Source organism: Triturus cristatus, chromosome 3_1 (assembly GCF_964204655.1).
Source record: "Triturus cristatus chromosome 3_1, aTriCri1.1, whole genome shotgun sequence".
Taxonomy (NCBI): Eukaryota; Metazoa; Chordata; class Amphibia; order Caudata; family Salamandridae; genus Triturus; species Triturus cristatus.
The window spans coordinates 487,915,025-489,068,457 of NC_140583.1; the positions used below are offsets into that span (position 1 = coordinate 487,915,025).

General features: G+C 45.0%; 3 protein-coding genes and 1 pseudogene across 5 annotated transcripts; 1 reads left to right on the forward strand and 3 right to left on the reverse strand.

Moving 5' to 3' along the window:
• The first annotated feature begins 196,572 nt into the window (after positions 1-196,572).
• Positions 196,573-950,918, forward strand: MAP1A (microtubule associated protein 1A). Of its 2 annotated transcripts, XM_085644324.1 has the most exons (7): positions 196,573-196,789; positions 376,254-376,355; positions 746,378-746,460; positions 787,183-787,323; positions 806,740-815,926; positions 912,449-912,681; positions 945,911-950,918. In XM_085644324.1, exons 1-7 carry the CDS (start codon positions 196,573-196,575, stop codon positions 946,064-946,066), a joined length of 10,119 nt encoding a protein of 3,372 aa, XP_085500450.1. In that variant the 3' UTR covers positions 946,067-950,918. The 2 variants fall into 2 exon arrangements, with proteins under 2 accessions (XP_085500450.1, XP_085500451.1); XM_085644325.1 differs by lacking the exons at positions 196,573-196,789; positions 376,254-376,355 and adding an exon at positions 633,477-633,653.
• Positions 302,104-304,036, reverse strand: LOC146860449 (uncharacterized; annotated as a pseudogene).
• Positions 708,698-714,270, reverse strand: LOC146860450 (uncharacterized). The gene is made up of 3 exons (XM_085646468.1): positions 713,466-714,270; positions 710,648-710,785; positions 708,698-710,381 (listed from the first exon to the last, which is right to left on the reverse strand). Exons 1-3 carry the CDS (start codon positions 714,268-714,270, stop codon positions 708,910-708,912), a joined length of 2,415 nt encoding a protein of 804 aa, XP_085502594.1. The 3' UTR covers positions 708,698-708,909.
• On the reverse strand, positions 716,729-718,788 carry LOC146860451 (uncharacterized). Of its 2 annotated transcripts, none has more exons than XM_085644323.1 (2): positions 718,138-718,788; positions 716,729-717,310 (listed from the first exon to the last, which is right to left on the reverse strand). In XM_085644323.1, the coding sequence occupies exons 1-2, from the start codon at positions 718,786-718,788 to the stop codon at positions 716,846-716,848; spliced, it is 1,116 nt and encodes a 371-aa protein (XP_085500449.1). In that variant the 3' UTR covers positions 716,729-716,845. The 2 variants fall into 2 exon arrangements, with proteins under 2 accessions (XP_085500449.1, XP_085500448.1); XM_085644322.1 differs by having other exon boundaries at positions 716,729-718,021.
• Positions 950,919-1,153,433: the final 202,515 nt, after the last annotated feature.

The following is a 1,153,433-nucleotide window of genomic DNA, read 5'->3' on the forward strand; positions in this document are numbered from 1 at the left end:
ATTTCACCTCACCCTTAGCCACTGTCAATAAAATTGCTTACTCCCAATATCTGTGTGACAACCTACCCAACTTCTTCCACAGCAAACTCACAAACATCTACATCAGATTTGCACACCAACCCAACCCCAGAGAACTCATTGCTAACCTACCCACTACCAACTAAGATGGCCACCTAACCAAATGGACAACCCTCACCAGAAATAACAGAGTGACAATCATGCGGAACATCCCCACAGGGGTCCCAACTGACCCATTCCCCCACAACATCTACAACCTGGAAACATCACCAATCAGCAGCACCCTGACCCACATCATCAACACCCCCATCACGTCTGTCACTTTTCCGGATAAATGGAAACTTGCAGAAATGAACACCATCATCAAGAAGCCCACAGCTGAACCGAATCAACTAAGCAACTTCCCAACAAGCAACTCACAACCCACCTCTAACATCACCATCTTCTAGACAACACTTAATCAGGATTCAGAAAGAACCACAGCACCAAAACAGCACTCAACGCGGCCACTGATGACATTTGAATCAATTGAACTGAGGAGAAACAGTGACACGCATCCTGCTTGACCTCTCCACGGCCTTTGACACTGTCCCCCTATAACACCCTTATCCGAAGACTCCATGAGATTGGCACATGGGAAGATCCCAAAGGGTCAGGCTGCCGCCCTTCACATCAGAGACTAAGAGATTGATATGCAGAGTCCCAAAGATCGCCCCTCAGCCCTACCATTTTCATCACATAAATGGCACCGCTCGCCAACATAATCTAATCACAAGTCATCACCATCATCTCCCACGTCAATGACACCCAACTCATCCTCTCCCTGACAGACAAGACAACCACCACCAGGACAAACTTCACCAACTGCATGACCATGATAGCAGTCTGGATGCGAACCAACTGCCTACAGCTGAACTCCAACAAGACAGAAGTACTGGTCTTTGCCAACAAGACCTTTCTATGGGACTCTAACTGGTGGCCGTCAGAGGTAGGAACCACACCCACAGACCATGCAAGAAATTTAGGGAACATCCTAGATGACAAGCTCAACATGACAGATCAAGTCAACACAGTGTGCACATCCTGCTTCCGTATCCTTCGCATGCTATGAAACATCTTCAATGGTTGCCTCAGAACACCAGACAGACCATCACTCAAGCGCTCAGCACCAGCAGGCTGGACTACAGCAATACTCTCTATGCCAGAATCTCCAAACAACTCCTACACAGACTCCAGACCATCCAGAACACCGCTGCAAGCCTCATACTCGACCTACTATGCCACACCCACATCACACCTCACCTCAACAAGCTTCACTGCCTGCTTATTCACAGACGCAGCCAATTCAAACTTCTCACACAGAATTACAAAGCCCTAAACAACAAAGGACCAGAATACTTGAACAGTGGCATCAACTTTCATCAACCCACCAGACACCTACTAACACACTTTCCCCGCATTCGTAAGAGAAAAACTGGAGGTCGCTCATTATCCTATATCACACCAAAGACATGGAATGAGCTTCCTCAACACATCAGAACCTCCTCCTCCTTTCTTGAGTTCTGTAAGATGCTGCAGACCTGGCTCTTCATATAAGCACCTTGGTGGCCACACACCTCCACACCTGCCCAAGCGCCTTGACAACCTCTCGGGTGATTAGTGTGCTATACAAATCAATATAACATACTGCGCTCTGTTGACGCGTCCCTGGGTGATAGGTTAGCCTTGCTTCCCACCGCTGAATACAGACAGGGCTGGGGCACCGCTTTAACCCCGTCCAGGCGGCGAGCACTCCCTCCCCACTCCCCCATGTTTGTTGCCATCGCTGCGCGCTTTCCCTTAATTAGCACTTGACCACTTTTTGGTGCCTGAAAAGGTCGCAGTTTTATTTTCACAACAAACATTTTGTTAACAGGAAATCTTCATGTTTCAAATTTCAACACTCATGGTCTTATTATAGTCCTTCAATGACCATGTTTCATTTTATCCATTGTTCATCATTTTCTATTCGCATTCTGGACCCAGCCGCCTCAATTGCCTGGGAGAGGAGAGAGGGGCCCCAATCCCTGTGTTTCGATTCACGGGTCTAGGCTTCAACTTGCTACCGATTGGAGGGTGTCCCTTTCTGGGCATGCCCGGGCTGCAAGTGCCGTCCCGCTCGTCCTGTATCCTTTCAGGGGCCCTCCCTTCTCCCAGCGGTCTCTGCCGTTTGGCATCCCAAGGACCTTACTTGAGCATCTACTCTATTTTCCTGCGGCGGGGTCCTCGTCATCTTCTCCGTCTGTACCCCTGCCGTAAGGCATCCCCGGGGTACTGCGGGAGTGTCATCTTTGTTCTTTGTCTGGCGGCACGCCGCCCAATGGCTCCCCCAGTGCCCCTGCCGTGAGTCATGACAAGGACACCCTGCGAGCCTTTCATCTATCTCCTAGTAATTTTGTTCTCTACTAGGTTCCTCGTGTCAGCTCCGCTACCCTTCCTCCCTACGGCTGCGACGCCCGTATCCTTCGGTGTGGGTGGGTGGGCTTCTCTTCTTCTTTTGCGGGGGGGGAAATTCGAAATGTGGTTTCCCGGGCCGTTGGCCCTTCTTAACCCCCCCCTTGCCTATCCTTCTCGCCCCCTGATTGGGGGGGGGAGCTTCCGTTGTTTTCGGGCCTATCCCTGCCCTCCCCGGCCTAGCCGGGTCTTTTAATTGCGGGGGGCGTGGCGTGGGGGGGTCCCGCCGCCGGCCGGCGTTTTACCCGGGCCTCGATCGGGTCCGGCTTTGCCTTCCCCGGCCCGGGTCCTAACCCCGTCCAGGCGGCGAGCACTCCCTCCCCACTCCCCCATGTTTGTTGCCATCGCTGCGCGCTTTCCCTTAATTAGCACTTCACCACTTTTTGGTGCCTGAAAAGGTCGCAGTTTTATTTTCACAACAAACATTTTGTTAACAGGAAATCTTCATGTTTCAAATTTCAACACTCATGGTCTTATTATAGTCCTTCAATGACCATGTTTCATTTTTATCCATTGTTCATCATTTTCTATTCGCATTCTGGACCCAGCCGCCTCAATTGCCTGGGAGAGGAGAGAGGGGCCCCAATCCCTGTGTTTCGATTCACGGGTCTAGGCTTCAACTTGCTACCGATTGGAGGGTGTCCCTTTCTGGGCATGCCCGGGCTGCAAGTGCCGTCCCGCTCGTCCTGTATCCTTTCAGGGGCCCTCCCTTCTCCCAGCGGTCTCTGCCGTTTGGCATCCCAAGGACCTTACTTGAGCATCTACTCTATTTTCCTGCGGCGGGGTCCTCGTCATCTTCTCCGTCTGTACCCCTGCCGTAAGGCATCCCCGGGGTACTGCGGGAGTGTCATCTTTGTTCTTTGTCTGGCGGCACGCCGCCCAATGGCTCCCCCAGTGCCCCTGCCGTGAGTCATGACAAGGACACCCTGCGAGCCTTTCATCTATCTCCTAGTAATTTTGTTCTCTACTAGGTTCCTCGTGTCAGCTCCGCCACGCTCCCTACGGTTTTTCGATCGGAGGGAGCTCCCCCCTTAGCTCGACCTAGCCTCACGACCTCCTTGCCCCCTCCTAGTTCGAATATGCCCGCGATGTTCCGCGTGAACTTGTCTAATCCTATCCCCGAGTGGTGTACCCCCTCCTCCAGGTGTTACCGCAACTACCAGTTTTCAGCCGATGCTGCCTGACGTCCACCCCGGGGCCTTGCATGCTTTGGCCCTGGTGTTGTGTAGCTCTCTTCTGGATTTTTCTATGCCTTCTAGCTTCACCTTCTCCACTATGCTCGGTGTGTGGAGCAGGTATACTGGACTAGCTTTTCGTAATTGACACTAGGGGAATTGGATTACCCATTTTTTTGCCACCAGGCTGGTTGATTGGTGGTGTGCGCCTCAGCGCAAATTGAAGGAACATGTCGTTGTGCCGTTGACCGCAAGCAGATGATCATGCCTCTCGCGGGCAGGGCTTCCCTGCCTCAATTCGCAGAAATCCCTCACTATGCAGACTATTTGTATCCTTGCTCGCTGGGGCCGCACCTGTATTCTGTCTCCAAGCACGTCTCTACTACCCTTCCGCCACTAGGAAGGACGTATCCCCCACTTCCCGTCCGTTTACGCGGTATTTGGAGCTGTATGGTCAACTTTTGCTCCCTTTACCACCTCCGCCCTGCTTTTCTCCCTAGTTCAGTCGGGCGTTCCTGAGGTTGGCCATTTTGCTCCTGGGTGCCCTCTGGTTTGTTCTAGCTACGGAAGGTCTCTCAAGAGCCAAACCCCCCCCCGGGTACCCCATGTAAGTGTGTTTATCGCTGATGGTTTGGTAACTTAAACCGGCGGTACAGGTTGTTTCTTTTCTGAATGGTATTTTGTCAGGTACTGGGACTTGTGAGGTAGTTGGGTCATTTGTCCTGCTGTGTCAAACCAGCATCGAATTTGTTGTCAAGCTTCACAACCAGGTGCTTTAACGCTGACCTTGTTAAGCGAGCCAACCGTTGAACCCCGCTATTTATCTGCTGGCGGTGGATGGATTGGATTGGCCTTGCCCCTCCGGTGGGGCCCAACAGGGTGGGCACCTTGCGGCATAATGCCGCCATAAAGACTCTTGATTCTGGGCGCTAGCCTGTCACAGCAAGACCCAGTCTTTAGTTTTCAATCCCCATGCACGGAGCCACTAGACTTGCCTCTGCTTGGGAATGTTTGTCCCCAATGTACCCAAATTAGTTTCACAGGCGTGTCCCCGACTGAGGCTCGGCTGAAGCAGATTATTCACCGCCCCGGCTCTGGTTGCCTCCTCATAAACATTGTGGAAGCGGTTTCTATGATTATCCAAGTTACGGGCCCTCCGCTCCTGACTGCGTCACCCTCTGTTTGTGACACATGCTTGCCTCCCCGTGCGCCCGTGCGTGGTGCCCAACCCTCCTCGCTTTAGCTTGCTGGGCTAACTGCACAGCGGGTTAATATGCCTGCTGCAACGCGCGTTTACCCAGTACATTACAGACTGTGTATGATGTAAACGGATCCGCAGATTACTGCTTTCGAAAGATACATCCTTTCGTTACTTGCGATTTAACCTTAAAGTCCCCATGTGGCATAGCGAGCTATTACTTTTCCTCCCAGAACTGCATGACCCCCGCCATATTCACCTTATTATAGCAAACCCTTAATGTTGCAACAGGGTTTATTTTGGCTATAGCTCGATTCTTATCTTTAAAGAAAAGCTCCCGCCTATGCTGTTTCTTTTCCGCCTCTGCGTGCGTGCTTCTCCACCCTGAGCCCTCTTAAACTATACTGCCTACCGGTCTGAATGACCTGTGACTTCTACCCTTTCCGTCCCTTGGACTATGTGTCCTTTCCTATACGCGGATTTACTCCTATGCTTGATAGCCTTTGACAAAGCATTCCTGACCGCTATTCGTAACTGCTATACCACCGCTATACCACCGGGTGCTGGCACCCTAAAGGCAGTTACCCGGCCTCACATAATTGACAAGAGAAATCGTGTGATTAATTCTCTTCTTGGCGAGAGAACAGTGCTTTGTAAAGCCGGGATTTGACTTAGGTGAAGGTAGTGCAGAGGGCTAATATGCCTGCTGCAAAGCACGTGTACCAAGTAGATTGCAGACTGCATATGATGTAAACCGATCAGCGGACTGCTGTGTTCAAACGAGACATCTTTTGTTACTTGGACTTTATAACTTAAAGTCCCAATATAGAATAGTGAGCTATTAACTCTCATCCCGGAACTGCATACATACCGCAACCTATAGATTATTAGGGTTACATTGGCTAGAACCCTAACTTGTGTAAATAGGAGTGCGGGTGCCCAAGGCTCGGCTCAGAAGCCTGGAGTTGGTGCAATTGAAGGCCGGAGCACCAAATCAGAGTCTGTGCAGTCTTGAATCCGCCTCTTGCCTCTTTAATCCATCACCAGCCATGCCCTGCTCCTTTATCTCACTGTTGCAGTTTCCTGCTTCCTTCCTTTTTACGTTTTTCAGTCTTTCTCTTTCCGTTTTGTGTGTTTTTCCCTCTCTAGGTTTTGTAAATGCCCAAAAACGAGTGCAGGTGGCCGAAACTGGCAACCGCCGGCTCAAATTAAGCACTGGTTTGATGGATGTTGCAAGATCAGCTAGACCCAGTGGGTGTCCAACATAGTTCCAGAAGGGCTGGATCTCTTCAACATTTTGTTGCTGTCCACATAAAAGAAATTTGCATACAGCAAATGTAATCGGAAATCATTTACATAGCCAGTGGATTTGCTGAAAATCTGCAGTAGGCCAGGCACTTCTGAACATACAGGCCAGGGTGCCTTCAGGGGACAGAATAACTCTTACTCAACGGGCCCTATATTCATGTTCGTGGGAATCGGCTAAAGAGGGAGCTTTCTTTACTGCATTCTATATTTTACAAGCCTGACTGGGAGTAGTCGGAGTTAGTCATACAAGTTCACTTCTTTTCAACGCCAAAATCGTGAATGTGTGGAACTCAAGGAAAGGCCACCAAAGGAATGAAAAAGGATACCCCGAAACCGGAATCTTTTCAATGTGGATGTCAATGATTCAAGCCTGTGTAAACACGAGGCTCCCATGGTATGTGTGCTGGGTTTTCAAGGCAGGCGTATTTATCATGTCTTGAGTTACACAAATTGTCTCTGGATGCTCAGCAATGAACAAGCATATCAAAGGCAAGAGCCCTCCGACAGCAAGCCCTGCAGCGAATCTCCACAGGGGGAGGGACAGATGCCCTGATACTTGTGTGCGCTTGACCCTCAAGGGACAAACATGGGGTTCGTGCATGGTGTATTATAACAAAGGGAAAGCCGCGCTCCTTTGTCATAGCCGCCCTAACTCTGGCGCTTGTAATATTATTTAACCAAGTATAATACTGTAACTTCAAATCTCAGAATTCGAAATAAAAATGGGACTGGATCTGGGGGACGTGGCAGTTACTATTTCCAGAAAGCCAGCTGTCACATACTCCGATATATGCCGGTTCCGGTTCCAGAGTTAGAGTAAGAATCGTGAGCTATCGACTTTCGTGAATTTTAGGGACTCACTGAGTAGATTCCAGTATAGACCTCGACTTACGCCAGACCCTCTTCATGTTAAATACAGGCCATCTGGATCTTTGGACTGTGTTTGCTTCCTGATAGAAATGAACGTGTAAGTAGTGCCCTTGGCGGCGTTCAATATCAGAATCGTTATGAGTTTTTTTTTTCTTGATAGATAAACTGAACTCCGCACTTAAACTCTCGGCACTCAAAAGGTCACGAATAACAAGAAGCTGCCTGCTGAAGAATACTGATCTCGCCCCGTCTTTTTCTATCGGTATGTGGGGGAGTAGCGCACCAGTAAATAGCGGGGCGCCTTCCCCTCCCGGAAACAAATTCTTGCAGGGCTTCTCCGGTTTTCAAGAACCAGGAAGAAATGCTGCGTTCAATTAAAATTCATCTGGGGCCGCGATGCAGGACGGGAAGATCATTAACGCTGGCTCGCGATGAGGACAGGCCCGCGGAACGGCACCGCGCGCTTGTTGGCCACCTCTGATCACACCAGTAATTTAACCCTTTCTTCCCAAATTGAATCGGCCGTACCCCTGCCTCGCGCAGCCCCGCTCCTTACCTTTTCTTTTTAATCTTGCTTCCGGGCTCGCTAAGGGGGCACTGCCGCCCGCACCCCTCTTTCTCCGTTCGGGGGCACCGCCGCCCGCACCGACCCCCGCGTGGTTCGTGTACGCCAGTTGCCTGCTCACAATCTGCTCCTGTTGCTCCGGGCACCGCCGTATTAGCTCCAAGTGCCCTTGAGCCTGAGTCTGTGGTGGACCCTGCCCGTACCCTCGCCGACAGATGGGGCAGGGGTGAATGGCCGCATATTTTCCTTCCGACCAAACGGCGCGAAATGCCGTGTAGCGTCCTTGCATCCCCTTCTCCGGTCCGGTCCGTCAGCTTCCCCGGCTTTCCTTTCTGCCTCTTCAGCTTGGATCATCCCGTCGCCTGGAGCCTGTCGCCTGCAGGGGCCTTTGTCCGACCGGTCTTTGGCGCGAAAGGTTCTCTGCTTCTCTTCTTCTTTTGCGGGGGGGGAAATTCGAAATGTGGTTTCCCGGGCCGTTGGCCCTTCTTAACCCCCCCCTTGCCTATCCTTCTCGCCCCCTGATTGGGGGGGGGAGCTTCCGTTGTTTTCGGGCCTATCCCTGCCCTCCCCGGCCTAGCCGGGTCTTTTAATTGCGGGGGGCGTGGCGTGGGGGGGTCCCGCCGCCGGCCGGCGTTTTACCCGGGCCTCGATCGGGTCCGGCTTTGCCTTCCCCGGCCCGGGTCCTAACACCGGCGCCTGCGCGGCTCTTCTCCAGAAGAGGTGATTCACCTTTTATGTTCATGTTCTCAAACGAAAGCAACTTTTATTGTGCTCTCTCTTTCATCCTACGTGTATTAGACGAAATCAAGACGTGATTGTTCATTGCTAATCAGGTTCTAATTCCCAGAAGAAAGTGTCAGCTGCTGGAGCCGCGTCGGTGCCAGCGCTGTGACTAATCACATTTAACTTCAGTTTTATCAAGGGCACGCGCGTGGGACACTGAGTACCTCGGCAAGGTGATGATTGCTTTATTCCATGTTGGTTTTATTTATATCTAATGGTTGTGTAATTGGTTTGAAGTAACACACACTGATATTGTCTTTCGGCACCGGAGCAATCTTTTGATAGAGCTGACGTCAGAGCGTGTGCTGAGACTCCCGAAGAGCCTCTCGCGCTGCTGCATTGCAGGCTGGAGACCCGCCGCACGAGCTGGACCGACTGAGGGACCAACTTGTGCAGCGAGGCGACGTGCCGGTGCCAAAGGAGGGGAGGAGGATGCACACAATGCAAGGGACAATGTTGATGAAGCTGATGGGGCACGACAGAACTGAGGTTGGTGGCATCAGAGGCATCATTGTTAGCTACTTATCTCACGTGACCTGCAGCACTGTGGTGAACTCTACGTGGCACATTGCACAGAATACGTATGTTCAAACTACCTATTCATAAAAGTCCTGCTCTGTTTTCCGGCAGCTCTCTCCTAGCCCACCCTTAACCCCCTCTTACATTATCCTATCATCCACCCTGGCCCCGGCGCTTCGACTGAGCCACCGGCCATCTTCAGCATCCCATACACTAGCTGCGATATAGTAAACAGCCCTAACCCCATCACCTCCTGCGTCCTGTGAACCCTAACAATACCTTCTTCTTGGGAGGAGGCTCCCATGAGGTCCTGTGTGGCCTGGATGGAAGGACCCTGGAGGCCAGGAAGAGGAGGAGGTGGATGGGACGAGTGACAGGCGAGTGACAGAGTGGTGCTGCTTTCATGGTCAGTGAACTAACTAAATTGTGGCTGGGGTAGGTCCTGGCATCCGAGCCTGGCCAGGCTCTACTGGTGCGCCACATTGCCATCTGTGCTTGGCCGATGCGATGGCCCAATGAGTTAGCTTTCTGTTGCAACACATAAACCTGCACCCTAATGGTATTCTTGAGTCCCTTATTTCTGTCAGCGTGACAAGTGATGTTCCAGAGCGACGGCATATCTGGGATGCCCATTCTGCCTTCATAGTAGACATCATAAGCCCTCGGCCCTACAGCACTGAGGCTACGCTGCCGGGCGGCCGAAATGGGTGCAGGACCAGAGCAGCTTTGTCCCAATCAGGGACGGACTGGTCGTAGCGAGCATCGGGCATTTCCCCTGGAGGCTGGGGCCGGTTTTGCAGTGGTGGGGGCCAGTTTTGTTACTGGGTGGCAGGTTTGCGTGGGGGGGTGTTGTGCTATATCAACCCCATTAACAAATGCAGTAGTGCTTCACACTTGTTCTGGTCTGTGGCTGGTGTGATAAAATTGCCGGGGCTATTTTGCGTTCCCAGTCCGGCCCTGGTCCCCATGGTCCAGGAGAGAGTTGGGGGCTCTGCACTTCCACATCTTCTGGGACAGGCCATGATTATCAACATTATGACCACCATGGTGATAGGGATAACATTGTATATCCTGAAGCTTACTGATGGTGTGGTTGCATGGGGGCAGCTATGGTTGTGTGGGGCAGCTGTGCTTGCATGGGTTGCAGCAGCAGTGTTGGCAGGAAGGTCAGCTGTGGTTCCATGGGGCAGCTGTGGATGCATAGGGCAGCTGTGGTTGCATGGTTTGCAGAAGCGGTGTTGGCAGGAAGATCAGCTGTGGTTGTATGGGGCAGCTGTGGTTGCATGGGGCAGCTGTGGTTGCATGGGTTGCAGCAGTGGTGTTGGTAGGAAGGTCTGCTGTGGTTGCATGGGGGCAGCTGTGGTTGCATGGTGGCAGATGTGCTTGCATGGGTTGCAGCAGCAGTGTTGGCAGGAAGGTCAGCTGTGGTTCCATGGGGCAGCTGTGGATGCATAGGGCAGCTGTGGTTGCATGGTTTGCAGCAGCGGTGTTGGCAGGAAGATCAGCTGTGGTTGTATGGGGCAGCTGTGGTTGCATGGGGCAGCTGTGGTATCATGGGTTGCAGCAGTGGTGTTGGTAGGAAGGTCCGCTGTGGTTGCATGGGGGCAGCTGTGGTTGCATGGTGGTAGCTGTGATTGCATGGGGGAAGCTGTGATTGCATGGGGGCAGCTGTGGTTGCATGGGCTGCAGCAGTGGTGTTGGCAGGAAGGTCAGCTGTGGTAGAGTTTGGCAGTGTTGTTGCAGGTCTCCTTCTAGGTGCTCTGGTGGGTGCAGAGCTTCGACTGATGGATGAAGCTTATCCGCACTGAAGTCTTCACGTGCTGATTCAGCTGCAAGGGGGGTACTCATTACTCAGTGTTAAGTGTACATACATCCAGAGTAACCCTTTAAATTGAGGAGTCTCAAGTTGTGTTGTATTTGAACTTTCTGTATATTAAATTTTCATAAAAGGTTAATATTTTCTTTCTGTCTTGCTGTATAACTCAGCCCAAAATGATCTCAGTTTAACTGACCTGCCTCTACATACAGTTCCAATCTGTCCCTAATCCTGTAATATTCTTGAAACTTGAATGCCCAGCTGACAAATGCCACACTGCCTACACATGCACCATTTCCATCCAACAACACTACTACTGTCCCTGCAGCATTCGAACAACTCCTGCTTCCCCATCGAAATTCCATACGCCTCATCCTGGACATAGTTGGACCCCAAAGCCACCATCGGCCTTCCCTAAAAATTCCTCACATGGACCCACCCCCTGCAGGCATACTGAGTACATCTTAACGTCTGCTCTGCTTTGTTCATGAGTCAGTTTATGCTGTCTGGCTCGCATACTTGAAATTAATTGTGAGTTTCCAAATTAAATGCAATATTAAGGCAGCTTTGTTTACAAATTACACGTTGAAAGTTGTGCTCATATTTGGCATTCTCAGCATTTTCCCAGGTGCACATATGGACCAGTGATATCGTGCACCATGTGTATGAGGGAAGAGTTTACTACTACGTAAAACATGGGTGACACAATTGCACCACATTTTGTGGGTAACACCGTTGCACCACAGTGGGTGGGGGTTGCCTCGGGTGAGGTGCTAATAAAAGGTATTTCCGTCCCCGCCGTTGTTGCCCCATTGGCAATGCGCTTAATGTAATGTGGCATCCACCTGGCGGGCAATGTGGTACATGTGTGCACGTATCCGGTTGTGTGCTGCCTCCAGCCCCCCCTCGCCCGGTGGCACCCTTTGTGCCGGGCATTCTTCTCTCATGGTTTCAGGAGGGCAGCTGGATTTCGTGGAGAGGGGGCAAAATCAGTGACACCTAGCTCTCTTGGCAGTCATGGGACAGCGTCCAATACCGCCAGTTTACGGGTTTTCCATACATTTTTTTTTAAGTCAAAGATGTTTAGCCGGTTGTTTGTGACTATATCGTGGTTGAAATATCGACCTGAAAAAAAACATTATCTCCACTGTGTCAAATCAGTATCGGAGAGGCTTAAAGGGCACTGTGGCAGTGCCTGAAGGGCGTGTGGGCCATTCTTTGGCCTGTCTCCCGCTTTGGAAAACACCCATGCAGCAGGTCTTTGCAAGTTCAAAGCTTCCCGATGTGTTATTTTGGTTGCCATGACTATTTTCTGTCTCAGTCCCACACTGTATCAGCTACCACTATACCAACCCTAGGCCCAATTTTGCAGCACACTAAGGAGGAATTAAATTGATCAATACAAGTTTCACTTTGAGGGAACCATGAGAAAACCACACAAACCGGCAAGATCTATGACATGATGGTACGAAGGGAAGAAGGGTTTTAATTCAAAGCCGATTGATCTCTATCTAGAGTGACTGCCTGAGTTTCTCGCACATAGGGGCATATTATCAACGGCCAGCGAAAATTATCGCTGGCCGTACATAGCGACAGAAATATTATCGCCTGCTATCGCTGAATATTATCGCCATGATAACGCTATATTTACAACGCATAGCGCTATGGCGATAATATTTCAGCGATAGCGGTGTTTTCAAGGGAACATCGCTGGTTTTCCAGCGATGTTCCATTGAAAACAGCGATAACATTGCTGATAGGACCCTGTGGTACTATCAGCATAATCCTTCTCCCATTACAAGTATGCCTTAGTCAGGAATTTAACAGACGTTAAATTCCTGAGTTAAGGATGAGGTAGCGCAATTTTTTTTATCGCTGCACCTCCTTGTTAATATCGCGAAGCTGCCTTCACGATATTAACATGTGTTGTTTTCACAGCCACGCCTTTTTTGCATCTCATTAGAGATGCGAGGCGAGGCTGTGAAAAAACGGGCTCTACATCAAGGAAACACGCGCTAGCATGTCCTTGATGATATTGCGATATATTTATCGCTGCTTTTCGCCCAAAAACGGACGCTAAAGCGGCGATAGTTATATCGCCAGTCCTTGCTGATATGCCCCATAGATGGGTGTGCCCTAAAACACTCCTTCTCAGGGACGGACTATGAACTGGCGGTGGGGGGGGGCGTGTATTCCAAAGCGTTTGACACCAAACACTACATGTTTTGATGCAGCCATTCCAAAGTTAGCATTTACCGCGAGGTTATAATGCACTTAAGAGTATATGGTATGGCTGTATCACAGAACAACTGTGGGGAAAGTGCAGTTACACTCCTTTCCAAGTGCACAGCATATTGTGAAATTTTCACATGAATACGTTGTCCATATTTCAATTTTAAAGTCATTCAAACTGCTCCAAGGTGTTGTATACACTTATTTATTATTCTTAAACATGACACACGTAGGATGCAAATGTTTTCATTACTGTTTCTCATGCATCAGATATGCCCATCCGGGCCTTTTTCTGGGCACGCTTGAATCCATCAAACATCTTCAGCCTTAAAAGATTTTATACCCAATGCATTTCAAGCCATTTGTGGCCCTTCGTCACGGGTTTACTACAAATAAAAGAACGGTGCCATTAGAATATGTGAATTAAAACATCTCCACATCTTGTCAAAATTGTAATTCATTCAAGAAACCATTCACGGTTACACAGATGTCCCTGCCCAGCGTTTTCCCTCTAAAAGATGTAATTATGCACTCCTAACAATGTAAGCTGAAAAAGCCTCTAACCCCCTCCCTCTCCCTCAACTAACTTTCCCCATAACCAATGCAACAGACACGCTGTTCCCTTTCATACACCTGTTACCGTTTAATTGTAAATGCGCACTGCTCTGTTGAAAAACAACTGAAACTAACTTCCGTACCTTCATGGCTGTTTCCTATTTCCTCAATTTCCCATCTTGTTTTACTCAGCAGGAAACGCGATTCGCGTGTTACTAATTTTCCACCTCTTTTAATTAGTACACCGAGACACCACCCCTTTTACTCGACCAATACTTGCGAAGGAGCCTCAAGCGGTCACACTTGAAACTGGCCCACGGGTCACTCGTGGAGTGGAGGCCAGCAATCTTCAGTGCAGGAGGTGCTCAAGATTGGGGTTACTCGGAGCCCAAAGCACAACTTCAAGTAGGACCAGGAAGATAGTGTTGCTGCAAAAGTTCACGGTGTCCAGGGGTCACGGGTCCACGACGCCCATGATAGCCACGGGCCTCAGCTTTGCTGTGGACTCAGGGTAGCCTCAGGGAAGTCTGGAAATCTACCTATGGTGATGCAAAGACTTTGGCGTCTGGCGGGTGCTTCAGCGATGCAGACCGGTCAGTTGCTTCTTTGGTGCCTGCCAAGCAGGGGAGTCACTCCTTGACCCCAAGGGAGATTTCTTAATTCTTCTAGTCAGGATAGAATGTCGAAGGTCCAGGATATATGTTGCAGAGTTTCGTCCAGGGTAATCTAAAGTCGCAAGGACTGGGTTTCCATACTTATACTATGTTTAGGGGTTGGACTAACTCTAAGGTCCCACCTATGGGAGGACCTGGGGTGGGAGTGGTTACACCCCTTCCCCTTTGTCCAGTTTCACGCCAGAGCAGGGGCTGAGTGCCCCTGCAACCGGTTTGAACTGGGCTATGCACAAGGACACCTTGTGTACCCCAGGCAGTGTCTCAAAAGCATTCTCGGAATGCACCCACCCTGCCCCAATACACATCTGCCTGTCTGGGTAGGTGGTTACACCTCCCTGTGACAGGAAACCTATTGTCCAGGCCTCCCCTGCCGGAGTTTCCCTCAGCAGCAGGAGGCCAGACCCATGTCTGTGGCAGTGGCATCCATTTTGTGATGCCAGGGCTTTGGAAAGTTTTAACCGGGCAGACCAGTGTGAACATGTCTCTCCCTCTAGAAGGGTGGAATGCTACCCCCACCGCCAGAACTGGCGGGGGTAGTATTCCAAAGTGTTTAACACCAAACACTACATGTTTTGATGCAGCCATTCCAAAGTTAGCATTTACCGCGAGGTTATATTGCACTTAAGAGTATATGGTATGGCTGTATCACAGAACAGCCATAAGGAAGTATTTCCGAAAGCTGCAGAGGGGCTCAGTTCATGCTTGGGCACCCTCTCACGCAAATACAAGCACTTTGCCTTCAGGATTGTCAAGGCCTGCCATAGGAGTGGTTTATAGGTTTATATGTGTCTGTATATATATGTGGATATAGGTAGCCTATACCACTGTAAGGGGTGCAAGCGCACCCTTACCCAGGCTGCAGTAGCAGACCTGTGGTGCCATTTTGGAGTTCTTCCCAGGGGTGGCATAATACATGCTTCAGCCCCTAGTAGGCCTCTGAGGTACCTATGCCCTAGGTACATTGTATACCATATACTAGTGGCTTATAAGGCACTCCAGAATCCAATTAGATATGTACCTAATGTACATGGAAACCATTTTACAGAGAAAGCAGATAGACTGGGGCCCTGAATAGCAGGATCCCAGTCCAACTAAGTCATAAACCAGCAAAACACCAGGCAAAAAGTGGGGGCAACCATATAGTCAGATTCCACCTTCCTACAGTCCCTGTAACCTTTTTTTTTTGTGTGAATTTCAAAGTTTTTTTTAGTTCTATTTGCTAACTTTAACGTCCTTGTAACCTTTGTTTTTTTAGTGAATTTCTAAGGGTTTTTTAACTAGCAGTCGCGTTTGCAGAGTGGTGAAGGAAAGAGGGCTGGGCCTACAACCAGCTCTCAAGAATTCCGCTGCGTAGGATTTTCAAGATGTACCAGGGGAGCATCTTGGACCCCAAGGTCCCTCAGGAGTAAAGTGGACTTCATCCTCCAACCAGTGGTGCACCAGGAGCCACGTTTGCAGAGTGGTGGAGAAAGGGGGCATGGCCTCCGAAGACCTCTTAGTAATCCCACTGTGTGGGACTTACTGGAGGTAACAGGAGGGGTAGTTGGCCCCCAAGGACGTCCTTGTGGGCCAATTACCCCTCCTATTACCTCCAGTAAGTCCCACAAAGCGGGATTGCTTAGTTCTGATAGCAGGCTATGCCCCCTTTCTCCACCACTCTGCAAATGCAACTCCTGGTGCGCAATTGGTTGGGGAAGGAAGTCCCCTTCACTGCTGGGGGTCCTTAGGGGCCAACGAGCCTACCTGTTATCTTCAGGAAGCTCCACACACTGGGATTGCTGAGAGGTGGGCACAGGTTACGCCCCCTTTCTCCACCACTCTGCAAACACGCCTCATGGTGCACTCTTGGTTGGGGGATAAAGTCCCCTTGCCGGTTCAACCGAGTCACAGGATGTCTGCCAACACTTCCTGGTTTGAAGTGTTGGCATCCAATCAAATTGCAGACCCCAGATCGGGAGGATTCACTGATCCTCCGCCCCCACACTTGAATATCTGAGAAATGTTTACATTTCTCAGGAAGTAGTGAACGGATTACACCATTTAACAAACAAAAGTGCTTTCTGAAACAAGAGCTACCTTTTTGCCAAATTTGGTGTAATTCCGTTCAGCAGTTCTGGCTTTAGCCATGTCTAAAGTTTGCTATGGAAATTAATATGGAGAAAATGCGTTTTGGGCCCACCCTTTTTCTCGGCCCCCGCTTGACAGATAACCCCTAAACGTTCAACACAGCAGCTGACCTGACCGCCCAATTAGTTTTGAAAATTTCACGAAGATTCGTTAAACGACGCCAAAGATATTCGTAAAAGAAAAAAACGCTTTTCCTATAGAAACAAGGTCCTAACGATAACTAGCTGCTGGCGACTATATATATATATATATATATATATCTATATATATATATATTACCTACTGGCGGTCGCCAGTAGGTAGTTATAGTTAGGACCACGTTTCCATAGGAAAACCTCAACATTCTATTTTGAATAACTTTGGCGCCGGTCGACGAATCCTCGCGAATTTCTCAAAATAGGTGGGGCGCTACGCTCCGCTCCTACCCTGAAAGTCTCGGGGGGATCCGTCAAGCGGGGGCTGAGATAAAAGGGGGGTCCCAAAACGCGTTTTTCCCATGCATTTTTCCATAGGACCTTTAGAACGAGCTACAGCCCGAACGGCTGAACAGAATTACTCAAAATTTGGCAGAGAGGTAGTCCCTAGGTCAAGGAAGTGCCTTTTGTAGGTTTGGTGTAAATCTGTTCAGTAGATTCTGAGAAAATAGCCTTTAAATCAATATATATATCTGAGCCCGCTTACGGTACGCTTACCGTACGCTTACCGTAAGCGTACGGTGGCGTGCGCGAGCGCGATTCTGATTGGCTCTTAGATCTTAGTAAACATTCGAATCGGCCGAAACCAGGAAGCGGCGGCCGCCATTTTCTGTGTTTCACTCTGAAAAAAAAAGAGTGAAAACAAGAAAAGGGGGCAAGGAGGAGAGTTACAGACCCCCTAACATTTGTAAGGGGGTCAAAGAAGGACAGAAAAGTACAAAAAAAACATTTATTGATTTTTTAAAAAATCACGGGGTACGCGTACGGTAAGCTTACGGTAAGCGTACGGTTAAAAAAAATAAAAATGAATAAATGAAATGACGAATTAAGAGTTTAGAAATTAGGGAGCTCTAAAAAGAGCTGTTGTGTTTATGAAGTCATTTTTTTAGTGGTACCTACAAGTAAGTACCGATGCAGAGTCTAAGGTTCAAGAGGAAGACTCTGTTCCCTTCATCATTGAAGTGCACACCATCTCCTCTATAAATGTCTTGCATGTCATAACGCAAGTTGTTGTGGTAAATGGCACCCATACCATAGTCACGGAGGAAAGCAGAAACAGATTTGTTGACGTGCTTTCTTGCTTTGTCAATCTGCGGACAGAAATGATTGGACCAGTTCCATTTTTGCCTTTGGCATATGTTGGAAAACACAAAGGCAGTTTTAGGGAAAAGTGTAAACAGTTGTGCAAAGGTGTCCTTCATAAGCATTTCCAGACCTACCCCAGTCAAAGTGCCTAGGTCATTGCCACCACAGTGCACTATTATGAGGTCAGGGTGTTGGATTTGAATGAAGGATTTCACCAATGGCATCAATTGGTGCCACTTTAACCCTCTCTGACCAATCCATTTAATGTCTACATTTGGCAAAGCAAGGTCTCTCACCATACCTGTTTTCTCTGCAAACTTTTCACTCCAGAAGACATAGCTGTGCCCTACAATCCACACTGTGAACATCTTCAAAGGAGAACTGGATGCACTCAGGAGGTGTCTTTCAGTAGAATGGCAATATGAAAAGAAAGACAGTTTGGAAATGGAGGCATACATATTTTTAACAAAACAAAAAGAACTGATTGGCTGTTTCATACCATTCTAGAAAAAAAACTAGGCTGTATGTGTAAATTAATAGAAGCATGTTTTGTATTGGTACAAAAAAATGTGTAACCAAAGAACAGTACTATGGATTTGCTGTAAGGTTTGAAAAGTCAAGCACTCTTGCTCTGTGGAATTGAAACATTGTGTGGCGAACTTCTGACCTAACTCCACACAGCAGTGTTCCATGAGCTGTTGCTATGGTAGCAGGCAGAAGTCAAGTTGGGGGAAGGGTACTAGGCAGAAGTCAAGTTGGGGGAAGGGTACTTTTGGAAAAGGGTTGGTTTTCAACCAATAGAAATGTGTGATTACATTTGAAAAAAAGGGGGAAGCACTGAGATTTGAAACTTACAAGTATATGTGTGGAAAAAAAGAGGGAAAGTTTGCCATTATCTGGTTCTGCTGAGAGGAGAGAGGTGAACACAACAGAGATCCTGGCTCTGATAATCTGCTGTTTGAGTGTCACATTTCTTTCACAACTAACTAATTTTAAAGGTGAGTTTACAGTTTGAGAGGGGATGTATGTGGTAACTTAAGAAATGAATAATAGAAATGGGAATTGTTTTTGTTGTAGTTACACATGGTGGTTTCATAATGTGTCAGTCTGTAAAAGTGATTTACACTTGCCCCGAAAAAAAAAGAGCAGTAAGTGTGCTTTCAAATTGGCAAAGAAATTTCGTTTTGGGACTAATGTGAAAACATGACTCTGTGTGCATAGAGGAATTATAGGCAGAGATTTATTGCGTCTTGCTCTGGTGATTTCACAGTTGCATTAGATGGAAAGGGGGAGCGAATTTTTGGGGGAAGAAGCAGAGTCTTAGCACACACCCATGTGCTTGCCATGTATAGTCATGCACAGTATTTACAAGCGAGTGGGGTTTTCAGGTTTCAGTCTGTAATGCAAATACATTCAGCATCACTAAGGCTGGTTGCCCTTGCTGGAGTGTAGGCAGTCACCGAGAATACACATGGTGGTGGTCTGAAAAAACAGCTTGGACATGTGCATTGAAATAAATCAAAAAAAAAGGTTTCATAATGTGTCAGTCTGTAAAAGTGATTTCCAATAGTAAAAAGTGATTTTCACTTGGCCCGGAAAAAAAAAGAGCAGTAAGTGTGCTTTCAAATTGGCAAAGAAATTTCGTTTTGGGACTAATGTGAAAACATGACTCTGTGTGCAGAGAGGAATTATAGGCAGAGATTTATTGCGTCTTGCTCTGGTGATTTCACAGTTGCATTAGATGGAAAGGGGGAGCGAATTTTTGGGGGAAGAAGCAGAGTCTTACCACACACCCATGTGCTTGCCATGTATAGTCATGCACAGTATTTACAAGCGAGTGGGGTTTTCAGGTTTCAGTCTGTAATGCAAATACATTCAGCATCACTAAGGCTGGTTGCCCTTGCTGGAGTGTAGGCAGTCACCGAGAATACACATGGTGGTGGTCTGAAAAAACAGCTTGGACATGTGCATTTCAATAAATCAAAAAAAGTGGTTTCATAATGTGTCAGTCTGTAAAAGTGATTTCCAATTGTAAAAAGTGATTTTCACTTGCGCCGAAAAAAAAAAGAGCAGTAAGTGTGCTTTCAAATTGGCAAAGAAATTTCGTTTTGGGACTAATGTGAAAACATGACTCTGTGTGCAGAGAGGAATTATAGGCAGAGATTTATTGCGTCTTGCTCTGGTGATTTCACAGTTGCATTAGATGGAAAGGGGGAGCGAATTTTTGGGGGAAGAAGCAGAGTCTTAGCACACACCCATGTGCTTGCCATGTATAGTCATGCACAGTATTTACAAGCGAGTGGGGTTTTCAAGTTTCAGTCTGTAATGCAAATACATTCAGCATCACTAAGGCTGGTTGCCCTTGCTGGAGTGTAGGCAGTCACCGAGAATACACATGGTGGTGGTCTGAAAAAACAGCTTGGACATGTGCATTTAAATAAATCAAAAAAAGTGGTTTCATAATGTGTCAGTCTGTAAAAGTGATTTCCAATTGTAAAAAGTGATTTTCACTTGCGACGAAAAAAAAAAGAGCAGTAAGTGTGCTTTCAAATTGGCAAAGAAATTTCGTTTTGGGACTAATGTGAAAACATGACTCTGTGTGCATAGAGGAATTATAGGCAGAGATTTATTGCGTCTTGCTCTGGTGATTTCACAGTTGCATTAGATGGAAAGGGGGAGCGAATTTTTGGGGGAAGAAGCAGAGTCTTAGCACACACCCATGTGCTTGCCATGTATAGTCATGCACAGTATTTGCAAGCGAGTGGGGTTTTCAGGTTTCAGTCTGTAATGCAAATACATTCAGCATCACTAAGGCTGGTTGCCCTTGCTGGAGTGTAGGCAGTCACCGAGAATACACATGGTGGTGGTCTGAAAAAACAGCTTGGACATGTGCATTTCAATAAATCAAAAAAAGTGGTTTCATAATGTGTCAGTCTGTAAAAGTGATTTCCAATTGTAAAAAGTGATTTTCACTTGCGCCGAAAAAAAAAAGAGCAGTAAGTGTGCTTTCAAATTGGCAAAGAAATTTCGTTTTGGGACTAATGTGAAAACATGACTCTGTGTGCATAGAGGAATTATAGGCAGAGATTTATTGCGTCTTGCTCTGGTGATTTCACAGTTGCATTAGATGGAAAGGGGGAGCGAATTTTTGGGGGAAGAAGCAGAGTCTTAGCACACACCCATGTGCTTGCCATGTATAGTCATGCACAGTATTTACAAGCGAGTGGGGTTTTCAGGTTTAAGTCTGTAATGCAAATACATTCAGCATCACTAAGGCTGGTTGCCCTTGCTGGAGTGTAGGCAGTCACCGAGAATACACATGGTGGTGGTTTGAAAAAACAGCTTGGACATGTGCATTTCAATAAATCAAAAAAAGTGGTTTCATAATGTGTCAGTCTGTAAAAGTGATTTCCAATTGTAAAAAGTGATTTTCACTTGCGCCGAAAAAAAAAAGAGCAGTAAGTGTGCTTTCAAATTGGCAAAGAAATTTCGTTTTGGGACTAATGTGAAAACATGACTCTGTGTGCAGAGAGGAATTATAGGCAGAGATTTATTGCGTCTTGCTCTGGTGATTTCACAGTTGCATTAGATGGAAAGGGGGAGCGAATTTTTGGGGGAAGAAGCAGAGTCTTACCACACACCCATGTGCTTGCCATGTATAGCCATGCACAGTATTTACAAGCGAGTGGGGTTTTCAGGTTTCAGTCTGTAATGCAAATACATTCAGCTTCACTAAGGCTGGTTGCCCTTGCTGGAGTGTAGCACTCTGGACATGGGCTTTTTAAAAAATCTGAAAAGTGGTTTCATAATGTGACAGTTTGTAAAAGTGATTTTCACTTGCCCAAAAAAAAGAGCAGTTTGTGTGCATTCAAATTGGCAAAGAAATTTCGTTTTGTGACTATTGTGAAAAGAAATGTAGTAATATATTTAAATACAATAAAGGATTTTTTTTTAGTTTTTTTCAGGTATTGCTGAAGAACAGTGAACAAAATTTAAGATGCCTACAAAATCTAGAGTTCAAAAAACGCTAAAAAAAAAACTATATTTGAAGACAACTGGAGGACCAAAGTTAGTAGAAGATGCTCATGTTGGGAAAAAGAAAAAATCTTCTGGTAAGCAGAAAAAACAATTTCTTAAAAAAATATTCAAAACAAAGAAAAATGTACAAAATGTCTGTCCTGGAAAGAATGTAACAAAACGAAGAGAACAGCAAAAAATTGAGAATTTAGTTAATGCAAATATACCTTCTGCAACTGAAAAGTTTTACATAAACAGAAAAACAGCGTTTAAAGAGATACGTAGAAAAATGTTTCAGAGAAGAGTTATGTCCAATTTGATAAAGGATGTGAAGAAATATAAGCAAAAGGCAAAATATTACAAGAGAAAAAAAGAAATTGAAGCCATTGCAGCAAAAGCATTAGAATTAAAAAGGAAACTATTCATATTAATTTTGAATAGGATGCGTACATTAGATAAAATGGTTAATGTACTGAAATCACAAAGCAAAAGCAAAAGAGTAGTGAACAGAACAAACTTTTGTAAAGTGTTTTTAGGAAAGTGGATGCATAGTTCAAGTAGTGAACCTTTTTTTAATGAAGAGAGCTATTTTCAAAGTAATAGTTTGCTGCATGCAGTTGACACCAGAGGTCGTTCATACGAAGTAAAAAATGGTTGCATAATGGAGAAGGAGATAATGGTTCCAAGAGATGAGGTACAAGTGATGGCAGATGAGGCAATGGGGAGACGTCCTAAAGCCCCAGTGTACACTTGGAATTGTAGTAGTATTTGCACTGTGCGTCAGGAATCTATTGACAGATTTCGAGAGTTTCTAAGAGAATATAGTAAAAAAAGTGTAAAACAGAAGATTAAGGTGCTTCAAAGTCTGGATCCATGCAGAGTGAGAGAGAATACTGGTTTGCAGGGTCATTCTCTGGCTTGTCTATCTAGAAAAGTGTGCAATAGTGTTTTCCATCATTTTAGGATGCTGGCTGTTCATCATACTGAAATGAGAAAGTTTGTGAGACGGTTGTATTTTGCCAAAAGTCCAGCAATAAAGTTAAATGAATTGAATAGGGCTCTGTTCCGAGGAACGGTATCAGATGTAGAGAAGGTTGTTGATGAAATTCAGTTTTGTTACTTTGGTCCTGAACAAAACAGTGCAGAGAAGGACACAGTAAATGAGGAAGAAGTGGAAGAGAATGTAGAACCTTCTGTAAGTAAGACATTTAATGATCACATAACAAAATTTGCAATAGTCTCTAATGAAAGACCAAATGTTACTTGTATTTGTTGCCGCAGAACTCATTATAGAAAACAAACTAGGAATGTTGATCTCTACAGAAAGAGTGAAAATGAAGATAATTATAAGTGGAAGGATTTTGCCACATATATATTTCTTTAAAATTGTTTTGAATTGGGTGAAGATCAGCGTATTTGTAAATACTGTTACAACAAGTTAGAGGAAAATAGAATGCCGACCAGAGCTGTACATAATAATTTAGAATTGGATGTTATTCCTGCCGAACTTTCTGATTTAAATACATATGAGTCTATACTCATTCAATGTGTTCATCCGTTCCAGACCATAGTACGTATGGAGCCCAAAACTGGTAAATTACCTCCTTCAGATTTACTGAGAGGTTTAAAAGGTAGAGTGGTGTATTTGCCCTTGGATTTAAAAAAAAATATGGAAACTATTGATGCGGATACTTTGGAAACTGAACCATTAATTATTCTGGTTAATGGTGTACCTACAAAGAATAAGAAGATTTGGCAGGAGCTGGTAGATGTGCGGAAAGTACAAAGAGCAAATTTGTATTTGAAAAAAAATAACAAATGGTATGAATCAATTTATATAGAAGAAGAAGAAGAAGACGAAGATTTTCAAGAAGACACAGAAACACCAACTGGACAAATTGAAAAAGTGGACAAGACAAAGGAAGAAGAAATTTATGAACATTTTAGCATACATCCTCTTCATTCGAAAGAAGTTATGGGAGACAATATTGATCTCTTTCAGATGAAGAAAGCAAAAGGAACTCCCGTGAGTGTATGGGAGGAGAGCTTGGAAGCTCGATGTTTTCCCCAGCTGTTTCCTACGGGAAAAGGAGGACGATACGATGAACGTCCAGAACAGATTCCAGCTTCAGAGTATCGGACTACAAGACTATATGCTGAAGATCCCAGATTTCGACAAAGTATTCCTTATTTGTTCCATCTTTTATTTGAAAGCGACTTGTCTGCACTGTCTTATGCAGTAAATCACATTTTAAAAAGTGGAGTACATTTACAAAATGTGTCTGCTAAGGATTTTATGGAGAAAGTGCAGCACCGAGATGATCATTTGGAAACACAACTGATCAATCTGATGGCTTGTCAGCGTGGGACAAATGAATATTGGTACCGACGCCATGGTGAACTAAAATGCATGTTACGCAATTTAGGAACACCAACATGGTTCCTTACCCTAAGCTGTGCCGAGTACGCTTGGGATGATTTACTGGATTTTCTACGAGAGGCCAATTCAAACATTAAAAACATCGAATACAAGACAGCAGGAGAACTGTGCTCATTGGATCCGGTTAATGTTTGCAGATATTTCAATCATAGATTTGAGGCTATGATGTCCTTCATCTGCAATAAAAAAAATCCACCCCTTGGAGAAGTAGTGGATTTCTTTTGGAGAAAAGAGTACCAGGCAAGAGGTGCTCCTCATATTCATATGCTGTTGTGGATCAAGGATGCCCCAAAGTTTGGAACAGATACTGATGAAGCAGTGTTATCTTACATTGAAGAATATGCAACATGTGGTATACCAAAAAGCACAGAAGAGAACAAGTTAAAGGAGCAAGTTTTACGTTTCCAAAGTCATCGGTGTGGAAAATACTGTCGACGGAAATACAAGAGCAAAGAAAAATACTACACTAAATGTCGATTTGGATTTCCTAGACCTGTTCTTTCAAATGGAAGAGTAAACAGTTTTATGTCAGCTGTGAGACATACTATCACAAGAAAATCACCTAAGAATACCTACAACCTTAAAAGAAAAGAAGAATCAAAAAATATAAATGACTACAACCCAGTAATTTTATCCATGTGGAACGCTAACATGGATATACAGTATGTAGCTGACAATTCCATTGCTGTTGCACGATATGTAACGTCTTACATTACGAAATCAGAAAAAACAGAATTGAAGGAAATGTGGGAAGAGATTTCTCACGAGAAGACTGTCAGTAAGAAGCTGTACAGTTTCAGTTTGAAGATGTTATCGCATCGAGAAATTGGATCCTACGAATGTTCAGATAGGTTATCTTCTGCAAGTCTCTACTCGAAGTCAAGAAGAATAATTTGGGCAAGTTTAGGCCTTGCAGCAATGAGAAATCGGGTACTGAAATCTGTTGGAGAAATTGAATATTTGGCCGAGAATGACCCAGAAAGTACAGATATATTGAAAACAAACATGTTGGACACATATTATCCCAAGAGAAGTCATCATCTGGAGAACATGTGTCTCTATGAAGTGTTGCAGAACTACATTTATTCACGGAAAGCTGCAGAAGACATTAATAATGGAAAATATAAAGTTGTTGGTGAAGAAGGATGTTTGGTGAAGCAAACCAAAGGAAGTTTGATAAATCACCGGAAGCTGAGTTGCGACACTACCGACAAGAAAGAATTTTACTACTTGGCTCTTTTACAGTTGTTTAAACCATGGCGTACAGAGGATGAACTACTGGGAGAATTTCAAAGCTATGAGGATTCATTTAATGCTTGCAAAGACAGCATACAATGCAATACATTCACAACTTATCTGCAAATGTTAAATGAAGAAATTGAACAGGAAACTACAATTGCAGCAGAAATAGCTAGAGACAGTTCTCAGGACAGCCAAAGTTCAGGAACACACAGTCAAGATCCCCTAGGACAACCAATCGTTGAAAATGAAGCATCAATAGCCATGAATGAAGTGGAAACGGCTATGAATCAAGCTCAAGAAGAATTTATAGACTTAGAAAATTTGGAAAGACAACTGAATCAAGAGCAGCAACAAATTTATGAAGAGATCAAAAATAAAATTGATCACGGATTTCTACATGTAAAAAAAGAGTGCTCATGCACATCATTTCATCCAATCAGGATGTATGTAAGCGGACAAGCTGGCACTGGAAAAAGTTTCCTAATTAAAGTCATCAGAAGCTACCTAAAGCAAAAAACGGATTCTACTTTGTCTTGTGTGGTTACTGCTCCAACTGGGTTAGCAGCATATAACATAAAAGGAATCACCTTAAATCGTTTGCTAATGTTACCAGTGGAGCATGAGAACAAAATACAATTCAACAAGCTAACTGGAGAAGCATCCTTGGAAGTTTCACGAGTATTGAAGAAGATGCAAGTTCTCATTATTGATGAGGTGAGCATGGTATCAAACTTAATGCTTGCCTTTGTGCATTTAAGAATGCAGCACATTTTGAAGACAGACTATGACGTGTTATTTGGTGGAAAACACGTCATAGTTTTTGGAGATCTTTTGCAACTTACTCCAGTTAAAGGACAACCAGTGTTCAATACTGTGACACATGAAGACACGAAGAAGTCATTAGGAAGCATTGGTAATGCGAATATTTGGTCGTTCTTTGAGTACAAGGAACTTACAACTAATAAGAGGCAAGCAAACGATGAAGAATATGGAAGTATTCTGAAAGATATCAGGATTGGACTACTCACAGAAGCTGGCAAAAAAGCATTACAGAGTCGGCTGCTACATAATTTATTTCCAAAGGAAGAAATAGTTGCAGAGAAGATATACAAGAACATTGCAGAAAACAAAAGTGTCATCTGCTTAATGCCAACTCTTCGTGAATGCTCAATATTCAATTAGGAGCTTTTGAAATTGGAAAAGGAAGATATCAGGAAATTGGAAGCAGTGGACAAAATTCAAGATGGAAGAATTACTATCACATTAACAGGCAAACTGAAAAATAAATTGGATTCACTAGAGAAGAACATTTCCAAAACTGCTGGATTAGAAAAAAATCTATATGTTTGCATGAACTGTAGAGTATTTTTAAGGAGAAATTTGGATGTTGAAAAAGGTTTAGTTAATGGAGCTATGGGAAGAGTTGTGGGTTTTATTAATGATCAGAAAAAAGATGGAATTGAATGTTTAAAAATAAAATTTGATCAGATAGAAGAAGTTATAGACATTTGTCGTTGTTCAGTTCGTTTCATGCTTGTGAAAGATTTAAATGTACGTAGGAAGCAGTTTCCGTTTTCTCTAGCATATGCTGTAACTATTCACAAGTCTCAAGGATTGACTGTAGATTGTGCATTTGTGAACATTGGTTCAACTGTGTTCAAAGAAGGTATGGCTTATGTAGCTTTGTCACGAGTGAAAACATTATCTGGTTTATTCATGATAGACTTTGATGACTCAAAAGTTAGTGCTGATACAAATTGTGTAAAGGAGTATAATAGATTAAGAAGAAGCTATGCTCCTCATTTAGGTCAGTATCCTGTGATTGAAAAACATGTTGTTTCTCAGAAAAGGAGATTTGAAAATATCTGTAATGTGGATGAACAGAACAAAAAAAAGGACAGTGATGTGATAGCAAGGAAAAAGAAAAAGGACAGTGTTGAAGACGCTGTCAGGATGCAGGAAAGGATAGCGGAATCGCCCGGTCAGGCGGGAGCCTCACACGAGTGCGGCTATCTTGGTTCGGCGCCCTCTAGCGCCCCCCAGATTAGGTAAATATGATCTTCTGCAATTTACTCAAAATTTGATGTAAACTTTCTAAACTTTGACGAGACAAATGCGAATTCAAATCATTATGAAATATTAGATAAAATTATTGATTAACGAGAATTCATGAGTCATGAGTTTCATTTAAGAAATAGATTCTGAAGTCTTAAAAGGTGTTTTAGCTGGTTCTAAATCACCATCAACCAATCCAACTAATTTGGTCCATTGACCGAAGTGGGAGGAGTGCTTGATATTTTTTGATTAAGGATCTGTAGGCGAAAGGGCGCTAATGTATATTTTGTAAATGACTTTTCCTTCCCTATACGTTATGAGGTGTTCCCCTCACATGTCCGGCGCTTGAATCACTCATCCCTCCTGTGTGTGCAGACCGGTGTGGAAGTAGCGTGCGAGTGTTGGTGTTATGGGCCCCACCAATGACTGCATGTGTGAATGAGTTAGTGTGACGTCGGGTCTGTGACACAGGGAGGATACCGGTACGGGTTGTTTCCCCGTTGCTACGGTTTTTGCGCTGGATAATGACTATTAACATTGGCTTCGCCCACGTCAACACATCCAAATCCCCCTCTAAAAGCTTTCACTACTAAATGAACAGCTTTGTTGGTACGTTTATTAAACAACTCTATTTTGAAGTGCAGGTACTGTGTTTACATTGCAGCTATACACTCAATTCAAAGCCATAAGGTAGTGCAGAGGTTTGGGCCTTGTACAGGGGTATGTGCGCAGTTTGCAAGATACCGCTTCAAATGCACGGCTTGCAAATTCATCCTTCAAAGGTCGACAGAATGAACCCGACTAAGTAGTAAATCAATACAAAGACATTGCTCTATGTACCATGCCATAAAGTCCAGAAAGTTTGGGTATACAAGAAATAAAGTGATCATATTTAAAAGTTAATGCTATGTACATTTCATTCCGAAGAAACCGCACTGGCACATGAAGCTCACAGACAAAGAGCATAAAACATATCTGGCCTGTATCTAGTTGTAACAGTTTTAAAAGTTAAACCAGTCTCTGGCAGAGAAAAGTGCCAACTGACCCCTCGTCTTTTTCTGTCCCGGTGACATTCCTTTCAGGCATGGCTGTGGGAAGTGACAGAGGGTGTTGAAAATCCCCCCACATCTGTCCTCGCGGCCTAAGACATCCTGAACGACGAATTCCAGTGCATGGGGGAGGGGGATTATTGGAGATGGCTTTGCAGGTATCAGCACTATTTGGGTGTGTTAGAGCTCTGGGAAAACACACACCGAGCTATGAACTGGCTGTCTCTAAATGCGTCTAGTATGTTCCTTTACAATTCCCCACAATCGGTAGCATTTCACAGATAAGCGAGAAAGAAGATTAGGCCGTAGCTGCAGAGTCCCAGGGCCTTGAAAACAAGGCATAGAAGCTAGCCCAGGCGTCAAAGAAGTGAATTTCTAAGATTTTTTTTAATTCTCTTTTCTAACTATTATGTCCCTGTAACCTTTGTTTTTTCATTGTATATGTATATATATATATATATATATATATATATTACCTACTGGCGGTCGCCAGTAGGTAGTTATAGTTAGGACCACGTTTCCATAGGAAATCCGCAACATTCTATTTTGAATAACTTTGGCGCCGGTCGACGAATCCTCGCGAATTTTTCAAAATAGGTGGGGCGCTACGCTCTGCTCCTACCCTGAAAGTCTCGGGGGGATTCGTCAAGCGGGGGCTGAGATAAAAGGGGGGTCCCAAAACGCGTTTTTCCCATGCATTTTTCCATAGGACCTTTAGACAGGGCTACAGCCCGAACGGCTGAACAGAATTACTAGAAATTTGGCAGAGAGGTAGTCCTCAGGTCAAGGAAGTGCCTTTTGTAGGTTTGGTGTAAATCTGTTCAGTAGATTCTGAGAAAATAGCCTTTAAATCAATATATATATCTGAGCCAGCTTACGGTGCGCTTACGGTACGCTTACCGTACGCGTACGGTGGCGTGCGCGAGCGCGATTCTGATTGGCTCTTAGATCTTAGTAAACATTCGAATTGGCCGAAACCAGGAAGCGGCGGCCGCCATTTTCTCTCTCGCACTGAGAGTGATTTTTAAAATATAAAGCCCAAAAACATGTAAAGGGGCTGTTTAGACAGCTCCCACACACATAGCCATGTTGAGGGAGTCCCCAAAGATCCCCCAAGGCCAAAAACGGAATTTTTATTTTTTCGGTAATTTCGCCGATTACGCTTACCGTACGCGTATGGTAAAAAATTAAAAAAAAAAAAAAATTATCCACACTCTCTCCACCCCGTGTGCAATTGGTGCCCGAAGGCCACCAATTGTGCATGGCTTATTACACCTGAGATAAACTAAAATATTTTAAAAAAAAATAATAAAAAAAAAAATTATCCACACTCTCTCCACCCCGTGTGCAAATGGTGCCCGAAGGGCACCATTTGTGCATGGCTTATAAAATATACGAAAAATTAATATATTACCTTTCAAAACAAAGTGCATCATATGTCCTCCATGTGCGCACGGTGCGCGAAGCGCATCGTGCGTACATGGCCCATCTAGCGTAACGTGGGCACGCGGTGCGCGTAGCGCACCGCGTGCCCACCGTGCGTGCACGGCACTAACTGCGTAAAGTGGGCGCGCACGGAACGAACTGCGTTAAGTGGGCGCGCACGCCACGAATGGCGTAAAGTAACTTAGCATTTAAAAAAACGTACAAATTCACTGAAAAAACCATAGGTTTCACACACGTTATAGTTAGGAATTAGCATTTAAAAAACCTTGCAAATTCACTTAAAAAACCATAGGTTTCACACATATTATAGTTAGCGGAAATTTTACTGATAAAAAACCAATGAAATTCCCCCGTTATAGTTAGTGCAGGCAACTATAACTCACGCGACCGCAATCTTCTGCTGATGACATATGTGTCTTTTGTAATATATGTATAGCTAAAAATGTATGGAAGAAGACATGGGCAAATAAGTGTCTAAATACAGTATTAGCATCAGCAGAGGATTGCGGTCGCGTGAGTTATAGTTGCCTGCACTAACTATAACGGGGGAATTTCATTGGTTTTTTATCAGTAAAATTTCCGCTAACTATAACATGTGTGAAACCTATGGTTTTTTAAGTGAATATAGATATATATATATATATATAGATATATATATATATATATATTCACTGAAAAAAACAAAGGTTACAGGGACGTTATAGTTAGGCTGACATTTTACTCATAAAAAACAGAGAAATTTAGAAGTTATAGTTAGCTGAGCTAACTATAACTCGAGCCCATGCAACGCACTGCTCATCACCTCACATATTACATCACTCATGACATGATCAGTGACATCTTTAATGACATCACTGGTGACATCTCAAATGACATCACTGATGACATCATCCAGTGACTGTGAGTGTTCTTAAAAAGTGTATTAGTGATAAATATATATACCAAGGTGTATTGGTGAATCAGTGGGTGTATGAGTGCCTGTATGGATGATTTGGTGGGTATGTTACTTACTGTATGAGTGAGTGATTAGGTGTCTCAATGAAAGTATGGGTGAATGAATAGGTTATGCGAATGTCTGTATCAGTCTGACCGTTAGTGTCTAAGTGGCTGTATGGGTTAGTGAGTGTGTGTGTGAGGAGCTGTATGGGTGACTGAGTGTGTGTATGGCTGTGTCGATGAGTGAATGGCTGTGTCAGTGGTATATGTGTGAGTAACTGCATATGTGAAAGGCAGTATAGGTGAGTGTTGTGAGTACAAAAGTGACTGTATGTGTGACTGAGTGATTGTTAGAGTGGCGTATGGGTGAGTGTGTGCATGTGTCAGTGACTGTATAGGTGAGTGAGTATGCATTAGTATCTGTATGAATAAGTGAGTGGGTGTGTGAATAACTGTATAGGTGAATAAGTGGCTGTGTAATTGACTCTATGGGTGAGTGACTAGGTGTGTGAGTAGCTTTATGGGTGACTGACAGTATGTGGGTGGCTGTATGGGTGTATGAGTGTATATATTAGTGGCTGTATTGCCCAGTGAGTTGGTTATGAGTGGCTGTATAGGTGAGTGTGTGCTAGTGTCAGTGACCGTAAAGGCACATGTTAGTATCTGTATGAATAAGAGAGTGGGTGTATGTATACCTGTATAGGTGAGTAAGTGGCTGTGTGATTGACTTTATGGGTGAGTGAGTAGGTGTGTGAGTGGCTCTATGGGTGACTGACTGTGTGTGAGTGGCTCTATGGGTCTCTGAGTGGATATATCAGTGGCTGTATTAGTGAGTGAGTTGGTGTATGTGTGACTGTATGGGTGACTGAGTGGATGTGTGTGCAGTCCTATGAATCAGATAGTGGGTGTTTAAGTAAGGGTATGGGTATGTCAATGGTTTTGAGAATTCTAGTGTGGAAGTTGGAGTGGGTGTAGGAAAGGTTATTTTGAGGTGTGAGTGGGTGCATCAGAGATTCTGTGGCAGATGTCATCGGTGATGCCATCGGTGATGTCATTTGAGATGTCAGCTGTGATGTCACTGTCCATGTCATGACTGATGTCATGACTGATGTAATATGTGAGGCCATAAGCAGTGCATTGCGGGGAACGAGTTATAGTTAGCTCAGCTAACTATAACTGATCCATTTCTCTGTTTTAGAATGAGGAAATGCCAGCCTAACTACAATGTCCCTGTAACCTTCGTTTTTTTTCTTGAATTTCTAAAATTTTAAAAAAATTATATTTTCCTAATATAACATCCCTGTAACCTTTGTTTTTTTGTCAATTTCTTAGCTTTTTAAATGTTAATTCCTAACTAAAACGTCCCTGTAACCTTTTGTTTTTTTCAGTCAATTTCTAAGGTTTTTTTTAAATTCTATTTCCTAAGTGTAACCTCCATTTTCTATAAGTGAACCTCTTTTTTTCGTATTTTCTTCCTATATTTGGATATTGTACACTATATTTATATTATATACAACTAATTTTTTTGATTTGGAATGTGTTTATCAGAAAGTACTTTAATACCTGGTTTCATTTTTGACAATTTTGTAAGTCGGCACAATATTGTCGCATATACTGTGGCGAATCTGTGATCAGTAAATGTATTTCACATTGAAAAATATACTTAAAAACATTTTTTAAATAAAGTTGAAGTCTAAATATTTAGAAAGATATTGTTTTAATTTTTCTTTCTGGGATCACTTTAAGAGAAAACCACCTTAACAAATAAAAAGTATATTCGCGAATACTGACGTCATCGTGGTGAAGTAGGTAGTCGCGAAGAGCGTGTGGTTTGTACAAAATGTAAAACATATATATAGACATATTCTACAATATATTTAACAGCAGATCTTTATTAATGTACTTGTCAAACTCATATTTTTGTAGTGAGTTTCCAGAAATATCGTCTTCAAGCGATATTTTCAGCGGAAGTCGCGATGTTGTTGGTAATCGCGATCCCCGCGGACATGTCGTGAAAAAAAGGGAAAACAAAAGCAGGCATTCAATGACTACCAACACATCCAAAAATAATTTGGAAAAAAATCAATTTTGAACATTGCACTACACATATTACTCAATATAGCTGGTCACTAGCCTAAAACTATTTATGCTGATTATTCTGCAATAAAAGCACTTTGAAGCAAACAAGCACGGTGTGGTCCGTACCTGAATGTTGTGCGATCCAGGATTGTGAAGATCTCATATTACTATATATATATACTTCTTTCAAAGCATGTTTAAACTCATATTTTTGTACTAAGTTTCTTTAACAACCAGCTTTCAGACCTATTTTCTGTTTTTTTTGTGGTTATTCAGGACATCATGATGACATCGTTAACCTCTACGAACACGCCTTTTTCATAAAGTCTAAAACTCATATATCCACACACACTACAGTATGTTACACACTAGAAGTTTCTTTAAGTATTCTCTAAAGTTATGTTTTTCTAGAGAGTCTCTATAAAAGCCATCTCTAAAACCTATTTTCTGTTTTCGCGGTTACTCTGGAGATCGTGATGACGTTGGTAATCAAGATTCCCACGGACACGTCTGGAAAACAGAAAACAAAAGCAGACATATAACGGCCACCAGCACGTCCAAAAATATTAACTAAAAAAATCCATTCTAAACATTGCGGACATTACTATATACTATATACATGCTTCTTTAAAACCATGTTTAAACTCATGTTTTTGTACTAAGTTTCTTTAAGATCCATCTTTAAGACCTATTTTCTGTTTTCGCTGTTATTTAGGGCGTTATGATGCGGCCGTTAACCGCTACGATCGGTCCTTTTCCATAATGAGAAAAACACATATATGCACACATAGTACAGTATTTTGCACACTAGGAGTTTAATACTGAACAATTCAAACTCATGTTTGTCTAGTAAACTTCTAGAACAACAATCTCTAAAACCTATTTTCTGTTTTTGCCGTGAGGCTGGAGATCGCGATGATGTCGGTAATCTTAATCCACGCAGATATGGCACAAAAGCGCAAAGCAAAAGCAGGAATTCAATAGCTGCCACCACATTCAACATTTATAACTATATAAATACTTCTAACCATCACAGTAGATAACCTCTACTTTGACCCCTTTGGTCAGCTTTTTCAGAACTTTTCAGCTCCAGGAACTGCTCCTGATCAATAAAATGGCTGCAGCAACTTTCTGTTCAGGTTCTCTCCAGCCAATCAGAGCATTCCCGTTGGTGGGTGCATTCGCGATTAATCGCAAAATATACGCGGCGAGAGATACCACTATAATTTTTGACTTACATTTCTCGAAAACTACTGAGCATATTTACACCAAATAGGCAAAAGACACTTCCTTGAACCAACATCTACCTCCCTGCCAAATTTTGCGTAAGTCCATTCAGCAGTTTGGGCTGTAGGTGTGACTAAAGGTTCCTATGGAATTAACATTACAAGTGCACCCTTATTTTATGCCCCAGATTCTAAGTCCCCATTGTACGGATCACCCCCAAACTTTCCATGACAACCAGGACCTACCTCGACATGTTTTTGGGAAAATTTCATGAAGATTGGTCAAATGATGCCAAAGATATAGGCAAATCAAAAGATGCTTTTCCTATGGAAACTAGGCCCTAACTATAACTATCTACTGGCGACCGCCAGTATGTTTTATATATATAGCATTTGTTTCTGCATACCGCCCCTCCTCCAAATTACCATTTGATCTGAAATGTGCGACACAGAAAGACGGAAGGCATGAGGATTTCAAAACTGCAAGTTTTTATTCGATTTAAATTTTTTGGTTTTTTTCTAGCAAAGTGCAGAGTGCATGTGCGCCAGCAACACAGACCAACGCGTTCCGACCGCAGCCTTCAACTTGGTCAATATATATATGTATCTAGGACTCCTCTCTATGTTTTGAATAACTACTTCAAGCCTCATCTCTATACTCTCTCATGGAAGATTAATTATAATTTCAAATTTACTTTTGTAGAGCTGCATAATAACCAACACTCTTAACATCCTGTGGTTCGCACCTCTTAGCAGTTAGTATTTGCATAAGAGAATTCCAGTACTTGCACATGGCATACATATATATTCTCTGAAAAAACCAAAGGTTAAAGTAACGTTATAATTAGATGAATATGTCAGTGACAACATTAATGTTTCGAACTAAAGAAAACACAGAAACTCTCCAGTTATAGTTAGTAGAGCTAATTATAGCTTGCGCCTGCCATGCACTGCTTATGACCTCACATATAACATCACTCATGATATGTTCTATGAAATCATTTATAAGATCACTGATGACATCTCAAATGACATCATTAATGACATCATCCAAGCTTCGTTTTTGCACATATTGCTCTATAAATTAGTATGGCATCAGAGGCCTGAGAGTAAATACAAAATAGCTCAGAAGAATATGAGGCATTATTAATACCATCACAGATACAACTTCCTTACATGTAGAAAGAATGGGTTATGTGCACTATTGACCCTATTACCGCAGTTCACTTTAATAGTCAACCACAGATATGCAGAAAATCCTCATTACAGACGGTGTTCAACCTAAAAATACTGAGCGTCTGTTCCATAACAAATGCCCTACTATGGACAGGTTTTATCAAACCGCTGACAGTCACTGAACCTACATTGAGAAATTAAAATGATATGAGTAGAGAAGTGGGTACTGCAAACAGTGTTCAAGCTATGGAGAAAATTTACTCTGTTCCACACTGTTTGCAGACAGTGAAACTCTCGGGAGAAATTTGCTGCAGAGTTCTAAAAAGTATCTACTAAGAACAGTGTAATCTCTATGCAACACTTGGCAAAAAAGACACTATTCGCTTAAAATAAACAACCTCTGTAGCTGCTAAAAATTATACTACTTGCAGTCTTCATACTGTGGTGAAAAAAAACAACTACCGATCTTCTGAAACAAAACAAGCACATGTACATAGCATAATACCTGGTGCACACAGTCTTCTATCTTACGTAGAATTTTTCATGTTGAGATGATTCTGTCCAATAACTAAAGTCTGCTTACAATACTAAGGGCCTTATTTATCAAACCTTCAAGCAGCACAGCAAAGCCACTTTGCTGCGCTGTGCTGCTTGAAAGCGTTACAACAAACAAGTGATGGACGGAATGCTGACAATGCAGACATTCTCCCCCAGTCAAGAGATCTGGGTTAAATCCATCGTTCTTTTGCCCACTACGCCACCCCAGTTTAGACATGGCCATATGCAAATCAGTCTTGACCCTGTGCCTCATGGGTACAGTCCAGCCCGAACTGCCAAGCCATGTCTTCCCTGGACCGGAATCAAGCATCCTAGGACCGGTTTCTGGCTATCAGCCGTCATCAGCCAGGATAGCTTGACTCCAGTGGCGTAGTGAGCACGGGTCCCACGTCTGGGAATACCCATCCCACTTAGGGCGAAAAGCGTTACAACAAACAAATGATGGACGGAATGCTGACAATGCAGACATTCTCCCCCAGTCAAGAGATCTGGGTTAAATCCATTGTTCTTTTGCCCACTACGCCACCCCAGTTTAGACATGGCCATATGCAAATCAGTCTTGACCCTGTGCCTCATGGGAACAGTCCAGCCCGAACTGCCAAGCCATGTCTTCCCTGGACCGGAATCAAGCATCCTAGGACCGGTTATTGGCAATCAGCCGTCATCAGCCAGGATAGCTTGACTCCAGTGGCGTAGTGAGCACGGGTCCCACGTCTGGGAATACCCATCCCACTTAGGGCGAAAAGCGTTACAACAAACAAATGATGGACGGAATGCTGACAATGCAGACATTCTCCCCCAGTCAAGAGATCTGGGTTAAATCCATCGTTCTTTTGCCCACTACGCCACCCCAGTTTAGACATGGCCATATGCAAATCAGTCTTGACCCTGTGCCTCATGGGAACAGTCCAGCCCGAACTGCCAAGCCATGTCTTCCCTGGACCGGAATCAAGCATCCTAGGACCGGTTTCTGGCTATCAGCCGTCATCAGCCAGGATAGCTTGACTCCAGTGGCGTAGTGAGCACGGGTCCCACGTCTGGGAATACCCATCCCACTTAGGGCGAAAAGCGTTACAAAAAACAAATGATGGACGGAATGCTGACAATGCAGACAGTCTCCCCCAGTCAAGAGATCTGGGTTAAATCCATCTTTCTTTTGCCCACTATGCCACCCCAGTTTAGACATGGCCATATGCAAATCAGTCTTGACCCTGTGCCTCATGGGAACAGTCCAGCCCGAACTGCCAAGCCATGTCTTCCCTGGACCGGAATCAAGCATCCTAGGACCGGTTTCTGGCTATCAGCCGTCATCAGCCAGGATAGCTTGACTCCAGTGGCGTAGTGAGCACGGGTCCCACGTCTGGGAATACCCATCCCACTTGAAAGTGCAGGATTTCACTGTATTTAATAATATACAGCGCTTTTCACTGGCACACAAACTTCTGCCTAGCGCCAACACAGGCAGCCTTGGTCTGTGGTGCACGGGTGCCTGTGTTGCAGACAGTATAGGTTTTGGGCAGAAAGGGGCACCTTCCTTCACAAAAACAATCCTCAGAGGCATTTTTCTCTTTCTATGTGTGCTGCAGAATGTAGCACACATGGAAAGAGGAAAAAGCAAGGAACAATAAAGATATTTCTTCTTGTTACTCCTCACTGGGGGAGGAATAGTGGAGGAATAGCATTTTGATGCATTTCCAGGTCTACCAGTAATTTTAAATCTGGGAATGCACCAAAATCCATGGATGGTGCATGACAGCAACCACACTCCACCCATGGCACTGCTCTCGGAGGCAGAGTAATGAAATGCAGTAATTTGCACTGCGTTGCGTTACTATAGATTTATCAAGCCATGCAAGGCCACACAAGGTGGCCTCGCATTGGCTATTTTTTGGGAGTTTTATATAGCATGAACTAGACCCGAAGGTATCAGAACACTTCACATGAGCACTAGTTACGTTACAGATGGACACATTCATTTTTGTTAGGCACAGGGAGATTTAGGGCCTCATGTAGGAAGCCAAATACCGGTCTGTAACGGCCGAAATTCGGTAAAAATCCCATTACCGACCGGTATTTAGGCATTTGCGATGTAGGGGGCTGATTTCTGGATTCGGTATTTACCGAATCGGAAATTAAGAAATCGGTAAAATACCGATTCGGTAAATACCGAATCCTGAAATCAGATGTAGGGAGCACTCTAAAGAGTGAAAATTAGTATTAGCAATTCGTTATTTACCACCAAATACAGGTTGGTGATAAATAACGAATACCTTGCAAAAAGTAATTTTTTGCAAATTTAAGAGTGCCATGTGGCAGACATACATGCCCTTAGGGCATGTATGTGCGCCACATGTGCACACATGCAAGATTCAGGGGTGCAACAGGGTGTCAATGTGACACCCTGCCACCCTTGAATATGCTCCCACCATTACCGAAACGGTATTTACCGATTCGGTAATGAGGCATACCTTCCCATTGATTCCTATGGGCCTCCAGTAAATACCGATTCATAATTACCGAATTTTTCCGATTCGGTAAAATTTACCGAATGATTACCTACATCACATTTACCGATTCATAAATACCGAATCGGTAAAATTCGGTATTTATGAATCGGTAAATGTGATGCTCCCTACATATGGCCCATGGTGATTTGCCCAGTATCACATGATGTTGAGCGTCCCTACCGAGACTCGAGCCTGGTTACCCAGCTCTGATGTCAACTAGGGCGACGCAACCCTTTGATTAATTTGACCCCTAGTATGATGCATGTAGAATTTTTGCCTTGTTGCACTTTTTCTACAGAGCATAAAAACGTGTTTTGAGCATGCTGAACACAAGTTGTTAAATGGCACATGCACACAAGGTTACTCTCCAATGAAAACATTTATAACATGTTCAATACCTGTACACAGCTATGATGTATTAGGAGCACATGCCTTTTGAAAACACTTACACCCATCAGCTGGACACAGGCTGTACAAAATTAGATAAAGAAGTCCTATGGTAGTTACACACACTCATTGGATGTTGTCATCAGTGATGTCATCAGTTTTGTCATCAATGATGTAATTTTAGATGTCATTAGTGATGTAATAAATGATGTTATAGAACTTTTCATGAGTGATATATCATATGATGTCATAAGCAGTGCATGGAGGGGGCGCAAGTTATAGTTGGCTCTGCTAACTATAGCTGAATTTCTGTGTTTACGTTCAAAGCGTTAATGGTGTCACTGACATATCCAGCTACCTATAACATTACTTTAACCTTTGTTTTTTTCAGTGAAAATAATATATATATCAAAATAAAGGAGACCCATTTTTGAAGAATCCCTTGGTGTGCTGCATGATTATTTACAAAGGATAATCGGATAACTGATATATAAATATATATATATATATATATATTACCTACTGGCGGTCGCCAGTAGGTAGTTATAGTTAGGACCCTGTTTCCATAGGAAATCCGCAACATTCTATTTGGAATAACTTTGGCGCCGGTCGACGAATCCTCGCGAAATTTTCAAAATAGGTGGGGCGCTACGCTCCGCTCCTACCCTGAAAGTCTCGGGGGGATTCGTCAAGCAGGGGCCGAGAAAAAAGGGGGGTCCCAAAACGCGTTTTCCCCATGCATTTTTCCATAGGACCTTTAGACACAGCTACAGCCCGAACGGCTGAACAGAATTACTTGAAATTTGGCAGAGAGGTAGCCATAAGGTCAAGGAAGTGCCTTTTGCAGGTCTGGTGTAAATCTGTTCAGTATTTCCTGAGAAAATAGCATTTAAAAGCATATATATATGTGGGCGGAGCCTAACCACACATCTCATCCTGAGATCTGATTGGCTGTCAGCACTTCATCCAAGAAGTGTTGGCAGCCATCTTGGGACCAATATACATGATAGCACCTCATTAAAAAGCATTGCAGTTAATAGAAGGTTTTAAGACTTTAGTTACATTATAAATCATTTGTTGATGGTACCATACTCATTTTAGGCATTGTGGTATGTTCTAAGGTGATTTCACCATGTGAAAAAGCATTCTGCTGGGATATCATGATTGAGAGAAAAATATTTTCTCATGCTTTTACCACAGAGGTTTGGAAGGTGATCTATAGGCTAAACTGAGAGCTTATTTTCTGTAAATTCACATTATCTTTCTCAGTCATGTGAGAATGAAGTCTGACATTCTCAGTAAAACATGTACATCCAACAAGGGCAGAGACTGTCAGTTGATTCCTTTGTGTTCTACTGCAGCTTCCCAGAGTGTTCCAAAGAACTACTAGAGCGCTAACAGTCCTACTTATGATAAACGTATGGCACACCTGAAGCCATCTTGCTTGGATTAAAGTGGTAACTCTTAAAACATTTAATTTAAAAAGGAACAAAATGAGGGGGTTCATTTTTCCATAAAAAGTATGATTAGTGCTGCAGAAAGAAAAATTAGGGCACATTTTGAGTGACTTCTCAAATCCTCTTCTATTTCATTAAAAAATTCTGACATGCAGACTGAAACATGCACTTTCAATACCAGCAGCAGTTTTCCCTGGTGAGCAGTAGCTTTACTACAGTGATCTAATGAGCAAAAAGAGTGCTAACATTCTGAATTTATGGCAAATGTGTGACACATCTGAATGCCTTCTTGATGGAATCAAAGTAAAAAACTGAAAGTATTTCCTACTGAGGAGACTGCAGTAAATGAGGAAATTAGGAAACTTCATAACAAATAAGTCTCCCAAGATGGCCACCAGAGACAAAAGAGCCCAAATGTAGCCCAAATATCACCCAGATGTAGCCCAAGTATAGCCCAATGACAGAATGTCCCAGAATGTTCTTAAAAACAACTAGAGCGCTTACTGTCTTCATTATGACAAAAGTATGGCACACCTGAAGCCATTTTGATTGGAATAAACTGGTAACACTTAAAACATTTAATTTAAAAAGGAACACAATGAGGAGGTTCATTTTGCCATAGAAATTATGATTAATGCTGAAGAAAGAAAATGAGGGCACATTTTGAGTGACTTCTCAAATCCTCTTCTATTTCATTAAAAAATTCTGACATGCAGACTGAAACATGCACTTTTAATACCAGGAGCAGACTTCCATGGTGCAGTAGTTTTACTACAGTGATCTAATGAGCAACTAGAGTGCTAACATTCAGAATTTATGGCAAATGTGTGACATATCTGAATACCTTCATGATGGAATCAAAGTAAAAAACTGAAAGCATTTCCTACTGAGGAGACTGCAGTACATGAGGAAATTAGGAAACTTCATAACAAATAAATCTCCCAAGATGGCCACCGGAGACAAAAGAGCCCAAATGTAGCCCAAAATCACCCAGATGTAGCCCAAATATAGCCCAATGACAGAAGTGTGCAAAACACTTATTATTTTGTGTTTTTGCAGTGTTATATAGTGCAGACTTGTCAGGTATTGGAGTGCTTTACATGAGCATTGGTTACATCACACAAGAACAAATTCATTTTGGTTGTAGACATGGGGAGACTAAGTGATTTGACCAGAATCACAGAATGTCGAGCTGAAGCAGAAACTGCAACCTGGTTCCCCAGTTGCAAAGTCCGCAGTTCTGGAAGTAACACCACATCCTCTCCCCTAAGTGCAACATTTAATCAAGTGGTCAACTGGATAAAAAAACATAAAGATAACAAATAATTTAAAAGTGCTTTGTCGCTATTTGAAAACTCAGAAAATATGTCCTTATTTTAGTCTTTTAGAGCACTAACCATAATTTTGATGCCAATAAGACCCTCTCATATATGTAATTTCTAAAGGAAATGCTCTAGGTATTACAGTTTTGATTACATCAAGATGATGTCAGGCGTTCCACACTTTTGTAATAAATATAGAATGTTAGCAATCTAGTTGTTCATTAGGATACTGTTGAGAGGCAGAGGCCAGGGGCACGGACTCTGAAAATTGAAGGCAGGTAGGAGGGTGCAAAGGCAACAATTTAACCACACTGAGCAGGCAGGAAGGGCCGTGGAAGCACAACAGACTATGGAGGGCAGTGGAAAGGGGGGCAGGGGCAACAAACCAACAATACAGGACTTGCAAGAGAGGCTGTTGGAGGGAAGATCTATTACGGGTCAAGGAAGCTAGGGGCGGTCCCCAGATCCCCGGGAGCCACCACAGAACTGAGCAGGAGAGTGAGTCAGGGACAAAAGGGGCACCTTAATTTGAGCCGGGGTGCCTAGGAACGCTTGCTCCAAAAATTAAGAAAACAGACATATGAGACATGGAATTGGAGGCAGAATACAATGGCAGTTTGGCAGTTTAATGAGAAGATGCAACTTCAAAGAAACCGCAGAATAGAGACATAAAGTACAAAATACAGAATCCAGATAATCATACAGCTGTCATAATATTCTCTGTATCTCAATTAATGTACTGACAGAGAGAGAGAGAAAACACATCTATAAATGCATCATGAGAAACAAGTTACACCAAGGAAAATGTTACCTAGGAACACTCACGTTTACTCTTAGAGCAAGCATTCCTGCAATTACAATACAAAATCTTTTAAATGCAAAAGTAAAGAGAACAATGGTTAAACATAACATGACATTTCATATAGGTAAAATAGAATAAGATACTTCAAGCAAAGCAGAGCAAGACATTTTAAGCAAAGGAAGACAAGAGCTCCCAGCTCTTGGGGAAAACCTGCACAGCCTGTTAACCTACATACAGACGGCGAGGTAGTCCGTCGATATCTGTGGGTGCTCCCTTTTTATATCATTTTGTGGGCTCCTTTGCACGCTACATCTACCTACGTATGCTACCCAAAAGCTTCGTCTGCAGATTTTACCAGACATTTCGTCATTTACCCACTTAATGCTGACAATGGACTGGGTGAAAAGGTCAGTCTCTCAGGCCAATCGCTTATCGTAAGTTCCATAGAGCAAGCAGAAAATAATGGGTATTGTACGGGAATTCAATATATTCATGTATAAAATCTCCTCAGTTCTCCTAACTTGACGCTCTGCGGTTGCCACTTCCTTAAAAGCGGGAAACCTGCCCAGGAAGCAAGTACCAGTCCAGGATGCAGCCTACTGTATGTCGACAGCTTCAGGGGGATGTTGAACTTTGATACCGAGCACGGAGCACTCGGGTAGGGTGGGGGCTACTAGTTTGGATCAGAAGGCCTCGCAGACTTGCCTTCAGACTGCTATACACTAAAATTGCAGAGCTATGGTCAATTTAACAAAGAGGCCTACATATTGAACAGAAGGGCCTACACAGGGGTTTTATGCTGGCTGAGTGGTAAGGATGTCTCAGGATAATTATATAGCAACACAGGACCCGCTGGTCAATTTAATACGGCCTACAAATGCAGCTGGCAGGGCAAGGACAAGGGTCTCATACTTCAGGTGTGGACAGAACGGGCCAGGGGCCCCCTGTGATACAAAATCTACCCTCCTTCAAGGCTGTGGCAATGTAATAGACCATTGTGGGCAGAAGGAAGAGGCAATGGTAGTACAACCATACATGCCAACAGACCCGATTCAGCCAGGAAACGTCCAATGTTTTTAAGCTCAAATGGGCTTTATTTGATCTGTCTCCTGTCTACAATATCCTCTTTTTCAATGTAACTCAAAGGGGAAAATCAATACCCCAGTTTTTTTTCAAAATCTCCCTCTTACCAAGTTCAAAATGTTCGCAAGTATGGTACATTGGATCATGGAAGGAAATGGGATAGGACATGGACTTGGATAACAGAGGACAGGAGGGACATGGAGAGGTGCACCAAACTGACCCTGCAGGGCAGGCATCAGGGTTTGCAGCAGCACAATACACTACACAGGGCATGCAGGACAGGAGTGCAGCACAACAATCCATAGAAAGCAAGAGGGAGGGGACAGGACCATGCACATGGACAACAGAGAACAGAGGGGCAAGAGGCAATGGTAGCTAGCTGACCATAATGGACTGACAGGAGAGAAAGCTGCAGCATAACAGACCATAAAGGGCAGGAGGGACGGATCAGGGGCATTACAATGGAACAGACAAGCCAGGAGGGAGGGAGTAGGGCTGGGGGCAAGGGGGCAGGGCAGGAGCAGCAAGATAGCCATGGAGGTCAGGCAGGATGGGCACTAGAAGTAAGACACACCATGAAGAGCAACAGTGAGACTGTGATGGCATACACACAGACCATGGAGGGAAGGTGGGAGGGGGTCAGGGGCAGCTAACTGACCACACAGGGAAGGTGGGAGGGGCCATGGCAGCACAGAAGACCATGCATGGCAAGTGGGAGGGTTAGTGGCAGCACAATGGCTATGATGGGCAAGAAGGAGGGTGGAGGGGCATGCACAAAGGACGATGGAGGATAGAAGGGAGGGTCAGGACCTGTGCACAGACAAGAAAGTTCAGGGGAAGGGACCTCACAACAGACCACACGGGGCAGGCAGGAGGAGCAGTTGCAGCACAACAGACCAGGGAGGGCAGAAGGGTGTGGCAGTACAATGGACCATGTAGGACAGGAGGAAGAGGATAGGGGCATGGCATGTGGACAGGCAGGGTGGAGGTGGCAGGGACAGGTTACAGTCATCTGACAATGCTAGGCAGGAGGCAGGGGAGTGGCAGCTCAACAGAACACTCAGAGTAGATAGGAGTGGCAGGTCCATGGGACATGGTGGGCAAAAAGGGTGGAGCAGGGGCATGCACAAAGACATCGGAGGGCAGGGGGAAGGAGAATAGGGGCAGCAAGCTAAGCACAGAGTTTAAGCAGGAGGTCAATGATTGGGCATAGAATTGGGCAATGGAGGGCAGGAGGAGTGGACTGGTACATCATACTAAATTGAGGGCAGTGGCAGCACATCAGACCATGCATGGCAGGAGGGAGGAGGCTAGTCCATGGATTCACACAACAGAGGATAGGGAGGAAGGGGATGGGGCAGCAAGCTAACTGTTCAGAGAAGGCGGGTATTAGGAACTTTATTGTTTTTAAAACATTGTGTCTGTGCGAACTACTTAAAATATGAACAAGTATGCAGCATAATCTCACTTTTATTCAGGAAGAAGAGGACGTTTGTGACTGTGACTCCAGGCTCACTTGGCAGAAACACCCCCTGACCCTCCACCCCCTATCGCAAAATGTAATGCCCGTGAAAAGGGTAGGTGAACACAGTGTTATATAGAACATAGTCCTGAGAGCACGATTGAAAATGAAAACTAGATATAGTGTATGGTATAAACTATGCACCAAAAAGTGTGATATAAGATGAACCGGGCGTGAAATATAATATGCAATACATTGTGCGCAATGACAGATTCATTGGAGAGCGCGAGATAGCACAGGCACTAGCGCATGCTATGCGATATGCGCCTTGGAGTGTAATATGCACAGGGCAGTGTTGTGTAACCTAACTAGTCTCTAAAGTTGTAATATAAAATATGTGCTGGGGAGTGTAACGTTGCATATGAACTGTGACAAAGATATGGATCCCAGATTGTAATATGTATGGCATAGCACTGTGCGTTATAACATAGGCATCGAGAAAGGCACGTTAGATGGGGCAATATAACCCGTGCGAAGACAAGTGTGGCATGACATATTCACGGGGTGGTGTTACAGTGCACATGGGCTAGAGAGTGTCATAGCATATGCACTAGCAAGTGGAATACAACACAGAGGTGTGTGGCACTCGGCAGGCAATGGTGGGTGTAACACAGCATTGGGCTCTGTCAGGAGCACGCTGTGACTCTCAAGTGATGTTCGTCCCCTTTCCAGAGAGTAAAATAAAAAGTATTACACATCCGGCAGTGGATGTGTGTTTTATTAACCGTGAGGGGGGTTTCTTGCATAGTTTTGGTCGAATTTTTGTCGAATCCCCTTTGAATGGCTTGGTGTGCATGTGTATTAAATGTGCCCGTCAATAGCTACCCATGTTTGTATAAATAAACGACAAGGGTGTCTACCGGGATTAGACACGGTAGGGCATCAGACATGTCAGAGCTTCACTAGTGGTGTAAATACATTCCACGTGGATTCATTGCATGCATAGTCGCCTTTTAATGAATATCACGCAAATCGTCATGGTGATAGGTACGTACGGTTTGTCCAGCATGTCCTAGGTGTGTCTATGAATATATATTTTTTAAAAATAATAAAAAACAGTGGCCGGCCCTGGGGATTGGGGTCAAAAAAATATAATTAGGAGACTGGCCCTGGGGGATGGGGTCATCAGGGCCAATAAATTAGAATAAGAAGGGGAACCAAACAGCCCCCCTTCTTAAAAAACTAAAATAAATAAAAGACTGGCATCGTGCCGGAGGCCATGCCCCCTCCTTGCAGCACTCTGCAAACGCGCCCCCAACAGGCATCTCCAGTATGCGCCAGGGAGCTGCGCTGCAGCCAGGTGTTCTGAGGCCAAGCCCCTTTTTACACCTCTCTGCAACGCAGCTCTGTGGCGCTTACTGGAGGTACCTAGTGGTCTAGTTTGACCCTAGGGACCCTTAGGATTCAAGGGGACTTAATCTCTCAATTTAGAACAGCCACAGGGAGCGTTTACACAGTGGTGAAGGGAGGGGACGGGGCCTGAGGTGACGTGTGCAAACACGCACTATGGCACGTTTTAAATTGGGGATATAATTTCCCTTCAATACTGAGGGCCCCTGGGGGCTAACTAGCCCACCAAGTGCTTCCAGTAAGCGCCACTGAGCTGCATTGCAGAGAGGTGGTCTAGTTCGTGCCACTTTTTACACCTCTCTGCAACGCAGCTCTGTGGCACTTACTGGAGGTACCTAGTGGGCTAGTTGGACCCTAGGAACCCTCAGGATTCAAATGAACTTAATCTCCCAACTAAAAATGGACACAGGGCGTGTTTACACAGTGGTGAATGGAGGGGACGGGGCCTGAGTTAACGTGTGCAAAAACGCCCTGTGGCCTGTTTTAAGAGGTAGTTTTAATCCCCATGCCCTATTATATACTAGGGGCTTACAGAGGAGGTCATGCTAATCACAGGGGGACCCCAACGCATAATGTTCCCTAGTGTATGTAGGTGTTTTCACTGTATTCTAAGTGTCTTTTAACATAGCACTGGCTCTAGGACTGGTTAGTCAGACTCAGTTACCACCAGTATCCGTCTGAAAAAGTTGAGGGTACAGGATGATTTTGCAACAAGGCTTCTTTCTGCTCTTCTTTTTGTTCTTTCTGCACGTTATCCTTCTTCCTGCACTTATCTTCGTATTTGAGGACTTCTGTTGCTTCTTTCTTCACTTCTTTTGTTTCTTTCTGTGCATTTTTTCTTCTTTCTTCACATGTCCTATCTCTGTAGGCATAGTTAGAAATTAGCATTTAAAAAACCTTTGAAATTCACAGAAAAAACCATAGGTTTCAGGCACGTTATAGTTAGGAATTAGCATTTAAAAAACCTCAGAAATTCACTGAAAAAACCATAGGTTTCAGGGGTGTTATAGTTAGCTGGACTTTTTACTTGTACAAAACCATTGAAATTCCCCCGTTATAGTTAGTTCAGCTAACTATAACTCGCGCGCCCGCAATGCACTGCTGATGACGTCACATATTACATCACTCATGACATGGTCAGTGACATCACTCATGACATCACTGATGACATCTCAAATGACATCACTGATGACATCACTGATGACATCATCCTTGTGATAGAGTGGCAGACCTCCTCTCACCCTAATATAACCTTTGATACACACATTCAAAAATAGAGACTAAAATTTTCAAAACAATGGACATACCAATACCAGTTACAACAACCTCTTCAGTAATTCTAAGATCCACATACACATCCACTCATTCACCAACAGTCCTATACAGTCACTCATACATGTACTCACTCATCATATGTACTCATACACCTATACATCCTGTTACACAATGCCACTCATCCATAGAGTTACTCACACACATAGTCACTCATGCTAATAAAGAATCAAACATACATTTACTTGCATATACAGTTATACACACACCACCATACTTACTTCTACGGAAACTTACACATACTTAGTCTTTTAAACAATCACTTATAGAAACACATACTTATTCATACAGGAACTCTTTCAATCTCTCACTCTCACATATACTCACATATATACACCAATAGTCACATATACTAGTTTAAAACATATGTAGTTACTCATAAAGACACTATTGAGACAGTCATTCACTCACTAACACACCCATACACACACTCATCCACCCATACAGTCCTGCACACATGCTGTGTTCAACCCATACAAACAGTGAGTCACTCATTCATGCACCTATGCACTACGTAATACCCCCCACCGAACCATGCAGACACTCAGACTGATACTCAAAAAAACAACTAATAACCTATATAGACACCCATGTAGCTACTCACCAACCCATGCAGCCACTTATACACAAAGTGAGAGACTGATACAGATATTTACATATTTAAACATTACTCACTAAGCCATGTATTCACTATGATACACTTAATCAGTCAGTTACACAATCAATTTTTCAAAAACAAATCATCCATTTAGACACTTATATACCCATTTATTCTTCCATCGACCTTGAGATATACATATATAAAACATATTTAATTTTCAGAAAAACACACATTCACTGGATGATGTCATCAGTGATGTCATCAGTGATGTCATTTGAGATGTCATCAGTGATGTCATGAGTGATGTCACTGACCATGTCATGAGTGATGTAATATGTGACGTCATCAGCAGTGCATTGCGGGCGCGCGAGTTATAGTTAGCTGAACTAACTATAACGGGGGAATTTCAATGGTTTTGTACAAGTAAAAAGTCCAGCTAACTATAACACCCCTGAAACCTATGGTTTTTTCAGTGAATATATATATATATATAGATATATATAGATATATATACAAATGAATTAACCAATAAAGGCATAAAGAAATAGCCACAGATCAAGCATTTCTCACTACTAAAACATAAGCATGATTAAGACATTTTAAAAACATTCATGCCAAACAGTAAAAGCATCTTTTTGGTAGAAACAGGTGGACAACGGGGAGGCGGGTGGGACAGTGGGGAATCCACAGGCAGATACTCTATCCACCAGAAAAGCGTTACTGAAGGTAAGTAACTTGCTCTTCTTTTTTTTTTTTTTTTTTTTTTTTTTTTTTAAAAACCTTTATTCGTGCATCTTAAAAGAACAAATACGGGCCTACAACCGTCAGGCCGGCCACGATACAGTAAAGCACTGATACCCACATTACAGCCCCCGTGCATCAACGGTCAGGATTAACAACAGGTTATGAGTCACATACTGGAGATATCTTTGAAACCCGGGGAAGGAGAAGTGAAGGTTAATTTTAAGTTTTTTGATAATTTTATCAGAGAAAAAAGTCAATGAAGGATAAGAGCAAAGTAGATTCGAGTCCGCAAGATAGCTTCACCACACGGGCGAGCAGCAACATCAGTAAGAACAACAATGGGAGTAAAATCTCAATCAGTGAGGCGGTGCAGAGATATATCAGGATAGTCACATGAGCAAGTACGCGCCCCTCCAGAGCCGCCCCCACTCGATCCACCCCACACCCGGACCCCGAATCGAAGAAAGTAGAGCACAGAGACATAAAAGAAGAAAGGCCCATAGAACTAATTGAGAACAGAGTATTACCCCCCCACCCTACACCAATGCGGAGGCTACGGCCTACCCCCCCCCCAGCATAGTGCCTGTCGCCCAAGGAACCCGAAATATAGAGAAGAGAGAAAGTAGGAACAGAGTAAAGAAGGGAAGAAAACAGAAAAGAAGGTGGGGAGGAGCCCACTAGACACCAGAGCGCCCCGAACCATCAGCCAGTTATGGCCCCCACACACTGAGAGCCCTCTACGCCAAAAACGGCATGCAAAGATACCATGGCACCACAGTTTAAGCAAGGGATACAAGTCGCGACAAGTGCGCGCAAAACATACATACAGTCCCAGTCCCAGGCCAGCCCGTCCATAAACCATAGCGATAGAAGTCAGACTAGCCCTGGCCCGATCGCGGGCTTGGGATTAAACCAGCTCCTGCGTGAAGGCCCCGTGTCCCGAGCAGACAAAGACAAGATGGCCGCTTGTGAGAGGATGGGGAAGTAGGATCACGAAATGGCCGCCGACCATCGATTGAGGTCCCTTGTTGCACCACATAAAATCCAAACCTGGCAAGTAAGGTACAGGAGTTCCACAAAAAGGCAGCAGTGGGCCACCGCGGACGGTCCCTCGAAGCCGTTAGGTATCGCTCAGCAGGATAGCCTCGCGGACGCGATGAGGCAGGGAACAATGAAGCAGGCAGCCATGACCAGGGGGAAAAAGTATCCGCAGTTGAGGTGGAGAGCGGTGGACCCTGGGCGCCGGGAGCGCTAGATGAAGGCACCAGTGTAGCACAATCAGACACCGCCGCTGCGTCCCCGCAAGAGGACAAGAGCACCGGAGGACCCACGCCCTGTGGATGACAAACAGTGCGCCCACGGCCCGCAGCCGACAGTATGGGGTCAAACCTCTCACTCAGCGCCTGCAGGCCAGCGCACATCTGTAGTTGAAAGTCCCGCAGGACAGCCAGAACGGAGCCGCATGTCAGCGGAAGCTGGGCCCCAACATCGGCAGCAATCCGGGACGGCACTGTGGAGCTGGTGTCCGGAAGAGGGAGGGCGAAGTGGGCAGCGGGCGAGACCGGAGTATCACCCCCCAGCCGCGAGCAGGCACTCAACGCCATGTTTTGCCGCTATACGGTGCAATGGCCAGGGGGGGGGGGTCGTGGCAAGTGGTCAATTCCCCTCAGGTCTACGCCGCAACAGGAAAGGCCGACAGTCGCTTATCTTCTCGCCGGTCCCCCTCGCCGCTGGCTAGGCAATAGGCAAAGGGGGCAGCAGCCCCCCACAGCTCGGTCCTCAGAGCGGGGCAGGAGACTCACCGCACCGGGGCCCACCCCACCGCTCCAGCCCGTCAGGCACAGGGTGCAGAAGGTGTCCGGCCGTCTCTCCCCGGGCTCATCCGGCAACGATCCATGGTGCGAGGCGAGATCGGGACCGCGGGGCTCAGGTTAGCGCTAGCTGGTCCGGTAACTGCGGAGCTTCCAGGAGGCCGGCAAAGGCCGTAAGGGCGCAGGGCTTCAGTGCCGAGGACAAAAGCACCCAGAACTCGGGCATCCGGGCGGGTTGAGACTCCGGGAAAGCAGCAGCGCGGTCAGCGCGTCTTCGCACACGGTGCACCTCGAGAATCGGCGAGGATGGGCATCAGGATAGTAGTCCGAGGCCACGGACCGACGGAGCCGGGCGCTCAAGCGTCTGCTCCGGTCGCCATCTTGGCTCCGTAACTTGCTCTTCTGATGGATACTTCTGCCTGTTGATTCCTCACCTTTTGAATAGAATCCTCAAACCGAGGAGGGTGTCCACCTGACTAGACCAAAAAATCTTGCAAAACAGATCGAGCAAAATGGCCATCCCTCCTAACCTCCGAATCCAATAATAATCGAATAATTTTTAGTCGAAATTATATTGAAAATAATACTTTAAAAATACTTTTATTAATAAATTTAGACAAACACTTAAAGGAAAACTTTTATTTATAATTAATTTAAAGATATTTCATACTTTACAAATTATGCCAAAGTCGCGACCCCAGCGCGACTTTTCAATATGGCTACCGGAATGCGCGCAGACATCGTGTAGGGTGTGCGACTTCTGTATAATATTTTTAAAAAAAAGAATGAATATAGTTTTCCTAACTAAAAATTATTCACAAATTTTAATATATATATGTATATATAGATATATATGTCCCAAAGTTGCCCCTGAGCTTGAAGACGCCACTCCACAGAGGAACAGGTAAAACCTTTTATTTGACGAAACCGGCTCACTTTCCCAACTGGTTCACCGTCCCTAACGCGTTTCAATGCTCCTGCATCTTAATCATAGGGAAGGGGAGAGGCAAAGACACGGGGCAGACTGCAATGTCATTTTCCCTTCTTAAATGCAACCACACTCCAGTGCGTGGTATGCTGGGTATTGTAGTCCAAAATTGCACCCTCCGGTGGGGTCCGTGTGATTGTCATCATTTAAAACTCCCCAATTGTATTATTCAATGTTTATAGCCCTCCGGTGGGCTTCAGGAAAATGCTCCGGTTTCCATTAATGATTCCTCCGCGCTGAAAGCTGGCTGCCGCATTTCAAGCAACCACACAGACCTGTTTGTCAGTTGGCCAGGCGGTGCAATCTCCCACGGCCGAGGCCGCCGTGTAACAACATGTCCCAAAGTTGCCCCTGAGCTTGAAGACGCCACTCCACAGAGGAACAGGTAAAACCTTTTATTTGACGAAACCGGCTTACTTTCCATTGAATAATACAATTGGGGAGTTTTAAATGATGACAATCACACGGACCCCACCGGAGGGTGCAATTTTGGACTACAATACCCAGCATACCACGCACTGGAGTGTGGTTGCATTTAAGAAGGGAAAATGACATTGCAGTCTGCCCCGTGTCTTTGCCTCTCCCCTTCCCTATGATTAAGATGCAGGAGCATTGAAACGCGTTAGGGACGGTGAACCAGTTGGGAAAGTGAGCCGGTTTCGTCAAATAAAACGTTTTACCTGTTCCTCTGTGGAGTGGCGTCTTCAAGCTCAGGGGCAACTTTGGGACACACATATATATATATATATATATATATATATATATATATATATATATATATATATATATATATATATATATATATTACCTACTGGCGGTCGCCAGTAGGTAGTTATAGTTAGGACCACGTTTCCATAGGAAATCCGCAACATTCTATTTTGAATAACTTTGGCGCCGGTTGACGAATCCTCGCGAATTTTTCAAAATAGGTGGGGCGCTACGCTCCGCTCCTACCCTGAAAGTCTCGGGGGGATTCGTCAAGCGGGGGCTGAGATAAAAGGGGGCCCCAAAACGCGTTTTTCCCATGCATTTTTCCATAGGACCTTTAGACACAGCTACAGCCCGAACGGCTGAACAGAATTACTTGAAATTTGGCAGAGAGGTAGTCCTCAGGTCAAGGAAGTGCCTTTTGTAGGTTTGGTGTAAATCTGTTGAGTAGATTCTGAGAAAATAGCCTTTAAATCAATATATATATATCTGTGCCAGCTTACGGTGCGCTTACGGTACGCTTACCGTACGCGTACGGTGGCGTGCGCGAGCGCGATTCTGATTGGCCCTTAGATCTTAGTAAACATTGGAATCGGTCGAAACTAGGAAGCGGAGGCCGCCATTTTCTCTCTCGCACTCTGAGGGGGGAGCTGATAAACAAATGCCAAAAACATATAAAGGGGCTGTTTAGACAGCGCCCATGCACATAACCATGTTAGTTGAGTCTTCAAAGATCCCCCAAGGCAAAAAACGGTAATTTTTTATTTTTCGAAAATTTAGCCGATTACGCTTACCGTACGCTTACCGTACGCGTACGGTAAAAAATTATTAAAAAAACAAAAACCCACTCTCTCCACCCCGTGTGCAAATGGTGGCCGAAGGCCACCATTTGTGCATGGCATCTAAGAGCACAGCATTTCCCCAAAAAATTTCAACAGATTACCTATCACAAGGAAGCGCATAATATGTCCTCCATGTGCGCACGGTGCGCGAAGCGCATCGTGCGTACATGGCCCATCTAGCGTAACGTGGGCACACGGTGCGCGTAGCGCACCGCGTGCCCACCGTGCGTGCACGGCACTAACTGTGTAAAGTGGGCGCGCGGTGCGCGAAGCGCACCGCGTGCTCACTGTGCGCGCACGGTGCGCGAAGAGCACCGTGCGCGCACGGAACGAACTGCGTTAAGTGGGCGCGCACGCCACGAATGGCGTAAAGTAACTTAGCATTTAAAAAACCGTACAAATTCACTGAAAAAACCATAGGTTTCACACACGTTATAGTTAGGAATTAGCATTTAAAAAACCTTGCAAATTCACTGAAAAAACCATAGGTTTCACACATGTTATAGTTAGCGGAAATTTTACTGATAAAAAACCAATGAAATTCCCCCGTTATAGTTAGTGCAGGAAACTATAACTCACGCGACCGCAATCTTCTGCTGATGACATATGTGTCTTTATGAAAAAAAAATATTTGTAATATATGTATAGCTAAAAATTTATGGAAGAAGACATGGGCAAATAAGTGTCTAAATACAGTATTAGCATCAGCAGAGGATTGCGGTCGCGTGAGTTATAGTTTCCTGCACTAACTATAACGGGGGAATTTCATTGGTTTTTTATCAGTAAAATTTCCGCTAACTATAACATGTGTGAAACCTATGGTTTTTTCAGTGAATATATATATATATATATATATATTGTTTGCCAATGTGATCCATTCACTCGGCGCGCTCAACAGCTGGTGCTCCACGTAGGGGTCGGACCCAGACCCGATTTGAAATATACACAACAAAAGACGTGGCACTCAGGAACTTGTTTCACAGCAAAAGTTTTTTAATCCTTATCGCAACCCAGAGAGCTACATGCCATAATATTCGCCGAACGCACATCGCCATTGCCACAATCCGGGGTTTGGGCGAACAAGCCGCACTCCTGCTTGCAGATATGGATAGGGCATTTGACTCTCTTAGTTGGACCTATTAATTTGACCTTCTAGATTGCTTAAATGTGGGTCCACGCTTCATGTTCTACTTAAAATTGTTATATACGGACCTTACAGCATTGGTGCGTATTGCGGGGTCCACTTCTTACACATTTTCTATTGGGCGGGGCACCCGGCACGGTTGGCCATTGTCACCATTTCTTTTCACCTTGGCAATGGAGCCTTTGGCGGCGTGGGTGCGGATAGATGCACAGGTGGCAGGCTTTGAGTGGGCACAAGGGTTTTCGGACCGCATTGCATTATATGCTGATGATGTCTTATTCTTTTTAAAAGATATTAACTGGACAGGGCCAAGGCTGCTTCGCATCATGCAAGTATTTGGGGAGTCGTCGGGTCTGTTCATGAATCCCTGCAAATTTAACCTGTGGATATTGGGGGAACAAACGTACTTGGGGCCTTGGGCATCGGCGGTGCAGGTTACTACAGTGGGAGTGCAGTACCTGAGAGTCTTCCTATCAGATTAATCAAGTGTGTCCTGGGACAGAATTATCGTTTCGGTATGGGCGCGGGTGTGTGAGGAGTTGAGAGACTGGTCGCAGATGCCCCTTTCTATTCCTGGCAGGTCGACCATCTTCAAGATGATATTGTTGCTCTTTCAATTGCAGAATCACCCATACCCGTCCCCTCTTTGTGGTTTTGTCAGATCAATTCAGCCTTGCGTCAATTTCTGTGGGCGGGAAGGTCGCCCAGAGTAGCGTTGCGGACGTGATTTCAATCGACATACTGTGGGGGGTTGGCCACTTCGGATGTCCAATCATATTATATGGCCTCGCACCTATTTATACTGAATGAATGGTGGTATGGGGACAGGACGGGCCCCACGTATGTGGTGGAATGAAGATGCATGGGGGACACCACTCTACATACAATCCTGTATTCGCCATCCCTGCGTAATTCTTTGCCGTCAGCCACAAGGGTGGTATTCCAGGTTTGGAAGCAGGCTCTTCGTAAGATGAGGTGGTCGGGCAAATTGATGAAGGAGACTCCACTGTGGTTTAATGGGAGATTGCCAGAATTGGATATCCTATAGGGCTTTCGAGGTTAGGACAACATAGGTGTTTCTACCTTAGGGGATTTGATACGGGATATGGTTCTGAAGTCCTTTCAAGACCTCCAGCTGGAATATGCGATGCCGAAGACCCAATTTTATAAATACCTCCAATTTAAGCATGCCATCAATTCCGGCATTACGGGACTGAAGTCCCTTCCTGACTTTAGCCCCATTGAAGCTAAGGTGTTTATGGGAAACATCCAAGATCATAACATTTCCAAAATGTATTAGTCCCTGATGACAAATAGTCCCACCACACTAGATAAACTTAGGGAGGCATGGGACGGAGCCCTTGGCCCTTTGGATGGGAATGATTGGATGGAGGCATTGGCCTCCCCTTCGGGAGGCTGCGATCACGATGTGGCTCCGTCTAATTCAATTTAATTATTTACACCGGGTGTATTATACCAGGGTCAGGCTGTGGATGGCTGGTCTAGTGTCATCCACAATATGCCTACGATGTGGTCGGGAGGAGGGCACCTTACTTCATACGGTTTGGCAGTGCATAGCACTCACAAAATTCCAGAGAGGGGTTTTGGCTTGTCTTGCAGAGGTGTTGGGGTAGAAACTCCCCTTCTCGCCTAAGTTGGTGATTCTACATATACTGGAGGGTATCGGGGGAAATATTTATAAACGTCATCTAATGTTGCTGGGGTTCACGCTGGCCAAGAGAGATATTACTCGGAAGTGGAAAGCAATGGCCCGCCTTCTTTGTCAGCATGGAAGAACGGTCTTGATTTTTACATGGGATTAGAGATTCCAATATTTAACGCACGGGGCTGTCCGCAAAAACATCCAAAGATCTGGAAGCGATGGGCCGACTATTGAGGTCTCTACCTGGAGGCCATTTCCTCGGTGGATGTCACGATCTCGGGATGACCATTCAGGACTGGGGAGTGAGGGACCAGCGATTCAGTGGACACTTTCATTTGGTACAGTGGGTGTGGGAGTGACGCTTGGGATGCAGTATCGAAATAGTGCAGTGGGGGGAGTTATATTGTTCATGCTTTATTGTTTCTTTCTGAAAATGTATACTCTAAATGTCAATGCCATTATTTTGCATCTTATACATTAGCAGAAGGCTTCTGGGTTACAGAGCTCTGCATTGTATTTGACACTTGACACAATAAAATCTGTTTATAAAAAAAAAGAGAACTGCCAAAGACATAATAACCTTCGGTTCTTAGGGATACCAGAAAGAAGGGACGGGTCTGATGTGCAGTTGTACATGGTAGAACTGCTGCGTAAGGCCTACCCGGACTTAGAAGGATGGAATTGGCTTCACGACGTCCACAGAGCACACCCAGTCCCCTTCTCTCTTCAACAACCAGTAAAACTTGATGCAAAACCTCGAGCCGTGCTGGTGTATTTTGGAAATGTTTCTCTGCAACAGAATATCTTTGAGAAAGCTAGGCCGGAAGCACGATGATCTGTTAAGGACTTTTTATTCTTCAGCAGGCCGGATTTTTGTCAGATAACGGCCGAACGGTGTTGGTGCCTATGCCAAATGGTCAAGCCATTTCAGGAGAAGGGTGCACAGGCCTTTTTAATGAACCCGGCTCACTAGAAAGTGATCTGGGGGGATTGGACCAGGTTTTGTCCCTCGGAAATTAAAGCTAAGGACTTTCTTGTGGAGGGTGGGGTATAATCGTAGGTCGTATGGTTGTGCTATCCACTTGTTTTGTTTCTAAGCCCTTATGAGTGGCTTATATGGCAAACTCCAAACCATCCAGAGCACCGTAGCCAGTCTCATTCTAGGGACACCACGCCACAAACATATGACCCAACACCTTCGTAGCCTCCACTGGCTCCCCGTCGAGAAGAGGATCACCTTGAAACTCCTCACTCACACCTACAAATCCCTCAACAACATCGGGCCCAAATACCTCAAGGACCGAGTTTGTTTCCACATACCCAAGAGGAACCTTCGCTCTGCTGACCTCGCCCTGGCAGAGGTCCCCTGCATCCGCAGAAACAGAACCAGCGGGAGAGCTTTCTCCTAAATAGCAGCCAAATCCTGGAACGAGCTCCCAGTCAACATCAGACGCTCCCCAACCCTCCACACGTTCAGGAAAGACCTCAAGACCTGGCTCTTCGACTGACCCGGAGCTGCTCCCCCCCAGCGCCTTGAGACCCTCACTGGTGAGTAGCGCGCTTTATAAATCACTGATTGATTGATTGATTGAAGGTTAGGCTAGTAGTTCCACTAGATGGTTATAGGGATGTGGGTTACTAGGTTATGATTGATTAGTAACTACAGCCACCAGTTAGGGGAGGTGCTTTCCATCCTCTACAGACCGACGCAGGTCTGTATTTCCTCAGCATAGGGGTATTTAAGGCTGGGTGGGATAGGGTGGGAGTGGAGGGTTGGCCAGGGAGGTTGGGGTAGGGATATGGGGGAAGATGATGGAGGGTGGTGGTGGGTTGGGTCAGCAGTGGGAGAAAAACCCAGAGAGGCAGCTGGATGTTATTACCTTTGTGTAGCTATTTTCAGATTGTTAATCAGTTTGTCTACCTGGTACAACTATGGATAGGATGTCTATCTGTTAAATAAACATCAGTGGTCTTAATAACAAGGTTAAATGCGGTAGGGTTGGCGAGGCATTAAGATCTTTGGGATTGGACATAATATATCAAAAAGAGACCCACATTCCATGGGATAGGAGAGGATATATTTTAATTTCAGGATATACACTGGTGGCCTGCTCTACTCAGACCTCTACAATTAGAGGGGTCACAATCCATGTCTCAAATAATATGGCTCCAGGGAGGCAAGTCTTGGAAGATAAATGGGGACGATGGGCAATTGTTAAACAATCTATAGGATTGATGATTTGTACAATATATGCTCAAATCAAGATGATCCTAGTGTATTTGAAGAACTTGTGATGAAATTAGCCTCTTGGTCAGATCCTCTTATTATATGTGGGGACTTTAACATTCATTTGGAGGTTCCTGGAACTGCTAATAATAAATATCCGGGGAGAATGCCACAGGTGTATAAGGCATTAGTTTCATTAATAACTAGTCATGGGTTAATTAATGTCGGGGCCATAAGGAAACCGCTGAATCCTGGCTATACAGACTTCTCTTTCCCCCACAAGAAATATGTGAGGCTAGACTACTACTTTGTGTCCACCACTCTACTTGATGTCGGAAACATTAGGAAGTTACCCAAAATACTCTCGGACCATAATCCCTTGGTTCTTGATATCATGGTACAAGGGGACTTGAGACATCAATTCAAATGGAAACATTTGGTTAATGATCTGTTTATAGAGTATATCAGGGGATGGACTCAACATTTGTTTGATGCAAATAGATATAGTGCCTCGAGGGAAGTAGTCTTGGACACTTTTAAGGCAGGATTGAGGGGTGAGGTTGCAAGCTTTGTGGTACATCATAGAAAAAGGAAGCAAGATGAGATGCCTCGGCTGATCGAACTGTTCACCTCACTTGAGGAGAAACATACCACTGCAATTGCCTGTAGACAAGAAGAGATACAAGCTCAGCTACAGATTGAAGTTATATGGATGAATGCTGAGATCAATAACTACTACAATACAAAAGTGGCGAAGCTTATCGAGCTTATAGCAGAGATTATTATGAGTATGGAGAGACTGCTAGTAAACATTTAGCCTTGCATATGAGACAGAAGTCAACTAGAAATAATATTGCCAAGATTAGAAGGAAGGATGGGACATATGCGACAGACTCTAAGGAGATTCTCAGTCTGTTTACAGAGTTTTATGGGGAACTTTACCAGACAGAAACACAGGCTATCGACTCAGAGATAGGAGGGCTACGTATGGATGGGGGAGGGTAGGGACTGCTCCCTCAGTATTGCAAGGACTGGAGTGATATTACACTTGAGGAAGATATAGAGGCAATCCAGATGATGTCCTCAGGGAAAGCCGCTGGCCCGGATAGAATCCCCATGTTAGTCTATAAGGTGCTTCAGGCAAAGCTCGCCCCCTTGTTATTAAATCTATTTCTGGCTGTTCAGCATAGGGGGCAGCCCCCGCAGTCCTCGTTAGGCACTGATGTAGTAGTTTTTTTTAAAGAAAGGGGATCCAGCTTCGTATCGCCCCATTTCCCTCATTAATTCTGACGCAAAACTGTACTCTAAAGTTTTTGCGGCTCCATTAACCAAGATGATTTCTAGACTGATAAGTCCATGGCAACATGGCTTTATACCAGGGAGCGGGACTACGGATCATATCCAGTGAGTCATTACTCTATTTGACATAGCTGATATCTTAGGAGAACAGATGGCCCTAATTCTCCTCGATGCTCAAAAGGCTTTTGTTCGAGTTGCATGGGATTATCTTTGGGATATTTTAAGGCGGAATGGCTTTGGACCACAAATTATTACTGCCATTAGAGCGATGTACTCGCATCCGCACGCCAGAATACAAATGATAGGCAGGGAATCTGAAAGGATCGAAGTTGCTAGAGGGAAAAGGCAGGGGTGTCCTTGTTCACCGATTCTTTTTGCCAATACACTGATCCATTTATTAGAGTAATTTTGTTAGACCAGAAGATTTAGCCAGTATCGGTTAGGGGGTATGGCACCAAAGCATTAGCATATGCCGATGACATAGCTATTGTAACCCCTGATCCACAGAGTGCAATTACACAGGTAGAAATCTTGGCCAAGGAATTTGGTAGATAGGCTGGCTATCTCCTAAACACCGGGAAGACCAAGATTGTTTGCACTAAGAACATCACCCTTCAGGATCCACGTAGGAATGAAGTGTCCACATATCTCAGGATTGATGTAACCACAATAGGAATTTAAGAAGAATTGATAAGATGCACCTCTCAATAATTGGTAGATGTAACACCCTTAAACTGACAATGTTCCCAAAGGTACTCTACCTATTCCACTGCATTCCGTTTTTATGTATTTATTAAATTTGCAATCAAATAGGACAGAATAAATAATATCCATTGTGATTAAGAAAATAAAACAATAAAAAACAAACACAGTATGTATACATGCTTGTTTCAAAGACATTCTCATGCGTAGTGCACAATATGGCAGGACTTTACAGTAAGTGGTGATGATCAATACAGGGAGACAATTACAATCATCGTTAATAAGCAGTAATGACTTTGTAGAGGTACAATATGTGGCAACAGGCCCCAAGTAGGTTCCAAGAAAACTGACCATTGGTGCAATACACTGAGCAGCAACTCAAAAACGATGCCCAATAGAGAGATTATCAATATCCCACCACTGCCCCCTGCCAGGCCCCAACGTGGAGAAAGAGAGGGAATCCACAGGAAACTGGTTACGTCTTATTAGCCAGATAGTCTTGGTATAGGCTCCAGAAATTCTTGGAATGGCTCCGGGGGGGGGAGCAGTTCGCTATATAACTCAGTTTGTGTATTGCAATATAGCATATCTCGAACCATTGCCCTATAGTGGGGGTGCGACCTCTGGCCCAATGCATTGTCACCACCCACTTGGCTAACAGCAGTCCCATGTCGACCAAACACCTGATACCTTTGCAAATATGTTTGGAGAAGCCAAGTAGAGCCAGCAGTGGGTCAGGATCCAAAGTCTCTCCAGTAATATCACTAAGTTTCTGGAAGATGGCCATCCAGTAATTGGCCACCTCCGGGCACACCCAAGGCATGTGGATGAACCCTGCGGGGTCAAGACCACACCTCGCACATCTCGCTGAGTCACGGGGACCATATTTGTGAAGCCGTAACGGTGTTTAATATACTATATGTTGATAAATTTAAAATGTATAAGGCGGTGCCGCCCATTCAGGGAGACATGTTGTGTGGCCTCGCAACAGTAGCACCATGTATCGTTGTCTAGCACCCTGTCTAGATCAGTCTGCCAGTTGAGCGTGGCTTTAGTGAAGTGATGTCTCCGATAATCCTGGGTAAGAGAATAAATGTTTGAAACCACTTTACAGGGGGATTCTACCCTCAGCAACAGGGAAAAAGGGGCAACTTCCGGCGGCTCAGACAGTTCGTCACCCAACATACCACGAAGTGCTTGCCTAACCCTATAATAGTGGAATGTCGTCAGAGGGGTGACTTCCCACCCATCTGAGACAATGTCTTCCCATACCAGCCCAGCTCCGTCCATAAAGAAGTCACCAATACTAGTAATATCGAGTGCTGCTAGCACACGCTGCACCTCCAGTTCAATGAGAACCAGCAGCCAAGAGCACAATTCTACTGGGGCTAAGGGAGAATATAAAGTAGTAGCTGCCTGCTTCTTCAGCATGTTATACTATGCATGGGTAGTAGCGTTAATTGTATCAAGTGTGCCCGAGCGTCTATAAGGGGCACGGAACAGGAATGCAGCCAGTGACCCTCTCTATATGCAAATGAGGCAGAGGAACTTGCTGATGTAGCCAATAAAAAGCAGGCAAACATTGTGCCGCGTAATAGTAAAGTTCCAAGTCTGGGACACCCAGATATCCCATGGAATAAGGTAGCTTTAGAACGTCCCATCGGACCCGCGGTAGTTTACCAGCCCAGGCAAGTTGAATCAACAGCAACTTAATGCGCTTAAAAAACAGGAGCAGGGAGTATCATCAGTATGTTGCAAAACAGGAATAAAAACCGAGGAAGGACTACCATTTTCATTAAAGAGACTCGTCCCATGGGGGATTAAGGCAAGCGTACCCATCTGAAGACATCGTCTTCAAGTCCAGCTACCGCCCTGCCATAGTTCTCCTTTAACGCCACTTCTGAGTTAGTGTGAACCTGTATACCCCGATAACGCACTGGGTCGGTAGTCCACTGCAGCGGAAAATCTAGCTCAATGGGATCCAAAGCCAGCGTAAGTGGGAAAATGGCAGATTTAGTCCAGTTAATATGTAGGCCAGAGACCTCACCATAACGCACCACCTCCCTCAAAACTGCGGAGAGGTTAGACTCAGGGTCTCTGATGTATAGAAGGGTGTCATCCGTGTAAGTAGAGATAATTAGGTTATACTCAGGGAAACTAATCCCTCAGTGACTATGATACTCCCGTAGAGCGCACGTCAAGGGCTCGGCCACAATCGCATGAAGAAGCGACGACAGTGGACACCCCTGACGAGTGCCCCTGGATATCCTAAAGGGGGCGTGACTATATTACCCACCCTGACCCTGGCCGTATGGGAGTTGTAGAGGACCGATACTAGGTTGGAAAAGAGGTTGCCCACACCCATTCGCCTTAGGACTAACATCATAAAGTCCCACTCGACCGAGTCGAAAGCCTTTTCGGCATCCAAGAATATTGCAGCTGCTTTGACCCCGGGACTGGTATATTGGACAACCCCAAAAACTGGGCGCCGATTATGGGTGAGCGTGCGACCCGGTACAAAGCCAGCTTGTTTGGGACTGACCAGAGTCGGTACTAGTGGAGCCAAATGATTAGCGAGTACTTTAGCGAACAGTTTAGTGTCCACATTCAGTAAGGAAAGCGGTCTACACGATGAGCACTCGTCCGGAGGTTTATCTGGTTTTGGGAGGGTGACCACCAGAGCCTCCCGCATCGATGGCGGCATCACCCCGCTCTCTCCCATCTCTTCAAATAAGGATATCAAGCGGGGGATCAGGAGTTGTCTAAACTCCTTGTAAAAGGCTACAGGTAAGCCATCTTGCCCGGGAGCACTCCCTGCGCACATAGATTTAAGCGCCTCCTGAATTTTCCAGGCCTCAAGTGGCCTCATCAAGTATTCCCTGTGCCTGTCAACCAGCCAGGGGAGCTTGATATGTTCCAGGTAGTCCACAGCTCTGTCACTCCCTTCCGATGGCCTGGACTGATAAAGCACAGAGTAATAATCCCTAAACCTGTTAGCGATGGCAGCAGGGTCGTGTAGGATTTCACCAGTGCCTGCATGAAGCTCTGTAACTCCAGTCGTCTCCCTTCTACCCCTTAGGATTGCCGCGAGTGTGGCACCCGGGCACTCACCCTCACCATACAATTTGGCAATGGCATATTTGCCAAGAAATTTAACCTCTCTGTCCGCAGTTTCGTGGTACTCTACCAGTGTGTCCTTTAATTCTGCTGCTGCCCGTTCGGCACCCCCCTCCAGAGCCTCTTGTCAAGGCCAGCAAGTTTCTTTTTTAAGTTTATCAGATTATCCCTGATAGAACGGAGTTCTCCTGAGTGTTTGGACATAGCAATCCCCCTTATGTTTTACTTTAAAAGCTTCCCATGTCGTGGAAGATAGGGGAACCGAGCCAATATTTTTGTCGAAGAAGACATCGATGGCTTCTGCCATTTCTGTCCTGAACTCGTTATCTAGCAAGGCATAAGGCAGGAACCGCTAAGTAAAGGGGGCTGGCTGTTTCAACTGTGTGTTAAACCATAATTGAACTGGGGAATGGTCTGAGTATGAGCGTGGGTGAACTTCGCAACTGTGGATAGCAGTGGCTAGGAGATAGGAAACAAACTAGTAATCTATCCTGGTATACAGGTTATAAGGGGCAGAATAGTGCGTAAATCCCCCCGGGCCACCATTTCTGGAGCGCCAAGCATCAATCATATTAAGCTCTGCCATAGCGTTTTTGACAGCTCTAGCCGTATTTGACTGTCTACGCGCCGGACCCCCAGAGCAGTCCAGTGCAGGATTGAGGACACAATTAAGATCCCCACCCCAAACCAATGGAAGGGATGCCCAGCGCCGCAGATGTATCAGCAAGTCCCTAAAGAATTGCGGGTTTTCAAAATTCGGGCCATATACATTGATAATAAGAAACTCCATCCCCCTCCCTTTGATCTTAGAAATTAAAAACCATCCCTCCTTATCAATCTCCGGGGCCTCCAGGGATATGCCACCTTTAGTGTTGACCCATGTCAGCACCCCGTGGGCGTGAGTGGAAAAACCAGCAGCATGAAAGGCGGCATGAACACGCCTATGGGTAAGCATTTGGAGTCAGTGGACAAATGGGTCTCTTGCAAGAGCGCAACATCTATGTTATGTCTGTTGAGGTAGGCAACCACTTTCCTGGTTGTCCGAAAATCATTGAGGCCCCTAATATTCCAAGTTAACAGTTTCAGTCTGTCACCTTGGAAACCACGTATAAAATTGTGAAAGCATGAGCCTCCCTTCCAGGTCTAGATCGAAAAAACCACAGAATCACACTTTTTCATATAGACACTGCATTGCTAAAGTACCATGTACATACTGTGTCAGAAAAAATACCCATCAAAACACAAACAATTCTTGACAATGCCATGCAAACCCCAAATTAGCATTGACGGCACCCTCCAGCCCCCTTCCCTCCCCAACAGAACCCATACTCTGCAAAACTAAGACGCACAAAAAACAAAAGAAGAACTGCAAAGTAAAAATCTTAATACTGCCATCAAATGCTCATCAGTAGCTTCAATACTTATCAATAGCAAAACAGTCCAGTCGGCTGCATGAGCTGGGCACCCCGCCCAGTATGCAAGGTGTAGAACCAACCATTAGTGCAAAGAGTCAATAAAGGCAGACCAATCACAGTCACGCCTAATAACGTGAAAAGCTAAACAATACTTGCGGTACGCTGGATCCATGAATAATATAGTTCAGGAACAGTGACCCAGACACAGGATTCCGGGCCGATGAGATCAAAAGAGGAGGGGAGAAAGAAAGGGCAGGGCAAGACAAAACATCACAATGAGTCTCACCCCAGCAGGACACGGCTGGCGCTGCTTCTCTCCTCGCCACCGGCAGCTCCACCGGCTTCCTCATCCAGTCCCACAGATTCCTGACTGCTCCAGGTTGTCTTAGGCAGTTCTTTCAGCGCTTTCTGAAGGGATTTCGGGTCGAGAAAAATTCTGGACTGTCCATTAAGGTTGACTCTCAGTCTAGCAGGATATCGCATAGCGTAGTCAATATTTTGGTCTCATAGACGCTGTTTCAAAAAAGCGAATGGACGTCTGCCCTGCTGCACGTTCATCGTGAAGTCCGGGAACAGGGAGATCGTGGAACCCTCATACTGGAGTGTACCTTTTGCTCTTGCTTGTTTCAGGGCAGCGTCCCTATCCCTGTAATTGAAGAGCTTGGTGATTACTGGTTGTGGCGGGCCCCCAGGCAGGCCTGGTGCCCGGAAACAGTGTGCTCACTCCACCACGAACATATCTGAGAATATCTCTTGGCCCAGGAGTGTGCTCAGCAGCTTTTCGATAAACAACTCCATATTGCCGGCGGAGGTCGTTTCTGGCAGCCCCGTGATGTGTAAATTGCTCCTCCTAGACCTCACCTCCAAGTTCTCTGCTTTCTCCTGCAGGGCAGCTAATGTCTTAGAAAACTGTTTCTGTGTATCGCTGACCTCCGTCTGCGCCTCCTCCACCTCAGTGACTCTCCTTTCAGTCATGTCAATGCGTATGCCATGTTTATCGAGGAGTTTAGACATTCTATCCATACGATGCACAAGAGTGTCGATCTTGCCGTCAATTGTAGCGAGACTTTTCTGTAGGCTTTTCTGGATTGCCGCAAGGATCTGTTTTAGAGCTCCCGCAGCTTCTTCTGACATGTCATCCCGATCGTCCATGGAGGGGGCGTCCTCTGTGTCCCTAGATCGTGACTTGCGCTGCTCAAATTGCAGCTTCGACTGGGTTTTGTCTACCTTGCCCAAAGTATAACGTTGAAGTAGCGGGGATCTCACTCTACACCAACCAGCTGTGCTTCTCCTCGAGTCCCAAGGACAGGATGTAGCATTTTCTCCTCCTCCACTCCGATTAACGGTTACTATCTCGGTGGGGTTTCCAGAGTTCCGGCTGTCTCGCTGCTCACGAGAATGGGCTGCACCGGTCAGAGTCACCTTAGTGAGTCTGAGGCCCAAAATCCACCAGGGCACCACTCCGCAGAACCCCTGATAATATAGTCCAGGCGCTCAAAAACCCTAAGGGGCTGACAGCAGGTAGAGATAGCGTCTCATGAGCAGCAACGACCGGATGCGCCACAGTTTGAGGGAAACAGCCCCCCGTTAGCAGCAAGGACAGGGTGTACCCGAGTCAATGAGCGGGGAGCCCGCGCGCCACAACAGGCAGAATCAGTTACCCTCAGGCTGCCATATCAATGTAAGCACAAAGCCACAGGTTTGGATTCCATGCACCTTCATGGAGGCTTCGAGCGCGGGCCGCTTCACCTCCGCAGTCGGTCTAGAAGGACCCACATCCAATCGCTATTGTGCACTGTCCAACAGGCACTGCCCCCGCACTCCGCTATGTTCCAGTATCGAGGGTGCAGCATGTGCAGTAGGCCGGCCGCAGGGCAGTCAGGGGCAGCGGCAGCAGAGCCAAGGGTGAAGCAATCTCACCGCATGCCTCCCGGTGCAGCCACTGCGCCCTACCTCTGTGTTCCAGGTGAGGCTAGGTGAGTCCCCTCGGTCCGCGGCCAGCTGCACGACCCGCACCATGCACCATGGAGCAAAACAGTCCAGTGCTCCTTGGCGATGTTCTGCCACCAAACGAATGTCCTCCGCTGGTGAGGCATGGCCGCCGCCCAACTTCGCAGTGATACTTATTCCAAACAAAGGTTCAGAGTGTTCATAAAATTATCATAATACAAACACAAAAACAATTAATGAAACACAATTTGTATGTATAACAATGCACACATTGAGATACAGGAAAGAAGAAGAAGGCCCTAACAGAAAAAACATATAAAATGTATTCAATGAAATATATCAACGAGGCTCAGTATCATAAGCTGGTACATATAACATATACAAAACATATACATAACCAGACAGGTGGCAGGCAAGGAGAAATTACATAAAAGCAGGAGTTTCAGAACATTGCGAAAACTCCAACAAACAGAAAATGTGTCCTCCATTAATTGCGGCCACAATTGCGTCAACGGCGTTTCGACCTTTGGCATTAGTACATGGTCATCTTCAGGACATGAAATTTTAACTGAGCATCCCAAATTGAACAATTTATTCGACACTTGGGATCAATAATATTATAAGTCCAGTTCAATGGGTGGCCTTCATAACTAATTTAGTTAGTAACATTTTCCGGCCAGAGAAGGATGAATCCTTGGTAAATGCGCCCGTCATAAATTCGAGCGAAATTCGAGTATCGCACAGCAAATCAACTGCTAAGTACCAGCGGCTGTTGGAGTTTTTCGCAATGTTCTGAAACTCCTGCTTTATTGTAATTTCTCCTTGTCTGCCACCTGTCTGGTTATGTATATGTTTTGTATATGTTATATGTACCAGCTTATGATACTGAGCCTCATTGATATATTTCATTGAATACATTTTATATGTTTTTTCTATTAGGGCCTTCTTCTTTTTTCCTATATCTCAATGTGTGCATTGTTATACATACAAATTGTGTTTCATTAATAGTTTTTGTATTTGTATTATGATAGTTTTATGAACACTCTGAATCTTTGTTTGGAATAAGTATTGAACGCCCCTGGTTCAGGTGCTATGGGCTGCCCTTGTGGTGGTTAATGACAACTTCGCAGTGATGTCAGCACCAAACCTCACACTCAAGCGAAACCGCCGCTGTCTATGCCCACGGTCTGTCACAGGCTTCTCTGGGCTGTGAGGGTTGCTCAGCGGGACACCGTTATTCCAGGTACTCCAGCGCCATCCGGGAGGCTGCGCAGCCTCCAATCAGCAGCTCCCGGGCTGGTGAAGGCAGGGGAGACAATAGGTCCGGTCGGCTCTGCGGGCGCGTACTTAGGCCCCAGCCCATCACGGTGTCTCAGGCACTCTAAGCTCAGTGGAACTCGCCTCAATCGATGCTGCTACCACCAGTCATCTCTCGCCATGGATCGGGGGTTAATATTGGGGCAGGGAAGCCAGAGAAATGTAGGATAGGAGCAATGGCTGCACAGAGCTCGCTCAATGCGCGGCCATCTTAGGCTTCGGCAAGGTCCGCCCCCCCGAGCCTGAATTTGTTTTTATCAAAAAACGTAATGTACTGTTTTCAAACTTTATAAGGCATTTTCTGAAAATTAGACGGTCACTTAAGCTCCTATCCCTTCCCCAGGAGCGAGGGCGTTGGGCGGTTCCAAATTTGCTTTATTATTTTTGTGACTCAATACTACAACAGATGGGTATTTTGATTTACGCCTGACAAGGGAGACACGTGTCACATAGAAGTATAGGAAGCTGAAGTCCCACCATCTATCTATGAATTGGCTATTGGGAGAACAGCACAGGGGTGTTGCTACGACAACTGGAGGCTAGCTATTACAAGAAGACATGCTTCAAGTCACTTAGAGCAGCCTGGAATATATGGCATAAAGTTGGTAGACTGCTAAGTATACCAAGGCTTCATAAATACACACCCCTTTGGAGCTCACCAGTTTGTCTGCCCCCTCTTTATGATGGGATGGGGAAACAATGGGAGAAAGCTGGTATAAATAAAAGAGGGGAAGTTCTTCACACGGATGGTATGGTCTCTTTTGCCGAGCTACAGGAACGCTATGGTATTGATACATGGTCCTATTTTAAGTATATTCAAATTAATGAAATTATTAAACAGTTCAAGCCAGAAGTGCTGTTCACAGATAAGATTCCTCTTTTAGAAGCTATTCTTTATAAAGACTGACGGATTAAGCATATATATAACATTTTTATAGAAGCTACTCCTGATGATCTAGTAAAATTAGAATCTAACTGGGCCAGGAAGTTAGGCGATAATGATACAGACCTATGTATGTCAATTGCTCTTTCCAAAAAGATCTTTCTTTTGGCCAATCTGAAGGCTCAAAATTATAAATTAGTTTATTTTTGTATTTTACTCTGGCTAAGTTATTCAGTTGGGGTAAAAGGGAAAATGATCACTGTACTAGGTGAGGGCAAGGCCCTGCAGATTTTGCCAATATGTTTTATAATTGTGGGAAATTGGACCCTTTAAAAAGGGGGATCGAGGCGGCGCCGTTCAAGATGGCCACCTATCCCTGGAGCTCCGTACCACAGCGGGGAATGCCACGTTAATTATCGCGGTTCCAGCTGCCTTTTCTCAGTGAAACGGAGAATTATCCAAATCGGAAGTGCTCCTGCAGGTTTCTCTTTCCTATTTGCGCGCCTCTAAAGCTTCTTTCTACTGTAATGGCATAATCTCCTGCAAAATCGGTTCCGGACGCCATTTTTTTTTTTTCCTATGATGGAAACTTCATGCTCCTCAGCTATTTGGCGCGCACAATGACTTTTATCATCACACATCCTGCTATTTTGGATTAAATACTCCTTTGTGCGTTCAGGACTATTCACTCATCCTGCCAGTGCTGCGTTCTGCATCTGTTTTCTGTTTTTTTTTCTTCAAGTATTAATTTACCTCACCTATACTGCTTTTCCTCATGGTCTTGAATTTTACCCCTTGGCCTTAATGTTTGCTATTTTTACGAGGTACCTAATCTTCTGAGCGCCATTGTATTTCTTTTTATTTCAACAGTACTTTATTAGTTTTGATACTCAGTTCTGCGCAGTCTTTTGGATGCTGAGGTTGTTGCTGGTGGTTTCTTCTGTCTATTTTTGAAGTGTGCTGCTCCTCCAGTTTATGGGTAGGAGTAGGAGACCACTTATTACCAGCAGGAGATTTCCAATCCGCGCCCCTGTTTTGGAACCTCCTTATTTGGATCCTACGCTCAGTGGAGCTTTTAAAATGGCGCATTCTGGTTCTTCAAAATCTTCAAACTCATCTGTACCTTCCACCAAAATGCTGTCTCCTGTTTCTACTGTCAAACGCCTCAAGCAGGATCCTCCCTCTCCACCGAAACCGGCTTCTCCTGTTTCTTTGGATATGGTTCTTGAGGAAATCCGCGCTTTACGCCCCTTTGTTGAAGAGACTAACTCACGTCTCCAACTGTTGGACACCAAATGGGCGTCTATGGAATCCCGTATCACTAATGTGGAGCATCAAGTCGGTGACTTTCAGAACCTTTCGACTAAAATATCAATCTTAGAGAGGGAGGTCTCTTTACTCAAGAAATCTTCAGAGGACCTTGAAAACAGAAACAGACGCAATAATCTACGCATGTACAGCCTTCCTGAAGGTTTGGAGGGGTCTGACCCGGTCCAGTTCTTCAACACCTTTCCTATAAAACTTCTGGACCTTCCTCCCTCTACAACACTCAGCATACAACGCGCTCACAGGTTGGGTCCTCGTCTATCTTCAACTGCTGCATCCTCGAAGTCAAGGGGTGTGATCTTTTTATTTTTGAAATTTACAGATCTGTTACTAGTCTTAAACGCAGTCAAGCACAAAAAGCAGCTAGTTTGGCTCAGAGCTAAACTTTACATTTCGCAGGATGTCTCTCAGGCAACAGCAAAACGACGGAAAGAGTTCCTTGATCTTCGTCCAGCCTTACGTTCTCTTGGAGCACGTTATGGTCTTTTTCACCCCTGCACGTTCAAGGTTACTTTTCAAAACAACACTTCCTTTTTTGATGATCCAGCTGATCTGAAGAAATGTATCAACTCACATTCTTCCTCTTCTATGGAAACTTCCACTCCTCATTCCTCATCAATATCTCCCATAACGTGACTTTCTCACTTAATATTATGCATGGTTATTTGATGTTCTTATGTTTCTTCTTACAGGTTGTCGATGGTGACTTCTTAATAATGAGTTGTTTCTAACTCTCCATGTAACTTATTCTCTTTGTTCTTTTGCATATGTTTCCCTTGATATTTCTCTCTCTCTTCGTTTCCCAATCATTTCATTTGGTCCCCGTTGTGGTGCTTCCTCCCCGAATACGTATTACAGTCATCAATCTTTCTTTGTTTCTCTTTTTGTTCATCACTCCAATTTGTATTCATTGTTGACATGTACTGTATTTTCTTGTTCATTCTTTCTCCCTCCTCTCTTTCCTTCCTTTCTCTTTCCATGATTTGTTTTTGTTCTTTCTCTCAGTTTTTCGTTACTGCATTTTTTGCTATGTACACAATTTTAATGGTTTTACATTCAGAGTCATATCCTGGAATGTGAAGGGTTTTATTAATCCAATTAAAAGGCAGAGAATCCATTCCCATCTTGCCTCCTATAATCCTTGGTTCTCTTGCAGGAGACCCATCTTACAGAAATTGAAGCGTTAAAATTAAAAAGAGGCTGGGTGGGTTCAGTTTTATTCTCCCCGTCTGCCAATAAGAAAAATGGTGTTATAATTTTGTGCCACAAAAAATTGAACTGTAAAGTTGTTTCACAGGAAATTGACACAGATGGTAGATGGTTATTAGAGAAGATGTAAATTAATAATGTTTCTTTAACTGTTTTTAATGTTTATGTTCCTACAAATCCTGATGGTTCCTTTTGGCCATTGATTACGCAGAAATGTATCCAATTTAGAGAGGATTTCTTTATTCTAAGAGGCGATTGCAACCAAATCGTAGATCCATTCCTTGACCGCCAGTCACAAGTTCGTTTTGTCCCTCATAAGACTCACAAACAATTTCTTAACACTCTATCTCAAACGCACCTAGTTGATTCCTGGAGACTCTCCCACCCAGACACTCTTGACTTCTCTTTTTTCTCTCCTCTTAACTCCTCCCTTTCCCGCCTTGATTATATCTTTCTCTCCCAATCTTTGTCTCGAAATCTTTTATCTTCCTCTATTGAACCTATAGTTATTTCAGGTCCTCCCGTTGGCGTTTTAATAACTCTCTTCCTCTAGACCCTCTTTTCTCCTCTTCTTTTCACTCTTTTGTAAATGAGTTTTTTGACCTTAATAATGACCCTGAATCCTCCCTCCATATTGTATGGGACTCTTTTAAAGCTACTGCAAGAGGATTCATTATAGATTTTGTTTCAAAGAAAAAGAAATGCTTCCTTCAAAAACGGAAGACTGCCTTGGCGAATATTAAATCCTTAGAACATAAATTTTATACTTCTTCAATGGATTCAATTCCTCCAGAACTGATTCGCACTAAATTAGATTTTAATAAAACTACTACTGATAACGCATCCTCCATACTTCTCTGCAGCAGCGCTCGCTATTACGGTGGCCGTAATAAAGCGGGCAAACTTTTGGCAAATTATCTAAAAACACGCAAAGACCGTAGTCTAATTGATTCTATCTACTCCCCAAATGGTTCTCTCAAGATATCCTTAATGAATTTAAACTCTTTTATAATGATCTTTATACCCCTGAATCCCCTCCTTCTTCTACTCTTATCCAAGACTATTTAAATAAGCTTCCAACTCCATCCAATTCTCATCTTAATTTTTCTGACCTCAAAACAGATTTATCCCTTCCTGAATTATCCAATGCCCTAAATACTTTGACCAAAGGAAAGAATCCCGGCCCAGATGGTTTTTCGGTTGAATTCTATTTACACTTCTCTAAATTACTGCTCCCTAAACTCTTAAATCTTTTCCAATCATTTTTTCTAGCTTGTAAGACAGAAGATACCTTTCAGGAAGCTACAATTTGCCTCATACATAAAGAAGGCCGTGACCCCATGTTTTGTAAGAATTATCGTCCGATTTCCCTGGTCAATGTTGATTATAAACTATTTGCCAAATCACTTGCTTTACGCCTGGACCCACTTATGCCCCATTTAATTGGCAAAGAACAGTGTGGTTTCGTTAAGGGCAGGCTTACTTCTGACAACTCCCGCCTCTTCCTCAATGTTTTAAATAAAATTCCTTCCCTTTCCACATCCTTGGCGGACATTTCTGTTGATGCAGAGAAAGCTTTTGATAGAGTAGATTGGTCCTTCTTATTTGCTTCATTAAAATGGCATGGTTTTGGTCCTAAGCTGATTTCTCTTATCTCCTTATTGTATTCTGCCCCTAGAGCCTCAGTCTTAGTTAATGGGTGTGTTTCATCTTATTTCCCTCTCCAACGTGGTGTTCGCCAAGGTTTCCCTCTTTCCCCTATTCTTTTTATTTTAGCTCTTGACCCCTTTTTATCTTCTATTCGTAATAAAGACTCCATTTCTGGGTTCTCTTACGGTGACCATCAATTAAAACTCTCTGCTTACGCAGATGATATCGTACTCTTTATTTCTGCACCAGAAACTTCTATTCCTCCTTTATTACACAAATTTGCTTCTTTCTCCCTTGTTTCCGGTTATAAAATTAACTCAGACAAAACTGAAATTCTCCCCCTCACATCATTGTGTCTTCCTCATGATTTTTCTACCAATGGGTTTGCCTGGAACAATTAAAAAATTAAATATTTAGGTATGTGGTTCTCCAATTCCATTGCTTGCTCTATTAAGTTAAATATGTCTGCAGTTTTATCCAGAATTGATAAATTACTTTCTTCTTGGAATCCCCTCTTTCTCTCCTGATGGGGTCGGCTAGACACAATTAAAATGATTATCACCCCAATTCTGATTTATACTCTATCTATGCTTTCTGTTCATATTCCTGCTTTTTATTTTAGGCAAATTGACTCGTACCTTTCAAAATTTCTTTGGAAAGATAAAAGAGCTAGGATTTCCTTATCTTCCCTACGTAGACCAAAATCCAATGGTGGTGTGAATTTTTCTGACTTTCGTCTCTACCATAAGTCATTCTCTCCTCGTCAAGCATCAAAATGGCTCCTTCCCGATCCTTCCCCCTTTACTCCTCTTTGGCTGTATATTGAACAAATCTTATTACTACCCTAATCTTTAAAGGAAGTTATCGCCTTCTCAGCTAAAAACCCCCATACCACTCTCCCTTTGTTTAGACACACTTCTTCCATCTTGAGACCTCTAGTTCATCCAGATTCCATCTCTAGAGAATCCTTTTTGGATTCTCCTATTTGGCACAACTCTCTTATTCTCCTTAATAATAGACCCATTTTCTGGAAATCTTGGAGATCAAGGGGTATAATTTGGGTCAAACATCTTTTCAATGGACTATCCCCATGCTCATTTCCCCATTTTCAATCTTTATTCCGCTGCCCCCGATCTTTCTTACAGAAGTTCACTAATTTAATGACAGTTCTTCTTGATGTTTATTACTCTCTTCCCTCTTCGTCTCCTCCTACTGTTCAAAATTCTCTTCTTCAAATACTCCTCTCTCTCCCTGAAGCTTCCCTTATTTATAAGTACTTCTTAGCCCCTAATCCAGTTCGTGTAAAATCCAAGTTGGAACTCTCTTGGGAATCTGACCTGGGATGTGAATGGAATATTATCTTTTGGGACAAGCTTTGGTCCCGCTCCTTAAAAATAACACGTTCTGCCTCACTTACACAATCTCTATTTTTCCTTTATCACAGACTGTATCTCACACCTTTATCTATTGTGCGTTTTTCACCTTCATCTGATTCTAATTGTTGGACCTGTGGTTATCCTAACGCTGGTTTCATGCTCTTTCTTTTTCTTTGCCCTGCAGTTTCTATCTTTTGGGGGAAAGTCTGGTCCTACATCTCTCGTCTATTTCATATTTCCATCCCCTATACTATTCCTCTTCTTTTCTCTGGAAGCCTTTCTGACTCCATAGATCTACCTCCTTCTTCTCATGGCCTTTACGACCTTATGCTTGCTTTAGCGTTCCGACATATCTCAAAACACTCACAAAATTATATATATTTCATTGGTGGAATAGCTTTTGCCAATTTCATCGTCTTGACACTGCTTTCGCCTCTGCTTGTAAGCCAAGAATTGATAGAGATCTTTTTTGGTTACCCCTTACTAATTACTTAGATCAACTAGTCCTAACGAATAAGTCTCGTTTACATTCTGAGAATTTTAAACCTCCTTGAATGTATGTTTTCTCTGTTTTTTCTATTTCTTATCCCTTGATATTTTATTGTATGGAATTACTTACTTAGTTACTCTTTCACATTCCTTTGTAATATGCTCTATCCTAGTATAGCAATGTATATAATGTTCTCCTCTCACTTCCCCTTCTCTCTTCCCCTACCTCCCTTCTTCCCTTCATTCCCTATAAAAAAATTTAAAAAGCTTTGTTTCTTAATGATGCTAACCAATACTTTCGTTATTTTTCCATTGATTGTGTTTATCCTGTATTGTTGGCCTTTTATATATCTTGTTCATTTTCAATAAAGCTTTTAAAACTCAAATAAGGGGGATCAAAATTTTCCTTAAAAAAGCATTGGGACATGGAGTGGCATCCCTCCACCTATGATGTCATTAGGCTACGATGAGAAAGCCCACTTAGAACAAACTTGCATATATTTTACTTTCATCTTGGTGGCAGTAGCTTGTTTGCTGGTTGCTATAAAGTGGAAAGATCCAGACCCTCCTTCCTATTCTGTTTGGTTTTCCCGGATGCTCCATATTTGCAATCAGGAAAGGGCTTTATACAACTGTAAGGGGTGGCGGTCCAAGTAGCGAGGTAGATAGATCTGGGTCCCTATGCTTAACTGGGCTATTAATGAGTAGCTGGGATTGGCTTGCTCTAGCTTTGTTCTACAGCTAGTGGTACAAAAGTAGTTAAGGTCCATACAAGTAGTAAAAATGTTTATATATCGCAGTATTTTTGGCCTTCTCGTGGTTTGGCATTATGACTTCGGTACAACTTGTACTCCTGATGCCTCCTCTCTAATTTTGGCATACATTTGAACTAAATTAGTTTGATTTGCTTTTTTTAGACTGATTTTGTGTACTATACTATGACATTTTTTTTGTCTTTCGAGTATATTTTATGTTACTATGTTTCAGAACCACTGTGTTTATTTACCACTTTGAAATTGCTATTTATATCTTTTTTACGGTTTTCTATCATTTTATGATCTTCGCTACGCTGTGCTTGATTAATTGTATTGTACACTGCTGTATTAGCTGGGATAAATAATAATTGTTTTTTTTTTTTTAAAGGAAAAGCTGACCTTACTATACCCAGGGACAACCCCCACTGGGTGACACACATGCACACACACACACACACACACACACATATATATATATATATATATATATATATATATATATATATATATATATATATATATATATATTATCTACTGGCGGTCGCCAGTAGATAGTTATAGTTAGGACCCTGTTTCCATAGGAAATCCGCAACATTCTATTTGGAATAACTTTGGCGCCGGTCGAGGAATCCTCGCGAAATTTTCAAAATAGGTGGGGCGCTACGCTCCGCTCCTACCCTGAAAGTCTCGGGGGGATTCGTCAAGCGGGGGCTGAGAAAAAAGGGGGGTCCCAAAACGCGTTTTTCCCATGCATTTTTCCATAGGAGCTTTAGACACAGCTACAGCCCGAACGGCTGAACAGAGTTACTTGAAATTTGGCAGAGAGGTAGTCCTCAGGTCAAGGAAGTGCCTTTTGTAGGTCTGGTGTAAATCTGTTCAGTAGTTCCTGAGAAAATAGCATTTAAATCAATATATATATGTGGGCGGAGCCTAACCACACATCTCATCCTGAGATCTGATTGGCTGTCAGCACTTCATCCAAGAAGTGTTGGCAGCCATCTTGGGACCAATATACATGATAGCACCTCATTAAAAAGCATTGCAGTTAATAGAAGATTTTAAGACTTTAGTTACATTATAAATCATTTGTTGATGGTACCATACTCATTTTAGGAATTGTGGTATGTTCTAAGGTGATTTCACCATGTGAAAAAGCCTTCTGCTGGGATATCATGATTGAGAGAAAAATATTTTCTCATGCTTTTACCACAGAGGTTTGGAAGGTGATCTATAAGCTAAACTGAGAGCTTATTTTCTGTAAATTCACATTATCTTTCTCAGTCATGTGAGAATGAAGTCTGACATTCTCAGTAAAACATGTACATCCAACAAGGGCAGAGACTGTCAGTTGATTCCTTTGTGTTCTACTGCAGCTTTCCAGAGTGTTCCAAAGAACTACTAGAGCGCTAACCGTCCTACTTATGATAAATGTATGGCACACCTGAAGCCATCTTGCTTGGATTAAAGTGGTAACTCTTAAAACATTTAATTTAAAAAGGAACAAAATGAGGTGGTTCATTTTTCCATAAAAAGTATGATTAGTGCTGCATAAAGAAAAATTAGGGCACATTTTGAGTGACTTCTCAAATCCTGGCATGCAGACTGAAACATGCACTTTCAATACCAGCAGCAGTTTTCCCTGGTGAGCAGTAGCTTTACTACAGTGATCTAATGAGCAAAAAGAGTGCTAACATTCTGATTTTATGGCAAATGTGTGACACATTTGAATGCCTTCTTGATGGAATCAAAGTAAAAAACTGAAAGTATTTCCTACTGAGGAGACTGCAGTAAATGAGGAAATTAGGAAACTTCATAACAAATAAGTCTCCCAAGATGGCCACCAGAGACAAAAGAGCCCAAATGTAGCCCAAATATCACCCAGATGTAGCCCAAGTATAGCCCAATGACAGAATGTCCATAAAAACAACTAGAGCACTTACTGTGTTCATTATGACAAAAGTATGGCACACCTGAAGCCATCTTGATTGGAATAAACTGGTAACACTTAAAACATTTAATTTAAAAAGGAACACAATGAGGGGGTTCATTTTGCCATAGAAATTATGATTAATGCTGAAGAAAGAAAATGAGGGCACATTTTGAGTGACTTCTCAAATCCTCTTCTATTTCATTAAAAAATTCTGACATGCAGACTGAAACATGCACTTTTAATACCAGGAGCAGACTTCCATGGTGAGCAGTAGTTTTACTACAGTGATCTAATGAGCAACTAGAGTGCTAACATTCAGAATTCATGGCAAATGTGTGACATATCTGAATACCTTCATGATGGAATCAAAGTAAAAAACTGAAAGCATTTCCGACTGAGGAGACTGCAGTACATGAGGAAATTAGGAAACTTCATAACAAATAAATCTCCCAAGATGGCCACCGGAGACAAAAGAGCCCAAATGTAGCCCAAAATCACCCAGATATAGCCCAAATATAGCCCAATGACAGAAGTGTGCAAAACACTTATTATTTTGTGTTTTTGCAGTGTTATATAGTGCAGACTTGTCAGGTATTGGAGTGCTTTACATGAGCATTGGTTACATCACACAAGAACAAATTCATTTTGGTTGTAGACATGGGGAGACTAAGTGATTTGACCAGAATCACAGAATGTCGAGCTGAAGCAGAAACTTCAACCTGGTTCCCCAGTTGCAAAGTCTGCAGTTCTGGAAGTAACACCACATCCTCTCCCCTAAGTGCAACATTTAATCAAGTTGTCAACTAGATAAAAAAACATAAAGATAACAAATAATTTAAAAGTGCTTTGTCGCTATTTGAAAACTCAGAAAATATGTCCTTATTTTAGTCTTTTAGAGCACTAACCATAATTTTGATGCCAATAAGACCCTCTCATATATGTAATTTCTAAAGGAATGCTCTAGGTATTACAGTTTTGATTACATCAAGATGATGTCAGGCGCTCCACACTTTTGTAATAAATATAGAATGTTAGCAATCTAGTTGTTCATTAGGATACTGTTGAGAGGCAGAGGCCAGGGGCACGGACTCTGAAAATTGAAGGCAGGTAGGAGGGTGCAAAGGCAACAATTTAACCACACTGAGCAGGCAGGAAGGGCTGTGGAAGCGCAACAGACTATGGAGGGCAGTGGAAAGGGGGGCAGGGGCAACAAACCAACAATACAGGACTTGCAAGAGAGGCTGTTGGAGGGAAGATCTATTACGGGTCAAGGAAGCTAGGGGCGGTCCCCAGAGCCCCGGGAGCCACCACAGAACTGAGCAGGAGAGTGAGTCAGGGACAAAAGGGGCACCTTAATTTGAGCCGGGGTGCCTAGGAACGCTTGCTCCAAAAATGAAGAAAACAGACATATGAGACATGGAATTGGAGGCAGAATACAATGGCAGTTTAATGAGAAGATGCAACTTCAAAGAAACCGCAGAATAGAGACCTAAAGTACAAAATACAGAATCCAGATAATCATACAGCTGTCATGATATTCTCTGTATCTCAATTAATGGACTGACAGAGAGAGAGAGAAAACACATCTATAAATGCATCATGAGAAACAAGTTACACCAAGGAAAATGTTACCTAGGGACACTCACATTTACTCTTAGAGCAAGCATTCCTGCAATTACAATACAACATCTTTTAAATGCAAAAGTAAAGAGAACAATGGTTAAACATAACATGACATTTCATATAGGTAAAATAGAATAAGATACTTCAAGCAAAGCCGAGCAAGACATTTTAAGCAAAGGAAGACAAGAGCTCCCAGTTCTTGGGGAAAACCTGCACAGCCTGTTAACCTACATACAGACGGCGAGGTTGTCCGTCGATATCTGTGGGTGCTCCCTTTTTATATCATTTTGTGGGCTCCTTTGCACGCTACATCTACCTACGTATGCTACCCAAAAGCTTCGTCTGCAGATTTTACCAGACATTTCGTCATTTACCCACTTAATGCTGACAATGGACTGGGTGAAAAGGTCAGTCTCTCAGGCCAATCGCTTATCGTAAGTTCCATAGAGCAAGCAGAAAATAATGGGTATTGTACAGGAATTCAATATATTCATGTATAAAATCTCCTCAGTTCTCCTAACTTGACGCTCTGCGGTTGCCACTTCCTTAAAAGCGGGAAACCTGCCCAGGAAGCAAGTACCAGTCCAGGATGCAGCCTACTGTATGTCGACAGCTTCAGGGGGATGTTGAACTTTGATACCGAGCACGGAGCACTCGGGTAGGGTGGGGGCTACTAGTTTGGAGCAGAAGGCCTCGCAGACCTGCCTTCAGACTGCTATACACTAAAATTGCAGAGCTATGGTCAATTTAACAAAGAGGCCTACATATTGAACAGAAGGGCCTACACAGGGGTTTTATGCTGGCTGAGTGGTAAGGATGTCTCAGGATAATTATATAGCAACACAGGACCCGCTGGTCAATTTAATACGGCCTACAAATGCGGCTGGCAGGGCAAGGACAAGGGTCTCATACTTCAGGTGTGGACAGAACGGGCCAGGGGCCCCCTGTGATACAAAATCTACCCTCCTTCAAGGCTGTGGCAATGTAATAGACCATTGTGGGCAGAAGGAAGAGGCAATGGTAGTACAACCATCCATGCCAACAGACCCGATTCAGCCAGGAAACGTCCAATGTTTTTAAGCTCAAATGGGCTTTATTTGATCTGTCTCCTGTCTACAATATCCTCTTTTTCAATGTAACTCAAAGGGGAAAATCAATACCCCAGTTTTTTTTCAAAATCTCCCTCTTACCAAGTTCAAAATGTTCGCAAGTATGGTACATTGGATCATGGAAGGAAATGGGATAGGGACATGGACTTGGATAACAGAGGACAGGAGAGACATGGAGAGGTGCACCAAACTGACCCTGCAGGGCAGGCATCAGGGTTTGCAGCAGCACAATACACCACACAGGGCATGCAGGACGGGAGTGCAGCACAACAATCCATAGAAAGCAAGAGGGAGGGGACAGGACCATGCACATGGACAACAGAGAACAGAGGGGCAAGAGGCAATGGTAGCTAGCTGACCATAATGGACAGACAGGAGAGAAGGCTGCAGCATAACAGACCATAAAGGGCAGGAGGGACGGATCAGGGGCATTACAATGGAACAGACAAGCCAGGAGGGAGGGAGTAGGGGTCTGCACATGTAAACAGAGGGCTGGGGGCAAGGGGGCAGGGCAGGAGCAGCAAGATGGCCATGGAGGTCAGGCAGGATGGGCACTAGAAGCAAGACACAACATGAAGAGCAACAGTGAGACTGTGATGGCATACACACAGACCATGGAGGGAAGGTGGGAGGGGGTCAGGGGCAGCTAACTGACCACACAGGGAAGGTGGGAGGGGCCATGGCAGCACAGAAGACCATGCATGGCAAGTGGGAGGGTTAGTGGCAGCACAATGGCTATGATGGGCAAGAAGGAGGGTGCAGGGGCATGCACAAAGGACGATGGAGGATAGAAGGGAGGGTCAGGACCTGTGCACAGACAAGAAAGTTCAGGGGAAGGGGCCTCACAACAGACCACACGGGGCAGGCAGGAGGAGCAGTTGCAGCACAACAGACCAGGGAGGGCAGAAGGGTGTGGCAGTACAATGGACCATGTAGGACAGGAGGAAGAGGATAGAGGCATGGCATGTGGACAGGCAGGGTGGAGGTGGCAGGGACAGGTTACAGTCATCTGACAATGCTAGGCAGGTGGGAGGGGAGTGGCAGCTCAACAGAACACTCAGAGTAGATAGGAGTGGCAGGTCCATGGGACATGGTGGGCAAAAAGGATGGAGCAGGGGCATGCACAAAGACATCGGAGGGCAGGGGGAAGGAGAATAGGGGCAGCAAGCTAAGCACAGAGTTTAAGCAGGAGGTCAATGATGGGGCATAGAATTGGGCAATGGAGGGCAGGAGGAGTGGACTGGTACATCATACTAAATTGAGGGCAGTGGCAGCACATCAGACCATGCATGGCAGGAGGGAGGAGGCTAGTCCATGGATTCACACAACAGAGGATAGGGAGGAGGGGGATGGGGCAGCAAGCTAACTGTTCAGAGAAGGCGGGTATTAGAAACGTTATTGTTTTTAAAACATTTTGTCTGTGCAAACTACTTAAAATATGAACAAGTATGCAGCATAATCTCACTTTTATTCAGGAAGAAGAAGACGTTAGTGACTGTGACTCCGGGCTCACTTGGCAAAAACACCCCCTGACCCTCCACCCCCTATCGCAAAATGTAATGCCCGTGAAAAGGGTAGGTGAACACAGTGTTATATAGAACATAGTCCTGAGAGCACGATTGAAAATGAAAACTAGATATAGTGTATGGTATAAACTATGCACCAAAAAGTGTGATATAAGATGAACCAGGCGTGAAATATAATATGCAATACATTGTGCGCAATGACAGATTCATTGGAGAGCGCGAGATAGCACAGGCACTAGCGTGTGCTATGCGATATGCGCCTTGGAGTGTAATATGCACAGGGCAGTGTTGTGTAACCTAACTAGTCTCTAAAGTTGTAATATAAAATATGTGCTGGGGAGTGTAACGTTGCATATGCACTGTGACAAAGATATGGATCCCAAATTGTAATATGTATGGCATAGCACTGTGCGTTATAACATAGGCATCGAGGAAGGCACGTTAGATGGGGCAATATAACCCGTGCGAAGACAAGTGTGGCATGACATTTTCACGGGGTGGTGTTACAGTGCACATGGGCTAGAGAGTGTCATAGCATATGCACTAGCTAGTGGAATACAATACAGAGGTGTGTGGCACTCGGCAGGCAATGGTGGGTGTAACACAGCATTGGGCTCTGTCAGGAGCGCGCTGTGACTCGCAAGTGATGTTCGTCCCCTTTCCAGAGAGTAAAATAAAAAGTATTACACATCCGGCAGTGGATGTGTGTTTTATTAACTGTGAGGGGGGTTTCTTGCATAGTTTTGGTCGAATTTTTGTCGAATCCCCTTTGAATGGCTTGGTGTGCATGTGTATTAAATGTGCCCATCAATAGCTACCCATGTTTGTATAAATAAACGACAAGGGTGTCTACCGGGATTAGGCACGGTAGAGCATCTGACATGTCAGAGCTTCACTAGTGGTGTAAATACATTCCACGTGGATTAATTGCATGCATAGTCGCCTTTTAATGAATATCACGCAAATCGTCATGGTGATAGGTACGTACGGTTTGTCCAGCATGTCCTAGGTGTGTCTATAAATATATATTTTTTAAAAATAATAAAAAACAGTGGCCGGCCCTGGGGATTGGGGTCAAAAAAATATAATTAGGAGACAGGCCCTGGGGGATGGGGTCATCAGGGCCAATAAATTAGAATAAGAAGGGGAACCACACAGCCCCCTTCTTAAAAAAATAAAATAAATAAAAGACTGGCATCGTGCCGGAGGCCATGCCCCCTCCATGCAGCACTCTGCAAACGCGCCCCCAACAGGCATCTCCAGTATGCGCCAGGGAGCTGCGCTGCAGACAGGTGTTCTGAGGCCAAGCCCCTTTTTACACCTCTCTGCAACGCAGCTCTGTGGCGCTTACTGGAGGTACCTAGTGGTCTAGTGTGACCCTAGGGACCCTTAGGATTCAAGGGGACTTAATCTCTCAACTTAGAACAGCCACAGGGCGCGTTTACACAGTGGTGAAGGGAGGGGACGGGGCCTGAGGTGACGTGTGCAAACACGCACCATGGCACGTTTTAAATTGGGGATATAATTTCCCTTCAATACTGAGGGCCCCTGGGGGCTAACTAGCCCACCAAGTGCTTCCAGTAAGCGCCACTGAGCTGCATTGCAGAGAGGTGGTCCAGGCCGTGGCACTTTTTACACCTCTCTGCAACGCAGCTCTGTGGCACTTACTGGAGGTACCTAGTGGGCTAGTTGGACCCTAGGGACCCTCAGGACTCAAATGAACTTAATCTCCCAACTAAAAACGGACACAGGGCGTGTTTACACAATGGTGAAAGGAGGGGACGGGGCCTGAGTTAACGTGTGCAAAAATGCCCTGTGGCCTGTTTTAAGAGGTAGTTTTAATCCCCATGCCCTATTATATACTAGGGGCTTATAGAGGAGGTAAGGCTAATCACAGGGGGACCCCAACGCATAATGTTCCCTAGTGTATGTAGGTGTTTTCACTGTATTCTAAGTGTCTTTTAACATAGCACTGGCTCTAGGACTGATTAGTCAGACTCAGTTACCACCAGTATCCGTCTGAAAAAGTTGAGGGTACAGGATGATTTTGCAACAAGGCTTCTTTCTGCTCTTCTTTTTGTTCTTTCTGCACGTTATCCTTCTTCCTGCACTTATCTTCGTATTTGAGGACTTCTGTTGCTTCTTTCTGCACTTCTTTTGTTTCTTTCTGTGCATTTTTTCTTCTTTCTTCACATGTCCTATCTCTGTAGGCATAGTTAGAAATTAGCATTTAAAAAACCTTTGAAATTAACAGAAAAAACCATAGGTTTCAGGCACGTTATAGTTAGGAATTAGCATTTAAAAAAACCTCAGAAATTCACTGAAAAAACCATAGGTTTCAGGGGTGTTATAGTTAGCTGGACTTTTCACTTGTACAAAACCATTGAAATTCCCCCGTTATAGTTAGTTCAGCTAACTATAACTCGCGCGCCCGCAATGCACTGCTGATGACGTCACATATTACATCACTCATGACATGGTCAGTGACATCACTCATGACATCACTGATGACATCTCAAATGACATCACTGATGACATCATCCTTGTGATAGAGTGGCAGACCTCCTCTCACCCTAATATAACCTTTGATACACACATTCAAAAATAGAGACTAAAATTTTCAAAACAATGGACATACCAATACCAGTTACAACAACCTCTTCAGTAATTCTAAGATCCACATACACATCCACTCATTCACCAACAGTCCAATACAGTCACTCATACATGTACTCACTCATCATATGTACTCATACACCTATACATCCTGTTACACAATGCCACTCATCCATAGTTACTCACACACATAGTCACTCATGCTAATAAAGAATCAAACATACATTTACTTGCATATACAGTTATGCACACACCACCACACTTACTTCTACGGAAACTTACACATACTTAGTCTTTTAAACAATTACTTATAGAAACACATACTTATTCATACAGGAACTCTTTCAATCTCTCACTCTCACATATACTCACATATATACACCAATAGTCACATATACTAGTTTAAAATATATGTAGTTACTCATAAAGACACTATTGAGACAGTCATTCACTCACTAACACACCCATACACACACTCATCCACCCATACAGTCCTGCACACATACTGTGTTCAACACATACAAACAGTGAGTCACTCATTCATGCACCTATGCACTACGTAATACCCCCACCGAACCATGCAGACACTCAGACTGATACTCAAAAAACCAACTAATAACCTATATAGACACCCATGTAGCTACTCACCAACCCATGCAGCCACTTATACACAAAGTGAGAGACTGATACAAATATTTACATATTTAAACATTACTCACTAAGCCATGTATTCACTATGATACACTTAATCAGTCAGTTACACAATCAATTTTTCAAAAACAAATCATCCATTTAGACACTTATATACCCATTTATTCTTCCATCGACCTTGAGATATACATATATAAAACATATTTAATTTTCAGAATAACACACATTCACTGGATGATGTCATCAGTGATGTCATCAGTGATGTCATTTGAGATGTCATCAGTGATGTCATGAGTGATGTCACTGACCATGTCATGAGTGATGTAATATGTGACGTCATCAGCAGTGCATTGCGGGCGCGCGAGTTATAGTTAGCTGAACTAACTATAACGGGGGAATTTCAATGGTTTTGTACAAGTGAAAAGTCCAGCTAACTATAACACCCCTGAAACCTATGGTTTTTTCAGTGAATATATATATATATATATACACACATACATACATATATGTTAACACTTCGATATTTCTCTCATCCAAAGAAAAATAAAAGCACTCACAGGTTTGCGTGTTGACGGGTCTTTATTGCCAGAACAAACGTGTTTCGGCGGTCTGCCTTCTTCGGTGTTACCGGCACACCGTACGCAGCCGTCATTTAAACACCTCTATGTGTGATGGAAATAAACAAAGGACAGCTCCTGTATTACAAAAGCGGTGGCGCCATCTTGTAATGTGTTAATATTATTGCACACACGTTGTCAAATGAAGATTCTACAAATACCAACAATGCAAATGCATATTGTTCCAATTCATAGATTCATCAATTCACCTGTTATGTAAACATACTATCACGGTAGCATTTTTAAATGATAGTCACCGATTTACTTTTGATTAATATCATGTATTCAGTACTGTTTTTACTTGCTATCATTATGGCAACATGTCCACCATACAATCATGCCGTGTATCGGCAGGTGTCCATAATACATTGCTTAAATTCCAAAAAAGCGGGGGGGGAAAAAAGGGATTTGAAAAAACCTTATGTTAATACAGCAATCATTGTATATACAAGACATGGTTATTTACAAATGAATTCATCATTGCCAGCATATGTTTCAAAATCTAAGTGCCCAAATGTACTTATAGCTCCACATTGCTATTCAAACCTTTAGGAAACTTAGTTTGTAAGTCAATTATGTAACGTGATTCCAGCCTTCGTAATTTCTTAAGGCGGTCACCTCCTCTGATATTTTCTGGAACATGATCAAGACCAAAAAATTGTAGCACATTTTTATTACTAGAATGTTTTTCATCATAATACCTTGCTACAGGATATGATGCATCGCTTTTCGCAATTGCCCTCCTATTTTCTAATATCCTAATTTTCAGAGGGTGGATGGTGCTGCCTATATAAAAAAGGCCACACGGACATACAAGGCAATAAACCGCATAGGAAGTGCTGCAGGTCAAAACCTTTTTGATTGGTCTTTTTAAGTTGATATTAGGTACTGTGTATGTTAAGACTCTCGCTATTTGAACAAGCCTTGCACTTACCACATGGGAAAAAACCCTGCATGTCTTTCAAAGTTCCCAGCAATGGAGGTTCCTTAGTTAGATGGCTATTCACTAGCCTGTCTTTTAAGGATCTCGCCTTTTTAAAAGTTACCAATGGATAGGTGGGAATGTCCCCACCAATAACATTGTCCGTTTTTAAAATATGCCAATTTTTCTTCAGCATATGTTTTAGAAAATTGGCTTCTGCAGAATATGTTGTGATCATTCTGAACTTTCCTGCTTTAGAGTCATCCGACTCCCGCCTAACTTTATTCTTGTCTTCCAACAGATGTTGTCTAGGGATCCCCCTGACTTTGTGCAATGTTTTCTCCAAATGGGCCGGTCCATATCCCCTTACTTGAAATCTAGATATGCAGTCTTTGGCGGCTGCTTCAAAATCACATGATCTGGAGCTGTTCCTTTTCAATCTTAAAAGCTCACCGTACGGAATACTTTGTATCAGTTTGGGAGGATGATTGCTAGTTGCAAAGAGAATGGAGTTTCCCGCTGTACTTTTACGATAAAGGGCTGTTTCTAACTTGCCTTCTGATACAAACACTTTCAGGTCCAGATATTCCACTGCCACTGGACTCACTGTCCCCGAAAAGTGCAGATTCAGATTGTTATTGTTAAGATTCTCGATATACTCTCTAGCGGACTCAGACGTTCCCTCCCATACAATGAAGAGGTCATCAATATATCGGTACCAAGCTGTCACTCTTCCTTTGATGTCGCCCCTTTCATAGGTTCTAGGCACCTGCTCCTCCCACCAGCCAACAAATAAATTTGCATAGCTGGGAGCGAAGCAGGTGCCCATCGCCGTACATGAGATCTGTTTGAAGTACTTATCTTCAAAAACAAAGATGTTGTTAGTGAGGCAAAAGCTTGTAAATTCCATCAGCATAGAGTTATGTTCAGCAAAACGCAGTTGCCTTTTGTTGAGATAGAATTGGACAGCTTTCATACCATCTTCATGGTTAATACAAGTGTACAGACTAGTGATATCTAATACCACTAGTCTGTACCTAGGATCGATCCCAGGTTAGACTGTTAATCTTGCATAAGAAATCTTTAGTGTCTTTTACTTATGATTCAAGTTTAACCACAAATGGAAACAGATAATGATCAATAAACATAGACATGTGCTCTGTCAGGCTGCCCTGTGAAGATACTATAGGTCTACCTGGCGGTCTCACACTGTCCTTGAGGAGTTTTGGAATATGGTAAAAGGTTGCCATTACTGGGGTGGTATTCCTTAAAAACAAATGTTCTTCAGCTCCCAACATAGATCTATTATACCATTTCCTGATTAGAGTCTCATAACTGTGTACACTTGCTTGATACATTTCTCGTGTAGTCTTCAAGTAATATTTGCTATCTGACAACTGCCTTAGAGCTTCTCCACAGTATTGTTCCCTCGTTTGTAGCACTACGTTTCCGCCTTTATCAGACGGCTTGATTATAATAGAAGTGTCACGTAATAGATCATCGAGAGCTTGCTTCTCCTCCTTGGTCAGATTATTGCAGTTGTAGTTCCTCTGATTATTACTTCTAAAATTCAGTAGATCACTAACCATTGAATCGGAAAAAACATCTATAGCATCAAAAGGCATTCTTCAACAGGCCTTTCCCTATATATAGTAAACATATTAAAACTTTACAGAAACACATACTCACTGGATGACGTCATCAGTGATGTCATTTGAGATGTCATCAGTGATGTCATGAGTGATGTCACTGACCATGTCATGAGTGATGTAATATGTGACGTCATCAGCAGTGCATTGCAGGGGCGCGAGTTATAGTTAGCTGAACTAACTATAACAGGGGAATTTCTAGGATTTTGTACGAGGGAAATGTCCAGCTAACTATAACGCCCCTGAAACCTATGGTTTTTTCAGTGAATTTCTATGGTTTTTTAAATGCTAATTCCTAACTATAACGTGCCTGGAACCTATGGTTTTTTCTGTGAATTTCAAAGGTTTTTTAAATGCCAATTCCTAACTATAACGTGCATGAAACCTATGGTTTTTTCAGTGAATTTCAAAGGTTTTTTAAATGCTAATTCCTATCTATAACTTATATCTAAAGATATCATGAAAAGCATTCTTTTTTAAAAGTAGGGTGCACATTAGTTTTGTGGAAAAGCATCTTTGTGATTGGTTAAGAAAAAGCAGTTTCAACGTGGAGTACATATCATAGGATAAAATTTGCTCAGCTCAACCACACCTGCTACTTGCATTTGGAAGGCACTGTTCGAACTTAAAACAATCGTCAACTTTTAACCTGCATATGTCGTTAAATGTTCAAGAAAATGTTACAAAAAAATATTGTTAAGTTTTAAAAAATATATGAACTTTTAACCTGCACGTGTTGTAGAATGTTCTAGAAAGTGTGTTGATAGAATACGTTGCACTTCTGACTTGTGTTGTTGAATATTAAAAAAACGGTTCATATGGAAAATTAAAAAGAAACCAATAGAGAAGTTTTGAAACCTAAAAGAATCAAGGAACTCTTCTAATTTATTGTTTGCATGTATTTATGTGTGCAGCTACAAAATTATAGGCACAACAGCACTAGGAAGAGGAAGAAGCAGGGAGTGGGGGGAGGGGGAGGAGATGGGCAGAATGGCACACATGCACAATTAAGTACAACACACATATAGACTAACAATGGCCAAAATGAAACACACCAACAAGGAGCACAAGTAACACAACCCGCCAACATCACACCACTGAACGAGCATAGAAGTGAAAACCACGCTGCATTCATACAGGATGTGTACAAAGGCCAGTCGTTGGTGTTGTGGGATGTCTGCGACCATGGTCATCATGGATGAGATGCCCAGCATGTGGCACATGGTCGAGTTCACTGTGTGTTATGTTGCCAAACGGCTGCTCCTCCCTCCCACGAGCCCCCACTCTTTTGTACGGTGCGCTGTTGTATCTCGTGCACTCATACGGCACACCATTGTAATGCCTATTTGCGCATGTCCTGCTACATTCCAACTACAACATCACAGTGCCGTTTGGAGGTGGTGCATGCCACTTTACAACATTGACTGCTGCGGCTCTTGTAGCAGGCCACACCAGAACACAGAGACACACTTACCGCACTTCCTGTACACGGACATGTCTGAGACACCCCGTTCCCCTTGCCGGATAGGCACACCCCTGCACTGACCTGTGAACCCCGGACCAGCACACGCCAGTTGTGCATGCAGGAGGATGCGTGCATAGCTACACATCCAGGCTCACTGCCTACGCTGAGGTGACAGCACACTGTGATGTTGCAAGGCTCGTGCCGATCATGCTAAGACAATGACCACAGGGACACACTTACTAAGATGTGGGTTTGGGGGGTATTGGCGGTCCTGGAGTTGTTGAGATGAGTCTTCTGGCCCTCATGGGTATCCCTGTATCATGCTCATTGACTCTATGGCACCTGTGGGTGTTCTGGTGTGGCTCTTGGCTGTGTTCACTTTCATGGTGCAGGTAGTTGTCCTGCTTAACACCAGCAGAAAGCAAGTGTAAAATCCCTGGTGCTAACGTGTCTTATCGCCGGAATTTGTTTCGCATTGCAATTGGTGTGAAAGTTGTGATGTGATTTTTTTCGTGTGCAGAACAATATACGAACTGAGCAGTATATCTCGTCAAGATCCAGCACCTGACGCACTATTCCCAATCAATATAAATACAATGAGATTTCTTAATAGATTTTGTGTGTACACTGTAAGTGCAGCCAATACCTCAGTGCAATTCAATACAGGATTTTAGTATTTAGAATAAATCGGAAAGGTGCACCTCGTGTCTTTTTGCACGGGAACGGCTACTCTCCATTTCATTATCAGCACTTTAACGGAAGTAAAGTTGAGATAAATCTAACACACTATTCAGAAGTTGATGCAAACTGCAGATATCACCAGTATTCCAGCGATAAGTGCCCCAAAATTTAACACCATAGTGGACTCCATCAAATAACAGTAATAAGAACAAGAATGAGTCACACAGCAGTTAAGAGAACAACCAAAAACGTTATTATTATTTTTTTCAAACTTTATTTTTTATAATAATAAATATATAAACGATAAACTATTTTCAAACTTTATTTTTTTATTAACATATAGATGAACAATAAACTAATGTAACAACAATAATACAAAACAACAAGGCGGAACACTCCTGTGGGGACCATGGATGTCGACGACAGACCTGGAAAATCAGAAAGATTGTTAAAAAAAAAAAATAACATGGTATTCTCAACAAAATACCACAAGAAACAAATCAGATATATAAAATGTATACAGCTAACAACATTTTGTAAGTTTAACTTACAAAAACTGTAAATGTTGCCGCTTTAAAATATTTACCGAATCTGAGGACATTTTTTTGCAGAAAGCGCCACGCCCACAACGTTTTTCTTCAGTGGTGAGGAAATTATTTACTTTTCCCAAGGGGTAAACAAAGACCAATGCTACCTTCGTCACTTGCAAGATTTGCCAAAGAGTTCTGTTACGAGGGGATCCTAACAAAAAATATTCGTGCCGCACAGCAAGTATGATGAAACACCTAAGGACCCTTTATCCAAACAATCTTGCACGAGAAGAGTGCAAACAGATGAGAAAAACTCCTGTTCTGTATCTGTAAAAAAGAATCACAAATAAATGTATATTAATAACTTTCAAATTTATACTATTCCATTACTGTACAAACACATTTTATATAAAAACTGACTAAGAAACTATAGCCCTGAACCACAAGTGTGACGATCGTTAAAACACTACATGCATAGTGCACACTACTTTGAAGCAGTTCATGCCCTAAAGCCTACCTCACTAAAAGACTACATGCTAACTGACTAAATGATTACAGTACTATAAGGAGACACACTGGGTGAGTGACAGGGTGTTTGCTAGAAGAGTATGAATACTAACTAGGGAATAGAAGGTGTGAAACACAATTGTGTAGGTGATTAGAGGACTGCATCCATACTGCATAGGCATTTAAAGCAGTCCATGTGCTAAGGCCTGACTCACTGCTTGACTACTTGGGTACTGACTGAATGATTAGAGTACAGCAAGGAGAGTGCCTAGGTGAATTTATAAGTGCTAGGTTTTTCGGACAGGGAATGGATTAGTGCTTGGTACTTAATGGGTCACTAGAGGAGTGCAAAGGCAGTGACAAGTGCTGGACTGTATGGATACTGACTAGGAATTTGAAAGTGTGAAAGACAAGTGTGAAAGACAAGTGTCTAGGTGGTTAGAAGACTGCATGCATAGTGCATAGGGGTTTGAAGCAGTCCATGTGCTAAGGCCTAGCTCAGTGTATGAATACTTAGGCACTGACTGAATGATTAACCCCTTGGGTGCCAGGCCTTTTCCCCCTCCTGTGCCGGGCGTTTCCTTAGTGGGTGGGTGTCATGACGAGATAGCCTCATCATGGGCACAGCGCGACTGTGCTCCATGACGAGACCATCTCGTCATGGGCACAGAAGAGGTTAGAGTACTGCAAAGATAGTATCTTGGTGAATTTATAAGTGTTTGGGTTTTAGCACAGTGAATGGATTAGTACATGGTGCTGAATGGGTCACTAGAGGACTGCAAAGGGAGTGACAGGGTATTTCCTGGAAGTGTATGGATACTGACTAGGGAATTGAAGGTGTGAAAGACAATTGTGTAGGTGGTTAGAGGACTGCATGCATAGTTAATAAGGGTTTGAGCAGTCCATAAACTAAGGCCTGGGTCACTGGATGAGTACTTGGGTACTGACTGAATGATTAGAGTACTGCAAGGAGAGTGCCTGGGTGAATTTATTAGGGTTTGGCGCAGTGAATGGATTAGTACATGATGCTGAATGGGTCACTAGAGGAGTGCAACGGCAGTGACAGGGTGTTTGCTGGAAGTGAACAGATACTGACTGGGGAATTGAAGGTCTGAAAGACAAGTGTGTAGGTGATTAGAGGACTGCATGCATAGTGGATAGGGGTTTGAAGAAGTCCATGTGCTAAGACCTGGCTCAGTGCATGAATACTTAGGCAGTGACTGAATCATTAGAGTACTGGAAAGAGAGTGTCTTGGTGAATTTATAAGTGTTTGGGTTTTGGCACAGTGAATGGATTAGTACATGCTGTTAAATGGGTCTCTAGAGGACTGCAAAGGAAGTGACAGGATGTTTCCTGGAAGTGTATGGATACTGACTAGAGAATTGAAGGTGTAGTATGTTAGAACACTACATGCATACTGCATAGACATTTGAAGCAATCTATTTAGTACTTAGAAACTGACTAAATAATCAGACTACTTCTAGGACAGTGCTTAGGTAAAACTTTTAAATTTTCAGTTCTGCCACAGTGAACAGAATAGTACATGGTACTGCACCTTAGTGTCAAACCCTGACTCATTTTATCAACACATAAACAAAGACTAGCTTCTAATGCTACAAACACTTGACAACATGAGGGGTTTTAAATTAGTTATCTGTCAGCAAATACACGATGTTACCAAATGCTTCTCTCATAGTGGTTCCCAAATGCACACAGACTCACAGTGTGATTCTAGACAACAACCACTATACCTAGGAGTTTACCAAAAATCATTCACTACTGTGGAAGTGGTAAGGGAACTGCACACAATCTTCATATTTCAGGACTGCACTTTTGTGTCAAAGCCTGACTCATTTAATCAAAGCATAAGCAAAGTCTGGCTTCTAATGCTACTAAAACTTGACAACATGACCGGTTTTAAAACAGTTATCTGTCAGCAAATACACGATGTTACCAAATGCTTCTCTCACAATCCTTACCCAAATGCACACAGACTCACAGTGTGATTTTAGACAAGCAACACTATCCTAGGAGTTTACCAAAACTCATTCACTAGTCTGGAAGAGTTAATGGTACTGCACACAATCTACATATTTAAGTACACCACATCAGTGTCAAAGCATGACTCATTTAATCAACGCATAAGCAAAGACTGGATTCTAATGCTACTAAAACTTCACAACAGGGCAGGTTTTAAAACAGTTATCTGTCAGCAAATACATGATGTTACCAAATGCTTCTCTCACAGTGATCCCAAATACACACTAACTCACAGTGTGATTCTAGACAAGCACCACTATCCCTATGAGTTTACCAAAACTCATTCACTACAGTGCAAGTGGTAAGGGAACTGCACACAATCTACATATTTCACAACTGCAATTTACCGTCAATGCCTGACTCATATAATGAAAGCATAAGCCATAACTGTCTTATAATGCTACTAAAACTTGACAACATGACATGTTTTAAAACAGTTATCTGTCAGCAAATACACGATGTTACCAAACACTTCTCTCACTGTGGTTCCCAAATGCACACAGACTCACAGTGTGATTCTAGACAAACAACACTATCCCTAGCAGATTACCAAAACTCATTCACTACAGTGGAAGTGGTAAGGGAACTGCACACAATCTACATATTTCACGACTGCACTTTAGTGTCAATGCCTGACTCATTTAATCAACGCATAAGCAAATGACTAGCTTCTAATGCTACTAAAACTTGACAACATGACAGGTTTTAAAATAGTTATCTGTCAGCAAAAACACGATGTTACCAAATGCTTCACTCACAGTGGTTCCCAAATGCACACACTCACAGTGTGATTCTAGACAACAACCACTATACCCAGGAGTTTACCGAAAATCATTCACTACTGTGGAAGTGGTAAGGGAACTGCACACAATCTTCATATTTCAGGTCTGCCCTTTTGTGTCAAAGCCTGACTCATTTAATCAAGGCATAAGCAAAGACTGGCTTCTAATGCTACTAAAACTTGACAACATGACCGGTTTTAAAACAGTTATCTGTCAGCAAATACACGATGTTACCAAATGCTTCTCTCACACTGGTTCCCAAATGGACACAGACTCACAGTGTGATTCTAGACAAGCACCATTATCCCTAGGAGTTTACCAAAACTCATTCACTACAGTGGAAGAGGTAACGGAACTGCACACAATCTACATATTTCACGACTGCACTTTAGTGTCAATGCCTGACTCATTTAATCAACACATAAGCAAAGACTGGCTTCTAATGCTACTAAAAGTTGACAACATGACAGGTTTTAAAATAGTTATCTGTCAGCAAATACACGATGTTACCAAATGCTTCTCTCACAGTGGTTCCCAAATGCACACAGACTCACAGTGTGATTCTAGACAACAACCACTATACCTAGGAGTTTACCAAAAATCATTCACTACTGTGGAAGTGGTAAGGGAACTGCACACAATCTTCATATTTCAGGACTGCACTTTTGTGTCAAAGCCTGACTCATTTAATCAAAGCATAAGCAAAGACTGGCTTCTAATGCTACTAAAACTTGACAACATGACCGGCTTTAAAAGAGTTATCTGTCAGCAAATACAAGATATTACTAAATGCTTCTCTCACAGTGGTTCCCAAATGCACACAGGCTCTCTGTGTGATTCTAGACAAACAACACTATCCCGTGCACTATACCAAACACATTTCTTCATCTACAAGGAGTACTACATTTTACTGCAGAAACATAACTCATTTCACAAATTCATAAACAATGACTGGTTTCTAATTCTACCAAAATATAAAAACAGCACAGTTATCTATCTACAAACACATGAAAAACACAAATGCTTATCACAGAATGGTTTCTACATGCACACACATTGTAGAGAAAAAAAGTACTCCCTACACTTTAGCAGGAGAAATACATTAGTCTGATTAAAATCAAAATAGTCTACATACATCCCCTCGCAATTAAATAGCTCATCTTTCAAGTTCTTTTGTAGATTAAGAAGTATATCAATCACTCACCATATTTTCTTTTACAGAATCTCTGCACTGTGCACCTCTCAGCAAAAACAAAGAATGGAAAAGTTTCCCTTTCATTTTCCACACATACACATGTAAACATCAAATCACAATCCTTCACACATAAACTCAAAAGCAAACACACATTTCTATTGTTTAAACATTTCAACCCTTTCCAACTGAAATACATTTCAACCCTTCCCCCAATCTGCCTTCTGCCTGTTACCATAGAAACAGGTCATGGAACACTGCACTGATCTCACTGGTCACAAGTTCAGCACACAATGTTACTAAACAAGACAGGAAGTGTGCTTGACTTTTCAACATATCAGCTTATCGTATATAATGTTCCTTACAATCTATTTTTGTTAACCAATAAGAATCATACCTTTAAAAAACAGAAATATACACCCTACTTTCAGTGTAGAAAGTAGTCATACAACCAATGATTTCTTGTCTTTTTTAACAAAACATTGCCGTGGATCCGCGCACCCAACGCGTGAGAATCCGTGCACCCAATGCGATAGGATGCACGCACCGTGCGCGTATGTCGCAGTTTTTTTTTTAAAAAGGGGGCCTCAGGGGGTCCTTCTGGGACCCCCTAAGCACCTCTAGAGGGTCAGAGTATTTCCACTCTGCCCCCTTTATATGTTTTACACACTTATTCCCCTTGCTTCTTCAGCCTTGCTTCTACCGAGGCAGAAAATGGCCGCCAACAGTTCCTGGTTTCGAATGTAGAGAGACACTCGACAGCCAATTAGCATTCAGCGCGCGATCGGGAGGGTGCGCGCTCGGTTCGGGGAGAGTGCGCTTACGGTGCGGGTAGGGTCCGCGGATCCTCCCCGGCCATAGATATCACTAACTTTTTTACCCTAATTTTCTCAGGAATTACTGAACAGATTCACACCATTTATGCAAAAGGCACGAGTCTGAACTGAGGACTACCTCTTTGCCAAATTTGGTGTCATTCCGTTCAGCGGTTCGGGCTGTAGCTGCGACAACAGATCCTATGGGAAATTGCATGGGAGAAACGCGTTTTGGGACCCCCCTTTTTTCTCGGCCCCGCTTGACAAATCACCACAAAACTTTCAGGGTAGGAGCGGAGCGGAGCGGAGCTGGCCAAAAGTAACTCGTGAATTAGTAAATGAGTCTGTCTTATTTCCTGTGAGTGCTGACTATGTTTCTTTACAATTTGATTTATCCGTCATTCCACCCTCACGTAGCCAGGCACCCGCTCGTGAGTGCTGAGGATCGTTGTGGCAGCAGGAACAAATATATAAGGTACGGCGGCCATTATCGACTGGTGGGAGGTTTTTACCCAAGTGTAGAAGGATCATTTGGTCCATGTTACACGAAGCATAAAACAAGTGCCAAATATGTCTGCCGACGTGCTTAGAGGGAGAGAGGAGATCGCGGAGGGCATCTTTGTGGAAAGCACACCCACACAAGCCTCAAAAGTAACCACCAATGAAGGAGCTAGTAAAGGCAAGAATAATCTAAAAGAACTGTACAAAACATTAGAAAAGAAAATGAAGGCTGAACAAGCCAAATGGTGGGAGCACAAATCCCTCACCAGCTATCTCGAAGTCAACAGAGTCCCTCGTGGGCTCCGGATTTTTTTGGCTCCCAGTTATGAAAAACCAAATCCTGCGATGCTTAAGGAGTGGGCCGAATGCAATTTAACGGCATCAAGTGAGCTAATGAAAGTGCTAATCAAATATGCCCACATTGACAGACTGGAACTGGTGACTGAAATAGAAAAATTAAATGCACAAATTGCGGCACTCGAGACTGGAGAAGTGAAAAACAAATGGCGAGATGAAATGATGGTCAGACTCAAGAAAGAAGAAGATATCATCATCCAAAGAAAAAGTTTCAAATTCCAACGAGACAAACAAGATTACGAATGTGGCCAAATATTCACGTTTGCACGCAAGTACGATGCCATCAAAGCTTCGTCGCGAAAGAACAAGCCCGCTGTTCCAACAACTACAGCAGGACCAAGCCACACACAAGTGGATGTGTCGTCAATCTCCGATCTCAGCTCAGCCATCGATAGCGAATCGGACATTGAATCCAGTAAAGGAGCAACGGGAGAAACATCTATCCCCAAGAAAAAACATACGTTAGTCGACGAATTTCATTTTTTATGGGACGAGCGGCGCCAAACATTGCGCCCAAGAAACCAACAAGCGACAGGAACAAAGAAAGAAATTTCAAAAGAAATGAAAGAAGGAAACGACGACGTTCAAAACAAAGGGCGTTACAATCGAACACAGAGACGAAATTGGAGACGTTAAATAAATATCCATGTATCAAGGCATCCAATACCATCATCAACCTAGCCAATATCAATTTAGACGAAGCGGAACAACACCTTCTTGCACTAGGATTATCTTTTTGTCCTGAAACCAATTTTAATTATGCACAAACCAGAGCAGACGTTTATCAATTCATACTGAAGCTCAAACTACGCAAGTTTCATTCTCAGAGATCCAACAAAGAATCTGATCACCCTATTAGAACAATCTCACCAGGGGCAACTAACAAGCTGGCGATCTCTGATGTTAACATGCTAGGAACACTGCAAGAATTAGAACAAAATATATCCCCAAGTGCTGCTTCCCTACCTTCCCAGTCCATTTTGGAGCTACAGCAACTCAAGACAAACCAGAAACCAGAAACTAACTTTAAACCCAAGTCCAAGTTCGTGCCAATCCTACCTAGAGACAACATTGACATCTTCAGTGAGACAATTGTGGCAGAAATCAAAAAACTCAATTACAAAACAGCGGGCACAAGAAGGAAATATTCCTATCAAGAACAAAAATATCATCAACTGATGAAGAAACTCAAAGAGCAAGACAAGGTGGTCATCCGTAACTCAGACAAAGGGGGAAACGTGGTACTCTGGCCCCTGCAACAATATACTCAAGAAGCTTTGTCACAACTAAATGATAGGTCATGTTATAAGTTAAGTAACAGGCAAGCAACAACTTTGGCACAAAACAAACTATTTTCTAAACTACTGGCTTGGAAGAGCATCGGCCTCCTTAATCAAGATGAATACAAATTCTTAAAGAAAGACCATCCCATAATGCCAGTAATATATTTCATACCCAAAATCCACAAGGACATTCAACATCCCCCAGGACGGCCAATAATATCTGCCAAACAAAGCCTTCTGGAAAATGTCTCAATTTATATAGATTTCTTCTTACAAGACTTGGTTAAAGGACTACCATCATACGTCCAAGATACATCTGATTTCCTAAAACAAATTCACAATTACCAGTGGAAAGAGGATTATCTATTAATAACCTTGGACGTTTCCAACCTGTATACCTCTATCAATCACAAAGACGGGTTGAGAGCAATAGACTACTTTCTGTCAAGTAGACTGATCGAATTTCATCAGCATAACAAAATGCTTATCAGTCTTATACAGTTCTGTTTAAACAATAACTATTTTTTGTTTAATCACCAAGTCTACCAACAATTGAGAGGAGTAGCCATGGGGGTGAGCTTTTCCCCAAGCTACGCTTGCCTCCATATGGGCTTTTGGGAAGAGACTATATTAAAAACTAAGCATGCAACACCCATGTCAGATCATGTGATGAAATGGATGAGATATATAGATGATCTTTTTATAATTTGGCGGGGTAGTGAAAGAGAGGCTCTGAACTTCATAGAGGCCATTAATGATAATGATTTAAACTTGCATTTTACCAGTACCATTGATAAAACAAAGGTGTGCTTTCTAGATGTGCAGATATATGTTACCAACAATCAGTTACACACAAAACTGTACCGTAAACCTACAGCAGGAAATACAACTCTGCATTCCTCCAGTTTTCATCCTAAACATACCATTCACAGTATTCCTTACGGGGAGATGTTACGGATTCGTCGAATCTGTAGCAACAATGAGGATTTAACAATCTCCCAACAGGAAAGTAAAAACAGATTTCTGGAAAGAGGCTACAACAGTAAAAGCATTGATGAGGCCATACAAAAGACTAGATCTATGCACCGTGAGGAATTACTATTTAAGCCATCCAAAACCAGAAAAAAAGTTCAATCTAATCTACAAAATGAAAACACTAACAAGACAGAGGAAATAAGATTAATTTTAACATTTAACAGACAGAAAGACACCCTCATTAAAATCATAAAGGCCAATTGGCACCTTTTACATCTGGACTCACAACTTAGTGAAATTTTTCCTCCTAATCCAACTATCACTTTTAGAAGGGCTCCTTCCACCAGTGATTTTCTTGTAAACAGCAGTCCAGAAATAAAATCAGGTACTAACTGGCTATCCAAATGCAAAGGCTTCTTGAAGTGCTCCACCTGTAAAGCTTGTAAGCACGCAATCAACAAATCCTCTTATAAAACACCATTTGAGGACAAAGCACACACGATCATGAAAAACATCAATTGCAAAACAGAATTTGCTATTTACGTGTTGGAATGCCCTTGTGGGCTGCAATATGTGGGTTCCACTAAATTGCCAGTCCACAAGAGAATTCTCCAACACCTACGTGCAATCTCGAATGTTGACACATCCTACCCGGTAGCTCGACATTTTAGGGATTGTCACAAAAGCAATACGAAATTTCTTACATATTTCGCAATTGACTGTATCCCGCCCCTTAGAAGAGGCGGGGATCGTGAGGCATTATTGAGAAAATTGGAGACACAGTATATACTTGAATTGGACAGTAAAAACCCGAATGGGTTAAACGCCACTGAAGATTTATAGACGTGGCTCTAGGAAGTCTATTTACACAATAATTTAGCATTGCAACAATAGTCAAATTAGCTATAGCAAAAATAGACTTCCCTGTCCCAGTTTTTCTCCAATATCAATTTTTTAAAATGATGAGATATTTTTTTCAGTAGTGTACAGTGATTATTTTTGCTACGATGCTCTTCCCCTTCCCCTTTCTCCCCTTTTTCTTTCCCTCCCCTTTGCTTTTTTATTCCCTTGATTCATTCACTTTCCATCTGCACAAACAAAAAGTTTCAGATGGTTAAAACAAGGTTTTTACTGAATTATTATTCAGATCTTGCACAAATGATAAATTGCACAAGTTTGCACAAATTTGCACTCATTTGCCGTATTTGCACAGTTGGATTTAACCATGCTGCTAGAGATCTCTTTAAAATTTTTCTATAAAATGGTTTTTAACATGATTTTATACATTTACCTGATTTTAAATGTGCAAGTTATTTATTTATGTATTTATACAAAAGCATTTGCACTTGACAATATGTGAGCCATCAGCTCGATTTATATAGAATCAGTAGCTATGTAGCCAATTATCATGTTATGTATTTTACAGCTATAACAAACCATTTTATTGATACTAGACGAATTTGCGCACAAAAAAAGCGCTTGAAACCATGGTTATATGTTTTCTATGTCTATGGCAATTAACAATGCACTGTCACTTTAAAAATGGGAGAAAAGTAAGAGGCACGTCATGTGATCAAGGGCTGCTGAGCCCGAAACGCGTCATGGCGGCATAGCACACAAACAAAAATAAAACGAATTGGGAACAATCAAGTGGAGTCCGTCCCCTTCTTGATCGATGGCAAAGACGATCGCTTGTAAGAATGGTTTGCTGCGATATATACGCTGTTTGTTGGACCTGGCCGGCGCTGCTTGTGTGTAAGGGCTGCTTAAACCCACGACTTGCGGAACCCGCTTCGCGGGTCCCGCTGCGGAATCTCCTCACCTTCACCGCCTGCTTGTGGTCTCCTGCCTGGCTGCTCTGTGGGGGCGTGTGAGGCTTCAGGGCTGCGAGCGCGAACCGGGACTCACCTTCCCAGGAGTCCCGGTCCCGGAGGCTGAGTCACCTGGCCCCGCTCTCCCTGAACGCCCCGCCCCCAACTTCTTACAACTTAAAAGGCACCTGGACCCTTTCCTCGTGGGACGCTGTTTGTTGGACCTGGCCGGCGCTGCTTGTGTGTAAGGGCTGCTTAAACCCACGACTTGCGGAACCCGCTTCGCGGGTCCCGCTGCGGAATCTCCTCACCTTCACCGCCTGCTTGTGGTCTCCTGCCTGACTCACAACTTAGTGACATTTTTCCTCCTAATCCAACTATCACTTTTAGAAGGGCTCCTTCCACCAGTGATTTTCTTGTAAACAGCAGTCCAGAAATAAAATCAGGTACTAACTGGCTATCCAAATGCAAAGGCTTCTTGAAGTGCTCCACCTGTAAAGCTTGTAAGCACGCAATCAACAAATCCTCTTATAAAACACCATTTGAGGACAAAGCACACACGATCATGAAAAACATCAATTGCAAAACAGAATTTGCTATTTACGTGTTGGAATGCCCTTGTGGGCTGCAATATGTGGGTTCCACTAAATTGCCAGTCCACAAGAGAATTCTCCAACACCTACGTGCAATCTCGAATGTTGACACATCCTACCCGGTAGCTCGACATTTTAGGGATTGTCACAAAAGCAATACGAAATTTCTTACATATTTCGCAATTGACTGTATCCCGCCCCTTAGAAGAGGCGGGGATCGTGAGGCATTATTGAGAAAATTGGAGACACAGTATATACTAGAATTGGACAGTAAAAACCCGAATGGGTTAAACGCCACTGAAGATTTATAGACGTGGGTCGTTGTGAGTTGCCATCGATCAAGAAGGGGACGGACTCCACTTGATTGTTCCCAATTCGTTTTATTTTTGTTTGTGTGAGGCTTCAGGGCTGCGAGCGCGAACCGGGACTCACCTTCCCAGGAGTCCCGGTCCCGGAGGCTGAGTCACCTGGCCCCGCTCTCCCTGAACGCCCCGCCCCCAACTTCTTACAACACACCCCATTGGTCTTTGGCCCATAAATATCGGAGAGTGACGCTGCACGGGAGCGCGCGGGAGCGTCCGGGGCTAAGACCGGGCAAAGAGCGGGCCGTTTGAGGCCGTTCGAGGACTGAGAGGACTGGACTGGCCCACCCCTTTTGGCTTGATATTTTTGGAAGCTAAATCAATAACTGAGGGGAAATAGACCTACCTTTGTCACAGTGCTTTAGCGCTATGGATCCAAGGGTAACCCGTAGCAAGTCTTCTAAACGTGGGTCACAAATCAGTGGCCCCATGGATGACTTTATAACCCGCACCAACATAGCCATAGACGAAGAGATATCCAAGCTCCAATCCCGGGTCTCGCTAGAACTAGATGCCGCCAGAAGAGTGTCCCAAGTAATTGCACTTTCCAAGAAATCCTCCCTAGGCCACATAGCCACTTCTGTCACCCCTGAGCGCCCAGCCCGCCCACATTGTATAGTCACTCAGGTAGATGTTCACCATTCACCGACCCCGGCTATTCCCCAACTTGCCTCAGGAAGTAAGGATGAGGAAACCCCATCGACACCTCTTAGTGTGCACATCCCTGTCCCCATTGTATCTCTCCCGAACCTGTCTAATAATATCCCCAGTGGCAAACAACCGAAGAGGAAACGCAATTCTCGCTCAGCTTATTTCCGCAAGAAAGCGAAAATTGCTGTTCCAAAAGATCTGCCAATGACCAACATCACAGCATCCAATGCTGGAGTAGAGAATACCCCTAATACCCAGTCATGTAGTGAGGGGCAGGGAAAAAATCCATCTATTCCCCTCCTTAATACCCCAGCAGGTGTGGACCCCGAAGTAGTCGGGTTAACCAATAATAATAAAGAATTTATAGAGGTGGTTTGGGACACACTTAAAAAACTTTTGTCACCTCTAGACCTAAGACTATCAAGGATAGAAAATAACTTGTTAGAAATGGAGAAGAGCATTATTGCTCTGGCCACTCTTGGGTTGAAAAGTCTGGAAAACCAGGGCATTATTGCAGCTGACTCAACGCCACAACCTACCGCACCCCAAACCAATCTAGCTTCCTCTTCAGTACCACCAACAATAAAACCTGTACCCAAACCAAGGACAGTTACGGTGGAGCAAGCTCGCGTTAAACCAAAGGCTCCCCCACGAGGCCCCACACGTAACCTGCAATATCCCAAACACGAAACACTAAATAGACCGATTCCCAGTGAAACCCAGGTTTCCCCAGTCAAAGATAATTTTAGAGGTGGCTATATTGACCTTCCCCCAGAGGCAAACGACTATGTGGTTGTTTTGACGGGTGTTCCCATGATAGGTAATGGCCAATTTGAAAATCACTGGTCGCTGAAAAATAAAATAATGCACTGGTTAAATGTCAACAGACCAATCCCCAATGGTAGAAGAAGCCGCGTACTGATGGTTCACAGAACCCCTTGGGTAGGGCCAACGCTGAAATCCAGTCCGGGGGACTGCATAGTAGTGACCTTCGAAGACCCACACACGGCGCACCACATCTGTAGTTGGCCCAGTAATGATGACTCCTTAGTCAAACCCAAACCACTATCCTTTTTTTATCCTCCCCGACCTAACTGTAACCAGGGGGATAATTGGTCATTGGTCCAACACCACCAACGGCCGAATAGGTCCCGGTGCCACCGGGAGACCCTCCTACATTGGAATGGTCTCTCTACTTATAATAGATTTGGTGGCTTAGAGGAGGTGGATTGACTCCCTGTGCAATCACCCAAACAACCCCGAAGGGAATTCTTAACTTCGCAAAGGCATCATTCCATTGATTGTCCTGCCCCTGAGCCTGTAATAAGCCGAGTAGGACGATCCAACAATGCAAGGGTTGATGGGGTGACATTGTCATTGGACATAACAGTAAATTGTAGCAGGGAAGATTGGTCAAACTTGCTCTGCATGACCCCCCCTGCATCTACTTCTCTTGAACAGTCGGATTCTACCTGCCTTGCCCCCTATGCGACCTCCAATCTCCAGCAAATCGAGCCACTTGTGAGGTCTCCAAAACTTGTGGGTGCGACTGTTTCTCCTATGCCTATGCCTATTGACCCCATCAAGGTCTCTCCAAAAGCTGACTCTGTCTTAAAAATTCTATCTTGGAATGTGGCTGGTCTTGGTCGTAACTTTGACATCCCCGAATGGAACGACTTTCTGGAACCCTTTCACATTTGCCTCTTTCAGGAAACCTGGTGTTTGGAGCCAAGACACCGAGTGGGATTCTCCACCTTTTTTATCCCCGCAGTCCAGGAACAAGGATCCAAAGGTCGCCCGTCAGGCGGCCTTATTATATGGATTAGTATTGCTCTGGGCTTCAGGGTAAAAGAAAGAAACACCCAATCATCGGATCTCCAGTGGCTAACGATAACACACAAAGGGGGAAGAAGTATGGAAGTCTTCAACATCTACCTGAGGGGTGCCAAAGGCGGTGTATCCCATCTACCTCCCACAGGCCTAAACCGCAACCTGGCTGCCTGCAATGCGGACTCCCATATAATGCTTGCAGGCGATCTCAACTGCTGTTTTGAGCCCTTGGCCAGCGAAGATATCTTGGACACTTTTGAGGAGGACACCAGGAGAGGTATTCCTATTTTGAATCTTTACCCGATTCCCAAATGGTCGCAAAACGCAATAGAGATCAATGCCCTCTGTATGGAGCATAATTTGCGACCGACAAATGGCCGATCCAAATCTGACCATATGGGTGCTCACACTTATAACAGGCAAGACCATACGTCTAGGATTGATTATATCATGCTTAATTACAACCTCTGGCAACATCACCTAGATATGGAGGTTATAGTGTCGGGTGATAGCGACCACAACCCCTTATCGCTATCTATTTCATCTCCTTGGCAGGCTGGAAGTCAAGGCCCACCCGGTCATAAGTGGAAATCCTCCCACGAATTAGTCCCCGCAAACTGCAGCAGGCGCTTAAAGTGGGCAAAAGTCTTGGCCGATGACACAAGGATGGCCCAAGCCGGGACTATTTTGGAAGAGGTGGAGCCCCGGATGAACACTTTAAGTTTAACCGATAACAAGATCTTACCTCTATTCACTGAGACTGTATTGGCACTGAGTGACTTATTTATTGTTCCCCAAACCACTCGTAGGGGTCCCTCGAAAACCTTGCCTAAACAGTCAGACAAGTGGTATACTGCAAAATGTCGTGAAGCTAAGAAGGAACTTGTTGTGACATTAAAGTCCAAAGACGCAGTTGCTATTAGGGCTGCTAGAAAATTTTACAAAAAAACCATATTTGAAGCTAAACAGGTTTATGATTTCAACTTTTGGGGAGATTTAGTAGAGGCTAGCACTAGGAAGGACGCCAAGAGGTTCTGGGACCTATTAAGATCTAGGGAAAAGCCCATTGACCAGCAGCTAACTTGTAACATTACAGGGGGCGTATGGTTCGACCACTTTTCACAACTGTACTCCGCTCCTCCAGGCCCCCCCCAGCTAGCTTGCCCACCCACGGGTTTATTGCCTAATTCTACAATCAACCTCCCGTGCTATGATGGCCTATTCACCAGCTTAGAAGTAGAGAGAGCAATCCAATGTATTGTCTCGAACAAAGCAGCGGGTCCTGACGGAATCCCAGGAGACATAATCAAGAATTACCCATCCTTTTGGAGTAGATTAATTGCCTCGCTTTTGAATGAAGTTATGTTGGGTGGAGTCTTTCCTGACTCATGGAGGGGTGCTGAGGTCGTACCTATTTTTAAAAAAGGTTCTAGGGACGACCCAGCGAACTACCGTCCAATTAGTTTATTGGACTCTTCTCAAAAGGTAGCAGGGAAGGTGGTATTGGGCAGGATCATCGAGTGGGCAGATGGAAACCACATCCTGTCAGATCTTCAAGCGGGCTTCAGTACAGGAACAGGCACAATCGAGCAGACGTTCCGCCTTCTAATGATCTATTGGAAAGTGGTGGTGCTGGGAGGGGGCAGTCTGTATTTAGTCTTCATTGACTTGCGGACTGCCTTCGACCTGGTACCACGCGCGCTTTTATGGAACGTCCTCGATGGGTTAGGCCTCCCTCCCTATTTGCTGTCGCTGCTCGTAAAATTTCACGATAGGAATTTCGCCCAAATTAGATGGGGTGCACAGGGAGAGAAAACATCTCGTATCCCCGTGGACAGAGGCGTTCGCCAGGGGTGTGTGCTTGCCCCCACTCTGTTTTCTCTTTATATTAACGGAGTGGTGGAGCAACTTCTACAACAACCATCAGATGCACCCACCCTGGCTGGAAGGAAAATCCCAACGCTCTTGTTCGCGGACGATACCCTCCTAATTTCAAAATCACCAATGGGCATCCAATCGTTGCTTTCCAGCTTTCAAACCTTCTGTGAAGGAAGGGGTTTGGCCATAAACATAGGCAAAACTAAGTTTTTAGTCCTTAACCCGCCCAAAAAATCTGTCTATCCCCCGGTCCTAGATTCTGTCCCACTTGATCGCGTCAAAGAATTTGACTACCTGGGTATACGCATCAGTGACACCATGAGCTGGAAGGCACACCACCAAAAAATCTTCCTTACTCACAAAAGGGTGGCAGGTGCGTTGCTCAAGGAACAGCGAGCCTCATCATCAAAACCTATTGGGGCTCCCCTAGATATCTATAGGGCTAGGGTTGTAAGCGCGGCACTTTACGGTGCTGAGCTGTGGGGCACTCATAGAGTTGACACTCTGGCCCACCTTGAGAACAACTTCCATAAAGACCTAATGGGTTTGCCCCACAGCACGCCAACAATCCCATTGCTGCTAGATGCAGGTACCCGGGCAATCTGCGACCAAGCGAAACTACGCCCACTTTTGTTATGGTCCAGAATCTGGAATGTGCAGGAATTAAGAAGCTACGCAGAAGCTTTGAATGACATTTTGTCATTACCGGGTTCACATAAGATCATCTGGCTTAGGGAGGTAAAAAAGCTGCTCTACAAATTAGGCCTAGGAGAGGCTTGGGCCAATAAATCTGCACCCCCGAAACAACAGCTAAAGAAGGTTTATTGGGCATGGGTAGACAATGAGAGGGCCCGAAGTACAAATCATTGTAAATCTGTAGTTCTGTTTCTGTCGGTCAAAGAGTCACCGTTAAGGGAACCTTATCTAGACACCATTCAGAGCTCATGGGACAGAGCACTGTACATTAAGTTTAGGGTGGGGGTGCTTCCATTATGTGAGTTCATGTCCACTTGGAAACCGCCCGCTCAAACTGTACCCTATTGCCCCTTTTGTGATCTAAGGGTAGAGTCTGTGTCCCACATGTTGTTCGAATGTAGTGTCTATGTAGCCCCGAGACGTAGGTGGTTGAAGCCCCTTTGCAGGTGTCTGGGAACTCGTTCTCACTTGGAAGCCCTGCGTATTTTACGTACAGATGCTAGACCCTTCTTTTCCACTTGTATGGCAAAATTTTTGGGTTGGGCTTGGCGTCTAAGAACTGCAAGAAAACTGTTAATCCAGTGAACGACCCCCCCTACCCAACATGCTGTTCCGGATATGAAATGTTTTTGTGTTGATGATTGTTGTTAAAAATGTTTCTTTTTAAAAATGTGAAAAATGCTTTTATGATATGTTTTTATCGAATAAAGCTATTTACTACTACTACTAATATATATATATATATATATATATATATATCTATACATAAATTTTCCTTTGCATTGTCACCAGCTGCCGCACTACACGACACGGGTGCTGCTTCGTGTGTAGGTGAGAACACATAGGAACTCCATATCCATTGTCCCGTCATGACCACAAAAGACTGACGTGCACAGCACAACAGGAGTTTTAAATTATTCCTTATTTATTGCCAACACGTAAAGATATGTTTTGGCACGATCTGCTTTTTCAATGTTAGTGTGGCATAATTTATTCAACAATTCAAAACAAACAAAACAAAAGAGGGGGCAATTTATTACTCTGATCAGGCAGTGAAATCAACAAAGGGCAAAGCAGCAGAAAAACGTGCACTTTCATGATCAACACATTTGTGAAAGAGAAGCATTGTTCATTATAAATTCCCCACTATACATCATTCATTCAGATATGTATACAATAATTTTAGGGATTTAAATATGCCTCATGTATAATTCAAATATCTTCAATGTTCCTGTTTTACTGATAATGAATTTGAATTTTAAGAAATCTGCTACAATTCATATAGTCTTTTGTAGTCTTTTGTGGTCATGACGGGACCATGGATATATATATATATATATATATATATATATATATATATATATATATTCACTTAAAAAACCATAGGTTTCACACATGTTATAGTTAGGTGGACATTTCACTCGTAAAAAACCAATGAAATTCCCCCGTTATAGTTAGTTCAGATAACTATAACTCGCGCGCCCGCAATCCACTGCTCATAACATCACGTATTACATCACTCATGACATGGTCAGTGGCATCACTCATGACATCACTGATGACATCATCCTTTTGATAGAGTGGCGGTCCCGCGAGTTATCGTTATCTGAACTAACTATAACGGGGGAATTTCATTGTTTTTTTACGAGTGAAATGTCCACCTAACTATAACATGTGTGAAACCTATGGTTTTTTAAGTGAATTTGCAAGGTTTTTTAAATGCTAATTCCTAACTATAACGTGTGTGAAACCTATGTTTTTTTCAGTGAATTTGTACGGTTTTTTAAATGCTAAGTTATGTATTTGTTATTATATTTTTTATATATTTATTTTACAATAAACTACGTATTAAAAAAAATGTTTTTTTTAATGGTTTTTCACCGTGCGCGCACGGTGCGCGCACCGTGAGCGCACCCCGCGATTTAAAAAAAAAAAAAAATTAAAATGTTTTTTTCTGCCTTCATGGTCCTTCAGGGACCCCCTGACAAAGGCTAGGGGGTCAGAAACTCTCTACCCTGCCCCCTTTTCACGTTCGCCACCTTCCTTTTTCACTCTTGCACTCAAAACAAACAAAATGGCGGCCGACACTTCCTGATTTCGACCGATTCGAACGTTGACTGACATGTAACCACCAATCAGAATTACGCTCGCGCACGTTAGGGTGCGCGCACGGTGCGCGCACGGTGTGCACACGGTGCGCGGCTATAGATATTTATGTACTTTAACTGCAATTTTCTCAGGAACTATTGAGCAGATTGACTCCATATATGCAAAAGGCACATCCCTGACCTGAGGACTAACTCTTTGCCAAATTTCAAGTAATTCTGTTCAGCCGTTCGGGCTGTACCTTCGACTAAAGGTCCTATGGGAAAATGCATGGGGAAAACGTGTTTTGGGACCCCCCTTTTTTCTCGGCCCCCGCTTGACGAATCCCCCCGAGACTTTCAGGGTAGGAGTTGAGTGGAGCGCCCCATTCGTTTTGAAAATTTCGCGAGGATTCGTCAACCGGCGCCAAAGTTATTCAAAATAGAATAGAATTTTGAGATTTCCTATGGAAACACGGTCCTAACTATAACTATCTACTGGCGACCGCCAGTAGATAATACACATATATATATATATCAATTCCACAGTCCAAAACCCATGCGGAACACGCATAAATCAGGAACAGACCACTCCGTGATGAAAGAATAAAGTGCTTTAATCCTTAAGTGACAGTAACATGACGCGTTTCGACCGGGAAAGCCGGTCTTGATCACATGACATGAGCAAAGACCATAGAGTTTAAATACAATGAAGTTAACCGCCAATGCACCACCCACTAAGTAGTAGAAATGGAAAAAATACTGACACAGAAAACTTGAGCCTGCAATAGGATTCCTACTATCACAGAAAGTCAAACTACATAGTCAAGACCATTCTAATACAGAATTTAAAATTATTAAAATGTAAGTACATTGAAATAAAAAAGTATAAATATATAAATATAAATATAAATATATATTATCTCAATAATTCTGTAAAAATTCATAGAGGGTGCTAGACTAGTAAAGGGCAAGTGCCCATAGATTGCAAATGATAAATAAAGTCAAGATACTTTAATATTTGCCAGTAAATATCATAAATAGGGGTCAAAGTGCAAGGAGCAAAACAGTACACTGTAAAAAATATTTGTGCAAAAGTGCGTCTTCACCGAATTAAAACCAGTAAAACCAAGAGTAAAACCAGCTAAAAATACGATAAAAAACAAGGCATAAAAGAATCCAGATAAAAATTCACTATAGCAGAAATAAGATTTAAGATCCAATCAATATAAAAAATAGCAGTAACAACCAACAACAGTTTATTTATTAACAAGTGTGTGTAATGTAAAAGGGCTGTAAAAGGGTAATGGGACAAACCTGCCCCATTAAAGGAACAGATGATGTAAAAAAAAATTTATAAATAAAAATATTCTTAAAAAGATCCTACCAGAACCCCCCAAAAAACTATAAATACAGTAGACCCTATAAGAAATTATAAAGGTCTTCCCCAGTATTGAGACCATTAGGAATCTTAGTGTCCAGAAGTAAATATAATGGCTTTCCAACTGTCTAAGTTTTCTCTCTCTATCTCCTCCTCTTTTAGAGGATGGAACTGCGTCAATAACAAAATAACTTAAATCTTTAAGATTATTTTGATGGACCAATTTGAAATGACGTGCCACAGGGTAGCTAGAGTCGGAGTTAACAATAGCTCTCAGATGCTGTAAGATTCGATTAAAGACTTGGAGCTTGGTGCTCCCGATGTAACGAAGATGGCAAGAACATTGGAGCACATAAACAGCATAATCTGTTTTACATGTAAATAGACACTTAATCTTGCATGCATCTTGAGTAAAAGCATCACAATATTCCGAAGTGTTCACTCCGCATTTGCAAGCCCTGCAAGAACTACATTTAAAAAAAGCTGATCGATTGGAGAGCCAATTAGAAAGTTTAGTTATTTCTGGACTGGTCTTAACCAAGGAATCCCTCATAGAGGGTACCCTTCTAAAGGTTATAGCAGGTATATCACTGAGTAAGGGTGCAAGGGTAATCTCAGTTTTTAAGATATGCCAATTCGACTTCAAGATGTTCCTAACTTTCTTCTCATGACAACTATAAGTAGTAATCAGTCTAATAGCCGTATCTTCTTTGTGGGAAAATCTGTCTCCAACTGGAATAGCAAACTTAGTGTTAAGGACCTGCGAAAACTCATTAGTGGTTATACTCAATTTATTCATAGTGTTTTGTAAATCAGCGCTTTTATAACCACGAGCTAGAAATCTTTGAAAAGATTCATTTAGACAATTATTAAGATTTGTTTCGCTACTGCAGATTCTATAAATACTTAAAAACTCCCCATAGGGGATGCTTTTAATGAGGTGTCGGGGATGGGAACTAGAAGCATGCAGAATCAAGTTGCCTGCTGTGGACTTTCTGTGTAATCTAGTCTGAATTTTGATCTCAACGACATAGATTTCAACATCCAGGAATTCTACTCTTTCATTGCTAATTGTAGCAGTTAATCCCAAATTGAGCTTATTTATATTGATGTCAGCAACAAATTTTTCGGCAGTTTCCCTAGATCCATGCCATATTAAAAACACATCATCTATGAAACGCCACATATGAACAATGCCATTTCCTCGGTAATCAGTTTCAGCAAGAACGCGGCCGAGGACATGCTCCTCCCACCAGCCCACATGTAAACACGCGTAGCTGGGGGAGAAGCAAGCCCCCATAGCCGCGCCTCGCAATTGTTGAAAAACCTCATTGTTGAAGAGGAAATAGTTATTACATAGGTACATCTCAGTCATTTTAACCAACATCTTACTATGCTCATTATTTCTAATGTCTCTATCGGATAAGTAATGTTGAATAGCATGTAATCCATCTTGATGGTTAATGGAGGTGTAAAGAGAGCAGATGTCCATCACAATAAAATAGTAATCAGAGTTCCAGAAGACGTCATTCAATTTAGTAAGGAAATGACCAGTATCTTTAATGTACGTAGGGAGGGCCTCCATATAATTATGAAGAAAAAAATCTACATACTTAGATATACGTTCAAGTAACCCATTCTGAGCAGAGATGATAGGATGCCCAGGTATAGGAGACACACGCTTATGTGCTTTAGGTAGAAGGTAAAGGGTAGGGATAATAGGGTGGTCATTTTTTTTAAAAAAGTACTCTTTTTTGCTAATTAAACCCTGCCCTTTCCAATCAGATAACTGTCTGTGAACCTGTTCTTTAACTCTATTAAGTTCATTGAAGGAGGCCTTTCTGTAACACTGAGAGTCATTGAGCTGTCTTTCAGCTTCTATGATGTAAACATCACGGGCCATAAGACCACATTACCCTCCTTATCTGCCTTATTAACAATGATGTTGCCATGGTCATTGATTTTGCGAATGAGATTAGAGTACTGGATCTCTGTGTAACTACGCCACTTACGATTCTGGGAAATAGAGCGATTCAATCCCTTCAAATCATCAATCATGCGGACGCTAAAGACATCGATAGCGTCTCTAGGCATCATGGGAACAAAGGTCGAACGAGGGCAGAACGGACTCAAAACTGCACTACTGCTATGAATACCCATTAGGCGTAATTCCTCCTGAGTATTGGAAGGAATATTCACCCTTATGCATCAAGCCAAAATCCAGTCGGTAAAATACCGATTCCTTATTAGCTCCCGGTATTAAGTAAAAAATTCCCAATCCCAATGCATCAACCCAAAAGCAGAAATCGGTATTTAAGGAATCCTTAAATAGCGATTCTTTAAATAGGGATTCCTTAAATACCGATTCCTTAAATAGCGATTGCATTTAAGGAATCCCAAAGTGAAATTCCTTAAATGCAATGCATCAAAGTTAAAAAATTAGCGATTTCGCTAATAAGGGGAGCAAATTACCATGAAGATGAACTGCATGGTAATTTGCAAAAACTTTGAAAAATGCACTTTTGTGCATTTTTCAAAGTGTCATGTTGCGCACACACATGCCCTTAGAGCATGTGTGTGTGCAACATATGTGCACATTTCATTTTCAGGGGTGCAACAGGGTGTCCTTTTGACACCCTGGCACCCTTGAAAGTGCTCCAGCTATTAGCGATTCGGTAATACCGACTCGCTAATACAGAATGGCTTTACATTCATTCCTATGGGCCTCCAAGCCCATAGGAATGAATGGGTAGGTATTCCTTATTACCGATTCGGTATTACCGATTCTGTAATAAGGAATGTTAAGGAATCGCTATTTGAATAGCGATTCCTACATGCATAGCCTTTTGCTATTCCTTATTAGCGATTCCTTATTTTTCGCTAATAAGGAATCGCAAATGCTAATGTTGATGCATATGCCCCATTGTCACTAGGCTCAGATAGAAAATGCAAAGTTTTAAGGGTAGAGACATCAGAAATACAAATATTTTTACTCGGTTGGGAGTTGGAGATAATATTAGTAGCAACACAGTTAGCTTTATTTAATTTGAAAAATTTCATTAGTTATATATATATGTTTTTTGTTTTTTTGTTTTGTGACACGATTGAAATTCATTCTTTTTTTTCTAATACAGATTTACATATTTGTGCATAATTATAGTTCTCTGACCTTTTCACTAGTCTGGACCGTGTATTGATTTAATATCGAAGAAAAGTAGAGTGTATTTTCCCGATATATGACGATATTGAAGTAGGACCCTTCAGTTTCACTACGTTGTCCATAAAAGTGTTGTGGTCTTTATGAATTTGTTTTTTATGCACTGTAAATAAAATATATATGTACTATAATTATGCAAAAATATGTAAATCTGTATTAGAAAAAAACGAATGTATTTCAATTGTGTCACAAAACAAAAACACAAAAAACTAAAAAAGTGATTTTTAAGTAAATTCACATTGGTGAAATGTCTAAATAGAATATTGAGTATTATTTGATTCATTGTTGTTTTGCTTGTTGACCCACAAATGTGAGTAGATATAAGAAATGTGGTTCATATATTGAACAGAAATGTAGGTAAAGAACTTCCACCTATGCTTTAAATAGATACACTGAATTTATGGTCATAGAGGCAATACATAATTGCACTGTTTCCCCAAAGAGAAACATGAACCAATGCCGGGAGGAACACTGTGGTCAGATGATGGATACCAGGGTGTCATGTTACTCTAACACTCTATAGGAAGAGCCATGAAGCTGAGGAAGTAACAGAGATTTTGGCCTCCGCATGTACTGGGGGTGGCTAGGGGTATAGAGGGCTTGAGGGTTTTGAGTGCATAACAGATGATATAGTGATGTCGGGATTTCCTTATATTTGCTCCATGATCATCCCTCGTACCTTCCCCTTAAGCAACCTTCTCCCCACATCTTGATTTAACCCACAAACCAGAGCCCAGTGGCAGCTTTCTCACTGACTCAAGTCATGACTGGATGCCATGTCATGCAATGCCGCTTTAGGTTCAGTGACCCTGCTTTGGCACGTTCTGGGTAGCCTCAGGGGGGCAGTTAATATGGCAATCAATAGTTATGTCATCTTTGGCCTGGAATCACTTTTTAATACCCTGGTTCTTTGCTTAGCCAATAAGGGCAAGCCAAGTCCATACTTTGCATGGCACAGCAATTGGCACCGAAATAAACTACTGGAATTCTGTATGAAAGAATACAACTATTTACCAAAGCACATCCTGACAACGCATAGCACATCAAGGCTATACTGATGCCAAATGTTTGCTATACAAATGCTGATGACAGTACATCGGTTTCACACATAGAGATGTCCATCTTTGCTTGGACAAAGTCGGCTCTCAGCACTCATGATGTCAAAGTCAAGTTTATTTGCATAGTAAATTAAAACCATTGCATACCATTTCTATAAAAAAAAAAAACAATACCAAATTTAATACATATATTTAAAAAATATATACCCTTCTTAAAAACCTTATTTTAACCTCTGCTTAGGTTCACTGCTATTCTGCTGTAAATCTTATTATTGTACAATTCGGACCTACAATTAATTAATACTATCAATCAATCAATGAATCAATCATTATTTGTAGAGTGTGGCTTGTGACCGGCGAGGGTATCCTGGTGCTTGATGTAGCTCTCATTCAAAGAACCAGGTATTGTTCCCCTTCCTGAAGTTGTGCAGCGAGGGTGAGGTTCGGAGGTGGAGGGGGAGGGTGTTCCAGTCTTTATCGGCAAGAAGGGAGAAGGAGCGTACTCTGGCGTGTCATCGGCATATGTGAGGATTATGCATGAGGTGTGCAGAGCTGAGGTTCCTGGGGGGACATTGGAAGTGCAGATGGTGGTTCAAGTAGACGGGTCCTTGGTCATGGAGGGTTTGTAGGTGTGAGTCAGGTGCTTGAAATTACACCTCTTCCAGACCGGGAGCCAGTGGAGGTCTTTCAGGTGCTGGGTGATGTGAGTTCTGTTGGGCAGGTTGAATTTCAGTCTAGTGGCTGCGTTCTGGATCATCTGGAGTCTTTGCATGAGTTCGGTGGTGGTGTCCGCATAGAGTGTGTTTCCGTAGTCCAGTCGGCTGGTGATGAGGACATGCGTTACTGTCTTTCTAGTGATGATGGGAGCCACTTGAAGATTTTGCAGAGCATGTGGAAGCATGCTGAGGCGACAGTGTTGACATTTTATGGAGAGTTTGCTGTCTAGGATGATGTCGAGGTTGGGGGTGCGGTCTTTCGGCATGGGAATGGGTCAGAGTTCTAATGGCCACCAGGAGTTGTTCCAGAGAGTGGTGTGTTTGGCGAAGATGGCAGTTGTCCTTCACCCACGCTGAGACATTCTTCATGCAGTTGTGGAAATTAGTCTTCTTTGAGGAGGGGTTGGCAGAGAGCGTTGGATGAGCTGTGTGTCGTCGGCGTAGGAGATGATGTTGATATCGTGCGATCTGATGATGTCTGCAAGTGGTGTAATGTATATATTGAAGAGTATTGGGCTAAGGGATGAGCCTTTGGAAACACCATAGATGTTGTGCTTGGCCTGTGATGTGAAGGGCGGGAGTCAAACTTTCTGGGTGGGTCCTGTGCGGAAAGATGCCATTCCATCTAAGCACGTTCTCTGTTCTACCAATCTAGCACAGGTGATTGATGAATGTGTGGTGGAGACCGTGTCGAAGGTGGACTATAAAAAGAAAGTGCAAGTAGATAGACCACAGTCTTTTGGTGGGCAAATATTACACCTGTCCTTGCTCAGTTCACAGATAAAGTGCAAGTACCTTGTACAAATCAATCTTCCAGCAAGTTGCCCGTCCCTAATGCTATATTGTCCTCCTGACCTCAGATTGTTGAATCATACAAGCAAACAGCGTTGCTAAATGTACAAATGCCTTGTGCCTAACCATATTCTTTTGAGAAGACCACCTTTGCAGCTTCATTTGTCCCAATCAGCTAATTATAAAGCAGTCGCATAGCACATGCAGTTAGTTATCCTGTGACAATAGCCGGGCCTTGGTTCGTTCCCAGGAATAATTTGTGCAAGGCTGAATTCTTATAAGTAGCCCAACTTTGCTGCCTTGTTGGCTTTCCTAAAACAATAATTAGGTGCCAATTACTTAAGTTGTTGGGTGCTCCCAAGACTTGCTTGCTCATGGATGATTAGTATTTTATGCACACTAATGCGTAATTATAAAGAGATTATTTAAAGCATGCATGTATCTAGAAAAGGTTACTTGTTTGTATCCAGTGGAGGTTGATTTTGTGTATCTGACGGAATATCATTATTGTGAGAAGGCTTTGTGTGTTTAAAGAAAAATGAGTTTTGAGCACACTATGATTTATGTGAATGGCCTCCTGTCTCAAGTGATGGCAGAGAATATGAAGATGAGGAGACGCATTTTGTATAATGTAACCCTGGGCGTAGCAGGCGTTTAAAAAACACTCCGTGGAAATACGCTCCCTCCCCCCTCCCAAAGTCTTTAAAAATGTAAAAGAAGCCACTTACCTGTTGTCTGCCGCCTCCCCTGCCTGGCCGCTCTCCGTGCTGCTACTCGCGTCCTGCTCCTCGCGTCCTTCTGTAATTAAAAAAACACACTATGTTATACGTCTGACACGCCACAGAGGCGGAGTTTTTGCCTAATCCGCGTCCACGACGGAGGGCGGAGTAAGCAAATCTCCGCAAACTCCGCTGGCGGAGCGGAGTTACACGCCCAGGGTTAGTATAATGCCCTCTTGGTGAAGAGACCCCCATAAGGCTGTACTGAAATATTATATGGCAAGATCATGGAAGGAAGAGACATAGAAGAAGGTTTAGGTGATTTCAGAACGGTTCATGGCCTTAAATCTTTCAGATTGAAGAATGGAAGGTGTTCCAAAACGTGTCACTCTAGAACCGGTCACATGACTGAATATCAATATTCTAACAAGAGGGAGCAGGGGTGAGCCATGAGAGCAGAGGACCTATGAATGTGTCAACATCTGAGCAAAATATCTGGAGGTACAAACGTTTTAACAAATCATGCTTTGGGTGCAAAAGCTCTCTGTATCTCTGCCCTGAGATGGGAGCATCCAGTGCGCAGGTTTCAGTTTGGTCTACAAAATATGGCTATTTCAGGCTTCATTAGTCAAGCAGGGGGGAGGGGAGAGCATGTAGCCTTACGGCTAGAGCGGTTGACCTCAAAGCTGGGGAACCGGGTTTCAGTCTTGGCAACGACGCTCAACATCTTGTGAGTCTGGGCAAATCACTTAATCTCCCAGTAGCTGAAAAAATGAATGTGTCCTCATGTAACGAAACTGGTGCTCATGTAAAGCGCTCTGATACCCGATGACTCGGGTCTAGTTTGTGCTATATAAAACTCTAAAAAAGAAAAGCATAATACAAGGTGATTTTCATTACTCTCATGTTTGGATAAAACTGTAAAAATTGGTTAAAGCATCTGGGGTTGTAGAAACAAATATTTGAATTGGATTGCAATGGGGATCTGCACCACTTCTTGTAATCCCACTACAGTTTGGCATTACAAAAGGAGCCATAGCTAGAGGCAAGACCCAATTCTGCAATACTAAATGCACTTAAGCAACAATTGCTTATGCGTATTCAGACCATGGGCGTCAATTCGCCAAAATGCCAGGTGTTGCAGAAGTACCGTCACATACCCTTTGATCTTGATGACATCACAGGATGTGTTGTCATATGACCCGTTAACCGGATTTTTCCAGGAAATCATGTCACATGACCTTAACTATGACAATATCACAATAATTGATATCACTGAAGTTCCATAGTTACAAAACTTAGACAGACATCCATTTTAGATACCACCTTTATTTTTGTGCTGACTTGATTTTTGAAAGTTCTCGTATGTGATACTTGCCCAGTACTGTAGTGAGCGAGCAAAGTGAAAAAGACAGGCCTCTGCTAGGGATTTCTTCCTGCAAGAATTTGTTTTTTACATGGAGTCCTTGAAAATGGCTATCGACTAACTTAGAATGGTAAGTTATTAATAAAATAAAATAAAAATGTCGCAGTATCCCATGTACATGCATGGACGGCACCCATTTTAGAGTTGCTTTTGTGATAAAGAAGAACAGCAACCATTGGAAGTTAGCGCTGTGGATGCGAGCGCAAGTTTGCTTACACACAGGGGTCCATCTTTCAATGGATTTTGTTAGATTTGTCTGGCTAATGGAGGTGAGAGGGAATCCTTTTCAGATTTTTGTCCATTCATTCTACTTACACATTCCATTTTTTCACACTTGTGCTCCCTGGAAGATGTTTTTTAATTTGTTTATTGGTATTCTGAAGTGGCCACGCTACCAGACTGTTCCTTGAGTACGCACATAAGGAGTGAAGTCAATCAATCAATCAGCATTTGTGAAGCGCAACACTGTGATTCCTTGGGGTATCTGGGTACTGTATCTCCATCGAAAAGCCAGGTCTTGAGTCGCTTTCTGAAGTTTGCCAGCGACTGGGCTGTACAGAGCTGGAGAGGAAGGTCATTCTAGGTCTTGACAGCGATGTAGGAGAAGGAGAAGCCACCGCTGCAGTTGTGACTGGTGTGGAGTGTGTGTGCAAGGATGAGTGAAGAGGAGCGCAGGTGTCTTGAGCAGGCGTCTCGAAACTTCTCTGTACTGAGAGCTACTTACTTTCAATGAAACACATTGAGAGCTACTAATATTATTAGTGTTGTATAATTTCAATTTTGTTATATGTATACAAATTCAACCAAGCAAAAGATTAATAATTTAACGAGCTGGGCTGCACGCCGGTGAGCTACTCAGAGATAGCTGGAGAGCTATAGCAGCTCACAAGCTACTTGTTGGAGACCCCTGGTCTAGGGGATTGGTGGAAGTTTAGTTGATGGTTGTTGAAGGCAGGTCCTAGGTTGTGGAGGGCTTTGTAGGCATGTGTGAGGATCTTGAACTGGATTTTCTTCTGGATGGGGAGCCAGAGGTGGTCTCTTAGGTTGGGGGGCGATGAAGGTTCATTTTGGGGAGGCTTAGGATGAGTCTGCGGAGTTCTGTATTGTTTGTAGTCTTCTGACGAGCTCGATGGAGATTCTGGAATAGAGGGCATTGCTGTAGTCAAGGCAGCTATTGACAAGGCACTGAGAGACGGTCTTTCTGGTGTTGGTTGGGATCCATTTGAAGATTCTGACTTTTTGCTTCATGGTCAGTTGGCTGTCGAAGATGATGTTGAGGTTGCCTGCATTGTCGGTTGGTGTGGTTGTAGGTCTGAGTTCTGCAAGCCACCAGGTGTTCTTCCTAAAGATCAGTACTTCCGTTTTTTGGGAGTTGAGTTGGAGGCAGTTGTCACTCATCCATTTGGCTACATTGGTCATGGCGTTGCAGAAGTTGGTTTTGGCACTGAAGGAGTCCTCAGTGAGCGAGAGTATCAGCTGTGTGTCGTCTGCGTCGGAGATTCTGTTGAGTCCATGGGATCTGACGATGTCTGCGAAGGGGGCCTTGTAGATGTTGAACAGGGTGGGGCTGAGGGATGATCCTTGTGGTATGCCGCACATGTTGTTTTGGGGTGAAGAGGTGAAGGGAGGCAGTCGGATGCTCTGTGAATGTCCTACAGGAAGGAGGTGATGCCCTTGAGGGCATCTAGCTGTATGCCTATGCTGTACAGCCTATTGATGAGGGTGTTGTGGGAGAAGGTGTCGAACATTGCGGAGAGGTTGGGAAGGATCAGGGCCACAGTTTCTCAGTGGTCGAGGAGTGTTCTGATGTTGTCTTTGGCAGCAATCAGTGCAGTTTCAGTGTTGTGGTTGGCACGGAATCCTGATTGTGAGGCATCTAGTAGGTGGTTTTTTCCCAGGAATTCGGTGAGCTGCTAGTTGATGGCTTTCATTAAGTGCTTCGGCTAGATAGGGGAGCAGAGAGATCGGATAGTAATTATTGAGATCACTGTGGTCGACTGAGGCTTTCTTTAGGAGGGGTCTGACGTCTGCGTGTTTCCATCTGTCTGGGAAGGTTGCGGTGGAGAAGAAGTTGTTTAGGATGCTGGTGAGTTGCGTGCAAACCCATTGTTGCAAGGGTATAGAGGTGATGGGCTGGCAGGGGTCAGCGGGCACCGTGGAGGGGCTGGAAGACATGATGTCTGAGGTGGTCAGGGGAATATATGACAATACTTAGCATGCCATCACTATGAATGCGTTTAGTGCGATGTTTTTACATCGCAAATGCCTTCACTTCGCATATTTTTAATGCGCATTCTATTACTTTGCAAATGCATTAATACTATATTAATTTAATTTTACAGCGCATATCCTTACTACGCATACCATTATTTTGCGCGCATTGTCTTTTTTAAAATATTTTAAATTTTAATTAACCTACCCCCTGGGACGGGATTTCTTAGAAATAGGGATTTTGGGTGGGGGAGTAATATTAAAAAATAAATTCTCGTATGAAATGAAATATACCGCTTTTTTTAACATCACATTTTTTCTTTCTTTAAACACCCCAACACTTAGAAACGTAATAAAATATTTTTTGAACATTAAGGTGCCGATTCCGATCCTGTAAAACCCGGGTACGAATGGTCGTACGGAGCGTATTCTCCGTACGACTCGTACCCGGGAAATGCACCTTACAAACCAGCAAGTACGATTCGTACAGAAATACCATTTCCGTACGAATCGTAAAAAACTACGTGCGACGAAAAAATACCCACAATTCCGATCCGGGACATAGCGTACGTGACGTCCGGATGGAGTCAGGCAGCATTCTACGGACCAGCAAGTATGATTCGTGCCTACGTCACTCCGCACGGATCATTTTTTATCACGGCAGCCAAAAACTCCCGGGAAATTTTGGACGAAGCAAAGAAGGAGCAGCGGTACGCGACGGACATCCAAGGACCCCCTCCTACGTGTCATCCCGGCCCTCCTAGCCTACGACCTGGTGCACCGAAACCGCCGCGCACGTCGCAGAAGGTCAGCACAACACCCAGGGGCAAAGGGGGGGCAAGGGGCCGGAAACAGAACCGCTACCTAATTTTAAAAATTCCATATACGGCCCATACATTACCTCCAGGGTCTGGTCACTTCGGGGGGCGTGTCCACCAATCCCTGCGTACGCATACCCGTCACCACTACAATGGTGGTACGGCCCGTAACCACGTCCTCCGAGCGTGGGTACGGCCCGTACCACCATTGTAGTGGTGATGTAGGTGGACTCGCCGTACCCATGCCCTCAGAGCGTGGGTTCGGCCCGTACCACGCGTACCCCTACATCACCACTCCAATGGTGGTATGGCCCGTAACCACGCCCTCCGAGCGTGGGTACGGACCGTACCACCATTGGAGTGGTGATGTAGGGGTACGCACCGTACCCACGCCCTCAGAGCGTGTGTACGGCCCGTACCACGCGTACCCCTACATCACCACTCCAATGGTGGTTCGGGCCGTACCCATGCTCGAAGGACGTGGGTACGGCCCGTACCACCATTGGAGTGGTGATGTAGGGGTACGTGCTGTACCCACGCCCTCAGAGCGTGGGTACGGCCCGTACCATACGTACCCCTACATCACCACTCCAATGGTGGTACGGCCCGTAACCACGCCCTCCGAGCGTGGGTACGGGCCGTACCACCATTGGAGTGGTGATGTAGGGGTACGCCCCATACCCACGCCCTCAAAGCGTGGGTACGGCCCGTACCACGTGTACTCCTACATCACCACTCCAATGGTGGTACGGCCCGTAACCACGCCCTCAGAGCGTGGGTACGGCCCGTACCACCATTGGAGTGGTGATGTAGGGGTACGCGCCGTACCCACGCCCTCAGAGCGTGGGTACGGCCCGTACCATACGTACCCCTACATCACCACTCCAATGGTGGTACGGCGTACACATGCCACGAATGTTGGCTTAGGGCCTGGTGCAGCATATAACCAGTATATTGGGGTGTGTTCATGGCCAGGACAGAAGTGTACAGCACCAAGGGTGCGGGTGGGTGGGTGGGTCTCTGCCAAGGAGTTCCAGCAGTGGACAGAGACATGTGAGGGGTGGGTGCCTATCACTCCCAGCAGTGGACAGAGACATGTGAGGGGTGGGTGCAGAGGAATACCAGCAGTGGACAGAGACATGTGAGGGGTGGGTGACTAACACTCCCAGCAGTGGACAGAGACATGTGAGGGGTGGGTGCAGAGGAATACCAGCAGTGGACAGAGACATGTGTGGGGTGGGTGCAGAGGAATACCAGCAGTGGACAGAGACATGTGAGGTGTGGGTGCCTATCACTCCCAGCAGTGGACAGAGACATGTGAGGGGTGGGTGCCTAACACTCCCAGCAGTGGACAGAGACATGTGAGGGGTGGGTGCAGAGGAATACCAGCAGTGGACAGAGACATGTGAGAGGTGGGTGCAGAGGAATACCAGCAGTGGACAGAGACATGTGTGGGGTGGGTGCAGAGGAATACCAGCAGTGGACAGAGACATGTGAGGTGTGGGTGCCTATCACTCCCAGCAGTGGACAGAGACATGTGAGGGGTGGGTGCCTAACACTCCCAGCAGTGGACAGAGACATATGAGGGGTGGGTACAGAGGAATACCAGCAGTGGACAGAGACATGTGAGGGGTGGGTGCAGAGGAACACCAGCAGTGGACAGAGACATGTGAGGGGTGGGTGCAGAGGAATACCAGCAGTGGACAGAGACATGTGAGGGGTGGGTGCAGAGGAACACCAGCAGTGGACAGAGATATGTGAGGGGTGGGTGCCTAACACTCCCAGCAGTGGACAGAGACATGTGAGGGGTGGGTGCAGAGGAATACCAGCAGTGGACAGAGACATGTGAGGGGTGGGTGCAGAGGAATACCAGCAGTGGACAGAGACATGTGAGGGGTGGGTGCAGAGGAACACCAGCAGTAGACAGAGACATGTGAGGGGTGGGTGCAGAGGAATACCAGCAGTGGACAGAGACATGTGAGGGGTGGGTGCAGAGGAATACCAGCAGTGGACAGAGACATGTGAGGGGTGGGTGCAGAGGAATGCCAGCAGTGGACAGAGACATGTGAGGGGTGGGTGCCTATCACTCCCAGCAGTGGACAGAGACATGTGAGGGGTGGGTGCCTAACACTCCCAGCAGTGGACAGAGACATGTGAGGGGTGGGTGCAGAGGAATACCAGCAGTGGACAGAGACATGTGAGGGGTGGGTGCCTATCACTCCCAGCAGTGGACAGAGACATGTGAGGGGTAGGTACAGAGGAATACCAGCAGTGGACAGAGTCATGGGGGTGTGCACATCATGATCAGATGAGCAGAACTCCATGGGTGTATGTACGCATCCCTAATGTTCGACTATGTTGATAATGCCATAACAACACATCACTAACAGCAGTTTCCCACTCCCATGAGGATGGATGTCCTTCCCCCACTGCATGACACAACACATGTGGGTGTGAGGACAAAAGACACATGCATACCCACCCCTGGTGGATGCAGCACAATACACACACAGAGATCATGCCACAAGACTGTATACTCATGTCAATGGCCACTACACTAAGAGAGCCAAAGGGAACACACACTGTCACGCACATCCCAGGACTGATAGGAATGTACAGGTGCTGGGACAGGCACCAAGATGTTGCCTCTCATGGAAGGAATAGGGTGGACTTCCCACAGATACAATGCCCACAATTGTCAGTCAGGTGCTCAAATACCCTGCAGAACAAGTACCAAATGTGTGCTAGGATGGGATAACACACATGCATAGTGCGGAAAATGCTGAATGTCGCCATTAAGGCATGACAACATACTCAATACACAAGTACAGTGACTAGCAAGGATGGCACAGACGATGCAGCCGGAGACATTGCTGAGCAGGCATGGCCATATTTGAAGGGATCCGTCACCAACAAAGGAAATGTAGACACAGGTCAGCATAACAAAAGTGCAACTCCCTGCAGGGTAGATGTCAGGTGCCACAGAGGAAGGAACACTCCTTGGGACAATGTCTCCAAACACAAATAGCACACACGACCAAAGATACTTTGCAGAGACATTGTGATGGCACGCAGATACCATGGTCCACCCCATTAGCATCAGACTACAACTTTTTCCTGAAACATAACACATTACCACCACCCCAACTCCGGGACCATCAGCACCCACATCAATACCTGAAATGCAAATGTGTTCAAACTGAAAAGAAAATGCTTTATTCAGCATTAAATGAAAATGTATTTAAGGACACTATTTACAAAGGCACATGGCCAGTCCAGATCAGAAGTCCTTGGGGTGGACACAAGGCCACGCGTCTCCCCTAGCTTGCCTGCACATTAGAACCCTCAGGTTCGTCGACTGGGGGGGCATCATGTGGGGAAGGACCAGGCACCGCAGGGACAGGAGGTGTAAGGGTAGGTGTGGTGGGTGCAGGGACGGACGCCTCCACCACAGGGGGTGGGGCAGCGCCAAAGGTGGAGGTCAGCTCGGCGCTGCACACTGCTGCCAGGTCGTCCAGCGTCTCCCCTTCACCCGAAGAAAACACAGCCTCAAAGGAGGGGGGGGGGGGTCGGAGTGATGGGGTGCAGTGCTACTCGGGGAGGCGGGGGGGCAGGGGGGTGACTCAACTCCCTTACCCATGGAGTGCCGTTCCCGTTTACGGGCTGGAGAGCCAGAGGGGCTGAGGCCCAGCACAGCCAAGTAGGCCTCTTTTTCAGGATGTGTGGTAGGGGAGCCGAGGGTAGTGCCTTTGGAGGGACTGGGTAGTGCGCCATGCGGCCTCGGTCTGTGGCTGCGTGTATGCCTGTGTGCCCCAGACCCAGTGGGTGTGCCCTCATCCCCCTGAGTGTGTGTGCCAGGAGGAGTGCGCTTGCCCTTACATGGTGGTGTGCTGCCTGTGTCTGGTGGGGTGCGTGCTTGGAAATGTCTGTGTGTGCTTGGGACAGGTATGGGAGTGGGAAGTGTGGATAGTGCAGGGGTAGGGGGGGGACGAAGCGCTGCAGGAGACTCACTGCTGCCGTCAGTGAAGAGTCCATGGACCTCAGCAACATCCGTTGGTCAGACATCGCTGATGACATGCCCTCCATGTACGACACCATCTGTGTCATCATTCAGGTGTGGCCATGGAGGACATTCAGCATCGATGTCTGGCCAACCTGCAACTGCCGCAGAATGTCCACAGACTCTGCAGTGAGGGCAGCAGGGGGTACAGGGGCAGGGGGTGCGTTGCCTGGCGAGAAGGAGACACCGTGTTGCTTAGCAGGGACAGAAGGGACCGGAGCAACTGGGAGGGTGGTGATGGGAATGGAGGGGGCGGTGACAGATGTAGTGCTGCTGCCAGGTGTCGTAGCAGCCTCCGCCCCCTCGAGGAGTTCAGCCTCGGACCCGTCAGCGTCGTAGTCAGTGTTGTCACTAGACAGGTCCTCCGCCTGACTCCCCTCGCCCTCCGTGCCACTTGCTCCCGCAGACTCGGCAGCAGTGGTGGCAGCGGTGCTGGATCCCTCCTCCAAGTCCGTGCAGGTGTCTCCCTCGGTGTCCTCCGATGATGCTGTGGGCAAGGTGAAGATACAGAAAATAATCAGTCACCTGTATACAACAGACACATGAGTACAAACAAAAATGTCACAGTGCATATCAGTTGGTTGACCCACCATGACACTTGGAAACAATGGAGATCATGATAAAACAGCAAATAACTTGATATCGAATTATACTGAGAAGCTAGTGTCTGGGGACAGTTGAGCACAGCAAGACTATGAAGCCATGCCACCTCTTGTTCACTGTGAACGAAACAGTATTGGTGCACCCAAGGCCAAATAACACACCTCAATGCTGAAGGGGTCCCCACACTCTGAGACCTGTGAGTACTTTGGAAACCATAGCCAAAAACATTGCAATCCCTTGGGACTCACAACACTTTACACAATGTACATGTTTAGAATGTGTGAATGTGCCACTTTGTGAACAGAAGACACATCTGCCTGTATGACAGAAGTCACACAATGATGTGCACACAAAAATACATTTACACAGTCATTGTATCGGCTGGCAGCCGAATTCTAATAAGCCACTGTAAAGAAGAAATGGGGTATCAGTAAGTACATATACATGGCACCACGGTGGTCTGGATGACTTGACACTCATAAGTTGGTATCAGCAACAACCAAGGACTTACACACATGCAAACACACTGTGTGAACATGGATATGTATAATCAGAAAACAAGTGGTAATCAAACTGTGCCTTTCAGTAAAATGTGCCAGCGTGTCCACGGAAAGTGTAAAAGTATTTTATTTTGCAGTTCCCTGGGAGACATCTGTCATGCAGGCACATTATTGTCCTTCACAACCAACTAGCAAAATGAAGCATATGAAAAATTGAGACATGTTGACAAGTGTAGTGAGTGCCAAGGTACAATACTTATTGACTAAGAACTTGAATCATGCCACCGGTCACATGGACATCTGTACCATGATGACACAGTTGACAACACATCTGACACACTGCCTGTCATGTGGAGTGGCACACATGTCCAAACACAGGACAATGCATTAGCTAATAGGCCTGCAATGTGTCGGGCTAAGGAGCACCTGCACTGAGGAGACACCCTCATGGCAAGCAAGAATGTCCACACAGATGTCAGCACACACAGACCAAACTACGTAGCATCTCGACCACACACTGGTGGCAAAAATGGATGAGCATGAGCCATGTATTTGCATTTTTGATACATGCTGCAAAGCACAAACATTAAACCCAGCACAACATGACTGGGTCACTGCATGTTGAGTGTCTGTCCAGACAATTATCACACACAGGTCAGACCCGGCAAGGAGACATAAGGTTTGGACATGTAGGCCTTGCCTGCACAAACCCCCCATACCTGAGACAATGTTATTGAGACAGATCCAGAAGTTTCACCTCTTAATCTGGGTTTACTCAAATGTGCATCAAGAATTCCTAAATGTACTCCACATCACCTCATGAGGCTGCCAACACATATTTGTGACCAACAACCATCAACAGTTAGTTGTACATAGACACACAGGCACTGCCCAATGTGAGGATGCACAAGCAAAATGGGGCCAGCCTGTACAATGGGCACATGTAGCACACTTTAGATAAATACAAATGAGGGCAGGGAACTATGCCACAGAGGCCAAACTATGCTGAACACACAGAGAATGGGCACAGTGTTGGATGACACACATGATTCCGATGCAAGGGTGTCTTAGGGGACTGTAGTGGGAACACTGCTCCATTGTCCTGGAATTATCTGACTGTAACATGAGCTATGGTCCCGGCACTATGCATATCTCCCACTCATGCACATCATGTCTGAGGCCACAACATCGATCATGCATGCTGCAAGTCTGTTCATTTGAAAACTCACACTCCTATGTTGAGACTCAGCATCATTGCCAACTAATATGGACCCCCAAATGACTGAACAGGACAGGGCACAGGCAAGGTAACAACACATGTCTCAGACCCCCCCCCCCAAATGATACAGAAAGCAATGTGCACTTGGATTAACTGCCAGCCTAGATGACCATGTGCAATAGTGATTACACACAGACCAGGGAACACATCTCATGGAGGGGAAGGGAGGAAGAACAGCACCGTTTGACTTTGGGGAACAGGATATGCACTGCGCACATTAACCCTCGCTGTGTATCCAGGCGACTGAGCACTTCCAAAAGCTGGTGACACACAACAAACACACATGTACCTACCCCCTTTCTGCTGCTGCAACTCCTGTAACCGCCTATCCAAGTCAGGGAAGACCACCGCCAGGACACGCTTCATCTGGTGGGTCAGTCGTCGGCCCCCGCCGTGCTTGCGTGGAGGTGAGTCCTTCAGCTGCCACCGGGCGATCCTCCGGGTCCAGCACCGGATGTCCTGCCAGCGTTTCCTCACCTGGGCGAGGCGCCAACTGCGACCCTCCACCGATCTCACGGCCCTGACGGCCCGCTTCCATATCTCCCCCTTGGCGTAGGCAGTTACCTGTGAGGATGACAAAGTGAGACAACATCACTACACCTGCTCCATGTCACAGAGACACACATTTGAACATCTTTGATATGTTGAACAGGGCATAGTATGCTGGCAACAAATAGCAGCTTTGTCATAGGGACATTAGCCTATGTGGAAGCCCCAATGCACTACATGGAATTGAAAGTACACAGGTGGCATGAGGCATGCAACACACTCCCTGATCATGGCACACGCTGTGCATCACATGCAACACCAGGCTGATGGACAGCACCTCCAAGCAGTCACATGCCCCTGGCCACTGACGCAACCTCAGCAGAGTACACAGACACACACAGGCACAGATCAATCACCTGCCATTGGCAACAGCGGATACAAACCTCACTCTGCACATGTGCCACTTGCCTGTGGGGTGTCACAGGTGTGGTGCTAGCTCAGCAAGTCAGACACTCTGCATGGCTTACTTCTCACATCAGATGGGTGGAGCTGTTGCCTCCTCCATGCAGCTGGGGTGCAACACTCCACATAGACACTCACCCACATGACAAGGAGCATTCACACACATCAATGTCCAGGGGCCGTACACATCATTTGGACACTCTCACCACAGCTCCACTCAACTCACACACATCTGTGGGTACAGTCACCTGTCACGCCGGGGGGCCAGGGAATCACCTCTGGACAATAGGACAAAAATTGCCCTAAGGATTGGGCAGGCTGAATGTGCCATGCACTATGCAGTGAATGTCTCAGTAAGCACAATGCAAGTGAGGAGTGCACACAGGAACTACATCATGCTCTGCATGGGAGACATAAGCCATTCCCCCCCCCCGGGACCCACTCTAAACAACATTGCATGTCTGTCACACCTGGACACAATGCCAGAAGTGACACTCACAAAAAAGGTGCACAGTCAAAGCTAGTGGAGTCAGCACTCACCTGCTCCCCTGATCTCCCATACAGGCTGGGGTACTGTGGGAGGATGACATCAAGCAATGCCTCATTCTCCTCATGGGTGAAAGGCTGGGCCCTCTCCACAGACCTTGACATGGTGCCAGAGAAAGCACAAGCAGCAGCAGTGGTGTTGAGTGAAAGGTAGTGCAGGCAAGTGCCCTCTCATGGGTTCTGGCTGACTTATATCTGCCTTGCTGGGCTGTTTCATTTACAGGAGTACAGAGTGATTGGTCAGTCTCATTTGCATCCTACGTTTCCTCCAATCCCTTTAAACATACCCCAGTGAGGGCCTTTGCATGGTTCAAAATTTGAGCATAATGTGAAGTCAACAACCACTTTGCAACATTGTATTTAGTTGCCAACTGCCTTTTCCAGGCCACATGATTGAAAATTTGAACTTGAAAATCGGTATCCATGACAACCAGCATGTATTTAGACCCTAATACTTGTCCCTCATGTGTCCCTATGTAATTTAGCTACCCACACACAGGTACGGTGCGTTTCACACGTACCCCTACCGCACCAGTTGCACAGTGCATTTGACACGTACGTGTACGACCAGTGTGTACACGTACGTGGACTACGGTCGTACCCGTATGTGTACGACCGTAGTCCACGTACGTGTACACACTGGTAGTACACATATGTGTATACACTGGTAGTACACGTAGGTGTGCACACTGGTCGTACACATACGTGTACACACTGCTCGTACACGTACGTGTACGACCAGTGTGTACACGTATGTGTACGACCAGTGTGTACACATACGTGGACTACCAGTGTGTACACGTACGTGGACTACGGTCGTACCCATACGTGTACGACCGTAGTCCACATACGTGTACACACTGGTAGGACACGTATGTGTACACACTGGTAGTACACGTAGGTGTACATACTGGTCGTACACATACGTGTACACACTGCTCGTACACGTACGTGTACGACCAGTGTGTAAACGTACGTGTATGACCAGTGTGTACACGTACGTGGACTACGTTCGTAGCCGTACGTGTACGACCGTAGTCCATGTATGTGTACACACTGGAAGTACACGTACGTGTACACACTGGTAGTCCACGTACGTGTACACACTGGTAGTAAACGTACGTGTACACACTGGTCGTACATGTACGTGTACGAGCAGTGTGTACACGTACGTGTACGAGCAGTGTGTACACGTACGTGTATGACCAGTGTGTACACGTACGTGTACGACCAGTGTGTACACGTATGTGTACGACCAGTGTGTACACGTACATGTACTACCAGTGTGTACACGTACGTGGACTACGGTCGTACACGTACGGGTACGACCAGTGTGTACACCTACGTGTACTACGGCAGTGTACAAACTGGTCGTAGACGTACATGTACACACTGGTAGTACACGTACGTGTGTACGGTCCGTACACACACCCGTACTCCGGCGGGAACACCAATGTGATGATACGGACCGTTCACACGCCCTCAGGGCGTGTGTACAGTGCATTTCACAGCTTACACAGGTGATAGGAGGTGCACACGAATGGAATGGAGAAGTCAGACTCGTGCACGGCTGTACATCAAGTCTTATTCATTGCAGTCCTTCATGTGCAGGGCCTAGGAGTGTCAGGCAGTGATATGGCACATGTCTCCTCATGTTCTAGCACAATAGATGTGTGATGACCTGTGTACACATGTCATGTGTGATGGGGCAGTATGTGGCACACTTCCCCTTCCCACTTTGCACATGTGTGCATGTAGTACAAACGTGTCAAGCACTGCATCACTGGTATGGCACAGTCACCAACACCCACAAATGTCCCCCGATGCCAGGGACAGGGACACTAACCCCTGACATCTAAGTACCAGCATGCCCCGATGTGACTATGTCCTGTGTGTGTTATGTGTTCCCATGAGCTTGCTGTTGGTGTTCCGTCAACTGCATCTGCTGTTGCTGCATCCAACATGTGTCTGTGTGTAGATGGGCATGGCACACTTATACGCACACCATGCCACATGTGGATTCACACGTTACGTGTGTCTGGATACTTCAAAGATGATTTTATGACATGAGGACATATCTGCACCGTATCCATGTCTGTGTTTTCGTTTTTCATGTGTACCCCTTCATCGCTATGTGTATGATCTGTACATTTCCAATGACATGTGACCTGTGCGTCTAGCTTGCCGCCAGCAGTCTGTATGAGATGACATCCTTCAAATGCAGATATGTGGATGTATGTCACTTCTGTGATGTCTCTGGCTGTTCACTTACACTGGCCCACAGCTAGTTTCGGGCCATGTCATGTAGAACTTGACTATCAACGGGTGTAGCTGGCTTGTCGTAGGAGTATCACCTGGCTGGCATACGTGTCCTGGATGTATTGCACAGACCTGACTCTGTATTTAGCAGATGTGTAGTAGCAGTTGAGCATGTGCTCTGTTCATTGACATTGATGTTGTTATGTACTAACTATTCGTTATTCCTTCCAATTTTCTGCAGGGCACCGCCTCTCCCCCGACCAATGCGAGACTTGGGTGCCATGAGGGAACGTGACTGCATAAGACGTTACCGCTTCTTGCAACAGTTGATTGAGAACTTGACCGCAAAGCTTGAACAACACCTCCAACCGCGACACAGGTATCCTACTGCGCTGACTCCCAAGATGAAGGTGATGGCAGCCCTACATTTTTTTGCCACCGGTACATTTCAATTCACCATAGCTGATGTGGGTGGCATGTCACAGACCATGTTCAGCCGTGTCCTGCATGATGTTTTAGAAGCCATGTTGGAGCACCTGGATGAATTCATCCATTTTCCAACTTGTGAGCAGTTGACAGGTGTCAAGGGTGAGTTCTATGCCCTGGGAGGGCTGCCCCATGTAATTGGGTCTATTGATGGGACACATGTGGCTTTGGTACCACCACAGGCACAGGAGGTTGCCTATCACAACCGTAAACATTACCACTCTATAAATGCCCTTGTGGTGTGTCTTGCTAACATGCTGATTTCCCATGTCTGTGCACACATCATGAGGCGTAGCAGGGTGCCAGAAATGATGCTGGGGCTGCACAACGAATGAGCATGTCTTGTTGGTGGGTATACTCTGTTTGTCCTTTGTTTAGCGCTATTTTTGTATCTTACGGCATCTCCTGACCCACTTCTTTACATGATGTTTCCATGTAGGGGTCTCTGGCTATCCCAACATGCCATGGCTGATGACGCCCCTCCGCAACCCCAGAACAGCTGCAGATCACCGTTACAACAACGCACATGGGCAGACCAAGCGAGTGATTGAGAGGACGTTTGGCCTCCTGAAGAGCAGATTCCGGTGCCTTCACAAGACAGGCGGGTCCCTCCCATATGCACTGGTGAAGGCCTGCAAGATCTTCCTCGTGTGCTGCATGCTGCACAACATGGCAGTGGAGAAGGCTGTGCCACTCATCCTGGATCCGGATGAGCAGGAACATCCACCCATGGAGGATGAAGGGCTTGGTCATGAGGCAAGTGAGGATGAGGAGGAGGAGGACGACGACATCCGGAGTCAGCTCATACGCAACTTCTTCTCATAATGGTGAGTCCATGGGTCTGAGGGTGCATGCCTGGAGCCTTGTGTGGCATGTGTTGCAATGTGTGTGTCCAGCTGACTGTATGCTAAGTGACTTAGGGGTATATCAACAAGGGCTTTATCTCTGCTTTTCTGGCTTTAAAAGCCAAAAAAGGAGAGATAAAACTAGCGCCCTATCAACAACAGGGTGCTAACATGCAAATTTGCATGTTAGCACCCTTTTACTCTACGCTTCCCCTTGCATCTCTAATGAGATGCAAAGGGGGCGTTCCAGAGTAAAATAATAGGAGAAATGTCGCTAAGCGACATTTTTCCTATTATCAAAAATGTCGCTAACCCTGTTAGAGACAAAAAAAGCTGCGCTAACCGCAGTTAACGCTGCTTTTTTACATCTGGTATTTTTCTGACTTAGCCATGATATCCTATGGAAGGAGGATATCATGGCTAGCTAAGTTTGCCTGTCCCTATCAACAAGGTAACGTGAGATTATCGCTGGGTTTCCAGTGATAATCTCATGTTAGCCTGTTAGCGTGAGGATTTTTATCGCTATTGAGATAAGCGTTGCTAATAGCACGCTATCTCAGCGATAAAAATTCACGCTAGCCGGCGATAATTATCCTAGCGCTAAGTGCGCTTAGAGATAATTATCGCCGGTTGTTGTTGATATGCCCCCTAGATGTGTGTTCAGATGTTTCACTCGAGTGATGATGTCCTTCCACAAATTTTAGCTTAGACACTCAATTTTAATATAGCATGGTGACACACTTATTCCTGTAGAGTAAATGACCATGCATGCGGATGACAATCTCTTCCCTGACTTCTTGTGTGTCTGTCATCCCCAAGTAGTTTTGCATGCTGTCTGCTCGTGTCATCGTGGGCCTCCTGCTATTCCTCATGAGTATTGCAACGTGTGCTGAATCAGCGTCCCATGCACGGACATGGGGAAAAGTCTATTTGGTTAAGGATTGCTGCACGGCATTTTGGTGTTGGTCGTTGTTTGTAATGTGTGGGCACTGCTCCTGTGCATGTTGTGTTACTATACATACATATTGACTCACCATCGGGCACATGACATGTTGCATGACTCCCATGTATTGATAGTCACCCTTCGTAGCAGTCATCTGTGATGGGACTGTGGATTCTGATGAAGGCATCTATGTGTGTACAACTTCCCTCTGAAACATACGGGATGCTACGGGTGGACATAGTGTGGGACATCCCCATTAGAGGATAAATGGGGAATTGCTGCCCCTCCGTGTGCAGCAGGGGATGTTTGGCTCACACCCTTCACTTGTGTGCCAGTTCAATGGATTTACAGCATCTGTGTTGTGAAGGGGGTGTCCAGTGTAGGTCCCACGTGTTCTGCCAAATGACCTGTGAGCTGTTCATATTGATGCATTTCCCTAGGTGCGAACCTGAGTAATAAAGGTGTTCCTCACCCTCCAAGGTGCCTCATCTCTGTCAATGCAGGTCTCTTGCCACTTTGCATGCGATATCTCTGGCATAGTTGTCAAAGATTGTGCATTTGAGTCTATGTGTAGTTTAGCAACATGCATGCAGTTCTTCAGGGATTTGAATATCCATTGTGCATGATGTCCATGGTTGTGTATGTATTTGGGCATGTTGGTGACCACAACAGACCGTCAACACCTGCTGAGGGTGTGTATCCTGTGCGCAGCTCGTCCTTCAGTTTAATGATCCGGTGTCAGTCATCTTTGGTGATTGTGTATCCATTGTCTCTGGGTGTGCCATGGGAAACCAGACACTCCTTCCTTTACATACGCCTGTTGCAGTAGTCCTTTCTGACATCCTTGTCTTTGTGTGCAACTAGTGGCATAGTTTCCAGGTCATGCCGCCTGCTGCTGCGGCCCCTGCAGCAAGGGCACAGAGAGTTTACAGATTCGGCAACACACACACCTCAAAGATGCTCCTCCCTTCCTCCCTCCACCCATTCATTTGGCTGGCATCAGCTTGTCTGTGCCACTGTTGCGCCCAAGCGGTGCCAAAGGCTGGACCGTCAGTGCATGCAACGTGCACATTGCACGAACCTCATGTCCTTAAATGACCCACATCACACTAGTCAGATGTTGCAGCCACCCTCCAAGCATTGTCCATCCAAGGAGCTACCGCCTGCTCTCAGGCATACCCTAGGCGCACACACGACACCTTTGCATGATGATTGTGCAACTCCAACTGCCTACACAGCGCTGCCCCGCCTTCCAGGCCCTGTCACACCAACCAGGTAATGTCCCTCCTACTCCCCACCGGCTCCGTACACCAGCAAGGCCATGGGAGTGGGACTCAAGCCTTCAGCATGTATTATAGTGGCATAATCTGGTGCATGGCCCAGGTATCATCTCTCAGCGTGTCAATCTTCAATGTGTCCAGGTCCCCCTCACCGGCATCACATGCACACAGCACCTCTTCATCAGCTCATATGCCATTGACAGCCAGGTGCTCCTCACCCTCACCAAAGACGCAGCCATTGAAGGCATGAGATCCATTGATGAATGGCTGAACATCAGCCACCTGAGGCTGGACTTGTACAGGACTGAGGTAATCATCTGAGGATTGTCACCTTACAGGTGGGTCAACTGCTTGTGTCCCACCCGCAAGAGCCCTGCACATGTACCCAGTGGCCACGCACGCAAGATGTTGTGCATCATGGATTTGTCACTCACATTTGCCATGCTAATCACCAGCATCTGTACCTCAGGGTGCAACACCCTCTGCATGATGCACATGATCCACAGATAGATCCACTCCAGGGAAAGACAGACCATGCCCCAGGCCCACGACACCAGCCGTGTCAACTACTGCCTCGCCCTCTACGCAGCAAGTACATCCTAACTCCCGGGAAACCAGTCCACATCCAGGCTGCATGTGCACACCTCAGCTTCAACATCCTGCGCCCCAGCCACATCACGTCCACCAGAGATAGCTGCAATGTATCACTGTGTGATGCAGGATGACCTTCAGACTCCTCACCCACACTCAGGAGGCAGGCCACGAACCCAGACCCCACACCAACCTTGGCCGTCTGTCATCCGAGACCCCATTGTGCCAACTCCGTGCATCCAACCTTGCCCTGGCCACCATTCTTCACATCCACCATACTCCAGCATGCAGGACATAGTTCGCCCACCTGGCAAGACATACCTGCTACTCCCTCCCCGGCAACATCCACATGAGTCATGACCTCTACGCCTACAGGATACTCTTCCCAATTGGTCTGTCCGCACAGTAATGCATGCCCCCCCTCAGCAGCTTGAGGCCATCACGGGTGAGTATTGTGCTCCATGTCTGTATAGTATGATACATTGTGAGCCATGTGTGTCCTGTCCCAGACTCAGATTCCAGGGTATGGATGGCTGGAGTTAGTTCAACACTCATGCATAGTTTGAAATTTCCCCACACATAGGTTGTGTACTCATGCAAAATGAATGCAACATGTAATTGTAGAAAAAGAGATTTATTATCGGTGGGGGGCCTGTTTAGTGTGGACAAATAGGTGCTATACAGTGTGCATTGAATCCAAAGTTCACAGGGGGAGATGGCATCCTTGTCAGTTGGAGTCATCAGAATCCAGACCACAGTGTTGGTCATCATTGGTCAGACTGTGACCAGCAAGTCCATGTGGCAGAGAATGTCATTGGATGAGGTGCTGCTGTTGTGCCAGAGGGCCAGGTGCCAGGCCAGGCAACCTGGGAGATGTGGATGGTCCGCTGCCTCTCACTGTCTTTTCCGTGGACGACCCACCTTCCTTGCGGGACCCTCAGATGCAGGCCTTGACGATGCTTGGGAGGCTCCGTCGGACGAATCCTCCTCCTCCTCCCTCCCTGTGGCTGGTGCTTGTCTTCGCCTGGTGGCACAGGGAGGGTTGCCCATGTTGTCGGCGATCCGACGGAGTGAACGGCTTATGTCCGCTTGCACCGCCAGGAGCTCAGCCATTCTTGCCTCCATCCGTCCTTGGTTTTGTTGTTGACTGGCGTGTTGCTCGGCCTGCTGGTTCTTAATCTCTTTGAGGGTCCCCACTACCTGGCTGATGCCCCTGGTGTCATGCCGGTATGTCTCCAAGATGTGGCGTATGTGTGACATACCGGTTCCCTCAGCTGGCTGGTCAGGTTCGCACCTCCGCCTGCCTCCACTCCCACCACCCCCTGCCCACACGAGCCTGGCCTGCCGTTGTGGGCACATCGGGTCTACCGGACCCCTGAGGGATGGCATTTGCAGGGTTGTCTGCCTCCTCCTGGGTGGCCGGAGAACCTTGTCCCTCCAGGTCAGACTGGCTCAGTTGTTCTGTGCGGGCAGGGCTCCTGGGTGTCTCCTGGGATGTGGCAAGAATGGGGGTGGTGGTTGGCACAGATGTACCTGACGCAGGTGCTGCTGGGGCTTGGGCACCAGAGGGTCCAGGTTGGTTGGGGTCATCCACAGAGGGCTGAGAGTCGTCTCTGCCGGTGGGATCATCTTCCTGCCGAGCCTGGGCCTGTGATTGTTACCCCCCAGTGTTGGGGGAAGATCCATGACGATGCCCTGTGCGTGAGAGAGAGACAATGTTAATGCTGTTTCATGCGACATCCATGTTTCATACATGTTCTGGTTGCCACAGTTCCTCCAGGTAGTTGTATGTGCCTAGCATTCACATCAATGTTCACTTGTGAATGGGTATGTCGCAGGGGACTGATTGAAATGTTATCCAGGGTCTTTGACATGTCGCATTTGGCCTTGGATGCTTTTTTGGCTGTGGCTTGATCTTGTTGTGTCACATGTCCATTGTGAGAGTGTGTGACTCCCTTGGCTGCCCCGGGGGTGTGTGCTTGTGTGAGGGGTGAGTGATCATCACTCAGCCCGACACTGTTCAACATCCACATGGCCCCCCTCACACAAGTGGCCTGCCACCACAACCTCTAAGACATCTCCTATGCCGACGACACCCAGCTCATCCTCTCCCTCACCAAGGACCCTCACACCGCCAAGACAAACATCCACAAGGGTCTGAGGGCCATCGACGACTGGATGCGGAGTGGCCATCTGAAACTGAACTCAGACAAGATGAAGGCCCTCATCCTGGGATCCACACCCTCACCCTGGGACGACTCCTTGTGGCCAATCGCTCTTGGGACATCACCGACACCCACCAAACACGCACGCAATCTAGGATTGATCCTCGCATCCTCCCTCTCCATGTCCAAGCAGGTCAACGGCGTCTCCTCCTCCTGCTACGACACCCTATGCACGCTCTGCCGGATCTACTGGTGGATCCCGACTTAAACAAGTAGAAGAGTGACACAGGCCCTCGTCAGCAGCTGACTGGACTACGCCACTGCACTCTATGCAGGACTCCCATCCACACACCAATGGCGGCTACTACGCTTCTGAAACACCTCGGAACAAGTGATCGTCAACGGCCTCCGCCACAGCCACATCACCCCCCTCCTGAGAGACCTGCACTGGGTCCACATCGACAAGAGGATCACCTGTAGGCTCCTCAGCCACGCACACAAGGCACTCCACACCGCCGGACAAGCCTACCTGCACATCACACTCAGCTTCTACACCCCCACCCGCCAGCTCTGCTCTGGCATCCTCACCCTCGCAGCTGTCCCCCGCATCCAACGTACGCCCGCATGCAGCAGATCCTTCTTCTACCTCGCCGCCAAGACCTGGAACACCCTCCCAACCCACCTACGACTGACCCAAGACCTACTTGCCTTCAGATGACTCCTCAAGACCTGGCTCTTCGAGCAGTATTGGAACCCCCCCCTCAGCGCCTTGAGACCCTCACAGGTAAGTAGCACGCCTTACAAGTACCCTGATCGATTGTTGATTGATTGACGTAGCCTGCTGGTGGGTGTAGTGTGATTTGGCAGTTTGTCTCCCAGGTGATGTATCTGTCCCCCCATGGAGCATGCTGCCATGTCAGTGAGTGTGAGTTCCTGTCCTAGATATCTGAGCTGGTTGTGTTTGTGTTAGATTTTGCAGTTGTCACAGGAGGGCCTTGTGCTGCCTACAGCAGGGCCAAGTGTCAGCTACCTTGTCAGTACATTGCCAGTCCCTGTGCATTGCGCATGGTGCATGGGTATGTACCTGGGCCATATGGGCTGAGGGCAATGGTGTCTGTTTCTGAGTTGTACAATATGTTTAGTGATCCCCACCCTCCCAGCATCCCGGACATCCTGTCTTGGGTTTGTGGTTTGTGTAGGCTGGGACATGGCATGGCCTTGCTTTGTAAATGGGGCATACTCATGTTAGTGGCCTGAGCGTTGTTTAGAGTGTGGTTGTGTCAGGTGAGGGCTTGGGGGTAGGTGAGTGCATTTGTTGTAGTTGGGGTGTGGATGCCATTCCCCCCATGTTATGTGAGTTGTTTGTGTACTCACCAGGCTCTCGAACTCCTTCGACTCCGTGTACTCCCACAGGCGGAAGCAGGGCCATCACCTTCTCCTCCCAAGGATGGTAATGTACCGGTCTGCGGGGCAGCCCACCTCCTGTGATGTTACTCTGGGCGTATTCTTTGTTCATTTTGCGCTTGACTGCCCTGCGCAGATCGTACCACCTGGCTTGACATTCATTCCTGGTCCTTCTGATGGGCGCAACAGCCTTTACCCGATCGACGATCCTCTGCCACAGGCTAGTTTTTTGGGATATGCTGGTCTGTCTGACCAATGTTCCAAAGAGCTGATGTCCAGCTCCTCCCTTGTGAACTTTGGATTTTTGTATGTGGGCATGGTGTGGGGTGTGGGTGTGGATGGGTGTGGGTGTGTGGGTGTGAATGTGTAGGTGTGTTTGTATGTGTAGAGGGGGTCTGTGTGAAGGAGGTTGTGTGAAGGTGTGTAAGTTGAGGTGTATGGGTGCAGTTGTTTGTGTGTGATGTCTGTCAGCAGTGGGTCTGTTGCAAAGGCTCATGGTTTGTGATTGTGGGCCCTTTTTATTGGTCCATTTGTGGGTGTGGCTGGGTTTGGGCCTCTGTTTGACTGTTTGGATGTGCCAGGTCAGTCTTTTAGTTGTTTTTTGTCCTGTAGACGTGTTTTGTGGTGTTGTGAGAGTCGAATTAACGGTCCTTGTGCTGTTTTACAGTGTCCTGGTTCAGTACGAGTCTTTTTCGCGTAGGTAAGGTGCGTCCATGGCAATGTTGTTGTACAGTAATCACATGTGCAATGGTGTTGTACGACTCGTACATACGCGATGCTGGGGTACGGTGTTGGGTACGGTGCGTCCAAGTACGGGTCTGGGGTGGGGGGTATGGGGCGTACATACGCGGGAGCTGTGGTGGGGTTACGGCGCTTACATACGCGTGTGCTGGGGTACAGCGTGTACATGCGTGGGTGCTGTGGTGGGGGGTACGGCGCGGACATACGCATGTGCTGGGGTATGGCGCGTACATACGCGGGTGCTGGGGTGGGGGGGTACGGCCCGTACATACGCGGGTGCTGGGGTACGGCACAAACAGGCGCGGGTGCTGAGGTGGGGGCATCCGGCGCATACATATGCGGGTGCTGGGGTACGGCGCATACATGCGCGGGTGGGGTGGGGGGTCCGTACGACTCGTACCCCGGGCCCAGGTGTACCCGGGGTAGTGGTCGTACAAAGTTCGCTCCGTACGGGACGTTTTCCATACGCTCGTGTATTCGGGATGCCGGTACGGATCGGACTTGTGCGCTCGGACTTCAGTTTTACGACTCGTACGTAAATCTGTCCGGGGACGTCTCGTAGACTATTCCCGAGGCAATTTGTATGTAATTTTATGGTACGAATCGTACTTTGCCGTTTGTACGGGACTTGTACGACTCGTACGTAAAAAAATACGGATACGAGTCGTACAGGAATTTTTTTTACCCGATCGGAATCGCCACCTAAATAAATAAATAAACACCCCAACACTATGCAAAATACTAAATGCAAATTCACTACATACACAACACAAACTTCACAACACTACTCTAATCCCTTCAACACAAACCCCTGCACGACCCTACCCTGTGCCCCAGTCCATCCCCTACACTGAACCACTACCCTGCACACCCCCCAACACTACCCTACACCCTAAAACACTACCCTATGTTACACAAACACTACAACACTACCCTAAACCCTAAAACACTACCCCCAGCATGACCCTACCCCTATCCCCAGTCCGTCACCTACACTGAACCACTAAACTAAACCCTAAAAACACTATCCTACACTACACAAACACTACAACACTACCCTAAACCCTAAAACACTACCCCCTGCACTACCCAACACCTACCCCCAGTCTGTCCCCTACACTGAACCACAACCCTGCACAACCCACCGACACTACCCTAAACCCTAAAACACTACCCTACACTACACAAACACTACAACACTACCCTAAACCCTAAAACACTACCCCCACCACGACCCTGCCCCTACCCCAAGTCCATCTCCTACACTGAAACACTACCCTACACGAGCCCCCGACACTACCCTAAACCCTAAAACACTACCCTACACTACACAAACACTACAATACAACCCTAAACCCTAAAACACTACCCAAAGCACAACCCTGCCCCTACCCCCAGTCCGCTTGGTCCATTAACTGAATATTTATTCACTGAATTGGTAAAGACTGTAAAGTGTAGCCCGCATGTAGCGGAAATTTAAGCCATATTCGATGTGGTCTCGCTCCACAAAAATAAAATTGCAGATCAAGGTAAGCAAACAATTTGTTTTACTTGCAGTCTAACGGGCGGGACATAACCTCCATCATTTAAGATACTGGGCGATGTGCATCGCCTGGTATCTTAAATGATGGAGGTTATGTTTACCAATTCAGTGAATCAATATTCAGTTAATGGACCAATCCGACTAGCAGCCCAGTACCCCTATGCTGCTACCATATTTTCTTTACTTTGGAATAATTACAGATCCGCAGGAGCGCTACCTTTGAAGTATACCACAGTGAGTGATTTCCTTAATATTAGGTTATCTTACCTATGGAAACCATACCGATTGGATCTTTAAACCGTGGACCTGTATCTTGTTCATTTTCTGATAAAATTGTTTTTAAAGTCCCTAATTATTGCCATATAGAGCCCTTGTCTGCACCACATATAAAAAAAAATATTTGGATGAGTCTGGAATAATATCGACCTCCCCATGACTGACTGATGTTTTCTGCGCCTTGACGAAGGAATTGTGGGTCTCTAATTCCACTCCGAAACACGCGTCGGCTCTTTGTTCCTTCTTTTGTTTTTATTGTATATATTTATGAAATTAATCATAACATGCTTTGATATGTTAAACTATGTTGTGTAGTATGATTGTTGATGAGGTATGACTGATTGGTTGTTTGTTTGTCCTTGTTAGAGTGCACATACGAGACATTCTGTCCATTTTGTTTTTCTTCTTTGGGGATCATTTAATATATTGTCCAGACTTTGTACCATATTTTGTAAATTCATAAGTATGTAAATAAAAAGAAAACAAAAAAGCTTTGTGATAAATAAATAGATGAACTATTAATACAATCATGTGGAACAATGTTGTTTTTTTGACTACGGAGGTATCACCCAAATTATAATTCAATGTTAAGAAGAGGTTCTCTGTTGTTGTTCTAGTATTCCCTGCTTCCCTCTTCTTATACGATTCATTCAGGGACCCTCTCCTGTTTTTCTTTGTCTTAAAATTTAGGTTTTATACCAAATGAGCAACGTACCCTGGTAGCATAAACTATCCAAGCGGTGAAGAATGGTTTCCTTTCTTTTCATAAACTGCTGTCTTTCATCTCAATTTTTCCTAAATCATCTGGTGCTGTCATTTGGGTCTTTGGTTCGAAACCATTTCGACTACTGCGGTGCTCTTGAAGGTGGACTGCTGAGTATTCTCCTCATAAAACTGAAAAGAATACAAAAAGTCTTCCAGGGCACCATGCATCGGAGGCCATGGAGGAGCTTTATTAGGTAGAGGTTTCGTGTCCGGATCATCTTTGAGTGTCCGCGCCCACTGCTAGTGTTTACCTCCAAAGCCCTTTCAGTGGTACCTCTTCCCATAACCTTTGATCAGCAAAGGGAAACCTCTTGAAACTTTCGAGAACTAGGCATATCAGGGACAGATGGACCATTGGTGGTCAAGAGGCGCTATCGAAAGGTACCCACACTCGTGTGGCTGGATGGAGGGATGCAAGCACCAGAGGCAAGGAAGAAGCAAGAGCGAAAAGTAGGAAGCGGGAGATGGAGGCAGGTGGGCCTTTTGGTTAGGTGATAGGATGAAGGTCAGAGGGATCAGAACCTGATATATAGTTAGGGGTCTTGGAACACTGGTACTAACATACACCCCATAATCTGATCCAGGTTATCTGACCCCTGTAATAACTGAAGTGACTACAAATTATCACTCTAACAGTACTGTTTGTATTGGTTGCGAAGGCGAGCCTTTCATCTACAGGTTTTGCACATCTTTCTGCCGTGGGCACGTTCAGCCCATGAGCACACCAACAAGATGAAACGTGCATGTTCCTCTACATATACTTTTTTTTTTTAAAGTGCACAATTCGTTTGGAAAACAATGTTTGTGGTCCGGGCAGAGCAGTGTCGTACCTAAAATGGTACATTTAAATATCTCATTAAAGGCTTTTAATGTAATTATTTTGAGAAAGGAACATCTAGAAATAGAAAAGGAGCAAATCATATGTATGCATACAAAAACCAAAGTACCCCCTACACTTCATAGCAGAATCCTAAGTGTAAAGCAGTCAGACATGTTTGGGTGGGCCCCTTGACGAGCAGTAGGTTTGCAACACGTGCTCCTCCGCTTGTGTCTCTTTCCCTCACCTTGTTTGATTTTGGCCTCTATTTCTGTCTTGCCGTTTCTTTCCTTGTTAGTCTTGGAGTGTGGCCAGCTGGAGCAGCTCTGCAGTGCAGTGGAAGGAGCCGTGGCCATAAAAGAGAATATTGCATTACACTTATCCGTGAAGAATAAGCAGCTAAGAGAAAAGAGTCAAAGGGTGATGGAGCTGTGATTCCTCCACTCAGGTCCTTTCCAGTGCACTGCCACCCCAGCAGAATGTGAAGAGGGGCCCTTTAGTTTCAAATATCTCACAGATGTCAGTTTGCCTTGGCCTGAATGGAGCCCCCCAGAAGGGTAGATGGGCCCATGAAGGGTTGGGGGCCATATGCACCGCAGGGGCTGCAGGGGCCTATGTTACGTCCCTGTTATTTCATGTCCAAAATGATGCTGTTAGCAGTCTGTTTATGCCCCACAATCTCATCATGACGCACTTGATATGCCTGTGCATTAAGGTGCTTGTTTTACCATATGGATTCTTCTTCAGTGCTTTAGACGCCTGTCACTCGCACTCACATCCTTCCACAGTGGCCAGTGGCTAACCGTGCAGAGGGTGGCACCCGAGTCCTGGTTCGAATCCCTGCCCTCAGAGCTTGGCTCAACATCAGTGTGATTCTGGACAAATGACTTAATCTTCCTGTGCCTGATGTGTGGCATGTATTTGTGAAATCCCCACTCGATGTACATGATCTTGTAGATCAACCCACACCCTCATCCCCGGCACCCATGGGATGTACAGTTGTACAGTGCTCCAGTTGCTTCCTAGCTACGTTTGTGCCATTTAAATGCCTACACACACATAATTGGCAATGGGTATACCTAACCAAGGCTGAGTGTAAATGTCACCAGAACCTAGAGACTGCAGTATTAAACCTTACTGTATATTGCACAAGTTAGTATTTTTTTATATTATGTTTTATTTGGTGCAAGTGGCACAAAAACAAGGTTTTTTTCAAACATTTATTGAAATCAATAAGTTAATACTTACTGTTTGGTTGTCAGTGGTAAAGTAGGATAAACATATTTAGTTGTGTTTTTAACTAAGAACTTTATACCAAGTAAAGTACCGGGCCTCCCACCAGTATATATATCTGGCCCTAAATGTGCATCCAGTTAATAGAAATGGACACATTGTAGTCAAGACCAGCTAATAGTGTAGTGCGTGGTTTGTGAGGGCAATTCACTGTAACTACACTTGCACTGACATATGGTACTCAACATTCCAGACATCTCTGAAGTCAGGCAAGGATTACACACCTATGAAAATTGAGTATGATCCAGGGAAGGTGCCCAGCTCCTCAAAGTAACACCGAAACAGGGTCACTGACATTATGTGGCAAGGAAGGACCATATTATGCAGTACGGTTGATTAAGTTAGGCAGCAATAAAAGGGAAATTATGGGGCATAATAAAACACATTTTGAAGTGATATTACTATTTTTTCAGTTTCACATATATTAACACTGCATGGAAGAAAGATTGACCTCATTAATATTAGTTTACCATCTAAATACAAGAATCAGCAACTGAGAGGTGATTTGCCTCTGATTGATGAAAGGACTGCTACTGCACTTCAACACTTGTGGTAGGGTTTTTTGTAACTTTTGATCTGTTTGAGCCAGAAACAAATAGCGCGTTTTACTCTTTTGCAAGTGCGCAGTTTAAAATTTGTGGCATAACCTTCACAACCCTACCACTTTCTTACTCTATTAGGTGCCATAGATAAACCAGGCTGCTGGTACTCCAGAGTAATTAAAAGTTACAACAGTTTGAGAAAGGATATATATTATTTCCATATTGTTATATATTAAAAAACAGCTATCGTAGTGGCCTACATTTATGGCACCATTACAGGCTTTAGAATGTCCCTTTTCAAATATAGAATGTCCCTTTTCAAATATCCTGACAGGATATTTACTGGGTTTTTTAGGTTTAATATTTCTGGTAGCGAATCACTCTGTCAGTTATTCTGAAGAGTGCTTCACATTTTCTTTATTTCAACATTGCACACTCTTTCTGTTCACTGAAGCTACAGATGTTTTTTGTGTTAAGTGAATTTTTAACTGTCTTTTACACAGCTTTTCCTTCTCTTCCGTGTGATGGCTGTGATTTAAAATATCACAAATAGGGACAAATACAAATAAAGTGTTAGGCTTCAGGGGCTGCTTGGTCACTATGTGGCGACTGATGGATATAACTCATATCTTTCTTCTCCCATCCAAGATGCCATCCTGCACATGAACCCTGTATTAATGAAGCTGGACACGTCGAGGTATTTCAGGTTGGCTTATTGAAGATAAGAAGTTGAGTCCAGAAGTAATAATGTACAAACCCCACCAGGAGCAGCCAGCTCAGCCCATCTCAACTGTGGCTTTCTTGAGAGACACCCAACATTCCACGGAGCATCATCACACTGTAACATTCTAGAGGCATTGCATGTGATGAAAGAGGAGAAGGACAAGTATGGACAGAGATGTAAGGTACTATATATCTCCCTTTCTTCCCTAACCCAACAACGGATAGAACAGTAGAGAAGTAAAAACACTGCGACAACAGGAACTGGCAAAAAGAGAAAAACTGCATGGAGGGAACAGGAGGGTAGAAAGAGTGGGAGGAAACCACCGAAGGGTACAAACACATAAATAAGTACTCATCCTCCCTTCTCCATAAAACAACGAGAAAGAAAATGGAAAGAGAAACCCAAGAACTACGCCAGACACACCCACTGGCAGGAAAAGATGAAAGGAAACAGGCATTGAAAAAAATGGAAATTGCAAACAGAGAAGCAGAGGAAAGAACAACAAAAGATCCTTCATACTACCCCATAGAAACAGCAATAAAATATAATGTAGACAACTTTGGAATAGCATTACAAAGTAACAGGTCACATATTGAGCAAAAGAAAGGGTTAAAACCCATATCGAGACGACCTCGTAAAGGGTCACACATTGAAAAACTGAGGAGAAATAACCCCCACAACCTAGTGAAGGTTGTATTGAAGAAACATTGAGGAATTGGAGGGATGAACCCCCATATCGACAACCTCAAAAGGTCAAACATGGGAGAAAAAAAAAATGTTGAGAGGCAGCAACAAAAATTGTCAACTTCATAAAGGTCACACATTGAAAAACATTGAAAAATCGAGTAATTGAACTGTTTGAGAGTGACCATTTGAAATCGTGAGTACAGTGGTAAGTACAACACAATGTAATCCCAACAAGGGAATGCTACTGGAATGTATGCAAATTAATACTTATATAGAAATACACATTCCCTACTAAGGAATACTGCACGCATGCATGTACATTGAGATAATAGAGAAATTGAACTCTCAAGAGAGAGTAGCTAAGGTCATATATATACCCCGTTGAGGCATATAGAAACATCACAGTATACAACCCAGCGAAGGATATGATCTGAGGCAACTGCAACATTATGTAATGTACAACAAGCCCAAATATGCACACATATAATAGAACAGGGTGAACTACCTTTTGCAATTGAAAATTGATTTGACGATGCATACGATCATGTGAGAGGCAATATAAACAAGAAAATACGAATCACCAATGACCTAGGCACACCTCACATGACATTAGAAAGAAATCATCATGCGTTGTAAAAGTATGTTCTTGATTAAGGGCTAGAAACGTGAGAAACAGCAAGCCAAGTATGAATGTCATTGACATAACGCTAGAAACAGTCTTAACTGGAAAACACATGAAATACAATTCTTGAGAGAGCATAAACATATGCATGTAACCAGAGATACGCAACCCCAACTAGGGAGGACTAGACACATAGTAAAACAGGTAAATGTGAAATCAACAGTGACATTGACAAACTCTACTAGAGATTGAAAGAGAATACCATGACGCTAGAAATACAGGAGATAAACTTGAACAGTCATTTTAGACTCATAAGAGACCTTGGAAGAGGTGTGGCGCCGCGGCCAGGGCGACTGACCTCCGGAATCTGGGGATCACGGTTCAAACCCCGGCGCCAGATTCGCCCAGCACCATGTGACTCTGGGCAATATTTTGCTTAATCTTCCCGACGGCCCCCAGCGCCTAGAGACCCTTACGTGTGATTGTTCGCGTTTTTTGCAAATGTGGATTATTATTATAAGTAAAGTCAATAACGTGTCTGTAACTGTAAAACAATGGTGTGAGATACATTAATAGTACAGTAGTGCTAGTCAAGGTATATGTCAAGTAATTTAAACTTGATGACACTGACCCACTCGTAGACCTCAGATATACTCACGACCATGCACTGTTCTGAGTCACTGAAACATCATGCTCTTAGCAATAGAGTTGATGACCGGAATATGTGAAGTTGCCTGGAACAAGCCGCACCAGGAGCAGCCAGCATGCTGCTCAGCCCCATCATAACTGTGGCTTTTCTTAATCAGCACCCAACATTCCGTAGTGGATCATAGTACAGTGACATTCTACTAGAAGGGCATGAAGTGGATAGAGGCATACATAGCAATATACAATAAGCAGGATATAACATACCTCCTTTTCTTCCAAAACAAAAAAATTTACATAGAAACTTAAAGAGAGGAAAATGTACTGATCTTAACATGCCAACACACCCACTGGCCAGACAGGTGCAACAGGAGGCAGCACAGCATGAGGGATAGAGATTAAAGAGAAGAGAATGAATTAATAAAGATCTGACCCATTCCTTCCCTGTAAACTACACAGCAATAAAGAAATGTATAATGTAAAACAACTTGACTTGAAGAGTAAAAACTCATACAATAAACTTGAAAATAGATTTGAAACATAGAAAAATACTATAGAAATAATGTCCTTAGGGCACAATTGCAATCCCTACTAGGCAAGGATACAGAAATCGAGAATTGAATTGAACTTTGTAATCCCTACAAGGGAATGTTGCACAAATTGAGAACTAGAGAAAATCGAGTAATTGAACTTTTGAGAACGTGCAACCTGGACAACCTCGTGTAGATGTCACTTGACGTCCACAGTAATGGAACTACACTGCAAACTTCACACACTGTGAGGAGCAGAGATAAAACAGAAAATAGAACAATTGAAATGCGCAATCCGTACTAGGGTATACAACACGCATGTATGTAATTCGAAGAGGTAGAGTATCGGGGTTAATAGAGTAATAGAGCTCTTGAAAGTGTGTAACTAAGGTGCAAAAATGCACACGATAGAGCTAGATCGAAATTACACACATGGAATCCTGCAAAGGACAACAATTGAGAAAACTGTAACATAAGCATTTGCATTCGCTTACATATCAATTGGATTGAAATTTGACTTGAAGAGAGAATGAGAATAGTCCCCATCCCCAAGATTGTACAATACGTCCAAGTAGACTCTGGAGAGATTTAAAACCATAAACTAACTGGCTCTGTCGTTGGAAATGTTGCAAAGCGCACCCCTTAAATAAAGTAATCTGAACACTGGAAAAAGGAAAACGTATGTGGAGCACAAATTACATATAGCAAAAGTGACTGACAGAATGCCCGTTTAAAACATGTCTATGCATTAATGCTCAGAACATGAGGGAGTTATCTTCCAAAAACACTTGAGGTGATTTTGAGTATACAGTGAGGCAAAAGTACCTCCAGAGTGTCGAAGTCGAGTCAAGGCGTCCCTTTACTGGAGAGCATCCAAACAAGTGCCAGGAACTACGACCAGGGGCAGGCACATGAACTTGAAATAGAGTCCATAGCCTACCATACGTTGAGACATCAGAACAGTTGGAATCTTCGATGAGGCTAGAGAAAATGACCTAAAGGCAGGACATCTAGAGAGACACCGTGACGTTCGTGGTCCCCTTGAAAAAAAGAAGCTTAATTGACAAATAGAGCTTAACTGCTAGACACGGAGAGTGATTGGCAATAAAGTCTCTTGGGCCCATATGAACTGTGTAGGGTACCTGGAGCTTCCGGTTCAAGCCACAAGATGGCAGCACGCACTGGAGATGCACGCAGAGTGGCTACCGGCACACTTGTGCATGCAGATTTGTAGAAAATTGTCCTCTCAGACATTGGTACGAGACATGGATCTGAGAGAGTTTGTAGTATCTTACATCTCTGTCCATACTTGTCCTTCTCCTCTATCATCACACTGTAACATTCTAGAGGCATTGCATGTGATGAAAGATACTACATACTCTCTCAGATCCATGTCTTGTACCAATGTCTGAGAGGACAATTTTCTTTAAATCTGCTAAACCTTTCGCTATTTACCATTTTTCGGGAGCCCTTATCAGTGATAGATAAACTCTGATACATAGTCAAGAATTGTATTTCACATTGTTATACCCGTTCAAGAAAGGTCAACATTTTTTGGGGTCATTTCGATGTTTTTTCCCATCTCCACCCCCCCTGAAACCGGTCTATTTTACAGCTTGTGGTGCAATTTGCTTCCCTTAGGACCCCTGACTGACAGCTGCTGTTATCCCCCTAAGGTGGCTTTCCTTGATTATGGCGAGGACATACTATAGTCCTAGAATATATATAGAGCTATAAAAAGATTGCAGCCTAAATATCGAGGACGAACATAATGTGAACATACATATATATAGGTAAATATAGATATACTATTCTTAACGTCACTACTTTCCACCTTAAATACAGAAATATTGACTAGGTACATATATGCAGAGTTGCGTATAGTAAACCTATACTTACCTATATATAATTTCCTTTATGATATTCTGATATTGTCTGTACGATATTATATATGTTGGCCATGATATCCCAGCATTAAGCCTCTTGCTTTACCTTGCCTTATGGACGCACTGGGCCTGTGCCCATCCCCTGACTCCTATAACTAATTATGGCGATCTTTCAACACCCTCCCTCCTGGCTTCAAAGTTATAACAATTTTTCTGTAATCATTTTTAATTGTGCATATATTTAAAATTTTGCGAGAAGAAAACATTCTTGTATTCTTGACAACAAAAGATCATTTAAGAAAAACGTCTCGGAGAAAAGCAGAAACAGAATAATTCACATGTTTCCTAGCTTTCTCGATCTGTGGACAAAAATGATCGGACCAGTTCCATTTCTGTCTTTGGCATATGTTAGAATACACAAAGGCAGTTTTGGGGAAAAGTGAAATCATTTCTGCAAAGGTATCCTTCATAAGCATTTCCAGACCTACCCCAGTCAAAGTGCCTAGGTCATTGCCACCACAGTGCACTTCTATGAGGTCAGGGTGTTGGATTTGCATGAAGGATTTCACCAATGGCATCAATTGGTGCCACTTTAACCCTCTCTGTCCAATCCATTTAACGTCTACATTTGGCAAACCTAGGTCTTTGTGAATGCCTTTGTTTTCTGCATACCTTTGGCTCCAGAAAATATAGCTGTGTCCCACAATCCACACTCTAAGCATCTTGAAAGGAGGTCTGGATGTACTCAGATGGTCTCTGTAAATGAAATGGCAGTTTGGAAAGTAAGATGTTTCTAAAATGGTGGCTAAGATGCAATTTTGAAAAAAGACAAGAAATCATTGGTTGTTTGACAACCTTCTACACTGAAAGGTAGGGTGTATATTTCTGTTTTTTAAACGCATGATTCTTATTGGTTAACAAAAACTGATTGTAAGGAACATTATATATGATAAGCTGATATGTTGAAAAGTCAAGCACACTTGCTGTCTTGATTAGCAACATTGTGTGCTGAACTTGTGACCTGTGTGCTCGGTACAGTGTTCCATGACCTGTTTCTATGGTAACTGGCAGAATGCAGATTGGGGGAAGGGTTCAAAGTTATGTCATTTGGAAAGGGTTGAAATATTTAACCAATAGAAATGTGTGTTTGCTTTTGAATTTATGTGGGAAGGAATGTGATTTGATGTTTACATGTATATGTGTGGAAAATGAGAGGGAAACTTTGCCATTCTTTGGTTCTGCTGACAGGTGCACAGTGCAGAGATTCTGTATAAGAAAATCTGGTGTATGACTGATATCTGGTGTGTGACTGATATACTTCTTAATCTACTTAACAACTTGAAAGGTGAGTTATTTATTGTGAGGGGATGTATGTAGACTATTTTGATTTTAATCAGACTAATGTATTTCTGTAGGGAGTACTTTTTTTCTCTACAATCTTATTGACAGTGTGTGTGCATGTAGAAACCAGTCTGTGATAATCATTTGTGTTTTTCATGTGTTTGTAGACAGATAACTGTGCTGTTTTTATATTTTGGTAGAATTAGAAACCAGTCATTGTTTATGAATTTGTGAAATGAGTTATGTTTCTACACTAAAATGTAGTACTCCTTCTAGATGAAGAAATGTGTTTTGGTATAGTGCAAGGGATAGTGTTGCTTGTCTAGAATCACACAGTGAGTCTGTGTGCATTTGGGAACCACTGTGAGAGAAGCATTTGGTAACATTGTGTATTTGCTGACAGATAACTGTTTTAAAACCTGTCTTGTTGTCAAGTTTTAGCAGCATTGATAAAATGAGTCATGCTTTGACACTAATGTGTTGTACTTTAATATGTAGATTGTGTGTAGTCTCCTTATCCCTTGCACAGGAGTGAATGAGTTTTGGTAAGCTGCTAGGGATAGTGTTGTTTGTCTAGAATCACACTGTGAGTCTGTGTGCATTTGGGAACCATTGTGAGAGAAGCATTTGGTAACATTGTGTATTTGCTGACAGATAACTGTTTTAAAACCTGTCTTATTGTCACGTTTTAGTAGCATTAGAAGGCAGTTTTTGCTTATGCTTTGATTAAATGAGTCAGGCTTTGACACAAAATTGCAGTCCTGAAATGTGGAGATTATGTGCAGTTCCCTTACCACTTCCACTGTAGTGAATGAGTTTTGGTAAACTCCTAGGGATAGTGGTGCTTGTCTAGAATCACACTGTGAGTGTGTGTGCATTTGGGAACCACTGTGAGAGAAGCATTTGGTAGCATCATGTATTTTCTGACAGATAACTCTTTTAAAACCTGTCATGTTGTCAAGTTTTAGTAGCATTAGAAGCCAGTCTTTGCTTATGCGTTGATTAAATGAGTTAGGCTTTGACACAAAAGTGCAGTCCTGAAATATGTAGATTGTGTGCAGTTCCCTTACCACTTCCACAGTAGTGAATGAGTTTTGGTAAACTCCTTGGGATAGTGGTTGTTGTCTAGAATCACACTGTGAGTCTGTGTGCATTTGGGAACCACTGTGAGAGAAGCATTTGGTAACATTGTGTATTTCCTGACAGATAACTGTTTTAAAACCTGTCATGTTGTCAAGTTTTAGTAGCATTAGAAGCCAGTTTTTGCTTATGCATTGATAAAATGAGTCATGCTTTGACACTAATGTGCTGTACTTTAATGTGTAGATTGTGTGTAGTCTCCTTACCCCTTGCACAGTAGAGAATGCGTTTTGGTAAGCTGCTAAGGATAGTGTTGCTTGTCTAGAATCATACTGTGAGTCTGTGTGCATTTGGGAACCATTGTGAGAGAAGCATTTGGTAATATTGTGTATTTGCTGACAGATAACTGTTTTAAAACCTGTCTTGTTATCAAGTTTTAGTAGCATTAGAAGGCAGTTTTTGCTTATGCTTTGATTAAATGAGTCAGGCTTTGACTCAAAAGTGCAGTCCTGAAATATGTAGATTGTGTGCAGTTCCCTTACCACTTCCACTGTAGTGAATGAGTTTTAGTAAACTCCTAGGGATAGTGGTTGTTGTCTAGAATCACACTGCGAGTCTGTGTGCATTTGGGAACCACTGTGAGAGAAGCATTTGGTAACATCATATATTTGCTGACAGATAACTGTTTTAAAACCTGTCATGTTGTCAAGTTTTAGTAGCATTAAAAGCCAGTCTTTGCTTATGCATTGATAAAAGGAGTCATGCTTTGACACTAATGTGTTGTACTTTAATATGTAGATTGTGTGTAGTCTCCTTACCCCTTGCACAGTAGTGATGAGTTTTGGTAAGCTGTTAGGGATAGTGTTGTTTGTCTAGAATCACACTGTGAGTCTGTGTGCATTTGGGAACCACTGTGAGAGAAGCATTTGGTAACATTGTGTATTTGCTGACAGATAACTGTTTTAAAACCTGTCTTGTTGTCAAGTTTTAGTAGCATTAGAAGGCAGTGTTTGCTTATGCTTTGGTTAAATGAGTCAGGCTTTGACTCAAAAGTGCAGTCCTGAAATATGTAGATTGTGTGCAGTTCCGGTACCAATCCCACTGTAGTGAATGCGTTTTGGTAAACTCCTAGGGATAGTGGTGCTTGTCTAGAATCACACTGTGAGTCTGTGTGCATTTGGGAACCACTGTGAGAGAAGCATTTGGTAACATCGTGTATTTGCTGACAGATAACTGTTTTAAAACCTGTCATGTTGTCAAGTTTTAGTAGCATTATAAGCGAGTCTTTGCTTATGCATTGATAAAATGAGTCATGCTTTGACACTAATGTGCTGTACTTGAATATGTAGATTGTGTGTAGTCTCCTTATCCCTTGCACAGGAGTGAATGAGTTTTGGTAAGCTGCTAGGGATAGTGTTGTTTGTCTAGAATCACACTGTGAGTCTGTGTGCATTTGGGAACCATTGTGAGAGAAGCATTTGGTAACATTGTGTATTTGCTGACAGATAACTGTTTTAAAACCTGTCTTATTGTCACGTTTTAGTAGCATTAGAAGGCAGTTTTTGCTTATGCTTTGATTAAATGAGTCAGGCTTTGACACAAAATTGCAGTCCTGAAATGTGGAGATTATGTGCAGTTCCCTTACCACTTCCACTGTAGTGAATGAGTTTTGGTAAACTCCTAGGGATAGTGGTGCTTGTCTAGAATCACACTGTGAGTGTGTGTGCATTTGGGAACCACTGTGAGAGAAGCATTTGGTAGCATCATGTATTTTCTGACAGATAACTCTTTTAAAACCTGTCATGTTGTCAAGTTTTAGTAGCATTAGAAGCCAGTCTTTGCTTATGCGTTGATTAAATGAGTTAGGCTTTGACACAAAAGTGCAGTCCTGAAATATGTAGATTGTGTGCAGTTCCGTTACCACTTCCACAGTAGTGAATGAGTTTTGGTAAACTCCTTGGGATAGTGGTTGTTGTCTAGAATCACACTGTGAGTCTGTGTGCATTTGGGAACCACTGTGAGAGAAGCATTTGGTAACATTGTGTATTTCCTGACAGATAACTGTTTTAAAACCTGTCATGTTGTCAAGTTTTAGTAGCATTAGAAGCCAGTTTTTGCTTATGCATTGATAAAATGAGTCATGCTTTGACACTAATGTGCTGTACTTTAATGTGTAGATTGTGTGTAGTCTCCTTACCCCTTGCACAGTAGAGAATGAGTTTTGGTAAGCTGCTAAGGATAGTGTTGCTTGTCTAGAATCATACTGTGAGTCTGTGTGCATTTGGGAACCATTGTGAGAGAAGCATTTGGTAATATCGTGTATTTGCTGACAGATAACTGTTTTAAAACCTGTCTTGTTATCAAGTTTTAGTAGCATTAGAAGGCAGTTTTTGCTTATGCTTTGATTAAATGAGTCAGGCTTTGACTCAAAAGTGCAGTCCTGAAATATGTAGATTGTGTGCAGTTCCCTTACCACTTCCACTGTAGTGAATGAGTTTTAGTAAACTCCTAGGGATAGTGGTTGTTGTCTAGAATCACACTGCGAGTCTGTGTGCATTTGGGAACCACTGTGAGAGAAGAATTTGGTAACATCATATATTTGCTGACAGATAACTGTTTTAAAACCTGTCATGTTGTCAAGTTTTAGTAGCATTAAAAGCCAGTCTTTGCTTATGCATTGATAAAAGGAGTCATGCTTTGACACTAATGTGCTGTACTTTAATATGTAGATTGTGTGTAGTCTCCTTACCCCTTGCACAGTAGTGATGAGTTTTGGTAAGCTGTTAGGGATAGTGTTGTTTGTCTAGAATCACACTGTGAGTCTGTGTGCATTTGGGAACCACTGTGAGAGAAGCATTTGGTAACATTGTGTATTTGCTGACAGATAACTGTTTTAAAACCTGTCTTGTTGTCAAGTTTTAGTAGCATTAGAAGGCAGTGTTTGCTTATGCTTTGGTTAAATGAGTCAGGCTTTGACTCAAAAGTGCAGTCCTGAAATATGTAGATTGTGTGCAGTTCCGTTACCAATCCCACTGTAGTGAATGCGTTTTGGTAAACTCCTAGGGATAGTGGTGCTTGTCTAGAATCACACTGTGAGTCTGTGTGCATTTGGGAACCACTGTGAGAGAAGCATTTGGTAACATCGTGTATTTGCTGACAGATAACTGTTTTAAAACCTGTCATGTTGTCAAGTTTTAGTAGCATTATAAGCGAGTCTTTGCTTATGCATTGATAAAATGAGTCATGCTTTGACACTAATGTGCTGTACTTGAATATGTAGATTGTGTGTAGTCTCCTTACCCCTTGCACAGTAGTGAATGAGTTTTGGTAAGCTGCTAGGGATAGTGTTGCTTATCTAGAATCACACTGTGCGTCTGTGTGCATTTGGGAACCACTGTGAGAGAAGCATTTGGTAACATTGTGTATTTGCTGACAGATAACTGTTTTAAAACCTGTCTTGTTGTCAAGTTTTAGTAGCATTAGAAGGCAGTGTGTGCTTATGCTTTGGTTAAATGAGTCAGGCTTTGACTCAAAAGTGCAGTCCTGAAATATGTAGATTGTGTGCAGTTCCGTTACCAATCCCACTGTAGTGAATGCGTTTTGGTAAACTCCTAGGGATAGTGGTGCTTGTCTAGAATCACACTGTGAGTCTGTGTGCATTTGGGAACCACTGTGAGAGAAGCATTTGGTAACATCGTGTATTTGCTGACAGATAACTGTTTTAAAACCTGTCATGTTGTCAAGTTTTAGTAGCATTATAAGCGAGTCTTTGCTTATGCATTGATAAAATGAGTCATGCTTTGACACTAATGTGCTGTACTTGAATATGTAGATTGTGTGTAGTCTCCTTACCCCTTGCACAGTAGTGAATGAGTTTTGGTAAGCTGCTAGGGATAGTGTTGCTTATCTAGAATCACACTGTGCGTCTGTGTGCATTTGGGAACCACTGTGAGAGAAGCATTTGGTAACATTGTGTATTTGCTGACAGATAACTGTTTTAAAACCTGTCTTGTCAAGTTTTAGTAGCATTAGAAGGCAGTTTTTGCTTATGCTTTGATTAAATGAGTCAGGCTTTGACTCAAAAGTGCAGTCCTGAAATATGTAGATTGTGTGCAGTTCCCTTACCACTTCCACTGTAGTGAATGAGTTTTGGTAAACTCCTAGGGATAGTGGTGCTTGTCTAGAATCACACTGTGAGTGTGTGTGCATTTGGGAACCACTGTAAGAGAAGCATTTGGTAACATCGTGTCATTTCTGACAGATAACCCTTTTAAAACCTGTCATGTTGTCAAGTTTTAGCAGCATTAGAAGCCAGTCTTTGCTTATGCGTTGGTTAAATTAGTTAGGTTTTGGCACAAAAGTGCAGTCCTGAAATATGTAGATTGTGTGCAGTTCCCTTACCACTTCCACAGTAGTGAATGAGTTTTGGTTAACTCCTAGGGATAGTGGTTGTTGTTTAGAATCACACTGTGAGTCTGTGTGCATTTAGGAACCACTGTGAGAAAAGCATTTGGTAACATCATGTATTTTCTGACAGATAACTCTTTTAAAACCTGTCATGTTGTCACGTTTTAGTAGCATTAGAAGCCAGTCTTTGCTTATGCATTCATAAAATGAGTCATGCTTTGACACTAATGTGTTGTACTTTAATATGTAGATTGTGTGTAGTCTCCTTATCCCTTGTACAGTAGAAAAATGAGATTTGGTAAGCAGCTAGGGATAGTGTTGTTTGTCTAGAATCACACTGTGAGTCTGTGTGCATTTGGGAACCACTGTGAGAGAAGCATTTGGCAACATCGTGTATTTGCTGACAGATAACTGTTTTAAAACCTGTCTTGTTGTCACGTTTTAGTAGCATTAGAAGGCAGTTTTTGCTTATGCTTTGATTAAATGAGTCAGGCTTTGACACAAAATTGCAGTCCTGAAATGTGGAGATTGTGTGCAGTTCCCTTACCACTTCCACTGTAGTGAATGAGTTTTGGTCCTCAGCAAGAGAGTGAAGAAACTGACACATTAGTAGAACAAAATGTTGAAGACAATGTACAACCCGTAATTACAGAAATTTTGAGGATGAAATCACAAAGTTTAAGGTAATTTCAGGTGAAAGACCAAATGTTTTTTGTATTTGTTGTCGGCGAAGTCACTATAAAAATCAGACTAGGGGTGTCAATCTGTATTTAAAAAGTGAAATAGAAGATAATGATAAGTGGATGGAATTTGCAACTTATTTGCTGGTAGATGATTGTTGTGATTTGGGATGTGAGCAGCGTATTTGCAAATATTGTTATAACAAATTAGATGAGAATAAAACGCCTGCTAGAGCTGTTCATAATAATCTAGAGTTGGTTGCTATTCCCGGTAGAGCTGATAGATTTAAATACGTATGAGTCTATTCTCATACAATGTGTTCACCCGTTTCAGGCTATTGTTCGTATGGAGCCCAAAACAGGTAAATTACCTACATCAGAGTTGCAAAGAGGATTGAAAGGAAGAGTTGTGTATTTACCGTTAGATTTAAGGAAAAATATTGAAACTATTGGTGTAGACCATGCAGAAAATGAGCCACTAGTCATTCTAGTTAATGGTGTTCCTACTAAGAATAAGAACATTTGGCAAGAGTTAGTGGATGTTAGAAAAGTGCAAAAGGCATCATTCAATCTGTTAAATAATAATGAGTACTATAGAAATGTGTTTGTAGGAGAAGAAGAAATAGATTTAGCAGAAGATACTGAAACATTAAGTGGACAAATAGAAAAAGTGGACATGTCCAGATGTGAAGAAATCTATGAACATTACAGTGTACATCCACTTCATTCCAAATAGGTGATGGGGAATACGATTGAGCTGTTCCAAATGAAAAAAGCAACAGGAAGTCCCATGAGTGCATGGGAAGAGAGCTTGGAAGGTCATTGTTTCCCGCAGTTGTTTCCAACAGGAAAAGGTGGACGATCTGATGAACGTCCTGTGCAGATTCCTGCATCTGAATATCAGACAACAAGATTATATGCAGAAGATCCAAGATTTCAACAATGTATCCCTTATATGTTTCATCTTCTGTTTGAAAGTGACTTGTCTGGACTTTTATATGCAGTAAATCACATTTTAAAAACTGGAATGCATCTTCAAAATGTAACTAAAGGATTTTATGGATAAAGTGCATCAGAGAGATGATCATTTAGAATCTCAGTTGATTAATCTGATGGCATGTCAGCGTGGGACTAATGAATATTGATACCGTCGACATGGAGAACTGAAATGTATGCTACGGAACTTGGGAACTCCTACATGGTTTGTTACACTAAGCTGTGCTGAGTATGCTTGGGATGATTTACTTGAATTTCTTCGAGAGGCAAATTCCAATATAAAAAATATTGAATACAAGACACCTGGAGAATTGTGCTCTTTGGATCCTGTCAATGTATGCAGATATTTCAATCATAGATTTGAAGCTATGATATCTTTCATCTGCAAAAAAAGAATCCTCCTCTTGGAGAAGTTGTGGATTTCTTTTGGAGAAAAGAGTATCAAGCAAGAGGTGCTCCTCACATACATATTGTTGTTATGGATCAAGGACGCCCCCAAATTTGGAACAGATTCAGATGAAACTGTTTTGTCTTTCATTGAAGATTATGCTACATGTGCTCTTCCCAATAGCAGAGAAAATAAAAACTTAAAACAAGTCTTACGATTTCAAAGCCACAGGTGTGGAAAATACTGTCGACGAAAGTACAAGTCAAAGGATAAGTTCTATACCAAATGTCGTTTTGGATTTCCACGTCCTGTATTATCCAAAGGAAGAGTGAACAGTTTTATGTCAGCTATGCGACATACCATCACAAGAAAGTCTCCGAAAAACACCTACAACTTAAGAAGAAGCGAAGAATCAAAATACATAAATGACTACAATCCAGTTATTTTATCCATGTGGAACACTAACATGGATATTCAGTATGTTGCGGACAATTCCATTGCTGTTGCTCGATATGTAACGTCTTACATTACTAAATCAGAAAAGACTGAATTGAAAGAAATGTGGGAAGAGATTTCTCACGAGAAGACTCTAAGTAAGAAATTATACAGTTTCAGTTTGAAGATGTTATTGCATCGTGAAATTGGAGCATATGAATGTTCAGATCGGTTATCATCTGCAAGTCTATATTCCAAAAGTAGAAGAATCATTTGGGTGAGTCTTGGTCTTGCAGGAATGCGAAATCGGGTACTGAAATCTGTTCAAGAAATTGAATATTTAGCAGAAAATGAACCAGAAAGTACAGATATTTTGAAAACGAATATGTTGGACACATACTATCCAAATAGAAGACATCATCTTGAGAACATGTGTCTCTATGAAGTGCTGCAAAACTACACTTTTAAACGGAATACTACAGAGAACATCAACAATGGAAAATATGGAGTGATTGGTTCCGAAAGATGTCTGGTGATACAAAGGAAAGGAAATTTAATTAATCACAGGAAACTGAGTTGCGACACTGCTGACCAAAGGGAATTTTACTATTTAGCCCTTTTGCAAATGTTCAAACTATGGCATTCAGAACTGGAATTACTTGGAGATTTTCCCAGCTATGAAGATTCATTTAATGCTTCTAAAGATAGCATACAATGCAGTGCTTTCGCAAATTATGTCAAAATGTTGAATGATGAAATTGATCAAGAAGCTACAATTGCAGCTGAGATTGCTAGAGACAGTTCTCAAGACAGTCAAAGTTCTGCTGCACTGAGTCAAGATCCACTAGGACAACCACTTGTTGAAAATGAAGCAGCGATTGCAATGAATGAGGTGGAAACAGCAATGTATCAAGCTCAAGAAGATGCAATACAGTTAGGAAACTTGGAAGAACAACTAAATGTTGAACAGAAACAAATATATCAGCAAGTGAAAGAGCAGATTGACCATGGATTACTTCATGAAAAGAGAGGGTGCTCATGTACATCATTTCAACCTATCCGAATGTATGTGAGTGGTCAAGCTGGAACAGGAAAAAGTTTTTTAATTAAAGTAATTACAAGTTATCTGCAGAAAACAACTAATTCGCATTTGTCTTGTGTTGTCACTGCTCCAACTGGGTTGGCTGCACATAACATTAAAGGAATTACTTTACATCGTTTACTAATGCAGCCAGTAGAGCATGAGAACAAATTGGAATACCACAAGCTATCTGGAGAAGCTTGTTGTGAAGTTTCAAGAGTCCTGAAGAAAATGAAACTTCTCATTATTGATGAGGTGAGCCTGGTCTCAAACTTGATGCTTGCCTTTGTGCATTTAAGAATGCAGCAAATTCTTAAAACAGAGTATGACGTGTTATTTGGAGGAAAACATGTCATAGTTTTTGGAGATCTACTGCAACTGACTCCGATAAAAGGACAACCAGTATTTAAAACACTTGCCCATGAAGATACCAGAAAGTCTCTTGGCAGTGTTGGTAATGTGAACATTTGGAGTAATTTTGAATACAAAGAACTGACAACAAATATGCGACAGGCAAATGATGCTGAATATGGAAGTATTCTTCAAGATATAAGAATTGGAATTCTTTCAAAACAAGGCAAAGAAGCTTTGGAGAGTCGATTACTTTGCAATGTCTTTCCAAATGAAAATGCAGTTCCTGCAAAAGTGTACGTGGAAAATGCTAAAAATAAGTCAGTGATTTGCTTAATGCCAACACTGCGCGAGTGTTCCATATTCAACGAAGAATTACTGAAACTGTAAAATGAAGAAATTGTAAAAATGGAAGCCATCGATAAAATACTGCATGAAGGAATCAATATTATTTTGACGGGAAAGTTGAGATCAAAACTGGATTGTTTAGAAAAAAAAATATCTAAAACTGCTGGTTTAGAAAAGACACTATATGCGTGTGTAAACTGTCGGGTAATTTTAAGGCGTAATTTGTATGTAGATAAAGGTTTAGTTAATGGTGCAATGGGCAAAGTGGTGGATTTTGTGAATTATCAGAAAAAAGAAGGAATTGAATTTAAAAAAATTAAATTTGATCAGATTGATGAAGTTAAAGAAATTGGTGGTTGTTCAGTTCGTTAAAGATTTATATGTCCGTAGGAAACAATTTCCATTTTCTCTGGCATATGCAGTGACTATTCATAAATCTCAAGGATTAAGTGTAGACAGTGCATTGGTGAACATTGGATCTACTGTATTTAAAGAGGGTATGGCATATGTTGCTTTGTCGCGAGTCAGAACATCATCTGGTTTGTTTTTGATTGATTTTGATGAGACATAGGTTACTGCAGATGCAAACTGTGTAAAAGAGTATAATAGGTTAAGAAGGGTGTATGCTCCAAATTTAGGTCAATATCTTGTATTTGAAAAGCGTGTGGTTGGTCGAAAAAGAAGGTTAGAGAATATCTGTTCTGAAGGTGTCAAGAAGGGAAAAGAACAAGATAATGTTGTGATTGCAGGTAAAAAGAAATTGGACAGTGTTGAAGAGATTGTTGGTTATCAGTTTAAAAATAGTTCTGGTGTCAACTGCTATGCTAATGTAGTGGTCAATGTTGTTTTTATCTGGAAGGTTTGCAAGAACAAATTATTCAGAATCGGGAAAAAAGATTTTGTTCTCTGTTGCATTCTGTTTATGAAAAATTGACAACAGATAGAAGTAAAATACAATCTGTTTCAGATGTTCGTAGTCTTTTGGATGTGTGTTCTGGTTCTACACAATTTACACAAAATATCCAACAAGATGCTCAGGAATTTTTAATGTATATGCTTACCATTTTGGAAAATGAAGGTGTAGAAATAGAAAATATTTTTGGCCTTTCTTACATATGGGAACATTATCGTGAAAATTGCATGTATACATGTAGCACCAATGTAGACACTGAGAGATTTCTGTATTTATCATTACCAGACTGTAAATCAGTGTCTTTCAATAAATTAGTTAAAGGTGCAATTCAAAACATGGAGTGTAACCAATGTAAATCAGAAATGTTATCCACATTATTCTTAACAAAATATGGAAAATACATAATTTTAATGATGCAGCGTTGTACAGCTGACGGAAGAAAATTGGATACTTTAATAAAGCAATTTGTAGCAGCACAACTATCAATACCAGGAAGGACTTTTGTAGCAATTGCAATAATTTCCCATGATGGTCCTTCCACAACATCTGGACATTACACTGCCTATCTAAAATGTGACAAAGGCTGGACACTTTGTAATGATGCCCAGTTGGTTTTCAAACAACGTTTGCCTAGTGAATTACCAAATTCCTACCTAATATTTTTAAAGCCAAAGTTTTAGGAAGATAATTCACTCTCTGAGGAATTTATTATTATAATTTAATAGGACTACCATTGGACAATTTACATAAAGAAGGAGTGCAAAAATACCATTTGGCCTCAAGGAAAGGTATATTTTTGAATTATGGACTTTTTGGTGGTCATTGATTCGGTGATTATTTTAATGCGGCAATATTTACAGTTTTTATAAGTTAAAGTTATACAATTTTGTAAGCTGTAAGCATTTCATATATGTGTCATTTGTATTTTCTGGTATTTTACTGAGAATAGTATTATTTTTTTAACAATCTTTCTGATTGTTTTTTTTTTGCCCGCTGTTAAGTGATGAGTACGATTGAAATCACTATTTCTAGTGAAATTCAATATATTCTGAGAACAGCAAAAAAGGCAAACAAATTACTTTGTGGAAATTATGCTGTGTTGTACAAAATGTATTATTACATGTTATAATTCTTTTCTTCTTTTCTTTCACAGATCCAAATTTTAAAATAAGCAATTTATATGAATTTAGATTGTAATGAAAATCTGAAAAAAATGTATACCGTTTTTTATTCCTATTATTGTGAAGGTCAGTTTAACTAAGTCTCAATATGCAGAATGAGGAGGTCTGCAAGAAGCTACAAAATTGAAACACGTTTCTAAAAACACTCTGTTTATTCCTATGTAGTTTTGAAATCTGACCATAATCAGATATCATGTGACCTGCAAAAAAAGAGATTTGAGGGGTTCATAATATTTCCCGTTGTACCTATTGAAGGACCACAATCATTTCAATCATTCTTCTTTGAACATCTTTGCAGACAAAACTCTGTGCTTACCTTCTATCATTCGCAAGGAATTTTAAAACCGGAAATATGTCACTTTTTGTAACATAGTTATTGCGCAAGACACTCTTTTATATTTACAAAGAGAGGAAAAGGCACTCCGTGTACTTTTTCTACTCCATGTAAATACAACCTCATCATACACACCACTTTGCGTTGAAAGGGTGTTCTATAAGTGTTGCTGTGCATGGTTGCACTGAATACTCATAGAACCCAAAGAGTCCGTCTACCGCCCTTCCACGCAGCAGCCACCAAGATCATCTGCGTCGTACCCCAAGGCTCCTCGCTCAGCCCCACCCTCTTCAATGTCTACATGAGCCCCCTCGCAGCCATCGCACGCGAGCACAACCTCAACATCATCTCCTACGCCGACGATACCCAACTGATCCTCTCCCTCACCAACGACCCCGCCACCGCCAAGGCCAGCTTCCAGGAAGGTATGAAAGACGTCGCAGAATGGATGAAGCTCAGCCGGCTGAAACTGAACTCAGACAAAATGGAAGTCCTCATCCTCGGCCCATCCATATCTGCCTGGGACGACTCCTGGTGGCCCCCGGCTCTGGGCACCCCCCCCCCAAGCCCACGGATCATGCACGCAACCTGGGTTTCATCCTCGACTCCTCCCCCACGATGACCAGGCAAGTCAACGCCGTCACCTCTTCCTGCTTCAACACCCTCCGCATGCTCCGAAAGATCTTCCGTTGGATCCCCACTGGAACCAGGAAGACGGTCACCCAGGCCATCGTCACCAGCCGACTGGACTACGGGAACGCTCTCTATGCAGGGACCACTGCCAAACTTCAGAAAAGACTCCAGCGCATACAGAACGCATCTGCACGACTCGTCCTGGACATCCCCTGACACAGCCACATCTCCGCCCACCTGAGAGACCTGCACTGGCTCCCCGTCAGCAAGAGGATCACGTTCAGACTCCTCACCCACGCACACAAAGCTCTCCACAACATGGGTCCCGAATACCTCAACAACCGCCTCACGTTCTACACACCTACCCGCCAGCTCCGCTCCACCAGCCTCGCCCTCGCCGCCGTTCCACGTATCCGCAGAACCACCACCGGGGGAAGATCCTTCACCTACCTAGCGGCCAAGACGTGATACACCCTCCCCATCCACCTGCGACTGACCCAGGACCATCTCTCCTTCAGGAAGCACCTCAAAACCTGGCTCTTCGAGCAGTAGCGCCCCCCTCCCCCGCCCAGTGCCTTGAGACCCTCGCGGGTGAGTAGTGCGCTCTATAAATTTCATGATTGATTGATTGATTGAACAAGATACATCTCTAGATTTATCAGAAATCATAAATCTCGATATGTGTGTGAATGCTGCACCATTCTAGAATTGGTGTAGGAAAGCACAATAAGGAGAATAATTTTTATTTCTCCACATTTTTATATCTTAAATGCATGCTAAAATGTTCAGCATACATTGAAGGAGAAAAATGCATTTTCTCATTGTTTTTGTGCAGGAAAGTGTGTCTTCCTGCAGAAAAACAAACAGCACATGACACAGATATCCTTGCACTATGGTGCAAGGGTGCCTGTGTCACCACATGGCTGCAGTTTAAGCAGCCGTGCAGAGAGAAGCATAGATTTGCAACATATTTATGTACATATGTTGCATCCCTGTGCTTCGGAAGTACTACAACACACTGCAGTTAAAGAGGTTACTGTGTGATGCTGCAGCACTTCCTCATAGTTCTGCACTTATACATTCACCATACGCTACTAATGCATTCATTCAGTCAATTACGTACTACACATACATTCATCTAAACTTTCACACACTTAGAAAGAAATTTAGCTCTTTTTTTAAACCAGGAAAGTTAGTTCTTAGAAGAACTTTTTTTTTTCTTCTTTCTTCTTTTATATATTTTTTTTTGGTTTTTCTAACAATTCTGTGATTTTTTGGGTTTTTCTGGAAAAAAAACCAAAAAACAAAACAGGAGGAACCAAACAATGAACTTCAGGGAACAAAAAAAACACCCCCAAAAAAAGAAACTAGCAAATGTGACTCTCTTGCCGGCGGCAGATCAGATCGGTCGACTGCTCACCGTAGCACAAAGTCGCATTGCACTTAGTGCAGAGCACTTTTAAATATTGAAATTGAGGACAGATGTCCAAGTTTTGGGCTGATGGATGCACTCTTGAAGTGCTCGGCTGCGATGAGGTGGAGGGCGCAGGAGCAGGAGTGTTTCTCATCCGTCGGCACTCTTCTCGTGCAAGATTGTTCGGATGAAGGGTCCTCAGGTGCTTCATCATACTTGCCGTGCCGCACAAGTATTTCTTGTTAGGATCCCCTCGCAACAGCACTCTTTTGCCAATCTTGCACGTGACCAAGGTGGCATTGGTCTTATTCTGCCCCTCGGGAAAAGTAAACAATTTCCACACCACTGAAGAAAAACGTTCTTTGCGTGGTGCCTCCTCCAAAAATTCATCCTCTGATGTATGAGGAGATGCAGGTGAAGCCTGCTGCCCTGAAGTCATTTTTAGTTGAAAAAAGTTAGAGCTAAGTGTAAACTTAGTCTAAAAAATCTTCTTCTCTGCAAAGAGAGGCTCCTCCAAAGAAGGTCAAAGAAGAATGATTGAATTGGGTGGGGTCTTTCAATAGTTAGAGCAGGAAGTGTAATGAACCAATCAAATCTCTTTTTTTGCAGGTCACATGGGATCCGCGCACCCTGCGCTTACGCAGCACGCACCCAGCGCGCATCCGCGAAATTGAATTAAAAAAAATTATAGGATTAGATGTAAAAATATATTAGTTTTAAGACTAGCTTAGAGTTTGTCTTTAATTAATATTCACATGAAATACATATATATATGTTTTTTTAAATGTTAAATATTTCGCGGGATCCGCGCACCTAACACGTCATAGACGCAGATGACGCTTTGTGGAAGCGCGTAAATGTCGTGTTACGTACATCGAATGTGTCGCGTATAGGCTGGGAGTCGCGTACTAGTCGCATTGCGATTGCGCACTAAACAATTACCCAACTCTTACCATGCGCGGATGCTAACGCGTAGGGATCGAGAACTGTGCTCATAGGGTGCGCGGATCCAAAAACATTGTAAAAAATATATATCAAATAAAGTTTTGAACATATAGAGAAAAAACATATTTAAAAAAATATAAAAAAATATGTTTGAAAAACCCAATAAAAACAAATCATATTTTTAAATTTTTAAAAGAATTAATTAAAAAAAGTTTTTTTTCACAATGGTGATAAAAAAGTATTTTAAAAAAACATAATTAATGAAATTGACACACTGAATTTGAAAAATATAGAAATCCAATCAAAATCATTAAACATGATATCTTTAGAGATAAGTTATAGATAGAAATTAGCATTCAAAAAACCTTTGAAATTCACTGAAAAAACCATAGGTTTCATGCACGTTATAGTTAGGAATTGGCATTTAAAAAATCTTTGAAATTCACTGTAAAAACCAAAGGTTTCAGGGGCGTTATAGTTGGGAATTGGCATTTAAAAAACCTTAGAAATTCACTGAAAAAACCATAGGTTTTTGGGGCGTTATAGTTAGCTGGACATTTCCCTTGTACAAAACCCTAGAAATTCCCCTGTTATAGTTAGTTCAGCTAACTATAACTCGCGCCCCCGCAATGCACTGCTGATGACGTCACATATTACATCACTCATGACATGGTCAGTGACATCACTGATGACATCACTGATGACATCTCAAATTACATCACTGACCTACTCACCTGGCTGACAAGTACTTTCTTACTACAAGTGGCACCACTAAACAGGTGCTTACGCTTTCAACTGTGAATAGACTTGGATTTCCATAAAGAATATTCAAATAAAAAAAGTGGTGCACCTTGGAACTTGTATTTTCTACTCTGGTCACGTGAGGTAAAATGATGTGAAAAGCACACAGGTGCGCAATGAGCAGTTGATAATCTTTCTTCCGCCTGTGAGCAAGGCCGGATGAGGCCGAAACGTTAGGTGCTGGGGAGGAATCTGTGTGCGAGGACGTCACAATAAATACTTTTTTCGCCAGCAATGGGCCTCTGATGGTTCTTCTTTGTGTGAAAATGGATGGGCTGCTCCGTGCCCATTGACAGAGGCCGCCCTGAAGGGTTGGTGGCCCCGGTAACGAGAGACTTTGTGTGTGATATATATATATATATATATACAGCATAACAGAATACAATATCAAAACCTGATGAAGAAGTTAAGTGAGGATGTGGAAATTGTTATTAAAAAATCAGATAAGGGTGGCAACATTGTTTTATGGCCTAAACAAGACTATGTTCTGGAAGCAATGCGACAATTGAATAACGAGCGATGCTATGAGAAATCGACTATGAAGGAATACAACAAAGCGAAGGATTCCTTAAAAAAGGAGTTACAATTTTGGAAGCAGGAAGGATTGATTACCACAGAAGAGTTTTTATACTTGTTCAATGATTACCCTGTTCTTCCTTTTTTGTATCTTTTACCAAAAGTCCATAAGAATGTAACACCAATTCCGGGTTGCCCCATAATTTCTGCCATTAACAGCATGACGGAACATGTGGGTGAATATGTGGACTTTTTTCTGCAAGAGTTGGTAAAAGCATTACCCTCATATGTAAAGGATACTGGTGATTTTTTGAAAAAACTAAGTGACATTGTCTGGACAGACAATTTGGTGTTAATAACATTAGACATCGAATCACTGTATACCAGTATAGAACATACTGCTGGTTTTTACTGCCGTTAATCATTTTTTGGAGTCCAGACCTTGTGAATATTACCAACATAATAAGATGCTAATGTCCCTTATCACATGGTGCTTGAGTAACAATTATTTTATGTTTGGTAAAGAAATTTACAAGCAGATACAGGGTGTTGCCATGGGGGCCTGCTTCTCTCCGAGCTACGCATGCTTGCATGTGTGCTTTTGGGAGGAGCAGGTCCTCATGAAGCAGCACCTTGAGATCTTCACAAACAATATTGATTACTGGTTGCGTTACATCGACGATGTGTTTATAGTGTGGAATGACAATATGGAAAGTGCTAAAAAGTTTGTGGAAACGATTAATACAAGCTGTATGAATTTACACTTCACATCGCACATCAGCTATTCTAAAGTAGAATTTTTAGATGTAAGTGTGTTCATTAATGAAGGAAAACTAGTTACTACTGCCTATAGAAAACCAACTGCAGGGAACACAATATTACACGCAACCAGCTCGCATCCCAAGCACCTTATTAGTAGTATCCCTTATGGGGAACTCTTGAGACTAAAACGTACTTGCAGTACATCAGCTGATTATGAAAATTGTAAAGAAGAAACTTTAACTCGTTTAAGAAAAAGAGGATACAACAAAATATTGTTAGAAGCTGTAAACAAAGCTGAAAATCGAACAAGAGTATCACTGCTTCCACAAAATAAAGAGAATGACATTACTCCTGCAAATACAATTAATGACACACCTAGACTTATAACAACATATAGTCGACAAGAGAGAAAAATTAGATCAATAATTAATAAAAACTGGCCCATAGTCCTCACTGACGGCATTTTAAGTTCGAGACTTCCAAATAAACCAGTGATAACTTTCAGAAAGACACAATCCATGGGATCTAAATTATCCCAAAATAGTCCAGAATTGAATATTAATAAATCCTGGTTAAAACCTAGACAGGGCTTTTTTAAATGCACATCGTGCAGAGCCTGTAAATTTGGAATCAATACAACACAATACAAAACGCCTTTTAGAGAAAATGAAGTAATCATAAAGGGCAGCTACAATTGCCGTACTGATCACGCAATATATGTTCTCACGTGCACTTGTGGGCTTAAGTACGTGGGAAGTACGAAGCTTCAAGTGCACGTGAGAATACTGCAACATTTGCGAGCAATCCTTAATAGTGATCCGGCCTATCCAGTTGCCCGCCATTTTAAGGAAACACATGACAATGATGTTAAATGTTTATCCTACTATGTGATTGACTCCATTCCGGCCTTACGTAGGGGAGGAAATCGGGAAAAACTATTAAGACAGCGTGAAACTAAAACCATCTTAGAACTTGACAGTAAATTCCCGAATGGATTGAACAATGTGGAGGACTTACATACTTTTTATAATCGGGCTTATGTACCTCCTATGTGTTTCCTTATAAATAGGTTTCTATAAAAATGATGATATCTTCAGTAAATGTACTTTGGAAAAAAACTTTAAAAGTACATTTTAATAATGGGCGTTAACTAACATAAAAAATTGAAGTTGTATTACATTACCCATGGTAACTTTCGATGGTAGAAACAGTAATGATGAAGTCTCCGAAGAAAATCTACTAGCATCCACTCTATTTAGATATTAAATGTATAAATATCATCTATGAATACTTCTCGTTCTTTTAAAGAAACACTAAAAAAAATTTTTTACTGAATTCTTTATGCTTAATTATTACACTTTTCCCTTGTGTTACTTATTTTTGTATTAAAATGATATGCAATAAGCACTTTGAATTTTTTTTTTTTTAAATAACACATACGAATTATTTGCACAGAATGGAACGAGGCACTTTCTTTCTTTGTATAAATATGTGCTCTAAACATTAGTATTATGCTGAAACTAAAGAAATTAAATTGGAAGAATAAAACGCATTTAAGCAGTCACATGTTTTTCCAAAGGCAGACGTTTGCACACGATTTCGCTATTTTAATATTTATTGAAGTGTAATAATGTGTATATTTTAAATTATTTATACATGTTTTATTTATTTCTGAAAATGTATTATTTTTCAAAATATTTAATATATCTTAAAATATTTATTCAAAATACGCACTACAATAAATGCGAATGTTAATACTTATTAGGTGTGTGACAAAATAAGTTGAGGTCTGTCTTCAGCTATCGATGTATTTTGCAATGATTTGCAGCATGTAACAAAAGGAAGTGTTTCTTCACTGTTTATCACTATGGAGGTGTGTTCTTTCTCACAAAGCATATATAAAAAAGATGGCGTACTGCAAGCTCCTTATGTGATCAAGGGCACTTGATGCCCGAAACGTGTCATAAGATGAGGAACAAAGAACAATAAAAGAACATTGCCATTGACCTGTCCTGGTGGTCCGTTTCTGTCAGTTCGCCGGAAGGAAGTACTGAGAGTTGTTTGAGTATGTGTATATATGTATATATACTCACTTAAAAAACCATAGGTTTCACACATGTTATAGTTAGCTGAACATTTCCCTCGTAAAAAAACAATGAAATTCCCCCGTTATAGTTAGTGCAGGCAACTATAACTCACGCGACCCCAATCCTCTGCTGATGACGTCAGATATTACATCACTGTATTTAGACACCTATTTACCCATGTCTTCTTCCATTAATCTTTAGCTATACATATATTACAAATATTTATTTTTCAGAAAGACACATATGTAATCAGTGATGTAATATCTGACGTCATCAGCAGAGGATTGCGGTCGCGTGAGTTATAGTTGCCTGCACTAACTATAACGGGGGAATTTCATTGGTTTTTTACGAGGGAAATGTCCAGCTAACTATAACATGTGTGAAACCTATGGTTTTTTAAGTGAATTTGCAAGGTTTTTTAAATGCTAATTCCTAACTATAACGTGTGTGAAACCTATGGTTTTTTAAGTGAATTTATACGGTTTTTTAAATGCTAAGTTATGTATTTATTAATATTTATTTTTTTTCAGGTTTTTCACCGAGCGCCCACGATGCTTTGTGCGTGCGTGCACGGTGCGCGCACCCCGCGCTTTTAAAAAAAAATATATATGTTTTTTTCACCCTTGGGGTCCTTCAGTGACCCCCTGACAAAGGCTAGGGGGTCAGGAACTGTCCACCCTGCCCCCTTTTCACGTTCTCCACCTTTGTTTTTCACTGCCTCAGACTGCGAGAGACAAAATGGCGGCCGACACTTCCTGATTCCGACCGATTCGAATGTTTACTGACATCTAACAATCAATCAGAATTGCGCTCGCGCACGTCACCGTGCGCGCACCGTGCGCGCACGGTGCGCGCCTATAGATATATATGTACTTTTAACTGCACTTTTCTCAGGAACTAATGAACAGATTGACTCCAGATATGCAAAAGGCACATCCCTGACCTGAGGACTACCTCTTTGCCAAATTTAAAGTTATTCTGTTCAGCCGTTTGGGCTGTACGTTGGACTAAAGGTCCCTATGGAAAATTGCATGTGAAAAACGCGTTTTGGGACCCCCCTTTTTTCTCAGCCCCCGCTTGACGAATCCCCCCGAGACTTTCAGGGTAGGAGCGGAGCGGAGCGCCCCACCTATTTTGAAAATTGCGCGAGGATTCATCAATCGGTGCCAAAGTTATTCCAAATAGAATGCTGCGGATTTCCTATGGAAACACGGTCCTAGCTATAACTATCTACTCGCGACCGCCAGTAGATAATATATCTATATATATATATATATTAAAAAAAAAAATATATATATATATATATATATATATATACATATTTATTAATTACCTACTGGCAGTCGCCAGTAGGTAGTTATAGTTAGGACCTATTTTCCATAGGAAATCCGCAACATTCTATTTGGAATAACGTTAGCGCCGATTGACGAATCTTCGCGAAATTTTCCAAACTTTTGGACAGCTCTGGTCCGCTCCTATCCTGAAAATTTCACGGTGATTCGTCAAGCGGGGGCCGAGAAAAAAGGGGGGTCCAAAAACACGTTTTCCCCATGCATTTTCCCATAGGACCTGTTGACGCAGCTACAGCCCGAACTGCTGAATGGAATTACACCAAATTTTTCAAAAAGGTAGTCCTCAGTTCAGACTCGTGCCTTTTGCTTTAATGGTATAAATCCGTTCAGTAGTTCCTGAGAAAATTAGAGTTAAAAAGATAGATATATCTGGGCGGAGCCTAACCACACATCTCATCGTGAGATCTGATTGGCTGTCAGTACTTCATCCAAGAAGTGTCGGTAGCCATCTTGGGACCAATATACATGAAAGCACCTCATTAAAAAGCATTGCAGTTAATAGAAGGTTTTAAGACTTTAGTCACATTATAAATCATTTGTTGATGGTGCCATACTCATTTTAGGAATTGTGGTGTGTTCTAAGGTGATTTTACCATGTGAAAAAGCCTTCTGCTGTGATATCATGAATCATGTTTGAGAGAAAACTATTTTCTCATGCTTTTCCCACAGAGGTTTGGAAGGTGATCTATAAGCTAATCTGAGAGAATATTTTCTGTAAATTCACATTATCTTTCTCAGTCATGTGAGAATGAAGTCTGACATTCTCAGTAAAACATGTACATCCAACAAGGGCAGAGACTGTCAGTTGATTCCTTTGTGTTCTACTGCAGCTTCCCAGAGTGTTCTAAAGAACAACTAGAGCGCTAACAGTCCTACTTATGACTAACGTATTGCACACCTGAAGCCATCTTGATTGGAATAAAATGGTAACTCTTAAAACATTTAATTTAAAAAGGAACAAAATGAGGGGGTTCATTTTGCCATAGAAATTATGATTAGTGTTGCAGAAAGAAAAATTAGGGCACATTTTGACTTCTCAAATCCTTTTCTATTTCATAAAAAAATTCTGACATGCAGACTGAAACATGCACTTTGAATACCAGCAGCAGACTTCCCTGGTGAGCAGTAGCTTTACTACAGTGATCTAATGAGCAACTAGACTGCGAACATTCAGAATTCATGGCAAATGTGTGACACATCTGAATGCCTTCTTGATGGAACCAAAATAAAAAACTGAAAGTATTTCCTACTGAGGAGACTGCAGTAAATGAGGAAATTAGGAAACTTCATAACAAATAAATCTCCCAAGATGGCCACCAGAGACAAAAGAGCCCAAATGTAGCCCAAATATCACCCAGATGTAACCCACATGTAGCCCAATGACAGAAGTGTGCAAAACACTTATTTTTTGAGTATTTGCCTTTTTATATAGTGCAGACTTGTCAGGTATTGGAGTGCTTTACATGAGCATTGGTTACATCACACAAGATCAAATTCATTTTGGTTGTAGACATGGGGAGTTTAAGTGATTTGACCAGAATCACAGAATGTTGAGCTGAAGCAGAAACTCCAACCTGGTTTAAAGTTCTTTGTCGCTATTTGAAAACTCAGAAAATATGTCCTCATTTTAGTTTTTTAGACCACTAACCATAATTTTGATGCAAATAAGACCCTCTCATATATGTAATTTCTAAAGGAAATGCTCTAGGTATTACAGTTTTGATTACATCAAGATGACGTCAGGCGTTCCACACTTTTGTAATAAGTATAGAATGTTAGCAATCTAGTTGTTCATTGGGATACTGTTGAGAGGCAGAGGCCAGGGGCACGGACTCTGAAAATTGAAGGCAGGTAGGAAAGTGAAGAGGCAACAATTTGACCACACTGGACAGGCAGGAAGGGCAGTGGCAGCACAACAGACTATGGAGGGCAGTGGAAAGGGGTGAAGGGGTGAAGGGGCAACAAACCAACAATACAGGACTGGCAAGAGAGGCTGTGGTTATATAATAGACCATTGTGGGCAGAAGGAAGAGGCAGTGGTAGTACAACCATACATGCCAACAGACCCGTTTCAGCCAGGAAACGTCCAATGTTTTTAAGCTCAAATGGGCTTTATTTGATCTGTCTCCTGTCTACAATCTCCTCTTTTTCAATGTAACTCAAAGGGGAAAATCAATACCCCAGTTTTTTTTCAAAATCTCCCTCTTACCAAGTTCAAAATGTTCGCAAGTATGGTACATTGGATCATTGGAGACAGGAGGTATTGGGGTAGGGACATTGACTCGGATAACAGAGGACAGGAGGGACATTGAGAGGTGCACCAAAGTGACCCTACAGGGCAGGCATCAGGGTTTGCAGTAGCACAATACACCACACAGGGCATGCGGGACAGGAGTGCAGCACAACAATCCATAGAAAGCAATAGGGAGGGGACAGGACCATGCACATGGACAACAGAGTACAGAGGGGAAAGAGGCAATGGTAGCTAGCTTGCCATAATGGACAGACAGGAGAGAAAGCTGCAGCATAACAGACCATAAAGGGTAGGAGGGGCGGATATGGGGCATTATAATGGAACAGACAAGCCAGGAGGGAGGGAATAGCGGTCTGCACATGGAAACAGAGGGCAGGGGGCAAGGAGGAAGGGCATGAACAGCTAGATGACCATGGAGGTCAGGCAGGGTGGCCACTAGAAACAAGACACACCATGGAGAGCAACAATGAGACTATGATGGCATACACACAGACCATGGAGGGAAGGTGGGAGGGGGTCAGGGGCAGCTAGCTGACCACACAGGGAAGGTGGGAGGGGCCATGGCAGCACAGAAGACCATGCATGGCAAGCGGGAGGGTTAGTGGCAGCACAATGGCTATGATGCTAGGGACCCTCAGGATTCAAGGGGACTTAATCTCCCACCTTAAAAAACGGCCACAGGGCGTGTGTTCACAGTGGGGAAGGGAGGGGACGGGGCCTGAGGTGACGTGTGCAAACACGCCTTATGGTGCGTTTTAAGTTGGGGAAATAATTCCCCTTCAATCCTGAGGGCCCCTGGAGGCCAACTAGCCCACCAGGTGCTTCCAGTAAGCGCCACTGAGCTGCGTTGCAGAGGGGTGGTCCAGGCCGTGCCACTTTTTACACCTCTCTGCAACGCAGCTCTGTGGCGCTTACTGGAGGTATCTAGTGCTATAGTTGGACCCTAGGGACCCTCAGGATTCAAGGGGACTTAATCTGCCAACTTAAACCGGCCACAGGGCGCATTTACACAGTGGGGAAGGGAGGGGACGGGGCCTGAGCTGACGTGTACAAACACGCCCTGTGGTGCGTTTTAAGAGGTAGTTTTAATCCCCTGCCCTATTATATACTAGGGGCTTACAGAGGAGGTCATGCTAATCACAGGGGGACCCCAACGCATAGTGTTCCCTAGTGTATGTAGGTGTTTCCACTGTATTCTGAGTGTCTTTTAACATAGCACTGGCTTTAGGACTGGTTAGCCAGACTCAGTTACCACCAGTATCTGTCTGAAAAAGTTGAGAGTACAGGATGATTTTGCAACAAGGCTTCTTTCTGCTCTTCTGTTTGTTCTTTCTGCACGTTATCCTTCTTCCTGCACTTTTCTTCGTCTTTGAGGACTTCTGTTGCTTCTTTCTGCATTTCTTTTTTTTCTTTCTGTGTGTTTTTATTCTTTCTTCACATGTCCTATCTCTGTAGGCATAGTTAGAAATTAGCATTTAAAAAACCTTTGAAATTCACTGAAAAAACATAGGTTTCAGGGGCGTTATAGTTAGCTGGACTTTTCACTCGTACAAAACCATTGAAATTCCCCCGTTATAGTTAGTTCAGCTAACTATAACTCACGTGCCCGCAATGCACTGCTGATGACGTCACATATTACATCACTCATGACATGATCAGTGACATCACTCACCAAGTCCAGCTAACTATAACGCCCCTGAAACCTATGGTTTTTTCAGTGAATTTATAAGGTTTTTTAAATGCTAATTCCTAACTATAACGTGCCTGAAACCTATGGTTTTTTCAGTGAATATATATATATATATCTCATGTATATAAACCCCGTAGCCACTTTGAACTCGACCTAACCCAAAGTGTAGAGTGGGGAGAAATAATGTCTCCATTGCTGCCCCACCTGTTGCCAGGTAGTGATACTGAAGATTTTGCTGCTGAGGCTTCCAAATGTCTGAACCTATTTGAAGCCTCAGCCCTCATCTTTTGCTGTAGGCAGTGTTTGGCTCACGTGTGACACTTAAGAGGCTCTCTCCCTCCTCGAGTTATCGGGGGCCAGCTTTGCTAACCTCTCTAGGGGCCCGATTCACAGAACTAACTTAAGACAAAATCCTAAACTTACTACCATTTTGGTATTCACAGAAGGCACTTACTCATTTTGGTATTCACAGAAGGCACTTACTCATTTCGGTATTCACAGAAGTTAGTAGTCCTAACTTTAGGATTCCTAAATGCCTTCTGTGAATACAGAAAGTCTTAAAGTTAGGATTTTTCTCAGTTTAGGAGTAGTAAAGTTAGGACTCCTAACTTTAGGACTCCTAAATGCCTTCTGTGAATACCGAAAGTCTTAAAGTTAGGATTTTTCTCAGTTTAGGAGTAGTAAAGTAGGAACTTTACTACTCCTAAACTGAGAAAAATCCTAACTTTAAGACTTTTGGTATTCAGAGAAGGCATTTAGGAGTCCTACTGAGAAAAATCCTAACTTTAAGACTTTCGGTATTCACAGAAGGCATTTAGGAGTCCTAAAGTTAGGAGTCCTAACTTTACTACTCCTAAACTGAGAAAAATCCTAACTTTAAGACTTTCAGTATTCACAGAAGGCATTTAGGAGTCCTAAAGATAGGACTACTAACTTCTGTGAATACCGAAATGAGTAAGTGCCTTCTGTGAATACCAAAATGAGTAAGTGCCTTCTGCGAATACCAAAATGGTAGTAAGTTTAGGATTTTGTCTTAAGTTAGTTCTGTGAATCGGGCCCTAGGACAGTAGTGACCTATTCCTGGAAAGTAATTGAAAACGTTCAATGCTTCTGTCTTGCATTCAATTAAACGGTGTATTGTCGCGTGTCTTCTCCCAAGGATAACTGTATTTTACAACTGGGTCGACGATATATTTTGCCCTAAACCTGTGGGGTTGAACGTCCCAGAGTGTGACTGACCTCCATCCATGAATGCTAGGGCGGCCGCTGCTGCTGTGACTGCTCACATTCCCATGAATCATACACAAACAGGTACAAAGTGTCCTAACTATTCTCACCAGATGACAGAACACACAAAAACTGCTGCAAATTGTCTGCTTGGCCACACAGTGTCTGTATGAAAGCTACTTATTTATTTTAATGCAACATAACCCTAAAAAACACAGTACAGCGTCTGGAAAACATCTTTTTTTATAACAGCTACAATGTAACTGCCTCCACCAGTAAATGTTGGACGTTCCCGCTGTACATTACAAGGTTGCCTCCAAAGCAGGTCTGCAGGGACTCCAGGCCTTCATTTGAAAATTCACCCTTAGTCCTGAAAAGACTGTGGCTTGAGACCACGATAGTGTCAAACACGTGCTTTGTGAATACAGAGTAACAAACATACCCTTGTAGAACCTCCTTGTAATGTAAACATAAGCAAGTCCCTTAACGACTAGTGCAATGGCCAGCATAGATTGCAAGGCTCACAGGGATTGCAGCAAGGATTGCAAGGTTCACAGGGATTGCAGCAAGGATTGCAAGGCTTGCAGGGACTGCAGCAAGGATTGCAAGGCTCGCAGACTGCAGCAAGGATTGCAAGGCTTGCAGACTGCAGCATGGATTGCACGGCTCTCAGGGACTGCAGCATGGGTTGCAGGGTTCGCAGGGACTGCAGCATGGATTGCAAGGTTCACGGGGATTGCAGCAAGGATTGCAAGGCTCACAGGGACTGCAGCATGGATTGCAAGGTTCACAGGGATTGCAGCAAGGATTGCAAGGCTCACAGGGACTGCAGCAAGGATTGCAAGCTCCACAGGGATTGTAGCAAGGATTTCAAGGCTCACATGGACTGCAGCATGGATTCCAAGGCTCACAGGGACTGCAGCATGGATTGCAAGGCTCGCAGACTGCAGCATGGATTGCACAGCTCACAGGGACTGCAGCATGGGTTGCAGGGCTCGCAGGGACTGCAGCATGGATTGCACTGCTCGCAGGGACTGCAGCATGGGTTGCAAGGCTCGCAGGGACGGCAGCAATGGTTGCAAGTCTCGCAGGGACTACAGCATGGATTGCAAGGCTCGCAGGGACTGCAGCAAGGATTGCAAGGCTCACAGACTGCAGCAAGGATTGCAAGGCTTGCAGACTGCAGCATGGATTGCACGGCTCTCAGGGACTGCAGCATGGGTTGCAGGGTTCGCAGGGACTGCAGCATGGATTGCAAGGTTCACGGGGATTGCAGCAAGGATTGCAAGGCTCACAGGGACTGCAGCATGGATTGCAAGGTTCACAGGGATTGCAGCAAGGATTGCAAGGCTCACAGGGACTGCAGCAAGGATTGCAAGCTCCACAGGGATTGTAGCAAGGATTTCAAGGCTCACATGGACTGCAGCATGGATTCCAAGGCTCACAGGGACTGCAGCATGGATTGCAAGGCTCGCAGACTGCAGCATGGATTGCACAGCTCACAGGGACTGCAGCATGGGTTGCAGGGCTCGCAGGGACTGCAGCATGGATTGCACTGCTCGCAGGGACTGCAGCATGGGTTGCAAGGCTCGCAGGGACGGCAGCAATGGTTGCAAGTCTCGCAGGGACTACAGCATGGATTGCAAGGCTCGCAGGGATTGCAGCATGGATCGCAAGGCTAGCAGGGATTGCAATATAGATTGCAAGGCTCAAAAGGATTGCAGGATGGATTGCAAGGCTCGCAGGGGCTGTAGAATAGATTCCATGGCTCACATGGCTGCATCATAGATTGCAAGGCTTGCAGGGATTGCATCATGGATTGTAAGGCTCGCAGTGACTGCAGCAAGGATTGCAAGGCTTGCAGGGACTGCAGCAAGGATTGCAAGGCTCGCAGACTGCAGCAAGGATTGCAAGGCTTGCAGACTGCAGCATGGATTGCACGGCTCTCAGGGACTGCAGCATGGGTTGCAGGGTTCGCAGGGACTGCAGCATGGATTGCAAGGTTCACGGGGATTGCAGCAAGGATTGCAAGGCTCACAGGGACTGCAGCAAGGATTGCAAGGTTCACAGGGACTGCAGCATGGATTGCAAGGCTTGCAGACTGCAGCATGGATTGCAAGGCTCACAGGGACTGCAGCATGGATTGCAAGGTTCACAGGGATTGCAGCAAGGATTGCAAGGCTCACAGGGACTGCAGCAAGGATTGCAAGGTTCACAGGGATTGTAGCAAGGATTTCAAGGCTCACATGGACTGCAGCATGGATTCCAAGGCTCACAGGGACTGCAGCATGGATTGCAAGGCTCGCAGACTGCAGCCTGGATTGCACAGCTCACAGGGACTGCAGCATGGGTTGCAGGGCTCGCAGGGACTGCAGCATGGATTGCACTGCTCGCAGGGACTGCAGCATGGGTTGCAAGGCTCGCAGGGACAGCAGCAATGGTTGCAAGTCTCGCAGGGACTACAGCATGGATTGCAAGGCTCGCAGGGATTGCAATATAGATTGCAAGGCTCAAAAGGATTGCAGGATGGATTGCAAGGCTCGCAGGGGCTGTAGAATAGATTCCATGGCTCACATGGCTGCATCATAGATTACAAGGCTTGCAGGGATTGCATCATGGATTGTAAGGCTCGCAGGGACTGCAGCAAGGATTGCAAGGCTTGCAGGGACTGCAGCAAGGATTGCAAGGCTCGCAGACTGCAGCAAGGATTGCAAGGCTTGCAGACTGCAGCATGGATTGCACGGCTCTCAGGGACTGCAGCATGGGTTGCAGGGTTCGCAGGGACTGCAGCATGGATTGCAAGGTTCACGGGGATTGCAGCAAGGATTGCAAGGCTCACAGGGACTGCAGCAAGGATTGCAAGGTTCACAGGGACTGCAGCATGGATTGCAAGGCTCACAGGGACTGCAGCATGGATTGCAAGGTTCACAGGGATTGCAGCAAGGATTGCAAGGCTCACAGGGACTGCAGCAAGGATTGCAAGGTTCACAGGGATTGTAGCAAGGATTTCAAGGCTCACATGGACTGCAGCATGGATTCCAAGGCTCACAGGGACTGCAGCATGGATTGCAAGGCTCGCAGACTGCAGCCTGGATTGCACAGCTCACAGGGACTGCAGCATGGGTTGCAGGGCTCGCAGGGACTGCAGCATGGATTGCACTGCTCGCAGGGACTGCAGCATGGGTTGCAAGGCTCGCAGGGACAGCAGCAATGGTTGCAAGTCTCGCAGGGACTACAGCATGGATTGCAAGGCTCGCAGGGATTGCAATATAGATTGCAAGGCTCAAAAGGATTGCAGGATGGATTGCAAGGCTCGCAGGGGCTGTAGAATAGATTCCATGGCTCACATGGCTGCATCATAGATTACAAGGCTTGCAGGGATTGCATCATGGATTGTAAGGCTCGCAGGGACTGCAGCATGGATTGCAAGGCTTGCAGGGACTACAGCATGGATTGCAAGGCTCGCAGACTGCAGCATGGATTGCAAGGCTCGCAGGGACTGCAGCAGGGTTGCAGGGCTCGCAGGGACTGCAGCATGGATTGCAAGGCTCGCAGGGATTGCAGCATGGATCGCAAGGCTTGCAGGGATTGCAGCATAGATTGCAAGGCTCGCAGGGATTGCAGGATGGATTGCGAGGCACGCAGGGACTGCAGCATAGATTTCATGACTCGCATGGCTGCATCATAGATTGCAAGGCTCGCAGGGATTGCAGCATGGATTGCAAAACTAGCAGGGAATGCAGCATGGATTGCAAGGTTCGCAGGGACTGCAGCATGGATTTGCAAGGCTCGCAGGGACTGCAGCATGGATTGCAAGGCTCGCAGGGACTGCAGCATGGATTGCAAGGCTCGTAGGGATTGCAGAATGGATTGGAAGGCTCGCAGGGACTGCAGCATGGATTGCAAGGCTCGCAGGGACTGCAGCATGAATTGCAAGGCTCGCAGGGACTGCAGCATGGATTGCAAGGCTCACAGCGATTGCAGCATGGAGTGCAAGGCTCGCAGGGATTGCAGCATGGATTGCAAGGCTCGAAGGGACTGCAGCATGGATTGGAAGGCTTGCAGGGATAGCAGCATGGATTGCAAGGCTCGCAGGGACTGCAGCATGGGTTGCAAGGCTCGCAGGGACTGCAGCATGGATTGCAAGGCTCGCAGGGATTGCAGCATGGATTGCAAAGCTCGCAGGGATTGCATCATAGATAGCAAGACTCTCAGGGATTGCAGGATGGATTGCAAGGCTCGCAGGGACTGCAGCATAGATTCCATGACTCACATGGCTGCATCATAGATTGAAAGGCTCGCAGGGATTGCAGCATGGATTGCAAGGCTCGCAGGGACTACAGTATGGATTGCAAGGCTCGCAGGGACTGCAGCATGAATTGCAAGGCTCGTAGGGACTGCAGCATGGATTGCAAGGCTCGCAGGGACTGCAGCATGGTTTGCAAGGCTCGTAGGGACTGCAGCATGGATTGCAAAGCTCGCAGGGACTGCAGCATGGATTGCAAGGGTCGCAGGGACTGCAGCATGGATTGCAAGGCTCGCAGGGACTGCAGCATGGGTTGCAGGGCTTGCAGGGACTGCAGCATGGTTTGCAAGGCTCGCAGGAATTGCAGCATGGATTGTAAGGTTGGTAGGGATTGCAGCATAGATTGCAAGGCTCACAGGGATTGCAGCATGGGTTGCAAGGCTCGCAGGGACTACAGCATGGATTGCAAGGCTTGCAGGGATTGCAGCATGGTTTGCAAGGCTCGCAGGGATTGCAACATGGATTGTAAGGTTAGGGATTGCAGCATAGATTGCAAGGCTTGCAGGGATTGCAGCATGGATTGCAAGGCTCGCAGGGGTTGCAGCATGGGTTGCAAGGCTTGCAGGGACTGCAGCATGGATTGCAAGGCTTGCAGGGATTGCAGGATGGATTGTAAGGCTCGCAGGGACTGCAGCATGGATTGCTAGGCTCGCACGGATTGCAGCATGGGTTGCAAGGCTTGCAGGGACTGCAGCATGGATTGCAAGGCTTGCAGGGATTGCAGCATGGGTTGCAGGGCTCGCAGGGAGTACAGCATGGTTTGCAAGGCTCGCAGGGATTTCAGCATGGATTGTAAGGTTAGTAGGGATTGCAGCATAGATTGCAAGGCTTGCAGGGATTGCAGCATGGATTGCAAGGCTTGCAGGGGTTGCAGCATGGGTTGTAAGGCTCGCAGGGACTGCAGCATGTATTGCAAGGCTTGCAGGGATTGCAGGATGGATTGTAAGGCTTGCAGGGATTGCAGCATCAATGGCAAGGCTCGCAGGGATTGCAGCATGGATCCAATGGCTCCCATGATTTGCAGCATGGATTCCATGACATGCAGAGATTGCAGCACAAATTGCATGGCTTGCAGGGATTGCAGCACAGATTCCATGGCTTGCAGCATAATGTGCATGCCTTGCAGGGAATGCAATCTGAAATGCAGTGCTCTTGAACATGGATTACAACACTACAAGACACAGATGCCATCTTCTTGGTGCATTGAGGTTTGAGCCCCAGAAATATTTCAGATGAGGACCTCATGAAAGTGCCCAAAACATTGGTCTCTGAAAATGAGCATAATGGCCAGCAGTGAGGCTTTTATCTTCTCTACTTAGGCGTTCAGTTCCTGCTGCTGCTGCGACTGTGCAGCATGGCCACAGGAGAGGTGAGCGCTGCAAGTGATGCTGTGACATACCATCAGCACCCTTGGGGACAGTTATGTTTTTTAGCAAGGTCCATTGTCTTAGAAAGGAGTGAGGGTTTGCCCATTAGCAGTGGGATTCTAACACTTGCTCGTGAACCGCAGGCTCTGCCCTGTCCACACTACAGGTATTAACCTTTTGTTGCTTCCAAGAAAAAATGCTTGGAATCACACACTGAAACTTGATGTGTTTCCAAGAGGGCCCATTGTTTAGTGAGACGCCTTCAGCCAGTCCTGGCCTTTTAGGTGACATCAAGCTGAAATATGGGATTTGGAGCATATTTTTAATATTGTAAGTAGGGGTTGAAAACCCCAACATGTAAAGTGCTGCTAGCTAAAAGGCCAGGCCTCACTGAAGAAGTATGAGATAAGGTAACTTGAATGCTCTGATTTAAAGTTTTACGAAATGGCCTTGCCCACTCTTAATACTGTTACTGCTTGAGCTATATTGAAAACCAAATATAAACCCTGTTCACCTATTTTTGGAAGTGCACACACGTTGTAGTTGAAAAAAACCATTGACAATGTCCATTTGTTTTGACTTTTGAATAGTGTATACAGAACATGTTTTTACTATTCTTCACTAACAGGCAAAACAGGTATAGCAGGAAAGGAGCAGTGCAAACTTTCCTAACTCAGCAAAAGTGGACTGATAAAATTGGAGTGTGAGTGACAGAGTATGTGTGGGGCAGAGAACATATTCAAGTGTGCGTGTGAGAGTGTGCTGTGTGTGTTTTGCTGGCCCTTTCTTTCTGGAGGTAATTCTTGACTTATGGATGAGGGCACCCCTGGCATGAGGGTCTGGGTGTTTGCCAGTGTCAAATTGGGACTAGAAATTAGCCTGGGCATGCAACAAAAGTGGCCCACATTTGCAGATCACAACATTTTGTGAAACCTTGCATGCTTAGTATCAAGGGGTTAATTTGGGGAGAAATGTGTGGTAAATTAAGCTTTTAAAGGTTCTAGAACCAGGACTGTTATCTAAGACTGGAAACACCATATTCTCTCGAAGCCCACCAACAGGTCTTCTGATGCAGACCTTAAGATCAATTAATCTTCTCATCCCCTTTTCCCTGAATCTATTGCTCACTCTTAGATCCTCGAGCCCAAGCTCATCCTCGGATCTTTGAATTACCTGCCAGGTATTAAAACTCCTGGTCATCCTTAGGGATCCTCACTTGCCACTGACCAACATGACCCCAGAGGTTCACAGTCATGCTCAGGTTTGAAGGCTTCTGTTCACCCTCAATGACCAATAGGTACTCCTCGTCCTAAGGCCTTGAGCCCCTCACTCACAATCAATTGCTCTATAAACTAGCCACTTATAATAGGGCCCTCTCTCTCTACCTCTCCCCCGTTTCTTTACTCCCTCATTTCACCTTCACCCTCACATTCTCACCCAATGCTTCTTTTGATTGTCTCAGTTTCAATATGTCTGTCCATCTATCATACCAACTTTTCATTCTCTCTCTGCCTCCCTCCATCAGCCATGTTCTCATTCATCTTTATCTGCTTTAATCTCCCCCTTTACCATTCTCCATTCCACTCTTTTCCCCCGCTCTCTTGTTTTCAATCGTTTTCTGTCTTTCTCTGCCTTAGTTTATTTCATTTTCCCCATTTCTCTCACCATGTCTTCTCTTTCCCTCTCTGCCTTTCTTACTCTGTGTCTATAAATACATCCTCTATCGCTCCTGCCTCAAATGCAAGCTTTCTTTATTCTTTTACTGCTTCCCATTTCCTTAATCTCCACTCTCTCTCTCATTTTTGGCCTCTCCTCTGAGTTTTACTTCAGTTCTCATTTCTGTTTTGAAAATGTTCCTTTTCTTCAGTTGTGTTTTGTGTTACACTCATTTCCATCCACCCCTTGAAATTCTTTGTGTCCTGTACTACACATATTGTTATATTCCGCTGTGTTTTATTTATTACCTGGCTGTAGTCAGTAACTACCTGCTTTAGCAAACCGTGACATCTCAAGAAGACTACCATTCCCCCTAGATATTCAATGGATTGCTGTCCTTGTGAATGCTTTGAGTTCCACATTCTTTCAAAGATGCAGGAAGGGGGAGGGCTCTTGTTCTACTTCTGGTAGTAGACAGATCATTGGCCTGATTTAGGATTGGGTGGTAGTGAAAAGTTCACTTATTTCTGAGGAAGTGTTAAAACCAGAGGAGAATGCACTGGTGGTATTTACGTTAAAGTACTATCCCTTTCTTGAAGGAAATGCCACTGTTGGGTTTTACAACAGGGTTGGCACTGCCTCTAAGTATGCCACCAACCTCTAAATCAAGCCGTAGATGGCTGGATTGTCAAAGAATGAAGGAGTGCGTGTGAGGCCCTAATCCATACTTTCCTTATTCTTTCTGACCACAAAACTTCTGACATCTTCATCATACACTGTTTACTCTTTTCCTCCCTTTGTAATCACCTTCCTCTCCCCTTTTCATTCCAACCCTTCATTCTATTTCTATACCAATCTCTTCATCTGACCTTCTCTCGACTAAGTCTTTCCTTACTTCATCTTCTCCTAGTCTCTTTCTCTCACCTTTCTTCCACTCACCTCCCACCTTCTTATTTTTGAATTGTTTTCTTCCCTCCTTTCTTTCCTGATCTTCTCTTCTCTTTCTCGCACTTTCTTTTGTCTCTCTGTCATTTCCTTGCTCTATCTCTCCTCTGCCTCTCCCCGTTTATCCCAAGAAGGAGTGTGAATGAAGTTTTTTTACAGCAACATTGTGAATAAAATGTGTTTTCTTTTTACCCATTTCTATTTATGTTTTCTTCAAATGTATTTAAAACATCTGGGGTTCTGAGTGTTTTTTTTCTGTTCCATTGCATTTGAGCCTTCCACAGCACAGTCCTGGAATTAAACTCCCTATCTAAATCTGAGACCACTAGCAACAGGCAACTGCAGCTTTTCTCACTGAACATTGTGGCCTGCTGCAAGGGTAAAAAAACCTCTGATCCACACCCATGATGTGTCGGGCTCAAAAGAATTGCCTAGCAGGATGGGAGGAGGTTTGCCGTATGCTGTGCCTGCTCGGGATGCCCATTGTCATGCTGCAAAGGACAATGAATGGGCCTGACTTTGTTGCTTGCTCAGACCAACTCTCACCTAAGGATACAGCAGTCTTTCGAGTTCTGCGCCAGTTGCAAAATCATCCAATGCGGGGCTGGACTGGCCATTGCGGGCACCAGGCTTTTTCCCGGTCGGCCGCCAGGTTGTGGGCCGGTTTTAGACCCCAGGGGGGCATTTTGATTACTGGGGGCCGGTTTTGCAGATTAGCTGCAATATTGCCCCCTGCAACAAAAGCAGCAAACAGCTTTACACTTGCTCCACCCCACCCCCCACAGGCCGGCCAAGCTCTTTGCCAGGGCCAGATTTGGTTCCCAGTCCGGCCCTGATCCGAGGCATGTGGAGCTGCTTCATTTACTGCAAAAAAACGTCCCACCAGCTGGCCTCTGCCTGTGATCCCTCGGGTAAAGGTTGATTGCCCATACTGCCTGTGCAGTGCGTGAGCAGGCGTGCAGCAGCAGGCGGCGGCGGCTGCAGCCGCAGGAGCTTCCTGGTTTCCCGGTCGAAAAGCCACAACAGCACCTCAATAGTGCCGCAAACTGTCAGCGGAGGCGGTGCATCTCGGCGGCCGGTGCATCCCGGGGGCCGGCGCTTCCCGGTTCTTCCAAACTCCCGTGCTTGAACACAGGCAGGCGTGCAGCAGCAGCAAGCAGCAGGCAGCGGCGGCCACAGGAGTTTCCCAATCAGGGTGAGCCACAACTTCGCAACGATAGTGCCGCAACTGACAGTAGCGGCCGGTGCATCTTGGTTCTCCCGGTCCGGCCGGACTCCCGATCTCCAGCACAGTACAGCAGCTGCGGCAGCAGCAGCGGCGGCCGCCGAAGGACCTCTGGTGAGGCGGGTGAGGTGAGCCACAGCCCTGCAACCGAAAGAGGTCTGGAAGACGCCTTGAAGGCAGCTGTTGTGGAGCTGGAGTCCGCAGAACACAACAGCGGGCCATAAGACAGCACAAGACTCCTTCACTTCAACTGCAGCTCAAAATTAGAATTAAGCAGCAAGTGGGCTGCGAACATGGTCCACATACAGCGGCAATCAATTTCCTGCTAACTCCTGGACCCTGGGGAGTAGTGGGGAGTAGTGGGAGAGGCAGGAACAACCTTCTTAGGCAACGGGAGAGTGCACCCACTTGACCTGCAGTTCTGCCCGCCGTACATCACTTCATCATTTCACCATCGTCAGTCTGCCAGCGGCAGGGAGGTGAGTGAGTTCACGCACCCTGGTAGCCCCGGGCCCCCAGCTATCGGTAAGGTGCAAGCCTTCTGGGGGAGGACGCGGGAGACGCGAGCGCAGCTGCCGATAGAGGCAGCCGCGAAGTAAGAGCCCGGGGGGGTTGTCTGACAGGCAGTCCGGCCAGGTCCGACTGACCTACGGCCCCCGCCGTGTGCTCCGCTCGCATCAGGCTCCTTGCGCGTGCAATACCTTCAACCACCACCCGCACACTGGCATTAAGACACCGACAGCTGCAGAGGCTCTGGAGCAGGGGGGGGGGGGTCCCTAAACCTGCTCTATCACCCTTACCTCCTCTGGCATCCCTCACCCTACTTCACCTCCCCTCACCCTCTCTGGCATCGGGCTCTCTGGCATCGGGCTCACGGATCTGTTCAAGGGCCCGAAAGCTTAGCCCAGACGCAGCTTGCCTGCTCCTGTGAGTCAGCCTACTCCCCCTGGAGCGAGAGAGCAAGGCGACGCCCGCCCCAGGTCTCCAAAACCAGCCAGCGAACTAGGGAACCAAATAGCTGGAGAGCCGGGGGGGGAGAAAAAGCTCTACGTCTACCAGCACTATGAGGTCGGGGAAGGCCAGGGGGCCTCCTGAATTTAAGCCCAAGCCCAAACCAAGTGTAAAACCAAGTGTAAAACCAAAGCCAAGGACAAGGAAAGGAATGGATCATAATAAAAAGAAAACAAGCCCAAACTCATCCACCTGCACAGAGTCGAATCTCTCTTTAACAGAGCAGGCGGAGCAGACACCGGGGGGGAACAACACTATAACAGAGCAGGAATTACGAACGACCTTGCTCCCAGATGCCTTTACAAATGAGCCACAAACTGCAAAAAAGCTTTACCAACCTAAAATATACACGAAGTTCGAATTTCTAAAAGACGCCGGCTCCACTATCTTCTCCAGCAACAGACACCTGCACGGCTTGCAACCCCCACTGCTCACCTCTGTACTAAAACCAACGTGTTCGTCACCACCAAAGCTTGAGGCGGCAAGCCTCTTTTTTACAGGAAATTTAACGACAGACCCGCACCAGTGCAGTAACTCAAAGCACACGAACCACTGCACTCCTCTGGAGACCTCAAATGCAAGAGGAAAGTCACACGACTCAACCCCCAAGCAGGAACTCCCACCCGTTCACCTAGAGGACCTAGATGACAAGGTTAAACGCAGCCAGGGAGGTGAAACGCTACCCCCCGTAGATGAGCACAAAGCCAATGTGAAACCTACCTCAGCACTAAAACCAGCTGACGGTTCAGACAGGTGCCCAACACGAGGGATTCAGAGGCTGCCATACAGACATCGTCATCGGCTGTAACCGAGGAAAGAGTTCCCAGCTTGGCGTTGGGCACACAAATTATGAGCTATAGTCAAAGCACACCTATCAAGTCGCACCCAAGGGCCAGATGTGCTCCTCCACACACAGATCGGGAAACCTACGGTCTTGCAACAAGCTCCTGTGGTATGGAGGCAGCAAGCCCCCATAACTCTAGTCAGGATGTGGAAGGCAAGGCAACAGGGCCTTATTTTAACACACAAGAATGGGAAGAGATACTAGCAACCTACATACCAGACCATAAAGAGCCCCAATCTCTCGATCCATCTCCGGCAGTCAAAAACACCAATAATCTCGGGAACACTCCTAAGGAGACAGAGCGGGTAAAAGAACAGAACAATGGATCTTGGGGCTCATTGCTAAATACAATCCAGCTAGCTGTAGATGCCCTGCAATACCAATCAGAGAAAATGGAGCTACAACTCACCCTTCTCAATACACTGGCAGTCTTTCCAGCCGGCATCGATGACAAGCTGGGCAATTTGAACAACTTGATCAGGAGAGCACAAACTAGTACCTACCTGAGCTGCAATTGCAGCCAAGCTGTCGATTACCTAGCCACATTACCCTCAATGCTAACCGATCTAATAGGAGATCTGAGGAATCTACACAGAGGGAACGCAATACAGGAAACGGGCCCAACTAAATCTGAAGAGGGAGCCTTCAGGTCCAAAGTATCTGGATTAGAGCCAACTGAACATCCCGCTCCCGCAAACGAGGAGATATCTCAGATGGGACCGGCCCAACCCCCAAAACTTAACGCAAAACAAAGGCAGCAACAAAAAAGAAAAGGGCGTGAGCAAACTTCCGATTCATCCACGACAAATTACTTTCCTATCTTGTTTGCCACAGAGGAAAAATCTTCGGCTAGCTTAGACAATGCCCTCACCACAGAAGGGGTAGTCCACGCGCCCACTGACCCTACTCGACAGCAGAAAAAAGCAAACGATAGCCGGCCTAAGCAACAGGGGCAAAGGCCCCAAGGTCCAATGACTAGTGACCAAACTGAACAAACAAATGTACAAGGTCCATCGGCAAGAGATCAAACGGAACAAACAGATACACATAGAGATGTGGCAGTAATGACCAAACAGCGCACACAGCCAAGCGGCGCCAAGAACAACGAAACAAGGCCCTCCGACGACCAAGTGGGAGAATTAACATCGCCAAACATGGAACCTTCTCTCCAGAGGGAAATACCCGTGGCGACAACTAATCAACATACATCAATAATAAAGGCAAGCAAGCATCCACTCAAGTTAAACTCTGAAGAGGGGGCCAGAGAAAGACCAACTGGCTCAATGCTAAGCTCAAACCACGAAGTCCAAAGGAGAGCCACACCAATCATGACCACCCACTCTGCTCCAATTCAACTAGAGCACTTACAAGCAAATTGGCCATCTGAAACAGGAATAATACCAAAGCAAACAATTTCAACCAAAGTAATAACATTCATGGCTAATATGCCAGGCAAAGGCTCTAACCTGGCACTTCACGAAGTACACCCAGGCCAAGGTTCACCAGCTCGCCAGGAGGAAGGAAACTAAAAACAATCAACAGAGATCTTGGTTTTCTATCCAGAATATACGTCACAAGGGCAGCATGACACGCTAAATCGTGGCAACATTCTTAAACTTATGGAATGCATCCCCAACCTGGGGGGGATAAGCACTAAGGACTTGATCTCGGTCGAATTCCTACCCGCAACAAACTCAAACTCCCCAGAGGCGACCAAGACTACCTGGTGCTCTAGCAAAGTCGCCGACTTAATCGCAGCAGAAGCAGTGCAATTTAAGATATGGGGCATCAAGCTGGTTCCTTTACAAAGACCAGCCTACCCCTCACCACTTCAGAGGAGGACAAGACCGGAACCAGAGTCACAACAGGTAAATACCCTTAGCGTCCTTAGAGGCGCCTTGGGAAGCTCGCCCAAAACAAGAGAGATCAGCCCCTGGCAGCGACCAATCGACAGGCCGAAGGAGACAGCCGGATTCGAGCCGGCACCCACAACGAGTCGGCGGGGCATAGCATCAAAGGACTATCAGTCTCGGACTCTCATCGTCACTAAGTCCCCGTGAGGAAGTCCGCCAAACAAACACACACAGCCCCCGGGGACGTACAGTAGCTTGTGCAAGGGGAGTATCATATCAAAATCGAGCACTAACAAGAGAAACACTATCTCGCACAATCTTCACATGTCCCGAAGAGGCCTGACGCTACCAACAAATTAGTGACGAGCAAAAGGGAAGGTTACCAACCATAAGCATTTGTTCTTGGAACATAAATGGCCTAAACTCAAAAATGGACGATCCGGATTTCCAAAAATACATCTCTTTATTCGACATAATAATGCTGCAAGAAACCTGGCTCACAACCACACAACATATCATGGGCTTCACATGCTATTCTACAGCAGCGGTCAGAACTAACAGATTCGGTCACCAATCTGGAGGCTTGGCTACATACATATCCACCACAACAATACCTTCGGCAGTCCTCATGGACTCATCCACATCCACAACATTAACAGTGAAGAGAAAAATACAGCTAGGCAATAAAGAAGAAGAGATATGCCTTGTCAACGCATACGTTCACCCCAAACACAGAGCCAAAGACTCTAACACAATCAGCAACCAATTGACGGAGTATGTCACTCAGATGGAAAAGCCTCTTTTCCTCTTGACAGGGGACTTCAACCAAAACTTACTTGGTTCATCATCAGAAGAAGAGGCTTTAGCCCTCAATAAAATCTACAGCATTCCATCACAAAGCTCCTTGCTACATAGGAGGAACAATCAAAATAACGCCTTACTTAAAGATCTAGAAAATCAAAATCTTCGGGCCTTAAATGGAAGATTTCCGACTGACTCTCCTCCAGTAGAAACCTTCTACTCACAAACTGCTAGCTCTATTCTGGATTACACTTTCGCCAGTCTGGCATTATTTCCACATATCCGGAGGTTCAGAATGGGGGACAAGGGCGAAAGTGACCACCGTCCCCAGGAATGCCATCTGACATCGAGGACGTATACTGCAATTAAGCCAGACAATATGCTAGGGGAGATCTATTCGATCAACCTGAAAAGGATCAAATGCACGCCAACTAACTCAACCACCTTGGCTGAAACTGCCCTCCTCATATACAACATACACAAACCAGATGCAGCTGGGCACATCTCCCACTGGGAGCAATACACAGGATTTTTGCTAAAGGAACTGGCAACTAAGAACGCCCCAAAAAGTAACCTCCATAAAGAAATGAGCAAAAGCAACTTAAAAAAGGTCCGAGAGCTCAAGTAAGGTCACATAAAAGAACAGTCATCTTGACCTTACGGAAGCTAAGATCAGTCCCTAACAATGTACATCTTCGAGCAGAGCTGAGAAAACAAAGGGCTGAGCTCAATTGTATAAAATGGACCATAAAAAAAGATGCTGAAAACGAGGCATGGGCAAAAATACTATATGACACTAAAAGCAGCAATAGCGCCCGCTTCTGGCAATCAATGAACAGGATCTTGCGTCCACAACATAAAGACCTAGGATCGCACATCATGGAAGAGTCATGGATCAACTACCTCTACAGCCACTTTAATGACCATCTGGAATATACAGGAGCACAAAGAGGTAACAACATAGAGGCAGACCCCACCACGCCAACGCCGGGACCTCTGATCAAGAGAGAGCAAGGCCAAACTAAAAACTATTTGGAGCTACCAGCCGCTCAGCAAATAGCTGTAATAAAAAAGCAGATTTGTAAGGGCAGGAAAGAAGGCGCGCCAGGAACCAATGGCATCCCGCCAGTCCTATTCAAGGAAAAAAACACAGAATGGGCAACTATTCTGCAACCGATATTTTGGGAAGTTAGACTCCTAAATAGAATTCCAGAATCTTGGAGAGGGTCGACGATCATCCCTATATACAAAAAAGGCAACAAAATGGACTCCAACAACTATCGCCTAGTAGCCCTCCTTGACAATGAGGCAAAATACTTTGCGGGAACTATCCTAGAAGAGATTGTGCAATGTGCGGAAGCAAATCAGATTATTCCATTGAACCAGACCGGTTTCCGGAAAAACACAGGAACATCAACCAACATTCTGGCTATCTCCCTAATCATAGATGCAGCAAAAACTAAAAAACTTCTGCTGCACCTGTGCTACATCGACTTCAGTGCAGCATTTGACAACATCGAGAGAGGCAGACTTTGGGGAAAATTGGCACAATGGGGCATACCACAGCCGACGCTCAATATGCTGAAGCTCCTCCACTCTGACACTTGGGTGCAAGTGAAGCTAGGAGGCGGCACACACCTGTCATCTAAGGTTTGCACCAGCAAAGGCCTCAAGCAAAGGTGTGTGCTTGCCCCAATATTGTTTAATCTGTACATGGCTGACCTACCAAGTCTACTCAAAACATGCAACTCCCATTCCCCGAGGCTGGGAGGTAAATCTCTGAGTAATCTTCTGTACGCGGATGACGTCGTACTACTCAGCCACACCTATATCGGCCTCCAGCAGCTTCTGATCCAAATGCATAGCTACGCAACGGTAAACAATCTAAAAATAAACTTGAGTAAGACCCGAACCATGTCAATCAACACCAAGAACAAACATCAGAAGCCATGGGCCCTAGGTGGCCAAAAAATAGAGCCAGCGTCTGAGTACAAATACCTTGGAGTTATCTTTGACAGAGATGGCACATTTGCACAGCATAAACAAGAAACAAAAAGGAGAGGGATTTGCATTGCCGTCTCATTGAAAAACTTAGCCAACCATCTGACGGGGCCAATTTTGACTCCTTACTTGAAGGTTATTCAGGCTAGACTACTCCCTTCCATCTGCTATGGCAGTGAGGCACTACGAGGAAGAGACTCTAAGAACCTGGACACAATCCAAACAAAAGCCTACAGAATAATGTTTTCGCTCCCGCACTACACTTCGCCTGCCCAAATAAGGCTAGAGTTTGGTTTGCTAAAACAAGACCTTGCCAGACAGGGAGCCTACATCATCTGCTGCCACAAACTCCGCTCGGCCACGGCTAACACCCTAAATTCGCTGCTATGGCAAGACATTCAAAGCAGGGACGAATCTCAAGCAAGATCTTACTTGAAGGTAGCCCTGGGGGTCACCAACCAACTTGCGACTTGGGATATGCAACTTGGGCATAACACTTTTAAAAAACTGGTTTGGAAAAATGTAAAATCTCTTTCCTTATTAGAGGACAAGGCCGCATTTACAAAAAGAAACCACTCATGGATGACCTTAAACTCATACAAAACCCTGACACCACAATCATACTTCAGTCAGGGCTATCCCAAGGCCATAAAACTGCGGTTCTTGAAACTCAGATTAGGGGTCTTGCCGAGCAGAGAGCATCTTCCACCATGGCTCAGGAGCAATGGCCAAGAAGCCTGTCCGCTCTATAATGAAGAAAAGGGCGATATTCTCCACTTGACTTGCCTCTGAGCTTCGGCTAGCCTGCCAACACCTCCTAAAGGACCAGTTCAAGCAGTTAGGGACTAGCACTAGAAGGCAAGCAGTGCTTGCCTGTATGAACCCTGCAAACACGAAACTGAACTGCAGATATGTTAAGTTCCTTGCGATGACCGAGCACAGACTGTTAAACTCACTAAAACCGGCGATCAACTACACAGACAACAAGTAGGAGGTCATTAGGTCGCCAAGGAACATGCTGCCCTGCATCAGGGAAAAAACGCTGCTGGACAATTACTCTGGGTTTTTTACTGCACGTTTTTAATTTGGGACTATAATGAACAAAACTTTTATGCTATTTTAAATTTTTGTAAAATGTTTGCACTGGTTTTAATTAACTATGCACAATAAACTTACTTACTTACATACTGCCTGTGCCGCCTTGATGTACGCCATGACAAAATGCAGGCTTTATTATACATGAGGCAGTTCTTGGCATATAGGACACCCATGGCACAGTGCTGTTACACTTGAACACATGTGGCATAATACAGGCCGTTGCATGCTGGAGGTCCTTTTCAACATTTGGGGTGCCTCCATGCAAAATTCCGGCACTGTTATATTCTATGTATTTTCTTGGAATATTGTTGACATATGGAGGCACTCCTGACAAAATGATGGACATGGCATACTTGGTTTCATTAATGACATATGGGGACACCCACGGCAAAATATATGTGCTGGCCTACTGGAGGTTACTGCTGACACATGTGGGGGTGAACCCGTGGCAACTACTTAAAAAATATGGGGTCAGTTCCTGGGGAGGGTCAGGTCTTGGGTCTTGGAGATGGTCAAGCTTCATTGGCACATCATGAAAGTACGTGAATATTTAATTAGTCCCCTGTGGCTTTTCGGGAAATGTATGTGAATATTGTCGGGTTTTTTTTCAGGGGAAAAATGCCCCAAATGCTTATAGAAGACGTTTAACTCTCTGACCTCACTCACTTTCTAGAATTCGGGGCAAGTATTACACCAACTACTTTCAAAGAGGTGAACAGAGATTGCCGGGTATGAGCAGTGGGGGGTCACTGTGTGTGTGTGTGTGTGTGTGCGCACAGAGGGTGAAAGTACAGAGATTTGCCCATCAAAGTAACAGCGCCATTTCCCAATCTTGAATAAAATCGCTTAGTCTCACGATAAAATACGCTCTCTGCACTCGCCTGCTACCTGCAATGCTTCCCAGTTTATATCTGTCTTATGTGACCTGGGTCACAGCAATACTTGTGTAACTCTGGGTCACATCTATGCAAGTAGACATACCTACAAAGCGTATTGCTCCTTGGAAAGAATTTCAACATTACCACATGTAATTGAAAAGTCCCGGGAATACAGGAAGTAACTGGGAGAACTGCATGAATACTATTGCCACGAGATATTCCTCACTGTAGCTCAAATACAGGGATTTCACATATTCACAGTCGTGACATCAGATTCTCCTGTCCCAACGGCGTTAAGGTTGATTTGGTCAAAGTGTGTTACACGCTCTGCGTCACCCCTGCTCTTTTAACTCACACTTAAATAGCCTAAAACCCCACAATCCCTGTTCTTGGCTTCGCGTCAATCAACTCTAAACCAATTTGCCAGGCCGCGCCCCCTCACTGCCTCTTCCATAGACCTGCAGTGACGTCCACTCCGGCCAATCAGAGCGCGTCTCGAGCTACTTTAAGAGCAGCGCGTGCTCCCCGTTTCCCCTTCCATCCCCGTGAAACGTTTCCATGGAGATTGGGGCAGAGCGCGCGTCGGCTCACGGCGTCGCTATGGAGACCGGGCCTGGCAGTAACGCGCTAGAGCTTCAGCACCACGGAGAGCGGCGCGCAGCAGGGGCTTCGGGAGCCGCCCGGTGGGAGCAAAGCAAACATTACCTGCTCATAGTCATCGGGGACATCGGTAGCGAGAGCCAGCTGCGGGCAGTGCGGGGGCACCTGGAACACGGTGAGAGCGGGGCTGGGATCAGGAACAAGCTGCTATGCAGCATGAATGGACTGGGATGCAGCCCCGAGAAATTACCAGTGGCTGAGATTAATGCAAGCATTCCATACATCACGTTTTTGTATACTGTAGTGCAGCAGGAACGGAAGCAGGGCGTGCAATAGTACAAGGGAATGCCGCACACAGAGATGTGCGTGAATGGAGAAACAGTGAGCCAAAGTGCAGAGAGGTATGCAGCTCATAGATAAACGTGCGATGGGCATGCAGTGTTGCTGAAGGTGTAATGTGGGGAGACATGCCCTGGGAAAGCGTACCAAGCATGGCCAGGACTTACGTTGTAGCAGGACACACCTTGTGGCATGCAGTGGGAGATGCAGTGGGGCGTGCAGCAGGACATGCATTGCACTCGGAGATTGAGGGTAGCGGGGCGGGTATTGCACCAAGATATGCAGTATGTCAAGTAAGATGGACTATACAGTAAGGCGGAGTATGAAGTGCAGTGAGACGTGCAGTGCATATGCAGGCAGTTCAGCATGATAGGCAGTCACATTCACCACGAAGCATGGCTGGACGTGTACTGTGCTGGGACATGCATTGTGGGTGAGGCATAAAGTGCGGTTGAGGAAGAGGAAACCAAGAACCTTCACTTGGGAAGTGCTGCGGCTCGCACTGGATTCCAGAGTCCAAACACACACGATGTCGCAACATTGGCGCGCACAGCGAGTTACAAAAACAAACATCATCAGATCAAGAGGTACACATATGTCCAAGTTACTGTATTGTAGCAGGGTGCGGAGTACAGATCTGCAGTGTTGTTTTACATGTAGAGTAAGGGGACATAGAGCTAAGCAAAACATTGGTTGGACATGCAGTGCAGTATTGCACAGTGCAGTAACTCATGCAGCGTAGTGAGGTACAGAGTACTGAGAGATGCAGCGTTGGAGGACAGGAGATGTGTTGTACTGTGCAGTGCAACAAAGGGCTACAAACAGGTCTTTGTTTTCATCAGTGCATTGACATAGGGCATGCAGTGAGGTGGGGGTATAACGTGCCCTGAGACATATAGTGCAGCAGGACTTGCATTGCATTGGTCCATACGCTGGAATAGGGCGCGCAGTGTGGTGAGGCACGCGGTACAGTGTGAGAGACAGGGCAAAAGGACATGTCGTTTCAAAGTACACGTGCATTGGCACATGCAGTACACTGGTACATTTAGCTTTAGGAGGCAGGCAGTGCAACTCTAAATTGCAGCATTACATGCACTGCTGTGGCACTTGCAGCACGAACTGCAGAAGTTTATATAAGCATGTATAAAATGCAACGTAGAGAATCATATGCAGAATTATGAGAGAAGTGGGCAGCCGGTCCTGCATTGAGGGGGTCATATGTAGAAAGCCATGCAGTGCAGGTACTGAAAGAATACTATGAGAATTACAGTGCGGCCCTGTTAGAAGCGCATCTGTTCATTCAGAGAGCTGGCTTAAGGAGTCTGACGATCAATGAAAGGCAACAGCTGCAGTGTGATAGAGGAACGGGAAGTAGTGGTGTGTCTACTAAAGGCCGTAGGGCATCCAGGGTGCTGAAGTGATTTCCGCCTCAACTTGCTTCATGCCCCGCAGTTGCTAAAGATCTGTCCGCACATTTAATCTGCCTCAGAGCACACGTGAAACAGCTTCTGCGTGGGAACTTCTGGGGCCCGGCATGGCCACTGGTGCACGGCTGCATGATGTTATTCCTCGCAGGTGTGTGCCCTACTATAACGTTCTGATCCACGAAGGGCACACCACCGTAGCTGGTACTGCCCGTTGCCTCTCGGGCTGCTTCAGCTGGGAGCGATGCACCCTCCATTCTCCCGGGGCATTGTGTTTCTGCTTGCCCCTAGTGGGGCGTATGCGTCATTATCACAGGCTCACTCCGGGCCACTACAGCTGGGCGACGCTACAACTGGGGGGTTGCAGTCTAAGCATGGATCAACTGCCGTGTTGCATGTGCCGCCACCTGCTGCTGATTTCACCGCAACCTCAAATGGACCAAAAGTTAGTGAAGAGCCGTGCCACACACGGTGCAACTGAGAGACGGCCGCCTTCCAGCTGGTGATTGCTGTACTTAGGCCGTGAACTAGTATGAGATGAAACCTTTGTTGGGGCCGTATTACTCTACCCAGCTGATGGACTGGTCTGCAGCATGAAAAGCTACCCTAGGTATTACAATGAAATCCTAAAACGGTGGCAATAATTATGGCTTCTGTGGCACACATCAGTTGTCAGTTACACTACAAAACACTGGCCTCAAAGCAGCAGTCGTGTCCTGAGGGCAGACAACGGGAAATCCCAAACATCATATTCCAGTTTTCAAGGCGTGATGCCTTGATTCCTACAAGACTCTTCCACTATACACACGCACAGAATGCTCTGCAGGGCGGGTTCTTTATGGAAGGAGATTCTCCTAGTGGTAGCGACCCACAGTCTGCAAAATCAAACCCGAAAAGCATTTCTGAAACATGCCTGGCCTTGGCACACCTTTTATGAGAAGATATGAGCTTTGAATGCGTAAGATTGTTGTGTCCTGTGTGCCATGCACGCAGGCCTGCCTGCTCACTGGAGCCGCCGCGTGACGCTGTTCTTTCTATAACGAGGTATAATACAGCTCCTCCTTCCAGTGGCGTAACGAAAGTTGAAGAGGCCCCCCTGCAACTGCAAGGTGCACAGAGGGGCCCCTGCTCCGGATTTTACTCGGAGCTATCAGTCCCGAGAGTTGTGCTGAGGGGGGCCCCTGCAGCCCGAGGACCCCCCGCACCGCTGGGGCTGCGGGGGCCTGTGTTACGCCCCTGCCTCCATCTGCAGTTCTCTAGAGAAACCTCTATGTAGGTTGACAATCCGATAGCGCCAAGATGCCTGCTGCGTGAACGCTGCGCTCTACAAATGCTTAAATAAATAAATACAAATGATCACCTCATCACGGGGGCACCGCTAGAGTCGCCCTCCCACGATGAACAGGTTTCCAGCTCTGGTGTGCAGGCCCCACAGCGCGGGGCTTCATTATAAAACTCACAGGACATGGCAAGTGGCTCCAGACGCGCAATCCTTGCTGTGGGCCAGGGAAAGGGTGTGTGTGGGGGGGAAGAGGGGGGGGGGAGTTGGGGGATGTTTAGACGGGGCAGGACGTCCAAAGCCCCTCGCCTCGCCATGCCACCCTGTCACGGACACGCCCCCTTTTCTGACCTATCACAGGTAAAACAATATCCCAAGGCTGGCCTGTGTATGGTTTGCACTGACTACTTTAATCTTTTATTTGGAAGTAATGATGTTACATTTCTGTGCATGCGCGAATAAATAATTATGTGTTGGTGAGTAACATTTTCATTGATGTTTTTTCTTTCTCAAGATACTCTTGTAGTTTGCATAGTGCAGAGATCCGTTTTGAGTGTAAAGGCTGGCAAAATAGCGAGCTCATATTGCGCTAGAATGTGCTGCATAATTTGCCTATAGTTGTCACATAATCTGATCGCCCCGTCCTCTGCAGAGTCAGTTACCCATGCAGCGTTTCCCCCTTTCGAACGTGTGATCCAGAGAGCCTGCTGCACCATATACCAGACTCGAAGGAACACTGCCTAGGACTACCGATGCATACTTTTAACTGACGCCATGTGTGACCTTGTTGCACTGGTGATCAGCTCTAGTGAATAAGATCTTGGTGAATCGCTGCCGCAGCTATTGGTGCATTCCCTGGCGCACCGCAGCAGCAGAAGGCAGCAGGATTCAAACCATTGATCCGCAGTGTACTCACGGGACGGACACATTAATCCATTGAGATATATGTTTAAGATGAAAAGACGGGCTTTCACTCACAAGCGACAGGTCATTAGTGCCCCACGTAGTGATCCATGATCCTTGGAACCCAGGAGTAATGCGGCAAGGGAGGATGGAAGTGTGCCGCAGGCAGAGGCGCAACTAGAGCCACATTTCGGAGGGGGGGGGGGGGGGGGGAGAGCTAAGAAAAAATTTCGGGGGGGGGGGGGGCTGAATCTTTAAGCAATAGGCAGAGTGGAGCTGCAGGGGCTCTTAGAAGGGATGAAACAACAGCGAGGCCTCATTAACATGCAAATGGTCTTTAAAAGACCTGTGAAGTGCTCGGGTGCGGCTGTGTGTGCCCAGGAAGCTGTCTCATCCGGGGCTGCCACACAGGAGGGGGGGGGGGGGGCTGAACCCCTGTGAGTCCAATGGGTGTTGCGCGCCTGGTCAGAGGCGCAACTAGAGCCAAATTTCGGGGGTGGGGCGACTAAAAATTTGGGGGGAGGGGCTGATCCTTCCAGCAATATGCAGAGTGGAGATGCAGGGGCTCTAAGAAGGGGTGGAAACACAACAAAGCCTCGTTAGCAAGTAAATTGACTTTTAAAGACCTGTGAAGTATTCGGGTTTGGCTGTGTGGGTGCCCGGGAAGCTGTCTCAGCCGGGCTGACACAAGACAGGTGGGGTGGGGGGAGGAGGGGAGGTACTGAAGTCCTTTGAGCCCAATGGGCGTTGCGCGCCTGGCAGGGGTGCGCGAGTCACATGCCTTACTGCTACTGATGTAGTAAATGAACGGGCCGCACCCCTCGTGCAGAGGTTTGTTGTGCAGTTGTGTTGTGGGATGCAGTGAATTAAATGGGTGCATTAAAGCTACAGTGCACTCTCACACCCTCCTTCAGGCATTACATTTTTATTGCATATCTTTAATTTAATTTAACGTTTTTTTTTATTACCACCACATCCCAGGAGCGTAGCTTCCATTGGTGCACGAGGTGCAGTGGCACCGGAGCTCAGAGGCGCACTTGACCAGCTGAACTCTGATTATTGCCGTATTTCACAGATGAAACAACGGCCTTGGGAAGCATTCCCTTCCTTGCACCAGGGCCCAGGACCCACTGGCTGCATCGTCATCAAGGAAGGCCTGCTTGTGATCTGCCTGCAGCACACAAGATACTGCCTGTGTGAGGGATGCTTGGAGGGCGCACGGAAGTGACCCTCGGTTCTGGTTTGCATCATGATAACATCTCATCTGAATTCTCTGGTGTGATTGGCCTTAACTCTTTCACTTACCAGTGTACACACAACACCAGACAGGCAGCGCACACATTTCCCTAACCAAGTGTGCAGATTTCACGCCCTGTTTGAATACTCCTTAAACCCCACACCGGGGGCAGATTAAACTCAGCCAAAGTGCACTGAATGAAAAACATCGTTTTTGCCCTTGCTCGGATCAGATACAAATGTTGACATCAGAGCAAAATATGGAGCAAACCGAATTTGCTCTGTTTTCACTCATCATAGACACTACGTAGTGGATCAAATATATTGATTTATACTTCTGAAATGCTAACAACAGGAATGTAACTTTGAGGCGAAATCCGTTTCCTTCATTTACGCCATGATTTAAAAAAATAAACTTATTAAAGAATGACGCATCCAGTTTTATCTTTGTGAAATCAGAATTACACACGGAAAATGGTCCGCAAGTGACAGATGTTTCCTACAGCTGCGCGGTTCTTTTCACGGCTGCTCACCTTCATTTTTCGCTCTGCCACATACATATTTAAGGGCAGAAGCAGCAGAAACGACCGAAGGACATGTCCCCCTGCTGCTTTCAGTAGTGCCACTTTACGCAGTTTGGCCCTTGGAGTGGTAACAACCCCTGCCGCGTGCAGGCCAGGGCGCTGTCCATCTGTCCATCGTGCTGAAGACGCAGAGAGCTCTTTATGTGTACGCAGCTTGTTTTAGAATAGAACGTGCACATATTGTATTCAGGAGACATTCATCGGAGTTATGCGATTCACCCACCCCTTTTCCAGCTGTGGCAGTGCTCGGCTGCGTTATTTGCCAGCTCCTCTACTTGAAATGCTATTTTATTTGTATTTGTATAGCGCTTTGCTACCATGAGTGTGGTCCTGAAGCGCTGTTCGAATCTGGGCACCATTGTGGTTTTGGTGAACCTGTTGATCTTAGTCAAAGTGGCGTATTTTTAAAAATATGTTTTTATTGATATTTCGTAAAATGATACAGGAAATGATACAGGATATATTATTCAGAATATCCATAAACCGATATCTGAGTTCAGTTGTCCATTCAATGATACCATTGCTGAAATATAATGCTGGAAGGATAGTGCAGAGCAGCAGAATGTATATACTTACATGACTATATGTTCAGCGCTGCATAGGGTGTGGTGTAGGGAGTGCATTTTTGCGAGATAAGCAGTATTCACCATATTTAACACTTAACTACATGTAGGTATCCCTGGAGGATGAGCAGGAACAGTGCCTTGAAGGGTAAGGAAACGGAGTATCAGCACTTCCATGCTTCAACGTTGGCGGGTGATTCATCTCTAAGGCTATCTAGTAAAGCTTATAGAAGGTGGTTGGGGTAGGCAATTCTGAGCCGGAATGTGGTGGGGTATCAAGCAATGTCATAATCGCTGCCAGGGCCTGGAACGACCTTCCCCATCTAGCTCCGCACAACCCCCTCACTGGCAGACCTCAGAAAGATACTCAAGATCTGGCCCTTCCATGGAGACACAGCGCCCAGATACCCCTAGGTGTGATAGTGAGGCACTTTACAAAGGCTGCTTGATAATGAGAGGAGCTCAGGGGTGTTGTCCATATACAGTCCCGCCTGGAGGGACTGGTAAAATGGCGTCTGTGGGGGAAGGAGTCGATGAGGGATAGTCCATCTTGATTTCAGGGAGGGGGAATTGTCTCATTGTTTCTAGTCTCAGCGAGGGCTGCACCGTATTGGTCCCATTTTCTGACAATTGGGAATTTGCAGAGGCCCCTGGGTCCTCCCTGTGCAAGACTAGACTTTGACAGCTCGTGAATCTCCTGACAGATTCTTGCCATTGTTTTATGCGTGGGCTTGTAGAGGATTTCCATTGCATAGTGATGGCACGCTTCCCCGGAATCAATAAATCAGAACATCTAGTTCCAGCTTCACCTCGCTGAGGATGGGGGGGGTGGGAGGGGGCACACCCATAAGCCAGGCCTCTGGGTAGTGTAGTTCTCCCTTCTTGTTATTGTCTCCAAAGCATCTTGGATCTCGTGCCAGAACTGAGTTGCCAGAGGACAATCCCACTTGATATGATAGAAACCCGCTTTCTCACCACAACAGAGGGGGTAGCACGTTGCCCCATTAGATTGTAGCTAGCCAATCATGTGAGGGGACACATAAGATGTTTGTGATTGGTAATACTGTATTTCTTGAAGCCTACCATTACAAGAGACTTTTCTAGGGTATTCAAGGAACTTATCCAAGTCTTTGCCACTGAGAAGGTGATCTTCTCCCAGTGAAGTTTCAGATTCATTGGAGGGGCGTAAATAAAATCAGGGGTGATATGTGTAACCATGTGATAAGCTTGCAGCCCGTGCCCATGTTGAAAAGAGTCTGTGTGTAGCTGTGTGACTGGGGTTCTGTGTTAACGATGTGCTCAAGAGTGTGCATCAGCGCTAGAGCTATCATGTAGGCCAGGAACATGCCAGGCGGGAGTTGTGATCCAGCGAATAATGCTTCAAAAGCGATGAAAGTTCCATTCTTAAAAAGGACTCAGATTGTGGTAAGTCCTGCTTGTTCCCATCGAGCTTCAACTATATTTTCCTTCGTTTGTAATTGAGCAAATGGCAGTGAAAGTGGTATACTAGCCATATCAGGAGACTAAGAACGAATGTCCGTTGCGCGTTATTGGATCCTCCAATGGCAATATTGGTCCACTCTTATGAGGCGGGTGAAGTGTTCCGTGGTCTCGATTGAGCGAACTGTGTGCTTTTTATTAAATGGGGGTCATGCCCTACAGCTCACTCAGGTTTTGGTAAACCAACCATCGAGAGAGCCAGTGTGTTTGTACCACCAAGTAGTATTGCTTTGAATCAGTACCCCGCTGCCTCCTCTTCAGTCTGTCATTTTAAAGTGGCTAGCGCCTACGTATGGCGGCCTCTATTCCAAATCAGATGTAATTATAACTCATCCAATTTTTAAAAATGTTTTATAAGCAGAACACATGGTAAATTTGGGTAAAAGTAAAGAAGGCGAGGTAGCATTATCATTTATGCAAATGCTATTCGACCTCCTGTTGTGAGTGCGAGGCAATGCCAACTGGAGACTTGGGACAATCGTACTCTTAGTGCCTAGAAGATGATACTGAGCGCCCAAAATAACATAAATTAGAATTGTCCAAATCTAAGTAGTGTTGTTTCCAGTTTTTTTATTGGATCCACAAGTACTTCCTTGCGTCCATACTTTGTTGCACCAATTCAATCAAAGAAGACACGTTTTCATAACAGCCAACATGTGTTTCGTCGTAGGGGCACATTAGCCGGCGAATTCATCAGGGCTGTGAACCCTGGTAATGACTCTAGAATCTGCAGCTGGTCGACAGGGTAGGAGGGGAAGGCCCCACAGCCAGTGAGCTTTGATTCACCCTCTGGCAGCCATGTTTAGATCGCAGCAGGGGTGCGCTGCAAGTAATATTCGCACCTGGAAGGTAAGGCGTTTATAAAAACCAGGATACTCCTGTGTCTGAGTACCTGGATACTTTATGAAGGCTTGTGCACCACAGTTCAGTGGCAACCGGGGCTTGTAAAGTGGAATAGGGTCGATGGAGTCTGGGCGGGCTCAGTGGCTTCTCAGAGGGAATCCGCCATGTTCTGTGGCCAGGCCACACCCAGAGTCAAAGTGGCATGCTGACAGGATATTTAGTTGTACTTCGTATTTTTAGTAGTTGAGTTGTATTGGACAGTGACCGAAGTGTTTGCATTTGAATAGAGAATTGTTTAGAGATGGGCAATATTCTTTTATGGCCAGCTAAATACTGTTACAGCTCTGCGTGAGGCATGATCTGCACGGTGCGTGTGTCCAGTTGTGCAGTCACCCAAGAACGATAACAACATGCATTGCCAAAACCAATGTGTGGTGATGGTTGCCAGCCTTTGGATTAGTCAGTGCTTTGTTTGTTTTTGTTAGTCATGTTATTTATAAAACTTGATTGTTGGGGGATGTGCCGGACACTTCCCAATATTGAAAAAATTGCGTTGGCAGTGGTTCAAAGAAAATAAATGTTTTAGTCTAAAAACGCACATATTGCCATAGTAGTCCCCGCCACTGAAGGGAACTGGTTTGTGTCTGATTGCACTCTTGAGAAAGGGCAGAATACAACTTTCCTCATGCTCTTCCGTGCAGAAGAAAAATGTGAGTGACACACCAACAGACCAATAGATGGAGTGTAGTGACTGAAAACCCCTATAAATAAGTATATTATATACCGACATTTTTGTAAAATCAAAAAGTCTTAGCTAATGCCAGACCTAAAAATACATTTATGGACATGTTTAAAACAAGGCAGTAATGTAGTTTTCCAATCAGAGCAGGGCACTTAGAAAATAACTCTGCCTCCTCCACAGGAGCGATTGGTCTGGCCAGCTGGCACAGTGCAAAGGTATAATGACCACATCCCGTACTACTTGTCAACAGCGCCCTTTCTTTGACTTCTTGCCAGTTTCGCAATGAATTGCTATCTAAAATCCAAAGGGGCCCATAAATACCCTACAAAAGAGCAGATATTCGGGCAGCCCACCAAGTTAAAGAGGGCCAGTGCGGTGAAAACATGATTGGGTGTAAGGTGTGTTATGCACTGCTGTGCACTAGTACTGGGCGTCTGCACATGGGCAGGTGAGCATGAAAGGTTGGCATTAAGTGCTGTGCAGAGGGACATTGGCTCACATGACAGTGCGAAAAGGGTCTTTTCATGGCGTCCCTCCAAGTTGCAGGACCAATCCCTCCTGAGCACAAACTCCAGGTCTTTAGTGGAGAGCCATGGCGGAGAAGTAAGAGGGACTCTATATTTATATTCACACACAATGGCAGACGATGTGAGAAAAGAGACACAGTTGCGCCTGATCACAGCATCTGTCGTCTGAGGCAAGAATATGTACTCCTTACACAGGGTAAAAGGCGGACGTCTTCTGCCAGAACCCTGTGCCAAGGCCAAGCGGAGCAACAAGTGAAAACATCCAAGGGGAAGGTGAGGACAGGACTCTGGCTCCCGAGGCTTCCACAGATTTTCAGGTTGCGGATAAAAATTGTTGAACATCCCAGGAACGTCATGTCTGGCCTAAAAGTTGAGGTCTCTTCCAGTGTCACACTGAGATTCAGGTTGTGTGTATTAGTAAGGGGCATATATCGAGACCGTGAGGGAGGCGGGGGCTCACTCAGAGTTTGTGTTTCATTGTGAGTTTTAGAAAGTGTGTCATTGGTAGGGGTAGCTATGCACCTACCACTAGTAATAAGTCCGCTAACACGGTATAGGGTCCAGTGAAGGTCTCAGTAAATTAGCCCCTTGCTTTACCTTGGTAGCTGACAATGAGTAGTCAGGCCTAACTTAGGAGACAGGAGTGTAAAGCATTTAAAAACAACAATACATCAAATAAGTAAGACACAACCCACAATAAAAATCCTACACCAATTTATAAAAATAGTAAATATTTTTACGGACAGACACCAAAATGACAAAAATCCAATGTAGGGAACCTAAGATATGAATTTTTAAAGATGAATCACTTTACAGTGCTGAAAAACCTATTGCGCCACTCTGGGACATCTGGTCGTGCTTGACAGGGACAAAGTCAAAGTTTCAGGCTGACCACGATGGAAAGGTTTACCTTCACACCTAGAAACTTTTCTGGTACTTTTACTTCCAATGGCTCTTTTCCCTCCACAGCAGGCTGGATTCGTTCAAATCCTGGAAGCCCGGAGCTCCGGAGCGTTCAGAGGGACGAACCTGAAATCCTGGCCGGGTCGCAGTTGAAGATGGCTGGCTTGATTCTCGAGGTCAGGTCGGTCACCTTATGGAGCTTTTTCTCAAAGTACTCCAAAGTTCTCCAAACCTCAGGAGGTGGTTCTTAAAGGTCCCATTGTGGGTTCAAAGTGTCCAAAACACAAATCCAAAGGTCTGGACCACATTTCCCACAATGCACCTGGCCACATCCTTGAAAGTCCCCTGGACGTACTGGACTTGGTGGAAATGATGCAGGTGGGCTCTGTTAACCTGTAGCTGCAGTGAGTCCATTCCTTAATCTTTCTTGAAGCAAGGCACAGTCCCCGGGGCTGTAGCACAAATTGTGCAGTAGGCACAATCATTCAGAGAGCAGGCCTTTGGGTGCAAATTCAGATTCCAGCAGGGCAGTCCTCATTTTCCTTGTAGTTTATGGCAGCAGATATGAGAAGCTATGCACATCTCACATATGTATTCTTCGCTTCTGGGCATCAAGAGGCTGGCACCCCTGACCAATGGGAAGCAGGGTGCCGCCCAGGCTCATGACTACTTCGTCCAAAGTGTAGCATCTTCTTATCCCAGAAAGCACTATTACTCCAAAATCCATCATGGATGAAATCTCAGCAGAGCAGTAAGAGCAAGCTAAACCAGCTCACAGTGTGGATCATATCCATAAGCTCTTCTTCCCCTGCCCTCTGCAAATTTCTGTTCTAAACCTGTCATCTGGCTGGGCACAGGGTGTGAGGGAAGGTGGGCCTGGCATTCCTTACTGATCTGCACGCTATGAGATCAGTTTGATATACCCAGCATCATCTGTAGGACCCATCCTCCCCAACTGCAGAGTTCTCTCCATCAGATAACCACTGCTCCTGCCAGGCCACTTATCATCCAATCAAAGCAGCCTGGCTAAGCCTGTTAAGGCTGACCAACAAGCAGAGACCACAAGAATGCTGGATTTTGGCTTACAGAAGAGAAAGTTCCATAACTTCTCTTCTGTACAAGTTATGATAAATTCCTCGGTGGCAAGTTATTGCATTTATCAAAAACAATCTTTTAAGTCCTTCAATGATATTTACTCCTCTCTTAGCAATATTGATCTCTACATAAAATATTGTAATGTTAGCATATGGAACTAAGTATCTGCAATGGGGAAAATGAAATGGACAGTTTTTACCTCACCAGGGTATATAAAACATATTTTATAAGGTCCCTGCTTATAGTTTCATGACCCCTCACTCTTGGGACACCTACGGAAGACCCTGGGGGTACCTAATATGTACAAAATAAGGTAGGTTATCACTTTTTAAATGTCCACAGCACCAAAGTCGAGGATGAACACAATTTACATTTAAATGCAGTCTGCAAAGCCATGCTGCCTTTAAAATGACAGCAGGCACTCAGCATTGCATACATGCAAGTGCAAGAAACTTGCTGGGCCTCTACACTTCCATGCCCTATTACATATTAGGGACTTATATAACCTATCAATACCAATTGTGAGTATTTCCTTTTAAAGAAAGGCTGTAAGGCAGAACTGCCTTTAAAAGAACTGCAGGCACACAGCAGCACAAATATGCAAGTGCAGGAAATCTGCTGGGCCTCCAAACTCCCATGCCCTATTATATACTAGGAACTTATAGGTAGTTTGCCCTCCCCGCCCCGGGCCCTATTATCTACTAGGGACATTATAGCGTCTGTCATTGCCTATTGTAAGTATACCCTATTACATGTACCTTTTTACACATAGCACTGGTCCTGGTTAGCAGAGCCCAGGGTACAGTCAGAGTCGGTTAACATCAGTATCATTCAGCAAAAAATGGGGGTGAACAGGGCAAAAGGATGACTTTCTAACAGTGAGGATCTTCACTTCCATCCTTCTCACCCTCCAGTACTTACTAGGAAAATGGGTGACTTCCCCGTCAGTACAGCACCAGTACGACGTAATAACATGGATTTCAGTTTCTTTCTGAGTGTGAAAACCCGCAAGGGAAGCAGTGGCACTTCTCTAATATACTCCCTAAAAGTGGGAAACCAAACAGGCAGTGTTTATGCCTGCTGTTTAGGGCATGAAATGTACTTGCCATTAACACATACCTGCTTCCTGGCTCCAAACATCCAGGCGGACTGGCACTGGTCGCAATGTGGGCAAAGACGGACACAGGCAGCTTTGCCTTTGGCATAGCTGGCACATCAGCTGCATGCCTGCTTTGTGCATCTGACGCACAGACACACAGCAGTCTGCGTTATGTGGCCACTCAAATGTCTGCACATGCTCTGAAGGCAAAACAACTAGACTGTCGAGAGATCAACTCGTGCAGGGAGCTGGTGCTGCATTGAAGGTAGGGGTGGGCGCGGGTAAACACTGCCAAACTCTGCGCGGATTTGCAAAACTGCCGGCAGAGCGGAGTTTACAGCCCACCCCTAATTTCTAGCCATTTCCCTGTTTTTTTGGTTGGGGACCGGAAGGGGGGTATTGTATATGCTGAGGAGATTTGAGATGATTGTTTCCATTGTAGGGTTATCTAAGGTCAGTGTTGGGGACCTATCTGTACATTCAGAGAGTGCCATAGAGGTGCCCCTGTGGCAGTCCAATAGAAATGATCACCTTAGCAGTGCAAAGAATGCCCCATAATACAGCAAATGGTGATTCTGATTACACTTTATACCCACATAAATTTAAATGTGGGTTTTGAGAGTGCAGCTGTCAATAATACCAGCTGCTTACAACATAGAGTGGACTTTGATGCCACCCCTTTCGACAATTGTTTTTTTTTAGGTCAGCCTCTTCCTCACACTGGCTTGTGAACTTACCAATCACATCTTTGCTCAGCCCAAGTGGAGTATTTCTCTCCCACCTCATGCTATTGGCTAATGTGTGTATCCCTCCACCACCTTCATGCTTCCGTTAAAAAGCATGAGGGATTATTTTGTAAGGGAGCTTTCAATATAGACACTTTAATATTTTTTACACTATCTGGCTCTAATGGAGTAATGTTGTGTTTTCATGTATTGGTACATTAAACCTAGTGGCTTTGCCAATGCTTTCTAATGAAATGGGCTCTGGAAGAACACTGTTCCCAGACCACTTCCCAGTAAAACATAAAACAATAATGGGAATTTGTTTGAAAGAAAATTAGAAACACCTTCTTAAATTATGCCCTATTCTAGTCACAGGAGGTTTTGAATGTTACCGTTTTTAAAACCTCATTTAATATGCATTTTCAAAGAAAGAAAATATTACAGTGCATGTTTGTTAGGACTTCAGCCCCTGTTAACATGGAGTATGATGAGCGAACAATTGTTTTTTTTGACAATCCAATAAATTAGGAAGATTGCACATAAATGTTAGAATTACTGGCCTTATTTGGAATGTTGTGGACGGGCAGCTCCACCACAAACATGGCAGAAGTGCATTATAGCCTATAGTACCTGCGATATGGTAGATGGGATGTCCGTCACATTTTGACTGAGTATCCCATCCACCAAACTTCACCAAGCCCCTTAGTCAGGTCACAAGCTATACCAAGGTGTACCACCCTTCAGGGCAGCTGACACACTGATGGGTCATTCAAGGCATTTTTCACAACCTTATGCCTAAACTGGGCATATTCTATGAATAATAGGATTTTTGTTTAAAGGCTTGTTTATTTTTGTTGTTGTTGGAATGTGGCATATTCAGGCTTCAATCATCTGGCATTGTTCTCATTGCCACCATAAATCTCTGGCTTTTGTAGCCTACTTTTTCTCAAAGTGCTACGGTGGTGAGGGGACATCATCAGAGGTCAGCTTCTTTTGGCCTCAAGTTTTTTTTGTAGAAATCTTTTACAATTGTGAATTGTTTATTTGTCAAAAGTGTATACTGTTTTTGTCTGCACCCATATTATGGCAATCTCTCCAGAGAGTCCTTGTTTTGATGTGCTTCTTCTGCTCTTCAAATTTGCAAGGTAATTTAAAAGAAAATTACATTAAAGAAATGTAATCAAAAACAAGAAAAAAGTTTCTACAAAGTATGTTATGTATGACATGGGACCTGATCTGCGGTGGTGGATTGTATACTGTTGAGGAATGGTTGACGTCTTAGAAACTTGGGTAAACAGATTACAGCAGACTTTTCTGATTGCCTAAAATGAATGGATCCCAGAGCCAAATATACTAAGATAAGGAATTATAATTTTCAAATTGCAATTTCCGCTGAACCACAATTAGGAAATTGCTATTCCTATGTAGTGTTATGTTAAGTGGATTTGTATAGCGTCCTTATCACCTGAGAGGTATGTAGGCATGAGGCCTCCACAATGTAAGTCGAAGAGCCAGGTCGTCAGCCTTTTGTACAATTCAAGAAGCAGGGAGGAGGTTCTGATGTGTTGTGGGAGGTCGTTCCAGGTTTTGGGTGCAATTTAAGATAATGAGCAACTTTACATTTTGCTTTTGTGAATGTGGGGGGTGTGAGAGTGATGCTGAGTGTAAGTGTCTGACACACTGGTGAAAGTGTATTCAGGTTGTGGAGTGCTTGGTATGTGTGTGTAAGGAGTCTGAATTGGCTGCTTTTGTGAATGGGAAGCCAATGGAGATCTCTGAGGTGTGGTGAGATGTGGTTGTGACGTGAGAGGTTGAGGATGAGTCTCGTGGCGGCTTTCTAGGTGGTCCATGTAGGAGCTGTTTGGACATTCTGTCATAGAATGCATTGCCCTAGTTTGCTTGTGATGAGTGCTTGTGTGACGGTACATCTGGTGTTCTGGTGTTGACATTGATAAAAAACCGATGCCAATGCTTAAAATGGTAAGCTCGCATACATGAACGAAATTGCATCCCTATTATCAAATTCGCCCATAATGAACTCTCGATCAAGCCTGACTCAGACAAAAAACGTGATCAGGCAGGCTAAGTATTAATAGGTTGGTTCAGAAAAAAAACCTAGTGTGTCGCAATTTGACGTACCATATGCATATTGTCAGGAAATCGCTATTCCTAATGTATGAAACTTCTATTTTTTAATTACTGATTCCTAATGGGCCTACCTCGTGAATATTGATGAGGAAGGTTGCACATTGCGATCCACTAGGAATTGCAGGCTCAGCAGACCATCATGTCTGTGATTGATTTTTAATAAAGCAATCTCTATTTTAAATGCAGCCAGGTTTCCTTAAAGAAAACAGGACTGCGCTTAAAAAGAAAAACTTTTTTTTGTTTGTTTAAGAGGACGTAGTAGTCCTGTGGACCACTGTCTTCTCTTAAACACATTTTTCTTTACATTCACATTAAATTTGTGAATGCATTACCACTACACTTCTGAAGTCGATTAATGTATTAATGTTTTACAGCTGTATTGCGATCGCAAAACATGAATACATACCTTTCATATTCAGTATTTGGAAAAGATGCCTAAATCATGCCCCTGCCAAATACTGAATCAGAATTGGGGCACAAACCAAACTGAGATTCTGTAACTTGCTAACGAATCGCAATTTGGTGTTTGTACATGAGAAAAGGTATTTTTGCAATTGCAGACGGGCTGATTCTGTGAATCAGGCCATTTAAGAATGCAAAAATTCTTTGTACATCTGTCCCGCCTTAAACACGCCTTATCCAAATACCGAATCGCAAACCCAAATTGAGATTCCGCAGAATCGCAGCTTGGTGTTTATACATAAAAATCATTTTTGCTGTCACAAGTGGCCCATTTTACTACCTCAGAAATGCTTTGTACATCTGACCCATAGTCCCTTGCCTGCACCTAAGAAAATGTTTCCCTCCTCTCTTTGTCCCAATCCTACAGACGCGGTTGTGACCTTGTTCAATGCAGGCAGTGAGCATACCAATGCCCTATCTCTGTTTACTGATCTAAACAGGGGGGGCAGATTTACAAGCCCCTTGCGTCACTTTTGCGTCACTTTTAACAAGGAACTAGTGGCGCAAGGGGCTTGTAAATCTGCCCCCGGGGCTGTCAACGTAGGAGGAACGAAAAACGCTAGAACTGCAAATATTCTGCATTAAACCAAACAGGGACCTATTTCTCGCTTTCTTTGAACTAACGACAGAACACTGTGAAAAAGAAATGTACGGCGACCACACCAAGAGCCTCCTGCTCAAACCTTCTTTCAGATCTGTTCTGTGAATATTCTATTTCTATCCCGGAGATGGAAGTTCTCAATGACCTTGGATGTGCAAGGGGGCACGTGTTTGAGGCAAGTGGGGGAGATGTTTTGTACAATGAATGTACACCCATACATGACTGGAATCTTTCCAGGAAGTCCCTCGCACCCACGCACGGCGCACGCGGCCCCCCGGGAGCAAGCTGTCTTTTCTTGTATTTATTGACCGGCGTTTTCTGAGCAGCACTGCAGAAAATGAAGCTCCTCTGCACGAGCGCGGAAGCAGCGACACCCAAACTGCACTGTAATCATTTTCAAACACTCTGACGTGTTCAGTGAGAGCATGAGTGGGCACTTTACAATTTAAGTGGGTCAGAATGAACGGACTCACGAGGGCAGAGGGGTGGTGGGGGTGCCAGGAGGGTTTATGCTTCTTGGTCACTTGCGCTGGCGCAATTTTCAGAGTGATTGTGCTTGCCTGTGGTGATACCGCACGCCAGGGCCACTCGAATTATGTGGCAGGAGATGACCAAATTATGCGATAAGGTTGACACATGGCAACACTGTCGGGGCAAAGATTTTTCCTCAATACTCGTACAACTGAAAGCTGACAAGTCAAACTTCACGAGGGGCTTCCACTGCGCAGGTACAAGTGTTGCCATGTTTTTTTAGTAACTTTTGATCCGATGGAGCTAGAAACAACTTTTTACGTTAAAATCTGCAGATTATGCAGCAGATGGTGAATTAAGTAGCAAATTCATGATTATGTGGGGAAAAAACACACAGCCACAGAATCGCATAAATCTTGTGCTCCTGCAAATACCCTAGTGGTTAGCAATGCCTTTTTCACTGAGCAAGAGAGCTTAGTGAGGTACCTAAGACTTTCCAGGGGGATTTACATGGGCTGTCTACCAAGAATTGTTTTGAAAAATGGGGTCAAAGAGTTCCTGTCATAAAAAAACATATTTCCAAACGCTTTGGTTCAAAAGACTCAGGTTATAAGAATCGGTCCGAGGTGGGAGGCTTCTCTGGACTCTGGCCAGTCAGGTTTATTAGGTTATTCCCTGTGTGTTCTTGGGCACAATACTATTACACTCCGGTTGAGTGAACCAGTACTCCCTTTTAGTACTTGACGCGCTCATGGTAGCGGCATCAAGCAGTCACCGCTTAGTTGAGAAGGTTGAGGGATTTAGAAACTCTCAGGCAGGGAGCCACAATGTGTAAGAGTTTAGAAATTGAATGTCCAGTTATTATTTTATTTTAAGGAACATAACACTATAAGTAGGCAAGTAAAAACTGGTGGGCGTAAAAATATGACATACAAAAAAAACAGAAGATTCTAGCACCTTCAGGGCCCAATCTACCACCCCACAAGTGTTTATAGCACCTTCACGTTAGTACTTGATTTCTGGTTAACACTGAGCCCTATTGCCAGTATTAAATACTGGGGGATGCTTCGGGTAGACTTGGGTGAGTTTGGAAGTGCCTGGGTTTTGAGGCACTGTCAATGGAATAGATGTGCCACACAACAATATAGAGTATAGCAACTACTGCTGTGTACTTCCATCCAGCAAGTCTGTTGAGGTGTGGGAATGGTGCACTCTCTCCCTTCTCGAACTGTGAAGATGATGGATTTGGGGCTTTCTTTCCATGGATCAGGCAGTGTTCCTGGTAGGTGTAGTCTGCCATCACAAGCAGGCAGATAGGTTTTCTCAACTTTCAGAGGTAAAGTTTGAAAGTGACTGCACACACTTTTCCAGATTTAGGCCTAGTTCGGATGAAGAAGTGCACCCAAGCAAAGGTCCTAATCCTGGCTCTTTGTTTGCCTTCCTTGTACTGCTGTATACGGCTCCTCAGTGTCCAATCAGCAGTTGTGCATCCAGTATTGGCTGAGCAGGCAGTAGTTGATCTCTGCCAGTGGCCAAGCCTATCTAATCAATGCGGCTACATTGTTTAAATATCCCAAGCCCCTCCAATTTCAGGTGAGAATTTATTCAGCTGTTGTGAGCTAAAGTCACAAACATCTTGTCCTACTGACCACACTAGTACCAATTTTGACTGATTAAGATAGGGCTGTGCATCAACCCGTCAGCACAATAATTTCCATGGGAGATGACCATAACAAGGAAGTGGAGGAGAAATGAGGTTTATTCTACCAGAGGAAAACTGGGCTAGAACAAAGGCAATGGGCCAGTTACCTCCTTATCCACTAGGTACACCTTGTTTCAAGTTTATGAAGAATGAACAAAACTTTTGCTGGTGGGAGTCAGAATGTGATGTGTTGCTGTTAGAAAGGTCTGCACCCTTGATTCCGAACATGCTGCCAACACTCTTTATCAACACGTAGCCTACAATAAAGCAAACTCCGGACAACCATGCAGCCCTCAAGAACGCCAGCCGCAGACACCACCAACTCATTCGAACTGTAAAAAGGACCTCCTTCAAGGAACGCATCGACAACATCGCACACAATAGCAAAGAGCTCTTCAACATCGTAAAGGAACTCGCCAACCCCAGCTCCAGCTCCAACTCCAATGACATCCCGCCGTCACAAGACCTCTGCGACTCTCTATCCACCATCTTCCACCGCAAGATCGCAGATATCCATGACAGCTTCAACACCCAGAGCCCTCCAACAGCCGCCGATACCACAGACTCACCGCCGCTTGATTTCCTGGAACCACGTGAACGATGAGGACACCATCAAGACCTGGAACACCATCCACTCCGGCTCACCATCAGACCCCTGCCCCCACCACATCTTCAATAAAGCAAGCTCCATCATCGCACCCCAACTCCGTAAGATCTGCAACAGCTCATTCGAGACCGCCACCTTCCCGGAAAGCTGGAAACACGCAGATATCAACGCGCTGCTCAAGAAACCCAAGGCTGACCCAAAAGACCTCAAGAACTTCCGGCCCATCTCCCTGCTCTCGTTCCCGGCCAAAGTCATTGAGAAGATCGTCAACAGACAACTGACCCACTTCCTCGAAGAGAACAACACCCTGGACTCGTCCCAATCCGGATTCCGCAGCAACAACAGCACCAAAACCGGCCTCTTCGCCGCCACCGACGACATCAGGGCCCTGCTGGACAATGGCGAAACCGTGGTCCTCATCCTACTGGACCTCTCGGCCGCCTTCGACACCATCTGCCAACGCACACTGCGCACACGCCTCCACAACGCGGGGATCCACGACAAAGCCCTGGACTGGATGACCTCCTTCCTCACTGACAGAACCCAGAGAGTCTGCCTCCCTCCATTCCGATCCGAAGCCACTAAGATCACCTACAACGTACCCCAAGGATCAACCCTCAGCCCGACCCTCTTCAACGTCTACATGACACCGCTCGCCAACATCGTCCGTTCGCACGACCTCAACATAGTCTCCTACGTTGACGACACCCAGCTGATCCTCTCCCTCACCAAAGACCCCGCCACCACCAAAAACAACTTCCACGCAGGGATGAAGGCTGTCACTGAGTGGATGAAGAGCAGTTGCCTGAAACTGAACTCAGACAAGACGGAGGTCCTCATCCTCGGCTCCAACTCTTCCGCCTGGGATGACTCCTGGTGGCCAGTCTCGCTGGGAACAGCGCCGACACCCACCGACCACGCACGCAACCTGGGATTCATCCTGGACTCTTCTCTGTCAATGACCCAACAAGTCAACGCCGTCTCCTCCTCCTGCTTCAACACCCTCCGTATGCTTCGCAAGATCTACAGATGGATCCCCACCAAAACCAGAAGGATGGTCACCCAGGCCCTCGTCACCAGCAGGCTGGACTACGGCAACGCCCTCTACGCGGGAACCAAGGCCAAACTCCAGAAGAGACTCCAACGCATACAAAATGCCTCAGCACGCCTCATCCTCGACATCCCCCACCACAGCCACATCACACCACCTGTAGAACCTGCACTGGCTCCCCGTCTACAAAAGGATCACCTTCAAGCTCCTCACCCACGCTCACAAAGCACTCCACAAAGCCGGACCAGCATACCTTAACAAGCGTCCACCGAACTACCACCGGAGGCAGATCCTTCTCTCAGCTTGCCGCCAAGACATGGAACACCCTCCCCATCCACCTACGACAGACCCAGGACCCGCTGACCTTCAGTAGACTCCTCAAGACCTGGCTGTTCGATCAGTAGCTGCTCCCTCCCTCCCCAGCGCCTTGAGACCCTCACAGGTGAGTAGCGCGCTCTACAAATGTTTGATTGATTGATTGAATAAAGGGCAGCATTCATTCTCACAAAAGAGGACAAATTTTGGGTGTCCCCCCTTACATCAGATTTCAGCTCTGATGTCTGAAAACATGTAAATTGGCTAGTAGAATTGTCTACAACTTTATATAGAAAAACACAGAGTACCCGGGAAGAGCTACATAGCTTAACATGCCACGTAGAAGGCTTTCCTATTAACTGTTACAATCCTTTGTAAAGTGGGGGTGTTCATGTATGAATTGTGGATGAACATTTTTGATGTGTGAGGGGTGAGACCAGAGGGCTGTTCCAATTTCCTTGCACATCTTAATTGAATAGTTAGAATGCCCATGGCCAGCAGACGTACATATGTGTGAAAATGGTAGTTATTGGTGCCAGGTGCTTTTAGATGCCATGGCTGCCACATTCCTCTATAGAATATTTTTCATTTCCTTTGAGACTACCGTCTTCTCTCACAGCCTCTATTTTCTTTTTTCCCTCAGGCTGCTCCATTGATTCTCCTCCTGCCGCGCTGTGAGGTGCCCCAAACTCTTTCCCTATGATAACCGGGCTATGAACAGAATCAGTCAAGGTGGGCTCACAAGGATAGCTTGTGAAAAGCTCCCACACCGCAGTCTGTATTTTTTATTTTATTTTTAAATGTGGTCTTTAAATTATGCTTTTCGAATGATCACCCACCCCTATTAAAAAATATTTATTTTCATGAGTGTCATTTAGCCAGCCACATTCCCATTTCATACGACTAGGATTCAAGATATAGGTGGTAAAGTGTCACATATGGCATGATGCCAACTGGCATTTATATACTTTATTCTTTATGATAACAGTTTGTAGTTAAGTGTCTGAGTTGCTTTACCCAATATGCTTTAATTATATGCGTGATTTTTGGAAGCGTTTTAATTTATTTTCTATGTATTTCCATGGAAGCCTGGCTGCGCCATATGGCTTCATCAACAACTATAATCGCAGTTCACATGTGCAGAAACAAGCAGCTATTGGTTGGCAGAGAATGAGAGGGCGGAGCCCAGTGTTCAATCAGAGCAGCTGCCGCTGGTTGGGGCTCCGCCGGGTCAGGATTTTACTGACAAGGCCAGAGAATGAAGGCTGAAAAGCTCCATCACACAGGGGTTTGTGAAGCCCAGCACTGCCCCCCCCCCACCCCCCCTAGGGGTATCTCTGTGGAAGAGCCAGGTGTTGAGTCTCTATCTGAAGTACACCAGCGAGGGGGCTGTGCAGAGAGGGACAGGATACAGCTAGGATACATATTCAAACACTGAACTATGACGCATTCTCTTTTTCAGAATACTACCATTTAGCGGATGGCAGATTCAAATTCCTTAGTATGCTGCTTTTTGCAGCTCATTAGTAGAGGCAGTCAATTTCATGGAGAAAATATGTAAACAGCTGGAGAAGCGTTTTTTCAAATTACTGTTTGGAATGCAATTAAACCTTCAGATAAAACTTGGGAATCTGTGGAAGTGACAGATACATTGTTCATTATTTTTATATCTTAAGTAATGAAACCAACAGAATTAAACTACGTTTATTTACTTTTCAGCGTTCACCCAAGTTTGGAAAGCAAGGTATTTGAAACGGATAGGGTCTCCATTTCTTCCAAGCACACATCTCCGGTGACAGTCTGTGTCCTGAATCTCTGCGCCTTTGCCTTCTCACCAACTATTTTTAGCATTCCTTTGCTTGTTCATGGCCCACCTCTCACACACATGCTATCCAAGCTATGACTGGACTTTATAGGAAGAAGCCTCATCCACAGTGTTTGGTATCGTGAATAGGATATTGTCCCTATTAATTATATATTGGACCAATCCCACAAGGGATATCCTATCTCCTTGTCATATAAGTGGCAGATAGAGATTGAGGCAGTGTGGGACAGGGTTTGCATTGTCAAAATCATTGGTGCAAATGGAAGTACAAGCTGTACTTGAGTTGATGGACCTTTGTCTCGAACTGACGCTTAACGGCAACTCATTGTGCACCCACGACTGTGAAGCACATATTGCTCAACAATTTTGAGTAGATTTGCAAACCATGAAGGTTTAATAGCAGATTAGCAAAGTTACAAACTCACATTGTTCACAATTGCGATATTACAATAATCACCTTACAAAGGCGTTGTTCGCTATATTGCAAAGTGAGTCTAAATAGCAAGTTCCAAGGCAAGTTATGTAAAGGTAGTCATATGCAAATTGAGTAAGATTCACTTTCACCTGAAGGGAACTCTTGAGGATTCAAATGAGGTTGGGGGAAGTTAAGCAGCAGGTGCCAGCAAGTAAAGCCTCTAATAGCAGAACCAAATGAAGGTTTAATAGGGCAGAAAGGATTTGCTCAAAGCAAGTGAGCAGGTGCAAGTAACACGTCTCAAGAGCATGGAAAGGGGCATCTGCTTTCAAGCAAGTGGGAAAGTATATCTTGAACTAACTAACTCTGCAAGGCACAATTAAATGATACAATTTCCCATAGTACGAGCACTCCTGACGGTTCTCAAGAAGTCAGGACCAATCAGAAACCGGTATTTCCCAATAATGTGGCTTGGCCCTTCTTCTCAGACATCACATAAATGGGCCTTACAGCTGTACAGCCTTCAGGAGGCATCTCACAAAGGATGATACATTGCGGTCAGCTTGTCCCACGCACAGGTGTAGAAATCTCTTTATTCAGCTTTCAGTGAAATTCACAACGGTAAACAATTTTCACAGGCTTAATACAACTGTAACAATTTAATACATTCAAGCTACTGCAACTCAGCTCCTGGAAGGAGAGAAAAGGTGAGAGAGCACAGCATCCAAAAACATATTTTCAATATTAACATGAATCATTTAACTGAGACCTACATTGACTATGGCTAATTTAACATGAACGCGCTTGAACTATGGCTAACTGCAACGTGGGAATTCCACCTTGAATTGTGGCATATTTAATGTGCAGATTAGAATATGTTAAGCAAAATGAAAAATAGTGACAGAGAATTACCATAATCTTTCCTCCAAGTGGTTCGACTTTTTGGTAAATGTAAATATTTAATAGATTGAAAACACTGACAATTCAGTTTGATTTTTGCACAATTACATTATACTTAGTAGATAGATATATGATAGTCTATTATATGCAGTGTTCCTTAAGAATTAATGAACCACCCGGCCCCACAGGCCACGGTTACCTCTAATCAGCTCCTTTTAGAGGAGGTTCAGGCTATTGTACCACTATTTGAGGTGTAAAATATAAACACATTTGGTTTGTGAGTCTTTTTCAGACTCGTCCAATACTTTTGTAAGAAACTCGACTGTACCTATTGTCTTTTTTGTTGGTCATCATAACCTGGTCTGGGCATTTTCCTCTTTGTAACAATCATGGACATTATTTAGAGTTTGGGGAAGTGTTACTACATCATAAATGAAAGTGACAGATATCCTGTCCTCCTTATTACAAGTACCATATGATATAATGACCGGTTACTTACTGGTAATGTTCATTACTCCGAGTTGTGGACCTTCCCATCACAGTCCTGGTTCCCATACCTCCCTCCCTGTTCAGCTTTTTGTGCTTGGTAGTACAGGATGTGCTGCAGTGGGTCAAGGGTTATGTGCCACAGGATGTGGGTGTGGCCTGGAGGGTAATGTACTTGTTACAATGAAGACAGGATGTCTGTCACATTTGTGACGGAGAAACCAGTCCTTCAAATTCTAAATCAGGCCCTGTGTCTCATATAAAAATATTGGCTTGCACTCTATCATTATATGCAAATACTTTAATTTGTAATGTTAGGTTGTTTGGACAGTTATGTTTGGAATATCAGGGGCAGTTGAGAGAAGCTGGCTGAGCTGTTCACTGTTCATTGCTTTGAGGTATGTAGTCTCAATAAACTTTTAACCTTTTTTTGATAGTCATCCTTCAATTCACTAGTGTGGACGAGTATGCCAGGAGAGCACACACCAGAAGAAAATCACACACTTAGCTGTTGAGGGTAGGAATCCATTCAGTGGTAGAGCAAGAGTGGTGTCTACTAAGAGATTCATCGGAGAACTGTTGCAGTGGGCTTCCATGATAGTGGAAGTGAAGAAAGGAAAGAAACAAGTCCTTGTATATGATCTTGGAGCACACTTGCCTGCCCCTGTAATGTTGCTGCCACATCATGATCAGGCAGAGATGCGGATACCAGGGAAAATGACGACACTAAGCAGCCATTTTAAACTGCGCATTGTTCTGCATCAGATTACATTCTGCTACGTGTACTTCAGAGGCAGTTTTGTATTCATCTGTGATCATAGCCAGTTTATATGTGTTCCAAGCTTGGAGTGCTGAGAGTGGTGAATTTTCCTTTGAGGAGAAACTACTTGTTTTTCCTTTGTTGTGAATGGTGAAAAATGAACACATTACAAGGATATAGAGGATTTAGGGGCAGATGTATGACCATTGGAAATTGCGACTCGCAAATTGCGCCAAGTTGTAATTTGCGAGTCACAATTTCCTGTTTGCAAATCCCAATGGGGTCGCAAATTGCATACCTCATGAATATTAATGAGGCTGCCCCAATTTGCGACTCCTTTGGGAATGGCAGGCTCTCCCAGGGATAGCGGCCTGCTGGGGTAAGCAGACCTCTATGTCTGGGACTGCTTTTAAATAAAGCAGTTTCTGTTTTTTTAATGAAGCCCGTTTTCCTTAAAGGAAAACGGGATGCATTAAAAAAAATGTAACTTTTCATTTTATGTTTTTTAAGGGCAGGCAGTGATCCCTGAGACCACTGCCTGTCCGTAAAAATTGTTTGCGCATGCATTCCCAAAGGGGAAAGGGGTTCCCTGGGGAACCCTTCCCATTTGCTTGTGCTTTACCACCCTTCCGAGAAGGGTGGTAAACTGCTAGTGTTTTGAGACCGCAATTGCAGTAGCAAAACATTCTTACATAGCTGTTGGGGTCGCCATTAGGAAGAGAACGCCCCTTCCTAATAGCGAGTCGTTAAACACTATTTTGTGAGTCGCAAATTATTTGCAACTCGCAAAATAGGGTTATTACATGGCCCAAAGGATTTTTGCATGCACAAACAGGTCTAAAACCCACTTGTGCATACAAAAATCCGTCGTACATGTCGCCCATAATTATGCATACCACGGTGAGCCTTAGTTTGAATCTTTACAAATTTGGCAAAGAGGATGGGATGAGAGAAAGAGGGGCTGGTACCCTACTTTACCCACAGTACCTGTAGATGTAATAAGGTGTAGGATCGTGAATAAGCACCTCAAGTACAAGAAGATGTTTGGCCTCAAGAGAGGGGCAAAGGTGTGTGACATCAAAGAAGGGTGTTGGGTCAAAGTAGAAAATCTCTGGAAAGTAAAAAAAGGGGAAAGTCAATTTTTAAAACCATTTAAATTGGTTAAAGTTTTGCACAATACACTTCAATTGAGTGGCGGCAAAGTTTGGACTCTAAAACGCGTTGCTGTTTTGAGAGGTGACAGTCATTAATTTGAGAGGAGGGCATCACTGGGCGATCATTTTGTAAACAAGGATTCAGAAACGTTTGACGTTGAGAGTGGAGAAAATGAAGTAGTTTGTAGGGATCAAGAAGGCTATAATAGTAGGAGTGTTAATTGTGAAGATGTGAATGGGAACAGTGTTGAGGGTCTTGAGAGAGGAGAAGAAGAAACAAATGCCATTGCTAATGACTCTGAACACACCAGTATGAATGAAAGTGTTGTTAAAGAAGGTAGAAATAGACGGGTGCGCCCAAGACCAAAATGGTTGTCAGGTTGTGTATGTGAAGATTCTATGGAATGATTCTGTAAAATACATTTTAATGTTATGTTATTTTCTTTACTTTTTGTTTTCTTTGAAAAGGGGGAAGATGTGTTTGTAATGTATTTATTATTCTTGAGTGCATGAGTATTGTATGCATTTAATTATTTAATATGCACTTGAATTCTCGCGCCCTTACTTGTCTTGTTTGTATTCAAGGTACATTCCTGTTCTCCTGCACGCTCCTCGACTGCCGTTAGGGAGATTCTATCATGGCTGGCGATGGGAGTGCGTTGGAGAAGGGGTGCTCCTGCATTGGTGTTTCAACTTTATTAAATTGATTTCAGCTTTACCACAACTTTGAATCTTTACAAAATATTAATTTATACTCTGGAGGGATATGCGTGGATTCTTTTTTGGGGAGTTTTATACAGTGCAAACGAGACCCCAAGTTAACGGAGAGCTTTACATGAGCATCAGTTGTCTTACAGACGGACACATTCATCTTTTGTTGGGCACGGGGAAATTAAGTAATTTGCCTAGAATCACCTGTTCCCCAGCTCTAAGGTCAACCACCCTAGCCGTTAAGCCACATCTTCTCCCTTTTTTTCATGTCCTCTATGACATTTGTTTTGAGTTGCCTGCATTGGTCTTTTATGAAGAAAATAACATGCAAGGTGTGAACCCACCACTGCCATTTTAGCTTGAGCAGTCTGGTTTTATCTGGGAACTATTGACAGGTTAAAAATGTAAGCTGATAGAAAAATATGACTTTTGAGAGTAAAGCGTTTTGGACAAAATTTATGTTTCCAAGGTGGGTCCAGAAATACTTGAATTTCAACACCATGGGTGTTTAGAGATTGCTTTTGCAAACTTGTGGTTGTTGAGAGTGCTAGTTTGATATTGTGAGCTGGGCAACATATACGCTGTGATCCCTCCACTTTCATTTTCTGTAGGTTTCAGGAAAATTACCTACAAGATTAAAGAATTGGTTTAGAGTCTATTGACAGGTTCAAATGTAAACCTGAAAGAATCTTATGTCTATTAGAACATTCATTCGTTGTGGAGGGACAAGTAGTATTTGGGCACTTGACTTTGGTTGAACAGCTAGATGAATACTAGGACGTGTAACAGCTAGATGAATATCAAGACGTTGTCAAAAGTCCTGCGAATCATTTTTGAAAGCTTCCAGATCTGGTACTAAAACGTCATATATTTGTTTGAGAGAACAACAAAGTGGAAAACTACGTATGTGGCTCCTCTCCATCATGTCACTGGTGGGCAGACTGTGCAAGAGAGAACATTCAGAAAATTGAAAGGAGGAGTGAAGAGCTGTTTATAAACTTTATAAATTTTCTGATTTTGAATTTAGTGTTAAGGTCAACCAATATGTAGTACCTGTAAAACCAAGTTTAGGTCACGCCCCATAAATATATGAGAGGAACTGAGTTATGTGTTAAAATGTTTATGTGAACTAGGTGTTTAAACAAGGTGCTATGGGATGGTATCTATTATCTCATAAGGATGAGATGATCAAAACTCTGAGTAAATTGTAAGGTTTCTAATGTTGATCTACATTCATCTTATGATCCATTTCTAATAGCAAAGAATGTTAGGCCTTTAATGGCATCTGTGACCTCTGATAAGCTATTCCAGCAGTGTTGCATGACTTTTGGACTTGCTTTAGCTGTTCGATGATAGATGATTGGCATGCTGAAGGCAGTTGATGGGCAGTCTGTTGAGTAGAATGATAAGTAGTGGATTCTGTTTGATGTGAGAGAAATGCGTTTTGGGTTTTGAGAAGTAGAATATTTTGGGAATATAATCTCATTTTAATATATTGCATCAAGAAAGAGTTTGGCAATGTCAAATGAGAAAGCTTTTGCTTCAAGAAGTAAGGAGTTACTTCTAACCATTCATGGGAATGGTAATATTTCATACAAAATGTGATAATACCTTTACAACAGTAGCTAAACCTTAATTGAGATTGTTACAGAAAAACATATTTTGGGTCTGGAACAAGAAGAAGCTTTTGTAAATGTCAAAATGTTCTTTCAAAGGCTGCCTCCTTACATCCATTTATACTTGGACAACTAGTTACGATTGCATTGGTTGCAAGTGGTTGTATTTTAGGAGCAACACTTACACACAGTAGAATTCCCCTCTAGAGTATTGAGGCCTTAAGAAGGTATGTTCTCTGTGATATGTCATCTGTGATAAGTACTCTGTGTACTAAAATTGGATGTACTCTGAGCCTGTGTATACATTTGAGGCATATGTGTGGGGTACGCTGTTCATTATTCTCACCAATCATAAGTCTTTGTTTCCAATTTTAAATGGAACTAAAATACATTCGAACAAGGCCACAGCAAAAGTAACAAGACTGAGCTCAAAGTTACTGGAATATCGTTTTGGAGAAGAGCATGCTGCTGAATTGAGAAATAAGAAATTAAACTGCGTATGTGCTTGATGCTGAAGATTGTGGATGTCTAGTGACCATTGGAGGTTCCATTACTGAGCTAGAATAGAGGTAAGCATTGGCAGTTAACTGTGAAACTAAGTAATATACAGGTTTGGTCACAAAAGGCTGGCCAAAGGAAATACATTTTTCAATTGCATTGCAACTATTCCGTAAAATTGAAACGGAACCTTTTATTGAAAAAGGATATTTATTTAGAGGTTAAAAAACATGATGTCCCCTTGAAGTATGAAAAGTAGGCTGCTAGAGTTAGCACATGAAGGTCATTTAGGCATGATGCTTAACAATAAGAGGATGCAACAGAAGTATTGGTAGCAGAGCATGAACTGGGATGTTGAGGAGATGTTGAGGTGCTGTGTTTTACATTCAAAACAACAATGGAGGATGGTGGTTTTCTGAAGAAAGTATGCGAGAAACCAGGAACTCATTTATTATATTGTATGTACTTCTTGTGAGTCAAATCTATGCAGTTGCTTTGGTGGATCATAAATTCAAGTTGTTGGAATTAAGATTTGTCAGAGACCCTGACAAGAAGACAGTGATAGAATGTTTTACTCATGCAGTCTCTGGAGAAGAAAATTCAAGGGGGCTCCCTTCTGATGATGGAGTGTCATGTACATCATTAGACATGCAAGAGGTTTTGGAATGGATAGGAAGGAAACATAGAAGGTGTAGTCTTTATCAACTTCAAGGCAAGGAATTGGCCGAAGAGCTAGCAGAATAGTCAGTTGTTGTGTGAGGTGGGCAGTCGCTAATGGAGTTGCTTTATAATAAATGCAATCAGAACCATGTTATTCTCTTATCATAATGCGCCAAGCAGTACTACTGGAGTGTCTCCATTTAAAGCTTTAAGAAAACAATAGGCACAGTTGATGAAGACAGTTTGAGTTTTTTTTTTTTTTTTTTTCTTTTTTTTTTAAACAAACTTTATTGGCGTCCACAAAATTACAACTTCCGTCATCATCAATACACTGCATAACAGGGTAATATCAACAGATGCTCCAAAGAGGCCTCAATCTAGTAAACCGCAAGACAGGTCCCAGCCACAATGTGTGGGTGCAACCCCGTGGGGCTACCAGTATCTTCAGTATGTGCAATCGATGCCTCAGTGAATTCGCTATCCCCAAACCAGTTTGAAAAACAGTTCCCCCCTCCCACCTCCCAACCGAGTCCCCTAACCCAACCGCCCCCCCCTCCCCCTCCCGATCCCCCCCCCCCTCTGCCGGGTCACTGCAACGCAAGGTTCGCTTTCCTACGCATTCACTCGGGGTCTGCGACGATCTCCCTCTCTCGACCTGGGGTCTCTCCCACCCCGATGGGCATGTCAGCCGTACTGGATATAGTGATCTGGGAGGCTTGTCCCGCTATTTCCTGCATCATCACCCCCCATGCTAGTAGCACCTCAGGCAGCTTAGGGTCTCTCCTGGTGCTCCGCATGTGCCCCTCCTCGGCTAGGGCCCATTCCCGTAAATCTGATCTCCACTTCGCCAATATAGGTCCCTGCTGTGTCAACCAGTGGATAGCTATACGCCTTTTGGCTATCACTAGCCCCAGGACCAGAAACCGCCTGCTTATCTTGCGTTTCGGGTCTCGCGGAATCAGGCCCAGCAGACACACATGAGGATCCGATGCAATCTCCCAACCGGTTATCCGGGTCAGCTCGGCAATAACCGCCCCCCAGTACGTCTGGATCGTTGGGCACGTCCATACCATATGTAGAAAATCTGCTGGGGCACCCCGACATCTTGGACAGTGGGGGTCTCTGGAGCCATCAATGGCATGCAACCGTCTGGGGGATAAATATGTCATGTGTATTATGTTGTACTGGATTTGCTTAAAGCGATTGCTCACTGCCACCTTCCGCACCCCTTCATGGATTCGCACCCAGTCCCGTGGTGTAAGATCCCGCGGGCACACCTGCTGCCATTTGTCTTCTATTTTGAGGGGGCCGGTTTTTCTGTCGTCCCGCAACGCCTTATAGAGGTGAGTAACAAAGTGTCCCCCTCCCGCCATGGCTATCATGGTGACCAAAGTCCGGGTGTGCCCGAAGACAGTTTGAGTTGTAAAATATGAATGAGTCACTTGAAAAGTAAAATCAGGTCTGATGTGGTTGGCTAAGCCTACTAAATCTTTAGGGTAAAGGTGGAGATATTGCTTGGATCTAGTGGCATGTCAACGTAAAAAAGGCCAGGTGAAGTGTTGGGAAGAGATGGTGTCTGAGGAAGTGACAAAAAATGCAGGGAAAGTCAACTAATAGTGGCAGAAGGATTATTACAAAGCATTGAACTGTGGATTCTTTAATCTAGGAACATTAAACATCACTCATAGAACAATTTTGGCAGACCTCTGTGCCTAATTCAATATTTTGTGATATTGGTATGTGTAAAAAACAAAGCCGCTGGATTTAGGCAGCAGACAAGGACCACATAATGTGATAGGATTGACTAAATTATGTGTCTTGAAAAATTTAAATATGTGACATAAGGGGAAATGTCACCCAATCTCTATTGGAGAAAAAGGAACCGTTTACCTAATCTCTATTGGATCTCATGGAATCATGCATAAACTGCCCACATTTTATGATTTGGGGGGGATTACATTTTTATTTAGAATGATCTGAGGACAAAGACACAGAATATTTAATCGTAGCATGCAAAGCTTTGATCTTATACAATTGGTGAAATTACCAACCTACCAGGCAATTCACATGCTTGATGGCATTTTCACTAATAACCCAGACCTACTGGTCAACAAGGTTGCGCCTCTGGCCTGAATAAACCACAGGGCCATCATTTTTAAACTAAACATCCCAACAAAAAACCCTCCAACCTCTAAGGCACACAAAAGGCTAAAATATCATCCCTGGAAAAAAAATGATAATATCGAACTAAACAATCTGCTGAGGGAGTCCCATCCTATAATAAAAAGTGACATCAAACAAGTGTCACACAATTTTGCCGACTGGATTGATGCAGTAGTCATCCGGCTAGCTCGCCTAAAAACTAGGACAAATCATAGATCCTTGCTCTCCACTCCATAGTACTCACAGGAACTCAGAAAGTTCAAACAGGAGTGCAAGCACCAGGAGCAACTCTGGAGACTAAACTATAGCCCTGATTAAAAAATTAAATATGAAGTCGTGATTAAGGAATATAAAATACAAATAAGTGCAGGCAAGGCTAAGTTTTTTACAGAAAAATTAACACTGCCATAAACTCCACTAAGGAAATTTTTTTTTACAGTTAAATCATTGTCCAACAAAATAGCAGATTATTTCCTATCTAAAGTTAATAACATATTCTTGGAGTTCCCCACTCTGTCAGTAAACTCTGAGACTTCCTCCAGGAAGGAGACGTTAGAGGAAGCCATCACCTCCAATCCAGAGCCTCCAATCCAGAGCAAGAGCCACTAACACTCACTACCTTCTCCCCTCTTACAGAAGAGAAGGTGACAAAATGAATTGAAAGTTCCAAATCAGGTGCCCTATCAGATCCCTGCAGGTCCTCCATCCTGTATCAAAGACGATCTCAGTCCATCTCACTGCACTCCTGAATAAAATACTAATCTCCAGACACATCCCATCATCTTGGAAGAAAGCATTCATACTGCCACTCCTAAAAAAAACTATCATTAGTTCCCCATGAGGTAAAGAACTACAGGCTGATTTCATGCCTTCTGAGTAAGATTCTATAAAAAACTTTGAACCAAGTAATTATGGCCTTTCTTGAAACTACCAACCTCCTTCATCCATCACATCACGGCTTTAGACCCAACCACTGCACAGAGTCAGCCCTTGTGGAAGCCATTGAAAGAAATTAGCGCCATTGTAAATAATGGCGGTAAGGCAGCCTTCATACTACTTGATCTTTCAGCCGCGTTCAATACAGTCAATCACTCTCTGGAACTAGAATTGCTTAGCTCCTTTTTGTCCAAAGGAGAGCAGATTGTTGCACTGGAGACTTTACCTCAGACCCCTTCACACTTCCTTGCGGGGTTCCCCTAGGATCCTTGCTAAGGCAAACCTGAAATCTAGGCAGGGTCGCGGTGTGAGGTAGTTGGCTTGAATCTCAAAGTCGGGTCGGTCACCTTATTGTGTTTTTACCAAACTTTGCTCCAAATGTCTGAAGTCCCTCTTGAGGGTCAAAAGTGTCCACAACACAAATCCAAGGCTCTAGAGTCTCTGAGCTGCTCCATGGAAGTTGGGAATACAGTTCCCACAATTCACCTGGCCAAATCTTTAAATGTCCACTGGAAGCACTCCAGGCTGGGGACTTCTTGGGGGAGATGGTGCAAGTGATCTCTGTTAACCTGTTGCTTTCATGGAGTCCACTCTTTAATCCTTTTTGAAGCCAGGTAAAGTTCTCAGGGCTGTAGATCCAAGTGTGCAGCAGGTGCAGTCCTCTAGAGTGCAATCCTTTGGGGTGCAGGCCTGGGTTGCAGCAGGGAAGTCCTTCTTCTTCTGGTAGTTTCAGGAAGCAGATCTGAGTTGCTATGTAGCCCTCACATATTTATTCAGTGCTCTAGGTGACAGGTAAGGGGGCACCCATGACCAATGGGGTACAGGATGCCACCAAAAGCATGACAGGTTCCTCCAATGTGTGACATTTTCTTGTCTCACGAAGTACTGCACTTTAAAATTCAAGATGGAGAGTTCCTCTCATGGGGAATAAGTGCTAGCTAACCAACCCACTGGTGTGGCTCATTTCCCTTAACACTCCCTTTCCAGACCTCCTGCAATCCATCTGGCTGGGGTGTACAGGAAGAAGGAGTAGGCCTGGCTGGCATTCCTTACTGTCCAGCTCTCTCTAAACTCCCAGTTTTATTTTCCCAGCCCCTGTCCTGGCCTGTCCTCTGCAGCTGCAGAGCTCCCCCATCAGATAACCTCTGTCTCTGTGCAGGTCACATTTCACCTCATACAAGCAGTTTGGCTAAGCCTGTTAAGGGCTGGCCACTCAGGAGAGGCTGCGAGAAGGCTGAATTTTGGCTCACAAGAATGAAAGTTCTATAACTTCTTTGTGTTAGTTATGATCAATTCAACAGTGAAAAGTTGTTGGATTTATCATTCCCAAGCTACCAAGTCCTTGAAATATTCTTTTATCTCACGCCTATTAAAAGTTGCACTGTATTACAGCATTCCAATGTTAACCTATGGAGCTAAAGTGCTACAATGAAGGAAAAATGTAATTGGTAGTTTTTCCCTCACCGGGAAATATAAAATATCTTTTAAAATGTCCTTGCTTATTTTTACATGGCACCCTACCCCAGGGGCACCTAGGGTAGACCTTAAGGTTGACTTATATATAGCTGGGTCTGGTGGCTGAGTGGACTAGTGTGCCCACTGTAGGGGTCTGTGATTGACCTTGTGTTCACAGGTTCAAATTCCGGTGGGACCACTCAGCCTTTCATCCTTCTGCGGTCAATAACATGAGTACTTTTGGGTACCAATAAACATCTGTTTTTCAGCACCAAGACACCCATGGGTGAATGTGTGCTTTACAAATACATATGTTATACTATATATGTAAAAATAAGGTAGTTTAACACTTTGGAAGTACCTTTAAATCTAAAGTCGAATTTGCATGTCATTTCAAATTAAAAGCAGCTTGCACAACACGGCTGACGTTGAAAATGACAGCAGGCAACACAGCAGTGCACACTTAAGTGCCTCCAAGCTGCTGGGCCTCTAAACCCACCTGTACTACTACATACTAGGGACCTACAGGTAGGTTGTCTGTGTCAATTGTTATTACACCTAATTACCATATACATTTTTAATCAGAGCACTGGCCCTGGCTAGGGAAAGCACAGGGCGCAGTCAGAGTCAGTTAAACCAGTATCAGTCAAAAAATGGGGTGATCAGGGGAAAAAGGATCACTTTCTCACATCGGCCCCCTCTTTTTCCAACAGTATTTACCGCGACAAGTAAAGTAGTTATCCCCAGAATAAAAAAGGTTCACTGGGGAAGAAGACATTTTCCCCATACCACATGCAAATGGTGGATTGCACTGCCTGACCATCTCAGGACCCAGGCAAATCTCTTAGCAATCAGAAAACAACTAGGAGAGGATGTAGCCTAACGGCTAGAGCAGTCAACCTTGCAGCAGGGGAACTGGGTTTGTGTCTCAGCAAGGACGCTCAACATCCTGTGATTCTGGGCAACTCACTTAATCGCTCTGAGCCTAACACAAAAAAAAAGGAAATGTGTCCGTCTGTAAAGCAACTGGTGCTAATGTAAAGCACTATGATACCTTCGGGTCTAGGTTGCGCTACATATAAAACTTTTTTTTAAACTTGGCTTTTACCCCCCACTGCTAATTAGGCCTTTGATCTGCCTTTTGTCTCTAGGACCCTCTTTGGACAACAGCGCCAAGGCCCCAATCATGGACATCATTTGGAGGTAGTCAGGGGTCGCAGCTGTGACCGCTATCTTGCTCCCTGCTATTCCTGGCACTTCCTTTGCGACCCCTGGCCTCAAACGTTTTGCCCCCTCAGAGGCCAGGGGTCACGAAGGAAGTGCCAGGAGTAACAGGGAGCAAGCTAGAGGTCACAGCTGTGACCCCTGACTACCTCCAAATGACATCCATGAAGCCAGTTGGCATTTATAAATTAATAACATAGCATAACGTAATATAATGCGGCACATTTTGTGACAGTATTACTTCATATTTTGTCAGTTTTACTCATGGCAACACCATGTGAGCAATGATTTCACCTGATTAGTACCTGTTAAACAACAAAGTGCAGGAGTAAGCACCTGAATGATGAGTAGTCAACATTTTGAGAAGGGCTTTACAAGGCACGGGACCACGTCACCACGGTTTTAGTAACTTTTGATCCACTTGAGCTAGAAATGTGGCAAAAGCATAATTATGTGAAAAACGCTGTTGCTGCAGAATCAAATAACTCCAGTGGCCCGCGTAATAAACTATTATTATTGTTATTATCAGTTCCTGAGCAGTTAGTAATTAATATTTCGGATCACAATTTTATTCAAATTTGGAAACCCTTGGATAGTGGGATATCTTCATTACCTAGCCCCCAAATTTACGTGCCTTAATTAGAACTCATTTTTTCTGCTTTGAAGTTTACAACTGGATATGATATTTAAGTCTGCCATGTTGCTTGTACTTTATTCTCTCCAGCTCTGCCATTCTGACCTGTGTTTCTTGAGTCAAAACTAGTACACACAGGGGCGTAGCTTGGTCAGTAGGATTGGGGGGGGGGGGGGGAGGAGAGGTGTGGCAAGCTTCAGATTTCCCAACAATCACGCCAGCATATCTTGTTATAATATAGTATGGAAAGGAGGACACAAGGGGGGCTTAAGAGGCAGTGGAAATAGAGCGCAGTGCAGATTGTTGTGGGTACTTAAAACAATCGTTTTTCAAACTAACCATGTTTTAAAGCAGAGAAGACAGAGTGTGTGTTTGTGTGAGTTTTTGTCAGTGTAGAAATGTAAAGATCCAGGGTGAAATCTAACAGATACCTCACCATACCCGACTGTAAACACCTGTACCCAACTATGTTCTACAGCCGGTGCCACCGCACGGGTGCTGGCTTCCTGGGGGCGCCGTGTTTGAAAGTTTATTTTGCTTTTGAAGCACCGGCTGCAGCGTTTCGTTCCCCGGCAATTACCAGGCCTCACATAAATGTCAAGATAACTCGTGTGATTAATTACCTTCCTGGAGAGAGATCAGCATTTTGTATAGTTGAGGTTTTGATTTAAGTGAAGTTAGTGCAGAGGGTTAATATGCCTGCTGCAGCAAAGAACGTGTACCCAGAAGATTACAGAGTGCGTATGATGTAAACAGATAAGCAGGTTACTGCTTTCAAAAGAGACATCCTTTTGTCACTTGCAATTTTTAACTAAAAGTCCTAATATTCAACAGTGAGCTATTAACTTTCATCATAGAACTGCATACACACTGCAAAGTATACATTAAAACATTGATTAATGTTGCATAAAGGGTTAATTTGGCTATAAATTGATTCTTATTATTAAAGAAAACTCCCAACTATGCTGTTTCTTTTTCCACTCCGAGTTTGTGCTTCTCCACACCAAGCACTGTTAAACTATACTGCCTACCAGTATGGATGACATGTGACTCCTACACTTTTAGTCCTTTGGCTTATGTAACCTTTCCTATACACTGATTTACACACGTATGATTGATTGTCTCTGTGTAATGTGTGTGTGATGCAAAGTGCTCGGACACCCTACACTGAGTGGTGCTATATAACTAATTCAATGCACCTGAGAGAGTGTGGTTATGGAGACTTGGTCACTGTTAAACGGTGGTAGTGAGGGATTCCGTGGCGGAGGTGGTCATTGGGGAAGGCGCCAAAAAACATTGTTGCACAGGGTGCCACCAGCGCTAAAGCCGGCCCTGGCTGCAGCGACTCGAGCAATGCTCTTCCTGGAAAGGCTTCACGGATGGGCCGAACCTGCAGATCAGCTGAGCACCATTACAATAAAGTAGTGTCACGCCTGTGCCTTCTGTGGGCTGCAGCTGCTGCCTCTCCTAATTTGTAAGAGTCCTTCATTTCCAATGCATCTCCCCAGTTTCAAATTCTGAGCAATGTCCAAAATCTACAGGCCGTTTTCAAAATGTGTAGGCAGTTCACTACGCCTGTGTTCCTTATAAAATGTATGTTTCGCACACAGCGATCTACACTACAGGTCTGGACTATTTCTATTCATTAGTTCACGTGCTACGGTAGATCAGAGGCACTTGATAGGATCGGAACTGAGGAAAAGTGTTCTAATTGTAGACTGAGGCGCCATCTTGAAATGGAGCATCTTACTCGAGAGCGCAGTAGGTCTCCGCAGCAGGTGTTCCTTTGTTTAAAGTTAAGTTGGGGCAAGACGCGCCCTGCTCCTTGAAAAATTGATATGGCAAAATAATCTGAAGAAAATTGCTAAAGATTTGTACCATCTATCACCTTTTCCTGGAGCCCTTTATTGATAAACTTTTTCTTTTTGTGATCAGAGTTGAGTTGACACATGGAGACTACACCAGAGAAGGCGAGTAGGTACAGATGCGTGGCCTTGCTCTCAATCAAGGGATGAGCCTCTTCACTGAAGCCAGACAAACATAAGATATTTATCTTCATTAATCCAGCAAACCTTCTTATGTTCTTTATCACTGAGCGGCATTAAAAGCGAGTGGCTCATCCTCCGCTCAGAGACTGGATTTTGTATCCAGTCCTAGGTTTGGGCTTCAGGAGCTAGAAACTCTGCAGAGACAGCATTGAGAGTTAGGCCGAAGATGCAGCCCGATCAGCAAACATTCCTGCTGGACTGGGCCAAGCATGGCTTTCTGTGCAATTGCCTCTATAACTGTGCGTATTTGCTGTGGCTACAGGGAGGTGCAGATGCATTCCAAGGAGTTTGCCCCAATGATCATACACAGGAGCCTGCAAATCCTCTGTAAAATTCCATCTGCAATTTCCTTATTACAGTCGATTTGTGACACATCTAATTGCCTGTGATAAAGTACGATACAGCTGCTCAACTGTAATACATTATTACAGTTTAGTTCTGTCCTTATAATGCCTGCTGCTGGAGCCAGGGCAAAAGGGAAAGGCAAGACATAAAGAATAATTAAAGCTGCAATTTAAACAACGAACATGAAACCCAGCTTTTCCTGCTTCTGCTCTCATTGAATGATCATCAGAAAGGAGATATTACTGGAAATGTTTATTTTTTACACGCTTTAATTATAGGAAAGCTAGATTCTCTATTGCGTGTTTTCTGCTACATGTTCTGAGCTGAAGCATTTTTAAAAATCTGAACTGATTCTAATACATTTTGCAGCTAATATCTAGGTGCTTTTAGCGTGTTTAATTTTCCATTACAGATTCTTGTATTCTTCATGGTGACAAACATCCAATACTTTTTCATAATATAGAGCAACACACTAAGGGGCTGATTACGACTCTGGTAGTCATTAGACTGCCAGACTCGTGGTGAGACGGTGGTGGCGGTCTTGCGACCACCACATTACGACCCTAATGGTTGATCCGCCCTTAGGACTTCCATCACCGTCAGGAAACCGCCGTTCCCCGGTGGTGATACGGCGGTCCAAAGGCAGCTATATGGTTGGTGGGACTGCCGTGGTCCCACCAAGCATGTAAGGAGTTTCCTCTATGCCAGGGTTTTCATAGCGGTCCCTCCTCCATGAAAACCCTGGCGGAGAGGAAACAAAAGGGGCCCCTTGTGCCTCATGCCCTGTGGATGCAACATGTGCCCCACTGTGTGTATGCACAGAAGTTCCAGCAAGGCATGAACTTTTCAGTACATGCTGTGCTAAAACAGTTTTTAACGTTCCCATTGCGGTGCCTATTTCATAGGCACCTTCGTGGGAATGCCAAAGGAATTGCCTGCCAATTACAAAAAAATTATTTATATGGCAGGCGATTCTCACGTGAGTTTGGCGGTGTAGCAGCAAGGCAGTCCCGTCACTTCACCGTCAAGCTCGTAATCGGCCACTAAGAATTTAAGCAGTTTGTGGGAAGAGTAATGCTGTGGCCATGCATTATAAGGAATAAAGTACCCCTGCCATATATTATAAGAATATTGCAAGTTACCTCAAAGTTCCTTGACTTTATAAAGGAACTCAGCCTTCTGGCTCATTCCCCTATATCGTCCCAGAACTCCCCTACGAATTGCAATATCCTTATAATGTATGGCAGGGGGTACTTTATCCCATATAGTATGTCTTTCCAAACTCCTTTAATTGTGGTAAGAATGGAGCCTCCTGCACATTGAGTCATCTTTAAATGAAGTAATTGGAAATGATTCCCATAGAGGAGACCTTTCATCTCCTACAAAGAAGAAACGGAAAGATATTTGTTGAATGTGTCACAGAGTCCTCACAGCTCTTGGTAATCTTGATCCATCTATAATGTGCCCAGAACCGAACACAAATCAAGTTTCATTGCCAGATTATTTGCTTTCTTGTATGGTGGATATAGCTGTTGCTGTATAAACACAGCCACACACATCGTACCTTTGAGCGAGTGACCGCTGTATGTAACGTACAGGGCCAGTATGAACGGAAAACCAACTAGCTTTTTCCATTGAAGAATGCCTTGGTAGTAAAGAGACAAACTTGTGTTTAGGAATGTGTGGTACTGTGTACTTTCTTTCAAGAAGAGAAGTTGAAGTTGGGAAAGATGATAATGACTGAAGAAATTAATAGAGTTTCGAAGTAGAGGTTGTCCGAACAGGGATGGTGAATTGACAGAATAGAAATGTGTATATTTGGAGGTACATATTGAGTTATCGGTGGCTAGTGAGCATTTTGTTGATGGGAAGTAGGATGGTTTCACCAAGTAAGTCGCTCAAAAGTTTTTTGTAGTGGCATAAAGGAGCATAAGGGACATATAGAAAAGAGTGGTAAGAAAAAGAGTAAAACAATGGAAGTTGATGACTTGCTGTGGACCTCCAGACAGAGTGGATGGTGTTAGATAGATTATAGGTCAACACTTGAAGAGGACACTCGTTGCCTTTTGATTGTCCCAGTTAGCCTTGCAAGAGAGTGCCAACCGGTCATACAGGTCCTGTTCAGGTGAATGCATTTGTGATTGTAATGCTGAATGATATCCCTAAGAGTCCAGAAGTAGACCTTTATGGATGGTGTTACCAGCTAGGTGGTAGTAAAATTCATGAGTGAGATATTTCATGGGGCAGCGGTGTCAGCATTCATGGTGCCTGATGATGGAGCGCTTTTTAAATCTGAGGCAATGCACGGGTTCTTAAGTAGTTTTGTAGTAAAGCAGTGTGTGTCCTCACTGCTTCATCCAGGTGTGAATGGCATGGCAGAATAATCAAGGGTGTGTTAGTTAAGGATGCCAGGGACAGGAAGAGTCTATGGAAGAATGGTTTTAAAGATGTTGTGAACATACAGGACAACCACTAATAGATCTACAGTTAAAGCTTCAATTGCTTACCGGTAATTGCATTACTCGGAGTACGTTTCCACTATACTTAATTAACTCCTCCCTCCCACAATGTTTTGACCATACAAAATGTGTTAGGTGGGGCTTGTGTAAAGGTGGGAGGGGCTTTATCTATATTTTGAATTGGGTGTGTCTGGGCGGTGCCGCTGCCTCATTAAGTAATGAAGTATGGGGTAAAACACACAAGGAGATCATTTGTTTTCATAAAAGTAGACTTCATTCATAAGTGAATCCACGTTGGAGGAGTATTTATAAGATAACTGATTGAAAGACTGTTGTAGTGAAGGACAGACTGAAAAAACACAACAGAAGTATGTGGAATATTATTATGAAAACAAAAGTGTGGCAGAATCGTTTGTAATTGCAAATGGATGAAATGGAATAAGGGGTGTTTGATTGGCAAAGGGCGAATCAAGGTTCAGTGATTCGGCCGCTCGTGGTGGAAACTGACCTTTTGCCTTGGTACACCGCATTGAGGACTGCGAGGCCCAGCAGCCCTCCGCTTCCTGCTGCTGCTGCCTGCCTCTTCCTCTGGACCCGCCCCTGGACACCTGGACACCGGTTAAAAGCTCGCGGCCCCCGCTTTGCGGGTGCCGCTCGTGGTGGAAACTGACCTTTTGCCTTGGTACACCGCATTGAGGACTGCGAGGCCCAGCAGCCCTCCGCTTCCTGCTGCTGCTGCCTGCCTCTTCCTCTGGACCCGCCCCTGGACACCTGGACACCGGTTAAAAGCTCGCGGCCCCCGCTTTGCGGGTGCCGCTCGTGGTGGAAACTGACCTTTTGCCTTGGTACACCGCATTGAGGACTGCGAGGCCCAGCAGCCCTCCGCTTCCTGCTGCTGCTGCCTGCCTCTTCCTCTGGACCCGCCCCTGGACACCTGGACACCGGTTAAAAGCTCGCGGCCCCCGCTTTGCGGGAGCCGCTCGTGGTGGAAACTGACCTTTTGCCTTGGTACACCGCATTGAGGACTGCGAGGCCCAGCAGCCCTCCGCTTCCTGCTGCTGCTGCCTGCCTCTTCCTCTGGACCCGCCCCTGGACACCTGGACACCGGTTAAAAGCTCGCGGCCCCCGCTTTGCGGGTGCCGCTCGTGGTGGAAACTGACCTTTTGCCTTGGTACACCGCATTGAGGACTGCGAGGCCCAGCAGCCCTCCGCTTCCTGCTGCTGCTGCCTGCCTCTTCCTCTGGACCCGCCCCTTGACGTCACAATATTTACTTGCACACACTAATCCGCAGCGCGGATCGCAGCGCGGGCGAAGCCCGGGACAAGGGCGGGCCCGTCTGAGCCCGTCAGAGACCGACTGAGGCCGGGACGGGGCACCCCTCTTGGTTCTGCTGTGAAACAGGTGAGCCGTGCGCCAGTGAATGTCGTAATACTGCACTGTATAGCTGCCCAAGACCATAAGACTCAATCCCCCCGTTTCGGGTGCCATTGGAACATTTCCTTCCTAGCGGCGAGCTGTTTTGTTGATATCTCCTTACGCTAACATCTGAGTATGGCCACTGCCGGCGCCGGAAAGGGCCGGAAGTCTGTGATTGGGACTGGAGTAATTGGAACTATGGACAGTTTTATAACCAGAGCTGCATCTGTCCTACAGAGGGAAATTGAACTGACAGAGAAAAGATTGTCTCTCGAACTAGTCCTTGACAAGCGCTTCTCTCTGGGTAATATTGCTTCTGCTAAATCACCGGCAGCATCCACACACACACCTGTATTAGTCCACCGCACAGATGTCCCACCTTTGAGTGGGAATGAGTGCGTGGATGTTCCAGCAAATAACAGTGTTTGTGTTGTGATTGACCCCGGCGATTCTCGTCGCCCAGTCTCCTCAGTTGATGCGATATCGGAAGGCACCACCAGATCTGGCCATTCCATCCGCCCCGATGCCACCTCTACTAAAATGCCTGAAAAGGCGGTGAAACGCAAAAGGGGTGGCCCACCAGCGTCGACTAATAAAAGATCCAAAGTGCAAAAGCGGTGTAACAAGGGGGCATCTGAACCTGCACCTACTATAGACTTGATGGCTGACTGCCTAGAGGCACCACCAAGCCCCGCACAGAACTATGATTTTTGGCAAAAGATGGAACAGCTTTTTACTGCAATCTGTCGCCCCATCTGTAACAGACTCGATTCCCTAGAAAATGGTCTTACTAATCTTGAACTTATGATTGCTTCAGCTATTAATTCTAAGGGCATAGAGGGAAGAGGGGGAATAACAGCTAGCCCTGCTGGGACTGGTGTCCCCGGCAACTCTGTCCAAATCTCACCAACTGCCCAGACAACCATTGTAGACCAACCAATTGCCCAAGGCAAGGGCCAGAGTCAGGGACTGTTCATTGTCCCCCAAGTAGCCGCCCATGCTTCAGCTAGCATAGGGAGCACCAGAAATAGAGTGAGCACTGTAACTTCCAACATACCTAACACCTCACCATCTAAATCTACCGGGCTCCCCCAATCCCCTAGCAAGCAGTTACAGCCCTCCTGTGACCGGAAATTACCCTGTCTGGATCTTCCTCCCGAATCGGCTCCATATGTGGTGATCCTTGCTGGTGTCCCCACTCTGAACCAAGGATCAAGGGAGTCATTTATTGATTTAAAAAACAAATGTATACATTGGTTAAATTGTAACAAACCACTCCCGAAACCGTGCTCAAGCGAGATTTTATTCGCCAGGCGAATAAATTGGGTTGGACATCGAGCCAAAGATGTACAGGGAGATTGTATAGTCATCAATTTCAGGAACACAAACACGGTCAGACACATCTGCACATTCCAGCCAGGCCCTAACTCTAACAATCACTCAGCAATTAGAGCTCTCCCCCTCACCTATTTTTACCCAGGTCTCCATCATCCCAGTATTATCAATCCAAATAGGGTAAGGGTGGACTTTGCGCGAACTGATAGGGCTGGTTTATTACCCCTCGACTATAATACATTTCAAGGTCCAGACCGACCCTGTTCACCTTCGTTTGAAGCTTTCTACCACCCTAACAGATACAGCACTCTTGAGCAAGTGGATTGACGTTTGAACCCTAATACTGCGAAAATGGCCCTAACCCCAGGGAACAAGCCAGAAATGGAAGGGCTGGCAAATAGGCCCTTGTGGGAAATTACAGAGAGGGCCTTGAGTTCTTCATCCGCTATTACCCCTGATGCTGACCCGATCCCATCCCCTAGTAAACCAAAGTCGAGCCCTTGTTTTCTATCTTGGAACGTGGCAGGTCTCAAGAGCAAACTGGACTGCGAGGACTGGGGTGTCTTTATAGACGATTTTGATATTTGCCTGATGCAAGAGACCTGGGCATTGGAAAATTCGCACAGGGTTGGTTTTGCATCTTTTGACATATTGGCTGTATCTAGTGGTAGGGGCAGACCCTCAGGGGGTCTTACCACCTGGGTAGCGCTTCATCTGGGCGCCGTGGCAAGGCAGATATACACCAACTCGGAAGACATTCAATGTATTCTTCTAGTGCTGCCTAATAATATTCATTTGGCTCTTCTGAATGTCTATTCGAGACCTTCCCAGGGTGGCCGAGAATCAGAGGTTATGGAATCGCTCAATAAATTTATCTTGACCCTGGACTCAGAATATTCCGTGGTCGTAGGTGGCGACTTCAATTGCTAATACGAACCACTCTGTGTGTCGGCCTTGGACGATCTAAACACAGAGAATGAATACAGAAATATCCCTGATTCTATGATTCCAAAGGTCAAAGCGTGGTCCCCTCTGGCCCTTCAAATCTCCGCTCTCACACTTTCCTTGTCACTGAGGGCTTGTAATGGGAGATTTGATTCTGACAGACCAGGTCGAGCTACCTTCAATAGGGTAGGTCATACTTCCATTCTCGACTATATCCTTATTGAAACTAGATCTTGGGATAAGGTGCTTGACTTTAGGGTGTGAGATCGCAATGATAGCGACCACAATGCCCTGGTTATAACCTTTAAACCAGGCTGTTGGGGCATGAGCACCTATGATGTACCACCACCCACCACTGCACAACACCCCATATTATCCAACAACAAACGAAGGGTGAGATGGCCGCACATTGCCGCAAGCCCTAATAAAATCTCCGAAATCTATAGCCTTGCTCTTCCTTATCTTGTGGAAATGTCTGAGGTGGAATCATCACGTCTACCACCTGTACATGCAGCCGGACCCACAGGCATTCACCTACAGTTAGTAGATAAACTCTCGAAGGCGTTTTGCCTGACAGGGCCCGTGAGGCCCCATCTGCCTAAAAGGCAACCGTGGTACTCTGCTGAGTGCAGGAAATCGAAGAGCGAGCTACTTATCGCCATCAAAACCCTCGATAGAGATAGGATTAAAGTAGCTAGGGCCAAACACAAACAAACTTTAGAAAGGGCCAAAAAATGCTGGGAGTCTGATATTTGGGAAGAATTAAGATCTACTCTAATAGCGAAGGATTTCAGGGGCTTTTGGACAACCGTGAGCAAGGGGAGGAAAGAAGCAGGAACGAGCCCATTCCCAAACATAGCTACAGCTGTATGGGAAGCACATTATGGAGGTCTCTACTCAAGCACATATACCAATACTCCTCCTTTGCCTATCTTCTCTCCCGGATCTATCACCCAATGCGCGGCCTCAACGATGATAACCATAAAGGAGGTGGAAAGGGCTATTCATCTCTTAATACCAAACAAAGCTCCAGGATTGGACAAAATCCCGGGCGACCTCTATCGCTCTGAACCTATGATTTGGGTGCCATACCTTTGTGTCCTATTCAATTCCATCCTGTCGGGAAATGATCCACCAGAGTCATGGTTAGGCGCGGAGATTGTGCCCATATTTAAGAAAGGCTGTCCCCTAAAACCCTCAAATTATAGGCCCATCAGCTTAATCGACATCACTCAGAAACTGTTTGGGCGTATAATACTGGACAGACTCCAGGCCTGGGAGACTGAAAACAACATCTTAAGTCCACTGCAAGCAGGATTCAGAAAGGGCGCCTCCACTGTGGACCAGATCTTCCGACTTCAGGTCATACATTGGAAGACCGTGAGTTTAGAGGGTGGCAGCCTCTATCTCATTTTTGTTGACCTGAGGTCGGCCTTCGACCTGGTTCCGCGTGAAAAACTGTGGAAGGTGCTCCTGGCTCTTAATGTCCCCTTGTATCTTCTGGACATTATCTGCAGACTGCACACAAAAAATTTTGCACAGGTTAGATGTGGCAAATACGGTGAACTTTCGTCCCGTTTTCCCGTAAACCGTGGAGTCCGACAGGGATGCGTGTTGGCACCCACATTATTTTGTCTTTATATCAATGGGCTTATTAAGTACCTGGCAGATATTAGGGACATTGATGCGCCCAGACTTGCCACAGGCCTGGTGCCAGCGTTGATGTTCGCCGATGACACTCTTTTGTTATCGCGCACATCAACCGGCATCCAACGCATCCTGGATGGCTTTGTGGATTTTTGTGCAGAAAGAGGCTTAGAGATCAACTTGGCCAAAACCAAATATATGATTCTAAATCCCCCCAAACACACACGGCCAAACCCAGTTCTGAATGGTGTATACCTTGAGCGGGTAACCACATTCAGCTATCTGGGGATTTTACTACAGGAAAACATTGGCTGGGGCGGCCAAGTTGCAAACTCTGTGCTAAAACTTGCACAAACCACCGGGGGAATCTCTCAAGTATTCAGGGGTTCGGTCTCCAAACCAGTGTCCCCTGCATTGGAAATATATCGGACACAAGTAAGAGCAGCCTCCATATATGGAGCGGAACTGTGGGGCCACACCAGAATACACAGCTTGACTGGGTCAGAAAATTCATTCGTGAGGAGCATGTTGGGCCTTCCATCTAGCTCCCCACTGACCCCTATCAGGCTGGATTGTGGGTTATTACCCATTGAACAAGTGGTAATGCTGCGTCCATTGTTATACTGGAAGAGATTATGGTCAAATGAGGAGTTGGGATTTTATCGTGAGGAATTTAAGGGAGTCTGGTCCCAACTCAAGAGCAAGAATATTCCATGGCTGAGATTTGTCAGGGATTCTTGCACTAAGATTGGCCTTCCGGAATTATGGACTACTCCGGAGGCCTCATGTCTGGCCCTACCCAAAGCTAAATTGGTCGAACAGTTTAAAAACCATCACCTTGCGTGTCTGTATGAAAACCCTAAGATCGGCAGGCTGATGGCCGTGTTCCTCCAAATTAAAGATACTTACAGGAAAGAGGAATTCTTAGACCTGGTCAGTCCACCGGCCGCAAGGAAACTTTACTGCCAATTGAGAATGGGTTGTCTTCCGCTTAGGTCATTTACATCTGGATGGGACGCCAATAAAACCACTGCTTGTCCGGCCTGTAGCTACATACTTGAGGATGAAAAACATGTCTTTTTCTTCTGCCCAATATATCTACACCAAAGGAAACGCTGGATCAAGCCCCTTTGCAATAATCTTGGTTTTAGAGAATGCGAAAAAGCAATGAGAATTTTAAAATATGACACAAAACCTCTGATAGTTTTCGCTGTTTCCCGGTTCCTCAACTCTGTCTGGTTATCACGTAGGAAATTTTTATAATCGATTATCCTGCCAAACATTTTTCTGCTCATCTTGAATGTAATGTGTTATCTTGAAAATGATTGGATTGGCCCTATTTTTTAAGATTTTTATTTGTATTATCTATTGTGATAATGATTGCCGCTTTTATGGTCATTGAACCGAAATAAAGCTTTTAATGATGATGATTCTTTATAAGTGAATAATTTTTTGTGAAATACAGGAAACTGAGTGATGGGAAGGTGTGGCATCCTAGTAGGATTGCAGTCTGATGGAAAGAATGATTATTGTTGTGAATGTATGAGTGCGTTGTAGAGATAGCTAAGCTTTGGGACCTTATAAATGGCAGGACAAATAATGTTGTTGGGCATGGAGTTATCAAGCAGTCTTTGCAGAATTGTGGTGTTGTGGGACGAGGAAGATGTATCTACACATTTATCCCAAAAAGGAAGAGTTACCTAATTGTCTTCAGATCGAATGTCAATGCAAGTGTGTGCTTTTTGTTTGTTCTTTTTGGGTGTTCCATCTTATAACGAGGGAAAGGGGTATCTATGGGTTGTTGTTTGATTGATGGTTAATGTCTTTTTTATTTCTAGATATGTCAGAATGTTTTCATTAGAATGTATTGTGCATTCCTTGAAGGCAGTTTACTGACGTCTTGCTATCACCTAGCAAGCTGTCTATAAGCAATTATGTTAATGAACAGGAACATTAAATGTTAGCTATTGCTACAGCCGTTTCATGTAGACGAAGGCCAATGCTATCATCTGCTTTACATTTCCAGGGTGTTACTCAAGCTAGGGTGCTAAGAAGAAGCCTTATAAAGACTTAGGAAATGAGCACAGATGCCAAAACAGAGGGCAGAAAAACAAGCAGAAAAGGCAAAACAGAGGGCAGAAAAACAAGCAGAAAAGACAAAACAGAGCAGAAAAGGCAAAATAGAGGACAGAAAAAAGCAGAAGAGGCAAAACAGAAGGCAGAAGAAGTAGCAGAAAACGCAAAACAGAGAAGAAAATGAGCCGAAAAGGCAAAACGGAGTGCAGAAAAACAAGCAGAAAAAGGCAAAACAGCAGGCAGAACAACGAGCAGAAAAGGCAAAACGGGGCAGAAAAAGGCATAACAAAGGGCAGAAAAAGGAGCGGAAAGGCAAAACAGAGTAGAAGAGGGCAAAAGGGAGGGCGGAAAAAGAGTAAAAATGGTCAAATAGAGGTCAGAAAAACTAACTGAATAGGCAAAACAGAGAGCGGAAGAATGTGCAGAAAAGGCGAAACAGATCAAGAAACTAGTAGAGGAGGCACAAACAGACGGCAGCAGGTAGACAGGCAGCAGAGGGTAGCTGACTGTGGGCAAGCTGGATAGGAGAACTGTCGCAGAGGGAGCTGGCACGAGAACGAGATAAAAATTTATAACCTAATAACCCTGCACATCAAAATACTGGTGAGCCTTAGGTGAATGGTGGTGTGGGCACATAACACTCAGCAGAGTCATTCTATTAATCATAATGAAATTAAAAAGAAATCTGTAGGAAAACCAGAAACAAAGAAAATAGAGGGAAGTGAGACAAGCTGTAGGTGTAGCAATTAAAAGTAGACACCATGTGAGAAGGTAGAAGTGTTTTCATGTATAGCTGCCAAATCGTAGCGTCTGGAGGGTTATAGCACAACATGGTACATTGAGGTGCCACAATAAAATACTGATGCAAAATAACGATGGGCTGGAATGCGGCCCGAGTAATTACCAGTGGCTAAGATTAATTCCAGCATTCTATCCATCACTTTTTCGTACACTTCAGTGTTACACCCAACATACGACAGTTATGCTCAGACATGGGTCCCCTCCTCACTGTGCAACTGGAACCCAGCTATACCTTACTGACGGGCCCAATCAGGGCGAGACTGGTCTTGAGTTGCTTGTGTTCCAATACAGGAAGGACCTGGTTTGGCAGTTTGGGCTGGGATATTCCTTTTGGAGTAGGTTCAAGACTTATTGAAAATTACTGGGTCCAAACCGAGATGTAATGGTGTGCAAAATAACAATATACGGGGTTGTGGCCCTGCGTAATTACCAGTGGCTGAGATTAATTCAAGCATTCCATCTATCACTTTTTCATCTACTAAAGTGCGATGCCCTAAGTGTGATGTGTATGCCCAGATGTGGATTCTAGGCTCACTGTGCCACTGGAACGAAGCTACATCTGATTGACAAGCCCCACTCAGGGCGAATGGTCTTGGGATGCTTGTGTTCCGGCTCAAGGAAGACTTGGAGTTGCAGTTTGGACCAGACTGTTCCTATTCGGGCAGGGGTCCCGGGTGACTTGCATATGGCTGAGTCTAAACTGACAGTGGACTGGGATGCGGTCCTGAGTGATTGCCAGTGGTTGAAATTAATTGCAGCTTTCTATCCATCACTTGTTTGTGTCATTTCCCAGGCCATCAAAATTAACAGACCACTCTTAATTGAGGCCGTAGGTTGTTAATTTTACCTTTCCATTTAAATACTGGAATTAATCTTTGAATTCATAAATGCTGTTTTAGACTCAGGTGCTTATGCTGTATAATCAGTACACTTGAATTGAAGCTATTTCTTGTCCATCTAAAGTTAGGAGGACTGGGAGGTATTGTCCTGTCTCTGCGCCAGGTATCCACTTGACATTCTCAAGTCGCCAATCTGCTTACTGTTTTGGTAGATGGGTGGAGCTGACAAATAAAGGTAGTACAGTTTATTAAAAATCTGAATAAAACTATGGAAAGCCAGATGCTTCTACATTCAAAATTAATTTAAAATCGAATAACCTACCAGGAAGTGTAAAGGGTACCTGCTCTGAGGCCAGGTATACTTGATGGATTGATACAATGCAAGGATAAATGGAGGACGCAGGAAGCAATCAAACACATTCTAAGCGGTAAACATCCCCCCGGATGGCCTCAATGGTGAAAACTGACAAACCTACAGTGCTGGTCCTGATGTAAGGACATTCCGCACCATACACCCTGCAGTATCTTTCAGCTTGAAGAATGCCTCGGAAGTCTGGTTAGAGAGACTGTGCTGTAAGAACTCCCGATCCAGAGCCCTGCAATAAATATCTTTGTCCTCTAAAATAAAGAGTGAAATACCTGCTGTGTTCGTGGCCTGCATTTGAATGACACTGTAGTCTGGGTGGTGGTGGGCACTGAGGAGGCATAGGCCTGGAGGTTTGCTAGCAGGGCCAGCTTTAGGGGGGGTGAGACCGGTGCACTGGGTGCTGACCTGGAAGGAGGGCACAGACGTCGGGTTTGGGTGGCACGGTGCTGTGTTTAGCAATAACTTTTTATTTAAAAGCACCTGATAGAGTTCCTTGTGCATCCAGCTTTCAGGCAGTGTTAGAAATGGGGTCACTGGTTGGCTAGGGTATGCACCTAAGCCAGGCAGAAACCACCACTCTAGTCAGGGTGAAAGAGTTACACATCCAAGGCAACCCTTCTCATCCCTTTGGTAGCTTGTTTGAGCAGTCAGGCTTATACCGGAGGCAATGTGTAAAGCGTTTGCGCAACGCACACACACACACCAGTGACACACTAGGCACGCCACAAAAAGAGACTCCACTCAAGGTTATACAAAAAATAGCCTTTGTATTATTCATAAAAACACATTAGACCACAATTACATAAATCATTGGGCCATTATGCACTTGTACTAAGAATGCATATAAAACACATAGGCCATCCATCACTTCGCCAACCAGGCAATTGTCATAATATCATAGGTAAGGCAATAATGTAAGAGCATATGTCATGCCTAACATCACAGTTAGGGCACTAGGTAAATACTTATAATATGCCCATGTCATTAAAACATCGGACCATGAAACCAAATGGCAGTAGTTAGGTTCACATAACCCCCTCTATATCATTGCACATGAATCTGCTGTGTAGATCTCCTCAGAATATCAGAAAGTCAGGAGTATTTAAATCCCATTGAGCTCTTAGCTACACTAAGGCCGCAGGGATGACTGCAGCCTATTATTTGGAAAGTGGAAAATCCCCACAGGGAACCGGGGGGCCTCCGTCGAGGTTCCCCGTCCTGAGAACCACGCCACAGGGCTCCAGGTATTTGCAGATGAGGGGGGGAAGGCATACACCGCCTACCCCTGGGGGCAGACCTCACTGGGTCCCACCCACAAGTGAATTCACCCTATGCAGGTGCCCACAGATACGCGGTGTAGCTGCTGGTCCAATGCTGTAACTCCGCCCCAGCCTCCTGCTGCTCTCCGCACATCGATTCAGTGCAGGTGTGAAGCAGTGGCTCTCCTCTCTCTTGAGAGTGTCTTCACTCTCCTCAGTAGTCGGCGGAAAGGGGGCTGAGCAAGATCCCCATGTTAGGGAACACCGGTCCACTCCTCCTTGGCTGTTTGTAGGACAGCCCCAGGCGATGCCATGCTCCGGCAATCCTAGGGTGGGGCTAGCTACCCTGGCGGCTCCCTCGTTGCTATGGCAATGGGCTGGGGGCCGCATTCAGGTTCCTGACACTGCTACGGCTACCGGATATGGCGCCCACCGCATTGGAAATGGAAGCCCATGTCTAGGGCTCGGACTACAATAATTCAAAAGTGCTCACCATGCACCTTTACTGTGGAGAACACTGCACATCTCCGTGGGTGCACACAAGCATTGGCTGCCAGGTGGGAGGAGGAGAGCACTTCCTCAACAAGCTCTCCCCTCCTGCTTCTCCACACACAAAGGGCACCTCCACAGCGCTCTCCATGCACTGGCCTGGTAAACACAGCTCTTCCCACACTCTTCCACCTTTGTTTAAACAGAAAGGCATAATGACAGTCCAGTCCTTTTCCTGCTTCACCAGGGGGCAGCAACTGCAGGCAGTCCAACCCCACACATAACAGGGTCAGTGCTACCCAAACAACTCTCCTGCTTGCCTTCCAGGTTTCCTTTGAGATCCCACAAGGATCTTCCCTGAAGCCTTGTGTATCCCTGAGACCTCTAACAGGAAGCCAGAACACACAAACCCTTTGAGAATCCTACACAAGCAGGATACCACAGCAGGGCAAAAAGTGTCAGTCCCTTTCCTCCACAATAGACAGAAGTAGCAACTGCAGGCCAACCCACCCCTCATTCAGAAAAGGCAGCGCTCCTCACACAGTCCTTCTACTCTTCTTCTTGGCATGGTCCTCTTGTCCCTTGAAGTAATCTGAAGTTCTGGGGTTTAAGGTCTACCACTTATATCCTATTTAGTCTTTGTTCTCTTTGTGCAAGAGTCTCTGAGCCCAGTCCAAACCTGTCCTGTCCTCCCTAGTGGTGCAGCATCACCACAGGGGGCAGAGACAGCATTGAGCAAAAGGAGACACAACCTATTAAGGTTCAAGCATAACTCCTCCCACCACTCTAAATGCAGACCAGATCTATTCAGCCCTGCGAGAAGTCACCCAGACAAGGCAGGGCACACCTCAACTCCTCCAGTGACTGTCTAGAGTGAATGCATATCTCAGCTTCTGTCACTCACACACCAGACGCTGAATACACAAACAGCCGGAGGCGCACAGAATGGTAAAGTAAGAAAATGGCCACTTTCTAAAAGTGGCATTTTCAAAGACAGGATTTAAAAAACACCCTTACCAAAAGGTGTGTTAATAAATTCTGAGTTCAGAGAGTCTAAACACCATCTATCTTGTCCCTATGGAAAGTTACACATGTACAAATGTTACAGTGCAACCCAATGATAAGCCTATCAATAGTGAAAAACGAAATATACAGTATTCCGCTACCTGGACATGTCCCACACACCAGTACATGTCCTACCTCTCACATACACTGCACCCTGCCTATAGGGGTACCTTGAGCCTACCTTATGGGTGCCTTGCATGTAAGGAAAGGGAAGGTTTGGGCCTGGCAAGTGGGTGCACTTGCCAGGGCAACATGGCAGTTTACAACTGTGTGCGCAGACACTACTGTAGTAGGTCTGAGACACATTTACAGGGCTACTCATGTGGGTGGCACAACCAGTGCTGCAAGCCCACTAGTAGCATTTCATTTACAGGCCCTGGCACGCACTGTTCATTCTACTAGGGACTTACCACTAAATCAAATATGCAAATCATGGATAACCAATCATTGCAAAAATGTATACAGAGAGCATATGCACTTTAGCACTGATCAGCAGTGGTGAGGTGGCCAGAATCCTATAGCAAAAAGAGTGTCAGAAAAATAGGAGGCATAAGGCAAAAGGTTTGGGGATAAACCTGTCAAAAGGGCCAGGTCTAACAAGCAGCAATAACATGTCAAGATAACTCTTATGGTTATGCTAGATAGAGATCAGAGCTTTGTCTAGTGGCAGTTTTGACTGGACATTAATTAGCACAGAGGGTTAATATGCCTGCTGCAAAGAACAGATCTGTATTTTATGTAGATAGTTCAGTGAATTAGTATAGACAGCCTTTACCAGCTCTTTCAAACAAATGAAATATATGTCAGAGAGGGGCTATGGAGAGATGAGGGACACTTTTGCCTGGTGGTAGTGAGTGAATCCAAGAAAGAGGTCATGGGGGTGTGGGGTGCCATAAAGATTGTCACATCATGCGCCACCAGTGCTAAAGCCATCCCTGGTTCCAGCATGCCTAGTCAACGCTTGTGCTTCCTGCTCTGACAGGTTCCCTCACTCTCGGGCCTGGTGATGCCCCCTGAGAGCAAAGACACAGCAGCAGCTGTGCACACTAGGGAGCCAGCCCAGCATTCCTGCTCTCCTCCGGCAGATCACCTGGAAATGGGCGTTTTGGGGAGACTTTTTGTTACGAAACTAAACGAGTTGAATCTTTTACTAGGTTGTGCGATATGCCTGACCTCTGCGCAGGTGGTCACAGAGTCCAAGTCTCACAGATGGAAGGATAATTGAATGAACCCATCTGCCAGCTCCCCGTGGGCATAGTAGCCACAAAGCTAGCTCAGTCACTGATCTTGCTGCAAAGGCTACATTGCCACCTGCAGATCCCAGATCCTACTAAACTCATTGACGAGTATCAAACCCTTCACGAGCACCTGTCTTCACAGACGTGCCATTGCAATGGGGTGAAGTTTACTGCACGCAGCGGTCCCTGGGCGACATCAAGTGCACGCCATCAGGTGGTTTCCTAGATACATATCTGATCTGCAGGTCAAACCGTTTTCTATCCTTGGGTAAGTGCCCGCTAAATGGCAGGGCATGCATATGTTGATGGGGACAGAACTAACATCTGCATGCGTGTCTGTCTCCATTTCAAGGGGCAGCCAGTAATAAGTGGTATGTATCGCACATCTTACATTCTGACCGCCAGGGAAGAGGATTTCAACACCTGATACATGTGGCGTGCCCACCCAGCGCACTCGTGGTCGCGGTATAAGCCTCTAATTCTTCAAATTCATAGAGTTCGGAAATAATGCCCATGTCTGTGTTATTCTTGTTTGATTCCGAGCTATTATTTTGCCTTTTTGGGCATCACTAGTGCATCAGTGTACCCTTAAATATGTATTTATAATATAAGTTACGAAGGGCCCCTAGCCCCTGAGTTCTGGTTCTGAAACTGAGGCCAGTAATGCCTTGTATCATTCTTTAGTGCAGGACTGGCTATGATCCAAGACACCTCTGCAAATTTGTCAGCATTTTTGCATCTAGAGACCAGTGAGCTGGTTGTATTTTGTGCCATCTTTCAAATATTGTCAAGATCTCTTGTATTTCATTCACCTCTTATTTGCAGCCCCTCAGCTGCTGTAGTTGATGTAAGCAGCCCAAACTGCATTACTGATTCTGGGTCAAAGATCAGGTGATGTGTAAACATGTGCATTTGAAACACTCTTGCTTGGAGTTTCCCTCAGAAGAATTTCCCACTACTGCCTACTCTTGAACACGATGCCTACATCAAGAAAAGATCCCACCTCCTGCAGCCCACTGGAGAGAATCCTCCAATCCTACTTCCTTGAAGAGAATGAATGCCCCACCTCTGTCTGTCTTCATAGAATCCAAAACCCCCATGAAGAAAGAGGGAATATTCCATGCCAAGATCAGCATCACATGATGATCCATCTTCATGCCCAGAGACTATCTCTGCCAGAGCCACACTCTCCAGCAGGAGCGGTCACAGGCTGCAGCAGACCAGGGTACTTCGGAACTTCGCTGCAAGGTCCTAGACATATCGGTCCTCTGCTTGTAGACTCGGTAACTATGGGCCTATTCGTGGGAATTACTGGGCCCACCTTTCGGTGATACATGAATGAGCACAACCAAAGGATGGAAAATCCAAGACTTCATTTATCTTTTGTTCTGTCAAGATGACACCCTCAAATGTGCCAGTGGATGGTGTGAGGGGGTCAGTACCGTCCCTGCAAAGGGGACATAAAAACGGTATAGTTGTCAAAGTCAGGCGTGCAGCCCACCACAGCCTCTGCTGCTTTGAGAAGACAGGCCTGGTAAAAGTGTCTGTTTGTTAGCCGTGGGGTGTGGGGCAGCACCCCCTGCTCCACATCACAATACTTTTGAATCATAGCCCCACTCTGGAATTTTAAGTGAAAGTTTATTAATTTCTCGGTCTCACTGCCAGTACTGTGTCACAAAAGATGCTGGGTTTTGTTTTGAAGCAAGTGGTGGAGACCAAACCAGTGAGAGGTGGGGCCCCAGGAAAAAACAGATACAAGTCTTGGTCTCAAAGAAAATTCTGGCCTTGTCCACCACCTTTGCTCTTAGTAGGCACGAGCCAACTAACTGGTCTTTTAGGTCACTCATTTTCTTGACTTTAAAGGTACGTACCGCAGTAATGAAAATAAGTGGCAGTGTGTCAGCTCTACGCTGAAGCTGAAGCAAGGCCGGCAGCGACACGTTCCGCAGGGCAGGAGGTCCAGGGTGAGCTAAGAACTACACAGACATCTCTGGCTGGCTCCTCGCGGCTCCTATGCTGCTCTTGCAGCGAGGCAGGAACATAGGTTAGGCCACAGAGATTTATGGGACCATGGTCACTGCCATTAAGGTACCCCTGGTAGATAGGCAAGAGAAACCGGGGAGTTGGACACACAGGTGAAAGTCCTGTGTGCGGCCACACCCAGTCAACTGCGGGCCTGGCTTGTTTCCTAGTGTAGGCTAGGATTGCAGTGATTGGCGCTTCCACTGCTTGCCTCCTGCTGAGAGCCTCACTCACAGGATCTACACAAAGGAGAGGGGCCTGGGGAACAAAGCATGCATGCCAATATATCTGGTTCAGACGGGAGACTCTCCCGATGTGTGGGGCCAATCTGGATTTTAGCTGTCTCCCACCTGAAATTGACTCTGCTTCAGTAGAAGTCAATGAGGAAAATATATTCCCTCAGTTCTTTTTCAAAATCTCCCATTTTCCTGTTCTAAAATGTTGGCATGTATGACAAAGTCCCGCCCCTCTCCCACCTTTCTGGTGGTAGTGCCGGAAACGATCAAATACATTCACGAAACACAAGAAACAGGCAGGCAGTACTATTAGTCCTTCACACTGCTCTAGCAGCGTCCCTACTTCTGTGATCCCGCGAAACAGCTGGCCTGGCGCAGAGCTCCTGTTTTCGAAGGATGATGCATTTTTAACCCGTGCCAAACACCCGAGTCTGTGGGTACCCTCTGCACGCACGTTCCCCACAATTGCCACCAGAGGCAGCCTTTTACATACGGCTATGTCACTGATATGCCGTATTAATTCTAACATGCATATTAATAGAAGCACTTATCTTCAATGCCCTGACAGCTGCAGCAGCCGCCCGAGTCTGTCACACAGGCTGGAAAGGCTCTCATATCTGAGTTTACCAGAATGCCAGGGAAGCGGCAGGTAGTCTGTGGCAGAGAATAAACACCCTTCGATCTGACTGCAGGTTATTTTTACCTCCGCTGAAAGGGTGATGCCATTTCATAAGTGATTTTATAGGAAGCTCTGATCTACAATTACACGTTCAAAACCTCGCTTTACCACAAGAATGTATTATATTTAGTTTACTTCAACTGTGGAAATAGTTCCCAGAAACAATTAGGGACAATTTACTGCTGCAAAGAATATCATAAAATCACATTAGCAGCAATGAAAAGAAATGGGGTGCAGGGCAGTGAAGAAGCTGCGTTCTGGCAGGACATGGCTTGAGCTGGTGGACGGAGCGCGGCTGTATTCCGGCACTACTTTATGCGCGGATACCCCCGTAAGATGTGGAAAAGATGCATTTTTACGATACATATCAGGACTACTTTTCAATATTTATTTCCCTGGTTTCACACATTCAGTAGAAAGCATTGGCAAAGCCAACACGTTTTGACTATCAGAGCTATTGGATTTGCCAATGTTTTTTCGCCATGTTATACAGTAGCCTGGCTGGTGTGCAGCAGAGTTGAAAGTAAAAATAATGCCATGATGTGTCCAGCGCTGGCCGCATCACAGTGCTGTTGTTTTATTGTTGGCAGGAGGGCGGGGTGGGAGCTCATGTGGGGGGATTATGAGGGTGGGAGGCAACACGGACCATGCAGGGTGTGGGGAAAGTGCACTATGACGCAGCAGCAGTGTCCACGTGGGAGCTGCCTGGGGGCAGCATGGGCAATGGAGGAAGTGCTGGTAGGGGAAAACTGAACAACTGAGGGAGGACAGGTGGGAGCGCAACACAAGCCAAGAGGACAGTCAGGGGGGTCTGGGGCAAGCAGACCGAAGACAAAGGGTTGGAGGATAATGCTGGAAGCAAACACACAGACAACCGAAGGGGAGATCATGGAGCTGGGACAAAGAGATGGACAACAGAGGCTGGGAGGGAGGTGCTGAGGCATGCAGACAGACAGCACAGTGTCAGTGGGCGGGTGCAATATGTAAGGAGAAGGATTACACAAGGGAGACAGCTGAAATACAGGCACTCTCATAGAGTGCTTAAACATGAAGAAAAAAGTATTGCCTAAAAAATGAGCAGTGGAAGGACAAAAGTAATCTGTCCATGCTCCAGGGGAGGGACACAAACACGAAGAAAGTTTATGGAGCTGACCAATAAGAAGCAAAGAAATGAAAGTGACAATAAAGCCAACCAGTGGTAAGCAATGGGCAGCCTCTAAACCCACTGTTAGAAAACAAAACGTCGTGCAAGAGACAATAACTGCACGGTTTTAATTGAGAGCTTTGAAGCAAAGCAAATCAAAAATTATCACTTTGTGTATTTAATACATCTATGAGATGAGGAATTTAATGTGTCATTGGTGTACTTTTGGGATGAAAAATAGTTTCTGATGCATTGCAAAGCAAGCACTCCAGGAGAGGCAGAATAATACAATGAACAGCCAATAAAAAGAGGTGACAGAAATATACTTCTCTGAGTGGAGCCAAACCCCACTCTATATATTTGAAAGAATTGGTAACAATAGGTTTTGCAAACAGCTGTGCTGTTAAACCATACCAAAAATTGGGATGCAAAGGCGATGTGCTTGACATAGAGTTGGAGGAATAATGTTGATGTAGATGGTTTGTGGAAATAATACAGGAGTCTCTTTGTGATGAACAGGATGTTTATTCTCAGAGCATGGATAAAGCGTACACCACACCAGCTGACCGGACACCAACTGCCTCAGCTAGAATCCCCTCTGCAGTTACACGCTAGCACTTAGAACACCACAAGTGTTCCAAGGACAGAACAGGGAAAGGACACAAAGGAAGGGCTTATACATAACACGAAGTAAGGTAAGTACAATAAAGGATGATAAATGTTTACAACACATCTTCTTCCCTAAAAACTAAAACAATTACACTAACCTAAAGAGAGATCAAGTCAATCACATTAACACAAATAGTCATTCAGATAAGCCAGAGGTCTGCGAGATCTCACAACTCTAGTCTCATCAGATTGATGAGAGCCATTATTAAGATGAACTTGACTCTGCGCATCATTAGAATGAAAAGCATCACCACCTCCTTCCTCCCTACAACGAATTACATTAGGAAACGGAGTAGAACACTCAGAAGTAGATAACAAATATCCACTACTGGTTTGAGCAGATTTTGCTGACCTTGTGATATCCTCAGCTAAAACAGACTTGCCATACAGTGCTACCCTTCGAAGATTCCATTTCTCACCATTGTCCAGTACAACATACTGTTGACAAATTTTCTTAACTACATGTGGACCTCTAAATTTAGAAAGACCTTTGGTCACCCACCCTGGTTTGACTTTAACCAAATCACCTACAGAAATTGTTTTGGCAGTATAGACACTTGACTCCGAATGAGTGCTTTCAACGAGAGAGTTTTTAATCCAGGAGGGTGCAAGCTTGGTGCCGGGACGTCTCCCCCGCATGAGTTCAAAAGGAGATTTACGATCTTCTTTATGAACAGTGGTCCTATAAGCCCACACCATATCTTTGACCATTTCATCAGCAAACCCACCTGAAGCACAAGTCATTTGAATGATCCCTTTAACCACTCTGTTAGCCCTCTCACACACACCATTTGCTTGTGGATTATATAGAGAAGTGCGATGATGAGCCACACCACACCCAGTTAGGAACGCATTTTCTGAGAAGTTAGTTGAGTACCGTTATCCGTGATCAATACTGAAGGATAACCCTCATTGGGAAATATGCCTTTAAGAAACTGTATGGTGCAGTCAGTGGTTATGTCTTTAACAAATTCCACCGCAAGCCACTTAGAATAAACATCAACAATAACAATGGCGGGGGAGGAGCCAAGATGGCGACCGGGACGGCAGCGTAGACTCCCGGCTCCGTGAACCTCCGCATCCCGCACGAATATCCTGCCTGAGATCCTCAACCTGTGCTACGTGGTCGTGTTTCTGAAGGAGAGGGGCTCCCGACTGTGTGACTCCGAGGTTTCTAGCAGTGCTATCGCCGGAGAAAACTGCATCTGAACCTTGCGGCCTGTGCGACCCTGGAGCCGGGACATCGAGTGGACGCCGTGGCCGGGTGGCAGTGCGACAACAGCGGCTGGTGGTGACTGGGTGGAGTCGGCTCACCGGAGCGGTGCCAAACTCGGCCTACATTTCGGCGTGGTCACTTCTACTGCCCAGTGTAGCTGACCGAGTACATGACCGGGGGCGCAAATCTTAGATCCTCCGGTGGCTGCCTCTGCCTTGCTGGTGAGCTGCCCGGCCGCCGTCCGTATCCTGCCCCGATCATTGCGGGCCGCCCCCGGATTTCTACGGGAGCTGGTCCGTGGTGGGGACGACTGTTGCCCGTGACCACGGATAGTTTTTTGCCTGCCCCCGGAACCCGGTCACCCGCGACGTGGACATTGCGACGCTTGTCCCGGGGTCCCGGCCCCGGTGAGGGTCGGGCATACTTGGCGGCCATCTTGGGTCGATGAAGTCTACCATCCTGTCCGCTGGGCCGCAGCGGGCCTGTGAGCGTACGATTTTTGGGAGTGTGGCGGCGAGATCACAAAGAGCTGAGCTGGGGTACGGCGACCTCCTCGAGGCTATTGGTACTCTTCACTCCTCCTTGGTTCATGGTTTCGTGATCTTGGGGAGTAAGCTCGATGGTGTGGCGTCGGAGTTGGGGCAGTGGCGGCCCGCCTGTCCGCACGAACACAGAGTCTACCCACACTGCGCGCAGGAGGACGCTGTGGCGGCCACCCCTGAGGTTAGTGTACGACTGGACGCCCCGGCCAGTATGCTACAGTGTGTTCGACCTTCTGAGGGCCTGATCTGTCCCGGAGGCGTCGGACCTGAGTGGGATGTGGTGGCCTCATCCCGTGCATGCCCTCCTGCGACCCAGAGACAACTCCAGCAACTAATGTCTGCTTTGGCTGCTTCTGCCTTCCTGAACCTTGCGTGCAGAGCAGATCCTAGGGCAGCACTGGGAAGCCTGTTTCCTCAAGCGGCGGACTGTGTTGATGCTCAGAGACTTCCACCCCACCTGTGTGCGTCGCTTCTCTGTTGTTGTTGGACATTCCTCTGCCTAGGAACATTGGGTATGGTGCTGGGTCGAGGGGTTGGCATGGGCAGAATTCCAAAGAGTGGTCAGGGATGAGGCTGGCCCCTCGGGGGTGGTCGCCTAGTGGACGGGCGGGCTTGGGGTGGTGTGCTCTCCTGACATGGCTACTGGCACAATAGGTGCATAATGCTCCCCATCGAGGTTTGAGAAGATTGTTTTTGTGCTGTTCCTTGTTCACTTTAGGGGAACCTTACCGTGCGGGAGGGAGAAGCCGGGGGTCTGTTATGAAGGCCCTCCTCCAGTTTATAAATACTTTCTCTACCCCCCCGTCTGGTGGGGGTCCTTTCCTACTTCTTTTTCCCTATTCTCCTACATTTCGGGTCTGGTTCCAGGGCGACAGGCACACTGCTGGGGGGGGGGGGGCCGTACTCATCTGCAGAGGTGCAGGGTGGGGGGTTGGGGGAGGGGATTCTGTATTCTTTCATCTTTTTTTCCATGGCCTCCTTTTTCTTCTCTGATTCTTTTTGTTTTCTTTTCTGGGATCAGCGTGATACACCTCCTTTTGCTATGCCTCGTTGCCGTTCCATGTGTTCACAACTTCCGGGGTGTTCTTGGGGAGTTTTGGCGGGTGACTGCGGGCGCAACTGTATACTATGTGTTTCCCCATCCTGATGTTCTTGTGTTTGCGCCATTGACCGAATAGATTGCTGTAAATCGCTAACGTTCATTACTCCGCATATCCGTGATCGTTGTTTTTAAAATTGCTTGTCACCTGATCCTTCTGCCTTGTTTCATCATAAAATGAAAACCTCTTTCTCCTGGTGCCCTACTTACGCTGTTCACAGTATTAGCAGTACGATTTTGCTCCCCGAAGTGCTGCCTGTGTTTATACCTGTTGTTATTGCTCTGATTGCTTAGCGGCCGGCCCTGGGGGGTTGTAGGCCCATACTTGTTCTTATTGAACTGTCAATAAAGGTTTTCAAAAAAAAAAAAAAAAAAAAAAAAAACAATAACAATGGCAAAACGTTGACTAGACGGTAACTCATCCATCGGACCAATGAAATCCAGACATACACTATGCCATGGTAAACCTGGAGTAGTAATGTGGCTCAACGTTGAACTAGACCCAATTTTGAGTCTCTTTTCACTATCTCTACAAACAGAGCAATTTTCCACCCAAGATGCCACTTGTGTATCCATGGCCGGCCACCAGAAATCCACCTTTATTCTACGCTGTGTGAGTGTTTGCTCTAAATGACCCTCATGAGCCAGTTTTACAAGTTTTTGTCTTAAACCGCATGGTGGAATGTACCTGTCACCTCTCATTAGAATGCCATCGCCACAAGTTGATAACTCATCTAACACCTTAAGAAAGGGTTGCACAGGTGGCTGAACAGAACTTTCCCGTCTGGATCCTAATTTTACCATGTCAATCACCCAAGAACTATGTCTTTCTCCATAGCAGCAAACCATTCCTCCTTGGTAAAACTACCTTCACTCAAAGCTACTACATCATGAATAACGGCAACAGCCCCATCATTATGTACATCAGAAAACTCATACATCATATTGTCCCCCTTAATAGGAAGTCTTGATAAGCAATCAGCCTGTATATTGTGCCAACCTTGAAAATAGAAAATGTCATACTGATATTCTTGAAGCTTAGAAGCCAATCTTGCCAATCTTGGTGAACCTTTTCCAGCTCCACCTGGCGACAAAACCTTTAACAAGGGTTTATGATCAGTTTTGAGTTGGAATTTTGTACCCCACAAATATGTCCTAAAATAATGTACTCCCCAAGCAGCAGCTAATGCCTCTTTCTCTATTACTGAATAGTTCTGTTCCGAAGGCGAAAGGGTGCGAGACGCCAAGGCAATGGTCTTCTCCCCTTCCTGACATTTTTGCAACAGAATTGCTCCCACCCCTGTGGCACTAGCATCCACCATCAATACAGAAGTACGTCTGATATCAAAGGGAGTCAAAACCTTAGCCTGACACAACTCTTTTTTTATCGAATTAAAACATTCTTCATGGTTATCATTCCAACAAAATCTTACCCCTTTTTTTAGTAACAATCTTAACGTCAATGTTTTGTCTGAGAAGTTCTTCACAAATTTGGAATAAAACTCTATGAGTCCCATAAAAGATCGAAGTTGTTCTTTATCTGTGGGACAGGGAGCCAGATTTATGGCCTCTAGGAGATTTTTCTTTGGCTTGACTCATTGAGCTGAAATCTCATAGCCTAAATACTCTATGTTTTGAGCTAGGAAACAGCATTTCTCCTTGCGTAGAGTCAAACCAGCATCATCTATTCTTTGCAACACATTTTTTAGCACAGCAATGTGTTCCGAGATAGTATCACCAAACACAAGTATGTCATCTTGAAAGAACACAGCCTTTTTTATTCCTTTAAAAATCTCAGTGACCATGCGTTGAAAAACACTAGCAGCAGAGCTTAAACCAAAAGGGAGTCTCGTGAACTGAAACGTGCCCTCGGTGGTTATGAATGCTGTCAAGTGTTTTGACTCATCATGGAGACGGATTTGATGATATGTACTCTTCAAATCTAATTTCGTGAAGAACTTAGCCCCTTGCAGAGTAGAGACTAACTCACCTATGTTGGGAAGAGGAAAAGTGTCCGCCACAACGTATTTATTCAACGATCTTAAGTCCACACAGAACCTAATTTTGCCATCCGCCTTCTGCGTGATGACGACCGGAGATACCCATGAAGAACCCTCAACAGGTTCAATGACACCACCCTGTAACATTTCATTGATTGCTTTTTTAACCTCATCTTTAACTGACAGTGGGATTCTTCTTACTTTATGTTGTACTGGGACAGTGCCATTCTTTATAACTATCTTGTGGACATACCCCTTTAAATCTCCCAATTCGTCCCTAAACACATTTCCCGCTTCATTGAGTATGTCACTGAGAGTATGGTCATCCACTACCATTACTTGGTTGGGTGCTCTCGTGTTCACTATTATATGCAAGTCGTATTGATGGATCCAACCAAGAATTGGTGGACCATCGACTGCAACATATACCTTTCCTTTAATTGACCTGCCTTCAAAATTAATGTTTGCATCAAAGTACCCCAACAAATCTATACTCTCACCTTGGTAACCCGTTGGAGAGATATCACTCTCCTTCAAGACCGTATCACCCAACTCACCCCTAAATTAAGGCTCAGGAATGATTGTGTGTCTTGAACCAGTATCAACCATCAGGGTTACCTTGCGATCATTGATCACAAACTCTGTTTTGGGTCTTATTTCCCTCTTCTCATTGTAACTGTTAATACCATCATCCTCCACACTCAAAATTTTGTCTTTTTCACGTTTCAATTCTTTCGGTTCATCTTCAACGACCGCCACATTAGTATTTCCTTTACTCCTACACATCCTTGAAAAATGCCCCAACCTCCCACACTTGAGACACTCTTTGTTGTTCGCAAAACAAAATTTTGCATCTGAACTGTGGCTATTACTACCGCATCTAGAACAAAATCTGGTACTGGGATATTTTACAAAATTACTTTTCTTTAAAGGATTTTTCCCTTTAGATTTAATCATCCCTACCGCCTCTTCATATCCTGACTCACACTCATTCTTGGATTTCTCCGTCACTACTGAAACTGAACCTTGTTGTGCACTAAATCTTTCTAATTATTTCATACATTTTTCGGATTCCTCCACTACTTTCGCCAAGTCTATAGCTAATTTCAAAGACGGATTCTTGGCTGCCCACAACCTCTCCTGAATCTTCCTATTGTTACACTGCACTATGAGCTGATCACGCATCAACTCATCACTCATTGCCCCAAAATTACATTTAACAGATAATTCTCTGAGGCGTGCAACAAAATCGTCAATCGATTCTTCAGAGCGCTGTTTATGGGTGTAAAACTCATATCTGTTCATAACAAGGTTCTCTTCCTTGCCAAATTTCACTTCCAGTCTTGTTATAGCCTCCTTGTACTCATTAGGAATAGGTTGCCCACTTGCTTGCAACGCTTGAGGAGGGTACTGAATTTCACGTTGACCCTCTTTGCCTAAGGCGCTCAGTAATAATGCTTTTTTCCGTTTAGCAGGAAATTCCTGACCATCCAAAGCGTCTAAGTAGTTATCAAACATGCGTATCCAGTCTTCCCATGAGATTGATGGTGCGCCTGGTTCACTGAGAAATTGAGGAGGTAAAGACACATTGACTTGTTGATTAGATTGTTGTGACATGGTGTCGTCTGGCAACCAATTAAGACGTTCTGGAAAACGTGGAAAGAAGGATTGTATGACAATACAAGTGTTATGAAGTCCCTTGCCGATAATATGTCCCAAAGCAAAGACTTCCTTTCCTATGTTATGTTTGATTGTACAATTTATATGTTCTTTTTTTTATATATATATATATATATATGAGTGTATCACCTTGACCACATCACACTCATAGAAGTATTCTTGCAAAACGACTTGTAAATAGTCTGTAAATAGTTGGCTAGTTTTTTTAAATTTTTTTTATTTTATTTGTTTCCCGAGGTGAAACACAACGTATTAATTGCCCATGAACATGGCATTCAGACATGCCAATGAGAAGTGTTAACACCCAAGCTGTTTATTAGAACTATGTGGTGAAGCTGCTGTGGAACATTGTGGAATCAAATGACAGAATGTAGCACTGTTGGTAGTATATGTTTCAGTCACCATGCCATATGTTTTCTGTGATGTATGTGGAAGATATTTGTAAATTTCTCTTTATCTTCTATGTGATTCTCTTTTAGTTTTCACATGGAAGTGTTATAAACAGTGTTTCGACATATACAGTTTCCATGCATCACTGGAGTTCTGGAACATCATTGTGAGAAAGCAACACAAAGAGAGTGTTATGGTTCTCTTTTCTCTGCCAGCTCAATGGAAAGAATTATTGTTTGTAAACAAGCCACACAGTGGGGTGGACCGTGGTTACTGTCTCTCCTGTAGTTGCAGTATTTCTCCTGTGATTATCACACATCGTAACATCAGGCTTCTCCAAACGTTCCTTCGTGGTCTAAATATCTTGAGCCTTTTCAAATGTACCCCTCGGACACTTGAGGTTCCCCAAAGACGTCTACTCAGCGTAGAGTTGCCAGCACCTATTTTGTGGTGGTGCATTGACCTAATGATGGGTAATCTTCCAAGATCTTAGAACAACTTCAATCAAATCCAATAGCACACACTCTGAGGTGTGTCCAAGAACAGAGACGTCTTCAGCCTGAAGTTTTCTACACCAAGGTGCCCTTAAGGCCAAACGATACCAGAGTCTGTCCTCAGGAACAACTTGAAATGACCACTTAGGTAGTCGCTGAAGTGTGTCAGAAATATAACAATGCTGGCACTAAGCAATGGCATTAAGAACCATTAATTTTACAGTCTAAATACAGCATCGTCATTACACATTGAAGTAGACAGTCCCAAACACATGTGAACTACATCCCCACAGTTACATATTTCAGAAGAGTTACACAAACAGATGCAAGTTATTCAGAGTTTACATTTTTTAAAGACTCTGATATATAGTGTTGCTATTGGTTTATAAGACTTAAAAATGGAAATGACCAGGTGTAGACTATAAATTAGTGATCAGATCAAGTACATTCAACATGCACAAAACACTGAAACTGGCAAAATTGAAATCTTGTACATCACCCTGGGACTAGGGAGGAGAGCTGACCAATTTTACTAAGTTAAGGATAATTTGGCACAAATTCACCAGACCCGGGCCAAAAAATATGTGGTACAATTAATAAACGTCAAAACTGGAAAAGCTTCAATTTAATAGCGTGTGGGAAACGTCAACCTTCTCAATGGAGTTCAAAAGATTAATGAACAAAGCAGTAAAACATTAGCATGTTTAAAAGATAGGGATGAATTTGCAAAACATCCCATGCTTGTTTGGTTGAGGATGAACTCATGCGTTCTCTGAAGAAAACAATTATAATGGAGTACTCTCTCTTCCGAACACCTAAAACTGAGGCTTTTGTCATAATGAACGGGTGGTTTTCCAATGAATGAACTATGGGACTTGGGCGCCCCGAAACTACAGACTGTGGGGATGAAGACCAAACCATCCCACACATTCTGTGTTTATGTCCTGCTCTACTTGAACTCAGTAAACATCTATTACGATCCAACTTTTACACCTTGAAAGGCGGAGCTTGAAGTCATGCCTTGATCCAGAGCTTGAATGGCCAGATGAACTGTAGATTTGTAACATGCATGGCACATGCCGCTCCTATGCTTGCAGGAAGGGGCTGCCTGTTTTTTTAGATATCATAATCAGCACTGCACTTTATACACTAAAGAAAATGTTCTCCACATAAATTAAAGATAAACAAACTTTTCTGTTGTATCAATGTAATTCTATTTTCAATAAGATTTTAACTTACGTATTTATCTTGACCTAGATTTTTTAATGATTTTAATTCATCAAGCAACAAGGAATACTACTTCTGGAGTCTGTGCTAAGGAGCGCATTGAAACTACACCCGGGTAGTGCCTGAGGCGCACTGAACACTGGCATTGGGGACCAGTAATTTTACTGTCTTAATGCATCAGCGTCATTGCACGTTGAAGTAGCCAGTCTCAAAAGTCACGTGGTCTACATCCCAACAGTTAAGTAATACATTAGAGTTACACAAACATTTTTAGAAGCAAGTAATTCAGGGTTTACATTTTTAAAAGACTCGGAAATAGTGTCGCTCTTGGGTTAAGAGACTTAAAAATGCAAACGGACAGGTGAGGACTATAAATTAGTGATCATATTAAATCAAGCACAATCAACATATACCAAAACAGTGAAATTGGCAAAACTGAAATCTAGAAAATCACTGTGGAAGTAGGGAGGAAAATGTATCAATTTGACTTAATATAGGTTAATAATGTGATTGTGTGAAGCAATAGTGAGTTTTCCAGAGAAGCATTACCCAGAGCATGCTATGATTGCCCAACAAATGTACGGTGGGTGTTTTGCACCTTGATGATAGAGTCAGTTACTCCTGGTATCTTAAAGGAGACCCTTTATTAAATGGAAGGGAACATGTGATTACAGCAAGAATATTACATCATATCCTGCACTCCCTTTATTGTCTAATTTATAAAGTGCATGAATCAGGTAGGGAACACTTTCTCTTTAGGCTTTGTATGAAGATCCCAATCCTCTTCTCTGTCTAGTTCCCAATAACCTTGTGAGACATAGAAGGTCGGTGAGATACTCTCCAGGCAGATACTGCGTCTTCTCTCCTCCCATCTCACTTCAGCAACTGAGTCCACCCTACCCCAGGTAGCCCTCGCCTGTCACAGAGATATTGTGTGTTCAGATGCCTCCTCATCTTCTCCCTGACTGTCATGGAAATCCACTTTATATAGGGACTGCCCTATAATGTATGCACCCCTTCCCACCTTCCGCTTGTACTGATAGGGAAAAAGAACTATGACTTCTCCCTTTGAAAACTATGTATTCCCTATTGACTGATTGATTTTGTAGAGCTGCCCAGCCCTGTCCCCTTTAAATAAAGTGTTCAGACAACAGTGATTGCTGGAGCCTCCAACCATCCCTCATCCCTTTGTCTATTTCCCCTTCTTGGGCTTGACACGTACTTGCCCATGTGTGTCCTCGTCATACCCAGGTAAGTGCTGGTATTATTGGTGGCCAAAGTCTGTCTCCCTGCACAAACTACTACTGTCACGCCCAAGGAAGCTGATGTTGTCGGGCAGAAGTTTCAGAGAAACCACAAAGTCAAACCTGATATTTCACCCTGATGGTGTCGGAATGATGAGGCCTCTAATTGCCTATTGTTGTACTGGTCTGTGAAGCCTACTGACCCCCTGCTTGCTGTGTTATACGAGCTGTGGACTGAATCCTGCAACTGGGCTTTTAGGAAGACTGTTTATTAGACATTTCAGCCTTAGTGTGGTCTTCCCCTAAACGTTTTGCCTGATTCCTTCAGTTTTTCTGGATTTTTTTTTATCGGCTAGAGTGCACTTTACCTCTGCTAACCAGTGCTAAAGTGCTTGTGCTCTCTCCTTTAAACAGAGTGAAATTGGCATACACCCAATTGGCACATTTAATTCACTTGCACGTCCCCTAGTAAAGTGGTCCTACATGCACCCAGGGTATGTAAATGAAATGCTACTAGTGGGCCTACAGCACTCATTGTGCCACCGGCTTAAGTAGCTCTTTCAACATATCTCAGGCCTGCCATTGCAGCCTGTGAATGCAGTTTTAAACTGACATTTCGACCTAGCAAAACAAACCTTTTACCAAGCTTACACCTTCCTCTTTAATACATATAAGTCACCCTTAGGGTAGGGACTAAACAGCCCAGAGGGCAAGGGTGCAGTGTATTGTTAAAAAGTTGGACATGTACTTTTAACTTTTACATGTCCTGGTGTTTTCCACTACTGCAAGGCCTACCCTTCCTATAGGATTACATTGGGTTAACTTATTACATGTAATAAGCGATAACTTTCAAGTGGAAATGTCAAGTTTGGTCTCTAAGAGATTGTAATTTATAACCCTCTTTAAGGGTAAAGTTAGATTTTAAGTTACAGTTCTGAATGTGCCACTTGTAGAAAGTTGGCATTTTCTTGTCCCTCCCATTTGGCTCTTGCAGCCTGTATCCTGGGTCAAATGACTAGATGCAGTTGGTCTTTGTGTATTACTCCCAGACAGTGAGTCAAAGGGGGAATGGGTGTTAGCAGGACGGGCCATCTCTGACTTAAGAGAGCCGTCATCTGTCACACTTGCACATCACAAAGACTATGCATCAGCATACTCACAAAGGATTTCACACTAGTCTTTTGTGCTCCCAGACAAACTGGGGACAGGGCGAGGAGGCAGGAAATTCCAGACACCTCGGTAGGCAGAAGTCTCTAAAAGCTTCTTCTACTATGGACACCAGGTATAAATATTGGACCCTCAGACCTACCTCTTCAGTGCTCTTCTGGACCTTTGGAAGACTCAGAAGAATGACTGCTGTGCTGCTCTGCTGCAAGAAGGACTGCTCTGCTGCCCTGCTACTCTGCTGCCCTGCTGCCTGAGGGAGAACGGCTGGACCTGCATCTGGAATCCATGACTACCAGAGTGACTCCAAGGTCTAGTTGGCTGGCCTCCTGATCAGAGCCTCAAATAGAGAAAAAGCCTCAACCATCGTGACACCTGTGCCTGCTGTGAAACCTAAACCACCCAAGTGGTGTCCTTCCAGTCCTGGACCCTTTCAAGTGGGGCTAAACGTGCCCTGCCAGCCCAGCTGTGGTCTCATCAGAACCAAGGTAATGCAATGCAAACCCCATGCAGCTCTTCGCAGTGACTCTTTGGAACCACCACAGCATCAACGCAAGCCCGCATCACAGCCTGCACAGTTCAACGGAACCCTGGCTGCACGACGTATCCACAATGCGGACCTTGCAGACTCTCATCATAACCAACGCATCATGATGCACCCTCAATGCAAGTCCACATTGTAGCCCTTTCAGCTCATCAAAATCACCACTGTGCAACGTATCCTCCACGCAGACCTCACATTGCTTCTCAGGACCGCCGGTGCGCAGCCCAACTCTCCATAAAAAGGATTCAAGGTATATTTTTCAGCTGGACTAACTTGGTCCTTGTATCCAGCCAGTGCTCCATCATGGTCGGCCTGAACTTGTGACGTTGTCCTGTTCCAGAGCGACCAGATAACCACAATTGGCGCTTTGTGCTGTTATGCACTATTTTTACCTAAATCTTTAAAATTGCATATCTCCAGTTTTACGAATTGGAGTTTTGTCATTTTGGTGTCAAAAAATGTATTAAATTGTGCTCTGTTTTTTTGTAAATTGATGTGGGATTTTTCTTGTGTTGTGTTTTCACTATATTACTGTTTTTGTGCTGCATAAATACTTTACACATTGCTTCTAAGTTAAGCCTGGCTGCTGCTTTTATGCTAAGCCACCAGAGGGTTGAGCACAGGTTAATTCACCGATTTTTTGTGTTTCACCCTGAGAGAGATTGTGGTTGTTTCTTGAGAAGGGCTCACACCCCCTCAACCAGTAACCCAATTGTCTACACTGCTGTAATGTAGAAAATCAGTGTGCCAATGAGAAATGTTAGTAGACTTTGTCAACAACTTGTGCAGGAAAAATAAATTAATATCTTGCAGCTTAAACATGAATATTCCCTTCAAGCCTCTCACCTCACTACACGATTGCCGCCTGTCATTCCCTCACTACTGCAGCCAGAGTCACAATAACAGACTCCCATTTGACCTGCGCTCCTTCCCCAGCCAGCTACACTCATAGCAAATCATTAATAGGTGCTAGGTTTTTCTGTACCTTGTTTGATTAGGGATCTTACAAAGCTGGCAGATTTTATTCCTACCTCCCTCCCAGTTGCAGCATTTAGATCTAGTCTAGATACTGGCACAGGCACTCATACATCGAAAGAGGGTTTAGATGAGATCTTCTTGCTGAGATCAGGGGCTTGCATGCCTTGATTGATTATGTCTTGGTGTGACTGAGCCTTTCCCTGCCAGGCAGGTGACGGTGCCTATTGTTGTTTGCCCTTAGTGCCAGTAGTCCTTTGGTGATCACACTCTACAAGTGTGTGCTGATGTAGGATCTGACATTTATGGCAAAGGGCTCACTCAAAATGTGGATGCAAAGTGTAGGGCAACTACAGCACATTTGTATTTTCTTATGCCCCCGGTGAAGCTTCTAGTTGGACTCTGGAAGAGGTCCTAGGAAACTCCTCCTCTCACCTGAAGCAAGATAATACATAAGCTAATTTGGTGGTGACTAATCACAAATATAGGTAGAGAGGGGAGAGTCCTCTCCCACAGACTGATTTTCTGCAAAACTGTCTCACACTAGGCACTGCACCTTATTTTTGTGTTTAAATCTGTTTTATTGATTTTCAATGAAGAAACAAGTTTACATTAAGACGGTTACAGCTCAAGGATTAGTAACATCATCAGTGGTTCATTAATGTTATTACATGAGGTACACAGAAATAAAAAAAGTTGCTTGAATTGTCAAATAGTCAAATAGTCAACGTTCACTACAAATAAGAGAAATACATATGTTAATGTATTAGTGTGAAACTGCAGTTGGGCTTCTAGCGAGAGTACTTCCGCTGCCCGTGGGACTGGGATTATGTGGTGAGAACGTGGGAGATGGCCCATCACTGGATCGTTGACACTGTTGTACATCACATTGTTAAAGGAAGGAAAGGAAATAACATTGTGGAACAGACATACGAACCAGCCCAACTTAGGTTTCCCACACTCCCCTCTGCTTTCCAACCATCACCCACCATGAAAATAATATCAATGCACATACGGTCCATTAATGCCCCTTGCCTAACACAACACTGTTACCGCGGTTGTGCAGTGGGGAGTAGTAAACAACGTCTCCGTATCTATCCCACCCCCCTCCGTCTCCACGTCAGCGTGCTCCGTGTCTGAGTGGTGATCCAGTCATAAGTCATATAACATATTGTCCCGGTTAGCAGCTATAGGTATTTTAGCCAGTGATGGATGTAGTTCAGGTGGTTTCCTTTGCCTGGTGATTTAGCGTTTTGCCACTATCAGACCCAGATCACGAAATCGAGATGCCACCCTTTGTTTCTTGGTTTCTGTGAATGAGTCCTATGATGCATACCTCCCATATGTGCAGGTTCGTATGGCCTATGCATGCAGCTAGCTGGGTAGTCACCTGTTGCAGCAATTGCGATGGTGAGGACATGTCCACAGCATGTGAAGGTCTGCGTCTAGTAAATGACATCTGGGGCAGTGTGCATCTGTTTGTTTGTAGTATCTGTACATTTTCACTGGTGTGAGACAGGCTTTTTTGGGTTATGTAGTATTGGATGAGGCAGACGCGGCGATTCTGAGGGATGTGAGTTCAGCACAGAGGCCCATTTTTTATCTATGGATGGATAAGCCAGGTCTCCCATCCAGCGCCGCCTCAAGGATGTGAGAGTCACTGATGCATGTTGATGGAGGGAAGCTGCAAACCATCTTGTGAGGTGTCTGCCCATGATGTGCATGTATTGCATTGTGAGGTGCATGGACGGTTCCCTCGTCATGCCCACCCATTTGTTGCCCAGTGATGATAATAAAGAGGTATGAAGCAGAAACAGGCTCAGAGGCAGCCCCTCATCTTTAGCCAATGTGTCATATGGTACTAGGAAACCATCCCGATGGAAGTCCCCTAGTGTATGTAGACCGGTGGCACTCCATGCAGCGAGCTCCACTTATGATTTGCTGACATTGCCTCTTGGTGTGCTGTGCAGCGTCAGCGCGCATGGGGTAATTGATCGGGTAAGATGCATGCTATGTCGGTAGTACTTATACGCAACCTCAATCAGTAGAGAGTCCCGTGGCTTCCCTCGTGTGCATCGGTGAAAGAGTCTGAGCATCGCAGAGCGTGTCCAAGCCAGGGAGAGTGTTCTAGTGTCAGAGAGATGTTACCCCATCACCCACTCGGCCACCCAGTAGAGTTGTGAGGCCAAGTAGTAATGCTCAGTGTTGGGCACTGCCAGTCCGCCCTGATCTGCGGGTGGGTACATTTTTGCCAGTGCACCCTGCACCAAACTTTGTTACATACAAACTCTCCCAAGGTGCCTTCAAAGGATTCGAAGTAGGGGGTTGATATATAGGGCAAGGTTAGTGAAGAAATAGAGTAACCGGGCCAATACTACAATTTCGAGCAAGGCTACCTGACCCATGCTAATAACGGAAGGGTGCACCAGAACAACATTTGGGTCCTGAGGGCAGTCACTCTGGTTACTGGTTAGCTTACCGTCTAGCAGGTCAGCTGTTTGGTGATATATCCGATCTAGGCACTATACCTTATACAGGTTCCTCTCTTCACAGTGAATCATGCCGGTATGACAGCCTCAGCAAAGGTTTTACAGGAAAGGCATAACCGCACTCTTCATGCGTGAGTGCCTGTCACGAGGGGCAATGACTGTATCAAAGATCTTGCATTTCATATCAAGGAGCTCTCTTCTACCATCGCATACATTGGGCTCAACATATGCTGACTGCTGTACTGACAGCAAATCCATGGAAGATATTTCTCCTATCTCTCCCGGCAATGTCTCTTCAATCTTTAAATGCCCCTTATGCGGGACTGGGCGTGAGGGGGTCCCTTTCCTGAGTTCTGCTGGCTGCTGATCAGCCAGTTGTCATAGAAGGGAGAAAAAGAGGCTCACAAAGAATTTTCTCCGCTTGGCTAAAAAAAAAGTACATATTTCCCTAGTTTGTGTGTGGGGGGTGGGGATTGAGGGCCAGGTATCATTACATCTCCAGACAAAAGGTACATCATGCAGGACATATGGGTATTTTTAGTGGTCAATGAGAAGTTCTTCTTTTGGCTTCGACCTCCCTTTGTATCCACAGTCTCCCTGGAATTCTAGTAGAAGTCTAGAAGATCCTTGGGGGCAACAGACATGGTCCATCTGGTGGAGGCATAATAGGGCTGCTACTGTTGACAAGAAGACTGGGGTCACTGCATACCCTCAGGACATCCACCTTAACAACCTCTTTCAGTTTCAGGTGTTTATGCCAGATCAAAATATACAACCTAACCTTCTGCAAGATAAAGTAGAGAAAGCAATAGGCTTTTTTCATTTATATTATCTAGAGGGATAGTAAGCTTAGTTAAGATAAGCAAATTGACAAATTAATTAATCCTGTCGTGCTGCCAATTCTCTGTTTATTTTTTTTCTATTTTGTTTTCTTGGCTTAGAATTGAGATGTTTTTCCAAGTCTGTCTCAGAAATTCAACCTTTAGGTTTGTAACATGTAGATCAGCTTTGCTGAGGGACAGCAAAAGCAAGCAATAACAGAGCCAACCAGTCTCGCTTAATAAAAATAAGCATTGTCAATGTCAGAAAGTCTGCCTTGCAACTGAAAATGCAAGCCACACCTATAAACTTTGGCAATGCTTTTTGATATTGCACACTCATGCCCACTAATTATCGTTTTCATCCTCTGCACTTGCCTTTACTTGCCAAAGACATGAGATCTATATAAACAGAAAACACACAAAAAATCCTCAGCCAAATGTGGCATTCACATTTGCATGCCAGAAGAGGGAGTTCAGACGGCAGATTAGAAGTGGTGGGTTGAAAGCAAGGAGAGCAAGACAGATGGATAGCAAGTACAGACTTGCCAATTCACACGGTGCCACCATGTGTCACACGATATCGGCTCCTTTCACACGGTCACCTGGTGAGGAGCTAATATCACACAGTGGGCACACAATTAGCCGAAAACCACTAGCAGGTTTCCAGCTGATTGTTTGGAGGTTTAGCTTAGCCGATGTCCATTCCGAGGTGTGAAACCCCACCAGGACATCGGAGGCAGCCTCAAAAGCTTATTAGGTCTCGCCTGACCCAGCGCATGCGCTGTCTGGCGAGACTTATTGAGAGGGCTCCAAAAAGTGCTACCAGGCCAGCCTGGAGCTACAGTGCATGTGTGCGGGCGCGCGCCCCACGCTTTACCGCGATTACTTTCACTTTAGCGGCCGAACGGCCGCTTTGATGTTTGATCGTGATCGCGATCACTTTTACTTTCACGGCCGCTTTGCATAGCCAATAGGTCTCGCTTTTGGGACCTTATAAGTATTTAGTTATGCAACTGTTGCATGGCTAAACACTTATAAGGTCCCAAAGGCGAGACCTATTGGCTATGCCAATGCTTGTTTTCATTTTTGGAGGGTGAGGGAGGAAGGGAAGTGGGGGCATCGTGGGAGGGGTGTCGCCTTTGTGAAGGGGGCTGTGAATTTAGAAGTGCCTTGGGCTGTGTTCTGCACTAAGCCCCGCCCCTTCATGGCCACTCCCCCTCCTCCCACGGCAAAAGAAATTCACAAGTGGGCAGGTCTGCAAGTGAAGTGGGGGATTGTCATGAAATCCAAGGGCTGAAGGGGCCTGACCCAAAGCCCACTGTCTCTATATATAATTCCTTTTGTTACATTAGGTGTACCAGACAGCTGTAGCAAGACCTAAAAAAAAAATCTTTTTTTTCCATCGTGCGGGTATCATGGGATTACTCCATTTATTTGCATATGCATGATCCCACTAAGGTAGCCATACTGAAACTGTGTAAATAAAGTTACTATTTTTGCAGGTGTGCTTACGTTGTTCCTATTCTTAACCTGCTGAATATAAGACCTGGGTACTTGACATCTTCCGGTAAGTGCCAGGCTTTGGGAATTGTGGACTGAGTGGAACCCTTGCCCTGTCATGCTCGATTCCCCAACTGAGGTGAGCATACCAATACAGCTGAAAAGCAGTTGCCATATAACACCAAACGAAACCTGGTTCCTTTATGAAACTGAGAGGTTATTTCTTACCTCTTTTCCAGAGTGCCAGTGCAGCTACAAAGTGCACAAAACTGCACACAGAATCACTGAACATTCTGTTAAAGCAGCCCTGATGACAGAGGCCTTACTCCCTGTATGCTCTGATTCTAGCTTCTTACTAAGAAGACAGAATCACATCCATAAGCTGTCTGAAGCAACTCCCAGCTACATTCAGCTCTATGCAAAATAAACGAAGTACGTACATTGTATAAACCTTTAATAACACTGCCGAAGCATGTGCATTTTATACTGCGCCAATAATCGCAACTTCTGCTGGAGTTTATTGCCTTTAAATGCATTGCAACGGCTGCAGAGGTTCTCTCTCTATAACATCCTGAAAGGGGCTGAGAGTGTGGGTTTCTGGGTGGAGCTTCAGGTTGTATAACTAACAATGTGATAGCTAACAAAAATGTGATTAGACCGAGTTTTTTGATTGATAAAAATACCCCCGTGATGTGACACAAAACATACTTAATTGGCACATGTACTTTAATTGGGCTCAGGGCACAAGCCGGGGATACACACTAATAGATGGTGTCTACCCACTATTTTCACAAGGTGAGCGCTGTCTACCCTGCCAAAAAGTTAGACCCCACTGAAATGAACTTGTCTAGGTGTCTGGGACACATTCAGCAAGGCCTCCAAGTTGTCTGTTTTCATTCCGAGTAGCCATGTGCAGGCGGTGAGGGGGCGTTGTAATTTTAAATTCCAGCTGGGCCCAAAACAAAGGCAGAATTTAATCTTTTTGCTGCGAGCATTGGCTGATGGCCACACTCCCTCCCTCCCACCCCCAGTGTTGTATCAGCCATTTGCCAACACTGGGGATGGTTAGAAAAGGCCCTCTGGTGCTTTACACCATAGGGTTTCCTATTGTATTCTGCAGCTGGGGCTGTTAGGGAAGCACATCCCGAGCAGCCTGAGTGGGTTTTAAAAAATTTGTAAGGAGAATCAGTGCTCAGGGCGTGCTGACGTCATTACTACTGAAAGTGAAAGTAAAATTTGTCGATGGACTCAATTTACTTTAATTGAAGCAGTGCTTGGGGCCATATCTCAGCACCCTTGAGCACTGATTCTCTCAGGAGAGGTATCGTTGGAAAGAGGAGAATCTTTCTTTTTCAGTGGCATCCCTGCCACTTGGATCTCTGGTTGGTTATCATTACAAGAGAGTGATCCTCAAGCAGGGATCCACCCACCAGACACCGGGGAATTGGGGGGGGGGGCCTTAGGGCAAGGGCTTGTGCTTCTCCCCCTTAAACTTATCAGTCTTTCAGCCCCCCTAGGGATTTGAGGGGAGTAAGTACCCCTAATGACCCCATGGGGTGGCATATATATCATGGGAAGTAGTTAGTTCCTCTCAAACGTCAGTGCACTACTTAGTACTACCTGCTGATGGTTTTGTCGCTGGGGGATCTGAATTTCCAGATCATAATGCCCTCACACACCTGTTAGGGTGTCATGCTTCATCATGGGCACTCCTCGTCAGACCGGCGCTGCAATGTCTGACGGGCCTGGTGGCTTCTTTGGCGGAGATCTTCTGATCTGAGGATGCCGTATGCAAAGTCAGTGGGGCAAAAGACAGTGGTTGTGAAAGTGTCAATAGGGGATTAAAAATGGCACCGGATTCCAGGAGGAAGTAAATTTATTCGAATGTGTGGGACCGGGACTTTGTAAAAACAGTGGTGCTATCTAGTGGTCCTAAGCTACCAATATAGCGTCATAAGTGTGTGGTCAACATGTTTCGTGCCATGAGTGTCCAACCGTCGGGCGGCCCTTCTTCAGGACCAGAGTGATGGGTGAAACGCCTCGATGGGGCGAAGGGTCTCTCCGCTAATAGGGGATGACCGAATGAGGTAGGCGTTTGGTGCCAGAGTAAGAAGCCAGACACAGTTCTCCACCTTAGGGAGTATGGAATATTACTCCATAGGCGTGAGGGGGAGTCCCGACTTCTGGAGGGAACACTTCCAAGATCCGTCGGGCACTGCCGGCTCACCTGTTGGGACCCTCACGACATGGGACACCCCACGACATGGTCATGCCCCCACCCTAAATAAGTGGAGCAGCAGCTTTTCTGCCCCCTTGGGGCCAGATATGTTATTTGCCCTCGATCTACCCCTTGAGAATGCAGAAAGCCACTCTATGGCAGGGAATGTTTTAATTTTTTTAAATATATGGGTGGGAGCTGCCCAGCATGTTCATGGCTATACCCCCACCCAAGTAAATGGGGCAACAGTCTTTCTGCCCCCAGGGTGCAGGTGGGGTAATTACCCCCAAGCTGCTCTCCGGGGGGGGGGGGGGAGGGGTGAAAATCTAATAGACACCAGGGAATGTTTTTTATTTTTTTAAATATCAGGGTGGGGCCGCCTAGCATGGGTATGGCCATGCTCCAACCCCACGTAAATGGGACAGCAGTCTTTCTGCTTACCCTGGTGGGTAGATGGGGTAATTATCCCCAATATGTCCTGAGGGAGCAGAAAGCCCACTAAATGCCAGGGAAAGTAAATAAATATATATATATAAAATGGTGGTGGCTCCCCACCATGGGTATGACTAGTCCCCCAAACCTATTTTCTTGGTCCCCCCATGGCAATCCACAAACCATGGGTACCTTTAGAATCTCCAGGATGTCAGAATAAAACAGGTCACCAATTTGATGTGGATACCTTGTGGAAAAAAAGGTTATCGAGCCCTCGCTACCTCAAATAGCAATAGAAGGGTCCAGCACTGGGGTGGAGGGAGGGTGTGGGGAGGGAAAGAAGGCCCAGCAGTTGAGGGATTAAGGGACCATCAGGCTACCATTTGTTGGAGCATCCTAGACTAGGAGCTATCTGGAGCCTCTCACCTCTATGCAAATGCAGTGGAGGGCAAACAAAGGCAGTCAGCTTGTTATTACCTAACATGTACTTAACAGAGGCATGTTTTTTACTCTGTTTAGTCCCTGTATATAAGAAATATGCATGCACTGCAAGACTTTCAGAGGTGTTACTCTTTCCCAGTATTTACACAAAAATCAATTTAAATGCCACTGTTTTGTTTTATTTCCTTTATAACACTACTCATCTCAACGGAGGGTGTCGTAGCGCTGTACATCACACATACATATTATACATTGACAATAAATTATATCTGGGTAATCAATGTACTGGATGTATTACATAAGACAGCCAGAGTTACAAGGTGTAGCAGCCACATGTCCTTCTTAGCTCACTATGCTATATTAGAAGAATTACAATTTATGAACTGCAAGTAACAAAAGGATCTCTGTGTTAAATGCAGTAACCCACTTACCTATCTACATAAATAAAAATCTGTCATCTGTATGTTACCGGATATGTCTTACAGAAGGCACCTTAATCCTCTATTTTACTTTGATTCAAAATTGGGACTAGACAAAACACAGCTCTCCAGCAAATGCATTAACCGCCAGAGTTATCTCACAATTATTATTATTCCCTGAGATTTACTAGGCACATGAAGATCTCTGCAGCAGGTGCCTTAACCCCAAAGGATATTTTAAAATGCAGACTTTGCAACCAATTAAGCAGAACAGATTTACTGCCACATTTCTCCTTGTGCCAATTTCTTTGTGGCACACTTTTAAAAAACATAAATGTATAAGTTGAGGCACAGATGTTGTGTAAAGGTTGTGTCACTTTTTTGGCACAACCCAACACAAAATCTCTTGTTAAATTTTGTAATGTGATAAATGTATTTATGATAGATAAGCTAACCATGTGTGAGGTCTTAAGATATAATGTCACTTCTTGTGATGACACTTCCTGGAAGGTCATGGGTTGTGATGCCACTTCCAGTGATGGCATGGGCAATGTCATGTTAGAAATGGGGGTCTCAAGTTGGCAATGGCGGGCGCCAATGTCCAAATGGGGACCCTTCTTTCTAAGTCAGGGCAAGCGGGCTACTCCCTTTGACAACCCCTGCTCAACCCTGTGGTAATGTAGCACGAGCAGTTAGGCCTATCTCAGAGGCAGTGTGTGAAGCATTTATGACCATGTACAATAAGGCAGCAACGACACCGCAAAAGGACACAACTCAGGTAAGTATATAAAAATAATATCTTTATCTAACAGTTTAATTCCAAATTCTCAAAGCGTTTCAACAACTACAATTCACGTCAACCCGTAGGGACTCCAAAAGGCAATTACGTATTCACCAGAACGTGACACTGACTAAGTTCAAGACCGGGGCCTATGCGACCCGTTGCGCATCAGATACCTGTCGGTGAAAGGGGACACAGCACGCAGCTTCTCGAAGAAGCGGAGACGATGACAGGCGGACTCCTAGCGACCACAAGTCCGGGCTGCAGAGGTCCGTAGCGTGCACTCACAATGATTTGGGCACTCGGGGACAGGCGGGCTCTTAGCGGCAGCAGCACGCGGCTGCGGCGTCCTGGGCTGGTGGTGGCGATGACTCTCGTCGTGCAGCACTGTGGTGGGCTCACAGCGGCAGCAGCTCTCTCTTAGCTGCGGCGGCCCACGAGACAATAGCAACAATCCTCAACAAGGGTGAACAAGGTGTGGGCACACAGCGGCAGCAGCTCTCTCTTAGCTGCGGCGGCCCACCGGACAAATCCCAATGATGCAAAGTTGATAAAGGTGCGGGCACTCAGCAGCCACAGCTCTCTCTTAGTTGCGGCGGCCCACCGGACAAATAGACGATGATGCAAAAGTTGACAAGGGTGCGGGCACTTAGTGGCAGCAGCTCTCTCTTAGTTGCGGCGGCCCACAGGACAACTCACGATGGTGCAAAGTGACAAAGGGTGCAGCCACTCAGCGGCAGCAGCTCTCTCTTAGCTGTGGCGGCCCACAGGACTACTCATGATGATGCAAAAGTTGACAAGGGTGCGGGCACTCAGCGGCAGCAGCTCTCTCTTAGCTGCTGCAGCCCACAGAACAAACCACGATGATGCAAACGTTGACAAGGGTGCGGGCACTCAGCGGCGACAGCTCTCTCTCTTAGCTGCAGCGGCCCTCACGGATCCAGCAAAAGGTTCAAGGGTTCAGGTTCAGGCGGGCTCTCAGCGGCGGCAGCTCTCTCTTAGCTGCAGCGGCCCACACGGATCCAGCAAAAGGTTCAAGGGTTCGGATTCAGGCGGACTCTCAGCAGTGGCACCTCTCTCTTGGCTGCAGCGGCCCACACGGATCCAGCGAAAAGGTGTAAGGGTTCAGATTCAGGTGGGTTCCCAGCGGCGGCAGCTCTCTCTTAGCTGCAGTGGCCCGCAAAGGGTCAGTGAAAGTTTCAAAGGTGCCCAGTCCACGGTCCTCACAGTAGAGCTAGAGGTTCCAGATTACTCAACGGAGGCGTCACCTGCAAGCAGAATTCCTCGCACAGTAATTCCGACGGCTGACGGGGTGAAGTCTAATGTCCCTGAGACTTCTGCAGGTGGCGCTCTCGATTCAGGCCCTCGGGTAGTTTCTTCGGCAAACTTGGTGAAAGTTTCAAAGTCTGTTCACTTGGACAGAGTTTCGTCTTGACATCCAGAAGGAACACACACGGACAAAGTTCCAGCACTGCATTTTATACCTAAAAAGACTTTGTTCTCTAAGGTCGCAAATCACCGACTCCAGTCAGAAACAGTTTGGTGGGGTCGGGGAGCACTTGGTTTACGAGGTGACTTCCAGAATGAGGAGGTCTGCTATCAGACGCCCAGTGGGAGGTGGAGCCATCATTCACCTTGCCAGGCACGGCCCGCTCGGATCAAAGAGTCACCCCTTCCCAGGCTCTGAATACTGATCTGTCTCTCCAGCCAGGTCTGACCCAGCTGGCTCTGCTGCTCCAAAACCAAATGGCCAATACACATACTCGCAAAGCCTACAGTAATGCTTAGGCAAGAAACTACCGCGCTTTCAGAAGAGGCGTTTCTAAACATCGGAAATATAAACGGTCCTTACTAAAAGGTGTCTCTCAATGTACCGAGCACAAACATATCAAACTCGAAGTTCCTATCAGGTTCCTGGGGCCAGATAGGATGATAGAGAGTAATCCTCAACCGGCCCAGTCTGGCCTATGAGAACGGATCGTGTCCCAGTAGCGACAGTGTTATGGAGGATAACTCACTATTGGACATGCTACACAGATCTAGGCATTATGGTTATCCTAAGTCATACAGTCATTTCTATACAGGGAGCCTTCGCGCTGTGGCACTGAATAGCAGTGGCACGGCACCCAGATCATCTAAATCCAGCCAACATAAAAAATAGGAAGAGGAGAGGGGAAGGGAGACCCAGGCCAATGATGCCAGGTCTAACAGTCACACACTGTGATGTCACGGGATCTGATATCACGTGCCATAATGTCACTTGTGTACCACCTAACTTGGTGAGTCCCCCCACTTCTGCTTTGAGGACTTGTGCCCTGTACAGGCTGGTATATCCAGCCTGGTTTCCAACGGAGTACCCATCTTAAGGATTTCCGTGGACACTTGCTGCACACTGATATGTAACCAGAATCTGTTCATGATGTGAACAGTGCTCAAATTAAAGTAGAACATTTGCTGGTAACTACAAAAAATGTTGGTCACATCTTTCTCATGGAGTGAGTACATAATTTAGCATAAAGCCTGACACTTAGGTAGGCAGATAAAAGAGGGGTTGGGGAATGCCAGACTAGAGGTACCAGATTAACCATTATAACATGATCACATCGAATGAGCACCTGAGGTCGGAGGCAGCACTTTTAATGGCTCTTACTGCTGCAGTTTTGATGAATTAACTCTTCAAGGTGCTGGAACTTTTTGGGACTCCCTTTTGCTTATTTCTGCAGAGGCAGCGTGTTTTGTTAGCTTCGAGTAATATGCGCCTGCACTTGAAAGGGGGTCACAGTATTCAGGAAAATAGCAGCCGAGCTCTCTCCCAAACACATAATGTAAGGCGGTTTTTTGTCATTAGGTGTGTGCAACGCAAGATCCCCAGCACCAGATCGAAATCTGTACTTGGTGGGCAAATCTAGGCTCAGAATCAAGATGTGAGTATGTTCCTGACACAGGCCCAGTGCCAAGGGTTTCGGTTCCGGTACCAGGGCATGAAAGTCTAAAAAAAGGAAGCGTGCGATGTCTGCGAAAATTTGCAGCCTATTGGCTGATGCCCTCCCTTCAATATTTGAATGACCACTTTCTCGGGTCTTAATTTAGATTTGGCTGAAATTATTCTAGCTTAATTTACTCTAGCACACTTGTGAAAAAAACCTCTTGCACAACAACACCCTAACTGTCTGAGGCCCCCTTTCCGCGGTTGCGCAATCTTCCATAAGGCCAAGCGATCTTAGCATAAAATAATAATAAAGAGATACTCTTTATCTTTTTTGTCATTGCACTACACCATTCCCTTTTATTGACCTCAGATAAGGAATATTATTCTGTTTTTTTTCTACTCTGCAGGACCTCTTGGCCCTGCCCTTTCCTGACCGTGCTCCTTCACCGCTCCTGCCCGCTTCTGCCCAGATGAGTTCACTTATTTGTGTTTCTGAACTAGACTGAAGTCTTGCTTCATTCTGTCACAGTGTATCTTACCACCTCCTTTAATTTACTTCCTGGCTGTTACTTAAGTTCTCCTAATGTGTAGGTTATGTTAGAATACGAAATTGACAATTTTATCTCTCACTCTGACCCTGCAATCTGCCCTTTAGACCCTAGGCTCACTTCCCTCATTAATCCTGTATTCTCTTTAGTCTCTTAACTTGCTCTTCCCTCTAACTCATCCCCTCGTTCAGACATCTTTATGCAGTCTTTCAGTTCGGTCTTTATTAAACCTCTTCTAAAAACACACCCTTCTGGGTTCCTGCAATAGTAGTAACTCAAATGAAATTGATCTACCAAGCTTCCATTGAAGCATCAATCTTGGCATGTTAGTTTCACTTTCATGGTTTTAGATCTGTCGTGCGCTTTTCATACATTTGTTCACCATCTCCGAATTCCTTTTTAATGATTTCATCCGGACTCCTATTCCAAATCTTCACACCATTCCTTAGCATGTTCAGTAAATAACTGGGCCCATAAGTGCCTTCAAGGATATAGCTGTACCGTAATACTTGTATTGTTGGTAAACTTTGATTTATCTTACCATATCATTGAAGACTTCAAGAAATGCAGCCAGTATTTATTAATGGTTTATGAAATGTATTTGGCAGCCCGTCTGTTCCTGTTGGTGGCCCTTTCAGTAGTGTTTTATAGTCCATAGTGCCACCTCGTTGTGTATCTCATTGGTCCCATCTTCACTTTGTACTCAGTGCTTTAGTTGTATTGTACATTTATTAGATGCTTGATGTTTTCTTTTATTGGGATACAATCATATGTCGTAACTTCTCCAGGCCTTTCAGCGTATTTTATAGTTTCCACAATTCCTTGTTTTTCTTTTTTGTTCATGATGTATGGATTCGCCTGGCCCCAGATTTTCAACCGAACTGTAGTTAAGTTCTTTACTTTACCTAACTTGCAGTACCCCATAGTACGTGCTCAGTTCCATATTTTAGTTATTTTACTAGTTTTATGTTTAAAAACACAATTGGATTTCGCTGCCATTCTTTGGATTGTAGCAAACAACAAAGTGGTGGAACGAATGCTTGAAGACCAGGGTGTTCTGCTCTCTATGCTCTAACACTCTAGCTGCAGTTCACCTCACTGATAAAGCTCAAGTAGGCTGAAACAAGTCTGGGCTGCTTCAGCTTCCATCTGGAAGGGATCTAGCCTGGTAGCTCGGGCTGTGTCACTGGAACCAAGCAACATCTGGCTGATGAGCACCAAATAGGGTGAAGCCGGCCTAGGTTGCTTGTGTTTCGGTTCATGAAGGAGCTCGCCTGGCAGTTCGGGCAAGACTGTTTCCATTGGAGCAGAGTCAAGACTGATTTGCACATGGCTGGGCCTAAACTGAGGGGGCATGGTGAGCAAACTATTGTTGGACTGGGAAGCAGCCCAAGTAATTACTAGTGGCTGTGATCAATAAAAACATTCCATCATTCAGTTTTTGTACACTTTAGTGTGTCACCCAGAGGTATAACCTGGGTAATGAGTAGTCTCCTATTTTGTGGTCTCTTAAAACCCCTTTCTGGGGCAGCTTGCCTCCCACTGGGTTTGGTTTCAGCCTGGCTGGGGAATTAAGCGTTGCCTTCTCCAGGTCTCATCTCACATTTACTTGTGAAAGGGCAGGTCCTATAACAAGTCAATGAAGTTCCTGGGTCCACCCTAACTGGTCATCGTGCAAGCAAAAAAAACACACTGCTCCACGCCCAGGTTATTTTTCCTGCTCTTGGAGCAGTTTTCACACCTCATTAGGGCCAAGCATTGGAAGACCAGTTGTCTGTAGGCTAAAGCTAATTAGCGTACTAGAGGTTTATGCAGGTAAAATGTAATTGTCTAAAAGTTATTTCTCTTAAATATTTATTAAAAAGCTAAAAACAGAAATATTAAAAATAGTCTTTGAATAGGTCAACTTGAGAAATGATTGTGCTGTGTGATACATTTGCCCCCTCCTTCTCAATGTTTGACAAAGCCTAAAAACCTCACTTGTTGTCACTCCTAGCAATTAACCCTTTTGGAGGTTGCCCCGGCATTAAACGGAGAGCCAGGGGACACCAACACAACTTGATGCACAATGCATACTGTTTGCCTATGTGCTCCTCGTGTTGCACCATGCCATTTTGGATGTATTCTACAACAGCAGCATGTGGGGGTATATTGCACTTTGAAGCCTGGCAAGTCTTCATTTGCCCAAAGTAGCATTAGGACTCCTTGTCAGGGCTTTGTCTCCTGCTCATCCCTCCATGCCGTGCCCTCCAGGGGTCTTGCCTCCCAGTTTGAAGCCCATTGTATTAGAAGTTTTAGTATAAGTAAGATATGTGTATGCTCTCAGGGTGGGGTAGGAGAGTGGATTTAATGTAACATACTACTCCATTTCTCAATAGAAAACAGCTCTGGTGGTGCAACATCTAGATCAGAAAAAACAATTCAATGACTCTGTGCTAAGTCCTCCCCGCTCGTCCAGATATGGCATTCTTTCTAACTGTGCATGTGTGGATTGACAAACAAAGACGGAAACTGTTAGAAACTGGGTTACTGGTTGGGGGGGTTAAACCCTACGCAAGCAGCAACCACAATCCTTGTCACAAGCAAGCCCCAGATCAACCTATGCTCAAGCCTCTGGTAGTTTGGCACAGAGCAGTTAGACTTAACTTAGAGACAATGTGCAATGTGTAAAGCATTTGTGCATCGCTTCAAACAGTAATAAAGTGAAGACACAATGCCAGGAAAATCTTACAGTAATTTAGAAAACAGAGTACATTTTAATAGATTAATCAAGACCAAAATGGCAAAAATCCAATCAGTAGACCCGGAGATGTACAACTTCAAAGATTTAAATGAAAATAGCACCAAAAAATACAAAGAGCCAACTGTGGTTATCTGGTTGTGCCAGACCGAACAAAGTCACAAGTTCAGGCAGCCCATGGTGGAGCGCAGGACGGCCAGAGGGACCAAGTTAGGCCAGCTGAACAAGAATACCTTAAACCCTGGTTGAAGAGAGATGCAGAGTCCAGTGTCGAGGATGCATTGTGCAGCAGAGGCAATGCGAAATCCAGCTGAGAAGATGCATCGTGCAGTAGTGGTTCCAGGTAGCTACAATGGCAATGCAAAGCCCTTGCATCTGGGAAACTGCGCAGCAGAGACAATGCATTGGTTCCAGGGGTGATGAGCCGAAGAGCAAATGCGATGCAGTGGTTCTGCATGAGATGCGCATGTGGAGATGCGTCTGTTGTGCTGGATCCACAGATGGGCTGAAAGAGCACCTTTAGGCCCCAGTCCAAGGGTCCAGGACTATGGTCTCACAACTTGGGAAAGCAGTACTCACAGGTGGTAGAGTCTAGGTGCTGGCCCATGGTTGTTGGAAACCTGTTCTGACCCTGAGGCTTTAGATCAGAAGGCAAGCCAACCAGCCCTTGGAGTCACTCTGGGGTCCTTGATTAAGAGATACAGATCCAGTCCTTTTTACACAGGCAAGAGGGCAGAAGGTTAGCACAGCAGGACAGCAGTCCTTCAGAGCAGCAGTCCAGCAGAGTGGTAGCCCTTTTGACAGCACAGCAGTCATTCTTTCTGGCAGGGTCCACAGGTCCCGAAGTGTACTGAAATGTTGGGTCCAAGGGTCCAATATTTATGCCTTAAACCCACTTTAAAGTGGAGGAAGATTTTAGTAGTTTCACCCCCCCCCCCCCCCATCCCCTTGCTCCCACTGAGGTGTCAGGCATTTTCAGAATTGTGACTACAGATCTGACTTTACCATTAAAGAGGGCTTCTAATTATAATTCTTTAGACACCAATCTCATCCTGTCTGCTTGCTCCCAATTGAAAGTTATCCCTTATTAAATGTAATACGGTAACCCACTGTTATCCTATAGGAGAGGTAGGTCTCTACCAGGACATGTAAACTTAAAAGTACATGCCCTACTATTTAAATACACTGCACCATTGTCCTCTGCGCTGTTCAGGGTCTTCCCTAGAGGTGAATTATGTGTAGTAAAAAGGAATATTTGGGCCTGGCAAAAGATTTATTTTGCCAGGTCGAAATGCCAGTTTTAAAACTATATGCACAAGCTGCAATGCCACACCTGAGACAGGTTTAAAACGCTATTTAAGAGGGTGGTACAACAAGTGCTGCAGGTCCACTAGTAGCATTTAATTTACAGACACATTGTAAATGTAGTACCACTTTACTAGGGACTTACATTTTAATTAAATGTGCCGATTGGGTCTGAACCAATTTTACCATGTTTAAAAGGAGAAAGGATAAGCACTCAAGCACTGGTTAACAGTGGTAAAGTGCACAGAGTCCTAAAGCAAGCAAAAGCTAAGTCAGAAAAACTGGAGAGTTGAAAGCATAAGGTTAGGGGAGAACCATGCCAAGGATGCCAGTATAACAGAAACAACGTATTTATTCTGCAAGTAAGAGTGAATTTTAATCTGCAAATACATGTTCTGCGTTCAGCACACCAAGCTTAGCAGAAGGTAATAGAGTAAGGCAGTTGCAATAAATACAGGCCAGGCTCCAGAATTCTGAATCTGAGAGAGCCATGAAGTAATATGGGTGGACTAAGAAGATTGATGGAGGAGGGGCAAAATCAAGAAAGGATTTCAGAAGATATGCTGCTTAGACATTGACAGAACTGGTCAAATTCTGACAATTCTAAGAAGTAAAAGCTGCAAATCTTTAGTAATAATGGGTCTAATTGAAAGGAATATTGGTTCTGCCAATACCCAATATGTGATATTTGCAGATGTACTGGGCATAGGACATGCGTGCAGATCATGTCCAATGCCCACTGCTCTAAGCACAGCTGCAGGAAGTTCCCATTTGGATCTGAGTCCTGGGAGCATGGAACTTGTTCAAGGGCAAAGGCACCGACAATACCTTGTGCTCACTAAGCATAACCATGCCCTGAGATTGCCACAGGCAAGCATATTGTGGCTACAGAATATACCTAAAGAGCATGGATTATGATGTTAGAGGTGCTGCGTTACCATAACTGACCACACATTCTGACCGGTAATATTTCTTAGGTTGCAGATCATTAGTAGACTGTCCTTTCGGCAGTGGTTTCAATACCCATATTTCACAAGAAAGATGTCACACTGAATTATCTATTTTATATTATTTGTGATAATTAAATTCTCAACCAATAAAGAGGCTAGAAAGTCATGTAAAGGAGTAGACGTCAGCCTACAGGCGTAATATGTAGCACTGTTTTCAAAACACATTGATGTTTCAAAAACATGACATAAGAAGAGCATAATAAAGTTCTGGATTTCTGGTGACTTTAACAAATCACTGTCTCATAGCTGAATATCATGTCCTATATCATGTCCTAAGAACTCTACACTGTATTAATAGAACTATGCCAATACATGTTATAAACATGTTTTCCTTTTGCATCACATACATCCTATAACCTGAATATTTGTAGTATGTCCAACTGTAGGGAATTGTTTTTCCTGCGGTCATTCAGCCTTGTGAGTCAGCAGGGAAATGAATAGCATACTTCCACTTGATCATGGCTTGAATACCCGCTGCTGTACCTTCAGTATTTGAGTATATTGGCGAAAGGAAGGTAAGCATCTCATTGGAACCAAAAACACAGGATTACCATACGGTGTAATTATAACAATGCACAATATAAGGATTTTTTTTAAATACTTTGCCAGCTTCATTCTTAACAAAGTTGGGTGGGTTTAAAACAAATACAAATTGCTAAGATTTGCAACTTCACAGACCCAGACCCAGACCCCTTTATTGAACCTATAAGGAACCATAATACGCAGTAGCGGCCCGTGGTGGAAGTGCTGCTGGGCGCTGACATAGGGCGGGGGTAGTAAACTACGGATTACGGACGATTAGAGGTCAGTAAACATATAAATTAATAAAACGAATTTCGTTGCGCGCGCTGCATCGCCTCCCCCGCCCCCACATCAGCGCCCGGCAGCACTCCCACCACAGGCCGCTACTGATAATACGGAATCATGATACACAGCCTCTAGACGTAAAGTACCCTATTCACAAATGTAAATTCAGTTGTAAACTTATGTTATGACCAAGTTTACCTTTTTTCACACTTGCCAAGAATTTACAAAGGGACTCCTGGCAGACAGATATGTACTTCCTACTGCAATTTTTTTTACCAAGAGTGTGGAGAAATCGTCTGCTAGAGTAAATTCCAATCAAGGTGAGAGAAGTGAGAGTTCCAAAGTGTGATATAACAGAGAACATTTTAGGCACACACACAAACATATAATTTGTGGGTGTTCCCAAATCCCTTTCTTTTCCTTGTGCACCCTGGAAATGGCCAAAGATTTACTTTAGCCAAGGGTGAAGTAACTTGCCTTCAAATGAGTGATCGGGAGCAGATCTCCTGCAGACTTACTGTTGGCGTAGGTGAAAGGATTTCTCCAAGGGGAAAATGTTTTCCCCACTGAGAAAAAAAATTGCACAGGAAGCTCTATTCCTCCTGTATAAAAATTGTTTTTTATGGAAACCTTCAATGAAGTGGAATTCCCAAGCAGCATCTTATGGTGTTAGCATGGGGAAAATAACTTCCCCATTCTGATTTTCACACGTTAGAATATTAAATAATCTTCCGTATTATTGCTTATAAAAAACAATTACAGGACATTTTCCCTCTTTCCAATCTAATATCTGGCACAAGGTACATGGCAAATAATCTTTGGAGTGCGATATTACCACACTAATCGGATTACTGGCATTGGCGCAAACAGTGTTTCAAGTCACCTCCTTTCATGGACTTTACTCACTCACACTTTTTAAAAAGAGTTATGGGTAAAACGGGTGCAGGCTACAAAGTTTAAAATAAAGTTTACGATATGCATCAATTATGAATTTTTTTACAAAAAACATAGCGTGATTCAACATTCTTAAGCCCTTCAGAATAATCACCAATACATCAACAATCCCTGCAATACTCGAAAAAATAGTTGAGGCATTTGTAGAGTGCTATGATGTCTATTTTTTAAAGCATCTTAACTGATGCGATTAGTTACTTTTTAGACTTGATATTGTATGTGTTGCAGTCTACGTTCCATTGTAACTTTAACTTGTACTGGAACCTTTATTTCTTTCACTAAATACAGTGTCAGCCGCCACGAACAAAGGGTGGTGGGGCGGGTGGAGGGAGCACGCGAGGGTGAGCGTGGGGGAAGGAAGTGCACGGGGGAGTTGTTAGTAATCATATATATTTAAAAAACAGAACTTGCCTGAAGCAGCTGGCCGCCTCCCGCATCATGTCGCGCCTCTTGTCCTCTTCCCGGTCCCAGCAGCCCCTGGGACAGACTTCTATCCAATCCCCATGCTGCTCTCATTGGCCTGACTCAGGTCAGAGAGTCTGTGGGGTTTCTCCCGCCCGGCTGTTCATTGCATAGCTGGAGAAAGCTAAGTGCGCATGTGCGTTTGGCTGGCCTGAGATAGCAGGCCAAACACATATGCGCACTTAGGGAGTTTACATAGCACTCCTCCCTCCTCCCATGCTTCACCCCTCCCTGCACAAGCTGACTCAGAGCCGGCAAAAGAAAAATAAATTGATGCTAGAACATCATTTTATTTGTCATTTTCTGGCTCTGAGCCAGTGGGGCAACGCTCCTCCGCCATTGCGGAGGAGCCACCACTGATTTAAACACATACCTACAAACTAGTGTTTTGTGTAGGACTCGATATAACACATTTTGTCATTTTGTAGCAATATAAATCGTCATAGGTCATAGCCAGTGTATTACATTTTACCAATTTCAGAAGAATGAAATGCTGAGAAGCTCACGCATATGTTCAAAATAATGTCCTGCTGGTTCCATGCGACTCCTGCAGGAGTTTCAAAATTGGCACACTCATCGAAATAATGTGCACATCACATGAATTAACTGGAATGATCAATCAATATTCTTTAATTAACTGCCCAGAGGCAAAAAAAGGTGTAGTGCTGCATGTTAGTCTCTGCTGTAGGAAGAAAATAGAACAAAAAAAACACTAATATATGTATCCTACACTTGGACATATATATCTTCCACTTTTCTTGAAAAGGCAACATTGTTTTCAGTTTGTCATTTCGCTGAGTGACTCTTAATTATCGTATGAGGGGAGCTTGCATGGTCTGCATTTAATTGCACTGGCGTTGTCATATATATCTCTGCTGTCCTTTTGTGTATGGGACCCGCCATCAGCATCCTTCCCTACCGACTTACACACCTGTACGTGCAGAAATGTTTAGGAGCCTAAATCATTATCATGCAAGTGAGGAGATTTAGCAGAGTTTAAGTGCACACATACCCACCGGAAACATTAACAAGACACAAACAAATGGACACTCTTCTTCTTGAGACTGGACCATGGGGGAGCTGGAAATGGGGGCTTCCTTGGGAGGGTCTGGTCTTCTCACCTCCCCCTTCTCCCATCTAGAACCGGACCTGATGAAATATAGTGTGTATCAAATGGCAAACGATACTTTTGGGGAATGTTGACAGCGCGGTGAGTGATAAAGACGGTCTCAGCTGGCCACGTCCACCGGTTTCCCACAGTGTGATATCTGCTCACCCTCCCACCAGCCTGCGTCACCTGCGAATTTTTAAACGGTCCCATCTATCATGGTTTCTCTGCAGAGATCCTGTAGGGTGTTCTACTTTATATTCTGTGCCCTTGGAAGCGATTCCTATAGCGCCCCCACACAGTGTCCTCTTTTGGAATGAGTGGGTCCAGGGCTTAAGTGGGCCGGGTCTCACCGGATCTGAGCACCGGCAGTTTTTTTTTAAGGGGGCCTCGAAACGGGTCTCTATCGAGCTATGTTTTGTGCTCTGGCACAGGCGGTCCGTTTTCTTTTCCGGACTACAGTGACAACAGGCACATCGATGTGCGCGTGGTGAGCGTTGGAGAGGAAGGGAAATCCTTTGAAGAGAGTCATTTTCTCTCTGGATTTCCCTTCTCTTTTTGAAACTCAGGAGCAGCAACATTGTCGCGGTGTCACCAGGGCTTTAAGTGGAAGTTTTTTCAATATTATATACAAGCCATAGTTGCTGCTTGTTTATCTTATGCAACTAGCAACCATTGACAAAGCCAATAGTCCTGACTTGTAGGTATGGTGTAAATTGTTGTATCATATATCTGGACGCAATGACAGGAACAGTAAAATAAAAGTCGGGCGGCACACTGTGCTAAACACAGATTTTTAGCTTACGTGTTTTTAAGTCACGCCCTTAATTACATTGACTGCTCCCCTCTGAGAGACCCCCCAGTTTTTTCATCCCACTTAAAGCCCTGAGTAGGTCACAGCTGTTATCTGCAGTGATTCCTGAAGGACACTGGCAGTAGGTTATCTGTGGGGAATCACCTTTTGTTTTCTGCACATTTTCTTGCAGGACCCACAGTCCCTCCACCCTGTGCCCTTGCAGTGGTTCTTGAAGGCAGAACCGGGCTAATGCTTATGGATGACATGCTTTTTGCAGAGATTTTAATTGTGTTTACTTTCTAGCAAGAACACTCCTGCCCCATTGCTTGAACCGCAATTCCGACGAGAGCTCGGCTTCTCCTGTTCCCCACATGGTCCATGCAGCACCTGGTCACACCATGGCATCTGAAGTGATTTCTCTAAGGCTCGTCGCCTTTTCCTTCTCTCCGTCTCGTATCTCCCACGGTGCTACTTGCACCAGCACCACTTATGTTTGCCACTTTCAGCACCGTTCATAGCGGTCCTTAATAACCGCACCCCTGCCACGCCCCGTGTGCCCTCTGCAGTGGTTGCTGTAAGGCCCTGTCGTCCCCTTCTCTCGTGCGCTGCAGTGGTTCCTCCCCTCTCCCTGATTCCGCGCACACCAGTGCCCGAGGCCACGCCCCTTTGGCGCAGTCAGGAGCGAGAGTGACTCAGCGGAAGCTGGAGCTACAGTCAGCAAGTGCCGCAGGTGCCGTGCCGCCTCCCCCCTCCCGCCCGGCTCGGCTCAGCATCCCTTGGGTCAGAATTCTAATCAGCCCGTCACATGAGCACTGCAGAGCTATTACACAGATCGGAATCTTTACAATGTACTCAGTTACAGCAGCTTACTGCGTTCAAGGGCATCGATTTAGAAAGGGTCGTGGTTTTCCTCTTTTTGTTCATTGGGTGGCCTTTCACCTGTTACCTCCATCCATCATCGCCTTTTCATGCTGTGTTTGTCTGTCACTGTTCACCGTAACTCTGGATTGGGCGTGCCTCGGTCGCTTAAAGGCATGGTCGAAAAACTAAAGTACTGTTTGTTTTTTCATTCTGTACTTATTTTCTTTACTTTCTATCCTTTCTTGGCAGCGTTTTTCTTTTCTTCAGAACGATTCAGAGTGAAATAGTCCAGGACTCATCCCCTTTTTGCATTTCCAGACACTTATCAATTCTACCATTGGGTGAATATTTTTTTCCGTTCTCACGTTGTTTCTCTCTCTGGCCTATTTACGCTCCAATCTCTCTGTCTATAGACTAGTCTCCTTTTTCAACAACTAATCCTGTTTATCTAATTTATTCAATTCACCCCTTTTTTTACTCCATTGTTATTTGCCTCTGTTTTTTTCTTTCCCCGTCCTGCATCCGTCTTGTTCTTTACTTTTAGACTTCGTTCTCCGACCGCCGCCTGTCCCCAATTCTTAACCTTCCTTACCCTCCTACCTGTCTCGGATTGGCCCCTTCACATCTTCTCCTTCTTTCACTCGTTCTTTTACAACATTTAATATAGTTTGGTCATTTATTCTTTAGCATTTTTTTCTCATTTTCCACATTCTTTACAACCTTCACTCTCACATTATTAATCTCTGCTCATTGTATCGCCGCTCGTAATATTTCCCATTTATTAAGCCTGCCTTCTTTCCTTTGTGCCCGCTCATCACCCCTTTTCACTCAAACCTTACCTCATCTTCTCTACTCATGCCCCAGATTATTTCCTTTTTATTCGCCACACTATTCCTTGTTTTCGTCTTGCTTTCCTATTTATTTCCCATTCTATTCCTTCTTTTCGCCTTTTCACGTCCTTCATTTTTATCCCCATACTATTCCTTATTAACGTCTCCCATTCCTTCTTTTTATCCCATTGGAATATTCCTATTTTTGTCATTAATTCCTTCCTTGTTATTCTCTGCACTAATCCTTCATTTCACCTTTCGTTCAGTTGTTTATGTTTTCATTCATTCATTTCGCCCTATTTTCCACAGTTCTTTCTTTCTCCCTCCGTTTCACGCTGTGTATTTTTTATTGTCTTGTTTCTCTTCGCCGCTCCATATTTACTTCTACTCACCTTGCTTACTTTGTTTCTCCATTTATCTTTTGCCTTTTATTCCTTCGTTTGTCTTCTTTTTCTACCCTTTATTCACCCTGTTCTCTTGTCCTCTTCGGTCTGTATCCATTTCCGTCACTCTGTCTTGCCTTCTTTTCCTCTGCTTCCCCTTCCCCACCCCTCAAACAAATTCCCTTTCTCTGTCGGCCGACCGTCACATTTTCCCCCATGTTTACCTCCTCTCTCTTATCCGCCCATCCTCCGATCTTTCTCTCTCTCCCTCCATGAGGAGGGCATCTTTTCTGTTCTCCCACCTGGCTCCGCGCGCAGATGGAATCGATTCCCATCATGCTCTCGGAGGGACGAGAGCCGCTCTTTAATTCAGAGTACACCTCCCGCTCAGGCGCTCTGGCATGCGGCTGCTCCCGTCCTCCCGTTCCTTTGCAGCGTCGAGATGGAAAACCCATTACGGAGAGCAGACTCCATACTCAATTTCTTCTGAACGCTTCCAGGCTCTATGCCAGCGCGTATTCATTTTACTTCGAACTGCTAGAAAATAACACAGTACTTATAGATATTTTTACCAGGATAAAACATCTCTTTATTACAGCCATTATGCTCTGTTTTAACAAGCCACAGGGTTTGGTTAGCAGCGCCTGCTACTTCTGTCTTCAGTCAAGAAAGTTTCTTTGCTCTCCGTGCCCCAACTCTCGAGGATGTGGTCCGTCGGCTAGACTGCCGACTTTGAGGCTGGAAACCAGGGTTCGAGCCTCGGGGTCGCGTCCACATCCTGTGATTCTGGGCAAATCGCTTAATCTCCCCGTGCCTAAATATGTAATGTTAATACGGTGCTCATGTACAGCGCTCTAATACCTTCGGGTCGAGTTCGCGCTATATAAAAGATGCAAAAAACCTAAAAAATTAAAAACCTCATACCTAATAAAAACCTCATACTTCTCGGTTCTGAGCGGAATCCCCTGGGAACAGCAGTGCTGCCTGGTGCTCAGGACCAGAGTCGGCCTTTGCTAAAATAGCGCCCTGGGCGTGGGCGGAGAGAAATTTGGCGCTTGCTGTTGGTAGTGAATTCAATGAGGCCGCAGGGGGTTTCTTTTGTGTTCACTGGTCAGTACCTGGATGAGCAGGGATCCGCGCCTGAACACAAACATCCCCAAACCTCCTCCGCTCACGGAATAGCTTAGCTGCCCCGAACAGATGATGGTGTTGTGCATGTGTGCCAGCAGGTGTCAGAGGGTGAAGGGAGAGCAAGCAAGGTGGCTAAAGGTGTGTTAAAAACATTGTCCGACCTAATATAATGACGGTCTTAAAACACTTTAAACTGGAAAATCAGACAGAAAAAGGCAGGGACAAGGCTGGAGCAAGATGAGAAGGGCGCTGCTGTTGGCACACAAATCCATGCACTCCTCAGAAAATTGACGCCCTGGGCCTAGGCTCAGCTCGCCCATGCTAAAGGTCAGCCCTGCTCATGGCAGAGCACTGCCTATTTCTTTGCCAAAGTCAATCAGCTTCTTGGTTTCTGTTCAAACACCCTCTATTTTGTCCTCGATCCTATTTGGTTTTTTTAATCATTGCACTTCGCAATTAACGCTATGCATATTTCTAGATCCCATAGTCAGACCTTATTCAGTTGTCTCTGAGTCACACAAAACATAGTCAGATGTCTGTGATTCATTCTCAAAAGATACTGATATAAAAGATAGTCTGGCGAGGGATACAGAGGCTTTCAAGGTTTCACGCAAAGACCCAGGGAGTGGGGTTAGTCCCTCAAACCCAGCATATAGAACATACACAAAGTGGACTGGGTTTTGAAGTGTGGTAAATAAGTCAATGGGTCCCATCAGGATTCTTTGTTTGGAACAAGACATTTATTGTTCTTAATCCAGAACGCAAAACTGGCCAAAATGTGTTTCGCAAAATAATTCACTACCTCATGGGTAATAACAGCAGGGCCTGGCTGGGAACCCTAAGCAGCCCTGGCAAATTATGTCAGACTAGCCCCTGTACGGTGCATAGCAAATGCAGCAAACGAGCCTCATCGCTACAAAGAGGTTTTTTTTTGGGAGAGGGAGTTCTCCCCCCAAGAAAATATGGGGAAAATGGAGCAATCTACAACACATTTGTCATTATATATTTAGTTGTATTAGCTACCCAAACAAACTTTTTTTTTTTATCAACATCAGGCTAATGAAAGACTGGGGAAAAAACATAACTTTCTAACCCAGTGCTTAATTTGTAAAAATATAAATCCCAGTGCCCTTGCCAGGAGGCCACTGCAATTTACACCACCCATTGCCTCCCGACAAGCTAGACAGGTTTTCATTTTTCACGGAGAAAATTCCAGTGCAAGGTTTGCAGAGTAAATATTTTTATTTATTAAGTGTTTGTGACTCGTTTTCAAGGATCAGAGTCAGTTTGTAAGAAAGGAGTGACAGCCAACACGTGTTTCGGAGAGGTCTATACATGGGCGGACATATATGCACGACGTAGGCAACAACGATCAAACACAGGAAGATCTTCGGAGGAAACTTCCTCTTCTGACGAAGCTCAACACAGAAAGCAGCCTCCACCTATGAACACTCAGAGACCAGACAGATCATCTGCCCCTGTAACCCAGGATCAGGAGCCTTCCACAAGCAGAGACTCTTCTGTTTTTAGAACGGGGCACCGCCCCACAAGAAGAACCCGGAGGAGCAAGTCTAAAAAGAAAACTCATGACGGACACAATAGCCAAGAATACAAGGAGTCAGAAACCCTAGTAATGAACATCTCAAAACAATCAATTTCGTGCCTCCAACTGCAGACATTACAGAAAGGAACTTCGTACGTACCAACTTATCACTCCAATCTACTAGAGACACAAGTCTGTGTATACAAATTCTTACGCACACTAAGGCTAAGACACTTCTTTTCAAATGTGCTAGAACCCTCAGCAGATCAACCACAGAACAAACTATTAGGCCTAAGGAATCCCAGTAAATACATTCCACCTACGAGTCACAAGGTTCTCGATGTTTTTGAAAAAATTGTTTTAAAGGAAGTACAAGACACATTCAAACAACCTCGTTCCAAAAATTCCAACCTGAAACAAAGAGAAAGACAAACTTTGGAACAATTGTCCAAAAACAAAGAGATAACCATTCGACAAGCCGACAAGGGCGGCGCCCTTGTGATCATGGATACCGATTTCTATAACTTCCACTTTCTTAATCTCTTGGAAACTAACAGACAATCATTTACCGCAGACATGATCATGTGTACCATCGACGTATAATCTTTGTACACGTCCATACCCCATGATTTGGGCTTACAAGCGGTAGAATACTACCTGACCACAAGTGACCATGAGGAAATGTTCAAAGTATTCCTTATGGAACTATTACACTTCACGCTATACCACAGTTATTTCAAATGGGAAGATCAATACTTCATTCAATCATCAGGAACATCTATGGGAAACTGTGCCGCACCGGCATACGCTAATCTTTTCATGTACAAATTCGAACAAGAGCACATTTTATCCAATCCAAATTGGCACAGACATATCATCATGTATGGAAGGTACATTGACAAAATTTTTGTACTGTGGAACGGCACAGAAACCCTTCTGTTAACAGCCATTGAAGAATTGAATCAGGTTGACGACAGAATTGGCTTTACACATCATATCAATAAAAGGGAAATACCATTCTTAGATGTCTTAGTCATTAACGATGAAGGTAACCTTGAAACTAAAGTATTTACCAAACCGACTGACAAAAACAACTTTTTACATTTCTCAAGTTTTCATCAGCCTTCACTTAAACAACATCTACCATTTTCACAACTTCTACGCCTCAAAAGAATTTCTTCCAATTCAGATTATTACAATCAATCCAAAAACTTTACCATCCAGAAATTCAGACAAAGAGGATATCCCAAAACCATCTTAAATCAAGCACAGGAAAGAGTCCGGAAACTTGAACGCAAACAGTTACTGACAACTCAACCCAAAAATGAATCACAAAGATCAGTATTCGTCTCCAAATTCTCTACCAGAAGTTTCAGTATCAAGAAAATCATTTTGAAACACTGGCCACTACTTACGCAAGAGGAAGATTTCAGAGGAATATTCAACAACACTCCTAGATTTGCGTATAAACGCACTCGTAATCTCAAAGAATTGCTCAGACCCAAAGAGGAAGTTACCACAGTTAAGCATCGAGGAACTATTCCGTGCTACAATTGTAGTAATTGTAACGCCATAATTCAGGGCAGTGAAATATTGCATCCCTCACAAGGAACAAAAATCAAACTACGAGTATCAGGCACATGCGACAGCAGCAACGTGATATACTTACTGAAATGCCCATGTGGTCTACCTTATGTGGGGAAAACGCAAAGAAAACTAAAAACCAGGATCATTGAACACAAAAGCAACATAAGACTCAAGAACACCAAATCCACAGTCGCCTTACATTTCACTGAGCATCCTCATAATCCCAGTCAATTACGATTTTGTATACTAGAACAGGTACCTATCCTCCCTGGAAGAGACAATTCCCAACACCTTTTGAGAAGAGAAATATTTTGGATGACACATCTGAACACGCTCCAACCGAAAGGTTTAAATGAACGGTTCGAATTACACTGTTTTTTGTAAGGAGACTATGATTTCATGTATACCATTATGCAAATTGAATACATTCATCACTGCTACTGGTCATATTGATACAAATGTTACAAGTTTTAAAACACATGTATTTTTCTCACTCATTGTTATCTTCTCACGTTTTATCGATCATGCTTTGACCACATTATATTAGCGTCGTTTTGACACTACGAAATTTGACTACAGTACACAGATTACACCTTCAATGTATCTACCGTTAACGTTTTCTTTATTTTATTTATTGGATACGGGACGTCTTCATCGTTCCGTAGCACCTTCATAGACCTTTATATACCTATTATACTGATCCTGGGGTTGTGGATGTTAACACATCCACACACAGGAGATACATTTTCTTATTACTTTTTTTTCATTATTCAAAACTTTATTGACATATTGGCATCTTTATTCTTTGAGCACAATTTTAGAAAGATATTACTTATATATCTTAAAGTCATGTAATAGGTCAACATGACGACCTTTACATTTCCATTTAACATATTGTTTTCGCTAAATCACACCATTGTCCAGACAGATATTATCACATTTACGACGGCACAGTCTTTTTTCACTTTTTACAATCACGTGACGAGTGACTCACGATACCGCGAATATACAAGGAAGTAAACACTTCCGAACTTTTAACGCTCGATTCCACCATGCCACTCGACTGACATCCGATTGCGGTAAGACCTTTAACAACCGTAGTCACGGTTTGTACAGCTTCGCAAGATTGTTGTTATACCCTGTTCACTAATTAGCATCGTTCCCCTTTTTTCTAGACAAACTCTTATGGTTTGCCACGACAGACTGATAGAAATTGAAGCTTATCTCTTGACAGGTCAGTTTGATCCCCCGTTTTTATGTTATGGTACCATTTTCAACAAGCGAGCCCTTGTAGTTCGCATTAATCACGTTTAAACAGGAGTTTCGTTTCACCTTTGAAATTCAAGTCGTTTCAGTCACAATTCACGTTTCTTTTCACTGACAGTGTTCCCACACAAATTCACATGTCCGCCAACACCACATTGCATGAATTTCACGAGCACCAGAAATCACTGGCTTAAATTAAGCACTGTTCTAACATGTATCATGCAGCTTGCATGTAGCTCTTTGATGGCAGGTCATAGCTCACTATGCTAGAATACGATTGTAACTTATGAACGGCACAGTAACAAAGGGATCTCTGTGGCAAAAGCAATAACCCACTAAGGTATGCACATACATACTGTTCTGTGATCTGCATGGTACACATCCTTTGCAGCAGGCATATTAACCCTCAACTCTACCTTAGATCAGTCAAAACTTCCACTAGACAAACTGATCTCTTTCAAGCAGGTGCATTAATCACCAGAGTTATCTTGACACTTTTATTAATGCCTGAAAACTACTGAACATACAAGGAACTCTGCAACAGGTGCTTTCAAAACTGCAGCACTGATACAAAAACATCCCCCATTAACTGCTTGCATGCTTATGACAAGCCCAGCTCGTCATGAGGCACAGTAGAGCCGGTCCGTCCTAATAACAGTACTGTCTCTGTACAAATACACATAATATACACATAAATGTGATGACACAAGTAAACAGTAAACATCAACTATGTAAGAGAAAATCAAGAAAAAAAAAAAAATAGACCAATTGTTAGCAATTGCTATCAAAACTGACAATAATGTTCCTAACACACTCTACAAAATTCATGAATGATTTTTTACAAAAAGGAGAAAGAGTAAAAAGAGTAAAAGAATAAAGGGCAATGTCCATGTCAGTCAATCTGTCCATTTATTGCATCCTGTATTTCTCAATGGGAAACAACACTATTATCCACTTACTGCACTCGGTTCTCTGTTCTTTTTTTATTTATTTTCTCTTTATATATTTCATACTTTGGTAATATTTTCCTTTTGTTTTAGGCACTTTTATGGACTTCTTTTAATCTAATCACCACTTTCCGTTCATCAAAACGTTCCATACAGATTGGTGAAAATAAAGGGATGGATTCACTGGCATGGACATAGTCCTTTATTTTTTTATTTTTTATTCTTTTACCCTTTTTCGTTTTTCTCCTTTTTAAAAAAATCATTTGTGAATTTCGTAGAGTGTGTGATATCAGTGGCTAACAACTGTTCTATTTTTTTTCTGTTTTCTTGATTTCTTCTTTCATAGCTGGTGTTGGAGGGAAAAATCTATGTAAGAATAACAAAGGAGCAGGTTGACAATACAATATAGTTTAATGCATTAATCAGCTGGGCAGATCAGCCAGGCTCAGCCGAGACTGGAATCTGATGTCCAACGAACAGCTCAAAAGCAGTGGCTTATATACTCTAAAACCACAATTAGGATTTACGTCACAAATAAGTAGATTGAAATCATCAGATACAACAATTTCCTGGAAACAAAGCACATATAGATATGGGCCACATGGCCATCGCATCTCATATTGGCGCAAAACCTCCTCGGTGGTTTTTCTATTTCAGACTTTAACCATTATTAACAACATTTTACATACATCTGTTTCCCTGTGAAGCGAGTGATTATATTTTTGCTTAATGCTTATTGGCTACGCTTATCTGACCTCTGGCCTGTGGTTTCATCCATCATGCCTAGCATCGTGTAAGTGTGACATGTGGTTTTCAACTGAAGCGACTTGTGAGGGATGTATGACGTTACAACGCATACTTTTACAACGCATGCACTTACAACGCAATTTTTACAACGCAACATCCACTACAACGCATTCCATTACATCGCATGACACTACAACGCATTTTTAAAAACTACCTTTACAACGCATTCCATTACATCGCATACTACCTTTACAACGCATACCATTACAACGCATAATATTACATTGCATTTAAGGTAAGTGTTGGATAGTATAGGGGTAAAAATTACTATTCTCACTCCAGGGGGTGCAACAGTAGGGTAAGTGTTGGATAGTATAGGGGTAAAAATTACTATTCTAACTCCAGGGGGTGCAACAGTAGGGTAAGTGTTGGATAGTATAGGGGTAAAAATTAGTATTCTAACTCCAGGGGGTGCAACAGTAGGGTAAGTGTTGGATAGTGTAGGGGTAAAAATTACTATTCTAACTCCAGGGGGTGCAACAGTAGGGTAAGTGTTGGATAGTGTAGGGGTAAAAATTACTATTCTAACTCCAGGGGGTGCAACAGTAGGGTAAGTGTTGGATAGTATAGGGGTAAAAATTACTATTCTAACTCCAGGGGGTGCAACAGTAGGGTAAGTGTTGGATAGTGTAGGGGTAAAAATTACTATTCTAACTCCAGGGGGTGCAACAGTAGGGTAAGTGTTGGATAGTATAGGGGTAAAAATTACTATTCTAACTCCAGGGGGTGCAACAGTAGGGTAAGTGTTGGATAGTGTAGGGGTAAAAATTACTATTCTAACTCCAGGGGGTGCAACAGTAGGGTAAGTGTTAGATAGTGTAGGGGTTTTACCCCTATACTATCCAATACTTACCTTAAATGCAATGTAATATTATGCGTTGTAATGGTATGCGTTGTAAAGGTAGTATGCGATGTAATGGAATGCGTTGTAAAGGTAGTTTTTAAAAATGCGTTGTAGTGTCATGCGATGTAATGGAATGCGTTGTAGTGGATGTTGCGTTGTAAAAATTGCGTTGTAAGTGTAGTGCGTTGTAAAAGTTGCGTTGTAAAGGTTGTTCCCCACTTGTGAGCAGTGGCAAGGCTTGCACCTGGGCCAGTCCATCCAGTGTGCGTGCTTAATCTATGTGTGCATGCATTAGTAACATGATTACAAAAGACATGATTGACACCTTTCAGCTCGTCTCTCTAGCAGATGGACTTGTGGTTTGTGGTTTTTGTAGTTCCAACGTTTAAAACACTACTGGTTTCCCGAGTCTGGAAGAAGATATGATCTACGCTTCATGCAGTAGCTTATCTTTCTGACCGCAGGCCATTTCCTGACCTTTCAACAAATTGTGTGACCTGATAAGTTCAGCTAAACTCATTCAGGTACATGCACGAGCGCAAATTGTGCGATTCGCAAAAATCGGCCATTTGCGCCCGCAAAAAGGACTTCTGCGATGCATCAACTTGTCAGCCTCTCGCAACTTAAGAAATCACAAATTATTGAGATTTCTTAAATTGCAATTGCATTTCAGGAATTGCAAATTGCGAATCTTTAAATGCAGTGCATGATGGAATAGCAAATTGCGATTTTGCTAATAGGGGGCGCAAATTACCATCAATTTGTACTTGATGGTAATTTGCAAAAATTTTGAAAAATGCACTAAAGTAAATTTTTCAAAGTTGTAGGTTACACACACATGCCCTTGGGGCATGTTTCTGTGCAACATGTGTGCACAGATCAATTTCAGGGGTTCAACAAGGTGTCCTTTTGACACCCTTGAATTGCATGCGCAATTTCCCATTCATTCCTACGGGCATGTGGGCCCTTAGGAATGAATGGGAAGCCATTCCTTAATTGCGAGTCGCAATTTGCGAGTCGCAATTAAGGAATATTTAGTAATCGCTATTTTAATAGCGGTTCCTGCATGCATATGCTTTTGAGAGTCCTTAATTGCGATTCCTTAATAATCGCAATTAAGGACTCGCAAAAGCTTTTCTTGATGCATGTGCCTGATTGTCCTTTGTACCATGCTATTTTCTGACCTATTCCTTGTGCAGAGGCCTGGGTCTGTATTTCTACTGAGGCCTAAAGCTGCTTTTAACTTGAAACCTCTGCATAGAAGTTGCAGGCCCTAACTATGTTTGTTTTGTACAAAATGTATCCTATTTTTCCCTATATCATTCCCCCCCTCTAGTTGATTCTTCAACTTCTTCTTTTCCTAATCTCCCATCCTCAAAGGGAATCTCCTTATATATAACACTCTGTTCTAAGACATCTGTGGTGCTTTTCCTCACCAAAAATGCTCCTCCCAGGCTAGCTGTCATGTTTTTACAACAGGCTAGTATCACCTGAAATACAAGGCACATCACAAGCAACACAACAATTAGAGGCAACAAGGCCTTGAACAACCCCGACATCCAGGATGACACCCAATCAAACCAGCCCTTGAACCACTCATCTGGAGCACCCGCATCTTTGACTATCTTCTTGTAGAGATCATGCAATGTTCGGAGGGCCCGGTCAGTGTCCCATTGTCTGCATCATTGGCTGGCACATACGTGCAGCAGGCGGATCCAATCTTCTTGCACACACCCCCTCCATGGCCGTCATTAAATCTAGACTGTATCTATGCTGCATTACCATTAATCTAAGGACACATAGTTCTTCCTTTATGGCATTGAAGCCATCTTCTGTGGCATTTTTGGCCTACATTAGCTCCCATCTTATGATCTGGATCCAGCGGGCGGTTGCTTTCGCCTGAATTAATTGTATGATACTGCCAAAGAATAGCTGGGCATCATTAGAAAGTCTGTATTCTTGCAGAACATTTCCCCAGGTTGTGGTGCCAAAGTATTCAGCAGATCGTTTCTTCATGTGGTGATGCAGCAGTGTCGTTGGATGGCTCATGGGATGGTCATGCAATATCTTAATATCCACTCCTGGTATCACCAGGGAGGGGGTGCGCAGTGAGACCCGGGCGCAGAGACCACTCCAGTTCGGGGGTAGCTGTAGGTGGAGCTGGGCCCCACACTGCCAAAAGTGGTCCATCAGGCTGGCTGTGCCCCCCTGCATGTCGGTGTTGTCCACGGTGGTATTGCAGTTGAGGTTCCTTCCCACCTTTACTGTCCCATTTCCTCTAAAACAGAGAAAACAGTGTTAATTTTATTGCTACTCTAGGGTGTGTATTAATTCCTGTCCAATTATATTTCTGTATGTTTGCATCCCAAATTTGCTGACATTGTCCTACTACCTTATCAAATTTTAGAGGGCTATTTGTTTTTATGCAATTCCACAAGGATATAGCACTACATATGAATGTGGCACCAGTGTGCCATTTATTATTGGCAAATACTGATCCTGTAACATTGAGCACTGGCCTAGTTGCGCAGTCAGGGGGCAGAGGTTTGGCTGAATGGTTACTACATTCCGAAGATGGGTTAGACTTTCCGAAAAAGTCCGCTGTAATATCCTCTTTTCCCAAACTGCATAGTTTCTTTTCTGCCCTGCTTCCTTCATTCTTGATACTTCCTTCACTATATCTTCATTTTCTGTTTGAATTTGTAGGACTCCAGGGGTGGTGTCAAATAAGGTTGTATTGACTCGAGACGTTGCCGGACTAACATGCATTGGTTGTAGCTGTGCTTTTATTCTACATAAAAAGAGGTGCAAAAGACAGTGCGTAAAATTCAGGGGTACCTTCTTGGGGTGATGCAATCTATCTACTGCAGTTGCATGGGGAATAAGGGAGCATACATAACAACTAGTAATAGTTGTAGATTGGCCTATACTATGCATGTGCTGGTACCAACTATTTTCAAGCTGAGCATTGTGGAGAGGGTGATGATCAGTATAATTTTCAACACTTCTACGAATGCGCATGATATCTAATGTAGAAAAAAATCGAAATAGACTAGGGCTATCATCATCAATATTAACACACAGAGGAGGAAAAAGAAAAGTACATATCTTAAAATAAGTGTCTGTTGAAGCGTTGGAGGGAGGCTTTACTCTGGTTGCTTGTCCTGTTCTGCCCCCTCTTTTTCCTGCTTGGTGCCCAAAAAAATAGATGGCTAGGTTGGCGCCAGGTGAATGTCTCTCAGATGGTACCATGGCTTATGTCCTTGAACTTTCACCGTATTAGCTGTGCTGGGAGTTACTGGGAAGGGTCAGTTGAATTTCCTGTCTTTCCAGGTGCGGGTAAAGTGCTCTGTGTACACTAGAGTTCCAACTGGCAAAGGTGGCCTTTGGTCATGTGCTGGAAGTGCACTGGCGCGCTTATCTGCTGCCTGGCTTACCTGTTTAGAGAAGAACTTTGCGGCTTTTGTTAGCTGTGCATTATAGTGAGACGTTTCAGTTTGAACAACTTCAGGTGCACTTTCAGTTTGCATCTTGCGTCTAGTTGGGGGCACAAATGTACTCATCAGTCTCCCAGTCACTATTTGGTGTGGGGTCAAGTGGTGATCTGACCCTGGGGTATTTCTGAGGGCAAATAATGCTAATGGGAGACAGTACAACCAGTTCTTTTTCAAGGTGACACACAGTTTACTCAATTTGTTCGTGAGGAGGCCTTTGAGGCGCTCCACAATACCATTACTTTAAGGGTGATAAGCTGATGAGAGCCTGTGTGTTATTCTTAGCAAGGTAGTAAGATGGGAAAAGATGTTATTCACAAAGTGAGTGCCATTGTCGGATCTCATCCCTTTTGGAATTCCCCATCTCGGAATAACCTCATGGATCAGAAAAGTGGCAGCAGACTTGGCATCACAGAGCACACAAGGGCCTGCTTCGATCCACCTTGAAAATGGACAGACTACAACTATGAGATAACGGTAACAGTTGCATCTGTCAATCATATCAACATAATCAATGTGCAACTTCGTGAAGGGTCCTTGTGGTCGGGGTATTGTAGAAGCTATTACCTTGAAGATAGGATTTGAGGACTACTGCTGATACATGGTGCATGTGTATAGGTACCATTGTGATCATCTCATGTAAGTTGGGAACAAACCAATCCTGGCGTATCTGGAGGACATGTTGTCTCTGGCAGTGTGTGATGGAAAATGTAACTGGTTCAAGGCTATAAGTCGTAGTACTTGGGGCATGGCAGGCTTTCGTGTGGATATCTGCCTGTATATTAAATCTGTACCTGTCTGTGTGCATCCCCTAGATTCCCACAACTGCTTTTCATTGTCTGGAGAATTTTCCTGTATCTCTCTTAGATATAGGTGAGCTGTTTCTATATATTGCCTAGAAGGGTCCAGGGGATCATAAGGTGCATCTGTGTTGCTAGCTACTGTGTCAGTCATCAATAGAATTGTGTCAGGTACATTGTTTAGAGGAAGTTTGGCTGCTTCCTTGGCTGCCCAATCAGCCAAGGTATTTCCATGGAACACAAAGTCTTGAGAATTTGTGTGAGCTGCGCATTTTACTTCAGCGACTGCATGTGGTAGAGCTAGAGCTACAATCAGGTCTTTTAAAAGAGGGCGATGCATGACAGGGATTCCATTTGGATTTTAGGAATCCCCGTTTGCTCCACCGCATAATGCTGGAATGCACTGTAGTGACATAGGCGGAATCAGAATGCACTGTAATTGTTTCGCCTTCACCCTGTTTAAGGGCTGCCACCAGTGCTACTAGCTCAGCAGCTTGAGCAGAATAATGGGATGGCAAAGTTATCTGTTCTGTTATCTGCAAAGTATCTGAAGAATCATGCTGCTTGGCTCTGACCACTGCTGCCCCTGTATGTTGTATTTCTGTGTCCTGATCTATTGTGGAAGATTGATTTACAAAATATACAATGCTACCTGGAATGGGGTCGTACCTTGAAGATAGCTATTTAGGTCCTCATCTATACTGTTTGATAGTTCTTCTAGGCTCCAATCTGGAGGCTCTATGGTTTGACTATAGGGATACTAATTGATAGCATCAATATTTGTTGTGGGGTTCATGAGGTTACTGTACACTGCTCTTAATCACTGTAATGTGGAGGACAATGTCTTTGTGTTTACTTCTTTGGGACTAATCTTTTTAGTTATCTGACAGGAGTTTTAATGTCACATCAATGTATGTTGTCAGGAGACCCAGCGGTGATGTATAGTCAATACCTAGGCGCTTACAAACCTCTGCCATTAAAGGGTTATCAGATGGTATTGGGATTGCTGGCCAACCAGTGTCAGTACCGTTAGAAAGGGCCACAGGGAGACCGTTATAAAAATGGATGATTAATTCGGGAATCAGTTGTGGTTGGGTACCGGTGCACCCTTGAGACATTTGTCTAAATAAAAATAAAAAATCCTTTTCCTAAAACTCTACAGTATTTCACACAATTCAGAAATCCTAAGTATAAACAGCACAAAACTACAAAATGACATTAATGTGTGTCCTTATTTCTATTCACATCTGCATAGGCGTATTAATGTGCTCTAAAACTTCATATTAGGGCAGAAAACTACTACTGCTGCTGCTGCAGCTGGTCGCTTCTCCCAAACTCACAAGGAGGATATCCTTCACTGCCTGTAACTACAAACTGTGACTTTCAGACTTAAAGTCTGAGATGATTTGATTTGTTCTGCTCTTACTCAGAATAAAGTTCCAATGAACACCAGTTTTTCACCTGTTTCTTTGCCACAACGTCAGAACGTACGCTGGCTGTCCAGCTTCAAGTCCAACTCTTTCCTGACCACTTCTGTCTCTTTTAGGCAGGTCCCCTAGTACCTTCCGTACTTACCACCGGAGCTCTTGTCCTTGTTATTGTGCCAGTGCACAATCATGCATGAATTTCCCCACATATGAACATTAATAAAAATAATACTATAGGACACATTATACTGTCAACATGCTACCTGTAAGGTATAAGGGACGACATTCGCACTGTTCTCACCTTTGAAGAATGCCAACTTCCAAGCCCCACCAAAATGTGGAGACTTTCTAACCGGCGTCTTCTTACCTTCTTTTAGTTGTGCAAAAGCATTTCCATAAGAACAGGCGGTCCCCAGGGTGTGGCAGGAGGCAAGAAGAAGTGGAAGTCCTGGCTCAGGCTTGCCACGATGTTGGAGAGAAAAATCTCTGAAAGAATAACAAAGGAGCAGGTTGACAATACAATATGGTTTAATGCATTAATCAGCTGGGGAGATCAGCCAGGCTCAGCCGAGACTGGAATCTGATGTCCAACGAACAGTCAAAAGCAGTGGCTTATATACTCTAAAACCACAATAGAAAAAAGTTACAAGCATAGGATTTATGTCACAAATGAGTAGATTGAAATCCGCAGATACAACAATTTCCTGGAAACAAAGCACATATAGATATGGGCCACATGACCCTCGCATCTCATATTGGCTTAAACCTCCTCAGTGGTTTTTCTATTCTTAACTTTATACTTAACCATTATTAACAACATTTTACATACATCTGTTTCCCTGTGAAGCGAGTGATTATATTTTTGCTTAATGCTTATTGGCTACTCTTATTAGACCTCTGGCCTGTGGTTTCCTCCATCATAACTAGCATCGTGTAAGTGTGACATGTGGTTTTCAACTGAAGCGACTTGAGGACAGTGGCAAGGCTTGCACCTGGGCCAGTCCATCCAGTGTGCATGATTAATCTATGTGTGCATGTATTAGTAACATGATTACAAAATACATGATTGACACCTTTCAGCTCGTCTCTCTAGCAGATGGACTTCTGGTTTGTGGTTTTTGTAGTTCCAACGTTTAAAACACTACTGGTTTCCCGAGTCTGGAAGAAGATATGATCTATGCTTCATGCAGTAGCTTATCTTTGTGACCGCAGGCCATTTCCTGACCTTTCAACGAACTGTTTGACCGTATAAGTTCAGCTAAACTCATTGTCCTTTATAACATGCTATTTTCTGATCTATTCCTCGTGCAGAGGCCTGGGCCTGTATTTCTACTGAGCAAAAGACACACAATTGATGGACGGAATGCAAAACAAATCAAAACATTCACCTCCAGTCAAGAGATCTGGGTTAAATCCATCATTCCTTTGCTCACCATGCCACCCCAGTTTAGACCTGGCCATATGCAAATCAGTCTTGACCCTGTGCCTCATGGGAACAGTCCAGCCCGAACTGCCAAGCTAGGTCCTCCCTGCACCGGAAACAAGCATCCTAGGACCGGTTTTGGGGTTTCACCCCTCTTCAGCCAGGATAGCTTGATTCCAGTGGCACAGTGAGCCCAGGACCCACGTCTGGGCGTACCTGGCGCACTTAGTGCGAGAAAGCAAAATACACACAATTGATGGACAGAATGCAGAACAAATCAAAACATTCACCCCCAGTCAAGAGATCTGGGTTCAATCCATCATTCTTTTGCTCACCATATCACCCCGGTTTAGAGCCGGCCATATGCAAATCAGTCTTGACCCTGTGCCTCATGGGAACAGTCCAGCCCAAACTGCCAAGCCAAGTCCTCCCTGGATCGGAAACAAGCATCCTAGGACCGTTTTCGGGGTTTCACCCTTCTTCAGCCAGGATAGCTTGTTTCCAGTGGCACGGTGAGCCCAGGACCCACGTCTGAGCATACCTGGTGCACTTGGTTCGAGAAAGCAAAATACACACAATTGATGGACGGAATGCAGACCAAATCAAAACATTCACCCCCAGCCAAGAGATCTGGGTTCAATCCATCATTCTTTTGCTCACCATGTCACCCCCGTTTAGACCCGGCCATATGCAAATCAGTCTTGACCCTGTGCCTCATGGGAACAGTCCAGCCCAAACTGCCAAGCCAAGTCCTCCCTGGATCGGAAACAAGCATCCTAGGACCGGTTTCGGGGTTTCACCCTTCTTCAGCCAGGATAGCTTGTTTCCACTGGCACAGTGAGCCCAGGTTCCACGTCTGGGCATACCTGGCGCACTTGGGGCGAGAAAGCAAAATACACACAATTGATGGACGGAATGCAGAACAAATCAAAACATTCACCCCCAGTCAAGAGATCTGGGTTCAATCCATCATTCTTTTGCTCACCATGTCACCCCGGTTTAGACCCGGCCATATGCAAATCAGTCTTGACCCTGTGCCTCATGGGAACAGTCCAGCCTGAGCTGCCAAGCCAAGTCCTCCCTGGACCGGAAACAAGCATCCTAGGACCGGTTTCGGGGTTTCACCCCTCTTCAGCCAGGATAGCTTGATTCCAGTGGCACAGTGAGCCCAGGACCCACGTCTGGACATATCTGGCGCACTTAGGGCGAGAAAGCAAAAGACATACAATTGATGGACGGAATGCAGAACAAGTCAAAACATTCCCCCCCAGTCAAGAGATCTGGGTTAAATCCATCATTGCTTTTGCTCACCATGCCACCCCAGTTTAGACCTGGCCATATGCAAATGTTATGTTATGTTATGTTATGTTAATGGGTGACTTATATAGCGCACGGCTACTCCAAGGAGTGTCCCGGCGCTTTCTGACCCATTACTGAGAAAAGGAGAAAAGACAACAGAAACATAACAGAATTACTGATTAAAAAGCCAGGTTTTCAAGGCCTTTCTAAAGGCAAACAGGTTGGGAATGCGGTGGAGATCAACAGGAAGGGAGTTCCATAGTTTGGGGGCGAGATATTTAAAGGAACGTCCACCTATTCTGACTTTCCTAATGGGAGGCACCATTGCCAGGCCAAGACTTTCCGATCGGAGAGATCTGGTGGGTTTGTAGAAAGAAAGCCGTTTCTGAATGTAGGAGGCCCCCACCAAATGGAGTGCCTTATGGGCCAGTGTAAGAGCTTTGAATGTGATTCGCTTCTTGATTGGAAGCCAGTGAAGGGAGGAAAGCAACTCAGATGATCTGGCTTGCCGGGGTAGGCCGAAGATGGCTCTTGCCGCAGAATTATGTACAACCTGAAGTTTGTGCAAGAGATAATCCGGCAAACCCAGGTAGAGGACATTTGAATAATCAAGCCTGGAACAAATCAGAGCTTGTACTGTCAGCTTCCTGTGGGCTAAAGGGAGCAAAGGAAGGAATTTACGCATCATTTTTAGCAGACCAAAACAGGTACCCGTGAGACCTGTGATCTGTGTTTTCAAAGCCAGGGTGTTATCGATTTTGACCCCAAGGTTTTTAGCGACCAAAGAGGAAGAGGAAGGGGGGGACATGCAAACCGGCCACCATTCCTGCCAGGGCGGTTCTGCCTGACAGCCGAAGAAGAGCACCTCGGATTTATCAGGGTTGCACTTGAGGCTGCTCCGCTGAAACCAGTTGAAGACAGCCCCAAGGCAACCACGGATGCTCTCCCCGTCGAACTCCATGCCCTTCTTGCAGGTGAAGAGGAGCTGGGTGTCGTCAGCGTATGATATGATCTGGGCACCCATCGACTCCGCCAGTACCGCCAATGGAGTCATGAAGATGTTAAAAAGGGTCGGGCTCAGCACCGACCCTTGTGGGACTCCGACATCCATAGGCGGCACCTCGGCGGAGTCCGGGGGAGCCCAGACCACTTGTCGACGACCCGCTAGGTAAGATCTCAGCCAGCTCAACACCGTCCCTCTGAGACCGATCTCGTGAAGTCTTCTCAAGAGGGCCTCATGCGGGACGGTGTCGAAGGCCGCCGACAGATCCAACATCACCAGCATTGCTCTTCCACCTGTGTCGAGAACTTCCTTAATGGCTTCATTAACTTCCAAAAGAGCGGTCTCAGTGCTCAAGTTGGAGCGGAAGCCAGATTGGGTGGAGTGGAGTAACCCATGGTCTTCAAGGAAGGAAGAAAGCACAGAGTGGACGTGCTTCTCGACGATCTTAGCCAAACTGGGCAGGAGAGAAATGGGCCTATAGTTAGCATGTATCTCTGGGTCAAGGCCTGGTTTTTTTAGAAGGGGAACGACCATTGCCTTCTTCCAGGCTGGCGGAACAATGCCGCAGGACAAAGATAGGTTCAAAACAGGAGAAATTAAGGAATTCAGAATCTTGGCAGTCCTGGCTAAAAAGCTCGCCGGGCACGGGTCAAGCGGAGAGCCAGATTTAATCCTGAGTAAAAGATCCAGAGAATTAGATTCCAATAAAGGAGGAAACTCCGATAGAATGGGGCAGGAATCAGGAGGTAAAGTCGTCAGATTGGAGTCATGCAATGATGCATTTGGGGCAGCTGGTGGAAAAGATTCTTGAATCAATTTGATTTTCGTATTAAAGAAGACGGCCAGCTCCTTTACCCAAGGTTCGGAGAACTTATGCTGGACTATGCTAGATTTGGGAGAGATAAACTCTTTGACAATGGTAAAAATTTCTTTACTGGAATTTGACGCAGACTCAATTCTATTTGCAAAATAGTTCTTTTTGGCCTCAAGAATGTCAGAGTGGTAAGATTTAATAGATAGTTTATAGGCAGACTTAGCTTCTTGATCATATTGCTTCCGCCAGAGTCTTTCGGCTAACTTACAGTTACGCCGTGCCAGAGCAAGTGACTTAGAGAACCAAGGAGCCGAACTGCGCTTGACAGATGAAGAGGGGGTAGAAAGAGGAGCAAGATCATCAAGCCTTTCAACTAACCATTCCTGGAAAGTTTCAAGGTCCCTCTCCAAATGGCCGGATAGGATACAGGGATATTCGTGAAGCGCTTGAGCAAGATTCTCAGGGGTAATTTTATGCAAAGGTCTTCTAGGGTGCCTAAGGTGGTCTGAGTTAATATAAGATGTTTTACTTCTGCCCTGAATTAAAAAACTAATCAAAGAATGGTCAGACCAGAGAACAGGGGTGGGATGGGACATAATAAGGGGAAAGGTGGAGAACACTTGGTCAAGCGTGTGACCCTTATCATGAGTCGCACTTGAGATATAAGGAGTTAGACCAAGAGGAACAGTGATGTCCTTGATTTTGACCGCTTCACTGTCCAACTCAACGTCCATATGGATGTTAAAGTCCCCTAACATTATGCAGTTTTCCACCTTCAAGCAAAGAGCAGTGATAGCAGATTGAAGGTCATCGAAGAAGGAACCCCGCAGACCCGGAGGTCTGTAGACAAGAAGCCCAGAAAAAGATTGATGCGGGTAGAGTGCAATGGAAAAGGCGAGGGATTCGCAGCCAGAAATAGGCAGAGATGGAATAATTGTGCAGGCAAAAGATCTTAGAACTGCAAGTGCAACACCACCACCTTTACCCACTGTCCTATCCTGTCTGTAAACAATATAATCTGGCGGAAAGGCTGCCGCGATGTCAGGATTAGACGACTCGCAGAGCCATGTTTCTGTGAGCAAGAGACAGAGTGGATTCTCAGAGGTCAGTAGCTCAAAGATGTCCAAAGCGTGCCTATGTAATGAACGGGTGTTAAGCAATAAGCACTTAAACTGTTTAGGAGGGAGTGGACGGGAACCCTCAGAAGCCCGGTATATGTTGGGATACCATCCACAACCTGGACAGCAGCATTTACCTTTGAATCGGCCAGGAAAGACATACCGACAGGTAGCGGTATTAAGGTTAAGTGAGAGTAGATCCGCTGCAGAGTAAGTAAGCCTATGGCCAGAGCCTGCCGCCGCGCCGTCCGTTGCCGTGTCGCGGACGGGCGCAGACGGGCAGGACTCTGGCACGACTCCGGCGCAGATCTGGCGCGCCCGCTGATCGCGTCCGCTGCGCGGAGTCATCCCTGCCCGTTTTTATGACGCTGCAAATCGCGTCAGGAAGCCCAACCCGACCCAAGATGGCCGCCAAAAACCGGTGCCCTGCCCTCGGCGTCAACACTCAGCCGAGAGCAGGTCCGGTGCAAGAGGGGAGGGGGTGAGAAGGGGACTGAAGCGCTCCTAAGCGCTGGGGGGTCACAGCACAATAATCACACCTTTTAAGCTCAGGTGGAACGAAGTGCAAAATGCAAGATGCAAAATTTAAAACCAGTTAAAAACAAAGAGGAAAGGCAAGAGACCTCCCGGCTTCCGCCTCAGGAGGGGGAAAATGCGTGCGGAGTCAGAATTACCTGCACTCGCCCTCTCGTCCCTTTTATGACGCTGCAAATCGCGTCAGGAAGCCCAACCCGACCCAAGATGGCCGCCAAAAACCGGTGCCCTGCCCTCGGCGTCAACACTCAGCCGAGAGCAGGTCCGGTGCAAGAGGGGAGGGGGTGAGAAGGGGACTGAAGCGCTCCTAAGCGCTGGGGGGTCACAGCACAATAATCACACCTTTTAAGCTCAGGTGGAACGAAGTGCAAAATGCAAGATGCAAAATTTAAAACCAGTTAAAAACAAAGAGGAAAGGCAAGAGACCTCCCGGCTTCCGCCTCAGGAGGGGGAAAATGCGTGCGGAGTCAGAATTACCTGCACTCGCCCTCTCGTCCCTTTTATGACGCTGCAAATCGCGTCAGGAAGCCCAACCCGACCCAAGATGGCCTCCAAAAACCGGTGCCCTGCCCTCGGCGTCAACACTCAGCCGAGAGCAGGTCCGGTGCAAGAGGGGAGGGGGTGAGAAGGGGACTGAAGCGCTCCTAAGCGCTGGGGGGTCACAGCACAATAATCACACCTTTTAAGCTCAGGTGGAACGAAGTGCAAAATGCAAGATGCAAAATTTAAAACCAGTTAAAAACAAAGAGGAAAGGCAAGAGACCTCCCGGCTTCCGCCTCAGGAGGGGGAAAATGCGTGCGGAGTCAGAATTACCTGCACTCGCCCTCTCGTCCCTTTTATGACGCTGCAAATCGCGTCAAGAAGCCCAACCCGACCCAAGATGGCCGCCAAAAACCGGTGCCCTGCCCTCGGCGTCAACACTCAGCCGAGAGCAGGTCCGGTGCAAGAGGGGAGGGGGTGAGAAGGGGACTGAAGCGCTCCTAAGCGCTGGGGGGTCACAGCACAATAATCACACCTTTTAAGCTCAGGTGGAACGAAGTGCAAAATGCAAGATGCAAAATTTAAAACCAGTTAAAAACAAAGAGGAAAGGCAAGAGACCTCCCGGCTTCCGCCTCAGGAGGGGGAAAATGCGTGCGGAGTCAGAATTACCTGCACTCGCCCTCTCGTCCCTTTTATGACGCTGCAAATCGCGTCAGGAAGCCCAACCCGACCCAAGATGGCCGCCAAAAACCGGTGCCCTGCCCTCGGCGTCAACACTCAGCCGAGAGCAGGTCCGGTGCAAGAGGGGAGGGGGTGAGAAGGGGACTGAAGCGCTCCTAAGCGCTGGGGGGTCACAGCACAATAATCACACCTTTTAAGCTCAGGTGGAACGAAGTGCAAAATGCAAGATGCAAAATTTAAAACCAGTTAAAAACAAAGAGGAAAGGCAAGAGACCTCCCGGCTTCCGCCTCAGGAGGGGGAAAATGCGTGCGGAGTCAGAATTACCTGCACTCGCCCTCTCGTCCCTTTTATGACGCTGCAAATCGCGTCAGGAAGCCCAACCCGACCCAAGATGGCCGCCAAAAACCGGTGCCCTGCCCTCGGCGTCAACACTCAGCCGAGAGCAGGTCCGGTGCAAGAGGGGAGGGGGTGAGAAGGGGACTGAAGCGCTCCTAAGCGCTGGGGGGTCACAGCACAATAATCACACCTTTTAAGCTCAGGTGGAACGAAGTGCAAAATGCAAGATGCAAAATTTAAAACCAGTTAAAAACAAAGAGGAAAGGCAAGAGACCTCCCGGCTTCCGCCTCAGGAGGGGGAAAATGCGTGCGGAGTCAGAATTACCTGCACTCGCCCTCTCGTCCCTTTTATGACGCTGCAAATCGCGTCAGGAAGCCCAACCCGACCCAAGATGGCCGCCAAAAACCGGTGCCCTGCCCTCGGCGTCAACACTCAGCCGAGAGCAGGTCCGGTGCAAGAGGGGAGGGGGTGAGAAGGGGACTGAAGCGCTCCTAAGCGCTGGGGGGTCACAGCACAATAATCACACCTTTTAAGCTCAGGTGGAACGAAGTGCAAAATGCAAGATGCAAAATTTAAAACCAGTTAAAAACAAAGAGGAAAGGCAAGAGACCTCCCGGCTTCCGCCTCAGGAGGGGGAAAATGCGTGCGAAATCAGTCTTGACCCTGTGCCTCATGGGAACAGTCCAGCCCGAACTGCCAAGCCAGGTCCTCCCTGGACCGGAAACAAGCATCCTAGGACTGGTTTCAGGGTTTCACCCCTCTTCAGCCAGGATAGCTTGATTCCAGTGGCACAGTGAGCCCAGGACCCACGTCTGGGAATACCTGGTGCACTTAGGGCGAGAAAGCAAAAGACACACAATTGATGGACGGAATGCAGAACAAATCAAAACATTCATCCCCAGTCAAGAGATCTGGGTTAAATCCATCATTGCTTTTGCTCACCATGCCACCCCAGTGAGTGTTTGCAATGTTTAACACTCTGTCCATCATCCCCTTTGGTTTTGCTTTGATTGCCCTAAGTTGGCAGGATATGCCCAGACGTGGGTCCCTTGCTCACTTTGCCAATGGATTCAAGCTAGCCTGGCTGATGACGGCTGATTAGCCAGAAACCGGTCCCCGGATGCTTGTTTCCGGTCCAGGCAAGACATGGCTTGGCAGTTTAGGCTGGACTGTTCCCATGAGGCACAGGGTCAGACTGATTTGCATATGGCCATGTCTGAACTGGGGTGGCGGAGTGAGCTAAAGAATGATGATGGATTAAACCCAGATCAATTGACTGGGGGTGAGTGCTTGCAATGTTCAACATTCCGTCCATCATCCCCTTTGGTTTTGCTTTGTTCGCCCTAAGTTGGCAGGGTATGCGCAGACGTGGGTCCCTTGCTCACTTTGCCACTGGATTCAAGCTAGCTTGGCTGATGACAGCTGATTAGCCAGAAACTTGTCCCTGGATGCTTGTTTCCTGTCCAGGGAAGACATGGCTTGGCAGTTCGGGCTGGACTGTTCCCATGAGGCACAGGGTCAGACTGATTTGCATATGGCCATGTCTGAACTGGGGTGGCGGAGTGAGCTAAAGAATGATGATGGATTAAACCTAGATCAGTTGACTGGGGGTGAGTGCTTGCAATGTTCAACACTCCGTCCATCATCTCCTTTGGTTTTGCTTTGTATTTCTACTGAGGCCTAAAGCTGCTTTTAACTTGAAACTTCTGCATAGCAGTTGAAGGCCTTAATTCTGTGTGTGTTTGTAAAAAATGTATCCTATTTTTCCCTATTTCACTGGTTCATGTTCACTGTCTACATGCATCATCCCATTTGTGTGTATATTATCTTTATTTGTACCAAGAAGGGCTGTTATTGGGCTTAAGGAAGCAACGTATGTCGCGAAACACGTGTTGACCAGTTTTTCATTGTGTTTTAGGAATAATACTTTTCTTGTTTCAAACAAAGAATCCTGACAGAACCAATTGCCTTATTTACCAGACCTCAAAACCGAGTCCACTTTGTGTATAAAAGATAGTATATCAGTTGCCGGACATATCTTTGGGGACCCGAAGTGGGGCAGACACTCTTTTTGTTGTTGCAGTTTTTTATACAGCGCTAAGTTGACACAAAGGTATTGGAGTGCTTTACATGAGCACTAGTTACATGAAACAAGAGCACATTGATTTTTCTTTTTTAGGCACTGGTAGATAAAGTGATTTGCAAAAAGAACTATTGATGGACAGAATGCAGAACAATGTCATACATTCACCCCAGTACAGAGATCTGGGCCTAAATCCATCGTTTTTCGCTCACAATGCCATTCCAGTTAGGACCCAGCCATATGCAAATCAGTCTTGACCCTGTGCCCAATGGGAACAGTCCAGCCCGAACTGCCAGGCCAGGTCCTCCCTGAACTGGAAACAAGCATCCTAGGACCGGTTTCGGGGTTTCACCCCTCTTCAGCCAGGATAGCTTGATTCCAGTGGCATGGAGAGCACGGGACTCACGTCTGAGCATACCCGTCCCACTCGGGGTGACAATTGCAAAAAGAACTATTGATGGACAGAATACAGAACAATGTCATACATTCACCCCAGTACAGAGATCTGGGCCTAAATCCATCGTTTTTGTGCTCACCATGCCATTCCAGTTTGGACCCAGCCATATGCAAATCAGTCTTGACCCTGTGCCCAATGGGAACAGTCCAGCCCGAACTGCCAGGCCAGGTCCTCCCTGAACTGGAAACACGCATCCTAGGACCGGTTTCGGGATTTCACCCTTCTTCAGCCAGGATAGCTTGATATCAGTGGCATGGAGAGCATGGGACTCACGTCTGAGCATACCCGTCCCACCTCGGGGTGACAATTGCAAAAATAACTATTGATGGACAGAATGCAGAACAATGTCATACATTCACCCCAGTACAGAGATCTGGGCCTAAATCCATCGTTGTTTTGCTCACCATGCCATTCCAGTTTGGACCCAGCCATATGCAAATCAGTCTTGACCCTGTGCCCAATGGAAACAGTCCAGCCCGAACTGCCAGGCCAGGTCCTCCCTGAACTGAAAACAAGCATCCTAGGACCGGTTTCGGGGTTTCACCCCTCTTCAGCCAGGATAGCTTGATTCCAGTGGCATGGAGAGCACGGGACTCACATCTGAGCATACCTGTCCCACTCGGGGTGACAATTGCAAAAAGAACTATTAATGCGTCATCCCATTTATGTGTATATTATCTTTATTTGTACCAAGAAGGGCTGTTATTGGGCTTAAGGAAGCAACTTATGTTGCGAAACACGTGTTGGCTAGTTTTTCGTTGTGTTTTAGGAATAATACATTTCTTGTTTCAAACAAAGAATCCTGACAGAACCAATTGCCTTATTTACCAGACCTCAAAACCGAGTCCACTTTGTGTATAAAAGATAGTATATCAGTTGCCGGACATATCTTTGGGGACCCGAAGTGGGGCAGACACTTTTTTTGTTGTTGCAGTTTTTTATACAGCGCTAAGTTGACACAAAGGTATTGGAGTGCTTTACATGAGCACTAGTTACATGAAACAAGAGCACATTGATTTTTCTTTTTTAGGCACTGGTAGATAAAGTGATTTGCAAAAAGAACTATTGATGGACAGAATGCAGAACAATGTCATACATTCACCCCAGTACAGAGATCTGGGCCTAAATCCATCGTTTTTCGCTCACCATGCCATTCCAGTTTGTACCCAGCCATATGCAAATCAGTCTTGACCCTGTGCCCAATGGGAACAGTCCAGCCCGAACTGCCAGGCCAGGTCCTCCCTGAACTGGAAACAAGCATCCTAGGACCGGTTTCGGGGTTTCACCCCTCTTCAGCCAGGATAGCTTGATTCCAGTGGCATGGAGAGCACGGGACTCACGTCTGAGCATACCCGTCCCACTCGGGGTGACAATTGCAAAAAGAACTATTGATGGACAGAATACAGAAGAATGTCATACATTCACCCCAGTACAGAGATCTGGGCCTAAATCCATCGTTTTTGTGCTCACCATGCCATTCCAGTTTGGACCCAGCCATATGCAAATCAGTCTTGACCCTGTGCCTCATGGGAACAGTCCAGCCCGAACTGCCAGGCCAGGTCCTCCCTGAACTGGAAACACGCATCCTAGGACCGGTTTCGGGATTTCACCCTTCTTCAGCCAGGATAGCTTGATATCAGTGGCATGGAGAGCACGGGACTCACGTCTGAGCATACCCGTCCCACCTCGGGGTGACAATTGCAAAAATAACTATTGATGGACAGAATGCAGAACAATGTCATACATTCACCCCAGTACAGAGATCTGGGCCTAAATCCATCGTTGTTTTGCTCACCATGCCATTCCAGTTTGGACCCAGCCATATGCAAATCAGTCTTGACCCTGTGCCCAATGGGAACAGTCCAGCCCGAACTGCCAGGCCAGGTCCTCCCTGAACTGGAAACAAGCATCCTAGGACCGGTTTCGGGGTTTCACCCCTCTTCAGCCAGGATAGCTTGATTCCAGTGGCATGGAGAGCACGGGACTCGCATCTGAGCATACCCGTCCCACTCGGGGTGACAATTGCAAAAAGAACTATTAATGCGTCATCCCATTTATGTGTATATTATCTTTATTTGTACCAAGAAGGGCTGTTATTGGGCTTAAGGAAGCAACTTATGTTGCGAAACACATGTTGGCTAGTTTTTCGTTGTGTTTTAGGAATAATAAATTTCTTGTTTCAAACAAAGAATCCTGACAGAACCAATTGCCTTATTTACCAGACCTCAAAGCGCTAAGTTGACACAAAGGTATTGGAGTGCTTTACATGAGCACTAGTTACATGAAACAAGAGCACATTGATTTTTCTTTTTTAGGCACTGGTAGATAAAGTGATTTGCCCAGAATCACAGGCTGTAGAGCCAACGGCGAGACTCAAACCTTGATACCCAGTACCAAGGCTGATGGCTTTGTCCAATTCTGCTTCCTGCAGTGTACCGGCTTCATGCACTCATAAGAGTTCACACCACCCCAAAACTACCCAAATTCACCAGATCCATAGAGAACTCAGTGTATCAATCGGTTCCCCAGCATAAGTGAGATGTCAAGCTGGTGAATGCATCTTATTCCTATTCTGTGACTGCTCATCCTTAAGATTCACAAGGGACATCAGGGGATGGCTGATGAGGAGGATGTGTGCGGTACCTCTTGGTGTGGAGGCGAGTGGACACAGTAGAAGAAGAGTGACCGTTTAACAGAGATCACAGTAAGAACATGTCTGCTGAATGAGGGCAGAGTGCTTAATTTGAGCCTGTGGTTGCTGGTGAGGGGCACTGGCACTTATGTCTCCTCATCAGACATTTCCCGAAACCAACTGAGGGAAAAACAGTTGAAACAGAAAGATGGAGGAAGAGAAAAACAGAAAATTCATCACCAAGGTAGAAAGCTGATAAGAGTGAGATGATGGGGCAGGGTGTGCCGGGTAGATAATTAAAGAGGCAATAGGTGGATTCAGTACTGCGCACCCTTGGTATGTGGCAAGATGACATTTATTGCGCTGGCCACGGGTGTCTGAGCAGCGCTTTGGGCACCAGCATTTATTATTTTACAAATAAAGCACGAGAGATAGATCTGTCAGACATCATATTCTGGGTATGCTCTACGACAAGATGGGGTGTGCAAGGGAAGGTGCAGGGGAAGGCCAACATCACGCAGCCAGACTAGATTCCCCGCATCTGAGCACAACAGAAATGGATTCAGCAGATGCCCCTTTGCTGACATCTTTAGGTCCTGAGTGACCTCGAGGACTGTGGACACCTCATCCCTTGCATAGCCATGTCTGTGCCCTACAAAAAGAGGAAAAAGGTAGAAAGACCCTTCAGGCCACCTTCGACCTTCTCTTTCAGGGAGTGGGAAACAGGAATGGCAGAAGCTGGTGCCCCAAATAGGCTGAATGTGCTGATGGACACCGCAGAAGCATTGAGCCGTAAGGTGGATAAAGTAGCTGCAGTTGAAGCCAACAGGACGCAATGAAGAGCAAAGTTTTTTGAGCTCATGAATTTCAGTTGAACTCAATGGACACTAAATGTAGCACTATTTCTTGTCTTGCTCAATGTGTGGCATGGTTCTTTTACTTTGCAAAACGTAGCTATGTAATTTGCAAACTCACAATTGCAGTATTGAGAGTAATTCTAAAGAGCTGCCAATATCATAATCCTCGGCATGCCTGCTACAGTGTTTTAAACCGACTTTAAGAGGTCAGTGGAGACGCTATAGGAAATTACTCTGACTGTCTTGAAACACCCAGGAGTCAGAGAGAACACTTTGAAAATGACTAGAATGAAATCTTGTATTAAGGAACTAGACCTCTGGGGTCACCCTGCATGTTCCCAGACACTCAAGTTAAAAGTAAGGAGTGTTGACTATTAGGAAAGAGGGGATACAACTGTGGCTTGATGTGGCAACCAGCCAGATTGAAAGCGATTATCAATGGGAACAGCTCCTTCTTCCTGAAGCCAGACGTGGCTTGAGAGTTTATAGTCCGCGCGAGTAAATCAATGTAGGGGATCTGATCACTATGACTCTTTCCTCTAAGGCACACTTTTTGAATTGTTGGAGCCCTATCCAGTGGACAGAGCACACTGCTCTGGACCATTCCAACTTTCATAGAGTCTCTGAGTCTGGAATTGCTGGGTCTGCAAATTTCAGACCTGATTATTCCGGATTTGAGACACAGGATCCATGTCTTGTGGTGGGGGTAGGGCTGTAATCTGAGCCTGCATATGGCCCTCGTATAGGCGGGTGCTTCTGCATCACGGAGGAGTTTCAAATGCTCTTCCAGCTCTTCCCTGTCCTGCTCTGCCCTCTACCTTCACTGTACCACAGGCATCAACAAGGCCCCCACACTTATCTACCACCTGCTTAAAGCAAATGGTAAATGAACAAGGATTTGGGCATGGTATTCACCACACAAGAAGGAAAAACACATACATTTTGGAATGTTGACCCAGTAGTGCTGGATCCATGTGTCAGTCCCCATTCTGAGAGGAATAACTCATAATCCCTGGATCTAGGTGCTTTTTGGTTTAACCCTAATTGGAGATTCTGGCCCACTGTTCACCCACACCTAAATCCAGGGAACTGTAGATGAGCTAAAAATGAACAAATGTCAAATATCATTCCTCACCTCTTATAAAGCATAGTAAACTAGTCTTATGTGTTATCACTATTTTTACGCCGTAGCAAACATAATGGTTGTTTCAAAAGATAACCGTTGTAATCATGACAGTGCTTCAGTATTCAATAATTTCCCCTTTTAAGTAATAGGACCATAGGCTGATCAAATGATACAACTTTTCTTCACATGTAAAGCCAATACTGTCATACGTCAGTGGGTGGAGTATGTTCCTGCTATTCCACAACATTAAAAAAAACATGCGTCAGAGTTTCTGATAGTCCTTTATACAGTGTATATACCTAAATATCATAGGACAACCTCTTCCATCTTCTAATCACTCACTCAGAGTAATTGGCCAAGTTGTAATAAAAGGCATACCCTTATATCATCAATCCCAGATGTTCTTCCTGCAATCATTTTTAATAATGTTGTGTAAAGTTTCACATATCTCTGATAATTAATATTCGTGTCCCAGATCTAATTTCTTATTATATTCTGTAAATTCACTTCCATTTTCATATGCGTTTTTAATATATTAATAAAGGCTCTATCTGTACAGCATTCCTCTAAACATCAAACTACCAAAATACATTTCACGGATATTCATCATGTTTAAGTGTTTTCTGAAGCAATATATGAAAATAGCAACCATAGTTGCAGTAGAAAGACTATACCAAGTTATCAATGTGCATTGCACAGCCAGAATAAAAGCTCATTTCACTCCAATCTCAAATCTAAATGCCTGGACTGGACTCAGCTTCTGCACACCACCGTTCCATTTCCTAATTTGATTTTTTCAGTGGTCTAAATTACAATACTATAATTGCAATACTAATAAATCTAGCACACAGGGGCCGAATGTGGCATAAGCTGTATACATTTTGAAAAAGTAGGCTATTTTAAAACACAATATTTACAGCACTCCATATATGTTCTTTTGAAGCAATTCGAGCCTCTAGATACCCACTTAATTTCTAGTTTAGAGTACACAGATGTGCATATCTAAGAACAATAATTGTGTAAAGTAAGACCTAAATATTTGTAAATTGAAATCACCTCTATTCAGAGTTTATCCAGATGCATGCCTGTATATTTTCTGAAGCCCCGAAACAAATGAAACCTCTTGGGTGGTTTGATTGATTTAGCTAACATTCAGCACTCACCTGTGAGCTCGTCTTTATGCGAGATAATAGAACCACATCCTCTCCATACAATAATACAGGCTAACTCAAGGTTCCAAAATGTTTGAGCTGATTATTTATATTGTAGGACTATAAGTCCAAATCTAAAAGGCATAGATGTAATATTCATTTGATGGCTCTCTTTTACTTACATAATCAGTAGAAGCATGAAGGAGGAATAAGTGAAAAAAGTGAAATTTGAATATATTGTTTTAGAGACTTACAGCCCCCCGCTTTCCTGAAAATATCGTCTTCCCTCCTCTTTAGCTATGCTATGGATTGTATAAGTTCAACCAGTGCATACTTTCTCAATAAAATATTTAAAGTGTCAAATTGAAGGCAATGAATCTATGTACCTCGCAATTGACCTTTGACACTTATGTCATCTGGGAAACAGCGTTTACAACGCTGTTCTTACCCAGCAGGTAGGTAACAACGCAGTCGTTACAACGACCGTGTTGTTACCACGCATGCCTTTACAACGCAAGTCGTTTCTACGACTTGCGCTAGGTGGCGTACAACAACAGGGAATGTGTTGGATTTTAAATCCAACACATTTCCTGCTGTTGCGCTAACTGGAGTAGGAATAGTAATTTATACTATTCCTAAATCCAGCGCTCCATCTAGTGCAAGTCGTAGAAACGATTTGCATTGTAAAGGCACGAGTGGTAACAATGCAGTCGTTGTAACGACTGCATTGTTACCTACCGCGATGTAATATGTGGCATTGAAACATCACATATTCATGTCATCTGAGTGCCCTACTTTTCTTTGATCGACCAGAAGATTGTGGATTAGCGCTCCATCTTTAATAACCCACTTAAGGCTTTCCGGAATTTGGAATTAAACAAAGATCCTTGATCACCAATCTAAACTGAAGATCATGGAGATGAGGACCTTATTTCAAAGATACTCATATACCCATGCCAAACTTAACTCTTTGTCACTAATCCAGGCTAAGCTATGAAATGAGCCATTTTGGAGAAAATGTCCAACACCACTATGATAATGGTATGCTGCTGTGACACATGAAGATCGATCAAAAAAACAAGTGCTACTCTTGCCAAGATTACTTTAGAGCTTAATTATACTGGTAGGCCCTTGAGTAGAGGGGTGTGCTTGAAAACAAAGTCTACTTGACATATTTCTTAATTATTTTTTTCATTAAAGATCACAAAATATGTGTGGCATTAACAAATGCTCCTTTCCCCACCTGGAAGACCAGCGGGTAAAACAACCATATCCTCATTTCAGGATCATTTTTAGCATTGATTTGGTGTGCACATTACATTTCTTGTCCATCCACACCAAACTTATTCTGTTGCTACTGATGTGACTCTTTAACAATTTGTCCCAAAATTCCGCTGGACAGGGTTTCTCTCACCTCATGTGCATTCACTATTCGTGCCCTTATTTGTTAAATCTAATTGAATACAGACAAGGGGTGAACCTTATTCTTCACTAAGATGTGCTACTGACAATGCATGCTGATTTTGGTATTGCCAGTCTTTAAACAGACCATTTATGGCGAGTAATGCTTTCCAAATGCATCTCTGTGACCATGGAATTTTTCAAGTAATCTTTGTAGATCTCACTTGCATTGATGTTATCGTGGGGGTCTTACATGAACGAAAGACACAATCTTGTGTTTGAACTGGCCAGATCTACTCCTCTACTTCTTTGATGCTTGAAATACTATACACTTTTTCCGATCAGGTTTTCAGAGGCTAGAGATTATTTGTACTTCACCCAGTAATTCACCAAATAAAAGTAATGGGTGGATATCTTTGGCAGTAATGTCATTCATTTCACAGTAATTTACATAGGGAGCTAAATATCCTACCTTTTTTTACAAAGAAGAGTTATGCTCCAGCTGGATATGAAGACAGCTATGCGGATCACTTATTGAAGCCTCCAATGCACTGATTCAAAAACATACTCACTTGTAGTCAAAGAATTGACTTTTTCATGAAGAATTTATTGTCTATATTCAAATTTAGCCGAACAATGAGGGTACCTTCTTCTCTTCCTTTGGACTAAAAACATCCAACATACTCTTCATCACACGAAACTCCCAAAAATTACTTCAATTAAAAATGTTCAAGTTTCACCATTTCCCTTTCACAACAGGGGCTGACAATAATTTTTTAGATCAGAGGGCTGGCTATCCCTCCTCATCATTCAGTCTGTTGCTTTCTTGCAGGCAGTTTTGAAAAACTATTTAGATACATCTTTGTTCACGTTTATGTAAAGAAAGTTTCTCTTCTCACGTTCTCTTCTTGTCCGTCACACTCGATGGCCTATCTGTATTGGTTCCTATTGCTCATTTCTCGTCTCCTCACTTCCTATTCCTTATAATGTTAAAGATCAACTTCTTTTTAAACACACAGCTCACTTCCAGCTGTTAATATAAGTATAACAACAACTTAATAACTATGCTCATTCTATGTGGAAAAGGTATAGTTGCTAGCAGTAACACTCTTTAACTTTTCTCTTAAACAACGATGGGATGGAGTTAGGTAGACTTCTGGCTACTACGATTCTGCAGAGACCCGTTTAAAGTCCGCTACAAAGTCAGTCACTCCTTTGGTAACTTGCCTGGTGCAGACTGATTTTGTCTTTTTTATCTAGTCAAACATGACTCACATTTGTTTATTGAATTCTTCAAAATGATCTATTAACACACAACCAGCTTGTAAGGGTGTAACATTGTTTTGGTTCAGCCAAATTTGTCTCCATTAAAGAAAGAGATAAAATATTTATCTTTGTCATATCCTTTAGAAGCTGATATGATGTGTCTTGAAAAAATTTAACTATCAATTCCTTTGTAAATTACATAGCCTATCAGTAGCCTCATAAAAATATTCTGATAATGGGGATGACTTAGTCTTTATGTTCATTATACTTTACTTCCACCCAGATGCCACCAAGATTACATGAATCTAGAACTTGCAATGTCTCAGAAATGTGTGTTTTTTAAAAAGAAAATATGCATATTTTATAACAGTAACTTGCTCATATTTCAAGCTAGGTTTACTTGGGAAAATAGTTTTTAGAAACTTTTTTGTTGTCATCACGGGTAGAGTTCAACACCTTATGCAACTGGTGCTCAGATACTTCTGTCTGATATAAATGTGTCTGATTTATGAAAAGGCCAATCAAAACCTTCAAAGATCAAAGGTACCCTGAAGCTGATGGACACCCAACACTCCTAACAAATCCTGCCATCAGTAAGATGTTGACCAAAGGTTTCCGCCGTGCAGTCTGCTGTCTAGATCCTTTCCTGAAGGGCGATGCACAGTTTGAAGCAGAAAAATCTTAACATTTTCCCTGGCAAACTCAACCTTTTCCTAAAGGGTTCCAAAGACAAATCTGTGTGGAGGCGTTACAGTTTATTATTATGGTTCTCCAATTTCTGACCAGACATCTGAAGTATCTTCCTCACACTGGTGCTCTACATGCCTCCACTCACTACACTGCTGTGTCACAATTGCCAGGGTTCCCACAAACCTTCGTAGGTGGAGACATCCATGCCTCATGTTCTGTAAACGTAAGTCAGAACTTTTCATACCTGACCAAATACAGGAAAACACATTCTCTTTGGCTACATGCAGCTGTCCTAATACACACCTTTGTTCGTGGTCATAATCCCCCACTGTCACTTTCTCCAATGCCTTATGATAGGTGAATGTAATGTGCCCATATGGATTTGTCTCTATAGAATCCTGAGGGTTTGGTACCAAATATGGAAAAGTCTAATGGTACAGGGAGAAGAGTTCCTCCTCTGTTCCTAGCTCACATCTATACCGAGTCCTCCTGGACTTCAGTGGTTGAAGGGAGATGTCTCAGATATCATAGCACCTGTTGGCTCCAGACCCTGGTTTTCTTGGATTGCGGTAAGAAATAGGCCCAGTGTTCATTGGGTTGATTTATTCTCAATCATAACTTGCAAAGGCTACAATCTATCCAAATATTTTGCAGGAGATAGTTGTGGCCTCATATAGGCTGATCAAGAGATTATTAAACCCCAGGATATCCTTGATCCCTTGACCAACAACATAGATTTCTGATGTTTTATCAATCAGAAACAACCAGCTGTTCTACCTCTTCCTAGATGGTAGATATGTAGGAGATAATAAAGCCAGCTGCTTAATATTACAATTGTGTATAATTGGTGTACATTTTATTATCTAACCCTGATAGCCACTCTCAGTGACTTAAGATAAACATTCAAAAGAAATGGCCATAGGGGCGATCCATCAGGAATACCATTAAAGGGATCCCACCTGGTAAGCTAAGAAAAAGAACTTACAGTTTTGATGTTATAAGTGAGTGTGATCTCACACAGATTGGACAGGGTTCAGCAGAGGTAAAGCACACTTTCTCTTAATGGTGCTCTCAGCTTGATTTTTAGGGGGCATGGCCAAGCACAACACCAACGAAGGCAAGCAAGTGGTGTGTTTTCCTAAAACCACTTAAAATAACAGTATAGCTAAATCATGAAAAACTTAAAGGTCACATGTTATTTTTAAGACAACTTGTAAAATGTAGTAACTGGAAACTCTAAACAATTGATAAATGAATGCTAAAAGGAAAATGGAAACAAATAGTTCTTGGAGGGAAAATTATCCTTAAAGAGTTTGGTTACAAATTAATAAACTGTAAAGCAATGCCACAATGAAAGAGTTTCTGTGTGAGAAGAAATTTGTAGTAATTTACTTAGCATTTGAATGGGAAGGATAGACAAGTTTGGCTACAAAAACAGTCTTTAGATAATTGTCCCATGCCAGATAGCAATGCTGCAGGATTATTAAATTGTTCATGTGAGGTCCTCAGTGTACCAAGAATGTATACAAATGTTGATGGAATTTTTAAAAGAGAGGCAGAAAACAAAAGGAGAGAGTTGGAAGAAAGGAGGCTTGCTTCCCTTTCCTTTTCAAATACAACAATCAATGAAAGCGAGCTGGTTACCAAAGTTCAAAACATCTTCAGATGCATCCCACATGAGTAGGGGAACCCTTTAGGTTTTACCCTCACCTATTAATGCTAGTTAGTGGCATGCTTCATCATAGGGTTCCCACCCGAGATGCCTAGCACATCTGGGTGTGTTACAGCACATGAATTATAGCAGAGCTGGTTTTGGTTCTGAAGGGATCAGTGAATTAAAATTACCTCAAGGTTGCCCACCACTCAAGGCAATTTCAATAATAGGAACCTTGGGTAAGGTTAAAAACAATGGTGGATGTGATATGAGATAGTGATGATCTCACACATCCTATGTCTATATGTTACAGCCATTTTGTAATGCCCACAGGATCAGTGTGGCTTTCTTCTGGATCAAGATGTCCCTGTCAACAGTCTATGTCACTAGTCTGTCCTTCCAAATCAGTGACCACATGCACTCTAAGACATGTGGTGCTGGTGTATCAATACGTAAATGACAATTTTTCTTACCACTCAGTGTGATTAATTATAATGTGGTAATTCCTTTATTTTTTATTTTATTTTGTGTCCTCATTCTGCCAATTCTCTTGCTGGTAACGCTCTTTTCCCAGTTGCCAGAGCACGGGGTACAGCCTTCCACCCAAGTAGAATGCTATTTCCTCTTCCAACCCTTCACCAGTGTGCCCGTAGCAGAAAGGGAACCAGGACCGACAGCAGTTTTGGCTTAATCATCTGACCTCCTGGAGCGTTGGCTCCATTCAACCAACCTTGCCCAAACTTTGTCCTGACTTCTGGGGTCGCGGGCCATGTCCACCTGACTTGTAGAGATTATATTTTTAACACAGTCAGAAGAACAGGGGGGACTTCCAGGTTTCCAAAACCTGCAGATCTCTCGACTCCCCAAAAGAATAGCATAGAAAATAAATCTAGAGATGACAGTATTTGTTCGGGTGCAACAGCCCTGATGAAGCCCAAAAAATATAAGATATGGGGTTACTTTAACTTGCTGACCCGTTACTTCAGTCATGAATTTACACAGCTCAGGCCAATAACCTGTAATCTTGTAGCATGTCATAAACATATGCATATTGTCCGCCAAAGGGTACCTACATCTTAGGCATGCATACTGGATTCCTGTAAGTCTTCATAGCTTGGCTGGAGACCAATAGACTCTGTGTGTGGTAAAAAAATGGTTATGCTTAAGAAAAGCAGGTTTCACAACTGCCCGAAGAATCAAAAAAGAGTAAGCCCAAACCTCTTTAACATTTTCACCCGCTAATTCTTCAGCCGAAAACTTTGAGATGTCAATGTCCATGTCATCATACGCCTCTAACAGGGCCTGATACCACAGAGAAACTTCGTTTTTGATGGAACCTGTTCTCATCGCCTGTTCTAGCCAGGAGTCCTCTTCCTCCTCTACCCAAACCTGCCTTGCCCACCAGGAGGAGATTTGGTAATATTTAAATCTGGTTAGTTGACCCCTGGTACAAATACTCAGGACTTCCCAGCTAACCAAAGTTGAGGCAGATTTGAGATCTCCCCACCGAGACAACCCTGCAGATTTTAAAGGCAGACTGAGCTGATCTCTCAAACACTCAGGAGTTCCCGGAGAATCCCAAATCGGAGCCCTGGAAGAGTAATAGGGAACTCCTAGTTTAAAAAAAAAAAACATCCAAGTTCTTAAGGCCCCCTGCAAGATCTTCAGCCTCACTTCGGATCTCCATATTTAAAAAGAAAATGACTCAGCCCATCCCTCAGAGCACTTAACATAGCCCCAAAGAGTAATTCTAAGAGGAACCTGTCCACTTTATTTAACAGCATACGAAAGTTCTTAAAATGAAATGCATAGCAATATGCCACAAGATCGGAGAGGGCCAGACCCCCCCCCCCCTTCTCCAACCTCCTCCTTAGCTTTTTTCAGGATATCCTTGATCCCTTGGAGGACCAAATAAAGCTGCCAATCTTCCCCTGTAATTTAGCTACCTCTGCTTTATCAAAAGGTAAGGGTACGGATTTAAAAAGGAAAGTGATGTTAGGGAGGACAATCATTTTAATCAGGTTAACCCTACCATATATGTTTAAAGGTAGATTCACCCACCTTACCAGGAGCCTCCCAATCTCTTGACTTACTTTCTGCCAATTAACTCTACGGACATCGTCCAACTTCTGCGTTCTAATAATGCCCAGATAACGCATTTGGGACTTAGCCCCCGGACTTTGCCTAGGCTAGTTCCACTCCATAATTTCGGTATTCCCTCTATTTATCTTATAGCCCAATATCTTCCCAAAGGATTCCGCCTTAGCCATTAAGTTTGGAATAGCCACCTCTGGATTAATAGTATATAATATAAGATCATCCGCGTACAATGCCAGCTTTGCCACCAGCCCCGCAAATTTAAATGGCAGAATAGTAGAATCCACTCTAATCAGGGAGGCAAATAGCTCTATATAGAGATTGAATAAAAGCGGAGACAGGGGACACCCCTGCCTGGTTCCCCGTGTCATATTAAACCAGTCTGATAACTCCCCATTGACTAAAACACTGGCTCTATGCAGATGGTACAAATTTTGGACAGCCCTTACTATATTCTGCGGGAACCCAAAGGTCTTTAAAGCGTCCCACAGGTAGGGCCAATGGACTTGGTCGAACGCCTTTGCGGCGTCTACGGCTACTGCTGTTACAGGTAAATTCGGATCTTCTGCCAAGTCTACAACCCCAAGCATCCAAAAAGTTAGCTCATTGAGCTGCCTCCGGGGAATAAAACCTCTTTGGTCCTGATGGATAACCCATTTGATGACCTGGGCGGCCCTAGAGGCCAATATCCCAGAGAAAACCTTATAATCTGAATTAAAAATCTGAATTAAAAAGTGATAATGGCCTATATGAGTCCACTACCAGAGGGCCTTTATTTGGTTTCAAGATTAACGTTACCTTGGCCTCAGTCAAAGACAGCGGGGCTTTTTCCCCATCCAGAAATATAGCGTTAAATAAGCCTTTCAGTACTGGTACAATGATATCAAGAAGTTTAGAGTAAATCTCAACCGGAAGGCCATCAGGGCCAGCCGCCTTCCCGCCTGCCATTTTACTGATCTGTAGTCGGACCTCATCCTCAGTTATCTCAGCCTTTAGAGACCTATTTTGGTCATCACTTAAGCTCAGAAGTTCAATCTTCCCCAGCCAGGCCTCTATGCTCTCCCTCCCTGGTGAAATATCATCCTTATATTACCTACTCATGTACCTATGGGCCTCTATGCCTTGGTGTCTAGTAAAGCTCCTGTTTCAGCATCCCTTAGGTTTCAGATTAGATTTATAGATTTATCAGTTTTTACTTTCCAAGCAAGAAGCAAACTACTCCTCTCTCCATATGAGAAATGCTGCAACTTGCTAACTCTCCACCTATCTGGTAACCTTTTATCCAGTTGCCCTTGATATTCTGCCTGGAGATGTTCTAACTCTTTGCCGAGAAGAGAAACGCTACTGGAACCTTCCAAGGATGCCTTTTGGAGGTCACGTTCCTTATCCTTGATCTTTTTAATTTGTTCTTCCTCTTTCCCATCATTATAGAAATACCTATTGACCTTAGAAAAGCTTTGAAGGCATCCCAGGTAACTTGAATTCTAGCCGAACCCATATTAGCTCTGAAAAAGACCGAGGCCTCCTCTCTTATATTTAAAACCACCCGTTCGTCTAACAACACAGTCCTATCTAGGGTCCACCTTTTTTTACCGGATTTGTTGTGGTTGGTCACGTGACGGGGAACATGGCAGCTGGTTGACGCCGGTCACGGGAGCTCTCGAGCGATGGAGTGAGGGTTTTCAACCTTCGGGGAAAGCGTGAGGCGTGGAACTCTGATGTGGTGATTTGAAGTGCAGTGGTGAGGATTGGAGGCAAGCGAGACTGAATTCGATGGTTTGTTCCGCCTCGGAGTGGTGTATGGGCACAGACACCGTAACTGGCTCTGCCCTACAGGGAAACTGGTGTTGGGCGGCGGTATCACTGCGGAGACTTCGCACGGTGACTGCGTTGACCGCGTTCAGCTCTAGGAGTGGCAGAGTCAGCTCAGGCTGCACAGGATCAGCTTGTCTGGGGGCAATGCACAGCAGACACACCAATGCAGATTGCAGGAGTCCAGCAGCAAGTCGAGGTGTTCTAAGGCTGAGTGTGCCTAGAGAGACGGCAACACGGCTAGAGCAACAGCAGCAGCATTTGAGGAGCAAGGCTACGGTAAAGAAGGGGTGGATGGAATATGACCTCCCCTCTCAGGTACTTTCTCCCCCTATGAGTTTGGTGAATGAGGAGGTGGGGGGCGAAACTATTAGACAACTTTCTACACAGACTGTTACAGGGGGGGAAAAGGTTACCAAGCTTCCCGTTGCTAGAGAGGTGCAAATTCCATCTGCAAGGAATAGGTATCTTTTGCGCTCAGCGCCTGAGAGGAAAAGTGTTGCTGGGAGAGTAAAAGACTCCATAGCCAGAGAGCCCCTGGCGGTATCCCCCGTTAAAAAAGTGACTAGAGGGTCTGGGAGAACCAAGAAGTGTGGGCCAAAGGAAGGGCGTTTACCTCCTAAACCTCCCCCCTCCCTTAGGTCCTATTTTAAAATCATGGAGCAGGTTGCTGCCTCCGCAGAGGGGGAGGGTAGTAAGGCTGTGGAGATGCTACCCCAGTCTCAACCGCTGTCGCTGGAAAATCGCTTTTCCCTACAGGCAGAAAATCAAGGCAATACTCAAGTTGATGCACAAGTAACCCAGGAAGGTATAATGGGTAGAGGGGCTGTGGGTAACAGTCCTAGCCTGATACAGGATAACGGTGGGAGTCCTTGAGAAGAGATATCCTGGTTAAATTTGAGATTTCTGAACATAATCAAAAGTGCATCCAAGAAAAATGCGGGATACTCGAAGAGAAATTAGACGGAATCGCCCAACGTACCTCCGTTTTGGAAGGAGAGGTTAAGTCCCTGTCAGCTGCTCTGGCTGAGAATACCAGTGATACTGTAGGTCTCAAAACCCAAAATAAATTGTTGCAAGAGGACCTGGAGAGGCTTGGACTACATGCTAGGCGCAATATTGTGAGACTCCTTAATATTCCCCAAAATTCTGAAAATAAAGACATCAAAGCCTTTATTTGTAAACTTCTGGGGGAAGGCTTGCTTCAGGATGGGCCTGATATTGATTGGGATAGAGAAATTCAAAGGGTGCATAGAGACCCGTTCAGGCTAAACCCCGCTAGGAAGACACCAAGGAAAATATTGATAATCATCCTTTCTTACTCGGTTAAGGAGTTAGTGCTGGGACGTGCCCTGAAGGAACGCTTCCTGAAGTTTGGAGACTTTAGCTATCGAATACGATCGGATGTCGGTAAGAGAACAGCGCAGAGGCAATGGGATCTGGACAGAAAAATTAATGATCTACGCAGTAAGGGAGCCCAGGTACAGATGAAGTTCCATGCAATGCTGAGGATAATGTGGCGGAACAAAATGCATAATTTTAGAGACCCAGAAGAAGTGGACTCCTTTTTCGCGAAGATGAAAGGGTCAAAATAATGGAGCAGAGGACACATCTATGCATTGATATGACTTTTGACCCTTAGTCACGCTTTTCCTCTTTTAGTACTAATTATTTTTTTTGTATTCCGGACTCACTCCCCAAACTCGGGGGGGGGGGGGGGATTCGTGAATAGGCGATCATTTTGACTAGGGATAGGAAGGGGGGTATCCCAAGGTGGGTGGGTGGGTGGTGGGGTGCACTGTGTGGTGGGAGCATGGGGAAAAATAGAGAAAATTGTCCTTGTTCTGTCATATGCCCGTATGGTCTTAGTATTGGTGGGTCTTTTGACCCTTTCTAGAGGGGTAGCCGACTATGAGGAAAGGTTAAGGTGGGTCTACGGGAGCCGGGGGCCTAGACTTAGAGATGAGTAGATTAAACCTGGTTTATTTTATATCATGGCATGTGAATGATTTGAGGTCCAGGAAGAAGCTGGCCCGGGTTTCCGAATTCCTTAAGAATGGCGAGGCTAGTGTTATCTTGCTCCAGGAAACTCACATGGAACGGGAGGAGTGTAGGTCCTCTTTTATAAAATTGGGTTGGGTTCAGGAAGCAGTCTGTTCGGACCAGAGAGGCAACTCAAGAGGTGTGGCGATCATTATTCGTAACAATTCAGGCATAAAGTAAGAAAGATATGAATCGGATTCCTCCGGCAGATGGTTGGTAGCCAACTTGATGATACAGGGGATGCCTGTAGTTTGTGCCAATTATTATGGCCCGAATGAGGATGCTCCAGATGCTTTAATTAAGCTTGAATTATGAATCTTACAGGCTACTGCCCCGATAATAATCAGAGGAGATTTTAATATAGTGCAAAATAAGGACCTGGATAGAACTTCCAAAGTTAAATATGTTGGTCCCCCTAAAACAGCGGCAGTGATGAAGACACTGATTCAGGAGCTCAATCTGAAAGATATTTGGCGGAGTAAGAGGAGGGAGACTAAGGTTTTATCTTTTTACAAAAAATATGGCCACCACTCCCGCATCAACTATTTCTTGGTAGACCAGGAGTTATTATCATGGGTCGATGAGGACAAACATCTGCCCGCTATTCTTTCCGACCATTCGGCAGTTCTCCTGTCCCGTATAATTCCTTTCGACATGGATACTCTGACGGGGGTGAACTCTGTAGGCACACATTCATCAAGGTGCCTCACCCGCAAACTACCTCTTTGGTCCTCATGAGATCCACATGTCCTAGCGCGCATGTGATCACCGATTTGGGAGGACTCCCAGATGTGCTAGGCATCTTAGATGGGAAACCTATGATGAAGCATACTACTAACTACGTTCATGGATGAGGGTTCTTTTAAAAACCTAAAGGGTTTCCCTACTCATGTAAGTGAGAGGCATCTCAAAATGTTTTGAACTTTGGTAACTAGCTTGTTTTCAGTGATTGTTGTGGGATTTTTCAAATGGCATTTACTTTGATGGGCACAAATATGTTCTCTGTGCTGTTGCCTGTAGCTTGCAAGAGTGTTTACTGACATTTCAGCCAATGGTCAAGGAACTATTGACACTCACTACAACAAGCTCAGTTCACTTGAGCACACCTTCTATGGGATCTCAATAGACTCTGTGACTGGTTCAACATCATTTGCCCATTTCTCAAGGCCAGGACTGCAGGAATTCGCATCTGTGTGTTGGAAAAGTTTCAGAAACATCCAGGCTTGTTATGCAGGGTTCAAACATCAGGTCACAGGCACTGTGGTAGGCCGTAGACTCCGAATCCCAGCTTAAAATGCAAATGCTAAGTAACTGGCTATGCCTTTCTTATTATACAGAAACTATTTCATTGGTGCGTTGCTTTATATTTCATTAGTTTGTAGCCATACTGGCTAAAGAATCAGTATCATTCCAAGACACTTTTCTTGTTTTCAAAAGTTATATTGGGGTGAACTGGTCCAGTATTGGACTTTAAACGGTTGGGCAAGGTTTACTTGGAGATCAAACATAGAGCAATCATTGGCTGTGTGCGTTCAACACACCTAATATCTCAATATTATGTATAAAAACCTATGAGAGTTAATTTCCGGGCAGACCAGATATTTCCTGTTCCAACGAAGAGCTTTCTTTTGAAAAGCAAAACCTCTTCTGGGGACCGTCGTGTAACCCCTGAAACTTCAAAGGCATTTCAAGGGCTTTCTCAATTACCAAGAGAATAAAAATCATGAAATCCCCACCATCCAGGAAAGTTACATAGTTCAGTACGGACACATGCATGCACAACTCATCCCTAAATCAGACAGTCCAGATCTGTGTTTACATTTCAGGGTTTGGTTGCAAATTGTAAATAATACAGCTCTACAATGTCATTATGCTGTACCTTGGGTTGAGGGGATCATTATATACTGGCGAGAGATTCATAGACTCTTTACACACCCACATATCACATCACCTTGTCTCCATAACACCTATGTGAGAATATACGAGTTATAATAAAGATATCCTAGCTCACAGAATGTGCCAGCAGTGGCAGAGTACTGCACTGAATGGAACAGGTTTCAGAATCATTCACTTCCTTTGTGCAGATAAAGTATTTTCTGTGAGTTCTTTTTCCCCGACATTTGTAAAGCGCGAACAATCACCTGTAAGGGTCTCTAGGCGCCGTTGGGAAGATTAAGCAAGCTATTGCCCAGAGTCACATGGTGCTGGGGTAATCTGCCGCCAGCGCCGGGAATCGAACCGTGATCCCCAGATTCTGGAGTCAGTCACCCTGGACGCGGCGCTACACCTCTTCCCCGAGTTTGGGAAAGACCCAACAACTTTCTTTATCCTTCAATGAGCTGGTGATATACATTTAAAGAATTTTCAGTTTGTAAATTGACTTTTAGAATGTGAAAACAATTCAAATTGCCAGTTATTTTTTAAATAACGTAGGCGTTATTCAGATTGGCACTTGCATTCTTCTATTACGATAAGTGAATGTGAGTTTGAGGCGTTGTTTGTGTATTGTTTGTTGTATTGTACTTCTATTTGCCTGATTGCTGAATACTGCCCTGGAAAAGTGAAAAGAAAGTAAATTGGAGATGATGTACCTGCAATGTTATCAAATCTCAAATGTCCTTACTATGTGAAAGCAAAAGCAAGCACACATTTGACAGTTCCATAAAACGCTTCCCTTTGTGCTAACTAAAATAAGATTCGTTTGTGGCTAGCATTCCCAGGATTATGAATTGTTTTGATTTTATAGCTACCATTATTGTATGAGCTATGTTCCCTTCAGTTACAAATACTAGTGGGCACAACTCAGTGCAGTTACCAGCATTCTTTGAAGTAATCGTTTTATAAGCTTCTGTATTTCACCATCCAGTGTGACTTCTTTACTTTTATTTGCTGTCACAGATTGTCCACCGTGTTACTACGACATTTAAAATTACATTGATATCAGTTATGTTCATAATCATTTTTCTTGACATCTTAGGTGACGTGTTTTAGTGCATAACCTTAAACCATGCCCACTCTTTAAGTATCAGTTATGGTTGTTATTGTTCGCTTATTTATTCTATACATACTGTTACATATTGTATTTACAGTCTTGATAGAGCCAATGCAATATGTCACACCAATCTCTGGCCTTCGATTTACTCTCCCCAGGGCTATGCATTTTTTGATCCAACGATTAAGTGAAGTATGGTGCTGCATGATCAATGCACCCCCTCAGTCCAGCTGCATTTGTTGCTTTGTTTTATTGTTATACCGTAATTCATTCATTTTAAACAATAGGTTGAGAAGTTACACATTCAGGCACATATATTCAATTTGTGGGGAAAAAGAAGTAATATTTAATGTGACATTGGACCTTTCTATGAGAATAGCGTCCTGCTACCCTCTGCTACATCCTTCGAAAAGCAACCCAAAGTCTTACAGTCAAAGGGCTAAAATGCCCTTCACTGCCTTGGAAAATGTTCCCATGTTCAGCTTTTAAAATGCAGCTGGGTGAAGCCGGAGAAAGGAGGAATATGTGGGAAGTGAATGTTTGACATAGGTGGCAACATACACGTTATTTATTTGTAAGCATTTTAAATACATGTCCTTATAAATTACTAAAACCATTTACCCCCTCTCTTGATTTATGAAAGTAAAATAGTTGTAATCAAACAAAAAAGTAGATAACTTAATACATCTAATTGTTTTAAAAGCATGTCATACACAACCATCATCAGTCAAATTAATATCTATAGATATGTACGCAGTACCATTAAAATAGACCTACAGGCTCGTGACACCTTACATTGAAATATATTAAGCCCATATCTCTATCAAATTGGGGTAATAAAACATTCTCTTTCCGAGATGTATTTTGGACAGTTCAAAAGAAACTGGGACAAAGTGTCTTCGAATGCTTGGTAGATAATCGAGCTCACCTAATGGTAACATATAAACATAACGTTGTAATTGGGGATTAGATACATGAGCTAACTGCAGTGACACACAGAGATCGTACTAACACCCAAGCAGATTGCACAAAGTAACCTCTGTAGAAATATAAGGTATAGCACAATTAGAGAGTTAAACTCTGCTATCATTTTGTATACTGTTCTGTCCACCCCAATAAAATACCCTACTACTGCAGCTTCAATAAGTAAATAAAAGAGTTGCTTTCATATCTGCAATGACAAAAATACTATTAAATCCCATATTTTGCACATTACCCTCTTCAGGAAACTTTGTACATGCCACAGCTTACATTCAACAATATGGCGTCGAGGCATGCCTTATTTCTATCTGGTCGCCAACACAGAAAGAAAGCAATCTGTTTCTTTATTTTGTGATAAAGAAAGGTAGAACACAGTGGAATTAAGTGAAAAAAACTGCTGTGCCAAATATATTATTCATTCGTGTGTCAGATTTTTCTTCCAATATGAATAAGGAATATATTTATGATTTAATGGGAAATATGACCTAATTTCAGTTTTTTATACCACTATCCATAAGTTTATAAACATCACAGAGCCCTGTCTTTTCTTGACATGCTAAGTAAGATCTCTGTGACATTTACCATAATGTCTAAATTCAGCACTGCCCCAGTAAATAAATAGCATACATTCAGGCATATGCATCAAAGCTTTTTGCGATCGCAAATGGTGTGATTCACAAAAATCGTCAGTTTGCGATCGCAAAAATAGCTTTTGCGATGCATGGAACAACTTGCCACTTGCAATATAAGACATCGCAAATTTTTGCGATTTCTTAAATTGAGATTGCATTTAAGGAATCGCAAATTACGATTCCTTAAATGCAATGCAAGATGCCTATAAAAATAGCGATTTCGCTATTTGGGCACGCTATTTACCGTGGAATCATACCACATGGTAAATAGCGAAAACTTTGAAAAATGCACTAAAGTGCATTTTTCAAAGTTGTAGGTTACACACACATGTCCTCGGGACATGTGTGTGCGCAACATATGTGCACGGATCAATTTCAGGGGTGCAACAGGGTGTCCTTTTGACACCCTGGCACCCTTGAAATTGCTTGCGCAATTTCCCATTCATTCCTATGGGCCTATAGGCCCATAGGAATGAATGGGAAGCTATTCCTTATTTGCGAGTCGCAAATAAGGAATGTGTAGGAATCGCTATTATTATAGCAATTCCTACATGCATAGGATTTTGCGAGTCCTTAATTGTGAATCCTTAATATTTGCAATTAAGGATTGGCAAAATCCTAGCTTGATGCATGTGCCTGATTGTCCTTAAATGCCATTACCACATTTGTTTTTCTTCTTTCTGACCATCAAAATGGGTGTTCATTTCAGTACCTTTGCAAATGAAGTTATTGCTGCCTAATTACCAAAAACAATGTAGCACAATTATCCTTCATGTTACCTTCAAGCTAAACAGTACTGTGATAAAACTTCCCATTTTTTTCAAATGTTGTGAAGTCTCACACAATTCCAAGGGTTTTTATTTACAATATAAGCATTATCCACAGGCATGCTCAAACACGAAGTTATAGACCAGGCTGGGTGTTCTGACTCCACTTCTGTTCAGTAGCAATCCTGGGGTTCCCGCACCATTGCAGGGCCGAGGGAACGGTTTTCAAATCCCTAATAACCATTATTTGTGCCTTTTTAAGAAAGCGACCTATAGTGGCCTTAGTTAGCACCAGTCTTACCTCCTTTCCTTACTTCCTTGGATACTATTGCTTACATATTTCAAGCCTTCTAATAACTGCATGGTGGCCCAGCCAATGTTGAGTCATTCCCATGTTAACAGGGGCTATACTGGAAAAGGTAGGAACACCAGTTCCAAAACATGCATAGAGGGTGGGTGAGCTGCTCAGCAGACCGAGGAACCAGCAGACTTAAAAAACATACCTGAGATTCCATAAGCAAAAAAACCCCTCTGCTGATGCATCTAATTTATTCATTATGCATGTTAATTATAAAGCACTGGTTGTCATTGATTGATAACTTCAAAGCGCTGTGAATTTATAAAAGGAGATGTGGCTAATTACACATGATACTGTTAGGAAGAAAGCTGGATCTTTGGAGTCTCATTGGGTAGGATGGCAAATCTTCTGATGTTCTTCAGTAGCCGTTCAAGAGCAGGATAACAAAAATGCTCATTTGAAACATTCAGGATCATATTTACAAGGCCCTATCGCCACCACAACATCACTTTTCACGACTTTGTGGTGGCAATAGGGGCTTCGCCTTATTTACAAGGCAGCGTTAAGCCACTTATTGTGGCTTAACTCTGCCTTGTAAATAAGGCACCTTTTCACGCTATACTTAGCGTGAAAGGGGAGGGCAATGGGTGTTGTGGTGGGGATTGATTTTGATGCTGCCCCATATTTACAAGGGTGGCGTAAATATGGGGCAATACCAACATTAAGACCTGGTCTTACCCTGGTGCAATGAGGAGAAATGTTTCCTTTCTCCTCCTTTTTGCGGTTTCTATGTGTGCTGCGTTGTGCAGCACACATAGAAACAGCAAACCACTTTTGACCGTTTATGTGCAGGAATGTGACGTTTTGCAACTTCTATGTGTGCTGCAATAAGCAACACACATAGCAGCACACATAGAAGTTTCAAAATGCCATTTTCAGATTGTTTACGTGCAGGCAGGGACACCTTCCTGCACATAAACAATCTTCCTCTTCAACTCAGGGTGTCTGCGTTGTCACTAGACTGCTAAAATTAGCGCCAGCGCAGGGGCAAACACAGGGCTGCATCGTACCCTTGTAAATACGGTGCAACCCTGCGTTTTGGAAGTGGCAGAGCTCGGCGTTAAGCCAAGGCGCTGTGGTACCAGTTCACTCCAGTATGCTGGGCCTTTCTTCCACCAGACCCAGTGGATAGTATAAAGTGCCTTATAGGTCATACTTACATCTGCGGGAAGTCATTAAAGTGCTTTCAAGACTGGTGCAGCATGGCCAAGTTTCCATTAAAGTAAGAGAAATCTTGACAGCTTGCTTTTGGAGCCTTTGGGGTCTGCCATCCTGGTTCATGGGCAGACCTGTGTAAATCACGTTGAAATTATAGTGCATCCATCCCAGGATGAGACAGTTGCAAGATGACCCCCCGCACTAAGGGGACGATTTGAGGGTAGAAAGAGTTTCAAGTCAAACTTGATCCTTGGGTTTCTTGCATTCTGCGTGGTAGTATTGACAAACTCTGGAGTGGACGGTCACTAAAATGGTAGTCAGGTGGTGTCCCATTTCCTTAAAATGAGTATTTCTGCTTAATCTCCATTTATTCACAGGAAGCTTTCTCTTATCCAAAGCTAACCAAGTCACTTGGAAATGTTGCAGCGACCCTACGTTGTTTCCCAGATGGATGTCGATTAGCTTCACTGGTGAACAGGAATTCTTAAAACGATATATCACCGTGCTGTTTTCATTGAATCCTTGAGGCATTATGTGACTGCATTGTAGCCCCTTTTCTTGCAAGTTTTGCCCCTTGTAAGGGCCTGAGTGCCCGTGGCCTGTGTCTTATACGATTTGCTGTGTCTAAGTGGTCTAGACATTTGTGCCATCCTTCGGTAGCCATAGTCACCATGAACCTCTTTTTTTCATTAACAGCTTATGCTTAGTTTTGATCGCGTCTGTTGAAGCTGACTTTACTTTCAACTGATTCTGTGGATCAGATAAACACACTTTGCCCCTCTATGCTCCAGACTCATGCCTCTAGAAAAGATTATATCTGGGCTCTTTAAAGGTTGACAACCCCAATCCTTACATCTAGGGCCAGATTATTCTAACATAACCCTACACATGAACACAACAGTACACCCAGGAAAATAAATCCTCAAAAGTATCAGGAACATGAAGCACCTTCTTTCAAAGGACATCATCAGGACTGTAGCCCCAATCATGCCAATCTAGACTGCCAGAGTGCCTTCCTCCAAGATAGAAACTCATCCAACTTGAAGAAACTCAAAATTCTCCAAAGCACCACTGCCAGCTAGTCTCAAATTGCAACCTAACAAGCTACATGAAACCAATACTGAGGGAGATCCACAAGATACAATACAAGACTACTATCAAATCAAAGTTATGGGTGTGATCCATACTGCATACACACCAGGGGAGCTACATGCCTGTCTGTCCTCATTACTTCACATAAATGTTCATGGCCCCTCAGCTGATCATCTTTGAGTCTCCTCGACCCCGAAAATATATTTCATATCTTTTAGAGACTGAAGAATTGCAGCCAACCACTGCAAAATGAACCTCTCTTCCAAAACTGCTTAGAGACACCACGAATGTACTCCTAGAAAACAACTGAAAATGTGACTGTTTTCTTTTGCCTTTAATTAACCCACCCCACTACCTTCTGCCACCTTCCACACTTAGTCAAGGCTTAAGGCATGTTATGCTCTTCATCCCTAAATAAATAAAATCAGTGTAAGATTTTTCATTCAATCCGGGCTCAAAAGGCATCCCAACTTTGTCGCCCTATGCCTTCCTTTTCCTGATTAGGTGGCTGAAGAAGTCATTCACGTTTATAGCCATTTAAATTACTTCGTAGTCTTTGTCACTCACAGAAATACACCTAAGTTCCCTTTTTTTCCGGTTTCGCCTACAGTGGCATTCAGGCTTATTATATGCTATAAGGAGTTAGATTTGGCTTTGTGTCCTAGTCTATTGATTTGATGACTTCTGTTTATTAGTCTCAGTCCCTGCTTCTGAGTCTGTGCCTTTCTTCCAAATTCTTGTGTTTGAAGCATTTCAACCTCACTTTGTTTGGATTGGATGAATTTGTATTCTTCAATGCTCATGTCAGAGCTTTACATTGCTGTGCATAAAGTACTACTCTCTCCCTCGGTTTTTCTGTCACCGTTTACTGCCTCTCCTTTGAGTCCCCACTCCTCTCATTATAAATGTTTATGTCCACCACTGTTTGCCTCTTCAAGCCCCTCATACTGTCACCACCGCCTAACGATCTTTCGGCAGGCGGATATCTTTAAATGGAACTCAAACCATAACATGATGGCCACCTATGATGGTGCAAGCTTGGTGGCCATCTTATAATATTTTTGACTTAAAACAAAAATAAAACATTCCAAAATGACTGCCACAGCTGTCTGTACATACACAGCGACTAACTTAAAGTGTTATGGTAGGGTGTGGGGGGAGGGGGTGAAACAAACACTGTCAAAGCCAAACGGTGGTTCAGGCATGACATGTTGGCTTTTGATCCAGCGGGTTTCCAACCTCCGGTACTCAACTACCATATACTCACCTGGGCCCATAAACACACACATTCACATAGGCTAGTAGATACCGCTGGGGTCAATTTTGTTGTACTAGTACCTGTAAGATGAATTTATCTTATCATTTCTTACCAAACCTTCAGACCAAATGTACTTTCATCTGGTCGATGGACCTTTTAGTTAACTGTTGTAGGTAAAAATTAAAATAGAATAAAACCTTCTTTAAATAACCACAGACTCGGGAGAATTTTAAATGTTTATCTAGTTAAATTCATGTGAGCCAAGAACCAAAATACAATTAGAACACCGTTTTCTCCAAAGAAGGGAATAACGTTTAAGACAGAATAATCGTTAAACACCATTATTACGATGACGGCACCTGAATAGGGAGTAAACAGAGAGAGCAGTACAATGACATAATACACAGAATTATAGTTACCTAGGATGGTGTGGAAACCAATCCCTTGGCCATGGAGCTGGAATGGGTCCCCTGAGTCAGATCAGGTGACAAAGGCTCATGACAAGATTCAGGGACAGGATAGATGACCTCTTCTAGATACGATGCCTGCGTCGCACCCCTCTCTGACACTATCTTTCTCCTCGATTCTTCCGCTATCTTCTTCTAATATGTGCCTCCTCGGTTCTTCCGCGATGTTCTTCTAATTAATTGGCTCAAAATTCTAAGTCTGGAAAATGGTTCCTCTTCAGCATTTATTCAATTCTCGGACAGCATCTCGATCTCTCAGCATTTCCGTCTCGCTGTGTTAACTGACTAACTAAACTACCTCAAATATACTTTTCTAATGGCATGTACCACACCTAAATATTTCAAATATATGAAACTTCTAACTCTGATTGGACAGGAAAGGGGAGATGATCATCACACCATGCTAAGTTTTAATACTTTTCTTTTAGCTTATTGTTCAGTGTTCCCGCCCCTTATTTTACTTTCCCAAGCTTTATTTCCTACCTGCATTCACATTTTTATCAATCAAAAATATACATTTATTATTTTCTTCATTCATCAGTCAGGAAGACAACTTCTTTCCCAGGACATGTAGTGGTCGTGGCCTTGGCTGAGTTTCAAGTACATCGTCATGGTTCCTGGCGGGTTACAAGTGCGCCTGTGCGGAGAACACGTAGGGTATGGACTTCGGTCACCCTCTGAGGCCTAAAATACGAACTAGTAAAGAAGTCGGAAAGAGACATATTATATTCAAATTAAAATGATTTCACTGTATACCTCCTATCTCTACTCCAACCCCCTTTACTTATATAAATCTTTCGCATTAGCATTTATTAAATTTGCATGGCTTAGTTTCAGCAAAAGCATGCGCTTTAACATGTGAGTTCCAAGTGGCCATCTTGAAAGCGATTGCACAGCTGCAAAGATTTCCCTCCAAGCAAGTGCTTGTCATTACAACGTAGATGTAGTTGACGCACGCACAGTACAGAATTCTGCGTTAGCAGCCATTTCAGTCGCACTCGGGTTACTTGTTAGTACGACACATAGGCAAGCTGCCCCTAAACTTAAATGTGTGAACTGTAATGCACGTTAGTATTCACAAACACAATTATTACGGTATTACGAGTTATTTTGAGAAGATTGCATCCGAGCAAGTCTCTTTTATACGAGTCCTTGCTCCATCAATCACCTCTCTAATGGCATTTTATGCTATCACTAATTTCCCACCACCAAAATCAGCTGCCAACTTTAACACATCTCAATTCCTTCTTCAACCTTCCCATTTTCCTCTTTTTCGTTATTGTACTGTAAACTCCTCATCTTTTTATATAGATCTCTTTTTATGTCTTCTAATTGTATGTCATCGTATTTTCTTTTCTTTCCCTTTTCAGCCACTTCATATCTCTTTCTTTTCTTACAACATTTGAACCATATCATTATTGCTAAGACTAATAGTGTTATTCCAAATATTAGTAACATTATTTGACCTATTATACTCTTACTTATGTTAAAAAACCAGCTCCCTATGGTAGTGATTCTATTTGTTAATTTTTTCCATACACTGTCAACTTCCAGTGGTTTCAAATTTTCCTCCAATTTTTTAATATTTTTAATATATCCTCCAATTTCAACACTTTTGTCTGGAATGTATGTGCAACAATGTTGCGCTTTCAGCATTTTACAGACTCCGCCCTCTTTTGCAAATAATATATCAAGGGCAAGTCAATTTTGCAAAACCATAGATCTAATTGCAACCATTTCTGTGTTGATCATCAAAAATCCTCCAGCAGTGTCAGTAGATAACGGATCAACTACTGTAGATAACTGATACATTTTCAGTGAATTCAGAATTACTCCCACTGAAGGTATCAATGCACTAAATATATCGCCTACTATTTCTGAAAAACTAGCTCTCTTAGTACGTGTTAGTTCCTTTGCGTCTTCATTGCTTCCAGTGATTCCTTTTGACATGGTACACCTTTGGGAATACTATTCCAAAATAGCAACTCCCGTACCAATGATCAGACAGCCTGAAATAGGCTTTATTGCCACACACATAATAAACTCCAGGAAATACTGGATCTGTTCCACCTTTTAGTCCCCATCCCCCAATAACTAAGAAATTATGTTCACATTCACTGGAACCAATAAATGCATTGTTATATTCAGTCTTTAATCTGTGGAGGCAGATCTTCCCTTTCTTTTCAAAGTCCAAGGACATAGCAGCATGAGTCTTGCCAGTTGTATAAATTTCCTCTTTCTCAGCCCATTGAGGTATTTGAGGTTTCGGTTCAGAAGCCCTTCTTTAGAAGTCCTGTCTCCTTTGCTCAACTAAATTAAAAAATATCTATTCTTCTTCGTGCAATTTACATGTTAAATTGTGCTTGTGTGCTTCAGCTATATCTAGTGTTTTCATAGTTAGAAAATATTCTCCCATGAACTGTGCATTTTTAGTACTAAGAACTGGGTTCATGCTCTTTCGCATAGGGACCTCAGAAAAAATCACATCTACGTTAGAATAATAATATTGTAACTTTCCTTTTCTATAAAACAAACTTGCTAAATTACTACAAGAAATATCATAGGTTAAGGGAATATGGTGATATGTTGCACCTTCTGCTACGGATGCAGGCAATTTCATACACACATAACAATCACTGACTTCCACAGTGTCCACATATTGCACTTATAACTTTGTAAATACATTTAAAGCAGTGTCATTATTTGTCACAGTGTGCTGTACATCTAACTCATCTGGTGCTGCTAAATCTACTCTGTCTCTTTTAGTCTTAGACTCATCCTGTGCTTCTATTGCTACTCTATCTCCTTTAATGTTAGCTACCCTTTCATGCGTGTTTGTGTTATTCTTTTCTTTTCTAACCATCAAATAAGGGATGGCTACTGTTAGTACTAACCAAATTATAAGTACTAAAAATATACTACAGATACATATTCTACAACATTTTTGTACACAATTTCGTTTTGGTTTTCCAGTAGCCCTATCATCAGCCATTTTGGGCTAAGAAGATTTCTCTTCTTTACTTTTGAATCATTTGTGAAGTATAAATTCTTGGGGAATTTTCAGGTTGGTCTCACTTCTTCGACAACCTGTTCTGCATTTATTTCTTCATCACTTTCTTCATTTAAATCTAGATTCTCGAATTCTTCAAGAATTACATATGTCCATTCAGTACCATTGAACTTATTGTTCAATACTTTTAATCTTTGACTTCTTCGTTTGTGCTTATCAGTAGATGTCCCATATTGACTAGAAATTTTGTTTACCTGGTCAGGTTCTTCATTAATTGTCCTGAAATGACACTTTAACCTTTTCACACTACCTGGCCAGTTATCACCTCTTCTGACCCTTTTTGCTTGCACTGCACTGTCACTGTCTTCGAGTGCTCTTTTATTTTTATTAAGTTGTGGCACAATCTGGTTATTTTTGTTTTCAGAGTCCCTCTCAGTCTGACCTTGACCAGGGCTTATTTCTGTAACGTCATTTTCTGCCTGGATGTGTTCTTCTTCCCTGGTCTGACCCTGTTCAGGTTTTATTTTGATTTTCTCTTCTTCTTCTACCTGAACTTTCTCTTCTGTTCCTAACTGGTCCTGCTCAGGTCTTACTGTACTTTGGTTTTCTGCAGCTGAACGCGTTCTTCTAGACCTATCTGTCCCTCTTCAGACTCATGAATGGTTTCATTCACTTCTGTCTGAGTAGATTGTTCTCTCCTTGTCTGATCCTGCTCAGGTTCTCCAACAGCTGTATTTTCACTTTCCTGAGCTTGCTCTTCTATAACTGTCTGGTCCTCACTATTCTCCTGTCTCTCTAACAGGATTTGGCTTCTTGTTCTCACATTTACTTCAGGTATGTCAACCACCGGTATCCAGTCATCCTGACTTATGCTCGGTTGTTCTTGGTCAGCTACTCCAGGATCTGTTACTTTAGATCCTTCAGCTGCACAACCTTCTGCAGCCTCAACTGCTTGAGTCAGTTGGGGTCCTTCCTCGTCAGGTGCTGGTACTCTCTTAGTGTGGCTTACATGAATCCAATTAGGCAAGCCTGCACATGTCACTGCTGTTGTTGTAACCAATATAACCTGATGTGGTTTTTCCCACCTGGGTGCTAGGCACGACTCTCGAGTGTGATTCTTCACCAACACCCAGTCACCGGGATTTAGATCATGTGCTTGATCCGACTGCCTGGCAACTGCGTCTTCTCCAATCTGGTGAGAGATAGAACACACTAGGTCAGCCAGTTCTTTGCAATAGTTCAATACCAAATCATCAGATATATTCAACAGTTTGTGTACCGGTATGCACGCTTGCCTCATTGCTCTTCCCATGAGTATTTCATGGGGACTCAATCCTGTATTCTTGTCAGGAATTCTTCTGAGTCCCATCAGAACAAGAGGTGAAGCATCAGGCCACTCCAGTGGGGTGGATGCATATACCTTTACCAGTCTTGTTTTTATAGTGCCATTCATTTGTTCTACCACTCCAGAAGCCACTGAGCGATATGCACAGTGCAGTTGTTGTTCAATTTTAAATGCTTCACAGATTAGTCAAATTATTTCATTACTAAAATGAGACCCTCTATCTGATTCCAAAGTTACTGGAAAACCGAATTGTGGAATCAGTTCTCTCAACAATAGTTTGGCAACTGTTATACTGTCATTTCTTCTAGTAGGATATGCCTCCACCCACCGTGAGAATAAACAAACTATGACGAGTATGTACTTCAAGCCTCTGCAAGGTGGTAATTGAATGAAATCTATTTATAGCCTTATAAATGGACCTTCTGCCTTTCCAATTCTTCCCATACTGACCACTGTTTTTCTGCCTGGATTCATTTGTTGATAGGTTAGGCATCTCTAGCATAAACTGTCTGCTACATTCCTGAACCTTGGATTAAACCAATCCTGCCTAAAGAGTCTGATCATAGCATCTCTGCCTATATGGGTGTGTCTGTGATACATCCTAGCCAATTGTAAAAGCATACAGTCTGGCATTACTGGCCTGCCATCTAGGTAAATACAAAAATCATCTTCTGACCTATTTTGGCACCCTACTTTCACCCATTCTTCTTTTTCTCTCATTTCTACCTCATCTTGCAGTTGTCTTACTTCTTCCCATGTTTCCAATCCTGAGAGTAGCATAAGTTGGCAGCTAATTCCACTTGGTTCAATTATCTTGTTTACCGCCTATTTATTTCTGGCACAGTATTGGGCAACCTGGTCAGAATACCTATTACCAGCTGTCACATAGTCATCTCCTGACTGATGTGCGGCACACTTGACCACTGCAATTGTATTGATTCAAGCAGTTTTTTCCATTTTTAATTGGGGATCCTGAAGAAGTCAAGAAATCCCTCTGCATCCAAAGTTGGCCAAAATCATGCACAATCCCGTAACCATACTGGCTATCAGTAAAAATGGTTACTTTCCAGTTTTTCCCAATTTTGCAAGCTTTAATCAAAGCTATCAATTTGGCTACTTGTGCAGATTTGACTCCTGGTAAATAGGATGCTTCGACTATTCCAACCAATGTACATACAGCATAAGCAGCACTTAGTCCTCCCTCCTCATGGCGCATAAACGAGCTGTCTACAAATAGCTCATGTTCGGCATTCTTCAAAGGTTCTTCATGTATGTCTGGACGTGGTTTGGTGCAAAGTTCAGTCACATTCAAACAGTCGTGCTCAACTTCATCCCTCACCTCTTCTCCATATACATCTGGTAATAAGGTGGCAGGGTTTAGCACAGTACACCTGACTATTGTCATGATTTCAGCACCTAATATGATTCTTTCATACTTAGTCATCCGACTAGGGGTAAGATACTGAGTTCGAGATGTTGTAAAATGAATCTCAACTGAATGTGGAACATGTACCTTTACCGGATGTCCCATCACAATTGATTCACTTTGTTCCAGACTCATGCAGGTTGCAGCTACTGCTTTTAAACAACCAGGTAAACTGGGTACAGGTCAAGCTGCGGGATGAAACTAGTCTGACACAGCAAATTAAAACGTTTGGGGCCAGATGTACAGCTGTTTTTTTGCGGTCGCAAAGGGGTTTTAGGCCCATTTGCAACCGCAAAAAACATGTGGCCAATGTACCAACCCAATTTTGCAAGTCGCTAATCAATGACCAACTCGCAAAATAGGGTTAGGGACTCGCTATTAGGAAGGGGAGTTCCAAGGGCGTCCCTTCCTAATAGCAACTCAAAAACCTTCCCAGAAGGGTGGTAAAGCACTTGCAAACGGGAAGGGCCCCAAATTACTGGAACTATTGTAAATCAAGGCCACTAAATTTTATGATTCTTAAGAACATTGGCCATGCAGAAATTCGATTGGAGTTTGGTCTCCAAGGACAAGCTCTATTACGACAGGCTGCCTTTTTAAATGTTTACACTCCTTGTATTTATCCGAACCTGGTTCCTTAGCAAATTTGTGCTGGCAAGAGATCAACAACTCAATGTATGCTAGTGCATGAGGAGCCTACCTATCAGTGGGCTACCACATGTTTGACTTACAGATATCTAGGCCTCCAGAAATGAATAGAGTCTGCTTTAAGCACTTTTTGAATAGAGCAACAAACAGCTCTTGTTTAATGTCGATAAGTATCAATTAGTAGCCAAGAAGCTGGCTTGGACAGTCCTAAACTCTTACGAGAATTTGGAAAGTCAGCCTTGCAAGTCTACACCTTTCCATCACGTATGAGGAGTGTATTTCTCAAGTTAAGATTCAGCAGGTACCCAACCGAGGATGGCACTCCAAAATGGCTGCAACAGTGGGCAACTAACAGCTGCAGACTCTGTAGGTATCCACAAGAAACTCTACTGCATTTAGTTTGTGTCTGCCGCAAATTGCTATACGCCCACAAAATTCTTTTAAAACGATTATTTTTAAAAGTAGGAGTGAGAACATGTCGGCAAGCACTTATGCTATGTCTATCGGGCATGTCAACCCCCTCATTTGCCTGTTTGTTACTTTTCTGACTGAGGCGAAACACATTTTTACATCTTTATCTTAAATGTCTACAGTTTATTAAATAGTTTACTTTTACTTGTTCTTATGCACAGTGTAAATATGCCACTCGTGTAAACAGTGATAGTTAATGAAGCTAAAAGATAACAATTTAATGTTAAGCACTTAGGGCTTCTTGCATTGATAGCTGAGAATGATTTGCACATGCCCAATTAAGAGTTATCAAACGTTAAGTATTTCAGCATTTTTCTGAATGAATTTCTTAGAAGTTAAGCACTTTAACATTACAATGCACATGATTAATACCTTATATGTATAGTGGCTTAAGTGATTATTTTATCTATTTGTCTTAATTGTGATGATTCTAATTGATCAGACAAGAATTTTAGCATTGTGGGAAATTAATTGTTTAGAAGTTAAGCACTCTAGCATCACCTTGCACATATCTTCGAATATGATTTGCACATGACTATTTTGAATTGCTACAGTGGCTTAAATACTTATTTTACCAATTTTTCTTAATTTTAATGATTTTAATTAATCAGACTACAAACTTGAACTGAACTTTATTGGTATGAATTTGATGTTGTATTAGTTGTTTTAGGGTTTTTTGCATGATTTTTCATTGCCATTCCTATGCTAGCTGCAACCCCATAAACTCTACTTACCTTAGGCCTTCATTCCGAGTTTTCTGCTGAATCAGGAATTAAAAGGCTCGCGGAAGTACCACGTTCTTCAGGTTCTACCCCTGCCTTCCCCAGACATGATGTCAGTACAAAGCTAGTGAAATATCTTGTTGGAAAACTGCAGGAAAATGGGGAATTACTATGGTAATTAGGTGCAGTAATCTCATTTCTAGTGTTTTATTTCTTTTTGGTTGCTCATGGGCAAAGTATCACACTTATCCTGCTTCCCAAAATTACGAGACCCATGCGATTTCTAATTTAGTGAGTGGGACATTAGAATTTCTGACCATCGTATTTATGATGGAGCCCGTAGATCCCAGGTCTTCTTTCCTCTCACAGCCTAACTACATGTATTAAATACCCTCAAACATAAATAGCAAATGCGCTCCTAGTTTGTGGGCACTAAAACTCACTAGCACAAATAAAACTTGCAAGAATTATTTGCTGAATTTTTATACTTTATTGGCACATACGTGTAAATTCTTTTAGAGAAGTCATTGACTTTGTAGTCCCAACTTGATTCTTCTGTGTATTGCTTGCCGTTATTAGCCACTGAGCCAGGCCCTTCAGCCACATGGTGCTTGAATCCCACCACTGTCTTGGAGGCAGTTGGATCCATAGTGCTTCACGGCCAAATTAATAGTAAAGCAGCAGGACACAAATGTCTGCTAAGATTACTAAACCTAACTCATCGTCCACACAGTCATGGTGCAGCCTGCATATGCGAGGATCCAGGCAGACACTGGCTGCTCTTTCTTCATGGTGATTCCAGTCTTCTACCAGGGCTCAATTGCTGTCCCTCCATGGTAGACCTTTACGGTCTACCTTCATGACCAAATGCTGAAGTAAGCAGGAAGAGGAACCTCAAGGACCCAATGCTGCAGTAAGGCCGGGGCAGGAAATGTGACGTTTAGTCTCCTTCACTGATCATGATTTGATGCCCCAGTGAGTCTGAGGCACAAGATCTATTCTCCCATTAATTCCACATTTACCACAAGCGGGTATCTACCACTCACTAAACCTAGTGACTTTATTGCATCTAGGCCCGGCCCTGCCCACTCATTGAAGGATGTAGTAACTCCCGCAGATCATTCCCAAATTGCTTTATACTTGTTTTGTTTCATTTTCAGCAGACCCAAAAAACACAACGCCGCTCACCATTGATTCTCAGTGAGAACTGAGAAGCATGCATTGTGGTCGTGGTAGAGGAGCAAATTCAGGCAAATCAGGTGACTGGAGTATCACACAACAACCTCTGCTCCCCTTCTCAAACATACATTTGCAAATCACGGGGTGGTGTTACTACCTCGCAGATCCTTGAGTAAGCATCATGTTGTGGCCCTCAAACTGAGTCTTGGTGTTCAAGGGAGCTCTTAGTTGTGGGTGTCAAATCATAACACTTTACTAGTGGTTGCTTAACTATTCGACAATCACTAGGGCCATGGATGCCCATTATGTTTATCCAAAACCTTATACTACATATTAGATTTGGGGGTCTCCAGTTGGCAGAGGTAGGTACCTTTGACCCAATAGGGACCCTTACTTCTAGTCAGGGTAAGTGGGATACACACTTTAGATAACTCCTGCTCACCCCCTTGGTAGCTTGGCACGAGCAGACAGGCTTATCCCAAAGGCAATGTGTAAAGTATTTGTACCAACACTCACAGTAACCCTGTGAAACACCACAAATGGACGCCACACAAGTTATTTATAAAAATATAATCTCTTTATCTTGATTAGGCAGAATTAAAACAACATAAGACCAACATACACAATTAATCCTTTTTCTCAAGAAGTGTGCTTTAGAATGTTCTTGCAAAAAGAAATGTGTTTGTAAAAGTAAAGGTACTTGTAGATTCAGTATGGCTGTAAAACTCTTGTTCCCAGCGTGTGGAAAGTCACTCTTAAAATGGGGCCCTTATCAACATTGCCCCTGCTGTACACGTAGCACAGAATGTGCTGCCCTTCTCCATTCGGTTTCACTCCTGTAATGCACCCCTCCTCAGTGCGAGTGCGCGCCAGTCAAAACAGCGTTTAGCACATCAAAACACGGCCTGCCGGTAGCGTGCTCATGAATAACAGCTTCGGGAGCCGGCTCCGGTTGTGGATCAGAGCCATTTACCTGAGGACAGGACGGGGCTGGGCAGTCCGTGTTGCGATATTCCGTGACACAGCTTCTTCCTTGGTGGCGCTCCCCGGCCTCGGGCGCAGCTCCGCTCTCGTCAAGGAGTGTGGGGAAGCCCTGGTCGCTAGGAGACACCTCCCACTCCTTCGGGTCACAGTGCGGCACTGTCTGGACAAGCCTCCTCATTGCCGGGTAACCCTCAACGCTGGGGCCAATCCCAGTGCGGCTTGGTGATGACGTCTATGAGCTCTGGGCCAGCGGCGGTGAATGTCGGCAAAGTGCTCTCGCGCCTCCTCTTCTCAGCCGACACAGCTCGAGTTGCGGCGGTGAATCCAAAGTAAACTCACAGCAATTCTGGCGATCGGGGGCCGGTGGTGAAGAGATACCGGCCCTCAGTGCTTGACTCCAATCACGGGCCGGTGGCGGTGATGAACGCAGCGTTCTCGGTACTTGTGGAGAGCAGACAAGCGTGCAAGCAAGTCGGGCTTCACGGCAGCACCAATGACATCCTGGGGGCACACAATTATCCCCAGAGACAGCAGAAACAGTGGAGCACGATGCAGGGCGAGTTGTAGGAGTTTTGGGCAACATTTTTGTATCCCTGAGTTTTCAACAGGAGGCCAGCTCTTCTCAGGCCCTTTGAGACAGGTTCACCTCAGAGGGACAAAGCACTCAGCACAGTTCCTCTTCAAGTAGGGGGACACAGCACACAGCAGAAAGTCCCTTAGTCCTCTTCCTCAGCAATAACAGCAACTGCAGGTCAGCTCCCAGACACACAGCCATGGCAGCACATTTCCTCAGTCTGCCTGGCTGTTCTTCTTTGGCAGGGATTCCTTCTTGATCACAAAGTTTTTCCTAGTCTAAAGTTCAGGGGTTTCAACTCTCATATTTATACCCCACAATACTTTGTTCTCTATGTGTGAGCGGTCCTGGACCCAGTCCAAACCAGTTCTGGGTGCACTCTGCCAGTGCACAACTTTTTCCTTTGTCAGTGTGGGCCAGGGTCATCAGACGCACCACAGGAGGTGGAGCCAGCATTGTGGAAGGCAGGCACAGCCCTATTCAGGCCCAGGTGCTACTCCTCCCACCACTCCAAATGCAGATAGGTCTATTCAGCCTAGTGCTGACTCACCCAGACTCCTGGAGCCACCCCAGCCCGTCACTCTCAAAACAGACAGTCAATCCACAAACAGGCAGAGGCACACAAAAAAAGTTGAACAAGAAAAAAGCCACTTTCAAAAAGTGGTATTTTCAAACACAGAATTTAAAAACCACCCTTCCTAAAAAATGTGTTATTAAATTCTGAGTTCAGGGATACCAGATTCCAATTTTCCATCTTGCTTCTATGGAAAGATATGCAGGTAAACAGGTTACACAGCATTCCCCATTCTGTCCTATGGGCAACATAGCCTTACAATAGTGAAAAACTGAATTGGCAGTATTTCACTATCAGAACATGTTACCCACACAAGTACTTGTCCTAACTTTTACATACACTGCACCCTTCTCAGGGGGTACCTTGGGCCTACCATAGGGGTGTCCAATGTGTAAGAAAAGGGAAGGGTCAGGCCTGGCCAGGACAACATGGCAGTTAACAAACTGCGCACAGGCACTGCAGTGGCAGGCCTGAGAAACCATTTTAGGGCTACTCGTGTGGGTGGCACAATCAGTGCTGCAGGCCCATTACTATCATTTGAATCACCATCCCTGGCACACTCAGTGCACTTTACTAGGGACCTACTGGTAAAACAAATATGCCAATCATGGATAGCCAATCACAATTAACAATTTACACAGAGAACATATGCGCTTTAGCACTGATCAGCAGTGGTAAAGTGCCCAGAGTCCTATAGCCAACAACCACAGGTCAGGAAAAACTAAGTAGGAAGAAGCAAATGGTTTTGGGATAACCCTGCAAAAAGGGCCATTTCCAACAGTACTTCAAATGTACCATAAGGGGGTGCATTGAACTGCAAGCTAGCATTGTAGAGCAGCATTGTCACAGTTTTACCATCACTTCCCTAGGAGGTGCATGCCTTAGTTACTCCCTTTTTGGTAAGTACTGATAGGGATTTCATTTCCATGTTGAAATGCACAGTGGTGGATTCTCAGCTAAATTCAGTCCTGGAAAATTGTGTTCATTGTAGCCCTTTTTTTACTGAGTGAGAGTTGAGAGTGAGGTGAGCATCTCCAGGATTATTTTGGGGCAGGGAGAGTGTACTATGCACGTGACCATGAGACAATTGTGTGGGTCTCTCAGGGTTATTTACCAGGCTGGATAGCGAATGATCAATCTGTCCATCCACCCCTTAAAGCAGCCCCTTGGTCTTCAGCCTGTTGGGGGTCTTCTGTATGTCCCATCCAACTTTGGGAATGCATGTTGGAGACATAAATGTCGGACCACAATAAGAGATGTAATTGTAATACACCTATTCTTCTAGTGGTGAAGATGGGACTAACCTCTGACCGGTGCTTGCAGCATGACGAGGGCCACCCCTGAGAGTGAGTGGTTCTGCTGGGTGTACTTCATCTGTTGTAAGCCTTTAAATCAAATCTCTGCATTATATCGTGTTTAAATATAAACATCTCTCCAATGCACTACCCTATATTTCACATATAGCTCTCTCAGTATAGCCTCTACCTCCACTCTCTGAAACATCCCAAACATCATTCTACTGCTATGATCTCCAAAATAACCCTTTCTAGACTCTTCCCTTCCTTGGATCACCCCAAACCTCATTTTAATACCATGATCTCCCAAACAACTCTTCTAAATTCTTCCCTCACCTATCCCTCCTTCGACTCATCCCAAAACTCATTTTACTACTATGTTCTCCGTAATTCATTTCTACAGATTCTTCCTGCCTCCATCTCTCCTTATACTCATCCCAAACCTCATCTTACTACTATGATCTCCCAATAAACACTTTCTAGACTCTTCCCTCTTCTATCCCCCATTATCCTTTTCAATCCAACAGACTCACATGTCCACCACTCAAATGAACTAATATTTCACTATACTAATCCACCACTAATCCTTTTTTGGGTTCCGGAGTAGCATGCTACTCGCCGAAAAGCAAATCAATGCCTCGTATGGGGTAGTAAGAGCTTTATGTGTACAATTACAGTTACAATTACAATATCTATTACTTAAAAAAACAATACGGCCGGGATATGACCTCTGTCATACTCTGCGCCGCAGATCAGGTTATGTTATGTTATGTTATGTTATGTTATGTTAGTGCTATTTGTATTGCGCACGGCTGCTCCAGCGAAGGAGCGTCCCGGCGCACCGCTACCAGATAAATATGCAGTCCAAGCAAGTCCGACACTGCACTGGTTCAATTTTCTGAATTGAGCAGAGGGTATTTGATAACCTGAAAACGAGACAGCAGTGGAAAATAAATACTTCCTGCGGTGCGATGGAAAAAGGCAAGGTTATTAATCATGTGGAGACAAGAGCTGACGCCGCCTTGGGCAGGTAAAGAGCTCATTCGTGAGCGGGGTCCTACAAAAAGGCGGCACTGAAGAGAAAGCAAGTGGTATGGGTTACTTGGGTGGTGGGGTCGAGGGGGAGGGGGGCACAGGGGACACATTTAGCCCACCCCAAAAAGCAATGTGATCGATTTTCAGTATGGGTGTCAGTTAATGATAGGTAGAGAGTGATAAGCTACACCTGGCTTAACTTTTCGTGTCCGTGTCTCTATCCGTATTGCCCGTACTTTCAGGGCGCGTGAAGGCAGCGACAGGAGTGGAAAGTATTCAGAATTCTGTTTACTTTCTATACTCGCCATTCTCTGCCCTACCCTTAGACTGCAAGCAGCAAGCAGCTCTCGTCTTACTCAGGGCACAAGTCTGGTGTACACGTAGGTAGATGAAGTCCCCCCACGAATTTTAGAGGGGGGGGGGCGCCATCCCCTTTAGCAGGAGGCTGAGCAAGGTTCAAAAGTGCCCCTTTCATTGTCAGACAGCAACCTGTGCACTGGCCCGTTCCTGAAGAAGAGAAGCACGTGTATTGTCGTTTTTAGTTTCTCGTGTCTATTCATACATAGCTCATCACAAAACTGTTTGGGCTTGCAGCTGGTGTTACATCCACCACCCAATCTCCTACAGGCTCACATTGCCTGGGGAAATAGGGCTTCTTCAGAAACTGTTAACATGCGTCATTAGCAGTGAGATGCATGCATCTACATTTCAAAAGCCAGTTGGTCCTGTTCGCCTTTTCCTGATAAACATTCAGTCTTTTCAAATCCATTTGAGTCGTCCTAGTACAGGGTAGATTGTTTGGGTAGGCCAGGAAATGGGTACAGGTGGCACAGCCACTCTGGGGCACATTATGATGGCGGTCGGATGAGCGTCTGACTGCCATCGCCGCGGGCAGGGGACTGCCCGACAAGACATTGGCGGTCCCACTCCCAAATTACAATGTGCCCGCCGGGCTGGTGGGTGGAAAAGTGCTCAATAACACCGCAGCTTGTGCTGCATCCCTGGAAAAGGGCTGCAGCTTAAGCCGCAGTGTTATTGAGCACCTTGTGCACATTAATGCACTGTGTGCCATCCACCATGTTGTGGCGTCCACATGGTGCATAAATGTGAATGGGGGCACTACATGTGCTCCCAGGGCCACATTACAGTGGCCCACAATGGATGTGGGCCCTGCTTGGGGCCCCCAAAGTCCCTTTCCGGCTACCTTTTCATGGTGGTGGGACTGCCTCCATTCAGGATCACTATTCTGACTGCCACCCTATCGAGATCAGTAGATCCTGTCAGCGGCAGCGGTCCATTCCCGACAGTCAACGGTCTGACCGCCTGCATTCAATGCGGCAGCCACCCCGAAGGGATGTCTGTCGGTGGGACCCACACCGACGGCCTGTCAGTGGCCGTCCCACCGGCATTGTAATGATGCCCAAAGTGTTATCATATCTACTTTTACATTTCATAGCAAAATGTAAAAAAATAAGGTTTTGCCAACTTAAAATGTATACATTACAGTGAAGGGGAGTGAAAAAAAAAAGACACACATTTATAAATTACATCTTATTTTGCTTTCTAGACTGCGGCGAAGTGGCTTCAAGTCAGCTTGTCTTGACTTTTCACACACTAACCTGTTGTATTCTGAGTATTGTATTTTGTATTTTAAAGCTGTCACAATGATCTAAAAATGTTGCTATGTAGAGTGATCCTGGTTAAAATGTAAATTTTGGCTAGATGTGTCCCAAATTGTATGCAGCCCCTTGGCAAAACATTTTTCGAAATGTTCAATTCCATTTTGAAAGCTGTTTCTGCTTGTTTATATGCAAAACCAAAGGGACACTTTGTTCACATTTTATGAGCCTTCAGTCTTTGCATTATGCATTTAAACAAGGCTTCAAAATGGCAATTATGTTGCCCTCATGAAATGGAAAGGATTATATCAAGCTTCGTGAACTCACAATATAGAAAATGCATGGCATACAGCAGTGCAAGCTTCCATACCATAACACAGCAGCAGGATGCAACAAGAGTAGTAGTATAAGATTCCATCACAGACAGAACAGAAGCAACATAGCAAAAGCACAGGATTATCTCCTTCACAGAAGAAGTACAATTTAAGCTTCAGTGGTGCAAGCTTCTCTTCCCCACAAAACATGTACACATTGAGCAGCAACAGCGTACTGCATTATACTTGTATTTATATAGTGATTACTACCCCTCACCAGGCATTGATATGTTGGGAAGGACGCTGCTCCGGAACCCAAGGTCAGTGGTTAAATCAGTAGTTATTATTGGGAATTGGAATTCGTCTTGTGCTCTCAAGGATGCCCTCCTTGCATTTATTCCAGTGTCTTTGGGAGGATTTTATTATTAGGAGTTAGGAGCAATCATTAGTGGGGAGGCATGTAAGTTCATGTAGATGATAGGTAGGATAAGTAGATGAGCTTTTAAGAGATTAGTGTTTTGTATTGCTAGGTTGCAGGGTATGACTTTCAAAGAAGAAGAGGTTGTGACCTTTGAGAGTAGGTGTGAGAAATTTGCAGAAATACAAAAATATAGATTATGGCAAACATGCGCACAACTTAGACTGTATTCAGACAGAGTTGGGATGAAGAGGATGGAAGTTAAGAAGAGGATCATTCAAAGAGAGGAGACAATCAGAAATTGTAAGTGAATGTTTTCTTTTCAGTAAAACAGAACAGCAACAGATCAAGATTCCCTCCCTCACAGAGAAGGCACAGTGAAGTAGTGCAGGCTTCTCTTCCTCTAGAGCATATATAACTTCACAGTAGCGGTGCAAACTTGCTTCACTCACCAAACAGCAACAAATAGGACAGTAGGTGTTCAAACTTTCCCTTCCTCACCAAAAAGTTACTACATGGCAGCAGCAAAACACATCTTTCTCTCTCACAGAAGGCATCTACAGTGAATGGTTCACTGCAGAAGAGATCTGGCATAGCAGGAGTAGTGCAAGCTTCCAATGATCACAGAAAATGTCCAGCTCAGACATGTGTGTCCTGAAGGTTACATATGAAGCAGGTAATTATAATACTGAGGTCAGCATGTGTTTGGATGAGTGAGTGAATGTGCGAGTGCTGCAGCCACTTTCATCTGGTGTCTTTTACCCTTCCTTCTTTCCACCCTCCTTCCATCCACAGTTCCTTCTTTCCTCTCTCCACCATACATACCTTCCTCTATCTCTTTCTTTTTCCTCTCTCAACCACAACTCCCTTCCTTCTGCCCTCTTTCTTTCCTTGTTAATTTCCTTTTTCTACCATGCCCTCCTTCCTTCCATCCTTCCATATTTCCTTTCTCCCCATACTTTCCTTCCACCCTTCTTTCTTTCCCCTCTCCGAAATCCACTCCTTCCACCCTTCCTTATTTCCTCTCCCCATCATAACTTCCTTTCACCCTTTCTTCTTTCCTTTCACCCTTTATATTCTTTATTTCTTCCTTGTTCTACTTCCTTAATTTTCCACAATTCCTTATTTTGTTTTCTTTTTCTCTCCCTAACCCACCTGTTCGTTCCAATTGCCTCTCCCCCTTATGTCTTTTTTCTCCATATTCATTACTTTGCTGGTACTGCACTTGGCATCTCTTGGCTTCCCACCCTGAGTTCTAACATTTTCTTTAGCTTAGCAACACACCAGGGCCAGTGGCAACCCCAACTTTAGCTCATAGACTGGTAGGGTTCACAACACCACTGGCATGAAGGTCAAGGCTGTGGTTGTCTGACTACAGGGTAGCAGTTCATTTTAGATGATAGAAAAGAGGTATATTGACTAAAGTACGCCAGTACCAAATTTTACAATCAGATTTGCCTAGGTACCTCAGCCCCATTTATGGTGGAACCTTCAGTCAAGAGTACTCAGTCCCATATATTCTGGTGATAGAGGTGCACACAAATGCACATTTTACAATGAACGTTGACAGAATGGAGTCTTTGCCTACCTTTACGGAGACGTTCCATACTCAGGGGCCGATTCCGATATTGTTAGGAATCTGTACTGAACTAATTGATTCCGGACTAGTTTCCAAATGAATCGGGTCCTGTGACGACCGATTACGATGCCTCCCAGTATCATTCGGTCGGACTCGCATTGACTTCAATGGGAGCCTGTGTCCCGAAAGCGTACACAGGCTACCATTGGAAAAAGGGGTGGTTGGGGAACACCTTGTACCCTGTGGCGGGCACCCCATGGTGCCTACCATATTGTGCATGGTTGGGAAGAGGGGTCCCTTGGGTACACCCACAGGCCACATTCGGACCCCTCTGTGTGAAGGGGGGCCGCAACGGACCACCAAAGACAGATTACCGCAGCTGTTTCATCTTGGGCAAACCAAATCGAAACGGCTGTCCGAATCGGTCATTGTAATTGCTCCTTCGGAAACCGTGTCCATAGAGCTGTACAAATAGGCTCTGAAAGACTCAGGCTGTCCGGATGCCTTTTTGAATTGAGTCAGACTGTTCGAGTGGTTTCTGAACTTCATAATCGGTCGTAGGGAAAACTGTACGATTCAGTAGGAAGCAAGGGTTCCGAATTGGATTCGACAATCCCGAATCCCATCCGGAGCCCTCCCTTATGACATCAGAATCGGCCCCTCAGTATTTCAAAGGGGCTAGAAGGAGGGATCAGTGCCTCACAGGACCATTTCAGGACATCATCTATAACTTTATCTCTCCTTCCTCTTATCCTTCTTGTCTCATGTCTTTTATTTCTCTCATCTCAGTAATACCTCTATTCTTCTTCTTTCACCGTTATTTATATTTTCACCCTGTTCTTTCACCATCCTCTCCACACAATCTTCTTTTTTGCACCTCCCTCTCTCTCCTTCCACAATTTCACCATACTCCTTCTTATTCTTTCATTTTTCCTCTTTCTCCTCCTCTTTTTTTTATCTCAAACAAATCCTCTCTTACATACTCTTACTTCTTACTGCTATCATCCTCTTCAGCTTCTAAGGCAAGGATTTTTGGCGTGCTTCAAGAAGGTACCATCACATCTAGTAATGGTACTACACTTGCTATTTGCATTGGTAATAGAATTTCCCCTCAATGAGGACCTCTAGGCACCAGTCTATTACCCCCTACACCCAAACAATGTCCCTTCGCTTTACTCTTTCTCACACATTATACGCTCTTTTTCCATACTTCCTCTCCAACAGCACCGATTCACCCGTCTCTATACACAGGCTCACCCTCCTCATCCCCTTTCTCGCATTTTCTCCACTTACACTTCTAGCTATTCTTTTCCTCACATCCTACATCTTTCTACATTTTCTGACACCCATGATCTCCCTTCCTCCACTTTACTGCATAGTCTTGCCTCACTCTCGTCACCTTCAAACCTTTTTCAAAACATTCTTAAAATTAGTTTTCTTTATCTGTGTAACTCCTTTCTACGATTCTATTACTATATGTTATCTGATTTGCTGACTGTCTCACACACACTCTGACAATGATTTTCACCCACCTGCCGATCACTAAAACATTCCCTCTCTCACACACCCCACATTCTCTTAAATCCAACTATCCCTCATAAATCCTTCTCATACACCTGTTCTGACTCTGAGGCCATAACCTTCCTAAAACTCTGCCCTCTCTCTTTCATGCATCCTCTATTTCTTTTTCGCCTCTCCTGTTTCTCATATGTTTAGCACTCCCTCAGTTTATCAGACACACGCTTCCCAACAATAGCTATGTTTCTTATGCTGTCTATCAGTAGGGCAAGTGTTGAATGATAAGTTTACAAACTTATACAGCTGAAAAATCTGTGCTCCACAATTAGGAAAAACTTACCTATAGGCCTTGCTTTTGATGTCGGTTGAGCAAACTCAGCCCATGGCTGAAGGTTAAAGCCAATGAATTGATGATATTAAGGTGAAAATGGCAATTTACTTGTAAAAGAAAAGAAGCAAAAAAGTTTCATGCCATTTTGAAATTGCTACACTTGTGTGCTTTCTTCCATTTTTAGGTGTTAAAGGGTTTTCCTTATGCAGATGGGGACAGTGTTAATTGGAGATGCCCAGCCACCTCCTCCGTAATTACTCTCAAGTCAGGGAAATACCTGCCAGCCTCTTCATAAACATTTTGAACGGACATGAGCTACTCAGTCCCAGACTTGTTGCACCTTTTCAAATTAAAAAGAAATCTCACAGGGTGGTGACATCACTTTGTGTGTTGTCATGTGACAGCAATGGCAATTGCTTATGCTAATTAGTCCCCCACTTGTCTTTTTTAGTACTTATGTCCTGGTCTTACCACTCTATACCCAAAAACCCTTTCATCCGCCTAGGTGCGTACACATCATACAGACAGACTGTGAGGTAGCTCACACTAACCAGTGTCTCCACCATGACCCAGGATCCCAAGGATGCCACATTGTAGGGATAGAAAAGCATTAGCACCTATAGGCAGGCCATATTGCAGTGAACACTATGTAACAAACATTGTCAAAGGCAAGAGGTTTAGTGGTATGTGAAAAATTGAAGCGTGAAGGTGTAATAAAGGTAGAGTTACATTTTTTGTATGTTTTTAATGAGACTTGTAACATATGTTTGACGTATGAAGCATGAAAGTATAAACGGCAAAAAGATGGGAATACATTTTTTGACTTTTTTTTATTTGCTCATTTTTGCTTAGGCACAGTGACGTGGTACAAGTGCAATGCACTTTACTATATAAGATCTCTCTTTAATAATTTTGTTACGCTCTGGCTTGTGAAGGGTATCACTTTGTGATATCGTTGAGGTAATGTTTATTGCTAATTCTCAGAGTGTTTTGATTTTTTGTTTATTTCTTTATTTTATGCTGTTGCAAATAAATATGTATCCTTTTACTTATAAACTGACTATTGGCCCGATTTCGATGTCGGGCTTAAAGCCTGCGACACTCTGCCGGAGGCTTTCCGCCCAAGTTACATGAATGGATGGTGCTTGTACGGGTGTAATGTGTCTTAATGTGAAGAGCTGAAATTGAGTTTGTGCGCAACACATGCTCCTATTGTGTTGTGGCGAACATCTTGCTCAGACATCACAATCTTGCAAATGTTTTGAATGTGCAAAAGGGGGGTGGGAGTCTGGAGAGGGGCATGGAACAACAAAGAAAACATTAAACAATGGAAATGAAAGTTATGGAACACTATGGGGAAATGGACGGAGGGCTTACAGTTCACATCTTAGAAACGCCCGAAAGTGTAATGGAAGCTCAGTTTGACGTTTATAAGTAAAGAAAATGTCGGGTAAAATGGATAAACAAAGCTGCGTACGGTCACCTGCAAAGATAACTAGACAACGTTTCAAATAAATAATGTTAATAACAATACAGATAAAAGTGAGGAATTCTGCATTGAGATAGGATTGACGCCCATCCCCCACACGCCTCAGCTCAGTGCTTTACAACAGCTTGGTGTAGGCAGCAGCATCAGGCAAGTGGCCACGCTCATGCCTATGGAGGCTCGGAGAGTGAATTGTGAAAAAGCGCCATCTATGGGTCAGGAGAGGGAACACCATACACATGGAGGTGGCAGAGAAAGAAGGAAAGGTAACGAGAGAGAAATTTAAAGATAATGAATGCGAGAGAATTTGTGGTGGCGAAAGAGATGGAAAAAAATGAGGGGTAGACAAAAAGCGATAAGTAAAATTAATGGAAGCGAGAGAAATCGGGTGCTCGGGTAAAGCGCTCTAATGCCCCTGCGCCAAGCTCGAATTATATACAAACTAGAAAAACAAGCAGCAGCTGTTTTGAAGCACTCATGCTTGTGCTGGCCTCCGCCTTGTGGGAGCGAGCAGCGGCGGCTAGAGATTTCAATTAGCACGCGCGCCGCTGCTCGCTCCCGCATGGTGGATGCCAGCACAAGCACGAGTGTGCTTGAAAAGGAGAAGACCGATTTCTAAAGGTAATCTCCTAGGGTAGCGCATGCGCGCTGCCTATGCTAGACCTAAAAAACGGTGGTTCTACAAATAATTAAAAGATAATGTCCTTTTGCTTAGCCAATACAATCATTGAAAACAATGAATGCAAAAGGAAGAAAACATTTTGTTTAACTTCGAGCACTCAACTACAAGAAATTTATTATCCATACACAACGAAGAAAAAAAAAAATATTCATTATAAAACTTTTTTCGCTTGACAAATAATAATGAGACGTAGAGGAGCATAGGTGTTTTGTGTCCCTAGTGCTCACTTAAAAAAGAGAGTAAATGTTATATGTATGACAAACGTGTATACAAGAAATACACAGCTTAGAACTGTTTATCTACCAAGGTACTATTTGCCTGGAATCAAAGACATCAAATTCCTAAGTATGTGTGGTATTTGTGGATGTCATTTCAACTTTATTTGAAATTTCATCAGGACAGACGTGATGAAGGACATCTGTAGTAGGTTGAGTGATCATGTACTCGAAGAGGTAGTCTCAATGGAAGCCGTGATGGTATATATTGGCTCAGTGAAGAATGACACCAAGGTGAGGACAACACACTTGGAATACATATTCACTCAGCAGGTCATAGGAGGATGACCCAATAAGTGAAGTGCTTTGTGGGAAGTGACATGGGACACTGGCAGCAAGGACAGGCTAATGGAGTTTCAGCAGCTCCTATTCTCTAGCCAGTATGTTGGCCCTGCGGTGTTTCAGCTGCTGCTTGTTGCGCTGCACCCAAGTGCTCTGGCACACGCACCGGTGCACTCTTCCCCACTGCGTATAGTGCAAATAATTACATTTATCCCTCATGAGTTCAACAATTTCTCCACTCTTGCACTCATTGGAGTGAGTATAGAAAATGTTACCCCAGCGCAATTAAATATTATCTATAGTGTTGCACTGTGTAGGGTGGGAGTAGTAATTTTACCCCTCCTGAGTCCAACATTATTCCTACTGTTGTATAAATTGGAGTGGCAATAGTATATGTATTATTTACCTTTTTTATAGTTTACTTTACTTTATTCACAAAATTAAATTATTATGTTTTTGTGTCTGTAAAAATCTAATGCTTATAATTATTAATAGTTGTAATGTTCAATACATTTTTAGTAAATTTTATTTTTTAATGTTGTTTACCTTTTTAATTGTAATTAAATTGCTATGTTTTTTAATTGTATTATGTGATTGGATATAGATATATATATATGTGTGTGTTTATTTATTAAATTATTAATTTTAAAATACGTTTTTTAAATTCAAATATAAATTGAAAATATGTGTGTAGTAATATTTTAAATTATATATATGTATTTATATATATATTAATATATATGTGTGTTTTACTTTTTTGAATAAGTATAAGAGTTATATTTATTTCAAAATTACTTCAATATATTTAATTTGTTTTATGTATATGTAATGTTCAATAGTTATATGTGTATATATATGTAAAGAAATGATATTTTGTACAATGATATTAATGACAACAATATTTTTAATTTTATATTTTTGTGATGTACTTTATAAAGATAGCATGACAATATTTTTGACACCGATATCTATGTAATGATATTTTGGTATGGTGATATTTCCAGAGGCAATACTTTATCAGTGAACCACACAGGGCGTACCCCTACCCAGTCCTGTCACCTGCTGCCAGCATGGAGGAGAGGTGGTGCTGCACATAAAAAACAAGTGCAGTCACTTCTGTCTTGTAAAAAATGGGCAGGACTGCACTCCTTGGTTGCGCCGGCCACCGCAAGGTGTGTGGCTCATAGTAGCCGTGCTGGTGCCGCCACTTCCTGTCTACTGCTGCTGAGAAAGCAAATGAATCGCTCCAGAGTAAGCATGAGGGCCTAAATACAGCAGTCCGCTTTCAGAGTTGTGAAGTCATTAACATGGCAAAGTCACTTGAAAAAGTGGGAAATCCCATGGACCAAAACCATACAGTGAATTGCTGGACTTGAAGGCTGACATTATTGCTGTCATATGGATAATACATTTGTATAACAGAGTGCTTTAGACTAGTCCAAAAGTTTTTTCCCCTTACATTAATTGTTTTCAGGGATTGAATTAACTGATCAAAAAACATTCTGGGATCTAATACGATGTTGGTTGGAGTTTCCTCCGACCGACACCTTGGCGGAAACGGGACCGACCGACCTCTGGTAGGCTGTTCCGATCTCCTGAATACGATGCGACTGAACACTGTTCGGTTACATTTTCCCATTTCTATATGGCAGATTTTGTTATGGCTGTAAACCGACTATAATACAGGCTCCTATAAAGAAATGTGTGTTTGTGTAAAACCCTGCACCCTGTGGCAGGCACCCCATGGTGCCTGTCACACAGTGCAGGGATTTACAGGGGGGCACCCTAGGTAACCCCTCGGCCACCAACCGTAGGCCACGGAGGCAAGGGGCCCTGCTAGGTGCCCCCAAGGTCACTTTCCGACAGCCTTTCTGTGTTGGAAAGGCTGGCATGGAAAGGCTGTCGGAAACCGACATCGTAATCCCATAGACAGAAATGGCGTCCATAGGGGATTGCGGTGCGGGACCGACTGGCCAAAAGACTCAGTGAGGTCAGATCCACGTCGGAATGACCAGCCGGTTTACACTCTGACTGCGTCACGTTGTAAATATGTCGCATCGTGGTGCATGGTTTACAACGTCGCTGCGTCACACAAATGTGGAATTAATTGCAAATGTGGAATCATTAGTATTCCCTACTGAGACCTGAATACATCTCAGGCATGTATTGGCTCCGACCCAATGAAGCAAGAGTTAAGCTGCCTTGCTCCCATGTCCTAACTGCAAAAATCTCTGTCAAGAACTTTATTCAGATCCACTTGGTGTTAGGACATGTGTCACAGTTGCAAAGGTGAAGAGGTGACACCACACTATCTCTCTACTTGTCCAGGGTTTTAGGTATTATGTGTAGAATTGTTAGGCAAGACCCTATAGATTCCTTGGCTCTTCACTGGTAACTGATCTTGCAGAGCAGGGATGCACAGCCGCTCTCACTGTAAACAGAGGTGAAGTAAGAATTCCTTGAACAGTGACAGTGGTTGCCACAGAGTTCCTTCTAGTAAGTATGCGTGGGGGTAGCCTCTGTATGGGGATCTGATTGGGTTGCAGTGATTGCGGTTGAGGTTTCTTGCTGCACCATAGAGCCGAAACGGGTCAGTATCTCCTTTCCACCCAACCAGTCTCGGGGTTACCTGACACAGTGGGGGCAGCTCACAACGCGAGCGTCACTAAGGGACGTCTAAGGGCACAGTGCTGGCCGATATCTTGAACATTTGCAGCTGTTCTTCTGTTTCCTCTAGGACACACACGGTGGTTTTGGGAACGATGTATCTCTCCTTTGGTTACTTCTGATCAGTGACCGTCATGCAACTGCTAGAACCTTCTGGGTGAGAATCTGCAAACATGCAGGAACTCGTGAATGAAGAGGCACGTGCTGCAGAAGAAGCTGAAGCTGCAGATTCATATTTTCTCAGCCATGCCAATACTCTGTCACCAATGTGGCCAGTTCTTCTTCTCATTGTTCATGCCAGTGCCAACAAGGATCCTCAGTGCCAGTTCTTCAGTGCGGCCAGTGCCAGCATCCCCAGCAAGCATCGATGGCAGCGACTTCAGTCTCAAGCATGTGTTTCACGTCTCAGAGCCATTGATCACTCAAACTAGGGCCATTTTGATTTAAACACTTACCCTGTTTAATTCTTTCATTATATACACAATTCAGGTTTTGGCAGTAGACTTAACACAAATGTCACTCTTTCCACGCTGCTTGAGTACTTTGTATGAAGTGTTGCCAAGCACTGAATGAGTGACAAATCCACACTTTTAAGACTGAAGATGAGTGAGGTCTAATAAATATCATCTTTTCGATTTTCAGAGCAAGATCTCATAAAACTGCTCTTTGACAATTCTGATTCTTTTGAAGCCTGGCATTAGGGAAGACCTTTGATTTTACAAAACATATGCATGTAACATTCTTACCTGGAGCAGTTCTCAGTCATTCATTGGTCTGCAGTAGTGTCATTGACCTTTCGCTTCTGCCCACCACAGGGCACCAAATGGGGCAGAGGGCCAGTCCACCTGAGTTGGTGCTTCCTTTCGGTGTGAGTCCTGGTGAGCTGCCCAAGCAGAGTACTGGCACCACCACAGAAGGTTCCCCCTTCACTGCTAGGGACTGGTGGGCCAAAGTGAACACTAACCTACTGGCTTTGCTAACATTTGTTTGACTTGATTTCAACTCACTTAGCTTCAGTTTATTTACTTTACTGTTGACCCTCCCACTTTAGACAAAGTACTGGATTTTTTTTGTGAAAAAATGTATCAACGTATGCAGACTCTTGAACATACTCACATATTTTCTATAACTCTCATTTCACCTACCCTATGTTCTAGTGGGTGAAGTGCTAGTTTGCCTTAATAGCCGTAATCTTTATTCTGCTGCAACTACCAAGTGTGTAAACCATAATAAGTGTTAAGAGATCCTCTCCATATCTATGATACCGATTGATCCTCTGAGATCGTTGCAATTCTTGCTGTTGTGCTCAGTTTGCTATTGAAAGCCATAGCACCTTCTGACATTTAGGGCCACATGTTGACTTTAGCACCGCATAGGGATGTAACTGCCTTATGTGCATCCACTGTCCTAAGTGCATCTGCGCGCGCAGCGGATGCACTAAAGACAAAGCTGAATACTGAGTGGGCTGTGACGTGGAAGCCACCTGCTTAGCATTCTTTTTGGTACTGCAGAATGAAACCCCCAAAACGGTGTGTTTGTCATTACACTTGAGGGATAATTTTAGGCCTTGGCTACATACAGTTCTTGCTGTCTATAGGCAGACCAATTATTTCAAATACATGACATATGCATAGAGTGGGCTTTAGGTCAGTTCTTTCCTGGATGTCTTTGTTGTCCATCTCAGTTGTGTTCTGCTGATTCGAATTGTGTCCTGCTGGGAGCATTTAATAGCTGTGTCTGAACCGGGGTGGCAAAGTGAGCTAAAGAACGATGATGGATTCAACCCAGATCTGTGACTGGGGGTGAGTGTCTGCAAAGTTTCAGCACTCCGTCCATCATCTCCTTGTGTTTGCTAGGAGCATTTTGGTCTCACAGTGTACTGACTGGATGAATTGTATCCTTCCACTTCATACCTGCGAGGACTCTTTTTAGGTTGTTTTTTAATGTTCATGTTCAATTTAATAGGCTTACTTTATTGATTGCTAAATGAGGTGTCAAGGGCTGTAGGCCTCTATACTAAACAAAGCCTGCAGACTTAACCTTTTTGATTTTGTAAAGCCTTGTGTTTTCCAGCCGGCCTACATAGGACCATTGCTGTTTTTTTACTGTTAAAGCCAGCTTGTACACAAATTGACACATGGGAGCTCACAGATAATAGGAGCAGTTTACAGTTACATGGCCCCCATGCAGTCAGAAGGATGAGAAAGACACGGGATTATAGTTAGTAGAACTGGCCGAGGGCATGTGCGCCCGGCCCCTTTTATCATCAAGGTCACATGTCCTTTGATGCGGGATGGGCTCCCAACTTCCTCCTTCTCCCCATAGGCTCCTCATATGCCCCCTGGCAATTATGGCATTCCTACACCGGCTGGTCGGTGGGTGCCCTTAACACGGGCTACTCTGTCCCCCTCTACCACAAACAAGGCAGCTGCACATGGGGGTGCACCAGCTCATCGCCAATGTGATGGTGTGGGGCCCTGGCCCCCATGCAGTAAGAAGGATGAGACAGACACGAGAATATAGTTAGTAGAACTGGCCCAGGGCACGTGCGCCCGGCCCCTTTTATTATCAGGGTCACATGTCCTGTGATGCCTGTGTTGGATGGGTGTGGGGTAGAGTGTTAGCCAGCCCTCGGGAAGTGGCTGCTGCAAGGAAAGACTAGAACAGTGACCAGCAGGTCACTACATCAGGCACACTGAGTATCTTGTTTGCGGGTGTGGTTTAGGAGGCCACAGATCAGCAGAAGAGAAAGAATCCCATTTGACAGAATTAGTCCTTTTTAAAGAACATGAGCTATTGGATACTTTCCAATTTGGTTTCAGTAGCAGCCATGGAATGGAAACCGCCATGGTATCAGCAGTGGATCGTATCAGAGTGCCGGTTGATGTGGGCCAGGCCACAACACTGACCCTATTGGATTTGTCAGCAGCTTTTGGTATGATCTCCCTGACTTTATTGACAGCTCAGCTAGCGCATTTTGGTTTTAAAGACTCAGCCCTGAATCTTTTGAAATGTTTCTTAACTGAGAAATCACAAAAAGTAACCTGCAGTTAATTTAAATCAAGTTCCTTTGACCTGCAATGTGGGGTACCTCAGGCATCTTCCCTGAATCCTACACTATTCAAATTATATGTATCCACTCTGGTGAACTGATTGGAGCCTTCGGCCTGCAGGCCTTTTCACATGTAGATGCCACACAGATAATTGTGTCCATCTCAGATGACGGACATTCCATAGCTGTCAAATTTAACAACTTCATGAAGGCTATTGCTAATTAGATGAGGGTTAATTAGCTGAAATTCAAAGCAGACAAGATGGAGGCCATTATTTTGGGAGGTCAACCTTCAATTTGGAACAATAACTGGTGGCCAGATAAACTGGGATCTCTGCCTCTACCTACCAAATCGGCAAAGTATCTGGGTGCCCTTGTGGGTCAGAAGATTGCATTTGATCAGCAAGTATCAGAACTGTATCTACCTGCTTTAACATCATCAGGATACTCTGAAAAGTCTTTCCTTATATCCAGCTGGCAGCTCCAAAATTAGCTGTTCTCGCCCTGATTTCCTCACAACTTTATTATTGAAATGTGCTCTACCTAAACATTAATAAGTCATCTCTTTTTCTATTGTTTTATTTTTATTTATTATTATTATTTTTATACACTGTATACAATCATCAATACTGTTGCAGGGTTCACCACAACTGGCATAAGTCGTTAGTACAATGCTGTATATGTGGTTCCCCTCTTGCTGGTTAGCTTTTGATATAGAAGGAGATGTAAGGAGGAAAGGACAGAAAAGTTATAAGTCATCTCTTAATAAGCTGCAAATAGTTCAGAAAGCAGCAAGGCTGATGCTGAATATTCCTAAATTTCAGTCAAACTGAGCTGAGTTGATTGAGCTTCACTTGATTCCAGTTGGTAAGCAAATAATGTTCAAGTCTCTGTGCATTGCGCATAAGGCTTTACACACGCAGGGCCTTAAACCATCAGAGAAATGTTCCACTGGTATGTGCAGACCAGGTCTCTCCACTCGGCTAATCATATCCTGGTGGTCCCTAAATTTCAGAAAGCAAGAGTGGGAGGTAGATCCTTCTCTGTGGCTACTGCCAAGTTCTGGAATACCCTCCCCCATTATTGTATTAGCCTGAAAAACCATATGGCTTTCAGGCAAGCTCTTAGAACCTCCCTTTTCATTCTATAAGGTACATGGCCTTTAGCGGTGCCCCCAGGTTGGTTGTCCTTGAGGTTAGCTTTGAGTGTGGTTTCAGTGCCTTGACGCCTTCAGGTAAATGTGTGCTTTTACAAATGTATTCTTGGCCTGAACAGGTTGCACCTTCCCCCTCCCCACCAGGTGTCACAAGTACATCACAGACCCTGCCCTATCTGGCATTTACTTGCCTTGATATTCAGGCCTGCCTATTACAGAGCTGGAAGCACTTCCTAGAGGTGAAAAAGGTGGTACTTCCAACTGCTACGGAAGACAGATATCTCATCTAGATAAGCAGCAGGGAAGGCCTCCATACCAGCAACCTCCTGGTTTACCAGCCGCTGGAAGGTGAGAGGGGCATTCTTTGATTCAAAGGGCATCACCCTAAACTGGTAGTGGCATCACCCTAAACTGGTAGTGGAGAAGGCTGACCTCTCCTTTGCTCCCTCTGTCAGGGCGATTTGCCAGTACTCTGATGTAAGATCAAAGGGGCTGAGATATTGTCAGTCAGCTCATCAGCCTGGGGGGATGGGGTGGCCCTCCATCTTGGTTACTGAATGTAACCCTCTGTAATTCACACAGAACCTTAATTCAGCTGTGGTGCCCGGTGGTGCAGCTTTTGGTACCAGAACCACAGGACTGGACTAGGGGCTTCTGGAGGGTTCGATCATCCCCAATCCAGCCTTTTGTACACTTCAGCTTTCGTGCTGGACCTCACCTTACCTGACAACCTGTAAGATGTATTCTTAACAGGGAGTTACCACAACATGGGTACACAAGTGGGTAGTCCCTGGGATAAGGGACACAGTGAATAGTATTGTCCCAAAGTTTTATGGCAGTCTCTCTGTTTTTCAGGAGTCCACATACCCATCTTTCTCCTCGGAGTCCAAGAGGTCAAGGAGAGGTTCACTCTTTTCCACTGTGGTGCAGTAGTAGTCCTCAAAGGCATTGCCTCTGGGTATCTAGTGGCATAATCCACCAGAACAAGCTTGATTCAGTCTGGGGATCCACAGGTCCTACACTGTGGATGCCCACCCTGTCAAAGGGGGTGTTAACAACAGGCAAGGGATTAAGGGGGATTTAGGCCTCTGCCCTGTGTTCTCGCTGGTCTGGCAGGTCACACAAGTCCTTCAGAATGCATCTAAGGAATTCTTAATCCTAGGTCAATAGAAGTAGGGGACAAGACTTACAAAGGTCTTGCCTTGGCCCAGGTATCCTGCCGAGGAAATTTTGTGAGCAAGCTCCAGTAGGAAGGCCCTGCAGCATTCGGGGACCACCAGGGCTCTTGATGTCCCATGCCTAGGAGCCTTAGGCTCACTGTATAGGAGGTTGTCCCCCCAGTTAAGGCGGTGACTACCAGAGGCATCACCTGCAGCTTGGGCTTTAGCCGGTTGCCCCATGTCCACAAGGGTTGGGCATTCCCTTTGTGCCCTAAAGAACTCTTTCCTTTTGGGTCCTCCTTCCACATGCCATCCAGGAATTTTCCCCCTTACTTACTAAGACATATGCAAATTATCATTCTCTCCAACCTAGGTTGGTTATTAATACAGCTGGTTCATAAATATATATATATTTTTTACAGTTTTATATAGCGCGAACTTGCCCCCGAATTGGGTATCAGAGTGCTTTACATAGCACTAGTTGCATTACATGAGGACACATTTATATTTTTGTTAGGCACGGGGAGATTAAGTGATTTGCCCAGAATCACAGGATGTTCAGCGTCATTGCCGATACTCGAACCCAGTTCCCCAGATTTGAGGTCGCCCGCCCTAGCCGCTAGGCCAACTCCTCTCCCCAAAATTGACTTCACACCGACGTGAAGCCCTTACCATTCAGCACTATCTAATTAACAATCTGCTCTCCATCCCTCCAACTTTCTTTGAACTATAAAGTCCCCTAATTACTCCGGCCTCACTACCTCCTCTCTTTTTTCTTTTCCAGTGATATTAGGTGCTTACACACCTGTCCTGAAGATGATCACAAATGTCTGAGATCGAAACACCGCTGACATCATAATTATATTAACTTCTGATTTTATTATATAAATTCAGTAGAGAAGTTTAATGTTATGTTTTTTAAGAGTTGCATGGTTTTATTTTTTTCTACTCACTAGAGCACCTTCTTCTTTTTTCACCTATCTGTGAGCACTGGATCACCTAAAAAACCCAAAAAAGACTATATTGATTTAAGAAAATGTTTTTTATATGTTGCAATGAATAAATGAATTGCATTATACACAAAAAATATTGTAGATTGTTCTACTTTATAATTGTTCTTTCTCCACTAGATTATATACTCTAGAGTCCCGAATGAAAACATACAGAACCTATTAATAATTCCCTTTCCTTCAGTTGAGAAGTAACTTGTACGGGACCATTGGCCCAAATGGAATCTTTGTTATCTAAACACATCCAGCAAGCTCAGGCATGTCACCAGGGGTAGCAATGTCCCCCCGGGTGCCACCGCAAAGGCTTAAAGGTGATGATCTGTCAGTTTTGTGGCAAAACAGCTGCAGAGCCCACTTCTGAGGCCCAGAACTTAAAGAGCGCACCTCAGGCAAAGGTAGGGCTCACAGAAGGCAGAGTCCAGCGGCACCAGCAGAATTGCAGGAATTGCAGTGGCAGGCCTGAAACAGGTTTGAAGTGCTACTTCTGTGGGTGGCACAATCAGTGCTGCAGCCCACTAGTAGCATTTGAAGTATAGACCCTGGGTTTGTGGCATGCCACTTTACAAGGAACTTACCAGTACAACAAATATGTCAATCAGGTATACACCAATGTCATCATACTTATGGGAGAAGCACATGCACTTTAGCACTGGTTAGCAGTGGTAAAGTGCTCAGAGTCCTAAGACCAACAAAAAGAATCGGCAAAAACAAGAGGTAAAAGGCAAAATGTCTAGGGGAAGACCACCCTAAGGATGCCAGTTCTAATAGTCATGGGGAAATCTAAAAGTATTGTCATGAGCAAGTCACAACGGAAGCAATGTAACTTCACCTTGTATTTGGGAGAAGAGATATTGAAACTAGTGTTCACTTTTAAACACTTACGATTCCTAACATCACAACATTTGAAGCCCTCATCTCAAGTCCAGTATCTTTCATCCAAAGACCTTTCTTTTTCTGTTAGTCGCCTCATAGTGTATCCTGTCCTTGGTAAAAACATCTTAATTATGCATTAACTGTAAGCAATGATAACATTCTTCCAACAATCTTGCACAGCACTGAATGTGTACCATACAAGAATGTTTCTTTTCTGAATAGGGGAATGGATAAATGTTAAAAACTCTATAGATATTCATAAAGTCTTCCCATCCGAACTCGTTGCTTTTGTGTTACATAATTTGGGTCTAAAATCTGGTTCTTATACATATACTTTACCAGTCGACTATTTGTCAGAATTAATTAAAAGTGTAACAGGAAAGATGTGTTAAATGGAAGTTATTCACTATAGTAGTTATGAAGTCCACCAAGGGACTGCGTGCTTTAACCCCTTCGCTGCGGCGGGAATTCCGCCGCAGCGCTGGGGGGGTGGGGGGGGCAGCGCGGTGGCGCTGTGCTCATGACGGAGCCACTCCGTCATGAGCCACGGTTGAGCTGTGCTCATGACGGAGTGGTTCCGTCATGACTCCGCCCACGGCACTAATCGCCCGCACAGGCGGGGAATTAGCGCCGCGTGGGCGGAGCGGCCGCCAACGGCCGCGGCATGACAGAACCACTCCGTCATGAGCACACGGCAACCGTGGCTCATGACGGAATGGCTCCGTCATGAGCAGGGGAGGGGTTAAAGTGAAACCGACAGTGATGCAGTCATGTCTGCTATTACTTGACAACCATATGCTATGTGGTTAGATTTTAAATACAAATAGTAATGGCCTGTATCTGAATTCCAGTTTATCAAAATGGTATTCGAATAGTGGTCAGAATTTGATTTGCTCATTCTAGTAATGATCTTCACATGATCTTACAGATGTTTTCTTTCTGTGTCTAGACTTTTGTTACTTGTCAAGGAAGTACATTTTGAATAAAAACCCAGTTTGAACATTGTATTGTAATCCCATAACAGTGATGTACATTGTGGGATTTACGCACTTTCATTATGCCTTTGATTATTATTTAACTATTTTTTATGTTTACATTATTTTGACTTGTATCAAACCAAATAAATTGGATGATGAATCGGCTCACTGCAATTTAGTACCTCCTATATTTTTTACATCTTACTTTTTGACTAGATCGTTCCAGATTAATATATCTCTATGAAAACCGGTCAGCTTTGTGTCTGGTTTTGTTGTCATTCTCAAATATTTTAAAGTTAAATCATTTTGATGTGGAACAAAATTTCACTTTAAAAAAAAGATAATAATGATGAATTCACTGTGCTCACACTGTGGACATTCAGTGAGAAGTTAATAAACCTGTGTTTCTTGATTCCATAGGTATTCGCTCGTGGAGCATTGACCTCACTTCCTGTGACCTGAATCAGCAGCTCAGGCTGTTTGTGACGCGCCATCTCGCGCACTTCTCAACAGATGTTAAAGGTGAGCTTTGCTGAAGCATGTTTCTAGAGTCACTCATTCTTTTCTTCTACTTCGTGCCTCTTTTTGCAGGATGTGACGTACTTATGCATGGTTTTGCCAATCGTAATTTCAATCTGACGGCCTAAAGACGGGCTGATTTTGTAATAATAGAGCTGTCAATGAAACAACATTTCGGTGGATCCCATGGTGACAAGGGCAAATGTAATTTGACTAAAACCATTGGGGAAGTGTAGGTGATAGTAACTGGCATCAGATGACCTTTGACACCATGGCACGTTTCAGAAATTATGTAAACACAAGACTCGAGCGCGTGAATGAACCTTGCTCTATGACGTCTGCCGCAAGCTGCACATGAGGGGTGACGCTCTATCCCCATCACAAACCAGGGCTGTACAATTTCCACACCAAATGCTTTGCAAATGGAAATGCAATTTGTGATTTGAACTATGTTCTAATTGGTCACATCGTAAAGTGTACATTTGCAGGGGGTTTGAAAACAACGTGCCTGAAGAATATTAATAGGGCCCTCCAGTGACAGGCTGCAAATGCAGGGATGGGGGCCTGCAAGCAGCAGCACACCTCTGTCTCTGCATTTGCATTCCCAAACGGGAAACATTTTTTTAAAGCAGCACATGCCTATTACCAGTGCTCCTTCAAAACAAATGTTTCCCGTTTTGGAGCACATTGTGGGGGGCAGGTATTACCTTCTCCCCCTGGAGCTGCTGCCATGATTCCTAAAGGGGAAGATGTCCCAAGGGGACAGGAACACCTTGTGGGGAGCAGGCATTGCCTTCTCCCCCTGGAGCTTCTGCCATGATTCCTAAAGGGGAAGATGTCCCAAGGAGACAGGAACACCTTGTGGGGAGCAGGCATTGCCTTCTGCCCCTGGAGCTGCTGCCATGATTTCTAAAGGGGAAGATGTCCCAAGGGGACAGGAACACCTTGTGAGGAGCAGGCATTGCCTTCTGCCCCTGGAGCTGCTGCCATGATTCCTAAAGGGGAAGATGTCCCAAGGGGACAGTTCCCCTTTTGTGAACCATTTACCACCCAATTTTTAAGTTGCAGTCTGATCAATGGTTCGCGAACACTATTGCGGTTTCAAGGCATTGATATGCGCCTCTGCAAATCACAAAGTGGAGGGAGGACAGGGTTGCAAATACCCTTTAAGAGTCAGAAACACTTCTATGACGCGTAAAAGGACTTTTGTAAATAGTAAAAAGATAGTCACAAACTCTGTGGTTTTGTGGATTGCAGGCTTTGTAACCATAACAAACCTTTGTACCTCAGGCCCTAAAGCTGCTGTTCTAAGATGACACCTCTAAATAAGGAATCACACATTTCCATATGCAGAAACAAAGGTTAAAGATGTACCAAATCACACCTAATTGCAGGACAAAAAAACATGGAATCCTTGTTAGCAAATTGCAATGAATTGTAGTGGGCAATGGCTGTTCCAGCCCTATTTTATGAACTGTTTGACCACTCCTGGCAATCAGAAACAGCTGTTGCAAAGCCAGAGGTAAACACTAACAGAGTCACTCAAGAGACAGTGTAAAGTCATAGATAAGAATTGCAAGATAAGTGCGATTTAAAACATGGCCAAGCACACATGAGAAGCTGCGTGACAACAGGGAAATAGAGACTTTAAGAACATTTATCCTAAACTTGTATTTCACAGAAACAAAACACCTTACAGACCAGACAGAAGGCTAATCTTGTAGTAACAAGTTCAAATAGGAACAATATTGGTGCTGAATCCATAATAGCATGCTACTTATTTTTAAGGCTAATATTCTAGCAAATGTGCTACTAAAAGAACCATATTGAGGATATTCTTTCTATTTGTTTTACTATTTGTTACTTCATCTCTCATTGTGTTGATGAATTGTGTAATAGTGATGTAAGTAGCAACAGCAGTTATTAACATGGCTTAAGCATGCAAACGAGATTTGATTACAAATTACAATGGATAATTAATTGCATTGAAGAAGTTAAGCTTATGAACACGTTTTAGAATGGTTATGTAGGTGACATGATGAAAAACAAATGTATTAGTTGGTGTTTCAGCGTATAGATGCAACCTTTGAGGCATACATTTGGAATACCCAATGGGTGCATACGTAAGGATAGTTTCTATTTTTAGATCCATTTGATAGAATCAATCAAGCATTGCAGTTATCACATTCCTGTTAAGCAGATTTTCGTGAGACTGAATACCAGGGCCCTTTTAAACGAACTCCTCTGTTAGTAGAAGCACTTAGTCATTATAAAAGGGTAGAAGAGAAATGGAAACGGGTAGACTTGATTTTTTTATATTCATTCCTTAACTTGATTGGCAATTTGCAAATAGGCCAGAACAGTTCCAAGCTGGCCACGAAGAAACACAGGCGAAACCCCAAGAGAGGATCGTGGGCTATCCTGCTCTGTGCCCTCCGAACTTTAGAGCCATCAGTGAGGGAAAGCCCTGATTCGTCCTGGCGCCAGATGAAGCTCTGAAGCTCACTGAGGCCCCGTGGGCGGGGTCTCTGGCAGCAGTTTGAAGCATTGGGGAATGGAAAGCAGAGTGTGATTGGACAGAGAGTACTGCGAGAGAAGACAGGCCCTATTGATGTGCACGTGGCAGCATGGAAGAGCCCAGAAACCTATCATTTGAGCTGTTTCGGATCGAATAATACAGCTATAAATGGGGTCGGGATGAATGTTGATACTTTGAGTATGGACAAGGTGTGCGCTCAATCTCCGCTGTTTCACATGTTGCAAAGACCTTCAGGGTAGCAGTTAGCTATGGTGAGGTCAAAAGATAAGGTCAGGTTGCTGGGTTGGAAGTAGCAGAAAGGATGCAGGAATTGTGTTTAAATACTAAGGGGCATATTTACAAGCCCCTCTCGCCACAGGAACGTCACTTTTTTCGATGTTCTTGTTGCGATACAGGCTTTGCCTTATTTACAAGGCAGCGTTAAACCACTTAGCGTGAAAGGGGTTGGCAGTGGGTGCTGCGGTGGGCGTTCCACTGCAGCACCCATTGATTTTGACGCTGGCCCATATTTACAAGGGTGGCGTAAATATAGGGCAGCGCCAATATTAAGATAAAAAAAAACTTGGTCTTAACATGACGAAATGAGAAGAAATGCTTTATTTCTCCTTGTTTTCGCTGTTTCTATGTGTGCTTCGTTGTGCAGCACACATAAAAACAGCAAAACATCATGTATAATGGTTTATGTGCAGGAAGGTGTCCCTTCCTGCACATAAACAATCATTTAAAAAATGACCAGTTGCAACTTCTATGTGTGCTGCACAAAGCAGCTTACATAGAAGTTACAATTGCCATTTAAGATTGTTTATGTGCAGGAAGGGACACCTTCCTCTCCCTGCACATTAAACATCCATTCCCACAACCCAGGCACCCTTGCACTATGGTGCAAGGGTGCCTGCGTTGGTGCTAGGCAGCTGAAATTAGCGTCAGCACAGGGGGACACGCAGGGCTGCACCATATTGTTGTAAATACGGTGCAGCCCTGCGTTTCAAAAGTGGCAGAGCGCGGCGTTTAGCCAAGAAGGCGAACGCCGTGCTTCTCACACTTCTTGTAAATATGCTCCTAAGTCTATAGTTCAGCACAATTCAGTCTGAACCATTTAAACTTACAGACTGATTTCATCAGCAATTTGTGTGTATTTTTTGAACGTTTGTCTAACGTTTCTATGGCTCTTGCTTAAATGGAACTGTCCACAACAGTTCTAAAATAATCAGTATTTTGGCATGGTTGTCTAGAAGATTTGAGGTACAGATATGATATCTAAGATGCATTTGTTACTTTCTTACTTTTTAAAATGACACTCTCCACATGACATACTTACGTAAGAAACACTGGTGAGGGCATGGTAAGTCACTGAATGAGTTTAAAGGGCTGAAGACAATTCAAGATGCAGCAGGCACATTAAGAACTGCCACAACTACCACTGCTGCACACAAATACGACACCTACTTCTATGAAGGAGTAATTTAAAGGAAATGCTCGCTATCAGGATCACAGCCTCGCTAAGCCCTCACTTACTTGTCAGCTCCGACACAACACTACAAAGACTGACACTTGCGTGTAGGTGAAGCAGTCGTGTTTCACTGTCTTTTCTTAATAGTAAGCCTTATTACTCTTGCTTTCATGAGATATGATCACTTACTTTTGTCGTGCTTCTAGCTCTCCCTATATTTCAGCAAATTGATACAGGGCTGGGCAGGGGAATATTCTATGTACGCTTCCTCATGTAAGCCTCTCGTTCCGGGCACATCAAAGTCTCTTTACTGTACAGTCTTTGTCCGCCGGGGCTCGAGGGGCAACCACTTAGCTCACAGCCTGTAGGCACGCCTAACTTTTCGTGGATCCGCCCAGCTCTGACACACACGGATGAAACTGGGGTAGGGTAAAGGGAAGTGAGGTGAGGATGACTTGAGGGTTCAGGGTTGGGTAGAGGTAAATAGAGGTAAGGTGACTTGGGGATTCAGAGGTGGGTAGAGGAAATGGGAGGTGAGGGTGGCTTGATGGTTCAGGAGTTGATAGAGGTAAATGGAGGTGATGGTGACTTGACGGATCAGCGGTGGTTAGAGGTAAAGGAAGGTGAAGATAAATTGAGTGTTCAGGAGTGGGTAGTGGTAAGCGCAGGTGAGGGTGCCTTTAAGGTAGAGAAGTGGGCAGAGGTTAAAGGAGGTGAGGGTGACTTGATTGGATAATATGACATGGTACTGCCAGTCATTGTGTGGTATAGTATGATCTAGAATGGTATGGTATGATTTGTCCTGTCATTTTATAGTATGGTTTGGACTGTTATTAAGGTATACAACCTATGAACTGCTAACAGCAAGCATACACATGTATTTAGGCCAGTGCCAATATCACCTGTTTTTACATTTTAAAAGCATGTAAATTATGTTGGCTCTCCCAAATTTGGTAGGAAGTCGGCATTTCACAGAAAGTGACCAAAACGAGGATGAGTCATGAACAAATTCACCCTTAGTGAATAATGCAACATGTAGCTTTACTAAAATGTAATAAATTGTGTTGTTGTGGGGCTTGGAAAAGACTGACTGATGAAATGTGGCTGTCTGGAATGTAAAGTTTTGAAAAATCTGGAAGCAAACAACAAGCAAAGGGAGCGGCGAGATCAAGAGGAAAAAGCAAAGATGAAGGGGCATAAAAGCATCTACACAACGATATAGAGTAGCATAGGAGCATCTAAAAAAATTACAAACAAACAATACACACTTCCCAAAAAGAAAAGTAAGTACCACAATCCCAGAGCAAGCAGTGTGGAAGAACACTAATCAAGAAATTAATCAGTACTTGGTCTGTGCTGCAAAAAAGTAAACAAAAAACATAAATAAAAAGGAAGGAAATAAGAGTGACAATGAAGCCAACCAATGGTAAGTCTAGATGTTTTTTTCTTTGAAACAAAAGATTGTCTCAGGCAACAGCACATACGCGCTGTCTCAGGCAAGACCTGAAAAGAATGTGTGCCAATCAGAGAACAGTCTAGTAGTGTTTTCATTCAGGGATTATGCCTGTCAGACAAGGGTGTAGCTATCAGTAGTGCAGAAGTTGTAGTGACACTGGGACTGGAGGTGTGGGGGACCCTCTGCTCCCTCATTGTAACTTTATTTCACTACCTAAGTGGAGATCTGAAGGGCTACTTTCGATGCTTCATTAGAGTGCATGTTACCCTTGCTACACCTCTGCATTCAGAGAGGTGTCTAGCATTTAAAATAGTTTTCCATTTAGAGATCTCTCTACCATTTGGAGTGTAAACTGCCATACCAACTGTATGCCATTTAGACTAGAAAGAGGTCTGCAATCAGAGATTAGAATCCTATACAAGGCCCAAATAACAAAGCCTTTTTCCAATGAGTACAGGCCACTTGGTCATGAAAATTCAGGAATTAGTCACCCTGAAAAACCTTTGTGAACAGGGCCCTCATTGAGCAGCTTGTTACTGAAAGGGTAGTATGTCATTCAGACTGTTTGCTGCTCAAATATACCTTCCAATCATCAAGTGATGGTAAAAACAGTCTCTCAGAAGGAGAAAAATGTGTCTCTCACATGCACAAATCGACCAAATGTCTTGAGAACTATAGGAATAAGATGTAGCAATGGTTTGATCTGTTATTGACATGCTACGCGCTCCATTAACACCAGCCTTTCCATGCAGTGACAAACGTGGTTTAAGTCTTCAGACTTAAAACAGGTAACCCTTGGTAAGTAAGACCATCACCTGGCTGTTTGATGGAAATCCAGCAAAGGATGAGGTGATCTGGCCATACGATGCTAAAAGAGCCAAAGCTCAATAAATGAGTCCCTGCGTTTGGTCCTCTCGGACTTCTTCAGGGCTACAAATGATATACATAGATACAAATTATATTTACAGTATTTACAAAACATTTACAATTAGACAATTTAAAAAAAAAACATTTGTACACATATATTAACATCAGACTGCCATTACTCAATTGAACACATCCGTTTTAGCCTGAAGCAAGTGTGAATTCACATTGCTTATGTAAGATGGTATCACAATTCAATACATAGACATGCTAGTTTTTACTTACACCTGCTGAATTTAAAACATGTTTTTACTGGTAAAGTACACGTCATTCCTCAAAAGCGCTAAATTTGATTACAAAGTTCCAGTGAAGAATGACATGTACTTTACCAGTAAAAACATGTTTTGAATGGAGCAGGGATAAGTAAAAACTAGCATGTCTATGTATTGAATTGGAATAACATCTCACATACGCGATGTGAATTCACACTTGCTTCAGGTTAAAACGGATGCATTCAATTGAGTAATGGAGGTCTGATGTTAATATATGTGTATAGATGTTTCTTGTAATTGTCTTATTGTAAATGTTTTGTAAATACTGTCAATATAATTCGTATTTATGTATATCATTTTTAGCCCTGAAGAAGTCCGAGAGGACAAAACACGTTGGCTACGGTTTTATCTAATGTGAAGGAGAATTGACAAATAAAGAGACAGAAATACACCTGCTGAATTGATGTCGTGTTTAACTGTATGACAGAATAATATTTGAAGGAAGCATCATTTATGCAATTTAAATACAAATGTTTTAGAAAGGAGTGCTGGATCAAATTGTTGTATTTGCTATTGTGGTATTTTCATCCCAGGAGGCTTAGGGGCATTGAGTCTCACGTCCTGTGAACCAAAAGACAAATTCATATAATTCCATACTGTTATATAGGTGCACTCACGGTTGCCTCAATCCCCGTGATATTGTCTAAAATAAATGAGTCCCATTCAAGTGGCAAATGCCTGTCTGCTTCCAGCTGGCTCTTTAGTGTGCTATGTGGCTTAGTGCACCTTCACTGTTTCCTTGGCTTCCTAGTGTTTTAGGTCCTCAGAGGCCAGGCTGATGCGTCCTATCGCTAGAGTAAGCCTGAGTGATGTGTTTATAATGTAAAAGTGATTCTCACTTTGATGTAATGTTATCGTGGGCCGATATTGCAGCTGTGATTTGTCAGCTAAGGCTCTGTCATCACTGGGCTTCCATCACCAAAAACCCTTGGGTGCTGACGGCGGCTTGTACAGTTGCCACCGATGCAACTCAGCCAGTGTCACAATACCTTCCGCCCGGAGCGGTTTGTTTTTTTGTCACCGGGTTCTGCTAAAGCGCCTGCTTGCGCTCACATTTACACGCTGTTCTTCAGACTCCAGGAGAAGTCCGTTTTGTAAGATTTATTCAGCCTCCATTGACACCTAAAGAAATGGACCCCGGCGGTGTGATTCCATCAGTGAGAGTAAGGCCTGCCCCATGTGCCCGCCTGTTGCACTTGGACCCTACTGTAAGAGGGCCAAACGCCAGGTCCCGGGTCCGTCCTGCAGAAGCCCTTTGAGCTCTGTGGGCCAGTGGCCTCCGATGGCTTGAAGATGCTTTCACGGAAGATTGCGATCCTGACATGAGTTGAGAGAGGCTCTTCCGGTCAGCGCAGGGTAGGGACAGGCACCTCCTCTTTACCATTCATGAGCGGTCTCTGCGATACCAAAGATCCCGGAAGCCTGCCAGGCTGCAGCATAAAAGCTGACCCCCCCGGATCATTGTCTATGACACACAAAATGAGCAGCGTTATCAAAACCGGTGTGGGATGATTGGGTCTTAGTCCTTTTCATGTAATCCTTTCGGTAACGTATTGCACCAAGTTGTTTGGGACATTTTGGCACAGCAGCATGTTGTATGTATACCCTCGTGAGCACAATAGACTTTATATATTTAAAAGAAACTAAAATCGTGCCGGGAATGGTAATGGTATCAAAGACTGCAGTCCTTTCACAAACACCTTTGATCAAGTTCTAAGAAAAAAGAACATTCCGGCAATGGAGTAATATGTATAGCGATATTACAGAGCCATGTATGAACACATGACACTTAAATATCAGACAAACAGTGCCCCTGGAGTTTGCATGTGCACACAATGTGCACTTCTCTCAAATTCTAGAAATTGTCCTAGTTCATTATGACTGACGCCTTTTGGGAGATTCACAGCCTTGTTAAAGGACCACAAATAGAGTTGGTGCTATATCAGGGCAAGGCCAGGCAGCCATTTTAGATGCCAACAGCAAGAGGATGAAAAACACGAGAAGCGTCGTAAATGACAGGATTGCACCCCTCCATTGATGATGCCAATGTTTTATGTTTTATGCGTAGTCTGTATGTGTGGGGGGGATTCCGTGCGCTGCGGGCCACCAAGAGTCATCCCAGCTGGAGGGGGAGGAGCCCAGGATGAGGACTGCGGTCTTTTCTGAGTTAAGCTTGAGGCAGCTGTCCTTCATCCAGTTGGCGACTGCCTTCCTCCTGTCATGGAAGTTGCTCCTGGAGGCTGTGGGTTCGTCTGTGAAGGAGAGAATCATCTGGGTGTCATCAGAGTAGTAGACGATGGCTGCAAGCGGGGTCATGCAGATGTTGAAGAGGGTGGGGCTCAGGAAGGATCCCGGAGACACTCCGCAGTTGATCGCTGTGGGTACTGATTTGAACAGTGGAAGTCTGACTCTCTGCATTCGGCTGGTGAGGAAGGAGCTGATCCATTCAAGGGCTTTGTCACGAATGCCGGCATCCTGGAGTCTTGCGCAGAGGGTGTGGTGGGAGACAGTACTGAAGGCAGCTGAGAAGTCCAGGAGGATGAGGGCTGCAGTCTCGCCTTGGTCGAGGAGGGTGCAGATGTCATCTGTAGCAGCGAGGAGAGTGGTCTCAGTGCTGTGGTTGCTTCTGAAGCCCTATTGGGATTGGTCCAGGATGCTGTTTGTTTCAGCAAACTCGGAGAGTTGGTCGATGATGGCTTTCTCAATGACTTTGGCAGGGAAGGGGAGCAGAGAGACAGGTCTGTAGTTCCTGAGGTCCGTCGAGTTGGCAGAAGGTTTTGTCAGCGGGGGGTTGAACTCTGCGTGCTGCCAGTCTTCTGGGAAAGTATGGGGTCTCGATGGATCAGTTGGTGGTGTAACAGAGTTCGGGAGCGATGGAGGTGCCGGCTCTGTTGAAGATGTGGTGAGTGCAGGGATCTGAGCGGGCTTTGGAGTAGATGATTTTTTTTATCCTAAGGGTGTTGTCAGAGGTGAGGGTAGTTCAGTTGATCAAGGTGTGCCCGGGGTTTGATCCATTGGGTGCGGTGGTTGCGGTTGTGGTGGGTGGGTCTTGGGGATGTACAATTGTAACACACCAAACTGTATATGTTTAATCACAAGTCATTGTGGGCTATGTTATGTTATCATGACTACTAGACAAGTGAAAGTACGCATCAGAAGCATCATTCAATGCAAATGCACTACAACAAAACTCAATTCACACTTTCTGGAATTTCACCACTGATCTAGTGTTTTATGGGCCCACTTGCTTACCACTGCGCCTCCGATGGACACCTTTTCTCCAGTTGACGGGGCGATGGGAGTTAGCATTAACATCAATCAAATGCAATTAACAGTTAAACCAATTTGGCTAAACAATGAGGACCAGGAATCGGTAGTGAGTGTTAAGAAGGTTTGTTACAAATTCAAAATCAAGTTCAGATGCACAACTCTTAAAACCATGCTATAGAAATCCAAAATAGCAACAGGTAGTCCCAACCTATGGAAAAAATTAAGGCGGACTAATATAAGGCAAACAAGCAATTTAGCCACAGCAATACAAAAGATCAAAAGCAATATCTGGTGCTCAGAAAAGAGTCGTAAGTTTTGTTGTCTACCTATGGTAGAGTTCCTGCTAAAGGATGGTTCTAAAAATCTAAAGAGTATCTATATCAGAAATTTCCATAAAGGAAATTAAACAAGCCAGGGAAAATAAGTAGGGAAGGTGCCAGCATTTCAGAAGCTCTGTCAAGAGTTTTCTCTGGGTCAGGAAATAAGTGTTAGTCTAAGCCACACTCAGCAAAGAGTCAAAGTAAGCATAGAGGTCTAAACCTCTCAGAGTACAAAGGAGTCTGCAGTATGGGAACCTGAAAGCATCAGGAAAGCATCTGTCAAGATCGAAAAGGGCATCCGAATCTCTAACGGGGTAAACACTAAATTAAAACACACAAAGTCTTCTAGGTAACACCTCCTTTGTAAACATCATCAGGGGTTCATTGTTTCACCATTTCTCATGTTGTAGAGTGCAACATCAGGGGAAAGTCTCACACTGGACATAGAAATGGCATCTCCTTCTCATTCAGCAACATTGATGAATTTGACTTTCAGTTGATGCCCTGAATCCTCATGTTACTTCATAAACGTTTTCTTTTCAGGCTCACTCCTCTAGCGATAGTTCCTAATATATCTATTCTGCAACTAATAATGCATGTGAATACTTTCTTGACAAAGTATCTTTTGTGTTGCAATAACCATCCGCTAGAAAAATGATCTTTTAACTGATTCCACCTTATGGACACATGGAATAAACCCAAATTTCCACCATTGCAAGATGGCGTCCAGAATAAACTAGGTGTGGCTACCGAGTGTTCGTCCAATTGTAGTCAATGGGATATGTGTCTCCTTAATTCCTACCGTAGTGGTTCTGGCAGCTTTTCGCTACAAGAATTCCATGTCCATTTCACCAAAGCTGCCAAACTCAAAGGCAGGTGCTCCATCAGTGAGGGTGGACTCATGAATACATGCAAAAAGCTTCCAAAAGGAAAAATATGGGCACTCACAGGATACAATGTTCATATTTCTGTTCTATTTTCAGTAAACTGACGTGTTTTGGCGAATACCTTTCTCAAAGCTTGCCTGCAAAGTGGTACAGCCAGGATTTTTAGGGGTATAGACCCTTGAACGCTGTACATATGCGAATTGAAAGAAGGCAAAGGAGTATGAAACTGGACATTATCATGGTTTCACTTCAAGTGTGGCTCAACCTTGGATAGTGACGTAATTCCATAAAACTCAGTTGCTCATGGAATTGTATCCGTAAAAGGCGAAATAAAGATACGTGATTATGTTCCAAGTCAAGGCAAAAAATTTATTTGAATGAGTGATGTAATGGGAGACGGACACCTTTGTGTTTGAAACAGTGAAGCATTGTGGTTAATGTGGTCCCCGACTCATAATAAGAAGGGAACTATGATCAGTGTGCGTAATTGGAGATGCAAAGTTTTGAATTTCACCGGGGTTTACCAATGCATCAGTGCTTTGTCACATACTTACTGACTCCAACTATATGTAAAGATTTTACTTTTGTAGTCAACCGTTTTCCATCTTTCTTCTTTTTTATTGCTGCAACTCATCACTCATCACTGTTTATTTATCACTTGTATAAAGAAGACCAATGAGTGCCCTCTTTGTTAATGCATGCTACCGGTTTTGCCTAAATAAAAGGGTTATCACGGAGCATGGTTGGTGGACTTAATTGCATGGTTCAGGAGGTGGAGTGCGAATTTCTTTTGGAATATATGTATAAATATGTATATAAACAAAACTATCAGGGTTGATCTTACTAAATGGGACAAAGTGAAAACACTATGTTATATTTACCTTAAGTATGTCTCTGGATACTTAGGCCAATACTACTGTTTATGCCTCTGAATATTATCACAAATTAATAGGCAAAATTAAACCCTTAATGGTGTACCAGAAAGAGTGCCTGTGTAATAGTGGGGACAAAGCTAAAGTATGACAATATGCTGATGGAAGAGACCGCAAAAATAGATTGGAGGCAAGTAGTTGAAAACTCTATAGAAAGGGCTATTAAAATCATGCCTTATGCAAACTATATATGATGCCACATGCCTTATGCATATGCAAAAGAAACAATTGATGGACGGAATGCTGTACAATGCAAACATTCACCCGCAGTCACAAGGATCTGGGTTTAATCCATCATTCTATTGCTCACCACACCACCCCAGTTTGGACCCAGCCATATACAAATTAGTCTTAGCCCTGTTTCTTGTGGGAACAGTCAAGCCTGAACTTCCAAGCCAGGTCCTCACTGGACCGGAAACAAGCATCCTGGGACCGGTTTCTGGGCATCACCCTTCATCAGCCAGGCTAGCTTGAATCCAGTGGTGTAGTGAGCACGGGACCCACGTCTGGGCATACCCTTCCCACTTAGGGCGACATATGCAAAAGAAACAAATAATGGACGGAATGCTGGACAATGCAAACATTCACCCCCAGTCACAAGGATCTGGGTTTAATTCCTCATTCTATTGCTCACCACACCACCCGAGTTTGGACCCAGCCATATGCAAATCAGTCTTAGCCCTGTTCCTTGTGGGAACAGTCCAGCCCGAACTTCCAAGCCAAGTCCTCCCTGGACCAGAAACAAACATCCTGGGACCGGTTTCTGGGCATCACCCTTCATCAGCCAGGCTAGCTTGAATCCAGTGGTGAAGTGAGCACAGGACCCACATCTGGGCAGGAAACAACCTTTACAACGCAGTCATTACATTGCACTACCTTTACATAGCGGTCATTACATCGCAACATCCTTTACATCGCATGTCATTACAACACAGCCATTACATCACATGTCACTACAACGCAGGCATTACATCGCAAGTCATTACAATGCATACCATTACAACGCATAGTACCCTTACACTATCCAACACTGACCCTACTGTTGCACTCACTGGAGTTAGAATAGTAATTTTTACCCCTACACTATCCAACACTTACCCTACTGTTGCACTCAGTGGAGTTAGAATAGTAATTATTACCCCTATACTATCCAACACTTACCTTAAATGCAATGTAATGGTATGCGTTGTAAAGGTATAGTGTGATGTAAAGGATGTTGCGATGTAAAAACTACGTAGTAAAGGCATGCGTTGTAAATGTATGTGTTGTAACATCATACATTCCGTCTGGGCATACCCTTCCCATTTAAGGTGACATATGCAAAAGAAACAATTGATTTACGGAATGCCGGACAATGCAAACATTCACCCCCAGTCACAAGGATCTGGGTTTAATCCATCATTCTATTTCTCACAACCCCAGTTTGGACCTAGCCATATGCAAATCAGTCTTGGCCCTGTTCTTTGTGGGAACAGTGCAGCCTGAACTGCCATGCCAGGTCCCCCCTGGACCGGAAACAAGCATCCTGGGATCGGTTTCTGGGCATCACCCTTCATCAGCCAGGCTAGCTTGAATCCAGTGGTGTAGTGAGCACGGGACCCATGTCTGGGCATACCCTTCCTACTTAGGAACATATGCAAAAGAAACAATTGATGGACGGAATGCTGGACAATGCAAACATTCACCCCCCGTCACAAGGATCTGGGTTTAATCCATCATTCTATTGCTCACCACCCCAGTTTGGAACCAGCCATATGCAAATAAGTCTTGGCCCTGTTCCTTGTGGGAACAGTGCAGCCCGAACTGCCAAGACAGGTCCTCCCTGGACCGGAAACAAGCATCCTGGGACCGGTTTCTGGGCATCACCCTTCATCAACCAGGCTAGCTTGAATCCAGTGGTGTAGTGAGCATGGGACCCACGTCTGGGCATACCCTTCCCACTTAGGGCGACATATGCAAAAGAAACAATTGATGGACGGAATGATGAACAATACAAACTTATATTTATAGACCTGCACAGAGTTGCATTGTCTACTTGTTCAAGCTGGAGTAAAGTTTACATTCCTCTCCACTACACATAAGATGCTATATGGGTGAGCCTCAGTAGCTGAAGAAATGCATGGTGATGCATAACCCCAATAAGGACTCGTTTTTCTGTAGAATGCAACTGATAGCAATTCCCAGGGTGAATTGTCTATGAGCAGGATGGATGGCATTCTGCACCATGGCCAGTATTATGTGGAACAATCTCTTGGACCATTTACTCCTTTGTAGGACACCACTCAAAACACTTTTTTTCGAATACGTATTTCCGAACTTTCAGCTACTAAGACTCGTTTTTTGGCTAGGTCTTGATTACCAGACAGCACAAGCTGGTTGGTTGTGAAAGCCCTATTTTGACCTTTCAGTGAGCTTACAGCCCACCCATTGCTTACTATTGGTGGATTATATTGCCACTTATGAAAAGGATATGACTCCTTTTTGGTTGGTTTCTCCCTTTGTCTTTTATATTGATACATCCAGTACATCAGACCCCATCCATCAGTGGTCAGAGCTACACTGCTTCTCAGCCCCAGCTCCCTTACTTTCAAAACATAAAAATTTTATCTGGAACATTATGGGTACATTTCTTACCTTTCCCATCATAGGAGTTACCCCAGATCTAAGCTTTATGCAGTGAACATAGTTTTTTAAAAGTTCCGAAAGACTTCAGGAAATTGTGCTTCATAATTAGTCGTCGTTCTCACGCCATTAACCCTAGACACCATATGATTTTCTTTAGAAACTCAACCATCCTTCAATTTCACCGAAGGTGTTTCATTCGGATCCAAACACACAGATAAATCTTTCTGGTGAAACCAGCTAATCGAAGAATCTCCTTAAAGGAGACATATATCTTACATGTTATCATCCTGTCACAAAATTCAATACTGCCCAAAAAATAACACATCAGTGTGGTATCCTGCTGCTCGGCCAGAATGACTGCGTGAGAGAATGTTGGTATGTGGAATGTTGGAGTGCCTAAGTCAGTTGGTGGATGGGCTGAGCAGCTGGTAGGCTGCTCCTGGTGGGGCTCTCTCCTATGTAACTTACTGCTCAATAAACCTACATGGATTTGACTACCTTCATTCTACTACAATCAGCTTAATGGGTTGTCCTCCATAAACTTTGGGCTTAAGTTCAGGTTTCATTAAAGTAATCAAACTCTTTAAACTTTCTTCAAAAAACTTTCTGGGTATCAATGTTATTTGTGCTCCAGAATCAAATAATATTTTTAATCAAGAACCATTGATCTGCACTATTTCATCTGGTCCCTCACACTCTCCATGGCTTATTTGTAGTATGATTTCTTCGCATTTAGACTCCAAATCATATACAACCTCTCCCACGTTTTTCGTACTCTTGATAGATCTATAACAAGATGTGAAGTGAACTTTCTTGCCACATGTTTTGCACATGGCTTTCCATCCAGGACACTCCTTAAAATGTGTTGTATGTTCTAAATTTCCACATCTAAAACATTTAATTTGAGAATTTTAAATACATTTTTCTACTTGTTTACTAGAAGTAGATCTTACTACCTGGACAGCTTCTATTTTGTCATTGCTAGATTTTTAATTGCATATAACCTCCACACACGCTAGAGAATGTTCACACATCTTTGCTATTGTCAAAACCTTACTAAGTGTGGGATCATCCTTCAACATAAAGCTTTCCTTGCTTTATCCAGTACACACCCCAACATAAACTGGTCACGCAATCATTAATCAGTCATGCCACCAAAATTGCATGTGGAAGCCAATTTCCTCAATGCCATTATGCAAGCCTGAACTGATTATTTCAAATTTTGCATACTGTAGTATGCTGCTCAGCCAGGATGTGTGTGTGTTAGAATGTTGGAATGGTTTGAGTCAGTTGGTCTATGGGCTGAGCAGCATACAGGCTGCTCCTGGTGGGGCTCGCTTTCTATGTACTTTCTTACTTGTAACTTCAAACTTCAATAAATATACTTGAAGTTACCAACAATGAACGGACATTCTTTTATCTGTTCATTACAATTGGCGACGATTGGAAGGAACCTGCGCTTCAACCCTCAAGAAACTTCAAGATAAAGAACTTCAAGATAAAGGAAATCCTCGGAAAAGCAGCTCAAGCTTACTGGCACCAAGAGCCCCTCCAGTGACCTTCCATCAGTTGCCCTCAACATCAGCGTGCCAGTCCCTGCTGTATTCGCACACAACTCCAGTGTGCCCGCTTTACGGTCTACTTACCTTGCTGCCTCCCAGTCTCTGCTTCAATTCTTCTTATCTGCCTACTTTAACCTGCCTGGGAGTGTTCCGCATGCTTGCCTGTATGAAACCTGTCACTACTGCCTTGCTGCTTTTGGACAGCGTCTACACTCCAGTAACCAGTTCACTTGCCTTTGGAGAGTTCCCAGTTGCTTCAGGAAGAACCTCAAGGGCTACCACACCATTATGTGCTTCTAGCAACTCTACTGCACGATTTCCTATGTTTCCCGTGTTCCTTACTCCTGTGATCGTGCATTGTGTAAATGCCCTGGAAGAGGTGAAACCGCTTGGAGGAATTCGGAAGTAGAGTTTTCTCCGTGCTTGATTGGTCGTGAGTACTTTATTATACACTTCATTTAAAAAAAAAAAAAAACAGTTTTTCATTCCCTCATTTGCCTCTGCGCTACACCTCACTATGGCAGTTTAACTGCCACACTTTCAAACATCGCTCGAGTGTACACAGAGCCTTCTCGCGCTCTTACACTCATGCTGCTTTGCGACTCCTGCATTCATTCCTTTGTGACGTCTCGTGCAATCAGAGCTGCGTTGCTTCCTCTGGACCCCTGCATGCCTCGACGTGCCTGGAGCCACCCGACACGTCGTCATGCTGCATGCCTCCACCATCTTGGGTTGCTGGATACCATTAGCTCTTCTGCAATGTTTGACCTGCATTCCTGCCTCTTTGCCAACCACGTGTTGTTGCCAACCAAGATAATATCTTCTGATGTGGCTGGAACGACGTCGGATTACTTGTCTCTGCTTTCTTCTGGTTCTATGTTCCATCATCTTCGCATTTCCCTACTTCATGGCTTCTTCATTCCAATACTTCATGTCTCGAAACCGGCATTTGACTATGGATTATATAGTCATAATCGAACAGTGCCATCTAGCGGTCTTCTACCACCACTACACCTCAACAAGGAAAATAAAACATTATTTAAAGTTGCCTTCGTGGAACTGGGTTACTTCTCTTGCCTGCATCAGCATTAGTTCTCTCCTTCGTAGATTCCACCATCAAATAATCTGCTGTGTACTTTTCTTTCATGATGCCTTTATGCTCATTTTTAAAATAAGTACTTTACGTTATATATTTAAAACAGTCATATTTAAAACAAGTACTTCCTGAAATCTTTGCATTTACATTTAGAATAAGTACTTCATGATATGTTGACAGTCATATTTAAGTTAAGTAATTCATGACATCTTTATGGTCATAATTACAATATTTGCATGTTCCGTTTTCAGAAAGTATTCCTACATGCCTAACCAAACCCCTTCTTTTGCTGCAAATTTTATTTTTACTGTGTTGTATTTAAAAAAGGGGTAGTTCTTCAATTATTTTCTTCATGTTATAAGGTGTGGTTATAAAACAAAAATCCATTTTACTATTACTGTGTGGCACTCCCAGCCAAGCTCTGAAGCTTCTTCGTTACTGTTGAACTGTGTGGAATTCACCACCACACTTTTACTTTACCGTGTGGTATTGTTCAATGCACCTTTTTGTTTTCTTCATGTATGAATCGTACACTGTACTGTGTGGTACCTTGCTCAACATCTACTTTTCATACATCTTACTTTGTTACGTGTGGTGCCTGCCCACACCTCTCTTCCCAACATGCTTTGAGGGAGATTTTCACAATTCCATGTGGCACATTGTTCCGTGTGCCGTTTCTGCACATCTTTCACCTCAACCTGCTCTGAGGGAAATTTTACTGCCTCATGTGGTACTACCACATCTCATGCACATTTTTACAAATTGCATTTACCTTGTTTCATGTGGTACTACCACATGTCATGCACATTTGTACAAATTGCATTTACCTTGTTTCATGTGGTACTCCCACATCTTGTGTGCAAATTATTGTATTGTGTCATGTGGCGTTCCCACATCTACTTTTTACTTACCTTGTTTAACCTGGTACATCCACATCCCATGTGCATTTTACTTATTGCATTTACATTGTTTTGTGTGGTACTGCCACATCTTATGCGCAATGTCACATATTGCATTTACATTGTTTATTGTGGTACTTCCACATCTTGTGTGCATATTATTGTATCGTGTCATGTGGAGTTCCCACATCTACTTTTTACTTACGTTGTTTAATGTGGTACATCCACATCTTATGCACATGTTCTACTGTTTTATGTGGTGCGTCCTCACATCGATTTTATGTGGTGTGTCCCACATCTATTTAATGTGGTCACCCCACATCTGTACTCGCAAATTGTTTTTATTGCGTCATGTTGCGCGTTTTGCTTTCCTTGTTTTCTTCTTCACTCTCTTGATCGTACTCTTTGTAGTGATCAAGTCACGCAGGTAGTTGTAGTTCAGAGAAGTTTTATTCAGGATAGTTACAAGATGATAAAGAGACCCCACCAGGAGCAGACATCAAGCTGCTCAGCCCACTCAGCTGTGTCTTCTCAGACTGAATCATAACATTCTAAACAGCATCATCATAGTAACATTCCATTGGTGGTAAATAGCATTGCATTTACTAAAGTCAGGATATAACATATCCCCCTTTCTTATATGGAAAAGCAAAATGAAAAGAAAACGAAAGAGGAGAAGTGGAGATCGAGAGAGAATTGAATATTTGAGTAAAGAAAAGAATGAAGAGTAGAAATAACAAGAAGATAGGAAAAGAAAACTGATAGAAGTTCAAGGGAACAAGAAAGATGGAAAAAAACTGGAAAAACAACTGATAGGCACAACCCATCCTCCCTTCTACAAAGAAAAAGGAAGGACAAGGGAACAAGTGACTATAACAAAGAGCAAGTTAGTCAATGTCAAGACAGTATATGGGTCAGGACCCATAGAATCTTCGAACAGCATGTGGAGATTATAAAACGTTAACCGGAAAATATGGGTGTGAACCCATGACTAAACTCTAGGAAAGAAATGGTTAACAAATGCAAAAATATTCTAATTTATGCATAAATGTGCTAAATGGACTAAAACCCACAGCAAACGTACAATGTAGAACAACTGAACTAATCGTACAATTCTATGAAGGAAAAAAAATGGAGAAAACAGACTGTAATGTGTATATAACAAATGAAACAATGGACTCCATAAGTGAGAACTTCGGGTCCTTGAATGCACAATGTAAATCCAAGAAAATCATTGTACAACTGAAACCCATTGCAGTCCCAGAGTAGGGAAGTAAAAAGCATGCAAAAAGGGACTCTTGACGGTGAACCTTTGCATAGATCCTCTGTGAGAGGGAAAACAGAATAATGAAATGGACTCTTAATGGCGTTTACCAACTTGGCGTATACCTAGGGTCCATGGACAAAAGTGATGAAGGCAGACCGGTGATCCACGCCGGTGAGCGACTACTCACCCGAGCTTTAGAAAGCACAAGACACCCTAGCATAAGGGACAAGACGTAAACATGCCTAACGTGCCACTGTATCTGTATGGCGCTTATAAGCATTTGTACAGAAACAGTAGAGAACATAGTTCGGTACAAAACTATTACAAATATGCATGAGGACTTTGCGAAGATGATACAAACGCTATACCAGCTCACACAATGAACTTCTTAATATTAATATTTAGGCAATACCGAGTAGAGGGAATACTCTGGTCCTGTCTTTCAATCATCTAGTAACCCAGCTGGTTGGTGTGTTTTACTAAATAAGACATGTACATGTGACTTTTCCTAGCTTATTAATAAAATACAAAATATAAACTGTCAATCAACTTTAAAGAAACACCACCTTAAGTAAGGTAAGAACGTGCACTGTAGTGAAGGTATAAGTCATGTAATGTAATGTCCGTGTAAGGACGCACCTCGACTGGAGGTCATATGTTATATACAGGATGATAGGGAAAAACCCAAGAAACACACCTCCGGAGAGGTCAAGAGATTGTGCATCGTGGATGTATACCTAGTGTACTATGAGACAAAACATTAACCAAACGAGAAACAACGGACCTTGTGTGAAGGTCTGTTAAGCTGCACATGTAGCGATGGCGAAACACCCAGGACTGAAACCTAGACATTGTGCACTGTGTGAAAGTAAAATATTGTGCATTGTACAGCACAAAAAAAATATTGTGCACCAGAAAAATAGACGACACCACAAGAGGTAATCACAATGTGCACTGTGTCAGTAAATTGTGTAATTAGAGTAAAACCTCAGGTAGAGGCACAAAATGTATGTATGAGAGAAAACCCAAAAAACTAACCCCACATAGGGCCAACCCTTATGCAAGGGAAATGATACCCCATGAACGGGATCCACTCATGTGTAGGAGCCATGTGAAGTTCAGCTAACCACTGGAAAGAAAACTAAACATCCCCAACGTAAGGGAAACTTAAACAATGAAATGTGGAAGCTGAACTGGCTTGCGGCAAGAATGTGGGCTAAAACAACTCGCAGTAGAGAATTTGAGTGTGTGCACGTCATAGGAGACACCACGGAGGCAAGAGAAGCTCGGTATGGCTGAGTGCGAGATAGTGTGCGTGTTAGAGAGGCACGAGGAGTTTTCAAAAAGCAGCGGTTGAACTGCCATGTAGCCTCGCTGAAAATCAATTACTTAAAACGTTATTGAAAATGTATTTCCCTTGTAACAATTGAACACACAACACTCGGTTGAATACACAGTACCCAGCAGGCTTCTAAGTGTAGACGAGCACTTCACTCGACAAGGAACACAATATCAAGCAGGCAATAAAAAACACAATGCCAAGAATGCTTGATATGAGGAAATAACCTCTGCATAAGATGAAATCTAGTTGACTGGTACACACATGAGCAAACATACTTCTTCACCAGACAGTGTGCCAGATTGATTGAGCAGATGGGACTGACGCCTATAACGTACAACCTGTGTGGAGTAAAATGGACTGTATACTGTATGCCCAAAACATATCTCTAGTGACAGTAAAATACATAAGCTGCAAAGGGACAATAACCTATGCATGGTCGCCCTAAGTGTAAAAAGATGGGAAATAAAATCAGAACAAACATAGAATTAATACCCCTAGTGGTGATGACACAGGGAAAACGAAAAGGGGTTGAATAATGTGAGCAAACAGATATGGGTGAGAAACCATATATTTAATGGAAAGGGACTTACACCCAGCCGCGGTCGGTAGTAGGAGTAACTGCAGGGTGGTGACGTGGGGAGGGGGAGGGGCAGGGTGGGGGGTAGTAAACTATGGATTCCGGAGGTTTACAGGTAAGTTAACATATAAATTAATAAAATGAATTCCGTTGCGTGCACAGCATCGCATTTGGGGATGCTGTGCACGCAACGGAATTCGTTTTATTAATTTATATGTTAACTTACCTGTAAACCTCCGGAATCCATAGTTTACTACCCCCCACCCTGCCCCTCCCCCTCACCACGTCACCGCCCTGCAGTTACTCCTACTTCCGACCGCGGCTGCTTACACCCATGCATAGCTCCCTGGAGGGAGGTAGAACAAAGTTGTGCACCAAAGGGTCAAACACACCCTATGTAGGGTAAACAAATAAGAAGAGAGGTGTCCGTGTATGGACAACTAGTGTGGAGCTTCCACACTGTGCACTAAAGCAACATAAATGTTAGCTTTTTCGGGTAGGAACCCGAATACACGGGTAGGAACCCGAATACACGGGTAGGAACCTGTGACATAATCTGGGTAGGAACCCGTGACAAATCTCTATGGATAGACAAGCTCAAAAAAATGCTAAACGGACTAAAACCGTTGCATAGTTGCCCTGAGTGTAAAGAGATGCAAAAGGACTAAAACCTAATGCATGATTGCTTTGAGCGTAGCAGCACAATGTAAAACAAAGAACAGTAGCTGTAAAATGAGCAGATGGGACTAAAACCCACTGCTGGCAAAAGGGACTACAACTAAAACCCACTGCTGGCAAATGGGACTACAAACCCATTGCAAACTTTCCACTGCAATGTGAAGGGAAACTCCAAACATAGAACATTGTAAACGGAGCTTGGATTCGCTAATGCCATTAATACAGGTAGGTAAAATAAATAGCATGTTAAAATTCCCCACCCTCGGAAATGCAGAAACACTCACGGGAGACTGTGAAATTAGCAGAAGCAAAGGCATAAAAGAGTCCGATATACGTGCAAAAGTCTCAAATATGTTACAGCAAAAACACTTTTCAAAGAGACCTAAGCAAAGGCACACAGGAGTCCGATATACATGCAAAACTCTCAAACATGTTACAGAAAAAACACTTTTCTAAGAGACATGTAGTGACCGATATGTCACCCGAGTATCGGAAGTCTGGAAAATAAAACCCAAAGAAAACAACACACCACAATTGCCTTCTGTGCTGGCATACAGTTGACTCCAAGTACAGCGTGTAACGCAGCAAGAGTGCTAGATAAAGTACCTTAGATCCATGAACCGGGGAATCCCTCGACGATGACAATACCTGAGGTGCACTCTCATTCCTGGTAACAGTTTACTCACACCATGCATCACGAGTGCCTCAAGATGGTGCAACTTGGTTCCTGACTTGGTTCCTGACTTTGTTGGTCAACAAAGCGGGAATACAGAGAGAAGACGGAAGAACATGCTACCAACCGCAAGATGGCGGGATGTATCCCACGTCGCCCCGGATGGCTCACAGCACGTCCGTGCTTGCAGGAACACTGACTGGCAGAACGCACAAAGTGCGAGAATCAGCGTGAATGAGGGAACTTGTGCGTCACACTGATGACTCTGTGAAGGACGTGATGGGAGCGCGTGAACACATTGTCACGAATTATGTTTAAATTGAACAGAGAAGTGTCGGTTGGAAAACGCTGCAGACAGATCTCAGCGTAGCCCAACAATAAAATAAAAATGTGTCTCACCTTGACTTTCTTAAATGTGCACAGAAAAAATACCTGACGTGTGAACAGGCACTGTCCTCACAGCAGCGGGTTGACAGCTGTCAATAGAAAAACAATGATGCCTTTTCATAGCAGCAGCAGGGTGACGGTCTCACGGAAAGTTGTGAGATGACCCCAGATGTCAGTCCACGAGTCTAGTCGATGCAGCACCAAGAGTATACACTGACACAACAAGAACAGTGGTGCTGTTCACGCTGCAGAAAATGCACAATTAGTTGTGAAAAACTAGATGCGGGAAAACAGTTAAACAGCAGAGGTTTTTCTTGGTGGAGCTGCAGTCACAGCACGCAGTGCTTTGGGCTCTAGTAGAAATAGTTGAGACGCTGTAGGGACAGCAGACCAGTTCAATTAGCAGAAATCTTTCTTGGAGACTACCCAGGCACTCCCCAGACAGACGCTCTCAAAACAACTGAGGCAGGCAGTAGACAAGGCTCCTTAAGAGAACAGACATCCAGATAGTAGAAACTGTCTTGTCTGAAGCACATATAGTAGCAAACGTCTTCCCTAGACAATGTGCAAATGTAGGTATGTGGCAAGTGAACAGAAGCTGAAGGCACAAGACAGGACAAGAAGAGTGCAGACATTGGTGAATGCCAGGCTTACAGTACAAAGCGTAGACGTTAGTAAGCAGGCTTAAAGAGCGGAACAGCACAGGACACAGACGTTGGGAGGTTTGAAAATCGTCAGGCTTACCCTCACTGAAGGCACAGCACTTCCCCAGACGTCAGTAGGCTTACCCTCACTAAAGACACAGCACAAGTAGAAGTAGGCTTTCTCTGAAACTTAGAGATGGACTCAGGAGAGTAGACAGCCATAAGTAGATGAACAGCTCTTTAAGTAGGACTTCCCCAGGAACACAAACAACTGGCAAATCGCTGTGGGTGACCAATGGGAGGTCACTGGTGGGGTCAAGGATGCCAGTTGAAGGTAGAAGCTTAGTTTGAGGAACTGAAAAGTCCGTACATGAAGTTGCTTGAAGTTTTAAAGGGTGACATACGCAGGTTCTTATGAAGTACATATGTGGTGTCCCCCCACATCTATTTAATGTGGTCACCCCACATCTGTACTCTCAAATAGTTTTTATTGCGTCATGTTGCGCGTTTTGCTTCCCTTGTTTTCTTCTTCACTCTCTTGATCGTACTCTTTGTAGTGATCAAGTCACGCAGGTAGTTGTAGTTCAGAGAAGTTTTATTCAGGATAGTTACAAGATGATAAAGAGACCCCACCAGGAGCAGCCATCAAGCTGCTCAGGCCACTCAACTGTTTCTTCTCAGACTGAATCATAACATTCTAAACAGCATCATCAAAGTAACATTCCATTGGTGGTAAATGGCATTGCATTTAATAAAGTCAGGATATAACACTCTTGTACTTCCTTCGTGTCGGCCCGGCTAGCTTTCATGATCTTTGTACCTGAGCCGCTTCTTGTTTTTGTTGTGGGAGTGCATTGGTTGTTTTCGTGGGAGAAAGGGAGATAGGTGATTGAGTCGTCTTTCGTGCCTCCTGTCTTCCTTATTGTTCCTTCCCACTTACTACTTTCTCTTGGCGTTTTCTTTCAATTTTCATTTATGATCATATCTTACCATGTTTTCGCTTAATTCTTTTAATGTGACTTTTGTTATACCTTTTTAGAGTTTCTCCCTTCTCATTGTAAAGAAGGGAGATGTTGTAGTATGCTGCTCAGCCAGGATATGTGTGTGATAGAATGTTGGAAGTTAAAATGTTGGAATGGTTTGAGTCAGTTGGTCTATGGGCTGAGCAGCATACAGGCTGCTCCTGGTGGGGCTCGCTTTCTATGTACTTTCTTACTTGTAACTTCAACTTTCAATAAATATACTTGAAGTTACCAACAACAAACGGACATTCTTTTATCTGTTTATTACACATACGTATCCTAATATGGTAATGTCCCAAGATAGCGCTCACCTTTGGCAAGTAGTATAGATCAAGTTTTGGTATCATCAGGAGACAAGTCAGGTAAGCTCTCTGCTCCCAGAGAGGTACCACATACCTGGCATAGTGCATAAAATATTTCTTCCGTCTGTGCCGTGGTATCACAGGGTTCCTGCGGAGAGGAGAGAAAGAACTAAAATGCTGTCGCATTCCATCTCCTATTAATACATATTGCCAAGTTTATAAATATTGCCAAAGTATCCCTCACACACTCAAACACACTGAGTCCCAAACACCAGTATTCAAACTGATACTCAAGTGACCTTAAATGTGTGAAGAACAATAATCCCACCAGTAACCAATGAGATACTCGAAAAGTCACTTATAACAGTTTAAAGAATAAAAACTAAATGTTAACAATACCACATACTCATGTCAAATTTGGTTTAATGGCAGTAGATCAGCGTCTGGATGTCACCAAACCAGTACAGGATGAGCAGAGAGAATTGCCTTTCACTCGTCTGAAAATTCCCAGAGAATAATGTTACAATGACCACAGCTAGCCAACAGTCCAATAATGCGAAGGCGCCTTTAGTTCCCAGAGCGCAAGCTCAATGTTACGATATCCCATGACAAACTACCAGCACAATGCATGAAGAGGGCCTTTACTCATTTGAATATGATAACATCACAATGTGTGTCTTAGGGTCATAATGCAGCTTCTATACAGCGTCATCATGCAGCTTCTGTGGCGATGCACAAATGTCCTGATGCCCTATTCCACAAGTAACGCAAGACTCAACAATAGTTGACTTGAGATGCATGCGAGTAGCTGCAACTCGCACCAGGGGCTCAAGGAAGGAAAGCCATTATCACCACGAGGTGAGATGCGCAATGGGATGCGCTCGAGTTGCAATGTGCCCGAAGATCTCAAAAGGCCCCAAAATCCAATTTCAGTGCTGGCGTTGCCGCACTCACCTGCACCACACTGACAAGTACAACGGGCATGCTAGAAGTTACATAATGAAGATTTTCTGCTTGCTTTCCTGAACATTGGATTAAGTCCCAAAATGTCAGTAATGTTTGGGTCGGTAGCATGGGTTAATGTTTCCAGTTGTTGCCAATGTGAAAAGGATATATCTACACACCAGTTGGTTGCTCCCTTTCTCTTTAATAAAGATCGATAGGCCCAGTACATCAAACCCCATCTATCAGTGGTCATAGCTACACTGCTTCTCAGCTCCAACTCCCTTACTTCTAAACATAACTTTCTTATCTGGGGCATTATGTAACATTCTATTCCATGACACATTATAACTTAACACATAATACTTATTACAGGATACCACATCACTCTCATGTGCTTCCTTCTTATTCAATAGTTTGTCCTCCTCATCTTGTATTTATCACTCCTCCCTGGCATAACCCCTTTACCATTCTTTTGAACGGCTGGCTTGTGTCCTTCAATTGCTCATTTTTATGGAACTATTTTTTTCTTTTTGGTGAAGCACTCAATCAGAGTGCATGTCTTTTCCAGCTCTCTCCTTTGTGTGCTTTTCCGCCCACTCAACACAAGCCCCCCACTCATGTGATGCTATCTCTCTCTCTCTTGTGTGCTTCTTGCCCCAAAACTCCCCTGCCCCATACCCTCCATGGTGCTATCTGCCTCCTGCACTTCTCCTCTAGCCCATGTTGCTCTTTCCCTTGTGTGCTTCTTTCCTTCATTCCCAGGCTTTGTGTTCCATTTATCGTTTTCAACTCCCCCCACCCCTGTGTTGCTCTATCCCTTGTGTGCTGCTTTTCTTTCCTCCCCCATCCGCACCCCATGATAGCTGTCTTTTTTTTTTATCTGTACTTTCACACCCAACAAATGTAATTCTTTTTCTTTCCCAAGAAAAGTGGAATCCACCATCTTGGATTGCTAAATAAAGGGAAATTCATTCTTAGGCACATGCATTTGTGTTAATGTGTTTATCTTGTGTAGAAGGCTATTAGTAGTAAAATATAATGATACCATAAAATGAGGATCACAAATACATGTCATCTAATGTGAGAGAAATCCTCTGTGACTTTAAGTAATACATACAGTGCATTATTGCGGCTAATCTCAAATGTGCAATTCGTCGATTTTCTTGTTTGTTGTTTGATGTCCTTTAAATGCACTTGCTATAGGAAATCCATCACATCTCTCCCCAACCCCCTCCTACCCCGGTGCCTGAGAGACTGCATTATTAAATTCAGCAACGTCAGGAACTCGGGGTATGATTAAAGACAAGTAGGCCTCCTGCCGTCCGGGGCAGCGCTTTCTCTTGTGCCAGCAGACCTCATCTGCCAGTGCCTGAGCCGCTGGGGGAGGAATAGCAGAGAGATTTCTCATCGTTTGTGAAGCCTCCTCTTTCTCTCGGCGCTACTTATCCTAATGATAGCTGTGCCTGGGAAATATTCTGTGCCTGGCAAAACACAAAAATATTGGGATAGAAATGCACTTCGAGCGCGTTTGTGGAAGTAACTTTTAGCTATCCCCTGAAACCTAAGGTGCTCTGGAGCCTAGTTTTGGGACGTGTTATAGAACAGTACAGAGCCAGACAGAAAAAATGTATTATGAAGGTGCTGGTATTGCAGCATAGTCTGCCCAGCCTTGAGAGGCAGATCATTTTACTTGCCTCACAGTGTAGTGTAAACGCATATGATGGCAGTGGAGAAGTAGGGGTGGTCTATGTTACGAATGGGTTTAATGTGATGATCATGGCTCCCTCCCACCCACAGTTCCAGGCATAGCGCCTCATTACAGTTTGGTGGACAAGGCACTCTGCTGCAAACATGGTGGAGGACCGGTCTGCCGTCTGATGGCTTGTGTGCTCTGTTTTGAGTTGGGCGGACCGTCAAGTTTCAGACAGCGGTGCCCCTGTGGCTCCACCATTGGAAACCCTACACAGACGGCCAACGGAGGTGCATCGGACCAACCACTCCATCTAAAGCACACAGCCTGACATATATTTTTGTTCAGTTTGGGTCCACCAGAGAATCCCTGGTGGTCCGGAACTGAAACAAAATAGTAAAATGACCCCCCCCCCCCCCCCACCCACAAATGCTGGGAAAAAACTCTCAGGTTGAAAGGGTCATTGATTTGTTATTTATCGATAACAACCTATTTTGGATTTTTTTTAAAAACAAAAAAGTTTGATGAGCAGCTGTCTACAACTGGCAGCCACTCACCGAGCTTCAATCCCTTCAGAGGAGCCGCCGTGACTGGGCCTCCACAGAGATCTCCGCAGGGCGGTGGTTATCTCAAAATATGTCCGGTGGCGGTCCAGCTAGGGTGATGGAGGGAATGATATCCACCACCATGACGGATGGCAGGTCCGCTTGCCATAGTCTGTGAATGAGTACCTTAGTCCTTATCATTTCTCCATACTGCAGTAGTAAGTCCAGGCGAGAGGTAAGAATAACTGTCCGATGGAGGAGAAAAACAGAATGTCCAAAATGTCCCATTCACTGTGCATCCAACAGTCACACGGCATTAAGCATTACAGTATGGTACCAGATTATTGTTATGAAAATATTGTCTGGTACAAATATTGTGCCCTAAAGATCGCAAACAAAAATATCGCCATATTGCAGTTAACCTCTTCAGTGCCCCGCCCTTTCCACGCCCTGTGCCGGGCGTTTCATTAGCGGGCGGGGTTCATGACGAGATGGTCTCGTCATGGGCACAGCGCAACCGCGGCCCATGATGAGACCATCTCGTCATGGGCACTGAAGGGGTTAATAATAGAAGATCTGCACTCAGAGGGTGATATTTCTGTAAAAGATATGTAGGACACAATAGTTCAGTCAGACAACTTCTTGGTTAAGGATATTCTGACATACAACCAGTATTACAGGTAACCTCTCAATCAAGGGTTGCATTCTTCTGCTCTCCAAAATGGCTTACAGCATCCAATCAGCACCCTGCATTTACACCCCACTGAGATGCCCATAAGTGTAATATCCAGTCATTTGTTTATTGGTTTTTCTAAATGAGAGCTTGTATTTCTTTTGTGGTCTCAGCACGGACATGTATAAGAGATGAACACTGATATAAGGGTTCTAAAAGAGAAGGAAAAAAGTACGAGTGAAAAACTGGAATCCTTGGAAAATCAGGCGAGAAAAAAAACAACATACGAATATTATATGTCCCTGAAGGAAAAGAAGGGGTAGATGTCAAGAAATTTATAGTCCAACTACTTGAGGAGAAATTCCCATGGACTAAAGAAATAGGATTAGATGACGATATTCAAAGAGTCCATCGTGACCCCTTTGGTAGAAATAAAGAGAGGAAGAACCCAAGAAAAATCTTAGTAAATTTTAAAACTTACAACATCAAGGAAAGAATCCTGAGTGAAGCATTAAAGAAAGGCCCTCATAAAAAAAGATGATTGGACCTTCAGAATCAGATCAGATATCTCAAAATCTACCCAAAATAGACAATGGGAACTCGGTCAATACATGCAGGAACTAAAAAGTCTAGGAGCCTCAGTACAGATGAAGTTCCCGGCCAGCCTCAGAATTATGTGGTGAAACAAAATGCACAACATAAGAGACCCTGCTGAAGTCGCTCTTTTCCTTGAACAAATGAAAGATCAAGCAAGGAGTCAATCAGGGCTGTCTACTGGAGTTTGAATTATATTTACTACAGGAGAGAAGGGTTGCGGACTTAGCTCTTGGTGATTTAGCCTAGTGATTGGGTATCTAAACATTTATTTTTTTTAAAAATGTAAAAATGGAATACATATAATCCATATAATTCCAAATAAATATATATATATATATATATAATGATGAGAAGAGCCCACATATACTAAAATGAAGAGAAAAGGGAAAAAAAAAAAAAGAAAAGCGGCCAGCCTTGGAGCTCAGAAGGGGCATCAATATACCCCAACAAGATAAAGAGGGAGGCTTCCCCAGGGTGGGTTTTTTATCATTCAAAAATATAAAAACTCAAAAAAAATGCACAGGGGTGGGGAGCAATTTAGGGAAAAAATCAAAAAAATATCCTCAGAATGCAGAAAAAGTAAAAAAAAAAAAAGCAGCAATGGGAGTTATTCAGGCCCACCTAGGCCAATTAAGAGAAAATTGGGTAAAGCGGATTGTAAGATTAGGAGAGAGAAGAAATGTCAGGAAGAAACGTTAACATATTATCTTGGAATGTAAATGGTTTAAGGCTACCAAGTAGAAGGCGTCGAATTTTGGAGTACTTAAGGGTAACAGATTGTGAGATCATAATTTTGCAAGAGACACATCTATTAAAAAAGGAATGGGATGACATTATAAAAAAAACGAGATGGGTAGATTGCTATGTCTGTACATATCAGGAGTGTGTTGTAAAAGGGGTAGCTATACTCTTTAAAAAGTCAGTAAAACCCCGAATCGAGAGAACTGAAGTTGATAAAAAAAGGTAGATGGCCGATTGCTAGGGTCAGAATTCACAACACCCCATACACGATAGCTGGGTATTACGGGCCGAATTTAGATGACCCCACCTCGCTACAAAATTTATACACTCTTTTACTATCGTCTGTAACTCCAGTGGTCTTAGGAGGAGATTTTAACTTGATTCCAGACCCCAAGACAGATCGCCTGCCCCCAATGAAATACATAAATCTACCAAAAATGAGGGAATGGTTGCGAATCTACAGAAAAGACCTGGGGTTGGTGGACATCTGGAAGGAGAAAGGGGATAAAACTTACCCGTTTACGTTCAAAAATAAAAGACTGGGTCATCAATCCAGAATTGATTTTTTTCTGGTGGAAAAAACAATAGTATGTAAAGTCATTAGGGTTGAGCATTTACCAGCCTTACTTTCAGATCATTCCGCTGTCCTACTCAAAACTCAATTGGGCATGGAACAGTCTAACATAAGATGGACGGTGGATCGAACCATTTTCAATGATATACAAATCGTTGAGAATTTAATAAAAGAGTCGGTGAATTTCTTTGAAAATAATAAAGAGGGAGTATCTCCTCAAACTACATGGGATGCATACAAGGCTGTTATTAGGGGGAAAATACTCAGTCTGGCCGCTTATAAAACCAAAATATCAAAACAAGACATTAGAAGGTTGGAAACCGATATTAAAAATTTAGAGTTATTAATAGAAGCGGAGGTGGATCTGGAAAAAAAAAAGAAGTTGGAAGTAGACAAGATGGCATACGAGGAAAGATTAACAGGAATTCTAGAAAGTAAGGTTAGAGAGAGATGGGAGGTAAGCAAGCTCGCTCATTATGAGTACGGGGAGGGCTGCAGTAAGTTGTTAGCATGGAAAACGAAGACCGATACCAATAGAAATAAAATACTTGGGGCCTCATGTAGGTAGCCTAATACCGGTCGGTAACGGCCGATTTTCGGTAATTATACCGTTACCGACCGGTATTTAGGCTTTTGCTATGTAGGGGGATCATTTCTGTATTCGGTAATTTACCGAATCGGTAAAATTACCGAATCGGTAATTTTACCGATTCGGTAAATTCCGAATACAGAAATGAGATGTAGGGGTAGTGTGTGTGGGTGTTGTCTGGAGTCGGTATTTACCACCAACTAATAGTTGGTGGTAAATTAAGAATGGATGTGTAAAAACATTTTAAAGCGCTTAGAAGTGTGCAATGTGGCAGACATACATGCCCTTAGGGCATGTATGTGCGCCACATGTGCACACATGGCCGAATCAGGGGTGCAACAGGGTGTCAATGTGACACCCTGCCACCCTTGCAAGTGCTCCCCCCATTACCGAATCGGTATTTACCGAATCGGTAATGAGGCATACCTTCCCATCAATGGGAAGGTATGCCTCATTACCGAATCGGTAAATACCGATTCGGTAATTACCGAATATCTACGAATCGGTAATTTTTACCGCATAAATACCTACATAGCATTGACCACTTCATAAATACCGAATCGGTATGATTCGGTATTTATGAAGTGGTAAATGCCAGCCCACCTACATAAGGCCCTTGATATCTTACCACAAGACGGCACTGTCCCGTGTTCAGAAGAAGGGGTAATAATGAGAGAATTTGTAGTCTTCTTTTCTTCCCTATACACTGAAGATACTGTTCCACTGAATGAGGACTTAGAAGAATACTTACTCAATTTGGAACTCTCTGAGCTAACTAACATGGAAAAAGAAGATCTGAATGCCCCATTTACTAAAGAGGAAGTAGAAGAAGTAATAAAGGGTCTGAAGAGAGGTAAATCAGCAGGTCCAGATGCCCTCCCTAATGAACTATATAGTAAACTTAGTGAGGTTATAGTTCCCCCGCTCACAATTTTGTTAAACACAATTTACTTGGAGAAGGGGAGACTCCCTGACTCTTGGAATGAAGCTACGATAAGCATCCTGTTAAAACCCGGTAAAAATCCAGTTAAATGTGAATCCTACCGTCCTATAAGCTTACTCAATTGTGATTATAAGATCTATACACAAATATTAGCAAAGAGGCTCGGTAGGTTTGCAGGAAAACTGATAAAAGAAGATCAGAAAGGGTTTATAAGGGGTAGACATTTACAAGATCTTACGCAGGAGCTTATCGGATCAATAGATATAGCAATAAGCGAAAAAATCCCTCTGACAATAATAACACTGGATGCGGCCAAAGCATTCGATAGAGTAAATTGGGCTTTCTTGAATGCAACTTTAGCAAAATATAACCTGGGAGAAAATTTTCAGGGAGCAATCAAAGAAATTTATCGAGCACCAAAAGCTAAGGTCCTAATTAATGGGAATTTAACAGAAAACATCCCCATATTTAGAGGGACCCGTCAGGGATGTCCCTTGTCTCCCCTTCTTTTTAATTTATATATCGAGCCTCTGGCAAACAGGCTCAGAGTCCACCCTGAAATAACACTATTCAAATTTCAGACCTGGGAAAAAAAAATAGCCTTGTATGCAGACGATGTGATGATTTTCACGAGCAACTATATAGGTTCTGTTCAGGCCATTTATGACACCTTAAGAAACTTTGGGAGGGTTTCAGGTTACCAAACTAATCAATCAAAAACTGAGATAATGAGTTGGAATTCCCAGGTAGACAACATTTACACCAGGGAGAAGATTAAATATTTGGGAATAGACCTGATTAAAAACCTAAATAAGATAACTGAGATAAATATGGATAGAGTAACAGCTGACGTGAAAAAGTTATTGAAAGCATGGGGGGGTCTCCCTCTAACCTTCTTAGGCAGATCTAATATAATTAAGATGTCCATCCTCCCAAAATACACATTTCTATTCAGCGCAATCCCATTGGAATTTAAGAGGGAAACTTTAAAAAAAATACAGGGAGAAATAGTGAGTTTCATTTGGATGGCAAAAAGTACACGCATTGCCTGGAGAAAATTACGAAGAAGAAAAGCAGAAGGAGGAATTGCCAGCCCAGATCTAGTGGAATATTACAGAGCCTTCCAATTCAAGAGCATGAGGGTTCTTCTAAACAACTATGATTTGTACCCGGAACATCTTAAAGTAATGACTAAAAATACTGGCCATTTTTTATTCAAATTCGGCCACCCAAAATACTTCAAAAAAGTGAAATTGAAGACTCTGAGAGCAGCAGCTAAGCTTTGGTATCAAATTAGGTGCACTCTAAATATTCCATATTATAGTGAGTTTGCGCCCATATGGGATTCTCCAGGAACACCAGAATGCCTCAAAGACAGTTTGGCTATGCATCTTAAATCTTCAGGTTTTCGAGTATGGGGCCAGTTATTGGTCGGTAATAGTATAATAGACTGGGAAACTCTGCTCTTGAACTCAAGTACAGCCCCTTCAAAATTCAAATATTATCAGCTCACTAGCTGGGCAAAAACAGTGAAGGAGAAATTTTCTGGAAATAGGATCATGGAAACAATCATGATAAGAAATCCGCCAAAGAAAAAAGAAATAGCAACATGGTACTGGGCACTGGTAAAAGCAGGAGAGGATGAGTTTTTGATTCCCGATGAGATCTGGGGGAAAGACCTGCCGGCGCTGGATCTCCAAGACCTGTGGCAAGTATCAATGAACAAATGCTGGTCAATTGTGAAATCTGCTGCCTTAAAGAGAAATCATCTCTTTACTTCCCATAGAGCATACTGGACGCCGAAGCGACTTTCTAACTTTGGTGGATCCGTTACGAAAGCATGCCCCAAATGTGCTCTACCAAGAGCAGATGATGTGCACATGTTTTGGCAATGTCCTCATATTGAAGGCTTCTGGCAGGAAGTGAGTAAAACCATAGATTTGGTATTAAGAAGACCAGTGAAAGTAAGTATAGATCTTGTTATTTTTGGGGTCAGAAGACATGATATGTTAATAACGTTAACTAAGAAGGAAGAGAATCTTCTGTTCATAATGATTTTACTTGCACGAAGGGAGCTCTGTATAAAGTGGATAAGACCAGTCCCGCCCACACATTTGGATTGGGTGGCCTCAATTAACAGAATAAATAAATGGGATAGGAGAGGGGACCCCAGTAAAAGGTACAAGTACTGGGAAATATGGGAAGACTCTCAATTCGCAATCTAATTTAGTATTTTTATGTTACAATCAAGCTTTGACCCATTTAATTCCAATGATTATGCAATGGCAATAAAACCACAAGCATAATGCTTGTGTGAGTGATCAGAGTGGTCAGCTCCCCCAGCGCGTATGGAAAAGTTTTGGAAGTGTTACGGACGAAAGGGGACCCTACTCTAAAGATTCTACAGAATGTATCTCTCCAAAGAATGGAGAACTGGGATGGTCTAGAAAATAGAGAATTGGGTCCCCGATAACTCCAGATACACTATATTGCTGTATGAGGAATTACAAAAAAAAAACAAAAAAAAAAGAGATGAACACTGTTTATGCAGTCAGTACCTCAAATGTACCTGTTCTGTTTGTGAAAACACATGCTAGATTTATGTTTGTACGTAAATTATTTCATTGATAGCCTGGATAATGTATCACATGCTCACATTATCTAGGACAAGAAACCGTCGGCAGACAAGGTGCTATGGAAAGAAGTTTATTTATTTATAAAGTTTTATATCGCGCGACCATGATTAGGAGAAATTCCATTCTGAGGGCATTTAGTTTGAGGTGGTTGCGAGTTCGCTAGTTTCGGGGTTTTTGTAAAGTTGTGTTGAGGGACCTAATATCTTCTGGGAAAGAGATTTTCAACTACAATTGTTTTACTTATTTCCGTGTAAAACTGTGGTGCGGATTGTAGGTCTACAGCATGTTATGGACTCTCTCCTGCAGATGTGCAATCACCTGTTAGGAGCCTATTCGTAGCTCTTCTATGAGACCACAACCTTCACAAGTGTAAACCATCATGCCGTCACCTTTAACGTCATACTAAATGCACAGCACAACTCCACCCTTTGGACACCCTCTCTGTATCAAAAACATCCATACATTGGTACTAACTTTGAAAAAGGTCCCTACAGGCTGTTGCATCCAGCTGGCCTCTCCTGGCTCTGCGTTTGACCAGTGCCTCGCTGAGGCTGCTCACATTATAATTCCTTCCAATGATATTCTTTCTTTGGGAAGCAGGTGACCTGCAGAGGGTTCACCAACAAGCGTGCAGCACTCAAAACAACAAATCATAGTCCATTGAGAGAGTGTCTGGGAACAGTGACATGACAACTACCCCAGCAGCCCCCAGGGTGCGGTGGGGGCCCCATGGCTCCAGGGGGCCCCCTCCTGCAGTGTGATTGTTTGACAACTTTTTGTTTAGGAAATTTGTTAATGGCAATTTTTTTATTTGTAATAAACTATTGAGTGAACTATGTTTCCATCATATGGCATCTATTAGCTTATCACAAATAGGATAACGTACATAAATAGAATAAAATAAGACCAAATGTTAAGCTCTAATGGGTTTTGCAGGAGTAATATTATATTAGGTATGGATTCTGGGATTTCTTTGCATGTGGATAAATAAGAGAAGAAATATCAAATAGCATTACAGCTGGTACCGGAGACCATAGGTTCAAAATGAAGAGGAAGCAGAAACATCAAATATGCGCCCTAGTACGCAGGAATGTATTGAGCTGGTAGACGAAAGACAAGCTTTAAGTATCATGAAGGTTGGTCACCTAAGTTACGAGTGCCATGTTACCAAATATAATTTAAAATGAATCAAATGGCCATGATATTATCCCAAACAGGATTTTAAAAAAGGACAATAAATGGTCCTGGTCAGGATTGCTTGGAGACCTCCTGATGTAGCCAAGAGAAGCTGCACCAATGGGTTTAATTCATTACAAGGGTGTGAAGTGTTGTTTACTCCAGACCATTAGCGTAAATGATCCCTCAATTCAAGACAAATATGTGTCATTTCTTTATGGACAACTAAAAGGTTTTTAGATCCAATCCCAGCCCACCTTCCCTATTATGGACATTTCCTATGTGCAAAGACTGGTGGGCTCTGCCATCAGTCTTTGATGTTCATTATTTGCAGCTGTTCTTATGGTCTGTTTGTTAATTTTTAAGGCCTCCTTATTGGCCAATAGTCAAACAAAACCTTTTAATGGTTTTGGAAATAAATATTTTAAGAAAAGGATGCAACTCCTCACCCACACCAAGTGTCATACGTCATCATAGGGCGCTTTTTTGCAAGTACACAAAACATGAGTCTTGTTTACATGAGTGCGATGCTGATGAAGGAGATCCCATATGATGAAGCACGCCACAAATGGCCTTTGCACTTCTTCGTAAAAACTATTTCTTTGCAATATAATTTAAAGTATTTTCTTTACTATTGACCAATGATGCCGTAAACACTTGATGCACTGAAAGTCAGCATAGCCGTGTAAACATGAGGGAAGTGTGATGACAGTGCTTCTTGTTAGTGACATATTGTGAAGACGCCGCAGGTGATCCAGCGTACCTTGAGTTAGCTCTAATAAGAGGACATTGCAGTGGTCTCGTCTTGGTGAGATAATAGGTCCAGTAACTACACTTAACAGGGAGGATGATAAGGTGGGCAGAACTCAGCGAGAATCCAGGGCTCAGAATAGCAGGCTCTAGCTGCAGGACTGACATGAGCTCCAAACGAATGTCTGCCGTCAATCAAAAAATCTCAGGCTCTTAGCCACCTGGGGGGGGGGGACGGGGGGGAAGGGGGAGAGGGAGCCTGTTCCTCAGGCCTGAAAGCAGGGATCCAACATTGTTTGTCATTTATATCAAAGCGACTTGAAGAAAGGCCCTCAAGTTGGCATTGACCACTGGTCGAAGATCATTTGTTACTGCCAGCAGGACTGACTCTACTCATCAAACTGCCCTAAACCCCACCTGCAGAAGGCGGGGAGCTCATTACACTTAAGGAACTCCAGCTGCTGATGCAGAACCACGTCCTCCGAAATGTGGTAAGGAAGGGCAGGTTAAAAATTGAGTGGTATATGTTCAAGTCTTCCACATTTAAATGTAGGATTTCTTTACAAGTAGGCTCAAGGGGACTTCCTCATTCATCGGGGAGGCAACAATGAATGCTGTGTGTTGGTGTTAGCGGTTTAGGGTCAGATTTAACGACTGCTCTGCGCACACACTCTTAAGAGAGTCACGGCGCTGTCTGTCATAACGAGGGCGCCGATGTCTGAAGCGTCAAGAGACTGAAAGAGGTCAGTGAAATATTGGTGTGAAGAAGAGAGGATGGGGTGGACTGGAAAAGTTCATATAAACAGTGGTAAACACTGATCCCTTAATACAAGTTATTATTTCAAGGAAGCGGCTGAGGAGGTTCACAAGCAACTCTTGTTAGGGTGGAATATCTGTGACTGACAGCCCTGATGAGGAAAACTCCTGGAGTACCTTACAGTCTTTCTTGCTGTCTCACTTGTGGCAGCAGCGGAGGCCTCTTTGACTTTCAGAGCGCGGTGGTATATTCCTTTTCAGTGCCACATATGCGGCAAAGGGCTGAAAAAGAGGAAGACTGCTGATGCACCAGACTATGGGACGGGTACGCATCAGTGAGTAACACATCTGGAAGCGCTGATACTGGCCTAGTCTGAGGAGTCAGGATTTGATTTTACAATGTTATGCAGCACCGCACTGGAAGATAGGGGCAACCAGTAGTAATTGGTCTCTGAACATGACAATGCATCACATTAAGCTTTGAGACTCCATCTCCTGAACCTGGATGCAAAACCACTGGCTACTGTCCCTCTTGGGCCGCCTTCAAAGCCCTCTCACCAACTGATTAATGCATCAGCACAGAAGCCATAAATAACAGAAAACAACATTAGTTATTAATGCTCACCTCGGTGGTGAGTACAGTCAGCGCATATTAACATGTAGCCGCTTCAGCAGTGGCGTTGGTATGGCGTGGGCTTTTGGACAGCTTATTCTAGATTATACATGTAAATGTACATATAGTTATAGTTTAAAAATGTGCAAACGATTACAACCACTTAGATTCATCAATTTACGCACTTCACTTTTAAATAGTTAAAAAACTGTTTAAATCTCGTTTTCTAGAAGCACTTCCTTATACTCATTTATCAATCTCAGCCTCTCTTACCATCCCTTGAACAAAACTGAGTTCAACAAAGTCCCAGTAATTTTATCCTAACGTGAAAGTTGTGCACTAAAGAAAGTTAACACGTTTTTGCTCCGCCAAATATCGAGCAGCAGACTTTGACACAGAATCTTTTTGAATGATTCACATTCTTTGCCATATCTTGATTTTCTTCCTCAACACACTGTGTATGTCCACTTTTAGTCCAGAACTATTTTTTTCCGTTCTTCTAATCATTTGCGATCGATGTCATATTACAAATCTTCTGTTGTTTTTTGTTTTTTTAATTTGAAAACAAAAATCAATCTAAAGGAACTGGCATTGCATTCAGAAGAGGATTTGATGCGTAGTCTGGATGTGCCACACGCAAGCCTACAGACTTCGAACATAAACTGTGCGAAGGGCCTGTGCCGGGCCAGGAATCGTGCCCAAGGTGACTGGAAGCAGGATGGGACTGGCCTGTAGGGCAGCCTGGCAGTGCTGTGGCCTGTTTTAGGAACTGCTGATCCCGTTTTTACTGCTGTTTCTGTGATAATACCTCAAACATTACCTGCAGCCAGCACACATGCACGCAGTCTCCCATACCTTGTAAAACACCTATACAGAGCGTCTTTACAAATTTAAAACTGCCCTGATTTGCATATGTGGGCCACTTTCTAGGTCGAGCCTAGGCAGCACATGCACTGTCTCTTGAGAAAAGCTGTACTCACTCTGTGGGCCTACAGCGCTCCCATTGGCTTCTTTTTGGTAACTTGGACTGTCCTTCAAAAGGATTGCTTTCTAGTCGGCAATCTTTCTTCCAGTCCTTCCTTTTTGCTGTTTGTTAAGGCAGAGGGTGCAGCCCTAACTACAGCTATCATCCCACTTTGGTGCTTATCGCTCTGTGTAAGGGACTATTTTTTTCTTTCTTTCCTGTCGGGATGTGGGTTCATAGTGGAAGCCAGTTATTTTTCAGAGTCCTTGGCCTTCTCGAATATTCTTGACTGGACACATATTCAGCTGTCCCATAAGTGCTTCTTTTAATCTCATTGTACCTTGTTAGTCTCCCGACATTGGCATGGATTTCTACAATTTGTCATGTTTTTGGTTTCCCTAATGCATGGCGCAAGCTTTACGGCCGCCACGCTTTATTTTTCAGCATAGCGACCGCACGCCTCTCTTTACTTCTGCACATAATCCGCTTGTTTGCCCGTATGACCGCTATTTTAATGTCCAGGCCAGTACAAAAATGTATAAAAATCACCTATAAACAGACTTTTTCCAATAATCATTACATATTTTAAAAAGTTAATATAAGAAAGTACTTTAAAATATGTTGTAGAGCGTCCTAATGACCCCTGACTGAAAATTGTAATCAAACAACACATGTATTCTGTATCAAGTCCTTCTCAGTCTTGGAAAAATAATTCACTCCAAGATAGCGGCTCCATGTAAGGACAATTTGCTGTTGGGTCTTCATCTCTACCGTCTGTCTTCTTTGTCTATTCCAAGTCAAGTCCTCTTTCTTTATCAATGACAGCATGAGAAGGAGCTGTACAAACACAAACAGCCATGACTGCTGTGGTGCCCGGTGGACCAGAAGAGGGCAGCACTGAGAGAGGTTGTTATCCATGCTGGATGATCTGGAGGTGCTCTGCCAGGGAGCGATGACTGCTGTTTCAGATTCAGGGATTAATACATGGCTGCCCTTCTCTGCCAGCATTGCCATTGTCGGCCATGGGGTGCACCCACTGCAGAGCCAGGATGTATATGCCAGCATGCCTTAATGTTTGCCCCTGCTTAGTGTACATACCCTAATCTCTATGCATGTAGGGAAATAATTAAACAATGTGTAACTATGTATGTACCCTTAGTGTTTGGCCACCGCAACTTCTTTGCCCATTTTGATTTCCCTGACTGTAGATAATAGCACTTGTATTTTAACTTACTGCTACACTATGCAGTCAAATTGTCTTTTTCCTTCCTTGTACAATGTGAAACTGTTTCTCCCGTTCTCTGCAGTTGTCCTTCTTTTGAGGCTTTGCGTAAGTTATGTGGACTCGGGCTGCTAAATTTACTCACCTGCCTGTCGCTTGTCAGGGTTAGTCATTTGGGGCTAAAAGAAGCAGCGAAAGGGGGTTGAATTAGAACAAATGGAAGTCCTTTTTGCAGCTTTGTATTCTTAAAGCGTCCCTTTTGGACCCTGCTTTATTCCTTCTCCCTCACTCAGTGATGGTGTTCATGGTGAGCAGCTCTTACTGCAATATACTTTCTAGTAATTTGCGTCGGTGACTCACATCACATCTGTTTCTTGATCCATAGGTTGACTGCAGTCAAAGTACCCTTAAGTTAACAAACTATACAGAAATCTTTTGTACAGTGCTTCTGGCACAGTGCCTAAGCCGGGTTCACTGTGATGGCATGGGTTGGTCGCTCAAGTGGCATAGATCTATTAACATGTTCAAGGTCCAATGGGCTCCGAACAATTTCATAACAAGCTCTCGCATAGGTGTCAGATTGTCTGAGGAATGCTTTGAAATGGAAATCGCTTTACCAATTATGGGTTTAATGGGCACGTTCAGTTAGAACTCTTCCCTCTGGAAGGCGGAATAATTTCCTCAAAAAAGTGTTCTAATGTGCACTATTGAATGATGACTACGGTTATATGTGTCTTTAAAGACATATGTAAGGTGCCAGAGCCGCTCCTAAAGCAGAAGGTGATGCGTTGAACCATTCTAAAGACTTAATTCCGGCAGAAATTCAGAGCTGCCAAGTTCTCACATGGCATGCATGTAGCATTTTTTTATTTGCACTTTGAGTGACAGTTGACCACAACAGTAGCAAATCGTTTACTATTTTTTTTTTATTCACTTTTGTTGTTTAATTTAATTATTGAGTTTTGAGGAGGGTGATTGCCTAGAACAGGGCTGGTAGTGGCTTGTTTTAGAACTCCTACCTGGGCTTTGCACTGCCACCCTCTGTGGTCTTGATGCGTCTTCCCGGGGCACACCTCGTTTTAAGGCTTGGGGGCAGCAGGGCGTCCTTTGCAAAATGTTTTAAACTGTGCACTTTAATTGATACACTTTCCATTCTGTGTATCAAGCAAGCATGTATTCCTGAAAAAGACTGCATGACCCAGTGTGTAGTAATTGTATAGCTATTCAATCCCTGGTGGCGCAGTACCCAGTATTATGTGCTGACTGGCTAAACACTGATAAGGTCCCAAAGGCGAGACCAATTGGCTATGCCATTGCTTGTCAAGTTATGTGAGTCGCTAATGGGGGGCGCATTTATTTTGGTGCCTGGGCCTAATTTCTGTCCCAGTTAGAGGGAGTTTAATTTGCAAAAGATTGAGTGCCCTGTCCAAAGCCCACAGCTGCCACTTTTAAATGTCAGTGTGCCAAATACCAAGAGTGTATAGTTGTGAATCCACCTCATGCCTCTTTATACTACTAGACACTCCCTGCTCCGTATCTTATTCTTGCAGGTTCCTGCTTTGTTTCTTTTTGATGGTATTCCCGTCTTTCTCTTACGTCTTCTTTCACTTTGTTTGGTTTTCTCTCACTTGCTCTCAAAAAATGTTTTATGAGGAAAGATAGGTGCCTGTCCACAAAAATGTGTGCTGGTGGGCCACACCGGCAACCACCAGCTCAAATTAAGCACTGGCCCTAGTCTGACCCTAGCAGCGGGACTCGAGTCAGGGTACCACGCGGGTGGACGGCGTCCCCCCACTTATTTTACCGGGAGCTCGAAAACTGGAGCAAATAGAGCCACACATTCACTCTTTGGCCTCTCTGGGGCGAGATCGGAGCTCATTCTGAACGCTGCTCACGCCCTGGCTTCTCTGATGCAATCGCATCTAAGGGGTGAACGAGGGGAGGCAATGAGTCTGATGGTGCAAGCCACCTTTTGTGACATCACTTCCTGTCGTGATGTCAGCGTCCCCCTGCTTCTTTTTTTAGGACTTGTACCCTGCCTAGTAGGAAGTGCTGCACAGAAGGTGTCCAAGACAGCACAGCTTTTATAAACAGGTTTAACTTTAAGAGATGCTATTAATGACTCGGTTACTTTCCGGTAATCTTCATTACTCTGAGTCATAGTCTTCCTCATCACAGAGACCTCTGAGAACTATGTGTTGGTGGCACAGCATTCACCCATAAAAAAATCATGTAATACCTAACAGAGCAAAAAGCACAACAAATAAAGAAGAAATAAGGAGAGAAGCAAAGAAGACCAAAAAACTAGCTCAGTGTTTAGAATGGATAATTTCCACTGTTGTTCATCCCCCAACTCCCAAAGGAGGGAGGGAACAGGACTGTAACGAGGATGAATAAGAATAAGAGTAATGAAGATTACCGGTAAGTAATCGAGTCATTACCTTCCTCCTCCGTCTTCCTCTTCACAGTCACCTCTGAGCATATACCAATGTGCTAGACGAAACAAAAAAGAAAACCAACACCCACAAAGATGCAAAGAAAACTTTATTTGTGGATGAGCATAAATCAGTGCACTGTAGTAAGAACAGTTGAACTAAAATCCTCAAAAAACTCCTCAATTTATAATGGGAGATGAAGGTATGAGGGGAAGACCAAGTTGCAGCTGCACAAACATCCTTCAATGAGGCACGCTGAAAAGACACCCAGGAGGAAGCAACACCCCTGGTTGAACGCCCCTGAATCACAGGAGAACGAGAAACCCCGAATGAAGATATATAGGTAAAGGAAATGGCCGACCTAACCTAACGAAAAATAATAGCTATCACAGGGCGATGACCCTGACTGGCAACCCCAAAAGTGACAAACAGAAAAACCACCTGGGGAATAGAGGCAGTTCGCTCTAGATAAATAACAAGAGTCCTTGTCAAATGAGGAGAATGAAGTAGCAGAATTTCCACCACCATAGAGGTGGTAGGAAAAAAGGCAGGAAGAGCAATATCCATGACAAATTTAAAGGAGAGTGTACCTTGGGAAGAAAGGCCTGGTCAAGGTGAAGGACCACCTTGTCTGGGACAAAACGCAAGAAAGGAAAGTGACAAAGCAACGTGTCAGTCTCCCCCAAATGCCTCCCTGAGGTGGTAACCACCAAAAAACACACCTTAAGAGTCAGAAACTCCAAAGAACAGAAGTCAGGGGCTCAAACGGGGACTTCTGTAAGTCATTAAGGACCAGAGGGAGATCCCATGGGGAACTAGAGAGGGAGCTACTGGCTTTCTAAGTTAGAAACTCCGTAGCAGGCACAAGGCCAAGGACTCAAAGGAAGAGGAGAGAGGCACCCCTGATAGCTTTGATGGCGGCCCACTAGCTAAGGAGAGTAGAGACCGACAGCCCCATTAAGAACCCATCCCGGAGGAACTCAAGAGCAGAACCCACCTCACAAGATTCAGGGACAAACCCCTTAAAGAACACAAACCAGAGAAATTCTTTCAGTGCCTTTCATAAATCCGAAGGGAACTGACTTTCCTAGAATTCTGAATTAAAAGAGCCAACTCCGAGGAGCAACCCAAAGTGACTAGCCTTCTCCTTTCAATTTCCAAACCCTTAAGGACAGCTGCCTGAGTGGATGGTGGGACAGATGCGGAAACCGGAGCGGAGAAGGGTACAGTGGAAACAAGTGGAGGAGCAATGGCCAAACTGTGAAGGAGGGGTACCATGGTTGATGAGGCCAAAATGGGACAACCAACAGCACCAACATCTCGCTCCTGATTTTCACCCAAACCCTGCTGCGAAGGGGAGGTGGAAGGCAAAGAGAAGACTCTGAGGCTACGGGAAACTCAGGGAGTCCACCTTCTAAGCCTCCCTGCAAGGGAGAAGGGTGCAATACCTCAATAGAAGAGCATTCTGCAGGGAAGCAAAGAGATCCAGTCAGGGTCTTTTGAACCTCACCAAAATCTCCAGGAAGATCAGAGGAGACAGGGACAAAGCCACCCAGGGAGGGAGTAGGCAACTCAGCTGATCTGCACGCCTATTCTGCCTCCCAGACCGATAGATCGCAGTCAGACCCAACAGGTTGGCCTGTGCCCAAGCTCCATTCTGATCTGCCAGGAGAGACAAAAGAGGAGAATGAGTCCTCCTAAATGGTTCAAATAGGCCCGGGCCACCTGATTGTCTGACTGGACCTGAAGCAACTTGTCCTTGAGAAGAGGGGCAAAGTGCATAAGAGCTTTAAAAACCGCAGCCAGTCCTTTCAATTTGAGAACATCCAGCTCTCTGTGGGTGACCAAGGACCTTAAGATAAAAGAGTTCTGAGGGTGGCTCCCCAACCCCAGGGGCGTGCATCGGTTGTCAGACAACAGGGCACGGAGAGTCCAAGGGCACCCCCTTTGCCAGGCATTCAGGCAGCAACCACTACTGCAGCTACCGAGAAAAGTTGACACTGGCACCAAGGCATCAGAATCCTGGGACCTCGGATTCCAGTGTGTCTCGGGTCCGAGGTCCCAGGATTACGAGCTGTGATACACCAGATGGAAGAGATGCCCGTGAGCCCAAGGAACCAGAAAAAGGAAAGCAGACATTTTCCCCTGAACCGTCAATTAGTCCCTTATGGAAGCTGACTGAGCAGACAGTAGGGGCTCCAGACAAGACCTGAGTCGAAGCTGGCGTGCTGGTGGAAGAAACATCTTTCTCAACCTTGCATCAAAGAGAGCCCCTATGAACTGGAACTCCTGAGATGGGATGAGATGGGACTTGCTAAGATTCACAATGTACCCAAGGATCTACAGGCAATTCTGCACCAACTCCACTTCCTCCTGGGCCTTAAGGAAAGAATAGGAAGAAATTAGCCAGTCATCCAGGTAGGGAAAAGCACCCCTGTTGTGTAGTTCCTATAAACCTATATAGGATCTGCACGTTTAGACAACATACACTGTAGGACTGGTGTCAGGACTGATTCTAGACACCCCTACTGGGTATGTTAGCCTGTATACCAGCTAGCTCACTGTGCCACTAGAAACCCCTCTTACCAAGGAAAGAATAGTTCTTGGCAACTATCGAACATGACAACCCTGATCCCTCAGGATCGTGGAAACAGTGCGATACTTTTCGCCCAGTCACTCGTGCTCACTTTGTCTCAGAGAGATACACAGAATAAAAAGTGGGGACGTTTTTCAATAATCATTTGTTGAACCAGCGTCATTCTACTATAAAATAGGTGTGCAGAAACAACCATAACACTGAAGCCGATATTGATGATCGTAAGCACCAACAGAGTAAAAGGATGGTAGATTTCTACCATAGTGCTAAAATAATGAATACAGGCAAGTATATAAAATACATGGCAGTAGTAAATGTGTACTCCTACGATGCTACCCTAACTAGATGCACCTAACTGTACCTAGCATGTATGAAGGTGTAAAAGCCAAGAATCCGTCTAGGATAAAGTCAACCCCATTACCTGAAGGGAGAGACTGTGGGACCCCGTCTTGGTCTCGAGATGGACACCCCTCAAGGGATGTCAGACCACTGCGAGCTGGAGTGTCTGCATGCCGGAACCTCAGCGTCTCGCGTCAGTGTGTCAGCATGGAAGTCCTTTTCTCCTCTGACTACCTCAGCAAGATAAGGTGTTTATATACCCAAAGCAGTACCCTCAGGGAATATACCTTGCTGTATCATGTCGGACTAGGATAACGGAAGGAGTGACCCTTGTACATAGTTATTATGCAGGACATGGTGTCCTGCTGTGATTCCAAGAATCCTCATCCATAATGATTGAGGCTACTTTTCAGAGAAAACCCTATGTCATTTCAGCATTACCGTAACTAGGTAAAAGGTCAGTCCCAAGAACCGTTATGTAGTGTAATGGCAGGGGAAATATAGATGAGAGGTCGAGTTGCTACCTGAGCCTATATCGGGCACCTGTATGAAACATAACACCCCCTGGGCATGCAACAGACCCACCAGGGGAGAAAGGGCCTTCGTGAACAACCTAGGGTCCGATGCTAACCTCAAGGGAAGGACACAGAACTGGAAATGCCACCCTAGGGCAAAGGATCTCAAATACCTCTTAGAAAGAGGATGCACAGGGATATGGAAATAAGCATCCAAAAGGTCCAAGGACACCAGAAAGACCCCAAGAGAAATAAGGGGTAAACTCTTCTGCAAACTCACCATCTTAAGATCCAAGACTGGGTGGTAACCCTAAGATACCTTCTGGACCAGGAACATTGGAGAATAACACCCCATGACCCAACTCATTTTTTGGGACAGGAATGATGACACCCTTCTGGAGAAGCTTGAAGATCCCCTTCTGTAGACCCTGGAGCTAGAGGATTCAGTGGAGTTGGTGTTGGTACACAATGATCTGGAGGCCGAGAAGAAAAGTCAATAGAATAACTTTCTTCCATCAAGCGAAGAACCCAGGTATTGGTGGCGTCTCTAGCCCAAGCTGATCAAAACTGTCTGATTCTGCCACTCACTCTTTGATAATCTTGCTTTTGGAGTGGAACTAGCAACGACAGCTCCTGCAGGATGGTGCCGGGACTTATCAGAGGAGGGAGTGCTACGGCCTCGTCCCCTCCCATGAAAGAGCTACACTTGACCCTACCCAGCTGAAGGGGGATTCTCAAATGCCTGCCTGTAACCAAACCCATGACCTCTCACCGTAGGCCACTGAGGCGTCAGGAGCTTACGAGCCTCCACAGACTTCTTCAACATCTCCCCAGTTGAGGACCAAACCCATCAAAGGGCAAACGAGAAAGGAGGGACTTCTGGGATGCCACCACCTTCCATGACCTCATTTATTTATTAATTTATTTGTGTATTTTATAAAGCGCACAGCTGCTCCAACGGGGCGTCCCGGCGCTAGAAACTCAGGAAACAGAGAGTGAAGGATGTAGAAAGCCAAATTTAAGAAGAGAAGAGATGTGTTTTCAAGGATTTACGGAATGCTGATTCAGTTTGGCAGGTGCGTAAGGCAAGCGGAAGCTTGTTCCAACACTGAGTGGCACAGACCTCAAAGGATTTTCCGCCTGCTCGAGCTCGTTTGAATCGTGGGGTGTCCAGAAAGAATAGGGAATTAGAACGTAATGTCCTGGAGTTGACATACGGTCGCAAGGTGTTTTTCAGATGGGCCGACCCATTGCCTTTAGACGCTCGAAAGGCCAGCGTCATGGCTTTGAAAACACATCTTTTGGCAATGGGTAGCCAATGCAGTTTACGGAGGAGTGGAGACATATGATGTCTAGCAGGGACTTTCTCCACCAGCCGTGCGGCGGCGTTTTGAACCGTCTGAAGTTTATGGCAAAGGCCTGCTGTGATACCAAGATAGAGGGCGTTGGCGTAGTCAAGATGGGATGTTATCAATGCCTGGACCACAGTCTTACGGCAGTCCGCAGGTAAATAATTGATAAGCCGTTTAATAGTCCTGATCTTTGCGAAACAGGAGGCTGCTACTGTTTGTACCTGGGTGTTAAAGCTGAGGTGGCTGTCCCAACGTACTCCTAGGTTTCTGACCGAGTCTTTGGGGATGGGGGCTTGGCTCAGATCGACAGGCCACCATAGGCTGGAATCAAGGGGGGAAGGAGATTTGAAGAACAAAATCTCCGTTTTACCTGCATTGAGTCGGAGGGAGTTGGCATCCATCCAATTGGAAATGTCTCGAAGGCAGGATTTCAGCGGGTCGAAAGCGGAAGCGGAAGGGGTATTGAAAGTGAAGAGTAGCTGAATATCATCGGCATAGGAGGTGGATTTAATCCCAGTCTGGGCGATCAGCTTGGCCAAGGGGGTGAAATAAACATTGAATAGGAGCGGGCTCAGAGAGGAGCCCTGTGGAACTCCCCATTTGAGTGGTCTGGGGGGGGATGTGTAGGGAGGGGTGAAAACCTGCTGTGAGCGGTCCGAAAGGTAGGATGAGAACCATTTCAGCACAGCGCCACCCAAGCCAAAGTCCTCCAGCCTCCCCAGCAGTGTCCTGTGAGAGACGGTGTCAAATGCCGCTGAGAGATCCAGCAGCACTAACACCGCCCTCGACCCCCGGTCAAGCGTCCACCTCACCGAGTCAGCCATTTCAATGAGGGCCGACTCTGTGCTGTGGCCCGCCCTGAAGCCATGCTGGGACTCATGGAGGAGCCCATTGGATTCGATGTAGTTTGCCAACTGGGAGTGCACCAGCTTCTCCAGGATCTTAGCTGGGGCAGGCAGAAGAGAGATAGGCCTGTAATTGCTGGGAAGGTCCGGATCCAAATTAGGCTTTTTAAGGATGGGAATCAGGGAGGCAAGTTTCCGTTTAGCAGGAAAGCAGCCTGCGCTGAGGGAATTATTCCAAATAAGATTCAAGTGGGAATTAAGTAGAGGTGCAAGTTTTTTGTATTGCTTGGCTGGCCAAGGGTCATTTGGGGAGCCTGATTTGCATTTAAGTAGTTCAGCCAGGGACTCTGCCTCAGAGACAGCTGCAAATTCGAGGAAGGTAGGCGACGATGGCAAGAGAATTATAGGTTCCTCTTCCCGTCCTTCTGCAGTGAAGGTGGGGAAGGTGGAATAGATGGTCTCGATTTTGTCCTCGAAAAATTGTGAGAGTTTATCGCAAAGCAACTGTGAGGCAGGTTGAGTGCGAATCAACGCGTTAGGGTCTGTAAAAGATCTAACTATATTGAAAATCTCCCTAGCGCCGTTGCTGGCGAGTTTGATTTTGGAGGCCAGATAGTCCCGCTTATGCTCCTCAATCATTCGACGATATTCTTTGAGGGCTGTTTTATAGATGATTTTGCTATCCATGGTATAGTTCTGTCTCCAGTGGCGTTCAAGAGATTTACACGAGGTCTTTTTCTGTCGGAGCTCGTCGGAGTACCAGGGTGCAGAAGGTACAGCCCTATGAGTTTTAATAGGTTTGAGAGGAGCCAGAGCATCTAGTGCCTGACCGATCCACGCATCCAAGTGGTCAATCTGTAGATCGAGGTCAGATGACATGCCTGGTTGGGTGTTTTTTAAGTATTCCAGGAGTGATTCAGGAGTGATTTGACTCCAGTTTCTACCAGATATTTTGGGGGTAATAGCAGGTCTAAAGTGGCAGGGAATGCCAATCTCAAAAGGAATGAGGAAATGGTCCGACCAAATAACCGGGGTAGGGGGGGTCGCCTGAATAGAGGGTAAGTTGGAGCAGATCAGATCCAATGTGTGACCCGCTTTGTGCGTGGGTAGGTTTATTATTTGGGCTAGATTGCAGTCCGCTAACAAAGAAGTGAAGTAATTCCTATGAGGACAGAATTCGTTATCGACATGGAGGTTGAAATCACCTAGAGCGGTGAAGTTAGCGTAGCGTGTACTGAGCTGAATGATATAATCCGCCAGAGCCGGTAAGTGAACAGTGTTGGAGTGAGGGGGACGGTAAATAAGAATTCCCGAACAAGAGGAAGACGGGGAGGTTAAAATGCTGAAAGGCAAACCTTCTATACAATCGATTTGGTCGTATGAGGGAAGAATAACCGTCCATTTGGAGTTATGGATTAAGGCGACACCACCTCCTGGAGAACCATTGGGTCTGTTGGCGCAGATGATACTGTAACCCTCCGGTAGGGCAAGGGTGATAGCAGGGTTGGTGGTGTCATTCAGCCAGGTTTCGGTTAAAAAGAGCAGATCCCAATTGTTGTCCCGGAGGGACTGCCAAATATCGATGGCATGCTTGCTCAATGATCTACAGTTGATCAACGCAGCTCTAAGGGTCAGGGAGGACTGAGCATCACGTGTGGATGCGAGGTTCGGAGCGCGCGTTGTACTAATGGTATGATCTAAGGCAGAGAGGGAGAACTTGCAGGCTGTGCAAGTGAAGGCCTGGCTCTGAGCGTCAGAGGCGAGACAGGGGCAGGTCACGCAAAGCGGAGGTCTCAAAGACATCAGCTCAGTCCGAGTGTATGTCTCATCCATATGTGACATCTAGCTGAGATAATGGAACCAGAAATGGCTGCAGCAGCGGACAGATAATCGAAGGTAATGAAACAAGAAGCAGGCCTGTAGCTCCATCAGAGACAGATGTGAATATACATCATCTCCTTGCTGAAGTTCCTCGGACAAGGCCTGAAAGTCATGCAGGAGGGACTGAACAACATGCAAACGTAGAGTAAGCCCCCACCCGGATAGAAAAGTTAGAGGCGAAGTATGCCCGTTTAGCCGCACTTTCCACCTTCTTATCAACCAGGTCACTAGGCGAGGCATCTTCAGATATGATGGAACCACTGGAAGCCAGACCCACTATCAGAGACTCCAGCTTCAACTGAGGAGGGAAAATTACTAAAAGGATACTTCTTAGCGAGGAACCTAGGGAACCCAGCCTTCTCGACATCAGACATTCTCTTGCTAAAAGCCCCCGGATTGCTTAATGGATGGGGAGAGCCTAAGGCTCCTTCCGATGGTACTGTAAGAAAAAATCATCATCTTCATCTAGAAGAACCACTGTAGCAAAGCCAAATTGTCCTTTAAGTGGGTCATCACTTCATTCAATTCTGTGCATTTCACAATGTGTCCCCTGTGTTCCTCATCCGACCCATCAGAGTCTGGTTCAGACTGGGAGGAAGCTCTAGGGATCTTAGGCATTGGGCTCTTATGTGTGGCAAAAGCAGAGTCCACAGCCTTATTAATTATGGCCTGAAGGACATCAAGATCCATGCCAGCAAACTGAATCGAGGCAGCAGACTCTGATAATACCTCAGAGCCAGGCGAATCATGCCTGTGCTTTTCAGAGCATTTCCCCTCCATACCAGCAACCATAAAACAACTGCCGACTTAGTTGAAGAATTTTACTTCCTTAACCTCTTCTGTGCCCATGACGAGATGGTCTCGTCATGGAGCACAGTCGCGCTGGGCCCATGACGAGACTATCTAGTCATGACACCCACCCACTAATGAAACGCCCGGCACAGGAGGGGGAAAAGGCCTGGCACCCAAAGGGTTAAATACCACAGAGAGACGCAGTTGCTAGGCAACAGGCACTGACTCCATGCAGGAGCTGCAGCATGAAACATGTGGCTGGACACAGGCAAGCCCCCGCTGCTCCTCAGAGCTCGGCGACGGAGCAGTGGCAAGAAATAAAAGACAGTGACCGCCACTCCTGAACTCTGTAGCTCAGGAGCTGCGCTGGCATACAAAAACAAGCATTGGCATAGCCAATAGGTCTCGCCTTTGGGACCTTATAAGTGTTTAGCCATGGAACAGTTGCATAACTAAATTCTTATAAGGTCCCAAAGGCGAGACCTATTGGCTATGCCAAGCGGCCGTGCGGCCGCGAAAGTGTTCGCGATCGCGAAAGTAATCGCGGTAAAGCGCGGCGCGCGCGCCGGCGCACATGCAGTGTAGCTCTAGGCTGGCCTGGTAGCACTTTTTGGAGCCCTCTCAATAAGTCTCGCCAGACCAGCGCATGCGCTGGGTCAGGAGAGACCTAACAAGGAGCTAAACAAATATCACCGCCACTCCAGACCGCTCAACGCAGGAGCAGCGGTCTAAACATAAACAGACACCACCACACCCAAACGCGCAGTGCAGGAGTGGTGGTACCGTGTAACAAAAAGGGGAAAAAGCTAAAGCAGTCCCAACTACAGAAAATAAATAAAATTATACTCACTTCTGCTCCAAGGCGAACGGCAGTCAGCGTACCTCTATGGGTGTTCTTTGCTGGAACATAAAGAAAAAACACAGGACGTGGTATGGCTTTGCCCACCCCTATAGGTCAAGTGACAGGTACTTCCTGTCAGGTTGCCATGTAGGGTGGGGATTTTTTCCTATGGGTGAATGCTGTGCCCAGAACACATAATACTCAGTGGAGACTGTGACAAGGAAGACAGAGGAGGAAGGTAAGGAGATATGAGATTACATGCAGTGAAGCAGCTCTCAACCAGCAGGGGTCCAGCACAGAGCATTTAAAGCAGCTGGCTGACCCAGCATTAGCCAGATTGAGTTAATGCTCAATCCATTCCTGATTGCATTGATCGCTAACGCAGTAGCCTATTTTTACACTTAAGATCTGGATGTGCCCAAGACCGGTCTCCCTGCTATCAATTGTTTTTTAGTAGCTGCAGCAAATAATTGCTTTCCACATGTATCACATTGTAATTGAGACATGTATACAGTTATATGGAGCAAATAAATCATGTGCTCATTTAGTGAAAGAATATTCCATCTCTTCCTGCGCCACTGCTCTATAGAAAGCTGAATCTACTACCACTGTGAACCATGGGCCCGATTCACAGAACTAACTTAAGACAAAATCCTAAACTTGCTACCATTTTGGTATTCACAGAAAGCACTTACTCATTTTGGTATTCACAGAAGGCACTTACTCATTGATTGATGTAGGTAAGGAACATGGGCCCGATTCACAGAACTAACTTAAGACAAAATCCTAAACTTACTGCCATTTTGGTATTCACAGAAGGCACTTACTCATTTTGGTATTCACAGAAGGCACTTACTCATCAATGAGTAAGTGCCTTCTGTGAATACCAAAATGAGTAAGTGCCTTCTGTGAATACCAAAATGGCAGTAAGTTTAGGATTTTGTCTTAAGTTAGTTCTGTGAATCGGGCCCATGTTCCTTACCTACAGCCTTTCTGAGATCAGCCTCCTCTCCGTCAGAAAGAATGACTTCATTCATTCGTTCAATCTTATACACTTTGGACCACAGATACTCACAATAATTTTTTAAGGGGCCAAAAATTCATTTTAAGGTTTGACCTGGGCCCTGATTGATGTTGGGATAAAATGCAAGATAAATGTACTAGGATAAAAAAAATGAACCAGAGTAAAATGGAAATCACTAGAATCATGCCTAAAAACCTATACAAATTTGTTTGAAAGCAAGTTTTCTCCAAGGACATTTTAAGTCACATTTTACTCATATGATATATTTTGTAAGCACCAGCAGCTCTTCCAATACATCAAACCGGAGAATTTTAAAGTAGATAAAACTCATTATATTGGTGAAGACATATTGGGTTTGAAAATCGCTTCCAAAGGCCCTTTTAGGTACACACTCAAGGGGAGAGGAGGTGACGTAACGGCCAGTGATGTCGACTTTGCAGCCGGGGAACCAAGATGAAGTCCCTGCTTCAGCTCAACATCCGGTGATTCTGGGCAAATCACTGTGCCGAACAAAAAACTAATGTGTCCTTTTGTAATGTAACTGGTGCTCGACCTTCGGGTCGAGTTGCCACTAAAATAAATACTGTTAATAATAATAATGATTAAACACGTGTTCACAGTTTCAAAGCACTTGTCATCGAATGTCTTCCTTAAGTGCTCTGCCGGGAGCTGTCATTGCCACTGTTTGTAGAGAGGCATCATAAGCCCACTTTGTGAAGACCCAGTATAACAACCACCCATGAACCTATAAAAGGAATCCCTCCTCGGACTTCTTGTGCATGAGAGCAGGGCCCCTGTGTAAGCCATCACCAGATCCCCAGGGTTTATGTGTAGATCATTCAAGAGACACACACAAGGGCTTTTTTCCTGACAACTGTACAGGGCTCCTCCCCCGGATTGGAGTGGGGCAGATTGGAGTAGAATGGATTGGAGTGGGGCAGATTGTTTTGAATTGGAGCCATCACAGACTGGCGCCAGCACCAGCACTTTGTCTCTGGGGTCCGGGAGCTTCAATGCCCATCATTGTATGTTCCAGGAGGCACCAACACTAACACGGCCATAAAAGCAGCCTCGGGCTCCCGCAGCACGGGACGCGTGCGTGCATGCCCTGTCTGCACCCATCAGAGCCCAGAGGAGGGTGGGCTGTGCCACCTCCCTGACATTTGCACCACTGCTACTAACACCCGTATACCTCACGGCTGCTACCACGAGGACTAAGGGACTAAAGTACTGTCCAATTTACCCATTGCTTTTATAGTGGTATTTCTGCTGTACCATCTGCAGGGACTCTTTTGCAAGTACTAACTGTTCCCAAGTATTCTTCCACACTGAGTGTGGGCTCCATAATGGGACAGAGCAAAGAAACTGAGGAAGGCTCAAAGGCTGCCACCAAAAAAAGGGTGAAGAAGTGTAAAAAGGCCATGAGCTCTGCCGAAGGGGGTTGAGGGAGGTGTGGAGGCGTGGGGTGCTAGACCGTATTGATAATCCACTGTCAGAATGTGAAGGCCTCCTTGATTCTAACTATACACTGATCACAGTACCCAGTACTCAGTCCCATGGAAGCCCAGCTCACAACACCCATCAAGGCCGTATTCCATCGCTATTTAATAGAGCAAAGGGAAAGAAACTCCCCCCCAGCTGTCTCAAATCCAAATTGTGGGGAGATTAACAATGAGGCAAAAGAGGAGCAAGTGTCAGTAAACGATTCTTTAGCTTTTCTGTGCAGTAATAGCTTTGCCCCTCTAATGGACAGTAACGATCTATTAGATAAGCATATCAATTTGAGAAGCGAGGCACAAAAAGGGGGCGCTAAAACAACCATATAGGGAGGCATCTCCACTTGCAGGTTTTGTCCCCCACGCCAGTAAGGAAGCCACCCATGCTAGTGAAAGTATTGTCACCCATACTAACTCCATTCACAACGAGACGCCCCTGCAAAGATCGATACCAGTGCAAATAACTAATTTAGTAGAAGAAATCAGAACGCTTAAGGCAGCCGTAGGTAGCCTCTCTGAATCATTTAGTAGGGTACTTATTGATGTCCAATCCCTCAAAAAAACTCTATGTCCTAAGCCTATTAGTCAGGTAAACAACAAGGGGGGGTCGGTTCAATTCCCGTCTTATATCAGGGGAACCTCAGTATGCCAACACAGGTGTTAGTGGTAGTAGACTAAGACATGGGAGCGCTAAGGGAGTCAATCAAGATCCAGAGTATTTGGGTGGGGAAATTTACAATAGAGCTGCCTTCCATCATCCTCCAACCCCGAATCATGCACAAGTCCCCCAAGCAAGAATTCAGCCTCTGCAGGTATCCAGACATTCCATCCTATCCTGGCACAGACAATTCCCCTGTGTGGAAACGGATAATATATTTGACTAAAGTACTTAAGCTCAAACCTATGACATGCAACCAAGCTGAGGCCACTTTGGTTTACAAGTCCATTCACTGGATTCAGCGAATGAGGGGGTGTCGATCCTTAATAAGGGATGATATAGTCGGGGCCAAAAGGCACTCCATTCCGGGATCTCCCATGGACGCTATTGCCCTTACTCTATCTCACCATGACCTAGTAGAAAATTTGGTAGCTTTTGATCATCGGACTTAACATCTTTTCAAAACCACCATCTGCCTCAAATATAACTCCCAGACAAGATCAGCGAATTAATTCCGAAATATTCTAACGACCCCCAATCCATCGGGTCCCCTCTAAAAGAGATAGATTGATGGTGTCCTCCGCCCCCTGCTGTCAGCTCACAAGCTATTAAAACAACATACACTAGTGAGCTCATTACCCCTCTCCCCGATGGTGTATTTCCAACATTGACCAGCTCTCCTAGCATTCCTAAGTGTGTTCCAGACCAGACACCAGGACCCATAATCTCCAGGCCCGATCAAATTCCAGGTACAAACTCAATGTCACGTTCTCTCACAGCATTATCCTGGAACATTGCCGGCTTGAGGCATAGGGGTATCGCTCCCGATTGGAATAATCTTACAGAAGAGTTTGATATCCGTGCATTCCAGGAAACCTGGTCCAGGGAGCCTATCCATCACCCTGGATACCTTAACTTTTACATTCCGGCCACCCAAGGTGTTAGAGGTTGGCCAGCTTTGGGCCTCACACTCTAGGTTAGACAGGATATGGGCCTCAAAATTCTGGCCCTACCCAGAAGCAACAACAATATTCTTGCAATTAGGCTGGTGTCAGGCCATTATGGAGCTATTGATTTTTACAATGACACGCGAGAGGCCTTAGCGGGGGCAGAAATCCGACACCATTCACGCCTTAGGCGAGCTCTTAGAAACTCTCTCAGGGGAAGCCTCTGTAGTTGTAGCTGGGGATCCAAATACAACATTTGAACCCCTTGATAATGAGGATAATAATGTGGCGAGGGAGGGGGACGAGCAGTGGGGTGTTCCACTATTGGAACTTACACCAAATAAACGATGGACTGAGGCTGCCTTCCAGTTGAAAGCCCTCTGTTTGGAATACGGTCTAAGGGCAGCCAATTGTAGAACCACTTCCAACAGACATTGGGCACATACATTCAATAGTGGATATCACTCAAGTCGCATTGACTATCTTTTAGTTAGCTTCAACCTATGGCATACTCTTGAGGACATGGTTGTACAGGCACGTGTGGAGAGTGACCATGACCCACTGTGCTCTAGGTTTGTATTTAGGGATCTAAGGCCACAAGCACAAACTGATGCTACACACATTACTAGTGACCTCCAGCTTTCAAATAATGTGCAGCGTGTTAAATGGCCTATGATTTTAGAATGCCCAGAAATCTTATCCTCCATAACTAGCGAGATGGAAAATACAGTAAAAAGGGATGGAGCTATCCCTCCTCAGCCACCAGTCGCTAAATGACTTTACACAACTGCATAATTTATTATTTCCAAAATTCGCACTTATTTTCAAAGACCAAGCAAAGTCAGGACGAGAGACACTGAATCCAAGCATCATTGGTGCAATACTGACTGCAGAAATGCCTGTGGTGCCCTTAGTGAGGCCATCAAATCGGGCGATGTGGCTAGAGAGCGATCTGCCAGGACCACTTATAAGAAGGCTATCTTATGTGCCAAAAAAGTCTGGGATGAGTATAGGTGGTCGGAACTAAAACATGCCGGTGGTAGCAAAAACTCACAACGGTTCTGGTACTTGGTAAAATAGGGCAGGGGAGGAGTGGCACCAGCCCTGGAAAATCATGTTGATCCATTTGCGTGGGTTAGCCACTTTTCCTCTCAATATGCCAGTGATGAAGTAGACGACTGTGGATCTGCATTGATACATTTTTGCCCTATTGATAAGGTATTTGAAGAGGCAGATGTTAGTGCTGCCCTTAATGCATTTACAGGAGGCTGAGCACCAGGGATAGACTGTGTCCCTGCTGACATTTTCTTGCAGGACAGACCTAAATGGACCCAATATATACTTTTATTAGCAAACACAATAGCCCATGCCAAAAACCTGGCGGGGGCCAGAGATAATCCCAATATACAAAAAAGGAGATGAATCCTTTCCTGGCAATTACAGGCCTATAAGCCTCATGGATTCCATATAAAAGGTGGTGGCCCGGCTTGTCCTAGCCATGACTCATGTATGGATGGATGAAAACTCAATCATTAGCCACCTTCAGGCAGGCTTCAGGGCCCATATAAGCACAATTGACCAGGTCTTCCGCTTTGTTACATTACATTGGCGGACAGTAGTTCTTGGCAAGGGCAGCATGTATGCCGCCTTTGTTGATTTGAAATCAGCTTTTGACCTGGTCTCACGGCATAAACTATGGGAGGTATTGAAAGCAATGTGGATGCCACTGGATCTACTCTCCCTTTATGTCCACCTCCACAAAGGAAAACTTTGCACAGATCCGATGGGGGGGGGGGAGGGGGGACAGGGAAACATGACAGATCCCTTTCCGGTGCGCAAGGACGTCCGTCAAGGATGTGTGTTAGCTCCCCACAATGTTTTCCCTTTTTATTATCGGAGTGGCAAATTTTCCTGCTGCTACCCACACTGATGCTCCTGTTTTAGCAGGCAGAAAGATCCAGATTTTAATGTTCGCAGAAGACACCTTGATCATCTCTAAAACCCCAAGTGGTTTACAACATGCAACGCGACGATATGAAGAATTTTGTCATCTACGAGGCCTAAAAATTAATGCTGACAAGACCAGTTAATGGTCTTTAATCAACATAGATCCTTTAAGGGCAGGATAACAATGGATGGGCTCCCCCTCGAGCAGGTTGATGCTTCTGTCTACCTGGGCATCAAACTACAGAAGGATATAAGATGGAAGCTGCACATTGATGTCATGGCATTAAAACATCGACAGTTAGTGGGTGTCCTAAGAAAGGAATTTAAAACCTCCCTATCAAAACCACTCAGCCCGGTACTCCAAATTTACAATACCAAGGTGGTGAGCTCGACTCTCTATGGTGCTGAGCTATGGGGCCTAGATAATCTGTCAAAGCTGACTATCGCTGAGAATACGTTCTTGCAAGCGATAACCAGTCTACCACAAAGCACACCTACTGTTCCCCTAAGGAGCTATCTGGGCAGGAATGCCATGGCGGACTTCGCCAGCTTGCGGCTTATCCTATATTTGCGCAGGATATGGTGCCCGCCTGAACTGGCAGTTTATGCCGAGGGTTTAAGGGACATCATCGATATGGACCAATTCCATAAAATCAGCTGGTTGCGAAGTCTGAGGGGCCTTTTCAATAGAATGGGCCTTGCACATTTGTGGGATAGTCCCTCTACCTCTTTGTTCCCGACAAAAGGCACACTCAAGGACATATATTGGGAGATGATTGCACACGAAGAGTGTAGGCGCTATGACTCTACCTCACTCTCAGGGCTCCACCTACAGCTTAAACCACGCCCGAACCTTGAGCTTTATTGGGACGCTATTACAAATCCCTTTGAACGGAAATTGTATTTCCAATTAAGAACAGGAACTTTACCCCTGAAGTAGTTCTCAACTTAATGGTCCTCTACAAAGAATAACAAATGTATAACACGTACAGATCAAGTAGAGACTCTACCACACGTACTGTTTGTCTGCCCTGCCCTACTCTGGTCCGCGTAAAGCTTGGTTGGTGCAAATATGTAGGAATATGGGCACTAGATCATGTAGTACAGCTCTCCGAATTCTCTGTACAGATCCATCACCTAGCTCTGCTATTCGGATGGCAACATTCTTAAGCTGGATGTGGTTTATTTGTTTGCAGCAAATTAGGGCTGAAAAATAAAACAGGAACCTCTTTCCAATCAGGCATTTTTACCTGGGCCAAAGCGAGGTGTGGGCTCTAATAAGCTTTTAGAGATCAATTGAGATCATCTGAAATTTATGTTTTTATGCCTGCTTTACCATGACCCAATGCCCTGGTATTACATCAGGAATTCTGATGCCTATTTTGCACAAACGTTTTTATCCAAGTTTTTAACCTTTTGTATTGTTTTAACTTTTATCTGTAACGCTTTTATGACTTGTATTGTCGAATAAAGCATTCTTTGACTGATTGACTGAATTGGAGTGGGGTAGATTATAGTGGGGCGGATTGGAGTGGGGACGATTGGAGTGGGGCCGATTGGAGTGGGACGGATTAGAGTGGGGCAGATTGGAGTGGGGCAGATTGGAGTGGGGCTGATTGTTTTGGCTTGGAGTGAGGCAGGTTGGATTGGGGCAGATAGGAGTGGGGCAGATTGTTTTCAAATGGAGTGGCGCAAATTGGCATGGGGCAGGTTGTTTTAGATTGGAGTGTGGCAGATCTGAGTGGGGCGGATTGTTTTGGATTGGAGTTGGGCAGATTGTTTTGGACTAAGTGGGGCAGATTTTTGGGGACTGGAGTGGGGCTGATTGGTGTGGGGCACATTGGATTGCGACAGACTGTTTTGGCTTGGAGTGGGGTTGATTGGATTGGAGTGGGGTGGATTGGAGAGGAAGTGGGTTGGATGGATTGGGGTGAGGTGGATTGGAATGCAGTGGGGTAGATTGGATTAGGCTTGGTTGGGGTAGACTGTTTTGGTGTGGAGTGGATCGAATCGGAGTGGGGTATATTGGGGGGTGGATTGTAGTGGGGAGGATTGGAGTGGAGCAGATTGGAGTAGGGCGCATTGGAGTTGGGCGGATTGAAGTAGAGCGGATTGGATTGGGGCAGATTGGAGTAAGGCATATTGTTTTGGATTGGAGTGGAGCAGATTGTTTTGGATTGGAGTGGGGTGGATTGGAGTGGAGCAGACTGGAGTGGGGCAGATCGTAGTGAGGCAGATTGTTTTGGATTGGAGTGGAGCAGATTGGAGTAGGATGGATTGGAGGGGGCAGATTGTTGTGAATTGGAGTGGGGAGGATTGGAGTGGGGCAGATTGGAGCAGGGAAGATTGTTTTGGATTGGTGTAGGGAGGATTGGATTGGGGCAAAATTTAGTGGGGCAGATTGTTTTGGATTGGAGTGGGGCAGATTATTTTGGATTGGAGTGTGGCAGACTGGAGTGGGGCAGATAGTTTTGGATTGGAGTGAGGCTGATTGGAAAGGGGCAGATTGGAGTGGGGCAGAATGTTTTGGATTGGAGTGGAACTGGTTGAAGTGGGCAGATTGTTTGGAATTGGAGTGGAGTGGACTGAATTGGGGTGAGGTCGATTGGATTGTAGTGGGGTGGATTGGGCTGGATTGGAATGGTGTGGGGTGGATTGGATTGGAGTGTGTGGATTGGAGTGGGGCAGATTGTTTTGGATTGTAGGGGGATAGATTGTTTTGGATTAGAGTGGGGCAGATTGGAGTGGGACAGATTGTTTTGGATTGGAGTGGGGAGGACTTGAGTCGGGCAGATCGGAATGGGGCACATTGTTTTGGATTGGAGTGGGGCGAATTGGAATTGGGCAAATTGGAGTGGGGTGGGTTGGGAGGATTGGAGTGTGGTGGATTGGAGTGGATTGGATTGGGGTGAGTGTTTTGATTGAAGTGGGTGGATTGGATTGGTCTGGGGTGATTGAGTGGGGTGGATTGGTGTGGTGTGCGATGGGGTGGATTGACATGGATTGGAGTGGGACAGATTGGAGTGGGGTGAATTGCGGTGTACTGCACGATTATGTGTTAAAGCATCTATTCAGAAATTCTTTGGATTGGAGTGGGGCAGATTCTTTTGGACTGGAGTGAGATAGGTTGGAGTTGGGCAGACTGTGTTGAATTGGAGTTGGGCAGACTGTTTTAGATTGGAGTGAGGCAGATTATTTGGACTGGAGTAGAGCAGATTGTTTTGTATTGGAGTGGGGCAGACTGGAGTGCAGAACACTAGAGTGGAGCAGATTGTTTTGGATTGGAATAGGACAGATTGTTCTGGATTGGAGTGGGGCGAATGGCAATGGGGCAGATTTAATTGGGGTGGGTTGGGAGGATTGGATTGGAGTGGATTGGATTAGGGTGAGTGGTTTGGATTGCAGAGGGTGGATTGGATTGGTCTAGAGTAGATTAGATTGAGTGGGGTGGATTGGTGAGGGGAGTGTAGGGGTGGATTGGAGTTGGACGGCTTGAAGTGGGCCGGATTGGGTGTACTGCACAATTATGTGGTATTTGGAAGAACATTGTCACAGTCCAAGTAAATACGTCAGCCTCGCCGAACAGGTTTTGCATGCGCGTGCATCAGGCTGTGTGCGACCCCAGTCTCAGTGCTGCACTCGTTCAAAATGCCAGTGTGCGATATCTGCCACATTGAGTACTCGCTCAGCTTCAGGGTAAAGGCGAGGCGGCCCTATCCAAACCTGCTTATGGATGTTTCCCTGCAGTGCAATGAATTAATCTGTCTGGTTGTCCAGGGCGTGTGCAGGCCCTTCCTTTACACAGCCTGTCTAAGGTATGTGTGTGTGTGGAAAAAATATGTACTGTCCCATGCTGCCCCCTAGCATCGTGAGTTGGAAATGAGCCGAAAATAGACACGAATTATCGATAAACTAATTCAAGAAAATAATCGTTTTCCATTTCGTTCCCCAAATAATCAATGTATATATCTTTCCTGTTGCTTTTTCTGGTTACAGTGCTGGTGGTCACTCATTTAAAGGCCTATGACGAACTAAACACTCTCTTGCCCTTTACATTATTGGTATTAAATGTATCCAGGTCTGCGGTACTCATGCTTTGAACAGTAAAAGGCTGAAAGTCTGGGTTGATCCACATAAACGTGAATCCATGACCCGCAGTTTACATAAAGATCTCCGAGGTGGAGGGCGGGAGGCTTGGTGTGGCGGGAACTGGCGAGGGGGGGAGGGGGAGCGGTGGACTGCGCACACTAAGATAGTGCCAATATCGGCAACCGTTATCATAGCATACATCAGTACATAATCATAATAAAACACATGACACTGAATGTAAGTGGAGAAATATTGCTGCAGGTTTATTAGCATAATAAATATGCAAACACGGTGGGTTATCTTACGGGCGATCCCAGGGCAGGCCAGCCCCATGCCGCCTGCCCGTCTGATAAGCCTAGAGTCACCATGGCAACGCCAATTGGTGACCACCAAATGTTGGGAGGGTCCACCCCTCCCATCCGTGGACCTCCAGTCCACATGCTTCACCACGCCCCCCCGTGATGGGTGGGCGGAGCATACATGGCAGCCCCCGGTTGCTCAGACCCACAACCGCCTGTCGGTTAGCGGGGCGCCGTAGGTCTTCCAGTGGACACGCTAAAAGATCCCTGGGTATCCTGGCTTAGCACCACACGGTGCTGCTGCATGCTATACCCCTTGGTATGTGCAGACCCTGGATCGCCCTGTAACTCCTCCTGCAACACAAAAGTGAAAGTTGTTAGAAAAACCTTCCCCCCCCTTCTTGTCCCTCCTGATGCCGGGTAAGCGGATGGGCGGGCAAGGCAAACGAGCGGACAAGAGGGCGAGGAGGGGGCGGGGACCGAATATGTACCCCCCCCTTGGCTCCTCCCCGCCGGAAGCAGCTACCTGACTGGGGTCTCCCTAGGTCAAGCCCAGGGACACGACCTCCCACCCCTGTGCCTTCCTGTGGCACTAAGGCGGCCGCCCTCAAGGGGGCGGGCCGCTGCGCAACCCCCACCCCGGGCAGCCTTACATAGTGCCAATATCGGCAACCGTTATCATAGCATACATCAGTACATAATCATAATAAAACACATGACACTGAATGTAAGTGGAGAAATATTGCTGCAGGTTTATTAGCATAATAAATATGCAAACACGGTGGGTTATCTTACGGGCGATCCCAGGGCAGGCCAGCCCCATGCCGCCTGCCCGTCTGATAAGCCTAGAGTCACCATGGCAACGCCAATTGGTGACCACCAAATGTTGGGAGGGTCCACCCCTCCCATCCGTGGACCTCCAGTCCACATGCTTCACCACGCCCCCCCGTGATGGGTGGGCGGAGCATACATGGCAGCCCCCGGTTGCTCAGACCCACAACCGCCTGTCGGTTAGCGGGGCGCCGTAGGTCTTCCAGTGGACACGCTAAAAGATCCCTGGGTATCCTGGCTTAGCACCACACGGTGCTGCTGCATGCTATACCCCTTGGTATGTGCAGACCCTGGATCGCCCTGTAACTCCTCCACAGCCTTGGGAGTGGCCACCGTCACTACCAGGGCCCCCCACCAAGGTAGACCTATTTCCTTACAACCTGCTGCAGCCAAAGCTTCCCCTAGACCCAGTAGGTCCAGTCTATTCGCAACCCGCAGCTGCCAAGGCTTCACCAAGGTCAAGTAAAATTAAATTCATGCCTAGCGTGGAGAGGTGCACCCCATCACCCTCCAGACACCCTGTTGATTTGGCGTGTAAAAGGCCATGCCTGATGAAGCCAAAGCCTCTTAGCTCAGTGAACTTGCACATGGCGCTATTAACTTTTCTCCTTGACACCTCAATGGCTTCTCCTGAGCGGGCTCCTTGCCAAGGTAGCCTATTACTAACAGCCTGCTGCAGCCAAAGCTTCCCCTAGGTCCAGTAGGAAAAGAACCGTGCCTAAACTAGGGAGGTGCACCCCATCTCCCTCCCGGCACCCTGTGGACTTGGCGTGTATAAGACCATGCCTGATGAAGCCAAGACCTCTTTGCTCTGCGCAACTGCGCATGGCTCCTGGTAGGCCATCATACCTACAGCATACTGATACCGGGCTTCTCCCAGGTCCAGTCAAAACAAGTCTACGCCCAACCGGGCCGGCGGCCAGCGTGCACCATCAGGACAGGTTCCCCCAACCTTTCTAAACTCCTCCGTGGATTTGACTGAAATGACCTTAAACCTAAATAGGCGATGGTCCAAAGTTGCCTTTGCATGGCTAAATAACAATCCCTTTGCCAAGACACTCCTGCCTGGCAGTGCCCAGCCTGCCTTCCTTCCTCTTTCACTCCGTTGGAGTATGCCCATCGTATTCCATCAGTCACCACCAAATGTAAAGCCTTGCCCTCCCAAAATTCTGCTAGTATACCAGGGAGAGACAGGTCAGAGTGACCCCAGAGGAGAACAACGTGTAAAATGCTTCTCTATTTGAATACTGGAAAAGCCAATTGGTCTCCAACAGATTTATAGCTTAAAGTGTTCCCCCGGTGCTTCCCTTAATCATATGGACCATAGGCCCCTGTTGGAAGGCCACTTCCACAACCTGCATAGCTGCCAGCCAGTGCTGTAGGGCGGGCGAAGTTACCCGGTACTGATGCTCGCAAAGGTACCTGTTTCGCCAAACTCAAGGGCGTGCTACTCAGTGAGCAACCAGACTCTGCCCTAGTACCCAGAGGTCAAACCCAAGCCCCTCCAAGTTCTGCTGCTTCACCTGCCTGTTAACACGAATCCCAGGGCAGACCACCGGCCTATAACCCATGCTTGGCCATGCCTGAGCTAAAATACCTCTGAACAGCCTGACAACAGGCTAACCACCAGCATTGCGTTCTGAATGTTTCTGACACTGCCAAGAAACATGCGCATAACTAAAGCAACTGGCACCATGCCATAAAAGTAACAGTTCAGCCTTCTATGAAACAAACGTGCCCTTGTGGCGATCAGAGTAGTGCTCCCTCCAAGCCAGCAGCCCTAACAGGCAACCCGCACCCTCTTGGCACTGGCACACCCCCGCCACAGCTGCCCTCGAGTGCCTGGTCGTGTGAGGCCATAACCTATGTTTCATCACTGCGTCATACCGGGGTATGATGACCCATCTAACTCTACTGCTGAGTGCCCATTGCACCATCGCAAGTATGCCTTTGCCTGCTCAGAGTCTGGCTGTAAAGTTGGAAGACATTGACCCCCCAGCCCAGGGCGAAGATGGCAGCATTACAGTATCTGGTGCTATAGACGGTCCCCGTACCCTGATGGGACAGAATGCAATTCCCTTGCTCCTGTTGAGCACGAAACCAAAACCAATTGCTCACCCTGGTTTAATACCTTCCTGCTGCTAATCATTTCCTAGCTGAATGTTGACAAATCCATGTTCTGTAATGGCACTACTTCGCCGCCTGCACCATTCTGCCAGTGCCGAAAAGACCTTTGTCATGCTGCCTGGCCTCATCAATCATGCCCTGTTCTAGCAGCGCCCGCTTCAGCCGAGGAGCAAACAACTCGCCGGTACCCCCAAACTGGCCCTGATGCGAGACAAACCGGGCCAAGGCACAGCAGTGCGGTACTAACTAATAGCAGGTCTAACAGCGTCAACAGGCGTCCTCAGCTTACAATAGGCGTGGTGGAGTGAGGGTATCCAGTGAGAATCAAGATGACAACTTCCCATCTGACCGACCGTGGTGGGAACCACTCCTGCATATTCTAGTACACATGGTCCCAGTTCACATGTCACTGCCTGATGTACGTGCCCTAGGTACATGGTCCCCTTGCATGGCGGCCTGCCATTGAGACCCACACCAGTCCCCGATCAGTACCACTATCTGCCTACGCTACAATCTTGCCTGGCCTTCCTTCATGCCCAGCTGTACCACGCGATGATTGCTCTCCTCCGTCACTTGACCTGACCACACCTAGAAATACAAACACAGCGAGAGGAGGCAGCCTGTGACCTGCCCCAAAACCACCATCCCGCATCAAACCGACCCGATGAAAAGACAAGCGCCTAATGCTCTACACCCCTGGAAGACCCAGGAAATAACCCACCGATCAACAATCGAGTAAATAACAACGGACATCCTTTCAGCATCTGAAGGCCTAGCCCCTCCGAAGTAACCTGGGAGCCCAACGCCAGGCCTCAGCACCTGTGGCGTGAGTGATCTTTGCCCACTACCGTGTGAGCCAGGGCCCCCGTTTTTTTTTTTTTTTTCTTTTTCCTCCTTTTTTTTTTTTTTTTTTTTTTATGACTGAAGCACACGAAAACAACCCTAGCTGTTCCTTGCCGCTAGGTCTTCCTACCCTCAGGAGACCAAGAACGACCAGGAAACAATAACACTCACTCAACACTAGGCGTTCCAAGTCCACTCGGCCTAATTTGCCAGCCGGTGAGCGTTCCAGATTCTTTAGCTTGACCCCTCCTATGAGCTCCCTGTTGTAAGTGGCGAGCCGGACCTGCCAGTACTATCTACCCTTCAACTCATTGCCGCATGGCGGCACTACCCATTGCAACCCTTGTCAACCAGCTGGCAATGTGGGTTAACCTCCCATTAGGGTGGCGGCAGAGCATCTAGCATGTGTCCTAGATGCCCAATCTATGTGACGTTGTGCCGGGGTAGTGGAAACCTTACACTGATAACTGTGCATCGCACCCTCAGACAATCGTAAAATTACTTGCTATTTAATAAAGCTGTGAATTGCAATGTGTAACTGTTACTACTTTTATCACACTCCAGGAGTGAGAGGCAGAGCTAGCTACTGATGCACTGCCCATTATACATGGGGTTAACAGCAGGCACATCCCCTGGTGGGCTATCTTGTTTGGAAAGGATCCTTGAGCTGAGGATTACACCGCGATCTCCCTGCCAAGTGCAAGTACACCTAAGAAATGTGCCAGTTTCATACCTGAGACCTGTAAATAAATCCCCGTAGACCGGCTACCTAACATGACCATAATGCGTGCTACCGCCTCAGAGTTTGCCTGCAAAATAACTGCTGTGATTCCAGGCTGATATGAAAAACTCATGCATGAGGCAAGAAGTATTGATGGAAGGATCGTGATGTGGCCAAAATTGCAGTCACTGCACCCCCAGTGGGTTGACCCCTACCCCGCCCATCCTACTTACTTGCTGAGTCCTATCCCAAGTACCTTACCTGCTGACCTACAGTGGCCCTTGGTGCTGAACAAACTATGCCCCGGTATGCTTAGTATCCCCCGGAGTTGCTAGCCTCCCACAGGAAGAGGTGGAACTGGGCCTGCCTGTATCTAGGAGTACTGGAGGATGTATGTAATTTGCCCTCCTTGGGATAAAACCTGCCCTTACCTACACATGCATAGATTCGTGTGCTGAACTACAGCAAGGAGCATGCCCAAGTAACTTGCCCTTCTATGAGACCTGGGCAGGAGAGGACCTGCGACATACCCCACTATGGTTGACCTACGCAGATCCCAGCTGTGCCCACACACAAGGGAGATTAAGCGATTTGCCCAGAATCACAGGATGTTTTAGCGTCATTGCCGAGACGCCCACCCAGTTCCCCATGTCCAAGGCCCAGCGCCCTAGCCGACAGGGTAACTCATCTCCCCAGCTCTCCATCTTGGCAGCCCGATCTGTACTCCTGTGACGCTGAACATACCAAAGCTAATAGTACTGGCTTGGCCATGCCTCTTTGTTGCATAAGATCAATGAGTCATAATTGCGGCAAGCAGGCATATCATTTGGAAAATGCCTCGGTTCAGGCATGGTGAGGCAGGGTCACCAAACACTACGACAAAATACATTTAAAACATACAAATGTCTGTGTATGTGAGCGCAAAGGCGATGACACGATAAACCTGATTTCCCGGAACCTGACATACTGCGCACATATCCTCGCATCTCTATATATACAAAGCGAGGATCACTACTTACACCAAGCCCATCTATTGGCTGCTCAGTGCTTATGATTGCATATAGTGAAATAAGTACCCCTCCTAGCTCAATTGCAAGGCCCACCGAGAGCTATTCTACCCTCATGTCAGCCTGCCTGCGAATACGACAGCTGGGCTGTCCCTCCACACCAGTAAAACGCCAATTCTCCATGAAAGACACCAACAGAGCCAGGTGCGCCCTGCGCCAGCTTCAAGTATGGAATAAAAGTAAAAACAACTGGTCTGCAGGGCTCCCTAACTAGCTGAGGCAATGACTAGGGAGTGAGGATGCATGCCTACCGGGATTGACTTCTCCACAGGATGTAATGCAGCAGGAAAACACCAACACGTAGTCAGGCCAGGCCCAGCCTGCAACTCCCAAAATCATATATGTCACCCAAGGAATGTGATATGTCACAAAAGCATATCTCAGAGCAATCACCACCTCTCATTGTGTAAAACTACTTAAACACAATATAGCGCGTCTCCACCTTCAGGGACGGGAGTGTAAGCGACATGCACGCAATCCAATTGTGCGTACGCGACCCCGAGGCTCAAAAACATGGTGCCATTGCCAGCCTGGGGCCTCATACATGCGAAACATGCGCCCACTGAGCAGTACTGTTCTTTTTAGCCACGGCTGCCGGATGGAAAGCTGGGGGCCGCACAATGGATTAAAGCCCGTAACCTGCAGATGCCACAGCATAGCCCACGTGCCCCCCGTGCGCATGCATACCTCTCCGTGTCGCCACTACTGAGGAGATAAAAATTATAGTGCGACTCTACCTGACGGAAAAGGAGCGCTTACACGAGCACCGTGTTTCCATTGCACATTCAGGCACGGGAGATACAGTGACTTGGCCCGAGTCACCGGATGTGGCACGACCCCGAGGCTCGACCCATATATTTCAAGCCCCAAGGTCGGCAGTCTAGCAAGCGGACCACCTCCTACCCCCAATACTCCCCGGCTGCGACCCGATCTGAGGCCCGAACCCTGGTTACCCGCACAGAAAAAGGGCAATATCACGTAGGCGCACAAAGCTACCCGAAGGTATAGAAGCGCACGGCCTTGCCCCATGGTGCATCACACCTTCCATCCCGGAAGAAGTGGTTTGTCCCGGGGGAGTTGAAGGGATATACATACCCGTATTCACACACTAACTCTGGTTACCGCACCTCGTCGCAGCGTAGCCGGAGGGCCACCTACTCTCCCAGACAAATAAGTAACATATGAGGGTTAGATTCCTATTGCTGACGACAAACCCCGGGGATCGAACCCCGCTCGTCTATTCACCCTGATTGTATTGACGTGCTACACTAATCCCACTCACTGGTAGGCGACCCCGAGAGGGGGTGCCACAGATCGCTGCGCCGCGCCCTCCCCCAGGGATACCCGTGCCGCTCCGTGCGTGGGGGGGGGGGGGCTAACAGTGCCCCTGCAAGGGATCAAAGGATGTTGAGTGTTCCTGTCGAGACTCGAACCCGGTTCCGCAGCCTCGAGGTCGGCCGCTTTAGCCGTTAGGCCACATCCTCTTCAAAACCTGATTCCACAGACTCATTAGGCCGTCCTGCCCGCTAAGGCACAGCCTCTGCGTCGAGCGCTAGAAGCCATAGGCCCTGGAGAGAAATGATGCCCGCTACTGTGAGGCCACCGCGACCCCCGGGCAGCCCGAAATTGATATTATACCGCAACGCTCTCTGACTGGCACACGTTTCCAATCGGTGCGCGCTAGTTCCAGCCTTCCTTTTAACACCTAGCTGAGTCGAGAGCCTGGTTTTTACAAACGTTCCCACTCACGCGTGGCAGGAGTCCAACCCATGCCTGCGGACTCTGGGGGCACCGGCCCGAACCACTGTGCTAATGGCATTGCTTCTGGTATACAACGCAAATAACTGCCATTAGTACCAATTATTACACAGCTGTCACTACATGCTAATACTGTTCAGGAAATGCCGTTCCGTTCGAATAGTCATGCACTTCCCGGGATCTTTCCCCTGCAGTATCCGTGGTGTTCGATGCAGTTTCGGAGAACTGGCAATGGTAATCATATCCCACTGCCTATTCATATTATGGTAGCAAGGGCCACGCCCGAACCGAAGACTGTCCGGCCTCTGCACACCGAGACAGCCTCACCGCTGTCCGCTGCGTCCCCGTCTGCTGCCTTATTAATTGAGCTCTTCTAGATTGTATCGTCCCCGTAGCAGCGCGCTAACAACCGCACCACAGCATAATTCCCGTGTTCCCAGCCCCAAAATATCAGCTATGCAGTGCAGTGCCAGCTTCTTTCGCTCTCAGTCCAACAAGTTCGAGCTGAGAGACAATAATATGAAGTCAATGAAATACGTTTTTGGGTTCTTAACAGTGGCACAATAAACCTGAATGGGATCGCCCCCAAAGCATTGCGCCACCAACGCACCACCAAGACGGATCTGCGCCACACCGAATGCCTTTAACAATGTAAGAAGCCGTGGCCACGCCCCCACCAAAAGGCGTGCGAACAGACGCAATATGTATCCATGCGGTTGCCATTAATGGAGTACAAAAAACAAAAGAGAAGCTGCCAACTTGATTCCAGGGATCAAACCAACATGCACTATGAGATCAATAGCTGAAATTAGCCTCTCTTATGGTCCAGGCTCGTCGCATGACCTGCGAAAACGTGCCCCAACAGCCCCTCGCAAACAATGTGCCCCAGAACTTTTTACGGAGAACTTGTTCCCAGCTAGTCCCAGGCATATCCCCCTGCCTCCAAACTAATTCCACAACCAACACCGGTCAAACCCCCGACCGCGGCATGCCCGGACCCCATGGGATCCTTCGCACCCGACATGTGGACGACACTCCTCGCCGCCAGACCAGGGGCCCCCAGTGCGTGAGGCAGTGGGCCCGACTCACCGTCATACCGAAGAGGCCGGCCATCAACCACGCGACAGGGCAATCCCGCACGACGCATGACCACAAGGCAAACGAGCGGACAATAGGGCGAGGAGGGGGCGGGGACCGAATATGTACCCCCCCCTTGGCTCCTCCCCGCCGGAAGCAGCTACCTGACTGGGGTCTCCCTAGGTCAAGCCCAGGGACACGACCTCCCACCCCTGTGCCTTCCTGTGGCACTAAGGCGGCCGCCCTCAAGGGGGCGGGCCGCTGCGCAACCCCCACCCCGGGCAGCCTTACATTTCCTTCTCATTAGCGTAAGCGTTCATTAGCAAGCAGGTCCTTTGCGACTGGGGTGGGACATGTATTATACAATTATATTATGTAGGGTGTAATGTGTTCTGCTGCGTGAATGTAGACGGTGTATTTCCCCCATGTGTGTGGTGCTGAAGTGCTTTTGGAATCTGGGTTCCGTTTAAAGTTCTGGATTCAAATTGACCCGAATCAAAGTGGTCAGTGATGTAGTGTGTATGTGTTTCCGCGAGTTTAGATAGGAGCCATTTTGGATTCAGGCCGGCAAGGTCGGGGACTACTAATGTGCTGTTTGATTAAGGAATCTATTGGAGCGTAGCCGGCTAGATTCGGTTATGGATCTGTGGTGAAATATGTGCCTGGATGCGAGCGCCGTAGGTGTTGCCATCTGTTTCAGTCTAATGGGGTGTAACATGTGTCCATTGCTCAGCTGCAGTTGTCATGTTTCATGTATTCTTCACGATTATGTGGCTTTGTTGCTATTCTGTGGATGCGGATGACAGGATACGTGAGTTGCTGTGCTGCTGAGGTTTTGGCGCCACGTGCTGGGAATGACAGTGTGAGGTGCTGCGTTTCTGCTGGAGATTGTTTTTTGGTGAGCGTGACAGTGTGAGGTGCTGCGTCTCATATGTTCTGTTGGAGGTTGTTTTGTGGTGAGCGTGACAGCGTGAGGTGCTGTGTCTCGTGTTCTGCTGGAGGTTGTTTTGTGCTGAGCGTGACAGCGTGAGGTGTTGCGTCTCATGTGTTCTGCTGGAGGTTGTTTTGAGGTGAGCGTGACAGCGTGAGGTGCTGCTTCTCGTGTTCTGCTGGAGATTTTTTTGTGGTGAGCGTGACAGCGTGAGGTGCTGCGTCTCATGTGTTTTGCTGGAGGTTGTTTTGTGCTGAGCGTGACAGCATGAGGTGCTGCATCTCATGTTCTGCTGGGGGTTGTTTTGTGGTGAGCGTTACAGCGTGAGCTGCTGCATCTCATGTGTACTGGAGGTTGTTTTGTGGAGAGCGTGACAGCGTGAGGTGCTGCGTCTCGTGTTCTGCTGGAGGTTGTTTTGTGTTGAGCGTGACAGGGTGAGGTGCTGCGTCTCATGTATTCTGCTGGAGATTGTTTTGTGGTGAGCATGACAGCGTGAGGTGATGCGTCTCATGTCTACTAGAGATTGTTTTGTGGTGAGCGTGACAGCGTGAGGTGCTGCGTCTCATGTGTTCTGCTGGAGATTGTTTTGTGGTGAGCGTGACAGCAAGAGGTGCTGCGTCTCGTGTTCTGCTGGAGATTGTTTTGTGGTGAGTGTGACAGCGTGAGGTGCTGCGTCTCATGTTCTGCTGGAGGTCGTTTTGTGCTGAGCGTGACAGCGTGAGGTGTTGCGTCTCATGTGTTCTGCTGGAGGTTGTTTTGTGGTGAGCGTGACAGCATGAGGTGCTGCGTCTCGTGTTCTGCTGGAGGTTGTTTTGTGGTGAGCGTAACAGCGTGAGGTGCTGCGTCTCATGTGTTCTGCTGGAGGTTGTTTTGAGGTGAGCGTGACAGCGTGAGGTGCTGCTTCTCGTGTTCTGCTGGAGATTTTTTTGTGGTGAGCGTGACAGCGTGAGGTGCTGCGTCTCATGTGTTTTGCTGGAGGTTGTTTTGTGCTGAGCGTGACAGCATGAGGTGCTGCATCTCATGTTCTGCTGGAGGTTGTTTTGTGGTGAGCGTTACAGCGTGAGCTGCTGCATCTCATGTGTACTGGAGGTTGTTTTGTGGAGAGCGTGACAGCGTGAGGTGCTGCGTCTCGTGTTCTGCTGGAGGTTGTTTTGTGTTGAGCGTGACAGGGTGAGGTGCTGCGCCTCATGTATTCTGCTGGAGATTGTTTTGTGGTGAGCATGACAGCGTGAGGTGATGCGTCTCATGTCTACTAGAGATTGTTTTGTGGTGAGCGTGACAGCGTGAGGTGCTGCGTCTCATGTGTTCTGCTGGAGATTGTTTTGTGGTGAGCGTGACAGGGTGAGGTGCTGCGTCTCATGTATTCTGCTGGAGATTGTTTTGTGGTGAGCGTGACAGCGTGAGGTGCTGTGTCTCGTGTTCTGCTGGAGGTCTTTTGCGGTGAGCGTGACGGTGTGATGCTGCATCTGGTGTTCTGTTGGAGGTTTCCAAGCCTTCCAAAAGCACTATTTATTCTGTGCCGTTTTTAAAGAAAGAGAAATAGACAGAGTAAGGAGTCTAGAAAGAGGGGGTGAGGAGAGAAATCGAGTCTCTGTTTACTGACAGAAAACATACTTGTCTGGGTTAAAGTGAATGGTAGTCTGTTAGAGGGTTATTACTCCCAGGAAAACCCAAGTGAGTAAGGAGGCCCACATTCCACAAGATGAGTGTACCGAGAGCATCTGAAGGTCGCCATACAGCTTTGGGGAGGCGTTTACTCCTAAGATATGTTTTGACATTATTTGCTATTACAATGGCAGCAATACTGGAACATTAGTTGAATTACGCAGCAGTCTGATAATGAATTGCTTCACTTGATTTCCGAAGGATAATATGACCAGCGTCGTTAAAAACACGTGGTCATTCCAAGGATACAGAGACTCACCTGTGATCAAGGCTCAGTCAGAGCCGAAATGCATAAGGAATGTGAGCAACCTGTCGCATATCGTATCTGTGGAATAAAGCGCTTTCTAACCTTTGAAAGAGGGACTCAGCGTATTTCTTTTCTGGAGAGGAGAAGTGTTTGATGTGCGCATATATATATGGATTAAATTAACGTTCTAGTCAGGTTTGATAAAAATAATTTTTTTGTTGAAAAAAAAGTAGAATGTCACTGAAAAAAGCAAAGCCTAAAGCAACATTATAGTTAGGTGAATATGTCAGTGACAACATTAATGTTTTGAACTTTTAAAAAAAACACAGAAATTCACCAGTTAAAGTTAGCAAAGCTAACTTCCTTCATGACATGTTCTATGACATCATTTATGTCAGTACTGACGACATCTCAAATGACATCATTGATGACATTGCTGATTAAATCATCAAAATGAGTGTGTTAGCTTGTTTTATAGTTTACATGGTGGCAGGTAACTACAATATTACTTTTCTACCTAATTTTGTACAGCCTGTGTCTAGCTAATGGTTGTAATTGTTCACAAAACGCATGTGCTCCTAATGCTTCATAGGTGTGTAGAGCCCGGGATTTGACTTTATGTATTGTATTAAAATCTTACTTCACATTAAAAAAACTCTGGAAATTCACTGGACAAAAACAAAGGTTAAAGCAACATTATAGTTTAGGTGAATATGTCAGTGACAACATTAACGTTTTGAACAAAAAAAAACACAGATATTCACCAAATATCTGGTCAACTGCGCGGCAGGGGTTGGCCACAGGGCCTGCAGTAAACCCCCTTACAGGCAGCTCACCCCATGCTGTGCATGACCTTTCATCACACTCAGTCTGGGGTTGGCCACAGAGCCTGGCTGCAAGGCCCTGCTTCCAACTCCAGACAGGCAGCCACCCTGAGGCAACCAACCCCAAACCACGCACGGCCTTTGATCATGCGTGGTGTGGCGTGGGGTTAGATGCAGGGCCAGTCTTGCGGCCCGGTCCTGTTTCCAATTCCCCGCAGGCAACCAGCCCCATGCTGCACACAGCCTTTGGCTATGCACAATGGCATGTTGGCCACAGGGCTTGGCCTGCCGCCAGGCCCTATAGCCAAACCCTCAGCAGGCTACTAACCCCACACTGCTCACAACCTTTGGCGTGTGCAGCGTAGGAGTGGCCTTTGGGCTTTGGGACCCCATTCCCTGAGGCAAAACATATATATTAAGGGGAGGGGAGCCTGCAGCCCCCTTCCAGACCCTTAATGGGCCCCAGGGACCCCACCCCTGGGCCCAGTTCCAACGAAAATGGAAGAGTGGCTGCACAGCCCTCCTCCCTAAACCTCATTTGGTGCATGAACGCTAAAACAGGCACACTCTAGTAGTTTGGACTGCTGGTGCTGATCACAGAGTGCAGTGAGCTGGCACATGAGGTGTTTGATGTCCTGGAGACCTTTAGTAGAACCGGGGGCAAGCCAGCAAGGCCTTGGAGTCCCTCAGGTTGGAGTAGAGGTTGTAGAGGGCAGGTTCAGGCTTCTCTCACTGTAAAGGTAGCAGGCCAACACAGGAGAGCGCAGTGCAAATTGGCTGGTAGCGCAGCTCCTCTTGGTTTTAGAGTCTCCTCAGTACTCTGAAGTGAATTCGTTTGTGGCTCTCAGAGGTCGAGTATTTATAGCAAAATGTGTCTTTGAAGTAGGGGAGTCAACAAAAGAGGCCTTTGAATCCTCACAAGGTCGCTGACCTGGCTCCATACGAACTACAGTGGAGTATGCAGCTCTTTGTGTGAGGACAAGCACAGCCCTATTCAGGTGCTGGTGTCAGCCCCTCCATCCTAACCTACTGCAGGAAGGCCCATCATCCTGGTGATGGGCCACTTGGATGCAAATGTCACACCCAGCTCCCTTTGTGTAACTGTCTAGAGGGACTGCGCAAAGCTCAGCTGTCACCCTAATCCATACGCAGATTCAGAGACTTGCAGAGGCACCGAATGATTAAAGTAATAAAATGTCAACTTTCTAAAAGTAATCCAAACTGGAGCATTGCGTAATGCTCCAAACTGTCGCACTGCGAATATGGGATAACTGTCCCTCCAATATACCAGTTCATCCAGGTAATCAATACTCATCACACGATACCAAAAATTAAACCCTTGTAGTCGCTCCTTATAATCACTGCGGAGACAGAACGATTGCGCTCAAACTCTTTATTCAATTCTTCTCATGAGCTGTAGGCCCATCCAGGCTTCACACAACTGCACGTTCAGGTTGAGATCAATCATTTCATGAAATGGGCATGTGTATTCATATCCAATGCATTTCGAGCCCATGTGGCTCTTCATCAGGGATCTATACAATAGAATAAAAGAAACCACTTCAGCAAACAAATCAAGGGACAACCGCTCTATGGTACACAGTCCTATACAACACAAAATTATCCCCCCATGTGTCACAATAAACAGAATGGCACCTTATCCCGCCCCAGCGTGAACATACTAAAATGGCAAAAACAACTAAACTATACACTGAGAGTAGAGCTCCCCCCCTGTCAGAGAATCTTGCTTAAAAACCCGAACCAATCCCTAGCATTAAAGAGTATATTCTACATGATTCCCCCAGCTCGTGGCGCTAAACAAAAAAGTGAATGTTACCTTAAAAGCCGCCCAACCGGTAGCAAAAATCTGCTCATGCTGCTAGGTTTAATAATGACAATCCTTTACTTGCGTGCGCTGTGCTAAATAATATACCCCCTGGTAAACAAGATAATTGAAAACACCTGCTAAACCACTTAGATCACGTGACCCCGTGCCTAAATGTATGTGCGCTTCTTTCGAAAAACTCAAACTCCCATGATGCTTTCCCCACAGTAATCAGAACACCATCATTCGCGCTCTACCCAAAATTCGAGAATAAAAATAACACTTTCTAAAAGTGGCATTTTCAGACCTGCAATTTAAAAGCCAAGTTTACTAAAAGACGTGTTTTTAAATTGTGAGTCCGGAGACACCAAACTCCTATTTTCTATCTGCTCCCAATGGTAAGTTACACCCCATGTCGGATAGATAAGCCTTGCAGTAGTGAAAAACAAATACTGCATACAACGCCTCCAACGTATCCAAAATGCGGCAGCACGTCTTGTCCTTAACCTTCCAAGACGTGCTTCAATGACGAAAGCCCTCGACGACCTTCATTGGCTACCAATTGGAAAGAGAATTCTTTTCAAAGCCATGTGCTTCTGTCACCGGACCAAACAGGGGAAAGGCCCCAGCTATCTGCACAATTTTCTTACACCACACAATCCCAGCCAGCAGCTTATATCAACAGGAGCACACCTACTCAAAGTACCAGGATAAATAAGGCAAGGATGGGAGCACGCTCATTTGGCTACCTAGTGACCAAAAACTTGAACACACTCCCACCTCTGCAACGTGCAGAGAAATCTGAGCCCATCTTTCGTAAAGGCCTGAAAACCTGGCTATATCAACTGTAGTCCGATCTCTTTTCCACTCCTGCTTATATGCTTCTAGCGCGGGGGCATACCTATAGGGGTAGCCAGGCGCTCTATAAATGACCTATTATTATTATATGATGCATTTATTATCTCTCCCTTAGACAAAAGGCAGCACAGCAGCTTGAGTGCAGTGTTGCATTACATCAAAGAATAGAAAATCTGGGCCACAATCTCACTCAATCTCACTCACTACCTGTCACTTGACTCGTACTCAAAGACACATGCTTACACATACAGACACACTTTCTCATACAAATGCTCACGCTCTCTCGCAAGCATGCATACTACATGCATTTAAAACCATGTTTACTTACCATAGCTGCTAACAAAGATCCTTAGTATACGCCTTTGTATAGTACACTAATACTGAATAATAAAATATTATCCACTATTAGTATAAAGAAATATAGACAGACAATGGAGGATGTGGAGCCGCCCAGGTGTTCTTGGCATTGATATTGCCACCTCTGAGTCCAGAGGTTGCACAGACAGTGCCAGGGGTTGCCAGGGGCAAGCAGGGGTCGCAGCTGCATACCAGGGCGACTCCTAGATGGCGTCAATGATTTGGAACACTTGGACTGTAATTGAGGAATAGAGCGTCTCTCAATGGCCCTTGAGGGAGGTCGCTGTGCTTATGGCCTGAGGCAAAGGCTGGGGGGTACATGAATGTTGGGACCTCTTCAGGCCTCAGGCTACATAAACTCTGTGGCCTCATGCACAGTCCATAGATGGACAATATATTTACTTTTTATTACTGCCGATTATAAACTGTTTTCGTTTATTAGTTCGTTTTTAATTTATTTCAGTGGCAGCTGGAACTTCAAAAGGTTTATTAGAGAAGAGATAACGCGTCTGCACATGCGGTTCAAAGGCTGAGCAGTGACACATGGTTTGCTGATACGCTGCTGGAAGCTCGGGGTTTTCTTTCAATCTTTTTTTTCGTATCGGGGGGCAGAAGGGCACAGAAAAATGTGCATTAAGAAAATAATTGTGTGAAGGAGAACAAAGGTCGAGTGGTGTTCCATCGCTCACTTAAGTCAAATGACTGCTTTTAGTTGCAGAGCTGCCAGAGAACATCAGGTAGAGCTTGTGTGATTCTTAAGCAGAGGTGGCATTCGGAACTGGACTCTTATAATGCGCGTCGCGCTGTAAACATGATAGGAATGTGCATGCTTTCAAGTTTTTTGTGTCAGAAGCATGAACAATATTATCTGTGTAATTGAAAGGCATCATTGCGCCATCAGAGTAACAGATTGTTTATGCCATAGGGACGTAGCCCGGAACTGTTGACTGACACAAAACCCACACAACCAAGTAGGGAGGGGGAGTAGGAGGAGGAGGAGTAGGAAGGAGAGAGAGAGAGAGAGAGAGAGAGAGAGAGAGAGAGAGAGAGAGACCCCTCACATTCCAGAAGCAGAGACTGTCAGGGGCCTAGACATGGACACACAATATCTGCAGTGTAACATGCCTGGGATGCACAGATAGTCTTGGACATGAGGGGATTCACAGTAATTATCCATCCATACCAAGAAAGCTAGGTCCGCAGGTAACCTCCTCCAAGAACAACCTGAATGTCTTCAGCTCTTCCAGTTCAGAGAATGTTTACTGTCCTGCAGAGTCCACTGTCTCTGCAGCTTCTTATCCTTCAGTGTAGTTTCCAGTCCTGTCCACTGGCATCTCAATCAATCAATCAATCAAGCATTTATATAGCGCACTACTCACCCAGAGGGTTTCAAGGCGCTGGGGGAGGGGGGGTCCGCTACTGCTCGAACAGCCAGGTCTTGAGTTGCCTCCTGAAGGCGAGGTGGTCCTGGTCAGGCGGAGGTGGGTCGGGAGGGAGTTCCATGTCTTGGCGGCGAGGTAGGAGATGGACCGTCCCCCTGTGGTGGCTCTTCGGCACTGGAGAAAGAAAAGGTACTTCCCTTTTGACATGGTACCGATCCAACCACCACACCGGCTCGTCTCTGATGGTCTGTCCAGAATACCCTTTGATCGCACTCCTGAGACAGAAGACCCCAAGCTAAGTAGACATGTCTTACCGCTGGGCCCATGGAGCTACCAGACGGGCAGTGGGCGTGCCCACCTGAACATGAATCAGGAAAGAACTGAAGATGCCTCGTGAACCAGAGTGCCTAGATGACCCTAGTACCCATGTACAGAATTGAGCTCTCAGAAATGTCACATCCTGTGCTGGCTCCAGTTTGGGGTTTTCCCACAGCTGAATGATGTTGAGTCGCCATTCATCTGGCACATCAGATTCCCAGACAGAGACAAAATTGCAGCTGTGACGTGGTACAGGCCCTGGGCAACCCCCTGCGCCCAGTAGTCAGGAGGGCTGTGGCTTCTGACTCCAAGGAAGGTACTGAATTTGACTTCTGTGCAGAACTCTAAAGCGGTCAACGCGTGCAGGGGGAAGGCTTCGAGGAATGGTCGGCCAGTTCCCAGATCCCTAGTCCCTAGAGGGTGACATGCCATACACCTTACACAATGTAAGGCATGCTTCCTATCGCTCAAAACCTTGGTGATTATCTGTTTGTACTTGTCGCCGAAAAGCATAGCCACCAAAACAGAATATTCATCCGAGCTGCCTTTTCTGGCCACTTGCGTTCCCGTTTCACATCCACGTGTGTCCAAGTGCCAAAGCTGACTCGTCAACCACTCGCGCGCACATCAATCACCAGGAATTGTACTGGCTGCTCCATCTGCACCAGCTAATCACAACAATCTTCACCCTCCTGCCTGGCGCCAGTCAAATGATGAAAACGCTTTACCTAGCTGCATATTTCCCAGCCCTAAAGGTCAATGTGTTCCAGAGCTAGGACCTGATTAAAAGTGCACTGGAGTGATAGTCTGAATGTATCGCACCTGCTGACACTTCTAGGGTTTATTGAGTGCAATAAATTGCACCTTTTTCGACTTTTGGGGGAATTACATGCATAATTTGGTGCTTATCACGCCAAAATCTGCATATCCTTTTAAATACCAGGGTCTTTTTCAGCCACAGAGCAAAGACGCCGGAGGTCGAACATCAGCTTCATCGCTTGACCGTATTGTGTGATCTTGGGCGTATCACTTAATCACCAGTTGCTCCGTTTTCCTTATCTGCCCAAATTACAGTGCGTTTAGAAACGGGGAATAAGCAGTTAAATGCTGTACCGAAAAACACTGCATAGCCGAGCACTGCTCTCTCTTGTTGCAGATACGTGATATCTCCGTTAGTCCGAGGGCGCATCTCTCACACCCTTCTCCTGCTCGGCTCCCCTGTGGAATACAGAGACAAGGTCGTGCGGACTGTTTGCTAACGCGGCGCTTTTATTCGGGACCGCGGGTCCATAGGGAGAGTATTTTAAAAACAGACATGTTTGACATGTGTGCATAACGAAGAGCCGTTCTGTCTGCTGAGGCACCAGGGCAGATCAAAAATGATTTTGTTGAAAATGAGCAATTCCCAACACAAAAACACAGGCGAGCGCCTCTTCCAGCGAGCAGACGTTGATCGATCCGCTGGACAGAGGAAGAAGGGCAGACCGGCGTTGCTATGGCTACCGGATTGCCTCCTTGCTTGCCGCCCTACAAGTGCACTGCAGATGCTCTGCAGATAAAGCTCGGCGCGTGCCATCAATGAGGAAGGCGCCCCCCCCCTTCCCTCCGCTCTTCTGTGCAGTGTGTGCTCAAAGCTGCCACGTCATGTGAGCTGTGCATGTTCTACGGTCGTGACTGTACAGAAAAATCGCACTCTGCTGTAAGTGCGTCGATGCGTTGCAGAGGCCACGCCCATTTGCAGGTGTTTTTTGTGTGTTTCATTAATGTGTCACAAATTGCCGCGTGCTCATTAGAAGCTCACGTTTTGGGAGCATTGATTGTAAAGTAATCTTGGATATCTGCTCAACACGCAAATCAAACAGATTTTAGACCTTTTCATTATCACCAAGCGTAATCATTTTAATTGCAAATAAAAAGCAGTTCCGGCATGTCTACGAAACAGGCGTGTGACCTACAGGTTATATAAACCGCCTTCACCGGCGCGCTCTCGGAGCACGTATCTCTATTTCTAGAAAACGCACTTAACCCACCGAGCTGTGACACCCAAGAGCTGCTACTCCCTTTCTCCTTCAAGCCGGCAGGTGGCAGTGTCTGTCAGCATTATACTGCAAAATGTAAGTTGGAGAATCCTGTGTCATCTGTGATTCAAAAGTGTCATTGAAGCCAGAGACATCCAGTCGTGTCTCATTCTCGAAAATCTCTTGCGGGGGTGAGTTCCGATCCTTAAACGGTGCCGGCGTAAAAGGTTGGGACGTGGCTTTGTCCTCTATTAGCGCTCAGGGTCTGTAGTCCCAGGTAGAGTCACAGCATTCATCAAACTGGGGAGAGCTATTGACAATCCTCGCACATCATGTGCGATCGTTCTCTGTGCACAGATCGAAGCTGACAAGTGACATCCTATGTCATTAACACACATCTGGAAAGCACAGGTTCTACTTTCTGTTGGAGCTCGATTTTGCATCAGGGTAATATGCCCCCTCTCTTTTCTACTTATTGCAGATAGGTATTTTGTGTGGAATTTCAAACCTTGTGTTACACACAACACAAGTTGTGTATTGTGAGCATGTATTTTTCCCCATTTGCCCCTTTCCAATATGCAGGTGTGTGTGATAATCTGCTAATGTAATATGCTAAGTTTCTGTAGTTCTATGGGAGGGTCATAATGAATAGCAGCTTTGGATGCTGGTTAATCGTAAGGAGTTTCATTATTTGTTTAGATACATTGTTAAAATATTGTCGATATTGAAAGCTGGCATCTACCTTTTGGTTAATGTATTTGTGTTTATTGCTTTATGTTTATCCAGATACAAATTGTTGCTGAAATTAGACATTTTCAAACATAAGATGCTATTCATAGTCTATATAATCCAAGTTTACACTATAAGAACATATTTTTAGTTGTCCTCCTTATTAAGGGTCAGGCGCACAACACCCATTGGACTCAAAGGGCTTCAGCCACCCCCCGTCGTGTGTGGCAGCCCGGGATGAGACAGCTTCCCGGGTACACACACAGCCGCACCCGAGCACTTCACAGGTCTTTAAAAAACCATTTGCATGTTAATGAGGCCTCCCTGTTGTTTCACCCCTTCTACGAGCCCCTGCAGCTCCACTCTGCCTAAGGCTTAAAGATTCAGCCCCCCCCCCTCGAAATTTTTTCTTAGCCCACCCCCCCCCCCCCACCTGAAATTTGGCTCTAGTTGCGCCTCTGTTAAGGGTGCCATGATTGTCAGATAGGCCACTACTCTGTTGATGCAGTTTCTAGGGACTGTTCTTTCATGATTCACTTGCAAAAATGTAATTCATTTGAATTTCAGTTTATAGAAAATATACTGCTCAAAATACTTATCAATTGTACTTGTTTGTTGTAGAAAATGGAAGCTATTCTTTCGTGGGTGCAAGTGTCTCTATGTGTGCATACACGTATAGTTGTTTTTCAACATAGAATAAATAGATTTGCAGAAATAGTTGACTATTTCTTATGTGTGCACATTAGTATTTTAATAGACGCATTTTCTATAACATTTTCCAGTATTTTTTGTAATATTTTTTTATCTGTGATAATGTAAAAATAAAATTATTGCAGACGAGTTTTCTATATATTTTGAGTGACCCTCTCTTCTCTAGTACAGCAATTGTTGATGCACTACAATAAGAGTGCCTTGTGATATACATCAACCTCTAATATTTCCTATCTTGCAGAGAATATGGTGAAAGAAGTTTAAGAAAAGATAGGCAGCACATCTTTTCATGTGCTGCCTAATGTATCATTGATTGACTCAGTCAGTGGACGAAAAACATACATTGCAAAGCAATGTTTGTGTCTTAAAATGACTGGGAAGGCCTCTTTTTCGAACTGGGCAGCAGTATGTGGTTTCAGAATGAGGTAAATTGAAAAGAATTATGACGGGTAAGGTTGGAGACAAGGGAGCGGGGAAAAGACTTTTCACCTTCTGGAAGAGGGAGAGTTGACTCTTCAACTGGAAAAAGTAAATGTCAAAGTGGGTCGAAGAATGTAAAGTTGATGAAGCGAAGGCCAGAGGTGGGGCGCTTTCAATTGCCTTCGGAGAACTTGATCAATGCTTGTATCATTGGTGCCCGAGATAGCAGGTGAATGTGTGGACTGGTCTTTCATTGATCATGGAGGAAGGGTTAGACATGGATGCAGACACAGTGGAGGGGGCCTGTGCTCTTTCCCATGCAGGCATACATTGAGTTGTGGACCTTTTTTGGAACAGGTGGACGGCTGCCTAGATGACCAGATGTGATATTACACGGGGTCCCATCATCTTATTCTGCACTAGGGTCATTCATGCTGGCTAGGGGCAGAAGCAGGGAAGCCCTCGATGCATGTAGGCCATGCCAATTGGGTGCTTGTGATTTTGCCTTTTTGTGGTAGACGCTTGGTACTATTCATGAGTTCAAGCACATCTTTAGAAGTCTTTACTTGGGTTTCTCTACTCCATGTCATTGGCACGGACAGACAGGTTAATCCTGTGCTGATAATACAACCTAATGTGCTTCCATCGCAAGAGTCCACGCGGGTCGCTGCCGCGCTAGTGCTTGGCCGTGGGGTATTCATGGGGGTAAGAGGGTTGTTCACACAGCAGAAAGGAACATGGAGCAAAACAAACACCCCGAGGGAAGGACGCTTTGTGTGCCCAGAAGTCGCTCTTAGATGCTTCATGTATACATTTTGTCATGTTAATCGTGACAAAAGAGGAGACATATCTAATCTACTTTTAGAATGAACAGGTGTTGTAAGGGGTGACAGTCCAGTGAAAAGTATAGCCAGGAGCTGAGGATAAAATTACGTTAGGAGAATTAAATCAACTGGGAATGAGGATAGGAGGGAGTCAGGGACTCAAACATCATGGAAGACAAATCACCAGGATGTGAGGACAGCAATGCTTAATTTGAGTCAGTGGTTTCCGGTGCTCAGCACTGGCACTTAACTGTCAATACCGGCGCTTGTGACAGTCTATCACAAAGGGGCGCTGTCTGGCTAATTTAGAGATGACCACAACAACAGGTAATTATTAATTCAAAATACATTAAAAATGACTATTACCTGCTGCCCACGCCATTCTTATAGCTTTGTGGACCTGGATTGTCACACTTATAGGATGTGATGGTTTGTAGTTGTGTTGTTACGATCATTGGCAGCGCGGCAGGAGCAATGTTTGGTGCAAGCTGCAGTGGCCGCCTGACAAGCGCCCTGGCACTTATTTTTTTTTTTACAAATTAACCACTTTGGGATAGAAGGGAGATGGCAGAAACCGACTGCCAAAAGATGAGGATAGAAGGAAGTCAGGAAGATAAATACACCGCGAGTGAGGGCAGAAGAGAGCCAGGAGAACCATATCATGAAGAGGTGAGGATAGAAAGAAGACAGAAGAATAAAACCACCCAGAGATGAGGAAAGAATTGCGTCAGGGGGCTCAAACATCCTGGATGTGAGAATAGAAGGGGTTCAGGAGAATAAAACTGCTGGGAGGTGAAAACAGAATGGTGTCAATTCATGAAGAGGAGAGGATAGAAGGGAGTCAGGAGAATAAAATCGCCGAGAGATGAGGACAGAATGGTGTCAGGAGACAAACATCCTGGAGGTGAGGATAGAAGGGAGTCAGGAGATTCAAAAATCCCGGGGGGGCAAACCACCAAGAGGTGAGAATAGAAACAAGCATTTACAATGCAATGGTCTCGGCAATATTATAGGTAGAGCTATTGGAATTGCTCATTATTTTTTTATCATTTTTGTATCCCTAAATAAATGGCATTGTCATTTCTATTGGCATTAGCTTTTTTTTTGCATATGTGATACCTATTGCATTAGCAGAGAGAGAGTGAGGTAGTGAGATAGAGAGAGAGAGTGAGGTATTGAAATAGAGAGTGAGGTAGTGAGAGAAAGTGAGGTAGTGAGAGAGAGTGAGGTAGATAGAGAGTGAGGTAGATAGAGAGTGAGGTAGATAGAGAGTGAGGTAGTGAGATAGAGAGAGTGAGGTAGTGAAAGAGTGAGGTAGTGCGGACGGATTGTTGTAGCCTTCGGAGTCTCCCCGGTTTTCCATGCTTCCCGGAAGCGCAAATGAAGCGTAAAAGTGTTTCACGTACGGAACAGTGGCAGTGTTTCTTCCCCTCCGCCGGGGGCGCTGCTCTTTACTGTCACCTCTGGGAAGCGCTCTGGCCGCTGGTTCTAGCCTTGTTGGCCGCCTGTTGTCACTGCCGACCCGTTACTAGGGAACAAAGGAGTGACCCAGCCGAGGAGGGAGGCTTGTGCAGGCAGTACAGGCCGGGCACAGGTTCTAGGGACTGGCATGTTAGCTGTGTGGAGAACCGACATCAGAGTGCAGCCGAACCACGCGTGTCAGGCGGTGAGTCGGTGCGGCGGGACGCTGTGGAATGAAAGAATGCCCCGGATAAGGAAGGGACAACTGTCAGGACATGCCTGTGGGTCCCCCCAGGGGGCGCCGCGGTATGAGGTGCGGAAAACGGCAGGGAGTGAAGTACGGGGTGAGGAGAAAACAAAGGGGGAAGCTGGAGTAGGGAGACGAGGATTGATGGCGAGGGTTCTGACTGATGAGGCTAAATGACACCTGACTTTGCGGTCACTTTAAGCCTAAAAGACAATTTGAGATAGATACATGAAAACTTAATATGCCCTTTCACTATTACCGTAACTCTGTTTTAAGAAGAAAAGGTGGCAAGAAATGAAAAACAACATTAAAGCTTTTGGCTTGAAAATTTGGATTTGTTTCTCTAAATAAAGTTGGGCGTTATACACGTGACAGCAGGACGGATAGTTTGCCATAGGGCAGTTTCGTCTTTTGAGGGAGTGACTGTGTGGCAGCGAGTTTAAAATGACTGATGATGACCATGAATAAGCAAGGCGGTGGGGTGATGTCGGTTACACATGTGTTGTGACGTCGGCAAATATGTAAAGGAGGATTATGTGCATGGCTTCACAGTGGGCATTTTTCATGTGTGACACGATCGGGCAATGAAACCTACTTTTTGTATGCTCTTATCTGGCACGAGGGCAGGCCTTGTCGCGCAATCATTTTCATAGTAATAAGGCCTTGCACGCACCAGAGCAGCAGCCAACATGGGAGCCAAGAGCAGGGGGAGAGGACGCCATGAACACCGCCGCCTTTCTCCGAGGCAAAGCAGAAATGCCTCGGAGAAACGCAGCGGCGGTTTCAGATTCAGGGGCGTGTTTCTTTTTCTCTCCTCTTGCCGTTGGCTGGAGGAGAGAAAAACACGCCTAATAAAGGGCGTGGCTAAAAGTGGAAAGAAGAGCACGGAACACGCCCCGAATCTGAAAAAGACGGAGCCTATTTGGAGGGACGGCTCTCTCCTCCAATGGCTGGCCTCCGTTTAGGAAGCCAGCCAATGGAGGAGAGCCAAAAAGAGAGGCGGGCTAAAGAGCCACTCTCAGAAACATAAGATCTCCGGACTTCCGGTTCTGCCTTCGGCAGACCAGATGGTCCCTCGACCTAAAAAGGAGAATAAATCCGCCAGGAGATGAAGACAGAAGGGTGTCAGGAGACTCAAACAGCCTGGAGGCAAAGCATTGAGAGGTGAGATAGAAGGGAGCCAAGAGAATAAACCCACGTGGGGTTCATAATAGAAAGGAGTCAAGGGACCCAAATGACTTGGAGGCCAGGGGAAGTAGGATGTCACACAGAAGAATGTGACTGAATGGGGAGAAGAGCTCAGAGCTGGATTGCCTGAGTTTGATGGGCTGGAGGACAAGGCTGATCTAATCTGCAATAATGTATTCAACATTTGATAGGCTTAGTAGGTGATGAGCAAAGGGGTGGCTAACTCTCACAACTGAGTGTCTATCTAGCACGTTTAAGTGGCCTTTTCCACAACACTTTGTACCACTGGATGTCTGTGCTAGCTAACTCCTAAGGGGGCAAAGGCAAGTGAATCTGTCAGGCAGTGAAGCTGTGGGGAGGGTCGCCTCATCTAGAATCACACAGCGCTGTTTAGTGATACAGGCGAGAGTATGAGGTGCAGGGGTAGCAGATCCTTAAGAGACAGGCCCTTCCTCCTGTGTTAAGATAGTTGCAGGTTTTCCTGTTTTCAATTTAAAGCTATAAACACCAGTAAAACCTCCTGCAAGGGACAAGTCTCTTATTATTGTAAATGGATAAACACAGATTAACCCGAACTTCCACTCTGCTATCTGTGCATACAGAGACAGTCAATTAGGAATGCTTCTGAAGTGAACTAAATTGCAAAGTAAGAGAATGGAGAGAGAGAGAGAGAGAGAGAGAGAGAGAGAGAGTTTCGTTTTTGATTTCTTGCTCCATTGATGGACACAAAGTGGCTTTAGTCTTGATAGCGTCAGCAGGAAGAACGGGTTAGATTAGTCTGTTTGATTTTACATATTTAGGAATGTTGCTAAGTATTTTTTAAATATTTTCTTTTTGTTTCTCTCATTCTTGTTGGTTTAACACGGAGATGCATGGTTAAAAGCATTGTTCACATCTGATCTAACTATTTTTTTTATTATACTGTAGAGATTCATAGGGACTTAAAATCATATTAGATTTTTTAGCAATTAGCATGTTCAGGCAAATCCCTGGTCACAAGACAATATTCATCTCTGGACACATGCCAAATATGCCATATTTTAGTTATTCGCAGTGGAGTGACAGGTACCAGATTAAAACTTTCAATGACATCATTTAGAGGTTGTGAGGGGTCAGCTGCATTCACTGGCTCACATTTTGCGACCCCCAACACTGCTTTTGCGACCCCCTGGCATCAGTGGTGGCAAAGGTAATGCCAAGAACAAAAGGTAAACTGTGCAGTGATCTGCACTGTTTACTTTCTGCAGCTCTGACTGCTACATCAGGCATTAAACTCTGAGCTCTGCAAAACAAACACACACAGCAAGCAAATTAAACTCTCCTGACTGAAATAAAGACATTAAAGAAAATAATACATTTTTAAACAAGATATTTCCTATTTTCATTACTGCAAACACAAGGAAAATGATGTGTTTGAACAAAAACCTCACCTCTTTCTTTGCTTTAGTGCGTGGTAATGCCTTAGAAGTGCTGCTTATATGAAGTGTATAGAAAATAAAGGAATAATTTATGTCAATAACTTAGTTCACATTCAGTATATGGTCTACAGAAATAAAGACACATGAACAAACAATTATTTCTTTAAGAAAAATTGTCTTGTACATTTTATGCTTATGATACACACTAGGGGAGCCATTAAATCCTGACAGATTGTGGTATAATTAATTTGCCTTCCCATTGTTGTTTTATGTTTTTTTGTGACACTATATATTCTCCTCTTCCAACAAACACCTAATTTTGCATAAAACAAAAAAAGAGATATGTGCAATGTTCCTATCATGCCAGCACCCTCTTTAGAATGTAGGTGGTATATAAAAGAGACATTTTTCTGTGTTAGCAACTGTTGTGTTAGTATATGAATGTGTGCTTAAGAGGCTGTTAACTTTATAGCACTGTCAGTTATTATGATGTCATCAGGATTAAGGTCATATCTTGGAAGGTTCAGTTTAATAGATCATGCGATGTCATTTCCAGTGATGTCAACGTGTCAAAAGGTGGTTGTGAGATGTCACTTCCGTTACCCATGGCATGTTAGTGAATTAACGCCGGTGAAAACATTTAGTATTATATATAAAGAACACAGACAAAAACAGCAATATGGCAATATTAATAATTGATTGATATAATGATTGATAATTGAATATACAAAATTAATTTTGCGGGTGTAAAGTTCACATGTATTATGACAAAAGTAAAACTACAAGTCGCATAATGCAACATTCTGCAGATTACAAAAAAAAAATCAGGACTGACTGACTAGAGGCCACTTGCAGTTATAAATAGCTACAGAAGCACGTCCACGTTGGCAGAGAAACAGCATAGAAAAGGGTTAGGAGCCCATGTGAAAGAATCCCTCACCAGGTGTTTAAGGATGCAGGATCCACAATATTTTGACGCAGCTTTCCACGTTCATAGTTTCACAAGTCACTATTTTGTGGCAAGGGGCGACCACCCCAGACATTTGACAATACTACAAATGATTAGGGTCAGGGCCTCCAGTGACGCACCAGCATATTTTGGGAGGTCGCTTATATAAATTGTACTGCCAGCCCAAAGGGAGGATGCTATGAGGGTGATGACTCTCTATGTGATAGGTTGCATGATAGTTTCCCCTATCGATATGTTGTATATTTTTTTTGTTGTTGTCTGTAAATGCCTCAACGTGGTTGGCAAATTGTTGGGGGCCGCCAGGGTTTTTTAAGTTGTTTAATATGTGTATTTTGTTAAGGGATTAGAGACAGTGATGGTGGGAAGGATGGTCTTGTTTGAGGACAGTTAGCTGACGACCAAGGCAATCTTTATTCTTTCAATGGCGTGGAATTGAAGATATCCTCTCCCATCAGCCCTGCTGCCAGGAAGCACAGTGCGCAGTCCTTGCTTAGAGGGGTTCAGACTGCACGAGGACCTCATTGTTAACACCCCTCAAGGAGATGTCAACATTGTGAGGAACAGTAACAATACTATACCAGTACATTAACAAATTCATCACATTTTGTGTCAACAGTACAGCACCAGACACAACATCCTCACTAACCTCACATCACCTGTACAGCATCAGACGCAACATCCTCAATCACCTCACATCACCAGTACAGCATCAGACGCAACATCCTCACTAACCTCACATCACCAGTACAGCATCAGACGCAACATCCTCAATCACCTCACATCACCAGTACAGCATCAGACGCAACATCCTCACTAACCTCACATCACCAGTACAGCATCAGACGCAACATCCTCAATCACCTCACATCACCATTACAGCATCAGACGCAACATCCTCACTAACCTCACATCACCTGTACAGCATCAGACGCAACATCCTCAATCACCTCACATCACCAGTACAGCATCAGACGCAACATCCTCACTAACCTCACATCACCAGTACAGCATCAGACGCAACATCCTCAATCACCTCACATCACCATTACAGCATCATACGCAACATCCTCACTAGCCTCACATCACCATTACAGCATCAGACGCAACATCCTCAATCACCTCACATCACCATTACAGCATCAGACGCAACATCCTCACTAACCTCACATCACCATTACAGCATCAGACGCAACATCCTCACTAACCTCACATCACCAGTACAGCATCAGACGCAACATCCTCACTAACCTCACATCACCAGTACAGCATCAGACGCAACATCCTCAATCACCTCACATCACCATTACAGCATCAGACGCAACATCCTCACTAACCTCACATCACCTGTACAGCATCAGACGCAACATCCTCAATCACCTCACATCACCAGTACAGCATCAGACGCAACATCCTCACTAACCTCACATCACCAGTACAGCATCAGACGCAACATCCTCAATCACCTCACATCACCATTACAGCATCATACGCAACATCCTCACTAGCCTCACATCACCATTACAGCATCAGACGCAACATCCTCAATCACCTCACATCACCATTACAGCATCAGACGCAACATCCTCACTAACCTCACATCACCCGTACAGCATCAGACGCAACATTCTCACTAACCTCACATCACCAGTACAGCATCAGACGCAACATCCTCAGTCACCTCACATCACCATTGCAGATTCCCAGTCAGCTGCTTGGTCTCTGGTCACATAACAAGTACAGCTCTAAAGAGAACGACCTCCTTATACATGCACATCACCAAACACAACCATGGCACTCACTGTGCACATCAACGATATTGCGCTAGACTCAACCAACTCACTCTGTGTGCTCGCACCTGTATACAACCACCTCATTGTTGGTGTGAATCATAAGTATACTACCACCGCGACACCCACCTTACACTAAGTGCATGTCACAAGTGCAGTACCAACACAATAATATCAGTCTTTGTGGTATCCCCAGAACAGTACCAAACATATACGCCTCATTATCTCTGCACATTGCCAGCACCACACCAAACCCAACTACCTTTATTTCTGTGCATGTCACCAAATACACCTGCCTCACGCTGCACACATCACCAGCACAGCAATAAACAAAACTGCCTGTCTCTATGTGCCCATCACCGCTCTACAGCCACCTCATTATTGGTGTGAACTACAAGAATACCAGCGCACAAGACTACTTCATCCTCTGAGCATATCACCACCCAACCACCAATCACAGTCGTCTCAATTTCTGTGACCATGTTCAGTATAGTATCAAACATAATTACTTCACTCGCTATGCATATCACCAGAAAAACAGCAATGACAATAAACTTCCACTTGGTTTACATCACCAGTACCGCACCTAACCCATCCAACTGATTCTAAGTGTTTGTCACCAGCGCAGCACCAACACAACAACCTCAGTCTTTGTAGTAACCCCAGTACAGTTCCAAACACACCCACCTCACTCTTTTTGCACATTGCAGCACCACACCAAACCCAACCACCTTATTTTGTGTGCATGTCACCAAACGCACCAACCTCACTCTGCGCACACCACTAGCACAGCACCAGGCAAAACTTGTCTCTCTGTGCACATCACCACTATACAGCCACGTCATTATCGGTGTGAATCACAAGTTTACCACAACACATGACTCTGTGCATATCAGTAGCCCTTGATCAAATACAATCGCCTTAATGTCTCTGAACATGTCCCCAAAAGTACCACCCACAATTACTTCACCTACTGTGCACATCACCAGAAAAACAACAACCTCAATCAGCATTCTCTTTTTTTTTTTTAACTTTTTTTATTTATAAAAAGTGCTTTGGCTCAATTACAATACGGTCATGGTGATATGTCCATAGCAGAAAACAATAATTTGGCAACAATTCAATATATACAGTGTACAAGAGGTTACCCTCGTCTCCCCCCCGTACCTAGAGTTCTCAATGGAATAATTGTACCACATAACAAGTTTGAAGCCTCATTGGGGTCTAGCCCTAATCCACATCCATGCTGCCTATGGAGGGGGTCCATCGTCCATCATGAGGCGGGCCATAAGTTCTTGTTTTTCACGCCTCATTTCTACTGTTGGGGAGATGCATATGTCCCCCCTGTATTTATTCCACTTTCACCACTTATGGTCCCATTTCTTGGGGCAGCCCCGTCCCTCAAAAACGGTTTTCTCAGCGATCATTGCCCCGTCCTTTGCCCAGTCTGTTACCCTCGGGTTGGAGTCCTGCCCCCACTTCTGTGCAATATTACGCTTGGCAATCATTCACCCCATTCCTGCCCAAGCCTGCTCCATTTGAAAAAGGTCAGTGGGTTCCCATATGTTGAGGAGACATAGCTTGGGCGAGGTACTCAAAGGTTTGTTGCAGGCCCTAGACAATTGGCGCGTCACCCCCACCCAATAATGTTGTATATGTGGACACTCCCATAATATGTGGATGAAAGTGCCGACTTGGTTGCAATGTCGAAGACAGAGCGGATCTGGTCGTCTCTTAAGTCGGAACAATAACTTGGCTTCAAAATATACACGGTGTAACACCTTGAGTTGTATAAGGCAGAGACGCATAGGAATTGCTACCTCCCTGGGAGAGGCAAGAGCGTCTCTCCAGTGTTCCTCTTCAGTGTCCCCCAGATCGGATTCCCAGTTAGTACGGAGTTTTTGTAAGGGGTCAGTGCAATTGATTACCAATTTTTTGTACGTTAGGGAAATAGCTATGCGCTCCATTGGGTCTAATATTAATCGATCCTCCAGTGGGGAGGAATCAGGGAGAGGTGTGCCCCCCCCCCCCCGTCCAGGCCGTAGAGATGGCATGTCTGATTTGGAGATATCTAAACATCTCCGTGGGCTCTAATTTATATTTGTTCTGGAAGTCGGAGAATGTGGCCAGTTTACCCTTTACCCACATGTCCCCCACCGTGGAGATCCCTTTCATATCCCACTTGTCAAACCCAGGACACCTACTGAGGTGGCCCAGGATATCCGGTTCCCACAGAGGCGTTGCTATCGTAAGGCGATTATGCTACCCTAGTTTCCTTGTGGTACGATGCCATATCTCGACCGTACGAGCAGTGGGATCAGTCAAGCAAAGTTTGTGGGGGTTGGTATATAGCGCCCGGTTATAGCCCCCCCGTCCCATGAGCCTGTGGTCGGTGCGAAAGTTATGATCATCATGTGGGGCAAACACCCAACTGTTAATAGCCGTCAATTGTGATGCCTGGTAGTACAGCCGAATATCCGGCAGACCTATCCCTCCATCGTACCACCCCATTGTAAGTTTATCCATAGCGATCCGAGGCGGGCGGTACTCCCAAAGTAACCCACGCAATACACTGTCGATTTGGGCAAATAGGAGTCTGGGATTGGAAATGGCGCGTTCTGGAGTGCATAGAGAAAACGAGGGAGTGCTAGCATCTTAAAAAGGGACACACGTCCCAAAAGAGTGAGAGGAAGAGAACGCCAATGCCGGGCATTTGATTTTAGACGTTGAAGGGGCGTCGCTAGATTACACTCGAAAAAGATTTTGGCATCTGTGGTTACAAATATACCCAAGTATCGGAAGCCATGTCAGGCCACTGGTCAATCAGCTTTCTCAGTGTGCATCACCATTACCGAACCAAATTACCCTTGATCAAATACAATTGCCTTAATGTCTCTGAACATGTCCCCAAAAGTACCACCCACAATTACTTCACTTACTGTGCACATCACCAGAAAAACAGCAACCTCAATCAGCTTTCTCGGGGTGCATCACCATTACCGAACCAAACACATCCAACTTACTCCAAGTGCATGTCACCAGTGCAACATCAACACAACGACCTCATTCTCTGTGGTATCCACAGTACAGCAACAAAAACATCCCTCTCACTCTCAGTGCACATCGCCAGCACAGTCTCTGCATGTGTAACGGCTAAGATACCAAACATAACCACCTTAGTCCCTGTGTACATCAACAGTAAACTACTGAACAAGACAACGTTACATGCTGTGCATGTCGGCAAAGCAGCACATCGATTTAGATATTAAGTAGTTTAACTTAACAGCCAAATTAGAAGAGCACAATTAATAACACAAAATCAAATGTTTACAGAAACATGTCTTCCCACATCTATTAATCGCTCTGTTTGCCACGAGCCCAATGTGTGCAATCAAGGATGTATCTACTAGCAATCCCTTGAATATATTTCTAATGACACAGTCTAGATGTCCAAATATTTGCACATTACACACATTCAAATTTAAAAAGCAATTTGCATTTATTTAATAAACATATATGTCATCACATTTAAAAAACAGAAACATTTTTCCTAATGGTCCCTATTTCGTACTGATCTACACACTAGATCTTATCCGCGAACTATATGATACTTTTTCAAGTACATACAAAAAAGCATGGGACAGAGTTACATTTCTTGCATAATCATAAAAAAGTTCAAAAGCAAAATTTGTCAAATAAAATACAATACATAACCCTATTATGAACCCGCATAATAGAGAGAACACAACATGAAAAAGACACTACACTTTGTCATATGCTACATATCCAATTTAAACAGTTCTAGGGATTAAATCAAGGATGGACAATTACAAATGATCAACAATCGAAGGTGATCTGAATGCTAACAATTGCAAACTCCGGAAGTAAAGTGACTGATGTAAATGAACCAGTATTGAAGTTCACTGTCCTCTAGCAACTAAACATAACGTTTGCAATCCGAATCAAATATCTACATTTTGTTAGAAGCTCAGTCAAAAATCTATTTTAAGCAACCTAAGTTGGCTCCTCACAAGGGCAAGCAACCTACATACAACAGTCACAAAACATGTTTCCTTGCACAGCAATGGTAGAATTTACGCATCAGCCTTTCAGCTGAACACATATTCCACTTAGATAGTAAACTCGCAAACAAAAAAACGCATCTCATTCCTTTGCAGGAAGGGTGCCCAAAATCTAGAACTCCATACCAGTCCATATCAGGACTAACCCCTCCTACTTAAATTTCAAAAGGCAGGTCAAAGACCTCCTCCTCAAGCAATCTCTGCCGAATGGATAGTTCCAGCCTAATCACAGGAGCCTTCCCACAACAGCACACAGACACATTGACATTAAGATGCATTTTGTTCATACAGTGGGCCACGGCCCACCACTAGAGGGTTTAGGGGTTTTTTCTCCCTCTCCTGTGGCACCGTTTCAGATATATTTGGATTATTACGAGAACGTTTAAAAGAGAGCGCTCAAAAATAACCTGACAGTATAAATAATACCCCCTTGTGTGTTAATTCTCAGATTGAGTTCAGGTTTGGGCAGCATCCACGTTTTGACTCATCATGACCAGTGATAGAGATAAAATTGCAGAAGAACTTTTCGACAACCTTGCCAAAGGGCAATCAGTAGCAGCAAGTGCTGGGCCTAATATACCCACACGTAATGAGGGACTTCGGGACAAATTCGTGAGGTTAGAAAGACTGAAAAAAGCTGAAAATTCTAAATGGTGGGACGGCGCTACGTTAAAGCAGTACTTACGTCTCAATAGGGTCCCCAGGGGTCTAAGATCGCAAATCTTTCCAACATACGATGACCTGGAGGAGGACCTCCTAAAGAAATGTGAAGATACTTTAACTGACAAATCCCAAACACTAATGAGAATTCTAATAGATAATACAGAGAGGAAATTGCTTAAACTTCAGAAAGATATTGAAGCACTGGAACAAGAGATACTAGCCCTAGACCTTAAAGAAGCGACAGAAAATAATTATGTGACACTTAATGATATTTTAATGAAACATCAAAATGAAATCAAAGAAAGAAAAGCAAGAAAGTTAAAACGGGATGAGATAGATTACAGAGAGGGGCGAGTGTACACATATGCGAGAAAGTATGATTTCCTTTTTCAGACGGGGAAGGAATCAGAGAAAAATCAAAGACAGGAGACTATTTCAATTTCTTCTAGCTCCTCATCATTGAACGCACCAAACACTAGTGACAGCGAATTAGAGAATGTAGGAATATCTTCCTCTTCTTCTTTTTTACGAGAGGTACTGAGAATCAGAAAAGGGAACAAACTTCCATCAATCCGCGATCCCACAACCGTAAAACCCGTAGAGGTCAAAGGGCAGGGAGACAAAGAGGATTACCGTACCAAATTGAGGTCAGGACAGAACAAGAAGTAAAAGCAGGGTCTACAGATGATATTGGGGTCATGAACCTTTCTTCTACACCTTTAAATGACGATATGGTAAATTTGCTAAAAAAAGGCTTGAGTTTCAACCCCACTAATGAGGGTGATGTATGTAATACCAAGGTGGATCTATACAAGTTTACCAGAAATTTAAAATTGAATTTTTTTTTTTAAATGAACCCTGTACCTAATAAATTTTCTATGCATATACCTACTGATTCTTTGAATATAAATTTCAGTATTCAAGACGCATTAAATACACAATTACTATTATCTCTAGCGGACACAGAGGAAACGCCCCAACGAATGGAATTACTCTTACAAGAGCTTGATATTCAAACTGATTACTCATTGACCAGTGGGCTCCGATCCAAATCTAAGTGGACACCTACACTGACCAGTGGTAATTCAATCGATACGTTTCACAAATTAGTACTGGCTGACCTCAACAGATTCGAAGATAGAAGAGATCAAAAGAAATTGAGATACTCAGATAATTTGTCTAAAGGGGAACGGGTGGCCCTAAAACAACTCACAACGAACAAGAATGTTATAATTAGAGAAGCGGACAAAGGAGGCAACGTAGTGGTGATGAACAAGCAAGACTATAATGCGGAAATACTAACACAACTTAATGATACAACATGCTATAAACTGGTACACCATAATCCAATAGGTCCTTTAACGCTACTAGTTAATAAGAAACTTATGGATTGGTATAATGACAGTTTGCTTACCTTGGAAGAAATGACATATCTAAAAGTGTTCAGACCTAACTACCCATGCATTTACACACTTCCTAAGATACACAAACACCTCACCTTCCCTCCGGGTAGACCTATAGTAGCAGGAATTGGGGGTCCCACGGAGAGACTAGCGGAATACGTTGATCTTTTTCTGTCACCATTAGTCAAAAATCTACCATCATACATCAGGGACACGAAACACATAGTAAATAGCCTGTCAGATCTGAGATGGGAGGAGGGTATGATCTTGGTCACGATGGATGTGGTGTCCCTGTACACCAGCATTGAACTGGATTTGGGCATTAAAGCCATAGAAACCATTTTGTTTAGAAGAGCTGCTTCTCAATGGAAGCACACAGAGATGCTGGCTGACATGATGCGCATTATTCTTAATAACAATGTATTTCTATTCAATTCTCAATGGTTTAGACAAAAGAAGGGAGTTGCGATGGGATCTAAATTTTCTCCCAGTTTCGCTAATTTGTTCATGGGTAAATTGGAAGAGGATTGGATATGGGGACCAGGAGGAGGCAGATTTCATGACTCTATACTATACTGGGGGCGCTACATTGACGATTGTCTGATGATATGGACGGGCACCCCAGACAGTTTGACGGAATTCTGCTCATACCTCAATTCAAACACTTCATGCATGCAGTTCACGCAAGAGTCGAGTGACACAAGTATCACATTTTTGGACATTGAGATTTTTATCAAAGATAACAAACTACACACCAAACTATACAGGAAAGATACTGCATGTAATGCGATTTTACACGCAAACAGTGCACATCCACCGCACCAAATCAATGCCATTGGTTCCGTTAGAATCATAGGACCTACTGGGTCGGAATTATCACCAGGTTTAAGGTAAGCCGGGCTGTTGGGTATATACTCCATTGCATTGATTTATATTCTTATAGCAACGGACACTTAAGTTTCAAGTGTTGTTAGCTGATATATAGTGAGATACATTTTTTGATGTCCTTTTGGTTCTCCTGCATATTTATAGGTCTGATATATTCGCCATACTAAGAGAAGGTAGGGGTTTTCGATAAACCGCTCGCACGTTTACTCTGTTGCGTGGGGCTTTCAGTAGCTTTCAACCCACTTACCTCGTCATCATCGTTTGGGCATTTTGATTTACGGTGCCTCAATTCACAAGTTTTTCTCACGTGATTATTTGTATGATTTATAACGACACGTCTTGATATATGTGGTCCATATATTCACATTGCACTTTAATCAGAGGGGATATTATTGAAACTTCACGCATGCCTGACGACGAACGCTTTTCTCTGTCTTTGTCAAGATTCTTCAAACTTTCTTATACTTGCACTTCCACTTGACTATGGGTTTCTCAACCCTACACTCTGGAGTACCTTTTGGATCTATTTACGCTTTACTTGGCGATCCTCCCCACCTTTCAGTCTTGATTTGAAGACTTTACTTACTTGAGAATTAACAGATTTGTACTTTTCTGTGATACGTACTCCATATATGTTTTTTCACCAGCCCTGAAGAAGTCGGGGGTATGTGTGCCCCGTGACGAAACACGTGTTGGCTGGCTGGAATATTTGGAATTCATCATAAAACCGAAAGACTGAATATACCTTGTTTTCCTGTGGTCCCTCATTTTTCAACTATTTTGTTGTATGGCTCTGTTTGGGAACAAATGCTAATACGCTTTATACACTAAAAATTTAACGTGTGCTCAGTCTTGCATATCGTCCATGTAGTATCCAAACTAACCACCTCACACTGTTAATATCAACTGTGAACCCTCAGAGCTGATCATCTGAAACCGTGGGCATGTCATCAAACACACAAAGGTGATGGGAGGAATACTTGCAAAAAGTCTATGCACTGGCAATCGCTCAGGGTATCATTCAAACCTATCATTCTTTTGCTCACCATGCTACCTTATTTTGGGCTCAGCCATATACAAATGAGTCTTGACCCTGCTAATTCAGCCTGAACTGCCAGTCCAGGTCAACCTTGTAACTTAAAACAACCATCACACACTGTGCATATCACTGATAAAGCCATAAATGCAAAGTATTTCCACACTGTGATTGGTACCAGTCCTGGAGACTCTCGGCATAGCAGGATTTCTTTAGGCCCATTCCATTGCAAAAGCAGAAATACAGGTCCCAAATGCAGAGCCTACTGTTTAAAAAGCCTGATGATACACATGAGACGTGGCCACTGTGCAGCTTTGTGCAACTCAGATGATAGTAAGCACACACTACCTGTGCATGTCGACAATAGGGCATCAAGAAAAACTTATTTTGTGTGTGCACCAAAGATGCTTCATCAAGCAGGACTAATTTATTCTACACACAGCAGCAAGTGTAAGCATCCCACTCTGAGTACACAGCAGAGGAACAATACACCAGTGAGCACAAGCGCTTTTCAGTACTTTATGTAGCGAGTCAACCATTTTGTGGTGCCTATATCAATGGTACAACAGCTAGGGCAACCACTTATCTACACATCAACAGTACCGCAGCAAACACATTGTGCTCACTATTGGTGCAGCAGGTGATACAATTACATCGCTATATGCAATCCACACCAACTGTCACCGCAAGCCATGCTACATCAGGCCCCGTACACCTTATCAACACAAAATCATTAGATATATTTCCAATGTGAGTTGTGCATCACAGGGAATACTTCCCTTAAGATCCTCAAAAGTAATATGGTGAAATTATTTGCTGAAATGCGAAATGTGCAGTTCCAGCCCTTTTCAGGTTTTTGTCAGTGGTACAGATTTCAAATGATGCCTGCACTTGAATCTCCACCCACAATGTCAACACTGAGATACTCTGCATCACTTAGTGACCACAGGCACTCTCTTACATGTGAAGGTTGAGCCAACTCATACGACTGGCCAGTGCTTGTTGAGACTGCTTCCACTGTTGCCCGTGCTTTCTCCCCCTGTGCCTGCCATCTAATTATTTTTTCTCCCGTGTTTGCCACACTAATTTCCTCTGTTGTTTGCTATTGTTGTGACTGCTTTCCACTGTTGCCCGTGTTTTCTCCACCTGTGCCTGCCATCTAATTATTTTTTCTCCCGTGTTTACTCTGTGACCCCCGCCCCGCTCCCCGCTTCCCGCCTCCGCGCCAGCGGCCACGCCCCTTTTCCTTTGTGTACCCTCCCCGCTCCCCGCCTCCCAGCTCCTCCCTCCCTCACACTTCGCCATATATGGCGACCGTGCAGACGCGCAGCGTTGACGCGCAGCGGGCGCGCCGATTGTGCGCCGAAGGTGCGCCAAAGGTAAGCCCGTCTGCGCCCATCCACGGCCGGACCGCGCCCAGCGCCAGGACCCCTGGCCCCCGCAGACCCCACCCTACCCTCCGGACGTACGACACCGCCACCCTCAACGCACTCAACGCCGGCCGAAGCCCAGGATGCTATCGAGCCACCCCGGAACGCACCCACGGACCCTTCTGCTGCAACTCCTGCAAGTTCACCTGCATCCGGACCTGCACGACCCCAGCACCAACCAAGACCAAGACGAGCAACAGCAGCAGCCACCTGAAATGCATCCTGCTCAACACCCGCTCCGTCCACAGACACGCCGTCGAGCTATGGAACCTGCTCGACACCACAGCCCCAGACGTCGCATTCCTCACGGAAACCTGGATGAACGCCTCTTCAGCGCCCAACATCGCCATAGCCATCCCAGACGGCTACAAGATCATCCGAAGGGACGGCATCAACCAGACCGGTGGAGGCATCGCCATCATCCACAGGAACACCATCCGCATCACGACCAACACCGACGACACCCTCGCACCCGCCGAGCACCTGCACTTCCAGGTCCACATCAACCCCAAGACCACCCTCAGAGGCACCCTCATCTACAGACCCCCGGGACCACGTACACAATTCAGCGAAGACATCGCCGACTTCATCAGCTCGCACGCCCTCCCCTCCGCTGACTACATCCTCCTCGGGGACCTCAACTTCCACCTGGAGAACAACAACGACCGCAACAGCACCACCCTGCTGGACAACCTCGCCAACCTGGGACTCAAGCAGCTGGTCACCACCCCCACCCACTACGCCAGACACACACTCGACCCCGTCTTCTCATCCAGCAAGGACATCGCCTTCAGCCACGCCACCGGACTCCACTGGACGGACCACAGCTGCGTCCACTTCAGCTTCAGAAGGACCACGGTCCACCACCACCAGCAACAGGTTGCACGCAGAAGCTGGAACAAGATCACAGCCGACCAGCTCGCGACCTCCCTGAGCATGAACCCTCCCACCAGCGCAACGAACCCAAGCCAGGCGGCCATCAACCTCGCGAAGTGGATCAGCAACTGCGCAGACGACCTCGCCCCTCTGAAGACCCCGCCTAGCAGACCCGCTAGCAAGAAAGCCCCATGGTTCACCGACGAACTCAAGAGCTCCAAGAAGAACTGCCGCACCCTCGAGAGAACATGGTGCAGAGACCCGACACCAGACAACATGACCGCCCTCAAGCTCGCCACCCGAAAACACCACCAACTCATCCACGCCACCAAGAAAACCGCATTCAAGGAACGACTGGACAACAAGGCACACAACAGCAAGGAACTCTTCAACATCGTGAAAGAGCTCTCCAACCCCAACGCCGGAAACAACGACATCACCCCTTCGCAAGACCTCTGCAACTCCCTCGCCTCCTTCTTCCACAACAAGATCGCTGACATACACAACAGCTTCAGCACTCAACCAATGCACGCCACGGCCGAACCACCGCCCCCCACCACCACCCTCCGCACCTGGACCCCGGTCAGCACCGAAGACACCGTCCGCACGATGAACTCCATCCACTCCGGATCTCCTACCGACCCCTGCCCTCACCAAGTCTTCAACAAGGCCGACGCTGTCATCGCACCCCACCTGCGGGACATTATCAACACCTCCTTCGACACCGCTACCTTCCCGGAGAGCTGGAAGCACGCCGAACTCAGCGCTCTACTAAAGAAGCCATCAGCCGACCCCACCGACCTCAAGAACTACCGTCCCATCTCACTGCTCCCGTTTCCTGCAAAAGTCATCGAGAAGACCGTCAACAAACAGCTGGCCGCCTTCCTCGAGACGAACGGCTCCCTCGACCTCTCGCAGTCGGGCTTCCGGGCCAACCACAGCACCGAGACCGCCCTGATCGCAGCCACCGATGACATCCGAACACTGCTTGACAACGGAGAAACAGCAGCCCTCATCCTCCTAGACCTCTCCGCGGCCTTCGACACTGTCTGCCACCGTACACTAGTGCAGCGTCTCAGCAACGTCGGAATCCAGGAAAAGGCATTGGAGTGGATCACCTCCTTCCTCGCAGGAAGGACACAGAGAGTCCGCCTCCCCCCGTTCAGCTCCGAAGCCACCGAAGTCATCTGCGGCATTCCTCAAGGCTCCTCGCTCAGTCCAACCCTCTTCAACGTCTACATGAGCCCTCTCGCAGACATCGCACGCCAGCACAACCTCAACATCATCTCCTACGCCGACGACACCCAGTTGATCCTCTCCCTCACCAACGACCCCGCCACCGCAGAGCCAACCTTCACGCAGGGATGAAAGAGGTAGCCGAATGGATGAAGAACAGCCGCCTGAAACTGAACTCGGACAAGACGGAAGTCCTCATCCTGGGGTCCTCACCCTCTGCCTGGGATGACTCATGGTGGCCCCCCGCCCTAGGCAGCGCACCCAAACCAACAGACCACGCACGCAACCTGGGCTTCATCCTGGACTCCTCCCTCTCCATGACCAGACAAGTCAACGCCGTCTCCTCGTCGTGCTTCAACATCCTGCGCATGCTACGCAAGATCTTCCGGTGGATCCCCACTGAGACCAGGAAGATGGTCACCCAGGCCCTCGTCACCAGCCGTCTGGACTACGGCAACTCCCTCTACGCCGGAACCGCCGCCAAACACCAGAAGAGACTCCAGCGGATCCAGAACGCCTCAGCACGACTCATCCTGGACATCCCCCGTCGCAGCCACATCTCCGGACACCTGAGAGACCTGCACTGGCTCCCGGTCAACAAGAGAATCACCTTCCGACTCCTCACCCACGCACACAAAGCCCTACACAACCAAGGCCCAGGATACCTCAACAACCGCCTCAACTTCTACGCACCCAAACGCCAGCTTCGATCGACCGGCCACGCCCTTGCCGCCGTCCCCCGCATCCAAAGAGCCACCACAGGGGGACGGTCCTTCTCCTACCTCGCCGCCAAAACTTGGAACTCCCTCCCGACCCACCTCCGCATGACCCAGGACCACCTCGCCTTCAGGAAGCAGCTCAAGATCTGGCTGTTCGAGCAGTAGCGGACCTCCCTCCCCCAGCGCCTTGAGACCCTCTGGGTGAGTAGTGCGCTATACAAATGCTTGATTGATTGATTGATTGATTGAGTGCTTGAAACGGGAAAATAGAAGTGCAGGTACCCTGTACCAGAGTACCTGCTTGTTTCTGAGAAGTGTCTGTACTCTCTAACAGTAGCGTCTCCAGGAGGGAGTGCTGTGGGGCAGTGAGGAGGGGCGGGGGAAGAGCAGGGTGGGGTAGTAAACTACGGCATACGGCCGAACAGAGGTAAGTAGGGGAGAGGAGTTGACCTAACGGCTAGGGCGCTCGACCTCGGACCTGGCGAACTGGGTTCGAGTCTCGGTAATGTCGCTGAACATCCTGTGATTCTGGGAAAATCACTTAATCTCCCCATGCCTAACAAGAAATGAATGTGTCCTAATGTAACACAACTGGTGCTATGTAAAGCGCTCTGATACCCGATTGGATTTGGGTCAAGTTCGCGCTATATAAAACTCTGCAAAAAAAATAAAGTATACGAATTTCATTCCGTGCGCTGCATTGCCAAATGCGATGCAGCGCGTGCAACACAATTCAGTTTATTTATTTCTTTGTTTACTTACCTTCGTTCGGCCGTATTCTGTAGTTTATTACCCCCACCCTGCTTCTCCCCACCCCGGCCCACCGCCCCGCAGCACTCCCTCCAGGAGCCGCTACTGCTCTCTAATTAAAAGTATTATGTCTCCCTTGAGAAGTGAAGGTACTCTGCCTCTCAAAATAAAAAAGGGCAGGTACTCAATTCCAGACAGTACCAGCCCATTTAAAGCACTGAGAATGGCTTAAGTACAGAGACTAATTCTGATTAGCTGAGAGTCAACCAATCAGAATGGTTGAAAATCTTGTGCTTCATCTTCTCTTTGGTTGCCTTTTGACTATTCCTAACTGGCCCCCATGTGTAGGCCATTTGGCAGACACTCACAATGACTGTCCATCCACACTCTACTTGGACCATTTAGAGATCTAGAAAAATGTGGGGGTTAGAGTGCTGGATGGGTAGGATAGTAGAGTTTTGGCAAGCCAGCCATGGCACGTGGACTTTCCTTGCATGGATAGTCGAGCTTTGGCCAGCAGGGCAACGGCACGTGGAATTTGCTTGCATTTTCTATGACCAGAAATGCTGATGCTAGAAATGACAGCCTTATCCAGAAATCTGCGACCAGGAAAATATGGGTCTGGGACCAGCTTAAAAGATGGGTCTGTGGCCAAATTAATAGATAGACCTGTGTTCAGCATTAAAAAAGGTGGGTTATGCTGCAGCATAAAAGATGGCTCTATATCCAGCATGAAAGGTGGCTCCTGTTGCCTGCACAAAACATTAGCCTGTGGCCAATCCAAATGGGGGCATCGGTGGCTAGCATAAAAGATGATTCTTTTGTTAGTTTAAAACGAGGCTAATCCTCTCATGAAAGATGGGCAAATGAGTCTCTGCATAGAAGAAGGAACCTTGGATTTAATGAAAAGCTAGCCTGGAACCATCGTAAAAGGTGAGCTCTGTTGCCAGTATTAAAGATTTGTCTGTTCCGAGCACAAAAGTTGGGTTATGTCTTTGGCTGAAAGGGAGCTCTGAGACTAGCCTAAAAGATGGGACCTGTGTCCAGCTAAAAGGGCCTGTACTGGCTCAAAAGCAGGAGTCTATGGCTGAAGAGGAGCAGGCTGTCTCCAGCATACACGATGGGTCTGCGGCGATGGACATGGAGCATTCAGAAATCTTGGGTCTGTGCTAGCACAGAAAGTGGGGTCTGTGATCACAATATCTGCACACTAAGAAAGAGAACAGGATCTGGCATTGAACAAACAGGAGGAGCTGATAATATCACATCAGAGAGATATGACTATATTCAACACAAAGCAAACATTCGGTTGCAGTGTCTAGATTGCTATAGTCTCCCTTTTGCAACTGGGCTTCCTGCCTCCCCTCACACAACACAATACGTGTTTGCAATTGTTAAAAATAAGCAGCGCCGAGGAAAGCTGTGTAAGAAAGCCACGGTTGCTGCCTTTGAAGTGTGGATTATGTCAACTGAGTGGCCCCCCGAGTAAGCCCTGTCCACTCTGCCACCTGGCCCGTTGCATTATGGATCCACAGTAATTACTGCATATATTATCTCTCCGTGTTAGTCACGGCTCCGCGACTATAGATCTCTGAACTCGCGCCTCTAAAGAGCCCCGCCGGAAGGCAATATCCTTGCATTCTGAGTCAGTGCGCTTAAATTATGCATGTTTATCTCCCTTATTAAGTGTGTCCTGTCAGCATCCATGGGCCGGATTAATGGAAAGCCATCGGGTAGCGCGGTGTTGCTCTGTCCTCTGGTGGAAGGGGATTGATTGGCTATTGGTGTAGGGGTGTGGGTGTGGGTGCGCGCGCGGCTTGTAGGAGTCCTTCTGCATACAGAGCAGAAAATGCTTCAATCAGCCTATGAAGGAGGAATCGATCGGAGGGGAAAAGTGATTCTTCTTCACTCAATATGGAGCTAGGTTGGTCTGTAGTCTGTACTCTCCCGAGGCAGTCCAGCTTCCACCCTATAGTCTAACGTCACAAAGGTAAATTCGTTTCTCTTGCAGCGCAGAGCATTCCTCAGTTTTCTGTTGCTCCTATTATTTTCCTAGAAACTGTTTTTGTCTTATGATTGGTTGTTAATGAGGAGGCTGCTATCTGAAAGCTTCTCAACTAAACCAACCATCTCCACCTCCCTCCTTGAGGCACTAGGGTTGGGACCGCGCGCCTTTGGCATCCAGGAATGGAAGCCAAATCCTCTCTTTTACTCTCCGTGGCTCTCCATATTTATTTATTTCCCATTTTCCTATAGGACATGCTATATACAAAACAAAATACATAAACTTACCGTGACCATATATTAGTAGTTGACGTCTTGGATAAAATATTTTTGTACGTCAGTGTTCTAGTTATGATATTGTGACATCCAGCCAAGCTCAGAGTTTCCTTCTGAGATCCCAGAGACCAATAAGTTGCTGACGCTTATGGGGCAGCAAAGCAAACACAAGGAGATGATGAACAGAGCGCCGAAACGTTTCAGACACTCATCCCCAGTCACAGATCTGGGTTGAATCCATCATCATTCTTTAGCTCATTTTGCCACCTCAGTTCATGTGGTGTCATGTGCTATTCCTTTGGTGCAGCTTGATGGTGGTTGTATCAAACCTCACTGAGAAGTTTTTTTAACAATCAGCAAAACAGATAGAATGTATCGAAGCCCTGCAACAAATCATCGTATCCTGACAGATTTAATTGATTCAAGGCTTATACCAAAGTACCACCCACAATGCTTTGGATGTACATTGCTGTAGTAGTTCTTGGGGCTTGTCCAGTGGTTGACCATTGCTTTGACCATTGCTTTTTGGCATCATTTCTCTCAGAATGGGGGTCTGCTGGCTAATTCAGTTTTTTTGTGTCTTTTCAGTTAAGATGATGTTTGTTAACCTAATTGTATTTGGGAGTGTTTGGCTCATTTGGAATAGTTGATCGATTGGTGTAGATAGCGGCTTTCACACAATTTGGGTTGTGGATAAAATAGACAGGCTTTCAATTTCCCAATAGAACAGCAATTATCTTTGGATTCACTGAACCTATACCTCATGAGTAGCTGACAAATCGAGGGAGTGGAAGGATGCTCACCAGGATGTTTGAGAAGCGCTATCAATTTTGTGCATCCGTTCATGGGTGCTCACACTCTGAGTAGCATATTGAGATGAATGCATTTATCGCTTTTTGTTTGTCAAAGCCAAGGGAGAAGTACTGGACTTAGTCTAGTCTTTTGAGGGAGTAATTGTGTCTGAGTATTGCTCTTGGATGGTTATTGATTTTTGGTATGCCTACTATTTAGTCAGGCTATGTACCCGACCCCGCTATCTACTGTTGTCTACAAAATACTTTGATAAGATTGCACCAGGTTTATTAATAAGGAGTAGGTTTTTCCATTACTTATTGTAGTCTTCTGGGAGTTATACAAATATGGAATCAAGCTGAATCAGGCAGATGAGCAGACTCCTTTGTGCCTGACTGCTTGCTTTATTACTATTTTGAAAGAATGTGTCATGTAGAGTAAATCTATGTATTGCTTTTAAGTCCTTCCAATTTGCGGCTAGACGTGGCATAACAGTAGTCTATGTACGAGGAAATGTCCAATCTGTGAGGTCCAGAAGATGTAACTCTGTTGAAGACAGTTAATTGCAGGGGGACTCCCCTTTGACCACATACATAGGTCCTCATTATGAGTGGGCTGGTGATTCCGCCGAAACTGCCAATAACTGGAGACCCCGGCCCATGGTAATTGAGAGACCCACCAGCACATTGCCAACCCTTTTGTTCAATCCAAAGATTTCAGCTGATAAAGCACCCTAAATCCACGGGTGAAACTCTATTATTAATGTCTTCTCATTTGTTGCACAGTGCATCTGCTTTTTAAGGTATGGGCTAAACCAGCATTTACGATGACTTGAGATGATATCTTCCCTCAGGATGGCTTCTATAGCAGGCCAGGCCTGCGAAGTGCTTTGGCTCCGCAGAGACAGTGAGGACGCAAAGCGTTAGTGGGGGATTTTGAAAACTGGATTTAGTCTGCCTTATCTTGAAATAAGAAGAGGGTGAGAGTGCTGATATTTTCAGAAGCAGGGATTTTGTAGATGGCATCTGTTGATTTTCAATGAAAGGCTAGGCTTCTCCCTACCTGCATTCATTGGGATCTCAGGGCATCTGTGACAAAGCTGAAACCTTGTGTTTAGTCAGCTTTCTTGCATCACATCTGGGAGAGCGAGAAGGCTCAGCCAGGCCTTGAGGTCCGCAAGGATATATCTGCTGGAGGTTCAGTGGAACATCACGCATGTATCTCTGCCTGAGGTTCACATGTGGGAACATAAGCGAAGTCTGTCGGCAACACACGTTTCAGTGTAAGATGAAGAAGGCATGGAGCATATACCGGCCGATGCATCACGCAGTTTTGTGGCAAATAACGGTCTGAGACATTTGTTGTGTTGATAAAGTACTGTCTAGGCTTGAACTACGGGTCTATAGGCCAAGAAGGCAAAAGCAACCCACCAACACACATGTACAGGTGACAAATGGTGATGACAGTCTATGCTGTTTGATGTAAACAAGGCAGTATGGTTCTCTGTTTACTGAGTGATGATCTGGTAACATATAGGGGCAGATTTACAAGCCCCTTGCGCCTCTTTCACGCCGCCGTTGCGTCACTTTTGTGACGCAGCGAAGGTGCAAAACCTGCGCCATGCTGCGGGGTATTTACAACGTGACGCATCTGGGAGATGCGTCATGTTGTAAAGCCCTGTGCCAGAAATAGGCGTTCCTGCGAGGGGGGGGGTGTTCCATCGCAGGAACGCCTCCTAAAAGTGGCTGAGTGAAATCTACAAGATTTCACTCAGTCACTTTTGAGCCCATGCTGCGTCAAAACCCTGCGCGTAAGTATTGATGCAGCATTGTAAAGATAGGGCACCCCAGAGCCTTGCTGGAGCTGTGTCGCGCTTGCGACGCAACTCCAGCAATGCGCTGCCTTTACGGCACAAATGCGTCACGCATCTGTCCGTTTTTGCCCCATTGTAAATGCGGCGCATCCATGGTGGCGGAGCCGTGACGCACAATAACTGGCGCATCCCTGTTGATATGCAGGGATGCGCCAGTTATTGTAAATATGCCCCATAGAGTTTTCTGGTTAAATTGCAACCGATGGTCTTTTTCGCCGTGCATGACTTGCTTTCGCTACAGATTTCTCGCAGCTGGGTGCTTTCACCTGTGCGTTTTTGGCACACATGTGTTCATGCAGTTTCCATACTAAGCAGCCAGTTTAGGAGCTTTTCTTCTATTGAAAAGGTTGGGGAAGTGCTTGCTATATTTGCACTGTTGTTAAACAGTGGTAGCGTTTCAGGTCTGGCTTTAGACAAAGCGGTTTGTTTTTAATAGAAATGTATACAGTACATACGTACTTACTTACAAGGGCTTTCTCTCAGCCCTTTTCATCCATTGGCTTACAGGAGCATTCATTTCCTTTTGCTTCCACCCATCACAGCATACAGCAAGGGGCACAGGATCCGCCCACTTCAGCTACTGGCTTACATGACTGTGAGTGACAGCATTCTGCTCTCGTCAGTGAATGATTTACCTAAAATAAAAGGAATACACAGTAAAATGAGCAGTTATCAATCAATCAATCAATCAGTGGATTTGTAGAACACTTCTTGTCACCCGTAAGGATATTCAGGTGCCTATGTAATACCAAAAGGGCTGTAAACCATACCAACCGCAGATTGTGCACTATATAAATGCCAGGAACTGCCAGGAATCAATAACACTGTCCTCTAACACACTCGTTATGAAATCATATGTCGCCTGGTTTGTGATTGCATTGTTTACGACAATACTGTTGAACTCTCTTACCATATTAAGCTTAAAGGGTAACTGTACATATGAAAATGAACATGTCAATGTTTATATTTTTGAGTATCTCACTGATATATTGACATCACCACATTCACTTAAAAGGAGGATGAGTTTTCAAGAGGAAACATTTAAATATATATATATATGGAGCTGTGAGGAGAGACTTACCCGAGATGGCGTGAGAGATGCATTCTGGGATCTGCAGTCTGCCAATGCAGCTCTAGGTGTGTTTAAGACTCTGACCCAGCCCACCTGGATGTCCGTCAAATGCAGAATGAATGGGAGTATTTTAAAGTGAACTGGCGGGAAACTGTTCTTGGAGCAGGCATTTGACAAAGGCACAGTCCGAAACGCGTCATGCCAATGCTGTTAAGAAATAAAGCAACTCACCTGGATTCCCCGTTGTGTCACTCTAGTTCTTTTATTGCAAGAATCTACCATGGCGCATATATATATATATATTATCTACTGGCGGTCGCCAGTAGATAGTTATAGTTAGGACCGAGTTCCCATAGAAAATCTGAAAATTCTATTTTGAATAACTTCGGCGCCGGTTGACTTATCTTCGTGAAATTTTCAAAACTAATGGGGCGCTCCGCTCAGCTCCTACCCTGAAAGTCTCGGGGGGATTCGTCAAGCGGGGGCTGAGAAAAAAGGGGGGTCCCAAAACGCGTTTTCCCCATGCATTTTCCCATAGGACCTTTAGTCGAAGGTACAGCCCGAACGGCTGAACAGAATTACTTGAAATTTGGCAAAGAGGTAGTCCTCAGTGTGAGAAGTTGGCCTGATGTATGATGTCACTAGTTCTAGTGTACACCTTATATCAGTCCAAATACCCTTATGGTGATTGGTTGTAAAGTCAACCTTATAGACCAGCTATCCTAGTGGTAGCATGGACAAGAGCAGTCTTAGGCTAAACTCTGAATGGCATGTGAAGCCAGCTGTGATACCATATATAATCCCTTGAATACCAAATGAAAGGACACCACAACAGATATATATATAAAATAAAGTGTATTTATTCTAAGCAAACCCTCAGCACTCTTTATGAGATTAGAGGTAAGTACAACACAGTCTTATTTATGCATACATTAAGTCACACAGGTAAGTAATACAGTTAGGCCCTAGGGGCCACGCAAACCATATACTAAGTAAGTGGTATAAGAACCACTGTCACGGAAATAGAATAGGCCTAGGCCTAGGGAATCGCTGGGGCTACACTACACTAGCGTTAGTTAGGAAGTGGGAGGCCCACGGGATTCGTGTGCAGAGTGGAAACACTCACGCGTAATGCGTAAAAGTCAATAGCAATAGTACAGTTTAGAAAACGGTAGATTTAGGACACTTCCGGAGTGGCTAGGAAGTTGAGACTTGAAAACTAGACACTAGGATAGTCACTATCCTGATGAGCACCGGAGTACCCAAGTTACCTAGCCCACAGGCTGCGGGTGCATAGGGGTGAAGATGCGTCGTTTTCGTCGTCGACTCCTATGGATGCCTGAAGAAAGATGCTGACAGGCAGTCAGTGAAGAGTGTCCGGTGGATCCCAAGGCTGGGATCAAGAAGAGAAGAAACCTGCAAGCAGAAGGGACAGAGTCAAGGTCACTAGCCAGTGACCACGTGGAACCAGGAAGGAACCAGGCGATGTCGTGAAGATTTGCAGGTGAAGGTGAAGCTTGTCGCTGCAGCCAGGAGGACCAGGAAGCGTCGAGGACGACCAGGACCAGGAGGCGAGCTGTCCCACGAAGGCTCTTGCTGTCGGCGGCGTCGAAGTTGGACTAGGACTCACCAAGCCTGGGCAAGCGGAACCCACGAAGAACAAAGGACTTGCTTCTGGTGCAGACCAGGAAGGTCTGGGGTGCTTCTTCTTTGCAGAGAAGCGGGAGCCAGTCTGGAGGAGCCAAACCAGCACAGAAGATTTCAGGGTGCGTCGTCACAGAGGCCACTAGCCAGCGGGCAAGCAACCGGACAGACGCGGCAAGCAGGAAAATGCTGAAGGGCCCCACGCAGGACTCGTGGAGTGTGGGGGGCTGATCTTCGGTGCAGATGGTGCTTGGGGTTGGGGCTTCTCAATCCCCGGTGCACAACTTCGAGAGTGCCTCAGAAGCTGCGCTGTAAGTTACTAGCCACTTTTCCCAGGTAGCCGGTCCCACGTCGCTCGTCGCCTCCACGGATCTCAGCTCTGCTGCAGATGTGGATGAGGGTCGGAGAAGTCTGGAAGTCAAGGCTCTGGTCGGGCTCTGCAGTCGGTTCCTCGTAGAACGGTCGCAAAGCAAAGGGTAGTCTCTTGATGGTGCCTGTTTGCACAGGGTAGCCACTCCTTGGCTACAAGGGAGATTCTTCAGTCTTCTTCTTTCGTCGAATGTCGAAGGTCCAGAGTTTCTGTTCAGTTTTGCAGGTTCAGGATAATCTAAAGTCTTGAGGCCCAACTCCCACTCTTATACTAATCTGGGGGGCTGGGATACCTGCTAGGTCACGCCTTATGGGTGGGACCTGGGAGGGGGTGGTTACACCCACTTCCCTTTGTCCAGTTTCGCGCCAGAGCTGGGGCTGGAGTGCCCCAGCGCCGGTTTGAACTGGACTATGCAAGGAACACCTTGTGTGCCCCAGGCATGTCTCATTCCTTTCAGCCCACCCTGCCCCAATACACTAAAGGCTGTCTGGGGAGGTGCTAGCACCTCCCCAAGCAGGAAACCTATTGTCCAGGCCTCCCTGGCTGGGATCACTCCCAGCAGCAGGAGGTCAGACTTGTGTCTGTGGCAGCAGCATCCATTTTGTGATGCTGAGGCTTTGGTTAGAGTTAAACAGTAAAGTAGGATTTTAACATGACTCTCCCTCTAGAAGGGAGGAATAATATCCTCATCACCAGAAATGGTATGGGGGTATTATTCCAAAGTGTTAGACACCTTACACGACATGTTTTGATAAAGCCACACCATAGTTACCATAACCGTTTAAGATTATAAGGCACTTTAAGAGTATATGGTAGGCTATATCATAGAACAGCTATAAGGACATGGTTCCGAAAGCTGCAGACAGGCTCAGCTCATGCTAGAGCACCATCTCACATGTTACCAAGCACTCTGCCTCCAGGATTGTTAAGGCCTGCCATAGGAGTGACTGATAGGTACACATGTGTCTATATATAAGGGTAGATATAGGCATACTATATCTAAGCAAGGGGTGATTACACGACCTTGCCCCAGCTGAGTGATCAGCCAGTTGTGTCTGATTGGAAGGCCAGACCAGGGGTGGCATAATACATGCTGCAGCCCCTGGGAGGCCTAGGGTACACCTATGCCCTGGGTACCTAGGGTACACTGTACAGGGTCCAATAAGGTGATCCTTACCAATTGGTTATGTACCTAGGGTACATGGAGTCCATTTTAAAGAGAGAGCAGACAGCCTGAGACCCTGAATGGCAGGATCTCAGGCCAACTAAGTCGAAAAACCAGCTAGACACTAGGCAAAAAGTTGGGGGTAACCATAGTCAGATATCCACCTTCCTACACAACCCCCCCCCCAAACGAAAGGAGATAAGGCTGGCCTTGACAAGGTAAGCCTCTATTGCCTGAGTGGCCATATAAGGAAGAACCAGCACTGGCATGGTTACCCCCTGTCTCATGGTCCACTAAGCAATCCCTCATCCTAAAGATATCATAGGGTCTCCACCATAGGGAATCTCTACCTTTGGTGTGTCTTTGCAAAGTAAAAGGCTGGTGTTGAGATGGAGTACTGAAGTGAGTGTCCTCAAAGTGAGGCCTCAGCTTCCTCCAATCATCCTCCACCATGGATGCCTTTCTTTCTCTAACTGAGTTGCACTGTGCTCTCAGGGTCAGCCTCTGGCTACCTAAAGCTGGAGGCTGGGTCCCTTTTGTGGGCTTACTGGAGGGACAGGTCAGGTTTGGGGCCCTAAGGTCCCATGTTTGCCTGTGCCCAACAGAATCCCTCTGGGGGAGGTCCCTAACTACCTGTGAAGGGGATCCCTCAGGAATGTTTTTACCCATCACCTGGCTAGGGCTACTAGCCAGGCAATCCTCATTCTTTTGATGGGGGGGTTCTTGTGGACAGGGGCCCTCTTGGGGTCCACTGGCCTCCCTGACCTCTGCAGCCCTGGGCTGACTGAGGCAGGGTAGAGAGAGGCAGGCTACCTGCACCAGACTGGGTCCCACCTTGGAAGGGGCCACTGACATCAGAGGCTCTGCCAGGCCAGGCCTGGCTACCTCTGGGGCAGTTCCTTCACAAGGGGTGAGGTCAGATCCCTGAGGAGGCTGACCTTTTCCTAATGTCTGGGGAGAGGGAGACTTTTCTTCCTCCCCACTACTCTCTGTTTGTGTGGAGTGATCCATAGTTTCAGGCTTCACTACACCTATGTCAGTCTGAGTATGGGCTGAGACCATTACAGCCTTGCCAACCTTTTCAGGGAGGCACTCAGTTTGGGTTTGAGCTGTGACTGTCACAGCTCTGCCAGTCTCTACAGGGAAGTCTGTCTTTGCCTGGGCTGTGGCTACCACTGCCCTTCCAACCTTTTCAGGGAGGAAATCTACTTGGACAGGGGTTGTGGCTGGCACAACCCCACTACCCTTTTGTGAAAGGCCTACCATTTTAGAATGGGTGTCTTGTTCAACTTCAGCCCAAGCTGAGAGTTCTAAGTCATTCCCCAGTAAGCAGTCCACAGGCAAGGTTGGAGACACTGCCACCCTTTTAGGGCCAGTGACCCCTCCCCAGCTGAGACATACCTCTGCCATGGGATGACTGTTCTGTTTGCCATCAATGTTAGTTACCTGGTATGAGAAACCAGGCAAAAGCTGCTCAGAGGGAACTAGCCTATGGGCCACCATAGTGATGCTAGCTCCAGTGTCTCTGTAGGCCTCGGCTTTCCTACCATTGATGTAGGGCTCCTGTCTGTACCTACCCAAAGTGTTGGGACAGGCAGTGAAGTTGGCAAACCCCATGCCACCATCACAGACAAGAGTAGCTGCTGTAGGTGAATTTGCTAAGCCAGGATTCCCCTGTCTTCCCCCAGAAAACCCAACCAAATTTTTGGGGGCACTGCCACCACCTGGGGGATTACTGCTGACAGTAATAGGTGGTGTGACAGGAGTAGTTGGAGGAACAGTTTTGTTTTTAGCCCTTGGGCAACTGCTGTCAGTTTTCCAATGCCCAGGAGTTTTACACTCATGGCAGTAAGGCTTTTTAACTGTGGTAGAGGATGGAGCTTGGGACCCACCACCCTGTGTGGAGTTTTGGGGCCCTGAGGAAGATTTCTCTTTTGTTTTATCCCCACCCTTCTCTTGAGGCTTGGTGGTATCTTTCTTTTGGTCACCACCCTGATTTTTAGGCCTAATCCTGGTCCTGACCCATTTATCTGCCCTCTTTCCCAATTCTTGGGGAGAGGTCAAATCTGAGTCTACCAGGTGTTGATGGAGAAGCTGGTTCTGACAATTACTAAGGATCTGCTCCCTCATAATCAAGTTGTACAATCCTGTATAGTCCTGCACCTTGCTGCCATTTAACCAACCTTCCAAAGCCTTAGTGGCACAATCCACAAAATCAGACCAGTCCTGTGTCTGTGTCTTCTGGGTGTCTCTGAACAACAACCTATATTGCTCAGTGGTTAAGCCAAACCCATCTATCAGAGCACTCTTCAGGACTTTGTAATTGTTTGCATCCTCATCACTGACTGTGAGGAGCTTGTCTCTACCTTTGTCAGAAAAGGAGAGCCACAAGATAGCTGCCCACTGACTTTGGGGTACCTGCTGTACTTTGCAGGCCCTCTCCAAAGCAGTCATCCACTTGTGGATGTCATCCCCATTCTGATATGGGGGGACTATCTTGCTTAGGTTTCTATGGTCATAAGACCTATCCCTATCTCTAGGAATGTTGCTGCCACCAGTGGGTTCTGACCCACACAATTTTTGCTCTCTAGCCAGAGCAAGCTTCTCCTTGGCAAGGGCAAGTTCTTCCCTCTGAATCCTCAGATTAGCTTTCCTCATTCTGGCTTCATGCTCCTTTCTCTCAGGTGAAGTCATTCCCCTGTGAGAGGAAGCATTAGAGATGCTAGAGACATGGGAGTGGATGGATTCCCTTGAAGGGGATCTGTCCCTCCTGCTTCTCTGTGAAAGCCTACTTGTGGGTCTGTATGGGGGGACCCCATGCACACTCCCATGTAGGCTTAGGTTAGCCTGGCTGAGTCTTCCTACTTGGCCCTGGCTGTCTACCTCTTCCTCTGAAGTCCCATCTGACTCATCTGTGGTGGGTAGACCCTTATCTACAGCTATGGCACCATCCCTGGCAGCTCTTTCAGCATCATAGGCCTCCAGAAGCTCCACTAGCTGTCTAAGGGTAGGGTTGGAACCCTGTTTTATTCCTCTGGAGGTACACAAATGTCTCATCTCCTGGAATGTTAAGGTATCATATCTAGAGGGGGTCTTTTGCAGACCTGATCCTCCTGAGAGAGCATCTACTTGATCTCCTCTCAGAGACATGATCTAGTGAGGGTGTGGTGTGTGCACCTACCTACACTAGTTGTATCTACTAAACCTCTCTAGTAGTTGTAGTCAGGGTGTGTTACTCCCTTCAACCTACAACTACAAAGTCCAGTAGGACTTAAGTATTATAATCTATGTTATATGTACCTAGACAATATCTGTGTGATCTTTCAATTTAGTATCTCCAGATTACAATGGTTTTACAACAGCAAGCTCAGATCCCAACCGCTGCTCACCAATGTGAGAAGTTGGCCTGATGTATGATGTCACTAGTTCTAGTGTACACCTTATATCAGTCCAAATACCCTTATGGTGATTGGTTGTAAAGTCAACCTTATAGACCAGCTATCCTAGTGGTAGCATGGACAAGAGCAGTCTTAGGCTAAACTCTGAATGGCATGTGAAGCCAGCTGTGATACCATATATAATCCCTTGAATACCAAATGAAAGGACACCACAACAGATATATATATATAAAATAAAGTGTATTTATTCTAAGCAAACCCTCAGCACTCTTTATGAGATTAGAGGTAAGTACAACACAGTCTTATTTATGCATACATTAAGTCACACAGGTAAGTAATACAGTTAGGCCCTAGGGGCCACGCAAACCATATACTAAGTAAGTGGTATAAGAACCACTGTCACGGAAATAGAATAGGCCTAGGCCTAGGGAATCGCTGGGGCTACACTACACTAGCGTTAGTTAGGAAGTGGGAGGCCCACGGGATTCGTGTGCAGAGTGGAAACACTCACGCGTAATGCGTAAAAGTCAATAGCAATAGTACAGTTTAGAAAACGGTAGATTTAGGACACTTCCGGAGTGGCTAGGAAGTTGAGACTTGAAAACTAGACACTAGGATAGTCACTATCCTGATGAGCACCGGAGTACCCAAGTTACCTAGCCCACAGGCTGCGGGTGCATAGGGGTGAAGATGCGTCGTTTTCGTCGTCGACTCCTATGGATGCCTGAAGAAAGATGCTGACAGGCAGTCAGTGAAGAGTGTCCGGTGGATCCCAAGGCTGGGATCAAGAAGAGAAGAAACCTGCAAGCAGAAGGGACAGAGTCAAGGTCACTAGCCAGTGACCACGTGGAACCAGGAAGGAACCAGGCGATGTCGTGAAGATTTGCAGGTGAAGGTGAAGCTTGTCGCTGCAGCCAGGAGGACCAGGAAGCGTCGAGGACGACCAGGACCAGGAGGCGAGCTGTCCCACGAAGGCTCTTGCTGTCGGCGGCGTCGAAGTTGGACTAGGACTCACCAAGCCTGGGCAAGCGGAACCCACGAAGAACAAAGGACTTGCTTCTGGTGCAGACCAGGAAGGTCTGGGGTGCTTCTTCTTTGCAGAGAAGCGGGAGCCAGTCTGGAGGAGCCAAACCAGCGCAGAAGATTTCAGGGTGCGTCGTCACAGAGGCCACTAGCCAGCGGGCAAGCAACCGGACAGACGCGGCAAGCAGGAAAATGCTGAAGGGCCCCACGCAGGACTCGTGGAGTGTGGGGGGCTGATCTTCGGTGCAGATGGTGCTTGGGGTTGGGGCTTCTCAATCCCCGGTGCACAACTTCGAGGGTGCCTCAGAAGCTGCGCTGTAAGTTACTAGCCACTTTTCCCAGGTAGCCGGTCCCACGTCGCTCGTCGCCTCCACGGATCTCAGCTCTGCTGCAGATGTGGATGAGGGTCGGAGAAGTCTGGAAGTCAAGGCTCTGGTCGGGCTCTGCAGTCGGTTCCTCGTAGAACGGTCGCAAAGCAAAGGGTAGTCTCTTGATGGTGCCTGTTTGCACAGGGTAGCCACTCCTTGGCTACAAGGGAGATTCTTCAGTCTTCTTCTTTCGTCGAATGTCGAAGGTCCAGAGTTTCTGTTCAGTTTTGCAGGTTCAGGATAATCTAAAGTCTTGAGGCCCAACTCCCACTCTTATACTAATCTGGGGGGCTGGGATACCTGCTAGGTCACGCCTTATGGGTGGGACCTGGGAGGGGGTGGTTACACCCACTTCCCTTTGTCCAGTTTCGCGCCAGAGCTGGGGCTGGAGTGCCCCAGCGCCGGTTTGAACTGGACTATGCAAGGAACACCTTGTGTGCCCCAGGCATGTCTCATTCCTTTCAGCCCACCCTGCCCCAATACACTAAAGGCTGTCTGGGGAGGTGCTAGCACCTCCCCAAGCAGGAAACCTATTGTCCAGGCCTCCCTGGCTGGGATCACTCCCAGCAGCAGGAGGTCAGACTTGTGTCTGTGGCAGCAGCATCCATTTTGTGATGCTGAGGCTTTGGTTAGAGTTAAACAGTAAAGTAGGATTTTAACATGTCTCTCCCTCTAGAAGGGAGGAATAATATCCTCATCACCAGAAATGGTATGGGGGTATTATTCCAAAGTGTTAGACACCTTACACGACATGTTTTGATAAAGCCACACCATAGTTACCATAACCGTTTAAGATTATAAGGCACTTTAAGAGTATATGGTAGGCTATATCATAGAACAGCTATAAGGACATGGTTCCGAAAGCTGCAGACAGGCTCAGCTCATGCTAGAGCACCATCTCACATGTTACCAAGCACTCTGCCTCCCCGATTGTTAAGGCCTGCCATAGGAGTGACTGATAGGTACACATGTGTCTATATATAAGGGTAGATATAGGCATACTATATCTAAGCAAGGGGTGATTACACGACCTTGCCCCAGCTGAGTGATCAGCCAGTTGTGTCTGATTGGAAGGCCAGACCAGGGGTGGCATAATACATGCTGCAGCCCCTGGGAGGCCTAGGGTACACCTATGCCCTGGGTACCTAGGGTACACTGTACAGGGTCCAATAAGGTGATCCTTACCAATTGGTTATGTACCTAGGGTACATGGAGTCCATTTTAAAGAGAGAGCAGACAGCCTGAGACCCTGAATGGCAGGATCTCAGGCCAACTAAGTCGAAAAACCAGCTAGACACTAGGCAAAAAGTTGGGGGTAACCATAGTCAGATATCCACCTTCCTACACTCAGGTCAGGCATGTGCCTTTTGCATATATGGTGTCAATCTGTTCAGTAGTTCCTGAGAAAATTGCAGATAAAGGTACATAAATATCTATATGCGCGCACGGTGCTCGCACGGGGCGCGCACCAAATGTTCGCAAGCGTAATTCTGATTGGTGGTTAGATGTCAGTCAACATTCCAATCGGTCGAAATCAGGAAATGTCGGACGCCATTTTGTGTGTGACAGTAAAAAAGAAAGGTGGAGAACGTGAAAAGGGGGCAGGGTAGAGAGTTCCTGACCCCTAGCCTTTGTCAGGGGATCCCTGAAGGACCCCGAAGGGCGAAAAAAACATTTATTTGTTTTAAAAAAATCGCGGGGTGCGCGCACCCCCCAACCGCCATTTTGAGTTTTAGAGGCAGAAGAGAGCTAAAAACACAAGTGGAGAACGTGAAAAGGGGGCAGGGTAGAGAGTCCCTGACCCCCTAGGCCTTCTCAGGGGGACCATGAAAGACCCCTAAGGTCCCAAAAAAACATAAAAAAATCATAAATATTGCGAGGTGCGCGCACCGTGAAAAACCCTTCAAAAAAAAAAAAACATTTTAAACTGTTTATAAGTTTATAGAAGATGTTAACTATGCTGTTCAACTTTATCCAAATTAAAAAAAAAAGAGCTGAGCCATTCCATTTTACAGGCTAGTCAATCTATAACTATATACATAGGTAGTTTATTGTAAAATAAATATATAGAAAATCTAATAATACATACATAAATTAGCATTTAAAAAACCTTACAAATTCACAAAAAAAACCATAGGTTTCACACACGTTATAGTTAGAAATTAGCATTTAAAAAACCTTGCAAATTCACTGAAAAAACTATAGGTTTCACACACGTTATAGTTAGGAATCAGCATTTAAAAAACCTTGCAAATTCACTGAAAAAACCATAGGTTTCACACACGTTATAGTTAGGAATTAGCATTTAAAAAACCTTGCAAATTCACTGAAAAAACCATAGGTTTCACACATGTTATAGTTAGCTGGACATTTCACTCGTACAAAACCATTGAAATTCCCCCGTTATAGTTAGTTCAGCTAACTATAACTCGCGCGACCGCAAACCACTGCTGATGACGTCACATATTACATCACTCATGACATGGTCAGTGACATCACTCATGACATCACTGATGACATCTCAAATGACATCACTGATGACATCTTTGATGACATCATCCAGTGAATATGTGTCTTTCTGAAAAATAAATATTTTTTATATATGTATATCTAAAGGTTAATGGAAGAATAAATGGGTAAATAAGTGTCTAAATGGATGTTTTTTTGTAAAATTAATTGTATAACTGACTTATTAATAGTATCTTAGTGAATACAAGTATTAGTGAGTAATGTTCAAATATTTAAATATCTGTGTCAGTGTCTCACTTTGTGTATAAGTGGCTGCATGGGTTGGTGAGTAGCTACATGAGTGTGTATATGGGTTATTAGTTCGTTTTTAGAGTATCAGTATGAGTGTCTGTATGGTTCAGTGGGGGATGTTACTTAGCATATAGATGCATGAATGAGTGACTCACTGTTTGTATGTGTTTTGAAGACAGTATGTGAGCAGGACAGTATGGGTGGATGAGTGTGTGTATGGGTGAGTAAGAGAGTGAATGACTGTCTCAATAGTGTCTTTATGAGTAAGTCCATATGTTTTAAACTAGTATATGTGAGTATTGATGTATATAAGTGAGGATATATGAGAGTGAGAGATTGGAAGAGTTCCTGTATAAATAAGTATGTGTTTCTATAAGTGATTGTTTAAGAGAGTAAGTATGTGTACGTTTCTGTAGAAGTAAGTGTAGTGGTGTGTGTATAGCTGTATATGCAAGTAAATGGATGTTTATTTGCATGTGTGAGTATGTGTGTGAGTAACTCTATGTATGAGTGTAGGTGTGTAACAGGATGTATAGGTGTATGAGTACATATGATGACTGAGTACATGTATGAGTGACTATATAGAAGTGTTGATGAATGAGTGGATGCGTATGTAGATTTTGGAATTACTGAATAGGTTGTTCTAACTGGTATTGGTACCTCTACAGTTTTCAAAACTTTAGTTTGTATTTTTCAATGTGTGTATCAAAGTTTATATTAGGATAAGAGGAGGTCTGCCACTCGTACACAAGGATGATGTCATCAGTGATGTCATCAGTGATGTCATTTGAGATGTCATCAGTGATGTCATGAGTGATGTCACTGACCATGTCATGAGTGATGTAATATGTGACATCATCAGCAGTGGATTGCGGTCGCGCAAGTTATAGTTAGCTGAACTAACTATAACGGGGGAATTTCAATGGTTTTGTATGAGTGAAATGTCCAGCCAACTATAACATGTGTGAAACCTATGTTTTTTTCAGTGAATATATATATATACCACCAACATTGTCTCCTGGATGCGCTTCATAGATGATCTGTTTATTGTGTGGCGAGGTAGTGAAGAAAGTGTGGTAAAATTTATAGATGAAATCAATTGTAATGATCTTAATCTTAAGTTTACTTTTAACATCAGTAAGTACTCAGTGACCTTTTTAGATGTCCAAATTCTAATAAACAACAAAATTTTAACAACTAAACTTTTTAGAAAACCCACGTCAGGAAATACACTTTTGCACGCATCAAGCGCACACCCTCCACATCTGATCAAAAGCATCCCCTATGGGGAGATGCTCCGCATCCGCCGAATATGTAGTGATCCGGAGGATGCAAAAATTAAACAAATGGAGAGTAGCGCGAGGTTTCTAGCTAGAGGGTACAGCCCCAAAGTAGTGCAGGCTGCTATGAAAAAATCCCAAGAGAAGGCCAGGGAGGATCTTCTAGTGTATAGATTTAATAGGCCACAGTTGACCGTGCAGAATAAGATGCAACCGGTCAGGCTTATCCTAACATATTCCAAACAAGAACACGAGCTGAGGAATATTATCAGACATAACTGGCACTTTATTCAGGATGACCCAGTGATAGGTGCCCTTATGCCCTCAAACCCGGCAATATCCTTTAGAAGATCGAGGAGCATGGGTAATGCGTTGGCTAACAATAGTCAGGAGAATTTTCGGAAGGATAACTGGCTTACCACTAGAAAGGGTTTCTTCAAATGCTTATCGTGCAGAGCATGCCAGTTTGGGAGCAATACAAAAACCTATAATACTGCCTTTTCCAGAACAGAGAGGGAAATTAAACAACATCTAACTTGCAAGACGGAATATTGCGTCTATGTTCTGGAATGCGACTGTCATTTAAAGTATATTGGCAGTACAAAGCTGGCAGTGCATAAGCGTATTCTGCAGCACTTAAGGGCAATAGTTAATAAGGACCAGAGTTACCCGGTTGCGAGACATTTCCAGGCGATACAAAATAGTAACCCGCAGCATCTCCGATATTTTGCAATTGAAGCCATACCATTGGCAAAAAGAGGTGGAGATAGAGAGGCCAAATTGCGTCGCCTGGAAACGAGCTATATTTTGGAATTCGATTCTAAGTTTCCGGGTGGGTTAAATGTAACAGAAGATCTTCATACATTTTTATGAGGGCTTATCAATTTATGTTTAACTATTTGTAGCTCAAATAGCAACCCATTTGACCATAACTCAGACGCAATGCACGATGATCCTAAATTGTGTAATACAAAGGTCATGAGGAACTGCTTTAGATGTATTACACTTAAAAGCCCTTTTATGAAATGACATCTTTGTACATAACCCCTATATATATTTTTTAGATTTTGATAATTGGTTTTAGACAGGAGGGTAGTTTCTTATCTTTGTGTCTTTTAACTGATTATATTTAAATTGGGTCCCTGTGTACTTGACATTTACATCACTCCTTCACATTGTATCGAATGATAATTACGTCCACATGAAACTGTAGTTGCAAAACAAAATTTGGTCCATACAGGCATATCTACATTTGAAAGGATGTATATTGTGCCATAAACGTTTCTGCATTAGCACTTTATTGGCACAAGTCACTTTTTTTACAAGTACTGTAGCATGTAGTCACTTTAAACAGTTTGGTTATCAATCTTTGAGGCAGGGAGTGTAAGAAAAAGCTGTTTAAAAAAAATGATGATAGTAGCTTTAGCCATACAAATTGACCAATGTACAATATGTTATGGACCCATATATGGTAGTGGTAAACATAGACACCACACCTTTTAGCCCTATGCCTCAAAAACAAACCATTGTTTGACTAAAATGAACATATTTGGAGCTTTGGTAACTGACCTGTCAACTATATATATTTTGTTTGGAAAATCTTCTTCCCTGTAATGATTTATCAGGAATATTTGGGAAGATAAAAAGTTTTTTCTGGTATATTTATATTTACTTCGAGGGAGCACGTTAAGTTGTAGACACTACGTATGAGTTTTGTACTATCTATGAACAGTAGAAACGAGGTTAGGAATGCATTTATGCTTTCATTATCGGTGACTGTATTGAAATTTTATACCTCTAAAAAGTGATACTATTTACAGTTGTTCGTATTTGTATTTTACAAGTGTATTTCTTCTATGTTCATTGATTTGTACATGCACTGGCACTTTAAATTCTGGGGTAGTTGCTAAGCGCAGTCATGTGATCAAGGCCGCCTGTTCGGCCGAAACGCGTCGAGACAAACTGCTGAAATAGAGAGCATTGCAACATTGATGGTCTGCACTCGTCATTTCTGCACAAAGCAGAGGGATAGTGTCACGAGTTGGAGGTGATATATATATATATATATATTTTTGAAGGTGCAGACATGTGACTTTTGAATTTTAAACAGGCATGAACGCACTTGGTAATTAAAGCGCTGGACTTCCACCTGTGAGCAAGGCCATTTCCGGCAGAAACGTTAGGTGAAAGGAAGTTTTCTGTGTTGCCTGAAGCTGAATAAAAGCTCCGTTACCAGTATTGGCCCTCAAATTTTCTTTAGTTCTTGATGGAGTTTGTGGGCTGTTCCGGGCCCATGCATTTCAGGCCACCCTGAAGGGTCGGGGGCTCCAGAACCGGGAAAATGCTGTGAGTGTATATATATATATATATATATGTCATGGCGATTAAATAAAGTTAGGAGGGATGTCTGGAAGTAGAATACAAGTATAATGTGAGATTATGGACATGAAAGCGCAATGAGACTACAGTGGTAGCAAATGTACTGTAAGTGTTGCAGGATTTATAGATACATACAATTGTGCTTTAGGCTTCCCGGTTATGAGTGATAATGTGGATGATGTCATTAGTGGTCTCATTGACATGATTTAGGATACCATATGTGGTATAAGTAATGTTGTCATCTGTCATGTCGTCTGTCATGTCATTTGCAACAACATCTAGAATGTTGTCAGCAATGCCTTGAGATTGTTGCAGTTGCATTGGTCTTCATTGTAAGGATGCGACTGATTGTGTTTTGCAATTATGGGTTAACCATAATGTCAATATCAGGAATTTCCAATGAACGCCAGTTGCCCTCATGTCTAGCCTTGTGTGCGTGTTTAAAGTATTTTTTAAGATACATTTTGCCATTTTCACAAGCCGGTTGGTGTATCGACAGGATGTCTGCGAGGACATTTTAAAATGCTTGATGCTGGAGTGTGCGGATGTTCTCAGCTTGGGGATTCCCAAGTCAAGCCGCTTCTTCTGCTCATTTCCCACATAAATATCCATCCGCCCACCCCCAAGCCCCCCCTTTGTTGAACCTTAGGTTTGGGGCTGAATGGGTCTCTTTGCTTGTGGAATTGCATGAATATGGAATGGGTAGCTATTGTGTGTTTCCTTTTTTGTAAATACAGGAAAACACGACATTAATTCCCCTCTTTGAATTGAAGGGTCCCATTGTGTGGCTGTCAGCATGTTTCCAGACTTACAAACACCTAAAAACCTCAAAACCAGCAGTTCTTGAAATAATTATGGTGTTTTCCCCCTCGCAAAGCTCTTCGGAGCCGTCCATCGATGACTCCGGGGAGGGGTGGAGGGATTTTGCAAGAAAATCTTCCAGCCCTGGTCCCCTCTCTCTTGAATATTAATGTTGTGCCAGGACTACGCTGCGGCAGGCTTTTTCCTGCTGCCTATAGCTTGCTGCCTATAGCTTGGTGTACAAGATTTGAGGAACGGCTTGCGGATGTTGACGGCACACCGCACCCATGGACACATTTTTGCCTTGTGTGGACTCTTTTGTGATTTTTGTTTTTTTTAGAGCTGAATGATTTATGGTCGCGACAGTGTGAACTATTTTGAAAAAATAATTTGGTGCCTTGCTAGTAATTTGTGTCTTCAGTTGCGATATGTTTCTGAAAGCAGCTTTTCTAACGTGTTTTGGATGTCACTTAATTAACTGCAAGTGTAAAATGTCTCATGCTGAGATCCTGGTGTACCTACACTAGGCAGAGGCTTGAATCCATTCACATTCTGTTCCATCAATCTTACTGCAAGGCCCATTACCACTTCCATAAAAACAATGCTTTTAGAGTTACTACTAAGTGCTTCCCCCTTCTGATATCCCACTGTAAGCTTTAGTTTCACTAGAGGCACAACAAGTACCCTCCCTCTGAAGATTGCATGCCATGTGAACAGTGATAAGTCTACACTGGAATTAGAATGCATTCCCTACATCACTCAACAGTCCTTTCCTTCACTGTAAAAATGCTTTGATTATCTAACCAATTCACAATTTTGGGAGACTGTCTCAGGATGGAGTCCAATAAGCCTATAACCTTTCAGAGATGTGATCTTGGCTGATTGCTGGAAAAGATTCCTCACGGATGAGGTCTATCTGGGGTAACTTCCCTGGAGTCAAAGGCTCTCAGTACCTTATCCCAGAGATGCAGAGGATCACTGCTGTGGTCCTCCCCACCTGCGGGTAAGAACTCTTACAGCATATACACCGGAGGAAGATTCCCATGCCGGAGAACAACTATTACAAGTAAACAACGTTTTTCAATAGGGATTCTGCTGAGGTTTATATGATGTTTGACAATCCATCCACACACACAGGGAGGATCCAGATTCTAGCCGCATATATATTTGGACAGGATATCTATCCACTGTGGACAACCAGCGTTAAAAGAAAGTAGTTCCCCATTTCATGTGCTGAACCCACCTGTCTTTGAGTACTGCATCATGTTATGTTAAAAAGATTTCTAAAGCGCACAGCTGCCCCAGGAAGGGGTTTCCTGGTACTAATCGATCAGAAAATAGCCAAAGTACCGAAGAGAAGAACTTCTTGCTCTCCCTGCTATAATAGACCATTCTCGTGCCAGGGCTTGCGTATAATCCAGCAACTTCCAGCCAGTTCTTCATTTGTAAAAATAAGTAGTGGCAGGGCCCAAAGTATTTCATGGGTGGCCAGTGCAGCTTGCACAACCACATGACCCTGCCAATATGCCAGTGACACTATTACCTACTAAGCATCACACTCCAACCATTGGGTCCATTTTGATTACTCCATGTCGTACACAACTGTAAAAATGGCCTGGACAAGGTATTATTTAAACGGTGTATTGAGTTTTTAAACGTTATTCGGATGTAATCTGCACAAAATAGACAGTGCAACCATGTGTTTGAATGTCAGAAATAAGTACTGGTGCCAAGAAATAGGTGCTGGTGCTGAACAGCAGCAGACACCGGCACAAATTAAGTACTGATCCTAGCACTTGGGAATACTAGATGTTCATCACGTGTCAGTGGTAATCTAGAGTAGAAGCAGAGCCACTGGAATTATGCAGCAGGAAAGGGACAATTTATGCAGCAGGGTTGAGTAAATTATGTGACAAGAAAAGGTAAATTATGTGGCATAATGCGGCATATTATTAATAATATTACTTTACTTTTATGTATTAACACTGTTTGGGCATTGGGTGCACCTCATTATTGCCAGTTTAATACCCAAATATAGCAATAAGCAACAGAAAGGAGACCAGTCAACCTTTGCCAAAGGCCTTCCACTGCATGGCAACATGTGCCACTGTGTTTTAGTTACTTTTGAACCGTTATAGCTAGAAACATCTTTTTTTGTTAAAATCTGCAGATTATACGGCAGAACATAGATGAGATTCTGTATGTTAGATTTCAGGTAATACACAGATAGGCTGCATCTGCCTTCAGTTTAATTACGTCCAAATTGCTTTGCTGTTCCACATCCCATGTGGTATTGCAAACAAACTGATACATCACATGGATATTGGATGCAATGTTTGCCATGTACTTAACGAGCCTGAAGAAATTGGGGGTGTTGTCTGGCTCTGAAGATGCTGTGGGTGGGAGACATCTGCAGTAAAAGTACCAGCCTAGACACAGAAATAACATAGTATTAACTATATATCAAACTTTAAATGGGTGTTGCATCTGAAGCGGATGAGGATGGGGAAGGTTGTTTATTATGTTCCTCGGGTGCATGCAGGAAAATATACAAAAGGAGCTGATTCTGGGCCCTCCCCTAAATTGAACTACACACAGACCACCATTGCATCACGTGAGAAACGAAAAGAAAATACTATTTAGGCCCCCTTTTATTGCAGTATAACTGCTATCCATTAGTAAAAAATAAAAAAAGTACACTGAGGCATGTTAAAAAGAAGAATTGATCATGTTTATGAGAATGACCCTACTTTGCGGTCTTTTTGTTGAAATGCCTAACGTGTTTTCCAAACTGCCCAATAGTTGCTGGCAGCAAATAGGACAGCTGTTTTTTTAATGTACTGATGGGAAAAGCGAAAGAAGAGCACACACGCACAATCAGAAGGAAGTCTTTCAGAGGAAGAACGCCTGGCTCCAGAGAGTTTGAAATACTGCTCTTTATTACCCGAGGTCTCGCAGGAGTTCGCTGCCATTCGAGTGGCAGCTCTGTAGGCACCCCTTCAAAGGGAATAGGTGATGTTTTTGTGGCAGCAAGAAAGGGCAGAGCTCTCTTTCAAGGACAGTAGGTGGTGTCATCTAAGCACACGCCACAGCCCGCCCTTTCAGCCTGCAGCTCCCTGCGTGCGTCCTTCCCTTCGTAATATTTATATTGTATCAACGTCAGTTTGCCTTCTCTCTTCTCGTCTGCATTATTCTTTTCTCCCTCATGTCCTGTCATGGTTAATGAATGTACTTTAAAAAAACTTTTATTTTTCCTTCCCTCTGCCTCTCTCCATCATTCGCTCACTGTAGACTGTTGAGGTGTTGCAACAAAATAGGAAATGCAGCAAATCACATGCGACACTGCTGGTAAACACTGAAGAAATTACGCAGTGCTACTTTTAGTATACAGAAAAGTGAGAAATTACACAGTATCACTTTTAGTATACAGAAAAGTGAGAAATGACACAGTACCACTTTTAGTATACAGAAAAGTCAGAAATTCCACAGTATCACTTTTAGTATACAGAAAAGTGAGAAATGACACAGTACCACTTTTAGTATACAGAAAATTGAGAAATTACACAATAACACTTTTAGTATACAGAAAAGTGAGAAATTACTCTGTACCACTTTTAGTATACAGAACATGTGAGAAATTACACAGTACCACTTTTAGTATTCAGAAAAGTGAGAACGTACACAGTACCACTTTTAGCATACAGAACATTTGAAAAAGGTACACAGTACAGCTTTTAGTAGACAGAACATGTGAGAAATTACATATTACCACTTTTAATATACAGAAAAGTGAGAAATTACACAGTACCACTTTTAGTAGACAGAACATGTGAGAAATTACACAGTACCACTTTTAGTATACAGAAAAGTGAGAAATTACACTGTACCACTTTTAGTATACAGAACATGTGAAAAATTACACAGTACCACTTTTGGTATTCATAAAAGTGAGTAAGTACACAGTACTGCTTTTAGTATACAGAAAAGTGAGAAAGTACCAGGTACCGCTTTTAGTATACAGAAAATTTGAAAAATGTACACAGTACAGCTTTTAGTACACAGAAAAGTGAGAAATTACACAGTAACACTTTTAGTATACAGAAAAGTGAGAAATGACACAGTACCGCTTTTAGTATACAGAAAAGTGAGAAATTACAAAGTAACACTTTTAGTATACAGAAAAGTGAGAAATTACACTGTACCACTTTTAGTATACAGAACATGTGAAAAATTACACAGTACCACTTTTGGGATTCATAAAAGTGAGTAAGTACACAGTACTGCTTTTAGTATTCAGAACATGTGAAAAATTTACACAGTACCACTTTTAGTATACAGAAAAGTTAGAAATTACACAGTACCACTTTTAGTATACAGAAAAGTGAGAAATTACACAGTACCACTTTTACTATACAGAAAAATGAGAAATTACACTGTACCACTTTTAGTATACAGAACATGTGAAAAATTACACAGTACCACTTTTAGTATTCAGAAAAGTGAGAAAGTACACAGTACTACTTTTAGTATACAGAACATGTGAAAAATTTACACAGTACTACTTTTAGTATACAGAAAAGTTAGAAATTCCACAGTATCACTTTTAGTGTACAGAAAAGTGAGAAATTACATAGTACCACTTTTATTATACAGAACAGTGAGAAATTACACAGTACCACTTTTAGTATACAGAACATGTGAGAAATTGCACAGTACCACTTTTAGTGTTTAGAAAATGTTAGAAATTACACAGTAACACTTTTAGTATACAGAAAAGTGAGAAAGTACGCAGGACCACTTTTAGTATTCAGCACATGTGAGAATAAAGGACCAACAACCAAATGAGACATTTTAACTGCTTTAAATTACTTTTTTTTTTACTGCAGTTTAACTACTTTAAATCACTCTTTTCTTACTGTCATCAATATTAAGGGTAAAACTTCACTGAGCTCATGAGATCAGAGTCACCTCAAGTGAAACATAACATTTCATGGCTCATGTTTAGGTGTGTAGTTTGTACGTTGTTTGATACTGCACCGTCGCGAGACTCGACTGTGATTTACACAACTCTACCTTGTAAGTCTGTCTGTGAATGCTGGAAATGTCGATATTTTCCTTAAATCCTGTTTGAAATACAAAATAGTTAAGACTCAAGAAAGATGAATTTAAAATGTAACAACATAGTCAGGACTCCACATACAGTACACATATTTAAAGCAGGGAGGTAGCAGGTCAGACCCACTGTGCTGAAGGATTATTATTATATACCAGAAAAGACAAAGCAAGGAAGAGGTATATGATTTTTGGGTTTATAATTCTACTGACTGCAATGATAAAAATACCACTTGTGTCCTGACCATGAATTTTGTTATCTGGACAAGGGGCCGCTTGGTTAAGCAGTGAAGCGGGACATTTCCCAGCACATGTGGATTGAGGGGAGCCATATGCGCCGATGAGTAGATACAAGCATGGATACAAATAAAAAGCGCACTCACGTCACAACTTTTCATTGGGACAAGTAATGAAGGCAATGCAGAATTCATAAATCAGACAATTAACTATAGTAATGAGTGCTGAAGGGTGAAACCTGGGTGTCATTCCTCAAAGGAACACCCGCCACTGTATATACGAATCCAGCAGCTGTGAGTGACCCCTCCAGTATACTACAAATGCTGCAGCTATGAGTGACCACTCCAGTATCCTACACTGCAGCAACTATGAGTGACCCCCTCCAATATACTACACTGCAGCAACTATGAGTGACCCCTCCAGTACACTGCATCAACTATGAGTGACCCTCCAGTATACTACACTGCAGCAGCTATGAGTGACCATAACAGTATACTACACATGCAGCAACTATGAGTGACCCCTCCAGTATACTACACTGCAGCAGCTATGAGTGACCCCACCAGTATACTACACATGCAGCAGCTATGAGTGACCCCGTCACTATCCTACACATGCAGCAGCTATGAGTGACCACTCCAGTATCCTACACATGCAGCAGCTATGAGTGACCCCTCCAGTATACTACACTGCAGCAACTATGAGTGACCCCTCCAGTATACTACACATGCAGCAGCTATGAGTGACCCCGTCACTATCTTGCACATGCAGCAGCTATGAGTGACCCCTCCAGTATACTACACTGCAGCAACTATGAGTGACCCCTCCAGTATACTACACTGCAGCAGCTATGAGTGACCCCTCCAGTATCTAGCACATGCAGCAGCTATGAGTGACCCCGCCAGTATCCTACACATGCAGCAGCTATGAGTGACCCCTCCAGTATACTATACATGCAGCAGCTATGAGTGACCACTCCAGTATCCTACAAATGCAGCAGCTATGAGTGACCCTCCAATATACTACACATGCAGCAGCTATGAGTCACCCCTCCAGTATACTACACTGCAGCAACTATGAGTGACCCCTCCAGTATACTACACTGCAGCAGCTATGAGTGACCCCGCCAGTATCCTACACTGCAGCAGCTATGAATGACCCCGCAAATACCCTGCACATGCAGCACCTATGAGCGACCCCGCCAGTATCCTACACATGCAGCAGCTATGAGTGACCCTTCCAGTATACTACACTGCAGCAGCTATGAGTGACCCCACCAGTATACTACACTGCAACAGCTATGAGTGACCCGGCCAGTATCCTGCACATGCAGCAGCTATGAGTGACCCCACCAGTATCCTACACATGCAGCAGCTATGAGTGACCCCTCCAGTATATTACACTGCAGCAACTATGAGTGACCACTCCAGTATACTACACTGCAGCAGCTATGAGTGACCCCTCCAGTATCCTACACATGCAGCAGCTATGAGTGACCCGCCAGTATCCTACACATGCAGCAGCTATGAGTGACCCCTCCAGTATACTATACATGCAGCAGCTTTGAGTGACCACTCCAGTATCCTACACATGCAGCAGCTATGAGTGACCCCTCCAGTATACTACATATGCAGCAGCTATGAGTGACCCCTCCAGTATACTGCACTGCAGCAACTATGAGTGACCCCTCCAGTATACTACACTGCAGCAGCTATGAGTGGCCCCGCCAGTATCCTACACATGCAGCAGCTATGAATGACCCCTCCAGTGTCCTACACTGCAGCAGCTATGGGTGACCCGTTCAGTATACTACACTGCGCCAGCTATAAGTGACCCCGCCAGTATCCCACACATCCAGCAGCTATGAATGACCCCTCCAGTATCCTAACCTGCAGCAGCTATGAGTGACCCCTCCAGTATACTACACTGCAGCAGCTATGAGTGACCCTGCCAATATTCTACACTGCAGCAGCTATGAGTGACCCCGCCAGTATCCTGCACATGCAGCAGCTACGGGTGACCCTGCCAGTATCCGACACTGCAGCAGCTATGAGTGACCCCACCAGTATCCTACACATGCATCAGCTATGAATGATCCCTCTAGTATCCTACACTGCAGCAGCTATGAGTGACTCCGCCAGTATACTACACATGCAGCAGCTATGTGTATCCCCTCCAGTATCCTGCACATGCAGCAGTTATGAGTGACCCCACCAGTATACTACACTGCAGCAGCTATTAGTGACCCGGCCAGTATACTAGACATGCAGCAGCTATCAGTGACCTCTCCAGTATCCCACACATGCAGCAGGAATGAATGAACCCACCAGTATCCTACACATGCCGCAGCTGTGAGTGATCCCGCCAGTATCCAACACATGCAGTAGCTGTGAGTGACCCCTCCAGTATCCTGCACATGCAGCAGCTATGAATGACCCCGCCAGTATCCTACACTGCAGCAGCTATGAGTGAACCCACCAGTATCCTACACATGTCCCAGCTATGAGCTAGCCCTCAGTATCCTACACATGCAACAGCTATGAGCATCCCCACCAGAATCCTACACTGCAGCAGCTATGAGTGACCCCGCCAATATCCTACACTGCAGCAGCTATGAATGACCCCACAAATACCCTGCACATGCAGCAGCTATGAGTAACCCACCATTATCCTACATGTGCAGCAGCTGTGAGTGACCCCACCAGTGTACCTACCCATGCAGTAGCTTTGAGTGACCCCTCCAGTATACTACACTGCAGCAGCTATGAGTGACCCCACCAGTGTACCTATACTGCAGCAGCTATGAGTGACCCCTCTAGTATCATAAACTGCAGCAGCTATGAGTGACCCCGCCAGTATCCTACACTGCAGCAGCTATGAGTGACTCCACCAGTACCCTACACTGCAGCAGCTATGAGTGACCCCTCCAGTATCCTGCACATGCAGCAGCTATCAGTGACCCCGCCAGTATCCTACACATGCAGCTGCTTCGAGTGACCCCTCCAGTATCCTACACACGCTGCAGCTATGAGTGACCCCACCAGTATCTTGCACATACAGCAGCTATGAGTGACCCCACCAGTATCATGCACATGCAGCAGCTATGAGTGACCCCACCAGTATCCTGCACATGCAACAGCTATGAGTGACCCCCCCAGTATCTTGCACATGCAGCAGCTATGAGTGACCCCACCAGTATTCTGCACATGCAACAGCTATGAATGACCCCGCCAGTATCCTGCACATGCAGCAGCTATGAGTGACCCCTCCACTATCCTACACTGCAGCCAGCAGATTTGAGTGACCCTGCAAGTATCCTGCACATGCCACAGCTATGAGTGACCGTGCCAGTATCCTACACATGTAGAAGCTATGAGTGACCCTGCCAGTATCCTACACTGCAGCAGCTACGAGTGACCCCACTAGTGTACCTACACTTGCTGGAGCTATGAGTGACCCCTCCAGTACCCTACACTTCAGCAGCTATGAGTGGCCCCGCAAGTATCCTGCACATGCCCCAGTTATGAGTGACCCTGCCAGTATCCTACACTTCAGCAGCTATAAGTGACCCCTCCATTATCCTGCACATGCAGTAGCTATGTGTGACCCCTCCAGCATCCTGCACATGCAGCAGCTATCAGTAACCCCGCCAATATCCTTCACATGTGGCAGCTATGAGTGACCCCGCAAGTACCCTGCACATAGTGCAGCTATGATTGACCCCTTGCAGTATACTACACATGCAGCAGCTATGAGTGACCCCGCCAGTATCCTACACATGCAGCAGTTATGAGTGACCCCGCTAGTATCCTACACTGCAGCAGCTATTAGTGACCACGCCAGTATCCTGCACATGCAGCAGCTATGAGTGACCCCACCAATATCCTGCACATGCACCAGCTATGAGGGACCCCACCAGTATCCTGCACATGCAGCAGCTATCAGTGACCCCTCCAGTATCCTACAGTGCAGCTGCTATAAATGACCCCTCTAGTATCCTTCAGATGCAGCAGCTATGAGTGACCCATCAAGTATCCTGCACTTGCTGCAGCTATGAGTGACCCCACCAGTATCCTGCACATGCAGGAGCTATGAGTGGCCCCACCAGTATCTTGCACATGCAGCAGCTATGAGTGACTCTGCCAGTTTCCTGCAATGCAGCAGCTTTGAGTGACCCCTCTTGTATCCTACATTCCAGCAGCTATGAGTGACCTGGCCCGTATCCTGCATATGCCACAGCTATGAGTGAGCCTGCCAGTATCCTGCACATACAGCAGCTATGAGTGACCCACCAGTATCCTTCACATGCAGCAGCTATGAGTGACCCAGCAAGTATCCTGCTCATGCCGCAGCTATGATTGACCCCTCCAGTATCCTACACATGCAGCAGCTATGAGTGACCCCACCACTATCCTACACTGCAGCAGCTATGAGTGACCCCACCAGTGTACCTACACATGCTGGAGCTATGAGTGACCCCTCCAGTACCCTACACTGCAGCAGCTATGAGTGACCCTCAAGTATCCTGTACATGCCGCAGCTATGAGTGACCCTGCCAGTATCCTACACTGCAGCAGCTATAAGTGACCCCTCCATAATCCTGCACATGCAGCAGCTATCAGTGACCCCGCCAGTATCCTTCACATGTGGCAGTTATAAGTAACCCCGCAAGTACCCTGCACATAGTGCAGCTATGATTGACCCCTTCCAGTATCCTACACATGCAGCAACTATGAGTGACCCCGCCAGTATCCTACACATGCAGCAGCTATGAGTGACCCCACCAGTATCCTACACTGCAGCAGCTATCAGTGACCCCGCCAGTATCCTTCACATGTGGCAGTTATGAGTGACGCCGCAAGTACCCTGCACATAGTGCAGCTATGATTGACCCCTTCCAGTATCCTACACATGCAGCAACTATGAGTGACCCCGCCAGTATCCTACACATGCAGCAGCTATGAGTGACCCCACCAATATCCTGCACATGCAGCAGCTATGAGTGACCCCACCAGTATCCTGCACATGCAGCAGCTATGAGTGAACCCTTCAGTATCCTACACATACAGCAGCTATGAGTGACCCCACCAGTATCCTACACTGCAGCAGCTATGAGTGACTCCACCAGCGTACCTACACATGTTGCAGCTATAAGTGACCCCCCCCCCCAGTATCCTACACTGCAGTGGCTATGACTCACGTCACCAGTGTACCTACACATTGCGCAGCTATAAGCAACCCCGGCAGTATCCTGCACATGCAGCAGCTATGAATGACCCCTCCAGTATCCTACACATGCAGCAGCTATGAGTGACCCCTCCAGTATCCTACACATGCAGCAGCTATGAGTGGCCCATCCAGTATCCTACACCTGCCACAGCTATGAATGACCCCTCCAGTATCCTACACATGCAGCAGCTATAAGTGACCTCTCCAGTATCCTACAACGCAGCTGCTATGAGTGACCCCACCAGTATCCTTCACATGCAGCAGGTATGAGGGACCCCTCCAGCACCCTACACTGCAGCAGCTATGAGTGACCCCACCAGTGTACCTACACATGCAGCAGCTATGAGCGACCCCACCAGTATCCGGCACATGCAGCAGCTATTAGTGACCCCGCCATTATCCTTAACATGCGGCAGGTATGAGTGACCCTGCCAGTATCCAACACATGCAGTAGCTATGAGTGACTCCACCACTGTCCTACACTGCAGCAGCTATGAGTGACCCCTCCAGTATCCTTCACCTGCAGCAGCTATGAGTGAGCCCTCCAGTATCCCTCACATGCAGCAGCTATGAGTGATCCCTCCAGTATCCTGCACATACAGCAGCTATGAGTGACCCCGCCAGTATCCTTCACATGCAGCAGCTATGAGTGACCCCGCAAGTTTCCTGCTCATGCCTCAGCTATGAATGACCCCTCCAGTATCCTACACATGCAGCAGCTATAAGTGACCCCACCAGTCTCCTACACTGCAGCAGCTATGAGTGACCCCACCAGTGTACCTACACATCCTGGAGCTATGAGGGACCCCTCCAGCACCCTACACTGCAGCAGCTATGAGTGACCCTCAAGTATCCTGCACATGCCGCAGCTATGAGTGACCCCGCCACTATCCTACACTGCAGCAGCTATAAGTGTCCCCTCCATTATCCTGCACATGCAGCAGCTATGAGTGACCCCACCAGTATCCTTCACATGCGGCAGTTATGAGCGACCCCGCAGGTACCCTGCACATAGTGCAGCTATGATTGACCCCTTCCAGTATCCTACACATGCAGCAGCTATGAGTGACCCCGCCAGTATCCTACACATGCAGCAGCTATGAGTGACCCCACCAGTTTCCTACACTGCAGCAGCTATTGGTGACCCCGCCAGTATCCTGCACATGCAGCAGCTATGAGTGACCCCGCCAGTATCCTGCACATGCAGCAGCTATGAGTGAACCCTTCAGTACCCTACACATGCAGCAGCTATGAGTGACCCCGCCAGTATCCTACACTGCATCAGCTATGAGTGACTCCACCAGCGTACCTACACATGTTGCAGCTATGGGCGACCCCACCAGCATCGTACACATGCCGCATCTATGAGTGACCCCTCAGTATCCTACACATGCAGCAGCTATGAGTGACCCCTCCAGTGTCCTACACTGCAGCACTGTGCTATTTGATTTGTTATTTAATTTCAGCCTTGTTGGGTGTCATTAATTAATACGCCTTAAGTAAAAATATGTTTATGTATATCTATGTATAACCTAAAACATTAATTCAAAAAAAGAAAAAATGATTTAATAAATTTTGTGACAATTTTTTCTGAGTTGCCTTTTGTCCTGGTTTGCCTTTTGGTCTTGAGTATTCATTGTTTGGACCCTGCATTGGGCCTTGTTTTATCATTTTGTTGTTGGCAGGTTACTTTCTTTTGTAGAGGTTTCTTGACCCCTCCAGTATACCTACACATGCAGCAGCTATGAGTGACCCCTCCAGTATACCTACACATACAGCAGCTATGAGCGACCCCACCAGTATCCTGCACATGCAGCAGCTATGAGTGACCCCTCCAGTATCCAACACATGCAGTAGCTATGAATGACCCCGCCAGTATCCTGCACATGCAGCAGCTATGAATGACCCCTCCAATATCCTACACATGCAGCAGCTATGAGTGACCCATCCAGTATCCTACACTGCAGCAGCTATAAATTATCCCTCCAGTATCCTACACATGCAGCAGGTAAGAGTGACCACACCAGTATCCTACACTGCAGCAGCTATTGGTGACCCCACCAGTATCCTGCACATGCAGCAGCTATGAGTGACCCCACCAATATTCTGCACATGCAGCAGGTATTATTGACCCCTCCAGTATCCTTCACATGCGGCAGCTATGAGTGACCCCGCCAGTATCCAACACATGCAGTAGCTATGAGTGACCCAGCCAGTATCCTGCACATGCAGTAGCTATGAGTGACCCCGCCAGTGTCCTACACTGCAGCAGCTATTAGTGACCCCGCAAGTATCCTTCACATGCGGCAGCTATGAGTGACCCATCCATTATCCTACACTGCAGCAGCTATGAGTGACCCCGCCAGTATCCAACACATGCAGTAGCTATGAGTGACCCAGCCAGTAGCCTGCACATGCAGCAGCTATGAGTGACCCTGCCGGTATCCGACACTGCAGCAGCTATGAGTGACCCCGCAAGTATCCTACACTGCAGCAGCTATGGGTGACCCCTCCAGTATCCTACACTGCAGCAGCTATGAGTGACCCCTCCAGTATCCTGCACTGCAGCAGCTATGATTGACCCCGCCAGTATCCTACACATGCAGCAGCTATAAGTGACCACTCCAGTTTCCTGCACATGCAGCAGCTATGAGTGACCCTGCAAGTATACTTCACATGCAGCAGCTATTAGTGACCCCACCAGTATCCTTCACATGCGGCAGCTATGAGTGACCCATCCAGTATCCTACACTGCAGCAGCTATGAGTGACCCCGCCAGTATCCAACACATGCAGTAGCTATGAGTGACCCAGCCAGTAACCTGCACATGCAGCAGCTATGAGTGACCCCGCAAGTATCCTACACTGCAGCATCTATGAGTGACCCCGCAAGTATCCTACACTGCAGCAGCTATGAGTGACCCCTCCAGTATCCTGCACTGCAGCAGCTATGACTGACCCCGCCAGTATCCTACACATGCAGCAGCTATGAGTGACCCATCCAGTATCCTACACATGCAGCAGCTATGAGTGACCCCTCCAGTATCTTGCACATGCAACAGCTATGAGTGACCCTGCAAGTATCCTTCACATGCAGCAGCTATTAGTGACCTCACCAGTGTATTTCACTGCAGCAGATATGAGTGACCCTACAAGTATCCTACACTGCAGCAGCTATGAGTGACCCTGCAAGTATCCTACACTGCAGCAGCTATTAGTGACCCAACCAGTATACTACACTGCAGCAGGTATGAGTGACCCCACCAGTTTCCTGCTATGACCCTGTACATTGGCATGCTGTCTTGTCAGGCTTCTTACATTATAACCTGATATTAAACTCTACCCTTGGTAATAATATTACTAATATTCTCTGGTTCTCTATTCTATTTCTGCTATTTCTAAGCCAAGTCAATACTAGGTTTTGCTGTTAGTCAATTCAATTCAATGTAATGGTGCTCAGTTTATTGACTTTCAGAGGATTAAAAGGCTGAGTAGGTCTTGCTAGAATTTAGTTTTGTGACCCACCAATTACCACTTATTCCAACAGTGAGCATTCAGCCAGATGTGAAGCACAACATTTTAATGGCTTTCACTGATGCTGCTGCTGGTCAGGGAGAGTGCCTGGTTCCTTAAAGCTTCATCAGACATTATAGTTCCTACACACTCCTGGATCGGCCTCCTGATACTTTGCATCCAGTGGAGTATTTTAGAGAGGGTGTGAATCTCCCACACTCGTCTATGGAATCTTGCCATCTATTCGTGAGAAAGATCACCATATCAGAGCTCCAGCAGACGTGCTCTGTGCAAAAGGCATTTTAAGAAATGTACTTTATCGTGAACTGGGTCAGGTGTGAACGTGAAGCACTGGGACCCTCTGGTGACCAAAAGACCAGTCAGCGCAGTCACATGCTGAGATCATCGAGCACAACTAGAGCACCCATGGAGAAGACACATGGACAAGCATGGGGTCAGGGCCTCTACACCGCAACCAACTTTGGAGGTTGATTCTCAGACTTGTTGAAACTCACTGTTCTTTGCCCCATCGATTTGACATTAGCTGGGGCATATGCAACAGAAATGAGATCGAATTAAAAGGCTGCATAAACACTTCTAATCTGATCTTTGCATATTCAAGGCCGAGTCTGCTAGGGACTGCCTTTTGGATGCAAGCAACATGTCTGCACCGACCTCCAGGGGAGTCCAGTGCTTACCAATGGACTGTGTAGCATGTGACTGATGCTATATGCATCCGCATAATGCAAATAGCATACTTCCCCAAATTATGCAGGCTTGAATTTGCACACTAATATTATCTGGACGGACATTTTGGGAAATCCTGTGCTAATGGGTGTTGAACCTGGTGCCTTAGAATGACAGTAGTGTCTAGATCTGTCCTTCAGTCGTGCTCCTGTGCATGAAGCCAGTCACAGCCTTCCGGATTCAACCTTAAACCAGTAACCTGTCCCTGTCTCCTTTTGTAGTCCAATATGGAAGGAGAGAAGATGCAAGGTAGGTTAGTGAGCTTGCCACACTGGGTACCAGTCCTTAATTTGAACCGGTGATTGCCGGTGGGGTCCAGCGGAACTTATTTTTGGGGACCGACACTTATTTTTCTGCATCTGACATTTACCTATAGCAAAAGAGGGAAAACACATTTAATGGTGTACGACGGAGGAAGAGAAAGATGGGAAAACCGTCACAAAGGGAGAAAACAGGAACCTGCAATAGTAAAGTAAAGAGGAAGGGAGTGTCTGGTAGTTGATTTAAGAGGCTCGAGGTGAATTGAAGACTACACAGCTTTGGGATTCAGAGCGCTGTCCGGCACTTATTGATTTACAAATGAAGGACTACTGGGTACCATAGAACTCTCCATTTCCCCTTACACAGGCACACATACATGCACATACCCACATGCACAGTCACACACCAGAGACAGTCAAAAAGAAGAGGGCAGCTGAAAACAGATCAAATATTCCTGTGCGTTTTGCTCCTCGGAGAGCCTTCCTCTCTGCTGCATCTTCTACTGTGCAGGAAATGCTTACTATCAAAGCAAGTGTTTCAGATCCGTTTAGTCCTCGTTAATGACGTACATACACCTGCTTGCATCCATGTTTTTTTAACCATGGACTGGTAAATATTGTATTATGTGTCCAAGTTAGCACATCATATTGGCTCTTTTCAGACCTGTTCTCTAATACGCCTGGCTGTTATTAGCATTTTCCTCCCTAAGGAAATTATTTTCTTGCTGGTTGACATTCGTAGAAAACCCAATGAAGCTCCTAACACTTACAGCTGTCTGTGCTGGTTATTTCTCCTGGAGGGCTCTACTCGTGCTTTGCTGTCAGCAGGTCCGAGGTGGTCTCCTGAGGATAGCCACTGAAGGGTCGCCCAAGGATATCCACTGAAGGGATTGGTTTATTTACACTTCATGCATTAACCCACTTGTGACCAGAAAAGTCTCACAGCTATGTCTGTTTCAGCAGGATGAGCATCCATTTCATCAAGAAAAAAATGGCTTCAACCTTTATTGGGCGGATGCCGAAAGGTCAAACGATTCTGACTGAAACCAGTACCAAGTCTGGAAGTGCTAACAAACTGCCACTTTTCATTAAAGGCCAAATAATGTCTGTATCCCATTCAGGAACCCTCCGTTCTGTAGCATGAGAGACTCTTGCAGCACTAGAGCTGGCTGCACACTTCATTAATGTCAGTCTAGACAGGGCCAGACTGGGATCGCAAACCAGCCCTGGCAATTACGCCCAACCGGCCCCAGAAGTGGGGGGGTTTGTGGGGACGACACTGCAGCTGTGCTGTTACAAGGGGCCGATTTTGCAGCACTGCTGCACACCTATTTCCCAGTAACAAAAATGTCCCTCAGTAGACTAAAACCAGCCCTATCCCTTCCGGCCCACTGGGGAAACGCCTGGTGGCCGTTACGGCCAGTCCAGCCCTGAGCCTAGATGTCAGCAACCCACTGTATGCGGAGCACCCTGACTAAAGAAGCTTTAAGGAAATAAGGAGAGAGCACAGTTCAAAGGTGATATCCTTGGGTCAGAAGCTCTCGTTGGTATGTTATGCTACGCAGAATTGTAGAGTGCATGATCACCAATAGGGTGTCCTGGTGTTGAGCAGGTGTGAGTCTAGGCACACCTAGGGCCTTGAGGGACTACTTGAAAAGGTAGGACTTCAGCTACTTGCAGAATTCAAGAAGTGAGGAAGTGGCTTCTGTGTGTAGCATCAGGTCGTTCTATGCCTTAGGAGTGATGTAGGAGAAGACTCGACTCCCAGATCTGGTATACGTGGGATTTGTGCAAATAGGGGTCCGGAGGGCTGAGGTGACTGGAAGGTTTGTGAAAGCGGATGCGATTGTTAAGGTATGCTAGGTCAGTGTTGTGTAGTGCCTTGAAAGTGTTGGGGAAGAGTATGAATTGAGCTTGTTTGTGAATGGAGAGCAAGTGGAGCTCCTTCAGCTGTGGTGTGATGTGAGTGTGGCGTTGGTGTTCAGTTTTAGACAGTTGTTTTTCATCCAGTGGGTGATTTCTGTCATGCAGGCATTTAACTGGATCCGGGTACTGAGCGTCTTGACTGCGAGGAAGAGAATGAGTTGCATGTCATTGGCAGAGGAGAGGGCGCCGATATTGTGAGAGTAAATGATGCTGCCTATAGGGATGATGTATGTGTTGAAGAGGGACAGGCCCAAGGAGGATCCTTGCGGAACTCCGCAGATGATGTCGCAGGCATCCGAGGAGTATGGTGCAAGGCTGACTGACTGGGTCCTTCCAGTGAGGAAGGAGCAGAGTCATTGGTACTATGATATATAGTTAAAATGTTAATTGCCCATTAAGACCCTTCCTCCCCAACTTCAAGTGTTTCCAGCACTAATCACCTCACCAACCAACGGTTCATCATTTCCTACAAAAGAATGCTTCCCGCTGTGAGAGGCCAACTATATGGAATAATCCATGTGCAGTGAGACACAGCAGTTTAATCACTACAGGTGTCTCCACCACCAGCTGATCAGTGGCAGATCTTCCCTTGCTGCCACATGGAGAAACATTATAGGAAGAGTCAGGTGGGGGGCAGCAGTTGAGTTGTACCTGGGGAGCAGAGAGAAAAGAAGAAGGGGCACATGAAGCAACCACCAGGGCACCCACTGCTTGCGCTGCCCCGGCAAACTCCACAATGGACATTTCCTTCACCTCCGTGAACATGGAGGAACAAGGAATCCCACCTCCTTATACAGAGCGTCACCCCACTGCCTCAAACACAGAGGTGGATGATTTTGTATACTCTGAAGGGTTGTGAATGCAAGGGGGTGGCTTCCATGCAGCTGTGCACCTAGAAATTAAGAAACAGTAGTTAGCTAGCTCAACTGTGTAAGATTGATCTACCCAGGTAACTCACCGGCGGAGGATGTGCCGCTCTGAATTTCATCAGAGTAATCTATTGCTGCTCACAGTAACTACTTCAATCAATGCAACTGTTTTTAAGAGCTAAAAGACCTGACTTTATGAAAAGACATTTGCTACTACCAATCATAGAATGCAACCCCTGGCATGATGGTAGTAGCTTCTGTCATGCTGTAGCCATAGATGGTATAATGATGTAGTCTTTCCTAAGTATAATACCGGGTTTGGAATGAAAATTGCAATTCATGGCATATGATCAGCCTTTTCTTGTATGAAACCATGATACATGCGTATGCAAAGCAATAGCTGTCTCTTTGTTAAAGTAGTACTTGTGGGTACTTTATGAAAATGAAAAACTGATGTGTGGATACAGATGAGCTGTTATTTTGTGCAGCTGAATTATTTTTCCAAATTGCCAAACTTGCATATTGATATCAAAATGTGTGTATTTTAATAAACAGTCCTTTGCTTGGTGCAATTCGGGGTGGGTATGCATGCTCCCCCCTTTCAAAGAACACCAGTCACCACTGAAGGGCCCATACAAAATAATTTTCAAGGCACACCTTACACTACAAGGGCTTAAATAATTTGAAGGTAACGCTTGTAGGCAAAGTTGTCTTCAAGAGTTCATATAATCACATATCTTTTTTTTAATGCAATATAGAGAGAGGGGCTTTGTCTCCGCCCCCCTTTTTTTTATTAACCTCTTTACAGCATCTTGCTTGGACAGCAATTGTGTTACTCCACCCAAGACGTGTTCAATGGCTCATAACGGACAGAGACATTGTTAACTCAAACCCATTGGGAACTAGTGAGGAAGGGGCTTTGCAATGCACAATACAAAGGTAAGGGCTTTTACATTATGCACTCCCTACAATTGTAGCAGAAAGGACTTTGCTTTATGAACTTTGATGAGTGCTACAGGCAGTGCTTAATTTGAGTTGGTGGTTTCGGGTGCTCGGCACTGGCAGTTAATTGTCAGCACCAGCACTTATGACAGACTGCCACCACGTGGCACTGTCAGCCTATTTCTCGTAAGAGGATAACAACAGCTATTTATTAATTTAACATACATTCCCATTGATTAATAACTGCCACCAAAGCTATTCGTATAGCTTTGGGGGCTAGGAAGAGTGAGAATTGTCACCTTTGCAAGAGAGTTATGGTTAATTGTTGGGTTGGTACTATCATTGGCATTGCTGGCTGGGGCAATGGATGGTGCAAGCTGCAGTGGCCACCTGACGCGGGCCCTGGCACTTATTTTTTCACAAATTAAGCACTGGCTACAGGAATGGAATTTATAGCATGAACGGTCAGACAACTATAATCTCCCCAGCACATCCTGCTGTGGCATGTTAAATGTCCATCTGCTGCAGGGCTGGTCTTTTCTGAAAGAGAGCAATTGCAGTCATGATATGTGTGCCAGCAGCAGCAGGGCCGGTAGGTGTGTGCTGCAGTTAAAAAGAAAACACAGCCGAGTTGCGGTGCTGTTCCCCATGTCTTTCCCTTAGCAGTGATTGTGTTATGTATTGTTTTGATGGATACCGGCCTTCCGTTATGGGCTCTGCTTCGCCATCTCAGTGGGCAGTGACAATGGTGGGAGGGGTCTGTGCAGTCCTAAGGTAGCTTATCTTGTGTGCGTGTGTGGTGCTCTCCAGTGCAGGTGCAAGGATGTGTTCTTTTATACACGTGCAGTATAGTGATTCTATGGTGGTGACTAAGCTTCTAGTTTCAAGATATCTAGGACTAGTACTTTGTGTATGAACACACCAATGAGATGGAGTTTGTAGATTTGTAGATTAAGACAGCGCAGCTCATCACCCGTCAGGGTATCCAGGCACTGTCCATGGGCACGAGGAGATTAAGTGATTTGCCTAGAATCACAGGATGTTGTTGCCTAGAATCACAGGATGTTGCGCTGATGCTGAGACTCGAACCCATATCCCCAGCTCTGGAATCGGCAACTCTGGCTGCTGCACAAAATCCTGTCCCATGGAGTGGTTTCTGGTTTGTCCCACTGGGTTTGTTGGCAGCCAGGCAGAGCAGCTGCTAAAAACTACTGCAGTGCTGTTCATGTGAGGCCGGAGGAAGGGTCCCAGAGCAAATAGTGTCTCAAGCGCTATACTAAAGGGCGTGGGGGAAGGCCTGAAATTCATTGCCTAGAGTTAAAGGTGTTTTGTGATGCCTGTCAACACAAATGGTTGTGCACCTAATGAGCAGGGACTCTGCCTTCATTAGGGCGTCGCCCCACTGCTTTCTCGCAGTGCAAGAAGCAAGATACATAAAATGGTAAAACTACCATTTTATGTTTCTGCTTCTCGCACTGCGAGAAAGCAGAGGGGTTTGGTTGGTGGCGGGCGGGTGGGAGGTCTGCTCTGGGGCAGGGAAGGAGTGGCTTGCCCACTGCTGAGGGCACCGACTGTTTGGTCGGCCCTTTGCCTTTTCTCCATGTAGGCTGCATGCAGCCCACATTGAGAAAATGGCTTCCCCATAGGTGCTTGGCTGGTCGGCGTCCCGACCAATCACAACGCTGCCATTGCAGCATTGTGATTGGCTTAGGGGAGGGGAGGGAGGCTGCCTACTTTCTGTTCCTGCCAGAGGCAGGAGAGCAGGACAGTCGCGGCCCGTGGTCGGAATGCTGCCAGGCGCTAGCATTGGGAGGGGGAGGGGAAGAGTTGAGGGTAGTAAACTACGGATTACGGCCGATTAGAGGTAAGTAGACATAGGAATAAATTAAAAGAATTTCGTTGCGCGCGCTGCATCGCCAAATGCGATGCAGTGCACACAACTAAATTCGTTTTATTTATTTATATGTTTACTTACCTCTATTCGGCTGTAATCCATAGTTTACTACCCCCACCCTGCCCCTCCCCCGCCCCACGTCAGCGCCCGGCAGCACTCCCACCACAGGCCGCTACTGGAGCAGGAGAGCAGGAAAACGCTGGACCCGGCCGGCGGACAGGTACGTTTTTTACATGTATTAACCCCCCTCCCCGCGCAACACTCCCGCTTGACCCTCCCATCCACGATTAATGCCGGCAACGACTGCTAATGAGTGATCTGTGCAGGGCAGTAGGGCAGGATGGCAGGAGTGGTGCTCTTTCAGAGGTCACTGGACAAGGGTCTCGAAATTAAATACATGTACAGCATTGGGTCAATAATGCCCTCCCGCCCGATCTCTGGACAGTCTCATAAAAACAGAAGACCGTCATGGCTCATCAGCGGAAGCAGAGTACTCTGTTTAATACCGACTGCTGGCAACGTTGTTTCAAAAGTGAGTCTTGCTCATGTGTATGTACGCGCCATGTCTTCAGCCATAGTAGCATGGGCGTAGGCAGTGTGGGGGACGCGGGGGATATATCCCCCCCAGATTTTGGAGTGGGGGGGACACGGGGGACAAGGGTGGGGGGGACGAGGGGACAAAGGAATTTCCCCTCTCCCTTCTGTTATCGCAGGGCCATTAGCACGCGAAAGCGCTACCTAATGGCCCTGCACTTGACCTGCCTGGAGTCAGAGGCCACCCGCCCTCTGCCTTTTGTTATGCTGCAGGAAGGCTCAGCCGTTCTGGGAAGGGCAGAGAACGGAGAAAAAATAAACGCTGTCTCTTTTCCTTCATGGCAAGGACCGTGTCCACTACTCCTGATCTGCCTCTGGCGGCTGCCCTCCTCTCTTTATTCCTCCATCTCTTTCTGTCTCTGTCTCGCTCCTGCTTACGTGCTGATTTCAAGAGGCAGCTCTTAAGGTACTCTCTCTTGCCTCTCCTTTTCTTTATTTGTTCCCCTGTGAAATTGATCCAAAAAAGGCTGAACACTTTCGCTGTAAATGTCCTCATTTTCTGACCGTTTTCTATTTTAAAAAAAAACCTCGGAATGGAGAGAAAAAATAGTTAAATACCTAAATAAAGCAATACAGAGTGGACAGCAGACAGGCCAGACTGTTATTTACACCCACACACATTAGCGCCACTTTACAGAGTTTGCCAGTGAAAGCGCTACTTTCTTTTTATCTTCTTTCTTTGACCAACATTGTTTTCCCAGGGTGGGTAAGTGCGCCATTCCTAAAGGGACTGCAATACCTGGTTGATGGGTAGAGTGGAAACGTTTAATATGATCGTTTTCAACTTTTTAATTATTATAGCTTATAAAATGCGGCTCTGTGTTTGGGGATGTGGTCTTTTTTAAACCAAGCTGCATACATTTTGAAAGGATATAAGCAATGGACATTGAAAGGGGTCCCTTCCTGGTCCTGTAGCCATGTCTTGAACTTTTCGGGCAAAATCACTTACTGATTTCTGAATAATGAGTTTAAAACTGTTAAGGTAACCATGTTTTTTTCTGATTACAGTTCACATGCTTTGCTTATTCTTGCATTCCCTATGAGTGTTTGCTTTTTCCAGGGTGTTATTCATTTTTTTCAGGCAGCATTTTACTGTTGTCTAGTGCATAATTTGAATTTAGTCGCAGCACAATTGAGTTGTGCTGAAGGCAGTGCGAGTGTGGTGTTCAGTGTGGGAGAGAATGTGGCACTCTGGCCAGAGCTGCTGAATTTGGAACTGGAGAACCATGTTCAGACCTTCATGACCAGTTCACCATACCACACTCCTGACAGAGCTTATTCCGATGCTACACCTTAGAAGGCCCGATAGACCTTAGAAGCCCAGGTGTCTTAGCACCCGCAGGTGGACCTGTCCACCACAATCCATACTGCAGTTCACTTCCAGTCTTACGGGCAGGCATATGAAGAAGCACATCCTAGATCGACAGTGAATCTGTCACTGAGGTCACAAGACCCTTGAGGCCAGTCCACCTCACCCATTGGTACCACCATTGGCCTTTTTCCAGCACTAGCAGTGCAACTTGCCAGGGGTTGGCAATGTAGGATTTGCATGCACACCAAACTTAGGGGGTGATTATAATGGCAGTGGGACCGCCACGTCACCCCGTCGGTGGCGGTCCCACCGCCATTGGTGACTGCATCACAGCCCGCCATATTACAATGGCGGGTGTTTACTTGGCGGTCGGAAAGACCAACCACCACGCACCCGACGGGCTTCTTGAGCCCGCCGGTGTGGTGGAGGGGCTCGTGGCTCCTACAATGCTGGTGGTGCCTACCATGCACCGCAGCAGGGATTACGATGTCCCTTACCCGCAAGCTTATCAATGGCAGTTCACCTGCCATGGAAATGCTGGCGAAAGGGACATTGGGGGCCCGTAGCAGGCCCCTTTACCCCTGGCCCCCAGACATGGGTCCTGGGGGGCATCTATGATGCCCCACAACATATCACTGCACCATGTGGCAGGCACCGATATATTTAACATGATCCTTTTTTTTTTACTTTGCGGCGGATGATGCAGCCAGCAGCACCTGCTGCAATGTAAAAGATAGGCACTGCGAACACCGTAGTGGCAGTCGCATTGTAATGCCTATCGTGGGGCCTCCACCTTGAAGGCCAGCAGTCCCATTCCCCGATTCGATGGTGGTGGTACTGAAGTCCGCCTGCCATCGTAGTCAGTCCCTAAGTTTGCATTTTATGAATATGATTCAGCGGGAAATAAATTGATGTTTGCAATTTAATTGACTTTGGTTGGCCTCTTATCTATGAGATTTCCCTGTTGAATGTGCCTTTACATTATACATTTTCGGTTGTATGAATTGATTGCATACTACACTCTCCTACAGGTATTAATTTGAGTGTCATTAGGAGTGTCTGGGACCAATTGTTTTCTTAGGAATTGTTTTCTTTACTAACCTTTGCAAAGGGCCCTAAACTTCACAGCAACACAAGTCACATTTCTTTTAGTAATTTGGGATCCGTTTGAGCTACAAAATTGTTTTGGAGGAAATCGTTAGATTATGCAGCAGATGATGTATTATGTGGCAAATATGATACAGCCATAGTTAAGTGGAAAACATTTTTCCACTTAATTTTGCCCCAACATTGTAGTTGATCAATTTGTAAGTTCCCCAAACCCAAAAGTCGAGTTTGGGCACAATTTGCATTTTAAAAGCAGCCCTATAACACAGGGCTACTTTTAAACTGACCTCAGGCTTCAGCAGTGCACATATGCAAGCGCAGAAAGGGCTGCTGGCCTCTAAACTGCCATGCCTTATTATATTCTAGGGACTTAAAAGTAGTTCTAATCCCCCTGCCCTATTATGTACTAGGGCCTTATAGGAGAGGTCATGCCAATCATAGGGGTACCCTAACCCATAGTGCACCCTAGTGTATGTAGGTGTTTTCACTGTATTTTTAAGTGCCTCTTTCAGAATAGCACTGGCTGTTTAGGCAGAGGCCAGGGTCAGTCAGTCAGGTACCACCAGTACCAGTCAGCAAAAAGATGGGGAGTGCCCAGGGCGGCTTTGCAACACTAGAGAAACACAAACTCAGAATGTAAAACATAACACCATGGTTGGGGGGTTCTCTTCAATAATCAGAATTGATTTCTATCCTAATGAACCCATTTTCCAACATTAGGATAGGGAAAGACTGGGGAAAATCATAACGTTCTAATCTATACATTGAAGTTTTTATGCAGCTCTTTGATGACGGTTAATAGCTCACTGTTCAATGTTAGGATTTTAACTTATAAACTTCAAATACCAAAAGAATATCTCAGACAAAAGCAGTAACTCACTGACCTTTTGAATTAAAACTTTCACTAGACAAGCCTTCGATCTCTCTCAAAAAAAGAACATTAATCACCAAAGTTATCTTCACATTTTTATTGTTGCCTGGAGACCAGGAATGCAGCAGCAGGTACTTTTCAAACCATAATGCACTTGCAAACATGACGCCCCCACCCTAAGTCAGCGGCCTTTGTTTGCTTTGTGCATTAAGATGCAAGATTCATATATATATATTTTTAAAACATTTTGTCTTTACTATATGAATGTAAATAACAATAAAGCATACATGCAAACTGTGACTACATGCCTGCTTTTCTCAATATTTCACTTCGAAAGTATGCAATTGTATTTGTTTAACGGGCGGTGATTTGTATAGGGTCACTAGAAAGTGCACAAGGTTGTCCCTGTCCCCCCCAGAATTTTAGTGTCTCCTACGCCCCTGCATAGTAGCCACAATTAAAACAGGCTGGGAACAGTTAAAGATTTCTGGAGTAGAAGCAGCACGTCCAAAATGAAGACAGCACTCCTATAAACCTCACAGACTACCAATGACACACTACTGGAAGCATTCTTGTAACCTTGCTCTATTAGGAGCACGCCTGCGCCCATCAGCCCAGCACTCACACTACCAGAGAACTCTGCATAACTCACAAGCTTGTTATGTACTCAGAGTTGTAAGAATGACAGCAAGCAGGCCAGGCAGAGCCCCCGCCCCTCCCCCTGATACAGGAGTCGAAGCCTAGAGTCAATCATTGACAAACTCAACCACAGAGCTTACATCTTCATTTACACGCCAGACCTATTGCCCCTGCCAGTGCTTGTTTTAAAGATCGCTTGTAATAATGCAGATAATTCTAGGGAGACAAAATAGGAGAATCGCATCAATCTTGGTCCTTAGCAGCACGTGCTTGTTTTTGCAGGCTGGCGCTTTGCATTGTTGCCCCTCCCTCTCCTATGCTAATCCACCCATCGCTTGATTTCCACCGTGGCCGCCAGGCTGACCCGCAGTAATTATCGCCTCTCATTGGAAACACAGCGCTATCGATCCAAGGCCGCTATCGATCCGAAGGAGGGGTGCTGTGCACTTAATACTACTGCGGCAGCCACGGGCGGCTGAGGGGCCTGGCGCGGTCTGCAGTGCTGTCACTATTGGCGCACCCCCCGCGCCCCCTCCTGTGTGGGAATACCCCACATATTACATTGTACTTGTAGAGCAAGCCTCGTAAAAAGTGACGGCGCCCCACGGGGAAATAATAATGTGTTTCCAGAAGTGGGGGCCATCTTGAGGCTCCAGGCAGATTCAATAAGGCACTGGTCGTGCAGGGCCGCTACTCCAGCTCTGCCTACTTTGTATTCTGGCTTCAGATGGTGTCTTCACCAGATTTAATATCCGTTTCTAATTTCAAAAACGCTGTTCTGCACAGGTGCTCTCCAATGAGGTGGGAATTCTTTAGAACTCGCAGCCCAGATCTGCTGGGTCCTCAGCGTCCTGGCAGAGCCGTGCTTCTAGGCGCTAGCTATCATAATAAACTGCAGGAAGACACTGAGGTCTAGAGTGACCAACTGGCATTGGTGCAAATTCAGGACGGAGAGTGTAAAAATTCAGGACAAAGGGTCAAAATGCAGGACACAAATTCAGGACAGGAGGTCAAAATTCAGGACAAAACTTCAGGACAATAGATAAGTTTTACAGACACATCAGAGGAGGTCGCACAATAGTATATAAGTAAGCCCACATATTCAACCATTTGCAAACCTATCTATCATGTATCCTTCCATCTATCATTTCACTCATCCATCCCTTCATCCATGCTTTCACTCATCCATCCATCCTCCATCCACCCTTTCACCCTATCCATCTGTACACTCATCCATCCACTCTTCTACCCATCCATCCATACACTCATCCATCCAGCCATTTACCCTTTTACCCATCTAGCCATCCTTTCACTTACTCATCCATCCACCCAGTCACTCATCCTTCCACCCACCCATCCACCCTTTCAGTCATCCATCCATTCTCCCTTTCTCTCTCCATCGACCCTTTCACTTAGCCTTCCTTCCTTCCTTCCTTCCATCCACCCACCCATCCATCTACTCATCCACTTATGAATCCATCCATTGACCCTATCACTCATCCATCCTTTCTCTCATCCAGCTATCCTTTCACTCCTTCACTCATCTATTCATCCTTTGTCCATCTACCCTCCCTTTCACTCACTCATCCATCCTTACATCCACCCTTTCACTCATTCGTCCATCCATTCACCCTTGCACTTATCAATTCATCAATCCATCCATCATTTCACTCATCCATTCACCCACTCACTCACTCATCATCCATCCTTTCACTCATCCTTCCTTTCACTCATCCATCCACCCTTTTACCCATCCAGCTACCCTTCCACCCATACATCCAGCTATTTACCTTTTCTCTCCTCCATCCTTCCACTCACTCATCAATCCATCCATCTTCTCTCATTCTCCATCTATTCAATCTTTCATTCACGCATTCACCCTTTCACTAATTCATCCAGCCATCCACCCATCCCTTAACTTACTCACTCGCCCACCTTTCCATATTAATTTTGAGCTTTGCCTTTTTGAGAAGAGGCCCATCAAGAACTTCACCCTCGCTGCAGGAGCCATTCCAGGACTGGGGCAGAAGCCACCCAGGGCGGAGACAGGATCCACCACAGGGGGGACAGGAGCCATCACAGACAGGGGGGGGGGCAGGAGCCACCACATGGGAAGACAGGAGCCATCACTGGGGGGGGGGGGGGGAGGCAGGAGCCATCGCAAGAGGGGGAACAGGATCCACCAGGGTGGGCATAGGGGTGGGCATGCAGTATTCAGGTATCATCTTGGCCCCTCCAGGGTGAAGGGGAAGGGCTCCTCACCCCCTCCTGGACAAGACAACGAGAGATGACAGGCTCTCTTTCCAAAATGTTAGTTTTGCCATCCCCCACACTGATGTACAGTACTTAAAGGAGATATTCCAAGAGAACTGATTTAACTGATTGTCCTCCATACTTTGTTAATCAGTGTGGGTGCGATTGTACCATTTCTTTATTTTATTACATTATAGACTGCAAGTTTGCAGAACCGAGGTTTGCTTACAATGTAGTGACAGTAATTAAGCTCTGTGAAGAGAACCACGCGCTGTCTCGGTGTAATCAGGGCTGGTTCTATGATGTTTGGTGTTCTGGGCAGAAAGGGAATGTGTGAGGCCCCTCTAAATTGCAGGGACATGAGGCATTCAGGGCTGTTTGCATCTGAATAGATGCCCCTGCTCCTGAAGCTGCAGCCCCTCCCTCTCAGTCACCTTCAAACACCTTTTAACAGTTCATCAAGGGCTAAAGGTGTGAGGGTTGCCATCCCGCTGCGCCTCTCCAGTGCTGCTTGGTATTTGAGCTTTGGTACAGTATCGGAGTCAAGAAGGGAGGTGGGTTGAAGGGAAGCTGTGCCGGTTTTAGGGTGGTGCGACCGGTGCCTGGTTAAAATTACGGACAAATGGCGTCCGTTAAAGAATCCTTCACGGACAACGGACAGACGGCCCAAATTACGGACTGTCCGTGAAATTTACGGACGGTTGGTCACCCCACTGAGGTCGTTGGTGTCATGTCAAAGAAGTGCAGGTGTGTGTATAGTGACAAGAAACAGCAGACACCTTTAGCAGGGCTCAAGTTGGAGTCTTTACAGAAAGTTGGACAACAGGAGTGAGGAGGAAATTGAGGTCAGGATCAGGTGATGCTCACCTTGATGAGGTCTGCTGTGTGTTCGCTGCTAGCAGAGAGGCTCTGTGGGAGACTGCAGTTTATGGCTGGCAAATAAAGATATGTTTTAAAAGATAGACCGTGAAGTCCCTTTTTGAGAGGCAAGAGGGTGCAGTGCGAGGAAGGCGGGGCCGGCATCGGCCCCGCCGCCATTATGGTGGTCGGCCGTGCCCCCGTATCTTTCCCGTTCCGTTGGTCCCCCGCATTGGCTGGGGGCCATGCCCCGGAAGCGATCGGATCGCTTCCGGGTCATGGATGACTCCGCCGCGCCCTGGAAGTGATCCGATCACTTCCGGGGCGCGGGTGATCTCCCTCACCAGGAACCAGTTTCAACTGGTGGAGGTGCGGTATTATAAAGCCGGGGGGAGCGCAATGGGCAGTCTCTTTGCTCACCGCTCCCCTCGGCAGCACACCCATCGCGTGTGCCTCCTCCCTCGGGAGGACCTTTAACCTTTTTCCCCACCCACCATCCCTGATATAGATGTTTGTTGAAGCGAAATATGTTAGTGTGTTTTTTCCACAGGGTGTCAAATTGCGAAGAAAATTTGGATGTAAATGCCTTTTTGTCGTGTTTTAGGCGGTATTTCAGGTCAGGCGGTAAGGTCATCGGTTGGACAGACTAAATTGACTAATCTTTTGGGGCGCCTTATTAAGTGGGGCGCCCAGAGGGGAGGGACATGTGGCTCTCACCCGACTCCAGGGGCAGTTACAACCAGTTGGTTGCAACGGTGCGGGGACAAACGGGGGTTACGCTTTCCATTGGCTGGTTGGCCACCCCTCACGCGGGCGAATGAAAGCTGCGCTGTCTGCATGGCCCCTTTATGGAGTAAGTCTTGAACGTATGGGGGTTGCCTGGAAGGAACTACTTCCGGGTCAGCTGGGCCCCCTGCTCATGCGCACCCTGGTTGGGGGGCACGGGACAAATAGGGAGTAAGTCTTGAACGTATGGGGGTTGCCTGGAAGGAAGTGCTTCCGGGTCAGCTGGGCCCCCTGCGCATGCACACTCTGGTTAGGGTGCGCGGGACAATTTGGATTAAAGGGGGAGGGGCCAGCGTGTTGACCTTGCCGTAGGCCCAAAAGGAATACGCAGAAATGTGATCAGCAATATGTTTAGACTAGCATAGGAACATTATGTATTAGAGCTTGGTTAAAGCTAGGAATGAATCAAATGTACCGAATCCTGTCTTGTCATGTCATTTCTGCGTAATTATATATTTGTGTGCAAATATGTGTGTTTGTTAATAAATACGATCGGGGGTCGACGACCCCCTATTCCAAACAAAAAATGATTGTATTGGTTTCTGTCACAATAGAAGGGAGGAGGGGGCGGTAGGCCGTACCGGACCATATTAATTTGTTGAAAAGAAATCAGTGCCAGGGCGCTCTTCAGGAGGCTGCTGCAGCTTGTACCAAACATTGCTCCTACTGTGATGCCAATGATAGTAACTTTATAAACACACAAATGCCTCTGACACCATTAATCACAATATTTCTTTTCTCACTAGTCCTTTTCATTGACTGTGAGCTTCAATGTTTAATTTTTTCTTTTTCACATTTGTTTTCAAAAGAGAATCACTTCATCATATAGACTTTTTCACCTCCCTTCTATATATAAAAAACACACATATAGCTTATACACTTTGTGGTGCTATTTAAACAAACTCAAAACATATTTAGACTTAGTGCTATAAACAATAAATTGCAAGACAATACATACTAAAATGAACACATTATTAGAGCAATAGGTCTTATCATTTTCTAAAATCAATGTTCCTTTATATGTCCTACTGATTTGATTTTTGGGACCATAACTTTCTTGGTCCTCAAAGCTGTCCGTTTCTTATGGTCCTAAACAGGGTCAAAGAATATATTTACATAGCTGATATGAAACAACAAATCAATTAATGTTCATGATGTGCGGAAAACAGGATCGCCGGATTGTTTTCCTGATATAATCTGAACCGCTGTATGTTTGAAGCCAACGCGTTTCGACCTTTTTATATGTGGACCAAGCACTTTATTTACTATAAGGTCTTCCTCAGGGCTGGACAAGATTCGAATAGGACATCTTTTACCTGTATAAATGACAACATGTTTAGTTTTAGTGTGAGTGAGTGCTCATTTTAATTCTTTGTGGTTATAAATAATAAAATAAGCTTACGTACCGTATTGTTATTGTTATTTTCTATTGTTGTGTTGAGATGGCAACATTTTCCTGTCTATTTAAATAAAAGGATTAATACAATCAGTATGCCGTCGCGTTCCTACATTACATGTACTCATTGATTTACTGTAGGATTTATTGTATAAGGTTCTTACACCTACCCGGTCTGATATGGTTGTAATATTGGCGCTTCTTTGGCTGTAATAGTTTGTGGATTTGTCCCGTTTCTGTTGATGTTTTAAAAGAAACTACGTAAATTTACTACGCTGGGATTTTGACCAGCGTGTTAGTTTTACATCTTTTTATTAGTGTTGATTTCACCGTGACTTAACCAAGACTTAACCTTTGCTAAATGCCTTCAAGAACCGGATAGTTAGCATGCTTCGTTTTATATCTGGGCGTTTGATGTTTTCACCCCCTCGCAAGTTAGCTCGTGTTAATACGTGTTAGCGGGTAGGTGTGTTTCCGTCTTTTGGCATGCTGGTGTTGTCAATTAGTTTTGCTGCGTTCTTATCGTTATAGTGCCTCATACCTTCACAGCTCTAAGTCAGCCTGCAGTCTCTTTTTGTAGTGGAGATCTTCTTTTCTTCTTTTTTCTTCGTTCAAATCCCTCTCCACTTCGAATAGTATGGAAGTTGCTCGGGGAACGTTTGAATCTTAATTTGTTCAAGTAACGTATAGTATCTCTACGTGCTACGTCGCTCCGTATTCGTTGTCATGGAGCTGTTTGATGCGTAAGGGATCGTGAATCTGATTGGCTCACTTGACTTTTGGTTCAATGTCACGTTTTCTCACACAACTCACTGTTTTTTTACCGTGTGAAATAATAAAGTTGTGGAGGCGCATTTAAATTTTCCATATAAGAATGATCAATTCTGGTTAAAGGTACTCTATCTTATATGGGCAGCAAAAACCTATTGGTTATACAATATTTACTAGTTCTGACATTTTGTTTAGGCCATTCTCAATTGTCCCCAAAAACATAATAGTTTTTGCTTCTAATTTGGATAGAAGAGCGTCAGTATTTAATCCACATATATGTCGTAGTACTGTCCATTTTAGGTCATTCGGACCATGATTTCTTTCAATGCAGTGCGCAACCATTGGCGCATTTGGGGTCTTGCATTTAATCCGAGTATGGAAGCGTATGTGTGAGCAGGAGGCGCCGAGGGAGTGAAATAATATGTAGGACAGTTGTGGGAAAGAAGGAAAGTGACGTGGCAAATTAGTAGGGGAAGAGAACAACTCATGTAAATTGGCCCTGTGCTGAAAGCTAAAGCATGGACCCTGTGCATATTGAAGTTTGTGTAAGTGGGTGGGATGTGGATGGGGGGCTGTGACACAGGAGAGGAGGAATAAAAACGGGCACCGGCTACAGCATAATACGCAGCGCCCAGTGTTGTTAATATGAAAGTGGGTGCCGTGCTGAAATCTCAAGTGCGGTGCCCGTGCATATTTAACTTTGTGTGGGGGGCGGGACGTGGATGGGGGGACTGTGACATGGGAGAGGCAGAATGAAAAGGGGGCACCGTGCTGCAACATAAAGCGCAGCACCCGTGTTGTTAATATGAAAGTGGATGCCGTGCTGAAATCTCAAGTGCGGTGCCCGTGCATATTTAACTTTGTGTGGGGGGCGGGACATGGATGGGGGGACTGTGACATGGGAGAGGCAGAATGAAAAGGGGGAACCGTGCTGCAACATAAAGCGCAGCGCCCGTGTTGTTAATATGAAAGTGGGTGCCGTGCTGATATCTAAATTGCGGCGCCCGTGCATTTAAGTTTGTGTAGGGGGGCGGGACGTGGATAGGGGGCTGAGAAACGGGAGAGGAGGAATAAACAAGCATTGAAAATGCAATAGGTCTCGCCTTTGATTAAGTTAAATCTATTTGCTTTGCTAATGGTAATGAAAGGCGAGACCTATTGCATTTGTAATGCTTGTTCTATAGATGCACCCGTTTGTCTGGTTGCTATGTTTAATTTCATTACCTTGCCTACAGATTCGTTTGATGGATTGGCAGAGCCCCCGAAAATGCATTCACAAGTGGAAACAGCTGAGAATACTAGTCAAAAACAGTCTGAGAATGAATTTAGGAAGAATCTACCTCCCAGGGCATGTGTGTGACACCGTTGACCCCCTCAGAGATGCTCTTTACCTACTCAGACTCAGTTATTAGAGGTGGGCTAAAGGTGGCCAAAGTGATCACTAGAAAGGTTCCGGCCAAAGTAATTTAAAACAGTGTGCCCGTTTCTGAGTTTATTTAGTGCAGTTTTACATTTCAGAATGGCCACCCTCCCTCTTTGCTGCGCACGCAGCTCGGTGGGAGTGGCTTACAGTCCACGGGTCCCTTGTCACCAGCGCCATGAGCTCCGGTACACCAGTCAACACACAGAGGCCTGTTCCTCCCTCTCTCGGGTTGGGAACTTCTTGGAAACCCTAATTACACGCTTAAGTAAACCCCTGAAAACCATTAACTCGGGTAATATTAGCACCGGGTGTTAACAATGCTGCAGGAGGTAGAACTTCATTATGAAATGTGACAATGGAGGTCCTAATCACGAGTAAACTGCTCGCTTTTACAAACCCCCCCAAGTGTAGGAATACAAACAAGCATTGGCATAGCCAATAGGTCTCGCTTTTGGGACCTTATAAGTATTTAGTTATGCAACTGTTGCATAGTTAAACACTTATAAGGTCCCAAAAGCGAGACCTATTGGCTATGCCAATGCTTGTAAGGACACGCAGTTATTATAAACAGAGCCGGGGCAGTTTTATAATCTGCCGCATTCTTCCACACGCCTGGTCTTATAAGGCCTGCCACAACACAGTGAAAAGAGCGCACCCAGCAGAGGCGCAGCTGTCAGCAGAGTAGCAGGTGCAGTAGCACCGGGCCCCAGGGGCGTGATATGGGGCCCACTACACAGCAAACGCCGTTTTTTCGCACTATCCAGCCAAGGAATTGAGCCATTTTTCTTAATCACATTAGGGCCGACGACAAATGTATTGTCACTGGAGCTCAAGCGCGGAACCAACGGCCATAGGGCTCAAAGGGCTTTTTGCATCATATGTGATGTGTAGAAGAATAAGGGGGCATGAAAGCGACAAACCTCTCCTTACCAATCACAAGGATGCGTCCGTTAGAGGTATGCGAGCCCACAACTTAACAGGGAGAGCCGAGCCAATGATCTGACTCGGCTCTTAGAGCCCGTGCACAAGCCGAGTCCTGAAAATGTTTACTGTGTAAATCACACAAAGACCACGTAAAATATCATACCGTTTCTTCAAAGTTCATAAGAACGTATTTTTTAACATGTGCATGCTTTGACATTAAAACAGCACATTATGGTAATGCTCTAAGAAGTACTTATTAAAAGTTCATGTTAACTCTGTACGTGGCCCTTATTATAATAGACCCACGTTATAGTCTAATACATGACACAAAATAGGTTTTTGAACAGCTGGTAATCTTAATTTGTATATTTGAAATGGCTTTCATACCAGATAATGAAAAAATTGAGTTTGGTGAACTAAAAAAATTGCCTGATATCACACAATTTAAGAGGGGAAGCCGCGATGTATCAAGGTTTGACTTAATACAAATCAGCCAGTAAGCGGGTATATATCTGGCTTAGCTTGTGTTGATGTGTGGTCTTACCTCTTAGCGCATTTTCTGTAGTTTTATATAGCGCGAACTTGACTTCAGGGTATCGAAAAGCGTTACCTGAGGGCTATTTACATTGCACACGTCACATGCATTCTTTATAGGCAAAGCCAGATTCATTGATTTGCCGAGACTCCCAGTTCGTGCCGAGACTCGAACTTGGTTTCCGACGGCTCTTGCCACAACCTGGGCGGAGTGAGGGTGACGGGCAGCAGCCAGATTTAAACTCGGCTCCTTGTGGGCTCGAGGTATCAACGGGAGCTCGAGCCTGGCTCGAGCATTTCAGTGGCTCGCCCACCTCTATTTTCAATGTTTTTCGACCACAGTAGCGTTAGTAAAGCAATCATGCCACACTGCCTCCTGAAAGGAAAGGGTATTGCATTTGCAAAGTGGAACCCGTTCATGAGGGACCGCTTCCACTTCCGGAATGTGTGCTCGGCCGTAGGTTAGGGCGCTACATTATCTCCTGGTGTCCTTCACAGTTTGCCTACTCTGTTAATTACGTCAGGGGCTGCAATTAAAGCAAAAGAAAAGGTAGGTGTTATGCTGTCTAATGCAATCCATAACTCCAGCCTTCGCAACAGCTTGCAAGGGGGAAACAAGCTGAATGCCACTCCGATGATATTTGTAAGGCAGGAAGATTGCAACTTGTCCCTTTGCGTCGCGAGGACTTTGCACACCCCTTCAACCGCAAAGGAGCAGCTTGGCACATCGCAATACAACAATGTGTGTTTAACCTGGCTCTTTCGTAAGCATCGGACCCCAAGTGTTATACTTGCAAGTGGTGCGGGTGCAAACACGAAGAGCCACCCTCCCCCGTGTAATGCCAGCTGCTGCAACAGGGGGAGGGACGGACACCGAGGAGAGACAGCAGAGGAGGAAAGAGCAACAGAGAACCAGTCTGCCAAGTAGGTGCGAACGTTAGATTGTAAGGATGAAAGGGTTGGTTAGGTGTGGCCCAAAGAAGAATTAGAGGGTATGTTTCACTTGTGCGGCCGCTAAAGTGAAAGTAATCATTTCGCGGGCGCTTTGATGTTCGCAGTGGCCGCGCGGCTCACTGAGAACATCAAAGCGCCCGCGAAATGTACACACAGGCTGCCAAATGGTGCGCGCGCCCGGTGCACATGCACTGTAGTTGGGGGCCTGAAAAGCACTCGTTTGCACTTCCAAATCCCTGTTTTCTTTAGCTCTCGCCAGAGCAGCGCTAAAGCGCTGGCTCAGGCGAGACCTAATAAATGATCACACGTCCCTCCCATCTCTGGCTTTCTTAGAGGCAAATGCTTTCTTGCTGCTGCTCGTTCGAAGAATCCTCGCGATGCCAGCCGAGGGATGCCAGCCGAGGGATGTCACTGTTTGAATGTGCGACCTCCAGGGGTGGGGAGGAGCGCAGGAGCGACATTCTTATGACTGATTCTCAGTATAAGATAATATAAGACGAGTTTGACCTGGCTTCTGTGGGATTGTGCTTTGTCTTTGTCACTTGTTGGATTGTTTTGTTTCATACACAGAGCCTGTCCATTTCGACAATTCCAGTTAGCCTGTTACAGATGGTTTCGACTGGATTCTGTAGCAGATTATGAAAGTTTCGAAACTCAATTATGTATTTCCAGTGGAAAAGGGACTATTTTACTACTTAATCAACATTACCCACCGACAACCTGTTCCAAAATGCTGTTGAAATACCTTGTATGCTTCTTACTAGAAGTTCCTTAGATTTCCAGAAATTTGATTGAGCAGAACCCATTTGGAACTGGCCATCTGAGTTTCTACCAGGGGTGTCTGCTAAAGCAGTCTTCGTCCAGTGAAATTGACCATGTTCATGTGAATTTAGATGCATTTCAGGATCATCCTGCACCGTTTTGTCTGCAGCTCTTGTGCCAGGTGTGCTTTATACAGTCACAAATCACTGCTCCTTTATGTGTTCAGATTCACACAGAGTCTGTACTATTGCAGTATGTTGGTTCTTTTGTTTTGGGGAAAGGCGTCAGAGGTTGTTTTCACATAATTTGTAAAAAATGTTCTCCACATAATTTGTAAAGCGCGCTACATACCCGTGAGGGTTTCAAGGCGCTGGGGGGGGGGGGGGCGGAGGGGGGGGGTTGCAGCTGCTATTGGTTGAAGAGCCAGGTCTTGAGTTGTCTCCTGAAGGTCAGCAGGTCTTCGGTCTGTCGCAGGTAGAGGGGAAGGGTGTTCCAGGTCTTGGCGGCGTGATGGGAGAAGGACCTGTCTCCGGCAGTGGTTCTCCGGATGCGTGGGACTGTGGCCAGGGCGTGGTCGGCGGAGCGGAGATTCCTGTTGGGTGCGTAGAAGGAGAGTCGACTGTTGAGATAGGCTGGGCCGGTTTTGTGGAGTGCTTTGTGTGTGTGGATCAGGAGTTTGAAGGGGACTCTTTTGTCAACGGGGAGCCAGTGCAGGTTCCTCAGGTGGGGGGTGATGTGGTCGCGGCGTGGGACGTCGAGGATCAGGCGTGCGGAGGCATTCTGGATTCTCTGTAGTCTGCTGATGAGCTTGGACGAGGCTCCGGCGTAGAGGGCGTTTCCGTAGTCGAGTCTGCTGCTGACAAGGGCCTGGGTGACTGTTTTCCTCGTGTTGGTCGGGATCCATTTGTAGATCTTGCGGAGCATGCGGAGGGTGTTGAAACAGGTGGAGGAGACTGCGTTGACTTGTTTGGTCATGGAGAGTTTTGAGTCGAGGATGACTCCCAGGTTGCGTGCGTGGTCGGTGGGGGCTGGGGGGGACCCCAGTGATGTGGGCCACCAGGAGTCGTCCCATGCGGAGGGGTTGGATCCGAGGATGAGGATTTCCATTTTGTCTGTGTTCAGTTTGAGGCGGCTTTCCTCCATCCAGTCAGCGACGGCCTTCATTCCCTGGTGGAGGTTGGATTTGGCAGTGAGGGGGTCCTTAGTGAGGGAGAGGATCAGCTGAGTGTCGTCGGCGTAGGAGATTATGTTGAGGTCGTGCTGTCGGGCGATGCGTGCTAGTGGTGCCATGTAGACGTTGTTATGGGTGTCAAAGATTCTGGGGCCATTTAAACCCTAGTGATAGTGTAAAAACTAGCACAAACGGTATTTGTTTCTGTCTCTGCACTACCGCCAGTTAGGAGGGCACCACAAATTACGTTCAGCTGGTGGTAACAGCAAAGACAATGAACAAAAAATGCCATAGTTCCATAGACACAACAGGCGCTAGTATTGTTTGTGTGCGTTATACCGCATTGTTTGCCCAGTTGAATACATCTGCTGCATAATATCACCCTTTACTTATACTAGCAATTTGACGTATAAATTAGCGTTATGGTTCTTAGATTTCTGTTCATTTTTTATTTCTACAGCACGCAACAATGGATTTGCTTTTTAGTGGTAGTGTAGCGACAGCACCTTAGCTGCAGTGATGCATATAGTTCACATATATTGGGCTTTGTGGCCAAGCACACTGGCTATGCCGTGTCCAGGTTGAAGGCAGCCCTTGTGCTTATATGTGTCAAACAGCTATGACGGTATGGCACCGGCTGCAGTGCGCATTGTACAATGACAGTAATTTGTATTGGCGGAATGTTCCACCTTAGCCTGGAGGTGTGTGTGTGGGGGTGGGGGTGGGGGGGGGATCTGTACCTTTCAGATATTTGAGGACGAAGCACAACTTTTTTTACGAGGGGCGTATCTTGAACAGGATGTGAGTACAAACATTTGAGATACGGAGATGAGACAAGACTGGGCGCCATTTCTTTAAGGCAATGATACGATACATGTCACTCTGAGCATTTTTTACTCTTTTAAGCAGGTGTGGTGCCAGGCCACCTTACAGGGCACTGGCACAGTCACAGCAAGATCTGCAGTGGGAAACAACATTGTTTTTTAGAACCTTCCCGGAAAAAATACATTAATAACATTTATAAAAACAATAGTAACACATCAAATGAATATATCAACTAAAACACATTAAAATAATTGAAAAAAACGATATTTTTAACGATATTACTGAAAATGATATTAAAAACATTGATGTTCTTTAAAGATATTACGTACCTCAAAAAAACGATATACTTGTCAACGATATTAGTGCATCATGACATTTATGTGTCTGATACTTCATTTCCGATATTTATGTCTCCCAATATCTTTTCTAATCACCGAGGTGGACCTAGGACTAGGATTTCAGTAATGGATTGTTTTCCCCAACATCGGACACAATTGCCTCAAGGCCATTTAATACTGGCAAAAAATTATCTGTGGGCCTTTGGCATGTAATTATATTTGCATGTCCTCGGATGCAGAGCCTAGCTGAGTCGCAAGATGGCCGCTCGCGAAGAGGGCTCTGCTGGCCGAATCCACTATCTTGCACAGGTCCTGGCCACAGTAGACCCATCACCGCAATATTCTACTTCCGTCACTCCCTAATTGGCTGGGGCTGCCACTGGAGACACAAACTTGCTATGTGGGTGCGCTGGAGGCCTGCATGTACGGCCGTGGAGTGATATGAATAACCCGGCCGTGGTGGTGATCTGTAGAGGATGGGGTGACTACTGACTGGCCCCTGTTGGCCCGCGGGGCTCTGACGGCCTGACTCATCGGACGAGGTGCGGCTTCTGTGGCTGGCCGACCTGATACTGGGCCACGCTGCTGCATGTGTGACCTGTCTTAATCTGGGCCTCGCCTCCTGGGCCCGTGAATGGCTCCGGTCGGGCCCCATAAGGCCGTTATGCCTCCTGCATAAGCAAAGGACTGCTGCCATGGCTGAAGTGCCATACTTGCTGACCTCGCATCGACAGCAGTTTTGGCCGGCAGCTGCGGGGACTGCACAAGGCAGGCCTGAAAACCCTCTGGCAGCCGGTGAGTGCGCAATACTGTTCCACATCTGTTTTTCTTGCTTCTGGGCCCTATGCACCACACGGCTGGAGCCCCAAGTCTACTCCTTGTTGGCTGTGATGATTATCACAGTCGCCTCTGCTCTTAATACACTCCAGGCCAACCTCCCAATGATGTGGTGCTCCTAGTGGTCCCCCTGCTGTACAGTGACAGGGCCGATCATCTTCTAGTTGCCATTGTCTTGTACCACCTGCTTTCCACACTTGTGACTGCATAATTGGGACCCTGTGAGCGTGCTTGTACCCCCCGTGGGGGACCATCCTCTGGGAAGTGGCAGGGCTCAGACACTATCACAGACTGCTCTTTGTTGTTGGCATGGTGTTGAGGTCACCCTGATGAACTAGTCGCTGTTGTTGACCACTGTACTGCTGAAGTTTGCCAAACACATCACTGCTAAAAAGCCTTCACCCCAGAACTTGCCACATGGCTCCAGAGAGGATCATGTCAGCGACAACGATTAATAGCTTGACGTCTTAGCTCCCACAGGTGACTTGACCAGACTAGACACACCAGGGCGGCTGTTGTCTGTCCCCTCCTATTACTCACACCCTTGGACTTGGTCTGGCTGGCTGCAGCCCACAGGGGCCGTTGTACTCATAGACATGCCAGATAGAACTGATGGGCTACTGTCCTATCTCCGGGTGTTTTGGACCCATTCGACCACATCGCCATTACATGGGTAGGTCATTCGCCGGGCTCTTTTCTGCCTCCAGGGATGTTTTCTGGATTTGGTGTTAATTTCACAATGGGATGCTGGGATGGTGGGATGGATTGTCAAACTCAATCATGTTTGGGGGTTGGAATGGGAAGGGCGTGGATTTGGTTTGTGATTTCCTACTGCTGTCTGTAATTGCACGGTGTCCTCTCCTTGACATATTCTGTGAGTATGTCCCTTCCTTACCCAATTGCACATCATATACTTTCTTGGCCACCCAAACCTTTCTCCTTACATCCTTACCCTAACATGCTGTAACACCCACCAAATGCCTGACATGGAACATATGCAGGCTTAACAACCTCAGGAAAGAATGCTTAGTTTATGCATATTTAGCCAGGCACCAGGTTGACATCTGTTTTCTTCAGAAACTCCACCATACACATTCCTCTGCCCTGGGGCTGCACGCCAGGTGGTGCGGCAACTCCAATACCTCTTTGTACTCGGGCTATGCCCGTGTCATGGCAATTTTATTTCATAGAGGCTTATCATGGCAACTTCGTCACACCATCCGTGATGATTGCTGGCATTATGTTACTCTTTCAGGCACCCTACATTGACAGCCTGTGATCCTGGCTGCAGTCTACGGCCCCATGCAGATGAATCGTGTTTCTTTTTGGAGGTTTGATGTTTGATTGCTGGCCTAGGTCCTGGGTCAATATTATGGGGTGGTGACTTTAATGTAATATTTGATGACCAATTGGATCATCATTATTGACATTCAACACAATCATCCTCGACAATTGTCTCCATGACATATGGTGACATTTACACACAGATGTGGCGGAGGGGACCTGCATTACAGCTCCCCACAACGCATGCTCTAGATTAGATTATTGGCCAACCTCTCAGGACAGTCAGACCTGGGTTACAAATGTAGCACATTTAACATGCACTCTCTCCAATCATGCTCCCGTTTTACTAGAGCTCCTCATTCCCCAGACAGCCACTTGTGCCTTCTCTTGCCGGGGGCACTATGGGACGTGGTATTCTGAGAGGAGATTTGTCAAGAAATAGTCGAGTACTTTGCTCATAATGTGGGCTCTGTAGATTCTCCCTCCACTCTGTGGGAAGCCCTGAAGGTGGTCATTTGCAGTCCGTGTATCGCAAAACAATCGGGGGTATTAAAGGCCATATGTGGGAGACTTGTACATCTAGAGCATGATATTCACGCTTTCAAGACAATATTTTATATCCAAAGATTTGTCCAAACTGACAGACATTTGGGACAAATTGACAGAGCTACGTGAATTGGGACGCGGAGGCCCGCCATTATGGGAATGGCGATTGCCCCAGGCAGACTCTAGCCACTATGCTCCGTAAACCACATGCATCTTCATATATGGTGGAACTACTAGACGCATCAATCTTCTTGCAACAGTTTTTCTGACGCAATGCCGTGGTGCGAGAAGAATCTCCCCGCACCGCCACGCCGCTGCTGATCCCGACGCATCGCTTGTTGCCGCTACAAGAATCAATGCATTGAGGGATAGCAGTTGAAGAAATCGACGCAGTGCCGCTCTACGCCGCCTCATCATTTGCTGATGCATCCCAGATTTCCACGCATCGTCCCTGTGCGGCAAGTTTTCCCCGATGCATCACCCGCTGATTGAAGTCGTCTCAGAATCGACGCATCACTTCCCCCTACAGAGCAGATACGACGCACCACTCCCCTGTGTCCAGTGAAACTGTCACATCGCATCCATGCAGGTCTCAGGAATCAACATATCTCTTTGTTTTTCAACGCTTACCATCGCTGCGGCTGTTTGGCTTGGTGAATTTCGTCGCAACGACAGGTACTTTGCAAGAAATCACGCATCCATAGTTTTTTATGGACTCAGTTGCTAAAACCTTTTGAAATTCATTTGTCTTAATACTGGTATGTTGGATTTTTGCCCTTTTGGTCTTGTTAAGTTTAGATAAAGATACTTTATTTTTCTAAACCGGTGTGGTGTCCATTTGTGGTGTTATCACTGTGTTACTGTGAGTGTTGATACAAATACTTGACACATTGCCTTTGGGATAAGCCAGTCTGCTCATGCCAAGCTACCAAGGGGGTGAGCAGGGGTTATCTAGAGTCTTTTCCCCCCTTACCCTGACTAAAAGCAAGGGTCCTTATATGGACAAAGGTAACTACCTCTGCCAACTAAAGATCCCCATTTCTAACAGGAGGTAAAAATAACAATAACTTGCTTTTTTAATGTAGCACTAGATACTGCACTTGCGATGCTTCTAAGAGCTGGAAGCAACGGATTTTAATATTATACAATTTATGGCACTTACAATACTCATCTTGGATAGATGGCTGAGTATGCCTTCCTGGGATACAGACTCTTGCCCTCTGGTACTGTGCATTCTGTCGCCAGTGAGTATTCATATAACTGAGCCATGCATCCTGCTCTTATGCTGTATGTGTATATATGTACAAATGTATATGTGAGCTGTCTCACAAGGATGACTGCAGCGCATCATAAACCCTTTCCACTGGTCCATCCGAAGAGCACCCTCCTTATGCTTCCCCCATTCCCCACTCAGCCTCCTTACTTCTCTCTTAGCACTTCTTGGTCTAGTGGGCACTCTCTCTCCTTCCACTTCCATTCTGCTCTGGCAAACTTACCTCCTTGCTTTTCTGCTTGGATTGCAATATATAATTCACATCTATATGTTTTTAATTACCAAGAAGGTTTATAAAACACTGCATGTTGGCTCTCAGTAACTCAAGAGTACTCGCCAGATCTGTGAAGAGTACGACAGAGTGCCATAGAATCCAAACTGATGGATGATTGTATCTGATGATGATGATTGTGTCTGAAATTCTTTGATTACTATCCTTGATCTGTGTTGACTTAGCTCGAGATCAGAGACTTTGCCCACTGTTTGAAGATGGATCTTGATTTATGTTTGCGGAAAGGTCAGGATAGCCTCTAGCATCGAACCTGAGAAGTACTTTTGTTTTGCCGTCTAGGTTTCTTTTTAGTACTTGACCAGTGGGGTCTATTCTTTGGCTGGCAGGCTTCAACTTTCACAACTGACCAGGCGAGACTCTTGCCTCATAGAGGTCTTTTCTCTGCTCAGTTAAGCTGGTCACATACTTGATAACTAAAGGCCTGATTTTGATCTTGGCGGATGGGTTACTCCGTCACAACGGTGATCGATATACCGTCTGCCGAAATATAAAAACCCATAGGAAATATTGTGGGATTTATATTTCGGCAGACAGGATATCCGTCACTGCTGTGATGAAGATCTAAATCAGGCCCTAAGTCTGTGAAAAGGCTCAACTTTCTGGCTTGAGACCTCCCTTCAACCAGTCAGGGCTGTATGTTGAAATATCGACTGCAAAAATATGCATTATGTCTATAGCCACAGTATATATATGTAGAGATAAGTAAAGTAAATCTATACTTAACCATATAAACTCACCAGCTTATTATTTTTGTCCTCAATATTTTTAACACAATATTCTGGCACCACAATATTTTGAACAAGATATTAAGGTGGAATGATGCAATTCAGAGAACACTTTGGCACAAATGTAGCTTATCCAGCAATTAGGGGCAACGAATCTCATTAGTGTATTTTAGGGTTGATTTGCTGTATGCTTTCATGTACACGGGCATCTAAAGCATGCAATATTCTTTCCTCATTACCAACAATCATTTTGCTGTTCATTTATTTTGTTTTCAAGTCTCCTTTTTTGCATGCACCTAGTTTTTCCACTACACTTCCATTATAATTTAAAAAAAAATGATAATTCCTTCTACCAGCCCCTTTGCGACAATGATCACGTATGGCTTCTCTGGCAGTGTTGAGGTTGTAAAAGCACCTTGAAAGGCAATCTTTCCTGTCTAGTAACTGACCTATTACAATTCTGCCTGTGACGCCTCAATGTATGAACTCTGCAGTTTTGTGGGCGATAACTTCGCCGGAAATGACATTTATACCATGAAGTCACAGTAGAGGGGCGTTTTACACCTTCCATTTCAGAATTTAGAAATAAACAACTGGTCATGTTAGGAAATTATTGCCTGCTTGTATTTACAAAGAAAAACTGTGGACTTCACCTAAATGTAAAGACAAACGTGCCACTCCCAATTATGTATTACCTTATAGCTTATTACCTGTTTGGGTACATGCAACATGGCCGGGAGACCCTGCATTTTTCTGTGATTTTTTTCTGTCCCTGTCCTGTTTTCTTTCTACTCGATAATCCCTTTCTCCATGCTTTTAGCTTTGGTACTGCACTGGTTTACCATTAGGAGTAAACTATCACATCAGTAGGTCAAGCATGGGAAATATGTTTAATATTCTGCCTACTTATTGTGACCAGCGGCGGCTCCTCCGCTAAGGCAGGGAAGCGCCGCCCCATCCCACTGCTCTTTGAGCAGTGGAAAAAGGAAAAATAAAATGATAATAACACTATGTTATCATCATTTATTTTTCTGTTGTGAGGCAGGTTTGTGGAGCGGGGCTGGAGTGTCGTCACAGCCAGCAGGGTAGGAGCAGTTGGGGCACTTAAATGTAAATGTGTTGTACTTGTATAGCGCACTGTTACCCTAGGGTGTCCTGGCGCTGTACTCATACCGCTGTGGAACCCTTCCTGGTTTTTTCCTGTGAAATGTCCACTCCTGGGCACCCCCAAGGTGAAGCCAGGCATCCCAGCACTGTTGGGGCAGTTGTGGAGATTAAGCAAGCTATTTCCCAGAGTTGCAGAGTGGGACCAATGGTTAGAATAGGCACCGAGGCGAGAATTAACAGGTCCGATTAATTGAGCCCAAGACCCGCCGAGGCGGGAATTGAACCCTGGTCCCGGGCCAGACCTCTGCATCAGGGTCTGCCACTCTAACCATTGAGCCACACTTCTCACAAGTGCGCATGACGGTTTGGCCGCCCTTCTTGGGCCGGCCAAACAGTCAAGCGCACTTTGCATGTGCTCCACCGGCTGTATTGTACAGCCTGGGTGGAGAACATGCACAGGCTCAGAGTCCCCATCTGAGTGCCGGACCATGGCAGTCAGACCAATCATGACACTGCTGACATGGTGACAGTAGCGTCGTGATTGGCTTAGGGCAGCCTGTGTGTGCTTCCAGCTTCCAGTAGGAACAGAAGAGGATGGAGGCAAGGGGGTGCCTGGCAGCAAGGTAAGTAACGTTTGTTTTTCTATCACCTCCCCCACACACCTGCCTCACCTGTACTACTCGGTGGCAGCCGCCACTGATTGTGACTGCTTCCAAACCATAGTGTGCATCCTGCATGCCTCAACATTTCTCAGCCAAGGCCTGAACAAATGGCAGTTAGACAGAATATTGGAAACAGAATATCGTGGACGAAAATATCGTGTCAAGAAGCTAGAGGACACAAATATTGTGAAGGTACGTTTCTATAGGTAAACAACGTTTTACTATATATAACTCCTCATAAATGTACATTGACTACATATATCTTCAAGGTACGTAGATGTGGAATTAAGAATAGTGAGTCTATACTTACCTATTTGGACTTACCTTTCTAATATTTTGGTCCTCATTATTTTTGACACAATATTATGTCCACACAATATTTATGTTTCTGCTATTCAGTCAATGATCCTGAAGAAATATGATCATATAACCCCCATCCCGATGGAACTCCATTTGGCTCTCCTTGTTGCACCCCACCATCTCCAAAACTAGCTGCATCATATACACAGCCATTGCGACCAGCACCCCTGCTTATCTTGCAGATGAGCTCACCATCTCTGGTGGTTCTGAGTACACATGCAGCCAGGACACCATCAGAAAGCAGACTAGTAAGTGTGAAAAAGAAACAAAACAAAGGAGCAGGCCATTTCCATCCGTGCACCCAGGATCTGGAACAATGTCACTGTATCCTTTAGGATCTCCCCCAGTGCTGCTCTAGTTTAAGAACGAGTTGAAAACTCACCTATCCAAAGAACACTACATCACAATGCATTAACGGTCCAGCAGCCATCTACCTGTCCCATCACTCATTGACTTTATTCATGTCTTTGACCCTGTACAGCGCTCTGCTGCCTTTTGGCTAGGTTCATGATATAAAAATTCTGCATACATACATACATCTGAGAATAGTGCACTGATCCCTGCTTTATGCAGATTGTTAACTCCTATAATTGATTAAGGGGTCACAGTAATGATGTGCCAGGTTGGGAGGGTTTTCCTGTTTGTGGCTCCAGTTGATTGGGTGGAGTCAGGGGAGGGGTTAGGAGAGTTCATAGTGGTAGGTGCAATAAAATTGTCAGCCTGATAGCAGACTTTAGTGTGCATTGTATCAAGAACACCTAATTTTACATTGGTCCATTAGAAACACAGAGAAAGTGACAACAAACCCACCATGGCTCTACTCCTCCCTGCCCGTGAGGATAGTAAACTAGTTTGAACGTGGGAAGACAAAACCTGGTTGAATGTAAAGAGATAAATAAGGAGTGAGAGAATGAATGAAGGAAAGGGGAGGTCTGATATGAGGAGGACGAAGAGGAAGAGAGTATTTGACGAGTGGACAGAAAGGCTGCGAAAACGAGAATTACACTTTCTCTAGGAGGTAGAAATAGCACTGAACCATAACAAAGGGGAAAATAGACTTAGATTCTTCCGATAACTAGCACATGTCTTTTCAGTGCACCTTGGTCCTGCTCTACTGCAACCACTACTGTTCCTGCTCTGAGGCATACCTATCTCTGCCAGTGCGGTTCTAAGTGAGTGCATGGTCACAGTCTCCTCCGCACGGCATCCTATTTGATGTGTTGAACACAGGCCGTCACTATGTGCCAAAATAAGTTGTAAAAAAAAAAGTGCCTCCTCAGAGCAGCTGTAAACGACACAGTGGCGGTTTCAAAATTCATCAGAATGGCCTGCCCTTGGAGAGCAGGTATGGTGGTGGGTTCATTGTGTAACGGCACTCCTGTAGAACCCACCACCATCCATCCCCAAAGGTGACCATGGACATTCAATCAATCAGTAACCTTATAAAGCGCGACTACTCACCCGTGAGTGTCTCAAGGCTCTAAGTGGTGGTGGGGTGGGGAGGGTTCTGCGGTTCAGTCGAAGAGCCAGGTTTTGAGGTCCTTTCTGAATTGCGGCAGCGATGGTAATTGCCTGACGTGCAGAGGCAGGGAGTTCCAGGTCTTTGCAGCATAGTAGAAGAAGGGTCTTCCTCCAGCCATGGTTTTGCGGATCCGTGGCATGGTGGCCAGGGCAGGGACATTAACATCAGAATCCACAGAGAGAGGCTGAGGACACATATGCAAGGGAGACAACCGCCTCAAACATTTCAAACAGCAATTTCTAAACATTCGGGAAAACTAACAATAAATGAACATCTTAAGTGCTGTGGCAATGAACTTAAGTTCATTATTTTTGCATTTAAATCGACAAATTGTCAGAGTGGCAGTATTCTACGCTTTTCCGTGCAGATTTTACCTTCTTTTTTGAAATGCGAAACTATTGTTGAAGGTTTTTGAATATTTACCCGAAGATGTGCCTTATCTCTCCACATAACACTGCTAGGTGTTCATGGTCCAGCTCTGCAGCTTCCTTCACTTTTACGGCCCTGGGAATCTCCTGCGGGTGTGCCTGTGCGCCTCCATTCTGACTTATAGCAGCCCTTGCTACTCTACATCAGAACCAATAAAGTGCTCCAAACAGTGCACCCCAGCCCACCTTCTAGCCTTGTGTATCTGCATACAGACCTACATTGACTCACACTATTACCAACCCCTTTCCCAGCACACGAAGGGGGAGATTTACAGAAAAGTCCCCTTCTGAGATACAGCTCTCTCCTCCCCTTTTCCTTGCACCGGCGCTGATTTCAGCTGCCATGCGCCATGCACACACCTTAGCGCCATAGCGCTAGGGTGTGTGCGTGAGTCTAGCATAGGTTTTGTACAGGAAGGGTACCCTTCTTGTACAAAATACTATGCCTAGAAACGATGGAAAGCTATTCCTACTTTGTATGCACAGTGCAGCACACATGCAAAGTCAGAAAAGCACGGAGAAATGAAAGCATTTCTCCTGTTAGCGCCTCCTTTGAAGGGGCGTTAACTTTTGGCACAAAACCATGTCTACAAATCTTTGCACATATGGTTTTGTGTCACAAGGCATGAGTGGTTGCATGGGAACGCCCATGTTCCACCCATGTAAACCCCTTTGGCGCTAAGTAATGCAAAGCAGTGCTTTGTGCTGCTTTGTACTACTTTGAGGGTGCCTTCCAGCACAAAAAAAATGGGTTGCGCTGGAAAGTAAATAGCCCAAAAAGTTTTCGCGCTGGTTAGCATCACTGTTGTGACACGTACTGAGCAAAAATGTTTGTAAATCTCCCCCTAAGTGTATGTTACCTGCACTCATAAGCTCACTTCAGACACCAGAAGACGCTCCCTGCTTGCTGCTCTGAAGATTTTGTAATTATCAGACCCACATACATGCAGGATGAGCTCGCACTGTAGTGGCGCCATGTGTATACAGTGGGGTAATTACAATTTATTATTCATTGCTATATAATTATTAGGGTAGCATTTACTTACGAACATGCACATGCCTTGCAATGAAGAAATGTTGGCCAGCTAGCTCTCTGGCTCATTCGCACAACACAGGTAGGGTGTGTGTGGGTGGCGGAAGTCTTAATTCTAGCCATGTAGTTGGGCGACCTCAAGGAAATTTGCACACAGCTAAAAAAACAGAAGGCTGACCTTGCCCGAGGCGTCAGTAGCATAACTTCGCCTATACCTGCAGTCAGAATGTCAGGTATCTCACCCGCCATGGGCCAAACATCAGGCTGCAGGCAATTGTGGTTAGGTCTCGCCTACGCAGCGCGCATACGCTGCGTAGGAAAAAGACCTGTAGCAATCGCTTCGGTTTTTGTCACAAAAACGTGCACGCGTTGCATTGCCTTCAATGGCAATGCGTGCACGTTTGGCGATTCCCTTGCGGAAGCGAGCTTGACACCATATGTTTGTAATTAACTTGCAAACACATGGTGCCCGTGGCTCGCTCCCGCAAGGGAAACGCTTTGTGTGCTCAAGGGAAACAGGCGCAGGCCCCCTCCTCTCTCCCCTCCCCCTGCTGTCAGCGCGAGGCACGTGCGCTTGTTTTTCTATTGTCCATGGTGCAGCAAGCCAGATTACAAGCATCATCTCTCTTGTGGTTTCAGAACAGCGTCGTGAGAAGGTCTGGGTGATAAATGATCAGAAGCTGAGTGAGGTTTGTATCTTAGATAAATGACTGCCGTGTAATTAATGTAGTTAATTATTGGCATGTGTACAGGCAGCGCCTGGGTGAGTACAGACTGGGTCTCTTATCCACGAGTGCATTCCAAGCTCATGTTAGGATGAATAAAGTGCATTTCACGCTCGAAATTATGTACAGAACCGAGATTTTTACACCGCTCGAATTCAAACCAGAATTTGTACTTCGTCACAGTAGAGATTCATTTTCACTTTTCCGCGAATGCAGTTTAGATTCTTCGTTCAAAGAAAAAAATATGCTAAACAGTAAACATTATGAAAAAATGTGCTTTTCATTGTTTACCTAGCATATAAAGTGGGCCTCATGGTAATGCTAGACCGGCAGGCTTCAGTCAGCAGTGGGTGACCCGGGGCACCCCTATTCCATGCACACCTTCAGCCATCCCCAGAGGTTCGCCCATCATCATTTGAGGGCCTTCAGTGCAGAGACCCGCAGATGCTTATTCTTACCCCAAAAAAGTATACTTTACCAACTTTTGGAGGATGAAAGGCTGAGTGGACCTGCAACTATGGGAGCCAACTAGAGATCCCAGCAGTGCATGCTTTCGTCTACTCGCAGGCACTTTTGACTTGAGCAGTCTGCCCGGTAACTTTCATTGGGTCCTCATATGCCCCTGGCTGGGTGCCATCCAGCCATTTAAAATTGGTAAAACCAACGTCCTGTGCAATTTTCCGGCTGTCAGGAATTAGGCCACGAACCTTAGAGTAATTTCTGTTAATCTAGCCGCTCAAGGCCTCGTCCCTACATTATTGCTTCATTAAGCTTCCGATATCTTATAGAAGGCTAATCAAAAAGAATTGCTATGAAAAGCTCCTGGTCACGGGGATTGAATCACAGGTGACGACTCAGGGTTGTCACAAGAATGATATTGTTGATGGAAACTGAGGTAACCAAGAACAATAATATACTGGTAGATCACAAGTGGCGGTTTTCCAAGCAGCAGGGTTACAGCATGGAGCCTACACGACACCCACAACCTGTACATGCACATTTAACCCCTGTATCTTAAAAGGTGTCTGCATACCCTGGGTTTTGAATATGGTTTTAATCAATAACAGCTTTTGCAGAGTAGAGAATGTGGATTCAGGCCATCAAGTGGCCATTGGTAAACAGAATAAACCCCCACTTAAAGAACATTTATTATATTTGTAATTTCTTTGTTGAATGCCAATCTTCCTCCCGCTTAACTGCAGAGTTTTGTACAAACAGCACATTTGCTGGGCAAGCACAGAGGGCAAGCTCTACATATGGGGATTTAAAGGGACCATTTCAAGACTCTAAAGAGTATAGCTGGCGGTGACAACAGGGACTTGCTTTCGGTGGATACACTGTATGTGAGTGGGTGCAGAATATGATGGTTTTTATCTAATCACGCTGCGATATCCAGTGGACGAGGCATAGATCTGCAGAGGGAGCTGCATCAGGAACCTCGTTGGGACCATGCACTGGCTGTCATTGGCTCCGCGGGTTTTGAAGGCCAGAATGCATGCCATGGGAAGGTCTAGAACTGTTGTGCACAGTAAAGATCCTGGGAGTTCAAGCAGTGGCATGCTGTTGAAACGAGACTGTTAGGCATGCTTGAGGCCTTGTATGTCATTCTCAGAGTTACATGTTGCTGACGTTTGATTAAGATGAAGAGCATAGCCTGACTGCAGAGGCCAAGCGTCTTAATTTAGGTCTACACACAGAAACACGAAAGCATGGGGTCATATACAGGAAAAGATGTACCACATTAATGTTTGCAGGTTTCAAGGTTAACCATAAAAGGCCAAACCCTGGCCAGGCGCCAGGCCCAGGTTGAAAGCACAGCAATAATCTCATGTCCATGCTGCAGATCATGGACCTTTCATCTACAAATCCTAAACCCTGCGGTGGAGCTGTGTTACAACCAACTGCTTGGTTCACATCAAGAATGCAAATATGCTCTATTCCAGCTACTTCCCAGCTCTGGGTCCTGGCCCAAAGTTGACACCTCCTCGTGATTAAATCTTACTATTAAGTATTAGAAATTTAAGAACATTTTAGGCCCGTCTCTAAACACTAACGAAGTTCTCTTTCAAACTTGTGTAAGCCGGATCTGGTTTGACACATTGCTCTCTAAGTAAAGAATAATGTAATTAATTCTAAAATTGTGACAGGGAGATTCTCCTGCATGTTATTGTGAGTGTGCAATCCCAAAATCAGCTAAAGTGCCATGACCAGGTCCTTTGCTGACAAAGCGCTTGCTATGTACACAAGGGGAATTAGGTGACTGTCACCGGTATTATGAAACTGTATAACGTGTGACTGTGGCTATGAGACCAGCGGGATCCATTGTGGACTTCCTCTAGTAAGTATAGCACAAAATTGAACCTGGCTAGCTTCCCTCCTTCCCCCCTCGCCTCCAAGCAAGCAAGGTGCATTTCTGACAGGCCAGAAGATTTTGTGAAGCACCAGATATTAAAGTGTGGGAGAATGGAAATAGGGCATCCTATAGAAATATCCTTTTAGTAGTGGCTTGAAAATTGTTCCCTCTTGAGCACACCCATTAGAATATATGACGGTATGGAGAGGTGGAGGCGGGGGTCTCTCATTTGTTGGTGCCCTTTGTCTCTCCCATAGGTATGCCTCCACCAAGCCGATATCTAGGGGTTTGTGGATGGCGCTGAATTGCACCACCAGAGTTTGCAGCCACCCCCGCTGAATGCCTGTGGCATCTGCTGGTTAACAGCAGTGCCAAGGGAACGTTTCAAATTCTACATGTGCATTGTAAATGTATTTTTAAAATATTTTTAAAAAACATTACTAGCCCCTCTACCCACCCTCACACTACCTCCTCACCTGCCTCTTCTCCACCTTTCAAGCTTTGTACCAACCCTTGCCGACTATAACAAGCATTGGCATAGCCAATAGGTCTCGCTTTTGGGACTTTATAAGTATTTAGTTATGCAGCACAATATCCTTCCTGCAACAACATCAACTGTTGCATAGCTAAGCACTTCTAAGGTCCCAAAGGCGAGACCTATTGGCTATGCCAATGCTTGTTTTAAAGTGTCACCAAATGGCAGCACAGAGACACATCTGCCTATCCCGCTTCCAGCTGTTCCGCTCTGGCCGAACTTCGGGTAATGGCAAAGGGGACGGAGTGTGCCACTGATGACAAGAAAGGCACGCGGCTGGCACTCCTTGGCTCTGCACACCAGCCAGAACACTGTACCAGGGCATGGTTTGCCCAGCTGTGGGAAGTTAAAAAATGTGCATAGCTGCGAGGTTGCTAACTTTACAACTGCGCCCTCCCTTAGGACGGTCCACATCTCCATGCATTGAGAGGATATATCCTTACCGCTAAAGCGGTCGACCTCAAAACTGGGGAACCAGGTTCAAGTCTCAGCAATGACGCTCAACATCCTGTGATTCTGGGCAAATCACTTAATCTACCTGTGCATAACAAAAGTGAATAAAAAACTGGTTCTCATGTAACGCGTTCTGTTGCCTGATATCCTCGGGTTCAGTTTGCGCTATATAAAACTCTTAAAAAAAAATTAAAGGGGCGCAACTAAATGATGCTTCAATAAAATACATGGACATCTTCCCACACATGCTGCGAAAATATCTTAGTCTTAAACTGTGACTCAGTTCTTCCATATCCCAAACTGAGCATGCGTAGAAACTGACAGGACACAGGTATTGTGTGATGTCAGTGCAGTCAGTCATACTTTTGCTTAAAAAAAACATCAAAAATGAGAAGCACTTAATATACATAGACCTAGGTTGTCTGTAATTAAAATAAACTTCTTTGGGGTTACTGAAACTCAATGTTTAATGATTGTGAGCAAGTTATGATAGGGCACGCAAGAGTATGGGCGAGACCTTCGAAAGGCTCTACAATATTCTGGATTTTCTACTCATAAAATAGTTTATTCCTCAGGTATTTTTGTATTGCATAATATCATTAAAAGAGATTGGTCATAGTTATGAATTGAATTTATAGTATTTTTTTAAAAATATAAAGGTCAATGCAATTGTGAGAACAATATAAATGAATTCGCTATAACAACTGTTTTGATACATTAGGTAGATGAAAAAACGGTATTTGTATTTTGTACAAATAAAATTAGTAGTTGAGCAAAAACATCTTTATGAAGCATAATAATTGAGAAATAAATGTTTTGCTTTGCAATTTAACTGTTGTCCCACTCTGCCTTTTCTTGTGAATCCTGGCCCTTTTCTTGCCCTCTCTGCCACTTATCCCCCCTCTGCCTACGTATGTGTCCAAGTGTGAAAATAGAGAAAATTATTTCACTGTACAACAGCTGAAACTATTAACTTTCTCAATGCTTCTTCTGCCCTGTGATACTTGTGTGTGGTGTTATTTCATTCTGTCCCAATTGTGAGTAATTTTGAGCTCAATGGGCCCGATTCATTTTGCTGTGAGTACGTGTAACTTTACTCTTTGAGTACTCCTGATTTATTGCTGAATTAACAGAATAGTAAGATTGGGGCACTCCTTACTTGCTCCTGGAATGCAAAATCTGTGTGAATCGTTCCCTGTGTTTTGCAAGCTTAATAGGAGGTTGGCCATACCAAATCAATGTTCTATTCATTCATAGTCCAAATAAATATTGTACTGCACCAAGGGTACACTTGATACGATACTCAGTGAGATTATAAATAATATTTTGAAATCGCTATGGTTGAAAAACTTTAATGTGGAGACAGGTTCTCAAACACCTATAAATAATATGTGTTGTCACTTGCAGCCCAATAGTTACTGGTTGCCTCCGTTGTTCCAAGGGTAGATGAAGAATAGATGATAAAGTCCATCCTGTCGCAAAGCTAGTGTACCTTTACCGAAGGCAAAGATATCATTCTTCTGGGCTGGACAGACGATGTGTTAAAACAGTGTGTTGGCTGATCGAGCGGTAGTTAAATGCACTGGACTACTTTAACGTTATTCGGAGAGTACTCCGGAGGGAACGCACATCAGAGGACATCTCTCCTGACTTAATAAGCAGAAGCTGAGATAATCTGTATACAGCAGCTCATAACAGGCCACAGTAGGAGGCTACAAGCAGGTGCTCAAGCTATAGAAAACCCCATGGAGATCCCATCTTTTGTCCTACCCCCAGTGTAGGAAGGATGAGCAGACCTCACACTTAGCTCCCGATGATCGTGGAATACATCAATATCACGCTTCTACATCACAACATGTTGCCTGCCCCCTGCAAAGATAATTTGATCCGCACACATTAAAGACAAGAAATCAGTTCCACCAAGTAAAGTACCACAGCGCCTGGAAGGGGAGGTGGCGCTATATAAGAGTCATGGGTCAACATTGACCGTATACTGCCCAAGGAACTTTACCTTATAATATCACCTTGACTAAAGACTCCAAACAAAGGATGCAAAGTGCCTGCAGCTGCTATTTCACCAACGGAATCCCATAGGGGTACAAAAAGACAAGTGCTTCTTTATCTGAGGGTCCCAATACCAATAATATAATTTGAGAAGAGGGAACACTCATGCAATAGAATGGATAATTGATGAGCCCTGAAGAAGTCCTTAAATAGGACGAAACGCGTTGGCTACTGTGAAGAGAAGAAAATAAAGATTTAAAGAATGAAGAATTGTGTGAACTACTTCGCATGGTGGAACTGATTTCTTGTCTTTAATGTGTTGGATCAAATTATCTTTGCAAATGTCTGTTGTGGAAAGGTTTTTCACATCATAGGAAACTAAAAGGGTCCTGTTTCCTTTGATCATCGCACCATATGCTAACAAAATTCCCGTAATATAAATAAGTGCGGTGTTATATCCTAGACCCTTTCCGTAAATCATTTTGATATTGCCTGTCCCCTTCTACGCAAACAAAACATCAGAGAAGAAAGAGAAGCTCATCTCTAGAGTCCTTTGGTTGTAAATCTCCATTCTTACGCACTCTTGTTCCCAGCGACATTACACATTCTTCTACTTCTTATAATTCTTCTGTTTCAGAACCTCCTGCAAATCTCCGGTCGATCCTTCATATCCTCATAGATGCAGCTACAGGCGCGTTTGTTTGCGTAGGTAAAGGGATGTGCCTGTCACCCTCTGATTGTAGTTGCAGTTTGCCTTGTACAGTTCTGCACGAATTCCAATGGGACCACAGCGAGATGCCTGCTGCAGTGAGACCCGGGTCATGGTGTGTGGTCTCAAGACAGAGTACAGTAAAGGCGGACTACATAAGAAATGGCAACGCTGAAGTGGACGGTGAATGGCGAACTGCAGTGATTTCACTTGGGGCTTCTTCTGCAGCTCCTGAAACATTTACTACGGAGGTACAGAACGAGTAGATACTCTTCTGAAAGAAGCTGCTGAATTCACAAAAGATTTTTACCGCACGTTTTCATAGAAATGGTTTTATTTGAAATCCTTTAACAGTTGGGACAAGTTTTGACTAATGCCGCAAGCCACTACTTACCCCTCTTGAAACCTGCAAAGTCTAAGTTTTTCATTTAGAAAGTGCAATATAAAAATTTCTATTTACTCGGCTTGAATTTAATTTCAGACACACATTTTGCATTTGCAAAAACCCTGTTTGGGCTACTTCAAAATGGCGCATATATGGGGTTTGGAGACGAACATACGTCAACACATTTATTTCATCCTGGAGCTCGCTAATTTCCGAAGATGTTGAGGAACTACAAGGAGTGTATTACTAAAAGGAGCAGAACTTGGAAACTCATCAACCTCCAATACCACTCAGCTGACATCAACACACGGAAAAGCAGGTTTAGCCAAAATGTTTGATTTTAATAAAAGTCACAGGTACAGAGGACTTCAAGCTCATCTTAGTGACACCACCCACTTTGCTCCACGACTCTTTACAACATTGTTCTGATCTAAGGAGAACCCTTCAGAGGGGTTGAGTTGTGAAGCCGGAGTACATCAATACTGCGTTAGCTGACTCGCGTGGTGATAGCATGGACTGCCTTTCATGCTTCCAGTGATTCATTCACTTTCAAGATCCGAGTTCAGGAAGTACAAAGGCCTCACGGTTCACACCAACAGCCAGACGTATGAGCAATGCTCCATGAATCAGACCAATGATGGGCGCCCTTCGCTAGTCACAAAATCCAGAATACTGGAACATGGCATGTAACTGTGGCTTAACAACTTGAGATAAGCAGAAAGGCAGAGCTTGGAGGGATGGAATGGACAGCCTGAGAGTTTGTTACTTGTCTGATTGCGCTTCCCATCTAAACCTGCCACTTAAAGCATATGATGGTGCCCATACCGCTGCCTGTTGTTGTTTTATAAAACTAAAAATAAAGGTTATTAAAAAGAAAAAGCACAAAGGCAGAATGACACAACATCAGAGATTTGATAGTGCCAGAAGTCATAAACATAACAACTGCATCGAGGTTAAAGGTACATCAAACCTCAGAAACAAAGACAAGCACCTCATAACATGTACCAATAACCAACACTAAGGGGCAATTTCACAAGGACTTATCTCTGATTTATCTCCACCTTAACGCAACAAAAGTGGAGATAGGTTTAACACCCCATTCACAAGCAGGTGCAAACTGCAGACATCGCCAGTATTCCCACGATAACTGCCCCAAAATCTAACACCATGGCAGACACCACCAACCAACTCTAATGAGATGCAGAGTAGGCGTTCCTGTGCAAAAATACACGAAAAAACAACACCACTTTCACAACAAACTGACAGAACTGTGAAGTGAACCAAAAACAGGCGATAAGCTACGGTGGCCGCAGGTATTTAACACCTGTCTCAAGCAGGTGTAAAGACGGATGCCTACCTGCAGGTGGCAACGGAGCCCCGCACACAGCCATACCCGAAGAACAAACAACGCCATGGAGATACTCATCATGCTGCTCGGAGCCCCAACAGGGCTACAACATTCACCGCCACCACCCCCAGGACCCGGACCCTCCCCCCCCCCCGGACCACCACAGAGGCAGCATAGAGTAAGACAGCGGACCTACAGAAAACGCACCACTCTCACAGACCTAATGCCCGCGGAAGTCATTGCCCACTACAGGCTCAAACGGACAACCATTCTCTGCATCATGACCCACATCGCCCACAGGCTGACGGTCCCAACACAGCGGAGAACCAACATCCCACCTCAGACAAAGCTGCTGGATGTGCTGCACCTGTTGGACTCTGGTACATTCCAACCACAACTGCCAGAGTCGGAGGAGTTTCACAGCCAGCCCTATCAAAGTCCATCAAACCTGTCCTGGATGCCATCCTCAGCTTCATACCTCAGTACCTTCACTTCCCCAACACTGTGCAGAAACAGCTGGAGACAAAGCAAAGCTTCTACGCCATAGCCTGATTCCCGTCCGTGTTGGGGCGATTGATTGCACACATGTTCCACTTGTTCCCCCTGCGGATACTGCACACCACTACCGCAACAGAAAGCACACGCTTTCCATCAATGTGCAGGCAAAAGTGGACCACCGGGGACTCGCCAACTACCCAGGCAGTGTGCACGATTCCTTCATCTTCCGACAGTCCATCATCAACCAGCGCTTCCAGGATGGCACATATGGAATGGGACTGCTCGTTGGTAAGTACCAAATCAACACACCTCACATCCCACATGCCACCAATGCACAAAGCACATCTGTAGGGATGCACATGTGACCAAGCCACATTTGACATGTCAGACGACACGACCACCTACCAGACACGACTACACCACTCCATGGTCATCCTGGGCTACCCCTGCACCCAATACAGACATTACATGGCACCACAGCCACACAACGGCTTGACATGTGGAGATGCGGAATGCAGCCATGACACATGTGAGGCACTGCTAAGCACTCATGGCCCTGCCCCATTCTCCCGCAGGTCAGCGTCCCGTGGCTGTGGACCTGTGTCGGCCACTGTGCATCTGGGGCCACTGGCCCTGTGCGACTCGAGTCATCCGCCTTGTGGTTCTGACATTGCATGTCTGAGTGCCTGATGACTGTTGGAGTTGTTGCCAGCGCCAGCTACTCCCTGAGGGCTGGCTTACACTCACCCCACACACAGCCTGCACAGGCGTCACTGAATTGGTGGGCCTGCCGTTACATCCTGCCGAACCAAGTGTTGACTCTTTTCTCCCTGCACTGTCACAGGTGATCAAGGATATGCACTCTGCCCTTGGATGATGACACCCCTCCAGGATCCAAACACACCTGCCCAGAGGCAGTACAATGCGGCCCACATACGCACCAGGGGCATCGTTGAACGCACATTTGGCGTGTTGAAGTCACGTTTCAGGTGCCTGGACTGCACAGATGGGAAGCTCCTGTACAGCCCGGACGTCGTGTGCAAGATGGTCGTTGCATGTTGTGTGTTGCACAGCATCTGTGTTCGCACCAGGGCCCCATGTATCCCAGTTCCAGAGGAAACGGACGATGATGATTGTGATGGGGCTGGTGGCCCACATCCCACTGCAGCTACGGCAGGAATGGCCCGTAGGAACTACATCATTGACACCTACTTCTCATGAGCATGCCACATTGTGTCCATCCGTGGCCATCATGGGACAGTAGTAGAGATCCAATTGCACTTCATGTGTGAATAAAACATATTTGAAGGTTACAGGTTGGAAGTGTGCATTGTCATGTTACGTATCCCTGGGGTTACAGATGTGATTTGCTTGGTTGTGCACATTTGCCGATCCAGTTGTGTCCTGTGTTCAGTTGTGGAGGGGTTGCTGTTTGTACCAGGATATTGCCAATGTCTAGGTGCACTTCTGCTTATGTGCGTATGCTGCACTGTGTGTTTGTCGCTACTGCTGCTCTGATTTGTCTGCCACTGGTCTCTTTCATGCTGTGTGCTTGTCGGTTCTGTCCTTCCACGGTGCTTTGATGTAGTGGTGTACATGTTGTCCTCTGCAGTTGGCCAGGGTGCATCAGTGGCACTCCGCTGTTGCTGTATTTTGTTCAGTGGCATTTTCCGTATGCTCTTCTTGTGCTTATTCCCACATTGAGCATGAGTTTGCTGCCCTCGCGCTGCTTATCACTGCGTTCCTCATCGCGGAAGGGCTCATTGCAGGTTTTCTGGTGTTGTGGTTTGTGTTTTTATCTCTTTCGGGGTGGTTGCATCGCGGACATTCTCCGCATTTTCGGCAGACTATCGCATGGTACCGCCGTGTTGTGAATTCCACATTGACACAGGGTTATTTACCCGCGATGGGCTGCGATATTGAAAGTTGCGTTACGCTACTCTTGCGGTAATTATCACACATTCTTGTGAATATACCCCTAAGTGTGAGCACACCTGTATGCATCCTCTGTGCCATCCAAAAACACAAAGTGAAAATGGACACATACTTTGCCCCTGGAAAATCCCAAAGCTCTTCCTGAAGAATACACTTGTAATGGAAGAGCAGAGAAACAAATACATAATCTTATATTCTAATCAAAAATACATAAAGAGCAGGAAATTAGTCTTCACTCAATTCTGATATATGATTTAGGGATTACGGGTACTAGAGTCACAAGTCCAGCAGAAGCGGACTCACTGAGATATGCCAGCCACCTAAAAAGCCTGCACAATCTACCATTAAGCCAGTAAGGGAAACCTGAACAGGTTCAAACCTTTAACTCAAAAAGGTGAATTCCAGACTCTATAACTGCCCGATGAGCATGGCAAAAGCCCAGGCAGTACAGATGGGCATTAACAAACAGATCAATGGCACGCATCCAACCAACAACAAACCAAGTAGCTGTATTGAATTACAAAGACAGCCATAATTGATTCATATCATTCCTTGATAACCAAGAAAAGGTCACACACAAAGGGCGCTCTTGCCTCCAGGGGTCAGCCATCTTTAACACCTCATATGTAATGGAATGCAAAATTTGAAAAAAAGGGGAAGCGGGGGAGGCATTCACAAACCGAAAGCATGAAGACTATTGTCATTTATGTTCCTTTCCTTCTAACTTTATAGAAACACGACCCTCAAATAGTCCATTGTATCCATGGTTCAAATTCAATAAAGAATCACAGCCGCCACACGCTTGGCTCTCTTTTCTCTCAGTTCTTTATTGTTCATGTGTCAATTGCAAGAAAACAAACACTTCATCCCTGCCAACTCCTTTCGTTTCAAACTGAAACTTTTTCAATGCTGCAGTAGTACATATGTCAACCGTTAAAATACATTAAACACAACATATACATACATACAGACATATTCAAACTAATCATTTAATTAACATCGCCTACATTTAACCTGTGTGAATTCAATAGTTTGAACATTGGATGGATCTGAAGAAAGGATACAATGGACTATTTGAGGACAGCTCTCTTTAAAGTTAGAATCAAAGGAACACAAATGACAATATTCTGAATACTTTTGGATTAGGAGTTTCTCTTCCCTCCACTAGGACATTAAACCAAGAAGTCTTGCCTGACATTTCCGAGGACCAATGATCCATGTCAGAAATCCTGATCCCTGAGAGATCCCACCCAATACAGAGGCAAATGGCATTGCCAAACCTCGAACACAATAAAAGGTCCTGCAGCAGGGCACAAGGACCCAATGATGACAATCCTTTGAAATGGTTCTGGAAAGATGCCTCCGCAGAGTCCCTGGAGTCACCTCATCACGCCTGAGTGGCGAGAGCAGAGGAGCAGCTGATCATGGTCCTTCAGCACTGTCATAACAGGACAGCCGGACCAAGGAGGACCAGATGCAGCGCCATTGAAACGTTTGTCCGTGCAAACAAGCATCACTAGAACAACCCTCTGAAAAGCCGACTCATTCAGTGTCCCCTTCGGATTTTCTAGTATTGATAAAGACAGTAAGGTAGTGTCATGCAAGAGACATAGAAAAAAAGGTCTGATTGCGCATTTTCCACGATGCAGCGGAGTTCATCCCAAAAGTATAGAGTTCCAAACAAGAGCAATGATGTTGGAAGGACTGTCCTGAAAAATCATCTACAGAAGTAGTCAGCAAAAGCCAGATAATACTCCTCAATCAGAGGCTGCGAAGATATCGAACATATATTGAACACTCTGGCCTCGAGGTGAACAGACGATTAGATTGGGATGATAAATGCCATGACAGTTGTCAATCAATGAAATTTACAACGTGATTGAGGACCGCATTTCTGACCCAGTGGGTCTCTGCCACAATTCTGGATGAGTTACAAACATTGAGGCACAAAAAAGCCACAAGAACAGAGTATCCAGAAGAGAAGGCAGAGACACCACCATTCTCACCTAAGAGCGCCACTGCAGGGATCTAATGATACTTGCCTATATGTCCTTCGAGCACTTCATTCCTTGAGGTTCAATGGTTAATAATAACTCATATAGACGTGTTGTTCATCAACAGAAATTAGAGCTACAATTCATACTCACGTCCTTATTTAAGGAATTTCTAAACATGACTTACGGTTCCAAAAACATTGCCAAGAAAATCCTGATATGAAAGTTTCACACACACTGACAACAAAATTACCAGATAAGCATCACATTTTGTCCTAAAAAGATCTTTCATGGATTTGACAAACTAGCAAAAACCACAAATTATGAGACTTGAGAGAGTCCATACATTATCTTATAGGGGAGAGGAGTTGGCCTAACGCCCAGGGCGGTCGGCCTCAAATCTGGGGAACCGGGTTCGAGTCTCTGCAATGACGCTGAACATCCTATGATTCTGGGAAAATAAATTAATCTCCCTGTGCAGATACCGGGTCAAGTTCGCGCTATATAAAACTCCGACAAACAAAGAAATTCTTCACCTATATCCTGAAGGGGAAGGACTTGGCAACTCAAAATAGCTTATGGTCTTAACAAATGTTGCTCTCGGTCCACCTAATGTTTGAAGGTTCCTTCCACTCTGGCCATCTATATGGTCATGGAATCACTCAGTGACTATACCAGTTACACTCTGAAGTTGACAACCTTGGATGAGACACAGAAGCATACACACACCCACAAATATTCGGAAGCCACTTCCAATCAATTATTGGAAAATCTCCATGCAACGTCATGGCAGGAATAAACATCATCACTCACATAATGAGGAAAGTCAAATTGAGCAGCAAAAAAAACCACAGATTATTTGAGGGTATATGGTGTAACAACGCATTCTGTTGCAACGCATGCCTTTACCATGCATGCCTTACAGCGCATAACCTTACCACACATTTTTCTCCAACAAATTTGCCTTTACCATGCATGCCTTTACAATGTATTTCGTTGTAAAGGCATTTATTTTAAAGGCGTATATACGTGGTAAAGTTTTTCCCTGACCCCTGCTCTTTGCCCTCAAACCGGGGTGGCAGGTAATTTCAGCAGTTCTACATCCTCGGAGCCTGACACCTCTCCTCATCCTATCACAAAGTGACAAATCTGCGAGTTTTTTAAGATTTTGAGCTGTTCTTCTCTCCTCAAGTTAACACTTGTTAGGTCACCAACCAAATGTGCTCCTGAAAACTCTGCAGTTACTCCAGCTTACCCACGCTGTAGCTCTAATCAGATCCTGCAACATTATGTATTTGCCGAAGTGTCCAGCCTGCTTTATTCATTGTCTAAATGGTCTAATCACAGATTCCTTTCTTTCTTGCCTTTGAATGATCACAGTATAAACACAGAACATCTGTCCAATTCTGTGTGTAATGACATTATAGAGGGACGGAGAAATGCTAATTTAATCGAGGCAAGAGTCCCACTTGTGCATGTAAAACACACTGTCAAAAATACATTATTGACGGCTTGAAATCCCTCATCAGGACTCTCTGAAAGGCAGGTACTTCCAAATGTCGGTAGAGCAAGGACAGCCTCTTCCCCAACATCACTATAGAATGCACAAAGAGCTTCTGTTATATGGCTGACCACATCATGCTATTTCCACGCTCATGCTCCTGGAAGAGCCTCATCCTCCTCCTCCGGCTGACTCAAGAGTTAGTCCTCAGAATGTCATGTCATAGTGTGGTTGGTGAAGAAATACCCAGCTCACTGGCTTCGAATTGCCCTTTACTACTATTTAGCTGTGTCTTAGTTTGTAGCCAGGGCAATATTGGTTACCTCTAGATTAGGGGTCTCCAACCAGTAGCTTGTGAACTACAGTAGCTCTCCAGCTTCCTCTGAGTAGCTCACCTGTATGCAGCCCAGCTTATTACATTTGAAAGCTTTTTCTTGGTTCAATTAATATACATATAAATAAATGGAGATTACACAACACATATAATATTAGTAGCTCTCAATGCTTTTCATTGAACATAAGCAGCTCTCAGTACAAAAAAGGTTGGATACCCCTGCTATAGATTATGGTTCTACACTCCATATTTCATGTGAATTCCACTAGATGACTTGCTTCGAATGTTTTCTGAACCAAAAGCTTTTAAGGACTGCCACAGAAGTAATGGACGGATGTAACCCCTGGCAGATACTGCTAAGTTAGCATGCAACAGCTGTCTGTGTGTGGCTAGCATACTGATGCAGGTTTGCTATCATCTTGAAACCTGTGCATTGTACATAATTTTCTTCAAGAAGAGTGAGCTTATATATGACATTTTGTGTAACCGGTGGAAGTAACAAGAGGCCTGTACTTTTCTTTTTAGGATGTGATGGGTGAAAGAAAATGACCCCCACTGGTCTCTGTATTTTGTCAGCCTTACTTTATTGCTGCAATTTCAAAACAGTGAGTAGCACACTCAGTAAAATGTGCAATTTTTAGGAACACTGTTTAGTTCTCTGACACTAGCTATAAAGTGAGTGAAGTCACAAAATGTGTTTTGATTGTAGTTCCGCTAGAATGAGGGCAAATTCATTTTTAAAGTTCTTATAAGCGGCCAGTCTGTTTTATAAATGTAGAGAAGTTCAGCGGGCATACATCTTTAAAAAAAATAGAGTTATCCGGTTGGCCAACTGGGATTTTTTCTCATTGGTCACCTTGCTTGAGCGAGAGCCTCCTACAGATCACATGTAAGCTTGCGCTCTGATTGGCTGGCTGCAACCTGAACAAAAATGTTGTGCCCTCCATTTCAGGACTAGTGGGTTCTGTATAAGGTATAAGGGGTCAGCCTGACCCCCTGGCCTTGTTGGGGAGGTCCCCAGAAAAACCCCAAAACCACTATTGGCTTGGCAAGGGGGGCCGTGTATCCCCACTCATGTAATATGTATTGTGATTTAACATGTGAGGTCATAAGCAGTGCATTGCAGGGCTGTGAGTTATAGTTTGCTCAGGTAACTATAACTGCTGAATTTCTCTCGCCTTGTATGAGTGAAATGTCAGCCAAACTATATATCCCTGTAACCTTTGTTTCTTTCAGTGAATTTCTAAGTTTTTTAAATTCTATTTCCAAACTATAACGTCCCTGTAACCTTTGTTTTTCTCAGTGAGTATATATATATATATATATATATATATATATATATATATATATATATATATTTATATATATATATTCACTTAAAAAACCATAGGTTTCACACACGTTATAGTTAGGAATTAGCATTTAAAAAACCTTGCAGATTCACTTAAAAAACCATAGGTTTCAGACATGTTATAGTTAGCTGGACATTTCCCTCGGAAAAAAACAATGAAATTCCCCCGTTATAGTTAGTGCAGGCAACTATAACTCACGCGACCGCAATCCTCTGCTGATGACGTCAGATATTACATCACTGTATTTAGACACCTATTTACCCATGTCTTCTTCCATTAATCTTTAGCGATACATATATTACAAATATTTATTTTTCAGAAAGACACATATGTAATCAGTGATGTAATATCTGACATCATCAGCAGAGGATTGCGGTCGCGTGAGTTATAGTTTGTAGCATTTCTGCGCAGGTGCTGTTTAAACTTATGAATAAGGGGCTGGGGGCCCCGAAACGCATCAGGTGCAAGTAATCAGTGATGCATGTTTCCGGTTCCTCCAGAATAAAGAATTCAGTCGAATTGGGTTTGCTGTGAGTGCGTTCTTAAAGAGCAGAGCAACAAATGGAGACATTATTCACGGCTGCTCTGGCCGTGGAGGACTGCACCATCATACTGAAAGAAAGATGAGGCCATGGGTTGGAACCAGCTTTAACCCTCGAGTGGCACAGCAACCTTCTGATTTTAACCGGACACCTGCTTTCATTGAGGCCCACTGGAGGGTTTGAAGAATTTCATTTGCAAAGCACAGCAGCCACGCAGAAACCTACCGAAGGAAACATTTTTGTATTAAACACTACAAACTCCATCATGCACTGCAATAAGGTACTCACCTGAAACCCAATTGAGGGCATTGAACTTTCAGCATATGATTAAATTGGAGTTTGTAGCATTTCTGCGCAGGTGCTGTTTAAACCTATGAATAAGGGGCTGGGGGCCCCGAAACGCGTCAGGTGCAAGTAATCAGTGATGCATGTTTCCGGTTCCTCCAGAATAAAGAATTCAGTCGAATTGGGTTTGCTGTGAGTGCGTTCTTAAAGAGCAGAGCAACAAATGGAGACATATATATATATATATATATATATATATATATATATATATATATATATATATATATATATATATATATATATATATATATATATATATATATATATATATATATATATAAATCGACCCAGGTGTTTGGGGCACTTAAAAAGTAATAACATATATGCATATTAGGTACTCCCAGTGTCTCCTCAAGGTTTCCCAGTGGTGGGGGTCTGGTACTTATAGGGCGTACGCTTATAAAGTAGGTTTTATATGCCTTGGTTTTAGTGAAATTGCACATTTCTCTTCCCACATTGTAGTAAAGAGCTTCCCAAAATCGACTTTTGCGCTAGGAACACTGTGGAGTGAGGATCTGCATTATATTCTACATATTCAGAACCCCTTAAGACTCCCCTAGGTGTTCTAGGGGTGGAGGTCATGTAGATCTAAGCAGGGTCCTTATAAAAGATTTTTTATGAGCCCTGGTGTTGAAGAAATTGCCCAGTTCATTTTTCCCATTGCAGATCGACAGCCAAATAAATTACCATGGCAAGAAGTTATTAATAAATAATTTCCGCCAGGAAACACAGAAAATATAATTCAAGGACTTACTAGAATAGTATTGATAAATCCAACAATATGCTATGGTTAAATTTATCCTAACATGCACAGACAAGAAGTTATAAGACTTTTTTGTCTGTGAGCCAAAATTCGGCCTTCCAGTGATCTGCCCAGATTGGCCGGAGTTAAGTGGATTGGCCAGGCTGCTTTGATGAGGTGATAAGTAGCCCTGGGGTGAAGAGCCATTTTGGCAGCAGAGGGTTCTGCCACATAGGTATGCCAGAGCAAGGCAAAGGGGTCGTAAACCATGATTTTCAAAAGAAGGAGGGGACAAGCAGAAGAAACCAGTTTTATTTATACCCCTACACTCAGAGCCCAGCCACTTGGCAGGCTTAAGGAAGGCATGTGCAGATGCCAGGAGGAAGAAGTTTATGACGATGAGCACTCTTGCACAGCAGCTGAAGTGAGTGGGCCATTAGTTTTTAATAATTTGCGAAGATTCATCAAACAGCGCCAAAGATATTGGCAAAAGGAAAAACGCTTTTTGAATAGAAACAATGTTCTAACTATAACTATATATATATATATATATATATATATATATATATATATATATATATATATATAATATACACACACACACACATATATTAATAACTGCCAGGCCCGTCAAGGCAGCCCAGTCTCTGTGTTTGCTTCTCAGCCTTAGCTTTACACCAACCCCATGATAACACCACATTGTTTGCTCAGGGCTGAAAACAGTTTAGGGTGTTTGTAGGGGTAATCCTCCACAGACCAGGCTTTCTGCTGAAGCTACTATGTCGTCACTCCAGGAATGCTGGTATCCTGTGCCTCCTGCTCTCCTTCCCCTAATTCCAGCCTCGTTCCAATATACAGTGAAGGATACAGAGGCCTGATGTGGGAGACCCTAGGTAGACCAACTGTCTGTAAATTTCCCGGACCGTCCGTGATTTGCTCCTCACGTCCGTTTCCATGATAATCCCTTTTACGGATGCCTTTTGTCTGTAATTTTTGGCATGGCACTGTTCCCCTGCGAGAAGCCTCAACTCCATGATGAGGCCGCCTCGCGCTCTTCCTCTGAGCACAAGAGCAGCCCCACCCTGCCCATTGTCATTCTGTATGCCAGCTGATCATAACATACAGAATGACAATGGCCCAGTCTGGACTGTTAAAGCATGTAGTGGACCTCCTGCTGCCTTGGTATAAGACAGTGCAATCTTTTTTAACAGTATGTAAAGAAAAATGTTGCAGTTTACCAGATGGACGAAATGTACAGAATCCATTACGTGAAAAGAAGCCAGCGAAAGAAGTTAAAAACTTGGGGATATAGTTCTTTCACAGTCTCATCATTTTAAAACTGAAGCTTTTTTAACATCACATACAAGGAAGCCATGGTTGCTGCTTTTTTATTTTATGCAACTAATAACCATTGACAAAGCCGACAGTCCTGGCTTGTTGTAGGTGTAATGTATTATATATCTGGATACAATAACAAGTAGCAGAATATCAGTCTGGCAGCACACTACGCTAAGCACAGATTTTTAGCTTATTTGTTTTAAGCTACGCCCTCAATTACATCGGACACGCCCTTTGGAGAGACCCCCAAGCTTTTTCAACCCACTTAAAACCCTGGAAACAACACCATGTCACAATCACCTCAGATCTTGGCATTGTGCATCATGCATCATGCATGACTTCCAAGTTTTCAGATTGCCTATGTGCAGGGGCATAGTGAACGCTCCTCCACCCCACCCCTTGCTTTAGGAACTACAGCGAAGGTAAAGTTCTTGATGGGCCTCTTCTGTATGCAACTCTGCAGACAAAGGCTCAGTTCATAATTAATGTGAAAATGTGGGTGAATAATTAAATGAAGGAATGGGTGAATGACTGGATGGATTAATGAAAGGATGAATGGATGAGTGAAAGGGTGAATGGATGGATAATGAGAGAAAAGACGGATGAGTGAGTGGAAGGATGGATTTTATTGTATTTTAATTGCATTTGTATTGAGCTTAATACCACTGACGAGGCGTCAAAGCGCTTTTTCGGCGACCCATAGAGGATTAGTATTGAATTAGTATAGTGAAACATGCAAGTAAATTTAAAGTGGTGGATAGGTTAGTCAGTTATTTGGATTCGGAAGGATAGCAGATGGATAGAAGAGGAAAAAAGGTTTGTATTTATGTAGCGCTTGTTACCCCTGATGGGGTGTTGAAGCACGCTACTCCCGGAAACCAAAAAGGATTAGTGGTGAATTAGTATGGTGAAATATGAAAGTAATTTGAGTAGTGGATATTAGTCAGTTATTTGGAGTGAAAAGGATGGCGGAGGGATAGAAGGGGAAGAAAGGTTTTCATTCATATAGCACCTGTTACCCTTGATGGGTGTTGAAGCGCTTTTCTGGCGAGTCGCACGCTTCTCCAGAACCCATAAAGGATTAGTGTTGAAAATGAGTATAGTGGAATATGAAGTAATTTGAGAGGTGGATATGTTATTCAGTTATTTGGATAGAGAAGGGTGGGTGGCAGGATAGAAGAGGGAAAGCGGTTTGTATTTATATCGCGCTTGCTACCCAATGGGGTTTTTGAAGCACTTTTTTGGCGAGTAGCACGCAACTCTGGAACCCATAAGGATTAGTGTTGAATTAGTAAGGTGAAACATGCAACTAATTTGAGTGAAGGATATGTTAGTCAGTTATTTGGAGTGAGAAGGGTTGGGAAGGGGTAGAAAATGGACAAAGGTTTGCATTTATTATAGCGCTTGTAACAATGATGGGGTGTTGAAACGCTTTATTGGCCAGTAGCACACTACTCTGGAACTCATAAAGGATTAGTGGTGAATTAGTATAGTGGAATATGGAATTTGAGAAGTGAACATGTTAGTCTGTTATTTATTTTGATTGAAAAGGATAGTGGAGGTATAGAAGAGTGAAGGATTTTTTACTTTATTTCTTATTTATTTTTTTAGGTCATAGCAGTAGGAAGAGCCTTTTGGATAAGAAAAAAGTGTTTTTGGAGAGGAAGAGTCAGAGGGAAGAGTTTAGAAAGGTTTGTTTTGGGGGATCGGTATAGGAAAAGAGGTGTCAGATGATGCAAGGAGGGGTAGAGTAGGAGAGAGTCTAGAAGGGGTTATTTTGGGGATCATAGTAGTGGTATGGGGTTTGGGATTAATGAGAGAGTGGATGTAGAGGATATAATGATAGATGTATAGGGTGAGAGATAGGGTAGTGCATTGGAAAGAGTAGTAGAAATAAGTTTGAGACGAGTCAGAAAGCAGGGCTAGAAGATATATTGACAGAAGTATAGGCTGAGAAATAGGGTAGTGCAATGGAAATGCCAAATTAGAAGAAAGTGATAAATATATAGATCCATAAGCACATTGAAAGTATATAGATGCATAAAGGAGGTAAGTATATATAGATGAAAGATATTGATAGAGGTACAGGATGAGAAATAGGGTAGTTCACTGGATATGCTTTATCACGAGAAAAGTAAAAGACACACAGATCCAAGTACATGGAGGTACATAGATGCACAATGGAAACAAGTACATGTAGACCAAAGATGATTTTTTTTTAACAACATAATGATTCTACATGTTTATACAAAGCAATACACAAAGATAGATACATATCTATAGTGAAAATAAATGCTGATATACAGAGGGATATGCTGTAAATTTCTGTTTGTGTTTGGTGCTTATGTGTCGAAGAGCCAATTCTTGAGTAGTTTTCTGAAGATAAGGTGGTTGTCGGTGGATCATATGTTGGGGGGTAAAGAGTTCCAGAATTTGGCTGCTTTAACAGAGAAGGATGTGTCACCCATGGTTTTTTCTTGTATCTTCTACTGATCCACGGCTCTGAGACAACTGAAAATAGGGGATTTTCCAATGTCTTTGGGGCATTCCAGTTGAAGGAGTATTTGCGTGTCATCTGCATAGTTATAGCATGTGAGGTGAAATTGATTGATCAGTTCCGGTAATTACTTGATGTAGATGTTGAAAAGCATGGGCGAGATGATAGAGCCTTGAAGGACCCCTTCTTTTGTGGAGTATGGTTTAGAAGAGAAAAGTGGGGTATGGATGACATTAGTTCTGTTTCGAAGGTAGCACGCAAACCAGTCTAGAGCAGTGTCCTCTATGCCGACTTCATAGAGTCTTTGTTTCAGAGTGTCATGGTCAACCGTGTCAAAGGCATCCGAGAGGTCCAAGAGGAGTAGCGCAGTAAACCCATTACGGTCTACTGTATTCTTCAGGTCATCCCAGATGGCAAGCAGGGCAGATTTAGTGCCTCTTCCCGGACGGAATCCTGTTTGGAAGTCTGAAAGTATGTCATTCTCTTCAATGAATTGTAACATCTGGGCAAACGCTGCTCTTTCTATCAGTTTGCCCAGGAAAGGTCCATTTGTAATGGGTCTGTAGTTGTCAGGGTTCAGCGGGTCCAAGTTTGTTTTCTTCAGTAAAGGGCATATGTGTGACTTTTTGAGTTCTTCTGGAAATATTCCGGTAGTTAAGGAATCGTTGATGATTCTTCTTACGGGAGTGGCAGCAGAGGTTGTTAAAAGAATTGTCTTGAAAGTTTGTGGTGGACAGGGGTCAGAAGGGCTGCCGACACACACAAATACATACATACACACATATACATATACACCCACACACACATATACACACATACACACACATATACATACATATACATACACACACGCACACATACACACACATGCATACACACACATACATACACACACACATACACGCACACAGACACACACACATACACATACACATACACATACACATATACACACACACACAAACACACATATATATATACACATACACACACACATATATATATATATATATATATATGGAAGAAAAGGTATGCCCCTAGGTGGGACGCACTCACAGAGGTTCCGTAAAGGTCAGGGAAGGTCCGGTGTTGTACCCCACCCCAGCATTCCTGACGCGTTTCGGGCCAACGCCCTTCATCAAAGGTGAGCTGCTTGAAAGGAATACAAACAGGGCTTCCAGTATTTTTCCCTCTTTTATTCACAAAATTTGCCACAGGTGTGTATTTTTCGCATAGCATCCTGGGACTGGAAGTCCAAAAGTCTTTCCCATGTGGGCTGTATTCACTTCCCGGGCACTTTCACAACAATCCATCGTGAGCACAGCACCAGTGCCTCCCCAAGTGCAAACAACCATCCTCTGTTCCGTTTTCTGCAGCCTGGTAAAACCGCAGCGGATCCACGTGTGACATGGCGGTGCAGTCCCGCGACCGGGCTGGCCGCTAAATGTGGAAGAAAAGGTATGCCCCTAGGTGGGACGCACTCACAGAGTTTCCGTAAAGGTCAGGGAAGGTCCGGTGTTGTACCCCACCCCAGCATTCCTGACGCGTTTCGGGCCAACGCCCTTCATCAAAGGTGAGCTGCTTGAAAGGAATACAAACAGGGCTTCCAGTATTTTTCCCTCTTTTATTCACAAAATTTGCCACAGGTGTGTATTTTTCGCATAGCATCCTGGGACTTCATAGAGTCTTTGTTTCAGAGTGTCATGGTCAACCGTGTCAAAGGCATCCGAGAGGTCCAAGAGGAGTAGCGCAGTAAACCCATTACGGTCTACTGTATTCTTCAGGTCATCCCAGATGGCAAGCAGGGCAGATTTAGTGCCTCTTCCCGGACGGAATCCTGTTTGGAAGTCTGAAAGTATGTCATTCTCTTCAATGAATTGTAACATCTGGGCAAACGCTGCTCTTTCTATCAGTTTGCCCAGGAAAGGTCCATTTGTAATGGGTCTGTAGTTGTCAGGGTTCAGCGGGTCCAAGTTTGTTTTCTTCAGTAAAGGGCATATGTGTGACTTTTTGAGTTCTTCTGGAAATATTCCGGTAGTTAAGGAATCGTTGATGATTCTTCTTACGGGAGTGGCAGCAGAGGTTGTTAAAAGAATTGTCTTGAAAGTTTGTGGTGGACAGGGGTCAGAAGGGCTGCCGACACACACAAATACATACATACACACATATACATATACACCCACACACACATATACACACATACACACACATATACATACATATACATACACACACGCACACATACACACACATGCATACACACACATACATACACACACACATACACGCACACAGACACACACACATACACATACACATACACATACACATATACACACACACACAAACACACATGTATATATACACACACACACACACACATATATATATATATATATATATATATATATATATATATATATATATATATATATATATATATATATGTGTGTGTATGTGTATATATATATATATATATATATATATATATATACTGTGACAGTCGGCTCTGGGTAGTCACTCAGTCAAAAAATATTATTCGGATAAAAAAGCCATTAAAAGGTAAAATTACAAACATTACACACACACACGCAGATCATTTCATTAGACAGACAAAGAACCCATTAAAAATCTCAACATGTGAAAACTTGTTCAAAATAGCAGGGCCAATATGGTATCCAGAGACCACAACCAGAGTCTCACCCAATTAGCAGTGTCTTTTCCTGATATTAAGTGACCTCTAATGAAACTAATTACAGCATGGCACATCTCTGGGGAGTCAAGTTACTGTAAGAATCTAAAACCTTCCTGACAGGCATTGAAACTGCATGAGTGTTAAGGGGAAGTAACAAGCGTGTCCTCACAGATTTAGAAAGTGCCCAGAAAAGCAGAAAGTGCACTGTGCGTGGACATTATCACAAGGGCAGAAAGGGAGATTTTCAACTCATGCTTCTTTTTGGGGAAAAACTAAAAGAAAATATGTGGACCCTAAACTGAGCCTAGTTAAGTAAATCCTATATTGAGCATTTTCTACATAAGAAAGGTAGAATCCATCACTTAGCCAGATGTTAAAACAAGGTAATTTGCCAAAGACGGAAGCTGAGCTGCTTGTTGTTCCTCGCAGTATCTGCTCATAGAAAGCCAAATTTATCTCATTTCTTTGGCGGTGTTATTAAAAAGCTCCACAGCTCTTATCCTACTAAAAAGCGCGCTTGAGGTACCCTAGACAGGATAGACTCAGCATCAATCAATCAGGGGGTTTATAGAGCGCGCTACTCACCCTTGAGGGTCTCAAGGCGCAGCATTCTCCAAAGCAGACAATCCTGGAAAATACTTTCAGAAAATCCTAGCTCGGTGTCTGACATTTTATAATCACCATAATGATAATAGTGCCAGACCCAAAAGATCAACCGCAAAATGTAGACCCACCTCTGAAAGGCAAAAAGGAGGTCCACGCACTCTGCGGTACCATCAAAAGCCTTTGGAGGAAGCAATTCTCGGTTATTTGGAGTTTTGAGCTATCACACAACCCCCAAACCCCTGCCCCGTACGTAGCTATTGAGAGACACTTAGCGTTATATAAAATGTTCCTCTCCTTCAATAGCCTACGTCCTAGCTGGGCTGAAAAGTGTAAATAAAGAAATAAATCGCTTCCACCGCACTACTGATTTGCATTGTAGCACCCCAGCACCATCAAGAACTACCAGTTAGCTAGAGGGGCGAAGGCAGCCTCAAATTATAGAAACTCTAATTTTGCAACTGGGGCTCTCTCAGCAAAAGAAAGTTTTAGTTTCCTTTGGCCTACAAACCATTCCAAACGACTTCTGGTTTTTAATCTTCAAATCTAAGGATGCCATAAATTTCACTACGGTATCCAGTGCCTTCTGAAGACTCATTGCAATCTTGGCTAAAAGGACAGAGTTGTCCGCGTAAAGAAGTGTCGGGATGAAGCAGATGCCTACCTTTAGAAAATCAAATTTATTTTGAAGCAAATGAGCTTTGAAACCATTAACATCAATAAGAAACAAAAATGAGGCAAGGATACAACCCTGACGAACACCTTGGCTACAATATATAGATGGCGTGCATTCTCCCCCAGTACCATAACGTATCTTGGTCGATGTATTCCAGTGCAATCTAAGAGCAACCAGGAGTTCTTCAACCCCCAGGTTACCCAACACGTCCCATAGTTTGGACCCATTGACCATATTGAAGGCATGTGACAACTCCCTGAAGGCTACGGTAAAGAGCATTTCATGGGCTTGGATGGATGAAAGAAAGGGTAAATACATAGATATATGGGTGGAATGGTGGATGTATGGGTAAAGTGTGATGGATGGTAAAAGGTGGATGGATGGGTAAACGGATGGATGGATGAGTGAAAGGGTGGATGATTGGCAGGTGATTGTGTGGACAAATGAGTGGAATGATGGATTGATTGATGAATTGATAAGTGAAAGGGTGAATGGATGGACGGACGGATGAGTGAAAGAATGGATGTAAGGATGGAAGAGTGAGTGAGTGAATGGGAGGGTAGATGGACAAAAGGATGGATGTATGAGTGGAAGGGTGTATGGATGGATGAGAGAAAGGATAGATGGATGAGTGAAAGGATGGATGAGTGATAGGGTCAATTGATAGATTCATGAGTGGATGAGTGGATGGATGGGTGGGTGAAGGGATGACTAAGTGTAAGGGGGATGGAGAGAGAAAGGGTTGATGGATGATTGACAGGATGGATGGGCGATTGGGTGTATGGATGAGTGAAAAGTAGGATGTAAGGATGGATGAGTGAAAGAATGCATAGATTAGTGAAAGGGAGGGTGAAGATCTGGAAGAAAGGATGGATGGATGAATTACATGGTAAATGGATGGATGTATGAGTATGTGAAAGGATGGCTGGATAGGTAAAAGGGTAAATAGTTGGATGGGTGAGTGGATGGATGGATGGGTGGAAGTATGGATGGAGGAGTGAAAGGATGGATGGAGTGAAAGGGTGAATGGATGATGGATGGATGAGTGAAAGGGTGGATGGAGGGATGGATGAGTGAAATGATGGATGGAAGGATAGATGATGGATAGGTTTGGAAATGGTTGAATAGGTTTGGATATGGATGGGCACACAGATAAAAGGACTGAATGAATGGTGAAAGACTGAATGATGGATGAAAGAATGAATGGATGCCACACCCCCAGGTGACTCAATCAGTCATCCCAAATAAACACATGACGTCAGGCAGCAAGTGCGGAACTCTGGCTTGAAATGCTCCTTCTGCCTGCCAATAAGTCATTGTACTGCGCTGTGGTACCACAAGAGACGTTCTGCTTTTGTGCCACTGGGCGGCGCAGCTCCTATGCCACCAGGAGACAGCACGAGCAGCCCTCCACCTGCCCCGAGGCCATGAGAGAGGCGTGAGGGCACGGATCCGTGCAGCCCTTCCGCGGGGAAAGGCAGGCAGACTTGCAGACGACAGCACCGACGTGACTCTAGTCCCTTCCACAACACATTGTTTTTCTTCTAAAATTTTGCACCCCTAAGAATTTTGTGCCCGAGGCACCATGATACGCCACTGACTACCAGTATGGTTGATATCTGACTCTTACACCTTGCAGCCCTCTTTGTCTTAAGAAACATTTCCTATACATTGACTTTAATATTTATGAGTCACTGTCTCTATGTAATATGTGTGTGAGGTAACACCCTCCGACACTGTACCGTATATACTTCAGATGGGTAGCACTATAAATGAAATGAAATACACATGAGAGAGGGTCTAGGTGAAGATGAGGGGCACCACTGAGGGCCGTACCCGCATCAAGCGTTTCCCTGGGAGACTGGAAGGGTGAGGGGGCAGTTTTGTTACTGGGGGCCGGCTCTACAAAGTTCCTTGTATATCCAGCAGTTTTCAGGCAACAATAAAAGTGTCACAATAACTCTGGTGACTAATGTACCTGCTAGAGAGAGAAAGGGGTTTTGTTTAGTGGCCGTTTTTAATCATCTAAGGTAGCACAGAGGGGTAATATGCCTGCTGTAAAGAATGTGTACCATGTATATCAAAGAACAGTATTTTATGTGCAGAGCTCTGTGGGTTACTACTTTTGTCACTGAGATTCTTTTGTTACTGTGCAGTTCATAAGTAACATTCGTGATCTAGCACATTGAGCAATGAACTGCCATCAAAGAGCTGCATCCAACAGTGTATACAGTTTCTAGTCTGTAGCACACTCTTGTGCATCAATCAGAATCTGCAGCTTACAGCTCACAGAAATGAAACAGCCCAAGCGGTATACTATTTCCAATATACAGGTAAAATAAGGAGGGCTGATAGATGGCTAGCCACTAGCCAGGTCACTATTCAGCAGCAGCAGACTCGACTACGAAACGCGCTCTATGGTGGAGCCTCGTCCAAGCTCATCAACAGACTACAGAGAATCCAGAACGCCTCTGCACACCTGATCCTCGACGCCGCGACCACATCACCCCCCACCTGAGGAACCTGCACTGGCTCCCCGTCGACAAAAGAATCTCCTTCAAGCTCCTGATCCACGCACACAAGGCACTCCACAAAACCGGCCCAGCCTATCTCAACAGTCGACTATCCTTCTACGTACCCAACAGGAAACTCCGCTCCGCTGACCACGCCCTGGCCACGGTCCCACGCATCCGGAGAACTACCTCCGGAGGCAGATCCTTCTCCCATCAAGCCGCCAGGACCTGAAACACCCTCCCCCTCTACCTGCGACAGACCGAAGACCTGCTGACCTTCAGGAGAGAACTCAAGACCTGGCTCTTCGACCAATAGCAGCAACATCCCCCCCCCACCCCCAGCGCCTTGAAACCCTCACGGGTATGTAGTGCGCTTTACCAATCATTGATTGATTGATTGATTGACTATATAGTAAGTCAACTTCTATCTAACAACTATGACCCACATTAATACCATAACTCTCAGCAGTGTGCAGCCAATTATGGCTCGTGCAGGCTAGTTAATAACTCCCTTTTCCTGCTTAATGCTCTTCCCCTCACTCAAGACCTGTCCGCTATGGGTCTTATCCATTACTCAGTACTGTACCAGCCCCTATGCAAGTCATCACCAGCTGAACAGAAATGGAATAACTGAAACGATCTGACACACAAAGCTGGCCAGTCGGAGGCCTGCACTCGAGTACAGCACTGCAGGTCACAATTAGCTACATCCTAGTCATGCCACTTTACATCTAACAATGGAACTGATGTGTCTGAAAAAAACGTACCGTTTGTCCTGAATGTTGACCCTTTGTCCTGAATTTTCACACTCACCGTCCTGAATTTGCACCCATGCCAGTTGGTCACCCTAGGAGCGTTCCGATCATGAAGCTGTGTGATGCATTGACTGAAATGTCCTGCACAGCGATCCGTAGAGCAGGCCGAACATGCACGACTTGTAGGCAGAACGCTGCTCATTGAAACACCCGTAGGCACTCTCGAGGTAAAGGAGTGGTTGCATGGAGGCTATTTCATTTTCAATTTATTTCTGAAGGACAGGCTCGGTGTTATGACGTGTGAGCTGCAATGGCCGTGTCCCTGAGCTAAGAAGCAATGTTTTCCTAGAGAGCTGCGGTGTATTCTAGAGATGTGGAGAGGACTACAGTAGGGGCTGGTCTTCAACCCTTTTCAATCAGCGGCTGCTTTAGATACCAGTCTGGGCACGGATGTCGTGTAGAGCTTGTTGGGAAATGTGTAGGAACTTCTCGTCAGAGTCTCGTCCGGGCAGAGACAGAAGCGGGGGTGTTCGATTCGGCTGGCAGCATAGGCGGAAACCAGACGTGGGAGCTTGGAATGAAGACAAGAACGAAGCATAGAACATGGAATATTTGCATGATGGATGAAGGCTTGATCTTGGGTGGAGTGGCGGCGGGTGATGTAGCAGAAGAGCAGGGTGTAATATTTGTATTCTAGTGTTTCTAATGTGCTGTGTGATGTGTGGTATTACACATTAGATTGTCATACGCATGAAAGTAAAGCATTATTCGAAGGATGCATGTTAAGTCAGGACTGAACTCTTGTATTAATCGAAGGGTGCACAGTAAATTACATTATTCGAAGGATGCACGTTAAGTCAGAACTGGACTCTTTCACTATTCGAAGGATGCACATTAAGTCAGGACTGAACTCTTGCATTATTCGAAGGATGCACATTAAGTCAGGACTAAACTCTTGCACTATTCGAAGGATGCACATCAAGTCAGGACTGAACTCTTGCACTATTCGAACGATGCGCATTAAGTCAGGACTGAACTCTTGCACTATTCGAAGGATGCACATTAAGTCAGGACTGAACTCTTGCATTATTCGAAGGATGCACATTAAGTCAGGCCTGAACTCTTGCATTATTCGAACGATGCACATTAAGTCAGGACTGAACTCTTGCATTATTCGAACAATGCACATTAAGTCAGGACTGAACTCTTGCATTATTCGAACGATGCACATTAAGTCAGGACTGAACTCTTGCATTATTCGAACGATGCACATTAAGTTAGGACTGAACTCTTGCATTATTCGAACGATGCACATTAAGTCAGGACTGAACTCTTACATTTTTCAAAGGATGCACATTAAGTCAGGACTGAAATCTTGCATTATTCGAAGGATGCACATTAAGTCAGGACTGAACTCTTGCATTATTCGAAGGATGCACGTTAAGTCAGGACTAAACTCTTGCACTATTCGAAGGATGCACATTAGGTCAGGACTGAACTCTTTGCATGCCAAAATACATGCCAAATTACTGAAATGCTATATAGGCATATTGAACGCTGTGTTACAATCGTTAAAACAACTATATCGGGCCCAGTGTTCAAAACTAAATGTGATTTACGTACATTAATGGGCTTTGTTATGAGTGAATAGGCATTTTGCTATTCTCAAAAAAAGTTAGTTTTGATCTCGAAAAAGGATTTGCTCACAAGATTGTTTGCATGAACATCTGCGGGCAGGAGTGGCAGTGGTGCCAGTGCATTTTACAGTATGAGAACAACAAAACGTTTACATGTCGGTAGGTGTTCACAAATTTGCCACAGACTTCCTCCAATCTTGGAAAATGTCGAAGATTCACTCCTTTCACAACCAGGAGCAAATCCCTTTCCAAAGTGGCTAAAATGGTGGGTGCGCTGTTCTCCAGGAGGATATATTACTTCTCCCCTCTGGATCAAAAAGGTAGCACATGAAACTGCACTTGCTAATTGTTATCCATTCAAAAACATGTATTGGCAAAGACAGTAGTACTGGCTCCAATGTGCTAGGGAATGTCAACACAGGCATACACAAATAAATGGAGGCCTATTAGCTTTGACAGTGCGAGATATCACAGGACTACAGTGGCACAGGAGGTTGGTCTACAGTACAAGCTGCATTTGCCCAGTGCCACAAGCAGGTGAGCCTTACAGAAATCACCCTCGCACAATTACTCTAGAAATGGGGGGGGGGGGGGGGTGACTTTCAACTTTGTTGGTCTACTTGTCCACATTGATTTTGTAATGAAAAACTACCAACAGTTGAACAAATTAGACATAGAAGAGAACAGCACGATCTTTTTGTTGAGAAAATGCTGTAAAAGACAAAATGTCAGATTACCTTCAGATCTAATAGTTATCCTCAGTTATCGGCTCTGGTAGAAACCAGCATTAGTGGTCGAGTAACAAATACTATACTTTTGAAATCTCTTAATATTGAGGCCATCTAAGATGTATCTCTCTGCATGCCTGGCGCAGCAAATTACAGTTTAGTTAGGAAGGTGGAGCTACAACCCACCCAGCATCACTCCCATGTTTCATAGAGCGAATGAAAGCTGTACCTCAATTGTTATGCAGTTTGAGAGAATGTCCCACATATAAATAGCCTAAAGTCTAAAATATAACATAATCCTATCCAAAGGATATTATTCTGCTTCACATGCAAATTAACACGGCATGCTGGGAAAAAGACAGACACACTGTTTTTTCTCCGGCGGCCATGATTTCCCCTGCGGTGTTCCATATTTTAATGTTAACCCATTGTGTGCTCTAGTGGGACTCTCGCTCAGCCCTGGAACTGGCAGTGAAGGCAGCTCGAAGGCATGTGAATCCCCGAAGCAGGAGTGGCAACAGGGTGCGCTGATGTGTGGGAGGGGATGGGGCAGTGTACATAGCCACGGTAGCCGGCCTCTACTCCAGGGATGCAGATGAGTGGCAGGAGGGTGGTCCCACTAAGGCCCTGGGTCATGGGTGGAGCTGAGGAGGCACCAGTGAATTGGCAACACTGCTTTCAGTCTGAAGAGCTGTGATGAAGCTACAGCCTCGGAGCACCTCAGATGCTGCTGTTTTGGTTCCGAGTACCAGACCTTCTGGTTTGAGTTCCCCTCCGCGTGCGGGGAATTCTCCTATTATCCAGCCTCGCTGCGGGTTGCACAGAAAAGTTGTCTGTGGAAGAGGAGTATGTAAATCGTGGTTAACATTTGTCAGGTGTTATTTTCCATTTGTATTACAATGCATTTTTTTTTGCATCAAAATAATTTTTTTTTAAAAGAGGATGACACATAATTAGGCTCCCAGATTTATTTTTTTGATATTTACGTCTGTATTTATCCATATTTATTTCTTGCTAATTTTATATGTATTTATCTATATTTATTTTGGGTTTTGTGGAGAAAGGAAGCTGAAATTATTCTTTTTCCACGTTTATTTAACCAATAAATATGCATTAATGCTTGAATGCCTGCCAGATTTCAGTGATATGAACACCCGCTGAAGATAAATCAATGCACTTATATGAAAATATGCACATTTCAGTATCACCCTTGTGCATATCTACTGGCGTTACAGCCTCTATAGTAAAATTCCTTTCTTTTTTAACCACCTCACCTATCAATTCACACAGCTATTGGCCTGGTAGTCATGGCAGACAGTATTTAAAATTACTCAAAAAGCAACCCAATTTCTGTTTTTATCCACATTTAAAAATAAATACAGACAAGAAAATAAATGTTTTCTGTCTGTATTTATCTGTAAAAATCTGTAAAAATATAAAACAGGGAGCCTTACACATAATATACAGAGAGCATTTTCATTCTTATTTTTATATCACACTAAGGTTCGGAGGTGGGAAGTCTTTGGTTAGACCATGACTCTACCAGATAAGGCATTACCAAAGGTAAGTAACTTGTCCTTTACTACATCGCTTTTTATTTGTTATTTGATTAGATGCTTATGGGTCTCTGTTTTATTTATCTATCATAATATGTAAATATTATCATAACTATTTTATCTACAAGTGGTTCACTATTGAAATATTGAGGAAAAGATTAGATAAAAATAAAAAGAATTGGGTTATAAAAAATACACAAATACATTGGCTTCAAGTACAGCAACACTTGAAAGCCTAAGTTACAACTTTAAATCTCAATATAGTATCATCTTTATACATGCATACCCTTTCTATGTAGTCATCTATCTATATATTTATTACTTTACTTCTGCTGTGGAAGAAAGAAAAAAACCTTTCACTCTCTCCAATGCACTACTCTGTATCACCATATAGCTCTCTCAATATATCGACTACCTCCACTATCTGACTCATCCCAAACCTCATTCTACCTTTTTTTGATCTCCAAAATAACCCTTTCTAGACTCTCACCTCCACCATCCCTCCTGGCTCACCCCAAATCTAATTTTACTACTATGATCTCCCAAACAACCCTTTCTAAATTCTTCCCTCATGTAACCCTCCCCAAGCCTCAGTTTATTAAGATGATCGCCATATTCCCTTTTTAGAGACTGTCCCCTCCTCCATCTCTTCTTTTACTCATCCGAAACCTCATCTTACTGCTATGATCTCTCAAATAACAGTTTTTAGACTCTTCTCTCTTCTATCCCTCATTATCATATTCAATCCAAATAAGACTCACATGCCCACTGCTCAAATTAACTCATATTTCTCTACACTAATCCACAACTAATCTTTTAGGGTTCCAGAGTAGCATGCTACTCGTGGAAAAGTGCTTTGACTCCTCTTCAGAGGTAGTAAGCGCTATATAAATGCAATTACAATAAGCAGATTGTGCTGTGAAGCCCGCTTTCCAAGATGGGTATGTGTTCACAAAATAGTTCCTTCCACATGCTGAGAACAATGGAACTCATGCATTGCGATGGAAGCACTCCCTAGACAGTGAGAAGATATACCACACAGTCAACAGCATATGGTGAGATGTTTACTCTTCTGAAGCCCACTCCATCAATATTTTTCAGAAGAGTAGTGACAACATTTCTGACAGACAGCGACACTGCCACGCCAAACCTGAAAAAGCTGACATTAGCAGAGAACACTTTTTACATTCAGCATATGTTTGTGTCTGCATTCTTCTTTTTGTGATTGTTAAGACTGCTTGTTACTGCATGGGAAAGACAAGAAATGCTGCAGTCTATGCCCATATTGCTTTATATTATGAAGATACAAAGGTATGTGCTTTTTGCATGCGGGGAGAGGGACCCATTGGTGGTTCACCCATACCCAGAGGGAGAAGTTCTTTGCTTAGATTGAAGACCTATACAGAGGGGCCCTTCCCCTTTCACTGGCGGGCTGCAGGCTTGGTTCAGCCAAAGCCAGAATGTTTTTTTTCATCATATACAATAAATGCGTTAACATAATGCCAATGTCACAGTGCTGCAGGTGTTTTTATAGCTGTCTTGTTTTTGTTTACAAAATGCTAATAAATTTGGTTATAAAAAAAACATAATGCCAATGAGTGCTGCATACAATGAAAAAGATCCCTTTAACTGCACGGTGTCGTTACCACAAGTACAAACATTCCCCTCATACAGTGTTGTGTGATACATCACCTATGCAACCCGACCACTTAGCACACATCCAGAACTGTCAATAGGTAGGTCATAAGGGGGCTCCAAATATCTTTAGGTCTCCAGGCCGCAGGTTATTCTTCCTCGCACACTTCCAGTTGTTCTCTACAATATGCCATGTCTTTAAGCCACAGTTTTTTTGCTCCACATTGCAAACAGGCTGCCTCCCCCCTCAGACCATATTTAAACAGTTTGACAGGTGTTTAATGTATGTGCTGTAAATGCTTTAAGTGAATAATGCACAAATTACAGTTGGGCGTGAGTGAGCCTGTCAGCGTGCAACAATAGACCCCGTCCGCCAGATCGAATGGCATATCAAGTATTGCATTGTACTTTCCAAGCGCCAGGTATGGGGCTGTTGTTCTGTCATTTTGTACCACACCATATGATTAAATAATGAGATTCCTGCTCGTAGTGCTAGTGAGTAAGGTTTGAGGTGCACAGAATGTGGGGGGTGGGTGCCCCAGGAAATTGGGGATATCGCTCTCTCATTGCTGCCCGAAGGCTATAGTATGTGAAGGTCAACAGCGGGATCTGACACTGTGCGCTATGTCAGCAAGAGCAACGAAATTCCCTCCAGGGTAAGCGTCGCCCATAGGTGTTAACCCTGCTTTGTCAGGTATGGCTCGTTGCCTGTCCTCTTGTGTGACCGGTATGCCTGGGTGGAACAGTAGGGACAGTGCGGGAGCATATGTAGGTAGATTTCTTGCTTGGGCTCAAAGTGCCCGCCAGCCCTCGTGGTGCAGTGAACAGAATGGGGGTAAAGTAGCGTCAGGGCAGCGTCAGAGAACCGGAAGCACTTCTCATAAGGTCAGCTTCTGCTCTGCCTGGCTGAAACCAATACCTGATGATGCCCTGGCTCGGCGCTGCATTGAGGGTGCAGGCTGTGGAATATCATGCCGGGGCGTGGATGTGCGGGTTACAAGTTTAGTAGTTTCTAAGGATTGCTAAGCATCCGACACATTAATGAAATTGGATAATAGGGCTCTCGAACTCCTGCTGTCTGATTGCACCATTGTTATCCTAGGCCAAGATCCTCACAGAATATTTTTATCAGCTTTCACCGCTTACAATCATTGACCGTTGACAGTTCTGCAGCTGCCTCACAATATTAACACTTTTCTGTCATAGAGACATGCAAAAAGATCTTCTTCCCTAGAGAAATGTCATGTTTTCAGTGACACAAGGGAATATCAAAGAAGACAATGCGCCTTTTGGGAATCAGAACACGAATGTGATGTGTTTGTTCTCTAGCATTGGCAGTCACGTGTAAAAAGTAGTCATCTCTGAGGAATTCCAGTGACCGAAAAATCCATAATTTGCCCTTCCCATAGGTTCAATCAACAAAAGCATGAATATCTAAGAGCGGCTATCAATAGTTAATTGCCAGATGCAAATCATGTGATTAAGGTTTGTAAGCCCTCAGTAGAGATGATGTAGGGAGCGTAGACTGCTGCTAGAAAGTTTAAGGGCCTTCAAAAATTAATGTCACATTCAGTACAGGCAAGTCCAACTTTCAAAACTCAGTTCCAGACATATACTTGGCATTGCACACACAGGTCAGCCAAAACTCACCAATGACTCCATGGGGAGGAGGAGCAGAGATGATCCAGTGAAAGAAGATCAACAAATCCAGTCCAAAAACATGAACAATGAGTAATGAGAGATGATGACTGATAGGCTGACGGTCAGGTCTGAATTTTTCACAATGGCGCTTGACAGAGTGAAAGACAAAGTCATTAGGCTGTTCGACCCCCACAGCTAACAATGTCACAAAGAACTGGAATGACCTGACGCATGAAACTCAGTGGAAGAATACGACACCGTGGAGAAAGCTGATGACAACTGGTGGTAAATGTTGACACTAAGAACCAGTTAATGCCCCCCTTGAAAAGCACATGTCCGTTCTTAGTCATGGCTGCATAAAAAACACCTAGTCTATGCACACAGGTGAACTTTAGCAGTCGATCTACGGTTCTTTGTTTCACACTGTGATGCACAGTGCCACCTCTCATACCCATACATTCCTACTGACTTCACGAATGAGGGGTATAGGGAACTTGGGTGTTAATGATAGCAAATCACCCACGGCTGGACCGAGAAGTTCCCTCTAGAGTTTTTTTTGTGCATGTGACATTTTGAAAGCAAACCAATATTACATTCAGAGTAAAGAAAAAGCCAGTTTGTGCATAACAAAATGCTGATATAAATTCATATACTTACAGATTTAGCCTCCAAAACGTGACTGAACAATACACAGATACTCAAAAACACATACACAAGGCATTCAAAACACCAAGTACACACATCGGTCCCATACACAGTATGTGCCATTTATAGCACTGCACATACACATTGAACATCTATAGACATCGATTCACGAAAATCCCAGAGAGAAAGGAAGTGACAACATGGTCACACACTTTTTGAGCTAAGTGGCATTGCAGGAAGTGACATATGACCTTTGATACTGAATCTTCGCAGGAAGTGATGTCGCATGAACTTGACCCTGATGCCATCACAATAATTGACATTGTTGATGTTCATAATGACTGCATGATTAATAAAACCACATAACACAGACAATGTCTGTTTTAGATACCACCCATACTAGGGAGCTGGCATGATCTTTGAAAGTGGCGGGGCATAATACTTGCTCTGAATTGTATCAAGTAAGCAAAGTGAGTGAGCCAGCTTCTTGTGGGGGGGGGGGGGGTTGGAGGATTTGTCTCCACTAAGAAAGTTTTGAAGCACATTTTCATATAAAATGTACCGAAAAGCCATAGGTTCTGAAAGGGCACTCATTAAACATTGAAGTACTTTCATGGTGTGCCAGCCGATGAAACCTAACGTTCTTTTGGAGATGACCCCAAATTTTTGCAAACTGTACCCTGGGTGTCCTCGTATGTCAACAATGGCCTTCATTGAACCCGCATTTTGTTGTGGGTGGACCGTTTAGGCCATTGGAGGATGCCTCTACAATGTCAGTTTCTGAATTTAGCCATTAATTCCATCCCTATAACATTTGTGACCCTTATCTCCAAAATGAACTCTATTCTGTAAGGGCAATATACCACAGCCCTCCCATATACCACAGCTGTCCTTGCTCATGGCAACAAATACCTCCAGTGTGCTAGTCCTCCATTTCGCTACAGAAGCATCTATGCCAAGAATTTCCTTAAGCATGCCACATGTGCCCATATGCCACGAATTACCTCTTGTATGCCAGAATCAATATTTTACCATGGATGACCATTGAACTAAGAATTACCGCCTGTATGCTAGGGCAAACAGCAGACTCACAAGTAGAACACTACACTCACTTACATTCACTGACACACTCATTCTCACTCAGACTCATTCATTTCTATTTCCTTGAACTCATTAATTCACACATACTCTCTTGCACTCGCTCTTATGAAGTAATTCTCACTCATTTGCACTCACTTAGTATCACCCATTCCTACTCTGGCTGCTCACTCATATTTTCTCACTCACTTGCACTCAGTCTTCCTCACACTCCTTCATTCTCACACGTTCTGACTCATTCATACTCACTCTGACTCACTCATCTTCACTCATTGATTTTCACAGATCTCACTGACATACTTAACTCCCTCAAAGCCACTTCTTAATGAAGGTGATGTTTAACCATCATCCCTCATCAAAGTTCTCGTGAGAGGCTCTCTTATCCCTATGTACAATTGTCAATGCCTTCCTCACTCAAGGCATCTTCCAAGAAGCTCTGAAGACAGGCCAGATCCTCCCACTCCTAAAGAAACCCATACTGGAACTTGATGACTTCGCCAACTACCGGCCCATCACTCACTTACCATTCATCTGCAAGATCATTGAAAAATCAATGTATTTTTAACTACTAGACCACATCAATGCTAACCATTTCCTGGCTGACTACCAGTCTGGCTTCAGATCAAGCTGCAGTTCGGAAACTGCTATCTTATATATTGTAGATGGTGCCTGCTTGACTACACATGATGATGACCCTTGTTTCATGATCTTGCTTGACCAATCAGCTACCTTCGACACAGGCGACCATCCCTCCCTCGTGGGCACCCGACACTGGCAATGTTCTTCACTGGGCCTTCTTCTACCTTTCCAACTGACACCAAATTGTTTGGGAACTTTCAGGTTACAAAAGATCTCTAGCACCAGTGTAGTCCCCAGGGCTCCATACTGTCTCTTATCATCTTCATCATATACATGACCACTTGGTGCTCTAATCACAGATTACAGCATCAAGATTCACTAATATGCCAATGATGCACAAGTCTACTTGAAAGTCTCCTCTCTTTAGACATCCAGTGCCTCAATCTGCATGTACATCATCGAGACCTGGATGTCCAGCACCCACCTAAAGCTCAACCCAATCAAGACAGTATTCCTGATATTATCCAAGAAGAATAAACAAGATACAGTGCAAACCTGGCTCGATGACATGAACTTTGACAGCTTCGAACCCTATATGCCAAGTCTCTTGGATTCTAGACTTCAACATCACTCTCAAGGAAAACATTTCCAAAAAACAAAGATGGCCTGGTACCAGCTGTCTCTTCTTAAGAAAGTAAAACCATTTCTCCCAGGAAGCGACTTCAGAACTGCTGTTCAAACCCTTGCACGCTCACTACTCCGTGACCTTCCAGGATCCACACAGGCACCCCCTAGGGCCATCCTACAATCTGGAACATGTCTCATCCAGGGCCTTAAGTAATATGATCACACCACTCCCCTCCTGAACTCCATTGGGTCCCCTTGCCTGGCCCCACTTCTTCATAGCTACCTGCATCATTCACAATACTATCACGACCAGCACCCCACTAATCTAGCCACCTGCATCTGGGACATCATCTGCAGACTAAGAAGTGTAAAAAAGCGTAAGAATTGTAAAAAAGAGAAAACAAGACAGCAGGCATTTTCCTCATGTGCACCCATGATTTGGAACAACATCACTGTATCCATCAGTACCACCCTAACGCAGCCCTCATCTAGGAAAGAGTTGAAGACTAAACTCTAATGAACACTTCACCACAATGCATTAACCATCCACAACCCAGCTTCCTCTCCTCTTACTCACTGACTTTATGCTTATTGTTGACCTTATACAGCACTCTGTTTCTTTTTATCTAGGTTAGTGCTGTAGAAATACAATATACATACATACACTAGCTCATATTCAAATTCACTCTTTGACTCACTCATACTTCTTTACTCTTACTTCTACTCTCTCATTCTCACTCACAGTTCCACTTGCTCACAGCCACTGACTGTAACGTATTCTCTTTCCCAGTCACTGTTATTCCCACACCCTCATCTCACACATACAGACACACATGCCTTCCTATATACATGCTCACTCTCGCACAAACATACTCTCACCAACAAGCAGAGAACTAGGCACTCTGGAGTGTACGGGCAAAACGAAAGGAAATCATTTTGCCCCGATTCAATCATTTTTCCCGTGACTGGCAACAGCATCGCGCCTCATGTTATCTTCCTGATTATGGATTCCCAAATATTGTAAAGAAATAGCTCTGCTTTGAGTATTTCATGATCCCATGACCTGCAGCAGCATCGCGCCTCGCACATTATCATCCGACTCCGGACTTTAAGCTGTTTACCCACGGACCTTGTTACGTGTCATTAAGTGAAGGCACGTCCGATCCAATTCGAATTTTTTAAGAAACAAGAGTGCCTGATCATTTCGTATTATCAGGAACTCTCCTGTTTCCCGGATGCATTATCCGTAGCTCCCGTTCACCCCAACATTCAAAAGGGATTTTGCTCAAATCGGCTGTCTGATCTACTCCATGCCCTGAAGAAGACCCGTATTGACATCCTACAGTTAGGCTTGTGATAGGGTCAAAACGTCGACGGCTAATTGTCCATACTTCGATTGGTCTTCAAGCTGATAACTCAATTGCAATTCAATTACAAAGCTTGAGACATATGACAGTACATAATAAAATTGGACCTTTCTTTCCCCCTTCCCCTAAAAATGAGTTGTAAATATATGTACAGTATTGTGTCACTTGATTGTATAATACAGTGAACCTGTAACTTCCACTTTATTCACTTTGTCACTTTGAGTCACCTTTTACACTTGCGTTGTTGGAACATTTGAATTTAACTGACAGCCATATGATTATTCGATAATAGCTTTTTGATATGTTAAGTAAAAAACTTGTGTTTTCGCGCATATCTTGTGTTTATATGTTTATCTGCAATTTGTTTCTCCTAAATTTTTCAGTTTTTGCCTTAAACAAATCTGGCATAATTGCAAAGAAATTGATTTAGATTAACAAAAGAATTGTGTGAGCTGACAGAGCCAATTGTTGTTTATATAACTCTTGCCCAGGTTCTGAGGGATACTGCGTTACCCCTTGTTTTTTCACCTCACCAACAAGCAGGCACACAACATACATTTAATTTTTTCTTATTTCAGCTACCAGTGAAGGTCCCGTTCCAATTCCAGTTGCTCCACGTTTTATTACATCCATAGTGAATAGGAGACTACTAATCACTGATGGTTTAATTAACAAGCATCGGCAATGCCAATCCGTCTCTCCTTTGCAATGGTTTTCAGCGATGCCATACAGCATCCCCGATGCTGTGCAGCATGGATAAAGAGGGAACAAAGAAAGGCTTTATGTTGCAGCCGCTGCAGCTGCATCATTTTGCTGGTGCTAACAATGCTTGGGTGCTCCAGCAAAATTGCATGAGCACTTTATTCTTTTTATTTATTGAACTGAGTTGGATCAGTAATTGATTTGGAAGCAACACGGAAGGTGCGGGTGGAGTAAGCAATGTGAGGAAAAGCAACATTGATGGTGGGGAAGAAGTACCCAACAGGATGAGAGAGAGTAATGTGGAGTGTGGGGGGAAGAGAAGTACACAGGTGTGAGAGAGAGAGAACAACATAGAGCAGAGAAGGAAGAACACAGTTGAGGAGCAACATGGGGGTCAAGTACACATGACTGAGCAACATGGAGGGTTTCCTGGGGACAAGCACACGGGCATGAGAGAGCAGCACTAAGCATGGCAGAAGGGGAAAGAGAAGTGTATGTGGGAGACAGCTGAAAAACACATATTTACTCTCACGGAGTGCTAAGCCAAAAAGACAAAACATATTGCCTGAAAGTAAGCAGTGGACACAAGTAATGAGGGAATGGTCCAGGGGAGGGACAAACACAAGAAGAGGAAGTAAAGCTCATGCAGCTAACAAATATAAATCAAGCAAATGGGTAGGGTCCAAGGCCACTGTAAGCTGACACAAGTCTTTTCACAAACAGACAACTTGTGCTTACTGGTAGGGAGACCAAAACCTGGGCATACAATAAGGAGGGCAGAACCCGGATGCTCTTAAAGTTGAGCCTCCCCTGTGTTCTTTGCACGATGATACCACCTCTGGGTTTAGGGGTTACAATGGGCAAGTAAGTGGCAGTACAAGGGTGGCCGCTGTGACCGCTGGTTACTCCTAAATGACATCCATGTGCACACCACCCCACAGAACAACCAACACTTATAAATACACAGCAACACGTGAATACTGAATGACATGTTCATAGCGAAAATAGCTGTATGGACAAAAACAAGGACGGTCTAAAAAGCATGGTATAAGGGATGTACCCCTACACTGAGTGACCGACTATATGTAAAAGAGGTAACCTGACTTTTATTTTGGCGCAGAGAGCACACTAATCTAGCATGTATGCTCAGGTCTAGTCCTGTCCATGGTACAGCCAAGTCCTGAATTTGTTCTGTGACCTAGAGGGGCACACCAAGTTAAAGAGATCTGGACACACATTTTTAGGTCTCGGCTAGCGAAGGCTGCGCTTGCGCAGTCTCGCTTGCGAGATTTAATGACTTTGAGAAGAGGGGCTTGAACCCGCCTCTCTTCTCTCCTCTTCTCCATTGGCTGGCCTCTTAAATGCTGGTCAGCCATTGGAGATTTTGCAGGTGTTCACATAATAGTCTGCAGCTACCAAGCCCGAGCTGTTTATTTTTCATAAACACAGCGTGTACTGATCTCGGAGCCGATTAACATTAAACCGCGTCAACACGCCTATCTACAATCAACAAATTGTTCCGAATAATCACCGCCTATTTCCTGAATCCTCTCTTGTGGGAGGAGTCCTGGGCGATCCTTGTCGAAGCCAAGCCGCGTCCATGTTGGGTAAGGATACCTCGCCTAGAGTTCTGTACAACAGAAAACAAGGTGCCCCTGGTAACAAAAGAAATCCTTGGAATGAGAGATTGAGACTGAAATGCATCCACACAGCTTACTATGCTAGGAAATGATAGGAGGATAGAATATGCATACGCATCTGAACAGTGCCCCTTAAAGCATTGTTCTCTCATCTCACTGTTCTTATCTGACAATTTTGCTAGGTTGCGGGTGGCCTATTGATTGATTGAGGACAAGACATACTTCAATGTGACCCCTTTTCTTATATTTAGAGAATGGCAGCAATGCTCAGTGGAGGCGCCTGAAATTTAAGTGCTCTATTATTATTTACAGTGCCCTCGCCCTTTAAACCGGGCACTATTTTCAAGTCACTCCTCAGCGGTATTTCACCTGTAACGTGATAACGAGTACTAACATTACTTAACGAAGTGTTATACTTGTAATAAGACAACCCCGGTGCATCTTGACACTGTGTTCCACTGTAAAGTCATTATTATGGCTCGCGCTGCAGCTTGCGACCAGAATGTTGCGGTTTCTGTTTACCTTAGCCACGGGCTCTGAAGGCTATACAGGGCCTGCCCACAAAGAGCGACACCGAGGTTGTCCTTTAGAAGCGTGGGTTGGCTTTCAGCGGAAGGCCCGCCCCTCGATATTTCAAACACTAGAGAGCGCAGAAATAAGTTTTCACGTCACCATTTTAATTGTACGAACGTCTACCAGTTGTCCAATGACACATAGCTGAGATCTGAAATGCGCGCCCGTCATCTTTATCCTATTGGCAGCTAAAGAGTTTGTGCACACGCAACAAACCGGGCTATTTTATACCAGTCTTCCCTGAGTAGTCTAGTGTTCAATAGCTTATTAGACCCGCCTCACACTGGAGACGTTTAGAGAAGAGTTACATCCCACACGGCCCTCCCACCATCTGCGTCTGTTTTACCACTGGTGGGAGGATCCGGGAGGGCCGCCCTCGGGCGCGCTCCCGTCGCCCCAGAGTGGAAGTTGGATTTCCTGGCAGCAGTGGTAGTGGTGCTCGGACAGTGAGAGAGGTGAGGCACCTAGTCTGCTGCACAGAGCCTCGGAGGGGAGGCTGGCCGCTCAGCGGGAGCCCGCAGCATGCTCTATGTGAGTGGCTCTGTGTGTGTGGGTGGCTTTGTGTGTGTGGCTCTGTGTGTGGGTGCAAATGCAATAGGTCTCGCATTTGAGAGTGATTAAGCTATTGACATTGTAAATAACAATGCCGTTTCTTTAAATGTTTTAAAAACAAAAACATAAACAAAAATAATGTCATGAGCAATGCCAATAGCTCTAACTTTAACAATGCCGAGACCATTGCATTGTAAATGCTTGTCTATCTGAGCCAGAGGAGTGCAGCCTACCAGCTCACTCATATAAACATCCACTGCGATGTGACAACCTGCTCCTTGGGCTGGCATGTCGTGTGTGTCAAGTGCATGTGTGCATATTGAATGTTTTCTATATGTGTTATACTAAATCGCCTTGTGTTGTGTGAGTATAGTTGTTGTGACCAGTGGAATCCACTTTGGATGGCCCCTTTTTTTTTACTTAGCACAAGACTGTGCCATGGATGTAGTTTTCTCAGAGAGTGGAAGTATAATGCTGGCAGTCCTGTGACTGGATTGTGAAAAACTCAGACACTGAAGTGAAGAAAGATGGAGACAGGATTACCCTCAGAAATTCTTAGAGGGCTTTTTAGCATGGGATGTCTGGTTAGTTTCTTGAGCGATTCCATTTAGTGGATGGTATGGGAGAGGAGGTGAGTCAACAGATTCTGTTGTTAAAGGCAAGTAACTTTCTAGGCAGGGGTAGCCATTTTATCTAAACCTGATTACCACTTCATGAAGGATGATGACAGCCAGATGCACAAATCTTACACCTCATTGTGCTTAGTTTAGATACTTCTGCTTGTAACCAACATCATCAATACCTGCTTTGAGAGCCATCACCTTGCACAAATGCTATGCCTGTACCATAGCCAGACAACTATATTTATAAGGGAACCATGCCAACCTAGTTCCAGAGTATTGGACTCTCAATTCACATCTAGAAGATTAGTATAAAAGTGGCAACCAAACCACCCACATTGTTCCAGTTCCAAATTATCTTTGACTGAGGAAGGGGGTGCTCGACAGAGTACCTGATGAGCTGCTGCTATGCGACCAGGGCTCTTGCCTGCCTGACAGGCAGTCTCCCAAAGATGAGGGGATATTACCTGAAGTGTGCACAACTTCCTGGTGTAGTTGTTGACCTGCCTGACAGGCAGTCTTTCAGAGATGAGAGGATATTACCTGAAGTTTGCACATCTTCCTGGTGATGCTGTTGGCCTGTCTGACAGGGAGTCTCTCAGAGATGAGGGGAAATTACGTGATGTTTGTGCAACCTGCTGGTGAAGCTGTGGGGTTGCCTAGCACCTAGAAGCCTGCCAACCTGCTTAGAGAGGGAAGCAGAGTCTTACCCTAAAGAAAGAGAGACTGGACAGGAATATAATTCTGGCCATGTTTCCAGTGCGAAGAAAGCTGACTTTTGTGTGGGAGTGCACTTAGTGCTAACCTAAGCTTAAAGAGGGTCTCCTCAGTCTACCTCCATGGTTCATTCGCGAACTTCGTGAAGCTGCATTATCTTTCATCATCAATGTGTCGTCAGGAGTCACTGCCAAACCTTCTGGGGCCTACCAGCCACTGCGGGTAAACTGTGAGTCCATGCTTCACCACTAGTGCAGCCAAGGACTCTCTTGACTTCCCAGAGACTGCAACTAACTACCAGAAAGGACAATTGCTGACCTCAGCCTGCCATGCCCCACCTCCAACACGATCTGAGAGGTGGGGTCGCACCGCGACCATGCTTGGGCTGATGGGGGACTCTGCTGTGTGATGACAAAGAGCATCGAATAACTGCCGAACACTGAGCAACGCTTCAACCACACAGGTAACAGTGACTCTGTCGAAAGATTGAGAGACTGTATCTTGTCCTGGAATTGTGCAGCTAACCCCAGCTAGTGTGGCAGCCAAACGTTTAGCAAGATACAGAACTGAGCAGACCTACAGGTCCTCCACATTGGGCCTTTGATAGCTTGCTTGAGGCTGCAGAGTAAGGTTATTTGCATGCACAAAACAGCTAGCAGCAGCGTACACATACAGAAGACGTACAGCAGCCATGATGCAAGCTTCACTCCTATACGCAGAACAACGATTGCAAAGATAACAACAGGGAATGCTTTCTCTATGTCTCTCTTTCTTTGTGTCTCGGTCTCTGTCTCTCGCTCTCTCGGACACACACACTATAACCCTTTCCTTTCTTGCTTCATATACACAGAACGGTACAGAAAGTAGCAGCACTGAGGCAGCTCTTGCAGACTGACCATTATCTGAATCTGGCTAATGCTGAACTACCCGTCGATAATGAAAGGCTTTGGGGCCGGTTCCCTGCTCATTTAAGCCTGTTTCACAGCAGGCGTTGGTATTCAGCCTCGTCAGTATCTCTAAAGAGCGGCGCGAGGCCATACTAATGGAAACACAGCATAACGTAGCTAACGCTATGCATAATGCTGCGCATCACCATGTCCATACTGCAACTCGAATCTAAACGAGTGACATCCGATGGCCGAGGGCTGGCGCGAGGGACCAGGGCAGGCTGCATAAGACATTCCGACCGGCCTCTTGGCAGCAGGGAATCACGCACCTAAACACAAACACACACGCACCCACGCACATTCGCTCACACACGGCAGGCACAACAGGGCACGAGCCCCTTGAATACACCGAGCAGTTGCAATCCAGGCAGCAGCTGGGCGCTCTTCCAGCACACACAGAACAGATGTGCTTTGAAGCAACAGAGCAAGAATCTCTCGCATAGTCCAAGAGACACAGCACGTGCGGCAGCTGCACAAGCCTCCATCACACACGCAGAGCAGTAATAACACAGGCGTCAGGAGTGCACGTTTGCCTCACTATGTGTGTAAAGTGTGTACCTGTGCCTGGGGTGGGATTTGTGAGAGTGTGACGTGTGTGTCTGGTAATGCTATTGTTTGTGCTGGCTAGGTGTGTTACGCCTAGTTGATTTGACGAAGTATGTGTGTGATGGAGTGCTAGTGGGATAATGTGTGCCTGAGGAGGATGCATATGTGTGATGCAGTAACAATGTGTTTTAGTGTGTTGTGATGTTGTGTATGCTCATAGAGTATTGTGTTTGTTGTTACAATGGTGTGACAAGCTGTGTGTGTGATGGTGTGTGTGTTGTGTGTATGTTTATATAGGAGCAAGAGTGTGTGTTGGTGGGGGTGACTGTAATATTTCTGTGTTTATGTTGAGATGATACGATGGTTTGAATGTGGTTTTTGATAGTGGGATGATGTTTGAGTGTGTGGAATTTTGTTTCTGTTTTTGTGACGGTATGTGTGTGACAGGGTATGTGATGTGTGTTTTTTTTGTAATAGTTGTTACTCAAACGGATGCGCATAAGTGCAAACGTTTACAGGATGTCTGTCATAGTGTGTCAAGTTGTGATGTGAGATGGCATATGTATATGATGGGGTGTGTGACTGTGATGTGACCCCATACATCCCATACTATGTAGACAACTTAGGTTCTAATAATGATAAATATCTGAGTCAGCTTGACACACACTATCAGAGTGAGAACCTAGGGTACTAAGATGAAAAGTCCTCATAACAATCATGTTTTGAAGTTCCAAAACTAAATGTTTTTCATATTTTTAGCGAAGAAGCATTTACTTTAGTCCTCGGTGTAACTTATGAGAATATTCAAGTTGAAGTAGTCAAGTCAAGAAGTTAAGTAGAATAGTAAATGCACACTTCATGGAAGGCTGCGGCTTACATAGATCCTACAGAATGTGTCTGTGTGTCATGGTCTGTGTGTTCTGGTGTGATGTGTGTGGGAAAGTGTTAGACCTGGCATCCTTGGTGTGGTTCCCCCCAACATTTTGCCTTCAGACCTCCTGTTTTTGCTGACTTCGTTTTGCTGAACACTTTACCACTGCCAAAGTGCTTGTGCTCTTTCCCTAAAACATGGGAACATTGTCTTATACCCAAGTGACATATTTAATTTGCATATAACTCCCTAGTGAAGTGCAGTACCTGTGCCCAGGACCTGTAAATGGAATGCTACTAGTGGCCTGCAGCACTGATTGTGCCACCCACTTAAATAGCCCTTTAAACATGTCTCAGGCCTGTCATTGCAGAGCCTAGGTGCGCAGTTTCGACCTGCCATGTCGACCTGGCAAATTAAACCTTCTGTTGGGTTATGTTCAGTTATTTTTGATTTTCACATTGTTTCTTCATGATACTGATTAGCACTGGGTTTATTTTTCAGTCATGGAGTAGTGGTGGAAATTTTCAGCATTGTGTTTTTTCGTTGCTCTGCTTTTTTTTTTTTAAACCTTTTGTGATGTTTCAAGCAAGCACAAATTCTGGGGTGCAAATGTTTACAGCATGTTTTGGTGGCGATTTTTGAGTACCATTAAAAAATGTCATGTTATATATGGTTTAACCTTAGATTTTGTGTCACGTTTATGAGATTACCATTGGTCACTGATGGGTCTTTCTTTATATTATAGTTACCTCTGATGAAGGGCGTCTTGCCTAAAAATGCATTGGGTATATCAGAATGGTTACCTAAGATGAAAAGTGAAATCCGACATGCTGTGGATAAAAGCCTGGATGGGTGTTTTAGTTGCATTTGAAGATTGGAATCATGTTGCCTCTGTATTTACTTTGAAATCTTTGAAGAAAGTGGAATAAAAAATTGGTTATTATAGATCTCCTGAATTAATTTGGACTCAAGGTTATTTGAAAGATCTTTGTGCGGCTTGGGTCTGGTGTGTGACGTTGCACCTGTTAGTTATGTAAAATAAACCTTCTGCCAGGCCCAAACCTTCCTTTTTAATATATATATGTCACCCCAAGGGCAGGGTGTAGTGCATTTAAAATGTTGAAGAGCTACTTTTAAGTTTTACATGTCCTGGTAGTGAAACACTCTTAAATTCGTTTGTCACTACGGCAAGGCCTGTCTCTCCCATCGGATTCATTAAAGTTGTCTTATTACATTTTATGAGTGTGATTTTCAAAAGGGAAGAGATAGCTGGTTCCTGTTTGGTGTCTCTCGAATTCAAATTTAAAATCCTAACTTATGGTGAAGTCAGATTTTAAATTGCAATTCTGAAAATGCCACTTTGAGAAAGTTTCTTCTTTTGCCTTAGCTGTTTGGTGACTGCAGTCTGTCTCTGGGTCAGACGACTGGGTGCGGGTGACTGTTGGGCTTTGTGTATTCTTCCTAGGCAGTCCCTACAATGGAAGCTTAATTGTGGCTAGATGGGCCATCACTGGCAGGATTGGAGGGAGAAGCTGGGCCCAGCCTTTCTTACACCTTATAGGCTGTGCCCTGTCTCCACATAAAGAGGCCCATTAGGATATAGGGCGGATCGCCTCCGCCCGCATGGCGGAGGCAATCCGCCCTACATCCTTCCCCGCCTGCCACCCATTTACCCCCGCCATATTAGCATGGCGGGGGTACCGCATCAGACGGGAAGACCATCTGCCGCTTTTCCGCCCGGTCGACAAGCTTAATTACACTTGGGCATCCTTCACAATCCAGCATTAACAGAGGACTTCAGTACAACTGCCAGTTTCAGTTCTAGTTGTATCCTCTGCGTGTTGTAATACCGACTTTGTCCATGTTAGAATATCTGACGTTACTATCCTACTGTTGAAGTATTCTGATCGGTGCGGGCGGAAAAGGGTTTAATATGGTGGCGGTGTCAGCTAGACACCGCCATCCATATTAGCATGGGTGCGGAAACATGCCTTTCCGAAAGGCATGCAGAATTCTCTTCCGTGGGCCCGTTGCGGGCCCCCAGGGTATTGGGGGGTGCACAGGCGGGGTACCTATGGTCCCCCGTGCATTGTCATGGACATGGTGGCAGGCACCTCGCAGTGCCTGTCACCTTGTGCATGACAATGCAGCAGTGCATTCCCAGCATTGTGGCAGGCGGTGCTCACAGCACCGCCCACCACAATGCTGGGAATGGAGGATGCCACCGCCATGGTGGCGGTGGCATCCTAATCACTGGTGCGAGGCCGCCGCACAACGGGCGGCCGGTCCCAGCACCGTTAGGGTGGCGGGCGGACAGAAGTCCGTCCGCCATCCTAATGGGCCTCCAAGTGTGGCATGACCCACTGTAGTGAGTCCGGTGCCACGGCCAGGGAGGCAGGGCATCTGTGCACTTCAAAGGTATGACTCAAGAAGCTTTTTCCCACTTCAAAGACACAACTGAGTATTAAAGAAGGACCTCAGACACCATCACCTCAGTACACTTCTGTACTGGTGGATACACTTCCAGGAAGAAGGTCTGCTGTGCTACTACACAGACTGCCACTCTGCTGCACTTCTGCTCTGAAGCAACTGCTGCCCTGCTTTGCTGATCTGCTGCCCTCTTTTCTGGGGAAGAAGAACTGGACCTGCAACTAATCTTGAACCCAGAACCCAGGAGTGACCCAAAAGGCTAGTCTGCTGGCCTCCTGATCTGAGCCTAAGGTACCTAAAAGGCTCCCCAACAGTTTATGGGCCCGTCTTCAGTAAGTTCCTGACCCCAAAGTCGCAGGTCCTGGAAATTTGGTGTGGCTCTTGAGCTCTTGAAATCATGCTTTTGGGCTATTTGCGACCACAAATGGACCCGTCTCTTCATACAGCAGCATGGATAGCCCTCGGAGGACCGCCAACGTGCAGCACCAGCTTGCCTGTCCAACTGCACTTTTTACTTTGACCCGACCCAGCATGACCAGATAGCCGCGGTTGGTGTTTTATGCTTTTAGCCGTTATATTGCAGTTAATTCTTTAAAAATTCAGAACTCCGGTTCTACTGATTGGATTTTTGTCGTTTTGGTCTTGTTTTATTTATTAAATGTTGCTCTATTTTTCTAACCTGGTGGGGGATATTTTTGTGTTGTGTTTTAACTTTTTTTTTAATGTTTGAAGTGCACAAATACTTTACACATGGCCTCTAAGTTAAGCCTGACTGCTCTGTGCCAAGCTATCAGAGCGTTGCGCCCAGGTTAATTTGGGGTTTGCTTTCGCCTTACCCTTACTAGGATTGTGGTTGCTGCTTGACCAGGGCTCCCACCCCAGTCAACCAGTAACGCAATTTCTAACAGAAAGCACATATGTGATGATATGTGATGTTGTGTGCATGCTGACTTGTGTGATAGTGGGGTCTTGGTGTGTGTGTTGGTGTCAGATGGTTTATGTGATGGTGAGTTGGTATATTGTTACAGTAACTATCTGCTTCAAACAAGAAAATGACTGTCTAGAAAAAATCAGAACGCTGCAGAAGAGCATCAGCAGAAAGCAGTTCTGAAGGGTTTTCTATATCATCTTCAAGAGAACACAGTAGTAGTACTCGGTCTGATTCTTAGCTCCAAAAATGCATTTTGAAGTGACCGACAACAATTAAATAAGATGTGATATTTTATACAGTTAAATTGATTCATGTAATAATCAACAAGTGTTAGTTAGCCCTTGTTTCTCAGTGGCACACGAGGACAAGTATGCATTAAACTGGTAAAGGGTGACATGCAGTAGTACAGTAGTGTGACAGGAGAGACAGTACTTAATTTGTGAAACAATAAGTGCCAGGGCGCAGGTCAGGAGGCCACTACACCTTTCCCCGCCCATTGTCCCTGTCGGTGGTGAAGATGACAGAACAAACACGCCTACTAACCATAAACTCCTACAAGTGTGACACTTGACTATTCAATGCTCCCAAAGCTATAATAATGGCTCGGATGGCAGGTATTAGTACATTTTAATGAATATTGAATTAATAAACAACTGTTGCTGTGTTTGTCTCTAAATAAAACAAACAGCGCCACCATGTGGCAGACTCTCATAGTGTTGGCAATTAAGTGCTGGTGCCGAACACTGGAAACCACAGCTCAAATTAAGCATTGATGAGTACAGGTTGGACCCATGTTTGAGCGGTAATAAGGATCATAAAATATCACAGTGAGTCTTGTGCCCACATCTATATGAGTTGATGGGGTGCGGATAGATCTTAGGGACAGAGATATAAGTCATCCCATGTAATTACTGCAAACATGCATGTTACAGGAGCTCTCTATACCGCTGGAGTCCTTTCATGTCTGTTGTCATCCTGGCTGCCTCCTACTATTGCACATCCAGCTACAATTTGTATGTTTCCAACATGGCTGAATTACATGGAAACACCTGTGCTCTTTCATACTCACCTGCCCCTGCATGCGCTTTACCCCTCAAAAGATGACACAGTTGCTGTGTTGTATGACCATCACCAAGAAAATCGCTGCATCTCCATCGGCACAGCCAGTGAAGCATTGTTTGACCCCAGGTGTCTTCACCTGGGATGTGGCGCTTATTTCCATACCATAGGTATTTTGGCAAAGGAATCCACCATTAGTGAGACGCAGAGCGATGCATCAATTTCCTTGGCAGCACTCTTTTTGCTGGAGAAATGCCAGTGGCGAGGAAGAATATAGTGGTGCAGCTTATTTCTTTGGTTACCCTGCTTGCAAAAATGGCAACAAGATCAAATAAAAGAGGGGGGTCATGGCGAGGACTCTAAATTGAGCTAAAAGCTAGAACTTTATTATCAGAGAAACGTCGGAGGTGGTTCACAGTGTAATTAGCATACATAGAAAACATAAATGAAATGACACACACAACAAGAAGACTGAAAGAGGAGTTGATCATATTATTTGGATGTCAAATATAAGTGCAGGGCTCCCTGTACATGTTAAATAAAGTGCGGGAACCGTGATCCAAATACCAATAGAAGCAAGTGGCTGCCAAGATTTTTCATCAAAGGCCAAGATCATTAAAATGAATTTAGAAAAGCAGAATCTTGGCCAAAATGACTATCTCTTGTAATCTAAAAGAACACAAAAGGTGGCTTTTCGACCCATTATGAAAGTCATTTGAATGGAGTGTTCATCAGGAGGGAATTCCTAATGGTGGAGGGGTGGTGGCATCCTTACAAGAAAGGATTTAAGAAAGGCTGGTGAAGAATCGGTGCCTTCGTGTTCCCCTTCCGGTGGCACGGATCATGGCATTCACCTGCTGATGGCGAATTTTATTCTGCTGCATTTTGCCACAAATACTGAGCACTGGTCACCTTAATTTTCCTCAGTAGAGATATTCGGTGGCATCCGTCAGCCTTCCAATCTCGCTGCCCTGTAAGGATGCCACCCTCCATGGACCATTACGCTTTGCTTCCAGGGGAAGACCCCATTCAAAAGGACTGTCTGAAGGGGATAGAAATAGTGACTTTTTTAATATTGTTACTTCACTTTATTTATTTAGCACGTATGATACACTGAGCCGTCGTTTCATTTGTTATGACCCTGTGGTACCCTACTTATATCCCATAGTCCCATAAAATGATTAATTCCTCTTTATACTTGTTGTGTTTTTTCATTAGGTTTCCCTGTCAGTTACAAGGTTTGCACTATATTTTTCGCTTGCAAATATAGTAAAGTAGCAAGTAGTACATTTATTGCTGTTATTTTTGGTGGGACGGCCTGATATGATTTATTTTAGGCCCTATACAAATGTGGCTCAGCTGTTAACAAACGTATCTGCGCGTATTCGTTCCCATACAACTGCCAGATATAAAGCTTTTAATTTGTAAAGAACAGAAAAATACTGTTTGCCTTTGGCCACTGAACAGACATCAATTGATCGTGAACAGGGCAGCGCCTGTTCGGAATCACTCTGCGCTCTTTCAGTGGCTGGCTGCCTGCTTGTGTTTTCGCAGAACAATGTTACAAATTAAGATTCAATCCTTCTCCGAAATTAGAGCCTAGACACCATCAGCAGAGCCAGTTCTTGCTGCAGCCGCCTCATACATGCTAATTTAGGGCTTTATTATGAGTCTGGCAGTCCGTGCACCGCTAGAGTCGCGGGGGCGCAGTGGTGGCGTCTTCCGACTGCCCATTACAACCAGGGTGGTTGACCCTGCCTGGGACCACTGCAAACGCCAGGGATCGGAGATGCCAGTCGGTGGCACTGCGGTATTGAGGCTGCAGTATGCTTCGCGGGCCGCTGCAGCCCCACCAAGCATATTACGAGTTTCCTTAATGCTACATTTTTCATGGTGGGACGACCGCCATGAAAAGTGTGGTGCTGAGGAAACAAAGGGTGCCTTGCACCACTGTTGATGCACATAGGGGCACAACATGAGCCCCCCCCCCCTGTGTGCATGGACACCAGTACCTGCACGGCATGGACTACAGCAGTCCATGACGTGCAGGTACTGCCTTTGATGTTCCCATTGTGGTGCCTATTTCAGAAGCACCGCCCTGGGACTGCCAAAGAACCGCCCACCAGACCTGTGAAAACTCCTAATCTAGCGGGTGGTTTGTACATGGATTTGGTGGTGCGGTAGCAGGGCGGTCCCGCTCCTGCACTGCCAAACTCATAATAAGGCACTTATGCTTGAAATACAGAAGTGGCGTTGTTGCACTCTCGGGTCACTTCAGGTGCACAAGTGGCCACCTGAAGCTCTGGGAGTTCTCCATGTGGATAGATGATAAGGGCTCTCTCTGAGACTGTCACTCCAAACCCACGATCTGGAACAATATCCCCTTCGACATCAGAAATGCTGCTACCCACCTTCAATTCAGAAATAAACTCAAGACGCGTCTTCAAAGAGCACCATCACTGTACCCGATCAGCAAGAAACTGAAGACGCGTCTTAAAAGAGCACCATCACTGTACCCGATCAGCAAGAAACTGAAGACGCGTCTTAAAAGAGCACCATCACCTTACCCGATAAGCACCGGAATATTACTTGCAATTTATTTTGTAAATGATCTCAGACCCTAACTATCCCTTTGTGGAACAACATTTTTAATTACACCAATTGTATTACAATAGTCACGTTGTGCATTTACTTGATTAATTTCAGTGACATCATGTATTCAAAAACCACAAACTACGTTAAGGTCTTTGAAAGTACATTGTTAATAATTTTAGAACTTAGAAGTATAGCAATCATGCAGGAGAAAAAGAGGCTAGACAGTGGAGCCCTATAGACCACAGCACCTGACTTGCTATCCCTATCCTGTATGTATATGTTCTGGGACTACCCAGAAAGTCGTGTGCACACTGAAAAGACACCCACTGTCACAATGTAATTCCAATACAGGTATATAACAATTTAAACAAAAAGCACAGGTGCACCACCAACAGACTTAGACAAAGAGTTTTAGAGAGTCCATGTCCACAAGTATTCTTCCAGATTCTTCTTTTATTTCAATGAAGTTTAAAACATGATCAAGATGATCAAAACACAGCCGACGCATTTCGTCCTTTTCAAAAGGACTTCTGCAGGGCACGATAGAGCTGTTGAATTGACAAGAGGAGTAATTGAGGTATGATATACTTCCGTCATTAAAAATATATTATTACCGAGATTAAAGCAGCGCTTTATCTAAAATGGAAGGCGGATGTGTATCACTCCAAGATGAAGAAATCCATAGTCCCAAGTGAGGGAAAGGGATATCAAAAATTTTAATGCAACGTTGCAGCAACCGGCCAAAATCAGTCGAAGTGTTACTTTCTCGTCAGTGGAAGCGGGACGGGTGCACCTGTGCTTTTTGTTTAAATAGCAATCATACAGCTTGGGATGCCAAAAACATTAAAATACATGTGTATTTTTCTTATGAAGCACAGTCATGCCATTTGGTTTTCTGACACCCGGAGAAAGAATTGTATAGAGAGCAGAATGTAAGCTATATAGATGTCATAATATTGTATGCTACACTGGTAAAAAAGTAGCATTTTAAGGTTTAGCTCGGTGAGGATGAAAAAAGACTAGGAGAAGAGTGTTCCATAATGTAAGAACCAGAACAAAGACAACTCTCCTGCCAAGTTTTGAAGGCATCAACATTCTGTGTTCAGAGCTCTGGTGGGCTGATAGACCTTCACTTTCTCCTTCAAGAAATGAGGAATGGTTGACCCCGATATCGTTTGAGCAACACAACAATAAATTGAACTCTTGCAACCATCAACACATATTAGAACATTGGAATGTTGGGAGCTCCATTGAAGAAAGTGGAGTGCTTCCTGCTTCTACGGGCCAGTAAAGGCCTGCAGAGCAACATTCCAATGTTTTACAAAGGCCTCTCGGAGCTCGAGGGGATTTAAATTCTCTCGAGCTTCGAGAAGCCTTTGTTTAATTTGTTAGAACATTCTGCCCTCTAGTGGCATAATGTTCTAATAACCTTATAGCCCTTCGTAGCAGGGTTATACCGGCTAATAAAGTCCCTCACCCTTGTTAAAATCCCTTGCCTTCGGCTCAGGCCTTTAATACGGGAGCTGGCCTTTAATAGCTGGTATAGCCCGCCACGGGAATGGTAGGAGCTCCATTGAAAACAATTGAGTGCTCCGGGCTTCTAATGGCCGCTAGAAGCCTGGAGCTCCAACATTCCAATGATTTTCTTCACAACTGTTGCTTTGAACAAAGGCTTCAAAGAGACCAAGGGAATTTCAATCCCCTTGGGCTCTATGAGGACTTTGTTTAATTTGTTAGAAGATTCTGCCCTCTAGTGGCAGAATGTTCTAAAAAGTCTTATAGCCTTCCGTATCTGGGCTATACACACATTAAAGTCCAGCTCCCTTGTTAAAGGCCCTGGCTGAACGCTGGAGCAGGACTTTAATGGCCGGTATAGCCCATTACAGCAGGCTATAAGGCCATATTGGTAACCAAATGGTAAGCTAACTTTGGACCACCTGTAGTTTGTACAAAAGTTACTTAATGGTTCCAAAGACAGATTAATGTCCTATAGGAATCTTTCTTTCACGTTCTCACTTTCTTTAATGGGATGAGGAGGTCAAAATTATCTCGATTAGTATTCGACTTTGGCTGAATTATTTTCTTATGAAAAGTCCTCCATCCAATCACATGTTTTTTGTGTACATAAGTCATCACTGGCAAAGAAAACAGAGTGATCACTTAAGTGGCCTAAACTATGTATCTGCAGAGGCAATGCCCTTTCACTAGGCAGCCACACAGTTTGTGGCAATATAGTGGCTATGGGTCACCTGGCGTATAAAGAGTAAGGGATAGGAAGGTGACTTAGTGTTGTGCTGCCCCTTGCCCTTAAAATTTCAACACTTTTTTAAATTCATCCAATTCCAAAAATCTCCTCAGCATCTGGTGCCAAAGACTTTCTGCCTACGAACTCTCCACACACAGCATTCTGCGATTTTGAAAGGAGTGAATATCTGGACATCCGCTTCCGCAGTCAGCGCCCCCTTGGCTGTGGTTCTGGGAGAGGATATGTGACGTAGCCGTAGAGCGGATGTGTGGAGTGCAGCCTCGTGCTTCAGGCAGTAAAAGTTTGTTTCGGAAGCAGAGGTGCATGTAAACGACTCTGGCACCGTGTTTGGGAAGAGCCACAGTTCCTGTTCTTAATAACACGCACCAAGTGTGACAGATCACACGCTCACTCACGTCACTTGCTCCAGGCGGATAGACAGCACATAAATCCAGACCATACGATGATATATTAAATATATCTCTGTCTGTATTTAGAATATTTGTGAAGTATAAATCCACGAAATCCTTAAGAACATGAGCGTAGTCTGTTTTAGCCCGATATTTTAAGAAACAGAAGAGGACAATATAGGCTTAATATGGGTGATTTTACCTCCAACTACACATCATTTGTGTTCATACTGTTTTGTCCGCCCATGCGCAGATTTCTAATAAGTTACCCAGGTACCGTAAACCTGCCACTTTCTCCAGGCTTGGAAATTCTGAAGTTTCCTTGTTATCTTTCGTCTATCTAGCTCTTTCAGATCCTACAATCCGGTGACGCAAGTTTATAGAGATAAAGTGGTATGGACACAAACTGAGCTATTTTGAGTGCCCCGGAGAGTCACCTGGTTATATTTGATATTTTAGATACGTTGGCAATGCTAACGGGCACACGGTAACTTCCCATAGCAGACATTCCTCGGGCGCCTGTGGAAAACACTCTAACGAGAAACGAGAAATACCTGTTTGCCACACATCTACAACAAGGTATTCCTTTTACGCACATTCTACAAATAACTTGTGAAATAGGCCACATGGCAACTGCAGAGGAGAAAATCTGGTTTAGCCACACAGCTCAAGCGTGCGCGTGTGCTCGGCACATGCTGTAAATGCCTTGAAGCTTTTACAGCCTGCCCTTTCGCTTTGCCAAAGGTTGTCAAGCTCCATAAAGAAAGACTGAATTCCTCTTGTGTGAGGTCAGAGAATCTCGGAGTCCTGCTCACATTCACGTGGCGTCAGAGGGGGCGGGGTTTTGACACATTGCTTCACAGCAAGCAGGCTTCACCTTCCTGTGAGCCAGTCCTATCGTCATTAGAATCCAGAGCCTGGGGCGGACATCGAGGCACTACGGAAGCAACTGACGTCAGAAGTGTCTCTCCGTGGCCACTTGAGCTATAAACTGATGGACCGCGATTTACTGAGACCTTTCACCTGTGTCTTGCTGACTAATTCCATCGCCAAATGATGACTCTTCTCAGTGGCGTCACTAGGGTTGGTGTCAGCCGGTGCGGGTAACTCATGGTGTCACCCCCTCACGACTTACCGCATGGACCTCCTCCGCTCCGAGTCCGCTAGCCTACAAGCCCTAGATTAGATTATATCTACTTGCAAACAGTCACCAGTATACAACGGATTAATTCTGTGTGTATACAGAGCATGTGGAGAGTTATTTGAAAGTAAGAGCGATGTCTGGATGTAAGTGCAAACCCTCAAATTCCAACAGGCCAGGTTTTAACACAAGTACTTACTTCCAGGCCCGATTATCCACTTTTCGACCATCCCGCTCCTGTGTACCTTATCTCACAGCTGACCTTCGGGCCCCAGCCCCATATCAGCCCCATCCAGCTCTACTTTCATTATTCCCGTAAAAAACATTAGCAAAATCACCTTCAAACCTAAAACATTAAATATATGGAAATTAGTAACTCGTCGGTTCCATACAAATGGCGCCCTAACTTGGCATCCGGTGCGGCGGCACCGGTCGCACCGCCCTAAAGCCGGCACTGAATAGGCAATAGGCCACTCACCTGCTGAGTTGGTGGCAGACAGGGGGGGGGCTACCTCGGTCGGCGGCCCGCGGCCGTTAGCCTTAAACCAGACTCCGCTCCTCCTTGCTTGGAATAAAATTAAATTATAGTGGCGCTGTGGCGACCTGAGACCTCCTCACCTCCTCGTCCCTCGTGATGCCAAGTCACGCGCACTTGGGGCCCAATGCGCATGCGGGATTCGGATTCCTCTCGTATTAAACAACATCGCCGACTGCACCCCTCTAGTGACGACGTGACGTCACTGCCGAGGCGCGCAGACGCGGCGGAGGAGGAGACAGTGCGTGCTGCGCACAGCAGACTGAAAAGATGGATGGATGGAAGGGTGAGTGAAAGGGTGGATGGATGGGTGAAAGGATGGATAGAAGAATTAATGAAGAAATTAGGGATGTATAAGTGAAAGGATGGATGACGAGTGAAAGGATATGTTTGATGGATAGATTTGAAGATGGCTGGATAGGCTTGTATATGGATGGGCAGGCGGATGAATGGAATGGTGACAGACTGTATTGGATCAAAGGCTGAATAGATGACTGAATTCAGATGACAAAATGGTGGATATCAGTGGGTGGATTGCAGGATGAATGGATAGATATTTGGATCCTTTCAAATCTAGGCTTTGACATATCCATTTACTTCATGGTAGAAAATCCTTCTTGGATCTCCGAGGTTTCAGTGAACCTCTATTGGGGCCTATATTTGTAGCGCTTTGCTGATTGGACTTATAGGCATCTAAGAAATCGACACCTCTGCAATTTTTTTTTAAAGGTTAGAGCGTCTCAATACTTTAACGTTTTCACGCTCCTTACATCAGCTTTTTAAATACTTACGCTCTGCATCCATTGTGACACAGGTTCCTGTTTTGAACCCCCTCCTGACTTTGGATATGCTTGATCCTTCAGTTGTCTGTCGTGGAGTTGTGAAGGGCCCGTCCGGTAGCCGATGGAGACTCCCAGGTATAATTTAGGTTCCAGACGTCCGGCCTGGCAGAATCTGAGTAGGGATCAGAGCGCAGGCGGTTGTGCCCAAAGGTCAATCCACCCCACAGTAAACCCAGCCGGCCCGACACAGTGACCACCGCTAAGAAGTTAAAGGTCCCAAGAAGTGCTGTACAATTTCTAAAGAATCACTGCAACCCCCCCTCGAAAGGTGATCCACGTCAGCGTGCAGCCCGTTTGCATTTCACTTGTTTTCATTTTCTAATCCAGAAGACTAATTCCTTTTGCCAAATGTTGCGTTTCTGTATTTTTTTAAAGCAACATATGACCACACCGACCGGACCGGCCCTTTGGTGTCACCCCCCGTGAGGGTGGCACCCGGTGCGGTCCGCACCCCCGGCACCCCCCTAGTGACGCCACTGACTCTTCTACTCAACACACATCTGGAGACATCAGACTCCCGCTCTCTCCCAAAACTGCTCTTGCCTCCTTTCTTTTCCACTGCTTGCTCCTTCGGCCTCAGGCGCTTGAGGGCCGATCCCACCCCAGACCTGAAGACTGTTTGGTTTTTTTGCAGTATTTCTGTATAGAGCGACCCGAATGTATCAGAGCACTTTACATGAGCACCAGTTGCATTACAGACGGACACATTTTTTTTTGTCACAGGGAGATTAATTGATTTGCCCAGATCACAGGATGATTGAGCCTCCCACCAGACTCGAACCTGGTTCCCCAGTTTCAAAGTCGGTCGCTCTAGCCGTTCCCCAGCTGGGATGGTCAGGGTGAACGCTGGCCACAATGCAATTCAATTATCTTCAAACCAATCACACCCTGCAGTAGAGCATGCTAGCCTTCCACGAATACTCTTTGGTGGCTCAGCAGGGGTATAAACTGCTATATAAAAGCAGCAGCAATACAATACTATTGGAGAGGTGGGGCGCAGCGGCCAGAGGGGCTGATGGTTTGAGGGATCGCGGCGGCAGCTCAGCATCCTGTGATTCTGGGCAATAGCTCACTTAATCTCCCAGATGGACTCCCAGCGCCTCGATATCCTTAGGGGTGATAAGTTCGCACTTTATAAATGTGGAGTTTTTCTTCTCTTTTCTTGCATTACATTCATGTTGCGCTCTTGTAATGTAACCTGCCTTTGGATTCTGCTGTGAAGGTTGAGACCACCAATAGCACCGTGACATTCATGAGTCGATTGCACTTACAGGCATTGGGACGGACATATTGTGCCTCAGGAGCCATTTACAAGATGGAGTTTAGTGCCTGATGTGAAAAGGTGTCTGCGGCCTGACGTGCTTCAAGAAAACAAACTTCCGTCCAGCATTTAAGATCAACTAATATTATAAAGTTTAATTAGCAGGTGTGGGAATGTGGTGCACGGCTATGAGGCGAGTGACTCAAGATCACACAGTTTGTGTTAAGTGGGCGAAAGATGGATAGCACAAGAAATAGGAATGCCCTGAAGTGGCCTAATTAATCGTATTAAGTGAAATATGAAAGCTCAGAATGAAATGAATAGTTGGGGTCTACAGGGAGTTGAAACCATGTGTGAACACTCTTTCATGTAATCTGCAAACACTCCACCGCGCATCAGTCATCCGTAGCCAGACAGAGCCACAAACAACAGATGTCAAATAGGAGTAGCCAGGGGTACCAACTGATAGCCCTGGCTAGTCCTAATATTCATTCACTTCTCCATGAGAAAAGAAACCTTGGGACTCATTCCACTGCCTGCTGTAGTCGCCTTCAGGTGGCCCGTCATTTGGAGAGAGTCTCCTTAGGGAGACATCAATGTTGAAAATCTTCTATTTGTCCTTTAGTTAATCTTTGGCCATTGTCATAGTGGCAGATATTATAAAACCCCTGCAGCCCCATCCTTTCCTCAGGAAGCCTTGCTTGGCCCAGGGTTTCTGTCAAACGTTTGCCAAACCTTTGTCAAATCTCCATTACATACGTGGGTAAAATTCTCGAGGAGGTCCATCGTTCCAGGCCTATGTGAAATCCATCCAAATCTAAACACGGTGTCTATCCTGGAAGACGTACGCGGCAGGTCTGATTGGGAATTCTTAAAGACATTAGAAAGGAGCATCACAGTCATAACGCTGGGGCCTGGCTTTTTTGACTCAATCTTGTGGTCTTGCGTCAATAATATCAGCATAAAGAGTCTGCTCTTGTGCGTTGCCAGCCCTTTCTGAAATCTTGCTGTCCAGAAATAGCACTGCCCTTATTCTGTCTGCGCCATCAGTCTTTGAGCTGCATCTCTGGGTTCTGCCCTTTCTCCACTTGTGGTGAGATCTGCGTCCGCCTCTCGCCGGTCACCCATTCTCATAGTTTGTATTCGTGTAACTCTGCAGAAGGTGTGCAGAGCATGCAGCGGGTCCAGTGTATTTAACGCATTTCTCCAGGCGAACGCTTTGGCTTTCTCCAAGACAACAACCTCTGTTAATACCCACGCACATATGAATCATAAGACTACAGAGATCTGCGAACCATGGAACCAGGCGCTCTTTGCTCTACGGTGATCCAACTCTTACGTTTACAGTTATAAATCTATGAGTAACTCTCGACAGTCATTTTTCATAGTAGTCATTCATTCTGCAGCTGTTGGCTTTACGCTACTCTGAGGAACCTTCTTATACATGGCATATCCCTGAGGCTTCACCATTGCCGGTTGACCTGTGATAGTTGCCCCGGCTGAGTACCAGGCCCCTGTAAGCAAGGATATCACTTAATGCTGATATATAGCTCCCAAATACAATCGAAAAGAGGCCCCAGAAAGGGCTGTCCACTGGCCCCTGTACTAATCACCTGGAGTACGAAACTATGTAAAGCCCACTTTAGGGAAGACGAAGAGGTGACAGGTCTGTGGTTCTGGAAAAAGGAACACAAGCTCATGCAGTTTGCTGATAACATTCTATCAACCTTGACAAAACTCGAGACGGCCCTCTCGAGGCTGCAGTTCCACTAAGACTCTGTTCAACAAGTGTCAGGATTTAAGATCGATGCGAACAAATTGGAAATACTAAATCTGGCCCTCCCACGAGAGGAGGGGGCCATCCTCCAAGAGCATGTACCTTTTAGGTGGGCAATGAACAATGTTACAAATCTGGAAGCTAAATTATTGCCAAACATATCAGATGTGTATAAGATCAATTCCCTACCCCTACAAGCAGCAATCTGCGGAGATTTACGAAGGTGGGGAGAACTTCCGGTGTCTTGGTCTTGGCCATAATAATGCAATTGAAAGGAATATTTTACAGAGTCTCCAACATGTGTTTCAAGCCCTACCCATAATTCTATCAGCATATTTCTTTCACAGCTAAAAAAGCTTGTTCTTGAACTCTATTGAAAATTGGGGAGGCCACGGATAGCTTGTAAGCTCCTATGTAGACCGAGAGATCAAAACTGCATGTTCCAGAGGAAAAGAAAAGAAACAGAAGTTGTTAGATAACTCACAGCTAACACTTGCCTCTGAGATAGAAACCTACACAAATGCCATTTTCACCTCACTGGTCCAGGATAGTTGCATATTTATATTAAAGCCATAAAATGTCCGTACTGAATTATTTTTTACTTATTCATCCATGTTAAATGACTACAATGTAAGTCTGTAGGGTTTGCCATGGAAAAAGTAAACAGATTCAGAGCAGGAGCACGTCCTTACACCTGTGACGCCGCTAGCAGGAGCAGCGCACTGACTAACCTCCAACACGTGGATAGGGAAGCAGCGCAACTGCCCAACCGCCAACCGAAGAGCACGTCTGGCCTCTGAGAGCAGGATGGGAGATACAAGTCTCTAAGCTTCAGTCGAATTCCCAAAGCCAGGAGCAGCCGGTGCAAGTCCCATAGCAAAATGGCTGCTGAGGAGGGGCACTGCAGGCCTTCCACCATTGGAAGAGGAAAGTCAGAATGGCACTGGGAGAGGCCTGGTTGCCTCTCAAAGGATTGTAGAAATGGGGCAGTGACAGCAACAGTTATGTAAAGGTGCCAGATCCACGGTAGTCTATCAAATGTACACGCCTCTCTCACAGGGGCGTGGCTACCGCTGGTGCAGTGGCACCATGACCCATAGCCCTGTGGCCAATTGAACCTTGATAATTGCTGTATTATTTTACTACCAAAACACAGGGGGCTTAGCAAAGCCCCCACAGCCCCCACGGTGTTGGGGGGCCCCTAGGCTTACCAATATTTGGAGGGTGCCCCCCTTAGCCCATACTGATTTGAGTGTGAGGGCCCCTTCTGTATATCTTGTGGGGGGGAGGCTCACCTCATGCCGGAACAGTTGTCAGAGACCATTCCTTGCTTGCACCAGAGTCCATGGCTCTGGGCTACTGCTCTCATACAAGGGATTGATTCTGACCACGTGGGATTGACTCTACCCCAACCCTGACAGCTTTTCAGAGGCGTCAGTCAGGGCGTATCAGCCAGAGCCCAGGCCACCTGAGTCTTCTCCGGAAGCTGGCTGAGTGTGCCTGTGTCCGAGTGCATGGTGGCTGTGGAGTCAGTGGGCAGAGCCCAGGCCCGGTTCTAGAGGGTGGGCCAGGCCCACCCAAACATGAGCCTTGGCCCTCGCAGTGAATCTGCCAACGATTTACAACAACAATAACAACTGTTCAGATAACTGGTGATTTAAGATCCTGCTGCAGAGCAACCATTTGTCTGTTGGTAGTTTTTAAGTGCAGATAAACTGAATTTTTTGGGAATAGCTCAGTGGGATACTACCTCTGTCACAGATATCCTTTTGTACTTGCAGTTCAGAAGTTACTATCCTAACATAGGACGGTCATCAAAGAGCTGCATACAAACTTCGCTTTTTTGTGTTGTGATATAGTTAGAACTCCTCCATTCTTTCATTATTCTAATGTTACTAAAAAGAGTTTGTTTGGGCAGTTATACATTTTCATCAGTAAAGCCAACCCCCAACCACTGGAGTACTCTTTAAATCCTGAGTTTGTGCTTCTCCAGACCAAACCCCCATAAAATACATTGCCCTCCAGTATGGATGACATGATTTCTACACCTTGTAATCCTCATTGGCGTATGTGACATTCCCCGTAGACTGATTTATTGTCTCTGTATAATGTGTGCTGTTATGTAAAGTGCTGTGACACCCTACGCTCATATGCGTAGCGCTATACAACGAATGGAATGGATATGGGAGAGGGACAATGGAGAGATGAGGGGCACTAGTGGAGGGTGGCAGTGAGGGAATCCGAGGAAGAGGTCATGGGGTGGGGGAACTACAGAGAGATGAGGGGCACTACTGGAGGGTGGCAGTGAGGGAAGCCGAGGAGGAGGTCACAGGGTGGAGGGGAACTACAGAGAGATGAGGGGTACTGGTGGTGGGTGGCAGTGAGGGAATCCGAGGAGGAGGTCACGGGGTGGAGGCGGGGAAAACAGAGAGATGAGGGGCACTAGTGGAGAGTGGCAATGAGGGAATCCGAGGAGGAGGTCACGGGGTGGTGGGAAACTACAGAGAGATGAGGGGCACTGGTGAGGGTGGCAGTGAGGAAATCCAAGGAGGAGGTCATGGGTGGGAGGGCTATAGAGAAATGAGGGGCACTAGTGGAGGGTAGCAGTGATGGAAGCCGAGGAGGAGTTTATGGGGTGGGGGGAACTATGGAGAGATGAGGGGCACTGGTGGAGGGTGGCAGTGAGGAAATCCGAGGAGGAGGTCATGGGGTGTAGGGGCTATGTAGAAATGAGGGGCACTAGTGGAGGGTGGCAGTGAGGGAAGCCGAGGAGGAGGTCATGGGGTGGGGGAACTACAGAGAGATGAGGGGCACTGGTGGAGGGTGGCAGTTAGGGAATCCGAGAAGGAGGTCACGGGGTGGGGGCGGGGACTATAGAGAGATGAGGGGCACTAGTGGAGGGTGGCAATGAGGGAATCTGAGGAGGAGGTCACGGGGTGGGGGAAACTACAGAGAGATGAGGGGCACTGGTGAGGGTGGCAGTGAGGAAATCCAAGGAGTAGGTCATGGGGGGACTATAGAGAAATGAGGGGCACTAGTGGAGGGTGGCAGTGATTAAAGCCGAGGAGGAGGTTATGGGGTGCGGGGGAACTACAGAGAGATGAGGGGCACTAGCGGAGGATGGCAGTGAGGGAGTCTGAGGAGGAGGTCACAGGGTGGAGGGAACTACGGAGAGATGAGGGGCGCTGGTGGAGGGTGGCAGTGCGGGAATCTGAGGAGGCGGTCATGGGGTATGGGGGAGCTACAGAAATATGAGGGGCACTGGTAGAGGGTGGTAGTTAGGGAGTCTGAGGAGGAGGCCATGAGGGAGATGGCTACGGAGAGATGAAGGGCACTGTTAGAGGGTGGTAGTTAAATTATCTACAGAGAAAGAGGTCAAAAAGACTTTTGCACCAGCACTAAAGCGGCCCTATCATGGCCTTTCTGTTTTTGTTTATTTAATTAACAGTCAGGTGATTAGAACAACTGTGGAGCATACTTTAACATGCATGCTAATTATATTTACTGCTATATTCAAAGTTTCAAGTTTGAAGGTGATTTTACTATTGTTTTTACTGGGAATAATGAAAGTGAAACTGAATGGTGGCTGATATAGGGCTGGGGCCCAAGGTCAGCTGTGAGATAAGGTGCAATGGAGAGGGGTGGTAGAAAAGTGGATAATCAAGCCTGTAAGGGAGTGTACTGCAGGGTCAGAGGTCAGGTGGAGGTAGTAATAAAGTGGGTTTCTCCCTGATGGCTCGCACAGAGGGAGCCTGGGTAGTGTCACTTGCTTGATACTCCCACCTTAGAAACCTCCTCTTCCCATCAAAGGGACAGTACACGGAAGAAAAGCACTTTTTGAGAGTGATAACATTAAGAAAGAGACTTGGAAAAGAGTGCGGTTTACTGTGCCTTGTAAGACTAAGGAGAGATAAAGGAGGGCCCAGAAGTAGGCCTGGCTAGATATATAAGTGATGAATGTACCCTTGGCCCACCCAAATAAAAATTCCTGGAGCCGGGCCTGGTGGGGCCTGCCTCGGGAGTCGCAGGCCTGTGTTGGCCCGCTGGCTGCTGCAGGAGAGTGACAGGCACCGGCCTTTGTTTTTCTGCTGGCGCGATCCTTGGAGACACAATATCGGATTGAAAGAGCAGCGCGTCCCTTGGAATTCAATGCCTCCTCAGACAGCTGAGGGCAGGCGCGTGACTCGGAGCGAGGGAGCAGCTGTGTCCAGAAAAATCCAGCCTGGAAAATAAAACAACGTAGTTTACGGGGGGAGGGATAATTACCTGGATCATCTGAGGGTTTAGGGACAGTTTTAATGTTAATGAGATTACCTCGGGAACATAATGCAATTATTGCACCCGTCCTTGCCCGGCTCATGTTACATCCTGCAGGCGTCGCTTTCTTCACAGGTGTTAGGGCATAGCATATTTTATGACTAGCTATCATTGGTTTCGATTGTTCCTAGCCCTGGATTAGAAGGCTAGTGTTTCCCCCCCCCCCCCCCCCCCCCCCAAGTTTATATCCCTGGAGTGCCCCGAAGCCTTCCGTTGAGTCTATGGAAAGCACATATACAAGTTGCAAATCTCTTTATTTTATCCCATTTTCTGTTTTTATCCCCCCCCCCCTTTCTTTTTCAACATGTTTCATTTTTATTTATTTAATAGTTTCAGATTTTGCATGTGGCTTGCCTTTGTTTTTCTAACTCTTTTTCTCTAGCTTTGCTTTATTACGTTTTTATAGCTGGATTCGTGTCCTGATTTTTTTGTTCCCTTACTTTTATTCTTTTCTCATTCTTTTCTTATTTACTTCTTCTCCATACCCTCTGCTCATGTTTTTTTCGGTGTTTCGTGCTCCCTTTATTTCTCCCGTCCTTCTCTTTCTCCGTCCTTCCCTCTTTTTCATTCTCTTCCCTGCTTCTCTCGCTCTCGACTTGTAACTCTTAAAAGCTTCTGAGCGCAGCTGCCCGCGCCCCGATCCATAACTGGAAACCCGAGGAGCAGATAAAAAGATGCACAGGAGCCAGAGATATTCAGACACATGCCAAATGGCATGCCCCGTCCGGGAACGGAGATGGAACAATCTTGCAAAGCACATGTTTCGTGCCTTGCGCCCTTGGACTGATGTTAACTTGAAATTACACTAAGGAATCGAAAGGAAATCAATTTTGGGAGACTGTGAGATTCACACGAATTTAATACCTTGCTTTTATTTTTGAGCCAAAAAAATATCATATTTGACCGCTATTTTTAGCTTTGTTAAACAGCTTTGAAAAGCGACAAATATTTGCTTAAAAGCATCCGAGAGATAATCAGTTTGATAGTATACAATGATTTTCATGTGTATAAAAAGCTAATAATCGACATACTTTAATTAGTCATATTCTGACGAATTAAATGAATAAATATGCTTTTCATTATAGAAAAACATTGGGGCATATCAGCAAGCAGGCGTTAAAAAATTATCGCGCTTTTGCGTCCGTTTTCGCCTTATCTACAAGGTCACGCTATCGCGTGAAACCTTGCCTTATCTCCATTTCCCTTAACGCCCATCTTTCCATCTCTAATGAGATGCAAAGTGGGCGTTCCTCCCCAGGATAACGGGAGAAATGTCGCTAAGCGACATTTCTCCTATTATCAAGCCTCACGCAAAGCAGCATAGCGACAGGAAAAGTAGCGATAACCTCTGTTATCGCTACTTTCCTTACGCCTGCTTTGAAACTGACTTAGCCATGATATCGTATGGAAGGTGGACATCATGGCTCAGTATGTGAGGCCCTATCAGCAAGCTATCGCCAAATTTCGTGGGATTATCGCTGGGTTTCCAGCGATAATCACACGTTTGGCAGTTAGCGCTAGGATTCTTATCTCTTTTGAGATAAGCGTTGCTAATAGCACGCTATCTCAGTGATAAAAATCCACGCTAGCCGGCGATAATTATCCTAGCTCTAAGTGCGCTTAGCGATAATTATCGCCGGTTGTTGCTGATATGCCCCTATATTCCATAACACATATTCTTAAATATTCTTCTAGTTCTTACACTGCCACGATCTTGTTGCTTCTTGGCGCTCAAACAGTATGTGAGTATATTATTCGCCACAATTGTATTTACTTTATTAATGTCGGACGTATAAAAGGTTGAGTCAGTCTTGGCAGGGTGCAATCTGCGATTTTCGTGCTGTTCCTCATTTCTGCAGGAGGTGCTTTAACGCCCTGGGCTGTCCAACTGATATGTATGGAATGCTTGAGGCACACTTGTAGGGTCTGCGCGACCTCCAAGTCACCCCGTGTAGTCCCGACAGGGTCATCGACAGGGTCCGTCAATATTGCCTTTTGACTTTGATAATCTGCGCACCCGATTCTAATGGTAGTGATGTGCTTCTGGAATAAGATGCGGCGGTGTCTTGAAGAAATGTCGCAATACTTGGCTGAAAGATTGAGGTGCAACTCGAATAGGTGTGGTGCCACAGAGAAATGTTTTTCTTCTTTACACCACATGTGCACACTTCCACTACGCACACAGGCCAACACCTACAAAGCACAGGCGCTCACACACCTGCTCGCACCTGTCTAGCTCATTCTCTGCCATAGAAGTCATATCCCCAGCCCCCTGCCTTTCTACCTTAGGCAACCCCGGCCACCTAGGAACTCCACACCTGAAATTCTACAATGGGCGCCATTATAGTAGCAATTGTAAAGCTATCCCGTCACCTCTGCCTCCATCGCTGTCTGCTGGGATTCAAATGTCCCCTGCATGGTGAACGGGCGTGTACCCCTGCCCTGAGTGCCCGACTGCATGTGCAACTGATATCCTGACTTCTTGTTTCACCCTGAAATCATGATAATCTAGAGTGTGAGTAGAAGCCCAGGCCTGACTCTACTAATGCCAGTCCCACAACCCTCTCTGTGACCTGAGGTGGTGCACCAAGCGTACCCTCATAGTGGCCATTGGAATACTATCCATACCTGAAGACCATCACATATGGCGATGGTGGCAGGGAACTGTGTTTTGTGAATCAGAAAAATAACTAGACTAGACCTTTTTCTCTGTGTCATGGAGAGGTGAGCTACTGACTCCTATTGTGCAAAGTTGCACTGTTATGTGGCATTTCTGGTGGAGTTGAGTGCATGTATATGCACATAGAAGCGTAGCACATCTATAGGAGTAAGGCTTTATGTGTTGTGGGAGTCTAAATATTAGGGCTAGTAGGATCCATTCTGAATGCCTCTGGTTTCACATTGAACAAGAATTTAGATCTACATAACTTTCCCAGACAGTGGAAGTATATTGCATGCATTCCTGTGGCTGACAGACGGAGATCCAGACACCGAAGTGCAACCTGTAGAAATTCATTAGAAATTTGGTGCACAAATGACAGCTGCTTAGGTCCTTATGAGCACAGCTGTTCGGAAGATGGTAGGGATGGCACTGCAGTTTCTGTTTTTCAGGTTGAGAAAGTTTCTAGACAGCGCCTACACTGTTGTCTGTCTCTGATTTCTGCTTGAGGGAGGCTGCCCCCTGACAGCCAGGTGCAGAGACCTCACACTCCCTTATGCCACTGTTTGGGAGCAGGAAGCATGAGTTGCTTGGAGCCAGCTCTATTGCTACTGTTGTGAGAGTCATCACCTTGAACAAAGGCTGTGTCTTAGGAACAGCGAGAATATGCCATATCAAAGACAACCACCATAACCAGTGCTGAAGCCTTGGACATTGGCTCCACCTCTGCTGTATGGGAAATGTGCTTAAAGGTGGAATCAAAGCAACCCAACTTTGTTCCAGCTCTAAGTTTGTTGCACCATGGAAGTAAGTGCTCTGCAGAGTACTAGAAGGACTACTGTGTAACCACGGATGGAGTCTGCATGTCAGTCAGTCTCCCAGAGGTGAGGGCCAATCACCTGCAGTCTGTGCCTTCTGCTATAGGAGCTGATGGCCTGCCTAGTACATAGACGCTTGCCTGCCTGCTGAGAGAGAGGAAGAGAGTTCCTGGTCCTATAAGAGGAGAGACTGTTGAGGACAAAAAGCACAACATGTTCCTGATGTGAGGGACACCTAGAGAAAGCTGACTGCTGTAAAGAGCCAGGAGTGTGAGTGGGTACTTGGTCTTTCATTCAAGGGGTATGAGAGGCAATATATATATACAAAGTAAATCAAAAAGTCTGTGTTTAGAGAAAGAAACGAGTCCACGTTGCTGTTTGTAGCCTTGGTGTGTCTTTAATACAGATATGCTTGGTTTTCATAGATGCACAGCCAACGCATTTCGCCCAAACATGGGCATCTTCAGGGCTGTAATATCATACAATATATACATATTTAAAATCCAAAAGTTAACCAAATATTAAGTGCAGGATAAAGGTGACATTTATCTAAAATGCTCGGGGTGGAAAGGCACAGGAAAGAAAAAGGGGAAGTGTATAATCGAGGGAAGAGAATCCTTTAGAGAGTAAGTAGAGAAACCAATGCTGTTTCACAGCCGGTATGTGAGTTCAGGTTTGAAGCAGTATGAGGAAGAGAAAATCAACCCTATGATAAAAAAAAGTGTCCGTTTAGCTCAGAACGGTGCACCAAACCAAATAGTGGAAGGCTAACCCGACTAGTCGGCTAGCCTGATTAAATGTGAGGAAAGGTGGGTTTTAACCAAATCTATCAGATGTTCTCACTGTGCTCGGAAATACACCACTAGATCCCGTTAATAAATAAAACGCCGCAAAGAAAAATATTGGTCCAAGAGTACTCTGGAGTACACTTACCGATTTGAGGGTGCTGTCAATATTGCCTTTTCGACAGGGGAGTGTAGTTAGGTCCGCAAGTGTTTGTGTCCGTGTTGGGACATATGTAGTGAGGAAATTACCAAGGAAATGGAAAATTTGTTTAAATAAGGAAAATCCCTATTTATGCGCAGGGTGAGATTAGTGAGAGTAATCATTCCAACCAACCTCTTATTGAGAAGGACTAATGGTCCATTGAGTAAGAGACCGTCGGTCTCTGTCTCTGTTGTTTGGGTCCGTGTCAGAGGCAAGAGGTATCTGTGAAAAAAGGGGCCTGAGATTAGTATGTTGTTGTAAGCGAGCCACGTAGGTTATGCAAGAGAAGGCTACATAGTAGTATAAACATAAGGGAGCCCAAATGAGTAAAGAAAATCCTTAAGCACTAACAATTAGCCCATCAAAAGTAAATTAAATCCTAAAAGGCGGCATGTAGCTTGCCGTAGCCCAGAACCGTGATGCGCTCCTGAAAAAGTGACTGGTACGGTGACCAACGGTAGTGCGTGTCCTGCCCAGTTGCCAGTTGCAATAACACTATAACTATTAAGAAACCACAAGCGGTAGTCCTATATTGTGGCGCGCTCGTGATGGGGTGACTAGTATGGTACGCGAAATATCAATAATGCGCGTTATGGGTAATTACAAGTGAATGAACAGGGTACAATCTAGAAATTAACTAATTTAGCGGCAACAGTCTAGTTACTCTGAGCACCCACAAGGACAGAGCAGAAACGGCTATGGTATCGGTAAGGCATTTGCCGGCAAGAACCTAGTTCTCTGTGCTGTCTGCGCGCCCACAGACAGTACTATCAAGATAAGGATAACACAAGCGGCTGCGAAACAGGTAGTATGGCAACTCGTACAAAGCTGGATCCCACAACAACCACTCTGTACGCGGCTGATAGAAGGCCCACGAGCTTGAGTAAATAAAATCCTTAAGCTCACCCCTGCTACTAATACAGTTACTCGCTCCCTTGCTTACTTGCGTTAAGTGCTTATTCTGCGGGCGTCTAGTCCTGGTGGGAGGGAGTGATCTCTCTTAGTCATCCCGATTCCTGTTTGTGTAAAAAACCTGTGTTGTACTTCCGGGTTAAAAATCACTTCCTATGCACGTTTGGTCCGACAACCCAGTGTCGCAGGGCGACCATGTTACTAGTCTCAAAGCCAAGAGACCAATAAAAAGAAATTAAGAAGCGTCGATCTGTGGGTAAGAGTTGTATTTAAAAAACAGAAAAAAACTAATTAACAAAATTGCTATCTAACGAGAGAGTTTCAAAAAGGGCAAGTGGTAAGACTATATAAATAATATAGTAGAGTAGGAACTCTTTTTGGTTTGGTGCATCGTTGGTAGCTAAACTGACACTTTTTTATCATAAGGTTGATTTTCCCTTCCTCATACTGCTTCAAACCTGAACTCACATACCGTCTGTGAAACAGCATTGGTTTCTCTACTTACTCTCTAAAGGATTCTCTTCCCTCGATTATAAACTTCCCCTTTTTCTTTCCTGTACCTTTCCACCTGAGCATTTGAGATAAATGTCACCTTTATCCTGCATTTATTAATTGGTTAACTTTTGGATTTTAAATATGTATATATTGTATGATATTACAGCCCTGAAGAAGCCCATGTTTGGGTGAAACGCATTGGCTGTGCATCTATGAAAACCAAGCATATCTGTATTAAAGACACACCAAGGCTACAAACAGCAACGTGGACTAATTTCTTTCTCTAAGCACAGACTTTGTATATATATTGCCTCTCATACCCCTTGAATGAATGTTTAACTTTGTAGTCAAGTGGCAGCTGGACATCTGAGGTGGGCAATATTTTGGAACCTATGTGACTTGACTGGGCAGTGCAATCCTCCAGAACCCGTCTGCCTTCATCTAAAAGTATTGGGTGCTTGGTATCTCTAAGTGGTTCACATGTAAACTACATCAAGTACAAGCATCACTTTGCCATCTGGCAGCCCACGGTGGGTCCGAGAACTGTTCTTCTGCTGACGACGCCAGAGAAGGGGAGTTGTGTCACTGCTGACGCAGACGCTTGATTGGCCTGGAGTCTGCAATGGTTGAAGATAATTTGCTGCAGACAAATTGGACTGGAGGCTACAACTGTCATGCCTGGGCACCCGTCTGCACTCAACATGGATAGCCACAATGTCCAAAGACATTGTGTGCTGCAAATGCCATATCTCACTGACTCGGTTCAGCGGTTCCTGTTGGAAAGGGAGGGTAAAGCTGAAGCTTCTCCCCTCATCAGCAACCTTCCTTTAAGAAGTGAGAAACTGCTGCTGCAAAGATGGGGATTCCTCATCTCTACCAACCATGGAGCAGGTAAAGCCTGGCTTAGCATGTGGATAGAGAAATGGACTAAAACCACTCAGATGAATCTAGGGTGAGGATGTGTTGCTGAAGTGAATGCCTGGAGTGAGAACTGTTGAACTGAGCTGCACATCTAACTGGTGGGGTAAATAGAAGTGATCTGCAACTGTGCCTGCATCATGATGGGGACAGTGGACCATGGAGAGCTAGAACCGGTTACTGACAATGGGTGTAGGACCTTACTGAAGATTGTAACTTAGATTACAATCCTGTAATTACTAATTGAATTGCGTAGTATTTCGTTTTAATGTGAGATTAAATTACTTTCTTTTATAAAAAGATGAGTTGTTAGCTAGGCAATATGTTATTGTGCCTGTTGGTTGAGTGAATTCTAAGCTCTACCTCCCTGAGAAGTCTATAACTGCTCGGTCTTGCTACCTTGAGAATTAAGTGCAAAAAGGGTTGCTAATGGCCCAGTTTGCACAGCCATAGCAGGACGGACCCTAGGACATTAGAGGAAATAACCTCAACCAACATGGTTGAGGCTCAGAAGCCCCTGTCTGCCCTCTGTCCCCGTGTCCTGAACGGACACCACCAAAACATCTCCTGGTGAAATCTGTAGGTCATTGTAACTACTGCAATATCAAGTCTCAGTGCTCAGCAGACTATCACAGAGCCTGCCTCTGGATTACTGTCCACTGAACGTGTGCACCATTTAAAGCCACCTGAGCAAAAGCAGGATCTAGTCAGTGACGGCAGTCACAGGTAAGAACAGTGGGGTGGGTGGGCGGTTCGGGCACGGGGGAGTTGACAAACGAAGGGTTAGTTAAAATGAAATAAAAAAATTAATAAAGCCACCTACCATGCACTTACCACCCCGCCCCATCCCCAGCCCTGCCTCACCGCTCTTACCTGTGTCGGCTGCCACTGGATCTAGTGTTTTTAGACCACATAATTTGCAAGAAGGTAGAGTAAGCAAAGAGCTAAACACAATATATTTTCTTTATCTAGAGACAATGCTAGTATTTTGGCCTTGATATGACACTCTAGTGAACTCAAATTCTCCAAGACGGAACATGCGCTCTTTACAGTAACACGTGTACGGTGCACTGATGGGTTCATACCAGAGTTCACAGAAAGCTTCTTCAAACGTGGAATTGCTTGTGCATTCGTTTGATCTGTACATAAAATGGAGCCACTCCATATTAAGTAAGCTATGATAGACTATTGGAACCTCGCCCGTTCTAGGCAAACATGGAACTGTTCGAGGGTACTTTCACCAGAAACCAGGAAGGTGGCAAGGCCTCGGAAACCACTGACACACCAGTGCTTCCCTAGCACCGGCTCAGCCAATTGCAAGCCTTAGATGTACATCCGGCAGGAATGTAGAAGACTGCTAGGTATCAAGGAGAGACTGCTTACTAGTACACCCAGGTGAAGGAGTCTTGCATCTTTCATCACTGTCTACCTGCCTTTGTAGTGCTGTTGGCTGCAGTCAGAGGTGGATGATCTCCCTGGGATAGGCGACGAGCGACAGTCATAGACAGCGAGAGGCTTACAGCTATTATAATGAGGTCAGGATGCTGAAAAGAGGATTAACAAAGCTACATATTTGTTGTAGGAGATTAGCAGCACCTGCAAAGCTGATTAAAATTATATTTACAGAAATATAGGCTTACATCACACGTCACAAATCTCTACGTCACTGAGAGATCAAAGGAGAGGTGGCATGGTTTGTGTGAGGCACTTTTCAAGTCGTGTGATTTTCTACACATTTAATGAATCAGATCTTCTTTAAAATACAAATCTTTGGGAAAAAACCAGCCCAGTCACAGATTTGTGAACCATAAATCTGCTAATCCCGGCTTTGTCACTTGCCCAAATTTGGTGATCCTCGATAAATCACTTCATCTCTTTGTGCCTTTGATCCTTTGTGTGGTCAAATTGATGGTGTTTAGAAATAAGTTAACCTTCCCTATTGAATGCTACATGAATACTGAATAGGTATTTGTACCTAGACCACTGTGTGCCAACCCAGCACCGACTTGTTTCCTGCACCACTGAGGTCATACCCTGCCTCCCTGCTCACCACTGTATTCCGTGGTGCTTATACATAGACAGAACTACATATTATTTTAATAATGAATACATTGATTAAGGCCTGTAACGTAAGTAAAGCCAGACTGGGTTATACCTGAAATATGGAGAGGTTAAATGTAAACAAGCTTCACTCAGCATTAACCAAAAATACCAGAGCTAAGAGTCTGTGAGGCATGTGGGCCTCTTCACTCCCAGTGACACTGGCTGTATGAGAGCCCGGGTCTGTAATAAAGTGAATCCCTTTGTTTTATGTATATGTTCCTCACAGACACTGCCAGTGACTCATTTATAAAACAGTCCCTGCCAGGGTCCAAAGTTTTGCTCAGAAGCACATCTCCCATCACTTATGTTGTTCTTGGATGATTTTGCTTATCTCGATAATCCCAAACCCAGAACTCTACTGTGGTTACATTTCCACCAGTGGTCCAGATACAGGGGCAGGCTTTGCAGCAGTGCTTCAATTTCGGCCCCCTGTAACAAAAGTGGCAGCAGTGCAAAACCGGCTGCAGAAGTACTTCTCAACTAGCACGCCCCAGGGCTAGTTTGTGTTCCCAGTCCGGCCCTGGCTGCCTGGCCCCATTCTCCCCCTAAAACATATCTTAACATATCTTGTGCCTTCTCTGACCCTGGGGGTTATTTTTTAAATGCATAGGAGTCTGTGCTTTTTAAAAAATGTTGCCACAGATTTGAAGATGTTTCCGCAAATTTGTGGCAACATTTTTTTAAAAACTTTTGGTCCCATGTGGAGGCCCTCTGGCACACCACCACCAGGCTTAGGGTCTCATTGTATCTGTACCCTGCCCCTGTGTCTTATTTTAGCATTTTCTCTACGACACAGACAGAGTTCTGAGTCCTCAAATGGCTGCCAACACTTCCCTGTTGAGGTGGTGTCAGCCAATCAGATCTATGTTTGAGATCTATCAGCTCTGCGGATCCGTCGAGGTGTGATATCTATATTTTTTTAACCTTGATTTCTCCGAAACTACTGAACAGATTTGCACCAAAACATAAAAAGCACCCCTTCTGGACCAAGATCTAGCTGTCTGCCAAACACACTGATCACCCTGAAAATTTCCACGCGCAAACTAGTCACAAAATACCACATTTTTGGAAAGTTTCATAGAGATTCATTAAACAGGGCCACAGTTATTACCAACGAAAAAAATTGATTTCCTATGGAAACATGCCAATATCCAGTGGCAACCGTCACCGGATAATTAATCTATCTATAGATATCTGTCTGTCTATCTATCTATCTATCTATCTATCTATCTATCTATCTATCTATCTATCTATCTATCTATCTATCTATCTATCTATCTATCTATCTATCTATCTAACTATCTATCTTTCTATATATATATTCACTTAAAAAACCATAGGTTTCACATATGTTATAGTTAGCTCGACATTTCACTCGTAAAAAAACAATGAAATTCCCCCGTTATAGTTACTGCAGGCAACTATAACTCACGCGACCGCAATCCTCTGCTGATGACGTCAGATATTACATCACTGTATTTAGACACTTATTTACCCATTTCTTCTTCCATTAATCTTTAGCTATACATATATTACAAATATTTATTTTTCAGAAAGACACATATGTCATCAGTGATGTAATATCTGACGTCATCAGCAGAGGATTGCGGTCGCGTGAGTTATAGTTGCCTGCAGTAACTATAACGGGGGAATTTCATTGGTTTTTTACGAGTGAAATGTCCAGCTAACTATAACATGTGTGAAACCTATGGTTTTTTAAGTGAATTTGCAAGGTTTTTTAAATGCTAATTCGTAACTATAACGTGTGTGAAACCTATGGTTTTTTCAGTGAATTTGTACGTTTTTTTAAATGCTTAGTTATGTTTTTATTATTTATTTATTTTTCAGGTTTTACACCGTGCGTGCACCGTGGACACTCGGTGCGCTTCGGGCACCGAGCGCCCACGGTTCGCAGTGCGCGCAGGGTGCGCGCACCTCGCGATTTAAAAAAAAACAAACATTTGTTTTTTTCTCCCTTGTGGGTCCTTCTGTGACCCCCTGACCAAGGCTAGGGGGTCAGGAACTGTCCACTCTGCCCCCTTTTCACGTTCTCCACCTTTGTTTTTCACCCCCCTCAGACTGCGAGAGACAAAATGGCAGCCGACACTTCCTGGTTTCGAGCGATTCGAATGTTTACCGACATCTAACAACCAATCAGAATTGCGCTCGCGCACGGCAGGGTGCGCGCGCATAGATATTGATATGCTTTTAAATGCTATTTTCTCAGGAAATACTGAACAGATTTACACCAGACCTGCAAAAGGCACTTCCTTGACCTTATGGCTACCTCTCTGCCAAATTCCACGTAATTCTGTTCAGCCGTTCGGGCTGTAGCTGCGACTAAAGGTCCTATGGAAAAATGCATGGGGAAAACGCGTTTTGGGAACCCCCCTTTTTCTCGGCGCCCGCTTGACGAATCAACCCGAGACTTTTAGGGTAGGAGCTGAACGCAGCGCCCCATTAGTTTTGAAAATTTAACGAGGATTCGTCAACCGGCGCCAAAGTTATTCAAAATAGAATTTTGAGATTTCCTATGGAAACTAGGTTGTAACTATAACTATCTACTGGCGACCGCCAGTAGATAATATATACATATATAGATATATATGGCGATATATATATAGATATATATACACACACATATAATATATAGATATAGATATGTGCATACACAGACATATATATATGTACATACTCCTCCCCCATGTGTGATGATCCTGGCTTGGGGTAGTGGCTGGGACATTTAGTCACCCCTCACTAAATCCTTCTGTGCTGCATGAGTGAGGGAGGCAGCACAGTAGGCGTTTTTTTTAACAGCTCAACTTCTTTCAGTGGAGTGAAGAAAGAACTCATTTGAAAGGTCAACTTCTGTTTCCGGTGTGAAGAGAGGGTCGGAGGGAACGTGAGCCTGCACCATAGTACGATTAATGTGCGGTCTCACTGGACCTTGTCTCAAAAACCACGACATGCAGTGCTTTAAATGGGCCTGTACTCACCGGTACTGAGTACCGGCACTTCTTATTTTTATCAAGCTGAGTACCGGCACTTCTCCACTGCCATGGAGAGTACCGGTACTCAGGGTATCATTGATAAGGTCGGCACCGGTGGGTGCCGAGGGCCAGCTGTGTTCCTGTTTTTTTAGCAGCATGTTTGCAGTTTTGCCGTTTATCTGTAATTCAGCTGTGGCAAGCGGCACGATGGGGCCTGAACAGCCTGCTGCTGTGGCAAGTGGATCTCTGCTCCCTCTCCACCCAGATGAAAGCTCTCATCGTCCTCAACAGCCCCCTGCCGAGCCTCCTTGCTGGGACATCTTGTTAGATGCTGTATGGGACATTTTCTACCTTGGGCGCAGCACAGTGATGTGTGCAGACTAAATGAGTGGGGTAGAAGGGGGTGGGGGAGCGCCTGCTCAGGTGTGGTCACTTAAGAACCCAGGGCCATTTTCACCCCTTGGCCTCTCACTGGGGTCTGGCTGCCTTTCCCCTGACTCGCTAACCCCTGCAAATCAACCCCCACCCCACCCGCCTGCTGTGACTTTGAGTGCATAATGGGCGGGGATGAGGTGGTGGAGATTACGTAGGCGGACTCCCTCGTACCCAGGTGAGGTGAGAGGCGATCTACTGACCTTCCCATCAGAGGCCAGTATTGTTCTCCCCCTGACCTCTACTCTGCTGGACTCTGCACATGCTGACGACCCAGCAGTGCTCACTGTCTACCACTGAAAGCTGACCGTCCATGGTACCTTCTGCTGAGGGGAGAGGACGGATAATGGGGTGAGAGAAAGTGAATAGTGAAGGGGCAGAGATAAAAGAAGCAGACAAGCGTTTAACGGGGAAAAAGATAGATGGAAGGGGTAAGCACAGATGGAGATGGGGAGCAATTGAGACAGCTATGGAAATAGTAATAGAGGTGCAGAGAAACAGAAACAGAGAGAGTGATGGTAGAGAATGATAAGATACAATTGGGGTAAAGAGAGTGGGACGGAGTTGGATACAAATGGGAGAGAAGTGAGGGGGAGGGATCGAGAGGTTAGAGATGTGAAGACTAATAGAGAGTGTTTGTCTGCTTCTTTGTGTGTGAGAGAGAAATGAAATCAGAGCCGAAGAGAATCGGGACACTCAGGAGGTATTTAAAAAGAAATGTGTGGAATGCTTGTTTTGTGTGTGTTTGTGTGTGTGTGTGCACTCTTGAATATAAAAGGATTGCACCAAATACAAGTAAGTAGGAACAGTATGACATTAAGAAGCTGCATATATTACGAAACAAGGAAATATTAACATGTGGTGTTTGACATTCCTTTTGTGTAACGAGTTAGCACATTTTGTTTATATTGATACATTTCTCTCATGTTTTGGTATGTCCTGGTGTAAATGCCCTTCTCTGGACATATGAAAAGTTTGAAACAATTATCAAGGACAAAATGAATACTCAACAGAAGAGTTTTTGTACCATCATGTCTCACTCCGCCTCTAACCCCCTCTTCTTATTATTCCCTCTCTTTCTGTATTGCTCCTCACTTACTGAAAACCGTGACTTGAAGAAACAGTTCACAACCTCTTTCCTTCTTTCATTTAGTTGCTTCCCTGTGAAAAGGATCCAAAAAAGAAAAACACTCTTGTGGGAAATGCCCTTTTTCTGACATTTTTCTATTCCAAAGTGCAGCGGGATGGAGAGAAATAGAAGGTTTTAAATATGAAAAATAAATACATAACTAAATAAAGCAAGACAGAGTGGTTGCAAAGTGTCCAGATTGGTTTTATTCACATCCAAACACACCAGCCTCACTTTACAGACTTTGAGTGAAGCGCAACTTTTGTTTTCTCGTCTTTCTTTGAACAGCATTGTTGTCCCCAGGTGGGGAAGTGCACCATTCCTGGAGGTACTGCAATACCTGGTTGATGGACTGACTGGAAAACAAAATGTGTACCATGGCTCTGTGTTTATGGATGTGGTCTTTTTAAACCATACTGTTTACGTTTATTAAGGATATAAGCGATGGACATTGAAATGGTTCCCTTCAGGGCCCTGTAGTCATGTCCTTAACTTTTCAGGTAAAACCACTCGCTGATTTCTGAATAGTGAGTGAGAGATCGTTAAGGTAACCATGTTGTTTCTGCTTACATTTCACATGCTTTGCTTAATCTTGCAGTCCCTATGAGTGGTTGCTTTTACTGTTTGTTTTAGGCAGCATATTACTCTTATCAAGTGCATAATTTGAATTGAGCCACATCCAAGTGTTTATAGCGGGTACAATTAGGTTGTAGCTGAAGGCAGTGCGAGTTACTCTCAGTGGGGCAGTATGGTGTTCAGTGGGGGAGAGGATGTGGCACTATGGCCAGAGCTGTCGAATTTGGAACTGGGGAACTGGGTTCAGCCTTCATGACCAGTCCACCAGACCACTCTACTGAGGGAGCATATTCACATGCTAGACCTTACAAGGCCCCACTAGACCTTAGAAGGCTTGATGTCTTAGCATAAGCAGGTGTGCCCTAGTGGTGTCAATTGTGAGTTAACCTTGAAGGCCTGTCCACCACAATCCATACTGAAGTTCATCTCCAGTCTTGCGGGCAGGCCTACAAAGCAGCACACCCTAGAGCAACAGTGATCCAGTCGCTGTGACTGTCACTGAGGTCACATGAACCTTGAGCAGGTTAGGGCGGTGCAAACGGTGTGACCCCACTGGGTACCTATTTCGGGTGGGTGCGTAGTGTTTGCAAGTATATTATGGTCTTAAAAAAACTTTCTGCCACCTTCCTGGCCTCCAGCAATTTTTAGAAACAATAAAAATGTCATGATAACTCCGGTGATTAATGTTCTTCCTAAAGAGAGATCCGAGTATTGTCTAGTGGAAGGGTTGACTCCTGGAAAGGTAGCACAGAGGGTTAATATGCCTGCTGCAAAGAACATGTACCATGCAGATCACAAAGTGCACTGCTTTAATGGGGGGGACCATGATGAATGGTCATTTAATGTCAGCTGTAGATGATGGATCCCTGAACAGTGTCATGTATGTGCATGTTTGCATTGTGCTGAGGGGATAACCAGGTAATTGTTCACGCAGCTCTCTGATGGATGTCACATGCGGTTTTTCTGAGTCCCCAGATAGATTATGCAGTCTGTGTTCTCTTTTGTACTGCCAGTCACTGCCATTCACCGGTGTATTCAACTGTGTAGCCTTGGACCGTGTCATGTATGTGCATGTAACTTGCATGATCGAGGTAACTATTAGCGGCGATACTACGTGTCTCTCGGTCCTCTTTCAAGTGCTTGCGTCCTTTTTCCCCAGCAACCCAGCAACCCAGGGGTGGCAATCTGAGGGATAGCCCCGGGCGCCACAAGCTCTACCTACGCCTCTGTCTATTCAGAACCAGTAAGTAGCTCATTCCAAAGACATCACCAACGCCTGTGGTAGTGATCAGACAAAGCGGCCCAGGACCTATCACAGGTGTGTGCTTTCAGAGTTATGGGCCTTGCTGAGGGCACACAACTGTGAGAAGCGCTGTTGCTTTACGTGAGTAATATGCAACCTGTGTTCATGTTTGAGTGCACACAGATTTCTATTCGAGAAGAGACACCCAGTGCCATAGCAGTAGAGTAACGCGGCCACTGGGAGTCTAGCAGGGAGCGCGCTTCTATAACCAAGAGCCGCCTGGCTTTGAGGGCGGCTGGTGAACCAGGTGCATCAACGGCTGCGGGAGCCCAGGGGGCCTGAAAGCCATGCCATGCTGGAACCCGGACATTGTGTCAAGGCTGAAAACGGGGGCTTCAGGGCAGGTCTTCAGTAGGGGGGCCGCTGTCCCTGGGCAGGAGACAATGCGTGTATGAACCCCAAACAGGCCAGGAGGGATGGCCGACTGTGGCGACTCCATGCCAAGGGTGAAGTAACAGAAGGAACTTGACTAACTCCCCTCTAAGACCGCTGGGATACTCTGCCTTGTTCAGAGCATTACTTCCAAGGGGCTCAAGCCCAGTTTGTCATACACTGAAGAGCTGGAAAATAGAGTTACGGCTGAAATGTAAAATAACCAGAAGTTGGAATCAGAAGCAAGACGAAAGGCCATTCCATGGCACCTCAGTGTGAGGACGATCAAACAACAAGGCACTGCACACCCCTGCATTAAAAGTCTGTTTCCTACATGCAGTGGCTGGGGCTGGGCTGTGGCAGGGAGTGGGTTAATTCTGGGTGCTCGTGTCGCTCGCGAGGCGCTGTCAGTGCCCTCTGGGTGATGAAAGCTGAAGCAATGAGCAGTTAGCAGCTTCGGCCGAGCCGGGAGCGCTCTGGCAGCGAGGGGGTTAAGTCTGCCTGGTGCATTGTGGTGAGGGTGTGGGAGCGAGGGAGGCTGGACCGCTCCTCCCTGAAATGCATTCACTCTGCTCTCTGCAGCCCGTACTGTACGTGTGAGTGGCCGTCTCCTCCTGCCCCTCTCCTGCCCTCTCACCCTCCGCTCTCCCCGGCTCCTCTGCCTCCTCCCTCCTGCTCTCCCGGCTCCTTCGGCAGCGGCTGCTGCTTCCTCCTCTTCTTCCGTGGACTCTTCCATCCCGGGGCTCAAGGGTATGTCCACGCGCCTCATTCCGATAAGGCTATGGCAGGCTTGACTGAGGAGGGACGGGAAAGGGGGTTTGTGCCAGCAGCATTGGTGGTGGGTGGTTGACAGGTACCCGAACTGTAGCCAGGCTCCACGGGCACGCGGGGAATGATGGGTGTGGGGGACATAGGGCGTGTTCTCATTGGGGGACCGGCGCTTTAATTCGGGGTGGGTGCAGCAGTGAGGGGAGAGGGGCTGGGACTGGAAGCGATGGAGACTGAGTAGAAAATGTGAAATCTGCGCTGAGAATGCCAAGGAGACCCTGCTAAGATGGCAGGATGGGGGGGAAAGAGCCTTCTGTGCTGCTGTCGGATGTACCATGTTTTATGTTGCCGTGGAAATCCGGCTCGTGGCATCTGTCTTCGCTGGTCATTGCGTGATGAGGGCAAAACATCATAGGCGCGTCACCAGTGTAGGATGTATGTGCATTTTAGGAATCACAGCAAACAGGGAGCTATGGGGACGGAGAATGTGCCCCCGTTGCAGATTTGGAATGCCGGACGGATTTTCTTGTGGCAGGTGAAGTAGGAATGGGGGTTGTGCAGTAGGTGGTTTTCCTTTCTAGTCCCCCGACCTCTCCATCACCCCTCCCACCCCCTTTACATGCCACTCCTGTCAGAGGCAGACGGCATTAGGTACATGTGGGGGATTTCCAATAGACCAGTGGCCCGAAAGGCCGGCAGGGATGGGCTGTGTCCATCAACTTAGGTTGTTTCCACCTAGACCAGTCTGCCTATTAGCCATATTCCAGGTGGGCCAGACCAGCAGCCCACGTCATACAGGGAGGTTCAGCTGCTGCCCACGCCACCCACATCTGACACTGCAGGGAGGGGGCGTTCGGGCGGGTTCTGTGTCGCCCGGTTGGAATGTGCTGGGGCTTTGCCTGAGTAACCAGGAGAGCGGCCTTTGGGGGCCTGATGTCGCCTTCCCGCATTCATCATCTCTCGGGGGGGAGGGGGAGGGGCAGAGCCAGTGTTTTAGAAGCAGCCTTCATCTCCATAGCGACTCCTCTCTCTGGGCAGGTGATGTTGGCAGGGCGGTTCCACCTCTGGATGAGGCTGCCTGGTCTGAAAGGGAGGGGTGACCCTTGAGGTGACTATAGTTTGCATCATCCCATGGAATGTAGTATTGCGGCAGGTGCCAAACACATACACCGTGATAGGAAGATCGGAAACCCCCGTCAGAACGCTGGTTTGGGCGGCTTGGATATTCCCCTTTCACTCCTCTACACTATCCCTACACAATCCCTCCCCCACCCGTCCGATCATCAAGTGACAGAGCACGGTCATCTCCCACACGGGCTGTTTCACCACCAGTCACCAGCAGGGGTCCTACTTCTGATCACCTTGGTTATTAATCACATAACATGAAGTTCCTTTTTTCCCTTTTCGGTGCTGCTCTCATTTCTTAAACACCACGTCATGAGCGGAAGGCTTAGCTATTGGATCGTCTTCGACTGAAGCCGCTTGCGCAGCTATAGCCCCCAACAGAATCCTTCGAAGAATTCACAAGAGGCGGGCCACCTGGTGTGGATCGGGGTGGGCCGGGCTGCCAGGGCTGCGCTGTTTCTTGGCAATACATGCCCTTCGATGATGCCCAGATGGACCCAGCCACTGTGACGCAGTCCGCTCAGCCCCCGCGCGCCTGACGTCATTCATCCCTGAATCATATTTATTGATGGTGGGCTTGACCAACCACTGGAACTGATTCTACTGGCGCTCGGAGCCGTTTCTCAACTCTATCTTCCCTGAGATGTCTCAGTGAGGCTGGTACGGGGTTCAAATTGATAGAATCAGCCGGTTCCTTCTTAACACTCATTTCTGATTTGCATTTGTAAAATTCAGAGTACAACCGTACAAGTTGACATGATAGACTATATCTGTGTGGCATTAAGATGCTGATAGCATAGCCTGCCAACCAATGGTCTTTCGGAAAGCACACACACGGCTGATCCTAATTTAGTGTACAAAACCCCTGTCTTTTCAGTTAGTTCTCACAGCTTTACTATTGCGTGTCTAATCTTCCTATTTCAAAGGGCCCTAGTAAATAAGCAATGATGGTGTATTTACAGTATCCATATTTGAACCTCGGATTTGCATCAACTTTCAAAATGTGTTCATCGGTCACGAGGGACCTCTGCACTAGGATGCCCGATACGCAAACCTACTATTCGCGATAGGCACAAAACGGCTCGAGCGGCCTCCTTCAGTTTCCCTACTTTTCTTCCCTACCACAAGGGGCGCTAGAGCACATTAACTAGCGATATAAGATAAAAAGAAAAAAAAAAACACAAAGTGGTCAAAGCCCCTTGGTGCCCCTGTCCACTGATCTCAATCACTAAACGTTAATTATCCACATGGCCAGATAGAGCACTTTACTTAATTGGTTGCTGCAAAGATCTTGGTAAAAACTTCAAGCACAACTTTGAACTGTGGCAGTCTGTCTGTCATAGTCTGTGGCCAATGTGACGCATGTCATTGAGATGGACTAATTCTTGGTTCTGTAATTTATAGTGCTTTATTGTAAATATTCAAGTTTTAATCTTTATTCTCGGTCATTTAGACCATCAAAGATAAAAATACATAACATTGTTTGAGATTTAAAATTTACAATATTATTAAGAAAAAGTTTTTAAATTGCACACAAGCTCAAAATTGCATATTACAGGCATTATAATCCATACTAAAAATCAACCAATAACTTGAGACTTTATACAGTATCCCCCTCTTTTAGAACCCGCGATCGTATATGCCACATAGCCATTAAATACTTTGCTACAGCAAAAACGATCGGAGGTGACATGTCAGTTTTAAGAATTCTAAACGCGGGGAGATATTTCCTAAAGCCCATATTTTTAAGGATAGGCAGGAGCCAATACCTCCTTGCACGTTGGTAAGCTTTACAAAAGAAGAGTACATGTAAGTCACTCTCAGAGGGATAGGTGCATGCTGGGCACTGCTCTACTGCTGGTGGGTTGGACCAAGAGCTAGTGAAGGCCCTCAATGGCAAGGAGCCATATCTCCAGTGGAGATATAGTTTTCTTGCCAGCGCAGGACTCATACCATCTAATACACTTTCCATTTGGTAGGAATCTTTGAATTGTAAGAATGTATGGGTCAATGATCCCACCCGTGTATTACCTATGTCAATGGTCAACTTCTGCTGGTAATAAAGTTGTGAGAGTGCCTTCCTGGAGATCCTCCTACTTGCGGTCGCAGGGTCAGTCCATAATTCCGGAAGACCCAAACTTTCGCATGTGCTCCTTATGTATTTTAACCAAGGGATGTTACTGGTATTTGGTAGGGCCAGGAACTCTCGAAGCTCATTTCTGTAATCAACAAGGTCCTGGCTGCTCCATATTCGTCGCCAAAAAGCTAAAGGCTTCAAACCTAGCTCCTCAGCAATTGGCCTCAAACCTAGATCCAATCTGAGTGGAAGCAATGGTGTGCTCGAGGGAAGGGCCACTAGCTGTTTAAGAAATTTGTTTTCTGTGATTGATAGGTTTTTTACAGAAACATGGCCCCAAAGTTCCGCCCCATATACAACTGAGCCCCGTGCTTGGGATTTATAAATCTGTATCATAGGGCCCAGTGGGCGGTAAATGGATTTACCCACCATTCTCAGGATGCCCCCCGTCTTCTGGGATAACTTCAAATTTGCCCTAGTCGTATGAGTTCCCCATGTCATTTTCTCATTCAGGGTTACCTCCAGATATTCAAATGTGGTAACCCTCTCCAGACGTGCCATGCCTAACAAGGGATTGGGGCGTGTGGAGGGAATAGGGTTCAAGATCATAAATTTTGTCTTTGAGGCGTTTATTTCAAGACCCCTCTCAGTACAAAACTCTAGGAACCCGTCGAGTATCCGCTGAATTCCCATGGGTGATTTAGAAAGCAGCAGGGTGTCATCCGCAAACATTATGGCGGGCACCCTGCTGCCATTTAATTTGGGGGCATCGATATCATCTAACCTGGACAAATGGTCAATAACCCCGTTGACAAAGAGGCAAAACAGGGTGGGTGCAAGCACACAACCCTGCCTCACACCCCTGTCAACGGGGAATTTTTCCGTTAGGCCTCCCAACCTCCCGTACCTGACCTGGGCAAAATTATCCTGATGTAGTTTGATCAGAATGGCCAGTATGTCTGGCGGGACTCCCATATCTCCCAGAACGCTCCAGAGTTTGGATCTAGGCACCAGGTCAAAGGCAGCCCGTAAATCCACAAATATCGTGTACAGGCATCCCCCCTCGACAAGTGCCGTCCTCCAGTAAATAAGACTTAGCCGAAAAATTTGGTCCGTGGTGGATACCCCCTTTCTGAAACCAGCCTGAAACGGACTCATAGTGGCAGTTTCCTCTATCCAATTTTCCAATCGATCTAGGATAAGCCTTCCAAAGAGTTTCTGCGAAACATCTATCAAGCTGATGGGCCTGTAGTTGGATGGGAGCAGAGGCGAACCCTTCTTAAAGATCGGGACCACCTCTGCGCCCAGCCAAGTACGGGGTACCTGCATGCCCTTTAAAATCGCATTGAATAGGACCAGAAAGTAAGGGGCCCATATATCTGGCTCCTGTTTAAAAAGATCGCCAGGGAGACCATCCAGTCCGGGTGCCTTTCCGGTTGACAAGCCTGTTATGGCAAGCCGAACTTCCTTTATTGTGAATGGATCCCCTGTCATGCAATTATCAGCTAACAGAATGGGGCTGCTGCCCCCACATCCTGGGGCCTCTGTATACAGGGATTGAAAATGCTCCTGCCAGGACTTTGATGATATATTTGGCTCTATTGCCGTAGCTAATTCTCCAGAACCTGAACTAACAGTTCGCCAGAACTTCCTTGAATCCATAGAGGCCAAGGATCTTGCAAGTTCTTCCCACTTATTCTGGTCCCATTCCATTTTGCCATTGGCAATGAGCCTCTTGTAGTCGCGTCTCCTGGTTTGAATCTCCAACCTATCTTTACGATTCTTGATACTCAGCAGGAGATCCCTCCTTGCACTACGGCACGCCGCATTATACCAAGTGCACTGGCTCCTTCCACCCCCCCTCCTCGGACCATTATTAAATAAATCTGCGGATAAAAACGTTACAAGTTCTTCATGGTGCAGCCATATCTGTTCATTATTGGCCACAGAACTTGGTTTTTCGCTTAAAAACGCCATCTTTTCCAAAGTAGGGATAAAATTACTATAAAACCGGGGAAGCTTATCTATACTGGCTGCTAATTTTTCCCACTTAATTCTTTGTCTGTTACTCTCAAGAACTAGGTCAGAATTTGGCTTGGGAAGTTCTCCTTTCCCGCCGTGTCGGGTAGGAAGGAGAAAGTCCAATTCCAAAGCATTATGGTCGCTGTCTTGTCTATCCATGACCCTAAAATCTGCGACGTATGACCAAGAGGAAAGCTGTACTAAAATATAATCTAGTCTTGATTCCCTGCCTTTTCGGTTGAATGTGGGTTTGCTCGGGATGTCGAATTTAGCTCGCCCATTACAGGCCCTAAGCCCATGTCTCATTGTTAAGGCAGTGATCTGTACTGCCAATGGGCTCCAAGCCTTTGGTGGGATAGATACTATTGATGGTACTCGCCATCTTACCTCTTCCTCTAAACAGGCCCCATCTAAAAGACCTGGTAAAGGTTCATAATGGGAGTTCAGGTCCCCACCTACTATAAAAGGAAATCCCTGGGGGAGCTCCGCCAAGAGGTCCGCTAGTTTGTCGATGGTAGGAGACTCCTTTGAAATAATAACCGGCCTCGAATAGACATTTACCACCGCCAGTCTGCAAGAATGATGCCATTCCAATAGTACCACAAGTATATCTTCGGATTCCACTGGGAAACGCGTAGCCTTGCATCCCAAGTGGATACCGACCCAAGTTTCAAGTCCGCCAGATGGGCGCCCCCTTCCCCCCCATTTCGCAGGAATGGAGAATACTGCGAAGCCCCGCCTCTCATGTTCCTCTCTTTCCCATGTTTCCTGAAACATACATAGATCCTTGGAATCAGTATATTCAGTCCAATCCTGGGAATCAAACTTGTTTCCCAGGCCCGCCACGTTCCAAGATAGTATTTTTAATGAATGGGACCCGGTACTACAAATGGTAGTGTGAGTACAAGCGTCCTCTTTATCTCTGGGCGTTACCTCTATGTTTGCTAATGGGGTGTTCATATCTCCCTCCACGACATGGCGTGCCGCGGCAGCCAGGTTGTTCAGAGCCACATGGTGTTCGGGGGGATTAAGCAGCTTTGTTCCTAGGTTAGCTTCCTCCACAATCTCCCCTGCTGCAGAATTAGATTTCCCACTTGCGTGTATGGGCAGTCAGTCCACCATATCTAAATGGCTATATCTATTCTGGAGTGGGAGATGAAAGTATTGGGGGGGTCTCCGGGAGTATTGATTTTGCATTTCTGCGCCACGGTTACTACCTCTACTGTGGCAGGTTTCCCATCCCTCGTCTATCATGCTGGGTGTGTGGTGGACAAGTTCCTGCCTGCGAGGGTCGGGTGGTGCTCTCCATCCTCTTGGCAACTCCTCACCCAATCTCTCTTGGTGTAAATGGTATGTATTAATATCGGGGTTCCCTAGATATTGTCTTCTGGGATAATAGGTGGCTCCCCTTTTCTTGTGATCTCCCCACCTGATCGATCTTTGTATCTGTGCCCCCCATATTTCATCCTCTCTATCATATGCCAGGGGAGGATAGAAGAAGGAGAGGGGTAGAGATTGAATGGCGGTCCCCTCTGCGTCATTGGGCCACCCACATATATGCAGGACGGCCCTTTGGTCTTTGAAATTAACTATGACGCAGTCGCCCTTTATGGATTTAGTAGAGTTACCCACCCACGGGACCCTTCTTACCATAAGAACGGGGCTCACTATACCTTCCGGGAGCGGCCTATACGTACATAGCCAATTTATCACCTTGTTCTTAAGAGAGATAGTGGATTCTTTAAAGGTGGAGTTCAATTCTGGAACCCCCACCAACACAACAGTGTATGGTACTGCCTCTGGGGGGAGATGTATTGGTCCAGGGTTTGTTCTCTCATTGGTACCCTTCGTCGTTAATTTCGCATCATTAGTTGGATTGGTAGAAGCAGATTTGCTCTCCCCAGTTTGAACTACCCTCATAGGGGGGGGAGATGTGTGATTAAGCTGATTAACATGTTTATTTGCAACATCTGCCATCAGGTCAGTAGTAATACAGATAGGCGAGCTAGATACTGCCTGTTGGACTATGTGTGAGGCACTTTTGGCTTGGTGTGTGATTTGGGGGGAGTCCCTTTGAGCAACCCTATCGGAAGCCTTTACTCTACCTTTATTGGCTATTTTCAGGCTGTCGGCTAGTTGGACTGTTGATTTTTCTATAACCACTAGCCTGGCCTCCATCTTTATTAGTCTTTCTTCCAACGGGCTTAAGAGATTTTTTAAGAGGGCACCTATGTCCGCAAGGGTGACATCCTCCTCGATATATTCAGGTAGGGTTAAATTGGATTGGTTACTCGTCTTCTTTGCTGAGATCAAAGGCATGAGCTCAGCTCTGCCTGATTGCGGTTTTTCCCTAGTGGTTGAGCGGGAACTTTTTGGTGGCATGTTTGTGGGTGGAACTATGGTGTTTTGCTTTCTTTTGCCCTTGAGCCCTCCACGTTTTTTTGGAATCGCTCCCTCACTAATTCCACTTCGGTTATTTGGTTTAGAGCCTGAGGGATTAGTAATGTCAGGATCTAATGTAGGATTTATAGTGGTTGTAGGATGGGGTTGGGCTCCGGGAAGAGTTAGCATACTGAGATCTACAGAATCACTAGGGTCCTTACTACTTGCCTGGGAAGTACAATTCAATATATTCAGTGACTCAGAAAAATCATTAATGTCATCCACCAATATGTCCGGCGTGGTGAATTCTGAGCTTACCACAGGCGACTTGGCCTGGGCCAAAGGGCCCATAGACGATCTCCGCACCCAATCCAGCTCTTGGGATATTCGCCTTTCAAGGAGCGTGATGTCCTCAATTAACATTGACCCTGCTTTCACGAAATAATTATCCAATGTTCCCTTTAATAAGGTCGTGGAAGCCATGGCACTTTTGCTCCTTGTCTCTCTTGTCGACATCTCTTCGTAAAGGGTCCTTTAATTGTCCCTCTTGTTCCGAAAAAGGTCTGAAAGATATGGCCCTGGCCCGGCCTCTTCCGTCCTCTAACGGCCTCAAACGGCCCGCTCTTTGCCCGTTCTTCGCTCCGGGCGCGTTCCGCTGGCGCGTAGGGGCGGGGCTCATAAACTGGTCGGGCGTAAAGAAAGGGGGAGGGGCCGGGAAGAGGACACAGGTGTGCTGGGTCAGCGCAACAGCGAGCACCCTGGTCCTCGCAGTCCCGGGATGGTAGAGAACAGCCTCCCCAGATGCAGCGTCCTTTTAAAATCAGCGGTCCTAGGCAGGGAGAATGACCAGCTTCCAAGTGTCCTGCGTCCAAATGCGGCGAGTGGCCAATGTGACGCATGTCATTGAGATGGACTAATTCTTGGTTCTGTAATTTATAGTGCTTTATTGTAAATATTATAATTAGAGAAAACTCGTTTACCTCAAAATAATGGCTGCTCGACACTATTTTACAGCCAATGGAAACAAAACAAGCTGAAACAGTGTGGTACCATTCCAAGATAACCCACGTAGATGACGCTAGTCCTACATTGGGCATGGAAACATAGGATGCTTGTTGTGGTGTGGGCCGCACGAGGAGGCAAATCCTGAAAGGTCATGGCTACCTCAAGATGGATGGAAGATTCTGGGGTCACACGGTGGGACAATCCTAGTCGTTCTAGAAAGGGTGTGCCAGCACAGTGAACATTGGCAGGTGCCAAAGCATGGGAGACCTATTACCGTTCGGACTTTTGAGTTACAAACTCTGTGTTGTGCTGAATCTATTACTTCAGAGGTAAGACATGCACATCGGGTATCGTGGACTTGGCTTGCTTATGACAGGCAACCTCTGCCTTTGAGCCTTTCATCAACATGGCAAGTGTAAGCTCCGTTCAGACTGAATGGGCGTAGTCAGCAAAGACATAGATACATCACTCTATATCAGATGATAACAGAAGAGGTGGCGCTCCCTGGGTGGTTATTGCAGGGAGTGGCACACATGACAGAAAGCATTATCTGTGTTTGGGTGTTGAAGCCCCTTAGTCAGTTGATCCCTGAATTATTTTTAGGGATCGTGGACTTGTCCATTCACTGCCACAGATTCTGCCGGCTTTCCGCGCCATTTCGCACCACCTTAGATCTCTCTAAGGTGTCTCACTGAGACCCAGGTTGAACATAGGCCTTTCCTTTCACGCCCATCTACAAATTCCATTTCAAAAAGACAACAATGACATCTTTAATATGTCATGTGTGATATCTGCTTATCATTTGAATGCTGATAACAGTGCCCCCCATCTTCCAAGCTTACATATTTGTTGAACGGAATTAGATGTCAAAATGGATCTTGAAAATCCCTGCTTCAGATAGCAAGAGTGATGCGGGAAGCAACAAACACCTGCTCGGTCCAAGGGGCACTTCAGGCCCTGCAGCAGGATTCCATGTCAAACAAATCACAGGCACCTAAAATCACCAACAGTGCATAAACCACACTCCAGGTGATTGCAGGTGCCTGTGATTGTTTGACTTGTAGTTCATACACTTTAAGTGATTTTAGGTGCCTATGGTTTGTCGGACTTGTAGTTCATACACTGTGAGTGATTTTAGGTGCCTCTGATTTGTTGGGCTTGTAGTTCATACACTGTGAGCGATTTTAGGTGCCTAGGATTTGTTTACACTGTGGCTGATTCTAGGTGACTTGAGAACTGTTCTAGACCCTGAGGTGCCCATGGGTGCCAGCAGGTGTTCCTTGTTTACTCAGTTAGTCCATGACCAGTTGGAAACCCTGGTTTCATAATTGTGAAAGAAATTGGTAAATAATGCATTGATGTTGGCAACCATTTCCTAAACTTTCCCAAAAAATAAGAAGACGAGAGATCAGTTTAGATTTTTATTATTATTAAATATTATGATCAACATACAACCTTGATTCCTACAGCAGTTGCATTAAATGCCCCCTTGTCAAAAACACTGGAACACTGACATCTACAGACCTGGGGGCAGATTTACAATCCCCTTGCGTCTCATTTGCACCGCCGCTGCGTCACTTCTGTGACGCAGCGGCGGCGTAAACCTTGCTCCACGTTGCGCCCAATTTACAACGTGACGCATCTAGGGAGATGCGTCACGTTGTAAAGCCCTGCGCCACATGAAACCTGCGTCAGGTCTCATGTGGGCATTACGGCGCAGGGTGGGCGTTCCCTCTACAAGATTTCACTGAGTCACTTTAACAGCCATGCTGCGTCAAAACCCTGTGCCTGCTTGAAGCAGGCACAAGGATTGACGCAGCATGTTAGGCATAGGGTGCCCCCGAGCCTTGCTGGAGTTGCGTCGCAAGCACTGGAGCCGCGTCGCGCTTGCGACGCGACTCCAGCAATGCGCCGCCTTTACGATGGGGGATGCGACATGCGTCTGCCCATCCGTGCGCCACGGCGTGCCGCATTGTAAATGCAGCGCATCAGTGGTGGTGCACGGGTGGTTTTGCCTGTCGCAAGTGTTCTGGCGCATCCCTGCTGATTTGCAGAGATGCTCCAGACCTTGTAAATATGCCCCTTATGTTCACAGTTCCGCAAATGTATAAGATTCACTAAGACATCAAAGATGGAATAAAGACTACAGAATGATAACAGTGTGCATTGCTGCAGAGAACCCCGAGAATCACAGGGTGTGCCTTTTCAAACCCCTTAGGGCTTGTTTTGCAAATACTTTTGCTAAACCAGGCAGAAATTCTAAGCCAGAAGGTTTATCTCAAATGGGATCTGGCGTTTCAGAGGGAGCACTCATAAAGAGAGTATATATTATGAGCAAAAATGATAAGGTAGAGTCTAGCATATTGGATTGTCTATTAGAAATAAAACCTAATTTTGAAAAGCTCCTCATTCTCATTAAAATTTCAATTTTTGTATATCTTTTGTTTGTGAATTAAATACACTATCACATAATTTGTTTGCGTTGTCCTTGTGTTAGTATTTTTCTGATTGTTTTGAGGTTCAGGCTGTAGAAATTGGTGAGGTCGGGTTCTCTTGCTTCCAGTATTGATTACGTTAGAGCCAGAGAAGTCGAAAGGCTAAGAAACGCTTTCTAGATACACCCCACTGAATTATTCTCAACTGTTCAGTGTAGGTAGATACACTCGAGGTATCCAATTGTCTTGACCTCATTTCCATTCTCTTTTCCTTCTTCCAAGCTACACAAAGTTCAGTGCCCTGCACCTTTGCTCATAAGCTTCATTGTGTATGGCTTTAACAGTGTTCCTCTGCCTTCTTTATTTTATGGCCTAGCAAACTGGTTAACATATCTTGCTTGAGGCTTCACCAATAATTTAAACAATGGTAACACAACTTCCTTATTTTAGTTGTTGATACAGCTCCATGTGGCAGTCAATATTCAATCAACTTTTTACATTTTAGTGACCCATTGTGTCGGTTAGAAGCATTATGGCTGTTAAAATGCCCTTATTTTGGTTGGTGATACAGCTCCTTGTGTCAATCAATAGTTACATAATCTTTTACATTTTCATGGCACACTGTTTTGGTTGGAAGCATTACGGCTACTAAAACAATAACCATCAAAATCCTCCTCCTGTAAGCTGACATATAACACACTTTCTCACGGCTTGTACTCCATACCAGGCTATCCATGCCATAAATGTATAAGTCTTCTCTTCGCTACACTTTTCCTAGTTTTCTCCTCTGTGAGCATTGCTCTACTTTCAGTAAGCATTGGAGGGACTAGGGTAGTATGAAAAGAGAGAATATCTACTAATAATTGGGAGGGCTCTAGAGAGGGATTGGGGGGATTAGGGAGGGGAAAGGAAGAGTTTATTGGGGGGCATGCTCATACAAACACCCATCTACAAAAGAGTAAGTCAAATGATATTCACAAAATACACTTTTAAAGTTACTACTGCCCTAAAGGTGACAAAACAGTAGTAAATGTACCCCAGCCCAGCTTTAGTGTTGGTCTAGTACCACACAAGGCCAGTCACAATTACTGCTATAGACTCCTATAGAAAAATTGAGGCAGCGACTTAATATAACATCCCACAGGATATAATACCAAAATAGGAAATAATGCCCCACAGGAAATAATGGTAAAATAATTGAATGTTTTAAGTGTGTATAAATATAAAAGAAAACAAACGGTTGTTGGGTCTCCTTGGGTCATAGAAGTTATTTGTCATTTGAATTTTCTCTTCTAAAGTTTCATCCCAAAATGTAGTTGTGTCTAAATTAGAGTCTTACATATTCACCATGTATATTCACAAGGTAATACATATGATCTTTAATTGTTAATATATATATATTACACAGGGGCTGCCATCACTGTGTAGTTATAGTTAGGTCAGGCTTTTTGGGGGGAAGAATGTTTTTTTGCTAATTACTTTGGCAACATTTGATAAATCTTCACAAAACTTTAAAAAACAAAATCATACACTATTGCTCCTTCCTGGAAAGTTTTGGGGTACTTTGTCAAGTAAGGGCCAAGAAAAAAGGGGGTCCCAAAACTCAAATTGCTATGCAATTTCCATGAAGAAAATTAGAAATGATACAGAAAAAACACAGCTGAACAAAATTCCACCACATTTGGCAAAAAGTTAGATCCTTACCCAGAAAGCATGTGTGTTTCATTTGGTGTAAATCTGTTCAGTATTTTTGGTGAAATTAGGGTTAAAATAGTAGAGATATATTGACATTTGGTCACTCAGAAGTCCCACAGGAGTTTAAAAAATAAAGTGCTGTGGTTGGTTGAACAGGCTTTTTCTCCTGTTGGTCATTTTGCTCCTGTGGGACTGAGATCACAGAAACAAGCTGTCTGTTTGATTGCCCGCAACAGCTGAAGAACTGTTGTGGCAGCCATTGAAGGATATGGGGACTTGGTCCCAGTGTCCTTGAAACTTTAAAATTACCATATAAGGGGGTAGGGCAGAGGTACCCTGACCCCTTGTTTGGAGGTGGGGTCCAAAATAAAAAAAGGGGCGGGTGCGAACCCTTGAGACTTCTGCAAGACTTCCTACAGAGTCCTGAGGGGAAAAAATGAGGGGTGAGTGTTGGTGGGGTTTGCAGACGAATTAATATTTAAAAGGAAAGCTCTAACCTGTCAAAAAGGGATATTTTTACAGGTTTCACATTTAAACTGCAACAGTCAGGTACACAAGGCGGCCTGGAGCCATGTTGCACTTCCTTTATAGTGAATGGGCCAATAGGTGCTGAAGTCTACAAGTGTGAAAAAACAATCTCGGGTCTAGGCTGTAACGGCAGCAAGGCCTAGCCTAATAATAACAACAAACCTAAAGAGCTGCCAATGCTGTCCATTATTTAACAATTGAATTCATAGTGTAATGATTGAAACATTAACACTGATGACTTTTATTGTCAGATTTAATCAAAAATAAATTGAGATCATGAAAATCACATAGTACTACAATAAACCACGAACCTAAAACTCATCTTAAAGTGCTATACATCAATTGTTTTAGTGTGCAAATTTTAGCTTTTTTTAGAAAGACACAGAAAAAAGACACTTTCTATTTACAACAAACATTAACACAACATCACTCATACCCATTCGTACAAATCCTATCTACACAAACAATATTGGTTCATAATGCATCAAGAGGGCCATCAGAAGAATTTAGCACAGTTGAAAAAAAGAGAGACACTATTTGATTTTGAGTAAAATGATTGGCCTCAAAAAGTAAGGTCGACGCGTTTCAGATCTCTTTTCTTGGAGAGATCCTCATCAGGACCAATGGTAGGCTGAAATCAAACAAGAAAGTAAATTAACTAAACGACCCTAACCAATGGATGTCAGCGAATTATAGCCTCTACATTTATTTCTTACCTGCATGAATGCAGACACAACCAACAAATGGTAGTATTTCCAAATTAGACCTGAAAGATAACGACATAGACACTCAGCTAGCAACCTAATTTTCCAGTCATTGTCAGTTTTAACACAACGAGCACAAATGTCAGTAACCAGTAGTACCGTCTTACTTGTGGTGTCTTGGTGGTTCGTGGACCCGACTATGGGCAAAAAATAGGAGGATTCTAAAGAGGGAGAAGAGCACTGTTTTAGAATCAGAACAAACTTAGTTGCGCAAAGTATTGACTGTTGCACAAACAAGTGTACTTGAAAAGGGCTTGTCATTTGTTCCTACAAGAGACACAAACTTCATAAAAATAAAAACTGAAGTGATAGAATTTTGCAGAAAAGTACGTCTGATCACCTACTTTAAAGACAACCCAGCAATGATACAGACGGAGACTACAGGACTAAGAAAAAAATCTTTCTTTTGTCCACCATCGAGCAAAGTTCCTAAGGAAGTCATCATGTTTGAAAAGGTAATGCTATCTGCCATTTCCGAAAAAGAAAAAAATCAAAAAAGATACAACAAAGTCAACTTCACAAAAGTCCAAAGGGTAGCACTCCAAGAGCTTAAAACTGATCAATCTATAACAATAAAGCAAGCCGATAAAGGCGGATCAATTGTCATTTGGGGTACTGATCGTTATATAGCAGAAGCAAACAAACAACTCAGCAATGACCGCTGCTACAAGAAAATAACATTCGACCCAACAATAGAATTGAAGGGCAAACTGTTCAACATCTTACAAACAGGTTTTGATCAATGCTTCTTGGGTAAAAAAGAGTACGATTACCTAAGAAACAACCACCCTCGAATTCCTATTTTTTATGTACTTCCAAAAGTACATAAAGATCAGTCATGCCCCCGGGAAGACCAATCGTCTCGGGTTGTGAATCTCTGCTAGAACCCATTTCCAAGTTTGTGGACTTCTTCTTAAAACCTTTCATTCAGGAGGTCAAATCTTTTTTACAAGACACGACTGATTTCCTTAATAAACTAGATCAAATGAATTTTGAAGAAAACAGCGACCTTCTAGTGACACTAGATGTAGTGTCATTATATACAGAAATACCACAAGACGAAGGTTTAGCAGTTTTGGAAAGCTTTCTCAATAAAAGACCCAAACCCGAAAAAGTGCCCACACAATTCATTATGGACTTAGCAACTTTTGCACTAAAAAATAACTACTTCAGTTTCAATAACGAATTTTTCCTCCAAATAAAGGGCGTGGCCATGGGTTGTCCCTTTGCCCCTGAATTGGCTGTGCTCTTTATGTCAAAATATGAAGACAATTTCATCTTCAACAACAATCCATTTGCAGACAGGATCAACACCTGGGTCCGCTATATCGACGACGTGTTTATGATTTGGCATGGAGATGAAGACCAACTACAGCCCTTTGTTGATTGGCTTAACCATAGAACAGCTGATATCAAATTCAGTGCAAATCATTCTAGATCTAAAATGCCATTTTTGGATGTTGAAGTCTATGCTACAGATGGGAAATTGGCCACAACACTTTTCAAAAAGAAAACAGATAGGAACAAAGCCTTACATTTCACAAGCAGTCATCCAAGAAGCCTCAGAGAGAATTTGCCCTACGGGCAATTCTTGCGCATAAGAAGAAATTGCTCTTTCAAAGATGAATTTTTTGCCCATGCTGAGACTCTTCAAAACAACCTCCTAGTCCGAGGTTATCCCAAAAAACTATTGAAAAAAGCAATCAAGCGCGCATGGTGGACCCCACGTGATTCACTACTTCAAAGAAAAGACAAAACAAAAACAGACAGGATTGTCTGCGTTTCTACTTTTTGCCCTTCTTCTAATTGGCTCAAAAAGACTATAAATCAAAACTGGCATTTAGTGAAGAATCTAGATCCAACACTTCAGGAGATTCCTCTCTTTGCTTTCAAAAAAGATCAAAGTATTGCCAACCAGCTAGTCTGAGCCGCCCTTCCTAAACCTCAAAACATGACGATGAGAAGTTTTCTAAATTTGCCACCTATACAAGGACATCACAAATGTGGCTCTTGTATCAGTTGTGAATCTACCATGGAAGGGGTTCTTTTCACACATAAAGGAACCTATTGGAAACATGATAAATTTTCAAACTGCAAATCCAAGTATGTTGTGTATGGGATAGTCTGCCCATGTAACAAGCTATATATTGGGAAAACCAATCAAGAAATCAAACAAAGAATTCAACAGCATAAGTCCAGAGTACGAAAAAATGTCCAGAATGCACCATTAGTCAACCACTGGTTGGCCCACGGTCACACAGAAAAAGACATTAAATGGACTGTAATTTCTAAAGTAGAACAAGACATGAGGGGAGGCGACCTAGATTTCAAACTACTAAGACGGGAAGCAATGCTTATTGTTAAATTCAATACATCTCTGGATGGACTGAACGAACTATCTGAAATTTACAACTTGTGAACACCTGCCAAGTCCAGGCTGAATGTATTTACTTTACACCCTTACAAGCACCTGTCAGTTTAAAAAGCGGCTGATTCACACAAGCCTTCGCTCTCCATTCTCAGCAGAAGTCTACTAAAAGATCCACTAAAGAAAGTGGTTACGTATTTCCAACGAAGGCCGTCTATGCAGCCTCCACTTGGGGAAGAAAAGTCTACGTGTCTTAAAAAGGTTTCCAAAATTTAGACATAAAGCATTAATATCTGCCTCTCGACAAAGAAATACCATGAGCTGACCATATAATGGATCGAGTTTTACCTCGAGATACAAATGCGCATTATCCTTTAAATCCAGCATTAATACAATGTGAAAAACATATTCTCACTTAGGACACACCATTGTCCGCAAAAAATATCAGCATTTCAATAAAGTTTGTTTTCACACACGCTCGCTAACGCAATGGAAAACTACATTTCCCAGAGGCAACGTAATGTGAAACTACATTTCCCAGAGGCACTAGAATAAACCGCGAGATTTAAACATCGTCAAAGAAGCCGTACACCAGGAAGACGCCGACGCTTCCAGGGCAGTGAGCGATAGAACACTTCGGATACCATTATCCAAAGGTAAGAGACCTGTGTGTCTGTAAGAGGAGAGTCATAGTATCGATGCACATGCATCCATCCGTGGGAATACTTTTTTGACATGGCCACCAATTTTTTCCACACAGAAAGAACCTAAAGCCAAATGAATAAAAATACCGGCCACTCCCAGCTCGATAGACGAAACGCTATCGGGCTGGACTGTTCCCATGAGGCACAGGGTCAGACTGATTTGCATATGGCCATGTCTGAACTGGGGTGGCAGAGTGGGCTAAAGAACGGTGATGGATCAAACCCACATCTGTTGACTGGGTGTGAGTGTTTGGTTCTGATGCTCCGCCCATCACCACCCCCTTTTGTACCGCTTTGTTCGCCACAAGTTGGCAGGGTATGCTCAGACGTGATTCCCTTGCTCACTTTGCCACTGGATTCAAGCAAGCCTGGCTGAAGACAGCTGAAATGCCAGAAACTGGTCCTAGGAAGCTTGTTTCCGGTCCAGGGAAGGCATGGCTTGGCAGTTCGGGCTGGACTGTTCCCATGAGGCACAGGGTCAGACTGATTTGCATATGGCCATGTCTGAACTGGGGTGGCAGAGTGGGCTAAAGAACGGTGATGGATCCAACCCAGATCTGTTGGCTGGGTGTGAGTGTTTGATTGGTTCTGATGCTCCGTCCATCACCACCCCCTTTTGTATCGCATAGGAATGAATGGGAAGACATTCTCAATTTGCGAATCTCAATTAGAGAATCGCAAATTGAGAATGCAATTTCAAGGGTGTCAGGATGTCAAAAGGACACCCTGGTGCACCCCTGAAATCTGCATATGAGTACATCTGGCACACACAATGCCCCAAAGGGCATATGTGTGTGTAAAATGGAACTTTGAAAAATGCACTTTAGTGCATTTTTCAAAATTTTTGCAAATTATTATGAAGTTCAACTTCATGGTAATTTGCGCCCCTATTGGCGAAATCGCTAATTTTTTTACTTGAATGCATTGCATTTAAGGAATCTCAATTTGCGATTCCTTAAATGCAATCGCAATTTGAGAACTTGCAATTAATTGCGAATTCTCAAATTGCGAGGGCCTTGACCCTTAATGCATCGCAAAAGCTAATTTTGCGGTCGCAAACGGCCGATTTTTGCGAATCGCACCGTTTGCGATCGCAAAAAGCTTTGATGCATGTGCCAGTTAGTAATATCATACCCTTTAAATTGCTTCATGAGTGTACAGCAATCTTAGCACCACCAAACAACACACAGTTCATTAACCAGATTTTCAAAAACAGGAAAAGTTCTGTTCTCCATGATTCAAGTAACTGAACCGAAGCAGACTACAGGACATCTGGGTTGACTCATTCCTGCAGCTCATGTGAGCAAGGCATGCCTCTTTCTTCTACGGGACACCAAACCCCACAAAATACCATGTTATTATAAACCGTTTTAGTCCTTCATGCTTTTTCTTAAAGTATATCCTTATCACTTTTTTGCAGTCTGCGAATAATAATATGGGAGCAGACAGAAGAGTGTTCATCGTTTACACTTCTGACAAAGCAACCAAGCTACTCATGGGGTACATTGTGTGACTTACGTTCGGTATAGGGGTTATGTTGGATTGTATTGGCTTTGTCTGCCTATATATGTCGAAATAGTATTTGTAACTTTACAGTCCAAAAACAACTTTAACCTCCCCTCCATTGTATATTTTCCTCACTGGCATATTTTATCACGATGTAACTGGCTGTTATATGGTTATATACTATATTTACTACCGTTCCTTCCCCAGTTCCCTTCCAAAATGTCAAAGCAATCCAGACTCAAGTAAGCCTCCACCACTTCTGGGTTCAATTCTCTTTGGCTAGAATATCAACTTGACTAGCTGAACAAGCTTTCTAAAAAACATGCCTTCTTCCCTCATTTAATATTTATCTTTTACATAGTTTCTGTGGCCAATTTAGCAAAAATGTGTGCTTTGTTCGTCATACTGTAGATCCCTTAGGCATGAAACTGACAGGAACCCCAGAATCATGATTTGTGAAGCTGCATTGTGGTTTCCAGGTGTTCAATAGGGGCAGCCAGGGCTTTTTGCTCTTTGGTCACGACACTTATTACCGCCTCGTAAGTCTTCCTCGACACATGAATAATAAAGTGAGCTTCAGCTCCACACCAGAACCCTCCAAAGCAAAAGTTAGCCTCCCATCCCTTGCCAATATGGCCGACCCAAGTCCCCCTTGACCTCTATAAGAGGCGGGCCGGCCCAACCCATCAGCCTGTTTTTTTGGTTCTGCGCTGCAGATTCTCCAGAGCGTGTTTCAGGTAAGTGGTTCCTGCTGTAGCAGGAACATGGGTCCTTGGTTGGTGGTCCTGGTCTAGCGGGCCCATGGGATCTAGGACCCTTTACCCCTTCCTTCCCCCGGCTTCCTGTCAGGGCCGGTTAGGCTCTGCCCTAGCGAGCTATGGGTCAACAGAGGGGCAGCCAGAGTGGCCTGGGGCTCTGCTTAGCTGCCCTTTCTTCCCCCCTGTCCTTGTAGGCACTTTGGTTTGGGGACTTTTTTGTGCCTGGGTCACCCGGCGGTTGCTCCCTTTATCTGGGGTTTTGTTTCCAGACTCGGTAATTTTGGGAGCGGGACTGTTTTCCCCTGAGAGCCCAGCTTTCTTCGCTGGGGAAGGGTGTCCCTGCGTGGGAGATGCCCATTGTCGTATTTGGTCCGGTTCGGCCGGGCGCTTTCTCTGCCGTTTGGCTTAGGCAATGGGGCCCGGCGGTCCATTCTGCGGTCCCCGGCCGCTCCCCGTGCTCCTAATGCCACTTCCATGGCCCACAGTATTTACTCTTCAGTGGAGCTCTGCTTACCTTTTGTGTCAGTACTGTGTACAAGATGGCATCTCTAGGGAGTTACCATTCCAGTCGGTGTTTCTGGCCTTCACATTGCTGCTGTGTGTTTGCTTGATGCTCTAAACGGCTGGGAGACTGTTTCGCGGGCAGTAACTTCTACTAGCTCCCCCCGGAGCTCCTCAGTCTTACCTGCTTTTCACTGGCTTCCGCGGTCCCCGGGCCTCTCCTGTGCGTTTTCCTTGGGGTGGGGTGATCCTTTCAGCAGCATTGTGGTCTGTTCTCCGAGGGGCGGGTCCGGCCTCGTCCGGCTTCCCGCACTGCTATTTTCTCTCAGGGGCTGGGTTTTCTGTCACGGTGCTGGTTTCCGGTGTAGGCATGCTGTCTGCTCTGTTCCTTGGGCAGGCGGCTGGTGAGGCTCGGTGTGCTGGGGCTTTCTGCTGCCTCCCACCTCTGTCTTGCCTCCATTTTCCACGCAAGGCCCTTTTTCGGGGCCGTGTAGGTGCGCGATCAGCCGGGGCCGCTCGCTTCTACCATAGCCTCTGTCTGGCTCGCTCCCAAGCGAGGCCGTAATCTTTCCCATTTCTCAGTCCACCGGCATGCGACTTGTGGCCTAACATGTATCCTAATGTGACTCTGGTCCTTCGTGTGGGTCTTACTGAGGTTTTCTTCTTTGCCTTGCTTTGTGTGTGGTAGTTCTGTCACCTTCAATCCAATGTTTTCGTTTGTGTATGATTTTGGTGTGGTGTCTTGCTCCCGTGCATGCACGCTTCACTATTCTCAGGGGAGAGGATGTGTCCTTCCGGCTTGGGCGGCCGACCTCGGAGCTGAGGTATCTGGTTCGTGCCTCGGCTACAGCGCTCAACATCCTGTGATTCTGGGCTACTCACTTATACGCCGTGGCTGTCTCCCTGGTGTGAGTATCCATGGACTGTTGGGAGATCTCGCATCGGCTTGGCTCTTCTGCTGCTGTCACGTTTTTGCCTCTGTCAGTTACGGATCTGAGGGAACTGTACTCGCTTTGGTAGCTGATTTCCTCCTTATTATCTGGTGTTAACAGGCCTGCTTCATAGCGTTGGGTGTAGGAGGCAGTTTACTGATTTGGCAATTAGTCCTCTACATGCTGCTCTTGTTGCAATACATTTTTGTATTATTCTCTGCTGGTCATGTCTCTCTGTTTTTGTGATGCAGATTTATGTTTCCTTGGTTACGGCGTCAAGGGGCCATTCGTATGCCGTTCCGTGCTTTGCATGACACTGCGTTGGGGTCTTCCAGGTGTTTTCTCAGTCTGGCTTTATTCTATGTTGGCTTTTGCGGGTCCCATTGGGTTGTTATATCCGCTTATTCATGGGGTTATGTGATTTGGCGTTAATGTTGGTTCTTGGGTAACATTGACACGTCTGTTATTCGGTGCCTACAGCTTTGCGGGTGAATGTGCGCATTAGATATTCTGTTGGAGACACATACATCGACCTTTACTATGGGTTGTGTGTGCAGGTCCTGGTGTTTTGCTGGAGTTTAGGGGGTGTCACTGGGTCCGTCCTTCATTTTGATTGGCGGTGTGTCCCTGGCTCCTTCCTCCTCTCCGGGCTTTGGGCTCTGCCAGGACATGGGTTCTATTTCTTGCCACTGTTTTCAAGGTGTCCCTATGTGGTATATGTGCATGCACTGCTTTTTGTCCTGCCTACCGCCGTGCCACCCTACTGTCGCCTGTTTTCGTGGGTTGGGCTCCCCGGCTCGTGTCCGGGGTGCTGTTGCTTGTTGGTTGGTCTACTGGCTTTTGGTGGCGGTGGCTGGGTCGGGCCGGGGGTTCGGCACGCGCCTTTTTCTACGGTTTTCGTGTTTGTCTGTGCTTGCGGGGTCGCTTTTGGCGGTCTCTCAGGTTCTTCTCCTGTGGGGCCTGTTCGTCCAGCCTCCATCCTTGTGCCTGTTCCCCTTCGTCTGATTTCTTGTGTGGTCCATGGAGCTGTTGCTCAAGGGTAGGTCTTGTGCCTCTGTTGGCGCTGGCTCCCACAACACTAGGGTTCAGTTCCCGCCACTGCTTTTAATTGTGTTACTTGTTCATGCGGTGTTTAACGAAGCGCCAAGGAGCTATGGCTCAATGGTAAGTCTTGGGCCTCTGGTGGCACAGGCTCGCATGGGCCATGGGTTCGAGTCCTGCCACGGCTTTCACAATATCCCCTTGGGGGTTACTGTTCTTACCATGCCTTGGTGCTTGTGTGCTCTCCCGGTTCCAGGCGCTCCCCCTTGGTTTTTCCGACTGCCCCTCTGGCTTTCATGTTGGGGTTGTCTACCTTGGTCGGTGTCCTCCGCAGGGAGTGTTTCTGGTGTTGTTGTGCCTTGTTGTCCGGCGGTGATTTGCATTGTCTTTCTCTTGGGGGCTCTTCCCATCCAGGAGGTCTCAGTGCCACTGGACCGTCCTGGGTTCAGGTTCTGTCTCATCTTCACCAGGTCCTTTGGTTGTCCCTTCTCTTGTTCCCGGTGGTCTCCTTGTCCCTCGTTTTCCTTGTGCCGGTGGTTGTGTCCCCACGGGTTCGGTCCAGTCTGGGTTGGTGGTGTCCCTCCTCTTCCCCTTCTTCTGTATCGCGGGTCGGGCAGGCGGCTCCCTTCCCACCCTTTTCTGCTGGTACGTTCTGCGGGCACGGTTTGGGTCCCCGGTGTTGGCTCTGTTGCTTGCTCAGCGGACTCTCTGCATTGCACTTGGCCTCTGTTCCCTTTCCTGTCACTGGATCTGGGCCTGTTGGACCTGGACGGGGCGTTTGTTCTGTTGGTGGTGCTCGCCTGGGTTTCTTTCCCTTGGTTTCCCCTACTGCAGGTGTTCGTTGCCCGGGGGTGCTGGCCTTCCCGGCTCTTCCTTCTCCGTTGCGGGTCCCTCCACTTCCTGTGGGGATTATGCATTATCTGCTTTTCTGGCCCAGGCTCTGGTGTGCTTGTGCTTGCTGACTCGGGGTTGTTCCCTGGTGGTGTTGCCTTTGATTCGGGTTCGTTTCGCCATGCCCTTCCTTCCTTCTCATCATTGGTGGGTTTCTACGGGTGGCCTTGCTTCCCTGTTCGCTCCTGTTCCTGTCCGCTGACAGTTGTTCTGCTGGGTCGGGCCTGGTTGGTGGCCACCTGGGTGTTCGCTTCGGCGGCTCATTTGCTCATAGTGGTCCGTTTCAGGGTCGGTATGCTTGGCCCCTGAGCGGGGCATTCCCGCTCTTTCGTGCTGCGTTCCCCTTGCTACCGGGTGCTTGCTTCTCCGTGGTGCTCAGTTGCCCTGTGTTGGGCCTTCACTTGCTTTTCTGGTGGCTCGGCCTTGGACCTGGTCCCTTCTGTTTCCTGGATCCTTGGGTGGCCTTGCGGGTTTTCCGCTCATGCCTGCTTTGCTCCTTGGGTGGCCGGGTTGCCTCTGGTCTTGAGCTGGTGTGCGCTCCCTTCCGGGGGATCCTTTGGCCCGCTAGGGTCCATGGCCTGCCTGTTTTTTCACCGTGTTGTTGGGGTTTTGTTGGCCTTACTTCGGCAGTTTGGTGAGGGGCTAGGTGCCTTCTGTGCTCTCCTCCATTCTTGCGGTTCCTGCCGGTCCGCTTAATAGCGTCTGGTTCTTCGGCGTCTGCCCTCGGTTTCCTCGGTTGTCCACCGGGCCTGGTGGGGTTTGTTTCCTTCTTTCCCTCTGGTCATGAGAATTGAGTTCGTTTCTGTTCTCTCGGTGCTGCTGGTCCTTCGTGCTGTGCTGCTGTGTTTGGGTCGGACTGCGTCTTTTGTCGGATGTGGCATCTTGTTGTCTCTCTGGGGTGTTGCCCTCTTTTTCTCGGTCCCGGTGTCTGGGGCGTTGGCTTCCCTCTCAGTTTTTGCTGTCCATCAGGCTGTCTGGGTGTGTTTGTGCCTGCCTGCCTCTTCCTGTTATGGTGCCAGTTATTGTTCCTTTTTGGCTCCGTACGGTCTGGGTCCATGCCTTCCCTTTCCTCCTTCATTCTTGGGTTCGGGCGGTGTTTTGGCAGACCTGCGGGTCTCGGGGGTCCGGGGTTTTTCGGCTCTCACGGTATCTCTCTGGCCTGGGCTGGTTCTTCCTGCTCCTGGTTGCCTTTTTCTCTTGGGTGGTTCTTCCGCTCATCTGTGGTTGGTGGGCTTGCCCTGCTTCTTTGACATCCCCTCCTGGTCCTTGGTTTCTTGTGAGTTTCCATGAAGCCGCTTGGCTTTGGTATGTGCTCACTTCGTTAATCATGTGGCGAGGAAGACTTACGAGGTTACTTACCGGTAATCTTCATTACTCTGAGTATAGTCTTCCTCACCACATGAGTTCCCATCAGTCCCTCCCGGTCTGGTTATCGGCTTCATGTTTCTGCTTGGTAGTTCAGGCTGATGGGTTGGGCCGGCCCGCCTCTTATAGAGGTCAAGGGTGACTTGGTTCTGCCATATTGGGAAGGGATGGGAGGCATGGGAGCCTAACTTTTGTTTTGGAGGGTTCTGGTGTGGAGCTAAAGCTCACTTCATTAATCATGTGGCGAAGAAGGGTATACTCGGAGTGATGAAGTTTACCGGTAAGTAACCGGGGCATTCACCTGTCCATCTCCTCCGTTTCTGTTTCATTTGTTCCACTTAACTGTCTATTGTATGGTATTTCTAGTTCGCCAATCTAGCCAATAGATAGTGGAGCACTGTACAGGGTCAAAGATAAGGTGGTAGCTGGGTTGTGGATGCTTAATGCATTGTGATGCAGTGATCTTTTAAGAGGTGAGTCTTCAACTCTTTCTTAAATTGGATCTGCACTGGGGTGGTCTTAATGGATACAGGGATGTTGTTCCAAATGCTGGATGCATAGATGGAAAATGTCTGCCTCTTCGTTTTTACACATCTTGGTCTATTGTCTGATGGTATCCTTGCTGTAAATGTGCTGAGAACCACACAGATGATGAGCTTGTCAGCAAGCTCATCAAATTAAATGTTTAACAAATAATTAAATAAATAAAATATGTTCATTTAATTTCTTATTACTTAAATAATTGAAATAAAATCCTGCAGTCACTTTCATTTTCATACTTATTTATAACTTAAGTAATCTTTTATTAAAACATATTTGTTTTCAAACGAAAATTTAAATACTCATGTAATAAACATTTTTTATATTTTGAATACAACTTTTAACACATAAGAAAAACTTATATTTGTAATTTATGATTTGAAATGATTTATTTCATATAGTGTTATTTTAAGTCCTTGCCTCCATTATTTTCTATGGGACTGTTTTGCAGTGCCTGTGAGTGGCTATGTGTGGTGCTTACACACCCGAAGCTCCTCCTTACCCCTCTCATTTCCCTCTCAATTAGTAGTTAAGAGACCACATCTTTCAGCCACTCGCCTGGTCCCTCCCACATTTACTAGTAAAGCTAACACATGAGCTGGCTGCACAGAAAAGTTAGGAGAAGCAGGGGAGAAGGTCTTTACACGTAAGTTTGTGAATGGCATTTTGTTGTACATGAGTAGTACTACTAAAAGTACTTCAAAGTGCAGTTTGTGAATAGGCCCTAAAGTATTCAATAAAAGTATTCAATAAAAATGAAACTAAACTATTATATGTAAATTATTTGCCACCATAATACACAAGCTTTCTTTTAGACCTAAGTATCCAACCAACGCTTAGAAGGATGTGGTGAGTGGCAGCCACAATCACAATTTTCTCTCACACTATTATTTTAGGGAAACATATAGAAACACCAGATTTGTTTAGGACAAAAAAATGAATTTTACTGCCCACACTCAAACCGAAGGTAAATAAACACAGGAAAGTAAGAGGACCTGGGATCACGCAGAGCAACGGTGGGGTGTGAGTTTTCAAGCAATGCCTCCCGCTACCCCTCACGTCTCACAGCACGCCATGCATTGCTATTACTATCCGAAGAGGCTGCTTGCACATTGTGTATGAGAACAACAAGCGGCTGTATTGGACATACATGCATGTTTGAGGGCTCCTACACAGACTTTTGTTGAGCTTCTTGCAGGAACAGGATTTTGGCACCTCAGGCAAATTAAGCTTCAGCAATTGTGTCCTTCTCGTCCAAAAATGTCAGTTGCTGCTGGCTGCATGTGCTGTGTCTTCTTGGTGGCGGGAAACACCTTGAGAGAGCACTGACCCACGCATCTTGTTGAAAGGGTGAATGTTTGCATCATAGCGCTGCTGTGTTTCTCCCACAAATCACTGATTAGCCCACTGTCTTTATTTACATGTCAGAATAGTTGTCTTGATACTTCTCCAAAGTTTAATTAAGAGATTATAAACGCATCCGTGAATGCTTGCAGATAAATGTCTTTGTTAGACTACTTACAGTATTGTTTAGTTGATTTGTTTATTTTGTATAAACAAGAACACACAGCAACAAAACACGTAAACGTTAATGAGTTAGAATAGGAACCAGAAACGGGGAACAACCTTTACAACGCAACTTTTACAACGCACTACACTTACAACGCATTTTTTACAACGCACAATCCATTACAACACATGACATTACAACGCATGACACTACAACGCATTTTTAAAAACTACCTTTACAACGCATTCCATTTCAACGCATACTACCATTACAACGCATACCATTACAACGCATAATATTACACTACACTATCCAACACTTACCCTACTGTTGCACCCCTTGGAGTTAGAATAGTAATTTTTACCCCTATACTATCCAACACTTACTCTACTGTTGTACCCCCTGGAGTTAGAATAGTAATTTTTACCCCTATACTATCGAACACTTACTCTACTGTTGCACCCCCTGGAGTTAGAATAGTAATTTTTACCCCTATACTATCCAACACTTACCCTACTGTTGCACCCCCTGGAGTTAGAATAGTAATTTTTACCCCTATACTATCCAACACTTACCCTACTGTTGCACCCCCTGGAGTTAGAATAGTAATTTTTACCCCTATACTATCCAACACTTACCCTACTGTTGCACCCCCTGGAGTTAGAATAGTAATTTTTACCCCTATACTATCCAATACTTACCCTACTGTTGCACCCCCTGGAGTTAGAATAGTAATTTTTACCCCTATACTATCCAACACTTTCCCTACTGTTGCACCCCCTGGAGTTAGAATAGTAATTTTTACCCCTATACTATCCAACACTTACCCTACTGTTGCACCCCCTGGAGTTAGAATAGTAATTTTTACCCCTATACTATCCACAACTTACTCTACTGTTGCACCCCCTGGAGTTAGAATAGTAATTTTTACCCCTATACTATCCAACACTTACCCTACTGTTGCACCCCCTGGAGTTAGAATAGTAATGTTTACCCCTATACTATCCAACACTTACCCTACTGTTGCACCCCCTGGAGTTAGAATAGTAATTTTAACACCTATACTATCCAACACTTACCCTACTGTTGCACCCCCTGGAGTTAGAATAGTAATTTTAACCCCTATACTATCCAACACTTTCCCTACTGTTGCACCCCCTGGAGTTAGAAAAGTAATTTTTACCCCTATACTATCTAATACTTACCTTAAATGCAATTTAATATTATGCGTTGTAATGGTATGCGTTGTAATGGTAGTATGCGTTGTAATGGAATGCGTTGTAAAGGTAGTTTTTAAAAATGCGTTGTAGTGTCATGCATTGTAATGTCATGCGTTGTAATGGATTGTGCGTTGTAAAACATGCGTTGTAAGTGCATGCGTTGTAAAAGTGTGCGTTGTAACGACATACATCCACCAGAAACCCTTTGCATTGCAAGTGATAGGAGGAACAACATGCCAAATTACATCATTTGCACCATCATCTATTATTTGCTAAGCTATGATATTTTAAACCATGGGTCTCCGACCTCTCCTTTAATAAGGACTACATATGCTCAAGGAAAATCATCCCGAGCTTCTAATATTATATGTGTTGGAATAATGACTACATGAAATAATATTAGATTAGTGACCACCATACTTAAGATTACCAGCAGGGATCCCTACTGCAGTGATACTCAAAGTACGGCCCGGGGCCGCTTGCGGCCCTCTTGACCTTTACGTATGGCCCCCCTGGCGAACAGCAGTACAAGCTGCTATTTAGTTGCTGAGTAAAAATATTCAGATTTTTTTTTTTTTTTAAATAGAAAGGCAAGCATTTATCAACCTGCAAATAAATGCTAGCCCACTTATTTAACATGATTTTACACCTCCTTCCACAATTCCTGACCCATCCAGACCACCTACCAGCACCCTGCTGTCATCAGTGAGGTCCTCGGTCACTCCATAGACCGTACTTTGTGGCCCCTGAGCAAATGTTTGAGAATACCCATGACCTAGTGCATCAGGCACAGTTGCTAAAAGTAATGTAAAAATATAATCTTAGTAATACATCTTGTCTCCCTAATGCCGCATCATTTATCACTCAAATATCAACTGTAAATATATTCTGAAAATTCAGCCATTTTTCTCCAAACATCACTTTATGATTTCTGAAAAATACACACATTTTCGTATCAAATAGACACTTATCAATGTTGGTAAACATATATTAATTCCACCAATCAAAGCCTTCTAATTTATAAGTCTGGGCTGAACACAGGAGAGATACTTACAGGTAACTAGTAGCTACCTGTAGCTCACGAGCTACTTGTTGGAGAAGCCTGTTCTAAACCCTTCCACTAAAGTTTGGAAACACAATTTTTAGAAATCAGCTGTCCTGTTCAATAGGTGGCGTCAAAACTGCAGGTGGGCAAAATAATAGGATCCAATCTCAACTGTAGCATTTTCTGCTTCATAAGCTCAAAAATTAGTACTCATAATACTTTTATAGCACACACCACAAACTCATTTTAATATGTGTAATTATTCTTCTCCTTGGTATCTTATCAATATTGGAAGAATACATGGTACATTTGAGATTTGAGCCTCATTATTGCAAGTCTCACACCTCTGTGACTTGCTGTGGATATCTCTAGGTCTCACAATTTGACTCAGTATCAACACTCATGAGTATTATTTGAATGTTGGATCATGTCTATTGTCATGTCGGCTTGGTTTTATGGAGGTAACTCTCCTCAATTTGTGAGTTTACTCAGTCTGTACCTGTCTTGATTATTTTGTTGTTTGCTTTTCTGGTTCTTCCTTTAGGTCATCTGTAAAGCGCTCTGATACCCTCACGGGTCATGTTCGCGCTATATAAATTTTATAAATAAATAAATATGCTGGACTAGTTGAAAATTGAAAAGCAGTCAAAGACAATTGGCCCTATTATGGCTCTGGCCTACGTCCCCCAATCCACAATCAGCTATGATAAGGCAAGGCCTATTTCATGGTGTGGGTCTATGTCAGGGCCTAATATGTTCCAGCAGAGGCTGTGGAAGGTGCCCAAACCTTTGCTTGGCATAGTCGATGCAGCTAGACTGTGTGGAACAGGGCCCACATTTTCCCACCTCCAACCAGGAACCTTCAGCCTGCTGGACAAGATGGAGACGTCTGCACGTCTGACCCCTCCATGCTTCTAGTCTTGCAATTACTTAACCACACACCTCTTGAGAGCTGTAATGTCTATAACAGCCAGGGTTGATGGTTGTTATATATCTTCTTGATGTTACGTGTTAGCGGTAGCCAGTACATTCTCTAAAGAGGCAATATGGATTGATTTTGGAGACAAACATTGTTAAATAGAGGATTGCTGTGCAATCAGGTTGTGCTGTGATTGGCTCTTGTGTGACGGGAAGGGTGTGAGTTTATTTTGATGGGTCTCCAGTATTTTTTTTGTTGCTCTCGGATTGTGGGATTTGTTTGTGTTCTAATCTTGTTGTTGCATTACTAACATTTATAGAGTTAATTTAGGGAGTAAAACACTTCCTGTATTTTTCTCTGATGCATAGACTGTACATGCTCTGTATATTTTATTGTCTGAAGTAGGAGCACTGTATTATTTTTGGGTGTTGACAGTATTTCATTGTGTGAAACGGGGAACAGTGCTGGCTGTTTATAAGTCCAGACGCGGGTAGCACCCTTGACATAGAAGCACAGTGCTGTATCCCTCCAACCTTTACTTTAGTTTTTACATAGTTTAGATGTGCAGCTCAATTTTTTCATACAATAGAACAAATCATTTGCATTAATTCTATACTTTTAATTGAAAATAGCTTCTTGATTCAATGTGTTAATTAAAAATCAGTTATGGTAAGGCCATTGGGCGCTCACCACCTTGTGCTACAATTGCACACATGTGAGAAAGAAGGAACAAATTGCTCACAAAAAATATGCAAATGTAGAAAAAAGACGAATTCATATCAAAATGATCAAATATAACAGCAGTCCTTTTGAATGGTAGGAAAATAGAGCCAATGTTTATATACCATCGCAGTCCTTACTTCCCATCTGAAGTTGATGGAAAACATAATTTGCAAGTTATCACACGTTGATGCCCCCTGAAAGGAACACAGGAGAAGCAATGCACCAAACAAAATTGGGGCTTGAGGCTCACCCAGTTGTTTCCTACCTCATAGTTGCACCAGTTGATCCTGTTTGATGCAGGAGTTGTAATATTGGGCTTTACCAGAACACGTATATTCAAAGATAGCATAAATCAAAAATGTACATCTAACAATCATTTTGCAACCAACCTGAACCATCCCATTAATTTCACCAGGGCTATTAATTTCTGCCTACCTTTGTCCCTTCTTGCAGGTACTAGTCCTGGTCACTAGCACCCGTCCTGGTCCATCCTTAAGCTTTAGCGAAAGTAGCACAAACACAAACAGTTTTTTTACTCTATTCAATCAATCTGTAGTGCACTACTCACCCGTGAGGGTCACAAGGCGCTTGGGGGGAGGGGGAGGGGCAGCTCTGGATCAGTCGAAGAGCCAGGTCTTGAGGTCCTTCCTGAAGGTGTGCAGGGTAGGCGAGCTTCTGATGTTCACGGGGAGCTCGTTCCAGGTCTTGGCTGCGATGTAGGAGAAAGCTCTCCCGCCCATCCTGTTTCTGCGGATGAGGGGGACCTCTGCCAGTGCGAGGTCGGCAGAGTGAAGGTTCCTATTGGGTACGTGGAAGGATACTCTCTCATTGAGGTATTTGGGTCCGATGTTGTAGAGGGATTTGTAGGCGTGGGGCCAGTGGACTTCTTGCAGGTGTTGGGTCATGTGTTCGTGATGCGGCGTTCCGAGGACGAGTCTGGCGGCAGCGTTCTGGATGGTCTGGAGTCTGTGCAGTATGGTCTTGTTGATTCCTGCATACAGGGCATTGCGGTAGTCCAGTCTGCTGGTTATGAGTGCATGTGTGACGGGCTTTCTGCAGTCGGGGGGAATCCACTTGAAGGTCTTGCGGAGGATGCGCAGGCAGTTGAAGCTGGTGGAGGCGACGGCGTTGATCTGGCGAGCCCATGCTGTCGAACGATGGCGGCGAGGGGGGTCATGTAGAAGTTGAAGAGCATGGGGCTGAGTGAAGAACCTTGTGGTACTTCGCAGTTGATATTGGTGGGTTCGGACAGGAAGGGCTGATCCTCTGGGTTCTGCCGGAGAAAAAGGATCGGATCCAGTCGAGGGCGGTTCCTTGTATCCCTGCGTCGTGAAGCCTGGCTGCAAGGGTGCGATGAGAGATGGTGTCGAAGGCTGCGGAGAGGTCCAGTAGGAAGAGGGCCGCGGTGTGTCCCTGGTCAAGTAGCATGCGGATGTCGTCCGTGGCTGCGAGGAGGGCGGTCTCGGTGCTGTGGTTGCTGCGAAATCCAGACTGGGAGGCGTCGAGGATGGAGTTCTCTTCAATGAAGGTGGTCATGCGGGCGTTCACGAGTCGCTCGGTGACTTTTGCCGCGAACGGGAAGAGAGAGATGGGCTGGTAGTTTTTCAGGTCCATTGGGTTGGCCGTGGGTTTCTTAAGGAAGGGTTTAACCTCTGCCCTTTTCCAGTCATCTGGGAAGATGCCGGACGTGAGGGAGGCGTTGATGGTCTGTCCCAGTTCGGGTGCGATGGCGGCAGCGGCCCTGTGGAATATGTGCGGTGGGCAGGGGTCTGTGTGGGGGCTCCTGAGTGGGTTGTCCGCATGGTGGTTTTGGTGAGTTCAACGGTAGCGGGATTCCATGTCATGATGGTTGGCCTATCGGCAGCGTTACTCTATTGTATTCTAGAGATGAGATACCCATGTCAAGTAACTCTTTCAGCCCTGTCCTGGTTCACCGTCTTAGATCTCAATACATTATGTATTACTAGGTGTTTGTGCAACGAGTCATCATTGAATCGGCATCTATGGTAACTGAAAGTATGCACAAGTAGCGATGCTATGATATGTGCTGTGTAAATCGTGCTATGAAGAGTCTGATGGTAGATCTATAGATGTCGTAAGGCGTGAAATTGCATAAGGTGCACAGGTGAACAAGGCGTGCTAATGATAGTAGGTGTAGGCTTGCACGTGGTGGTGGATTTTCTGAAGCTGCCTGCTTTCTCAGAGCAATCCTAAACAACCATGCGAGCCAGGTTAGCCCTATTTATATCAAATAGTTTGAGAATCAGCTGCTGTCAAACATGTAAGCAGTGTATGAAGGTTTAAGCTCACAGTTGAGTGGGTTTTGCTTTGCTAATATGATGGCCACTAGTAGCCAATATCCAGAGTTTTTCTGCAAGTATGATTCTGACAATAGTTAAAGATTTCAAGAGCGAATTAAGTTGAGACCTGCACTTTCGCCTACAGTAGTTATTCTCACATTAAGATTTGACATGGAACAGAAAACTGAACAGACTCTCTTTAAAGCTCTTCTTGCAATAGACAACCGTCTTCTTTCCATTTCTGTGATCATTGAAAAGTCTGACACAGTTGGTCAGGTATGAGTGGTGGATAAGCAGAGGTGCTCAGCAAGAGCTTGGAGAATTACTGTCTACTGGAGATCATTTCACCAAGGAAGGGGCTAGCGATTAACACAACAGGACTACGTTGTCGACATCTACACATAATGTAAAAACACAAGCAAATCCAAAGTAGCTTTAAAGGGAGCAGCCTGCGTGGAAACATGTTCACACATCACGCAACACAGAACTTGCTTGCCAGACATGAAGGATTTTCAAAATGCTAAATATCTGAGATCATCAGAACTTTAAAGACCTGTGATTTACATATTTCTAGCCAGGAATTGTTCTCCCACTGCCCAGCCTCAAATTTCCCATGAGCCACTATTTATACTGAAGATGAAGCAGGAAATTTGGTCGGTATGCCCACCCTTATTTCTGTTTTCCTACCCCCACATGGTGAAGGAATTCCCTTTCCATGTAGATAGATGGCTTTCAAATGCTGTTTCTTATTTGATACTTTTTCTATACTCATGTAATACATGTGCAAAATGTTGAGTTTCTTTTAACTGTCTTCTCTCAGTCTTACTCAGCGTCACAAAAAAGCGATTGTGTGTTCCACGTAAATAAAATAAGCATTCAAGAAGTGCCATGTGAACTGAAGCACTTGAAAGATGCCCTGAGGCGTGAAAATATAAATCTGCAGATAATTAATTCATGTTGCTTTGTCTTCTACCGAGGATATACTCTGTCTCTAAGTAGTCTTTTATTCAGTATATTGTTTTGTGAACTCATGCCTCAAGCCCAACCTCAGTGCCACCCTCTTTTGTGTGCCAACCTTGCCCGAACCACAGCTACGTCTTGCACCAGTGTGACCCACTGCTAATTTTTCTTTACATTAGGACCCAGATTCACCATGCATCAAAACCAACATGGAAACCATGTCAATCATCACAAGACACAACAGCAACTACACTTCACAAACAACCACCACCATGAACAATCAAGCGTGCCCTCAGCACCAAACTGGGCAGTCCGCTACACCTCAGACCAATCACATGAAACAGATGAGTCCTCCAGACACTCACGCCACACATGCACATCTAAGTATATTCAAACAAAAATCCCAGGGTACACTAGAATGTCCCCCCCTTCGTGCGATCTCTATGATCCCTATGACCAGGAGATGTACACACCAGACTCGTGCAGTAACCTCTTTCATTTGTTTGATTATCAGGGCAGGCTCGCCTCAACCCATTCGAACACACCTTCGAGTCAGCCCCAGATTCAGAAGCAGATTGAGCAGGCAATAAGAAGACACCTTATCAAGATTTGCTCTTCCCAAAGTTACAATGGGATAATTAAAGAAGTGATAGGCCTTAGCAATCGAATAGGAAAAGAACTTTCTTTAAAAATAAATTCATATTAATCAAATATTAATATTGTCTTATAAACCGTGTTCTCGATATTCTGTTATGTTTTTTATTATCCATCCAGGATTAGAAATTTACTTCGATTTGATTTGAGCAGCTTTTGCGTTCTTTAAATTATTTTTCACTAACTATATTTTGGTGTTTTAAAGTAACTCATTGACACATGCACTCCTCGGTTGAAGAAAAGGAAATATGAGTTAATTATATGCAAACTTCAATCTTTACACCTGAGATCATCTTTCAAGTGCTTCGGTTTACTTCCTTCAGACTACACTGCACTGGCACTACCCACAAAAAAAGACATTATCCTGGACCAGATGCAGGGAAATAGTTATTTGATTCCGAGAACTAAGCCCCCGCAGCGCCAAGTCCAGGCACTCGTAGAATGCCAAACTTCACAACCACTGCATAACATAAAATAACAGTACATAAAATAGAAGTGAAGTTTTCAGGAGCAGACATTAGCAATAAGAGAAAGGAATGTAGAAACAAAATGAGAAGAGCGCATACTTAGAAACATAAGTAATATAAAAGGGCAGAGGAAAAGAAGATGAGGTACCACCTGTCAAGACTGGAGTAAAAACGATTAGAGATATAAGAATACCACAACAGAATTAAAAAAATGTATGCTTGTCTCATCAGTTATTAGCATGGATAAGTTCTTCCCTTATTAAGAACGAGGTGCTGGCTTGAGAAGTAGGGTGGGGGGGGGGTGTAGGGTTTACAATACATATCAAAAACTCAAGTAATATTGTTAAAAGAAGATTGCATGTAAAGTCCAGGCACAGTTTGTAAAAAAGAAAATACGTACTAACGCCCTCAAAAATTTGGAATAAACCAATTAAGAGAAAGTGAAGAAAAAGGTTATGACTATTATAACGAAAACAAATTCAAATTGGAGGAAACTTTAACATGGGCTTCTGTAGAACCCAATGACAGACAAATAAAGGAAAACACAAAAAGTCAAGCATTTCTAGGGAAATTTTCTGTGGGATCTTGGCCGAAAGAAATCTGACTCACGAGTCACCTTCAGTGGTAGTCCTTTTTCTGGAGCAAATCTTTCACCTGGAGGATAGCTCCAAGACTAGATGAAGAAAAGTGTGTCAAATATTCCTTCTGGGCAGCTTCCTTTAGTTGTTTGATCCACAGAGGTAGTTGCTGAGCTTCTCTCTCACCACTGGTTGAGTCCTGGGTCTGGTGGTCACTCATTCATGAGGGGTTGTCCGGAACTGCTCTAGATCAACGCAGGCATTTCAACCCAGTTCTCTGATGGGTCTACGCATTTTACATTTTTTAGGAGTACTGAAGAGCAGCTGCTAGAAAGTCGGTGTGAAATCCTAATAGATAGTTCAGTAAATTAATGTACGAACATAGATTCTCTCAGCTTTCTAAAAGCAAGAAGGTTTTGTGTGGATTTGTGTCTGTGTTTCTGTTAGTGTGCACAAAATAGAAGGAATATTAATTTGCTGGGTTTTTGTGTTGTTTTTTTTTTACCAAAAAGGGTTTCATTTTAATTATAGATGTGTGAAGGTGTAAAAGTAGGTGCAACCGAGTTAAGGTTTGCTGAGATCTGGAGCTGAGTGTCAATTATGCAATGGTCTGACAAAGTAGATGAAACATTTGAATAGAAGTATAAACAGTGCGATTTTAGAACAGTAAAATAATCCAAACTCAGTTAACAATACCCTAGGAGAAGTGAGGAGGCACTTAAACAGTAACATAAATGCCCTATGATTGAATTAGCCGTTGTGAATCTTGAGAACTCAGTAAACCAGACATCTGTGTCAATCTTTTGGTTAATAAATGACACTTACTACCTTTCCAATGGTAAAAAGAATTTGGTTGTAGCTATAAATTGCCAGTAGTTCCACATGGAAAGGCCAGTGGCAGAGAGTATGTGACTTCTTCAATTAATATGTTGTTGTTTACAATATGCGAGAAAGAACTTCTCTTCAAATAATGAAATAATGAAAAGGAGCATATAATCAGATATAATACATTTATAAATTATAAACAGTCTAGGCTGTTTATAATTTATAAATGCATTATATCTGATTATATGCTCCTTTTCATTATTTCATTATTTGAAGAGAAGTTCTATCTTGCATATTGTAACTTCGAGAGCAGAGGGGTTACGAAAAGTTGAGCATTTCGAATTGAATAATATTTTTGGGAACTATTATACTGGTGCAGCCATCTAAGCCTACACTGCTGTTCTTCTAAATTCAAGTGTTGTTGTTTACAGTGTAGGAGGAAAGTAAAGAAATGGCATTTTTTGTAGTTCTATTGGACCAGAACAATAATTGGAATGATTAGCGTGAAAGAATTCATAGACATGATGCGATCTACATGGGTGCGCATTTTTTTCAAAAGGAAGACACTTCAGGCTTGTTACAGTATATGATAGTACAGTCAGTGATATTATCAAACTTAATCTAGGCGAGATTGTAAACATTGAAGGAGAGCCTCGGGCAGTTTTTTCCATACGTAGTGAATTAAAGAAAACATTAATAAAAGCCCTACTCAGTTGGTGGAATCCCTCATGCCCCTGCCGTGGTAGGCCACTCGCCCTATTAATAGATGCTGCCCTGTCTGGCGCAATCTCTGAAATAAAAGTTCTTCAGTTAGTGCGAAGTATCCAGTTTCGTTACAGTGGATTGGTGAGCCACTGTGTTGGTGCATGGTGCGGCCATTGGCATTCTTGTTTACTTTTCAGAAAAAATTCGCAGAGATGAGGTTTTTTCTGAAAAGTTAAAAAAAGATTCTCTGGCCCACACAAAGCTTTTTTTCTGTGCATTAGTGGCATTTGTCACATGCTTGAAAATTTCGTGTTGGTTGCCCCGTACTAAATAAGGGAGTAAAAAGGGCAAACCAGTCACCCCTTGAGAGCTGGGTATATAGGTACCAAATAACCAGTTGCTCACAAAGGAATAGCTTAAATATGTACTTGAAGAAAATATTTGAATGAATCTGTGAGAGAAAGGTGAATCAACATCAGACCTTACTTTAGAAATCAATGCAGACATAATCCAACTGCATATGTGAACAATTAAATATGCAGCATACAAGATTATGTTATAAACAATTTAATATATTTCAATACTTAAAACATAAGGGGTTCAATTGCAGCATAGGCACATATATGTACAGCAGTTAAAAACAATAATGTGATGCCCAACGTTCTTGTGTGTGCACACACACTCACACGCACACACATATATGCTTATCTGCTCTCGCATAGTATAATGTCTATAGAGTGCCCATTAGTTTGCTTAAGTTGTTGCCACGTGGTTGTGTGCGGAGCAGGAAGCAGAGGATGTGTGTGTGTTTCGGTCTCTAATTTAAGCGAGACCATCCTCAAGATTGTATGCTTGGGCAATATGGTATATCCCAGTTTAAATCAGAACCAAAGTATGATGGTCGAATTAGATTCAGACAGACACAGCGCCACTGTCACAAGTCCAGCCCTGGCTTTGCTGAGGCCAAGGAGTCCTCAGTGGAAGCCTGGATGAACTGCCTTGAACCATCAATGCCCATCTTCTAATCACTGCCTCCTGCAGTGTCAGGCTGGCTTCAATATTTTTGCCTGGGTAGAATTTGGTTTAAAGTCCAGCCCTGCAGCTGAATGAGTCTGAAACCTGATTTACCAAGATGCAACTTTTTAGGTCTCGCCTGACCCAGCGCATGCGCTGGTCTGGCGAGACATTTTGTGAGGGCTCCAAAAAGTGCTACCAGGCCAGCCTAGAGGTACAGTGCATGTGCGCGGGCGCGCGCGTCGCGCTTTACCGCGATTACTTTCACTTTCGGCCGCTTTGATGTTTGATCGCGTTTGCAATCACTTTCCACGGCCGCACAGCCGCTTTGATGTTCTCCGTGAGGCTTCAATAGATTGCAGCAGTTAAAACAAGCATTGGCATAGCCAATAGGTCTCGCTTTTGAGACCTTATAAGTATTTAGTTATGTAACTGTTGCATGGCTAAACACTTATAAGGTCCCAAAGGCGAAACCTATTGGCAATGCCAATGCTTGTTCAAGTTTGCAACGGAACCAGTGACTGCTGGTGAATCTTTCATGGCATTCTGATCAACGTGCCTGAAACTCCTTCAGGATGTTCAAGGCTTAAGTGATCAGGGCTGCTGGCCCTCCTCAGTGTTCATTGCTGAAGATTGCAATGCAGCCATTTTAGTTCAAGCAAACCACCTTCTGTCTGGAACACTATATCCTGTAGTGGAACTGATTTCTCGGACCTGAGCTTTTTTTATGGTCTGTGGCCCCCTTGTACCAGACTATGATACCCATAGAATTGACATGCTGTATCGGTGATCTATAGGCTCCCAGTTTCTATATGCATCCGTTTAGGTATGCTTGTTTCGGCTATCTCTGCTGTGTTAAAAGCACTAGTGACATGTCATACACGGTGGATAAGTCCAGGATCTTTAGGTCCATGGGCTGCTTTCTGTGAGGAGAATGTCGTTGAATATGCTTGACAGTAAATGCACATTTCTTCAGGAAGGACAGAAGCCTGAGGGAGGCTTCTGGAAGATGTTGTGGGTCTCTACATAATCATGTAGCTGTCTAGTCACTGGCCACTTTGGGATCCCTCTTGGTAATGGTAGGGTCGAAACTGGCTGGCCTGTGGTCTGGCCTTTCAGGACAGTGGAAAGTATTTGCAAGAATGGAGCAGCGTATGAGGGGATGTCTGGAACCCCACTCTAAGAAAGGCAAGTGAAGTCAAGGTTATGTAAGAATGTGGGATGAATTCATCTGTTCCTTCTGCTATATTTAAATTAGACGAGTCAGCTTTATGGCAGCAAAGGAAGCTTGTAGTGTGATTGTGGGTATTGAAGGCAAGACGAAAGGTTCCATGTTGTGCATAATACTTTTGTGGATATTGTCAACATTTGATATGATGAAAATTAAGCGGTATTGTGATTTTCTCATCGCAAGCTTATCTTTACCAGGTGTTAATGGTCCGATAATTTCAGAACGATCTTCCAGATCTCTTTTTATTTAAATTGCCACCTCCTGGTTTCTGTTGTAGTGGGTCTTCTTTGCATGCTTGGCTACACTTTGATAGATACTAGAGATATCTATAGTATGTCTGATGTAATAGCCATAGAAGTTTACAGCAGACTGTGCAAGTTATGCGAAGGCGGTAAGACAATTTAAGCAGCAAGGTGGTTGACTTAAACGTGCTCATCTGAGGGGGTATGCAGCAATATTTTGAATATGTTGGAGTGTCTACAGAGCTGCCTCAGTTGTGGCCACTTGCTCTATTCTAAACAGGGTCCATTTGTGACAATTAGGGAAGAGGTGAGGTCCATTGATAAGGGCGTAAAAATAGTCAAAGAAGTGGCAAAAGGAAGAAAAAGACACATTGGTAATTTGGGACCTTATGTTCTATGCCTAAATCTCTGGTTTAGGTAGACCCTCGTTGCATCCATCCTAAAGGGTTAGATCCTGCCTCCAACAACCAGGACTTGAACCTTATCAGAGTTTAATGTTAGCAGTTGGGTGCCCATCAACTCTGCGATCTCCACAAGGCGCTCCACAGCTGACTGACCAGTATTTTATGCAAATTGAGAAAGGAAAGCTGCAGAATGTTTTAACAGGGAAGGATATAAGAATGCAAGAACAATCTTGGTAACTTCATTACTTGGAGGTGATACACCAAGGCATTAAGATTGTCAGTGTCATAATCAGTGGAACGGTCATAGAGTACCAAAGCAGTGAATCCATTGGCCTTCATAAGGAGGGCATCCTCATCAGACACCACAGCGGAGTCAGTGCCCCAGCAAGAGCAAAAGTCATCTTATGACATGTTTCAGTTTGCCCCTGTAATTGCTGGGATAGCTCAGATTCCAGGAGCTTACACAGGGCTGGTAGTAAGAAGATTGGGCAAAAAGTCCCGATTTTGACTGTGTCCAGAGAGGGCTTCTTTATAAAGGAAGGAATAATTTCTCTTTTTAATCCAAAATGACCCATACCAGTGGACATTTGGGGCCTACCGTCCCGGTGGAAAACAGACTAGCTTGCGAATCATCTGCAGATAGATGCCACCTATGAAATTACGCCTGCTGGATGAGCCAGTTCAAACCTGCTGGCACAGACTTCTGATGGTTTGCAAAGGATAATTATTGAGTTCCAAAAGAGGAAAAGAGTCAGAAAACAAAGCAGGAGGTTTGAAAAGCTCCCTGTTCATGGCATTCTTGCGATAATGTTCGAGCCCATATCAGGCACTCATCTTACCAGGATAGGTGAATGGCTTCCAAGCTGTGTTTATTAGGTTCCAGTGTGAGGCCTGCCTGGGGTCTAAATGTCTTTACACTATGCGTACTGGATAATGTCTAAAGGTCTTTAATGTTTCTACAACTCTAGGACCTACATATTCTTATTAAAGTCTGACGTCTGTGTTCTTTTTTCATCAACCAACACCTTGAAATCTCCCTTAATCGGGATTGCGTGCGCCAACACTTCAAGGTGGTCACCATTCTCAGGGCTCCTGTTAACAGTGTTCCAAAGAGTGCGAGAGAGTGGGCACAGATAAATGATGAAACTGGCGGGTTTGTGTTCAAAATAGTGCTGCTTGATGGGCTGGTACTCACCGGTACTGAGTACCGGCACTTTTTATTTGTAACCTCCTGAGTACCGGCACTTTTTCATTGCCAAGGAGCGTACCAGTACTCATGACTGGTAGGCTCAGTGGTAGTTGTGCTGCTGAGGATGAGGCTGTCTGACTCCACTCTCAGCCAAAGCGCCACCGTAGCCCTGTGCCGAACCGCTGCTGAATCATTCAGCAGCGGCTCATTACATTTTGTTAGTGTGGCAGGGGAGCAAGCTCAATATCACACATTTTTAGGTCTCGCCTAGCGACGCAGCTTATGCGCTGCACGCTTGCGAGACTATTGTCATTGGTTTTGCTTCGGAAGTGGGGTGGAAGCTCCACCCATGCTTCTCATTGGCGCGCTGCAAAAATGCTGGCTTTTGATTGGAAGGGATACAACAAACAAATGATGGACGGAATGCTGACAATGCATACATTCTCCCCCATTTAAGAGATCTGGGTTAAATCCATCGTTCTTTTGCCCACTACACCACCCCAGTTCAGACATGGCCATATGCAAATCAGTCTTGACCCTGTGCCTCATGGGAACAGTCCAGCCCGAACTGCCAAGCCACGTCTTCCCTGGACCGGAATCAAGCATCCTAGGACAGGTTTCTGGCTATCAGCCGTCATCAGCCAGGATAGCTTGACTCCAGTGGTGTAGTGTGCACGGGTCCCACGTAGTGGGCAAAAGAACGATGGATTTAACCCAGATCTCTTGACTGGGGGAGAATGTATGCATTGTCAGCATTCCGTCCATCATTTGTTTGTTGTAACGCTTTGATTGGAAGGGAGGCATGTTTGTTCCCTCCCTGTCTCCTGCTTGTCGTGCCTGCCCAGGCAGGAGATGTGCACGCGCACGGCGTCTCTTTTGCTCGCGGCGTTCCAGGCATTTTAACCTCTGTCTCCGTAACGTCCTGAAAGTACATGGGAGGAAGGAAGGGAGGTTGGTCAGAACAGAAGCGGCCGGGGGGAGACTCGAATCTGACAGTCGAGTGCTCTCTTGTTGTGCTGCTGTCTGCGCATAAATTAACCCCCGTTGCCGGGCAGGAGGCCAGCTAGCTGCCTCAGCTGCGCAGCATCGACCGAAACCAGTGACTGACTCCTCAGCATGGCCGCAGCGCAGATTCTGGATGAGACAGAGAGGGGGCATCATGATCATGGGCGCAGGCAGAGCTGTGGCCGGGCTGGGAGACAGGCAGCAATGGCAAGCACAGTGGCCGCGGGTCCCCGTATGGCCCACAGCCTCGGACGGCGCTGAACCGGGAAGCAGACACAGACAGAGACAGTCTGACAGAACTAGTAAGTACTTTAAAGTTTAATAAACTTTGGCCACGCTGTCGCCAGGCAGCCTGCTCTCTGCCACTGACTTAAGTGTGTGTTGTATTTGTAACTTGTAACATGATGAGCGCACGCACTGCAGATCTGATAGTTTAATTCAGACACACTAAAAATCTGCAGGCAGGGCTGCTCTGTCTCGTCATCTTCCTGAGCGACTTGTGTATGTATATCTGCAAGATCTGATTTAATCAAATTCACAGTAATCTGCAGGGCTGCTCTACTGTCTCGTCATCCTTCTCAGGTTATCATGGGCACCACTACCTGAGACCTGTGGGGACGGTTGGGTGAAGAGCTCCTTCCTCCTGGTGTGATCCAGACCAGGTTAGGGTTTTACCATAATGCATCTTGCAGGCGGGCCGGACCCTCTCAGTCTCACTGACTCCCATCAGCGCCTGCTGATGAGAGTAAGACTCGCCGTCGAGGGCCTGCTATCTAGCACCTTGTAGCAGAGGGAGCTGCTCGCCGCTGGCTAGTTTTAGCTGCTGTGGCTTAATCATCTGTCCCACGGACTGCCCAATGAATTAATTATTACTGATATAGATTTGAGCCGGGCCCGGCTCAGAGACGTGAGTGCTGGCATGTTCACTTTGTTTTGCGTTACAAACAGCCCAGATGAATCAATCAAGCCACCTTCCGGGCCAGCCTCACAGGCTTTCCTCATGAATCACGTGCTGTATAAAGAGAACAGCATCCGGATCATAATCTGAACAGGGCAATGGCTTCAGCCCCCACGCAGATCTGGTGGTGCCTCATCTACTGTTTTAATTGCCAGATAGTCACTACTGTGCAGTGCAGAAGATAATTCCAGGCGGAAACGGGCAGTTTGGTTATTTTTACTGAGTTGCCCTGCCCTAGGCATGTCAGTCTCACAGTGGAAATCCTAGGGACAGAATAACCACGAGAATGAGTGAAAAGTGGAAATCTTCATTCGGGCAGAGTACCCTTCATAATCAATGTAATACCGCCATAATATTTAGTACAGGGTGACAGTAATAGACTTGACTTCATAGTCAGAGCCCGGTGGCTACTGAAATCAGTGGGGTGGGCAGCTTGTGCAGGCTTGTTCTGAGTATGGTCGCAATTCTCTGCCTCTCCCAGACTCAAAACAAAAAGTTGTTGTCCTTGTTGAGAAGCAATGCTGTGGCCACAACCCTGAGTGTTCAACATTTTGGATCTTCATCAAACAAGGCACCAGAATGGGCCTATGGGAAAAAGCAAGTACTTTTTGCAACATATGCTTCACAAAGAGGCTTGTACAAAAATATGGTGGAAAGGCACACATATCTGTGCAATTCATGAAGGGCAGGCTGTAGAAGAAACAGACAAACATTTGAAGTGTTTTTCATTGTTTTATTTGGTAAGACTTTGGGACCAAGTCTAAGTCTGAATGAAACTTGTACCAAGTGCTTTACCTAGTCAGGAAGTGTTAGGTCCCGCTGCACACTTTAGTTTGTCAGAATGCTCACCGTGAGAGGCAAAGGTGAAATACACGCATCTGAGACATGTTTTTTTGTAGTAAGGGTGGTCTCTCAGTTGGGGTGAGGAAGTTAGACGAGTTTTTGAAGACAACGACCAGCTTTCATCCCCCGGCATCCATCAACCACCCAAACCGAATTCGAACCGTTAGTATTCCATAACTAAGCACGCACCTAATGAAGGGCAATGAATAGTCCGAAAAAGGACAACCATGCAAACAGTAATAATCTTACAAAACAACGAGAACATGAAGAAACAATCATAAGAGAACAATATAACAGTTTTCCTCTGACCTCGGGTTCTTGGGATGAGTGCATGGGCCTCCTCTTTCCTTCCCCACCCCCTCAGCCACTGATGACTGGCCCTGTGTTTTTATTAGAATGCACTTTTCAAAAACAAGCATTTGCAATGCAATAGGTCTCACATTTACGAGAGTTTAAGCTATTGGCACTGTAAATGGCAATGCCTTTTATTTATGTTTTAAAAACCAACACGTAAATAAAAGGCATTGTCATTTACAATGCCAACAGCTCAAACTCTCTCAAATGCGAGACCTATTCCATTGCAAATGCTTGTTAATTCTGTTGTGAGCCTTTTGTGCCAGTGAATGTCTGCTTTTGTGTGTGATTGCGGAAGTGACAGAGAGCGCATCGGGACATTATGTGAAGGTATTTTTAAAAAATGTGAGGAATGTTTTGTGTGTGCATGTCTGCTTGTAAATCCATATTTGTAAAGCGCGAATTACTCACCCTTACAGGTCTCAAGGGGCTGGGGGCCGTCGTGGAAATTAAGTGAGCCATTGCCCAGAGCCACATGGTGCTGAGCTGTGCTGCCGCCGGGGATTGAACCGTGAACCCTGTGCTCTGAAGTCAGCTGCCCTGACCGCTGCACCACACATCTTCGCTTGTTCTTGTGCCTATGTGTGTGAGCAGGTGCTCATGGGCAAGAGAATATATGAATGCTGTACCTAATGAAACAAATAAGAACTGAAGCTGCAAATATAAAAAAACGCTGAAACCAAAGCATAACACATTGCTTGGCCTTCATTTAATTTTTGTGAGGAGTTAACCACTTTATGTTCATACATTTATCATATGTTTTGGTGTGTGCTGAAACTGCTGTAACTAACGTTCCTTTAAATGCAATGGGCGGCTTACACCGTTGAAAGGGGCATAGTAGGAGACAGGTTATTAATTGTCTACATATGCCATGCCCACATGTGCAGAGGTAATTTGCACATGCAGGCAATTTAAGACTATTGATAAGTGTAATTCAAAGGCAAAATGATTACTTGACAGATGGCAGTAGTGACTTTATATAATCATGCCCGCCCTCAGCTCCGCCCCTTGTCCCGCCCCCTCGCTCAATTTGATGAGTACCTGCACTTATGTTTCCCCTAAAGCACTGAGCATATGTCGTGGCGACAGTCCACATTGTCGTCTTCTCATATGCCCTCTTGTCTTTCATGTTTCCAAGGGAGATCTTGTGGCTCGTGGGGATGAACTCATCGAGGAAGTGATGTAATTGTCTGAGAGGCTTGTTTCCAAGTTGCCTCTCGAGCCACCTTTAAAGAAACACGCTCCTTAAGATTACAAAATAGTGCTCCGCGTTGGGGGGAGGGGCGGGGGGGGGTTAACCCTTTGTACTACTACACATACTCTTCACGTGATGACGCAGAATGTAGGCGCCTCTGTGCTTATTACACCACAGTTCAATTACGGCCCAGACTCCCACGACTCAGCAATCTTCGCAGTGTCCACAGGGCTCTCCTCGACTCTTAGCCCCAGCTCACAGAAATCAGTTTATTGAAAATCGCATAATAATAAAGGCCAGGCTCTGCTTTTGCGACAATCTTCACTGTCACGGTTTAAATCTGGGATGGTTTGTGCGCCTGTGACTTGGGATACGGTTCTGCGGTTGGAAGATGCTACAGAAGTGAAAGCGTTACCAGCAGCGCGAGGAGCTGCGATTATTTTATTCCATGTGGTGCTCTGGCTGGCTGGAGAATGTTTAGGTTTTCAATTCTTGCTGCATGAGGCACGGGTTATAAAAAGACGCCAAGAAAAGAGCCTGCCTGTGTCCATCCGCGTCCCACCCAGGCGTGGGTGGCGCAGAAGGGCTAGAGAACGGCATGATCGAGGCATGCAGGGAGGCAGGGGTGGGGAGAGTGCAGGGGTGGGGTGTCTCACATTGAAGCAGATAAACTCAATGTCTGTTGCTCTTCCTCCTGGCAAGCAGGGGTCTGTGTCCTGAGCCAGCAGTGCCCTTTTATTCACAGCCAGCAGGCAGGGGCTGCTATGGCTGGAGTGATCATTAGAAGGAGATTAAAGCCACATTGTGTTGTAAGGAGTTGATTTAATGCGAGCAGGGCTGTTGGTCTTAAGTCAACAAACGGCTTTTTAACGAGGAAGTAATGGAGGGCTGGGTGCACTGGAGTGATGAGAAATGCTCGGACTGTAGGTGGGAACAGAGGGGACGAGAGGTGGGCTGCCGTTACATACCCATTCATCACTATCAGAATAGATCTGGAGTGGAGCTGGCCTACCACACACACACTGCGGCAAAATGGACAGCTGGTGCCTGCCGGCCCCCTCACTGCAGAACAAGCCCCACTGTCCTTGGAGAAAATAAACAACCACTCCTCTGGCCAGAGCCTGGTGGTGCAGACCGCTCACCTGGCTGGATTGGCTTCACCAGTCACAGCCTGCTACCCGGGACACCCGTGACTGCTGGGAAGGAGGCTAGAGATGTTCTGACGATTCCAGGAGCTCGGCACTAGAGGGATTCGTTTCTTGGCAGGGTGGGTCCAATTAGGCCTGATGTCGGATTCAGATGGCGTAATAGCTCTTGCATGCTGCTGGCCTCCTCTCTGTGGACCTCGCGCAGACAGTATGCCTACGTAGGCAGGAAACCTCAGCAGTGAGGCTTATTAGCACCTTTACTTCCACTTGCTTAGAAAAATGATTTTGTAAAGGTGAGATTTCAGACTTAACCGCTGATGTTATAATTCCCGAGCTCTTCTGTAGAGCACAATCGAGGGTGTTAAAGTATACCTTAAAAGGTTTGCCGTGATGACCCTCTAAATGCAGTCTAAGCTAAGGGGACCCTGCAGTGGGGTGATGTTGTGTTAAATGCCCGCCCCACAGTGCAGTGTGCCTCACCATTGTAGGGTGCGTGGTAGGTGCACCACGAAGTGTGCCACAGTCCCACTGCCTATTTTGGGTTCTGGTATGCACACCAATCGTCCCTTCATCCCTGAAGGAGCATAGACTGGGAGCCAGACTTGGTTAAATCACTTAAGTGATTTCGGTGGTTAGTAACACTTTGCCATATTACATCATCGATGATTATCTGGATGGTGACAGTGTAAGAGTCACCTTGATGTGCCAGCTTAGGGCAGGTACATGTATGGAGGAGAAGGAAAGGTTGAGACATTTTCACACAACCAATACCAGGAACCGAGCTCGTACCATTCCGGAAATTCTGAAAGTAAAGAAAAGCAAGACCTAGCTAGGCCTTCTCATGCTGGGTTCCTTGGCTCTGGGACAGCCTGCGTGAAGACCTGAGGACCAACAGCAACCTTCTGGAAACTATGACACTCACCTATTCAGAGCCTATCTATAAGTCCTATCTTAGGGGCAGTATATGTTCCTCTTTACCCTCCCACCCCCCCGCCCAACCATGTTTCTCACCCATTAACCTACCTCCTTTCTTCATTGTGCTTCTATCAGGTTCATTGGGAAGGACTGAGCTGTCATTTTTGCTAGGTCAGCACTATATAAATACTATAAGTAAATAAAATATTGAGTCCAGTCAATACAGTCCGCACTCTTCCAGGCTAGAGCTAAATTGTACTAAAAAACAAATCAGTGGCTAAGTTAAAGAGTTATGCGACGTCAGGCTTTCTTTCTTTAAATGCCCTCATCAGGAATACAGAAAGTCGGTTGCGCCAATTTAAATGCAGCTGTGGGGTAACGTCCTTATCAAAGCCGGGAAATGGCACTAGGATCCAGGTTTGTGCAGATGATTTGATTCCAGGTCAGGGTTGGGAAGGTAGAGGCTCGGAATGCACCCGTCCATCCTGTCCTTTCACGCTAATTACAGGAAAATACTTAGAGATCCCAGTCATTAAGAAAATCTGCAAATTCCCTCTTCATTATCCCTAAAAGCAAAAACAAACGGAACACATAAAGGATTATTGCTAGATGCCCATTAGCACATCATCCTTGAATTTGTGATTTGTAGCCCCTGTTTTTGATCCTGAGGGCAGTGTCTCTTGCATCTAGGCTTCACCGCCTCAAATCTGCACCAGGTTTGACCACAGGCAGCAGCTGGCCTGCTTCACAGGCAAGCCAGACTGGGGCAGAGGGTAATGCCAGCAAGACCAAGTCCTCCTTCCCCCATTCGGAGATGAATTCATTCAGTACCATTAAGCTGGGTGATAGTAACACCTCTACTAAGAGCTATAAAAACAATGTTAGTAATATTCTCATAATTGTATTTAATTTCTGGGTGCAAAAACGTTCCTACCAGAGCTTTTTTCCACATGTGCATATTGGCAGGTTAAACCTTATAATATTTATTGGGAGAAATGCCAGGAAAATACAGGGACATGCAGATTTTGGTACAAAAAGCACCAACATCTGCATGTTATGGTCTATTTTGAAGTGCTTGGCTCATAAAATGCGTGGGATTGGATTTTAACAGATGCAGTAAGTACCGCATCCAGGAATGAGGCCGTCCTAATCGAGGCTTTTGTCTGCATATTTGGTGCAAAATGGTTTTGCAATTGGGTACAATATAGGTTTAGACTACCAGAGGTTTCAGGGCTGCGTTTGGGTTCCACGATTGCTCTCTTCATTGCTTTGCAAGTCTCGCCATGTCATCTCTATAGATTATCTTCATGTGTGGCACAGTTCAATACTACTACTAGTAGTCAGACTGCTATTACTACTCCTGCTACTAATAATGAAACTAATACCAATAATGTCATCAAAATCAATAATGTTAATAGTAATACTGATAGTAATATGATAGCAGCAGTGCCATGACAAGAACACTACTACTACTACTACTAGTAGCAATAATAATAATAAAGTTTCTTTTATATAGTGCTGGCCATCACAATGTTGTTGTTTCCGCAGAATGTAAATAACCAGTGTTATTTTTCACCCAACTCAGCGGTCTCCACCTTCATGTAATGCGTGTGGGCTGCACCCCTTTCTATAACTCAGGCCCTTCACTACCTCTAGGTGCATTTACCAGGTATAATGTGAACAATACGCTTGGGAACGACACTCTTGCCCCCTTGGGATTGCCCTCCTAGTGACCCCAGTAGTGTCTCGTCCTTTGATTTTTTAATCTCCATGACGATAGGGTGCGAGAACGAGTAAATATGGACACTGCATCGCCACTTAATGTCTCAATTCATTATCACCTCTGTTAATTGAATCATACAAACTTTGGGGTCCATTACGATGGCGGGCAGATAACGGAATGCGGGACCGTCCGGCAGGGGTGCGGCGGTCCCGCACCTGCAATTAGGATGCCACCGTGACGGTGGCATCCCCTATTCCCAGCATTGTGGCGGGCAGTGCTCACAGCACCGCCAGCCACAATGCTGGGAATGCACATTGTGCATTGGCATGCACAAGGTAGCCACCTTGTCCATGCCAATGCAGGGGGGTACCATTGGTACCCCCCATGTGCACTCCCTGCCCCCCCCAATCTCCTGGGGGCCCGCTATGGGCCCCCAATAGCAAAGACCGTATGCCTTTCCATGGAAAAGCTGATCTCCACCGTAATCATAATATGGATGGCGGTGTCTTGTAGACACCGCCGCCATATTAACCATGTTTTCCGCCCGGTCGACGAGTCGACTGGCGGAAAAGCGGCAGACGGTCTTTCTGTCCGCTGCGGACCCCCCAGCCATCCTAATATGGCAAGGGAGCCTTTGAGGTGTGGATGGCCGGCGGATCGCCCCCGCCGGGCCAGCGGTGACTACCGCCAGCCCGGCGGGGGCAATCTGCCCACCATCCTAATGGGCCCCTTAATATTTTGATTCTCCACCCTCCAGGGGAAGCCTCAATGCCGGAGCCATGCTACCACCAGTATCTAAGCGCTTCCTGAGGCGCAAGGGAGCGGTGTATGAAACACACTGACACCTGTCATTCACAGACGCTTAGCTTCACATTTCCCATAAATAATACAGGGGTCCAGAGCCCCACCTGAAGGGCTCTGGGCTAAGAGCAGAACTATAATATGCCGCAGAAAGAGGGGGACGAATAAGAAAAGATGCGGACAGAGCAGCTAGGGGATAAGCATTCTAGTTAGGATTAGGGTAGGAGAGGGTAGGGGAGGGAAGAATTGAAGAAAGACGTCGGCTATGAGCAGTCTAAGCTCCACTGTCTTGCACTTTTGGCCACTTCACCCTCGTGACCTCTCTTTGACTCTCACCCTGGGATCTTCAGACACACGCCCCTGACAGCGCTACTCAACATAGGCTGTTACATGGATGCTATGGACATTGCCTATTTCTAATTGAGCTGCAGCGTGTTGCTATTGAGGTCTACAGAACTAACGTCACAAATAATTCTCGTTTAAGAAAAGGAGCAGCCACTGAATGAAAAAAATCAGAATCTCTAGAAGATACATAAATGAACTTCTTTAGATATTTTCCTAGTTTGACAACGATAACTGGAGCACGTGCCTTGGGCCCCGTGTCCAAAGTTGAATTACACTGAGCAGCTATTACTTCAGTCTCTTTGCTCACCCAATTTTAGATGTTTCCTTACTCTTTTACACTCTAGGATGTTGGTTAGGGCCCTGCATGTGTAACACAGGCAACAATAAGCGCTGATGGACAATGAGATGGAGACAAGACATGTGGTCACACCGTGGCGGGTCACCTATATAGCCCAGGCAACATTAAGAGCTGATGGACAATGAGATGGAGACAATACGTGTGGTCACACCGTGGCGGGTCACCTATACAACACAGGCAACGTTAAGATCTCATGGACAATGAGATGGAGACAAGACATGTGGTCACACCGTGGCGGGTCACCTATATAGCCCAGGCAACATTAAGAGCTGATGGACAATGAGATGGAGACAATACGTGTGGTCACACCGTGGCGGGTCACCTATATAGCCCAGGCAACATTAAGAGCTGATGGACAATGAGATGGATACAATACGTGTGGTCACACCGTGGCGGGTCACCTATATAGCCCAGGCAACATTAAGAGCTGATGGACAATGAGATGGAGACAATACGTGTGGTCACACCGTGGCGGGTCACCTATACAACACAGGCAACATTAATATCTCATGGACAATGAGATGGAGACAAGACATGTGGTCACACCGTGGCGGGTCACCTATATAGCCCAGGCAACATTAAGAGCTGATGGACAATGAGATGGAGACAAGACATGTGTGGTCACACCGTGGCGGGTCACCTATACAACACAGGCAACGTTAAGAGCTGTTGGACAATGAGATGGAGACAAGATGTGTGGTCACACCGTGGCGGGCCACCTATACAACACAGGTAACGTTAAGAGCTGATGGACAATGAGATGGAGACAAGACATGTGTGGTCACACCGTGGAGGGTCACCTATACAACACAGGTAACGTTAAGAGCTGATGGACAATGACATGGAGACAAGACATGTGTGGTCACACCGTGGCGGGTCACCTATACAACACAGGCAATGTTAAGAGCTGTTGGACAATGAGATGGAGACAAGATGTGTGGTCACACCGTGGGGGGCCACCTATACAACACAGGTAACGTTAAGAGCTGATGGACAATGAGATGGAGACAAGATATGTGTGGTCACACCGTGGAGGGTCACCTATACAACACAGGTAACGTTAAGAGCTGATGGACAATGACATGGAGACAAGATGTGTGTGGTCACACCGTGGAGGGTCACCTATACAACACAGGCAACATTACGATCAGATGAACAATCTGATGGAGACAAGACACGTGTGGTCACACTGTGGTGGGTCACCAATATGGACGTTGATGGCAGAGAATTACAAGAATCACAAGGCCGACTATTCTTCCTGAAAAGCTTGGTTGTCGTTCATGCTCTCCAGCACCCCTATGGTAATCCCCCACCTCCAGACTCAGGGAGTAGCCTTTGCAATGTTGTTTATAGCTTTGCTGGTATTGGCCTGGTGCCTGTGTTCAGCTTTGACTAAAATACGTCAGAAATGCCTTTTCCAGATTTTACAACTGAGCCGAAGCAGCATTTGGGAGAGGTCTCGGAAAGAAAGTAGTAGCCTGCATGGTCTATCACCGCCAATTCAACATAATCAGATTTTCCACAGAACATGTATCACTTTGTTAACTACTCAAATAAAACCTTTCCATCTTGACTCTTGGAAGGCATTTGGTCCCCATCTGGAATCACTGAAACTCGTGAAATGTTAACTTGTCAAATATAGGTAATTATATTTCTGTTGCATCTAATGTCCATTTGGCCACTGTCCACCTAGAAATGGGTGGAGGGCATTTGCGCTTGCTGCTGTGCCAAACTGCAGTAATTTCAGACCTGCGGTGGCCCACAGCGCAAACCAACTCTACAGCTTCATGAGGGGAAGTGAGTCGGATCGGTCTGAACCCGCTATTGGATCATGCAATAAGAATGTGTTTTCAATTGCTCAGTCACGAAAAGCGCAAAGCCAATTAGTCCTACTCATTTGTCTCATTTTTTTCTTTGCTTTGTCTAGTGATTAATTAATTGCCACCTCTGAGGCTGGGTGACAAATAAAAGAGGTAGCTGTAGTAGGATACTACACCAATGTGTAACAAAGTAGTCCAGACATTGGTTGTGACATCTTTGATCCTGTGGGGGTGGAGGGGGGGGGGAGGGGGGGAGATGGCTGAGATGCGCACTATAGAGTGACAAAGGCTTGTTTAACAACCCATTCATAGGCGTTGCCTGAACCGAAGGTGGTTGGGTTGAACTGTCAGAGAGTGGTCAAGGCTCCTCCATGGTTAGAAACATGGCACCCTGAGGGCCAGTCTCCATGTTTGATATTTTCTGAACTGAGCCTGGCATGTCAGGGTATGAGTAAACCTCATATGTCTGATGGTGGTGTAATTCAAAAGTCTATCCAAAGTAAGGATATTTTCCCAATACTTCCAGAGGTTTTCTCTGTGACAAGGCCATCTGGAGCCCTCTTACCTTTCATTACTTAATCCCTTCACCCTCTCTCTCTGTCCTGCCTACCTGGGCCCGTATAATGCAAACAGCAAATTTCCATTGTTTGCTCTGGGCGCACCATTTAAAAAGTGCACCCAACGCAATCAATGAAAATGTGCCACATTATGGTGAATGCGCTGCCCCTAAGGCAGCCGTGAACTCGCACATTCTTGTGAAAAACAGAGCGTCTGCATTGAAGCCGCTCTGTGTTTTCACAGTGCAGGCGGCAACCCGCCTCCCCTATGAAGGGGGAATAGCGATCACCTTGCAGGTGGGTGTAGTGAGTGACTGCACCCGTCTGCAAGGGTATGTCTGGGGGGTCCATGGGATCACCCTCCAGAGGGCTGCCATCAGGGGTGCACTGACAGTGTGCCTCCGTTTAGGGGGCGCACTCTGAGTGTGCTTCCTTAGAGCTTTTTTGTCTCTGCGCCCATATCTGTAATACGGCGTGGGAGCAGAGGCAGAGAGATTCCCTCATCTGCATGGGGAATGCCCCCATGCACATGAGGGAACACCGTCTGAAGATAGCGCTGGCGCTTTATGTGCGCCAGTGCAATCCGTAGTACAGAAGGGGACGCACAAGCGTCTGTGGCCTCTTCTGTATACCAAAATGCCCCAGGGGCGCTCAAAGCTGGCGTAAACGCCTCTTGAGCCTCCAGGACACTTCTTGAATACGGCCTCTGGAGTCCTAACTGGAATAGAGAGCTGTGTTTCAAGCAGCATCTCACTGATGAGGCCCAACACGGTCCAAGTGGCCTGGGGTTGCTTGTGTTCCAGTTCAGAGCACTCACAGGTCAGTCTGGACCATCTCTTTTGGAACAGGGCTAAGTCTAATTTACATACGGTTAATGCCGGTCTATAAGGGCACAGATGACCTATTACACAGTATTGGAATAAGGCTCAGAGTGATTATCAGTGACTGGGATTAATTCGACCATTTTATCCATCGCTTTGTGCCCTCCTGCAGGGTTGTGTTGGTGTATTCCTTTGCAGTGTGATGTTGCCTGGCAGCCGGCTGGGATTCCTTGGCATTCTTAAATCCGGGCGCTGCTAGCACACGTATCCAGTAAGCACAGCCTAACCCACAAACAGAGCCACTTGACCCCCTCTCCCTAGTTTAAACGTACACAAGTCAGTCTCTGGGCTTGTGAGGTTCTGTGGTGGCCCTCATGCTGTGGCCTCTTCCTGTCCCCAGTCTGTGACAGCTCTGTGGCCCTTTGTCTCTCTCTTGCCACGCTACTGGAGAACCTTCTATGATGCCTTGAGAGGTTCTGTTAAGCTATCGAGAGCGTGACGCCCTGTGCTGGGTTCATCTCGGGTGCACGTAAGTTTGCAAGTACATGTTCATATGCCGACTCAGTCCAACTCACCCCAGCCCTGTCTAGCTCCTTAGTCCAACTCACCCCAGCCACGTCTAGCTCCTTAGTCCAACTCACCCCAGCCATGTATAGCTCCTCAGTCCAACTCGCCCCAGTCATGTGTAGCTCCTCAGTCCAACTCGGCCCAGCCCTGTCTAGTTCCTCAGTCCAACTCGCCCCAGCCATGTCTAGCTCCTCAGTCCAACTCGCCCCAGCCATGTCTAGCTCCTCAGTCCAACTCGACTCAGCCATGTCTAGCTCCTCAGTCCAACTCGCCCCAGCCATGTCTAGCTCCTCAGTCCAACTCGCCCCAGCCATGTCTAGCTCCTCAGTCCAACTCGCCCCAGCCCTGTCTAGTTCCTCAGTCCAACTCACCCCAGCCATGTCCAGCTCCTCAGGCCAACTCGCCTCACCGTGCCCAGCTCCTCAGTCCAACTCACCCCAGCCCTGTCTAGTTCCTCAGTCCAACTCACCCCAACCATGCCAAGCTCCTCAGTCCAGTCACCTCAGCTCTGTCTAGCAGTTCCCTCTGTCTCCATCGTTTACACCCAATCAGAACACGGCTCCTCTGCATGGCGTCACCAAGATGCCTTCCAGTGTTTTTTTACCACTCCTCCTCCCCTGCTTTTACTATGAACAATTTGCCTTGCATACCCCAGCCGGCTCAGTTTCTAAGCGCTGTCTTTCAGAGGCGGGAGGCTCAGCTCAGCTCTCACACAGCTCCTACCATCCTAGTGCCGGCCCCAGCGTGCAGTGTCCGTCCAAAGACCAAACGTTGGCCTTGCATTCGGACTCTAGCCCTCGCTCTCGGTGTATTGCGTGTGCCTCGCGCCGCATGAAATATAAATGAAAACTTGTACTGAGGCCTGTGCGTAATAGAACCGTCTCTGGTCTTTTCTTAAACAGCAGCAAAATCATTACTTTGTTTCTCCGTGCTCCCTCGGTACTTTGTCAGAGATGCCCCTCTGAAAGGAAATATAAAGGAAGTGAGCAGTGTCCAGAGTTTTAAATAATGCTCTGTCCAACCCTGATACGCGTATTTATTCAGTTCACAAGCATGGCATCCTGTTTTACTATTTTGCGCTGTTTCATAAAAAATTATCGCTTGCATCTATCACAGTGGAGTTTGTGACTAATATCATATAGAGATGCCCCCGCACTATCTCTGTGTGTAGGCCTCTGCTTCACTCCCTCCCCCCCTCCACCCCCCAGTCTGCGCTGGGCTTATCCCAGTAATTGTTTCCCAGTGCTCAGAACACCACTAAATAGTTCAGCCTCCAGGGCCCACTTACAAAAAATTCTCAGACTGTCTTTCTCATTTAACGGCTTTCATTTAATATGTTAATTAGCTCCATGGTTTCTTCCAAAGGTCAGCCAGTGTGCATCATGCATGGTTTCTGGAATAGTTCCATAGGTGTGTGCCCCTCAGATTCATGCCAATCTCTCGAATGTCTCACACACTGCAGCATTCAGGGCTAAGTGCACGCTCACCCCTCGAGGAACCTTGGCGCTGCACAACACATGTATATTCTACCCAACTCTAGAGTTAATCATTTTATCACCCTCGGAAGGATGAAAGGAGGAGTGGACCCGCCGCATTTGGAACCTATGACCATCACGTCAAACACAGCTCCGTGCAGCGGGTACTTTACTCCCCTGAGCCATGAAGACATGCATATGTTTCTCTTCCATTTAGCTTCTTGCGAGACAGGAAGATGCCGTCTTCCGAATGTTCTTTACATCCAACTGTTAAGAGACAACGCTGATCCAGCAGTGCAGAGCTCACAAGATTCCCAGCTCCATCGTGTGTAGCAACTCCTACAGTCTATGTTTTTCCATTGCATCCAGAGATTTGCACTCCTGTTTATTTGATATAATCAGGACTACAGGGCCCAGGATGCAAGTAAAACACTTGGAGCAGCCAGAGCCCTAACAGGTTACATAGATGTGCGGCCATCAATCCCAGAAAGAGCCAGCAGGCAAGTGTCCTGTGTGTGTGACACAGCGCCACATTACTAGGGCCAGTATTGCCTCCCTGGAGTTAGTAATACTGGGGCGTAAGTATTCCGGGGTGAATCACAAGGCACGCCCCAATCCTGAGGTATCCCCCAAAATAGGAAATACTGGGGACATTGGCAACACCGCACCCAAATTCCCCCAGAGTTTCTCGCAGATGTTTCGGCTGCTTCAGTAATCAAACAGTGTGGGTGAAACGCGTCACACTCCTGGAGTCACCTTGGAGCTCATACTCCCGATGCGGCTGGTGAACTGTGCTTCTGGACGAAAGGAGGTCCCACGACTGTGGGCCAATGTTCCAACAACTCAGCGACCAGCCCTAACCCAGCTTTTTATGAACTACCTGGCAAACAGATCTGACCACCCCACCCCTCATGATTCCTTATGATTCCTTAATCCACCATAGTCCTGGTGTGTCACCTTTAGACTATAGACCCTACCTGTCACAAGTCATATCTTATAGCCCAGCCTCACTCGTGTTGTGTATTGTGTCATGTATTGTGACACAATAAAACTGCCTCCCCTATGGTATATCTGACAAGTGTACACCTGATACTAGGGTCCTGAGCCCACCTCATGGTGCGCTCCAGCGACCATCAGCGATTAACCCATGCACCAATCACAAACTGATCAGCCTTAAATTGCACCTGTTGAGATTTGGTGGGAGATCACTGACAGCGGTAGGAGTGAAACTGTGAAACAATCTCCCAGAGGAACAACAACCTCAAGCAGCTAACACCATCCCTGATATGTCCCCCTAAGCCTACCCTTTGATCTCCCTCCAACCGCCCTGCTTAATGCTGCCTTTCGTCTCCCTCTGAGCCCACTCACACATCAAGATGGTCTCTTTTACTTTCATTTGGATGCTACGCTTTACCCACAGTTTGTTTTTGTTGCCTGTTTTATCTGTAAGCGTGTTTGGCAGTGTGATTCCGGACGTGTCATCTTATGTGATGCCTCTGTGCTTGCTCGTTGCTGATAAAATTATCGCCGCTTAAGCGGCAGAAAACTGCCGCTAAAACGGCAATAATGGGCTTGATAATATGCTCTATGGAATTCCAATTGAAGCTCAGGTTCGGTGTCCTTCACATCTAACATGGGCTTCTATTGGAATTCTCTGCGGCATATTATCAAGCCCATTATCGCCGCTTTAGCGGCAGTTTTCTGCAGCTAAAGCAGCGATAAGTTTAATGCCGTTTCTTGATAATATGCCCCATTGTTCATTACAAATCTTGGCATTATAATGATACTAATAACCAGGCTAGTAGTTGCATTGGGTTTGTGTGGTATTTTGTGGCTGCTGACGGGGTGTCTGCATATGTGCCCTCCATGCCAGACAGACACAGCTGGTTGGGGGTAGCATCCCTGGCATTCACCCCTCAGGTTTCAGCCTCTGCATTCTTGATCTGCGGGTGACATGTGCTGCTTCAGCTGTGGACCTGAGGTCCAGACTGAGATGTGGATTCCTGCTCCATGATGCACACAATGCTACTTTTATTTCCAACAACAATGTTGTTGTGTATTTTGATATACCAGGGACAATGTGATAATTTTTGAAGGTTTCAATTTAAAGTGTCAATAGCAGACTTCAGGACCACGAACCTTGGTATTATTCAGTTGAAAGGCATATTGATCTCCGTTCACATTTGTAGCTTTACTGTTCAATCGACAGGTTCTGTAATGAAAGGTGGCGATGCAGATAATTGAACAGGAGGTAGTGAAAACACGCTCTTCTTGACTCTGAAGCAATGCGCCTAGCCCAGAGATCAAGGAAGAACCCCAGCATTATGGGAGACATTCTAAGAAATGACTCGCATTCAGCACACCAGGCCTTGTATACCAGGCCTTGCATACCAGGCCTTGCATACCAGGCCTTGTGTACCAGCCCTTTGCGTACCAGCCCTCGTATACCAACCCTTGTATACCAGTCCTTGTATACTAGCCCTTGTATACCAGCCCTTGCATACCAGCCCTTGTATACCAGCCCTTGTATACCAACCCTTGTGTACGAGCCCTTGTATACCAGCCCTTGTATACCAGTCCTTGTATACTAGCCCTTGTATACCAGCCCTTGTATACCAACCCTTGTATACGAGCCCTTGTATACCAGCCCTTGTATACCAGCCCTTGTATACCAGTCCTTGTATACAAGCCCTTGCATACCAGCCCTTGTATACCAGCCCTTGTATACCAGTCCTTGTATACCAGCCCTTGCATACCAGTTCTTGTATACCAGCCCTTGTATACCAGGCCTTGTATACCAGGCCTTGTATACCAGCCCTTGTATAACAGCCTTTGTATATCAGTCCTTGTATACCGACCCTTGCATACCAGCCCTTGTATACCAGCCCTTGTATACCAAGCCTTGTGTACCAGCCCTTGCGTACCAGCCCTTGTATACCAGGCCTTGTGTACCAGCCCTTTGCGTACCAGCCCTCGTATACCAACCCTTGTATACCAGTCCTTGTATACCAGCCCTTGCATACCAGCCCTTGCATACCAGCCCTTGTATACCAGCCCTTGCATACCAGCCCTTGTATACCAGCCCTTGTATACCAACCCTTGTGTACGAGCCCTTGTATACCAGCCCTTGTATACCAGTCCTTGTATACTAGCCCTTGTATACCAGCCCTTGTATACCAACCCTTGTATACGAGCCCTTGTATACCAACCGTTGTATACCAGCCCTTTTATACCGCCCTTGTATACCAGCCCTTGCATACCAGCCCTCGTATACCAGCCCTCATATATCAGCCCTTGTATACCAGCCCTCGTATACCAACCCTTGCATACCAGCCCTTGCATACCAGCCCTCGCATACCAGCCCATGTATACCAGCCCTTGTATACCAACCCTTGCATACCAGCCCTTGTATACCAGCCCTTGTATACCAACCCTTGCATACCAGCCCTTGTATACCAGCCCTTGTATACCAGCCCTTGTATACCAGCCCTTGTATTCCAACCCTTGCATACCAGCCCTTGTATACCAGCAAAAGTATAATACAAAGGAGCGGAGTAATGTTACATATTATAGACAAATAAATGTTGTAGTACAAAATGAATTAGAGTTATTTGTTTTTTATATTCCTTATTCTTTATAATTATTTGTGTATTTCCTTCCTAATTGTTTCAATTATTCAAAAGTATTCCAATAAACCTATACATTGGTTTCCATCTTACCCATCACATGTAGAACTGATGCATTGATTCATTTATACCAGCAATATTCAAAATTATACACTTTGTAATAAATCAATTCAAATAAATGATGCTTAGTATATACAGTTGTACAGCTTAATGCTCAATACAATGCTCAATATGTACAATTATACAGCCAACGCGTTTCGTCCTATCTAGGACATCATCAGGGCTGTAAAAAAAAGAAAAGAAAAACATCATATCAATATACATTGTTCGATATATAAATCCTATCACGATACCTATATAAGGAAGAAATATATCCACAATATACAGAATATACCTATTTGACAGTGCAAACTTGTTGATCATAATCAAAAATATCCATGTATAGAACAGTGTTAACAGTTGCTTGCAATACTGAAAACAATATAATAGTTGCTTCATTCCTTAATTGTTGAAATTATGTCCATAATCCCATCCAAGGCCTGTCACCCATTCAGTATATTTCTATTCAGGAGGATAACCCATAGTCCCCTTTATATTTCAAACATGAAAGTATAATCTTTAAATTAAATTAGTATTTCCTAATAGTCCATCCCTACTGCTTGTTTCTCACCTCAATGTTACTTGAAACAATCCTTGCAAATCTATGCTCTCTTTTCCTTCCGTACTCTTTCCAATTCTTCGTTTCCTAGGACTTGCCAATAATTTCAGTATCTCATTCCATACCTCTGTATATCAGTTAGTTAATCTAAAGACAAAAGACAAGTCAATGATACCAATCCTATATTCTTTACCATTAATGGGCTAACGCATCCTACTACCATGACGTACCTTGGAATAATATATCCCCATATATTCCACAACAGATCCGATATTCCAGCTCAATAGCTGGAAACCACCATCTTTTTTCCAGACACTTCCACATCCATTATTATTTCCGTAATTTCAGTTTGTTGATTAACCTCCTCTTAGCTAATAATTAATCTGAAAATAAAACCAAATGGCACCCAATTAGTATCGCTCTCACTGGTCCCCCAAAAATAAAGTAAACACCCTTATTCTAAACGCATACCTTGCTTCAGGTACAACTGTATATACTAAGCATCATTTATTTGAATTGATTTATTACAAAGTGTATAATTTTGAATATTGCTGGTATAAATGAATTAATGCATCAGTTCTACATGTGATGGTTAAGATGGAAACCAATGTATAGGTTTATTGGAATACTTTTGAATAATTAAAACAATTAGGAAGGAAATACACAAATAATTATAAAGAATAAGGAATAAAAACAAATAAATCTAATTCATTTTGTACGACAACATTTATTTGTCTATAATATGTAACATTACTCCGCTCCTTTCTATTATACTTTTGATGTTCTTTATTTAAGTGGCTTTAACGGTGGGCCACTAGGAGTGAGCAGGAGACCATTAATTGCAAGTAAGGATATTATTACACTAGATTATACTCTCTGGTGCACACATAGCAGCAACCCTCATCGTTGTTTCTACTTGTATACCAGCCATTGTATACCAGTCCTTGTATACTCTCGGTACAAGCCACACACTTGCTCAGCTCCTGGCCTGTGAGCTGTGATGTGTGTGTGTTGGTTGTAGACTTTTCCTGCAGGCCTCCTCCACAGTGATGAGAGGCTGCAGGAAAGTCAGCATGGACGGGACCACCATTGCAGGGAGCAGATACTTGAGTCACAGGGCCGGCTTTAGCGCTGGTGGCACCTGGTGCAGCAATGTTTCTTGGCGCCCCCAATGACCACCTCCGACATGGACACCCTCACTACCACCCGTTAACAGTGCCCCTCAAGTCTCCATAACAACTCTCTCATGCATTTCTATTATTTTATAGCACCACTCATACCAGTGTAAGGTGTCAGAGCACTTTACATCACATACCCATTAATCAGAGACAATGACTCATAAGTGTGTAAATCAGTGTATAGGAAATGTTACATCAGGCAGAGGACTATAAGGTGTAGGCGTCACAAGTCATCCCTACTGGTAGACAGTATAGTTTAAGAGAGCTTGGTGTGGAGAAGCACAAACTCAGAATTTAAAACATAATACAATGGTTGGGGGTTGGTTTTACTAAGAAGAATTGATTTCTACCCAGGAGAACCCTTTTTGCAACATTAGAATGATGAAAGACTGGGGGAAAAATCATAACACTCTAATATATACCTTGCAGTTTGCATTCAGCTCTTTGGTGATAGCGAATAGCTCACTCTTCTAGATTAGGATTTAATGAACTGCAAGTAACAAAAGGGTCTCTCTGACAGAGGAATTAACACACAGACCGATCTGCACACATTGTATGTGCTTTGTGATCTGCATGGTACATGTGCTTTGCAGCAGGCATTTTAACCTTCTGCTACTTTATGATGAGTCAAAAGTTACACTAGACAAAACTCTGATCTCCCTGCAGCAGTTCCATCAATCCCCAGTGTTATCTTGACATTTTTATGGCTGGCTGAAAATTGCTGGAGGAAATGAAAGTGGCAGCAGGTGCTTTTAAAACCATATTGCACTTGAAAACATGGCACTCCCCCCCCCCCCCAAAGTCAGCACCTGGTGCGGTGGTACAGATCGCACCGCCCTAGAGCCGACCCTGTTTAGTCTCTATCAATGGGCCCACCTCCCTCTAATTGGGAGAGAAAGAAAGTCAAAGATACTGGACCCAAAACATCGTGGTCAAGATTCCGAAGAAGAGAGCATTAACTAATTGTATTGACTGCCGTGGAATCACCCTTCTGTCAAACCTGAGTAAAGTCCTGGCAAAAATCATTCTACAGCGCATTTCTGATGCTCTTGACAAGCAAGGGCAGAGGGAGTGTTGATCATATCCTTACTCTACCTAACATCTTAGAGCAGTGTACGGAGTGGCAGAGACAACTACACATCAACTTCATTGATTTTGGGAAAGCCTTTGACATTATTCACCGTGACAGCCTCTGGAGTATACTGAGAGCCTTTGGCATACCTTATCAGATACTTCTCCTCATCAAGAGCTTCTATGATAATTTTGCCTGGAAGGTGGGGGATAGTGACTGTAGCTTCAAAGTCAAGACCAGTGTGAGACAGGGATGCTTGATGTAAGTGTTGCTCTTCAACCTAGTCACCGACTGGGTGATGAGGCGCACAACTGATGACCAAGCCAGAGGCATCAGATGGACCTTATTCTCTATATTGGCGGACCTTGGCTATGTGAGTGACCTAGCGTTGCTCTCTCCCACACACCAGCAAATGCAGGAAAAGACACTTCACGTCAACGTCTATGCACAGCAACTGGGCCTGAAGATCAACTTGAAGAAATCAGAAGTCATTCTACTGAATATTCCAAACCCTAAACCTGTCCAAGTTGGATGGAGAGGGCTTAGCCATGATTGAAGAGTTCACCTACATAGGCAGAAGTTTCAGACATAATGGAGGAGCCGGCAGTGACATCAAGAGAAGACTGAACAAGGACAGGACTGTTGTCCTAATGCATAACAATGTGTGGTGGTCCTCTCAGTACAGCACCCACACCAAGCTGAGGCTTTATCTGAGCTGTGTTCTGTCCACACTCTTGCACAGATCAGAATGCTAGCACATGACAAAAAGTGACATCACCAAACTGTCAACCTTCGATACCAGTAACCTGAGTAGAATCTTGCGCATTATCTAGATGCAAACCATCTTCAACCAGGAACAGATCAGCCAGTGCAAGTAAAAGAGCATGAGCACCGTTGTTATGAGGAAAGTGGAGATGGATAGAACACACCATCAGAAGAGAACAGGACTCCATCACAAGAACAGCTCTCCACTGGACCCTGGAAGACAAACACAAAAGAGGCAAGCCAAGGAACAGGAAATAGAAATGAAGACCCTGAACCACAGCTGGGGAACTGTACACAAACTTGACCAAGACAGACAGATGTGGAGGTCCTTCATTGCTGCCCAACATTTCGGCACAACAGGCAATAAGTAACTAAGGAGCCCACTAGTTTACATCAGCCGTCAGACCTTCTGGTGACTTTCCCCAGTCATCTAAGGCTGTTAAGAGGCCAGAGGAGAAAGATAGCTGCTAACTTGCTCCTTGGGCTTTTCCATGGCTATGCTAACATTCCAGCCCAGTATTCAGTAATGAAAGAGCCTAGATTAGAGGGTGTTCATCACAATGTCTAAGAGCACCGGAAACTGACTCTGACCTTCCCCTGTCCAAGGCAGGGCAGGTGATAGAGGACATCATTGCTAAGGTGGATGTGTCATGCAATCTCCTTTGCTTATTGCTGCACAGGCTTAAAGGCATTTATTAGCTAGCCGACTTCATCCTAACATGCTTCTTGAGTCAACAGCAACTAGGAATGTGACACCAAAACCTCTGAGAGAGGCCTGCAGGTTCAGCTAGTGTAGCCTCCTATACAACCTGCTTAGAAGTCAGATCACTTGTGCCGGCCTATCGAGGGTAGTCCACAGATACATCACTCAACCTATGCCTAGGAAAACTATGTGGTCATCTTCATTTCTTCTCCTTCCGCGTAAGTTCTAAAGGATAAGCATTTGTGAGAAAGACTTTGGTGCTCAGGAAACAAAACTGTGAAATCTTGGCAAATAAAGTGCCAAGAAAGATACACCATTGTGTATATTGCGCTTCATAAAACCACAATAATATAAAATAACAGGCAGTAGAGTGCTAGGATCTCCTTCCTTACAGATGAACGGATTAGAGCACAATGAAGATGGTGGTAGTTCACGAGGTAAGAATTACTCCAACTGGCGGACACTTTGCATTCTCCTCAGGTAGCAACTCTCACTCACCCTGAGTAGCGGAATGAATAAGTGAGACTCGTAATGAGGGGCTCCTGATGAAACATTGAGAGGGGAGCCGGGCTTCTTCCTGCTGGACTTGCCTTCCCCCTGGTATCAGGCTGATGGGCGTCCTTTCAGTATGTGAATTGTCAGTTCCTTCAACCTGGAGACCAGAACTCCTCGGCTTCCACAGACAACCAGCATCACAAGGGCCTGATGATGTGGAATCATAATGTCTGTTGTCAGCAGCTACCAATAGAAATCTGTAAGCATGTCTTTGTTTACATCCCACGTTTGGAAGTCCAATAGGTAAGTGAGAAGTTCAAAGGCTGCAGACTCTCCAAGAGGAATTGGGCATCTACCCTAGGCTGAGTCAGGGAAGGTCTATTCCCCAGAAAAACGTTATTTGCTGCAATGGACAGTGTTTGCTCATTTCAAAACTGACCTCTACTTAAATCAACACCACCTGTGAACCTCCAACACTTTACTTAACTATCTAACATCATCCAAAAAACTGATATTTCAGCAGCTTTCTAATTGGTCTTTAGGACCAATCTTAGCCGTCGGTACAAGGAGTTAAACTCTAGGCAGAACCATCTTCTTGTGGCACGGTAGGACTTGATATCTATCAATTCTTCCTGCTGTCCTTGAAGTACCATCTGCCAGTAAAAGTTCTTAATGCAACAGTCCTGTTCCTCCTCAGCATTCCCAGATGATGTGTTTTGGCACAGCACAGCATGCTCCAACACCATCGTATGCTTTGGTGGGGGGGTGTATGTCATGGACCCACTGCCTGTTAATCAGACACAAGGGGACACCATTTTACTACTTTACCGAGCGACATTGAAAACTGGAAACTTAAGCTGCCACTGTGATAACACATATATGTGGTTATAAACCTGCTGCAGCCTGGCCATGATCAACCTGCAGTAAAAGAAGATCCGTACACTGTTTTGATAACCACCTTTTTGGAAGAAAACACCACGGGGCATATCAGCAACAACCGGTGATAATTCTCGCTAAGTGCACTTACCGCTAGGATAATTATCGCCGGCTAGCGTGGATTTTTATCGCTGAGATAGCGTGCTATTAGCAACGCTTATCTCAAAAGCGATAAAAATCCTAGCACTAACTGCCTAACGTGAGATTATCGCTGGAAAAGCAGCAATAATCCCACAAAGTTTGGCGATAGCTTGCTGATAGGGTCTCTCATACTTAGCCATGATATCCACCTTCCGTAGGATATCATGGCTAAGTTAGTTTCAAAGCAGGCGTAAGGAAAGTAGAGATAACAGAGGTTATCGCTACTTTTCTTGTCACTATGCTGCTTTGCGTGAGGCTTGATAATAGGAGAAATATCGCTTAGCGACATTTCTCCCGTTATCCTGGGGAGGAACGCCCACTTTGCATCTCATCAGAGATGCAAAGATGGGCGTTCGGAATTCGGGCGCTAAGGCAAGGTTTCACGCGATAGCGAGACCTTGCTGATATAGCGATAAAATTATTGCTGCTTTTCAGCCGAAAACGGCCGCAAAAGCGGCGATACTTTTTTATCGCCACCTTGTAGATATGCCCCCACGTTTTTGGGAGGTGGAACTTCCTGTTATGCCATGTCAAAAAGTAAGAATGTCTAGCCGCCAGCAAGCCAATCCTCCTTTACCATATCACAAAAGGGAAGTACTGATTTTAAAAGAAGCACAGGAAAAATCAATCTGCTTGGTTTGCCGTTTCAGTCCTAATGACAATATTTATTTAAAAAACTAACTTGTTACAGCCAATTCTTATGGCTTAGTTAACCAATGCCTCCACTGTTGGAGTCTGTGTTGGACCTCATGGTCACAGGTTAAAATCCTGGTGGGTCCACTCACCCTTTCATCCTTCTGACGATAAAATGAGTACCATTGCGTTAGGTAACAATAAACATATGTTATTCAGCTTCAAGATACCTTCTGTGCGAACATGCGCTTTACAAATACACGTTATGGTAGGAAAAAAATTGCTTTCTGTATACTATGCGTCTATGAGATAAATAATTTATGGTGTCATGATTCAATTTACTTTTGAGACATAAAACTGCCCCTCGCGCATTATATTGCGCCACTTTATTTCTCGGTCCTGTCTGGCGTTTCGATTTTCCAGGGACTCATGTGGCCTTTGTGACTTCATTCTACTCCTAATCCGCTAAATTGCTGAACAGTGTATTTTCGTGTACGAGCCCAAAATACCACATACATCTGAACTCTGAAGGCAGGGAGGTAAAATAGAACAGGAAGCGGCAAGGGGCCGGGATTGGGCAAGGAGCAGCGTGGGCAGATGGCGCGAGACGCGCATGGAAACATGAAACCATAATGGCTTCTTAAAACGAAGCGAGCTCTCGTTGAGGAATGAAATTAGACTCCGGCTGCAGGTGCGCACGAGGACCAGGCGGCTTCCGTAGGAGTGCTGAGCGTCGCAGCTGACAGACCGCAACACTGTCTCGGTGTCTGCGTCCAAGTTGGTCTGACAGACATCTGTTTGCATCTGGCGCGGCACAGTGTGGGCTCGGCGGAGGGGCTGAGCCCGCCAGCTTGAAGATTCTAATTCTGTTTGGAAATGTCAAAAAACAACCCAATTTATGCTTTTGTTTTGATTTCTGAGCAAATTATCCCTGGCTGACTCATTCAGACACCCACGGAGTAGCCTGGGTAAACAACTGGTAATTGGATGTTTGAAACAAAACACTGGGCCGCCATGACCCTGTATCGAAGACGGAGGGGCGCCGAGCTCGGGGCGTCTCGGAGCTCCTACCGCGTCTTACCTGACCATAACTTGTAGTCTTTTATCTAAAAAACTTTCCAGAATTGAAACATTATTTGCTGATGGGTAATACCACGGCGGCGCATTTGTCAGGATCCGATATCAGTATGCCCACAGTGGTATTAAAAACCCTGACAGCACATTGTGTGAAATGCCACACATTCATATAGAGGGGTACGAAAGTAATACGCAGCGCCACGTATTGCAAACTGCATTCCAGTGAGTGATATCTAGCAATCAAGCAAAATGTTTTATTATTTTCCACTCCCTGAGCCCATAATGTATTCTTCCCAGAACGCATCCAAACAGAACAATAGTATGTGCTATTCTTATTTACTTCTCTATCAAACTTTATATTGTTGAGGAGTTTTGAGAAGACCTGATAGTGATGGCCAGTCAGTCGAGGAATGTTGGTGGAGGCATTTACAGGGGGGTCACCATGACAGTAAAGGCAGGGCCGGACTGGGAACCAAAACCGGCCATGGCAAAGTGCTCGGCCTGGGGCTTGGGGGTGCCTCCGAGCTCTTTGCCAGGGCCGGTTTTCGGCCGATTTTGCTACAGGGCCGATTTTGCAGCTACGCTGCAAAAACGGCCCTGTAACAAAAACGGCCCCAAGGGGCCCAAAACCGGACCCCACCCGTGCGGCACACCGGGGGATTGCCCGGTGCCCGCTATGGCCAGTCTGGGCCTGAGTAAAGGGGCAACCATACTTGTGTTCTATCTCTCAGAGAGGTACACCTACAATCCAAGGCCTATTTAGTCTCTCTGTTGTAAAATATATTTGATGATAGAATGAATAGACAGTTTGCTGAGGCCTACTGGTCTTGACAGTATCCCCTATCAGACCCGTTACCAATGAGGTGGAGAACATGACACATATATCAACCACTGGCACTGGCCCTGTTTTCTGTCATTTAATCGACTGTTCATTTCTGCAAGGTTGCTCACCTCTTAGTAAAGCAACTGTTGAGCAGTACCCGGATTATTTTTCATGTTGCAAATTTCCTAGTGGCAGCCGTGCGGATCAATAAAACAAAGAATAGAGTAGGCCCATTGGGTGCTGCAGTTTGTTTATGATTGCTGAAGTGATTGATTTTTAGCGTACTGTATATGGAATTGTTAGTTATTTTTATGTGTAGTATCTAGAATGGATTTTTTAGGAAATTGTAATGTATTTTAATGCTGGAAGTAGTATAGGTTGTATACTACTCGTCACCATGTATTTTTTGACAGGTGGCCACGCCCCTTTGACCACGCCCCTTTGGTCCGTGTGTCTATATTGGACGCGTTCCAAGTCTGATTTTAATCGGGGTTTTAATCGGTCCTTATAACGTATTGATAAGATTATAGCATTTTATTGTTTTATAGGTCGTTATTTTGTGAATCATGGCTTATAAAATGATACGGCGATGAAATCAAAAAGCGTATAAAACGATAAGTTAGGATTTGTGAATCAAGGCTTATAAAATGATACGGCGATGAAATCATAAAGCGTGTAAAACAACCAGGCATGCCCGGGCATGTCTTGCTTTAGGCATGTTTATGGGGGACTCAGTACGTATAAATCGACCAGGCATGCCCGGGCATGTCTTGCTTTAGGCGTGTTTATGGGGGCTCAGTAATCGGATATATGGGGTGCAGCTACGAATTAAAATGATATTTTATACATTTCCCATCATCACATTATTGAAAAGAATAATAACGCGTTTTAGAACAAATTGCTTTTATTAAATGTAAAATGAAAGCTCGGAGAAGTTTTATTTTGGGTCAATATTTACAATTTAATTGAAACCATTTTTTACATAACAGAAAATCACATTTTATGTAATTACAGTTTCATTATATGGAATTACATATACTGACAGCATTTAGTGACAATAGAAAAAAAAAAGAAAATCAAGCTTATAGTTGAATAATGAGGTAGAGGTAGTTATCAAATATAATATGCACCATTGCATATAAATCACAGTATCAACAGCACACATAAAATCTGCGGAAGTTACATTAAAAAAGGAATCACAGCATATTTTTGGTACCCGGTAATAATCACAGATAGCTATAAAACATTTGTAAAGTATAGAAAACACATAGTCAAGCTTATAGTTGAATAGTGAGGTAGCGGTAGTTCTCAAATACATTATAAACCAAGACATATGAATCACAGTATCAACAGCAGACATCAAATATGCGGAAGTTACATACATTTTTTAAAAGAAGAATCACAGCTTATCGTTGTTAACTTATAATAATCACGGATAGCGATAATACATATATAAATATAGAATTCACATATTTAAGCTTATAGTTGAATAATGAGGTAGCCGTAGTTAGCAAATACATTATGCACCTTGGCATATAAATCACAGTATCAACACTGAAAACAAAATGATGTACATAAAAATCAAGAAACCATAGCGTATTAACATCAACCAGTAATACGCAGTATGGCCACCGGGCATAAAATTATACAAAAACTATATGTTGTGATACAGATGAGGTATTTACATAAAAAAATATTTAGTTACCCAGTAAAAAGCATAGGTCTCTATTATAAGTCACGGGTGCTAAACAGACAACCATGGCAATCTCGCGAAGTGTTTTCTTTTTTTTTGGCGGGAGTGCTTGGCCGTGTGTTGTTACGGGTTCGTGAGCATTGTCAGCGGTATCACGGAGGGCAAGCGTCGGTGCTCTTCGAGGGGTCAGTGAAAATGGTGATGCGGGGGGAGAAGGGATAACAAATGGTGCAACGGCGTTGTTCTTTAAATCTTCTAAGTGGATACGATGACCACCATTTCCTAGCACCGATGTCGGAATGTTCAGTTCTGCTAGGCTCTGCATGAAGGCATCCCAACCGACAGGCGCTTTATTATTTGCAAAAGAGTGTGTTTGGGTGGCGCCTCTGATCAAATCATGCAGGTTTGAACCACGTATAACATTACCTTTATAAAGAAGTTCCCCCTTATCATTCCAGAAAGCGATGTCTTTATTTTGATGAATTTTATTAAGAAGTAATTCTGCTTTCTTTTTGTGCCGGGGGTTAACGTTGTCAAGGATTTCATTAACTAGATTAAAGGCGTGTGATTCTGGCTCTCTGACCGGTGAAACGGGTGGCTCTTGACTTTCAGGCATGAATAAAGTCAGGCCCTCTTTTTCCATTTTACCATGATGGACAAAGTTCAGATACTTTTGAAGGATAGCGGTATAAAGCTTAGCTTTCTCGTGCACCGGTAAATCACTACGATGAAGAATTTCGCGCATCTCAGCGTCCAACAGATCCGTGGCTGATTTTCTAATGTCGGTATCGGCGCTTGGGGGACTCCGCATTCTGTCTAGCTGATGTTTAGGAACGAGATACATTTTTTCAATGTGAGCCATCACCGGCGGCGCAGCAGGCCCGAGAGAAGCGGGATAGCAATGCCTAGCAGCGATCCTATGAAGCCCCCAGACTGCTTGACAAGACTTTTTTTTGTTTTAATAGAGATCCTCTTATTGCTCAGTTTTTTAACAAGATTACTTTTCTTTTTAAGCACTCGGATCTGGTGAGGACTCAAAGGGACATTGCCCTTCAAGGTATTTAGGGCTATCTCCGATATCGCTGCTACTAAATCGTCAGACGCGGAGCATAGAAGAGCTTTCCTTTGTTGTGGGGATGATGAAACCAACAGTCTTAAAAGAGCTAGATTGCGCGCTATCCGGCTGGACATGGTCATGAGTGTGTTGGAGCTCTAAACTGGAGCGCTGCTTTTTATTTATCTTCTTTTTATAGCCGGGTAGGACTTTTTTAGAGTATAAGCAACAGGAAGATCCGGTGGGAAAAGCCCGGTCCTTAATCTGTAATCCTCCGGCGTGCCGGCGTTTAAATCTACAAAAAGATACCCATAGGGGCTCTGAGTGGCGTCCTCAAAGGCTTCTAGAAAGAAACTAGAGCGACCCGGGTACATCTGTCTGGCTAGAGTCGTTATTTGAAGCTTGTCTCGGGGGTTTTTGAAAAGCACCATGTACTTGGTGTTCAGAGCGATGGTTCGTGAGCTCTTACCTTGGCAGAAGACGTTTTGCACAATGTATAAAATGCTAAGATTACGATGGTGAACATACTGAGTAAAAGCTTTTTCAATTTCACCGCTGTCACAAGCAGAGGCCATTAGATCATCTACAATTAACATATTAACACTAGAGGGTGGAAATAAAATGTCATCATTTAAGGCGGCGGGGAGCCCCTCGACAAATTTGAGGTGTGGAAGCTTTAGCGCGAGTTCTTGATAGAGCCGCTGCCAACAGGAATAGGCCCACACTACGTTGGTGGGTGGCTGGGTCAGCATTTGATGCGCATTTTCCAAAAGTTTTTTTACAAAGTAACTTTTACCAGAATTGGAAGGACCTGCGAGGATGCATGAGAACGGATGTTGCAATCTAATATCCATACTTTAAACAACCTCTAATAAACTATACACACCAAAAGCGGAAAGTCCTTTTTCTCGCTAGCCCCGTGTTTACACAGAGGCTGCATAACTCTTAAAAGCCGTAGGGCAGGGTTTTATAGTCCTCTTTAAGAACGCGCTTATCATATACAACCCTCAACGTTTTGCGAAGCGGGCGTGTCTCAATATCCCAACGTTTTTTAATTCTCACAATGCAGGGGTGCTGCACTACTAAGCTTTCATCTTCTGGAACACATTCACCTCTTTCGGCGTGCTTGGCATATTGAGTGACCAGCTCTTTTAAGTTTTGAAAATTTACTTTTTCGCGGTTCTGAACATTGAGGGTGATCCCCTTCACCTTCAAGCAGATTTTACCGCCTGATAAGCGGTAACCGTAGGTTTTGGGGCCGGCTGAAACAAACTCTGTGATGTGTTCATCGGGAGGTGTTTCGCTAGTGAGTTCCCCCAGATAGTCACCCACCGGAGGGTTAACATCGCCCTTTTTGCTCACAAAAATCACAGAGTCTGTGTCGTGGTAAAGACAGCGGTCTTGAAGCAACTCCAGGAGCTTGTACAACTCCAATCTAGCATAAGCGGTGGTGAAACTGGCAATAAATATGTTAGCGTTGCATGAAGGCGGGTAATGTTCTTTGGTATACCGCCAACACACACAAGCGGTATCATCATCTATGAACTCGCAAGATGACACCTCGCAGTAGGAAGTAAAAAAGTACTGATCAAATTCATCCGGCTCTGTCACTAGAGTAGTTTCTGAGCGGTCTTCTCTCTGCCCCAGTTTTCCCCATAGAGAGTTGAGAAACAGTTTAGCAATCTGTCTTTTAGTGGGGTTCACATGGATTTTATTAGAGCGCAATCGAATACCCTCTTTCTGAAAATATTCCCTCCGGTACTTCTGTTTCTCGGCATTATCACTACACCACTGGGGGTAACCCGAAGCTTCTTGCTTGTCTCTAAGGTGCAAGTTGATGTAGTCGGTAAACAGATCACTAGAAACATTTTCAAAATGCCATATCTCATAAATGCGATCTATCACATAGCCTTTTTTCAGAGCTACATTCACTTCTACGGTGCACCAGGTGCCGGTCAGAGCACGTTCGTCATCAGAGTGATCACACCGGAAGGTCTGTCTGGCTTCTGTGCAGGAGCGGCACAGGGTAAATAATAGTTTTCCCTCGAATCTGTAAGGAAGCACCGGGAAAAAAAGTCCTCTAGGCGGACGAATTCTACATCTGATTAGACCGAAATACATTTGAGGGGCTCCAAAATCTTTATAAAGGATCTTAGGATGTCCCACAGGGTAGACTTTTGTCTTGTTAACAAAGGGGTATAAGCTGGTAAAATCATAGTAAAAAATCTTTTCATCACCAGAGGCCTTTCGATAAAGAGTAACGGCGTTGGTTCGTCCTCCGTAGAGAGAATCACGCGGTTTCAAGGGCTCGGGTAAGTCACGATCCTTGATAAAAGTCTGCAGATCTAGATTACATGTTAACTGCTCACGCCACGCGTGTTCCCAAATACTTCTGACGTTGAAGCCGCGTCTTTTTAAAAACTCCTGTTTAATAGTTGTGCGGTTAAGCAACTGACCATATGTACAACCGGTCATCTTATTAAAATCGTTTCCGGCGTAACAAATTGGACAGCCGTGAAAAAAGCAACCATTAAATTCAAAGGCAGTAGGGACCCCGTCAATATTGGCATAACCATCTAAAAAATAGGACCCAATTTTAAGCTCCCCGCCCCTCAAAGCGTGACGGATGGTGATTTTTTCACTGTATTCCAAATACATCAACCATTGAATAGCGGGTGTTGAGAATCTCTTTTGCTGTCTGTGATAATTATCACGAGGTAGCAACGCTAATGTGTAAGGTTTTAAAAAACAAAATCTGAACATCGCCAAGCAGACTGAAGCTAAAGTGATGTACTGAAAGGGGTCGATGAAGTCAACATAGGCATACTCATTGGCCTGACCCGGGTTCACCAAGATTTGCTTGCTAGACATGGCAATGACGCCTTCTCTAAAGCGGATACACGCCTCTCTTAAAATGTTCACATCTTGTTGGCAGTAATGAGACAGCTCCTTCTGGAAATCAAACTCCCGATCTTTGTTCGATTCATACCAGGACACAAATTCTGTTTTCTCAGAGGGTGACATATAGTTTACACCGTAAAATTCTGCTGAGGGCATAGCACCAACGTATTTTTGGTTCTGCAAAGTGTTAAAGTAATGCGGGAAATACCCTTTAGACTCTTGGAAACCCATTGCCTGTGGAAGTTTACTGAGTTTCATGGGCAAAAAGTTTATAGAGTCTATAAACCTGATATTGAGTACTTTGGTTGTAACGCACATGAGCTTTCCTCCCTGAGTGATCAGTGACATTGCCACCTTTTCAAGCACTAGAGCTTTCACTACAAAATAACAGTCATATCCTTTAGAGAAATGTGCGAGAAAACTATAGTTTTGAAATCGGGGTGTAATGAATGTGTTGATAAAATCATTGACGCATGTAGGACCTGAAAACTCCCAAGTAGGCTCACCATTAATATGTCTGGCAAAAATATAATTTGGCTCGTGAATGATATTTTCCTGACGGCACTCCATATCGTAGAATATATAATCATTTGTTTTGGTCGGCGGTTTGAGTCTGCTCATAAAGCAGAGATGTGAATCAAATGAAAACACCCGGGCTTTACAGACACCGCATTCAAGGCCTTCGCATTCATGACTTTCGGGGCCGTAGAGACCGCACGAATCACACAACTTTTTGCTGAGACAGCTCACCTCCCCCGCCACGGCTAAAGCACGATGACGCTCTAAACACTCCGAAGAACGACAAAACAGTCGACACCGCGGACACCTTTGGAGATCGTTGGCAATGTCATGGCAATCGTTCGTAACGCACGCTTTGCAGAAGTCTGCGCACGAGTGATTGTATTTGTGGGTATAGGCCGAATGGCAATATTCGCAGTAATACCTAGCGCCGAGGAATTTTTTTATATCTTTCACACCGTAAAAATGGCTTTCATGTAAAAGAACAAACAGAATTTTAGATTTGTTGGCGGTACCGCTGGTGAAATAACGCCAGCCGCCTTCGTGATATAATACTTTAATCGTCACACCCAAGTAATTTTCAAATGCTTCTATGTCTTGCAAAGAGACATCCGTATCTGGGGGGATGTTTAGGGCATCGTGCATTAACTGTGCCTGCTCTGTCAACGTTCTATCCGTAGATTGACCGTGAGCCAATAACCCTGCCAAACACCCCGCCAGGCACAAATTTCCAGCTGTGTTGTTCAAATCAATCAACCATCGACGTTTCTTTTGAATGATCTTAGTAAACAATACAGAATTTAGAGCCCGTCTGGCACCGCCGCCCCTACTTTTTATCACAGTCACAACAAGTGTTAAACTTTGTGACCCCAGAATCTCTGCATTGCTATTCATCATGTCAACAATTTTGTTTAAGAAATCTGAGGCATCTAGGTCGTGATGCGGTAGCCTGCGAGTGTAAAAAGAGTTAGCCAGACCACCGCCGCTCAGGCGAATTTGTACATAATCGTTGGGGCCTATGTCTGGGGCCATTTGGTCCAGCAGCAGTTGGATAGAGTTAATAACCGCTTCTAGGGCCAGTCTAATAGAATCTATGAGATGAAGATTGACAAAACGAAATTCTTCATAAAATTCTATAGCTCTAAATTTTTTGATAACTCTTTGATATTGTCGCACGCTTTCTAAAAACACCGGCGCAGGGTTGTTACTGATGCTAGAATTATCGCAAGCGACGGCTGTTCTCTGAGGTGTTTGCTCTAACTGCGTGGGGCTCGGTGGTAAATACCCATTGTTGCTTTGAATATTACGGCGTATATTTCTCAAATGGTTTTTGGCTCTTTTTAGGTTTTTGGCTAACCGATTTCTGACTACTTTAGCGGCTAACCATTTCTCTTTACGTTTGGCGACTGTAGTTTCAGACCTTCTCGGCGACCTATGCTCTTTGGGGGTCATTATCAGTTTCCCGAGTCGAGACTCAAGGAATCAAGGTTGGCTTGGGCATCTGCTAAAATAGATGCGAGCGAAGTCTGAGTATTTTGGATCACGTCCTCTACTGCTAGTTTGACATCTGTTATGCCGCCGATATGTCCGGAAGCTTCCTGTACACGTAGAACATTAAAAACGGATGAACTGACGGGTGCAGAGTTCAAGCCTAATCCTTCTAGGGTATTTATTAGGGGAAAAATTGCGTAAATTGCCTGAAGTACAGCCGCGTCGCTGGGAAGTGAAGCTTTAACAGCAGCAGCAGCAGCCCCACTGCGGGGGTCAAGTGGTGTCTTTATCTCAACGTTAAGTGGTTTTTTGACACTTAGGACATCATCTATGGCGCGCGAGGAGACAGAGGTCTCGAGCTGATTTTGAGCAGTTACTAAAGCAGCTGAAAGTGATTTCTCTAAATTTTGCTGTATACGTACGATGCCAGCTTTGATGCGTTCAATGGCTTGTATCTGAGCTACTGTATCACGATTACTTAAAGCAAAAATAATAGCTTCGCAGATAGATGCTGTGTTAAGAGTGCTTCCCCTAAGGTTTGTTATTAAAGGTAAAATATCGTGGCATGCTGATGTTACTGCGGTAATGTTTAGGGGTGGTGTGGGGTTATGTCTAGGAGCTTGTAGCGCCGCTGCGGACGCCCCGTTTGCTGCAGCACTGTGGGCAATTTCAGTCTTTAAATTATGGTGAATAGCACCTGGTGCGAACCTTACTGGGGGACTGGTGATGGCGGGTCCTCCTCCTATTGTAACATCTGTGTGACACCCCCCTTGTGAGCGTGGGTTCTTGGAGCATTCGCTGTGTACAGCTGGCCCTGCTTTTGATCTGTTTTGTTGAACGGGTACATTCGCGTTTTCCCCCCAACAGTCATCATCGTCAAGCAGCGAAATTATTTCTTGTTCATCGGGGGGAATAATGGCGTTTGCTGGTTGCGCATGCAAGTTCTTTGATGGTTGAGAGTGAGACTTGGGGGTAGGAGTAGGTGGGGGGTGCACTAATACCGGAGTATCGCTGCAAGGGTGCGTTGTGACACCTAGAATCTGTTCTGAATTTCGGCTGGGGAGAACGCAACCAGGGGTAGGCGTGTTTGAATTCGAAACCTGGAAGGTCTGTAGAGTAGCAGAATTGTTATCATTAGCATTCGCTTTCCTATTGCGCTTTTGATCACCCTTTTCTTTACAGCCAGAGTGTCTCTTTCTCAAACCGCCACCATTTACAGACACCGGTGGAAACTCATGCAATGCAGGCCCCCCAACAGTACTCCCCCCAAAACCACCCTGCAATGTTTGTGGTGGCCCTCGCCGCCTCGCTTCTTTACGCTTCTGACCTTTGCTTTTCAGATCGTCAGGCGGCAACCTTGAACTCCTTTGTACAACCGGTTGTTGTGTATTTGATTGCTGCACGTGTTGGATGGAGATTGCATCATCAGTTTTATCTAAGTAAGAGCAAAAAACACAATTTTAATTCAAGCAATGAACAGTCGGAAGAGTCCTCAATAGTCATCAGTGCTACAACTAGACTGAGAGTGGCAGCGCAAGCACACACACACACACACACACACACACACACACACACACACACACACAAGCACACACACACACACACACACACACACACACACACACACACGCACAAGCACGCGCACATCAGCATGGTCTATGGTAGAACATACTACCAGTAGAAAAGAGAATTAATTCTTACCAGCATGCGCGCTGAAGCCGCAAATTTGACTGGCTGCGATAGGATTAGGGCCTTCAAGCGCAGTGTCGAATAAAAGTGCGTCTGCCGCCTCGGCCACTTCCTGCGAAGACAAAAATGCAAACAGCTGTAACACATTTCCTATATCGGTTTAAATTAAATTACTTGAAAGCACCGCTATACGTATTTACAAGCTCATGCAAACAAAAGTACACACACACACACACACACACACACGACCGCAGAAATAGACCCAGACCTTAGTTGTCAAATTAGCTGCTTTTCAAGCCGCAGCTCAACCCCGGCTCGCTGGCCCCAGGCTATATAGTGACATTATTTAAGACCTCGGGCGTTATTAAATCATGATCTGTAAAGCAAGGAGGCGGACTAGTCCTTGACTTAAAAACACGGATCAATGAGCAGATAGTCTTTGAGGTAAGAGCATGTGCAAAATCTAAACACACCGAGAGTCATGTCATATTTCCTATTGCTTAAAATGCCAGCTGCTGTAACAGTACTAAAAGTCTTTTGACGACGACGTGAAAAACTGAATTAGAACCACATGCTAGAGCATTTCAGACGGGGTCCGGCAAAACAAAAAAAAAAAAAAACGCAAACACACACACACACACACACACACACACTTTTTTTTTTTTATGCATCTTTCACGGTTCCTGACTAGCAGTTACAGTTAATTCAAAACACCCCGAGTTTCACCTAATTTTATCTATTGCTTAAAACCTTTTGACAGAGGAGCGAAAGACTTAATTAGAACCACATGTTAGAACATTGCCCGGGACTTCAGTCTAATTCGTCTTAGTGTGACAGTCTGAGCCGGAAAAAAAGCTTACATCCCTGATAAAAAAGCATTTAACCTTTGAGAGATGACGCTAATAGAAGCGCAACTTCAAAAAGAGCTAGAGGATTATATAAAAAACATAAAACAATCTTCTTACCAACAATTCTTGGTCCTCAGACATGTTCATAAATGGAAACGGTGCTCAGTCATCAGGTGGTGAAATCTTTCAGGGGCTTCAGCTTTTCAAGCGCCCGATGTGGTGGGAGAATGAAGGTGTCACCAGCGCCGTTGGTTGGAGCGTCGTAGCTTTCCTGAGAGCTCCAGCCTGAATGTTCTTGCAGACCTCACGTTTTTATACCCAAAACCCGACAGTTTCCCGCCACAACTCACAATACCACGTATGTCTTCGTGTGTCGAGAATTAAACGGTATAATCCACTAAGCATTTCAGGTTGAATATAAACAGCTGTGCATTAACGTGGCAGCAAGGTGCTGAAAAAAGTCAGACCGCCACGTAAAGTTAGGCCCCCCTTATTTTATCCATATTTTTTGCAAACCTCGACAGCACACTAGGCACCATATGCGGACAATAGCCTGTCTAAGCATTTCAGGATGAATATAAACAGCGGTGCATTAACGTGGCAGCTAGGTGCTGAAAAAAGTCAGACCGACACGTAAAGTTAGGCCCCCCTTTTTTTATTCATATTTTTTGCAAACCTCGACAGCACACCAGGCACCATATGCGGACAATAGCCTGTCTAAGCATTTCAGGATGAATATAAACCACGGTGCATTAACGTGGCATCTAGGTGCTGAAAAAAGTCAGACCGACACGTAAAGTTAAGGGCTTTTTTCATGCAATTTATTTAGATACATTTTATATCACAGAGTAAAAATGTTCGGTACAAATATGATTTTAAAAGTCCAATGAGAGCGTAAAATAGACCTTGTGGATGTCTGCTAGTTATCATAAACACTGTAAACATGTATATTATCAGTGAATGAAATACAATTTTGCATCGGTCTGTTATTTACACGGCCTCTTTTCAATCTGCGTAATTGCCTCAACACAAACCTTGTTACTAGAGCATCATTTGCCTTCAAATCAGCTGAATACATTTTTAAAATGCTTTCAAAGTCTACACCACGGCATCTATGAAATAAATAAAACAAACAATGTGCCCCGCAGGTAAATGATACATCATCCTGAATCTGGTTTTCATGAAATGTTATTAGGCCTGAAGTGTTTCTTTTTAAAAATTGCCATATGGTATTGGGGTACAGATAACTGTTTGGTGGCACGCCATAGGAGTCAAAAAACTCAGAGTCCTTTTCTGTTAGAAATATTGCTAACCAGTGTCGACCCCTTTGATCTTTACCGTCTGTATTGACTATTAAATGAAGCGGTCGCTGGCGATTACCCAGATACATTGGTAGAGTGTCAGCTGCGAATACACCTAAAAATGAATGTTTTGCCGTCTCGTCTTTGGCGAGAAAACGTTCCAGTTGCCACGTATTCATCACATATAGTCGATTAGCACCTCTCGCCTATGGTTAATCTGTATAACATTCTGAAAGACAGCGTAAATCAGAAGGTTTATAGTAGACGGTAGAGCGGCGCTAAAACGGAGCTCCAGACGTACATTGCCTGATTTTTGTATCGAAAAATGGCCGCCACCCACGTCGTTGTCAGGGCATAGATCGAAAGCCAGCATAGAATAGCCTTTCGAATACTCTACACGATCCACAAAGAAGGGTCGGTCTGATGCGTACTTCCCAGCAACTTGCAGCACACCCAAATATTCTCTAGCCACACCCCCAGTTCCAAATGACGGCGTGTATGGTTTTGCCGGTATAGCTTGGCCGTCTACGGAGAGGCTGCTGTGAGATATATTATAATGCTTGAAATTAAAGGGGTTTCTGCCATATTCACCGCTAAATGCTGCGTTATCGACCAGCGCTACTATTACAGTTCTTGGCAAAAATCCGAAAAAAATATTCTCAGTATTCGATAGTAGCGCACCGGCTGGGATGCTGAACACTTTGAGCTCCACTCTTTCGATGGGGTACTTGGCATTACTGGTTAACAGAGTCTCGGCGTGAGCTAAACGCACCACCGGGCTCACTTTGACACGTTTCACAAATAGTGACGCCGCTAAGATATGCACTTTGTAATTTTCTGCGTCGCCGCTCATTAAGCAAAAAGTGTCTTTATTTCGAATCAGTTTAATCTTCACATCTAGACCGTTAAGCATTAATTTGTCTTGGAAAAATAAATCGCAGTGTAATTGCCCAATCAGTTCCACTTTACGACTTCGGGCTGTAAAGCTAGCTCTGCTCTTAAATCCCGCGTTAGCACCGTTTAAAGTCGTGTCCTCGTGCTCTCCAGCGGTGTCTCTGTAGAAGAGACCTGCAGAAAGTTGGCGTTTTAAAGTGGGGTCCCCATAATTAAGTACCGTTTCGAGATAAGCCCTGTATGGATACGTGTTGTTTGACTGGCTGATGAGCCGGTCGCCGAGGCTCACATCCAGTTGGTTAAAAAGTGAGGCTATGGGGTATGGAGAAAACGCCACTCGGGCTGCGGCGTCCAAATCGGATCCGTCTGCGTTAGTAATTTTGCACGACAGATAAATCAGGGTAGCTGAAAGGTCCAGGTAGTCATCCGACCGAGCTATGAAGAACTCTAAGGGGGCTGTGTCTGACAGGGCTGAAAGTGGCGGTACTTCGACATATAGAGAACTTTCAATGCTGGTTTGCGTTGGTGGTACTTGGAATAGGTCCAACTCTGACTTTGTGCATTCCTGGGAACCGCAAGGGACGGAGGCCATGGTCCGATTTAAAATATGTTGCCCTTAGAGACTCGTTTTTTTCCGTGTCTTCTCCGGGTCTTAAGCGAACTCTTTTGAGCCGGTCGCCGGCGCTTCACAACGCTTTGAAGGAACGCGGGCGGCCCCCTTAGTGATACACCCCTTTTTCTCTTCCTTCCTCTTTCGAGATAGATTAAACCTGAGCCTTCTTGACCCGTTTTGGTAAACTTTTTCATCACCGCCCCCGAAACGTGCCCTGCGACGTCTCGGGCAATATTTGCTGCAGCGGTTTTCACGTGCGGTTTTACCAACTGGAACCCTCTTCTTAAAAGCGGTACTGCTTTTCTGAAAAGGCTTCTGAATATACCGCCAACACCCGCCCCGTACATAATAGGTGCCCCGTGGAACCCCGGGAGGCCTGAGCCGGCTTGTGCTCTATAGTAATCCCTATAGAGCGACGCGTCGCCGTAATTTTCAGGTAAAATCATTATTCCAGTACACTTCACCACGTCGCGGCCTGAAATGAAGCTTCGCTATGACTTTACCCACTTTAAATCTTATATTAGTGTTCAAATCGTCCTTCAGTTCCAAAGTTATTGTGTGAAAATGTTTTTTGCTGATCGGTACATAATCTCTTTTGGTGTAAATGATGTTTATCATGCTATTATTCTTGCCTGTGATTTCCACGCACCGGAGGAGAGGCACGTAGCTATCCCCCACTCTCTGATGCTCTATCACGTCGCAGTATACAAACATCATATAAAATCCGCCGTGTACATCCGTGTAGGCTTTCCCCGCTGATGAAGAGTGGTGAACGTTAGGCGTCAGCCCCAACACTCTCCCCAGTTTTTCACGCACCAAAATACCGTAGTCTTGAGCATTCCTCAACTGCACTTTTCGAAGTCGTGGTTCATACGTTAATCTAAGGTCAACAAGTTCCGATATGTTACCAATGGATTTATTCATTACTTCTACAATGTCTCGTATGTTGTCATAGTGCCCCGGCGGGAAAGAAAGTTCGTGGGCGCTTTCCTTCTTGCGTACCACCGTAAATCTAACATCCTCTGTTTCAAAAGTGTCCCACGTGTGCGGGTACTGAATTTCTGTTAGGGCCACCTCCCAATCTCCTTGTAGATGAATAGGTTTTGCTAGTTTCACCGTAAAATTTGAAATTTTGTTATTAGGGAAAGTGTCCAAAGACGCGTTACTCGGGAGCGTCAGATAAAAAGGTCCGACCTCCATGGCGCTTCCGCGGTACCTAAATGCCTATATCCGCTGTTGTAGACTTTGTATATCCTTTAATTCACTCTCAGAGACCCAACTATTAAATTTATCAGGCCATCCCCGCCATTTAACTAGGCACTGTCTTTGTGCCCCGTGCCCCTTCTTTGCCAAAACGTTCTCAATACGGTACACACGATCTTGATCCTGTTTTATTTTTTGCAGCTCTTCTTTGTAAAAACACCCTTCGACCTCCTCCCCAGCATAGTCTTTTAAGTTAAAAACTGTAACGCCTGAATGCTTGGAAATCTTGTCTATCACAAAGATCTCATCTGTAAAAGTCTGCTCATACCCCTTTTGAAATACCCCCTTGCATCTAGATACCCTAACATGATCACCTTTTTTGAGCGTGTTTTTTGAAACAGGGTTGTTGGTGAACACGGACCCGTACACAGTTCTCCAAATTTTCAACTCATTTTGCGGGGATACTTCTACAGGGGACGTCTTAATGGTTCTATGATAGCTATGATTGTAACTTTCAATAAAATCTTGTAAACGATCTATATAACGAAATGTGTTGTACGCTGTAAAATACCGCCAAATTCGTGCCTTGAGAGTTCTGTTGAATCTTTCTACAATCGCCGCCTTCACTTCGTTGTTTGTAACAAAATGTTTTACACCATACTTGTTCAGCAGAGCTTTTAGCGTCTTGTTTTCAAACTCTTTTCCTCTATCTGTTTGTAACTTTTTAGGAATTCTCCCGCTGCTGAAAATGTAATCAAAGGCTTTTGTGACCGAGCTCCCCGATTTTTCCTTCAGGCCAACGGCGAATGCATACTTTGACAGTACGTCTATCACCGTTAATATAAATTTTACACCATCATTAACCGCGGCATGTTCACGGACGTCTAGAAGGTCCGCTTGCCATTGATGATTTAAGCCGCTGACTATCACACGCCGTCTTTGAAAGCGCTTTCTCGACCCCTTATGTAGCGTGTAGGCATCTTCGCCCGATAACCAGTCGCGTACCTGTGTTCTTTTAACACCGTCGTTGTGGATTTTGCTCTCCTTGTACAAGGCTTCTACACCGCCAAAACTACCAACTTTCGAGGGGTTGTAATAAACTCTTTTGAAAAGCTTCTGCATCGTAGCGCTTCTTGAACTAAAATACCGCAACCCCTACTCCCGCCCCCCTATTCTATTAATTCACTTTTGTTTTATTATTTTTCTTTATCAAATAATCAGAACTAGAAGCCGGTTTATTTTACAATAGTAGATTATTTAATAACACACGAATTAAACAGTGTATGATTTAAACTGGTAATATAGGAATGTACAGCGCTATAAACGATAATAACGATAAAAACATAGATATTTAACACAATGCTCTCAAAAACTCGTGACGTAGAATCAATATTTGGATTTTGCTAGCTATGAACGGTACCAGTCTTCTTACATCCTCCCCACGCCCCTTCAAGAAGGCTCGACAAAACAAATCAGATATTGTATTCATGAAATTGAAAAACTGTTTCTTATTCAGAGTAGTTCCTAGGGTGCAAAATGTCCGCCTGATATAATTGTCGATGCAATCTTCGAGCACGTCGTCAGCGCCCAAGAAGATTTTGCTCTTTTCAACGTCGTAAAAGCCTCTAGGTTTCTGACCCAGTTCTTTTTCAAGCTCTTCGATGATTTCACATCGCTTGTTACGACATAGCGCGGTCGGGCGAAACACTGGTTTGGGGTACGCCATCTTTGCTCTGATCAGAAAATAAAAAGCGTCTTCCAGGCATCTAACGCTCGGTCGCACGCCGATCTCAACCATGTGTCGAAACACACTTTCCTGCAACGGAAAAACACACATACATAATAGTAGCAATCGCGAAGATCATCATGTTTTCATTTACTCTACATTAAGAAATGTCATGTTCCTCGGTTTTAAACTCCTGTAAAGATACTTGATCTTAAAATATCTACGGTAATTCTTCCTTCTCAAATGCTGTTTCATTATCAAGCGTATGTCTTCATCACCCGCTTCATACATACTTTTCACATGCTCTGATGGGGACTGTACTCTCTTAATATACTTTAAAACATTCGCAATCATCTTACTACAATCTTCGGGTACTGACATTTCTTTCAAGCCATAGACCGCCCCCAACGTCGCCATAATCTTATAGGGGTCCAGCTTGTAACATAGTTTCCGTATCAAACTGTCTTCATATTCATCACCCGTCGTGAGACAGTCGTGATGCAACTGACTCGGGTCGTCAATTTTACAACCTTCGCATTCGTCGTACCACCCCGCCTTTAAGCACAATTTTATGATCGCGGCTATCGCTGTCAAAAGTCCGCGATATCGATCCGTGCTCCAACTTTCACCACGACAAAATTGTACAATTGCGTCTAAGCGCTTACAGCTGCAGTTTTTATGCGTTACGGCAAGTTTTTTCTGTCTTGAGCAGCAGAGACATGAAAAACGTAGCGATGGCTGTGTGACTTCCATAGTCGTGCTAGCGGTTTTGTCGCCTGGGGCTCCTCCTCCTCTCTTTTGCTGATAAAAAGAAAAAAGGGGTTTTTCGACCTCAGCCTTCCTCACAACTACACGCCTCATCATCACACTCTTAAACACCCCAGAGGATTTGCCGAAAAATTGCGGTTCGTACTTACTTTTCGTTTTCCAACTTCGCACTTTTCTGTTTCGTTTACAGATTCTTCTCCGGAATCCATCTCTGTACAGTCGCTGGAGTCCTCGGGTTCAGGCTCTTGCAGGTCAATACCCTCGTCATCTTCACTTGGTTCCGCTCTTCCACCGCCGTCTGTAGCATCGGAGGTATTGCTCGCCATTTTAGCAACGCCACCAACCGCCTCTTCGCAGGCTCCGGTCTCGGGCTTTATATTCGGCATAGCCGATGCCTCGACGTCTGTCTCGGGCTTTTTATTCAGCATCGCCGACGACATCTCCGACGTAGTACCCGCAGGCGTTGTTGGCGCGCAATTTTCCTTATCACTATCGTCGAGTTCTGCAGCGTCGTCTGCAGCATTTGCCGCTTCCTTCAGCATCGCTGTTATAGTTTCTCCAAGGGGTCCCGCTTCCACGCTAGAGCAAGACATTCTCAAAGTTGTCTTAAAGCTCGAGCTTTTCTTTGTCGGAAAAAAGCGGGGGTTTCTTAACACACGGTCCTCGGAATGCTGGCTTATATCCTCTGTGAACATACTAGACACGCCCCGCGGTATGTTTGTAGACTCGTATTTCACACTACCCCCACTTCTTAGCAACCCTCCTGCATGCGTGGTCGATTCATACGTTTTTGATTTCATCGCAGTATCATTTTATAAGCCTTGATTCACAATTCCTAACTTATCGTTTTATACGCTTTATGATTTCATCGCCGTATCATTTTATAAGCCTTGATTCACAAATCCTAACTTATCGTTTTATACGCTTTTTTTTTTTTTTTTTTTTTTTTTTTTTATTTCATCGCCGTATCATTTTATAAGCCATGATTCACAAAATAACGACCTATATAACAATAAAATGCTATAATCTTATCAATACGTTATAAGGACCGATTAAAACCCCGATTAAAAGCAGACTTGGAACGCGTCCAATATAGACACACGGACCAAAGGGGCGTGGTCAAAGGGGCGTGGCCACCTGTCAAAAAATACATGGTGACGAGTAGTATACAACCTATACTACTGCTGGATTTGCACAAATGTGATAATAATGTATTCGTGTCTTTATGATTTTAAATTATCGATTAAAAGTATGTGACTGACTGACTAGTAAAGCAGTAACATGAACATGTCAGGGCATAGAGGCAAGGCTCTGGAGAAATCTAGATTCAATTACATGAACTACATCTAGTTAGACATATAAAAGAGCTGGATAAAAACCATGATATGCACTCAAGGGACTACACCAGGGTCCCTGAGAGATAAAACCTTGCTTCCTTTGACCAGCAGATTGCTGAGGTCTTCAAGAATTGGGAGCTTTGTCCAGCTTCCTTCTCCCTGACTTCAGTGGGGGTAGAAGCCTTTTCAGTCTAGGGGTCAAGCTAAGGAATTCCCTTCAATGGAACATTCAATGTTAGCTTTCTACCAACAAGTTTAAGGCAGCTATCAAGGCCTCGCTAATCTCCCATCGTTCCCTCTCAGTCGTGCCACCATGACAGATTCGATCAGCGCCTAAAAAAGGGCCGCCGTAAATAAGTTTTAGAAGTGTTTTCATTTCACCTTTTCATGTCAGACGGAGGCCACAAGAGTGGCACAGAGGATTCGTTGGAACTGGAAGAGGGGGCAGATTAGACTCTGCTCTGGGCTTGGAATCCACTCACTGCTACAGTTTAGACAACAACCACATCCACCTCAATTCTAGCTACCATTTGGGAGTAGTATGATGTGCATTAGATGTAATGAAGATGTCGACGAAAATTACTGCCTTTTATAGTCTGAGTTAAGAAATAAGAATACTCTGACAAAGAACTGTGTGGTGTGATTCTCAGCATGTCACATGCAATAACTACTTTTGTGAAGGAACATGTTTTGTTACATTTCGTGCCTCAGTAAAAGTCATTCAAGTCAAAGAATCTTCTCTCTAACTAATTGATGTCATCAGATGATCAGTGCTTTATGGAGTTCCACACACCTCAGCCATTTACCACTTCTGCTTTATTTAAGTTTGCAAGATTGCCCACTTGAATAAGGGTTGTGATCCCGTTAGTTAATGTTGTGCCGAAGAGACCCAGAGTCTGCATGGATGTCAATTCACCCAAGTGCCAAAGTAACAGAGGTGAAATCACACACAATGATTGCGCAGGTTTGACTTCTTTCCTATCCTTAACCCCTTAACCGCTATTTGCTCATGAACTTCTAGGGAAAGGGCAGTTGTTGGAACTGCATAAATTGAGCACATTTGGAAGAGCCATTTTTGCTTCCTGTTCCTGCTAGTGCACTATTAATATATGAGGCAAGGGGTAGCAAGGATAGTGCCAAGAATACCATCGAGCAAGCTAGGGTCGGGAGCTACCCCTGGTGACCCCTAACGGACGGCAGTGAGGCCCTGCTACATCTTCAGGGGGAGGCAGGAAAAAGGTAGACATTAGTGGTCTGTCTGGAGAAGATGGCCACATGGCTATGCTACATCCCAGCGCCTATGGCAGTAAGGAATTCGGTGGTGCAAATTGGCATCTGGCTTTCTTTAACAGTGATGAAGCAATCTACCAGTTTCCACCATTACAGCTTAGCCAAAATGTACCCCTGCTTGCAGGAAGAGCACAGAGTGACAGTAGTTCAAGCCACTATGATGCCCAGAGTACACTACATGACAATGTACCTGGGCTCCAAAAGGGCAGACACTAGATGCACGTGCTGTACATAAGAGAGCAATCATCACCGTTTTATGGTCAAATAACATCACGCCAGGTGAACTCCCCAAGAAAGAGTCTGCAGCTGGGGTCTCATAATCTGCTGCCGCAGTTGGCTTACCGACAAAGCTCGTATGGGTTCTTGGATTGGACTGAAAATCATAATTCGGCTATATTCATGTGGTCCAAGGAAGACGCAAAATGTTTCTTCTCGCAACACCTGAGAGAAAGACTGCACAGTAGAAGGCCTCTGAAGAGGAGAAGTTCCTGGATGTGGAATGGGGCTTTCGCTGGCCAGATAACTTGCTGAACCCATAGGAGGGGGCAATACTGCTCCGGCTCCATCAAGCCTCTTTTAGTTATTTATAGCAAACATAATCCAAATGAAGGTCTTATCTCGCCTACAATGTGCCTTACGGAGCAAAGGACCTACCTGTTTGCAAGCCTCGGTGTCCAGATACATTGACGTTGGCTTCTTCTTTCAACCTGTGTAATCCATAAACCAAAGAATTGCTTGTATGGTGGGGACGCCATTGGGCCTCCACTTGTAAACACAAACTTCCAATTGTGCTGAGAAAGAGGGAGTATTTTGGTAATTTCAGACGTCACAAAGTCTCCTGTTATAACTGGCCTTTCCAGAATAGCCTCATTCTGTTTTTTTGTGACTCAATTATAATTGCACAATGTATTTTGGAATTATTGCACATGTAATGCTATTTATTGCTGGTTTGTTTTGCAGGCTGTATTGTGTGTGCATGTTCTGTGATTTAAAGTTACCAGGAAGTGGCGTAGGTGCTTTTGAAACAACAATAAATAAATAAAGTGATCAGTTATCCGTGGCTATGATGCAACCATCACTTTATTGTGTTCGAGGTTTTGAAGGATTCCCCGCACATCTGATATTTGAAACTTTCAGATTTCAACAGGATAAACTGGACTACGTTTGATCAAAACAAACTGCGTGAAAAGATGGAAAAACTGCGGTATCAGGTGCACAAAACCGGGTATCCCTCATTCTCCTATTTACCAGGCGTGGTATTACCATAGCCTACTTGGAATGGGGCCTTGAGTAAAATACGATAAACAGATGGTACGGAGGGGTGTTGATATTTGATTTGGTGCTTGTATACATTGCTGCTATGTGACTACTTAATGTAGTGAAGTTTCCAGCAGAGCATTCTTTAAGGTGACACCGGTGAATTTGGCATTGGAGGGTTTTACTCCGCGTTTTGAGCTCATTTCGAAGGGCAGCCTGATTAGTGACATTTTAACCAGTTTACATAGTCACACGTAACTATGTTGTGGTATCATCTCAGGGTAAGGCTCTGCTCTCTCAGTGACCTGTTGAAGAAACTTGGAAACTGGTGGGTTGATGACATGCGCGATGGCCAATCCTAGGTGGCTGGCTGGTGCACAATGGCGCACCAATTTATGGAAATGTGAAGAGAGCTGTCCTTGTGCAGCCTGCTTAGGACTGCTGCAGGGCACAGATCGCCACCCGCTGTAGGTGCCAGGCCGTGGCAGGTAGCCTGGGCAGAGATGGGGCATGATGGCCCTATGGCGCCTCTGAGAAGGTTCTCCCTGTTTCCAAAGATGCTTGTTGTTGCCAAGTATAGTGCAGATACTATTTGTGAAACTAGAACATGTTTCCCCCGGGGATTCCCTTCCCCGCTGCATTTCAATAATTCATGAGAGTGAGCGTTTGATGTCTGAAGCTGGAGAGCAGACGTTGCCGGAGTTAGAAAGATTGACAAAGGCGATGCGGTGACTGTGATTGTTTCCATACCACATCAATCACTATATCTGACTTTGTAAAAGGCAGAATATCTGACACAGAAAGAACTAATATATGCGTATTTTGATACAAACAAAACGTGATGTTTACGCACGCCTTGTAAGACATCTAATTAACTACCCTTTCTCTTACTGCTGGGAGCAGCACTTCTCCCGAATTCCGACTTATATGACGTCCTCTCTCGGGCCTGGACAGTTTCACCTGAGAGTGTTCATATGTAGCATGTTGTTTCACAAAGGATGTCCATTGCCACCTGCCTGTATATTTCAGTGTTTGCGCCAGATGTAAGTGAGCAATGTTTTGAACATTTCTCACTCGAGACGTAGCTCAGGGAGAGACTGTTTGCAGTATTTGGGCTACAGGTGTGTGTCTTGAGGAGAGAATCCTGTAGATGGTGCAAGAGAGGGGTACACTTCTACGGGGGAGGGAGGTCTGGAAATTTATGGGGTGCTCCCTTATCCTTGCATGGGGCCAGCATGATCTGTTCTGTTCTTGGCTTCTTCACTAGATTGCTTTTTTGCAGATTTGCTTAATAATATTGAGCAGTGCTTTCTGAATGTGTGACCATGATTGAGGTGCTCTTGGCTCTTGCTGCCCTGTGCCAGGTTCCGCTCATTAACCTGGGGCGTGAACTTGTGATGGCAGCTGTTAGCACTGCGCTTCCTCCTGGATTGCAGCTGTTAGCACTGCGCTTCCTCCTGGATTGCAGCTGTTAGCACTGCGCTTCCTCCTGGATTGCAGCTGTTAGCACTGCGCTTCCTCCTGGATTGCAGCTGTTAGCACTGCACTTCCTCCTGGATTGCAGCTGTTAGCACTGCACTTCCTCCTGGATTGCAGCTGTTAGCACTGCACTTCCTCCCACTGGAGCCGCGGTGCATGCATTCAGTAAGACTGCGCTGGTCACATTTACTTCAGGAAGGTTATACTCCTTGCCCTTTCCCTCGCCCCTTATCAGCCAATAGGAGGGAGTTTAGTGCTAAGGGTGGGGGAATCAGTCAACTGTATGGTCTTCTAAGGGGAGTCATCGCGCTTCCGCTAGCCCCAGCGCTTTGCTGGTGTGGCGTACAAAAGCAGAATGAGATAGTTGGAGCTGGTAGGAAGCACACACCTTTTGGTCTAGAGGTCTTACACTTACCCATATGAAGCCGGTATCCTGGGTCCGAGCACCACCACCGACTGCTGCCACTAGTGATTCAAACATTAATGAATGCGCGACACATTGACACACAGCCGCTTTTTACCCTGATAAATGAGGTATGACTGCGGTACAAATAATCCGCATTTATTGCATAACCTAATGCTGCACACGTCTGAAACGTCATTAAATGTAATTCTGTTCCATCCTGGTAGGTATAGTTTGCGTTTTGCATTTGATAGCAATCTTTGCAGTCGTGCAGCGGAATGTCTCGTTGAAAACCAGGGCAGGGTACCACCTCGCTCTTACTGCCGCATCGCATGCAGCTTGACATACCTCAACAAATGCTGCTTGCTGAGCTCTTGACAGGGCAATGGGCTTCTCCATCACTGTCATTGAAATGCCGGAAGATCAGGAGGCTTGACAAAATGACAGCGTTGGCAAGGGGGGGTGGGGCGGCTTTACCCTACGCGGGCAACTGGGGGGTTGACTGGACCACACCTCAGCCAAATGTGACTTTAGCTCCCTCTAAAACAACATTAATATCCATGGAACTGGGCCAGACCCCCTTCCATTGTCTATCATGGAGGGCTCCTTGGGGCAGTGCCCCCTTCTCCCTAACATGGCTGACTAAGAAATTGGTTGTGGCTAAGTCTCCTAGCTACACTTTAATTCGCTCTCTTCAGTATGTGTTCTTTTGCCATACCTGGAAGGAGGGACCCGGAAATGTTAGTTAATGTTTTCCCTCTTATTGCCGATAATGGTACTGAGTAACTATGAGCCCGGTGGTTTGCTTCTTTGCAGACCTATGAGAAAATACACGGAGAAGAAAATTCGTCCATCGCAGTAGAGCATTTCCCTATGTTGATCAGCACAGTTTATCAAAGGACTTCAAATGTGTTCTGAAAAAACCCAACACAATTCCTCAGGGGTCCAATTTACGAACATCAAAGCTGTACTTAAAACATGCACTGTGCTCAGGGACTGCAATGGTTTGTTTCCATAAATGTTAACAAGGAAACTTGGGATTGTGTAAGTGGTACCAGAATAACTAATTGTAATATTAGAATTCATATTGATCTACTTAGCCGTGACCTTCAAGCAATTGTTTCTGGAAACTAAGGGGCATATTTACAAGCCCTGTGCGCCGCCCGAGTGTCACTTTTTGTGAGGCTCCAGCAGCGCAAGTCTCTCAACCATATCTGTGAGGCCTTACTATGCACCAGGGAAGCGTTCCATGGGCCTTGTTATGTTATGTTATGTTATGTTAACATTGGTCTTATATAGCGCACAGCTACTCTAAAAGAGTGTCCCGGCGCTTTTATTAGTAACTACCTGAAACAAAGAACCCCTTGTAGTGGGTTTTCCCACATAACACCCATGGATTTTGACACTTCCCCAGAGTTACTTAATCACGTAACCCTGGGACAGCACCAAAACCATACACCTCCCCAGATCAGGCCGAGACGCCTACGGGCAATTGTACGCGCTGTATAAATCTCAAAAATAAATAAATAAATAAATAACGAGGATAAATATTTCTATTTCTCCTTGTTTTTCCTCTTTCCATGTGTGCTGCATTGTGCAGCACATATGGAAAGAGGAAAGTGCCTCACTGGATGGTTTTTGTGCTGGAAGGTGCCCCTTCATGCACAAAAGAAATCCTGCATGCAACGCAGACACTCTTGCACTATGGTGCGAGGTTGCCCGTGTTGGGTCTAGGCAGAGAATTGTGCACCAGGGTAGGGGAAAGGACAGAAATGCACGGTATTTCATAAATATAGTGCAAACCTGTTCTTTCACATTGGCATAGAGCAGCACAGCAACAAGATTTGCTACGCTGCCCTACGCCAATTCCCCATAATTGAGGCCCTAAGGGCTTTATGAAAAGGCTGTCATGAGCAGGTGACTTTTGAATATAATGTGTCCTTCCATCTCTGTATTAGGCACTTTTCTTTCATGCACACGCTGTGCATTTAGAAGTTTTGTGTGCACAAAATGCATTAGTACTATCCTTAATCTTGAATTGTCATGGTACAATAGTAGTACAGGCCCAATGTTATTTGCATATGGGCTAATTCATCTTCCATCTATTCTTATTTATTTTGTGTATTTGCTAATAAATTGTATGCATGAGCACAATGTAAATACTTAGTGCACTTAAAGATAAAAAACCAATACAAGCGCTAACATGTGTTGTGTATTTGTGGTGGAAATGGTCCCACTGGGGCATGGTGAAAAGTTGCTTGCACTAGCGCACCTTTTCATTTGATGGCCCTGGGGTAGTCAGATGCAGCTCGTGTCAGCATCATTTATCTTTGCGCAAAGGGCTGGACTGGCTGTAGCGGGCATTGGTCGTTTCCCCGGGAGGCTGGAAGGGTGGGGGCTGGTTTATGAGCACTGGGGGCTGGTTTTACAGCAGTTGCGCAAATATTAGCCCCCAGTAACAAAAGCAGCAGGGCTGGGGGGCAGTTTAGTTAAGCTTCACACTTGAACCCTCGCCCAACTCACCGGCCCCTCACACCCTCTTAAGATTCTATGACTTTACATATTTATCTATAAAGTTTTACATAGCGCGAACATGACCTGTGAGGGTATCAAAGCGCTTTACTGATGATCAGAAGGAAGAACCAGAAAAGTAAACAACAACATAATCAAGAGAGGTACAGACTGTGTAAGCTCACAAATTGAGGAGAGTTACCTCGATAGGACCAAGCCGACATGACAATAGACATGATCCAACATTTGAATAATACTGATGGGTGTAGATACTGAGTCAAATTGTGAGACCTGGAGCAGAAATTTGTTCATAAGTAATATTTTAACCTTTATTCTCCAATGGCCATATCGTATCTCTACGTGGTGGTTTCTCTTCACCTTCTTGGTTTCGTTTTTGATTTCCTTGTATCTTCGCATAGCTGCACACTGTGTTCCTATATCTTTTTAATAATTTCAAGCACTAGATGTGCTGTTCTTGACCTCAATATATATGTATATATATATATATATATGTGTCTCTTTCCAATATGTGAGGAGCTTGTATGACCTGTAGTTAATAAACCTCCCCCAATTCCACTTTTCCATGTGTCACTACTGTTCTCCGCACTGTAAGGCATTGTTCTGAGCGAAGAACACAAGATCACTTTTTTTGTGTTCTTTGATGCATTTCTCTAGCACAAAATATACAAGTTAGTTGTGCTAAGAGACGTTTGGCTCTCTCTTGAGGCTCCCTGCAAAAGAGAGAATTGCACACATGGTCTTCTACAAGGCTGGGCTGGGCCTACCTTCTTGACTTAGTATCTGCACAAGGCCTTCAAAAGGGGAGGGCAAGCTAGGTCTCTTTGCACGGCACACCAAGCTTTTTGTGGGCCGCTCTCCTGTTACAAAATATATTAAATTATAAAAAGAAATGCAAGCCTGACCTGTTCATATACACTGTAGTTATCAAGGGGACACCAAATGTTAATGCCAGATACCGTGTTTTCTCTTTCCCATGGATTCTAATTATGAATTGCTCCTTGGGTTACTAGCCGGAGTGTGGCTCTGCAGTAGTTTTTGCTCTAGTCCCAACAAACGCTTCTGATAATACTGCTCACAGATCTTCATAAGCTTGGGAGGTCATTGTGGAAAACTCAACTTAGCTTTGAAATTGTGAAAGGTCTATCTCTTCCCGAGGTCAGTTTTTGGTTTACAGAACACAAAGTGGGGCTGGAAAGTCCATAACATTAAGGACCCAAAGTTCTAAAACCAGGACACGAATGAGTCATGAGATGACTGTGATCCTAATCAACCTTTTCAATCAGTTCTCAGAAGCTCTACTAGTGCTCAATTGATGCTTATGTTCAGAGTTGTACATGAGAGGTCCATCTTCGAAGTAGTTTTTTCAGTGTTTCCATGAAACATGCCTAATCTAATTTTACAAGTTAGTTAGTGTTTTCGTTTCCATTGTGTGGACCATAACGTAAACTATGCCATGCATAAGTTATTTACCTTTACCTAAACAGTTTCCTATAAAATGTCGCCCAGACCCATAAAGTCTTGCCTACCACCTCTTTCAAGATTCGTGATAAGACTGAGAGGATAATTTTTGCTCAAAGTAATTCACTCACCATCCAATTAAAAGTCCTCCAACAGAATTCCATGACTCAGGGGGAAAAGTCCTCCGCTCACATGTATGTTGGGCCTTCACCTCAGGTGCTGCACTGCCATCCCAGCATTAATACAATAAATAAAGATGGCTTTTGTCACTGGCACCCTTTCAGGAACCTTTTTCATACTCTCCTCAGATACCAGAAAGTAGTGGTGAGCGAAAAGACGTACTTCAGACTATAGCTCCCACTTGACTCACAGAGGCTCTCAGCCATATCGCTGGGCCTTCGAAATGCATCTGCATACAGAATTTTATAACAGGGGCCTATGAATGGGGGCCACATAATCCCAGTGTTAAAAGTCTTTGAACAATACCCTGCCGTGGATAGAGTCCAGACCAATGTACCTTATCCGATAAATTTGATACTCAATTCTGCTATTGCTTATGCGATGGGCCAAGTATCCAGACACAAACAAGACAACTGCTGCGGGCAAACAACAGCAACCTCACTACCACTAAACATTCTTTTAAGTAAAGGGTGATAGCACTTCCTCAATAAAATTATGTCTTGCAATTGGCAGACAGAGCATCCTAAGTTCATGCTGACCTGAGTGTAGGGCGAACACCTGAGTCCAGGCATTACAGGGCCTGTCTCCAATCTTGAACTTTTCATTAAAAAGTCATTGTTTTCTGTTGTGATCGTATATTTAGTTCAGTAGTCGTAAAACAAGACTACAATTCCCAGAATGAATTAGATTATTACATGAAAGTCCAGGACTGGATACAGTGTCCATAGTTTCCTCCAAGGAGGCGGTCACCTCATTGAAAAGGCCCAGCATGCCTCGTTCTTCCTCTCAGAGACACTTTTGCATATGCGCCTGCTGTGTTCACCTAGACTTACACACCAAGATTCTGACTAGGCCATCTTTTATAAGCGGAACAGCACTGTGATAGGATTGGCCTGCCGCTGCATCCAATAGAATGACTTCACTCTTCTGGAAGAGAGAAAGCTTTGATCCACTCTCCCTCAGAGTTTTCTCTTCTGTGCATGGCTGGTAAGTTGTCTTTCTGTTGACTCTTGCCGGGGAGGTCCCCTTCAGTAGTCACTGCTGTTGTTATCCAGGGTCGGATTGGTAACGCGGGCACTCAGGAAATGGCGAAAGGGCCGGTAGCCAAGTTCTAACTGTGGGCTTCTTTTTTGGGCAGCCTGGGGGCTGTCTGTGCTGTTAGGATGCCGCCAGCAGCCCAGTAGGTGCCTGAGTTGCCTTTCTAGAGGCAGATGGGCGGAGGTATCACTCCCTTCCTCGCGCTGGGCCGGCCCATTAATGTATGCTGATTGAGCGTGGGCAGGGGGCCTGAGTAGAAGTGGTCTCAATAGCATTCATTTGTGGCTCAGCAGTGTGAACTAATCTGTGCATTTTTTTTTATCTAAGTGAAGTTTATAAAACGTGCCCCCCACCCCCTTTCTTTTCATAAAACTTTGCTGAAGCAGTGTTTTGCGGAAAGGCAATACGCAAATGTGGGCCACTTTTTTGGGGTGTGCCCGGGCCGATTTGTGATCCCAATCCAACCCTGTTGTTATCCTCTCTTTAGATGGCCTGCATCCTGGCCTTTTTCTCATGTTGGTGGTGAGGCCTTCCATTCCTCTTTGAGCAGCCGTAAGGGGATTTTACACCAGTTTCTTCCTTTTCTTCTGTCTTGCTCTGTGAGTGTTTGTTACTTCATAAACCTCCTGTATGAGGAGCCTGTGGTCCTGTAACATTCTAATAGCGAGATTAAAAATACACCTTGGCAAGGTGACGCTTCCCTCATCCTTGCTCCCCACCCTCATTAAGGTAAACATTAATTTGTCTCACCATGGCAACTCCCTCAGTTGGAAAGCTGCTTGTCTCTGTTCTGGGGCAGAATAACATCTCACTGTGTGTAATTTAAAAGGGAAATACTGGTAGTTTTTTTCTACTTTGTTCTATAAATCAAAATATCCCATACCTGCTGACTTCAGCAAGCCTTTTTGCTAAAACACTGACTGCGAGCTTTGAAAAGAATGTTGAACGAGCTTCGCCTCGGTTCCTTGAATCCTTACAAAGCCACCGTCCTTTCTGGCTTTCCTGAAAACAATTCGCTGTGTGACGCATGACCCTGGGTTCAACTCGCTGGAACGTGTGCAATTACCCCGGGTAATGGGCCAACCAGCGTCACAAGGAGTGCAGTGGTCTGCTGCTCCGGAGCACCCAGCCCAGAGCACTTCCCAAGTGCTTTTTACATCTCCCAAGGTTGAATTTATATAGCCAGGGTTATTGTTTAAAATGAAACGAGGCTGTGCTTCCCATTAGTGTCAGGATTGGAAGTATATGATTCCTACAGATAAAACAAGAAGTGTGGTGCCCCTGAGGAGCTGGTGTGGCTGAGGCGGGATGGAGCGAATGGCAGGAGACTCCGTGGCGTGTATAGGTTAAGTCTGGTGTGGCTGCCGGCCCCCATGGCATGCTGAGTGGCTGTGCTGCATCGGGGTAGCTGTGTGCTGTATCATGGGTCCATCAGTGGCTCGGTCTGATGATCTGAATGTCCGGTGAACCGTGTGGACCTCCTGATTCAGAGCGTCCTGTAGACTGGAGCTCACTCAGGAGGGTGTGAAGGAAGGTTTGATGCAGTGGCGGCAGACACCAACGGGAAGGGGAGGGGCTGCGCGTCAAATAAAATACAAAATATCAAAATAAATGGGCACGTGCAAATATAAACTTGAATATATTAAATGAAACACTTACTTGATAACAGGGCCTCCGGCTCCAGACCTTGTCACGCTGCAGCCCTGCCACTAGCAAACGCCAATGGCCAATCAGGGTGCTGCTGTCACCAGCATGAGAGCAGCGCCCTGATTGGAGGGCGTTCCACGGTGATATGAAGGCCTACTGTTGCTCTAAACCAGCTGGGTTAGAGGTTTCAAAGTACGCATGTCTGGCTGGCTGTCGCAGACGGCTGGCTAAAAAGACATGCGCACCTTGGAAGGTGCAAGCACAGCCCACCCTCTTCCCAGTCCCTGCTACTGTCATTCAGAAGCGGCCCACCCCGTCCTGATGCTCGTTCAGGATGGGAGGATGTCAGGATGAAAAATAAAATGGTAATGATCTCTGGGCCATTTAAGTGAGGCGACGCTCCAATGGAGGAGCTGCCCCTGGTTTGATATCCATGAAAGAGATCCCTAGTAAGGGAATGGTTTCTCTGGAAGGTGGACAGGATCCTCTGGGACCCAGTTGATGTAATGCTCAGTACTAAGTGGCTCGAAGTTCCTGCAGGCTGAGTTCTCAGCGCATTCCTTGTCACTTGTGTTCTTTGAACCTGTAGATTGAGCTGAGGATGGCAAGAACGCAGGTCCTGCAGCGCTCACCATCCACTAAGGCCTCCAAACATCTGTGAACCATGGAAGTCTTGGGACCCCTCATCCCATTCTGCAGGAGGGACCCATCATTTTGAGTTATGCCACTGGAACCCAGATCATTTGAACTCCTGGCACAGCTGTAACGTGTAAATGAGCAATGCAAGGCAGACGAGCACTGTAGAGCTAGAAACCTGAGTGGGTGAGAAACATTAACTGAAGCGTTTCTCTGTTGTCTAGATGTTTGGGGGACAACTCAGACCTTGCACTCATCTAGAGCCTATCCTTGACTCCTCTTGAGAGAGCTGATGTCACGAATTTCACTGGACCGTGAGAGTTCAAGGGAACTAATTGCCCACACCCCCTCGCAAGAGCCAATTATGCCTCATAAATGTATTCATCGGCTCAGCAGGAAAGGTGAAGACCCCCTAGAAGATCACATGGAGGGAACTGGTGCTCTGGCCTCAATACAATCGAGTATAAATCCCTATTAAGACCCTTATTCCTGAGAACATTTAGGGTCAGACTGAGCATCATGATTTTGCACATATGTTGATCTACTTATAGCCAGCAAGATGGTCTTATCAAAATGGCAATTTTTTGTAACGCATACCCGGGCTTGTCACTTTGCCAGCGGTATGTAAGTTTTTATTGTGTTATTAAGATGGGATCCTGGTTCAAGAGAAGCATTAACAAACCTAAGTATTTTATGGGAAGTGTAGGACGAATCTGTGGTGATCTCACATGCACATTTCCCTCTTACTCGTGCAAACCTGAGTTGATCTTCAGGGTCAGGCATTTCTGCCCCCTCACGGTAGTGACAGTGGTACGTAGAGTGTTGCCGCATGTTGAGGGTTACAACCAAAGGGGAAGAAGAGACTACAAAGGCATGAGACATTTCTCTATTGAACAGATGACTCTATGGTGCATTTACTGAGATCATTAAATCCACTTTCTAGTATGTGTATCTAGCATATGGATTTCGATAACCCATGCATGAATTGTGTGCCACCATGGTTAAAAGCACTTCTGGGCATGGTGGAGGTACTGTCGACTCACCTCTCTGCATTCCTATGCTAAAGGTTCTGGTGCAGTCCAGCTAAGGTGTCCGACATGTGTGGTCAGGACCTCCTGCTTCTTGTGCAAGCGGGGGTATCCAATGACAACTCCGGCTGTGTGGCGATTCTTAAAAGTAAACTTAGCTTGTTGTAAGAGTGCATACCCTGCCCTTGTTAAATTGGTTCAATCATTTTAAAGATAATAATCACAAGCACAAGCGCACTTTCTCTAAGGCATGTGCCTTCTGTTCTGTACTCCGATGCACACTTCTGGTGAAGTGTAACTGTGAAATTGAATCATCAGTCTTATATTTTGGTCTGTGTGGTGCAAGTAGACTAGGCTTGATGTATCTTTTATGAACACATAAAGGTATCTTTGGTGTGCACCATGAACTGGGAGAAAACCAGTGGTAACGTTCACCTTCAAGCAGTAACCAAGCTATAGCTGAAAAATTACCCATGATTCAGTTTTGATATGAAAAGATAGTTTGGATGGCAGCAGACAAGATATGAAAGGAAGGACTAAAGTTGCGTGACAATTGAAAAGATGATACCAAAGAAAATACTGCCATGTCCCTCCCTCTTCTATCGGTAAGTAAGCGCCACCACATATTGACTGATCTCTGGTAAACCACACCTGTTGGGTCTGACAATGCAGGAGGTGCAGCAGTTATTTTGTTTACGCTTTAAGGCCACATCCAACTGAAGTTGGATCTTGGTTGTGGGGGGCAGGGCATAGCCATACTCGAAAGGGCCCGCTTTCCCGCTTCCTGTTACATGGCGCAGCACTGCTCAGCGATGGACTCCAGTTTTAAGGAGCTGTGTTTGTTCAGCAGGCATGCAGCAGCCCTGAAATAAGAAGCCAAGATGGCGGGAGAAGAGAATTCCCTCCCCGACGGGAGGAGGCACGTGCCAGCAACGGGTGTATACTTGCTATCAGAGCTAAGAAGGTCGGTGCCAAATTATCACAAGTGGAACCCGACAATGCCGACAAAAGCCCTAACACTTGCATACTCATGATATATATTTTTACGATGGATCTATTACAACTATATTTAACTGGATCACACAGTGCTTAATAAGAGTAGAGATAATTACCTGACCTCAGTCCCGTCAGGAGAAAGAACATACTTAATATCTATGCGGATGTGAGCGGTCAGATTCGAATTTCATGCTGTCGAGCCCTTCTGATGGGTTATTTTAAATGCTGAACCTGCTAGTAATTGCAGTCTTATAACGAGCCCATTTATCTTAATTAATGTGAGATTGAGCCAGTTATCCATCAATGACTGCTCCGGTCATAGTTTTATTTTAAAATGTAATCAGGCTGCTGAGGTGGAAAGGAATGTGAAAGCACATTTAGCCAGAAATAATCGAGATTTTCTGGACAATGCACTTGGACTAACATAAGGAACTTAGGGACTGATTTACACCCTGGCGGACGGCCCGTAGCACTACCATGGGGACGGAGTCAATTATTTTGTTCCCGTGGTGGAGAGGCTGCCCAACTAATTTAAAAGATGGCGGGATTTTCCATTTGAAAATAAATAATGCATCCCTCAACATGGAAGGCTTGTCCCGTGGCAGGGGGATCATTAAAATGGTTTTACTGTTCTTTACCAGCAGGTTTTACCTTGCTGTAAGGTACAGTAAAAAAGGATTACATTTCTGCCCATCTAAATTGGGTGGGTGGACATGTAGTCATTTCTCTGACGGTCCTCAGTCCTAGAGAAATTTGCCCACCGCGGAGGCAGAGTAGTATCCGCTGTGGCCAAACATATGTTCAACCCGAAAATACATTTGGCGGGCAGACTGCTATATTGGTAGGGAAGGTACTCTATCGTCATTGCGACGGAGTACCCTCTCCGCCAATATTTAAATCAAGGCTTTAGCTTCTGGGTTCTTCGAACGCCTGTGTGCTACATAGATCCTGACATTCCCTTCTTGTCTTTTATAGTGTTTATTACCATTTGCTCTAAATTGTAAATGTTTTTTGACAGCACCAGCTCTATATTGAACCTTGTTATTGTCAAAAGCTGGTCTCCCCAACCTCACCTCACAGTAGAAGTGACTTGCCCTTATTTCCTGTGCTTCGGAAAATAAAATGAGGGAGTGTCTAAATTCTTACTGATTTTATCTATCTATAATGAGTAGCTCCAAACTTGTAATTTATTGTTTTATTGTTTGGGTTCACACAGCAGGTATATTGCTTAAAATGTGTGAAATTATAGAAAATTATTTAAAGAATTGGACTATTAAAATTGTTTTCTTCCGGCGAATTATCCACTTCATCGACTGATAGAGTGATCTCAGCATTAGATTTCATCTAATCTTCTGATTACAGGTAGCTGGGTAAATCCTGACTGTGCCTGTACGTGCTTCAGTAAGGAGTCACTTCCGGCATTTGCTATAATAATCAATCTATTATTTTTTCAAAAATATTGGCTCTCCTCTGTAGTGCTTCCAAATGTGTTTTTTGTTTTGCATACATGTTCTGACAGTAATAAACCTCGGTGTTCATTCGAGTTGTGTTAGAATTATGTCTTGCATTTTATTCATCAGAACGCCAGTGCCTATAGTAGTTCATGCTAATATCTCTATTCCACTCTACTATGTAAATATGCAAGATGGTTTGGAAAGATAACGCAACCCTGGCATCGTGCCCCGCTGTCACCAATAACAAAACCACTGCTACCATGACATCCATTCACTTGGGAACCCCATCGGCCCCCTGTCCCCACCACTCCTTTATGTAAAGACTCGTTCCGATCAGCAAAGCACTAATGCCCTTCCTCAATGCTTTCATCGACTCTACCACATTTCTGGACATCTGGAAACAGGCTACCATCAACCCCCTGCTCAAGAAGCCGTCCGTTGATCCAGCCACGCTCTCTAACTACAGACTCATCACCATCCTAACGTACCTGGCCTAGGTATTAGAGAAGCTCACCAATCAATGCTTCACCAACCACCTCAACAACCACTAGCTCTCTGACCCAACGCAGTCCAACTTCAGACCCCAGCTATAGTAGAGAAACAACACTTGATGGCACCACAGACGACATCAGCATGTTACTAGACAGAGGGGAAACTGCAGCCCTCATCCTTCTGGACCTCTCTATAGCTTTTGACGTGGTCTCTCAACCCCATCCCATCAGACGTACGTACGAAGGGCCCGTTTGTCTCTGGTTCTGTCCCTTCATTACGTGCAGAAAGCAAGCTGTCAGTCTGGCAACTTACGCCTTAGTAGCCCGCAAACTCATCTGTGGGAAACCTCAAGCTTTGTCCCTCAACCCTACCCTCTTCAATGCTTGCATGATCCCTCTGGCCCATGTTATCCGTGTCCATGACTTCACCATCCTTTCCTATGCTGAGAACTCGCAACTTATACTATCTTTCTGAGACAGGACCCCCAATACAAAGAACAAGCTCATGGTCAACATGACCGAAGTGGATAATCGGATGAAAGTGAACTGTCTCAAGCTCAACACTGACACACTGAAGTAATTATCTTCCGCAAGAAAAGTTGGTGGACGGCCAAGGTTGGTTCTACACCCACGCCCAGCACTCATGCCAGGAAACTCAGAATCATCATTTACAACAATTTGAACATCTAGGCACAAGTCAACGCTGTTACTGCATCCAGCATCCTGAAGCTGAGAAAAATCTTTAAATGGCTCCCATGCAACATGAGAAAAAAATATCATCCACGCCCTATTCACCAGCATTTGGACTATAGGAATACCCTCTTCGCCGGTATAATCAAGCAACCGTATCACCAAGCAACTCACCAGATGACTACAAACCATCCGGAACATGGCAGCCAGACTCATACTCAACCTCTCATACAGAACTCACATCACATCGCACATTAAGAAGCTCAACTGGCTCCCAACACACAAACATGCTCAGTTCAAACTCCTCACTTTACCGTTTAAGGCACTACACAGCCCCCTTTACCTGAATGATCACATCTCCTTCCATCAACTACTGAGACACCTCCCCTCTCTAACACTCCCACTAGCACACATACAACACATACATAGAACAGATCCTGAGGATAGGCCTTCTCTCAGTGTTTAATTTGAGCCGGTGGTTCCTGGTGCTGGGCACAGGCACCTAATTGTCAACACCAGCACTCATGACAGTCTGCCACATGATGGCAATGTTTGTCTAAATTACAGATTAACACAACAGATGTTTATTAATTCAATACGCATTAAAAAACGACTAATATGTGCTGCCCAAGCCATTCTTATAGTTTGGGGGCCTAGAATTGTCATACTGGTATGGTGTGATGGTTAGTAGCTGTGTTGTTTCTTTCATTGGAGATGCTGGCAGGGGCAATGGGTGGTGCAAGCTGCAGTGGCCTCCTGATGAGAGGGCTTGCACTTAATATTGTACAAATTAAGCACTGCCTTCTCCTATATCGCTCCTAAAGTGTAGAAGAACCTTCCATTTCACATCAGATCCTCCTCCTCTCTTCTTAAATTCCTCTAGAAGCTGAAGACCTGGTTATTCAAATAACCACCATGCCCTAGGCAAGGCCAGGTACACATACCTGCTCAGAGCCAGGATACCCTCCAGGGTGACAGTGCATCATACAAATTAATATAACATAACCTCCTACATCTACAATCGCCTGAAGTTCATTTCATATCCTGGCAGGGCAGACTCAGTCTCCCATCCTTCCAAGGTTGGTTAATTGAGCACCATTAAATTGGATAATAGGAACATCTGTTATTTACAGTGCTTAGAAATTGCAGAAGTGTGGGATGAAGCACTATGTAAACACAAGTAAATCAAGTTATTATGTGACATTCACATTTGTCATAGTGCTCCTTACTTTATCCTCCGGTTGATCTCGTCAGACCATCAATGAGGTTTACCATGGTCACTACACATGGAAGTTTGTTTTCACTGCTTGCAGCTAAGGAGTAATCACATTCACCTCATGCCCTCCCATTGCCTAAGTACAAGGGATCTCCTTTTATTCTGTACAGTGTTGTGGGATGCACCACTGACTTCATCATGCCAAGGCTTGGTAATGCTGTTTCACAATATAACCCACTGTACCAAGGTGCTCAAAGCAGACTTTAGGGTGCCAATATTAATCCTTCCACCCTTTCTTCTCTTTATCTATAGTCTGTCACTTATTTCCTTTTCCCATTCAAGAACTTACAGTTAGATTGCAGCCATTGGGGGACAATAAACTGGTAATAACTTGAGGCTAATGACTAAAGGTGTTATGTAATTTCTTCCATAGTGAAAATTGTCAATGCTATTTCATTGGTACCATTCAGAATCTGAATTGTGTTTTCCTGAGTAGGATTAACCATGTGTTCAAACAATGTCATTTTATAAATCCAGACTTCTTGATACATTATTTGTACTAAAGTAGCATAATGTCTGGGCATACGCATCTGGGACCTGCTTTGCCGGATTGGAACCTGAGGCGCATTGGCCAGGGTAATGGTTTGAGTTTAATCTGAGTATGGTTTCAGGTCAGACTGATGACTGTTACCCTTTGATGTCTGCCTCTGAATTGGAGTCAGTGAGTGTGTTCCTGTGTTTAATTTGTAAAAAATGAAGTGCCAGGGCCCTTCTTGGAAGGCCACTGCAGCCTGCACCACGCAATACCCCAGCCAGTGCTGCCAAAGACAGTACCAACATAACATCTAACCATCACACTCCTACAAGTGTGACAATTCAGGCCACACAAAGCTATAATAATGTTGTGAGAGGCTAGTATTATTCATTTTCAGTTCCAATTGACTTAATAAACATGGCTGTCGTGCTTATCTCAGACAGCAAGAAATATTTAAAAAAAACACATGGCCAATAATCAATCATTAATTCCAAAAACGCTGCATACACATTAATCTTGTGTGTTTGAGTCTTTATTTCATTTTACATATGTTTATTTTAGGGTTTATCGCTGTCATGAAAAACATATCCATCTGGTACAATCAAAACACAAATTAAGACGGACTGCACCAACAATAAACAAAACAAATCACATTGCAATGTAGTATATCATATACAAATATTCAAATATCCATGAGCTATTGAGCAAACCGGAATAATGGCCAATAGATCCAAAAAAGATCACTTAGATGGTTTTTCTACCCCCTTGGTTATAGCATGGGGTTATATAACCTATATTGTGTTGCCACACTAAGTACTATCCCAATAATGTTGATAATTCTTTTTGGAGGCTAATTAAATTATTGTTTGAATCCTAGATAGTAGGTTTGTCTTTGAAGTGGTACTTCTAATAAATCCCCATGTAGTAATGCCAACGTGTTTCGACCTCATAAAATGTAGGGGTATATACAAATCTTTTTGGAGGTCATCATCAGGACAATGGAGAAAAACTCATTCATTCGTAACCAGAACGGTGAACATACACACATCATGTTTGTGGCTGCTCTTCGACCGTATTGTTGTTGTCAGCAACCAAGAGAATCAGTTATTTATTTGATAAGCCAATATTTTCCGGAGAGAATAGGACTTGGTTAGCTGGTCCCCGTCCGGGTTTGAACCAATAACCTGTCTATGTCAGACAGCACCACCATGTGGTGAACTGTCACTAGCTGGTGCTGACAATTAAGTGCCGGTGCCGAGCACCGAAAAACAACGGCACAAATTAAGCACTGGTGTGTGCGTTTACTCAGGGGACCATTTTAAGGTCAGACAGAGCAAAGTGTCTGTGATGACATCACAGAAGGTTGAGGCTGGTGATGAAGAGACAGGTGTCAGGGAGTTGGTAGTCTGTTGAGATTCCTTCAGGTACTGAAAAGGCCCTATTAATGTAACTCCAGTAGATTTTAGTTGAAAACCTACTTAGGACTTCTCTTATTATCAAGAGATAGGCACCAGGTTCCTGAATTAATGAAGCAATTTAGGTATGCCAACACTTACTTCAGTGTGGTGCTTAGAGAATCAAGGATGCTGGTTGAATCTTTACAACATCACTTTAGTGGCACTGGTGGAAGGTGAAACTCTCTGGACGCTGGGAACACTGCGGCAGGAAAAAATGAAAGAGCTGGGAGTGTGACTGAGGTTGAATATGTACCTATTACATGGGTCTATTTTATGAAGCACATGAGCAATGAGATAGCTAGGGTATTTGTCATTCACTAGAAATAATGCTCTGAGGGAAAGAGGAATGTTAGGCAGGAAGGTCATATAGATACGTAGCCAGACGATTAGTCCGTGGCTAGTCTCTTGCAAATCATGTGAGGTATATTGCACAAAGGCGGAACAGATTTTTTTAAAATATACGTTATATTTGTGTGAATCTTTCCATTTGGAGAGTAAGCGTGTTGATGAAAAAGAATACTGAACCCTCACTGATGTCCCATCCAGACACAATTATTTATTATTTGCGCTCTGTACCGCTATATAAAAAGAGTGACACAATGGCTGTCGTGCCACCAAGACTTGATTCTGTGGTGGCGAAGTTTATGGAGTTTAAGAAATTACCATCTTCAGAACCATATCAGAATTATTTGAATGCCTAACACTCTCTGAAGAGGTTGTGACTTTATTTGAATGGAAGGAATAACAACTCTGTGGTTGGGATGCACACCTCTCACTTTCTTAATAACATTGGTTCCATTCGACAAATCTGGAAAAAAAACAGTACAAAAACACACTTTGTCGTCTTAATGACAACATTTGGGTACATTCATTAAGTGGAGGCCAATAAAAAGAGAGTAACAAAAGTGCCATTTCCCATTTTAATTTCCAAACCATTCTTTGCCCCTCAGTACAGGAAAAAATGGTTGATCAGGTTTACACAAAATTCGGCATGAAGGTAAAACGTTACTGAAGGAAGTGGGTGTGCATATTATTGGAGTAAATCCATTCTGTAGGTTTTGAGAAATTAGCATTTGAAAAGGATCCCCGTGTCTTGAAACAATTGAGTGGCCACATAAGTGGGAAGCGTGAGCTCACCTAACCCACAGGCCCATGTGGTGATACCCCAAAGGCGGCCCTAGTGAGTAAAGTATATTTTCAAAACCATCTTTCTGTGAGGTTTGCAAATTCTAACACCCATTTCTCAGTCCTTAGCGCAGTTCCATATATCACGTCTTGAAACCACAAACCTGGCACAAGCTTCTTGGGCATGGGGCCACAAAACTAGGACAAACTTCCTTGACCCGTATTGACCTTCAGTTGAATTCATGAATCTTGTTCTGGAACCACAGATTTGGCACAGGTCCTCGAAATGTGCCCTTTATTCATGGTACTGGACACTGAAGTTTGCCCAGGGCCTAGCTTTGACCACAAAGCCAATATCTGGATCTAGAAATCATGATAGAAATTAACAAAAATAGTAGGGGCTTGAGGGTCCGCGCCCACAGAGGGCTGAGTGAAGGGCCAAGCCAACAACCAGGCTCTGTAGCCACACCTGCTGCACTCGGCCAGATGCTGTGCGCTGTAAGTTTAGCCAACCGCTGCGGGTTGGGTGCAGGCCCTCACCAGAAGCTTGGCCTTGCGGCCAACTCTTTCTACACAGCGGAGGTTGGTTGCCCATAGAGGGGGTGGGAAAGTGTGGGTAGACCACAGGGCCTAGCCAACCTTGCTGCTAACGGCCTGTAAAAAGACACAAAGTTTAAAGTGAAGTTTATAACCTCGGAAATGCAACTGCAAAAACCACAATTAAAGTGCAGTTATGGTTAAGAATTGAAACTAAAAAACTACTGAAATTCATACGTTTTATTCAGGACTACAATATGTAACTCGCACAACAGGCATGCAAACCATATTTCACACATAAAAATACCTAAAATCAAAATGTAATAAAACAACAGCATACAATCAAACTAATCAATAATAATACAATCACAGTTGTGTCTGTTGAAGTGGTTAGGTTAATGTGATATTTTGTAAGATGATTTACATTTGGAATTGCATCTGTTTCATTAAGGTTGTAGTCATTGTGTTTGGTGTGACAGTTATGGTTTGCACGATTGTTTTGCGAGTTTTGGATTGTGGCCCTAAACATAACTTGCGAATCTCAGTGTTTCTTTTAGTTTTAATTCGTACCCATTACTGCACTGCTTAAACTATTTTATATATATATATATATATATATATATATATATATATTACCTACTGGCGGTCGCCAGTAGGTAGTTATAGTTAGGACCACGTTTCCATAGGAAATCCGCAACATTCTATTTTGAATAACTTTGGCGCCGGTTAACGAATCCTCGCGAATTTTTCAAAATAGGTGGGGCGCTACGCTCCGCTCCTACCCTGAAAGTCTCGGGGGGATTCGTCAAGCGGGGGCTGAGATAAAAGGGGGGTCCCAAAACGCGTTTTTCCCATGCATTTTTCCATAGGACCTTTAGACACAGCTACAGCCCGAACGGCTGAACAGAATTACTTGAAATTTGGCAGAGAGGTAGTCCTCAGGTCAAGGAAGTGCCTTTTGTAGGTTTGGTGTAAATCTGTTCAGTAGATTCAGAGAAAATAGCCTTTAAATCAATATATATATCTGAGCCAGCTTACGGTGCGCTTACGGTGCGCTTACCGTACGCGTACGGTGGCGTGCGCGAGCGCGATTTTGATTGGCTGTTAGATCTTAGTAAACATTCGAATCGGTCGAAACCAGGAAGCGGCGGCCGCCATTTTCTCTCTCGCTCTCTGAGTTGGGCAGCAAAAACGATGCCAAAAAATGTCTAAAGAGGCAGTTTCTTGAGATCCTAACCACCCAGCATTGATATAGGGGTCCCCAAACAACCCCCAAGCCCAAATAAAAAAAAAAAAAATTTCGGAAAATTGCCGATTACGCTTACCGCACGCGTACGGTAAAAAAATTTTTTAAAAAAAATTATCCACACCCTCCCCACCCCGTGTGCAAATGGTGCCCGAAGGGCACCATTTGTGCATGGCTTCTTACAGATAAGAAATAAACAAAGAATAAATTTCACAAAGATGCGCATAATATGTCCCCCATGTGCGCACGGTGCGCGAAGCGCATCGTGCGTACATGGCCCATCCCGCATAACGTGGGCACGCGGTGCGCGCAGCGCACCGCGTGACCACCGTGCGTGCACGGCACTAACTGCGTAAAGTGGGCGCGCGGTGCGCAAAGCGCACCGCGTGCTCACTGTGCGCGCACGGAACGAACTGCGTTAAATGGGCGCGCACGCCACGAATGGCGTAAAGTAACTTAGCATTTAAAAAACCGTACAAATTCACTGAAAAAACCATAGGTTTCACACACGTTATAGTTAGGAATTAGCATTTAAAAAACCTTGCAAATTCACTGAAAAAACCATAGGTTTCACACATGTTATAGTTAGCTGTACATTTCACTCGTAAAAAACCAATGAAATTCCCCCGTTATAGTTAGTGCAGGCAACTATAACTCACGCGACCGCAATCTTCTGCTGATGACATATGTGTCTTTATGAAAAAAAAATATTTGTAATATATGTATAGCTAAAATTTAATGGAAGAAGACATGGGCAAATAAGTGTCTAAATACAGTATTAGCATCAGCAGAGGATTGCGGTCACGTGAGTTATAGTTGCCTGCACTAACTATAACGGGGGAATTTCATTGGTTTTTTACGAGTGAAATGTACAGCTAACTATAACATGTGTGAAACCTATGGTTTTTTCAGTGAATATATATATATATATATATATATATATATATATATATATATATATATATATATATATATATATAGTGTATATGTCTCTAAATCGCTCTGATGCACTCACTGGTCATGTTCACGCTATATAAAACTTTATAAATAAATAAATAAATATACATAGTGTATGTGTGTGTATATATATATATATTTATATATATTGTGTATATGTACATACCTAGTGTGTGTGTGTATATATATAGTGTATATGTATATACATAGTGTGTTTGTATATATAGTGTATATGTATATACATAGTGTGTGTGTGTATATACATATATATGTGTGTGTGTGTGTGTAATGTCATCCAAGTTGGGTACAGCATGATAAGGTTCATGCAGATGCATAGATCCTTCAAATGAGAAAGATGGGGGTTGAGTCACAAAACTGTCTTTCCACATTATTTCTCATAGAGGATTATTTGTTTTCCTCTTCAGAAATTTGGTTGAGCAGCATTCCACTAAAACTGGATTGAAAGTTAAAAATTGTTCAAGGAAGTGTCTTTGTTTGGATTGGTATAAATCCAAATAGTAGTTTTTGGGAAATGGGCCCGATTCCTTAGGTCGCAGTCCTGGTACCGAGACCAGACTATGAATTATGAACGCAGAATGGCCCCCTCCTCCTGACAGGATTCGCAGACCCTGCTTCAAAAACCATGTAGCTCACATTTGGAAGGACTATTTGAGAGTCCCCCCACTTCGGCCTGGGACTCTGGGTGTATGCCCTTCTTGTCCTTTTGTTTTTATTTTCAGGATGCGGGCAACAAGATAAAATGTTCTCTCCCTGCAGCCAGGCAGCTAAAGCCTCGAGACCATGGTGTTTATTTTGAATTTCCAAACCCAAATTAGATGCCCTTAAAAAAGCTTTCTCATCCACTGCAGTTTCTTTATTTCTGGCGGTCCGCAAACCTGGGTTGTTCTCTCTCCTTACACAAGCACAAACACACCCCTTCTCTAACGAAAGTTGTACCCCTCTTCTTAAAGATTTAATGTCACTTTTACAGCCCTCACTGCAAATGTCTCGTACTAGAGTACTGTCTGTCATTCCACCTTTCCTCATCTACTGACATGTATTTACGAGGTTGTAGAAACGCCGTACACTACCCAGAAGCCAGAAATATAGGCTTTGTGAGTTCTTGTGTGCCATTGTCAGCTGTGAGCGGTCAATGGTTGCCTTTGCATGGGTCTCTCTTCTTTAGTTTTATGTTCTTGCCACTTGTAAGTAGTCCTGTGCCTCATCCTTATTACTCTTCTCCTCATATGTTCTGTGACTTTACATTTAGTTAATCATCATTCGAATCTACTAGTTCGTATTTTTTCTTTCTCATATCCCTTCTCTTTTATCCTAACACAAACTCTTTTAAATCAATGTCCTCTCGCCTTACCCTAATGCTCTGGCTGGTGTTTCCGTCTTTAATGCCACCCACGCACCATCAGCAAGAACATCTGTTATAGAGTGAGTTTGAAGTAATCACCATAACCCATTCTGAAAAACTATTCTGTGTATGTGCAAAATACCCATCATCTCATCTCAGAAAATACTTTTGGAAGATGTGTGTGTTATTATCAGCCGGAAGTGTTATATTTATTTTTCCCTATCACTTTATCCTTCTGTGAGAGTAAGGGCACTCCTGTACAGCAGTTGTCTCCTAATGCCAGTTCTCTGCCATCCATCTAAATACAAAATACCAGTGGACACCAGTATGTAGAGCATAGGATGCATACACAGTACATAACAACGGTTCCCAGATTATTTAGAACACAAAAGTATCAAAAATATCAAACATCAAAAATGTAACAGGGAAATAGCAGCTGATCTAAGATGAGGGAACGCTATTAGTGTGCACACCCAATGAGCTGCTGACACTGGAATGTGCTTCTCCACTCATGCAAGATGGGAAGAAGCTTAAAGGTGGAGAATTTGATTTTCTCTGGTTGAGGTCGGAATAGTATTTTTTCAGAATTTGCTTGATTGTAGCACAGCCTGGAAAAGTGTTATAATGCAGGCTCAGTGATATTGTTCAGGAAAATTAAACATTATTTGGACATTCTTATATAGAACTCCACGTTGCTTCTTGGATGTCTGAGAGCGCTGTACGGTTCACATAAAGTACACTCTTCTTGGGTGGCATAAGCCTAACCGGTCAAAGGGCATGATCTGATTCAGACATTTCTTCCTCACCACCATTAGGCCTGTAACCTCATCACAGGCCATTCTTCCAATAGGCGTTATGTACCAGGCAGAGAACTTTTAATTGTGAATTATAACTTGATTTATAGATGCTAAATACACAAGCATTGACCGCGCGGCAGTAAAAGTAATGCCGCGCGGCCGTAAAAGCGAAAGTCATCGCGATCGCTCTGAAAGCGAAAGTGATCACGATGACGCGCTAAAGAGCACGAGTTTTCAAAGTGCTGCTGAAGGCTTGCGGTTCGCGCGTGCACGCTTGCGTGAACGCAAGCGCTAGACCAGCCAGCAGCACTTTGAAAACTCACCTCCAAAATGTCTCTTAGAGCCAGCGCATGCGCTGGGCTCAGCGAGACCTAAAAAGCGCACTGAAGTATTGTGAATGTGTCACATTACTGCATGTATCTCTTAAGAGCACCCTTCAACTGTCTCTGCCCTTCACTAACTATGCCTAAAAGGTCACTTGAAAAAAATGTGTCCAAGCAATACTTTTTCTCTTTTAGTTTGTGATGACTTCCAATAGACCAGCACAAGTAGTCGAAAGATAATAAAGGCTCAGCTTATGACAAATGAAACAAGCTAATACAGTTAATGTACTGCTCTGAGTCATTTAACATAGGATTCACTTGGATTCTTACCATCCTAACTCAACATCACCCAAGTCCTGGGTCTTTAGTTTGAAAGAATCTTAACAAAACCTCAGTTCTTCCAAGATAGGTCTCTGACAAACCTCTGATACTTTCCTTCATTCTCACTCTGCCTGTCATTGCTTATTACATTCATACATAATGGATTCCTCCCTGCAGTGAAAGTCACCATCACTAACCTGTCCATACGTTGGTGACTTCCCGGCCGTGATAGATGTGTAAATCTCCTTGGCAGCTCCAATTCAGCAGTGACCCTGAAGTGCCGGAGCGAGAATCCATTATTAATACCCGTGGCACAAAATCTGACATGATTGCTGAATGAGGGCTGCCTATACGATTTATGTTTTCTTTGCAGTGGATATTGGAAGGTAATCAAATGCTCAAGCTGACTTTACTCTGATTAGAAAATTTACTGCGGCCTATTGAGCAAGATTCAATAAAGGTTCGTATCTAGCTCCCTTTAAACTGCTTTGGACATATATAGCTGTTCCTATATATTTAATATTTGGTTTTAGACCCGTATTTCTCTCGTATAGAAAGGCTGGTCTAACCTCTTGGTGACAATTTTGTTTTTCTAGGCCAAAGAACTCTCCACCACAAGAGTGATGTCTTAGAAACTGTGATCGTAGTAAATTCAACGGCAGACAGCATCGTATCAGAGGTAAGATTATTGAGTTTTCCTTCAGTGAACACGAGTGTATGCTCCAATACATTAAAAATAACACAGAGTCAAGTGATCACAACAAAAATACAGTGATTAGAAACCAGTTTTTTCCATGTCGGATGTGAGCAGCTTACCTCAGTCAAGTTTTCTTTGTGTTCTGTTACTCTTAGTTTTGTTTTTCCATTTAGCAATATAGAAGTATAAAAATAAAAAGGAATAAGTCAAAACGAACTGGATCAGCTACTTGCACTTAATATGAGACGACTTAAATCCCTGGGGGTCATCCACCATGAGAGGTATGTTGTGATACAATGCACTTCAGGGCAGACGTGCCAATTTAGCATTTGAATCTAGTTCTGTGAGGGAATAAGACGTTTTGCACTGCAAACAATACAGTTTGCACTGCGAAACAATTTATTCCCTCACATAATACTGAAAAAAAGGAAATCGAAAAATTAGATAGATAGATAGATAGATAGATAGATAGATAGATAGATAGATAGATAGATAGATAGATAGATAGATAGATAGATAGATAGATAGATGGATGGATGGATAGATAGATAGATAGATAGATAGATAGATAGATAGATAGATAGATAGATAGATAGATAGATAGATAGATAGATAGATAGATAGATAGATAGATAGATAGATAGATAGATAGATAGATAGATAGATAGATAGATAGATAGATAGATAGATACCTGTATGAATTATTATTTATATAGTTTGAATCAAAGATGTCTGTGAATTGTCGAGGTTCCCGCTAGGGCTTCATTCTTTCACCCTTTTAGAGCAGTGTCAATGTGGCTAAGTGAATTGGGATCCAGGAATAAGAAGGTGATCAGTCTGAGAGGCAGATGTGATGCTGGATTCTCTGACTAGCAAAAGAATGGGACTATAATTAATTGAACTGAATGTCATTGGAATATGAATTAATTTTCCCATTAAATCAGAAAAAGACATATAGGCATCAAAGACACGGAAGAAAAGAACTCACTGAGATTTTTATTCATTGACTTTATCACAAATATTGTAAGAAATAAGACACTGAGTACACAGAGACATTTTGTTATCTACATTCTTGTGACCTATTAATAGATAATTTCATAGTTCCACTTTAATACTCATTCTACAGACAGGAGAAGTGGAACCAATATTGAGGTTTCAGAACTGATTTGTGATGTTTCTCTTTCAACTATCATTTTCTGGTTGTCTCTCAGACAGCCTTTTGCTAGGTGATGGCTCTCACAGTAGCAGCAGCTATTCTTGCTTCAGCGTCTACAAATCTCTTTGTCTAATTCAGTAAGCAATTGCGCTAGCTACCGGAGATATTGTGTTCTTCTGACCAGTTTTGTATACTGTTTCACTTTGTACATATTCACTGCACCACGAGCACTGTGCACCTAAAGTCACCTTATCACTTGTCACTTTAATCTCTTTTTCGTGTTTTGACAGCACTGTAAATGCTTGTAAATATGCATGGGAGCTTCAATTCTTTTGAATACAAAACTGCTACATGCATCTACTAATGAGTGCTGTGTATTATTATTATTGTCTTGGTGTTCCTACATTCTTGAATCTGTATGCTCTAGTTAATCTGAATGTTTTGCACTAATCAACCAACTTTGATTAATTCTCCATCATAAATAGCTTTTTCCTTACTTCGACAGAACCACTGTAGCTTTTTCTAATACATACCGAGGTTCTGAGGGACACAGGGTCACCCCATTGTGGTTATACTACCAAGCAGAAAGAAGCAAGAAATCTCAGCACCTGGCTGTCATCAACCTTTCTAAGTAGTTATCGGGTACAAAGAAAAGGGCAAACCTACTTAGAAACTTTGACACCTTTAACAAGAGAAACTGATGACCTACCCCTCACTTCTACCATCTACCCTATGTTATTACTCAGGAAGAACTAATCAGCAACCCTTTGTTAAAAAGGGCCTCACAGATTTGGTGGGGTAGCCTATTCTCCAACCGCCCTCCCTTCAGTTCTGGGTCTATACCCTCTATCCACAGGGCTGCAGTCAATACACTCCTACTGTGTAGGGAAGCTGTATCTACTCTCCATCACGTCATGCAAAATGCATCCCACTGGTCCATGCACTAAAACTTTCATCACACAAAGTCTTACCACTATGCACTGTGGGGCAGATTTACTAAGGGCTTGTGTTACCCTTGCGTCAAGCAAGGAGAGGCAAGGCAACACAAGTCCTTAAAGGGATTTACAAATCCAGAGTAATGCAAGGCAGCGCAAATCACTGCCTTGCGTTTTTTTGCTTTTTTTGTTTTATATAGCGCGATCTAAACCCAAAGATATTGGGTATCAGAGTACTTTACATAGCACCAGTTTTGTTACACACATTCATTTTTGTCCGGCAAGGGGAGATTAAGTAATTTGCCCAGAATCAAAGGATGTTGGGCGTCGTTGCCGAGACTCGAACCCGGTTCCCCAGCTTTGACATCGGCCGCTCTAGCTGTAAGGCTACATCCTCTCGCGTTACCTTGTGTCGAGAAGGCGTTCCACAGGTGGCGCATGGGCGTTCTCATGCATCTACCCATGGACTCTGACGCAATCCCAGATTTTCTAAGCTCAGTAAACCTCAAAATGGTATGCATTCCCAAGTGAGGTGTAGCAAGGATAAATATCTGTATTGCTCGTTGCTTTCTCTTTCAATGCATGCTGCATCCTGCAGCATACATTGAAAGATGAAAACGCCTCAAAGGATTGTTTTTGTGCAGGAAGGAGCCCTTCCTTCACAAAAACAATCCTATTCATAATACAGGCACTCTGGCATCATGGAGCAAGGGTGCCTGTGTTGGCACTAGGCAGCACACAGTGCACCAGTTCAAGGAAAGAGAAGAAATACATCATATCTTAGTAGATATGGTGCATTTCTGCTCTCTCCCTATCAAGCAACGCAGCACAGCAAGTTGTTTTTCTACCTTGCCTGACTTATTTGTAAATCTGCCACTTGCTATATACCCATCTCACATACACACACATGGAATGTCATGACAATGATCTGGGGGTCACATAGAATCCCTCTGTGGGCTATTAAAGCCGATCTATCTGGAGCATTCATCCCCCCCTCCTCTACTCATCAAAGCTTTCTTCTGACCTTGACCGTCCCTTTGCTGATTGCCATATCCCTTTGGCCCCCTTCATTGTCCATTAACCATTTTTCATGACTTCAGTTATCTTAGTTTCGTGAATTCTTTCTGCCATCCTTCACAGATCACACTCATTTTCATCCATCTACCATTAAACTCCTCTGCCAAGTTTCAGTTTCTATGTCCTCAGATTTACCCTCAGAAAACTGTGCCAGCATCAGACCGCACAATCAGTAGTCAGTGTATAATTGTCCCAGCTTTTTATTTACTTTGCAGGCTCTGATTGTTCACCAAATACTTACCAGTTCTATATGGGAGCTGAAGAGGTGGTGGTTTCTAGAGGTTGGCAGTATACGAAGCATGAAAAAGAACCATTTACAAAAGGGATATCGTAATACATGTGGTCTAGACTCACATAGGCGTGCTCTTGCTCCTGATCTTCTTCCTTCACTTGCAGGTCCTCCTGTGCCGTTAGGCATTGGCCCTCCTCCTAGTCCTGCTCCAAATCCTCCTTTTCTGGGTTGTTTTGGTTCTCCTGATCCTCATTGTGACATTGGTCTAACTAGTTCTGGTCACCCTAGTGCTGGTTTCCTGAATCAGAGGGGCCTGGTTGTAGTGCTTCCTGACCCTGGTCTTCCTGGCCCTGCTCCTGGCTCATTGTAGTGATGGGGTTTTATTGTAATCATCTATGTAGAATTGTCCTGGTTCTGTGGAATTAAGTATCAGAACAATTAGAGTGTTCTTTGTATTTATTAAGTTGTGTTAGAATGTTAAAGGGATTAATTGGAGCTGGCGATATTGCTGGTTGCCTGGGCCTCACTCTGGGTTCCCAAATAGAGAAGAAACCTACATCTTCATTGAGTCTTCTGGTCATTACTTCACTCATCCTCATATTAGCCCTTCCATGGCCTCCTCATCCTGGGACTACTGCTCCTCATCCTGATTCTGCTGGTCTTCTGGGTCCTTATCCAACTAGCCCTGTTGTTCTGGTTCTCCTAGGGCTGGCACTCCTAGTCTGCCTGGTTTGGGTAATCCAGATTCTCATTGCTGTTGTCCTTGTGGTACACCTGGTACTGCTTCTATTGGTCCTGGTCCTCATTATTATATCCTCATGGGCTGGGCCTCGTAAGCTTGGACCTGGTCTGGTCTCATTAGTCCTTGTGGCACTGGTTTTCCTGGTTCCACTGATCCTTGCCAGCCTGGTCCAAATACCAGAGTTCCTAGTCCTCCTTCTCCACTTGGAACTTCATGTCCTGGTCCCTTGGTTCTGACCTCTCTGGTCTTACCAGCCCTCTTCCTGGTCCTGCTTATTCTGTTCCTTCTAGTCCACCTAATCTTCCCGCATCTGGTCCACCTACACCTGATCTTATTAGTTTTCCGGGGTCTTCATCCAACATGTCATGATACTCTTGGCTCTGGTCCTCCTGCTTGTAGTCATCTTGTGACGAAGCAACCCATTCGCTGAGTGCTAAGTCGAGCCCTTAGTGTTGGTCTCCTTGGTCCTGGTCGTCCTGGTCCTTCTTATCCTATTGCGCTTGTTATCATAAAGTTTGCCTTTTTGCCATCATGGCCCTTCCTGTTTCCCCCAGTGTTTGCTCATCTGGCCCTACTCTTTTGTGGTCATCTTGGTTCTAGTTACTATTCCTGGTTCTCCTCACCGTCAAATTGCTAGTCCTGGTGCCACAGGTAATGTTCCATCTTGCTTCTTGTGCCCTGGCGCTCTTAGTCTTTGTCCTCCTGGTTTGGGGTGTCCTTGTTGTTCTGGGTCTGTTCCTTGTCCATTTAGTCCTACTGGTACTAGAGTCATTAATGTAGGTCCTCTTTGTCCAAGTTCTCCTTGTTCAGGTCCTTATGAGCATGGTCATTTTGGTTCGGGTCCTTCTGCTCATCACTGTCCATTGCAATTTGTCTTCCAGATGCTGGTTGGCCTTCTTTCCTGGTCATGCTACTTGTAATGATTGTTCTGTCCCACATAGTAATCCAAGCCATTGTCCCCTAGGTCCTGATCTTCATGACCCTCTTAGCCCTGTTTCCGGTCTCCCTGGCCATGATTCTTTTAGTTTACCTAGTCCTCTTTCTCTGGTCTACTGGGTACCCTTGGTACTTCCTCCCCCTCAGCCTTCCTAATCCCTGTCCTGCTTATCCTAATATCTTGGACATACTGGCCATTGCCCTATAGGTCCTGAACTTCTTAGTCCTCTTCAATCTGGCCCTGGTCCTCCTGGCCCTCGCCATCTTGTTCTTTGCCTGCATGGGTCTGCAATAATTTGTCCTGTCATAGATCATCCTAGCCTTTCCTAGTTCTGGTGTTCCTTGACCTCTGGTTCATGCTAGTCTAAGAACTTTCTGTCCCTGTACTTCCTGGTTTGACTGGGCATCATTCCCAAGTACATTGCCCCTAGTCGTTTGGATCCTGGGTTTCCTGCTTCACAGTCTCCCGGTCCTACACCTTTTCATCCTTCTCAACCTAATTCTCGCCCATCAGTCCTCCTGGTCCGGTTCCCCCGGTTTATCTAGTCCCGTTATTTGCGTGTTCCTAATCCTGATCCTGGTCACCTTGGTCCGTGTAGTCCTGGTCTTAGTTCTGGTATCCCTTTGTCTGGCCCTCATGTCTCTGTTCTTCTGGAGCTAGTGCCACTGGTCTTGGTTTCACTAGCGCTCCTAGTCCCCTGTCCTCCTGCCCCATCCTACTCCTACTAGTCCTCTTGGTCTCCAGGTTTGCCTATTATACCTTGTTCTTGTCCATCTGACTATGGCCTCCTTTATCATGGTCCTACTAGTACGGGTCCTGTTGGGTCTGGTCTTCCTTTTTCCTCTGGCACTGGTCCTCCTAATTCCTATGTTGTAGGCCACCCTGGTTCATGTAGCTCTTGTCAACCTGGTTTAGGATTCCGCTAAGTCTTACACTCCAGGACCTTCTAATCCTGGTCCCACTGGACGAAGACTTTCTGATCCTTTATAACCCTACTGGTTGTTCTAATCTAGGGTCTCCAGGTCCTGCTAGCCCTGGTTCTTTCTGGTTGTAGTCCTGGTCCTGTTTCTTTTGCTTCTGTCTGGGCCATGGTCCTTGGTCTTTTGTCTGTGGTCTTAGTCTCCAGTCTCAAGTCCTTCTCTCCATTGGTGTCCATTAGTCTGTCTACTTGGGTTTGCCACGCCTGGCCCTGGTTGTCCTTGTCCCTTCGGTCCTGGTCGATGTGTACAGGCCCTCATACAGGCCCTCATAGTCCTCCTTGTCGCTATGGTCCAGGTCCTTTGTTCCTTCTACCTCTGGCCCTTCTGCTCCTTTGGGCCTTATCCACTGGTTCCACATATTCCTGGCCCTCCTGATCCTTCTCACCATAGTTCCAGTGCCCATAGTGCTGTTTTTCACTATCCTGTTCCTCATCGTCTATTTGTTCCTGGCACTGGTAACTCTGCACCTCATAGACTAGGTCTCCATTTGCCTGGTTCTTCTTGTCCTGGTCCTTGTGACTCTGGTTGTCCTAGTACTCCCAGTGGTCCACCTCTTGGTCCTTATTGTCCTATTTTTCATCCTCCCCCTCTTACAGCCTCCAAGCCTGTCACACTGTATTTGTTTTTGGCTTCCAGATTTATGCTGAGACAACACTGCCAAATACAGAAATAAGGGCCCAGTGTATATGATCACGCCATACACGGAACTCAGTGTTACACGTCTTTACTCTTCAGAGTGTAACCTTTAAGTGCCTGTACTGTGTCATGAATTTTCTTAACCAGACTCAATCACCTACGTTACTGTTATATGAGTCCATCAGGGACCAGAGGGGTCCCACTATCTCTAACATACACAACACTACATCTCCCTCCTTGTTAAATAAAAAGTATACACAAAGTACACACGTCCAAAAAGAGCCCAGCACTCAAAAATCATAAAATGGAGCATCATGAAAATTAAAAAAAAAAATTATTCTCATGAGTAAATTAAACATTCATATAACATGCTTTAACACCATACTCAATACCTTAGCTTTTTTTCTGTGAAGTTTTATATAGCACTAACTAGACCCAAAGGTATCAGAGCGCTTTACATGAGCACCAGTTACGTTACAGACGGACATATTCATTTTTGTTAGGCACAGAGAGATTAAGTGATTTGCGCAGAATCACAGAATGTTGAGCGTCCCTGTCGAGACTTGAACCCGGTTCCCCGGCTCCGAGGTCGACCGCCCTAGCCGTTAGGCCACATTCTCTCCCTTGTCTTATTTGAATATTAAAACAAAGGGGACATGGGGGACAACAGAGACAATAATTTATTTTTACAAAAGAGGTGGGGGTGGGAGGGAGAAGGGGGAAAACACAGACAAAAAAATGAAAAATAAAACTTACCTGCTTCCCCCCCGTCGTGTTGTGCTCTTCTGCTCCTCTCTGCCGCTGCAGGCAGGCACAGGCTCCCAGCCTGCCCTGCGGCTAATCCTAAAGCTGCTTTCACATGAGAGTAGCTTCAGGATTGGCCTGAGTGCCGATGATGTGCGCCCCAGGACAGACTAGGAGCCTGTGCCAGTTCTCTCCAGTTCCAGCAAAGCAGCTGGGGTTGGAGAGGGATCACTACGCATGTGGTCTTTGGCTGGCCTGAGACGGCCGGCCAAAAAACAAATGCGCAGTGTACCACTCCCCTCCAGCCTATCATAACCCTGGTCCACCCAAGCCTCTGCACAAGCTAAATAAAACCATAAAAAAACAGGTTTTAAACCCATTTTATTATCGTTTTATTTTTACATTTTTTAAAGTGGTGGCGGGAGGGTGACGCTCCTCCGCCGTAGCAGAGAAGCCACTGATGGCTTTAAGGTCGCAGTCAAATGGCATCTTGCTGAAAAATTTAATAAATGGGATATATCACTTGCATATATCAACTCTCTACTTCTGCTGCCCTACTTGTAGCCATTTTATCTACGTCTGTGGATACCATTGAAATCAAAATGTTATAGTATTGTCTCATGCTGGTCAGTTTCAATGAAACAGTGACCTGTGGCAGATTAAATATACTGTTCCTATTTGCTCAAGTCACACATTCTGATTCTGGCATTTTACTAACCCCTGCTGGTCGTTTTCTATCAAGAAAGTTAAATGAGACCGATGTCAAAAAAATAAAAAAATAAAGTCCCTCAGCAGAAAGCAATTCTGGTATTTTACTGACCTCTACTAGTCGTTTTCTATCAAGACAGTTAAATAGCAGTTGAACAGAAAAAAAATCCCTAAGCGGAAGCAGACAAGTCCTAGGGCTGATCTCCAGAGCCCACAAAGTACATACACATGTAAGTATATACTAAAGTATATATAAGAGGTCTCGAATGCTCGACATAAAAAGGCTGGGTTTCTCCACAGAAAAGTCAAAACTAAAACAAAGCATCTTGGGAATCGAGGTTTATAAAACATATTTTTCTAGGCTAGACTTTTCTTAAACCTGATATGTTCAAAGCATTTGAGGTTGTGGGATTTTTAAAAGGAGATTAAACTATATTTTGACAAATAACAGATCTATGTATGCCGGTGACAAACTAACCAAATGTATAATAAATTACGTTTCCTCCCCATACCTGCACTGTAGCAGTGCTGGAAGACTGAAAGGTTGGAGACTCCAACATTTCTGGGGAGTCACAACCACTTTTGCTGTTCCTTTCATCTTCTTCTCTTCCATGTATCACTTACAATGAGACACCATTCTAAGTATGAGAGCTGGAATAGATACTGAAACGGCACTGAAGACACCGAGGAATTTAGGTAACACAGTTGACCGTCAATCCTACCTATTAGCGTATGATAAATTGTTCCACTGCCATTTTAAGTAATTAGGGTTCGTGATTTATTTGTATAATATAAATGGATTATATGTTAGCCTCACCCATAAATTGTACTTGATGGGTTTTTCGAGTAAAATGAAAGTTATCCAAGCGACCAATTAGCGCCAGAGATTTCTTTTTCTCGTTGACCTAATGACCCAACGTCAGACCAAAGTAATCTGCAATTGTTTATACTTGCAGTAATGCCTTCTCTTGTTTTCATGTTTATTACGATATCATCAGCAAAGATATATACCACCAATCTATTATTTCCAGCAAGAGATGGTGGTAAATGTTCATAGTCCTTGTTTGTCCTAATGAAATGTTCAAAATATAGAGCAGAGAGGTCTGAGGGCCAGGGGCAGCCTGCCCTGTCCAGCACTCAGCATGAATAACAATCAGTCGAGCAGGCTCACAGCTCATTACAACTTCAGAGGCCAGATCGAATTAATTTATGTAATAAATATCCCTGTCCTGAATACCAAATCTCTTCATTATTCGACAACAAATGTTTACTTCACTCTAACAAAGCCATTCTCTGCATGCAGTACAATGATTGTAAACAGTTGCTGGATTTGTCGTCTGAAGATGAGTGCATCGGATGTTGGCAAGCGCTGTGACAAGCCTGCGCCTCTCTGTCAACATCAGTTTAGACAATATCCGGGGATATGATTTCCAGGCATTTATAACATGCTTTGTTACTGGTATTCAACTTAGAAATGCGGCGTCAGAGCTGAAAAGCATAGCATCTTTATTTCGTCTTTTGAAAAATAGATATATGTTCACATGTTTGCACGTAGGAGAGGGGGATGGGGGGTGGAACGACGCCCACTCTGCCCCCAAATGTTTTGGATAATAATCTGGGAATGTCATCTCTCCCGGCTCCCGCCACCTTATCTGAAGCGCTTCACTTGCGTGGGATTTAAAAAAAACTGAGCGCCATGCTGGGAGGAACTCAGTCAGCACTATTGATTTGAGGTATGGATCTACATCCCCTTTAGTGACGCTCAGTTCTTCCTTGTACAGCCGAAAACAGCAATCAAGAAAGCAACCAGTAATGTCAGTGGAGCCAGCAGCATCCGATTCACTATTGTTTCCTTTGTAGTTGCTCTTCTGCCTGGTTGTACCACCTCTGATTGAAGGGCTCAGATTTGGACATAAATAATATTGATTATAGTTTTTTGGCACAAGTAGACCAGTCTTGCGATTTTTTGAAAATGTTTCCTGGTCTTTCACCTAATTTAATGACAAAAAGTTGCTCATAATTTTTCGTAGCCTAGAGGTCTCTGCTTTTCAGTGCAATGATATTAAATTTCGCCTTGACTAGAAGTTGTTGTCTTTTAATAACAAACTTTGTAACTTATCTCTGAATTGTAGCTTTCGTAGAGTCCCAAAGTTTTGAACGTTGCATGCAGTGGGCATTGTTTTTAACAAACTTGCCACGTTGTTTTTGATTCATACTTAAGCAACCATTTGCAGTGCAATCGGTCTCGCCTTTGGGACCTTATAAGTATTGAGCCATGCAGCACATTGTACTGGGAGCTTCAACATCTACTGTTCTTTAACATGGAATTCTTCCCTTAATCGGAGGTTGCCTAAAGCAATATAAGAGGAGAATGAAGAATGGAAAAAGTATTGTTTTCTCTCTCCTGTTCAAAATGTCGAGGGTCACCAGTGATGGAATGTATCAGATACGGGAAGCTGAGGGTGTGCGTGAGAGAGCTTTAGTGAGAATGAATGAATGAATAAATGAAACAGACTTGTAGAGAGCAACACATGCCAATGATGTCAAGCCGCTGAAAGCAGATTAGTCTTCGGAATGGGGAACTGAGAAGGAGCTAACTGTTGCCCATTACATAGTGAACAGCCAGGTCTTTAAGGCCTTGTGGAATAGGGCGTGAGGTTGAAGAATGGAAATCGAAGGGGAAAACAAGTTCCACAATTTTAACGCAGCCATCGAGAGAGCTCTGCCTCCCCATCTTGTTTTCCTATACCTAGGAATAGTTAAGAGATGTTTATCTTTATCTGAGGATCGCAACTATCTAGAGGGAGGGTAACATTGGAAAAGTTTCCTGAGTTGTTTAGGGCCTCTGTTGTCAAGTGCATTAGGAACTATGCAAAGAGCCTCAAAGGTGATTCGCTAGTTCACAGGAAGCCAGTGAAGATTCCAAATCCCCTCAGAAACCAACTGAAATTTTGAGATGTCAAGAATCATTCTTGCTGCAGTGTTCTGAACAAGCTGCCATTTGGCAAGGACAGTCTTGTTACTGTCCAGATAGAGGGCATTACAGTAATCTAACCTGGACATGATGAGTGCCAGAACCACTTGTTTACATACCTAAAGAGGTAAGAAGGGAAACAGTTTCTTTAGAGATTTAATTACCCCAAAACAGGTAGAAACTCCTATTTACCTGCAAGTCAAATGCTAAATTTGTATCAGCCAGTACTCCAAGATTTTTTGCACAGTCTGTTGGAAGGGGTGAGGCCCCCAACCTGTCCGGCCACCACAGATTGGACCACACAGCTGGTTGCCCTCCAAAAATCAGGACCTCCGTCTTGTTCCCATTCATAGGTAGTTTCTCTCCATCTATATAGCCACTGCCTGCATACATTTTTAAAGTTGGAGGCAGTCACATCGATGTCCCTCGAGATAGAGACAATGATTTGGGTGTCATCGGCATAGGAGATAGCTTGGAGTCCAAAAGATCTAATACGTTTTACCAGTGTGGAGATATACAAGTTGAGCAGGGTAGGGCTCATAGATGAGCACTGTGGGACCCCACATGGCATCATTATGGGCTCAAATCAAAGCTGATCCATCATGACCGTCTGTGACCTGTCACTTAAAAAAGATGCCAAAAGTTTAAGTGCCAAGTCTGCGACCCCCAGCTGCTGGAGCCGTTGGACAAGACGGATCGGGAGATGGTATCGAAGACTGAAGATAGGTCCATAAGGATCAACACCGCAGCCCTTCCGGCATCCACCGTGGTGCGGATGTTATTGACTGCAGATACTAGTGCTGTCTACGTCCCATGGTTACTCCTAAAGCCAAATTGGGAGGTGTCTAGGAGTTGGGATTGTTCAAGATTGCTCATAACCTGGAGGTTCAGATGTTTATCAAAGATTTTAGTGGGTACAGACAGCAAGGAAATGGGGCAATAGTTTTTTTGGTTCTGCAGGATATAAATTGACCTTTTTTGAGCAGTGGTTAAATACCGCCATTCTTCCAGTTTGGAGGAAAGCACCCAGTTCCAATAACCTTATTCAAGGTTTCAGTAAGATCTTGGCTCCCAATTGCAAGATGTTGTGGAGACAGGGCTCCAATGGGGGCCCGATTTAACTCTAAATAGACAATGTTCTGTCTGCTGTTGTGTCAACAGAGTAAAACATGAAATGCTTGCTGCAGGGTTGTCTAAGGTGGACAGATTCCTTTGAAGGTCGGATACTGCCTGAGATTCTACAGTCAAGGAATTTGTGAGCTCAGAGTTGTGAAGTTCCAGATGTTGTATATATCTACCACTTAGGAATAGAAAAATTTAGCAAGCCGATCGCAGAACACCTGGGAATTCTTTATGCACAATGGGGCTAAGGGAACCGATAAAAGGTTCATTAACTTAAAAAGACATATAGTGGCTTTAGTAGAGGCAAGCTCATTGGTACAGTACTGTGATTTTTCCTCCTTGATGACGTTTTATATTTGGCCAGCATGGCCTTATAGGTAAGTTTTTCAGGATGGAGATAGGATTTCTGGCATACTGGTTCCTGGCGTTGACAAACCTGCCTAAGCAGTCGGAGTTTTTCTGAAAACCATGGTGCTGTGGGCATCTTTCTTCGTGGGTGAATTGCCTTGAGTGGGGCAACTATATCTATAAATGCTGTGAGCCATGAAGAAAATTCTGTTGCCGCAAACTTGGCATCCTCATAATCATTCCATTTTTCAGTGGTTCAGGGTCTGGGATAAGGTATCTGCACTGAGTCCTTTCCAGGCCCTTTTAACAAATGTGCTTTTGCTATTCAATGGAGGTCTATGGAAAGAGGACCGAAAGAAGGAAAAGGGAACAGCAAAATGGTCAGTCCAAGTAAGGGGGAAAGGATTAACAACTTTGAGCTGGACGTCATTAGTGAAAAAACTGTCTAAGGTGTGACCGGTTTTATTAGTGGCAGTCGTAACTATTTGGGACAGTCCACAGAATGAACTACAAGAAGAGGGACAGAAGGGGCTATTTCCGCTCACAAGGGAGCGGGAGGTCCAGCAAGAAAGGAAGCCCCAAAGATGCACGTTACCAAAAAGGGTATTCCTGCTGTTCCTCAATGTATAAAAAAGAGGAAGAAGAAGAGTCAAAGAAAAGGCTGGGTCCAACTACATACACTGTGTGTTTAGAGTTGGTAATCCATTTGTTGGATAATAATCCCCTCACACACCCTTTCAGGTGTCATGCTTCATCATATGGGCTGCTCCTCGTCGGGCCGGCGGTGCAATGCCTAACGGGCTCCCTTAATAAGGGGATTTGGGAAAAAGGGGGTGGTGATGGACAGAGTTTCTGAATGATGCAGAATACTCTTACCAAGTCAAGAGATCATGGTTTTAATCCATCACCGTTTTTTAGCTCACTGCACCATCCCAGCTCAGAACCTGGCTACTTGCAAATTAGTCTGTACCTGTCCCAGTGCATGATGGGAACAGGGCAAACCAAACTACCAAGCCAATTCTTATACTGGGAAGGAAACAAGCTTCCGGGGACCGGTTTCTGGCATCACAGCCTTCGTCGGCCCGGCTTGCCTGAATCCTGATGGTGCAATGAGCAAGGGACTCATGTCTGAGCATACCCTCCCACACTGAGTGTGGATACAATCGATTTGGGAAAAAGGGGGTGGTGATGGACAGAGTTTCTGAATGATGCAGAATACTCTTACCAAGTCAAGAGATCATGGTTTTAATCCATCACCGTTTTTTAGCTCACTGCACCATCCCAGCTCAGAACCTGGCTACTTGCAAATTAGTCTGTACCTGTCCCAGTGCATGATGGGAACAGGGCAAACCAAACTACCAAGCCTCACGTCTGAGCATACCCTCCCACACTGAGTGTGGTCCCCGGAAGCTTGTTTCCTTCCCAGTATAAGAATTGGCTTGGTAGTTTGGTTTGCCCTGTTCCCATCATGCACTGGGACAGGTACAGACTAATTTGCATGTAGCCAGGTTCTGAGCTGGGATGGTGCAGTGAGCTAAAAAAAGGTGATGGATTAAAACCATGATCTCTTGACTTGGTAAGAGTACTCTGCATCATTCAGAAACTCTGTCCATCACCACCCCCTTTTTCCCAAATCGAATTTATCCACACTCAGTGTGGGAGGGTATGCTCAGACGTGAGTCCTTTGCTCATTGCACCATCAGGTTTCAGGCAAGCCGGGCCGACGAAGGCTGTGATGCCAGAAACCGGTCCCCGGAAGCTTGTTTCCTTCCCAGTATAAGAATTGGCTTGGTAGTTTGGTTTGCCCTGTTCCCATGATGCACTGGGACAGGTACAGACTAATTTGCATGTAGCCAGGTTCTGAGCTGGGATGGTGCAGTGAGCTAAAAAACGGTGATGGATTAAAACCATGATCTCTTGACTTGGTAAGAGTACTCTGCATCATTCAGAAACTCTGTCCATCACCACCCCCTTTTTCCCAAATCGAATTTATCCACACTCAGTGTGGGAGGGTATGCTCAGACGTGAGTCCCTTGCTCATTGCACCATCAGGTTTCAGGCAAGCCGGGCCGACGAAGGCTGTGATGCCAGAAACCGGTCCCCGGAAGCTTGTTTCCTTCCCAGTATAAGAATTGGCTTGGTAGTTTGGTTTGCCCTGTTCCCATCATGCACTGGGACAGGTACAGACTAATTTGCATGTAGCCAGGTTCTGAGCTGGGATGGTGCAGTGAGCTAAAAAACTGTGATGGATTAAAACCATGATCTCTTGACTTGGTAAGAGTACTCTGCATCATTCAGAAACTCTGTCCATCACCACCCCTTTTTTCCCAAATCCCTTAATAAGGGGCACTTTATCGGAGATCTTCAATCCAACTGCCGTATGGTGAAGTGCAGGTGTGGGGGCCTAGGTGATGTAGATGTGACTAAGTGATATAAAACAGGGTCGAGAGTGCCAGCTGGGAATTAATTTTATTCTGGGGGCCTCCTTCCCTGATTAAAAACGTGAAGATATAGCACTCAACAGAGTATAATGTCTTATGTAGGAGTGGCCTATATGATAATTTTAATGGTCAACATGTTTCTCGCTTGGAGTTGTTACACTCGCGATTCTTCAGGACCTATAAACAACTATCTACAAATGGAGAGAATGTAATGCTATTAATATTCTCAGTTGAATGATGGAATGGATAAAAACATAGATGAGACATGGTTGTAATAACAAGAAGCTTCAAACATGTTGGCACAAATTCAAAGCAAGTCAATAGCTGTAAACATAAGTCTCATGTGAAAATACTATGTTAAGCTAGTCAATATAGCCAATGGAAATTAGATGCAGTTGACCAATAGAAATAGATGTATACCAATGGACACTGATGAAATGTACAATGACAATGAATTCCACACAGGTGAATAGTCACTCTAGTTCACTGAGGGGATGCACCACCAATGAATGTGTTCTGATGCGTTGTTTCTCTCCATTTGTAGATAGTTTTTTATAGGTCCTGAAGAATTGCGAGTGTAACAACTCCAAGCGAGAAACATGTTGACCATTAAAATTATCATATAGGCCACTCCTACATGAGACATTATACTCTGTTGAGTGCTATATCTTCACGTTTTTAATCAGGGAAGGAGGCCCCCAGAATAAAATTAATTCCCAGCTGGCACTCTCAACCCTGTTTTATATCACTTACTCACATCTACATCACCTAGGCCCCCACACCTGCACTTCACCATACGGCAGTTGGATTGAAGATCTCCGATAAAGTGCCCCTTATTAAGGGAGCCCGTTAGGCATTGCACCGCCGGCCCGACGAGGAGCAGCCCATAGGATGAAGCATGACACCTGAAAGGGTGTGTGAGGGGATTATCATCCAACAAATGGATTACCAACTCTAAACACACAGTGTATGTAGTTGGACCCAGCCTTTTCTTTGACTCTTCTTCTTCCTCTTTTTTGTACATTGAGGAACAGCAGGAATACCCTTTTTAGTAACAGTCCACAGAATAACATCACTTCTTTGAAAGCGAAAGTGTCCTTGTAGATATCATTCTCCAGATGGAAGTTGAAATCTCCTAGCACTGCGAGATTGTTTTTACCCAGATACGGTTCTAGTAAGTGAACAAACTTGGAAACAAAGGTCGATCTGGATCCAGGTGGCCTGTAATAGTGTGTGTCTGTGCGGGTTAAACTGTGTGTGAAAGAAGGAAAGGGTGTCTGAAAGCATATGCAAGAGAAATGTGTGTGTGAGTATAAACTGGGTGCGTGCATTTAAGAGAAAATGTGGGCATGAGAATGTGTTTAATAGACAGCTTAAGAAACTGTTCATATATATGTCTGTATGGGAAAGTGTGGTGTCTGAGAAAGAGAGAAAGTGTGTGTGTATGAGAGAGAGAGAGAGGGAGGGCACGAGAGAGGTGAAATTGATAGTAGTGCAGAGAAAAACAAGGCAAAAGCAGGAGAGAGCCATGGGCGTAGGAAGTGTGGGGGACGCGGGGGATATATCCCCCCCAGATTTTGGAGTGGGGGGGACACGGGGGACAAGGGTGGGGGGGACGAGGGGACATAGGAATTTCCCTTCTCCCTTCTGTTATTCGCAGGGCCATTAGCGCGCGAGAGCGCTACCTAATGGCCCTGCACTTGACCTGCCTGGAGTCAGAGGCCACCTGCCCTCTGCCTTTTGTTATGCTGCAGGAAGGCTCAGCCGTTCTGGGAAGGGCAGAGAACGGAGAAAAAATAAACGCTGTCTCTTTTCCTTCATGGCAAGGACCGTGTCCACTACTGCTGATCTACCTCTGGCGGCTGCCCCCCTCTCTTTATTCCTCCATCTCTTTCTGTCTCTGTCTCGCTCCTGCTTACGTGCTGATTTCAAGAGGCAGCTCTTAAGGCACTCTCTCTTGCCTCTCCTTATCTTTATTTGTTCCCCTGTGAAATTGATCCAAAAAAGGCTGAACACTTTGGCTGTAAATGTCCTCATTTTCTGACCGTTTTCTATTGAAAAGAAAAACCTCGGAATGGAGAGAAAAAATAGTTAAATACCTAAATAAAGCAATACAGAGTGGACAGCAGACAGGCCAGGCCAGGCTGTTATTTACACCCACACACATTAGCGCCACTTTATAGAGTTTGCCAGTGAAAGCGCTACTTTCTTTTTATCTTCTTTCTTTGAACAACATTGTTTTCCTAGGGTGGGTAAGTGTGCCATTCCTAAAGGGACTGCAATACCTGGTTGATGGGTAGAGTGGAAACGTTTAATATGATCGTTTTCAACTTTTTAATTATTTTAGCTTATAAAATGCGGCTCTGTGTTTGGGGATGTGGTCTTTTTTAAACCAAACTGCATACATTTTGAAAGGATATAAGCAATGGACATTGAAAGGGGTCCCTTCCTGGTCCTGGAGCCATGTCTTGAACTTTTCAGGTAAAATCACTTACTGATTTCTGAATAATGAGTTTAAAACCGTTAGGTAACCATGTTTATTTCTGATTACAGTTCACATGCTTTGCTTATTCTTGCATTTCCTATGAGTGTTTGCTTTTTCCAGGGTGTTATTCATTTTTTTTTTCAGGCAGCATTTTACTGTTGTCTAGTGCATAATTTGAATTTAGTCGCAGCACAATTAAGTTGTGCTGAAGGCAGTGCGAGTTTCTCTCAGTGGGGCAGTATGGTGTTCAGTGTGGGAGAGAATGTGGCACTCTGGCCAGAGCTGCTGAATTTGCAACTGGAGAACCATGTTCAGACCTTCATGACCAGTTCACCAGACCACACTCCTGACAGAGCTTATTCCGATGCTACACCTTAGAAGGCCCGATAGACCTTAGAAGCCCAGGTGTCTTAGCACCCGCAGGTGGACCTGTCCACCACAATCCATACTGCAGTTCACTTCCAGTCTTATGGGCAGGCATATGAAGAAGCACATCCTAGATCGACAGTGAATCTGTCACTGAGGTCACAAGACCCTTGAGGCCAGTCCACCTCACCCATTGGTACCTCCATTGGCCTTTTTCCAGCACTAGCAGTGCAACTTGCCAGGGGTTGGCAATGTAGGATTTGCATGCACACCAAACTTAGGGGGTGATTATAATGGCAGTGGGACCGCCACGTCACCCCGTCGGTGGCGGTCCCACCGCCATTGGTGACTGCATCACAGCCCGCCATATTACAATGGCGGGTGGTTACCTGGCGGTCGGAAAGACCAACCACCACGCACCCGATGGGCTTCTTGAGCCCGCCGGTGTGGTGGAGGGGCTCGTGGTTCCTACCATGCTGGTGGTGCCTACCATGCACCGTAGCAGGGATTACGATGTCCCTTACCCGCCAGCTTATCAATGGCGTTTCACCTGCCATGGAAATGCTGGCGAAAGGGACATTGGGGGCCCGTAGCAGGCCCCTTTACCCCTGGCCCCCAGACATGGGTCCTGGGGGGCATCTATGATGCCCCACAACATATCACTGCACCATGTGGCAGGCACCGATATATTTAACATGTTCCTTTTTTTTTTACTTTGCGGCGGATGATGCAGCCAGCAGCACCTGCTGCAATGTAAAAGATAGGCACTGCGAACACCGTAGTAGCAGTCGCATTGTAATGCCTATCGTGGGGCCTCCACCTTGAAGACCAGCGGTCCCATTCCCCGATTCGATGGCGGTGGTACTGAAGTCCACCTGCCATCATAGTCAGCCCCTAAATTTGCATTTTATGAATATGATTCAGCGGGAAATAAATTGATGTTTGCAATTTAATTGACTTTGGTTGGCCTCTTATCTATGGGCTTTCCCTGTTGAATGTGCCTTTACATTATACATTTTCGGTTGTATGAATTGATTGCATACTACACTCTCCTACAGGTATTAACTTGAGTGTCATTAGGAGTGTCTGGGACCAATTGTTTTCTTAGGAATTGTTTTCTTTACTAACCTTTGCAAAGGGCCCTAAACTTCACAGCAACACAAGTCACATTTCTTTTAGTAATTTGGGATCCGTTTGAGCTACAAAATTGTTTTGGAGGAAATCGTTAGATTATGCAGCAGATGATGTATTATGTGGCAAATATGATACAGCCATAGTTAAGTGGAAAACATTTTTCCACTTAATTTTGCCCCAACATTGTAGTTAATCAATGTGTAAGTTCCCCAAACCCAAAAGTCGAGTTTGGGCACAATTTGCATTTTAAGAGCAGCCCTATAACACAGGGCTACTTTTAAACTGACCTCAGGCTTCAGCAGTGCACACATGCAAGCGCAGAAAGGGCTGCTGGCCTCTAAACTGCCATGCCTTATTATATTCTAGGGACTTAAAAGTAGTTCTAATCCCCCTGCCCTATTATGTACTAGGGCCTTATAGGAGAGGTCATGCCAATCATAGGGGTACCCTAACCCATAGTGCACCCTAGTGTATGTAGGTGTTTTCACTGTATTTTAAGTGCCTCTCTCAGAATAGCACTGGCTGTTTAGGCAGAGGCCAGGGTCAGTCAGTCAGGTACCACCAGTACCAGTCAGCAAAAAGTTTGGGAGTGCCCAGGGCGGCTTTGCAACACTAGAGAAACACAAACTCAGAATGTAAAACATAACACCATGGTTGGGGGGTTCTCTTCAATAATCAGAATTGATTTCTATCCTAATGAACCCATTTTCCAACATTAGGATAGGGAAAGACTGGGGAAAAATCATAACGTTCTAATCTATACATTGAAGTTTTTATGCAGCTCTTTGATGACGGTTAATAGCTCACTGTTCAATGTTAGGATTTTAACTTATAAACTTCAAATACCAAAAGAATATCTCAGACAAAAGCAGTAACTCACTGACCTTTTGAATTGAAACTTTCACTCGACAAGCCTTCGATCTCTCTCAAAAAAAGAACATTAATCACCAAAGTTATCTTCACATTTTTATTGTTGCCTGAAAATTGCTGGAGACCAGGAATGCAGCAGCAGGTACTTTTCAAACCATAATGCCCTTGCAAACACGACGCCCCCACCCTAAGTCAGCGGCCCTTGTTTGCTTTGTGCATTAAGATGCAAGATTCATATATATGTTTTTTTTAAACATTTGGTCTCATTACTATATGAATGTAAATAACAATAAAGCATACATGCAAATTGTGACTACATGCCTGCTTTTCTCAATATTTCACTTCGAAAGTACGCAATTGTATGTGTTTAACGGGCGGTGATTTGTATAGGGTCACTGGAAAGTGCACAAGGTTGTCCCTGTCCCCCCCAGAATTTTAGTGTCTCCTACGCCCCTGGAGAGAGCAATGCAGCAACACAGGAGAGCTGGGCAATCTGAAACTTGGCAGCTATGGTGGTGGATATACCCATCCCAGATTCTGCAACGTTCAAGAGAGCACTAAATGACCCTCTGTAGTGTGCGGCAGCTTTGCTCCGTCTTGGCTTTTCAGTCAATTGCACTTTTCATGTCCGGTTTTTAAGCTTTCCTTTACAACATTAAAAGGAAACCTACAGATTTCAGAATGCATCACAATGGTGGCTGAAGTGGAAGGGCTTGTTGTTGGTGTCAAACGTTACATGTGGCAATATGACAACTTCATACGATAATCTGTAAACTCACCACTACCATCTGCAGCCCTGCGGGGCATTGAAAAGAGTATTTTATAGCACTGGAAATAGAAAAATCACGTACTTTGAAAATGAAGTATAAAAGCAAGTGTTATTAAATTAAATATAAAGACGATTGCCATTCGTATAAAGAGATTAGTGATGCAAGCTGGGCGCTCACCGGGAGTAGCCGCCCACTCTCCCTGAGTTGCCCCGACGCTCCCTTGTCACTGAAAAGGTTTGTGTTTTTTGGTTGCTAGGGATTCGGGCTGGTTGATGTAAGAATCTCATCATTGTGTGGAATGAGAAAACATTATCTAAAATGTATTTGAAATTGAAAAATGTACTTAATCATGTTTCCTTGTTTGAGAGGCTGTGATAGTACGAAACAAGGGAGACACGTGACTGTTAAAATTGATGTGACCTCCCCAGAGTTTGGTAATTATGGTATAGTCCAATGAACAAAACGTGCACGCAAATGTTAGAAAAACAATTTGCGTATCGTGATCTATATGAGCGGAAGTGACTGGCTACGAATCAACTTTAGTGCCGCTGAAGAAGCTGTCAGCCCTCCGCTAAACAGGCGTTCACACATGTGAGATGCTTTAAACAAAATATAAGGGGAAGAAACCACGTAGTAAAGCATGCATGTAATACCTGGTTTGTTAAAGGCAGGTTCATGAAATACATCGATCAACTATAGCACCTTTGATAGCCTTATTAATAATATATTTTGTTTAACAATGTTTTGGAGGTTGTAATTTCATTGATGAAGTTACCCAGAATCAGTAAAAAAAAAAAAAAGAACTGTCCCGTAATGCAGTTCGGTCTGTATGGCCGATGCTTGGCATGTTTCACCTCGAGACCGCACAACACTTTTTACAGGAACCCATCCTGTTTCCTGTTCCCCTCCGTCAGCACAGGCAGAGTAGCTGACTGGAGGAATGCAGGGACATCTGTGTGCCGGATCATCTACACAAACTGCTTGACATTCACACGCGCCCCTGTGAGCTCATTCTGCGTGTTACATGTTTACTGCAGCAGTATCGTTTCGCGTGAGCGTGCGTCTCAAACCATTTTGCGGAGATTTCAGTTTGAACGCAGCAGCCTAGTCTGCCAGACGCGACACATCGTCACTAAAGCCGTCCGATCCGTACTGACAGTAGAAGCCCAGGAATTAGCAGCATTTAAGTGAATCGCTAAAGTAATAAAAATAATAGAAACAGCAACGGGTGGAAACCAATTAATAAAAACATTGACGGGCGGCAAACAATTAATAAAAGCAGTGGCCGGGGAAAAGCAACTAAAGAAGAAACGCTGTATGCAGAAAAAAAGAAGTCAGGTAATGTCAGTATTTTGCTATACCCACACGGTTGGAGGAAGGGCAAAATCAGCCATTATTCTTTCAAAATTAGCCCAAAGTAATGAACCTACTGAGTCCTTCAGCGTTAATAGGACTTAATGTCGCACAGAGGTTTGGTTGCTTTCCATTACAAAAGTGCAATACGAGCAGACAAGAAAAACGAAACATTCAATTTACAGCCGAGTCTGCACTTATCGCAGCACGCACAAAAATGCCTACATTCGCCACACGGGACAAGGGAGGAGAGGACATTACATGCTCTACAGTGTGATGGCCAACAAGGAGCATGCAAGACTCCTTTGTTTCTGTTGCCAACACCAGCTATAAATAACGAGATGGGAGGAGGGGCCACCACACGCTGTACAGTGTGATAGTCAACAAAAACATTCTCTCAGTGAAATCACGGGGGAGGGAACTCAGCACACAGAGGAGGGACATTTCTACAAATGCACCAATAATAAGCCAGCATTTTTAAATGCCACACGCAACACCCAATAGCAATTAAGAGGTGTGCTAAAAGCACGCTGTCGAGGCTCGTCCTAAAAAGACTTAACCTGAAATTGTGAGCAGTCAAATCGTGTATCTAGGTGGTTGAGTGGTAATGATGTTTAGAGATAGGAATATGAAAGCTTTTTGTGTGGCTGTGTGGTGCTAAGGAAGACCAAATAAAAAGAAATGATCTTGGAGTATGTCTGGTGAGAATATGAAAAGAAGGAAAACTAGGAACTGGCATGATTCTCAAAATGCCAAGAATCCTCAGTATGAAGTTTTTCCATAGAGCGCTTAAGAGCATCTGAAGACCCTGCTATAATTTTAAATAGATGGGTAACACCATCCGGAAATACAGTTATTGTCAGTGATTCTGATAATTGCCACATAGCTACTATTCCAGTTTCGTATTCAGCAGTAACTGCCATTAACCCTGAATATATTGATTATAAATGAATTTCTGTCCTTGTAGGCCATATCCATCGCATAGACATAGGCTAGATCAGTGCTTTCCACACTTTTTAGAACAATGACCCATTTCTCAGAATGACAAACTTTCTTGACCCACCTATCTTTAATGGACGTGAGGCGGGCGATTTTTTAATGTAACTAAAGGGTTGTGTGGTAGTGCACTGACATTTACAGACAGCATATTTTCCATTGAAATGGCAACTAAATTTGCACAGCCACATATTCTTACTGATAACAATCTATTGCACACAAATGAAAATGTGTAGAAATCGGGTTTCAGTGAACATTTATCATTTGTGCTTCACAAAGTAAAATGTTTTGATTTAGATCCTATTAAAATCTTTGTTTACATCACACTTCAGACTAACAAAAATGTGCATGATTTTTGCTTTCCTAACTGCTGAATGTGGGCCATTCATTTACAGGTATTTACATTTTGATGTGAGTTACACAAACTGATATTCTACAGCCTTTCCTTTCACGCTCCCTGTACCCCAGGAAGCTTATCACATAATTCACATTACCTTTGTTTCTCTGACTACATTGTGAATCCCCATGTTTAAAACAATAAACAGCAATTTCTCAGAAAACATAGCCTGACAACTGACCTCTGTCTTTGAAACGCAACAAATGTGACAAGATAAATACAGAATGTAAAAGCATCTTTATTAACGGCTTGGACTTCCATGACCCAACAAAAATCGGCTACCAATCAACCCACAGTTTGGGAAACACTGGGCTACAGCAAGCCATCTCCTTATAAATCTTAAATTTCTTTTACATTTTTGCTACCAGTGATGGATTGCCTTTCAGAATACTGAGTTTATTGCATGCCTACAGATTTAGACTCTGAAGAAAAGTAAAATGTGTCTGTTCCTTGTAGACAATCTTAGGTTTGTTGGGCTTTGTAGGCCTACTCTCACATTCTGCGCTTAATTGTTATTGAACTGTGTGGTTATATGTATGATTACATGCCTTACATGTTGTCAGTTTCTTCTTAGCAAACTTTGTTTCGTCCCTTGATGCACCCTGAACTTTCTAGAACACGTTGAGGACAATAATGTCAAAGAGAAGCAAGTAGTTTCCCAGGTATATGATTATTTGCCAAGATTCCGCCATCCAAGGATTTGGACATGGACGATCAGGGTGGGAATAGTAAGATGGCCTAAACAAATACATTTTTCCAAAAATGAGTCAGCCTTCATGTGAGAGCAGGTCATCTTCTGACACAGCTCATCACTGGATTACTCTAAAGGAGGCCACATCAATTGCACAGGATACTGCAGATGAGGCCTCCAAAAATGGCCACCATAAATTACTCCAAGGGTTGGACTGGCCTATCGGGCGATCAAGTAGTGCCCAATGGGCTGGTCCAACAGGTCAGTGTGTGGACTGGTATTTTGTCTGTTTTATGTTCTACTGGGCTGCGTTTTACTGTTTAATTCCTGACATTAAATCAAATATTTCCTGTAGAAAGCTCAAATCCATGCATTCTTTCATACCCTGCAAAACACTTATATCGTTTTTTTTTTTACAAGTTCGACATTGCCCATATTTTGGAACTTAGGCCACTTTTTTAGCAATCAAGTTCACTAATAGGCGTCACTTTTATTTTGGTGCCCAGGCCTATATACTGTCCCAGTCCGCCCCTTATTGTTCCCATCATGACTGGCTTTCATGGCATGCAGTAACATCATCATTTACTGTACTTTACAGGTAGGGTTTCAGGATTATATTTAAAACGCATTATAACTGCTAAAACACCACCAAAAACAATATTTGTTTTTCAGTGGAAAATGAAAAACACAGATTTTTGCTGCTCCTGTACTCCTTTGGTACCATCTCGTGTCAAAGCTGTATAAGTAAAGTTCCTACAGCTATGTACTTTTTTCTAGGCTACGACCCCACTCAGATCATGGTAAGTAATCAACCATGCAATTGTGGACTATCAGCAAGGCCCTTGTACTCCCAGGACCGCTCTCCCACTCCCATCCATTTTGGGACCATGGCTCAGCTCATCTGACTTCAGCTTGCTGTTCTCTGTGGGCTGCTGTGTGGTAGTCAGTAGGTTTGCAGCCCAACTTGAAACCAGTCTCAGTTCAAGGGAAGAGGCACTACCCAAATGTCCTTCACTCTGATTGAAGCACAGCTTTGCTTTTTGAAACCTCAGGTATCAAGAGTATAGCTTAAAGGCTCACTGTGTCTCTAAATGCAATGTCTTCCCATGAAGCAATGCACAAAACACTCCTGTTCTTAGTTTTATATACTAGGGATCTGAAAAGCACACCTCTCGGACTTGCATCCCATCACACAGAGGGATATGGGGCTTTTTATGAACACCTTCAGAGATCATGTGCAAGCCCAGAATGAAGTCCACGCACTGTCTTTGTCGCAAATGAGCTGCCTACATGAAATCAGAAACTCTATGAGATAGTGAATGAGTGTAGACAGCACAGCGCAGAAACAAGAGGCAACAACTGTTTTGTGTGTACGAGCTGTCCTGTCTGCAGCTCATGTTCTTACTAGTACAATTACATTGACTAATGTGTTACAGACAGCCAGCTCAATTTTAGCAAATGTAGGTGCATGGACCCCTCTGAACATGTGCAGTGATGTAGCATGTCGTATGGAAACAGCCTTAGCATCACCAAGTATACCTTTCATTTCTGCTGCCTCCAAAGTAAAAATGAATTTACAAAGAAAAGAAATAAATGCATAATTTGGTAACACTAAAAACACAGTTCTGGTGAATTATTTGCAGAACAGAACTAACACTGATAACCACTGATTTGTTCAATTAAAGAAAGCTTTAGAACACACTGGAAAAAAACAAACTGAAATTTGCAAAATTAGAAACTGAAAACATGAAAGCCTGCTCAAATGTTATGAGATCTGAATATATAATGAAACAGTAGTTTGAAAATGAACAATTGTTTCAAGTATTTGTTGGGGTTAGAGCCACTCAAACCCTCCTTGCTTTGGTCAAGCTAACTCGATTTGTGTAGTATGGCGACAGGTCTGGCAAGCTTCACAAGGTCTTTATTTGGTTCAAAATCTTGCCCAGAATACAATACAGACCTTCAAAAACAGTACTCTTTGTAGTTAAGTTGATATTTCTAGGTCAGTGGGATAAATGAGCCAGGCTGTGTTTACTGAACTGTATGATGCAACTCATTCTATTTCTAATCTCAATGGACTTTATAACAAGCCAAAAGGGGGCGTGGCCAAGATGGCGGCACGGTCGGATGCAGAACTCTGCTCCTCCGGCTCCGCCGAACCATTAGACTTGTAATTGCCCCATTACCTGTACTTTACCTCATGGGAAACAGAAGGGCACCAACTCCTGATCCCTCTGGTGCCTCGGCGAGACAGAATCCAGATCGCCGGAGCGCTCTTGCCTGATTCTGCTGCAGACCGTGCTGAGATGGAGGCCGCGAGATCAGCGCTGGAGAGATCGGCGCTGGAGGGATTTTGGAATGAACTGCCTCTTCAACTTCCCTACTGTTCGACCTTCTCGCAATTCAGGAAACGTCTTAAAACTCACCTCTTCTAGCCCTATGATTTAACTGTTCAGGGTTACCGTCCAAGCGCAGAGATACCCCCTTGGGGTGATTCAGAGCTATATAAACCAATAAACTTCAAATTTCCTCCTCGCCCCCGGTGCTGCGGCGCGGCCCCTGAGACACTCGGAGCGCCCGCTTCACATCAGCTGCTGCCCGCACCGCACGGCCAACTGCAGGTCCTGGGAGCCAGGGGTCTTCCGCCTCTTGAGACTGTGAGCCGAGCCTGGGATGCGGCCTGCAGGGCGGCTGCCATTTAGCAGCCTTCCATGTTTTGGCCTGTGTGTGCGCCGGCCGGCCCCATCTCCCCGGCGGCAGCTGATTCCTGACTTGAGAGACGTCTGGCGGAGTGCCGTGCCTGGCGGAGGGCACCGGCAAGTGCGCTCTTCCTCACGCGCACAAAATCTAGAACACCCACTTCACTTAGGCGGCTGCCCGCATTGGTGATTGACAGTCCCGGTAACGGGAGACTCCCGCATCTGGAGGCCGTGGACCTGGCCCGAGACATTGCCTGACGAGCAGCCGCTGTCTCATCGTTCTTCACGCTTTGGCCTGCTCAGACACTGGTGGCAGCCCCCTGAGGATCTGGGCGTCCGGCAGACCATCGCGACTGCCCGAGAGGACTCACAGGTGCGTTCCTCACCCTGCGTGCCGTGGAATCTGGGGCCCTGTCCGAGGCGGGTGAGATCCACGAGCTGCCATTTTGTCTCTCGCTCCACTGCAGACTGCGAGGACCAAGGCCCGGTTGCTGGGGTCCTCCCGGATAGCCATTGAGGAGAGCGGGCTTTGAGGGGTCTGCCTGGGCTGCAGAAAGATCTGGCCACTCAACCGTGACTGATATCTAGCCTGGCAGCTGGTGGCTGGCTGCTTTTTGGTGACCCGCATAGAGTTGGGGCACTGGGTGTTGGCCTTGTTGATGCGCCCATGCGACATTCTGACATCGATCCTTGAGGCCTCAGAACATTGCAAGATAGCCTTTGGAGGGGTCGGCGCTTCCCTCCCACCCACTCTGTGCCCTGGTCAGCTCCCCCCCGCAAGGCAACACTCAGGACCCTGATAAGATGGAGGGGGAACCCCTTGGACGCTGCTACTGGGCCCCAGCGTCACCCCACACAATGCTGGCCCGGGTGCTTTGATCCACAGTGCGGGGTGCTTCTGTGACGGGTGCCACCAATAGTGACATCGTGGCCTTCTAAGAGGATAACAAGACTTGACCGCCCCCATACGACCGGCACGGTGTTAACTCAAGACCAGACCTAGATCACGGGCATAGCTCCGTAATAGGGGTTGCGGTGTGACTTCTGGCCTGCGAACATTCTCCACTCACCTTCTACGCCTCAGTGTGCAGAGATGGCCTCAGCCCAAGCACGAAGGGAAAAGTCCCTTAAGGAACTATTGCTCAAGCAGCCTGGGGGCTCTGAAGCATCTCAAGGAGTATCTAAGGATCAGGGGCACACAGACTCAATCAACGAGGCAGACAGCTCGGCCACAAAGGCCTTCATGCTGGAGCTATTCTCTGCCATCGGGGAAGACATCTTATAGTTGAAAGGGCAGCTCGCGTCCGACCTCAAGGAGGTGCGCCGAGATGTCGACGAGGTTGGTGAAAGAGTGGCTGCATTGGAGGAGCACGAACTGGCGAGAGAGGATGATCTGCACAAACTTCAGCAGGAGGTCCTCCGTCTACGGGACCAAAATCTGGACCTCCAGGCCCACGCGGAGGATCTTGAAAACCGGTCACGGAGAAATAACATCCGCATCCGCGCGGTGCCCTGGAAGGCAGAAGGCGATGACCTGCGAGATTATGTCCTGTCCCTCTTCCAGCAAATCTTGGGTGAAGATTTCCCACAAAAGATACAGATGGACCGCGTTCACCGAATGGGCTTCCCCAGGCGTGGAAAAGCTCCCCGCCCAATGTGTTGGTCTGTGTGCATGACTTTCAGCTTAAGGAGCAGATCTAACATATGGCTAGAGCGGCCCAACCGATTCAGTTCAGAGGGCACACACCGGCTCTCTTCCAGGACCTGGCAGCGTCGACTATAGCTAAGCGGAGGGAATTCCGAGTCGTCACATCCTATCTCCGGAACAAAGGGATACCGTATTCTTGGGGCCACCCATTCCGCATCATCTTTACGCACCAAGGGAAGCTGAGGCAGATGCGTTCCCTCGCCGATACTATGGATCTCCTAGGAATTCATGCTGATGTGAACCCGGCGACAAAGGACAGCCCCTTAAAACACAACAGGAAGAAGCTTCCCCGATGGCAGACGGTTGGCAAACCATAAGCCTCCACAAAACCAGGCCCGGAAGAGATGGCGAAAGAGCACGACGCGGTGCTCTCCACCCTTTCACAGACCCAAGATCGCTTGTGCACCCCGTGAACCACCTCCACTTACACCGTGGGGATGACAGTAACCGGTGCGGGCCGGAGGGGACCAGGAGTTGCCCACCCTTTTAGACTCACTGGAAATCCACTTTGCGGCTCGTAGGCCGCCTGGTATTTTGTTCGAAGACATTTCATCAAGGTCCCGTTTCCCCCCGATATTTTCCACCAGACAAACTTTGGTCTCTTGCCCCCTTTTTTACTGTCCCACGCCTTTGACACGTAGCGCTTGGTCTTATTATAGGCCAACTCATGGTTCTTTTTCTATTCTGGGACTGTGCCCTCTTGGGTTGTAAACATTCTGTTGTGTTCTTGTTGGGGTTTCTTTTCTTTTTCTTTGGGGATCTTCCGTATCTTGTAATGCGACCGCTGCCCCCTGTATGTGCCCTCGCATGCTCCAGCACCGCCTCCTGCACAGCACTCCCGGAGTCCTCAGAGTTCCGTAAACATGCTCCCCACTGCCGCCTATGCCTAGAGCCCTGAAAATCGTTAACCTCAATGTCCGAGGCCTGAATCACCCCGCGAAGCGCACTGAGATCCTCTCACTTCTAGAGAATTCTGAGGGTGATATCTGTATGCTTCAGGAGACCCATTTACTGGCTAAGGACACTCCTCACATGCGTTCCTGACACTTTCCACGCCAATTTTGGTCCTCTGGGGTGGCGAAAAAGAACGGGGTGGCCATTTTGCTAGGGGCTAAATTTGAGGGTAAGGTCTTATCTACCTTCTATGAGTCCAAGGGGAGGGTTTTAGCTTTTAGGATCCAACGGGGCTCCACTATTTTCACTCTACTTAACATATACGCTCCCAATGCACAGCAAGAGACCTTCCTCTGCAGGCATCTCACGGAAGGTCTAGCCTAACCTGACCCGCCTTAGTGGTAGGTGGGGACTTCAACCTAGTGATGGATAACGAGTGGGACCGGTCACGGTAACGCTACACACAGGTAGGGGCCCTCTCTCCCGAGGGGAAGCGCTGGCTGGCTGAGAACCGCCTCCATGATGTCTGGCGCCTCCAACATGCTGACATGCGTAACTACACCTACTACTCGGCAGCACACAAAACTCATGCACGATTAGACATGCTCCTATTTTTGAATGCACTCCTCCCTAGGGTACAAGACGCCTCAATTGCTGTGCGCTCCCTATCGGATCATGCACATGTTTCCCTCTCCCTCCGCCCCGAGGGGATTGGGTATGCCCCTGCTCGATGGCGGTTGCGCGTAGGTCTTCTGCACTTCCCTGTTGTGGTGAAGGAGGTGCGCGCCAAGATTACGGACTACCTACACCTTAACGACAACAGAGCGACCTCCCTGGCACTGGCATGGGACGCATTCAAAGCGATCATACACGGGAAGTTCATGGCCATCTCATCTGCTGAGGCACGTAGGCAGAAAGAGGTTCGCTTAGCCCTTGAACAGGAGGTGGCAGAACTGGAAGCAATACACAAGCGCACCGGGGCCCCTCGGATTCGGCGCGAGATGGAAATGAAAAGAACCCTCCTTAAACGTCTCGACCTTTATAGGGCCGAATACGCCCTAATCCGCCTACGGCACAAGTTCTATTTGGGAGGGGACAAATCCGGGAAGGTGCTAGCACAGAAGTTGCATGCCAGGGCGGTTGCAGGGTCCATCCCTTTCCTTAGAAGCTCTAGGGGAGAGGAACTCCATTTGGATTGCCAGATTGTTGAACAATTTCGATGCTTCTATCACTCCCTCTATAGCCCCGACCATCAGGACATTCCTGAGACCCGGGATCACCTAACGACTAGCCAATCCACCCACCTCCCGAAGGCGGAAGCAAACCATCTCAAGGCTCCTATTCGACTGTAAGAGGTCATCTCCGCCATTGCTAAACTGAAGCTAGATAAATCGCCTGGCCCGACGGCTACCCAGCCCTTTTTTTTTAATAAAACATTCTGTCATGAGCTGGCCCCCTTCCTCACTCGTCTCTTTAACTCCTTCCAAGATAGTGGGGTGATGACGGACTCGATGGGAGAGGCAGCGATCTCTGTGCTCCTTAAGCCTAATAAGGACCAAAGCCAATGCGGCTCGTACCGCCCAACTTCGCTATTCAACATTGATGCGAAATTGTTCACTGGCATCCTTGCTGCACGGCTGAATCCTCTCATGGTTGGCCTCATCGATCCTGACCAAGCAGGATTCATCCCCACTCGGCAAGGAAGCGATAACACCAAGCGCCTCCGACACCTTATTGATAGTGTTCACCGCTCTAAGGTCAGTACGGTGCTCTTTTCGGTTGACGTAGAGAAGGCGTTCGACAGAGTATGCTGGACATACCTGTTTGACGTCCTTCGAAGTTTCGGGTTTGGTCCTCATTTTCTTGCTTGGATACAGTGCATATACCGGGCTCCTCGGGCGTTCGTGTGGGTTAATGGGGTCTCCTCAGCTTCTTTTAGAATTTCACGGATCACTAGGCAAGGGTGCCCCCTTTCGCCCCTTTTATTTGCCCTTTACATGGAACCCCTCGCATAGAAAATCCGGGGCCACCCGGGCATTCAGGGTCTCAAATTCGGGGGTGACCACCACAAGGTCAGCCTGTATGCCGATGATATCATTCTCTCCCTCGCGCAGCCACTTACCTCTCTTTCCGCACTGGTAGACGAAATTGAAGATTTTAACAGGATTTCGGGCTTTAAAGTAAACCTTAACAAGTCTCAAGTCCTTAACCTGTCCCTACCACAAATACAGGTTGAGACCCTCCAACGGTCTCTCCCCCTGCAATGGTCACATGACCCAGTTCCTTACCTGGGTATCCTCCTGACCCCCTCGATCCCACGTACGCTGGAAGTGAATTATGTGGCTCTAGTGGCACAGACACGAAGAGCCCTGGACGGGTGGGCGAAACACATGCTATTGTGGTTTGGGCGCATAGCTGCGGTAAAGATGACGCTATTGCCTCGCATCTTGTATATATTCCAGACCATTCCATTGACTCCGCCACCTGGCTCTGTGTGGTCTCTGCAGTTGGCTTTAAATAATTTCATCTGGGGTAACAAGAAAGCGCGCCTCTCGGTGGCGCAACTTTCACGCTCCAGGGACGATGGTGGGGTGAGGCTACCACTCATTCATAGATATTTGCAGGCTGCACATCTGCGTTATGTGCTAGAATGGAACCGACCGCTGTTGGAAAAGCACTGGACCTTCATGGACCAAGCGGTGGCAGGTGCAAATGTCTGGCGAGAAGTCTGGCTTCCCCGCCGCCTTCGCTCTTGGGGCCTTTATTCGTCCCCGGTTACGGCAGCCACCATGAAAGTTTGGGATAAGGTAGCACTCGCAAAAGGCCTCACTACATTTCCCTCCCTGATGACGCCCCTAGTGGACAACCCAGACTTCCCCCCGGGCATAAGGTCTGCTGTCGCCCAGAGATGGAGAGAGGCAGGCTGCAAGCACCTGGGCCACATTTTCGATCTCAAGGGCATCATTCAGTTTAGTCAAATACGCCTTGATCTTGACCTCCCCCGCCCAGATGAATATTATTATCTACAACTGCGACATTGGGCCACTTCTCGGGCCTTCCTTCCACAGGCCTCCTGTAAACTTACCTCTTTTGAACAATGAGTAGCGAAGAAAGAGGACAACAAACATCTCATAACGGAATTATATAGGCTCCTTACTCAAAATCAGAAAGGGACTTGCACTCATGGACAACTCAGGTGGGAGGCGGAGCTAGGTAGGGTTCTCACAGACAAGGAATGGGATAACATTCACTATAGAGCTCACCACACTGCATATTACACAGCTGTAGCTGAATCCGCGTTTAAAGTTGCGACCTATTGGTATCTCACCCCTGCTAGGATCCACCAATGGAACAAAAATCACACCGAAGAATGCTGGCGTGGCTGTGGGATGTCAGGCTCCCTTGCGCACCTATTATGGCATTGCCCGAGGCTAGAGCGATTCTGGGAACTGGTTCTCAATGATATTGATGCGGCCTTCGACACCGAGATACCCCGCTTCCCAGCCTACACACTTTTAAGGCTATCAAACCCCCTTACCCTCCCTTTGCGGTCACTGCATGGCAGGCAAATGGCATTGGCTCTCCTTGCAGCGCGTCAGGCGATCCTACTACACTGGGGCACTACGACAGTGCCTGATCACTCGGCATGGCTCCATAGACTTTGGATGACCTTAGTAATGGAACGGCTCTCACTAATCCAAACTCAGAAAGGTGAGAAATATGCCGAACTCTGGGCTTCATTTATTACATTGCTATCGAAAGATCTCCGTGAGGTCACTTGCCCCAAACTTCTGCAAGTTTTGCATTTGATACCTCCCCCAGTGAACAGCGCAGACCCCTAAGTAGCGGGAGCGAGAGCGGGTGGGTTAGTGGAGTACGGTTCCTCTATCGCTCTAGGCCATTAGATACGGAGTCCCCCCTTTTTTTTATTTTGTTTTTCTGTTATGGGGGGTGGGTGGGCGGTAGAGTGGGGTGGGGGTTCTCTATTTCTTCTCATTGTTGTCTCCCCCTCTGGGTTGACTCTTGCTCTGGGCCACACGGACTCTCAGTTGATAAAGGCGGTTTGGACTAATTAGCCTTGCTTCTATTTGATGCCTGCCTCCGGGATGTTGGCCCCATTACAGCGCCTTCTGTACACCCTTGCAAGCACTGTTTGTAGCCGCCGGCCCCTGTGGTTGTAGGCTGAAGGCTGTGTACAACTAATGAGTCACCTTTCAAATGTCTAATAAAATAGATTTGTTACATAAAACAAGCCAACACTTCCTAGTTATGCCATTGTCCAATGAGAATTTTTTTTTACTTTTGAGCCCTTAGCAATACTAGGGTACAAAGTTTAGTATTGACTACCTGGCTAAGTAGGGATTTATAGGACTCATGTTCCAAGACACACTGGTACTCTGTTATTGAGAAGCCAAAGTCCACTCTTGGTCTAATTGCAGTAAGCAACACAGTAAGGTTTGAAAGTCTTAGGTGTGTTAGGGCCTGATTGAGACCAGGGTCCTAATTGAATACACCAAATGTTTTGTTGTGTTGTGTTATCTTATGTTATGTGTATTTGTTAGGTGCACCATCACCCGGGAGGGTATCCAGGGTCCAGGCCCAAAAGGGCCCCTAACTTGCAGAAGAAAACTCACAACATGTCACTGGGTATTGGATATGTACTTCCAATTTTGTTGTGCTGATCCATATAAGCTTGGCATGGTTGTCCTGCTGCTAGAGATATATTTGCCTGTAAGCTGCTCCTGCCATGCTGGAGGGAGCAGTGTCAGAGGAAAATGTTTGCATCCAAGGCTGGAAAATCTCAAAATGTGGCTATTCCTCCTCAGCCAGAGTGATGTGGGCGGTGCTGCAGATACAACTGCAATTTAGAAGATTTGTTGCTCTTACTGGCCTTCAAATGGGGGTTATTCTTCCTATGGCGAAATGATGATGATTTTTATTACAATGCACTCCCTGACCTAGTCCTGAGGTTTTTTAATGCACTAAATGCTCATAATCTGCTTTGATTACACTTGCTAAATTCAGTAAGACTGCCACACATGTGATTCAGCCTTGCAGAAGGTTCCTGTCTAGTACAGTCAATTCAAAATATTCACAATCCCTCACCAAATATAAATTAAGAGCTAATATATTTCAAAACTGGTAAAAAGAAAAAGTATAGGATACTATGTGCAACATTAAAGAAAGCTTGTACTTGGAATTTTAGACGCAGGATGTTTACATGCTTGTAGGGTAGAAAGCCTGTTTTAAACTCAAATACCTACTTTAGAAGAAAAACACATCAAGTCCCTCATTGTGGAAGAAATACTATCTGCCTGGATAGATGGTGTTTCAATCCACCCGGGGGTTATAAGTGAAGAAACATTGCAGAAAGCAATCTCTTGCTTTCCAGGAAATGGAATAAGTATTGGCAAAGCCTACAGGTCTGGGATTAATGTGCGAATGCATGCATAATTGGGCCATTGGAGCAAGAACACAGGGAGGGAGCCCGCAGGATCAGAATAGAGAGTGATTTAATTGTAAAACGGTCTCTCGCACGATGAGTGGATAGAGTTCAAACAGAGGCTGGATGACAGAGCCAAACGGGCAATAGCCTTAGGTGAGGGATGAATCCTCCACTAATATGATCCAGGAAGGTATTCACAAAGTCTCAATCCAGCGACTAAAAGAGGATGGTCGAAGAAAGCCAATGGATGGCAGTGGTGCACCCAAAGTCCACTCTCTGTATACGGTCAGCAGTAGGTTTGCTTGGCAGCTGGACTGCCAACATCCAGACCTAAAATATACAAGCAACCATTTTCACACCCATCCAGATATTTCATACAAGCAGACTAACTTACATTGGTCAGAATAGTCTTTGCTGAACATCAAGGAACTGTCTGGTGTTCCTCTCATTGGGGAGAGGCTCAGGGACTCCATACACAATGGTAGAGGAGGTTCCTTGGGAATTTCCATATGTTGGGGATCTCATGGGGACCTTCCAGTGATCACACATACATCACTCAACATCAGGCAAAGAGAAGCTCGTCTTGTTTTGAGTGATGCATGAACATTCTCCATCGTCACTGTAATGCCGCATCTTCATTTATTATAGACATCGTGGTACTTTTGATGGGTAGATATTCTGCAGCCAGGATTCCTTGTCTGACAGAGAAAGTCTTTATAGAATTTGGCAGTAGTCCTACCTACCACCAGGCAGGGCTACCTCCTTCTAACTAACAGCCTCAAATACCAAGAGCTTGATGTACAACGCCCTGTGTCACAACACAGTTACTGTGTTTGCAGAGTGACTACTTTGTGACCTGAGTTTTATTTTGCTCTGTAGTAGATGTGTTGAGACAGGATTCTGTCTGCGAATATTAGAGAAAGGGGTTTGAATGCAGTCATGGAGTCCTACGAGGGACAGCAATTCTCCATCCCTACATTCAAAATCGCAAAATGGTATTTTTTATCGCAGCCCCTGTCTCTTAGAGGCGCAAGGACTTAAATCATAAAACCAAATTGACATGATGTGAACGGCATGGTGGGGGTATGTAGCAATCCCCTGCACTGCTGTGGGTCACTCCCAATACCCACACCCCATATTCACCAAGTGGAAACTGTCTCTTGTGGAAACTGATTTTACACCCTTTCTGGCATTGGTGTCCATTCAGTAGTTTACAACCCCAATTATGGCCTCATACCATTGTAACATTCCATTGTGAAATTTTAGGAAAGGGGTCATAAAGTCTGCATTTTCAAGTCCAAGGCTTTGTGAACACAAAATCCCCTCGGCTAGAGGTCTTCACACTAAGGAGCGGGCCCCATTGGTGTTCAGAATTGATAAATCAGTGGGGGTGAGATGTGAGGCTCCGGCACTGGCCAAGAGGAGCATTATGCATTAAAAAGTGCTTTGTTTTTAGTGAAAAAAACTGAGTGGAAGTGAGCCACCCTTTAATGGCCCCATAACATTTGTGATGACTCGTATGGTGGCTGAAAGTAGATGCCAAAGGGCGCGGGACCTTCAAATAACTCTCAAAGCTCCTCTCCTCTCCTCCCATTTCTGACAAGGATCACACTGTGAATGCGTTTATGCTTTAGGGCGATCAGGCTACCCGTAGCTTGCTTTTCATTCGGGGGGCAATTACATGTTTTAGCATATGGGAGGGCTGTGGCATTAATAAGTTTGAAGACCACTGCATTAGGTCCCAAATGTCTAAACATTAGTTATATAAAACATGGTTCTTCTCTGAACAGCAAGGTGACTTACTCTTCTTAAGCGTTCTAGACACAGCTTTGTTAACCTTTCGACAGAGCTCAATGAGCTTTGATCCAATAGTAGTACACTTAAATCATCTCATTCACGCTAGAAAGGCAGCAAACTGCTTCATGTACATCCTGTCGCTGTTCATTTAGCTCAAGTGTTTAAACCTGCTCGTCCGCCTGAACTTCCGCTACTAATATTTCAAATTGCTTGCATAGTAATTAACTTCTCACGGTCCCCTTTGCATTATTAGTGATAGTGCACTGTTTCCTTGGTTTGCCCTGTCCTATTGATTGACGTTCTCGAAAATACAGAAGTGGTGTATTTATGTATTTAGCTTCTCTGTTATGCACAGTGCCAGGCATCACCTTGTATTCAAAGTGCCAATGAAATGGGCGGGTGCTGAGCAGGTGGGAAACTAGGTCGGATGACAGAGGGTTGTGTTTCAGTCCTGTTTGCAAAGACAGGAAGTAATTTCTAGGGGAGGGAGAACAATTCCGCTCTGCCTGCTTAGTTCATGGAGTTTTGCCAACTCTGCGTTCTACTTGGAGCGCGGAGTTCTGGCAAAACTCCGCAAACTGCAGCATAGTGGAGTTTTTTCTCACATACAGCTTGCCAATGTTAAGTTGGAGAGCAAGAATTTGCATTGCCTAGCATGATTTTCAGGTGCTAAATGGCCTTCTGGTGAGATTTCTCAATGTGGGCAGTCTGTGCATGTCGCGACCATACACGTTGTAAAAGCTGCCGCTCGAATAGAACATCTACTCAAGTGGCAGAAAAAAGCAACATCCTCTTGTGTGCTGAGTGCTGCCATTTGCACTGAGTTTTCAGTGTAGAAATAGCTTCCGGTGGTAAAAATCCATGCAAGAAGCGCGACAAGCCAAATTTCGCCTGCTCACAGAACTTGGCAGAATCTTGCTGAGTTTTTATGTAACTCCATGAGTTCCGCTCACCCAGGGTAATTTCCTACTTCAAACAGGCAGGCATAAACAATGTCACAACTTTAATTCTGCATCATGCCTTCTCTCAGTCTGAAGAATAGGTATGGTGCATTTTAACACATTTTGACCAATGTTAGTAAAAACAACTGTAGTTTACCTTAGTGTGGCCATTAGGAAAGTTTGAGGACAATGTTAAATAAAATGAGACTGGAAACATGGCAACTTTCCATGGTAATTGCATAAGCAACACAAATTGCTATCCTAAATTGAAGTCTGGCTATCACATCAAGGCTTCTATTTTTAATGGGGCAAATACAGTGACCTGTTTCTATAATAGCTCTTCTCTTTCTATAATATACACATTGTCTGCCCTAGCAGATCCCCCAAATATTGCAATTTTGCAAATTGAAAAAAAAGCGAAATCAGCACTTGTGCAAAAATCCTGAATTTTTTACAAAAGTCCAGTAAAAGGTGAGTCACAAAAAAAAACCCTCTCTTTACTGGCTCTGTGCTGTTGCTGAGCCAGTAAAAGGAGGGTGAGCAACAGGTTAACAGGAGCAGAGGTGTTAACTTCCTCTGTGCCTGCCTTTGCAATGCACAGCACCCCTTCCTGTGTCCTCTTCCTACTCTGCAAGCGCTTGGGATTTATTTCCGCCCGGCGCCCCCACACCCTCCACTGAAATTTGTAGCTCCTCTCCCTTGACCCCACTTTACTCTGCTGCCCTCTATCTCCTATTCACCTCTAACCTCCCCACATCTCTCTTCTTCCTCACTAGTCTCAATGCTTTCAGTCGCACCTCGGTCCCTTTCTCTGTGTTTGCCATTGTGAAGTACTGAACACCCATCTGTCTGTCTGTCCATGTCTTTCCTTGACTGTCTGTTTCTTCATTTTCGTGTTCCCCCTGAATACCTCTCTGACAGTCTGTCATGACCACTGTCATCCATGAATGAAAGTTTGTATTCACTGGTGGAACGAAACTTGAGGGGAACCCCCTGCAAGGTACGTGGAGGGAGCGGCGCCCTCCGGCCTCATTAAGAAGCTTTCTTGGAAGAGTACTATGCCACTGTTTGCATTGCTATTTATCCGTCCCTGTCTTCCCTCGACTCTCTCTTCAGCTCCTTTTATAAATGTGCTCTCCAGGCCCATTGCTTGGTTAGCCTACTCCTCTCTTACCCTCCTCCCATGACTCATTTGGTCCTCCTATTAGCCTCCACAGACTCTTATGCCCCCCACCCTTTAATCCCTGCTGACCTGCACACTGTAATGTATACAGGTTGTCTAATGCCAGTAAGAGCAAGTTTCATATTGCAGCCTGCACCCTGTGGCATCAGACATCCTCTGGCTCCAGGCGCTGTGCTGCTGGATACCCTGCGAGGTTACAGATTGTGGCATGGCACAGGCGTCCACTATTTTTGTGGCAGGCACATTCTCTGTCTGTGGCAAAAAAAAAACAGCAACGTTTGAGGTTTCTGTCTGCAAATTTTGCTTTTAATGTTGATGCACACACTTGCTTCATTCAGAGGTTTCTCAAAGTGGGAGATAATCTTAATTCGCTTTATTTCATCACACGAACCACAAATGGGTGCCCCTGTAACCTGTGGCAAAGCCTTCCACTAACATAGATACAGTAGCAGTAAATCCTTTCCCTGGTTGTGCTGGGGACAAGAACTTTTCTAGAAGATTTCCTTAAAAACATAAATGGGGTCATTGGGAACAAGTCGTTAACTTGGCACATCGTATTTTTAAAATGAAGAACTCACACCCATCTGTCTGCAACAGTTTCAGGATGATGTGTGGATTAAATTTCCCTTTGAACGTCATAGTCCAGTTGAATGCAACAGCCAGGTAAGGGCAAGGAGGGATGTCCCAAGATAGGAACCACTATTGATTTATGGTTATTGACAAACCTTTTCCTGGCCCATTCAGGAAGTGGTCAGAAATATACTTCTTTCAAGGCTGAGAGTACAAAATTATGCCAAGGTTGGAATATGCTTAGAAAACCACCCAATGTTGGTAGGTTATAGGGGAAACGAATTCTTCACAGAAAAAAGTATCTTCCTAGGGAGAACATAGTCCAATTCTGTATATTTTTTCTTGAACCCAGGGTCAAATTTGTTGGCATTTTCCACCAGCTCAGAGAAGTTGGAAGATATTAGCTGGTGGTACAATGGGGGCAGGGCAGGATATGGTTAGGGTGGGTGGAGTGTTGTTTGTTCTCCCTGTGGAGCTGCAAGGGTTATGCGGAGTTGGGCTGTTTTCCTGTTTGCAGTACTGCCCATGTCTCTGTAGCAGTTTCATGGGGGCGCATCCACACCCGATAAAACAGAGTTTGGTGTCACAAAGTCCAGTAGACTCTACTCTCCCTCACTCCCGAGTTACAGAGCTGGATGAGATACTGCAACTCATAACAGGGCCCAAGTACATCCTATTTAGTGTTATCCTCACTGAAATTATTATACAAATGTCTTAAATACCTTGATTCCTAGTGGTAATAGTCACTGATGCCATTTAGAGAACTTGTTAAACCAGCCATTGGGAGTATTCTAAAAAATGATTGGCATCCGACAGAAACAACCAATATGTATTTGTTTTAAATTGAGAGAAGTACTTACATTTTAGATGTTTTTTTGGTGAATTATTGTAAGTTTTACTCATATCTGATCAGGTTCATCCAGACAAGCCTTTGCTCTCAGATGCAGAATGGCTCAAGTTCTGTCACATCATAATTTCCTCTTTGCACTCTTGGTATTGTATATACTAAACCTCATCGCCATTTTTAAGTAAAAGAAATTGCATGTGCTTTCAGCTGAAAGTTTTTTCTATTCTGTTGCATTTATTCCATACCTTAAATCTGATTTTATTAAGCCCAATCAAACTTAAAGTTTACACCCAATGTGTTTCACATCGTAAAAGAGCTTGAGCCTTTCTGCATCTGACTGCACAGACTAAGTTGGATAAACCCAACCAGATATGAGTGAAACATTAGGTTGAGTGCTTTGCATATCCCCATGTTGTATACCATTAACAATAGTTGTTTTTATCTGGTAATAGCAGTTGTCAAACCGCATATCTTATGTCACCTTATACAAACAAGGGATCTAATGATGTGTATTGCTTTCCACAGGTGCGGTCTCTGATAACAGACCCATCAGCCCACAAGCTTCTGATCCTGAGTGGGCAGTGTTCAGACCAGGAAGGAGATCTCATCCTCCAGACAGGGACCTTCACTTTCCAGAGGTTTTTTGAAGTGTTTACAGATCCAGAGGTTAGTATTTTTTCTCCCACAGTTTAGCAGGCATGTAACCCATGTAAACCAGACGTTGCATCCCAGAATTACAGCAAATAGAACAACGGCTCTGCAACATTTGCCGCACCACATGACCATGGATAACTGTTGGAAAGTGGATTATTAGTAGTGGAAAATATTTGTCTACCATTGGCAATAAGGCCACTAACACAATATAAGGCTCGGAATTGGTTTTAGAAAATTATTCCCATACTCAACCCTTGGTATCTTGGCTGCGAGCAGACAGGCTTAACGTCAAAGACAGGTATGTAAAGCATTTAAAAACACAAATTCAGTAAATAATTAAGGCACAACGCACAATAGAAATCCAACACCAATTTATAAAAAAGGAAATATTTTTCTCTTTAGAATGACAACAGAACGAAAAAAATCCAATGTAGGGAACCAGAGATATGAATTTTTAAAGATGTAGCACATAGAAACCTATAGCGCCTATTGCAACATCTAGTCACGCTAGACAAGGACAAAGTAAAAGTTTCAGGCCAACTGCGATGGAGACCTGCGCGTCTACCCCTCTCGGTAAGTCTAGGTCAAACTTGTGGAAGTCTGACCTCCGGAGCTTTCCAGCGGGACGAACCAGAGATCCAGGCCAGCTCGCAGTTGAAGGTGGGCAGCTTGACTCTTGTGGTTGGTCCCAGTCACCTTTTTCTACGTTCGGACTTAGAAACTTTTACTGAGTTTTTTATTTTTCTTGTGGGGTCCCTCGATGATGTTCACCGGGCTGGATTCGATGAAGGTGTGTAGGCTTGGGTTTCAGCCAACTCCCGGTCATACTATGGAAGTCGGATCTCCGGAGCTCTTCAGCGGTACGAACCTGGACGGCAGGCAGGCTCGCGGTTGAGTGTTGCCGGCTTGACTGTCCAGGTCGAGTCAGTCCACTCATGAAGCTTTTTTTCCACATTTGCTCCAAACTTCTCCAAATCTCTGCAACCTCCTCCTGAAGTTCATTTGTGGGTCTTAACATGTCCAAAACTTACTCCAAGGGTCTGGAAACTCCAAGATGTTCCTTGAAAGATTAGGACTTCAATGACCACAATCCACTTGGACAAAACCCTTAAAAATCCACTGATAGCACTCCACACTTGGGATTCTTGGTGGTGATGGTCCAGGTGAGCTCTGTAAACAAGTAGCTTCCAGAAAGTCCACTCTTTTGTCCTTTTGAAGCAGGTTTGATCCACAGGTGCAAATCAAACTTTCAGCATGGACCCTTCTTCTTCCTTAAGTTTCAAGCAGCAGATCTGAGAGGCTCTGCACATCTCAGATACTTATTCAAAGTTCTCTGGGTCAAGTAGGAGGGCACTTCTGTCCAATGAGGTGCAGGGCAACACCCCAGAGTATGACATTATCCTCCAAAGTGTGGCACTATAGTCTCCCAGAGAGCACCATTTCTCCAAAATTCAACATGGAGGATTTTCCAGAAGAGAGATAAGAGGTGGCTAAACAAAACTTCAGGATGGTTCATCTCCATATTGTCCCTTTGCCTTGCAGCTGCTGATTCCTTCATTAATCCTGCCATCTGGCTGATTTAAAGAGTAGGGCTGTAAATGAAGCTGGCTTCTTCTGCCTATCTCCTCCTTCTATTGAAGATTATTGTTTACAAACCCTCCCCCTGCTCTGGCATTCCTATGTAGCAGAACCCTGCCCTCCCAGAATGGCTCTCTAACCCCAGGGGCTACTTATCACCTCATCAAAACAGCCTGGCTAATACACTTAACTGACCAATCAGGACTGCTAGAAGGCTGGAATTTGACTTACAGACAAGAAAGTCTTATAACTTCTTGTCTGTACATTTTAGGATAAATTCAACAATAGCATATTGTTGGATTTATCAATACCATTCTAGGAAGTCCTTGAATGATATTTGTATGACATCCTAGACGTTAGTTATTGTTTAATAACGTCTTGCCATGTTAACCTATGTGGCTGGGGATTTTCAATGGGGAAAATAACTAGGACAATTTTACCAACGGGCTTCTAAAACATATTTTATAAGGGCCCTATCTATATCTACAGGATACCACACTCCTGGAACACCTAGGGGAGACTTTAGGCATTCTAAATATGTACTAAATATTGTAGACCCTCACTTCACAGTGCTCCTAGCACAAAAGTTGGTTTTGGGAAGCACTTTACTACAATGTGGGAAGTGAAATGTGCAATTCCACTAAACCCAAGGCATATCAATCTTATTTTATAAGGGTCCTCCTTATAAATATCTGACCCCCCACCACTGGGACACCTAGGGGAGACAGTGGGGGTACCTAATATGCTGAAACATTGTACTTTACTAATTCTTAAGTGCTCCAAACACCAAAGCTAAATTTGGGCACAATTTGCATTTTAAACTCATTCCTGTGACACAGGGCTGCTTTTAAGCTGACCTCACACCTCAGCAGTGCACATATGCAAGTGCAGAAAGGGCTGCTGGCCTCTAAACTGCCATGCCCTATTATATACTAGGGACTTAAAGGTAGTTTTGATCCTCATGCCCCATTAGGTACTAGGGCCATATTGGGAAGATCATTCCAATCATAGGGCTATCCTAACCCATAGTGTACCCTAGTGTATGTAGGTGTTTTCACTGTATTTTAAGTGTCTTTTCAACAAAGCACTGTCCCTGGGCCTCTTTAGGCAGCACCCAGGGACCGTCAGAGTCAGTTACCACCAGTACCTGTCAGCAAATAAATGGGGGGGGGGCAGGGCACAAGGATGACTTTGCAACAATAACACAAAGAGGAACAGAGAAGAAGGACCCCATCCCCTCCAAAGCTTGGGGCATTCTTCAGAATCCAACCCACTTTAGGCCTGCACCACAACTGGAAAAGCTGACTCTACAGCACAATGGCAGACTACACAGGGCCTTCTACAGCAAGTAGTGAAGTGGGATTTGTGTGTCACTTTTGCCACAAAGGAGTACCTTTACACATGATAGCTGGATCAAGGCATAACCACCTTTTTTTTTAGATAAATCGTCTATTAGTTGGTTTTCAAAATATAAGATATATGTCATCAATCCAGAGTCTAGCAACATACATCATATCAAATATCCAGGTTTGCAGCTTCAAGATTCAGAAGATAAGCAACATACATTTTCCTTCCAGCAAATAGATGCTAAGAATGTATACAGATATATGCCCGATATTAAATAACCTAATTTCTGATTCATTCACCAGCAAACGTAAAGCAAAATGTATTTGCTTCCTATTGCTTACTGTATACACATTTTAAAGATTCCATTAAAACTTCACAATGCCCTGGGCTTACTTGTGTCCTGTGAAAATGTCGGGCAAAATGTTTAAGAATCAATTCGATAAAAATGCTTGCAAATTGACCATCAACTTTTATTGAGTTTTTTCTGATTTTGCAAACTGACTAATGCACTAATAGCGTGATTTGCAAAGCCACCCTTCGAAGTGGGTCGCAATCCCCATTAATTTGTATGAAGATGGTCACAAATTGCAACACGCTGTGATTGGTTACCAGTGGCCTGCTGGAATCACCACCTCTGATGGTTTTCAATAAAGCAATCTTTTTTTTTTAAGTGCAGCCCATTTTCCCAAAAGAAAAAAAGGGATGCGTTTCAAAAAGCATTTTTTAGGATTAGGCAGGGGTCCTACTCTTATTTGTTTTCAACATTTCAGAAGCCGGTAAAATATTAATGTTTTGCGACAAGATTTTCATTGCAAACCAATAAAACATCCCATTGTAAAAGGCCGTTTTGCAGTTCTAAAGAGTCTGATTTTGCAAATCGGACCATTGACAGCCGCAAAAGGGCTTAGTGCATTTGGCCCACGGTACTCAAAATGCTGGTTAGATCAAATAGACTCTTAACAACGTGAAACACAGCAACTCAGCTCTGTTGTAAGTAGATATATTTCCAAGGGAAATCGGCCTGGGCTATTAACTCTCCTCTGGAGAGAAGAAACGAAAGAAGTAACAATCACAAAGAGAAAACATCAGCCAGTGCAGCTGAGTTAAGTATGTTCAAAATCCTTTCTGCCAGTTTTTCATTTTAGAACAGTAGACAGACAGAGAAGCGGTAAATCAACCGCACCCAATTTTCTAAAACAGGCAAGTTAACTGGGGACCTCCCCCACCCTCGAGAAGAAAGTTGTTGTTAACTCAGTGTCCTGACTGCTTTCAGCAGCTCCTGGTCTCTTTGCTCTCATCTGCATCGTTTTCAGAAACACTCAAAAATAGCCTGTCGGACAGAATGAGTCACATAAGCCTTTTTTTTGCAAATGTCAGAGTTCATTTTTTACTCGTTTCTACGCAGTTTGTATTTACTATAATTTGCCTCAGACTTCTGGGAGTGTCAAATGCCAAGCGCATTTAATCCTAGACAATAACTCAAGTAACACATCTATGAGGCGTTTTTGTCCCTGGTGGTAATTAAACGCTGGCTTCTTAAGAGACTATGGGCCTCATGTAGGTAAATAAATTTTACCGGTTCTTAAATACCGAGCCGTACCGAATCGGTAAATTAGAATCGGTAAGTTATATGTAGGTAAAAATTCGGTAACAGTTACCGATTCGGTAACATTCGGTAATCACGAATCGGAATTCACCGAATCGGTAAATACCGAGGTGGTATTTACCGAATCGGAAAATACCGAGGCGGTATTTACCGAATCGGAAAATACCGAGGTGGTATTTACCGAATCGGAAAATACCGAATCGGTATGTACGGATTCGGTAAATAAAATCACATGACTTGACGAAACAGCTAATCCTGTGCAACGACAGCCCACCCAACCAGGAAGTGCCCACACCCAGGCAGGTGTACATAATTAGCCGAAGTGGCCACACCCAGGCAGGTGTACATAATTAGCCGACCCTGGAGAGGCTTGGAGTGCAGAGGAGAGGCAGGGAGCCGTTGCATGTGCGAGCGGGTAAACGAACAGCATGTCCAGCCAGAGAACACAGAAAGACGGAGGGGAAAGGAGGAGGAAGCTGAAATTTAGCCCCAAGGAACTCCAGGTGCTGGTGGAGGAGGTGGTGAAGCAGCACCAGAAGCTGTTTGGAAGGCAATCCCTGCAAGTGCCTGAGGCGGAAAAGCGCAACATATGGCTGGCCATCCAGGCGCAGGTCAATGCTGTGGGAGTGACCCACAGGGACATTGAGGTCCTCAAAAAGCGCTGGTATGACCTGAGGATTGTAACCAAGAGGAAGATGGGCGACATCCAGAAGGAGGCCAGCCAGACCGGAGGTGGAACCAACAGGGCACCTGCCCTCACCGAACTGGAGGAGCTGGTGGCGGCCACAATCCAGCAGGAGAGCGTCGTGGGTCTTGGGGACGCCGACAGCTCTGCCAGAGCCGCAACACACCAAGGTAAGACGAAAGCACAGCAATGTAGCCCCCCCTACCCCTATCCCACATCCCCCATTGTGAAACGAGAATCACACTGCAGTCCACACGTGTCAGTGCAGACAGGCAATGCATTCCGGGAGATGTAGTCAGGGCAACACTAACCATGACGTAAATGTTACAGGGCAACAAGGCATGTCACGCACTCGAGGCACAAGGAGACAGAGGACATATTGGAATGTGAAATGTTTTATTGTGACGCTTGCAATGCAGCCCTTCGGGGACACTGAGCCAATGTTGTATTTCTGTCCACAGATGTGACATCATGCAGGACAGGGCATGCTGCAGGAGAGACGGCACACCGGCCACAAGTATCACCTCTAGCCAGCACAAGTGCAGACCAGGGAGCAGGCCCACTGGCAGCCGCACCACCAACACAGCCAGCCTCGCCGCACCCAGAGCCAGCATCACCTCACCGAGAGCCAGCATCACCACAACCAGAGCCAGCATCACCACAACCAGAGCCAGCATCGCCACTCATGTTCGAATCACCGGCCACATCTCCGCTTGCAGGTGTGAGAATGAGGAGGCGTCCAGCAGCCAGGCTACGAGCCTTAGACACCTCGTCAGACGACAGCATGGGCCCAGAAGACCGCACCGGGCCCCAGGAAGGGAGCCATGCCACTGTGCCCCACACCTCACAGGCAGCACAGACGGGAGCAAGAGGGCGCCGCAGGTCGCGTGTCCAGAGTCCACCAGCACCCACTGACGGCCATGGTGTCTTCTTGGGTCTCGAGGGCCAAATGTTGAAGCAACAGCGCCTGCAATCAAAGGCAGTCATGTCAGTCCAGAGGCACATGCGGGTGATGAGGACAACATTAGTCAACATGGACAGTAACATTAGCGGCATGGCTGCGGGCATTCGGGACATGTCCCAGTCAATCCAGCAGTTGTGCAGCAAATTAGATGCTGACATCGAAGCACGGCGCCGGGAACGCCAGAGAAGGGACACTACCAGCAGGGCACTCAACCGTCTGGCAACTGCGACTTCTCTACTGTGCCGGCGCTCTGTGACGATGCAGGAGGGCCTAACACAGTGCTGCAGCTACCTGTCTCGGGGGATGGTGCAGGTGACAAGTGCACTAGGGGTGCTATTGACTAGTCAGGCGTCGACAACTGCTGCAGGGGATGCTGCGGAGAGCATCGACACCAGCAGCAGCATCACACCCCCCGTCCCAGAAGCACGCAGGAGCAGCAGGCGGCTTGGGGTTGGCTCTAGTGAGGATGCACAGGCCGTGCAATCCACCACTGCAGCGCGTATGCGCAAACATTGATGTAGCCCTGCTAAGCCACTTCCCATTGGGTGACGTAACCCTGGACATACTCCTTGTATAGATGGTATATTGCCTGATTGGCCTGTTCATGTGTTCATGGCGTGGTGCCACATTAAAACTACGTCAGGACTTCTCACAACTCGCTGTGTCCCCTCACTTACTCAGAAATAGTTGCATGTGATCTCTGCCCGTCTCTCTCTCCCATCGATTGCAGTTGGCACTCTAGCTGCGTTGCCCTCTGGCTGGCCTGACTCATCCTCGTTGTCCTCAAAATATGTTAGTTCCACATCTGTACCTTTTTTCGTGGCAAGGTTGTGCAGCATTGCACAAGTGGCAATAATCTTGCAGCAGGTGATGGGTTTGTACTGGCGTGCGCCTCCGCTCTTGTGCAGGCAGCGGAACCTGCTCTTCAGTAGTCCAAACGTGCGCTCCACCACATTGCGTGTTGTTTTATGTGCCACGTTGTATCGTCTCTCACTCTGGGTTGCTGGGTGTAGGTAGGGAGTGAGGATGAATGACCGGCATGCATATGCACTGTCGCCTGGATGAGTAAAAGGGAACCATCAGTAACATGCCTCTATACACTATGATTTGCAGGTTTCAAGGGGCGTCACTGTTACTTACCTAGCAGGTATCCCTCTCCGAATTCTCCGGCACTCAGTCGTGTGTAGATCCCACTATTCTGGAAGATGTAAGAGTCGTGGGTGCTCCCAGGAAACTTTGCAACAATATCGGTGATGATGTTCCCTGCATCACAGATCACCTGCACATTGATGGAGTGGGTGGACTTCCTGTTCCTGTAGATGTGCTCTGTATCAGCTGGTGGACAGATTGGGATGTGTGTACCATCAATACAGCCGATGACATGGGGGAACTGTGCCATGTGATAAAAGTCTGTTTTTGTTTTCTGCAGTGCAGCCTGTGTGTTTGGGAAGCTTATGTAGTGGTGCATTCTCTGCATCATGGCATCCAGGAACTTCCTGAAGAAACGTGACAGGCAACTCTGGGATACCCCACCCACCGCAGCTATCACCACCTGATAACTGCCGGATGCCAACAGATGTAGGCTGCAGAGCACCTGCACATGTGGGGGTATGGCGTACGCCCTTCTTATTGGCTGGTCCAGGAGTGGGTGAAGGTCCCTGATTAAGTCCATGATGGTTTCGGGGTGTAGCCTGTACCTCTCATGTATCTCTGCATCAGTCAGCTGGAATAGTGTGATGCGCTGTCTGTAGATTTGTTCCTCCCGTCGCCACACCCTCAGTCCTGCTGCCTGTAGACGTAGGCGCCTTGCAATGACGTACATGGCGGCCATGTTGTCCACGCTGTTGCATTTTGGGTTTGCCTATATGCATTGTTGATGGTTACCACCTGCTTTCAATCCGTGTTAATTACCGACTCTTATTTACCGATTTTCCTGGATTTCTTAATTACCGAGTGCTCCTACATGTCATTTTCAATTTTACCACTTCATATTTACCACTTCATGTTTACCGAATCGTTAATTATGTATTCGGTAAATCTGATTCGGTATTTTGGAATTCGGTAAATATGAATCGGTATTTACCGCCTCATATTTACCGAAAAGTGGTTTTTGGACTCCTACATCTCACTTGTCTGAATACCGGTCGGTAACGGCATATTTACCGAAAATCGGCCGTTACCGACCGGTATTTGGCTACCTACATGAGGCCCTATGTGCCTGTATTCTAAAGTGTACCACTCTGGATTTGTGGAGCTGTGATAGCTATGAGGAAGCCCCACCAGAAAAAACTGGTACCTTGTGTAAGAACCGACAGCAAAGCAGTTCAAAACGTACACAGGTAGTTTCACTTGGTACTGCCTTATGCCCAGGATATCCACCAGCAGTACAATTCACAAGCATTGTGATGGCATCTCTCACTGAGACAAACAGGGTTTATTTCATGAAAATATTGTTCACAGGGCCAACATGGTATGGGTGACTAGTACGCTGGTGTCCCACCCTGGTTGAATGCTTTTGAAATACTAATTGGATAATGCTGAAAAGGGGCAATGAAGTATTGACATTGAGTGGGCACTGGTGCAAACACAAAGACGGATGCCTCTGTGACTGAGCAGAGGGGGAGCCTTTGTCCTCCCAACTTCTACTTATCCATGTTTCCACATTAGGAAAACATAAGATTTCAATATTAAAGTGTAATTCAGTTACAAACATCAATATATACTTTTATTAAAATAACAGTTCTCATTCAGATATAGAATTCTATAAAATGACTCCAACACGGTGTGTGTTTTACCTATAGCACCGACAAAATCCCTCTGGGTCCTTTATTAGACTGGTTAAGGGATAGAAAACTAAAAGCAAGTGAAACAAAGACGGGAAAAGAGCGATAAGGTTCGGCACAATGCCTCCATAATTTTAACTCGTAGAGCTCAAGCCACTGTAGGTTTCTAAATATTTTTTCGGTAAACTAGGCAGGCTAATCATATTATCAAGCCATGCCTGAATTTCCATGGTGCTGATTTGTGACCTACTCTGCTTTCACTTTGATTGTGGTTCCTACATTGATGTGTGTCAGGATGCAATCATTTATGTTGGTGTCGGACTCACTTACATGTGAAACTCTAGACATGGTCACACAGTTCGCTTTTATGTAGGTGTACCCTTGATTTCATGGATGACTGCAGAAGAGGAATATAACAAGAGTTGTCTCAGACCCTTAGCACTGTTCTCTTTTTATTCAATCCTGGCCTTTTGGGTGACAGAGCACTAACTTGGGATGGATAAGTCAGTTTCTGTGACTGTTGACAGTTCCTTACCTTTTTGCTGAGTTTCAGCCAGCATTGTGCACCACTTTCTAAGGGTGATTGGGTGCGGCTGTAATGGTTAATCCTTCTCCAATCGGTCTTACCATTCCCCTAAGGAATCAGTAAGCACATTTTGCTGAATAATATAATACCTCACTGGAGGAGTTTCTTGCGTGATTATTTGAATTATAAGATTGCCAGCAATTTGACTCTTATAGCAACATTTTCAGCAAGCCGATTCCTTCCAGGTTTACGTCCATTCGTTTCAGAGCCATAACAGCCTCAAACGATGATCTAGTAAGAGGTCAAGGATATTGAGGGATTTTTAAAGGAATGTTATAGTTAAAACAGCTTCCAATATTCGACACTGTGTTACATGCTATTTAGATACATGTTTACCTCATCATATAAAAATTACATTTTAATGTCCTTCGATTGGATGTCATTTGAATACTTAAGCAAACACAACAATTGATGGACAGAATGCAGAACAATGTCATACATTCACCCCAGTACAGAGATCTGGGCCTAAATCCATCGTTTTTTTGCTCACCATGCATTTCCAGTTTGGACCCAGCCATATGCAAATCAGTCTTGACCCTGTGCCTCATGGGAACAGTCCAGCCCGAACTGCCAAGCCAGGTCCTCCCTGGACTGGAAACAAGCATCCTAGGACCGGTTTCGGGGTTTCACCCCTCTTCAGCCAGGACAGCTTGATTCCAGTGGCATGGAGAGCACGGGACTCACGTCTGAGCATACCTGTCCCACTCGGGGTGACAAATGCAAAAACAACAATTGATGGACAAAATGCAGAACAATGTCATACATTCACCCCAGTACAGAGATCTGGGCCTAAATCCATAGTTTTTTTGCTCACCATGCCATTCCAGTTTGAACCCAGCCATATGCAAATCAGTCTTGACCCTGTGCCTCATGGGAACAGTCCAGCCCGAACTGCCAAGCCAGGTCCTCCCTGGACTGGAAACAAGCATCCTAGGACCGGTTTCGGGGTTTCACCCCTCTTCAGCCAGGATAGCTTGATCCCAGTGGCATGGAGCGCACAGGACTCACGTCTGAGCATACCCGTCCCACTCGGGGTGACAAATTCAAAAACAACAATTGATGGACAAAATGCAGAACAATGTCATACATTCACCCCAGTACAGAGATCTGGGCCTAAATCCATCGTTTTTTTTGCTCACCATGCCATTCCAGTATGGACCCAGCCATATGCAAATCAGTCTTGACCCTGTGCCTCATGGGAACACTCCAGCCCGAACTGCCAAGCCAGGTCCTCCCTGGACTGGAAACAAGCATCCTAGGACCGGTTTCGGGGTTTCACCCCTCTTCAGCCAGGATAGCTTGACTCTAGTGGCATGGAGAGCACGGGACACACGTCTGAGCATACCCGTCCCACTCGGGGTGACAAATGCAAAAACATGTCTGAACTGGGGTGGCGAGCAAAATAACGATGGATTAAACCCAGATCTGTGACTGGGGATGAATGTTTTGCCAATGTGCAACATTCCGTCCATCATCTTGTGTGATTTGAATACTTAAGCCATTGCACCTATTAATTATTTTCATATCATCAGTATCTAGCAACAAATCTGGCCATTCCCAGGCTCAAGACACTTCCTCCATCCCACCCGTCCAGCTCCCTGATCATACCCTCCAACCAGGAATAAGGAACTCACCAAATTCATTCAAGGTCCCAATGAAGGCCCAAACTGTCCTGTCTCCAAGACCACTTACTCAACTGTACAACCCATGCTACATAATTGTCGATCTCCAGTTAACATTGCCTGTAGCTTTCAAACACAGTTTTAGACCTCAATCTTGATATCCTAATCCTCACAGAAACTTGGCTGAATGACGCATCAAACAATGTCCTAGACTACTTTCTCCCTTCACATTATTCCACTCTCCGTTGTGACCATGAAATCAGACAAGGTAGTGGTATAGAGTAATTCATAATAGCATGCTGAGCTGCAAATTACTTGCAACTGATAATTTACCTTCCTTCCAATGGCGATCTTTTTTTAAATCGGTACCCACAAAGCCTCCAATCTCAGAATGAACATCATATACTATAACAAAATGTGTAAAGCATTTAAAAGTACCAAAAAGGTTAAAAAGTCAAATATACAACACAATGAAAATACCACTCTAATTTATAAAAATAGAGACAAAGTTAATGAACAAATTGACACCAAAAGAACAAAAATTCAAATAGGGCAACCAGAGATCTGTATTTTTTAAAGATTTAAATAAAATAGCACCAAAAAGCATTATGCACCAATTAAGGCCAACTGGCTGTGGAGATCAGGACGTGGGTGTGATTTGAGACCCGTGATGGAGCACGGGTCGGACACTCCAACGTGGTTTGATCCAGTCAGATGTTTTACTTTGGAACTCAGGGTCATCATGGGGGACTGAATCAGGTTTGCTGCTTTGGCCGACTGCTAGGCTTCCTACCACTGGTGAGGTTACTGACAAGCAGGTATCTGAGGTAACTGGACTCCTCATGAAGGTGCATCCTATTCATTGACTGGTCAAGGTTGTCTTGGTCAATTTAGGTCACAATAAAAATAAGTTAGCCTTTATGACAACTTGGACTCTCGTCTCCATAGCTGTCAAGGACTGAATGCTTGGACCACTTGATCAGTCCCCTTCTAGATTGCCTGAAGAAAGGGTACCTCACGTTGCAAGTGAATAAGGTAGTTCAAAGTTGACATCTTTCACCTAGCACTACATTCCATGATCTAGATAATGCCGATCTCTGAGATATTGTAGACAGCTCAGGGAAAACCCATCCAGGTGGCTACAAACGTAGCAATGCTACTTCCTCTTAGACCCACACGTAGCCTCCAGCAAACTCTCAATTTTATTCTCAGCACAGATGGAATGCGTTACTTACCTGTAACTGCGGTTATCCAGTATTGGTATCTTTCATAGATTCACATGCCTGAATCATTCCCCGTCGTCGGGGTGGGAGTCACCGGTAAATAACAAAGCAATGTCTCAGTAGACATATATAGTAACAGGCCCCAAAAGGCCTTAGCTTAGTAAGCTATTCACGTCCTTATGTAAAAAAGGACCAAATTTTGGCCAGTAGCCAATCAGCTAGCACCACCCTCTAGAACCTTCCTGGAAGGAGCTCTAGTCCCTCAGATTTTCGTAAGCACAGTGCTAAGTAGTTGTATTACTGAGAGATCCAAGAGAGCCCTTCCAGGGGAGGCGGGTGGGTTGCATGTGAATCTATGAAAGATACCAATACTGGATAACCGCAGTTACAGGTAAGTAACGCGTTCCTTATCCAGTATTAGGGTATCTTTCATAGATTCACACGCCTGAATCAGAGTAGTAAGCAATGATAAGCACATTTCGACAGGTATATCACATATCCAGTCACTAGATAATAACTTATCCATGTGAAAAACAAGAAGCACTAGAAAACAAAGACTCAGCCAATGTATACATTACAGTGCGAAATGTGCGTAAAAAAAAGGCAAGGATGGTGGGATGAAAGAAAGGGCTCACCTCTACTGAAATAGATGGCAGAGTACCGCTTGACCCACTGACACATCCTTCATGATCTCCGTGTCCAGACAGTTATGCTTGGTGAATGTATGCGGCGTCTTCCATGTGGCCGCTCTACAAATGTCTACAATGGGCACCCCTGCAAACAGTGCCATGGAAGTAGACATGGCCCTTGTGGAATGGGCACGAACTGTTGATCGCAGCGGACGTCCAGCCTGTTGATGACAGAAGGTGATGGCTGAAGAAATCCAGCGGGAAATGCTCTGTTTGGTGAGCGGTAGCCCTTTTCGAGGCCTACTGTACGCTACAAAGAGTTGATTAGACTTATGAAATGATTTCGTTCTATCAATGTAAAACTTTAGGCAGCGCTTAATGTCCAAGGAATGTAGAGTTTTCTCCGCCACTGTTTGTGGGTTCGGGAAGAATGAACGTAGCACAATAGGTTAGTTAAGGTGGAACTGAGATGGAACCTTAGGAATAAACGTTGGATTTGTGCGGAGAAGGACCCTATCCTGTTTAAACTGAATGAACGGGTCTTGGATTGAGAACGCTTGGAGCTCCCCCACTGGCTTCGCCGAGGTAAGGGCCAACAGGAGCGCAACCTTCCAGGAGACATACTTAAGGTCTGCTCTATGTATTGGCTCAAACGGGTGTTTCATTAGTTGAGCTAACACTGTGTTGAGATGCCAAGTCGGTGGAACAGGCTTCACTGGAGGAAATGTTCGAACCAGCCCTTTAAGGAATTGCTTAATGAGTCTATGAGACCATAATGATGGACCTGTAGAGGATCTCCTGAAGCGTGATATTGCTGCTAGGTGGACCTTAATGGAGGCATGAGCAAGACCAGATTTTGCAGATGCAGGAGGTATGGCAAGACTTGCTCCGGGGTGGAAGAAAGAGGGTGTAACCTGTTTGCTTTACACCAGATACAGAATCTCTTCCATTTGAGCGAATACGTTTTGTTGGTACTATCTGCTTGAGCTCGAGCTAGAATTTGTCTGCAGTCCGGAGGAATGTCTAAGCCCTGAAACTCTCTGAACTCAGGAGCCATGTTGATAACCTGAGAGATGCCGGATCCGGATGTTGAACCTGCTGATTGTTGAGCGTTAGAAGAGATGGAAACGGCTTCAATCTGATTGGAGGTTCCAGGGAAAGGAGGTGAAGTTCCCTGAACCAGTGTTGGCGTTGCCACGCTGGAGCTATCAATATTAGAGTGCAGGGCTCCGCTTTCATCTTTCTTAGTACCCTGGGAATCAGGGGAAACGGCGGAAAGGCGTACGCAAAGACGTTGCACCATGCAATCGAAAAGGCATTCCCCAGGGACCCTGGTTGGGGATGCCAGCTTGCAAAGTGTTGGCATTTGGCGTTTTGTTGGGTGGCGAAGAGGTCCAGAAGAGGGGTGCCCCATTGAGCAAATATGTTGCGGAGGACTAGTTGATCCAGCTCCCACTTGTGGCATGCTGCCTGTCTCCTGCTCAGATAATCTGCCAACACATTGTGTGCAACTGGAACATAATCTGCTCGGAGAGAGATGTTGTGACGGAGCAGCCAGTTCCAAATTTGTTGCGACTCGCGCGAGAGTGTCAGCGAGCGAGTTCCCCCCTGTTTGTTCAAATAGTGCATTGTCGTGGTGTTGTCTGTTTGGACAAGCACTATGGAGTTTTTGATTCTTGGATGGAAGGCCACCAGAGCTAGATAGACTGCGCGTAGTTCTAGAAGATTGATATGAAGTATCTTCTCTGAAGGGGACCATTTTCCGCTTATCTGCAGTTCTTGAAGGAAAGCCCCCCAGCCCTCTAAGGAGGCGTCCGTGGTGATTATATGAGGAGCAGCAGGAAGCAAGAAAGGCAAGCCTTGAGAAAGGCTCTGGGGGCAAACTCACCATCGTAGAGCCTGTTTGATCCCAGGAGTCACGTGGATGATGTCGTCGAAGGACCCTGTACACTGGACCCACTGATCCGACAGTGCTTTCTGAAGGGGTCGCATCCGAAGACGGCAATGCGGGACTAATAGGATGCAAGAAGACATCATCCCGAGTAGGGATTTGAAGAGACGCACTGACAGCGTCTTTCTGGACATTATCCGGAGCGTTAAAGACCGAAGTTTGTCCTTGCGTTCCTGTGATGGGAATGCTTTTCGCCGTATGGTGTGTAGTGTAGCTCCCAGAAATTGCATGCACTAAGACGGCTGCAGGACAGACTTGTCCTGGTTGAGAGTTAGTCCCAGTGAATCGAAAAGCCTCAGACAAGCGTTGGAAGACCTTGTCACGCCTTCTAGAGATGGAGACTTGATAAGCAAGTCGTCTACATATGGGAAGACCTGGTGATGGTGATGGCGTAGGTATGCAGCCACTGGAGCTAGACATTTGGTGAAAATGCGTGGCGCCGATTTGAGCCCAAATGGCAGAACCCGAAACTGATAATGTCTGCCCGCCACCATGAATCGTAGGAATTTTTGTGGTTGCGGTGTATTGGTACATGAAAGTAGGCGTCTTGTAGGTCTAGCGACACCATGTAGTCGTTTGCATTGAGTAGATGTAATACCTCCTGAATGGTGATCATACGAAATGACTGCTTCTTTAAAAACTTGTTCAGGTTTCTCAAGTCCAATATAGGTCTCCATTTTTTCTCCTTTTTCCGGATGAGGAAGAAGCGGGAGTAAAACCCTTTTCCCCGTTGGCTTGGGGGAACCCTCTCTATAGCTCCCTTTTGGAGCATAATCTTCACTTCTAAAAGTAAAGGACGTAGAGTTTTGTGAAGCATTTGGTGGGGAGGGGTTTGAGGAAGGATCTGTATGAATTCTAGAGAATGGCCGAATTGTACTAATTGTAGGACCCAACGGTCCGTAGTTATTTCTTGCCAATTTGGAAGAAAGTGGGAGATTCTTCCACCAATCTTGGAGGGTGGAGAGGAGTTTGAAGCCGGCTGTAGTTGACAGTCCTTGCCGCAGAGCGGCGCCCTTTTGTCTTCCTCCTTTGCCACGAAAGGAAGATTTTGGGTATGAGGATTGCTGTCGCTGCTGGTATTGCGGACGGTATTGCTGGGAGGAAGAGAAGGAAGAACGTTGTTGAAATTCTCCCCTAGTGGAAGTGTGACCTCTTCCTCTTGAACCACGAAAGGAAGGGTTCCGAAATTGTAAAGTACCCAAAGCTCTGGCGGTATCAGTATCTTTTTTAATACCCTGCAATGCCTCATCAATATGAGCGCCGAAGAGAAGTTGGCCATCATATGGCATATCCAGCACCTTAGTTTGGACCTACGGCCTGAAGGAGGTTGTCTTGAGCCAACCCTGGCGTTGAAGGACTGCTGCGCCGGCTAGTTGTCTAAATCCGGTCGAAGCAATATCCATTGCGCAGTCTATAAACTCAGAGGCAGATCTTTCCCCCTCTAGCAAGATCTTCCTTGCCTCTTCTTTTGACTCCTCTGGCAGGTCTGCCAAGTATGGCGCAATGTCCGCCCACATCTAACGATTGTAACGACCCAACAGTGCAAGGGCGTTGGAGGCACGCACTGTTAAAACCGACATTGAGGAATAACGTTTGCCTATGTTTTCCAGTTGTCTACCCTCCTTATCTGGTGGAGCTGTCAACAGAGCAGCTGGGTTGTTTGACTTCCTCTGTGCAGCCTGAGTAATGACAGAGTCCGGCTTTGGATGGCCTGTGAGACAAGCCGGAGCGGTGTCTGGAGCGTTATATTTTTTATCCAGCCGTGGTAGTACAGGAGGGACCGATGAAGGGTTCTGCATAATCTTTATGCCTTGTTCCCAAATATAATCTATTATTGGAATCGCCTGGACAGACTTCTTAAAAGGCTCCTTAAAATCATAAAGGAAACAGTCTTGTTGGTGCGAGGGCATTGGAATCTGGAAGCGCCGGGCCGCTCTTTCTATGATGTTATGAAAACCGCCAATGTCTTCTGGCGGCGAGTCGGCCGCGGTAGGAGCAGGGGAAACCGGACAGGGAAGGATGTAGTCATCCCATTCATCCTGGTGAGACTGAGTGTCCTGAAGCTCTCCTTCTTCAGGCTCCCCCTCATCTTCGTCGTCCGTGGTGGGACGAAGTGGCGATGTGACAGGCTCTGACTGAAAAACCAATGGAGGCGGTCGTGGCCGTGGTGTTGGAGGCTCAGCTGGCATCGGGGAAGGTGCTGGTGTCGGAAACCGCTGTTTATAATCCGAAATCAAGAATTGGAGATCCGTGACCAGAGACGCAGGCAGACAAACCATGGAAGGTGGGAGCTGCACGTATTCCTGAGGTGAAACCTCCTGATATTCCTGGTTAATGTCCTCATAGTCAGAGACATCTTGATATTTTACGTGTAGTTGCGATGGACTTGTCGCCGCAGGAAAGAGACTGGCGTCATCCCAGTCTTCCTCGTCAAAAAGGTGAGTCGGAGGCAAGGTTGGGACCTTACTGGGTGAAGTGAGGGCCGGAGTCAGTGCACGTTTGGTTATTTTTAGGTGCACATAAGTACTTTGCATATCAGAATCCATATCCGTCGACAGGCCCGTCGACGGTAGAGTTGTGTAGATGGTGAAACAGGTATCATTTGCATTTGAGACGTCGTCGACGAGGTCGTCGTCGACGGTGTCGTCGTCAGCGGCACAGGTAATGATGATGATGGCCTCCTCGTCGACGATGGCGTCGACGATGGCGTCGACGACGATGGTCTCGTCGACGACGATGGCTTAGTCGACGGTGTCCTCATCGACGAGGATGTCGACGTCGACGTCGACGAGGAAGCTTTCGTCGATCGTGTCGTCATCGACGTTCCCGTCGGCAGTTTAATCGACGACGATGATTTTTTAATGGCTAACATCGACGAGATAGCTTTACCTGCCGTCGACGATGGAGTGGTCGTCGTCGAAGACATAGAGTGGGATGTAACCATAGACAGTGTCGCCGTCGACGAGGTAACATAGATTGCTGTCGACGGAGATCTTCTCGTCGTTGAAGCCACCGTCGACGAGGTCGTCGTCATCGACTGGGTGGAGACTGGTTTCTTAAAGGTATGTGGTACAGCCTTAGGAGAAATAATCCCTGGCGGAGGCAAGCCCAGGACCTCTGAAGACTTTTTGTGCGTCTTCTTTTGAGATGGCTGCGACGAAGGGTCCGAAGATGACACCCGTGGTCTTTTATGTGAGGAGTGAGAAAAGATAGAAGAACCCTCACTTTCCTCAGAGGACACAACAGTTTCCTTGTCCTTCAGCCTTTGCAGCCAGATTAAAAGGCGCGCTTCTCGGTCTTTCAGGGTCTTAGATGAAAAGGTACGACATACCTTACAGTCTTTCGAATTGTGGCTAGGATAAAGGCAATAAAGACAGTCCTTATGCTGGTCGTCCACGTGAAGCCTCTTCTTCCCACACGAAGTACAGGATCTGAACAGTCCCTTCTTTGGGGTATCAGCCATGACAAAATCAAGGAAGTTTGTAAGCAAGAAACACTGGAAATCCAGAAGAAATGAGCAGAGCTCCGTGGAGACTCCCTTAGCACGACGTGCGGTAGAAAATCTGAGGGACTAGAGCTCCTTCCAGGAAGGTTCTAGAGGGTGGTGCTAGCTGATTGGCTACTGGCCAAAATTTGGTCCTTTTTTACATAAGGACGTGGATAGCTTACTAAGCTAAGGCCTTTTGGGGCCTGTTACTATATATGTCTACTGAGACATTGCTTTGTTATTTACCGGTGACTCCCACCCCGACGACGGGGAATGATTCAGGCATGTGAATCTATGAAAGATACCCTAATATTGGATAATTAGCAATAGCTCCCTGTAAATCAACGAATTAGTGACTGATTCCTGTTCTGGGCTGACTCGTGGGTGTGTTGGCAAGCTGATCGTCGGAAAAACCTAGCTAATCTATTGCAGTCATCAAAGCATTACACTCTGCACTAAGTGCATATGGTATTTGGAATTAATTTCTGGAACACTTTTTATCTTCCCTCCTAGAAGCATTTTCAGGGTGGCTCAGAGATCACTGCTCCAAGTACTGTGACGGAGCCAATGTTGGAAGGTGATTCTTGTGTCATCCAGACACACTGGGTCATCTATAGCTTTTATTATTGCAGTGCACAATACTCTGCCACCTTTACTCCAAGAGTATAGATGGAGGGGGGTTGTAGAACTACAAATACAAATTCACTGCAGTGAGTAACTCATACCTTCTATAGTAAAGCAATTACTTAATGAGGTTTTCTAGTCTACTTTCTCATAATTAATATCCCCATAAATGTAGATTGTTTGCACATCATTTGAATCAAACGAAATGTCCTTACTCATGTTCTTATCCTTAACGATACTCCATATCATTTTGCCTTATCATCCCTTATATGTCACTGAAAAATATGCCTATTTCTGCATTCTTCTATATTCTAGTAGTTAATTCGTTCCTTTGTCTTAACAGGTTTGCCAGCTACTCAGCAACACTGATCCAAAAATCAAGGCCTCCCTCACTGTTTCCTGCTTGGGAGAAGGTGACTGGTGCAACCTTGGACAGTCCAGTTTTCAGGAGATTATTAACTTGAAACTGAACCCTGAACCAATCCTGCCTGAAATGGATGGCGTCTCTGAGTTTGCAGAGTATGTCTCGGAGACAATTGATGTGCCATCTCCCTTTGACCTATTGGAACCTCCAACATCTGGTGGATTTCTAAAGCTGTCTAAACCCTGCTGTTACATATTCCCAGGTGGGAGAGGTGATTCAGCTCTTTTTGCGGTCAATGGATTTAATATACTGGTCGACGGAGGCTCTGAAAGAAAGTCCTGCTTTTGGAAACTGGTTCGACATTTGGACAGAATTGACTCTATTCTCCTGACACATATTGGTGCAGACAATCTACCGGGGATTAATGGGCTGCTTCAGAGGAAGATTGTTGAGCAGGATGAAGAACAATCTCAGGGGTCCACGACATACAGTGACTGGATGAAGAATCTTATTTCTCCAGAATTGGGGGTAGTTTTCTTTAATGTCCCTGAAAAGCTCAAGATGCCTGAATCCACCATGAAGGTGAAGAGAAGCATTGAAGAGGCATGCCTTACTTTACAGTACCTAAACAAACTGGGGATCAAACCAGAGCCCCTTTATAGAGTTGTGAGCAGCACTATTGAGCCCCTTACTTTATTTCACAAAATGGGAGTCGGGAGACTAGATATGTATATTCTAAATCCTGTGAAAGATAGCAAAGAAATGCAGTTCTTAATGCAGAAATGGGCTGGAAATAGCAAAGCAAAGACTGGCATTATTCTTGCCAATGGAAAAGAGGGTGAAATCTCAGTTCCATACCTTACATCTATCACAGCGCTGGTAGTTTGGCTACCCGCCAGTCCCACAGAAAAAATTGTGCGTGTATTATTCCCTGGAAATGCCCCTCAAAATAAAATTTTGGAAGGTCTTGAAAAGTTAAAGCATTTAGATTTTCTAAGGTATCCAGTGGCCACACAAAAAGATATATCTTCTGGAATGCCCCCACCTGTTCTTAAACAGACAAAGATTAGACAAAGAACTGACAGCAAAGAAAGCCTCAAGGCACTTTCCAAACCTTCTTCAGGAAAGCCAGGAAAGAAAGAAGAAGCACCAGAGGAACTGGCTAAAGAGTTTAGATCAGAGTCTTTGAAAGAAATTAAAGGTGAGAAAAAAGCCAGGGAACTCATTGAGAAAATGGTAGAGAAACCCACAAAAGTTGAAAAAGCGAAAATAGAAACAAGTGATGCAGCAAAAGCAGAGAAGAGGAAACTGCTCAAGGAAAAGGTAGGAAAAAAGCACCCCAAAGAAAAAGTGTTCAAAATGGATGAGAAGAAAGACAAAGAAAAGAAAGAGATTAAGAAGGAAAGAAAGGATAAAAAAGATGAAAGTAAAAAAGAAGAAAAGAAAGACTTGAAGAAGGAAGATAAAAAGAAGGAAACAAAACCTGAATTAAAGAAAGTACCCAAACCAGATTTAAGACCGTTCACACCAGAAGTGAGAAAAACTCTCCACAAAGCAAAGCTGCCAAGTAAAGTTAAAATAGATAAAATTAAATCTAAAGTTGAAAAGGATGTACCAGTGGAACGTAATATTGTTCCAGTGCAACAATTCGCTATAAAGAGACCCCCAGCAGTGGTTGATATAGTTGAGCATAGGTCAGCTATGTCTTCACCTGAAGATCTTACTAAAGACTTTGAGGACTTAAAAGAGGAAGAGAAAGTGGAATTGATGATTCCAGATGTATTCACCACTGAAGCAAGTGACTCAGATACAAAACAAGCTGAGGACATTGAAAAGCAACATCATGACATAGAAACATTTGACAATCATGAAGGAGAAATAATATTAGCAGAGGCCATTTCAGCGAAGACGACTCCAGTGGAATCCCCAGATGAGGGAATCACTACAACTGATGTGGAAGGCGAGTCTCCAAATGAAGAAAAGTCAATGCCCAAAGAAGAGGAAACTGCAGAATTAAGTGAGAAATTTGAGGATGAAGGAACCGCAATGGAGGAACCTACCGATTTGGGAGAGTTTGAGGAAAAAGTTAGGCAAACAGAAGAAACATCAGATGTTCAAGCGTTGGTAATGGTAGACAGCCAAGATATAGCATTAACAGCAAGTGAAGAACATTCTGTGGAAATTGGAAATGGGGAGGGAGATGAAGGGAAGCAGAATGTTGGTGATGATAGGACAGCACAGGAGTCAGAAATAGAGCAGCACAGAGGAGAGGAATATGACAAAGAAAGTTGCCCTTTGGTAGAAAAGGAATTAAAAGAAGAAAAAGTAGATCACTCAATTTTTCATAAAGAGGAGATGAATTCTATGAAACCGCTCTATCACCCAGAGAACGAGGCTATGGATTATACATCCAGGATACATGAAGGTGATGGAGAAGAGGCAAATGCATTTTTAGATTCTATTCCTGAAAAGGAGGATCATATTCCTTTCACAAAGCTGCCTGAAGAGGACTTAACCAAAGAAGTACAGTATCAGAACAATGTCCCTGTGTCCTCTGGAGCTGCTACAGAACAAATTTCATACATCCAAGATGAAACTATTCCTGGTTATTCAGAGACAGAGCAAACAATTTCTGATGAAGAAATACATGATGAGCAAGAAGAACGGATTCCTCACTTGAAGTATGATGTTGGAAGTTATGATATTTCAGTCCCTGATGAACCTGGATCATTTGATGCTATTCACGGTATTGAGGCCATGTCTGTTCCTGGGAGGGATGCCAAGGCCTATATTGACCAAGAACCTGAAATTGCTGCATATCACGCTAATATTATTGCTGCACCCCTAGCTGAAGAAGAGCACATTTCATCAGCCACTTCAATTACTGAATGTGATAAGCTTTCCTCATTTGCAACGTCAGTGGGTGAAGATCAATCTGTGGCATCCATCACAGCTCCCAAAACAGAAGAAACCGGCAAAAGTTCTTTAGTAATGGACACACCAAGCAGTATTCCATCATCCCGCACAGATGCAACTCAAGGGTTAGAGTACTTGCCCTCTGCCGGAACCATTTCACCAACATCATCCTTAGAAGAAGACAAATGTTTTAAATCTCCACCTTCAGAAGACTTTCAGCCACATGTTGAAAGAGCTGGGAAAACGGAAATTCATGAAAAGGGTCTTGATGATGATGAAGAAGAGGAGGAGGAGGATGAGGAAGCAGATGAGACTCCAAATTTTGAAATGCCGGAAAGGGGACATTATAGTACATTAATGTTTTCCCAACACATTTCAACAGAGACAGTTTCAAGTGAAGTACTCACAGAAATGAAAGATACTGAAGACGTTCCATCATCCCCAGAAGAAGTAAAGCTACCTTTATATCAAGCAGATAGCAGTTTTGGAGAAATTGAAGAGAGGTGCATCAGCCCTGATGACAGCACTGTCAAGATGACCTCGCCAACACAGTCTGGACCAACCAGTGCTGGACACACCCCTTTCCATCAGTCCCCGGTGGAGGATAAATCCGAAGCAATGCATGCAGAGCTATTTGAAGTACAGCGTGGGCCATCTCTTGCTACTAAGGATGACAATGGAGTAGCAACTTCAAAAGTGGCAGAAGGTGAATTTGAAGTAAAAAATGAAGACCAGTTGAACTCATACATTCACATCTCTGAGAAAGAGTCTTATGTATTTGTGGAGGAGAGGCCTGGTTTAGACAGCATGTTGGATTCAATGTCTAAAGAGGCTGATTTTCCATATTCTAAGGAAGAACTTTCTCTCGATAGACATAAACAAGGAGAAACAGTAAAAAGTGAAAATGATGCCCTCTTTGAAAAGTACTCGTCTACAAAAAAATACTCACCAGAGACAGAAGAGGAAGATTTCAGCCCTCAAGGTGCGTCTCCTGACTTTGAAAAAGTATCATATCTGGGTGAGCCAATTTCTACTAGTGGCATTTACGTGGAAGACAAGAAAACCAGTAGCTCTAGAGAACAAAGCCCAGATCACCTTTTCAAGGAAAGTCTTTATGCAGAAGATACAGTGTCCTTTTGCTCCAAGGAACACAGCCCAATAAAGGATGAAATGCCAACAGAGCCGTCCAACACAAGTATCCAACAAGTAGATATGAAGCCATATGCAGAAACAATTCCAGGAAAAGATGATATCTCTTATCAATTTTCATATATTGAACATGAGCCAGAGTACACTGTCAAAAACACAACACATGAAGATGTGAAGTCTTTTATAGCGAAAGATGAAACTATACTTACAGATGAGTTTTACTCACATGGCTCTGATCATGCATTGTCACTAGGAGATGTGAAACAATTGCATTATTCTGAAGAAACTTTAGTTCAAGATGATGTTACTCCACCACCCACATCAAAGGATTACTTGTTAGAAGATTCAAAGTCTCTCTCTTACACAGAAATTACTCATGTTCCACAACAGTATGCCGACTTTCCAAAAGAGGAAAAATCAATGGAAGAGGTGTATCACCCCGCAGGAGAGATCAAGACAAAAGATAAATATTCTTTAGAGATGTCTTCACAAGAATTTCCTCCAGGGGACACAAAGCCAGTGTCTTTCACTGAACATGCTTCATTTCAGGATAACAAAGCACTCGAAATGTATAGTGACGAACAATCTGCAGAATGGTCACACCTTGGTTTCACTAAAAAGAGCACTGTTGAAGAGGAAGATATATACCCAGAAACCTCCCCCACAGAAATTTCCCCTCAAGCTGTTAAGTCGCTGAAGTTCACTGAACAGGTCACCGTTGAATATCAGTCCCCTGAACTTTCCCCAGAGCAGACTCCCATTAAAGACGATAAATATGCTGGAGTAGATAATATTTATTTTAAAGATTATGACACTGAAAAGAAAGTTTGGTTTACAGAAGAAGATGAGACACAACAAGATGAGACAGTGGAGATAGAGGAAGAGATAGAGGAGCAGCAGCAAATTGAAGGGAAAGAACATATCACAGAAGAGAGAGAAAGCAGATTAAAGTACATTGAGGAAAGGGAAAGCACATTCTTGGACGAGATTGAAGAGTGTGAAAGGAAACAATCTGTCTGCGCAATAGAAGATCAAATGATCCAGAGTTCTCTTTCCTACAAATCAACTCCTGAAATGCAAGAAAAGGCAGATTGGGGATCAGAATATCCTTATTTTGAAGATGAAAAACTCCAGCTAAAATCTGGGAAAACCTCTGCGGAGGACAACAATCAGTGGGGTACAGAAACTGCAAAGTTCTCTCAAGAAGTAGATCCTCATTCTAACTTAGTGTCATCACTTTCAAATGAGAAGATTGCAAATAGAGACTCTCCGGATCTTTCTTTGGCTGCAGATGTTGAAAGAATCTCCATGAAGACCACATTGCCTCTTTCTCAATTACTGCCAGAAAAATCTGAAGAGACAGCCGTGGTCTCTAAATATGTGTCACTAGAGGAAAGTAAAGGTGGCATATCTACTCTAGAGAAGCAACAGGAAGACTCAACATTTAAGCAAGAGCATGAATACTTTTACTTGGAAGATGTGGAGAAGGAAGCATCACAATTATATGCTAAGTCGCTGGAGCAAGCACGTGCAGTGTCACCACCACTTACATCATCTGGTCAACCTGATGATGATGACGATGAAGGCAGCATGCATTTACGGGATCCGGACAGGCCTCTTCTTGTAGACGAGTGTGTTCATTCTTTACAAGCAGAAACAACTCAGATTGACTCACAGGAGGTGTTGACCTATAGCTCCCTTTGTCAAGATACATTAGCATCTGCCACTAAATCAGAACCAGAGGAAAACATTGAATGTGAAAGTAAATCTCAAACCACAGAGACTGACACAGCGGAAATAAAAGAAAAAGGGACAGCCTCTTCTGTTTTTGCATACACTTCCAGTGAAAAAGAGTATGAATACAGTGAGGCTCCTCTAATGGAAAGCACAATTTTACCAAAAGAAACCGTCCAGGTCTCTCTAGGGGATTACCATCAGGAGGAGGAGACTACGCCAGTGAGATATGAGGAACCACCCACCTTCAGGCAAACATACTACAATGAAGAGAACAGTTCAAAGAAACCTTTTTGTACTTTTGAATTATATTCCCCTGAGAAAGAGCTTTGTGAATCCAAGGAAGGAGGCGCAATGGAACATCACAAAGATAGAGAACCTACCCCATATCCGGATGACAAAACATTTCAGTATGCTGACGTTTATAAGAAAGTTGCACTAACTGGATCCATTACGGAAGAAGTAGAGTCACAAAGCATACTGTACATTGACAAGGATCGGTCAGATATCACTAGTGATGTTTCAGATGAAACGAGCTGGCTAGAGAAAACGCAAATGTCAAACAATGAGCTGCTTTATCACTTCTCCACAAAAGAAGAAGAGTCTTGCCTCTATACCTCTGCTGAAAAGGAGCTCTCATCCCCTGTTTCTCCCAAAGACAAAGGCGATTTGACAGCTTTTGAGTATACAGACATTCATGAAAAACGTTCAGCTACTCCAAGTAAAGAAGCTGGAACCACTGATTTAACTCCGACAGAAGTGAATGACATGCAGGCCGAGTTGATCCTAGATAGTATAAAAGTAGGTATATCTGATGAAGCAACACATCAGTCACCCACAAGCAGCAGCAAAGAGCTTTCACCCCAAACTGACCACAACAGCATTGTTGATCAAGGACACTCAATTCCACTCACTGAAGCAGCCCATCAGGATGAAAATATAGTTTTAAGCAGTCATGAGCATGTCTCTTTGTCACCAAAAGATCCTGAGTCCAAAGACCTGTACTATGAGAAAACAGAGACAGTGGAAGAAAGTGCAAGTGATTCTGAATTAGAAAAAGGTGCCAAGGAGCAATCTGAGAAGGAATCCAAGTCTCCGGTTTTGTGTTCGGCAATTGAAAAACCTGGTGAAAGGGATGTATACACAGATGTCTTGGAGATGGAGAAAGCAGATCTCTCAGAGTTTACTCTTCTTGCTGAACATAAAGATTTTGGGTTGATGTGTTTAACTGGTGAGGCTGACTATGCACCTAGGAAAGTGCCAACATTTTCCAATGAAAGTGTCACAGAGATTACTGGTGTAGCTGTTTTAAGAGACATCTGTGCATCTGAAAATGAGCAAAGTTCCGATGAGGAGAGGGCAGATTATGGACAGTACTTGCAAGGTGACCATACTGAAATAAGGGACAACCAGGAGAAAGAGACAATTTTAGAGAGTCACAGGGATACTAGCTTAAAATTCCCAATTAAAGATGATGTTGAAGACAAGCAGTCACCCTCAGTAATATGGGATGCAGCAAGACAATCTGGATCAGGGTATGAATTCTCAATTTTAGAAAGGCAGGTAGAGGCACCAATGCCCATTGATATTTCCTGTCACCAGAAACCTGGAGGTCACCAGATTGAATCACTGACAACTGGACATGATGATAAGCCTCTGAGCTCACCAACATTTGATGCTTCTTCTTCAGACAGATGTAAATCAGATGATTACTTAGAGGTGACTGAAAAGGTTAGTGGTTTAGAGGCCTCCTTAACCAGCTTTTCACCACTGAGCTCTAGTGCGGAGGATAAGGTTTCCATGCTTCCAGCCAGGGATATATCATATCTCAAAGATTTGCATGTAGATGAATCACACAGTTTTTCAGAGGAGTCCACTGAAAACACCACCACTGTGACACAGAGCACAGCAGAGGGATTATACTCTCACATACTTTCCTCTTACTCAACTGCCCCTGCAACAGATACAGAGCTACCTGCCCGGAGTCTGTGGGACGTGTCTCCATTGATTCCTGCCGACTCAGTCAAGTGCTCAGCTGAGACTGAAGAGGATACATCTTTCGATGAACATGATTCCACGTGCACGTATAGCATGGATGATGGCACCTTACCTTGTAGGATTGAATGCAGTCGTACAACATCTACTGTCATGGCAGATGAAACTCTAAAGCAGACCTGTACAGCAAGCTTAGAGCAACTACCATTTTCTGACAAGCTTATGGCAGTGACATCTTTGCCTGATGTGCTGACATCTTTCCCCCCCCATCAGCAGGAAGAAGCGGCAACAGAAAATGGTCCCACTGAAGTGAACACAAGTTCACCACAACAGCAGACAACTCAGTGCACAGAACAGGAGGGTTTGTATGCTGCAGAAGGAACATTCAAAAACATCTCTCCAGACTCAGACAGGCAAGCATCTCCTTTTTTTGAAGAGGAAGATAATGGAAAATGCAGCCGTCCTTCATCCCTTGTGTCCCCTGAGCAAGAATTTCAGTCCTATAGAAGTGAAGACCATGGGGATGCTTCTTGTGAAATGGAACCATGTTTAGATGCCTCACGTGAACATGATGAAAGGTTTTCATTATGTGAATATAAGCATAGGAAGGGAGAGCTGTCTCCATCCTTCATCAATCCAGGCCCTCATGACATTTCAGAAGACAGTGATGACTCACAAGAGGAAGGGCACCCATCAGTAAAGAGAAGGGTCCCCCACACCAGTAGCCGTCGGCCACAAGCAGTGACAGTTGAAGAAACACCTCCAACATCTGTCAGTGACTCTGGATCATCCCAGTCAGATTCAGATGTCCCTCCTGGAACAGAAGAGTGTCCATCAATCACAGCAGATGCTGTGATGGACTCTGATGAAGATGCAGATTTCCTCCCCGTGGACAAAGCTATAGGTAGCTCACACCACAGTAGCGCAAGACAAGGTCATGATCCTCAGCCTGCTCCATTGATGGATCCTTATCCTCACCCTCCTCACCCGGATGTGTGTATGGTTGACCCAGAAATATTACTACAGGAGCAAAACCTGAGCAAAGGGGACAAAATATCCAAAAAAGACATAAAAGAGAAAAGTAAAGGGCTGAGAAAGCCCTTGAACAAACCTAAGTCCTCATCTCCAGCTCGGAAGATCGATATCAAAGGTAAACGTTCACCCACGCTTGCAAAGCAGACATCTAGAGACACTAGTGAAAAGTCTCCAAAAAGTACAACTTTAAGGAAAGAAAGGGATGTGATAGACAAGCAGTCCAAGCTTCGCAGTTCATTGGTACAATCGTCACGAGGCGATGAAAAGGATGAGATCTCAAGGAGCAGTCATAGCAATGTTGGGAAGTCGTTGGTGAATGGGATCAAGACAGCTCCAGGTAAGACATGTAGTAATGTGTTGAATTTGGGTCTTTCCGTAGCACTCTTCAGTGGCTAGAGAGATGGACCAGGGTGAACAGGAAAAAGGTATGAAAGTTAGTACTGAGACAGACGAAAGATTCAGTGTGCATGTATGGAACTGTGATGAGATCTGAAATGAGGCATGGGTTTAAAAAAGGGAGAGGAAAGGAGGAGGGGGAAAAATATTAATAATATGGTAGTGGAGAGCAGGAGGAGACGGACCAAGAGAAAGAATGGAAGAATGCATTAAGGATTTGGCTTGAGGATCTGAGAGCAGGCAGAAGCGAGTATCTGGAGGATTGAAAAAGGAAAAAGAGGACCAAAGATGATATGAAGCTTCAGCACTTTAAAAAGTGAAGATGTCATTTCAAAAGTGAATTTAACATTGGTATTCAAAATCTTCAGTGTTACCTTTGCTTTGCACAGTAGTTTAAATTATTCTGTTTAAAATGTAAATGCAGATAGGAGTTGTTTATTTCTTTTTATTCATATGAAATCTGAATATCTTTTGTTTCCAACTTACTCCTCTTGTTGAGCATTCCTGAAGTTAAATTAAGTAGATAAGTGGTTTAACCTAGATCAACAATAAGTCAGCAGTTTAAATAGAACAAGTATTTCAGAGGGTCACTATTGAGTGGAAATGTTGATACATGGAGATAGGTTGAGCTGAAAGCCGAGGGGAAGGAAGCAGAAGGGAAGTGTTATGCAATGGAGGAAGACATGAGTGAGAAATCTCAGAGGTGGACACTCTGGATGTTTCTGTTGTGGAGCAGCAGAGTACCATGGGACGACATAAGATAAGGTGAGACTTAAGAGAGCACACACCCAGGCCAGGACCTGCATGACTGGGACGATGAATGAGCAAGAAGGTAATTGAGAAAAGTAAGCATGTGGTGAAGAAAGTGAGGGGAGCTGCCAATGAACGAGCAAGGGAAAGAATGTGAGAAAGAGTGAGAACAATACAAATGGAGTGGGTTCTTGATTCGGTGAGCAAGAGTAACTGCAGAGTACTTGTTGGTGTCATAAACCATTGTCACAATGGTTTTTCTGTCTGCAATAAGTCAACCATGCGGTTAAGGAATTTACTAGCCGGTAGCAGTGCTGTTTAGCGCCAGATCTGCTACCCGTGTCTCTATTTAAAAAACTGTTATGCGGTGGGCCTGCTGACCCGCATGTAGACAATCACTGCATTTGAGAGGAAACAAAGGAAAGACAAGGTGTATTTTGTGAAGAACTGGAGTGGATAGAACACTCAGTTATGTTGAAAATGAATCTTGATCTATGCGCAATGCCTCCGACAATGTTGATGATGGAGGACGAATTGGGGAGGGTTGCAAGAAAACGTCAAAGTTGTGTTGAGTCCACAGTTGGGACAATACAATTATTCCAATGTCACATTGTTTAGACAGCAAACGATATGTGTGGGGCACAAATAGTAAAATGTGTCATCATCAAACGAGTGAAATATTAGAGAAATTGCCGCATCAGGAAATCATGGTACTGGTTTCCCTTGTAGTTTTAATGCTCAAGGCTGGATCATGTATTGATTTTAGAAGTCTGAATGAAACGTCCAGGTGAAGAAGACATTTGATATCTTGCAGTATGGCATGGGTTGGGACAGAGTTTGGGTCAGAGTCGGATGCTGAGGTGAAGAACCTGACATGTTACCATTGGCTCTGTGAGTAAGGCTGGTTTGCCTCATTTTGAATAGCAACATTCAATGCTCTCCATATCCAATTACCATTTTCTATTTTAACCGTTATTTTACATAAGACTACTAGAAATGGTGTGCCTAATCCATTTTCTCTATAGTACATAGGTGAAATTAAGCATTGCCTATGATCTGTTGTCCTGTCTGTTCGAACAGTGCCTGTTTGGTGATATGATTAATTTTTTCCCCATTGGACAAGGAGGAGACTCTGTTGCATCAGAATCTATAAATTGCAGCACCCCAAAGACAGCCTTCCTTCTGATCTAATGACTGGTGCTGGGCATACAGTGCCTGAGTTAGGGCTTGGCGGATGGAGTATAGTACATCAGGTTGGAGGATAAAATTACCTTCGCAACCCTGACTGAGTATCGGCTGCCAACTTTACCGATGACTGCCAGTCCTGCTGTCATCTGTGTACATTAAAAGGAATCGTTGTGACAGCGGTTCTATTCAATGTACTAAAAGTCTGGTGGCTGGCTGTCGTTGGATTTGACAGCCATCTGCCAAACTTGAAAAACAAATCACAAAAAAAGGAATAATCCCCACACCTAGTGATATTAGATTTTTCCTGTAGGTGTCGGGAAGATAAAAAAAAAGACTTTACACCATCCACCCAATATAGTGCAGGCGAGGTAATGCCCTATCTCCGATGGCCCTTGCTCTGTTGGCCATCGGAGCAGCATGCGCAATGTAAATTGTTTTATTTATTTAATTATTTACTTAACTCCGTTCGGCTGTATGCCGGAGTTTACTATCCTCCACCATGCCCCACCCCCGCCTCACCACCCCGCAGCACTCACTCGAGGAGCCGCCACTGCCCCTGCTATAAATAATATGGCTTATGCAAGGCATTTTTTCTTATTGGTCAGAAGAAAACAGAAGGAGTCCCTAGACTTCATTAACAGGAATCCCATGCCGATAGACTTGTTGGAAGACTGTCTTGTATCACTATTGATGTATGAGGCCATTCGAATTGGGTGTTATTCTCAATGCCGCCCTCTAAGTGGTCTACTGCCTTGAAATAAGACATAAATCATTATGCTTTTGGCATACTTGTGCCCTACAGGTCATCTCTTCCAATGTTATCACCCAGTTAATAATGAATATATTACAGAAAAATGCGGGCCAATAATTTATCAGGGTTAAAAGATAACACATGGACATCCTTTGCCAGTGGGTGGGACTTGTCTGGGCTCGTGGTTGGCACTTGGAATCAGACATGTGGTGATCCACTGTAAAATTGCCACTCCAATATCTACCAAGTTTGTCAAGCATCATGAGCAATAGATTTGAAGGCTCATGGCAAAGCAGAAATGATGAGGGATAAATAGATCCCATGCGTTTGAAGACAGATACATTCTTCAGTGAACAGACAAGAGCAGTCTGCATCCCACGGCCAGCCACATAGGTCCACAAACATTGCATACAAGTCCCTTTCAAATAAACCTCTACTTTGGTGAAGGCCTTCTACTCTAAAACTTTGCCTAAGGGAGGATTATTTGATGATATCCAGTAAGCATATCCCCATCCACAACTGCACTTTACAAGAATCAATGTTCCTCTCTTTTTTAGAGACAGGCTGCTGACCCTCACCAGCCAAGCAGACACTGATTTAAAAGTCATTGTCAAGCCCATGAGGGAAAGTAATCAAAGCTATGGGTACCTAAAAGCCGTTCAAGATTTAAGCACAACCAGTGCTGGGAAGACCTTCGAACCAAGATTTGTCCTTGGGCCAAGACTAACTATGGGCAAAGCCAGTCAGGGCAAAGAAATGTGGCTGTGATTGAGCCTATCCATAAAGAATCTAAGTGATTTGTTGATTTTTAGGTACAGCCAGGATGAGCAGGAATGTTGAACATCTCAGAGAGTTCTATATGCTGTTCTGAGTAGGGCTGTCCAGCAAGTTAGCTAGAGCTATCATCAAATGTCCTAAGGATTTCTCTCGCTTCTGAGTTGGACCTTTTGGATGATCACCTACCTTGTCTCTGAATAGAAACCGTGTAATATTATTCCACCACTCACAGTCATTGACATTATCATCTTTAGCAAGGCAGAATAGGCATGAAGAAATATTGGCTTTTAAACCTAATGGACTAGCGCAACCTTGTAGACCAAATGCATATTGCTACTGGCCAGTAACACTGTTTAAGAAGTGATAGAAAATCTCCGATATGATCCTCTTTCACCTGATCAATTACCAAAGGAGAACAGATGGGCACTTCTTTAACAGGTAAATGTCCTCATGCAAAAAGCAGGCTAGCGTGTGACCGTGATCATGGATTGCAACATTTATAAACTTAATTAGTTCTATTCTGTTCATAGTGTTCAAAACATGATAAAGAGGTTTTACTTTAGTTAATCACTTCACGTGAGAAATTTTTATGAACCTAGTTTCCTAAGAAATGAAACTCTGAGGTTTGTTGGAATTCAAGCACAGTGAATCTGACTCTCAAAAAATGAGAGAACCTAGAGAATTCAAAGTGGTTTACATCTTCACATTCTTTAAATGGTAGATTTACTCATTTTTAGAATTTATAAAAGCTTCCCAGGTTGCACCTGGAAACCTTTGACATTTGCAGGTTGCCAAACAAACTCCTGGAAATCCTTTGTGAATTATTAGTTGTGACAATGCAGGGGTGAGCAAGGTATGTGCAATTGTTAATAGTTCCCAACGGTACATGTGGAGGTACATGTGGAACGGCATTTGTAAGAGAAAACATTTCCACAGGTGAACCATATTCCCGTCTGGACAAACCCTTCCCTGTAAACCCCCACCATTTTTGGGTGTGTTTTTTTTATTTCCCCTCAGACAATGGAAAGAGATTTAGGGCCTGACTTAGATCTTGGCGGATGGGTTACTCCTTCACAACGATGACGGATATCCCGTCTGCCGAAATATAAATCCCATTATATCCTATGGGATTTATTTTTCAGCGGAGATCTAAACCAGGCCCTTACTCCTGCTCTTACCATATTATTGTATTCACAAACTCACAGGGCATTCCAACATAGTAACAAACGTTGACTTAGTAAACCCATTTATGCGTGGTGTTGTATAGTGGCAGAATAGTTATTGGCAGGTTAGTAGTCACTCTGCGCAAGTTGTCTGTTTCAGTTGCAGATGGACAACGAGGGAAGAGGTGGCAGTATATCCAGCCTAGGTGACCTGATTTGCTTTTTAGGGATAGTGCGATGAGCTCGTTGTGATTGCATCGCTTGTGTAGGCTGGTGGTGAAGTCCTTCATGAAGAGATGAGATTTCAGTAATTTTGACCAAGTGGATAGATATAATTTAAGAACCGTTCATTCACCAGCTATTCAAAAGGAAAGTCTTTCGTAGCTGCAAAGCTTGTGCTTTGACATTTCTGTTTGAACTTGTTTGACATGGTTAGGCGATGTTTTTCTAAGCAGTGTTATTTAACCGGCTGAGTCAGTGAGTTTCAATGCTTTGTTTGTGATACAGTGGTGTCTACATTTGACCCCAAGACAAAGAGGAGCAGTTGTGTATAGTTTATATTAGATGTGATTGTGAGGCTTCAGGCTATCCATAAGGTTGGCAGATTTGCCTTCAGACCAGTTGATAAGTTCTTAGCAGCTTTTCACGCACTGCCAAGAATAGTGAGCTGCAATAGAACCACCAGATTGGGCTGGGATGGCAAAAGGTGCGAAGTAATGATGTAAACTTGCGATAAGTGTAAAGTGGCAATGGATGTTCTGGTAGAACTTTGTTATGTATATAGCACATTTTTGTGTGAAGCGCCTTTGCTAAGCTATCATGTAGTCCATGTTCTAAAGACATCTTCTGTTGCCCTAATTGAGCCGAATAAATCCACAAATTGTTGTCAGGAGAAGCCCACTAATAGTGGTAGAATACAATAAAATATGATGTGTTGTTAGGATCATCTCATTTGGACGGCTAGTTGATATAAGTCTTGTATATGGGCTCCATAGTCTATTGGGGCTACAAGAGATCATTTAATAGCAGTTGTCTACATAAGCTGTTGCAATTCTCTGTTATTTGAACTGTCCAGGTTGATGAAAGTGAATGGATCACATGAGGAATTTGATGAGGCTTTCGGTTTGTTGGAGGAAAATGTGACTTTAGCACAAAAGGAAATTAAACAGTACCCTTGTTAGGTCTCGCGCCTAGCGATGCAGTGCGTAGCACTGCACGTGCAGGGAGAGTCCTTTTGTCCGGGGTTCCGAAACGGACCCTGGAATTGTACACGCTTGTGCATGTGTTTTTAATTTTGTGGCCTGCTATTGGCCTTTGCCTAAGTGTTTTTTTTAAAGATGGCACACAATAGGCCAAATGCGGGTGCATTGCTCCGCCCATGGCCTATTAGTGTCTATTACGCGCATTTCTGCCATATGGTTTCAATTATCGTGCCCGGACACGGGCGCGATAATTGAAAGCAAATGGCTCGCTGTGGCGTGCGCGCGCGCACCACTCGCTGGCTTCTTTGTTTTTGAAGCGATCACGAAAGTGAAAGCGATCGCTTTTTTCCTTATATCTTCCCCCTCGATCTCCTTTTCTCAGACTCTACTGCTGTCCCCGCTATAACTGTTTCCTCCCTTACTGTAACTCTCCCCCTCACTGTTCCCTCTCCCTCTCTCTGGCTGGATGCCTCAGCGCGTTACTCTCTGCCTCCTCCTGCCTCCCCTTTCCTCATTGTCCCTCCTCACCCACCTTCTCTCTTTTAGTCTGTGCTCCCCCTCCTCTGTTTATGCTCCATACCCCATATTTTCTCCCCCTTTCCCTTGGTTTCTCACATTCTACATTTCCACTGCCTCTCCACTAGTTTCTCTCCTCCACCTCTCTTCCCAATGCTCTCTCCTTTTAGATCTCCTTTTACCCTGTGCTCCCTATGTTCTCACGTCACGACCACTTTTACTGTATTCCCTTCCTTCTTCTTCCATCTACTTTACACCCCCCTCTCTTTCTGTCTTTCTTTCTCCTAGGGACAGGTACACTGGGACATTCTCACTGGTGTGGAGGACGGGTGGGGGAAGGGCGGGGGACGGGGATGCATTGTCTTCACTGCACAATTCACCTCTTAGACAGCCTCCTCCTTTGTAACTCGGGCTTGGGCATCCAATGGACAGACATTGTGGCTACAAGCAGTATTTCAGAAGTATTGCTCAGTTCGATAATGCGCTGGCTGCTGAGATCTAATAACTTGCAGGTCGTGGCTGCCTTTTCTCAGACTCTACTGCCGTCCCCGCTATAACTGTTTCCTCCCTTACTGTAACTCTCCCCCTCACTGTTCCCTCTCCCTCTCTCTGGCTGGATGCCTCAGCGCGTTACTCTCTGCCTCATCCTGCCTCCCCTTTCCTCATTGTCCCTCCTCACCCACCTTCTCTCTCTTAGTCTGTGCTCCCCCTCCTCTGTTTATGCTTCATACCCCATATTTTCTCCCCCTTTCCCTCGGTTTCTCACATTCTACATATCCACTGCCTCTCCACTAGTTTCTCTACCCCACCTCTCTTCCCAATGCTCTCTCCTTTTAGATCTCCTTTTACTCTGTGCTCCCTATGTTCTCAGGTCACTACCACTTTTACTTTATTCCCTTCCTTCTCCTTCCATCTACTTTACACCCCCCTCTCTTTCTGTCTTTCTTTCTCCCTTTGTGCTAGGGGCAGGTACACTGGGACATTCTCACTGGTGTGGAGGAGGGGTGGGGAAGGGCGGGAGACGGGGATGCATTGTCTTCACTGCACGGTTCACCTCTTGGACCCCTCCTTTGTAACTCGGGCTTGGGCATCCAATGGACAGACATCATGGCTACAAGCAGTATTTCAGAAGTATTGCTCAGTTCGATAATGTGCTGGCTGCTGAGATCTAATAACTTGCAGGTCGCGGCTGTCCAAGCCTTTCAACCAGCCGAGACATTGCGCTGTAATAACTTGTTGCCAAAGATGCAGCGAGGTGACATCTCATTAAATAAGTGAATCTCTAAATCTCATGCAGAAGGTGCAACAAGGTAGCATCTCATCCCATGTGGAAATTTGTAAATTGACCTTTATTCTGTTCCTTTACCACCTCTAAATATTCATGTTTCATCATGAAATCATCACTGGATTGATTTAAGTCTGCAATCCTTCATATTCATTTCTCTTCACATACCACAGCCGGGATATGAAATAATATTCAAGTTGTATAGCGCAATTTTGGTATTCCCCAGTGTAAGAATAACAAGCATTTGCAATGCAATAGGTCTCGCATTTACACGACTTTAAGCTATTGGCATTGTAAATAACAATGCCTTTTATTTAGGTTTTGAAAACAAAAATAAAAGCCATTATCATTTGCAATGTCAATAGCTCAAACTCGCATAAATGCGAGACCTATTGCATTGCAAATGCTTGTCATATGTGTATGGATGACCTTAGCATTTAAGCATTAGTACATCCATAGCTTAGTATTGTTTTACTTGCAGAGCTGTTTGGTTTCTTGTATCTTAAATGTTCTTAGGTGAAAGAAGTTCAAGGTGGGCAAAGGATTGATCCTCAGTTTTACCCTTGAGATGTTTAGTAGTACAGCTAGGATTAAGAGCTTCCATTGGCGGTTTCTGTTTGTTCGTTCATGAATCCAGTTGAAGGAGTGTGGCCGAGGATATAGAGGTTTAGATGAATTTGATGTTGAGTGTCATTTTATTTTTGGAAGATATATGCGAGGGACCTTAGATACAAGAAATGCAAGAAGCAAAACAAGGCGTGGTTGGAAACAGTTACTGTTCGGAAGAGAAATGAAGGTTGCACAGATAATAATTGGCTGAGCTGGGGCAAAAGCAAGTGTGTGGGTGTAGGGAACATTTCAGTAAATGCTAGAGGTGACACTGAGAGTTAAAGCTTAATCTACTTTGAAAGCGTGGAAATTGAAACAGAGGGTTAGATTCTGTGAGTAGTTTTGCAGAGTTTGTGCACGGGGCTAGTGCATATGTTTGAACCAGTTTTCAGGACATAACTGGCTTGCCAGTTCTCAGAAGATGAGAGCAATTTTTTTGGAAGTGTTGAGGTGAATGATGGAGTAGAATGCGTTCAAAAGAAGACACTTGGTGGTGGCTTTTGTGAAGAAGAACATGGACCTGAGCAATGAGTGCTGCCACTTTTCTTCTGTGTGTAGTTGGTGTCGCAGAGGTTCCTGTCATAATGCAGATGTGAATCTGTGGGAGGGTCCTTTTTAATCAACAATGCAGTGCCACAGGGATTTAAAGGCTTGTATACTGAGCCCTCCCCCTCGCTGATTGATTGCATCGGCTCCCGGTTACTGAGGCTTAGACATCCTTGCCCGGCTCCGGATCATTTTGCCTTAATCTGCTTGGATTGGGTCTGTTATGGGTGTTTCCCAATCCCCAGCAATCTGTCTGCCACGGCCTTCGCCACACTCGTGGATGGCACCTTGTTCGCGGTTTTAACATGACATAAGGTCCATCTAATGATTGTAGTATTGGTACCTTTCTGTTTCTACAGGACCCAACCGGTGTTCCTTTTTAGCCGTCAGTACCGTTGCTAACATTAGTAGCAACCCTAGTAGGTGAGTGCCCTTGTGCTCCTCCATAGTTTCCCTACTGACCTATTAGTGGTTTTTTCCCCTTCCCTCACTCCCACATGGTTTGTTGAGACACTATACTGTAATGTAATTGTTCCTCCACACACCTTCAGCACGGTGAATCTCATAACACTACTGTTTTTTAAAAAACTTTGTAGGGTATGAAGAGATTGTTTTAAGAATCAATTAAAATTTTCTTTATTTCATTTTCAACAGGTAACAGACCTTAGGACGTGGTATGTAGATGTCACTTTACCACGTTATGTAGACAGTTTTTCCCTTGATCCTGATGAATTGCCTAGATCCTCCTGACACAATTGGCAAGAAACATGTCGATCCAATAGAGTAGAGCTACATGTCTAGATACCTAACTCCTAGCACTTAGCCACTCTGCACCATTTTAATAGGGCAGTTTACCTCTGGAATAAAAATTAATTAGGACTAACTGACCCGGTTTTTAATCCACTTTCTGCTACATCTTCCTACACTAGCCCCCTCACCCCCAAGCATCCATCGGCAGGAACAAAAGATCCCCGACAAAGAGCCCCGACTTCGGGAGCCCGTCAAGGATTGCAGCGCCGACTTGACGAGGGGCAGTGCTAATATGATGAAGCATGACACCTAGCTTGCTGGGTGTGTGAGAGCTCTAGTTCCACCAAGGGGATTCCCCCATGTCTCCCCTGGTTTACTCTTCTTCACGATTGGTTGGTTGAGACACCGCCTCCACCACCTTTGGCCACCCTACTCTTCGCTACTGTACATGAGGAACTTTGTACCCTTTTTGTTGCTAAATCTTCTGGGGTATGTACACTGGACCTCTCTAAACAACATAACCCCCGGTCCCCATTCTTTGCTAATATATTGTTTACATGAGTACCTCACTTTTTTCTTAGTGTGTACATGTCTGGCATGCCAGTTTACAGAGTGACCATTGAGGATAGACTTGTGTGGTTTGTAGTGTCTGGGTTAGGTTGCCGTATTTCATGATGGTGGGTTTCTGATGCCTAGATGACTGGCTACATTAATTGTGCATTGACTGTTTTGGCATGCTGTGCAGTGCGCTAGGTTTAGATTTGTTGAAGCTTCGTTTTCCTTACATTGGGGCATATCAGCAAGAACCGGAGATAATTATCTCTCAGCGCGCTTAGCGCGAAGATAATTATCGCCGGCTAACGCTGATTTTTATCGCTGAGATAGCGTGCTATCAGCAACGCTCATCTCAACAGCGATAAAAATCAAGTCGCAAACTGCCAAATGTGCGTTTATCGCTGGAATTCCAGCGATAATCGCACAACGTTTGGAGAATGCTTGCTGATAGGGCAGGGACAGACTCAGCCATGATATCCACCTTCCATAGGATATCATGGATACGTCAGATGAAAAGCAGGTGTAAGGAATGTAGTGATAACTGAGGTTGGCACTACTTTTCTTATCGCTCTGCAGGTTAGCGTGAGGCTTGATAATAGGAGAAATGTTGCTTAGCGACATTTCTCCCGTTATTCTGGGAAGGACTGCCCACTTTGCATCTCATTACAGATGCAAAGCTGGGCGTTAAGGGAAAGGGCGCTGAGTCAAGGATTCACGCGATTGCGTGACCTTGCTAATAGGGCGATACAATTATCGCCGCTTTCCGGCCGAAAACGGACGCTAAAGCGGCGATAATTGTCTTGCTGATATGCCCCATTGTGTGTTATTACAGGTAGTGTTGTGAATAAGATGTATTAACTAGTTGCAGCTCCTGCAGGTAAGTGCGGTGGGGCAGGGCGGGGCAAGGAGGATGTCGACAGCTGACAGAATAGGATTTATTTAATTTTTCCTATTCGGTCGTCTGTCAAATTCCCCCCTCCTCATCCTCCGCCCCACTGTGCTTACCTGCAGAAGCAGCTACTGGTATTAACTACTGGAGGTGGATCAAGCAGAAGGTTATGATGACATGCATTTTACGATCTGATACATAGTTTTCGTGACTGTTAAACGATGTCTTGATATGCAAAAAGCTAAATGATAAAAAAGAGAGGGATAGAAAATCTAAATCCGAGACTTGTTTAGTCCTAGCATCCCAAATGGCCAGATTGTGGCAAGATGGGGGGGAGGCAGTGCACCCACGGGAAGCATATTAGAAACAGTACAGTCAATGCTGAATCTCCTTTCGGAAACTTGAGGGCAGGAAGTGGCATGCCAATCAGAAAAATGCAACTTCCTAAAACAGGATCAGGAGTTCTCAGAGAATGTAGGTATTTCTGTTAGAATCATTAAAGCTAAATAGGGCTTATTGTTTCTGCACATACCTTCATTCTGGAGTGAAACACGTTGTTACAGAGCTCCAAGACTGCTGTGCCATGTTTAGATGAGCCTAGAGAATGTTGTTTTTCCATTCTACATGTCTGGTAGCATCTTATGTTAAAAAGTGAAAACTATTTTTTAGAGTGCAATTTTCCATCATTTGTCTTTGATTTATTTCATTCAAAGGAATTCCCCGTGTAAGTTAATTTAGTGTAGAAAGAGACGTCATGAATTCTAATCTTGGGGATATTTTCTTTTAAACTGATGCAAGTGTTAAAAAACTTGCATCATATGATGTATTCATTATAAGTGTTATCTTCCGTTGAAAAGAAAGGATACCACAACCTTCCTAGTACGGAATTAATCTCTAGCGCCGGAAGCATTACTTAAAAGGAGCTACAGATTAATCAAAAGTATGAAGGAATTAATGAATTAATTAATTGAGGGAATGACTGGATGAATGAAAGACATTCTAAAGCACACTGCTACCACAAGAAGAGGCGTCCTGACGCTGACTAATGTGAATAGAGCCAGATGGTTAATTTTGTTGAAACATCTAATGTTTGAAACCCTTCCTAAAAAACAAATAATCTGGTGCAAACCTAAGAGAGGGGAAGCGAATTCCATAGTTTAGCACTCCAGTAAGAGAAAGAGCAGTCATCAATCCGACTTCTCCATACTTTTGGAACCTACAAGAGCATAGTCCCAAGCAGGGCTGGCTTTACCACTGGTGGCGCCCTGTGCAACAATTTGTGTTGGCGCCCACCATGGATGCCCCCCACAGATTCCCTTACTACCACCCTTTAATAGTGCCCCCTCAAGTCTCCATAACCACTCTCTATCAGATATATTTAATTAGTTATATAGTGCCACCTATACCAGTGTAGGGTGTCAGGGCACTTAACATCACGCACACCCATACATTACACATAGGCAATTAATCATATGTGTGTAAATCAGTGTATAGGAAATGTTACATAAGCCAGAAGACTACAAGGTGAGTCACATGTCATCCATACTGGTAGACAGTATAGTTTAAGAGTGCTTACTCTGGAGAGGCACAGACTCCGAATTTAAAACATCACCCCAGGGTTGGAGGTTACCTTTAATTATTAGGATTTTTTTTTTTACCGAAATTACCCTTTTTTAAAGATTAGAATAATGAAAGACACAGGAAAACATCATAATGCTATAATCTATACCTTGACCGTTTGCATGCAGCTCTTGAATGACAGTTATTAGCTCACTGTTCCACGTTAGGATTTTAACATCTACACTGCTAGTAGCCAAAGGATCTCTCTGACAAAAGCACTGACCTATTTAAACTATCTGCACTTTGTGATTGGCATGGTACACATTCTTTGCAGCAGGCACATTAACACTCTGTGCTACCATAAAATGAGATAAAACTTCCACAAGACAAAACTCCTTCTCTCTCCAGGAAGAACATTAATCACCGGAGTTACCCTGACATTTTTATTGTTGTATGAAAATTGCAGGAGGCCAGCAATGCAGCAACAGTTGCTTTTTAAACCATAAAATCCTTCCAAACACGGCGCCCCCTCGAAGAGTCAGCACCCGGCGCACCGCCCTAGAACCGGCCCTGGTTCCAAGAGGAGTAGAGAGCCCAAGCCAAGCTACACATGCACGTTCCTGGACAGATGAGTCCGATGCCCTTGCAAAGGGCTTTAAAAGCCAGACAGAGGGTTTTAAAAAAACATTTCTGCTCAATGGGCAACCAGTGGAGTGAGGGAAGGAGACCGGAGTCTTGCAAGAGAGATTAAGAACATCCTGGGCCACCGTGTTCTGATCCAACTGGAGTCTAGTCAACAGATAAATAGGAAGCCCTGAGTAGAGGGAATTGGCGTAATCAAGATAAGAGGATAGAATAGTTGAATCCCTGGCACATATTGGGCTCCCACAGTTCTTGCTTTTTCTCATGCGGTCTGTGGCACATGCCTGTGGGTGCCCCTCATCCAACTTGGATTCTTGCATATTTATTTACTTACAAAGTTTATATAGCACGAACATGACCCGTGAGGGTATCAGAGCACTTTACAGACGATCGGAATGAAGAACAATAAAAGCAAACTTGTGTAAGCTCACAAATTAAGGAGAGTTACCTCCGTAGGACCAAGCCGACATGACAATAGACATGATCCAAAATTTTAATAATACTCATGGGTGTAGATATTAAGTCAAATTGTGAGACCTAGGGCAGAAATTTGTTCATAAGTAATTTTCTAACCTCTTTTTTTGAATGATGCAGTTAAGGTGATCAGTCTGATTTCAGGTGGTAGGTAGGTCCAAATTCTCGGGCAATACCTGAGAATACTTTGGTGCAAGTTTTGTTTTTTTGGAATTTCTGTGGTTTCATTAACAAGGTGCTGGTGCTAATGTAGAGGATTTGCATCCGCCAGATGATTATAGTTTTTGTACCAAGCACCTTGGGGTCTTGTAATGTAATGTTTTATGGGTCATGCAGGCAATTTTTAACTGTATCCTTGCCTCATATGGGAGCCAGTTCAGGGATTTTTGATCTGGAGTGATGTATTTGTTTCTTTTTGTTCCTGTGATGAGGTAAGCAGCAGCATTAAGAAAGTCCCTTAGTGGTGCCAACTTGGATCTAGAAAGGCCACATACAGTAGAACTTCCATAGTCCAGCCTGTGAATAACTAGGGTTTGAATTGCTGCCTTGAATTCGTCATGGAGGTAGAAGGGTCTTAATTTTCTTAAAATGTTCATTTAGCACTTTGCTCCTTTGGTGGCAGTACTGATGTGCTCCTATATGTTCAGGTTCTTGTCAGAAGTTATTCCCAGAGATCTCATTGAATGGATAATGCTTGGTGAGCAGTTAGATGCTTCATCCGTAATTTGATTTCTGGAGAATGTTTAGGTGGGACGATTAGGCAAAATTCCACTTTGAGGGAATTTAGCTTGAGGTGGTTGCAAGTTAGCTAGATTTTCTGTAAAGTTGTGTTGAGGAACCTAATATTTTCTGGGAAAGAGATTTTCAAGTACAATTGTTTTTCATCAGTATACATGCGATAATGATTGTTGGAAGATTTTGAAATTTCAATTAGAGGCTCCATGAATACGTTGGAGAGTAGGTGAAAGAGAGGACCCCGTGGGACCCCTAACGTGACCAGTGTGGATTGGATTCCTCTCCTATTGGTGTTTGTCCCCTCTGGCTGTTAGTGGTCTCTACGTGTAGTGCTCTCAGCCAGCGTAGCCAATGTAGCTGGAGACATCCTTGTCCGTTTTGCTGCTCAGGGAGGGGTAGTGGTGGTTGTGAAGGGTCATTTTCCTTTAAGGGCCCGATTGAAGTTGGAAATGCTGACCAGAGATAAAGTTCTGCCCTTAAATACTGAATTCCTAAGATGTCTTACGGCCATAATAAGTGCCCATTATATTAAAATCTTGTCAGATCTTCAAAAAACATAGATTTAAATAGTCTGTTTTCGTCAACCACCAACCCTGTTACTAACTATGAAGCTTATAAAACTTGTTCAACTGAAAGGGAACTTCATTCTATAAAGCTTTGATCTTCGTACCTACAAGAGAAAAAGAATGGCTCCTGTTTTGATGTCCAATGTCAAGAGCTGAAAAGGAAACAGGCTAATATCTCACATATGGATCACTGACACATCGGAAACAAAAATATCGTGCAGACAGGATATCGTGTCATAATTATCAGCGACCAAAATATCAAGAAGGTAAATGTAAACCGTTTAGTATAGATTTACTATGCTTAACTCAACATTTATGTACCATGACTATATATGTATATATAAATATATACATATCATCAAGGAACACAGATGTGGAGTTATATATAGTAAAACTTTGCATACCTATAGAAACTCACCTTCATGATATTTTTGTCCTTGATATTCTTGGCACTATATTTTGTCCCATGATATTTCTGTTTCCAATATTCAGTCTAAGCACCCTCACCTATTGCTAGTAGTTCACATTGTGAAATATTTCAGAAATATAAAGCAGAATATAGTTGTATTTATAAAAGGAATTGAGATGAAATGATGGCAGTAATAGCTACATATGAAATGCCTAAATTCTGTAAACTTATGTGATTAGGGGTTCATGGTAGGAACACAAGAACAGGATGTACGGTGTCTGAAGAGGGATTGGTGGAGCATTTATCATCAATGTCTGCAGGAAAAGAGGATGATGTATGCAAGAAGGTTTCCTCAACCAGTATTGAGTTTCTCTACCTATTCTCTGATTCAGCGGTAGACCACATGACTTGCCGTCAGTTATAACAAAATCCAACTTAAAATGATGGGCAAAATTCCTCGCGGGAAGGGTTCAAGCAGTTTGAATGAGCTTGAACCTACCCAGAGAATTGAAAAGATGACATCATAAAACCTATCCACAAAAAGGGCAGATCCTAACAATTATCGGCTAATCAGCTTAATCGATGTGGGTGCAAAGGTTTACGCAAAAATATTAGCCAATGGTGTGAAGACCTAGAACAAGGTGGCTTAAAAGCAGGGTATTCCACTATCAATCATTACTTCAGTCTCTGGACTATAGCACAAAAATCTATAAAAGTTGGGGGGTCCCTATATACATGTTTTGTGGATTTCTGAGCCACCTTCGATTTGGTGGAACGTTCATATCTGTGGACCAAATTGGAATCTATGGAGATTCAGGCTCCTCAACTGAGGATACTAAAAGGAATTACTGAGCTTGAGTGGAATTGGATGCTATTGGTAGCCTTTCTAAAAAGATAAGTATGAGGAATGGGTTGAACCAAGGATGTGTATTGGCAGCTACTCTCTGAGTGGGTACCTCTTTGAGGTACCCACTCTTTCTCTTCCAAAATGGGGGCCTTTCGCATTTTTTGCCTGCTATATGTGGATGACCTCATAATTATGAATTGGACTCCAGGTGGTTACAAAAACAAATAGCGGAATTCGACAAGTACTGCCATAAGAATAAGTTAACCTTCAATTTTCATGGCTTTTGGTAGGAAGCCACATAGTTTTGTCTTGTCCGTTGGGAAGATTAGAATTGAGGAAAACCTCTGAATATAAGTATTTAGGGATGGTCTTCAATAAATCACTGTTGTGGTCTTCCCACATTCAGTCATTCAAGTCAAAAACTCGTATCAACCACAGTGGCCTAAGAAAATGTAAATGTGATTACGGTAGCCCATAGCACCATCCAGTCTAGCAGCTTATGAAACATTGATTCCACCGCTAGTAATATATGGAGTAGAATTGCTGGGTCTACATAATGTTCTAGATCGGGATAACGTAGAAGGTGGCTGTCTAAAAATGTTTTATCATTCCCGAGATGTGCAATGGCTTCAGCTATCAGGATGGAGGCCGGGCCACAATCCTGCTCCGTTACCACATTGATATGCACATTGAGGTTCTGGAGCAAACTGATAATATTTGAATGACCTAAAATCCCCACTCTATGTAAGGATGAGATAATTACAAGTGATCTCTACTGGGACAAAAGGATTAAGAAGTAGATATAGGTGATGGCAGATCAACTGAATATTAATAATTGTAAATTGTAAATTTGGACAATCCTTAACTTATTTGAAGAAAGAATTGTCTGAAATAGGTGGGATGGAGTCAAGAGAAGTGATTTTCGGTACTGAAGACTCAAGCCCTCAACTGATAAACATTGTGATGTCTGAGAAGCTAATACTTCCTTTCCATATCTCAATAGCTTTCTTAGCTCTCAAGTGTGTAGCACCATTTTTAAATAGAATAGGATTGCACACATTCCACGCAGACCCTTTAGGGGTACTTTCTTTCAAGAGCAAAGAAGTGTTGTGCAGTTGTGGGTTGCAGATGGACTGCACAAAAGGATACATACTTTTAGATTGTCAATATTTTTAAAATACAATATTTGGTCAAGATTGTGAGCAATGCAATTTTTATTTCAAATGCAATTTATGGATGTAACTTGTGCTCGGGCTAGATTTTTAACGTCTTTAAAAGATTGTGTACTTTGATCATGTTTTAATCGATTGCTCTGTTGAATTGGTTATTTTTTTTACAAGGTGTGCTCTTTCAATGGATTTTAGGACTTGCTGTTGTATTGTTTAAGAGACATTGTCTCGAATAAACAAAGATAGATTCTCAGTTTTGCTGGTAACTATCCAATTTTCCACTGCTCTCTTGCATGCAGAAAAGCGACTCTGAATTTAACCCAGCTTGTCCGAGATGGAAACTAAGGACTAGGTGTCATGAGCATATGACATGCACGAAAATCCAAAGCATCTGCCATGGGGCCAGATAAACATTTTAAAGTGTAGGGCTAAGTGCAGATCCTTGCAGAACACCACAAAGGAAGCTAGACTCCTCATACTGAAAGTGACCTAGGAAAACACTGCTGGATCTACCCAATAAAAAGGATTTGATCCACTCTAGAGCATTACCAGAGACTCCAATGTCCATTGGGTGTTCAATGAGTACAGATTGAACAACAATGTTGAAAGGTGCAGAGACAGCCAAAAGGACTTGGGACGCAGAACAGATGTGGTCCTGAATTTCTTTAATGTTCTCGACTACAGTAAGGAGAGACGCTCTAAAACCAAACTGCATCTTATTCCATAGTAGGTTGGTTGCCAAATAAGATGTTAAGTGAGCAGTCACATACCTTTCAATATGTTTAGAGTAAAAGGGTAAGAGAGAAATTGGCTGAAAATTGGACAATACCGTCATGTCTACGGTCACATTCTTCGGAAGAGGAACAATGAATGAATCCTTCCAGATTATTGGAAGTATGAGCAAAAAGAGAATTTTAGTGTATTTGAAATAAGATTAAATGATTTGCTTTTCCAGTATACTGTCATCTTTCATATTGCTAAAGAACATGCACATGTGAATGCTCTTTCTAGATAAATGTAAAGTAGATCAAATATTCTTTCTGAGGACTAATTTCTTAAACTACTAACAATGCTGCTCAAATAGAGTACAGAGTGGTTTATGTTGAAATAAACAGCAAGATATTGCAGCATCGCATTCTGGTTAGGTTATATTTCTGTTGGGTTGATTGGTATTTCAGAATCTTATCAACCTTACAGCGAGCACAGGGCGAAATTGAAATTACTCTCGTGAAATTTATGAATTCCTGAATTTCATTTAACATAAAAGTCCAAAAATATTTCACTACAAATTTTCCAGAGACTGGATCACACAGAAATGTCTCATCAAGAAACATTTTGTGCTTGAATCAAACTCCTGCTGGTAACTTGCATTAGTTTCTTTTGTGTGTAACATGCCCTTGATATTTCCACACCACTTTTTGCACTAAACACATACTTTTGTGTAAGTTCATAAATATTTGCAACATTTTACAGAAAAAAACCTAATTTCAAACACCTCTACTTAAAGTTCATGCAATGTTTAGAGAACAAAATATAAAAATGTGTCAATAGTATGTTCTATATGTGACCTTTCTCTCTGAATCAAGGGATCAGTGAGAAGAGCCATGTAACCACTTGAGAATGATTATAAGACACACACACACTCACTGAGGTATATCTGGACTATTGGTTCTGTGATAAGGTACAACAGAACCATGATTAAAAAAAAACTGATTGGTCGGGGGAGCCTTTTCCCCCAGCAGGCAATTTTGGTACCACAGGACTGGTACTGGTCCCACAATATTGAAACTATCTAATTGGCTGTGGCCAAACCCCCACTGCAATGCACAGTGCTGGTGTTGGCCACAGATTCCCAAAGGGGCTGGGTGTATGCTCAACTCTGAATATGATTTTTTTTTAAACTGAAATTCACGGGCAAAAACAAAGGTTAAAGTGACTTTATAATTGTGCATTGAAATGATACAGGGACTAACAATCAGAATCCAACAAAAACTGAAGTTTGCCAATTATAGATTAGCAAACTAACTATGCCTTGCACCCCCTCCATGCACTGCTTATGATCTCACATATTACATCGCTGATAACTTGTTAAATGACAAAATAAAAAAAATACTTGAATCTGATTAGTTGAGGAGCTTTTCTTTCTGTTATCCATTTCGGAACAGCGTGACCAATCCCCTACTTGATTCTTGCCACACCTCCAGCACCAGGACTCATCCAAAACCTGAAGCTATGTCAGCTGGCCTTTGAGAGGTACCACGTGTTGGCCCCAGGGACCACTCCTAACTTAGGGGGTTAGAGACACAGCCACTAGCCCAACACCATTCCTACCCTTACCCACAACACCTTCACTTCAACTACCACTGTTCCACAACTCACCGACAGGACTCCTGTGATGAGTTCTTGAGAACCTTTGGAAAGGAGATGATCCATTGGAGGACTATGTAGCTAACCATTAGGACGATGATGACCTTGAACCCTACCCTGACAAACCATCACCACCCAACAACACTAGCACTTACCATAAGGTAATACAGAAGGTTGAACAGCACCTCAGGTAATGATGCATACCAGCCAGGATGAAGACGACTTATTGGTCAAGACTCTGTCCAAGACAGAATACACAGTGCATTACCTTCCCATGCTGAAGGGAATGCTCAGGTTGGCCACTGACATCTTCAAGGAGCATGTGAAGGCCAGACTGGTCACACCTAGAGTAGAAAAAAAGTATAAGCTAGCCCCAATGACCCAGCTTATATTTGTGGACAAGTTGACCCGACTCCCTAGTTGTCCAGACTGCCCGAATGAGAGAATCTGCACAGGTAACAGAGAATGCCCTGCCACCTGATATGAAATCCAAGCACATTGGTGTGGCACAGAAGTGGGTAGAGCTTAATGCAGCTACTCATTAGCCCATTGCAAATTCAGTGGATCTGCTTTTAGGGTAGTACCAGAACTACCAGGAGGAAATGGAGGATCTGGTGAAGCATCTCCTAAACGAGGACACATTCTACTTGTTGGGGGAAAAACCTCCCACAATGCCAACATTAGAAACGTCATTGACGTAGCAGATACTGCTGTGACGGGATCAACACCAGCATCCTCCACGGCAGGCCTGCCTGGCTTAGGAAGTCAGGGTTTAGACCCGATGTGCAACAGCATCTACTGAATGTCCCCTATGATGGCGAGCATCTATTCGGCCCCCAAATGAACCAGATACTAAAAAAAAAACAAGAATGACATGGACATTCCTGCAGTTCCTCAGGCCCAGATCTACATTTTGTAGGCAGTAGGTTGATAAACTGGCGGGCTCAGGCCAAAGACCCCTGCATCAGCAGCCCTTGCAGGACCCTCAACAAACCAAGACCTTCTAGAGGGGGCATTTAGGGGAACCATCATAGAAGGTTTGTCGCTAGGTGTGTCGCTGTGGACGAGCAGTGACTCCCCATCCCTTCCAACGATCACACTAGACACTATGGGCTAGATTCACAGAACTAACTTAAGACAAAATCCTAAACTTACTACCATTTTGGTATTCACAGAAGGCACTTACTCATTTTGGTATTCACAGAGGGCACTTACTCATTTCGGTATTCACAGAAGTTAGGAGTCCTAACTTTAGGACTCCTAAATGCCTTCTGTGAATACCGAAAGTCTTAAAATTAGGATTTTTCTCAGTTTAGTAAAGACTACTAAATTGAGAAAAATCCTAATTTTAAGACTTTCGGTATTCACAGAAGGCATTTAGGAGTCCTAAAGTTAGGAGTCCTAACTATACTACTACTAAACTGAGAAAAATCCTAATTTTAAGACTTTCGGTATTCACAGAAGGCATTTAGGAGTCCTAAAGTTAGGACTCCTAACTTCTGTGAATACCGAAATGAGTAAGTGCCTTCTGTGAATACCAAAATGAGTAAGTGCCTTCTGTGAATACCAAAATGGTAGTAAGTTTAGGATTTTGTCTTAAGTTAGTTCTGTGAATCGGGCCCTAGGACATATTCTGAGATCAGTGGGTCCTCTTCATTGTACGAGAAGGGTACTGCAGCGAATCTCACACCATCCCTGGCAACTCTTACACTGTTGCCATGCCATAAAGTCAGATCACCACCACCTTCTAGAGGGAGAGGTTCAATCACTTCTCACAAAGGATGCCATCAAACTAGTGCCTGAACAACAACATGGGAAAGGGATGCACTCCCTCTGCTTTCTAATCTCCAAGAAAGGTTGAGTCACTGAAGCCAGCCCTAGACCTCCGGCCATTGAACAGGTTTATTGTCTCTTAACACTTTCACATTGTTACCCTGAAGGACGTCATCCTGCTGCTCTGCCATGGTGACTTCATGTCAGCACTGGATCTGAATGACACCTACTTCCACATTCCAATCCACACACTGCATTACCAATATCTTGGATTCAAGATATGTGGATGTTACATCCATTTCAAAGATTTCAGTATATCTATGGTGTTTACAAAATACCTAGCTATACTAGACAGCTGGCTGATCAAGAGCAACAGCAAACACCTGTGCCTAGCACACACTCAAACAGCAGTGTTCCTACTTAGCAGGCTAGGTTTCAATAGCAGTGAAAAAATTCCAGACCTTCATCTGCTGGAGATCCAGGCCTTAATGGGCCCTGTTCTAAATTCTGGAACAGCATAGTCCAAAAAAAGAGGGTGATGGCATACCAGCAGCTGCTGCCTTTTTCTTTTAAACACACTGTCCCATCACTCTCCACACTGTGATGAAACGTTTGTGGATGATAACTTAAGCATTGGGATTGTGTCATACACCAGGTTACACCTGCATCTGCTCCATGTTTGCCTCTTGAGGAAATGGGCACAAGCGGAAAGGCATTGAGAGTATCTAGTGTTGGTAATGATCAGGGTTTAAGTGGAACAGTCACAACCTGTTGCTCTGCAAGCACTTTCCAGACCCTTTCTAGACCCCCTTTTTCAAGTTACAATCACGAGCGATGCATCTCTCGTGGGACGGGATACTCACCTCCACAGGATGACTTCTCCCTCAGCACCCAGGGCGCCACATAAACTATGTAGAGTTGTTAGCCATCAGGCTACCTCTCATAGCATTCTTTAAACTTATTTGGGGAAAGTCCTTCCTGATAAAGATGGACAATATAACAACCATGTACTTCATCCAGAAGCAGCAGAAGCAGGGTGGCACCACTTCCCCCCTCTCTCCACACTAGCTCATCAGATTTGGCACTGGCCAACCTGCAACAACATTTACCTGTTGGTGGAACATCTGCTAGGAGTCTACAACTACTCTTCAGCCCTGTTCAACAGAACACATAAACAAGTCTAGAAGTTGAAATGCCACCCCTAAATCCTTCACAAGTACTTTCAGTGGTGGGTTACACTATCCATAGACCCGTTCACCACTTCAGAAAATGGAAAAAGTCAAATCCTCACTTCCAGGTGCCCGCACTGATAGCCCATGGGCAAAGCACTATGGATGAATTGGTCAAGGATATTTACCTACACTTTTCTGACTCTCTCCCTCATCCCGTACGTAGTGAGGAAGTTGAGGCAGGGATCAATGCTCCTCATCCAAGTGACACCAACCTGGGCAAGACTGTCCTAGTATTCGATGTTCCTAGATATGTCAGTCAATCTGCACTAAAAGGTTCTGATGAATCCAGACCTTCTCACTCAGCATCACAGTCAGCTCAGACACTCAGATCCCAGACAGCTGAACCTTGATGATATAGTACCTGATTTCCTAAAATGTGGCTTTCTCAAACATCAGGAGGAATGCATACTTATGCTGCAAAAAGGGACGTAAGCCCACTACTTGAACCTTTTATGCAGCTAAGTGTAAAAAGTTTGTGAAGTACTGTCTCTCTAAAGAGGTAAAGGCCTTTACGTTTTCTGTTCAGTAGCTTATCTCACTACCTTCTGCAACTATACAAGGCAGCCCTTGCCTAAAATTCAATATGTTTACACTTAACCAATGGTGCAGCATACTTTCAAAACAGACTACAATCATCTCTATTTAATGTGCCAGTCATTCAATAAAAGGTTCATACCTCTGAAGAGGCCCACTGTACCTGTGTGGAACTTGTTATTCAGGTTCATGAAGATAGAGTAGTTCTTACCAACCCTAAATTCCTGCCCATAACTGTCTCATCTTTTCACATGAATCAGACCGTAGAGTTGCCTGTCTTTTCCCTGCAACCAGAGTCTGTTGCAGTAAGACCATTTCACACTCTGGGGAAGGCATTTATGTATTGATTTGTAATGCTATACAAAATAAAGCCCAAGATTAGGTTTTCTAGACCCTCTGGCGAAAGAAGAGGCTTGATACTAACTTACCAACTTGAGACAGTAAACCTGGTGGACTGCAACTCATGAATCACCTGTGCATTTCATGAGAATGGTGCGTTCTGGAACAACAATAAGCCCTGGGAAGAATAATTTGCTGTTAATTGGTTCCAAGTCTCTTTTCACCATGAATAGGCACACTCAGGGAAACACTAGAAAAATACTTTAAATATTAACAAGAATAGCAACTTTGTAATGGTATTGCAGAATTTGCTTGCATGGAAAGATGGAACCATTCTCCGTTCTCCAACCCCTCACGTCATGGCCCTAGCTAAGCTGTCCTAGCACCAAAAGGGCCTATAGGAGCTTCTAATATGGACTCTCACCTGCATACCTTAGCAGAATAACAGATGTGTTTGTTCTGTATTGCGAAGGTTGGTCTCTTTATCTGTTTCCAAGATGTTATGGCTCTGGGAAACCAACTTGTGGCCTTCATGACATATGTTTACAGCTGTGCTTTCTCACCGAGTCTTCCAGCAATTAGAAGATTTCCTCTTTGCCTTGTACCTGTTTGTACCCAGCTAAAGTACAGTTTTCTAATTATTTTGAAAAGGGCAGTCCTCACATCAGATTATGTCTAATGCAAGAATTAACATCTTATTCGTGTTGCACTTTCACTTAATTATATAAGCCAATACAAATCACTTGAATACATATATGAATGATTAATATACAATTAAACTATACTAAATGCAAAACAAAAGTTAAAAATTAGTTATGAGTTACAGTGCAGGCCTAGACACACAAAACCAATGAAATTGCAGGTTATGCTACGCAATGCACACAATACATGCCACTACTAACATTGCCCTCCAGCTCTCTAGGGTTTGCTCTTGGTACTTTCTTTTCCATGTACCTTTTTAAAATGTGTAATATGTGTTTTGTGTTTTCTACATGGCATACAACATGATTTACGGCATGTGTTTGTGTACATTGCATATTATAACTGGTGCGTTTTGCGCTTTTAAGCCAAAACCATGACTACGTTTCTAACTGTGTTTTTTCAATGATTTCTAATTTGTATAATACCCTCTGCAGGTGGCCACCCCATACTGCACATACCCTTGGGTCATTTGTAGCAATGTTTTGCAGCAGGCCCTAGACAGCACCCAAGCTTTGTTTCCAAACTTTCATGCGAGGTCATCCCTCGCCATTTGCATAGTGTAAGTTGTCGACAGGGTGTGGCATATGGCCAGGCTCTGCGCCCAACCCACCACAGGCTCCAAACCCCACACTCAACTTGCTGAGGGCAACCAGCACAGTATGCCCAACCACACAAATAGGTACCATTTATATTAGGAGAGGAGTGGGAACACTGGGTGGTAGGAATTTTGTCTAACTCCACAGATTCTGGAACCTTCACTCACAGAAATATGGGGAAAGTGTGTGATTTTGGCCAAAGTTTGAGGTTTGGAGGGCATTTGGGTTAAGAAAACCAGGATCCCCTACAAGTCACTCCACCCAGAACTTCCCTGTGCGTATAGTTTTCAGAAATATTTGTGTTCAGTAGGTTTCTCTGGGTGTCAGCGGACCCTAAGCCAAAATACCCCCGCTACCCTCATCGCCTAAATGAGTTTTTTTTCATAGTGAAAATTTGATATCTCCACGCTGTGATTTGGGGCCTTTCCTGTTTCAGGCAATAAGCCCACACACACAAATGGGGCACCGCATTTATCTGGAGAACTGTGGGAATGCAGAATAGTATAACATTTATTATTAGCAATTGAATTTCTCTCCATTTTTGGCTTTCAATCGTAAGCAAGTGTGCAAGAAAGAACACATTTTGCAAAATGTCCTCTGAATCGCATGATAGTAAGGGAAACTACAAATTCAGAGATGTACAAATAACCACTATTCCTAAATTAAGTATATTGTGTGCAAATAACCACTATTTCTAAATTAAGTATATTGTGTGCATTTCACAAATACATGGAGTTCCTTTGTACCCATTTTTCATTCATTCATTCAGCTCAGTTATTGGCTCTGGGTATTTCAATCGACAAATTTTGTAAGAAGAAAGGTCTGACAGAAGTAAAGGTATATCACTTTTGTGAGTTGGCCATCAGGGCAAAAGAATTACTGATGGAAACATTAACGCTTATTGTTTTTTCCAAGGTATTTTCATTATTTGACCTCCTCGCTGGATGTCGAAGTTTGCCAAGTTTAAAAAAATGTATAGCTTTCTGGGAAAAATCAGCTCCCATTTAGAAAAATGCAAAACTGTCATAAAAAATATTTTTTTACCACTCCGTTCTTCCTGAAACTTGGAAAGATTGTGATCAAGGCACAGAAAGCCCATTGCTGATGCCATTTTAGAAAAATACACTTTGTTGCGGACTTACTTTTATCTACCATGCTTTTAATTTATGAGTATAACACAGTCCAACTTCCGGAGGGCAGTGTTGCAAGTGAGCTCATTCACACAACACAAGAACACAATACCATTTGAGTTGCCTGTTTGAAACAAATGTGGTCGCCTTTGTACATTGCAATGTTAAGATGCAAAGCTCACTTATTTCTCTCGCCCACGTTCATCTGTGCACGGTACAGTCTGAGTTCTAGGAGTTTCACTGGCTTTAGAGAAGCAACCATCTGTTTGTTTTGGAAGAGCGCATTCACTCTGACCTTCACAAGTGCTTAACTTAACTGCTGAAAGAAAAACTCAAGTCACCTTGTAGATAAGCACTGTTAAGAACTTATGGCTGATCCAGCAATCCGGCAAACAAAAGCAGGTAGCAGATAGAAAAATCACTCTGCTAAAGTGCAATGTACTTGCAAAATTACATATTTTGAAAATGCATGTTAAAATATGAGTAGAAACGTATTAAAATGCGGTACAATAAACAGTGCAGAAAAGAGATAAAATGAAAAAACAGAAATGCATTCTAAATTCATTTTTTAATACGTAAAGTCTAGTAAATATATGTTTGTCAGGCAACCATGTATTACATACTTTCAATACTTGGAAAGCAATCTCTGATTTTTAAACAGGATTGTGTGTCCGTTTTTAATAAAACACTGCTCTTCATTTGACCTTTCTATTCTAACCTAGTAAATCAAATCATAAACACAATGAATATTACCAGTTTGAGATATTCTCTTTAAATTAGAGCACTAAAATTAAAGAAAAAGCTCATTCAGTATAAAAATACATACATAACAAGTACTGTGTAATATGGTCCTAAATTGTCAACTCAGGGTTCTTCTGGTGACATTTACAAACCTTTTGGTGACACCTCTTGATGGCAATATTTGACCATATTCCGAAGGTACCCCACCATTAAATGTTATTTCTAATGAAAGTGACCATCTGTGGAATGCAGTGAACAACATAGCACACGCTCCCCCACCATGATCGGGACACCTAATTCTGCAAGACTATGAAAAAAGGGCTGCCTATCAACAGCAAATATGGTGGGCGCATGAGTTATGGTGGTCATTGCGTGGTGCGTACCATAACTGGCCATTTCCATTGTTTTGTCCTCTCTGGACCATAATTAGCATTGAGATGTAATTTTAGCCAGGGAAATTCTGGGGTTTTCTTCTATATTATGCTGCATTCACCTGTCATGTGCCCATTTTGCATTGCATACAGACTTTGGCCATGCACAGCAGGATTTGGTCAAAATGCCAGGCACAGCTGCCATCAGCTTATTCATACGAAATGGGCCCTCACCCAACCATATCCTTGATTATGCTAGGCCTTTTTTTTCTAACAATAAATATTTTTGAAAATTGTGAGCTTGGGAAAAAGGATGCCAAATTGCATTTGACTGTTGGCAATTTCCAGCACAATAGGGTTTTCATCAAACTTGCAAATTTGTTATTTTTCAGTTTTATACTCCCATTTTCTATGCCCCTCAGTGTCTCCTCATGCTCTCCTGAGGTAGAGTTTTGCGAGGAAGTGCACCCCAGTCAGTGTGCCATGGAATGTGCGGGGTAGTGTGTTTGTAGGAAAACTGCACGCGATTTCAGAGTGTAGGAAACTGCACAGTAATGGGTGTTTCTTAATACGACGGCAGTGTATGAGTGAGTGAGTGTCAGATGTGTCGGCGTGTAATAAACTACATTAAGTATGTCGTACTATGAGGGATGTTTATCAGTGCGTGGGGTGCACGCAGAATCAGTACATTTACTGCGTGCGAAAAAGTGTAGAGCAATGAACATGTCATGGCAGGGCGGTTTATGAGTGTGCACGGAGGAAGTGAGCACAGTGGTGTGTGTGCTTGAAATTGTACAACAATGAGCATGTCAAAGTGCTAAGGGCAATATCTCAGTGTGTGCAGGAAACGTCTTAGAGTAGTTGCACGAGTAAGAAATAGTACAGCACCGACTATGGTGTAGAACGCGCATGCGCCGCTGCCATGTTTACGTCAGGCAGAGATGCGCGACAAAACAAAAAGTGTGATCTGGCGGACGAAAACTGTAGTTAGTGGCTGCTTCTTCCAAACTACACGGAAGTCAGTTTGACATCAACAGCCAGTAAAAAACAGCTAACAGGAGCTGTGACAACATTCACCAAATGGCAAGCGGCAGGAGAAACTACCGGCTTCTTGCCAACACATACAGATTACTTGGTGCCTATGCGAGACCTAAAAACAGTGGGTGCCAGGACTGCCAGATTTTGTTTTTGTTGAAAAAACACAAAAAGTCACAGTGGCTTATTTTTTATTCACTGCTCCTTATGGGAGCTCTCCATAATGCCCTGAGAGGGCTATTTGCATATATTCTGTTTTTGATGGTGTCCGTAGAAGGGGCTGGTACATCATCAAAAAATGTGTTTATAATGTTGTGTGATGGGGGGGCCACAGGGTTTTCTATAGCCCCTCAGCAACCCTAAAAAAAATACTTTTGTCTCCTGGGTCATTGAAACCATGACCCCAGGAGAATTTACCATATTTATTTTAATGCATTACCAAGGCTGGAGCTTTTGCTTTACAGCTGGGACTGCAGTGCCACCTAGGGGCCAATTGTATGGTTGAAGTATTACATAAAATGCAAGGTATTCATGTTGTTTATCATTGTATTTTTGGGGTGTAAAATGTTAAAATTTAGATTAAGTGACACATTTGTTTTATTATTTGTCTTAAAGAAGAACGATATTTATCTGGCTTTTTATTTTCATATTGCATTGAAATGCAATATGTAATAAGAAAAACTGTAAAAAGAAAGTCATAGACTTTCCTTTTACACTTTATTACTATTTTCTAAGTAATAATAGTAACAAACAATTCACTGTGTGCATTATTGAAATATACGTATGATTAAAGGTATTAGTAATCTTTGCACATAGTTGGACAAAGATGATAGTTCTGCTTTTGGGTGTTGGGTGTGCAGTGCAGTGCGGGGGAGGGGGAGAGTCTGACAGCCTGAGGAGAGAGGTCAGCCGCAGGGACTGGGCACAGGCCAGGCCCTGTGACCAACACCCTGCCAAACATGGCCAAAGTCTGCATTCAGCGTGGGGTTTGCTACCTGCGGGGAATGGCGCAGGGCCGCGGGTTGGCTTTACTTATGGTAATAAAATATAACTTTACATTAAAAACAACCATAGCAATTCACTAAAGAAAAACAAAGGTTGAAGTAACATTATAGTTAGATAAAATGTTAAGTAGCAACATAACTTTTTAAACTCTAAAAATCATAGAAAGTCCCCAGTAATAGTTACAGTTATCTTAAGTAACTATTACTCGTGCCCTAAGGTAACTATAGCTCGCGCCCTCATCATGCACTGAACCTGGGTCTCCAAGCTTTACCAACAGCGAGACTGTGAGGTTGGAAGTGAAGGGCTTAGGAACCGTTTGTTGGCCAGAATAGTGCTACAATTTCAAGCCAACCATTCTCCAAGTCAGCCACTCACCTTGGGTAGAAAGAAATCTGGCTGTAAGAGACATTCGCCCGCATTGCGAACCAACTGCATGATGGGATCTGCAGTCCTTAACCATGAACTGGTCGAGAGCTCTCTGATGAGATATGGTGCAGGTGTGCCCCACGCTACTTCAGAAGGAGGGGCTTATAAATTAAAGGAAACCATGAAATTTGGAGCACCCCAGGCATTTGTTAAATAGCGACTACTCACCCGTAAGGGTCTCAAGGGCTAGGGGTCGGGGGTGCAGGTTCCAGTCCATCAAGGAGGGGGTCTGTCGAAGAGCCAGGTTTTGAGGTTTCTTGAGAAGATGGGGAGCGATGTTGACTTTCTGAGGTGGAGCGGAAGTGCGGTCCAGGCTCTGGCCACGAGGAAGGAGAAGGAGCGGCCTACCGATCTGGTCTTTCTGGTGCAGGGGAACACGGCGTAGGAGAGCTGGGCTTGATCGTAGAGACTGGCTGTTCAGGTATGATGGTCCGGTGTCGTGGAGGGCCTTGTGTGCGTGGGTGAGCATCTTGAAGGTGACTCTAGCCTCGATGGGGAGGCAGTTGAGTGTGCACAGGTACTGGGAGATGTGACAGTATTTTGGCAGGTTGAGGACCAGTCTTGCGGCGGCGTTCTGGATGTTCTGTAGCTTGCGGGTGAAGTTTTTGTTTATTCCGGCGTAGAGTGCGTTGCCGTAGTCGAGTCTGCTGGTGACCAGGGCATGAGTGACCGTCCTTCTGTATTCTAGGGGGATCCATTTGAAGGTCTTGCGGAGGGTGTCGAAGCAGGAGGATGAGACAAAGTTGATCTGGCGGTCCATTTTGAGCTCGGAGTCCGAGCTTAAATATTTATATATATATTACCTACTGGCGGTCGCCAGTAGGTAGTTATAGTTAGGACCCCTTTTCCATAGGAAATCCGCAACATTCTATTTTGAATAACTTTGGCGCCGGTCGACGAATCCTCGCGAATTTTTCAAAATAGGTGGGGCGCTACGCTCCGCTCCTACCCTGAAAGTCTCGGGGGGATTCGTCAAGCGGGGGCTGAGATAAAAGGGGGGTCCCAAAACGCGTTTTTCCCATGCATTTTTCCATAGGACCTTTAGACAGGGCTACAGCCCGAACGGCTGAACAGAATTACTTGAAATTTGGCAGAGAGGTAGTCCCTAGGTCAAGGAAGTGCCTTTTGTAGGTTTGGTGTAAATCTGTTCAGTAGAATCTGAGAAAATAGCCTTTTAATCAATATATATATCTGTGGCAGCTTACAGTGCGCTTACGGTGCGCTTACCGTACGCGTACGGTGGCGTGCGCGAGCGCGATTCTGATTGGCCCTTAGATCTTAGTAAACATTCGAATCGGTCGAAACCAGGAAGCGGCGGCCGCCATTTCGTGTTTTTCACTCAGAGAAAAAAGAGAGATATCTTGAAAAGGGGGCAAGGTGGAGAGTTACAGACCCCCTAACATTTGTAAGGGGGTCAAAGAAGGACAGAAAAGTTCAAAGAAAACATTTAATATTTTTTTTTTAAAAATCGCGGGGTACGCGTACGGTAAGCTTACGGTAAGCTTACCGTACGCGTACGGTAGAAAAAAAAAATAAAAAGAGAAATAAAATTCAGATTTAAGTGTTTAGATATTAGGGGGCTCTAAAAAGAGCCGTTGTGTTTATGAAGTGATTTTTTAGTGGTACCTACAAGTAAGTACCGATGCAGAGTCTAAGGTTCAAGAGGAAGACTCTGTTCCCTTCATCATTGAAGTGTACACCATCTCCTCTATAAATGTCTTGCATGTCGTAACGCAAGTTGTTGTGGTAAATGGAACCCATACCATAGTCACGGAGGAAAGCAGAAACAGATTTGTTGACGTGCTTTCTTGCTTTGTCAATCTGCGGACAGAAATGATTGGACCAGTTCCATTTTTGCCTTTGGCATATGTTAGAAAACACAAAGGCAGTTTTAGGGAAAAGTGAAAACAGTTGTGCAAAGGTGTCCTTCATAAGCATTTCCAGACCTACCCCAGTCAAAGTGCCTAGGTCATTGCCACCACAGTGCACTATTATGAGGTCAGGGTGTTGGATTTGCATGAAGGATTTCACCAATGGCATCAATTGGTGCCACTTTAACCCTCTCTGACCAATCCATTTAATGTCTACATTTGGCAAAGCAAGGTCTCTCACCATACCTGTTTTCTCTGCATACTTTTCACTCCAGAAGACATAGCTGTGCCCAACAATCCACACTGTGAACATCTTCCAAGGAGATCTGGATGCACTCAGGAGGTGTAATTCAGTAGAATGGGAAAATGAAATGAAAGACAGTTTGGAAATGGAGGCATACATATTTTTTTCATAAAAAAAAGAACTGATTGGCTGTTTCATACCATTCTAGAATAAAAACTAGGCTGCATGTGTAAATTAATAGAAGCATGTTTTGTATTGGTACAGAAAAATGTGTTACCAAAGAACAGTACTTTGGATTTGCTGTTAGGTTTGAAAAGTCAAGCACTCTTGCTCTGTGGAATTGAAACATTGTTTGGCGCACTTCTGACCTAACTCCACACAGCAGTGTTCCATGAGCTGTTGCTATGGTAGCAGGCAGAAGTCAAGTTGGGGGAAGGGTACTAGGCAGAAGTCAAGTTGGGGGAAGGGTACTTTTGGAAAAGGGTTGGTTTTCAACCAATAGAAAGAGAATAGGAGAGAGGTGTAAAGAAAAGAGATCCTGGCTCTGATAATCTGCTGTTTGAGTGCCACATTTCTTTCACAGCTAACTAATTTTAAAGGTGAGTTTAGAGTTTGAGAGGGGATGTATATGGTAAATTAAGAAATGAATAATAGAAATGGAATTCCTTTTGTTGAAGTTGTGTTTATCATTTTCTGTTTTGGGAGAAATTTAAATGTGAGGAACATGTAAAATAATATGGACTATGTTTTCACGATAAATTAAGGTGTACTGGTATAAAAAAAGAATAGTTTAAGGGTTTGAGGTTGGACTCAGTAATGCAAATACATTCAGCATCACTAAGGCTGGTTGCCCTTGCTGGAATGTAGGCAGTCACCCAGGTTACACATGGTGGTGGTCTGAAAAAGCAGTTTGGACATGTGCAATTAAAAAAATCTGAAAAGTGGATTCATAATGTGTCAGTCTGTAAAAGTGATTATCACTTGTCAAAAAAAAGAGCAGTAAGTGTGCTTTCAAATTGGCAAAGAAATTTCGTTTTGTGACTAATGTGAAAATATGACTCTGTGTGCATATAGGAATTACAGGCAGAGATTTATTGTGTACTGCTCTGGTGATTTCATTGTTGCATTAGTAGTAAAAAGGGGGAGTCATTTTTTGGTGCAGAAGCAGACTCTTAGCACACACCCAGCTGCTTACCATGTGGAATCATGCACAGTATTTACAAGCAAGTGGGGTTTGAGGTTTCAGCCAGTAATGCAAATACATTCAGCATCACTAAGGCTGGTTGCCCTTGCTGGGATGTAGGCAGCCACCCAGGTTACACATGGGTGTGGTCTGAAAAAGCAGTTTGGACATGTGCTGTTTTCAGAATCTGAAAAGTGGATTCATAATGTATTTTTCTTTTCCAGAGGGGGAGAAAAAGGTGAATGCTCAATTGGTCACTTGCATACTTTGTGGTCTGGTCCACTTTATCTCTAAAAGATTTTAAAAAATTAGTTATTAATTTCTCAAGGATCTTGAGATGTGGTAATTGATTTTTAGTGTTTTTAAAAAAAAAAAAAAAAAATACGCTTACCGTACGCGTACGGTAAAAAAAAATTAAAAAAAAGTTTCAAAGAAAAAATAAAAAAAAAGTTGAGAGGTAAGGTTGGCTCTTATAAGACTTTGTTGGGTTCATACAGGGATGGAGGAAAGAAAGAATGGGAGTATTATGAGCGTCTACAAACATGCTGGTCTATCTTATTGTTAATAAGGGGAAGACTGATCTCCCCAAAAACAATAAGACCACCACATCTTGTACACCTCATTTCAACCCTCCCAAATCGAGGGTTGATGTCCACAGGAAAAGAAGAAGGTGATGCTCCCACATCAGAGGAAAGGCTCAGCTGAGCTGCCGATGATGTACTCGGCTGAGCATCTGAGGCTGGGCTCTGGTGACTTACTGAAGGGTTTTCTTCAGCATGTCGAGCAAAGGTCCTTGGGTGTCTGTCCTGGAGGTGTCTCTTCATAGAGTGATTTCCAAAGGAGTATTTCCTCCTTGGATTTCCTCTTGATAAAACACGACCACAAAGTTTGCAAGTGACCAATGGAGCATTCACCTTTTTCTCCCCCTCTGGAAAAGTGAAATACTCCCATACAAAAGAAGTCTTTTGTTTCCTCCTTCTCTGGATCATGGTGGTGCTGCTGGCCTCACTCTCAGAAGAGGTCTGCTGTTCTGCCATTGTATCCCAATGTCAATCCAGCTCCTGCTCCTAGAGAATCACAAGCAGAAATGAGGGGAATGGGTGTGGTGTGGGAAGAATCTGGAACTGAAAGTAGTTTCAACCAATGAAAAGTGTTCTTTCAAGCAGTAATGAGGGGAATGGGTGTGGTGTGGGAAGTTTCTGGAAGTGAAAGTAATTTCAACCAATAAAAAGTGTTCTTTGTAAGTCACATGACCTGCCGTGCGCGCACGTGACGCTTACGGTGCGCTTACGCAGCGCGTATGTCACAATCGCGCATGCGCATTACACGCCCCTGCGTACCCGCGACGTTGCTTCCGGGTGTACGCGTACGTCACTCACGTACGCGCACCGTACTTATGACGTACGAAGCGCGTACCGTCAGCTTACCGTACGCGCACGGAAAAAAATGCATAAATAAAAAAAAAAAAAACTTGCCATAATGCAGGATATAGTACATATATTATTTTATACAAAGGGTTACAAAAAATGACAAAAAAAATTTGCATTTAAAAAACCGTACAAATTCACTGAAAAAAACATGGGTATCACACACGTTATAGTTAGAAATTAGCATTTTAAAAACCTTGCAAATTCACTGAAAAAACCATGGGTTTCACACATGTTATAGTTAGGGATTAGCATTTAAAAAACCTTGAAAATTCACTGAAAAAACCATAGGTTTCACACACGTTATAGTTAGGAATTAGCATTTAAAAAACCTTAGAAATTCAATGAAAAAACCAAAGGTTTCACACATGTTATAGTTAGCTGGACATTTCACTCGTAAAAACCAATGAAATTTCCCCGTTATAGTTAGTTCAGCTAACTATAACTCGCGCGCCCGCAATGCACTACTGATGACGTCACATATTACATCACTCATGACATGGTCACTGACATCACTCATGACATCACTGATGACATCTCAAATGACATCACTGATGACATCACTGATGACATCATCCTTGTGAAATAGTAGCAGACCTCTTCTTCCCCTAATATAACCTTTAATACACACATTTAAAAAAATGAAACGAAAATGTTCGAAATAATGAACATATCATTATCAGTTACAACAACCTATTCAGTAATTCTAAGAACCACATACACATCCACTCATTCACCAACAGTCCTATACAGTCACTCATACATGTAGTCACTCATCATATGTATTCATACACCTGTACATCCTGTTACACAACGCCACTCATCCATAGAGTTACTCACACACAAAGTCACTCATGCTAATAAAGAATCAAACATCCATTTACTTGCATATACAGTTATACACACACCACCACACCTACTTCTACAGAAACTTACACATACTTAGTCTTTTAAACAATCACTTATAGAAACACATACTTATTCATACAGGAACTCTTTCAATCTCTTACTCTCACATATACTCAGTTATATACACCAAAAGACACATATAACAGTTAAAAACATATGTAGTTACTCATGGAGACACTATTGAGACAGTCTTTCACTCACTAACACACCTTTACACATACTCATCCACCCATATAGTCATGCACACATGCTGTCTTCAACACATACAGTGAGTCACTCATTCATGCACCTATGCACTACGCAATACTCCCCACCGAACCATGCAGACACTCACACTGATACTCAAAAAACCAACTAATAACCTATATTGACTCCCATGTAGCTACTCACCAACCCATGCAGCCACTTATACACAAAGTGAGAGACTGATACAGATATTTACATATTTAAACATTACTCACTAAGCCATGTATTCACTATGATACATTTTAACAATCAGTTACACAATACATTTTTCAAAAAAAATCATCCATTTAGACACTTATATACCCATTTAATCTTCCATCGAGCTTGAGATATACTTATATAAAACCTATTTAATTTTCAGAAAAACACACATTCACTGGATGATGTCATCAGTGATGTCATCAGTGATGTCATTTGAGATGTCCAGCTAACTATAACATGTGTGAAACCTTTGGTTTTTCATTGAATATATATATATATGTGTGTGTATATATATATATATATATATATATATATATATATATATATATATATATATATATATATATGTCTTTAGGTATAGGATTAGCACTGTGCCATGGACGCCGAGCTGTAAAATCACAAAAGACATTAAAAACATTTTTAGAAAAACAGACATTTGAGGTGAACAGATTCAGAATGTCGCTGGAGTTTTAGGAGGCTTAGAGTGCAACTTGGTATGTTTTTGTTTTTTGCTTTTACAATCAGTGTCGGATCTCTATGATCTCTAAGAACTGGTTGTGTTGGGCCGTTTTCTCCTCAGTCATATTGTTGTCTGAATATTATTTATTAATATTACAAAATTAAAAACTAATGTAATACATATCATATAGCTATTTGCAAGATATTATTACCTTCCTATAGTGCAATTTCGTTTCTAAATGAGTTCCTTGTGAACAATTGTATTGTATCTGATTAGATATACCCAGTTCGCAAGGACATATGGATTGCTCTTGTTTTTGTTTAAACATATTTTATTTAAAGCACTGGTAGCTGGAGCTTTATGCTTTTTTAGCTCGCGTGCAAGCCCTGCATCTAACATTATGCCAATTGCTGTGCATGACACAGAGTTGGCTGTGCCTGGGGGGCATTTGGAAGTGTGGCCTAGCAAAAGGTGAGGCCCTGTGGCCAACCCACTTCAACCCAACACCAGGCCAAAGGCCGTGCCCCACATGGGGTTAGGGTTATGTATGGTAATAAAATATTCCGTTACATTTAAAAAACCTAGGAATTCACTGAAAAACAGATAGGTTAAAGTGGCTTTATTGTTAGGAATTGTAATTACTTTACATTAAAAATACACCTCAGAAATCCAACTGAAAAAAACAAAGGTTAAAGTTAGGTGAAAATGTCAGTTAAAACTAGAGGTGGGCGAAGTTCGCGGAGTTGCACTATGCGGAATTCCGTGTAGTTGCATAAAAACTATGTGAAATTCTGCAGAGTTCCGCTCTGCCCTAAGGAAGACTGAGCAAGGGAAACTCTGGTAAGTTTAATATAAGTGGGTATGCAAAAAACAAATTAGAGACTCATGGGTAACTACCAAAAGTGGGGCAGTCCACCACTCAATGAAAGCTAAAACCACTGGGCAAACGCGCTAGCGCAATCATTTGCATTGCTCCAGCACAGGCTCGCTGAACTCCATCCCCGTGAGATCCAATTGTCAGGAAGCACCACCACCGCCATCTTCCTCTCTCTCTAGCCTTCGCTTCGGCCTACTCAGAGAGCCTGGATGCTTGGTTGCACTTCACTTAGGGTCAGAGGGTAAAAAGCACCACATGCAAACTGCCGGGAAAGTTAGGTTTCTGTCTCTAGGGCGCACTGCACATGTTGGTTATGAAACACTCATTCAAAATGTAGGGGTGGGCAGAGGGAGCAAACTACGCCACGCGGCGGAATCATATTTTTTGCCAAACTCTACGCTCCCAGCGGAGCACGGAGGTGGCAAGACTCCGCAATCTCCACTGGCAGAGCAGAGTTCACCGCCCACCCCTAGTCAAAACATACCATTTCAACTAGCAAAACCACAGAAATTCACCAGGATTATCCGGACCAGACAAACAGGTAAGGAAAACAACATAAGAGGAAAACACTGAAACAGAGTCTGTATAATGGTGTAGAACATGCAGAAGTGTGCTGGAATATGAAGGGTCAAATGTCATCACATGTAGAGTCAGGGAGGCACAGGATCAGGAAAATGAGGGAAAAGGGTGGGGAAACAAAAGATCAGCGGTTTGTGAGTTAGGCCAGGCACCAAGGGGACACTAATGCAAGGAGAAACAAAACAGGGACATCATAATTATGTGATAAGACCATTCTGATTGACTACCAGATTTTCATTCATAATGTCTGTGGGCACGGATTGGCTAGCACAAATTTCCTATAATTTGGAGTTGGGAATCACTACCAATTGTGTGGAAATATAGATTTTTCTGATCAGTTATGTCCCCTATCTTGGACCCCAACGGTTCCATGTATGAATCACAAGTACATGTATGTTCCCTCCAGTTCCAGTTATGAAGACGCGAACACATGTGCGTCCACCGTCAACATGTCCTCTTTCAGATCCGCCATGAATAGGCCGGATATTCCATTCCTAAGTATGAAAGGCCACCGGCTTTATATGGTTCACTTATGCCATTTTACAGTTCAGGCAAGTAGGCCCTGATTCTGTCGTCAAAACTCTTCTTGCCTTCTGCCTCTGAAAGCTCCAGTCTGAGCCTGCATCTGTGACCATGAACTTTGTCTCATTCCCTGCGCGGCTCACAAAGCCTGACATCAGCCTGCTGCCTGCCAAGAACTGTATTTCACCTTCGAAATTATCTGCTCCGCCCCCTGCCCGATGCATTCCTGTCTAGTAGTTTAAGTAAACATTCTTCCAGTTACCGAGCAAAGGCCCGGCTTCTCTGTCTTTATGCAAGTAATTCATAGCCCTATTACTATGGAAGATTTCTACCCACGCATCTAGTGTAGACACTTAGACGCTTGTACACGCACTAACAGTCAGTATAGTCAGTATAGAATAAGATTCTACTCTAAGAAGACCTCTCTTTTGGATAACATAGTTCTTTAAACATAGGATGTTAGATATGATTTGGGATTAGGTTGACTTGACCCTCCAGACTTCTGTCGCCACATGTAGAGCTAAATGTCAAGTCCCCTTCACCCCCTAGTTGCACGTCAATCACACGTCATGCGGCTGCGCACGCATTTCTGCCAAGTATTTCTGCTGACATTGCGAAATTCTTTCATAGAACCACCCTATTATGACATCACATCTGATGACGTTCTTTAATCACACCCAGTTACGCCTATTTTTGCTACGCATGAATATATTATCCACACTATCAATTGTTACGCCTCTTGTATTTGCTTCACTGTAATGCCTATTGTATAAAAGTGATTAATTATCAATAATGTGTGTACTTCACTTCCTGAACCTTCGTGGTGATGGAACTTGGAGCAACCGATTCGAATCGACCATTGGAATAAAGCCCATTCCGAACCTCTAATACCACGGATTCTGCCTCTTATTTACTGAGCTATTTTTATTATGTTTATGTATCAAATTAAGTCCCGGTAATTAAATTATTTACCACATAAATGGCGCCCGAACAGGGACACTTTCTCATCTCACGCGCCGGCGGTGCGTTGCAGGCCCGGTCTCCTGCCACAGCTGGACGGACAACAACGCGTACCAGCAGGATTTCCTGTATCTCCCTCCGGTCAAGCGGGGGCGACTGAGGCTGCGATCAACACCCAGACGAGGCGGTGAGAAGTGCGAAGTATCCCGACCAGAGCCTAGCTGAGAGAGCAAGATCCGAGGTATACAGAGGCCCATCAAGTCCCGCAGTCCCGAAGTGTCCGAAGTTTTCGAGTCGAGTCCAGTCCAGTCCGGTCCAGTTCAGTTCCGTTCCGAGGCCTTCCGTTCCGAGCTACCCGGTGAGTACCATTACTGGGGAGGCGTTCTGACGTGCACATAGGTTGTGCCGGTCAAGACGGGTTTGGGTACACAAATCCGGTCTGCACTGTTTCAGCAGTGTATCTGTACTGTTTAGCAGTATATCTAGTATATCAAGTATATAAATTCAGAATAATTCAGTTAAATGCCGAGTATTATGTTTAGTGATTAAGTTTTCCTTAGATCGTCATCATCATTGTTGCTCAGTTAAATGTTAAATGTTAAGTGTTTTAAATACGTTCTGCATATTGTGGTGTGAATGACTGTTCATTATTGTGTTTATTTGTATTAAGTTTGTTCAAGATCAAGTATCAGATCAGTTCTCAATATGCCGCTCTTTTCGAAATTAAGACAGATCACTACTAGAAAAGGGGTACTCGAAGAAGCTGTTCCTATTCCTCCTAGGGACACTCCAGGGTACTTCATGTATCATAAACACGGTTTAGACGCTATATTATTTCTTGATTTATGGGTAGACTACACCAAGGAATTACCAGAAAGTCAGAGGTGGCCCGCAGCTGGGACCTGGGATGCAGAGTGCATCATGAAAGTAGAGGAAGAGTTATGGAAAAGGAAAGTCAGACAGTCACAGAAAGACGCCGTTGAGTTATGGCGTAAAGAATCTCATAGACGTACAGAAAAAGCACTCCGACAGGAAGAGAAAAATAAAGAGAATTCAAATAAAGTCCGAGAAAATCTATTAATTGAAGAAGGTACACGAGTGAAATCAGAACAAATAGACAGACAAAGAAATGCCCTTATGAATGGTATGTATCCCCTCCTGGCCGAGGGATTACCTAAGGCTACTCCGGAAATACAAAAAGACTTGCCACCCCCGTTGTTTCCAATAAAAATGCATCCTAAAGGGCATCCTAGAACCGCAGAAGATGTTTTTCTTTCCTCATATTTAGATGACGCAGCTCCCGAGTATGCTAATCCCGCCCCACATAGACCGCCTGCCAGGGAGGTTCAACGCCAAGACCCAGTATCTGTATCTCTACAGCAACAAATCCTGACACAAGTTCCGGCAAGCACATCTGTTTCTACATCTGTTCCTACAGCTACTTCTATAGCTGTGTCCACACCTATAGTTGCTGTATCGCGTTCAACGAATCCTTTCACGCCCGATACCCCAGATGGGGCTACGGGAGGTGCTACCAACATTTTTTCTACGCCACCCAGAGTAAATAAACTTACGTTTCAAGAATCAGCACATTCACGTACCCCCAAACTTATCAATGCCCGCACGCTTAAGGAACTTCTTATAGATTGTAGATATGACCCTGTGCCCGGCAAAGAGGACGAAATGATCATGGCATCATTACGTATCAGACGAGCCGCGGTGTATCTAGGGAAGTTACCAGGAATGACTGTGCATCTAGATAATATATACCATTTTGTCCAAACAGGGCGAGATTCAGAATGTATTAACAGAGCTATGGAATACCAGAAAGTGGAGATACAGGGGGAACTGTTACGTTTCCTCATAAATTGTGTGATCAGAAATCAAGACCGACCGGGGGTAGACCCGGAAGCAATGCAAACTCTTACCAGATGGAGCCAGAATATATCAGAAGGGAGACATGATAAGCAAAATTGTATAATAGCCATGTGCCGAAAGATCCGTAAAGAAATAGAACGACTACACGAAGAGAGATTAGCTGTAGACCAGTTCGAACAAAGCGAGGAGGAAGGATCAGGACTGCCCACAGGACAGTCAGAAACCATAGCCTATGTAGGTAAAGGAAGATCCTGTAGTAGTACTAGATGTTTTATTGACCCGATACGTCCGATATGTCCAGATAATAACAGGAATTTCCAAACACCTATAATAAATATAAGGTCTCACGAACATTCGTTCCAAGCCGCTGACAAATTACTCCGAGAACGAAGGGGTTATCATTTCCTCGATTCTATGGATGAACAAGAATTAGCCAGGTCAGCCGTTCATTGGGTTGACAGTCCCGGAAAATATGGTGATGATACAGTAGCACACACATTTTTGAACCTCACCCCAGATGAACAGCGTTTGGCTGGGATTTATATGATTCAACAACTCCTTATACTATATAAAAGCCAACATTCGGATCCTGGTCCCTTACCTGAAATACTGACTGAATTACTCACGAATAGATGGAGAGGTTCAGGTACTAAGTTAATTAAAGAAATACTAGAATCAAGAAAGCAGTACATTCTCTTTGTATGTCCAGAACATGTCTCACTGCCCATCAAGGAAAGAACCACGTATTACATGGACAGACAGAATCCCTTACGAGAAGTACACCCAATAAAAGGCGAGGACAATGAGTTTAAACGTGTATTTGTATATAAGCCCATATCGAAAATAGAATTGTTACAAATGAAGAAAGTGGTACCCAGTCATGACAAAGACCCAGCGGGTTTCCACCGAGAAATTAAAGACATGTTACTCATGGGAGAGTATACCTATCCCGACATTATGACAATATTAAAGGTATTAATGCCTGCTGGCATTTATGAAAAACTCAAGGAAAAAGAGTGGGAGGTGGGAGACCAAAAGATAGAATGGTCAGCATTAGAAGCAGAAGAAAAGGCCCGAACTGCAGGAGCAGGGCTTGGGGATAAAACTAAAGCACTACCAGGTTTACTAGTACAGGTACTGCCACGTTTATTAACTACGAAAAAGGAAGACTGGGGTACAATTTCAGCCTGTAAACAAAAGCAAGATGAAGACACTAGTGATTTCTATGCCCGATTTGATAAATGTTTTGGTATAAATAGTGGCATAAAAGCAAGTAGCGAATCATACCCACACCTGTTTGTGACAAAATTAGTTGAAAATTCCTTGCCCCAAGTGAAGAATAGAGTATTAAAATTCGAGAGTACCTGGCAAGGTAACACCCCATCACAAATGTTACAAATGTTACAGTATCATCACAATAGAATTAGAGAGGAACAAGAACATGAACAAAGACGCATGAAAGACACGAAAATGAAAATGTTAGTCTCTCAGACAGTTCCAGCTGAAGGACATAAAAAGGGTATGACACATTCTGGTGATTCAGTAGGACCTGTAAAAGGGACATGCAACTATTGTAAACAGCCAGGTCATTATATACACGATTGCCCAGTCCTGAAGCGTAATATCGCCACAGGTAAAACACAAGAAAGACCACGGCCACCTAGACAGGATCAGAATGAACCAGGAGCCCCGCAGCATGCACAGTCCATGCCAGCTCCACCACAGTCTATACAGTTTGTGCCAGCTGCACCAGCGCTGCCTGTTGCTGCCACACAAACCACGACACGACAAATGTACCAGACCGCACAGTATGACTATCCTGATTATCAACGATACGCATGAACCAGCCTAGAGAGGGAAGTTGACTTACCCCTTATCGAGGTCCCTGTAGACCAAGAAGGACCTTATGTACATAGTGAATTATTAGGCCAAGATAGAAAATTTTTACTTGATACAGGGGCAAGTCGAACAACCATAAAACGTAGTGAAGTTCCAGGGGCACCCCTCTCAGGCTTACAGAATATTTCCCTTGGTTTTTCAGGAAAACCTATTGTTAATGAAGTATCACAGCCTCTCCCACTTACGATAGGACCTTTGACCCGAACTACAGATTTATTGCTTACTAAATCATGTCCAGAAAACTTGTTAGGTATAAAAACACTGAAAGCTCTAGGAGCTATAATATGTTGTTCTCCGGAAGGAGTAAGATTGTTTTTACGTGATTTCAAAGGTCACTATGTGTCTAGAGACATGGATTCCCGATTGCAGACTTTACCTACACATCTATGGGCACAAGGCCCTACTGATGTTGGTTGCATGAATATTACACCATATCGAGTTACACTAAAGGCAGGAGTGGTACTACCACGAATGCGACAATACAAGTTACCACCAGATGCTGTAGTGGCTTTACTGCAAATCATTGACGAGCTCATTGCCCAAGGAGTGGTCGTGGAAACAGACTCCAATGTATGTAATTCACCGATAATTCCGATTCTTAAACGAACAGATCCGAAGGCCCCGCCAGTATATCGATTGGTTATTGATCTGCGCGAATTGAACAAGTGCATTGTGCCACAATTCCCTGTGGTCCCAGATATCTCATCATTACTGACAGCTATTGATTCCGAAGCAACATTCTTTACTGTAATTGATCTCAAGAATGCCTTTTTCAGCGTCCCAATAGATCCGGAAAGCCAATACTTGTTTGGATTTAGTTTAAATGGACGTAGCTTTAAATTCACACGCGCACCTCAAGGATTTACAGAAAGCCCCAGCATCTATAGCCAAGCACTGAAAAGAGAACTCGACAGTATCCACATGCCAGTTAACACCGCTCTGCTTCAATATGTTGATGATCTGCTGATCACCGCTAGAAGCGAACCCGAATGTGAGAGAGCATCACTGACAGTTTTACAATTTTTAGCCGAAAAGGGGCACAAGGTGTCCCCTTCTAAGCTGCAATTCTGTGTCCAGCGAGTTGTTTATCTTGGACACTCGCTGTCCAAGGAGGGAAGGCAGCTTACACCCGACCGCATTCAGTTAATAGCTAACATGCCAATACCCAAGACACAAAAGGAAGTGCGGGCTTTCATAGGCCTCACTTCATATTGTAGGCAGTGGATCCCTCAGTATGCATTTCTAGCAAAACCACTCATTCAGTTGACAACACAGGAGGCAGCCACATCGACTGTTCTCCCTTGGACTCAGGAACATACACAAGCTTTTGAAAGCTTAAAGACAGCCTTATGTCAAGCACCTGTTTTAGCAACACCATGTTACCATAAGCAGTTTACACTCTTTGTTACAGAACGCGAAGGTACTGCCTTGTCAGTACTCACACAGGAACAAGCAGGATCACACAAACCATGTGCTTATTTTTCTAGTACATTAGACCCCGTAGCTCAGGCTTTGCCTGCATGCCTAAAATCAGTGGCAGCAACAGCTTTAGCAATCAGACAAAGCGATGCCATAGTGTTAGGACATCCATTGACAGTTCAAGTACCACATGCAGTAGAGGTTCTTGTAAATAGAACGCAAACACAACACTTGACTATAGCGCGACTTACAGGGTATGAATTAACATTGTTTCAGCCACATATAGAAATCAGACGTTGTAACACATTGAATCCTGCCACACTTTTACCGGTAAACGGAACAGACCCACTAGCCCATAACTGTATTGAAGTTATTACAATCACGACGAAACCCAGACAAGACTTAACCGATGTCCCATTGTCAGACCCAGACCTGACGTTGTATGTAGATGGTTCATGTATGAGAACAAGTACAGGAGAGTTAGTGGCCGCTTACGCAGTCACAACAGACACTGAAATCATTGAAACAAATTGCATAAATACCTTGTCAGCTCAAGCCGCAGAGCTCATCGCTCTGACACAAGCATGTATTCAAGCCACAAATAAAAAAGTCAACATATATACTGATTCACGTTATGCATTCGGAGTTGTACATGACTTCGGCGTGCTGTGGCGAGAGAGAGGTTATTTAACTTCTCACAGTGCCCACATTCAGCACGGACCCCTCATTCATGCCTTATTAGATGCAATACATCTACCCACTGCAATATCAATTATGAAATGTAAAGCTCATACGAAAGTTACTGATGTCATTTCTCAAGGCAATGATCTAGCTGACAGAACAGCTAAACAGACTGCTCAAACTCAAACATCCGACATGACAAAGACAATAGTCCCGACGCCAACACATTGTATGACGGTTAAAGATCCTACTCTTGATGTAATCGATATACAGACACATGCTACACCAAACGAAATAAAGAAATGGACTGAATTAGGAGGGATTCAAACGGATCAAGGATGGATGATGAAGGAAAAATCTGTGTGGTTCCTTCCTGATTCAATGGTCCAAGTTATAATTAACACTATACATAGTCCAGCGCATCTAGGAGAAAAAGCTATGCTAGACAGCATTCAACACATTTGGTTTAATAAACATTTACGAGCAGCAGCTAAACAAAAAGTTCGTACCTGTATGATCTGTTGTCAGTTCAACCCAGGAAAAAGCGTTCCCGTAGAACAGGGTGGATTTCAGCCTCCTGATCACCCTTTTGAAGTCCTCCAGATGGATTATATCCAGATGGAACGATGTCAAGGATTCAAATATGTTCTCGTAGTTGTCTGTGCTCTTTCCCGTTGGACAGAGGCATACCCGGTTTCAGATTACACTGCCCCGACTACTGCCAAACAGTTGGTTCGAGAATTCTTCCCACGGTACGGTTTACCACGTGTTGTCTACTCAGATAACGGCCAGCCGTTCTCATCCGAATTAATGAAACATGTTTCACTTTTGTTAGGCTATCAGTGGAAATTCCACTGTGTCCGACACCCCGAGGCAGCAGGTCTCGTAGAAAGACATAATCAGATCCTGAAAATCAGATTGTCCAAAATATGCAGAGAGAAAGGTGTCGACTGGGTAGTAGCGTTACCAGTTGCACTCTTTTACATGAGAATGGTAGCACACTCTCGAACAGGGCTATCCCCGTATGAGGTGATCTTTGGCAGACCACCAAATATGTGGGGGACGCCCATACCACGCAAAATAACCGATATTGACTGTAATATGCTGACAGATTACCTGGCTTCCTTGATGTCTGCACTACAATCTTGTCGTTCACAGGTAGCTGCAGCCTTTCCCGACAACACTGAGGTGAAACCCCATGACGTAATTCCAGGCGACCTGGTCCTAGTGAGGAACTTTGATCGAAAGACTCAGCTGGATCCTAGGTGGAAGTCGCCGCAACTTGTCTTGCTCACCACAAGGACAGCCGTGAAGATCGAGGGCAGAAAAGGCTGGGTACATTCAAGTCATATCAAGAAATTTCATGGACTACCATCGGATGTGAATACCACACCTCGTGTGTCTTCACCCATTGACTCAAAACTTCCTTTGGTTGAAACGAGTAATTCTGAACATTATAAACTAAAACTCAGGTCTAATCAGTCAAGCAATTTGATTGTTTAAGTCCTCTCCAAGGTGAAGCGGTTGAATTGTCTCTGACATGTATCCCTTAGACCTGAATAGAGAAAAAACCCGAAAAATGTTGAAACGACATGCGTACTGTAAATCACTGCGTAGTCATTGCACAGTGACGTTATTAATTTTGTTTTTCTTAAGTCTTTTAATAATTACTGCAAGTATATTGTTGCACATATATTATCCTATTTCTAGACATGTTTATAATGTTACTGCTGAACATTCTTTTAGTGAATTACCTCCGCTTGAGTTGTCTTATAGATTTGCGCTGCGCAATAACACGTTTATTAGTATGTTACATCATTCCCATCAGGTTAGCAATGCTACAAATTGCTGGATATGTGGCCGACTCCCTCCCTATCAGAATTATAAAGGAATTCTACCTCTCTTTCCATACCCGTTCACACACAACGGCTCCTGTGGAGCATGGTTTAGTTTAATTAATTCCCTAGATTCAAATTCTGCAGTTTATCAAGACAACTGGGTATGGGGAAATTTGAACTTAGTTTTACTTAAGGTCTGCTATCCTAACAAGGAGGGACTTCCCAAGAGAACAGGAACTGATCTAGAAAACGAAGTGTATGGATTAGGTAATTTTACACTTAATCTTATGATTCTAAATGTCGAATCCGAAGTTACTCCAATTTTGCCCGCTATGTCAATATTTCCAGTAAAAGGTGAATTATGTGTAAGAAAGAATGGTTCCCTACTTATGGGCCATAGTAGATGCACCACTGTAGTAGAATTTAGTGATCAAGGCAAGTCTACATTTAGAGCTTCCCGCCATTCCTATTTCATATGTGGTCAGACGGCATATGTACGTTTGCCTCTAGATTGGGATGGTACCTGCTACATCGGATTCCTTTTGCCACCTGTTTTCCTAGCTCCTCCTGATTATCACAGAAATACTCATTTAGTACACAATAGAGAAAGGAGAGATCTCCCAATAGTCGATTACACTGAAACAGCATGGGAAAAATACACAGATTTCAATAAAGGTCTCTTTCCCTATATAGGTACAGTTACCAATAGTAAGCTGATACGTAGATTAACCAGAACCCTTGAAGCAGTAGTGAACGAAACTATTTCCGCTTTAGGCAATTTAACAGAAGAGCAGTCTGCTATGCGGATTGTTGTGCTTCAAAATCGTCTTGTCCTTGACGTCATCCTGGCCGATAGGGGCGGAGCTTGTAGGGTCATCGGATCAAGTTGTTGCATTTTCATACCAGAAAATTCGCCATCTGTATATAAAGCCATAACTCGCCTTCATAAGATTGTAAGCCAGATACACCAGAATCCAGGCACCTGGACTTGGTCCGGTTGGTTTTGGAGTGTATTATCTACCTTTGGATGGAAGGTCCTATCTTTCCTAGGTATTGGCCTTCTCATACTATTCAGTTGCTGTCTATGTCTACAATGTGGACCAGCGATCTGTGGTCTGTGTGCCACATCGTGTATTCCACCACCCAGATTTCATTCATCCCAGAAGAAGAAAGAAGAGCAAATGATGCTATATGAACAGATCAATGGATTGATGAAGATTGATATCTCTTAACGGGCAAGTAGGGGACAAGGAGGGAATGTGGAAATATAGATTTTTCTGATCAGTTATGTCCCCTATCTTGGACCCCAACGGTTCCATGTATGAATCACAAGTACATGTATGTTCCCTCCAGTTCCAGTTATGAAGACGCAAACACATGTGCGTCCACCGTCAACATGTCCTCTTTCAGATCCGCCATGAATAGGCCGGATATTCCATTCCTAAGTATGAAAGGCCACCGGCTTTATATGGTTCACTTATGCCATTTTACAGTTCAGGCAAGTAGGCCCTGATTCTGTCGTCAAAACTCTTCTTGCCTTCTGCCTCTGAAAGCTCCAGTCTGAGCCTGCATCTGTGACCATGAACTTTGTCTCATTCCCTGCGCGGCTCACGAAGCCTGACATCAGCCTGCTGCCTGCCAAGAACTGTATTTCACCTTCGAAATTATCTGCTCCGCCCCCTGCCCGATGCATTCCTGTCTAGTAGTTTAAGTAAACATTCTTCCAGTTACCGAGCAAAGGCCCGGCTTCTCTGTCTTTATGCAAGTAATTCATAGCCCTATTACTATGGAAGATTTCTACCCACGCATCTAGTGTAGACACTTAGACGCTTGTACACGCACTAACAGTCAGTATAGTCAGTATAGAATAAGATTCTACTCTAAGAAGACCTCTCTTTTGGATAACATAGTTCTTTAAACATAGGATGTTAGATATGATTTGGGATTAGGTTGACTTGACCCTCCAGACTTCTGTCGCCACATGTAGAGCTAAATGTCAAGTCCCCTTCACCCCCTAGTTGCACGTCAATCACACGTCATGCGGCTGCGCACGCATTTCTGCCAAGTATTTCTGCTGACATTGCGAAATTCTTTCATAGAACCACCCTATTATGACATCACATCTGATGACGTTCTTTAATCACACCCAGTTACGCCTATTTTTGCTACGCATGAATATATTATCCACACTATCAATTGTTACGCCTCTTGTATTTGCTTCACTGTAATGCCTATTGTATAAAAGTGATTAATTATCAATAATGTGTGTACTTCACTTCCTGAACCTTCGTGGTGATGGAACTTGGAGCAACCGATTCGAATCGACCATTGGAATAAAGCCCATTCCGAACCTCTAATACCACGGATTCTGCCTCTTATTTACTGAGCTATTTTTATTATGTTTATGTATCAAATTAAGTCCCGGTAATTAAATTATTTACCACAATTGGATAGGGTCTGCCCAGGACCTTTTTCCTCCTAAAGGTGGGAGGGCCCACGCTCGGGCGGCTTCAGGAGTGCTAATACTGAGGTATTTATTATTCAAAAAAGTACTAGTCAATATAATTCTTAAAGTATTCTCCAACTCATTTCAGAAACCTCAATCAATCATCCTATACTGCAAGACCAAATGAATTAGTCATTATGTCTGCATTATGTATTGACACAATAGTTTTCGTAGGAACATTTCTAATATGACAATAGAAATGCAACCCACTATATCCTTTTATACCACCCTTTCGAACTAACAACTATATTATGGTATGGGTTACACTCCTGCATGTGTTGTACATGAGGCCTGTGCTGGTTTTCCCTTTTGTTAAAAATGTCCTACTATTTCATTCCTTTAGTTATTGTCCTCTCAATCTATCTTTGGCTAGTGTTCTCTTTTCTTAAACCATGCTGTTCTCATGCACTACTGCACTTGTGTGTACACATGTGGAGAGTCTCTTGGCCCAGGAGAAATATACCTCTCTGCTACACTTGTATTTCCAGCAGTCTCAGTACATTAATCAAACAAGCAATGGCAATGCCAATAGATCTGGCTTATATATGAAAGTGCCTTTTGTGTCACTGCTGGGTGTAGACACTCAACAAGTAATCATAAATGCACTCTATCACTCATTTTTGAACACATGCATCAATTCCTCAATCCTTTACTCGTCCTTCCAGTAACCCTCTAGCACAACTACAATAAAACACACACAAACTCAACAACATGTGTAAAATAAATTAAAGCAATACAAATGGAAAATAAAAAAATGCTGCCTTCTAAAGACTGCAGGCATATATTTACAATAACAAAACTAAACATAGCAGTGGATGTCTGTCTTGCAAAGGTATTCTAAATAGTCTATTGTAGTTTTAAAGTTCAAACATGGCCACCACATATAGAACCAACATGGTGGCCAACTTGGAATGGTAAAACAATGAAACACTATGGACAACAGCATTCTATAATGCTCTCCTGGTTTAGAGGAAGAGGCCACGTGGAATGTGACGCACTGCAGATTAAATGAGTGGCGAGCAAGCAGCCTATTAGCCCTGCATGGAGAGCTATTGTACTCTCTTAAGAAACATTAAAATAAAAATAGGAGGAGCCAGATAATGAAAAAGAAACAATAAAAGGAGAAAATTCACAAATAAAGGACTGGCCAATCAGCCTGGATACTGTAGCACACTCATTTTCAGGTGGATGTACACACGTGATCAGAAAATGGCACGGGCTGAACCATTACCGCATGCAGTTCGCTGTCATAGATGGAAGCAAAGTGAAAAAGATACTCAGACAGAACAGAATGGACCAAAGGTCGATTGCGCCCTTACAACTAAAAAGCATCACCACCAAGGACTCTAAACCACAGTTTAGTGGCAACATAAATGCAAAAAGACGTAATCTGAGGCTAGCTGAACGATCATGGAGACTCTCTCTGTTCCTCAAATGCGTAAGATCAATGAGGAAAACCTATAACACACGCATCAGAAGTTCAAAAGCAAATTTCCTTAGAATACAACTAGATCAAGCCAGAAACTCTCATAGTGGACAACATGCTAAAAATGCAGAATCAGAACTTATCATGCCTTCTAATCCTCCTAGATCTATGGTCTGCTTTCGATACTGCTGAACATGACAGCCTCCTAGACTTACGAGAACAGAGAATGGGGCTATCAGGGTCCGTCCTAAAATAGTTCACCTTGTTTCTCCACAACAGAACTCAAAGAATCGAGGTTAACCAGCCCCTGGCCAATGCCACATCGGTCACGTTAGGGGACCCACAGGGGCCCTCTCTTTCACCTACTCTCTTCTACATATTTGTGGAGCGTCTACCTGACATTTTGAAATCTTCCAACATTCATTCTCACATGTATACTGATGAAAAACATTTGTACTTGAAAATCTATCTCCCAGAAGATATTGGGTCCCTCAACACAACTTTCCAAAAAACCTAAAACTAGCTAACTCGCAACCACCTCAAACTAAATGCCCTCAAAATGGAATTTCTCCTAATCGTCCCACCCAAACATTCTCCCGAAATCAAATTATGGATGAAGCATCTAACTGCTCACCAAGCATTATCGAGTCCACGAGATCTCTGCAAATAACTTTGACAAGACCCTGAACATGCAGGAGCACATCAGTACTGCCACCAAAGGAGCGAACTACCAAAGGAGGGAAACATCCATTACAATGCAGTCATTACAACGACCTACTTTTACAACACAACTGTTACAACACAACGGCCTTTACATCGCGTGCCATTACAATTCATGCCATTACAACGCATGGCACTACAATGCATGCCATTACACACATACCATTACAACGCATGCCATTACAACGTATTATAAAGTAAGTAATAGATTTTTTTGGTATTAGGGGGTGTGGGTTATGTAGTACATGGGAAATTTAATTTTTACCCCTACACTATCCAACACTTTCCCTACTGTTGCACTCACTGGAGTAGGAATAGTCCTTTTTACCCCTACACTATCCAACACTTAGTAATTTTTACCCCTACACTATCCAACACTTACCCTACTGTTGCCCTAAAAGTATTATGCGTTGTAATGGTATGCAATGTAATGTTAGTTTTAAAAAATGCGTTGTAATGGCATGCGCTGTAAAATCATGCAATGTAATGATAGTTGCGATGTAAAGACTGTGCTGTAAAAGCATGGGTTGTAATTGCATGCATTGTAATGTCATATATTCACCAAAGGAACATTTTAAGAAAATTAACGCCTTTCCTCCCCCATGACAACTTCAAGGCAGCAGTTCAAGCCCTAGTTATTCCCAGGCTGGACTATGGAAGTGGTACCGTATGTGGCCTTTCTAGATCCAAGTTGGCGCCTCTAAGGGCCTCTCTTAACGTTGCTGCTTGTCTCATCACAGGAGCAAAAATAAACAAACACATCACTCCAGATCTAAAATCCCTACACTGGCATATGAGACAAGGATACTGTTAAAAATTGCATGCATGACCCATAAGGCATTACATTACAACACCCCAAGGTGCTTGGTACAAAAACTATAATCATCTGGTGGATGCAAATCCTCTAGATTAGCACCAGCACCTTGTTCTAAAACCACAGAAAATCCATAAATATAAAACTTGCAACAGAGTCTTCTCGAGTATTGCCTCGAGAATTTTGAACTCCCTACCACCTGAGATCAGACTGACCCCCTCAAGTGCATCATTCAAAAAAGAGGTTAAAATATTACTTATGAACACATTTCTGCTCTAGGTCTCACAATTTGACTCAGTATCTACACTCATGAATATTATTTGAATGTTGGATCATGTCTATTGTCACGTCGGCTTGGTCCTATGGGGGTAACTCTCCTCAATTTGTGAGCTTGCACAGTCTGTACCTCTCTTGATTATGTTGTTGATTGCTTTTCTAGTTCTTCCTTCCAATCATCTGTAAAGCGCTCTGATACCCTCATGGATCATGTTCGTGCAATATAAACCTTTATAAATAAATTAAGGTCCTCTATGTATCCATATGGATACATATTTATATATGTGGGTGTATGTATTATTTTGTTTTTTATTACAAGATCCAGGCAAATATCTAGGAAGAGAATCTTCTCTCCCTAGATTTTGTTAAAGGCAGTAACCAACATCAAAAGATAATTTGACATTTTGTGTAACAAATTACCTAGGTGTAGGCTTTAATACACAGGAATAACAATCCACATTTAAATGCCTCTTGAGTTAAACACATGCTTTTAACAATCAATATGTCAAGCCTAATGTGTTTTTCATAACTTTTTTGTAATAAACAGATCAGATCTATACAACAGAAATATACACACACCACCTCTAAATTAAACAGTGATCATACTTTGAATCTCACGCAAGCAAACACCAAAAGTATGGGACACAATTGATGGTCTTTGTGGTTCAGCAAAAGGCGCACGCATTTAGATAATGCTAATGGTGATTGGTGCTATTGAAATGCAAATAACATAACATAACCTTACATAAACTGACATATAAAAGGGTTGGGGGTATTTGGTTTATGATGCAAAACTTCATATGTAAGGACCTCTGAGCATGTATTTTAATACAAGGAAATATCATATGATATTATATTAATTGAAATAGAACACATGTGAAGACTGGCTATTCATTTCAAAAAATGTTTCAGAACATGATATTTATATATGTGGTACAATGACAACTTCTGTATGAGAAAAATGAAAGAAAAACCAAGAAACGACCCACTAGCGCAAACTGTCAGATGAAAGACCCCTACACATATTGATGTCCGGGTCTCAATGGCCAGATCCTTTTACCCCAAACAGTCAAAATGAAAAACCTTAAGGAGGAATGGAAAAAAGATGGGGGGGCAAAGGTCAGTCCTCAAAAGCTAATAGCCGCAGAAGTATATCAAGTCTAATAATAGAAACCAATACAGAGCATTGACCAGAAGACATTTCTAACGGTTAAATAGGCAAATGAAAATCATAAGTATAAAGAAAAAACAATACTGTAAAGGGATGGTAGTTAACAAGGGGGTTCTGGGAAGCAGTTGAAAAACGTCAGTGATATTGACAAGTTAATAGAAGAATGGATATAGAGGCGCTATACAGGGAATTCCATGTGAAGGGGACAATAAGCCCTACCCAGATACAATAATACAAACAAAAAGAATAGCAACGGGGAAAACACCGAGACAATTGGGAACCCAGCAACTACTCATGGTAAAGGAATGGAAAAAAACAGAACCGTCCTTGGTATGTGAAAATTCTATGTAGGGAGACTCGTCTAAAGACCAGGGACAGGAAGAGATGCTGAACATCTAGCTGATAGCAGGTTGGAATGACAGTCGTCTAATGCCTTACTCTTCACCCTGTAATCCAGTTATTTTTTTCTGTTAGCATCTCATTATATGTTGATGCGTTCAGTTTGACATAACCTCAGCACAGTATTTCATTTTGAGATACTTTGGACTTATATTCAACAGAATAACAACAATGTGTCCCCAATCTTTGTTGTAAATTAGATATTTTGCTAAATCTTCATGTCAGTAGAGAACCCCTATGTCTCCCTTAAGAGACTCTTCTTTGGGTTATATCAAATCTCATTTCTTGTTTAGGCCCATTGTCGACCATGCCTATGAAATACCAGAATGGGATTAGTTCCAGGGTCAAGTCTAAAATTGTATCATTGTATCTGTCAGATCTTTTCGAAGCCTTAGAATACCGAGCCATAGGTAGGAAAATTGTCCTTCTGCTGTGCATTTACCTCTCTTATTTTCCATATATAACTCATAAAGCAAAGAGTTTACTATGCTTACTTAGGCAATATAAAATATGCGATTGCTGTCCTTTAATAAAACCATGGTTAAAAGTCCTCTGACATGTGCCCCCCTCTACAGGATCACCATTGGAATTGTTTGGTTATAATACATTCCCCACTTCATCTTGGTTATGATAGGTATCTTCCTTCTCAATATCTAGGAAGACCAATGATACCAAGGACCAGCTCAAACCATGAGCTCTACCGCTATTAACATGGCTGCTAGGCAGCTGTCGCCTCACAGTAACCATCTTGGGTTGTTATGAAAGAGTAATGGATGATATTGTTTCGGGAGCAACAAGTACCTACTCAAAATGTGTTTTCCAATTCATGTTGTAATGCATGTAAAAAGTATGACGTTTAGAGCAATTTACAGAGTGGGTCAGTAGGTAATCAGCAAAATAATTTTGTAACTGAACCCCTCAAAACTGCTGATTTGGTTTGGAAAAAGGGCACTGTATCATTAGAAATGTTGTATTTTAAGACTGCGAACAGTGCACATACATACAGGAAAAGAAAAGATTTTGTAATCTAAACAGTGGGTTTGTTGTATGCATTCCTTTATATATCCCTTATCACGTATCTCAGTATCTGAGCTTTCTGTGTATCAGTCCTAAGCACAACATTTTGAGACGTACCTAATACACTCAGTTCCTCAATATGAGTTGGGTTATTTCACCTAGAGTAAAATAACCCAGGTCCCTGTTGTAAGTGTGTGCGGGACCAGATTTATCATGTCTGAAAACTATGAAACCAGAGACACCATGGGTCATATCTATGATCCACCTTGCGTTGCTCTTGCACTACGCAACATGGTGCAAGAGCGATGTAAACCTTAAGTCATATTTTTGAAGCCACTCAAAGCCACTTTGCTTGGCCTTGAGTGGCTCCAAAAATATGGAGTAATGCAATGCAGCACAAATCGCTGCGTTGAGCTGGGTAGGCATTCCATGGGCGTTGTGTGGTTGCTCCCACACAACTCTTATGGTTTTTGATGCATTACCAGATTTACAAGACCTTGTAAACCTGAGACAGCTCCAAAAAGATATGCCTCAGCCTTCTGCAGCACACATAGAAAGAGGAAAAAGCCTTTCAGGATTGTTTTTGTGCAGTAAGGTGTACCTTCGTGCACAAAACCAACCCTGCCTACCTCACAGGCACCCTTGCACCAGTGTAAAAGAGTGCCTGCATTGGCACTAGGCTGCCAAAACAGCGCCAGTGCAAGGGGAAAGGACAGGAATGCACTGTATTGGATAAATACAACGCATTCCTGCCCTTTCCCTTAGACGCAGGGCAGCGCAGCAAGGTGACTTGGTGCATTGCCCTGCGCCGATAAAGTTGTAAATATGGCACTCAGGTCTGTAAGACTTGCTACAGGGCAGGGCTGCGGGAAGCAGCATTACCCGCCATCTTCCCATCCACTGCAGGTGCCCAGGCCCCTAGCAACCACCCGGTCGCATAAAGAAACTTGAGGGGGCCTCCCTGCAAAGTAAAGGACCCACTACACCCTCCACTCAACCGACCCATACCCAACTGGCAGCCCTGCAACCACTTTCCACCTGCTAAGAGCAGTTGGAAAGATGTCAGCATTTTTTTGCCAAAATGGTAAAAAAACAGCCAGGTAAAGTACCTGGTAAAGTCAGGTCCGAGTAGATATTCCTACCACACAACACCTTGGGTCTCACAAAAGTAGCTAGCAGTTTCTCGAATTCACATTACAGTCAACAGTGACATCTCTTTAAGAGAGAACTCCCTTTCAAAACAGAACCCATCACTCACAGAAGGTTATTAGTATCATCCTTTGGGTCTGTCCTCTCCTCTAAGAGGTACCTTGGTCTATAGTTGTGGCCAAAGTAACACTAGTAGAGTAAAGAGCAGGAAGATAGCTGTCAACAGTTGGCATATGATGTACAGCAAAAGAGTTCTCAAAGAGAGGAGGATTCTAAGGAACTATGTGCAGCGCTAAATGATAATCAAAGTGGTGTAGATAAAAATGGCTGAAGGAACAAAAAAAATATTTATTGGCAGAGTCCCTTCATCATGGTTAAAAAGCAGTATGGCGACAGTATGAATTTTATAACTGTCGTCAAATTCCAAAGGTCGACATGTTTCTGCCCTAATTGATCATCCTGTATCTGGGCATTCTTCAGGACCAAAACTAGATTTACAGCTGCTGCTATTATGTGAAAAATCAAAATCACTTATATACAAAAACGTTTTTTTCAAATACTACACCGGTAATTCCTGGATTCAGATTGGTATCATTACCGGGCACCTAGGGAAAAAAAAAAAATGTAGAACTGTAAGTAGTCCATTGATATCCTGTTACCTACTAGAGATGCCACTTAAATAATAAAGGCACATTTGTTTAGTCTTGATTGTGTAGTTCACTATTTATTCAGGTAAATATACACTCACCCATTACTATTTGGTTGCAACCTCGCCTCTACCTGGTCACGACTCAGAGAAGGGGGCCCCGCTCTGTGAAAATTCGAGACAGGATCAGAAAAAAAAACAAAGAATAGTGTGTCTAACTGAGTCTCATCTAAACCATACTGTTTGCTAAAGACTAATCCGTTGCACATATTGTAAAAGCTTATTTGGTTTTAACAAACAGAATAACTTTTGTTTTAATGTTTATCAAAAAATGAATTCTAAAGATGAAAAAATGTTGTCTTGTATTAACAAGATTACAAATAACACCACTAAGTACTGTGGTGAATGTTCAAAGGCCCGCTTAATAGGAAAGGTATCAAAGCATAAGTAAGCAAGGGTTCATAGCTCTATTGACATTAACCTAAAGAGAGGTAAACTCTGAAAACGCAGTCGCTGCCAAGCACTCACCTATCCGTCGGTACCCCGGGGTGGTCATTGAGTAATGACCGAAGGTATCGACGTGTAGGGAGAACTCCGTATTTATAGGCCCATAAACAGGGAATTGTTCGCAAGTTTGTGGGGTCCTTGTTTAGTCCTCGTCACTGCCTGACTGGAGGATTGGAAAAAATACACAATGCGCATGTCTATAAACAAGCCGTTTGAACGTCGGTGGCCCGTAGATTGTACTGCGCATGTGTATAGTTCTTTCACTAGGTTGTGTACATAGCTGCATTGTTAAGATGCGCATGATGTAAACATGCAGTTGTACAGGTGTGTGGTCAAGCTGCTATGTCGGGAGCAGTGCTTATATAAATTTTTAAGCGACGCTAACTACACGCATGATATGTCAGTGTTCATGAACAAGGCAGCGGACTACTCAGGAGAGAATTGTAGTGCGCAAGTGTGTAAGCGAGCCATCACGACATGAGTGGCGCCCATGTCTAGTGTGCTTATGTGTAATAGTGTTCCTATTCACTGTATATTGTGACATGCCCCTTCGACATCAGAAAAAGCGCACATGTCAATCACGTATATTCAGTCTTATCACTATAGCGTGAAATGTTCTCATGCATATCCTATTCGTTATGGAGATGCTAATGTCTTCATAATCAACCAGTATTCGAATATCAGATGAACCAGTTGAAATCAAATCATTTAGCTTTTTACAATGATAGTGATCTATGCGGAAGACAGAACCGTACTCAACCCCCAACAAATGTTGGTCGAATTTATATCTCATCAGCAATATAACTTCATGGGCATGATACACGCGTAAGGTGTTTATAGTAAAAGCCATGGAATTTCATCATTCAAACCCTCTACATCACTACGTAGCCTGTGTACCCATCTCTGTTCCCTATACAATAGGAAACATTGTACATCTGTTATGTGTACTGGGATGTACGGTTGTTCTAGGACTAAACAGTGTAGATCTTTTTCTGTGTGTTTAGATGAGATGAAATGATTGGTAAGTTTAGTAGAGCTTTTTTTGCAACGTATTGTACTTTTGTGTTCTGAGATTCTTGGCTTTACTTTTCTTGAGGTCATTCCCACGTATCTTTTGTTGCACGGGCATGTGATCAAATAAATCACCCGCTCACTATTGCAATTCGTGTGTTTGCTGAGAGTCCAGGGTGTTGTTGTTCCTATTTCTACTTCTTTAGTGTGACATGTCTGTGGACACACCGAGCAAGAACCGCAGTGATAATGTCCCTTCACAGGTGGTAGACCCCATAATGATGCTGTCAAATCAGACTGATCCTTCTTTCTCGGGCGTGTGTGCACCAACTGGTCCTTGATATTGCCACTCCTCTTAAAGGCAAAAAGGGGTGGAGGTGGTAATTCACCGTTTATCTTAAGGACCTTCCAGTTTTTTAGAATACTTTTCTTCAGGGCATTTGAGTAACCACAGTAGGTATTAACACAGGTTATTCTTTTGTCCTTGTTGGATGTCTCTCTCTCTGGTCTTTTTTCTATCAGGGCATCTCTATTATTGTTGTAGGCCCTTTTCATAGACAATTTTGATTGTTTTCTTTGGGTAATGTCTATGTCTGAGTTGTTCTGACAGTATATTAGCATGTTCTTGATACTTTAAGAGTTCTGAGCAGTTGCGACGCACTCTCACAAATTGTCCAAAGGGTAAATTTAATCGTAATGCCCTTGGATGAAAGCTTTGAAAATGCAACAAGGAATTCCTCGCCATAGGTTTTCTGTATAATTCTGTACTTAAATATCCATTATCAGGAAAAATCTGTACATCTAAAAATGGCAATCGGATCTTAGAAAATTCACAGGTGAACTTGAGGAACTCATTCCTCTCATTAAGCCAAAGATGAAATGTGTTGATGGATTCGGCCGACCCTCTCCACAGTAGATATTCCCCACTTAATGGGAAAAACCTCACAATGGGTGGAATTTGCTTTGGAGATACCAGACGGTAATTTAAATTCTAACCCTCTGGCAAGTCTGGCCTTAGTTTTCAAACACAGTTGCGTTAAAAAATGACTCTCTCTGGAACAAAAGTGTTATGGATCGTTCAGTCACAGGCCATGTAGCATGTCACATTGTCATCACCAAGCACTGGCAAAGTCAATAGGTATAACGCAAGTAGCACGCTGTTGACTTTTCCAATGATAATGTATTTATTTATTTATTTTTTTTAAAGAAAAGATAAAAAAGTTTTCAAAAGGCCTCTGGTGCTTCATGCCTTCAAATGCACCAGAAAACATCTTGGAATGTGTTTTGTATAAGAAAACTTGAAAGATTACGGCTGGTGCAGCACAACGTATGATAATGCATTCACTGCCATCCTGAAGCATTCTTTCACAAAACAAATGCAGTCCAAGGCGGCCACCAGTGCGTGCGCATGTACCCCGATGTTATGACACGTGCACAGATTGTGTCCCAATAGCGGGCATTTTGACTTTTTGCTTGTACGTTTAATTTCCCAATTAAAAAAAACAGCCAATAGGCATTTTCGAGTGGTAAAATATATAACAAAAAACTGCATTGGAGGACAAATAGTACAAGCATTGGCATAGCCAATAGGTCTCGCCTTTGGGACCTTATAAGGGTTTCGCCATGCAAGGTTGATATTGTTGCACCAAGGATATTGTGCTGCATAACTAAATACTTATAAGGTCCCAAAAGCAAGACCTTGTGGCTATGCCAAAGCTTGTTGATTCTAAACTAAGATTTTGCTCTTTTAAGAACTTGAAAAACAAAACAGATGCTTTTGTGCCATTTTTTCTCAGCTTCAAGATACACCAAAGCCATAGGCATGTGCATCCATATCAATAATGAAAAGTATTTTACTAAAAAAAATGATATATGGAGTGTCTCAAATGTTTGAATACTTTAAATTTCCTAGTGGCACCTCTACCTTTTGAGATCTGTCTAAAAGTACTGAAAATACATTTTCTGACATTTGTTTTCGTTCCTTTTAACTATCTATTTCTGCCTTAGTAAATTGCCAAGCTTTAACACATTCCTTACATACACCTGAGCATCTTCTCAGAAACATTCCATTCCTGTGAGCTTCCCAAACAGGTTATACATGGCTTTTTGAAATCCTGCTGCCTCCGAAAGCAGGTTATTCAATGTCCTGCCAAATAACCCACAGAAGTAATGAATGCTAAGTACTTTCATGAGTTTAGATGGAGCTTGACGTGATGGTATGTGGATGATTAATTCAGTTGAAAATACTGCTGCCTTTTCAGGAGCGTTGCCCCTCTGTTTGTTTGAGAGAGGGTGATGATCCACAACTACATTGTGTTTCATATTCCTGAAATCAAAGTAAATGCAGATTTTGCTTGACATCCTTCCTACCCACCTCTGCATTATGAACCACCAGCCTGTAGCTTCAACACTTCATCACTTACGTCTCACTGTTTCCTAACTCTTAATGCTTCGGGCATCATTGACAAAGCCAATAGTGCTGACTTGTAGGTGTAATGTTACCTGTTGTATCATATATCTGGATGTAATGACAGAGATAGCAAAATACAAGTCGGGTGGCACACTATGCTAACCACAGATTTTAGTTTGTGTTTCTAAGCCACGCCCTTTGAGAAACCCCCAGTTTTTTCATCCCACTTAAAGCCCTGACTGTAGCCCATGAGGTTAATTGAAAGTAGAGGATCAGAGCCAGTGTGTCAGTTCAGTAAACTTGCTGTGAACTGGATGGCAGGGAGAACAGAGGCATATGTGCGGTGTAGGGGATAGTGGCTAAGTAAACAAGCAGAATTTGCCAATGATTGTTTAAGTCAGTGAAAGTTTTCCCACCGTATTTTCGCCAGTGGGGCTATTGGAGAGTTACTGTTTGCCTTGATTGATGAGCTTGGACCTTTAGCACTGCTCAGTCGCTTTACAGCTGTGGTGCCCGTTTCACTGCATGTTAAAGAGGCTCTGTGGGGGTAATTTAGCCGATAAGCGCTTTCCCGGCCCATCCTTCCTTATGGAAACCCCGCTTTAAAGAAAAAGCGTTCACCACCGCCAGATCCTATACATAGCGCATATCACCTTGGTAATTAACTAAAAATATGTTTATCTGCCTCTGTAGAAACAAGTTCTTCGTAGGTCTTTTCAACCAGAAGAAGATGTGAACTTTTCCGGATTGCTTTTGCAGCCTGGCTTGCATGACTATACTGTAGGAGAAGTGATCGCTTCCCGGCCGTGGAAGGGCTGTGATTCTGTGCCCTGGAAGCTGTCGTCCTGAAACACAGCTTAGCTGAGCAGCAGAATGAATTCAGGAATCGTTTTGTGGAACTGCCTGAGAGAGCCTCAAGAATGAGGTGGGGGTGAAAGAGCGAGTGAAGAGAGATGAAAAGGAAAGCAAAACTAGCACTCTGAAAATCAGAGCCAGTCCTCTTAATGCACTAAGATCTGCTAAGCAGCATTTATTATATATATTCCCAGGGTCCATAAACTTTGATTAGGTGGAGCAGCTGCGAGGAGCAGGGCAGGCACAGTCAGCAGTGCCCCCTGCTCTGAGGCCTGGCTCTGCTGAGAGGCGGCTGGAGACCCGTTCACCAACAAGCGCGGCCACGCTAATTACAAACAGATCGCCCCTGCGCACCGCTGCTCGCTCCCGCAAGGTGGATGCCCTGGCATGCACGAGTTTGTGAAAAGTGCAGACCGATTCCAAAAGGTCATCTCCTAGAGCAGCGCATTCGCGCTGCCTTGGCGAGACCTAAAAAAACTAATCGTATTAAAGAAGCATGCAGCAATTGACCCTTTAGACAAGGTTATTTATTTATTCATTTATTAAATTGGAAAATTTATAATAAAGCAAAGTTGGGAGCGAAAAGCGGGAACTTGGAGGCCCTTGGAGAAAAGTGACTTTACTGTATTTTTGCAACTTTTATAGAAGCATGAGGTAGTGTTACTTCATGGATACCAACTGTCCTATCTTATAGTGTTGATGCCTTTATTTTAATAAACAGAACAACAAGAAATGCCAATACTGATATTCCATTAAACATCACTTCAGTGTCGCATAGAAATGAAGTCTATGACAACCTTAATTCACAGTTGAATTTTTAAATTTATTAAAGAATTTTTTTTTTTAGCTCAGAGAAGCTTCTTTTAAATTCACATCAAAATTTAATATGAAAAAATGACAATAAAACACACTCTATATCCAAAATCTTACGACGCAATCCATTTTCAATACAAACTCACCATAATCTCTCCTTATCATCTCCTTCATACATCTCACAATCCCCATCCGCATACACTTATAACCCACACACGACTCCAGCCATACACCACAAACCCTTCCTGGTTAACTGAACCTATTTGATATTTTGTAAAACCAGGGGTATCAACCAAACAACAAAAAAAGTTTAGACAATAGTCCTTCAAGTGCACTCCTACACAAAATACACAACACTTTCAAATTTACATCAAATTTGAAGTGCACGAAAGCAAAACAATTAAACACAAGTTTGTTTGGCAAAATAACACAAGGTCGACGCGTTTCAAACCCACTTCTTATGGGGTTCCCTTCAGGACCAAAATGGCTGAAACAGAAAGAAATACAAGTTCTTATTACCCAGACCCAAAAACCTGCTCTACCTTGATTATCATAGCCTGACACCCCAGTGTCCGCCTGCTTACCGCTTAAGTAATCTGGTAAGATCCACTGCTCATATTCGAAAGGTCTATGAGAAGGGAATAAGCAAAATCAAAACATTGTCACAAAGAAAAAGTTGTCCTTATTTAAGCTTATAGCAGTCAAAAAAATGAGCAAAAACTTACAGAGATTGGAGCGTGTAAGCTCTTAGTTGTCCTATGTTTTTTTATGTCTCATTGGGCAGAAGCTGGGAATAAGATGGAATAAAGAGAGGGCATGTATCACTACCTTGCCACGTTTGTTTTCAGTCTGATGCCCGTTTGTATTCACACACAAGTTACCTTTTACAAGTGTATTAGTCCAAGGACGGTGCTTCAAATGCATCCATTTCTTTGTAAAGGCCAGCTCCAGAGTGAATCTTCCTGGCGCTCTGCCTCTGAAATTTGAAGACGAGAATAAAAAACAATGTTCAGGAAGAGTTGCTGTCTCTCATAGTTTACATTTTTTTTTTAATTCAGTGCGTGTAGCGTTAGCTTGTCGACATTCAAACAGACTTGTTTTTCATCGCTACGTGGTCTGCTCTTCTTACTGATTAACACAAAATGTGCACGTACCTGTTGGTATAAAATTTCTTTCCTCAGTAAGACTTCGACGTTGCGCTCGCGTCGCACAATTGAAGGGACTTCTACGTGTTGCCATAAAAACGCGATGATTTGGCGTTTGTCCCGATGAATTGTGGGTAATGATTCAGTGTTTCTGGGATTTGTAGTTCTTTAGACGAAACAGAGTCAAAAACGGTCGAAAATCCAGAACGGATTATATAGACAAGTATAAGCAACTATGGGTGACGATTCAGAATTCGTGGAGTTTGTTGTTCCTTCAACGTGGCAGAGTAAAAAAGCGGTCCAGAATCCAAAGTTGACAAGTTTAAGCAACACGCCTGCTGTTGGCTGGGGGGAGCTGTCTCATATAGGTTTTCAGACCCCTGGCAGTGGATGTGGAAGATCATGACCTTATGTTCACAATTTGTACAATTCAGAGAGTTCATTCAACCCATTGGTTGTTGTATTGAATTTGACAATGAGCATTGCCTCATGCTGAATTATTTTGTGATCCAAGTTGCCACCTCTTGGATCTGGTTCCTATTTTGAAATAACCGTCCATTTGAGATCTCTTTCAGTATGTCCCCTTAGTTTCAATGATTGACCAGAGGTGCTGTTTTCACGTTTTTCCTAATCCTAGACTTATGTTGTGTAATTCTCTGTTGGACTTCTTGATTCGTCTTCCCCACATACAGCTTAAGGCACGGACACAATGTTCCATAAACAACAAACTTTGATTTACAGTTGGAAAAATTGTTGTGCTTCCAATGTATACCGTTGTGGGAAAACAATGACCCTTCAATTGTCTGCTCACAGTAAGAGCATGAGCCACATTTATGATGACCAATCACCGGGGCTAAACCCACGTAATTTCTCAATGTTGGTTTGGGCAGTTTTGGTAACATAGCACAAACCACATGGTTGGCAATACTTTCCTCCTTCTTGAGAGCAAATAGCGGACCATTGAGGAAGGATTGTTCCAAATTTTTAATTAAGTGCCATTTTTGATGAATGATTTTTTTAAATTGATTTGAATTAGGGCAAAATGTGGAAACACACGCCATCTTGTCGATAGGTGATCGTTGTTTCTTTTGTAGAAGTGACTCCCGTGGTGTCCACCATGCCCTCTTCATGGCATTCTTCAATGGTTATTGGTTATTGGCATGCAGAAAATACTCACCCTTGAAATGGCAATTACGTCAAATTCTTAAAAATTGCCCCAAGGGAAAATTTTGCTTAAAACTTCTGGGATGATTACTTGTATAATGGAGGGACTTGTTCCTATCTGTCGGTTTTTTAAATAAAGGGGTAACAAGACTCTCCTCAGAAGGATATACTTCTACATCCAAAAAAGTCATTTGGTGTTTTGAATGGTTGAGGCTGAACTTGATGTCCTCTGTTCTTGCATTGAGCCAATTATAGAATTCTATTAGTTGTTCTTGCATTCCTGACCATACCATAAAGATGTCATCTATATAACGCATCCAGTTCGAAATGAACTGCTGGAAAGGATTGTTATTATAGATGAATCTCTCTTTGTACATAGCCATAAAGAGTACGGCTAGCTCAGGGGCGAATGGACAGCCCATCCCGACTCCTTTAATTTGGAAAAAGAAGTAATTGCCAAACATAAAAAATATCTTTTTTGATGCGAAGTTCGCCAACTGAATAATAAAATCTATGGGGACCAAATAATGGATCAGTACTGCTATGCCATCTTCCTGTGGAATCTGAGTATACAAAGATACATACATCAAGGGTAACCATGATGTCTTTATTCACTTGAAAATTAATGGAAGCCAGTTTGTTAATGAAAGCTGTTGTATCCTGGAGATGAGATGGAACATCATCCAGAAATGGTTTAAAAAAATAATACACATATTTTGAAATGGGTTCAATCAGAGAGTCACAGCCTGACACAATAGGCCTCCCCGGTGGACTGGTCTCGTTCTTATGAACCTTGGGGAGGATGTAATACACAGGCACTCATGGATGTTTATTTTGCAAATATTCATACTCTTTAGGACCTAAGAATCATGGATCATTGCCAACCTTTAAGATTTCGAATAGCTAGCCTTGGAGTTCAGATGTTGGATTTCCAGAAATCTTTTTATAACATTCAACGTCTTCCAGTTGTCTCATGACTTCCTCCGTATAACTGGGGGTGCCCCATACTACCAGGGAACCCCCTTTATTTGCTTGTTTTATGACTATTGATGTGTCACTTTTAGGCAAACAATGGCTTCTTTTTGTTCTTTCGAAGTATTATGTCTCACAAACTTCTTATTGTTCTCCATATTAGAGATGGCAGACTTTCAAATGTTAGAACTTTTCGTATTTTGTTTGTTGGAGGACAAAATGAAGATTTTTTCCGAAGTCCCGTTACCTCTGAGGTGTATGGCTGGAGTCGTGTGTGGGTTATAAGTGTATGCGAATGGGGATTGTGAGATGTATGAAGGAGATGATAAGAAGGGATTGTGGTGAGTTTGTATTGAAAATGGATTGGGTCGTAAGTTTTTGGATATAGAGTGTGTTTTATTGTAATTTTTTCTATAAAATTTTGATGTGAATTTAAAAGAAGCTTCTCTGAGCTAAAAAAGAAAAAAAGAATTTTGAAATAAATTTAAAAATTCAACTGTGAATTAAGGTTATCATAGACTTCATTTCTATGCGACACTGAAGTGATGTTTAATGGAATATCAGTATTGACATTTCTTGTTGTTCTGTATATCAGAGGCTTAGCCTTACTGATTCGAGCCAAGACCCGTTGTTGTTCTTTTATTTTAATAAAAGCATTTGTTTAACCTTCATGTAAGGAAGTTTTACACCGTTTTTGTTGTTTATAAATCATTAATGGATGACACTGTTTGACTTATCTTATCAAATCCAAATATATCTGTAAAAATAAACAAACAGCCTGTTTCTGAACGCTTAGTTTTTATAGAGAACTTTCAAACAATGAAAGAACTCAGCCAGTTTGGTTCTTCAGTTAATAGAAAGAACACAAATGACATGCAATTAAGCTGGAAACTCAGAATATTATATTCATTGCGCCTGCTACTGCAATCCCAAAACCGTACTGCAATATGAATCCTATTGGTAAAATGTGCCCTTAATAACCACAAATATATTTCTTGCAATTTGTGGACAAGCCATGGGTCGGGTTATCCTCAGAAAACAAGCATTTGCAATGCCAGTAGGTCTTATGACTGCACTCTCAACCTAACCTAAAATAAACCATGTGCGTTGACTGCCCTCCTCCAATCTGTGCTACTGCATACATTATCTAGATATCTAAAACACTTTAATACATTGGAAAGGTGTGTGTGTGTCCCTAAAAGGTCAGGTACAGGCAGTTGGATAAATAAAGAAAATGATCACAGCTAGGTGAAAGGCAAGCACTTTTTTTGTGGAAGCACACAACTTCTGCCCAATCAAAATAGGTGCTCCTGGTTCCCAACATGTGGGTGGAGCGAAATCCCCTCTACTGGTGACACTTCACATAATTGTGTGGTGACAGCTGCGCTGTCAAGCCAGACCATAACTATCTGCTACCCTCTCCTGCAGAAGAGAGTCCCTTGTTAGGGGACCTCTGGTGCCACTTTATGTAAACTGGGCCAGCGTGTCTTTATTAAAAAGGAGAAATATACAGATTCTCTTCCTACGTCGCTATATTTTCCAATTCAGAAAGCCCCAGCCCTTGGTGTTCGTTTCCTATAACACCATGATGAAGGATTTTATATATTTTTTTGCATATTTATATAGCGCGAACTCGACTCGAAGGTTTTGGAGCGCTTTACATAAGCACCGTATTTACATTACACATTCAGGCACGGGGAGATTAAGTGATTTGCCCAGAATCACAGGATGTGGACGTGACCCCGAGGCTCGAACCCTGGTTTGCAGCACCAAAGTCGGCAGCTCTAGCCATGAGACCACATCCTCTCCCTCATTCTCTCAAAGCTGGCAGTCATACATTTTGTGGCAAACTGCACTGACAAGTACATTCAGATGCTTAATAATCAGCGGGTAGTTAGCAGCTCTTTATGTTTTAGGTCTCGCCTGGTGTTAGCAGCGCACATTCGCTGTCTCGCCATGCGAGTGCCTTTTGCTATCGATACAGTTTTCAAACTCACTTAAAGGCACGCCCTTGTTTTCAATTGGCGCACGTCATCGTTTATGTTTAAAGCTGACGTGTGATTGAAAACTGGGCTTTCAGGTTACCGCCTTGTCCACTTTTAGGACGGCCCATGTGGACAAGCCCACGCCATTTTGTTTTGCTTGTGACAATAGCTTGACCCTTGACCCTGTCACCAGGCAGGTCGCTCCCCTCACCGCCACACAGCCCCACCTGTGTGCCCTGAGCACGCTGCTGCTGCCGCTCGCATTTGCTTCGTGCCCCGCTTTTTGTATTGCCTGCATTCTGTTCTGCCAATTGTTACTTCTGTGTTTTCTTTTTTGTTATCTTGCCAGTTTTCTTGTTTTGTCACCAGCACTGTTGTTCTTTCCCCCTTTGTGCCCGTTTTTTGCCTTCTGTAACTCCCGCCCACTCCCCCCTTAGTTTTTCCCGCCGCTGCGTCCCCTGCAGCCCGCATCCTTGCTTTCCCATTCGCCGCCCCGCTCCCGCCTCCCAGCTGCTCCTCCCTCCCACATCCACTCATATGGAGGCCGCGCAGCGGTGAAGAGAGCGACCCTTGACCCTGTCACCAGGCAGGCCACTCCCCTCTGCGCCACACAGCCCCACCTGTGTGCCCTGAGCCCGCTGCTGCTGCCGCTCACATTTGCTTTGTGCCCCAGCTTTTTGTATTGCCTGGATTCTGCTCTGCCAATTGTTACTCCTGTGTTTTCTTTTTTGTTATCTTGCCCGTGTTCTTGTTTTGTCACCAGCACTGTTGTTCGTTCCCCCTTTGTGCCCCTTTTTTGCCTTCTGTAACCCTCACCCACTCCCCCCTTTGTTTTTCCCGCCACTGCGTACCCTGTGGCCCCGCCCCCCTGCTTTCCCATTCGCCGCCCTGCTCTCGCCTCCCAGCTACTCCTCCCTCCCACATCCCCTCATATGGAGGCCGCGCAGCGGGCGTGCAGCGGGCGCGCCACTGGCGCGCTGAAGGCATTCCTAAGGCAAGCCCGTCTGCGCCTCTCCGCGCCTGGACCCCACCCAGCACCAGAACCCCTGGCCCTCACGAACACCACGACTCCCGACTCCGCTACAACTCCAGTGCCCTCCACGCACTCAACGCCGGACGATCACGCACCTGCTGCCTGGCCGCCCCAAAGCTTACCCAAGGACCCTTCTCCTACTGGAACTGCAGGTTCACCAGCATCCGGACTGTCAAACCACCTTCCAAAGAACCCAACTTCTTCAGATGCATCCTGCTCAACACCGGCTCCGCCCTCAAACGCGCCATCAAACTCTGGGACCTACTCGACACCAGCGCCCCAGACGTCGCCTTCCTGACAGAGACTTGACTGAACCCCTCCTCGGCACCCGACATCGCCATAGCCATCCTGGAACGCTACAAGATCACCCGCAAGGACCGCACCAACGGAGTAGGAGGAGGAATTGCCATTGTCGACAGGAACACTCTCAAAATCTCGACATACACCGACGACACCCTCAGCACCACCGAATACCTGCACTTCCAGATCCACACCGACCCCAACACCACCCTCAGAGGTACCCTCGTCTACAGACCCCCTGGACCCCAACCGCAGTTCAGCGACTCCATCGCTGACCTCATCAGCACACACGCCCTCGCCTCCACGGACTACATCCTCCTCGGGGACATGAACTTCCACCTCGAGAACAACAACGACTCCAACTCTGACACCCTGATCGCCAACCTCGGACTCAGACAACTCGTCATAACACCCACCCACTCCACCGGCCACATGCTTGACCCCATCATCTCAGCAAGCTCCCACGTCTTCTTCAACCGTACCACTGAACTCCACTGGACCGACCACCGTTGAATCCACTCCACCTTCCGGAAACCCACCACGCACCACCGCACCCAGCAGATGCTTCGCCGCCGCTGGAGCAAAGTCACCGAAGACCAGCTAACCACCACCCTCGCCCAGAGCCCACCCGCAGACCCGACTGACCCCGACGCCGCAGCCCGTAACCTTAGACAGTGGATCAATGACTGTGCCAACACCCTCGCCCCGCTCAAGAAGCCCTCCAACACTCACACCGGCAAGAAAGCCAGCTGGTTCACCGAAGACCTCCAGGCCTCCAAGCGAACCTGACGAAAACTCGAAAAAAACTGGATCCGTGAACGAACACCGGAAAGCTACACAGCCCACAAGAATGCCACCCGCAGACACCACCACTTCATCAGATCCGCCAAAAGGACCTCCTTCAAAGACCGCCAAGACAACAACGCACACAACGTCGTGAAGGAACTCTCTAACTCCAGCTCCAACACCAACGACATCCTTCACAAGACCTGTGCGACTCGCTGGCCACCTTCTTCCATTGCAAGATCGCAGACATCCACAACAGCTTTGACACCGTCACCACCCCGGCAACCACTGAGACCCCCGCTCCCACAAACCACCACCCGCACCAACCGCCTGCTCTCCTGGACCAACATCAACGATGACGACACCATCAAGATCATGAACACCATCCACTCCGGATCCCCCGAAGACCCCTGCCCACACCACATTTTCAACAAAGCCAGCAGCACCATCGCAACCCATCTCCGGAAAACCATCAACATCTCCTTCGAGACAGCGACCTTCCCGGAGAGCTGGAAACACACAGAGATCAACGCCTTACTCAAGAAACCCCAGGCGGACCCCAAGGACCTCAAGAAATTCCAACCCATCTCCCTGCTCCCATTCCCGGTGAAGGTCATCGAAAAGGCCGTCAACAAACAACTGACCAGCTTCCTCAAGGAGAACAGCATCCTGGACCCATCCCAGTCCGGGTTCCGCCGCAACCACAGCACTGAAACTGCCCTCATTGCTGCCACAGATGACATCAGGACCCTGCTTGACAACGGAGAAAACGCGGCCCTCATCCTCCTGGACCAGTCAGCAGCCTTTGACACGGTCTGCCACCGCACACTACGAACCATCCTCTACGACGCCGGAATCCAAGAGAAGACTGGACCACCTCCTTCCTCTCCGGCAGAACACAGAGCGTCTGCCTCCCCCCTTCTGCTCCGAAGCCACCGGGATCATCTGCGGCGTACCCTAAGGCTCATCCCTCAGCCCAACGTTGTTCAACGTCTACATGGCACCGCTCGCCCACGCCACACAACGGCACAACCTCAACATCATCTCCTATGCCGACAACAACCAGCTGATCCTCTCCTTCACCAAAGACCCCCTCACCGCCAAAACCAACCTCCACGAAGGAATGAAGACCGTCGCCGACTGGATGAGGAACAGCCGACTGAAGCTGAACTCGGACAAGACGGAGGTACTCATCCTCGGATCCACCCCCTCGGCCTGGGATGACTCCTGGTGGCCGACTGCACTAAGAGCACCCCCTACACCCACCGACCACGCACGCAACCTAGGGGTCATCCTCGACTCCACCCTTTCAATGACGAAGCAGGTCAACGCCGTCTCCTCCTCCTGCTTCAACACCCTCTGCATGCTTCGCAGGATCTTCAAGTGGATCCCCACCGAAACGAGAAGGACGGTCACCCAGGCCCTCGTCAGCAGTAGACTGGACTATGGAAACACACTCTACGCAGGAGCCCCGGCCAAACTCCTGCAACGGCTCCAACGCAACCAGATCCCCTCCGCACGCCTGAACCTCGTCATCCCGCGCCACAGCCACATCACACCCCACCTGAGAGACCTGCACTGGCTCCCTGTCAACAAGAGGATAACCTTCAAACTCCTCACCCACGCACACAAGGCACTCCACAGTACCTCAACAGCTGACTCAGCCTCTACACCCCCACCCGCCAGCTCCGCTCCACAGACCGCGCCCTCGCCACCGTCCCCCGCATCCGAAGGGTGACCGCCGGCGGCAGATCATTCTCCCACCTCGCCGCCAAGACATGGAACACCCTCCCCGTCCGCCTGCGGCAGACCGAAGACCTTCTAACCTTCAGGAGACTTCTAAAGACCTGGCTCTTCAAACAGTAGCAGCGTCCCCCCCCACCAGCGCCTTGAGACCCTCACGGGTGTGTAGTGCGCTTTACAAATGTTATGATTGATTGATTGATTGATAGATAGCTTTGTATTGTCATGGCAACCAATCTGTGCTATTTTTGTTTTTTTACATTTGTTGATACATGCGGCATGCACCTTGCCAGAGTTACGTACACGCGGTATGGAGCTAGTGCCTAGAATTGCGTTCTTTTGTGTTATTTTGCTTTATTTCATGTGTGGTTTAAGCGTTTCACAATATTTGCTTATTTTGAGGTAGCTGTGATTGCTTTTTTGGGGTAAATTATTCTAAATGCGGTATAGAGCTTGTGCCTTAAACGCGGCATGCAACTTGTTATTGTCTGTATGTTTTGTTTTTTTGGTTCGAAACATCAGCGATAAAAACTTTCCTGAGGCCGAATAGTTAGGAAGCCTGATTCAGCCGACGACTAAAAGATACTTGGAAAGCGTTCAGTTGAGACAAAATCATTAGCTTGGGATAATAAAACTGCTTTCACTGGGTTATAGTGTCCCTGCAGCTGACACGGTTTTCATTCTGATTACACAGAACACTGTCCGAGCGCCTTCACTTGTCAACAAGAAGGACCTCGGTACTTGACATGGGTGTGTTTGCAACACCCCACGTGATGCCGAGTCTGCTGCCTGGAGTGCGCTTACTGTACGAGACTAAGGGGCATATCAACATGGGCTGGCAATATTATTATCGCCACTTTAGCGTCCATTTTGGGGCGAAAAGCGGCGATAATTCTATTGCATTATTTACAAGGACACGCTATCGCGTGTTTCCTTGATTCAGCTCCCGTTGAGTTCATGCCTCTCTAATAAGATGCAAAGTAGGCGTTCCCTGCAAAAAATAAGGGAAAATGATTGCTAACTGTCCTTCTCCGTATTTACAATACGGCCCAGGACACCCATAGCGATATGAAAAACAGTGCTAACCGCTGTTATCGCCGGTATTTTAAGTCTGCTATTTTTTATGACTATCCTATCTATGACATGGGTGGTGGATTCAGTGGCTGAATCCACATCTCCCTATCATCAAGATTTCTTCTATCGCTGTGAGAATATCGCTGGATTAACAATGATATTGCCGCATAATGCCGCTTTTGATGTATAATTTATCGCCCTGGAGAAACGCGTTGTTGATAATGCGTTATCCGGGCGATCTATTACAGCGATAGGCGGTGATAAATATAAAAGCGCTAAGCGCGCTTTGCGATATTTATCGCTGTCTGTTGCTGATATGCCCCGAAGAGCCGAATAAACAAAGTCAAAGCATTGTGGTTCGGCGAGCTTGTGCTGGCGCGAGTCGGCGGTGGCAGGTCATGCGGTACCCGCCTACAGGGAACAGCGGTGTCAGACAATTCAACCGCATAATTACAGGAGCAGCGCGGCAGGCGAAGGGGAGTACTGTCATTAGGAAGGGAGCAGAGGTGGCACACGGGTGAAGGCAGTCACATTCAGGCAGATTCCGTAGTCACAAGAGCGAGAAAGGGATTCTGAGACAGGCAACGAGTTACAACTTGCAGAGTCACATACTTTGTTCTTTCTCAAGATCAAGGGGGCAGTAATATGGGCGGGGGTGATGAAATGCATCGTAAGAATTACTTTTAAGAGAAGCGTATGGGAACGTCCGAGCGAGTTTTAATGAACATTTGGCCAGTAGCATTGTTTGTGACTGACTGGTTGAAGATCATTCTTTCTACATCACATCCACGACCCTCTTCGCCCAGGACTTCTCACTTAAGTACATCTTGCCTCCATTTTCTTTAGCGCCAACTAGATACCCGTCTCACCTCTCCCTCGCTCATCCTCTGCTCCTTTAGTTCATCATGGCTTTTCTTTCCTCTCTTCTGTGCCAGCTTCCACCACCTCCCCTCCCACTCTCCAACCAGCTATTCTTCACCCTCACAGTACAGTTTGCTTTCCTTCTCAGCTCGCCAGATTTCTTTGCTCAGCCACTCTTCACCACAGCTCCTCTGCTTTGGCTCCAACTTAAAGCCCCTCTGAGTCCTTGCACTTTCCCTCCTTTAGGTCACCTGTCCGGGCTTCGGATGGATCCTCCTTCTCCGCAGCCCTCTCCAGTCCACCTCCATTATGGCCCAGTCCTTCCCCCATCACCTCTCTTGCCCTTGGTCCCTCCGAGTATAACCAGCAATTCCAAATCCATTAAGTCTGGCTTTAGCATGCCAACATATATAAACAGAGGCACTCACAAATGCTATTTACATGTGCAGCGTGCACAAAAGCTGTTCATCACATTAAGGATTGCCCCGCTGGCAAGCCAGTGTTGAGGAAGAGTGGCAAGATCAGATTGCTTTTAGAATAATATACATACAGAATGTTATTATTTATTTGTAAGTTTAATATAGCGCCAGCTAGACCCGAAGGTATCAGAGCGCTTTAAAAAATCATTTAAGAGGAATACAGTAAATCAGGCACGCCAACACAAAAAGGTGAAAATTCAAAATAGCAAAATAGTAAACAATGAAAAAAACACAGTACCATTAACAAGAGAAGTAGATAAAGAGTTGAATTTAACAAACAGCTGGAAGAACGAGTGTAGTTTTCAGATATGAAATAGCCTCATGTATTCCAATGGAAGCACTTCCTAGAAGATCAATAGCAGGATTTGAGTGTAGTGCCACTCTGGGTGGAGTCAAAGCACACTACGTAGATTTTAAAGAATCATTACCACCATCTCTGCAGACATATATGCAGTCACGCCAGACCGAACAAGCATTAAACAAACCTTAGTGCTCATTCATAGAAGTCTACAGGATAGAAATACATACCTCCACATTACGGTCTTTTAATAATGTGATTAGCCCTCCTCCTGTTGCCTCAACATGTGAATGGCCACATCAATCACTCCAAATCCAGGGTCCTCAGCACCACAGCCAAGAATCTGTGCCACAGTCCGGGTGCTAAACCTTCCTGCAATGCCAACTCACTTGCTACTACTATTAGAAGATATTTGAATGCCTAATGAGGCTATGACCTTACTGGGTGGCTTACTCTTACATGTTTCCCTTGGATATTTTCAAAGAGTTTACTGGTGAAACTGCCTCAAGACTAATTACTATGTAAAGAGCATTAAAAGTATTGTTTTCTGGGTGACCCAATTCTGCTTTTCCTTCTTTTAACAACTTTAACATTTTTGGTGCAGACGTAAGAGCATTACATCATAAATGACAGAAAGTATTGAAAGCAAAACAGAAACAGTCAGGACAGGCTGGAGTACATTTGACATGAGAGATATGTCAAGTTAAAGATTAATCATTCAGTATTGAGAGTCAAGGGGTCCAGGTTAATCCATTGCTCTACAGCAATGATTTACAACCGTTTGTTGTCTCTGAAATACCTAAGACATGCTATTTAATGATAGTAGTGTGCGTGCACACTTGCGACTGTTGCATTGGCTTCCTGTAAAGGACCATATAAAATTCAAAATTTTATCCATCGCCCATAAAGCCTTGTATGGTTTGGGCCCTACCTATCTACAGAATAGGCTGGCCTTTTATGTCCCGGTACGACAGCTGCGCTCGTCCTCTCAACTCTTGGCAGAGATTCCTCGCTTCAAGCGTGTAAGACTGGGCGGCTGCTCTTTCTCACGGCTGGCGGCTCAGGCTTGGAACACGCTGCCATTGACTCTGAGGGACATTAAAGATCCTGTTATTTTTAAAAAGCATTTAAAAACCCTCCTGTTTTAGTCCCCTTTCTTTGGCTGTGTTATCCTTGTTGGGTTCGCGCCGGGACACTCCTCGGAGTATCTGTGCGCGCTACAAGTGCATATAACATAACATAACATAAATCATAAATCCAGTAAGTTCAGCAAATTGCTTAAATTCTTCTAATAGAGCAGGTAAAGAATGTTCAGACTCAGTTAGAAAACGTAGAACATCATCTGCAAACAACACTTGCTTATCCATTCCACTTTTCATTGATAAATCCCTGGTATTTGGATTGTGTATACTCTTATTCATCAGTCGGTCTATTATGAGTGCAAATTACAGGGTGTTAGTGGGCAACTTGCATTGTTCTTCTAGCAAGGAGTATCAGAGAAGACAGTTAATTACTGATAACAATTTTAGCCCAATTTTCATACAATGTTTGAGGGGAATCACCAATCTACTTTTTTGAAAGTAATCTATGCTTGAAGTGAGAGAAGAGGGATCATATGGGCTTTTCTGTTCTGCTACATCAATCAAGTTAACATATAAACAAGTGTTGTCGCTAGTCGAAGCTTCACAAAACTATACTGATAATCCGATATGACTGTCTACTTTCTAGAATATAAATAAGATTTTAGAACATCTTGATTCAACAAAACTATTGGCCTACAAGAACTGCACTTAGGAGGACATTTTCCCACCTTTAGTTACATGGTAATTATAGATTCTGAATTATAGTCCCTAACTGTACGTGATATAGGAAAATACGTAAACACTTTATAAAGAGGGCTGTTGGACTTGGCCCTTTTTGCAGGGTCATCCCTAAACTTTTGGCCTTTCTCCTAGCCTTTTTTCTGACATGGTGTTGGTGGTTTTAGGACTCTGGGCACTTTAGCACTGCTGTCCAGTGTAAAGTGCTTGTGTTCTCTGTGTTACATATGGTAGATTGGTCTACACCTGTTTGGCTTAATTAAATTATCTGGGCCCGATTCACAAAACTAACTTTAGACAAAATCCTAAACTTACTACCATTTTGGTATTCACAGAAGGCACTTACTCATTTCGGTATTCACAGAAGTTAGGAGTCCTAACTTTAGGACTCCTAAATGCCTTCTGTGAATACCGAAAGTCTTAAAATTCGGATTTATCTCAGTTTAGTAGTAGTGTAGTTAGAACTCCTAACTTTAGGACTCCTAAATGCCTTCTGTGAATACCGAAAGTCTTAAAATTCGGATTTTTCTCAATTTAGTAGTAGTAAAGTTAGGACTCCTAACTTTAGGACTCCTAAATGCCTTCTGTGAATACTGAAAGTCTTAAAATTAGGATTTTTCTCAATTTAGTAGTGGTAAAGTTAGGACTCCTAACTTTAGGACTCCTAAATGCCTTCTGTGAATACCGAAAGCCTTAAAATTCGGATTTTTCTCAGTTTAGTAGTAGTAAAGTTAGGAGTCCTAACTTTAGGACTCCTAAACTGAGAAAAATCCTAATTTTAAGACTTTCGGTATTCACGGAAGGCATTTAGGAGTCCTAAAATTAGGACTCCTAACTTCTGTGAATACCGAAGTGAGTAAGTGTCTTCTGTGAATACCAAAATGAGTAAGTGCCTTCTGTGAATACCAAAATGGTAGTTTAGGATTTTGTCTTAAGTTAGTTCTGTGAATCGGGCCCTGGGTCAGTCGCTTGTAAAGTGGTATCTCATGTACCCAGGGCTGGTAAATTAAAGGCTACTGGTGGGCTTGCAGCGCTGATTGCGCCACCCACCAAAGTAGCCTCTCAAACCTATCTCAGGCCTCTGCCATTGCAGGGCCTGTGCGCGCAGTGTGACTGCCGCTGTGACGTGGCACCTAAAGTGTGTGCCATGTCTGTGACCTTCCTTTTACTACATGTCAGTCCCCCCTAAGGTAGGCTCCAGCTAGCCCTATGGACAGGGTGCATTGTAAGTAAAAGGTAGGACATGTACCTTAAGTGTGTGACATGTCCTGGAAGTGACAAACAGCCATTTTGGTCTCTCACTACTGTGAGGCTGCCCTCCGATAGGAATGCATTGGGGATTCCCTAATAAGTGTTTCAGTGGTAATTCCTGATATGAGAGGAGTAGCGTGGTCAAGTTTGGCATATTTGGAATAGTGATAATAAATGCTACGCAATGGTGTGCGCAGATTTATTATAACTATTTTAGAAATGCCACTTTTAGAAGATAGCATTTCTGTGTGCTATGTGTCTGCCTGTGTGATGGGAATTGCATGTCTGGCTTTTGAGTGACAGGGGCTGGTGAGGTGTGTGTGGCTCCAGGAGACGCAGGGTGACTCAGCACTAGGCTGAATGGGACATCTGCATTTGGAGTAGTGGGAGGAGAAGTCCCTGGTCCCTGAATAGGTCTGTGCCTAGCCTGTACAATGCTGGCTCCACCCCTTGTGGTGTGCCTGATGACGAGCCCCCACCTGACAAAGGGGAAGAGGAGCCTTGTAAACAAAGTGTTACAATTCCCCCCTGAACTAGTTTTGGCTGGTTCCCCGAAGCCCTGTGCCAGGGCAGACAAAGGAATGTGTAATATAAATATCGGGGCTGTGACCCCATGAGGTTGTGCTGCTGTTCCTGTGCTGAGGGGGGCTGCTGCTGCTGGGCTCCAGGAGGAACAGCCACAAGGGTTGCCTCCCTGCTGGAGGGCCCTGTGAGCTGGCCTGCCTGGGCCCCAGCCTTGTGCCCCATGGAACTTTGCTGGTTGGAGCTGTGGCTCCTAGCGCCTCGTGAGCGCTATATTTTAATTTGCCCAAGAGAAGAGCGTGAGCTTCGTAGCGCGGAGCTACAGCCCTTTTAGAGGGAAACCTGACGTGGGGATTCCCCGCATTTCTGCTGATCGGAGCCGGAGACCACCCCACTCTCATGCACCTTTGACAAGCGGGTGCCCAACCCGCATTTGGTGTTTCCTACCAGGTGCCCACCCCACGTTTGGTGGTTGCTGGAGGGTGCCCACCCCGCTTATGTGCTTGTTGTGGCAGGTGCCCACCCCGTCATTATCTTTAATTCAAACGGGAGCCCACCCCGTTTTTCACCGCAGCAATCCGGGGAAGGCAGGCGAGCTGCCTGCCTGTGGGCGGGGCCAGCAAAGAGAAGTGCCGGCCGGAAGAAGCGTGATGGGAAGCCCGGCTCGACGGCGATCCCGCTTCATGTTACAGGATCCCCGGTGCCTGTCCCAAGACCGAAGGAGTCCAGAGGAGCCCATAAGGCCTTACGGGTGCTAGAAGTTACACCAGAGGAGACGGAGGAGCCCCCAAGCAGACCCGGTGAGTGCGGCTTCCAGCTGTGCATCGTTGGTGCCGGTCGAGGGCACTAGGAGTCCCAGAGAGGGGCCCCCCGAGGCACATTGTCGGTGCCTGGAGCCGTGTGGTGCTCCCGAGGCACGTGTAGTGCCTGTGCCTATTTTCCTTGTTGGGGGCAATTTAGTTGTGGTGGAAGTCCCAGATCGAGACTCCACAGGCACCGGGGTGCCCAAGCCTAATTTCCAGTTGCACCGCGAGAGAGAGCAGGCAGCTACATCATGGGGGCATTTTGTTTTCACGATAAGATAGGAGTGGGATACACTCCCCCTTCCCCCTGCGCATTGCGCACCCAGGGCTTTGGCGCACATTGCTTTTCGCTGCATTTCCAGCTACGCCCTGACATTTCTTGACAGAGGGCATTTTGAGCCCCATAGGAAGGCCAGTTGGCCTAGGGGTCATTTCAGGGAGTTATGCCCCATGTTTAGGGCTTACTGTGTCTATGCTGGTGATGTTTATTGCCTAATGTGATTTATACTTATGAGGTTGGCGCATAATGTGTTTGACGCCTAATCTGATGCTTTTTGCATTCTGTATTTTATGTTGCAGGATATAATGCTGAGTACATTACTTTGCCAGTAGTTACTGGTTGTGTCCTACATTTACTACTTGTGCTTCTAAATGGTTCTGACAGTGGCCCAATTGGCCCTGTCATGTGTATATAATCCCCTGTAAATATTGCTTAGTGCCAGTTAGCACAGTGTATATTGTGTGATTACTATTCTAATGTGTTTTGGATAATACAAAGGCTATTTTTATATATAACCTTGTGTGGAGTTTCTTTTGTGGTGTGCCTAGTGTGTTGCTGCTGTGTGTGTGTGTTGCGCAAACGCTTTATACATTGCCTCTGGAATAAGGCTGACTGCTCGTGCCAAGCTGCCAAGGGGGTGAGCAGTGGTTATCTTCAGCGTGTAACTCCCTTGCCCTGACTAGAGTGGTGGTTTCTGCCTGGCTTAGGCGCAAGCCCTAGCCAACCAGAAATCCCATTTCTAACATTGGTTGTCAGCAGTGAGGACAGTACTTGCGTTTGCACAACACCACAGAGACAACTGGTTGCACTACAAACTCTGCATTTAGATAATCACGTGTTTGGGGATTATTTTTACTGATTATTTTTATCCTGAGAAGTGTCATTTTGGAATTGTGTATTCCTGCTTCAGCTCTTGCACCTAAGTCTCCTGGGTTACACCTGTGTAGTTGGTGCCTTGCCAAAATGGAATCTACCTTTCAGCTTCATGATCTGTTCAAATACAGTTTGTTAGAGTTTAGGGGGTTCTGTGAGGAGAGATCCGTAGAAGTAAGTGGGCAGAGACCCAGCGAGACCTTCAGGAAACTCTACTCCGGTGGCAGTCTAATGAATGGGCATGGGAGGACTATGAGAGGAAGAGTGCCAAGGCCACACACCAAGAGGGTGGTGGGTCTGAGGGTGGCCCTGAAGAAGCTGAAGAGGAGGAAGAAAATGATAGGGCAGGGATGCCAGTAGAGAGTGAGGACCCCATAGATCGGGAGTCCCTTGCTGGGTCCAGTGCCAGGGGCAGTGCCTCATCCCTTTCCCTGTCCCCAGAGGAGTGGGTAGATAGGAGGGAAGAAAGAGAGCATCAGCTGCCTTTGGAGAAGCTCAAGTTAAAGCATGCCCAGTAGATAGCGCAGCTGGGTGTGGAGGAGAAAAAGCTAGAGACTGAGAGGGTCCTAGCGCAGGAGAGGATGGCGGAGGCTTAGAGGGCCTTCGCCAGGGAGAAACTTGCTCTGGAGTAAAGGTTGTCCCCTGAGAGTAGTTTTAGTTGTCTGCATTCACCATTGAGGGTGGGATCCAGTGATGGCAGCAAAATGGAATCCAGTGCAGGAAGTCCCACTCCCAGATCCCAGAGTATGGTGCCTGGTTACCAGGAAGAGGGGTACAGGTTGAGGTTCAAGGGCAGTATGAAACTGTCTCACCAGTCTTGGGGGGAGTTTGTGGATGAATGTTGTGATGCACTGGAAGGTTGGGTGATGGGTAGCATGGCGAATGATTTTGAAGGGCTGTTCAATCTGGTTGTCAGAGAGCACATGTTCAGTAATTTTTTTCCCCGGTTGCGCCAACAGCTGTTGGAGTGTGAGATCTCTGATCCCTGGGAGCTTGCATGGGAGGCAGACCTCTGGGTGAGTACCAGAGGGTCTGAAGAGGCATTGGGGAGTGACCCTAAAAGAAGTGGCTCAGGTATTTCCCAGCCCAGAGTGGTGGGAAAGGTTCAGAGTAGCCCAGCTAGGTCTCGGTGTAGTGGGAGGGGTGTAGGGACTCACGTCCTGTCTCTGCAGAGAAGGAGTGAGAATGTGATGCATCCCAAGGTGCCCGAAACTCAGTCTCAGGGCCTGGATGGTTCCTTAAGGGAACACCAGGTAGGGAGCCTAGGCTGGACTAGTAGTCCATTTGAGGGGGATCTCCTAGTGTCAGGAAAACGTGTAGCGTCTGTAAGCAGAGCTCCAGTGGTTATGGTGTCTGGCAGTGCCACTCCTAAGTGGAGGATGCAGAAGTCCAGATGGAGGGGTGAGAGGGGCAGAGAGTCCCCAGTGGGAGATCCAATGGGTTAGGGGCCAGCCAGAAGGGCTGAGTCTCCTAGAAGTGACAATGGTGACACCACTTCTGTTTTGGGGGGTCTTCGCGCACTGTCAGATGGACAGGGGTCGGGAGATCAGCACCAGGCAGACTGTCACACAACACATGAGAGATGTGTTACCCTCTGGGGGGCATGCGTGCTCCCCAGGAAGTCCTTGTGTGCCTGGCAGGTGCTCAGCCAGAGGGTTTAGTCCTTGGGTTGGGAAGCCAGGTTCAGGTTTTGCCTGATCTGGAAGGAAGGACAACCGTAAACAGTGTCCTGACCGATGTAGCTTCTAGGGGTACAACTCCAGTTGGGCGGGTGCAGGACCCTGGAAAAGGGTGCAGAGGGAGGGAGTCCTTGCCTCTGACCCCGGTGCAACCTGAGGGTTTAGATCCCAGTTTGGTAGACCAGTGGCTGTAGAGAGGTCCTGAACTGGTGGGTGAGTTGTGTTCTGAGGTTGCCTCTCATAGGAGGAGAGTGCGGGACCCCAGAAGAAGAGGTTGGGGGAGGAGAGCCTCACCCGTGACTTCTGGTCAGCCTGAGGCTGCGGACCCTAGGTTGGAGGATCAGTGGGAGTTTGGAACAGCACTGATGAGAGGAAGAGTGGAGAATGGTTACTATGTGCCAGGGATTACTGCCCCCCACTCTGTGGATTGACAAGGACCAGTGACATCTCGGTGGCCTAGGGCCTGGTCCTGTCGTGGACAGATAGGAAGTACCAGTGGAGTAGCATAGTTGGTCCTGAGAGCTTTTACAGAGGGAACCACATGGGTTCAGAGTGGCGTAGAACCGGAAGGTGTCCCTGTAGTTGCGGGCCCACGTCCGTGTTCTATCGCCCAAAGCAGGGAAGCCCATCAAGGTGGTGATTGGTCAACCCTGCGTTTTGGCTGGAAGGGGGTTGTGTTGGACTTGGCCCTTTTTGCAGGGTCATCCCTAAACTTTTTGCCTTTCTCCTAGCCTTTTTTCTGACGTGGTGTTGGTGGTTTTAGGACTCTGGGCACTTTAGCACTGCTGTCCAGTGTAAAGTGCATGTGCTCTTTGTGTTACATATGGTAAGATTGGCCTACACCTGTTTGGCCTATTTAATTTACCTGTCAGTCCCTTGTAAAGTGGTATCTCATATACCCAGGGCTGGTAAATTAAATGCTACTGGTGGGCTTGCAGCGCTGATTGTGCCACCCACCAAAGTAGCCTCTCAAACCTATCTCAAGCCTCTGCCATTGCAAGGCCTGTGCGCGCAGTGTGACTGCCGCTGTGACATGGCACCTAAAGTGTGTGCCATGTCTGTGACCCCCCCTTTTACTACATGTCAGTCACCCATAAAGTAGGCCCTGGCTAGTCCTATGGGCAGTGTGCATTGTAAGTAAAAGGTAGGACATGCACCTCAAGTGTGTGACATGTCCTGGTAGTGACAAACAGCCAGTTTGGTTTCTCACTACTGTGAGGCTACCCTCCCATAGGAATGCATTGGGGATTCCCTGATAAGTGTTTCAGTGGTAATTCCTGATATGAGAGGAGCAGCGTAGTCAAGTTTGGCATATTTGGAATAGTGATAATAAATGCTACGCAATGGTGTGCGCAGATTTATTATAACTATTTTAGAAATGCCACTTTTAGAAGTTGGCATTTCTGTGTGCTATGTGTCTGCCTGTCTGAGGTGAATTGCATGTCTGGCTTTTGAGTGACAGGGACTGGTGAGGTTTGTGTGGCTCCAGGAGGGGCAGGGTGAGTCAGCACTAGGTTGAATGGGACATCTGCATTTGGAGTAGTGGGAGGAGAAGTCCCTGGTCCCTGGTCCCTGAATAGGTCTGTGTTTAGCCTGTACAATGTTGGCTCCGCCACCCCTGTGGTGTGCCTGATGACGAGCCCCCGCCTGACAAAGGGGAAGAGGAGCCTTGTAAACAAAGTGCTCCAATTCCCTCCTGAACCAGGTTTGTCTGGTTCCCCCAAGCCCTGTGCCAGGGCAGATAAAGGAATGTGTAATATAAATATAGGGGCTGTGACGCCATGAGGTTGTGGTGCTGTTCCTGTGCTGAAGGGGGCCTGCTGCTGCTGGGCTCCAGGAGGAACCACCACAAGGGTCTGCCTCCCTGCTGGAGGGCCCTGTGAGCTGGCCTGCCTGGGCCCAGCCTTGTGCCCCTGGATCTTTGCTTGTTGGCGCTGTGGCTCCTAGCACCTCGTAAGTGCTATATTTTAATTTGCCCAAGAGAAGAGCGTGGGCTTCGCAGTGCGGCGCTGCAGCCGTTTTAGAGAGAATCCCGACGTGGGGATTCCTCCGCATTTCTGCTGATCGAAGCGGGAGCCCACCCCGCTCTCATGCACCTTTGACAAGCGCATTTGGTGGTTGCTGGCGAGTGCCCACCCCGCTTATGTGCTTGTTGTGGTGGGTGCCCACCCCACCATGATCTTTAATTTAAACGGAAGCCCATTCCGTGTTTCACCGCCGCAACCCGGGGAAGGCAGTGCGGCTGACCCAGAAGGCAGATGAGCTGCCTGGTTGTGGGCGGGGCCAGCAAAGATCTGTGCCGGCCGGAAGAAGCGTGACGCCAAGCTCGGCTTGACGGAGATCCCGCTCTGTGTTCCATGATCCTCGGTGCCTGTCCCAAGACCGAAGGAGTGTAGAGGAGCCCCGGTGAAGGGGGGCTCCACAAGGCCTTACAGGTGCTAGAAGATACACCAGAGGAGACCGGAGGAGCCCCCAAGCAGACCCGGTGAGTGGGGCTTCCAGCTGTGCATCGTTGGTGCCGGTCAAGGGCACTAGGAGTCCCAGAGAGGGGCTCCCCGAGACACATTGTCGGTGCCTGGAGCCGTGTGGTGCTCCGAGACATGTGTAGTGCCTGTGCCTAATTTCCTTGTTGGGGGCAATTTAGTTGTGGTGGAAGTCCCAGATCGGGGCTCCACAGGCACCGTGGTGCCCAAGCCTAATTTCCATCTGCACTGCGAGAAAGAGCGGGGAGCTGCATCATGGGGGCATTTTGTTTTCACGATAAGATAGGAGTGGTATACACTCCCTCTTCCCCATGCGCATTGCGCACCCAGGGCTTTGGGGCACATTGCTTTTCGCTGCATTTGCAGCTACGCCCTGACACTTCTGTACCAAGGGCATTTTGAGCCCCACAGGAAGGCCAGTTGGCCTAGGGGTCATTTCAGGGTGTTATGCCCCATGATTAGGGCATACTGTTTCTATGCTGGAGATGTTTATTGCCTAATGTGATTTATACTTATGAGGTTGGCCATAATGTGTTTGACGCCTAATCTGATGCTTATTGCATACTGTATTTTATGTTGCAGGGTATAATGCTGAGTACATTACTTTGCCAGTAGTTACTGGTTGTGTCCTTTATTTTATATTTGTCATGGTAATAATTCATAAAATATACTTTTTCTAAAATGCAGTACTTTCTTCAAGAACATTGCCGTGCGTCAAGCTACATGTTCGTTCTCCAAGAACTGACGTTTGACTAAGGCCTTAGCCCCATTTATTTTAAAAGTGGAAGAATCCACACTTTCCTTAACGCTATATACAATTTACAAAATAAAACTGTGTATGGTGGATTGCTCAGCCTGATTGTCACACAGACAGGGTTGCAATGTCTGTTACCAATCGTTCTTTCTTGGAAAAGACACTAATCTATGAACAGTGCCCAGCCTGAGCCAAGTTAAAAGCCGCCTATCAAAACCACCCGGTACATATGTTAAATATGGTTCAATGTCAAAGGAAGTTAAAATTAACTGATGTTGTTTTATGCTAGGCTTTAAAATCTCTTCTGACATTCTTAATGTGCCCAGGTGCTGGAGACCCTCCTTTCTTAATTTCTGTCTGGGGATTTCTTGCATTGAGTTTGGGTCGGTAAAATATTCTGCGTGCCCTGGATCGGTCATAACATTACGAACGTACCTAAGCCAAGGAGTTTTTAAAACCCACTCTAATTTAAGGTAGTCTTGTAGTATCTCTCTATTTAACTTGGTTTCCTCCTTAAGCCAAATCCCATGCCACAACAAGATGGGTTCAAGTTTTATGAGATCCGATATAAACGGAAGACCCAGCTCATCAAGGCAAGCAAAGGAAGGTGTACTTGCTGGGACTGATAGATGATATCTTAAACATGAATTTTCCACTGCTTGGATCGGGTGGACGTTAACAAAACCCCAAACTCCCGCCCCATACATTGCCGATGTAATACATTTGGCTTTATATATCTGAATTAGCTCTGTTGGGGGTTCCCTGCCTAGCTTCTTAGAGAAGGAGGTGAGGGCAGCTGTTGTCTTTGCAAACACCAGCTTTATTGTTAATAATGCTTGCGCCCATGAATCACTTTGAGTAAATAGGATACCAAGGTAAGAGAAGCTCTTGGTTGTAGCTAACTTCTGCCTGTCCACGTACATGCCCCTTGGCCTTACACTTCTCCCACCGCAGTTCATTATGTATGTCTTCGACTTATTAATTGAGAGACCTAGATCCTTCATAAAGTCTATAAAACTGTCCAGGGCCCTCTGCAGACCAATTTGAGTTCTAGATGTTAGTACTGCGTCGTCCGCGTAAAGGAGAGCAGGTATGGGTCGGCCACCTACTAAGGGGAAATCCTGATTATTCCTGAGCAGTGCTTGTTCCAATCCATTAATATACAGGTTAAAAAGAAAGGGGGCCAGTACACAACCTTGCCTGACCCCCCCTTCTAATAGGAAAAGAGGCTGTGCGCTCACCCCCTATGCCGAAGCGCACATTAGCCGAGGCACCACTATACAAATATTGTAGAAAAAGGATAATATGGGGATCTACCCCTGCAACGTCAAGAGTCTCCCACAGTCTGTCGTGTCTCACGGAGTCGAAGGCGCTGTGAGATCCATGAATGCCAAAAACAAGGTGCCTTTCTTTACTCTAACGTATTTCCCCACAGTAATACAAGGTTTACACTCAGTTCTATTGTTCCAAGACCCCCTCGGAAGCCATACTGTATATCTTATAGGACCTGTCTATCTCCTGTCCATGATAGGAGACGCTCCAGTATTACTCGGCCTGCAACTTTTACCAAAGAGTACAGCAGCAAAATAGGCTGGTAACATCTGGGGTCATTACAGTCCCCTTTTTTAAATATTGGAACTATAATCGATTCCCGCCAGGTCTTTGGCATCGCGTTCTCACAGCTGGCATAAAAAAACTGGGTTACTATAGGCCCCCAAAGAGCAATGTTTGACTTTAACAAGTCCACAGGTACTCCATCGGGGCCAGGAGATTTGCCTCCCTTGCTCGCTGCAATTGCTCTCTCCACCTCCTCCAGAGTGAATTTCAGGTCTGCTTTATCCACCTTCTCTCTTGGGATAGCAGGGTAAGTTACATTAGTGAGATCCTGCTCGTCATAAATCTTTGAGTAGTGTCTAACCCAGGATTCCTCAGGTATGGCGATTTCTACTGAGGGACCCCCCCCATTGGTTGAAAGAATGGAGTTTTCACTGCACGCCAAAAGGCGGCACTATCTTTCTGTAGTGCCGCATTATGGAGGGATTGCCAGGCTTCTCTTCTCAAAGCACATTCTCTCTCATTGAGAGCCAGACTATAATCTAATCTTGCCTTCTTAACATTGTCGATGATTCTGGGCTGCCTGTGTAGCTCATTTTTGAGGTTGGAATATGCTTGCGTGCATTGTTTGTTGAACCACCCATGGCTCTTAACTTTATTCCGATGTTGGACGAGTAATAACTCCCTTATCCCAGCTGATAATGTCTGGAACGAAGATAATGTGCTATTTGGTGGTGCTGAGTCACTCAAGCAGGAGTCGAAAGAGGTTTTATACTCAATTGCTAGTTGTTTCATAACTGATTCAGGATCGACCTTAGACCACCGTAATGTGTAACCATTCAATTTATCCAATTTTACCGTTCCTGGGTCTTCTGTGGGTTTGTCTACCCTTTGAGACCTATGTGATGGAAAACTAATCGTTAGGCAAAGGGGAAAATGATCACTCATGGGACTATCCCCTAGTTTGAAGGAGTGTATCCTTGAAGCATAGTTACGAGATGCAAGTATAAAATCTATAGTCGATGATAAACCTCTCCCGTTAAATGTAGAGGGCATGGAGATCGGGTTAGCCAATAGGTCGTTCGCAAAGCCCAGCTCATTACCGACCATCAGATTATTAAACAATTCTCATATAATTGTGTGGTAGAAGTGAGCGTTACAAGTACCTTCTTCGTCACTAAAACCACAGATTCTGCTATCCTCATGGGAGCATAGGAGGCAATTAAAATCCCCCACCGGGGCTATCATTGCTTGCCACATTAAGGTCACTTGCAGTATTTTTCACTACCTCTCCAAACTCCCCCGGAAGAATGTTATTGTAGAAATTAATCAAAATAATATAATGGGTCAGGCTTATATATAATTTGATCAGTTGGTAATATCTGTTCCCCCACTTTGACTCCATTTTAACTATTGCTACTTTATTCGATAAATAAATACAGAGCCCTCCCTTTGCTCTACCCCGTGGTCCCTTTTCTGCAGCCCTATGAAGTGTTTTGAAGCCATTAATGTGAATTGGATCTATAGTCCACGTTTTCTGTAAGCAAAGTATAACATAATTTAAAATCAAAAAACACCATGTTTGGTTATTCACCTTATTACACAACACTGCAATGTTCCAGGATATGATCTTGCATAAAGTGCAGTCATAGTTGGGCAGGGATCCATTCCAGTCAAGGGTTATGGGGGATATACTTGAACTTCCCATGGGAGTCTTTATTCGTGTTTGGGTCTCACATGAAACAGCTATTGGGACTATGCTGCAGGGACTATATGCTCTCGTACACGGTTCCAACTCTAATATAGTAAGCGGTGGATTAGGCACGGGTTCCTTTGAATCAAGGGTACTACATTTAAGGGGAGTTATTTGTTTATTTATTTATTTATAGAGCGCAACATTCATCCCAGGGGATATCAAGGCGCTAGTAGTGAAAGATCGTGTTAGGCTACTGGTACTGGGAGGGCAAGTGAGTATTAGTTTTTGGGTAACAGATGAGTTTTCAGTTTTTTCCAGAACACCAAATAGTTGGATGTGAGCCGTAAGTCTATGGGGAGATCGTTTCATCTCTTGGCTGCCAGATATGAGAAGGAGCGCCCTCCAGACCTTACTTTCTTGATACATTTTGTTCTGGCCAGTGCTTGATATGAAGACCGTAAGTTCCTTGCAGGGACATAGAACTCAATTTTCCCCTGAAGTATTTTGGGTCCGTTTTGGTACAGTACTTTGTGAGCGTGGCTGAGCAGTTTAAATGCAGCTCTTTGACGCATAGGAAGCCAGTGCAGGTTTTTCATGCACTTTGATGCTGAGCTTAGTCTGCTTTTATTGCACACTAGCTTGGCTGTGGCATTTTGAAGCACCTGTAATCGCGTGAAGAGAGACTCATTCATGCCCACAAATAGGGCGTTACCGTGAAATTACGTCGCCACAAGATCTACATAGGCTCTTGTCCTGGTTCGGGTAGCTACTTCATGGTGCCAGTCAATCGATATCCTCTAGAGTGTTAAAGATATTGTAAGGATTGCTTACTGGAATAGCATACCTATTGTGCCTCAACCCGGTTAATCTATCTTCCTCTGGCATATACTGCGGGAATCTATATGGTTGGTAGAAGAAGCCCAGGGGTAAGATGTTTATCCCCGATGTGCTGACTGCCCAGTCACCCCCCTTACCTAGTATAGTTCGAACCAGAGCTGGAGTCCTAAAAGTTAAGACTACACAATCTCCATCTAAGGTCTTTTTAGAATTACCTACCCAACCAATCCGCCGGGCCATCTTAAACTCTTCGAAAAGCGGGTTTGTAATAACTGTTCTAGCACTTAGTAGATGCAAAGACTTATTCCTAAGTGTGTACCAATGCTCCAGCTCCCCCGATAACAGGGGGGTAACATTGGCCAATACGATCGTGTATGGTGTTACTTCGGGAGAAAGGTGCAAATTACTACAGCCAGCTAAGTGACCCCTAGTTGGGTTCTGCTGTCTTAAGTCACTTAGGGTCTGAGCTCCCTGTTTATAATTATCCCTGGCGGGGAGAATCTCTGTTTCTGTATTTCGCGCCCGCTCGCTGCCTCCATTCAGACCCTGTACAGGCTGTGGTTGGTTATAGGTGGAAAGTGGTTCTCTTGGGTGGAGTGACCCTGACCCGACCAGAGCATTGGATTTAAGTGTGGAGTCTTGTTAGTACTGCTGAGACACGGCCCCATTTCCCAGGTTTCTAATCTCCTCATGATTTAGACCCATGGGTCTACTTGTTGAGGTGACCATTGTACTACATTATGAGGTCACTTGGGGTGGTTGGGGGGGACTACCCACCCGATTTTCCAATTTTGCTACACTCGCCTCCAGCGCCGATAATTTAATCATTAATGGTTTCAAGAGGGCTTATATTACTGATTCCAACTTTTTCCAGAACTCCATATTATCATTATCCTGGATTAGGATAGGGGCTGTTTGGGCAGTGTCTTTAGGTGCCAGGGAATATCCTGTACAAACCTCCCTCTCTATAGCCTTATGTTTATGTCCCGTAACCTTTGAAGGGGGAACATTTTTCTTAGTAGAACACTAGGCTTTTCTTTTCTTAGATGGCGGTGCTGAGTTTGTCCCTTGGCTAATTTTAACTTTCTGGCCCCTGATGACTACGTTTGGTCTTGTGACTCTATCAGATACTTCAATGCTGTCAACTATCTCTGCGTCGGATGCCGATAAGTGGTGGTCTTCCGGTAAGGGAGAGTTATGCGTGGCATTGATGTTTTCCTAGGGGGCATTTACACTCACGTGGCAGGGTGGACAACTTGGAACTAATGAAAGCCTTCTCTCCGTAAGGGCAATTTCATGAAATAAAGCTGACTCTGTCCTTAATAGGAAAGCGTCTAGTGTCCCCACCACACCCTGCCCTGTGCGCTTACTCATGATTTCCTCCCCCACGAATCTATCAATACAGAACAATCTGACACAGTCTTCAGAATAAACGGGATGCTAGTTATAGATAAAGAACAATAACAGTCAAAGTTCAGACCCTATACCTTGAAGGATCAGTTCAATTCAGGTCAGATTCAGCAGGTGTCCATTATCCGCCTCTATTTCTATAGATGTTGGTAACCTGGCCCAGCCCGGCCTCCTTCGACCTCTGATGGGCTCAGATGGGCCTGCCCTTGTCCCAGGCTTTGCCCGGGCACGCCAGGTGCGCGTCCCGTGCTGCGTGAGCCCTGGCCCCCTCTTATGCTCCTCCTGGCACGTGTGTTAAAGTGTTTGGCGTGCGCACCGCTAGCGCTATTGGAGTATGTAGTCCCAGGCTCCCAGTCTTCATGGATGCGGCAACGGTGGCAGAGGCAGCAAGTCCCCGCGTCCTGTGGCAAAGTGGCAGGTAAGTAGCAGGCAATTACAAGACTATCGGGCTCCCTGCCCCTGTAATGTCCTGTGAGACACGTTCTAGTGTCTCACAGGAAGCTGTACTTCCAGCCACTCCCTTGAGGGCTGGACACACTGCACCCCCACACCCATCCATCACGGGTGCCACGAGTGATGTGGCCCCGTCAATAAAAGGGCCCGAGTGCACGTGCTCGTGGCCAGTTACTGCACTGTATCATCCGGTGTCCGTGTACTTTATTGCTACCATGTGGGCCTGAGGCCCAACACTACAATGGCGACGAGCGGGTCGATTCCCGCGTGCATGCCGTCGGCCATTTCATGGTTGGTCAGAGGGAAAGAGTGAGCAGATCGTAATGCATCCCCCGCATCTCCTGACGACACAACGGCAACCCAGCCTGGGCAGAGTACGTCTACGGCCACTCAGCGAACCCATCAGGTTACTGTGCTCAATAAAACGCTACCCTGCGACCTAGCCTCCACTGGCGTTGGTGACTGTGCGCCATCCCACCCGCCTGCGAGGCAAAGAAGAGGTAAGCTGGTCCGGTCATTGAAAGCGACCTTGGCCCGGAGCCGCACTTCCTGCGCCGGAAGTCCGCAACTGTTGCTGCCATGTCCGTAGAAGAGATGCGGCCAACCACATGTGGACCCCCCCTGTGAGCATCGCTACAAGCACAAGGCCGCAAAGCCCGCAGCGTTAGGTAAGGCTGCTGTGGCTCGTGAGGGCTACTGAGCATTCTTGTGCCGCACCCAGGAGTGGTAGTTACGGGGTGGCCAGACGGTGAAGCAATGTTAAGCCGGCCAGAAGAGACAGCTTGCTGTGCATCCCCCACCAGAAGCTGCGCCTCGCAGAGAGACTATGAAGACGGCTCAGAATAGGAAACTGCCGCAGCGTCACTTAACTACAACGAATGAACCACACCATCGCGGAATACTTTCCCCCGCCCAAGCACATACCGCCCTGAAAAGTGAGGCCCGCGATGCCCAGGAAAGCTGACTGGCCGCACCCACCGTTCATCCTCTCTGCCCTACCTACTGCCATCTGTCACGGAGAGGCTTGAGCTGGCTAGAGGCACCCACAGTGAGGAACACCAGCATTTCCAGTACACCCTGAGGCCCTCAGCGTGATGCAAGTTGTCATGGCCTCCTGCAATGCCTGCAGCGCCGGAGAGAGACGCGCGAGGCCCGCAGCAATCAGGAAGAGCTGCCTGGCCTCTCTGTTATCTCCCGCAGAGCCACCCAGTGGCCGTTTCACCACACTGCACCTGGGGCATGATCAAAAGAAAAGGAAGTTACTTGGCACAAAAGTCGGCCCCACACAGCGGCTCACAATGAATGAATGACACAAGCTCAGTGCCTGCACGGAGAGACTGCTCTGAACCGACCTTGCTCAGCAAAAAAACTGCGGTATGGTGGAAAGGAGCTGCTCACCCGTGGGGAAAATAGGCACCCCGACCGGAGGAGGGAACTGCCAAAGAGCACCAAATGCCACTTACCTGAACACAGCCCCATCCAGCAAACAAACAGCCTTCACAAGAGGCCTGCTGCAAGCTACCTACAGCCATCAGCGCCAGTAACAAAGAACACAAAAACTTTCCAAACGTGGTGCGAGAATATGGGGCCTGCATCAACACAAGGGTAAGCCCCAAACCAGCACCCAGAGCACTGCAGCCTAGCAGCACAAGAGAGAGTGCCTAACTGCCCTGCAGCACGAGGAAAGCTACAGTGGCCTCTCTGCAACCACGCGCAGTGCCACCTGGTGGCCCCAGTGCCACAGCACACCCAGCAGTAGGGACCTGCCGGAGCAGCCCCTCCTACAGGGCTAGCATATGTAAAAGAGACTTGCTGCTGCCGCCCCTACACTGGTGAGCAAAGGTACAACCACCTGTTGGCACGGAGTCCAAAAGCGAGATTGGCCTGTAGATCAGGCCCATCAAAGCCTTGGCCGGGCTGCCACATCAGGCTCCAGCAAAGCACCCCGAAAAGCTTGCAGTGGCATTAGCAGGGCTGTCGCAGCTTCAGAGTGAGAAGTGTGTGCTGCAAGGAAAAAGAGGTGAGAGGGGCCTACTGGATTAACAAAGGACAGTGTGCACATCCTGTGAGGAGAAAATAGCAGCAGACTGTATATTTCAGCAAGAGAGACTACAGAGTACTCTAGAGACTGCTGCTATAAGCAGCCACCGCAAAAGACTGTTCAAAGCGAGTGCCACACACCCTATTGGCTGCCTGTCATTTGAGGGGAGAGAAGGAGCACCAGAAAGCCTAAAGCTGTCCAGCCTAGAGGGATGCGAAGAGTCAAGCAAAAACCAAGGCTATGGGACCAAAGGCAGCCAAGCAAGCCTCATGGAAGGCGTATGGACAACATGCCCTGCACGGGTAACTCCCAGTGGCCGTCTGACTCCACCGCAAGCGAGGGAATTACGCCACCCACCCTCAGGAGTGAACGGACACAACCGCAAGCTACACCACAGGCACACCAGTGCTGGAAGGGAGCACCCAAGGCGAAGACGGAGCGCACGTGGTCCGAAGCGCGCAGAAGACCACACCAGCGAATCCGACAGCACGGGCCGGCGCCCGGGAGAAAGAGACTTCTCCACAAAGACACACAGCTGAAGGCAGCCCAGAGAGCGACCACGTCCCCACTGCACCAGTGAAGCCCCGCAGTGGGCCGAAAGCAACACAGGGTCCTCCTCAACACAGCCTCAAGATGGAGTCGCCAGTGAACCACGGCAGGCAAGGAAGGAGTCGCACCCACAGCGGCCCGAAAGCGACACAGTGCCCTCGACACAGTGTCCTCCTCAACACAGCCTCAAGATGAAGTGGGCGGTGACCCACGGCAGGCAAGGAAGGAGTCGCACCCGCAGCGGCCCGAAAGCGACAGTGTCCGCGACACAGTGTCCTCCTCAACACAGCCTCAAGATGGAGTCAGCGGTGACCCACGACAGGCAAGGAAGGAGTCGCACACTCCACGTGGCCGGCCGCCACAGCAACAGGCGCTCCGACGCCAGCGACATGCGACGGAACGTCACGTCGCCCAGCAAGCAGGGAGCGCGCCGGAGCGAAGCAGAAGCCGGCGCCATGACAGCGCCGCCTCGAGGTCCAAGCGCAACGCCCTCGAAGAAAGAAGAGTGACAGCCCTGTCACCCTGAAGAACCGGAAGACACAGGTAGCCTGAACAGACCAGCAAAAGGAGAAGACCAGAGACTCACAGCAAGCCAAGAGCTCACCCCCGACACATCCTGACAGCCACCAAGGCGGACCACCGTCCCTGGACACAGCCTCGCGGGAGAACCGAATGTAAGCCGCAGCAGTCGCAAACCGCGTCTCTCCACAACGCTTCGCAGGTAAACGGCCACCCCCCAAGCGTCGGCAGTCCAAGTCAAGTGGCATCCCTGCTCCTGTCCGCAGATGCCACGGGTGAAGATCTGCTCTGAGTGTCTGTCCTCACACCGCCTCAAGATGGAGTCGGCAGTGGCCCCAAGCCAGGCAAGAGAGGATCAACACACTCTACGTGTTAAACCGCCACGGACACTCAACATCAGCAAGGCGGAGCAACGTGGCTGCCCAGGTCCATCCTGACATCCGAACTCTCTCAACAGGCCACCACCACCTGTCATTCCGACTCACCACATGGCTGGCAGCCATCACCACGCCAGCCATCAAGACATGCGTCAAGCACCACTCCCCGAGTACCGATGGACTGAAGTCTGAAACCGTTGCCGCACAAGCCGACTAAACGAAATCAGAAGCTATCTGTGAACCTGGCCTACACCGGAACAGCGACAGCAAGTGCAAGTCTTGACCAAGACTCATCCACCCGTGAGGGTTGTGCGTGCGACCAAGCAACGGCTCCTTGGCGGTCCTGCAGCTGCCCCAGCCGGCACACAAGCCGTGGCTCCAGCGCAGCCTTCCTACAGTCCCGCAGCAACCCCGACGACAGGCGGGAGAGTGAGGAGAGACATTGCCCCACCGTCAGGGTACCGGTCATGGCCAAGCGGTTCAACAGGGACAGTCGGTCCAGCAACACCTTTGTGTATCATCATGTAAGACCCCATCCATGGTCACGACGCAGCACACTAAAAAAAAAGAACTGTTAGAACCCACCACGGACTATCACCGACGTCAGTCAAGAGGAAGCCAGGCAAGACACCAAGACATGGCATTGTCAGTGAACAGACGGTATGCAGCGGGCGTCTCCAAGCCAGCGGTCGTGTCCTGAGTCCCTCAGGTTAAATTACGGGTGCCCGTCGAGGAGGTCCTGCTGGAAGCCAAGTTCACCAGTCCACGTCTGATGTCGTCCTGCCACCTGACTCGAGAAGCTGATGGACTCTGTGGTATTTAGGTAACCGTTTGTTTTCTTCCCCACAGGTTGGACTGACACTTTGCTTGTCCTTCAATAAAGTTGGGGAGGAATGTAATGTCCTGTACGACACGTTCTAGTGTCTCACAGGAAGCTGTACTTCCAGCCACTCCCTTGAGGGCTGGACACACTGCACCCCCACACCCATCCATCACGGGTGCCACGAGTGACGTGGCCCCGTCAATAAAAGGGCCCGAGTGCACGTGCTTGTGGCCAGTTACTGCACTGTATCATCCGGTGTCCGTGTACGTTATTGCTACCATGTGGGCCTGAGGCCCAACACTACAGCCCCCTCTTATGCGCCTCCTGGCGCATATGTTAAGGTGTGCAGCGTGCGCACCGCTAGCACTATTGGGGGATGTAGGCTCCCAGGCTCCCGGTCTTCGTGGATGCGGCAACGGTGGCAGAGACAGCAAATCCCCGCGTCCTGTGGCAAAGTGGCAGGTAAATAGCAGGCAATTACCAGACTATCGGGATATTAGATCTCAAAGGTAATGTATTTGTTTTGCTTAATGCAAATCGTGAGCCTGATAAAAAGCTGATGAACACCTTGCAAATTGCAGCAGTGGTATCATGTATCTCCTTTCGTATGAGTGATATTGGTAATGTAATTGTAAGTTTGGACTCTTCTCAGTTTATAAGGAAGTATACAATGTGCTTTCTCAGTCCTCTCGTAATTTGTTTAGTTGGCCAATGACATTTCTTTAGCTGCCTTTCAAATCTAATGTTGTTCTAGGTCCGTCCAACTCTTTTCAGGAACAATCATCCTTATGTTGTATTTCTAATGTGGAGATTTGGGTTTTGCCTTGATCACTGTTACTTGAGGCTAATCTCGTAAACAAAATTGTGTCAGTAATTGATGCACCTTTGAAAACCATTTTAGGCATGTCCCAAAGTGTATCCTAAAATACCTGACCAATATCATTCTCTTGAAAGTAATAATCTATGGTTTCTCTAATTAAGGCTGTCATGGCAAGGTCTCAGAAAGCTATTTCATTCATTTTGCTCGGTCTAGACCGAAGGTTCCGGCGATAAGTAATTCCCAGTGTAAAAGTGATGGACACATGACAGAATTGTGGTCAGATAGAACCTCTCTCTCCATACTTTATTCCACAATGTGTTAATTGAAGCAATATTTTTACTAAACAGCTATTCTGGTGTGCTTAGTCAAAGTATTGGTTGACAAAGATTTTGTTGAAGGTGTAGTTTTCTAATTGTATTCAGAACTTTTGGCTACATTGTACTGATCATTCTTATTTGACCAGTTTCAGCATTTGTTGCAAAAGTATTACAGTATGCATTAAAATGACATCTTTTTTTTTTCTTTTCAAAGTTTCCAGTAGTACCAAATCTGGCTCTGCAGTTCCATCTGGACACCCAGTCTATGTGGATCTAGCCTACGTCCCTAACCACTGCAGTGGCAAGAATGCAGATCTGGAGTTCTTCAAGAGGGTTCGAGCTTCATACTACGTTGTAAGTGGGAATGATCCAGCCAATGGAGAACCAAGTCGGGGGGTTTTGGATGCACTACTTGAAGGAAAATCTCAATGGGGAGAAAACCTGCAGGTGAGAAAAATGACTGTAACCCCTTCTAAATTCAACCCTTTCACATTCCACAACTTCCAGTTTTATTGTTTCATCTTAAAAAGAACTCACTTTTCTATTTCCTCTTCTCCCTATGAAATATTTTATTTTGACTCGCTTTAAAGTACTGCTTTCTCTTAATGTACAACCTTGATGTATTCTATGCACAATAACTATTGAATATGCATTTTAACAGTTACTACCTTCCAAAGCTCAAAGCTACTCGGCTTCATTAGATGCCTCTCCTCTACTTTAGATTTCATACACATCATATGCCTAAATTGATCTTGTGAGTTGTTCACTCTATGTCCTTCAAGTACACTACTCGTGGCCATGATAATGAGTTGGGTAGCAAGAAGCCATTACCTATTATTTTTTAGATACTTGTACCAGTGAGTTCAGACTGGATGCTAAACAGGATTACAACTATGTTCCATGGTGGTTGACCTGACTCCACTCTACTTACCCACTTAATGGGCATCGTAGCAGGGAGACATATAGGATTTGTGATTCACAGATGCTCGTATTGAACTGCTGACAATAATTTGTATTATGTTTGTAAATGTTTTTGACAAAGATGATAGACAAGAGACTTTCTCTGGGTGAACACACATATGTTCTTGGCACTCCTGATGTAAAGCTCTGGCTCTCATAAGGGTGTGTGTGTGTGTGTGTGTGTGTGTGTGCATGTGTGTGTGTGTGTGTGTGTGTGTGTGTGTGTGTGTGTGTGTGTGTGTGTGTCTGTGTGTGTGTGTGTGTCTGTGTGTGTGTGTGTGTGTCTCTACTGTGACTATCCAGTCCAGGGTTACAGCCCACACCATAGTAGAGATATGAGGTGCCATTTGATTTCAACTTTGACGTATCAAGAACAACAACAGATGTTTATATTTTAATATGTAATACTCTTAAGTATTACTTTTTACATGGTGATCATATTTATTGTTCTTATGTGATTTTATGAATCATTGTAAAATGTTTATGGCTTGATAGACGAAATACAGTTATTACTAGTGGATTGCTTAATATTAGAAAGAGAGATCAATACACGAAAAGAGAAAATAAAAAGGAATGAGAAAAAAATAGAAAAGTTTCAATATATATTTAATAGGAGATTACTTTTTTAAAAGAGATAATTGGCAGAATGAAGTTGATAATGAATCAGAAACCAAATGAGTTATATAACTAGCATTGTTTAAATTAAATAAAATCAATAACAAGGAAACCAAAAAATGTAAGCAATTTGCACCAGTAGATCAATTACAATTTTAAGGTGGTTTTGGTACTTCTTCCAGACCAACCAAAAAATTACTTCAGCACTACTGTTTGCCAAATAATGTAGTAATGGTAACCAAAGTAAATCTCTCTTAATATTTTGTGCAACTCTGAGGTCATATGCTCTATCAGCCATATGCTTGCCAGTGACCCCACTGTGCCATATTGAAAATAATAATTTCTTTCTTTCTTTCCATCAAGAGGTACTCTGCTGAAAAGCCATCAAAATAAACAGATATATTATTTTATGATCCTCTTTCAGTAAACTAAATGGAATGGATAATGATCCCAGAAAACTACAATGGAAGGATTTAATTAACCATACCACAAACACTTACAGAGAACACTTGTAATTTACACAATAGAAATGTGTATTAAATTCACTGTTTTATCATGACAAGACCAACACATAACTTCATTGCCTTCATTACTATTATTCACTGGGATGGAATAAGCATTAGTCTATTGTTTACAAAAATAAAGTTTGTAATAATACTTTCAAATCTTGAGTCTAACCTATATCTCGAATATAATCCAAATCATCTTTTCTATTTAGGTAGTCCACTGCACACCCATCTCATCTTCCCATTATGATTTCATTTTAGACAGCCATATTTACAGTTGCTGAATATATCATTATAGGAAGTTGGATTATTAATTAGGGTAGGTGACTATCCACCTCAAGAAATAATCACATCCTTGTCAAGGGAACCGTTAAAGTCATTAAATTCACCTGAACTCAACCCTCTGGTAGCTACACAGAGCAGACAGGCTTAAGTTAGGGCAATGTGTAAAGTATTTACGCAGTACCAAAACAGTAAAAAAGTCAAAACACCAAACAATAAAAACGCAAAGCAGCACATATAGAAAAAGCAGAAACATTTCCCCTGGTTGCGCCTGTTTAAGACCAGGTTTTCCCTGGTCCTAATTTTGATGCTGCCCCATATTTACACTGCCCTTGTAAATATTGGTTAGCGTCAAAATCAATGGGTGTTGCGGTGGAACGCACAACACCCATTGCCCGCCCTTTTCACACTAAGTATAGCGTGAAAGGGGGCTTATTTACAAGGCAGTGTTAAGCCAAGTGAAGTGAGTGTGCTCCTTTGAATTCTTTGTTTGCTTTATGTTCCAATAATAAATGAAATATGATGTACAAGCACAAAAAATGTTTGGTCAGTGTTATTTAACTTATTTAACTAATAGCTGTGTTCCCAAAACACACAATTAATATGAGTAACAATATACTGTCAAGTAACTGTACTTAATTCCAAGTTGCACGTCTTCATTCGGAATTCTTTATTTTCAGCCAGTTGGGCACCCCCAAATATACTGTAGCAAGAGATACAACCATACGTATTGTTTAGGCTTGGGGAAAAATTGTGTTACGCCTGTGTAATTAGCATAATTTCGGTAATTTCTGCATTATTCTTGTTACTCGAAATTCCCAAAATTACTTCATTATGCCACATTGTGTAATTATACACCATTTGTGGTAAAAATGTACTGCAAACACAAGGCAACAATACAAATGGATGAGTGGATGATATGTGTGGTACTTTTGTTTTTTAGCACAATTCTTTTTTAGTGTGAAATGCATCCTTGCATACAAAGCGGACATACTAGCACATTTTGCACCAAAATATAACACCAAATGTCAGTTGTGCATCTTGCAGAACTACACGTAATTTTTCTGAAATTTTGCATACTTACATGAAGCAAATTTCACACACCCCTAGCATTGGTAACTTGGGCTGTGTGTCTAAAATGCCATCTGCCCCCTCGTAGTTTCTCATGCCATTATAATATCTCTATGACATCACATTACATACCATTTCCTGTTGGGTGATGGAACATTATCTACAATCATCCGTTGTGTGATGATGTTGCACTCCCCCTCCTCTCCTCTCAGGTATATTGGCAACAGTTTCATGGTCAGATCTAAAAGTCATCAGGGATCGGGAAAACAGTGTTTAACAGATACATCAGACGTAATTATGTTCTCTCTGTGAATTGACCAAACCCAAAAAAGATCCCATTATAAATCCGTTGGGTGATATCATATTATTAAAAAAGGGTGGGGGATATGTACAAGGAAGTGGCTACTTCTGAAAAGCAAGACTGCACCATATTTACAAGTATGTGGTACAGCCTTGCGATTCCCCCTGCGATGGCGCTAAGTTTAGCAACTTAGCGCCTACGCAGGCACCCTTCCACCATAGTGCAAGGGTGTCTGCGTGCAGGGAAGGGTTGTTTATGTGTAGGAAGGTGTCCCTTCCTGCACATGAACAATCCTAAAATGCCATTCTGTCACTTTCATGTGTGCTGCTTTATGCAGCACACATGAAAGTGATAACATGAAATTTTTTTAAAGGGATACCTTCCTGTACATAAACAAATCATGGCATTTTGCTTTTTCCATGTGTGCTGCACAAGGCAGCACATATGGAAAAAGCAAACACGAGGAGAAATAATGCATTGCTCCTCGTTTCACCAACTTAAGACCCGGATTTACCTGATCTTAATTTTGGCGCTGCCTCCTATGTACGTCACCCATGTACATAGGAGGCAGCGTCAATATGAATGGGTGTTGCGGTGGAACGCCTACTGCGCACCCCTTTCACGCTAACCATAGTGTGAACGGGGGCCTTATGTACAAGGCAGCGTTAAGCCACGTTAAGTGGCTTAACACTACCTTGTACATAAGGCGCAGCCCCTATCGCCACCACATCATCAGTAAAGGTGACGTTGTGGTGGCAATAGGGGCTTGTACATATAACCAGTGTGTCTAACCTTTCAGACTATGTAAAGCTGTTGTTTGCAGAATTTGTAATTCCACCAGGTCACCTCTATATTAAACCTGATGTTTGCACTATTAAAGTTCCTCAAGGTTTGGGTATAAATCCGCACATGTTGTAAAGCGGGTGACTGCCTATCCTCTTAACAGTGCAGTGTGTAAAGGAGCACAGCAGTGAGATCAGCGCATAGCTCCCCTCTGTAATTGAGCCAGTTATTAGAGAGGATGGATGGATGGCTTACTGTTCCCTAGAGTAGTAGCCACACCACTGTAGTGTGTAATTTGAAACACATTAAGATTCCCACACTAAGCTTACATTTTTGGAGGCAAAAAAAAATGCACTGGTGCTCCAGTTTAGCAAGGGAAACACTTTGACGGGTATAATTTTTCTGTAAATTATCTTGCAGATTGCTTATTTGCCCGATGTTATAAGCAGAGCCTGCAAATATATTCAAATGAATCTGTTTGCACACAAGTGCGATGTTTATGCAAAAATTGATTGAAGTGATGAGCCCTGATGGCTCAGAGTTGTCTTCATGCCAGCCAATGTGTTTTAATTGCTCTCCGTTGTCTCTCCTTTCAGCTAGCCTTATTTATTGTGACAGTGCATTATTAAACACTACTCCCCAAAACACCTGATGAGGTCAACACGTGACTGCCTCACACAGTCAGTAAATCATACTTGTCAGCTCGCCCTTCTGATCTGATACCTTCACTTTTGACAATTTTTCCCAAATGTGTATTTAATTTCACTTTCACCATATTAAAAATGTAACTCATTCACTGAATCTCAGTGGGAAATAAAAACAAGCATTGGCATAGCCAATAGGTCTCGCCTTTGGGACCTTATGTGTTTAGCCATGCAACAATTGCATAACTAAATACTTATAAGGTCCCAAAAGCGAGACCTATTGGCTATGCAAAGCGGCCGTGTGGCCGCGAAAGTTAAAGTGATCGCGGTCGCGATCACGATCAAGCATTAAAGTGGCCGCAAGTAATCGCGGTAAAGTGCGGCGCGCGCGCCCGCGCACATGCACTGTAGCTCTAGGCTGACCTGGTAGCACATTTTGGAGCCCTCTCAATAAGTCTCGCCAGACCAGCGCATGCGCTGGGTCAGGCGAGACCTAAAGATGCAGAAAATAAGAAATGAAGGGAAGCTGAAGATGGGCATGTTTATGATTGGCGTTGCAGTTTTGTTGTAACGCTCTAACATTAAACCTCTTTATTTTGCGGCACAAACCTGCAGCAACGTATTTTGCTGATCGCTCAAAGTGCATAACATGGTTTGACCTGCTTTAATAATAAGATTTGATTTTAGTCATTTATATGTTGTACATAGAGAATCATTACTTTACACCTCACATTCATCGCATTACATTATAGACTATGGTTTAAATCCGTTAATGTGGATTTACGTCCATATCGCTCACAATAACATTTTTTAATGCCAGGCCATTTTCATGCGTGGAGATGCAAAAAGAACAAGCCGAAAAAGAAATTGGGAAACTAAAAATTAAATTTAGCCAAACACTGTATTTTTGGGGGAAGTCTTGCCACAAATTTAGGCACCAAACTGGTCATTTTAAAGGTTAATACAGGGGGAGACGTATGTGAGCACAGGTATCTTGTAAACTGCCACACTTCTCCAAAGGACTGAGCTCTGTTAAAAGCTGGTCTTCTGGGCAATGCTTGCAGAGTTTTCTTTTTTCGGAGTTAAAGCCATTTACTTCCAGAGGCAGTAGCGTCAGCAGATTGAAACAGGAAGTCCGGCCTGTTCCAGAAAATAACCCCGCAGGAAGGTGAAAAACTGTAGACCAGGAAAACTCTCCCACTGACCAAGCTAACCAGAGAGACAATCAGAGAATAGTAGCGGGAACTGGTGAGACTCAGAGTCCAAAGCATCTAGTGAGCGAGCAATGATACAGGAACAATTTCAACACAAATGGACTTCCTAATGGAACTCCTTTTATAGGGTGAAAACATTTTTTTTTAAACCAGTTCAAACATCTTGGATTGAATTGAAGGGAGGAAAAAATACTCAAGGGTGAATTGTTCCTAACTAAAAAAATCAATTTCAAACAGTCGAAAAGCATGGATCATGCCAATATAAAGGACACAAAATATCAATAGCAGCTGATTTTTCGTATGACACAGAATTTCTGGCCCTTTGTCCATCTCTGAAATGTTATTTCATCAGATATGGGCTTTTGGACCCGGCTATTATGCTGACCATGGTCAATGGCAAGACATCAGGATATCATGACTGGGTGAACCTTGAAAGATTTCGAGAAATAATGGACTATCCGGATCAGGGAATGAAAATTGGACCTACCACACTCAATAGAGATACATTACTAATGATAGATCTGAACTTCAATAAATTGGGCAGTCAATGTCCATACCCTAATCATGAATCCCAATCTCTGAGGAAACCTAATGCAGCCATGTGAAGAAGTGGAGGTGTCATTTCTTTGGAGTGTGACAAATCCAGAACTCAGCTAAAGGGTGCTATGCACAAAGAAGAAGAAATGCACCAGTCAATCTCGTACATATAAAATCCTTCCATTAACATGACTGAGTGTGTGTTTCTTAACACATCACAAACACTGTTTCACTGGCTGTTGGAGAACGAGGCAGCATCTTTGAGGCCTGCACAAATAACACGACTACATTTGTCCTTCACTGGGAACCAAACACCCAATTGTAGCACCTGACTCTCAGAGGGTAGTGTTACAGAGCAGTCTGAGGCTTACTCAAGGGAGGTGGTGTGCGCTAGTAATCGCCATTTGCAGGTGCACAAAAATAACAGTCAATTATTGATTGTCCAGTCTGTACTTTGCTTTATAAAAGTAAGAGTACATTTATTAAACACACACACTACTCAATACTATGCACCAATTTACAAATATACATAAGCTATTGGAATTACTTTGTGACATTGCATAACATCTCCACCCCTCCCGCAAAGGGGGGGTGGGGTCTAGTACCACCACTCCCATGTATGCACATCAACTTGCCCCCAATGCAGATAGTTGAACATAACCTGGAGCGAGGGCCCTGCACACTGGCACCATCCCAGTGGCGACCCGCCCCATTACCTCAACAAGCATTAAAAAGGGGTAAAACTGCCTTGGTGACACATGACCCTGACTGAGCATCTCCTACTGACCATAAAGTATGCACCTCTATATCTTAAGGGCTAGCAGTCCGGGGACTTCACCTAAGCGCAGCAGCAAGAATCCATGTTCACGCACACTTTAGAATGACAGCACTCATCACCTTGGTTGATCATTTGAATGCATTGCAATTACAGCCCCTAAAGGCATCACAGATGAAATCACAGGATTGTGCATATACAGCCAGGCACCCTAGCAGGACTGTCTGGCAACATAACCCCACTTGGCTTATGACATCCCCTTATACATGTGACTTACAGTCCCTTCAAAAGAAGTACTCCTGGCAACTACACTTCTCCTGCAGTGCGCCTCTTCACTTTGAAAGGAATCACAGGTAAAAGCATGGGATTACGTAAATACAGCCAGACCCCCTAGCAGGAAGGTCCAGCAACATAACTCCATTTAGCTTAACATCACCTTACACAGGTACTTCACTTTACACATGTGACTTTCAGTCCACCTAAAAAGAAATAACCACTAGTAAATGCATTTCGGTGCAATTACACCACTTCACCTCCAGGGGATGCACTTCTTCACACATCCCCAACTCAGCCCTTCACTTCATGATGCACTTCTCCACACACCCTCAGCTGTAGAACAAAAGTTCCAGTCTAGAATGTGTTTAAATGCCAGCTGAGCCCATGAGGGGTAGTTTCCTTTAGGTCCCCATGACACTGAGGGTGGGACTTTTCTTCGTGCTGGGGGAGGGGAAGACTGCGCTTCTCCAGCAGCTCCCCCAGCACCTTTTCACAAGTGAGGGTGACCCCCCTCCTCTGGGGGCCACAAAGCACTAAAACGGCAGATTTCCAAATGCCTGGCGAGGCATTATGGGGCGCTTCATGCTCCTCTTTACCAGCCCCAGCCACTGGGAACACTCTCCTCTGCCCTCAGGGTCTCTGAGAGGGTAGATTCAGCAGTGTGCTGCCTTCACTGGCTCCCTGCGCCAGCCTTTCACCTGGCTCTCCTTCTGGGCCTCCTTTCTCCCTGCGCAGAGGCCCCTGCTTCTGTGCACCAGTCCTGGGCTCTTCTTCTGGTGCTGATAGGATACTGGGGGCAGTCAGGGGGTCTCTCCTTCCAACTGCCCATTGCGGCTGGCTCCAGCACCTTCAGCCTCAGCAGACCACACCCCAGAGAGAGCTTCTCTTCCTGTGCAAGCACTTTTTAAAAGTTGAGTAGGGGGCTGGCAGGAAGTCTCTGTTGGTCCTATCAGACAGTGACACATCACGTCCCTGCCCCTGCTCCCTCCTTCTTGTCCAGCCTCTGGGTTTGTTCAAAATGGCGTCGTCCAGTGTCTCTGGCCACATGTCTGAAGCCCCTTCCGCCCACGCTGCCTTCCCTCCTTGGTGCAGCCTGGTGCCTGGCACCCAGCGACAGCAGTTGATGGATTGGCCTGCAGCCCCACCCATCTTCTCTTCGTGGAGAGGAGGCCCTAGCTTGTGGAAGAAAGGTTATCAATCCATCCAGCTGAGGTTAGCCCTCAGCCTGGGTCTGGTCATGGCTGTCTCAGAGAAATATGACAGTTCTGGATGACCCAAAAGCAGTACAAATATGACTTTGGACTCTGCAGAATACTTCTTTTCACATTTGCTACATTGGACTTAAGTGCGTGTCTGGAATCTGTAGGCCTAATGGAAGTTAATCTAGCCGCTGGCTCCACATTCCCATAGGGGAATAATGAAGTGAAAAAACAGTTAGACACACTGACTTTCCCTGGCATGTTTCTTTCCAGTGTATAAAGCCTATTCCATGTCACCACCCAATACTGCATTAGTCCTGCCACACCATTCACTTTGTAGCTGCTCCTGGACTGCGCATGCTAGGAATCTCCCCTGCGCAGCCCGTACACATGTGCACACGCATGTACACATGTGTCTGCATGTAACCAGCCCGGTGTCCCTTACTCCAGCTGCTGAACAGTGGCCTGGTCAAGCCATGGGAACACCAGTAAAATCCCCATGCAGTCTCTTACATCCTGAGTTCACTGTGGGTGAGTCCCAACTTATGAGGCTCCCCCACAGTAAAAGCTCAACAATTAGGTGCTCAAAAAGCGAAAAATCCGGGCGGCCCATAGTGTCAGAACCACCTTCTAACACTGGCACTATCCTTGTCAATGGTGATATGACATTTGGCATGGACTGGCTAAGCTTAGAGTCGACTCGCCGGTCGAAATCATTAGATTTTCTCCTTCTTTTGCATAACTACTTTAATTAAAGTTTGTCCCTTCTTTGTGAAATATCTTTATCTGTACCCCCATTTACTGTGACCATGCCATTCAATTCCTCGCAATACCTTCTGTACCACCTATTACTACAAGAGATATATCTCTCCCAGTTAGAATCTTCAAAGTTACAAAGAGGCTGGGTTGTGCCGGTGCTGTATGCCTTTGGAATGCAATATAGAAAAGGCGAAGTCACAATCCTGGTGCATAAGAACTTGCCAGCGAAAATTTGCCCATCACAGTTGGATCTCACAGAACGATAGGTTTTTATCAAACTACCAGTATAATCTTCATATGTGATACGTGGTTCCATCTACGCCCGAGTGGCAGCTAAGCATATGTTCGAGGCATATGAGCTGCAGATTACACACTTGTGCATAGATCGCCATCTGGTGCTGGGCACGGATATTTGCAGTTTGTTTTTCCTCTTGGAAAGTCTTTGGAAGTCACAAGGTCGGTGACTCCTCCTTTGGATCGTATTGCGCATGGGCTTCGGCTCCATCCTCAGATTGTTTTTTTCCGCCATCGAGCTCGGATGTAATCTTCATACTCCGGTTCCGAACAGCTTCCAGTTCGACGATCGACGCGCAATCCTCACACCAAACCGCGGTATTGTTTCGATCGCGATCTCCCCACTCGACGCGCATTCTCCTCGGCACAGACCTTCGGTTCCAGTCGTCGACGGCGGCCTTCGGGCCTCTCCAAGCTCCGGTCCTGGCTATTGGAAAGGACTCCATTTAAAAAGTGCCCTCAATGTGGGTCCAAATTTCCCCACACCGATCTCCACGAGGCATGCAATCTCTGCCTCTCCCCTGAACATGACGCTCGAGACTGTCCGGTGTGTAAGTCCTTCCGGTCCAAAAAGACTATTCGGGACCGAAGAGCCAGAAGAACTATGGCGCACTCCTCGATGACGATTCCGGACGACATCTTCGGAGAAGGCATCGACGCTCCAGAGCGTTACACCGACGAGGGCCTCGTCAGTGCTTCCGAAGCCGACGACTCAGATGTGGAGGACATCACCCCGGCGCAGAGGGTCGTGAGTACTGATTCCCCCCCCACACCCCTGCCGGCACCGAAAAAGGCTCCGGTCACACCTTCGCCTCCGGGCCTAGGCAAGACCAAGGACACTGCTTCCAACACCGCACCTTTGGGCCCGGTAAAGAAGCCAAGCAAGCCTTCCGGCGGCTCGGGCTCGAGCCAGCCTACCGTCGGTGCCGATAAACACGCTTCGGCACCGAAAAAGAAACCGACCTCCATCTCGACACCGAGCCCTGCACCGAAGCACTCGGGGTCGAAACCCAGCTCTTTGGTACCGACACCACCTTCGGTGCCGACCAAAGCACACAAGGCCACCGGCACGAACCCTTCGAAACCGAAACCCATCTCGGCGCCGACCAAGCGTCCGGAGGTTCCTAAACCAGGTTCCAAACAACGAACCGGCACAGAAAAGCCTAAAAAGCCAACGGCCCGACACCTCCGGCGCCGACGGACCGACCAGCCTCACCAGACCTATTCACACCCGATCCCTTGCAAAAAACACTCACCAAGGATCCAAAAACTGGACATTTGACACTCTCTACCAAAAAGAGACATTTGGAGAAGCCTGCTCCACCTCCACCTCCAAAGAGGAAGGACTCTGCTACCTCTCCGTTCAGAATACCTTCCCCACCTCTTCCACCTCCTCCACCTTCCCCACCTCCACCCCCTCCGCCTTCTCCACCCCAACCTCATCGTTCTCCGACCCCTTCTCCACACGATGCTGATCACGGGGACCCATATAATGACATAGGGGATGTGCCCCAGGACCTACCCACAGGGGACCCCACCCATACAGGATCCCCAGACCCATGGGACGATTACAATATCCCTGATATCCCCAACGTCCCACAAGATGATCTTTACCCCTCCAGACCATCTCCACCGGAAGACTCATTGGGGTTCAACCATTTAATGCAAAGGGCGGCACACTATCACGGGGTAGACTTTCATACCGACCCCGTGGAGGAGGATTTCCTCCTCGACACATTCAACACCACACATAGGTCCACCTCCATATTGCCTATGCTCAAAGGAGTGGTAAAGCATGCGCCTGAAGTTTTTAAGGACCCAATTAGGGCCAGGGTCATTAACCCGCGCATCGAGAAAAAATACAAAGCTGCCCCCACAGATCCCTCCTACATCAGAGGGCCAGCGCCACTAGGTTCTCTAGTGGTATCCACTGCACGTAAAAGGGCAAACTCCCAGGCGTCAGGCGAAGCACCACCACCTGACAAAGAGTCAAAACTACTTGACGCATCAGGAAAGCGTACTGCATCACAAGCAGCCAATATATTGCGTATCGCCAATACTCAAGCGCTATTGGCCAGATATGGCACATTATGACGAGTTAGAAAGCATAATGCACCACCTCCCTGAAAAATATAAAGCTCGGGCCAACGAACTAATTCAGGAGGGTAAAACTATTACTAACACCTCCATACGTTGTGCCCTGGATGCAGCAGACACAGCTTCCAGGGCCATCAATACCAGCGTCCTCCTCCGTCGCCATGCTTGGCTGAGAATAACAGGGTTTAAACCGGAGGTACAAGTCTCCATCCTTAACCAACCCTTTGACCAAGAACATCTATTTGGCCCAAAAGTGGATGAGGCCCTAGAAAAAATGAAGAAGGATACGGATACGGCAAAATCCATGGGAGCCTTACAGTCACACCCTCCTAGACGCTCCTTTCGCCGCTCTTCCTTTCGAAGTACGTCTAGAGGCTACTCCTCAGACACCGCGTCCACTTCATACAAATCCCCTACTCAGTCCACCTTCACAAGGGGTTATCAAAGAGGCGGCTATAGGGGTAACAATAATAAAGGCAGAGGCAAAACAAACAACGCCCGCCCCCCCCAGACCATTCCACTCCGGTCGGGGGCAGACTCCAATATTTCCTACCTGTCTGGGCTACCATCACCTCAGACAAATGGGTAATACAGATAATTCGGTCAGGCTACTGCCTAGAACTAATATCTACCCCCCCAAAGATTCCACCCAGACAACACCCAATGTCACAAGAACATCTAATACTCCTAAAGCAGGAGGTAATCTCCCTCCTGCAGAAACAGGCAATAGAACCCGTTCCTACCAAACAACAAAATATGGGAGTCTACTCCCTATATTTCCTCATACCAAAAAGGGACGAGACTTTCGACCCATCCTAGATCTCCGGCCCCTAAACACATACATACACTTCCGCTCCTCTCCCAAAACGACTTTTTGACCACTTTAAAGACGCTTATTTCCACATTCCGGTGCACAAAGCTCACCGGAAGCAGTGGTGGCAGCACATTTGCGAAGACAACACATTCACGTCTTCCCATACTTAGACGACTGGCTGATAAAAGCCAGGTCATACAATCAGTGTGTTCAACACGTCCACCACTATTCAGCTACTCCACCAACTGGGCTTCACAGTAAACCACCTGAAGTCCCATCTACAATTATCCCACATAAAACAATTCCCCGGTGCCACCATAGACACCTAAAGAGCGCTAGCCTACCCCAATCCTGCCAGGATTGATAGCATTCAGGCTCTACGCACAAAATTCATAGCACAACACTCCCTTCCAGCTCGAGTGTTTATGGCCTCTTGCATCTTCATAGTACCTCACGCAAGACTCCAGATGCGTTCTCTCTAGTAGTACTTAGCGCAACAATGGAACCAGGCCCAGGGTCAATTAACAGATCTGGTGTTGGTAGACGGTCGCACCCATCGCTCTCTGCAGTGGTGGAACACCACAAACCTTTCCAAAGGTCGACCGTTCCTGGACCCGGTTCCTCAAATAGTACTGACAACGGACGCATCGCTCTCTGGCTGGGGAGCTCATTTACTACATCTCACCATACAGGGCAAGTAGACACCTCAACAAAAGTTACTCCATATCAACCATCTGGAGTTACTAGCAGTCTTCTTAGCCCTAAAATCTTTTCAAACCCAAATTTCAGGCAAGGCAGTCCTGATCTGCACAGACAACATGACAGCCATGTATTATATTCAAAAACAAGGCGGCACACACTCTCCACAGCTCTCTCAACTAGCACAGAGCATATGGAGATGGGCAATACCCCAGAAAATCTTTCTCCTAGCTCAGCATGTCCCAGGAGTCCAAAACACAGTAGCAGATCTGCTCAGCAGGCAGACACAACAGATCCACGAGTGGGAGCTTCACCCGCAAGTTCTTCACCCGTACTTTCAAATGTGGGGGCATCCACAGATAGACCACTTCGCCACCCACGAAAACGCCAAATGCCCAAGCTTCGCCGCCAGATACCCACACCCATTGTCCAAAGGAAATGCGATATGGATGAACTGGTCAGGCAGATTTGCGTACGCTTTTCCGCCTCTCCCACTCATTCCACTAGTGGTGCGCAAACTACAACAACACTCCCTCACACTAATCCTAGTAGCTCCAACGTGGGCCAGAGAACCGTGGTATACCACACTGCTGGAACTATCTGTAGTACCGCACCAAAAACTACACCTCTCTCCACACCTCTTAACCCAGAACCATGGAGAGATCAGACACCCGGACCTAGCGCAGCTCAACCTTGCGATCTGGCTCCTGAAATCCCAGAATTCGGGTACCTAAATCTTCCCCCTGACTGTATGAACGTCATCAGAGAAGCTAGAAGACCTACCACTAGAGCGTGCTACGCCGTCAAGTGGAAACGTTTTGTTGTTTATTGCCATAACAACACCATCAATCCACTGGACGTGTCCTTTCAACACATCATAGGCTACTTACTCCACCTACAAAGGTGCAATCTAGCCTATACGTCCATTCGACTACACCTCGCAGCTGTTGCAGCTTACCTACAAAACAGGCAACATCTATCACTCTTTAGAGTACCTGCCATTAAAGCCTTCATGGAAGGCCTTAAAAGAATAATTCCCCCTAGAGTGCCACCCTCACCTGTGTGGAACTTAAATATCGTTCTCACAAGGCTAATGGGGCCTCCCTTCGAACCTCTGCACAAATGCGAACTACAATTCCTAACATGGAAAAACGCTTTTCTTGTAGCCATCACTTCCCTTAGAAGGGTCAGTGAGATACAAGCACTTACCATTCAAGAACCTTTTCTCCAAATGCACCACAACAAGGTTGTTCTCCGTACCAACCCAAAATTCCTCCCTAAAGTCATTTCTCCTTTTCACTTAAACCAAACAGTACAACTACCAGTATTTTTCTCGCAACACAGACCGTTGCAGAAAGGGCTCTACACACACTAGATGTCAAACGAGCCTTACTCTACTACATCCAAAGAACACAACCTTTCCGTAAGACCAAACAACTGTTTGTCTCTTTCTCTCCACCACACAAAGGCAACCCCATCTCAAAATCAGGGATAGCTAGGTGGATTGTAAAATGCATTCAAATCTGCTACCACAAAGCAAAGCGAAAACTATCCATTCCCCCTAAAGCCCATTCTACACGAAAAATAGGGGCTTCCGTGGCATTCTTAGGGAACATCCCATTAGATGATATCTGCAAAGCAGCTACATGGTCAACACCGCACACTTTCACCAAACACTATTGTGTGGATGTGCAAACTAAGCAACAGGCTAGTGTGGGCCAGGCTGTACTCACAACATTATTTCAAACCACTGCAACAGATACGGGTGGTCGCCGCTATACTGCTATATAATCTATGCACAAGTGTGTAATCTGCAGCTCATATGCCTCGTACGGAATATGCTACTTACCAGTATGCATCTGTTCTTGGCATGTAGAGCTGCAGATCTACACACGCCCACCCGCCGCCCCGGCTACCTGTATCTGTTCCAGTCTATCTTATTTAGATACAACACACATGGGTTTCTTCACTATTATTACCACGCTCCATCTTTCCCTGCTGGCGAAAAACAGTCTGAGGATGGAGCCGAAGCCCATGCGCAATACGATCCAAAGGAGGAGTCACCGACCTTGTGACTTCCAAAGACTTTCCAAGAGGAAAAACAAACTGCAAACATCCGGGCCCAACACCAGATGGCGATCTATGCACAAGTGTGTAGATCTGCAGCTCTACATGCCAAGAACAGATGCATACTGGTAAGTAGCATATTCCTTACTCTCTGACCGGAATAGACTATTGATCAAATTCAGATATGCCAAAGTCATCATTGGAGGCGACTGGAATATTACTCAGGATCTGCTCATGAATCAATCAGTAACTCTGGAATTTGTAAGACAGGAAGATAGAAAAATGTGTTAGGATCTACTAGCTGACCACTCCCTTCTAGATTCCTGGCGCTTGCTGCACTTTCGGGATACACAATATACATTTTTATCGGGGGCACATGGGACCGAGACCAGGGTTGATTATTTTATGACATCTTACTCAATCTTGTTGAGATTGCAGGACTGTGAGATACTGGATAATTGCCTTTCAGATCACTCAGCGCTATTATTGATACATGATTTAGTTATTCTTACTCGTCCGTGCCAGCACTGGAGAATGCCTGGCTTGAAATTCAAGAAACATAGAGAGAAAGAAAAACTCCAGCAGATTTTAAAAGCCTTCATGCATCTCAAAGAGCACTATGCATCCACCACACAAACACTTTGGGCCTCATGCAAGGCAAGCACAAGAGGGCAGATGATGAAGGAATCAGCAATATGCAAACATTAATTGGCCCAGGCTCAAAAACTGTTGAAAGATAAAGTTACAGACCTTACTCATAGATATAGAACTTCAACTGCATATGCAATGATAAAGTCTCTTTTTAAAGATACATGTTATCTTCATTCTTTGTTCACCCCAAAGACAGAGTGGGCTCTAACCAGAATTACATTTAAATGATATGAGCACAATGGAAAAAGTGGGCAAACTGCTCGCATTACAATTGAAGAAAGAAGACTCTGCCTGATCAATCCCAGCTATCATCTTCAAACCGGGATCCATGCTCTGCAACCCGTTACAGATTACTACAGAATTTGCAATCTTTTACAAACTATTATACACCTCAGAATCAATTAGCAGCAGCAAATTTGAAGGGGAAGAATTCTTCCATGGTCTGCACCTACTGCAACTTAACAAGGAAGTGGTTACTGAATTGGAGGACTTAAGGGAAAATGTAAATTGCAGAAGCCATTTAAAATATGTCAGTGGCTAAGGCCCCTTTAGAAGATAACCTTCCCTTTGAATTCTTCAAAATCAACACGGAAACACTCTCCTCAACACTGTGCAACATCTTTAAAGAGGTAGATGGTAAAGGAGGAGTCCTGCATGAACTAACAAAGCAACCATTTGCCTTCACTAGAAACCAGACAAAGACTTACATCAATGTAGCAGCTACAGACTTATCTCCTTGAGAAACACAGATATAACAATTCTCACAAAAATATTGGTTACAAGATTGCAGAAATTCATCTCTTTACTTTTACCAGAACCAGGCACAGTTCACACCAGGGAGAACCTCCAATCATCATATGAAGACCATCTTTCACCTAATGTGGCAGCAGAGGCATGATCAAGATAATAAACCAGCCCTCTACCTGGACATCAAGAAGGCTTTTGATCAATATAGAATGTTGCTGTATGTTTCCCAAAATGAAAACATATTTATACCTCACGTGATAGTGAATGTTGATATTAATCAAAGATAATAACGACCAAGACAATTTATAAAATGATCATCAAAAAGAGTAATCATTCATTTGCATCAACAGGATGTTCTACCATAATATTTAGATCATACAAGATTCGATTATAGTGTTTACACAAAATATGACTATTGACACAACATCAGATATTAATGCTGGCAACTTTCACCAATGTTTGTTTAAACAACACAAGTGTAAAAAAGTTTATGAAAAAAGATTTATGATTCTAAGATGCAGTTCCAGTTCCAAAGTTTGGAGATGCAAAGTATGGTAAATGTCCATCAAATGTTTTTTTAAATTTACGTCCATACTGTATTTTGGACACAAGATTAGAGCAGGGGGCTATTGCACAGTTTTTGCAGAAATCAAATAGATTTATTTTGTAGTAGACTCCACAGAAATCCTTCAAGCTTAGCACCCCTGACCGGAAGTGTAGATGGGTTTTGACCCTGGTGCTCTGGGAGTCTCCTCAAAATGGGGAACTGGAGGGCCTGTTTATTAAAGATAAAGAGAAGGCCATTAAACTCAAAACGTGTGGGCCATCCAAGCAAGTAGTGAGAAACAAATGACATGGGTATTTCATTGCCGATTTCTAAAATAGTATGGCACTTGATGTCTGTAATGTAACGTGGAAGAATAATAAGTGATTTGAGTGATCTCACGTCAGGAAAAGCAAGGAATAGGGAAGTAAATTTGTTCATATCAGTACCTTAATGGTAAACATTGAAGGATGAGGCTGTTATTATGGTGTGAGGTCCGAACTTGGTATTCTTTGTTTTAAGCATTTTGGAATTGGTGCATTGATACCTTGGGCCGGAATGTCTTTCCCAATTGCAAGTCCCAGATCTCCGACTGTGTTATTAGTAGAAATGGATCAATCAATGCTTTCACGAAGCGCAGCTTGTCAAATTTGTAACTGAGGCAGGCGCCTTACCTCTACCCGATGAAGCTTCATAGTCAATGTGAAATTCCTCTACCAGGCCCAATTTGTGGCTGTAGTGCGCCAGATACTAGCTCACCTACATGGAACTAGTCATCTTCCATGGCACATCTGTGTTGTGATAATTGCATTTCCATACATCCTGTTGGATGACATCATGTATGGGCGTGGTGCGTACTGTAGTTCTTTTCCTTATGATCATAGAAATCATGCAGCACATTTTGTTTTTCTAGTGTATTGGATATGACCTCGTACTCATCGGCAAGATTATACATTTTGAATTTAGGCAGCTCATTTAATCATCCTATTAAAGCACAAAATTAGAATTGCTTCTTTTTTCAGTAACACTGGCAATGCTATGTTATATTGATTTGTAAAGCGCATTAATCACCCGAGAAGGTATACAGATGCTTGGACAGGTGTGTAGGTGTGTGGTCCCCAAGATGCTTATACGAAGAGCCAGGTCTTCAGCTTCTTGTGGAACTCAAGGAGGCTTTGGGGTGGTGAGGGTGGTTGTTGCATGCCTTGGATGCAATGAGCGTGACCTTCAGTTTTGCTTTTGTGGATGCGGAAAATGTGTGCGAGTGAGAGTGAGGCAGAGTGCAGGCGTCTGGCGGGTTGGTGAAAGTGTATGCGGCTGTTCAGGTATTCTGGTCCTGTGTTGTGTAGGGCTTTGTATGTGCCTATAAGAAGTTTGAATTGCCTGCGTTTGTGAATAGGGAGCCAGTGAAGCTTCTTGAGGGGCAGTATGATGTGAGTGTGGCATGCAAGGTCGAGTATAAGTCATGCAGCAGTGTTCTGGATGGTCCGCAGTCTGTGTAGGAGTTGTTTGGAGATTCCGGTGTACAGTGTTACGGTAGTCTAGCCTGCTGGTGATAATTGCATGCGTGATGGTCCGCCTCATTTTTGGAGGCAACCATTTGAAGATATTTCGCAACATGCATAGGATGTGGAAGTAGGAGGTGCAAACTGTGTTGACTTGAGCCTTTATGTTGAGCTTATCATCTAGAATGATCACTAAATTTCTTGCGTGGACTTTGGGTTTTGGTCCTAGCTCCGACAGCCACCAGGTGGATTCCCATGGGGAGGTCATGTTGCCAAAGACCAGTACTTGCATCTTGTAGGAGTTGAGCTGCAGGCCGTTTGTTTGCATCCATTCGGCTACCGTGATCATGCAATTGGTGAAGTTGGTCCTGGTGGTGGTTGTCTTGTCCATCAGGGAGATGATGAATTGGGTGGCATTGGCGTAGGAGATGACGTGATATATTGTGATCGGGTGATGTTGGTTAGTGGTGTTATGTATATGTTGAAAAGGGTGGGGCAGAGGGATGATCCCTGTGGGACTTCGTATATCAATCTCTTGGTAAATCCCTCGGACACATTATCTCCCCAACACGGACTAAAATCATTAACTCCTCCCTAACCAGAGGCTCCATACCCCCCTCATCAAAAAACCTGATGCTGACCCGAATTACCTTAATAATTACAGACCTATAAATAACCTTTCTCTCATTGCCAAAACTGTTGAAAATGTGTGCTCTCACTACTTAACAATCCCATTGAAAAATATAACCTACATGACACCTTCCAAACCAGGTTCAGTAAAGGCTGCAGTACCAAAACTGCAAGCCTGAACATCATTGACGACTTACACAAAACTCTGGATGCTGGTGAGGCCTGCCTCATAATCCTCCTTTACCTCTCAGCGGCCTTTGATACAGTCACAAACAAACACTCTTTTAAACACCCTCTGACAGCTTTCAGGCATCAACTGTACTATTCTTCAGTGGTTTTCCTCATACCTGGATCAACGATCACACCTAATCAAATTAAACAATACCACCTCACCAGTAGTGTCTGTCCCAAAAGGAGTCCCCCAAGGATCTATCATGTCCCCTGCTTCGTTAAACCTCTATATAGAGCCCCTTACAGTGACATTAAACAGGCCAGAATTGCCTTCCATCTCTATACAGACAACTCTGCTTCAAAATCTCATCTTCTAAGGACATACAGCACCTAAACAACACTCTTTCAATGGTTAAATCCTAGCTGACCAACAACCACCTAAATGCTTAAACCCAACAAAACCGAACTAATCCTCATCCAGCCAAAAGGAAAGTCTTATCCTATCCACAACTTGCTTTGCAATCTTAATGCATTAAACTGTAAACTATCTATCTCCGCTCTGTTAAATCACTGGGGATTACGCTGGACAAAACTTCAGCATGAAAGACCATATTAACGCTTCAGCAAGAAATACATTCTGCACGCTGAAACACCTAAAAAAATACATCAAACCCTTCATCCCACTTGAAGACCTAAAGACTGTAATGCAATCCCCAGTCCTCTCTAAGTAGTACTATGCTAATGCAATGATCACCAGTATTCCAAAATACCACCTTGTTCCTATGAAATCCACCTTCAGCACAGCGGCTAGATGTCTCTCTGGGAAAAGACACTACAATCACATCACTCCCACACTCAGCTAGCTACCAGTCGAAGTGAGAAGCATATTTAAAATGTCTTGCATAACCCACAAAGCTCTTTATACTGAAAAAAACAGAATACCTCACTAACAAACAATCAAAAACTGGCCAAAAGAGGTCTCTGCAAAGCTCAAACACTCTACTCCTTATTCTGTTTAAGTTTAAGAAAGAAAAATCACTCACCAACTCCTTCTCTGGGAATGGGCCTAAAATTTTGAACACTCTGCCACAGGATCTACGTAACAATCAATCATTCCTTTACTTCAGAAAAAACCTTAAATTATTTCTTCTCAGAAAATACTGAATCCACCCTCCTTAAAAAATCATGTTGCTCTGATGGTTTTCCCCCTCAGCCATCAATGAGCTTGACCATCACTACCTGGTGACCGCTCAACCCTCCACAGGGCTTGGTCGCCCCACTCACTGCTGCCGCTCCTGCCTGCCTTTGCCGCCTCCTGCCTGCAGATTCCTTCGCTCGCTGCCCGCTGCTCCTGGGAATTTCCCGCTGCACCTGGGAATTTCCCGCTGCTTCTTGGAATTTCCCGCCGCTGCCTCCCTGCGGCCCCGCCCCCCTGTGATTCCATTCGCCGCCCCGCTCCCACCACCCAGCTGCTCCTCCCTCCCGGCTCCTTACTTAAGGGGACCGTAGGGGACCACAGAGTGTGACCGCTCAACCCTCCACAGGGCTTGGTCGCCCCACTCACTGCTGCCGCTCCTGCCTGCCTTTGCCGCCTCCTGCCTGCAGATTCCTTACTTAAGGGGATCGTAGGGGACCACAGAGTGTGACCGCTCAACCCTCCACAGGGCTTGGTCGCCCCACTCACTGCTGCCGCTCCTGCCTGCCTTTGCCGCCTCCTGCCTGCAGATTCCTTCGCTCGCTGCCCGCTGCTCCTGGAAATTTCCCGCTGCTCCTGGGAATTTCCCGCTGCCCGCTGCTTCTTGGAATTTCCCGCCGCTGCCTCCCTGCGGCCCCGCCCCCCTGTGATTCCATTCGCCGCCCCGCTCCCGCTACCCAGCTGCTCCTCCCTCCCCGCTCCTTACTTATGACGCCCCCAGAGCGACCGCGCAGCGGACGCGCGCAGTGGGAGCGCCAATTGAGCGCCGAAGGTGCGCCAAAGGTAAGCCCGTCTGCGCCCGTCCGCACCTGGACCGCGCCCAGCACCAGACGCCCTGGTCCTCGCCCTCGCCAGCACACCCTGCACATCTACGATGCCAAAACCCTCCACGCACTCAACGCCGGCCGAAACACCGCCTGCTACCGAGCCACCCCAAGACGCACCCACGGACCCTTCACCTGCCTGACCTGCCGCTTCACCGGCCTCCGACCCAACACCGCACCTGCTAAACCGAGCCCCAGCAACAAACACCTGATGTGCATCCTGCTCAACACCCGCTCCGATCACAGGCATGCCGTCGAACTCTGGAACCTCCTCGACTCGACAGCACCAGACATCGCCTTCCTGACGGAAACCTGGATGAACGCCTCCTCAGCGCCCGACGTCGCCATCGCCGTCCCGGAAGGCTACAAAATCACCAGGAAGGACCGCGTCAACCAGACAGGAGGAGGCATCGCCATCATCCACAAGAACACCATCCGCATCACGACCAACTCCGATGACACCTTCACCTCCGCCGAACACCTCCACTTCCAGATACACACTGACCCCAAGACCACGCTCAGAGGCACCCTCGTCTACAGACCACCGGGACCACGCACACAGTTCAGCGAAGACATCACAGACTTCGTCAGCCCGCACGCCATCAATTCCACCGACTACATCCTCCTGGGGGACCTCAACTTCCACCTGGAGGACAACAAGGACCGCAACACCACTGCTCTGCTGGACAACCTGGCCAACCTCGGACTCAAGCAACTGGTAACCACCCCCACCCACTACGCCGGCCACACGCTTGACCCAGTCTTCTCATCCAGCAAATACGTCACCTTCAGCCACTCCACCAATCTCCAGTGGACTGACCACAGCTGCGTCCACTTCAGCTTCAGTAAAACGACGACCCACCACCACCCCCAACAAGCCCCCCGCAGGAGCTGGAACAAGATCACCGGCGACCAGCTCACCACCTTCCTCAGCCAGAACCCCCCCACCAGCTCAACGGACCCCAACGAAGCCGCCAACAACCTCACACAGTGGATCACCAACTGCGCAGACGCTCTAGTACCACTGAAGAAGAACCCCCCCAGCAGACGCGGCAGCAAGAAAGCCTCCTGGTTCACCGACGAGCTCATCACCTCCAAGAAGAACTGCCGCTCCCTGGAGAACACCTGGCGCACCAACCAGACCACAGACAACTTGACGGCCCTCAAACACGACACCCGCAAACACCACCAACTGATCCGCACCACAAAGAAGACAGCCTTCAAGGAACGACTGGACAACAACACCCACAACAGCAAGAAACTCTTCAGCATCGTCAAAGAGCTCTCCAACCCCGACGCCGGAAACAATGACATCACTCCCTCGCAAGACCTCTGCGACTCCCTCGCAGCCTTCTTCCACGACAAGATCGCCAACATTCACAACAGCTTCGGCCCACCAACCACGAACCCCACCACCAAACCGATGCCCCCCACCGCCACCCTCCGCACCTGGACCCCAGTCAGCACCGAAGACACAACACGCACAATGAACACCATCCACTCCGGATCCCCTACGGACCCCTGCCCACACCACATCTTCAACACGGCCGACCACATCATCGCACCCCACCTCCGCGACATCATCAACGCCTCCTTCAACACCGCCACCTTCCCGGAGTGCTGGAAACACGCCGAGATCAGTGCCCTGCTGAAGAAACCAACTGCAGACCCCTCCGACCTCAAGAACTACCGCCCCATCTCGCTCCTCCCCTTTCCTGCCAAAGTCATCGAGAAGACCGTCAACAGACAGCTAGCCGCCTTCCTCGAGACCAACGGATCCCTCGACCACTCGCAATCCGGCTTCCGAGCCAACCACAGCACGGAGACCGCCCTCATCGCAGCCACAGACGACATCAGATCCCTAATGGACAACGGGGAAACTGCGGCCCTCATCCTCCTGGACCTCTCCGCAGCGTTCGACACTGTCTGCCACCGCACCCTGGTACAGCGCCTGAACAACACCGGCATCCAGGAGAAGGCCCTGGAGTGGATCACCTCATTCCTCGCCGGAAGAACCCAGAGAGTCCGCCTCCCCCCGTTCCGGTCAGCGGCCACCGAAGTCATCTGCGGCGTTCCACAAGGGTCATCGCTCAGCCCCACCCTCTTCAACGTCTACATGAGCCCCCTCGCAACCATCGCACGTCAACACAACCTCAAGATCATCACCTACGCCGACGACACCCAGCTGATCCTCTCCCTCACCAGCGACCCGGACGCCGCCAGAGCCAGCCTACACGAAGGGATGAAAGACGTCGCCGAATGGATGAAGAACAGCCGCCTGAAACTGAACTCAGACAAGATGGAGGTCCTCATCCTGGGATCATCACCCTCTGCCTGGGACGACTCCTGGTGGCCCCCTGCCCTGGGAGCCACCCCCAAGCCAATGGACCACGCACGCAACCTAGGCTTCATCCTGGACTCCTCCCTCTCGATGACCAGACAAGTCAACGCCGTCTCGTCTTCATGCTTCAACACCCTGTGCATGCTTCGAAAGATCTTCCGGTGGATCCCCACCGAGACCAGGAAGACGGTCACCCAGGCCCTTGTCACCAGTCGGCTGGACTACGGGAACGCCCTCTACGCCGGCACCGCCGCCAAACTCCAGAAGAGACTCCAACGGATCCAGAACGCCTCAGCACGACTCATCCTGGACACCCCCCACACAGCCACATCTCCGGACACCTGAGAGACCTGCACTGGCTCCCCGTCAACAAAAAAATCACGTTCCGACTCCTCACCCACGCACACAAGGCCCTCCACGACCTGGGCCCCAAGGTCCTCAACAGCCGCCTGACCTTCCACAAGCCCACCCGCCAGCCCCGCTCCGCCAGCCTCGCTCTCGCCACCATCCCCCGCATCCGCAGAGCCACCGCCGGAGGAAGATCCTTCTCCTACCTGGCAGCCAATACATGGAACTCCCTCCCCATCCACCTCCGGACAACGCAAGACCATCTCGCCTTCAGGAAGCAACTCAAGACCTGGCTGTTCGAGCAGTAGCGTCCCCTACCCCCCCCCCACCCCCCCCCCCCCAGCGCCTTGAGACCCTCCGGGTGAGCAGTGCGCTATACAAATGCCTATGATTGACTACCTCTGGGAAAATCTGTTCCACTATTTTTTCAACTTCTAAAATAATCTTCCATTGCTACCTCTGAACTATATCTCTATGTCATATTACCTCCCTGTATGCCTAATATAATATTTTCCTTGTATATTCCCTGTAATTGTTCTTTGTGCAAAGTCTTTAAAGTGCTCTGATACCCTTGGGACAAGTTTGCGCTATATAAAACTCTAAATTACAAAAAAGCGTTGCAGCCTGACCCTTGTGGTTCTTCATGTGAGGAAGGAATAGATCCATTTGTGAGCAGATCCTTGTATGCCAATCTCATGGAGTCTTCTGATGAGGGTGTTATTGGAAACAGTGTTGAAGGATGCGGAGAGGTCGAGCAGGATGAGGATCACTATTTCTCCTTGGTCCAGGATGAATCGAATGTCGTTGTTGGGCGCAATATGACTGTTTCAGTGATGTTGTTCTTCCTCATTCCTGTTTGAGTGTTGTCTAGAAGATGGTAAAGTTTAAGGTGGGCTGTCAGTTGCTTGTTGATGGCCGTCTTAATCACTTTGGCTGGATAGAGGGGATGGGAGATATGTCGGAAGTTGCTCAGTTGATTCAGGTCGGCTGTGGGCTTCTTGAGGAGGGCATTAATTTCTGCAAGTTTCTATTCATCCGGAAAAGTGGTGGGCATGATGGAGGTGTTGATGATGTGGGTCAGGGCATTGGTCCATTGGGGCTCCTGAGTTGATGGTCCTCATGATTGCCGCTGTGTTGTTTCTGGTAAGAGTCGTCCATTCAGTCAGGTGACCATCTTGGTTGGGGGTGTATAGGTTGGCAATGATTTCTCTGGGGTTCGGTTGGCGTGCGAAGTTGTTGAAGATGTTTGCGATTTTGCTGTGGAAGAAGCTGGATAGGATGTCACAGAGTTGTTGGGAGGAAGGGATGTTGTTGACGTGGCTAAGGGTGAGGTCAAATCCTTAACGATTGAGAACATTTCTTTGCAGCTATTGAAGTTTCATACAATGCGGTCCACAAGTGCTGTTTTCTTGGTGTCTCTTATTTATTGGTGATAGTGTCTGAGTGCAGCCTTGTAGGCAGTTCGTTCTGTGGTGTCATGGTTGGCTCTCCATTTCCTTTCTAGCTTTTTACAGTGTTGTTTAGTGTCTCAGTGGTCTTCTGTTTACCATCTGGCCACTTGTTTGATCTACTATGCTTGTTGAGTTTGATGGGTGCGAGGGTGTCCTCACAGTTCTTGATTCAGTTGCTGATGTTATTGATGTCCTTGTCGAGGTTGTCTGTGGGGCTAGGTTGATCTGTGCCCGTCTGCTTCTGTGATTTTGCCCCAGCTACGGCTTGGAATGCAAAACCTGGTAGGGGTGTTGACTTGAGGTGCGTTGATTTGGAAGTGAATGATGGAGTGGTCGGTCCATGTGAATGGTGTGGTGGTGTTGTATTTGATGCTGTCGCTCGTGGTGAAGATGGGGTCCAACATGTGTCCTGCAGTGTGTGTTGGTTCTGGGACAAGCTGGGTGAGTCCGATGTTGTTCAAGCTTCCATGGAGTGCTGTGGAGCAAGGGTTGTTTCAATCTTCCAGGAGAAAGTTGAGGTCTCTGAGGAGAATGTAGGTTCTGGAGTCAATGTTGAGCAGAGCAGTGAAGTTGGTGATGAGGTTGGTAAGGGTAGCTTGGGCTCTGGGTGGTCGCTAGGTGAGGGTTCCATTCAGGGTGAAGTTTTCAGAGATCTGCAGCTTTAAGTGCAGGTGTTCCGTGAATAGGGTGGTATTCTCTGTGGATGTTGTGCATTTGATTGATTTCTTGTAGATAATAGTGAGTCCTCTTCCTGGTTTGTTAAAGCGGTTCTGTCAAGCAATCTGTAGGCCGCTGGGATTGCTTTGGTGATGTCGGGAGCTGGTGAGGGGTTCAGCCAGGTCTCTGTGATGAAGAGGATCTTGGGTGCGTCGCTGCTCAGCAGGTCCCATATTTTAGTTGTGTGTTTGCTGAGTGAGTGTTGAGAAGCATGCATGCGAGTGAGTGTTGACTATAAACTACCTCCTCTGGGGTTGGGATTGATCACTTCTAATACTGTCCATTTTAGGTCATTTTCACCATGAGCATGTGTAATGGAGTGCTTGACAAGTGGGCTTGTAATTTCTTGTACCAAATACAGGATTTATGTTGAATTATCTACTTGCGGACTTCATGATTGGTATAGCTTGTTGCCAGGGCATATGATCCCATACACCATGGGGCAGACTTATGAGCCCCTTGCGCAACTTTTGCGTCACTTTTCCCATGTTAAAAGTGACGCAAAAGTGGCGCAAGGGGCTCATAAATCTGCCCCCATGTTTTTTGTCTTACAGTTTGAGAATTATACATGAGACCATTTTATTGTACTCAAGTAGAATTCAGTCCCTTAAATTGTTTGTTCACAAACAGTACAGGTGCCACACTTATGATGTCCTTGTAGTGGAACATTGTTCAATGTTCTCTAAGTCTCCTTTTTACGGATGCTTCTGATGGCAAAAGCATCCGTACGAGCTCCTTTTCTATGCTGTGATTTTTATTGAGAGCAACATGTGTTTTTTTTTATTAGCATTCTTATTTTGATTGACGAATTTTTGTAATTGGTATTCCAATAGGATTTGGAAATAGGTAGACACATGAATTAGCCTTAGAGATGCTAGTTATTTGTTTCGTGGTTTGGAGACGGCAGGATTTAAGCAGAATTATGTGCAAAGAATGCACTGGCTTTATCAGGTACCCATGGCAGCAATCAACAGCCATGGTTTTAGATTGGCCTATTTTTAGATCCACAGAGGCAGCCGTTAAGAATGTCCTCCCTCACCACACAAAGTAGCTCTGGAATCGCTGGCAGCCAAAATCCAACAATCAGAAACAATACTTGGCTTCCATTTAACCGAAAAACAAGATAAACAACTTCTTTATGCTGATGGCATTCTCTTCCTAATGATGTTCTCTTGCTATTGTCCAAACCTGAGGTCTTGGGACGCTAAAGAGCCTGCAGAGAAGATGGCCGCTTAGCACCGGCGATCCAGTAGACCGCTCCTCTCAATCTCTGAACTTTGTCACCTACACGTCCTACCTGCACTGCCCTTCACCAGTGAACAAGATTGCGGAGATGGCGGTGGGACCTCTTGGTGACGTCTCTCTTCTGCCCAGGTCTCCTGCTGACCTACCGCAGCCTATGTCAGCTGGTCATGTGGCCCTCCTCGGGAGTGCCTATGGCTGCTGCTCAGGCAGAATGGAGACTCAGGGGCATTGTCACCTGATTGACGCCACGACCGCAGCCACCACCTAGGTCTGTCTGGGGCCTGTGAGGGACAGGCACCTGCTGTCGGGCTGCCAGCGGGGCCTTGCGCTCTGTGCGTAGGCTGCCATCTTCAAACAGTGGCATCCCGGAGCTCAGCCAGGGCATGCTCAAGCCGTTCCAACTACATTACCTGTGCTTGTGGACTGCAATGCCACTTCTGTTCCCTTGGTGGGGGTTCAGATGATGAGACCTGCCCGGGTCTTTTACCACTGTTGTGCAGCCGGCCTGGCATCTTCCTGCATCTGAGCCAGACTTCCTACCCTTGCTGCCGACGCCTGGAGTCTGCTGGCTGTGCTCGCCCCCCGGGGTATGTTAATTGTGGGCGTCCTCCTTGCTGCATCCTTGGGTATCGGGTTCTGCCTTTCCCTAGGACCCATCATTTGGAGCCCGGACAACTAAGTTCCCCTCCCATTCCACAGTGGAGGACCCTCTGTTGCCTGCTTCATCTTGCCATTTCGACTACCTGACATGGGCCTGGGCTTTTGTGTGGGCCTGACCTGAGGTCAGATGGTGAGTGGGAAGCTTTTGATGCCAAAGCCATTCCCCCCATTTCAGTTGATGGTCACATTACACCCGGTGTAAATTACACATTCCCCCTGTGGGAGAAAACACAATCCCTCTTTTGTACCACACCTTGGAGTCTCTCTGTTTGCAACTGCTCACCCAACACGAGGTGCGGCGTCTTGCAGCCAGCCTTGTCTTTCCTCCATCATGGGCAAAACGGACAACAAACAGGCAAAGCTTCAATTTGAGCGGCCGCACTCTGTGGCTCAGGGAGACGTGCAGGGCACTCAGGTGAACCAATTGCAGCCATGCTCAAGGAGGTTAAAGATAGTCTGAAATCAATAGATAGAAAGACAGATACCCTTACTTCCAGGCTGGATAGATTCCATGAGCATATGGATTGGCATGATAGGAGACTGACCGAGGTTGAGATCAAAGTCTCTGACTTAAAAGGCATGCAACAAACAACTGAACAACGCCCTAACCACCACATTACATGATCTGAAGGCAATCATGCCAAAAAAGGAAGACTTCAAGGTCCATTCTCGCCACAACAATGCACGCATACTGGGTGTCCCTGGATCTGTCTCCCCTAGTAATATGGAACATTTTGAATAGAAGGAGCTCCTGTATACCTTATATGTGTGCAGTAAATTCTCAATGGCCCTAATTGTAGAAAGAGCGCATTGTTCTCTGGCTCCCAACCCAAACCTGGGCAACACCCTTGACGTACAATTGCACGGCTCCTTAACTACCGAGATTGTGACCTTATACTGCACCTCAAAAGGGATATACCAGATCTGCAATACGAAGGCTTCCGTATATCTTTTTACCCAAGCTGTCCAGGAAATTCGCAGATAATTCCTGGAAGTCAAGAAGCTTCTCTGATCCAATGGGGTGAAGTATTCAATGCTGTTTTCCGCTATGCTCCACCTGGAGCATAATGGCAAGACTCACTTCTTCTCACAGCCGGACTCAGCGCAAGAATTTGTCAAATGTTACATGAACCCAGTGGAGACGTACCCTCGGGTTCTCGCACAGCCCAGCCTCTCTCATTTTTTTGATTGTGCCACTATGTGTTTTCTTGTCTCTTCGGCTAGTGTAAGTTGACCTGGTCCTTCACCAAGGCATCAGCTCTATGGATCATGTGCAGATCTGCTCCCTATTGTATTCTCCGGAGGTATGTCTATTATCACTTAAGTCAGGTCCGGCTGGATATTGTATAATTGATCGTATTTTACTTGCAGGGACGGCTCCTCCGCTATGGTGGAGGGGCGTCGCACTACTGCTTTAGAAACATAAAATGATAATAACACTGTTTGCTTTATTATCATTTTATACTTCCTGCTCACTGCTTTGCAGGCAGGCAGGTGGGAGGGGCTGCTCTGCTCTCGGAGCAGGGCATAAGTGTTTTGCTCGCTCCCAAGTGCGCAATGACTGTTTGGTCGGCGCCCTCGGGCAGCCCAAACAAGTCATGTGCACTTTCCCCACTCTCCATGCAGACTGTGTTACAGCCTGCGTGGAGAACATGACCAGGCCCCCCCATTCCCTTGCTGAGCGTCGAACAAGGACGCTCAAATCCTATCACAACGTTGCATTGCAGCGTTGTGATTGGTCAGGGGCGCCTGGGTGCTCACCAATCACAAAGCTGCATTGCAGCATTGTGATTGGTCAGGGAAGCCTGGCTGTGCTTCCTGAGGAGGAGAGCAGGAGCGGAGAAGTGGGACCCGGCGTGCGGCAAGTTAAGTATCTATTTTATTATTATATACATTTTTTTACATTGTGCATCGTTTCCCGAATCCACCCCTCCCTGTGAGCCTGCACCAGCCCCGCCACCCGCGAATCATGCTGGCCACCACTACTTGTTGAACCTGCTTGGAAACTTATAAGTTCATAATGCTGATAGTATATTGATGATGTAATGCTGTGTTATTATGCTTTGTTGTTTTTTTCCTCCTTTGTACTGTTTCACTCTGGAAAATGCAATAATAAATAAAAAACTGAGGTCTCAATCCTAAATGCTCTAGACCTTATTTCCGAATTTGGAGGTTTCTCTGTCTTTAAAATAAACTGGTTGAAGTGTGAAGCATTACCTCTGAGCAAATACACTCTAGCTTCTTCAATAGCAAGGCACTTGTTCCAATGATCTGTGAGCACAATAAAATATTTAGGAATTGATATTGGCTATGTCCTCAATCTCATCGTTCGCAAAAAAAACCAAAAAAAACACCATTCTGATAGACAAAACTGCCAATGATTGTTTTTCGGGAAGGGTACATACAATCAAAATGGTAGTGGACGATTGAATTATATATTTAACATGCTCCCATTGCAGTTTCCAAATTATGTTTCAGTACATAGATAAGATGATCAAAGACTATGTGTGGGGCACAAAGCACATTTCTAATTTGGAAGGCACTACAACTTCGGTGGTCTCCGCCTTCTCCCACATGAACATATATATCTCACCATCTTGCACAATTAGCAGCTTTTCTCTTTGCAAAGCTGGAGACCCCATCATTTGTCTCGATGCGATCACCTAGTGAATCTATCGTGAAGTTTAAGGCAAAAATTCAAATGTCTGTGTTTTTCTGTTCTCTATCCTGTACACCCCACTTCTGCTTCAATTCTGATGTTAACACATCTGAACTTTCCTTGTAACAATAAAAATATGTAGAAATGCAATTGCTGTAACAGAGCTTACATTTTGCATGTGGCCCATCACGCATCTACAAGATATACTTCACTGCATAAAGGAAAGAACAAGCATCTGCAATGCAACAGGTCTCGCATTTACGCAAGTTTGAGCTATTGGCATTGTAAATGACAATGCCTTATATTTATGTTTCGGTTTAAAAAAAAAACAAAAAGGCATTGTCATTTACAGTGTCAATAGCTTAAACTCTCGCAAATGCAAGACCTATTGCATTCCAAATGCTTGAAGGCTTAGCTGAGTTGCCCCCAGCTGTCTCCCATGGCCCCTGAAGAGCTCCCCGTTTGCTACGAGTTAAATAAACAAGCAGGTGATCACAACTGCACACTAGAGACCCTCCTGCAGTAAGAGAAACTCATTAAAGAAAACACTGCTTGCAGACTAAAGAAGACTAACCCGGTAACAACCGAAGTAAAAGGGCCAGTCCTCATGGGAAGTTACAAATGAAGACAAGGCAGTACTAAGGAGGGACTAACAAGCCTATTAACGAATCAGAAGCCAGCATTTACGAAGGACAATGACACAAGCCAATGACAAATATGGGCAGAGAGTGGGTGGGGCTTCAAGTACATACTCGAATACAGCATGGCTCACTGAGCAGTGCATGAGCTGCCCAGGCTCCACCTACAAAAAAATGAAGTGCCCTGGAACCACACCCAGTAAGCCTGCACTTCCGGCATTACCCTTACTGTGGATTCTTTCAAATCTGGTAGTGCGTTGTTAGTGGGTATTATGAACGTATATTCCACTGAAAAATTGGGTGTTTCTGTAATTCTGGGTCTGATTCACACTGTAATTCCCCGCAGTTTCTTTGCTAGTTTTCGGTTGTTTTGGATAGTGGGGGAAATAGACAGACAAGTTCAGGCTCACTCCCAATGAGATCCTATGTGTTTCAAGTTATTCACGTTGTGGAAATTACAGATTTCATTTTAAATACCAAAGAAGCTTTAAAGAAAAGCAAGAAAAATAATAAAATATTAAAATAGCACCGGGAAAATAATCAGACCAGGAGCACAATTACTTCATGCTTTGATCACGTTTTTAAAGCCATGGGTACCACAGCACTTTACATTAAGGCATTATCAATACCTTTGTGCGGCTCCACTATGTATATACAGTGGTGTAACACTGGATAACATGGCGAGGGGCCCCTGAGACTTCAATATATCACAGATATTCTTAGATCTATGTCTGATAACTGCACCCACGAAGGGCTCCTTGCTACCATGCACACAGAGCTACACAATAACCTTCTAAAAGACTTTTAAAAATGTATATATTGCCAAGTAACGTTCATTTTCCTAAATTGTAGCCGCAGTGGACAAGTACAGATCCATTCTCAGCTGCTCTGTAGCAAGCCGGGTCGGTGTTTCAGTGTCGCATAACATGCCTATTTCACGTCTAAAAATAGCTCTAGAATGAGAAACTGAGCCGCCGCGCCCCTTGAGAGCGCCTTTCTCTGAGTTTTGGCTGTTGCCCTTGAAATCAGCATACCGGCGTTTGTATGGCATGCGGTACAGAAAAATACAATATATTTATCGAAACACATGCGATAATATCCTTTAAAAGCTTCAGTTGGGTGCAGCGTGCGTGGAATTCGTTCGTGTTTCACTTCAACTGGGAGACTGTATTCCCCAAAGATAAGCAAAGCTATTACATTTTTAAAAAAATGTATGAAAATGATATTGTTTAGGCTCCAGTATGATGCTAACGACGTAATCCATGCCTAGACAACAGCACCGCTGTTTGATGTCTACGTTTCCTTTGGACTTCCGAGGTTAATCATTGTGATTGGTGGCTGTGCAAGATAAAAACTGGAAAAAATAAAGCGTTAGGCTTGGCTATCTATGATAGTTGCAATGCGGGCTTCAGCAGGTTGTTGGCTCGTCTAAATCTTTGTCCTTTTTTTGTTTCTAGGTCACGTTAATTCCAACCCATGACACAGAGGTGACGCGCGAGTGGTACCAGCAGACCCATGAGAAACAGCAGCAGCTGAATATTATGGTCCTGGCGAGCAGCAGCACGGTCGTGATGCAGGACGAATCGTTCCCGGCATGCAAGATCGAGTTCTGAGGCGCATTTGCACCCATCAATCTTATCCAGTCCACACGTAGTGCTCTGCATACATCATAGTATCCAGTCATAGTACAGCGCTCCTTTGGTTCGAAACATTACTTCTCGTTGCATCGGGTGCAAGGAATGCCACCTCTTCATCCAGAGAGACCCTGGATATTCGAGAAGACCATGTTGGATTCTTGAGGGAGCTGTGCTGAGATCAGAGGCCGCATACTGGGCAGTCATTGTGGAAGGCATTTTTTATTCCTTGGTTATTCTGACTTTCTGTATCATGCTACATAACTGTCCATTGGTCTGATGCAGGAGACCTGCTCTGAATGAGACCCTGATTGCAATGCCATTTTGATTTGTCACATGTCTCTGCACCGATCTGCATGCAGTGCTGAGCATGCATGATGGCGGTTGCATCAGCGATGGTGTAAATAGAAGCCTGATGTGGTAAGAGTTTAGGAGTTGGGGATGAGTCATTTGAATGATTCTCATTCCCCATATACCTGGCATATTGTTCAGTGATGATATTTTGGAATCGTGTGACCATGACCACTGCAAACTGTCGACGAGTCTCATTTGAAAATCCAACATGAAGAATTTAACTGTGCTTGTCATCTGTTTTGGAAGTTCAAAAAACACTGGCCATGATAAGGTGTGGCCACCGCTCTATCCGACGGATGGGGCAGTGACTTTCGAAGAAGCAAAAGGCCTCATCTTGGGTCACTGAATGCCGAAGCCAGAGACACTGATCATCTTGTACTCCATATATGAAGTATCATAAATACAAGGTTGGGTTGGTTGAGGATCATGCTGTTAGTTTGAAAGAGCACATTTCTAACCTGCTAACCTGAGCTTTGCACTTGTAGATGCTAATCTTGTACTCTAGTTATAGGAATTCTTTATGGTACCAGTGGACATTTGAATAGAGGAACGCATTAGTTAGGTGTTCAAATGTACACAAGGGCACTCCCTCCACACGTACAGCTTGAGTACTGTGCACCCTAATATTTTTATTTCGATTGACATATCCTAGGAACCAAAGGATTTCCCTTTGAGGAATGGGGTGACCAGGGCCAGCTTGTCAGCATTAAAGGTTTTGTGCTTTTGTCGTGCTTGATGTGTTGCCTAATTTCCTTCTTTATGGTTAAGGTTGGTTGTGGAACAATAGTAAAGGATGCTGTAGGTCTCTGCACTGAGAACGCAGCAATAATAGTAAGACAGGCGCCTGACTTTCCAACATTGTGCCTGTGTGCCGATACTGTGGGATTTTAGAGGCAGGCATTGACACAGACATGGGTAAAAAGCACAAGTTGGAGAGTACTGCCCTTTACCAGTTTCTCCTGGTCCCCATGCCATGAGAACTCATTTGGTGATTGTTATTGTTATATTCCCTTGCCTGTACAATAAGAATGTCTCCTTTGCCAGGGCAGAGTTTGCTGGTGTGTTTAGTGGGTAACAGCCCATTCTTGTCCCCTCTTTCTCTTGCATCTTTTATAATTTCTTTAAGGAGGCTTACATTATCTCCACTAACATTTCCTTATATCGATGACATGACTTGCCTCGGTTACAAAGGGGGACATGTTGTTTAAGATGCATGCAGAAAACTCAAAACTGATGTCACGCATGCAAGACTTTATTCACTGGTCTACACACCCCATTTAACCCAGCGGCCATCTTGCCACGATTCGTTCTCATGAATCGTGGCACTTATTTATTTTATGGAACACAGGGAGACATCGGATAATGTATTTGCATTCATATCCAGTCTGGATATTGGAAGGCAATTTTACACATCATTCCCAACATGTCTCTGTAAAGAAGGTTGGCCTATTTCACGGCTGTTAAGGGGTGCCATGCAGATTCCAGAAATATGGGTCCTTGAAGCTAAATTAAAAGCTACTTAACAAGCTGAAATGTTAAAGCTAAATTGCAACCAGTTGCTTGTTTTAAATATAGAAAATCCCTACCTGTTTGACTTCAACTTTTATCAAGATATAGCAATGGGGGCTGCACTTCGCGTGCAGTCCCCACTGCACTTTCTTTGACACCGAGTGGCAACACCAAGAGCACCTCACAGTCATGGCTCACAACTTCACTGTAAGTTTCATATCAATGAGGATTAAAACATTTTTAAATAGCCTAGTGAGGTCCTGCCGTTGGCACTTTCATAACTATAATTAATAATTAACTGATAACAGCAAAAGTTCCCCTTTAATGGCATGCGTCACTTGTGTTTAAAAGATGTTAAAGCGAATAGCTGTTCCCTTACAGACCCAGGTATAGATTAATGCCATGTCTTTTGAGTCCTTCCACCATAAAACCCTCCCAAAGGATCAAAGAGAGCAAGAGAAAGAAGTGTGAGAATAAACTGGGGGCCATATGAATGTAACTGTACCTTAAGGTTCTACACCTCGCATGAAGTAAAGGTTCTCGTTTGTAGACACCTAGTGCTGCGGGCCCCGCTCTGGCTTTGGAATACCTTGAGATATGTCTCCGGTCGCTCTGCAGTGCCTACCTGGGACAGAAAGCTGCTAAACTCTACAGTAGATCCCTCCATTATCAAGTCAGCACCGTTCTAAAAGGGAACGTTGCGCCTTAGAAAACCGAATTGTTAGTGTACTAAACAGATGGTTTATATTTCAGTGTTTATTATGTGCTGTCTAATTTATATATTTATGTTAATGTTTTCCAGAAGCTAAGCTATCTTTTTGTAAAGTTAATATAATTTTTAATTTATCATTTTTAACACTAAGCAGTATAATTTAGCGGTTCTGCTTTCAGACAACATTATTTTATTTGTACATGTTTTAGATGCTGCATTTGCAACGAACAAAACTTCTGAAAAAGTTTATAAAAATATTTATAGGTTGAAAGTTGGTGTTAGTGTTCAAGGCAACAACACATACCGATTATAGCCTTCTGTGTGACTGACAGAACAGAGCTGGCATGCCATTGCTGATACTGATTTGGTCTCTATTCTCACAAGGTAATGTTTTCATTGTGAAAAAAATGTGTCTGAATGGCCAGCAGGAATGTCTGTAATTGCCTTTCACAGCATTATAGGTCGACTGGTGAAATCCCTGTTCATTCATGCCTGTGTACAGCAAAATCCTCGGTAGATCGGTGAAGGCTACGTGTTTAAGGGGAGGTATATTGCAGAAGTCATACTTTGGCACAGTGTACCAGAGAAAAGCCTTCAACAGCACTAAAGTCAACCAAGTGGAAAGTACGAGTGGCAAGAGGCAGCCATTGGACACCATTGCAGTAAGCAATGGCCTCCCCAAATGTATGTATTGAGATGTGTATGTATTGTGTCAAATGTATGATTTCAAGACTTGATGTTTTTTAGGAATGTATTGGGTTCTACAACCTAGAACAAATGTTCTTCAGTTCGTTTGTGTTACAGCACTGCTCCAGCTTTGGTCGGTCCAAATCACTAAATTCACAAGAGTTTCTGAGCCATTTGTGCAAACTTCTTCCTTAAGTTCAGAACAGATTGTGTCTGCATGTCTACGTTACCGCAACAAGTCATGCAGAATGTGTGTGCCTCGTGCACATCTCAATTTACTCATGATAAATCATTCCAAAAATGCAGCATGTTCCATTCGTTTGATGTTCCTTGCAGTGTTTGGCCTTTGTTACTTTGCTGGGCCTTACGGCCAAGCTTATGTACTGCAGCTCCATTGGCTAATAGTCAGCTACTGATGCCTGGAGGCCGAGTGCACTCAAGTTATGGGTCCCCACAAGGAACGAAAGAGTTTGTCCTCCATACCTGTAAGTCTATTTCCTCATACGAGTGTCTAGGCAGTAAAGCTAATGCACTAATTAAAAAAAATATGAATGTTTCTTTAACCTTAAACTTGAAATACAGTTAACACAAAGAATAATAGCTGGCCATGCTAGTTTGGCACCATTGTGCACCACAACGGACCATACGAAATGGTGAATTTGTAACACAGCTACAGGCAAATGTTACAAAAGAATGTAAAGAATTATAACTCTAGATTTTTTTTTCTGTGTGCTGAAGGATAATCTTTTCGGTTGCTCTTCGTTGCCCAATATGAAAGATATGTTAAAATGCGATTGTATAACAGTGTGGGTTCTCAGAGCTGACCAAATTATTTTTTCCTCCTTAACCATCCTCTTAGGTTTTTTGAAGATTCTGAGCACAACCCGCCTCCTAGCACATTGCCCTGCATCACTCTTTGCAAACTTTGAAGAGTAAGAAGCTTTTCTCAACATAAAAAAGGGTAGCTAAACTTTGACCTTAACTGAAAATGGTTTAAGAAATTACAATGGTTTGAATTCACTTGTTGATACATTACTTGAGGGATGCAGGTAAAAACCAAACCAACAACTACCATCAAATTGTAAACATTAGGTCATATATATATACATACGTATATATATATGTGTGTATATATATATATGTATATATATATATTTATATGTATATACCTGTATATGTACATACATATATGTTTATATATATGTATACATATATTTAAACATTCAGTATCAGCGTTTGCTTGTTTCTGCATGTGGACTATAATGCGTTATACTTCTGTATGTAATAGATAAATGAATACTATTTTAAAATATATATTTAAAGTGAACATGTCTTAATTGTAATGAGATGGCGAATTGTACTCCTGATAGCTTTGTTCTATGCTGGATGTTATATAAGCAGGGCCCTGACATTTATTTCTGTTCTGCATCATGTTACAACAAAACATTACTTCTTGACGGATTTTTCTACCTTTGGTTACTTTTCCCCTTCTCTGTGTGCAATATTCTGTAACTGAATTACCGTAAAAGGGAAACAGCCCGATACATTAACAATAAAACATACATTAATGGAAAACGTGTGTATAACTCTCTTTCATTGCATGTGTTGATTCCGATAAGGCAATCAGTTTAGTAAAAGTTGCCTCTACAAACACTAAATGTTTCATTGTTTCACAGTTAAAAAACAATAATAGTAAACATTTGAAATGAAAGAAACACTGTCTAGCCTTTTGAAGTAAACCTCACTCCACCCTATGTATATAACAGCAGGTCCCCTTAGACCTATGAGCTAGTACCCTAGGATGTGATACGACCGCATTGATCGATGATATCTCCTAGGTAATTTTGTAGTGTCAATATTCGAGATATTGTGGTCACAAAACCAATGGAGATGGTTACTAAAGGAACATGGAGTGGGGTCAATGAAAGGTTTAAGAAACCCTGCATTGGAGTCCAGAAGTCAATTCTTAATCAGGTCACATATTTAGCATGCAAACACCTTTCATAGAATACCCAACTCAAGTGACTCATTGCCTGATAATTGAAGGTTTTACGCTTGGACTTTAAGCATTTGTTTTTCATAAATTCAACATGTTCAACCACTCTTTCCTATATGAGGTTTACCAGCCATACCCTAATGTGATCTTGGCAGTAAGCCCAAGCACTGCAGAAATACGCTTTTGGGCAGTTACACGTGGCTTAACAACTTCAGAGGAAAGAGCAAACTGTGTTATTGGAGACATGGTAAGGATGAAAAGCAATCTCATTTCATTAGATGCAAGTGTGTACCATAAAGGATCCTACAGAAAGGTGTCATCTAAACTATTTATTACAAGTGAGTTAAATATAAAGAGAAGCTGTAAGGTGCTACATATCTCACAGAAATATACATCATGTTAAGAACCTGCGTTATGAAGAGTTGTAATGTAATGCAAGGTGGATTGGTAGAGCGCTGCTTGTTACCCGTGATGATATGCAGGCACTAGCTTCAAAATATCTGCCAAAGTACACTTGTATTAAAATAAGGCTCCAGATCTCTTCATTTGCATATTTCTAGCATGCTGCTTCTCACATATACATTATATTTTTGGGGAGAGATTCGAAGCCCTTCCAAGCAGTAGGACGAATCTAACAATATTAGGTTTCAAAATGCTTTTTTCACATATGTAAAGGAAGCCATCCATGCCGCCATTCTAACTGTGATTGTCACGTTGGAATATATTTGGTCTGTACCCAAAGAAATCGCTGGAAAGTAGAATGCCAAGCTAATTTGCCCTTTCCTTCTTACTTCATTTGATGACGGAGTGTATTATGGCAGAGGCCAAGGTGCCACCAGCATCGCTTTTAAAGTGACTAAAAAGCTGGGTTTGTAGTTTTATTTAGTTGCAGGCATTTAACCCGCATATTCAAATGCCCATTCAGTAGCACTGTATGTGGCATCCATGTTTATAGAGAATTGTTTCCTAAATGTTCCCCTGGACTGCGCTTTCCATACTCATCTGACAAATTTCAAAGAGAGCAGCTGCAGTACCTGGGTTGGTGGTATTCTGGGACCACAATACAACATGACAAAATATAATTATAAATATTGTGAAAAAGTATTGAAATAGCTAGAATGATGTACTTTTTACACATTCTGGTACAATATGGCGTCGCAAAAGTGTGTGTTTGGAACCAAACATTCATTTAGCATCACTTATTAAGGTTGGGACCAAGTCATTAGCCACACAAAGGGCGCTGTGCACAAGAAAATAAACTTTCAGGTTAAGTACCCTCTCTCCTCTGTATTTAATTAGAAGTTTATTTTGGTTTAGCTATGTAAACATTTCATTAAACTATAAACTAATGCAAAAGAGGTAAAAGACTGCCAGCAACATTAATCCTTTCTCCTAATTTTATTGGGACAGTTAAGTATTTGTATAATAATCCTTCCGCTAGACTATTGATCAATAACCCTCAATGAAAAGGTCTCGATCAGGAGAGGTTCGAGACAGAGGTGCCCTCTTTTGTCCATTCTTTATGACTTGTTTATTGTGCCCGTAGAACAGGCCATCAGGGCAGACAAGAATATAGCCCATTTGAATGCCCAGGGTGCATGAAAAGATTGCATTATATGCGGACGATTTATTACTTTTTACTACCCGCCCTCAGCTAGCTATCCAGACTTACAGCGCCTAGCAGGTCAGTTTGGGTCATTGGCAGGTTATGCCATCAATCAAGAGAAGACTGAGATTCCGGCTTGGAATACAGAAAGTATCAATAGACCTGTCTGTCCGCAAAAAAGAAATCTGGCTGTAGATATGTGCAGGATCCGGATTAAGTGCCATAAAAACATCTGGACAGGGTTGAGCTTGATATTAAGAATTATTTTAAGAAATGGTCAGACCTTTCGTCGTCTATTTTTGGTTAAATCAACTTAGTACAGATGTGTATTCTCCCCAAACGGACCTTTTTAGGTCTCGCCTGACCCAGCGCATGCGCTGGTCTGGCGAGACTTATTGAGAGGGCTCCAAAAAGTGCTACAGGCCAGCCTAGAGCTACAGTACATGTTCGCGGGCGCGCGTGCCGCTTTGATGTTTGATCGTGATTGCGATCACTTTCACTTTATCGGCCCTGCATAGCCAATAGGTCTCGCTTTTGGGGTAAGTATTTAGTTATGCAACTGTTGCCTGGCTACACCCTTATAAGGTCCCAAAGGCGAGACCTATTGGCTATGCCAATGCTTGCTATTTCATTGAATCCCGCTATGTTTTGACTCAGCCTCCCTTCAGAAAATTCTGAGTGGTATCAACAGTTTTACATGGGCTGGAAAAGGGGTGAGGATAGCCTGGAAAAAAATTGAGGAATACATCGATGAAGGGAGGGCTACAGGTTCCAGATGTTCAACTGTATTGTTTGGCTTTTCAGCTGAAAACTTGCAGAATGCTTCTTGGAACACCAACTGATTCGGAAATGGGAAAGTTGTTTTTGTCAATGATTAACAGCCTGAATAGTACCAATGGCTTTCTATATAGGTACAACTCTCCTAAATATTTTTTAAAAAGTCAGGCTGAGGGTTTTATGGTGGGCACCACAGTTTGGTATAAGGTAAACAGCAAATGGGCAATCCCATGTTATTCAAGTCAGACACCGATATGGGAGTTGGCAGGGGCTCATATATATTTAAAAAGGTCCTAAGTGCTCATCTCATGTCTTCAAAGTGCGTAAAGGTGGGAATCTTATTCATGTTAATGGCATGAAGTCCTGGGAAGAAATCTCACGTAGAACACCAGGCAGACATTCTAAGTTTAAATATATAGAGCACCATTCATGGTTTCTTGCCTTAAAACGAGATGGGAACCCTATGTATTCGAAAGTGGAAAGAGACTTATATATAAGCGGAACAATAAAGAAAGAGGTTGCAAGGTGGTATGAACTACTGTGTGATGCTGAAGAGAAGGGGTAAGCACCAGCTTACCAGAAGTGAACTCGATGCTTGCCAAGTGAAGAAGTGGAAACGTTATGGCAAATATCTTTGGAGCTTTTATATACTACTGTTAGTCCTGAAACCATCTCTTGACTCTACATAGGGCCTACTGGACCCCCTCCAATAAATGACAAGATGGGAGAGATTCTGAGATAGCACATGCACGAAGTATGGCGCTTTCCAAATGCAGATAATAAACAGGTTGGCATCATGCCTTCCCTTGAAGGTTTATTCGGATGATGTAAGTAAAACTATTACTGCAGCTATAGGATCTAAGTTTGAGGTAACCTCAACCGTAATCCTTTTTGGTGTTGGTGAGAAGGATAAAATAATATATGATCATAAAAAACTATTTTCTATCTTATGTTGATGGCTGCACATCTGGTATGTAAAAAATGGATCAACACAGCCCTTCCAAATGTTATAGAATGGATCTCGCTGAAGGAAAATATAGCAGTTATGACAGAACAAACGTTTGGCAACCAATAATAGATTGGATAATGGAAGGCAAGGAACATTTTTAAACAATGAGTTTGATGATTATGCCAGTTAGCGGCTGGATAAAGAACCCAGGGGCATTTTAACAAGGGCCTTATCTCAGCTTATTTGGCTTTAAAAGCCAAAAAAGCAGAGATAAGATTATCGCCCTATCTACAAGGGGATGCTAACATGCATTAGAGCATGTTAGCACCAGTTTTCCCGACGCTTCGCTTCCATCTCTAATGAGATGCAAAGTGGGCGTCACTGGGCATACCCCTGATGGACTACCTTGTAAATTATCGCTAAATACACATCGCGATATTTACAAGGTGGCTCTCAGGATTTTAGCAGACGTTAGTTTTGGGCGAAATCTGCGGTTTTTGCCAAACACTAACTTCTGCTAAAATCCTGACTTAGCTATACCTATCATTGGAGGTGGATTATGCTGATACGACCACAGGGTCGTATCAGCAAGGTTATCGCTGTTTTCAATGGAACATCGCTGAAAAACCAGCGATGTTCGATGGAAAACATCGCTATCGCTGGGATAATTATCGCCATTGCGCTATGCGTTGTTAATACAGCGCTAGCATGGCGATAATTAACAGCGATAGCCGGCGATAAACATTTTCACGCGTAGGGCGGCCAGCGATAATTATCACTGCCGCTTGGTAATATGCCCCCCAGTGCTCCAATTCCGAATGTCCTGTACATGGGGTCATTTCGAAAATTTGAATAGAGAAATTGCTGGAGGTTTGCTAAACTGGTCTCAAGTTGGTGTCCCTCAAGGCATCATCTCGAGTTCAAGGGTAATGGAGACTGAAGAAAAAAATAATTAATCCTTTCTCAATCGATCGTAACCTTCGACTGGTAGCGTTGATCTACATGCATCTTTTTTCTTTCAAATTTATTATAAATCACAATATTTGGACATATTTCATTATAAACTTTGTCATTAATATCATTTGTGTCACTCCTTCTGATTTAATATTCATGGTATTTAATTTAGAAGATAACAGACACATCTTATGAGCCTCCACATTACAACAGTGGGATATAACACCCCTTTCACCTGCAAGCCAACAGTTGTTTCAGAATGCCACCATTCTCCTTCTACCTCTTCTACTGCGGCGGGGTGAAATCGAAAGTACATAAAACCTTAAACTCCACTTTGTTCTGAAGATCTGCTAGATCCCTTGATTTCTACACAGGTGAATGAAATGCTAAGATGTTTTCCAATAAGCATTTTGTTTTAATGAACTGAAGAACATCTATGTATGCGTTAACCAATTCTGTGCCTCAGTCTTTAGGTCTTTTAAACTATGCTGTGCTCAGTTCTGAGGCTTGGCTCCCTTCTGCCATGCATAACTCTGCATTGCTTCGTAGACTGATGACATGAGGCATGAACAGAGATGTATATTACCATGAGTGGTACATAGAATGAATTACGCAGGGTAGATTGGGGCAACATTGGATGACCGTGCAACAAAAACTATGCTAAGCATGCATTAATGATCCCATGAGCATAATACATTACATCTGCAGGAAAGTGAGTGCCGACCTATTTACACCCCAGGATTTTTTGGACTACTTGGTTTATGGACTTCTGCCTTGAGTCTCGCTATCTGAGTGGCACCCATTGTAAGCTCTTTGAAAATAGATTGAGGTGACTAACCTCCCTCCAGTTTATGCTTATAAGGAAAGGTCCACTGCTTTGCAGGTAGGGTAAGAGGCTCTGGGCTGGTTGCATGTGAACACTCATGTATACCCAGGTGCGGGCTGAGTATGTGACGCTACCATTTAGCTCAACTCAGTATATGCATAAAGGCAGCCTGTTTCAGAAGGGACCCTTCAGGGATTGGTGCTGATCTGGTGTAGGACCTATAATATGCGTGGGTAATAACAGTGTGAATAGTTTGTTTGCAGTGATTACTGAAGCGTGTGTGTGCTTCACATTATTATACACTATGGGTGAAATCTGCACCAAACAACAGTTTCACCATTGTGAGGCCTAGAGGTTAGCGTTGTACATTGATAAAGTGGTAAAAATGAACCCAGAATGCAGATCTAAAGTCACTTTTGCACTCCTGGCACTCAAGGATTTGTCATATTTCTCTCACTCAGCTCCTAATCACACTCCAGTCCTTTGTTCCCTCTGTGAGGCCAAAGTAATTACTCTGCTGGCCATTAAGACGATCAAAGGCATCTCCACACAACAAAGTCATTTGCCAGTGCTTGGGCCCATTCTTAGGAAAGGGAAGGGTGGGGACGTGAGAGAATTAGATTTTACATTGCATAAGGCCTTGGAAGTCTCATCCCAAGGAGAAAGGGCAGAGGACAGCCCTTTTTTAGAAGAAATCACAGGAGCCCCCCGCCCGCTTTAAAGTTTTGAAGGGAAGGGGCCAGGCAGCAGTGTCTTAACTCTAATAGGGTGGCAAATTGTACTCCTGGTAGCTTTGTTCTATGCTAGATGTTATACAAGCAGGGCCTTGACTTTTATTTCTATTCTGTTGAAGTTAGGGGTAATGCTTTGTCTCTCAGAGAAGGTCTTTTTACAGACGACTTCTAGTTGCCATGTTAATGTGTCCCAAGTTGTGCAGGAGGAAGGATGATGTGGCATTCCAGGATCGGACAGAGGTGCCTACCTTTTGGAACTTTCTACCCTCATATAAAAACTGCTGCACAGGGGTTGGAGGAGAGGAAGAAGATTGATTTTTCCAGGTTCCTGAAGAAGACGAGACCCCTGTCTGGGGTGCAGGAGCACCCTGGACTGGATGTGACTCTGTGGATTTACCTCTCCAGGGCCAGTGGTGCTTGCCCCCTTATCCCCTCTAATGGACACTAGAGGGATGGACCTGTTGAGGGACTCTAGAAGAGAAGAGCTCCCTAGAACATTTGTAGACTGGGTCTGCAGACGTGCATCCCTTGTTCAAAATAAAAGGCAACATCTCGGAAGCCCAAAGTAATGTACAAAATGCAAGCAGCACAGCAAAAATATTTAGAAGACAATTTCAATTGACCAGATCTCTCACTAGAAAAGGGTCCATTGGAGCATAATGCTAAAATGCATAAAATTAAGGACAGTTTATATAGGTTTTCTCTCAGTACAAATGTATGGAACCTAATCATGTGTCAGAAACTTGCTCATCGCAAACTTATCAAATGAGCAGGTGGCAGAACCTTCTCTCTGAGGAAGTGTAAGACATCCTTGAGGAGGCGATATGATTCATGAATACATTACTGGGCTCATTATCCCCCAAAATCCTGCTACTAATTACCCGGACTGAAAGTGAGGTTATGGTTTGCAAAATGTGCAAATGTATAACCATAAATAGCATGGCTTCTATGAACTAAGAACTTTAGCAAACCACCTAGAGGCGTGTTGATACTTCAAACCAATCAGTGGTGGCTGGCACAGGTAAGAGCTGTGCGGTGGTGGAGTGTGGCGGTGGGGTGAGGCGGGGCGTGGCAGGGGCGGGTTAGGTTGGAGGGGAAATCGACAAATGACAGGATAAGTAAAATTACATTTAAAAAACTTGCCTTGCGCTTGCTCATCGCCAAGCGCAAGGTAAGTGGTTTTATTTATTTTTGTAATTAATTTAACCTATCCTGTCATCTGTCGACTTCCCTCCCACCCCGCCCCACCGCTCTTACCTGTGCCGGAAGCCACTGAAACCAATAAGAAACGACATCCATATTTGTTTATAACATATATCACACCACTCTTGATCATACATGTATAAAACTTTAATATGGTAATATATGTAGGAATACATAACTATGTTTTCATACCCTCCTCAGAGGACTTACATGGGTGCCCTTCACTTATCCAAGTAGGCTGTGGGATCTGAAGAGTAGAGGCATGGAGAGTATTATGTCTTGAGGGCTGCCTGATGCTGCTGAGGCTAACCCAACCTGAGGAGCAGGATAGAGGACTGGTCCTTTGAAAAGAGAGCAGAGAAATTCAGCTTTCTAAGGGAAATAAAGAGATAGAGGCTCAAAGTCATGAAGAAACCTTTCCAGGTGACTAGAGGAAGCCATCAGGAACAGCACAACACAAAATTAATTTACATCTACCCAACGGGGCGCGAGAAAACAGCCATTGAATCTGGTCTCCCTGGGTTGCCGGGATCAGGCACACATAGTGCTCCACTTAAGAAACTTTAACAACTCCCCTGGGGAAGGCCAATGGAGTTGGGGTGAGAAAAAAAAGCATGGAACTGGGAGGGTCTGTGTGTGGAGCTTCTTCACATGACTTAATTCACTGCTGGGATCCAACACCTCGCCAGAATCAGATATGGTGAGAAAAAAATGAATAAAAAAAAATAGAGGAAAACATGGCTTCCGCTGAGCTGTCAGGTCTCCAGGGACTAAATCAGGGACCAAGTCAGGCACTGCTCCCAACCCTCGTGTCTGTGTCTGGAGTGGCAGGTGTGTCTGGATCATGCCACCCACCCTCGGTCAGCATGAATGGGATGAATGCCTCTAATGCTCCCGTAAAGAGCAGAAAATGGTGGTGGCTCCTGCACAGCGCCACAAGGCAGTGTCGCCAGAGCATGCTCGGAGCCGGCAGCTGAGGCAGGTGCTTTGGGGATACCACGCGCCCTCAAAAAAATCCAGGGTATAGGTGCCCAAATTATCATTTGGACATCCTTAAAAGAAATAGGAGAGGGAGGCCTTTCAGTGGCATGACGCTGCTCATAAAATGTTCACCCCTGGGGCTAAAAGAGTTGCCAGAATCCTCTGAGTTGCTAAAACGTTTGCATATTTTTTTTTATGGTGCCCAAGCGAGGCCAGGGACACCAGCAACATTAAACTAAGTGTTTGTTGGTCTGTGTCTGGAGAGGCGGGTGTGCCTGGCATCATGTCACCCACCTGCGGTTAGCATGGACGGGAAGAATGCCTTTAATGCTCTTGTGAAGAGCAGAAAATATAGGTGGTTCACGCACAGCACCACAAGGCAGAGCCGCATGAGCATGCTGGAACCCGGTAGCTGAGGCAGGTGCTTCGGGGATCCCCTGCACTTTAAAAAAAATGCAGGGTATAGGTGCCCAAGTTGAGATTTTGCATAATTTTTTATTTTGCCCAAACGAGGCCAGGAACACCACCAACATTAAACCAAGTGTGTGTTGGTCTGCCAGGAGTGCGTTCAAATGTTTTCTTTGTGTTGCCTTATGTCTTCTGGGAGATGAATTGATGACCATGGGAGAGGTTTCCCAATATTTGAAGCACTCCTGGAGCTAGAGTTTTTGCTCATAGGCACTGGTGTGTGAGAACCTCTGTTGGTTAGTCCTAAGACTGCACTTGCAGCATGTTACAAGTAGAAAAAAAACTCAGACACATATTTTATTGAACCTCAAATGCTCAATTGATAATCATAAAATTGACAGGTCACAAACAAACACAGGGTAACAATAAATTAATACATGTTTCAGTGAAAGTTTTCAAAATGTTTTGAAATGCTTTATTGACAATCACAAGGTTAACAGTGAGTCATTGCATGACCCAATGAGTGCTGTTGTAAGATGATACCATCCACAACAGTTTAATGGTGTTGTATTGATTGATTTAGATATATTTCTGCTCAGGGTTAGACTGGGACAGGGAATAGGCCCAGGCACCAAATTAAAAGTAGCGCTCATTAGTGAATCATATAGCTAAAAAAGTGGCCCACATGCTAATCAGGCCAGTTGCAAACTTGTAAAGCCTAGCTGTATATGTGTTTTGCAAGGTATGGAAGACTGTATGCATCTCTGCTTGCTGCAGGCAAGTAATGTTTGTAGTAATATCAGAGAGATCAACAGAAACCGAAAGATCCAGCCCACCAGACCATGAAACAGCCCTTCAAGGCACTTCCTTATTGCCCAGATTGCCCTATAAGCCAGTCCCACCCTGATCCTGCTTTCATGAATGTGGCGATACCTTGGGAACCCAGTAGGCAAGCCTGTTGGTAACTATGCCCCATCGTATTATATTTAATTTATGCAGGGGGGTATGATGGTCATAGGGTCCAGGTCTCACCAGGGGTATGAAATATTTGTAGTGTGGGAAAGTAGATATTTCAACCTGCCATCATATGTATATATGTGTAAATAAATTAGTGCTATTGAGTAACGGGTGCACAATAAAGTACTTTTCCTTTTAATAAGAAACAGCAATGACTGGACAATGATTTATTTGGGGTTGATTGTTGTGTGATGTACTGGGGTACTAACCCACACCAGCTCCCCTGAGTAGGCGAGGATTGCTACACTGAGAGAGTCAATGGCTACAACGGGGTACTTTAGTTTCCAATAGATGAAAAGTTGCATGCTTATTACTTTTAAAGGATTAACACCATTCACAAATAATAACCCACTTTCTTAAACACCTGTAAGTATTTGAGGGAAAGCATGCACTGCACATACAAGTGAAAGTTATGCAAATGTAAGTGTATATCCCATGGTTCACCTGAGATGGCATCAATGAAAGCAAGCATGCAGCATTAGTGTAGGATTGGATAAAAAAGTTTCATATTTAAAACATTATCACATTATTTTTAATGCATTTTGCCTTCTTACAAGGTGACACAAATAACAAGTATTGACCAAACTAAAAGGTTTGACATTCACACTCGACTTAACCAATACAAATACATGCCTGCTGCAGGCCCGTCCTACTGATTGCTAGTCGGTAGTATCCTAGTTTACTGTTCATGTTTTTGTATGCCATTTTCCACCACATGCTCAGCCAGTGGAATGTTACTGTGATGATGTATTATGGAAAGTTGGGAGTCTGTGAAGAAAAGTCACAGTCGACGGGCTGAGCAGCATGCTGGTTGCTCCTGGTGAGGCTACTTCAGGACTTGTACTGAACTTATCTATCTCATCTACGTATCCTGTAACCTACATCAATAAATCATCCTGAACTACATCAACCTGTGTGGACTTCATCGCTACATAATCTGTATTCTAAACCAAAGAAAGTTAGGTTAAGTTAATTAGTATATTTCGGAAAGATTAGACTCCCAATGATTCACAAAGAACCAAATCTGCGGTAACATCATCTAATCATCGTAATTACTTCTGACTATGAAACTTTATATTAACATTTGTAATCAACGTTATAATAAAACCAATGTATTAATGCAGTCCCTGGTTGCAAATGGTAAACAGCGGTGGATGCCTATAACAGCCGGTATGATGTCAGAGTTCTCTTCCACTGCTGGCATCCTTAAACCGATTCAGTATTTAACACTGGCCATTGAGGGCTACTGACCTCATCTGCATGAGGCATGTCAACATGCAAATTATGTCCACCCTGCTCATGAGTACTCCGGCGCAGACTCCCACCGGTGGAAAGATCCCAGTGACAGTCAACAATAACTGGCACTATCTGGCTTACTCAATGGGCAGTGAGTATACACAGCAGCAATTAGTCCCCCGTCCACACAGACCCCCCACTGTCTGGCACTGAATACAATACTCTGCTGATAGACACTTCTGTGCCTTAGTGCGAGTGAAGCGTGGACGCCTGTGCCCCTGATAAGGCCGTGATCATGCCATTGAGTTTTCTAGATCTATGGTACTGCGTTGAATTGTCACTGCACTGTTGTCTTTCCTGTTGTTTCTGTCGCCCCTGAGGCTGCGGGAAACCAACGAATAACCACAACTGAATGTAAAACAAATTGCCGCGCTTCAGTCATAATGTAGGCCAAGGCGACATTTCATTTACGTCGGAATAATTTTTCATAGTTTCTAACATTTAGCTTTATGATTTTCATGAGACATTCATGAGAATAGGGGCCATTACTTGGGATTACGCCGCGTTGCGTAACTGAGACTTCATTTGGGCAAACATCCGATGGTAGAGCACCGACACGGGGGAACAATGTGAATGAACTGAAAGTGAGTGGTGTAATATCGGGCCCTAGGCCTACAAATGAAACGCTCGTGGACACAGGTGTACTAGTGGTGGTCAGTGTAATGCCTGCCACGCCCAGAGCCCTGGGCTTTTTATTAACATTTGTGCGTGCCGTCCGAGGGGACGTCGGGCTCACCCAACTCCGGCTACGCTAGGGGGGGGTGTGGCCCTAACACACGCGCGCGGACCCTCGGGCAATGGTTCGGTCCGTCGCGCAACATTACATTCCTCCTTTACCCAGAATTGAAACCCAACTAAACTAGCCGCCTATAGCGACCCACCAGTTGAACAGTCTCTGACAAAAAGTCTCATGGAAAACAAAAGAACAGTCTTACTTGGTTGTCTGTTGGAGGGGCAGCCTCCCCTCACTCCCACAGTTGACAGCGAGCCACAAAGTCTCTGTACCTCTGGGATGGTCGCGGGTGCGGGCGTAGGTGATACTGGCTCTGGCTGCGCCCATCTGATTGGGTGAGAAACATGTCCTCTGAGCCGTCCGCCACCACCGGGTCTGGGCGGCTCGGCGCTGCTTGTGGCACCTCCTCCCTTTCCGTTGACGCCGAAGAGTCCTTTCCGGCGTTCTCCGCCCTCCGGGGCTCTTCCGCTTCTGGGGGGTTCCGAGGGCTGTGAGATGGGGTTGGGTAGTAGTCTTCAAACTCCTGGAGGTCTTCCCCCCCTTCGCGCGGGGTTCTCTTGAAAAATGACACGTTTCTAGTTACTTTTTCGCCGCCTCTGACGGCCGTGACCAGGGTCCCTTGTACATTGGTGACAGTCCATGGGGCCAGCTCGAAGGGCAGGCGGAATTTTCCCCCGGGGTGCCGGTCTTTCACTAGCACCTGGTCGCCAACCTGGATTGTACTGTCCGCCGCTCTCCGCCGCCGGGAGGCTTCTTGGTTCGTTTTCAGTCGATTTTCTGTGGAGCGATTGGGTGGGTCTGGTGATGACTCCCACACCGGGTGGTGCGGGATAGTGTCCCGGATCGCTCGGCCCAGACATAGGTGGCTCGGGGGAACCCCGGTGGTGCAGTGGGGTGTCAGCCGGTACTCCCGCAGGAATTGGTAGAGAGCTAGCTCGACGTTGAGGCCGTCTGCCAGGGCAATCTGAACAGTTTTGTTTAGAGTCCTCATCAGTCTCTCAACCTCTCCGTTTGCTTGCGGCCACCGTGGGGTTATGCGGCGGTGTTTGATGCCGTGGGACTGCAGGTACTCGGCCAGTTCTGTGCCGTTGAATGGTGGGCCGTTGTCCGTGCGCAGCTCACTTAGGAGTCCGTGGGTGGCCATGACCTTCTCCAGTTTGGGGATCACATCTGCTGCTGCTGTTGAGGGGACAATCTCTACCTCGGGGTACCGCGAGTAGTCATCTACCACAACTAGCATGTGTCGTCCTCCAGGTAGACTGCCGAAGTCGGCGCTGGCTCGCACCCACGGCGAGGTCGGGCCCTCTTCCGTGATCACGGGTGCTGGGGGGTCGGGTAGGCTGGTCGCCAAACACACCGGGCACCGCTGGACCGTGTCTTCAACCAGCTTGTCGAGTCCTGGGAACCAGAGCTTGCACCTGAGGCGGTTCTTCGACTTGACAATGCCTTGGTGAGCGCCATGCGCCAGGAGGGCGGCCCGTTGGGTGAGGCTGCCGGGCAGTACCAGGCGGGGGCCTCTCAGGAGACATCCTTCGGGGGACACCGACAATTCGTTCCTGACGAGGTAGAGCGCTTTCAGTGTCGCCTGGGCCTCGGGCGTGCGGAAGGACGACGGGCTTTGGAGCGGCTTCCAATCTCCAGACACGACCGCTCTGATGGCCATCTGCAGACAGTCGTCTCCTTCGGTAGCCAGCGCAACCTCTTCGAGGGACATCGGCAGGGGTCGGGACCTTTCCACAATCATCCGGACATACTCCTCAGTGGCGGCCGCCTCCGTGGCTTCCACGTCCGTGGCCGGGCGGGCGTGTCTGGACAGGAAATCTGCCGGATTTCGGGCGCCTGGTCGGTACTCAACAGTGAATTGGAACTCTTGGAGCTGGAGGACCCATTTCTCTATCCGCGGGGGAGGGCGTGATGACGAGCCTTGGAACAGCGGGACTAGGGGCTTGTGATCAGTGATCACCACAAACGGGTGTCCATACAGGTAGATGTGGAAATGGCGGCACCCCCACAGGATCGCAATGGCCTCCTTCTCGATCTGCGAGTACCGCTGCTCCGTGGGCGTGAGTGTTCTGCTTGCGTACGTGACGGGGGCCCACTCTCCGCACCGCTGCTGCTGGGTTAGCACGGCTCCTAGGCCTGTCGGGCTGGCGTCCACTATGAGTTGTGAATCGAGCCGGGGGTCGAAGTATGCTAGGGTGGTGTCGGCCGAGAGCGCCTCTTTGGTTCTCTGGAACGACTCTTGCTGTGCGGGGCCCCACTCCCAGGTGGCGGAGGCTTTGGTGAGGTCGCGGAGGGGCCCCGTGAGGTCAGACAGGTCTCGGATGAACCTCCCGCAGTACGTGACCATTCCCAGGAAACTGCGGACAGCCGTCACGGAGGTAGGCGCGGGGGCCGCGTGTATGTCCTTAACCTTATCCGGGTCCGGGCCTATCCCTTGGTCGGAGAATCGGTATCCAAAGAAGCTAATGTCTTTGCGCAGGAAGTCACATTTGTCTCTGTGGAGGGTAAGGCCTCGTTCCTGCAGCCGGGAGAACACGGCTCGGAGGCGTCGGATATGTTCATCCAGGGTAGGGGCATGGACGAGGATGTCGTCGCTGACGTTCAAGACTCCGTCCAGCCCCTGCAGGACATTCTGGATAATGTTCTGGAACACCTCCGCTGCGCTCGAGATCCCAAAATTGAGCCGGGTGTAGCGCCAGAGGCCGGCGTGCGTGGAAAACGTGGTGATTGGGCGGGAATCGGGGTGCAATGGGATCTGGTGGTATCCCGACCTCAGGTCCATCTTGGAGAACCATTTGGAGCCGGATAGCTCTCCCACGATGTCGTCGATGGTCGGCGTCAGGTGGCGCTCGCGTCTGATGGCCAGGTTGGGGACGCGCATGTCCACACAGATCCGCACTGCGTCCGGCTGTTTTGGTTTCTTCGCCACCACGATGGGTGACACCCATGGGGTGGGTCCGCTTACCCGTTCGATAATTCCCGCTTGCTCCAGCGTCCGTAGTTCGGCTTCCACTTTGGGTCGTAGGTGGAACGCGATGCGTCGATGCCGGAGGGCTACTGGGGTGACCGTCCTGTCGATGTGGAGGTGTACGGCGGGTCCTCTGAGGCACCCGATTCCGTCGAACAGGGCTGTATGCTCCTGCACCAGATGGTCGAGGTTGCTTGTTTGGACGGTGAGGGCGAAGTGGATCAGGCCCAGGTCTTGGGCTGTCCGGCACCCCACTAGGAATCCTGTCCCTTCCTGTGACACGTATATTTTGGCGGGCAGCCGGGTGGTGTCGTGGGATAGGTCTGTCCTGAAAGCCCCGCACAGGCGTAGGGGGCGATGGGTGCCGTAGGCATACACTTGCACCCTCGTTGGCCGGAGTGGTGGAGCGCTCCTCAGCGTCCGGTATACGCTGGCCGCCATCAGGTTGATGGAGGCACCGGTGTCGATCAGAGCCGAGACGGCCTGGTCCTGTACTGAGACTGTGCACATGGGTCCGGTTGACGGGGTCGCGGCCAGGGTGTTGAGCATCCGCACCACGTGCACCGAGGCGACATCCGCTTCGTCGTCGTCATCCATGTCGCTGTTGGCGGAGGTGCTGGGTAGGGGTGCCAGCTGTCTCACCCTCCTGGGCGGGCCTCCTTGCTTCTTCCTTGATGTGGACAGGCATACACTCGCAAAGTGGTTGGCTTTGCCACATGCGCTGCAGATCTTGCCTTGGGCCGGGCACGCCCCTTTGGGTGGCGCCGCTCCTCCACACCATACACAAGCTCGGCTGGGAGATGGTTGGGCAGGCCTTGGGCTCCTCCGCTGGGGATGCTTCGTGCGGGTGTCAGCTACTTCTGCCGTGATGGCGCACACCGGTTTTGTTTTGATGGTGACCGCCGGTTTCGGCTCCATGTGCGTGGCTCTGGCCTTGGACAGTTCCTTCGAGCGGCCTAGCGTGAGGATGTCGCGCATCGGCATGTTGTCCGCCTCTAGTACCCTTTCACGGAGCTTGGACGACGCACAGCCTTGGATGAACTGTGCGCGGATCTCGTCGTCTGCATCGGGGAGTGTGCACGTGCTGGCAAGTTTTTTGAGCCTGGCGTAGAAGACGTCCACCGACTCTTCTGGGAGCTGGCGGGCTTGGCGGAGCAGGAAGCGTTCATAGTCTGCACTTGCAAACGGTTCAAAGTACGCCGTGATGGCGTCGCGTAGCGTGGCGTATGTCATGGGCGGCCCAGCTTCCACCACGTCTTTAGAAATGTCATGGATCGCCTCACCTCCCAGGTGCAACAGCATGGCGCGCCTCCGCACCACCGCGACTTCTGCCGCCACGAAGTAGTTCTCCAGACGTTCCACCCATTTCTTCCAGCGTGCGGCTTGAGATGTCGGGGTGCCCGTGACTTCGAAGGGCTCGAGGGGGGGCACGTTGGTCATACTCGCTGAAGGCGGCAGCTGGGGGTGTCACCGACTCACCGCTGGGGCTCACCGCACACCCGGGCGTCGTCTGCAGGCAGGTAGGGCGAGTGGAGGGCCGGGGGCCGTCCAGGGAGGGTGCAGGGCCAGCCAGGGGCTTCCTTCGCAGCCAAAACGGGCCTCACGCGAGATGCGTGGGGAACGGCAGGGCCGGGCCACGTGTTGCACGCGAGATGCGTGAGAGACGGCAGGCAGGTCCCAGCGTTCCGCGCGCGCAGGCCCCGTAGCAGAGGCAGGCAGCCGGAGGAGGAGGAACCAGTCTCCGCAGGCCTGGAAGGCAGTCGGGAGCGTCGGCACACAGGTGAGGGCCAGCGGGGGACCTCGCAGGGCTGCCAGGGGGGGCCAGGGGCAGCGCAGGGGCCGGGCCAACAGCAGGTGGCAGGAACCGCTCCTTGGGCAAGAGCGGGGGTTCGATAGCACTCGATGGGGTGGCGAGACCACCTCGTCGCCAATTTAATATCGGGCCCTAGGCCTACAAATGAAACGCTCGTGGACACAGGTGTACTAGTGGTGGTCAGTGTAATGCCTGCCACGCCCAGAGCCCTGGGCTTTTTATTAACATTTGTGCGTGCCGTCCGAGGGGACGTCGGGCTCACCCAACTCCGGCTACGCTAGGGGGGGGTGTGGCCCTAACACACGCGCGCGGACCCTCGGGCAATGGTTCGGTCCGTCGCGCAACATTACAAGTGGCTGGTGTTCACATCACAAGCAAATGTGCACTTTTTTTTGCGTGAAATGCATTATCACATTTAAAAAAATGGGTTTAAGGACACATTTCTTGCTAAAAAAAAATAATGCAAAATGAGAAACAGCACTTGTGTAACAACACGTAATTTAGAATAAATTGTTGAACATTTTGCGTAATTTCCACAAAGGAATTTACGCGAATTTTGTTTAAGCCCTAGTTCTATTTTCACATCTCCTGGTGAATGAATATGCCTCACACTGTCTTGTTGTCGAAAAGTAATGTAGAATTAACAATCTGGCAGCACCGCTAGTTGTGTGGGTGAGAACGGATGCTCTAGATAGTTACTGCCTCTCTTCCTCTTCCCCAAGGTTCTTTATCACGTGGTGAAACTGAAATAAATAGTTGTAATAAAAGTTTTCCTGTCTCGGAAGTGAGATCCACCGCATAAGTAATGACAGAGAAGGTGAGGTAATGTCAGCTCTATTTTTATAAATTGGCTGTTCTTGAGTAACTCTTGACGTTACCGAAAAAGGTCACAAATCCACGAAATGTCATCCCACCGGGGAGCCAACACAAGTCTGTATTGTGAGAATGACTCTTTTGTGTCTCTCTTGGACAGGCATGTACAGTTTTTGCCGTAATGGGCTGGGCAGTGGAACGAGATTTAAGTGTAATTTCGATACGAAATTAGTCTAAATTTGGTGTCTTTTGTGCTTTTACATTTTATTTTCTCTCAGTGCACACTCATCCAAGCAGAAAACTCACATACTTTTCAGGGAGCTCAACACATGATTAGTCTAGCAAATACATACCATTCTGGGGAAATCAGACTCCACCTAAATGTGTTCTACAATAACACCCATGTGGAAAATTTCAGTAGAAGGTACTTATGTGCAGTTTTATGCAGTGCTTGATTGGTAAAAGTTTAAGTGCTGGTATCTAAGTTTTGCTCTGAAGCCAGCGGTCATCTATAACAATTATCGGCGGTACCGAATACTCATCCTGCGTGGTCTTGATTCCACATCATGCCTCTCTCATCCATCACCAGATCCTCCCTACTCCTTTATTAGGTCTGGTGTTAGCCAAGACCTCACGATTTTACTAAAATATGTATAATATACTTACAAACAGGGGCTTTAAGCAACCTCTCTTTATCCATTGGTCTGTTGTTGTGTCAATCACATTTTGCTTCCGCGCACTACAGCATATAGCATGGGCCAATGGGTCAGTCTACTTAAGCCACTGGTTAATTTCACTTTGGGTAACTTCATTTTGCTCTCCCACAAGCTAGTTCCCTACTGTGCCAGTGTTTTTGTTTTGACTTTATAATTACTTTAGTGTTGCCTTTGTGTTTTTGTTTCCTGGTGAGTTTGACTGTTGGAGCTTTAGGATATGAGTAATTAGCCCCGGTGAAATCCTAGAAGGCTTGAGCCCTGGAGCTTTCACTGGAACAAACCTGAAATTGAAGCTGTGTTGCGATTCAACATCGGCGGCTTGACTCTAGTTGACGGGTCTGTCACCATATGGAGCTTTTTCCAAAAGTTGCTCCAAACTTCTCCAAATTTCTGAAACTTCTTCCTGAAGTTCCCCTTAAGAGTTCAAAGTGTTCAAAACACACATCCAAGGGCCTAGTATTTTGAGATGGTTCTTGGGAAGTTTGGGACTACAATTCTCACAATGCACCTGGCTAAATTCTTAAAAGTCAATTGGACGCACTCCAGGCTGGGGACTTCGTGGGGGAGATGGTGCAGGTGAGCTGTGTTAAGCTGTTACATTCAGGGAGTCCACACCTTAATCCTTTTTAAAGCAAGGCAAAGTCCTCAGGGCTGCAGTTCCAATTGTGCAGCAGGAGCAGCCTTTCAGAGTGCAAGCCTTTGGGTGTAGACCAGGATTCCACCAGGGCAGTCCTTCTTCTCTTTGTAGTATCAGGCAGCAGATCTGAGTTGCTATGCAGCACTCACTTATTTATCCAATGATCTGGGGTGACATGTAGGGGGCCACCCCTGACCAATGGGATACAGGGTACCACCCAAAAGCATGACAGCTTCCTCCAAAGTGTGGCATATTCTTGTCCCACAAAGCACTGTACTTTAAGGGCCTCATTTACTATATTTTGATGCACGGCAGCGCCACAAGCCTTCCAGCTGCGCTGTCATAACAAAAGGGCAAGAATGCATCATATCTGTAAGATACAGCGCATTCCTGTCCTTCTCTTCTGGGCCCACGCACAAACTGCAGCCGTGTGCCAATGCAGTCACCCTTGCATCATGTTGCAAGGGTGCCTGCATTGTGGGGATGATTGGTTTTGTGCAGAAAGGGACACCTTCCTGCACAGAAACAATCACTTTTGGCATTTACCTCTTCTGCAGCACGCACAGAAAGAGGGAAAGAACAAGGAGAAATAAAAGCATTTTATTTATTTATTTTTTCTCCTTGTTGCGCCACTCCTACACCTTCTCTGGGGAGGTGTAGAATTCTGACGCATTCCCAGCTTTACAAAACGTTGTAAATCTGGGAAGGTGTCAGGTTCCACGGATGCTGCGAGTGAACACCCACAGCAACACCCATGGAATGCCCCTTTCATGCAGAGTAATGCGTGAAAGGGGGCCATATTTACAAGGCCATGACAAGTCATACTGGGTGACTTCAAGTGGCCTTGTAAATATGGGCTAACCCATTGCAATGCCAGCGCCTCAAAAAAAGTAATACACCAGCGGCGTGTAAATGAGGTCCTAAAATTCAAGATGGAGAATTTCTCTCCTTGGGAGTAAGAGCTGCCTAAGCCAATCTACTGGTGTGGCTCACCGCCCTAAACACTCCCCTTCCAGACCTCCTGCAAATTCCATTCCTGGGGCTCCCATCTGGCTGGGGGGTACAGGAAGAGGGAGGTTGAGTGTGCTGGAATTCCTTACTGTCCTGCTCTATTTGAAGCCCAGTTTGTTATCTCAGCCCCCTTCCTGGCCTGTTCTATGCTGCTGCAGGGCTCCCCACACCAGTATAACCTTTGTCTCTATGCAGGCTACTTATCACCTCATCAAATCAATTTGGCGAAGCCTGTTAAGGGCTGGCAAATCAGGAGAGGTTGTTAGAAGGCTGTATTTTGACTCACAGAAAAGAAAGTTCTGTAACCTCTTTTCTGGATTAGTCATGATAATTTAAACAGTGGCAAGGTTGGATTTATCATTATCAATCATTTAAGTCCTTGAGATATTATTTTAGCTCACTCCTGTCAATAGTTACACTGTATTACCGTATGTCCATGTTAGCCTATGGAGTTAAAATGCTACAATGGGGAAAAACGAAATTGGTAGTTTTTCCCTCACCAAAGCATTTACAACATCTTGTAAAATATCCCTGCTTATTTGTACATGGCATCCTACCCTAGGGGCACCTACGGTTGACCTTAGGGGTGACTTATATGTAAAAATAAGGTATTTTAATACTTTGGAAGTACCTTTAAATACAAAGTCGAATCTGCATGTAATTTCAATTTAAAAGCAGAGTGCAAAGTAGGGCCGAATTTGAAAATGACAACAGGCAAAACAGTAGTGCACACTAAAGTGCCTCAAATCTGCTGGGCCTCTGAACCTACATGCCCTGCTATTTACAAGGTACTGACAGGTAGGTTGTCAGTGCCAATTGTAATTACACCCAATTACTATATACCTTTTTAATCAGACCACTGGCCCTGGGTCTGGTTAGCAGAGCCCGCAGTCAGTCAGTTACCACCAGTCTCAGTCAAAATAATGGGGGTGATCAGGGCAAAAAGGATGAATTCTCTTTGTTGGCCATTATTTAAGACATTAACATGGCTTGGTGAGTTTTTATTTAGCAAATATTTTTATTCCAACACAGGGATGATAGCACGAGGATGTTGGTGATGGTTCCTTGAACTAGCTACTCCTTTAGACAAGAATGACCTATAAGTAACTATTTTCTGTCTTTGATATCAGAATATTCTTCCAGCACCAACTTGTATGAGAGTTAGCTTGTGATTTCTATCTTTTTTACAAATTTACATGTCCTTAGTAACCGCATATGCATTGATGTCTACCTCCTTTTGATTTCAGATTTCTTTTTTTGGTTGCTCTTAAATTACCGTCATTTGTCCTGATGATGACCTGATAAACTACAAAGGTCAAAACGCCGTTGACACATCTCTGGCTAATTGGGATTAAGCATTTGTTGCATTATGCTTCGGTCATAATCTCAACAAACCTTATTCTATTGTTATCCCTCTGCCATCGTCTTTTGTTTACACTGTATGTAAAGGATGGGACCCCACTGGAATATTTTTAACCTCTTGAGTGCCCATGACGAGCTGGTCTCGTCATGGGCCGCGGTTGCGCTGTGCCCATGGCGAGACCAGCTCGTCATAAACCCCGCCCGCTAATGAAACGCCCGGCACAGGGCGGGGAAAGGGGCGGGCACTCAAGGGGTTAAATTTGCTCAGAGACCACCTCACCACCAACCTGCAGCTTTTCTTCCCGACCGACGTCCTCCATTGGTTTGCAACAGCTGCCCGACACCTACTTTGCACTCTGCTGCCGGAGAGCCACTGGAGATGCACTCTTGGTGCCTCCTTGTGGCCCCCTTTGTGCCTGCCTTTGATCCCTTGGCCCTGACCAAGAAACAGCAGGTACCTACCTGTGACCGGTGCCCTACCGAGTACCCCATGTCTCCATAGCACTGCATTAGGCCTAACCTCTCCTTTGACCTCTGCACCCGATCGCCCCTGTGCCGCTGAGGGTGCTGATCTTCACCTACGTGACCCCTGCCCTTTATAAGTGCTACCAGCCCGAGACTGAACTACTGAGTACTTACCTTTAAGTTACTGACCTTGTTTTCCTCCCTAGGAATACATTGAACTGAAACATTATATTGCATTGCCCATCTTGAATATTGCAAAGTCTAAAAACTGCATCTGATTGACATTTACAGAAAGCTTTCTTAAAACTGTAAAGTATTTACTGCATTTACATGACCATATTGCATTCTTGAAAAGTATTGCCAGTGACACAGTGACGTAGGAAAGGGGTACGGTGGGTGCGGGCCGCCCTGGGTGTCATCACTTAGGGGGGTGACAAAATGGAAAAAATATTCGTTTTAAACACCTATTTTTGCCATTTTGTCAGGCCGGTGGTGGCAAGAAAGTTTCAGCACCGGGTACCACCTGACCTTGCTACGCCATTGCAGTGACAAAGTGTGTAACCGGTGGTATGGTGCACCCTGCCTTTAGGGCTGTAAGGCTAGCTGGAGGAATTACTTACCCATGCCACAGACAGTGTTGGTGGGCATGGCACCCAGGGATGGGTGCCATGTCGATTCTTCAGGTTAGTCTGCACCAAAATATGCAGCCAGTGGAGGGTGGATGTTCAGGTCCTTGGTACCAGTCGTACCTTTTACAAGGGACTTACATGTGGCCCAGAGGTGTGCCAATTGTGGAGACAAAGGTACGTTTTGGGAAAGAACTTAGGCCATGGGAACCTGATTGGCAGGGTCCCAGGGCACACTCAGTCAAGTTCGCATCATGTTTCTGGCAAAAATTTAGCAAGGTAACCATGAAAAAAGGAGCACTTTCCTCCACACTGCATATATTTTTTGTATATGTTTGTTTCATTGTAACATCGGGAGCACATACTGTTTGTCTGTGTATCGATTGTTGTATTGTATTGTTATTATTGTAAAAATATTTTTAATAACAAAATTCTTTTGGTTTAAAGAAATTGTTGAACTGATGCCTGAACCACCGCGGTTTTTATATTTTGTTTGTGTTTAGTGCCTGATGTGCTATCATGATTCTTTTGATGCACATTCCATCTTTATCAGAGCCCATCTCCTGCCAATGTTGTTGTGAAATCCTTTTCAAGTGCTTTGCTTTTCTGACGTCTACTATATCACAGCATACCAGGTTGTGTCAATTTGAAATTGCTCTGTATTAAGTTATCTTCTTTCTTTCTTTCTTTCTTTCTTTCTTTCTTTCTTTCTTTCTTTCTTTCTTTCTTATTCTTTCTTTCTTTTGTTCTTTCTTTCTTCCACTCTTTCTTTCTTTCTTAATTTCTTTTGTTCTTTCCTTCCCTCTTTCTTTTTTTCCCTTCTTTTCCTTCTTTCTTTCCTTACTGCTTTGTTTCTCTTTGTTTCCTTTCCTTCTTTCATTATTGCCTTCTTCCATTCTTTTTTTTAGAAATTATTTATTCATTATTATTCTTTTATTGAACAGTTGCTCAGTGCAAAGGGAATGACAAAACATTTGCAATCAATGACACCAATCAAGACAGTAGGCCACATTGTCAACATGCTTGCATTATTGGTAAGCATAATGGAGAACATACAGAAAGAATCCCAAAAGTATGCTAAACCTGATGTTGCAGAGAACCCAGAAAGCCAGAGATCTCTCCCCCGTGACATCTCAGTCGGCCATTCATGCGTCCCTATACATACTCCATTTGTCCCATATTTTATCAAATTTTTTGGGACAACCTCTGCTAAGGTAGAGCACCTTTAACGCTTGTCAGCGCCAATCTAAGTTGTCCTTCCAATTTGGACACTCAGAGGTCTACTCGTGCTCATGATTTCGCTATATTTCTTTTGGACACCCCTGCTGCCAGCTGTAACCAAATTTTGGAATACTGAGGCCAAGTCTCCTCCCCCGTTATGCACAGTAGTAATCATCTGGCCTCTAGTGGAAAAGTAACTTCGGTCATGATTTGAACCACTCTCCTCCAATAGCATTGAATCACTGGGTATTCCCAGAGTATATGGAAAAATTAGCCCACCATACCACACTCTCTTACACAGAGGGCTGTATCACAACAACCCAGTAGGTGAAGCAGGAACCTGGAGTATTAAGATCTGTATAGTATTCTTATTTGGATCATATGAAAGAGAGCTCAGATAGCTATTTCTCTGGGGCTGTGAATGGGTTCCAACCAATCGTGTCTTCAATAATATCTATATCTCCTTCCCAAGCCTCCCTCAAGGAACGCAGTGGATCAGGGGAGTTGTTCAATATTTTCTTGTATATCAATGAAATCACTTTTGTTGGCATTGGGTCTTGTATTACGTCGTCCTACAGTGGGGAGGACTCTGGCAGCTGCTTCCCTTCTGGTACATGGCATTGTTTCACACGGCCTAGCTGCAGATATTTAAATTGCCCGCTTCTCCCAGCGCATAGCCCTGCTGTAAATGTGTGAAAGATAATAGTGTTCCCCCTCTCCAAATGTCCCCAAGATACTCAATACCCATCAGGCTTCACTTATGGAAGCCTTTTGGATTGCCACTTTCAACCAAAAGTTCACTGTCCCACAGTGGAGTTTTATCTGTTAACTTGCCGTCCTGTCCCAGATATTTATTTGTCTCCCTCCACGCCCTGTCCACCGCTTGTGTGCTACTGCAGCATACCTGTTCATTTCTTGATGTACAGGATAGAAGGATAGCCCCGGTCTCTCTTTGTGCAAAACCTGGGTGAAAATCTGAGTCTGGACAAAGCTGCAAAGAGTTATGACCACTCAATGCTATCGAAGGCTATTCTTGCGTCCAATGATAGCAGGGCTGTGTCCTCCGCCTGAGAAGACGCTGTCATATGGAATACCCCATAGAGACGCCCCAGGTTCAATCTCGTACCTCGACGGGGCATAAATCCGGATTGATCTGACGTAATGACTTGCACCAATCTATTTGCCAGGGCTTTTGCAAGTACCTTGGCCTCCAGATTCAAAAGCGATATAGGCCTGTAAAAATTGCAGGCCATAGGTGGTTTATTTTTCTTAGGAGGAACCACAATAGTACAGTTTACTGGTCTAATGGAAGGATGCCTCCATCCATAGCAGACTGGAACATACTAAAAGGTGCAACTTTATATGCTATGCATTTTTAAAGTTCTACCGGTAGGACATTGGGCCCTGCTGCCTTACCGACTGTCAGTTCTTGAGGGAGAGAGTCTGAACAGAAGGTCCCTACAGTCCTGACTAGAGCGAACAGTCCCAGAAGAATACACCTGTTCATAATATGTCACAAAGGCTTCTGCAATGGCCAAGCCCATGGTGTTGGAGTCTCCCACCACATCTCAGATTTCTAACACATAATTCCTGCCCTTGTCCCTTTTTTCCATCCAAGCTATAAGCTTGTTGGCCTTATCCACTACATCATATAGTCACTTCTGAGTGACCATTAAATGTGCTTGCACCCTATCTTCTGCTAGGTCTCTCAACTCCTGTTGTCTCAGCCAGAGGCTATGAGTCAAGTGGGTATCAAGGCCCCCGCTATTTCTGTTTCTAGGGAAGTGATGTATTTTTCTAATGAATCGCACTTGACGACCTGTTCTTTCCTCCTTATCCCTATGAGGGCTTGGGCTCGACCCCGCAACACTGCTTTAAAGGCTTCCCATAAGGTACAGGGGGAGTCCACTGTCCCTACGTTTCCCGAAAATAATGATCTGTCTGCTTATTTATTGTATCTTTTTTTTAAATTCTTTTTATTGGCATTTTCCCAAATTTTAGAAACACAGTAAACAACTAGCCAGCATACTAACAATGCATGTTTAGGAATAAAGCTGCACAGCCGAAACATTACAGATGTTATACAATATGTACCCGTCCCACTAATAAAAAACAAAAATATGTAAATGATCACCACATTGCAATACCAATCAAGAAATAAACATATGAGGAACATGGCCACAAGTCCAGGACACCACCTCGTATCGTATGCATAGCAGGTAGGCCTACTGTAAAGGAAGACAGCAACATCATTCCATACCGACCTATCCCTCGGATCCCGTAGCGATCAAAGTGTCCCCATCTGGCCCCTGCCTCTCCCGGGCCCAAGTGATGAACGGTTCCCAAATGCCTCTGGGTCGGGAGGTAGGAGGCATTAATTCCCAGAAGGTGGTTAGTTGGGAGTGACCATAAGTGATGTCCCTGATCCACTCCTTGATGGAAGGCACCCTCTTCCTCCCCCAGTGCATAGCAATTTGGTGCATGGCAAAAAGGAGAAGCAATGCATGCAGTTTATGTATCTTAACAGGTGTGTCTTTGACATAGCTCAGCAAACCCAGCAAAAGAGTGGGGGTCGCAGGTGCGCCAATAATCTGATTAATCAGTGTAAAAACTGTGGACCAGAATGGCGTTAAACTCAGACAGTCACATCCCATGTGTAGAAAAGTCACTGGAGTAAATCCACAGCGCCAACATCTTTCATCGTCCCTCCACCCCATACGGTGCAGGCCTATAGGTGTCCTGTAAAATCGATGGAGGAACTTAAAGTGTATTAGGCGAAGTTTGTAATTGGGGGATAACTCAGTGAGCTGGCGGCAGCAATACGACCACTTGACCTCAGGGATCGGAACGGGGAGCTCATCGTTCCACCCCTGTAATACTCTAGGCTTTACCAGAGGTGACGTGTTTTGCATGTGTGTATAGAGTCGTGTGACAAGTTTACGGGGCGAAGGTGAGCTTAACAAGTTTTCTAATGCTGACAGAGATAGCGGGGGCTCCGGGAAGCTGACATGCAGGGAGTGACAAGCGGCCCAGAGCTTATGATAGAGGAAAAGTTCAGCAAAGGGCACTGTTTGTCCCTCTTCTGCAACTGGGGGCGTGGGGGGGTCGATATGTGTTCCCGGGGTACAGGTGAGCGAAAGTGCGTAGGTTCAACTTTTGTGCCACTATTCTACTGATTCCGTCCTTTATATTAGGTAGCATAGGTTTGTGTGCTAGCGGTATAGATGGAGAATATAATATGGGAGCGCCCGCTCTCTTCCGTAGTTCATTCCACGCCCAACGTACAGTCTCCGCGGTGTCTATGCCGTCTCGGGGGCAGCCGTATGGTTGGTAAAGCGCTACATGGAGAGGAACAGGCGCCACTGCCTCCATCTTCACAGTCACATGGGGTTCGAAAGGAGTCGGGTGAACCCAGTGGGTGAGGAATTGAGCCTGGGCACACCAGGCATACAGTTGCATATCCGGGGCACCCAACCCACCTTGGCACAGCGGAAGCGTCAGCAAATCCCAGGATACCTGAGCCTGCCCGCCCCGCCCACACCAACCAGCAGAAATCTGATAAACTGTCTAAGAAGGGGTCCAGGTGATGTATAATGTGACGTCATCAGCATATAACGAAATGAGAAGGCTTATGGTACTAAACCCAATCCCCTGGGTAGGGCCGCCTTATGCGCGCAGCTAGTGGCTCCATCGCAATTGCCAAAAGCAGGGGGGACAGAGGGCAACCCTGCCTCATGCCCCGTGAAATAGGGAAAAGCTCCGACATGAGGCCATTTACTCGGATCCGAGCCATTGGCTTAGTGTATTACAAACAAATTAAATTAATAAAAAGCGGGCTAAAACCCATGCGGCCCAGGATAGCGAACAGATACGGCTATTTGAGCGTATCAAACGCTTTAGTAGCGTCAAGAAAAACCGCAGCTGCCTGTAAGTCTGGATGGAGGTAGTGTAATACCAAAAATACAGTCCTGAGGTTATGGGAGGTAGACCCCCCGGGAATGAATCCCCATTGATCGGGACGAGCGATCAAGGGGAGTAGGGGCTGCAACCTATTGGCTATCAATTTGGCCAGAATTTTAACATCCACATTTATTAATGACAATGGCCTATATGAGTTAAGTTCAGTCTCAGGCTTCCCGGGTTTCAATAAAGTGATTAATATCGCTTTGCGCATGGTTGGTGGTAAAATACCAGTAGTCTGAGCTTCTTCATACAACGCTATCAGATGCGGTACTAGTTCCTCCACGTAAGTTTTATAGAAGGCGGTGGCTAGCCCATCAGTCCCGGGGGCCTTGTCTAAAGGCAAACCTTTAATGACCTGGGAAAACATCCTCTACTGTGAACGGGAAATCTAAATAATCTATGTGCCTTTGACTGAACCAGAGTAGCTCCAGGGAATCAAGGAAGGACGGACGGCATGCCCTTCGGGCATGTCTCTTGAGTAACAGTATAGAGTCTAGAATAGAACAAGGAGAATTCATCTAGGATACCCGCCTGGCCCCTAATGGCAGTACCTATGTATTGTATCTTGAAATGTTCTACCTTTCAAGTGCCATGCAGCATTCCTTGGAGGTAGCACAATGTCTCTTGGTGAGCCCAAAAAGACAACACTACTGGGAAGTGGTCAGACATATCTCAAGCAAGATGGCCCAGAGCATGGAAGCACCTTGCACTAGCGAGGTGGGTAAGATATAGTCAAGCAAGGCTACATGTCTCGCCGACTGGTGAGTGAATTGCCTCAGGTTTGGGATTTGTTCGTGCCAAAGGTCCACCAGACCCGTGGCCTTAATGTAGGACCTCAAGGAGCTTTTGTCTGCCTCACCCACCCTGTCAGACAGCCTGTCCCTCGCTGGATGCATTATGTCATTCATGTCGCCCCCCCATCATCAACGTTCCCATTGGCATCTCTATCAGCACCGCTCTTAGGGCTGAAAGGGCATCCTCCTGCAATCTAGGCGGTGCATAGACCGAACAAAGATTTAGGCTATGACCCTCCCAGGTTCCCGTTTGCGTGACAAATCTACCCAGTGGATCGTGCCATGTCTGGCCTGGGGAATATGCTGCAGAGGATTTGAGAAGGATACCCATGCCTCTAGAGCTGGAGGTGAAACCTGTGTGTGCCAACAATGAGTAACCCCATCGGTCAAGTTCTTTATAACGGTTTCCCTTCCCGTGAGTTTTCTGTAACAAGACAAGATCTGGGGCATGCCTATGAACATACTGCAACATTAAGGTTGATTTAATTTTACTGACCGGACAATTGACATTCCAGGACATTAACTTCAGATTTTCACTGACTTGAGACCTCATAGTGTATTGAAGTGTATGAGTCCCCATCAGTGCAAGATTATGGACCGACCCCTTACCCCCTCTAATGCAAGCCCCACCTTTCGTCTTGCTATGTGGCTGAGCAAACAATGCGTTACGTTGAATAGAACTCTAAGACAAAACATAACTATCCTTAATTCCCCCTAATACTTCCCCCTCCCTGCTACCCTGCACTGTAGGCATGAAACGCCTACCAACCCAGTTTGCAGAGCGCCAGTTGCCCTTAACAGAACTACTAACAGATCATGGGTTAGCAGGTGTCACCACGATGCATAGGACCTATTGCGCTTTCACTTCCCCACACCCATGGTGCATCAAACATGTTATGGTCGCCCACTCCCATATGTAGAGGATTCACCAAGGGTCGTGGGCCCACACCCCCCTAAACTCTACATCTCACAACCCAGTCCCCCTAGACCTCAAGCACCACTCCAGGTTTCCACAAGCTTGGCATATATAGAGTACAATGGTCCAAGCTAAACCATTAAGTCCCAACAAGAGAACCACACTTACTCCCTCTGCAATACAGAGTCCTGGATATTAGGACTAGCAGCACTCTGTTGGAGGGTACCTGTCCCACGAGTGACAGTGCCATTTCAGCTCTTCAGTTTTTGGAGCGTGTCCTACTGGGGAGATCACCGAGTCATCCTCCTGCCGGCTCAGGGGTTTCTCCATCCCCTCTCTCAGTTGCCCAGCTGTCCCACTGTGTGCCATCCCTCCAGCTACTCCCAAGTCTCCGCCAGCATGGTGAAATACCATAATTTGCCTTCCGCTGCCACTCGGAACCTCGCAGGAAAAAGCATCATATATTTGAGTTCTTTGGCACGTTGCGCTCTTTTAACCTCGTCAAAAGTGTGGAGTTGGCAATGCACCTGCAGCGTAAAGTCAAGAAGGAACTGCACTGTAGTGTTCTTGTACTGCAAGTCCCCAACGGACCGTACGGTCTGAAGTATAGCATCCCTGTCTCGGTGGTTAAAGATTCTGGCAATAATCGACTGTAGGGGGGGGTTCCCAGTTTCAGCTGCGGCACCGGCACCCTTTGATCCCGCTCCACCAAGAAGAAATTGGAGAGATGCTTAGGCCACCAAAGGTTTTTAACAATTAGATCTTCAACAAACAAGTCAGCGCTTGGCCTCCCCCACCCCCTTGGTGACCACCACCACTCTAATGTTGTTACAGCGGGCTCTGCACTCCTGGGCCTGCATTCGAGCCGCCATGACCTCCTTTTGTTTAGTGAAACGTTGGACCTGAACCTCCAGTTTTTGGGACTTAGTTTACAATGTGGGAATATCTACCTCAGCTGCTGTAACCTTCTTTGACATGTTCTTGAAATCTGCCCTCAAGAGACTGTTAACTGTTACTGTGTTGATTTTGGGTTCTAGAGTGCCCTTGAGGTCACGAATCACTGCCATTATGTCCTAGAGGGAGGGCTACAGCGGTTCTCGTGTAACCATTACCGGTACAGTCCCCTCCACTAATTGTCTGGGCACTGGATATTTGCCCGTCTTGTTTGATTGTGTCTGCAGCTGACCCTTTGGTTTCACCATTTCTCAGTGTGTATAACTGAGCAGTGCCCTGGAGAGAGAGAGGAACTTCCCCACCGGGACACTGTGGATGATTAAGGAAATCACTTTAAACAATGAAAAGGACAGGGTCCAGTAATCGCCATAGGCATACAATGCAACTCGCCGCACTCCCAAGAATCCTGCCCATCAGTGGATCGTGTCCCAATAGGAGTCCTGGTTCCGCAGTGCCTGCGCTCTCCTCTCCAACTCCCAGTACTTGCCACCTGTGTGTCCAGCATGCTGATCCCGAGGCTGCCAGGTGTCGAAATTAGACAAGACCCTTCACTCACCACTGGAGCCTGCCCCTCTGGGCATATCCAGGCCCTCGGGTATGTGCGGGTCCAGTCCAGTAGCCACAGGTGCCAGCCAATGGAGGAATGTATTAAATGGAGGAGGTCGCAGGGGGCCCCCCCAGGACTGCCTCACACACTTGCCAGCTGTTCCCTCTAGCAGGACAGTGCCACAGCTTACACTTCGCTCCCCCGGACTGTAATCCAGGCAGTGTGGCCCATCTCGCACCCAGTGGTGTGTTTGTGTCCAAGCAGTTAGATGTGCAGCATGGGCTTCTCTGCTGCCCTGTTCACTCCGCCGCGAGGAAGCACCACCATGTCGCTGCGGCCACGGCCCCCCAGCCGTCACTCCTCACCTCCATCGTCGCAGTTGGAGGCAGGTCTGACCTCCATAGGAGCCTCCACCACCACCAGGGTCGCCACCAATCTACACCTCCGCCCTAGATGTTTGCTCCAATTCAGCGTCTGCCTTACTCCAATGGCGGCCTCCCTCTGAGCACCTCAGGCCCAGTCTGTTGATCAACCGGCACCTCTCCAGGCTCTGGTTGTAGGGCCCATTCAGTCAGTGGCGTTTTTCGATCCGAGGGGACGTGCGACCACTGCCTCTCTACACAGAACACCCATAGCAGCTGCAGATTACAGATGCCGCCATCTCGTTGCACCGCCCGGTCGGCTCTTTAGCTCCGATTTTGCCCAGTTAAGGTGCACCCGTGACCCACCTGATCTAATGCTTTCTGGGCAAATTCTGGTCCGGTAGGTTTCACCATGGTGCCCAGCGCCCTAGAGAGATAGTGCGCGCCTTCTAGTAAGGGTGTGGTCAGATATTGGTGTCGATGATGGGGTCTAGGTTAGCTAGTATCCGGAGCTCTCCTAAGGTGCAGCCATCTTGGCTGACTCCAGGCCACACACCCTTATGCCATTCTTGCCTTCTTTAATTCTTTTTTCTTTCTCTTTCCTTCTTTATCTCTTTTTCTCTATTTCATTTACTCTTTCTCTCCTACTCTTTTTTTCCTCTCTTTCCCTCTTTCTTTCCTACTCTCTTCCTTTTCTTTCTCTACTTTACCCTTTCTTTTGATATCCTTCCTTCCTTCTTTCTCTCTCTTTTCTTCTTTCTTGCCTTCTTTATTTCCTGCCTTCATTCTCTCTCCCTTTACTTCTTCTCCGCTTGTTTTCTTTCTTTCATTCTTTCTTTCTTTCTTTCAGCAGCCAATGCTAGACTGGTTGACTTTGTTAGGTCTGTGTTAGCCACGACTTTTTGATTTTACTAAAATGATGTATAAAGCATGGGTACTTATAAGGGTTTCAGCCAGACCTCTGTGGTGTGTGGTTTATGTAATTTGCATTTTGTTTCCACCGACTCCAGCATGCAATAAGGGGCAATGTATCACCCACCTCAACAATTTACTGACTTCACTGCGAATTACAGCATTCCACCCTTTCACAAGGAAGACATCCACACACAAAGTAGCTCCCTTCAGTGCAAGGAAGTTCTATGGTAATGTGTGTGTTTTTAGACCAAAAAAACTTGTCTGCCTATAGCAAGTGATTTTTTTTAGATTGATGAGGGCCTGGCATATTCCCAAACTGTTAAATTTTGCAAATTCATGACAAAACAAAACAAGAATTGCCATAAGGCTGGTAGCCAATGCCAGATCTATTGCCTTATCAATACTTGTCTAGCTATTCTTGTTTCTTGATACATCCCTGCTTTCTTTCTCGATCAGTGTTTTACATATCCTCTTTCTTTTCCTCTTTTGAGTGTTTCTCCCGCTTGCTGCAGGTCAGAGACTAATGAGGAAAAATAAGTGCCGGGTCACAAAAAATAAGTGCCAATGGGCCTCACCTGCAACCCCCGGATCAAATTAAGCGCTGGTTGTATGTCATATTATCGTTGGCAAAATATAGTCAAGGTTTTAATCTTTACCCTTGCTGATCTGAGGCCACCTTTACTGCTTGGTCAAATTCCAATCTAAATACATGAAGGACTTTGCATCCTATTGTTACTATAAAATATTTTAACTGAATTTCTCTTGTTTTCAAGTCAAACAAGCATTGGCATAGCCAATTGGTCTTGCCTTTTGGACATTATAAGTGTTTGGCCATGCAGCATATTATCCTGGATGCTGTGCCACCAGGTATTGAAGAGCTATACAATTACTAAACACTGGGTGTGTAAGAAAGAGTGAATAGTTTTTGTGCATGAAAATGGTGCGTGGTGAGTGTGTGTAAGAAACAGCAAAAGGGCTGTACCTTAAAGAATGCGTCCATGTTGACAGTCTAAGTAGACAAATCAGTGTAAAACCAGCAAACACACAACCCCTTTGTCTTAAGACCACAACCCAGGCAGCCTCCCGCATCGCCCTTCCACGAAGTGCCTAGAGGTAGCCCGGTACACAAGCCCCTCAGTTGCAGCCGCGGCCTGTGGAGGGATTTCCTTGGGGCGGAAAGGTGGGGCGGGGGAGGAGCAGGGTGGGGGTACTAAAAACCGGAATATGGATAATTGGAGTTAAGTAAACAATTAAATAAATAAAACGAATTTCGTAGCGCGCCCTGCATCGCAAAATGCGATGCAGCGCGCGCAACAAAATTTGTTTTATTTATTTAAATGTTTACTTACCTCCGTTCATCCATATTCCAGTGTTTACATTTCCCCACCTCGCCTCACCGCCCCACGGAACTCCCTCCACGGACCGCTACTGAAAATTTGAGACATGCTGTGACTAAAGCATGACATTTAAAAACAAGCATTGAAAATGCAATAGGCCTTGCCTTTTATTAAGTTAAAGCCATTTTCTTTGCTATACAATACCATTAGCAAAGCAGATGGCTTTAACTTAATCAACGGCGAGACCTATTGCATTTTCAATGCATGTTTTTTTTACGGCAGGTGAGGACAGGGCAAACCAAGGGGAGAGCGGGAGAGGGAAAAATGCGACACGGACAACCGGGAAGTGGGAAGGGAAAAATGTAGCATGGACAAAGGGGGGAGGATGTAAAAGCAACACAGACAACAATGGGTGGGAAAGGGTAAAAGCAACACAGGCAACAGCGCTAGGAGGGCCTAAAAGCAACTAGGACAATGAGGTGTGGGAGGGGGTAAATGCTACATGCACAATGGAGGGTGGGAGCGGGTAATAGCATCATAGACAACGGAAGGTTAGAGGGGGAAAAAGCAACCCGGACAATTGGGGGATGAAGAGGAAAAAGAAACACAGACAACGCGCTTTAAAAATGACCTGATTGACTGAACATGTCCCATCTTAACAGCACTTCACGGCAAAACCTAAATTCTATAACTTATGAGGAGCTTTAATGTGGGAACTTTTAGTACTGTTCACTATATTTTCTTTGTGTAGGATTTCATTAAGATACATTGTGTAGTTTTTCCTGCATTTTTATGTAGGTTTGAATCAATGAGTTTTTACGTAGTGTGACAGTGTAGGTATCACTTTCTAGACTCTACTCTTCACATGAGATCTCAAGTCCAGTATCCTGTGTTACCATCTCCTGCATTCTATTCTTTTACATGGGTATCAGCAGAAGAAAGCTTGGCGACATTCCCTACATGCTGCTCTTTATGTGGGGTCTCAACATCTGGTGGCTTGGTACGGTTCCCAATATTCTGTTACCTACAGAGCTCATTCTGAGATGGCTAGTACCTCTTGCTTGCATAACTGCCTATATCATGGCTCTCAGCCTGGAAGCTCCTATTACTGTTACCTCCATTTAAGTCTTGCATTTTCCTTACGGGGGCATGCCCTGACATGCTTTGAAGTTGTTTGGGTCTATACACGACGTCTCATCCAAAGGCAGCCTAACACCCCATCTACATTTTATACTTCATGCTGAGTTTCATACAGATGCATTGTGGAACTATTTGCATCTAAAGCTAGAAGCCAAGAGCTCACCCCCAGGCAGCGTGTAATGGCTCTCTTCATTACTTTGCGAATTTTCACTCAGAAACCCTGGCATGGTTCTCTCCAATCCGTGTCTGTCGGTGGATACTCAATTTAGGAAAACTTACCAATGCCCCTTGAATTATGCTCCTGTTTGTACAGTTTCAATCCAGGGGAGATTGGTACAGTTTCCCGAATCCTGTACCTTAGATGGGTTTCTCTCCCATTGAGAATCTTACCTGCATCCTGATCTTTATGCGTAGCCTCTTCTCGAGATCTCTTGATACCATTCCCTGGACTTTGGTCTCTGTGATCCATCTTGTGCTGTGGCGGCTTATCACTACTCTCCGCTTCTTGCTCTTCATATGGGGTCTCATCCAGTGGAGGCTTGGTAATCCGTGCATGGTGCTCTTCTAGCAGACGTCCTTTTAGGGGGAACTTGGCCCTAATCGCTCCACTCTGCTCTTTGCAAGGAGTATTGAGACGTTGAACACTGTTCTTTCCCCCTGAACCCTGCTCTTTCTGAGGCTTTTCTCCAGATGAACTTTGATACACATCACCACATCCTTCTTGTGAGGACTACTAGTGGCTACTGCAGCAGATACCTCGTTACATTTCTCATGTAGGTCAATACTTCTGCGGCCATCTTCGGCTTCAGCTAACAAGTCAATCCCGTATTATATAAATCAAAGAGAGAGAGAGGAAAAAAAGGAAGGTGGTTCAATTCCCCTGAGTACAAATGTAGAAAATCAAAAGGAACTAGCCCCACGGTCGAGGGGGATATGTGTATGTAGATATGAAGAAACAGAATAGTCTCTTTAGTCAAGGGAAACAATTTAGGTTTTTAAGAAAGGCCTCATCCACCAACCTAGTTGGTGGCATGCTTCATCATCGGCCCCCACTAGGGGTACCGAATGTACCCCAAGTGTGCTGCGACGCCTGCAATTGCATGGGAGCTGGTTTATTGTCAAGGTGAGTGTGCAGTGATGGTGTAGTGCGTGTATATTAAAAAGCTGTCCCTCTGGTCCCAAAAACCAATTAGAATTATTTAATAATGGGCCATGGGCAGCATTAAAAGGAGGCAGGGGATGGCAAAAGAGGTATCAATGGCCGCCACCATCCAGTGGGGTCAACATGTTTCAGCCAGTGCCTGGAAACTGGGGCTGGCTTTCATCAGGACCAAGAAAGTGGAAGGTGAGAGGACAGGTCTAACAGAGTGTGTATAGCCGTCTCTGTGCGGCGCACGCTAAGGCGCCTTAACTGGCAGGGGGGTATTCCTCTTATTTCCAATCACCAAAATTAAAGGGACAGGCTCCATGAGTCAGGAGTAGGGGTATTCTGTCACAGCTAACATTTGTAGCTGACAGAGCTCATACCGCAAACCTGTGTGGCCTCTCTCCGACTCCGTGTGCTGCCCATGGCCCATTATTAAATAATTCTAATTGGTTTTTGGGACCAGAGGGACAGCTTTTAAATATACACGCACTACACCATCACTGCACACTCACCTTGACAATAAACCAGCTCCACTGCAATTGCAGGCGTTGCAGCACACTTGGGGTACATTCGGTACCCCTAGTGGGGGCCGATGATGAAGCATGCCACCAACTAGGTTGGTGGGTGAGGCCTTTCTTAAAAACCTAAATGGTTTCCCTTGACTAAAGAGACTATTCTGTTTCTTCATATCTACATACACATATCCCCCTCGACCGTGGGGCTAGTTCCTTTTGATTTTCTACAAGTCAATCCCGTAACCTGCTGACTGGGTTATTAGACTGTGTGATTCAAGGTTGCACTGAGCAGCTTTTAAATGTCCCAAGTTATCGAGCTTTCTGACACTTGGAGGGTTGGGTTCAGGAAAGTCAAGAGATGTTGAATCAATGCCTTTAGCCACGTCAGGCTCTGGTGAGTTTCTGGCATTATCACTAGATGGATTCACCCGATGCTCCTTTTTGCTATCCTCCACAGAACCTTCAGTGGCAACCCGTCTCCCTAGGTCACAGTCAACAATACATTTATCATTATGGTTGCTTATTGAACCTGAGGCAGTGTCTCGGTCGGCGTTTTCTGCAACTTCGCTAATCTCCAATCCGGCAGGTTGGTTACTTGCATCAAGAACTAGGGCACCCTCAGTAGATGAAGCCTTTGTACTGCTCAAAGGAGGAGCAAAACCACCCTGAATGGTCCCTGTGCTGTCGCCCTGCGTAGAAAGTCCATCTTGTTCCAAATGTGCGTCTGGGTTGTTCTCTGCAAGTGTGCTGTCCTCTTGAATGTCTCTTTCCCCGCTTGCCTCCACTTCCACGCTGTCCTCTTCTTCTTGGTCTCCGGCGGTAGTGTTGTGCACCCCAAATTTTAATAGAACATAACTTTTCTGCTGCGTTTGTGTGCTGCTTGATCTCTGGCCACATCGCTTCGGAGAGCCCTGAAGGCCCGGCCTATGCAGTTGCTCTGTTCATCTCAGAGGTTGTACCTATTTTGCACAGGCGTGGGCAATGTAATTAAGGGCGTGGCTTAAAACTGGTACTCTAAAAATCTGTGCTCAGCATAGTGTGCCGCCTGACTTGTATTTTGCTGTTTCTGTCATTGCATCCAGATATATGATACAACAAGTAACATCATACCTACAACAAGTCAGGGCTGTTGGCTTTGTCAATGATAGTTAGTTGCATAAGATAAATAGGCAGCAACTATGGCTTCTATATAATATAGAAAAAACTTCCACTTAAAGCCCTGGTGACACCACAACAATGTGGCTGCTCCTGAGTTTCAAAAAGAGAAGGGAAATCCAGACAGAAAATGACTCTTTAAAGGATTTCCCTTCCCCTACAAGGCTCACCTGGCATGACGTCATGTCATAACTTCTCCACTAGTGAGAAGTGTGAGCAGGCGCACATCGATGCAGTCCGGGAAAAAACGGACCACCTGTGCCAGGGCACAAAACAGAGCCCAATAGGGACCAGTTTCGAGGCCCCCTTTTAAAAACTGCGGGTGCTCAGCACCAGTGAGACCCAGCCCACTTAAAGCCCTGTGGAGGGTGACAGTAGGGCTTGGGCCGTGGCGTGCCTAGTACCCCACCCGCCCAGTGCACGGTAGCTGGAGTTCCTGTCCCCTAATCACGGAAGGCTCTCTCCCATTCACGGGGGTGTGGGAAAGCGTGAAGAGCTCTCCTCCCTCCCCCTCCCTCTTACTTCCTGGTGGGTGTAATTTCCTGCAAAGGAACAGAATAAGACGCGTCTTTGTTCGTGCCCAGGCTTGTGCTCGGAATAATTCCCTGTGCAGTTGGGAACCAAGTTTGATTTCCTGACCGGGCGAGGTAGTGATGAATGTTTGACTGATTAGAAGGCAAAGTAAAACAGCCATTTAAAGCGGCACACGCTCGCTACTGAACTAGTGGTTTCATCAAACTGCTCTGCGTCTGGTTAAGCATTTCCCAATCTTCCCCCCCCCCCCCCCATTTCCTGTGGCAACGCGCCTGGGGACGCCCAGACCTGCTCTGACCTTCTCTGCACAATGCATTTCAGTTTCTTCTCGGCCCCTCATTGCTTATTGACAGCTGTAAGATGGTGTTGAGAAACAGGCAGTGTTACGGTTTGTTTAGAAGCGCTTTGTGTGAGCTGCAGTCCCTCCCGCCATTAGAAAGGCTGAAGGGTTCCTGCCGGTGCATTGTTGGAGCCCAGAAACGTAAAAGACACCTGGGTGTATGTGTGAGGATAGCGATGCATAGGTGAAGCTCTGGGTTTCTCTGCATTGAAATGGAAGGCACGTTGAGTCTGGATTATCGTGAATTGACAGAGCAGTGTTTGAGAATCCTAAAAACAAACCGAAAACAAGCCGAACCCCTAAACGATGACAACCAGTCTAAACAAGGGAGGTTGGCCGGACTGGCACGCAGTGCGCGCACGCATGGCGGCGTGCTTTCACTTTAAGCACACCGTGTTTAAAGTGAAAGCACACATGTTCAACAAGATGGCGGCAGGATGTCCACTGTCCTTACATGCACATGCATGCTGTTAGGTTTGGACAAATGGCGAGAGCAGCCATCTTTGTCCATCCCTGCGCGTGCATGTAAGGTTTTCGGAGAATCGATTCCAAAAGGTACTCGCAATAGCGAGAGCAGCGCATGCACTGCTTTTGCTAGGCAAGACCTAAAAAGTAAAGACCGTACATGGTTTACAAATGCTAATGCAAATTACGTCAAATGCAAACATTTTGAAATACACACACACAAACACAACATTCATAGGCAAATAATGCCCCATAACATCTAGTGTTGTCAACTGGATACCTGGATACAAGTTCTGTTTATAGTAGACGTCAGGGGAACCGAAAACAAGTTTCAGTGTGCTCTCCCTGTAATAACCAAAAGAACAAGCGGTCGCGATTGTCTCGGCAGATTTGAAAGTGAAAGCGTGCACAGCGCACTGAATGTAAACAAAGCACGTCCTCATGCTTCAAGTAGGACAGACTCAATAAATAGTGCTTACAACACTCACTAAAATGACATGTACCGTGTAAGAACCGAAGTAAAGAGGCCAGTAGCCATGGGAGGATACAAATGACGACATGGCCGTACTAAGAAGGGACTAACAAGCCTATTAAGCAATCAGAGGCCAGCATTTACGAAGGGCAAAGACACAAGCCAATGAAAAATGTGGGCGGGGCTTCACCTCCATACAGTACCTACCACAGATCGCCAGAGCAGCGCTTGCGTGCTGGCTCAGGCTCGACCTGAAAATGACAAAAGCAAGAAATCTATTCAAATATTCTCACTTCACCAAAAGACTTTACAGTGCAACTAAATATAGCAATTGCTTTCTCTTTGCAGTGTTTTCACAGCTTTAAGAAAAATCCTTCACAATGGATGAGCTGTTAAGACTGGAATTCATGCCCCAAATTCCTGGAGCCAAAGCTGATGTCTTAATTTGTTTTACCAGGAGTTAAAAGCAATGACCTATCATTTCTGAAAGGGGAGGAGTGTGAAAAGAGCAAAATAAAAACATTTTCATAACTGGATACAAAATTAAGAGAGGAGTACATGCTGTTATTTGTGCTTTAAAATAGGTGATTGATTTGAATAATGCTAATGGGGAATTCTCAATAGGGCCTTCCTCTGAAGGGGACACACTAAACACTCAAATGAAATAGCTTCCATACTAATCTATGTCCTGCCCCAGCCGACTTGCTTCAATGAGTAGTATTTTAGCACTTCTGCATATCAACACCAAATATGGCATGCACACAAAAGCCGCTCATTTTGTTTTTTCTTATTTGGTCTAAACTTGTTCACTCATTGCTGAGATTCCTGGCAAAAAGTCCATACGCATTTTATAGCTATTTGGGCAGGAAAGGCAAGAAGCCCACGGTCATCAGCGAACTTCAGATTTTTTACACTGTACTCTGTGGGTCTCATTTATGACAGGGTTGCATCATGTTTGCACCATGCAACGTGGTACATGTGTGATGCAAACCTCTGAGTCAGATATTTGAATTCACGCAAAAGCAATTTTGCGTGGCTTCAAAAATCTGGAGTAACGCAACGAGGTACACATTTCTACGTTGCGTTACTCTGCCTTGGGAAGGCATTCCATGGGCATTGCATGGGTGTTCCCACGCAACGGCCATGGATTTTGACGCATTCCCAGATTTACAAGAACTTGTAAATCTGGGGATGCGCCAAAATAATACACATTCCCAGGCGTAGCAAGGAGAAATATCTCCATTGCTTCCTCTTTCTATGTGTGCTGCATTCTGCAGGACACATTGAGAGTGGAATATGCCTCCCAGGATTGTTTTTATGCAGGAGGGTGTCTTTTCCTGCGCAAAAACAATCCTGCATGCACCGTAGATAGGCAGGATGGAAGCACTCCCCAGTCATGTAGGGTTGGGGTAATCCCAGAGACATGGAAATTATGTTTTATACCATTAAAATGCTACATTACATACATGGAAGATAGGACATACTATGTCCTACAGAAAAAATGCTGCATTTAGCTGAGTGGCCTACCACTCCACTAGAAATCAGGAAACTTCATGCTAATTTGTCATTCCATCATACTTGCGGACGTCACATTAAAGAATTAGTTACACATTTTATGTTACGTTCTTTCTAATGGATACAGGAGCTGCCGCAGATTCGGTAAATTAACCTCTGACCAGGCAATAACTCTGGTACAGTTTGGCAGTAATACTCCAGCCTTACGACTATCTTTAATGTCTGTAAGGATCGCGTTTATTTGTCAGCAGCCTCTCTTTGTTTATAATATCTGTGGGGAAATTTATTTTTTGACAGTGGTATTGCAGGATTACATCCGCATTTAAAGTAGATGAGGTTAAGTATTACTTGTGAGCACGCGTTGCTCTAGTTTAAATCTCTGGAAATACATTTAGGGGCATATTTATGAGAGGCTTGCATTGCATTTGCACTATGCAATGCAGAACATGTGTGACGCAAACCTCGAAATCAGATTTATGAAGCCACGCAAAGCCAATTTGAGTGGCTTTGAGTGGCCTCGTAAATCTGGAATAGTGCAACACAGCTCAAATTGCTGTGTTGCGCTAATCTGCCCTGGGTAGGCATTCCATGGGCATTGCAGTGGGTGTTCACACACAACTCCCATGGAATTTGATCAGGGTCGGACAGGGAGTGGGGGAGAGGGTTAGGTAAAGATGGTATGAGTTCCCCACATCACCTTGCCCCCATAGTTAGACCCATTCTTCCTCGCCCACTATGCCCTGAACGAGAAGGGCTGTGGGCGAGGACTAATGCAAGCACTGTTTCTGGGCTGTGTGGGCCCCAGGGGGACAGAGGTGAAAATGGCTTAATGGCCTGAGCAACACCTGGCCCCTTGGGAGGCCGATTCTGGCACACAATCCCCCCTCCCCAGCCCACCATCAGCACGATTGCTTGGCACAGTGCTTAATTTGAGCCGGGACTTTCCGGTGCTAAGCACCGGCACTTACTTGGTTTCCGGTGCTCGGCACCGGTACCTAGTTGTCAACACCATACATAGAACAGTCCACCACATGGTGGCGCTGCTCATCTAATTTAGAGATGAGCAGAGCCACGGATGTTTAGGAATACAATATACATTAAAATTGCTAATACCTGCCTCCCCAGCCATTCCTTTAGCTTCGGGGACCTGGAATAATCTGAAATGTCGCATTTACATGCGAGAGAGACATTAGTAGTTGTTTTAGTAGAGAGGACAAGGGCGATGGGTGGTGCAAGCTGCAGTGGCCTCCCTGTCAGAGCCCTGGCACTTACTGTTTTACAAATTAAGCACTCGCTTGGCAAGGCAGGGGGTCAAGAAGAGGCCACAGCCGATCATCGCTGAACGGCCGGCCGCACAGCGAAGCTGCTTTCCTCTCCCTGTCAGTGCTCTCTGTGGACTGGTAAAGGGGGAAAAAACCATACCACAGAGTGCACTGAGACACCGGCCCTTCGACCCATGCCCGAGTGCCCGCAGTGCTAATCCGCCCCTGAATTTTATGCATTCCCAAATTTACAAGGACTTGTAAACCTCGGAGTGCACTAAACTCTTATGCCTTCCCATGAGAGGCGTAACAACGAAAAATATCACAATTTCTCCTTGTTTTTTCCTCTTTCTATGCGTGCTGCATTCTGCAGCACACATAGAAAGAGTAAAAAGCTTCTCAGGATTGTTTTTGTGCATGAAGGTACTCCACGTATTTTCGACCCATGCGTAAACATGAGTTTACACATGGGTCAGAATACTGCGAGCAATTCATAATCAGGCCCGAAATCTTCTAAACAAATTCCATGAGGATAGTATATGATGACCAGGGTTGTTGTAATGTATGATGTTACAATTGTTGTTAGTCATGATGTCATGTGTGATGTCTTGAGGGAGGTCAGGATCAGTACATTGGTGGCAATATTTTTAGGTAGCTAACCTTAACTGGGGTATATCATCGATTTTAGGTCTGATATATTAGTGTGTCATTCATATTTTTGTCCCACCCACCACAGTATACAGCATGAGGCTCTGGTTCCTCTCACTTAAATAATAACTATAACATTCCTTTTTAGGGAAATATAAAACAAATTGTGAGTATACGTGTATGTGTTTAATCTATCTATCTATCTATCTATCTATCTATCTATCTATCTATCTATCTATCTATCTATCTATCTATCTATCTATCTATCTATCTATCTATCTATCTATCTATCTATCTATCTATCTATCTATCTATCTATCTATCTATCTATCTATCTATCTATCATTCACTTTAAAAGCCACTGTTAAAGTGAATACGTGGTTACAAAAACAAAAATCAAAAACCACTGAAATTCTCCATCTATAATTAGCTCTCGAATCAATAACTTGCAAAAGAGCCACCCGCCCACTCCCACAGTAACCAAGAGCAGGGAGGATTTTCTTTCGCCACCTCTTTGCCAGGTGGATAGTGGCCAGGGCAGCTATCCGTTGTCCGGGATCCTGGGGGCATTTGCCTAAAAGGCACTGTGTGGCCCTCTTCTAATCTCAAAAAATGAGAGTGGCAACCGACCGAACTCTGTTAGCTACCAAAGTGTTTTGTTTTATCTAAAACAAAATGCAAATGCGCTAGAAGTGTCAAAGTGTGTCACGTTAGCAAATGTGGCTTAGTTAAGCACTCTTTTTTGTTCTCTCCCAGTCTTCTGGATTACCAGGAGCTAGTTAAAATAGCAAATCTTTTTATAATTGTTTTCAAGCTTTACTACTCTGCAGCTGTTAGCTGCTCTGGTTCCAGCCCCCCCCCCCCCTTCCCTCCCCCACACACAGCATTGTGCAGAGCAAGAAGGACTAGGGCAGCTGAGAGCTGATTCGTAGTCCTTCATGACCCTCAAAAAAGAGGTTTGAAGAGGACCAGGACAGCTGAACTTATAGCTGCCCGGGTGTCCAATCCATAATTGTGAACCTGGCACCGGAGCAGCTGTCAGCTCTGTTGACAAATACCAGAACAGAATGGTTGCTGTTAACTGTTTCCCTCCGCCCTCAGGCCAGGTGGGGGTGGGGGAATCCTCTGCCTTGGACAATAGGTAGGGTTGCAAAATGCTCCATATACCCCACCCTGGGGCAAGGCAATAAAGCACACATTTGTATGCATGAATGTATAGAGCCACTGATAATCATTACTGCTTGGGGCCTGTAAGAGCCAGTACTGCATAGGGCCATTGGTGTTAATTGCTGCTTTGATCCATTAAGGCTTACTAAAAGTGGGGCCGTTGAAGCTAGTTAATATGGCCACCATTGACTGTCATTATTGCTTGCTACTAAACATGTTCATTTCTGCATTGGTGCTCAGTAATGCCAGTAGTGCCAGGATCACTGGTACTCAGTACTGCATGAGTCCATTAAGCCTCATTAATTCCTGGCAACATTGATTTTCCTTACTGCCTCAGACGAATATCAAAGCTCCTTAGTGGCGGCCAACATTGTTGATCATCACTATATATGACACCAATGAGCCTCATTCAGGCTCATTTCTGCCGTAGGGTATTAATGTTCATGAATGAAAGCTAATGCCTGGTGCTGTGAATGCTGATCAATGCATGTGCAAAATAAGGCTCGTTCCTAGCAGGGGGTATTGATCCTCATTAAAGTCAGAGTAAAATAGTTCTCTGAGATTGGGTTTGGAATCACTAAACACCCAGGAAAATTTGAATTTTAGCTAGTGGAGGATCGCCATAAGAGCATTTGGCCAGTGCCGTGCTACCTGTGAGTTGTCACATAATGCCCTTGGTTTCTGCATTACATTTGGCAGTACTAAAAAAAAGAAATCTGGCACTCAGTTTTTCATGAACGCTGCCAATGCATGTCAACCTCTCCAGGTCCTGCTGCTGATGACTTGAGGAGGAGGGAACCTGAGGTCCGAACTATGATCCCCCTACTCCGCCTCTATGAATAAAATACTGCAGTGCGAGGTGTGTATTCATGAAGTCGGTTCACCAAAATGCGAGGGGTAGCAGAATTGATGTCATGTAACCTTTGGTCCTGGATCTCCCCTGGAAGTGATGTCATATGACCTTAACTCTGATGACATTACAACAGTGCTTAATTTGTAAAATATGAAGTACAGGTGCTCAAATATTTGTCGGAGGCCACACCCACTTTTCTCTGGCTCCACCCATTTCATCCACTGGCCCCACCCACTTACTATATTAGCTCCACCCACATCGTCAACTGGCACTGCTAAACGTCAGATGTAATATATACCTGATCTAAATTTCTGCAAGGGAGCCTTCCTCATAGTAAGGTTTTGATAGGAGGTTCCTCAATCCCCTGCCCTATGAACATTTTGAAAAAGACTAAATCAAAAGTGCATTTAAAGCACAATTTTGGAATAAATTCGCTAAAATCACTAATGCATTGAAAAGGGACAATTTCAGTGCTGTATGTGCTGATTGACAATACTGGGGTAGGGTATGCCATTTTTTTTTTTATGTTTAAAACGTTTTTATTGAGACAAAAACAAACCATGGGGGAGGGGGATAGGAGGTCAGGATACATGGAATACAGTCAAAGAAAAAGGGTGCAACTCCAGAGGGTTGGCAATAGGTAGCGCAGTAAGTCAGGGGGAAAAACACAGTAAATGAAGGCTGGAAATGCAAGCTATGGAATCCCCGCCCGCGTATCCGACACCCCAAATCTAAGCAATGAAAGCCATCAGCAACTCAACAGAACACAATCCCCCTCCCCCATCCCCCATCCTCCCAGTAACGAAAGAACCACACCCCCCCCCCCGTCCTATGGTCCCGCACCAGAGTAATCCTCACCAGGAAGCCCCGCACCCCCCCCCCCTCCCCGGGAGGTCCCCGTCTCACATGTAAACTAGTCCGCCGGGGTCACCGGCGGCGTCAGCCTGAGAAGCCTAAGATACCTCGGGCAGGTGAGCTCCCGGAATTCAGTGGACAGCAGCGCTAGAAAGGGTTGCCACAGCTCTTCAAATTGGTCTATCTCCCCCGCAACCGTAAGCGACAGCTTCTCCATCCCCAGCACATGCCAAAGCCTATGCAACCAACCGGTGATGGAGGGGACGGTGGCTGTGCGCCAGTGGATTAGAATGTTCTGAACCGCAGACCCCAGCGCAATTGCGATCTGCCTACCCCTGCGGGACTTCAGTGGGTACATTAGGTCATTGGGGAGGCCCAACAGGACATACGCCGGGAGTCGCGGCAGCTCTATCCCAAAGTGCTTATCCACCTCGTCCAAAACTTCCTTCCAGTAGGCGGTCAGCACTGGGCAATCCCAAAGAATGTGTGAAAGGGTACCTTCCTGCCCGCAGCTCCGCCAGCACCCCCTGTCAGTGTGTTTATGCATTTCATACAGTCTCTCCGGGGTGTAGTACCAGTATGTGGACACCTTAGTAAAGGTCTCCGTAAGGCCCGTGTGATATGCAGAGTGCCGCGCCCGATACGCAATTTTGTCGCATTCCTTGTGGCTGAGTGTCCTACCCAATTCCCTGTGCCAGCGCTCCCTCCCCGGGTTGTAATAGTGGAACGGCGGGGGTTGTAGGTATTTGTACAGATCGGTAATTAGCTTAGCGTCGGAGGTCCGAGTAGCCAACCACCTCTCATACGGTGTAATTGGGCGGGCGGCGGTGGCACGGACCTGGGGCTGGAGGGCCCAATGCCGAACCTGCATGTAGCGCAATCTGTCCAGCTCCGTCAGGCCGAACTCCTGGCGGAGTTGCTGAAAAGGAACCACTCCTTCCGGGCCATAGATCTGGAAGAGTGCCCTGCAGCCCGCCTGCACCCAGTGGGAGAAAACCCCCGGCTCCATCCCTGGGGAGAAGTCCGGGTTGCCCACAATGGGCGTGAGCGGCGAAGGGAAGGTGGTAAGGCCCCGGGCCTCACAGACCGCGTCCCACACACGCAGGGGGACCCGCGTAACAAAGGAAGCGTAAAGATTAGGGGGGCGATGCGCGCGGCGCAGGAATGGAACCTCTTGTAAGGTGCGGCCCGCCACTGCCTGGTCTTGGAAGAGCCAATGTTTGTCGGACTCCCACCTGCTCCACTCCACCAGATAGCGTAGCTGTGCCGCCTGAAAGTACTTACGGAGGTCTGGAATGCCGAGACCCCCCGCCTCCGGAGCAAGCGTGGAGAGGACCCTCTTCATGCGTGGCCTGCGACCCTGCCAGACAAAGCGGGAGATGTCAGCCTGCATTTGTCGTATCCAGCCCACCGGGGGTTGGAGCGGGAGGGCCCGGAAAAGATATAGTATCTGGGGCAACACCGTCATCTTGACCGCCGCGATTCGCCCCAGCCAGGACAGCAGGCCTTTGTTCCAGCGGCCAAGCTCATCCTTGATCTTCCTGCTGAGGGAGGCATAATTGGCCATAATCATCTCCGGCAATGTAGGCGCCAGCAGGATCCCCAGGTACGGCACCGTGGACGAGGACCACTGCATGGGGAAGAGCCGCTGAAGATCCCTCCTGGTATCCGCAGCCAGGGACACATCTAACGCCATCGACTTGCTCATATTCATTTTGAAGCCGGCCACCCCCGCAAAGGCGTCCAGTTCCCGGAGGCAAGCAGGCAGCGACCTCCTAGGGTCGTCCAAGGTCAACAGGACATCATCCGCGTAGAGACTGACGGTGTGGACGTACTGGCCCATCCGGACCCCGACAGCATCCGGATTATTACGAATCCTCTGAGCAAACGGCTCCATGTAGAGGGCAAACAAGAGCGGCGAAAGAGGGCAGCCCTGCCGCGTGCCGCGCTCGATGGCGAAGCCACCGGAGCTACACCCGTTGACCCGCACCGACGCTGAAGGATGCTTATAGCAGTTAAATACCATGGTGCGGAACTTATCGCCGATCCCCAATTTCTTGAGGACCAACTCAAGATACGGCCAGTGGACTCTGTCGAAGGCCTTCTCCGCATCGACGGACAGCAACATCCGTTCCCCCGAGATCCTTGAGGCCTTCTCCAGAACATGCGTCACCCGCTTGGTGTTGTCAACCGTCTGTCTGCCGGGCACAAAACCAGCCTGGTCCGCCTCCACCAGACCGGGGAGGTGTGGACTCAGCCTGGACGCGAGAATCCCCGTGTACAACTTGAGGTCGACATTTAAAAGCGAGATGGGTCGGTACGAGCCGCAGAGGGCCCGGTCCTTCCCAGGTTTCGGGATTACCGCGACCGTCGCCCTCAGGAGATCCGGAGGGATGGCTCCCGGTTCGGAGAAAGAGTTAAATAGCCGAGTAAGGACAGGGGCCACGACCGTGCAAAAAGTCTTGTAAAATAGCGACGTGTACCCGTCCGGGCCCGGGGCCTTGCCATGTTTCAGCCGCGCGATAGCTGAAATCACTTCCTCAACATGAATGTCCCGCTCCAGGTGGTCCGCCTGAGCCGGATCCATTACCGGGAGGGTCACCGACTCCAAATAGCCGTCGGCATCCCGTGGCGAGGAGGGCTCCTCAGCATACAGCGCCTCGTAGAAGCCGCGGAAAGATTCCGCTACCTCCGCGTCCCCGGAGACAACCCCCCCGTCCGTGCCCACCAATTCTTTCACAACGCTACGCTGTTGCGCGACCCGGAGCCGGTGTGCTAGGAGCTTGCCACATCTGTCCCCCCCAGTGTAGTAGGCATGTTTCAAGCGTAGGGCGGCATACTCCGCCCTGTCAAGATCCAGAGCCGACAGGAGCTTCCTCGCTGCCTTCAACTGCCTCCACACCCTCGGCGCCCCCGTGCGGCGGTGGACCTGCTCAAGCTCCCGGACCTGAGCTGTCAGCTCATCCCTCTTCAGTTGCCGCTCCTTATTTTCAGCTGCAGAGATAGAGATAAATTCCCCCCGGAGGACTGCCTTCAATGCCGCCCACTGTGTCGCCTGCGAGGTGTCAGTGTTGCTATTGTGGGTGAGATAGTCCTGTATGACCTCCCCGATGCGTTGCACCACCGACTTCTTGTGTAGAAGGGTATCCCGGAGGCGCCACACCCCCCGAGAGGGGGAGGCCGCCGGCCACTGGAAAACGCCGGTGACTGGGGAGTGGTCAGACAGGGTCAGGACCCCGATGTCCGCCGCCGTGGCAGCGGCACGCATCGGTCCACTCACCAGGAGGTAGTCCAGCCGTGAGTAGGTTCGGTGTGCGTGCGAGAAATAAGAGTAGTCCCTATCCGTGGGGTGCATGGAGCGCCAGAGGTCGTGCAAGTCCATTTCCGCAATCCGGGCCCTCCCAGCCTGGGACAGTTCCCCCGTCTGCGGGAAGCGCTGCGCCGATCTGTCCATCACAGAATCGAAGACAATGTTAAGGTCCCCCCCCCAAGATAATGTGGCGGTCGGGGGAAGCAGTGACATCCACCAGCGCGGAGTCTAGGAAGCGCTCTTGGTGATCATTTGGGCTATAAACGGAGCCGACCGTAAATGCTATGCCTCCCAGGCGCATGCGATATGCAAGGAGCCTCCCCTTCTGTTCAGCACACTTATGCAAAACCTCCCCCCGAAAGGAGCTCGCTAGGAGAATGGCTACCCCCGCCGTTTTGTTCGCTGCCGAGGAAAAGAACTGGGTAGGGAACTTAGCAGAACGCATCCTATGGCAATCTCGGGGCAATAAGTGTGTCTCCTGCAAAAGGCAAATGTCCGCCTGCGTCCCCTCCAGCAACGATAGGATCGCTCTGCGCTTCACCGGGTTATTCAGACCCTGAACATTAAGGGTCACTACCTTTAGGCCCGGCATTCCTCGCGGGGATCGGGAGCGCCATGCAATGGGCAGGGAATCAGCGGGTGGGGCGCGCGGGGCCGCCGCGCAGGACAAGCCAAAACAAAGCGGGCATAGACAACATCGGACGGGACCTTCCCAACCCCAAAACAACCCCCTCCCCCACCCCAAACACAACCCTGGCAACTAGCCACCCACAAACTCAAACACCCCATTGTCTCAGTCAAGCCCCAAGACGGGCAAGTCCGTAGAAAGGAACGAAGTGGACGTTCAGCCACTCACCTCCATCCGCTCCCCCCCAACCCCCCCGCCCCGCACCAAGCATGTAAAGAAGCTAAAGACATCTCCCCCCGGAGTGTGTGTTAGGCCGTCAAGGCCACGCCAGAGGAGCCGGTCGAGTCCCCGGCCGCCGCCCTCAGAGCGTCGGCCATGTCCGCCCTGATGGTAGGGGAGTCCGGACGCCCCACGCTGGCCGCTGAGCGCCGCCTCGTTGACCTCCGCCGGTTCCGTCTCTCCGAGGACCTCCACGACGGCGTAGCTCCTTCTTCCTCCGCCGCCGTGAGCCCCAGGACACCACAAATGTCTTGCAAGGAGCGTAGCTGGTGTAACACCCCATTCCACCGAAAAATCAGGCGGAAGGGGTGACCCCAAGAGTACGGCGTCTCGTGTTCGCGCAAAAAGTCAGTGGCAATCCTAAAGGACCTGCGTTTCTGCAGCGTGATGGCGGAGAGGTCCTGGTAAAGCGCCACCGGCCGATCCCGGAAAGTCAGGGGCTGTTTCCTGCGGGCCTCAGCCATGATGCGTTCCTTCAGTGGAAAGTCGGGCAGGAAGGCCAGAATGTCCGGTGGAGGTGCCGATGACTGGCGCTGCCGGCCGACCCTATGCGCCCTATCAATGCTGATGGGAAAGTCCGCAGCTTCCCCCAGGATCTCCCGGAACAGGGCCTGCAGGTAGCCCCTCAGATCGGACCCCTCATCCGCAGTCGGCACACCACGCACTCGGATGTTGTTCCTCCGAGATCTGTTTTCAAGGTCCTCAGAGTGGGCCTGGAGCTCCACACACTGCTCCCGGAGGCGGAGAACGTCCTGCTGTAGGTGGACTATCTCCTCCGCTCGATGTTGGCCCTCCGTCTCCACCGCTTCAACACGTTCGCCAAGGCCCTCCACCTCCCTGCGCACTTCTCGGACCTCGCTGGCCACCTCCCGCTTCAGTGTCTGGAAGTCCTCCCTGAGGGAGCTAAACAGTTCCTCCATAAAGGCCCTCGTGACGGGTGGCTCCCCCCCAGTCACATCCGCCGGAGCCCGGGAGGACCCCGGCGAGGGCTGCGTCCTGTCCCGCAATTGCTGGGCCCTGCCAAGCATGTCCGGCAGGGTACGGTCCCCTTTCTTCGGGCCGCCTCTTCCAGACATCGCTAGCTCCGCAGTCGAGCACAGATCCAGGCGCCCCAGGGGTGCTCAGCCGCCGGCAAGCACTCGACGTGGGTATCCCCCACGAGCGAAGTCGCTGCGTCACAGGTGACAAAATGGCGGCCCAGTCCGGTCACCGTCAGCCGCGGGAGCCCGTGCGAGACAGCCAAGGGGGCCGCAGTGGGGGGGTCTCATCAGCACATCCCTCCGAGAGTCAGCCCAGCAGCAGCGGGGGCACTTGCATCCAGCAGCCAGGACTCCGGCGAAGGCTGCCACCACTGCTCCTTCGGGGACAAAATGGCGGCAGGGCGGAGCCGGCCAAAATGACCAGGCCCGACGACACCACCGGGGCCCCTGAAGCACCCCACAGTCAATTATGTTCCACCACCGGCCCCAGTCCGTCACGCACAGGGGCCCAGATGGTCCAACCCCGTCAGGGAGTCCGCTGTACCTCGGCTAGGGGTTAGGGGCCCCCGCAGTGCGAGGTGTCGCCGTCACAAGTCTGAGTGCCGGGGCGCCCGTCCCAAGCCTTCCGCACCGTCGGGTCCATCAATCTCCGTCGAGCGGCGGGCCAGATCCCCTCCAAATCGCAACTTTCAGCACCAGGCCCAACCGAGGCGTCCGGACAGCACTCCAATGCGCTCCGCCCCTCGGGCTCGCCGTCGTCCCTTGAACTCGATCGAACTTTTTTGGGGGGGTTCCCCCGAGGTGATCCGAACCAAAACAGCACCAATATGCACCCCTGATGCTCCGCTACTCTCCTCTCCCGCGCTGAGCCTCAGCAGGGGGAGAAAAGCGTAAGAAAAGGGCTCAAGCTTGGCCGGGCCGGAGGAGCTACGGGAGGAAGCGTCCGCTCACCCCGCCATCTTGGCCACGCCCCCGCCATTTTTTTTTTTAAAACAAATTTTATTTGTCAAGTTGCACATATATTGCAGGGCTATGCACCCCAGAGACAACTGCTCAATTAAACCATACAGTGATAATGACTTTGGCTTTTGCATTTAATATCCAAACACATATTAACAACTCCTCCCACCTCCCCGCACCCCCCTGATCGCGCCATTTCCACAGAAACCTGTCCACCACTTAGATACACAACAGGAGAAGCTAGACTCTCCGAGCCTTCCCGCAACATGCCCCCATGGTCTAAAAGTAAGCGTATATATTAACCCCTCCAAATGGACCTCTACCACTGGTGGCGGGTCCAACATCAGACCCCGATAGTCTGCCCACCGTTTCCAAATCTTGTAGTGTTTGCACGGGCACCCCCTAGCAACGAAAATGGGTTGTTCTAGCCCCATGCAGAAGTCCAGCCCATTCTTCCATGCGGCCGCCGATGGGGCCCTAGGTGCCTTCCATCCCTTTTCGCCAGTGTAAAGCCCAATTGCATGAGGTGTCTCTTATAGATATTACCCCCTACCTCCTCCATAACATGTAGTAGGGCCAGCTGCGGCGTGCGGGGGAGCTCCCATCCCAGAATCTCCGAGAGACAGGAATATACCCCACTCCAAAAGCGACCAAGAGATGGACAGCTCCAAACCGTGTGAATAAATGTGCCCGCCTCCCGATCACAGCAAAGGCACACAGAGGAGGCGATCAGCCCTGCCTTCCACAAACGCACTCTGGTAAAGTAGACCCTGTGTAGGTACTTAAACTAGGGTATGCCATTTTTAACAGAGTCTATGAGTTCAAAGGTACAATTTTTACATAGCTTATGTGGCAAAATAAACCAAAATGTTGTGAATAAAATATAGTTTAAGAGTTCTAAGTCTGGAAAAGCGCAAATTCAGAATTTAAAACATAACAGCATTGTTAGGGGTTCTCTCCAATAAGAATTGATTTCTACCCAAATGAATCCTTTTTGCAAGATTAGGTTAATGAAAGATTGGGCAAAAAAAACATATAGCTCTTATATATAACTTGCAGTTTTCATGCAGCTCTTTGATGACAGACTAAAGCTTGCTGTACTATGTTAGGATTTTAACTTACAAACAGCAAGTAACAAAAGGATCTCTCTGACAGAAGCAGTAACACACTGACCTACTTTACATGATTACATGCACTTTTTGATCAGCATGGTAAACGTTCTTTGCAGCAGGTATAGTAACCATCTGTATTACCTTACAAGCAGTCACAACTTCCCCTAGACAAAACTCTTGTCTCTCTCCATGAAGACGATTAATCACCAGAGTTACCTTGACATTTTAATTTATGCCTGAATATTACTGGAGGCCAGGAAGGAACTGGGCAGCAGGTGCTTTTAAAACAAGAATATACTGGCTGTGCTGGGGGTTAACCCTCTGCTTACCTTTGTGACTGGGCCCACCCAGCCCAGTCACAAGTCCAAGCCCTACCAAGGTCGCCGAGTTAGAATGCACGCAGTATAATGGTGACTGGACCCTGCACAGCCTGCTGACACCTTCATTTGCCCTTCACTGTCCTCTCAGTCTGTGTGTTTTGTCTGATGAGGATTCCGAGGGTGGAAGGGAGGCACGCATGACTGTGCGCACCCAAACAAAAAGCAGTGTTGGTTGGTTTGGCAAGCAACAGCAAGCAATTGGCATGGGCCACCACCACCACGCCACCGCCACCCACGGGCGGCATGATCATGGTGGCACTGGCATCACATGGCGGCTACGGCCACCCGCTACCTTACTTTGCAGTAACAACAGTGCAGTCACAATGTGTGTGTGTGTGTGTGTGTCAATTAAAACTTAAGTTACCGGTCGGTTCGGGCTGGGCGGCCCGCCGGCCTGGGACAGGGACATGCACACACACACTTACTGCAGTAGTGCACTGCACAGCCTGCAGGCTGCTGCTGCAGACTTACTTAGGCTAACTGATTAGGCCTGCTGCTGCCACACTTTACACAGGCCCTGCCTCACCTGGTGGCTGGTGCGGTTACTGGCAGGCGGCACTGGCCAGAGTCAGACTGGTGGCCAGTACTAGTAGTACTCACTCACTGCTGGCAGCGACTACGCTCGCCTACGCCGAGGTACTCCTCTACACCAACAAAGCAACAATGTCGTCCGGCCTGGCCCGCCGTTTGCGCTTCTTGCTGCTGGCTTACTTTCAGTTTCACACTTAGACTTAATTTCACTTACACTTCACTTTGTGAACCCGAACCGACGCTGCTGAACGGTTCTTTCAATCTTGAACCGAATGGCCATGATTATGACTCGGTGGTGAGATGTGAGGCCGTGGCGTGCGGCCGGGTATGCTGAGGTGTGCCAAAGCAGGCAGCGAATGCGCGCGCATTGCAATCTGAATAAAAAACTGCGCACGCTGCTTGCTGCGCACAGCCCCAACCCCACCACAGACTTGTAAAACCAAAACTGAATCCAGCCGCAACATCAAACTAAGGGCCCGCGGCCACCGGGCCACGCCATCATCATCATCAATTAACATATAATCAGTAGAGATCAGTCGAATTGAATAATCATAATCGCCACCCGGCCACGCCATCATCAATCAACATATACATATAATCAGTCAAATCGAATAAATTAAACAGTCGGACTCTCTTGGCTCACAAGCATGCCTGCAACACACTGTCTTCTTGACTGTGGGAGTGGGACTCCAGACGATCCACCCGGACCAGTAAGTTCAGTTGAGAGTGTGCAATACTGACATTGCTGAAATGTCATAATAAAAGCATGGTTATTATAACACAACACAAATTACTATTTTAAATGCCACCTATATTACGGTGCTAACATGATCCTTGAAAGTGATGGGTCTCAATAAATGATTGCCCTGATTTGTAGCGTGTGACCAAAGTGGGTGGAGGTTTTCAGTTTGAAAAAGATGGATGTCCTCTCCTGAGAAAACAAATGGTCATATTTTTTCTAAAAGGCCATGGGATCTGGAAAAGCAATCCTTAAATACTCAAGTCCTTTCATGGCGTGCTAAGCCAATAAAACCTGTTGCTCCCCAAGAGCTGACCCCATTTTTTTCTAAATGTTGCATGAATGCCTATCCATCAAGAACTTACTGCATTGTGCCTGGTCCAGCATTTTATCATGGGTGCCCCTTTTTGCCATCAATTATATATACTATGTCAGTTCCAGACTTTTACCATCAATGCTACAGATATCCCATGGGTGACCCCTTTGTCAAAATTGACGTCTAGTATGTCAGGGCAAGCATATTGTCATGGTTTCTCCCTCTTATATGCCAAGAATTACGTCCAATTTGCCAATATTTTGCCATGGGTGCCACATGCCAAGACATTCCTCAAGTATGCCAGCATTTTTCCACAAGTACCCATATTCTAAGAATTACCTCTAGTGTACCAGTACCAATATCTTACTATGGGTGCTAATTGTATCAAGAATTATCTCTAGCATGCCAATGTCAGTATCTTTGCCATGGGTGCCTCGTGCCAATATTTACCTCCACTGTGCCAGCATCAACGTTTTCCATGGATGTCCCATAAGTACTTCTAGTTTGCCACTACCCTATTAAGTCACAGGTGCCCGTCATGTTAAGAATTGCCTTCAAAATGCCATGGCCAAAGGCAGACTCAGAAGAATAGCATCACATTCTCACTTGCATTCACTCGCTCACACTCATTCTCGCTAACTCTCACTCATTCATTCCCACACCCTCTTGCACCCACTCTTATACATTCATTCATTCTCACTAATTCACACTCCATCTTCCACTTACTCCTACTTCCACATTGTCACTTATTTTCATCCACTGACTCTCATTCTCACTCACTAACATTTACTCTTTCTCTAACTCTCTGAAATGTTCCCACTCTTACTCATCTCATTTTCACTCACTCGGACTCACAGTTACACTCATTCACTGTCACTCACTCGGACTCACAGTTACACTCATTCACTGTCACTCACTGTAGGAAAGTGCCCCTTTTTGCATGGTTGACCCCTCACTTTTTGCCTAAAATTGATGCACTTTGACTGAGTGTGCCCTGGGTTCTTGCCAAATAGGTACCCAGGGCCTTTGTTCTTTCCCTAAAACTGTGCCTTGTATTCCCAAATCCGCACCTCCCTGGCCACATGTAAGCCCTTTGTAACGGGCACCATAGGTACTAAGGGCCTTGTGACCGGGGAAGGTCTATAAGGGCTGCAGCACATATTGTGCAACACTTAGAGGCCCTGTACCCGCACACAAATAGACTGCCATTGACGGATGCATGGCTTGGTGCAGAGAAAAGTGAAGAGTCGACATGCCACACATCCCTGTGTGCCATGCCTACAGCCACTTCCTCTGTTATAGGTTACAGGATGCACTATATCACTGGTGAGGGTACAGGTGCCTGAGCCCTGTACCCCTACAGTGTCTAAGTCCATTATTAGACATTGTAAGTGCAGTAAAGCCATAAAGAGTATGTAGTCTAGGAGTGTGTCATTTTGAACTCCTCAGCTCCATAATGGCTTTACTTAAAACTGGTAAGTTTGATACCAAACTTCTCAGCACCAGCCAGTGTGGGATTTAATGAACTCAGAGGGCATCTCAGATATGTCCCCTGAAAAACAACCTGACTCTAGTGTCCTGGCTGAGTGGCTGCTCACCAGCTGCTACGACCAGACATGTTTCTGGACCCCTGGGTCGAGAGCCTGCCGCTCTCGGGTCCTGAATCAGAGCACTCCCTGGGCAGAGAGTGGTTGAGCAATTAAATGGCACAATCAAGTCAAGGTTAGGGAAAGTGTGTGCATCAACATCACTAAAATGGCCAGATGCATTGACCCTTGTGCTGATGGTACTCCAAAGTATTCCTGACAGAAAAACAGGATTGAGTCCCCATGAAATACTTATGGGAAAGGCAATGAGACAAGCATTTATTCCTGGACATAAATTGAGTAGTATAACTGATGATCTGGTATTGGACTATTGCAAAGGATTGGCTGACCTAGTGCTTTCTGTCTCTCACCAGGTTGAAGAAGACACAGTTGCCAGGCAGCCAGCAGAGGCGCATGAGTTGAATCCAGGAGACTGGGTGGTAGTGAAGAAACACACCAGAAACTCGTGTCTAGCACCCAGGTGGGGTAAACCATGTCAAGTCATACTGGTCACTAACACAGCAGTGAAGTGTGCAGGTTTACCAAATTGGATTCATGCTAGCCATACCAAAAAGGTTCCAGGCCCTACTGAAGAAGAACAACAACTGAGTGAACAAGTTGAAATAGCTGAAGGTTGTGAAGTTGAAGAATCTAGATTCATAGATTCTGAAGCAATAGACGAAGAACAACCGAGTCAGGAGGGATGGACACCAGTGATTGACATACCAGAGGTTGTTATTCAAACAAGAACACGCTCATGAAGAAGTGAACCAAGCTACTCGTGACCCTGGGCAGGACCAGACAGGGAAAGAAGAACATACTCAGGCAAAGGCAAACAGACCTACCCAAAGACCTGAGCAGGGACAGATAGGCAAAGAAGAACACGTTCAGGCAGCAGAAGAGCAAAACGCAGTAAGACCTGAACAGGACCAGTTAGAAGAAGAAGAACAAGTTCAGGCAGAAGGAGAGCAACTTGAAATAAGACCTGAACAGGACCAGATAGAGGAAGAAGAACAAGTTCAGGCGGATGAAATAACAAATATAAGACCTGAACAGGAACAGTCAGAGAGTGATTCAGAACCAGAACGGATAGTGCCCAAGCATAACGAAAATAAAAGAACTTTAGAGAAAGACGAAGAGGGTAAAAGTGCAGTTCAAGTTTAAAGGGTCAGAAAAGGTGATAAGGGGCCGAGTGGAGTCAAAAGATTGAGATACTACCCGAGAAAACCAAACGAAAGACAAGAGCAATTAAATGAGTAAATGAGGTTACTAGTCAAACTCAGTCTAAACAGTCAGCTGTAAGAAACACAAGAAGAAGCCCAAGAATGAGAATTTTGAATAATAAATACAAGGCCCCTGAGTGGACCTACGTAATTTTAGAAGAGTTTGAGAATTTGGATTTAAGTGAGGTATCAGAAGAAGTTGATGCTGCGCAGATTGATGAAAGAAAAGTGAGACCACCTTGGAAATAAGATTTTTTAAGCAAAAAGAAAGAGGGTGAAGGCTAAAGATACCGCACTTGACAAATGAATAGTGTTTTTTATTCTTGAATTCTATAGTGCAACGAACCGTGGAGCACTTCCCTCTGAACTCCTCAATAGGAAAAATCCTATCATAAACATAAACACAACAGGGTTCAGCACTTATTCATGAAGAGTCAACGAATATATAAAGGAATGTCCAAAACGTAGATGTGTTTTTTCCATACGAGATTCTTTTCTTTATTTCATATATTCACAAACATGGAGAATCAAAACCTCCTGGATGTGAAAAAGCCATAGCCGACGCGTTTCGTCTCTTATAACGAGACTTCTTCAGGGCTATTGAAAAAACATATACAAAATATAATTTAATTCCCAAAAACACTGACATATATACAAATACAAAATCAAAGCATTAAAAAGCCATAGATCTAGTAGTACAAGTTTACTATATAATTGCCATATGTAGTAAATGGCCAATGACTATCTCTTAATTTAGGAATGAGGGTCTATATAACAAGAAAAAAACATTTTTTAATATATTTTATGCATATTAAATGAAACTGGATAAATCACAACAAGTTATAATACATTTTGCACCCTATATACATACCCATTTGTTTGTCAAAAAAACATTATCAAAATTAATAATGTAGTAAATGAAATCATACCTTCAAAAAACGGTATAGAAAAATGTTTCAGATTCATTATCAAAATCCAGAGCTTCAATAGGCTTCTTATAGGAGCATGTCTAAAAAATTAAACGTGCAACCAATGAAATAGCTTCAAACAATGTTTACACCATATATCAATGCATTTTTACAATAACATTTTATGATTTATCACCACATGTACATTTGATACAATAATCAAAGATCCAGTTAGCATAAACATTAAATGTCTATATTTGTTCGCATTATGTCATTTGATCTACAACAACGCAAAACAAATAAAAGCTATACAGTTGCATCTTTTACAACAAAACTCAAGAAGGGTTCAAAGAATTCCAGAAATGAAAGCAAAATCCAAAAGAACACATTAAAATATATATGTCCAAAAACGGTAGGTCAGCATCTTCATAACACTACCTCAAATATCCCTACTGCCAATATTGGAACCAAAAGAATATCAAAATTAATCCCAAAACTCATTCTATACTGACTTAAAGCCACCAAAATGAACCATTATTCAATGTATGGTGACCTATTATTTTTACAGCATGTAGAGAGCACATTATCCTATTTGTTAATAAAGGGATCTCTCTATCTTGTTTTGTACATACAAAGATAATAATATTTCCCAAATATAACTCACCAAAGTAACGCAGTGACCTGTTTCTTCCAATGTCTACGGTCAAAGAATGAACCGAGCACCTAAGCGAGGATATATATAAGCCTCCACTCTTTATTATACACTATCTGTTGAGAAAATAGAAAACGGTAACTGCTTCAGGGATAATAAAACATAGAAATGACGGCCATATTTGAATATTATATTGAACGAGACAGCTAAGATAATCTCAGATGTGCAAACGCGTAATGTAATACATGTTGAGTCAATGTATCCAAAGTCATGTTTCAAAAGTAAAAGATAAAAGATGGGGGCCAACTCTGTAAAACCTAGTACATGTTTGAATCACAGTGCCCTACTTATTAACAGAAGGATCTCGCAATGTGAAACATGTTAAGTCAATGTATCCAAAGTCATGTTTCGAAAGTAAAAGATAAAAGATGGGGGCCAACTCTGTAAAACCTGATACAAATTTGAATCAAAGTGCCCTACTTATTAGCAAAAGGGTCTCGCTATCGATAGATATTATATCCTCAACAAACTCACCCAAACGGAGTGGTGGCCCGTGTTTGTCGGTCTCTTCAATTTCAGAAGGTAAACCGAGCTCCCGAACGTGGGCGTTTTTAAACCCCCGCTCTGTAATACGCAACACCTGACGAGAGGTGAAAATCAACGACGGCCTTATCTGCGATAAAACACAGGTAAACGCAGCGGCCATCTTAAGATGTCAATAAATGAGTTCGTATCCATCAATATGCATGAAAATTATGTCCACCAATCACATCAGTTTCGAAATATATCGCGTCAATCAAATATGCGACACAGACATCTTCATATTACAAACATTTAAGATAAATTGTCTTTAAGCCAATAAGTAATATAGTTTAAAAAGTGGGGCAAGAGTGAATCTCAGACACCGCCAGCGCAGCAGACTCCTTAAGATTCTGGCAACAATCTTTAAATGGTGCACACAAACTGGGAAGGTCAAAACTTTAACAAAAACCCATATTTGAAGGAAAAATGAGCACAATCTAAATCTTGCTGCGCTCATTATAAAATAAGTGAAGCGTATATATAAGAGATATCATAGCCAAATAACCGTCATACAAATAAATTCGACAAATAATAAATAGCATGTATCGCTTACACAAACAGTCAAAACTGTATCCATTTCCATAACAGATCTAAAAAGTCGCTCAAAACAATAGTGGATAAAGTGTAAAATAAACCTCAATCCTTTTCAATTGTGAACATTATAAGGAATTCTGAAATGGATTGCAAGATTACAAGTTTTATTGAGGTGGGCTCTGTAATGCAATTGTAACTAGACCCAAAGGGTATTGCTTACACTAAAATAATGTGGTACAATTGGCCCACATCAAGCATTCGCAATTTAGGAGACATAAGACAATTGTGAAAGTGGCGAGCATCTTCACACAATTAAGACAAATCAATTAATATAACATAGCCTCAAAAAGGAATCCCGTTCAAATTGTCAAAGGGATATCCAGATGTAAATAAATGACTATTATTGAAGGGATACACAATAAATATGCCTAGAGTACCAGTTATAAAAAAAATATATTTGTGAGGCTAGTGAATATTGAAGCCAACTATCAATAAATAGACAGAGGGCGAAGAAGGAGCATACTCTCAGATTTCTGACATAACCTGATGCTTCACGACAAAGCGTGTCAAAAGTCTAACTACTCACAGACGACAAAGTATGGAAATCTTATCTAAGCAGTGGTTTCTGTGTGAAAATTGTGTACAAAGATCACTATAGATGTTATGTCAAAAACAGTGATTATTAAAACCCTGTTTCTTATATTCCAAAATACAGCATGTGAAGTATCAATAGATCTAATAATGGATACCAAATAATCTCACGATATGAGATGTCATCAGTTTCTCAGTTTTATCACAAAAAATAATGTAGTTCATCATTGATATTGAGTCCAAACTTGTTCGTCCTGAGACGACAAATCCAGGATGACTCACGCTGTCTAAGTAGCAATTCTCTATTGCCTCCTCTCCCTGGCATTTTAACCTGATCAATACCACAGAAAGTGATATTCTTATCACTTGGATGGTCATGTTGTATGTGTTGAGCAATAGGATATTTTATATCACAGTTTCTAATAGCTCGCACATGTTCTTGAATTCGCAGTTTCAAGCTACGAATACTGCTACCAACATACACCTTTTCACAAGAACATGTGATCATGTAGACAGTAAAGGTCGTGTTACAATTGATGAAGCAGTTTATGATAAACTCTCTCGATTGACTGCTTCTAAATTTTTTAAGCTTATTTAAGCCAAATTTGCATACACAACAGTTTTCACATGTATAAAAACCTATAGGTCTTTCAGGTAACCATGTGAGGGTGGCAGTTTGAACACCTTTGATGTAACTAGGACTCAGTATGTCTTTAAAGGTCCTACTTTTGCGATAAACTACTCTTGGTTTATTTGATACAATGTTTGTAGGCAAACCTGCAGTCTCCAACAAGTTCCAGTTCTTTCTCAAGATGTTATAAGTAAATGAGGTTACTAGTCAAACTCAGTCTAAACAGTCAGCTGTAAGAAACACAAGAAGAAGCCCAAGACTGATTTAAGTGAGGTATCAGAAGAAGTAGATGCTGCGCAGATTGATGAAAGAAAAGTGAGACCACCTTAGAAATAAGAGCTTAAAATTCCCAGGTAAAAAAAGAAAGAGGAGAAAATATCTTCTCAGATTAAAATGGCGAATAATTGGAAACAGTAGATGAGACAGATTTTCATCACACAGTATCAGATAATAACACGTCCAAATGTTTTTACAAAATTGTTATTTCAGTATGTAGATACAATGGAGGTTAGTGATTGTTATGTCTGTATGAAATTACCAGCGTTAGTATCAGAAGGAGTTACATATCACCATTTACCATTAACATATGGTATATCATGTAGTATTTTAGCCAGTCTATTTTATGCAACGGGAAAACTTCAGTATTATTACTCAAACTTAGATGTAGTATTTCCAGAGCTCCCTAGTCGAAAGAATATGAACCCAGTCCTTAATAGTCAGGATGCACAGTTCATGGGTGAATTTTTCTTAACAATGAAGTCTATAGATATAGTTAAAGCATAAAAGAACCATTTAACATGTATATTACGTGAAGAAGAGAAAGTGTTTTTGAATTTAGTTGAGAAAAGGAGACAAGAAAGCTGCTGAACAGAAAACTCATGTACCACCATGGGCTGAGGAAGAGGGAATTTATGCAACTGGCAAAGCTCATGCTGCGATGTCCCTAGACTTTGTGAAGAAAGGGAAAACTTGCCTCCATAGATTAAAGACAGATTATAATAACGTATTCATTAGTTCCAGTGACTGTGAACATAACTTCCTAATTTTGGGAGGTTGGGGACTAAAAGGGGCTACTGATCCAGTATTTCCTGGAATTTACTATGTGTGTGGGAATAATGCTTACTATAGGTTACCTGCACGGTGGTACGGAAACTGCTATTTTGTGATTGTATTTCCGAAAATCACACCATGTAAAAAGAATCACTGGAAACATTGAAAACACTAATGGACTAGCACGGAGAAAAATAGCTTGTTTTTCAGAAATAGTAGGTGACATATTTGGTGTATTGATGCCTTCAGTGTAAGTCATTCTGAATTCACATAGAATTTGTCAATTGTCAACAGTAGTTGATCATTTACTCATGGGTCAGAATACTGCGAGCAATTTGTAATCAGGCCCAAAATCTTCTAAACAAATTCCATGAGGTTAGTATATGAATACCGCGGTTGTTGTCTTGTATGATGTTACAATTGTTGTTTCTCATGATGTCATGTGTGATGTCTTGAGGGAGGTCAGGACTAGAACATTGGTGGCAATATTTTTAGGTAGCTAACCTTAACTAGGGTATATCATCGATTTTAGGTCTGATATATTAGTGTGTCATTCATATTTTTGTCCCACTCTCCACAGCATAAAGCATGGGGCACTGGTTCAACTCACTTGAATCATAACCATAACATTCCTTTTTAGGGAAATATAAAACAAATTGTGCTCATACGTGTATGTGTTTAATCTATCTATCTATCTATCTATCTATCTATCTATCTATCTATCTATCTATCTATCTATCTATCTATCTATCTATCTATCTATCTATCTATCTATCTATCTATCTATCTATCTATCTATCTATCTATCTATCTATCATTCACTTTAAAAACGCCGTCAAAGTGAATACGTGGTTACAAAAACAAAACTTAAAAACCACTGAAATTCTCCATCTATAATTAGCCCTCCAATCAATAACTTGCACAAGAGCCACCTGCCCACCCCCACAGTGACCAATAGCAGGGAGGATTTTCTTTCGCCACCTCTTTGCCCAAGGGCAAGGTGGATAGTGGCCAGGGCAGCTATCAGCTGTCCGGGATCCTGGGGGCATTTGCCCAAAAGGCACTGTTGTGACCCTCTTCTAATCTCAAAAAATGAGAGTGGCAACCGACCGAACTCTGTTAGCTACCAAAGTGTTTTGTTTTATTTTTTAAAAATGCAAATACGCTAGAAGTGTCAAAGTGTGTCACGTTAGCAAATGTGACTCCGTTAAGCACTATTTTGTATTCTCTCCCTGTCTTCTGGATTACCAGGAACTAATTAAAATAACAAATCTTTTTATAATTGTTTTAAAGTTTTACTACTCTGCAGCTGTCGGCTGCTCTGGTCTTCCACACCCCCCACAGCATTGTGCAGAGCAAGAAGGACAAAGGGCAGCTGAGAGCTGATTTGTAGTTGTTCATGACCCTCAAAAAAGAGGTTTAAAGAGGACCAGGACAGCTATAGATGCCCGGGTGTCTAATTCATAATTGTGAACAAGGCACCGGGGCAGCTGTCAGCTCTGTTGGCAAATACCAGAACAGAATGGCTGCTGTTAACTGTTCCCCTCTGCCCTCAGGCCAGGTGGGGGTGGGGGAATCCTCTGCCTTGGACAATAGGTAGGGTTGCAAAATGCTCCATATACCCCACCCTTGGGCAAGGCAAGGCATGTATGCATGAATGTATAGAGCCACTGATAATCATTACTGCTTGTGGCCTGTAAGAGCCAGTACTGCATAGGGCCATTGATGTTAATTCTATGTCAGGACCGGAGGCTTCAGATTAGGCTTTATCTTTCTCCATTTATTGCACTCCAGTAGCCTTTCAAAGAACCATAATTTATATTGAAAACTACATTTCCCATGAACACATGGAAAATGAAAAACAGAAAAAGTCCAAACAGCAGCAGTCAATCCTGTGCCAGGACGCCTCGTATCTTCCCCTGTGGACATTCTATCTTCCTCTTTCTTCGCTGCTCCAGCAACATTCAGATGAGTGTCTTTGTTTCCTCGTATTATTTGTTTGATTTACTGGTTTTTTCTTTGACTGTATTGCCTACGCGGCATATCTGCATTGTTTTTTTATTAGCTGTGGTTACTGCACTGTTATTAACAGCATTCCGTTGCAGGTTCGGCCGCAGGAGCGTTTCTCCGCTCCTTCGCGGCCACGTCGTACTGCCTCAGGCTCTCAGCTAGGCCTGGGCAAAAATTTCGTTCCGTTCGCGGAAATTGCGATAATTTGACATTTTTGCGTTCCGCGGAGAGCGCGAAAATGTCAAAAATTCCGGTTTCCGCAGCTTGGCGATAATTTGTTTCTTGCTCGCGCTGTAAAATGATACATTCTCGCGCGCGCACGATCGCCTTACCTGAATCCCTGCGTTCGCTGACAAGTTTTCTTGATCCGGTCGCGTTCTCCATGAGATGTTGTATTGTTTTTAGCCATTTGCGCTGTCTCGCGACAGTTCGCGCCCGCAGTGACGTCATGCGTCGCGCGATCACGTCTTTCTTCTCGCGATCATGCACCGCGAGAACAACTCAAAACAAGATGGCCGCGCCCGCAAGCAACCACATGGGTAAGTTGGCGACCCGCAACCATGCAGAAAATCTCGCGAACGTGCCGGAAAAAAACTTCCGCATCTTCGCGATATTTCTGCTTGTTTGCGATAATTTTAAACATTCTCGCGATAATTTGCGAAGGTTAATTCCGCAAATTCCGCCCACCCCTACTCTCAGCACGGTGCGGCCTCCCGCCGCTAGGGGAATGCACGCCCTTTCGCTTGCGCTCCTCAGGGCGTTTTACCCCCCCCCCCCCCCCACGCGGCCGCGAGTCGTCTAGTTCTGCTTTCATGGTCACAGCGGTTTAGACGGACTCGCAGCGGCCGTGGGGGAAGATTTAGGCACAGTGTTTGGGCTGATTGTTTTGATTGACAGCCCCTGCCTGGAGCCTGAACACCCGCGTCGCAGGTAAGATCACTGCTCATTGAAGGGATGGGCCCAGGCAGGTTTTTCTAATACCCTCAATATAAAGAGGGCGATTTGGGTCTCAGACCTGTGTCTTTTGTCAGGTGCACATTTGTGCTTTGATTTTGCAAGGGTTTTTGCCCTTTATTGATCCCCTTTGTCTGCCCTTGAGACTGGAGGGCTACTCCACTATGGAATATGAGGATTATTATCAAGAGGAGGAGGTCATGTACCTACCTGTGGATGACCATTTTTGTCAGGGCATGGACTCCTCTATATTTAAGGCAGTGTCCCAGGTGGTTGCACCGTTGGAGAAGAAAATAGACCTTTTGCAAGCGCAATGTCAACCCCTCGTTCAGAGGGAAGATGTGTCGGGTATACAACTCCCCTACCTCCAGGCCAAACCTCCACTAGCTTGGTGGAACCCAAATGTAAGCGTTTAGAGGACACGGGTGTGGACACGGACGCATTCTCACGCCTCAAAAAAGCATTCCTAGATGCCACGACATCTGTAGCCCCCAACAAACCAGAGGAGGTTCTGGCTGGACCCTCTGGTGCTCCTGGCGATGTGGCTACACTAGACCCAGATGAGTCCCCCAGACCTCCGATGGGGATGGGGAGTTGGAGCATCCATGGCGCCCATCTAACCTTGCCCAGTCAACGCCTGCGGACCTGAGTTCTGACATGCTTAATCCTGATCAACTTTTACATCCTCACTCATCGCAGTGGGTTCCAGCCCCCAAGGTGGCGGCCTACATGGCGGCCAGACTGTGTAAACCCTTGGACCAAGAGGTACGTAGTTGTCTTTGCGCAGAGTGCCCGTGTCCTACCCTAGAGGGTAAGGTCGCTGTTACACGGAAATGGACCCTAAGATGTCCACCCTTTTGGCAAAATTTATACGAGACCCCAAAAAAGGCATTGATCGCCCGTGGAGAGCATGCCAAGATAAGCTTTTGGACACGGCGGGGCCCTTGGCAAAAATTCTAGATATGGCCGAAGACGCCAAGGCTTCGGGCACTCTTATCTCTCCGGACACACTCTCTAGTTGGGCGCAGAGAGCGATCATTTTCTTGGGGAATGCCAATGTAGCAATTTCGACTGAGCGATGCAGGTCCCTACTCATAAAGATAGACCCCAAGCTAGGGGAGCTGGCTACCTCAGAAGCGGGTCCAATTGCGGAGGGCTATCTCTTTGGGGATCCCTTTGTCAAGGAACTGCCGCCCGTCGTGGCAGGGGGCGCTCGGCCGGCCGACCCTTCAATAGAGCCTCCAACAAGCAAGGCGAGTCCCATAGAGGACAGTATCAGGACCCAGACAATTTCGGGAACTTCTACCCGACCAGGAGTTATCCCCGCCGCAGGGGTGGCAGAGGCCGAGGAGATGGTGGATACAACAATCAACGAGGTGAGAGTGCAGGGTTTGGGGGATGTGCAGTTGGGGGCAGGCTACGTTTTTTTCTTTGAAAAACAATGAGAGAGAAAGGGTTTTCTTGGGGGGTACTCCTATTCCCCTTAGATAAATATCTTGCAAACAAAAGAAGGAGTATGCCCTCTGAGGTCAAATGATACCTCCAAGTTTAAGAGAGGTGTACTGAAAGGGACAATCCTTTTGTTGAAGACCCCTCACTCACCAACCTAGTTGGTGACATGCTTCATCATCGGGGTCCCACCCAGAGGCCGAGTGCCATCTGGGTGTGCTGCGACACCTGATTACAGTGGAGCTGGTGTTATTTGTGTGTGCAAGTGATTGTAGTGTATTAAAATTTGGTCAAGTATTTAACTCTGTAAAAAAAGGTTTTTAATCATAGAGCACTTGATCAATGTTAAAAAAGTCAATGGGGATACCCTATAGGGTTAAATTGGCCCGTGGTATCTATTAATAAAGTGTGAAGTGGGTGAGAAAAAATATATATATATGTGTAGTTGGTCATATATATGAAAAGGTCAGGTCTACATGTTTCAACCCTGGTGGAGAAAGTCTCCGGGTTTTCTTCAGGACCGTAAGTGATGGTGCTAACCAGGGTGGTGTACACGCACTAAGGTGTACCCTGCCCTTGGTTAGTGGTAAAAAAATCCTACTGAGAATCCAGTTGGAATAAAACCTGTGGAGGAAAACAGAAATGAAATATACTTTTTATTTGTATTCTGTAAAGCATTGCTGATTTCAGGTACCTCTCAGTCACTAGAAAGTGATACTATGCCGTGGTTGTGAAGTTTTATCGGCTAATCCAGTCATCCATTTTGTGGTGAAAATAGTGTATATGTGCTCCATTTGTGGAATATGATTTGCATCCATCAAAAGTGCGCTTACACCTTGCTCCAATCATACACTGTTGTGACCAACAGGTGAGAGAGTGCATTCGCTCGGTAACTTACCGGGGTGCACGTGAATGGCGTTGTGACAATCAGGTGACTAACATCTAACATTCGTGTAGTCACTCCGTGTGTCCACAAATAGTCGTACAGGTGAATGTGTGCACTTATACGATACTTTGTGTGGCGTACGTAACTAGCGGCGAGTGATCAAGTGAAAATCACAAATGTCATTCGTCACCAGTGAAAACGCACCGTGCCAGTATTCAATTTATACCGACGACTGGTTAAAACAAGGTTACAACTGACTAGCATACTCAACACGACAACACTCCTGAAACAACCGTGCATGGGGCGAGAAAAATGAAATGAAATTCCAAGGTTGGGCTTACTGGTAATGCGGGAAAAAGATGCCTCGAAAGTGTCGAGAGCACGGACAGAAAATTCACCTTCAATCTGCCGGGGAAAAGGTGTAGAACATAAGTAGACCGAAAGATCGATCCTGAGCGATGCGTGGTGCCCACCCACGAGAAGTCCATATTTACTTACTTGGTGAAAAGGAAGATCAGCTATTATGCCTACAACCGTGTCCCGCCACCGCGTCCCGAGAAATGCCCGGGATGCGGAGAGGAACCGGTGGGGCGTGTCAAGTACTTCCTGGTTGTCCGCGATAGGCTGGGAGTCAGCCAATAGCAACATTGGTTCCCCTATACGGGCCAGTCGATGGAGGCGTAAGTGACAGCCTAGGACCGGTTAAAAGTCGAAGAGCGGCATAGGCTCAATCTGAGGGGTGTGTGTTTGTTTATTAGACTCCATGAAACTACACGCATAAGGCGGTAGGGCGTGTCGAGTCCGTGATAGGCTAAGATTGAACAAAAGCCCAATGGATAGGGGCGAATGTGGCAGCCTAAGGTCGGTTGAGAGTGGCAGAGAGAAATAGGCTCAAAAGAGGGGGGTGTGTGATCCGCTCTATGAAAGCACACGCATAAGGCGGTAAGCTAACATCTAATGTTATATTAATGGAAAGCTTAGCGTCAGTATTAAGCTAAGGAAGGAATTGAAAATAATCCTCTCAAAGGGGACATATAAGTTGGTACAAGGTAAGGTAATAGTAGGTGTCAATACCAGGCATACCTATCCTGATTTTTAACCCACACAAGACAACAGATATATCTATCATACTAAAATCAAACAATCCAGTATTTTTGATCCAGTATGTTTCTTTGGGGGACAGAACTGGTTTTTTGGATGGAAAAGTGTTAATTCTGTGCCAAAGGAAAGGTCATCTATTTGGAAAGAACTGAGTTCCATGGGATATTATCGTTCAGCCCTTTCTTGTGAGTGGAAAGTCTGTACACCCAACGTTGCTCTTTTTCAAAAAGTCTTTCTTGTGATTTTTCTCCTGCTGTAATCTGTTCAATGACAGTCCATTTCAGATCGTTAGTTGTATGACCAGTTAGTAGGAAATGTTCTGTTAGTTTGGTCATTGTTTTTTTGCATCTGATTGTGCTGCGATGCTCGCAGATTCTTTGTTTGATTTTTCTGGTTGTCATACCCACGTATTGTAGTTTACAAGGGCACATGATTAGGTATACTACATTTGTACTATTGCAATTTGTGTGAGCTCTCAAGGTCCATATTTTTCCTGGTTCCAGGTTTAGGGTTTTGGTGTTCTCTGTGAGATGACATACACTGCAATTGCCACATTTGTAATGACCGATGATACCAGGTAGACCCCATGCATTCAGAACAGTTGGTTGCTTTTGCAGATCTGTCGTTCTTGGGCGTGTATTCACCAGAGTGTCTTTTAGGCTCCTTGCTTTCTTGTAGGAAAACAAAGGTTTTTCCCAATTGAAGATCCCTGTATTGAGGATTTTCCAATGTTTATTGACCGATTTGGTTACTTGGTTTGAAGCACTATTATATGTGGTTACACAAGTTAGAGGTGTGGTGCCTTCTTTCGGAGGTCTAATTTCCAAAAGTGCCGCTCTAGGTTGATTGCGCGCTCTTTTTTCGCATTTGTTGAGGATCTTCTCCGGATAGCCTTTTGATTCAAGTTTCTTAGTTAAGTCAAGGGCTTGTTTTTTAAAGTCATTGATTTTACTGCAATTTCGTCGCAGTCTTAAATACTGGCCATACGGGAGATTCTCTCTCAAAGGCCTAGGGTGAAAGCTTTCAAATCTCAATAGATTATTTTTTGCTGTAGGTTTATAGTGGGTTATTGTCTCCAGGCGGTCCTTTTCTTTCATGATCTCAACATCTAGAAAGACCATGGTGTTTCTATCTGTGGTGTGGGTGAATCTTAGGTTCTGGTCACAGGTGTTGATCCACTGACAGAACTCCACTAGGATGTTTTCTGGTCCTTGCCAAATTGCAAGGACATCGTCAATGTAACGTTTCCAAAAAGAGATGTATTTGAGGAAAGGATTCTGCTCGGTGAATATGAATTTCTTCTCGAAATTGAACACGTAGAGGCCCGCTACGCTCGGCGCAAATGTACTTCCCATAGAAGTACCCCCTATCTGCAAATAGAGGGTACCCTCAAATTCAAAGAAGTTTTTCTTTAGTGCTAGACTAGCACACTCCAAAATAAAGTTCTTAGGTGTTCGGTATGTCCAATTTGTAGTGTCAAGGGTATTCCTGAGTACTTCAATGGTATCATCCTGAGGAATGCTTGTGTATAAGCTCTCGATGTCAAAGCTTACTAGAATTGTTGTATCGTTGACTCTGATTTCTTCCAGGAGTCGAAGTAGACTCTTGGTATCTTGAAGGTATGTTGATGTGTTTTGTACAATGGGTTTCAGAAAAACATCGCAAAACTGGGATAGAGGCTCAAGGAGAGAACCTATACCCGAGACAATTGGTCTGCCTGGAGGGGGTAGCTTATTTTTATGCATTTTAGGCAATGTATAAAAATACGGAATTTTTCCTTCACTGCCAGTGAGGAACATGGCCTCTTGTTTAGAGATGTCGCCTTGAGTTTCTGCTTCTTCAATTAGAGTTGCTATTTCTTGTCTTAGACTCCCGGAAGGATCATTGGCGATTTTTTTGTAATTCCTTGCATCCGACAGTAGTCTCAGACATTCTTCGCAATAGGCTTCCTTGTCTTGAATCACTATCCCCCCTCCTTTGTCCGCCGGTTTTATGACGATGGTCTCACAGTTCTTGAGGCTTTCAAGAGCTAAATGTTCTGCCTTGCTGATGTTTTGAAACGGTTGTTGTGGTTTAATGTTTTCAATGTCATTAAACACTGCCTGTTCAAAAGTCGAGACCTCAATTGGGACAGTATGGGGGGGAGGAGTGAATGTTGACCTGGGTCGTAGGCCTGTTTCATTAGGATCAGCTTCTTGTGATCTTTCCCCTTGTTTTTCAAAGTAAGCTTTTAGTTTTAACTTGCGGAAGAAACTGGCCAGTTCACAATGAAGTTGAAACTTATCTAATCTCGCAGTGGGGACAAAGCCAAGACCTTTGTTCAGGACATTTTCTTCCATAGTAGTGAGTGGTCTACTCGCTAAGTTAATTACTAGGTTCGGCTGTTGCTTGGTCCTGCTTTCGCTTCCAGGGTTCTGCTCCGTGTGTTGGGGCCTGTTGGGTCCTCGTCTTCCCAATGGACTTGATTCGTCCCTCTTCTTCGGCCTCTTCCCCTCCTGCCCCTGCCTAAAAAAGGAGGTCTGAACGGGTTTGGAGGGAACATGGGCTGTTGGAAGGGTGGTTGCCAACCAAACATGGGATAGTGTTGTTGTGGGTTAAACGGGTTTTGGAAACCAGGCAACATTTGGGTATTGAAGGTAGGCCAGTTGGTTTGAGCTCTGTTCCTTCCTCTTTGTTTTTGGCGATAGCTGCTAGTGCTTGAGTTACTACTGGCTGTGGAATCATTGCTGGAAACATCTGAGTCCTTATCTGTTCTGGTCGGGGGAGTGTAATCAGGATCAGAGTACGGGTAGGTTTTTACATAAGAAAATCTTTTCAGATCTTTTTGAAATTTTTGTACTTTCTGCTGAGTCAGATTTTCTTTGTACTCATTCATCTCTTTGTTAATTTCATCTAGTCTTTTTTTGTAACCAGATATAGTAGTTTTTAAGTGACTCTCGGTAAGTTGTATTTCAATTAAGATGGTTTCTGAGAGTCTCAATGCAGTTTTGATGATCAACACGATCCAGTCACGTGTGCAATGCCATGCAATTTGTGCCCAATCTCTTCTAAAGGTAGGGTCATCTAGAAAAATGCGAGGCGCATTAGTGACTAGTAGCCCTTTAGGTGCCATGTTGTTTCTTAGGTACTCTTTAAGGATTGTTCCATGGAGTATAGTTCTTATTTTGTTTCGTTTCATTTCTGTCAATTTTTCCCAATCTGTTGTCTGTGAAATGGTTTGTGCGATGCTGGCATCGGCAAATAATGAGGGATCTGTCAAAATTGCATCCACTTCTTCAGTGGTGTATGAGAGGCCTTGATTTTCGCCCATGGTTGCAGGAGTTTCACGAGTGTAAAGTATGGAGAGCAATACAAAAGAGTTGTGTCTCTCACAGCTGTGCGCTGCCTAGACTATGAAAAACAATGAGAGAGAAAGGGTTTTCTTGGGGGGTACTCCTATTCCCCTTAGATAAATATCTTGCAAACAAAAGAAGGAGTATGCCCTCTGAGGTCAAATGATACCTCCAAGTTTAAGAGAGGTGTACTGAAAGGGACAATCCTTTTGTTGAAGACCCCTCACTCACCAACCTAGTTGGTGACATGCTTCATCATCGGGGTCCCACCCAGAGGCCGAGTGCCATCTGGGTGTGCTGCGACACCTGATTACAGTGGAGCTGGTGTTATTTGTGTGTGCAAGTGATTGTAGTGTATTAAAATTTGGTCAAGTATTTAACTCTGTAAAAAAAGGTTTTTAATCATAGAGCACTTGATCAATGTTAAAAAAGTCAATGGGGATACCCTATAGGGTTAAATTGGCCCGTGGTATCTATTAATAAAGTGTGAAGTGGGTGAGAAAAAATATATATATATGTGTAGTTGGTCATATATATGAAAAGGTCAGGTCTACATGTTTCAACCCTGGTGGAGAAAGTCTCCGGGTTTTCTTCAGGACCGTAAGTGATGGTGCTAACCAGGGTGGTGTACACGCACTAAGGTGTACCCTGCCCTTGGTTAGTGGTAAAAAAATCCTACTGAGAATCCAGTTGGAATAAAACCTGTGGAGGAAAACAGAAATGAAATATACTTTTTATTTGTATTCTGTAAAGCATTGCTGATTTCAGGTACCTCTCAGTCACTAGAAAGTGATACTATGCCGTGGTTGTGAAGTTTTATCGGCTAATCCAGTCATCCATTTTGTGGTGAAAATAGTGTATATGTGCTCCATTTGTGGAATATGATTTGCATCCATCAAAAGTGCGCTTACACCTTGCTCCAATCATACACTGTTGTGACCAACAGGTGAGAGAGTGCATTCGCTCGGTAACTTACCGGGGTGCACGTGAATGGCGTTGTGACAATCAGGTGACTAACATCTAACATTCGTGTAGTCACTCCGTGTGTCCACAAATAGTCGTACAGGTGAATGTGTGCACTTATACGATACTTTGTGTGGCGTACGTAACTAGCGGCGAGTGATCAAGTGAAAATCACAAATGTCATTCGTCACCAGTGAAAACGCACCGTGCCAGTATTCAATTTATACCGACGACTGGTTAAAACAAGGTTACAACTGACTAGCATACTCAACACGACAACACTCCTGAAACAACCGTGCATGGGGCGAGAAAAATGAAATGAAATTCCAAGGTTGGGCTTACTGGTAATGCGGGAAAAAGATGCCTCGAAAGTGTCGAGAGCACGGACAGAAAATTCACCTTCAATCTGCCGGGGAAAAGGTGTAGAACATAAGTAGACCGAAAGATCGATCCTGAGCGATGCGTGGTGCCCACCCACGAGAAGTCCATATTTACTTACTTGGTGAAAAGGAAGATCAGCTATTATGCCTACAACCGTGTCCCGCCACCGCGTCCCGAGAAATGCCCGGGATGCGGAGAGGAACCGGTGGGGCGTGTCAAGTACTTCCTGGTTGTCCGCGATAGGCTGGGAGTCAGCCAATAGCAACATTGGTTCCCCTATACGGGCCAGTCGATGGAGGCGTAAGTGACAGCCTAGGACCGGTTAAAAGTCGAAGAGCGGCATAGGCTCAATCTGAGGGGTGTGTGTTTGTTTATTAGACTCCATGAAACTACACGCATAAGGCGGTAGGGCGTGTCGAGTCCGTGATAGGCTAAGATTGAACAAAAGCCCAATGGATAGGGGCGAATGTGGCAGCCTAAGGTCGGTTGAGAGTGGCAGAGAGAAATAGGCTCAAAAGAGGGGGGTGTGTGATCCGCTCTATGAAAGCACACGCATAAGGCGGTAAGCTAACATCTAATGTTATATTAATGGAAAGCTTAGCGTCAGTATTAAGCTAAGGAAGGAATTGAAAATAATCCTCTCAAAGGGGACATATAAGTTGGTACAAGGTAAGGTAATAGTAGGTGTCAATACCAGGCATACCTATCCTGATTTTTAACCCACACAAGACAACAGATATATCTATCATACTAAAATCAAACAATCCAGTATTTTTGATCCAGTATGTTTCTTTGGGGGACAGAACTGGTTTTTTGGATGGAAAAGTGTTAATTCTGTGCCAAAGGAAAGGTCATCTATTTGGAAAGAACTGAGTTCCATGGGATATTATCGTTCAGCCCTTTCTTGTGAGTGGAAAGTCTGTACACCCAACGTTGCTCTTTTTCAAAAAGTCTTTCTTGTGATTTTTCTCCTGCTGTAATCTGTTCAATGACAGTCCATTTCAGATCGTTAGTTGTATGACCAGTTAGTAGGAAATGTTCTGTTAGTTTGGTCATTGTTTTTTTGCATCTGATTGTGCTGCGATGCTCGCAGATTCTTTGTTTGATTTTTCTGGTTGTCATACCCACGTATTGTAGTTTACAAGGGCACATGATTAGGTATACTACATTTGTACTATTGCAATTTGTGTGAGCTCTCAAGGTCCATATTTTTCCTGGTTCCAGGTTTAGGGTTTTGGTGTTCTCTGTGAGATGACATACACTGCAATTGCCACATTTGTAATGACCGATGATACCAGGTAGACCCCATGCATTCAGAACAGTTGGTTGCTTTTGCAGATCTGTCGTTCTTGGGCGTGTATTCACCAGAGTGTCTTTTAGGCTCCTTGCTTTCTTGTAGGAAAACAAAGGTTTTTCCCAATTGAAGATCCCTGTATTGAGGATTTTCCAATGTTTATTGACCGATTTGGTTACTTGGTTTGAAGCACTATTATATGTGGTTACACAAGTTAGAGGTGTGGTGCCTTCTTTCGGAGGTCTAATTTCCAAAAGTGCCGCTCTAGGTTGATTGCGCGCTCTTTTTTCGCATTTGTTGAGGATCTTCTCCGGATAGCCTTTTGATTCAAGTTTCTTAGTTAAGTCAAGGGCTTGTTTTTTAAAGTCATTGATTTTACTGCAATTTCGTCGCAGTCTTAAATACTGGCCATACGGGAGATTCTCTCTCAAAGGCCTAGGGTGAAAGCTTTCAAATCTCAATAGATTATTTTTTGCTGTAGGTTTATAGTGGGTTATTGTCTCCAGGCGGTCCTTTTCTTTCATGATCTCAACATCTAGAAAGACCATGGTGTTTCTATCTGTGGTGTGGGTGAATCTTAGGTTCTGGTCACAGGTGTTGATCCACTGACAGAACTCCACTAGGATGTTTTCTGGTCCTTGCCAAATTGCAAGGACATCGTCAATGTAACGTTTCCAAAAAGAGATGTATTTGAGGAAAGGATTCTGCTCGGTGAATATGAATTTCTTCTCGAAATTGAACACGTAGAGGCCCGCTACGCTCGGCGCAAATGTACTTCCCATAGAAGTACCCCCTATCTGCAAATAGAGGGTACCCTCAAATTCAAAGAAGTTTTTCTTTAGTGCTAGACTAGCACACTCCAAAATAAAGTTCTTAGGTGTTCGGTATGTCCAATTTGTAGTGTCAAGGGTATTCCTGAGTACTTCAATGGTATCATCCTGAGGAATGCTTGTGTATAAGCTCTCGATGTCAAAGCTTACTAGAATTGTTGTATCGTTGACTCTGATTTCTTCCAGGAGTCGAAGTAGACTCTTGGTATCTTGAAGGTATGTTGATGTGTTTTGTACAATGGGTTTCAGAAAAACATCGCAAAACTGGGATAGAGGCTCAAGGAGAGAACCTATACCCGAGACAATTGGTCTGCCTGGAGGGGGTAGCTTATTTTTATGCATTTTAGGCAATGTATAAAAATACGGAATTTTTCCTTCACTGCCAGTGAGGAACATGGCCTCTTGTTTAGAGATGTCGCCTTGAGTTTCTGCTTCTTCAATTAGAGTTGCTATTTCTTGTCTTAGACTCCCGGAAGGATCATTGGCGATTTTTTTGTAATTCCTTGCATCCGACAGTAGTCTCAGACATTCTTCGCAATAGGCTTCCTTGTCTTGAATCACTATCCCCCCTCCTTTGTCCGCCGGTTTTATGACGATGGTCTCACAGTTCTTGAGGCTTTCAAGAGCTAAATGTTCTGCCTTGCTGATGTTTTGAAACGGTTGTTGTGGTTTAATGTTTTCAATGTCATTAAACACTGCCTGTTCAAAAGTCGAGACCTCAATTGGGACAGTATGGGGGGGAGGAGTGAATGTTGACCTGGGTCGTAGGCCTGTTTCATTAGGATCAGCTTCTTGTGATCTTTCCCCTTGTTTTTCAAAGTAAGCTTTTAGTTTTAACTTGCGGAAGAAACTGGCCAGTTCACAATGAAGTTGAAACTTATCTAATCTCGCAGTGGGGACAAAGCCAAGACCTTTGTTCAGGACATTTTCTTCCATAGTAGTGAGTGGTCTACTCGCTAAGTTAGCGAGTAGACCACTCACTACTATGGAAGAAAATGTCCTGAACAAAGGTCTTGGCTTTGTCCCCACTGCGAGATTAGATAAGTTTCAACTTCATTGTGAACTGGCCAGTTTCTTCCGCAAGTTAAAACTAAAAGCTTACTTTGAAAAACAAGGGGAAAGATCACAAGAAGCTGATCCTAATGAAACAGGCCTACGACCCAGGTCAACATTCACTCCTCCCCCCCATACTGTCCCAATTGAGGTCTCGACTTTTGAACAGGCAGTGTTTAATGACATTGAAAACATTAAACCACAACAACCGTTTCAAAACATCAGCAAGGCAGAACATTTAGCTCTTGAAAGCCTCAAGAACTGTGAGACCATCGTCATAAAACCGGCGGACAAAGGAGGGGGGATAGTGATTCAAGACAAGGAAGCCTATTGCGAAGAATGTCTGAGACTACTGTCGGATGCAAGGAATTACAAAAAAATCGCCAATGATCCTTCCGGGAGTCTAAGACAAGAAATAGCAACTCTAATTGAAGAAGCAGAAACTCAAGGCGACATCTCTAAACAAGAGGCCATGTTCCTCACTGGCAGTGAAGGAAAAATTCCGTATTTTTATACATTGCCTAAAATGCATAAAAATAAGCTACCCCCTCCAGGCAGACCAATTGTCTCGGGTATAGGTTCTCTCCTTGAGCCTCTATCCCAGTTTTGCGATGTTTTTCTGAAACCCATTGTACAAAACACATCAACATACCTTCAAGATACCAAGAGTCTACTTCGACTCCTGGAAGAAATCAGAGTCAACGATACAACAATTCTAGTAAGCTTTGACATCGAGAGCTTATACACAAGCATTCCTCAGGATGATACCATTGAAGTACTCAGGAATACCCTTGACACTACAAATTGGACATACCGAACACCTAAGAACTTTATTTTGGAGTGTGCTAGTCTAGCACTAAAGAAAAACTTCTTTGAATTTGAGGGTACCCTCTATTTGCAGATAGGGGGTACTTCTATGGGAAGTACATTTGCGCCGAGCGTAGCGGGCCTCTACGTGTTCAATTTCGAGAAGAAATTCATATTCACCGAGCAGAATCCTTTCCTCAAATACATCTCTTTTTGGAAACGTTACATTGACGATGTCCTTGCAATTTGGCAAGGACCAGAAAACATCCTAGTGGAGTTCTGTCAGTGGATCAACACCTGTGACCAGAACCTAAGATTCACCCACACCACAGATAGAAACACCATGGTCTTTCTAGATGTTGAGATCATGAAAGAAAAGGACCGCCTGGAGACAATAACCCACTATAAACCTACAGCAAAAAATAATCTATTGAGATTTGAAAGCTTTCACCCTAGGCCTTTGAGAGAGAATCTCCCGTATGGCCAGTATTTAAGACTGCGACGAAATTGCAGTAAAATCAATGACTTTAAAAAACAAGCCCTTGACTTAACTAAGAAACTTGAATCAAAAGGCTATCCGGAGAAGATCCTCAACAAATGCGAAAAAAGAGCGCGCAATCAACCTAGAGCGGCACTTTTGGAAATTAGACCTCCGAAAGAAGGCACCACACCTCTAACTTGTGTAACCACATATAATAGTGCTTCAAACCAAGTAACCAAATCGGTCAATAAACATTGGAAAATCCTCAATACAGGGATCTTCAATTGGGAAAAACCTTTGTTTTCCTACAAGAAAGCAAGGAGCCTAAAAGACACTCTGGTGAATACACGCCCAAGAACGACAGATCTGCAAAAGCAACCAACTGTTCTGAATGCATGGGGTCTACCTGGTATCATCGGTCATTACAAATGTGGCAATTGCAGTGTATGTCATCTCACAGAGAACACCAAAACCCTAAACCTGGAACCAGGAAAAATATGGACCTTGAGAGCTCACACAAATTGCAATAGTACAAATGTAGTATACCTAATCATGTGCCCTTGTAAACTACAATACGTGGGTATGACAACCAGAAAAATCAAACAAAGAATCTGCGAGCATCGCAGCACAATCAGATGCAAAAAAACAATGACCAAACTAACAGAACATTTCCTACTAACTGGTCATACAACTAACGATCTGAAATGGACTGTCATTGAACAGATTACAGCAGGAGAAAAATCACAAGAAAGACTTTTTGAAAAAGAGCAACGTTGGGTGTACAGACTTTCCACTCACAAGAAAGGGCTGAACGATAATATCCCATGGAACTCAGTTCTTTCCAAATAGATGACCTTTCCTTTGGCACAGAATTAACACTTTTCCATCCAAAAAACCAGTTCTGTCCCCCAAAGAAACATACTGGATCAAAAATACTGGATTGTTTGATTTTAGTATGATAGATATATCTGTTGTCTTGTGTGGGTTAAAAATCAGGATAGGTATGCCTGGTATTGACACCTACTATTACCTTACCTTGTACCAACTTATATGTCCCCTTTGAGAGGATTATTTTCAATTCCTTCCTTAGCTTAATACTGACGCTAAGCTTTCCATTAATATAACATTAGATGTTAGCTTACCGCCTTATGCGTGTGCTTTCATAGAGCGGATCACACACCCCCCTCTTTTGAGCCTATTTCTCTCTGCCACTCTCAACCGACCTTAGGCTGCCACATTCGCCCCTATCCATTGGGCTTTTGTTCAATCTTAGCCTATCACGGACTCGACACGCCCTACCGCCTTATGCGTGTAGTTTCATGGAGTCTAATAAACAAACACACACCCCTCAGATTGAGCCTATGCCGCTCTTCGACTTTTAACCGGTCCTAGGCTGTCACTTACGCCTCCATCGACTGGCCCGTATAGGGGAACCAATGTTGCTATTGGCTGACTCCCAGCCTATCGCGGACAACCAGGAAGTACTTGACACGCCCCACCGGTTCCTCTCCGCATCCCGGGCATTTCTCGGGACGCGGTGGCGGGACACGGTTGTAGGCATAATAGCTGATCTTCCTTTTCACCAAGTAAGTAAATATGGACTTCTCGTGGGTGGGCACCACGCATCGCTCAGGATCGATCTTTCGGTCTACTTATGTTCTACACCTTTTCCCCGGCAGATTGAAGGTGAATTTTCTGTCCGTGCTCTCGACACTTTCGAGGCATCTTTTTCCCGCATTACCAGTAAGCCCAACCTTGGAATTTCATTTCATTTTTCTCGCCCCATGCACGGTTGTTTCAGGAGTGTTGTCGTGTTGAGTATGCTAGTCAGTTGTAACCTTGTTTTAACCAGTCGTCGGTATAAATTGAATACTGGCACGGTGCGTTTTCACTGGTGACGAATGACATTTGTGATTTTCACTTGATCACTCGCCGCTAGTTACGTACGCCACACAAAGTATCGTATAAGTGCACACATTCACCTGTACGACTATTTGTGGACACACGGAGTGACTACACGAATGTTAGATGTTAGTCACCTGATTGTCACAACGCCATTCACGTGCACCCCGGTAAGTTACCGAGCGAATGCACTCTCTCACCTGTTGGTCACAACAGTGTATGATTGGAGCAAGGTGTAAGCGCACTTTTGATGGATGCAAATCATATTCCACAAATGGAGCACATATACACTATTTTCACCACAAAATGGATGACTGGATTAGCCGATAAAACTTCACAACCACGGCATAGTATCACTTTCTAGTGACTGAGAGGTACCTGAAATCAGCAATGCTTTACAGAATACAAATAAAAAGTATATTTCATTTCTGTTTTCCTCCACAGGTTTTATTCCAACTGGATTCTCAGTAGGATTTTTTTACCACTAACCAAGGGCAGGGTACACCTTAGTGCGTGTACACCACCCTGGTTAGCACCATCACTTACGGTCCTGAAGAAAACCCGGAGACTTTCTCCACCAGGGTTGAAACATGTAGACCTGACCTTTTCATATATATGACCAACTACACATATATATATATTTTTTCTCACCCACTTCACACTTTATTAATAGATACCACGGGCCAATTTAACCCTATAGGGTATCCCCATTGACTTTTTTAACATTGATCAAGTGCTCTATGATTAAAAACCTTTTTTTACAGAGTTAAATACTTGACCAAATTTTAATACACTACAATCACTTGCACACACAAATAACACCAGCTCCACTGTAATCAGGTGTCGCAGCACACCCAGATGGCACTCGGCCTCTGGGTGGGACCCCGATGATGAAGCATGTCACCAACTAGGTTGGTGAGTGAGGGGTCTTCAACAAAAGGATTGTCCCTTTCAGTACACCTCTCTTAAACTTGGAGGTATCATTTGACCTCAGAGGGCATACTCCTTCTTTTGTTTGCAAGATATTTATCTAAGGGGAATAGGAGTACCCCCCAAGAAAACCCTTTCTCTCTCATTGTTTTTCATAGTCTAGGCAGCGCACAGCTGTGAGAGACACAACTCTTTTGTATTGCTCTCCATACTTTACACTCGTGAAACTCCTGCAACCATGGGCGAAAATCAAGGCCTCTCATACACCACTGAAGAAGTGGATGCAATTTTGACAGATCCCTCATTATTTGCCGATGCCAGCATCGCACAAACCATTTCACAGACAACAGATTGGGAAAAATTGACAGAAATGAAACGAAACAAAATAAGAACTATACTCCATGGAACAATCCTTAAAGAGTACCTAAGAAACAACATGGCACCTAAAGGGCTACTAGTCACTAATGCGCCTCGCATTTTTCTAGATGACCCTACCTTTAGAAGAGATTGGGCACAAATTGCATGGCATTGCACACGTGACTGGATCGTGTTGATCATCAAAACTGCATTGAGACTCTCAGAAACCATCTTAATTGAAATACAACTTACCGAGAGTCACTTAAAAACTACTATATCTGGTTACAAAAAAAGACTAGATGAAATTAACAAAGAGATGAATGAGTACAAAGAAAATCTGACTCAGCAGAAAGTACAAAAATTTCAAAAAGATCTGAAAAGATTTTCTTATGTAAAAACCTACCCGTACTCTGATCCTGATTACACTCCCCCGACCAGAACAGATAAGGACTCAGATGTTTCCAGCAATGATTCCACAGCCAGTAGTAACTCAAGCACTAGCAGCTATCGCCAAAAACAAAGAGGAAGGAACAGAGCTCAAACCAACTGGCCTACCTTCAATACCCAAATGTTGCCTGGTTTCCAAAACCCGTTTAACCCACAACAACACTATCCCATGTTTGGTTGGCAACCACCCTTCCAACAGCCCATGTTCCCTCCAAACCCGTTCAGACCTCCTTTTTTAGGCAGGGGCAGGAGGGGAAGAGGCCGAAGAAGAGGGACGAATCAAGTCCATTGGGAAGACGAGGACCCAACAGGCCCCAACACACGGAGCAGAACCCTGGAAGCGAAAGCAGGACCAAGCAACAGCCGAACCTAGTAATTAACTTAGCGAGTAGACCACTCACTACTATGGAAGAAAATGTCCTGAACAAAGGTCTTGGCTTTGTCCCCACTGCGAGATTAGATAAGTTTCAACTTCATTGTGAACTGGCCAGTTTCTTCCGCAAGTTAAAACTAAAAGCTTACTTTGAAAAACAAGGGGAAAGATCACAAGAAGCTGATCCTAATGAAACAGGCCTACGACCCAGGTCAACATTCACTCCTCCCCCCCATACTGTCCCAATTGAGGTCTCGACTTTTGAACAGGCAGTGTTTAATGACATTGAAAACATTAAACCACAACAACCGTTTCAAAACATCAGCAAGGCAGAACATTTAGCTCTTGAAAGCCTCAAGAACTGTGAGACCATCGTCATAAAACCGGCGGACAAAGGAGGGGGGATAGTGATTCAAGACAAGGAAGCCTATTGCGAAGAATGTCTGAGACTACTGTCGGATGCAAGGAATTACAAAAAAATCGCCAATGATCCTTCCGGGAGTCTAAGACAAGAAATAGCAACTCTAATTGAAGAAGCAGAAACTCAAGGCGACATCTCTAAACAAGAGGCCATGTTCCTCACTGGCAGTGAAGGAAAAATTCCGTATTTTTATACATTGCCTAAAATGCATAAAAATAAGCTACCCCCTCCAGGCAGACCAATTGTCTCGGGTATAGGTTCTCTCCTTGAGCCTCTATCCCAGTTTTGCGATGTTTTTCTGAAACCCATTGTACAAAACACATCAACATACCTTCAAGATACCAAGAGTCTACTTCGACTCCTGGAAGAAATCAGAGTCAACGATACAACAATTCTAGTAAGCTTTGACATCGAGAGCTTATACACAAGCATTCCTCAGGATGATACCATTGAAGTACTCAGGAATACCCTTGACACTACAAATTGGACATACCGAACACCTAAGAACTTTATTTTGGAGTGTGCTAGTCTAGCACTAAAGAAAAACTTCTTTGAATTTGAGGGTACCCTCTATTTGCAGATAGGGGGTACTTCTATGGGAAGTACATTTGCGCCGAGCGTAGCGGGCCTCTACGTGTTCAATTTCGAGAAGAAATTCATATTCACCGAGCAGAATCCTTTCCTCAAATACATCTCTTTTTGGAAACGTTACATTGACGATGTCCTTGCAATTTGGCAAGGACCAGAAAACATCCTAGTGGAGTTCTGTCAGTGGATCAACACCTGTGACCAGAACCTAAGATTCACCCACACCACAGATAGAAACACCATGGTCTTTCTAGATGTTGAGATCATGAAAGAAAAGGACCGCCTGGAGACAATAACCCACTATAAACCTACAGCAAAAAATAATCTATTGAGATTTGAAAGCTTTCACCCTAGGCCTTTGAGAGAGAATCTCCCGTATGGCCAGTATTTAAGACTGCGACGAAATTGCAGTAAAATCAATGACTTTAAAAAACAAGCCCTTGACTTAACTAAGAAACTTGAATCAAAAGGCTATCCGGAGAAGATCCTCAACAAATGCGAAAAAAGAGCGCGCAATCAACCTAGAGCGGCACTTTTGGAAATTAGACCTCCGAAAGAAGGCACCACACCTCTAACTTGTGTAACCACATATAATAGTGCTTCAAACCAAGTAACCAAATCGGTCAATAAACATTGGAAAATCCTCAATACAGGGATCTTCAATTGGGAAAAACCTTTGTTTTCCTACAAGAAAGCAAGGAGCCTAAAAGACACTCTGGTGAATACACGCCCAAGAACGACAGATCTGCAAAAGCAACCAACTGTTCTGAATACATGGGGTCTACCTGGTATCATCGGTCATTACAAATGTGGCAATTGCAGTGTATGTCATCTCACAGAGAACACCAAAACCCTAAACCTGGAACCAGGAAAAATATGGACCTTGAGAGCTCACACAAATTGCAATAGTACAAATGTAGTATACCTAATCATGTGCCCTTGTAAACTACAATACGTGGGTATGACAACCAGAAAAATCAAACAAAGAATCTGCGAGCATCGCAGCACAATCAGATGCAAAAAAACAATGACCAAACTAACAGAACATTTCCTACTAACTGGTCATACAACTAACGATCTGAAATGGACTGTCATTGAACAGATTACAGCAGGAGAAAAATCACAAGAAAGACTTTTTGAAAAAGAGCAACGTTGGGTGTACAGACTTTCCACTCACAAGAAAGGGCTGAACGATAATATCCCATGGAACTCAGTTCTTTCCAAATAGATGACCTTTCCTTTGGCACAGAATTAACACTTTTCCATCCAAAAAACCAGTTCTGTCCCCCAAAGAAACATACTGGATCAAAAATACTGGATTGTTTGATTTTAGTATGATAGATATATCTGTTGTCTTGTGTGGGTTAAAAATCAGGATAGGTATGCCTGGTATTGACACCTACTATTACCTTACCTTGTACCAACTTATATGTCCCCTTTGAGAGGATTATTTTCAATTCCTTCCTTAGCTTAATACTGACGCTAAGCTTTCCATTAATATAACATTAGATGTTAGCTTACCGCCTTATGCGTGTGCTTTCATAGAGCGGATCACACACCCCCCTCTTTTGAGCCTATTTCTCTCTGCCACTCTCAACCGACCTTAGGCTGCCACATTCGCCCCTATCCATTGGGCTTTTGTTCAATCTTAGCCTATCACGGACTCGACACGCCCTACCGCCTTATGCGTGTAGTTTCATGGAGTCTAATAAACAAACACACACCCCTCAGATTGAGCCTATGCCGCTCTTCGACTTTTAACCGGTCCTAGGCTGTCACTTACGCCTCCATCGACTGGCCCGTATAGGGGAACCAATGTTGCTATTGGCTGACTCCCAGCCTATCGCGGACAACCAGGAAGTACTTGACACGCCCCACCGGTTCCTCTCCGCATCCCGGGCATTTCTCGGGACGCGGTGGCGGGACACGGTTGTAGGCATAATAGCTGATCTTCCTTTTCACCAAGTAAGTAAATATGGACTTCTCGTGGGTGGGCACCACGCATCGCTCAGGATCGATCTTTCGGTCTACTTATGTTCTACACCTTTTCCCCGGCAGATTGAAGGTGAATTTTCTGTCCGTGCTCTCGACACTTTCGAGGCATCTTTTTCCCGCATTACCAGTAAGCCCAACCTTGGAATTTCATTTCATTTTTCTCGCCCCATGCACGGTTGTTTCAGGAGTGTTGTCGTGTTGAGTATGCTAGTCAGTTGTAACCTTGTTTTAACCAGTCGTCGGTATAAATTGAATACTGGCACGGTGCGTTTTCACTGGTGACGAATGACATTTGTGATTTTCACTTGATCACTCGCCGCTAGTTACGTACGCCACACAAAGTATCGTATAAGTGCACACATTCACCTGTACGACTATTTGTGGACACACGGAGTGACTACACGAATGTTAGATGTTAGTCACCTGATTGTCACAACGCCATTCACGTGCACCCCGGTAAGTTACCGAGCGAATGCACTCTCTCACCTGTTGGTCACAACAGTGTATGATTGGAGCAAGGTGTAAGCGCACTTTTGATGGATGCAAATCATATTCCACAAATGGAGCACATATACACTATTTTCACCACAAAATGGATGACTGGATTAGCCGATAAAACTTCACAACCACGGCATAGTATCACTTTCTAGTGACTGAGAGGTACCTGAAATCAGCAATGCTTTACAGAATACAAATAAAAAGTATATTTCATTTCTGTTTTCCTCCACAGGTTTTATTCCAACTGGATTCTCAGTAGGATTTTTTTACCACTAACCAAGGGCAGGGTACACCTTAGTGCGTGTACACCACCCTGGTTAGCACCATCACTTACGGTCCTGAAGAAAACCCGGAGACTTTCTCCACCAGGGTTGAAACATGTAGACCTGACCTTTTCATATATATGACCAACTACACATATATATATATTTTTTCTCACCCACTTCACACTTTATTAATAGATACCACGGGCCAATTTAACCCTATAGGGTATCCCCATTGACTTTTTTAACATTGATCAAGTGCTCTATGATTAAAAACCTTTTTTTACAGAGTTAAATACTTGACCAAATTTTAATACACTACAATCACTTGCACACACAAATAACACCAGCTCCACTGTAATCAGGTGTCGCAGCACACCCAGATGGCACTCGGCCTCTGGGTGGGACCCCGATGATGAAGCATGTCACCAACTAGGTTGGTGAGTGAGGGGTCTTCAACAAAAGGATTGTCCCTTTCAGTACACCTCTCTTAAACTTGGAGGTACGTTTTTTTCTTCACAATTGGTCTTTGCTTACCTCCAACGCTTGGGTTTTGCAAACTGTCAGAGGGTTTCAAATCGAGTACTCAGATCTGCCTACTCAGCTCCTTCGGCCCAAACCTATAGTCTTCACACTAGCATAGAGAGATCTAATAGACAGGGAGATCTCAGAGCTATTGCGCAAAGGTACTATTACTCCCTCCACTCCCGGGAGTTCCTAAGCAACATTTTCTTAGTGGAGAAGCAGGATGGGGGCTACCGGCCCATCATAAATCTCAGAGAGTTCAACGGGTGGCTCATTTACCGCCATCTCCCTTTGCCCCGCATTGCTTTATCAAACCACGCTTAGCTTTCTTTGATTGGTGAATCAAGGAAAACTAACAATTCCAGCATGCATTGCCCTGAAAGCCCAGATAATTTCCTGTCACACAAGATATAGCCACCGTAAAGCATAGCGATTTTTTTCGAACTGATCCGCTCGACGTTCAGATTTATGAATACGGAAGCTTCTCACATGAAAGACAAGACAGTTTAAAAAGTAATTGTTGCACATATATATCGCTAACGCTCATCGGCAAAGTATTCTAGCAGACAGCAAATCTATCTCCTTTTTCTTTTCTTCTATCACACAGATTGGTCTTACGCGTTCCTTGAGAAATGCGCCAACTAAAAGATCAGCGCACACGGAGATATAAACGATTAAAGTGTAAGTGCGTGTATCGGCAGTGCCTTTGAATCATAAACCTTTTTTGACTCACAGACCGTAATATAAGCATCATTTTCATTTTCTGAATTTTTTGCAGCTAACGCGATAGCCGTGCTGCTTGTTCCGCAATTGTGCAACAAAGTAACTGCTCACAAAAACGAAGCAATTGCTTACAAAAACGGAGTCATTTGAGAATTCATCTTGACTGCTTTAGCTCGTGAGTGGCAAAATTATATATTTTGATACCTTCTTTTGAATATATATTATACACGCCAAATTTGACTTGAATTCCCTGGTCTTTCAGGTCCTGTCCTTAAAGAAAATGTTCATATTTAAGAAATACAACAACATCACCCCAAGTTCAGGTAAAATCAGACCTAATTTAAATTTCGCTAGCACACGTATGGAAATGAAAGGGACTGACTCATTCTAGATAATTTTATTATTTATAATTTTTTCACCTTATGATGCAGGTTACACCGTGCGTTTATTCCTGATGAAAATCCCTGATTGATCCAAAGGGATTGGAAACGCGTCTGCATTTTCCATCCTTTGCCACCAAAGACACACAGAGTTGGTTCTGATCTCCGTTTAGGGATTTGGACAAAATACACCCCATGGAGGCCTAATTCATTCTAAGGTGGCAGCAGTTCCTAATGATAGATTAAGCTTCATGCTCTTTCCTGTCCTGGAATTGCCTTGTATTAGTAATAGCACATGAATGTTTTGCTGGTGTAATTTTCGTAAAAGCTTTACCAAAGTTTTGTTTTTTCGCAAAAGTTTTGCTTATTTGTTCTCATTTATTGAAAGTGATTTTGTGTTATTTCACATATATTTCAGTTTAAATCACTTTGTGTATTGAAATGTATTTCACCCAGACACAATTGCAAATGTTTTCTTAAATATTTCGAAATATTTCAAAAAGAATGTAATTAACGACATTTAGAGCTTCAGAACTGTCGTAGCTCTAGTCCACAAGAATAAAAAGCGGTTTGTGAATTAGCCAGGTCCTCCACTTTTTTCTCTTAGTTCAAATATACGTCCATACCTGGCATCGCATGGACGATAACCCCTCTGTTTATCCCTTTGTTGAGCGGGTAACCCCCGAGAGGGTTTAGCATAAAAAATTAAGTTTTTCACAAAAAAGCAGTTTAGTTAAAAAAGTAGGCTCCCCTTCGTCTACTAAATAATGTCTGAGAAAGATACATTATCATACACAGAGACGCACATACAAAGCTTAATAGCAGCACCGTCCCCTTTCTCATCCATATCATTGAGTACCACAGCAAAGCAACACAATGATTCAGAGAAAATAATTAGGTTGCATAAAAAACATATCCGGACTGAACTCCACGGGCACTTTTTGCTGGAACACTTAAAAGCAGGCACCATTCCATGGGGCCTGCAAGTAAAGAATACACCAGTGATTTTTACAGAGGACCCGGCGTATAAAAAGGTTTCAGTTTTATATCAACGAAATGTAGTAGAGAACTCATGGTTCATACCATTGAAACAGCACAGAGAATTTGTCAAAAAGAAGTTGAAGAATTAGATGCTTTGATCCAAGCTCTACATGAAAATCACAACGTGACAGAAGCAAAGGCCTTGCTGGACAAGATTGAAAATACAGACCTTTAAAGATAACACCATTAATTTCAAAACGGCAAAATTTGAAAAAGATACGAAATCCTTTAGGATTGAAACAGTTTACCCAATACTTGAAAGAAGATTATTACACACAGGCAGAGGCACGTAGTGCCCTTACACAGTATCAAGGTAGATCTAGAAATAGATTTCTTACGTTCTCTGAGTTTTCATCCTCAGAGTCATCAGGAGAATCTGATCCTCGTGAAGGAACATCGAAATGGCAGAGTTCTTTTTTAGAAAAGGACGTGCCCAGAAACCGTGTAAGATTCAAACCACAGCAACAACCATGGGAAATGAGAACCCAGAAAAACTTTTACAAGACTTAAAGGAAACCACGATCGTGAATCTGTCCTCAAAAGAATTATCTAAACATGAGGCGAGTGTGTTAGAATTAGGAATCAAATTCGTACCAACTGCATCCACTGATTTTGTTAATCTTAAAATGGAAGCTTTAGAATTCTGTTGCAAAATCAGGCTTAAAGTATTCTTTCATGACAAAGAAAAGCCAAAGGAGTCAGAACCATCAAGGCTTAAGAAAGAATCCAGCTTTATTCCACCCTCACAGAGTATTCCCAAAGAGTTACTTGCTTATGAACAGGTAGTTCTCTCATCACTTACCCAACTTGAAAAGAAAAAAGTGTTTCATAAAAGAAATATTACCAAACAACAACAGGAGGCACTTAAAGATCTACAGAATGACGACACTATAGTAGTAAAACCCGCAGACAAAGGGGGAGCCCTTGTACTGTGGTCTAAGGACAAATATCTAGCGGAAGCAAACAGCCAGATTCTGAACACTGAGTGGTATCGAAAACTTACGGAAGACCCTACCAAACAAATTGAGAATGAAATCGGAAGCAAACTCAAATGGGGACTTGAACAAGGAATCTTAGGCCCCAAAGTATTTGAATTTTTAAATAAGAAACACCCGAGAATTCCAGTAATATATTTTCTCCCAAAAATACACAAGAACTTAGAGCAACCACCAGGGAGGCCGATCGTTTCGGGGTGTGATTCGGTACTTGAACCAATCGCTAAATATGTTGATGTTTTCCTTAAGCCTTTTATGGATCTTGTTCCATCATATCTCAAATATACCACTGACTTTATCACCAAAATTGAGGGACTTCCATTTAATCTGGAAAATCAATGGATGGTTTAACTAGATGTGAATTTCTTATACACCCAGATCCCACTAGAAGAAGGACTGGAGGCCTTAGAGTACTTCTTAGAAACAAGACCCAAACCTCAAAGGGTCTCAACTAGTTTTATTGTTGACTTAGCAAGAATAGCTCTTAAAAGAAATTATTTCAAATTTGAGGATGCATTCTACATGCAGGTCAAGTGTACCGCCATGGGGTGTCCCTATGCTCCAGAGATGGCGGTGCTCTTCATGGCACTGTATGAAGACCCCTTCATCCTCAATAATAATCCATATTCTGGAAATATTCGATCATGGTATCGTTACATCGACGATATCTGGTTCCTTTGGGAAGGCTCAGAAGTATCATTGCTCACCTTTTTTGAATGGTTAAATAACCGTCATGGTGACATCAAATTCAGCATGACAAAAGATAGGAATCGTCTAACGTTCTTAGATGTAGAAGTGTTCGTACATGAACAAAAGTTAACTACCACCTTACATCGCAAGCCTACTATAAAAATACTATTTTACACTATCAGAGCTTCCATCCAAGCAGCCTGAAGGACAATTTGCCATACAACCAACTTTTAAGAATCAGGCGCAACTGTGCACGCAAGGAAGATTTTTTGGTACCTGCCGATGTCCTGTGTGAACAACTAAAAGCAAGAGGATACCCTAAAAAAGATGTTGAAACATGCCACAAAGAGAGCATGGTACACACCCAGGGAGGAGCAACTTCTCCAAAAAGTCAAGAAACCCCTCGACAAATTGGTATGTGTATCCATGTATGGACCACACACCCATAAATTTCGAAAAGCAATTTTAAACAATTGCCATTTGCTTATGGGCCTTGAATGCCCCCTTGAAAAACCTCTCTTTGCATTGAAAAAAAACAAAAGCATTGGTGAACGTTTAATACGTGCCGACGGGGGAAATACCAAAACCCGGTCAGACTTGAGAACATTGTGGAACATAAAACCAATAGAAGGACACCACAAATGTGGCACTTGTTCGGCTTGTAACAATACTGTTGAAGGCACTGAATTCATGCACAATTCCATCAAATGGGTACACAAAGAGTTCACAAATTGCAGGACAAGAAAAATCGTGTATGCTATTACATGCCCATGCCCAAAGCTTTATGTTGGTAAGACATCAGAACAAATCAACCAGCGGATTGTTCAACATCGCTCCAGAATCAAACAAAAGGTTTTAACGACACCCATGGTCTTTCATTTTATTGGGAAGAGCCACACTGAAAAAGACTTTGTATGGACAGTTCTGTCCGGTATTAAACCATCATCCAGAGGCGGCAATACTGAAACATTCCTTCAAAAAAGAGAAGCATATTTGATCATGAAATTTAACTGTGTGATGGACGGTCTCAATGAGATGTCAGAGTTACATCAAATTTTACGCTAATGTCCTCTGTAAATCACTAAGGTATAGTGAACAGTTCTAACCAAATGTCCTGACAGCTATAAATTAAAAACACACATGTTTAAAATAGTCTTATTTCCACAATAAATATTTTAGGCATCAACAACAACATGATTGAGAAAGCATGGTAAAATCCTTTCCGTATACTCGTCTTTTAAAAGAATATTTTTTCTACCCATATTTTAGTTTTTCAACATGAATAACACCAGTTGCGCAATCCGAAATAATTTTTTGAAGTCAAAGGCCCCGAAAGTACTTATGAAATAAATAAGCATTCTCTCTTAGCCACTGCAGTGCTTTATCAAACAACGCTTAGCTTTCTTGGATTGGTGAATCGAGGAAAACTACCAATTACAGCATGCATTGCCCTGAAAGCCCAGATCATTTCCTGTCACACAAGATACAGCCACCGTAAAGCATAGCGATTTTTTTCGAACTGATCCGCTCGACGTTCAGATTTATGAATACGGAGGCTTCTCACATGAAAGACAAGACAGTTTATTAAGTAAGTGTTGCACATATATATCGCTAACGCTCATCTGCAAAGTATTCCAGCAGACAGCAAATCTATCTCCTTTTTCCTTTCTTCTATCACACAGATTGGTCTTATGCGTTCCTTGAGAAACGCGACAACTAAAAGATCAGCGCACACGGAGATATAAACGATTAAAGTGTAAGTGCGTGTATCGGCAGTGCCTTTGAATCATAAACCTTTTTTGACTCACAGACCGTAATATAAGCATCATTTTCATTTTCTGAATTTTTTGCATCTAACGCGATAGCCGTGCTGCTTATTCCGCAATTGTGCAACAAAGTAACTGCTCACAAAAACGAAGCCATTGCTTACAAAAACGGAGTCATTTGAGAATTCATCTTGACTGCTTTCGCTGGTGAGTGGCAAAATTATATATTTTGATACCTTCTTTTGAATATATATTATACACGCCAAATTTGACTTGAATTCCCTGGTCTTTCAGGTCCTGTCCTTAAAGAACATTTTCATAATTAAGAAATACAACAACCTCACCCCAAGTTCAGGTAAAATCAGACCTAATTTAAATTTTGCTAGCACACGTGTGGAAATGAAAGGGACTGACTCATTCTAGATAATTTTATTATTTATTATTTTTTCACCTTATGATGCAGGTTACACCGTGCGTTTATTCCTGATGAAAATCCCTGATTGATCCAAAGGGATTGGAAACGCGTCTACATTTTCCATCCTTTGCCACCAAAGACACACAGAGTTGGTTCTGATCTCCGTTGAGGGATTTTGGACAAAATACAGCAGTTCCTAATGATAGATTAAGCTTCTTGCTCTTTCCTGTCCTGGAATTGCCTTGTATTAGTAATAGCACATGAATGTTTTGCTGGTGTAATTTTCGTAAAAGCTTTACCAAAGTTTTGTTTTTTTCGCAACAGTTTTGCTTATTTGTTCTCATTTATTGCAAGTGATTTTGTGTTATTAAACATATGTTTCAGTTTAAATCACTTTGTGTATTGAAATGTATTTCACCCAGACACAATTGCAAATGTTTTCTTAAATGTTTCAAAATATAAAAAAAAAAAATAATTAACGACATTTAGAGCTTCAGAACTGTCGTAGCTCTAGTCTGCAAGAATAAAAAGCGGTTTGTGAATTAGACAGCCAGGTTCTCCACTTTTTTCTCTTATTTCAAAATGGAGGGCATTCACCTCCCGAGGGATCAGTTACAGGAACGGGACTGGATGGTCTGCCTGGACCTCAAGGACGCTTACCTTAGGATCCCGATTTTTTTCCCGCACAGACGTTTTCTTCAGTTCCAGTGGGGTTTGCAGATTTTCGAGTTCACTTCCCTTCCTTTCGGACTGTCCTCCGCTCAGTGGCGCTTCACCAAGGTGATGAAGCCTGTGGTGGAGCGTCTCAGAGGGCATCCGGTTGATAATTTATCTGGACGACATACTCATCATAAGTCAGTGTCCCCGAAGGCTGGTGGCCCAATTACAACAAGCGGTGTCTCTCCCGGAGTCGCTGAGATTTGTAATCAACGAGACCAAGTCAAGCCTTCTCCCTTCCCAGAGAATACAGTTTCTGGGCTTCATGATAGACTCGGTGGCGGCTACCTTATCCCTGCCCTCTCGAAAGTTATCCAAGATCAGACACGAGCTGAAGCGTACTCTAGCAAGGCTCTAGCAAGACTCTAGCAAGATTCTGCTACGCCATTTGGCCAGAGTGGTGGGCCTTCTCTCATCCTCGATTCAGGCGATTTTTCCGGGTCCCCTGCACTAAAGGGCCCTTCAACGTCTCAAAGCTTTTCACTTGCGCAAAGGCCTCACATACTCTCAGGTGGTGCCCCTCAGAGAGGAGGCCAGGACAGAGTTGCAATGGTGGGTCGAACATATGGACGCCTGGAACGGCCGAGCGATCTTCGGTTCCAAACCGGATCTGGTAATAGAGTCTGACGCCAGTGGTTCGGGCTGGGCGCGCGTTACGGCGAAGTTTCTTCATGCAGAAGATGGTCCTCTTCCGAACAAGCCCTTCACATCAACTGCTTGGAGTTGATGGCGGGCTCGTTTGCGGTAAAGTGCTGGACAAAGGACAAGATCCAAAGTTGTGTTCTGCTCAAGATGGACAATGTGGCAGCGGTACGCTACATCAACCATCTAGGAGGGACACGGTCCAAAGCATTATCCAACCTAGCCCGCGATCTTTGGGAATATTGTCTATCCAACAAGATATCCCTGTCAGCGGAGCACCTTCTGGGTTCGTCCAACCGGGTGGCAGATTGGTGCTCTCGTCACTGGAAGGACACCAGCCTCTGGCAACTTCATCCCAGTGTTTTCAAGGAAATCCAGGCTCGGTGGAGCCCGTTCTCGGTACACCTTTTTGCCTCCCGTCTGGACACCCAACTGGAACGTTACTACAGTTGGCGCCCGGATACGGAGGCGTTGGCAGTGGATGTGTTCCTCCAGGATTGGAGCAAGGAACAGGGTTATGCATTTCCCCTCTTTACAATGATCATGAGGTTATCAACCCAGGTGAGGAGACAGCAGGCGGACCTAGAGGTAGTTACCCCGATATGGAGGTCGCAAGCCTGGTTTCCGGTTCTGATGGAACTTTCCTGGGATTTTCCAATCCCTCTACTCCTCAGCATCGATCTCATCAAGGATCCTCATGGGAATCCTCACCGTCTTCTGGCCACGGGTGGCCTGTGATTGATGGCCTGGTGGTGTAGTGTAGTTCCTATATCCCTGATAGGCTCTGCGCATTGGAATAACATACACTATAGATTTGACATAGGACTACTGTCAGTATGTCTCTATCGAGTATATTAAACTTAATTACTTGTGTGTGCCAGCTAACTCAGAGGTTACTAGAAACTTCTCGAATATGCAAGAAGGGATTAGTCTCTGACAACCGCATAAACATGACAACTTTGTTTCCCTTTAGAATCGGAACAGTCTCAGAATCGTGGAAACAATAGATAACAGTTTCACTCAGTCAATCGTGCATGCTTCGTTTCTACAGAGTTGCACAGAAATAGAGAGATGGGCTTTTTCAATAAACAAGGGTTTATTGAACAGTCTTATTTCTTGTGCAAGAGATAAGAATTGCTACAATCATAAGACAGACTGCAAAGTACAATATGTATGAGGTTAGCAGTAAGATAAAATAATACTGCATTAGCATGGTTTGTAGCTGACATATATTAATCAAAATACATACATAAATAACATAATGCTAAAATGTGATACTCATCTGATGCTTCTAAATTGTTCTACCCCAGTGTACCTAACCTAAGTGCAGTACGAGGTTTGAAGTAGGTGCTGTTTCTAAAGTATAGCTAGCTATATTTTAGTTTAGCCAAGAGTTGCCAAAAGTTTCTCTAAGTTCTAGTTAGCTCCATACCTGAGAATGAGAGAGGTTGGAATCTCTTTTCTGCACTCGATAGTCTAACCACACACAAGGGAAGTCAGAGAGCACTGGAGCTGGATTCTCTCCGAGGAGGATGGCAGCGTCTGGTCAGTCCATCAGGCTGGAACTCGATCTCCTGCCGAACTAGCCGTGGCAAACCGCGTAGTCTGGGTTGGATCGAATCCTCCGGGAACCACAATTTGCCAAGGCAAGTGCTAGTATGTTTATACCTTGAAGGTGTCTAGGAATGCCAGTATTGACGTAAAAGTCGGGCAGAGGAACGTCATGAATGAACCCCTAAGGAATAGATGTTCATGCATACTTAATAAGTTCTTGGAGAAATCAATATTCAAGCTGGGGGAAATTCCTTAAGGCTTAAGGGTCTGGTTTTCCAAGAAATCGTTGTGACGTGGATGGACGGATGTAGGTGGCCATGCCTGTATTTGGTTTGTATGGACAATGTCTAAATAAGGGCCGGTGTTCTATGTCCAAATAAGGGCAGTGTGAATTGTACCTATATAAGGGCATAAATCGGGATACCTATAAACGGAATCTAAATATACACACAACACCCACTCCAGTTTCGTATGAACTACGTTACTAAATCCTAAACGTTCTAAACATATCTTAAAACAGAGTATCTCATTGGTTTGCTAAAATATGCTAAAAACATATCTAAAACATATTGTCTAAAAATACATTACAAAACCATTGCTATGCATAAAAAGTGTTGTACATATAAACGGAAATGTTTCATTCTAAGCATAGGATCATATTGAAATGCTAAATGAATGAACCAAAATATATACATGTGATGAAATGGCTCGTAAATACAAAAGAAAAAGGTGCTGAAACCATTTCATATCAGGTTACACAAGTCAAACTATTATGCATGACAAGGTGGCATACTGTCCCTGGAAGTGTTATCAAATAATTCTGTTCTCTATGAATAGTTCTACTATATGCAGATTACTGTGCCAACAAAATGAAAAAATACAATTTTGGGACGGGGAAGAAAAAGGTATAATCATAGAAAAAGTTCCGAAGTCAGTATTATGTTTGAAAAAGAATGAAGGCCAAATTCAGAGTCTCTCCGGAACACTGTGTGCTTGAATCAAAAGTCAGTGTGTGGGGATGGAGAAAACATAAAATCTTCTAAACTTGTAGACAACAAGTCGTCTACCGTTGTGGGTGAAAGTTGGAATACCTTGTGTAGAAGATCAACAGCACAGAGATGCGAACTATCGCCTTCAGCATGGGAAGCATCAGCAATGTCCGGATTGGATGTTACCTGCGCGCCTGGTGTTTCCTCTCGTACCTCAGCAGTAGCATGTTGCGTCTGTGAGATCTCAATGAATGCCGCCATCAGGATTGGTAGCCGCTGAGAACAACACATAGCATGGGCCGTTATCGGGTCCAGCAGAGTATCGATATCCATAGGCATGACTGAAGGGAGTGTCAGACAAATGTCCAGCACGCATTCTTCACCGCATAGCAGGCAGCGTAGAACAGGTAAGATGCAATCTTGCCAAATTGGTCTGAATGACAGAAACCAAGTGGTGTTTAATTCTCGTAGATGAGGTAAACCCAGAATTTGGACGATGCGCTCACGAGACCTCATCTCCAATAAAGTTCTTTCCATGGTGAACTGGGTATCACTGGTGATTTAGCTTGCCATATCGTAGCAGTAGGAGAAAAAATAGTATCCCTGCAACAAGTGCTAAAAGGAGCGGCAGTCCGCCAAACACAGAGTGCACGAAGTTTGAAAAAATTCCGAGGACTGCTTGAAAAGGTGCTAACAGTCCTGCACACACGGTCTTAAATACATGTACAATACCGCTCCTATCAGACATGTTTAAGATACGACCTAACATTTCTGAGAAATGCACAGGGCAGTTTGTATACAAAAGGGTATGTATCTCCGCCGAAGTCCTTGCGACTTGGAGAGCATAGGTTTCCTTGGCAGAGGTCAAAGGCACAGTTTTTTGTAAAAGAATGGCTTTCATTCTGCTTAAAGTATCAACTCGTATAGAAGAGATATTCAGTGAAGGCCATAAAGGCGACTCCCTGACTAGGTCTATTTGGGGAAACACGACTTGCATACAGCAAGTGACCCTGGAAGTAACCGTTACTAGATATGGGATACCTAGAGGAGCCTAGCGCTTGACCAAGATGGCCGCGTGAGCTTTGAGCTCCCGAGACCCTCGTGCCCTCCGTCGACTATCCTGTCTCTAATCCTGTTTGCATGCATGGCATCGTGCGATTGATGCTACCCGCAGCCGGATCGGCCACCGGGAACCGGAGTTATGCATGGCGGAAGATTGAGGCCTATCTCCGAAGGATGCCAGGGGCTGGAGTTGGCAGGATGCCCGGCCTCTAATTGAACAACAGCGGCCAGGCGAGGTGTGAACTACCGGACGGAGGTCTACATCCTTTCACTTTCACTTTCTCGTCCTTTGTTGGCCCGGCCCAGGGAGTGCTCTCGGCTGCCTTATTATTATTTGGACGCTCTGCATGCTACTCTGGTGGCCCATCGCAGGACTGCGCACTCCTGCCTCCTTTCGCTGAGAGAGGGTCGTCCTGATTTAACCGACCTGCTTGAGCCAACCATGTCGGGCAAGGCAGAGGTGGATCGGCCGAAGCCTAAGGCCACCAGGCGGGGAGCCTATACTCAGGCCAACAATATGGACCGCTACGCCCAGCAGAAGGGGTCACCGGGTGGACCGAGCCAGTCGCCGGATGCACAGAAGGCTGCCTCACCCTTGGCCCCGGAGCTCTCGCTCCAGGATGTCATGGGAGCGCTCGACGGACTGCAGACTTCGATTGGGACACAGTTTGATGCCCTGGCGCACAAAGTGGATGCCATCTTGGTGGACGTTAATCTGATCCGTGCGGATTTGGGCAAAACGAATGAACGAGTTAAAACCCTGGACCTCAAGACCACGGGCCTCGCCGCCGATGTCTCGGACCTACAGACCGAGGTCCGTAAGTTGCGGACCGAGAGTGATCTCGCCGCCCGTCGGCTGGAGGACTTTGAGAGCCGGGCCAGGCGCAACAACGTGCGCGTTATAGGGGTCCCGGAGTCCTCGGACGAGACTTCTGTAGACCTGCTAGTGGAGGACTTGGTGCTTAATCATCTGCAGCCTAAGGGTCTTGGAAAGTTTTTCGCAGTTGAGAGGGCACATAGGGTGCCGGGTGGTAGGCCCAAGGTGGGAGCCCCACCGAGGCCGATTGTCGCCCGGCTCTTTCACTTTCGAGATCGGGACGCTATCCTGCAAGCATCGAGGGTGACGGGCCCGGTCCCCTTCCAGAACGCTTCGGTGAATTTCTATCCTGACTTCACCCAGCAGGTGCAGAGGCAGAGGCAGGGCTTCCTGGGGGTGAAGAGGCGGCTTCGGGAGAGGGAACTGAAATATGCCATGCTCTTCCCTGCGAGACTACGTGTGGTGTACGAAGACCGAACATTCTTTTTTGAGTCGCCTGTCATGGCCGAGGAATGGCTGGACGCTCTGCCCCGACGACGGACGGGGGAGGACACTGCCGCAGATGGGGACAGTGGCCGGGATGAACAAGGTTGATGTCTTCGGAACCGGACTGACTCGTTTTGACTCTAGTTAATGACTTGAACAGAATGCAGTAAATACGGAGGGTTGTGGGAGGACGAGGGGAGCTCTTTCCTCCCTTAGGGTACTTTTTGTAGATTATGGGTTCGGTAGGGCGACAGGCACACTGCAAGTTGGGGGGGCTTTGTAAGCTGCAGCAGGGGTGCAGGGTGGGGGGGATAGTTGGGATTTTGGGTTCGTTGTTGGGGGGTTTGTTTATGCAAGGCGTATTGACTATTTTCAGGGCTGTTCCATGGTGGCTCTTCGGGTGTGGGGTGGGCCTCCTTACGTTTGGGGATGGGGGGTAGGGGTTTAAGTGTTATTAGCTGGAATTTTAATGGTTTGGGGGATCGCATTAAGTGCGGGATTGTTTTGCAATTCTTGAAACGGTCATTACCGGATGTCGCCCTACTGCAGGAGACGCACCTTATAGGTAACATGTGCTATGCTCTTAATAGGAAGGGTTATAAATTCGTAGCACATTCGGGATTTTCCTCTGGGTCCAGGGGTGTGGGCATCCTAGTCAGAGCCTCGCTACCATTTGAGGTGGACTCCACCATTGTTGACGATAGGGGGAGGTTTGTGGCGGTGGCGGGGCGGTGGGAAGGAAGAACTTTGGTTTTAGTTTCGGTTTATGTCCCGCCGGCCCTGCAGGCCTCCACGTTTACAGATCTGGGTAGGGCTTTGCTGGATCTCCCGGGGGGTATGCTTGTGGTGGGGGGTGATTTCAATGCTGTCGGCTCTGGGCTGCTGGATAGATACCCGCCCAGAGACACGGGGGGGGGCTCAGAAGTGGCTTCCAGACTTTCTTGACACACTTGGCCTGATAGACTGCTGGAGGCTCCTGCACCCCACACAGAGCCAATACACCTTCCACTCCGGAGCGCATGGTAGCCTCTCTAGGATTGATTACCTGCTCACTCTGGCTGCGCACGCCTCAATGGTGTCCGAGGCCAGGCACATGGCGCGTGGTATATCGGACCATTCGCCAGTGTGGGTCAGGCTGGATGTTGGCCGTGAGGGAGGGGGAAGAGTGGCTCCTATTAACCCTTGGTACTTCCGAGACCCCAAGATGCGCAGCGCACTGGTGAAGACAGTTAAAAAATTTTTCAAGGATAATCAGGGATCCGTGGACTCGGCAGTGTCGCTGTGGGAAGCGTTCAAGACCGTGCTGCGCGGGGAGGCTCTCTCCCTTGTAGTGGCGGCCAAGCGGCGGAGAGATGGCGAGGTCATGCAGGTTGAGGAGGAGATTGTGGCTTTGGAGGGAGCGCTAGAGGAGGAGGTTACAGAGGCCTCACTGCATGAGCTGAGCTTGAAGCAAGCCGAGTATAAGGACCTGGTGACGAATGTCGCTAAGACCCTCAGTAGGGAACAGCAGGGCCGTTTGTATGATGTTGGTGACAAGGCCGGGAAACTCCTAGCTTGGCTGGACAAAAAATAACGGGTTAATAGAGTAGTGCCGGGGTTGACGGGAGAGGGGGGAGAGGTGATTGTGGAACCTGAGAGGATTGTGCATTGCTTCATGGACTATTTCCGTATGGTTTATACCTCAGTGTCGGATAGGCCGCCCGAGGACTCGCGTGACCTCTTGCGTGATATTGCTATGCCCTGTCTTTCCGATGTAGATAGGGACGATTTGGACGGAGACATAACGGTCGATGAGGTGGCGGGAGCTTTACGCGCGCTGAACTCGGGCAAGGCCTCGGGCCCGAACGGCTTGCCAATTGACCTGTATAAGCTGTTTCCGGATATGGTTGCCCCTCAACTGCGCGCCATGTTCGTGGAGGCGCGGGGGAGTGGGACACTCCCGTTGGATCAGCGACTGGCGACGATTGTTGTTATACACAAAGATGGTAAACCTCAAGATAAGTGTGCCTCATATAGGCCTATCTCCCTTCTTAATGCCGAGCCGAAGATTCTGGCTAAAGTCCTGGCGGCCCGATTGGTCAGGGTGATTGGAGACTTGGTCCACCCTGATCAATCCGGTTTTATTCCGCATCGTAACACCGCGTTAAACCTTCGGCGCCTTCATGGCGTGATCGCCAGGGCGGGCACGCTGCGTGAACCAGCCGTTGTGGCGTCTCTCGATGCCACGATGGCCTTTGATACGGTGGAATGGGCATATTTGTGGGCGGTGCTGGCCAAGTTCGGCTTTGGCCATGGCTTTGTGAGCTGGGTGAGGCTGCTGTATGAGGGACCCCTTGCGAGTGTGGTGGTAAATGGACGGGCGTCGACTCCGTTTCAGCTTGGGAGGGGCACTCGGCAAGGTTGCCCCCTGTCGCCGTTGTTGTTCGCCCTCGCCCTTGAGCCATTGGCGGCGTGGATACGCTGGAACCCGGATATACGGGGACTTAGATGGTCGCCCGAACACGAGGACCGCATTTCGCTATATGCTGATGACATCCTGATGTATCTTGCCTCGCCCAAGAAATCACTGATAGTGGTCTGTGACGTTCTTACATCTTTCGGTAGGAATTCGGGTCTCGTCATCAACTGGAGTAAATCGTATTTATATGTTCTGAGTGGCGAGGTTCCACCGATCCCGCGAACTTGTTCAATCCAGATCGCTCAGCAGGGCTTCGTGTATTTGGGGATCTTTATCTCCACGGACTCCGCTTTGCGGTATGAGAGGAACCTGCTCCCTCCCTTGGCGCGACTGCGGCGGGATGTAGAGGGCTGGCGGAGGCTGCCGCTCTCCCTCGTTGGGCGCGCTGCCTTGTTCAAAATGATGTCTCTTCCCCGGTTCCTCTACGCATTGCAGAATACTTTAGATTGGGTACCGGCCAAATACTTTCGGGAGATCGAAAGCCTCCAACGAACGTTGTTGTGGGACGGGCGGCCTCGAATAGCAATTGCTAAGTTGACGCTACCATGGTATGATGGGGGTATTGCGCTTCCAGACATCCGACGCTACTATTGGGCCACCCAGCTGAGCGCGATTAATCATGGTCTCTATGGCCCTGCCCTCAGCCCTGGTTATGCCATGGATAGGTGGTTGCTGCGTGGTGGTAACTATCACAGGGCGTTGTACTCGCGGTCTCTGGACTCGTCCCTAACGGGGCCTACTGGGGTGGCGGTGCGTGCGTGGAAGATGGCAACTGACTCGCTGGGCTGGAAGGATAGGCTCACCCTCGCTACCCCGTTGTTTGAATCTGAAAGATTGGGCAGGCTTTGGCATACGAAAGGTTTTGACAAATGGGACCTGATCGGCATCTCCAGGGTTGGAGATGTGCTGATTAAGGGGAGGGTGAAGTCCTTTGAAGAGTTGCAGAAGGAGTATGAGCTGGGGGCTTCCGAGTTTTTCCGCTATGTTCAGGTGCGTCATGCCCTCCGGTCAGTCCTCGTGGAGGGTGAGAAGGTGCCTGAGTGTTCTCCTTTGGAGGACCGGATCCTTGATGGCCATATGCCTGAGAGCACGATCTCGCTCATCTACAAGAAATTGATAAACGTCCGGGCGGATGCGCTTCTGGGGCTGCGGGACCAGTGGACTAGGGATGGGCTCGAGTTGGATGATGAGGATTGGCAGTCTGCTGTTTCCTCTCCCAAGGAGGTTGCGATCCCGTCGCGTCTGAGGTTGGTGCAGCTCAAAATACTGTATCGAGTGTATGTGACGGGGCCAAGGCTGGTTCATATGGGTTTCTCTGAGGAAGGCCTCTGTAGGAGGGGATGCGGTATGGTGGGTACCTTCCTGCATATCATCTGGGAATGTGGTGTCATCGCGGAATTCTGGAGGAGAGTCCATGCAGTGATGGGGAGGTGACAGGCATTGCTATGCAGCCGGAAGCGCGGTGTTGTCTCCTGAATGTCTGGGGGCCCACTGATCACAATGCGGCGCAGACCCAATGGGTGACTCTGGGTAACATGGTCGCTAAGAGAGATATAGCGCGATTGTGGGGCTCCGTGGGGCCCCCCACATTGACCGCGTGGAAAGAAAATATGGATTGGAGTATGCTCAGGGAGAAGACAGTGTATTGCGCTAGAGGCCGCCCTCGGAAGTGGCACGCCATCTGGGGGAGGTGGAATCAATATAGGGGGGGAATATGTCTTGCCCCTGATTTGGATCCCCCCGAGGAACAACTTTCTTCTTGATATTCTTTCCAGCTCAGTATATAAGATGTGGTGATTAATTGACTGCTTGGGCCTCTGCTGTCCCCCTTCTTTCTCTTATCATAGAACTGTGACTGTTAGATGATTGGGGTCTGACCTCCCCTGGGGGGCTTTCACCATGGGCACTCAGTGTTTTTGCCTTGCTGGGGTTTGTTGTGTGTTTGTGTTTATTTAAAAATGGAATCTTTTCACTGCTCCTTTAATGCAATGTGGACGCTTCTTTGTCCTTCTCTGTCGAAGCTGCCGAACCTCCGGGTTGTCGGCTGAATAGCTGTGTCCAGACTCTTGACGAAATAAAGGTTTTAAAAAAAAAAAAAAAAAAAAGATATGGGATACCTGGCAGCATGCCACAGCAGCTGTGATCATTCAACATATTGTAACTCCCATTCGAAAGTTGACCAAGGATTGGATTAATCACTGGTGCAGGTGGCAGGATAAGTTTGTAGTGGAACCGTCACAGGCCCCGTGTAAGTTAATACCCTGACAAAGGAGAGACCCGCTTAGTGCGTGTTCACAGTTCTCACCGCTTAGAAACACTTCATGCCCGCCACTCCAACATCTGTGTGTGTAAGGTAAATCCCAGGATGTCTTGATGTATTCTTTACCCAACCTTTCATATTTGCCTGCTGGTATATTTTTTAGGCAATACTGAAAATGAAAAGTCGTAACAGGCAGAGTAATCTCACCATGTATGATCCACTTAGTAGCTGGTTTTTCTGCCACTGTGAATTGTAATTTCTCCAGTTTTTCAATGCTCAGCACCGTATAGTCTGCTCCTCTTTGCACCAGTTTGATCTGTCTGTCAGTGAGATTGAATTCCGCAAACAGTGACGTAGTATTGATTAAATGCCAAGGCACATAGCCAGAACGCAGGTTTTGGAGCGTCCAGCCTAATAGCATGATAGAACGTAACTGAGACTGACCATGTTGCAACATGACAAAGTCTTGTTCCATGATGTCTATGACAGAGGATACAATGCTGTTACAGGAAACAGTGGTCCCTGAAAGCGTAGAGATTAGTAATACAATGAATATAGCCAAAGTTGGTTCTATATTGCAGCCAGTGTCCAGCCGGACAAAGGCACCTTTAATAAGTTGAAATGGTTAACACTAATCCAGAGAATGTAAGTACAATCTTAGTGGGATACAAGCCTGTATCCTGAGACTTACATATTGTAAGGACAACATGTGAAAGACGTTCAGGCAATTTCAAGGATGTTTCTATCTGAAAAATATATAGAGTAGCAAAACATCTGATACATATACTGTCACCTTCACAATACGTTATATACAAAGAATAGAATGTGTAAGGTAGACAACTGTGTCGACGGCGTTTCGATCCATATCAGAGGGATATCGGATCATCATCAGGACTAATCAATTAAATTGCCCATGTTCAAAAGCCTGAATTTACATTAGATAATATATAACAAAGCAACAAAAAAACAACAATATGAAAATTGGGAGAAAAAGTGCGGGGAAAAAAGGAAAAGAATAGCACAGTAATTAATTTCGTCGTTTTCAAAAGAACAAAAGCACAAAATGAAGAAATGCGTCAGAGCAAGCAACTATCTACATCCGAGGAAAACAATCAAAAGCACGTAGGCAGCTGGTGAAATACATTGTTATGAAGGCATGGTGGACATGAAGTGTCCATTTGAAAAACTGTGAAGTCACGTGAAAAGAGGTAGGGTGAGAGGGTGAAGTTAGCTGCAATGTTAAAAACGCACACATGTATAGCAGGAAGGTAAGCGTGTGACCAGTTGAGTTTTGCAGTAAAGAGCTACGCATTAGGCAATCAATGGGCTATGCGTGAGTGGTTGGTAGAGTATATGGCAGAATGTAACCACAATCAAGTGATCTCGTAATCAAGAGTTGTAAAAGTGAGGAACATTCGGCTGTGCACGCACTAGTTAAGCAGCAAGGAAGATGGTTCAATACACGTGGAAGCCTTAAAACCGGGCAATGACAAGGAGGCCGTGCGGTATCACGTAGTGAAAAACCATGCCATAATCATGCTGAGGAGGAAGGAGGAAATTACCTTGGTGATCGGAATTGAATTCTTGGGTAATTAGGGGGGCGTCTAGGACGGGTAGCGAAACCGGAATGGTCCAAGGGGACGCGTGTCTAAGTTCAGAGATGGTAGGGCAATGCCTGTGGAAAAAGGGGGTGAAGTGAGCGAGAGATACTACGGCGGTTGAAAGGCGGTTGAAAGGGGTGGAAGAGGCTTACCTACGGGTTAGGGATTCCGGGAGTACAGGTCATGGTACGAATTGCTGTTCGTCTGTAAGGACAGAAAAGGGCAAGGTGTGGGATAAGGAAGCGAATGGTGGGGGTATCGTGGGGGGAGAGCAGGGGTATTCCGGTAATAATCCTTACCTCAAGGTGGTGAGGGAATGGAATTCCGTGGCCACGTCAATTGCGACTCGCTCGGATAACGTAAAAACGAAAGTGAAGCGGATGTGAAACTCGCGTCATGCTATTGGTATAAGGAGTCATGTGGTCGGTCATGTGATCGGGAAGAGGGGCGTGTGACCGAAGGAGAGCGCACGCCTATTCTAAGGAAAGAAGTCGTCCGATTACAGGCGCCATATTGGGAGGGTGAAAGGAAGGAAATGTTGATTAAGAGCCAAGAAGGTGAGGGAAAAGAAAACAGATAAGGGTTTCAGCAAGGTGCTACATAAAGATATCGTGTTTAAACGATATGCATTAGAGTGTAATCAAAAAACATAGGCAGTGATACAGAGTTGGTTGATAAGCACGAGTTTGTAATACGGAACAATTTCATAAAAATTACATAGGAGCAAGGACAATGGTGAAGCACACAAGTTAAGGATGGAGGCAACAAAAACACTGCCACAGTTAAAGTCCAAGAAGTTAAAGAAGAGCAGTCCAGGAAGTTATAGCAAAGAAGTCCAATCCTCAAGGCGGTTCAGCCCTGTATGAATGCTGCCAGTTTTCAGGATCCATTTCAATTCCTCTCTGTTCAGCAATTGTGAGAGATCTGCGCCTCTCGGGGGGATTTTTACAACGGAAACCACTGTCCAGCGTATGTCATCTTCAGTATGACCTAGAGCCTCAAAATGTTCGACCAATGGAGCATTTGGTGTTTTGTATCGTAGTCTGCTCCTGTGTTGGCAGATTCTTATTCGGATTTTTTGCGTGGTTTGACCTATGTAGATTTTATCACAAGGACAAAAGATGGCATAGATAACATTGCATGTATTACAGTTGCTGAAGTCCTTGTGTGCATATCGGATATTCCCAAATACAAACTCTTTACAATCTGAGGTAAATCTACACGTTGTGCAGTTGCCACATCTAGTATGTCCAATCAAGGGTATAGATGTTTTGTTATGTGTGAGTGTAAATTTAAGACCGCCGCAATTGTTGTTGAGCCAATGAAGGAAATGTTCAAGCATGATTTGAGTATCATGCCGGACTGGGAAGTGCTGCTCTTACCAAGTGATCTTTGATGTTCTTGCTTTTTTTAAAAGCAAAGAGAGGTCTCTCAAGATTAAGTATGCCTGCGTTCACAACATTCCAGTGTTTGAGAATACTTTTCCGTAGTTTGTTGGAGGAGAGGGAAAAAGTAGTGACGCAAACTATGCGATTCTGTGTATTCTTGGGTTTAGGTTCTAAAAGACATTCCCTTGGACAATACCATGCTCTTTTGAGGGCACTGCGAATCAATCTTTTTGGGTACCCTCTAGAAGTCAGTTTGTTACTTAACGTTTTCGCTTCTCTGAAGTAATCTTCTTTGAGGGTACAATTACGTCTTATACGTAAGAATTGAGAGTATCCTGAAAAGGCTAGTGATTAAATGTCCATCTTTGTGTACAATATTCAGGTCTAGAAATGGTATAGATGTTTTGTTATGTGTGAGTGTAAATTTAAGACCGCCGCAGTTGTTGTTGAGCCAGTGAAGGAAATGTTCAAGCATGATTTGAGTATCATGCCAGATCAAAAAAATGTCATCTATGTAACGTTTCCATAGTGACATTGCAGAGAAAAAAGGGTTCTGCTGAACCAGTATGTGGTTCGTTTCGAGGGCGTTCATGTACAGGATGGCTAGATTTGGTGCGAAAACTGCTCCCATTGATGTACCTTTGGTTTGCTGGTAGTATTGGCCATCAAACAGGAAAAAATTCCTTGTGAGACAAATCTCCAGTAGTTGTAAGATGAAGATGGTGGGGACTGCGTGTGGTCTAATGCGTGTATCCAAAATTGCCTCAATGATGCGTAGTGAGTCACGTTGGGGGATGTTTGTGTATAATGATTCAACATCGAGGGTGCAAAGAGTGTCATTGGAGGGATCAAATAAGTGATTTTCTACCAGGGTAATCATTTGCATGCTGTCTCTCACATAGTAAGGGGTAGATGGGACGAAGTCTCTTATGAAAAAGTCTACATATAGACCTAATGGTTCGAGGATAGAACCGCATCCTGACACGATAGGACGTCCGGGTGGGTTCATGGTATCCTTATGAATCTTGGGGAGTGTATAGCCAGAAACTGTCTAAACTGGGGTGGCGTAGTGGGCAAAAGAACGATGGATTAAACCCAGATCTCTTGACTGGGGGAGAATGTCTGCATTGTCAGCATTCCGTCCATCATTTGTTTATTGTAACGCTTTTCGCCCTAAGTGGGATGGGTATTCCCAGACGTGGGACCCGTGCTCACTACGCCACTGGAGTCAAGCTATCCTGGCTGATGACGGCTGATAGCCAGAAACCGGTCCTAGGATGCTTGATTCCGGTCCAGGGAAGACATGGCTTGGCAGTTCGGGCTGGACTGTTCCCATGAGGCACAGGGTCAAGACTGATTTGCATATGGCCATGTCTAAACTGGGGTGGCGTAGTGGGCAAAAGAACGATGGATTAAACCCAGATCTCTTGACTGGGGGAGAATGTCTGCATTGTCAGCATTCCGTCCATCATTTGTTTATTGTAACGCTTTTCTCCCTAAGTGGGATGGGTATTCCCAGACGTGGGACCCGTGCTCACTACGCCACTGGAGTCAAGCTATCCTGGCTGATGACGGCTGATAGCCAGAAACCGGTCCTAGGATGCTTGATTCCGGTCCAGGGAAGACATGGCTTGGCAGTTCGGGCTGGACTGTTCCCATGAGGCACAGGGTCAAGACTGATTTGCATATGGCCATGTCTAAACTGGGGTGGCGTAGTGGGCAAAAGAACGATGGATTAAACCCAGATCTCTTGACTGGGGGAGAATGTCTGCATTGTCAGCATTCCGTCCATCATTTGTTTATTGTAACGCTTTTCGCCCTAAGTGGGATGGGTATTCCCAGACGTGGGACCCGTGCTCACTACGCCACTGGAGTCAAGCTATCCTGGCTGATGACGGCTGATAGCCAGAAACCGGTCCTAGGATGCTTGATTCCGGTCCAGGGAAGACATGGCTTGGCAGTTCGAGCTGGACTGTTCCCATGAGGCACAGGGTCAAGACTGATTTGCATATGGCCATGTCTAAACTGGGGTGGCGTAGTGGGCAAAAGAACGATGGATTAAACCCAGATCTCTTGACTGGGGGAGAATGTCTGCATTGTCAGCATTCCGTCCATCATTTGTTTATTGTAACGCTTTTCGCCCTAAGTGGGATGGGTATTCCCAGACGTGGGACCCGTGCTCACTACGCCACTGGAGTCAAGCTATCCTGGCTGATGACGGCTGATAGCCAGAAACCGGTCCTAGGATGCTTGATTCCGGTCCAGGGAAGACATGGCTTGGCAGTTCGGGCTGGACTGTTCCCATGAGGCACAGGGTCAAGACTGATTTGCATATGGCCATGTCTAAACTGGGGTGGCGTAGTGGGCAAAAGAACGATGGATTAAACCCAGATCTCTTGACTGGGGGAGAATGTCTGCATTGTCAGCATTCCGTCCATCATTTGTTTATTGTAACGCTTTTCGCCCTAAGTGGGATGGGTATTCCCAGACGTGGGACCCGTGCTCACTACGCCACTGGAGTCAAGCTATCCTGGCTGATGACGGCTGATAGCCAGAAACCGGTCCTAGGATGCTTGATTCCGGTCCAGGGAAGACATGGCTTGGCAGTTCGGGCTGGACTGTTCCCATGAGGCACAGGGTCAAGACTGATTTGCATATGGCCATGTCTAAACTGGAGTGGCGTAGTGGGCAAAAGAACGATGGATTAAACCCAGATCTCTTGACTGGGGGAGAATGTCTGCATTGTCAGCATTCCGTCCATCATTTGTTTATTGTAACGCTTTTCGCCCTAAGTGGGATGGGTATTCCCAGACGTGGGACCCGTGCTCACTACGCCACTGGAGTCAAGCTATCCTGGCTGATGACGGCTGATAGCCAGAAACCGGTCCTAGGATGCTTGATTCCGGTCCAGGGAAGACATGGCTTGGCAGTTCGGGCTGGACTGTTCCCATGAGGCACAGGGTCAAGACTGATTTGCATATGGCCATGTCTAAACTGGGGTGGCGTAGTGGGCAAAAGAACGATGGATTAAACCCAGATCTCTTGACTGGGGGAGAATGTCTGCATTGTCAGCATTCCGTCCATCATTTGTTTATTGTAACGCTTTTCGCCCTAAGTGGGATGGGTATTCCCAGACGTGGGACCCGTGCTCACTACGCCACTGGAGTCAAGCTATCCTGGCTGATGACGGCTGATAGCCAGAAACCGGTCCTAGGATGCTTGATTCCGGTCCAGGGAAGACATGGCTTGGCAGTTCGGGCTGCACTGTTCCCATGAGGCACAGGGTCAAGACTGATTTGCATATGGCCATGTCTAAACTGGGGTGGCGTAGTGGGCAAAAGAACGATGGATTAAACCCAGATCTCTTGACTGGGGGAGAATGTCTGCATTGTCAGCATTCCGTCCATCATTTGTTTATTGTAACGCTTTTCGCCCTAAGTGGGATGGGTATTCCCAGACGTGGGACCCGTGCTCACTACGCCACTGGAGTCAAGCTATCCTGGCTGATGACGGCTGATAGCCAGAAACCGGTCCTAGGATGCTTGATTCCGGTCCAGGGAAGACATGGCTTGGCAGTTCGGGCTGGACTGTTCCCATGAGGCACAGGGTCAAGACTGATTTGCATATGGCCATGTCTAAACTGGGGTGGCGTAGTGGGCAAAAGAACGATGGATTAAACCCAGATCTCTTGACTGGGGGAGAATGTCTGCATTGTCAGCATTCCGTCCATCATTTGTTTATTGTAACGCTTTTCGCCCTAAGTGGGATGGGTATTCCCAGACGTGGGACCCGTGCTCACTACGCCACTGGAGTCAAGCTATCCTGGCTGATGACGGCTGATAGCCAGAAACCGGTCCTAGGATGCTTGATTCCGGTCCAGGGAAGACATGGCTTGGCAGTTCGGGCTGGACTGTTCCCATGAGGCACAGGGTCAAGACTGATTTGCATATGGCCATGTCTAAACTGGGGTGGCGTAGTGGGCAAAAGAACGATGGATTAAACCCAGATCTCTTGACTGGGGGAGAATGTCTGCATTGTCAGCATTCCGTCCATCATTTGTTTATTGTAACGCTTTTCGCCCTAAGTGGGATGGGTATTCCCAGACGTGGGACCCGTGCTCACTACGCCACTGGAGTCAAGCTATCCTGGCTGATGACGGCTGATAGCCAGAAACCGGTCCTAGGATGCTTGATTCCGGTCCAGGGAAGACATGGCTTGGCAGTTCGGGCTGGACTGTTCCCATGAGGCACAGGGTCAAGACTGATTTGCATATGGCCATGTCTAAACTGGGGTGGCGTAGTGGGCAAAAGAACGATGGATTAAACCCAGATCTCTTGACTGGGGGAGAATGTCTGCATTGTCAGCATTCCGTCCATCATTTGTTTATTGTAACGCTTTTCGCCCTAAGTGGGATGGGTATTCCCAGACGTGGGACCCGTGCTCACTACGCCACTGGAGTCAAGCTATCCTGGCTGATGACGGCTGATAGCCAGAAACCGGTCCTAGGATGCTTGATTCCGGTCCAGGGAAGACATGGCTTGGCAGTTCTGGCTGGACTGTTCCCATGAGGCACAGGGTCAAGACTGATTTGCATATGGCCATGTCTAAACTGGGGTGGCGTAGTGGGCAAAAGAACGATGGATTAAACCCAGATCTCTTGACTGGGGGAGAATGTCTGCATTGTCAGCATTCCGTCCATCATTTGTTTATTGTAACGCTCAAAAGAGCATGGTATTGTCCAAGGGAATGTCTTTTAGAACCTAAACCCAAGAATACACAGAATCGCATAGTTTGCGTCACTACTTTTTCCCTCTCCTCCAACAAACTACGGAAAAGTATTCTCAAACACTGGAATGTGGTGAACGCAGGCATACTTAATCTTGAGAGACCTCTCTTTGCTTTTAAAAAAAGCAAGAACATCAAAGATCACTTGGTAAGAGCAGCACTTCCCAGTCCGACCAATACTGGCACTCTCCATGACCCCTGGGCCCTACCACCCTTGATTGGACATACTAGATGTGGCAACTGCACAACGTGTAGATTTACCTCAGATTGTAAAGAGTTTGTATTTGGGAATATCCGATATGCACACAAGGACTTCAGCAACTGTAATACATGCAATGTTATCTATGCCATCTTTTGTCCTTGTGATAAAATCTACATAGGTCAAACCACGCAAATAATCCGAATAAGAATCTGCCAACACAGGAGCAGACTACGATGCAAAACACCAAATGCTCCATTGGTCGAACATTTTGAGGCTCTAGGTCATACTGAAGATGACATACGCTGGACAGTGGTTTCCGTTGTAAAAATCCCCCCGAGAGGCGCAGATCTCTCACAATTGCTGAACAGAGAGGAATTGAAATGGATCCTGAAAACTGGCAGCATTCATACAGGGCTGAACCGCCTTGAGGATTGGACTTCTTTGCTATAACTTCCTGGACTGCTCTTCTTTAACTTCTTGGACTTTAACTGTGGCAGCGTTTTTGTTGCCTCCATTCTTAACTTGTGTGCTTCACCATTGTCCTTGCTCTTATGTAATTTTTATGAAATTGCTCCGTATTACAAACTCGTGCTTATCAAGCAACTCTGTATCACTGCATATGTTTTTTGATTACACTCTAATGCATATCGTTTAAACACGATATCTTTATGTAGCACCTTGCTGAAACCCTTATCTGTTTTCTTTTCCCTCACCTTCTTGGCTCTTAATCAGCATTTCCTTCCTTTCACCCTCCCAATATGGCGCCTGTAATCGGACGACTTCTTTCCTTAGAATAGGCGTGCACTCTCCTTCGGTCACATGCCCCTCTTCCCGATCACATGACCGACCACATGACTCCTTATACCAATAGCATGACGGGAGTTTCACATCCGCTTCACTTTCGTTTTTACGTTATCCGAGCGAGTCGCAATTGACGTGGCCACGGAATTCCATTCCCTCACCACCTTGAGGTAAGGATTATTACCGGAATACCCCTGCTCTCCCCCCACGATACCCCCACCATTCGCTTCCTTATCCCACACCTTGCCCTTTTCTGTCCTTACAGACGAACAGCAATTCGTACCGTGACCTGTACTCCCGGAATCCCTAACCCGTAGGTAGCCTCTTCCACCCCGTTCAACCGCCTTTCAACCGCCGTAGTATCTCTCGCTCACTTCACCCCCTTTTTCCACAGGCATTGCCCTACCATCTCTGAACTTAGACACGCGTCGCCTTGGACCATTCCGGTTTCGCTACCCGTCCTAGACGCCCCCCTAATTACCCAAGAATTCAATTCCGATCACCGAGGTAATTTCCTCCTTCCTCCTCAGCATGATTATGGCATGGTTTTTCACTACGTGATACCGCACGGCCTCCTTGTCACTGCCCGGTTTTAAGTCTTCCACGTGTATTGAACCATCTTCCTTGCTGCTTAACTAGTGCGCGCACAGCCGAATGTTCCTCACTTTTACAACTCTTGATTACGAGATCACTTGATTGTGGTTACATTCTGCCATATACTCTACCAACCACTCACGCATAGCCCATTGATTGCCTAATGCTTAGCTCTTTACTGCAAAACTCAACTGGTCACACGCTTACCTTCCTGCTTTACATGTGTGCGTTTTTAACATTGCAGCTAACTTCACCCTCTCACCCTACCTCTTTTCACGTGACTTCACAGTTTTTCAAATGGACACTTCATGTCCACCATGCCTTCATAACAATGTATTTCACCAGCTGCCTACGTGCTTTTGATTGTTTTCCTCGGATGTAGATAGTTGCTTGCTCTGACGCATTTCTTCATTTTGTGCTTTTGTTCTTTTGAAAACGACGAAATTAATTACTGCGCTATTCTTTTCCTCTTTTCCCCGCACTTTTTCTCCCAATTTTCATATTGTTGTTTTTTTGTTGCTTTGTTATATATTATCTAAAGTAAATTCAGGCTTTTGAACATGGGCAATGATGATCCGATATCCCTCTGATATGGATCGAAACGCCGTCGACCCAGTTGTCTACCTTACACATTCTATTCTTTGTATATAACGTATTGTGAAGGTGACAGTATATGTATATGTATCAGATGTTTCGCTACTCTATATATTTTTCAGATAGAAACATCCTTGAAATTGCTTGAACGTCTTTCACATGTTGTCCTTACGATATGTAAGTCTCAGGATACAGGCTTGTATCCCACTAAGATTGTACTTACATTCTCTGGATTAGTGTTAACCATTTCAACTTATTAAAGGTGCCTTTGTCCGGCTGGACACTGGCTGCAATATAGAACCAACTTTGGCTATATTCATTGTATTACTAATCTCTTCGCTTTCAGGGACCACTGTTTCCTGTAACATATAACCTCCCAAGGTCCCTGTCTAATTCCTTTGGGTGCTCTTGTGTTTTGTTACACAGAGGATACAATGCTGTCCAAAGAATATATCCTGGACGACAGAGTCGTTAACCCATTGTCTACTACAGACAGAGATTTCTCTAAATTAATACGATCAATTTCTCGTATTCGTTCTGCAGTCTCGGCTTGGGTGACCTTCCATGCTTCATTATAAGCAGCGTAGATACCAGCATATATGAAACGTTTTTGACGCGGTTTTCTTGGTCCTAACAAGAATTTGCTAAGGTCTGCGTCTTCTTGAAGTAAAGTTAAGTGTTGTTTTACATCCTCTAGTGTAGCTGTCTGTAGCCAATCAAGGCAAAGTTTCCCTACACTGTAAGTTGTTACTACCCCCGGATGTTGTCTTTGGACATAACGTGGGTCTGGCCTATGAAAAGTAAAACCTTGTGTTTTGTTCAGGAATCTATCTTGACAGTTGTTTGTGTCTAAGGGCCAGAGCAACCATTTTTTCCATTCAGGATCTGATTTGTTGTGATGCAAAATATTATGTATGTCGACCTCCCCCTGTGTAGTGCTTTCACTTGTAGGTGCACGTACAGACGGAGTGTTCATGTCTTTTATCTTGGCTATACCAAGGCATGATGTTTGTTGGACAGTGTCGTTCAAAAACTTAATTTACTCAGGGATGATACAGGCTCTAAACAAAGCTTCTATTCCCTGTACTTGCCAATCTTTAGTACCCCGGACAGTTTTTGTCTCAATATTGTCTTTCCAAAAGTCGTAACCCTTTCTAGACAGTTGGGCAATAAAGGCTGCAGAATAAATCTGTTTGGTATTCGTTAACATAATTTTCATTCCTGTCTTGTTGACATTTTTAAAGAAAAATTATTCTGCATTTGACACATTGAACCCTGAAAAATATGGAAATTTCATTGAAAATGTTTTCAAGCAACCCTTTGGTGGCGTCGGACAATGTTCCCATTGGTTACACATAAATACATTTCTGGGCATTGCAGATTTATGCAGGAAATGATGACCATAGTGGTTATAACAATACATTTGTTCATAGTCTGATGAACCTTGTAAATATTCATTATGAGTAAATGCAGTTGACATCTCTAGAACAGACATCATATTATTAACAGTCTCGAAGTCCCAATCATCAGAAAAGGTACTGAAGGTAATAAAGTCACTTAATGAAATTTTAAATAAATGTTGAATCTTCAAAAGCTCCGACGGACCAAAAATGTCATATTCAGTTTTGTCCCAAACTATACCATCAGGTATAGGAATCGCTGTGATGTTCACTGCTGACAAGTCTCCTGCTTCACGATGGGATGATTTGTGTGGCTGGAGAAGTAAGTTCACTCTTTTACTTGCTGTGTCCATTTGAATATATCTTCCATTAATCAGCATACCCAGAGTTATTACCAGAGCTAACCAAAGTAGAAAGAAGAATATTCCCAAAACAATCCATAGTTCAATCCATGGTGAAACCAGATAAGTTTTTTTCAAGAGTCGAAAAAAGTCTGTTGCTTGTTCTTTGAAAGTTCTTTGTACTTGCGTCATTTTAGGCTCGCTTGGATCCTCAGAAAACGTATCAAAGTTCATGAAATAGCCAGAAGCAGTTCTGTCAAAGGTTGGAATTGCATCCGTAGTTGATGAAATTGCTGGAACCAGTTGATCACTTGTTACTTCGTGGTAGACAGGTGTATCTGGACGAACTGTTATTTGGGTCTCAAGAGGTACAAGGTCCATAGCGTTGTTGCTTAGTCCTCTATTTCCTACTGTTGAATCTTCAAAAGTGATGAGTCTCTCAGTTTGAACCTCTTGGATTGTAGCTAGAGGAGTACGTCTGCTACATTGGCGGAGTCCACTTGGCCTACTATTCAGTATCGGCCACATAGTGTGGTTTGATTAGGTCGATGGACACAAATCTTTTCCCCTTTTTACCAGCAAGGGGCGGCAAAAGTACTGTTCTTGATCCATGGATTGCCAGGACAGGTACTGGTTGTCTGTAAGAAGGCCCAAATTCCTTCTTGTCCGCGATCTTTTCTCTGACTAGATCCCCATACTTTGGGATCCAGACAGGCCTTGCTGGGACGGCCGGATTTTTCTCAGTGGTGGTTGGCTTCAGGACCACGTTGCTTTGTTGTTTTCTCAAGTCATTTAAGTCCTGTAAAACAGCCAAACGATCTTTGATATCAAATTGTTTGTTTTCCACCACTGTGCCTTTCATATATAAGTCTGGAACCAACATTCTAGTCCCAAACAGGACCTCATATGGAGTGACACCCCCTAGAGAACTTCTTGGCAAGTTGTTTAGTGCTCGCTGGACCCCATATAGATGTTTGACCCACCCATCACCCGAACCTAATACCCTAGCTGTCATAGACTGCTTTATGCCCTGGTTTTTTCTTTCCACAACAGAATTTCCCTCAGGATGGAATGGAGACGAATACCGCATTGCTACGCCCAGACTGGCCATGGCTTCTTTGTAAGCCCTAGAGCTAAACGCAGGACCCTGGTCAGAATGTAGTGTGCCTATTGCATATGTGCCGATAAAGACTCACAAATCTTTTATAACAGTTCAAGCGCTAGCCGAGCGCTGAGGCCACATCCATAGGAACCTAGAGCACGAATCCACTGCGACCATGATATATTTATAGTTCCCATACCTTTGTAAGGGACGCAGTGGTCCAGATAAACAGAAGCTAATGGTTTATCTGAAATTAACAGGGGCGTCTACGCAGGACGTTTCACAGTAGAGACTTTCATCTTTTGGCATATTTCGATGTCCAAAACATAATTCCTGGTCTGTTTCCTAATGCCTGGCCACCAGTATCTCTGTTTTAATAACGATACTGTGGCGAAAAAAACCTACATGGGCAGAGGCGAGCCCTTCATGTGTTGCTAGGATTAGCCCTAGTCTATGTTCCATGTTTGGTATTACCCTATCCCCCACTCCAGGGATTCGAGCAAACGGAACATTGTTCGCATCAATTATATATGAGTATTTGAGTGGAAACTTTTTAGGTAATGTCACACCGCTGCCTTTGCTTGTTGCATTGACAGCCAGCATTATTTCGCTGTCTATTTTCGTTTTTGAACGAGTGATTGCAGCTACGGAAGCCATTTGCACAGCCCCTTTCGCGGCTTCATTAGCCAATGAATTCCCTTCAACGTGAACACCATCACGTTGGTGACTCAGCGTGTGTATCACGTGAGTGTTCTGTTGTCCGTTTCGCAACTGAACTACTTGTTCCCAAAGCAATTTGTGATTAATTGTGCCACCTTTTGCATCTTTGAAACCATTTTGAATCCAATTCTGTAAATATTCATTGTAAGATTGAACACAGTAAAAAGAATCGCACACTATCAGTGTGGGGAATTCGCGATCTGTATTTTCAAGTGCCATCTTAAATACGTTTAGTTCAGCTCGCTGAGCTGTACAATCTCCTAGAGACTGAGTTTTTGTGACCATTGGTCTGAATTTGCCATCTCGCATGCGACCTTTAACGATAGCACACGCTTCACTGTAAGCTTGTTTACTCCCCGTAGCGGGTTGTTCGAATCCGTCAGTATAAATTATAAAGTCGTACTGGTCAAGAGGGAGAATTTCAGTAGGCAGAGGACATTCGTGTTCATATTGCAGGAATGCTTGTGTTTTTAAATATGGATCAAAAATGTATTCAACATCAGTTGCAGCAAGAGAATTAACCCATTGTATCCATCTCGGATGTAAAGCTTTTGCATTTGGAATGCTAGCCTTTGTCACTGCCTCTAAGGCTGGTACAGGAGTCACGACCATAATGCGTTTCCCCTGTGCTAGGGCTCTTTCTTTTGCTACAGCGGTTTGAACTTCTGTCAGAATTTTTTCTGTAGAAGTGAATTTCATTTCTGCTTGTGTATACAAGTTGGATTTGTATGCAATGGGTACTTTTTCACCTTCGTTAAAAGTTAAGTAGGTGAATCCGCATTGACCCGGAATTATTCGGATCACTAAGTTGCGTAAGTTTACACATGTTTGCAAGTGTTTCGTTGCTAACATATCTGTTTGGAGTGAACGCAAAATTCCAGTGTGTTTTTGTGTCTGTTGTGTGATTTTAAAATCAGGTTTGATTAATTCGTAGAGAGGTTTAACCCTTTCTGCGTAATTTAAAATGTAAGTTCTTCCAAAATTCAGGAAATCTAGAATCGACTGTAAATTTTTCAGCGTTTTTGGAGGTTGGAGCAGCGCACACTCAGTTGATAGTTCAAATCCTAGGAAAAGCACGTTGAAGTGGGCAATTCTTGACTTTTTAAAGTTGAATTTGTAACCCTCTGAGGCGAAGCCCAATTTTATGGTGCTCACCCTATTCAAGTACCTATCCAGGTCATTGTCTGTCAGATAGATATCATCTATCCAGAAATAAGGGGAAAGTAGAGGTTAAGGTTAGGTTCACCCTCCACTAATATACCTATCAAAAAACTACCTGAACGAGTCAAGTAGACAGGAACCTAACCGGGAGAGACAAAAGGTGTAGGAAACAATTTGATCCTTAAGGACACCGTTTTCAGAAAGAAAGGGAAGGATTATCTCTTTCTATAGTCCCCTCACTCACCAGGGTTTCCCCACGGTGACATGCTTCATCATAGGGGTCCTCCCAGTCCTCTACGGACTGAGGCGTGCTACGACTTGCGGTGTTACGTAGGAGCACTAGAAAATTGTGGACTATGTGTAGTGCAAGTGAAGTAGTGGTGGAGTGGGAAAATTAAAATAATCAGCTAGTGGGCTACAGAATAAACTTTATTGGTGCTCTAAGCTGAAACAATTAAAAACGGGGTAATATGACAAGGGACCCTAACTGTAATGGAAAGGTGTGCCTAGCATATCTTGAGGTCAACTAGTTTCGAGCTCCCCAGCTCTTCGTCAGGACTACACTGGGACCAGCCCAGTGTCGAGAAACTTGCCACTCCTAGTCAACCTTAATAAGGTGCAATAAGTGTGATGCCACAATAGTAAGGCATGCGTTTTTTAAAAATACATACGTAATGTACGTCAGCACAATGGTCTGTAAGGTACAAAACAACAGTTAATTAGGAGAAAAAAATTATATATGCATAGTGTAATACGTAATTGTCACTAAAAATTGTGAGCACACTACACCCAAGTGTGTGCACACTTTCAAATCTGACGTGCCGCTAAGTGAAAGAGAGAAGAGATAAAATTATTCACTCCATGCCGGCGTGGTGCTGGAAAAAGTGTGCTGAAATTAATAAAATTATTAAGTCTGACTAAATACACACAAAAACATACAACATAGAACATGTAACATACTTAAGAAAAAGCAACACTGTGCCTCATGGTCACTGGAGGGGATGCGGAGATCTCGTACATTTGTACGTTGAACCCCGCATACTTCTGACACCTACTCGAAGCCAAACCTCTCGGACCGCATTCTGGCGTGTCCTCGTTGCTGCACTGTTTTTATGTGCTGGCGGGCGTGTCACAAGACTAGAGACAGAAGAGAGAAGGCTCCGATGCCGGTATGCGAGTGGAGCCGCCATCTTGGAAAGGGATGAAACTGTGGGTTTAGATACTGTTAAGTATTCAAATGTATTTTAAGAGAGGTCATTGTACGTCTCATTGCTCCAGAGTGGGTAGGTAATCACTCGCAACGTAAAACAAGTTATGAGGGCGAGAGACGGTGAGATATGGAGCGATATTGTAGTAAAGTTAATATATTGAGGAAAACTCGAACTTTATTGAGAAGGCAGGCTGGAGCTGCTCAGACATAGGTCAATGAGACCGGCTGTGATGGGAGCCGCCATCTTGGAGTGGGATGGGGAGGTAGTGAATACTGATGAAGAATGAGATGCTTGTTTCAAGTAGCTATGGGGCCGTGGAGAGATAGTAATCACTCTCAACTTGGGTGACTAAGAATGCAGAATTGAAAATATGAAGGAGGGATATTGACTGATGGAATGATGTAAATATTACAATGATGGATAACGCTGAGCGAGGTTATCGCAATGCCCAACCTGATAGATATTAATGGCTTATTCAGCAGGTATACCAGAGATGGTTGGTCAAGTAAACTGGCACCAGGGTATGTCATCATTAAGACCCCTGTCGTCTGAGCGTAGCTTGAACACCCAACGTTGTTCCTTCTCATGTAGCTGTTTCTCCATGTTGGGGTGATTCCTGATATGTTCCAAGACAACCCAGTTGAAGTCATTGGGTGTGTGGCGTTTTTCCAGGAAATGGGTGGTCATCTTGGTGTTATCACGTTTACACCTGAAATTACTACGGTGCTCAATCATTCGGGTGTTTACTTTCCTGGTAGTCATACCTACGTAGTGGAAATTACAAACGCAGGTTATCAGGTAAACAACACCTGTTGTGTTGCAGTTAGTGAAAGACCGAAGATTCCAGGTTATCCCATTGTTGCATTTCACTGTCTTAGTCACTTTTGTGAGGTGACATACACTGCAGTTACCGCACGGGAAATGGCCCTCTGGTAGGGGTTGGAGCAGGCGTTGGGGACCTGCAGTTTTTGTCGTTGTGGGACGTGTATGGACAAGATGATCCCTCAGGTTGCGTGCTTTGCGATGGCTGAACATAGGTTTCTGTAGGTCTAGACCCCCGCTGTTCAGGATGCGCCAGTGTTTCTTGATTATTTTACTAACCAAGTTAGATGCAATACTGTATGTAGTGATACAAATTTGTCTTCGTGGCTCATCCTGTATGGCTACGGTTTTAGTCTCTAAAAGGGCCTCCCTATTGTTATTGAAGGCTCTTTTTCTGGATCTGGACACAAGATGTTGCGGGTATTTCCGTTGTATCAATTTTTCTGATAGTTCTTTGGCTTGAATGTTGTAGTCTTGTCTTGTCGTGCAATTCCTTCTGAGGCGCAAAAATTGACCAAATGGGAGGTTGTCTTTGAGGCTGCGAGGATGGAAGCTGTCATATACCAGTAGGCAATTCCTTGCTGTAGGTTTGAAATGTGTGGTGCTGAAGAGACGTCCGTCATGTGCTGATATATTAAGATCTAAAAAAACCATAGTGGATCGGCTCATCGAAAAGGTGAATTTCAGGAAGGGGTCTTGTTGGTTCAGCCAGACTAGGAAATTTTCCGCTCCTTATTGATGAGACCTGGTCAAAATATTTAAGCAACTTCATACCTAAATTCAGAGCAGGCTCTGCCCCGTATTCGTTTTGAATCTGTTTCAGGACATCTGGTATTACCGCCATGGACGGAACACCATGTGTTTTTGTGTAGATTGCAGCAAAGACTGTGCCCCAAGTGATGAAGTCTTCCAGATGTGGTGTGATCCCCATTGGTAAACAGGTTGTTATAATTCTATGTTTCTCATAAGGGCTAGTATTAGGAACTACTGCTTCGATTTGAGTAATTTTTTGAGCTATCCATAATGGAATTTGTTCACGTTTTGTGGGCATTTTTCCCATGACTGCGTGTAAAGTCTGTGGAGTAATTTTTAGTGTATTTCCCTGATGAGGGGCTGGATTTTGAATCGTTAATGGTGGTTGGACTGTGAACGTCTGCATGACATATAGGACCAATTGTCTATAAATTTTGATTAGCTCCTTGAGTTGAGCTAGTAGATCCACATCTGACATTTCTTCAATGTCAGGATGAGGTGTATAGCTGGCTAAAATTGGCCATGTTGCTCCTGGTCTACCTAGTGGACCAAGCCTGGTAATGTGATTGTAATGTTTTAGGGCGCCTTTAAACCAGAGCTCATGCTCCTGGTATGTGAGTGGAATTTCAATATCCTTGAAAGGAATATATTCCTCAGGTGGTTCATATTCTTTGTAGAAGTGAAACAAGTGTGTTATTGGATTTGATTCTGGGAATACTATCCATGAGTAGAATACCTCTGTCTGGTGAGATTCATGTGCCTCTATCACAAAAACTGCTCTACCACCTCTTAGTGTTAGGCCATGTTTTATAAGTTTTAGAGTGATGGCTCTCCTTAAATTTGAAAACCTGTACGATTAAAAGCTGCTGCGACTTGGTCAGCCGCAGCACCACCAGTATCGGTGTTTGTGCCGTTTTCGGACATGTTGAAATGAAAAATGCAGAGCAAGTTTCAAGGGAACAAAGATAAGGTGCAAAATATTTTGGAACACTGTATCCTTTCAACGTTGAACAAAACCAAACAGCTAATACATAGGACTTTCGTCCTACTCAGCTATGACGGATATTATCCCTACACACTTCAGACGTCTTATGGAGTTTTACGAGTAGGGGTCTCCGAGAAAAGCACGACTGAGTTACTTCAGTATCTAGCGTTAAATTAGTGCCTTACCAAACCGTTGGGCACCATGTAGTGTAGTTCCTATATCCCTGAAAGGCTCTGTGCATTGGAATAACATACACTATAGATTTGACATAGGACTAAGGTCAGTATGTCTCTATCGAGTATATTAAACTTAATTACAATTACTTGTGTGTGCCAGCTAACTCAGAGGTCACTAGAAACTTCTCGAATATACAAGAAGGGATTAGTCTCTGACAACCGCATAAACATGACAACTTTGTTTCCCTTTAGAATCGGAACAGTCTCAGAATCATTGAAACAATAGATAACAGTTTCACTCAGTCAATCGTGCTTGCTTTGTTTCTACAGAGTTGCACAGAAATACGGGCGTTTTCAATACCAAAGGCTTTATTGAACAGTCTTATTTCTCATGCAAGAGATATGAATTGCTACAATCGTAAGACAGACTGCGAAGTACAATATGTATGAGGTTAGCAGTAAGATAAAATAATACTGCAATAGCATGGTTTGTAGCTATGACATATATTAATCAAAATACATACATAAATAACATAATGCTAAAATGTGATACTCATCTGATGCTTCTAAATTGTTACCCCAGTGTACCTAACCTAAGTGCAGTACGAGGTTTGAAGTAGGTGCTGTTTCTAAAGTATAGCTAGCTATATTTTAGTTTAGCCAAGAGTTGCCAAAAGTTTCTCTAAGTTCTAGTCAGCTCCATACCTGAGAGTGAGAGAGGTTGGAATCTCTTTTCTGGACTCGATAGTCTAACCCCCCACAAAGGAAGTCAGAGAGCACTGGAGCTGGATTCTCTACGAGGAGGATGGCAGCGTCTGGTCAGTGCATCAAGCTGGAACTCGATCTCCTTCCGAACTTGCCGTGGCAAACCGCGTAGTCTGGGTTGGATCGAATTCTCCGGGAACCGCAATTTGCCAAGGCAAGAGCTGGTATGTTTATACCTTGAAGGTGTCTAGGAATGCCAGTATTGATGTAAAAGTCGGGCAGAGGAACGTCATGAATGAACCGCTAAGGAATAGATGTTCATGCATACTTAATGAGTTCTTGGAGAAATCAATATTCAAGCTGGGGGAAATTCCTTAAGGCTTAAGGGTCTGGTTTTCCAAGAAATCATTGTGACGTGGATGACGGGATGTAGGTGGCCATGCCTGTATTTGGTTTGTACGGACAATGTCTAAATAAGGGCCGGTTTTCTATGTCCAAATAAGGGCAATGTGAATTGTACCTATATAAGGGCATAAATCGGGATACCTATAAACAGAATCTAAATCTACACACAACAGCGGGTTACAGGCAATGCTGGAAAGTCCAGGACCTTTCGGAGGACACTGCCACGTTGCTCGCTAAATCCTGGGCTGAGAGCACCAATAAGAGATACCGATCAGCTTGGTCAAGAAAGGGAAGTTGGTGTCTGCGGCAACAGGTGGATCCGATGGGGGCGGACATTGTCCACGTCCTTAACTTTTTAACCTCACTGGCAAAGGACGGTTTGGCTTATAGGTCAATTAACACCTTTCGCTCAGCGATCTCGGCGGGCCATGTTCCATTGGATAATCGCCTGATTGGTGAACATCCTTTGGTTTGTAAATTGTTGAGAGGTATTAGGTTGGCAGTGCCTCCGGAACCACATTACTCTGCATTGTGGGATGTGAACAAAGTTCTGAACCTATTTCGATCCTGGCCGTCCAATACATATTTGTCGAAAAAGCAGTGTTTTTAACTCTTTATTTTTTTTAAATTGTTAGATACAGCCGGGAGAAAACCAGCAAGCATTACGCTTATTCATATGAGGAGATACAGCAATAACACCATTTCACAGATTGCATTACATTACATTGGAGGTATTCATTAGGTCTTGGCAGTTCCGCCCTCCATAGAGAGACACAAAAACATCCAGACTCCGTCAGTGCAGTAAACCCTCCCGATGAAGACTTCAGTCCTCCCTCCATGCCTCCCATAAACCATCTGACACTATCCCTCAGCGCCACTATTAGTTACACCCTGGTCCTCATGCGCAGAGAGGTATCTCGTCAGGGGGCCCCAGATGTCAGGGGGCCGAGACACAGGCGGCAGCAACTCAGCATACAGCAGAACATTCTCCTGACAGGTAATCATATCCCGCAGCCATTCCTTAAACTTAGGGCTTCTCCCCCGCCCCCATCGGCATGCCACTCGTCTCTTGGCTAGCAACAGCGCACAGGTAACAAATCGTCGGTCCGCCTTGGGTATATCCCGGGTGTACCCCAGCAGGGCCTGAAGAGGGGAGGGATGTATCGGGCCCCCCAGCATCTCGCCCATGGCAGCATAGACTCGGTTCCAATAATCGTCTATACTCGGGCAAGTCCAGGCTAGGTGTAGAAAATCTGACCCCGGGGAGTGACATCGATCGTTGTCTCGGAGATGAAACCTGTGCATCTGGACTGGAGAGCAATAGAGGCGGTGTAGGAATTTGTAATGGATCACACGGAACCTACTACTCGAGGAAATCATTTCGGTTTGCAGACAGCAGTACTCCCACTGCTTATCAGTGAACACTGTACCGATCTCAGTCTCCCAGCCGGCCCGAGACCTCAAAGCGTCCCTCCGTTCACGAGTATAGAGGCGCCTGTAAAGCAAGGAGACCATGTGCGACGGGGAGGTGGAATCGAGAAGGTAATGGAACGGCTCTAGAACTGCTGGCTCTGCCGGATATGCCGGCAGTATTTTTTGCAGGCCACTGCGCAGTCGAATGAACGCAAAGACCTCCAGGGGGGTTGGGACCGCAGCTCCAAAAAGGAGCAGGAGGTCACGAAACCTGCCCTCATGGAACAAGTCCCCCCAGCACGCGATTCCCGTTTTTTGTTTGATTCGCTGAAACAGACCTTCCTCAAGAAGTGGAAGAGCCGGGTGGTACACCAGGGGCATCAGTGGGGAATAAAGAAGCGGCGCGCCCATATGGCTAGCCAAAACACTCCAAGCATGCGCCGTGGCTTGAACGGGGTTACGGTCAGCCCGTGACGAGGGGACCTCCGCGAGGGCCACGCCCTCCAGCGGGATCGGATCCGCCAGCCAGTGCTCCACCGCTATCTGTGGCATATAAGGGGTGGGGCGATACCAGTAATACGCGTAGTGCGCCTGAGCGCAGTTGTAATAGAGTTCATAATCAGGGATATCAAGGCCCCCCTGTGCGTACGGGCGCGTGAGCACAGCCCATTTAAGCCGCGGCCTCTTTCCCCCCCAAACCAAGCGAATAAGTTCCGACCGCAAAGCCCTAAAGAAATAACCCCCCGGATGAAACGGTATGTTGAGGAAGAGATAGAGTAGCTTGGGAAGAATAACCATTTTGATAAGTGAGACACGACCAGCCATGGTCAGCGGCAAGGTCAGCCACCTAACAACACTTGTGCGTATATCCTCCAGCGTCTTGCCATAGTTCATACGCAGCAACTCATGTCGATCCCTGGAAACCCGCACCCCCAAGTACTTCACGTCAGTGTCACACCACTCCAACGGGAAATCGAGTGGGAATCTGTCGATCCCCTCAGTAAGGGGAAAGACCGCAGATTTGCCCCAGTTGATGTGTATTCCCGAGTACAGCGAGAACCGGACAAACTCCCTAAGTATGGGGTTCAAGTGTTCACGGGGGTGTTTGATGTACAGCGTGAGGTCGTCCGCGTAAAGCGACACTAAGATTTGCCGCTGTTGACAGCGCAAGGAAGCCGCGAGGTAGTTTTGCCTAAGACGGGACGCCAGGGGTTCTATTGCCAAGGCAAAGAGGAGCGGTGATAGCGGGCACCCCTGTCGGGTGCCCCTAGTAACCAGGAACGGTTCAGAGACCCGCCCGTTTATAAGAACTCGTGCCATGGGGCGGTGATACAGGATTTGTATCCATCTGGAGAAAGCTATTGGCATGCCCATATTACGCAGAATCAAATGAAGGTAGTCCCACTCGACCGAGTCGAACGCTTTGGTGGCGTCCAGGAACACCACCACCATCTCGAGAGAGGGATCTGCATTATTCAGGACCGAGAACAGGGTCCGCAGATTGTGGGAGGTCGACCTGCCAGGGACGAACACGGATTGATCCGGCAGAATCAAGTCTCCTATCAGAAGGTTAAGGCGGTTCGCTACGACCTTGGCTAAGATCTTCACGTTGCTGTTGAGGAGAGAAAGGGGTCTATAGGAGTCACAGGAATCAGGGGGTTTCCCCGGTTTAAGGAGCGAGACTAGCAGGGTCTCCGACATACTGGGTGGCAGCGAGCCGGTCTCATTCGCCTCCTCAAACACCTCGCGCAGAACCGCCGCAAGCGGGTCTATAAAAGTTTTGTAGTAGTCGACAGGGAAGCCGTCTAGACCCGGCGCCCTCCCCGATGACGTCTGCATGATGGCTTCCTTGATTTCAACTGTGCCTATAGGGGCCGCCAGGAACTCCCGCTGAGCGTTTGAGAGCCATCCAAGAGTGAGCTCCGAGAGATACTCAGACATTTCTAACGGTGACTCCCGTCTGGATGTGTACAAGCCCGAATAGTAGGAGACAAAGGAAGAGAGTATAGAGGGCGTATCTGGGCATATGGAACCGTCAGGGCCCCTGACCTCCAATATATGATTAGAGCCCCGCGGGGGGCGAATTGCCCCCGCTAGGAACCTGCCGGGTCGCTCTCCTTCCCCATACGCCCGCGCCATGAAGTGCTTCCCCCTAAAGTGAATTTCTCTCTCCGCAGTGCGCTTGTACTCAGAGAGCTTAGTACGATATTCCAGCTGCGCTCCAGGATCTTCCAGGAAGTCTGTGGCATTTTCCAACGCCCTCAGATCCCGCTCCAGGGAAGTTAGAGTAGCGCGAAGAGAGCGCAACACCCCAGAGCCCTTCGAGATGCACACCCCTCGCATAGGGACCTTGAGGGCCTCCCACACCGTCGCAACGCTATCCACCGACCGTCTGTTGCGGTCTATGAAGTCCATAATCTCCTGGGACATTTCATGCTGGAAGAGCTCGTCCCGGAGGATGTTAGGCTGCATGCGCCAGGGGAGCGGTGCACCAACCAGCCCATTCCGGGCCAGAGTGATCAGTACCGGTGCGTGGTCCGAAAAGGTACGCGGTAAGTGGCGCGCCGCCCTCAGCGAGGTCCCCAAGCCCCTAGAAAGCAATATGTAATCCAACCGAGCCCATGTGGCGCCGACCAGTGCGTACCCTCCCGCGCGTCCGGGTGTATCCGGCGCCAAGCATCTATCAGTGAATGGTGGGTCAGCAGGTCAGAGATATATGCCTGAGAGCGGGGATGGTGTGGAGTGTCTACATTGGAGCGGTCCAGAGAAGGATTCAAAGTAACATTAAAATCTCCCCCCAAAGCAAATGAGTGGATCCCACCCCCAATATGACTTCCCATAGGGAGATAAAGTGCGTGGGCTCGTCCAGATTGGGCCCGTAAGAAGACACGATGGTAAACGTGGCGTTGCCCATGCAACCCCACGCCACGCAGAAACGGCCCTCAGCATCCGATTTTTCCCCCAGAGGCACAAAGGGGGTGTGCTTCTTAACCAGAATGGCCGTTCCTCTAGAGTATGTGGAGTACGAGGAAAATAGGCCATAAGACACCCAGCGGGACGCGAAGTTAGGTGTGCCCCGGGGATCTGTATGCGTTTCCTGTAGCAACGCAATATGTATTTGGTGGCGATCTAGATACCCCAGGACTTGGCGGCGCTTGCGTGGGTCACCCAACCCCCGTATATTCCAGGCCAGGACATTCACTCTGCTATGCGGGTCTCGCAGCGCAACGTCCCCCTCCTGTGCCATCACATAGGCTGACGTCGAATGCCCACTTGCGGATTGTCTCTCAGCCATGCCCGACCACCCGGACGCCCTCCCACCTCTAGACCAGCCAGGCAGCCCGCCACCGACTCAAGGCACCACCGTATGCAGCGCCCAACCAGCCACTCCAATGTGTATATGTGATCAGTCCAATAGTTCAGTGTAATGCTGTATTCACATTTCCTCCCCTTCCCCATTCCGTCCGACTCAACCAACTCGTCAGAGGAAAACTTACCTATCAACCATCCCCCCAACAACCCTTCCCCCCCCTTTCCCTCCCCCTCCCACCACGACAGCCCAATCCTGCCGGGAGCCATACCCCCCCAACCCTCCCATCGAGCAAAGCCAGTCTTGTGGGGTACTCCCTCTGCGGGTAACGCCAGTGGGCTGGACCTACCCTCCCCAATCCCGATATTTCACCCACCATATCACCGCCTCCGAAGGCTGGAAGCGAAAGTGGGGTGGGAGGGGGAGTGCCACGGCAAATAGCAGCCACAACAACCCTGCCAGCACCTCTTGAGTAACAAATGGCAATATGAGTGGGGCACTCGATCTCCATGCTCCCCCCCCAACCTCCCCGGGCTCGGACTGAAGTCCACGGATGGAAAAAGTTCTCCCAAATAGTCAGGTAGCTCAGCTGATGGAGTCCTCCAGTCCTCTTCTACAGCCAGAAGGAGGCGTGAGCAAAATTGGGAAAGGAAGAGACAAGGAGAAACAGCAAAGAGTAAGAAAGGAGGAGAGAGAGGGATGCAGTGGAGATAAGACAGAAGTGAACATTATGGCATCATGAAGTAATACTCATCAGTCCGGAGCCGACGTCGGGGACCGGGACCCAGATCTCGCCCTGGGGCTGCGCTGCGGAGACGCGGAGGGCCGCCGGTCTCTGAGGAAGTCCTCCACCTGTTGCGGGTTACCAAAGAAGTGGACTTTGCCCTGGTGAGTGATCTTGAGCTTAGCAGGGTAGAGCATGGAGTATGGGATGTCGCGTTGCTGCAGCTTTTTCTTCACTCCCACAAACTTGCGACGGGCCTCCTGCACCATCTGGGTGAAATCCGGATAGAACGAGAGCGTAGTATTTTCGTGCTGGATCGGTTGTTGCTCTCGGGCCAAGCGCAGCAGGGTGTCCCGGTCTCTGTAGTTGAGGAACTTGATTATCACCGGGCGCGGTGGAGCCCCCGGAACCGGCCGGGGACCCAAGGATCCGCGGGCCCGCTCCACCACCAGCTGAGGCGAGAAAGCATCCCGTCCAAATTTATCCGTCAGTAGGCGCTCTATGAATTCCTCCATACGGCCACCGCCACTGGATTCCGCCAGACCCACCAGGCGGACGTTATTCCTCCGGGAGCGCGCCTCCAAATCCTCGTTTTTCTCCGCTATGACTTTGAGTAGGCGGTCCATCTGCGATAGTTTAGTTGCGCTAGTCCCGGCCCCATCTTCCAACTCCGAGATCCGACCCTCCGCCTCCTTGAGCCGCTCTCCGTGCTGGTCCAGCCGTTGCACCACCGCATCCAGCCAAGTGTTCATAGTGTCAATCTTTGCGTCAATGGAAGTCAAGCTCCGCTGCATGCCCACGAGCAAGGACTTCCAGTCCAGATCTTCCTCCTCTCCGGGCCCCGTCTCGCCCCCATCGGCGTTCTGGGCGCGCGTTTTTTTCCCCTTCGCGGGATTGAATTGCAGCGTGGATTGCTTCGTGTCCGTCTTGCCCATAGTGACTGCAGTAGTGGGGTCAATTCACGCAGGAGGTAGGCAGGTCAATGCGCGTGATTGGCGCCAATATCTGGGCAGGATGGCAGGTCACACGCTCTTCACTCCGTGTCACTCTCCCACGCCAGCTCCCCGAGACCCCTTCGCTGGAGCCCGTCAGGAGTTAGCCACCGAATAATCCGATCCGACCCACAACTGGCAGGGGGTCGCAGCGTCATCCGCGCCCCCCAGCTCCCTCACAGCCAACCACGCCTCAGTCAGACCGGCCGCAGGAGCGGGGAAGAGCCCCCTCCGAGCAGGGTCGCGGTGTCTCACCCCGACCAGGAGATCCTCTTCAAGTACTCCCCACGCGGGGCCACACTCCAAGGCCCTGTGCACCCACGGCTCCGCACCAGCAGACGTAGGGAGTGTCACCGTCCTCCCCCGCAGTCACCAGCAGGATAGGCGAAGGGCCGCACGAGAGGCCGCAGGGACGCCACGCGGACAGCAGTTCACCAGCAGCACCAAAGCTCCGCAGATCCGGCGCGGCCGCGCCACCGATGCCCGTTCCAGCCCGCCCACCAGACTCGCTCCCAGCAGCTCACGGAGGACAGTCACACTGCTCTCTAAGCTCCGCTCCTCCCAGCACCCGCGCCGGGCCCTCCGGAAATGCTGACCAGCTCACCAGCGTGTCCACAGCCACCACGGCATCGGCGCGCGGCCCCAGCCCAGCGGTCCAGCAGGCCCCGGGGATCCCCGGCCTCCAGTGACGCCAGCGGCCGCCTCGTCGCTCCGCCCCTCTCCGCAGATTGTTCGCCGCAGACCTGCAAAGGCCGATTTCTCCTGCCACCGGCCGCCGTTCCGTCCCAAACTGGCACAGGGTGAGCTTAAGGTGCCCCACTCCTCACCGACGTGGTCAACGCCGCATTTGCTGGCCTGGAGGATGGCGTTGTCGGATCGTGATTTGCCTGGCCGGCTGGAGCCTCACAGAGGTGCGGCCATGTCGGTCCAGCGCCACCTAGCGCCCCTTCGAAAAAGCAGTGTTGCTGTGTTTGATTTCATGTCGTAGAGTTTCGGATGTGAGGGCCTTAGATCTCACGGGACAGGTTTTCACTCCAGAAGGAGTAACCTTTCACATTTCTAGACGCACTAAGTGCAATTCACGCTCTGTGTCCAATCCTGCATATCCTACGTCCCAAAGTTGTGTGTGGTCAGAGCGCTCAAGTCCTACGAGGTGGCAACAATAGACATACGTCCACAGGGCGTCAACCAATTGTTTATTGCTCTTACTAAATCACATGGGGCGGTTTCGCCCCCTACTATTGCGAGATGGGTCCGCTGGGTAATGCAGGAAACAGGTATAGATATTTCCCGTTTTGGGGCTCACTCAGTAAGGGGTGCAATGGCATTCAAGGCTTTTTCCCTGGGAGCACGTCTTGAGGATATTTTGGATGCCGCAGACTGGTCCGTGGACTCCACCTTCAAAAGATTTTACTTTAAACCAGTAGTGTCACTGGGATCTTTGGTGGTGGACAAGCTTTAAACTAGCCTAATATGAAGCCTCCGGTCCTGACATAGAATGCAAAATTTCCTAGCTAACGTGCAGGAAAGTTCCAATTCTATTAAGGACGCGGAGGCGAAGATTAGCCCACCCGGTATTCATTCGAACCCGCCCAGAGTTTCTGCGAATGCATGGTGAGTAAAATGTTTGTGGAAAAGTTGTTTCCTACGAATTGTTGATGATGATATTGTAGCTCATTGCCGGTTGTCAGGTTTACGTTGTGAAAAGTGTTTTCATGGGGTTTTACTCCCTTGAATTTACCTAATTTCCTGTCACCTTAGGATCGGATACTGGCAAGCAGGAATAATCCGGAGGCTATTTTGATGGGGCCGCAGGAAGAAAGAGGAAGATAGAATGTCCGCAGGGGAGGATACGAGGCGTCCTGGCACAGGATTGGCTGCTGTGGTTTGGACTTTTTCTGTTTTTCGTTTTCCCTGTGTTCATGGGAAATGTAGTTTTCAATATAAATGATGGTTCTTTGAAAGGCTGCTGGAGTACAATAAATGGAGAAAGATAAAGCCTAATCTTCGCCTCCGCGTCCTTAATATAAGTGAAACTTTCCTGCACGTTAGCTAGGAAATTTTGCATTACTGCTCTGATCCATTAAGGCTTACTAAAAGTGGGGCCGCTGAAGCTAGTTAATATGGCCACCATTGACTGTCATTATTGGTTGCTACTAAACATAAACCTTTCTGCATTGGTGCTCAGTAATGCCAGTAGTGCCAGGATCACTGGTACTCAGTACTGCATGAGTCCATTAAGCCTCATTACTTCCTGCCAACATTGATTTTCCTTACTGCCCCAGACAAATATCAAGGCTCCTTAGTGGCGGCCAACATTGTTGCTCATCACTATTCTTGACACCAATGAGCCTCATTCAGGCTCATTTCTGCCGTAGGGTATTCATGTTCATGAATGAAAGTTAATGCCTGGTGCTGCGAATGCTGATCAATACATGTGCAAAGTAAGGCTCGTTCCTAGCAGGGGTTATTGATCCTCATTAAAGTCATAGTAAAGTAGTTCTCTAAGATTGGGTTTGGAATCACTAAACACCCAGGAAAATTTGAATTTTAGCTAGTGGAGGATCGCCATAGGAACATCTGGCCAGTGCCGTGCTACCTGTGAGATGTCACATAATGCCCTTGGCTTCTGCATTACATTTGGCAGTACTAAAACAAAGAAATCTGGCACTCAGTTTTTCATGAACGCTGCCAATGCATGTCAACCTCTCCAGGTCCTGCTGTTGATGACTTGAGGAGGAGGGAACCTGAGGTCTGAGCTATGACCCCCTGCTCCCCCTATATGAATAAAATACTGCAGTGAGAGGGTGTATTCATGAAGTCGGTTCACCAAAATGCCAGGGGTAGCAGAATTGATGTCATGTAACCTTTGGCCCTGGATCTTCCCTGGAAGTGATGTCATATGACCTTAACTCTGATGACATTACAATAGTGACATTGCTGAAATGTCATAATAAAAGCATGGTTATTATAACACAACACAAATGACTATTTTAAATGCCACCTATATTACGGTGCTAACATGATCCTTGAAAGTGATGGGTCTCAATAAATGATTGCCCTGAATTGTAGCGTGTGAGCAAAGTGGGTGGTGGTTTTCAGTTTGAAAAAGATGGATGTTCTCTCCTGAGAAAACAAATGGTCATATTTTTTCTAAAAGGCCATGGGCTCCGAAAAAGCAATCCTTAAATACTCAAGTCCTTTAATGGCGTGCTAAGCCAATAAAGCCTGTTGCTCCCCAAGAGCTGACCCCATTTTTTTCTAAATGCTCCATGAATGCCTATCCATCAAGAACCTACTGCATTGTGCCCGGTCCAGCGATTTATCATAGGTGCCACTCATTTGCCATGGGTGCCCCTTTTGCCAACAATTATATATACATTATGCCAGTTCCAGACTTTTACCATCAATGCTACAGATATCCCATGGGTGACCCCTTTGTTAAAATTGACGTCTAGTATGTCATTGCGAAGTTTCACAAACATCCGGGTCCTTTTAAAAAAATGGCGAGCTTCAGAACCGATGTCCTTTTTTAGGTCTCGGCTAGCGAAGGCTGCGCTTGCGCAGTCTCGCTCACGAGACATAATGACTTGGAGAAGAGGGGCTTGAACCCGCCCCTCTTCTCCCCTGTTCTCCATTGGCTGGCCTCTTGAATGCTGGCCAGCCATTGGAGAAGAGCTCCGTCACTCCGAACAGGCCCCGTCCTTTTCGGATTCGGGGGCGTGTTTTTTTCAACTTTTCTAATTATCTCCTCAAGCCAATGGCAAAAGGAGAGAAAAGCAAAACACGCCCCCGAATCCGGAAACGCCGCTGCCTTTCTCCGAGGCATTTCTGCTTCGCCTCGGAGAAAGGCGGCGGCGCTGGGACTGATTTCTTCAAACAGGCATCCCCTCTCCTCGCTGCTTCCGTCCCTGGCCGGTCTCTGCCTCCTGGCCGCCCTCTCCGCCTCGGAGCCCGTCAGCCCGCAGAGGAGCCTGGTGTGGGGACATCGTCATGCCTCAGCGCAAACTCACATTGGCGTACAGAGTTTGGGGAATCCCGGCTGTATTGGTGGTATTGTGAACGGTGCCACCCTGCCTCCATTTTGTTCATTCGTCCTCCTCTCGCATCTTTTCTGTGACGTGGACTCGAGTCTTCCTCTCAATGCCAGACGTGCCTCCAGAGGCATTTCCAGGCAAAAGCCGAGCAATGGAACTAGAGGCATTGAGTGGCAAACCAGGGAGCGCTATAGCTCTGCCTCTAGGCACAGTGTAAACAAGGGCAGCAGAAAAAGCCGCGATTCCCTCTCGGGGCCTTATGCAGAGAGAAGCGGAGGCCACGCGGAAAACAAGCTCCCCCCTCCCCCTTCACCCCCCGCAACAGAAAGCAGTGTCGGACAGCGTGGTGCGCAAGATATCACAGACGTCACCATTATAGCGCCTGCATACACCGTTAGTGTCCAGGGAGTGCTGCGATGCGCTGTACAAGTGACCTCTAGCTAGCAGGACCAGCGCCCTGGGTGGGTGGCTCTTTGTTATTTCTAAAGTCGTCCCGCCTGGGTCACAGTTTACACAGATAGCAACTCTCCCTCTACCATAAGACAAAAATAAACAAGTTAACGTCTACTGTGCAAAATACTACACTTGTGAAAGGCCGGCCACTGTTTCCATAAAAAGATTGTAAACTTGTACAATACAGTTCGTCAGCGCCACTAGGTGTTTATGGGAGACAGGGTTACAAAGGGTGACTAGCTGACTGAACTTTGGCAGAATGAAGGCGCCCCTGGTACCTACCGCGTGAAAGTCGACGATTTGAAAGCGCTCGGAAGGCCTTAATGATGAGATCTATGATCTGCAGAGAAAGATTTGACTTATAATGGGCCTCTCATCCTTCCGAGGTCGATAACGCAAGTAATAGTTTCATCTGGTTAATAACGTGCACACAATCATGTTGGGCTACAACAAAGTCGTGAGTACTGTTAACTCTGCAACCTGAATATTTTACATTCCGTTGTTGAGGGCGAATTCGAGTTGCAACAGGAACTAGATACAAAGGGCCCCTTACACCAGAAGACAAAGCGATTGGAGAGCGAAGACGGAACAACAAAGGACAAGTTAGAAACACGCTACATATCTTTTTTTTTTATTTGCATATTTATATAGCGCAAACTTGACCCGAAGGTATTGGAGCGCTTTACATGAGCACCATATTTACATTACACATTCAGGCACGGGGAGATTAAGTGATTTGCCCAGTATCACAGGATTTGGACGTGACCTCGAGGCTCGAACTCTGGTTTCCAGCACCAAAGTCGGCAGTTTAGCAGACGGACCGCATCCTTGCCCATTCTTATTCCAATGTCTCCTACGTGTCACACAACAATTGGCATACACAGGGCACACGCAACTGTGGTGCTGTGGAGGCGGCCGGAGACCCCTTCACGGTGGGCATAGGGCGGAGCAACGCTCCCCCCCTCCCCTCCCCCCCCCTGATGGACAAGGCTGGCACCAAGTCGTGACCCTGATGCACTGTGTGGGTGGGGGCAGGTGTAAGAGTAGGCAGACAAGACATGCCACACGGCCCCTGGGAAGCTGTCGTGAATGTCATTTGAAATCAGAGCGGGGGGGGGGGGTCATGGGGACGGCACAGCTCCAGCTGCCGATCAGATTTCTATGCAGCCGTGGCAGAGGCAATCCGAGCTCCCGGACAGGCTGAGTGGCCTGACAGGCCTCCCAGCCCCCACTCGCTGCCTCGCTTGCGCATATACCTTCACGCACCTCATCCTCTATTAGAGAATCATTATACATTTTAAAGTTTCCCATTGAAGTTTGTCTGCTTGTACCTCTTTATGTATGTCCAGTGCTTTTTGACAGGGCGTTGGGACCTGCTTTCCCTTATTCATATTTAGTGGACGTGGGTGTGTGCATGAATCTAGCATAAACTCAAGCTGCAAAACTATTGTTAGAGGCAGCCCCCCCTCCTCCCCCAACCCCCCCACATGGCCGGTCTAGAATTATGCACTGCACAACCGGATGCCACTGAAGGCTTCACTCGGCCGTCCTGCCCATGAATGCAGCAGACTCAGCCCAGGGCTGCATACATTTTTTGTGTTTAAGGCAGTAACCTCACTCAATGGCGCCTCTGATAGTTTCATGATTTGGAATTTTCACCCAAAGGCCATTGAAATCAGGTTAGATTACCCTAATTAGTAAATGGAAGCAAAGGTTACATCACCTCGGATGCCTTTGGTTGTCAGGTGAAAGTCCAAGCATTTTACAATGCAATGGTCTCGGCATTGGTAAAGTTAGAGCTATTGGCATTGCTCATGACATTATTTTTGTTTATGTTTTTGTTTTTAAAACATTTAAAGAAATTGCATTGTCATGAGCAATGCCAATAGCTCTAACTTTAACAATGCCGAGACCGTTGCATTGTAAATGCTTGTTTTAAAAGGACACGGCTCTTTGTGAAACTTCGCAATGTATTTTTTGTGATGTAGTTATGTTATTGCACAATGTGTTGAGGGTCACTTTTAACGGGAGTGTAAAGAACTGAGGGCTGGGCATTAGATAAGTTAATGTTCACGCTCAGAGGCACGATTGAATATGGGAACATCGAAGGTACTAGTAAGGTGTGGGGAGGCATTCTGGGATGCGTAGTCTGAAAGAAACAGGACGTCAAATGATTGGAGGAAGAAGGGGGTGGAGAAAAGACTGTTTTAGTGAAAAGAGCGATAGGCAGAGAGTAGGAGTTTTTCGTCTTGGTGGAAGGAAAGAAGGAAGTGTGATGTGAGGATTGGTTAATGTAAGTATGGAGAAAGTATTGACCGAGTGTTTGTAGAATGATGGCAATAATGTAGTGGCGGTTTTAGTTTGACGAGTGGGCCGCTGGGTGGGAAAAGTTATTTGTTTATGATGTAGCAATATGTAATTAGAGGGAGAACATTAAATAGGGGCTACAATTAACATATTAGAAACCATTTGAATGGATGTTGAATCGAGGCATTGGCCTTTGCGATGTAACGTTGTGTTTTTAAAAAAAATTTGCAGTGAATCCCTGAGTAAGGGCTAAGATACGCCCGAAATGCATTGGATTAAGGATTTTTAAATGTACCCGTCGTGCTGCAGGAAGAAAGGCCTATACGGCAAACTGCGGCATTTGAAAAGTTGGGAATACATTTATCGTTGCACATATGATTGTCAACATAGACTTGAATTGCATCATTCACTGGTTTAAATTGCAATAAAAAGAGAAAAATTGACAAATGAAGTTGCCTTTTGTGCGAAGGAGCGCAGCTTTGCGTCCGATAAGGAGCGTGGGATTGCTCCACCTTGATATTCGTTACTTAAGTGGTTGTAGGGCAAAACCATAATTATCTGGACTGCACGCAAATGGATTAAATGGATTAAAAGAATTTCTTTAATAAAACTGGACAAATTGGTGAGCATTTCGTCACTCGTGTACGCAACACATCCCTGTGTGCCGTGCCTACAGCCACTTCCTCTGTTATAGGTAGTCACCCCTACAGCAGGGTGCACTATGCCACTGGTGAGGGTACAGGTACACAAGCCCTGTATCCCTACAGTGTCTAAGTCAATTATTAGACATTGTAAGTGCAGTAAAGCAATAAAGAGTATATGGTCTGGGAGGTTGTCATTATGAACGCCACAGCTCCATAATGGCTTTACTTAAAACTGGGAAGTTTGATATCAAACTTCTCAGCACCAGCCAGTGTGGGATTTAATGAAAAATTCACTCAGAGGACATCTTAGATATGTCCCCTGCAAAAACAACCTGACTCTAGTGTCCTGGCTGAGTGGCTTCTCATAAGCTGCCACTACCAGACATGTTTCTGGACCCCTAGGGTGGAGAACCTGCCGCTCTCGAGGTCCTGAAACAGAGCACACCCTGGGCAGAGGTGCCAAGCCTCCTACCCGAGGAAGGGCAAGGCCCACGAAGGGGAAGCTTCAGAGGCTTGCTGCCTTTGTGAGCTGCCCCAGCCATTTGCTGCTCTCAGCAACTGGCCCCCACTGGTCCTGACCCCCACTGTGGGTGGGAGAATCAGCGGGAAAACCAAGATAGGAGGAGAGGTGTGCCCACCTTTGCCAACCCCACCCCTCACGCCGACAGGTGAGGAGCTCTGTCCGGGAGCTCCCTGCCAGGGATAGCCTTTTTGGCTCAAATCCCCAAATTTTCCACCCCCTCTTGGTCCCTTCTACTCACCTGGTGGTCACTCATCTGCAGCGGTCTCCGTTTCTCCTTTGTTTCCCGTCTCTGGACGTCAGACTATTTCAGGATCTTAACTCGAACCCGACGGAGCCGAGCAACATGGCCGTTGCCCGGTGGAGCTGCTTCATCAGCTAAAGGGGAGACTGGCCCTGGCACACCGCCACGGCCGTCACCTACCCAGCCGGACAGCAGACATGTCCCATCGTTCAAGAACAAATAGAATCCACCCTCGTAAGATAGGCGAAAAAAGAATAACAGGGTCTAGAGTTGCATGTGTTTCCTACATTGGTGGGAAGCAAACAGTGTTTTTTAAATACCCATCACACACCAAAAGGGCCCTTGGTGTCATTCTTCATCACAGAGGTCTTCGCGTTCCTCTACGGAACGCAGTGTGCTACTAACCAACGAATACGCGGGAGCACTGATGTAATCACTATGTGTGGTGTGTGAGGGTAGTGAGTGATAGGGTCAGAAGTAAATGGATAAGTGAGTGTTAAAAAATACCTGGCATGTGAGGGCTAAAAAGAGCTTTAATATACCTCCGTGCTGGTATTGTTAAAAAGGTGTGATGGAGGCTTTGTGTATTTAATGTACATGACCTCCTGCGTGCGTCGACATGTTTCGAAGCCTAAAGCTTCTTCTTCAGGACGGGTGCACAGATCCCTACCCTACTCACATGCGACAGACTTATACTGTCTAAACATAAATAATATGTGTTGAATTTAGCCAAATGTGCCTATTATGGTAAAAGGCCTGGAACAAGGTGTTGCCTTCAGTGTCAATTTGCTAGAATAAAGCCAGTGGCATCATGAGCCTGCGAGGACGTTGTGCTAACTAGCACTAAGCGTAGAGGTACTCCCTGCAAGCACATTTGGCTAAATTCAACACATATTATTCCCATAGACTTTCATCTACGGATCGTCTACACCGATGCCCCCGTGGTCCAGAGCCTGGGCATGCATCTTACAGCCTTCCGGTCGCCTTGGGTTTTGTGGCTGCGTCCCCCCTCCGAAGGTACTCTATGAAATCATGCTCTCTGGGTTTTTTACTTCTGGATTTATGATTTCCGTGACTTTTGTGCATCCCGCCATCTTTGGTGATGGTCTCCGTCTATTCCCTTGATCCGGGCCCGCCATCTTGTCTGACCTTTGCCCGTCCCTTCTTCCCTCCTGACTCCCCCTAACGACCCTCGAATGCTTGTCTCTCTTTCGCTGGACGGCCTTTACTCCCCTCCCCCTCAGGTTCCCCATTCTCCTCTCACCTATTCTCTGACTTCTATTCATGTCCCCATTTTCCTTCTCTGCCTCTTATGATTTTCCATTTACTGTGTAATTTCTGTGCAACAAATGTTTTAATTATTATACCTTGTTACTCGCTATGTTGCTATGTTGTTCCTTATGTAAAGTGCTCTGATACCTCCGGTTCTAGCCAGCGCTATATAAACCTCTAGATAAATAAATAAATAAACTCTCCTTAAGGCTATCTTAAGGATGGGGGGACCTACCCAACCAGAGTGAGGCTTATGCTCCCTCCCACTGGAGGGTGGTATAATAGGGGGTGTACCCACCCCAAGGAAGGGACCCATTGGTCCCAACCTTTACCTACCTGAAACGCCCCTAAATTTAGTATTTAGGGGCAATCCTGAACCGTGCCTCCTCAAACAAGAAGAAACAAGAAGGAGAAGGACTGAGGAGCTGTGCTGAAGGAAGAAGAGGACACCAACTGACTTGTCCCCAGCCCTACCGTTCTGTCCCGACCTCGACCTGCTCCAGTGAAATCTCAGTGTGTCCTGCAGCCAGCAGCCCCCCAGAACCCGGAGGACCTTCCCCGTCTTCCCCAACCAGACTTTGTCTCCCATAAACACTGGATTTGCTATCCAACAGACTCTGGCACCAGCCAAATCTGCAAGTCTGCACCACTCTGCACCAGACGCCCACGGCCCAAATCCAAGTGGCTCTGGGATGAATTACATTGGTGTCAAAACAGGAGATGGATGTTGGTGCTCACTTCTGGCAATGGTCACTCTGTATGCAGTTTTCTTGCTTTTGAAGTTTCCTTAGAGTGAGTTGCATTGTTTGTTGCATGTGGATTTTGAGGGCCCTGTTTCACTTTCTCTGCTCTTCTACTCCACACTAGGGTGGTGTTACTGTGCCTCATGATGTGAAATGCTCTTGTACATATTGTGTTATGTGAAGAAGAGGTGTGTTGAGAGTAGTATCCTGAGGTACTTTCTCTGGTGTACTTTGTGCAGCACCATTGTTGTGTGTGTGTGCGTGTGTGTGTCTGTATGTCTTTGTATGTGTGTGATAGCATACAATGCCCTCTCTTCCTTGGTTCCACCAATCAGTGCTTGGTTGAGCAATTAAGACCAGGAGTCCAAGCAGGAAGCACATATCGCCCCACTGAGCGTACACCCCTAACCTAATTCCATGAGGTAAAGCCTATCAAAAAACCTGCTATGTCTTTTCTACATGGATTATTGCAGTGTGTTTAGAGGGCGTTATATAGGCTTAAAGTGGTCACTGGAGTTTCCCATTGTGTCTTTGAAAGGAAGGCAGGTGAGTTTTAAACTTTTAATTGGGAGTGTGATGGCTAGTTAGTTTGGCTAGGAAGAGAATCATGAATATGGTCCGGAAGAAAAGTGAAAGTTTAGAAATACAGTATTGCCAAGGGCTTGGATGACTTCTTCATGAAGAATGTGTGCGAGGTGGATTGTGGTGAGCTTTCCTGAGATTTCATGTTCAGAAGATGATTGTGAAGGGACTAAGTCACAAAGGTGTTTCTGTTCGTAAGTGTCCTCGAAGAAGCCTGCCAGGAATTTGAAAAAGGAGTCCTAGAAGGTGTAAATGCATCATTACTCTGTCACATGCACAGAAAAATCTTCAGGAGTATCTTCTACGTAAGAGGTGGGAAGTGGGCGTCATATGGTGTGGTCTGCGTTGCAAGTTTGTGAATACCCAAAAACATGTACATTTGTTGCCATTCAGAAACTGAAACTTGGCCCTGTTTCCACCTTGGCAAAGGACAGAAAGTTACCCCAGGTAATGGCTGGAGTAACTGCCCTTCCAGGATGAGAAAGAGAACGGAATATCCCAGATTTGCTGGTGAATTGGGGAGGGGCAGTCTATATGGAAAAAACATTAACATGAAGTAAAGAAGTGCAAAAAACAGTGCCTTTATACATTTGGTTTTCCTTCCTACTCTGTGATAATGCACGCTATGTACAGTTCTGCAAGTGGGGCAGAGCCATTGTTTAAAACTTACATGATAGGCGCAGTACTATGCCTGGAAACATGCACCTGACGTGGCTTTCTATGGGTGAACTATTACACCTTTTTTTTAAATTAATGTCAACAATGTGTGAAAGTATGTTCAGGTAGAGTTGTAAAATTCGTTCATACTTCTACCCTTTTTTACAGGTATTTAACCCAAAATGTTCAAATCTGGTTTCCATCACTAACATTGGGTGGATGTCGTTTAGTTGGAGAATGGTGAAATTTGGTGAGGTTGAGTAAAGTGTTTGAGCATGAGAGGTTGAGTAAAGTGTTTGAGCATGAGAATCATGTTAGGGCTTTGTTGAGTGTCACTGTGAAGGGAATAGAATGTTTGAGTTCTATGTGGGATGACATTAAAAAGTTGCTATAAATGTCCCCAATGGTTGAAGGAACCTATAGAATGTTCATATATTTAATTTCCTATGTACATATAATCATGGAAGCCTGAGGACATTTTATGAAAGCCCAGCTCTAATTTCCTTATTATAGGCGAGTTGGGATGTCTCTAGGCACCTGTAGTAAAGAAATAACATAGCTGCTCAACTGTAAACATTTGTTACATGTGTGTTGTGACATCACAATGCCTGTTGCCAGAGCCAAGTCACATAGAATAAAAACAGCAGCAGTTTAAAAAAGTAAAACGGGAACGGGCTTTTCCTTATTCTAATATCTTTCTAAAAAAATAAAATGTGATCAGCAGAATGAGCTAGTTATGGCAACACCTTTGTTTCACTCTACATGTCATTGCAGGAAAGAGAATCTCTGCATGTTGCTACATAATCTGGGCCACAGCAGTTCTTAACCTGATGTATATTAAACAAATCTTATTATCTTTCTGAAAAAACTACTAACTAGCAGTAGTGGTCCGTGGAGGGAGTTCGGTGGGGCAAAATGCGATGCAGCACGCGCAACGAAATTCGTTTTATTTATTTAAATATGTACTTACCTCCGTTCATCCATATTCCGGTGTTTACATTTCCCCACCCTGCCCCTGCCCCGCCGCGCCTCACCGCCCCATGGAACTCCCTCCACGGACCGCTACTGCTAACTGCTCTTCGGTATGTTTAATTACACACTACAGATTCTGCTTTTATTCTTCTTGTCTACATGAACATGAAAGAGCAAGTCATTAAGGATTTAATCAGTGTATGGGAAGCATGATGCTACCACGATGTTTTAAAAAGGTATAAAACTATACTCTGCTCTACATTAAAAGGATATTGCAAGTTACCTTGGAGTTCCGAGTTCCATGGCCTTATAAATGAACTCTTTGTTCGGCCTCCTTCCCCTATATGGTTACAGAACTTCTCCGTAACTTGTGGTATAATTATGAAGTACTTAAAGAAACAAATATAATATATATATGTATGTATACATATATATATAATATCAAATATAAGGCTAAGAATTTTCCTAGCATGAGTGGGAACTTAATTGAGATTAAATTTGATATTCTAGAAAACTGATAAGACACTGCAAATGAACATCCAACAAATAGTGTCAGGAGTGGGTAAAATAAAACAAGTAAAGACCAATTTTATGGGAGTGTGGCCAAGCAAGATGGCTGATCGATGCATTAGAGACAAGCTCCCACACCAGTGGCGGCTGGTGACATTTGAAAGTGGCAGGGCGTAAAACAATTGTAGTACTGTACTGCAGCGAGCGAGCTAAGCCAGTGAGCCCGAAGCACCTAAATAGTGGGCAAATGGTGCATTTTTAAGTAAATTTGAGAAAGAGGTGACAACCAAGAGACAATGCCCATGATGGTGTGGGGCTCAGATGTATGATGCAACCATTTCTCTGCCATGTGCATCTCTCTCACCATCTCATTTCCTTTCTCGCCCACTTTCCTTTCTACTCCTATTTGCCACCTTCGCCTTCTTTACCTTCCTTCTGAGCTCCTTTTGGGTGACCACTCTACTCTCTGTCTCTCCAACTCGTGTCCCGCTGTGCTTAGAGGCGCTTCCTTTCTACGCAGGGAGCTATCTGCTTTCCACTCGCACGCTTGCTTCCTCTGTTCTTTTCAAAGCTTTATTGTCCTGTCTCATTCCTGAGTATCCGTAATGAGCAACTTTAACACACTATCACTTATGAAAAACATCTCCATCATATCCCAGAGACATCGGAAACTACTGACCAATCGATCTGCAACCTACTACATCAGCAGAATCCTGGAAAAAGATGTAACATTTGAAATCAATGTGTACGATTAAGCAAAAGCTAAGAGGACTGACCCCGCAGCCCGCCTCGAAAAAGAAATAAAATGACATTGCTCACTCAGATTTGCGACTAAAATGTTTCATGCGAGAGTTACAATATGCATATAATTCTCCGATTCGCGGCACTGCCCGATCGCGGCACTTAATATTCGCGGGGTGGGGGAGAAGAAATCGGAGGGGGGTGTCACGCGGGTGTTGCAGGGGAGGGGGGATGTAAAAAGAAAATGAAAACTTTTCATTGAAAAGTTAACTTACTTGACCGGGTCTGCCTATGCTGCTCGGCCGGTCCCGCGCCGTCCCTGCTGCTTCCGAACACAGGAACTTGCATGCTGCTCCCTCCCCTCCTGTAAAGCCAATCACAACGCTGCAATGGCAGCGTTGTGATTGGGGCTGAGTCCGGGGGAGCGCCCAGTCGGGCACCAGTAGGGACGCCATTTTCTCTATGTAGGCTGCATGCAGCCTACATAGAGAAAATGTAGAGAACGCATGACTGCTTTGGTCGGCCCCCAGTGGCGGCTGGTGACATTTGAAAGTGGCAGGGCGTAAAACAATTGTAGTACTGTACTGCAGCGAGCGAGCTAAGCCAGTGAGCCCGAAGCACCTAAATAGTGGGCAAATGGTGCATTTTTAAGCAAATTTGAGAAAGAGGTGACAACCAAGAGACAATGCCCATGATGGTGTGGGGCTCAGATGTATGATGCAACCATTTCTCTGCCATGTGCATCTCTCTCACCATCTCATTTCCTTTCTCGCCCACTTTATTTCTACTCCTATTTGCCACCTTCGCCTTCTTTACCTTCCTTCTGAGCTCCTTTTTGGGTGACCACTCTACTCTCTGTCTCTCAAACTCGTGTCCCGCTGTGCTTAGAGGCGCTTCCTTTCTACGCAGGGAGCTATCTGCTTTCCACTCGCACGCTTGCTTCCTCTGTTCTTTTCAAAGCTTTATTATCCTGTCTCATTCCTGAGTATCCGTAATGAGCAACTTTAACACACTATCACTTATGAAAAACATCTCCATCATATCCCAGAGACATCGGAAACTACTGACCAATCGATCTGCAACCTACTACATCAGCAGAATCCTGGAAAAAGATGTAACATTTGAAATCAATGTGTACGATTAAGCAAAAGCTAAGAGGACTGACCCCGCAGCCCGCCTCAAAAAAGAAATAAAATGACATTGCTCACTCAGATTTGCGACTAAAATGTTTCATGCGAGAGTTACAATATGCATATAATTCTCCGATTTGCGGCACTTCCCGGTCGCGGTACTTAATATTCGTGGGGGCTGGGGGAGAAGAAATCGGAGGGGGGTGTCACGCGGGTGTTGCAGGGGACGGGGGGATGTAAAAAGAAAATGAAAACTTTTCATTGAAAAGTTAACTTACCTGACCGGGTCTGCCTCTGCTGCTCGGCCGGTCCCGCGCCGTCCCTGCTGCTTCCGAACACAGGAACTTGCATGCTGCTCACTCCTCTCCTGTAAAGCCAATCACAACGCTGAAATGGCAGCGTTGTGATTGGGGCTGAGTCCGGGGCAGCGCCCAGTCGGGCACCAGTAGGGACGCCATTTTCTCTATGTAGGCTGCATGCAGCCTACATAGAGAAAATGTAGAGAACGCATGACTGCTTTGGTCGGCCCCTAGGGCCGACCAAGCAGTCTGGGCACTTAGAGTGGTGCAAGCCACTCCTACCTGGCCCGCCCACACGCCCGCCCCCAAACAGGCATATCCTCCCGCGGGAGTCCCACCTCCCCCGAACCAGGCATACCCCTGAAGTCTGCTTTCTCGCAGCACGAGAAGCAGGAAATAAAATGGTATTTTAAATACCATTTTATATTCTTCTTCTGGCGCTGCGAGAAAGCAGTAGGGCGGCGCCCCAACGCCCTAATGGAGCGGCCGCCACTGTCAGCCCCCAGGGCCGACCAAGCAGTCTGGGCACTTAGAGTGGTGCAAGCCACTTCTACCTGGCCCGCCCACACGCCCGCCCCCAAACAGGCATACCCTCCTGCTGGAGTCCCGCCTCCCCCGAACCAGGCATACCCCTGACGTCTGCTTTCTCGCAGCGCGAGAAGCAGTAAATAAAATGGTATTTTAAATACCATTTTATTTTCTTCTTCTGGCGCTGCGAGAAAGCAGTAGGGCGGCGCCCCAACGCCCTAATGGAGTGGCCGCCACTGTCCCACACTCAATATGAATCCTGCAACGTTCTGCTGGACTAAAGGCTTAGACTTCCCCCCAAAGAGATGATCTGATTGGGGGGATACCTCCCAAAAAATAATCCTACCACATGGAGTCTCCAGCCGGCTACTTAGCAGGGAGGAGGCTGGCCTGTGGAACGGAGTCCAGAAGACAAGATTGGCAGACAGACTTAACAGCTGAGGCCATGTAGAGATACAGAATTTCTGCGGGCCCTGCTGGCAGCTGTGAGTTTGTAAGCTGTATCTGGCTTCCAGGGCCCATGAGAGAGATTTTTGGTGCTGCCTGGGGGGTGGCACTGTCATGGGCCTGCTGAAGCTAAGCACCGCGGATCCTTGTCTTGGAGGTCACACATGTGAGTCCCACAGACTAAATCAGACGCTACAGCCTAAACTGCGGTGGTGACCATCTCTGAGGAGGTCATGGTGGGCGGAGGTCATGACGTCATCAGCCTCAGGTGTCTGAGGTGCTGCAGCGGTGACCCTGGGTCTCGCTGGATCTGGGCCTTTTCCCTAGAGGAAGGGGCAAGGGGAGCAGCCAACTTCCTCCTCTTGTAGTAATAGCAGAGTGAAAGAGTTTGGAACTCAGCTCAACTGCACCAGATAACGGGGAAAAGAAAAACAAAAGAAAATATAAATACAATAGAACAAGGTCAGTACCTCATTCGGGACCAAAATTGGAATATAGAGAATCTTTGGAGAATCCCTCCCCACTATATAACAGCAGAGAAGAGAGGGGTTTCCTTGATTCACTGTTTCCCTTAACTTGGAGGCCTTGAAGGACAAATGTATGTCTTGTGACTGGGGCTGAGGGTGTCTTCAACAGTGCTCCTTGGGGAGAGATGTGCTAAATACCACACACACTTATGAGCTAAAGAAGATGCCCCTGCCAACACAACTAGTATTTTATGAAAGTTAATGTCCACAAGGCAGTGACTTGAAGCCATCATGGATCGCCAGGCTGCACTTACCACTACTACCATCTCAGCGACCACTGTGAGATGAGTTACATGCATGGGATTGGAAGAACAATAAATAACCCTCGGTATGAACAATATTGAACTGTGAGATACTGCTGTGGATAGAAAGCACTTTACCCCAAGACCCTGCAGGGTTTATCCTGCCTTTCATATTATGGTCAGTTCCCTGTTCCTGCCTCACTCGAGGTACAGCCACTTGACCATTAGCCTTATCTTGGAATGTACTCGTAAAATCTTTGAGTCCAGTCAGGTTTGTTTGAACAACCATAACTATAACCCTAGGTGGCTATGGCTTTCGAGAAGCAAGGCTTCAAAGAAGGGATTTAGTGTAAGGCAGTTATCAGTACCAAACAATGAAATAAGAAAGTCACACCACACAAAAGAAACACAACACCAATTTATAAACATAGAAACTATTTTTATGAATTTTTAGAGTCCTTGATGAGGACAATCCACCGCAGGATTACGGAGATACAGATTTTTAAAGGCTTTATCACTTTTCATATCAACCACAAACAAGCATTGGTCAACCAAAAAAATTGGAAAAGTTAGTTTGGCTACTCTAGCCCAGCTTGGGCAACAAAATCTGACAGGATGAAGGACTACGGGGCCAATAAGAATACTTTGGACAGTTACCTGGCCACTAGAGCATTTTCCAGTCCAGTTTCAGTCTTGGTTGAAGGTCTAGTGGGCCAGTAAGGATACTTTGGACAGTTACCTGGCCAGTAGAGCATTTTCCAGTCCTGTTCCAGCCTTTACAGCAGGACCACCATAGACTGTAATGGAGTGGTCCTGATACTGGGAATGATGGATAAAAAGATGCTCAAAGATGCTCCGGTTCTGGTGCAATTAACAGGGGTGCCTTTGCGGTGGTTCCTTGGTTTACGGGAACTGTGGGGTGACATGCTCCACAGAGGTCAGGGTCCCACAAAGTCCTCTTTCTGGGGGTAGAAGGACAGAAGCAGCTGGGCTTCAGATCTCCGGATACAATGGTTGGAGACAAATCCTTTAGTGGGGGATAGTGTCCCTTTTGGGTGACCAATCTGGACTCTGTTTGCACTCCTAGGTCCAACTGACTCAGGTGCAACTTTTGGCCATTGAGGATAGGTCTCTTGCGATGCCCAGCAGTAGCTAGCAGTGAATCTTCTCTGATGGTGAGCAACTTGCCTGTTTGGGCTTCTTCAGCTCTTTTGTGACTGGATCTGGTTCCAGGAGACCAGCAGACTGATCCCTTGAGTCACTTCTCTGGTCTGGGGATTAACTTTTCCTTTAGCTAGGAGCCATAGACACAGTTCAAACTTCACTTGCCCAAAGTGCAGCAGGTGCGGTCCTGAAGACGGTGAGCTACTTCTTGTACAGTTCTGAGGACAGCAGTTCTTTTTTCAAATCAAGCATGATCCCATGTTCAGGGTGCCATATTTATCCCAAGTAAGTGGCTCAAGGGGTCCACGCAATCACTAGCCAATGGGCTACCAGGTTCCCTCCTTTCTGGTGATAATTTTCTGGCAATGTGTGGCACGCAATAATCCCAGAATGCACTATACTGTCCACTCCCAAGATGTCAGCACCCTTCCTTGGCTGTTGGGAGCCTGGTAGCCCACCCTAAGTGTGTGGCGAACAGTAGGCTACACGTCCACGGAAAAAACGGTTTGGGCACTGGTCTTCCCTCTCTGGCCCTGTCTCCAGCTAGTCTACAGGAACAAAAGACAGCTCCTCAGGAGTATTAGCGCCATTTGTCCCTCAAGGGTGGCTTCTCCTTTGAAGTTCTCCTTCCGGGTTAACACCCCGAGTAGCTGCCCCTTCAGGGGAGGTAACACCTTACTCTAAGGCAGGTTGTGCTTGATTCTAAGTCTGGGAGTCATTCACACTACTCCCCAGGTGGGCAGAAACCTGTCTGTGAGTTGTAGCCAGTGTAAGGCTACTGGACCACTGGGGCACAGGCTTACTCTAAAAGAGAAATTGAATTCAACCTGGGCATCAGGTTTGATTTAATGCCAGAATAATTTGATACCTTACAGTAGCCAGTTAAGCAGTCCCATTCAGAAGTTAGCAAGGCTGGGTGCCAGCCTGCAACCTTGTAGTAGCCAATGGGACTACTAACTTTTCCAATGCAAGCAACAATTTTAGGGGTTTTGCTGCAAGGACATATGTACACATACATGTCCCTCTTAACAATATACAGCTCCCTGCTATAGGCCTCTCTAGGCCTTCCTTAGGGGAGACATACATATATTGTTAAGGGAAGTGGTGGCTTTGCCATTGAATTGAATGGCAAAGTCGAAATAGCTGTGTAAACACTGCCCTTCCAGTCTGCAGTGGCGGGCTGAGAGCCATTTTGCACTTTGTCATACACAAGGTGGCACAATCAGTGGTGCAGTCTCGAGTGGACACTCTGCCTTACATGCACTGGAGACTTATAAGTAAGTCAGTACTTGCCAATTGGGGACAGCTAATTTGACATACACTTTGTAAGGGGATAGAACACTGGCAGTGAGTCTGGATAGAAGGCCTCAGTACACTCTCAGTATCAAAAAGACAACCAGCATCAGTCTAGAAAGAGGCACTTCCTTACAAAAATTATAGACCCATAAAATCGACACGACAAGCGCCATGGAACAATATATAGGGAGCACAAGATCGAGGAGTCACCAGAAAGAGAGGGTACGCATGCCCCCTGAAAACCTACTACACAAATGAGACTGCATATGCTGGCAGACTTAAGCCAATCAAAACTCGCTCTGGAAAATAGCATTGACAACATTGCAGTGGAAGTAAACTTGCTTATCTACTCAAAGTAAACCAGCGATCACTAGAAACGGAAAAGACTGTGACACAAATCACAACGGAATTGACAGATCTTTGCTCCTTGGTCTAGTCTGTAACATAACTTGCCTCTGTACTAAAGGACAGAGTAGAGGAAGCAGAGTGAAGTACATGCCAAAGCAAAGTTTGCTTCCTACAGTTCCCTGAAGGGTAGAGAGGGACACACCTGAAATGTTCTTGGAACATTGGATTATAGAAGACTTATACCCGAAGGGCCTATCACTTGTATTTGTACTCATGAGAGTACATAGAGCAAATGTGACACAGCCTTCCCCGATGATAGCGAAAATCCTGACTTATCATGACAGAGACGTTATCCTCTGCATCGTAAGAAAAAATGGTGAACCTACTACACAAATGAAACCACAAATACTGGCCAATCAAAACTCTCTCTGGAAAATAATATTGGCAACATTGCAGTGGAAGTAAACGTCCTCATCTAATCCTCATACTCAGTCCGGCTTCAGATCAGGCTGCTCCACGACGGATAATATAATAGCGCTGTCCTATCTTTCGTGGAGAGCCACTCTGGCCAATCATCTACCATTATTTAGCTGTTTTGTGGACTTCAGCGCAGCTTTCGACAGAGTCAACCAAGAGACTCTATGGAACAAATTAAATTCCTGGGGGATACCATCTGCACTTCTCTCTGCCCTGATATCTCTTCATCAGAAAACCTGGGTGAGGATTAAAACAAGTGCCACAAAAGTATCTGCAAAAATCGCAACTAAAAATGGTTTAAAGCAAGGCTGCGTATTAGCCCCACTACTATTTAATCTTTACACTGCTGATCTGCCTAAAGAACTGGCAAGCGCAACTTTGGTCGCCCCAAAATTGGGTGACACACGACTACAGATTATGCAATACGCTGGTGACATTATTATCATGGACCATACAAAAATGGGTCTACAAAGAGCGCTCACTGCCCTTAACACATATAACATAAAAAACAATCTTCTGATGAACGAATCAAAAACCAAAGTCATGATCCTTGGAAAATACAAAAAAAAGGAAAATCTGTCCTGGCGAGCAGGCGGTCTATATATAGCAACCTGTACCAGTTATAATTACCTAGGAGTCTGGTTCAATGAAAAGGCTAATCAAGTATCCCATCTTAAACATCTTCGGCTCAAGGGAGCAGGCGTTATATACAGTCTGAGGCGCTTGAATCGGCATTTGCACAGCCCTACAGCAGAGTCAATTTTAAGGGTTCTACGCGCCAAACTGCTCCCGGCAGTGTCCTATGGCCACCTGGCTTTCCCTGGCAAAATGGATATATTTTTAGCAAAATATCAAATAAAGGCTTACAAGAAAATATTTTCGGTTCCCTAGCATGGTAGGAGGACGAGACTGAGACTCGAGCTGGGCCTGGAAAGCGCAGATCTTCACTGCCTGGGAGATTTAATTAAATTCTACATCCACACTCTACGTGCACCTGCTCAATCCATGAAAGAACAATAGCAATCAGTATTCACGGACAAACTTTCTCCTTTCTCAGCTGCACGTGGCCATCTCCACATTAAAGATTGAAATCATCAACTTTACTAATCCAATCATTTCCCTGTCAGTGTGGAAAAAAACGATAAAAAACCAAGGGGCATATGTATGAAAGCAAAAATTAGTCGCAAACGCTGCGATTCGCAAAAAACAGCATTTGCGACTGATTTTTCGCTATTTCATATGTATGACACACTTCCAAACTGAAAAATAAGAAATCGCTAAATTAGCGATTTCTTAGGCTGCGAAACAAGAAATCTGCGAATTTCCTAGCGAATACCTAATTTGCGATTCCTTAGCGTTGCGAATATCGCTAACAAGAAATCGCTAGCTAAGAAATCGCAAACACATGTATCAAAAAATCGCAAATTGCGATTTCACGAAATTCGCTAATTAAGAAATCGCTATTAACACCAATTGCTTGCAGGTGGTAAACTGGTGCAAGGTACAAAAACCAGCCCACAATGCAACAAACACACCCACAATGGCTGCTATGTACGTGATAGCCAGGAGGCTGCGTATTCGGGCCCTTGCACACAGGAGAATGAGACAGGAACGTATCTTCAGGCTGCGCATCACCCTGTTACAGAACACTGAAGAGGAGATCTATGACAAGTACAGACTGCACCCACAGACCATAATGGACCTGATTGAGGAGCTGAAACCCCACTTGGAGCACCCTACTCGCAGGACACAAACAATTCCCACACATGTGCAGGTCCTGTGCTCCCTGCACCTCCTCGCGTCAGGGAGTTTTCAACGGGTCATAGCGGAGGTTGGTGGGGTGTCACAGAGTGCACTTTCGCGCTTCTTCCATGCCTTCCTAGATGCAATGCTACTGAGGCTCCCACATCACATTTACTTCCCCACCACCCAACAGGCATTACAACAAACGATACTGGACTTCTACCAGATTGCACGTTTCCCCCACGTCATCGGCTGCATTGACGGGACCCATGTGGCCATCACACCCCCAGCAGAAACTGAATATGTCTACAGGAATCGGAAATGCTACCATTCCCTCAACATACAGATTGTGTGCAACGCTAAGTATCACATCACCGACATCGTAGCCAAATACCCCGGCAGTACACATGACTCCTTCATCTTCCGACACAGTGGAATACACAGACGTCTGAGTGCTGGAGAGTTTGGGGAGGGGTACCTGCTCGGTAAATACATTGCACACATCAATACATCCACTACATCAGTTGTGGGGGGGGACATTGACTCACCTATTGTGTTTTTTTCCATGCAGGTGACAGTGCCTATGCAGTGCGCGACTTCATCCTGACCCCATACCTGGATCCTGCAAATGCAAGTGAGAGGAGCTACAACAGGGCACACAGATCTACACGCTGTGTCATTGAGCGAACCTTCGGAATCCTGAAGAGCCGCTTCCGGTGCCTGCATAAGAGTGGAGGCGCACTGCAATACAGCCCTGAGACCTGCTGTAACATCGTGGCAAGCTGTGCAATGCTACATAACATGGCAATGAGGAAAGGCACCACAATTGATGTGACCGATACAGACACATCGGATGACGAGCGCCCTGCTCCCCCTGCCAGACCAGCACCAGGAGTTGGGGCAGCTGCTGGACGCCAGAGACGGACTGAGATCACACAAAACTACTTTTAGGTGAGTATTGAGGAAATGAGACTACAAAGCCTGATGATGTGTCAAGTGTTTAATCACACTTAACATGAAAGAAATTGTAATTGTCCCCAGCACATGTTGTACACACAGTGCAGAGAAGGCACAAGAAATAGGGCAAACAGCCTTTAGCGGGTTAATGCACCCGTGTTGCAGTCAGTGTCCCCGCAGATGATCACCTCCGTCGGTGCCGTCCAGGGTGGTTGACCCCCATGGTGCGCCCTTGGCCTGCTACCTGTCTGCCACTGCGGCGTCTTTCACCTGGCAAGGTTGGAGTGATGCTGCTGCGACTCGATGTGTCCTCACTCTCAGCAGAGGCCATTAGTGCGCTGCCACCTGCATTGGCTGTCTGCAGCTGTTCCACAGCAGTGGTCACCTGCGCCAGCCCTCGCGCTATGTCCTGGCAGCAATGTGCCATGTCCACCTGCATGGTTACGCTTCTGCGTGTGAGTGCGCTGGTGGTGGTGCAGAGGCGGTTGACTGCCTTGGTATAATTGTGCAGCCGTGCATTGGCACGTCGTCCAGCCCTGTCATTGGCAGCTTGGGTGTCCCTCAAAGTGGCACAGAGCTCTCGTATTGCCGCTACCATGTTGCGATTGTCCTGATGTAGGCGGCCTAGCTGGCGATTCATTGACCGCATTGCCTTGCTTTGCAGGCGCTGTTCGTGCAACATGCACTGTTCCAAGCCGGAGAACACGGTGCCTTCTCCTTCTGTTGCAGTGCTGCTCCGTGGCCTTGACCTGGAAATGGCCTGTTCCCTTTGCCTTGGTGTTGGTGCGTCATGACGGGGCATGTCTGTCACACCCTGACTCCCCTCTCTCCTGTCGGTGTCATCGCCTGTTGCTGGGACTTCATCCTCAAATGGAGGCAGTGGGGGCACATGTGCGCGCTTCCTGCGCTGAATTGGCTGCTGCTCTGTCTCATCGCTGGAGTCCGCAGGGTCTGCAGGCTCCTCTCCCTCAGCGCTGTCTTCTTGTGGCATGGCGTGTGCTGTGGATGTAAAGGGGACTATATGAGTTTGTGTTACTGTCTGCATGTGGCACTCAATAAAGTTACAAATCTTTGACGGCTAACCTCTGACACATTTCTATTCAATGATCCCCAAAACACATATGTTGCATTTACTTGTGATGGTGTCATGGACACACAGTCAGACACAGTACTACCAGTACCATGATGCATTGCTGGGTGTGCTGTAAGACCTGGGCTGGATTGGCATGTTGGGAGTTAACTATGCGCATTTGGGGGAGTGTGCAAGGGATGGGGAGGAGTGCAGGGTGATTTGGCATGCATCTTACCTTGTCTGCTGGATGAGGGGTCGGAGCTGTCGATTGCAGCCACACCACCAACGCTCTCAGGCAGGAGGGTTGACTCCACGAGCTCCTCATGGGGGGTTGGCTGCTCTGCAGTGGATGGTCCTCCTCCAGTCTGAGTGGCATCCTTGAGTCTGGCTGCCACCCTCTCCTTGGACCTCTGGCGCATATCATACCACCGCTTGCGCAGCTCCTCGATGGTGCGTGTGGTGACTCCAACAGCATTCACCTTGCTCTGTATTTCCAGCCAGATTTTCCTCTTCCTGGCCTCTGGGACTTTGAGTGCCTTCTTCCCAAACAGGAGCTCATGGCTGCAGACCATCTCCTCAATGAGGACCTCCTGCTCCTTTTCTGAAAACTTGTGCTTTCTCTTTCTTTTTTCTGCATCTTTGCCCTGCTGGTTTTGTTTGGGATCCATTGCTGGTTGCTGTCTCCAGGAAAGCCTCCTCACACTCCACAAGCAGCCTCTGGGTGTGGCTCAGGTGAGCAGGTGCAGGCAATCACTACAGTTTCCTGTTTGTGATGTCATCAGCCTGCACCAGGCTTGCAGATTCCCGTTTTTGCGATTTCTTATTTAGCGAATTTCGCTATTAAGAAATCGCAATACGGGATTCTGCGAATTATTTGCGATTTTTAAGGAATCGCAAATGATTAGCGATTTATTTTTTACATCCCGTTTAGCGAATCTGATTTTGCGAATCGCAAAATCTCGCAATTTGAGATTCGCTAAAGGGGAGTTTGATACATATGCCCCCAAGTCACTTTAGTGTCAGTTGAGAGAGATGTTGCTCGGCTTCCAAAAAAATCACTCCTTGCAGCTTTGAATGACTCGTATATCAAGGGGAAACCTCAACCATATTTTAGCTACTCTCTCCAATCACTGACTCGCAATAAAATTCTTTATATGTGGCTGCTAGCACTTCCAATTCATGACTTCAACCCGCTGTGGGCTCGGAAGAATGGCCAGCTAACATATAGGCTCTGCAACTATCCACATGAGTCCTGGTTACATTTGTTATGTTGTTGCCCTCACCTTGCCAATGATCGCCGACGCCTACTGGTCCCAGTTTACCGGGAAAAGTTACTGAGACATTGCAGGGAAGCATCTGATTTATGCTTCAGTAATAACTCAGCCCAAGTCTTAGCAAGAGCTGGGAAGTTTGTTAATATTATCCTAATTGCATTGCATAATGCTCAGCATTAAGAAACTGACAAACTCTTTTCTCGTCATCTTGACACCCTTGCACCTTTGAAATTATTCTCAAATTGCGATTAGCAAATTGCGATTCGCAATTTGAGAATTACTTCCCATTCATTCCTATGGGTCTCCTGGCCCATAGGAATGAATGGGAAGGTATTCCTTAAATGCGATTTCGCAATTTGCTAATCGCAATTAAGGAATTTTAAGAAATAGCAAAAGTTTTGCGATTTTTTAAATACATGCCGTTTTGCAATTCTCAAATAGCGATTCTTTAAAAATCGCTATTTGAGAATCGCAAATGGAGATGTTGATACATATGCCCCTGTGACACTTATTTTGCATACAGCTGATTTATAAATGTATATATAATTTTTCTTTTTTTTATTAACTCTTATATTTGAATCCTTGAATTTTATTCATACGTTTGTATGTTATGGTTTCAATTAACTGCATAATAAAGTAAATAAGTACTCATCTCATCAAAGTGAACCAGTGATCACTAGAAACGGAAAAGATTGTGAAACAAATGACAACTGAATTGACAGATCTTTGCTCCTTGGTCTATTTTGGAAGAGATCGTGTCTATATACTGAAGGACAGAGTAGAGGAAGCAGAGTGAAGGTCATGCCAAAGCAAATTTTGCTTCCTAAGGTTCCCTTAAGGGGAAGAGTGACACACCAGAAACCTTCTTGGAGCACTGGATCACAGAAGACTTATACTCGAAGGGATTATCACTTTTAGTTGTGATCAAGAGAGTATATAGAGCAAATGTGCCACAGCCTCCACTGACGATAATGAAAATCCTGAATTATCACGACAGGAATGTTATCCTCTGCACTGTAAGAAAAAATGGAAACCTGACCTTAGACCTTAGACTTTCACAAGATAACAATCTTCTCAGTTTACACCCAGAATGTACAGAAGCTCCGTAAAACATTTGTGAAAATCAAGTAAAAACTCAGAGCTACTGGACTACATTATATGCTCCTATTCCCAGCAAAGCAAGGGAAAATCCCACTTCTTAAGCAATCCTGAGGAGGTATGAGATTTGCTGGAGATGATTGGGAGAACAGGGCAGCCCAGACCGTTGGGATGAAGAAGAGAGACACAAGCAAATGAGTGCCTCCCTGATTGACCCTGGCGGGAGCGCGGTCTTTTAATTTGAGCTCCCAGAGACAACGTTCAGATAGTGGTTTATCAGAATGTTAGACTAGATGTTGACGATCAGACGAAAATGCAGCACACCCGAGTGATTGCACCAAAAAAACATTGAAATATGCTAAAGACGAGAGGAGAGGAATGGGTGACACATAATTCAATCACCTGCCTCTCTGCAGAATATGACATGAAGCTGCCCTAGTAAACTGGTAGCTTGGTACTGCTGCACAAATTCCCAGAGTTGATTGCTATGTTAATATGACTGACCTTTGGGGGTGTCTGGTCTGTAGCTGATATGTATGTAAACTGTTCTTCACCATAGACGTATGAAATGGCTTTAGTTCACCACCATTAAGATGTAAGTAATGGAGCGCTGGGATTGGGTAAGCCTCTTTTAGTTTTTCAGTTATATTTCATAACAGGACCCGCAGTTTTAGGATAGGACTGCTGGGGATACTAGTCTTGCTGGTTGGTTGATTCTGTTTTCTGCCTGGTAGGCTGCTGACCGTTAAGCTACTATAGCTCTAGCACCTGTTGTGTATCAGGTCAAAAGTTCAATGGTAACATTTTGCTGGTATTGACTATGAAACGAATGGGAATCCACCAGTTATTATAATTTGTTCACTGTGTTTACCCAGGTGCACAGGGGAGGAAATGGAGTTAATTCCTAATTCACAGCATTGGTTTCAGACAGTATGAGGAGTGGAATAATTATGGAAGGATACACAAAGAAGGATCTGAAAGTGGCTGAAGGGACCATATACCCACATTTAGATGGGTACACCAACTCAATTTCTCATATGGAGTGTGAGAGGCCTCAACTGGTATATAAAGAGATATAGAGTGCACATGCATCTTAAAAGTTTCTCTGTCACTGTTGTCTTCCTGCAGTAGATATATCAGTTTGATGCAGAGGAGAGCAAAGTAAGGAATAAATGTAAGGTCAACATACTCGACATATGTCCATGAGGTCTCAATGTTGGTGGTTCCAAGGGTCCCCATTAAGCTCTTAAACTCCTAAGCCGACATAGAAGGTGCATATACTCCTTTACGGTCCCTTGGACGGGGTGAACATGTGTTTGCTCAATTCACATGCCCGAACTTAGATTTTAGGGTTTTTTACTTGCCATTGTGTGCTCTCCTTCTTCCATACATTGATGCATGTATAATCTGGGGTGGGGATATTGTAATAAATTATTCAGGAATCGTAAATGTATTTTAAAAAACATCTAAACGGAGCCGCCATGAAGCGTGCAGGTAGGCAACACCTCCTCCATACGAACTGACTAAAATTGTCATTCTCCACAATTCAACATTCTAAGAACAGTTCAGCGTAAAAGGCACACAATTAATCAGGTAATACTGTGGTACTTTACAATATAAACCTATAGATCATTACAGATTTCAATTGCATATTGGACGGGAACCTGGACAGGCTGTCGGAGAAATTTCACATGAAATCAGCAATGTCTGCCGCACTTTCTGACGTCGTGTTCAGGCAGGACTCTTAGATGCGTGGAGGACGTTGCACCCAGCAGAAAGAGAATACAGAGGTTACTCAGCAACCCACCACATGTATACAGCAGAAAGAGAATACAGAGGTTACTCAGCAACCCACCACATGTATACAGCAGAAAGAGAATACAGAGGTTACTCAGCAACCCACCACATGTATAGGAGACTCAACAGGATATTAATATCTAGGAGTCTTAGTGTAAAGGTACAGACAGCCAAACATTCAAACAGATTCCTCTTAGACCAGTCACCATTGCTCATAGGCTAACAGAGGAATATCCTGACAGTCGGAGCATACATTTGAAGACTCAACCCAGAAACACTTAACAACCCAGTACTATGTGCAGAGATAATGCAAGCTCTGGAACCATATATAGAAAGTAATGGGAATACTTCTACCTCTAGGGCGATTGAATGGGATGCTCTAAAAGAAATCATAATGGGGGAATGCGTGATAACTAGGAGGAGAAGGGAGCTGCAACTTAGACTAAACAGAAATGGGAGACGTTGATGGCAAAACTGCAGAGAACTGAGCCAGGAAACATACATCATCAGAAATAAATAATACAGGTACCAAAGGTAATGGAAACGTCTTGGGGTGAATTACATAATTATACTTTAAAAGATTATAGACAGTTGATACTCAGAGAGGGAGAAAAAGTGGGGAGGCTATTAGCATGGTTGCTAAAAACAAAAAGACTCTCATCCAGCCTCCTAGCCTTCTGTAAGGCTAATGATACGATAGCAGTCACACAAAAGAGTATCAGTGATACATTTGCACATCACTTAAATTACCAAAGCACCATTCCAGATAAACACCCAGGCGATTGGAGCCTTCTTAGACACGTTCAAAGTCCTGAGACTATTTTTGGAGATTATAGTGGATTAGATGCAGAACTTGGGAAAGAAGAGTGACTGGTGGCTACCATTCAATAAAACAACAGGTGCAGGCAGATTCCCCCTGCCAACCCCCCCTAGGAGTTCTATTGATCTTTCTCAGCAATACTTCTGAACCAGCTCATAAAAGTGTATAACAAGGCTAAACACAGGAATAGCTTTTTTTTTTTGTCTTTTTTTTTTTTTTTGTCCTCATCTCACCTATAAACAGCTAGCAAGACATATCCGGTCTATGTTAATAACGGGGCGCCCTCCGACCGCCTGCGCTTGTTTAGGTTATCCAACCAATCCCCTTTTATCATCCGGGATTTAGGTGTTAATCATAGGACCATGATATTTATCGACCCTTAACATCGGCGTATTGGAGTCAACAAAGTCTCAGTTCCTGACCCAAACGTATAAAAGGTGCCCAGAATGTAGGGAGGCTGGGGCTGGATCTCATGATTTCCAGCAGAGCAATTGCCAGTGCAGACTTTAGCCAGTCTTCAACTTTCGGGGGGAGGGGATCTTTCCATTTAAGACATATTTCCCTTCGGGCCAGCAAAATCAAACATAACAACAGACCTCTATGGGATTGTTCCATATGAACAGATCGTTGGCAAAAAAAATCAAAGAACCATTCAAAACAATATCGATTCCAAAGGTCGTACATAGATATCTACACACCCCTTCCCAATACGTTTCTAATTTGAAACATTCATAAAAGGTATGTATATCATTGGCTTTAGGGAACAAACACCTGGGACATTTCGGCTCGGGGTTTGGGGCAAATTTCGAAATCTTCTCCAGAGTATAATAGATTCGATTAGTGACAAAAAAATGATTTTTCTTCAAACTGGCTGAGTTTGTGTATTTATAAAGCAGGATCATGGAAGGTTCCAAAAGATTTCCGATATCCGCTTCAAAAGGAGAGTCATTCCAAACTGACACCTGCTGTGGAATACCCACATCGTCTGCGTTAATCAGAAGCATATACCAAGTAGAGATTTCCTTCTTCAAATGTTGAGTATTTTTAAGCACAGCTTCCACATCTCCATTGCCCCTTAAATTCTCCTTTTCTGTTTCGAACCAAGATTTTAATTGGATGAACTTAAATCTTGAAAACCCCGAGCCTATTCTTGCTTTTAATACCTCCCAAGGATGTATGCCATTTTCAACCCCCAAGTCAGACCAAATCGCGACCCCAGCTCTTTTAATTGGAAGTGCCATACTGTCTTGGAGGCAGAGAGGCGTCCCAGGGGAGTCCCAGATCGGAGCCTGATCGGAGTAATAGCCTATCCCACATCTGGAACGAATGGAATACCAGACTTCCAAAGCATTTTTGATCACCTTCAGCCTTACTCGTTTAAAGAATTTTGGTGAATCAAACTTATAAAGGAACCCTGCCTTACCCCCCCCCACCTTCAGTGATGACCGCCTCCCCCAACAGTTTACCCCAGGCACATGTAGTTGGTTCACTTAGGAGCATCCTTATAGCTTTGAATTGAAAGGCGACCAGATAACAACGGATATCTGGGAGGGCCAATCCCCCGTTAGCTAAGCGGCGCCTCAGTTTTTTCCAAGATAGCCTAACACCCTTCTTCCCCCAGATGAAACTCCCAATTTTACTTTGCGCCTTTGAGATAGAGTGTTTAGGGAAACCTAGAGGAACCGCGTTGAACAGGTACGTTAATTTCGGGAGGATGATCATTTTTACTAGATTCACCCTCCTGAAGATGGTCAGGGGGAGATTCCTCCACCTTGCGAACAACTGATCTATTTCTTTTATTATTTTTTCGACATTAATTGATGGATTTTTTTCGAGATCTTTCACAATTATAATGCCAAGATATTTAAATTTATTTCTGGTGGCCCCACTCCACTGATCTATATTCCAACACATAACCTCCGTCTTTGTGTAGTTAGCCAAATACCCGGAAATTAAACCAAAATCTTCCAACAGGGCCCCGACATTTGGCAGTGTTATCTCAGGGTTATCTGTATAAATAATTATGTTGTCCGCATATAATGCAATTTTAGACCAATATTGCTGAGTCTTGAACGGGGATATGGTCTCGTCTAGCCTTATAGCCTGGGCGAGAGGCTCAATGTACAGATCGAATAATAAGGGAGAAATAGGGCAACCTTGCCTGGTCCCTCTTTGAATTTTAAAACTAGAAGTAAGTAAGCCATTGATGAGGATTTTAACTGAAGCGTCCTGATAGCACCCTCTCAGAGTATGGATAAAAATTGGTCCGAATCCCATCTCCTCCAGCACCTCCCAAAGGTAGGCCCAACACACCCTATCAAAGGCCTTGGCGGCGTCTAACGCGACCACTGCCAAGGGTTCGAGTCTGGAGATCGCCAGATCGATATTACCAATAAGGAGCTGGGTTTGTTCCTGAATGTGTCTCCCGGTAATGAACCCTTTCTGGTCTGTATTAACCAGTCCGGGGACTAATTTACCCAATCTCCCTGCCAAGGTACCCATAAAGATCTTATAATCTGCATTTAGCAGGGAGATTGGGCCATAAGAGTCCGCTTTGACTGGATCCTTCCCCGGCTTAAGGATCAAGACAATGATTGCCTCCCTCCATGAGCTAGGGATATGACCTGTTGGACTGTAGATTGAATGAAACAGGGATCCCAGGACTGGGATTACTTCCTCAGAGAGGGACTTATAAACTTCATTTGGCAGGGCATCGGTACCAGATGCTTTACCGTTTTTTGAGATCTTTGAGGTTCTTATCTCCTGCAGCGTAATTGGGGAATCAAGGAAATCTTTATTAGCCTGAGTTAACGTGGAGAGAGATTTTGAGCTCAACCACCCACGGATTAGTTGTTTAGAGGGGAATAAATCCTCCCTATAAAGATCCGCAAATAAGGTAAGCATAGAATTTTGTATGTCACCTATGTCTGTTGATCTATCCCCTTGGTCATTTATCACCAGCTCGGCGATATCGTTTTTCGAGCGATCAGATCTCGCCTTCCACGCCAAAAGAGCCCCAGCCTTCTCCCCGTACTCATAGTTCTCCATCTTACTCCTTTCCCATTGCTTCTTACACTTCTTTTCTAAGATGCCTCTATAGCTTTGTCTTGACTGTTCAAGTTCAAATTCAGCCAGCACCTTTCTTTGTCCGTCGAGAGAATTTGATAGCATAAGGAGCTCAGATTCTAGCAATCCGATCTTTTCTTCACCTAATTTTAATTCACGTCCTTCAGCACGATTTTTAAAGCATATGAGACTGTGTAATCGACCTCTTAGGGTAGCCTTAAAGGCGTCCCACACGACCTCTATGGCTGCTGAACCTATGTTAGAATCAAAAAACTCCAGGGATGGTGATTTAACTGCCTGAATTAAATCTGGATCATCTAACCTTCCCCTACTAAGTGTCCATCTCGATTGAATTTTTTTTGTTAATTTTTTGATGGAACAGGAAACAGGAGAATGATCCGATAGATGGCTAGGAAGAATAGATATATCAGAGCCCTTTTCGAATAAGCACTTACTAGCTAACAAGTAGTCGATCCTGGAGGCGTGATGGAATCTCTTGCTATAAAATGTATACCCAGCCCTATCCCCTTTCATAAACCTCCACACATCGACCAAGCCAAGGTCGTGGATCAGATTCTTCATTGCCCGTCTAACAAGAGGAGTCGCAATAGAGCGCGCCTGATTCGACCTATCCATATAAGGGTCTAACAAGGCATTAAAATCTCCTCCGACAATTATCGGGGGAGCCGCCAGCATAAGCTTGGACTGCAGCTTAACGATATAAGAGGGGTCATCGATGTTCGGACCGTAGAATGAGGCGCACGTTAAAACAGGACCCCCAAAGTCCAACTGCGCTATCACCCACCTCCCTGATTGGTCGGTCTGGATGGATTTAATCGAACAGGTTAACCCCCGTTTGACCAGGACAGCCACCCCACGACTATTCATGTTTTGGTCCGAAACACCATAAGCTTTGATCCAGGGTACTCCTGAAAATAATTTATCCGACTCCCCGGCAGTCAAATGGGTTTCCTGTAGGAGACAGACCCGAGCTTTTGAGAGCTCCAGGTATTTCATTATCAATCATTGCCTCCAAGTACATCTTAAACCATTTACGTTCCAGGAGAGAAGGCCCAGACCGGCCCGATCTATGGTTACACCTGCCATCCGTTTACGACGCCCTTTCCCCTGGAAATCCATTCGGTGATTAAATCCAAAAAGTAAGATGAGGTTATTTTTTTATTTTTTTTATTTTGATCCCTGCCCACCCCTGGTGAACCCCCCCCCAAAACACCTCCCAGACCCCCCCAACCCTCCCACATCCCCATGAGTGTCCCTAACCCCTTGAGGAACCCTCCCTTAAAGATGGGTAGACCCATTTGGTCGACCTCACCTCGGGCTCAGCTAAAGAAAAAAAAATATACTAAGGAAAAGAATGGGGGAGGGAATAGGAAGGAAAATGTGTAACAGAAAGTATATTTATATAAGGAGACCCATCGCTCATTTACTTAGCATTGCTCACTTTGCCTGCTCTGCCTTCCTTAATTCAGCCATGAAGAGATCCACCTCTTCGACTGTGTGGAATAAGTGCATCTGATTATTATGCATAGCACGCAACTGAGCCGGAAATTTTAATTGAGCCTTAACTCCCAGAGACCTCATTTCCTCCAGTCTGCTTCCCATCTCCCACTGCCTTGTGGCCGTTATGTGGGAGATGTCAGACCTAATCTGAAAGGTGAATGAATCCAAGCCATTAGGGGAGAAAGTCAATGAGCCCTCCTTAAGACCCAGTGATAGAACTTGATCCTTTACTGAGTAAGAGAGAAAATTGACCAGAATCTTCCGGGGTTTCTGATTTTTCTGATTTTTCCTGTAGGGGTCTCGATGAATTCTTTGAATTTCTGAAATCAGATCGATATCAGGCTGATCCTTCAAAACTGACCCCTTTAAAATAGAAATGATGAACCCCTTTAAGTCTGATCCTTCTAGGTTCTCGGGGATATTAAGGAGTCTTACATTGTTCTTTCTTGAATGGTTTTCCAGCCTTTCAATATCGTCCTTCAGGGCCTTTTGTTGCAATGTTAACTTCCCCACATCCCTTGTGGCCTCACTTATGGCTTCTTTGATGCCAGGTATTTCTGCTTCGAGGAGGCCCGTCCTTACCACCACCTCATCCAGCCTCTGAGACAGAACTTCACAGGATGCCTTGATCGCTGCCTGGTTGGCTTCAGAGACAGAAAACCTTCCAGCAAGCTCTGCTTGATTTAGTTCCGATACCTTGAACCCACTTAACATCTCATTCTTCCTGGCGATCAGTATGTCGGACAGAGATCGCACTTCGGAGCCGTCTGCTGCTTCCATGCTCCCAGGAGGCACTCCCGTTAATAAGTCTCTAGAGGGATCTTTAATCGATGCAGGCACCTCCTCATCCTGTGACCCCAAGACGTTAAACCTGTTTGAAAGGGTCACACCTTGCTGCGTAACCTTAGGTGCAGGAGAGTCATTAAGAGGCCCGATGGGTCGCTTGGTAATTTGCTTAGCCCCCTTTTGTTTACATTGAGAGAAAGGGGTCATAGGGGAGGAAGTGCTCCCGTCGCTTACGGCAGATTTCAGTTTAGTCTTTGATTTTACTTTGGGAAAGATTCCCTCTGGCTCCTCGATGGTCACCACCACAGTTTCATTGGGCTCCGCAGTGGCGGCCATGACTCTATAGTAAGTCTTTAATGAGGGGGTGAATTTGGAGATAACTACGGGTTTCTTTTTTGCTCTAATTTTAGTTTTGGAAACCCCTCTCTGTTTCAATTCCTCCTCCTCTTCTTCTTCGTCCTCCCCAAATCTAGCTCCCGACCTCCTTAGCTTCGCCTTAGTTAGATTGACAATGGACGTTTTTTTGGGGTCACTGTGGCCTGGGTGGTTTTCTAAATTCTGTAATGAGTAAGCAGCTCTGGCTCTTAAGGTATACCGGCCCACTCTGGGAGGCGAAACTATTCCCTTTGGGTATCCACCTTCTATCACCTCCATACAGTTACTGAAGGTGTCAATACTCCCTCCCCAAGACCACAGGTCCAAACCAACCAAACTGGAAAAATTACTCCACCTTACCGGCGATTTAACCCCCCCCCCGAGGCTCGATCGGTGCCTCCACCTTCACCTATACCTTCATCAAAGGGATGGCATGCACCCCGTTCTTTTGGTGTCACAACTGCCTGCTCCTGACGAAAATCAAAAACAAAACAAATGCCAACGTGCACACGATTGTAAGGTATAGAATCAAATTGTGAACAGTTTATCAGTTGTGCTGCAAACGCCAAGGCGCTTGTCCAGTGGCGACTTACGATAAATAGCCAAACTATGGTGCAAAAAGGAAGAGTTCCTTTTGCTGGTGCGAGCTTTTTGCAAAGTGCTCGCGCCAGCAAAAGGAACTCTTCCTTTTTGCACCATAGTTTGGCCTGACGAAAATCATCCAGCAACTCCGGGAGGACTTGTTCAGCCGCCGCCGCAGGTGCTGTCTCTGCCCCCAGGACCCGGAACCAGAAACAGGCAGAATCCCAGCGTCTGCGATGCCTCGCCGCCTCCTCCCACTTCCAGCCGTGGAGCTCACCGCCGAGGCCCATCGGGTCTGGCCAGGAGAGGCGGGGGAGAGCCCACCGGAGGCCGCGGGTGAACGACCGAAGAGAAAACGATGGAAATCCGCTCAAAGCAGCCTTGAAATGCCTCCCTACCCTCCCTTCATTCTCCCTTCATTCTTTCGTGAGAAAAAGAGAACCCGAGGTGAGTGCGGCCGCCACCGTTATCTGGCGGCCGCCATGTTCCTCCGCCAGATACACATTCTCACCTATGGGGCACAGGAATAGCTTGCCAGAAATTATAAAGGAAGCCATTTTAATTATGACGCTGAAACCAGTGAGAGATTCCATTCTCTTGGGCTCTTTTAAGCCACTCTACATGCTAAATGTGGATACAAAGTTACCTGCAAAAGTCTTGGTGCATTGCTTAGGAGCAGTGGTGGATTCCTTGGTTCATAAAGACCAGTGCGGATTAACACCACGTCGTAACACATCCATGAACCTTAGAAAGCTCACTCATATAATACATGACACAGAAAGGCAAAGCTTAGAGCCATCCTCCTAGCACTTGACATCAAAAAAGCATCCGATACTCTTAGTTGGGAATATATGTTCAAAGTCCTAAGCAGAATGGGCTTTGGCCGACAATATATAAAATGGGTGACACTCTTATACCAAAAATCTGTGGCATGTATTAGGTCTGAGAGGTGAACACTGGCAAAATGGAATGTGTAAAGAGTCACTAGGCAAGGGTGTACCTTGTCACTGCTGCTCTTTGAGGTAGCACTTAAACCATTAGCAATATGCATGGGGGAACCTCACCAAACATGGGCAATTAAAAGGTATGAGAGAATACCCATATGGTCTCTATGTATGCAGATTATGCCTTGGGCTTCTGTGCCTGTCCTGTTCTGTTGCAAGAACTGAATGATTTTGAAATGGTCTCAGGTCTGTACACTAATAGAGCAAAATCACTGCTATATCGTCTTGCACAGCTGGAGAATGGACCGATAGACGTGCGTTGGAAATTTGCCCTTCCTCCAGGGTCAACCATTTTTTTTTGCCTATTTGCTGAGCACTATTGTTGCTGGCTATAGAACTCTGTGCATTTACCCCTGCTAACCAGTGGTAAAGTGCTTGTGCTCCTCTTTTCGCCATTGTAAAGTTGTTATACACTTGATTGCTTTATTTTATTTCCCTGTAAGTCTTAATATATGGTACAAAGTGCTCCCAGGGCCTGTAAATTAAATGGTGCCAGTGAACTGCAGCAAACATTATGCCATCCACTACATTGGCACTGTAAAGAATGTCTCCCGGCCTACCATTCTAGCGTGGCTGTGCAGTTTTAAACTGCAAATTCCACATGATAAAATAACCTATTTTGACAGGCCTAAAACTTTCTTTTAGATAGTAATAAGTCACCACCTAGTAGGCCTTATTGTCAAACAGGCAGGGTGCATGGTATTTAAAAGTATGACGTGTAAAATTTTACTGTCAATCATGTCCTTACAGTAAACATGACCTAAAAACTATTTTCAGTGTAGCAGGGGTGGCTGTTCCATTGGAAAGCAATGCGATGCAATATTAAGTTGAATACATGTTATTTTCGCCTACGAAATCACTACAAACTTAATTTTTGAACTTTTTGAAACATCTGATGCAAGCCAAATTCACCAGCAAAGTCAGATTTGTAATAAATATGTTGGAAAGATGACTTTGAAAAAAGTTACCTTGGACTTGCAAGAAGTCCCTGAAAGCATTTTTGCTCTCCCTATTCTGCTACTCAGTAATGAGCATTTCAATATGGGTGAATGTGGTGTGATTGCAAGAGATTTGATGGATCTTTCAACACCAAACAATGGCACAAATTGTTGATATCTGAATTGCACAGTTACAGAGATAGCAGTAGACTTTCAAACTTACTAAGAGTGGACTTTATTTTTGACCAGAGTTACTGAACCCATCACAATGTTAAGATCTACAGTAAATCTGCCGATCTCATGACTTTCACAATGAGATTCTACCAGCTAAAACAAGGTGGAATATCCAAGCTAAATACTAGTAGGAAATTATATCTAAATATGAGATTTGGTGACAAAGTTATTGATTCCTCAAAATTCATAATTTGCTGGGTGACTCTTGGAGTCCAGCTTATCAGCTCATTATTTCACCCTACAAGCATGGCCCACCACTAGGGGTTACCATTATCATTAACTCCCAAGGGAGGGCATTGCCAGCCACATTTTGATGCACATCTAACTTTGTGGACTTTTGCTTGTTACGAAACATATCTATTTTAATTTAAAAACGGAACTACTGAGCTGCTATTTTGGGTGTTAAATGATATTATGAAAAAAATTGGGTTTTGCCTCTATATTCTGTTTGCCGCTTTACACTATGAAGTCTGTTGTGTGTGACATATCAATTCTTGCTGGGAAGTTAATTAAGTGGCCATCAAGTGTAGAGAAAAAAAAATCTCTTCTCGCAGTCCAAAAAGCTCTAACAATCAGCGACAGTAAGCATTGCAGAATGTTGCTTTGTTTGATCACGTCAAAGATTAGATGCGCTGTGACGTCATTAACTGAATGGCCTACTTAAACCTTGTTTTTCTCTTTCTTGGTTTCACTCATTAAAGCCACCAACTATGCTTGGCACAGCTAAATGAAGAGTGCAGTGTCATTCTCCCTTTGTGAATTGTGTGTTTTTTCACCGCACACGCCTGGAGAATTGCTAAGATTTTTAGTACAGTGGGAGAGGCGAGAAAAATGTGACAAAACAAGGAAGCGAAGGGGAGAGAGGGAAACAGAGGCAAGCTATATAAAGAAGCACAGAAAGAAAAGGCGTGGGGCAGGACAATAAAAGGCGGCGGTAGAATGGCCAGTTATGTATCAGAGCAGCAGCGAAGCTGGGCGCTCATGAATGGTTGTATTGATCCTCTGGACTTTTGAACAAATCTTCATTCAATTCGGTAGCCTGCGAAGAAGGCAGCTGTGTGGTACTGGTGCTCAGAGCGTTCAGCTCGAGCTCACATAATAACGCCATGCGGGAGGAAAAGCAAGGCACCCAAAACTGAACAATTGTGAAGCCCTGGGCGCAGCCAGAGCTGTGAAAATGGATTCCGAGAGGTGACAAGAATGCAGGGCTAGAAAGAATCTGTCTGTGATGAAGCAGCATGCCCGCTGTTGTTCTTATTCATGATGTGCTTCGAGGAAGGGGACAATCTTTCAATGAAGAGAGAAGATGGTCTATTCTTCGAAAATAAAAAATCTAACAAATGTGAAGACACACTGAAAGGTCAGGCAGGCAAGAAAGGAGTAAAAAAAACAGTGGTTAGTTTGTGAAAAAAATAAGAGCCGGGCTCTCCTCAAGAGGCAGCTCACCCAAGCCAATTTCTCTTGTAAAATTGCCTAAAACAGAGCACCTACTAACCATGAAGTGGGGCGCGGATGTGGCCCAATTGCCAGCCCTGCCAACTCAGGGCATAGAGAACCAGGTTCGAGTCTCTTCCAGGCTCAACATCCTGTGATTTATTGGAAAATCACGTAATCTCCCCATGCCTACCAAAAATGAGTGTGTCCTTAACTGCTGCTCATGAAACTATGGTGCCGGTGTTGATGATTAAGTGCTGGTGCTGAGCACCGGAAACCACAGATTCAAATTAAGCACTGAGTAAAACATCTTTTTCTAAATATAAAACAGGAGGAAAGAAAGCCCAATCAGATACGCCAAGGATTCATGTCACAAAATTGTGTCATTGTAACAATGAAAGTATAGTTTGTAAAGACATGGCACACAAAGGCATTCTCGAGAACGTAAAGTAATACTTCTGTAGCACTCTATTTTGTCCTTTACATGCCTTTACTCACACAGGCATTTTGAAGAGCGTAAAGTAGGACTCATTTAATACTCTTTTTATGTACTCGTATATTTCCCTTTACTCACAAATGCATTTTGGACAACGCAAAATAATACCCTTGTAGTAATCTATACTGGACTCTTACATGCTGTTGCAGGGATTATGCACAAACACAGAACTATGCTTAGCATTATGGGATATTAGTATGTTGGGACTGAGTCATCCCACCACCTTAGCACCCATGAGCCCAAAACTGACTAGCTATAGTGCCTCATTTGCCCCCCTACTCACTCACAGAGATACAAGTGATTAGTCACCCCAGAACACACCACTCCTGACTCTCTCAGGAATCGCGGCTGCCAGACATTCCCTTTCGCTCCCACTCTTGTACTCATCCACAACAAGATCTGACAGAGACTCGAACAAGGTTAAAATGTTTATTTTAACTAACGTGCTCTATTATGCAGTATATGTGCCACAATAAGCAGAGAAATGCATAGCACAAATAAGGTCATGTGGTGTTCTGCCTTCTTCTGGCAGCAGTAGAATTGTAATATGTCATTTACAGAATCTTGCTAGTGGCAATGTCATGTACAGAACTGTATGTATGTCATTGATTCTGGAAGAAGATTCATATGTAAACTGAAGCAGTTGGTGTTACTGCCTGCTTGTTGATGGATGGGATCCTCTAAGGAATAAACCTGAATCCTGATACATCTATCCCAGGGGTCTCCAACCTTTTCTGTAGTGAGAGCTACTTCTGCTCAAGGAAAGTCTTCCCGAGCTACTAGCAAATTTTATACCTGTAAAACAGTGACTACACTATGACCACCCAAAGCAAGATTTTCAGTAGTTACCACCCAAGTATACCAAGTGTGGTTACCAGCAGAAACGCTGGGAAGAAGTTCTTCAATATTAAATGCCTCACCTTGACTTATGAAGTAACATTCAAATCTTGACATGCCCAGTGGCACAAAGGACATAAGCACAGCAGTACGTCTCCACAGCTCAGCTTGAATTATCATTCACCAGTTTCTGAAAATGCAAATTTTTCTATCTAGTACTACTTTCCACTGTGGGCAAACAAACTCAATTTTCCAGAAGAAACCCAATTTTTGAAAACTAAAACTGCCTTTAAAATATCAGTTTTCAGTTTTTGAGAAATGCACAGTCTCACAACATCAGCCTGTCATTATCATCATGTACTCCCATGTGCAAATTCCTCATATGGACAGACTACTTTGAATTCCCAGGTATTACAGTCATATGCCATGGATGCTCTCCATTGGTATAGGAAACAATGGTCCTAGACTTCTTTGAAGCTGCAATTCAGTTATGAAAAACATTCATTAGTCAAAGGGCATCCGGTTCATATAGAATTAGCATTGTATCATTAATGTACCACCATCTTCTTTACAATGCAAACAAGTATATCCTCAAAAGACGCAAAGGCACAAAATATCGCTCCAATCAATATTAAAGCGGTATTTTGTGTCTTTTGAGGATATACTTGTTTGCATTGTAAAGAAAATGGTGGTACATTAATGATACAATGCTAATTCTATATGTACCGGATGCCCTTTGACTAGAGAATGTTTTTCATAACTGAATTGTAGCTTTAAAGAAGTCTAGGACCATTGTTTCCTATACCAATCGTTACCCAGGTCCGTGGACAATTGTGGGTTACCCCATTATATCATAATGGATGCTCACCACAGTACCACGGATGCCTGGATTATGCCAGTAATGCCCACCATTATACTAGGGCCACAGTTGTGTCAAGGTTGGAAACCAGAAGGATCAGGTCTAAGACCACATATCAGTCATGACCATTAATATGCCAGGAATAGGTACATACAGGCCAGTCATGCTCAGAGTAGGTCTATGCTGCCAGCATACCACAATTAGACCAAAAATACTAAAATAGTCAAGGATGACCATAATTATGCCATTGGCACTATTATGTCCGGAAGGGACACAATTATACCAAATATAACATTCTTCTGATGGGGCTAGCTAGCATATATATTTGGCGGTTCTTGGCACCAGGCATAGTTTCAGGAAGCAATAGTGTTTATTATGGGCGCACACATAAATGTTGATGAATCTCTTAATTTTCTCTGGTCTGGATAATACCCTGTTCTCCTCAGGTCTTGAGCTGATCATGCAGCTAACTGAAAAATGTTCACTCTGACTCCTGCAGTCCCGCACTTTGGTGGGTCAGCACTGATTACAGCTCAGGCTACTGCTGACATACTTTTTTGATGGTGCACTGTTCACACACATGTTGTGACTGATAAAGGAGGGACTGCAACATGGTCAATCTCCTTGTGGCTTAATTATATTGAGATTGGATACAGACTGTCATGTAGCAGGTCCTATAAGCTGGCATAGTGTGTGTTTGAGTGTTAGTATGAGTTACTGTGATAAGTTTGACTGGCTGTCACTCTTAGGGTCTTGAGATGATCAGTGCTGCCTTCTTTAATAGGCACCTACTCTGAAATTGATACTGGGCTTGACTTCACCTCAGAGAGCTACTTTGAAGGTACTGGCGAGCTACCAGTAGCTCCTGAGCTACTCGTTGGAGACCCCTGATCTATCCTGTATCAACATTTACTTAAGCAAATGCTTCACTGGCGTAGTCGGCAGTCTTAAGAGGATCTCAAAACGAAGACAAGATTTAGTGAGAGATATACTTATTTCTATAAAGGATAGGATGCTATACCAATATGCTGTAAAGTAAGAAATGTTCCCATATCGGTTAGAGAAGACATGCAAAAAGAAATAGTTAAATTAAAAGATTGGGGCATTATTGAGAAAGTTGAAGGTACGGAATGGTTGGCCTCGGTTGTGGCAGCACGCAAACCCAACGGAGTCTTGCGTCTCTGTATTGATTTGAGACAACTAAACAAATCTGTGGTGGTTGATAGATACCCGTTACCAAACATAAATGAATTGTTAGTTTTACTGGGTGGGGCCAAAGTTTTCAGCACGATCGATCTCACATCGGCTTATCGCCAGATAGAATTGGAGGAGTCGTGTCTTTTATAACACCTTTTGGCACTTACAGATTCAAACGAATGCCTTTTGGGTTAGTATCAGCTTCATCAGTTTTGCAAAGAGTGATGGAAAATGTACTTCATGGTCTCTTGGGTGTGTGCGTCTACCAAGACGATATTTTGGTCTTTGGAAATGATGTGAAACAACATGATTCTCGCTTAAAATTGGTTCTCGAGAAATTGTGTGAACACTGTCTTACCATTAAGGCTGAGAGAGGCAAGTTTAGAACTAACTCTATAAATTATTTGGGACACAACATCACTGGTGAAGGGGTCAAACCCAAGGCTGATTTGATCAACACTATTCAAGAAAGGAGTTCTCCTGCTAATAAGAGCGAGCTCATGAAATTTTTAGGCATGGTGGTATACTATGCAAGATTTGTTTAAAACTTTTCTGACTGTGCTGCAAACATGAGATACCTGTTAAGAAAAGGTGTTGATTTTCTGTGGTCTGATCTTTGTGAAAAATAATTTATTGGTATCAAAGAAAAACTCAAAGATGCACCATCACTTAAAAGATTTAATCCAAAGTTTAAACCCATTCTCATCACTGACGCTAGTGAGAAAGGTCTTGGGGCAGTGTTGCAACAACAAAACTCCAGTGGTATGTAAACTATAATGTTTTTGTCACGGAGTCCTAAATATCCTGAAACCAGATATTCAGTGGTAGAGAGTGAAGCTCTTGCGGTCTTTTGGGCCATAAAGAAGTTAAACAAATTCCTCTGGGGAATCAACTTTGAGGTTCACACTGATCACAAACCCTTGGTTGAGATATTTGGTAAAAAGGGTCTTGATTCTATTTCTAGCAGGATAACCAAATGGGTTATAAGCTTACAACAATACAATTTTGCACTCAAATACATTCCAGGTGTGGATAATAATGTTGCTGATGTATTGTCTCGCCTTACACCACCTAAAATTGTATCTGAAGAGGAAGAATTGGAGGAAATTGACGAATGGGTTTGTGTAGTTGATCAAAATATAATTTCGGAAAAGAGGTGGACTGATGAAATTACTCAAAATGCCGTTTTGAATGAGGTCACGAACCTCATTAACAAGGGTTGGCATAGTAACAAAGAGGGTTCAGATGCTACCAAACTATTTTGGATTATGCGTAATGAGTTGTCAGTAGAAAATGGATTACTGTTTCATGGTACGAGGTTGATTCCTCCTTGCAGACTCAGGAGGGAGCTAATTGACTTGGTGCACTCTTCCCATGCCGGTCTCACTGAACGTAAAGAGAGATTACACATGTCATATTGGTGGCCCGGCATGGACAGAGAAGTTGAACGCACAATACGTGATTGCATTCTGTGTGCAGTAAGTGACAAGTCCAAGTGTGCTCGTGTCCAACCTATGATATTGAGAAGACGTCCTTGTAATCCGTGGCAAGATAACGCATTGGATATCCTTGGTCCGATACACAATAATGATGCTCAGACGTATGTGTTGGTTGTGATGGATGTATACTGGAGATGGCCTGAAGTCTTCTTTTTATCAGTTGTTGATTCTGCTCACGTTATTCAATGCTTAAAAAGTTTGTTTGCAAGAGAAGGAGTTCCTGAGTCCATTTTAACCGATAATGGGGTTCAGTTGATCTCTAAGGAAATGGAAAATGTTCTTTCCTCTCGTGGAATTGTACACAAGACATGCTCTCTCTACCATCCTGAGGCCAATGGAATGGTAGAGAGATTCAACAAAGTGATAAAGGAAACCATTAATCTTGCAAAGTCTCTGCCTTTGGATTGGAAATGTGAAGTGTTAAAAAAAAATTGAAGAGTATAGATTGTGTCCGCAAGCAACCACTAGAAAAACACCTTTCTTACTGTTTCGTGGTAGAGTTCCTAATACTTCTGTTGAACCAGCATGGGTTAACAAATATGAAATAGATAAAGGTAAAGAAACGGAATGTGATAATATGATCATTCAAAAGAGAGAATAAGAGAAAGCAAAGCAAAGAAAAGAATATTTTGATTTTAAAAAACAGTTAGAAAGACTGTAGTTAATATTGGGTAATGATCAGACGTCCAGGTTTAGGAGGTAGTTCTACATCTAAATTCATGAAACCCATAAAGGTAATCAAAATATTTACTAATGCAATAAAAACTCAAGACCATCGTATTTGGAATTTAAATAAAGTGGTGGTTGTCAAAGGTAACGTTAGTGATGACCTCAAAGTAAACTTAGGTACTCCTAACATCACTGGTGTTCTTCCACGTTTTCCTCCACACTGTGGTGTGGAAAGTGGAAGTCGGATTTCATCTAGGAAGTGCAAACGTCCATCTTATCTTTCAGATTATGTATAATGTGTACATTTTCCTGTTAGTTCAGTTTTGTTATTTAAATAAGGAAGGGAGGTGTGTGGTGTTCTGCCTTCCTTCTGGCAGCAGTAGAAGTGATATGTAATTTACAGAATCTTGCTAGTGGCAATGTCATGTACAGAACTGTATGTATGTCATTGATTTTGGAAGAAGATTCATATGTAAACTGAAGCAGTTGGTGTTACTGTCTGCTTGTTGATGGATGGGATCCTCTAAGGAAGAAACCTGAATCCTGATACATCTATCCTGTGCCAACATTTACCTAAGCAAATGCTTCAGGTCAGCATAGCAAGTAGTCCGTAAATCATAAAAGGTGCCGTCATTATATACGACATTGTAGCCTAACCTCCCTCCACTTGTATAGAAGCAAGATTATTATATATTAGATCTCTGGGCGTTCTCTGCAGACCCCGTACCTCAGTGTGTAGATGGTAGATTCTACATCACAGGTGCTGTCATGCTCTTCTCCCTGGAAAGATCCCCCTCCAAGTGTTAGCTACCTATTCGCTCATTCCAATAAGACCAAAGTACGTATTCCAAACAACCGCTGCATCTGTATGTTTTATTTAGGTGCTTGGGCCTGACCAGAACAGAATAGCAAGGGGCATTGTTGTTCGACGTTGCACACAATGTTCAGACTAAGTCCCAGGAACCTGCTATGCAAGCAAAATAACTGTATGTTCTTGTGTTTAAGGTGCAAAAAGTGTTTTTTTGAAAAATAAGCTTGTGTAGCAACGTGCGCAAAGCAGCGGACAGTCTGCAGCATGCTCATGCTAACTTAAGGAAGACGACAATGTCCCCTCAGGCCATGTGACAATGCCTTTACTCACAAAGCCATTTTGGAGAACGCAAAGTAGTTCTCTTGTAGTACTCTAACATGCACTTACATGTCTTTACTCACAAATGCATTTTGGAGAACTTAAAGTAATAATCCTGTAGTACTTTATTACATACTCTTACACACCTTTATTCCCAAAGGCATTTTGGGCAATGTAAAGTAGTACTTATATAGCACTCTTTTTGTACTTTTAAAAGCCTTTGTAAAATGGCAATATAGACTGAATGAAAAACTGTGAAAAACCTCTAAACCGACCTACATCATTTATATGGCTGGCCAATAAGGCCCATACATCAAACATATCCCCAACATTTTTTATCTAGACCGGAATGAATTAATAAAACTGTATTTATTATTTATAAAAGTATTTTTTGCGTTTTCTCTTTTTTCAAAAATGAATTACTATAAATTGACACAAAACATAAAGAACAGCCATAGAAAACAATACAATAATATCAATACTTCAATACATTTTATGAGCCTAGCTTCATAAATGGCTTGATACCTCAATTAGTCTAGCATGACTAAATGAAACAAACAATGCAATTTCATAAAAAGCGAATAGACAATACAGATACAAAATAGGCAAATACAAAGATAAAAACATTATTGTTGTTCTTATCTTTGTATTTGCCTATTTAAATACTTTTACAAATAATAAATACAGTTTTATTAATTCATTCCAGTCTGATAAAAAAAAATTGGGGATATGTTTGATGTATGAGCCTTATTGGCCAGCCATATAAATGATAAAGGTTGGTTTAGAGTTTTTTCACAGTTTTTTGTTGCTTCCCTCTCCTCTAGGACCTAAAATAATATAGGGGGGACCTTACTACTTATTAAATATTGACTGAATGTTCATATGCATTTAGGACACAATTTTTGCATTATAACTAATAGGGAGTTGACCGATTGGGCTAATTTCCAAAGCCATGTAAGAGTATGGCCAGGCGCCCCTGCAAATAGGCATCGTGAACCCGGTGGTGTTGACAAATATAGTTATTTATGACCCTGTCCTGGCTGCAGCTCTGCAGACAAAAGTTATTAAAAAATCAAAAGTAAAGAAAAATGATAAACAACACAGTGATCAGGAGTTAACCACAGCAGAGAAATTAAGAGAAAAAGAGGGGGAACGAAAGAGAGAGTGGGAGCGAGGTCTGGAAGGATGAGCAAAAGGAACGGGATGTATGACGTTACAACGCATGCTTTTACACCGCATGCCGTTACAACGCATTTTTTACACCGCAAGATCTGTTACAACGCCAGCCTTTACAACGCATGCTTTTACAACGACGTACACTAGATGGAGTGCTGACATTAGAAATGTATAATTTACTATTCTAACTCCAGTCCACGTTGCAGTAGGGAAGGTGTTTGGATAGTAAAACTACACTATTTCTAATGTTAGCACGCCATCTAGTGCATTTCGTTGTAATGGCATGCGTTGTAATGGCATGCGTTGTAACAGATTTCGCGTTGTAATAGTTTCGTTGTAATGGTAGTGCGGTGTAAAAGTTGCGTTGTAAAGGTTGTTCACCAAAGGAACGACATATAAAAATAAGGAAGGAACTGTGGATGAAAGGATGAATGCAAGGATAAAAGGACTGGTGAATGGAAGGGGGACACAAGATTTGCATGGGTGTGTGAAAGAAAAGGTCTGGAATGATGAAAGGCTGGATGAATGGGTGTATGGCTGAATAGACAGCTGGATGGAAGGTTGAAAGGATGAATTGTGGATTGATAAAAGGAGGGTGAATTGGTGGATTGATGACAACGAATGGATGGATGAATGGGTAAAAGTATGGAGGAATGGTTGGAAGTTGGAATTGTGAGTAAAAGGATGGATGCTAGACTGTAATGATGAGAGAGAGGGTGGATGGATGGAATGGTGAAAGGATGGATGTTTGGGTGGAAACATGACAAGATGGATGGATGCATGACAGACTTAAAGAATGGAGAAACAGATGGACAGAAGGCTGGATAAAGGGACCTCATCTAGAGTGGGTAAAGTTTACTCGCTTTGCTCACCTGGTCGCGTTCGAGGTATGGATCAAAGTGGGGGTATTTTAGTTTTCTGTCTACTCCCTTAGTGGAAGGGGCGCTATTAGTCGCACTAGATCAGGAGCCAGTGAAGAGGAGTCTGTTGTTTGTGTAATGAAAATGAATGTTGTAATCTTGCCTGGAGGCGCCCAGGACGGGCGTATTTTGGGTGACGGGGTGCAAGGGATCGGTCTCTTCCCTCTCCACAGCGCACCTGCATAACCAGAATGGTCAGCTTTACGCAGCATTTGGTTGTTTTTGCTTGTCCTTCTTAGGGGATCGTGCATTTCTTCCTCGTCTGTCCCCTCTTCTCGTCCCTGGTTATGGGCCGAGGGGCTTCAGAAACCCGAGTTTGAATCTGTTAAAACATAAGGATGCGAATATTTATGCCACATTGTGATCGGATTAGTATTCTAATGACATAAGATCATTCAAGGCAGGGGAAATCTGTTGCAACACATTTGCCCCCCTAAAAAGAGTTACAGTTGGAAGAACCCAAGCAACAGATAACGCTACTAATATAATAAAACATTATTCTGTGGTCATTTGGAAGATGCATGCATGAAGTTTTCAGTATTGTATTTGGGTGGTTAAAGCCTGTTATTGCCGCTAAGACAGCATCGGGACTGTTGGACTTGGCCCTTTTTGCAGGGTGATCCCCAAACATTTAGGTTCTTCCTCCTATTTGTTCCTGACCTGTTGTTGTTGGTTTTAGGACTCTAGGCACTTTACCACTGCTAATCAGTGCTAAAGTACGCTCTCGGTGTAAATTGTTATTATGATTGGTTCTCCCTGATCGGCATATTTTGATTTACTGGTCAGTCCCTAATAAAGTGCACTGGGTGTGCCGGGGCTAGTAAATCAAATACTACTAGTGGGCCTGCAGCACTGATTGTGCAATCCACATGAGTAGCCCTGAAAAGGTGTTTCATGCCTGACACTGCAGTGCCTGTGTGCAGTTTGTTAACTGTCATGTCAACCTGGCAAGTGCACCTACTTGCCAGGCCCTAACCTTCCCTTTTCTTACATGTCAGTCACCCCTAAGGTAGGCCCAGGGTACCCCTGTGGGCAGGGTGCGGTGTATGAGAAAGGTAGGGCCTGCCCTGATGTGTGTGGCATGTCCTGATAGTGAAATACTGCCAATTTCGTTTTTCACTATTGTAAGGCTATCTGTCCCTATAGGAAAGCATGGGAGTTAATTTATAAAATCTTATAAATATAACTTACCATTGGGACCAGATAGGAAAATAAAGTTTAGTATGCCTGAACTCAGACTCTAAAGATGCATCTTTTAGGAAAGGTGATTTTTACATTCTGAGTTTGAAAATACCACTTTTAGAAAGTGACTATTTTCTTGTTCAACCATCCTGTGTGCCTCTGCCTGTTTGTGGATTGACTGTCTGGATTTGGAGTGACAGGGGCTGGAGAGGTGCAGTGGCTCCAGGACCCTGGATGAGTCAGCACTAGGTTGAATAGGCCTGATCTGCATTTGGAGTGTTGGGAGGAGTAGCACCTGTACCTGAATAGGGCTGTGCCTGCCTTCCACAATGCTGGCTCCGCCCACCTGTGGTGCGTCTGGAGCCAAGCCTCACACTGACAATGGATGTTGTTGTGCACTTGTAGAGTGCCCCCCAGAACTGGTTTGCACTGTGCTCAGAGCCCCTTGCACAAAGAGAACAAAGACATTTTGGGGTATAAGTATCAGATCCAAAACCCCTGAACTTTAGACTACTTCTGGAATCAAGAGGAACCTTTTCTGAAGAGAAGAGCTGGAGAAACTGAGGAGAAGTACTGCCCTTGCTGTGTGTCTGGGGTTGGCCTGCAGTTGCTGTTTCTGTCAAAGAAAGGAGACGGACTTTGCTGTGTGCTGTGTCCCCTGCTTGAGGAAAGTCTTCAAGGGCTTGAGTAGAGCTTGCCTCCTGTTTTGAAGTCTCAAGAACACAAAGACTTCACCCCCAGCTCCCCTGAACTTCCTTGCTGGAAGTTCTGACCTGCTAGGAGTGCCTGTGACTGTCTGGGGCCTCTGGAGGCTGTTTCTGGTGCTGGGAGCTGGAAAGCAACTCAACAAACAAGGAAGTTGAAGCATCACTCTTCTGGCGACAGTTTTCCGACGCAACGGCGTGGTGCGAGAACAATCTCCACGCACCGCCTCGCCACTGCAAGAATCGATGCATTGAGGGATCGCAGCTGAAAAGGTTGACGTAGCGCCGCTCGCCATCGCCGCATTGTTCACCGACGCATCCCGGATTTCCATGCATCGTCCCTGTGCCGCACGTTTTCCCCGACGCATCAAACTCGATCGGAGTTGTCTCAGAACTGATGCATCGCTCCCCTGTGTACAGCGGAACTGTCGCATCGCATCCACAAAGGTCTCAGGAATGAAACATCTCTTTTTTTCGATGCTTCTTATCGCTGCGGCTGTTTGGCTTGGTGAACTTTGTCGCAACAATAGGTACTTTACAAGAAATCACGCATCCATACTTTACTATGGACTCAGTTGCTAAAACCTTTTGAAAGTCATTTTTCTTCATACTTGTATGTTGGATTTTTGTCGTTTTGGTCTTGTTAAGTTTAGATAAAGATACTTTATTTTCTAAACCGGTGTGGTGTCCATTTGTGGTGTTATCACTGTGTTACTATGAGTGTTGGTACAAATACTTCACACATTGCCTTTGGATAAGCCGGTCTGCTCGTGCCAAGCTACCAAGGGGATGAGCAGGGTTATCTAAAGTGTGTATCCCCCTTACCCTGACTAAAAGAAAGGGTCCCTATTTGGACAAAGGTACTTAACTCAGACAAGACGGAGGTCCTCATCCTGGGATCATCACCCTCCGCCTGGGACGACTCCTGGTGGCCCCCCGCCCTGGGAGCCACCCCCAAGCCAACGGACCACGCACGCAACCTAGGCTTCATCCTGGACTCCTCCCTCTCGATGACCAGACAAGTCAACGCCGTCTCGTCTTCATGCTTCAACACCCTGCGCATGCTTCGAAAGATCTTCCGGTGGATCCCCACCGAGACCAGGAAGACGGTCACCCAGGCCCTCGTCACCAGTCGGCTGGACTACGGGAACGCCCTCTACGCCGGCACCGCCGCCAAACTCCAGAAGAAACTCCAACGGATCCAGAACGCCTCAGCACGACTCATCCTGGACATCCCCCGACACAGCCACATCTCCGGACACCTGAGAGACCTGCACTGGCTCCCCGTCAACAAAAGAATCACGTTCAGACTCCTCACCCACGCACACAAGGCCCTCCACGACCTGGGCCCCAAGTTCCTCAACAGCCGCCTGACCTTCCACAAGCCCACCCGCCAGCTCCGCTCCGCCAGCCTCGGTCTCGCCACCGCCCCCCGCATCCGCAGAGCCACCGCCGGAGGAAGATCCTTCTCCTACCTGGCAGCCAAGACATGGAACTCCCTCCCCATCCACCTCCGGACAACGCAAGACCATCTCGCCTTCAGGAAGCAACTCAAGACCTGGCTGTTCGAGCAGTAGCGTTCCCCCCCCCACCCCCACCAGCGCCTTGAGACCCTCCAGGTGAGCAGTGCGCTATACAAATGTCTATGATTGATTGATTGATTACCTCTGCCAACTAGAGACCCCCATTTCTAACAGGGACATAAGTGGAACTGAATACAGCCACTCAAATTAAGGTTGTAGAATCACAGAATAGCAGCGGTGGAAGAAAATCTAATAATTGTGCCCAGTCCCTGCTATGGTGCTGATAACAGCTTGGGTGGGCGGCCCATTTGGAAGCTGGGGACCTTGATCTCTCCAGACGCAGATCCCTGCGCTCAATAGCGCGTGACGTAAACAAGCCGTTCGATGGACGCATAGGGTAAAGAGAGTCAGGAGCTGTCTGACAGCTAGGCAGGTCACTATAGGGCTGTCTGCACACCCCACACGCTTAGTAGTTCAGGGTGCAAAACTGGGCTGTTGTCTTGAGAAACTTACACTCAACAAGAGATAATTTCTTGTCTATTCAAAAATAACAATATGCCTCATCCCGTCGCGGTTTCGTGCTACTAGGGCTGCCCACCTCGCCTCCTCCCCAATAAAACCCTATCAAAGTTGATTGGTGTTGCCCACCTCTAAGGTTCTCGTCATTCGATGCCCACCGCTCTTGTACCCGCCATAGGCGTCGTCACAGGTCAAAAGTGTGCTGAACATCAAGTGCACTAGGCCGGGGTGTGCCCTTCACCCCTTCATGCAGGGCCTTAGCAGCCCTGAACATGTGCTCTCTGGCTCCAGATTCCAATTGGGCTGCTCTTAAGGCAAACCTGTTCAGACATTTTTTATACTACACTCCTCCTTCAAATAACAGGCAGGCCAGATGCAGGTGTCCCAAGAAATAGTTGATCCTCCTGTAAAGCCACACAGTAGCTTTCTCTCACCCCAGGCACACTAATGGGGTCTGATGGCAATGTAATTCTCACTGGGCCTAGGGGGATCCCATTTTAGGATGCATTTTGGGGTTTCGCTCACAGCAGCTGGCCTGGTACCCTGGCCGGAGAGTAGGAATGCAAAAAACGTTGTTTATCTCCTCGCAACAGGCTCTCTCTCTGTGATTACATATCTTGGAAGAACTTAGCTCTCCCCCCAGACCAAGTCGAATAGTGCAGTTGCATTTATGAGGCGTTCTCTTGCTCTGCAGCAAAAAGGTTACAGGCTGCCTCTGCCGAGTATATTATTTTTATTTTTGTAAGACATGTTCCTTCATCAAAGGCTTTGTCCATAGATTAGTAAAGCAGCATATAATATACTATAGGCATTGTTTGTTCCAAACAGGGTGAGCAAATGTATGCCAATCAATATACCAACTCGGGGTTACACACCACAAACCAGGGCAGACAGGACATGTGCAAGGGGAGATGGAGGAGTATGGTGAATCCCGCTCAGTTTAGTGAGGGGCTTGCGTTCCCCTTTCCTGAGGCCAAGAGGTGCCACCTTGGACCCCTGGCACTTGCAAACCATAATACTGACAGGTGCCCATTACCTATGACAGGACCAGGTGTCATGTTTGAATGTATATGCAAAGTAACATATTCTCACAATATTGCTTAATGAGCAGCAATGTTGCCATGGTTGGAACTGCACAAAGTATTCCAGCAGAAATATAAATAGGCAGCAACAGCAAGTTCCACAATCAACATCACACCCAGTGCATTTTGCTAAATCCCTTGGTGGTGCTTAAAATGTACGGTCAAGTTCAACACGTTCCTTTTAAAGATGGTCTCGTGCAAGATATTCATGACCTCAATTATACATTGATATCCTGACACGGTTCTAAAGTGTTGCGTAACTTGTGTAAGTAAATCAGGCGGGTTACAGTTTGCTTGAGGAGTATACAGAGAACACAGCATTATATTGTGATATCACTGCATGGGACATCATGGGAAGTGCTTAGGTTATTCAGTCCCTCCATATATATTCCTGGGGCATATGCCCAGCATGTGAAGCAGTAGACAACTGAGCAGTTACCATTCTTTAGGGTTTCAGCTGTGTAGAATATCTGACCAAATCATGCCTCACGATTCATGATATTTGATCTCGTATATCAAAGAATCAAGCTAAAGGGGAGATCACTGCTCCGTTATCGGGGTGCAGGTTAGCTTAATTGGCTACATGGTTAACTTACTTGTCCTATATGATGGTGGGAATGAACTGGAACTCTCAAATATGGAGAGAAATCTAGAACGCTGGTCAAGGACTTAAGTACAGCAAGTATAGGCCGCTTGACAGGCAGAGCACTTGTCTCAGCGACTCCAGTTGCAATTACTATTCTATGGCCACAGAAACATACTTCCTGAAAGTTGTAATCATGCCATGTCTGGCGTAATTCCACATAGGGATTTATCATAGCCTGCATCATAAGGCAGGTAAATCAAAATGAATAAAGGGTCGATTAGAAGTGCAATCAGGCCAGATACGTGGTAGGTGTGGAGCAATGGGCTGCCACGCAATAGCAGACTGCATCCTTCCCGGGCCCATATTGCATGAGCGTACCATTATTCATATTGGGTTAACGACATAGCTCTGCTGTAGTAGGGCCATTTTATGCACAATTTTTCGGATTGGTTTCCACCATATCCTCATGCCTTAGCTCCAGCAAGTGACTCCCAGGTTTGTATTTGAGTCCCTAGCCAATGTGGTGTCCAAGTGATGCTTTGGAGGCTTAGTCTTACCTTAGACATACCAGTCCACATTTGGCCTGCTACAGGCAAGTTAACCCAGACAAGGAAGATTGAAGTAAGAGCAGCATAGCGATTCAAGTGTATGCTGTGTTCAACAGGGTTTTCGGTTATATCAGTTACAACCGGGATTCTCCTAGGTGATCAGTGGCTTTTACGAACAGCGGCTGGGTCAGCTGGCAGGTTCAAGAGTACCCAGTGGTGGAACAAGTGGGTAGCCCAAGTCTCATACTGGAGTGCATTCAACAAAATTGCATGTCTGGGAAGGCCAGTGCTTATGCTGGTGGGCCACAGTAGATCACCGGTGAATGCTGTCCATAGGCACTCAGCACACGGGGATCAACATAGTGACCCATGGTAACATGTCCATTGTCCATTGGCCTGTGGGGGCAATAAGGACCTGGGTGGAATTGAGAACTGTACAGAGTGCGCCCATTGCAACTAGTTGGCAGGCAGCATGGATCTTTCTATCCTCCATTCAGACAGCCGGAGAAAGGCAATATTTCAAAGAACTTAGGGCACCATATGTATGATGAGGCTGATTCTTATGACAGCTTGAAGGCCATCGATCCATTATATGGTCTGGCACTGCCCACAGCTGTTGCTTGGGCAGTCAGTCAGACCAAGGGTACTCTGATTTGGTGTGCTGTGGCTGCCAAGGAGTTTTTTACTTTGTTCAACAAGCAGTTGCCCTGAGAGTGATGTGTCCACTCGGGTGGCTTTCCCTGTGTATAGGAAAGCTCTGCACCTTTGCTGAGTTTTGCCAGGAGAGTGTTGGTCCAACAAATGCTCTGGTGCCATCGGGCATTTGCCAAGACCAAGAGTACTTCGATTAGGCATGTTGTGTCTGCCAATAAGGTTTTGCTTTATTTAACAAGCAGATGGCATTGGTGTGCTAGGTGCACACTGGTGATTTCCCCCTGGGTATGGGGAAGCTGTGCATCTCTTTGGGTTTTTGTTGCAAGACAGTGTTGGTCCAACAAAATGTTCAGATGCCGCCTAGACCTGCTGCAGTTGCCACCTGTAATAAGGAAGAAGTAGGTGGGATTACTCAGTGGTGGGGTTCATTAAGGACCAGTTGTTGGGATGGAGGGGACTGCGCACTCGGGTGCTTTCCCAGGAACATAGTCCAGTTGTCTGGTTTCTGCTGTGGGGAGTACGTTGTTTTTGTTGCAACTGAGGTGCACTCCCGGTGAAGTAGCCACAGGGAGAGGGTGAGATCGCCAATGACCTCCTTGCCCTGTGGAGGAATTTTAGCAGCAGAAAAAGGGGCTACCCAAGAAAGTTGGACTGATTTACTGGACTGACCTTTGGCGGGTGTTGATTTGTGTGGACACTGGACTGACAGGAGGGGGGACTGACCTGCTGGTGGTCCTGGACATTTCTGCTCTAACCACTGATGCCTGGAGTTGAACCTTTTGGGGGCTTTGCCTGGTGACAGATACCCCAGCAGGGACAAAGAGCTATGCGGTACCCTAGATTATGTGTTGGTATGGAATTAAGGATATTGCCGAACCCTATGTGTCATGGAGAGAAAGTTGTTACTAATGTATGCTTGTCAATCTCTCTAAAGCCCTTGGTAGAGGGTATGGGTGAACTATAAGGAAAGGAGCCTTCTTGCGCAATGCATTCCCGAGATTTGTGCTGTAATGGAAAAGTGGAGACAATTGTTGTTTTGCTTGTACAGTCTCTGAGCTGGTGCTGATCTGGTGTACTGTATTTGCATAACTAATGTCTATCTATGAATTTTATCCACTGCTGATACTGTGTGAATAAAAGGCTGCGTCTTAGTCAAACTGCCATAATCATAGTTGTCTCTCTCATTGGGCGGTTTTCTGGGGGGCAGGGGACTTGCACGTTGTGAGCGGCCTATGATAAAGAGTACTTCAATAATACTACTTCCTGTTCATAAATACTTTTGTTATTCAGTCCCATAAGTGTTAAAGGCTTCATGAGAGAGTGGCTGATCACGAAGGTAACAGTTGGAGTCTGAATAATGGTGCAGAAATCCGTCGATATATAGTTTTTTTAGTAAGTACACCTGACACAGACATTATTTAGCTGCATTTTTTTTTTATAGGAGATATTCATTTTAGGCCTAATTACGAGGCAAAGGCAGAAGTGGTAGATTAGTGGTGTCATGTGCATCCATTTGCTGTAGGAGCTGTAACCTCTTAGTTAGTAGTAGCTAAGTAGCTGTAACCCTTTATGCCAGTAGCACTGCCCTTACTACCCCAGTCTCAGGTGTCATGGAGGTAGTGGCTGGGACAGAACATAAACAGGAGCCTGTTTTCTTTTTGTAGTGTTTAGGTCTCGCCTTTTGTAATTAATTCTCTCAAAGGTTTACGTGCACGCGTAGGGATGGACAAAGATGGCTGCTCTCGCCATTTGTCCAAAGCTAACAGCATGCGCGTGTACGTACTGACAGTGGACAGTCCGACGCCATCTTGCGAAGCTTTCATTGTCATGGCAACAAAAATGCCCCTTCGCGTATGCAGCTTGCTGGAGTTCGCTGTATGCACGCGCATGGACAAACAGATCAGATGTGGACAGCCCAACGGCATTTTCCATCTTGCGAAGCTTTCATTGCCATGGCAACGAAAATGCCGCTTCGCGTATGCAGCTTGCTGGAGTTTGCTGTATGCACGAGCATGGACAAACAGATCAGATGTGGACAGCCCGACGCCATTTTGAGCACGGCGCCGCTTCACGGACTTGCTATATGTGAGAGAACCTCGCTATCTCGTCTGATGACGTGTTGCTCATGAGTAAAGCCAGCACTTAAAAACACTCTAGTTTTGCATAAGTGGGTCAAACACTTAAAACCGCACTCTAGTTTTGCACCTGTGGCGTAGTGCAGACAATATTGCATGTCCAATAGTGTCTCAGTATGCAGTGTGTTGCTTACACAGTGCTAGCATTAACGGTCGCCGTATTCGTAAAGGTGGGCGCTGCCAGACAGCAGCTGGTTTCTTCCGGTGCAAGCAGACCCATTTACTTCACCTGGTTGTCCTGTATTGGCAGAAAGTCAGATATGATTGGAGCAGCTGTTGCTTGTTATATCGAGCACTGCAAGCCAGCAGGTCACTACAGTGTGGACAGTTTCTGGATGACTACAGTCGCTTTGAAGACTGGCTGAAGGTTTCGGAGCGCACGGCCACATTCCCCTGCTCGTCGGGCGTGCTCTACACCGTGGCCAAGGAGGAGCTGAAAAAGTTTGAGGTGACTTCTGCCGGCGGAAGTGATATATGTAGCGATCATGTTGCTGCAGGGTAAGTTACTTACCTGTAATCCTAGTTCTCTTCCAGGGGTATCCTCATCAAAGTCATAAGCACTGAATATTCCCGCCCATGTGCGGGGACCCCGCAAATAATAAAATTATATATGTAAAAAACATACATATATACAGCTCTGTATATGTATAAACATATATTATTTTTTCCCAAGCAAATGCAGCCCCTAAAAAAAGAAAAGGCTAGGCAATGTATAATACATATAGGTAAAACAAAACACCTAAATCTCTTTTTTTTTTTTTTTTTTTAATGAGATAAACACTCATGAGAAAGCAAAAAAAGAGAAAACTGTGTGAAACACAGATCCACAACACATTGCTAGCCTGCAGGCTGCATTGCAATACAATACCATAGAGACTGAAAAGCCCTGTATAGGTAAAAACTGGCACCGTGCCTTTAAGGCAGCCCTGGCTTCCACATCCCATCATGCCTCAGGGGTGACAGTTAGGTCAGTTGTTCTTTGCGGGACCGTAGTCCTGAACACAAAGATATATCCTTTCCATAATGAATAATACACTTCTTCTCATTTGCCTGGGGAGGTGGGTGGGTTGCTTATGACTTTGATGAGGATACCCCTGGAAGAGAACTAGGATTACAGGTAAGTAATTTACCCTTCTCTTCCAGGGGATCCTCATCAATAGTCATAAGCACTGAATAGAGTAGCAAGCTCACCTTCCACCAGCAGGCAAATAAAAAAAAGATTGTACCACACATAGAGAAAAAAGAATCATGAAAATGATTACTTTTGGAACAGATTCCTCAAGGAGGCTTGTCCTACTTGAGTGTCTGCTCTGGTGTCCAAATCCAGACAATAGTGTCTGGTAAAGGTGTGGACAGATCTCCAAGTGGCTGCCTTGCAGATCTCGGAGAGTGGGACATTATTGAGAAAAGCAGCGGTAGCCGCTTTTCCTCTTGTAGAATGCGCTCTAGGGCGCGCCCCCAATGGTTTCTGAGCCAGTTGGTAGGCCAATGTAATACTTGAAACAATCCACCTAGCTATGGAACGCTTGGATGCAGCAAAGCCCATGCGGACAACCCCATAGTTCACAAACAATTAATCAGATTTCCTGACATTCTTAGTCCTATCTAGATAGAATTTTAGGACCCTTTTGACATCTAGAGAATGTAACACCCTCTCTGCCAGAGAGGAGGGGTTGGGAAAAAAGGTTGGTAAGGAGATGGCTTGGTTTACATGAAACTCCGATACCACCTTAGGTAGGAACGAAGGGTGAGTTCTCATCACCACCCTATTCAGATGAAACATAGTGTAGGGTTCTTTAGAACAGAGGGCCTGTATCTCACTGACCCTCCGTGCTGAAGTGATGGCTATTAAAAATGCTGTCTTCCATGTGAGGTGCTGTAGGGTAGCCTTATGAATCGTCTCAAAAGGAGAACCCATGAGCCTTGACAGCACCAAGTTTAGCTCCCAGGAAGGAGAGGGAGGTCTAACAGGGGGATAGACTTTCTTGAGTCCTTGCAAGAAATCCTTCACTACCTGCACTTTAAAAAATGACTGCTGTGAAGGCGAACGCCTGTATGCTGTTATGGCTGCTAGGTGAACCTTTATGGATGAAAATTTCAACCCTGCCCTCGCTAAATGTAGAAGATAGGGCAAAATTACATCCTCCTGGCATTTAGTTGGATCATAATGATGCTGAGCACACCATATATAAAACCTTTTCCACTTACAGAAGTAGGAGTGTCTTGTCGAAGGCCTCCTGGCTTCCTTCAGTATGGACATACACTCTTGGGGGAGGTTCAGATGGCCATACCGGAGGACTTCAGGAGCCATGCTGTTAAGCTCAGCGAGGGAAGGCTGGGATGGTAAATCTTCCCCCGCATCTTGGACAACAAGTCCGGCCTGCACGGCAGCCGCTTGTGGGGGCGGATCGACATGTGTAGGAGATCCGTGTACCACCACTGCCTCGGCCAGTCCGGTGCTATGAGGATCATCTTGGCAGATGAATTCTGCAATTTGGTCACCACCTTGGGGATTAGTGGGAGAGGCGGAAAAGCGTACACAAATGTCATTGACCAATTGATCAAAAGGGCATTCCCTAGGGATCCTGGTCGATGGTATCTTGAGGCGAAGCCTCGGCATTTTGTGTTTTGCTCGTCCGCGAAGAGGTCCACTTGCGGACGCCCCCATTCCCCGAAGATGTCTTCTAACACCTCGTCGTTTATTACCCAGTCCTCTGGTTCTTGAAAATGCCGACTGAGTAAGTCCGCTTGCACGTTGAGTTCTCCTGGTAGGTGCACCGCTTTCAATGAGATGTTCCTTGCTAGGATCCAGTGCCACAGGGACTGAGCTTCCAGCGAGAGCGTTCTGGATCGAGTACCCCCCTGCTTGTTCAGGTAGTACATTGTGGTGGTATTGTCCGTCTGCACTAGGATGGTACTCGTCGTGATCGCAGGCAGGAACGCTTTGAGGGCTAGGTGGACTGCCCTGAGCTCCAGCATGTTGATGTGGTACAACTGCTCGCTGCTGGACCACTGTCCCTGAGTTTGCAGAGACCCAAAATGCGCACCCCATCCCTGAAGGGATGCGTCGGTGATTAAGGTCTGAGTTGGGGGCTCTTGATGGAAGGGGATCCCCACTTGTAGATTCCTTGGCTTCAGCCACCACTTGACTGACTGCTTGGCTGCAGAGGAGAGGCAAACTTTTTCTTCCCACAGGGAGTTCCTTTGATCCCATTTGTCCTCGAGATCTTGCTGGAGAGGACGCATCCTTAGCCTGGCATTGGGCACTAGGAAAATGCAGGATGCCATGGCCCCTAGCAGAGATGAGATTTGCCTTGCCGACGACAGATTGTTGGTTATAATCTGCCTGCCTTTTAGAATAATGGATGACTGTCTTTCCTCCGAAGGAAACACTTTTCCTACTCCGGAGTCTATAGTTGCACCCAGGTAGTGGATCCTCTGTGTTGGTGAAAAATTGGACTTTTTGGCATTCACTCTGAGACCCAACTTGCGACATAAGTTCAGGCATAGCGACAGCTGTGACTGCACATTCTGAGGCGATGAGCCCTTTATTAGCCAGTCGTCTAGGTAGGGATAGACGAAGACTCCTGCGCGCCTCAGAGCAGCCGCTACTACTGCCACGCATTTTGTGAATACTCGAGGAGCTGACTTCAGGCCAAATGGGAGGACTTTGAACTGATACTGAGAGTTGCCTACCACAAACCTGAAAAATTTTCGATGATTCCGTAGGATGGGAATATGAAAATATGCGTCCTGAAGGTCCAGCGAACACATCCAATCGCCCTTCCGGAGAAGAGGATATATTTGGTGGAGCGCCAGCATGCGAAATTTTTCCTTTCTTATGTGTTTGTTCAGTATCCGTAGGTCTAAAATGGGTCTGAACTCTGCCTTCACACTCCTCTTTTGAATGAGAAAGTATCTGGAGTAAACTCCCTTTCCTCTTTGGTTTTTGGGCACCTTTTCTATTGCAGATTTGAGTAGAAGCGTCGCTACCTCTTCTCTGAGCTGCTTCAGATGCTGGGATGAATTGACAGGAGGAATTGATGGTCGGTGACTTCTGAAACGAAGCGAGTACCCATGACGCAGTATATTCAGGACCCACTTGTCCCTTGTGATGGATTGCCACTCTGGAAGATGATGTGCAACACTTCCTCCCACCGGAGCGGTGGACAGCATCGGAGGAAGCGGCTTCTCATTGCTTCCCCGGAGCTTTGTTTCCAGCATTAGACTGCCTGTTGTTACCCCGTCCCCTGGATGGTTTGCGGGACTGGTATTGCTGTTTCTTTTGACCTTGCTGGTCCTGGTTCTTTTGCCAATGAGGGGTTTGAACCCTCTGTTGGTAATTGCGCCTGTCATTTCCCTTGCGGCGTCGAAACTCTTTTCTCTTTTCAAGCCCGACGGCTTTCATGGTCTCCAGCTCTGCCTTCATACGGGCCATTTCTTCGTCTGCATGGGAACCAAAAAGAGAACTACCGGAGAAAGGCAGATTTAGTATTCTTGCCTGCGCTTCCGGTTTAAAGGCCGTCAATCTAAGCCAAGATGATCTTCTGGCTGTGATTCCGTGTGCATATTCATGCGCTGCCAGTGTTGCCCCGTCCGCCGCTGCACTTATGACCTGGTTAGAAACCAGACTTCCCTCATGCAAAATTTCTTCAAAGTCCCGTCTGTCCTCTGATGGAACTTTGTCAATGAACCTCTGAAGAGAGTCCCATAATGATCTATCATAGCGCCCCAGAAGCGCTGAGGCACTGGCCACCTTTAAGCTTGAGGATGCTGAGCCGCAAACTTTCCTCCCCCAGGAGTCTTGCGTCTTACTGTCCTTATCTGGTGGCACCGTTGAAGACCCAGCTACTGCATGTGTCTTCCTGGCAGCGGCGGTGATGACAGAGTCCGGTGGAGGATCTGATTTTAGAAATAGAGGATCCTCCGGAGCTGGACGGTACTTTTTTAGAATCCTCGCCGGCGCCGTTTTGGTGGTTGCTGGTGTGAGAAAAATATCCATTACTGGTTGCAACAAACCAGGGACTAACGGCAATAACGGGCGTGACACCGTGCGTTCATGAAGAGTTTCAAAGATTATGGATGAAGTGGTCTCCTGAACCGGCATAGGGATATTTAATTTTGTAGCTCCTCTACACAACACTTCCTGAAACGTAGAAATATCATCCACCGGAGATACCCGAGAGGGTGGCGTCTCCGAGAGTGTCGGTGAATAATCCCTTCTGGATGATCTAGAAGAAGGGGAGGTAGAAGGGGTCCTACGGCGCCTTTTCTCTGATCTGGTCGACTCTCTTCTGCGGGAGGAAGACCTGGATCGCCTTCTTGGTGTTCGAGAGTGACCTCGAGATTCTCTTCCCCGAGAACTTGGTCTGATCGGTCTCGCTGGGAATTCCATGCCCCTTAATCTTGTTAGTGATGCCCTTACTGCGTCAGGCATAGCAGAGTCCTGAGGCATCTCCCTTACGGGACTTTGAGGTACCGCATTGTCCTCTTCCTGCGAACTTTCCTCTCTTGCAGGTACTGGAGATTGATGCACAAGCTCTGGTGATTCGGATCTTGAACTTGAGCCCTCTGATCCTGAAGGCGAGATAGATATAGGACGCGGTGACTCAGGAGTTGTATATATCAGTCTATGAGGGGATTTGCACCTTGAGACTGGCCGAATCGTAAGGCGAACATGTGACACCTCCTGCGTACCCTCAGCAGAGGGCTGCCTCGACGGTGATAGGCCAATCACCGGAGATCTTGGACTCGAATGCTCGAGGCTCAGAGTTTCTTGTCTCGACGTCGAGATTATCTTCGACGGAGGCTTTATGTACCTCTCCAAAGCTTTGGAGACCTGTGAGGACGGAGGCACCTGCCTCGACGTCGACTCCAACGGAGGCATCTGCCTCGACGTCGACTCCGACGGAGGCCCCTGCCTCGACGTCGGTCTTGACGGAGGCATCTGCCTCGACGTCGACTCCGACGGAGGCCCCTGCCTCGACGTCGGCCTTGACGGAGGCACCTCCCTCGACGTCGACTCCGACGGAGGCGCCTTTCTCGACGTCATTCTTGACGGAGACTTCTGCCTCAATGTCGAATGCTCCGACGACGTCGAAAGCCTCTTCGCCGACGAACGATGTTTCCTCGACGGCGATCTTGTTCTTGACGGCGATCTTGGTCTCGACGTTGACTGTGGTGTAGATCGCCTACGAACTTCTTGCGACGTCGACTGATGTCTCGCCGACCTCGACGTCGAACGATGTCTTTCCTTCGACGACGAACGATATCTCTGTGCAGACGTCGATCGATCCTCTCTTGACGTCGACAGATGCTTTTTCGACGTTGAACTGTGGCGCCGAGTCCTCGACGCCGATCTTTTAGACGCCGTCGATGTCGAACGCATCCGCTTCGACGCTGAATCTAAAGTCGACGATGATTTTCTCTTTGCGGCATGACTTCCCCTTGACTCCTCACCTCTCAGCGACGATCCCGCCGCTGGAGTCTTCGACGCCGAGCCCGACGTCGATGGGGAGCAAACAGGGACCAACTGCTTCGACGTCGACTGTTCTGCTAAGCCGTACAGTCTAATCCTCTCCCTCTCCTTTAAAGTCCTTTTGGAAAGGTCTTTACAAAGATGGCATGTTGCTGGAGAGTGAGAGTCCGGCAGACAGATAATACACACCTCATGTGTGTCTGAAGCAGCCTTCTTTTTTCCACAAGATGGACATGGAATAAATAAAGAAGGCATTTTTCTGACAAAACAGCAAAAAAAATCAGTCAGAAAAACACAGGATACCCACTTCCTCTCAGATGTTATAAGAAGAAGTCCAAAAAATCTTTAAGTTGTAATAATTCTTGACTAAAGAGTCAAAAAAGAAGAGAGCTGAATTCCAGGGTCCTGACTGAAGGAGCCGGAAAGAACAACTGACCTAACTGTCACCCCTGAGGCTTGATGGGATGTGGAAGCCAGGGCTGCCTTAAAGGCACGGTGCCAGTTTTTACCTATACAGGGCTTTTCAGTCTCTATGGTATTGTATTGCAATGCAGCCTGCAGGCTAGCAATGTGTTGTGGATCTGTGTTTCACACAGTTTTCTCTTTTTTTGCTTTCTCATGAGTGTTTATCTCATTAAAAATAAAGAGATTTAGGTGTTTTGTTTTACCTATATGTATTATACATTGCCTAGCCTTTTCTTTTTTTAGGGGCTGCATTTGCTTGGGAAAAAATAATATATGTTTATACATATACAGAGCTGTATATATGTATGTTTTTTACATATATAATTTTATTATTTCCAGGGGCCCCGCACATGGGCGGGAATATTCAGTGCTTATGACTATTGATGAGGATCCCCTGGAAGAGAAGCAGCAGCTGCCCGACCCTGCTGTCAGACACACATTGTCTGTGGTGGTGAGGAGTCCACAGCTGATGCACTCACAGTGCACGGCTCTGGCCGCCAGCAGCCCGCAGCAGGCGACAACACACACCACGGTCACAGCAGCTAGGGTTGAATATTTGTTGCCATCCTGTATGATGAACTGTGTGGTTAAATATGAATTCACTGTTTCCCTTCTAAGCTACACAGCAATATTCAAAGGTGAAGAGAAGGCAATTGCTAGAATAGCAAGCATTTGCAATGCAATAGGTCTCGCATTTATGCGAGCTTTTATCAGCCTGTACCAAAGCCCTCATAGCCACGTACTCCTGTATGCATAGCTACCTGCCTGTATACTTACTTTTTACATATAGACGCTTTCTCGTTAATATACACTTCTAGTGTAAGATTTGATTTCCATTCGTGATTTTGGCTGACACATGTGCATACTAAACTTAAAATCATCTTGCTGCTTGATTTGCCCCCTGGCATGCCTTAATGACACACACCCTCACAGTTCAGGAAAAAGCCTTCTCCCCTTCACTCTGCCCTCACCGCTTTTTAGGTCTCGGCTAGCGAAGGCTGCCCTTGCGCAGTCTCGCTCGCGAGATTTAATGTTTTAGGAGTGGGGCTTTAACCCGCCCCTTTTTTTCCCTCTTCTCCATTGGCTGGCCTCTTAAATGCTGGTCAGCCATTGGAGAAGAGCGTTGTCGCTCCAAACAAGCCCCGTCTTTTTGCGATTCGGGGCGTGTTTTTTCGATTCTTTCTCTCCTCTGGAATGTAAACATTCCAGCCAATGGCAAGAGGAGAGAAAGAAAAACACGCCCCCGAATCCGAAAACGCCGCTGCGTTTCTCCAAGGCATTTCTGCTTGACCTCGGAGGAAGGCAGCGGTGTTCAGATGTTTCCTCTAGTGCTGTGGAACAGGAGTGAGAGTTGTTTTACGCCCCTAGCTCTCAGCTGCTTTGTGTGTCTTATCTCTGGTCCTGATCACCCTTCAGTCTCTCATCCCCAAGTGGCGTTTCTCGCACTCACGTCTTTCTGCTGTTGTGATTTTTGTTGTGATTTTTCCTCAGGGCCGTAGCTCCTGAAGACAGATGGGCGTCTGCTACAGGCCGCCTCAGCGCCCCCCTCATGCTCCGTGACCGTGCCATCTGCACCACCTACATGCCCGCAGTGCCGCGAAGCCATGGGGAGCGTCAGTAGCCTCATCTCGAGCCACAACTTCAACAGCCGCAACTGCCGCGGCTCCCAGTACAAGCTGCGGAAGTCGTCCCACCTCAAGAAGCTGAACCGCTACTCGGAACATCGCAATCTGCTACAGGCCGCCTCAGCGCCCCCCTCACGCTCCGCGACTGGGCCATCCGCACCACCTACATGCCCGCAGTGCCGCGAACCCACGGGGAGCGTCAGTAGCCTCATCTCGAGCCACAACTTCAACAGACGCAACTTCCGCGGCTCCCAGTACAAGCTGCGGAAGTCGTCCCACCTCAAGAAGCTGAACCGCTACTCGGAACATCGCAATCTGCTACAGGCCGCCTCAGCGCCCCCCTTGCGCTACGTGACCGGGCCATCCGTGCCACCTACATGCCCGCAGCGCCACGAAGCCATGGGGAGCGTCAGTAGCCTCATCTCGAGCCACAACTTCAACAGACGCAACTGCCGCGGCTCCCAGTACAAGCTGCGGAAGTCGTCCCACCTCAAGAAGCTGAACCGCTACTCGGACGGCCTGCTGCGCTTCGGATTCTCGCAGGAGTCGAGCCACGGCAAGTCCAGCTCCAAGATGGGCAAGAACGAGGACTTCTTCTACATCAAGGTCAGCCAGAAGTCCAGCAGCCCCCAGCGGGCGGAGTACGCCTCGCTGGCGGGCGCCGAGCGCGAGCTGGGCAGCCAGAGCGCCATCAACAACTAGTATGCCAACCCCAGCAAGGTCAAGCAGTTCCCCAACCACCTGGACCTGGTGAGCAGATGCGTCTTTGATTAACTCTATACTGTAATTACAAAAAAGAACCAGAGGGGGCGATCCAGAGACATTTAGAGGCATGGACAAAGTAAACCCTTGCCCAGGGCCCACAGAAACGTGAACTTTTTCTCTGTCTCACCTTAACTACGTGTTTATCTCAAGCACTCTCCCTTTCTCTTCCTACCTCTAACTCTCACTCTTTTCTCCCTGTGCAGTGTCATTGTAAGGATTTTTTGGGAACCTAGGTAAAAGTAAAACATATTTCAGCTGTTTTTATGCGACCCCATTTCTGAAAGCTTAAGCACAAGTCACTGTTGTTGGCATTGTGTGGCCATGAATTAGCAAATAAAATGTGTGACAAAATTCCAAGTTGTTGTTTTGAACGGAGAGAGCAATTGGGGGGGGGCACCAAAAACCCTTAAGATGACACTGAGTGATTCCAAGTAGGCTGCTTATCCCAATGTTAGCAACAAAACAAAAAAAATAGGAAACCAGGACTGCAAGTGCCCGAATTTTTCCAGGCAGGTATGCAACTGCAAAAAATTCGCTGAAATTTTCAAGAAAATGGTCCACTTGTGGGAAGTTCATGCAGCACCTCTGCTCCTACCATTTTATTCTCCATTCCAGAATTAAGAACTCCTCGTTATCCCACAAGAATACTGCAGATTATCCGTAATAACCTATGCAGTATTACCGCACCTTATCGCAGGGTCCCTTGTAATCAGCTCCCATGACTAGAACTAGGGGTGGGCGGAATTTGCGGAATTAACCTTCGCAAATTATCGCGAGAATGTTTAAAATTATCGCAAACAAGCAGAAATATCGCGAAGATGCGGAAGTTTTTTTCCGGCATGTTCGCGAGATTTTCTGCATGGTTGCGGGTCGCCAACTTACCCATGTGGTTGCTTGCGGGCGCGGCCATCTTGTTTTGAGTTGTTCTCGCGGTGCATGATCGCGAGAAGAAAGACGTGATCGCGCGACGCATGACGTCACTGCGGGCGCGAACTGTCGCGAGACAGCGCAAATGGCTAAAAACAATACAACATCTCATGGAGAACGCGACCGGATCAAGAAAACTTGTCGGCGAACGCAGGGATTCAGGTAAGGCGATCGCGCGCGCGCGAGAATGTATCATTTTACAGCGCGAGCAAGAAACAAATTATCGCCAAGCTGCGGAAACCGGAATTTTTGACATTTTCGCGCTCTCCGCGGAACGCAAAAATGTCAAATTATCGCAATTTCCGCGAACGGAACGAAATTTTTGCCCAGGCCTAACTAGAACTTGAGTATTCTAAGAACTCCATTGCTAGTGGTCTATTAACTCAGTTTTTTGTCTGAAAACTCCTGTTTTTGACTGAAATTGGATCACAAGTGACCTGGTCTTTCTGGGTGCAAACCCACTTGCTAAAATCATGTTATTCCTGATTCTAGATGTCATCACAACTCATGATAGCCCAGTAACAGCATGGCAATATCACCTTGTATCAATGATACTACATGCAGTATTAGTGTGCCTTGTTAATGGGTCACTTCTAATGAGACACTAAGTATAATACTACAAAGATTCTGCATTTGACACAATGGACCTACTTTTGGTCATTACTTCACACTAAAATCGACATATATTTTGCATGAGTGCAAAACACATGATCAGGACTTGATGTCCTGCAACTGTGTGCCTGGTGTTGATCCTACTGCCACCTGGAGGTGGGCGAGCCCCTGCGTGCTCGAGCCTGGCTTGATCCACATACCTGGCTCTGGCTCGGCCTGAAGTGCTTCTCTACCCCTCAAGCCAAAAACGAGCCAAATTGTAAGTGCAAACTGTTCAACCACATGCCATCTGATCTTTTCAGTGATCATGCTCCGTCAGTGCAGCCGCCACTTCCAGGTGCTTCCCTTCTGAGGGTCCGCCCTTGACTTAACCAGCACCTGGTGGGACTGGAGCTTAGAGAGAACTTGTCTAAACAAAAGGATTTTGACTTGCGAGGGATAAATACCAAAATTATGTGTCAACAATAATATCGCAATTATTATTGGATTTTTGCTTCATATTTGTCCACACATCTTCTCTTTTATAAATCATATCAACCGCTTCGAGAATATAGAATCACATTTTTAAATCACTGATATTTTAGGGTATAAATTCCATAATTCTGCAATACGTGAACACACTGTCCTCATATAAACTCTTAATATACATAGACTGGCAACATAATTTTTTTTTATTGGGTCCGTCTTCTGGTCGTCCACTGAGAGAATCAATTCACCATTTGCCTAATGCCCATATATTAGGCTAATGATCTGTATGTCTTTGAATCTTTTCCATTCAGTTAGAGAGAACTTGGGCAGGAAAAGACAGGGGAAAGGAAGAGATGTAAGGCAGAGGAAGATGGAAAGAGTTTAGAAAGAGACTGAGCATAGAGGGATATAAATAACAGTCTGGTGAGGGACAAGGGTGGGAGAAAGAGGGGAATTTGGCATGATTATTAAGAAATGAGAGAGAGAAGAGTAAGCAGGAGAGGCAAGAAATGCCATGAAAAAGTGACGAGACTGTGACAAGCTGGTGTGAAAGGCAGGTTGGTGAGGGGAAAGGTCAGCGTATGCCACACTTTAATTGCCTGCACTACCTACTTTAAGTGTTTTAAAAACAAAAACATAAGCAAAAATAATGTCATGAGCAATGCCAATAGCTCTAACTTTAACAATGCCGAGACCATTGCATTGTAAATGCTTGTTTTAAAGGGGCTGTAATATGCAGACATTCCTCAGCCCGCTGCTACACAGGAGACTCTACAGGCTCTTCTCGGCCAATTAACACCGTAAGCAGAGACGCAGGGTTGTCATGCGCAAGGGTCCTTCTTGATTAAAAGGCACAGAGCTTCTCTAACCTCAAGGAAAACATAACCATGGCAGGTTTATATGAAATATGAAACTGTTTGCGCTATTCCGCTGTATAAAAATGTATTATGCTTGTGAAGTCGCATTTTGGTCTTAGTTACTTTAAAACAATCACTTTTACTCATACATCTTCAAAAACACTTTTATGTTAATTTTTTTCTTGATAGCGTCATTGAGTAATTCATAATGTTTTATTAATTATATATAAGGTAACAAAAATGCTTATAATGCTTTTTATTATAGCTTTGCAACATGCTGCACAACAGTCACACTGCTCTACAACATAGCTTGAATACACTGGCAAATCCAATAGCTCTGACTAAACACTTGTAAGATCCAAAAGGCGAGACCTATTGGCTATGCCAATGCTTGTTATTTATTGGAATTCTCAAACCCCCTCTGCAACAAATTGGATAATGTTGAGAAGAGAAGGGTGAGACTAGGGTTAACGCTGATGTCAGTGAGGAGGCCAGAGGGTGCATGATGTCACTTCCACTCTCTCTGTATTTTTGTGAATCCACATCCATAGGGGGACAGGAAGGTAACATGTAAAAAGAATGGATTTCAATTTTTTTCTGAAATTATGTACATAGGGAGCAGTCTGGGTGAAAATGTTGGGAACAGTATTCCTATGTCTGCCTTGGAGATTTTCAGTTTTAAGTTCATGCTGCGAGTAGTGGTGACCGGCAGTAGCGGCTGGCACAGATCGGGGGTGGCGAGGCGGGCGGGCGGGATAAAAAAAACGTAGCTCCTCGCGTCTCTCCGTGTCGTCGTCCCTCTGATTCAGGCAGAAGAGGAAGCAGCTAGGCTCCCCTTGCCAATCACAACACAGCAATGGAGCGTTGTAATTGGTCGGGAACAGGGGCCTAGGCATGTTCTCCATGCAGGCTGTAATGCAGCCTGTGTGAAGAACAAGCAAAGTGCGCATGAATCTTTGTCCAGCCCGGGAGGGCCGGTCAAACAGTCATGCACACTTTACAGAGTGCCACCACTCTTACCATTGCTCTGAGAGCAGAGCAGCCCCACCCCTGAAAGATGCAGGAACAAATACAATTATAATAACGTCCAGTTATTATCATTTTATTTTTCCTTCATTTTCACTGCGAAAAGCAGTGGGGCGACGCACTTCCGCCTCAGTGTTAGAATCGCCTCTGGGTTGCCGAAGGTGGACACTGACAGCAAGCAGAGTGGAGAGGCGCGCAGCAGTGTAGTAGTCCAGAGATCTGGGGCTGCCAGAGACGCTGGAGCCAAGCTGTCAAACTGCAGTTTACTAAGCCAGTCCTAGATTTCAGGATGGAGCAGGTGTCCATTAATTAGCCTTAATTAGACCCCTCATTAGCTACCGGTTCAGAGCGCCCAGATATTGTTCCTGACATAAGTGGCCCAGTAAGATGGATTGTTCGAAAGCCTCAAAAGATCAGCTTGGTGTCAATGGAAAGTGTAGTATTTGGGCCTCAGGCCCACATGCTGGTGAAAGGATACACGCAGACACTGAAGTTGTGGTTAGATAACTGGCCCAGAGCACGTGCGCTCGGCCCCTTTTATTGCCAGGGTGACCTGACTGGTGACACCTGTGGTGGGTGGGTGTTCAGTGTGTCTTACAGCATGCTGCCACACTAGCTCCTGATCGGAGGATCACTACAGAAAGAACGTTTGATTCACCTTCACAAATCTGATTCTGGACTAGATAGTTTTACAGGTCCTTTCAGCATTGTCATTAAAGAATACCCTCCTATTATATCCAACTTGTCACCATCCCTAGAAGACGATTGGGCTTTGGCTAAGATTCCTGAACTGGCTAGTGAAAACACCGACTCTAAGGTTTAGCGAGGGGAGGCTAAGGCTTGTGCTGTGAGCTGTTTCTGAGTAGTTTACGTTTGCTGGTTCTTGTTTTTCCCGAAAACACAACTGCTATGAATGGTGGCCCTGTTCTCTTTGGATACCAGCTCAGGTCGTGCACGGACGACCTTTATGTGGGGTGGTAGCACTCTTGCAGCAAAACAAACTATCGCATTGACAGTCAGCGGGAGCACACAGCCGCATACATGCCTGTCACTCAAGTAAAGCTGCGCCTCCTGCTGGCGGAGGAACTCAATGTACTCATTGTGGGTGTTTTTTCGTTCTATATTTTCTTTATCGTTTGAGGCTGCGCTCTGGGATGTGCCGGCTGCTTTTCTGCCTGCAACTTATCTCACCCGTCCCATGATGAACGCGAAGTATGTCACACGTAGATAGCCTCACTGTGTCACATCTTCGTAGACATACTTAATGCCCATGGCTAGCTTCGCACTATTAACAACTGCCCAAAAAGTGAAAAGTTACATCTGCCGCCTTAAGACTTAAACCAGCGGCCTACAAACCCCTCACTTCCTCACTCACGGGATAAGAAGAACTATAAAGCGCCTCACACTTGTGATGGCAAATGGTGTTTGCACTGTACGGTATCAAGCAAATTTAAACAAGCATTTACAATGCAATGGTCTCGGCAATATTATAGGTAGAGCTATTGGTATTGCTCATTATTTTTTTTTTTTTTTTTGTATCCCTAAATAAATGGCATTGTCATTTCTATTGGCATTAGCTTTTTTTTGCATATGTGATACCTATTGCATTAGCAGAGAGAGAGGTAGTGAGATAGAGAGAGAGAGTGAGGTATTTAAATAGAGAGTGAGGTAGTGAGAGAGAGTGAGGTAGATAGAGAGTGAGGTAGTGAGAGAGTGAGGTAGTGAGAGAGTGAGGTAGTGAGGGAGAGGGATGTTGTGAGGTAGTGATATATAAGCATAGAGTGATGTTGTGATGTAGTGAGATAGAGAGAGGTAGTGAAAGAGAGAGTGAAAGTGAGTTAGTGAGATAGAAAGAGTGAGGTAGTGAGATAGAGAGTGATTGAGGTAGTGAGTGAGAGAGAGTGAAGTTGTGAGCTACAGAGTGAGGTAGTGATGTTTTGAGAGAGAGAAGTTGTGAGGTAGTGAGATAGAGTGGAGTTGTGAGGTAGAGAGAGTTATGTAGTGAGAGAGTGAGGTAGTGAAACAGTGATGTAGTGAGGGAGAGGGATGTTGTGAGGTAGTGATATGTAAGCAGAGTGGTGTTGTGATGTAGTGAGATAGAGAGAGGTAGTGAAAGAGACAGTGAAAGTGAGTTAGTGAGATGTTGCAGAGTTCTGATCCCGTGATGAGGAGCACACACGCTGCTGAACTAGGCTCCGGTGGGAGTATAACTTTTGCTTGTTTTCGTGTGCAGTGTTTGTGCAAGGTAAGTTTGCACATTCACGCTGGAGCAGTTTAAGGCAGCAGGCATGAACCTTGGATACTTTGTGTTTCTGACACTTTAAGCTTCACATTTCGAGCCAGGTGGAGAGGATTGTTCAAATTTAGAAGGACACCTAAAAATTCTAAAATGTACAGACCTGCAAGAGCTGGTATCCATTTGCAAGAGAGGAGAAAAGTCGAGCAATGGCCTACGATTGGATTTTCGCTAAAAACTGAAGTATCATAAACGAAAATAATAAAAAGTAAAAGAAATGTGGTCAGCAGAGAGGAGCTGGAATGGCATACGTCAGTATGATAGCTGAGCTCTTGAATACCATTGATTTAGGTTTTAGAGCAATATGAATCGAAAATACAAGCCTGATAAATGACACAAGGATTCTGAAAGTTTAAATGTCCGCACTCCAATTAAACTGAAGGGCAATCTTGGAAAAGAAGATATCGGTGTAAGTTATTTTTAAAACTACATTGATTTACTCGCTCGAAACTGACACGCTGCCAACATAACGTGGATGGCACACTGGGTTAAGTTTGCTGCTAGAACACGAGTTTCTTTGGGTCACAAGTTCCAGCCACATCAAGGACCACCCATCCGTCTTAGTTTGGTAAATGGGAGAACAAATGCATTGGGTAATAACTCCATTATTTACAGCGCTCAAACGGTAATAAAGCAGTATGGAGCGCTATATGAAAAACAAGTTAACATTAGATATAGCTTAAGATAGGTTGCCATAAAAAAGGGAGTACCTTGTTTATATAAATAATGTTTTTTTTGTTTGGTTTGTTTATCAGACACTGCGTGTGGACTAAGGGGACGCAGTTACGTAGATATTTTATAATGCACACTAATAAGCGGTTTTATCTTGTATGTGTCATGTTTGGCATTAAATTAATGTAAATTATTTCAGAGCATTTCGCGCAAGTTTACAAAATAATCACAGTACAACGTAAATAATCACGGCAGTGGGAGTTTTAAGGCATATACCACATACAAGCAATAACAGAAACTTTAAAATACTCCTCCCTGGCACCGCTGTCTGTACTTGAATAATACTTAAAAACA

Excerpts from the sequence above, each read along its gene's own strand:
- MAP1A (XM_085644324.1), top strand. The coding sequence starts at position 196,573 with ATGGAGATTGGGGCAGAGCGCGCGTCGGCTCACGGCGTCGCTATGGAG. Across the intron at positions 196,790-376,253 it reads GCGGGGGCACCTGGAACACG|GTATTCGCTCGTGGAGCATT; the intron begins GTGAGAGCGGGG and ends TTGATTCCATAG. Across the intron at positions 787,324-806,739 it reads AAGTGTTTACAGATCCAGAG|GTTTGCCAGCTACTCAGCAA; the intron begins GTTAGTATTTTT and ends TTGTCTTAACAG.
- LOC146860450 (XM_085646468.1), bottom strand. The coding sequence starts at position 714,270 with ATGGCCTCCGTCCCTTGCGGTTCCCAGGAATGCACAAAGTCAGAGTTG. Across the intron at positions 710,786-713,465 it reads AGTGTTCAGCATCCCAGCCG|GAAATGTGTTACAGCTGTTT; the intron begins GTGCGCTACTAT and ends AAACCGATATAG. Across the intron at positions 710,382-710,647 it reads CGGCTTCAGCGCGCATGCTG|ATAAAACTGATGATGCAATC; the intron begins GTAAGAATTAAT and ends GCTCTTACTTAG.
- LOC146860451 (XM_085644322.1), bottom strand. The coding sequence starts at position 718,788 with ATGAAATCAAAAACGTATGAATCGACCACGCATGCAGGAGGGTTGCTA. Across the intron at positions 718,022-718,137 it reads GCGAAGTTGGAAAACGAAAA|CAAAAGAGAGGAGGAGGAGC; the intron begins GTAAGTACGAAC and ends TCTTTTTATCAG.